Source organism: Epinephelus fuscoguttatus, linkage group LG13 (genome assembly GCF_011397635.1).
Source record: "Epinephelus fuscoguttatus linkage group LG13, E.fuscoguttatus.final_Chr_v1".
Classification (NCBI taxonomy): domain Eukaryota; kingdom Metazoa; phylum Chordata; class Actinopteri; order Perciformes; family Serranidae; genus Epinephelus; species Epinephelus fuscoguttatus.
Genome location: NC_064764.1, coordinates 14773224 through 15926656, shown reverse-complemented (window position 1 = coordinate 15926656; position 1153433 = coordinate 14773224). Strand labels below are relative to the sequence as shown.

At 40.6% G+C, this 1153433-nt stretch overlaps 42 protein-coding genes, 7 non-coding genes and 5 pseudogenes across 66 annotated transcripts; 40 read left to right on the top strand and 14 right to left on the bottom strand.

The window, feature by feature from the left end:
• The first annotated feature begins 21153 nt into the window (after nucleotides 1-21153).
• LOC125900283 (ephrin type-A receptor 6-like) lies at nucleotides 21154-252459 on the top strand. Of its 2 annotated transcripts, none has more exons than XM_049595194.1 (17): nucleotides 21154-21820; nucleotides 37420-37484; nucleotides 77192-77855; nucleotides 141270-141425; nucleotides 144564-144899; nucleotides 205656-205780; nucleotides 206837-206999; nucleotides 211250-211358; nucleotides 230462-230532; nucleotides 233736-233861; nucleotides 234450-234635; nucleotides 240233-240294; nucleotides 240884-241093; nucleotides 243434-243583; nucleotides 247565-247758; nucleotides 248107-248256; nucleotides 250151-252459. In XM_049595194.1, the coding sequence occupies exons 1-17, from the start codon at nucleotides 21742-21744 to the stop codon at nucleotides 250263-250265; spliced, it is 2961 nt and encodes a 986-aa protein (XP_049451151.1). In that variant the 5' UTR covers nucleotides 21154-21741; the 3' UTR covers nucleotides 250266-252459. The 2 variants fall into 2 exon arrangements, with proteins under 2 accessions (XP_049451151.1, XP_049451150.1); XM_049595193.1 differs by lacking the exon at nucleotides 21154-21820 and adding an exon at nucleotides 32019-32121 and having other exon boundaries at nucleotides 250153-252459.
• Nucleotides 252460-254150: 1691 nt separating this feature from the next.
• On the top strand, nucleotides 254151-257643 carry LOC125900288 (ADP-ribosylation factor-like protein 6). 2 transcript variants are annotated; one of them, XM_049595203.1, is made up of 8 exons: nucleotides 254151-254365; nucleotides 254568-254618; nucleotides 254753-254814; nucleotides 254913-254981; nucleotides 255069-255163; nucleotides 255735-255864; nucleotides 256504-256559; nucleotides 257138-257643. In XM_049595203.1, the coding sequence occupies exons 1-8, from the start codon at nucleotides 254243-254245 to the stop codon at nucleotides 257161-257163; spliced, it is 612 nt and encodes a 203-aa protein (XP_049451160.1). In that variant the 5' UTR covers nucleotides 254151-254242; the 3' UTR covers nucleotides 257164-257643. The 2 variants fall into 2 exon arrangements, with proteins under 2 accessions (XP_049451160.1, XP_049451162.1); XM_049595205.1 differs by lacking the exon at nucleotides 254568-254618.
• Nucleotides 257644-258028: 385 nt separating this feature from the next.
• LOC125900285 (F-box only protein 47-like) lies at nucleotides 258029-263990 on the bottom strand. The gene is made up of 11 exons (XM_049595197.1): nucleotides 263913-263990; nucleotides 263457-263653; nucleotides 262921-263082; nucleotides 262682-262758; nucleotides 262442-262516; nucleotides 262110-262218; nucleotides 261539-261712; nucleotides 260913-261062; nucleotides 260665-260807; nucleotides 259621-259780; nucleotides 258029-258282 (listed from the first exon to the last, which is right to left on the bottom strand). The coding sequence occupies exons 2-11, from the start codon at nucleotides 263638-263640 to the stop codon at nucleotides 258176-258178; spliced, it is 1341 nt and encodes a 446-aa protein (XP_049451154.1). The 5' UTR covers nucleotides 263641-263653; nucleotides 263913-263990; the 3' UTR covers nucleotides 258029-258175.
• A 1862-nt stretch (nucleotides 263991-265852) lies between these two features.
• Nucleotides 265853-273935, top strand: LOC125900287 (claudin-14-like). 4 transcript variants are annotated; one of them, XM_049595202.1, is made up of 5 exons: nucleotides 265853-266069; nucleotides 266289-266704; nucleotides 268828-269062; nucleotides 269480-269745; nucleotides 271287-273935. In XM_049595202.1, the coding sequence occupies exons 4-5, from the start codon at nucleotides 269512-269514 to the stop codon at nucleotides 271791-271793; spliced, it is 741 nt and encodes a 246-aa protein (XP_049451159.1). In that variant the 5' UTR covers nucleotides 265853-266069; nucleotides 266289-266704; nucleotides 268828-269062; nucleotides 269480-269511; the 3' UTR covers nucleotides 271794-273935. The 4 variants fall into 4 exon arrangements, with proteins under 4 accessions (XP_049451159.1, XP_049451157.1, XP_049451158.1 ...); XM_049595200.1 differs by having other exon boundaries at nucleotides 268738-269062; XM_049595201.1 differs by lacking the exons at nucleotides 265853-266069; nucleotides 266289-266704 and adding an exon at nucleotides 267820-268101.
• An 893-nt stretch (nucleotides 273936-274828) lies between these two features.
• LOC125900284 (high-affinity choline transporter 1) lies at nucleotides 274829-287560 on the top strand. The gene is made up of 9 exons (XM_049595196.1): nucleotides 274829-274950; nucleotides 276304-276561; nucleotides 277003-277116; nucleotides 277766-277921; nucleotides 278021-278169; nucleotides 278549-278692; nucleotides 278875-279028; nucleotides 282581-282798; nucleotides 284037-287560. Exons 2-9 carry the CDS (start codon nucleotides 276378-276380, stop codon nucleotides 284688-284690), a joined length of 1773 nt encoding a protein of 590 aa, XP_049451153.1. The 5' UTR covers nucleotides 274829-274950; nucleotides 276304-276377; the 3' UTR covers nucleotides 284691-287560.
• Nucleotides 287561-328013: 40453 nt separating this feature from the next.
• On the top strand, nucleotides 328014-357101 carry LOC125900282 (GRIP and coiled-coil domain-containing protein 2). Its single transcript, XM_049595192.1, has 24 exons — nucleotides 328014-328207; nucleotides 328980-329042; nucleotides 329145-329229; nucleotides 329320-329399; nucleotides 329498-329602; nucleotides 329732-330236; nucleotides 330963-332854; nucleotides 334747-334810; nucleotides 334946-335046; nucleotides 335390-335488; nucleotides 336719-336838; nucleotides 339192-339356; nucleotides 340157-340261; nucleotides 341297-341459; nucleotides 343695-343795; nucleotides 344060-344137; nucleotides 344556-344693; nucleotides 346229-346350; nucleotides 347747-347923; nucleotides 348075-348283; nucleotides 350320-350547; nucleotides 350855-350994; nucleotides 353720-353921; nucleotides 354082-357101. Exons 1-24 carry the CDS (start codon nucleotides 328202-328204, stop codon nucleotides 354153-354155), a joined length of 5022 nt encoding a protein of 1673 aa, XP_049451149.1. The 5' UTR covers nucleotides 328014-328201; the 3' UTR covers nucleotides 354156-357101.
• On the bottom strand, nucleotides 351208-352491 carry tmem223 (transmembrane protein 223). Its single transcript, XM_049595198.1, has one exon. The coding sequence runs from the start codon at nucleotides 352179-352181 to the stop codon at nucleotides 351363-351365; it is 819 nt and encodes a 272-aa protein (XP_049451155.1). The 5' UTR covers nucleotides 352182-352491; the 3' UTR covers nucleotides 351208-351362.
• A 2059-nt stretch (nucleotides 357102-359160) lies between the features above and the next one.
• On the top strand, nucleotides 359161-392205 carry lims2 (LIM and senescent cell antigen-like domains 2). Of its 4 annotated transcripts, none has more exons than XM_049594049.1 (10): nucleotides 359161-359338; nucleotides 379240-379399; nucleotides 381761-381827; nucleotides 381983-382103; nucleotides 383385-383534; nucleotides 384072-384222; nucleotides 385541-385633; nucleotides 387834-387882; nucleotides 388116-388191; nucleotides 390410-392205. In XM_049594049.1, the coding sequence occupies exons 1-10, from the start codon at nucleotides 359310-359312 to the stop codon at nucleotides 390522-390524; spliced, it is 1011 nt and encodes a 336-aa protein (XP_049450006.1). In that variant the 5' UTR covers nucleotides 359161-359309; the 3' UTR covers nucleotides 390525-392205. The 4 variants fall into 4 exon arrangements, with proteins under 4 accessions (XP_049450006.1, XP_049450005.1, XP_049450007.1 ...); XM_049594048.1 differs by lacking the exon at nucleotides 359161-359338 and adding an exon at nucleotides 366993-367195; XM_049594050.1 differs by lacking the exons at nucleotides 359161-359338; nucleotides 390410-392205 and adding exons at nucleotides 374545-375018; nucleotides 388704-389246.
• Nucleotides 392206-393936: 1731 nt separating this feature from the next.
• Nucleotides 393937-425963, top strand: ranbp2 (RAN binding protein 2). 2 transcript variants are annotated; one of them, XM_049593654.1, is made up of 30 exons: nucleotides 393937-394160; nucleotides 395746-395813; nucleotides 395916-396027; nucleotides 398878-399030; nucleotides 399198-399428; nucleotides 399946-400088; nucleotides 400378-400573; nucleotides 401134-401274; nucleotides 401570-401729; nucleotides 402104-402285; nucleotides 402617-402816; nucleotides 403695-403818; nucleotides 405446-405607; nucleotides 406049-406186; nucleotides 406994-407125; nucleotides 407927-408157; nucleotides 408276-408359; nucleotides 408830-408971; nucleotides 409105-409199; nucleotides 409305-413775; nucleotides 414205-414282; nucleotides 416926-417102; nucleotides 417384-417470; nucleotides 417705-417880; nucleotides 418884-419316; nucleotides 420650-420739; nucleotides 420870-421024; nucleotides 421139-421412; nucleotides 421686-422041; nucleotides 424805-425963. In XM_049593654.1, exons 1-30 carry the CDS (start codon nucleotides 394089-394091, stop codon nucleotides 425108-425110), a joined length of 9369 nt encoding a protein of 3122 aa, XP_049449611.1. In that variant the 5' UTR covers nucleotides 393937-394088; the 3' UTR covers nucleotides 425111-425963. The 2 variants fall into 2 exon arrangements, with proteins under 2 accessions (XP_049449611.1, XP_049449612.1); XM_049593655.1 differs by lacking the exon at nucleotides 414205-414282.
• Nucleotides 425964-426898: 935 nt separating this feature from the next.
• Nucleotides 426899-443870, top strand: tpt1 (tumor protein, translationally-controlled 1). 2 transcript variants are annotated; one of them, XM_049594117.1, is made up of 6 exons: nucleotides 426899-427057; nucleotides 427705-427778; nucleotides 430569-430753; nucleotides 430897-431002; nucleotides 431189-431305; nucleotides 443479-443870. In XM_049594117.1, the coding sequence occupies exons 1-6, from the start codon at nucleotides 427030-427032 to the stop codon at nucleotides 443479-443481; spliced, it is 513 nt and encodes a 170-aa protein (XP_049450074.1). In that variant the 5' UTR covers nucleotides 426899-427029; the 3' UTR covers nucleotides 443482-443870. The 2 variants fall into 2 exon arrangements, with proteins under 2 accessions (XP_049450074.1, XP_049450073.1); XM_049594116.1 differs by lacking the exon at nucleotides 443479-443870 and adding an exon at nucleotides 433616-434084 and having other exon boundaries at nucleotides 426900-427057.
• On the top strand, nucleotides 435660-1025421 carry LOC125899663 (translationally-controlled tumor protein homolog). 4 transcript variants are annotated; one of them, XM_049594120.1, is made up of 6 exons: nucleotides 435660-435791; nucleotides 440420-440493; nucleotides 442173-442357; nucleotides 442501-442606; nucleotides 442796-442912; nucleotides 1025412-1025421. In XM_049594120.1, the coding sequence occupies exons 1-6, from the start codon at nucleotides 435764-435766 to the stop codon at nucleotides 1025412-1025414; spliced, it is 513 nt and encodes a 170-aa protein (XP_049450077.1). In that variant the 5' UTR covers nucleotides 435660-435763; the 3' UTR covers nucleotides 1025415-1025421. The 4 variants fall into 4 exon arrangements, with proteins under 4 accessions (XP_049450077.1, XP_049450078.1, XP_049450079.1 ...); XM_049594121.1 differs by lacking the exon at nucleotides 1025412-1025421 and adding an exon at nucleotides 840281-840290; XM_049594122.1 differs by lacking the exon at nucleotides 1025412-1025421 and adding an exon at nucleotides 812326-812336.
• LOC125899661 (general transcription factor IIF subunit 2-like) lies at nucleotides 444513-519871 on the bottom strand. The gene is made up of 8 exons (XM_049594115.1): nucleotides 519704-519871; nucleotides 519438-519511; nucleotides 519240-519258; nucleotides 515966-516110; nucleotides 453062-453143; nucleotides 451330-451429; nucleotides 448881-449024; nucleotides 444513-446183 (listed from the first exon to the last, which is right to left on the bottom strand). The coding sequence occupies exons 1-8, from the start codon at nucleotides 519767-519769 to the stop codon at nucleotides 446052-446054; spliced, it is 762 nt and encodes a 253-aa protein (XP_049450072.1). The 5' UTR covers nucleotides 519770-519871; the 3' UTR covers nucleotides 444513-446051.
• Nucleotides 478607-480956, top strand: kctd4 (potassium channel tetramerization domain containing 4). The gene has a single exon (XM_049594114.1). The coding sequence runs from the start codon at nucleotides 478886-478888 to the stop codon at nucleotides 479660-479662; it is 777 nt and encodes a 258-aa protein (XP_049450071.1). The 5' UTR covers nucleotides 478607-478885; the 3' UTR covers nucleotides 479663-480956.
• Nucleotides 537308-575724, top strand: LOC125899644 (TSC22 domain family protein 1-like). Of its 2 annotated transcripts, none has more exons than XM_049594097.1 (3): nucleotides 537308-540853; nucleotides 571982-572033; nucleotides 573986-575724. In XM_049594097.1, exons 1-3 carry the CDS (start codon nucleotides 538152-538154, stop codon nucleotides 574253-574255), a joined length of 3024 nt encoding a protein of 1007 aa, XP_049450054.1. In that variant the 5' UTR covers nucleotides 537308-538151; the 3' UTR covers nucleotides 574256-575724. The 2 variants fall into 2 exon arrangements, with proteins under 2 accessions (XP_049450054.1, XP_049450055.1); XM_049594098.1 differs by lacking the exon at nucleotides 537308-540853 and adding an exon at nucleotides 571258-571639.
• Nucleotides 577639-584207, bottom strand: serp2 (stress-associated endoplasmic reticulum protein family member 2). The gene is made up of 3 exons (XM_049594123.1): nucleotides 584035-584207; nucleotides 580711-580783; nucleotides 577639-578160 (listed from the first exon to the last, which is right to left on the bottom strand). The coding sequence occupies exons 1-3, from the start codon at nucleotides 584116-584118 to the stop codon at nucleotides 578120-578122; spliced, it is 198 nt and encodes a 65-aa protein (XP_049450080.1). The 5' UTR covers nucleotides 584119-584207; the 3' UTR covers nucleotides 577639-578119.
• On the top strand, nucleotides 622072-622143 carry trnaa-cgc (transfer RNA alanine (anticodon CGC)). Its single transcript has one exon. It is a non-coding gene; the product is annotated as a tRNA-Ala (tRNA).
• On the top strand, nucleotides 622395-622466 carry trnat-ugu (transfer RNA threonine (anticodon UGU)). Its single transcript has one exon. It is a non-coding gene; the product is annotated as a tRNA-Thr (tRNA).
• On the top strand, nucleotides 623082-623153 carry trnaa-cgc (transfer RNA alanine (anticodon CGC)). Its single transcript has one exon. It is a non-coding gene; the product is annotated as a tRNA-Ala (tRNA).
• trnaa-cgc (transfer RNA alanine (anticodon CGC)) lies at nucleotides 623426-623497 on the top strand. Its single transcript has one exon. It is a non-coding gene; the product is annotated as a tRNA-Ala (tRNA).
• On the top strand, nucleotides 624049-624120 carry trnaa-cgc (transfer RNA alanine (anticodon CGC)). Its single transcript has one exon. It is a non-coding gene; the product is annotated as a tRNA-Ala (tRNA).
• On the top strand, nucleotides 624974-625045 carry trnaa-cgc (transfer RNA alanine (anticodon CGC)). Its single transcript has one exon. It is a non-coding gene; the product is annotated as a tRNA-Ala (tRNA).
• On the top strand, nucleotides 625515-625586 carry trnaa-cgc (transfer RNA alanine (anticodon CGC)). The gene has a single exon. It is a non-coding gene; the product is annotated as a tRNA-Ala (tRNA).
• On the bottom strand, nucleotides 627076-662164 carry LOC125899643 (alsin-like). 3 transcript variants are annotated; one of them, XM_049594093.1, is made up of 41 exons: nucleotides 661973-662164; nucleotides 658995-659147; nucleotides 657240-657400; nucleotides 656643-656867; nucleotides 656233-656423; nucleotides 655949-655981; nucleotides 655657-655851; nucleotides 655329-655456; nucleotides 654927-655141; nucleotides 654528-654615; nucleotides 654106-654281; nucleotides 651559-651727; nucleotides 650918-651014; nucleotides 650643-650720; nucleotides 649989-650216; nucleotides 648392-648563; nucleotides 647981-648176; nucleotides 647091-647156; nucleotides 646510-646669; nucleotides 645526-645657; nucleotides 644937-645065; nucleotides 644616-644639; nucleotides 642966-643036; nucleotides 641918-641984; nucleotides 641098-641276; nucleotides 640284-640349; nucleotides 639911-640009; nucleotides 639467-639631; nucleotides 637411-637522; nucleotides 636895-636972; nucleotides 636439-636575; nucleotides 635969-636124; nucleotides 635736-635850; nucleotides 633980-634137; nucleotides 633744-633842; nucleotides 632784-632966; nucleotides 632590-632635; nucleotides 632405-632466; nucleotides 631665-631814; nucleotides 631272-631368; nucleotides 627076-630498 (listed from the first exon to the last, which is right to left on the bottom strand). In XM_049594093.1, exons 2-41 carry the CDS (start codon nucleotides 659012-659014, stop codon nucleotides 630460-630462), a joined length of 4962 nt encoding a protein of 1653 aa, XP_049450050.1. In that variant the 5' UTR covers nucleotides 659015-659147; nucleotides 661973-662164; the 3' UTR covers nucleotides 627076-630459. The 3 variants fall into 3 exon arrangements, with proteins under 3 accessions (XP_049450050.1, XP_049450051.1, XP_049450053.1); XM_049594094.1 differs by having other exon boundaries at nucleotides 635969-636121; XM_049594096.1 differs by lacking the exon at nucleotides 644616-644639.
• On the top strand, nucleotides 684442-689158 carry LOC125899647 (frizzled-7-A-like). Its single transcript, XM_049594101.1, has one exon. The coding sequence runs from the start codon at nucleotides 684933-684935 to the stop codon at nucleotides 686634-686636; it is 1704 nt and encodes a 567-aa protein (XP_049450058.1). The 5' UTR covers nucleotides 684442-684932; the 3' UTR covers nucleotides 686637-689158.
• On the bottom strand, nucleotides 694022-694939 carry LOC125900251 (olfactory receptor 7G1-like). Its single transcript, XM_049595155.1, has one exon. The coding sequence runs from the start codon at nucleotides 694937-694939 to the stop codon at nucleotides 694022-694024; it is 918 nt and encodes a 305-aa protein (XP_049451112.1).
• Nucleotides 702660-703586, bottom strand: LOC125899655 (olfactory receptor 7G1-like). The gene has a single exon (XM_049594110.1). It carries the CDS (start codon nucleotides 703584-703586, stop codon nucleotides 702660-702662), a length of 927 nt encoding a protein of 308 aa, XP_049450067.1.
• On the bottom strand, nucleotides 709903-710829 carry LOC125899654 (olfactory receptor 7G1-like). Its single transcript, XM_049594109.1, has one exon. The coding sequence runs from the start codon at nucleotides 710827-710829 to the stop codon at nucleotides 709903-709905; it is 927 nt and encodes a 308-aa protein (XP_049450066.1).
• Nucleotides 714320-715243, bottom strand: LOC125899658 (putative gustatory receptor clone PTE01). The gene has a single exon (XM_049594113.1). It carries the CDS (start codon nucleotides 715241-715243, stop codon nucleotides 714320-714322), a length of 924 nt encoding a protein of 307 aa, XP_049450070.1.
• Nucleotides 720253-721179, bottom strand: LOC125899653 (olfactory receptor 7G1-like). Its single transcript, XM_049594108.1, has one exon. The coding sequence runs from the start codon at nucleotides 721177-721179 to the stop codon at nucleotides 720253-720255; it is 927 nt and encodes a 308-aa protein (XP_049450065.1).
• LOC125900250 (putative gustatory receptor clone PTE01) lies at nucleotides 730332-731273 on the top strand. Its single transcript, XM_049595154.1, has one exon. The coding sequence runs from the start codon at nucleotides 730332-730334 to the stop codon at nucleotides 731271-731273; it is 942 nt and encodes a 313-aa protein (XP_049451111.1).
• On the top strand, nucleotides 733719-734780 carry LOC125900249 (olfactory receptor 4E1-like). The gene has a single exon (XM_049595153.1). It carries the CDS (start codon nucleotides 733794-733796, stop codon nucleotides 734778-734780), a length of 987 nt encoding a protein of 328 aa, XP_049451110.1. The 5' UTR covers nucleotides 733719-733793.
• Nucleotides 741199-742143, top strand: LOC125900248 (olfactory receptor 4E1-like). Its single transcript, XM_049595152.1, has one exon. It carries the CDS (start codon nucleotides 741199-741201, stop codon nucleotides 742141-742143), a length of 945 nt encoding a protein of 314 aa, XP_049451109.1.
• Nucleotides 747843-748796, top strand: LOC125900247 (olfactory receptor 10A3-like). Its single transcript, XM_049595151.1, has one exon. It carries the CDS (start codon nucleotides 747843-747845, stop codon nucleotides 748794-748796), a length of 954 nt encoding a protein of 317 aa, XP_049451108.1.
• Nucleotides 754954-755874, top strand: LOC125900246 (olfactory receptor 51E1-like). The gene has a single exon (XM_049595150.1). The coding sequence runs from the start codon at nucleotides 754954-754956 to the stop codon at nucleotides 755872-755874; it is 921 nt and encodes a 306-aa protein (XP_049451107.1).
• LOC125900245 (olfactory receptor 51E1-like) lies at nucleotides 759958-760918 on the top strand (annotated as a pseudogene).
• LOC125900244 (olfactory receptor 52E4-like) lies at nucleotides 763689-764657 on the top strand (annotated as a pseudogene).
• On the top strand, nucleotides 778046-779017 carry LOC125900243 (olfactory receptor 51E1-like). Its single transcript, XM_049595148.1, has one exon. It carries the CDS (start codon nucleotides 778046-778048, stop codon nucleotides 779015-779017), a length of 972 nt encoding a protein of 323 aa, XP_049451105.1.
• On the top strand, nucleotides 792901-793870 carry LOC125900242 (olfactory receptor 51E1-like). The gene is given in 3 exon segments (XM_049595147.1): nucleotides 792901-793282; nucleotides 793285-793302; nucleotides 793305-793870. Coding segments are annotated over 3 exon segments (966 nt in total).
• LOC125900241 (olfactory receptor 51E1-like) lies at nucleotides 796760-797603 on the top strand (annotated as a pseudogene).
• LOC125900240 (olfactory receptor 10A3-like) lies at nucleotides 801230-802201 on the top strand. The gene has a single exon (XM_049595146.1). It carries the CDS (start codon nucleotides 801230-801232, stop codon nucleotides 802199-802201), a length of 972 nt encoding a protein of 323 aa, XP_049451103.1.
• LOC125900239 (olfactory receptor 10R2-like) lies at nucleotides 804590-805522 on the top strand. The gene has a single exon (XM_049595145.1). It carries the CDS (start codon nucleotides 804590-804592, stop codon nucleotides 805520-805522), a length of 933 nt encoding a protein of 310 aa, XP_049451102.1.
• Nucleotides 810985-811929, top strand: LOC125900237 (olfactory receptor 2K2-like). The gene has a single exon (XM_049595144.1). The coding sequence runs from the start codon at nucleotides 810985-810987 to the stop codon at nucleotides 811927-811929; it is 945 nt and encodes a 314-aa protein (XP_049451101.1).
• LOC125900236 (olfactory receptor 1P1-like) lies at nucleotides 821098-822029 on the top strand (annotated as a pseudogene).
• LOC125899657 (olfactory receptor 52D1-like) lies at nucleotides 826706-827629 on the top strand. Its single transcript, XM_049594112.1, has one exon. The coding sequence runs from the start codon at nucleotides 826706-826708 to the stop codon at nucleotides 827627-827629; it is 924 nt and encodes a 307-aa protein (XP_049450069.1).
• LOC125900235 (olfactory receptor 1P1-like) lies at nucleotides 837472-838410 on the top strand. Its single transcript, XM_049595142.1, has one exon. It carries the CDS (start codon nucleotides 837472-837474, stop codon nucleotides 838408-838410), a length of 939 nt encoding a protein of 312 aa, XP_049451099.1.
• LOC125900226 (olfactory receptor 1P1-like) lies at nucleotides 846196-847192 on the top strand (annotated as a pseudogene).
• Nucleotides 854762-855682, top strand: LOC125899718 (olfactory receptor 52E8-like). The gene has a single exon (XM_049594204.1). The coding sequence runs from the start codon at nucleotides 854762-854764 to the stop codon at nucleotides 855680-855682; it is 921 nt and encodes a 306-aa protein (XP_049450161.1).
• LOC125899656 (olfactory receptor 1D2-like) lies at nucleotides 867053-867976 on the top strand. Its single transcript, XM_049594111.1, has one exon. The coding sequence runs from the start codon at nucleotides 867053-867055 to the stop codon at nucleotides 867974-867976; it is 924 nt and encodes a 307-aa protein (XP_049450068.1).
• Nucleotides 873490-874429, top strand: LOC125899651 (olfactory receptor 1P1-like). Its single transcript, XM_049594105.1, has one exon. The coding sequence runs from the start codon at nucleotides 873490-873492 to the stop codon at nucleotides 874426-874428; it is 939 nt and encodes a 312-aa protein (XP_049450062.1). The 3' UTR covers nucleotide 874429.
• LOC125899645 (GTPase IMAP family member 8-like) lies at nucleotides 875100-886666 on the bottom strand. The gene is made up of 5 exons (XM_049594099.1): nucleotides 886559-886666; nucleotides 885334-886050; nucleotides 881323-882660; nucleotides 877590-877651; nucleotides 875100-877048 (listed from the first exon to the last, which is right to left on the bottom strand). The coding sequence occupies exons 1-5, from the start codon at nucleotides 886602-886604 to the stop codon at nucleotides 876830-876832; spliced, it is 2382 nt and encodes a 793-aa protein (XP_049450056.1). The 5' UTR covers nucleotides 886605-886666; the 3' UTR covers nucleotides 875100-876829.
• Nucleotides 890221-912604, bottom strand: agpat3 (1-acylglycerol-3-phosphate O-acyltransferase 3). 2 transcript variants are annotated; one of them, XM_049594103.1, is made up of 10 exons: nucleotides 912397-912604; nucleotides 899973-900030; nucleotides 899530-899760; nucleotides 898837-899006; nucleotides 898542-898703; nucleotides 896956-897109; nucleotides 896184-896286; nucleotides 893889-893964; nucleotides 893462-893660; nucleotides 890221-893318 (listed from the first exon to the last, which is right to left on the bottom strand). In XM_049594103.1, the coding sequence occupies exons 3-10, from the start codon at nucleotides 899705-899707 to the stop codon at nucleotides 893227-893229; spliced, it is 1134 nt and encodes a 377-aa protein (XP_049450060.1). In that variant the 5' UTR covers nucleotides 899708-899760; nucleotides 899973-900030; nucleotides 912397-912604; the 3' UTR covers nucleotides 890221-893226. The 2 variants fall into 2 exon arrangements, with proteins under 2 accessions (XP_049450060.1, XP_049450061.1); XM_049594104.1 differs by lacking the exon at nucleotides 912397-912604 and adding an exon at nucleotides 911535-911627.
• Nucleotides 914375-929077, bottom strand: LOC125899652 (pyridoxal kinase-like). Its single transcript, XM_049594106.1, has 11 exons — nucleotides 928819-929077; nucleotides 926727-926781; nucleotides 920795-920899; nucleotides 920282-920365; nucleotides 918594-918628; nucleotides 918321-918406; nucleotides 918061-918106; nucleotides 917850-917961; nucleotides 916238-916374; nucleotides 916049-916115; nucleotides 914375-915570 (listed from the first exon to the last, which is right to left on the bottom strand). Exons 1-11 carry the CDS (start codon nucleotides 928897-928899, stop codon nucleotides 915443-915445), a joined length of 936 nt encoding a protein of 311 aa, XP_049450063.1. The 5' UTR covers nucleotides 928900-929077; the 3' UTR covers nucleotides 914375-915442.
• On the top strand, nucleotides 934710-945017 carry chpfa (chondroitin polymerizing factor a). Its single transcript, XM_049594100.1, has 4 exons — nucleotides 934710-935224; nucleotides 937652-938216; nucleotides 940667-940849; nucleotides 940976-945017. Exons 1-4 carry the CDS (start codon nucleotides 934935-934937, stop codon nucleotides 942236-942238), a joined length of 2301 nt encoding a protein of 766 aa, XP_049450057.1. The 5' UTR covers nucleotides 934710-934934; the 3' UTR covers nucleotides 942239-945017.
• On the bottom strand, nucleotides 950029-1078119 carry asic4a (acid-sensing (proton-gated) ion channel family member 4a). Its single transcript, XM_049594102.1, has 10 exons — nucleotides 1077288-1078119; nucleotides 970319-970463; nucleotides 969808-969935; nucleotides 969521-969674; nucleotides 964614-964667; nucleotides 957288-957441; nucleotides 953942-954033; nucleotides 953684-953763; nucleotides 953013-953120; nucleotides 950029-950901 (listed from the first exon to the last, which is right to left on the bottom strand). Exons 1-10 carry the CDS (start codon nucleotides 1077861-1077863, stop codon nucleotides 950746-950748), a joined length of 1647 nt encoding a protein of 548 aa, XP_049450059.1. The 5' UTR covers nucleotides 1077864-1078119; the 3' UTR covers nucleotides 950029-950745.
• Nucleotides 1078120-1153433: the final 75314 nt, after the last annotated feature.

Genomic DNA, 1153433 nt, shown 5'->3' with positions numbered 1-1153433 from the left:
CAGGTCAACAGAATGGAAAGTTCTGGTTTGAAAGTGCCTGAAAGAGGATATACTACTATAAGCTTGTTGATACTATTATGCTGCGTTTGCAGGACCACATCATCACACACCTTCAGTCTATCTGTAAGGAAACTGTTTCCATCAAAGCTCCATCTCAGCAAATTCGTTGCAGGCTCTTAAAGAGGCCTGCAAAACCTGCAGATGGAGCATTTTGTTAAACCAGGTTGGGAAGTGTGAGGAGACATTCATATTCAGAATACCTTTCTTATCCTAACTATAAGCATATGCATATAACACTTGATAATAATGATGATTTGATTATTTAATTACTTCACTTTGGTATCAGAATTATTAATATGTTGGGGAACAATCAACCCCCGCCCCCCCACCACTCCCAGCCACACATCGCTGTCTGAAATAATCATTAGCAAATGTAATCATAATCATAAACAAACTTCATAAACAAACATTTTTATTACTACAGGTTCTAGTAGTAAAGTGTACTGCTGTTCTGCATGTCCAAGTGGTGTTGCCATACCCGATTAGAACACAGCTCGCAAGCACAGACTACCATTGATGTCCTTGTTATGTTATATTTGCCAGCCCATGTGAAGTCTGAGTAAAGTGTCAGTCGTTTATGTTGCACTGCATGTGTAATTTATGCAAATAGTTATATAGAATATTTGTAAAGTATACTGTGTTTCTGCATTGCTATACATTGCTATACATAGATTTTTTTAACGACATGTTGACTCAGTGGAAACAACCCATAAAATTAGAAAAAGAAATGTGTTTCAAATATATGCTTATGTGGTGAAATTAAATTTTAAATACCAAATACTGACTCATTCAATCATTATATTCACATTTCAATCACTTGACTGTTGGGTTATTAACCTGACTCATGCTGCTTGCTGTCTGACTTTGGGGAGGAAGAACAGAAAATGTGCAAAATCGCCACCATTTTTGCAGTATATTTTCAGTAAATCTCACTAAACACTTGCATATGAGACATACACTATATGCATATTTATATTTGACTGTCTAGTGGTTCTTTTAAGCAAAATGCGGGCCATCACAAATCTATGATTCCTCCTAGCTGCTCTCATCAAACCCATCCATGCAAATCTCCAATTAATCAATTTTGTCAGGAGAAAAGGTCAAGTTTGCATATTTGCTATTCTTAAGAAGCCATACTTACCATTTTATCTCAAGCTGTAGTGCTGAGGGAAGCCTGCTGCTCTGGAACAAATCAAACCCATCACTTGAGAAGTGCTTCTCTTTCTGATGACTGCAGGGATCAGACTGAGCAACTGTGTCTGATTGTTTGACAACACTGTCAGTCTGTGGTAGAGCGCTGCACAGACAATGGTGATTGTCCCTCCTCGTTCAGGACTCTGCATCTCCTCTTTTGCGCAGCTCCAAATTGATTGTAAAATGCACATTAACTTAACCAGTGCAAACTATGTGCACTGAACTGTGATAAAATACGAACATTTATAAGGTATTGATCCTTGGGAAATTCATGGCAAAAGCCACAACGTCCCTCATAAAGCCTGAACAGTGGCCCAGAATGTAGGATGGTAGTTTGAAAAGACTGCTGTGTGTTATCACTGGTCTAATTGAAGTGGTAACAGCTTCATCACTACAGCCGCAGGGTGTGAAAAAATGAAGAGTACAGACTGTGGTTATCTATTATGGTGCTAATTATAGGAATATGCCTTGGGCTTAGCAACTGTCCCTGGCACTACGCTATCTGTAATCTATTCCAAAACTTGAGAGTGCTTTGCAAGGTTAGAGATGGGGATGAAATAAACCTCACAGTGGATGGAGCTGATGCTGTATTATCTGATGGTATTATCTTCAAACAAAAACAACAAAATTAGCTTTGAAATTAAAGAAAAAGTTTGATTGGGACTATTATTTGGTTGTGCATGCATTTGTGTGCGCGTGTGTGTCTGTGTGTGTGTGCGCAGCTGTGTGAGGGTGATTATGGTGTGACAGCTGCTGACAGAGAGCCCGACTTGAGGCAAGTGAAGAGGTCTTAAATAAGGCAGTAGCTTTCTGAGTAGCTACACTCTTCTCTGTGCACTTTCCCCCTCTCTGAAAGGCTGCAATTACCATGTCAGCTGCTATAATGCTAACATGAAGAAAATAGCTCAAGCTAATTATTCACTCTCTTGTTCAGTCAGTAAGAAGGGGGAGTAGTGAGAAACATAGAAACTGGGAAATGGACAAAGGCATGGTAATGATGACAGATTAAATATGCAATGTTTATCCTCAGATGTTAACGTTCTGTCAGCTTTGTGAAAATACTATTATCCTTGCCCTCTGCAAAAGAGAGAAAGTTGCTAGATTGCAGACTTAAGATTCTAAAACTGAGGCACACCTCCACTTCCTAGGATACATCACCTTACCACTAGGAGAGCTCCATGAAGCTGGTTTGGTTTGAGTTGCCAAGTGTTGGCGACTTTGGCCGTAGAGATGTCTGCCTTCTCTTGAATTGAATGGATCTAGATGGGACTCTGCTTGGCCGTGCTCTAAGTGCCAAAAACTACATTTGAAAAACTCAACAGCAATGTCTCTTTCCAGAAATCATGACCCGGTCAAGATACTCCAAAGACCTTGTTCAGTTTTATGTAGGAACTAGCTTCTTTTTTACCAACCAACACTTGCCAACTGTATCACCGTGCAGAAGAAAGCGTGCATATACTCTGTTGTTTGGCTGTTGTTTGAGACAGTGCTAGAAGTAAGGCTAAGCTGTAACATTAGCTAGCTCAGTGCTGCTAGGTGAGCTAACGGTTCAGTAGGTTCCTTTTGGGCGGTGATGCATTTGGTGGGTGTATTCTGGTAGAAAGAAAACAGTTCCTACATGAAACTGCTTACAACAAAGTCTGTGGAGTATCGTACCATGCTTTCAGACTTTCTTTGGTCCGAATCCGGGACTAATTTTGTGACAAAGTTGCATAACTGAGTTGGTTTTGTGTTCTCACGGCAGCATTTATAACCAGACCAGATCAAATGTCTTGCATGAGAAAGCTGCTCTTGATTGGTCAGAAGTTCCATGCAGGAAAAATCCAGGAAGTAAACAAAATGTTGAAGAAGAGTACACTTGCAAGACACATGCAAAGTCTTTCTAAAGTCACAATGGAGGGACAACTACATGGGTTGATTTTAGCTCTGGTCATCGTGGACTATATTGCTGTCATTGTTCATTTTAGTCAAACCATACAGTTTGCTGTAAAACAATGTTTTGATGCATTGGATGTGCTGAATGTGCATATTAAGGCAGTACAGAAGGAGGTGCACATTAATAATCCTCCAGGACTGTAACATGCTCATGCTAGTTTAACCCAAAAAATGTGTAATGCAACTGCAGTTGGTTCGGATTCAGGTCGGAACCCGTTCTCACCACAACCGAACCGCACCAGAGTTCTTTTGTAACCAAGCTGAGATGATCTTTGTCCAGTTGTGCGATTGCTGTGTTCACACCTGCCCAAACAAATCGCACCTAGGGGGCAAAGAATTTGAGTTCGATTGATCCGAACCAAACAGGGCAGGTGTGAAAGCACCCTTAAGCAACTGGGTCATGATTTCTGGAAAGAGACATCGCTGTTGAGTTTTTCAAGTTTATTTTCTTTTTTGGCACTTTGAGCGCCACAAACAGAGTGCCATTTATTTCCATTATATTGAAAGGAAGGCAGACATCTCTACAGCTGATAGCACCAACACCCTGGAACTCGCACCAAAACAATCTGGAATAATAAATAGCACTACAGGTAAGAGATAAAATATGTATTTTTGATTTGGGGTGAGATTTCCCTTTGAAGACAAATGCAAGAAGATAATATATTAACCTGAGTCATACTGTGCAACTGTGACAGCACATTCTCCTAACTTTACTTGATCAAATAAAGTCTAAGGACCATGCCTCAACCACAGTTAAGATTTGCTTCAGTAATATTTGATTTAAAGGTTTTAATGCTTTCATGCTAAGTTCAATTGGCACAGGCAAGTCAAAGACATTCAGTCTGCCAAGAGGCTGTGTGTGGTGTATTTATTTCTTTAATTCTTGTGGTGATGATGGTGCATGAAGTTTACTGACCGACCTAACAGGGGAGCAATGTTCTCAAGCATGTTATCAAGTTTTTTTTGTTTTGTTTTGTTTTTTTCTGCAGAAAAAAATTGAAAAAGTCTACATTTTGAAGGATACTAGCTTGGTGATTTAAAAAAGCTAAACTGTTACTTTATATTTTCAGAGGGTTGATAAAAGAAATTCCATTTAATGTTTTCTATTTGTATTACTGCAAACTAGCCAGAAAGTGCCAATAGCTTCAAAGTGTTGTCATCAAAACTACTCTGTTGATACAACAATAATATTATTTTGTTGCACAGTGTGAACACTGTAGTGATAAAACACCTTTTTTAAGATCCCCTTTTGAAGATGTTTTTTCTTAAGACTGACTCAAGGTGTTTGAAGTGTAAATACTCAGTATGGGTTTCTCACTTTTTCCCAAAAGTTTTGTGGATGTTACCTTCGAACTTGTTCCTTTATAGTCTCCTGTATTTTGCATTTATACAGTAATATCCAGTTTACTTCCCGGCTCATCAAAAGGTAATCTGTTTTGGTCATGTTTTCTGTTATGAAGTGAACAGATTATTTTCAAGTTTAGATACTTTCCTTTGACGACATAACTTGCTAAAGATTTAATAAGCACAGGAGTAAAGTCCTCTTATCAAAATCACTCAAACTCAAAGGTCATTCAGAAATGCTGCCACTGCTCGCAATTAAGCGGCCCCCTGGTGAGAGGTGTATTAAAGTGGCTTAAAAGATTTTATGTGGTCTGATGTTTATCTTCCTTCTCAGTGAAGTTACTTACAAGTACTTTGTTTTCCTCACACATCATGCATTGGCCTAATGAGACAGCTCTTCAAGTCTGACTGCGTTTATCCATCCTCTGAAATAACCATATCCTCACGTAACCTGCACTATTTTTGATGCTTGCATACAATAAACTGTAAGATAAATGTTATCCATGATACATAAAGACAGTGAAGTCTTATAGATGAATAAAAAGGTCCTAAGCATGATGGTTTCTAAGCTATGTGTCAATGGAAATAAACATTGGCTGAAAACTTATTGAAAAATACACAAAAATGGTCGCAAAAATCTACTATAGTGATGAGCAAGTGTTTCAGATGCATGCTAAGGTATGTTACTGCCATTACACGTCATACTTTAGTGTACAGTGATTTCTCTCCCAGTGCCCCCACAGTATGATTATGTGACGACTAGATCTTTTCTATATCTAGCAGAGGCAGCCAGCAGCACAGACACATTGTTATTACATTATTTATCAGGCAGTAGCACTTAACTATTAGTAGGGCCTCTGACTTCACACACACACACACATGCGTGTTGGCACTAGCATGTACATGCTTGGCCACACTCACACCCACAGCCACGTGCACACACACACAAATCTCCACATGTCCATGACTGACAGAAGATTTTTTGCCTTGTCATTGTTTATCTCGCAGACAGCATTGATTTAACTGAGTCGGACAGGTCCCTCTAATCCCTCGGGTTATTGGAATTTTGCTTAAAAAAAAAAAAAGGCTTATGGGAATGGACAGGCATCTTAAAAAGGGAAAAGAAATTCTCCCAGAATCCATCAAATCACTGTGTAACAGTGCTGACGCAGAGGTATTGATGCCACCTCCTTGTCCATATGATTTTATCTAACACACAAAGACAAAATGATAAAGAATCACCAATATTCATTTGTACCTCACAGCAGTATGACCACATTATTGTACATCTACCATAGAATCAAATCACCTGCAGCGTGTCATTGCTAAATCAGGAGGTCACAGATTGCTTATATCAGGATAGGTGATCCAGTGATCAAGCATGCAAATAGATTATTCCACTAAAGCTCCCTTTGTTTCTTTTATAATTTGAGTTAAATTGATTCATGCCAGAATCAACAATTACAGTCATTGTTTAAATCCCTGGGCACAAACTCATTTTAGCTGCATTAAAGTCTCTGTAGTTGGATTTAGTTGATTCTAGGATATAATCAAAATTTGACACTGGAGCTGTTCGTAATAACCTGTATCAGCTGTAAGTAATAAAAAAAGATTTCACCTTGTTTAGCCAAAGACATACATTGGAGTTGCTGTAAATATTAATTCAAAACTTCTAATACTAAAGTTGGGGTTACAAGCAATACCAAATTAAACTGATGTCGTTGTTTGTCATTGTTTAAACCTGTTGCTAATCGATGCCCTATAAGAGTAGGTTACACACTACCCAATCTGCACTGGCACCCATGACTCTGTTATTTATTCAGTCCAACAGCCAGTGTAGAGTTATTCTAGTTGTAGTCGTTTAGCTAGGCTAACCACCATTGCACTGCTTTTTTTTTGGATCATGACACTGAGGCTGAGGGCATGAAGCCTGAGGCTAAGTTACCATAGTGATCACATGGAACTTAGCATGCTATCCTGCAAACAAGTCATTTCTGATCACTTCAGTATGAATATTTTCATCATCTCCCTTCTTTAATGAAATAACTTTTGTTATACGCGAACATAGATTTCAGTTATTCATACATTTAATCACATTCATTTATTGGTCATTAAATTTCAATCACCAGTATGTTTGTTAGCATTTGCTCCTTACCTGCTGGTTATGGGTCCAAACTGCCAAACAGGAAGTGGGAGCATCCAATGGGCTTTTCTGTAGGAGAGACTGTACCAAGTTGGTTGTAGAGTAGGGGAGATTCATTGTTTGAGGTTCTTTTTAAAGTACCCATAACATCTTGAATTGTTAATACGTTACGATAATAATTAGACATTGCTCTTATTTTACAAAGAAATGTTATTTGTATGTCTTTACTGATTGTGAACTGACATTGGGATGTCTGCTATAAGGGGCTTCCTGTATAAAACTCAGAAATAGAAGTGCCTCAGGGAGTTGAAAGTTGTTTCAGTTCAGGTGCAGACCTGCCAGAAGCAGCATGTGCGAGCTGCCCAAGAGCCACATGGGCATAAGCCAGGTTTTCTTGTTTACTGGTGAGTTTACTTATGTTCTTTTGACAAATTTACATACACTTTTAATTGATTTTAATTGATTTATTTATTTATTTATTTTCACAACTTTTCTGTTCATGACCTCACCAAAACCTGAACTGCTTTATCCAACTGCTGTGTGTCTGCCTTCACCACCTGGTCAGCTTATCTCCATTCAAGTTTTCTAGTAGGCTAAAAACATTGCTTTTTTGCTTGTTTGTTTTGAGGTTTTTTTGTTTTTCTGCAGATAATGTTTTGCTTGCATGTCACAAAGAAAAGATTTTTAGCCAATATGGGTAGCAACAACTTGTAGATAAGATTGTAAGTGTAAAAAAGCGGACAAACTACACCAAAGATCTATGGTAAGTCAATAATGTATTGTAGCTAGCTTGCATGTTTAATCTGTTGTCCATTATGCTCACTTTTCTGTGGCTGTGTTGTCAGTTGCCAGCGATTACCGTGTGGCTTGGTTACTCAGCAAGAAACAAAAATAATACCCCTGGCAAAAAAAGCTGGGGCAAGGTGAAGAGTAACGTGAGCTTAATAGTTGCTGCTGGTGTGCATTTATTATGTAACTGAGCTACTAGAGCCAACAGGGATGAACTTCTCTGACTCCATGTTGGCACAAATTTGTAAAGCAGCTGGTATTTTCTACTGTGTGCGTGTGCTGTTTGGCAGCCATTCTGCTGAATGTTGCTGCAGAACTACATTGCCTGACAGAAGAAGGATTATTTGTTATCAATAAATTATGTAATTTATTATTATCAATGTTTTTTTTATCATTATTAATATAATTTTATTATTATTCATTCATTTATTTTTCGTAACTGCTTATCCTGTCAGGGGTCACGGGAGGCTGGAGCCTATCCAAAATGACATCGGACGAGAGGCGGGGTACACCCTGGACAGGTCGCCAGACTATCACAGGGCTGACACACAGAGACAGACAACCATTCATGCTCACATTTACAATTTAGAGTGACCAAGTTACCTGCATGTCTTTGGACTGTGGGAGGAAGCCAGAGTACCTGCAGAAAACCCACACTGACACGGAGAGAACATGCAAACTCCACGCAGAAGGGTCCTTCACCCCACCAGGGACCAGGAAGTGGTGGTAGTAGTGGTATTAGTGTTAGTATTTAATGATTATGTAGTAACAGTTATTCAAAAGCAATACGCCACCTGAGGCGAGGGTTTACTCAAGTTCACGTCTTGCCCAACCACATCACTTAGCTGTTCTAAACTCATTGTAAACCATAGCCTTTAATGGCTTTTTATCTCTACCAGGCGTAAGTCTGGAGGAGATCATGCATTTGGTTGTATGTGCGCGCATGCATTAGCGAGAGTGTGCCTTGTATTTTGTGTGCACATTTATGGCTGTATGCTCAAGTAACTCTCATGTTTGCGATGATTAGTAATTGTTGAAAAACCTTTTATTGACTGTTTTATAGCATCATGGACTGCTGACTTCTTACCTCTCTTAACCAGCTACTAGGGGCTGCAAGCTTTGCCGACATTACCTGGGCTAAAATCAACAAGCCTCGTAATCTGTTTAGGACACATTTTGGCCTTTGTTTTAGGTCAACGTCTTATTTTGACCTGGAGCATCTGATGATTAATACATACCCGATATGTTATGATCCAATAAGTGCGTGATATAAGATGAATCTGTAGCCCATCTTCACTGCCATCTCAACTAAGGGAGCCACAAGGACTTGGCAGTCCAGCAAAGACACGGTTTTGTTCCATCTATTGCACGGCATAATGCCATGCTGGAAGCATTTTAAAAACAAGCAATTACCTTCCTGACTTTGTAGACTTACAGATTTTGTTGATCTAGTCATTTTTCCTTGACACTGGTGCTCCGACCACAAGTAAGTAAACAGGCTATATAGTTAAACGGCTTCTCTTTTTTTTTTTTGTTGTTGTTGTTGTTGTTGTCCATTTATTAGTGTTTGTTGTTATTTCCTACTTTAATGTGCTTTAGCCCACAGAGTTAATGGTGTTTTAAGTCCAGTTATGAATGATACAGATCAAAGATTCTAACTGTGTTTCGGTCATTAAAGATACATTCATCCCCAAAATTATATTTCATCTGTATATCACATAATGTGCCTGGAAGCAGTTAAACTTGATCTGCTTTGTGCGATGTGCTATGGCTCCATCAAAAATAGACGAGGCGTGAATTTATGTTAGCTTTTGGGATGCTTCTGAAATGTGTGTCTGCTGAAATTACAAGAATTGTCTGCAGTGGTTACAATCAGACTGGGCAGCTGCCGGTTGTATTTTGCATTCTACTGAGTGCACTTTTGCAGTTGTGTAATGGCCACCTTGCTATTTTAAACCATATAGATTTGTTGTTCTTACTTTATGCATGGATTTTTAACAAGTTATCAGTCTTTTCTCTTATTAAATTTAAAGGATAGCCTAAGTATCTTCAATAAGCTGCAAATGTATTTGCCAGTAAAGTAAACTTCAGGTCCACTGGTATTCGATAGTGCTTTTAGTACTAATTCAATTAACATACAATTTTTAAAAGCAGAGAAATGAGCATTTTTTTAGCTGAAATAGTTCTTTTAAAGCAGGAAAATAAAGACAACCAGCACTGTATCCAGTTACACAGAGGTCATGAGAACCACGCTCTAAAAAGGCATGTCTGACAGAGTGGTGCTCTCTCACCCCATTTAGCCCCTGTGATGGATGGATCATTTTATACACCATTAATCCATCCATTTGTCAATTACTAATGGAAATTTTGGGGTTGAGGGTGGGGTGCGGGGCAGGTTTCAGGAACTGTCAAGTCGCTGAATGCCACCTTGCATCAAGGCTGACTGTAATTACAGAAGCTGTCTGAGAACTAACGAAAATGTTCAAAACACAAAAAGGTGCAACGGGTGATAATGATGTTTATTGCGCTCCATGATTATTATCAACACCGTCACTTCCAGGGGGAATTCATTTTGTATTTTGTGAACATGATTGCCTGAGTACCATACATTGTTTCGTTGTATAATAAGCATTCACTGCAAGACAAGTGGCTCGCTGATGGCACTCTGCTGAGAAAATTATACTCTGTTTCTACCAGACAACATCACATTTAGAAACAATAGAGAACAGAGATGGATTTGTTCCCAGACACCTTTCAAAACTCTTTTAATGAAATAAAATGTGCAGGAATTATGGGAGATTATGCAAATAAGTGTGCAATGGTGTACTCGAGGGTTTGTTATGTTGTTCCATCCCTTTTATCGGAAGTAGAGGAGCACATTAGAAGAGTCTTTTTTTTTCTTGTATTACAGTGAACACCATTCAGTTGTCTGTTTTACCGCTGCAAACCACATTAAGAAATTTTGTTGTTTCTGATCAAATTCATTACCATTTTTTCTTCTTTTTGATTATGTAACATGCATGCATTCATGGTAATTTTACCCTGTAGAAAGTATTACAGTAAGGTGGAAATAAACTAGTAATAAATACAGTGATAATAAATAAGTCCAGGAAACAGAGAGGAGAAACAAAGCCTCTTGAATAGCTGAAGGGACATTATGGAGGTTCAAAAAAAAAAACAAAAAACAAGGTTTATGAGAAGCTATCTGCTGTCAGTCCCTGGAAATTACCCCAGCCTGTGAAGGCATCCCGTTTCCTTCCCTCATCTCTGAACGATGGGTGGATGTCTCTCTAACAGCTGGGGTTACCGACACAGTGGCTCGCAAGCCTGATGAGCTGCTCTCTCTATTTGCTCTGCTCATTCTCCTGAGCACCGTGGCCATCCAGATTAGAGCCTATGGCCCATTAGGCAGCCACGGAGGTGGGCAACCTTATAGGTGTAGCACAAGTGTGTATGAGAGTGTGCATGTCTGTGTGCATTCTGGAAGAGACTTGGTGCTCTTGTATCTCCAGTCCTAATGTCTTAACAAGAACAGAAACCTAAGGAAAACTACTTTAATCTGTACAGTTTAAAATACACAGGGAGTTATTTTATTAAGGTTTATATCAAGATTAGGTTGCATGGTTACTCTTCAACACACTAATATGAGAAGAATACAGGTTAGAAATATTATAGTTATGCCAGAGGTATTGAGCAAGTCACTTGTGAACTGATTACACAAATTCTCTCCATAATTTAAAATAGAGTTTCTCTAAGAGGTGCCCTTTTCTTTTTATCACCTTTATGTTCTAACCCTCCCTGTCTTCTCGTCCTATTATGCCACCTAAAAACAACCACTCATAAACTGAAATAAAAAAGATACTTTAAAGGTAATTAAAAGTTTAAAAACTTTTTTTATGTGTAATTCATGTAGATGTGTCCTCAAATTAAAATGTCCCACAAGTATATCAAAATGTAAATATACTGTTTGAGCTGTGTGTGCATAATAAATCAAGTATGCAAACCCAGTTTACTTCACATTCTGTGCACAATGCTACTTCAGACAATATTTCAAAATATCCCAATGGGGTGAGTTTACTGGAAAAAAAGGCTCTCATGTGCAGTCTATGTGAGATGCTGACAGTTTTTACAGACTTGCCTAAAGCTATAGATGGAATTAGCTTAGAAGTTTTCCAGCTTCATGCTGCAGTGAGGGCATTTTTTCTTTAATTCACAAATCTCAGACATATACACATTGTTGCACATTGATACAAGCCAAATCAGCATCACTCTCTCTCACACACACACACACAAAGTGGTGCAAAGGATACTAGGACTTCTGGAATTTCTGCCATGCAATCTCTACTGTTAAAGTGCCACAAAAAAGGATATACTTAATATTTTTCATAATAATATCAATGTATTAAATGATAATGTGAAAGCCTCATAGAGATGAACCTACAGAGAATTCCTCCCAAAATCTGAAGCTCCCCTACTGTTTAGGTTCACTCTCAGAAGGCAGCTCTTTTTAGTAAAAGGGGTCTAAAAACCTGCTCAGCACCAAACAGACAGACAGTTAGAGAGTAGATGGTGAAGCATTCAGCAGCTAAAGAGCCAGATATTTACTTCAGTAGTTGGTGGAGACCAAAACCAGCCCGGTCTCACTCCGAAGTCGTCGAAATCCAGCGCTTGGGCAGTGACCTGTGGTGTCAGAAACCAACAAAAAAAGGCGTCCTTTAACATCAGCATGATATTCAGCCAGTTGCCGTTATACAGTAGTAGTGGCATCATGGGGAAAATATGGCGGGACGAGGACGAAAGTTAAAGCAGGGAAAGTCTGAGAGGGGTTGGCGGGAGTGGTGGTGGATGGGTCCAACAAACACAGACTTTCACCCGAAAGAGCGGTGTTCCCATCCCATAAGTTGTTGAAGGAAAAAAAACATCAATTTGCAGTGTTGTTCCAATGTAGTGCATTTATTTTGAAAGAGACAGTATGTAAACGTTAAATTTCCTGTAAAACCAGAAATGTATCTTAAAAGAAAACAACTTGATATGGTGTCTCAGAACAACCAATGCACCCAGGGTACGTTGCACGTTGGAAAGTCCATGACCAAGCATGTCAGTATGTGACGAGGTCAGAGTGAGAATGTGTTGCCAAAACAGAGTCAAAGAGAGACTGACTATTGGACTTACATTCACCAGGTAGTCACAAACATAACTCTAAATGAATGATGACCATCTGTATATCGGTTACTCACCTTGTGCTATGTTGAATTCATGAAGAAAACTTCAAAGTCACCAGTCTGGCTTTTACGAGAGCATAGATAATTTTTACATTTTGTTCAGTTTTAAATAGTAAAGTTTTAGCAAGAATGCATGTGTGTGAGAACACCTAGGCTTATGACTGGATAATCAAGACCTGGATTATTCTGCACAAGTTGTGTGAGAGTTTGTAAAAGTTATTTTGATACAGTTTTGCTATCGTTAAGTAATATGTCAATGTCATGTTCACAACTTGTTTCTGCTGCCCCCAAGTGGCAAAAATTATCAGCTACCGGATGTGTAACAAAGATAAATTTTTGCCCATGGGATTTTTACACTTCATTTAATGGTAATGGAGCCATTGCCTGTCTTATTTGCCTAAATGCCATTGTGGCAATAAAGATTAAACCCTTGGTCCACCACTGAACATGGAAGAAGTCCTTGACAGACTCAGTGCACAGCAATGCATGCACCCATGCCTTTACATGTGTAGGATAATGCCCTCCACTGTGCTCCGGCCTCAGGGGACTGTGTTTACAGGGCAGACAGCCCCATACCATATCATGTAAATCAAAAGCTGAGCTTGAATTTGAAAAACAAATCAGAAGACAAGGCAGACTGTGAGTTGCTGCAGGCAATTTCGAAGAACTGTAATCATGGTTTGTTTCTGAGCAATTGTTTTTGCCACTGTCACCGTTTTGTGTTATGCTATTTCAAAATATTCAATGTCATCCTCGCCTCGGGCAACAGAGTGAAGCTTCACATAGATAACCGAATGTTCCCTCAGGGCCAATGCAATAATCAAGAATAGGAAAATGGGTTCACTGTTGCAGTGCAAATCTTTTGAGTCTCAAAAGTTTATGGAGGATGAGGCGCAATGTATCTTTCACTACAGGAACAAATAAGCTTAAATGCTAATAAATCATTGCTGAGTGGATGTCTTTAAATTGTATACACTTCACACATCTAATCAGCCAAGCAGACTCAATGTTGTATTGTGTATTTTCTTTAATGGGTGCATTAGAACAGTGGGTAATTAACACAGAGATTCAGAGGTCGATTTTTATTTTGCCAAACTGAGACAGCATTGTTTAACTGCTCTATAAGTCCTTAGACAGCACAGCTTCACAGTCAGTTTAATTACTTGTATCTTTACTTGGCCTGAACTAGAGAGTTGGACTAAATTGGGCTTTTGAGGCTGAATACCGACACTGTTATTCAGTGGAGTTACTCACTGTTTTTAATTTGACATTTTTTCTTTCAGACTAAAAATGTTTATGGATTCCCACAGAATTGTATTCTTGTAAGTAGCCCCTTAAACATCACTTTAAAAGCTGGAACTCCTGATTAAAACCCTTACTAATTACATTCCTACAGGTGTTTGAGCAGCTCCGATCAGTACAAAGCCAGTTTCAATGCATATTTCACAGAAAGACACTCCAGATGCTGTTGAGATGCATTCTTAGTTCACTGTAATTGCTGTTTTAATTATTGCTTTCTCCATTAGGGCTCTAGTGGACAACATTGAATTGCTGTATGGTTCTTCGTATTAGTAAACACTAGGCCTACTTTGAAACTAATGTTGAAATTAAATCTATAAGACTTAATGGTTCAGCGTGTGGACTTCAGGGCATCTATAGCCCGCTTTGTTTTTTTTATGTTTTCATTAGTTTATAATCACTTGAAAATACTAATCTTTGTGTTTTCATTTCCCTAGAGTGAGCCGTTTATATGTACAAATGGAGCAGGTCCTCCTCCACAGAGTTCGTCATGCTGATCCACGGTAGCCCACAACAGACAAATCAAACACTGGCTCTAGATAGGGTCGTTCACGTTTTCCTGTCAGCCACAGTAGTTCTCCTACATGCCTGGCACTCAGGAGATGTGTCAGTTCTGCAACCTCACCACTACATGTCACTAAATTCTACACATTAGACCTTTTAATATATTTAACTTTAAGAAACAGTTACTGATATTTATAGATAATTTTTATGAACATGCTCATGTCCTGCATGACCTAGACACTTCCTTAAAGATGTACTTTTTCCATTTACATCTACTATATGACAACCCCAGGCAACATGTCTGAATGCGTCGTGTCAAGTTGTGTTTAGGTGAAAAGAGGAATTGTTTCTTGAGAGATCAGGAAAGGTTGGAGTGATAAGCCGCTTTCTCAAAACACATGTTGTGGAAGTCAGTGCCTTTGGGACTACCGAGGCAAATATAGGCAGAGAAATTGATATTTCTGCTTCTTTTATAATGGTTTGTTCCCTGTCTGTTGGGGGGTAAGCACAAAAAGGCACTAAAACATGATCATTCACTGGCAATGTAGTTTGTATACATTATACCAAGAGTCGTAATATGCCTCTTAATGTGACATCATGTCATGTACATGTTTCCACTTATCAAGGAGTCAACAAGACTAAGACTCAACTGCCACACTAGCACCTTTGTGAGGCTGCACTGAGGAACAATGGTGCTTTGAGCCAACATCAGCATGCTAAAATGTTCACAATGACTATGGCCCTTTTGACACTTGGTAATAACATATGTCCTGGGTGACTGGATCACAAGTGGGCAGCTTTAAGTACAGCTGTGAATGTACTAAATGAGTCCTCGATGCATCTTGAGATCTTGTGGCTCAGTCCACAATTGGAGGTGGTAGTGATGTGCAGTTCAGGGTTTGTTAAAGCCCGCACCAACTCAGCCCTTTGTGAGAACCAATCCGCCCCGCCTGACCCATAAATATATGCATTAATCAATGAACTGAACCTGCCCGTAAACCTGCAAACTGGAGCTTAAAGTCTCTGACAAAGATATAATATGATAACAACCTATTTGCAGTTGGCAATATTGTATGTCATTTCCAGTAAATATCACAATATAAAATGTGTATTTCTATTTAAAAAGTGCAAACGTTGAAAGACAGCAAGTACTCATCCATCTTTTAAGTGGTTATGTCTTAAGTATGATCTCAAGCATACAGCTGATAACCTATGTGGTTTGTTTACATGAGGGCACAGCTGATAGGTACAGTGCTTTGTTTACATGACGTTCCAGAGGTGCATATTAAACAGATTCAGTGTGGACAGAGAGAAGCTTGCTTGCTGTTAAGACATGGTGTTGGGCTTACATATTTGCAGAGGGATTTATTTTTACTGGACATTATGACCGGAGAGATCAAAATATGTTGGACTTCAACAGATATTCCTGGTCAAAAGCCAAATAACAGAAAGCCTGAGCACAGCAACACTGATCATCAAGCTGCTTGCTGTGTGAGAGAGACAGACAGCGAGACGGAAAGAGGAGAGGAGAAGATAGGAGTTGGATTATTCCACATTTCTGCAAATTATTTATAACTTACTCAGATCGCTGCTTTGTCACTTTATGACCCACCTGCCCAAAACCTGCAATATTTTTTTAACAAGCTTACCTGAACTACCCAGTGACCCGCTGACCATGGGTCGACCCACGCATCTCAAGGAGGTGGTCTGGGCTGCATATGGCTACACTGTTTCAGCAGTGTGTACACTAATGTGTCCCGGGCCACACTGAGGGGCCGCCTACTCAGCTGGCATCATTGCTTATCTGACTCCCCACCAGATAAACAAACTTTCTGTTGATGCAGTTACACAGACACAGAGCAGTTAGCATGAGCTAATACAGTGACAGCAGCAGGTTTCATAAAAACGTCTCAACAAACTTGCATCAACCCTGACATGGCTCGACTCTGCCGGTAAACTCAGCAATAACCATTTACATAAGTCATTTAATCTGTTAGCCTGAACTAAACAGTTAGCAACTTCACTCTGTGCATGTGGCGGTCGAACTCTCACTAACCCCAGCACGGAGCTCGCACTCCTGCAGCAGTAGTCTTGTGCTGCTTGTCTCATGATAAACAGAGGGCAGTAAGGGCTGTAACGTTCATATAGCATGAGGAACCTCCGTTGGTTAAAAACAACTACAGTCTATGGTATTTTCACACGGGAATTATTTGCTTGTTTATTTGCATTTAAAGCAGGGAAGATTGATCCAATCACAATTGAAAACGAATTCTAATGCCAGGTGAACAGAAGAACATAAAGCTGTCCGCTTATGATGGGATCACCCAAGACACATGTTAATACCAAGTGTAAACAGGCTCTATGCTAACATGCTGATGTTGACAGCTGAAGCTAATGGGATTGTCATTAATTTTTGCAGGACTTTGGTCATACACCAAAGTATCGGACAAGTAAATATCTTGATCTAATGAAATGTTACCAAAGATATTACAATATAGTCTGTCTGGACCAATGTTATGGCAATCGGTGGGTATATTGTGCTGAAAACTAAGGATACTTCCTCTAGAGAACATTATTGGCAGTAAATGTCATGACCATCAAATCCATCGAATAGATGTTGAGATATATCAGTCTGGATTAAAGTGGTGAACCAACCATCCGACCTACAGACTAACTATCCCTGGCACCATGTTGCTAGAATGGCTAAAATTATATCACCAATCAACATGCCTCAATGACCCCAGAAAAAAGAATTTCTATTAATAGTCTACAAGGCATTTGGGGTGAAATTTTCCTTTGGGTCTAATTTTTTAACAGTTTGGATTCAATCCACGTGTGGGGCACTTCTGTGTGGGCTGGCACTTCATTGTGAACAGGACATTAGTGAAGCTATTAGCGTTATAAAGTCTCATTGTCTCTGTCAGTTGTGCTGATGTGGTCTCGTTCCAGCTCTTTGCTTGTGATGAGTACAGATGGACGGAGCTTGTTCTCTCTGGACACGGGGAATCATAGCTCACAGTTAGGCCCCCTATACACTACAGTCACACCTCATTGACCAACATTACAGCAAAGGAAACCAAATCATTGCAGGGGGGTGGCAGTAGAGAACCTCTTCTCAACAGTTTGCCCTCTTTGATCATCATTCTCAGTTATCACCCTCTACAGGGATGAGATTTAAGTCATCTGCAATATGTTCTAGTTTGCATTTTTAGGAGTAGTATGAGTAGTAATAGCAGAAGAAGTACAGTCGTAGTAGATCATGTATTCATACTGGAAATAATAATCATACTGGCCAAGGTAGCAGTAAAAGAAGATGTACACACTGTCTCATAAGCATGTAGAAATATAGTGAAACAATCAGACAAACATTTGCTGACATATAATAGATTGCTGTCAAGGTATAAAGGCATAAAGTAGTGGCAAGTGTGAAAGAATATTTAATTATTTGTCCCCATTAATGACAAATCTTCACTACACACACTGCTCCTACTAGTCTAAAATTTCTATAACCTCCTCTTTTGCTGAGCGGTACCGCAACATTTATCCATCTTTTTATAGCTGCAATACATCTGCCCGGTGACGTTAATAGCTTGATCCATTTCTGTAGAATGTGCGGCCTCCCTCCAGCTACAATAGACACAAACAGGCCGCTGTGGTCAATATATTCTACTCTACAACCCTCCGTCCTCCAATGTGTTTGCACGTTGCGCCGCACAAAGTCAGTAGTCAGTTGGCAGCTTCTCTGCATTGTTTGGTGATTGGCTGGGAGCTAAGTGGTGGTGACGGATTGTGATGTTGATGTATTTACCTCCTCTGTGCTGACAGGAAGCTGTTCCTATGTCCTGATTGACTGGGTCTCATCACAGCAGCCGGCGTTGCTTTGTTTAACCCGGTCAGGTTGGGGAGGGTTTGCTTACTCACTCGATGAGACATCCATGAAGATAAGAAGAAGACCTTCCCTAATCTTGGCTGACATTGGCCGCTTGGCAAGCAGAGCAGCTCGCTGTTGCACTGCAAATAGGTGGATATGTAGCTTCACTTCCTCTGAGACAAAGTTTATTGTATAGGCATGCTGAATATGAGATAGCTATTCCACATCAGCACAAACTATAACTTTTTTGGGGGAAATAACCATCATTGTTCTCAAAATGTTTTGGGGATATTTAGATGTCAATACCATTATATTTGATGGGTCTCAATGTAAACAGGAAATCCAGCATTAAAAAAATGTTTCTGTGAATGCAGGACTTCCAGCTGTGAGTCGGAGAGGAGCCCATATCTAAATAAATCATTGGGCTGCCAGCTGAAATAATGTTTTCTTTTCTTCCATTATTCACTGTCATTCAATGTCATTTGTCTCCATCATCACCACAGATTGTCTGCCCACTGTTCAGACTGACTTATTCAGACTAAGGTTCTTGGTGTACTTTCCCTTTAATTGCTGCAGGCAACAAAAGGGTTACAGGAGATCCACATCATGTACACTTGTGTGGCAAATGTAGGTCTTTCAAAGCATACATTTGTATTTGAAAAGACTCATTAAAGATTAAAGGGGTCAAATCAAACTGACAGCTCATCCCCAATTCAAAAACACATACTTTTCCTTTTACCTGCAGAGCTATTTATCAATCTAGACTGTTTTGGTGTGAGTTGCTAAGTGTTGGAGATATGGACCATAGTGATGTCTGCCTTGTCTTGATTATAAATAGGACTCAACTTCATTCATTCATTTGGAAAACTCAACAGCAGTGTCTCAAGACACTGATCTATTAGTCAGTCACCAACGTTTAAAGTTGTTTACTCTAAAGTATTTTAAAATTGCCATCAACTTTGACTGTAAATATGTAAAATAAACATGTCAATTTGATCATTTTCTTCTCGACCACTCATCGATTCTTCTTTGTATTATAGCCTATAAGGCATATAATCTTTGATAGCTGGCCCAGCAATACAAATGACTGGTGAAATACTTACTCGACAGGTGAAATGGCTCTGAACAAGAAAGGGAAAGGATGGCGGAGGAGGCAGCAGGAGCCAGCACAGATACAATTACAGGTTTACTATTGAATGTAATATTGTGTGGCTGTGAAGTAAGTTAGAGATACATACTGAAGAGGCAGAGAGAGTCTTGAAGGTCTTTAGTGACATCAGATTTTCTTTATACCATAAAAACTGCATTAGTAGGCTATATAATTAATGCTAAAAAATGTTTTTCCATCTCACAGTCTGAGGGTGAATTTCAGTCCCAGTCTACCCCTGCAACAAGGTCTGTGGATTGACAGGAAGGCAATTCAGGCACTTTAAAAAAGCCTTTATTGTAGTGGCTAAATCATTAAAAGAGCCAACATGTCTTCATCAGGGCTTTTAAAACATACAACACAGGTATGGCCACACCTGTATAATGGCAGGAACCAATCAGAGGCCATCACATGACTGATATAATGGCATGGCAGGTGGAACACATAGACAGTAATGAAAAAATAACAAGTAAATAAAATAGAGTGACATGAGATAAGATACCCAGAAAAAATAACCCTTCATTGAGACCAGGATTCTTTAAATCATCCAGTTGATGGATCCAAAAAACTTCCCTTTGATTCAGCTTCTGTATTCTGTCACCCACCCAACCAGAGGTTTAATGTGTTCAGCACCCACTATGCGTAATATGGAATCATTAGCATTATGAAATTCACTGAAATGTCTTGCCATGGGGTAGTCGCAAATTTTTTGTTCTAATGGCATATTTATTCTCAGCAAGGTGATCCCTCAGGCGTCTTTGCATGGCCTATAGAGGAAAAGCCTCCCACACATGGACAAGTCGGACGGTAAATAACAAAAGTGGTATTGCAACTGATAAAATCATTTTGTTTATAAGATCTGTTTGTGTTAACATCCATGAAATGTTTAGTTTGCATTACGGTGTCACAGTGAGGACAATGTTATAAGGTTTAGATAACCAAGTGCTTTATTTTTGTCTGCTGGAAGATGTGGATGCATAAGTCTGTCCCTAAGTGCGGGGGTCTGTGGATTATCTTGAGTAGTTGGGTTATATTTTTTTGCAAAGACACATTACTGTTGAGTTTTTCAATTTCTTTTTCTTTATTTTTTTTTCCTGCTTTGAGCACCACAAGCCAGATGCAATTTAGTTCTATTATGTTGAAGAGAAGGCAGCAATTTCTCCAACACTCTGTGGCTCACAGCAAATCAATCCAGATTTATCAGTAGCACTACAGGTAACAAGAAAAATGTGTATTTCTAATTTTAGGGTGAAGTGTCCCTTTAAATAATAAAACGAATGAATGTAGACTGTTGTTCGCATTGTTAACCTTTATTTATATTTATTTATTTTAAGTTTAATTGGTCATTAATTCCCAGCAAGCAGTATTAATCCACCAAACCATGTCCAAAAAATGTATTATAACCTTCCTCTTTTACAACCCTGGAAACATTTTACATTACAAACAGGTGCCAACAGATTAGATTTGTCTCTCAGATGGGGATCATCTGGTCAAAATTATATCACAAGTCTATTATACCGTTGTGAGGTCCTTGAGGAAAAATTTGGGAAGCCCTGCACTTGAACCAATGAGATAACATACGTACACACACACACACACACACACACACACACACGCCACTGCCTTGTCAGCTAACCCCCTCTAGTGCCGAGCTTCCTGCACAGATGCGCACAGTCTCCCACTGTAGCCGCCGCTTCAGCTGCTCCTCCGCTGCATCCCAATCATTCCTCTCCTCACCGTCCCCTTCTGGCTGCTGCAGCGGACCGGGCTGGAGACAGGGAGCTGGTAGTCCGCGGCGCATCGCCGTGCCAACAACAGGATTTCTAAAGTCTGTCACGACTCCGTGCGCCACAGAGACGCACTAGATTGATAAGGACAGTTGAGTGTATCTTTGACACAATGCAAAATCGGCGACTGAAGTCCGTGGGAAATCCGCAAAGTTGTTAGGAGCTAGGTGTTTCTCACCTGTCCGAACATTTTTGATTTCAGTTTAAAATTTTCAACCACTTTGTCCAAATCTCTCCGCTCCGCGCCACCGCCGCCGCCGCTGCCTCCAGGTAAGGGCATGGATCTCCTTTTGTTCCGTCACCCGGCAGATCTCTCCAGCCGGGACCGAATGTAAGGACCAGTGGATCGGTGCTTGTGGAGGATCCAGCCGCGCTTTTTCTCTGACCACGTTACCTCTCGGCTAGAAGTACCTCATATAAAGCCGGTGATAAATGTTGCAGCAGACATGAGTTTTGGAAACAGATTTTTCCTCGTTTCACTCTTTCTTGGAATTGTCCTCACTGGCTTCAGCCACTGCAACCAAGGTGAGTTTAATGATCCACTCCTGCCATACCTGAACTAGTTTAGATTACTGCTCATTTATTCACTGTTTTTTCATGTTTCCCCCCGTTTTAGTTTCCACTGTTTGAGATAGATACAGGGCTGTTAATCACTGTAAGAGCCAATAAAGTAACAGACTCCGCAAAAGTAATGAGTTAAACCAATAAACTGATGACCCCCGGCAGATTGAGCAGACCTGCACTGCTGACAATCATCCATCTAGTGCGCAAAATCTGGGAAGTTTGACATTGTTAGATATCACTTTTTTTTGCCTTTTTCCTTAGCAGTCCTATTTTTTATTTGTGAAATAAAATATACTACTCTTAACAATCTCAAATTAGTCATTTTGTTTGCACATAAACGCACTGTGACAGAATCCAGATTCAGCTTTAAAGTTTATTATTTCCCAGTGGAGTTCCTTGAATTGCCTCAGCTCACTTTTTATCCAAACACAGAATCAGAAAAGAAAATGAAATACAGTTTTTATGGAAATCAGCTGCTGAAGTGACAACCCCGAGGCTGCTTTAATTACACATTCTGCATTACACACTCACACACACAGACAGACACAGCAGACAGTAGACAGAGCAGCCACAGATTGAATCATTAGGTGGGTGACAGTGTGAGAATGTGTCTGTTTGAGAGTGTGAGTGCATGTATGTTTTGTGCCGTGGGTGTTGCAGAGCATTTTAGACGCATACAGTAAAAGGTTCTCAGCTGCCAAAGATGCATTTACCCGGTGAGAGCTTGTGCGTGCGCACGTGTAAATGTGTGTGCACTTTCTGTTGCTTTTGAATGCACATTGCCACACATGTCTGTATGTGGTGTGGGCACATTATGAGAAGTGTGTGTGTTATTGTACACACAGGGCATCGCTCCTGCAGGTGCACTTCTTTGCACAAGCTGGCAGTCCACCTGTCTTTGTATATGATGCTTGAGTGTGTGTGGTTATGGTCACGCGCTTTTGTGTGTTCCTCCATGGCTCCACATGCACACACACACATCTGCAGCATCAGTGAGGTTTAAAATAGTCTTATTGATTGTGCGGGACACAGCGGGATCTGCCCCCCAGGTTATATTTTATTGTTCTCTCAGTTCAATAAGAGCGATGCTACTCCCTGTTCTCCAAGACAGCTGCTACATAACAGCCTCACTCTGTGTTTTTCTCTGTCACAGATTGAATGATTGAACTGATGTCTGCTTTCTATTGTACTTTAGTCTCTCATATTGACTGGTCTGGGACCTCAGCGGCACAATTGCAAGTCGTTGTGTACCACAGAGCGGTGCAGCTCAGAATGGAAAAACTGATAATAAGTCAGATGACAAAGGAAAGTGTCTCATTAGATGCTGAGGCATAAATGTTTCTCGCCTTGCCACATCAAACTTGTCTCTCAGTATATTGCTTCTGACTTTGCCAAAATAATTTCAGGTTCCTTCTGTGCACGGTGGCATGTTTCAGACATTTCACTGTTGGGTTTGTATGGGTATTAGGGAGACTAAATTGCGCAGGTGCATGAATGCAAGTGTCAATTCCAACCTTTCCTCTCAATTCACGCTGCGATCCAGCCGCCTCATGACCACGTACAGAAAACACAATTTTTCCTGCTCAGCCACAGAATACACTGTCCTGTAAAGGCAGGCTTGGGACAAAATTCAACACCATTACACACAGGTGTGTTCGTGTAGTCTGATGTGCCTGAACACAGACAAACAGAACTCAGATGATTGGGGATTTCACAGACAAAATTGGGCGAGATGTCAGCTGTTAGGAGAACAATAAAAACCAATCACCTTTTTCTTCTCGCCTGTGTGCCTCCCTCACAGCAACACATCAGATAATCCCTCACATCAACCCAACTGGGATTGCAGACAGTTATTAACAAAGCTCTACTCACTCACTGCCAAGTTTGAACAAGCCTTTTTTTTCCCCATCAATAGATCTCTTCCCATAATCTTTACTTTTATTTATTTATTTTGTTCTCATTTTCCTTCCCTTGTGAAGTCGGCAGCGGCTATATTTGCTATAATGAACATTCACAAATCTCATTTACTAACCTGATTTCTCGAGCCCTTGTAGAATTTTCCCGAGCAGAAGATTGCTCATACCCAGTAAATCGGGAGATGATGTCTTTGTTCCAGACTTCTGACATTGTTCAGATTGTTTTGTTTTTTTTTCCTGACAGAGACATTCAGGCATGAAAACTCTCAAAAAGCAACCCATCCTTCGAAAAATGGATGAGTCTGATCAAAGCACCACATGTGAATGTTATTTTTGTTGGTCAAACGCATCTCACTCAGACATGGCTGGATCTTTGAAAGTTTGAAGCCAGTCAGCAGCACAAAGAAGAAACCTGTCGGTCGGGATGCTTACAGTTAGAGATTTCAAGACTCAAAAGGATCTAGCCATGAACTCATCATCAATGTAATGTAGCTTTTTGCATTGATTTATGCGGATGGCCGATTAAAGCTTTTGCTCTCACTGGCACCGCATGCAGAGCACAGAGATCACCATCTCTGCTGTAGATGAAGGAGATATTCACCAGCAGTGTGCTGTCAAAGAAAATCAATCAATCCAGAGCAGCCGTAAAATGTTAACACTGCACCTTTGACTCGCGAGCCACACTGTGTGTTTGCGTGTTGTGAACGTGTGTGGATGTGAATTATTATTACACAGCAGCAAAAATATGTATTCAAACATAATCCCATCCCTACAAGTCATATTTTGATGCTTGGTCAACCTTTTTGTATTGTACCTTGACACAGAGGAAGTCGTTAAATCTTGACGCAGAAGAGACTGTGGTTAGTCACATGATTTGACTCATGACTAAGACGGTGTCAGCGGCTAGGTCTGGGCAACAAAACTATTTGGTTGGGATGAGGAAAATATCATGACTGACGTCTGACAAAATAACTCAACGCTGACTTTCAGTTTCACACAGGACACAAACACTGGTCTTCTGGGTCAAAGTCCCGTACTTGTTGGACCCACTCACCCAAAACAGACTTTTGTGCTCTTAAATCTATGTAATTTGTTTTGAATGTCTAATAATGACATGGATGGGTTTACACTGGAGTTGGTTTAAAGCCCTGTGGGTCTTATATATTTGCTAAAGGGCACGTCCCCGGTTGGACTATTTTGATGCCCTAGGGGTGAGACCAGGCTGTATATTCACAATCAGTTTCAGTACGCATGCCAAGAGGTTTGTTCTCAAAATGCTTCTTCAAAAACAAATATTTCAATATTAATTTCAACACTGGGGGATTTTTCAAAATTGTATTCATATATGCACATGATTATGCTGTAAAATAAAGCTTTATCCTTAAGAAGGTTTCCTGACTTTCTACCTCATGTTAAGTGGAGCACGTGCTTCTACATGTAATAAAATGGCCTGTACATGAAGGCCCCCAACCTAGAGAGACAGAAATGACTCCAGGCTGGAGACCGTTAATTTTGTCAGGACTCGGCTTCCTCAGAGGCATCACTGTATTAAGATAATGATTCTTGAGTTGTGCTGTATGTGAGCTTTATGGTCACCTGGTGAGCAAGATCCACTTTATACTTTACACTTGAGGAAAATAACTCCTATCAAAGTCATTAATGGTCAAGCAAATGTGCCTCCGTGAATGCTGTTTAATTTTGAAATGTCACTTATATGAATTAGCTTCTGTATTAAATGGGACCCTGCTGGTAGTGTTTCATGTCATAGCCAATTAACTACAAATTGTACTTGGTTACTTACGTATGCAGTGTTGGTGACAATTAGGCAAATAGTTTCAGGCTGATATTCTACTGTCAAGGTGTGTATCCACATAGGTGTTTTGCCTAATTTAGACCTCTGCTAGAGGAGCGTATCTATGTTTCCTGGGTTCTATGTTCCCTGCTCAACCAAGCGGGAAACATAGAACCCTTTTTGTGTCAGCGGGGAACATAGAACCTTTTTTGCAGGGTTAAGTGGGGAACATAGAACATAGGAAACATAGCGATGACCCCTCCACTGAGCTGGGGATTGTGAAGATATCACCATTTTTGCTTTTGATTTTTTTCCTCCTTTCTCATCCTTACATAATTCTTAACAAAGCTCCACCCAAGTTAAACCTGAGCAGAGGTGTAATTGACCCTTAGGTAAGCCCCAACCCTTTGTAATCATCCATCAAGTTGTCAGGGTTAGCACGGAGCCCACCGGCACTAACTGCACTCCCCGAAAAAATATTACATAACTGTTGGAAAATATGAAAAAGTGATTTCAGAGAGAGGCAGACAAAAGTTTCTACAAAATGGGTTTGAAGGATATCTCCAGGATGTCAAACTGACTCAGCGGTGAAAACAGGTTATAAAGAAAAAGAAAAAGGCTAAAATCCACAGATCACAGTGTGAACCACCACTTCACTTGGTGATCGAGACAGAAGAGTAAAACAGGGTGAGCAAAAGCAGCATGTGTATACACTCAGTATACCTTCAGTGGCTAGTGTAGGAAAAGAATTGCTAACTTAGTAACAACATGTAACGTTTAAGGTATATCTCCTTCCAACCTCTCCGTGTCATTACACGTTATTTCACATCACATTGCTTGAAATCCATAATAACAACTTTCCCAAATAACAAGTAATAAGTAACCAGATGCAAAGGCAATAACATTTACAGTTTGGGAAAATACCACATGATAAAAATATAACTTTTATCATGTGGTATTACGTGGTAAAGGCCGGGAGTTGCTCGTTGTTGTGTATATACTGTACATGTAAAACAAAAAATGGCATTCTGCATAGGAAATCCTTATACAAACTTGAATTCATTGATGAACTGACTAAAGTAAGTGATTAAGTAAATGAGACGTGCAAAAAAAGGTGTATGTTTGTATCTACTGTAGCCAAAATAACTTCAAAATGGTTACACACCCCGTGAGAGTATATATAAAGAGTGATTTAAATCTTATCTCATGAAACACTGCTGTTGCACTCTATGGGCACTTCAAGCTACACTCCAATTAGTGATATCACTGCAGGTGTTTGCCTGTGAAAGCTGATTTAAAAAACCCGTTACTGATTGAGGTGTGGCCAGAGTCACAACATGCCTGTACTGCACATTGTGCGAACAGTATCTGACCCAGTGCTGAGCGGCTGATTGACATTATTGGCATGAATTCCCTTCACTAATCACTCATTTAAAAACACTTACAGCCTATATCAGATCTAATCAACCACATTCAAAGATTTGCTTTGCTGCCATTTATTATTTTCTTGATTGTTTGATCTTTGTGGAGTGTGGAGCGAGTGTGTTGAAAATCTTGTCATGCCTGTCAGGTTGCCTCTGCTATGGATAGTTTTCCATTTCACAGCATATCATCCCCTCTGTTGAGAGCACAGCACTTTGTTTACACCACTAAATGACAGTGTGCAATCCTCACTGAAATACTCACCAAAATCAATTTTCACAAGTCTGTTCATCAAATGCCATTGTTTGTCTTTTAACAAGCCTCTCTGTTTACCGGAATGGGTATGTAGGGAGCTTGCAAATTAAAAGGGTTTGTCTTTGTTTAGAAGTAAGGCGTGCTTTGCTTTTTGCACCACAATAGTCTGAGAAAAAAAAGCATTTCTACTGCAAAAAAATGTTTCATTAATCTTTCACCACAACAGAAACAAGTGTGTTGCTATAAGTGAATGCATATAATGTACCCAAGCCACAATGATGAATGTTTTAAGAGCCACACTTGGTTTTTAATTCATGCAACTTTTTATATATCAACATAACAGACAGGTCTTTCAGTCAGGGCAGTCCTATATATGGCCCAAAGACTATTTACATTGTAGATTCTCACTGAAGGCATCAAAACTATGAATGAACACATGTGGAGTTATGTACTTAACAAAAAAAGGTGAAATAACTGAAAACATGTTTTATATTCTAGTTTCTTCAAAATAGCCACCCTTTGCTCTGATTACTGCTTTGCACACTCTTGGCATTCTCTCCATGAGCTTCAAGAGGTAGTCACCTGAAATGGTTTCCACTTCACAGGTGTGCCTTATCAGGGTTAATTAGTGGAATTTCTTGCTTTATCAATGGGGTTGGGACCATCAGTTGTGTTGTGCAGAAGTCAGGTTAATACACAGCCGACAGCCCTATTGGACAACTGTTAAAATTCATATTATGGCAAGAACCAATCAGCTAACTAAAGAAAAACGAGTGGCCATCATTACTTTAAGAAATGAAGGTCAGTCAGTCCGGAAAATTGCAAAACTTTAAATGTGTCCCCAAGTGGAGTCGCAAAAACCATCAAGCGCTACAACGAAACTGGCACACATGAGGACCGACCCAGGAAAGGAAGACCAAGAGTCACCTCTGCTTCTGAGGATAAGTTCATCCGAGTCACCAGCCTCAGAAATGGCAAGTTAACAGCAGCTCAGATCAGAGACCAGATGAATGCCACACAGAGTTCTAGCAGCAGACCCATCTCTAGAACAACTGTTAAGAGGAGACTGCGCGAATCAGGCCTTCATGGTCAAATAGCTGCTAGGAAACCACTGCTAAGGAGAGGCAACAAGCAGAAGAGATTTGTTTGGGCCAAGAAACACAAGGAATGGACATTAGACCAGTGGAAATCTGTGCTTTGGTCTGATGAGTCCAAATTTGAGATCTTTGGTTCCAACCGCCGTGTCTTTGTGAGACGTAGAAAAGGTGAACGGATGGATTCCACATGCCTGGTTCCCACTGTGAAGCATGGAGGAGGAGGTGTGATGGTGTGGGGGTGTTTTGCTGGTGATACTGTTGGGGATTTATTCAAAATTGAAGGCACACTGAACCAGCATGGCTACCACAGCATCCTGCAGCGACATGCCATCCCATCCGGTTTGCGTTTAGTTGGACGATCATTTATTTTTCAACAGGACAATGACCCCAAACACACCTCCAGGCTGTGCAAGGGCTATTTGACCAAGAAGGAGAGTGATGGAGTGCTGCGGCAGATGACCTGGCCTCCACAGTCACCGGACCTGAACCCAATGGAGATGGTTTGGGGTGAGCTGGACCGCAGAGTGAAGGCAAAGGGGCCAACAAGTGCTAAACACCTCTGGGAACTCCTTCAAGACTGTTGGAAAACCATTTCAGGTGACTACCTCTTGAAGCTCATGGAGAGAATGCCAAGAGTGTGCAAAGCAGTAATCAGAGCAAAGGGTGGCTATTTTGAAGAAACTAGAATATAAAACATGTTTTCAGTTATTTCACCTTTTTTTGTTAAGTACATAACTCCACATGTGTTCATTCATAGTTTTGATGCCTTCAGTGAGAATCTACAATGTAAATAGTCATGAAAATAAAGAAAACGCATTGAATGAGAAGGTGTGTCCAAACTTTTGGCCTGTGCTGTATATCAACATAACAGACAGGTCTTTCAGTCAGGGCAGTCCTATATATGGCCCAAAGAATACTACTTGACTTACTACCACTAGAACGAAGTAAAGATGTGCACACCTGTAGACAGCCAGTATCACTGTTATCTGAATACTCAAACTACTCCCCACTCTAATTTACATGAAGTAACACTGGATGAGACTGCCTTTGGGTCTTTTGTTAGGGCTGTAGTTATTTTGAGGTGTTTGTGTGGCCTGCAAGGGCTGTAGGCCAGACAGGAGATGTCATCATTCTACTGGAGCTCCATATATTTATGAGTTGGCCAGCTCATGTTCTATTTATATCTAACCAGTGGAAGTCCCAAAGGACCCTCAGCTCCAGGCAGGGTCTGTGGGTGCCTCGCTGAAAGATAACTCTATGGAGGGATGGGAAGTGAGAGGGAGAGAGGATGGATGGTTATGTGCACGCAGGCAGTTTTAGCGTACACTGCTCAGCAGACATTTAACCAGAATACACACACACGGTCAAGTGAAAGTACACACACATGCAAATATGCACTGAAATGCACACATAATTACACACACTCAAACACATACATACACACCACTTTTGTAATATGGAAATGTTGTAACTTCATTTTTGGGTTGTAAAAAGCTTTTACTGTTTTTAAAGAATAGTTTTCAGTCACTGCCATCAGGTCACACCAGTAACTCCTGTGAGGTCAGCTGAAAACGGTATCAGCACACCAGAGGTCTTCCTTTACACCATTCCAGTACATGTTTTCTCTTTTTTACAAATCCAAACCTAAAAATTCAGTTTGTATATTACTTAATTGTTGTTGTGGTGACAATGTAACTGCAACCCATTCTCATTCCCAGGGTGTCAAATACTGATTCTTTGTTACACTGTGTTATGCACATTGACGTGTGACACCAAAGCACCCTTTGGCGTCTTTATGAGATGCACCGGGCTTTCAACTAACTGCAATGTAAATCCATCTGTAGCAATATTTGATGGTGAAAGCAACAGATGTAGTATAAATAGTGAGAAAGTCTGCATATGGCGGGAGTGAGGGCAGATGGATGGCTTAAATGAAACCAGACTTCAATCCACGAGAACACAGTTTGTGTCCAACGTGAAAACAAAAGTCAGCGGTGTTTTAATGTAAACGGTGGACTTTAGTGATTACTGCGTTGTGTTGATATGAAGAGGCCCAGATTGTGGATATCTTTGGAGGCGATCTCTGTTTGTTCCTTACAACTCTGACAGCAAGAGGTAAAAACAAAATCCTCCGTCAGTTACAACCATATTAACTCGAGGCCCTATACAGATGAAGTGACACAGGAATATGTTAGCATAAAAGGAGCTTATAAACATAGATCAGCAGTGCTAAATCACAGAAATTACTACGAGAGCAATGTTGCTTACCTCCTCCATGGAGTACAACAGCAAAAAAGGCAAGGTACCCCACTCTTTATAGGTGGGGTACACTCAAAGGTGAATGTAGGGGTACAGAAACTGAGTATCAAACGTTCCACGCATGTCAGGTGATAACAACTGAAACCATCCATCCATCCATCCATCCATCCATCTTCTAACCGCTTATCGTCTTGAGGGTCATGGCGGGGCTGGAGCCTATCCCAGCTGACATTGGGCGAGAGGCGCAGGGCTGTAACATAGAGACAGACAACCATTCACGCCTATGGACAATTTAGAGTCATCACTTAACCTAGTCCCCAATCTGCATGTCTTTGGATTGTGTGAGGAAGCCGGAGTACCCGGAAAGAACCCATGCTGACACGGGGAGAACATGCAAACTCCGCACAGAAGGGCTCCCACACCTGGGATCGAACTGGGAACCCTCTTGTTGTTAGCGAGTGCTAACCACCACACCACCATGCCACCCACAACTGAAACCAATTTATATTATATTAATATTACAAATGCACGTTTTACTTTGTTACACATATTACCGCCTGTGTGACTGACCCAAGTACATTAACATAATATTATACAAATTACGTACGGTCTTCGTGCACTGACACGTGACGTAATTACATCATGTTGCATAACAAACATACTAATTTCAAGCAAAAGCCCAGCAGTAATTTTGTTGCCTAAACCTAACTGCAACCGCTGGACAACATTAACCATGTTACAGCGTCTTTCAGCTGTGCGTCAGATAGATGCACTGAAGGGTGCCTTGTGATTTGCTATGAGACTTCAAGTGGCGTGGCAAAGCGTCAGTATTTGACAACCTGGTAGTGAGAACAGGTTGCAATTATGTGAAGAGACTAGGGGTGGGGGGGAAAAAAAATCGATTTTTATGTGCATCGAGATTCTTTTTTGAACGATGCGAGCATCAATGTGGAAAACTCATAATTGATTTTAATTTTATGTTTATATTCATTTTTGAAATTACCGTAACTCCTCGACCATTCACGCTATCGACGCAATTCCAACGGATTCTGAAAGCTGAGAAGCGGAGCTTTCCAGTGATATACGGCATTACGGTAGTGACGTCATTACCTGTGGCTGAGGGGAGGGAAGTGAGCACAGCGGGAGGAGAGTGACAGCTGACAAGGAGAGTGCAAGTTGGAGTGTTTTAGCGGTGTTTTGGTGAGTTTTAGTGGAGATAGGGTGGCGTTTTCTTTGTAAATAATATTTAGTGTTGTAAATAATAGTATTTGTGGGTTTTTTAGAGCTTTTGAGGTTTTTTTATACCGTGTTTTTGAGTGTTTTTTTTGCCGTGTTTTCGTCGTGTTTTCACCATAGTTCGTGTTTTTATAGTTCATAGATAGTTAAAGTCATTTATAGTTTTGAAAATACTGGAGGAGAAATGTCGAGGAGGTCGAGGAGGGACAGGAGAGTCCCGTTGAGATTTATGGATGAGGAGGATGGACCAGAGGAGACTGGTGGAGTGTTGTCATCTCATCCACAGTAAGTAATAGGCCTACAGTTTGTATGCTCTGGATATGTATTCCCAGCTTTATTACAATAATGTTTTTCAATATCTAGTGTAAATTTTCTTATTGGCTCGTTTTATAATCGAAATCTTTGCCCTCGGAATTGAATCGAATCGTGACATGCCCAGAGATTCCCACCCCTATAAGGGACAATGTTTCTTTGAGTTAATGAAACACTACATTTATGTATGGCGCTGGATTCACAGGGAGGCAGTGGGGTGGATGGCAGACATACAGTGTGCAGGACTGTGACACCAGAATCCTGGGTTCATGTCCAGATGTCTGTCAGTGGTTATATCTAGGCGACAAAAACATTTTGGTTAAGGTAGGTGCTTTCATTTAAATGTCACTAAAGAAGATAACGATAACAAAATAATTCTGTTGTCACTAGGAATGGATACCTTATTGCAAGATTACCTGTTTTTGAGGAAAACAAATGAAATATATTGTCAGTGAACATTTTGATATGTTCTAGATCAACATTTTTGCCATTTGCCAGGTCATTGTGCTAATAGAAAACACAATTCACTCAGCATGATGTTTTTTTAAATGTATTTTGCTGTTTCAAATTAGACTTCTATAAATGTAATTTCTAGGAGACAGGGCTTACATAAAGCACCTCTATAATGTCCCCCTTTTAAGGTGCATTGAACATGTTTTACAATGGCTGTTTCAAATGAACACCATATGAAACATTTCGATCAAGACTATTTATAAAGTTTGAAAAGGTTTTGACCCAACAGTGTATTTTTCACTGCTGGATACATTTCCTCACTGTCTCCTAATGTACATCAGCTCTTCTTATTTATGGCAAAGTGAAGTGTGAAAATGCTCACTGCAGTGAGTGACATGGCCAATTTTCGGTAATTAGGCCTTTCTCCAGGGACTGTGCTGCTTACCTGCCCACAGTAGTCTAATGGTGTCCATTAACACCATTGGCATTGCCAGTGAGTCCACCAGCCTGGCACTGGCACTGACATGGCACAGACCCGGCATTGGTGGGCAGAAAAAGACACTGGAACTGATCCAAAACCAGCCAACATGGAGGAAATATTAAACTGAGCCAGCAGAGCAGAGAGGATGAGATTGGAAGAGGAGTAGGGAAGGATCAGCATGAAGCCTTCCCTCGCTGTGTTGGACAGGATAGTCAATCAATAAAATCTTCTGTTACATTTTCATATTAATCAATGTCCATTTTCTCCAATTTGGCACAGATTGAAATCACACAATAGGATTCATTAAATGCTTTGTGCTGGGTTTTTTGTATCTTTAGTATGTAATACCATCTAATATACACGATTTAATTTACTTAAAATGTTCAGGCTATCTGGAATAAACAGAAAGGGAACTGGGCAGGTAGTATAAGCAGTGAGTTCATGGCCTGACAAAGAGGACCATCTAATAAAACTCAAATTTAAAAAAAAATTCTGGTTAAGGTGTATTCTAAAACTAAGACACATTTACAGCCACGAAGTATCATAATAACATTCATAAGAAACTGTCCTCAAAAATATTGGTATTGATCAAAATGCCGAGGGGTCAAGCTGTAGATACGACTAGTAAACTGTCAAATACTTTTTCAACCCGTCTCCCTCTTCTCTGTTACTCTTGCTGAACAGTATGTCTGTCTTTTTCCCTGTGTCCTCCATTTTACTCTGCAAATCTGATTTTACTATTCCCCAGCTGTCAGTCATGCACAGTATATGGATTTTTACAGATGACATTTCTATAATGCTGCCTTGAAATCTTAGGGAAAATACATATCTCTCTCCCTAAAAACCTCACTTATAGGCTAATCCTGGTTTCAGGAAGCACATATAGCCATTACGTTTTAGAATATATTCTCTGGCACACTAGGAGTTCCCACTCCATTAACATGACCTCAGCAGCTCATTGCTTCTACCTCTCCTTGCATATGTCAATGGATTTTTGGTTGGTGAGGCGAGGAGACCAGAGTGCGTAAAGATGTGTACTCAAGTAGTAAAATAGGGATTTAACATTGAAGTTACTACATTTACACATTAACTCAACACATTTACAGTTAATATATATATATATATGTTAATTGTGTGTGTGTGTGTGTGTGTGTGTGTGTCTTGTAGCGATGAACTTGCTGATAATTATCACCCAACTCTGCAGGTCACTTTCACTGATCTCATCAATCTGTTTCCAGCAAAAAGCTCAAATGAACTCATTTTACACTCCTGCTCAGCACCACATAGCAGACAGACACATTTTGCTACTAGCTGGTAAACAAGGTGCAGCGTTCATAAGCTAAATTTCCCTCAGGAGTTGGTGGAGACCAAAACAGAGCTACAAGGAAAGAAAATATTGGACTTACAGTTAGTGGGTGGCCAGAAACATGACCCCAAATCAATGCTTATGTTTGCTTTATATTGACTATACTAAGGGTTATTTGTTAATGATGCGTTAATAGCTTGTTGCGTTGCACCCAACAGCCAAAAAGTCAATTAATGCTGCTTTAAGGCATTCTTAAAACTGGACACTCTTTATGTTGTTAATAAGCAGCACCCTCCGGGACTGAAAAATGAAGCCAACATTCAATAGCCAAAAGCTGCAGTTCCTCAAATAGCCACATGAGGCTCTCTCCAACAGCAAGCCCATAGACAACTATGTCAAAATGGTCAACTGTGCGGGGGTTGAATTTTTCATATAACTCAACTGTTCAAGTTTTATTTAGGCTTAAAGTTATGCATAATTAAGGGTTGGGCTACTTTGAGTGGTAAGCTGTCTGCACAGTCTACGAGTCATATCTGCCCCTTGCTCCTCTGAATTTGGTCTTGCCAATATGGCGAAGGCTAATATGCCGAAGTACACAAACCACAAAACAATACTGAGTTTGTCAATAGAACTTTTTCTCTCTGAAATACATATGATACTTAAATAATGCTTTGACATGCTGAAATCGAATGTATTTTCCCAGCTACAGGGAAACTTGTTAGCCTTCCAGTCCTTGATGTATATTGTGGTGCCGATTGTGGGCATGGATTTCAGAGTGTGATGCTTTGTGCTATGTCTCTGTTTTTTTAAGCATCAAAAATGATTTCATTACAGTTTTACAATGGCTCCTGTAAGCATTAGAGATATAGCAGTTGGCATTTAGTCTAGAAGTGTTTCTTTGGCTCTCAGTTCATTTATGAACAGCATAGGTTATTACATTTTTTGACAACTTTAAAGAATATTTTATACGCCATTATGTTCGGAGACGTTCTATTTGCAACAGAGCACCTCACCCACACAGAGACACAAAGTAACTGAATAAAGAAGAATTTTCGTTTTCCTTCCTTTGTCATAGTTTTTGTATACATCAGCATCACAATAACGTTTATTGCGTTTATAGTAGGTTTTTACTTACATTTGTCTGCTGAAAGACTATTCCGTTGCCGAGAGCATCGTTTTGTATTTTTCACCTGTGTTGTATTTTGACTCTGCCAGCACGGGGATCTCATATCAGAGATGGTTTTATTAACTCTTGGGTGTCACGATACACCCGTTTGGCTTGATCCAAAACAGATGTTACATTGTGTCACTGCGGTGTGTCCTACGACAGCTCTCCGGGGGATGAGTGGAAGTAGAGGAGCATTTAGTTGTGTATGACAGACGCATACATGCACACACAATGAAAACCTCAGTGAGCAGATGCTTGGACAATCTCTGTCAACCACGCTCCATCAGAGGTGTACTGGCTCATAACTGGGGAACAGACAGATTCAAAAAATGTCCCTTCCTCCTTTTCCTTTGCTTGCCTTGATCTTCAGGGTACATTCACAGATATAAATATCACTTTTTGTTGCTTTGACATTGTAATTCGCAAATGATGATACCAAGACATTGAAACTACTATCTTCTTTGATGTACACTCAGTTGTAATAACTAGCTATCCCAGAGCAATGATGTTAATGGAGATTTACTCAGGAAATATTGTCACTGATAGAGATTTGTGTTGGCATAATGAGCCCCCCAAGGACCACTTACAGAGCTCTAAGTGGACATTCATGACTGACTGACACTTAAAACTCAGTCGTTATCCGAGTAGAAGAATACGCTATGATTTGTCAGAAATCAGTGTCAGTATAAAGCATGTGGGCTCCGCAGCTTAACATTTAAGATCTAAGTCAATGGCTGCTCAAGGACAAGTTTAAAGAGCAGATTTTGGGCGACTGATTTTTGATGACTCATAGCATGTGAGAGAAATGATAGGCTTTAAACAAGCCTCTTGAGTCTAGTGTTGTTGTTGTTGCCAGCTAACACACTCTCCCTGAATACCAATTGTTTTCTTATACCTACTTCATAATGCAGTGCAGCCACACATAATTAGGACATAAATGTATTTTCACACATACTCTGCATTTGGCACATTTGACAAGGTGACTGGATAGGCTCCATGTAATATTTATGGATTTTTGAAAATGCAACAGTATCCGTGTCTACTGTCTATTCCCTAATGTTGTCGCAAGTGTTGGTAAAAACATTTTTTTTAATTTAGTGGTGTTATGCTGGCATCACACTGAAGGTAAATTCAGGAAGCCATGTCTGCTTCTTTTCACTGTAAATCACTTGTCGCTGGGAGAGACACTCTCCTCCTGAATTATTAAATCTACTGTCCTTGAGAGCAAGACTAAATATTGTCAAGGATGGCAATATTTTCCAGGGTAAAATTGCTTTGTTTTTTAACACTACCTCGGAGGTAAGAGTCAAAAGATAATGATATTATTATGTTGTAGCAAGATTAATATGACTGTGTATTAATCTCTGGGAAATTGCAATACCAAAGCTCTCATTTACATTCATATAAACCACACCAGGATAGTGATTAATGTTTGCCACTATGAAATACATATTCTCATGGCATGAGAAGAATTGAAGAAAGGCATAGGATTTTTTCTGGATTATATCTCTTGAACAGGCTCGGTCATAGGCAGAAGAAGAGCATTTTGTTAGTGAGATTGAGGTAAAGCTGCGGATGGGAGAAAGGGATGGCAGGGGAGGGAATGGACTGTTGACAGCAATCTGACTGCAATCCATCAGTCTCCAAATTGTTTCGCAAGTGGCAAAAATGTTGCTCCTACTGTATACGCCGCCACGCTCATAAATATTCATCTGAGAAACTCATTTCTGCTAATATAAAAAAATGTCTAAATGAACAGGTTTATGACTGATATTTCAATTTCCAGTGTGAAAATAGGACTTTTTGTGTGTTGACAGATTGCTAATGGTTGTATTTTCCTCTTGCCTCTTTTTCCCATTTCAGTTGTGCTGCTGGATACAACGTCTGTGCTTGGAGAGCTTGGATGGAAGACGTATCCTATAAATGGGGTAAGGAGGGCAACCTTTCTCCCAATTATTGCCTTCGCTCTAACTGCCCAGCGTGCCTTGTTCAGAATGCATGACCATTTCTGCATCAATTAGATCAATTATATTGATTTGAACAAGTCAGAATGGATGGTGGCGGTCTGTTTCGTATTCACATCCTTGTTTTTGTTCAGACTCCTCTATTCCCATGGGAAATACTGTAACTTGGAGACAGATAATGAGTCAAGGTCCCTAAGGACGCTTTCCTGGTTCTGTTCAATCTTCGTCTACCAATTCCTGTTTCGTCTGTGTCCCTTTAGGGCCACAGAAATATTTTACTGACTCTTAAAATGTTAGCCAAAGGAGAGCATATAGAGTGACCAGTAATCAGTCCAGCCCATGCTCACAAAGCTAACTGCACACTGCAAAAACCTGCATGTCCTGTACTGTATTTTGTATTTTGGCCAGTCAAAAAAGGAGTATTTCCATTTTGTTCTGGCAGTTACGTAAGTGCCTCCAGCTCCTTAAAAGTAGCTTGTCCAGCTGAAAATCAAAAAAAACTTTTGAAATGGCAGCAAGTGCCAAACTGAAGGTATCATAATAATGAAATATAGATGTGCTGACAACAAACTGTGACATCCTCAGATCAAAACCTTCATGTTGCATCAAAACCTCTCCCTCTCTGTGCTGTCAGAGTACCCGCGGGACTGATTGAAAATGTCTTCTTGTTATATACAGTGAACAACAAAGGCAGAATTGGCTGACTTCCACCTCTTTGTTCATCTCCATTGTCTCGATTTTGTCTCCATACTTGTTAACTACGGCACAGCCCATTTCAAGATGGAGACAAATCACAGGATAGAGGCAGAGGCTATCCAACCATTTCCATGTCGCTGAGACTGCATTCAGTCCTTGTTTGGCCATGTTTGACTCCCCATTTTCCTAGGATATAAGGGTAACCAATCTGTGGTTTATTGTCAGGAAAGTGCCTGGGGCTTTGACCTTCTTTTATGTAGTGTCTTTCAAAATGTCAAGTGCAAAGTGTTTAACTTAATGAGGGTACTGCTTGTGGTTGCAATTTCAATATATGTCATACCTTATCAGTTAATAAAACAGGGCTGAGGTGTAGTCCAAAGCTGATCACTAACTTTATGGCAACATCACACTTCCTGTTATCACCTTAAGCATGACGAGTACTGTGCCAAAATTCTGTACATCCAAAATAGAAAAAGAATCAGTAAAAATCAGATTTTTTTAACATGGTCAATGCCTTTTTCACTGCAAAATTATTGGACATACTGCTAATATGTTATATTTTCTTTTTCATTGCAACATAAACGTACCAAGGGCTGGGGCTTCAAAGTACTACTTACTAGTTGTTTAGGGCAACACACGGAAAGTACACAGATGGCAATTTAGGTTCACTGAGAGCGAAACGTTCAAGTAGGGATTGATGTTGAAGTGTGACATTTTACTGTTCTAGATACATAATTACCCGAAAGGAAGCCATCTGTGATACCTCATGGTAAAGATGTAGACTCAAGTCACATGACTTGGACTTGAATCAGACTTGAGTCACAAATTTTATGACTTTAGACTCAAACTGACAAAATTAAAGAAGGCTTGCAACTCGACTTGGACTTTAACACCAATGACTCATGACTTCACATGGACTTAAGCCTTTTGACTTGAAAATACCGTCCCCCGAGCCCAAAAATGATAAAGTATGTTATTTAAATAGTGTGCCACAAATCAATTAATTTCCTGAATCAACTATAATTAATGCTAATCAGTCCCAGTCAATCCACCCAATCAAATTACAGGTAAGAGCCATAGAAAATGGATGATATGTTACTGAGCGCCAGTTTGAAAAAATGATTCTAGAGATAATTTCATTCATGCACAAAAACGACATGCGGGATAACAAAAGATGAATTGTAGTCTGCAAAACATGGGGATAAAAATTGCAGATGAGAGACACAACTACTTTTTTTGACAAATAACTACAAAATTTAAAAAGTTATCATGATTTTTGTAGATTTAATATATTACTCTTTTCTTAAAATAGCATTACACTTGGTGAAGAGCACATTATGACTCGAAACTTAAAGGACTTGGGACTTAACAAATAAATAAATAATGACGTTTTGATCTGGGGTTGTTAGGGATCAGAAAAACAGAAGCAGCTACTGATGCCTGTTGTGTTCTTGGGTAACTGCAAAGTGGACCGAAGGGTCTAGTAATTGCTCTTCCTCTTGTTGAAGTTGTGTTTAAGTGTTTTAGAGCCCTGGCAGTGACTACAGCTTCGTGCCTTTTTTTCCCTTTTGGAGCTATGCAGTGTTTCCTCCATCCTCCACTATCGTTACAACTCCACACTTACTCTCTGTGGGTTTTGACTTTAAATGATCCTCTGCTGGAAGATCCCTAAGGTCCCCCAAGCCCTTCTCTGTCTCTCTATCTCTCCCTGCAAGGCCCTTGGTGGCCCATATCAGGGTTATGGAGGTGATTACATCATGTAGGTCGTGGTGACAGCCGCCCACAGCGTTCAGGAAGAGGAGAGAGGGAGGCTGCTGCCTCCATGATTAAGCTGTCAGCCCTCACCCATCCTCACTCATCCACTATCCTCCGATTTACCATTAATATTTAAGGCATCGAGGTGAGAGGGCCTGAGGGAAGGTGTGAAGATCTGGGAAGGTAAAATAGTTTAAATCCCCCTCACTACCGGGGAGCCAGCAAGAGGAAGTCAATCCCCACCATATTAGACACAGCCTGGTATCAGGCCGATACAGCAGCACACCATGTAGCTGCCTATCACAGTCGCACACTGGTTCTAGTTCCGGATATAAACTGCTGTCAGTCAGTCCTGCCCAATGCACATCTTAAAATAATTTCATATGCAGTAACTGCTCCAACATGATTACCCGATGATGAGTTTGCCAGGAATATAGCTGGTCGTATGATATGAATTTGAAGGTGAAGTGGAAATTGGGGTGTATATTTATGGATGAGTTTTTATCAAAAGCCAGTAAACAACTCTTGTAAAGAGAGGAAGGTGAGTGGTTTTGTAGAAGAGGAAGGTTAACCACAAGTACATAGTGGTGGTCTGCCAGCATTACAACACAGGACACTGTGGCATTCTGCATAATCCTGACAACAACAGTTTTGAGGTGTCGTTGAGCAATACACAGAAACCTATAGCTTCTTTCTCAGTGTCAGATATTATGGAGAGGAGGATCAGCCAAATAACCAAAATGTGAAATCTATTTGAGTCAAGAGAATGGAAAGTGTTCAGTTGCAATATCAAGAGAAAAGTCATACACGTTCTACACTAGTGGTTTTCAGAGTCTGACACTATGCACCTCTGGTAAATGGTTACCTTTTTTTTTTTTTTTTTTTTTTTTTTTTTAACACAGGGCTCCGCTTTTCTCTGCGGTGCCTTTTGATTTTTTTTTTCTTTTACTTTCCTTCTTTTCACTTTTCTTTCTTGGAAGCCAAATTTCCCTAGTGCAGGGGCACAGTTAACCATTTTGTGCCTTGAAGGGGTGAGAAGGGCCTCAGAGAGCTTACACTATTTTTTGTACAAAGTCCAGTCTTTCAATCAATTTATACATTTAGTTTTCAGTCAGTCCCACTCTCCCCCCATCTACAACACCACTGGCTTTGAAGGATAAACAGGAATTCTAACAATGCAATGGAGTCAATAAGTTAGCTGTGCGCTATAACTTAAAAATATGGTGTGTCTCAAATCACATACTTCCGTTAGTGTACTTCTATGTGGTATATTGTGTGCACTATGTACTCATTGGCATAGTGCGCAAATTGGACAGGGTAGTGTTGTCTCAAACCAAACACGGCCGTTGTGCACTCACCAGAATCGACGACTGCAAATTAGCTAGTTAGTAAACTAGCATTAGCATTTGCTTTATCGTTTGCGGTACCAAATCATTACAGACTGCTAAATTAGCCCAATAAACATACTGCTGGCTTATACCTGACAACAGTATAGTGGTGCTTAGTGCAAAAACACGTGAATTTGTACAATGCAGCGACGTTCATGGTCGCAGTCCTCGGCTGCCATTTCCAGTTTGAAAAGTGGCCCCTCCCCTTCCGCTACGTAGCCAAGATGGCGACCATTGACTGCCAGAAGTGTCCATAGTTTGACACTCAACTTTCTGACTGTTTTGAGTGCACCATCCGGGTACTCATAGTGCCCTGCATTTTTTCATACTTACCAGTGTGAACGCACTTATGCACTCAAAATAATAAGTGTAAGTACAGAAGTATGCGATTTGAGACACAGCAATAGTTTTAGCCTATATTTGTTTACATGTTGGCAACTTAACACCATTAACAGTATGCGGAATTAGCTATTAACATTTTCTGTTTGCATTGTACCAATAAATGTGCAAACAGCTATCACTGAATTGATTAATTACTGAAACAAAAATTAATATGATGATTCTCAGGCAAGTTCTGTAGTTGTAAGGAATGCAGAGGATGCAGATTTATGGACATTTATTTGAGATGCACAACTTTTTGTTTTTGTATGAAATACCCAACTTACATTCCTACAACAGCCAAGTTTGAAGCACAATAAAATATTTATTGGGAGTGGGTTACTACATTAAAGTTAATTGTGAGTACAATTACAGAAATCTGCTGCCAACTAGGCCCCATGCTGCAATATTACATTTCCCTAAAAACTAACTAAAATGTAAAACCATTGAAAATCATTTCATTTCTGCATCAGAAAACTCAAAAAATGCTTGTTTTCTGTGCTAGGGCTGGCTTAACAGGGTTAAAACTTCCTACAGTATAAGCAAATTTGTGATTGTATTTGACACATGTAGAATATGCAACGTCTTTGCTTCTCTTTGCCTCTTCGTGCTCATCTTTGCATTTGAGAGAAACTGTTGATTTGATAAAAGGTTCAGTAATATTAAGCTGTTGGTGTGGGTAGTGTAATAGTTCATTACCAGTGTTGGATTGTGAATTCTTCGCTATGTGCACACTTATGTGTAATTATCACGGTTGCCTGGGAATAGTTTTCATTAAAGTGGAAATTACAGGGAAAGACTGAGACGCTTCAATCAATTAATTAATTGTGCTTGGTCCCCCCCATTACTGGAATGCATTCCCTGTAGGTCCACCTCCCAGGCATCTTCAGCACACTGGAAAGCTGCAAACAGATGTTTACACACTGTAAACACGATCATACGTCTTGGTCATGCCCAGCCTTCAGTGCAAGGTGCCTTTTGATTATTTTATACCTGCTCTGCTTGGAAGGTAAATAGACCTGTTTCAATAGGCCCACAAGGGAAAACCATGCCAGGAGGACTGTTGTTATGTTTGTTAATGACTTTACTGAATGTGGGAATATCCGCAGAGTTAGAAAACACATTCACCCTCAAAGGTTTTACTCATTAGATTTCTGCATATTGAACAGCAACTGATCTATACCATGTCTTTCAAGGACTTTGACTCTGCAAACTTTTTCCTCAAGCAGAAGTTAATAATTGTGTGTGCTTGAGAACGCCAACGGCAAGCTGATACTTCAGTGGAAAAGATGTTGAGAGGTTGTTTTCGTGAGGCAAAGATGTGTGTCTCTATTCTCAGCCTTTCTCTCCATGTTCTGAAATGCTGAATAGTGATGAAGAACAGGGCGTCGGAGGGGTGAATGAGAGAGAGACAGCAGAGAGGAGAAGGAAAAGAGGGTTGATTTGGCGTCTGCATGCAGCCACAATAAGCTCCACTCAGAATGGGCAGACACACTGCTGAAATATGCATGAGTCATTTCCCAGTGGTGGGTATGGGGGGGAGAAAGCGAAGCAAGACAGAGGAGCAGTTTATTTATTAAATTACATGAAACAGCTTTAAGGGATTAAGAATGCCTAATGTTGCCTTTTGTTTTCACTCATTGACATCATAATGCAAACTGAGCATAGGCAGGTTGGACGACAAAGAGCGATGGTTGTCCATCATAAAGGGAGGGAATAATCCTATTTTTATCTATTGTCAGAGATCCCAAGCAGCCAATAAGTCAGATCTACCGGGGGCGTATAAACACAGCGTTATGTAAGCGGGGAGCACAACGCTGGCACACTGGTTTACTGCTGCCAGAACACTGCTCAGTCAAATATTAGGCTGTGCAACCTCGGTACCTCACAAGTGCTCTGCTCAGAGCAAGACATTTGTTAGAGAGTGTGTGTGTGTGTGTGTGTGTGTGTGTGTGCATGCATATGTGTTTTTAAAGAGGTGACAGAGTGCAGATTATATTTCAGCTACCTGTAACATGGAAATGATAGAGGTTTTTGAATGAAACTGAGATTGAAAACAACCTTTCAAAGAAAATCTTTTGTAGAACAAGTCTGATGCAACAGTAGGGTTGGATGCCTTTAACATTTTAACTGATACCAGTGCTGGTTCCAGTACTTTGAATGTGATACTGGAACCCATGATCCCTTTATTCAATATTTTACTTTCTCTGTATTAACAAAAATTTAATTTTTGAAAAAGCTGCAGGGAGACATACCTCTGTCTCCATCTGTCCTTCAGCTTGTGTTTGTATTTGTGTGTGTGTGTGTGCATGTGTAATAGTGATGCTAGGCTATTACAAAAAGAATACAGCACAGAAAATAGGCTAGCACATCTGGCATTCTCACCCAGATGCGCTCAGAAGTACTGAAATTTGACAGGGATGAATTGGTGCTCAGTAGTACTGATGTTATTTGGTCGGTACCCTTAAAAGTATTGAGTGCGGTACCCTATGCAACAACACTTTTAGTCTTATATATTCCAAATAGGTCATTTTAAGTGCATTTAAATACATTTAGTTGCTAATGACGTACCCCTTTGCTAAAATTGCATGAAGTTTCAATATGTTCTTGTACCAATCTGGTTGCCATAAAGCCCCCAAATCCAGGACAGGCATCTACACAGAGATTTAAAACCTCTAATTAATTGCAATTGTGTCCATTAATACACAATAAGTAGTGATTTATTGCATAAAAAAAACCAAACAAAAAAAAAACATTCATTGTCTTTTCCTAATTAACAAAATGACTCAGCCTTGTTGTATAATAACTTAGCAATTATTAGAATCCTACTTGGAGCGGTTAGTGTTGTGTTACCAGTGCTGTTTGCCAATGTTCCTAATAGTGCAATTTTGGAGGAATCATTTAAAAAATTTTCATATATTCCTCTGTGACATCGCGCTCCACTGTTTTCCAAAAACTACATCATTTACTCCCTGTTGTTTAAATGGGACGCTGTAGCAGCAGAAACAAATGGACTTGGGATTGACAGGCTGGGGATGCAAAGTATCATATTCACACAGTTTTGGATGCCAAATCGTTTATGATTTTTCCTGCTGTAACTTTGACTTTTATCATGCAGCCTCCCACTGTGTTATTGTGTGATGATGCGCCATGATAATACCCAGCTTTCTTTATCATTCTCCCAGTACAACAAGAGTAAGCTCAGGCAGCCGCTAGTTGACATAAATTCCTCTGAACAAATCGGTCTGTCAGTTTTGGGGAAAGTTTTCAGAGGATTGCCGTCAGATTCAGGCTTTGAGTTTGGGGGCATTGGGGGGGTTTTGGCAGGAAGAGACAGGGCTGGAGAGAGAGAGAGAGAGAGAGAGAGAGAGAGAGAGAGAGAGAAGGAGACACAGAGGAAGATAGGAGGCCATGTCGGCAAGTGATTGGATATAACTCGAAAGTAAATGAGATGACTGACACACCAAACACACATTCAAGTGCTTACACACTCGTGAAGGCATTTGCACGCCCTCTCAAGCCTCTTTACTTTCCCCCAATGCTAATCCTTAATCTTTTTATTGCAATATTTAACCACAGTAATTGATTGCAACTACGCGACCTGAGGCTTATCTCAAAGCACTTCCTCCATCCCTAATACTATTAGCCTTGAGAGTGAGCTCCGAACAACAGAGAGGAGGAGAGAGAGGGAAATCTGTATGTCAGTGTCCTTCATAGCTCAGATAAACTTCTCTAAGGCGTGCTGCTGAGAGATGGCCAGCAGCGCTGCAAGAAAGAAAGAAAAAAGAGGGGGAATAATCCAGAATCACTCCACTTCTCCCCATGGAGGCTCTAATATAAAAAAGGTATGATGATTTAGCACACCAGTGTTCGTCTCGGGGACCTCTGCCATAACCGGGCTTAAGCAGTGCCGGGGGATTCCTTAATTGGCTTGTTTCTTGTCAGGGACACACCGAGGCCAATATCTAATGCGCTCCCACTCGGCATCTCGCTGACAGGAGACTGTCTTGGAACATACTCTGACAGCTTTTTGGGCTTACCCTCACCGTGTGAGGAATACAGTGAGGCTGACTTAGAGAAAGAGTACGAAAGCAGGGGGGGATCGAGGCAGTGGATGGATGCAAATGGAAAGAAGAGGAGAAAGTAGAGGGAGGGAAGAGTGAGGAGGTTATTAGCGCCTTGCTGAATGCAGGAGCTGAATACATGAATACGGGAAGTAGCAGAGAAAATAGAATATGTGGCCGCTGTAAGACAGGCAGAGTTTAGACAGGCAGACTTGTGTTTCTGTTGAAGAGTGAAAAGCTCTGGAAATCTTAATAGAACATTATGTTTCAGAAAGCAACAGGTCAATAGTTCAGTCTAAATAAAGAATTATTTAAAGATAAGATTTCTAGACAAACAGTACATCCATATTAACACGTCTACAGTGGTCCAGTACAGAATATTATAAATTAATACGATTTGAAAAATGCAGTTTGAGACAGATACTTTCTGAAGTAGGTCTGCAAACATTTTTACAAAGTGGAATGCCAAACTTTACAGCATTGCCCCCTAGCATTTCCAAGTGGTATTGCTGTAGGTGACATGTCGCAAAGACAACTGGATTGCTTTGCGTTTTCCTCAGACCCTAGCAACTGGGCCATCTTTCTTTTGCCTAGAGTTTCCATTGTTACTGTAGCTGTTCTACCATCTCACAACAGATAGCTACCATGATAAAGAAGACGCTATCCTTTTTCTCTTTTGTTTGTGTAATGGCTGATGCACTTCCTTTGTGCCATAAATGATGCCCAAATCATGTATAAATGAGGTTGGGAGATTATACCTGTGACAGACAGAACTGCAAAGTGAAAGGGGGCTTATATGGAGCCAATCTAAACTCCAATGGTGCCATTATTCTATAGCCTTTAAATTGTGCAATCAATATGCGGCGGAGGCACAGCGCACCTTCGCTTCGCCAACTGGGTGTGGCCAGGCGGATTTTGTAAGTTTGGCACACCGTGCGCCCTGGCGCAGCTACTCCTCTTTCCCACCTCCGTCCCTCCTACCGGCGCAAGTCGGACAGAGGGAGGAGAGAAGGCGTGGAGTGGGTTTTACACACATCACACCAATCAAATGAGCCCCTCTCCTCGCCCTTATATGCGCCGCGTGAAGGCGTAATGAGAGTTTACTCAATTCGCCATGACAGAAGAGAGCAGCAGCGTCAGACAGCCAAACGTCAGGAGGAAACTAATGTTTTGGTCCGGGAGGTCCAAGCTCGCAGTGTCCGAATATACGGAACTGCGAGCAGACCTCTACGGGCTGATGATGCAAAGGTAGCCTGGAGGGAGGTCACCACAACTGTAAATCAGTGTTAGGTTTCTCTCGTGCACATGCGCTCTCTCTTTCTCTCTCGCAGTCTCACTCTGTTTCTTTTCTTTTGACTTTTCTAAGATGACAGATGCTGAATATATACTCCCTATCTGATGCTGTGGCTGTTTGTGGTTGGCTCAGAGGGATGTGAACTCATTAGTTTGCAGCTGTGTTAATCAAATCAGGTTGGGTTTCCATTACGCGTGCCAAACGGTGCCAATCCCCTTTGATCTGACATCAGATGTGACGGGACAGTCGATATAGAGATACATTTATGTGCTGATTGCAGATAGTTGCATTGAATAGTGGTTTTTTTGGGGTATTTATTGCATTGTTAATGTGCCTGACATTCTGGAAACCTGCCTGTGAGGTTTTGGTGACGCGTGCACACTGTCCGCTGATCAGCCAAACTTCGGCTTACACCGGCTGCGCTCCAGCTGCGCTGACAGTAGACGTGGTTTCAGTTGGCGAGCTGTTAGCGCACCTTCGGCGAAGCCTTTTGGCACGAAACTGTCACTGCGCCAAGCTGGATCTGTCGACACCTCCCCCTGCTGCACCGCCACACCCATCTCAGCGCACCTCGGTTTGCCAAACTACCAAACTGAGCGTGCCTCGGGTTGTGCTGCTCGAAACTAGCTCTGCGCGGGGTTCGCCACCCTGCGCCACCCTGCGCTGGGAAACTAGAGCCCTGGGTGAGAGACAGGGTACACCCTGGACAGGGCTGACACATAGAGACAGACAACCATTCCCACTCACACCTATGGGTAATTTAGAGTCACAAATTAACTACAGTAACCTGCTTGTCTTTGGAGGAAGCTGGAGTACCTGGAAAAAACCCATGCTGAACATGTAAACTCCACACAGAAGGGCTTCCCCACCCTGGGTTCAATGCGCAATGCTTACTACTGCACCACCACACCATGCTCTGGTAAAAAAAAAACAAAAAAAAAAAACCAACACAATACAACCAGCATAAGTATTTCTCCGTTGAGGCTCATTGTTGTCCTGGAAACACAGAGTGGGATTCTTGTACTAAAAAGTCTGTAACTTTTGTCTTATGTTCACTTCAGCGGAACTTTAGAATACATAGTTTTGCACAAACAGCAAGGAAAAATGACCAAATCAAGTCATGCAAAACGCTCCATTTTTGATACTCCACAAATGCCAAAATGTGGCCTGAAACAGACTTGGTAAGGCTTGTGTTTTTTTTAGCTGAATGTTTTTTTTTCTTGTGAACTTGCAGCCCCTGTGGGCCGGTTAAGAGGAGTGAAGATTTAGCAGTCAATGACAGTATAAAACAATCAATAAACAGGTTTTTCAGCAATTGTGAATCAACACAACCACGAAAGGTTCTTGAGCATACAGGCATACATGCGCACACAGAATATTTGACAGATTGGTCCATTGGTGTTTGACATTAGCACACTTGCATCTAATTGACATTACTGCCCTAACTAACCCAAAGGCCAAAATGAGACTCGGCTAATGTTGTCAGGATGCTCTTTGCAAGCTGGTGTCAGCAAATGGTAGTTAGAGAGAGAGGCACCACTCTATAAAACTATTCTTTGATTGTGTTTTTTAAACTTTTCAGCAAGACCAAGAGTTGTGGTCTTATCTGGTGAAGTGATCAGCTGATCGTGGTACTGCATTTGCTTACTTGGAATTTCAAAGTTAAGCTTTTGTATGCATTGTATCATCATTTTAAGCTGATGCACTTTATAGATCTGAATCAGGGCCTGCAGTGTTCCGAGCAAGTAGCTTATGAAGATGAGATGTGATCAGAGGAGCACATATTTATTCTTTACTGTGAAGTATAAGTCCAGTGTTGAGGCTGTTAGCCCTGAGGAAAGATAAATCCCCAAGTGTCAAGTGTAATTTTAATGATGGAGTAGGGATAGAAATCCCTTCCTCTATCTTTTCTCTAATTGTCTTTGTCCATCTACCCTTTCTGCTCCTCCTGTTGTCCTCTCCTCTCTGTGTCTCCCAATTCCCTCTACCCTCCCATGATTTGACCACCCTTATCCCTTCCCCTCCTCCCCTCATCCTACCATTGCTGCATATTGACGTCAATGCACTGGAAGGGAACAAAACTAGGTGTGTGTTTGCTTTAAGATGAGCCGACAAATGCTGGCAGAAAACTCCTGCTCTAAATGCATAGCCAAACGGATACAGACAGTGAGAAGGATAGAGAGGGGGAGAGAGACAAAGACAGCAGGACAGGCAGAGGTTAAAGCCTGGAAACCATTCATTTTTTATAGGTAGTTAGACAAGCAGTTACACAGTTATACCGGTATTCAAGCAGTCAATCATGCGTTAGTACGAACAGGGAGATAATCAGAAGTTATATATTCAGACAGTAGGGCAGCCATTAAGACAGATAGTCATCGTCAGTCATATACATCCACACAATAGAAAATGGCTCTTCAGGGCTTTCTTTTTTATATCTTAGCAAAGTGTATACAGTGTTGTAAAGGAAAAGTTCACCCCAAAACCATATTTTTGCTGTAGTGCTGTTTATCAGTGTTTTGGAGTGAGCTGCCAAGTGTTGGAGATATCAGCCATAGATGCGTCTGCCCTCTCTCTTATAAAGGAACTGGAAGGCACTTGGCTTGTGGTGCTCAATGCATCAAAACAAAAAACAAAAAAACATTTAAAAGGCTCAACAATAATGTTTCTTTCCTCAAGATAATCCACAGACCTTGCTGTGAGCATCTTCATGTAGGTACTAGTTTCTTCCTGCTGATCAATGCGCAGTAAGAATCCTGCATCTACTACTGGACAAGAGACTAGTGTTCATGACAGCAAGAGATGTAAACATTACCGTTGTCCTCGACTAAGCTGTAACGTAAGCTAGCTCAGTAAAACTCTACAAACTCTCTTATCTCTGGTTGGGTGGTTTGTGGAAGACCACTACAGTGATATTGTTGGTGGGTGTAGTTTGGTAGAAAGAAAATTCACAACAAGGTCTGTGGATTATCTTGAGTAACCGGGTCATGATTTCTGCAAAAGAGACAATCAGTACGTTTACATGCAGCTTGAGAAAATCGAATTATTGGCTTAGTCCGACTGATACTGGACTTTAAAATGTGTGTAAACAGCTTAGTCCGACTGAAATTGGACTATCCGCAGCACACCTAGATAATTTGACTGAAAATCGAACTATTGCTGCATGTATCCACTTAGTCTGACTGGGGTCGGACTCGGTGTTCTGCACATGCACCACTTTTTCTTTTGCGGGCTTTCACCCGGAACAAGAAGGAGATGACGTAGCAGCAGTTCAGTAACTCCTGGAAAAACAAGCAAACACCATGGCGACTGAGAAGCACAAGACTCACTTCTGGATGGACGAGCAAACTACATTCGTGCTCCGCCATCTTCATTCGTCGTTAGCCTCCTCTTCGGGTCAACCGGAACTAGTTCAATACACACTATATTAAAAAGGACACAGCGGCGCCTATGGAGGCGGAGTCAGACGTACTTGGTCAGAAATTCGATTTTCTCTTCTGCATGTATACTCAAACAAGACAAGAAGTCTGACATGACTGATTAGCCGAGCTATGAGCTTAGCTTGACTCCTGCATGCATATAAACGTACTGATCATCTTTGAGTTGGTCTTTGAGCGTCACAAACCGAGTGTCATATAGTTATATTATATTCAGGAGAGGGCAGACATCTCCACAGCCCGCAGCTCACACCAAAACAATCTAGATTGATAACTATTATGTAAGTTTAATTTTGGGGTGAACTGCCTCTGCAAAGGTAATGCCAAAATATTGCTGTATGGAAACGTAAAAATGGGAACCCCTGAATAAACTTCTGACTTGTTAATAATGATCTCTTAGTGTTATCTAATTTTTACTTAACAGTGGTAGTGGATTTGATAAACTGTGTATCTTTATTAATAGTATTGTGGAGAGCAGGGAACCTGATTTGGTAAAACCTACTGTAGAGTAAAACTAAGAGGCTGTTTCTGGTGCTGTTACTGCAGTCAGTCAGCCAGGGTTGTGCTCTGCTCCTCTAGGAATTGACTAAGAACACTGTAATAATGGGACAGCGTGCTGACACACACACACACACACACACACACGCAGAGAAACATACAAACTGATTTTTGCACATTGATATTTCTCTTTTTTTTTCACTCTACGCATACAGGTGCACAGAGAGGTTTCTTTCTCCAACATCTCTAGTTCCTTTCTGTCTCTATCTCTCTATTTATGCACACACACACACACACACACACACACACACACACACACAGGCACACGTGCACACATACACTCACAGACACTCACAAAGACATGCTATTGCACACATTCTCATGCGCACATGCACTCCACAAGAACAGTGAGGTGGCCCAGTTGGAGGAAACCTGCCCAAGGTCACGGTGCTTTATCTCTACTAGGCTGTTTACTCCTGTCTGTTTCACTTGACTTGCATCAGAAAAATGTATTATGGTGACAGTGACGCATGTCTACTGTATTCCCAAACCTGAACCTCAACTCTGCACTTTACTGACAATGGATTTACTGCAGTGCCAGCAGGCTGATCATAGCCCCAAAAAAGACATTACACCTCGGTCACGCCAGACAAACGCTTGGCTAACCTAGGCAAGAAACATGGAAGTATTCGTGGAATCACTCGTAGTATCGGTCAGAATTGCTTTCAGAAAATATATATTGCTGGTGGGAGGTTCGACTAGGAATTTAAGCACATTTGTTAATGTTTATAGATGCTACATTGTGGCAACAATGCTGGTCACACATGATTCTGTGGTTAATTCTGTTGATGTAGATTTACAGCGTCCTGTTATTTCTACCTTGTATTAAAGCTTTTTATTAGTCTTTTATGTCAAAATATTTTAATACCTTTAAGCCCTGGCAAGCTCCATGTACATAATCCTGCTAAATAACACGCTGCCTTTATAATATCTCTGACATTTGAGATGTCTGAGCAGAGAAATCATTTCAGTGTGGTGTGGGAAGACTTAGTAATCATTAATATTCAAAGTGCCAGAAATCTGTACAGGAACTTGCCTTGCGTCCCTTGAAAATGTTCTGAATTTCGGTAGAAAGTATTAGGCTTTTGTGGTTTTATTGTGGGGAAAGCACTGACTGAAGGGATATTTTAGGGATAAGTGAATTGAAATGATGTATTATGTCTTAGGGTTACATTACCAAAGTGTATTGCCAGCTTTAATTTATAATATCAATCTTTGAAACCTGGTTGGTACATTCAGAGCTACAGAAAAAAAAGCTTTTACTTTGGTGAGTTGTGAACCACAAATAGGTCTAAGCAATCAGCCTCCTATTCATTGTCACTGGAGCAGCTACTGCTTGTTCATGTCCTAGATAACATTTTTTTGGTGCTTTTTTTGCCAGAGTGACAGAAAATTGTAGACAAATCTGAATTCAACTTTCTGAGACACTAACAGATTTAAATTCTGTATTAGAAAACGATCTTCCTTCAGGACGAGAGCGTGGCTCCTTCTATCAACAGTTGAACATCTTTCTTTGTCTCCCAGATTATGTGTGGTTGATTGAAACAGGATTTTTCTTTGGGGCTGTCTATATAGTCTTGTAATAGCTTTGTGCCTAGCAGAGCAATCGCAGTGCTCCATCAAGCTCTGACACATCCATTTGTCACACTCTCTGTGGTCTGATAGAAAACCAAGGGAAGATGCACACACACACACACACACACACACACACACACACACACACACTGAGATGTAACTCCCAGTCTACAGTACATATGGTTCATTGTATCTTGTGAAAATAGAACACAATGCATCTTCACCTGTTGTTTTGTTTGGGCGTGGACATGTCAGTGAGCTGCTGAAAGAGCCATTGAAGACAATCCAACCTGACACTATCAAATTGAAAAGATGTTCTAAACAAAGATTAATCAATGCAAAGTTGATGTTTTACATACTCCCTCTGATCAATAGGGTAAATAAAGTAACTGCAAGAAAGCACTGTTTATTAGGCCATTTGTAAATGGCCTAATTTCACTTTATCAAAGTTCTTTCTTTCGCATCAATCAACAGTTTACTTTTCCTTTAATTGCTCTTTCATTAATGTCACCTGTGTGTAGGAGAGTGTGAATCACAGTACTTAAGTATGAAATAAGTTCTCCCTAATTTTCTTGGTCACTGAAGCTTTTATAGATAGCAGAGTGGAGAGGTGACAGGAATTGTGGGGGAGAATGATGGGGAATGATAATCAGCAAAGGTCCCCAGCTGGACCAGAACCAAGGATCTGTGATTTGTGGTCGTCACCTAAACCCCAAGGCCACTAGGGCATCCCTTTGTCACTATTTTAACCTGGCAGCACAATGCATTGTGGGTTATTCCCTTGAGCAAAGTCTACACAATGGTGGACTAACTGAAAGGGTGCATAAATTGCTGGAGAAGTAAACCAGAGTGCCCCCGAGTGGGACTGCCCTGAGCCCTTGCAAACTTAGCAGGAGACACATCTGTCAGCTCGGTCAGTGGAACTGTTCGGGGCACAGTTTCATATCATAAGCTTTCAAAAAGCTGTCAAATGAAATGTGTATGCGAAAAAGATATATTCGATGAATTTAACTGAATATTTGTAGTTCATTTAACTAACCACTTACACACTATTCTACTGCTAACACTATACAATCAAGCCACTGACTACTAGTTGGGACCAAGCAGAAGCCTAAGGGCGCATTCACACCAGGATAGTCTGAGGGACTCGTTTCGATTGGGCGGAGAATGCTGAAAAATTTCACACCTTCATTTGGTTTTTAAAGCGGATCAAACAGCCTGGACAACATCACGCAATTACAACAGCAGCTGGTTTGGGGGCGTTATTGCCCAAAATGACCACTGACCAGGAAGAAAAAAAAGCATGAGGAAGAAGGAAACCTGGCTCATTGATTGGTCAAGACCGAAAACAGAAACCCATCCCCTTCAGCCGACTGGGTCACCACAAAAACACCAAACACCAAACCCTTTCTTTGGTTCACTTCCTCTCTTTGGTTCGCTGAATAGTCCATTTGCATTTCCCACTGTAAGTGAACTGCACCAGGGTTCATTTGTAAGTGAGCCTAGACCTCCAGTTTTCAAGTGGACCAGGGTTCACTAGTTTGGTCCGCACCAGAGTTCGAATGAGCATTCATACCACTCCAAACAAACCGAACGATCCGTGGACGTGGACCAGGGTTAGTTTAAAGCGGACCAAATAGCGCCAGTGTGAATGCGTCCTAAGTCTATGATACTTGTTTATACAGTGAACTGATTGTGTTTGCTGGACTAGAAAAGCCATTTTCTGAACCAGGAGGTTTACCCTACATTTACCACTAACCACTAATCACACACATAGACAGCAACATAAAGTATCAGTTTCCACTCTTGGAGATAATAACCTCATAATCTGTCCAAGTGTGTGACATCTCCCTCCCCCTGCACTCCTCGATCACTTAGCATCTCTCCCACCAGTCAGTCCCCACTTTCAGGACACATTGTTGCATCTCAGCAGGAGTTCATACAATAAAGATGACCACCATCCATCTCTGTTACACATGGATTACACCCTTTACAGCCACCGATGCTGCTGCATCAGTGCACTGCTGCAGCTGGTGAAGGTCACATATCCTGTCATGCCGAAAATTGAAACGGTTCCCTTACATATTCAAAAAGTCAAATGCTTTTCCAATGGGTTCATATAATTTGCATCAATATTCATAGTTTGTGTCTACTCCAGTCGCGTGAACAGAGGGAGACAGAGAGAAATGTGCCTGTTTGCGGGGTCTCAAATTGAAATAATATTAGAGCTTATTTCTCTTGGTAGCTGAGTGGAGTTTACATGTTTCTATGTTAAACTGCTGGTGGGGCAAATAGTCCATTTCGGCTCATTCAATGTGAGAACAAATCACCACTCGCCCCTCAAAAGCCCCTCAATCCCAATTCGAACCAGTGGACAGTATGGATGTATGGGACTTCTGCTGCATGTTGTAACAAAATGCTGGGGTGCAAGATTGATCACAGCACCGCAGGACAGAACCGCCTCCTTTCCCCCTCCTCTCTTCTCCCTTTCACCCTTGGTATCAATTTACTAAACCCTCAACGATGGAGAAGTCCCTGCATCTAATACCATTTGTCTTCAAGGCTTCTAAAACCCACTTATAAGCTACATATCTGGGGAGAAAGAGAAGCAAAGACAGATCACTGGCACAAATATTTTATTAGCCAGTGATCATGTATGCTGTGTGCTGCACTATACTGTGTTTATATTTCAGTGTATTACATCGCAGTTTTATAGCGGAAAACATTTATGCAAATAATTCCCAAGTTACCATTCCCTGCGTGTGGTTGTTTCTCATTTATATTCTCCTCCTTCTTCAATGAAAAAGAGTTAGAGCTGTGATAGAAGAGAGACAGGGTCACTTGGCTAAGATTCCTCCCCTGAAGCTCCACAGTTTATCCTCTTTGTCTCTTTTACAAGCAGAGACAGAACAATGGGAGATAGAAATATCTTGTTTTCCTCTAAGCTCTCAAGTCTAACTTCAGTCTAGATCTTAGATCCTACACGGGAAGGTGGGCGGGTGCATTTGGGGTCAGAAGATGGTTCCTGTCAGAGGGATTCGGTTTCACTGGAGATGAATGTTTTGTCTGGCAAGCTCTCTAAAATGCACTTAACATTTTATACAAATTCTGAGGATGCTGAAAGCAGTGCCTCACCGCACGCTTTCTCTGCCTATCCTCTTTGCTGCTCCCTCTGTCCTAATTGATCGAGCAGGCCAGACAATCCCGTTTTGTCTGCGCTCATTTCCAGTCAGGCTTGTTTAAGCGTTACAGACTGGAGTCAGATGGCTTTGGTAAGGGAAGACGTCTCCTACGGTTACGAGACAGACAGGCGGACACGGGTTGAGAGACAGCACCGAGCTAACTTAAAACCCAGAAGGCAAACCTAAAACAATGTTGTGCATCCTGGAAGTAGCAAAGAGCTCTCACTATTTTGATTTTTACTTTTGCATTAAAGAAAATGTCAGGTATCGCCGGCTGTTTGCAGCAATCACTGCGCTTTAGCTACATCCCACCAACCTAAGCCTACAGTAATCCTAAATCTCACCTTAACCTTCACTCTTTATCCTTAAGCGTCCCTTAAAAACTCTTTTCTGCCAAATATTTAATCTTTTTTCATTGTTGTGAGAGAATATTTGCCCCTCAAGCGTACATAAGTGCTGCAACATGCACGCCGCATCATCCACACGCACTGTTATATACAGCTCAGCATTCACCTCCCTCTTACCTCTTGTCCGCTCTGTCTTACTGTCTTGTGACTCCGTTGCTGTTCTCCACCCCCCTTCCCCATCCTCTTGATATCTCTCTCCCATTTCTTCACTTTCACTACCTCTCTCCTGCACCCAATCTCCCTGACAGCCTCTTCTTAACAGAGAGCAGCAGACTGTGAAAACAGGCAAGAGGCAATGTGTCGTGGGTGTGTTTGTGTGTTTCATCCTGTATGTCTTCAGAGGGAGGACAGTATAATTAACTAAATGAAACATTAGAATTGAAGTGATATTTATTATGTTACTCCTGATAACGCACTTATTTTATTAATTTGGTCTAATTATGGCTTGTCTTCATAATACTGCTGCCTTCAGGTGCACTCTAAGGTATTAATTACAGAGTTTTTAAGTAGGAAATCAAATGGCCACTGCAGGAAGCCGTAGGTTTGGCTTGGGATGTGATGTTTTCTTTAGATAATTAAATCAGTATGTTTAGATGCTGCAAGGACAAACTGAACATGAGAAAATTTATAAAGACTTCGCCAAGAGAGAATAATCATACATGCAATAAGCAACATAACCTTTACAGAGTCCATTGTGTTTGTCAAATGGATCATACTTTATTGACTCCTACATGTCTTCAACAATACCTGGTAGCAGCATAATATTGCTGTACCTCAATCAATACAATATTGTTTCAGCAATACAGGTGCCTCTTGTGTCAGACCGATAAAGCAGATTTGAATTTAAGTGAATTGAGACTGAGAGAAAGAGATAAGAGAATGGGATAGTGCTGACCTTTTCTGGAGTTTATAATGCCAGACTTGTCTTCATCATTGACTTCATTGTTTGGCTAAAGTTGTGACCAGTTAGGCTCCCGCTTTGGACTCATCAGTCTGGAGTGCAGATCAGAAAAAGAATAGTTTTCGATAGTGATTAGGCATACAGAACTAAGAGTCTCAGAGAAACCTCTCATTTATTAAAGGCCCATAAAATGAAGCACCATAACATTTGCGATAGCTCCCAAGAACCCCGTTTGAGAACAACCTTTTTTGTTTAGAGTGTAAGACAAGGATAACTCGACATTGAATTCATGTTCTGGATAGACTCTGTTTGTGTGTGTCTGTGCGGCATGCTTTCCTCTACCTGGGTGACCTGGTCTTATCTAAGCTGTCTACGGTTGCACCCTGCTACCTCACCCACTGGCAAAGTCTGTGTGTGTGTGTGCGTGTGTGTGTGTTCATTGTACCGCTGTGTGCATCCGTCACTGTGATCTCACATCAGTCAGAGGCTGCTGAGCCACACATTGACATTCCAGACTGCCTGCCTGCCTGCCTCTCTGGCAAAAATAGATATGTAAAACGACAAGCTCTTTTCCCCTCGTTTTTCCCACGCACAGTTTGCCTGAGCTGGTGGGGGAGAAAAAAAAGAAAGGTCTCTGGTCTGTGTCAGCTCAGATGAGAAAGAGTCAGCGTGTGTGGAGGGGAGTGACATATCACCGTTTAGGCAAATGAGATAGAGGAGAGGAGGTTGAAAGGAGACAAGGTTCATGCCCTCAGCCTGTGTTGATCCTGCAGGTAGATAGGGTTTTACTGGCATGCAGGTTTTGAAGCTGCTGATAAATGATTTTTTTTTGCCAACAACAAAGATAACTGTATGTTCATTGTGACTTGAGAGCTCACAGTTTTCATGTGCAAAAATCTAGGGAAATCTAGTGACTCTAAGAAAACAGCAACCTGTTCTCATTCCTAAGTTGTCAAATACCAATGCTTTGTTACGTCCCTTGGCGTCTGATACAGATGCACAAGGCACCCTTTAGCATCTGTATGAGACGCACAAGGCCTATCCACCCATTCGATATAAGATGGTCTGCGCAACAGACACAGTACAAAGAGAAACTTTGTGTAGGAAGGAGGTTGGAGTGGATGGATGGGACAAAATAAAAAACAATACGTTCACCCAGGACACTGCTGTTTGTGTCCCATGTGAAACCTGAAGTCAGTGTCATTTTAACGCAGCCTTGATCTTTTCCTAAAATAAGTATTGTTGTTGCCTGATATCAGACAGAATTCTCAACTTGTTACACTCATCAGTCAACTGGGTGGATAGGGTGTTTTCCAAGGTCTGGACCCAGGCAAGTTTTGTTTATATTTATATAAGTTTATTTTGAAAAGACTGGATGCATGTAACAAGTGGAAACTGACCTGTTCAAAACTGACGCTAGAGGGGTTGAGGGGTCATAGTTTAAAGCATAGCGCCAGTGACCAAGCAGCCATATTTGACGAGCTGGAGCTGCTGGTGATGCTAAAGGAGGTAAATAACTAAAATCTTTAGAATATATTGTGAAAAGACAATTTCAGCCTCTTTGGTCTAACGCTTAAGTATACAACAACTACTGATTGATTGTGTTGTGCATGTGATACTAGGAGTGGGCGATATGGCCCTAAAATAAAATCATGATATTCCAGGGTATTTTTGTGATAATGAAATTCTTGACAATATAACAAATTAGTAAAAAAAAAACCCCAGAAAATAGTATTGCAACAAAATAAGTGACATTGTTTATAAATATTAATTATATTGTTAATATTGTTTATAATATTGTAAATATTCAGTAAAAAATTAAAATGATCTCTTATCTCTTTAGTTTATGAACAACAACATTAACTCAGAGTGAGATTCAGACTCTGTATACAATATTAATAGCTCAACAAAATCTACCACAAATTACAAATTTAAACAGCTTCCAAATAAAAAAAATATATACCCGGGATCTATGTATGTAAATCACTAGTTGATTTTCTTCTCTTTTAGCAGAATCTTAAATTAATGTTTTATTTTTTTCCACCTGGACCTTTAAGCGCTGCCATTTCTCCTCTAATCATCATGCTGTAACCTGTGACAGGCTGTTATGTTACCATAACTATTGCACATTCACATACACTGAACAAAAATATAAATGCAACACTTTTGTTTTTGCTCCCATTTTTCATGAGCTGAACTCAAAGATCTAAAACATTTTCTATACACACAAAAGACCATTTCTCACAAATGTTGTTCACAAATCTGTCTAAATCTGTGTTAGTGAGCACTTCTCCTTTGCCAAGATAATCCATCCCACATCACAGGTGTGGCATATCAAGATGCTGATTAGACAGTATGGTTATTGCACAGGTGTGCCTTAGGTTGGCCACAATAAAAGGCCACTCTGAAATATGCAGTTTTGCTTTATTGAGGGGGTCTGGGGGGGTCAGAAAACTAGTCAGTATCTGGTGTGACCACCATTTGCCTCACGCAGTGCAACACATCTCCTTCGCATAGAGTTGATCAGGTTGTTGATTGTGGTCTGTGGAATGTTGGTCCACTCCTCTTCAATGGCTGTGCGAAGTTGCTGGATATTGGCAGGAACTGGAGCACGCTGTCATATACGCTGATCCAGAGCATTCCAAACATGCTCAGTGGGTGACATGTCCGGTGAGTATGCTGGCCATGCAAGAACTGGGATGTTTTCAGCTTCCAGGAATTGTGTACAGATCCTTGCAACATGGGACCGTGTATTATCATGCTGCAACATGAGGTGATGGTCGTGGATGAATGGCACAACAATGGGCCTCAGGATCTCGTCACGGTATTTCTGTACATTCAAAATGCCATCAATAAAATGCACCTGTGTTCGTTGTCCATAACATACGCCTGCCCATACCATAACCCCACCGCCACCATGGGCCACTCGATCAACAACATTGACATCAGCAAACCACTCACCTACACGACGGCACACACGCTGTCTGCCATCTGCCCTGAACAGTGAAAACTGGGATTCATCCGTGAAGAGAACACCTCTCCAACGTGTCAGACGACATCGAATGTGAGCATTTGCCCACTCAAGTCGGTTACGACGATGAACTGCAGGCAGGTCGAGACCCCCAGCCTAAGGCACACCTGTGCAATAATCATGCTGTCTAATCAGCATCGTGATATGCCACACCTGTGAGGTGGGATGGATTATCTCGGCAAAGGAGAAGTGCTCACTAACACAGATTTAGACAGATTTGTGAACAACATTTGAGGGAAATGGTCTTTCGTGTGTATAGAAAATGTTTTAGATCTTTGAGTTCAGCTCATGAAAAATGGGAGCAAAAACAAAAGTGTTGCGTTTATATTTTTGTTCAGTGTTCAATGTAGTTTTTGTTGAGTCACGAGCAGCACATATGTCTATGGTTTAATCACTTGACGACACTGACTCTTGTGTGCGAGAGAGGAGAGGGAGAGATGCTGTGCTGCTGCAAGCGGAGCCACTAAATGAGTTCCCCCTGCAGGGAGGGTAACTCACGGTAACTCACGAAAAGAGTCTGAGAAGTCTTGTGTTATTCATAAAACATCAAGGACACCCAGGCCTATTGACGCAACAGTTTATTCCACACTATTGAAGCTGCTCCTCGTTTTGGAACCACTTACTTTCAGCCATGCTTGTTGTTGCCGTGGGCGATATGTCAACACGTCAATTTTTCATATGATATCAAAATTGACATCGGTGTTATCGTGAACAAGATGATATGGCACACCCTGATGTGATATATTTTTTTCTCATTAACATTGCATTGGGAGGTCAGAGGTTAGAACAGCTGCCCCAGAGGTGATGGGACTCAGTGCCATCTATTCATCTGTTTTTAGCTCGTCATCGTCTTGTTTTTTTCATGTTAAAAAGGTTATTGTTGTAGTTTTCATCAGCAAAATGAACACTCATCAGGGGTGGATGTTTCTGATGCATTTTCAGAAGCAGGGCTGTCTTGTCTTAAATGACAGACCCTTTGGCTCTTTGACTCCTTGACTTCGAGATATATGGCTTGTTAAAACATAAATGTGCTTTTTTCATCAAATAAAAGGGTAAAGTTAAAGATTTGCATCCATTAATGCCAGCCTTGATTGATTTAATACAACAGTGAGAGGAGTGATCTGTGGCTCCCACACATGCACGATAGACTGAGACCCTCTCCTGAGGCCATCACTGTAACAACATGATACCGTGCTAAATGGAAGAAATGCATTAATGCAACAGCCAGTGCTAAATTAAATAAATTAAAGGTGGTGACAGAGCCAAACATGTTGAATGTCAAAGCATGCTGCTTTGGCAAAAATGTCTTATTCCCATGAAAGGTGACACCATTATTTTATCATTTCCCATTATAACCATGACATTTATCATCAGCCACTCCACTGTCTTTTTAAGGAAAACACTGTATCTGACTTTACAAGGCAAATTCATTTTGCATAGATGAGTTCTGTGATGTGGGGATCAATAAAATCTTGATGGATGGCCCTGATCATTGCACTGGGCTGGTGGAGCAGTTGTCACATAATACTGTAAGAGGCTCAGTCTCACTGGTCTTTCTTCTTTCCCCCATTGTCTCAAGCATTAGGCTTGAGGTTGAGTTCAGGTTCAGTTTTAATATATCTAGAAATGAGAAGCTGTTATCTCTTCATTCTTTCGTACCTTCAATTCCTTAACGTAATATCTTCCTGTTTATCTAAAAAAGAAAAAGTTTATACAAGCATACTCTGCAGACATCTCCCAATGTCACAGAAGGCAAAAAGTGTAATAACCTAAGCTGTTTACTTTAAGAAGTGGGCTGTTTTGTTTGCTTTTGTCTGTCATCTCTAAGATCTGAGCATTGTGATAGTGTGCTCTGTGTGCTGCAGCTTCTCCCTCTTTGCTTCAAGAAGTATTGCCTGTCCAAACAAGATGGTGAAAGTGGAGTTCAAATCAGGTTTCACAACAAAGTCAGGGTTAGCAGTTGTGTAGTCACTACATTGACTTATATTTGACACCTCAATCAATGAGCAGCCAAGCTGTGTTGCACACACCTTTGATAATGATAGAGGTATATGGCTTAATTATTATGGTGTCAATGTCTGACCAAAGAAATCATTCCAGTGTAGTGGGAGGAATTAACGTGACAGTCTGTTAAACCTGCAATCAAATATGCCTCAAGGGAACTGCAAATACTTAACAGAATTTTATTAGTCTTGCTCTCATTGGTTTTCATTAATTTCCTGAGGTTTTTTACACCACAATCAGAATACAGCTCGACAGGAAACACTTAATCCGTGTCATTTGGTTGTTGCATTGACTTTTTTAAAAACTGCAAACATACAAAGATACTGAACATCAGCTCCGAACATCAGGCCAGTATGAGCAGTCTTTAAAATGTCGTACGGGTCGAAACTCTATCTTCAGTGCCCAGGGCTCTCTTCGGAGGATGACTGAGGCCATGACCAACAGGGTGTCACTTTGTGAGAGCACCACGGGGATGACAGATGGGTGCGGGTGCTCTGGCTCCACCCTGCTGGCTACCCATCCACTGTGATGGATGCAGGAATGAGAGAAGCACAGGGTCTTTGGATTTCATTTGCTCACCGCTGTTCACTTGCTCCTATTGATTTAGGAGTGTGCTGGTGACGGGCAGTGGGATACTGTGTATATGTGTGTGTGTTTGTGTGTGAGTAATGTGGGGTGCATCTTACTTGTTTTTAATTTAGGAATCAGTCTCTAAGGAGCAGTGACAAACAACAAGATATCTAAGAAGACCTTTATCAAAATGCATCCAACTTGCAATTCAAGTGTACAATGATAAGCAGCATTCTCTGGTACACTGAATCATCTAATAAATGACTACAGAAACTAGTTTTCTTGATAAGGAGGGCAGTGCTCAAACCAGTGGGTTTGGATCATAGCTGCCATTTTTCCCATGTGTGTAGTACTTACTTGTGATACATCTGCTGAAAAATGACCTTGGGATTGTATATAGTGTAAAAATGTCCGTACCTCCCCGTGATACATGAAACACAATGCATGAATTACCGGTGCAAGATTCTTAACATTCAGTGCCATTTGAATTGCATCACTCCATTCTGAAGCACTTTATTGTCAGAAAAACTCCCAATCCAGTTCACAGCTTGATTTCGGCACAGAGATCAACAAAAGAAAATACTACAGTGCTGACCACAAAGGACAAAATTGGAAGAATTCACTGTCTAGTCTCTCAAAAGAACATCTGCTTTAGAATCAGAAATCTGTTGCATTCTGTCATCACAGCAGAAATCTACCTGTCAAGCATATCAGCAACTGTATTTGATTGCACTGAGTGTTACAAATGATGATAAACTGTATTTCATTTAAGTTGTTGAGATGTGAAGGCAGTTAGGTCAGAAACACATACATCAAAAAATCGACCATTTGTGGCAAATTGGTATTGGCAAATTGGCAGAAAAGGCTGTGCTCTCTAAGGCGGAGGTCTCAAAGAAAAGGTCATAGTGTCTGTGCTGTACACTCACATGAATATGAATGGACGTTACTAATCAGCTGATCGCCATGCAGCTATGAATCAACTGGTGATTGTGAAGCATGCATGAAACAGATGATGTCAGTCAGCTATTGCAAAGTGCAACTTCTGTCTGAAGACTGTGCTCCATTTGGCATACAGGTCTGGATCTGAATGATAATGATAGATTAATTTACTGAAATATCCAAGTCACAGTGCAGCCTGCTCCCCATGAGTTAGAGTGTTGTTTTTTTATCACTGAGAAAAATGTCTGCTAAATTGTCTGTTTTTTTAAGATGTAGCAGATGTCTGATTTCTTATAGCCAACTTCTTGTTTATCTTGTCTTTATATATTTGTATCCCACCAGCAAAATGTCATAATTGTATAATGCAATTATTGGTAAATCTGAATGTAGATATAGTAAAAGGAATAGAGCAAGTATATGTGTACATGTGCATATGTCTGACATAGGGCTGGGTTGTGTAGCTCACAAAGATTATTGCAATATATTTTAGGCTATATTGTGATACACAAAATGTATCTTGATATTTTGAAAACTCTTTTGAACTATTGTAGGTTACTAAAATGCAAAATTATTAAATGAACTACTGTAACAGTAGTAAAGTTGCCACTGTCAAAATAAGGTTAAATAAGTCTTGTTTATAAAGTTAAATAAAGTATTGCTATAATTACATAAATCAAGCAAAACCATTGGTGCCTTCATTTTGAAGCATGCAGCATGTCTTGGGCCAAATGTATTGATGTTTTTATTGTTAACTTGAAGCTTCGAGTCAACAGTTATATGTTAGCAGTTAGCACAAAGTTAAACTGTTACAACAGCACCTTTAAGTCTGAGGATTTATTCACTATACACTGGAAACAAACTAACAGCTCTCCAGTTCATATAGCATTTGCAAGTTGCACTGGTACTCCATGGTCACAAAATGGGACTGAATAGTCAGGGTCTGGAGCTCTGCAGGTACAAAAACACACACCTTTATCAGCTTACACTATCTTTAAATTCATTAAGGTAAGCTGTTACCATTGTTAAATGTGATGATTTAGGGTTAGGCTGCGTCGTGGATCAGCAGGTGAAGCCAAGTTTCGGATATTATTGAAACAAAGCAGTCACGAACGTAGCGATTTCCCTTGATGAGTAGTTCCAGCTCGTCCATTTTGTGGATCAAGGATCTCACGTTGGTTAGGAACATACTCAAAATAGGAGGCTTGTGGGGCCTTTCCTTAATCTCGTTAGTGTGCCGGAGCAGCATCTTTGCTTTTGTTTCCTTACACTTCGACGTCTTCGCCGCCTGCCAGCAATCCACAGACCTCCTGGTGGTCTTGCTGTCTCAGTTGGGGTGTTGTAAGAGCCTCAAGACTCGTCTATAAATGTCAGCTTCATGTAGAAGCCAATGTCCAGTAGTGCTGGGCAGTATACCGGTTTGTGCCGAAAACCGGTATTTATTTTCGTTCTGATATGAATTTTTCATATACCGCAATACCGGTGAATAGCCCAAACAACATCCAGAACGTGCGTGGCGGGAAAGTGTTTCAGTGGGGACCCATTTCACTGCTGCACACCACAGGCATGCTTGAGCAGGCGAGAGTGAGAGCATATAGAAACGTTTAGAGGCGAGAATGGCTGCCGGACAGAGTCCTGAAAGCAAAGCAACTGTACACGATGACCCAGAAGAATACCAAAAAGAGCAGTGTTTCCCCTATATGCAACTAACAGCGGCGCACCGCCGTTTACAATTCTCCTCTGCATTTTGCTTATTTATCCCTAAACAAACTAAACAGTGGCATTAGTGGCTATGTATGCATGATGACTATTTGACCAACAGGCTGTCATATGGAAAATAGTGTCCTCGTTCAATTATGCCATGGTGTAAATATAAGGGATTTTCTGACACGTTCAGTATTGTTATGCAGGTTCTGTCTAGTGTCAAATCCTGCCAATGTTCCCCATTGGCGCATCTCTAGTAATTGAATTGGAAGTCTTAAAGTACACAGTAAAAATCTATTTCCATAATTCTCCAATCAAAGTATTGATTGTCTTGTTGGCACTGTTAGACACAATGACTCGGCCGAGGTTGCCAGATATTGACGAAATCCCCCAAGTTAAGCCCTACTTGTCCCTAATGAGCACTCTATAGACCGACTTCTGCCACACGCCCATACACATACACTTTTGTGATAAAATACACACTCAAGGGCACAGATTTGGGTTAAATAATGGGGTAATGCAGATGGCCATTTAGATATGATATTTTTATATTAAAATATTAGTTATTCTATTTGTCATTTTCTCAGTCTTGCTGAAAGTATTTAATTTCAGAATGCACATGTTCCAATTAAACACTGAACATTGGTATTGTGAAATAAATTTGTTATTTAACACTTTATCATATACAATTTGATTGCCATATTTTGCTGACCGACGGACTGACTGACTGACTGACTGACTTTGGAGTTAATGAGGTGCTTAGAATGTAAAAATGTTCCCCATACTCTCTGAGACAAAATCTGATTAAATGGGGGGCGTGAGGGTGGGGTGGCCGACTTTATTCACTTCTATAACAGTCAAAATTTGCAGCCAGTGATCATTAATATTCATAAGTCATAAAAATGCCTGAAGAACACGTTTAATTTTGCATTCTCACCTTTCACCTTTCTCTGACAGTCTCTCAGTTTTAGTTGTTTTACTTTCTTTTCATTGTTTGTTCTTTTCTCATAAAGTCAAAGAGCTGACACCAAGTTCCCCAGTGAGCAAAGACTCTTCATCCATCTCCCTCATTCGCGTTACTATTGTCTGTGTGTGTGTGTGTGTGTGTGTGTGTGTGTGTGTGTGTGTGTGTGTGTGTGTGTGAGTGTGCAGGAGGTGGAGGTGGAGGTTTTTCATCCATCACAGAGGGAGGCTCTGGGATTAAATAAAAATCTCTCAATCCCAGAGACAGTGGCACACACACACACAAACGCACACACAGATCAGCAAGATGCATGTGTGTGTGTGTTCAAGAGACAAAGCGTATGGGGAAGACAGAGATAGAGAGGATGCCAGGTAGAAAGAATAAGACAAACAGAGGAGAGACATGGGAATAGAGAAGGGAAAAGGGGAGAAAGAGGGAGGAAATGTTTAGAGATAGATTAGATAGAGAGAAAGAAAAAAGCAAAGAATACAGAGGAAGGATAAAATGAAGAGGCAGAGGGAAGAGAGGAGGAGTTTCAGCAATCTTTGGGAAAATGCTTTAATGACCCTATTTGCTGGGTGTTTAAGAATGCACACTGACAGGTATCAAGAAATAATGAGTCTTATGCAAAAAACACCAGGCAATCTTTCTAAGAACAAAACCAAATACTTTACATAATCAAATCAGAGCCTTCAAATTAAGTGTTCACTTTCTGCCACTTGGGGACAACAGTGGATTAAGTGTATTATGTCTAAGTTGTTTGTAGATACAGAACTAGTGTTAACATACAGTAAATTGGAGTTAAATATTTATTTAGAGCTGCACTAGGCAGCATTACATGTTGGTGGTGCCGAATGGCACTAAGTGGTAATTTTTCCCAGACATACTGTAATGTGATATATATTTAATATTTAATCAGTCAGCTGATATGTGATGTTTAAAGGGATAGATCTGATTTCTTGAAGAATGGTTGTATGGTGCTTATCAGTCGCTGTATTACAGTAGATGTCTGTCAGCAGGCCTCCAGTTTGGAGAAGCAGCAGGAGTACTGACACAGAAGCTGAGCAATGCATTGCCAACTGAAAAATGCCCCACTTAAAAAATGAATAACAGTTAAAGTGTGTGATATAGTGACATTAATTTCACCCCTTTCTGAAAAGGAAACTGTTAACAGCTTCAGTTCCCCATCAACGCTCTTGTCAAGGCCACCAGATTCCATAAAAAAAAACAGCAATTTTGGCTCACTGAGCTGCTGGTCTACTGCTGCCTTGATCAGTGAGTTAGGTTGCTTTCACACCTGCCTTGTTTGGTTCAGTCAAATCAAACTCAAGTTTGTTTGCGAGAACGTGTTCCTACCTTGATCAGAACCAACTGCAGTTACATTACACGTATTTTGGGTTAAACCACTGTTTTGTCTAAATGGAGTCTGGCTTTGAAGAGAGCGATTTAAGAGCTTTAGTTTATCCACAGAAATTATTATCTGACGAAAAGGTAAAGCAGTTAAAGTATTTGAACAATAGCATGCACTTAAACTGACATTTTTTTAGGTGGGACTTTTTAAAGTTTCTATACTTTTTTAAGTTTCTATACTTTATTAATGTTATTATTTTATTATCATTATTAATTCATTAACACACAGGTCTGAAAGACACACATGCACGAACAGGACCTATACATGCACAAAGTGCAGAGATGTCAGAGTGAGGGGGCTGCCTTGGTCAGGAGCCCCGAGTGGTTGGGGGGTTCGGTGCCTTTCTCAAAAGCAGCTTGGCAGTGCCCAGGAGGTGAACTGGCACCTCTCCAGCCACCAGTCCACGCTCCATATTTGGTCCGGACGGGGACTTGAACAGGCGACCCTCCGGTTCCCAACCCAGGTCCCTATGGGCTGAGCTAATGCCTTAAGTGTCTAAAATACATTTTGTTGCTGCCCCTTTCACAGCAGTAAACTGCTTAGCTTCCATGTCAGGCTCCTGCCTGATTCTCCAAACTGGTGGCATGCCAGCTGACAGCTACTGTGCGTAATAGACTATTGACTAAGACTGCTCACTAAGTACGTCATACAACTCCACTTTAAAAGATCCAAACTGTCCCTTTAATGCCAAAAAGAACAAGAGCGATAAATGATTCAACATGGGTTAGTCCCACGCTCAGCAGTGATTCAGACAGCGTGTTAGCTCATCCTTACATTTAAATTTGAATTTGTCACTTTTTGTTGATGAGATGTCAAACATGACATTTAAAATATAGCTGGTTTTGTTGAAGTTCCTGTCTGGTGCAGCTATAATTGTGTCAGAGATGGCAAAAGGAACTGCATTTTAATGTTAATAATGTCTTTGAATAGAAATGCTCTTCTGGAGGAGGGGAAGAAAACACACAAAGACAAACAAAAAGACTGATAATGAGAATGATTTGAAGAAAGAAAGCCACTGTGGGTGTTCACACCAGTTGTTTTGTTTTTTCCTCTCCCTAGTCGTTATATTTTCTTTAATTGAGAGAGGAGGTCTCAAGAGACAGGGGGGAAAACACACCTGCTCCCAACTCCACTGTGTTCATGTTTGTGACCACAGCAGGAGCATATCTTGTTCAAAGTAAAGCAGGTGAGGCTACAGGACACTTTGTTCTGCCCTGTAATCCCCGTGATGACAAAGAAAAAGAGATAATAAATATTTATTCAGATCTAGTCTCCTGTGGCCCAAATGAACACCTGTGATATCACCGTATTCTTCTTTGCCACCAACAATATACAATGCACAGTGCCCTGTTTGTTTCCCATAGGACATTAGTAATTCCTTCCAAAAATTGCTGTGGGGCCTGCTAAATTCCAGCCAACAGCTGAAAAGGTGTGCTGTGTTTTATTTACTATTAAGTATGCACACAAAGAGCTCATATATTTCTGGAAAAAAATTAACATACTTTCCATATTTTGGACAGTTGTGTGTGGGACAATGGGTGTGTTTACACATGCATCAGGAAAAAGTAGCCAAACACATATGTGTCAAAACCTGCAGTTCCTTAAATGACCACTTGAGGCTGGCTCCAAAATCCCCATTGACTCCTATGTTAAATGCCCGACCATATGTGCACAGTCTGCTACTAAAAACAGTGTTGGCCTCTATAGCTAATTTCCCTGTTCATGACAATTGTACAGGAGGTGATTTTTTATGTCATACCTTAAAGTTATGCACAATTAAGGGCGTGGCCACTTTGTCTGACAGGCTGTCTGCGAGACGTCACCACAGTCTTTGGTTCAGAGCCGCTCCTTCCTCCTCCACAGCTTCAACCTCTGATCCAAATTTGGTCACTTATAGCACCAAAAAAAAAAACCCAAAATGGAGCTCCAGGCTTCAAAATGTGAGTCCACAAACCAGTGGGTGATGTTATGGTGGCTACATCCATTTTTCATGTACACTCTAAGGAATGAAGCAGGTGCGCATGTGTGTTTGTGCTCCGGTTGTGTGTATCAATGAATTTTGGAATTTTAGTTTATACTATGCAAGCATAGACACATGGTCTCATGGTATCAAAGTAACAGCTGCCAGTTGTATCTCCAACGGCCACTTACTCCCACTACACAGTTTGTTTGCACCAACAAAATGTGCAGCAACCATGCTAACTGCACAAAGTCGACTCTCCTAAATTACAAAATGACTCACTGCCTTCCTGCCTGTCTGCAGCATGTGGTGTACTTAGGACAGATATATAATCAATAAAAGAGTGTGTGTGTATGTGTGTGTGTTAGCTAGATCTGTAAAGATTTAAACATTTTCACACAGTGAGCACCCGTCTCCTGCCAGTCTGATAGTAAACCTTTTAAAGCTCCCCTCCTTAACCTGCCTCACTGGTTTCTGTCAGTAATATAATTATTAAGTAATTCTTTTATAGTAGGTCATAACACACTCTCATTCACACAGAGGGACATTTGACTTTTAAAGTGTGTTTAATTCTTTTTTTTTTTTTTTTTTTTTTTTTTTTTTTTGGACCCAACCAAGTGGTGGGAACGTTTAGGATCGCTAAATGTTTAATTTCGATCGAGGATGAGTGGAGCGGGTTATGACATTATAGTTAAAAGTGCTGCTCTCAATAGGACTCGGGGTTTCACAGTTTTAATAAAAGGAGCTCACCTCCGGGCGAGTGGCCAGTAAAATGACTGGCTCTCTTTCATGTGAGAGAGAGAGATGGGCTTTAAGGACCTTGGTCTCAGGCTGCAATCAATCAACCACATTTTCTGACCGTTTTTCAATTATGCATGTTAAGGCTGGATGGCAAGGTATTGAGGTGCCCAGGCAAGGCTTCACTTAAAGTTTTCTACTTTGAAAAAGAAGTTCACAGTCAGATTACAAATCAGCGCCACACACACAATAAAGTGGCAAAGGTCCTGTCAGGTTGGTGATTTCAAGAGGAGGTGCGACGCTGTTGCTGTCATGTCCCTTTTATTTTGAAGTCAATTAACAAGAAATACATTTCATCGTGTGCAAGAGAATTTAGAAAAACTGAATTCCCAGGTCTTGTAAATGCAAAGCTGCAGGGTGACTTATTTAAAAGTGCTGATGCCACGAAGCAGCTTGACATTATCAGCTAGCTGACAAAATGGGAAAGTCTTGGAGGCCTTTAGATCAGCTGTGAGTGGTGTTTAGTTGGGGATTCAAGCAGCAATGTGTTTCTATCACCACGGATTGTTTTCCCCCTTTGGGACAAATCACGCTGATATCTCTTCCTCTATCTCTCTGTCCCTGGCCACACTTTATCTACAATGGCATTTGTGGTCATTTCATTGCCTCTTAACTTTAGTAATTCTCTTGTACCTTCGGATAAAACACTCTCTAGCATTGACCTCCATCATCTCGTCTTTCTTTATCTGCCACATCTGTCACACATTACTTTGTCATTAAAAAAAGTAGTCTAATAGAAGGAATGTCTTCAGACTCATACCAAGATATTACATCTGAGGGAGTACAGAAAACAGCCTTGATGCATTATAAAAATGTCTTGAGTAGAGAGGCTGAAGGCTGTGTGTGACCTTGCTCTGTGTTGGTGTGTGCATGTGTGCAAAGTCTTGGTTCAGTTCTCACACCTAGCAACCTCAAATTCAGACAGTTACATACATGCACACTGGTTATAGGTGCCAGGTGTCATCTCTTCTCTGTCTTTGAGCTTGAAGCCATTGCCTACGCAATGTGTCTTGTGAAAAAAACCTTTATCCCCAATCTCTGTTTGTATGCATCCTCAAAAAAAAAAGACGTGCTTGTACTTATTGCCATACATTTTCATGGTGACCTTTTTCAATTTCCAAGTCGTGTCTCCAATGTGGAAATGTCAGATATTTTATTTATAAGACAAGGTATCCTCCTGTATAATCTCAATTTCTTCAGTAACTCTCCTAAACTGTAGAGCTAACCATTGTTAAAAGAAAGTCCAGGAGCCCAAGGGTGCTGATGCGTCTTTCCTCCTACAAACACCTCTGCAGGTCAACAGCTGACTAAGTGGTCAAATCAGATTGAAAAAGCCTGAAGGGTGGATTGAATCAGCACAGTCAAACACTTGCGCAAGCTCCATAGGCAGACCAAGCTGAGCAACTGTGAGGTAACAGCGACAGAAACCAGAAAGATCAGGGTTGGGTAAAAGTCTGAATAGATTTATTGTAGGAAAAGAAAATCGGTTAATTTTTTAAAAGGTGATGAAATTAAGTGTGTGGTTAAAGATAGAGTATGTAATTCTGGAGAAAAATGAGTCTCATTCCCAGGGTTATCAAATACCGTTGCTTTGGGTTAGACATCCAGTCTGACTCAGGGGTGTAACAAACTAGCAGCCTCTATGGGCCCCCCATCTAATCTCTCTTGATCCACATCTCTGTCAGTTTAGTTGCTTTCTTTCCCTTTCCCTTTCTTTCTTTTGTTTTTTGGAACTAAACCATTTTGCACCTTTAAGGGGCTGAGGGGGGCTTCAGAGAGCTTCCACTGTTATTAAAGTTAAGTCTTTCAAATGATTTATTTATCCAATTTTATTCCAGTAATGAAACTAATTACTACTAATTAAATTTAAAAATTGCTAACAAAACAAAACTTTTCAGGCTTTTGAACCTGAGCTTTTAGTCTGCACATATTTGCACCACTGGGAACTTTAGCACATTGCATCTCCTGCACAAAACTGTACACCTTATTCTTAAACAGCTATTTTGGACATATTTGTTACGTTATAGTACGTTTAAAAAAATACCTTTGTCATATTATTTTTATTCCTCTTAATATGTATTTTATGTATGTATGCAACAAAAAACCAAAGCAAATTCATTGTAAGTGGAAACAACTTGGCAATGAACCTTATCTGATTCTGATTTTAGGTGATATACATTAATAAAAATGTAATTATGAATATTATATTCCATTTCTGAGAGTAGATCCACCAAAAACCCTCCACACTGGTCCTTTGAGTCATAAAATAAACACTTTGACAAACAGTAGGTCAAGATGAAATATTAAGGTAGATATGTAAATTAGTAAAACAGGCCGTTAACTGACCCGAGAAATAAATTCTGATTGTGAATTGATTATGGTACCTTTCCTTGTTTGGTGAGCTGTGTTTCTCTCATCTTTTAGATAAGGATTTTTGGCTTACACACTGACCGTATTTGCACCCAAATTTACTGCAGTGCTGTGAAAGCCAAACAAAATTCATTGTGCATAGTCTCACATGTGATGGGCAATATCATATCTAATCAAAATCAATTTGTCTGACTGTAACGCTACAATTACACCTTGAGGGAAGAGCAGATTAAAGCCTGTCGTCTTTGGATGATTGAATTAGAACATGTTATTAAAAAGGATAATGAGTATGTGAAAGCAAACATTAGGCTTTGATTACTACTCTCATCAAGAGGTAATATTTAGCTAAGTGCAAAACAGCTTATTAAATGCACGAGCTTATCAGGCAAATAGTATTGGTAAATTAACCAGCAGCTCTATCGCAACTCTCTGGACTGTGTTTGCCTATAAAGGAGATGTTTTCCAGGCATTAATTAGAATGGGGATCTCTTCTCTCAGGCCGGAGAATGGGAACAGGGCCTGTGTGTGTGTGTGTGTGTGTGTGTGTGTGTGTGTGTGTGTGTGTGTATTTGCAATGTAGTCAGTTTACTTTTAAATACAAAATGATAGTTACGTGAATGTGTTGGTTGGTAATTAATAGGTTCATGCTTGGCCCTCTTCACCTAACCTCCTAGTTGCATCTCTTGCTGTGAAAGCGGTGTTGATTATAGTGTTTGGCTCATACTAGGAGACAGTATTGGGTGTGGGTGAAGTAATAGTAGTAGTAGTAATATTTTAAAGCAAGCAAAACGGTTTGCATATCAGTCTAAATAAAAAAGACACATACACAAAGGCAAACGCTGCAGGTTGTGGAGGGTCCAATGCTGCATTGTAAGCGAAGTGATTTGAGAGCCCTTTTTCCCAGGCAGGTAATTTGATTCTTGGAGGTCGATGTTGGTTGGTTTTCGGGTCGCCCATGTAGCCAGTCCCCACTCTAATAAAACCAGAGAGCCGTGCGGGACCAGGGGGCTAAAAACCCCCATTAACTTCTCTCCCATCAACATGGGGACAGGTAACCTCATGACCCTGCAAAGCTGCCATACGCCCTGATCATGTGACCTGGGAGTTGCAGAGCTGATGACAAGGCAGCTGGAGTCAGACATCATTCTGAGAGAAAAGCTAGAATTCCAGACGGAGTGAGAGTAAAAGACATTTTTAGTTCTTTCGTGTTTTTTTTAACCTGCCGGTGTGAGGATAATGTTTCGTCTGGTCATCATTTCGGTCGAGATTGTCATGATTTAATTCACATATTCATGCTGTTTTTAAAATTTCCACTTTTTGTAGTGCCAGCAGGGGCATGCTTAATCTGAAAACAGTGTGTACCATTTTGCTACAGTTTCCGGGTTGAATGCCATGTTTCCTCAAAACGGGGTGAAGTGCGTTGAAACACGGTGACACGGCTCTGAGGTGCATTTTCTCTCATTAGTAGATGTGCTAGAAATGTACCCAATCAGCAGTGACATGTACATAAACAAAATTCTGGTAGATCTTTACTCATTGCACATAGAATTTTTGTTTTTATCTCACAATTGCTTTGGGAATGTAAATGTATGTTTCCCATGCCTATTAAGCCCCTTTTAATTAAATTGAATTCAGCCCCACTGCATAAAAAGGCAGTATGCCTGTGAAACTCAACATGTTCAACACACCACAGTTTTTGTTTAAATAAATGGTCTTGTTCAAGATGAACTGCGCCTCGCCCGGGAAGTGGACGAGATCAGGCAGCTGCAGCAGGAGGTGGTGACAAAAAGCCGCAGTGAAGTCGGACAGTTTCCTGATGGTTTCCAGTAGTCTTCAGTCCGTATAGGAAGTCAAAGGACCACTCACATCCTGTCAGATCTAATGTCAGTTTATTACAAATGTTATCAGACTCGTATCAGTTTGTTCTCAGTCTCCAATTGTTTTATTATGACAGAGTAGCCTATTAAAATGCTTTCAAAGTGATCAGTAATTTATGTTCATGGTTCAACCTCCATTTTACATGAATTCTCATGTAAATCAGCATCAGATCAGTTCGCTGCTGCAGTGCAGACCTGTCCCCCCACAACTACATTATTAAGTTAATGTTTTGAGAGGAAGGAAATATAAAACAACAGCTTTTGTTAAAGCTCAGTCAGATATAGTCAGGGCTTTACATCTGTAAGAATGATATTTTAAGAATCCTCACATCCCACTGACCAAAAGTCTTTGTGTTGCTAAATCACAATCCAATGTTAATACTATGCCACAACCTATAGTTTATGATGAATGTATTTAGTCTCTGACTACTACTACTCTGACTACTCAACATCCCCATCAGTCACACAACATGTTTTCTGTTAACAGAATAAACCTTCATTCATTCATTCATTCATTCATCTTCTAACCGCTTCATCTTCTTGAGGGTCGCGGGGGGGCTGGAGCCTATCCCAGCTGACATCAGGCGAGAGGCAGGGTACACCCTGGACAGGTCGCCAGACTATCGCAGGGCTGACACATAGAGACAAACAACCATTCACGCTCACATTCACACCTACGGACAATTTAGAGTTATCAATTAACCTAGTCCCCAATCCGCATGTCTTTGGACTGTGGGAGGAAGCCGGAGTGCCCGGAGAGAACCCACGCTGACACGGGGAGAACATGCAAACTCCGCACAGAAGGGCTCCCACGCCCGGGATTAAACCGGCAACCCTCTTGCTGTGAGGCGAGAGTGCTAACCACCACGCCACCGTGCCGCCCCAGAATAAACCTTCAAATCAGACAAATAAAATCAAAGTCTCTCCCCTTCAACAAAAATTTTGAGTTTATATTAAACGTTATCTTATTGAGTCAACATTTAAACCAATCAGCTGTTTGGTCAGATGAGAGCCAGGTGTTTCCCATCAAGCCTCGGGTCTAAAAACTGTGGCTGTCTTGGTCCCCTGAGATTATCGTTGTCCACTTGTGTATGATATCAGAGCAAGTCAGGATAAAGTCGGACACAGATCTAACCAGCGTGCATTGTGCGGAGATTGCCAGTGATCGAATCTTCGCAGGCCTGGCTCATCTGGAATGAGCCTAATGTTTTGTTGGGGCTGAACGCAGCCAAGGTCTACGCTTGGGGCATGTTCAATCTGCAAAAACCCGTGCACTGTTTTGGAACAGTTTCCGAGTTGAATGACGCGTTTCCTCAAAACGGTATGAAATGATTTGCCATGGGCTTTTTCTCTAATTTGATGGGTGTGTCAGAGGTGTTAGCCAATTAGTAGGGATATGTATACAAACCAAACTCTTGTAGGAATTTACTTATTGTATGTGCAACTTATGTTTTTATTTCACACTTGCTTTGGTAATGTGAACATATGTTTCCAATGCCAATAAAGCCCTTTGAATTTAACCGATTTAAACCCCACTGTGATAGCAGGCAGTGTTTTTGTGTAATACAGCAGGGTTTTTAACACACCACTGTTTCTATTTAAGTAAATGTTTTGCTTCTTTTTGTCTGGGGCTCAACGCAGCCCTAAACTGAACTTCAACAATGAACTCCCCTTGAGGAAAATATCTTGCATTCTTTGGTTAAAATAAGTAGGCTATTGTTAGAGGAGCTTTGTCATCATGGTTACAGTTAAAAACACATGATCGGGGTTCAGAAGCAGTTATGGTCATATTTTTAAAAAGATAACGATTCATTGTTGGAAACTGGAAAGGAACGGTAAAGTCTGATGCTTCATTGACCCATCCATCCACCCTGATGTTGTCCCCACACTGACTTCTTCCTTTTGCTGCTGTCATAATTACTAAGGCCTCTAGGGCTTTGCCTCTTGAACAAAAGGCATGCCATTTTGGGGCACTTTCTGAAACAACTAATAATGTCATTCTTCTTGGGAAGACAGTCTTGACTCTTCATTCAGATTTCTTCTCATGCAACTTCTAGCCCACATTCAATTTTTACAAAAGGTGCAGAAACAGGCAGATTGCAGTTAAACTTGCTGATCATATTAATGCTCAAAATGCTCAAAAAAGGGATTTCAGTGACCCCATGGTGTATCCTTAAGTGACACAATCAGGACAAAATTTACATTTTAAGCCTAACTACCAAAAACAACAGGGTCTTCATTCTCTTCATCACCTTTTGAATTATTATTGAGCGCAGTTGCCTGCTGGGCCACTGGAGGGACTTAAGACTTTTGCTCTTATCATTTAATTACTATTGATTAATTAATTATTATTCTTTGCCTTTCCCTCCTTCTTCCCTCTTCTTTCTCCAACCTCTTTCTTATTTCCTGTTCAGTGGGACGCCATCACGGAGATGGACGAGCATAACCGGCCCATCCATACTTTCCAGGTTTGCAATGTGATGGAGCCCAACCAGAACAACTGGCTTCGCTCCAACTGGATCTCTCGACAGGCTGCCCAAAAGATCTACGTGGAACTTCGCTTCACCCTGCGTGACTGCAACTCCATCCCTTGGGTGTCTGGCACCTGCAAAGAAACCTTCAACCTTTTCTACCATGAGACCGATGAGGCTCACGGTGTCAAATTCAAGCCCCCACAGTACACCAAGATCGACACCATCGCTGCCGATGAGAGCTTCACTCAGATGGATCTTGGAGATCGCATCCTCAAGCTCAACACAGAGGTGCGTGAGGTGGGACCCATGACCAAGAAGGGCTTCTATCTGGCGTTTCAGGACATTGGTGCCTGCATTGCTTTGGTTTCTGTGAGGGTTTACTATAAGAAATGTCCATTCACGCTGAGGAACCTGGCCTCATTTCCGGACACAGTGCCTCGTGTGGACTCTTCCTCATTGGTGGAGGTGCGGGGGGCATGTATTGACCATGCTGAAGAAAGAGACACACCCAAACTGTTCTGTGGAGCTGATGGAGACTGGTTGGTCCCCTTGGGAAGATGTGTCTGCAGCGTTGCATATGAGGAGATTGATGGCACATGTACTGGTGAGTTTTTCAACCTTTTTGTCATTCATTTTGCTTTTCATTCATCACTGTATCATATATTGAAGAGGGAACTCCATGTCTCACAATAGGGAGAAACTGGCTCTGGTCTGGAGTGTTGACCTTGTCAGTGATACCCTCCAGCTAAAGAGTGTAGTTATGTCCGAATATCAACCTCTGACTTAAAGGTCTAGTGTGTAGGATTTAGCAGCATCTAGTGGTTTATTTGCAGAACTGAAACTTCCCACATGTGCCAAGGATGTAGGAGAACTACAATGGCCAATGTTCTACATAATGGCCCTATGTAGAACCAGTGTTTGGTCTGTTCATTCAGGACTTCTGTAGAAGACTCATCCAGCTCATCTTCATTCATCTTCTAACCGCTTCATGAGGGTCGCGGGGGGGCTGGAGGCTATCCCAGCTGACATCGGGCGAGAGGCAGGGTACACCCTGGACAGGTCGCCAGACTATCGCAGGGCCGACACATAGAGACAAACAACCACTCACGCTCACATTCACACCTACGAACAATTTAGAGTTACCAATTAACCTAGTCCCCAATCTGCATGTCTTTGGACTGTGGGAGGAAGCCGGAGTGCCCAGAGAGAACCCACGCTGACACTCCGCACAGAAGGGCTCCCACGCCCGGGATCGAACCGGCAACCCTCTTGCTGTGAGGCGAGAGTGCTAACCACCACACCACCGTGCCGCCCTCATCAACAGCTCATTCTACAATAACAAATAAACAACGACGATTGTTTTCAGGTGCTTACAAACTAATTAAAACATAGTTGTGAATATTATATACCATTACTGCCAATAGATGCCTCTTAATCCTACATACTGGACCTTTAAGTATGACTCTGTGGCTTTTGTCAGCATGGCTAGTTCCTGAAAAGCTTCAACAGAAAAGGTTTACTGTGCCATTGCCCTGAGTTAATAATTTCCTATAGCCTATTACCTACACAAAAGTGTACACAAGTGTTTCAGTAATCAGGATATTTGACCCCAACTCAAGGATGAGTGTTACGTTCTTTGAGTGTTTACCATCTGAAAACTGGAATGAATGGCATTTTTTGAGAATTTACAACCTGAAACTGAGGGTTACAGTATTTTCTAGCTCTATTTGCTGTCTGAAAACTGAGGTGAATTGCACTGTCAAGTAGGGAAACTGATATCTTCTGTCCAGACCATTAAACATAAATGCAGCACTATTCTTATTTTTTACCCAAATGCTTTTCTCCCTTGCACACTTTCAGTATATTCTCTCCTTATCTTATTCACAGTCTTCTCTCTGTCCCCATTTATTCATACAATCTCTTATCAACATGGTACGACATACAGTGTAATATAGTACCATGGCCAGGAAGTCAATTCCTTATTTGGTCTACTTAACATACATATTGATGTATCAGCCAGTCATACAGATAAGCAGTGTAGATAGATGAAGTGGTTGATATAATGTCTGCAGGGCTTCATTTCCATTTACTTCATGTGTTATAACAATGGACGCAACAACTACAAATGATATATTATACGTCAGATGCTTTCCATCTTTCTACAACCCTCTATACTCCTCATACTACCACTACTATATTTATACACTGCTGCTGTGCTGTCATACATCAACAGTTTACAAAAGCAAGTTTATCTTTCACCTTCCCTCCTCATTCTCTCCCGCTCCTCATCACCCCTCCTTCATTTTCCTCCGCTCCCTCTGTTATTGCCTGCTGCTAACTCTTTGGGGAATAAGATGAGATCTAATGTGAGGGGATTAGAGTGTGTAGGTTTGTTAGTGTGATGGCAGAGACTGCTCCTAATTCTGTCTCAGGCTGTATTAGAGTGTGTGCTGTATTGGAGTGTGTGTACACACAGATGCACGGGTCTACATATATTTTTTATTCCGTGACATTAATGTCCCTTTACTAGACACTTGTCCTGCATTGCCTTGGCCTTTTGGATACTGCAGGGATTCCAAAGAGAACATTTTTGCAAGGCCACGACACACTCAGCAGTAACTCATGGTTATAGTACATGAAAGATAAGTGGAGGGGCTTGCTATGATAACACAAATCCTAAACAGTGTTATCAAGAAAAGTGAATGCTTGAATGGTTGCTTTTGGGTTTTAAATTCTCCCAAGTGGTTAAAATGACAGACATATTCTTTTATGTGTTTGTGCTGATGAATGTTAGTCCACCTTTTGCTTTTTTACTGAGGACGTAAGCATCATGATTTTGTTTCTGTTTGTGTAATGTACAAGAAGGCATGCATTAGTGAATTGTCATAAAGTGAAACATAATGCTATGTCTTGTGTTGAAGCTGATGATCAAGGAATCAGAACTCTTCCAGTGGATTCATATAGTGTGCGTGTGTGTCTGTGTGTATTATTTTTATATTTACAGAGAAATGGAGTGTATGTGATCGTGCAAGCGTGCAAGAATGATGTTGTGTATATCAGTGGTCTACCACCCGCTGTCCCAGGGGCTACCTTGGTTTGACAGATTACCTCAGCTGGCTTGGTAGCAGTTTGATCCTCAACTCTCTGATATGAGCTTTGGGTTATCGCTGGCAGCACCACTCACTGGGAATGCTATAGTACCAAAAAAAAAAGAAACATACCTTCATGAAGGTCCAATGCAACTTCTTTTCAAGCCACTTAAAGGCCAGATGTCAGATCAACTGGTACATGTGTCTATAATGTAGAGTAGATAAATCTGCAATCTACAAGCTAGGGGTGTACCCAAATATTCGGATATTCAAATATTCGTTTCTATGGGTAGGTATTCGTTATGAAAATTTGGTATTCGATATTCGTTTTTCATTTACCCTTTTTTAATAACATATTTTTTTTGGTGCTAAATGTAGTCTTTTTGTTGTTGGTGAATGTAGGTTATCAATAAAAATCAAAACTTTTAAATTGCATTGTTAAAAATGTGAAAATATAGTATAGCCTACTGAGCTTGTGCGCATGGCACGCTTGAGCGCATCCATCTGAGGCTGTGGATCAGTGCCAAGTTTTACTACTTTATCACTGTTCTCTCTAACTCTAACTCTAATTTAATATGAATTATGGAACCATTTTTGTCAACGTTTGTTTCCCCCGTTTTGTGCAATAAATTATTGTTTAAAGTTTCAACAAGTTTCTTTTGGAGTGCGTGACAGAAGCGTGTTTTGAAAACGACCACGGACTGTCACCTGCTCAGCCAATAATGTCAAAATATCATTTACAGACCGATTTAAGAGACGATCACTGCTGCCCGACCCGCAGGTCCATTTGCGGGTCCCACAGGTTACGGGTCGACCCGCGCATCACTCCTCAGCTCAGTCTATAAAGCTGTACACAACAGCAAGGTTATAGACATTATATTCTATTCAGGCCGACAGAACGAGCAGCGCATCGGCTCTACAGTGCACAGCACTGCTGATTAACCATTTTATTGCAGCACAGAGTGTCTGCCAGCAACCAATTACTTGCAGAGGCTTCCTACAACTTGTTTCAGTGGTTCCGATTTAATCAGAAGACAAATTAAACAGGATGACTAGCCAATGTGAAAATCAAAAGAAAGCATAGAATAATGTACTGAAGGAGACTGTTGTGCCATCACATTTTTTTGTGGTTTGAGAGCAAAGGTCCGGTCGCCGCTGTGCAAAACTCTACAATACAATTAGGTCTGAAAAAAACCCATAGATGGTATTAATCTCCCATGCTGCCGGATTGAAGATGTGTGTGTAACATCCACGTTTAAGAACAGCGATTCCCAACTGGTGGGTCGTCGTCCAGAAGTGGGTTGTAGGCCCGTACTGAATGAAACGCAAGTGACTCGCGATCATGACTTTGATTTTAAGTACAGTAACTTTTCCACACAAAGCTTTTAGTTAAAAAGGCTGTTTTCTGCTGTAGTGTGAGTGCAAGTGACCAACCGACAGCTACTTGACAGAGATGGCAAACTAGCTCAACGACATGTCAAAACACGTATGACACTGGAAATATTAAACTGTGGGACCTTAAACTAATGACTAAGGAGAAATCTGGACCCCATGGCTGAACCATTTCGGAACCACTGTTTTAGAATATGCAGTTTCTTTACAGCAACATCCATATTTAAAGCATTGTATACTGTCATGACTATATGAGTCTGGATAGACATGGATGTAAACTGTAACTGCAACTTGACTGGTTTGTTGGGCCATACAACCATGAGGTGGTATGTCTAGTTGATTTTCCTGTAATTCCAGTGCTGATTCTATGGAAAATCACATTGACTCTGTTTAAATGTATTTAACAGTACCTCTTTTTAACTATTGCAGAAGTTATTTTATTACAACCTTTTTTTTTGGTGGCATCTCTCCAGTTCTTGGTTGTGTGCCAGAGTATTTGCACACAGCACAGCACCTGCCCTTATATATTGTTTAGGAGACATTACCTCTGCTAAAAACAAACAATCAGCCACGTGCCTCCAATTTATGATCAAGAGGGATTCATTATTCAGTACACCTGGGTTATAGCAGAATTGGATAGTTAAGAACTAAGATTCTAAGATTGGTCCATCTGGGGTTGATTTCTCTTATTTTTTCTCCATACATAAAATTAAGAAAGAATATAAGAGCATGTTGCAGCAGGAGGTGCATTACATTATATATGGTGCTACTTGATTGACACTGATTTTAACACCTGCAAGCGCTTTAAATTCAGTGCAAACACTTTAAAATAAAAAAAAAAGATGCTGGCACTTAAGAAAGAAAGGTGCCAGTTTGACACAAATCTTGTCTGTATCAGGCTGTAATTTGTCAGATTTAAATAAAGTCAGTGTACACTCACTTTGCTTTTACCAGAATGAACGAGTGCAGAATAGATGAAAGTATCAATGCAAATTGAATGACAGTGCAATTTCGTTCCCCTCCACAAAATGATGCATCCACCCAACACCACCACAAACTACAGCCCCGCTTAGTGCTCTTTTGAAAAATGATTTCAAGACTATTCAATGCTCTTCTCCCACCATCCAGAACCAGATGTCCTTGTACAGTTGATTACGATTCATCTTGTGACACGGGTCGGCGTGGTTTCCCAGCTGCACGCACAGCTGCATCGCAATCAACAGGCCAGGGGTTGAACTGCAGCTGTGATTAGAGCCGGACTGTACCAAAATGGTTACTTGATTTCATGTTTGTCCCTTTTATTATATATCCCTATTTTTATATGTAATTGTTGCGTGACAGAAAACGCTTAGTAATGATGAATAAACTCACTCTTGAGGACTTGGAGGGGAAAACAGAGTGAGCTTGCTTTTGGGACAGGTTGAAATGTGATGGTTTGATGTGATGCAACCTACCTTGTAGACCAAAGAGTTCATTTTGAAAAACACATTTTAAAAATGTAAGCATACAGTGTACTAGTATGATACAGAGTCTAACAATTAAAAGGCAAGAACTATTTTAAATGTGTCTGCTTCACCATCATAGTTTTGTTGAACAGCATTTGTGCTCTTTGCCATTTGTAATTATAAGCAACCACAACATGGTCACCAATCAGCATCCCTATAGACCCAACAGACTACAATAATTTGCCTTCCCTTCTCCCTCTTCCCTCCCTTCTATCCTTCACCCCTCGCTCTCTAAGAAGCAGATTTCACAGTTGGGTTAAGTTTAGCCCTTTGGGCAATGTGATGGCATTTTACTGCAATGTCAGCCCTGAAATGCAGCCCTTGCTCATTGTTCCAGGATTCAAACAGGCGTCGTTATTAAAAGCCTCCGCACAAGGTACCACTGGAGCGCCTTGGGCATTGAAGGAGAAAGACTGAGGTGGCTTGCTAAAGCTAATACTTCAATTCCCAGTTTACAAGCGACTGGTCCTTTAGATGCTGTGGCTGCTTGACTAGGCTTGAAAGAAATGACAGGTTTGAATGATCTGTGATATCAGTCAAATACCATCGTTGATAAGTCTTTTTAAAAGCACAGCACTGACCTTTGTTCTCCTCATCTGTGGTTGCTTATGTGTTATGATGTGGGATTTAATCGTTATGCAGCTCATGCACTCACTGTAAGTCACTCTGAATTAGAGCAGAGGTTAAAGCCAATACTGTAACTCTTAAATGCATGTTAAATAGAAGTGTTTTTGTTTCCAATGTGGAGGTGTTGAAAAGGAGAGAGGGTAAATGTTGAATAATCTTATGTAGTTAATGTATTTTTACTCTTTAATTACAACAGATTCCTGTGAATTCTGTTGTGGTATGAGCAGAAGTGTGGGCCAAAGTTCTCCTTAGCACATTACTGAGTTCAGGTCCCACAAATGGCGCTGCGGATCAGCTTAGTTTTTCAATTCTTTTCATGAGATAACCCCAACACTAACCCAGCTCCAAATATGTGACAAACAAACTTTCAAGTTCTGACTTGCAAACCTTTATTTATCCCAGAGAAAAGATGAGCCGTGTGAAGTCTGAATAAGGGGCTTCAGCTCCACTGGGGTAGGAATAAAGGACAAGCACTTCACCCAGCTAAAGCCAAATAATCTTTCTTCTCTAATTCAGACCCAGTGCTTTTGGTCACAATAGTACTCTAATCCCCTATTCATTTCCTGGATGAAGATTGGAGTGTCAGTGTGCTGCAGTAAGGCTGAAGTTAATCAAACCTATCAGCTAACAATAACCCCTATAACCCACGTTCTAACAGGCATGCTCCCCCATGTACAGATTTAGGCTGGCAATGTCGTCATATTAGCACCCATTTTCTTGTTTTATCTTCTTGAAGGACAATTTTATAAGTGCTAATCTACAATTATCAGTGTGGTTATGAGACCAAAACATTAAATGTCATGTTGTAATCACATGACTGAAATGAGACAGCAGGTGGCTTTGTGGTACATAAGGCAAAGCTTCGATGTGGAGTTTTTAACCACTATTAGCACTATGAATACTGTATGTCATGATGAGTGGGCCGCTATCTTGATCGCTCTTATGCAAGCGCATGAGGACATGTGCACACAAGCATGCAAGTGATGCAATACACAGGCCTGCCAGTAGTTCCTCTCTCTTCCACTGATCTAAAGGAGGCAGTGATGCATCAGTTCTGAAATGATCCATAATGCAGCTTTGGAGTGTGAAGATTAGATAGGAGGAGACTGAAATGTTTATGAAGAGAACACTTTTTAGAAAAATAAATAGATAAAAGAACTTTTGCGCAAAGTGTGTTAGAATTAATCCACAGACCAGTACACAGGCAGAGTATGTGTAAAAAGTAAGTGTGTGTGTATGTGTGTGTACACTAATGCACCCTCTTGAACAAAAAGTTTCAGAAATAATGTCATTTGAGACACCGTTTTCAATTATGATGATGCAACAACACAAAGTCATCATGCTGTTTCTTTGTATTCACTGTGGAGTGACTCTTACGTTATATGAACGAATGAAAAGGAGACTTGCAGAGTGGACTGAACACTCCAGAAAGCTTGTCTCAGTCTCTGAGTGATTTAATTCTGCTTTAGTATGTAACTGCATTGAATGAATGACTGGTGAGTCATGTTCAGGAAAGCAAACTCCCCCACAGTAATTCCTGGGCCACCATAAACTAATACCACGAGGTCAGGGACTTTTGAAGGGCCAGGAACTGTGACAGAGGAAAAAAAATGTAGACTCTGGTTCCTCCTTTCAAAATGCAGGTAAACTTCCTGAGCTTGTCTTTAGGGACACTGGAAAACTTTTTTCTGTGGAAACAGGCTATAAATGTACGGTATATTTCCTATTTCTGAGTGTGTGGCTGAACACTTTCTTGCAGTAGTTATTCCTGTGTCATTTCTCAGCTTGCTTTTGCTCGAGACAAATAAAAATGCTATTTTCTTTGTATTCTCTCTTTCTCTCTTAGTGACTGTTGCTTTCTTTCTCTTGTGCATATGTGGCCATGATAGAAAGCTACATGACCCCTTTGACGGTCACATGGCTCAATGGATAGTAGTGCTCAGGAACTCAAGTTTAACAGGAGCAATTCATTGTTTTGACTGAGATGGATGCACACCGATGGCCTCTCATTGGGGAGATCTAGTGAGGCCAGTGGATATTCGGGTAAAGACTTCGTCTTCAATGGGCCACTCCTTGTTTACAGTTTGATTAGCAACTTATGACAGCTCCAGACAACATCTAAGCTAATCTCAATAAACAAATATCTGCATATGAATGCAGATAATTTTGTAAAAAGCTAATACAAAACGAAATGTCTCAACCTGTCAGATGATAGCCGATGGACTCTAAGATTGCATTTAGATGTCTTTGGCTCTCCACATGCACCATTTTCCTGCACTCAATCAAACCCTGCTCAAGCATGAGTTGCCAATAGAAACCTGACTACGAACAGGAAGTAGAACGCTCCTGATAACAAAATCTTAAAGTTTTACCAACAGATTGCTTACATATGCAGATATCTGTTCATAGAGATGCGATGCATGTAAACACACAATACATTGGACCATTTAGACCCCAGCCCTGCCCTGTAGTTGCTGAATAAGTAAGAAGAATTATTACTATTACAAGTATAGCTCTCTTTGCTTCTGCTGCTGCTGTCTTTTTGGGAACACCTGCCATACTCCTGTTCAACAAGTGATGATGTCCGTACCTTCAGTGTTGGCATTCATTTCTTTCATTAAGCATAGGATGCATTAAACTTGGCTGTATATAAATCATAAGGTCATATGACCATCTCAGTCCGAATTGGTTCATATTAATCAGTTAATTAACACAAAATCCATCACATGGAGGCTATATTATCTGGAAGCCTTGTTCCTATGTGATGTATATTAGGATTTGGGATTAGGAATATTCTGTACTTTTGCAGTTTCTTTATTTTGGATTTCATTATTTGCATTACATATTTTGAGCTCTTTGTTGCTAATTGTGGTTAATGTAGCTTTATGGAGTAGAATATAGATTTATGAACAATGTTTCATATGTTGTACATTCCCTCCCTACAGAGAGGTAGCAGAGGCAGTGAGGAAAGAGCTGAGGGAGGCAGAGAAAGAGGTTCTTCTTTAGAAAACAGCCAGCAATTTATCTCCATTAAATACTTTTGTCCTCATACTTCTTGTTACAGTTAGAGGTGAGCATTGCTGTTTGGACTGTAATATGAATATTTTGTTTTATAAAGTCTGCAATGTGGCATAATCGCTTTGTTTTGACATGCGTGTCAGTGGCTATTGTGTGGTGCTGACTAAAATATCCTATTGTGATTTATATTTTCTTCCAGGTACATAGTTAATGGGGAGGTTAACATGTCTATGACATATGCATGATGTCATATTACAACATACTGTCATTTAATAAAGGTATATAGTATAGTTTATATCTCCGCCTCCTCCTTGGCAATCCTCCAGCAGTCTTGGCTACAGGCTTGTATGGCTATGTCTAAATATAGGCCTGCTCACAGACACACACACACACACACACAAACAGACCAAAACATCAATAAGAGCAATCCTTGGTGTTAATGCAAGAAGACGCCTCGCTCCACCTAAATGATTGGCACACACATTCATTCAGTCAGTATCTCTCTCTCGGTCCATCTTTCCCCATCTCTCCATCCCTCTCGTTGTAAGACAATCTAGCTGATGCTGTTACCACTCAGTGTTTTACAGCAGGTCTTGTGTGTTTGCCGGGCTCTGTGTAAGAGCTCTCTGCAGTGCCATGAATAATGTAATCACAGTGTGTTTGTGTGTGTTTATTTATATGTGCGCTCACTGGCGTGTTTGTAGCTGGGCGCTATTTGTTATACGCCGAACAAAAGTGGTTCTCCCCTGTGTTAGTGCGCAGCAAAGTAAGAGCAATCTATTTACATTTTAAACTAATGCTTTGCCACATACATTGAGAATTACTGTGCACCCCTCGTATTAAAGAATGATGAATACCCCCAAGGAATGAGAATAACACAACATGATGTGACATTTTGAAACTTGTGCTATTTTCAAGTCTGTTCAATTTTAAAAACAAAACACAAAGGGTTTCACAAGTTTGTTTTGTTCTGTTTTTTAGGACCCAAGACTGGGTTGCTCTGTTGTGTTCGGAAGTGGAAGTTGTCCATGTTCGCCATCATTTTCTGGCCTCTTACTTTGAAATCAAAGATCAATTATTACGTTAATTTGAGATCACAATTAATTGCTAAATGTTAAACGGTGCTGATAGTTTTGTAAGCCTTCAATGTTGAGCTAACAGTTTGGAAGGTCCAGCATGACACTGGATACACATCAGGTGTCTAAGGTGGGCCACCCGTAAGTAATTGGGCAGCAAACAGGAGCAGCTGTATTAGTCTTAATTGGCATGCTGGTATACACATCCTGAAGAAAGTTTCACTTATAAGACATTTTCAATTACAGCTTGAAGACAGTCAGACAACAATTACAGCACATATCCTTCAACCTGTCAGCCCACCAAATGAGATGTCACACACACACACACACACACACACACACACACACAAGAGGGAGGCTGCACTGAAGAAGATGCGCATAATGAATCACATGAAACACACACGCCGAGGCAAAGGCACAACAGCCTATACCACACATTAAACCACCTGGCATCTAAAACAACAAACACGAAGCACCCAAAAAGCCTCGAAATGCACTCGAGCATTCACAGCGGAGTGTTAATGCAAGAGACAACATTTTGCTCTCACAAAACATGCTCTAACAAACACACACAAGGAGACACACCAGGGGGCTCGGGCTGGCATCAGCAACAGAGCTGTTTACAGACGGGCCACACTGCAGGGAGACACTGTGACATTTCAGAAAAGGATGGTTTTAGTTTAACAAGCATGGCCCTTCAGGCTTAATTGGGAGTGTCTGGAGAGAGAGACAGAGACAGAGACAGAGAGAGAGAGAGAGAGGGTGTGCGTGTGTGTGTGTGTGTGTGTGTGTGTGTGTGTGTGTGTGTGTGTGTGTGTGTGCCGGTAGTGGATCAGAGATTGTCAGATAAATTTAACCCCACTTCATTCAGCATCAACAGACACACTGCCAGAGTTCTGAAGGACATGTCTCTTCCTAAGGGCAGAGCCGAGGTATATCAAAGGCAGGGTCTTGAGTTTCTCCTTATCTAGCATGAAGACAGCTCTCGGGGGTGAATGCACAAAAGGATTGCGCGGCTTTTGCGGCCAGTAAACAAATAAGACGAAAAGAAACTGTGTCATTTTCAAAGCACCCGCAAAGAGTGAAATGCACCCCTTGCTGCGCTGGCAAGCAAATAGCTTCTCATAGCTCCCGTGCTATTTGCACCTATTTAAATGAGGTAATATGCATGCATTTGGCGCAAAATTGGCTCCTTTCTATGCAAATCAGCCTCATTGCAAAACCAGCCTCATCACAAAGATCACAGCTAATAGTTGCACGCAGTTAGAGGGGAATTATTAGCGGTGATATGTGAAGTGCTTCTGCATCTCGTCAGTCAGGACCTGTAGCTCACAGTCTGAAAACCCCAGTTTTCTTTCTCTCTCTGTCATCGTTCTGTCTACTGTATCTTTGGTGCAAAGGCAACATTTATACTTTGCCACATGGATAGTTGCAATTAGGGCGTATTTGCACTGCAGTGTCACTAGCGCAATATCTCCTGTGAATCGGACCTTGAGAGGAAGGAAAGTGATTGCAAGTGATGAGCAATTCATTGTGCTATCAGCGGCCACAATCCAACTTTTGTGAGTTCTTCTTTTTTCTTCTCAATCACATTCTCAAACACCATATCTGTTCCTTCTCATTGAAGGAGAACATTTCTAAATTTCCCATCCTTTGAGTTTTTAAACTCAGTCTTATGGACTTTATACTTACATTAATGCAAATCATACAGTGCAGCTGAACTTGAAGGCACGACTTTTGTTTGTTGTCTGCACAGTCATTGTATTAGCATTTCCTTCTGCAGCGATCACAAATAATATAATTGAAAGCTCTTTGAACGCCAACGGTATGCTAATACATATTTCCCCTGAGTTGTCATTAAGCTCAGTGTACCACTGAAAGGCGTGGAGTTTCCCTGCCAAAGGCTTGATGTGGCTTGAATTGTGCCCAGTGTAAATAGCTGCTGTCAGCCCACTGCTCCTTTGTCTGTCAATACATGCTGTCAGCATGCACAGCGAATAATCACTGAAAATGTAAAACATTCATTAGCTATTATTCCAAATCAAAACATTTAGTATTGCATGTGAGTAATCATAAATTTGATTAATGTGACAGCACAGACGTGTGTGGTTGAAAGAACACATGATAATGTGAGTTGTAGCCATAGCTTTCTCATGACTGATACCCCAAAACTGGACGTGATCATTGTTTACCTGCAAATATTAATTAAAATGAAAGAAAAATAGGCTAATTGCTTCGACTTAATGTTTAAAAATGCAAATATCCATCTTAATTTTAAAGGACTAGTGTATAGGATTTAGGGGGATGTCTTGGATATGGAATTTAATATCAATAATTATATTTTCATGAGTGTATTATCATCTAAAGCTAAGAATTTATGTGTTTTCATTAGATTAGAATGAGCCCTTAATATCAATCTAGGGAGCCGGTCTTCGTCCACGGAGTGCACCATGTTCCACTGCCTTGTTTCTACAGTAGCCTAGGATGGACAAACCAAACACTGGCTCTAGAACGGGCGTTTCGGGTATTTACATTGAAACGGCAGCTAAAATTTAGTGACGTATATGCACATGAAGGTCTAAATCCTACACATTAATCCTTTAAGTTGTTCTGTTCTTTGCTCTTCATTTCTTTATTCAGATTCAATCAATGCCTTGTAGTGAGGTACATGGAGTAGATAGACAGAGCTAAGAAGACTGGGTCTGAATGTTTTCTGGCCCAAAAATGATCCCCAGAGATTACCTGTTGCAAATGCATATACAGAGTGGCCATAATCTCCCTGCACTATTTGTTTGTCAGGAGGCTGTATGTCTTGTCTTTAACTTAGAATAAGTCTTTTAACATAAGTCTGAACTGACTAGTGATTGCTTTTTTCTCGATGATGTGGTCTTCCTGCAGACCTTGACTGTATTCTGGCCATGTGGAACTCCTTTGTCCCACTGATAGGTGTTGACCATGCAGTAGAGATCAATGGCCTCTTGGCATAATGAAAAATGGGTGCCATCTGGAGCAGGCCAGGGAGGTCATCATGTGGGCTGCAGTGAGTGGAGGGCGGTGGGGTCTTGTTCATGAACTCAGTGGTCATCTTCCTACTCTATCTGCAGCCTGATTTCTCCACCTGCCACTGATTCACTCACTGACACTCCGCTGGTGTGGAAGGCAGACTCAATGAATTGCCATCACACACGGGGAAAACAGATGTAAGCCCAGTGTTGGTGACAAGATTTCAAACCAACAGCAAAGTGTGTTAGGTAGCAGAATATGTACAAAATAGAAGTAGTTGACTCTAACACTGGTGCTGTGACTACACCATCCATCATTGGCTCTTTCCTGAAATAGCAGCTGACCTGTATTCTACAGTTTGCCTTGACATATGTATCTTATCTTGCTGTTTATAGAGGCCAGTGTTAATTAGCCACTGTGACATCCTTCCTTTTAGTTAAGTGTTATTCTTGCCAACACGGCTAGCTTTTGAGCACAAAACGTGTGCTGGGTGACCGTCCTTAAATTCAAGATGCAATAAAACAATGCTGTGACTAACTTCTTAGGAATCTGACTGGATGTACTGTACTGTACACTCTGTTCTGTGTGATGCAATGACCTCCAATCTAGATCAAAGTCTAGGTAAAGAGGCTGAGCACCCCTGAGTCCATGCTTATCTGCCCTTGTGAGGACCCACTTTTGACAGTTCATTGTTCTTATGAGGACATGATGGCAGCTTTTCACATTAAGAGGAAGCAGAGTTAGAGATTAACCTAATGGCTGCAGATAATTAGAGTTACAGCATATTAGGGCTGGGGTTGGTTTAAGGTTAAGTATTTAGAAAAAAAATTCAAGTTTGACTTTAGCATTTAAGGTTATAATCAGTTTTGGGCTTGTAACTCAAAAAAAAGTAATTTATTACTCCTTGCCAACAATAATTCGTTACACTTCTCATTAATTATTTTTCTGTGAGACCCCACAAAATTGGTCCTCAAAATTTAGGTTTGCATGTGCGCCTCTGTGTGACTGTCAGCCTGATCTTTGGTTAGTGCAGCTAAGGCTATATAGCCCGCAAATGATTTCTTTCCTGTGGGTCTTCTGTTGCCTGTGACTGGTATTTTCCCAAGGCTCTGTCTGAAAGAAGGAGAGTCAGTCATGGAGATAGGCAACATTTTATCCACACATATCCAGCCACAAGCTTCGTTAGCTCTTTGTTGCTTGTAGCCTGCAGTCGTCCAAGATTAAAAATCCACTTTTGGTTGTTTAGCCAGTGTAGGTCTACAGCCATCCTCCACGGCCGAGGAGGGCTCAGCTGTATTTCCATGAGCCTCGCATTATTGTGCTGCCGTAGTCGGTGTTTCAGACTGCAGGTTGGAGGTTGTGTTTGTCACAGTGGTACCTTGAACAACAATGTTCTTGTAGTCTCTCCTCCTGACCAAATTAAAGTAATGGAAATAAGGCTTGGGCGGTATATGCTTTTTCATACCTTCATACCCTCCTAAAATTCCACAGGGGTATACAGTATGAGCGTGCAGCACTGTAGGCTAAATTTAATTATAGGGTTATTGAGATCAAAAAAATGTGGTTTCATTCAAGGGTTTGAGGGGTGGGACATTGGATTTTGAAATAAATATTTGGTAGTTACAAATATTGAAAAAACAACTGTGTGTGTTTGTCTAGAAGATCTACTTTGAGTGTTTGACATTTGACTTGATGTGATAATAACAGAGTTCTGAAAAACAGCCATAAACAAGCTTAGATTCTGTAAAAAAAAAAAAGATCAAAATGAATAAACACAATCAAACAATCAGCGGCAAGCTACGACGCAAAACATTGAAAACAGTCTAGGAACACAGTGTCTTGCCTGAATCAAATGTGTCGCACTGACAGAGCTGGAGAGGAGAAAAACATCATGATATGTGAGTGTGTGTGTTCATATGCATGGGCATGTTCTTTTATGTGTGTCTTACACAGCTATCTCTGTTTGCTCATTTACATTGTATATCAATTACATTCCTCCAAATTGGTTGTGCTTTACCTTCCTTTGTCTCTCTTTAAATCAGTCACTTGATGAGCATTAGAGGCTCTCATGTTGTCGCTCTTCAAACTGTAATTGAGAACAAATGTGGAGAGGGAGAGTGTTTAATTGGGGTTGTCAAGCAGGGGGGCGGGTTTGTTGGGCACCTAGAGATCTCCTCATCTCTTTGCATTTTAACAGTTTAAAGAATAAATTATGCAGATTGCAGTTTTTTGCGAGTCCTAGTTGCGATGTGAACTTGCGGTGACTTCTGCTTGGCTTTTTCCCCCCCTTCGCTCAGAGTTACTTCAAAGCCGGGAAGTGATCAAAGACAGTTGGAAAAAAATAAATTCCCCAACGTACCGCCACTCTGCATACATACATACAGCTCCTGCCTGTCTCGACACCGCATACTCTCTCACTCAGAAAACAAAAGCAAGCGACACCGTGTGATGTTTCTCTTTCCCTTTTTTTTTTGTCTCCTCGAGCACAGTCCTGTCAGACATTGCAACATTTCAATTGATTTCCCTTTTTTCTCATGTGTGTGTGTTCTATTTTAGTACGTAAGAGACCAAGAGTCTGAATTAGTCATTAAAGGGTATGTATAGCACGACATGGCCCAGATAAGACATCACAGGGCTGGATTGAAGAGCAGACTTGTCATAAATGAAAGTACATTTTAGGAGCTGGAGACAGCTCCTCTCCAGCAAAAAAAAGAGAGCGAAAAAAAAGAGAGCGAAAAAAACAGGGGTTATCGGGGGTTCAGCGTCAATGATGACTGTGTTTCGTCTCAGTGGCAGTTTGTTTATCCTGCAGACATAATGTAAAAGAGTTTATACTTGTGTGTCCAATAATTAAAATATATACATGTTTCATCTGCCATGTAAAAAATGAATGATTTATAAGCAGCCCTCATTAGCGAGAGGGGTGGAGACAGGGTTTTGAAAGTTGTTCTAATTAAGATATCACTATCACTATCCAGATTTTTCTCATGCATACTGATGCATGAGCCAGGGTTTCTTGACTCCTGACACATCAACACAATTACCCATCTAATGCACAAGCTAGCTCCACATCCGTACACACAGATTGGTGACCTTGGCCAATGTCAGCACCAACCTGTTCAAGAAAACATCATTTTTTATTTCCTCAAGGCAATGTTTTTGTCATTTTAGTGCAAAGATGTATCATTTTGGATTTGAAGTAACTTTTGATTAATACAAGTATATTTTACAGGGGTCCCACAGTCATGGAAAACCTAGAAAAGTTATTGAATTTGATCATCTGATTTTCCAGGCCTGGAAAAGTCCCCAAATCCTTAAAAGTTTTGGAAAAGGAATTTTGTTGCATTTAATGAAATTGCTATAGTAATCTGCCATGGATAGCCTTCAATGCAGTGTAACATACAGTGAATTTATTCACTGCACCTACTCATCGATACCACAATAAATATCAAAAAAACGGAACTACTACTTTATTAAAACTGTTTCAAACTTTAACTCTAACCCTAATCCTCTCCACACACGACTCCTACTACCTGACTTTTCGACAAGCCGAGGTGTTGTGGCTCCAGCAGCACTTGTAGAAGATTGATTCTAGCAAAGACGATGGAGAACAGGTGTTCTTCTTTGGCACTCATCCTCGGCACTGAGTGACACGCATATACTGCCCCCGTCAGTTCCGACAGAAATCAACACGGCCCGCTGAGGGCAAAGTTGTATCCGGTACTTATGGTACTGAAAAAAAACAGGTACCGACGTATTTTTTGGCATCGACTTGGTACCGAAGTATGGGTTCTCATTTCAACCCTAGTTTGAATAACACTGGGCAAGTGGGGCAAGAAAAATAATGTTGTGACAGTGTGATTTAACATGTAAGGTCATGAATCACAAAGTTTTCAAGTTTCCAAATTGTACCGCATTTTTAAGATGAAGCAATTGACATGGGCAGATCAGACCATTAAACTGTCATTTAACTGCTCTGAAAGTGGAGCACGGTATTTGAAGGTACAGAGCAGTCTTTTTAATTATTCTTTTTTTTTTTTTTTTTTTCAAAGAAATAAACCCAAGAGCCAACCAAACCGTCAGCTGTCATTTCCCTGCATTGGGAGCTCAACTGCTCCATGTCCACAGACTGCCTATAATAAAATAATTAACATTGTGATGATTGTGTTATATGTTATGAATAGTCACGGAAATCTTATTATGCATCCTTGAAAAGTCATTGAAAAGTTTAAAATCCTGTTCTTGAAAATGTGTGGAAACCCTGATTTTAAAATCATATTATTTCCTTATTGTTTGTCACATGCAGATATCAGTGTCACATTTTAACGAAACGTAGGACTGTGATTAATCTGCTAGGTTCTTGTTGAAAGATGGTACATTTGTTACAGCAAAGTCATTCTGTTTTCTTGTCCCTAAAAGCGATGGTCTTTTTTTGATGCTGGCACATACCAGAGCAAACGCAGAAGCAATGGCACTCTTGTTGGCCGCTTGTTGATTTCTTTGCACCTGCACCGCTTTTCTGGCTCCAAGCAAACCTACTTGCGCCAAGGTGGGAGGAGTGGCACTGATGAGGTTGTGTTCTCGCAGAACAGACGGTACAGGGCTATTTTGGTTGTCATTCTGGCACTGAATTGTACTTGTGTTTCCACCTGCTCCAACCACCCCTACTCAAAATTGCAAGTGTGAATTGTAGTTTTTTGTGCCTTGGTTTTATTACACAAACACATGTCTAAACAATCACAACACATCATTTATGTGTGTAATTTAAATCCTTTGACATGGTGTCGAAATGTAATGGAAACTGACCTGCTTTTCTTCAAAAATACTGGCAAACTATCTGGAGCTCGTATTAAAAGAATCGGGACATTTTAATTTCAAGCAAAAGTCGAGGCTCCCTTTCCTCTAGATAATCAAAAATTCTTTTTTGTCGTGTCAGTGCAGTTATTAAGGTGAGTCTCACTGTAACTGCAGTGATGACTTTAGATTTTGGCATTGAAAATAAACTCTGCACTGAAAAAGGAAACACTGGCATCAAAACACTGTAAAAAGTTATGCTGGCGTTGAATATTTCCTCTTTCAGATCAGGTTTTGTTTTCAGTGCCAGATGAAAATCTGATGAAATACTTTGCTGCATTTCATATGATGCCATTTGAAAAAAATATGTGTATGTATTTCAACTTTCAAAAAATGTCAGCGCAGTGACAGTACTTTCACCCCGTTGATACTCTCCCTCACCCCATGAGAGGCAGATGACCCCAGGGTATGAAAGGCTTTAACTAGCAGTAGGTGTCTCTCAATCTGCCGGACTGCAACAGCCAAGCTTGTTAGTCACACTGGTGGAATTGCACACACACACACAGGCACACAGTCTCTGTCACACACACACACATGCACAGTGTCCCGTGGATAGACTTAATCCAGCCATTGAGTGCGGCAAGCAGCGATAGCAGAACTGGGTCAGTTCTAGAGAAGACCGTGGTGTGAAACCGTTCCCCTCGGGGTGGATTGAGGTCTGAACTTTGGCTGACCCCCCTGACAAGTTCAGACGTACAATGAAACCTCAGAATTTGCCGCATGGAATCTGTTTGAATTAATGCTGACAACTTCATTGATCAGGCTAAAATACGGGCTTAAGCCATAGGAAGAATATTTTGGACATGGATAAAATAGAGTAGCTGTAATTGGGTTTTCTTCATGGTGAGATTAACTAGAGAGGAGCAAGTTTAAAGCTGAAGAGCTGGGAATGGTGGTGACTCACTGCTCTCGTGGTATTGCATATAGACATCTTATGAATTACGTGTCCTGGTAGAAATTTTAAGGGTGGATTTAAGACACCATATTTTAAGTCTGTTTTGTATATGCATCTGTTCTTGTTCCAGGTGAGTGTAGACTCTCTCTTGAGTTTCTTTTTCTTTTTCTAAGCAACAAGATGATTTGCAAAACTCGGTAAACAGGTTAAGGTATCCTTATAGAACGGCTCGTATCATGTCCTTCAGAAATGCAGACACAACATTTCCGTGATAGCCTACGGATTAGCTCCTCACAAAGAAAGAAGGTGAGGATGTACCTTGAAATAACTCCAAGTTCACTCAATGTTCACACCAAACATGCATCTCCAGGCGAAAGTCCCAGGGAAAGTCTGTGTTTTTGTGACTCATCCACCACCCTAATCTGCGTCCTCTCAGCACATCGGTCACGTTAACGCAGCCTTCCAAAAGACATGGAATATGTACGAATTTGGGTACATTACTCTTCGGAGGAAAACATGGAAAACAGTTTAGCAGGTAGCAAAGGTAAAGGTTAAAATGAAAAGGGCTTGTTTAGGTAATGCCAGTTAATTTTTTTGTGCATACCTAATCTTTTACCTGATATTACAGTGTGAAATGGCAAACTAACTAATGAATTCAGGTACAAATAATGGACATAAATGATGTTAGAGGTGAGAATCACTCCAGACTTAATGAACAGGCTTCTGTCTATGGTAATTTCTAAGATTTGTCCATATTTAAAATGTGTGAGGTTATATTTTCTTCCACAGTGTGAGAGCACAGAACATTGTTTGGTTGGATGAAAATGAAAATGTTACAAACATGGCTTAAAGGTCCAGTAGGATTCAGGTAGGTATGGAATATAATATAATAAGTGTGTTTTCTTTAGTGTATAATCACCTGAATATAGGATTTGGCATGTTTGTGTTACCTTAGAATGACACATATATGTCTAAATAGGGGGCAGGTCCTCATCCACAGTCATATATTGCAGCTTTGCCAGTGGCTTTTCACATCTACATATTACGTACTAGGTATCCTTCTGTGTCTGCTGTTGACATTCCAGGACATGCTACCAATGCTGGCATGTCAACAAAAGCACCTGCTTAGGTCGAGGCAACAAAAACACGTGGTTAAGTTTAGGTATCAGAGGCACATGGTTAGGTTTAGAAAAAAACATCTTTGCTTTGGCATTCGGGAATCAAACACTGGGCTTTCAGTTGAAAGTCCTGGGTTTGTTGGACCCATCCAACACCCCTCCCTCCTGCCCTATAAGGACTTTCCAGCTTACATTGTTACCAGACTAGTGGTGTATCATTACACCACAAAAGGCTACGTAAAGCAACATTAAATTCTGACCCAGCCCAGCCATAGAGGCCATTACGGCTATTGGCTGCAAGCACTTGATGCCAATAGCCACACATGGCTATCGGCCACACATATCCACACACACACAGCAATCATTGACAAAGTGGCGGTATTCAATGACTTTGGAATGAGAATGAGCTGGCCAATCAGGTTTTTTGCATTGGCCACAGTAGTTTGCAGCCCCTTAGCAACGAGCAAAACAGCTTCGGAAAAACACTGATTTTTAAAATGAGACTGCTTTATTCAGTGTTTTTACCAGTTGAAATCCCTGCGTCCCTTTGTTTTGGAGAGGAAGAGACCTCTGTGAATAATTCCGCTCCCAGTAAAAACCTCCTGGACATCGGCATCTAAAGTTATCAGAGAAAAACTGTGAGCACACATTAGCAGGTGCTGTGCTAGCAGTCCACCTGTGACGATGATTTGTAACATGAAACTGCTTTATTCAATGTTATTAATGGTTTTAATCACCTGGCCCATTTGTTTTGCCGAGGAAGAGACCTCTGGGGATAATTCAGCTTCTGGTACAAACCTGAAGGAATATACTCTGAAGGAATCCTACCCAAGAGTTCATGCTGGGCATACAGGAGATTTTTCCGCTGGTTGCAATCTGCAGTCTTCTCCACTAGATGCCACTAAATCCTACACAGTGCTCCTTTACAGTATTTGCATCTTCTTCAAACTCTTTCTAAAGCTGAATGGCCCTAAGGATTTTAGTTATTGCAGTTTAATCCACAAAGCCCAGAGGATACAGTCTGTGTGTTTGAAATAGTAATATATAAAGAAAAACTTCATTGCAGTTTAAAAGCTCCCCATGGCTGGAATACACCCTCACCAGAGCATGTGGAACACCTGGGGCCTGAATCAACCCTTCCTATTACCAGAACAGGGAGAAATGTCTGGAGCCGTCGACAATTCAAACAAACACACAACATCCTTCAATGAGGCCTGAATGTTGGCAGCCATGTAATATTTATACTGTGTCTGTCTGTTTGTCTGCCAGGTAGATAAATACTTGCAGTTCCGCCACTGCGGTAACAGCTAATCTCATTGGGGTTAAACAGCTCCATCTGTGGGACTATCGAGTCACCACATTTTATGTAACTAATCTGAATGTGTTAAGTCATTGAACAAAAATAGTTTAGGGATGGAGGAAAATGAAAAGGTGGATGTACAAAACAAGTGTGTAGTGCATGCTGTACATTATGTTTATTCATGTTTCTGTACTTAAACTTTGAGTTTTGACTTTTCTGGTTCCACTCGTGTACAATTTGAAGTTGCAATTTAAGTGGTAGTACTTGGCCACAAATCAGCTGAACGTTAGAATATTGCCTTTAGTGGAGCCATTTCAAACCATCATCACTCTTTGTAATGGTAACACTCTGCACCATTAGGCTTCAGCAACTAGTCAAACGGATGGTTCATCTGGAATTCGTATAACCCCCAAAAATGCAAAGTGGCTTTTTATACCACAGTAAAGGCCAACAGTTACAGAGACAAAAGAGCACTTTGCAATTTATATATTTATTATATACGTGTGTGTGTGTGTGTGTGTGTGTGTGTGTGTGTGTGTGTGTGTGTGTGTGTGCGCGTGTGTGTGCGTGTGTGTGTGTATGTGTGTCTGAATTTGAGGAGAAAGGAGAGCAGGTGTGAAGTGTGTGCATGAGTACTATTGTGCAAGTGTACACTTTTCCTCTTCGGGATCATTTGTGTATGGATAGTCTGCAACTGTCTTTCTGTATATAGAGTATATGTGTATTTAAATGTGTGACTGTGGGATTTTGTGCGACGCTGTTGTCTTTCTGAATCTCATCCACATGTGTTTGCCTGTGTATGCATTTCTTCCTCATATTCTCTGCTGTGTGTGTGCTTATGTAGTTTCTCGTCCTTATTATCTATCACCAGCTGCAGCTAGTAGGCAGCTCATCCCACTCAAGCTGATGTATGCTTATTGGGCAGCCAGAGGCAGAGACTGGAGACCTGATTTATAAACCAATACAGCTTGTTTTATGGGGGATTGATCTGCCTGTGTCTCCATCAGTGAAGCATTCTCCTTGTCTTTATTCAGAGTGACAGCAGGTAATAAAGGTATAGCGGTGAAAGAGAACGATGAAAGTGTTTACAATTATACTGCTTAGTACCATCACCTTTTCTGACATTCATATATTATGCTGCATTCCAGATATGTCAAAAAGTTGAAGACTTTTTGTACTAGGAAAACACTAAAGCAAAGCACATTGAGGCACACACAGAATCACTGCACTCTTATCGCTTAGTATTATTTATATCATTTATAACCTGGTTATAATATAAGGATCTAATAAAATCACACCAGAGGTGAAAATTTGTAACTCAAGACAGAACACTAATAAATGATAGCAATAGTATCGTAATACAGGTGATACATGATGTCTTGCAGCACAGTCTGTGATACATGATGTCTTTGATAGGCTTGGGTGATATCAGGGTATTAAACTCATACAGAGAGGCTGTGTTGAGGATATATTGTATGTGGTGCACATCACGCACCACCACATGTCAGTCTATGGTGGTGGAACAGGAAGCTGAGCTGGGAAACATGGCAACTGTGTGTGGCGGGGATAACATTGTAGGACTGAAACAAGCCATCCTGCAACAATAGAGAGAGATTGTGGGGGAAAACCAGAATATTTTCACATCTAAACTGTCCATATACAAATACCACCATATACGATATACCAGGTGGAATTTCAGGAAAGTATGAAGGTATGAAAAATAAATACCACCCAAGCCTTATCTGTGGCATATCCAAAAATTACTCCAAAAAAGAAAAGAAATAGATAATTTTCTGTGAACACTGCTTGACTTAATCATAATTTTGCAGAATGTTATAGACAGTTTAGAACAAACAACATGCTTTGTGCTGAAAAACAGTCTCACATCGGGGTTCATTTATCAGCCTGGAGCTTTGATCATAACATATGATCTTCCGTAGCAGATGGAGTTCTCCCAGTTGACATGGCATTGTCTATTCTAAAAACTTTTGAAGTTACTCTTGGGGCATTGGTTAAACTCCTAAAAACTCATCTCGGTTCATCAAAATTACATACTTTTTTTTCCATTAAAAAAAGCCCTTCCAGGGCTACATGGGCTTAGATGTAACTCTACACTTTTGCCTCATTTAGTATGTGTGGATTTATGAATAGACAAAATAGCTCTGCCCCTCGCCTGCGGGCCTGCAGCGCGAGCATATCTGCTCACTTTCAACTCTGAACTTTGCTCATCAAACACAAAAAATCTCTGCTTCTAAACAGTAATAGACAAAATAAGTTTGTGTTGCTAATGTTAGATACACCTTATTCCTGATTACTGACTCTGACAAGTTGAAGTGAAAGTGAAACTTAGCTTACAAAATACCAATACATAGCCTGGCTTCTCCTTGGATATGCCTTGTTTTGCCATAGCGTTATGGGATTGGTTCTTTGTTACGATCAAACCCAGGAAGTCTGAATCTGTGTTTTTGAGATTGTCATTGATACACTGCAGTTCCAAGGTGAAAATGTTCAGCCATGGTGTTAACCCGCTTATTTCGCTCATGATCTGTCTTGTAGCGTAAAATAACCCAAACACCAAATGAAGGTTAAAACATGAATGTCACTGGTGGAGGTCTTACATGTACAAAGTTCAGTCTTGATCTTGGAAACAAGATCAAGGTCAATGTAAAGCATGCATTGAGAATGACCCTCTAGGACACACACAGCAGCATAAACCCAAGGTACTAACCAAATATTAAACCTCTTCCCCAGTATTATAAGAGAAGGAGTCACAGTAACCACTGCCAGTGCCATACTGCAAGAGAATAATTTATGTTAATTATTTTCATGTTAAGCTGATTTTAGTGACTAAAAATGCAGTATGCTGTAAATCTGAAGTGTGAAGTGCCAAGCTCTCTCGCCTGTTAGCACAGCCAATACTATTGATTTAAAAGTTGCTAATAGATGCATCTTGAATGCATTAATACATCTGTTAAGCCATTTTATGTTTACCCTCTGGGCTGCATCACACTTAAGATGACTCACAACAGACTCTGTGTAAAGCATGGGGTTAACACATTGTTTTCTGATGGATGCAAATTTCTGTTTGTGAAAGTACCCAATTTAGTCTGTTTGGTGCTGTACATTAATTATGCGCTTGGCCCCAGACTCTTGTCTAAGCTTAGGATAAGTTTGTTAAAGGACCCCCCCCTTCTTCCTGAGTGTTAACAGCAGCAGAGCAGGATCATGGACAGTGATTAACATTATGTGGGTGTCAGGGCACCAGAAGACCCTAGGGTGTCAGACCCAAACCTCTGCACCCGACTACCGTCTGTTTGCTGTCTCACTCACACACATTGATACAACACACACACACAAGTGCACACAGAATCAATGAAGAGGCCACTTACCGGCCACCTGGTTCTCCCTCTCACCGTTTCTCTTTCTTTGTCTCCTTTCAATCAACCCGAGTTAAAAGAAATGGCGCTGTAAGTGAAAAATACCTGCAGCTGCTGTGGATTTCAAAGCTCCAGACAACAGAAGAAGCACGCACGCACACACACACACACACACACACACACACACTAACATAGTCTCGGTATCGAAGTCGCAGTGGTGCAGAAGTAACTGGGGTCCAGTTCATGCGTGGGGATATGAAAAGGATAATTTTGTTTCATGCTGTGTGTGTGTGTGTGTGTGTGTGTGTGTGTGTGTGTGTGTGTCCTTTCACTAATCCAGCTGATATTGATCTCTCTTCCAGGGAGTGACTTTGATGGGCAGTGGGGCCAAACAGTAATTCAGTAATTTAAAAATACATCAGATCTTCATTTGTTGACACTGGGGCATCATATTTTCTGCTATTTCCACATTTTTCTCATCTATGCTGACAATAACAAGAGCATTCAATTAAAACATCATCATTAATGTCTGACATTGATCCTCATATTTACACCACAACCTCATGTAATTGCTATTATAACACATATTCATTGTGGCATTTATCATTGAAAAAGCTTTAACAAAACAATTACATTCCCTTCCACAATGTTTCCAGTAACCATAGAATTTATATTCAATCAGTGGTGATTCTCTGACTCTGATCAGCATGAGACAAACTTTAAATTGAAGCTGAATGAAAGCAATAAGCCTCCTCTCAGAGACGACATGCTTGACAGCTGGTTGACATCCTGAAATATGCGTGGAAGTGAATGTTTTCCGTACTGTCTCATTTTGTAGTGCTTGAAATCATAAATCTTGCTTGGCTCATATGACCTCAGTCACTCTGCTGTTTATCCAGTCTCTTTTCCCACCTGCTTGTCCTCCTTTTACCTGGTTTGGTTGTCACATAGAGGAGTCCATTGTTTCAGTACAGTAGCATATATTCCCGCCCAGACCTTGCAGCAGATGGTATGATAATAACTTTACTTTCCTAAAGGTGTGATTAGTCATTTGAAACTAGACTAAACAGCAGTGCACTACAAAGTGAAGGCCTAATGCTTTTCTTAGATTTATAGACTTTTAAACATGCTTTTTGTTCTTCCAGTAAATAAACAATAGAGAACTCGGTCATGTTTCACTAGACAAATCATGCAGCGCCTAAAGCCTAATTGAATATTGTCTAATGCGCACCAGGTGGACGGGCGCGCAGGAGAATTAAGTCCTTGCAAATGAGGGTAGTGGACTCCTGCACATTGTCAGCACAAACTTTATCACTGTCGATGACTAAAACATATTTTTAATAAACCTACCGCTGAGGAGTTCATTACCTTCATTTGCGAGTCTACAAGTTAAAACTGTTTATCTCCCTTATGATACACTTGTTCAGACCTGGAAATGAGTTGGTAGAAAGGCAAAAGCTTCATGTGAAAACAGCTTTCATCAGCAAGGAGCAAGAAACAACTAAAAACTCTGTTAATGTTGGATGGGACTGCATGCACAATATTTTTGCGTAGAATTGTTCAGTATGTTGATGTAGTCAATGACAAAAGTGACGGTCTAATAACAGGAAGTAGGCTGATATAAACTGCCTTTTTTTTTTGAGGACGCATATTTACACACACACACACACACACACACACACACACACACACACACACACACACACAGACATATGTATATACAAAAATTAGGCTGCTGCAAAGAGCAGTAAGAATATTTTTGGCCAGTTACACATGTGCGTCTATAGATTAATTATGCCACTCTTCAGTTAACTGCATAGCTCGCCAACCAGGTCTAGTGGGAGCTAACTAAAGGTAGCAGCGTCGCTCATTTGACAGTTAGAGGTAGCAACACTTTCCCAACCCACAGTCCTGCTGTGGAAACATTGTGTCCACCCTCCGGTCAACCCCCAGGTCACCCCAGTTAAACAGGATTTATATTCTGTGTCGAATTAATGCCTTACGCCTATGCCTATGCCTATGCCTGACGTTAACCTCCCCAGAAATGTAACTACACGTCGCGATGACAGACCTCCAGTTTGTTTTTGTAAGCTAAAACCATTTCCCTCAGAGGAAAATAAACTTTTTTTTTTTTTTTACTTTTATTTCACAGATAAGAAACAATAAATTGTGAAGACAATAAACCCTCCACAAAATAGCATGGATAGAGGAAATCTCCGCTAGGCTTCGCTAGGTGCTAACAACGTTACCATACTACATTTGTTTGGAAAACGTGTTTAGTACAAGTGAGCCATGTGAGTTGTAATGGAGTCGAATTTTGAAACCTTACCTTTGTTAAATGTTGCTGTTGTCCATGTTTCATATGAATAGAAGAAAAGTCAGCTAGCCGCTAGGCTAATTTGCAATTTAAAATGCCATAGGCTTGTGCTAATAACATTAGCATGTTATATTTCTGGGGAAAATGTGTCCAGCAAAATAAATGTATTTTGTGAATTCTGCGAGTTATAGTGAAGTCAATTTGCATAATTGTGTTTAAAATCGTCACTGTTAAGCCATGTTTAATGTGTGTTTCAGGTGTGTTTTGAATCAACTAAACTTCACAGAAACCCCAACACCAACTAGTGTTTTGGAGGTGTAACTGCAGAGTGACACAGACACACCACTGCACAAGTATAAATTCTCACAAAGGCGTCAGCCACATGGGTAGGCTACGTCATAGGCTCTACGTAGGCTCTACAGACGCACAAGTTTAAATCCTGCTTTAGTAAGCAGCAGAATTTCTAGCTGCAAACCATAGCATTGTTAAGAAAGTGCTAGCTCTTGTACCATTGGACTGAATCGACTCAGGGCTGCTGCAAGTCTCCTAAAGGGGGCGGGGCAGTGGCCAAACCCATGTGACACAGAGACAGGAAATGTATATAAAATGGGCTGTCTCAGCAAAAACCCAGCAGAAAATGGAACAAGACATTTACATAACTAAACAGTAAAAGTTCACCACCTTTAACCAAGTAACCAATTAGTTAGGCTATGGGTTAATGGGTGTTGGGCTATTGAATGCAGAATCAAACAAAACTGGCATCCCTAACTTGAACAGAAGAGGAACATGTACAGAATCTGATTATCTATCTGTTTAAATCCTTCTGTACTGGTATACGTGTGTGTATTCATGCTTGTGTCTCTCTATAGGAACATAGCCAGGTACTGTGCTATATTGTCTGTCCTTTGTTCTGGGTGTTGGCACAGGCACAAAGAAAGGTGGAGGATTTGAATTAATGCTGCAGTAATGCTATTTCTGTATGCTCGGTCGTCATACCCTTACACGGAGACCTTTAGTTAGTGTTGAACAGTGTTGTTGCACTGTTCAAGGCTCATAGTTCAAACTCTGGGTTCCCCAACAATAAGAGAGTTCAGCAGTGTTTGTTACAGCTAAACACAGAGAGACACACACAGAGAGTTCTCCCTTGCAGTTTGGTCAGTGTTTTTATGCAGACTTTTTTCTTCACATCTGCGGTTTGCTCTGCAGGGAGGAGGAGAAGCTTTCTGTCACAGGCCTAAAGAGACAGGAGGGAAACATGGGTTTCTAGCCTCTCTGTGGGTTCCACTCAAGGAGCTTGCTCCAAAGTGCAGGAGGGGGGAACTTCAACCTCTTCTGGAAATCCAGCAGGCGAGAGAGATAAGAGAGAGAAAAGGGAAAAGAACAATAGCTGATTAACTTGAAGGGTTTTTTCACCTCTGTTTGAAATTGTTTGCAGCTGCTTGGGTGCTCAGAGGGTCACCTACTGGAAAACAGGTGTTTGTTAGAGTCACAGCTGCTCGCATGTTCTTTTTACAAAAGGAATCATAGTTTTCAGGACAACTAATTGTAGTGGCAGGTCCTGATACCTCAAATTATTTTTTTGCAAACGTGTTAACAATGGTTGTGTCCATCTGTGAGTCTGATTCTTCCTTATTGCTTCACAGTTACTGAGTAAAGACAAGAGAGCCTATAGGAAAAGCTATTCCAGCTTATGAGGCTAATTTTTAAAAAGAACTGTGCTGTGAGCAGATGCATGTATTAGTTAAACCCCAGTTACAGATACTACATACAACTTAAGATGCTACTGTATAGATCTGGCTTTGTATTTTTTTCCACATAATGTATCCATGTATCACAAAGTTTACAGCGCACTGTCACATTTTTCATCTCATACCTCCTTTTTTTTTTGTTTAGTATTGAATTGCCTACGTTTGAGCTCATCTCCAACAAAACGGTAGGAAGTGAGTATTGCAGCCTCAATCTGCCTTTCTCCCGCTTCTGAGCAATCACACAGATGTCTGGCCGTCCAGAACCTGCCATGTTGAAGGCTGAACGGCCCCCGCACACGCACACAAACACACACAGAGAAACACACTCAGTGTTCTGATTTGTCTGTCTGATAGTGCTGTCAGTGAGACTGGATGTCAGAGAGAAGGAATCTATTACAGGATCGATTTGGCCGTGCAATTAGGTGGCAATGGGAATTTCTCATTTCACTTTTCTCTCTGTAACAGTCGTCTCTCGGGAGCTTTGAAGGAGGGATAAAGTGATATACTGTGATGGCTGGCACAGGAATAGAAAAGAGGCAGGATTATGGGAAGAGAAGGAAAAGTGTGTGCGCAGTTGTGTTTCTTTGACAGATGTGGGAAGTGTTTATGCTATCTATAGAAGCGCGTACAGAAACTAGAGGTAATAGAAGCATATTCACTTGTCAGCGTGTGTGTGTGTGTGTGTGTGTGTGTGAGCATGATGCATATAATATATGATTTATTTACTTTGTAATTTGGCAGTTACTCACCCTCTTCTTCAGACTGCTCAACCTCCTTCTACTGCTCATCTCATATGCTTGTCTCTTTTTCACTGTTTAGAAACCGCTCACTAATTGGCCGTCCTAAAATTTTAACAAGAGCGTGAGCAGCATTTTTCTTACACTGTCTTTTCAGTTGGCATCACCGGAATAAATAAAAAAAAACTTTGCAATGGATCTCCAAGTTTGGAAACGGGCCAAACACTTCATCCGACTTACATCACAGGCATTTTTGTATGTGTGATGTGCAAATGTGTGTATGTGTTTGTACTGAAATGAAAGCCGCCTTACATCATCCGTTCCTAATGCACATCCATGTTGTTGGCAATCACTCAAGCTCAAAGCGCTGTACTTCCTCAGCAGTGCTGGAATATCAAGTTCTTACACAACTTAATACAACTTTCCTTTTGAAATGAGAACTCTGACTATCCCTATTACTGTACTGTGCTGTTTGTTGAGGCAAAAATAATTTCTCAACATATTTATTGTGGCTGCGCTGTTAGACGCATCAAGTCTGCCTTGTGAGCTCTTCCTAAGTCCCAGTTATGAATGTAGAAATGATAAAAATGTGGAAAATGATTCAAAATCTCTTAAATGTACATGGCATTTGCTTTATTTGTTGTAGCAGGTAATTTCACAGAGTCAGGTCAAAGCAAATGAAAGGTTTGATTACATTCAAAATTTCGTTTTCTCTGATTTTAGGTATATTGACAAGTTTAGGCCAAAGCAAGTGTAATTTTCAAGATAGAAAGATCAACTTGGGCTCAAATTGAAGCGCATCAACTTTGGAAGTTATTTTGTGTGCAAGTGAGGCAGTGATATTAAACACAAAGTGATGATGTATTTGTCAAACGGACAGTCATTTTTTTGTTTTGTTGGGGTTGTTGTGTCTGATATTTGGAAATTAAAGGCAGTAAGACCCTGAATCTTATTTTCCTAGTTTCCCCTTTTGTGTCTGAATAGCTCTTGCCAAATTTCATACTTGTTTGACTATTAAGGCCATCGTAGTGCCCTAATATCTGCATTTACATAATTTTGCCAGAAGTATACGCCCAAAAAAGGGGTTTGGGCCTTTGGGGGGGGTTGTATGATGCAAAACTATGCGTTAACCTGCTACTTGAACTTATCCTGACCTGCAAACTGCCAACTTTATGTGTTATAAAGATATAGTTGTCAGGACTGAGGACTGAGACAAGGACAGAAACAGAGTGCAATGGTGCTACTCTTATCGATACTCCTTATTGGTTTGGTACTTTATCAATACTCTTACGGTTCCTAGTCTTTACTCTGTAATTGTTTTTTTTTTTTTTTTTTAATTACGTTAGAATAGGATGAGAACCCCTTGACCTGCCTGCCTAAACCCATGATATTTATAAAATGTTTCCAATGAATTAAGACAAAACAGTGGTCAGCCCAATGAGTGTGAGACAGTATTGATCAGTGACGATGGCAGATCTTTACGATGTAGGCGTCAAACTTGGTTGCTCCTAAGGTACCACTTCTTAAAACACTGTATGAATGCCATTACCGCCACCGCAAACCCATGCCTCAGTGTTGATGTTGTTGGGGCTGGGCAGGGGCTTTGAAATTGCCATGTTAAACTCAGTGGTCTAAAACTGACAATGGCATCATCCATCAGCCCATACCTAAACCCTAAACACCTGAAGCTATGCAAAAAGAGGTAGAATTTAGTATTACAGAAGCCCTTGTAGTGTTTTGTGTTTCCATTTTTGCACAGTGTTTGTTGTAAAGCTACAGCCGGGTCTCTTAGAAACATGTAAAAAGACCATAAACTCATGCATTACATGAAAAGAATGCAAAGTCAATGAGGATCTTTTGTCATGGTGGAAGGATGAAGGGTGAGGAAGTTTGTGTAGGGAGGGTAGGAGGGGTTAAATGGGTCAAACAAACATGGAACTTTCAACCAGGAAGCCGCTGTTCGTGTCCTTTGTCCTTCGTCCCACTCACGTCTTGTTCATCATTACTTCAACAAAAGCCACAGTTTTTTCATGCACTTAACCAAGACTTTTCTCTATACTAAACCAAGTGTTTTTCTTTGCCCAAAACCTCGTCAAGTAGCAACACTTTCACAAGGTGAGCCACCTAGCATTCGTTTGCAATAGACTTTGCATTGGCATTGTTTTTGTGTTGCCATTGCATGATTTTAAGACATTTTGTGCCCACCGCCATGTAATGCGTTGTTAAGAGGTCATGTCCATTTCATGTATTCTGGGACTGTGTTGAAATCTAACATCTGATGTCACGTATGACATCAGATTTTTATGGAAATCACCTACGTTTTAGATTTTCTGAAGTGAATTTTTTTACACCTTTTGAAGGACAGGTGAACATTTAAGCAGCTAATCATCATAAAAACATGCCCACATATTGCACACCGCTAAAGACTCACATGACTCAATTGATGACAGTCCAAAGATTTACATCCCCATATACCAAGAAAATTGCCAAGCCATCAGCGATGTCAAGCTGAGTGGAAGATTTATCTGATTCCCCCTTGTCGCTGTGTAGTCCTACCTAATGGCAATGAGAGTTTTGTATCAGGACAGCCGCCTGGCAGGACGGAAGAGGAGAGATTTAATGAAGCCTTCTCTGCTGGCTAATTAAAATCTTCCTCTCCCCCGCTCTGTCATTAAGCAATGTTTTAACAGAAAGACTGGAGAGAATATAGCCTGGGAGTTTTCATTTTGCAACGCTCCTGCAGTACCAGGTGTGTGTGTGGGGGTGGTGGATATAAGGTAGAGGTACAGTCTGTACTGCGTATGACTGTGAATGTTTGTGTTTGTATGTTTCCATATATTCTGTGTTGTTCCGATTACATTGGACCTAAGGGGGTGATTCGGAAAACATACACACACGCATATACACACACACACACACACACACACACACACACACACACACACACACATATGCAGCCAAAGTGCTCCTTGAAAAACAGAAATAAAGTCTTACCCAATATTCATTCTTCTCCACACCCTCTATGTGCCTGTGGATAGGCTAATGGGCTGCGGCATCATCCTCTGACACGAGACATTTTTCTAATATGTTTGAACTGCTGGAGGACTCCACTGGGGTTTAATTGCAAGGGAAGTGCACAGATATGTACTTAATTAAATCCCTTTACCGAGCCATGTTGTCTTATATTTGCATTTTATTTAGAGGTGGAGCTACTCTGTTAACTATGTTGTGATTTACAGAAGGACTCCTCAGTTCTTTATTATAGAACGTTCAGGTTCTTTTTTTTTTATATCTCTGTTTTTTATTGTAGCAGAGACAGGGGCTAGCTCAAGGGAGCTTTTTGGCTCAGTGAACTTGTTGGAGAGCTGCACATTCAACAACTTTTAAATGATTTCAATATGCTTATTTTGATATACTGTATGTATGCTAGAGGGAGTACCTAGCCCCAGAGCCTTTGCAACTGTATTAAACTTTATTATGCAGGCTTTGAGCTGCGTGTTGGCAAATACACTAAACTCAAAGTGAATAGAAAGCAGTGCCCTGCAGTGTGAAGCTAAAACATCATTGTAATAAACTATTTGAAAATGGGAAAACCTCAAATTTGGCTCTTGAGTCATTTCATTTGTGCATTCACTTTCAGCACTTCAGTCTGCCTCTTTCAGGTCAACAACTGTATTGTTGTGGCTCAGTGCTGTACAAAATGTTCCCAGGCTAATGAATGCATATACAGCACCATGAAGCCGAAATGACCTGGGTTCCCCTCCTGACATATTATCACATCATCCCCCATGTTGCTCCTCCCATATAATTTCAGATTTATTTATTCTTGTCCACAAAACATAGAACAAGACAGCAGCATACAGTAAACAACCACAACGCATCTTACGCACAAACTAAGTCATTTAAAGAGATGTGGCACATTACTCAAAAAGACACCTAGTTTACATATTGTCCTCAGCCTATGTGTCTTAAGTAATAACATGTTAACAAGTTTATACATGAATGGATGGTGGTATTTTGTTAAGTAAGTCTTCATGTCCTCAACAATGTTTGTATTTTTACATAAAAAAAAAACTGTTCATCTTACAGGCACTTGTCATTATATAATTTAAAAACCTTGTATTTCTTTCTAGACCTTTCTATCCAATCCTATTATTTTATGTCAGCACTACATGTGGCCAAGTCTACTGTTTCAGTTACATAACATAACATTTCCTGGTTGTTTGGTTGGATGTTGGATTTTGTGTGTGTGTGTGTGTGTGTGTGTGTGTGTGTGTGTGTGTGTCTGTAACCTTGCTCGAAGACCCAAGAAAGGATGAAAGAAACTCAACTGAAAAGTTTTGCTTTGAAAATAAGCTAAATAAGAAAAAAAGCACTCTGAGCACCAAAACAGCGTGCCAACCATTATGCTAACGATTTCAGACTAAATTCCCCCTCTGTACCCTCGAAGCAGCTACTGGTTTCATTTCATTTCAGTAGAATTTGACAATCAACTTTAGATAATTCAACACAAGTAAACATCGACTCCTCTTTTATTTTGGTAGTGGAGGGTATACACAGCTATACAGGGTATACCTACCTGTTTTTGGCCCTTTACAGTATACTCACCAATCAGACAAAAAGCCTTTGGAATATATAGGAGAGTATACCCACTATTTCCTTGGTAACCTACTCATTTACCTAATTATACACCTACCTCATCAACTACCACTTCACCACTCCAAACAGATGCCCTCGGTAGGTTAATTGGTGACTCTAAGTTGCCAATAGGTGTGAATGTGAACATGAATGGTGGTCTGTCTCTATGTGTCAGCCCTGTGATAGTCTGGCAGTCTAACCAGGGTGGACCCTGCCTCTCATCCAATGTCAGCTGGGACAGGCTCCAGCCCCCCTGCAACCCTGAATTGGATATGCAGTTACAGACAATGGATATATGGATACAATTATTGTTAGATGTCAATGTGGTAGATGGCAAGGACAGAAAACTCCAACACATTTTCACACCGACCTTGTCACAAATCGACATATGGTCATGGACTTTCCACGTCCAGATACAACTTACTTATAATCTTACAGGATGTAAACACCACACTGTTTGTTGGACCCATCCAGCACCCCTCCGCCCACCCTACCTGGACTTTCACTGCCTTAACTCTTAATCTTGTCACTCTTAACGCCGCCGTTAAACTACAATGGCGATCATGCCGACATTAAAGGATGGCTTTTTTCTGCAGTAACTGATGACAGATAACACTGCTGAAGCGCCTTCAGAATGAGACTGGTTTTACAACTCCTTGTTTCACTAAAGTACATCTGAAAAGGCAAAAAAAATGTCTATTGCTTATCCTCATTGTTCCTCTCTCTTTGTAGCTGATGTCACGACAGTATGTAGTAGTAATAGTTTTGTAAATCAACTGCCATGTATTTTGAAGGTTATCCAAGTGGGAATGGTCATATCACCCGTAAAGTGTTGTATAGATGTCATAAACCAAGATTTATTGTAAATCAGCATTTTATACAGACTAAAGGCAATGGAATTACCAAAAGCTGCTTTAGTCCTGAGCTGTATTGCAGTGATGAAAACATTGACACCACTCTGACACAAATGTTACACACCATCTGTAGTCAAATATGACAGAAATCTTTGATCTAGAGAGAACACAGGAAAATCCACCCAAAATTGAATTCACAAGGCCTTCACATGACAGCAGTGTCTGTATGACAGAGTATGATAGAAATGGCCCCTCGTGGTGGATCCATTTAACCATTGGTAGCCACGTTGCTCGGACCGACGACGTCCAGCAGCGGCAGTGACAGCTTTAATTTGGTAGCTGGCGGTCAACATGATTAGTGAACGGCAGGAGGCTTTTACAAAGTGGACCAACTGCCTCAGCCACCCACAGTGTAGGAGGAGAGGAACACAGGACAAGCAATGAGAAGATTGTTAAGACAGATACACAAAGGCTGTGAAGATCATGTGTGGAGCTGCTCTGAACAGGTCTTCTTTGTATTATTTTAAGAAATATCACGAGGAAAGGTTCTCTGTTTTGTTTTAATGCACATAAACAGCACATACATATGCATGAACCTTACATGAACCTAACTCACATGATGTATGACATGCACATAATGCATGTAATGTTTTAACATATTACACGTTGAAAGATGTGTTCTCCATGTACACACGCCATTCACACCTTTTCAAATGCAGGCAGAAGCCCAGCCACTGCTTCATTTTCCAGTTGGCAGGGAGTTGATGTGTTCAGATATGATTTATTGATCATGTTGAGCACATTAGCTTACCCACTGTGTTCAGTTAAAAAGCAATAACACATTTTACACCCTCTGTTCCATGCGAATGCAATAACACTAAACTAATTACGCAAACTGGGGACAGCGGCGTGATTTGTAAAGACCTGACTCTAAGCCATCTTCGGCGAGAATATTGGAAGTAACACGCAGATATCTGATTAATTCATACACACCTTATCTCTCTCCATTCACTGATTTATATGGAAAGAGAGCCATAGCCTAAAGAAAGTGACTGTGTTTACAAAGCAACCCAGCTAATGGCTAACATCTCGGCTATAATTCACATTCTCACCGGTCAGTGAAACCCTCCTCCTTATCCTTTTATAATTCAAAATCCACTGTTCAGTATAATTATACTGGGGATGAAAATAATCAACAAAAATTGGCAATTTTTTAATGTCAGTGCATCAGAACCAAAGAGCAAGGGTTTTTATCATAGACTCAGCATTTCACATCAACTTAAAATTCATTTGAGGTGAAACATGAGCACAGATTTCTCTCACAACAGCAGGCAAAGCAAACCAAACTGCAGTGCACACATTAACTGGTGTGTTTTGTAACTAAACATCCCAGCTCACTTTTGTTCCACTGTAAATTTGCATTTATCCAAACTAGTTTCATTACATGAGGTTCCAAAAGAAGCAATCCTTGGCCTTTTTTAATCAAATCTCTGCATGCTGCAACTCAGACTTTTTTTTTTACAGAACACAAAATTTAATAAATATCCTTGTTACACACAACCTTGTATCTCTCAAAGCTGGGTTATTAACAGAGCAGAGCAGGCAACCAACAATTTAAACTACTAAAGTACAATATCAGCTAAGTCTTGCCTTATTACAAAATCTTTGTTGGCCCTGTCTTGCAGATGGACCATCTAATTATGACACCTTTATTATTTGTGTTTATATGGTGCTCACATGAATGGGTTTCCCCTAAATATGTTATGTTTCATCCACAAACTGGCACATAGAACAAACATTCTCACTCCCAACTCATCAAACATAGACGCTTGGTCAGTGGCCCTGCACATCAAACCATGATGCTCTAGGTAACCCCCCAGCATCCATTTTGGACACTAAGGGACAGCTTGTTAATTTGTGTTCATTACATGCAATGTGTCTTTTTGAATAAACTTTGCACAGGAAATGTACATAGCATACAGCCTCTTCCTTAGGTTTAGCAACCAAAAACACGTGATTATGTTTGGGGGAAAAACATCATGGTTTGCCTTAAAATAAGTGTGTTTCTTACTAGTCTCGCTCACCAGACCATTCTCAAGAAAAGAAAGGTCTGGCTGGGCCGTCTTTCACTTTGAGATTGGAGAAAAAAAACGCCCCGGCTGCTTGTATTTCTTTCAACCAATCACAATCGTTCTGGGCAGTGCCACAGCAATGGTGCGCTTGCAAAAATATTGCTGGGGGGAAACAAGTTTTGGTGTAACACGCCCACAAAAATATCGCCTACAGGACGCGAACCATGGCAGAAAAATGGCTACATCCCAGCAAGATCAAACACCGCAAAAGTTAGTAAAGGATGTGTTGAAAACGGTTAAAAACTGCTACACAACCAAAAGTGGTAGGGCGGGACTTCAGCGGGTGGCTCGTTCCGCCCAATGAGAGGCTGATCTATGCAGCGAACTTTCGCCCGCTCAGACTAGTTTCTTAGTAACACAGTGTAACATCAGGTGACATTTGTCGTATATGTCAAGTGACAGACATCGTTAGCGTAGTATGCTACACATGCTAGCATACCATGTTATTAGAATTACTCGATTGACTTTTAGTGTCACAGGGAACACAAATAGCAGTCTCTTGTGTGAAAGTACGGATTTTGTTTGACCATCCTACCCACTTCATGCAGACTTTTTTGCTCTTTCTACCATAGTAGCTGCTCGGAGCGTCAATAAGTGCTGCCACCTTGGGGTGTCAGTATCTCACACTGAGGGCCACTGACCAAGCGATGGTATATGACAAGTTGGGAGTGAGACTTGCCTGACAGAAAACCTTGAGCCTGGTAGTATTCCAGGAATATGTTGTCTGGCTCCCTGCTCAAAATATAATAAAGCTGTAAGTGTGCCATGTGCTCTGTGTGTGACGGTAACTTGAAGGCAACATGGACCCAATAGATTTTTTTTACACCTGGGTCTCTAAGCAGGTTAATCTAGTCATGGGCATACTGCACACCTCGGGATGTGCCCCAGCTTTTATCGCTTAAACATGACAAAAAGAGGTGGAAGTCTGCTGATAAGAAAACAAGAGGATATATTAAAGTTTATCTTGATCCTTGTCTCTTTAAAAAAATGTTATCATGCCTGATGTGACCTCAGTTTCAGAAACATATCAACAGGGGTGCAAGATCAATGATTTATAACTCAAGAAACATCGCAGAAATAAGAGGATTCTTACCAAGGCCATAACTGCAGGTTCCTGTAACCTGTAAAACAGACAGCTATAATGATCTTCCACAGAAGACTTCAAGGAGCCAAAGTTTTGACAAGGACTTAAAAAGAAAGCATTATTACCTCTGTCCTCAAAACATTACATTGGCTTCAAGTACGTACTGGAATTGGCCGTAAGATTCTTTAGTTTGTCTATAAAGCGCTGAATGGCCTTGTTCCACAATGTTAGACATGCTGAAAAGCCATGAGCCACCCACATCTCTCAGGTCATTTGGCAGTGGTCTTCTTGTTGTCCCAGTTGTTCATTTTGGTGAACTCTGCTGAAGCTGCTTTTAGTATTTACTTTCCCAGTCACTAAGGCAGCTTTCCTTAGGGCTTGAAATGTGTTCAGTCTCTCACATCTTATCTCTGTTGCCTCTTTCCAATCAATATTGCCTCTATGTCACTGAATATTCTGTGTGCTGGATGCAAATTAACCTTTTTGATATCTATCTTGTACACATTTTCATTAATAGTTCCTCATTGCATTTATTCTTATTTTATCTAGCGCACATTCACAAGTGTTTGAAATGTAAGGATAGAGTTTTGCCTAGCTTCACATAGGAAAGCAACATCTCACCCAGGTTAAGTTGTGACATTTTATCATGTTTCATAACCAAGTGATGAAATTCACTCATAAAAAACAGAGTTGCAGAATTTTCTCTGAATCCTCCCTGCATGCAAATATAATCCAACTGTTTATTTCCATCCTCACACAACCATAGACATGGATACACACACATTCGCGTCCACGCACATTTTGAATGCTCTGCATTTTTACCACTCTAGGTCTCATATTGGGCCAATCAGTATTAATTTTTCCTCATCACATGCTGTTATCACTCTATAATAAAAAAACATATTAAACTAAAATGAAAAGAATAGCGAAGGATTTGAGGAAATGTAGCATCCATCAGCTTTTTCCCCCCTCTCTCCCATCAGTGGTAATTGATATTTGAGGCCTCGTTTTGCGCCCTGGTCTCCTTTTTCTTGAAATGAGCTTTTGGAGCGCAGAGAAAACAGCTGAGGCGGTGGAAATGGAATTGGTTGTGTGTCGGTGCATGAGAGAGTGGGATTATCCCAGCGTAATGTCAGCCTTATTAAACACTATTACACTCTATAGATCAGAGAGGGATCTGAAAAGGATATACTGCCAGCTCATCTGTGTGTGGAAGTGTGTTTAAATTGGGATTATACGCCCATAAATTAGAGTTTTTATTAAGCGTCAGATATGATCCAGTGAATATGGTCCACCTCTGATACAATGCAGTATGTCTGAGGATGTATTGAGGATGTATCTGTTATAATTATTATTAATCATGAGTCCATTATTATTATTATCCACCATTTATTCATTCATTTTCCATAAGCTTATCCTGTAAGGGGTCACAGGGGTGCTGGAGCCTATCCCAGCTGACATTGGGCGAGAGTTGGGGTATGCCCTGGACAGTTCGCCAGACTATCACAGGGCTGTCATATAGAGACAGACAACCATTCACGCTCACATTCACACCTACGGCCAATTTAGAGTCATGAATTAATCTGACGTGCATGTCTTTGGATTGTGGGAGGCAACCGGGGTGTCTGGGGAAAACCCACGCTGAAACGCTTTAATGTCGCAAAGAAGGGCTCCCCCAGTATTCGTAGGGGCCCAAAGTCTCAGGTTGCCCCTGTGGACTTCACCTGCAAAATGTCACTAAAATGTAAACATAATGACCAGGAAGACACTTCAAAGAGCAAGAAACGACACAAGACCCCAAAGAGATGCAAAGGAACTGCAAGAGACACAAAGTAGCTACAAAAATGGGCAAAACAACTGCAAAGAAACACAAAACACCCACATGAAGACACAAAATTACTACAAAGAGATACAGAACGACCAAAAAAAAGACACCAGATTACCTTGAAGACACACAAGACAACCACAAAGAGACACAAAACCACAATAAAATGCATAATGACTACAAAGAGACGCAAAGCCACCACAAAGTCGAAGTGGTGGGGCCTTTTTCATATCTGCGCCCAGGAGCCTATTGTCTCATAATCTGCCAATGCCTGCAGGTACAACAAGGCATATGTCTATGGTATCTTGCTTACATGCAAAATGATCAACAAAATGTATGCAAGGGCCATTATACTGGGCTACATGACAGTTTCACATGATTTGTAATTTCATGTTTGGAAATATTTTCACTAGACGAAAACAAGCTTTGCTGTCAAAGATGTTTTGCCATCACCCTATGCCAGAACAAAGCAGCTGTAGTTTTAGAGCCAGAAACCAGATGCTGTTTCCTGATGTAGGGTTAAAACTGGCTATTTATCAAAAAAAATGAATGAATTAATAAATTAAAGCAATGAAAAATAAATTAGCAACTGTTGGAAAGCAGGTGATTTATAGCACCGTTGATATTAACAAGCACATTATTCATTTTGCACCAACATGCAGACTGAAGTCTTTCTTATTCTAAGCAAACTGTTATATTCAGATAATCACTCACAGTCTCAGGTGTTTCACCATGCATCATTTTGCTCAGGTGAAAACTGAGCTGCTGTTGGAGAACTAGTACAGAGGAGCACAACAGCCAAAGTGTGTTGTTACCTGCCAATCAGCTGAGCCTGAAGGCAAGTTCAACTCGCGATAAAAGAAGCTGCTGTTTGTTTCTGGGCTTTATTTTATGAATATTTTCTAGCACCAAGAAAGATGCACTAACAACAGACGAAGTCAAAGACAACCCCTGGCCTTGAGATAAAATACTTGAGCAAAAAATAGCTTCATAGTAATTAAATAATTAGTAATAATTACATGCATACACCCACACAGTTTTTAACAGCTCATTTTGAAGAAAGCAGCAAAGCTAATCCTTCCCTCCACAGGTCACTTTCTCTTTTCATCAGCTATACAACAAAATACACTTTATAGAATTATTAATTACCATCCTTTATGATAAATATGCAACAAAAAATGGAACACTTTCACCTCAGCAGCTAATTAGGCCATACAGTAGTGGACTGCCATGTCTCTGCCAGTCTGAGAGGACTTAGAAGAGTGTGAATGCCAAGACTGAGCCAAGCCTTTATATGTAACTGCCACAGCATGGCTACAGTTGGCAGGCAAGGACTCCTCTTGCTTGGACCCTTCCCTTATTCACTGCAGATGGGAGGTAGGTGAGGGGAAAGCAGGATAAATCCCCGATTTCTGCCCGGTGGGAAGGAAATGAAGACAAAAGCTGGAAGCATAACATAGACATTGTCAAACCCATAAACAGTATATCCTCCAAACTTATCACCACCTACATATTTTTCATCTTTGATAGATCCTCCACAGAGTACATATGTTCTTTATGTTGAGTGCAGGGAAATGGATGCTGTGCAAATGTTGGAAGATTTCCCGGCTCTGCCTCATTGTATCTCCCCTCATGCTTTGGTCCATTGATTGGCACATTGCTGTAGCGTTTCAATGGCGAGAAGATTCAATGTGTTCCACTCGTCAGATGTCACTTGATGAAACTGCTTTTGATGTAAAAGAACTGCGATGACGTAAAGAGAACTTTGGTAATATGAGCAAGTTTGGGAATGTGTGTGTTTGTGATTTCAGTCAGCGTGCAGGGAGTGTGTTGTCCTCAGATCATTAACAAGAGAAGCTTGTGCTCCAATTGTGCTCATTCTCCCCTAATTACTGGCAAATGCTTCCCGCTAGTCCCATGAAGGCGCACTCCATCATCCCAGATGACTGCACTTGGAGTGCTTTCTGTCCTTTGCTAAGCAAGTTAACTAAGTCACAAACTGCAGCTGGACCGGAAAGGCTTATAGTGTACAGTAGCACCCAACTATAAAGTAGAGCAAGTGCAATGTACTTCCACTGAAAGAGACTTCAAAGGGACACTTCACCCCCAAAAATATCTTTGTTTCACCTTACCTGTGGCGCTGAAGTACTGAGAAAATACATTTGAAGAACTCAACATCAATGTCTCTTTCTAGAAGTCATGACCTGGTTACTTGAGGCACTCCACAGACCTCATTGTGAGCAGCTTCATGTAGGAACTATTGTCTTCCTACAAACTACACCTGCCAACCATATCACAAAAGGAAGCATGCATCTGTCCATGGACGAGAGGCCTGTGCTTGTAACAGCTAGAGATGGAAACATTTAAAGCATTCCCCACAGCTGAGTTGTAACATTAGTAAGCTCAGTGGTGCTGGCTGAGCTTGCAATAGACGCACCCTTCATTCTGGCATTGATACTCTTGGCAGGTGATGTTCGGTAGAAATTAAATAGTTCCTTCATTAAACTGCTCACAACAAGGTCTTTGGATTATTTTGAATAACTGGGTCATGATTTCTGGAAAGAGACATTGCTGGTGTATTTTTGGAGCTTTGAGCACTACAAGCCGAATGACATCTAGTTCCATTAGGCCTCATTTATACCGCAAGCGATGCGTTCACGGAGTGCTCGCGAACGGTCGCTGTTTACTCGCGTTTTCATTTCAGCGAACATGTTAACAGGTTAGAGCATTCACACCACATCCGTTCTACGCGCTGCTGGAGTCGCGCTGCTTTTGCAAGCAAGCTCGAAAATAGAAGAGTCGCTGCTTTTTTGCGCGAGTCGCGAGCGAATGGTTGCTGTGTTCAACAAAAAATCGACATCTACGGTGGCCGAGAGAGGTCACAACACACGCAAACTCGTGTTTAGTTGTAATACAAAGCAGACAAAGGCTACTTACCTATTTGTAGTGCTAAATATTAAATCCAAGCGTTGGAATAATGACTGGCGCGTGAACCTGTTCAGCCTGGGCTTTGGGTCCAAACTCACTTCTTCATCTTTGGGGTTTATTGGAGATTTGCAAACATGGTGCACTACCGCCACGAATTGTTCAGGTGTGGTTTGTATTTTTACGGGACAGCAGTGGCCGCTGCCCAACACGTCTGTTCCGTTTTGGTGTAATGTATGTGTGCTGCTGCTATGCTTGTCAACGGCTTTGTGAACGTATTGCTTGCGGTGTAAATGAGGCCTTATATTCAAGAAAAGGCAGACACCTCTTCAACCGATATCTCCAGACCTCAATGGTAGTTGTAAAAATCAGGCATTTTGTTCTTAATGGAGCAAGGCAGCTGTGGTCAGCTTTAATTCAAGTTGGTTAAAATATGTTACAATAATTACAGGCTTTTACAAGTAAGTAAGTGTTTTTACTTTTTAGCAAAGGAAAAGAACCTTGTGGGAAATGTGTCAGTCCACCAAAACTTAATAGGCAGATTTCTGTGTAATTAACTGAGCCTCTTTAATCTCCACATGGGATGATTCCTGTGTCGATCTTCCTTTTTGCTATTTTAAACCCAAAGCCAAAATGTCAAAGTTGCCCACATTGCTTCCAATAATCTCCTGGGCAGACTGTCATAAATGTCTTACTGTTTACACTAAAACATTCCTCAACAGACTTAGATTCTTCTGTTTTTACCCTAAAAAGATGCCAGTACAAATCTATAATAAAAGTAAAAATTATCACCATCCAAGTCCAAGTCTTCTTACATGTCTGAATGCCAAGGAAGGAGATCATACTTCTTCCAGAGATAGCTGCTAGACTCAACAGTGTAATCACGCTGTCGTCTTTTCCCCCCTTCTGTTTTGCCCATCAGAGTTGCACTTGCTCTTGTCAATTTTTGCAAAGTTGTTCCCAGATACATACGCCTTCGCACTCACAATGTGACAGCAAAATTTTCTCACTTCTCACCAACCATGCTGCATGTGTTGACACCCCTACAGCTGCTTCTCAGAAATATAATTTGATGCTTTTCATGTGTTACAGCATCACATCACCAGTATTTATTTCACCTTTTTATATCCTGGACTCTGAAGGCGGTCTGTTTTTGAGTGTGTATCCGAAAAGAATACCTGAGAGACAACAGTGAAACAACTTTTTTTCATGATTTCATGATTTGTTCTGCCACCTCCTTCATTCGTTTCAACAACAATAATATCTCTCTTAGCACGACAGATGCTCAAGAGTGTACTTGTCTATACAAAGAAAAAACATTGAAAATTAGTAGTATGTGTTTACAAATCTTGATGCTTATTGTATACAGTATGTGTAATATATGTCTTTGCATCTGTAAGTATTTTTCTCTTATGCACACACTTGATTGGATTTTGGATTTGAGCCTGTTAGCGTAAATCTGTGAGAATGAGATTTAAAGGAAAAAGAAAACGAATCGAGTGTAAGACAAAGAAAAGAGAGAGAGCATCACCAAAGGCATTTAAATTGACTGATCCATTTTAATTTTACCCTAGCTCCATTATGCTGTTGTTGATGTTACTAAAGGGCTGCCATGTCATTATCTCCCTCCTTTGTTTGTGCTGTTTTTGAGAAGACATTGCCGTTGTTTATTTTCCACAAGAAGGCCTTTATGCTAATGCGACCTCTGCTAAAGACGATTTGCTGTCGATTTAACAGCGTGTTAAAATCACAATCAGCATCAATCATGCAGAAGGGAGGCAGCGAGCGAGGGGAAAAAAAAAAGTTTGGGGCTAAGTCATGCTAATCTTCATAACACCTTATAATAAATTCATTAGGCCTATATGCACACACACATTGACACGCATTCTCTCTTCTTCAAGAGGCATATAGCCTTGCAGGTTTCATAATTAAACTCACTAACAGTGAAAACAGGGGGATGAATATAAATGTAAGGCAAACTATTTTAGAGGCAATGAGTAAAGGGGTTGTATCATAGAGGAGCTGCTCTCTTGTAAATAAAAAAAAAGAAAATACAGGGCTTTATCCCAGAAACCTCTCATAGTGACATCACAAATCCTATTTACAGCCTGAATATCTGCTGTTTATGTCAAATATGTACATGGCACCTCTACAAAATATTATATCTGCTTTAAATAAACTGACATAAATGACAGTGACAAGAATAATACAGATATTTCTTGTAGATCAAGAGAAAGAAGTGACATAAACACAATTGAGACACAGTACAGGTAAATTAAAGGAAATAGGTTGTAAAAATGGGGAACTGTTGATACACAAGGAAAAAAATGACAATTAATATGAATGCATATATGCATGGATATATACTGTATATGTAATTAAACGACAAAGTAAATGTAATTGTCGTGAGTTACTTTTATGGTCCGTACACATGCTGCTTTTTTTGCATCCTCAAATGAATTATTTTTTAATGTTCATGTCCAGCAGGCGCGCTCAAACACCAGAGTGACGCCGCGGCAGCACACTTGTTTCCCGCCTATTTTTCAAGGCCCGAGGGCTGCACCTGAGATAAACAGAACTTTTGGAACGTAGTGGCATATGTCATGTGACGAGGAACAACCAATCATATCCGGTAGATATCTTTCCCTTCTTCTGTAACTATCAGTCTGTGGTAAATATGGAAAATAAGTTCATCGTTTTAGTTCAGGGCTGCCAGAGCTTTACATCCGTCCCATGGACAATATCTCAGGCCCAATACATACTTAAAAAACAATGCCTGGAAGAAGATCAGCTCTGCACTCAGGATTTTGGTAAGTAGGCCATGATACAGTGCTGGTTATGGTTACTTAGCAACCTCAGACATGACCTGCCTTTGCGGCCTTGAAAGTAGGCACAGAGTATTCGATTCAATTTTATTTATAAAGCCCAATATCACAAATCACAATTTTCCAGAGAGGGCTTTACAGCACATGACATCCCTCTGTCCTTGGACCCTCACAGCAGATAAGGAAAATCTCCCCCCAAAAAAACCTTCAACGGAGGGAAAAAATGGTAGGAGCGTCAGGAAGAGCAACTGAGAGGGATCCCTCTTCCAGGACGGAGACGGCACAAGAGTAGTGCACAGCGCCTGACCTTGTGTTTTTCAGGCAGTTAAAGAAGCGGCATGTGTACATCCCCTAATTGGGGAAAAAAAAAGAACTAAATTACAGTTACTGATCAAAATGTTAGTGATTATAAAAGAGGTTACATCTAAATATAATCTTAATGGTGAAAAAAATATACGTAGAATATGACATTCATTCTGTTGCTTTTTTATGTTTTGGCATGTGAGCATGAATTATTATGTCATAGCCTATTTCCAGACATTTTTTCAGCCTCATTGCCCAGTTTAAAACATTTTTTCAGACAAGTAATCAATTGTAATGAGTTGCATTACTCTGATGAAGTAACTGAAATATATTACTTTTAATATTCTAATAGGGTACAGGGTAACAGAATTCTTCTTCTGGGGATAATGAAAATTTACAGCAAAATTCACATAAATCTAGCCATTTGTTTTTCAGACCCATGGTCTGACCTTATCGTGGCACTAAATGAAAAAGTCAAGTGTCATCAAAATCCACAGAAATCTCCATGTTGGAAGCATCAATATACATATCAGTCTGTTGAGTTGTAACAGTTCAACATTTTTGGCGGCTGTGTTAAAGAGATGACATCACCATCCTTAAACTCCGCCACTTGCAGGGCAACAAGTGTCACATTCCACTAGTAGTTGATGGGGTCGGTGCCCGCCAGCCAACGATAAGCACTGTCACAGATTTACTGTTGTGATCATGCATTTGAGATACCCTAATACAAGTCAGTGCTGTCTTGGAGCCAGTCAAGACATTATCTCAGCTGTCAAGCTCAGACTATAAAAACACTGTTTTACTGTCCATCCCAAAGCCTCTACCAGCCACCGTTTTGTCTCCAAAGTAAGATTTAGAGAGGAACTCTGCTCTCTCTCAGAGTTATCGGATGTCTTTTGTGAAGTTTACTACTCTGTTAGTTCATTTGGCACAAGACTCTCACTATGGTGCCATAAACATTGCCATAAAGGGATCAGAGAGGCTGACCTCTGTAAAGTCCATAAAAAGATCTTTGTCTCTGATAATGTCACTGATATATAACGGCCTCTGGATGAGAATATCCAGCACTGTCCATGGTAAAAACTGGCTCTCACTCTCTTGCTGTGTTCGTGTTTTCATCTTCATCTCATTGTCTGGTTAATTAGCTGTGTCTGTGTTTGTTCCCCTCCTACCTTCATCTCCCTTACAAATATCAAAATCCAGTGTACCAATACATTTTACTAAGCTGGATGCCAACATTAAAACTTTAATGTTTTGTTGAATACAACCAATCATAAAAGAAAAAGCATTTTTTTCCCTTTTGATGCCAGGTGTCTCTGTTGTTGCTGTAATTAATCTTCCTGGAGTGTAGAAATGTACGAGGCCATTCATATCACACAACAGAAACAAATTCTGTTTGGTTTCAGTACACCAAATTGTCTAGTGTTAATATGTGCAGACTCTTGTGTAACAATGATTTGAGAGGACACATGCTGGTTGATGGGCTCTTTGTCCCGAAAATCACACAGACTGAAACTGGATTAGCTGACAGTACGGACAATACTGCAATTGTGTAGTTTTTTTTTTTTGAATACTTCTCTTTTCAAAATAAGGGTCAGTGTCCACATAGTTTTGTTTTTCTCAATTGTTACCCAATGAGAAGAGAAAAGCACTGCACCCAGCATCTCGTTTCAGAGCGCTTCAGCTCTGACCTTTTCTGCGCTGGTGTCATTACTGCTGCTTCTGTAGCCACTGTCTATCCCAAATTGTATGATATGGCTATCAGAAACTATCACAATAAAGATAGAAAGCCCATTTGTGGTAGCAAATGCTGGACAATTAATGCAGCTGGTGAGTATTGTGCTCTAAATCATCATATGCATTGTAAGCTGTTGTTAACCCTCTGTTGACGTAGAGTTACGTTAGCTACGTAGCTTTTGTCAATGTCAAACTCACACGTAGCACATCATTAAAAAAGGGCTGAGAGCGCTTTTTTATGAAGTCCTCATAAAATATATTTGTGAAATTTTACTAAACTTTAGATAGGGCTGTTCGCATATTTGCGTTATTTCCTCAGACACTGTAGTTCTTACATGCTTGGCACATGGGAAAGATTATAGGTGCTGGTCATATAATTAGAATATCATGAAAAAGTTGCTTTATTTCAGTAATTCCATTCAAAAAGTGAAACTTGTATAATGTATACATTCATTCCACACAGACTGATATATTTCAAGTGTTTATTTCTTTTAATTTTGATGATTATAACTGACAACTAATGAAAACCCCAAATTCAGTATCTCAGAAAATTAGAATATTGTGAAAAGGTGCAATATTGAAGACACCTGGTGCCACACTCTAATCAGCTAATTAACGCAAAACACCTGCAAAGGCCTTTAAATGGTCTCTCAGTCTAGTTCTGTAGGCTACACAATCATGGGGAAGACTGCTGACTTGACAGTTGTCCAAAAGACGACCATTGACACCTTGCACAAGGAGGGCAAGACACAAAAAGTCATTGCTAAAGAGGCTGGCTGTTCACAGAGCTCTGTGTCCAAGCACATTAATAGAGAGGCGAAGGGAAGGAAAAGATGTGGTAGAAAAAAGTGTATAAGCAATAGGGATAACCGCACCCTGGAGAGGATTGTGAAACAAAACCCATTCAAAAATGTGGGGGAGATTCACAAAGAATGGACTGCAGCTGGAGTCAGTGCTTCAAGAACCACCACGCACCGACATATGCAAGACATGGGTTTCAGCTGTCACATTCCTTGTGTCAAGCCACTCTTGAACAAGAGACAGCGTCAGAAGCGTCTTGCCTGGGCTAAAGACAAAAAGGACTGGACTGCTGCTGAGTGGTCCAAAGTTATGTTCTCTGAGGAAAGTAAATTTTGCATTTCCTTTGGAAATCAAGGTCCCAGAGTCTGGAGGAAGAGAGGAGAGGCACAGAATCCAAGTTGCTTGAGGTCCAGTGTAAAATTTCCACAGTCAGTGATGGTTTGGGGTGCCATGTCATCTGCTGGTGTTGGTCCACTGTGTTTTCTGAGCTCCAAGGTCAATGCAGCCGTCTACCAGGAAGTTTTAGAGCACTTCATGCTTCCTGCTGCTGACCAACTTTATGGAGATGCAGATTTCATTTTCCAACAGGACTTGGCACCTGCACACAGTGCCAAAGCTACCAGTACCTGGTTTAAGGACCATGGTATCCCTGTTCTTGATTGGCCATCAAACTCGCCTGACCTTAACCCCATAGAAAATCTATGGGGTATTGTGAAAAGGAAGATGCGACACGCCAGACCCAACAATGCAGAAGAGCTGAAGGCCACTATCAGAGCAGCCTGGGCTCTCATACCACCTGAGCAGTGCCACAGACTGATCGACTCCATGCCCCGCCGCATTGCTGCAGTAATTCAGGCAAAAGGAGCCCCAACTAAGTATTGAGTGCTGTACATGCTCATACTTTTCATGTTCATACTTTTCAGTTGGCCAACATTTCTAAAAATCCTTTTTTTGTATTGGTCTTCAGTAATATTCTAATTTTCTGAGATACTGAATTTGGGATTTTCATTAGTTGTCAGTTATAATCATCAAAATTAAAAGAAAAAAACATTTGAAATATATCAGTCTGTGTGTAATGAATGAATATAATATACAAGTTTCACTTTTTGAATGGAATTACTGAAATAAATCAACTTTTTGATGATATTCTAATTATATGACCAGCACCTGTAGTTAGTTGCAATGTTGCAACCTTTCTGCTAGCTGCCACTACATCCTATGTAGTAGCAGGCCCGCCGTCAGAGGTAGTCAAAGGGTCAAAGATGACCCCGGCCCAAGGCAGAGGAGGGGCCCATGAAAAAGTCTATGTTTGACTTTTAAATTGGATCAAGCACAACAATTTACTTACTCACTGAAATGAAAATTGCATGTATTTAGATGATAAATAAATGTATTTTTATCATTAAAACACATTTCAATGTGGCGTCTGAATCTCCCACCCCCAGCCGGTTTTGTGAAATGGTACGGTCCATCTGAAAGCAGCAGTCAGATGTGCATTTATGTGCAGAACATATAAGCACGGCTCGTGTAAATATGTGAGGCAAACTGCTGCCTGATTAGTTAAGTCAGAGTGCCTCACCAAATATCAGGGGCTCCTCAAAGAATAGTCAGGGTACAGAGAGAACAAGAAAATGAAAGGAGCAGAGAGGCAATGGTAGAATGTCTGACAAATAAAAATGTGAAGAAGAACCAGGTATGACAGGCAAAGCTAAAGGTGAGGAGTGAGGAAGACTAATGTTAGCAAATCAAATCTGCTGTAGTGGGTTCAGTTTTAAAACTACAGTTAAGATACAGATATTGTGAAATTAGAGGATCTAAGGCATCCATTGGTACCAATTGTGCTGTCTGTTGGAAAGGGGCCGATGTAACACTTTAAAGTTACTCTAAATTTTGCTGAGAGGGGAAAGAAGCATTGCCTTTTTTCAAAATTATTTCTGCATACTAGGGTCTTGCAACTACATAAATTAGGCATGACTGGAAAACCAAGAGTCGATAGCCATATACTCTTTACACTATTTCAGTTCTGCACACAGTTTGATCAATATTTGATTAAAGTAGTATTTTTTCAGTCATGATCTGATCTTTAAAACCTTGCAGTAATTTCTTCAGTCACTGTTTGATTTTACTTTTCTCTAATCATCATTGGATGGCATTTTTCAGCCAAAAAAAATACAAAATACATGTGGAAATATGATTAATTTGATTATAGATGCAGACGGTATAAACGTTTCATAGTGATATGTAGAGTGATTTGACCCACTACCCCACCCTGATGGGTGTAGAAGAGGGGCCCCCTCTGGAAAATGTTGTCCCCCTGCCCATATTTCCTAACAGCTGGCCTACATACTACACCTTAAAAATACTGTTTTATATGGAAACAAGGTGTAGGTGTGGCTTTATGAGGCAATAAGGAACAGGTGTGCATAGAGGAGCAGGGTCAGGTGATTCGTGGATGGATCAGAAATGCAAGGAATGCAGGAATGAAAGCAGAGTCTGGAGAGGGAAGAGATTTGGGGAAGGGAAATAGGGCATAAGTATTTAACAAAAACATTGTGCTGTTATAGCTGAAGTAGAAGTTACATTAAGCAGTGATTTTAATGATGCTGGAGAGCTCTAAGTGTAAGTGATTCAAATCTCAAACACCCCCCAGTCTGCATGTTGTCAATGGAAGAGATAATTAGCTCTGATTATCCTTGTTAATAGTATTGTTTTTTTTCTACTAACAAAAATGGCCTGCATTAAAAGAGCTTATTACCTCTATTACCTGTGATCACCAATTATGAATCTCCAGTCATTGTATCTTATCAAAGCCTGATTCAATGCAATAAACCTTCATGTTGCAAAATACCAGTCTAATTAAACTGGGGGGAGAAAAAAATCAATGCAATAGATGAAGTTCAAATAATTGTGGCAAGAGGGTACATAAAGGAACAAATTAACCAGAAATAGTGAATGATTTGCATTAATGGTATTAAATTTATTCAGAGACGGGAAGAAGATCTAAATTCACACAATAGTGTGGACGTGCTAAGTGGAAAGACACTCACTCCTCTGTTTTCAGCACTGCAGTTAAGCCTGCTGTGGTGTTGCTAGTAAACACTGGTGCTTTGCAAAACCACCGGACTTCATGATCTGTAAAAGCCATGATGGAGATTAAAAGCTGGAAGCGTGTGGGAGAGAGTGAACACAAGAAGGTAACAACCATTGGGTTAAAAGCCTGTTCAAGAGATGGCTAAAATAGCAGGTTGCAAACACTAGTGAGGTCATGCAAACATGCGTGTCTTCTGGAAGGCAAAGTGGAAGAGACGTAAGGTTGAATACATATTTATTTGTTCAAGATCATTTATAACTGAGGGGAAAATATGCACTTGACTTAAACACACGAGATGTGCCCAGCTCAGTCGCCAGAGTAAAATGTTGGCATTGTACATTGAAGTAAATTATGGATATGTTACATTTGTATGTTTCATATGTATCATATCAACATTAATACAGTGATGTAGTTCAGATTATGTGTTTTTGAGCTGAGTTCAGGAGGAGGAGGAGGGGATAGTGGATGTTGTGACACCACAGGAGATGGCTGCCAAACAGGCGACAACAGCAGACCACTGTTTGAGGCCAACAAAAGTGGGTCTTTTTAACAAGGGTTTGGGATGTTTCCAGCTGTGTTTAGAGCAACAGAACTGGGTAATTTAAGCCAAAACATGATAACCAAAACAACTGTTTTTTGTGCCTAAACATAGTCACATGTTTACCACAGCATTGACACAATATAAAATTGAAACATAAAGTTTCGACATGTGAAATATACAATGGTGACATATCCGTGATTTGCAGAAATGTACATTGCCAATATTCATTCTGCAGATTACGTTGATATGCCTTGTACGATACTGTACAAAGAAGGTATTCATACAAATTCAAACGTGCCATGCTTACATCACGTTGACAAAAATACTGATATCACACATGAAATATATTGTTAATATACTGAATATAAACTACACAAAAGATAAGAGAAAGATTTGAATCATACAAATAAGGCTGGCTGGAGTGCAACGAAAGTAGCTGAGGTTGTTGAAAGTAGCTGGGCAAACCTTTGATATGAGTTTTAACCTCCTGAGACCCTAACTTTACTTTCTCCTAGCTATTTGGGATTAGTAGGGCCTGATATGTATAAAAAAAGTCCCAATGTCCTCAAATGAGACAAAAATAAAGTCTCAGTACCGTAAATGAGACTACATCCCAGTGCCCTTAAAAGAGATGACAACATAGTCCCAATGTCCTCAAATGAGATGACAGTAAAGTCCCAGTGTCTTCAAATGAGGACTTCCTCATTTACAGCGTCTTAGCTTGTTACTGTTGCTAAATTTGGTCAAATTTGTTGGCTTATCAAACTGCAAAAACTTTATTTATCATAAATAAACAAGTTTCAACCATAAAAGGTGATCAGGTTTTGGACCTTGTCCACTTTTGTGTTAGGGTCAACTGCAGACTGACTTGGCAGAGATGGCTGCCATCATGTTTTTACATAGATTAGTGTAGTGTGGTCTTCCTACCACTAGCTCTCACAAAAAAGTGTCCATGATGAGGACAAGAGGTCTAAGTTAAGCAGAGTGAAGTATAAGGTCCAGTAAACCCAACATGTGATGTCCCCATATGAGGACACAGGGTCTCAGGAGGATAAAATGCGATGTTGATGGTAACAATATACTTCGATCTAAGAAGTAATGAAATGACGATAAAAGTTTTATGATAAATAATCATTTCCACACACCAGGCCTTTTACTGTCACCCTCTGTCACCATTTGAGCAAACGCCATTCTCAACACTTCAGCAGAGACGTGTTTGGAGAGGCCCACTAATCCTCAAGTGCAAATCAGAGATAGTGTTCACTGCCTTCAGCTAATGAAGACAGGGGAGGAAGGCTGATGAGTAAGTGAGATGGACTGACACAGAGAGGAGAGGAGGGCTTTTCATTTTGAGTGTTTGGGAGTGTTGTTCCTGATTACACGTGAATCTATTAGACAAGGTTTCAGAGTGCCTCTGCTACTGTTCCCGCCGAAGAAGACGCGTGACTTTTTATTATCTCTGGTGTTAGTTGGTGCTGCATTTCACAACTAGAAGGGCTGTAGTCGTACATGTATGTCAGATTAGTTTAAGTGGCTCACAGACATAAGAGAACTCTATACAGTTAATTTATTTCACTTGTGTTGGCAGGCTTTTGAAAGTGAACAGAAATACCATGTTGCATGAGCAAAGAAAATTATGTTGTAATTTTCCCCTGATGTATTATGATGAATATTATTATGTATGGAGAAAGAAAAGGGACTTGGCACTATTATTATGTAAGATATGAGTGGACAAGATGTGTACTGTGTCAGCACGGAGAAAAAGCAATAAGGCTTTTATTTGTATTGTTTTACAGTTTTTATAGAACTGACTGAGGAGGGTAATGTTTGTGGGGAATGAAACTGCAAATAGTCTTGCTTTTTTTTTTCTCATATGCAATAAGTTTCAGGCTGCATCTCCCCTTTAACGTCACCATCTCTGCAATGATCTCTCATCCTTTGCATCGCCTCCTCACCACGCTGCCTTTTTGATTTCAAGAGCTGAACTATTCTGCAACATTTGTTGATGTGGTTCTGCAAGTAAATGCTGCAGAATTGTGCTCCTCTTGGAATTGTTCTTCTTCGCTGACCACCGGGAGAGGAACCCACCATCATCGGCTTTGCACCGCAAAGAGTCAAAGAGTGTCATTAACACATGCACACAGGCCTACGCACATAACACACACATATGCAGATTTCAGTAAAGAAGAAGGTTATATTGCGTTGGACTGAATTTTTTTTCTTTAATTGTTATGAATTTATTATATGGCTGTAGTACAGAGATGACAGGAAGTTACGATGGAAATGATGTAGAATGACATACAATAAAGGTCCAAACCAGGGATGTTGTGGTTCATGGTTGTAGCTTAACCCTTAGACCTCCAGGGTGCCCCCATTAAAGAAGCCTTATGTGACAATCAGAACATTTATGTGTGTTCTAATCTGTAGCTTCTCTGTTTGTTGTTGTGTTAGATGGCCTGGCTTCACGAGCATGTTAGTGCATACGAGGCCCTGTGAGCATGTCTCACTAATTGCTAGTCGCCGCTACAGCAGTTACTGTTGCAGTCGGGACAGCATCACCAGCAGGACCCACCCTCTGTTTTCCAACATTTATTTGTTATCAAGTCTGGAATCTGGACCCCAGAATGGCACCTATTCAGTCCAATGAGAATTGCTCACTTGGTGCATATGCCATTATAGTCTCTAGCTTATGGGTTTACTTCTAGGGTTTGCAGCCCACTGAATATGTACAGCAGTGTTTCTCACGCTGGACTTATAGATTTTACATTGTGATGATGTCACAGATTTTTTTATTATTTTTTGGCTTGAGGGAGGTTTTACAAATAAAGAAGAAACCCTCCATGGATCTTACTTGCAGTTCAACGTGTCCTGTTGACCGCAGTGTTAATTTCATTCACGAAAAAACCATGACAAAAATGTTTCCATGATGAAAATGAGACGGCGAGCTAAAAATAGATTTTGTAATGAAAACTCAGACTAAATCTGTGTTTTATTTTTATTGACAAGATGAGATGTGACAAAAATGGTCGACTATCACACATTGAAAGTTGAGAATGGCCGTGTTTACAATTATCTTAAAATGCTGCATGAGCAACAGCAAGGTAAATTCTAGTTGGGGCGTCGGTAGCGTAGTGGATAGTGCCAGCGCCCCATGTATAGAGGTGATGCCTCGCTGCAGCGGTCGTGAGTTCGACTCCAACTTGCAACCCTTTGCTGCATGTCTTCTCCCCACTCTCTCTCTCTTCCCCATTTCACACACTATCCTGTCCATTAAAGGCAAAACGCCCCAAAAAATAATATTTGAAATTCCAGTAAATAGTCTGCACCAGGATGTTGGTGTGAGTTATGAACTGTAATTCAGCATTAAATAATCAGCCATGTGTGTCTGTTAATAGTGGAGCTGTTGAATGGATTTGTTTGTTAGTTGCAGCAATGGCTGTTAGCAATTAGCTCCACTTGTTTGCTGCTTAACGGCATTGGAGCAAGCAGACACCACCCGCTGAACTTAACAGCTGATCCCTGCAGGACTCCACTCAGACTTCCTACCTGCTCTTTGATAGGCAGTTTTCTGTGAGTATAGCTGTGCTGTAAGTAAACAGTCTGAACTCAGCAGTTTTCTCTGGCAGAGATCAAAGTCTAGTTTTAGTTTTAGTTTTTTTTAATTCATGTATGAGAAATTAGAATCAAGGTGAAAGGTTTTTACACAACCTTTCACCTTGATTCTAATTTCTGATACATGAATTTTCCTAACTGGATTAGTTTAAAGATTTAAAATGTTTTGAATTTTCACTGACTAAAACTAGAAAACTATGAAGAATAAAAATAACTATATGTGATTAAAACTAATAAGCATTTTCATCTCAAAACTAAGACTAAATCTAAAATATCTGTCAAAATTAACACTGGTCAACAGTTTTACAGATATCTCTTTTCTGTTGGTGGTCTATGGAGAAACTGCTCTTTGGGCCTCAGGGGATTTTTTCACTGCAATACCACAAGTGGCCACTGGGAAAAAATTGAAGTAAGGCTGAGTGGTGTGCCCGGGGGTCTGGCTAACCCCCAAGTTAACAATGTTAGCTCTGTCGGCATTGTTGTCGTATGCTGGATATGGAGTTAGCACCATTAGCTGCTAGCATCCGGCTCAGCCACCTCCATGTTGAGAACCATGTGCATACAATCCTGTCCTAGATTCTGAATCATAGATATGCTCTGAATGTCACATACAGGTCCTTTAAAATAGTTTTGATAGATGGTTTTTAATGCTTTAGTTGTTTAGAACAAAATGTGGTGAGTAGTTTAAAATAAGTATTCAACTGTTACGAGAGCAACTGTTTAAAAAAAACCATTTAATTTAAAGACCAGTGGTGGCACAATGAGAGGTGCATTTGTACAGTTTAGTAAGGGTTAATGCTGATGCTTGACTATATGAGAAGTTTTTTGTTTATTACAGCTAATTTAAATCTATCTTAAGTAAATGTTTATAACTTGTGGAATTTGGCTGTTAAATGTCTCAACCCTGTTGCCAAACAAAACATCACATCCATTGCCAACCTTTTGTTAATTTCTTTTTTTCTACAATAACTGTGCATAGGAACTACAGTGTCAGGCTTATGTCAGATAAATTATTTGATTGTGATTCGAGAGGTTTAAGGCAACTAAACCTCTTGGTTAGATTGTGGTTTCAGTTTAACATCCATGCACCAACACCTCCAGATCAGTTCCTTCTGTCTATCTAATAGAGCACACCACTCTCAGCACTGGCTTTAAACATTGGTATCTGACACAAATCACTGCATGCTCGAATGTCCACTGTGAGTGTAATTCCCGATCAAGATCAGATAAGAGAGGAGAAGATAAGAGGAGATGAGCTTTGTCTTGGACAATTGAGAGAACATAGGGGACACAGGCACACACATGTACAATCAAACTGAACCTGTTTCATATAGTCTTTACTGTTGTGTAAACCCCTCTTACAGTCTATCTCTGTTCTGTTCGAATACATGAAAAACAATAAAAACATAGGTGGAACAACCAAATTTTTTAACAGCTTTAAACAGAACATCCACTGCTTAGCTAACCAGTATGTGTATGTAACCAATCAGAGGAACAAACTGAGTTTAAATCCCAGCAGGTGGCCGTACAGTAATATAGACAGTAGTGAGACAGATAGACAGGTAGAGGAAGACAGACAGGTCCACCCTCCTTACCTGATCTGCTTGCCAGTTGCTCTGGTGTTCAGGTCCAGTGAGTATGAAGAGGCAGGCCTCTTCGTCCAATCTGCTGCCTCTGGATCTCAGAGCCCAACCCAGAGCTCTGAGATGTAGATGTTCTGGATGACTTCCAGATCTCATTAACCTTGGGCTGAGGGCCTACAGTTAGAGCAGAGCCCCAAAGGCCAGTGGGTCAGGATGCGGTTCTCACATTCCCTGCTCAGCTCTGGCCTACTTACTTTCGAGACGCGTACAGTGTAAATCCACACATCCTCACATGTTGCGACTGTCAAATGTTAGATTAATGGAATCCACACAATATATACTTTCAAGATTTCTATCTGTAGTTCCATCTTTGATAACACTTTCTATAAAGTGCATATATATATATATATATATATATATATATATATATATATATATATATATGTATAATTACTTGTATGAGGGATTGTACTGTGTGCACAAAACATTTTAAGAATTGATAGAAGCCTTCATAATATTAAATATATTCATAAGAAAAATATAATATACTGTTATAAATATAGGTAGGCACGCAGTCATAAAAAGTTTTGTTGTTTAGGTATAGTCATGCTTGATAAACTTTATAGTGTCATTGATAATACATCGACATTCCGACTCAAAAGCTGTGGTACAGTTTCCTCTGTGCCCATGAATGTTCACTTAAAATATCTGCCATGGGCGTTGGTGTCAGGATCAACAAACAGCATGATCAGACAGGCAAACATACAATACACTGTGTTCTCACAATAACATATTAATCAATCAATACAGCCTTCGTGCAGTAATACAGACAGCTTTGTCATCATTGTTACATGAGGCACCATGATGGTCATAACACTTAGACGTGTCATGTTCATTCAAGATGGAAGGGAGTGAGTACCCCACCAGATTTTTGGTATCTTGCTTTTTATTTTCATTTAATTTTTATTTTATAACTATTATTAATATTAAAATGTGCAGTTTATGATTATTTTATGTTATGAGTCAAACCTATTTTTCTATGAATGTCATTGGTTATACGTCAGAAGTCACGCACCTCTTTCTCTATGGCATTGGGCATAGGGTGAACGAGCATGGTGAAATCAGTGCTGAGGAGATGAAGGCCGTGTTCCTGACGTAGTTAGTATAGACTATCAATCCCCTTTTCAAATGTGTGAAAATACAATCAGTTATACACACTTAATTGTGTTTGAGAAGTGTAGTCATAGTTGGCTTGACAGGATTGTTGGCTAGTGATCATTGCTTGCGGAGTGAATTGAGAGATGAGATTTAGGGAGGAGACACCGACCGCTATGTCAGCACAGTTTCATCTATACTTCCTATGCATTGTGTTTGAAAATACAGCTATTGCCCTGTTAGCAGGTTCCTTTCATCTGTGGCTTTATTATCTGTGCTCTCTAAATTAATTTGCATTGTGGATATATGTGGACTTTTAATGTGAAACAGACAGGATTTAGCGTAGAATCAAGTGTAGCAGTGAATTAATAAGTGAGTATCCTTTTCAATAACAGTAACAACACAAATAATTGACATGAAAATATCTAAATAAAGATACAGAGATTCCTCCACCCCCTGACTTTTGGCTGGCATGATACCCCCAAGAACATGTTATAACCTTTACTTTCTGAATAAACTATGTTAATTGATTTTGCACTGGTTTGTAATTGTACTTATAATACTTAAGATAGGATGATGTCATTTTATAAAACACATATAACATTACATATCTTATAATTGATGCTTATATACACAGCTTTTCTTATAAGACATCTTACTATATTTTGAAGGTTCACAACAACTTTATTTATTGCCTTATGCATGTTCCATGTCGGTGCATTCAGTTAAGATATGGGCTGAAGGGTTATTCAGTTTGTCCATGTGTTGTTAAATGTCTGTGACCCTGATGAAACTGTTACAAAGGGGATTTGTTGTAGCAACTGCATGCACGAAACACACTCAGCCTTGCCCTGCTGCTTCCTTCCACTCTGCTATTTTATTTTGGCTCTCATACTCACCAGTCAGCAGACTTTCAGCAGCCAACGTGCAAACTCTATCCACTACTGTGTCTTTTCATTTGTATGGCTCAGACTTCTTCACAACAGGGGTTTGTTGTAATAATTCAAAATTACTCATACGGCCCGTATAATTGCCCAGAAGTCAGATTTTCCAGGCTTCATTCAAATTTGACGAGCCGTACAGTTCAATGTTCTGTTTGTCATTGCTTTTGCCATGTTCACTGGTGTGTGTGCGTGCATACCAGTATGTGTGTGCTAACCTCCTTGCCACCATGTGTGTGTCCATCCTCGGGTGATGCATGGTCAGCCATTGTACAGCAGCGCTGTGGCCTTGGAACAGAGCCTGGCCAGACAGATTGCAGCAGGACGTTGCGAGGTTCGAAAAGGAACATCCCCTCGGTTCAGCGAAGGTCGGGCAGAGGCATCATTAGGTTGACAGAATCTAAAACAGGGTCTAGTGGGGCTGGGGACTTGACTGACGGTTTTTGACTCAAGGACATGCCGGTATCAGAGGTTAATGACAGAGGCAGCCTTGGTACGCCATAGGGGATGCTACTTATCACACTGATGTGTGTGTGTGTGTGTGTTTGTGTGCTGCATGCATGTGCATATGTCAATTTTTTAAGGCAAATATTGATTTGAATATTTTGAAATCGAGGTCACCCATGATTGATATTCAGCATTTTTTGAACACTCTTTATGTTACGATACAAAAATGAACAGAAACTAGCAAGCAATCACTACACTAAAAAAGTCTGCGATGCCTCGTTTCGAGTGTGTGTGTGTGCGTGTATCTGTGTGTGTGTTAACCTCTTTGCCTCTGTCCTAATTGTCCCCATTTGATCAGAGCAGTCGTGGTTTCGAGCGCTTCCTTGTCCTCCCTACAGCTCCATTTATCACAGGCAGCAATGGAGACACACAAAGGCACTCGGTGCTTCAAGGTGAATCCCTTCAAATGGCTCAGCTTGTGTTACCTTGTTAAATCGATGTGCTTGGTGACAACCAGCAGCAATGGAAATCTCACCAGGCAGGAGACTTTTACACGTCTCTGTGACATAGAAGTGCTTTGGAGGTTGAGAAAATGCTATTAAAAGCTGTTGCACCCGGTCTCTAATGACTTTTGGAAACTATTCTAAGCTTTTTGTTCATTTTCTCTTAATTTTTTAATGAGCGAAGCTCCCTCTATGTGTTACGTTTTATTAATCAAACCCACACTGGAGCAGTCAATTACAGTTTACTTATGTGTTTAGAAGAGGGACTTTCAGTGGTTCCCTTCCTATGTCCTTGAGCCTAGGAAAGGAGACAACACACTTTCACGCCACGGCAGTACAAAACTCACAATGCATGCATTCTTGGCCAATTTCCTCTATTCACTCTGTGAATTTTAATGCACAAAAAAACCTGGGTTTGATAGTACTACATGTGTTTTGTGTGAATGTGTAACCAACAGAGAGCCTCTTCATTACACGCTTTCATACACAGGGCTTCTGGAATAAGTTCAGCAGCTAGTGCTGGATTAGAACAAAAAATACTCATTTTGGCAACATTTTTCATGCACCAAACCATTAAAACCCTTCTCTCTGTTAGAGAAAGAGCACAGGCAGTTATAACTTTACATATTCTCTCCAAAAGTTATAGAAAAAGTTATGCAAATGACTTTTATGTTCCTAGTGGCAAAACTGAAATAATGTTTCTTCTTTCGGTACTGTGTGTGTGTGTGTGTGTGTGTGTGTGTGTGTGTGTGTGTGTGTGTTTTAAGTATTTTAACAAGGTTGTACTTTAACTCTTGACTGATATCATTTGTCTGCTCGGTGCATTGACTGCATTTTATGATAATTTGAATAGATCTGTTTCCCTTGTGTTAGTAGGAAAAGCACAGGTGTTACTGCTGGCATTAACCACAGCTCCATTTATGACAGTGAGCCAGCATGAATAATACCACGACTCTGAAACTGAAGCAGCCAAATAGAATTCTATTCATTTATTTCATTATATACAACCAGTGTCCTTGTTTTAGATTTCCCAAATGTCTTTCTTGAAGACTAGAAGCTGCCTTCTCAAATCAGCTGGTTAAAACTGTTGAAAACAAACAATGTGAATGAATTTTTAAATGAAAAATGGTCAGAGATATTTACTTTACCATTACTTGCCAATAGGCCTGTTGTTTCCTTTGCAACAAAACTGCAGTTGTTTTACAATAAGGCCAAATGTATGTGTTTTTATTTGTCTGTAAGAAACAGTCACTTCTGGTTTAATGGCGCTGAGGATTTTTAGATTGTACTGTGAGTTTATATCACTGTATTTCAGCATCTTGTGCCATCTCTGCTATTACTGTAAATAGCCTGGAACAGAATGAGGTGCACTGTGTGAGCGCATGCTATAAATGAAGGTCCCTTTTTTCTTCCCCGTTGAAGTGTGTTTCTTGTTTACTGGAGATTATTGGATGCACAGTAGTTCCTCGACACACCCGAGGTGCACAGGTGTTTTCACTTTCACTGATTGGACCTCTCCTCAGGACTCAGTAGTCAGCAGTGGGTCCATGGTGCACCTGTAAGAGGAGTCTGAGCACCATTTGACAGTAATTATAGGCGGCAGATCCACAAGATCATACGCTAAATTTATTTCAGCATTTACGTCACCACTACCACATGGCCCAAACAAAGACAAACAGGTCAAGGGAGATTTATAAGACAGAGAAATGGTCAAGTGTCATCGAGGCTTATATAAAATCATATTGGCGACATTACTGTCCATTTTGACACTCATTTGTCAACGAGGAAAGCTGTATGGCTTTTGCCCTGTAGGCCGACGTTGTTTGTTTTGTCAGCTGACAATTATATGGTTGCTGCCGCTGGCTGACAGATTACACTTAAACAGTTTTCCCAGCTCTTGCCGTTACCTGTAAAGCATTGCACTGGCACACTGAAATTGAGTGGACCTTGAGTTACAGCTCTTGTCAGATCTTTTTTTTTTTTATCATACTTACACCTTTATGTGTATATCTTTATCATAACAGACACTATTATTAAGACAGATAAAACGCTCAAGAGTCAAAAAGGTTACAGCAAACTAAGCAGGTTTAAAAACACCCTCAGTGAGGTGTAACACATTATACATTTGTATGTTTTCTGTCAACAAACCTTTCTATCATCACGTTTAATCATTCAGCTTTAATTATTCATTAGATGCTGCACACCAGCAGTAAATGTAAATTAAAGCATTTAAGCTGTTATTATTAATATGTTCAGGGTTAACCTTGTTTTCACATTCAGGCAGGCAGAAGAAAAATCCATGTGGGATTCTAAATCGCACGTATTTTCACTTCCGATGAGAAAAGTTGATTAATTATAAAACTAAAAAAATAACAAAATAAAAATAATTTTCAGTGAAAGAAAGGCATGAATATGTGTCTTTGTGTGTCTGTTAAGCTTCTTTGTTTTCATCTAAAATTAAAATTATACGTTTTTAATACTTTGAGTAAAAGTTCCCAACACCAGAGCAGATGGTCTCATTATATTTTAGTAAATCTTGCTGCATCGATTTCCATATTTGAGAGGAGAAGCTTATTTTCATGAATCTGTTAAAAGTCTTTAATGCTCAGAAATATGAATTCCTGATAAACACCAGACAATGTTAGCATAACTGATCATGCTAAATTCATGACGCATATTTACACTGTAGACAATGCCTCTTGCTTCCTCTGCCAAGGAGGTTATGTATTTCGGTTTGGTTTATTTGGTTTATTGATGGTATAGGTGTGGCTGCATAAAAGAAATAATATGACATAATATTTTAGGAAATTATGTCATTGCTGGTTTCTTGTCAGCAAACAATTCATGTCAGGTTGGGTCCTCATGCGTTATGGAACATTATGAGGACATGTAATGTTTGCACCTGTGCACCCATAATGTGGCTTTGCTCTCATATCCTGTCATATTGTCTTCCTGTCACCCCCAGCTTGCCAACCAGGCTTCTATAAGGCATACGCTGGAAACGTCAAGTGTTCAAAGTGCCCTCCGCATAGTTTCAGCTATGGAGAAGGGGCTGCTATCTGCCGCTGTGAGGCGGGCTTCTTCAGGGCTGAGAGAGATCCTCCAAGTATGGCTTGTACACGTGAGTATACCTGCAAACAGGACTTGATAATTGCTTCCTACCTATTACTCATTAGACACATAACATCATTAGATGTTCAGGGCTTTAAGTCATCTCTTTTGATGCGATCAGTGTCACGGGAGAACTTTGAGCCACACTTCCTTCATTGTGAATTCACGTTAAAGATCTCTATACTTGTGCGTGCCTGACAGTCTGGATAAGTTATTGCTGTGTCTTTAGAGCTACTGGATTACTCCAGTGGTCTCTCAGAATTAGCTGTGGCCGTAAATCCAGTCTCGTCTGCAGGACTTATCTGGTGTGAAACTGTGCATTAGAGAGTCTCTGGATGAATTACATGGCTTTTGTTCAGCTGCCTCGTCTTCATTGATGATTCACCGACTGTCATTACGACTTCATATTTGCATTAAATTACAGTTTAACCGGACTAATTCTCCTTTAATTAAAAAGCCATTTAGCTGTCACCGAGATAGACGGGGGCCACGTCTGAGAGCTCTACAGGGTAGAAGAGTGTATTTGTCTTTTACGGCAAGACAAAAGCCAAGTCATTGTGGCGAAGCTGTGAGTTTACAGTTCCCTCTCAGATGCACTGTTTGCAGAGTAAATCTTCAGAAAGGCTTGGCTCTTCATCTCTAAATTTAGACTTGGATGATGCAACATCTTGCTTCTGCTCATAGAAATCTACCCTTTTATACCTGCAGGCATCCAGTGAAACAAAGGTCTGTTACTGTTGGGTAGCTTTTATATAGCTACTAAATCCAACAGTATTGTACAGTATATACAGTATATATCTGTTACTCTTTATCAAAAAGGTTTAGATATGCCAACCATAAAAACTGTTTCAGCAAAATGATGTTTGAAGATCTCTTTCTGACAGCATCTAAATCAACAATATATACATAGAATACAACATATAACACCAGTGCCAAGCCACAACTCTACTCTGAATATGGATGGATAATTTGTCCTCTTCTAAGCTTTGAAATTTGGATACAAATTTTAGGTAAAATATATAAAAATGGACACCAATTCCTCACAGACAAACAACATTGTTTTTAGTGCCTTGTTCAAAAGTTGTTGATGGTTGCTGAACTAAATCTTTCAGGCAAAAGCACATCCTAAATCTCCGAGGCCACTTTTGCTCCAAGTACGCACACTGCATGTGTGTTGGGCTTTGACAACCCACCAAACTAAGAGGAGTAGACTACCACATCTATTCTAACAAGCTGTGAGCTCTGTGTTTACTCACATAATGCATTTTAATCAGGAGCTTGTAGGCCAGAGCAAAAACTATTTGCTTGATGTCTAAGTTAAAAAAAAGAAAAGAAATGGAGATTAAAGACTGAGGAAGACAAAGGTAGATAGCAAGAAAGAGAGGATGTCACAGGAGGAGAGATAAAGGTGGAGAGAAAGTGTAAAAAATGGATGGAGTAGACAGTGAAGAGAGAAAGGAAGGAGGGTGCTGATACCAATCTCCCCCTAGAGGAGAATAGGAGCTGATTGATGGCAGTGGGGTTGCTCTGCAGGAGGGGAGGTGGGTGGATTCTCCTCGATGGAGAGAATAGAGGAGGTGAGATAATGGCCGATAGACGCAGAAAGAGATAAAGAGAGAGAGAATGGACATTCGCTGACAGAAGTGGAGGAGGGGTAGGAGGAGCTTTCCTGTCTGCTGAGATTTTTAGCAAAGGTAGGGAGGGAGAGGGATGGAGGGATGGCAAAGGAGAGGGAAACATCCCATTGTCTAGGCAGACAGTGAGCTTGGCAGGACGGGAGTGTTCAAATCCCTCAGGCCTTTTAACTCCACCCTGTTGACAGCTGGCTGCCTCCTATAGCACAATACTTAGCCTGACACACAAACACACACTTTCGGAGAGCACAAAAATACCTCGACAAAGTGATATGTGAGTGAGGTGAAATAACTTAGAATTTTTACTGCATGGGAGAGGAATTTATATGAAGAGTTATATGGTACAGCATTAATATGTGAGAATCAACAAATTTGGGTACCTGTGTGAGAGCCCTGGATTTTGTGGGAATTTATTAGATATATATAAGCACACTATGGTAATATTTTGTGCAGAGCACTTAGAATTCAGTATACAGTGTATGGCGTACCTCAGGGGTCAATGTTGGGTCCAGTGCTTTTCTTAGAATATGTGTTATTGTATTTCCCCTGCACAGTAACATTGGCAGCTTGTTTACTCTAAAGGCTGAAATACATGGGGGACGGACACAACGCATCATGTAAGCAGGGCAGAGCAGGCTTTTTTTAACCTGCTACACAGACTCTTTGTTGCCAGCTTCACTGTATGTGTACTGAGTTCTGGCAAGTGACAGTGCAGGATTTGGAGGTGTATACGTTATATTACTGGTCTTGAATTAATTAATTGGACCGTTTTGACAATAGGATGCATTGATTATGTGAAATGTTAAAACATCCACAAGGTTGCTTTACTGCATCGCGTTGCCTTTGGTACATTTTAATCATTTTTTAAAACTAATTTTTTTTACACAATTGTATATGGTCCTTGTTTCTGTTTTGTTTGTTTGGCTTCTTTTTCTTTTTTTACCCACCCTGCCCACCTCCTTTTAATAGTAAAAAAGCACTCATCATCGATAGTGAGATAATTTGAAAGTGTATAAATTAGAGTGTAGACTCCATGGATGTGAAGTATCGGTATTAAGACAGAAGATAGGACAGGATTCCCTGGAGTCTAGACGGTGCTGGGGGTGGAGTAAAGCCAGCTGGTGGTCAATGGACTTTTTGGACATCCTGTAGTTAATAGTGGTAATAGGAAGGAGCTGAAGGTGTGTTGTGCAATAAAAGGTCTTAAAGACAGAAAATAGAAGGCGAAGAAATAGTAGAAATTCAACCATAAAGGAATATAAGCAGATGGTGGAAGAAAAGATCAACTTTTCTTTCTACAAAACCCCATTTGGGTCAAAAATCAGCTGTTAGGATTTTAAAAGGCTCTATAGGTAGAGAAGACATTGTCACTGCCACTATGGCTTATAAGCCATAAAATGATCACCTGTTTAAATCCAGCACATTTAACTATGTATCTTAACATCAGCTAAAGTGTTCATTAAAGTACACTGTAACTGATGTGATTCATTAATATTTTTTTCTACTACTGGCAGGCCCTCCATCTCCTCCCCGCAACTTGATCTTTAACCTGAACGACACCTGTCTGATGCTGGAGTGGTCACCCCCCAGTGACACAGGAGGCCGCCGGGATCTCACCTACAACGTCCAATGCAAACGCTGTGGTCCCGAGCCCAACCAGTGCCAGTTCTGTGAGGAGGAGCTTCGTTTCTTACCGCGACCATTAGGCCTGACAAACGCCACCGTCACTGTCATGGACTTCTCAGCACACGCCAACTATACCTTTGAGATCGAGTCCCTAAATGGTGTGTCAGACATGAGCTCCTTCCCTCGCCAGGTTGCCGCCATCACCGTCAGCACTGATCAGGGTGGTGAGTATTTGAATTTTACTTGATGCTTCAGATTACCTGGCATTTGTTTCACTTTAAAAAAAATTCCGGTGACATCTACTGCACAGTACACCATATACATAGCATAAGGTCATCACAGTGTGTAAAAGATTTTATTTTAGTAATCAAGTATTTTCTTTGCAAGAATTTCATTGAGAGGTTAAGTCGAACTTATTATAGCTTATAACTTATATAGTTTTTCAAGCACTTTCACACCCCTTTTATGACCCTCTTATCACAGGCACTGCTGCCATATGTTAATGTATGTGATATATTGAAATGAAAGTTGAGATCACAGTTGAATATGCTATAATTTAAATTTCACAGGAGTAAATTATCACTTATTTCGATCTTTGCTGTGTGAGCTCTATATGCTATGTGAGATATCCGTACTTGAGTATTAATGTATGCCTTATCTGTAAATATATAGATAGGATATGTCCAACAAATTGGATATAATGTGCTTTGATGGCATTTATGCAGATAGACTTCAATAAATCTTTCCCTGATATGAGTTTATATGGTGAAGAGGTGAACACAAATGCATTGCTACCTCTCCATTATTCAGTCGCTTTTGGTAGCAGAAATACTAAAATACTAATTAGATTTAGGTGAAGTTAAACTATAAGCCAGGGAACACCTCATTGTTTATGGCAACAGCATGTCATGTTTTATTTCATGACTCATGAGCTCTGAAGGGAAACTATTTTGGATCTTTAGTAGGGATGTGTCAATGCATTAGCCGAACATCAGTATTGGCTGATATTCGCCTTGTGGGTTACCATCTGACTATCGGCAAATAAGATGACATTCAGCTTTGTCGGTGGCTGATGTCTTTCTGTTGTCTGGCATTAATTTTGCACGGGCTAAAAAGCAGGGCAGTGGCCTGTCATACCCGGAAGAATAGACAAGACGATTAACATGAGCAGAGATTGTCCCAGTGACGTAGTAAATTCACAAACTGTTTGACTGTTCGCAGTCAGTGGCTGCAACTAATAGCTAATGGAGGTTACACTGAGTTACATTTTGATATGTTTATGGTCAATATAGTAAAAATGAATTGAGGTCAATTATACTGTTGTCATCATGTGTTCAAATATAATCTTGTAAAAAGTTTTTGGTGAGAAACTTGAATAAATACAGTTTTTTGAAGGAAAAAATTGTTGAGGTTTTCACAACAATATAAATGAAATAATAGAGTGTGAATTGTGATATATTATATATGTTAAAAACTTTTTGAGGTGTTCTTTCTTTTTTTTTTTTTAAAGACAAAATGAAGAACAAAACAAACAACTAAAGATCCGTACTGGCCATCGGCTAAATTGTTATTTTCAACATCAGCACTGGCCCAGGATTTCACAACTGGTGCATCCCTAATCTTGACCTAATAGCTACAGACAATTGAACTAGAAAGAGATGATTGCATATTTTCAAGCCACCCTGTGGACTCTTCGGGCACCAGTAGTGTTGTGGAGCAGTGTTTTGCAATCGTTTTGCATGTCTCTGCCAATCAAGGAGGTGGTAATACACTAGGTAACACAGTTGACTGGCTTTAAGGGAAGGAAAAGGGAAGACTACTAACAAAAGAAATGTGGATACAAATGCACTTTCGTTAGACCTTACGGATACACACAATGCACTTTCGTGAGAAATACTGAATACAACTAAATACTTGCTTTACAAGTAAACTCCACAGGGCACCTTTTAATTCTTTAGGATTTTTTTTTTTTCAGTATTTCTCACACAAATTTCATCCTCCCCTTAACAAGTTTAATGTATAACAATTTTTGAACAAGCCCAAAAAAGGTTTTTCATTATTTATTTCTTTAAATGGCATGCTATTTTCCTGTAACTGCCATATTCATTAACTTTTGGTACACAATAACTCCTGAGTGCGTGATTAAATTGCAATCAAATTTGGAGGACAGATGCACTCACATCTACTTACAGCGACTTGATAAATTTAAATAACCATTTAAGTGCTTTATCAAATTTTAATTTTGCAAGCGTTGTTAATTGCAAAGTCTTTACTGTTGTAGCCTTTGGAGCAGATGGTAGAGAAAGTCAGGGTTAGAGTCAGAATGACATTACAGTTAATGTTCCTCTAGTATTTTTAGTTTTGCATCCTTAACTGCTGCTGTAAATGATGACAGGAGGCCAAGGAGAGGTTGTCTCTACCTGCCTACTTGCTCCAAATAAGGTTTTTATGCTGAAAGGCCCATATTTCCTCAGGGACAATGGTCTGTATGGGAACGCTTATGCTTTTAATTTGTGATTTGCAAACACTGTGTTTTCTGTTTTCTCCCTCCTCCCTCTCCTGTCCTCCCTTGACTATTCTCTCTTCCCCTTTTTCTATTGGTTGTTTGTCCTCTTTCCTCTCTCTCCTGTTTCCAAACATGTTTGCTTTTTCTTTCTTCTTTGTTCTCTCTTCCCTTCTTTCTCTACTTCCCTCCATCCTTGTGTAGCTGAGGGAGTCTGGGAGAAATACATTTTCTCATACAGCCAAAACACATTAAATGCATTATTCTATGTCACAGGGGACAGCTCCAGCCTATACAGGTAGCTCAATGTTACACGTAGCCTTTTTATTTCATTAGGATGCCCAGTTTAGCACATAGTCTTGGCAGGTCCCCGAGCTGTACACAAGACCCATTTCATCACTAATACACCCAGCTGCAGTTATTTAAAATGCTCGAGGGAAGAGGCAGATTCCTGGCCATCAGCCAGTGATAAGGAGCCTGATGATGTATTAAACCGCTGTCACGTTGACAGAAACGTTTGGTCACAGAGTCAATGGTCAGTGTCATTAACGTGCCATTTCATGGAGATTATTGATTATATAGCTGGCTGTATGTAGGCCATAATTGTATAGTGCACAGTCAAGCTCATGTACTGATGATCCTGGACTGTAGTCCAAATATGTGTGAATATTTCATACTGCAGTCTCTGCTTTTTATGTCAGGTGGCTGGTGGTGGTTTCAGATCCTTTACTTAAAAGGACAATTTACCCAGAAATCAAAAATACATGTTCTTCCTCTTACTTGTAGTGCTGTTTAGACAGTTTAGATTGTTTTGGTATGAGTTGCTGAGTAATGGAGATCTCAGCCATAGTAGTGTCTGCCCTCCCTCTAGTATAATAGAGCTAGATGGCACTCTGCTTGTAGTGCTCAAAGTGCCACAAAAACACATTTGAAAAATTCAACAGCAATGTCTCTTACCAGAACTCATGATCCTGTTACTGAGTGTAGGCAACTGGACTTGCTTGAGTTTCTTGAAGACCTTTCACCTCTCATCCAAGAGGCTTCTTCAGCTCTAACAAACTGGTGCGAAGTCGCAGGCTTTAAACTCTGTGTGGGTGTGAACACTTACAGAGCCGTTGAGGTCACATGTGAGCTCTGAGTTTCAGACGTAAAGGTCACATGTTAGTCGTTGACCCACCTGGCCATCTTGTGTGGCATTAGGGTTAGAAGCTTCTTGGATGAGAGGCGAAACGTCTTCAAGAAACGCAAGCAAGTCGAGTTGCCTACGATATAGCACTTACCATGATTACCATGACCTGGATGACTCAGAATCTTCACCGACAAGTTAGGGTTAGATGCGTCCAGGTGAGAATGGGTGTTAAGTCGTCTGGGGAGGGATCCCAAGACTGCATTGTAGGTGGGGGATTAGTGGTGTCATAGGCCACCTCCTCTGTTTAACGATGGTCGTTCCAGTTTGACGTAGATGATGGCTTCTTTCAATCCTCTTTCAAATCATCTGTCTTCTCTGGCCAAGATGTGTACATTGCTGTCCTCGAAAGAATGTATCTTTTCCTTTAGATGTAAATGGACAGCCAAGTCTTGACCTGAAGAGCTGAAGAGCTGGCTCTCCTGTGCTGTGCCATGCACTTGTGGAGTGGTTGTTTTGTTTCATCGATGTACAAATCTGTGCATTCCTGGCTCCATTGAACTGCACACTACACATTACCCTGCTTATGCCTGGGTGTTCTGTCCTTGGGGTGAACAAGCTTCTGCCTCATTGTGTTACTAGGTTTGAAAGGCGCAAGAATTTGTTGTTTGTTGATGATCCTCCTGAGTTTCTCAGATACTCCTGCGACATAAGGAACAGTGATGTCACCATGACCTAGATGACTGAGAATCTTCACAGACATCTTGCATCTACTCATGGACAAGAGGCTCGTCCTCGTGACAGCATGAGATGGAAACATAAAAGGCGTCCTTCTCAGCTGAGCTGCACCATTAGCTATGTCATTTGTGCTTGGTGAGCTCGCAGTAGAAAGTAAAAGAAAGAATACTATGGTTTTAAAGTACTCAATTACAAGTAAAAGTCCTGCATTTAAAATGTTATTCAACAAAAAGAACAAACGTATTACCAGCTAAATGTGGGCTACTTTAAGTATCAAAAGAAACAGTATTCACTGGGGGGTTAAGCTCAGTTATTTATTTGTTGAATCCTTCACGAATAGCCGTGGGGTCAATATGTTCCAATAATAGTTAGCAGGTTTTATCGAAGGTCTTTAGGGAACGTCTCAGGGAAAACCTAATCCTCTCAAGCCTAATTCACTGCAGTATCTCATGAATCCACCTATTATGAGTAGGTGGGGAGGGATGTATCCATTTAAGGAGAATAAGCCTCCCAGCCAGCAAAGTGGTGAATGCAATAACTTGTTGTGTGGATTGTATTAGGCATGGAAGGAATTTTAAATAGGGCAGTGAGAGGTCAGGGTCTACTGTTTTACCCAAGACCTCACTGAGTGTGTCAAGTATTGCATGCCAAAACTCTTGGCAGGCAACCAAAAATCTGTTGCATGAAATTGACTTTGTGTAAAATCTTGCATTGGAGTAAGTTGTGCCTTGCACATATAAAGGAGGTGTGTACAAGATTTAGTAGATTAGTAGATTAGACATTAGATGTCCCAGTTGCTCGGCTGACAAAGTAGTCCTGAGATCCTGGTCTCAGATGGCCCTGAGGGAGTCTAAACAAGTTTAATTCATCTTGAAAATGTAATCATATACCACTGAAGTGAGCCCCTTTTATTTGAAGGAATTGAATATGCAGTGAAAAAGTGCCTAATTTGGTAGAAGTTTGTGGGAGTGAGTATGTGGGAGGTTAAATTTTGGTGATAAATAAAGGAAAAACATCTTTAATATGAAGGTTATTAATGGTAAGCAGGCCACTGTTTAACCAGATCTGGAAAACTGGTTCTGAAGAGGCTGGTAAGAATAGGTGGTTCTGAAAGATTGGAACTAGACCTGAAGGAGCATGACGGCCAAACTGTCTTCTAAACTGATTCCAACTTTATAAAGTGTTGGCTACATTTGGGTTCTGAGCAGCTTATTGAATTGAGAGATGTAGCTGGGAACAAACCACCGACCAAAATGAGAAACATGAAGAGGACGTTTCCATCTGGCTCCACTAGGGCTGTTAGTACTGTGTCTTATTATTGTTCCAAAAAAGTAGTTTGTTGATAGTGCAGGCCCAATAGTCCCGGCGGAAGTTTGGCAAGGCAAGGCCGACTTTATTGGGGAGTTGGAGGACTGTTCTCTCAATGCATGCTTGTTCATGCCACCACAGGAATAAGTAAAGTAGTAGTGGAATATGTTGACACTCATACAAAAACTGAAACTCTGTGCCCTAGCTGTCTGGCACACACCATAAAGTCAAACATGTGATTTTCACATCTCAACTACTTCTAAAGGATTTGTTATTGAGGTGAATATTTTACCATGTATATAAGACCTGCTGTTTCTGTTGGGAATGGAGGAGGATGATTCATACACTCAAACAGCCCACACAGTGCCAATTACTACTGTCAATTATAATATTATAATATTGTGACTTTTTTCTCCCATAGATCTTATCATCTAATTATATACAGATTACACCAATACATTTTACAAACTGCAACAGCCATTTAAACTGTTGCTCTTTTTTTGTGTGAAATGGAATGCATCTAAGTAAGGAGCTTGTTGAAAATTAAATGATGCATCTCAAAAGGGTTTATCCCGCAAACAATACATCTGACACATTTAGATATATCATTGGTTGCTTTAGTGAAATAAATGTGCTGCAAAAAGTCATTCATCTAAACAAGTAATTTGGCCTCATTTGTGCAGTTTCCTTTGTTCCATGAATCCTTAAGTCATAAATTGAATCCGAAAAAGACTTATTTAGATTTAATGCCTGGAACATTCTTTTAGCTAGGGAGAGAATTCTGCCACCCTAGGCCCAGATCACAACAAGACACATGGCAATAAGGCTTGGCAGCCTCAGGCCCCCCCACCTCACCTCTCACCACCAACAGTTGCTCACACAAAACCATGCGATCGCTGATTAGTATTTGAATAATATGTGACCTTCTTTGCAGTCAAATACCATAAATATCAGCCTTACATCGAATTTGCCATTGTCCCACTGTTCCTACCACATCTACCTGCATCAAAACAGCAGTAAATCCCACCTCTCGCTTGGCTGCTTGAGCCATGTGTGAAACCATTGATGTTATGCCGTTATTCCAACAGCCCAAATTTCCGAAGCCCCATTAGTCCTAAAATTGTCCCATTGGACTGATAGCCTATTTCTCCAACAGCCCATTATCCCAAAAACAAACGCTTATTGCTCCAAAGTCCTGTCTCTCTGAAAAAACACACTCCCTGCAGTTCGAGCACATGGGAGAAGTTTTACTTGTAGGCTTCCTTTTTATCTTAACTCAAACCATGGATTTTTCCAGACCTTAACCAAGATATATCTTACCGGCAGAAAACCTTCTAGGACAGTGGTTCCCAACTGGTCCAGCCCTGGGGTCCACATTTCTGCTTAGTCATTGGTTCAAGGTCCACACAGTTTAATACATTTAATGTCATACTTGCATTTGGCCATGTTGTCTAGCTACTTTGCTGTTTTTAGTAGTAAGTAGCTGTCTATTAGTCACCCACCCTACAGCAGGAAAACAGCACTAAAATCTCTGTGCCAGAAATCCACCAAACTTAAAAATAAAGTGTGTGTATTTTTTTTTTTTAATAAAGCTGACACATTCATGAGTCACTTGCGGTCCATTCAGAAAGGACCCGCAGCCCACTTTTGGATCTCTAGGAAAAATATGCACTAGGAAAACTTCTCCCAACTGTGCAGTTCGACAACACAACCACCAGAAAAAATGTTTGCATTGTTAATTTCTGTAAATCTTGGATATGTTACATTTGTCAGCAGCACTGTGATGAATGTGTGGTTAGGTTTAGGCACAACAGACTCTTGGTCAGAGTTGGGAAAAGATCATGTGTGCCTTGAAACACCTACATTTGGTGGCATGAAAGTCACTGGAAAAGCACAGGCGAGTCAATTTCTCAGTGGCTTTTACGCAACAGATCCAGAGTATTTTTACTTACCTGTTGCAACTTTTCACAGTGGCATTTGAGTCATCAACCCCAGGTGCTTTTATTGACCCGTCACCGTGTTTCTCAACAGTAATTTAGCCTCCCATCTCAGGTGTTTCTCCCAACTGATATTGTGTCCATCATTTAAAGAAATATACAGTGCGAACATTTTTCTGGCAGTTGGGTTGTCTAACTGCACTGAGTGTGTATTGTTGGAGAAACAGGACTTCTGAGCAATGGCCATTTGTTAATGGGATAATGGGCTGTCGAAAAAATGGGCTTTTGGTCCAATGGAATAACAGGCCTTTATAATTTTTGGTCGTTGAAACAATGGAGCGGTGCCCATGCCTTGTGCCAATAAAGTTGTGAATATGTAAGTTTCATGCACGTCTGAAAACTGCTAGAAAAATATGATGCAGGGCGCAAGACGCGACCATGTGCCAGGTGTGCTTTACCATTAGTGGCGGCAGTAGCTCAGTCCATAGTGACTTGGGTTGGGAACCGGAGGGTCGTCGGTTCAAGTCCCCGTTCGGACCAAATACGGAGCATGGACTGGTAGCTGGAGAGGTGCAGTTCACCTCCTGGGTGGCCCAAGGTGCCCTTGAGCAAGGTACCAAAAAAACCCCAACCGACATCTGGTTGTCGGCGTCTGACGTCTGACATCTCTCCACTTTGTGCATGTATAGGTCCTGTTTGTGCATGTGTGTGTATTTCGGACCTGTGTGTTAATGACAAGTGAACTTTTAATAAAGTATATATAAATAAATATTGCTGGCGATGCATTTTGGTGTGAACAGGTCCATACTCTTTTGTGTCTGACCTCCTTTAATTTAGAGGAGCTGGCTTGTAGCTGCAAAGTTGCTGGTTAGAATTCAACTGCTTGTTGGGAAATGCAACAGAGCAGTAAATAAAAGTGGACAAACTCATGTGATGTATTTATCCATACAAACACACACGCTTGCTCAAATATAGAGGGAACTGACAGGGTTTTATGGTGCAGTAATACATACTCTTCCTGTCATTACACGACTGATACAGATCACTGTCCCAGTCTATCACCTCAACTGCTTACACTGTAAAACTGATTTCCTGGAGTTGTAGTACAGTGTTATTGTAGGTAGCGGTAATTACTGGTCGTGAAACCTAGTTTTACATCTGTGTAACCTGGAAATGTATAATGCTCTGCAATGAATTAAGTCTCTTTTTAAAAACATATATTCTGTCAGTTTTTACTAGCGTATGTTGCAATCCTGCAAACACTGATGAACAGCAGCTACAACATGACACAGGAGGAGGGTCAGGTCCATCAGGCACACGCATTGTTTTAATGAAGAATGCCTATCATACTGCCAGCGATACATTAAAAACATTTTAAGTGTGCACAAGGTCAACATACCCACCCCATCTTTGAGATAACCATGCAAGTCTGTCTTTTGAGAAAAGGACAATGTGCAGTTTTTCTGCAACTGCAGTGATATGCATACATACAAATACTTTTGCACATATGCTTTCCTAGACACATCCACCTAAACCTCTCTGTGATGAGCTTGTTTGGAAAGGTGCACAGAAAATTCTAACACCATTAGCATAGCGTCGCCATCAGCAGAAATGAGACAGCCATGTGAATTTCTCTGTGTTGCCAGGAATATCAAGAGTCTTCTGTAATAATGTACACTGGCCATAGATAAATTAGACTTAGTCATTAAAATGCAGATGGCCCTTTTGGTAAATGCTTTGTGTCAGTGGGGTTAGTATGTGATTTGTTGTGGTTATGATTGGCTGCTTTTCAAACACACATACACACACCAGCACCGTGCACATGGGTGAGTGGCGTAAAGAAGTTAAGGCCTGCGATAATTTCCTGTCAGGCATAACCTTTTCAATATTTTGTGATTCATACAGTGAAGCATATCTGATGTATGCACAAGCATCAATCTTTATAACACACGCACACATGCACCGAGACTCTGTGTGGAGAATTATAAAGCATAAGGATTAACAGCGGGGGAGTGTCTTGGCCTGGAGTAAATCCCCTCATATTTGGAGAAAGAGAGAAAGAGTCAGGGGAAATTATGTGTGCATTTGCAGTTCTTGAAGTCGGCACCAGGAACGTGGCACCTCCGTGATCTGGCAGACTTATGAGTTTACAGCTTTAGGACAGGGAGGTTCCCATCCGCCACAATGGTCTTTTATTACCAGCTAGTAGAAACTCTGAGAGCCATCAACAGAAAGTGGAAATGGGAGAAAACACAACCTCCTGTGAGCTGAGCTGCACCTTGACACTCTGGGGGCATCCAACACCCACACGCATCAAAAACAGTCTGGGTTTACTTATTAATCTGCATACTTACTAAATAAAACTGCATTCTCCAAAAAATCTGACAAAAAATGTAATGCCCAAGTGCTGCCTTGCTCAAAGGAACCCTGAGTTCCCCTGCAAAGTAGGTGACTGGGTCAGGAGGAAGAGCGAAGAGCCGCAGGCAGCTGGAGGACAAGTGACAGCTGGATGAGGATGTGGAAGGTTAAGTGAACAGAGGAGAAGTGAAATGAGGGAGTAAGCCTGAGAGGTAAATAGAGAGGAAGAGAGAAAGAGGGAGAGAGAGAGGCGTTATGAATGTGGAAAGCAGAAGAAGAGCGAGACAGAGACAGATGAAGTGACAGAGAGAAAAAGAGGGTGAAAGAAGATAGAAAATGAGAAGCAGAGTATGAGAGGGATGATTGAGTGAGGAGACGATCGAAAGAGCAAAGAAGGGGGTGGCAGAATGAAAAAGAGGGTAAATTAGCTGACAAGAAATGTGGGCAGAGGATAAAGAGAGTGCGGGGGAAGAGATGCAGACACAGAGACATCTGTGCACTTTTCTGTGTGAACTGTGAAAACTGCAACTTGAATTTTGTTTGCCTTATTGTGATTATTGATTAAGCTAAGCTTTTATTGTCACTACAATACACAACACTGCAAAACACTAAAGAAATCTCAACCACCCTCCTATACTCTTCCTTTGTAAGGTACTTAAGGCAAAGATTTCTAATTTGTGATCCAGCATTGATCATGGTTTGAATGTGACTGCCGGCAATACAGCAGTCTGCATTGATTAGGCATGAGGCCCAGCCACCAACTGCTGTCAATATGGATCTAAACAGCTGTTCATTGAACATGATTGATTCATAGTTGTTTTCCCTTAAATTTGGTTGAGTTGACAAGTTAACAACTCATCTTTATTTACTTATCACTAACCCCACTTCACTTAACAGACAAATATAGAATCCTTAGCCTTGCACTCCAGCAAAAGATGTAATCACCCCTTTTATGTGGAGCTCAAAAGCTCGGGAAGTTGTCGCAGCACTGGGTCATGCACCTCTGAATTTTTTTAACTAGGCACTCACTGCGCGTCCTGCACTTTTCAGTTCAAAAAGGTTTGCCAATACAGACATCTCTACGACTCTTCATTGAGAGACTACAGGGATGTCATGACCTTAAATTCTAAAAGAAAATCACTCACCACACTGAGGAAGGAAAGGGCTTTTTTACCACAGTGTGTGGAGGAACACGAGAGGTCGCTGTAAAAGCTAAAAAAAAAAACAGCCTTATGGCAACTCAAAGGGAAACAAAGAATAATTTCGACTAGGAGGTGAGCAGTTATAATTACAGTGCGCAAATGCAATGTCTGGCGGTATGTCACTACTGTTTACAACTGTTGCCAGGCAGCCTGTTTGTTTCTGGCACTGCTCTTCCGGTAATACTCGTTGACTTCTTGCTTATCCACAGAATATTTTGTTGGCATTTTGGAGAATATTACAATGAACAGCATGTTGAATGCCTCTCAGCCTGCTTGTAGCTTGTGCGCCATCAATGTAGACACCACAGTGTCTAGGGCGAATACCAACAAAGCTTGAGTTTCTGCATCTCACCTGTTCTATGTTTCACTTCATTTATTTTCCATAACCGCTTACCCTGTTGGGGGTCGTGGGGGGCTAGAGTCACCAATTAACCTGCATGTCTTTGGACTGTGGGAGGAAGCCGGAGTACCCTGAGAAAACCCATGCTGGCACAGGGAGAACATGCAAACTCCACACAGATGGGCTCCACCTCCCCGTGGTTCAAACCCTCCACATAAGGTTTGAACCGGGAACACTCTTGCTGTGAGGGGACAGTGCGAACCACTGCACCACCATGCCGCCCTAATGCTATGTTTATTTAGAGTTAAGGAATGATAAAGGAGTTGAAAGTCTTTTTGTAATTTAGTGAAACTTCAAAGAAGTTTCTAAAGTTTTAGACTCAAACTAAAAAACTGATTAACTTTTCATAATTTTGTTTTAGCTACATTGCGCGACTTTTACAAATAAATACATGTCTGTCACATTTAAATCAACCGAGTTTACACAGTGCTGTTTAAACCTATCTCCTCCTCTAACCCCTGCAGGCATAAATCATAAGCATGTGTCAACAGTGTTTGTGCATGTCTGTGTATAGGTTCATGTATATGTGTGGTTACATTCAGTTTATATGAAAAAAATATTGTGTATATGCGTAAAGAGCATATGGCCTAAAGGAGATTTCAGAGGTAATAGCTGGATTTCATAATGCAATCTTGGAAATAAGTGGTTGAGGGGGTGGACAGGTGGATGACTGCAGAAAGGCAAAGGAAGAGGAGGAGGACGAAGAGTAGAGGAGAGGAGGAGAAGGAGGAAATGGCCTAGAAACAGGAGAGTTGCTTTAATCACAGGAAGCAGCTGGGTAATTGTGAATGTCACTGAAAGCAATCAGAGACAGATCGGGTTCTCAGTTGCGGCGATGCATCAGGACATTCTTGCAGCAACTTGAGAGACGGTAATCAGACGGTTTTGTAGATGAAAGCCGGTGGGTAAAACTAACATCTCCAATCTGCATGATGATATGGAATAACGTGGAAAGAGCTGGCGAGGGGGGTGCAGCTCATTGACTTGGCTCTGACTGCAAGTGTCCAGATCATTTTCATTTGTTTCACTCACCTGAAGGCAGAAGTAGAAACAGTGCAAAGACATTATGCCACCATTCACAGAATCAAAGTTGATATGAGAGTGCATGTAAACACAGTAAACCATGCATAACTTCAGGGTTAATTGTGATGTTGTGTTACTGTGATGATCATAGCAAAACTAAATGAAAGCACGCAATCAAAGCTGTGTATAACTGGTGTAATGTCAGCCTCTCATATAGCACTGATTACCTTGGCGTCAACCATCAGTATCTTTATCATCTTTATCTGTTGTCTGCTTTCTCCAGTGATGGTATAAACCACTAGGATATGCCAACACTGTGCATAATCTGAGACTTCATCAAAATCTAAATTGATTTGAGAATGTGCTTACCTGGCATGCAAGCTTACTACACCATGCACACAGAGGGTTTGGAGTTAATGGTGTGCAGGATAGGGTGATGAAAGATTAATAAAAATGATGATTCGATGGTAAACCTGAAGATGTTGGTGCAGAATGCTCAAGGATGCCATAGCAAACCTTATCCACACTTTATGGATCATATTGTATTTGTCAGTATTCTCTGTAGTATTGTCAGGATACTGTATAGCAACATATTCCATTATAGATGACTGTGGGTGATCTAATACTGATGAGAAATATTTAATTTTCAATGAAAGGTTATCTCTGGTGAGCCAGAAACACAGATTTACTTGCCATCTGCTGCCTGTGGGTTGATGGACGGATAGACGGCAAAAGTGAATTTAAGTACTGCATACTTATACTTTATGCTTTACAGCAGAAATACATTGGACACTGACGCAGTGTGTCACGTCAGTCGCAGCAGGCATTGAGCAGAGTGTGTCCTTCATAATCAGCTGAAGCTGCTACAGTTGATAACTCTTCTCTATTTTTACGCACCTGGTCTATTTTTTTTTTCCCGAGCATGGCTCCGCAGCCCTCCAACAAGTAAAAACTACATAAAACTGAGTAAAAATCAAGTACAGTCTATTTTAAAATGATTAAAATGAATACTGTTTGCTGATTTCATACTGTGAATGTACCAGAGGCAATGTGACAAAGCAGTGCAAAACACACAAAAGTGTATGTTTTTCACATTTTACATTAAAATAATGAAATCAAATGAGTGCGTCTTGCTGTTAAATGATCTAGTTAATTAATTCAGTACCAGTCAATATGGCACCCAACCACACATCACAAAGAAAGTCTACGTAGCAGTTTAACAAAAAGCATACATAAAGTACCATGAAATACAACAAAATGATTACAAGGAATGGCTAAACATATAGAATTAAGGGACAAAATGAAATCAAGCAGTGATGAATGGGCCTTCGCACCACTGCGTAACTTGTCAGTTGACATCCTGCATGCACCCACAAGTTACGCAGAGGTGCGTAACTTGACATCCTGCCTGCACCCACAAGTTACGCACCTCTGTGTAACTTGTGGGTGCAGGCAGGATGTCAACTGACGTGGCTATCCTTTTCTATGAAAGTCAGACTGTGCAAGTAGTAGTGAGATGGTATATCCTTCATAGAGTGTGGGATTTGAATGACCCATTTCACATTTTGTACCCCTTTTTTGTCCACTATGGGGCACTTGAGAACACATCAAAAATAAGTAATTTTGCTGTTAATCAATTGTAGACCCCACCATGCAAATTTCAGGTAAATTAAAGGACAGTTGTCTTGCAAATCTTACTTCCTGTTGCCAGTAGGTGGCGCAATCACCATGACACCTAATGTGCATCTAGTTGGCTTCTGGCCTGGATAACATTCGAAGTTTGGGGCAGATTGGATCATATATGCTAAAGTTACAAACCACTTCTTGTTTGGAGGCGAAACATTGACATCTGACCCCTTGCCACGGTCACACAGTTCAACAACAATTCAAGCTTTAAGCAACTTTTGATATCCAAGGTCTTTAGATGGTACAGACAAAATTTGAAGTCAATGGGATCAAATCTGTAGGAGGAGTTCATTAATGTACAACCACTGGAAATGGCCAAAAGTGGCAGAATAAATTTAAAATGGCTGACTTCCTGTTGGATTTAGGGCATGGCTCTAAGAGGCTTTTTTGTACATCTTGGGAAGTTACATATGCCCTCAAATTTTCATACCTCTAGGTGAAACTTAAGGCGGGGGCTGCTTCGTTGAAATTTTGTATTGTGTATCATACATATTGAGTATCATCAACATTTTAGTACTTCTCTGAACAATTTTTAGGTGGATCTAATTAACCTGCCAGAAGGAGGACATTTTCTGTTGCCAGTAGGTGGCAGTTTTGAAAAGATATGACCATGTGGAATGAAGTTACAGCAACTTCTGTTGTCATGTCAAAACATCGAAATCTGTGGCGCTGCCATGGCAACTCCCTTTGACCAAAACTCCAAATTTTCACAATAAAGCATCACCAAGGTCTTATGGCTATTTTTGGCATAATTTCAGGTGTATCTGGTCAACCTTGTGGGCGATGTACATCAAAGTATAAAACATGTCATTTCCTGTTGCCAGTAGGGAGCCCTATGATTATAGCTAATTATTGGCATGTAGATGTGTTCAGGGCGGGACTGTAATCAAAAATGTGAAGTTTTGTGGCAGATTGGACAATGTATGCTGCAGTTACAAACCACTTCCTGTTTGGTCCCGAAACAACGAAGTTTGGCACCTTGCTACCATCATACGGTCTGACAAAAACTCAAGCTTTGAGTAACTTTTAAAGTCTGGTGTCCTACGATGGTACACACCGAATTTGAAGTCAATCAGATCTAATCTGTAGGAGGAGTTTGTTAAAGTATGACCTCTGGAAATGTCCAAAAATGCCCCAAAATTTGCACATTTAATTCAAAATGGCTGACTCTCTGTTGAGTTTAGGAAATAGCTCCAAGAGACTTTTTTGTACATCTTGAGATGTTACATGTGCCTACTGGGTTTGGTAAATGTAGGTCGAACTGGCTTCGAGGGCTGCTTTGTACAAATTTTGCAGGGGGGGCGCTATTGAGCCATTTTTTTTATTTTTTTTTTGTGCCTGGGCCTGAGACCGCTAACATATCAAATGTTTCACCACATGTGATGTGTTTGCAAAGTTTCATGAGTTTTTGAGTATGTTAAGCCCCTCAAAAATGCGAATCATTTGGCAGAAGAATAAAAATCGCGCCACAAGGTGCTCGGGCTCTAATAAAGACATCCTAAACCCACTGCAGTAATGAACTCTAAAGATGCCAGTCACACACCATTTTTAAAAGCTTCTTAAAATGTGTCAGGGACTCAGCTGACCTGATGAGAGGAGGTTTGTTCAGAAGTGTTGAAGCTTAAACAGTAAAAGTGTGATCTCCTTTTGCCCTGTGCTTGGACTGTGTGTACCCATACCTGAGGATCAGAAAGGAGACAAACCACAGAGGGCTTTAAAAGAAATCAAAACTTTATTTGTATGTGTATGAATTATAAAATGAATAGAAAGCCAATGCAGAACTGAATACATATTCTTATAAAGCCTAAGGCTTTTCGCCAACACAGTATTCTCTTTTTTTCTGATGAATATTTCTATTGCTAATACCAAACAACAACTGGTGCAAGTGATGGCGTTGAATGTTTAAAAATATTGACACTGACAGTGCTGTCTGCAATTCTGTGTCTTTATTTTACATGTCAGATTCCGTAAATCTGTTAGACAGATTTACTCCATAAAGACTGTGTCCAATGGCAATCTTTGAAATGATGTTTTAGCATCTGACAGTCCCTGCACTATACAAAACTTTTATCACTCGCCTTTTTGTCTTTTATGAGCACTTGCAGCACAAATGTGTTCCACATTACGGCTTCTATTTTTCTGGACCCACAATATCTCCCAAAATGATTAACTTCTGGGTTATATGAGTCACGCTTGTTTCCCTCTCCAGGCTTATTGCTGTTTGACTATAATGCCTGTAAAATGTGACTGAGCTGAATGATAAATCTTATCTATGTCTCTTTATCCCAATTTGCCTCACTATTTTTTTTTCTTTCGATTTTTGCTCACTGTTGCTCTGACACATTCAAACACATTCTCACAGTTTTTTTTAAGATGTGCTGACATATTGAGAAAGAGAGGCAATTACCAAGGCAACAGTCTATCAAATAAAATGGAAAACACTGAATCTGACAAGAATGTTTTTAAGTGTTCTCAGTTAAAGAGACAGGTCACAGATTTAACACTGGTATGTCTGCACATTTAATAAGTTTTAGGTAAATATTAAGCCAGTGTCAGGAAAGGGACTAAACTAAACTCCAGAAGCTCTGCAGCTCTCTGCAGTCGATCATGTTTTATGTATTGGTCATGAACAGTCAGGTCAATTTTATTTATATAGCCCAATATCATAAATCACAATGCGTACACCCTCTATCCTCATACCCTCGGGTTTGTTTACCTCAGACATAAAGCAATGTGTTTTTTGGATAATAATGCTCAGATTCAAAGATTTAAGTCCTAGCAGAGAATCTTTTAGAATAAATTAAAGTTGTTATTGGCTGTCAAACACCCACACATGTCAGACCTTAATAGCATTATGTGCTCAAACTTGTTCAAGTCAGATCCTGTATAGAAAAACCTCTGGCCCACCTTGATCTGCGATGGCCCTCTGCCATGCCCCGAGCCAGCACCAGCATAATTATGCAGCACTGGCTATAAATGAATAGTGTGTATTAAACTCCTGGCCTTCTCAGCCACCGTACCCCTCCCAGGCAGCCCTCTCCCGGCATCGCGCCACGCTCTAACTAACTATGACAAATTAGCCCCACACTTAATTACTAGCCTGGGAAAATCACAATGATGTTTATTAGGCGCGGCATCATAAAGCGGTGTGTCCGTGCCCCAAGACCAAAGCGCTGTGCCGGAGAAACACTAATAATAACAACAGCCATACAAATTGGCTGAGCGGAATGACCGGGGTCCCTGAGGCGCCGGCCGGGGTGGGGTAAGGGGGAAGGTGACTTTCTGTGGATGAATCAATACTGTTCTCCGCTGTGCTGTGCTGAGCTCCGGCTACCATTGTAGATCTGCCTGAGATGGCTGAAATCCACTGTGTGTGTGTGTGTGTGTGTGTGTGTGTGTGTGTGTCAGTGGGTTAGATTTAGCTGCGATCCTTACTCCATTATGGGTTAATAGGAAAAAGGATCCGCTGATGAAAAATGCTGAATATATCACATTATAGGAGAAGTTTTTTCCCCCTTGACATACTGTTATATGGGCATGTGTATCTTGGGGGTCTTCTGTCTGATAAAGATTAAGTGTGTGTGTGTGTGTGTGTGTGTGTGTGTGTGTGTGTGTGTGTGTGTGTGTGTGTGTGTTTGCACGCACGCGCATGAGAGAGAGACCACAGCTGGGCTGGTGGCACTGGCCTTGTGGAGAGAGCGGTCGTAAATAGAGCCTCCATGCTTGCCGGCTTATTAACAGTTGATTTATCTGCCTCTCTGTAAGGAATGCGCGCCCTTGGCACCCAAGCCCAGAGTTCGGCCCCAGGGGGCCCCAATTATCCAGTGCCATGTGTGCGTGTGAAGATGTGTCAAGGGAATATTTTGCGTGGCCGTGTCATGGATGTTGTGCATGCGCATATGTCTTATATTGCTGTATACATCAATGAAACTATTCAGCACCAGGGTCATCTTAATCATCACTCTCTCTCTCACACACACACACACACACACAAACACACACACTGCCACATACACACACACTTTTTATGCCAGCTGTGGAGGGAGATACTGGGCGGAACAATAGGATGGGAAAAATTTATTCGACAGCTTTCTGCCCCTACAGTGATTTATCAGAGTATTTATCCCACTGATGTGCCTTTATCTTTTTTTTTTCCTCCTCTCTTTCTGCCTCTCCCTCGTCTTTCTTCCCCTCCCATACTTTTACATTAAGGCAATGTGTATGTTTGAATTGTGTGTGTTCATCATTATAAGCACTGACACTACGTTATATTTTACTGTGTTGAGACAGCTGCGTGGCTTTGATTTACTGTATTAAGGCTGAAGTTTAAATGCCCCATCTCATTTTATTCATAATGTTTGGCTTTCCTCCCCCCCATGCATTTCAAGGATATGTTTCCTCTAATCCTATCAGTAAAATGTCATGATCAAATGTGTTGTTTAAATCTCCTCCTGTCTGGTCTTTTTGTCTTGGAAGCGCAATGTTTCACATATTTTGCACTTTCTTTGCATCTTTTTTTTTTTTTTTAATCCCCCTGTCATCATTATAATATCAGTTCAGTTGGATTAAGATTGGTGCAGTCAAGTATGAAGAAAATGAGTCCTGAATCCTGATAAAGCTTTACACATGGAAAATTAAGATTTCTAATATGATAGTTGAGGAAATAAAATTACTTTTATAATCATTCGGCTTTATTTTTATAAAAAACTATTATATTACAGTTTTGCAGTTGTTAATTTTTACCCTCATTACATGTTCAATAAATAGGGCTGCCCTCAACTAAGAACTTTCCTAGTCAACCAATAGTCGTCATTTAAGGTCATTAGTCGACTAGTCATCCACGTGTTTACGATATTAATGTAATCATTAAATGATATATTTTGGGCGGGGCAACACCTTTTTTTTTGAGTTGAAGGTGTGAGAAAGAATATTATCAGTAACATTGTTAACACTGTGCTACATTACAGAGAAATACAAAACCGTACTAATGAACTTTCATTAATATAGGCCTGTATTCTATCTACAAGTGCACGTCACACACTGAGCGAGCTGTTTGTTAAGTGGCTAATGGGCATGTAGCTACTTCCATGTTTCAGATGATACGTCATGTTTGTAGTCGACCAATGAAGATGAATTTACATATCACCATGGGTTCGTCCTTCACCTTCTCAAATGATCCCACACTCCCACACTGGATTTCCTGGCCGACATGTTATTAACTAGCCTGTGTAATAACCACAGGTACCAGCCCTGTAAATTAGGGGCCGCACACATGCCGCGTCTTTAACCGACTGGAAAACGTGAGGTCGGGCGCTGGGCGCTACTCTTGTGCCTTTTTTGTGCCAGTTTTCAAGAGCGCAGCAGCAGGTTGGGTCTGAGGTTGCTAGGCAATACTGAACAAGCATTGCATAGCCTATTTACCTGAAATCCTGAGTGCAGAACTGATCTTCTTCCAGGCACTGTTTATTGTAAGTGTGAGGGCCTATCGTCCATAGGACAGATGTAAAGCTCTGGGTAGGCCTGTGCGAAAATGATCAATTATTCCATATTTATCAGACTGAATATTTACAGAAGAAGGGAAAGATATCTGTCGGCTGGGATTGGTTTGTAACGTGACTCCTGTTTGACTGCTGTGGCCACTTCCTGTGTCTGTCCTTTCAAATTAAATTCCCACATGGTCTAGTCATATAGGTTTTGATTTATTTTGACAAGGCACACTCCTAATAGAGTTTAACATTTGTTCTTTCTTTCTGCGACTAAGCGACCAATAAAATTTTGCCAACTATTGACCTTTCTGGTCGACTAACTTTTGGTCAAATATTAGGGGGCAGCCCAAACACTAACTAAGGCCATGCTGACTTAAGACCCTCTGTAAATTACTCCAAGTTAGGCCTCTTTGTACAAAAGCTATATCGCAGTTTATATAATGTGATAGTCACTATGTGTCAGTATGATTTCTGTAGTTAATTTCATTTAAATTACCTATTACCTGTTTATAGATTATTTATTTTATTACAAATAATTGTGATTCTTCACAACGTTTGAAAGTAGGGTTAGGTGATATGAGAATCAGATATATTTTTTTTAACCAAATACCTCGATATCGATATTGAGATTGTAAAGTTGACTAGTGCTTTTACAAATCATTCATACATACAAAAAGATATTTGATAATTATCAGCAATGTGTATTATGACTAACTGGGTGAAGACTAGACTTGCAGAAGTAGTCGGTGTTACATGCTGTTCGGACATACACTGATTACATAACACCCCCAACTTTTTTTTTTTTTTTTTTTTTTAAGCCAGTCACACAATGGATGCCAGAATTTATTATGAACTGAAAGTTTCTGCTCTGTGCAGCAGGAGCAGAGACGCTGCACAGAATAGCAGGAGTCAGATTTCACTTCAAGTGATGAGTGTGAGGAGAACTGACCGACAAGACGATGCTAAAGGCTTTGGTGCACCTATTGGGCTTTGTTTCAGATTTAAACCCAATGCTAACAGGGAACCTGAAATGTAATGAGGGAAAAGAAGTTGGAAGTGTACAGCCTTACACCTGCAGCGTTTCATATAACAGCTCACCATGGCTGCTCCCTCTTGTTCCATTACTCCCTGCTGTATCTCAAACTGATCCTCTATCAACAAACACTGCAACTGACCATTGTTTTGTTTGATGAACTACAGCAGTACTGATAATATAATCTCACTAACAAACACATTGCATTTCCTGTGATTTATTCATAATAAAAGTCATCTCATGCTCTAATACAGCACGCTACAGATATTGTGCGTCAGTGTAATGTTATCATGAAGTTATTAACAGGTGGGAAAAGCATTCCTAGCAAAGGTAAATAATAGAGCAGTTAGATCAGTTTGGTAAGTTCAATACAGCCTTTAAAACCAGGAAAAGACAGCACTTACATTATGATATCAAAAATCGAGGAACAACCATCTAGTCTCATATCACGATATCAATATAATATCAACATATTGCACAGCTGTATTTGAAAGTTGATTCCCATGATCTACAATGTAAATTATTTTTGGTATTGTCATGAAATTGGAATTTTTAACCTTAATACAATACCTTGAAAAATATCGATATACAATATTTATGATACCACGGTGAAAAATGGACATTAAGGGCTTAATGTGAATTTTTTTATTAAATTATTTGTAATAAGGCTGTTACATTATGATCATGACTTTCTCAGTAAGTAGTCAATTTCAAGTCACTTTTATTTGTAAAGCCCAATATCACAAATCACAATTTGCCTCACAGGGCTTTACAGCATACGACATTCCTCTGTCCTTGGACACTCACAGCAGATAAGGAAAAACTCCCCAAAAAAACCCTAACAAGGACAAAAATGGTAGAAACCTCAAGAGGAGCAACTAAAGAGGGATCCGTCTTCCAGGACGGACAGACGTGAAATAGATGCTGTGTGTACAGAACAGATCAACATAATAAATTTACAGTAATCCATATGACAAAAGTAGTAAATAACAGCAGAATGACTTGGTTTTAAGGTTGCAGTTCAGTTGAAAATAATCAACAGCTTATGGGAATCCACTTCAGATTCAGCTGGATCACATTTTATTTTTCAGTTGCAACTTGTGTTGTGTTGCGCTGTATCCCCTCGCTGCCCCCAAACACTACAGCGTGTGTATACTCTCTGCTCCATACTGGGTCTGCAATACAGTGCTTACGATGATCAGTGAAGTGAAGTGCAAGATGAAAGACTCACATTACTCCATGAAAGTGTTACCTGGGGGGAAATGAGTGTATCAACACTTTGCAGCATGAAAGACCTCTGCAGTTTGTCACTACAGCAAAAGAAAAGTGTTGAACATGTTATTTTCACAAAGTTTCATAAGTTTTACCCAAAAGTGTGATCCTATGAATCCCATCTAACAGGCATGTGTGACAGCATGTGTAAAAACTAAGTTTAGGGTTTTAATGTGAAGGTGGTTTGGAGATGCAATGAAGGTGGATTAAAAATGTCGTATGCACCTGCCTGCAATAATGTGAATCCAATTGATTGTGCAGAATCTGAGATATTACACCTCTGTGCTCATCAGAGGCAGAATCAGTAATTATCACATTTAGATCTGCCCTGTCAACTCTGCAGCTGCATGCCTCCCACTCACCCCACTGCTGGTTCACCCTCATTATGACCACCCCATCTTTATTTAATAATTTATGTAAATTCATTGAAATTATTTTTGCTTCTTCAGCTTGATTCAGTTGTGCACTATTAGGAAGAGAAGTTTAGTTTGATTGTGTGCAAGTTTAATTGGAATATTAAGAATACCTCTTACATACCCCTCTCCTTTTCTGAGCAGCTCAAAACAGGGTGTTCATTTGTTTGTCTTGTTAGTTATGTAGTGATGATCCTTTGGGAAACGGAGGAGATGGAAATTTCATCTGTTCTAGTTTGCATCACTCTCTGTATTCTGAACCTGTCTGCTCCCGCTGGATGGTGGGAAGCTCTGCACTGATCACTGTCGAACACGCGGTAATTAAACTTTGCAGCATGCTGACTTGAAATGTTCACATCTATCGGCATCGGTATCTTCATCACTCTTTGCTCTCTCAATCAGTGCTCACTAGACTGTATGTCAGAACTAGCTTAGGGGAAATTGTTAAAAAATACCTGTTTTCTTATTTTTTTTAGCGAGTTTAATTACAGATGCTGGTACAGTAGGCCTACATATGATTTCCCATTTGGTGAAATGTCTGCTACTGATTGCCGTTGCTATACTGTAACACTGGCAGTTTACCATTGTAAATAAGTGAAGCAACTGTTTTTCTGGCCACCTGACAGACCTCCCCAACACCATTAAGCTTTGATATTAATAACAAATATGTTGCCCACTGAACAGCAGAGGTTACCTTTGATTTACAGTGTGGAATCGAGATCAGTCCTTCCATCACTGTGACTGTAACCGAACACCAGAAAGGCTGAATGCTTCACCTGCTCAACAGTGTTCAGTAACTACCCTCTAACTCCAGTGTTATGGTTGCTCTGTGGTCTTTTCCGGCCCTATCCACTCCCATCTAAGTAACCTCTGCACCTGAGGGTGACTGATCCCATCACACACACTCTTTCTATAGGCGACATAGGTGGTCGCCCAGGTGCCAGCCAGAGGAGCGGGTGGGGCGGCCTCAATCATAATAATAATAATCATTTAAAAACTCTCCAGCTAATTCAGAATGCAGCAGCACGTGTACTAACACGAACGAGATCATATTTCTCCTGTTTTAGCTTCTCTGCGCTGGCTTCCTGTAAAATCCAGAATTGAATTTAAAATCCTACTGTTAACTTATAAAACTCTAAATGGTCAAGCTCCGTCATATCTTAGAGAGCTCATAGTGCCATATTATCCCACCAGAACACTGTGCTCTGAGAATGCAGGGTTACTCATGGTGCCTAAAGTCTCCAAAAGTAGATCAGGAGCCAGAGCCTTCAGCTATCAGGCTCTTCTCCTGTGGAATCATCTTCCTGTTGTGGTCCGGGACTAGACCCTCTTTGATAAAGCTTATAGTTAGGGCTGGCTCAGGCTTGCCTTGTACCGGCCCCTAGTTAGGCTGACTTAGGCCTAGTTTGCCGGGGGACCTCCTATAATACACCGGGAACCTTCTCTCCTCTCTCTCTCTCTCTCTCTCTCTCTCTCTGTCCTGTTATTGCATCTTGCTAACTCGGCCGTACTGCATGTCACTAACTCAGCTTCTTCTCCGGAGCCTTTGTGCTCCACTGTCTCTCAGGTTAACTCGTATTGCAGCGGTGCCTGGACAGCGTGACGTGTGTGGTTGTGCTGCTGCTGTGGTCCTGCCAGATGCCTCCTGCTGTTGCTGTTATCATTAGTCATACTTCAACCGTCATTATACACATATGATTATTGTCACATATGTATACTATCAGATATTAATATATACTTTCAACATATTGTACCACAATAGGCAGAATTATAACTATAATATTACTTTCATTAATGTTGTCTCTCTCTGTCTCTTTTTCTGTCTCATTGTGTCATACGGATTACTGTTATTATTATGCTGATCTGTTCTGTACGACATCTATTGCCCGTCCTGGAAGAGGGATCCCTCCTCAGTTGCTCTTCCTGAGGTTTCTACCGATTTTTCCCCCCATTAAAGGGTTTTTTTGGGGGGGAGTTTTTCCTTATCCGCTGCAAGGGTCCAAAGGACAGAGGGCTGTCGTATGCTGTAAAGCCCTGTGAGGCAAATTGTGATTTGTGATATTAGGCTTTATAAATAAAATTGATTGACTGACTGATTGATTGACAATGTAAAAATGTTCCAAAGGTTTTATGCTAGTCTGTGTGTCCTGGAAATGCAGTTCACCTTTATATGTGTGAATCTGTGAGTGATGATCACAGTCAGAACATGCTTGAGCACTGATGGGTATGGTGGCGTGGAGTGTAAGTGGAGAGCATTAAAGTTATAGAAAATGAGAAGGAAGAGGCCATCTGGGGCACAGTACAGAAGAAAAAGAAAGACAACATACCGTATTCTTTTTCAGTTCAATTCATGGGGTGGCACAGTGATGCAGTGGTTAGCATTGTGGCCTCACAGCAAGAGGCTGCCTGGTTTGAATCCAGGGTGGAAGTCAGAGACCTGTGGTGGGGCAGCCCCTCTGTGCAGAGTTTACATGTCAGCGTGGGCTTTCTCTGGGTACTCCGGCTTCCTCCCACAGTCCAAAGACATGCAGGTTAATTGGTGACTCTGAATTGCCCATGGGTGTGAATATGAACATTAATGGTGGTCTACGTGATAGTCTGGTGATCTGTCCAGGGTGTACCCCGCCTCTCTCCCAATGTCAGCCCACGACCCCTAACAGGATAAAGGGTTATGGAAAATGGATGAATGATTATTTGTTTTGGTTTTTCATTAGGTCAATGAATTGTTGAAGCTTGCCTTTCGCGTCGAATCTCCTTGGTTCGGCACTGCCCACCAGCGAATCTCTCTGTCTTCATACTACTTATTTTCTCTTTACATGAATACAAAGCACATCAGATCAGGCTTCGGATCAATTACTGGACATAATGAAAATGTTTGCTGTTGTAGCTTTGTTCTGGTGTTTATCCTGACATGAGGGACACAGTGGATTTTCTCCCACTGTACTCAACCTTGTGTGTGTACAGTATGTGTTACACAAACGTCTCGTTTTTGAAGTGATGAATAAATGACTAATGATGCTAGGACAGAGAGCTGTGTTGTTAGATGAAAGGGAGATTACTAATGGACAGTTGAAGGTCTCATATTTATGTCTGTGTGTGAGTGGCTGGGTGTCAGTGGATGTACTCGAGGTTGCCAATATATACAACTGCAGTGCATCACACATGATTGTTTTGTGTAACATGGATATAGATCTGCTGACATGCAAGCTCAGTAACTGTTATAATTTCTTAAACCTGCTATAACACCTTTTTGCCAGAAAACAAAATCAGTAAATTGTAAGACTCACATGGTTCATTATTATCTGTTGGCTCATCACTGCAACAACAAAAAATCATTTTAACATGCAAGTAGTCCTGTGATCCACTGTGTATATAGAAATATTCATTATAACTGCTTTAACTTCAAAGCTAGCATGAACAAGAACTCCTTGAAGTCTTCATAGTTTCTTGTCTTTGATTTTCTATCTGTGACACGTGGAGCAGAACCGTCATCTGTGTGAAGTTTACTTGAAGGTCCTTTATACAAACTTGTCCTGCTTTCCACATAGTATACTGTAGTGGCAAAGGGTTTATCTATCTATCTATCTATCTATCTATCTATCTATCTATCTATCTATCTATCTATCTATCTATCTATCTATCTATCTATCATCCATCTAGATGGATGATAGATAGATGGGGGGGGGGGGGTAAAGTTAATTCACAGGGCTTTTGTGGTGAGTTCAAGTGAGGGGAGCCTTTGGTAAACATGTGATTTAACAATGTTGGTCAATATTGGTCATCATCACAAGTGTGTCTTTGTGATGGTGTCTAAAGTGATCACTGTGGAGAAGCCACAAAAGAGGAATCTATCTATTCATCTTATTCAATTGTAGACAGTTCTTTTCTTCATTGTCACATACACAACAATTACAGAGAAGCAGTGACTTTCAATATTCAAAATATATGTATATCACATGTTTACCAGAAGGCTCCCCTTGCTTGACCTAACCACAAAAGCCCTGTGAATTAACGCCAAGGTGTCAGAACACAAATATAACCACAACATTCCTGGTTCCATTTCAGCTCAGGACACTTTACATGTCATTCCTGTCTTCAGGATGTATATGTATTCATCTATTCACGTATATACAAACCATTCTCCTGACATGTATATACATATACAGTAGGATGCCTCTGTACATGTGTATCACGCAGCTCATTTGTCCGTTGATGTACTCGGTATTATTAGAATCCACGGACGTACATGTGAAAGCCAACCCACACACACTGCACTCGCCCGCCTCGCTCGTTATACTGTGGCAAATGTAAAAATGTAGATTTATATCTTATAGAATATTTAAAGCTGGAGGAGACAAGATCAAATCGAAAGAAATTCAAACCCAGTCACTGTATGGCATGTTTTCTAGTAATCTTATTTCAAACTGACATATTATCCAGCTCATCTTCAACCTTAAACTACTTTACTTTTTCCAAATAAACAGCAACAGATTTGCTTTAAGCACTGCACTATTTAGATATCTTACCATTAGTTGGTATGCTCACTTTAGATGTTGTAACTGGGATTTTTTATAATCCGTTTTATTTCTATGTGGCCGGTCTGAAGTGGGGAGGTAAATGGATCAGTCTGTTGAAGGACTGCTGTACAAAATAATGTGCAACATAAATTTAGCTTTACTTATTGATATTGCTGGACTCAGCAGCCATAGATTCACACTACAGTGGCAAATGACACTTAAACTGGGACCAACACTGACAAATGTGACTCACTTTCACTTACTGACTGCCAGCAAACCAAAGGAGAGCTCATGCTTTGGATTAAAAATCTACGCTGCTTTGAAGGTGTTCACCTTTAGTGTACCTCTGCCCTCTGACTGGACCTCTTTTCCTCCTCTTCTCTTGGTGTCTATCTAGTGTAAAACCACAGTATCTCTGTCTGCTCCCCAGTCTGTAATCATGACAGCAACCTTTGAAGTAGGACACAAACAGATGAAAGAGAATGGGAATAAAAGAAGACAGTTTTCAGAAAAGGTGTAGATAGCAGAGGCGAGAGATGACAAGATGACACTATATCATCTTTGTTCTGTGGGATAAAGGTTTATTTAGCATACAAATCTTGCTGTTAATAAGTCGTAAATTACATTTTGGTGAATTTTTTAGAAGATAATTTGGTACCATTCAACACTTTTATTTCTACATGACTCTTTTTCAGATATAATTTTCTCACTTGATGGGTGTGAAATTATCATGGAAACTTCCAACCGTGCCCATATCCCAAACCTGTCATCAGGCAGAGTGTTGATATTGGACCATCTGCAAAAACCCCAGATTAAGTCAAATTACAATGTTTTTTAACGTCATTGCCAACATTTAAAATTACTTTCTTCTACAACATGTGGGCACAGCAGCACTGTTAAGCTTGGGGGACTTTTTTAATGACTATACACCACTGCACATAATACACAAAATGTATTACCAAAGCTGTTTTTTGTTGTTGCATTCAAGTGCTCGGTCTCTGCAGGAAGACTGAAATGCTGGTATAATTTCAATCTCTTTATAGTCACTCTGTGCTGTGAAGCTCCTCTCATCTTTATTGAGCAGATGAGAAGGTCTCAGCGGTAAATATGTGTTTGGTTTTACACACTTTATAAAGCGGACGAACTTTCAAGCTCACCTATCACTTTGAGTGCTTTGGGGAAAAGGTGGGCGCTTGTGGGCTTGCGTGTGTGTGACAGTAAGTTCTTTCAGTGTGTGCATAATGCTGTTTGTTCTCCTCTGGCACTTTTAATAGATTCATTCTAAAGTCCTCAAGGAGAGTGAACACACACACACACACACACACACACACACACACACACTTAGTGAGCTCACACTTTCTTCAACTCTATTCAAGACGTGTTTTTAATCTCTACATAGAAGCTGTTCTGTCCATGAACCCGTCAATTTAAGACTGCACCAAGCTCCATAAGAGTAGATGTGTTTTTACAGAGAACCAAGAAGAGACAAAGACAGACAAGAAAGTCATGTACAAGTAAACTGTAAAAGTGGTGCTTGACCCTGTACCCATGGCTACCCATGTATCCAACACTCCATTTAAATCTTTCTTAATGCCCATCCAGGTCATACACAAATAGGTTTATTTTACAGATATTCATTCTTGTCTCTTTGCTTTTACATTGCTGTTAATATTTGGTATGTACTGTGCATCTAGTTGACTCTTTTTATGATCGAAAGACACGCCATGTCCAAGATCCCTTCTATAACCAGTGCTTCCATAATGTAGTGTACTAATATGCTGTAAATGATACTGTAGAAATGAAGGCAGCTGTCTGAGTTGAGCTCCAGAAAGCTCAGACCTGATTAATTATCACTTTGGTAGTGATAATTAATCAGGTCTGCATGTCATTTTCACAAAAAGCGGCATGGCATGAAACAGAATTTGTACTTGTCATAGCAACTTTAAGACTGAATAGCAAGAAAATTGTTGAGTTGTTCATTATGCGTGGCAGCAGCAGCTCCTGGTCTCATTGTCTAAGTTACAAAATTGCTTATTTAACCAATGGTGTTACCAAGTTTATATAAATTAACCTGGAAGCCAAACATAAGTATCCTGATAACTCGTCAACCTTTCACAAAAGCTTATGGAGGTAAACTCACAGTTTTGTCCGCGCCAGTTGAATAATGCTGTATTCGTAAAAAATTAGCATGATTGAGTGCACTTGTCAGGAGAGACCGCTGTATGTATTAGGAGAGTGGAGTGCTGTGTTTGCAATTGTGCAAATAGCACTGTACACAAAAACACACACACACACATGCAGACACAAACATGCATAACAAACGCACAATAGAATGAGGGCTGTGTGAAAAACCTTGCACCTGTAATGGAGTGATAATGCTGAGTAAGATAGACACACACTTTCACACGCACGCATATACACACACACAAAGACATAATGACTACAGCTCCATCAAACTGGCGTGGGCTGTAGAGGAGTGACCTAAATGGGTTGGGATTGCAGCATCATTGGTGATTACCATTGAAAGCTTTGTGATATATACCACCCATAAACAGTCTATAGGGGAACAAATTCACACTGGAGCACAGAGCAATGTGCAGCCCCGCAGTCTGAGACAAATACTGTTTATCCATCATTAAGAAACAAAACAATATCATCAACTCTTAAAGTAAAAGCAATTTAACAATTTGTCTTTGATAGCAAGAATTATTACAAAAAATACTCAGATTAGGTTGCCAAATTGTCACTTGCCTATGCATTGCATATTTCTGCCATACTGTATTCCTCCTGGTCAGACAGTTGCAATTGGCATAAAATGTCATGACTGTCCAGATTGTTTGTCTCAACAAATGAAAACGTTTTTGCGTCGTATGGTCCTCAAAAATATTGTGGCCTCTTTAGCGCTCAGTTTATTGTCTCACATAACTTGAAAGAGCTGATTGCTAGAACTCAGTACAATACAGTAAATGCAGAGAAATGCCTAATTGGAATTTAACCTAATATGATCCACAATTGTAAGCTAAAGATGTAAGGCACTAGGTTAATAACTTGAAATTTACAAAATTCTACACAAAGGAAAGTCATGAAGTCTCTGTTGTTGATTGAAACCTGTGCATCAGTCAGATTAATTAGTTTGTATTTGGACTCAAGCAGCAGCTTTCTAAATAAGGTATAGCTGCTGGCGAGAACTGAGAAAAGCCAGTTACAGTGTTGCAAGCTTCTACATGGAAAATATTTTTCTGGCTGTGGTGAAAACCTGACTGTTATTGTCCAAACATGTGATTAAAATTCATTTAGATCAAAATCCGATAACATTATTGATTTGGGCTTTTTGTTTTCAGCAACAGGAAATGAAGACTTTTCAGACATTTTTCGTTAGTGTAGTAGGATTTACTCAATGTGGGTTCACACTCATTTCGTGATACTGATATATAAATTTGAGTATCATCCACATATTATGATAGGTAATTTTTCTGTTATGTATGCAAGTTTGTAGTTATTGAATAAAAGGGAGGGCAGCACGGTGGTGCAGTGGTTAGCACTGTCGCCTCACAGCAAGAGGGTTCCCGGTTCAATCCCGGGTGTGGGAGCCCTTCTGTGTGGAGTTTGCATGTTCTCCGCGTGGGTTCTCTCTGGGCACTCCGGCTTCCTCCCACAGTCCAAAGACATGCAGATTGGGGACTAGGTTAATTGATAACTCTAAATTGTCCATAGGTGTGAATGTGAGTGTGAATGGTTGTTTGTCTCTATGTGTCAGCCCTGCGATAGTCTGGCGACCTGTCCAGGGTGTACCCTGCCTCTCGCCTGATGTCAGCTGGGATACGCTCCAGCCCCCCCGCGACCCTCAAGAGGATGAATGAATGAATGAAGGGGTTGAGCCTTGGGGAACTACATGTGATTTCAGTTCTTTATGAAGATTTCACTACTGTGACCCCACTTACGTGCACAGTGGTATTCCACTACGATTACAAATATGACAATACTTCGAAGTTGATACCCACTGAGCAAGCAACGTCTGTGGACATGATATCAACTAGACTTGGACGTCCACAGACGTTGCTTGCTCAGTGGGGGGTCGTGTTATCAGGATATTGTGCTGTGTTTGGATATTCCAAATTAGACCACAATTTGCGTCACTTGCTTGTTTAATGTCAGCTCTGTGCGTTGTACTCCAATCAGCTAGTCAACAGTTTGCAAGCTCACATTTCTGGTCAGAAAGAGAATTGCTCTTTAAAACATTTTAAAAGTCCTGGACATCAACAAGTTTTTGGATATATGCAGATATTGCAATGCCTAGATTTTCAAGAAAGTTCTTGAAGAAATAAAGGACGGAGGCTACATTTATGCAGTTGAACAAGTCAATTGCCGGTGGAAAACATAGCTGTATGTAAACAGTTATTGGTGGAATAATATTTTTCATTAGCCATTGAAACAGTTTAGCAGGAATATTGTCTTTTCCAGAATAATGTCGCAAACTAGACTATTTTGTGCATGTGAATGTAACCATTGTTCTACCACACCAGAAACAGTGCTACTACTATTATTTATACACAACTAAAGCATTATAGCCATTTTCCTGCAGATCTCTTACTGACCAAACATCCAGTCAAACAGGTGTTATTGAAGCAGTGCAGTGCCAAACTTTGACGTCATGCCAAAGTACACCACTGCCAATATCACATGTTATAGTATGACCTTGAGTGCATCATTGTAATTATGAGTACCAGGTACAAATTAATAGTCTGTTAACACAAATGATCGAAGACTTCCCCACTGGTACCTTCTGGGCTCTATAAATCAACTTGTGTAGGAAATATACTGTATCTTGGAAGCAGTCAGTTTAAGATGAATTCTTCTGACAAAAGTACTTCCAATATTGGGGCATCTGACCTTCAGTATAAAGGTTTTAATAACCATCCAATTACACGTTCAGCAGTAACATTGAGGGTAGCATTGTGAAATTGTAAGGTCAGCAGACAAATGTAATGGAGGCTGGTGCTGAAGGTCTTTAGAAACTAAAGTACAAGGAAGTTGGGAAATGATGAGGTTTAGAGAAAAGCACAGATTAACAGTTCAGTCAGAAAGTGTTAGAGTTGTAAGACAGCTTTTGTTGTTGATGGCTCCTTACTCCTGCTGGATTTGAACATCTGACTATGATGTTAAAGTGCTGAGTTTCCCACCTTTATTTGAAGATGTTCACATCCAAATCGCATGTGCAGTGTGAGAATTGTACTCTCTTTTATATAGTGTGAATCTGTACTATTAATAACACAACACAATGACTGTTAACTGTTATCTTCAGTCTGGTCTTCAGCACGTAATAATAATAATGACTCTATTAAGGACACAGAGAAAGAGAAAGTGAGAAAGTGTACCACACAAAGAACAGACAGTGGTCTATGTAATGTAAAACAACTGCTCTTTTGGATTTAGGTCATTTGATTGATTTGGTTAGTCAAGAACATCCCACTGTTGGCTGCTTGTGCTACATATGTTGGATTATTGTCAAAGAAAATGGCAGACTATGCTAATGCTCTGTCATACCTGAAAGACAAAGTAGGTTGATTTCCACTAACTTCCAAAACAATATATTTGACCATGCCCTAAATGCAATATTCTGGTGTCCTAACAGTTGCAGGTTTTTTTAAATTTTTTTTTTAAAAGATATTATTCTGGGCATTTTTAAGCCTTTAGTGGATAGGACAGATGAGCGTGAAGGGGGAGAGAGAGGGGGAGTGACATGCAGCAAAGGGCCACAGGCTGGAGTCGAACCCGGGCCGCTGCGGCAACAGCCTTGTACATGGGGCACCTGCTCTACCACTAAGCCACCGACGCCCCAACAGTTGCAGTTTTAAACACAACCTTAATGATATGAAATGGTTGTTGTTAGAGTTTAGTTACTGTTTTGTTATTAACAAAACCTCACATATGTCATGTGGTCAGACGTGACACACCTGATTTCACATGCGTCACTAGCATAGCATGACACACATACTAGCATACTACACTACACTGTTATTAAAAGACATCAATATTGACTTTAGGCCACAAACACATGTCCCCTGGATGAAAGTCCTATGTTTGTTTGATCCATTCACCACCCCTACTACCAGCCTTATTGAGGCTTCTTCCATTTTTATACATTACGTGGACTTTACTTATTATACGTCAACTCACTTCCTCCTCTGCTCCTGTATTAATGACAATGGCCACTAGAGGGCACCGCCTTACAATGGGTTGTAATAAGCTGCTTGTACATTTAACCTATATGGCCAGTTTTTTTGGTGAGAGCGGCCTGGACTATGTATATCATGGCCTACAAGTGGTCCCTTGTTCACCTTATACAATTGTAAACATCTAATACACTCTTAAAGCTTAAAGTCAGCACTTAAACCTCATCATGACTGTTTCAGTTCAGATCTAATGTGTTTGAAATCAGAGTCAGATAGATGTATCCATTATGATGCTTTTTTTTTTAAATTCAACATTAACTTTCTGGAAATAAAAAATCAAAATAGAAGGACAAGCAGAAGACAGCCCAGAGATTTTTCAGTGAATGAAAGATGTTTCATGATTGAAAAATCATGATTTAAAAAAAAAAAAAAAAAAAAAAGTAGAACAGGAACTTTGCCAAGCTTTGCTGACTGGTCTGTCTAAGTCCGTTTGGTTTGTGGAGAAACTTCTAAAAAGTTACCTTAGACTTGTGTTGGAGTTCACACTTTTTTTCTTTTGTGTGTTTATTTCCATTTACACACCTTATGCATTATTGATTGTCACACTATTATCGCATTAGAAACTGCTGATGGTGAGGTGTCCGAATACTGTTCTCGAAGTCTCACAGAGAAAGCACATCTATTAGTTCTTATACGTGTGTGTGGACATTAAATGCCCATCTATTAAGCTACTCACCAGTATGTGTGTGTGTGATAGTGTGTGTGTGTGTGTGTGTGTGTGTGTGTGTGTGTGTGTGTGTGCAACCGAGCCACAGATGGATGACACACATAACTCACACACACATGCTTCGCTGCCAGTAAATCCCCACAGACTACACACTCCTGTTACCAGAAGGTTTTCCTGTCAAAGTGTCCTTGAGTAAGACAGCGCCTGGTCACTCATCATAAGTCACACAAGAACCTCGGCAAGATTAATAAAACAGTATGTGAATATTCTCATAAAGAGCCGCACAGCACCACCATAGAAGCACATAGAGGGAAGCTGTGTCAGACTGCTGTCACGTAACTTTATTAACTTCCTCTGGGGTAGACAGCAATTTTCTTCATCAGTGTTTTCAACTCAGCCGTGCTTTTCTCCGTCAAGCACAACAGTCGCGTTAGAAAATGTTGAAACAGTATTTATTTATCACATCACACAGATTAACTGTTTTATCATTAATACTCAACCTTTTATGACAGCTAGTGCATCAAATTTCAGGATTATCTTATTTATGTATCGTAAGACAATTATGCATTAACATCATTGGAAACATTTATGAATCACTGTTCTCGGAACAGTCATGATTTGATACTGTTGGCAGTATAAATAATATGTGGTGAGGAAGCAATGACCAACATCATTGTTTGAGAAATACACCCCTGTACTGTATATTACACCCTGACTGAGTCTTGAATGAGATTTTCTTTAGTTCTCTTAGTTGGTTGGGATTCTTCTCAATATCTTCTGAAATCAGCCCCCAAAAAGTTTCACCTAAATGAGCTTAAAGGAAGCACAGTACAACTCTGAAGTGAGACGTGTCCAAGCCAGCTGTCTTGGGATATCTTAAGGGTTTTATCAACCAATAGCCAGGGGACAGAAGAATGTGTTGAAGGGGTTGATGGACAGAAAAAAAACATGACATTTGAGAAAAGACAGACTGAAGGAATAAAAGACAGAGTGAGAATGACAGTCCCCAGTGTGATTAGAGCCCAGGGAGAAATGAAGGAATGGAGACAGATGAGATGGGTGGGTTATAAAGAAGAAAGCTGTTCTTCTCGCTGTTTTTTATATCCATTTTTTCATGCCAATAATATGGCACTATCATCTGAAATACGTGCAAACCTATTACAAAAAATGTGTTTTTCCTTGACAGTTTTGCTCTGAATTCTATCATGTTTTTTATGATTACACGACAGAAAATACTTTGTACCATGGCCCCTCCTGTTATGTTTAGAAATAAGCTACATAGCTGATATTGAGAAGATAAAATTAGAGAAGGGCCAGCTTAGTAAACTCACGAACTAACACGTCACCCATTTGAGCTATGCCATTTAAGCACAGACTTAACTGATACATGGTTGAAGAGCAGCGGTTAACAGAACTAATAGTTGGCGTATTTGAGAATGTGCACATGCTTGTATGTAACACTTACGTGGCGACACAATGAGAATCGTGAAGCCTAAAGGGGGTACCATCTTAATCCAAAAGTAAAAATCTATTATTTAACAAAAGTACAGTGTCAGCCCAGGAAATTAGACTAACCCTTGCAGAGAGCTCGAATGAGTAAGCAGAACAAAGTGCCTCCTTCCCCGAACACGCAGGCACAGACCCAAACATTTTCTCTTTCTTGCATCCTATTATTGTTGTGGCTGTATGTTTGCCACTGCAACAAGCCAATTTCCCCAAGGGAATCATTAAAGTTTCATCTTAAGAGAGGAAGATTTTGGAGGAGGAGGGAACAGATACAACGGAAAGATGTCAGGGAGAGGGATACAGATAAAAACAGGAGGAGAGAAAGAGGGAGGGAGACAGTGATTTAGACTCAGTGGTGCGTAGCGGCTACCAGCCCATGTTGTCATTGACAGGAAGTGAAGGGTACATGCCTTCCCCAAACCAGCTTATCCTGCTGACCTCCTGGGGACAGTGTGTGTATGCATGTGTGTATGTATGTTATAGAGAGAGAGAGAGGAGGCCTTGGCTTCGCAGTCTCTCTCTCTTTCCCTCCAGGCCTGGAATGAATGATGCTCCCAGTGGCTTGGTTTCACCCCAGTGAACACACACACTGAGCTAATGGTGAAGCTGCGGGACCAGATGTGTGTGTGTGTCTGTGTGGCCTACTCAAAAGTGGGTGCAAACTAGATAAACTTTTTACATACATGTGTTCATGTATGCAGGAAGGAAATAAACAGTGGCACTTGACCAATGTTTCACTTTTTTGGGGCGACTGTCGATACAAATATATTTTTGGTACTAGTACACCAAGAATCACAAAGATAGAAGCTGGAGTAGTAAGAAGGATGTTTGTTTAAAGGAGCTCTATACAATATTCAGAGGGTATCTATGATTTAGAGATTGTCTGCACAGTGCTAACAGCACAAACAGTGCTGACAGAGCTAACAGTGTTAATGTGGGGGTAACCATAGGGTGGGTGCTATGCGTCAGCTACAATGCGTTCCCGATATCAGCGGTGACCAACATATGAGTGCAGTGCAAAGCAGCAGCAATGAGCTAGCCAGCTGGATACACATGCATGTGCCGCTGGAAAGGCTTACCACAACAAACCACAAAGAAGCTCGGATTATAAAATACAGAAAGGTGGCATGAATTCATTCTCTGCTCAGGACTCCATAACGCCAGTATATCTTTCTATAGAGAATAGTTGTTTGCAACTATATTAATACTCTGACAGTGTAAAGCTCCTTTAGTTCAAATCAAGATTGGGGCCGGTTGCGCAAAGCACCTGAAATTCGCTCCTTAAGTATCTCACGCAAGGATAAGTTTTTTCTTAGCTGGGGAAACTGCATAAGGGTGTTGCACAGAATCTCTAGTAAAGAAAAGACGTGGGGGAAACTGCAACATTTGGAGGGGAACTTAACCATGATGTTCAGCAGACGAGTGAGGCCGTTTAAAACTCGGTGAATGACGCAGCTCACCGTTAACTTGTGTACATGACATACTGTACCTAGCCAATAACTGATTGGAAAGATTCCCCTTCATAGATCATATTAGTCCTTTTCTCCTGCAACCTCACTGGCTTCCTGTTAAATATCACATCGATTGCTGCTTCTCACCTTTAAGGCCCTTCATAATCAAGCCCCTTCCTACCTGTCTGAACTCCTTCATATGTACACACCCTCCTGTACTCTTAGATCCTCTTCTACAATCCAGCTCACATCACCACCTGCCCCTGACCACCATGGGTTCTTGAGCCATCAGCCGCTCCACACCCCACCTCTGGAAATCTCTCCCCCTCGATATTCGCAATATTGACTCTGTTTCCAATTTCAAACCCTATCTGAAAACACACCTTTTCAAGTAGCATATTCGGTCTTAATTTAATTGGTGACACACATATTGAGACTTGCACTGACAATGATTTTATAATTATGATTCTTACTCCAAATCACAAATTCACCCTTTAAATTTAAAGTGCAAAATCAATTGCCCATCATCAAGGGTTTCATTCGGTTCTCCTCAGGATGCCTTCGTTTTTCTCATTGATCACCATAAACTCAGTCATGTTGCCATTAAGATGCCGTCAGAGGTACCTTATGTTTTTGTGCTTACTTTGGTTACTAAGTTCCTCTGTGCAACAGTTGAGAGCATAAGACCAAGATATGGAGAAATCCTAAGGAAAGACTGAAGGATGTTTTGTGCAGGAAACTTTTAACACTGTTTTGTTACCTGAATGAAGCCACCAAATCTGGATATTTTGTCCTAATGTCCAATTGTCTTTACTACAGACTACATTAGACTCAAAAATGTTTAAATAATTATAGTAATGATAATCAAATGGATCCAACCCATGCTTGAGTAAAAGCAGGTGGAACTTTTCTAAGCAGGTTAGACAACAATTGTAATTTGGATCACTTACACAAGAAAGTGTAATAAAAACCTATTGAGGCACATCAATTGTATCAGAAGTAACTGATCCTGACTGGGCCAGATTAGATATTTAATTAAAGGACAAAATTAGAATAATATATTAGTATAACCTGAGTGTGTGCACAGAGAAATTCTTCGTCTGTGCTGTTTTGGGAGCGCTACAGGACATTTGCAAACACTGGGTAGATGTTTTGTAAGATCAAAGTGATGGACAAATACCCAAACACACTGATGTATACAGTATACAGTAGGTCCTTCTTCTGTGAGTAACCTGGCTCTTTTATCAAAGTAAAAGACAAGGCCACAAACATATCACTCAAAAAGTTGGAAGAAAGCTAAAAGATTCAGGATGAAGGAGTTGGGTAGAAAACTCAGGCTGTGGCAGCAACACTGTATGACACGCAGCAAAAAATTCTCCCAGCGAAGAGGTTGAGGTGTTTCGAATGCAGGTCACAGGATACAGGATGGTAATTGGGTTTCTCACACCAAAGTGTTACCTCCTGGATATTATTGGCAGTAATAATGAATTCCTGTGAGCTGAAATTGAAGAGAGGTGGAGCAGCCTGAGGAGAGAATAAACACAAGCTGGCACTGGTAGAGAGCAGCAGAGTGAGTGACTGTATGTTCATAAAGACGTGTACAGTTAGTGGTGAAACTTGGGGACCACCTGCAGAAAAACCACAAAGCTGCAGTTTCACTTTGTCACAGCTGATTTCAAGGTAATGGTCATATTTTGACCCGACAATCATTGCAGTGACTAAATTGCTAAATTGTGCTGTGATTTAGGAACCCCTTGTACTTGTCGCTTCTGCTTCTTCGTCACACATGGAGGTGGATGGATGCTATCAGTCAGGGAGCAATAGGCAGTCTACTTAAAGCTGAGTATGTGCATATGTTTTAACCAGTGTGTGATTTTCAATGTAGCTTTTGCTCTCTCCACTTTACCAGAAGACTGTGGGGAATCGGCTTAGCAGCGGCACCTCTGAATTACTGACACCCTGCAGACTTTTTCCCTTCTTCAATCCACTCCCCATTGAGGAGCAAAGTTTTGAAGTATTTTGCAGTTTTGTCCTCACATGGATTCATTTCAATCCATCTACAGATGTTTAATTATCTTTTGGATGGTGCTGCTGACCTGGACATACCTGACATCTCTCCCTCTCTGTCATTTGCTGAGAAACTAAAGTTACATGTAAGACTTGGTGGTACATCTTAATCTAATTTTTAAGTCCTCCCACTCTTTTGATTTGAATTACTCCTGTAGAATGACTGTAAAAATAGATTCAGCCAATCTTCTCTCGCTTCTCCAGCCTGATTCCATTTGATTCTGCTTAACTCCACTCACATAACTTTTCACATCAGGGACCGGTACACTTGACCCCAAAGTCCAGTTTGTTTGATCAGTGTGAACACTGTTGACCATACCAAGGCACGGTACGCTGCCCCAAGTATGGGTCATGTATACTCCGGTACAGTTCGCATCAAATGTGAACAACAATTGTCCCAAAACACAGAAGTGGACCGCCATTTAACACAAACACAAGGATTTTTTACCCTGTTTTGAAACAGTCTCAATTTAATAATGATGCCTCTATATCAGATGGCAGCACAGCCAACCACAAACAGACCCAGATCCAGCTTCGCTGGTGCCTTCGACCTGTAATTGGAGCTCCGGTAGGAGGCAGAGAGCTCCGTACATGATAACAGCAGCTCCTGATGATGGTCCCCGGGGCAGCAGTGTCCATCTGCTGCGCCCTTTTCTAAACTGTAGATAACAAAAGTGTGTTCTCATGCACGGAACAGTATTACCAATCTGATAACGGAGCAGCAGGTAAGTGGTTAGGGAGGGTCAACAAATCAATTGTACCTAATTTGAAAATGCCATAATAAGACACCAGTAACCCCTTGTACCTTCCCAACCAGTCCTCTTTCCCAGGACATCAAATATGGCAGCTTGGTCAGTGGCCTTTAGTATCTGATATTATTCAGCTAACTCTATTGTAATCCCACCTGTTTCAATCATGTATTATAAAGAGCAAGAAAGTTCAAGTAAGGTGGGGGGATGGGTGGGTGGGTCAAACATACACAGGACTTTGAATGAGGAGACCTGTGTATGTGTCCCATGTGAAAACGAAAGTCAATGATGAGTTGTTTTTTAACTATTTAACGTAATTAACATAGCATAACATGCATGTCACATGAAGTCACATACGTCATGTGACATACTTGTTAACTTACCAACAGTGAGGTTAATTAACAAATGTTCTTATTTTAACCCCTTTTTTTCTAAGCCTGTGTAGTTTTGTTGCCCAAACCTACATTTCTTGTAGGGCCAGTAACCTAGCTGACGAGTTGGGAGTGAAAGCATGTTGACCTGCCTGACAGAATCTCTGCTGTGAATGCATCCATGCCTGTACAATTAATTTTGATAGACACTTTGGAAGACAGTACATTACTAGAAGAAGTCTTATTTGCCCTTATACAACTTCACAGATGTAGGACAAGGACACAATAAATAGGACATGCAGTAGGTTACGGGCTGATGCAACATGCTGAACAATGCAGAATGTAGGGACCCAAAGCAGGATGCAAAAATTAGGATTTAAAATGCAAGATGCAGAACACGGGATGTAAGATGCAACACACAGCGTTGTCACGGCTTTTCATCTTGTATTTACTGTCCCAGGCACAATATACCTACATGATTGTAGGGCACCTGTTGTGAGAATAGAGAAATAAAGTACCAAGCGCACAAGCACAGCTTTGGATACAGTTTTTACTTCAGCCTTGTGTGTGTGTGTGTGTGTGTGTGTGTTTATGTATGAGTTATTGTATTTTTCATGAACAGCACCAGTGTGTATTGACTAATTACATTTTCTCTTTTCATATGGTTATCCATGCTAGAAGGCAAAGCAAACCTCCACTGTTACCTGTATTTGGGGATTTAGCTGCGATATTGTGCCTTGAAGATTAGCTTTTCTTCCCAGGATGTTTAAATATGAGAGTTAAAGCTCAGCTTATTGTTCTGGGAGATTGTGCTAGAGTGTGTAGCTTTGCAGCATTCACTTGTATTTTACTTCATCCTGTCCTTTTGTGCCGTAGCGACGCGTTGCAGGGCTAGGATGCAGTCTTGCATCATTTCCTAAGATATACTGATGCACGTTATTATTGTACATGTACGCGCAGACATACAGTGAAGCTGAAAGCGTACAGACACACACACACACAAGGTGAACGGCATTTTATTTCAGATACAGAGCTTGAGCTTAGTGAATGCTTTTCTTTCCTCTTTGTTGTTCAATCATTGCCATCCCGCCACACATGCACACACATTCATAGAGAACTTTTGTACAGAGAATGAAAGCAATGATGTGAAGTCAAGAAGTGTGATATAGATGCAGAGAGAAAGGAAGAAAGTCTGCGTGTGTGTGTGTGTGTGTGTGTGTGTGTGTGTGTGTGTGTGTGTGTGTGTGTGTGTGTGTGTGTGTTATGACGTGCACGTGTGTGTGTACGTGGGTGCATGAGCGTGCGCATCAGTATGACAGCTTTCAGAGTAGCACTTCTTGGCCAGCTGATTCTCTCCCATCTGAGATCCTGAGTGAGGATTATAAAACCAATCAGCAGACGGTGATTGCTGCAGCCAGCCTGTGATTGGATCACAACCCAGCCTCCGCCGTCAGCTCTGCAAAGGGAAAGATTGAGAGAAGAGAAGAGCGAGACATGGGGAAAGAAAGAGAGGAGAAAAGAGATAAATAAAGAGAGTCGTCAGAGGGAGGCTAGCGGTGGGTGGAAGAGGAAAAAGAAAAGATGAGAAAGAGAGAGAACATAAGATCAAGATCTTTGGTGTTTCCCATCAGCCTTTGCTTTCCGAGTCATATTTACTACCACCAGTACACATAACAGATTTACTCTTTACTAAGTTACCATCATATGGACCACTTTCAGTCTCCTTGCTTGTAAAAAAAATGATGCATTATACCCAAATAGCACACGGTTCTGCTCTACATCCTACGTTAATTGTGCAGCATTTCCACAGCGTGCTGTATGTCCTTGTTATCCTTGCATGTTAAATGAAAAGACTCACCTAAAGGAAAATAAAGCGGCACAGAAAAGGCCAGAGTCTGACAGCTGTTTCAATTCACATTAGGGTTTAAGTGATGAAATACAGTCTTTTTATTAACATATTTTTCCTTATTTAAGGCTGATTCTGAGACGGGTGGTGTGTCTCTTGTGTGGTTGGGGCTCCTGCCTCACAGCAGCAAGGTCGTAAAGCTGCAGTTGGTAACTTTTATGTGAAATAACTTTGTGTCATACTTCCTTAATGGGTCAACGTATTTTAAAAGAAGTGCATGAGATCAATAGTCTGTGGGGAGAAAAAATTATGTCCCTCGTACTCTTCCTAAAAGACCAATCAGAGCCGAGGAGTCTAACGCAGCTGTCGATCATGTCAATCACTCTGTGAACTAAGATCAAACCGTCAAACTAGGCAGCGCTGATCAAAAATGCTCGAAATGTTTTCAGGAACACATTTTAGTGTACTGTTTAGCTGTAAAATCAGTTTTGATACAGTTTGATACAAGTGACTAAAATATCAAGCACCGCCCACCAGCCGGACCAACTTTATCATTTAACAGCTAAACAGTGTGCTAAAATGTTTCTGGAAACTTTTGAGGTGAGAAATAGGCAATAAACAACCCGGTCTCACTCCGAAGTCATTGAAATCCAGCACTTGGGCAGTGACTTGTGGCGTCAGACACAGTCTTTTAATGTCGGCATGATGGGTGGCCATTTGCCATTATAGTTAAATGGCGCCAGGCAGCGTCAGAGGGAAATGAAATGGAAGAACGAAAGTTGAGGCAGTACCCTGCTCTTTTTTCCTAAACCTAACCACATTTGTTTGTTGTTGAAGGAAAAAGAAAAGGTCAGTTAATGGTGTTATACCGATGTAGTGTGTTCATTCTGAAAGAGACTGTATGTAAAAGTTAAATTTCCTGTGAAAATGGAAGTGTATTTTGAAAGAAGATAATGCAGGCAACAGGTAGAACTTGACAGTGTCCCAGAACGTTAACAACTAATGCATCCAAGGTACCTTTTACGTCATATCTGGACATGGAAAGTCCATGACCAAATGTCAATATGTGACAAGGTCGGAGTGAGAATGTGTTGCAATAAATCACCCTTCCTGTGTAATGTTAGCATGTTATTTCTGCGTTTATGTGGCTCCTCTAACGGCACTCTGTTTTCCACAGTCCAAAAACAAATCAGTTTGGTCTGTCTATGTTTGTCTATGTTACAGTCCTGGAGACCTGTTCAAGTTATTTTACTGCCTCTCATCCAGCACATGCTGGGATATGCCTCAGTGCAGTGATAGTAAATTAGCAGAACTATAGTGGTGACCCCCCACGGTCTGCAAGGAAGGTAGAAAGGGCAAAAGCTACATTGAAGAATACATGAATAAGATAATATGGAATAGACCTCTTTCATCTACAGAAACAGTTTGACATTCTTCAACCATGATATTTTTATGCTCCTTTAAAGAAAAGAGCAATAACAACATAATTAAATTAACTGGCTCAACCTGTGTGGTGATACAGGTAACTGGAGGCAACGTAAAGGAAAAGAGGGAGCTGTTTGGAGTTTGTGTCATTCTACTAATCATTTTCTTATTTGTATTTGACCTCGCTGGTTCATGATCACATTACAAGCTTTCTGATGGCGAAGGATTTTATTGTAAAGCAGCAGGAAGTGTCGGTGTAGTCTCTGAGAACAACAGATACCTTCTTGTTCATTACACAATGAGACATGTCCTGGCACTTTTGTGGTTTTATTTTAGATTTTCCATCTTTGTGCCCCTGTTGCTGTGTCAGTAAATGTCAATCCTGCAACACTTTTCAAGATAAGTCCAAGGTTGTACTAGGTTGTGCTTTTCCTGTAGTGTGAAAAGCCACTGGCTCCATGCCCACGTCAGGAGCTTTGTTCACAGGTTTTTCTGGCACTGGTTGGGCCAATACTGGAGACTGAAGGCTTACTGTATTCTGATCATCACTACTTTAAACTTGACGCTGTAAATAGTGAGTTTTATCCAGTACTTAATACATTTAAATGAGCTCTTTCTTCAATAAAATGTTAATAAATTTTATAAATTCATAGAAGAAGTGGCCAGACAATTAGCGCAATTTATTATTCTGGCAACAAGTAAAAATAACCAAGGCTTTGCAGCCATGTACAAGAGGGCTCAGGCATGTTTATAATGGTATGCATTGTACATAACAGGATGTGTGTGTGCTCATGTAGACATAATGAATGTGTGCATCTGCGATAAGATGTTAGCAGGTGTTTGCTCACTGTGTTTGTTGGCAGGTTTGTTCAGCCGGCTTCCCATGGGGCTTGATGTGACCCGGGGCATCTGTTGCCCCCCTGCCCATTTTCTGCCCTTCAGCGCCCTCTTTTATCTTTGCCCATGACCTGCTGCAACCAGACACACACACACACACACACACACACACACACACACACTCACACACACTTACATAAGTTTAAACTAGTTCAGTTTGCAGAGAAAAACAACAGATGTGGAGTCAAACAATGAGAATAAAAGAGGTGATTGCCATAAATACTAAACGTCTGAACTTTGGCATGTCTGTGTCTTGCTTCTAGGGTGCAGGGAGATTGTAACATAATATTCAGGCTGTTATAGATTTGATAGAGTTTGATTTGGGTACACTTTCATGGAGGACAATGAGGAAGAGAGGCGATAAGGGCTACAAGTAGTGAAAATGAGGTGAGGAGGGGCATATTAGCACAGCTGGGCCTAGTAGGGAGCTCTGTGGTTATGTTGGCCTTGTATCTGTTTGTTTGTATTCAGGTTACAGCACACAAATACTCACCTGTTTAATATGGGTAGCATCAGATAGTGTAGGCCAGGGACAAAGTCATACAGTTAACTCAAACTTTAGGGACACACATAAAGGATTAGTTTGAATTACTTCAGAGATCAGTATGAAGTCCCAAGTAATTGATATGCTTTAGTGCAATGTAAAATTGCCCAATGGGCTTATCTTTTGTCAAGGCATTGCATGTCCCTGACAACAGCGACAAGAATAATTCAAAAAAGGGTAATTTGTTCAGGGACAGAGATGCCATTGCTAAAGGAGATTGTGGTATAGGATGAAAACCATTTATTGGGATTACCTGCCCACATTGGTCTATTGTGATCTTTTCCTAAAAAAGGTTTCCTCTTATGTTGAGGGGTGCATTCTCAGGCCCATGATGAATAATGCTAAATGTGGTAATATTTACCATGTTGGCCGTCTTCATGGGGACTGACCATTTTTCCAACAGCTCATAATTCCAAAGCCCCAGTAGCCCACAACATACAGTATCCCACTGGACAAAAGGCCCATTTGTCCAACAGCCAGAGATCCCAAAAACAAATGCACATTGACACCCTGCCAAACAGAAGCATATGGCTAATTATTATAAAGTATGACATCATCAGGTCTTCCTACTGTGAAGGCATGACCTGCTGTACCTCTGATTGCCTGGTACTCACTGCCTTGGTTGGTTGGGTTAAGGCCAATTAGAAGAGTGAGACTGGTTTGGGTCAGGGTAAGAACAGCAGGTTTAGCCAATCATAGGCAGAGTTTGGCAGGTGCCTTTCCAGTGACATCATTCTGTGAAATAATTAGCCATGTGCTTCTGTTTGAGAGAGTGTGTAGAGTATTTTAGGAGAAACAGCCCTTTTGAGCAGTGAGTGTTTTTCGGGGGTGGCTGTCGGACATTTTTTTAACTATTCGTGCTTCAGAATTATGAGCCGATGAAATGATGGCATGTCACCATCTTAGTTTAGCATGTTAGCCAGCTAACATTTGCTAATTAGGACTAAACAAGAAGTATAGTACAGGTAAAAGGAAATGTCATTAGTTTTGCAGGTATTTCGTCATAAACCTAAGTGCTTATTAAATACAAGAAATTCCTGATGAAGGCACTAGATGAAAACTCACCACCAACTTCATTCAGGGTTTGGACATGGTGCTTGAAGTGCTTGGATTTTGAGGAGAAAAAAACAAGTACTGGAATACTTTCAAAAATGGCCCCTTCAATAAACCACATAACGTTGTCTTTGTTCGCCAATTTATTACATTTAAATTGCTCAGAATCAGAAATCGCTCAGATTTTTCTTATTTTGAACTCTGAGGCGTCACCATCTGGACCGCAGCACGCTCTCCCTCCCCTTCCTTTCTCACCTTAATGAAATCCCGTCCAACATTGTAGTTTATTTTTGCTTTGCTCAACTTGTAACCAGTAGGCCTATGTTAGCTTCTCAAAACTTAACATGACTTAACAGCTGGCTTTTCATTGTGATTTGTCCTCCTCTCTTTAGTGTTGCAACAGTGTAATAGCTCTGCCGAAAAGTGAAATTAAAACTTAAGTTTTAGCTGGCATTGTTTCAGTGCGCCACTTACAGATATGTCTATCTTAAAGATGATTTTTGCCTTTCTTCATACTGTGTACTTCTTTTTGTAATGAGTTGACAGTTTTGTGTGATATCAGGCAAGTGCAGTGGGATCTCTCCTTCTCTTCTTGCACCATTTGCAGCCAGGCAGGAGGACACCGTTAGTGGAGTTCAGTTTTAGTGAGTTTCTCTGGTTACTTGATGCTCTTGCTTTGAAACTTTCTCCGCATTAGAACTTCTCAAAGCATGAAAAGGTGGTGTGTTGCAGTCGTATAAGCACCATAGCTCTCATGCCAACTGTTTTGTTGAGGATTTTATACAGTTCTGCTCAAAAAGAGTGTGGTAAGTAATCCTGCTCTGAAAAGAGAGACAGTGTTTGTTAAAAGAATATTTGCAAATTAATTAGTTTCTTTGAGTGAGGTCCTTGAAAATTAAAAAAGTGCTTGAAAAAGCACTTGAAGGTCCTGAATTTAATTTTATAATGTCTATGTTACCCAGGTTATTACAATCAATCATGGAAGGCATGTGAACGTCTGTGACCCAAGAACATGGCAATTTGTTCAGTAGTTTCAGATATTTCATTCCAGATGATATTATGATGCATTTGCAGAAAATAAACTCAGCGCTGCTCAGTTCAGAAATAATGATGTTGTTACACCTCTATTTAAAGTGCCATGGAGTTCCTACACGAATAGTCATGAGTAAATCATGTGTTACAGTCTCTTTCACCACAAATCTGCAACCCAGTTAAAAACTGCTTGATAAATCAGTCCGCATCTGGACGGTGGCTGGGTGCTGGATTTCGGAAAGACCTTCATGCCTTTTTGCTTTTGAGTTTTGAAGGCCGTCATTGAGCTGCCCACATGTACAGTGTTGTGTGCGGCCATATATCTTCAGCCAGCTCCTCTGAGCCCTCCAGACATACAGTAAGTCACCTATTCACCAGTCAGCGTTAAGAATAGCTATTCCCCAGCATCGCTATTCAGCAGTGTTCAGAGCAGGTGGGGAGTTTGAAGGAAAAGAGATTAGCTGTTTCTACTCCAGAAAATGATTTATGCCCAGACTTTTATCAGGAAGCCTCTTCCCCCCTGCAAAGATCATTTCCCCTGACTTCACCTCACAACGGGAACTATTTTAAGCATTGGCTCATTAATACAGAGTGATTGGATTCATTGTTCTGCAATCCTGATGGATGTTCTCTGAAGTTTTCCCTCTCTCAACTCCCACCTCAATCCCCTCTTCAATCTTCGGGTTGAATTTCCTCCCAAGAATGCAGCCCCATTGTCTTCTGAAAGTTAGATAAATCAGTTGCCAAAGCCTTTTGTCGCTTCAGTTCATTTAAATGAATTTGCATTAGCCTCACTCCATAAAGCCATTCATAATGACAGCAGTTCTGACTTCAATCTCTGTAGACCTTTATCCATTTTAACAACCATTGAAGACACACTCAGCTTAAGGTCTTACACTTTATACTCCATTTCCACAGTGTATTCCAATAAATTCAGACTGAGACATCAAATACATTGACAAGCTTTCTTTTATCAAGCTTACACTGCCTCTTTTTGGGAAACACATCAGGTATACAACTGTCTGTCAGTCATCACTCCTGAATTTGTTCATATGTTCTCCTCATTTCAGACACTTTTTATAAATTGAATTGGTAAGTACTTTAGAAGTGATATTAGCCCTTTAGTTCGCTGTCTTCACTCTGTAAATGTGCCTCCTTGAGCAATAATCTGTTAATATTGATCAGTCAGGCAGTTTTCTATCAGTAAGTATCAGTTTGTCCGACTTTTGCTAGCTGGTACATTAAAGTGCCAGCCAGTTGAAAATTGTTGTGTAGTCAACCAGTGTAAGGCACCGCACTAACAAAAGAAAAAAGATTAAGAAACATCTCTGCAAAATGGCATTTTCATTGTTCCTGGAAAAAAACATGAAACTGTGACCTTTTACACATTTGTAGAAGTTGCGTGTGATGGGCCCAGTCGGGACCTGCATTATTCTCCAACACGTTTACTGTCACCTTGTGCATTATGAGTGCTTTCAAAGTCCATGCTGTCTTCTGTATTCAAGCGATCCTCCACAACCCATCCACACAGCATTGTATCAATTGTGTGGGCTATTTTAACTCCGGGATGGTTGACTTTGACAGCGGGGTTGTGTACGGATTGCTCTGCTTGAAATGAGCTCTATAGGAAAGAGCGTATTGCCACTCTGCCTGCTGTGTGTTCTGCTGCAGTAAGTCTGCTCTGGGTGCTATAGGAGGGTCGACTGCTATTTATACTGTACCTCCACTGCAGTGGTACTCCACTCTTCTCCCTGTGCACTCCTATTCAGAGAGGAGAGGAGATTTTGAAGCCACTGAAAGTTTTTATTCTGTTCTGATGTACGGAGCTATATTTATGTGTCAAGGTATTTTCTTTTCAACACACACAACTCCGGCTGCTGTATGCATAGGTGTAGATTTCAGGGGTGACGCAGGGGACACGTCCCCCTCAATATTTAGAACATCTGTCAAAACCCACAAAAAAGTATGTGAATGTTTCTTTTTAGATAACATTAGTTTATTTGGCTGATCGTGATCAGAATTTCATATGACCTGACTTGTGTTTTGCTTGACCTGATACTGATTGCTGATTACTACACAGTTGTGCCTCAGGATGGCCACAATACAAGGCCACGTTAATGTGTGCAGTTTCAACACACAACACAATGCCACAGATGTCCCAAGTTTTTAGGGAGCATGCATTCGTTCACTGACTGCAGGAATGTCCACCAGAGCTGTCGCCCATTAACTGAATGTTTCCGCAAATTTGACAGTCAATCCAACCGGCTTCACAACCACAGACCTTGTGTAGCCATACAAGCCTCCACCTCCAGCGTCTTCACCTGCAAGATCTTCTGAGCTCAGCTATCCAAACTGCCGATGCACAACCAAAGAATTTCTGCACGAACCATCAGAAACCGTCTCTGGGAAGTTTATCAGCAGGCTCGGTGTCCTCACCGGAGTCTTAACCTGACAGCAGCTTGTCATAGTAACCAACTTGTGCGGTTGTGAGGCCTGTTGGATGTTCTTCTAAATTTATAAAAACAACATCAGAGACAGGTTATGGTAGTGACACAAACATTCAGTTCACAGGCAACAGCTCTGGTGGACATTCCTGCAGTCAGCATGCAAGTGGCATGCTCCCTCAAAACTTTTGACATCTGAAGTATCATGCTGTGTAATAAGCCTTACATTTTAGAATGACCTTTACCTTTGATCATTCCAAGGCACACCTGTGAAGTAATGATGCTGTTTGATAAGCATCTTGATATGCCGCACCTGTCAGGTGGATGAATTATCTTGGAGGAGAAGTGCTCACTAACACAAATGAAATGTATCTACTGAGTGCATGAAAAAAAAATTAGAAAGCTTCAACCTGTAAGAAATGGGAGAAAAAACTAAAGCGTTTCATTTTAAATTTTTGTTTAGTGTTGAAAAATAAAGTACACTTCTCTACTGAAACCCATAATCATAGTCATCAAAACCATTACCATCAAGAGTACCATTATTGTGAAATTTGAATTAAATGTCAAAAAGCAAATAGTAAGGTTAAGGGCTGTGATTTTTTTTTTCTTTTTATTAATAAAGTTTGAAAGAATTCAAACACAATATACATGATAATTAACTTAACAGAAATCTAAGTAGCCTTATTCTGTGTTGTAGAACTACTAGATATCCTTTATCCACAATTTTTCCACTGATGCTTCCAAACGCTTCCACACATTACTGTACCAATGTTTAGGTGTCTTTAGCTGACCAAGATGTCATATTGCAAATTTAATTTACGTAGAATGACAATGGAAGCACAAATGCATGTGTGCTTTATCCAACGACACTAATCTGATGAGAATGACACCTCTTCTTTTAGGTTTTTATCCTAACCCGCGAGACCATTAGGCGCATCGACATCTATGTCTGCCCATATCTTTGTCACTTTCCAATACTGAATGCTTGGTTTCAACCATAATGAAGCTTTTAAGTAGCAGCATGAGAAGTGGACAGGGTGTTAGGGACAGGGACCGGCAGGGAAATCAGCTGTCAGTGGCCAGATACTTCCGTTCTTCTCATTAATTACTTTTGGGGAAAGAGAGGTGGAGGCCAAATGAGTATTGATTGTGGTGGGCCAGTATAGGGCCGGTTTCAGTGGCCTTTCCCACACGTCATTGCTTCTCCACGTCCCCATTAAGTGGGAACAAGAGGGATCAGTGGCAAGCTGGGACCCTATTAAAGACAGGACCTTAGAGTGTCAGACAGGCTAGCTAGCACACAAACCTCCACCATGAGACAACACTTCTTTTCGCTTTGAATCTGTCCATCTGTCCGTCTTTTAACCCCTCCTCCACTGCTTTAGTGCAGACTGTCAATAGGACGACAAAGGTTTAAATGTAACAGGCTGTTTGCAAGTCAAAGGAGTCAGACTTTGTCGCACTAGGTGTCTTTGATTTGCTGCTCTTCTTTTTTGTTACTTTCCCTACTATTCTCGGTCTCCACTCTCCTGCCACAACTCAAATCCACAGAAAGACGATGGAAATAACTCTGAACTCACAGTAAGGTCTCTTTCCTTTTCTCTTTTTCACTCTGCCTCCCCGATCCATGCTTTTGTTGTGTGACTGATGATTTTAATTACCTGTTAACTCCCCGTACTCAGCAGATACACATGATAAATGGTCCGGGTGACTGTTGTAGCCACCATCTGGATGGGGCAAAGGAGTCTTAGGAGCTTTTCTCCACTGTCATACTAAAGACAGCCACCACAGCAGGGGGGGATTGCAGGTGTACCGAGGGAGAACAAGAAACTGTCCCAGTTTAGATCCGGTTGACAGCTATTTAGTGTCATAGGGGTCACATCCATTTTTCCTGTCTGAAACTGCAGGCAGCAACAATATGCCTCTAGAAAAAAATAAGAAGCCCATATCACCACAGTGGGGAGACAGATTGCTGTAGAGGATTGGCCAGCAAATTGCAGCACTTTATATGGAGATTGTAGAGAAGGAGGTGGAGGGAGGAATGCTACCATAGGTACACAGTGGAATGGATTCAGAAGCAGGCATTTTGTACCATGCACAGGTGCTATGCAATGACCAGTATCATATTTGAAGACTGAAGCTCCCAAAAGTTCTTGAAGCAAACTTGCTGCAGAAGTGCAAGCATAGCAGAAATGTGTTGGTGAAATGGATAGTAACCCTGGACGGAAAATGGGTTATGAAAGCTACTATTAACAAAGGCTGTGATCAAAGACTTACATTTCATTTCACAATAAACATAAAAACTTCTCAAGTGCAGTTCTTGAGGGGGATGCACTGAAGGTGCAGCCAAAAGTATTTTCTTCAATTCCCTGTGATGCAGACTCCATCACTCACACATAACATTCAGGGGTTTTACAGGAAGTAAAGTAATACTTGTGTTACACTGAATACAAGTTAAGAAAGTACCAACCTGTCAGAGAGGGCAAGAGCTATAGAGGACATACAGTAACTGCAATGTTTTGAAACTGTTTTGTGCCTAGAATTAGCACACTTTCAATGCATAGAATTACTGTACATTACTTAAAATTATATAGTTCAGTCAGACACTTTAGTCAAAGAAAACTTCATTTCCATTTGCAGTATTATATTTGTATTGTTCTGGGATCCCGCCACCTTTCCTCACACCTCCGCAGAAAGGCTCTTCTATGCACCTATGTGGAAAGCCTAACTGTACATTCAAACCAGAAGCTTCCAAAGAGGCAAAGTCTGTCGCGGACGCCCAAGAAGCACGACTGTCAAAAATATTTGTGGCAGCTTTGGTCGCTCTAGTTGCTCATCACGTGAATCATTGAACATTCGATCGTGCTTGTCAATTTAAAGGAGCCGCAAAACGGACTACTGGCTTGAAAGCGGCGTAGTTGCTGCTTGCTGTTGTCCAGTCAAAAAGCTCATAGTTGGCCTACAGAAAGTTATGTTTGGTCAATGAAAACAGAAAACGTATGTCATCCCATTCAAACCAAGCAAGGAAGACTTGCATGCTACAGTACGTTGCAACATTAGCCTGCAATTCTCTCCTCTATTACTAACATTGAACAGTTTAAAACTTACCAGACCAACCAACTACTTCCATGACGTGGTCCCAAGCCTCATTCTTTTCTTTTTTGGTCTCCGTAACCAAACAGCAACACATTATAAAGGACTGAGTGGGCGCGAACACAAGTAATAAACTTCTTGATATCCATTGTCGGAACAAGTGTGCTGTAGGAACCAGTTTCATGGCTTGTTCTCTGGGACCCGCTTCATCAAAGCATATCAACATTCTGACTGGTTGCTGCCAAACCGCGTCAGAGCTCATTACCATAAAGTTAACGAGTTTTAACTCCCCTCTGGACCTGCTCTGGTCACTTTGGTCGCCAGGCCCCAGCCCCTGGTAATTTCCACCCATGGCTACATCCAAAATAACTCCTTTTTTGTAAACCCACAATTCATTTCTTCATCTGTTTTTGTACAGATTTAACAAACAAGATACTACATATTATTTGTGAGTTTTGAGAGGTGCTTGGACAAAGTTAGAGTAGCTGTTTCCCCCTGTTTGCACTCTTTATGCAAAGCGATTACCTCCTGTCTCTAGCTCCACATTCAAAGGTCCAGTGTGTAGGATTTAGAAGGATATATTTGCAGAAATTTAATATAATGATCAGTCTTCATTAATGTATAATTACCTGAAACTAAGAATTGCTGTGTTTTTTATTACCTTAGAATAAGCTGTTTATCTGTGTGCGGAGTGGTTCCTCCTCCATGGAGTCTGCTATGTTGTTGCTACAGTAGCCCAGAACGGACAATCCAAACACTCGCTCTAGATAAGGTGATTCACGTTTTTGTGTTTTTCACGCCAGCCACCGTATTTCCCCTGCAGTCTTGGCACACTGAAGAAGTTTCAGTTGGTTGCAGTCTGCAACCTCACCACTAGATGCCACCAAATCCCACACACTACATCTTTAATACACAGACATGATATAGCTAACAATATTCTTCTCATTTGACTCTCAGCAAGAAAGCTGAAAATGTCAAACTACTCTTTAAACACATATCTTGGCAGCCCAACAAACAAGCACATATTGTAGGGATATCTGATTCTCAGGTGGCTATCACAGAGGTCAGCGCTAATGAGGCAACAATTCCAATTATACTGTGCTTGATTGAGATGAGCACATCAGTCACTTACTTATACTCTATAATTAGACTTAGACCCAACAGTTTGTTTGACAGTCAGGTCTCTGTGGTGTGCTCTGTGTGTTTATTCATAGAGTTCATGGCAGAGAGCAGATGACCCACAGTGCAATGGGAGTGACCCCCAGCATTAATGAAGGGTAACGATGATAGTCCCCATAGCAGACCCCGTGTCACTTCAGTTTTGTCTTGCGGTTTGTAAAAGCAGCACACACAAAACCACAGCTACACACACACAGACGCTCACACACACACATTACAGATTCTACAAATGTGACATTGCTCCAACTTGAGGTCCCTGTGGTAACATTGAGACAACTTCAATTCATCCATTCCTTTAGTTCCCTGAAGCTAACTGTGAAGTGCTTTTGAAGCACGCCAAGTACTCATCGATGGCAGGCTGCACTTGAAATTGAGTCAAATGGTATTGAATTGAACTAATTTGAATCTAATCAAATCAAATTCAGGGGAATTGAATATTTGTGCAGCATGCGTGCACGTGCTTGTGTTTTTGTCCCAGTAAATGTTTTCAATCTGTTCACCCATGACAATGCAAGCTGAAAGAGCAATTTGGGTCAGCCGCAAGACAAACACAACCAGACACCTAGAAAAGAGACAGACATATCAATATGACTGTTGTAAACAAGAGCACCTATATTGTGTATGTGTGTTTCTTTCTCACTCTATCTCTCTATCAGCAGTGAATCAGTGGAGTGTTAGGACATCGTTTAAGCTCTCGCACAGCATCAATACTGGCTCTATTGATTTTTTCAAACAGTTAATGGAAGCCTTTAGGGCAGGAAAGCTAATTAAAATCATATGCAGGTCAAGCTCATTTAAAGACTCCCCATTAGTTTATGTTTAGCTTAACCACGCTTGACTGGAAAATCCATCCATCGGGCATCGTAATTGACTGGTGTTTCTAATGGCTTTCCAATGCTCCTGAGTTCCTCTGGCAGATTTCATGCTGCAGCTCTAATAACCCACATACAGAATCATTAAAGACGGTTGCTGCGTGTCCTGTATCCTCAAAGTATCTTGCCAATGCCTGGAGACATTGATATGTTTCATACCCTTTGGAAATATGCAACCACAACACTCAGAGGCAGACACCGTAGTTCACGGTGTCTTGAATATTGACTTAGTGGAAATTGTTTTGATGTAAGAATTCAGATCAGAATTTTGATGGGATGATAATGTGATGCTTTAGTGTCATGAATTTTCAGTGATTGTTAAGCTAAATATTCAGCAGATGCTATTTGTACCCAGTAGTCAACTATGCTTTTGTCACCAGTGGTGGAATAGTCCAATGTGGCTATTTATGCTCTGGTGTATATAGCAGAGGCAAGCAGCCAGGTTTCCATAGGCAACAGTGCCCTTTACACCTAGGGAGTAAATAGCCAATCTAGATATCCCCCACCATGTCTTGCTACCTCCATAACTGTGCCATTATTTATACTATGTCACCGGACAATCTGGCTGTACATTTGTGAGTTTTGTTTGTTAAATTTACCACTTTCATTCCAGAGAATATCCAAGATTGGCCAGTACTAGCTCTAACATGATCTCTTTCCCCCAACACTAACCACCTCCAACCTCATCATGCCAATGTGATGAGTACTAGCCAATCACAGCATGCACTTGGATCCATAATAATGTGTTGTGTGCATGGGTGTAAATAGCTGAATAGCTGCAGTGTGACTGTTCTCACCCAGGTGCTAACAGACACTTTGTAAATTAATTCCACAATACAAATTATAGTATCCACTCCTGTAGATGAATTTCCACTGTGGCAGTGTATTTTCAGTCAGCTCAGGCTTAGGGTTTCTCCTGCTTAAAATCTGTTTATATGTCTAACACATTACATTTAGACAACACTGACTGATTCATCAATTCTGAAGAGACCAACACTAATTTATGACTATATTTAATGTACAGTGTATTCAACACTAATTCTAGTCCAAACCCCCATTACACACTCCTCTATTGTGTAGAATTACCCAGGAGGCATTTAGATCACATAAGATTACATCCACAATGTGAGCTCAGGAAGGAACATAGGAACATGTATATTCTCTTTTTTTTCTTTAGGTTTGGAAAATGGCTCAATTAGAGTAACTGTGGCTTTTGTATGATTGCTGCAGGAAGGAATTTCTGAGTGTCCTGTCATGATGAGTTCTATCTTGACGTGCAAGCACAGCTGCCACATTTCCACTGGCTATTATTTTATGCCAGCCAGACAGTGGTCCTGCTTCTCCGACAAACATATTGTTTTTACACGCGTCAGCTTGCGACTGTTTGTGTGTGTGTATGTGTGTGTGTGTGTGTGTACACGTCTTGTGTGCATTTGCTTCCTGCAAACTGTGTTCCCTTGTTTGCTTGCACAACGCGTGTGAGTGTGCACTGTGCAGCGCCTTTCGGTGGGAGGCTGATTTGAATCTGAGTCAGAGGGAGATTGTATTTAGGCTGTGTTTATTGTTCCCTATCAGGGGCCAATATGCTAACAGCAGATGCCAACCATCTTGCTGTGTCTTAGTTTGATGCCTCCACTGCATGACTCTAGCCGCAAACCACACCGCCCTGCCGCCACGGTTGTACCCAGCTGGCATAAGCAGTGCAGGAAACCTTGCGACATCGCAGCAGCTTCAACAGAGTGGTTCATTAGACAGAGTTAGATCAGATAAAATCCCCCTGAGATGAATTTTCTCTGTCACTGAGGAGAGACAGAGCAGAGGATATGAGCATGCTCTGAGTAAAATGGGCATATGAGAGGTTATATGTAATAATAACACCTAATAAGATGTCAGCAGCGTTGCCTTATTGTGCTGCTGGAAAAAAGAGTTTATTTTCTGCTCCAGATGGTCCATACCCAATACTGTAAGATAAAAACATGCACACATACGCACTCACATACAGTAAGCCCCACATGCACATGTATGCATGCAATACACACACACCTTGCTCTTTGAGCTGATTATGCTCATATTATTAGCCACTCACGCATGATATTATGTTGTTCTATTTTTGATAACATTTCAGACAACCTACCAAATTTTAAATGGCTGTTAAGGCGGTGGTTATTAAGGAGAAGCCAAGCATTAAAATGCGCTTAATGTAAAGTGCAGGATGCTGCAGAGAACACCTGAACACTCCAGCCCTGTTTCATCCATCACCACATTTTGATCCAGCTAAAACGACCTGAGCTGCTGGTTGCTTGATTAACTGCATGTTTTACTCATTTGTAATCACAGTCATTGTAATTTGGCCATGTGAATCATGTCCAACGTGTTTATGAAGTATTTCTGTAAGATTAGTTGTTTTATAGATATCCCTCTTTTGCTAACACATCCACATTTTAGACTTTAATACAATAAATCACAATACCTGCCTGCTGAGATTATTAAAATGTTATTCTTATCAAATTTAACTTTCCTCCAAGCACCATGGGAGGAAACTTAAATTTGTCTTTTGAATACCCATGTTGGCGTTCTCTTTGTAGCTCAACTTTTATCCACAGATTTTGAGCATTTCTGCTCTTCTTCTGCCTAACATCATTTTTAAGTCGTGCTTAAATCTCCACGTCTTCAGTTCCTTCCAAACCAAGTTCGAACTCTTCACCTTTTTGAGGTCCTGCTTCCTTATATTCTGAAAACTAATTTCCTCCCACTCAGAGTGAGGAGGGGGATTTGGAGGGGTGCAGGAAAAGGGAAGGAGCAGAGGACAGAGATTTAAAGCCATGTATGATGATATGAAGAGATAAAGCCAGCAACAGATGGAGAGCAAGTGGACAAAGAGAGGCAGGTGGTGAGGAAAAGAGAAGTAAGAGAGGGATGAAGGATACAGGGGTGTTCACTCCCTGTCAGATTAGTAGCAGTAGGTCTGTGGCTAACAAGCTCAGACTCCTACAGCCCACGGCTCTCATGTCCGACCCCTAACCCCAAGATTCTCCTGCACAGCCCACAAACCCTAAACCCCCATCCCTGATCCCCCATGCTTCCCCTAATACCTAGCCTCAGACAAAGTGAGAACCGCAAACAGCTTCCCCAGGCACACTGATGTAGAATAAATGGAAAAAAATAGTGTCAGGAGCATCATTTTACTTTGAATACACACGAGAAAAGCAGGCCTACATTTTATATCCACATAATGAGTCAGCCCTGTAACATTAGATGATATAATATACAATAATGACTCTCAGGGCAGTTACATCTGCTGACCTCTCTTGGGAGCTCAGTGCAATTATTTACCCAGCAGAAATTCATAGAGCAAAGCTAATGCAATTCAGTCCAAGGAAAGAAGATGTAGCTTCCTCAACTTCTTTTCAATTAAAACAGGATGATCTTATGGGAGAAGGGAATAGCTGTGTGGTTGTTTCCTTTCCCAGTGACTTGAAAGTACTGATGCCTATTTTGAAATACAGTAATTGAGTGTCTGCATTGATGTGTGATAATTATTGCTGACAAGGTTGGACAGGTGTTTATCTACAGCGTGTGTTTCATGTGTGTGACACTCTGTCAACTGTTGGATTTCTTGTTGTGCTATACAGCTTTATTGTATACTGGCTGTATCATAGAAAACTCCTCACTCTGTATTCAGTGCACATTCTTATCAAACTGACTGCTTGCTGAGGTCAACTGGTTCTCCCAAGATCAACAAGACTAAGAGTCTGCAGCCTTGCCGGCAGCTCTGTGAGGCTGTACTGACCATCAGCATGTGATATGCTTACAGTAGCAATGTTAGTGTGCTGATATTTAGCAGATAATGTTGAACATGGGAATCATGTGACTGTAGCTGAGCATGTTAGCATGCTATTACTTGTTAATAGCACGGTGGTGCAATGGTTAGTATTGTCGCCTTGCAGCAAGAAGTTTCCTGGTTCAAACCCAGAGTGGGTGGGGGAGCCCTTCTGTGCGGAGTTTGCATGTTCTCCCCGTGTCAGTGTGGGTTTTCTCTGGGTACTCCGGCTTCCTCCCACAGTCCAAAAACATGCAGGTTAATGGTGGCTCTAAATTGGCCGTAGGAGCGACTGTGAGTGTGAATGGTTGTCTGTCTCTATTTGCTACCCCTGTGATAGTCTGGTGACCTGTCCAGGGTGTACCCTGCCTCTCGCCCAATGTCAGCTGGGATAGGCTCCAGCTCCCCCGCGACCCCCAACAGGATAAGCAGTTACAGAAAATTAATGAAAATGAATGGCACAAACTGCTGCTGAGTTGACTGTGTGAAAGTTTGGTGTGTTTGTGCAATTATGTAAATAGTTTACAAATCAGGGAGGAATAAAAACTTTACTTTTGAAAAAGTAAATGACTGCAGTCTTCCTTATATATTGATAGATTAGGCTGTCTACTTTTTAACAATGATGAATAACGTTTTGATATTTATTCTCCAAGGTGATAGTGACTAAAATATAAAGACAGCACCAAAGCTCAGGACAATATGCAACAAATGGCCGAGACTAACTGAGCTTTTTTATGTCAAATATGGTATGCTACCACAAAGGTAGTGCGTGATGATGCCTTTACACTGCCTCAGAATAAAAGGATAGGTTCCCCTGGGTCACACAATGTACATTGTGTGTACATTTGATACTGACAAGAAGAATAAGCTTAGAATTGGCAAAGTAAATTAAAAAAAAATAAGTCCAGGCATTCCTTTGTCTGTGTTGACTGTAGAGGGTTGAAGGGGATGTCATTAGTTTTACATGTATTTACAAAACCAAGGTATTGAACATTAAAGGAACAACTTGGTGCATTAACTCACATTAACTCGATGCATTACAACTTCATTTTAATGTAATCCATTGGCAGTAAACAATGCCAGTGACCTGCAACATAAACACAAATAGTTTCCAGACCTCAATTAAAACTAAATCAACAGCATCCTCTTGTTGGTCTCTTAAGCTTTAATTGTTTGTGTTGTTCCTTATTTCTCCTTGTGTATCTTTAGAATTAGATGAACCGTGTTTTCCACAGCTTTGACCACCTTATACAATATGTCTCCAAAGAAATCTCGGGTCTTACTTCTCCATCGCTATAGTATTTTTTAAACTTAGCAAGCAGCTGCAGAGAAACAATCCGCTTCCTGTTTACACTAGCATGCCATGCCTGGTGTTCATCAATGGTCATGATATATGTGTACTCAGATATGTTAGTGTGGTCAGAGATTATATCTGAAATGATGCTAAAAACACGGAAATTGTTGTCATTTAATTGGCTGCTTTAATTGGAAAACATCTCTGTGATTGTGGCTGTAAACGTCTTGCTTGTCATTTTTCCTAATTTGCTATAAATATTAGCATTTTTTCATGACTGAAAACTCCATGTTAGAGGTGGGTGCATTGTGGCATGTTTCACATGGTATGTTTAAAACAGCTATATTTTAAAGATTGAGTGTAAACTGCATGAAATATGCTTTGGTGTCTGGTTCTCTAACTCTCTCCCATGGCTCTTTCCCACTCACACACACACAAAAACATGATTCATCACACCCACTCCACCACCCATCCAGACCACTGAGCACATGAGTCGTGTTTGTATTTGCAGAGCTCCAGATCGTGACTATTTAGTTGCATTTTGTAACCATGGAGCACAAGTGTGACTTGTAAATATTATTAATATATGAACTGGGGAGCTGTCAGTTTGTTTCCTACTCACAGTGAAAAAATCCTCACATTTAACAGGGCTGCTATAACAGTTTAAGTTTCCGCTAACTGCTAACAGCTGACTGTCGACAGGAAGCTTCAAGTTCACATCAAAAACATCAACACTTTATCCCCGAGATGAACTGGTGTTTCAAAAAAAAAAAAAAAAGCACCAGTCGTTGTGTTGCTTTTATTTGTTTACTTTATTACAACAGCACTGTATTTAAGTCTATTAGATAATAGTGACTGCTTTATTCAACGTAATTGTAACTGTAGTTTATTTGGTAGTTTAGTGTTTTGCTAGTCTACAATAGTCAGGGATATCATTTTGATGCCATATCGCCCAGCCGTACTTCATAGTCTGAACTGCAATTTAAGATGAAGTCCCCATTCAACTAAACATATCCTCATTTAACAAAATGTGAGGCTGATTGAATTTGAATAAATTTAACTAAACATTGTGAGTCACCTGCAGAGCTGTATCAGGCACACACTTCAAAAATCACACAGCACACCCAAACATAGTTTGTATCAAAAAGAGCTTTGGGTATTTTTCTAGTCATTACTAGTTCTTCTTTACGGTCTCTGTGGAAAAGTAGTTAGAAGGAGGGAAATCGTGCGCTCATGTAGAATCTGTTAGCTCATGAATTCAAATCTGATTTGCAGCTCAGTGCTGTTTGTTTGCACACAAATGAAGGCCGAGTCAAGTGTGCAAAAGAAGTTGAGCATTCCCACCTGTGTTGTATAAATAGATCACCATATTAATTTTATTCATCACCAAAGATGACACTGAAGCTAATGTCTGTGTGTTTTGTGTTGAAACCAGGTCCGTCTCTGGTTGGGACTCTGAAGAAGGACTGGGCCTCTCCAAACAGCATTGCTCTCTCCTGGCAGCAACCCGAACAAACAACACTGCCCATCCTCGACTACGAGATCAAATATTATGAGAAGGTACAGTTACTTTTGCTTATGGCAAGTACCTTGGTGTAGACCCATACTTTGGCTGATAAAATTATGGGCCCAGAGACTTCTTTTTTATTAGACAACTAATTCAGCCAGAATTTTGATATTCCAATAAAAATAAGGATCATGCAGGTGTTTTAAATTTGTTAAAGGCCCCTCCATTCATTGATATTTCTAGGTCTGTATCACTGAACAAGAACATCTGGCCTCAGATCAAAAAATCGTCATGGTGCTTAGTAATTTAACATCCTGGCACAGCAGAGCAGTCCACTCATTAAACTGTCACATAAAACACTGTTGACCTGGGATGATATCACACTAAAAATCCATGATGTTATCAAAATAAAGAGATGTGGGGCATGAAATATTAGGTTCTTATGCTCAGTATCAGTAGAGGCTGTTCATGCATCTAACAATCTCTACTGATTACAATTTCTGGAATAGTTAGGAATAAGAATACACTGTGAGCTGCTGGAGATGGGATCAACTTCAACAATAGCCTACCACATCAGCTCCTCTCATCTTATTAGTCAAAAGAATGGTACAAGCCATTCCTCGTCAGGGTAAAACTTAGTCTTTTTTCCTGCAGTTTAAGGTTCCCAAGGCACATATACACAGTCTATAGTACCCATTATATGATTATAAAGCAGTCCAAATATGCTTCCAAGGACAAATGATAACCCTTTTTAAGCTGAATAGACAATTCATTTATGCTGTCTCTGCATAATTATGTGCACAACATTATCTTAAAAGACTATGATATCCGTGCAGTCCAATTGTACTAAGTGGTAGTTTAATAAAATAAGACTTATGTATTAAAACTTGTCTGTGCCTGTGTTTTTGTTCACTGAAGTGATCAAGTTTGAAGTCAGTGCTTGTCACTAGTTGTGCAATCAGCAGCCACCTCAGTGAGAGACAGTAATTACACACATATTGTGGTTGTAAATTGAGGTAAACCTGGCCGTCAGTCATTAGATCATTTTTACTCAAAAGCTGTTTTTAATCGTTTAGATTATTTTGATCATCTTCCACCCCCTCCCGCAGGAACATGAGCAGCTGAGCTACTCGTCGACGCGCGCCAAGGCTCCCAGTGTGATCATCTCAGGTTTAAAACCAGCCACCTGGTACGTCTTCAGCGTACGCACCCGCACGCCAGCTGGATACAGTTCCTACACTCCTAAATATGAATACAAAACTACAGGAGACTGTAAGTACCTGAAACCATCCACAGCACTTGGAATGTATCTGTGTTTGTGTGTATTTTGTACTTCTTTTCACAGCTAAATGACAACGAATCCTTTAAAGCATGTTGCTGTGTCTCACCCCTGTCAGCAACTAGAATAAAATTAGAATTTGGTCCGGGGTTGAGGTCATGATTGGCATTAGGTTTATTTTAGGTTAAAAGAGCTTTTATTCTTGATGGCAGTTAAGGTGAAGTATGCAGAAATTATGTAAAGCGATGGCAGAAAACAAAACATCTCAGTCTGGGTGTCAGGTTGGTTATGATACAGGTTGAAAGGGTCAGCCATCTATTATTAGTGTACATTGTCTGAACAGACATGAGCAGTCTCAAAATCCATCAACAAACTTTCTGGCTTTTTCAAGGCCAGTTAAGACTTTTTTCTTTTGTGTGAAAATAACAATTTAGGCTGAGGAGCCAATGCAATCACCAGTATAAATGTTGGCTTTGTGTGTGTCAGCAAATCAAGGGTATGTTACATTTGTACGTTTTATATTGTAGATATGTTAAACTTAAAGGCAAATTTCGGTTTATTTCAACCCATCTCCTATCGTCCTAAATTTGTTTCAAGTGACTAGTGACATAGAAATAATAGTTAGCATGTTAGCCGTTAGCCTAGATGGTAAACAAACATGGCAGCACACCGGTAAGGTAAGACAACACGTTTACATATCGTTTTCTATATGTTCTCTGACATTTATCCTAACGATATGAGGCGGTCTTTGTGGAGAAAAAACTTGTTTAGTGGACTAACTTTGCACTTGAAGGTATGCCTGTTCACTTACGTTTTAACGGGTCTGATGCTAAGGCTGTATCTAGGCTAACGGCTAACATGCTAACTATTATTTCTATGTCACTAGTCACTTCAAACAAATTTAGGATGATAGGAGATGGGTTGAAATAAACTGAAATTTCCCTTTAACATTTCAACAACACTTTTGTTTTAACGTGTTATTATGTTAAGGCACAAAACCCACTTGGTAAAGGTAAGGAAAAGATCATGCGTTGGCTTAAAACACCCGGTTTTGCTGGCACAATCATGGCACAAACACAGAAACGTCTCGATAAAAACAACGCCATCCACCATCCCCTCTACCTCCAGATAACAAAGTCAACTCATATATATGTAATCTGAACCACATCACTTTAGAAACATTGATATGATATGTATGAAACCTACAAATGTAACATATCCGTGGTTTGCAGATGTGTACAATGCCAACAGTTTCCTCTGGTGACTAGGCAGGAGAAGCAGCAGCAGCACTGGGTGCAAGCAGCAGTTCAGGGTCAGATGAAGTTCAGGTACTGTAGCCTGGAGCAGCGCTCAGGGCGGCCTGCACCAAGAGCACAACAGCAAATAATAAGCCTGGATGTGAGCCCTCCATCAGGAGAATCCACAGTAAAATTCCAACTAGTAACTTCTTCATGAGATCCTGGAAACAAACATAGTCACACGGTCACAAACACTAAATCATTACACTGTCAAGTCTCTATCTGTGCAGCAGGTACACTTTGATTAAAGGAAAGTTTTTGGACTCTTAAATTTACCACAACATCATGTACATTACTAATGATCATTTTCCAACCCATACTATAGTCATTTTTGATTTCAGAAGGTTTGTTCTTACCCTACACTTTATTTTACAACAGTAGAGCTTTGTGGGGCCCAAAAAATCAGGCATAAATGAACTCGCATAGTTTCTGTCTAAGCCCAACTGGAACCCCAGGAGCAGTTTTGGGCCAATCCCATGTAAAAATTTGAATTTCCACTGGTTCTTTTTACAAGCAAAAGTCAACCAAAGTCTTTTTTAGTGCAGTAACCACATTTGAGACATGGGGTGGGTTTGTAAATTGCCACTGCAAGCACCAGACCATACCCTGGCACAAACTGGACCGATGGCCCAAAATTCTGAAGCGACATTAGTCCAAAAAATGTTCAGTTGGACTGGAATATCATTTCCCGAACACACCGTTATCCCAAAAACAAACACTCAAGTCCAATTTCTCTGAAAATACACACTCCCTGTAATTAGTTTCAGTTTTCCAGAGGCATCTAAGCCACCGATCCCGGGTGTTTTTACCGACCCTTCCCAGTGTTTCTCAGCACCATTTGAGTCACAGATCCTGGGGTCTTGTCTGAATCCTCGCAGTGTTTACCAGCAGCGTTTGAGCCACTGAAGCCCAGTGTTTTTCATTTTCTGACCCATTCCTGCTTTACCAGCACTGTTTGTGCCACCATACTCAGGTGTTTTAAGCCAAAGCATGATCTTTTCCTCACAATAACCAAGTGGTTTTTAAGCCTACATATAGCTACACATTGACCACAGCCTTGTTGACAAATGTAACACATCCGTGGTTTTTCAGAAACGTACAAAGCGAAAAAAATTTGTCTGGCAATTAGATTGTCTAACTGGCGGGAGTGTGTATGGTGAGTGTGTGGGAATTTGGAGCAATGGGCATTTGTTTTCGGGGTAATAGACTGTCTGTGAAATGGGCTTTCTGTCCAATGGGACATTTTTCAGACTAATAGAACTTCAGAATTCTGGGCTGTCAGAACAATGAGCAGCCCCGAGATTTTAGTAGTAAATGAAAATTAAAAGATTTTTACATTTTATTAAATTACAACTGATTTTTATTTTTTAAATTAAAGGCTAAAATTTCCCATGACATTTTATCTGGTGTCTGTTGACTGATGGCATTGCAGCCAGAACATTTGGCCTCACTACAGTATGAATTTCATAGATTGAATTCACAAACCCTCAAACCACTTAAAGGTCAGGATATCCGTTACAATGGCAATCGAAAAATTGAACACAATCAACAAGGGAGTCGAACAATACACCCTTGATGTTTGGCGCATTTTGAATCAATGTTTTTTTGTGTGTCTGAGCAGTAGCTTTATTGCAAGTCTACTCATAAAATACAAAGGTCCAGCTGCCCTTTTATGTTGGTTCAGGTATTGTTGAGGGGTGATTTGGCTTCACAGTGGCCCTCTCCCTTCCAGGGCTGCAAAGCTTTGCTTTATCTGCGGATCAGAAGGTGCTTGGCCAAGCCTTTGTATTGCCTGGCCTTTTATCTGAAAGAGAAAGCAGATTTGGCCCCTGTCGCTCTCTCCCCTCCCTGTCAGTCTGTCTGTCCACCTGTCAGTCACTGTCTCACGCGCTCCCTCCGTCTGTGTATCTGTCTGTCACTTGCACCTCGCTTTCTCCCTTGTTTGCCTTTACCTCTCTTCTGTCATCCGTTTTCCTCATCCCTCACCTTGCATTCTTCATCCTGTCCTTTGCCGCCCTTCCCTCTCTCTCCACACACACACACACACACACACACACACACACACACACCTCATTACAGCAGCATCAGTCCAACACATCTGCTTAGTTAGTGATGTGAAGAGTGTGTGAAGCTGACGTCTGGGAGAATTGTCTTGTGTGATCTGGCCACCGCCACTTTCACTCTCCCTCCCTCTGAGTGGTCTGTAATTACTTTTATCCAGCCAAACACACACACGCACACAAAGATCTTGACACCCTGCTCACACATACTTGCTGGTGACTTAACACTCACACACCCACATACTGTATAAACCCACATGAGGCTCACTCTTTGGGCTAGCGACCACGCACCCTGATCTCCAATTCATATTCATTAAGCGTGAAATATTATAGAAATAAGTTTGGTAATAGCAATCATCTTTCAATTATCTTGGATTCGTTAGCCTTGTGACAAGACACAGAAAAGGGAAAATCATGAATATCAAATGGGACCAATTTAACCAAATGATCATGGACTAAATCACAATTTCATGAATGAATAATATTAATTAAACAGCAGCAGGCATATGAATCATTCCAGTATGAAAGCTGACGGAGGGCTTTTTGCATTACAAAGAGCTGATCAAACATCTCTCCGTAATATCTGCCTATCACGAGAGCATACATGGTCTATGTATGGTGCACTGGTGGAGAGGGATATTGATGACACTGAATGAAATTCTGCTCTTTCTTCTCACTTTATCCTGCGTCCAGACTAATTTCCTTCTTTTCTCTCCTCACTGCTTTTATCATCCATACCTGCTCTTTACATTCAACTTCTCACACTTATCCTCACCACCCTGCTCCTCCTCCTCCTTTCTCTTGGCCTTCTCTTCCTCATCTTCTCTGCCCAACCCTACATCTTACCCTTTTTCCCACCCATCCTCCATTCTCTGTTACCTTTAGCTTCAGACATTGCTTCTGACCAGGGCCAGGTGTTGGTCATCGTCACAGCAGCGGTTGGTGGCTTTACCCTCCTCGTCATCCTCACCCTCTTCCTCCTGATCACTGGAAGGTAAGAGCACTTCACTACCCTAGATTTCCATTTATGCAAAAAGAGTGTCAATCAATGTGTTGCTACTTAAATGTGTCATTTTAGTTTTAACTAATGTACTGTCTTGCCCACATAATAAAGGGATAGTCGGGATTTTTTGAAGTGAGGTTGCATGAGGTACTAATCTATAATCAGTGTACTACCCACAGCAGATGGCGGTCGACAAGCCTCCGGTTTGGAGAGGCAGACAGGAGCACCACCACAAGAGCTACGCAATGTCCTGCTGTGGACAGTGGCATCAGCTTTTAGCCACCTAAAAAAAAGCCCACCTAAAAAAATAATATCATATACACTGCTTTACCTTGCTGTCAGAGAGCACTTTCCAAAAAACAATGATTTTACCTTGCTAAACACAGATGTTGCTGGTCTACTGCTGCCTTTATCTGTAAGGCCCCGATCACACAGAAAGTGTTTTAGCAGGTGAAGGCAGCTTTTTGTCATCCAGGCATTGGGTCTTTGGCCAGAACTAAACGGCTGGAGTTGAAAATACTTCAACTGAGAGCGGAAAAGCACCACACATCATCTCCGCTTTTTTCCCCATTGTCCAATCGGATGATTTGAGAGGCAGGCCTTCCGTGGTGGTCTGGACAACAAGTTTACAGTTGGTAAACAATGGAGGAGAAACTGGTGGTGCTCAGTCATTTGGCAGGCCCACTGAACTCCCTGTAGTTAGTTTTCATTTTCATTATACTAGGCTCAGTGATAGATAGCAGGTTGTCAGACTGCCCCCGAGTTATCCTTAAATATACCTGGAAACAGCTATCATCGAGGCAAAGCTCCTGGACCAACTGGTAGTACTCCCTGTGATCCACCCTCTCCTTTAAGGTCTCATGTATCCACACAGATCTCCATTTCCCTGCTCCCACTGCTGACAGCCTCTCACCCTCGACCAGAGCTACAGCAACTACCCTCCGCCTGTCCATTGTAGTAACTAGCTACTATTGTAAAATAAATGAAAATAATAGTAATAATCATAAACAGTAGATTGGTTACACAAGAAGATAAGGGTAAGGGGGTGATGGGTGGGTGCCTGGCAACAATAAAAAGGTGCAGCAGGCATTTTTTTTTTTTTTTACAAGTGGCATTCAATTTAAATTGCAAAAAGGCAGTGTGGTGCGCCTTGCGTTTTGCAACCTGCAAATTGCTCTCCGTGTAATTGGCGTCTTAGGTTGATTATGTTGTTGTGTGACTGGTGTTTTAAAGGGTTTGTTAGGATTCACCAAAGTCATACAATAACACAAACAAACTACTGATTGAGGCAGCGGCAGACCAGCAGCTCTGATGTTCAGCAAGGCAAAATGAATGTTTTGTCAGTGGAGTCTGGCTTTGAAGAAGTGTAATGGCTCCAGTTCCTAGATAGAAAGGGCTGTCTGACGGCAAGGTAGAGTGAAAATATTCTAAATATAGTGTGTACTTAAATTGATATTAATTATGACAGTCCTTCCTGCTTCTCCAAACTCAGGGGTGCTGACTGTCATGTACTATATGTACTATACTGACTATAAGAACCTCATACAACCACACTTAAAAAAAACTATCACTTTCAGTGGAAACAGATTTTTTTTTATAATCCCAAACTGTAGGCCTGGTCAGTGAGCCAACATGCACAAGATGTCTGTGGCAAAAACGGCCTATTTAGTTGGTGAAACAACCTCATATTCCTTCCTTTACCTGCGGTACTGTATAAGCTTCATATTCCTTGGCTGGTATTGGTGTTCAGTATGTCCTGTAGGGAATTGGTAAAACTCTACACTACAAAGGGCTTTATTACATTTTGCTTTAATAAATGTCTTTGGACTTTGTGTACTTCTAAACTGAAGTGATGACAAAGACATAATGACGAAGGTTGGCTGCACAGGCCTCTGAATTATATCTGCATGTGACCTTACACAAATGCTGAGAACATAAATGTGTTCATGAAGGTGTTATGTAAGATGTGTGACTATAGATAATTCCCATTCTCAACCCTGTAGCCAAACCAGAATCACTGCCTAAATTATAACATAATCTAATGGATTAGCTCAAGCAAGACACATGCATACACATGATCTACAATCTAAGGAGGTAAAAACACAGACGCACATATGGACAGGAATATTCACAGACGGAATTAAAGGCAAAGCAATACTGTCTTTCTGTGAGGTAATGTGTGAAGAGAAAAAAAAGACTCTATTTCAGACCTGTGGAGTTGAGAAGGTTTGGAGACTAAAAAGAATGGACCACTTCACCCTGAAGTAACTGAATAAAAAATACAAGGAGTTGCTTAGAAATGCAGAAAGAAATACTCAACAACAAAAATCCATGGACTGTTTGTTTTATTACTTTTTCTTTTTACGTTTCCATAAAGATTTGTAGGAGCCATATTTAAATTATAAGAATAATATATATTCTAAGTATAATGCTGCTATTTATGTATGTTACTCTTGTTAAGACAATAAAACAGATGTACTGATTCTTTCAAGAGCATTTCATAAAAAAAACAATACAAGAGCTCATATTAAATCAAACATTGAGTATTCAAATATGACAAAGCTAACTAAATACCATGAACTACTGTAGGCTTATACACTCACCAACCACTTTATTAGGTACACCTTGCTAGCACTGGGTTGGACTCCCTTTTGCATTCAGAACTGCCTTTATTCTTTGTGCCATAGATTCAACAAGGTGCGGGAATCATTCCTCAGAGATTTTGGTCCATATTGACATGATGACATCACACAGTTGCTGCATAATGTGAATCACCCGTTCCACCACATCCCAAAGGTGCTCAATCTGGTGACTGTGGAGGCCATTGGAGTACAGTGAACTTATTGTCATGCTCAAGAAACTAGTTTGAGATGATTTGAGCTTTGTGACATGGTGCATTATCCTGCTGGAAGTAGTCATCAGAAGATGGGTACACTGTGGTCATAAAGGGATGGACACAGTCAGCAACAATACTCAGGTAGGCTGTGGTGTTTAAATGATGCTCAGTTGGTACTAAGGGGCCCAAATTGTGCCAAGAAAATATCCTCCACACCATTACACCACCACCACCACCACCAGCCTGAACCGTTGATACAAGGCAGGATGAATCCATGCTTTCATGTTGTTTACACCAAATTCTGACCCTGCTATCTGAATGTCACAGCAGAAATCCAGACTCATCAGACCAGGCAACATTTTTTCCAATCTTTTATTGTCCAATATTGGTGAGCCTGTGTGAACTGTAGCCTCAGTTTCCTGTTCTAAGCTGACTAGAGAAACACCCGGATCTGCTTCAAGGTTCAGCGTCTTGATCGTTCAGATGGTCTTCTGTAGACCTTGGTTGTAACAAGTACTTATTTGAGTTACTGTTGCCTTTCTATCATCTTGAACCAGCCTGGTCATTCTCCTCTGACCTCTAGCATTAACACGGCATTTTTGCCCAGAGAACTGCTGCTCACTGGATATTTTCTCTTTCTCAGACCATCCTCTGTAAACCCTAGAGATGGTTGTGCATGAAAATCCCAGTAGATCAGCAGTTTCTGAAATACATGCACCAACAACCATGCAACATTCAAAGTCACTTAAATCACCTTTCTTCCCAATTCTCATGCTTTGTTTGAACTTTAGCAGGCCTTCTTGTCTTGCATGTCTACATGCCTAAATGCATTGAGTTGCTGCCACGTGATTGGCTGATTAGCTATTTGCGCTAACGAGCAGTTGAGCAGGTGTACCTGACCAGTGAGTGTATACTCAAACACCAAAATTGATCCATTAAACCACTTTTAGTGAACATATGTTTATTTACACATACAGTTACAGAGCAATATTATTTATTTGGTGCCATGTGTCTGGCCACCTGAAGAATGTAAGTCTAGTATTATCTAATTTTTAGATTTAGTTTGGTCTCTACCAACTCCTGAGGGAAATATCTGTCTCTTTAGCTGCTAAAGGCTCCACTACATACACCAGCTTATTGTGGGCTGCCATTATCCGTAGTGTACAGTGTGATTTTAGAGCTTTTTCTTGCTGAAAACAGCTGCCTGCTGCAAACGGAGACAAGTGAGAGTGTGTGAGAGTAATTTTGCATCTTAACAGAGACACTGAGAGGCAAACCTTGAGCCATTTTCATTACATGCACTCCACCCTGTTTAAAGTCCAGTTTGCCAGTTGTCTCGGGCACACTTAACGCTTGAGCAACAAACTGAGACCTTTACGCCTCTGAGGGAGGACTGCACAAAAATATATAATTATGGTTGATTGCACATTCTGCTGAATTTACCAGGATTCACATAAATTGCTAGGGTCAGATTTGCATTAAGGAAATTCAGCCTCTGAGGGCATGTGCAAATAGTGAGTGTAATTTAAAGGAGTTATGGTGGGAAAGAGGAGCTCAAATTAACCTTTATTATACAGACATCTAAATGTCAGCGAGAGTGATTATAGATTAAACTGAACTGATTATTCTATTGTAATGGATTTATCTGCCATTTGCTAGAAATTCTGGGACGCACACATCCTAAAATTGTCTCCGTCAAAAAACCATCAAAATCAGAATTCATTATTTATTGCTGATAACAGTATGGGATTTCGAGAAGTAGAAGTAAGCATCATCTCGTATGTTTCTTTACATGTCCTGCCACAGGTGCTCTCACTGCTTCTGACTCATCAGACCTCTGCTCAGGTTGAGGCAGGGTACAGCTATGCTTAGAGTTATATAAGGTCACCAGCTTCATGAACCAAAAGTAATTATGAATGTGAGAGTTTTCCTGCCCTTGCAGGTTGGAAATATCTAATGTAAATCAAACCCAGCCTGTTCACACGGTCACAGTCCTGTGAGGAGATTTAATCAAGCAAGATATTTAAAAAAAAAAACAAAAAAAAAACAGACTTGTTTCAATGAACAAAGCACCTTTAATTTTCACAGATAACATCATGTAACAGATTCAGACATCTACCTTACATGTTGACAGTTTCTGCTGAATTGGAAACTTGACACTGAGAACACAGTCGGAGACAACTCAGACATTTGCCATTAGCAGAACAGCGGTCTAAAAGCTTCTATGGAACTGAAGTTGTTTACATGCCATTGAGAGCATTGGGTGTTGGTATGTAGTTTGCTTCTATCTTACAAACAATTTAAGACTATGATATTATCAGCCTACAGTAGAGTACTTGATGCACGCTGGCACACTTGGTATTTACTGGCTGTTGTTTCCAAAAGGTGTTGTCACATTCAAGTTCTGAAACAGCAAAATTTTGCAGTGAATTCGTTTCACTTCAACTTAGATAGGCTGTGATACACAAATTTGCGCTGGTGACCATTGACAAACCATTATGACAGTGCTACCTTTGAAGAAGAGTCCATAATAGAGCAAACTGTCCTATCTTATTGGCTGTGTTGCCCCAAACAGTTTTATTGAACTCTCCTGTGTCAGAGTATAAACTGCTCCATAAAAGAGGAATAGCTTGCAGACAGTTATGAGACAGGGCTGAGTGGTACAAAAATGTCTTCCCTCCTTAACTGTCTGAACTTATTGTCCTGTTAGCAACTCAGCTAATGAGCTTATTAACTGACAGTGAGCTACTGTGATCATGAATTTGACTGGCTGTTCCCAACTGGCTAACATGTTAGCCGTTAGCTCTCCAGACATCACCACCTTGCCCTGTAAGTAGTCCCTATATACTACTGACCTTCTACCACAGTCCTTTTAATGAAGACGCATGGATGAACTTTACCGTGACACTTTCTGGTGTGACCGGGCCTTGTTTTTGTCTACCAAGTGCCAACTGTTGGGGCTAAAGAAATGAAGTTTTTTTCATTCTTAAAATGGCCACTTGGATTTGCTCCAAAAGCAAGTCAATCCCCTGTGTTAGACCCTTGTGTTAAAATGCCCAACTTCACAGCAGAGATGTGCGCGGTTTGTCAACCAGTCGATTTAACATTGCTACCTTCATATATCACGCATCCTCTGGGTGTGATGCAGTCTTCGAAGGCACCTTTTGGTTTCTTTATGAGACATAGTGGGATTTTAACTAACCTATCCGCAGCAATACTTGAAGCTGAGAGCAACAGATGTAGTATAAAGAGCAAGAAGCTCTGCAGAGGGTTGATGAAAAAGGTAGTAGATGAGTCAAACAAACACTGACTTTCACCCACGAGACTGCTGTTTGTGTCCAGTGTGAATGCAAAGGTCAGCATTGTTTTAATGTGGCGTCATGTAACCTACATAGAGACGTGACGTATGGATGACTCTTACAACATGTTATGTACTTATTTTAACCCAAAACATTTGGTTAGGTTTTTTTTTTTTTTTTAACCTAATCAATGCATTTTGTTGTGAAAACTTGACCACAACTGTTTGACAAAGCTTACCACGTGTTACAATATGTTTCACCAAGGAGAGAGCTGTGCGTCACATACAGACACAAGAGGATGCTTTGTGCATATGTATGAGATAACAGGGAGATGTGGGAGATGTGACAAAGCATAGGTATTTGACAACTTGGAAAGGAGAGCAGTGGCCACAGCTTCACCCTCCCATCCAAATATGGTCAATTCAAGGCTTCAAAGTGGGCATTGACAAACCAATGGATGATGTCATGATGGCTGCATCCTTTACTTTTATACAGTCTGTGGTCTCTACCCACTCCAGCTTGCCTCTTTCTTATTTTAGAGTAACTATACTTTCATGTATTAAGTATCAGTGGAGCTCCTAGTTTCAGCCAGAGTGAGGACATTACAAAAAAAGTGTGTTGTTTAAATGCACATGCTGATGTCTTCTGGCAGAACAAGAATCCTACAGTCCCAGAAGATGACTGCGGAAGGCATTTATTTAATGAACACAGCACAAACTTGCATTTTCATCAATTTGGGCGTCAGCCTTTCTGGAGCCAGGTTCATCGCACCCATTAGAGAAAGAGCATCTCAAAACACTGGCGTATCCGTTGCAGCATTGAGCTGTGCTGGTTGCCAGAGAATTTCCACGAGTGAGCAGTGAACTTCACAGATATGAGATCAGTTTTTATATCCGACAAGGTGCACTAGCTCACAGAGAAGTCCTTCAGTGTTGCCATGATGTGAATGTCAAAGGAATTTTAGGTCCTTAAAAAACAAAACTGAAAGCGGTAGATTTATAGCAGGGATTTACAGTGTTTTTCTTATTTCTATGATTGATCCCAGTGTGTGTGGGAGTGTCTGTGTTCCTACTTCATTTATTAAAAACTCACACATACACTAAGAGCCGAAGCAAGCCCTTTAGGCTTTTTGCGCTCTAGCAACAAGAAGGACCTTTTTTTTTTTACCTGAATCCAGTTAAAAGCAGTCGCAGGAGCAGTTGCCGCAGCAGTTGGAGTGTTTTTTGACTTTATCACGATCTGTTATATCTGCGTTCCCTCTGCCCTGTGTAGGAGGGACTTTCACTCTCTTTCAGTTTTAAAAAAAAAAGCTCCAAATGTACTTGAGCTGCCTGAGAAAGATGAGAGCTTTCAGTCACACAGCTCTCATAGATGTAAGGTTGTAGAACACAAGTGAGGATATAAGAGGACCCGCTGTACGGAGAGTTTTAACACCTGGTTGCCCTAAAAGCTTCCTAGATTTACATCTATGTTTGCATCTGCTCATGCTAAATTTGAAGAGTGACTGTTTCTACTGGAGCAAAGCTCTCACAACTGCACAGATGTAGCGTAACTGAAGAGTTTTACTGTATGTGCGCTCTTTACCCTTGAGTTGTCTGTCAGTCTCTGCAACTTTCTTTAACATTTTCTTTATATCTTCTTTCATCCCTCATTCTGTGCCCTCTGCAGCAGCAGATAGATGTGTCATGGTGAGGTGACTGAGGGATGTTAGGGTAAGAGAGGAGTGGTTTGAATTACACTGATGCTTTGATTAGGGCTCTTGGCAAGGTTGTTTTACTGAGGTGTGTGTGTATGCGTGGGCGTGTAAAGGGCTTGTGAATATGTACTGTAACAATGCTCAACAGCCCAGAGAGCAGTGGCAGAAGCCAAGGTCTTTGTGTGTGATAACTGTCTTTGTGTGCGTCTGTGTCTCTATGTGCGGCCTCTTTTCAACATGAAAGCCAGTGAGACAGAGGGATAGGCGGATAAAGGGGATCAGAGGATAGGACTGGAAAAGACTGATAAAGGCACATGCCACTATTTCTTTAATGAACAGCTTGACCCCATCAGCAGAGGTCAACAGTAGCTTTCCAAATCCCCTTCTTGTCCTCTCTGCCAGTGTTACCCACCATGTTATCTGCTCTGTCTATCAGTGTCCAGGATCCCACAGACTTCACTTAGCCGCAGCCCAATCTGGCAACCTGCGGCTCGTAGCCCTCTGACACCTGCTCTAATCTGGCAACCTGGATTATGTTAAGTCTTCAAAGAGGAGAAGGCTCACATGTGATCACATTAACCCACACACACTCATACAACCAAGCGCTTACACACACACTTTCTCCTCTAGTATGTTGTGGGCATTTTCACTCCTCATTTGTTCTATCGCACTCTGCATTATCGCATCATTTAGCCACTTTATTAGGCAATACAATACTCTCTACCATTGTTTGTTAGATGTTGTTTTTGTTAATTAGAACAGCTACTGAGGCAGCACCCACTCTCACATCACATTTGAGAAAGAGGAAATGTATTCTTAAGGAAAATCAGAAATCTCCTGCACAATTCATGTTGATGCTGACCAAACTCGGCAATGTGAATAAATCAAACATAAAGAGAAGACATGACAAACTCTGCACTTTAGATATTTCTCTCAGGAACTGGTGGAGGCCAAAACAGAGCTGTAACAAGAGTGAATATTACAAACATGACTCCACATGAATACTAATGTTGCTCTGTGTCTGCTATGTATGTAAGTAGACAATTGTTTGCAACAGGTTTTCCATAACGGCTTTATAAGGTGATAAAATGTGTATGTTACATCTACAGCAGAGGTGTCAAACTCATTTTAGTTCATTGGACACATACAGCCCAATTTGATCTCAAGTGGGCTGTGCCAGTAAAACACCTACATAATAACCTGTAAATAGTAATACTTTCAAATGTTTCCCTTTCTTTCAGTGTAAAGTTGTACATTCTGTAAGTGTTCATTTATTTACAAAACAGATGACGTTCACTTTTCCCTACAGTCCCACTCCTGTGTACTAATGCTGGCATCACCACACCAAACTAAAGTGGAGGCTATTGAGGATGCAGGTTGAGTTGTCTCCTGCCTCACCAACCATTTACAAATCTAACAGTTGTCAGAGCCATTTCTACTTGGCTCATTGCTACTTTCCTTTTATTTTTTGAGTCACTTTAATGCACTACCTGACCTGGCATCTTGAGAACCTTTAATTAAAGGCAGGTGTGCTGAAGTGAGTGTGAAACATGGAAGACGCCACAGGGTTACAGTCTTTAACTGCTGCCTATTTGGTAAATCTTAGTTTCTATTGTTTGATGAAGTTGTTTAATACTTCACTGATTTGTGCTTTGTTATTTTGTAAAGGCCTGTTTATTTGGGGAATGTTTGTTTGGGGATTTTTGTTTTAATTTTTCTTCATCAGTTCATAGCATCATCTTGCAACTCTTCATACATCCATCAAATCATTCAATTCTTAAACCAACCGAAGCTCCCTGTATCATCATCAAACAGTGAGTCAAATTAAACCAAAGACAGTGAGTTCATCATATCTCCCGTTATGGCATCAATGGGCGGCTACTTTGAACTTATTTGGAAGCCGCAATAACAGTGTTCCACCTATATTGTTTTAAGATAGAGGTCTGATGCACAATCTTTTATTCTGAAGCTTCTGATTCACAATATTTTGCACAATGTTCAGTATCTCTAAATATGACTACAATAAGCATTCATTGTGTTCAGAGAGCCGTATTCTGGTCAGGGTGGTAAAGCCTCAGAAGCAGCATTTTACATGAGGTAGACTACTCACTCTTTATCTTCTGACACCTGACACATTTTAGCCTTCACAAGCACATCAATATAAGGTATGCAAAGTCATCCAGTGGGCCTGATTGGACCCTTCGACGGGTTGGTTCTGGCCCACGGACCATATGTTTGACTTCCCTGGTCTACAGCATTTAGGAGAAAAGATCACAGGATGACTCACCTACATTAGTATGTAGTAAAACATTATTTAAGTTGCATGGTACACAAAAGATTGACACAAAACATGTAATTTAGTGGCTCAGTAACTAAAGGGTAAAAGTCCTCCGCACTTTTGAAGGTGTAGTAAATAGCTTTGGTCACCAGGGGTCAGGAAAACATTGAAACAAGTCATCAGCATACAGCATCACCAGCTTAAGTCATCGTGGCCACACAGCTGACATGGCCCAACGTCATCATTGATTTAACGTAGGTTTTCTGCCCCGCCAGCAAATGTAAGTCCAATATTCTTGTTCATTGTAGCTCTGTGTTGGTCTCCTCCAGCTTCCGAGGAAAACAAACTGTAAAACTGTACTTCCTGTAATGACTGCAATTACGGTCAAGTTGTGAAAAACGTATGGCAACATAACTTGAAATTTAAATGGTCATGGTCGGGGTCATTCCGAATATATATTATATATTATATTATCATATATTCTATATATATTATTATTATATATTATTAAACCAGTAATCGTGATCCAGCTCTGTAATAAACACCCACAAGTGAAACAATCTGGTTAGACTTGGAGAATTTTCTGTAAAACATCCAACACAGCTAAATTCTGAATGCCTCCACATTAACAGACAGACCACAGAGGAAAAACCCAGAGATATCAAAAGCATGTCCTGTCCCACCTTCTTAAGAGCACTGTAATAAATGCATCAACTGATTATCATCTGTTATGCACAGAAAATCTGTTTAATGTACCACAAAATACTGTGCATGTGCCACTTTTTAGTTGCCAAGGAGATTCTTTACATGTCAGATGAGTCCAAAAAATGTGTTATGATTAATTTTTTATATTGTTATATTGTTTATTTATATTGCTTATATTGTTTGTTTGTTTTCCAGTACAGAGAACAAATATTGCCAGCCTTCCAAAACTGTCAGCTTTCATCCACGCCAACTGCTGACAGCATTATTAAACAGAGGGAAAAAAACACACAAACATTTACACGCACAGCGTTTGAGCAAATAGAAATTAAGACACAACTTTGAGTGTTGTCATTTTCAAGTATTCTTGGGTGCTGTTGGACTTTATGAAACGGGCAGCAAATTCTATATTCAGTCTAATAAATGATGAAATATGAGAAAATTTATTAGGGGATCCACCGGAGAAGTGGGAGCGAGCGTCCCTCATGCTCACAGTCATTAATTAAGCCCTCTACTGCAAAATAGGTTTTAAAATTCATCAGTGATGCAGCCTGTGAGAGAACTCAGAGCACCTTTCCTCCTTCATATCATCATTTTCCATCTCACTGCTCTTCTCCAAGTGAGGACCTGCTACCAAATATTCCATGAGCATTGCTGGTCCATTTTGTCATTCGTGTATGAGGCCATAGCTAAACATTTAGGTAACGCTCAACCACATTTCAACGACAAAAAGCATTTACTTGCGCACCAGGTCAGATGTCTGACTTGAAGGCTCAGTTTCCTTAGTTTAAAAGGTATTATAAGGCTCCAGTCTTGCTGTTTTTTAGTGGTGGGGTGGCCTTTTTCAAATTGTGCCTGATTCTTCATAATGATGTTCACCATGGAAATGTCACTTCAGGAATTAAACGGTGACAATGACAGACAACAGGTCTAAATCATAATTTAGTTGCCACTTTAATGACTGTAATTTTTGTTGAAGCTCAGTGCTTTAAATTGTTTGAAAAGGAACAGTCTGCTAATGGACCCAAAATTATTTTTTGTAGAAGCAGAACCACAAAGGTGTGATTGCAGAGAAGGAAATTATTTGCCTGTTATGCTTACCATATACCCTAAGACTCTGAAAAGTTAAGCAAGTCATAAAATTTAGAAAATATGAGGGATCTTGCAGGTTCACTATTTGCAGAACTACAACCAGTTACTTTTGAGATAATTTTCTGATGAAAATCTTAAAATTGAGATTATTTCCATACTGCTCCTAGTGGAAAATATTACGCCAAACTCCCTTTAACAAATACGACATATTAACAGTTCCTTGTGTGTTCGCAACATAACACTGAAACAGAGGGTCAAAGGTGTCATCTGTCAACAGTATTTTTGTCAGTTTGGCATGAATATAATCTTTAAAGATAAACTGTATTTGTATACACACTCAACATTTTGGATTTTGGCACCTCAACTTGCTACCTGCCTACGTTGGTTAGCTGTGGTATTTTAGTGGGGAGAGACTGTGGGAATGAGAGGCAAACTGGTCCAAAAAATTTTCTGGCTAAAATAAGAGCTGGTTGGTGGATCAGATATATACTGAATTAAATACTGACCTTTGTTCAGACCACAAGTCCACAAGTTCCACGTCTTTTTCCAGATTACAAAAGAACTGAGACTTGCTCATGTTCTTGCATCTCCCCAGAGTTCCCTACATGTTTACTCTCTACCCAGTTTGCTGCTTCCTGTTTGGTGCTGGAGAGAGCACACCTCTTGATGGTCGACAATGTTTACAGCATTGAACTTCACTATTTACATGAGCCAAGACTAAAAACTTATATCATCATATAAACATGTTTGTTTTTGTTGGAACGTCAAGACAAGCAGCATTAAACTCAGTTCAGACTGAGTTTAATGACTTCTTAAAGGCGGATTTATACTTGCGCATCAGCTCTATGGAGAGCCTATGCTGTAGCCTACACATGTGGTCTATGCCGTTGTGAGCATTTATACTTGTGCAGTAGTGTGTCTGTGGCACTCTGCAGCTACACCTCCAAAACACTAGTCAGCAGTGAGGTTTCTGTGAAGTGCTGTAGAGTTGAGTTGACTTTCTGTAGAAAAAAAGGAATTAGATGTATTGACATGTCACAAGAGGAGATCTTTTTTTTTCTTCCAGGATTCCAGGATTTTAAGAAATGTATTAAATATACCGAAAAAAAATTTTAGAAGCAACACTTTTGTTTTTGCTTCCTGTTTTTAGAGGTTTACACTTAAGATGAAAGATTTTTTATGCACTCAATATGAATATTTATCTTGAGTTTTTGTCAAACATTTGTTAAAATTTGTGTTTTGAGCACCTCTCCTTTTCTAAGATAATCCATCTGACAAGTTTGGCGTATCAAGACTTTGATTTTACAGCGTTATTACTATACAGGTGTGCCTTGGGATGGTCACAATAAAAGGACACTGCAGTTTGATGGCACAACACAATGCCATAGATGTCTCAAGTTTTGAGGGAGCGTGCCAGTGGCATGGCAGAGTTGTTGCCATGAACTGAAAGTACATTTCATTACCATAGAACACCTCCAATGTTGTTCCCATGAATTTGGTAGTACATTCAACCGACCTCACATTGGCAGTCCACATGTAGCCACATCAGCTCAGGACCTCCACATCTAGTATCTTCACCTGCAAGATCAGCTGAGACCAGCCATCTGGACACCTGATGCAACACTTGGTTTGCACAACTAAAGAATATTTGCAAAAACTGTCAGAAACCATCTTGAGGAAGCTCACCTGCATGATCGCCGTCCTCAGCAGGGTCTTTACCTGACAGCTGTTTGTTGTCATAACTAACTTGAGTGGGCACCTGCTTACCTTCAATGGCAACTGCCACTTTAGAGAAGTGTTCTCTTCACTGATGAACCCCAGTTTTCTCTTTACCAGGCAAATGGCAGACCTTGTGTATCGCAAAATTGTGCTTCGTGGTGGCTGTGGTGCTATGGTATGGGTTGGCATTAGCACATTAACACTTGCGTTTGAATGTACAGATACAATTCCTGGAAGCTGAAAATATACCAGTTATTGTATGCATGGCCTGCATACTCACCACACGTCACCCATTAAGCATGTCTGGGATGCTCTGGATTGGCACATATGACAGCGTGTTCGAATTCCTGCCAACGTCCAGCAATTTCACACAGCAATTAAAGAGCAATGGGCCGACATCCCACAGGCATCAATCAACAACCTAATCAACTCTATGCGAAGGTCATGTGTCGCACTGCATGAGGCAAATCGTAGTCACACTACATCCTGCCTGATTGTTTGGGCTATCTGTGACCAAAAGATTCTCAAGCATCTTGATTTGATAAACCTGACTAATAGAAATTTAACAAATTTGAGGCCAAAATGTGAAAGAATAAGTGTTTTATGTGCATAAAGAAGTCTCAGATCTTTAACTTAAACTTGTGAAAAATGGGAGCAAAAGCAGAGTATGTGTACCTTCTTGTTTTTTTTTTCAGTTTGACTCTTTTCATTTATGCTATTTACCATATTTTGTATGCAACACTCAACAGTTGGTGTACTTTTGGACTATTTTTATCAGACAGTAATGTGTTTGAGTTGTGGGTCAAATTCCTGTCTGCACACTCTGCTTTTCCTTGAACACTGTTCTTGGTTCTGTGTGTGTGATTCTGACAGGGTACTTTGTGTTTTCTTCACTTTTTATTTCAGAGTAACATCCAAGCATCTATTTGGATAAATTCTTCTGTGGTCTTTTGCAGATGCTGTCATCTAATCTCTCAGCTTTTCAGACTTTCTTGGCAGCAGCTTTTTATCAGTCGTTGGCTGTCTCTCGGTGTCTCGGTGCCCAGATAAACTCTCACACAAAAACACGCTCAAACACACACACACACCACAGCACACACAGGAGGACGAGGGAGTTTTTGCATCAGTGGATGCAAGCGTTCCTCCCTTCTATAGATATAATTCTCTCTGAGTTTCTGTTCCTTTAAGTCCCTTTTACTTTATCATCTCAAGAATTTGAATCCTGGTGTTTATGTTCATATTTCTGCACACATCACAGAAACACAACACTTCCATCTGCATTACTTAATCTGAAAACCATCTCTTCCAAGGCCAGACTCTCACTCTCTGCCAACATCTTTCTTCAAGTGATGAGTTCCAGTGATCAGTCAACCTTGCAATATTGTGTAGTTTTATTGAATTTTTGGTGGTAAAAGCCAGTTTTGTCTCATTTTTCTGGTGTTTAATTCTGCTCAGTGCTGGATTTTTAAATGTTAAAGCTTTCATGAACTGCAGCATGTGGATCTGTGTTCCTGTGAAAATGTCATGGATTATAACTTTAATAGACTAATTAGCCTCTAAGATATTACTGAACCTCTTTTCTGTCTCCTTTTACTGTCTGGTTTATGTCGGAATGGTTTGTTCTGGTGTATTTTTCCACATATCACGTCCAAGCAGCCATACCCATATGATCTTTTTATTACAGTTTCATTCACCAGTTTGTGAAGCTGTTCATCTAAAGGTGCTACTAGTCCTTAAAACCATTCCATCTGTCTGTGGTGTGAAAGGGAACACAGGGACAAGCTGCTAAAATACTTCCTAAATTATTTTTTGTTTTTTTGTGCTAGCTGCAGCTAAAGCACAGACGCACATAAGCACACACAGCCTGGAGGAAAATGTTGGCATTGTATGTTTCTGCAAACTACTTATGCATTTCCTAAGCATCATATTGACATTTCTAAAGTGACAGTTCTGTTTACATGTATATGAACTGACTTGGTCATTGTGTAGCAGAGGGGATGGTGGATGGGGTGTTACCTAGGTGAGATGGCTGCCAGGCTTCAGACCACTGTTCAAGACCAACAAACAACCAAAGCAGATGTTTTTCGCGAGACATCTGCAGCATTTCCAGCTGTGATTATGCCACAAAAAGTGGTTATTTTAGGCCAAAACGTGATCTTTTCCCAATAAAAAAGTGTTTTTCATGTTCAAACATAACCGCACTTAAGCCATAGAACTGTTGAAACATAAAGTAACGTAAAGTTTCAACATGTCTGCCACATAATAATGTGCAAATGTTACATATCCATGGTTTGCAGAAACTTAAAACATTTATTCTGGTGATTGGGTTGGCACACACACACACACACACACACACACATATATCACAACCTGCCTGTCTTGTAGAAACCTTACACACAGAACTTTATGACCTGTATTATTGCAGTGTCAAGCTGTTAACACAAGATGCTGGAACTTGAGCCAGCAGTGTCACATAACTGTATAGTTGTTGTCTTAATGTGACCAGTATTTGACATTTTCTGAAAATTGTGTAATTCAGCATGACACACTGAGCAGATGGTGAAAAAAAAATCAAATGAATATCATGTTGTTTTTGCAGTATGAATTCAAAAAGCTGTTGTGTAGTGTAAAAGTCTGGGCCTTGTGTAGCTCAATGGACCGTATTCCCCTCCTAATACATCTGACAGTTAAACACATGGGTCTGCAGTGGTTATTAATGTAATCAGTAATGAACGTAGGCAAAAAATATTGTTTGTTCTCAAAAACCTGTCAGTGATTAAGGTACTGTTTGACTGGATTAAACCCTGTATTCTGCTGAGATTGAGGGGTTCCCCAAGAGGCTCCAATATTATTTAAAGCACGACTATACAACCTTTAGAAGAAGGAATCACACGTTCTTCCTCTTACAAATGAAAAACATCTGTGCTTAATTCAGTACACTCAGGAGATGACATGATGAGTCTCTTTCTGCAGAATATTGGTAATTAAATATTTTGAAATGTCACCAGTGAGATATTTTTCTCTACAATAAGATTCTTGGAATTCTGTAGGGATGCACTATTTTACTGGCTGAACACTTGTATCAGCCGACATTCGCCTTGTCGACTGCCATCAGCTATCAGCCTATTAGCAAATGAAATGACATTCACTGATGTGGCTGGTGTTTTTCTGTTGTGTCATAGCAGTTTTGTGGAGGCTAAACAGTACGGCTCAACAGCAGTGTAGTGGTAGTTGATGAGGTGGGTGTACCACAAGGTAGCTGGGTAGGTTACTGAGGAGGAAGTGGGTATATTCGCTTATATCTTCCAGTGGCTTGCAAGTTAGATCATAGGTAAGTGCAAACAAATGTTAAGTTAAGTTTGGATCTCCAGTCAGGCCCAGGCTGCATGTCAGATTAGATGCTACATGCTTGTGACTACATTGCACTCGACCATGAGACCGACTTCATGATGGAAGCAGAAAGGCGTCCCACAGCAGAGAGGGGGGAGCAATGATTCAAGGAGATTAAGATCTGTGACAGGTAACTGTGCAGTGACTGCTCCACTGATATGTGTCAGCCCTGGATAGTTGTAGGTTTTCTTTAAATCCTTTAAGTTGTGAAGAAGACCTTGTTTTTCTTCTCTATCAATCTATGTGCACTCCATTTTTAAGGTGCACATTAAGAGGAAATAAACTTCATAATCCTCAGAATTCTGACAGTTTTATTATAGCCAGCGTTGTCTTGTACTTTTACCTTAGACTTAATTGCATTTCATATAATAAAATTACTTTCGATACTTAAACATATCATAAAATATCAGATACTTCAAGACTTTTACTCAAGTAATATTCTAATAGGTGACTTTAAATTCTACCAAAGTTGTTTTCTGGTGAGATATCTGTACTTTTACCCAAGTACGGCTTTCTGGTACTTCATCCACGACCAGAAAACTCCATATCCTCTTAAGACCCTGTGGCCTCATACTGTATGAGGACATCACATTTTGGGTTTACTTGACCTTATACTTAATGTTTAATGTTAACATGGACCTGTTGTACTTGTTTGTGGATACTTTTTCATCCCATCAAGTGGCCCTGGCGGAGCACCGATAAGACGATCAAACTTGACTATCAAGAGGAAGCAAAAGTCATAACAAGGTTCTCATTGGTGAACATGCGGAAGGATAATTTGTACAATGCACTAATCTATGTAAAAACAAGATGGCAGCCATCTCTGCTAAGTCAGTCTGCAGCCGATCCCGACACAAAAGTGGACAAGGTCCAAAACCTGATCACATTTTATGGTTGAAACTTGTTTATTTATGATTGATGAAGTTTTTGCAATTTGATATGACAACAGAATTGACCAATTTTAGCAACAAGCTAAGACACTGCTAATTTGGAAGTACTTGTTTGAGGACATTGGGACTTAATTATCATTTTTTATAATTATCAGGTCCTACTGATCCCAAATAGCTAGGAGAAATAAAAAATGCATGGTCTCATGAGGATATATCTGCGCATACACCCCACTTTACCACTGGGCTCAAGGCTAACAGTGTTCCAGCATTTCAGAGACAACAAAAAACATGTTTGTGAAGAACAGAGATCTTTCTGGGACACCATTAGGGACAAAAGGATGCAGTAAACTCACTATCGATATGTCACAGGATGCACCCTATTGTTCCCCTGATAATGCCACACTGTAAACAACAAATCTGTGCTGAAATCAGCACGAGGAGAGCTAGGCTTAGTTAACATTAGCTGTTAGCAGCCGGTAGCCGGAACTAACCGCTCACAAAGATTGCAAGTTACATTATGATGTGTTCAATCTCTATTCAGTAAAAATTAGAATTGGGCAAAGGTAAATTATAAAAGTTTAATGATTTGTTCAAATGTATAATCTTGTAAAATTTTGTTTTGGGTGAGAAACTTAGATAACTACAGCTGTTTAAAGGACAAAAATTTATATTTTCACAGTAATGTAAAAAGATATTGGAGAGGGAATTATGATATGTAATAAAAAGGCTTTTGAAGCAGCTTTTTAAAGATGGTTTTCTTGTGAAAGGTTATATAAAGGTTGTTACATAAATTTGTATTGCTGTACTTGTACTCATTCAAAGTTAGTGTAGTGAAGGCCTGAATGACTTTAAAACAGTTCAGTTTTTCTTGTTTGTTTGTTTGTTTGTTTTTTTAAGGTGAGAATGTCTTTGTTTCCATGGAAAAAGAGGAAATACAGTAAATAACAACAACACAAAAATATTGGTATCAGCCCAGAATTTCAGAACTGGTGCATCCCTATTACAACTTCTGTAACAACAGTATGTAACAATGTTGTCGATGTTTTTCTCGACATTCATTTGAACCCAATTCCAGGCTTCTCAAGGGCCGCTCCCCATGTCTGGGTCCTGGATAGTTAGTTCCACAGTGAACTAACATTGCTGCATGTTTGTGGAAAATCCCTCTAACTCTGTCCATCAATGTGTTTTCCAGGTGTCAGTGGTACTTTAAGGCCAAGATGACTTCAGAGGAGAAGAGGAGGACCAATTATCAGAACGGACATGGTAAATCAGTCAGTCACCTCTCTCTTGTTTGTTGTTTTGGATGCTTTTCTTCCCCTCTCACTCTGATCCTAATTATTTTCACACATCTCAAATAGCAAAAAGACTGAGTCAAGAATAAATAATTTCCATATTTATGGTAATGATGGTGGAGGGAACGTCTGCAAGGTCTAAGTTTTAAATTTTAATGAAATGAAAAATCAGTTTGGCACATTACATTGTGTAAGTGTTAAGAATTACTTTTGCCAGAACGCCCAATCATTTCGTGAGAAAGTGCCAGGTTTTATTTTGTGCTGTCTTTGCCAGTAAGTAGAGAAGAGACAGATTCTGTGAGCCGCAGTTAGCAGCTAGCACACTAGCCACCTGCTTCATCTCTTTGTATTCAACAAGCACATTGTAACGCGGTATGGATCATTTCCCATGTGGTTCTGAGCCTATGCGTGTTTGAGTTTTGCACAGGAGAGACAGTCCCCACCGCAAAGCTTTTACAGAATACAAAAAATATTGACTCGCTATTGTTACAAATGCTCACAGGAAAAGGAGTAGAGAATGTGACATTTATGTGATAGTTTCAGGAATTAAGACGTCAGACAAGTCAACAGAGCAAATTTCTTTAAACCGTTCACCTTCATCTTTGTCTCCCCTCCTCTCCTTCCTCTCCAGCGCTCCTCCTCACTTCCCCTCAAGTTTCATTTGATGTTCTACATGCCCCCCCCCCCCCCTTTTTTTTTATTAATCTGGTTAAGTAGCTGCGTCCCTGAGCTGTCTGCCTCTGCACCCCTGCACCTTTCTGTCTCTTTTACCTGCCTTTTGTCTTTTAATACCCAACTTTTTATTCCTGACATGAAAAACACAAATTGAAATGTGAGCTGTAAAGTGAAAAAGGAAGAATGTTTGAAAGTGAAACAAGGGAGGATTGCTAGAGGAGAAAACAGAGAGGAGAGAGAAATGAGGACGGGAAGGGCAACCAGGTTGGAAAGGTAGAAGAGGCGAGGAGAGGACAAAGAGAAATAAGGCAGTTTTAGGAGGGACTGAGGGTAGAACAGATAAGGTAAGAGAAGAAATGACATTAAATTAGTTTTTGAGGGTGATTAACAAGCTGCTATATAATTCTCTGATATTAAAGATTAAAACACACACCTTATATGTGAGTGTGTGTGTTTACCCCTATCTCCTGAGTCCTGTCTCAGGTCTCAGCTCTGGATGTGGTGTTGAGCAGAAGCTTTGATAGAACAGATGTCCTCTGGGTTTTGCTGGTGTCGGTTCATTGTTGTTGTTGTTTTTTTTTTGCTTTGTGACACTGTATTGATCCCTGAAGGTGAAACACAGCTTTTGTCTAACCCCTCTCCACTGGGAGGTCAGGGTCAGAGGCAGAATGGCGGCAGCCTGTTACAGAGTCACTGACTTGCTCAAGGACACTTCAACAGGGTGGACTCTCGCTGAAAGCAGGGACCCGGTTAAAAGACTGGCTGAGTGTGCCACCCTGCTGCTTCTCAGCAAAAGACGGAGGAGGAACAAGCTATCAGTGGGGTGTTTCAGTGTGTGTGTGTGCATGTGTGGAAGTCTCAGAGTGAAGCAACACTTTTGCTTTCGTGCTTTGCACATATTAGATATCTGACTCATCTAATTTCCTCCCAGCTCATAATATAAAGTTACCATTTGACTAAAGAGTGACCAGACCATTGTTGTATTTATATATGTAATGTCCTGCAATTCTCTGCTGCTCTGCCAACTAATTTGGGGGTTATTTTGACAATAAATATACTAAAGATCAGTCTAACTCTCATTTGTTTTCCTATGTATGTGTTTGTTTTCTGCCTTTTTTTTTTTTTTTTTTTTTTTACATCTTAATTTGAGTCCTAAAAAATGTCATCTAAATTTAGCTGATTTTAACTCAGTAAACAAGGCCAGCTGGGCTGCCATGACATTTTGGTCATGACTGTCTTTTTTTTTTTTTTTTTTTTTAAGATATGTTTTTGGGCATTTTGCCTTTAATTGATAGGACAGCCAAGTATGAAAGGGGGAAAGAGAGAGGGGAGTGACATGCAGCAAAGGGCCACAGGCTGGACTCGAACCCAGGCCGCTGTGGCAACAGCCTTGTACATGGAGCTCCTGCTCTATCCACTAAGCCACCGACGCCCTGCCAAAGTCAGTTTAACATAGAATAATGACAATAGATGACATTGATATTTTGTCTCTTTTAAGTTTTGTTGTCAAATAACAACAATCTAACATCTTCAGAACATCTCATGCCAACGTCACCTTGATATAGGAAAATGATATTTTGTCAGAAATAATGGAGAACAAAACCCATCGTCTGCAAAACATCATAATGTTAACATCCACACGACATAAAATTTTAACATTGTTTGACATTTAGAATATTAATTAATTCATTTTCTGTAACCGCTTACCCTGTTGGGGTTGTGGGGGGGCTGGAGCCTATCCCAGCTGACATTGGTCGAGAGGCAGGGTACACCCTGGACAAGTTGCCAGACTATCGCAGGGCTGACACATTGAGACAGACAACCATTCACACTCACATTCACACCTACGGACAATTTAGAGTCACCAGTTCACCTAACCTGCCTGTCTTTGGACTGTGGGAGGAAGCCGGAGCACCCAGTGAAAACCCACGCTGACATGGGGAGAGCATGCAAACTCCGCACAGGGGTGAATCCCCACCCCAGGTTCAAGCGTCTTGCTGTAATGTGATAATGCTAACCACTGTATCACTGTGCTGCCATTCAAAATATTGTTAACTCAATGATTCCAACTAAAATTTTATGTCTGTTCGACATGCAAGTCTAATGTCTTTTGATGCTGTGTTGATGTCCGGTGCCAGCTGGGAGGGGACTAAGGGGTTCCAAGGCGTCCTCAGAAAATAAGTATCTTATTTTCAATATTTAATTCAAGATAGAACTGAGCCCAGTGTGAGTTGGAGTCATAAGAGTGACTAATTGCGATCATATCTCTCACATTGCTCCTCGGTTCTCTCCTCAACTGTGGTCGACAACTATATAACTCTGCTCTTAATCATATACAGTAAAACAACCAAAGTCTTTTCAGACGGTGGTCCCTGAAGCAAAATCTTATCAAAACGAGGTCTGTGATCTAATCTGTATCAATTTAGGGGTCCTTGAAATGAAAAATGTTCAGAACCACTGTTCTAGCTCATTGTCTCTTATTTTTTTGTGTCCTCACAGTCCCTTTCCCTGGGATAAAGACCTATGTGGACCCTGATACATATGAAGACCCCACACAAGCTGTTCACGAGTTCACCAAGGAGATCGACCCCTCCAGGATCCGCATTGAGAGGGTGATCGGCGCCGGTATACCCCCACACACACACACAGACACACACACACACACACACACACACACACACACAAAGGTCTGTGTTATGCACTCATTCACTTGTGTCTCACTGATTCGTGCCCTTTTGCCATGTGGGCGGAGGAGGATTATTGCAAGAATAACAATGGCTTTAAATGTGCCATAGGATTTGATCTATTTTCATTTCTCACATATAATTGCCGTGAACCCCCTTTCCTCCATTGTATACACTAAAGATGATGCCTTTTTCCATTTCCCAGTGTCTCAGTGTCATTTTCTCTACACAGACTGTTGGAATATTAAAGCTTAACAGGTTTAGAGAACAAAAGAAGGTACAAGAATGGATTCAAGGCTTTTTTTTAGAAGGCGAAAAAGAGAATCTTATGAAGTTGAACTGATCAGAGGAGAGACAGTAATGCTGGAGGTTAGATGGGAACTGCAACAGTGCCCCCAGGTGGCAGATGGTGCTGCCTGCTGATGGTGTGTGATGGTGATTGATTCCTCACTGTGTTTATTTGTGTGTGTGTGTGTGTGTGTGTGTGTGTGTGTGTGTTTGTGTGTGTGTGTGTGTGTGTGTGCTGTAGGTGAGTTTGGTGAGGTGTGCAGTGGCCGCCTGAGAACACCAGGGAAGAAGGAGATTGCCGTGGCGATAAAGACACTGAAAGGAGGCTATGTGGAGCGTCAGAGGCGGGACTTCCTGCGCGAGGCGTCAATCATGGGCCAGTTTGACCACCCAAACATCATCAGGCTGGAGGGCGTGGTCACCAAAAGTAAGTAGGATTACAGGAGAAGTCTAACAAAGTTTGGAGATGTGATCAGATTACAGATTACAAATCCTGTATGTCACTGATACCACTAATGACGCCAAGCTACACTAAAAATTATTTATAGATGGCTACGTGTATGCTGGTCAGAAAAATACAATTACAAAGTGATGATAAACATGAGAAACAACTGCCATCACCCCCTCACAGCCAAATCCAAGCATGAATTAGTTAGCTGAGTTCCAATAACTCGCAGAGACACAATGTGTCATATAAACATTTAGATCATCTTTCCATCAAAAAATACTTCCCGCAGTTTTGTTGTCTGGGGGCGACCCAGATGCTGTGCTGGCATTAAGCGCTTTGCTTTAAAAGCAAAATAAAATGTAACAAGAGCATTTGAAATTGCTATCTCTTTACCCATCACACTGTTTACCACAGTCTGGTGGATAAATTCATGTATTTGCTTGTTGAAATGGTAAATTGCAGTAAAAACACTTTTTAAGGATGCATTTTCCAGCATGGAATAAACAAGTCTGTGTGTTTTTTCTTGGTATTTACAAGATTAGTGGGCTGACGCTGTTGTGTTTATACACATAGTTTTATTTTTGCCTTGGGTATGGTATGCATTATCCTCTATGTGTGTGAGTGCGAGTGTGTGCATGGTTATATTGTGTGTATGCATGATCAAGTTGTAATACCTCATTTTTGTGCAGGAATATGCTTTATCTACAAAAGGTGTGTGTGTATGTGTGTGTGGACTTGTTAACGAGCTCTGTTTTACGGGGCTCACCCAGCGCAACATATGGTTGTTTTTACAGGGGTTGTATAAACTGAGACATCGCTGTGAATATAAATGTGTCCCCCGAAGACTTTCAACCCCCGTCCCCGAATGCAGATAGAGGACACTCCTCAGCTCTGACCCTGCTGACAAGGATTCAGCTGATAAGGGTCTTCAAAGGCCGATACTGCCATTATTGCATTAAAGCTGCTGATTGCTGATGTTTTGAGCCGATAGATTTAACTGTAGTTTTTATAGTGCGCCATCTCTGAAGCTATTGAATGAAAAATATCCTCCCACACAACACTGAGATGATCTCTCTGGTAAGACATCTGATGATAAAAGAACAAAAATATTTTTGAGTAGCTTTGACAGAGAAGGACGTTTCACCACATCAGAGGTTAACAGCACTGAATAGACATTCAGAGGTCTGTTATTTCTGAATAACGGCTTTTTGACTGGACTCCTCATTCGAAATATATATAGGGCCATTTGTGTTCTCACATCAGCCCCCATTATTCTCCTACACTCTTGGCACAATGGAGAAGTTCAGTTCTGCAACCTCACCACTAGAGGCCACTAAATCCTACCTACCCCCTCCTATTACCATCTTATATTTATTGTTGTCATTACGAACAAGAAAAGACCTAATGAGAACTCAACGCAAATAAGCAACTTAGTTAACAAACAGTTATGATAACAGACAAATGATAAAAGATTGCAATATATGCATAGTTGATTTCAAAATCAACCTCTATAAAATGCAAAATCTTCTTCTTCTGTGCTCATGGCTGGCTTTTGTCTTTTCATTTTCTCTTCCTCTAATTCTCTCCACATGCACTCCACTCCACTATTCCCTTTATGTTCAATTTTTTTGAATGTCAAACAAAAGAGGGGAGGGTGATCACTTTTGGGGCCCCCCAGGGTGTCATCATCCACCGCTGAGCCCCACTGTATCGGTATATAGGAAGAATCTTATTCATTACACTATTAATTGAATGATAACCAGTTAACAGATTCTTAGTTGTCTGCGTAAATAATAGAGAAAGTGATCAGACGGAACCATTTCCCATGACTGCCTATCCAATGGTGCGTGCACACACACACAATACACACCAAATCACACCATCAAAAGCCATTTGTGCTTGGCAGTGGGGCATTATATGCGTAGAGAGACATTACTTCTGAGTATCTCTCTTCTGTCTGCCCGCCTGTCTGTCTGCCTTTCACTCACTTTCTCCTTCTTTCACATCTGTTGTTGTTCTTCAGAGACTAATTATGGAGAGTATTGTGCTGTGACTGACTGCTATACCTGCTTCGAAATAACAGGTGACACATTTGACTCCGGTAAACAGGTGCGTTTGTTTTTGTTCAAGGCGCCGCACTGCATAAGTGTATATTGTTTCCAGGCCTTGCTAATTAGCTCAGGAAAGCCAAGCTTGATCAGATAATTCCCTGTCTTTCCCTGCTGGATTGGTGTCGGGGTGGAGTATCTGCAAATTTAAGAGTATTATGATATGATTAGAAAAAGAAACATCCTGTTCCTATTTGGTCTGAAGTAAATCCATTCATCCATCCATCCATATACCCACTGCGCCTTGTTTTCTCTGCTGACGCGGATGTGAGGCAGGGATCAACATTCCCTTGTTGACGATGCACTTGATTCGTTTTTGATTATTTTAAATGGTAAATGAATTCAAGCTGTTTAAGAATTAATATTAAACCAGTAAATATTCTTCAGTTTATCTGAAGGTTAAGGCCACCGTATAGTTGTTCAGTTTTCTTTACCTGCAAGAGATCAAACTCAGCATTTAAAAGTGTAGTATAAAACATTCAAAATGAAAAATGATTCAACATTTATGAAGGCGCACAACACAAAGCATGTGTACTTTCTCAAAGAGCTTTTTTTTTTCACCTGCGCCTCTTCGGCGCTGATTGTAAACCTCAATGGAAGGTGTAGTTCATGGCCATGACCATGGCTTGCACCATCTTTTGTATTATTATGTTGCATTTTGGACAGTCCCAGCTGCTTCCTATCAAAACTTTCCAAAAAGTGATTTTGAGAACCCAATACGCATTTGCCAAACCAACCACTCAATTCTTATTCCTAAAGACTCCCTCTTGTAAAAATAAAATATACCGTTTTATTGAAGCATAAATCTGACTTTGTGTGCTTTGTTTACTTATGCAGACTTATTGCTGCCTGCAGTCTCGCCTGCTGTCTCCTGTTTCTCTAATGAGATGTCCCTTAACCAAGTCCCAGCAGAACACCAACATCCTGTCCACTAAAACCGTTAAATGAAGGTTGCACATGAACCTTGCTTGTAACCTCTCTGTGTGTGTTAGTATGGCGATCCAATCGACGTGAGCATCATAGTCTGGGTGTGTCCCATTGTCCCAGGTGGGAAATAAGGCTGTCAAGAGCTCAGCATTATTTGTCAGTGTTACTTGCTGTCAGTTCTTACAAAAAAAACTCACAGGTTAAGCCAGTTAGTTGTGTTACTTCTCTATAATGACTTGTCATATTTGCCACCTTAAGAATTCTGATAAAATGCATTTCATAACATTTCTATACTATATCTGGCTGAACGCCTGGAGGGAATTTCCTTAAATTTGGCACCAAGCTCCACTTGGACTCAAGGGTGAACTGATTAGATTTGGTGGTCAAAGGTCACTTTGACCTCACAAAACACAACTCAACAATTCATATTCACACAAATGTCTTAACAGGATAAAATGATGAAGTGCTGACACTTTATATCCAAAAGGTCAAAGGTCAGCTTCACTGTGACATCATAATGTTCTGCAAAACCACACTTTTCTGGCCATTACTCAATGCCATAACTCAGGAACGGAGGGGGAGACATTTGGTCAGACACAGAACTGATGACACTAATCTTAAGTCTCCGTTTTGAAACTGTGGTGATTGTATAGATCTCTTCTGTGCTGCAGGGCTGAAGATGTATGTGTGGCATCCATGTTCTAGAATTTGTGGCTTCTTGTTGCAGCATGTGTTTGAAGCATTGTCCAATGTCATGGCTACATCTAAGGTCTGGACAGACATGGATGTAAAGTGTAACTTAACTGGTTTTCAGAAGCGTACAACTGCAAGGTGGTAATTATAGTTTTGTAGACAAACCTAAACTCTACATGTATATATATAATCCATCATCAATCTTGAATGCAGCTAGTCACATCAACCACATCATTAGTTTCAACCAGTTCTGGTTATTCTGGAAAAGAAAATGGGGAATACATCTGTATTTGAAGCTTACAAGAGACTTTTAGAGGTTGATAAATGGAACTAGTTCAAAAACAGTTTCTGGCCACACACTAACACCACTGACATTGTTGTTATTGCCTGTCCTGTCACAGCAATTATCAAAAAATGTTTTTGAGGCGGTGAAGCGGTGGTGACAGATGTCATTTGGACTTGTTGTGACATGTCACAAGCTGTGTAATATCTCACTGTGTCTGAAATCCGCATCAAATGCCTTTACTCTTTAAAGTGACACTGCTATCACGCATTGTGCTCATCTGAAAACACAGAACATCTTATAAAAGCCCTTCAGATGTATAAAAGGAACCTTTTTACAAATCTTTGTGTTTAGACTGTAAGTTAGAGTAATACGCTATTTTTCACCATATGACTTTTCACACTCCCATGTGAGGAAAAAAGCTGTCTTGAATCTGGAGTGTGATCTCATGGTGTTACTTCACTACAGTAACACTTTTTATTTGTCTTTCCAGCAGTTCAGAATGTTTTACAGCTCACCGGCACACAGGCCTGGACAACTGCCTCCCAGCTGTAAACCAGTCAATCTGTAACACCGCAGGGATCCTCTGCGGGGAAACAATAACATTTGGAAAGAGAGACTGTGCACACACCTGTTTCTAACTAATGTTTCATGTCATTCATGGACTGAATACTGAGCAGGTCCCATTCAGAAGACTGGAAAAGTTCTATGAACTCAGGTTCTTGACTCAATGCATCAATCAACCACCGATGGCCCATGTGTTTCCCCAAACCTCTCTTTGCTTTTTTCTGTCTCAAACTGGCAGACACACACACAAACACACAGAAACACACACACACAGTCATGTTTACATCACTTCAGAGGACATTAACATTGACTTAAATTCATTTCCTGAAGACTTACCCTAACCATAATCATAATTACTACTTGCCGGACAATATCTTTAACCCAAGTCCTCACACCAAAATTGAATGATTTAGATAATGGGGACTTGCATTTTGTCCCTACAAGAGTCCCCACAATGTGTTAACAGACTAAAGTCCCCACAACGTGAGTAATACACAAAGGTACACACATAAACACAGTGTGGTTTTGTCAGACCGTGTTTACCAGAGCCCAATGTGTCACCTAGATGACTCAGAACATTATCTTGTGCTTCTTCAGAGGATCATTTGGGACCAGTGTCCCTTGACTAATAGTTTGATGACCTTCATTCAATGATTCACCATGCTGACTAGTCTTTCCTCCATGTTGTCTTGATACATCTGCGTACACAAAAAAGTGTTGATGTCTACATAATGGATTATATCAATTTAAATATATTTAAGACTATCTTTCTTTAAAACTATTAAACTTTTTATTTACCTTTAAAAAATCACAAACAGCTACTCACAAGCGTATGAGCTTTTACGTCATTGCACAGTAAGTCAGTCTTTATTCAGCAAATGGAAGTGGCTCAGGTCTTTCAACTTGAACTGCGTGCTGTCTGAAGCAAAAGAAATCGATAAACAAAGAAATAATCTTTGGAGAAATGAGCAGTGTGTATTGTGTTTGTTTGTTTACAGGCAGGCCTGTGATGATTGTGGTTGAGTACATGGAAAATGGATCGCTGGACTCGTTTTTAAGGGTAAGTGTTGAGGTGACCAGAGAATTCAAGTATGAATATGTCTGTTTCATGCCTCGGGTGGTACTTTTGTGGGAAATAAAAACATGAAGTTATTATAGTTTAAGACAAAGAGAAACCCATAACATACATCTACTAAAGGCCTTTGTCTCTCACTACCTTTGCACATCATTATTTGTCATTTCAAGCCATGCATGCAGAGTAGCACCTTTGGTCATGGGTTAAGTATATTGTGGTTAGCTGGAGGCCAAGCAGAGTAAAATATTTTTAAGAATCTCAAGAAAAACAGGCAACTTTGTCTCTGTTTGGGTTCTCAAGAAGCTAAAATGGCAATGTTATCCTGGCAGTTTACTGACAGGATAATATTCCCATTTTAGCATTCTGAACAAACACTTTGTTTGCTCAAAATCACTAAAGTATTTCACTATATATTCTGTTGCTCACACCATTATGTTGTGTCAGTGTTATTCCTTTGTCCTGTCGTTTTTGCTCTCAATCTTTATCAACCCTCCTATTCTCTCCGGTTGTCTGTGCTGTCTCTGTTTTTCGCAATGGCTCCTCATTTTTCTCTGTATCCTGCTCTCCCTGTCAGCAACACGACGGTCACTTCACTGTCATCCAGTTGGTTGGCATGCTGCGTGGCATCGCCTCGGGCATGAAGTATCTGTCAGACATGGGCTACGTTCACCGAGACCTGGCAGCTCGAAACATCCTGGTCAACAGCAATCTGGTGTGTAAAGTGTCAGACTTCGGCCTGTCCCGAGTCCTGGAGGACGACCCAGAGGCCGCTTACACCACAACGGTACAAACCTGACACAAATCTCTCAATCCAAGCAGCTGCTAGTAATGTATTACAGGTTTAACAAAGCTGAGTTAATCCTATTATAGAAAACACATCCTTATAGTACAGGCTCCATACTGGGGTTAAATTGATTCATTCATTTTTTTGTAACATGAGAGTGACAATACTTCATTTTTTCAATATATTTTATTTGTAGAGTTTCAGATTTTGACACAAACAGCACAAATACAGGTACAAATCACCCTCCCCCACACTAAATACTTCATTTAAATGGGAAACCAACAGGATGGATATAGACTTTTAATTTTAGTTACATAGATGCTGCTTTGTTTTGTTTTGTATTTTTCACCCTGGAAATGATGCAGTTTTATGGAAAACCTGAAATATTGCAATAAAGGTATTGAAATGTCCAGATATTGAGATTTGGTATCAGCAATTTGGCACTGGCCACCAAAACCCTTACTGATTCAATTCCAATTTCTCTGCTCAGAGCTTATCTGAAAAACTTCAGATTGGGGAATCAGGGGCGGAAGGCAGGCATGTTGCTGGACCCAAAAACAATACTTCTCAATTATGTGTCCAGTGTTTGCATTCAGGGGCCTATGGTGAAAATACTATGCTAGTCCTTTTAGATAATTGCTGTCCTGCTTTTCTTTGCAACAATCTTTGTATGTTTTAGCTCTACATATATAAGTACTGGTAGTGACAACACTAAACATCTCTGGGAATGAACATTTATGCCTCTCATTGTTGGAAACTGTTTTTATGTGAGGCTTTTGTGTTCAATGACAGAACATTTATTTAATGCCGTCACTTAAAAAAAGGCATCTGGAGGAGTTTTCTAAAGCAGTGGTTGCAAACTGGTCCAGCCACAGGGTCGTCATACTTGCATTTGGCCACGTCATTGAGCTAGTTTGCTGTCTCTGTCAAGTAGCTGTCAGTTAGTCACTCACTCTACAGCAGAAAACGGCACTTCATAATAAAGGCTATGTGCTGGAAATTTACTGTATCTAAAATTAAACTGAGGTGTTGTTTTTTTTGTTTTTTTTTTACAAACTTTAACACACATTTGCAAGTCACTTGCGGTCCATTGGGCAACCCACCTTTGGACCACGACCCAGTGGTTTGGAACCTCTGTTCTAAAGCCAGAGATGGTTTCCCTAAAGTTAAAATCTGCTGTCTTCATTTTTTTGGTATTAAACTTTTGCATAGATTAAGACATATTCAGTGCTTGTTAAATCGCCTCAGCTTGTTCTAGCAAACTGACCATAGTAACTGTGTGTTACCATAAGCCACCATGCAGATCGGATATCTGAACTATACAGTGATTTTAAAAAACAAGTCTGTCAGCTTAATTATTATTTACAGCATCTCAGCAGTCATAACAAGGACACAAGTTTTTCTCAGTTCAGTCATGTTCACTGTCGGTTGGCTGACTTCTCCTGGTCTGTTCCTGGCCTTGTGAGAGAACCTCATTAGAAATAGAGTTTTAAGTCTTGAACTATGAAAGGCAGTGGAGTAGAGACCTAGCAAACAGCAACTCAATTTAGTGATGTACTGTGAGCTTACAAGACACTCCCTACCAGCTGTGCTGTGGATAATCCTCCTTGTGTCACTGCATAACAAAGAACAGTTACCTGCTGTTGTTGCATCTTATCATTTATATTCTCAAAAGCAAGTTCATCTCTCCCCCAAAATATAAGTCTTGTCGGTATGGGAAGGCATTTGGAAATTGGTAGACTTAATTTTTTATTCCGAGATTGTATTTAGGCACTGATGCTATCTATGTAAGCTTGAGACATCAGCAAACTGATGCATCGCTCATCTCCGACTTGATTAGGTTGTGGAAATGTTGATTTTTCTGCCTTCTCTCCTGAGGCCAGCGAGAGATGGAGTTGCCTTTGATAGCAAAAGCTAAACTTCAAAAAGTGATATGACGCCATTCTGTAAATCTGTCTGAGCCCACAGTGACCTCCATTTCCTGGTTTGTATTGAGGTTATTGTGAGAAGGAAAGGCTGTGTTTATGGTTCCAGGTTTATCTTTCTGCTCCACAACGCTGTGGCTGAAATCCACGGAGGGGAAGTGAAGGGTGAGGTAAGGTAGGGGTAGGTGGGGTAAGGTTTAGGTGAGGTGAGGTGAGGTGGATACTAGAGGTCATAAATACAGAAAAGGTGATAATAGGATTCGGTTAGTAGCACAAAAAATATTCTATGGCCACAACATTCTTGAGGCATGGGAACAATATCAATTAAGTTTCACATGTTGTAATCATCAGTTTTGGAGTGGTGCTATTGATTGTGCAGTAAATGAAAGTAATTAGTATTTGCTTGTGTGAACAGGGTGGTAAGATCCCCATCCGATGGACCGCTCCTGAGGCCATCTCATACAGGAAGTTCTCCTCAGCCAGTGACGCATGGAGTTATGGAATCGTAATGTGGGAAGTGATGTCATATGGGGAGCGGCCATACTGGGAGATGTCCAATCAGGATGTGAGTATTGAAGTCATCACGGTGGTTGTTTATGGAGCAATTGTGTTACTAGGAGAACAAGTGACCCGGTCAGGAAAATGTTCTTTATACTTACAGAACAATTAAGTAACAACCGCATGATTACCTCATTTTCTTCTTCTCACTCTCCCACCTCGATCAAAAAGCTCATGAGTCTCACTGACTTAATCCGAAAAGCTTCTGCCACTAAGTTCAATGAAGTGAATATTCAAGACACACATCGAAGGAACCTGACACAAAGTAGTGTTTAATGATTTCAGAAAAGAGGTGGTAAAACTGCTGCAGAGGAAGAGATGAGGAGGAGGTGTGGGCATCACTTTGGTGACTGATGTCTTAATTACTTAACTTAGCTTGATTTGTATGAAACATGAAGTATTTGATATCAAGGTGTGCAATGAGAATAAAGAACATCTACTCAAGTCTGCCGTATATGAGATATATTAAACAAATTTTAGTCAGTCAAATAAAAGAAGTAATAATAGCAGTCGTGTTTGTCCTGTAGGATGCTACAGTCCATAATCAGAATATTAGAGATGCTGAGGTCATTATAGGCCATGTTTACCTCCCCAGGGACTGCAGTTGGTCGCTACTACCTAATCTGGTTCAAAATATCTCTTTTCTTGTTTGAGACCAATGGTTTTGGTCCCTTGCAAATACATTTAATTAAAAAATATATATAATATTCTAGATTCCCCCAGAGAATCCTCATCAAGTTAAAGTTGTGTTCAGACAGAAGGCAAAGTGAATTATTGACTTGTGCTATTGGACCATTTTTGCAGTATTTATTCCCCCCGTAAAAAAAAGTCTCTGAGCACATTAATATTTGACATGTGGACTTTTTCTCGGATTCTCAGTCATCTTGGTCATGGTAATCATACGTACTATATCGTAGGCAACTGGACCTGCTTGAGTTTCTTGAAGAAATTTCGGCTCTCATTAAGAGGCTTCTTCAGTTCTAACAGAGTGGTGCAGAGTCGCAGGCTTTAAACTCTGTGTGGGTGTGAACCCTTACAGAGTCATTGAGGTCAGATGTGAGCTCTGAGTTTCAGAGTTGTTAAGGTTACATGTGAGTCGTTGACCCCCCGGCCATCTTGTGTCGTTAGGGTTAGATGGGTCCAGGAGAGAACGGATGTTAAGTCATCTGGGGAGGGATCCCAAGACTGCATCCATCTAAAATACCCATTTTCACCTGGACCCATCTAACCCTAACAATGCAAGATGGCCAGATGGCATGGAAACACTTTATGCATTTCCATCCACCTCCTTTCATTTTCTCAACTCGTGTCTCTGAGTCACTTTGCTCAGACCAGGGCAAATGCCCATTCCCTTCTTTCCACTGACTTTGCACTATGTCTAAAACTCACCTCACGTTCTGTCTGAACATACCAAGACATTTTTGACAAGCCACTCACCAAACTCTGTGTATTTAGTAGTATTTAAAAAACAAAAAAAAAACAATTGAATGTCACATTTCATTTCTAAATTCAGCTCTTAAATTCTATTCTTTTTTATCTCTTCATGGTATCATCTAAATAAATCATTTTAATGTCAATGTTTTGTCTTTTTAGAAATATAAAAAATTAGTTGGTTGACACAGCTGCATAAGCTAGTGAACATGGAAACACCCGGTGCGATTCCATTCATATCCTTTTATGCACATTTTAAATGTGCACATAAAAAAATGAATAGAAATGCCAAAAATTGAAAAAAAATCTTTAAATACTGCAACAACAAAAATACACTTAGGAGAGGCTGGAAAGTTGGGGTATCAATAAAAGGTGAATGTGACAAAGTACAATGGAAATAGATTCAGTGAATGAATGATGACATACAGTCTCTCTTTGTCGTCTCTGGGTGGCTTTTGACACACTTGTGCACACAGCGCTGTTACCAGAACTCTTCCAAGAGCACATAGCTGTGATATTAGTTGTTAAAAAGTTCCATTTTCCAGCATGCTCTCCATTATAATACATTCATAGTTTTCCTTTGTTTGAATTTTGGTTGGCGTTCTTTTAATTACGTTATCTTATTGCACCCTCTTCTGCAGTGGCACCTGACTGGAGAATTAGCGCCACCTACTGCTTATCTCAGTGAACTAACTCCAGATATTTGCATGGCAGCAGTGGAAGGAAGAGCATTCATTAATACAAAATTTAATTTCTGTCTGCCATTTCTCTGAAAATTTGGTTAGATTTGCCCTACATTTAGATGGAAACTCATCTGCTGCCTGTGTTTACCCAACATGACTATTCTTGCAAGTGATTTTCTCTGAGGCATCTCAGTGATCTTTCTTCAAGGATGGAAGAGACCTGTTTCCACAAATATTCCCCTCACAAGCCTGGTTCTCTAACCTCTAACAATACAGCACAGCTCAATATTGACTTCTCAATTCAAGTCCTGCTCCACTGAGTAAATTCTGAGTTTATTTTCCATTATATCTGTTAAAATTGCTGCCCTTTAACCTGCTCCCTGACTGTTCTGTTCTCTGTTCTCACATCAAAAGCCTACCTCTGAGAGAGAGAGGAGGGGAGGAACAGAAATGCTGGTGAGATTCACCAAAAGGATGAAAAAGATGAGTGAGAGGGAAGGGAAAAGAGCAGTGAAGGTCAGGGGTTCAGAGGACTCCGGTCCGATGGAGGGGGAGTTTAAAGCCGTGGATTCAGTGTGGCTGAGCAACCCGCTGATCCCTGGGCTGTGGTCAGGGATTGGAGGGGCCATGGAGGAAGCAGATCTCCCTCTCTCCGCTGAGTGTGAAAGCTCCACCGTAATCCCTTCAACCCCTTACACACAGACACGTACACATCTATACACAGACACCCACACACGCACATTCACTAAGGTCCCAGGGTTTGCAGAGGATTTGTGCTGTTTGGGAATTGCTTAGAAGTGCTTTCCAAGGCAAAAGGCCAGCCAAGCCGCAAAAGCAGCCAAACACTATTTCATCCTGGTCAGCCACTTACCACTGCTCCCTACAAAGATACATGAATCTCTCCTTTCCCATAGACTCACAGATATGATGGAGATCTGCTGTATGGATGCTGCAATATTACACGCTATCAGCTCAGATTAAAAAGGAATTTACGCTTGCATGCGGTACATGTTGGAATTGATTGATAGTACAGATAAGGTTTGGGCACATGAATAAGAGAGCAAGTTCAAACTTATTTGTACTACACAGGAAATCAGACAACCAAGAAAAGGTTATGGGAAATAATAGAAGCTTACCAAAAGCGTTAAATATGATGATGCTTGCTGTTTCGACCTGAAGGATCAAGCAGGTAATCCGTCTCTTTGCTGCAGGCTTATAATTGGACAGGCAGAGCTATTATTAATGCATCTAAAAGTGGCTTTAATTAATTCTTTTCACAATAACAATGTATCAAATGACAGTATGTCATGTTGTAGCTGCTAATGTGGCTGTAGATTCTTTGTCTTGTTACGCTACTCTTCAGTGTTAAATATACACATAACCAAAGTGAAACCGATGTGTAAAAGGGGACTAAAGATCGTATAAAGTGGGATCTCTTCAGCAGATATAGTATGTGAAATACAGGCATACGTTACACATTTCTGTTGTGTGAGACGCTATGTACACGTTCAGCATCTACAATACCCTGATGCATTGTGAAAAGCTTCATGGACTTGATTTGAACCTTTGCTTTATGTTGTTATTTGTAGAAAATCATTTGAGTAGGATCAATTTGTAGCACTGCATAGCCTTGTAAATGCAGCTCCAGAGCCTTGGACCTTTCATGCAAATTCACATAATGCCGAACAATGCCACAGGTATGTTACTCCTTGGGTTTATTGTGTTTGTGTGGTGTGCTGCAGCCTGCAAGATCGTAGAGAAGCAAATCCAAGTCTCTAGCTTCAACTTTCCAACTGAATACATCAAATTTCAGGCTAATTAAGTTCTATTACAGCAGTCGCTTCATTCTTCAACGCATCCAACTGTCTCTCCAGGTGATTCTGTCTATCGAAGAGGGCTACCGGCTGCCTGCACCCATGGGCTGCCCCGTGGCCCTGCACCAACTGATGCTGCACTGCTGGCAGAAGGAGAGGAGTCATCGGCCCAAATTCACCGATGTTGTTACCTTCTTGGATAAGCTGATCCGTAACCCCAGCAGCCTGCTGCCACTGGTAGAAGACATTCAGAGGTACGGTACTGAGGAGTTTCTAGTTTCATGAAATGATTTAAATGTAAATGCACTGTATGTGTTTTTTTGAGCAGAGGTGACAGGGGACCATGTTTTTTTTTTTTTCAAGCATCTCTGAACTCAGAACCAAGTTATTTGAGTTGCAATAAAAAGCAAGCTATGATAGGATATCACTCCTATATCAAATAAAGTTTATAAAATGCTCTTACTCCTACACCTAAGGGTAGGACATGGTGTGTGTCAGTGTGAGTTCTTTAAGTCAGAAGGGTAAGTTGTTCACCTTTGAGATGCTTTAGAAATACTGGCAGGATCTGACATTACCTGGTTTTGTTTTGTTTTCTGTATCAGTCTACCAGAGTCTCCAGGGGAGGAAATGGACTACCCAATGTTCATCTCCATCGGCGACTGGCTGGACTCCATTAAGATGAGTCAGTATAAGAGCAATTTCATGGCAGCTGGCTACAACACATTGGATTCTGTGGCGAGGATGAGTATTGAGTGAGTAGCAGAGCCAAAACATACCCATTACTAGATGGCATGAAACCAAATAGGACCTACCTTTTATAGCAGCAGTGATTTAAAGGGATACTTCATCAATTTTACTCACAAGGTTCAATGTACTTGTTATGAGAAATACTATTCAGACTGTGAATGTCTCCTGTAGCTTTGGGAGGTATCTTTCAGAAGTCTGAGAAAATAACCTTGATGATGTCATATATGATGTCTCACATGTTCTCCAATGCTATAGCATAAATAGCCCTGTTTCCACCAAACACTTTCGGTATGGTACCTTTGGAACCAGAAGTAATCCTGCAGACATGGTACTTAGACCCTAGGTCCGCATAGTGTTTCAACCGCAAACAGTACTCTCTCATGTGGGCGGGATTGTTGTCACTCACTGCTCCGTCCAGCACTCACTGTATTTCCTCCTTTATCAGTCTGCACCTTGTTTATCGTCCACAGAACAGGGTTGCACACCAACATTTTCAGAACAAAATAGAAAAGGCTGCATGGAGAGTCTCTCTCAATGGTATATTTAAAAATAGTGGGTGTGTGCATTTATGACTAATAAGGCAAGCTCAGGGGTTTAGTCTCACCGAAGCCCACAGGAACAACACGCCACGATGCTTTTTTTTTTTCTAACCTTAAAAGTCGCCGGTAGTTGGCCCAGTTAATTTTATTTTCTCAGACCACAGTCACTGTGAGAGGCAGTAAAACATCCTACCATTTTATAGTTACAGTTCACTAATGTCTGTAAAACTTTCTACAGTATAAACAGTGGTTACACATAAACCTCAAAACCAGCCACAACTCAGCCTTGAGGAACCATCTGCTATTGACCAATCAACGGGACTGCAGTGTTCACAGCTCCACCTTTTAGAACAATTTTGTGTGCTAGGTAACCCAACAGAGGGGTGACCAAAAATGGAAAAGTACGGAACAATTCCACTGGTACCATCCACAACTTTTCACAGTGGAAACGGCAAAAAGGCACACCAAACTGCTTGTTGGAAACGGGGCTTATGTGTAATGTTAAATTTCGAGAATACCAAAAAAAATCTCAACACTGGAGATAATTAGGCTACCACATCAACAATTGATAAAAACATGTGTTTGAGATTTTGCTTCCCTTTTTAAATGATTGATACAGCCCTGTGGTTGTACTTGTGTGTTTTGTTTGCATTGTGACCGATACGTTTCTCAAATAAATTTAGCATGCACATATTTTTACATACATGAAAGGTTTTGAAATGAATAATGTACTTTTAAGTAAGATATTTTCATGAATCCTGGGAGGATAATTATTAAAGTTTATAGCATATTTGTATTCAAAACATCACTGCCTTTTACCAGACAGTGTAAACATTGCCAACACGACCCAGGCCCAGTCCACTAGTACACAGGTATTTTTGATAACAGGGTTTTTCCCTCCTTCATCCTCACAAAAACACCTGTACACGCACAGTTACAAAATATCTCCAACAGGTGGCAATATAACCATAACCTTAAAGTCACGCAAAGAAGTTGGCCAATCAGAAGCCTGTAAAAACAGATTACTGGAAAGCTATGTACATGGAACAGAGACCTCCATAGCGTTTTCTGATGCATCCATTTCTCTATGTAGCAGAAGAGTAACTGTACATTTATGTGTAAACATGTAAAAAGTCCTGTTAGCAAGGTCAGAACCTGCACTATTTTAGCCACATCTACTTTTGCAAGAAATGTTGCCTCATTTGTGATGCCTCACAAAGGGGATAGAAGTGGGGCTAGATGTCAAAGGGCCTCTCTGAAAAAACCTTAGAAATAAGTGAAGTCAATGTAAAGTCCTCACGAGTAAGCTTTAAAGCGTTGTTTGTGTTTGTCTGTTTTTGTGTCTCACCTCTCGGCCTAGAGATGTGAGGCGTATAGGGGTGGAGCTGATCGGCCACCAGAGGCGGATCACCAGCAGCGTACAGACCCTCCGCCTTCAGCTACTGCACGAACAGGAAAAGGGTTTCCATGTATGAGGACACCCTTTAACACAACCTGGGACGGACAGATAGATGGACAAGACGGAAGTGAAGTCTAGACCGTTGGACAGACAGTCAATACAGCCTGTGCCTGAGTCTTAACCCCTCATACAGGAGGTCATTGGACAGACTACCACAGCAGACTGCCCCCTGGTCTCCCTCACATCCAGTAGTAACAGACTCTTTCCTACTATACACCCCTTACCCAGAATACCTGGCTCTGCCTGATAGACTTTAAAGACTGGCCCAGGCCCTCACTTAGGGGAATGTAATGCCTTGTTGCAGCAGCAGTACTTTGTGTGTGGAGCAACAATATCTAGAGATGTAGATTTGCAAACGTAATCTACTGAATCTTTTGACTCTTCTTTTCTCTTTTTCTTTTTCTGCTCCGAGTTATGTGCTCATGTAGCTGCTATCGGGTGTGCAATCGAAAAGTATTTGAAAAAAAGTATCCTCAATATTTTTTATTTTGGAGTTTGATAATTTATCATGAAGGTTTTATTTGCATCGCTTTAGTTTACCCTCTCTCCAGAGAATCTGGTACGCTAATACTTGAAGAAAGAAGTGAGAAGCAAGTTACGGAGATTTGTTGAATGTTTAAAAGTGTATAGACAATTAATCGATAATTATTATCATAACCTAATATCTATATATGTGCAGTCCTGTATGTGAAAGCCCTAGTAAATCTGGATCTTATTTAAGATGTTTTATTTATTTAAGATTTTTATCCAAATCAGCAATACGGTATTATGCAGTCACCTCAGTATCTCAGACGAGAGAGAGATGAAGAATTGCACCATGAGAGAACTCTTGTTGACACATAAACATGAGGCTCACACTACACCATCCACCTGTTTTTACTGTCACACGATAAGCTTGCAGAACTGGATCCGTTGCCTTCAGATGAACAACCATACAAGTCTATTCTGACAGTTTTTAACAACTGGTGTACTCACAGTTGTGCGGTAAGCCTGATTTATTTTGGATTGTGAATGTTATTCATTGCCTGAAAGTACACAATCTCCACTGTCTTAACATATGAATGTTCACAGAACTTAGATATAGATAGGAGATGATTGATATTGTCTGGAAACTTGGCATGGACTTATATGGTTCTTCAGAATCAGCTGATTTCATATACATTTTATTTTCTTTTTGCCTGCACACACACTAATACAGTGCACTTCTGGGGCAGAGTTGATCCAAGATGTCAGAGCAGAATAATCCACCATATAGGTGCACAGTAACTGGATGGATTTCACTCCAGTCTGTTCATACATTGTGGTCGTGTAAAAGTTGTGGCGTTTGTGGCAGTTTGGGAAACAAGTGTACATAGACGTAAGGTGAAACGAAACCGTTGGATCCGCAGTAGATGATGTCAAGTTGTCAGATTATGCCATTAAAATCGCCATTTTTCTTCATGTGCTAAGTCAGTTAGTGGTGAATAGGCAGCGCTGCAGAGTATAACTAGTTAGCTGAATTGTTGGCAGCAGAAGTAGCTAAAACCTGGTGGATGGGAACAGGTGAGAAAAGGCAGTAGTCAGTAGGATTGTGTGATCAGGACAGAGCTGTCCCACAGAGACAGGAAGTGACTCTAAGGACAGCTGAGAGAGAACAAACATAAACAGCAGCATCATAACTCATCATGTGTCATCCTAACATCAACAGTGACAAACACACACACGCACCCACACACTCGCACACACACACAGAATGCCTTACAGTCCGTTAACCATGCAAGACGGAAACACTTTAGAGTGGTTCATAAGTTTCAGTGCAGTCACAGGACCTAGCCATTAGTTTGAGTTGTATTCCATAATTCAGGAGAACACCCGCCCCTCTACAGCTGCAGTTTACCTTACAAACTGGGGCTTGATGATTAATGTCCAAGGCAAACCGGATCCAGAGATCTGTGCCTTTCGGTCAACATGTAGTTATGCATCCAGGCCTGCAGGAGTAGAACAAAGGTGCACGCACACATCCAAACACACACATACATATTTGCACACACACGCTCCCGGTCACCACCCCTCTACAGAAAAAGGAGAATATCAGATGCTGTTTGTTTAGCATGTTCTACTGCTGAGCAATGTTAGAACGTTCTTTTGTACAAAGTACAAGTATACTTATAATTCTTGTATTTTATTTTTCTATAATTTCCAAAGAGATGTTGTAGATCTTGCACACTGTAAGAGGCAGTTACAGCGAATATTTATTTGCAAATAAAGATGAACAGTTCTGGTGGTTGACTGCTCATTTAATTTGGTTTCCATTTTTAGGTCAAAATCCAAACAGCAGCAATTCAAAGGAAGAAATGTTATCTTTTATCTTTTAGGCTGTGAAATGTCATTGTTTTCAATGCTAAATTTAGGACACTGGTTCCCAACCTGGGGGGTCACAACCTCTATTAGGGGTCACCAAAGTTTCACAGGGGGTCCTGAGGCTTTCTTCGTAAGAAAACTTCTTAACACAAAATATACAGCAGGCCTATATCTCAGCATTTTATTCATTTTTCTGAGAGAAACTACATCAAATTGTTATTTTTCAAGTTTAAAGTATTATTTAAGACACAAAAAACTTCACAGGTGAAAACCTGAACACAAGCTATACTCACAAAGCCTTCACTTGCTGTTGAACAGCCTCGTCCTCCTTTATAAAAGTACACATTAAGATATTTTAGAAGTACACAGTCAATCAACAAGCAAAGTTAGAGCAATGGCCAAGGCTAGAGAGAAGAAAACACTGAATTTGTCCAAAAAAACAGACTATTTAGTGGTAAAAATTATATGCACAAACTCATACAAAAAGTTCCTTAAAATATCAATAAAACTCATGATGTAATATTTACAGGAGATAATCTGCTCAAAATTCATCCAAATCATTGGTTTTATACAAACTTCCTGTATTTATTAGGTTTGCTATTTGGGTTAACTGTACAGTTTATTAGTTGTTCTGTACTGTTATTGTTATGTATTGAATATAATTTGAAATATCTATAAATATGTCAGTCAGGGGCCGTCAGTTTACTCAATGATAGAAAAGGGGTTCTTTAAGGAAAAAGTTTGGGAGCCACTGATTTAGGGGAGACCTCACCATTAAAGAATCCTCAGTCAAATTTCAGAGTAAGTGCCATCTCTTTATTAAGCTTTTATTTTGTGTTGTTGTTTTATTGTTGTTGTGAAATATATCAGACTTTTACCACCTCCTCAACCTGACATGAAGTCGTACACATAACTGATAACCAAAAGATGGAGCTGTTGGACCGCTGACCAGCTTCAGACCTGCCATGTGAGAAGTCCAAATTAAACTCCTAAAATCATTATTAAAAAGAGTAATAGTAGACGTAGAATTTTCAGATTGGATACATCGTAATTTTCCCACTGAGAGTTTGCCACATCCCTTTTTTAAAATAGATATATGGTTGCACACACTATAATATGTTCGTATGTACTGTATGTATCTTTAAGTGAACATATTTTAAAATATGTATGACCCTGTAGTCCTATTTTGCTGCTACAAATGTGTATGTGTTATTTCTAATTAATTGTAGATTTACAGTGACACTATCACAGATTGTTTGAATTAAAGCACAGATCAGACAGACGGTGGCTCTAATTAAGCTAATGTAAGGTAAAGTAAGATAAGGTAAAGGTGTTACAACAGTAAATCAAATGCATCAGGATGGGGTGCCTGGAAAGCTCCACACTCCATGATCAGGTCACTGGGTGGTTCACAGAACTTAATTCGCCTTAATAGGATTACCTGTCACAAGCTGGGATGCCCAGGCGGCATCACAGCTTGTGACACTGTTCACAGGGAGTGCTGGGAGCACGCTATCCACGGCTATGTTTATCATCATTCTTTGCTTTCATGAGGAATTGTAAATGTAAATGTAGTATATTTAATTTCCAGTGGTCTGACTATCTATGGGGTGATGCGTTAGAATTTAAATGGTGTAGCATTACTTAAGTCTAATGGGGCTGCTGGATAAACTGTCGGGCTGGCTCGGCCTGAGGAAGAAAGAGGTCAACGTTTTGTGTTTGGGACTGGACAACAGCGGCAAAACTACCATCATCAACCAACTCAAACCGTCTAATGTAAGTACATAAAGCTGGGCCTTTAGTATTTTCTTAGAATAATCGAGGCCTTCGTTTACTGTATAGTCTGCCATTTGGGTACACACACTTGTTATGCATAAAAACAATCTCATACCATAATTATTTGGGATAAATCTTGTGACACGGCCTGTCAAAATCTCCTTTATTTCACTGCAATCATTCACTGATTGCTTGTTTTCAGCATTCGAATCATTTAGGCCCATTGTCAGAGGAGTGGAAACATGTTAGTCAGGTAAAGACCATATCATACTTTCCTTATATTATTCCCTTGTTGACATACTTTTGCCATTACTTGTCTGTTTCTGTGTGTTTGTGTTTGTGCGGCTGTCTCTGTGCGTGTTCGTGTGTGTGTGTGGGTGGATGCAGACACAGGCACAAGAAATAGTCCCAACAATTGGCTTCAACATTGAAAAGTTCAAGAGTTCAAGGTAGAAATTTATAGACATTCATAATGTGTATTTATTTGTTTTTAATGCACCAATAAGTATCATTCTAAGCTATTCTCTCTCTGTTTCTCTTCATGCAGCTTATCTTTTACAGTGTTTGATATGTCTGGGCAGAGCAGATATAGAAATCTATGGGAGCATTACTACAAGTATGTAACACACAACGTGCTCGTCAAATATTTGCTGCAGCGACAAGACTCTGTGGCAATTATAGCATCTTCTCTTCTCCTCCTCAGAGAGAGCCATGCCATCATATTTGTCATTGACAGCGGTGACAAACTGAGAATGGTTGTTGCCAAAGAGGAGCTGGATACCCTTCTCAATCACGAAGGTATAAAGACAGTACAGGAAGTGTTTTTCCAGTAGAGTGTAATTGCCATATACTGTATGAATCATGCTATCAGGCATGGTTCAGGGTTCATATTGTGTAATCTGTGACAGAAATTATGCCGTTTTAATAAACTTGTGCCTTTTAATATTACTATTAGCAGTGTCCTGAGATTCAGTTGTTAGTGTCCTCATTGTCTGGATTCGGCATGTCAAACAATGTGGCATATAGCTAAGTATTTTTGTGATTGAAGTCCAGTAAAATGCTACATAAGTTAATTTCAATGGCCAGCATACCTTCAAGAAAAAACTATGAAGATGACTTAAAGCTTTATTTATCCTGTGGGAAACTGGTGTGCAGTAGTTGCAGCACAAAGTGGGAAGGGTGCAAATAGAAAGAGCGCAAATATAGAAAACAAAATGTCTAAAGAAATCCTTGAAGTCATTGGGTGTCAACTTTGGTTGAATGAAAACAGCTACTTTTAGTCTTCCTAAAATCACATTTAAAACACATAAAGTTTATTTTATCTTCCTCTGGGCCTGTAATTCATTGGTCTCCTTGTCTTATTATCCAGATATCCGCAACAAAAAGATGCCAGTATTGTTTTTTGCTAACAAGACGGATCTACGGGATGCCATGTCTTCAGTCAAGGTCTCACAGATGTTGTGTTTGGAGAACATCAAAGACAAACCCTGGCACATCTGGTAAATTATTTGTCTTTTTTTTTCCAAACGGGCTGCACACTGTCATTCCAAACCAATATTTAGTTAATCAGTTATCCTTCAAGTGCTCGGGTCACACATACAGTCCTACAAGGAGGCTGTGACAATCACATGGCTGCAATATTGTAAAACATTCACCCTGATGATAGGACTGTAAGCGAAGGCCACCTCCAAAGACATTGTTGAGTACTACTGAATCATGGTACTGTTTGGCAGTCTAGAAGGAAGTGCACTTGGATTAAACTGGCAGAAGTGAGCCGAGCCTTGCTGCTTCCCCCTCCGCAACATTTTGTGCTTCCAATGTGACAGCTTAAAGTCTTTAACTGATACAACAAAGTGAAGAGGCATTGTTTACCCACCACCTACTTCCTTGGCCTCTTTCCAACAGCTTGTTTGTCTGTTTCTGTGGCTCAGGTTAAACATTGTTAGGAGGCATGGTTGTTCGAAAGCCCCGTTAGTTTATGTACATGTTTACCACCCTGTTTACTCATTAGACAGATGGAAGGCAGATGGATTAAGAGCAAGACAGCTTTGAACTTCAAGGATCCACGAAAAGTCATGAGAAAGTGAATGTGTGCCACGGGGAGATTAACTTCTCGACATCGCCTTGTTTTTTTTCAGTGCCAGCAATGCTATTAAGGGAGAGGGCCTACAGGAAGGGCTGGACTGGCTACAAGGTAATGTGTGTATTCAGTAATATTTCTAATAACCCTGTTATACTGGGCCAAAAGAATTTCAATGTTAATATTCAAGTGCTGTCTGTATTAAGACATGTATTTCTTTATATCCATAGAACAAATTGCACAGTAAGTATTATTATGTCAACATGTAAAGTGATTTAGGTGGTCAACTGTATCTCAGTATCTCTCTGGATGGGATTATAGTTATGCTAGGCCAAATTTGCATTAACAAAAACAAGAGGTATTTGTAACTGGAATTAACACTATAAAGAGAAAAATTATGCAATATTAAAATTTCCCCTACTGAAATAAATCCCATCCAAATGGGTCCTTCGTGTTTATTGTAGACCTCCCCTTGTCCCACTTGAATGTAACTCTTGTGATGTGTATATTTCCTGATCGAACCCACTCAAAATCTGTTGTATTTATGCAAAAATGCCAAGATCAGATGTGGTTTTGAATTCCGTAGAAGTCTTTGTTTGTATCCAAACCCTCCAAATCAGTTGTTTACTAAAAAAAAAAGCACCACATTTCATTAAAATAAAAATCTAATTTTCATCTTTTTCTCCTGTCAGATCATATCAAAACAATGAGCACATGAACGACTGAAATGCCTGTGACCATGGACGCGATGTGGGTGTGGTAACCGGATCTCATTTACCACCTGGAGTATTCATCACACTTGATGTTGTAGGCCTTAAACGTCAATGTTAAATGACCTAGTACTTCCTGTGCACGCTACGACTTTGACACAATGTCTTTGATAAAACAAACTCCTGCCATTAGTACAATTTATGAGCAACCACTCTGTAAAATGATTATTTAAAGCAGCTACTACCTATGTTATAATTCATTACTGACATCGATGAGAATACAGTCTGAATAACATACCGGAAATGTGCTTAATATTGTTTCAGTATACAGTCATATTTAAACATTTTTATGTGAAGCTGCTTTTTTATGCCAAGATGTATTTAACAAATTTCATCAACTGAACTTTTTTTTTTTTTTAGAAAATGCTGTCAGTGCTGGCTGTTGTATTGCCTGGACGATAATAAAAGCTTGTTATTTGCTGAGCGTGTACTTTGTTTCTGTTGTTGTTTTTTAAAAGGCAGCCAAAAAAAGCTGCCTCAAAAACCTAAAATAAAGATGAATAAAAATTCTAAATACCAATTTATTAAATTATTCAAAAACAATGTAATCATTGTATCACAACTATATTTACAGAGAGGTTCAATGTGAATAAATATTAAATAATGTTAATAAATATTGCTACTTTTAATGAATAAATATTAAATACAGATTACAAACATTACAAAGAACAAGATTTTACAACTCTGGAATAAATATAAAATCTGTATAAATAAGCACACTCTCTGGCCAAAATAATTAAACAGCTCTATTTCCAAACAAAAAAATGCAGTGTTGTTTATAGCATATAGTGAACTGTAAACCAAATTCTTCCTTAGAGTTCTCTGAACATTCATTATAACACTGCCCATGTTCAAGTCTTACTGTCATAAAGGTCCATCACTCACTCTTATTCACTTCTTTTGTGAATTACCGATGTTTGTCTCTTCCCCAACGCTTCCTCTGGTCACTTTTGATCTGCATCATCCCTGTATGAGGAACATGTGGAGGAATTTGGTGTGGAAGCGAGCGCTGGAGTCCAGGAGGATACACAGGGTTTGGAAAGTCTCCCTGTTCTCAAGAGGGTTCCCTGAGAGCAGATGATGTATGAATTAATGACTTTTTATATCACTTTTAATTTGAATCTGAGGAACAGTGGAGGTATTCTGTCTCAGCAGTGATTCCCAATCTCTAGGAGCTGCAAGATAAATCTAAGATACATCAAAACAAAGAACAAACATTTCTACCATGTAAAATTGTTTGTTTTTTTCCAGCATTTCTCGAATCTACTTCAGTTTAAAAGCTAATAAAATGAAACTATCTCACTCGCTGGTTGAAGTGTTCACTGCTAATAGACCCATGAAGCCTATAATGAGGGGGGCTTAAAGGGTCATGAGCCACAGAGGTTGACAACCAAAGGTATAGGGAATGAATGCATGTGAGCTGAGTGGCAAATTTCAGTCTCCACTCATGCAGTCTAAAATCACTCCACTTTTTTGTTTTTAACTGGCAATTCCCCAAAACTCATTTAGTATGCTTTATGGCAGAGCACAGGCTGCTTTTTCTTATATTCACATTAGCAGAGAGGTAAATAACATAAGAAATGCACCACTCCAGAATTGTCCATTAGCATGAGATAATCACAGACTGTAAAAATCATGGACGTAGCTACAGCGATGTCACCCATTGGTTTGTGAACTCACGTTTTAAAGCATTAAGTTCGGCATATTGGCCGTCACCATCTTGGTTTTTTGAAGTCAGAAATGAGGGATCTACCTGAGAAGCTGAGGACAATATCGGCATCAGCATCAGCATCAATCAAAGTGGCCCGCCCTTAGAGTCTTCTTAGCGACTAAAATTAAATTAGCAAGGTACCAGGCTGTAAACATGTTTACAATTCCATGTTGGTTTAATTTTCAGCCACGGAGGCTGCTGCTTTGTGCCGATATAATAGGCTCAAAAATTTGAGAGGGGATGTAATCAGAGGCGCACAAATGAAGGTTTGCTCTAGGTTAAGTTAAGACAAAAAGAGAAGCTGAAAATATCTACAATAAAATACATGTCAAAAACTCCCAGTGAAATCCGTCTGTGTGAGCTGTCACACACATTCACAGCCACCCATCAACACACAGACCTCTAAAACAAGCTGCTCCAAACTGAAGTTATGATCATCTTCCAAACTAGCACTCAACTATGTATATTTATTGATGATTGTACATTTCAGCATCTGTAAATTTTTGGCCACCATCTTCATGCTGCGGTTATTGTTTCTTTATACTTTTATAACTGCAACATCACATTAGTATAGTAATGTATAGTAATGCAAGGAACCATTTTCCATACAGTTATATTTATTTAAGATTATTTTTTGCTGTGGATTAAAAAATGAAATCAAATATACACATTTCAGGAAGCTGTCCCACCTCACCTGTCACAGAGGACTCAAAAAACTCCCGGGTGACCTCTGCAAACATGTTCTCCAGGTGGTGGATGAAGCTGAACCTTTCAGGAGCCGTGCTGAAGACCTTGCAGATCTGCTGCACCAACTTCACCGCCCAGGACATGTGATAGCCGTCCTTCTCACACACCTGAGGATGAAGTAAACTGAACCAATGTGCCTTTTCACAGCAAAAATGTTGTTATAGCTTTGACGGTGTGTTAGTTTCAAGGTCCTGGTATTGTGCACAAGTTTGAATCAAAACTGCTATGGCAATCTACGAGGGAGTAACAGAATGACTATCAACCTTAGCACTATCAACAGCACAAGTGTCTTTAGCCGACAGATGACAGTTAGGTAAATTGAGACTGTTGCAATACAAGAGCGACCTATGTCCCTGTCGCCTTCCTAGTGCATGCTGGGTCAGACTGCAGCCCCCTGACCCTGAACAGCAGTGAGGAGAAATGGCAAAATGAGTCACAATGACCAGGGCAAAACAATAGACGATGACTCATTTTACTGTCTGCCTCAAGCTGTTCCTGGATGCACACTTCATCATTTCATTTCATCATGTGATGAAATGGAAAATGTTGGCCAATTTCTGATTCTCAATTAAAAGCCAATAATGGCCCAATATACCGGTCTGAAGGACAGTAATTACACGCACATCATGTAGGTGCACGGCTATCAATTAACAGTGTCAACAAAGACAAAACTTTTTGATATGTTTTATAAACTAATGCTTGATATTATGAGGTGTGGCTTTTGTATTACTGTTTTTCTGGATGGTTAACTACACCTGCCATCAGCTTGTCAGCTTATTGGTGTGTATTATGTATAAATATAGATTTGGTTCCACTTTTCAAACATTATGACCTCACCAAGATACAAAAAGGATCAAAACACTGTCCTTATTAAACTTTTGTGGCAAGTGTGCAGGTCCAACATTTCAGATTAACCATAAATGACACTTAACATGAAGCTAATTTCTTTAATCGATCTTTAATCTGATTATAAAATAACAAGTATTCTCACCAGTATGATGAACACGATGAGTCTGCAGATCTCAGGGAGTTGTCCATTGATGGCCTTGCTGGCCAGAACACTGTAGCAGAGCTTGCTGCCACACAGCACCAACAGACGAGCCACACTCTCCACATGCCATGGCTGAGGAACAACTGGAGATGGTGATGATGAGGACAACCGAGTCAGTTACATGTCTTTATCCTAATTTGCGTCTATCTGTGACATGAAAACATTTGAGGACCACTGAGGAATGTTACCAAAGAGCTCTTCCAAGATTGTCAGCAGTGGATAGGTGGTCTGGCTTTTGACTTCTAGTTGTCCGAAAAGCATAAGGATGGCTCTGGCCAGGTCCCACAGAGCACTGCGAGGAAGCCCCCTCTCCACCAGATCCTGCAAGCCAAGAGTGCCTGCATGGAGGAGAGAACCTCACACATTACCTGTTTAATATAATACCACATCACAAAAGAAAAAAACAGACAAGCTGCATAGGAGACAAGCCAAGTTTTCCAACACCAGAGCAAGCTACCCAGGCCTACACTATAGGGGATTTAATTGGATCTCATAATAAAATTTAATTTCCCTTAACTATTGTTGTTCAAACCTTACATTGTACATTTGTAATTATATCTCAACACATTTCAGTATATTCATCGACCACAGCAGAGAGGTGGCAGTCTTTTTATCACTGGTGAGAAATCTGGAGCAGAAAGCAAATCACTTCAGGACAAAACTCACCACTAATCTATGATTTGCTGCAATTTTTTTCTATATTGCACAGTGCTCACAGTAGCCAAGGAGGATTACAGTCTGATCCTGTATCTCATAAAGTCAAACCTCACTCACTGATTGTTTTAATTAACTGTGAATATGAAACTAATCTTACCCTCAGGCAGCAGGGGTCCATACAGCATGAACAGTAACTGTGCCTGGCTGACCATGGGCCAAGGCTTCAGGAGCTGCATTAGCCAGAACTGGCAATCAGGCTGGTTCAGCCACGGGTCCAACAGAACTCTGCGGCAGTAAAGACGGAGCTGCAGCTTTTGGTAACACCTCACCCCTGAGAACAAATGCATGAAGACAGATGTATTTTTGTACGATTTTCATAAGGCTGAGAAGGAAAAGGCCAGAGTTAATAAAAAGTCCATTAGTCAGTGGATCCCATTTTATCCATCAATGCAATTTTTGTTATCATTTAGATTTAAAACAGTTCAGAGACCCATGCATGCTGCTACACCCAACGCCACGGCTCTGACCCAGGGAAACTGAGATGGATAACTAAAATGCAATGCAGACCTCACCAGTTTTCACCAGGATTGTTTAATCCTACTAAAAAAAGCTAACCGAATGATTTAAAATATGTAATAATTGCCACTGTAGTAGAAAGAATAATATCTTCAGTAATGGTCTGTTATATATTCAGCAACATTCTCACTTCCTGACACTGAGACACGCACCTGGTTTTCCAGTGATGACTGCATCTATTTTTGGCATCAGATTTGTGAGGTCACACAAGAAGTTGAACACTCTGTGGCACTCCAGCTCATCCCACCCTGCGATCAGTGCCTGTACAGTGTTCATCACAACACACCTCAACATTTACAAAAGCAGAAAAGAGTCATATCTCTCTGCTAAAATGCTTTCAGGCAATGGGATGGGACACTAGAAGGTTTTTCAACCATCTATATTCAGTGTTTTTACCCGGAGTTTATCCACCCTTAGCTGTAACTGGTTTTCGTGAAACATCCAAGTTTTTGTTTATTGCACAATATTCTGTATTTCTGCTCACCTGGAGGAAGACTCCGTAGCAGTCGAAGCCAATGCAGTCTGGTTCCAAACACTGCCCAAACAGGAAGCAGGGGATCTGAAACACATCCGTCTGACAACTTTATTTTGCCCCATCACTAGCATAGGTTATGATCGCTATATAAGGTGGCTGAATATTTAGTTTTGTCATTTTTTTCTTACGTGACCTTTAATATATCACATAATCTAACCTTGCTTGTCCTCTCATCTCTCCTTTTCTTACCTCTGACAACCTGCAAAAGATAAACTTCAACCTGTCCTTTGTTGGTAGCAACAGGGTGCATCTCTTGAACAACAATCCTGAGACACAAAAGCACATTATCAAATTAAAAAAACACCAAATTTTCCTATCCCTTACCCTGACAGAGTAGCTTATCCCTACTACTACTCAACAGGTTGTTAGTTATTTCTCAGTCAGGAGAAGTGTTACACAAAATAAGCTACATAAACATTGCTACTCACCCAAGTCTCTGTAGTGTCCAACAGTGCATCTCTGTTCAATGCAGGTGGAGTTGTGAAAGTTTTGAATGATCCTTTTATTCTTCCAGGCGAGAGTGGAGATGTGGTCCACAATGTATTTAGTAATGTCCTTGGACACCATGCTGAACACACTGAGCTCCATCACTGACAAACACACACATTTTCATCTCATACATGTGCGGTATTGAAATATCAATTCCCACTTACAATACTTTTCTATAAACTGATTTTAAAATACAAGGACCAAAAGGCATTGATTTATTTACTGGATTGTCTAAAAGTGTCCTAAAGTCGTGGTTAACTTGAAGAAATCGACATAATTTGGGTACACACATGCAAAAACTGTAAACCAAGTGCTGTACAAAATATCAGGATTTTAATTAAATCATTTTCTTCTTCTATCACCAACAAATTTAGCTCAGATACTACAGGACTTAGTCGGCAAAAAATATAAAAGTTTCAGTGTCACTCTGAAGGACATGTATTTCACAGGTTATGTTAAAACAAGTTGTACCTACCAGACAGTTTCTCCAGGATCATGTCGAACACCTCTGCCGGGAGCCTGTCGAAGAAGCTGCCGCGGATGTTAGCCTGGCTGCGGGTCATGATGGTCCTGGTTGGACGGGGCTGATGATGAGTCCTCTTGCGGGGTTTGTGTTTTAGTTTGTACTTTCTAACACCTCTGGAGGCTTTCCTTACCATAACGCCGAATTAACTATATTAAACAAGATAAGGAAAACTGACTTCAAAATAAAAGAAACTCTAAAGTTAGCTAATTATCATGGTGTCACAGGAGTAGCAGCTATGCTAATTAGTAAAACTAGGTAACCTAGCTAGCTAGACTACTGAATTCAACTCCTGACAATTTAACATAGTTTGGTTTCGTTAACTTTAAGGTTTATGTACAGTAGTTACACAGTGATATATATTATAATAGTAATAAAAAATAACATTAAAGCAGTTAATTATCTTACCAAAGCTATTAACTCAGTAATGTCGACAGGTAGCTAAGTTTGCTGTATGCTAGCTGTCACGGTTAAAGTAAATAAGACAACGGCGCGAAATAAGTAACTTTATTGACAGTAAAGGAAGTCTCTAAATGAGGAGGTGGCTTTGAGGACGCATATTCGGGTAAGCAGTCGTAAATGTTTTATTAACTTCAAATCAAATAAGGTAAAGTATCCAAAATGTCTTTCAAGTAACGTTAAAAGCAAGTATTACCAGTGAGGCTGAAGCAAAAGTAGCAAAAAGAAAAAATACTGTGTGAAGTGTCTGATAGCGGTAAGTAATATAATTTAATATAACAATAGTAATACTACATGCAGCAATATTTAATGAGCTCCATTAAAGAGACTGGTGGAAAAATATAGAAATTGCTAAATAATGTGTAACTGAAGCAGTCAGATAAATGTAGGAGATTGAAATTAAATGGTTTCCCCCAATATGCTGCATTATATTAATATTGGTACAGTAGCATATATCCCATCTTTTTCTTTTTCTTATTTTCTGTTCATAAGGTCACTAAATCATTTTGTGTAAACTGATATGGTCTTATCCAGGGCTACAACTAACGATTATTTTCATTATCATGAATCTTCTGATTATTTTCTGTATTATCTGATTCACTTTTTGGTTTATAAAATGGTTTTAAGACAATAGTGACAATGTCCATTCCAATTTCCCAAAGTAGTCCAAGGTGATGTCTTGTTTTGTCAATCCAAAATAAATAAAAAATATTCAGTGTAATATGACATAAACAGAAAAAAAGGCAAAATCTCAATATTTAAGAGGCTGAAAATAACAATTTCTGAAAAATTACATACTTAACGATTCATCAATTATCAAAATAGTTAGTGATTATTTTCTGTAGCTCAACGAATCATCTTGTATGGGTGGGAATCACCTGAAGCCTCACCATATGGTATTATCATGATACTTAAGTCAAGAAACAATATTACTGCGATTTTAAATGTTTTGTGATACGCTGAAATTGCATCATATTGGGATTTATGACCATTTTAACTGCAAATTTTGGGGGGAAAAATGGCAACATCTGTTTTATCTAATAGTTTTCAGTCTGTTCATCTCGCTTCAACATTTTTATGGCAACAAAATGTATCTAGTGCACTGAAAAAGCTATTGATTGTATTGTTCTAGTAGGCTACCAAAAGTTAAATTCATGTGTGCAATATTATTCATTTTTATAATGGAAAAAAACTGATACTTGGTGTCCATGTATTGATACAGTATTGCCATGCGAAATATTGTGACACTGTGCTCTATCAGTTTTTTTCAACCACCTCTAGTCAAGCAGCTATAGTCCAAATACATATTTTTCTCAAATATCAAATAGTAATCCAGCAGCAACAGATTGCTCTTTATTTGATTTACTGCCCAATCAGTTATTTTAAAGGCCCTATGCTACACCCACACAGGTGTTTTTAAATGTGATGGCTGACTAGTGATGACTGTCACTCATCTGTAAGGGCAGGTGAAGTCTAACTTTTTCTTTGCTATTAGTTCAGATAGTTTGGTGACCTCACATGACTCGAATAATCTCTCCACCCAACCTGAACCTGAGAAAAGATTGGCTAGGATGAGCAACAGGGCCTTTAAGATAGGCCAGTTTGACTATATTTTGATGATGCTGTGTATATCTACATATATACCATTGAAACAATATGTGCAGTACAAACAAAGGCAGCTTTTCAGACCTCTGAAGACACAAGAACACTAAAAATAATGAAGACCTGCGCTACACATACCATCATGGTTGGGTTACCCTCCAGCAGTGTGCACAACAGACCAGCTATGCTCAGCTGCTAATCACGGGATTATTCTGCTTAACTAAGACTATTAAGTGTTCTACATTCAAATGGCGTCTCCCACAGGCAGACCTTGGAGAGGATCATCCCCTCACCATAGAGCTCTTACAGAGAACTGAACACTGCACAAGGGACCCAGGGGAAGGGCCAGGAAAATGCCCTTGTATACCAACAGGATGTCACGGTAGGTTACACTTGGGGCACAGATGGAGAGAGAGAGAAGAGCTGCATAGGAAGAAGATGGACCTCAGAGGACCGCAAAGATAAAACTGCAGTTTTGAATGACTTCACCTGGCTCACAGAACAGTATGTACCACACACATTACCACAAACGGTACCACATTACAGTACATGCGTAGCTTTGGCTGTCAGCTTTGCAGTGTAGCTTTTACTGCTTAAATGCCTCCTGATTGAACTCTAATTGTAGTAAACATAAATATTTTTTCTACAAGTTGCTTATAAGAAAATATGCCAATCAGTTTTTTTCATTGTTTCATTTAATTTTGTCCATTGTTCATTTAACAGTTGTGGAAATGCAGAAAGCTGAATTATTGAGACAAAAACAGCACAACCAGTGAGGACAATATCTCCTCTGTCTGTCTCGGCTTGGCAACGCTGCTCTGCCTCCGGGTCCACGGGTTTATCTGTGTATAGCAACAAGCCATCACTGGAACAGTTTCTCATGTCGTCTCTGACACAATGCTCCTGATGCTGGCCAGGATAATGCTGCTGATGATGATGATAATATCTAACACTAGCCGGTCACATATCTGACAATCCTGCAGCACGGACACATATTCCTTGTGTGTTGAGGCAGCAGCAGCAGAGACAGAAGGAGCTGGTCAGTGTGGAATCGGTGCCAATGGCCCTATTTATCTGGAAGTGTACCGTCTGGACACCTGCTGTGACCATGGCTTTGTAGTCCTCGTGTGACCTTGTTGGTGAGTATCCAAGTACGGAGAGTTTTTACTAAATATTAAAATGTGAAGGCTTAAGTAGCATCCCATGTGCAGTATTTCATAGTGAAAATATTACAATTGGCAAGTGAAAAAATTTTATGAATATTACATTGGCTTCGCTCCTGGTGGGCTCATTTGTGGGCAAACCAACATGAGACAAGACACTTGTCACAGCCTTGCCTTTGTTTCTATTGCTTACTTGTTATGCCTTCAGCGTAGTCAATCATTAAGTGAACACAATGTGGCTTGTATCTGTGATATTTTAAGAGGCCCCAACAGTGGCAGGTTTAACACTGAACAATAAATCCCGCTTCATAAACAGCCTCTGTTCTCTGAGGAAGTTGAAACAATGGGGCTGTATGAGCACAGAGGGGTTTCTTTGCTTTCAGATTAAAGGGACAGTTCACCCTTAAAATCAAAAACTTTTTTTTTTCGTCTAACCTGTGGTGCTATATCAGTCTAGATTGTTTTGGTGTGAGTTGCCAAGTGTTGGAGATATTGGCAATAGCTTTCTCTTGAATTTAATGGAGCTATATTACACTCGGCTTGAAGTGCTAAAAGCGCCACAAAAGTACATTTGAAAACCGTAACAGCAATGTCTCTCTCCAAAAAACATGACCTGGTTACTCAAGATAATCCACAGACCTTTTTTGTGAGTAGTTTCATGGAGGACCTTAGTCTCGCCACCAGACAATCGGAGATCTCCGCCTTCTGATAGTCTGGGGACACTACTTTCTAAAGTGTGTTTGACACACCGGCGAAAACGGCCAGCAACAAAGCAACACCGCTCCCCCTTTTCTCGTCCGCAAGGAAACAAACACACAGAGAGCTTGAAATTGGATGCCGAGAGATTTAACTCCGTTTTATCAAATGTGTGCTCAGTCCACAAGATTGTGGAAATGAAGGACTTACAGTGACTTGAGCCATTTTGTACCGCTACACGTGTTTCTAGTCAGACTATGTTTACGAGCACAAGAGTTTAGCAAGCCACCGAAGGACCGCCCTGCGGATTTACTATTGGTTCTGCAACGTAGGGAGTTTTTTAAAACTCTGAAATTGTATCCACCCATCTAAACACAAAATCAGGGAGAAAGTCATCAGTCTTTAGTTAAGCAAAGCATCTAAAGACAGACTTGTGAGTCTAGGAGGACCTATTTTGTTTGTACTGAACTACATCTACATCGTGACGGCAGGGTGGAGCAGTGGTTAGCAGTTGCCTCACAGCAAGAGGGTTCCCGGTTCAATCCAGAGTTGGCCAATGTGTTTTTGGCGGTTTGAGCACCACAAACTGAGTGCCATCTAGTTCCATTATATTCAAGAGAAGGCTGATATCTCCAACACTCGACAAAAATAATCTAGACTGATAAATAGCACTACAGGTAAGAGAAAAAACAAATGTAGTTTTGATTCTGTGGTGAACTGTCCCTTTAAAGACACTGTTTTGCCCTTGCAGTTATTTTGAATTTTGCTTTTAAGCAGCTATTATTCAGCAGTTAATTAAAAAAATATTTTCATCATTGACAATTTGTTTTTCAGTGACTTAGGTTGTCATTTGAAAAATTGTCCGCTCATTATTCGGGATATTTTTTCACTGAGAGGACATTTTGTTCAAAACACCAAAAAGGAACAAAAGTAAATGCTTAACTACCTGTGAGTTTTTATTGTGGCCGAGAGCTTCCTGGGCAGTTGTGGAATTTTTACCGTCATGTGGGAGTTTGTAAATGTAGCACTGAGTGTCAGTTGATCTCAGGTCAGAGATTAAATTGGACATAATATAAGTCAGTCAGTTACTACAACATAAGTCACTACTGTCCCTTATTGTCACAGTTTAGGGCCCATCAGCTAGAAGTGCTCTGTCATCAAGCCCTTCAGTCCCTCTCTCTCTCAAATACCCTGCAGAGCTGTGAAAAATGTTCAAAGTTAGTGGTTTATAACAGTGCTCTCAGCCTGGGTGGTTTCTGTAAATGTTTAATTTCCTCTCCTTCTCTCTCTCTCTCTCTCTTTCGTTTCCCGAGGGGTGGCAGGGAGCTTAACAAATAGACTGCTGTGATTTGCCCTCCAGAGGAGAGCGTTAAACAGGTGAAGCTGAACACTGCTCTCATTAGTTACAGATGCAGTCACCTGCCACTCACCAGAGACTGATGCCAGAAAGTTTCCGCAGCTATTTCTGCCCGCACTCCGGAGACACTTGAGGAATGGCTCAGACTCTGTGACTGGATGTAAGCTCAGTGGAATTTACTGTACTGCTGGGGACCATGCAGATAACAGGAGGAATCCAGCCTCATCTTCAGCCTGGGGGACTGTAGTTTTGTTCTGAAAGTGTTTCTCTTTTTTTATTTGGTGAGATGTTTCTCTGTGTTGATTTTCTCTGGATCCAGTGTATATATACGAGCCTGCTTAGTGACATGTGCAGTTTAAGACATCCAAATGCTAGTAATCGTCTACCAGTGTCTCCTACTGTATCAGTATTTGATACCACGGGGGAAAATTGTCATTGACGGCATACAAGTTAAACATAACAAGGTTACAACATCACAATGACTTTTCTAGGTTTGCAGCAGAGAACAGCGGATTGACTGTAGTAAAACATTAACAATAAGAGAAAACAAGGAAGCGGTGTATCGATACTGCAGAAAATGAGTATTGAAATTGTTTTAAATATTCACAATTGATTGATTGCATCAGTAAAACAACAACTTTAATAACACTAACATGCTCATCAGCAGTGATTTTAAACTGTAACTTTGCACTCCGCAGTTCAACCATCTGTCAAGTCGAGTGAGCACATCATGGCCAACATGGCAGTTCAACTCCTTGGCTTCTTCTTGGGGCTGCTGGGGTTTGTGGGAACTGTAGTTGCAACTCTGCTCCCCCACTGGCGCAGCACAGCCTACGTGGGCTCCAACATCATCACAGCCACTTCCTACATGAAAGGCCTGTGGATGGAGTGCGTGTGGCACAGTACTGGCATTTACCAGTGCGAAGTGTACAGATCTCTACTGGCGCTGCCACGTGACCTGCAGGTACGACACAGTCACTGTTTAGTCAGTTTTTTCCAAAACACTTTCATCTTATCATGAGAAATACTGAAATGAATTGTCAGTTTGATAACTGAATAAAAACACCCAGCAGTCTCTTGTTTCAGCTCCTCAAATGTGAGGATTGGCGGTATTGTAAACTAAATATCTTTGGGAGAGAAAGAATTTGAAGACACACAGATGGAAAAAGTATTTCACTATTTGAAATATGGTCTTTGGTTTACCATGGTTCATTTACACATACTTCCCACATTGTTATGATATAGAGCTGGTTGACAGTTGGCAAAGTGTCACTTTATCAAGGAAAATATTCATCAAATTTAATCGATAATGAGAATAACGACTAAGTTAATTCTTAAATGCATCCCCCTGATGAATAGATGGACAGTCTGATATGATCAAATACTGCAGTTGCAATTTGCTAACCCTACAGCCTGGAATTTGTTCTAGATCTCTCAATCATCTCTTATGACACAATAAAAGTGTGTGGCAGTGTGTTTACCACTAGAGACTCTGCCCTCTGCCTGTAATTTCTTATTTTATCTTTATTTTGCTATGGCTGGGCATAACGGGCAGGTGAGGTTGGGACTTTATAAAAAAAAAAAGTAGCAGCCAGGTGCCAGACTGTAAGCAGCACACGTCAAAGAGGAAGCTAAGAAAAAAAGCCCCAAAAAAACTGAAACTAAACGCAAATGTAGTGAACGAGAGTGAATCTGGGGTTGGCTTTCACTGGTGATATTGTTTACAAACAATAACCGACAATTCCTGCATAGTATACATTTAAACCGGTGGTTCCCAATTGGTCCAGCCACAGGGTCCAGATTTGTCTTTAGTCAAGAATTCAAGGTCCACAGAGTTATTAGTTGCGTCATACTTGCATTTGTCAAGCACTCTGTCAAGCACTCTGTCAAGCACCTGTCCGATAGTCATTCACTCTGCAGCAGGAAACAGCACTTTAAAGTAAAAGCTCTGTACTGGAAATGCATTGTACTTCAAAATACAAACTTTATATGTTTGCAAGTCACTTGCAGTCTAGTCTCTATATACAGACTCTACATTCAGTGAATGTAGAGTCTGTAGGCAAACCCCGGAGATCTTGCCTCCGGAAGAAGAGCGGAAGAGCCTTGGTTTCCGGTGCTAGGCTGTTTGTAGTCCGCGTGATATTGATCAATCATGTTTGAGTTGAGTTGTTGCCAGGTTAAATGGTCCGTGCGGTGAACTAACGAGGCGAAACATAATTGGCTTCACTGCAAACTCTGAATCCATCGCAATGGTTCAGCATATTTACTTATAGATAAACGGAAGTCGGAAACGGAAATTCGCCTCCATAAACCGGAATGCCAAAAAATCAGGGGTTTGCCCCCAGAGGCTGTTTTGCCATCTGCCGGAAGTCAGACGCCGAATACAGTCGATGGGTTCCAAGAATGCTTGCTTTCCAATCAGAATAGGCCTGTGACCCACCTTTGAACCATGACCCACCAGTTGGGAACCAAAGCTTTAAAGTGCCTGTCTGTTCTCCACTTTAGGCTGCCCGGGCGCTCATGGTGCTCTCCTGCATCACCTCAGTCCTGGCATCTCTGGTGTCTGTAATGGGGATGAAGTGCACCCGCTTCGCTCGTGGCTCCTTAATCAAGTCTCCTTTGGTGCTAAGTGGAGGGATCTGTTTCCTCTGTGCCGGCCTGCTCTGCCTGGTCACCGTGTCCTGGACCACCAATGATGTTATCATGGATTTCTACGACCCCTTCCTGCCCAGCGGGTTCAAGTACGAGATCGGCCTAGCTGTGTACCTGGGTTACGCCTCTGCCTTCCTCAGTCTGACCGGAGGACTGGTGCTATGCTGGAGCAGCAGTGGCAGCAGGTCACAGAGGCCCCTCCATGTGCAGAGGAGTCGACCACTATCACCTCCCCCTGCCTTCAACCACATATATCCTCCTGCTCCACCCTACAAGCCCCACGAGGCCCTGAAGGACAATCACGCACCCTCACTTTGCTCCCTTTCCAGCAGCGGCTACAGGCTCAATAACTATGTCTAAGACTCGGGGAAATAATAATACAATAACTGAAAATCCATGGGGACTTTTATGAACAAAAAAGACTTCTCCAACTTATTTTAAACATCTTAACAAGTACTTTAGTTTTCCTTATACGTAATACAAGTTTTAAAAAAATGGAAAAGGAGAGACCAGCATGTTGCTTCGCCATGTTTGACCGCAAATCTGATTCTGAAAGGATGTCGCAGTTTAACAAGCTGCTCAAGCTGTCGTCTAACTTTAACATGACCAGGTCTGAGAGCCTAACAAAACTCTTGGTGTGTGTGAAAGAAGTGAGAAGTCAAACCTACTGACCTCCTGCTATGTACCTGAAGGACCAGAAGATGGCAATATTTTACTGCAGATAACCACAAAAGCCACATTATAAACATTCAGATTGCATTTTGTATGCTGTAACACACATGTAAATGGATAAGCTATTGCTCTGTCACTTGTGTTGTAGCCTACTTTCTAGTTAGGGCTGGACAATATATTGATATTATATCTATCATGATATGAGACTATATCTTCTTAGATTTTGGTTTTCGTAATATCACAAGTGTCGTCTTTTCCGGATTTTTAAGGCTGCATTACAGTAAAGTGATGTAATTTTCTGAACTTACAGACTATTAAAGCTAAATTATTTTTCTTACCCACTTAGTCATCATATCCACATTACTGATGATTATTCATCAAACAGATCATTGTGTAAATGCTGTGAATTCACCAAAAGTCAACCTTATCATTGCAATGATAGTCAACAAGCAGATACACCGCACACGAGAGGACTGAATTGCCTCTTCTTTTAATGTATTTTTCATTTGAAATGACATTTCCTACCTTTTTTTTTCTGACATTTGCTGGTGTTTCCTGCCATCACTGCATGAACTTGTAAGGACTGCATGGGACGTGTACTTTTGAATGAGTTCACCTGTCATTGCAATATCATTATCAAGGTATCTGTTCAAAAATATTGTGATATTTAAATTTTTCCATTTCACGTAGCCCTTATTCTCTTTGGGATTAACTTTTTTTCTGAAAACCAATTTAGATATGATGGTTCTTTTGAGGAAGCTGATGATATTTTATCCCGGTATTTAATATTTTCATGCCAAAGAAAATTAAAAAAAAAAAAAAAGACAATGTCAGTTTCTGATGATTTAAACATGGATGAGTATTTCATAAAAATATGTTCGTTGTTTTTTACGAGCCTTTTTCAAAGCAGATATTTTGACATGTCAAAGTAAGAAAAATACAGCTGTAATTAATAACATGAATTTAACCTGGGTTTCTGGGATACTTAAATGGAACAGAGCCACCCTTAACAGTTTCAGTTTCTCCTGTGCTTATCCAGGTATGGCAAGTCCAAGCGTCCTCTGTGACAGAGACCTACAGTAGGTAAACTAGTGACACCTTTTGGCCTGAAGTCCATTGTTGATTAATTACAGTTTAACAATTGGGAAATCCTGCTGCAGTTATGAGCACCAGACTTTAGTGGATCTCTGTCCAACTTTGATGTTCATGTATAGTAACATTTAAAATATGTTTTGTGAAGCTCAAGAAAGCCACTGGATGGCGACAAAGGTCTTTTGAGAAGGCAGCCTGAAGCCTTCAGTTGGAACTTTTCATTCATTAGGACTACATCGTTTGGTGGATATGATATAGGATAGTCTAGATAGAAACACTGGTTATTAATGACTCTAACATGGAGCCAGAGTCCTCAAGTCACATATGTAAACACATAAATTACTCTCATTAATGGATGCTGAATATGAAGTTGTGAGGAAGTGACTCCTCTGAGGCACTCCAGGCTGCCTGCTTAGAACAACCTGTAACACTGTGGACGTTTTTCTGAGGCTTATTTGTTGGAAAACCTTCCAATTAGAGGTGACCTCTGTCTGGCAGCCTGTCAGCCACACAGACACTCAATTAGGGGACATGTCACAATTCAAGCAAGTCACATATTGTTTTCAGCAGTCAGACTAGTCAGCATCAACAACTTTACATCAAGGAGCTCATTTATATTGCTGGTGAGGGGCAAACAATGGGATCTGTTTAGAATGGAAACCAGTAAAGAACAGGTATTGCTGTAAGTGCTGTAAGAAAAGTGAGTAAAAGTCAGTCTTTTTTAAAAAAAAAAAAAAATGCTACAGAAATCAAAGTGATTATTAAAGCTGAAGGCATGATGAGACTGCAAATGCTTCACAACAATAAGGTCACAAACTAAACTCTTCATTGAGAACCTATTATAGCCTAAATGTTGGAAGAGACAACAATGTGATTTAAAGGGGAAAAAGTACAGTGTTTCTGCCTTGAGCACTGAGTGTTCACATTTCAGCACCATGGACAGAGGTCAAAATGATCCAAGGAAACCATGTTACATCCTCGACTGTTTTAATCATCTTTATATAATAAAAAGATCTCTTACTCTTGATGCATCCAAGACTGGATTTGGTAACATGACTTCAAGTGTACAAAAGGGACCAAAATAATGTCCCATGAGTCGCCATTGCTTCCTTGTGACTCATATCTACTTATACAAACTAGATTTGGACGTTGTGTGGAGTGATGTAAGAAAGCTTCCGGCTTGCATGCGTAAAGTGGGTGATAAAATGAAAAAGTAACCCTATGCGAGGCTCCCACCCGCAGCATTACCCACCATACAACCAGCGTTTGCAGAATAAACGCGATGCTTTAATCGCGGGGCAAGATCGTAAATCAGGCCTGAGATGTAACCTGGCGGAGTAAAGGTTCCATCCATTGCCAATATGATATTATGATATTGGAAAGCTCTCCCGAAGCGGTGGTGCGTCATGCCACTCTCTATTAGGTGCTATTTTCGTCCTGCCCTGGAAGACATTCATCCAGCATCTACTCACCCTGACAGCACCCAATAAACCCACCACTCCCATTCATCTCCACCCACCTCCACCCTCTCTCCCCGTCCCTCGCTCGTTCCCTCTCCCTCTCTCTCTCTCCCTTTTCCGACGAGCACTGGTGACTTAAAAAACAACATAGGAGAATTGGGTCTGGTCGTCCAAGAGGATTACTTTGTGGTACCTGAGCAGTTTTCCAACAAAACCGTCTTTGTCACTTTGTAAATCTTCTTTTGGAGGCCCTGCTCCTGTCATATATTTAGACCTCCTTCTCCAAAGGAAAGGTAAGATACCACTTCTTAATATTCTCTTCTTTTACTAATATGTTTTGGCACTGAAACTGCTTTGGACCACAGTGACAGATGTTGATTTAAAGAGAGATCAATAATGCAATGCCGGCCTCCTGGAACCATGGTGTCAGCGCAACGGGGAGCTGAAACCCACAGGTTTGATTCTAGTAATGCAGCACATCGGAGACAAAACCCTTCTGCATCTGTTTTAGGTCTCCTCTGGTTCATGGTTCGCAGTTTTTTGACGGCGCGTCACGTTTGGGAAGCATTGATGGACTTTTACGCACGAAACAAAACCATGTCGATCCATTTTTATTATTATTATTTTTCAAAATCATACTGTGCGACAGAGCAGGCTGTGCACTTTTTATGTTGAAACTGAACAGACACTGTGTGAGTGAACTGGCACAATAACTGGAGTGAGCCATGTCTGTAAGTAAAGCAGTAAGGCGTGCGTAAAGTAGCTTCAACAATTTAAAAAGCTAAACAAGTGCAGCACTATTAATTCCATTATTTCTGGTTTGGGTTTTACTGATTGTTTTAATGTGATGACACGATGAAGCAGTGCCGGTTGTTCCTCTTCCTGTGCTTTGTGCGTCTGTTGGACACGGTAAGGTATGGCCACTCTTCATAGCTTTTATGTAACAAGTTAAATTTGGCAGATATGATCTTTTATGGTCACAGTATTAGACGAAGATCAAAGTGGGAAAGGCACGAAAGTAGTAATTTGACATCACTGAGTGATTCGAAATTAGACTCGAAAAATACAGGTGTTTTTCAGCCTAAAATGTGGGTTATAAACTCTCCTGATGTTGTCATCTTTAATTGTAATATGTAGTAAAATTGAAATGATATTTTCCTCTTGTAGTGACTCCACCTTTGAGGCTTGAACAAGAAAAAACACCCGCTTAAGCTCGGCAAGAATTTGAATTGATTTGTGTTTATATTACTTGGGTTAGTACTGAAGTTAATCGGTGCGCATGAAATTCAAATTTGAATTACATTGTGTTCTCCATCTGGAAAGGGTGTTAGTTTGTAATATCCATGGTATGGTTACTCAACACCAAGTGAGTCTGAATTAAATCTTGTCGTTTTTGATAAGTTGGTAGCCTCAAATACAGTATTTGGATAGGAGTGTTTTAAAGTTGACCATGAGGTTAATAGCTAATTTTCATGTGGGTTTAGTCATCTCCGCGTAATGCTCATGGAAGCTCTGTAATTACAGTCCGTCTGCTCATAACCTGATTTACAAAATGGTGTGGCACAAGGTGAGGCTTCTGTAAAAATACTTCATTCAGATCAAAGACAGACGTAGAATATGTTTCTTTCTTGTCTTCTTCTTCAAAGTTCTCTCCATGAGATTCCAGTCCTCCGCGCGCAATAGCACTTGATCTCGGCGGGAGGAAGCGGACGAAAGGAAGATGGCCATCCACGCCGAGGGTCTCGTGGCTATCGTGATCTTCTACCTTCTGATTCTGTTTGTGGGGATCTGGGCCGCCTGGAAGAACAAAAACTCCGGCGTCAGCGAAAGCGGAGACCGGAGCGAGAGCATCATGGTCGGGGGAAGGGACATCGGATTGTTCGTTGGTGGATTCACAATGACCGGTGAGTTGGTTAATTATAGGAATCTCTGAAGTCTGAAGGGCAGGTGTTTAACCTGACCCGTGTGCGCATGCTGTCACACTTTGGTATCATATGAGGTCAGAAAAAGACAAAGAATTCCACCACCTGCGTCTTTTACGCACATACAGCTCAGTATTGCATCCACTCGATTTCTGAACCCTTAAAGATGCAACAACTGATGAATGAAAATTTTTAAATATGTGCCGTAAATCCAAACTCAGGTCCTCATTTGTACAGTTCTGTTTCCCCAACACTAACTGGATTCAGTTGGATCTTTGTTAAATTAAAATCACATCTGCAAGCTAAGGTCTAGTGAACCCCTCTCCATCCACAACAGACAATCATGACATGCACCAATCTTTTTTTTTAGTTTTTGGTTGGTTTTTTTTTTTACAAACCTTTTTTTCTTCTCCTTGGTTTCAGCCACTTGGGTGGGTGGGGGCTACATCAATGGGACAGCAGAGTATGTCTACCTGCCAGACTTCGGCCTGGCCTGGGCACAAGCACCCTTTGGGTACGCTCTCAGCCTGGTAGTAGGTAAGAACCAGTGTCTTTGTATATGCTCTTTCCTTAATTATACTGTGAGAAGCAAGTGTATATTAAGTATAGTGTGAGGAGCCATGTGCAGTAGGAATGCAGGAGTTGCTGCAAATGACAGCATTGAGAAAATTTCTAAAGAACCATACCACTAATTTTGCATTTTTTAAATCATTAACATGAGTGTGTAAGAAAAGTGAGTGAATGATCATCCTGCAGCATCGTGTCTGCTTTTATTTTTGACACTCTGCATCACTGTAGTGTTGCAACACAGTGTGGACTTTCCAAAACTTGAAAAGAACTTTGACATAAATTGATATTTATTGCACTGGATTAGTCACTGGAATCAATTTCAAGTATTTAATGTTTTGAATACTATTGTATGGTATTTTGGCAGTTATGTAATTTAATATGATGTAGTAGTATGGTCCTCCAAGAAATATATATCATACATATAAAAAATAATGTTATTTCTTCACGCAGAGATAAACAGGAAATGCTATAGGGTTACTATTATGTGAATTATGCACCAGATACAAATTTTGTGTCATGATATTATACAATTTCATTGATTCAAGGATTGTAAAATACATTTTATTGGTGTTTTACGCAATTTGTCTGCCTTACCTGAATGTCTGACATCATCCAGGTGGCCTTTTCTTTGCCAAGCCCATGCGCTCTCGTGGATACGTCACAATGCTGGATCCCTTCCAGCAGCTGTATGGAAAAAGGATGGGCGGCCTGCTCTTTATCCCCGCGCTCATGGGGGAAATCTTCTGGTCTGCAGCCATTTTATCTGCCCTGGGTTGGTGATTATTGGACAGGAAGACTTAACTAATACCACCTCCATGTTAAGAATACCATTGAGCATCTTAACTTATGAACTGAATGTATTGTCCTGCAGGTGCCACTCTGAGTGTGATCGTGGACATAAACATCAACATGTCAGTGGTGATCTCAGCCCTGATCGCTATCTTCTACACACTTGTTGGAGGACTCTACTCTGTTGCTTACACAGATGTGGTCCAGCTCTTCTGTATCTTTGTTGGCTTGGTGAGTTTCACGCTGAAACCAGTACCTACCTACCTACCTGCCAGTATTTTATACTGACCTTCAAAACCTTATTTTTAATTATTTTCTTGCCAAAAATGTCTAAACACTGTAAGTGGAATGTGATCAAAATGCTGATTAAAGTGCATAAAGTGTGTAAAAATAGCACATTCTTCATATCAGAGACATTGGCAAGAACGTACAGATTTACATGTAAAGACACCAGTCTACAGTGTGCCTAGTTTAAAAATGCTGTCAAACTTAACTGAACAATGTAGATCCACAGTCACAGTCGACAACTTTGACTGTGGAAACATATTAAAATCGCAGAACATCTGCGTGACTGTAATAATGTTTGCACTTTGATACCCTCCTCTGTCAGTGGATCAGCGTGCCTTTCGCTCTGTCCAATCCTGCCGTTGCGGACATCAGTGTTACAGCCAAGGAAGTTGTCTACCAGTCACCCTGGCTGGGGAAGATTGTACCTGAGGACAAATGGCTCTGGGCAGACAACTTCTGTTTGCTGGTAAGCCTTTCTTGAATCAATTCATCAAGAGACATTTTACTACTATAAGGTGAATGTTGCAGAACAGAGTTGTCACATTTGTTATACTAAGACTGAGTGTCAGGGCTGTGCCAGTGCTGATCTAGCTGACTGTTAATGCATTGGTTTGGTGTCTGTATTTACTATGGTGTTTCTGTTTCTAGATCTTGGGGGGGATTCCATGGCAGGTCTATTTTCAACGGGTTCTTTCTGCCTCTTCAGCTACCTACGCCCAGGTCCTTTCCTTCCTTGCCGCCTTCGGCTGCTTGGTCATGGCCGTCCCCTCTGTCCTCATAGGAGCGATAGGGGCCTCCACTGGTAAATACACACACAAACAGACGCACACACACACACATACTGCAGCACATACCCCAGCACCCAATTCCTGTTGGTAACTTTTTGTGGATGCTTTAAAAATGAAGTAAAATTCAGTTTGCAGTTTGGTTTGTAAAATGTGAGAAACAGGAGCTCTTATTACATGTATTATTCTAATAGCTAGTAGACATCATACACTTCAAACAGCAATAAATAAAAGTGGTGTGGCTGTGAAGTAAAATAAGTTACAACAGCCAACTTGTTTCTTTTTCTTTTTTGCATTAGATGTAATTCTATTTATTAGATTTCTTTGTATAAATACTTGTAATAATACTTGTAATTTTGCTTTGTTTTGTTTGTTGACTTTGGTTGTTATAGCTTCATTGTGTAAAATGCTATTTAAGTAAGTCAAGAGTATTGTCCTCGGTATTGATCAAATAGTTATGGCTGCATGTTATATAGAAGCCTCCAAATGACACAGAACTGATCAAACTACACTGACACCCAATATTTCTATTCTACACACACACCGTTACATCTGTATTGCAGCTGTTAAATCACAGACGATCACGAACATCATCACTGATCCATGAATGATGTGCGCACACACAGACACACGCACTGATTAAGCCGTTAATGAAAGATCACAGGACAATCGAAACATCCAGGAATCTTGATCCTTTATTCAAACAGGAAATTGTGATCAAAGGAAACACGATGTCTTCCCGGGCTGTTTGCACCCCAGCAGCTTTATTTTCAGTTGTGTAAATGCAGATGCGTACAGTATCTGGAGGGTAAACAACATCAGATGGAGCTTGTCACGACGGGCAGAGGAGAGAGTCATCAGACCGTGCCGGTTTAGTGAATATTACATCTGAAGAGAGCTAATTAATCTTGTCCGTCTGAAGCTGTTTCATGTATAACCAGTGCTAATCAAATATCCAGAGGAGGGCGAGAAAGACACAGATTGTATACCTCAGGAGGATGAAGAGAGAGATGAAAAAGTAGCAGAAAGATAGAAGGATGAGACCTAAACTTTTGTTTGGATCACATTTTTAATTTCTCCTAGCTACCTGGGACTAGCAAGACCTGATAAGTTTAAAAAACTAAATATTGTCAACGATAATAAAATCCCTATATCCTCAAACATGGTGATAATGAAGTCTGAATGTCCTTCATCGACCAGATGATAAATTCATTATGCCTTCAAACAAGTACTTTCTAATTAAGAGTATCTTAGCGTGTTACCGTTGCTAAAATTGGTAATGGTATTGTAGGGCATATCAAACTACAGATGTTATAAATCATAAATACACAAGTTTCAACCATCATATTTGATCAGGTTTTGTACCTTGTTCATGTTGTGTTGGTGTCGGCTGCAGACTGACTTGGCAGAAATGGCTGCCATTGTGTTCTTACATGGATTGGTGTATTGTGGTCTTACTGCCACTAGATGGCACAAAAAAGTGTCCACGAACGAGGACAACAGGCCTAAGTTAAGTAGAATGAAGTATAAGGTCCAGTAAACCCAAAATGTAATGTCTTCGTATGAGGGCCCAGGGTCTCAGGAGGATATGACGGGCAGGAGGGAAGCACTCTTTCACTGTAGAATATGACCTGCTAGTTTCAGTTTTGTATAATGAGAGACATTTATCATTCCCAGACAGTGAATCCTAATGACTTTTTCTGTAGCACCACCATAAGGTGCACAAGTGTTTGACTAACATAAATCTAGTGGTGGGATTGGTGCAAAATTTGGTATACGCAGTCATGTTTCCATCAGGATGAATAGTAATAATTCCTAGTCATTCTTGACTCCTCCTCATCTAGTGCTATCATCAGGTCAAAATTTCATTGTGTCCAATACTTGAATTTCTGAACAAATACTTACAAAAGGAGCCATGACCATTCACCACAGCTGTACGTGCGTATTGGCAACTGCTAGTGTGCCAACATGCTAAACTATGATGGTAAACATTAAGCTGTACCTGCTTAACATCAGTGTGGTGGCACTGTCACTGTAAGCATGCAACCCAATCACCAGAATAAACATTAGCATTATACATTCATGCAAACCACAGATATATCATATTTGTATGTTTCATATGTGGCCGATATGTTGAAACTTAACATTTCACGCTTTTGTTGTGACAGGGTTAAAGTTTGGTTAGGCTGAGGTAGGGTTGTACAATTTGCATAAAGAATCAAATTGAATTTACTTTGACAGATATAGCAATTACGATATGACTTGTGATTTTAGTGGGAATGGTAATTTTTGCATTTTATTTTCAATGAAGGAAATATTTAACTGATGATGAAAAAAAATTGCTAGGATCTGTACCACCAAACTTGCATTGCTCTACTGCCACAGTGCTTCTTTTGAGATTTATTTACCTCAAAAAATGTTTCCAAAAATTGCATACTGTGATTTTGATGATAGTTTTAAGAATTTATGAAGTCTTAGGTTTAGACAAAAAAAAAACAAAACACTTGTTTAGGAAAACATCATGTTTCGGGTAAAAAATATTCGGTTTGGTCGCTACAAACATGGCTGGAAATGTTGCCACCTCTTGTTAAAAAAATACCTGCTTTTGTTGGTCTCAAGCAGTCTGCTGCTGTTTCCTGCTTGGTAGCCATTAGGTGTTATGCCATCCACCATCCCCTCCTCCTCCTGATGAGAAACTCAGCTCATCTCCATGTAATCCCCATTGCCTCATATGTATGAAATACAAATGTAACATATCCATGGTTTGCAGAAATGTACAATGCCAATGTTTTATTCTGACAGCTGGGCTGGAGCGTGTTAGCATGCTGACATTAGCATTTAGCTGAAATCAGCATATTCAGTGTTCCCCCCTGTAAAACAATATGCAAACCTCTGTATTTAATTAGTTCAAAATGTCTCATTAGAATCAGTGGCTTCACACACTCATTAATCACTAGTAATAAAATTATTATTAATCATATTTACAATTAAGATGCAATTAAACTAATGTATTCTTCAATACTGACTCATGCTTCATATTAGACGCAATGATCCAATAGGCACACCAGTGTATTCATTTTAGTTAATATTACATCAGTGTCATATTTTCAGCAAGTATCCACTCTGGTATTTCTCTCATTACTGTTGCTTTTTCCTGTATTTTGACTAAAATCACAGCATGACATTGATAATCCCTGCTATATTTCAGCACAGACACATGCAAATCCTTTCTGTTTCAAATGGAAAAGGTGTATCCACAGGAGGTATTATAATAATGCTTCATAGTCAAGCCTTTCGTCTGAAAAGCCAAGGGATCACTAATAATATCTGATTTTATAACATCCACTTAAAAATTTCACAAGTAGGTCAGGTGCATAATTTTATTAATCCCAACATCAGAACTTGCACCAAGTTTCTTTATTTGGAACGTAGATAATCCTAATATGCAGAGAATGTTACTGATCATTTCCTAAGAGGTAAAAACAGACATCTTAATATTTCTTTCTATTTACGTTTGGATTGTTTACAGACAATGTATTTTTGACTAAGTTTCCCATTCCTCATTCCAGACTGGAATCAGACTACCTACGGGTATCTCCCTCCGAAGGATAAGGATCAATCAGACATGATCCTTCCCATTGTGCTTCAGTACCTCTGCCCGCCCTACGTGTCCTTCTTTGGTCTGGGGGCGGTGTCGGCTGCGGTCATGTCATCGGCAGACTCATCCATTCTCTCAGCCAGCTCCATGTTTGCCAGGAACATTTATCAGCTCGCCTTTCGGCAGTCGGTAAGAATGCCAATAATAATACTGACACACATTGGCACAGTTTGAGCCAGTGGTTACAAGCATTTCTCAAATAAATGATAGAGAGATTTTAGTTTCGTCCCAGCGGTCTACAAATGTGTCAGATGGGTGTACTTCCTAGGCACACAAAACCAGACCCCAGACCTTCAGAAAACATTCAAACGCATAAACTCAGACTCAAAAGAACTGAAAAATTACAGCAGATTATGTGTAAATCTCCTAGTAAAATATGAAAGAAAATATGTAGTTTGATGTTAGCCATGCTGGTGGCATGACTCTAGGGATGTCAGTTAGTCTGAAATGTCTCTGAATCTGTTGGATGGATTGCTATGACCTTTTGTACTGTAGACACTGACAGTCCCCAGAAAAACAAAATCCCTCATGACACTGATGATCCCCTGACTTTTCTAGTGCCATCAGCAGGTTTTGGTTTTGAATAAACTGTCTCACCAGCTATCGTATGGATTGCTACAGTTTGATACTGACATCAGTGTCAAAATTCAGGTCAAAATTCAAATTAATTAATTAGTTACCAAATACTCTAAGCTGTACCCTGTGTTTAAAGGAGCTCTATATGACATTCAGAATATTTATATTGCAGCAAATAACTTTTTGCTACGTAAAGATATCGTGGAGTAATGGCGTCCTGAGTAGAGAATGAAGACATGCTACCTCTGTGTTTGTTGTAATCCAAGCTTCTCTGCTCATTGTTGTGGTAGCTACTCCATCAGTGCCTCCATGTTTGTGCATTTGAGTACTTGTGTGTATCCCAATGGCTAGCTAATGGCCACCATTCTGCACTGCGCATATACCGCGGTTATCGACTTATAATGCCATGCCAGAGGTGGGGTAGTGGTGTTGTGGAAGTAACCTCCCTACGTTAACACTATTAGCTTTGTCAACACTGCTGCCATTGTCAGCACTGTACCTGCTGTTAGCACCACCAGCTCAGCCACATCCATGTTTAGAGCCGTGTGCAGGATATGTGAATCATAGATATGCTCTGAATGTCGAATAGAGCTCCGATAATGCAGGTTGGTATTTTCATTGTGAACATGTTATCGAACATTGAATACAGGCACTCATAGGGCTGTTACTTTATTTGTAGTCTTGTTTTACTTTGACCTCTCTTGACATACCTTCACCTTTCATTCTCAGCCTTGTCTTATCCACATTTTGTTTTCCTCTTCACTTTATTATCTCTTTCTTCTCTTCTCCAGGCCTCAGACAATGAGATTGTTTGGGTGATGCGCTTCACCATCTTTATATTCGGAGCCCTTGCCACTGCTATGGCATTGTTAACAGGATCCGTGTATGGCCTGTGGTACCTGAGCTCCGACTTGGTCTACGTCATCATCTTTCCCCAACTTCTCAGTGTGTTATTCGTCAAAGGCACTAATACCTATGGCTCTGTGGCTGCCTATGTATTTGGTCTTTTGCTGCGCATTGGTGGAGGGGAGCCCTACCTCAAACTCCCACCCTTCATCTACTACCCCGGATGGGTGACCCAGGAGAGGATCCACCACCTCACTGGGGATGTGGAGTACTTCATCCAGCAGAGGTTCCCATTCAAGACAGTGTCCATGCTGGCATCCTTCTTGGCAAATGTAGCGTTTTCTTACACAGCAAAGTACCTATTCGAAAGCGGTACGTTGTCACATAAGTACGACTTCCTGGATGCTGTGGTGTCCAAGCACAGCAAGGAGATCATGGACAAAGCCACACTGGTGAGTAACCATGATAACATCATTCTTTCAGAGATGGCGCCTGTCAAGCAGGCCCTGGGTGCATCTCTTGCTGGAACATTCATCAACACGGAGGTCCTCAGTGATGATGGCGGGTCCAGTCCAGAGGCTTTTCACGATGAAAACTAGGCATCAAAGGCACAAAGAAAACTAGAACCAAGGAATCTATAGAAGAAGAAGGAATAATCTAAGAGGCATTGACATTCTTCAGGATACTTGCTACTGCCACACTGGAAGCCAAATCTGCAGAAATCTGCTGTGGCTTCCGAGTGACTCCACAAGTTTGTTCCAGTTGATGACACGGTGCGTCCTTCTTTTTTTAAGGTCCCTTGCCTAGAACCAGGAAATTGACTGTCAATCAGCTGTGTCAAGCATACCATACTCATTCATTTTTTTAAATCATGACTCTGTGAATCTACAACCACTACAACCACTTTAATTTAAGTGCTTGTGACTGTGATCGGAGGGACTTTAAGGGCATAACTAGGAGTGAATGCAGTGGACATCAACATCTGCAAGGGTTTTCTGTGGGTAATGAAAATAGTGCAATATCTAACCAAGGAAATGTGTCCACGTCTACATAGCAGTGTGTGTGAGTGTGTGTGTGTGTGTGTGTTGATGTATACATGCTCATGTACTACTGACAACAAAGCAGTGAATGCTACTGAACCTTTTCAGACTTCAAGTTTTAAGTTTGCGTAGAGTAAATTTACTAATAGAGCAATAATATTTGTAGGATCTTTGTTGTATACATAGATATATTGTGCTAAATTTGCAAGTTAGCCATTGTTTTTAACTTGAAGAACATTAGACATTTCTTTCATTTTTGTTTTAGCTTAATTTATGTTTCATTTTCACCTTTCTCTTAACCCTCCTGTCATACTCACTTATTTCAGACGTGGTAAATGTCGAACAGAACCACATGCTACTATGATATTACCAAACCCTTGACAGAAGGTTGTTACTGGATGATTCTGCAGATTACATTCAGTTTAGTCATTAACATTTTTAACAGTCACTATCAACATGATTAAATTTAGTAGTTCCTACAGTATCCCCATTTTGCAACTCCAAGATCCACTCGATGAATCTAAGTGCAATATTTACTCATTTTTTATCTCTGTTTTGGTCTCTACCACTCCAATCAACAGGTAAATATCTGGCTTTTTAGTTGCTAAAAAAATCCACTCTGTTCACTAGCTAGTCTCTTACTATGGCAGGTAGCATACGTTGAGTTAATCAGTGTCTTTTTCAGTAAAAATCTGCATGTGGCAGCTGTAAATAAGGTTATTGAGAGAAGTGACAATGAACCAAGAAAGTAAAGTTGTGGGCCAGAAAACCAAAACAGACCAAGCTGAAAGACTCTATGACACTCTGGGGACTGAGAGTTGGGTGATAATTATCTGTCATTTGACAGTCATTATTAATCAATTAATACATATTTTAAGGAAATGTTTAGATCAGCATTTAAGAAAGCAAATGGTCATAGTTAAACATAAAAAACAATGGGACAACAATGTGACTCTCTGGTTTTAGAGTCAAACACATTAAAAACTTCCACTTCTGGCAGTGAACGTTTGCACTGGACATAAAACATGTACTGCAGAATCATCATGTACGAATGTAATTCCATAAGAGCCTCAGTTTTCATTACACACCACTACAAAGATTCCAATATTCAATATAAACTTTGATTCTTAAATGGTTTTTTTTCCTGTGTATCTTGCAAGCAGCCATTGGCTTCCATTCATTTCCATACCTTATGGAAACCAATTTGCAGTTTTTGTCTTTGTCAAACTTATGAGTGCGTTATACATTTTGGAATTAATGTGCATTTACAACTGCATTCCCACATAACGATGACACTGACAACAATTAAAGCACATATGATGTTCATTTTTCAAGTCAATTTTCACATATAAATGAATGGAATTCAATGGCAGCCTGAAAAGTGTGACAGTTCAGAAATCTGAAACAATTCAGTAAGCTTTATAAATGATTGGCATTCATGAACAATACCTTTGAAGACTGATATGGTCTTTTAAAATGATCACACAGAAGCTATTTTGAAATGTGTGTGTGAGTATGATGGTTTGTGTGGTCATCCTAAACCTGTATTGACTGGCCAGCCACAGCAGGTTAGCGGAGACAGGAAATGATTGTTCCTCTCGGATGGTGTCAGTGGCACCGGTCATTATCGATCCAATCCCCAGTCGATTAGCCCTTAGGACATTTGATTAATGCTGCAAAGCGGTTTGACACTGTGGTTTATAAGGGTTTGTTTAACAGTGTGTCATATACAGTGATGAAAGCTGAAATGTTATTGATTGAGCACCCTCACATGACTTCCCTAACATCAGTCCTCATAGTCCCCCCAGGGCTGGTTGTTTTAAACTACCCAGCACACTGCTGCTCTGTATGATGAGAATCAAGCAAAGGAGTTGTCACTTCATGCAGTGATTTCTGGCATTGTTATGTGTTGCTATTGTCCAGTTGACTTCTGTGTGTTTATCTCCTCTCAGAGTTGTTGTGGATTGTTTGTTTCTTTTTGAATCTATCGAATCGCCTTAATTCAGAGGTCAGCTGTGGAAAATGACTGTGTTTGGAACGCTGGCAAAAAGTGACCACTTTTATAGAATATTGCCGTTAGAGGACAAAGCTGGTAATACTCTGCATTTAATTTATTGTCAACAACTAAGACCAGAACCAATGACGTTTTGATGATGTCAGGGATTTTCTGACTTCCCAACCTCATCTTTAGCACTCAGCTGCAAACCCATTCATTTCAACTGAAGATGTACATCTTAAAAAAGGGGTCGCATATACATAGTGTCCATTTTTTTCCTGAATCTACTGGTTTTCCCCCAAGAAACTAATATAACTGAGTAAATGTTCCTCTGTTGGCCTAATGTGCAATTCAGAGTACTGAAGACAACATTTATTGGCATTGTTGGGGATTCTGTTTGCAATTAGAGCAGCCCAGATTATTATGGCATGGGTTTAAAGGTTGCAAATTTGTACTCCAGCACAGTGTAACACAAAAAGGTTTCAAAATTACTAAGATTGTTTGCAACAGATTCCTACCCTACCTATTTTATGTAACCTTAAAAATGAAAAACATCAAATAATGTTGCCTCTTTGTAGGTGACAGGAGTGAAAATTAGTCATCCTCAGCATTTGTTGTGTTATAGTTTCAGAATGATGAAGACATTAGAGAATGGTTAGATACAAAATAGGATGTAGCTCCCAAAGCAACTATCACGTTTTCCCAAAGTGATGTGCAGATTTTTAGGGATTTTATTACCTCGAATGGCTTGGAAAAAAGTGTATATAAAGCTGCCCTAAGCAGGAAAAACAAATGTCCCCAGTGGAGCATGCCCCTGGACCCCCCTAGGTTTGGCTTCGCCCCGTCTATGGCACGGCAGAACAAGCTACATCAGGTCTTGGCTGCTCAGACAGTACTTGTTAGTGGGATCAATTCATTGTTGATTTTGGTCTTTTCAAGGGATTTGGTGACAGTAAGCAAAATGTAGTATAACACCAGCCTTATCCTTTAAGTCAAGAAGATGGCCTTATAGTTAGTCTTTGGAGTGAAGGGGACTTGATCCCCATATGCAGCCATATCTGCTGAGATACAGTAGGTCACATTAATTCCAGACCTGATCCTATCTCATCTGTAAAACATAAATAACAGTTGTTGGATTTATGATTTGCTACCAAGATGACATCAGCTTCACAATGAAAGGGGTGACTGCTGGTCTGATGTTATGCAAAGTGTCAGGCAATCTCATTGGACTCAAATGTGAATGTAAACTTTCCTCCTCATCAGATAAGCCTCATAATGAGTGTGTCGTAGCTTAGGTTCATTCACAAACCTGGACGCACACAGAAACGAATCTACGTCAGCCGTTGAGCCGACACATTTGTGGCTATATGTCGTAAATTGCAATGATGCTGTATTTTTGTGTGATAAATGTATATACCAAAAAAAGTAAAGAAACAAATTAGTCTACTTTTAAATGCAGCATTAAAAATGATGTTTGTTGATGGTGAAATTACAGCTATTTATTTATTCATGCAGTGTCTATAAGAGTATAGTTGTGAATATATGTGAGGTCAGTTGAATAAATTATATTATTTAGCACAGTCACGATTTGGTTTTCTCTCTCCATACGCACATACTTGCATTATAGAATTTTAAATTTTTACAGATATATGTTTACATGTATCGCATGTGCGTTTTGTACATGTCAGCTTTAAAGTATTGTTTTATTTTCAACCCTGAGATGTGTAAATGTGCGTGTGTGTGTGTGTGTGTGTGTGTGTGTGTGTGTGTGTGTGTGTGTGTGTGTGTGTGTGTGTAAGTGTGGACTGACTGGTGGAGGGTTTAATCTAGAGGTTGCCGCCTGCTTGGACGCATCAATCAAAACGCCCACCTCAGAATCTTATAACTGCCAAAACTGTCAGTGCTGTCAATCTCTCTCTTTCTCTCTCTCTCTCTCTCACACACACACACACACACACACACACACACACACACACACTTCTCAGATACGAGCATGACTACACCAGTCTGACCCCTGGCTGAACGAGGAAACCTTCATATTGTGTTTTTCTTCAAAGACAAATAACAAAAGGAATCATTGTTATTTATGATTGAAAAAATTGAACAATATTTTATTTTCTGAAGTTACTTTTTTACTGCACCTTAAGTATCAGTGTATCATGAGGTTAAACTAGAGCCAGATTCAGTACTGGTGAAGTGATATCTCAAGTTATTAGAAGTTTATATGTTTTAGGGAATAATCACTCATAATTAAAAAATGTTTTGTAGTTACAGTACTGAGAAAAGGACAGGCCTGTACTGCCAACATCAAACACCAAGACACCAGGAATGACAAAAAGAAATAAAATGCAACTGGTCAAATTCAGAACAAAATGTTGGTCCTATGCCAACTCCATCGCCACATGATGATATTAAACATTTCTGTAAACCACAGACACATTATATTTTGCACATTATGTTGTGGATACATAACATTTCAGAAAACGCTGTGGTTAACATGTGGTTAGGTTTAGGCATGAAAACCACTTGGTTATGGTTAGGAAAAGATTGTGTCTTGGCTTAAAATACTCTGTTTTGGGGAGGCAATACCATGAGGAAAAGTAGCGGTAAGGCGATTAGGAACAACTGCTGGAAAAAATGCAATGGGTTACTACAACACCCACGTTTGGTGCACGCTTGGGATGTTTATGTGACATGTATAAGACTTAGGTGGAATTTATACTAATGAGTTGAAACGACATAGCCTGACCTGCACCTCCCCAGGTGTAACTACACATTACTGTGACGCAGACCTGTCTATTTTTGTAAGATGAAACCATTTCCTCAGTGGAAACATAGCTTATGTTCACTTTAGTTTCACAGATAAGAAACTATAAATTATAAAGACAATAAAGCCCCCACAAAATAGCATTTTAAGTCTTGTGTGTGATTCATCCTGGCTTCAGATGAGCAGAGGAAATCTCCACTATTTGCTAGGCTAATTCATACAATATAAAATGCCATAGACTTGTGCTAAAAATATTAGCATGTTGTATTTGTGGGGAAAATGTGTTCAGATAAAGACAAGTGCTTTGTCTGTGAATGCTGCAAGTTATAGTGAAGCCAATTTGTGCACTTCTGTTTGAAATAGTCTCTATTAAGCCATGTTTAATGTGCGTTTAATGTGTGTTTTGAATCAACTAAACTTTACAGCACTTTACAGAAACCCTAACACTGCCAAGTGTTTTGGAGGTGTAACTGCAGAGTGACACGGACACACCACCACAAGTATAAATGCTCACAACGGCGTAGACCACATGTGTAGGCTACGACGTAGGCTGTGCATAGAGCTGACACACATGTATAAATCCCGTTTCAAGCAGGATTTACCTGTAATGTATTTGTGGTTCGCAGACACATACAATGCCAGCACTTTCCTTTGGCAACTGGTGCACCAATGCCAGTCAAATCCTGTAATTACTGACCATATCTGTGAGACAAAACCCTTTAATTTGTTGGATGAAATCCATAATGAAAATGCAATAATAGTAATGACAATAATAAACCACTTGGGTGAATGATTTATTCAGCAGAATTTACTGAGCACAGGATCTGTGATGGCAAACCCGAGTTCATCTGCCTGGTCTACTTTAATGCAGTTTGAGGGTAATACATGAAATGAAATCACGGTACCTTTTATCTGAATACATTCAGTTCTTCTCCTTCCCTTCGCTCTCCGCCTTTTAATGAGGATTTCTATATTTGACAAGTCTCCAAGTGATTCTATATACACGCTTATTGTAAAGAGTCATATTATAATCTATGAAAAAGCTCCACGCCGGGTTTTTTTTTTTTTTTTAAACTTGATTCGTAATTTTTCACTAATGATATGGTTCAGTGAGTCATTATGGTTCCATTTAGAGCCACTCGACATGAAATTGAGACAGACATGTTTCAGTCTCTAAAGCTGATATGAGGGATTTCAAGATAAGAGAGCGGATTCATATGAAGATGTTACGCCTCTCACTTTCACTGCTTCATCTTGTGGGAATCATGTATGCACCCTCCATGCTTCAAGGCCAATACCTAACAGCAAGCTATTATTCTGTCTGTAGGAGGAGATGGAGGAATGTGAGCAGGTTTAATAGTTATTAGTGTAAGTGTCAATGAAACCTGCCACAGTGTCACATGATTCGCCTGCAGGTGACAGACATGAGATTGGTCTGATATCGTGGAAATTATAACGCTGCCTGGAGGGATACAGATGAGCTCTGTGGGCCTTTTCACAGAGGACTCAATGACCTCTCACAGTCGCAAAATCACAGGTGTAAATAACAAAATGAAAATTGGCTGAACTCCATTTAGCTGCTTCAGTTTCAGGATCCTGGTATTGTGCAAGAGTGCTCATTATCATGGTTTACAGGGACACGTGAATAAAACACAGCCTTTATTCATGATATTACCTGTACCTGCAACAAAAAGCCAAAATGTGTGCTGTGATAAAATAACATATTTTTATTCTAGTCTGAATTTAAAAAAGGAGAGAGAGAGCTAGAGCTTTTTAGAGAGGTTTGGACTAAAAGTATTGTTTTTCCATTAAAATCTTAATTTTGTTGGATCCCAAATTAATGTTTTGTTTATCTGTAAGACGTAATGATCGGTTACTGCTCCTAATGAGGCTTGTGAGCCAACAACGCTGGTATCATGCGCTATCCCTGTGTCGTCGGTGATCAAACTTCCTAGTAGCTGCCAATTTGTATGGAAAAAAATGTCTGAGTTTGGCCCCAATCATACAGAAAGCATTTTAGCAGCTGGAGGCAGCTTTTGTAATTGTTTTTAATGAGAATGAAGCTTTTTGCTTGCTGATTTTTGATTTTTTGTATTTTGATTTTTGCTACACTCCTCGCATTTCTGCGCTCCAGGCGCCTGCTGCTTTTGCCAGACTGCTCTAAAGTTGAAAAAACTTCAACTCAGAGTGGAAAGCACCCCACGTCATCTCTGCTTTTTTCCCATTGTTCAATCAGATGATTTGAGAGGCAGGCCTTCTGTGGTAGTCACAACAACAAGTTCATAGTTGGAAAACCAGAGTTATACAGCCCAGTATAGACAGCAGGTTGTCAAACTCCCCCAGAGTCATCCTAAAATATGCCTGAAAATGGCCATCATCAAGGCGAAGCTCCTGGACCAACTGGTGGTACTCCCCATGATTGACCCTATTTTTTTAGGGTCTCATGTACCCACACAGCTCTCCGTTTCCCTGTGCCCACTTTGCTGACATCCTCTCACCCTCAACCAGAGCTACAGCAAGTACCCTCTGCCTGTCCATTTTAGGACCTAGATACTAATTACTGTTAAATAAACACAATAAATAAATAAACAGAAGATTGATTACATGGGTAGTTTGGGGTAAGGAGGTGATGGATGGTTGCCTGGCAACAATAAAAAGTGCTTTTAATTGTGGCAAAAAGTCCCTGTGGTGCGCCTGCCATTTTGAAACTGGGGCCAAACTTCCTGTCTTTACCATTTCACGTTAGGGCTCATTTATGCTCAGTGTTAGAGACAGAGAGGGACGGAGCCTTCTGTCCATACTGCATTCATTTTGTTGTATGTGTGTACGTTTTCTTAAAGCTTACGGAAACAGAGGAAACAGAGCACTTCCTCTGGAGATCGTGGAAGCAGTATGGCATAGTTCAAGTGAGATATGACCATAGGAGGTGACATAGAAATTTAAATAATGGTGGAATGGAACGAATCAGAAATGTATAATAATAAATAGTAATACATTAGTGAAAATAGTAAAAAAAAAAAAAACATCTCGGGATGTATATTGTGGCCAAAGACTACTATTGATTATGTTACATAAATCTTGTTACACACAAATGCACATATTAACCTCAATCTAAAGCTAATGTATGGCTACATGTTACAAAATAAATGCATTACTTTACCTGAAAAGAATTATCTCACGACACGACTGAGTCTGTCTGCCCACCTGTGCAATGAACTGGCAAACACCTGTGCTGCTCAGTGCAACAGCAGTGTGTTGACATGAATGCAATGGAAGGGTGGATGGAGGGGGTGCAACATGTAGTAACAAATGTTATCAATAGCCCTTTTAATATAAAAAGCTATCAAACATTCATGCAGTTCGACCATTTTTTTGCAGAGGTTTTGCAGAAAATTAAGAAAAAAATTGCTTGGCCACATCTTAAATTATTGGAGGAATAATACATGAAGCTTGTCCTGTCGTAATGAAGCACTCTTTTGTTCTCCGTCATAGTAATAATGCTTTATAATTGGTCAATACTGGCACATCCATCTCAGGTAAAAACAGGTGTAAAGCAGCAGACACTTAACATGAGCTTGGCAAGATTAATTGAATAATTATAAAATTTATTTATTTTGCTATTAATGCTTTTTGATAAATGTAAGATCATAAAAAAATTGACACAAGAGAGATTAAACACTGTGCTGTACAAAGCAGTGTGTGTAGTGCAGGGATGTTATTTTTGCATGATAGTGTAAATTGTCAGGTTCAAATAAACAAATCACAGGAGCGTTATGTGGTTGATGTATCATCAGCCCCCATGTAATTCATCGAAAAAACACACAACCTCTGATGAGCTATATTTGCCATGTGTTTATCACCACAATCCTCTGACTGAACTCCCAGCCGGTCATTTTGTGTTTGAAATGTTTTCCACTCTCTATGAATCGTCACATGTACGTATCTCTATCAACCCTAGAGCCTAGCCACAGGCCTCACGACTCAAGCTTTGTCCTCGCTGACGCTTCCTCTGGATTTAAAACAACAGCAAATTCCCTGAACGCCATCAGTAGCATGTAGTTCACGCATGTACACAGAGACAGGCACACACATACATTCAGCCCTGCAGCACAGCTCATGACTTATTCTCTTTAAAATGACAAAAAGTAAAAGAAGGCAGACGGAAGTGCTGATGAGAAGCCAACTCATTACACTCTTTGACATCCCTTATATCTTTTATTTATCGATTACATATTATTCTACATTTTAATTACCTATGCCTAATAATAGATATCTTGTGCCTCCAGACAGTTTTACTGAAAGCTTTATACTGACATACATGCATGTGTACACACTGAAGATGAAGAGGACATTATGTGTGGGGACGGATGATCCACAGATCAAGATGCAGCTTGCAGTTGGTGAGCTGGTGGGGAAGGTGGCCGGAAGTGTTAATCTACAGAAGCAGCTACTTGGGTTAATAAATTGGATCCAATGTGGGAAAGAGAGGAATTCATTTTTTAAGATATCCATACGTCTTTATGGGATGGTGTGAGCCAAGACAAGGTATCCTCATACATTTTAAACTGATGAGATAATAGGATGAGGAGGTAAAAATCTATGAATGGCTCAGGGCCAAAAGGCGTATCTGAGATGTAGTGAATGAAGGAGCAGAAGAGAAAGAAATGAAGTTGCCTTAGTTAATAAAATGCATTGTGGAAAATCATCTTCAGTACCTGTACACTGTTGTAGCATCAGTTAAACATGTGTCTGTTGCTAAATTGTATTTAGATGTGTTGGCTATGCAGTTCAGACTGAGGTGAATTCATCTGAGATGGGCAGGACAGTGAGTCATAAATGCAGCACAAAAGAAACAATAACTGGCAAACTGAGCAAAGAAAATTTAGTAACATGAAAAAAGAACAAAGGCCAGCTAAAGACGAGAGGGATGATGTAATTTATAGCAATAAATCTTGGCTCATTTACAGCTTTTTCAATACAGGCAGCGGGTAATGGCCAGCCTGGAAAACAGTCATCGTCATTACTCGCATTAGACTAAGTGCTCCACTTCTCAGGACAGACGGAGGAAAAAAAGGAAGGAGGGAGAAATGGATGGGAAGGCCAGACATTTACTGTCGCACCCTTAGCTCATATGAAGCAAGGGCTGAACTGAGAGTCTCCACCCACCTGGTGGCTATGTCCTTGCTTCTGTCCTTTATCATTTAAGAGCTGATCTAATGGACAACTCAAGTTTCCTCAAGAGTAAAGTGTCAATCTGTAAGCCTGTGACAGGTTATTATTATTTATATTGTTCATATTTATCCAGTTTTTACCTGAGTACTAATTATTGAAAGATGTTGCACAGCACTTCCCTTAGATCACTTAGCAGTTCAACAATTTGTTAATTACCTTAATGTGCTTTTCCCATTAATCTTCTGCTACAAATGGACAGTCTGTTGGCCAAGCTGTGTCCAGTCCACCCAGGTTAAACAGCTCAGTCTTCTGTTTTCACAGGAAGCAGAGGTCCTTAAGGTATACTGTATATCAGTTACTCACCCAGTGTTACACTGAACGCCTCCACAACTGCAATAGCCATGGCCGGTGGCATTATGTATTTAGACTGTCCATACGTGCTTCCCATCCTAGAGAACACAATATCTCAAGACTACCTCAAGAGAATTTCCTCAAATTTGGCACAAATGTCCACTTTGATTCAACAATGAACTGAACAGTTTTTGGTGGTCACAAGTCAAAGGTCACAGTCACTATGATCTTGTCCGTCTCATTCTCGTGTCTCAGTATCTCAAGAATGCCTTGAGGGAATTTCTTCAAATATGGCACAAACATTCACTTGAACACAAGGATGAACTGATTACATTTTAGTGGTAAAAGGTCAGAAGTCAAGGTTGCTGTGACCTTGCATCCATCTCATTCTTGTGAATGCAATATCTCAAGAACAGCTTGAGAGAATTTCTTCAGATTTGGCACAAACATTCACTTAGACTCAACGATGAATAGATTACGGACAAGTCTATGTGACCTCATCTCTCTCATTTTTGTGAACATGATATCTCAAGAACACTTTAAAGCTATAGTGCGTAACTTCTACATGTCCGTAAATGTCCGTTTCACTCAAGCCACTACTAGAGGAGATGACACAATGCTGATTAAGGCGATCGGCTCCTCTAACATCTCGTGGTATTTTTCAATATATATCATTTTTAGTTTGCGTGTCAACCAGCGACATTCCCGCGCTGGCGCACGGGAAATGCTTCCTCACAACAAGAAGGGAGGGGGAGGAAGAGCGGAGAGTGTCACAGCAAGAGGTAGAGCGCAGGTAGAAAGTGAAAGCAACATGGCGGAGAAGCAGCCGAGACACGGTTCAGAAGTGAATCCTACCACAAAGAAAAAGCCTGGACGTTCGGCTTAAGGTCTATTAGCAAAGAAGGAAAGTGACCGACGGAGAAGGCAAACAAGGATTTGTAATGGCGTCGCTTTTCCTCGGTGGAGAGCCCTGAAGGAAGAAATTGGGCTGAGGGCAGACACGGATGTTGCCTTGCTGCTGTTGGATAAGTAAGTGACTTGGTTTATAATTATATTATGAGTAGTATGTGTTGATGTTACATGTACTGGACCTAGTACTTTATTATTTTCTTGGAAATGGTGCTATGAACGTAACGTAATGTTAGCAGCCTGGTGTTCACCACGTTGTGTAGCATTGTGTACACGGTGTGAGGCGAGTGTTACTCTGTGTGCATGGAAGTGCCGGCTTATTTGTTGTAATAACAATTACATTATCCGCTGGGGGGCGACAGAAGTTACGCACTATAGCTTTATGGGAATTTCTATAAATTGGACACCAACTTCCATTTGGACTGAAGAATAAACTGGTTAGAATTTTGTGATCGACGGTCAAAGGTCAGTGTCAGTGTTACCTCACAAAATATGTTTTTGCCCATAATACAAGAATTCATATGGCGAAACCTCACACATCTAACAGGATAAAATAATGAAGTGATGACATTTTATATCTAAAAGCTTAAAGGTCAGCTTCACTGTGACATCGTAACGTTCTACAAAAACACTTTTCTGGCCATTTTTCAACACCATAACTCAGGAACAGCAGGGGAGACATTGGGTCAGATACTGAATTAGTGACACTAATCTTGGGTGTCCATCTTGAAACTGCGCTGATTGTATAGACCCTCTGTGCTGCCAGGTTCAAGGGTGTGTGTGAAGCATCCATGTTTTAGAATTTGTAGCCTCTTTGCAGCAACATCTATATATGAAGCGCTGTCAACTGTTATGGCTTCATATGAGTCTAGACAGACATGGATGACGGCAACTTGACTGCTTGGAAGAGGAATACGATCACAATGCTGTAACTCTAATTATCAGTGGAGTCTGGTTTTTAAGAGATAGATAAGTTTCTCTTTGAGTTCAGTTCTCTATTGAAAAGGGTTAGGGTCTGTTTGGGGAAGTCTGAGCATACAATTGAATAAATAATATTTGGATTAAACTGCAAAGTTGTGTCAGAGTATGTACACTGAGGTTTCTTCACATGATTTCTTCAACATAACACAGGGTAAGTAATTGATATACAAATGGTCATTTGGTGGGTGCAGTATTTCCTTTAAACTGATTCACACATGCTCCCGGATCCTAATTTTCTCACTCAGAGAACCGTCTTACACAAGTAACCTTCTGATATATTTTGTTGCTGATAACCTTTCCTTGAAGTTAACTGGTCTGGTCAAACAATTTTAAGCTGGAGAGATAGTCTGTTTCCTCTGAGAACCATTGTTACGTATGTAACCATCTATTGTTATTGCATTAAGACAGCTCCACCCAGATAGCACTGCCATTATTCTGTCCTCCCTATGTTACGCCATCAGTGTTTGCTTCTTGTTGTCCATTTTTATTTTCCATGGTAAACACACATGCAGTCATACTCCGGAATCGCAAAATGGTACAGGCACTCACTCACACACTCACACACACACACACACACACACACACACACACACAGAAAAAAAAAAACACCCTGTCCCCAGGGTACATTTTATTAATGCTGGCAATACTGTAGACAGGAACATAAAGTACTGGAGGATTTATTACAGCTGGGGCTATGGTGGGAATATTATAGCACTGTAACAAACTGAAACTGGGAAAACAGACATGTATCACTTAGTAAGCACATTGTTCTGTAAGTAAAAGTCAAACGCTGCAGTTCACCTGTTCAATGTGACCATGCTATATGTCATTTTTATTAATAATTTGTCATTTTGAAATGTTCATGTTTCATGAGCTACTGATTCTATTCTTTTATATAGGCCTACTGATACTAATTTGAGAATTTTTTAAATGATACTTGTTTGCTTTGTTGCTGTAAGTTAGATGGGAAGCGGCCTGTGGTCAGTTAGCTTAGCATAGATTGGAAGCACAGGGAAATAGCTGCCTGTCTCTGTCCAATGTCAACGAAATCCCGCCTACCAGGACCTCTAAAGCTCACTGATTAACATTGTTAATTTAATAAGTTTAATTTTTTAAGAATTAAAGTGTGGGGGCGGCACGGTGGTGTGGTGGTTAGCACTCTCGCCTCACAGCAAGAGGGTTGCCGGTGGGAGCCCTTCTGTGCGGAGTTCGCATGTTCTCCTCGTGTCAGCGTGGGTTCTCTCCGGGCACTCCGGCTTCCTCCCACAGTCCAAAGACATGCAGATTGGGGACTAGGTTAATTGGTAACTCTAAATTGTCCGTAGGTGTGAATGTGAGCGTGAATGGTCGTTTGTCTCTATGTGTCAGCCCTGCGATAGTCTGGCGACCTGTCCAGGGTGTACCCTGCCTCTCGCCCGATGTAGCTGGGATAGGCTCCAGCTCCCCCGTGACCCTCAAGAGGATGAAGCGGTTAGAAGATGAATGAATGAATGAATGAATGAAAGAATTAAAGTGTGAAAACAATAAATTGCAAGAGGTTATGTGCAAGGCTATTTCTTTGGACAGAGCCAAGCTAGCTGTATGCTCCTGTCTCCAGTCTTTATGCTAAGCTAAGCTTCAATATCACAAATAAGCACATTCATGGAGGCTCCAAGTTCATTCATTTAGATTATATAGATTATTAAATAACCCTGCATGAGACAGCTGGATCTGTGTTGGGATACTATGCTACGGACAGTCTTTGAATAAAGACTTGTTTATGCCAGATCTCCTGATATCACATTGTGCCACTTCAGTGATTACTGTTGTGCTGGGAGAGAAAAGTTTGAGTTTTTCTTTATTCCTTTGTGCTTCAAATGAGCTCCGATCTATGTCATTAGCAGTCTGCTTTCAGTCTCAAGTGGGTTTCATATTAGACAGTTGGCCACAACAATGCACACACACACACACACACACACACACACACACACACGCACACACACACACATAAACAAACAAAGAGAGAGGGAGCTCTTCCTGACAGTTAAACACTTTCCCTTGTGGTCCAACCTGCCAGTTTTAAAAAGGTAACAAACAATTTCTCATTTTTTTCCCTTGACATTTCTTGCAACACTTTCTGATTTGTAAAATTTGAAAGCACTGTTTTAAAGTCAGTCATGTCAGTACATTATAAACATCTTTATTAGACTCTGCGTCATTGTCCTGACTGATAATGTCTTATATATGTCTATTAAAAGCAGATGTTCTTTCTGGGGGTGTAATGAAATTATGCCTGCGGTGTGTGATCTGGACGAACTCTGGATAATACCTGTGGACAGGTACAGTGTCAGCTTGGATAATGAGCCATGGAAAACATCACGACTGTAACTGAGTTAATTCCAGTCATACTAACGTACCACATCATTTAATAAATTCTCTCTCCATGCCACTTCACTGAAGGTACTGCGCTTTTTGCACTAGGTCATGTGGAATGGAAAAGCAGCTGATATTTTGTTTGTCCATCACAGAACAGTTTGTCAATCAAACATCTTTGCTGAGCAGACAAGTTAATCACATTTTTCAGAATCCTCTCACTCATCAGACCAAAGGCCCAAGTCCCTGCCTCGGAGTAGGCACACAGAACGGCCCCGAAAGACTCCTGGCTGGGGCTTGGAGGTTACTTGGTGCTGATTGGATATACTCGAAGAGGGATGTGATGTCAACAGAAAGCAACAAAATAGCCGGCATTTTTAAAACTCAGCAGACGAGGGTTAGCTCGTTCATATAGCTTCCGCCACCATGTAAAAAAAAAAACCTCACTAAATGACCTGTGAAAAAAATATTTTTTCCAGCGGCTATCTTAGTTAGAACGTGATTGAGCTAGCAAATCAGTTTTGTGTTGCTATGTGTGGTATTTATTCAGTTTTGGGAAATCACGATGTCTAGAAAGCATCAGTGGCTGCAGCTGACAGGGACAGCTAACAGCAGCAGCAAAGCTAACATCAGGACGTCATCTGTTAAAAGCCTCCCGTTGTCGGATACGACATGAAACTACTCCAGTTAGCTCAATCATGTTGTAACTAAGACATCCGCTGGAAAAAATATTTTTTTTCACAGGCCATTTAGTGAGTTATTACAGACACCGCTAAGGGCTAACAGCTAATGGCTTCCCTACGTCGCCCCGGTAAATGGTCACGCAACGATTACGTCACATCCAGAGCCTGTAACTTTACAGGAACCTTCCTCGTACTCCGCTCTCTCAGTGGAGACATGGCGGTTGAGAGGGCCGAGCGAGAGGACGTTCCTGCAGTAGTTCCTGCCCCCCAAATAGTACCAGGAACTTCTTCAGTGGAAACAGGCCTAAGGAGGGATGTGACGACAACAGAAAGCAACAAAATAGCTGGCATTTTTGAAACTCAGTAGACGAGAGTTAGCTCGTTCATATAGCTTCCGCCACCATGCAGAAAAAACTCACTAAATGGCCCGTAAAAAAAAAAAAAATTTCCAGCGGAAATCTTAGTTACAACATGATTGAGCTAGCAAAGCAGTTTTGTGTTGATATGTGTGGTATTTATTCAGTTTTGGGAAATCACAATGTCTAGAAAGCATCAGCTGACAGGGACAGCTAACAGCAGCAGCAAAGCTAACATCAGGACGTGATCTGTTAAAAGCCTCCCATTGTCGGCTACAACATGAAACTACTCCAGTTAGCTCGGGCCATTTAGTGAGTTATTACAGACACCGCTAAGGGCTAACAGCTAACGGCATCCCTACATCGCCCCGGTCAAAATGGTCGCACAACGATTACGTCACATCCAGAGCCCGTAACTTTGCAGGAACCTTCCTCCGACTCCGCTCTCAGTGGAGACACGGCGGTTGAGAGGGCCGAACGAGAGGACGTTCCTGTAGTAGTTCCTGCCCCCCAAATAGTACCAGGAACTTCTTCAGTGGAAACAGGCCTCAAATTTGCAAACATCTCTATGATGCTGACTCATATGTTTTATTAATTCAGTTACTCAGCTCATCATGGAGGACATCCTCCATCAGTCCAGCTAAGCAATCAAACAAGGTTTGTTTTGTTTTTTTGTTCTTTGTTTAAACAAACCATAGGTGTTTTCATATTTGAAGCCAAATCAGTTGTTCTCTCTCTCTCTAATCTGTTTACTGTTTGTTTTTTTCCCCTGATTGCAACCAGTAAAAGGTTCTCCAGCAGCTTCTTTGTTCCAGTAAGACCGAGTTTTGACACACAGTATTTTTCATGATTTGATGTGACTGACAGTGTTTCCGAGCACATTTGACTGATACACTGCGCCCATTGATTTCCTATCACTGTAACAGTGTGAGGAAAGACCACCTTATACAACAACACAGCTCATGTGTGTTGCTGCAGTGTGCGTGTGTGTGTGTCACTTGTACATTTCACAGCTAAAGAACCTGAACCTGCTTAACCATAAGTTCTTTTCTTTAGCTGTTACGTGTGTTTGTGCTGCCACTTTATCCTCTGCCATATTATTAATGATTTTAGTATAATGCTATGCACTTAAAGTTAAATGTCATTTTTAGTTATTCAGCCATATTCAGTTCACATATGGAAAATTACCACCAGCCATTCACATTATGGAGTATAATTCAGCTGCACCTCTTTGACATGACAGATTCTGCAGGCTCTGTTATTACTGCTGCACTCTCAGATTGCTGTGGTTGCTGCCTACGTATTGAACTGTGGTAAGTAATGAAAATGGTGTGTGTCCACCATTGGTTCTCCTATTGATCCCATCAGTGGTAAGTAGCTCTGCTCCAATTAGGCTGTAATAGGCCCGAGGGAGGGGAGGAGAGGAGAGGAGAGAGGAGAGGAGATCGTGAATGTAAAAAAAAACTGTATGAAATGTGAAGCCAAGGATTTCCTGGAAAAAAAGAACATTTTGCAATTTCTCCCTGAATAAAGCTCAACGAACGTCACATTTTATGCGCAACATGTTTGATATTTTACAATAAATCAGTGTAATGAGCCTGGTGTTGCGGGATAGAAATAAATTGCTCGATTGTGACAGTCAATCGTTAAATCTTGAAGTCTAAGGTGAAAACAAATGTCCCCCTGGTACAAGTTAGAGTATTTATCTTTTTATTAAACATAAAGTCAGTCACGGTGAAGAATCAGTGATAATCATCTCCAGTTTCCCCTCTTTTTCGCCAATTTATATCTCCATCCCCAGCTGCCTTAAGCCTGCTGTTCCTCTGTGTTGAAGAGCTGACAGGAGCTGACTCTCGTCACAGCAATGCTAACGTAATCAGCTGAACCCACACAACCTTCAATGCACAAATTATATTATGCTACAGTTTGAGGAGGGGAGGGATCCTTCAGAGTGATTTAGTTAATGCCTGGACTCAGGATGAATGTGGAGAGGGGGAAGAAGGTGCAGCCTTGAAGTGACATTAGAGACACACAGTATAGTAAAAACACAGCTATGCATCTATGTGTGTGTGTGTGTGTGTGTGTGTGTGTGTGTGTGTGTGTGTGTGTGTCTTTCTGCTTCACTGCTGCTGCACATCTGGCCTCCTCCAGCAGCAGGAACGAAGCACAAAATACAAACCATCCGAGCCTGAGATAAAAAGATGAAAGCTGGCAGGTGATGTGATGCTCATATATTAATATGGAAGAAATCAAAGTTTTGTTTCAAACTGAAGTTGTCAATTCCCATTCAATAACACACTCACTTGGCACAGGCGAAACGATTCTTTATTCAAGCTCCGCTTTGATGATGAATGGCCAAATAAATGATTTATCCCATTTGAAATTATAATTTGAGAGGTTTACGTAAAAATGCCCGGCTGTGCCAGAAGTAAGTCTCTCAATCTACTCCACCACCCCTACACTCATTATTTAATTTCCCCTGTGCTCAGAAGGACATTTTAAATTCACCGGATGCACAAATAAATCTTGACTAAAAAATTATCTCACAACATAAAATTGCATGAATTCATTAGCATGTCTTTTGTTACATAAACCCCATATATAAATTTTACATTTTATATATTTATATTATACTCTGATATTTCATCAGCAATAAGCAGCTATTAACTAAGTTTCTATATTAACAATTGATCACATGACCAGTTACAATGAAAGGGGCCATTCATGGTAATAGACCCACAGAAAATTATCACCAGACTCTGCCCTACTTTACAGCATCTTTCAGCTCTGGTTTAGCAGTCCACAGCTTCACTGCTTTGGTTCTGCCACCCCTCTTATAGCATCGTTTCCAGATACTAAAGGCAGCTTATGCAAAAAAACAAGTTCTAAAAGTTAGTGACTAGCTGATGAACTTTGTGGATGAACTTTGGCAGCTAAATAGCTCTCAGGAGTTGGTGGATATCAAAAACAGTGCTAAAAGGAGAGTGAATATTGGATTTAAATTCTCCAAGTGGCCAGGAATATGACTCCAAATGTATGATAAAGTTGCTCCATAACTGCTGGATGTGTATATAGCCAACTGTTTGCTAACAAGTTCATCATATCAACTTAAAAGGTGATATGTCAGTGTTCAGGCTGTTCTCATGCATTGTTTGTACATATCACAATTTGTATGTAATCCACGTAATAGAGAATGCTGCAATCACATGTCCAATACGCTGATGGGAGTAAAGATGGAAGTAGCATAAAAACCAGACGTCTGGGTAAGGAGGCAGACTGGGATGCTGGATGGTCAAACAAACACAGGACTTTCCTCGAGAAGAATGGTGTTCAAAACCATGTGAAACCATGAACTATTTTAGGGGACGCCGTCACCATGTTTCTTTTCCTAAACTTAATCTACGTAACTTTACTTGCCTAAGTCTAACCTACATAACTTCATTAAACTTTACATTTTATATCATATAAACCAGTGTATGAGAATATGCTGCAATGCTATTATCACAACTTGTTTCTGATGCCCCCTTGTGGGCAAAAAAAAGTGTATTGCAGATTTGCCATAATGTGTTGTGAGCAGTATTTTAAAGTTGAGGAATACACCTACATAGTTAGATATGAGGACTCATACCACTGTCATGTATGTATGCTATACAGCATATGGGGCTAAGAACATCAAGCAATTAGCCTACCTTAGCATAAAGACTTGGAGGTACTATTATCTCAAGGCTACAAACTAATGAACATGTTATATCTTGTTTGTTTAAAATGTAGCAAAAGCATAAACATAAAAACAATAAGTTATGGGTTTGTGTAGAGTTACGTGCTGCAACTTTTTTTCGGCAAGGCTCAGTGACTCCCTGGAGTCTTGTCGTCACTACGGGGTTACCAGGCAACCAGGGGGGATTCTACTTTCACCCGGCTTTATGCTAAGCTAAGCTAATTGCCTCCTAGATTTAGCTGTGCTTACCACAGACACATAAGTAAGTGGTTCCTAGAATTAGCAATAAAGTTTAGATAAAACAGAGTAGAATATTTTCAACTAAGACAGGATTGTCAACTTTGGTATCGGTCAAACTGCAGCTGTATTTTTTATCCTCCCAGGGCACCTGTTGCAGCAGGCAGGATGCGTTTCTGATTAGAAGTGATACCAGCTGCTGGCTAACAGGCTAACGGGGCAGAAACATTTATCTGGCTAACAAAGCCCTGGCAGGGCCCCTCTCCTCCACTCTGCTCTCCGTAATGCTTTACGACACTGTCATTTAAAGATGACATATGATAGGAGCGTGGTTTAGCTTGCCAGTATCCCCTGTTGTCACACACACACACACACACACACACACACACACACACACACACACAGCTGCTGAGGAGGCAACCCAGAGAGGCAGAAGGAGGCAGAGATGGATGAGCAGCTGCTGTGTGTGTGTGTGTGTGTGTGTGTGTGTGTGTGTGTGTGTGTGTGTGTGTGTGTGTGTGTGTGTATTGGCCAGTCTAGAGTTGGTTATTTATTTGATTATTTCTTCCGGTTTTACATCTCTCATGAATCAGGAGGAATGGTTCCTTGTGACTCTCGATATTGGCCGTCTTCCCTGATATAACTCTGTGTGTGTGTGTGTGTGTGTGTGTGTGTGTGTGTGTGTGAATCAGACATGCAGAGTAGCAATGGAAAGTAAAAATAGATAAAACACAGCAGTCATTATGTACAGTCAATTGCACTGACGCACAAGCCATGCTACAGAAAGTTGGCTATGCTGTTAATAAAATAGATACAGCATACATACATACCCATGCAGAGGTCTGGCAGTGGGCAAAGACATAAAGCAAGTTAGCAGCAATTTATCCAAAAATAACAATATGTTGTGGTTATGGTGAGCAACGTACTGTGTTGTTTATGTTCACATGTCTGATTGTCATAACAGAAACAGGTCTTGAGCTTTTGTTTGAAGGTGTGATAGATTTTACTGTTTCTTATCTCAGATGGGAGATTGTTCCATAGTTTAGAAGCTCTGCTTTAGCTTATATATATTTTGGCAAGACGAGATCCCGTTTAGTTCATAGTCTCTGTGGGTGAAAGCAAAACATGAAAACTCACACAGACAGAAAGAGAATAATTTTCCCAAAATGTTGAACTACTTAAAGCCCCTACAGGGAACTTTCATTTTGAGTTGATTTTGGCAACCCTGTGGACAAAAGTGGTAGTGTTTTGCCGGAATGAAGCCTACATTTCCCATGAGCTCTAGCACATACTGTCGTAAAGATGCTTACCTGGCTCGCGCACGTGTTTGTTTTGGGGATGAATGAAACAACAAGACGGGAAAACTTTGCCCCCGCTCCTATCGGGGATCCCAGCTCACCTCTGCCGCGTCCCAGCTCCACCTCTCCGGCATAAGCACCACCGCCGCCGGGGTAAACGCAGCGGTCGGCTGGTAAGGCTGAAGGCCTGTTTGGCGAGCACTTCCACGGCTTCTTGGACTGAGTTTGGAGCGGTGCCTCGCCTCTTTATTTCTCGGCACTCACTGGACCCCGTTGACGCCTGGCTGGTACCTATTGTCGGTCCGGATGAGGTGTTCCAGCCCCGCGGCCCTTGCTCTCCTCGTCCCCGCTGGTGTGGGGTGAATCTGCGCAACCTGCGGCCTCTGTGTGTGGCTCCCCGGACAGCTAACGCCGTGGACCCGCTGGCTCCTGCCAGGATTGGGCTGGTAAATGCTAGATCGCCAGCGAACAAAACGTTTATCCAGAAGGATTTCCTGACTTCCCGAGGATTGGATTTTCTCTGTGCGACTGAGACATGGCTGACTGTTGGTGAGTCCAGTGCTTCGGACGTCGGGTCGAGGAGGAGGAATAGCAACTATTTATAAGAGTCACTATAAATGTAAGCAGCTAGGTAAGATGACGTGTGCCGTCTGAGTGCCGTAAATCGTTTCGCCCTGGAAGCAACCTGGGGCGGACCCAGAGACAGTTTCCTAAAGGTATGGATATACACCATATAGAAATAGCTTATCTTCACACCGATGGTCTCATTTGCTGTTGTAGGTCACGCTCAGACATCAGCAGAAACAAGAGACTTTTGCATATCCAGTTAAAAGTTCCTTGTAGCAGTTTTAAGTTTTACAGCAGCTTATTTAAATTTGTATGGATTATCACATTTGATTTAGCTGAGAGTGGGTAGATGATGTTGGTGCTCTCTAAACTCAGCTCAAGATGTGACATTTGTTTCATGTTTTGTACATAGACTGTATTTACAAATACATCTACAGTGTATTTGGGATTTTATGTGTTTAATCAGAAGGACTTTCTTTGTGCTCATCCATTCACAATTCTCTCCATCCCACCCCCACTGCTTCCTCTTATCAGCTGACCATGGGTATTCACTCTTCTAGTTATCCAATGAAACTGTGCCACGATCTCCATCAGCCAATCACGATGCTACTGCAAAATTTTAAATCTGCTCTCTCTTCTGCTGCTGTCAGCCGTCAATTTATTTCGAGCTGTAGTACCCTACTCCACCCTGTTCACCTCCAGTCATCATATCCAGAGTCCAGGACAAACTCAAGCAAAGGCTCATTCCTCTACTCATCCAGATCATCAGCACTTCTCCATCTTCCTCACATCTCATCTTCACCACCTTTACCACCACCACCGTCTAGACCTTTTGGGGGTTCCCTATTGGACGATGGATTCATCATGCTCCCTAAATCATACCATCTCTAATCGCCAAAGATTTTCCACATTTTTCATTTTTGAGTCACTCCTGATTGAAATAGTAAAGCATGTTGTATAATCTCATAAAAAAAAGCTACATTATGTCATCAAAATATCATGAAAAAACCTTATAGTATAGTATAGTATAGTATGTTGTCAAAATATCATACAAGTCATAGTATAGTATGTCAGAAAGTCATAAAAATTGTCATAGTATGTCGCCAAAATATCATTAAAAATGTCATAATATAGTATGTCATAGATATATCATAACAAATGTCATAGTATAGTATGTCATCAAAATATCATAAATAAAAGTCAAAGTATACTATGTCATCAAAATATCAAAAAAAAAAACTGTCATAGTGTAGTATGTCGTTCAAAATACCATAAAAAAAAGTCATAGTATAGTATGTCACCAAAATATCATAAAAAAAAGTCATAGTATAGTATGTCGTTCAAAATACCATAAAAACATCATAGTATAGTACTAGTGCAGTGGCTGTAGTAAGCATATATTTTGGTAAGGAGGCATCAGTTGAAAGATGAAAGGCTACATGTGTCTGTGATTGATATGGATACAGATGGAGGTGTATATGTTTAATCAGTTGTTGTTTATGAAGTTGTTTTAATGTCTTGTGTTTGGCTTTTAGCAATGACACTGTAGGGAGCTGAACCTCATTTCACTAATGTGAAAGTACCACTACCAGTATCTTTTTGCTTTGTCAATGGGAAAAGTGTAAACACAAATGGAACATCAGTCAACTGAGTGAAGAGATATTGTGTGGAAAGATGAAATTAAGAAAAAAGTGAAAAAGTATGTGTGTCTTATAGAGGACAATTCAGGCCTATGTTCTAAACTTATAAGAGCCGTGAAGTGCAATGTACTTTCCACAACCAACACGAAGCTATCGTTAAAGCAGGTGAAGTTAGCAGACAGTTAGGTTCGGATGACTGACGCTAAAAGCTTTAATGCAGGTTTCGATGCCTGACGGTATAATGCTATGCGATTGAGGGCAAGGCTCAGTCAGGTTCCGTAATGCGTTGGCCTGTGGTTAATGCGAGTTACCTGGCAATGTTGCGTACAGTGTTGGGTAAGGGTTACTTTAAAAGTAATCAAAGTATGTTACTGCGTTACTTTTTAAAAAAGTAACCAGTTACTTTACTGCGTTACTCCCTGAGTAAGGTAACTCAATTACTTTAAAAGTACTTCCAACGTTACTCCCTGAGAAAAGTAACTCAAGCACTTTTAAAGTACTTTTGAGTATTCTACATTTCCTATTGGGCAATGGACCACAGGGCGCTAAGCCTACATTATATTGTCTCCAAAATTAAAGTTATGGACCACTTGCCCTTCACTGAGATCCAGTTCTCCCATCACAGCCGTCACTTTGACCAGTAGAAACACACAACGATCTGCTGCCGTAGACAACTGTATGACAACAACACCCCAGCGTTTTAATATTTCCTCTAGGGATGTTACCACACAGAGTAAAAGGGGAAATGATGGTGTGAAACAGCAGAGGCACTTTGTCAACCCGCTGAGTTAACGTTACTGTCATTAGCATCAAGCTAGCAAACAATGGTACATCCTCACAGTCGGACATAAAGTAATAACATTAACAAATAGCGGCAGGGCTTTTACTCACCACCAGGCCAGCAGGCTCCCAGCTTCATCTGAAACAGACTACATTACAGACAGTCTGTTATTTATTAATCCCTCTGTGTGTTTATATATTTACTTTTTATCCGCTCCGTTGTCTTTATAAAGTTAACACATCGCACCGTCATTTCAAACTCAACACTTGTTTCAAATTAAAAGCCCCTTATAACCTCAGCTGAGAGAATCCCTCCATTTTCTAAATAGGCTTTTATTCTGAAACATTTGTCAGAACTTCCTGTGGAAGATACAGTAGCTTGATAGTTTACATATGGCGCTTCAAATGTAGCTCCTGCCATCTGCTGAATCTTTTAGGTGACTACAACAACATGTCGGCTGGCACATGAACAGACACAGTGACTCAAATGATAGTGAAAGTAATAAAAATAGGACAAGAATAACCCGATGACATCACACACGCCGTGAAAGACGACCGGGGATAACTGGTGAGTACCAGCGTGTAGAGTGTACCAGGCATCATGCAAGTCCTGAGTCTGAAATATGTCTGTCAGCGAGTCCTACTCCACCTATTTAGACTCCACCAAAACATCTTTGGATATTATGTCATCCAAATATCAAGGTACTCTTCTCACGAAAGGTCCGTTTCATCGAGGTCTTTGAATCGCTCTTAGTCTGGTCCCTCCCCCGGGACCACTTTGCCTTGGGAGACCCTACCAGGGCCTATTAGCCCAAAACAACACAGCTCCCAGGTTCACAGGGACACTCAAACTCCTCCACCACGTTAAGGTGGCGATTTTCGGAGGAGATGTATGTGTGTGTGTGCGCCTGTGTGTCTTGTGTATGTGTTTTCATCAAACCAGCAACATCATGACCCGAGCACAACAGCATACAGTGTGCTGGGCCTGGGTGATTCCCACGGTCCCTCAAGTCATCACTAATTGAACAGACACATTACTTATTAACTAATTGATTAATAATTGATTAATTAACAAGAGAAAGTGAGTCTAGTGGCACAACAAAACCTAATTACAATACACAGCGGAGGCAGAGCACACTGTTTCCATAGATAGATAGATAGATAGATAGATAGATAGATAGGATGATTACCCTGACTTGAAGAGCTTCGACTTAAAAGCATGTGTCTAGAGAAGGCTTTCTGTTAAAAGAGCCAAAGCAAAGGTTTATTTTCTCAGACTGAAGAACAGTCTTTTTTTAAATTATCTGTCTCATATCAGACTCCACTGCTGTTTACTCAGTCTTGTCTCTATCTCAGACAAAGAGGACTTCGGATTAAATTTCAGGATCAGTTAAGAACACAACTGCGGGCACTAAATTGCCTGTGCAAAAAAGGATTTTTTGCATAAAGACTGATAAGATGATTTCAGCTCCTAGTGTTAGTTTGTATTTGTTTGCTTATAGAAAACAAAGGAAAAGTGTCACACATAAAATTCACCTTAACTATGCCTTTTAATTATTTTATCGCCACATTGCTCATGGTACACTAATACAGACACACACACACAGTATATATGGCAGTAAAGGAGTTGAATAAAAAGGATTCTTTATTTGTTTTCTGTGTTTTCTGTGGGTGCTTTTATTGTAATGTGGATCTTTCAGATTCATTTGAGTGCCTCTAATTTTCATGGTGCACATTTTAACATAAGTGTGTCATGCAGTGTGGGACTCACACTGGTCTTGTCTTTGGTGATGTTGACCACAACACTGTCTCGGACTGTGGAGAGGGTACTCCAGAATAACATCTAAAGCCCTGTTTCCACCGAGCAGTACGGTACGGTTCAGTTCAGTATGCTTTTTTTCCATTTCCACTATAAAAAGTTGTAGATGGTATCAATGGAACCCTTCCATACCGTACCCCCCCCCCCCCCCCAGAAGCTCAATTCACACTTTTACGGCTCTGTTTAGTGTCCTCTCAAGAACAATGGCCAGTGAAGCTCATGGGTACTGACTTATTTGGCACAAACCAATGGAAAGATTAAGGAGAAACAGCTAAAACCAGTGGCCATTAATTAACTAGAGAAATTTCAGGAGAAACTTTGAAATTAGATCTTGTTAATGGATGGCAAATCAAAATATGTCACAGTAAATATAACCCAACACCATGTAGCCATTAGGCTGTCATTAGTCAGTTCATAACTGCCCTCAGAACAAAACACCTTCTGAAAAATCTTTTGACTTTGCATCTGAATGTGCATATTAAATGGTTCGGCGAGGCTTATATTTTATTGAGACATTTTTCCATTAGTTACAAAAGGACTATTGATTCAGTTCTGGCTCAGTCTCAGAAAGCACAATCAGCAAGGGAATATTTATGTGTTCTTAAAGTGATGTGTCCACCATAATGTAATTGCTCTAAATATATGCCGGGAAGAGAGTTCCTTGTTCATGTGGAGAAAAAAAAATGTCAGTGTGCAACTCCAGCTGCACTAATTAGACTAAGTTCATTAACACAGAATTATGTTGCAGATGTTAAATGTGGGTTTATTAACTTGATATTGTTCTGTAGTCAGTGTAATTGACAGAAACACAATGTGAACCGAGCAAGATAAAGAGAAGGAGAAAGCTTGGACACAGTTGTACATTTCACAAACAACAGTATTTGTACTTTCAGTACTTCTGCTGTAGTTCCGATTCATGTCTCCCTCTCCCGTGTACAGGAAGCAGCAGAGGATAATCTGATTACCTGTTCCGAATGGGGAAAGATAATTAAATCTTACATGAGCTAACCCATTTACCAATTTATTGCCCCTGTCACGGACTGGGATACCCTCTCCATGTGCAGAGGAATGGCTCTTAAATTAAGATCAATAAAATGGAAATCACATTGTTTAAGATTCTTATTCTTTCTTTACTTTAACTGTAGATGTTGTGATTGTGTTTACATGCATGCTTATATTAGTTTTATACTGGGATGTCAGTGTGGGTAAACCACATCTGAATTCATCTTATCTATCTGAATGACTGATTTTAGAACATTTTATTCATTATGTTCCATTATATACAGACCATCTGTAGAGGAGGTCTGCGCTTTCTGCTACAAAACACTGCAGCTAGTCTCAGTCCGTGTGTTTCTGTGTGTTGAATTTCTTAAGTAAAGTGCATCATCTGTGTCACGACAGAGGTGGGTTTTGGTTTGGGGGCAGTGAGAGTGGAGAACTAAATGGATAAAGCCCTCAAGACTGTGATGAAGCTACGAAAACAACACACACACACACACACACACACACACACACACACACACACTGAGACGCCAAGTTTCTGAGTGACAGAGGCACAACACACCAGTAATTTCAAAGGGACTGTCTGCTCTAGATACAAAAGCTGACCCAGAATGGACGCTGACGCAGTAGCACACAATTTGCATGACCAGCGCTGACAGAGAAGGACACAGTAAAGCTGGCTGCATAGTAGTCTTTATATTGTGTAGGAAGTAGCTAACAGAGGTCTATATATCCTTGTTAATCTTCTAGTTTATTTTACTTACTCACATGGTGCTCTCTTTTATGTAACTGCAGTTAAGTAGTAAAGGCTGAGGCATGTTTAAAAAACATCAAACAAGACAAAAACTGCAGGAGCAGTTGTGGGGCTCAACATGGACACCATGGATGTGTAAAGAGATCTGGATACAGGGTTAGGGGCAGGGTGCCGTCCATTCCTATGAGAGCTACTCAGTGGTGCACGCAGCTAAAATGGTTGAACTGCCTGTGTAAATTTGGCACTACTTCCACACTGCGTGACCCAGAGCAGGCCAAGATGGCTACTTACAGTTTAGGTCTCCGCTAACTTGAATGGTGACAAAATGAATAAATCATGCTGTTCTTCTAGAAATATTATCAGACCAAATGGATTAAATCCCAATAGTGAAACAACTCATTTTACGGGGGGTTGCGACACTGATTTACAGACATCTGGTTTGCCACGTAAATCAATATGAAAAGTCTTTTTTGGCTGCCGGGCAACACATGACGATATACGTACACTGTTTGGCCACTACAAAAATTGGCTTCAATTCCTGGCAAACTTCTTGGAGGCCAGATAGACACAACATCTGTTATTATCTCTCAATAATTTATCCCCTTAAGAGCACTAAATTACATAAGCAGTGCTGGGAAAGTTGCTGGAAAAACATTATTGATTACTCACTGCAAAATTACCAAAATGACTAAAGAGTAAATCTGATTAATGATAATACTCATTACTGTAATTTTGCTGCTACTCACCCCAACTCTGTCAAACGTGCCTTTAAACAACTCTAAAGCCTTGAGGATTTATGTTGTGACCATCAACAGCTAACATTAGCTTAGCCCTCCTGTGGCTGACTTATGTTACGCCAGGTAAGTAACATACTCAACTGAAGGTTTACCAAGTGCATATAGGTAAAACTACCACCGTCTAGTTGTCAGCTAAGAAGATGTACCGTAAATAAGACATTTGTCTTACCAGAATGTGCATTTCTACACATTTGCTGATGGCAAAGTGCCTCCAAACATCTCTACAGAAGATTTAAAGGTGAAAACAAACAAACAAACAAAATATAATACGCTTAGTTTTTTAGCATGTGTGTGTGTTTGCGTTTGTTTTTTTATGTATGTATTTACTGCATTTTAATTTAATGAAAATCATATGTCAGGTGACAGTTATTTAGTCCTTTGTTTGTAATAGCAACATGAATTGTTTCCCACTGTGACATTCATTTTCTATGACACACTAAAATCAAATCACAACAAAGGAACGTGAAGAGGTGTATTGCATTACAAAAGTTCATATAGTAACTGAAAGGATTTGGATTTAACCTCTTAGAGACCTAAATATAGCTACTGGTTAAGAGATTTGCCGTCTCAGTGTTTGACATTTTGCACAAAAAGGAAATAAAAGTTTTAAAAATTGCCCGCTCAAAGAGGGAGGTGTGATGCACAAACACAATCTGTGATAAATGTCACTATTAGCATGCAACCTTGATCAGGTGGGGTTTGCAGCTTCTCCACCCTTTCAGAATATTCTCCCTGCATTGATTCGTTTGACAATGAGCAACTATAGAAGGAAACAACAGAGAAAAGAGAGAGAGGGCATTGATTGACCTGATCTTAAAATACGAGGGAAGCCATACTTTCCATCAATCTGATGGAAAATTCCAGTCATGGCATTTTGACACCTATAAACACATCTGAACATGAACCCTTCCCAGTCCTCACTTTGGCCCGTCAACTCAGTCCATGTGATAGAAATAATAATGAATGAATGCAGCATGGAAATAATAATAAAAAAAAGTTTCTAGTCCCATTTCTAGTCTTTTTAATGTCACAGATGATGGGAATGACATCAGCAGCAGAGATGCAGTCACACTGTAGAGTAACTATTTCTGTAAAATTAAATGGGTTCCTCAAGAGAGGCGGAGAGGCTATTTGTCTCCTAGTCCAAACAAGCTGAATCTAAGTAGGAGATCAATACTGATATCTTTAGGCGTCTAACTGCTCCACTAATATATTATTGATGTCTGGGTCTCGCTGGATTGAATTTGGGCTGCACACAGTAGTTCATCTTGATCAGTGAACCCAGAGGGGAGATGCACCGACAGAAGAATACAAGAATTCCCCTGCAAATGTGTATATGACGTCCATAAAGCACCAAAAGACAGAAAGGTTTTTAAGGAACTTTCAGGGTGACTAATGAGGGAGGTTACAGCGTGTGATTGGAAAAGGCCATCGCAACCTTTGCTTTAATTTGTCCAGTGTTTGATTTGAGACATAGAGGGTGTTGAGTCCAACAGGAATGCTTATCCAGGGCCTTAGGGTGAGTTGGGCTACTTATCACTTACCAGTCACTCCACCATGGACCTCACTAACCTGGTTACTTAGCAGATGCCAGGGTTTCAGACCTCCTTCGTAGGACTGCACATAAAAGATTTTCTTAATGGTTCACTGGCTATTAGCTACTACTGTGTAATCATCAAAAACGTATCATCAGGGAGGTTTTGAACAACAGTTAAATGACAAACTTTGACATATAAAAAACTGACTTGTTCATTAAAAAACACTCATGGTTACATTTTCCTGACAAGTCACGCCTCGTGTTCATGTGCATAATGACTGTCCTTTAGCAGAGGCAATGTAGTTTGATGTTTACATACTGCCATAAGGTCAGGATGGTTGGGATGGTCGAGTGAGGAACTGCCCATTGGTCCGACATCCCATTGTTCCGACCATATTAATCCCATTGTTCCGAAGTCCTGTTGTTCCGAAATCATCATGATGCCCTGTGGTTAAGGTCTGGTTAGGTTTAGGCACAAAAACTACTTGGTTAGGGTCAGGAAAAGATCATGGTGTGGGTTAAAATGAAAAAGAAAGTGACAAACACATAAGGCGTGAGCCTGCTTCGCCTCAAGCCTTTCCCAGCTGACCCAGAGCCGGTCGCAGCGCACCATCAAGGCAGAAATACGCCCGCCGGGAGCCGTTCAGCACCGCGGACCGTCGGACTAATGAGGTGTTGGACCAATGGGCTGTCGGACCAATGACATGGACCCGGTCAAGTGTTCTAAGACTCCAGCTTGTAACACTGGTTTCTTATGACAATGGCTGTCATCTTTCTCAAACCTTAACCAAATATTCTAAGGATGCTTTCAGGCCTAGAGTTTCCTTGCTTTGGTCCAAATCGGGGACTAATTTTGTTACAAAGTTGCATAATTGAGTTGGTTCGTGTTCTCATGGCAGCATTTACAAGCAGACCAGATCAAATGTCTTGCGTGAGAAAGCTGCTCTTGATTGATCAGAGTTTCTATGCGAGAAAAATCCAGGAAGTAAACAAAACCTTGAAGAAGAGTACACTTGCAAGATAAATGTGACACTTTCTAATGTCACGATGGAGGGACAACTACGCAGGTTGATTTTAGCGCTGGTCATCGTGGACTATATTGTTGTCATTGTTTCTTTTAGGCAAACCATACAGTTTGAAAATGAGGCGCAGCTCCAACTAGAAAGCAATGTTTTGATGCATTGGATGTGCTGAATGTGCATATTAAGGCAGTACAGGAGGAGGTGCACATTAGTAATCCTCTGGGACTGTAACATGCTCATGTTTAACCCAAACAGTTGCAGTTGGTTCGGATTGAAGTCAGAACACGTTCTCACCACAAACAAACTGCACCAGAGTTCTTTTCAAACCGGACCAAGATCACCTCTTCAAGAAGGTCTTGGTCCAGTTGGTTTTGTGATTCACTTAACAGTATTTGCTTTGTATTCACAACAATAAATCATGTTGGTTTATTGAATTCATTGATTTTGTGCACCAAGACACTGAAAACATAAAGAGCTGTCTAAAGCCTCTATAAGCAGTACATACATTTATTAGAAAATATATTTTCTGTTAAGGCTACACAGACGTTCCAGACTGAGTGCTGTCTGATGCTGCACCTCTGTGGTTAAGGTCTGGTTAAGGAAAGAAAAGGACTTGTTTAAAGAGGAACACCACCTAAATTAAGAATTCCAATATATTATTCCCATGGCCCACAAAAGTTGAATCAGTAATTTGTGAACATGAGCTACTCTCTCTCACAACCAGAAAAAAGAGAAGGAAGTCAAACTTGTGATGTCATAGGGTGTGAGGTCTGGAGCTGCTCCATAGACAATGACTGTGAGAATGTTTGTTTTGTTTTAATAGTCAAATGAGCTTTATTCTATTGTAGTGTTGTCACTCCTGAAACAAAAAATATACCCATATACTCAGAACTTTCCCCTGGGTGCTCTCAGTGTCATCTAGGACATCTTTCCCAATTCATCGTCTATGGAGCAGCTCTAGACTTTGTTCTTGATGACATCACAAATATGAGTTCTTTCTAATTTTGAGAGAGTTGTTGATGTTTGCGAATATTTTTGGACTGTCTTAGACCATAGGAGTAATATATGTTAAATTTGGAAATGGGCTTAATTCCCTTCAAGGGAAAGATTATGTTCTGAGTTAATGATAGGACAATATTGCCATCACGGTTAAGAAAGGACAGGAACATAGTCTCCATTTTTGTTGGTAGAAAACACAGGCTCAATTTGGGCTAAAGCTGACTAAACAGAAGATGTACATAATTTTTTCTCTCCAGAAAATGCCAAATTCACTTATAAACCCATACTGTGGCTGTGGCTCAGAGGTAGAGCGAGTCGTCCATCAATCGGAAGGTCAGCAGTTTGATCCCTGGCTCCTCCAGTCTGCATGTCGAAGTATTCCTCCCGATAATGCTTCCATCGGTGTGTGAGTGTGTTAAAAGATGGTTCTTGTATGGTAGCCTCAGCCCCCAGTGTGTGAATGGGTGAATGTGACTCATAGTGTAAAGAGTGCTTTGAGTGGCCGGATGACTAGAAAGGCTCTATACAAGTGCAGACCCATTTTACCATACTTTATATTTATGCCTAATTAAAACAGGCGCCATGCTGCTGTTTAAGATGGAACTTTTCTTGCTCAATTAGAGGGTTTTCTTCATGTTTTCAGCCAAAGAGGCATCAGACGCAGTCCTCCAGTCAGCCTATGTGGACCTCCTCAGTAAGACCACATCATAATATGCACCCGAATATGCCAGCACACCTTATTGTAGACTATAGGTTGAAGCAGTGTTTTGAGGATGGGTCATTTTTAGAATCTACCTTAGTCCATACGGCGAGCGTTTCCTGCAAAAGGCTTATCAAAACTGATGGATTACCAATTGGAATTCATTAACTTCCCTCCTTTCCCCGTCTCTTTCTGCAGCACTCTGAAGGTGCTGTAATTCCACTAATGGAGTGCTTACCATTCAGGGCCAGTTTTCCTGACAGTGACTGATGCTGCTTAATTGCTAAAAAAATAGAGAGTGGTTCCCTTCTGCTGCTAAATACAGCATAACTACAGAGAGGTGCAGAAGCACTAATCATGATAACCAAGATGTGTTACACATCCTGGTGGGGGTCACGAGGGAGCAATATGAAATGGTAAGTCTGCACACTAGTGCTGAGCCAGCACTTTCTCTTTCTTATGATCAAAATGAAAAGTCATTATTTCTGCAGAGCTATGCGCAAAAAAATAGAGAAAGGACAGTCACACCATCTGAATGTGTGCAGTAAAATAACTGAATACTAATTGCAAATTCTGCAAACTGGTATTCGTAAATGTTTTGAAATTGTATTCTCTTTCATTACTCCCACTGAAAAAACAAATCACATTGCTGTAACACATTGCTGAGTTACTGCCCAACGATGGACACTTACTGGATGTCTTGCACAGATATCCAGCAGGTCTTTCAAGACGGTTTTCTAAATGGCCACATGTCTCTGTGCTCTGTCAGACACAGCAGCACTGTATGGTGGTTTCCCTTGAGGCAGGATACAGAACAACATCAAAAAATTCTCACAGCACCAGGGATTTTGTCTCCACCTCGGTGATTGGATGGTAAGCAGTTATTTTTAATTTTGGGTCAAGCATGCCTGCCTCTGTACATTTTGAATACAGCCATTTCGCTACATCATCTCGATTATTTAATTAGTAAAATGATGCTACAGTTTAGAGACCACTGCTGAGTAGCATTTTTCTGATCTAAGGGTAACTGTACAGTTTATTGCGAATGCTGAGCTTGTCTGGACAGGTTTTATGAACGTGCATGCAGTGCTCTGTGTGTGTGTGTGTGTGTGTGTGTGTGTGTGTGTGTGTGTGTGTGTGTATGTTTGTGTGTGTGTGTGTGTGTGTGTGTGTGTGTGTGCCGAGGACCAGGGCAGAGCTGAGCGCTGGCCAGCACTTCCATTAGCTCTGATTGAAATTAAGACTCTGCAGATGAAATACATTCAGTTGAGGTTAAGAGTCTTCTGCTACACACACAGCTACAGACCGATGGTTTCAGGCCGCAGCTCCACCAGACTGATGATGGATGACGAGGAGCAGAAGAGAGAGGAAAAGATGGAGAGAAAAAAAGCATGAGACAGAGACAGGGCGAGGGAGGAGGCAGTATTTCAGTCACACTTAGCAAACGGCTGTCATTGGCGAATCTAGATGCCTCATCACTCTCTGCTGTGTTGTTTCTCCACTGCTGCTAATGAAATCAACACTGGCTTGCAGCATGCACACACGTGTGTGTGTGTGTGTGTGTGTGTGTGTGTGTGTGTGTGTGTGTGTGTGTGTGTGTGTGTGTGTGTGTGTGTACGTGCATGTTTTGTCTCTGCATGTATGTGTCAGGTTGTTTTATTAAGAGGGCTGCCTCACTAGGCTGAGTGAATGTGTACATTAGCTTTCATGGCTACTGCACAACGGAGTAATGTACAACACAGTGACAATGAAAAATAACATGCTTGCTGATGGTCTTAAAAAAAAGCATTTGCAAATCTGTAACAGCTGGCCTAGTGGAGTGCAAACCTCTATTAGTGCTCAGAAATAGTGTCCCATCAAAAGCTACTAGCCTGGTTTCAGGCCTCTAACAAACTGCCGTCATCACTCACGGCTATGACCCCTAGTTTGAGAAAAAACTGACAAGTCAAAGCTTTGTAGCTGGAATTAAGAAGGAGCTCATCATCCTCCTACATAGCTACCTATCTTATAAGCGATTAACAGAGGCCACAAAAATGGCTTAAAGGCCGACACAACACCACAAGCTGTTGTAAGTCAACTTACAGAGTTGAAAGTACGGGAGCGTGCCTATGTTCCCACAGCCCTATGTTCCCACAGCTCTATGTTCCCACAGCTCTATGTTCCCAAATTTCCTTTTTCCTAAATTTGTATCAGATTTTATCCCCCTTTCTCCCAATTTGGTAGCCAATTACACCCAACCTATTATCCAGTAGCAATGGACTACAGATGGAATGTAGCTTTTAGCTAAATCTGGTGTGTCCATCTCTTTGTTTATTGCAAATATTTAATGTAAGTGCACATTGTCCTTTTAAATAAACAAACTAAGATAAGTAGCACAGAGGCCTCGCATTGACTAGCTTCCGGTCAGATCAGTCGAATGAAGCGCAGCAACTGAACGCAAACCATAGTTTGCAGTGCATCAGTAGGCCTACCTAGGGGATAGGGCTTAAATTGAAGGAACACAAGACCTAATTTTGAAAATGTCCTAGAAATGTGGGAACATAGGGTTTAATTTTAAGAAAAATCTTAGAAATGTGGGAACATAGGGCCTAATTTTCAGTGAAAAAAATTTCTTAGAAATGTGGGAACATAGGGTTGTGGGACCATTGGGCTGTGGGAACATAGGGCTGACCCCAAAAGGGGACAGTAGAGTTAAGTACAAGTTAAAACAGGCAACTACTTGCAATGCGCCATTTTGCAGCATTCAAAAAACATGCCAGATTACACCATTGCAACTAGATGAGATGGTGTATTATCTCTATGTAACAGCTCTCTGTACTGTTGTTCTGATTTCCAGCTTTTTGGGTTATTTTCAGATTTAATATAATTTGTAGCTTCTATTGTCATTTTGACTTGACCAGCTGACTTCACTACAAGCCGACTGGCTGTAGAAACAGCTGGTGATTTGACCAGCAAGCTGCAGGTGACACCACCAGCTAGCTTGAGCCGAGCTCAGACCGGTCAGTTCACACCACTGCAGCTTTTCTCTGCAATGTTCTAAAATGGTTTTGTCTCATCATGAATCATTGGTCTGAACTAGGCTTTAGTCAAATCAGCATATCAGTCGTGATGCAATATGTTAGGTTAGTTGCTCCTAGCAAGCCTTATCACTGCTTCCATGATACTTGCAAGATGGATACATCACTGGCTATGAGGTTCATCACTTTCCATTCAAAATTCTAACTATCATTCAAACAGGAGAAAACTTACAGGCTATGTATATCTGATCTTTAATGAATTCAAAATTCACAGTATGTGTGAAAATAATCTCAAATCAAAGGTCCTATTCAAGCTGCAACCTCCAGGGCTGTAAAATGAAGCCAACGCAAAAGTGCCAAAAACTGCAGTTCCTTGAATGACCACTTGAGGCTGACTCCAAAGCCTGTCAAACCCCATGGACACCAATGTTTGCCAATTTGTCTCTTCAGCCTCTTAGTCAGATCAATCAATCAATCAATCAATCAATCAATTTTATTTATAAAGCCCAATATCACAAATCACAATTTGCCTCACAGGGCTTTACAGCATACGACATCCCTCTGTCCTTAAGACCCTCACAGCGGATAAGGAAAAACTCCCCAAAAAAACCCCTTTAACAGGGAAAAAAAAACAGTAGAAACCTCAGGAAGAGCAACTGAGGAGGGATCCCACTTCCAGGACGGACAGACGTGTAATAGATGTCGTACAGAACAGATCAGCATAATAAATTAACAGTAATCCACATGACACAGAGAGAGAGAGAGAGAGAGAGAGAGAGATGCAGGTAATGACAGTAGCTTACAACAACATTATTGAAAGTAATAATATTATAGTTATAGTTCTGGTTACTGCGGTACAATATGTTGAAAGTATGTATTAATACCTGGCAGTATACATGTGTGACAATAATCATATGTGTATAATAACAGAAGAAGTATGACTAATGACTAATGATGGCAGCAGCAGCAGGAGGCATCTGGCAGGACCACAGCAGCAGCACAACCACACACGTCACGCTGTCCAGGCACCGCTGTGATATGAGTTAATCTGAGAGACAGTGGAGCACAAAGGCTCCGGAGAAGAAGCCGAGTTAGTGACATCCAGAATGGCCGGGTTAGCTAGATGCAGTATTAGGATATGAGAGAGAGAGAGAGAGAGAGAGAGAGAGAGAGAGATCCACCCCTCGCTTCTCTACAGCTCCAGCCTCTTGCCCAAATATGGTCAGTTCTGGCTCCAAAGAACCTTGATGGTGATTACATAAATGCCAAAGTCGAGGCTTCAAAACAGGAGTCTACGAACATATGGTTGAGGTTACAGTAGCTACGTCCATTTATTTTACAGTCTGTCAGCCCTACTGGCTACCGACTGGGATATCAACTTGCATGAACACAACAAAAATTAGCAAGCAAGTGAAACAAAATGTGATTTAGTGTGATCATTAGGCCACAAAGTTGTAAACTACAACAGTTTGTGCCTATTTATTGTTTGCCTTTGGTTTCCCAACAGAGTAAGATGTGAATGCAATGCTATCCGATGTCAAACTTAGAAGTCCAGTATGTTAGATATTTAGAGCAGCATAATTGCCAACACTGAAAAAAGCCATTAAACAGCAGAAAATTCCAGATACAGTTAATCAGCAGAGTCTTTGGGCCAGGGGTTATTAGCCTGACAAGTTTTGTGTTATCTTGGAAAAAGGTGACAACACAACCTTCTTTCAGCTCCGCTGCTGGAGGAAACAAATCAGTGAATCTACAACATCTGTACAGGATGTGCAGAATGTGCTGTAAGCACATAGAGGAGGAGGGCAAAGAGAGAACTGAGTGAGGAGGAGGAAGAGGAGGAAGACTGTTGTAATCAAGGCTGAGCGCTAGTGTAAGTGCAGACGGATGCAGGTTGTGCCCGTGGTCCTTGATGAAGTGCTGTTCTCCTGCTGAGCCACCAAACTATTTATACACAACACACTGACAGCCTATGGGCATGGAAGAGAAAACTGCTACACTTACTGCTCTTTCTTCTTCATCACTCCATCCCTCATCTCTGTTCCTTTGCTCAAAGTGGTAGATGAAACTTAAGAGAATTTATATACTGTACACAAAACTAAGACCCAGCATAGTTTGCCATCAGAATTTTGACTGATAAACAATAAAGGACTGCCTGACTTCTGACACTCGTCTATTTTCTCTGACATTTGTGGTGGACCAGGCAGCTACTGCCCCAAAAACTCAAGAGTCCAAACATCGCTGCGATCAAAGGTGCAGTTTGGATTCATCACATCAGAGGCCAGGCTGACAGGATGCGACTCTGACATCATCAATAATAGACGAGCACCAGGATGGGGCCTCCACTGCTTCTGTCACACTTGAGCATGTATACACACCAACACAAAATAAGGTATACTGTTTATCCCTCTGGACAAATGTTCACCTCTGTAGTCAAACCTGTACAAGAAGCATGTCACCTTCAAAACTAACCCGGTTGCTAGAATAGACATTGGCATTGTATGTTTCTGCAAACCAGGTATGTGTAACATTTGTAGCTTATGTAGCAGAGGTTTAAACATAGGTTTAAACTATAACAAGATTACCGCATCCCTTGCAAAACCACAGTGTGACATTTTCACACTTTAAACTAAACACTAGCCGCCAATCAAAACACATTTAAAATGCAAGAAATATAATAACAAATAATATAAAAATCCACAATAAAACCACAACTATTCAAACATAGTGGCCTCTCAAGACAAACAAGCACATGTCTCTGTCACCACATTCTTCATGAGGCCCTTAAATTCATCAATTAATATAGGTGTTCCTAGTTTTATATCTTTTTGAATATTGTCTTATGTCCATGCTGCAGAATAGGAAAATACAGTTTTCCCCAGTTCTGTTAAAACCTGGTGGACATTAAAAAGCAACCACTTGGAGGAGCGTAGCTGGTAACTACCAGAGCTGACACACAGAAGGGCCGGAAGTTTGCCCAATGTTGCTTTATAGATAAGAATATACCAGTGCTGTTGTCTGCGAATGGTCAGTGACGTCCAACCCACCAAATCATAAAGAATGCAGTGATGAGTCAGTGACTTTGCACTTGTAATAAAACGTAGAGATGCATGGTACACTGAATCAAGGCTACGTAAAATGGTGGAGGTTGTTAATCAATCACAGACAGAAAAGTCCTGGGCGACTGGGCTGAAGTTCACAATAGCATGCTAACACTCTAAACTAAGATGGTAAGCAAGTTAACATTATACCTGCTAAACAGCCGCATGTTAGCATTCATGAGCATGTTAGCACGCTGGCTTTAACACTTACTGTAGCTCAGAGCACCACTATGTGTAAGTACAGCCTCACAGAGCTGCTCCCACACTCTTTGTTTTGTTTATCTGCGCCTAAAAAATATTAATTACAATACAACTCACAGTGCAATTACAGCAGAGTATCTTCCAGGTTAGATTAATGTGCGATTCTTACCAATAACGTCACTCAGATTAGATGGGAGTTAGCATTTGCACCCAGTGTTATCAAAGTAGGGCCCCTTGTCTTAACTTCCTATGGCCAAAATCTTCCTTTCTAAAGAGAACCTTAGCAGCAGTGATGCATCAAGTGTTGCCCTTAAAACACTTAGGGAACAACTACATGTTTGCAAAATTATAAAATAAAACCTGAGTCTTTTATGAATTCTCAAAAAAGCACAAAATGATAATTCATCTCTCATCTGCAGCATCTATGTTTGCGTAATGATATAAACCCTCTGACAGACTACCTTCTCTTGAGATTGTGACAAGAGACTTTATTAACTATTAACCTATTATGTAAAGAGCCAACTCTATCAACAGCAGCTCAGAACATAATGAAACATTCAGTCATCTTTCACGAGTATAAGCTTTGGTTATTTGTTAGAAACCCCACTCTCTCGGGCTCGGTTGTGAAAAGAACAATATGAGAGGTTCAATTTCCTCATTAATACATTAAAATGTCAAAGCTATATGTTAAAATGTCAAACCTATTAATGGTACTGCCAGTCTGCAGAGCTAAAATGTCAGGAAGAAAACAAATGCATGCAGTGAACAAAATAAGAGGTGGAGCGGTACAAATGCTGAGTAAAGGTAGCAATCTTTCCTGAAAGATTCGTTCAAACAAATGTAAATAGCAATGTTGTGATGAAGGCGTAATCTACGACTCCGTCTTCCTTGGGCCCCACTGAGAGGCTTCAATCACGCTGTAGGGAGTCAGTGACATAACCACTCCACCCTGCAACCCCCAAAGTCACCTTTCACTGATTGGTTGGAGGTCGAGTGCAGTGGAGTGGAGGAGTGAATCGAGAGAGAATAGGGGGAATGGAGTCTGGAGAGGACAACTACTTCACTATACAATTGTAACTACACTGATTAATCTCAAGGGACGGCTCAGCCTCAGACATGGCTGACGCATGGGTTTCTGCAGATTTCAACAAGTTCAACCATTAAAGACCTTTTAAGGCCCTTTAAAAACCATTTCAAGGCCACTTCAAGCATTTCAAGGCCTATTACACTTATTCATACTGGCCTCTAACTCATTATTTCAACAGGCTTCGTGAAATCCACTGTTTGACAGTACACACACAGTCAAGCTTTTAATGAATAGTTTGACATATTTGTTAAATGTGCTTATTTGCTTTGTTGCTGGGATTCAAATAAGAAGACTGATGTCACACACATGTCCATATGTTAAATATGAAGCTATAGGTAGCAGCTAGTGCACTTAACTCAGCATAAAGACTGGAAACTGATAGCCTGTCTAGTGTAAAGAATTTTTTCTGGGCCAGCCATAGTAACTATGACAACATCACTGCATCCCTTGCAAAACCACAGCGTGACTTTTCACACTTTCATTTTTGGACAAATTAAACAAATAAAATACAGGTAAGTGGATTTGGATACCTTCTGACAGAGCCGTCAGCTTTTTCCCTCTATCTCCAATCTTTATGCAAAGCTAAGGCTTCATTTTTACTTTACAGACAGTGGTATCGATCCTCTCATGTCTCCTGGTGAGAAAGTTTAAAAGAATATTTACCATAATGTCCAATTCCTTTAGGATTTTTGGGACAGTATTCTAACTACTAGTCACAACTTGAGAAATGCAAGTGGCAACAAGGTAGTGCCAAAAACCGCAGTTCTGTAAATGTACAAAACCTGATTAATACAGTAGGAGGAGCCCTCAAGAGACAAGGAAAGATAGGCAGTAAAGAGGAGGATGTTTCTCATTCTTCATGTTAGTTTGAAATGTAATGATTTTTGAGAGAAAACTAGCAGGAGAAGGTGCGAAAGAGATAGAAATAAACAGAGAGAAAGCAAAAGAGAGAAGCATGACAGTGTTTGTTGCTCCTCCTGATAGACCCAGCGAGGCTATTCATTACTCCCTGAACGCCAGCCAGTGTCAGTTATATTACTGCGAAGCCGTCCCTGACTGACGGCCACGAGTGGGGGGAGAAAAATGGCTGCAAAATATTGCTCGATACCCTGGGAGAAAACAAGGGAGGGGCAGTGATGGATGGGTGTGTTTGACCCAGGCGGGGTGGAAGGCAGAGATGGGTCTCTTCCAGATGAGACAGGGAGTCGGCAGAGCCCCTGCCCCTCTGCCCAGAGCACCCCAGCCTTGTCAGGATGAAAGGCATCTCGCTAAGCTGCCTCCGTCAGTGCTTCTATCACTCGTGTCAAAACAGACTCTTTCCATATTCAAAAGATAAAACTGGACCTCACGTGATGGGAATACAGAAACACAGCTGAGCCATCCACTGAGTTTGTGACAGGCCTGATGTCAGCATGAGGGCAGATGCCCCCCCACCTCCCTATAACAGTCCAAAAAACAACATCATGGTGGCGTCAGACAGCTCTGAGATGATTTTATGCCCCATGTGGACTTGCATACACAGTAGAAAACAACAGCAACCAGAGCAGTTAGTCTTAGGTTCTCAGCTACATGATGTTCAGCCATTTGTCCAACGTCACTGAGGAATCCATATCTTATTGGCAAACATAGCTATATTAGCCTCCTTATGGTGGCAACACAAGGATATGTAATCATGGTGTAGTTGTTTATAGCCTAACATTAGCTTTTTACTAAAGGTGATTGCATTTAAGCTTCAGAAATCATACAAGTCATGTTCATTTGTGAACAAAATGTGTAAGTATCAAAAATATTTGCCACAGAGATCATTTCTTGCAATAATCCAAAATCCAATGGAAAAATCCTATTGGGTTTTTGACAAGGGATCCTGGGAGATGTTAACTTCCACATTGGCCCCAAGGAAACTATATTCATATTATATTTTAGTTTCCTTGGTCGGCCTATAAAAAAATGTAATCGCACTATTTGCATTTTTTTTTAATAGAATTTCTTTATCATTTTATTTTGTGGTACAACAGATGCTGCAAAAATAATGAATAAAATAATCATGGCCTGTGGATTTTAAATGGCCCACAGCTTGTCTTCCAAAGCACTATACATGGCACACGACACAATATTAGTTAATCAACAAGATCAGTCTGCATTTTTTCTGCTCATCTCTTAATGCAGGACTATCACACAGTGGAACTAATGAGTTTTTTAAAAAAACAAAAAACAAAACAGATAGTACACAAGCAAACTAATAGTTTGGCTGTGTTTCTCTCATTTGTATGTGATTTTTGTCTTTTTTTTTGTAACCCATGTGATGCGAGAAACAGCTGGCCTTCAGGTATTTTCACACTACTTTATCTTGCCCCTAACAGTGTGGACAGCTCTGATGTAGGTAAAAACATATTGCTACCTCTGCTTCCTGTGATGTGCACTCAGTTCAAGTCACACATGATAATGTACTTTCATAGTAATTCCAAATGTCAGAGTGCAATTAAATGTTGCTCATCTGTGTTATACTAAATGTTATCAACAAGAGCATATTTAATATATGGTCAAAGATTATGTTACCTGAGGCTATATGGGCCACAGTATTTATTCATCCCCCACTCCTCTATGCTGTAATCTCCTTTGGGTGCTCAGACATAGCGGCCCTTTAAAGCAGCTCTCTCAAAACAGGTTATAGCTCTTAACTTGACCTTTTCATCACTCACATGCTGGTGGCCCCCAGACACCAGGTCAGGCACTGTGTGGTTAATGTCATGTTTGCCTCCAGGTATAACTGCAGGTGGCAGGTGGTGTAAATGTGCATGTATGCAACAGTGGTTTAAGACTAATAAAGCTTGATAGCTGGAACCACCAGGTGGTCAGTTAAATTTTATGATTGATGTTTTTTTACTTCTACAAAAATATGACATATTTGTATCTACAGGTGGATAACACAGTAAACTGGCTGTCTGTGTGTGTGCACAATTCATGAGGATACAGGGATACAATGGTCGCTTATAGGATCCTGTTGACTGTGTGACGTGTATTTCACTGACGTCACGTGGTTGACGTTTGCGGAAGCAAGCCGTTGCTTTAGCCTGATAACCCAAAACCAAAACAGAGGGGATGTTTTCGTACTAAATCCCCAAGAAATCAGAAATTATTTTAAATATCGCTTTGTCACTCTACGGTCGACTCACCGGTTATCACCCAGCACCTGTCAGACGGCTGAGAAGAAGCTAACTGCGACTGAGATGGAGGTAAATGTTTAGTGTCGAGATGTTAGCTTAGCCAGTCTGGTACAACTTGTACTGCTTGTTACATCTTAAAGTTAGCTAATATTATAATGCTCTTTCGTTCGTAATAGCGCTGCTGGGGACTTTGAAACAGGGCTGTAAGCATTAACAGGTTAAGCTACCCATTATGAGGTGTTTACTCTCTCTGCGAACTTCATCCCAAACCTTGTTGTTTAAACGCGCTGAATATCGACATTTGGCAATGTAAGAAAATCACAGTGCTCTGAAGCACTATATGCCTCTGTCACGATATATTATATGTATTAACCATGTCGCCTAGCCGTATTTCACAAAAGCTCTCATATTTGGTGACACTGCTCGCATCCGCCATCCAGACTACATGTGTAAATGTTGACACAAGGAAACGCGAACCTCTTTTTAAGCCGACATTTAAACTCTGTTAGCTCTGAGAGCTTACTTTGTATAAGTTATACACATAGTATATATACACACCGAATTGAACAGTGGCTTCCAACTAAACATACAAGCTTTAAAAACCTTTCTCTGTCAACAGTTATTTTTTGCCGACAAGCAGTGCAACATTTAATTTAGGGTTTTTCAAATGGAATACTGTGCTGACTATGAGACTGCTTTTTGTTGGGCATGTCTGCAGTCCGGCAGTCAAAAAATGAAAAACATATAGAGTATAGCATATCTGCAAACGTTTTAGATATCCTTGTTGCAGTCTGCTCCTAGTTAGGTTTGTAATTTTTTCTTTTTTCTCTCACTGAAACAGGAACCTGGTGGTACTGGAGCGGAGTCTGCGGCTCCATCGCCTGCAGGTGCAGTCAAGTCAAAGGTACTGTATCTGCAAGCGTATTATTGCTCATAGAGGCTATCAACATCTGTAGTATGTGTCTAAATTTGTATGAACATGATTTTCTTTATATATTTTTCTCAGCTGGACACACTGCCCAAAGATGACCTTATCAAGTTTGCAAAGAAACAAATGGCTGCCATGCAGAAAATGAAAGGCAAATGTGCAGGTAGCTATAATTGCCATAAAAGCTTTTGTTTGTCTCTTTGGTTATGTAGACTAATAGTGTACAAGTGTGTAACATTATCTCCATTTTCAGATTTGGAAAAAGAAGTTGAATCCCTCAAACAGCAATCCAAAAACAATAACAACAGTTCGGATGACTCTGCTCTGATTCAGGTGTGTTTGTAGGGAAGCATTTCATCATGTGTCTCTGTTAACAAGCTGTATTTCATTTTCATGCTGCATCATGCAAATCATTTGGGTGTGTGTCACAGGAGCTGACTGAGAGGATGGATGCCTTACTACTGGAGAAGGCAGAAACTCAGCAAAGTCTTTCACTATCTCGTAAAGATCTAGAGAAGACAAAGCAGCAAGCCAAGGTGAAATACAACACAAATATTGTATGATGTGTAACACAGGTTAATTATTTACTTTTATTGAATATTTCTGTGTATTTCTGTAAATTATGAAGTCCTTTTATTGATGCATGTCTGCTTGTTATTTTGCAGGGTGACCTAGCAGTGCTGCAGGGAGAGCTTGACCGTGTAAAAGAAGATCACCAAAAGAAGATCAAGACCCTTGAAAGCAGCATTGAGGAATCCAACAACAAACACCGAGAAGAAGTGGCTTATTTCCAGAAATTACTGAAAGAGCGAGAAGAAAGCGACAGGGAAAGGGAGAGTGAAAGAGAGAGGGAGCGCCTGGCTGAACATGCTAGTGCAAAAGGGATGGCTGAAGAAGTCCGCTCTTGCTTAGAGGCTCAGCTGGAAACCCTTCGAGCTGAACTGGAAGCGTTGCGGGAGCAAAAATCCAAGGAGTTCGCTGAGCTGCAGGAGAGCTACCAAAGGGATTTGACGGAGGCCCAACAGGAGGTGGAGAACCTGAAGGAGGAGCTGAATCAGAAGAGTCTGCAGCATGAGGAGGAGATGAGGGCTCTGGAGGAGGACTGTGAAATGGAGAGAGAGCGTCTCCTGTTGCTCCACGAGGAGCTGACCGAGCAGCTGGCTCTCAAAGGTATAACAGAAGTCAGAATAGGACCTAGATCTGTCACAGTGAAGGTTACTCACTGTTTCCTGGAAGTAATTTCATTTATCCAAGAATAAACACAGTTAAAATAGACAGAAAAAGAAACCATTGACCTCATCACCTACTTTCTTATTTATATCAAAGGAAAATGCTCTAATCAACAAAATCTGCAACTCTGCAAAATCATGCATGGTATAACGCTGCAAAATTGTGTCGCCACTGCATCTGATGAAATTGTCTCTATTGGCTCCATTAGTCAAGATAGCGTTGAAGATAACATATACAGGGACTAATTAATTTCATAATGTATCTAACGTTAGTTAATCATAGCATATCAGGTATAGAATTAATCTGCAGATGCTGACAAAACTTTTCTATAACTGTCAGTTTTTGAACAACGATGAAGGCCAAAATGTGTCCTGCATCAGACTGTAAGACCTGGTGTTTTTAGCCAGGATGATTTCCAGCCCCAAGCAACAGGTTGTTAGGAATGACAGGAGGAAATTAACAGGAAGTCAGCAGTCAGTGATGGTATGAAACAGTCAGACAGACAGATAAACATTCGCACAGAAACACACATGACCAAACGCATGATTCCCACTAGAGTGTGTATACACATATATATATTATGTGTGTGTGCTTGTATTTTTATCATTGATTAAATGGAAATTGAAATTACTTTTCCCACTAACATCCCCACCATTATTTTTTCAGACAGCTTCCTGCAGGATGTGCAGGAGGAAGATGAGGAACCTGCCCGTGGTTCAGGGATTGCCAAAATGCTGGAGCTGTCAGCCCGAAGTCAGGGTGACTCCAGCCTTGGTGATGGAGAGGAGACAGAGACAGGAAGACTGAGAGCAGCCCTGGAAGAACTCCAAGCCCAGAGCACCATGTTACAGGATGAGCTCACCCTGCTCAGTAATGTGAAGGGTGAGCTTGAGGCAGAGCTGGAGAAGGTCAGGGAGGAGTTTCAGATGGAGAAAGAAGAGCTGGAGTTTAAAATCAACGAGTTGCAGATGAATCGGGAAAGTGCTCCCAATGACCTAGCTGTAACGCTGAACCAGCAAGAAGGAGAGTTTCAGCAACAGAGCGAAGCACACAAAGATGGAGGTGAATCCAAAGAGTCAGCAGTCAATCCTGGGGACCAAAACAGTCTAAATCCTGAGGAGCTGAGGGCCCAGTGTGAGGCCTTGACCAGAGAGAGAGACTCTGCTGTGTTCGAGTGTCAGCACATCAGAGACATCCTGCAAGGTCTGGAGACAGAACTGGGTGAAAAGACGAAAAATTTTGTTCTTCAGTACAACGCCATGAAGGAGCAGGGGGCCAGTACTTTGCGGGAACTCCAAGACAAGCTGGAACAACTAACCCAGGAGAAGGATGAACAGGTGCTGAGGGTGAGAGAGGTCACAGAGGAGAAAGACACTCTGATGAAGGACCTGCAAGACCTGAAGCTAAAGCTTGAAGTTACTGCAGGCGAAGACCAGAAACTTCAATCATCTGTAGAGGAACAAACAACTTTAGCCTATGAATTAAAGCAATCTGTGGAGGAACTGACCAAGCAGAACGAGGAGATCCTCTCCCAACTGCAAATGAAGGAAAACGTGACTCAAGACCTGAAAGAGATGGTCAACAAGCTGACTGAAGAGCGAGACCAAATACAGTCCCAGCTTCAGCATACAGAAGAGGAAATGCAAAAGCTGAGCAATGAGAGAGAGAAAGAAATGGAGAGGCTGCTTGAGGAGAAAGAGAAAGAGGCACTTTTGCGTAAAGACGAGAACATGAAGGAGTTGAACAGCTTGAAAAAAGAGAAGGAGGATGAAGTGCAACATCTGAAAGCGGAGAGGGAAAAGCTGGAGGAGAGCCTTAGGGAGGAGGTGGAGAGAAGGCAGGATACAGTTTCTGCTTTAGAGCTGACTATCAAAGATCTCACCATAGAAAAGTCTGACCTCCAACAGAAATTGGAAGAGGCATTTACTGGGCTTTCTAAAACCCAGGAAGGAAGGGAGCTTTTGGGCTCCAAGATGGCAGCCATGGAGGCTCAGCTACAGCAGGAGACCTCTGAAAAGAATCAGCTAGAGATGAAGTTGAGTTCACTGACAGAGGAGGCAGAGCAGGCTCGTGCCACAATCACAGCTCTGGAGGGAAATCAGTCTGAAGCGCTTAGAAACTCCACGAAAGAAGTTGAGGAGCTCCAAGCACGCGTTGATGAGCTGGAAAAGGAAAAAGGGCTGTTGAAGAGTAGTCTTGAGGAGGCTCAAGGAGTAATGGGATTAGAGGAGGTGGAAAAGGAGCTCCAGGCTCGTATCTCAGACCTGGAACAGGAGAGGAGCATGTTGAGAAACAACCTGGAGGAGGTGGTGAAGGATACAGAAGGGTTGCAGAAAGACCTGGAGGACATGAAGTCAGTCAATGAGAAGCTTAACGAGGAGAACCAGAGACTGCAGGCTCACATTTCTCTGATGACTCAAGAGAAAGAGGAGAAGGTGGAAGGGGAAATGAAGACAGAGATGGAGAATATGGAGAAAGAGAGAAGAGAGCTAAAAGACCAGCTGACCGAGAAGGATTCACTCATATCTCAGTTGAGGAGCGAGATTGCTGCAGTCCAGGTGCGTGGAGCTCCTGTTGTGTCAGGTTCTTCTTAGAGGAATGTCAGTCCACGAGAAACAGGAATTTAAGATGCTGTTCATAATCCTGTTTATAATCACTGATCTTATTCTGCCAAATATTAAAAATAACTATTTGTTATTGACCATATTTTGCTTTAGCTGTCGAATCAGACATGATCAGGCAGCCATATTAATTACTGTCTATAATGTTGCCTTTTCTCATAGCCCTAGTACAGATTGCTAAAATCAAAAATTTTCCAAACTTACTTTGGTAATTTTTTAACCTAGACCCTATTTTTCCAAGTTTTGTGTCTAAGTGACTAATGGGAGCAACAGTTTTTGAAATTGTTCCAGTACTGAATGAAAGGGCTGTAGCCAGCAACAGGAAACAGGCTACGATGTAACCACTCAGGGCATGTATGCACTGTCAATTTACATCCTCTAAAGGTGCTTGTTTTTGCTGCTGACAGGCTCAGATTATTATTATTTTAAAGGGTCTGACAACATTATGAAAAGGATCCCTACTTTTTGTACAGTAAGACAGTAAGACTCTTTTTGTTTCACCAACCCCGAAATCTCCATCGCCAAACCCACGAGACTCCGTTTAAATAAACAGTAATTCAGCATGTATAGAGCCAGCATAGTTTCACATCTAACTGGGTGGATTTATTTATTAATTTAAAAGGATCCCCATTAGCTGATGCCAGTGGCACTAGCTAGTATTCCTTGGGTCTGAAATCCAGTATGTTAGATTCATCATCCACACATGTTGTACATCTCCAGCTGTGTTAAATTAAGTGGTGAATCAAGGGTTTATTTCAACCAAACCAGAGTTGATGATTGTTGGGACAGTGGAAAGATGACCTCAGATGACTTCTGTGAAATTTATTTTGTTTTTGTGTTTTACGATGATAAAATAACTGTTCATTTAAATGGAGTCTGGCAAGTTTGACGATAGTGGTTTTGGGGCTGTTCCTGGTAAAACAAAAAGGATCTTACTCTTCAACATAAAGATCTGTCTCTGTAGGGATCCTTTTCCAGACACAGAATAACAATCTGAGCCTATCAGTGGCAAAACAAGCGCTTGTAGTAGACGTAAATGAACGGTGCACAATTGCCCATCAACATTATGTTGGAGCAGCTGGCTGCACTGGTTTTGCGCAATACTGGACCAATTTGAAAAACTGTCCATTAGTCACTTAGACACTAAAACATGGAAAAAACATAGGGTCCAGGTTGAAAAATATTGAAACTACCCTTTACACCATATAGCAAGTCAAATACCTTGATGAAGGTGAAGCTTTGCTTGTTTTTCTTTATTTTTTGACAATCAACTTCTTGGCAGGTATTTGGTGGGTTTTTTTTTTGTTTTGTTTTTTTTTTAGCTCATATACTGAACAGCATTCTCAATTAATTAAGAGAATAATCTGTAGATCAACTAGTAGATCCCGTAAAACTTACAGTAAAAACAGTTTAAAGCCCAGTCCCAATTTAACATCCAGTCCTTTTTACTAGCCCGGTGTGGCTACACATTTTGGCCAGGCCTTTATCTATTAGAAGCCTGGTCTGGTTGCCAAGCAGTTCATAATTATAGAAGTTCTTTCGATGTTTAAAACTGGATTGTTTACTACACAACGTCGATGTTAGTTAGCTGCTTAGATCAAATATTAATGTTTAAACTTCTGTCAGTATGGAGATGCCACACATCTTTAGCTTGGTTCAGTTTATTTTACTGAACCACCAGAGAAGAGTGTAATTCATTTAGATTTACCACCCTGCCAAAAAAGCAAGTGGTGACGCCCTTCCTCTGAAGCTGTCAAACTAAAAACGTGTCTGATGTTTTTTTTAGCTTATTCTTATGTTTTCTGCTCTTAACTCCTCTTCTCTGTCAGGAGTCTGCTGTCCAGTCTGCATCCTCGGAAGAAAATACAGCCAGTGAGATCACAACAAAAATAGGTATGGAGATGACACTTGTTGTTATTTCACGAAATATATGGCCCTTCAAAAAACAATTTAATTAGTTTTCTCCGTGGAGCGGATGATAAATTATAGATTATAAATTCTGAGTGTCGTAACTGCTGCTGCCCTCAGCTCTCCTGGAGAAAGAACACAAAGAAAAGGATGAGAAGATGAACAAAATCAAGGCAGTGGCCATCAAAGCAAAGAAGGAGCTGGAAACCAGTAAGAAAGAGGTAAAGGGAAGCATGACATTTCTTAGATGTAGATGCAAGTTTGCTGTGCTTTTATTTAACAACGTGAACAGGACATTTGAACGTGATGTAAATACACAGGAGTTTATATGTTATTGTTCTTCCTGCTGATTTTTTAACCAGAGGAACACATCCTAAATATCTGTTGGAAAGGTCAATAGAAATTCCATTATCAAAACAACAACATTATAGTAAAAGTATAATTAAAGTATTGTTTTAAGGTCGGGACACTTAATAAATATTGATATAGATTGTAAATAAATTTTTCCCCTCTGTGCTTAGATTACATAATGCGTCTGAATCGGCAATTTATTTTTTTCTCCAGGTTGCATCCCTGAAAGAAGAAGTAGATACACTGAAAGCAGAGAAAGAGAGAGTGAACAGCTCCATGAAAGATATCATCCACGGTGCTGAAGGCTACAAGGTAGGCAACTATGTGGGACAAAGCAACTTCCAGAATATCCTGCTTAACTAAACTAAAAGTTACTTCCTCAAAGGCACTGATGCAAATAGCTGCTGCCAGGTGAAAACATCAAATCTGCAAAAACAGTAAACTACTCAGGAACACTGAAAAACAGCCTTTGTTTTCACAGAGTTGTGATCATAAATATATGTAATCATGAAACTTTTGTGTCAAACAGTCACTGAACTATTGTAGCGTAAGATGTGTATCAGCTCACCAAATATAGAATTGTTATTCAACATAATGTGGTGTAGAGATGCATATTTTACTGTACGTAATTAATTCAGTTGAAGTGCCAAATGACGAACTGAAAAATGTATTGATAACCTTTATATTAGATTCCATAATAGAGCACAAATAAATAAAACGATAAGTAAACAATATTTCTTAGTGTTTGATATGTCAGAATAAAGACAACACTAGACATTTATTAGAGAGTTTAGAATTAAAAGATTAGATAAATGAGTTGATGATGATGATTAATATGGGGTTAAATGTGCCAAAAATATTATTAAAAATAAGCGTAGGCACTAATTAATTTTTTAAAATGTGACATAAATTAATATTTTTTATTTACTTTTTAATTTTTTATTTTTATCTTTGTACTAATTCCCCTATTTATTTATTTATTTATTTATTTTATGTGTTTATTTTTCCATTCATTTTTCCATTTATTTTAGTCAATTTTTATCATTTTTTTTAATGTATTTTAAGCTTATTTTTAAATGTACTCATTTAAAGTAATTTGATTATTATTTTTTGTACAGCTTCTATCCTCCATTAATTTTCACTCCATCTGATAGACCATTTAAATGATTAGATATTCTTTAAAGGACAAACCCAACATCAGCTGACCCAAAATGAAATTGACCATTTAGATTGTTAAATATTTGATTAATGTAATTCTTTGGTAATGTGTTGCTAATTTGCAAGTGGCAGCATGCTGGCTTTGAAACAGACCTTTTTGCCTGATGTGACTCCCAGAGGTCTCCATAAGCAGCCCCCAGACTGCACTGTGCTTTACGACTGTGTCTCCATTAGAGAAGAAACCACTCTGTTGTGTCTAATGAGAGTCACGTCCCATACTCAACTGTAAATGCAGCTGATATCTGAGATGCATAGTGTTTACCTTCACCAAACTGTTCAAGCGGCTCCCGTAATAAATGACTCTGTGTTTGTGTGTTTGTGTAGCACCTGCAGATAGATTACGACAGGCAGACAGAGCAACTGGATAAAGAGAGAGAGAAGGCGGAGGAGGCAGAGAGACAGATTGCTGAGCTGACCAAACGACTCAGCAGTGCTGTCACACAGGTAACACAGATACACACTCAATCACACACACCCACACATTACCACTAACAAACACACAAACTGCTCTCACCCTCCAGTAAATCTAAGCAGTGCCACTTTGTCCTGCAATACATCTCTCCAATACTTCTCGCGTAACTCAGTTTCCATCTGATTTACAGTGAGTCGTTTTAGCCAGCGACACTATACCCAGCTATGCTTGACGGCCCGGTGCCCACAAATAGCCTATCAGATGTGACTGGGTGAGCTAGGGAGAAATTTTGTTTATATATACTTCTCTCCCCAAGCTCATAACTGTCTCTTTCCAATGAGAGAACAACAGGCAGGTAAATGGAGCGGAGTATAGCTTCCATCTGCTGCAAGCTAGTGCAACACCATTTTCTGAGACAGAGGTTTATTCTTGTGTGCACTCATGGGTCTCAAGAGGGGCCAAGCCGACTGAAAGCTCATCAGGGATCTTAAGAGTACGTCTGGACATCTCTGTTTACCAATCATAGTTTCAGTGTTTGGCTGACAGATGACGGGAGGTAGCTGCTGCCGCCTGGCTCAGTGTTCCTTGCAGAGAAAGCCCTCAGAGCCTGCCGCTGTCAGATTTGCATGAATGACTTTCAAATGTGTCTCGTGTGTTCATGCAGGTGTGGCGCATTTGCCTACATGTGCATCTTCAGGTGGAAACCTTGAATCAGAAACAAGTTAAACCATATTCTCGTTGTGTGAAACATTCATTTCATTGGGATTTAAAAGATCATGAAATATATTCTTAACTCATTAAAAACCCATAAAACCATTTTTCAACCAGGACACTACTTTACCATGTTTTTGTATCTAAGTGACTAATGGGAACAGCAGTTTTTAAAATTGGTCCAGTTTTGAGGAAACAGGCTGGAATCTAGTGACTGTTGGTATTTGCACCATCAGTTTATGTCCAATAAAGGTTCCTTTTTTTGTCACTGACAGGCTCAGAATATTTTAAGTGTCTGACAACATTATGGAAAGGATCCCAACAGCAATAGACCTTGTTGTTAAAGAGTTAGATCCTCTTTGTTTAACCCTTTGAAACCTGAGGAAATTGGCTTGATTTTTTCTCAAAAACATAGGAAGAAAGCAAGGAGCAACAGAGGAGGAAATTTGGAATTAGTAAAGAGAAAATTAATTAATTAATTAAAAAATGAGAAAACTGTTTCTAAAAAAAGAAAGGAAAAAGACAAAGTTAAAAAAAACAAACAAACAGGGAAGTGACGTGGAAAAAGTGCATAAAAATTATAATAATTCTGTACCACAATTCAAAATATGTAGTAATAATAATTATGAATATATTTTTCCCTAGCTTTTTTTCTTTTTCCCCCAATTTTTCATGTAAATAATCTTTTAAATCTATTTTTTATTTTTTATTTTTGTAATTTTTGCGACATCTTTTACTGAGTTGCTCATTGCCTTTTTCCCCATGTTTTTGGAAGAATCCCACCTATTTGCTCAAAGGTTTAAATAGTTGAGAACGGCGTCTGAAGGCGACACACGCAAAGTGAAAAGGGAACCAGAAAGAGCCCTGAAATTGCTGTTGAAAAGTAATTTTAGCATATATAAAATCAGCTAATTTTCACATCTAGCTAGGTGAATTAAGGCTTTACAACCAAACCAGAGTTGGGGATCTTTGGAATAGTGGAAAGATGAACCAAGATGGCTCTTGTGAAATTTGTTTTGTTTCTGTTGGCTTTGAATGAAGTGTGTTTCACAATTATAAACTTACTGCTTATTTAATGGAATCTGCCGAGTTTGGGACTGTTTCTAGTAAAACATAAAGGGTCTTACTCTTTAAGAAAAAGGTCTATTCCCTATAGAGATCCTTTCCATGTTCTCAGTCACTTATAATAATAACCTGAGCCTGTCAGTGACAAAAAACAAGCAGGTTTAGTGGACGAAGTGTGATGGTGCACAATTGCCGGTTAGCCTTACATCGCAACTGGCTGCAGCGGTCTCACTCAATACTCGTCCATTTTCAAATATCGTTGATCCTATCGGTCACTTAGATACAAAAATAAGAAAAACAGAGTGAAAAATGCCAAAGTTAGCCTTTAATACAATAAAATAACCAAAAGTGACTGATTTTGTGGAATAAATTACAGTTAAATACAACTAGCATTGTAGCTCATCATAAACCAGCTTGCCTCAGAGGTGCAGGGCTGATGTAGTTTACTTAAAGATTTATAATTGAACACACCAAACAGTGAAACTGTGTATTTCACACCTTGTTTCATTTCACAGTTTTTCATTAAATCATATTTTCTGCCTGATAAGTTGCTTAACTTAAGTGTGTCACCTAATGGGGATAATAATATAATATAATATGCTTTTACAGAATGAGACTCTGAGCAGTGAGAAGGAGGACCTGCTGGCTAGTTTGGAGACCCAGAGGAACACAGTGAGGCAGCTGGAAGCCCAAAACCAGGAGCTGCAAAGACAGTCAGCCAGTCTGGACAGAGACATGATGGCCGAGAGAGCTATGAAAGAACAGAAGATCAAGGTAGAAAGGAAGAGAGATGTATAATCCATATTACTGTTATGTACTAATCAGAGGTCATGTCAGCCTGTGCTCCCAAATTTGTAGTTTAGCCATAGACTGTGTAAAGGAAATGGATGTAGCATCCAGGTCTGAAAAGTAAAGCCAATGTGGAAGTACCTTAGACCGTCATTATTTCTAATGGCCAGCAGGGGGCGACTCTGCTGGTTGCAAAATGAATTCTGATTGTATAGAAGTCAATGAGAATATGACTCTACTTCTCACTTGATTTATTATATTTTCCTAACGAGTTTATAGTCTTAATGGTTAATTTCAAGTCTTCTTCAATACAGCATGATGTTCATTTTCTAAATTATGGTCCCTTCTAGATTAAAAGAGACGATAAAGCACGGTATGCTTTAGAGCATGACCACCTTGTGATTTTCAAGTCGCTATCACAGTGGTGCCCTTGGGTTCTCAGTCAGATCCACCCCTCGCTCATCCATAGCTCTACCCTCCTCACCACATACAGTCATTTTTGGCTCCAAAAAACACAAGATGGCGACGGCCAAAATCCAGACTTAAGGTTTCAAAATGGTACTCCACAAATCAGTGGGTTACGTCACGGCAGTTACATCCACTTTTTTTATAGTCTGTGATCTTAGGTGATCTTATAGCACCACATGCAGTGTGTGAAACTTTAGACCTACCTGTATGTAAAGTATCTAGTCAAACTGCTTTTAAGTGTTGATATAATAAGATGAAATATACAGTATAAAAATCCCTTTGTGTGTATATGCATGTGTGCCTGCTTGCTTCTCTAGGACTTGTCAACTGCCATGAAGGAGGTAGAAGAGCTGACAGCCCAGCTCCGCAAGCAGCAGCAACAGTCTCAGCAGACTGCCCAGGAGCTGGAGCAGCTACGCAAGGTACACACACACACACACACACCACACACCACACACTCAGCTTCTCAGACACTAGTGTCTCTGAGGGCCTGTCCAGTCAAGCGACTGGACTGATGATGGCCGGCCTGCAGCTACAGCAGCACCTCTCAGAGAGAAAGAGAGCAATTCTAGCCCACAGCACAGGAGCTGCTGTTTCTTTTCCATTAGTGGAGACCTACATAGTGAAACAGTGTACATGGAAGCTGCCAGGAGCTCTGACCTCACGTCATGTGTTCACATTGTTAGTACAGCCCAACAAACACTTTGGGGTTTTTTTAGGCTGATACCAACAGTGATTTTTGAGAGTACAGAAGAAACAATTACACTGGGCACAATTCTTTTGTTTTGGCCAAGATCCTAGAAAGTTTATTATAACAGAGTAGTGATAAAGAAATGTTTAGGTTAAGCTGTATTATTTAAGATATTATTAAGAGTTCATACATGATAAGGTAAATCTTTTTATTAGGAAATATCCATAAAAATATCACATTGCCTTTACCATTTAAGTTTACCATTTAGCAAAAGATGTCACTGTGTGTGTGTGTGTGTGTGTGTGTGTGTGTGTGTGTGTGTGTGTGTGAGTGAACAGAATTGTAATTATATAATGTTTCAAGAGATCAGGTCCTAAATTTCTGGGAGAACTACCACCTCAAGCCTTCCTCCTTTTAAGCCTTTCTAGGTTCTCAACAGTCACAGATAAACAGATTAAATAATCTTTTGAAAAACATGTCACCTTTTTTTTATATCCACGTCTCTTATTTAAGAAATAGGATAGCTGCTAATTTTAAACTTGTTTGACTCTGTAAATTATTTCTTTAGTGTTAAAAATTCCAACAGCATATTATACGCAGCATTAAACAAGTAAATGTTGGATAAAACCAGATGTTGAAAATGAGAATGAAAAAAAAAGAAAATTCTACTTTTTTTTTGTTCTGTAAAAAATGTGTGTGACTGTTGAGGAGATGAGGGTTTGAGCTTTGTTCCCTGTAATGACAAGTGTTTTGGTTCTGCCTCTAGGAGGCGCAGCAGAGCTCTCTGCTGGACATGGAGATGGCTGACTACGAACGCCTGGTCAAAGAACTCAACGCCAAACTCACAGAGAAGGATGAGTGTGTCGAGGAGTTAAAGGCCCAGATAAGCACACTGACCCAGAAGGAGGACACACTCAAACAGGAAATCGGTATGTACAGTACAGGCCAAAAGTTTGGACACACCTTCTCATTCAATGCGTTTTCTTTATTTTCATGACTATTTACATTGTAGATTCTCACTGAAGGCATCAAAACTATGAATAAACACATGTGGAGTTATGTACTTAACAAAAAAAGGTGAAATAACTGAAAACATGTTTTATATTCTAGTTTCTTCAAAATAGCCACCCTTTGCTCTGATTACTGCTTTGCACACTCTTGGCATTCTCTCCATGAGCTTCAAGAGGTAGTCACCTGAAATGGTTTCCACTTCACAGGTGTGCCTTATCAGGGTTAATTAGTGGAATTTCTTGCTTTATCAATGGGGTTGGGACCATCAGTTGTGTTGTGCAGAAGTCAGGTTAATACACAGCCGACAGCCCTATTGGACAACTGTTAAAATTCATATTATGGCAAGAACCAATCAGCTAACTAAAGAAAAACGAGTGGCCATCATTACTTTAAGAAATGAAGGTCAGTCAGTCTGGAAAATTGCAAAAACTTTAAATGTGTCCCCAAGTGGAGTCGCAAAAACCATCAAGTGCTACAACGAAACTGGCACACATGAGGACCGACCCAGGAAAGGAAGACCAAGAGTCACCTCTGCTTCTGAGGATAAGTTCATCCGAGTCACCAGCCTCAGAAATCGCAAGTTAACAGCAGCTCAGATCAGAGACCAGATGAATGCCACACAGAGTTCTAGCAGCAGACCCATCTCTAGAACAGCTGTTAAGAGGAGACTGCGCGAATCAGGCCTTCATGGTCAAATAGCTGCTAGGAAACCACTGCTAAGGAGAGGCAACAAGCAGAAGAGATTTGTTTGGGCCAAGAAACACAAGGAATGGACATTAGACCAGTGGAAATCCGTGCTTTGGTCTGATGAGTCCAAATTTGAGATCTTTGGTTCCAACCGCCGTGTCTTTGTGAGACGCAGAAAAGGTGAACGGATGGATTCCACATGCCTGGTTCCCACTGTGAAGCATGGAGGAGGAGGCGTGATGGTGTGGGGGTGTTTTGCTGGTGACACTGTTGGGGATTTATTCAAAATTGAAGGCACACTGAACCAGCATGGCTACCACAGCATCCTGCAGCGACGTGCCATCCCATCCGGTTTGCGTTTAGTTGGACGATCATTTATTTTTCAACAGGACAATGACCCCAAACACACCTCCAGGCTGTGTAAGGGCTGTTTGACCAAGAAGGAGAGTGATGGAGTGCTGCGGCAGATGACCTGAACCTGTCACCGGACCTGAACCCAAACGAGATGGTTTGGGGTGAGCTGGACCGCAGAGTGAAGGCAAAGGGGCCAACAAGTGCTAAACACCTCTGGGAACTCCTTCAAGACTGTTGGAAAACCATTTCAGGTGACTACCTCTTGAAGCTCATGGAGAGAATGCCAAGAGTGTGCAAAGCAGTAATCAGAGCAAAGGGTGGCTATTTTGAAGAAACTAGAATATAAAACATGTTTTCAGTTATTTCACCTTTTTTTGTTAAGTACATAACTCCACATGTGTTCATTCATAGTTTTGATGCCTTCAGTGAGAATCTACAATGTAAATAGTCATGAAAATAAAGAAAACGCATTGAATGAGAAGGTGTGTCCAAACTTTTGGCCTGTACTGTATGAGACATTAGCGTCTGTGCTCAGTCTTTGACATATTGATTAATACTTCTCAAAGATTAGTCTAGCTAAAGGATGGATGTATATTTATTTAGAAATAGCATTATAATAAGAGGATACCAGCTGTGCTCCCACTGTTTTTGGTTCACAGCACAATTCCACAGACTTTGAAGATTGATCAAACCTATTATCTGTGTCTTCAAACAAACTGTATCAGAGCCATCATATCAGAGATGGCTGACTTTTTAATACAAAAAGACAATGTATTCCAGGTCCTTCATTTTGACAGAGTAATATATAGTGCAGGTCTGTTAGTGCACAGGTTTACAAACTGTCTCCATTCATTGATTTTGGGGGCTGTATTATTCCTGCAGAGCCTTAATGATTAACTGTCTACCATGTAACTGCAGGGCCCTCTGTTGTGTGTCATTTTTTGTCTCTCTGAATGTTTGCTGTTGCTCACTGTCAAGCTGTGTAATGAAGGCAAATATTGGAGAAGTGACAGGATAGTATGTATCATATGTATTTCACCAAAACCATTTTTGTTTGTGTGTGTACGTGCGTGCGTGCACATGTACCTGTGCATGTGTATTTGTGTCTCCAGAGGCTTTGAAGTCCCAGCTGGACCAGGGGGAGGAGAAGACCTCCAAGATGAAACAGCTGCTGGTGAAGACCAAGAAGGACGTGGCCGATGCCAAGATGCAGGTCTGCTTCTGTGTGTGTGTGTGTGTGTGTGTGTGTGTGTGTGTGTTTGCAAGTGTATTCTGCAGGATTTTCTCTTGCTGTGTGTAACATTGCTGTCTGATGAATGTAAATAGTGTTATGCAACCATGTGTGGGCATGATTGTGGGAGAGGCCTTGAAGATGTTGGGAGTAGTTAATCATTTGTGTGCGTTGCATAAATTTTCACTATGTTTGTGCGTGTGTGTGTGTGTGTGTGTGTGTGTGTGCGTGTGTGCATACGTGCAGGAAAGCTCCCTATTGATGCTGCAGGCCTCTCTGAAAGGAGAGCTGGAGGCTAGCCAACAGCAGCTAGAGAGCAGCAAGGTAACACAGCCAGCACTGTTTAAAAAATATATATATGTTGTCAGAAATTAACATTTTGGTAAAGTGCTAATGTTTTTTCGGGGTCAAAAATCTGTTAAAAGTAAATTTTTACTTGCCTCGACACAAATTGTTTTATCTATTAGTGGTTATTAAAAAAAACAAAAAAAAACACAGACTAATCAGTACTGCATAAATGCAACAGAGATGAAAAGGAAGCAAAATGGCTCCCTCCTAAGCTTCTTCTATCATCAGCTCTGGAAAAAACAATGTATTTAATTCTTTTTTACCTTGCCCGATTTGGCAAGTGTGCTAGATTTACTAGCCCGACGTGGCATTTTACTTTCCTTTTACTTGCAATTGTTAATGTTGAGCCCTGCACAAGTTATATAATAAAACATGCATGTGTTTTCGCTTTAAGATTGAGGTGTGCGAGCTGACAGCCGAGCGCCACCGCCTGCAGGAGCAGTTGAGGTCAGCGTTGGAACAGCAACAGAGAACCAGCAGCTCCCTGCAGCAACGCATCAACAGCCTGCAGCAGGAGAGGGACACTACTAAGGTATACACACGCCTGTATACACAAACACACACCTGTAGAGTACATACAATCACTTATCACTGAACAGCTTGACCAGAGTGGGGCAAAAGAAAAGAGCATTGCTCAAGAACACATCAGCAGCAGCTGTGTTTGAGATGCTGCAACTAGAGGAGACATTTATTCTGAAAGAGTGGTGTTGTACAGCGCTGTGGCTCGTGACTATCTTTATTATTAATGTCTGAATTAATTCTTGATTAATCATTTAATCTTTACGATGTCAGAAGTTTTGCCCAAGGGGACAGCTTTTAATTGCTTGCTCACTTTGACCAACAGTTTTTGAGAGGCTGAAACCAGCAACACTTTTGCATGATGAATGATTTAAAGAGTCAATTATCAAGATTTGTTTTGTCAGTTGATTTTCTATCAAGTGACTGATCGATTAATCGGCTGCTTGTTTTCATACCAGTGTGATGTGACTGTAATTTGTCTGATGTTACCTCAACATGTACTATCAGTCAAACTGCAAATGGCTAATCAGCCAAGAAGCAATGAGCAAACAGCTTGTATTGTTTGTTTTATTTTTGCCAGCATCCATTTTTACTGCTAATAACTGAGAACGATACATTTTCCCATCATCTTTGAGAGGTGTTAATTCAACTTTATGGTCATTTTAGAGGCCGTAGTTTGTTTATTTATTTAATATTTTGTCCACCCCATTTATATCAATGTGAACCTATATAGGCATTGTGTAATTTGCTGTCTGTTCCCCATTCCTCAGTTTCTCTTGCCCTTTTATTTTACTCTGTGTACTCCTCACTCAGCTCTTACTTCATCTTGCCTTCTGAGTGTTTTGTCTCCTTACTGTCGTCTCTGCTTCCATTGTTGATAGCAACTCTACATTTTTGTGTCAGATATTTATACGGAGTTTATAGGGTTTGGTGCATGTGGATCAGTATGTAGCAAATATAGTGGAAAAAATGACAAATATCAATAGCCTGAGCCTTCAGTCTAATTAGAGACAGCAGTTTTAACAATATATGCATTTGTACTAAGGTGAAACACAAGCATTATAGATAGACAGTGTTTTCATGTTCACTTCTATTTATGTGAGGCAGTTAGCTAATGGTGTTTGTCCAGAGAGAGGTAAATTGTATGAGCATGGTGAACAGACTGAAAGAGGGCAATTAGAGAAACAGGAGAGATGAGGCATGATTCAGTGGCGTGAGGATTATATGACACTCATTGAAACATGAGTGGTGAAAAAGTAAAATGGCCTCAGCTCTTTTATCAGTTGGACACAGTTCAATGAAGTCTCTATAGTTGTTTTCTTAACCAGTAAAATAAATAAAAAGTAAATAAAATAAGGTGGTTACGACCATGACCATCAAAGTGAGGTACACTAACATTCTTCTTTACTTGTCTAACAGAAATGACGACAACTACAAATCTTATCATCTTTCGCAGTCTGTGAGAGCAGAGACAATTACACAGTCTACAGTAAATTTATATTGTGTTCTTCACCGTATATCTCTGCTTAATCTTTGTGCTGATTCCAGGCTGAGCTCACAGCAACAGCCAGCGAGTTTGAGAGTTACAAGGTGCGAGTCCACAACGTGCTCAAACAGCAGAAGAATAAAACCACTGCCCAGACTGAAGGAGACTCTGGCAAGTTAGAGAGGTAAGGACAACGCCTGTACGACAAATACGCATGACACAGACGGATGCAGGGAGACAACCACAAAGTGTAATGGTGAACTGCATCCTGAGACTGAATAAACATTAACACAAGCAGACAGATACACAGCCAGGAAAGTACCTAAATGCAGGTTGGCTTAGTAGCTACATGATAAGAAATACTTTTGAACTATACAGGAAATGTTTTTAACCAAAACAAAGAAATTACTCTACAACTAAAGCACATTGTTTAACATAAACTAAAACCAGTTGCAGTATTCATCCTGGGATCAGGTCTGATACCACTGCTTGGTCTTTCACTAAGATACAGACAAATACAGGACATAACACACGAGAAAGAATTTGTCACCAGAATAAAATATGTTACATAGAGAGTTGTTGTTATGTTACATTTGGACATTTCAAACAAATCAACATTTCTAAAGTGACGTAGTTCATATTACATGTATATGGGCTGAGTTTCACATCAAGAGGAGTTGGAAGGGGTGATGTGAGATCTCGGCAAGATGGCTGCCGGGAGGTCGAGAGCAGCAGATGACTTTTTAAGACTGAGAAACAACAGGGAAACATGTTCGAACATTTTCAGTAGTGTTTGTTGCGACAAAGCTGGGTATTTTAAGCCAAAACATGATGTATTCCCAACATTAACCAAGTGTTTTTGTTCTTAAAACTAACCACATGTTAACCTCAGTGTTGTCACGAGGTCTAGGGAACCAAATAACCCAGTACCAAGTTGCTTGGAAGCTTCTCCAGCCAAACAATGTGTGCATTTGATCCTTTTAATGCTGGGATCTAGACAATAAAAAGACTATTTGTCTGGTTTTGCTCACAGCCAATCACCACAGGTGTTCTTCAATTTAATGTGACGTGTGATTGCTGTTGAACACCTGCAGCAACAACCCATACAGTCTTGGGTGTGGAAAAGTTGAGTGCAGTGTATTTGGCAGGCAGTTCAGTGTGGCATGATGGCACTTAAGTGCTCAAAAGTATGGCTATACTACATGCCTGTGGTGTCGGTTGGCATTTTACACAAATGATGGATACTGAATGAAGTATTAAAAAAGGTATCAAATGTACGCTATTGGTATCGGTATCACTTTAAAGTAGTGGTATTGTAGTTCTTTTAAACAATGCCCAGCCCTAGTTGTCACAACATAAAACCAAAAGTTTCAACATATCTGCTACCTATGAAACCTACAAATGTTACATATCTGTGGTTTGCAGAAACACACAATGCCAACATTTTCTTCTAGTGACTGGGTTGTGTGCAAAGGCTGCTACTCAATGGACCATATTAAAATAAAGACCAATTCGTAATATGTGTCAGTCAATGCTGTGAGAGTGATGTGAATATAATGATTGTGTGTTGTGTCTGGCAGGGAGCACTTGTCCTCTCAGGTAGAACAGCTGAGGTCCAAGCTGGCAGAGAGCCAGCAGAGCCTCCAGAGCAGCACGGCAGAGCTGCAGCAGCTCCAGACTGAACACGACACTCTGCTGGAGAGACACAACAAAATCCTCCAGGAAACCATCAGCAAGGAGGCCGAGCTCCGTGAGAGGTGAGCCGGCTTGACTCCAAAGATTTGTTTTTTGTTCTCACTCTCCCTGTATGCCCCCTAGAGTACTTTCCTGCCGTATGCCATTCTTACCGATTCTGTACTAAATGAGCAGTCTATTTTAAATTCCCTCTCACTTTGTCTCCACCTCCAGGCTGCTGTCAGTGCAGTCAGAGAACGTGGCTCTGAAGTCAGATCTGTCCCAGGCTCATAATGATCTGTCCTCCCAGACCGAGGCTCAGCGCCAGACCTACAGGGAGCAGCTGAGGAAGCTGCAGGACGACCACCGGGCCACTGTGGAGACCCTGCAGGGCCAGCTGACTCGCGTCGAGGAGCAACTCTTCAGCCTGCAGAACCAGAACAGTAAGCATGGAGGGAAATAAAATTTTGATCTGTTTAAATGAACCCAACACTGATCCTGTACATAAAGTAGCAGTGGAAACTGTGAGGTAACAAATGTATCTATGATATTAAAAAGCAGCTGAGTGATTCAGAAAGTGGCTGCTGCTCGAACAGACAGCGGGAAGCTCAAGGGGTGCATGAATGGTATCCTATAAAGAGATCCATCAAAGCATCAAGTGCTAAGAGTGCTGAAGTTCTCCGTCTTGTTTACTCTGCTTCTCTGAGAGAGGAATGATGGGAGAGGGAACAGAGGAAGGGGCATTCTGGTGTGTTTATCAGTAGAGCAGCACTGCAGGCTCATTCATCACCTCCCACACAGCTGCCCTCTGGAGTCAAACAGCAAATACACACGTAGTAATGCCTCGGAAAGGAAAGTGTGTGTTTGTGTGTGTGTGTGTGTGTGTGTGTGTGTTTCTTCTCTGTCACTACAGCCTGGCCAGGTGTTGGCGAGGCTCCTCAGCTCCGTTCCCGCCTCTCAGCGTGGCAAACAGCTCACTGTGGCATCTGGAGAGACTCATCATTAGCGGCTCGCACATGGACGCCAGAATTAGCCCGATATACAGGGCCGATGTTAGCCTTTACTGGAAGTCAGATTTCAGCCTTTTTACGACAGTATTTTGATTTATTAGCTTTAAAAATGCAGAAGGGCTCAAAATCAGTGTGTTTTACTGGCCCTAGTGGGCAGGTGGGTCATAAAGCTGCTGGCCCCTGGACAGTTTTACTGGCCTCGTATATTTTTTTATGAATCAACTGTAACAAACAGTAAAATTGATCTATGTTCGTTATCGTGTTCTGTCCCATTTACTCTTCAATCTAAACAATCAGACAGTACATAAACACAAATACTAATTCTAGAGAGATACTTTGACAAGTTAGAAACCAGTCGAGACAGCAGCTTCTCTCTGCTCTTTCTTGTTGTAGTTTTGCAGGGACTTTGCTCAGTATTCATTTGTGATCAAGAGAATTCATTCTCCTATGAATTGGTGTCCTTTTCCCCCCTCATAGCTTATTTTTTTTTTACCACTACAGCTTCATTTATCTTGAGTCTGTCCTCCTGCGAGTTGAACTTGTAACAGATTTGATTGATTAGAGCTGTGCACATCCTAAAGCGCTCTTTAACAAGGAGTGTTGTGTCAAGAGTAAAGAGAAGAAGTAGCAGTATTACGCAGACGCAGCATTATATGGTAAAGATGTTTGTTTTTTTTGCAGTGAGCTTTTAAGTTTACTGTTCTGGCTAGGCGCTCTTCTGGCAGCGAGCCATCAGGAAACCATCAGCTTAACTGTGAGATTTTCTGAACCCTGATCAGAGTACAAAACCTGGTCAAACTCTAATGCATTTACACACAAGAAAGGACCTTGGTGTCTTGCTCTCCTCACTTAGCTGCAGAGGGAAAGAGGAGGCAGAGTAGCAGACTGGAGGTGGGAAGCTGGGGGGATTGGTTTAGTCTGGTCTTTTGGTTCAGTCTCAGGTCCATTAATCATAATCTTCTCTTTTTGTCCACCCACTCTCTGAAGCACTGCACCCTTCCCTCTCGCCCTTCTCCGCACACTTGTTGTCATTGTTCATGCCAGCTGAACTGGTTAATGCCAGAGTGTCTGGTGCCCCCTCATGTCACAATGAAGTAGGACGCTGTGAAATTGTGTGAATTCTGTGCAGTGTGTTAAGGGATTGGTCATACTGCTGCAGCATAGTCTTGAGGTTCTCTGGAAAAATGGACATCCAAAAAATGTCAACAATACTCTCTACTCAAGACATATATATAGTATTTTATAGCCCTTAGTTATTGAGCTCTTGCCTCTATCAAATTAGGTGACATCAGGCTGCAAAATAATGTTTTTTTTTCTTTAACTTAAGGAAAAAATGTTATTTTTGGCAATGAATTATCTGTGGTATTTTCTGTTGTTTTACCTCACTCTGCTTTTTCATACGCTTGTATTATCTGCTTAACCATGAATAACAAAAATATGTTCTTGTACCAACTTTTACCGTCTTACAGGTTCAGTGGCGGTCCAGTCTGTCCGTAAGCCCCTGTCGTCAGACCCCCATCGCAGAAGCACAGATCAGAACCAGGCAGGGCTGAATCTAATGGCCCTCAGCGACCTGCAGTCTATGGCCAGGGAGGAGGGCGAGGGCATGGAGACCACTGAGACGGAGAGCCCTTCTCCAGGTCTTGCGTCTCTGCCCTCACTGGAGCAGCTTCTGACGTCCCCGGACCCCAAACAAGGTGTGCTTGAAAATGGAGGTGCACCGTGTTGCAGTTATTAGGTTTACAAAAGCAGCATGTACGGTACTTCACCGATCTCAAAAGTTACATATTCAGTCTCTTCTCCCAAAAAGCAACCTACCACATTTCTAAAAGTTTTCATTTCTTTTTGACTGTGACTCAAACATGATCATTCATGATATGTAACAAGTAAAAAACATGATTACTCTAAGTTCACACCACGGCAATTCGTCCACTGTGCCCCTGACTCTCTCTCTCAAAAAAAAAAAAAGATTTTTAACTTGTGTGTGCCTGGTTTGGTCTCTAGAGCCATTCGTGTGGACGGTGGAGCCCACCAAAGAGGAGCTGAGTCAAAAGCTGAGCACAGCCACCCGCAGTATGGAGCACATGAACAGCCTCCTGCATGAAACCGAGGCCACCAACGCTGTTCTCATGGAGCAGATCACTGTATGTATATGCACACACCCAGAAAACAATATATTAATGAGTTTAATTTCACTCTTCACAGCCTATTCATTCAAACTGTTTCTTGTCAGTTGTATAAACAACATAAATTTCAGACATTCATAGTTAATTCTAAGTGATTTTAAGTATGAAATGCTTTTAAATGTGTCTCATAAATATAACACCCTTCTCTAAATTAACCTCACTTAGTCCATATTTGATCTCATAGATTTTATTTCATTGAAGAGAGGCAATCAAAGAGAAACAGGCATATTTGTTTGGCAGCCGTGTAAAATCACATCTGTGGACCAGTTCTTTGGTGTTTATTGTCCAACACAGTTTTTATTACACAAAAGTGTAATAAACACAACTTAAACTGGCCGATAAGCCCCAACAGTGATATCAAAGAGCCTGGCGTTGTTCACAGTCCCCTCTTTGTCCAGCAGAAAGTAGAACTTATGTCCTTTGACCTTGAGAGGGATGAATGAGGGTGACTCATGTCTGTGAGCATGACAGGCTACCTGGGACAGTGGGACTGTTATGCTCCGGCCTCGGTCTGGACCCAAAGGTGACTGAGTGGAAATTGTCACCATCCTCCCACCTCGATGTAAAACCACCTGGCTGACAGAGCGCCGGCAAAACAGGACCCCGAGTCCGACAATCCCCGCACCGATGGCCAGACACCCCAGCGTGAAGCTGTACCTCCAGGTGTTTGAGCCCAGGTTCATCTCAAAACTCCACATCCCAGCCAGCCCGGTGGTGGTGGTGGACGTCTTGGCTCTCCCCTTCTCTGTGGCGCTCCCTGTGTCTCTGAGTCCGGTGTAAGCGAAGTGGCCCATGTATGTCCAGAAGAGCACCTGTCCGCCGCAGAAGACCGTGAGGAGCCGGAAGAAGCGGGTCCTGTCGTGCTGGAAGAGGGTGACGTCTCTGGAGGGCTGAGCGGAGGTGCAGAGGCTGCGGCGGGCAGCCAGCTGCCTGTGAGCCGCTCCGAGGCGGCCTGTGTGGAGGAATATCTTGCTGCACAGACCTGCTATACATGTGACCCGGTTAACTATGTTGGAAGTGCTCGGTGATGCCTGTGTGGACATCGACGTAACGTTACACTGAAAGACTCTTTGCTGAATGTTAAAGAGTCGAAACTGTCTGGAGTAACACCCCACCGTCCCGCAGAGCAGCCGCTCCAGACCCATTTTTAACGGCGACAAATAGCTTTAATACTCCAACACCTATTTCAACATTGAACTAAAACAGTTAACGTCGTGTAAACGTTATAACAACCCGCGTTTCACAGCGTATTTCCCGACACACTAGCGAGCTGTAGCTTAGAGGGCGCCGCCATCTTTGTTATGTGTGACGTAAGGTGTCAGGTTACGGGAAGTACCGCTGACCAAAATTAAAATCAGCTCATAGTACTGCATCTGTAAAACCACTAACTCTATTTGTGAATTGTCTTTATGTTTTTATGACTAACACTAATGAAATAAGAAATAATTATGATACTGTTGTTGGAAAATACATTTGACATATTTTCAGTTGTGTTTATTTAACCAGGTATTAATATGTCTGAAGATAGGTTTGAAAAGAAACCATTTCTTTCTTTTTTTTTAATGTTAGTTTTTATTTTATTTTCAACAACTTATACAGTCATATTCATAAATTTGCCCATAGTTTAAAAACATTTTTCCTCTGCATCCACATAGCCCATGGGAAATTTCATAATTATGGAATGAAATTGAAACAAAGGTAATAAATAACAATAATAATAACAATAATAATGATAATAAAATGCATTAGTTTGAAGAACAGAAGTGCAAATCAGGGGGGGAAACTATGGATGGAGGAGAAGGGTCAGGAAAGGGAGTTGTGTGTAAATCTGTGTAGTGGTATAAGTAAGTGTATGCATAAGGAGACAGGATGAGCTGGGAAGACAACACCACATTTCCAGTTAGAATGTGTTGGAGAAACTAGTTCACTTTACTGTATTAACATAGCCATGGCAGGGCTCCACCTCTTAATGAATATATATTTTTGGAGTCTCAAAGAGTATGTTATTGATTGATGATGATGAAATGATGGTCAGTTTATGAGTTCTCCTTGTCATGGCATTCTTTGCGTCTACCATGCCAGATATCTGTTGCTTACCTATTGACCAAATAATGTATGCACTGTAAATTATTTGGTTTCAAAAGTTTGAAAGTTTGAAGTTTGAAGTTTGATTTTTTTCTTTTTACCTTCAATAGTGGCTTTTTTATCAAAGATAACAACAGTAACATTATACAGCAAATGTTTTATTGACATTTAAAACAGTTTTGGTCCCAAGAGAATAATAATTCATGAATAACACTTCCATTTAGTCTTTGTCCCCACAGTGTTGCATCACGGGAAAATGCTATTGTACCTGGATTTTGAATTTGTTTTCCTCTCCAGAAAGATGTACATGAGCCGCGATCTTTATTACAACACAGTGGTGCAGTTGGGCTCTTCGTATTTGGGGAAACAGTTTTTCTTTGGGCTCTCTGCAGTCTACTCAGTGGTTAGATAGAATAGGTTTAAACTGTGATTCATTATATGTTCAGCAATTGTTCCCTGATCTACTTCCAATATTGCAAACCATAGATTAACTGTCTATTTCTATTGTGAACTTGGAAGCTAACAATGTTAAATGCAGGGAATTTGCCAAAGATTTGGGTTTCATTATTTAAAGTTGCCGATGTGTTCTACCTGCTAGTTGTTGAAGAGTGAGGTCCGTCGTCTCGAGCGAAACCACGAGAGGGAGAAGAGCGTAGCCAACCTGGAGTACCTGAAGAACGTCCTGCTTCAGTTCATCTTCCTGCAGTCTGGCAGCGAGAGGCAGGCGCTTCTGCCCGTCATTCACACAATGCTGCAGCTCAGTCCAGAGGAGAAAAGCAAACTGGCTGCCATCGCACAAGGTATGTGCTGGGTGGACAGGTTTTGTCAACAGACCCAGATTCCCCAGAGATGACTGTTAATCATGACTTTACACACACACCTCTTGTGCTATTCCCACAATAATACATACTGTTGTCTCCATGGTTTCTAACCAAGTGTTCTTCAATTTCCTTTGTGCAGGTGGGGAAGAGGGGTCCGGGTCTCGCGGCTCAGGCTGGACATCCTATCTCCACAGCTGGTCTGGGATCAGATAGACATGTGATGATCAACCGACCTGACAAAAACAATAGAAGCACAGTGCTGTGATGTTACTGGACCTTTTCTGTGAAAACCTGTACTAAGCTGTGATGCTGTACATTTGAAATAGTGGCATAACTGGGGCATTTACTAAATTCGGGGCACACAATAGAAGGGACCAAGGGACGTATCAGAAAAGAATGAGGAAGTGTGAGGTAGAGATTAAACCAAAACATTTGACATGAACACTGATTTGATTCTGCAGTGCAATAGTTCCATTAATCTCTTACCAATGAACGTCAACTGTGACACATTTCTGTCTTCCTTAGTCTTACTATTGACACATGTATTTATAACAATATTTACTGGACCTGAAGGTTACACTGTCTTGAAGTGGAGCCCATAAAGCATTATAAGGCACCATTAGCACTATGAAAAAACATTGTATAATGTACTTGATGTGCACAAATTGTGGGAGGAACATTTAATCAAGGGGATTACTGCTTAGTGAATGGCATGATATAACTTGAATATGATTTTCAGATGATGGATTACTTTGCAAGATTTTACTTGCACTTTTAATGGGCTTGTTCTGTGTAGTGCAGCACACTTAAAGGACTATACCGGAGTTTTAGCGCCTTTGGTACAAATCAAACAGACTTTACATTGCTTTCAACAGTTTTTAAGGGTTTGATGAGATGTTAAAGATTTTTGAGTGTGTCTACCTTAGAGGAACCCTTTTTCCCATTCATTGCAGTATGAAAATCGACACAAAACTTGCTCTGTACATGAGTAAACATTTATTTTTGAGCAGTTGTTGCCTGGAATGTAGTAAAAGACACTGAGAAAACTTAAATGCAACATGCTTTGGAAAACAATCAGCAATAGTGATAAGTATGTGTGATTTAGTTTACAGAGTGCTGCAAGGCCAACACAGATGTTAGCGTGGCCCTTTCTTCTCCTCAACAAAAAGCCTATGGGATTTTTCCATATGCAAAGCTAACATTAGGCTATAAACAAACTACAAAATAATTGCATGACTTCAACATCATCACCACAACAGCTGTAAAACCATATTTGGCATGATGATGCTCTGTAGTCTTATTTAGCCACTTGTTAGCTTAACTCTTTTTTTCAGACAGTCTTAAAAATTCACACATGGGGTATTTACCGACGTGTTTTATGTCATAGAGCAAATCGTGGAAGTCTCCTAAGCTGCACACCCTTCACTGACTTCGAGACGAGGGTACTGAGAATTCTAACGCTCATGTGCAGCACTCTGTGGGTTAAAACATGCTACAACCCCTTGTGGTCTGTTTAATCCCTGCTGTATGCCTCACAAAGGAGTGCGTGTCTACATCTTCAGGCTCACCTGACCAACACGAGTGACTGAACATTATCAGTAACAGCATATTTGTGCTTTTATTCTGACTGGTTTTGCAGTTGTTCACTGATGCCTCACATTCTGTAATCAAGAGACATTATCATTTTCATTCATTGAGTTTGGTTCATCATATCTTGTAGTGATGGTTGGTTTGTGATTTTTGTTCTGGTTACTGTGTAATTTGTTGTTGTGGTTGTTATTTAATGCCAAATTATCATTTCACTGCTTTCTGCATCTGTTCTGGGTATACTTTTATGGTCAGTCGAGCTGCTGTTTGATCACTGTACACAAAAGATGTGTTGCAACTTCATCCACGCAGCTGTCTTGTTGAAGGACGGTTCCCATGACAGCAAGCACATCCTCCATGCTAAAGTGTCCTTGAGCAAGACTCCTTGTAAGACCCGTGGGTGCTTTTTTACACTGTCTGACCACGACCTCTGACCTCCGTGTGGAGGTGGTAGAAAGAGAGAAGTTAATTCTGCACACATCCACCCACTTTTACATCATACCAATACATGCTGGCTCAAGTCCTGCTAACGATAACGATAACTGGCCTGTTCGTTGTCTCATTCCAGTGGCAGCTTTTTTGTTTCTGTAATTCCTTCAGCGTAAGTGAATGTATTTTTATCCAAGGCTTTTATATTTATGATGATTAATATCAGCAGGAGCTATAAGAGATTACTTCAGCTATAAAATGTGATCTGTATAAGAATGAATGAGCATTTACAGTATGTTAACTAGTTCACTGTGTAACAGCTTATATCAGACGCAGTTCTTGTTTTTTTTTCTGGTTATTTCACACTGAAAAATGAAAATAAAGTTAACATGGACAGGAATGTGTCCAAAAACTTTAATTGTAATGCATTTTGGTGCGACACTTTGCATCTGCATGTCATTATATGCAACAGCAGCCAGATTTTTTTGTTTTTTAACAAATCTCAGTCACAACTTTACTAATGTTGCTAAATCACTTGAAGCATACAGTTTTTAAGGATATTTATCATGATAAAGTAAATCAAGATGAACACACAACCATTTCATCCTGTTTTCAGACTTGTAAATCCTAAAATTTATTGTTAAACACTTCTGTCCGAGAGAGTTTCTCAATTTCAGTGTCAGTCTGTGAGCAGTATGAATCAGTGCATCCATAGTCTCTTTGTAGTCATGCATTTATTCTCTCGCTATGAAAGTCCTCATCCCTCCTGAAGAAGGGAGGGGGGGTGTAGGGTCTTTCCTTTTAAGGAAATATATGTGGCTTCTAGTGTCATGACGCAATCAGGGGAGGAAAGAATAAATAATAGCTACTGTGTGCCACTGAGGGAAAGGTAAACATGCTATTATCTGTTCAGCCTCCTTTGGGAGCAGCACTGTCATTAATACCCCGCTGTTTTTTGTTTTTTTTTAGATTTTCCTTTGTAATTAATCCTATAATCTGTTCACGTCTTGTCATATTTTGCAGAGCCCTGCAGATTAGAGGGCCAATTCTTTATTTTATACTCTATCTAAAGTGAAGTTTGTTTGTATGGGACAGGGTTTTTCACGGCTCTCTCTCTCCATCTTGAACTTCTGTGCAGTTTCCGGTGGCCAGAAAATAAAAAAGTTAAGACTTCCATACGTCCTGAACTGATGCTTCGTGTGTGAATTATAAAAGATTATATCATATGCTGGAGCAGCAGCCTGCATTAATCTGATAGCAGATACACGTCTCGTAATCTGTAGATAGGAGCACACCGTGCAGTGGGTTAGCAGGGCGGGTGTTGCCCGTTTTCTGGCAGCATGAGTGAAAATGTATTTCTCCAGCGGTGGAAGCTGCAGCCTGGAGGAGAAGATGCTGCAGATACACTGAGACACAGGCAACGAGCGCGGCGGCCTTCAAAATAAAAGCACACGTTTTTAGAACGGATGTGAGTGAGTTTGTCTCTCTGGGTTATGGGACTGGTTACCTGTCCACAATTTAGCTGTAAATAATTGCTAGATGATATTATGTGACCCAAAAGATAACAGTAGTGACACTAAAAGTGTGATGTTAAGCAGGGCAACCATTTCATTTATCTTTGTTTGTGTTTTTCAGTTTACAGTTTTGACATCTTTTTATTGTGCACTACAAAATCAAATAATAAAATACTGAAAAAAGAAAGAAGGAAGGAAAAAGAATGAAAGCGAAAATGAATTTACTTGAAAAATGCCATCAGTTTCAGACAAACAGCTGCTGTTGCCACCAAAAGCATAAAATCCATCACTTCCAGTGTGCAGAAGATCTGTTAGACATTAGAGCATCAAGTAAACATCCAGGTTTGGAGACAGGCCCTTTTCATTTCAGTTGTTTAATAGGAAAAACAAAGATAGCTTTCATCTATTAAAATGTCCCCACATAAGTGTGAAAAGCGGAGCAGCATGTACATTATGAAACTGAACAATTTAAATGGAATTCTACCATTATTAATATTATTATTTACACATGAGCTTTTCCAACTGTGTGACAAGCTAGTTTAGAATCACTTGTGTGTTATCATAGTTCAAGTGAGCAAAATTGACTTCTGTATGTATTCATACATTGCATAGGCCCTATTAGCAGATATAAAACCAAAACAAGAATTTTTAGCCTATAGGCCAATGACATTACCAAAACAATAAACAGATCAAGCACACTGTGCTAGTAAGAGGCACAGCTTTTTACTGCCACTTTTATTATAAAAATATATTTTCTAATTTCTTTAGAATATTACCTTTATCCTTATATTCTAATACTTATTTATATTTTTGTCTAATATTATATATATTTATAAACACAGATCCATGGAAGTAGTTTTGTAAAATCATTATCTATGATGTATCATACAGATTAAAAACATTTTTTAATGAAAGTGTAGATGTTTTTGTGATTTCTATTTGGTTATTATTTTAATTCAAGTTGGCTTTTATTTTCTTTGAAATGAAATTTATTGATGGAATTAGGGAGTGTTCATTACTTATGAGGGGGGAATAAAAGGGGAGGGCATGTCAAATAATTTTTTAAGCACTGAGGAGGGACTTATGTTCTTTTATTCTGGCTAAGGGAAGTGGCAGACAAATTAAAATGGTTGGGGTTTGTATTTATTTTCATGACAAATTTAAGGAAAATCTTTTTGTGGAAGGTATAAATCATAAAAATTACACAATTTATCGTAGCCAGAAATTGTAAAAACAGAATTTTTCAGTGGATTTTCAAATTTCCAGTGGTCCTTGGACATATTGTGTGCGACAAATGCTTCTGTCAGAAGAAAAACATGACCAAATCTGACCTTAAAATAGTGATATTTTATCAAAAACAATCCATTCTACATCTCATTTAAAATTTGACCAAAAATAAACTAACCACTAACTAACCAGCATGCAGGACACGAGTGAAAAACTAAGGCTTTTTTCAACTCAAGAATTTTGTCTTCAACTTTTAAACATCAAAGGATACGTTTAAAAAAGTCTAACAACTAATTACTGATAGGGGTGGGGGTCAGGCATTTTCTGCCAGTCACTCAGGGAGACTAAAGGAAAAAAAGATTCGGGGGGGGGAGTAAGTAAAGAACAGTCCAATAATATAATGCTTTACGTTGAAAGTCACAACCGGAAGTGATCTGTTCCGTTGAGTGTAGATTGACGGTTGGAGCACAGAGGCGAGGCCCGTCTTCGCCATTCTGCTCTGTGTGTGCAAACCGACACTCGCCAACGTTACATCCCAGACTGAACAACATCTGGACGGTCTGCGACTGAAGTCAGAAAACACCAGTGTGGTCCGGGAGAGAGCGGAGAGATGCTCGGCATCAGTGAAATGACAAACGGGTGAGTGAGAAGTTACAAACTGTTTCTGTAACAGAGACATTTGTCGGAGAAGTTGGGAAGTTGACACTTTCTCCCTGGATGATAAAAAAAAAACGCAGCCCCGGTTTGTTCCATTCTCTCATGGGGTCGGAGAACTGTAATTTAGTCAGGACAGAGTTTAATGTCGCCTTTTATGTACAAATAAACTGTCTTATGTGTATCATACAGACGGTGTTTGTTACAGAAAGTTAAAGATATGTACACAGTATGCGAAGCTAACGTAGTTTAACGTTAGTTACTTTAATGTAAAGCTGCAATCTCAACTTGGTCACTCTATTGCTCTGTGGCGCCCTCTACCGTGTTGTTGATGGAAGCGTTTAACCACTGTCATTACATAGGTCAACCAATACTAGAAACAGATTTAATAATGGAGTTTGGTATGATAAGCCACCGTCAGATAGGTTTAAAGTTACTTTTTTGCTAGATTTTATAAGATGTTTTGGGGCCTATGAAGCACTCCTGCTTCTTATAGCATAGTCTGAAAATAATGTAAGTTCAATCGTTATTGTTGCTAGCAATGCAACAGGCTTAATATGGAGCACTGTTGTAGCACTGATATCAGGTATATTACAGGAGTTAGCAACAAAAAACACTGATTTATAATAGCTGCTCGATTTCATTTTTAAACAACAGGAATATTAGTGCAGTTTTGTTTAGTTTCTTTCTTTCTGAAGCATGTAAACTACTACAGTCTTAGCCAAGATACTCAGATGTCTTCATAACAAAAAAATCCTTTCAGTTATGAACATTTTCTCATTGCATTTTATGAATTATGATATCTCCAAAATGTAGCAATAGTCAAGATAATTATCTGCAAGAAGGATATCCAAGAATCAACAGAGACTCTGTTGTGTAAGTCCTATCATACCCTTTGTCTTTTGGATTTAACAAGTCAATAGACGTGCAGGGAATCTGAAACCTCTCCCTCAGTCTGTAGCTAGTTGGTTCTTGTTATTTCTTTTCTTCTTTCTTAATACTTACTGTGTGTGTGTGTGTGTGTGTGTGTGTGTGTGTTTCTGTTAGTATGTGAGTTGCCTTTAAGATCATAAGACTTGCCCCTGCTTTAGCTTGATGATCAGAGTGAATTCCCTCTTCTCTCTGCTTCATTCATTTGTCTCGCGGAGCAGTTCAAAGATGTGATGAGATGATGTCATTCAAACACAAATAATGGTCCATACGAATGTAGAAAACAAAGTGTGACATCCTGCTCTGATAAGTTTATGAATTCAGATAACTTAGTAAACCCCCAGAAATAGAGTAAATGCAGCATTTGTGTGATAATGCAGTACATATTGATGTGCAAACTGTCTAATGTAATGACACTCATAGGTAAGCTAAGGTAATGTTTTTTTTTCAGTTAACAGTTTTGCTATTAAATGCATCATCATCACTACTCATATGGGATTATAATGATAGTTAATCTGCATTAGATCCAGGTAGTGATGTCACAATACCAAAATCTTTGTTTCGGTACCAGTACCAATATGAATTTCGATACTTTTTGATACTCTTCGGTACTTTTCCTAAGGAAAAGTCCTTCTGGATACAAACCTTTAGAACAATAAATAGTAGGGGTGTAACGGTACCAAAAAAATCATGGTTCGATAAGTACCTCGGTACGGACGTCACGGTTTGGTAACTCAAATGTTCCACGAAGTTTGTGTTGTCTCGTGTTGTCTCCCTTTGCGAGGCAGACTTTCTCTTGCCTTTTTTCACATGCGCCAGCTGTGAATGTTGATACAGGTGTTGTCATACACACCACTTGTGCAATCTGTGCTCCAATAGGAACAAGAAAGGGGTTTGTGTGCATAAATGAGTAAAATAAATAAATAAAATAACTAAATTAATGAATTGAATCAGTTTCAAAGTACCGGTATTTTCCAAATGCAGTATAGTACCGTTTGGAATACTCTAATACCGCGGTACTATTTTAGTACCGGTATACCGTGCAACACTAGATCCAGGATCAGCTTTTATCCCTCTAATTATTGCTCTCTTTAACAACTGACAACGTCTGACAACTTCCTTCGATGTGAATCATTGCTTTAGCAGGTTTTCTGGAATAACTTCCATAGTCACATCTGTCATAAAACAGATAGTCACAATAACACAAACTCAAGTTCAAGAGAAGCCTTCAGTGTATAGTATATCAGAGGTTTGACCACATTAATTGCACGGTTTCAATAACAAAAAGTCTGAATAGCTTTATGGGTAACATAAGACAGAAGTGATAGACTCCAAGGAATAGCAACAAGAGAGAAATTTTAAAGAAGGAAAGAGGATGTCCCCCCATTTTCTACATATCAACCTCCTCCCTGCAGAGGAATGTCCACAAAAACTAACTGGACAGTAGTTAGTGCTCTCCAAACCACTTCCTGACCATCCATTCCCCGGGGACTGCTTTGCAGGGCCGTGTTTTTTCCACCAGTGTGAATGCTACTGTGTGCACTGCCGAGTTAATTACGGCGCGGGATGAATCTGGCTTTTATAAAGCACTCTGGACACTAAGAGCTGTAAGAGGACAAGTCTTTTAAAGGCCTGAGGATCGCCGCATTCCCAACGTATTACATTTTCATCTGATTCCACGCTGTGTTGATACAACTGGAGCTTAGAAGAATGTCCCAGTCTCTAGTGTGGACTTGTCCTTGTTTGGAAGAGCGGTGTGTGGTGTAGGATTTGGACTATGTGTGTGTATTGACTTGATGCTGTAGTGTGAAGGAGTTTGAGATGTTTTTGCAGCTCTCACTGTAGCTTATTTATTGACACTGAATTATTGACTTTTATACTGTACTTTTCTAGTATTTTTTGACCTATTGGGGTTTCATTAGAGGATTTGGATTTTTCATGATCATAATTCTCTGGAAGCACATCAGAGGCCTACCACTGTCTTCATATTAGCAGCCTATGTATGAAGTATGAAGTGATAGACAACTGCCTGACCATTGCAGAAGGAAGTATGGAACAATAACTTTGCAATGGTTGCACTAGTTCCTCCATGGTACACAGTGTGTGTGTGTGTGTGTGTGTGTGTGTGTGTGTGTGTGTGTGTGTGTGTGTGTAAAAAGACTTTCTATTTTTATCCCCATTTCAGAACATCTGTATATTTTTTTTTACATATATATATTATTTTGTTGTCAAGTTAACAACACAAACAGTTGCAAAACAGTCAGAGGAGGCACGTATTTTAAGGCACACCCATGATTATGATGCATCATCCACACACCCAGTGGGATGTGCCAGTGGCAGCCAGTGTGGTCACTTGGTTTGGCCTTTGCCCTCCTCTAAGCTGGAGAGATACACTTAACATAGCAGGTCTATGAGGGCTACTTGATTATCCATTCTGTGTGGAGGCTCCTTGCAGCTCCTCACACCTTTTTAGTCATTCCTGCTCTTCTCTCCACCAACTTTTATCTTCCTGAATCTCACTCCTCTTCTTCCTCCTCCTCCTCCTCCTCCTTCTCACACCCCACCTTCACCCTGACAGACAGCCTGGGAGGCCTAAACCACACACACAGGGCTAGAAGTTTGTGTGCTGGTTTTAACATCCACCCATCTCCCACAAATGCATACTGGCACATAGGCACAAATGGACGCAAACATTCACACCCTCCCACACACACACACACACACACACACACACACACACACACACACACACACACACCACAGCTAACAGGAAGTGATGTGGCCATACAGGCTGAGATAACGGCAGTAGTAGTGTTTGCAGTGACAGCAAAGGGACTTAAGCAGCAACGGAAAATATCCTCACTGCCGTTTGGCCCCAAACATTGGTAAGATGACTTTTTACTCTAAGAGCTATTTGTAGCAGCAGTTAGGCTCTATAACTTGCTTCACGATATATGTGCAACTCATGGTGTACATTGTCAGTAGAACTGTGTGCATTGTCTAACACCTCTGTGTACCACTGAGTAATATTGTTATTATTTTGTTTGAGAGAGATGTTTTATTACATTTGCACTGTGGTATTTGGACTACTGTGTACTGTATGCGCTTGTTTGTGTACTTCCTCATATATGTGTGTGATTGATGCCAAGATTCCTGTTAATTTAGATTAATGATAAATAACTCCCATGGGTAACAGTAGATTCAAACAATAGATGAAATGGTTAATTTAACTTAACACAGCCGCATGTTAAAAAATAATAATGTTCACTCTATTGTGTCAGTTTTAAAAATGCTGACTATGTTGCTGATTATATGAGCCTAACAAACAGCAATTCCACTCACTGTCAACTGTTCGTTTGCAATATATTTTAATCATTAGTGTCTAAGGTTTGCAGTAATGAGGTTAATGATTAGAGCTGGTGAGATCGCTGTTGTACCAGTGTTGTCCACACAGTGGCAGTGCAGTCATGTGGCAGAGAGGTTGGCTCTTAAGTGTCTTGGGCTTGCAGGAAATGTCTGCTCTGTTCTAAGGAACTGTGTGTGTGCGTGTGTGTGTGCGTGTGCAAGATGAGTCAGTGTGAGTGTTCGTAACAAGACAGCTATGTCAGCATATTTATACCAGCACAGAACTTTAATCCAAAACACAATGTAACCTTTGAAATGCCAATTATTATAGATTAATCTACCAATTATCTTCTTGATTCATTGATTAATTGTTTCATCAGTAAAATGCCCAAAAAATAGTGAAACATGCCGTGTGTCATTTCCCAGAGCCCAAATGGTAGGCTATGTTTTATCCATTCAACAGTCTAAAAATCCAAAGGTGTTGAGTTTATTATCATGTATAACAAAAAAATCAATCAAATTATCACCTTTAAGAAGTATAAAGCCAGCAAATGTTTGTCATTTCTGCTTAAAAAAATGACATAAAGGTTCATTTGATTATCAAAATAGTTGCCACTCAATTGTCCGTCAATCTACTTATCAGTTAATCAGCTAATCGTTGCAGCTCTACTAACCATACCAATTTTGAATTCAGTTTTATGACAGCTACCAGTTTTTGAGTATTGAGGGAAATGCATGTCCCAAATGGATCGAACTGTGAGTGAGTTGATCTCAGACATAAAGTCTAATGTAGGGCTGGGTGTTGTGGAGAAAATCAAATATTACAATATGTTTGACCAGATATCTCGATATTAATATTTCAATGGCACCCTAGGGCTGACTCTTGGTACATTAACAAAATATTTACACAATGAGATTTTAATGAATAATCATCAGTCTTTTTTTTTAAATTTATTTAATTTTGTTTTCTATACTTTATTAATTCCCTTGAGGGGAAATTCAATTTTTTCACACCGTTGTCATTAACACACACGTCCGAAGTACATAAACATGCATAAACAGGACCTATACATGCACAAAGTGGAGAGATGTTAGAGTGAGGCGGCTACCTTGGACAGGTGTCCCAAGCGGTTGGGGGGGTTCGGTGCCGTGCTCAAGGGCAACTCGGCAGAGCCCAGGAGGTGAACATTTCACCACCATTCCATGCTCCATATTTGGTCCGGACGGGGACTTGAACTGGCGACCCTCCAGTTCTCAACCCAAGTCCCCATGGACTGAGCTACTGTGGATATAACAAATAAGCAGGTAATAGCACAGCTAGAACAGTCTGGTAAGTTCAGAATATTACATCACTTAACTTAAATGCAGTCCTGAAAAACAGAAAAAGACAATACTTTTGATATTACAAATTCAAAATCTAAGACGATGTCTAGTTTCATGTCATCATGATATCAGTATAATATTGATATATTACCCATCTGTAGCCTAAAGCGTTGATTCACCGTGAATGTTCTGACATACTCAGACACGTCAGCCTGCCCTACCGTGACCCAGGTGCAGCTGCTCCAGGATGTGATACTGATTTTGAAGTTCAACATTCACATTCTACGCTTTGACTGTGTGTGTGTGTGTGTGTGTGTGTGTGTGTGTGTGAGAAACCCATGTGGAATGCTGAACAGGTCAAGGCAAGCTGCCGAAGGTGAATCTGCACATTGTGTGACTGTTCCTAGGGCATGTTCTTGTCTGTACACATTTAGGAAAGACATGGTTTCTGTCAGCCGGTAGTCCACCTACAGCCATTTAACACCATCAAACTTTCACTGCTTTGTAATTTCTATAGTGACAGGTGCAGGTATCGACTGAATTTTATACACAGAACAAACACAGTTAACTTAAAGGAGCAGTTTACATTGCTAATCAGACTGCATACTCTGTTTTTATAGAGCTACAATCAGTGCTCGGTTTACATCTGTTTCTTCTTTGGCTGTTTGTTGACTCTGCTTGTTTGGTTTCACATCCTCTGACCAATCCTGTCCCTGCTTTTGATGACGTCAGAGCTCCTTGCTTGTAATTAAACATGTCGAGGAGGCAACTTTCTGCTCAGTCTGTTTGGGAGGATCTCTTGTTCCCACATAACATAGTGATGAATTATTCATAGATTGACATTTTCCCCCTTTTTCAATAGTGTGTTGTTTCTGGTGGGAGGTGATCTCACAGTTTACAATAGAGGAGCTCAAGTCAAATTGAAGAGCAGTGCATGCTTGAAATTTGAAAATACTTGGGTGGCATTTTTTAATACAGTGGAGTTTTACTCGGTCTGTATGTTCCCAGCTTTCTAAACAAGTTGTTCCTCAGACTGAAATGCTCACTGCAGCTTTTTTTTTTACCTTACCATTGCTCCTTACTGTGTTCAAAACACTGTTATTATAAGACTGCTTGCGGGGCATCGGTGGTTTAGTGGTAGAGCAGGCGCCCCATGTACAAGGCTGTTGCAGCAGCGGCCTGGGTTCGACTCCAGCCTGTGGCCCTTTGCTGCATGTCACTTCCTCTCTCTCCCCCCCTTTCACACTTGTCTGTCCTATCAATTAAAGGCTAAAAATGCCCAAAAAATATCTTAAAAAAAGACTGCTTGCTGGCTGAATTTATCAGCCACATATTGTGTGAAATCTTGTCGATGTATGTGTAAAAAGAAAGCTGCAGTTCATAGCCTACATTTTTTATAGACCTAGATGAAATTTTATGGTTATTTAAATACAGTGAGTTTATTGTTCACCTGTAAAATATCCTGCCTTAGTACAAGTCTTTGTCACAGCTCTCATGATGAAACATGAGGTATCCTTACTAAAAGTGTTATATAAGGTGTAAGTGGTGACTGATTTCTTCTTTTTATCTCTGAAGTGAAGATATTAGATTTAGCTTCAAACATTTAGTATGATTCAGGCTCTGATGCTGACCTCAAATGACACTGTTAGGACAATAAGTTCATCTCTGTTCCCCATGGTCAGTTAGTCAGTACTACAGTTTACCATTGTATTTATGTGTGTGGGAAGTAGCCTGTTTTCTCTCCCTTGTCCGCCTGGCTTGCTTTTTAAAGAGAGGAATGAGCCAGAAAGAAGTAGGAGGTAAATAGAGACAGTGGGGGTAAAGGCCTTCTGCGACTCTTCCTCCTTCTCTCCGAGGCATTCTCCCTCTACCTGCAGCAGGAGGGGGAGGAGGAGCAAGAAGTATTTGATAGGTGTGCAGGCTATTGAAACCACACCTCTGCGTATGTCCTTCCTAAAGGGTGTGAGCCCTGGAGGTGTGTTTGACACAGAGAGAGAGAGAGAGAACGAGTGGCACTATACTTCATCTTTTTATTTGGATCGAGCACTGACACACACTTCCTTTGGAGTGTTGCTGTGGACTGAGCGTTCACAGCAGACAAGGGGTAGGCAGGAAGGAAGGGAGGGAGAGAGGCGAAGGGGAGATGAACTCTCTGAGACTGAAAGAGTTGTCAAACTCAGACTTGTACAGACGAAGACAGGAGAGACCAGACAGCTATGGAAGCCAGGCAGGGGACAGCTTCAGGTGAGTCTACCTCTAAGAAACTTTTAACCCTCTGTGAAATGATTGACGACACTGCATTTGAGAAATGTTGATTCAGCTCAGTGATGGGTGTTTTTTGTGCTGGTGTTTAACTCACATTATGTTATGTTGTGTTGCCGATATTCTGACCACCACCTGTTAGTAAGTCCTTCAAAATTTGTACCAAACAATGTACACTTTAACTAGAACTGAACTAGAAATAGTCTTAAATGGCTCCAGATAGAAAACTATGGTGGTACAAGGAACCACAAGGACAACGAAATTAACAAAAACCATACCGTGCTTGTAAAACTTTTTTTATTATACCTGTCACAATTTCCAGTATCCCCATTTGCTGTCTGAGAAGCTATGATTATTTTTTATTGGATCCTTTTTAAAATGCCGTGTGTAAATGCTTCTCATTACCTTTACAATCAGCTGATGACCCAACAGTAACCAATCCCAAAGTTTCTCTTCTGCTCATTGCAAGGTAACTTTCCTGTGTCACACTTCTGCGTTTGGCGGCTAATATATGATTTACTCCCCGTTTCCAATGTCCTTATTTTCCCCGAAAAGTTTTCTTCTTATCGTAATAGGTTTTTCTATTAGGTTTTGTGAACTATTAAAGTGGGCTTAACCTTTTGCTCTTAATATTTTTAATGTGGTGTTCTGTGGTTAGTTGGGTTGGTTTTGTTATTAGCTGGAGCTGATTGACACCAATGAATCAGAGAGGGTTTGTTTGTGTTGCTACAGAAACACTATCATTACAAAGAACTTCTGAGAAAAAGTCCTTTTCCGTGTGTCTTGTATTGACAAAGACAGATAAGGTGAGATGTGGTGGAGTGTTTGATCAGTAAATACTGCGGCTGATGGCTGAATTCCTCCAAGTTGTGTGACCAGCAATAATAGACAACATACAACATGTGCAGTCTTTTGCAATATTGATTTCACAATACAGTAACATCTGCTGATGTTTTTAATGTCTTTTAGAACACTTATCTGTCTCCTCCATTCTCTCCCTTTGTCAGTCACTTTCTGTGTGTGTGTGTGTGTGTGTGTGTGTGTGTGTGTGTGTGTGTGTGTGTGTGTGATCCTGAAGTGATTAGTGGAATGTAGTAATGTCAGGAATGTGGGAAGAGGGAGCTCTCGCTGTAAAGGTGTCCCCAGTCAAATCACAAATGCTTCATTTCTTGCCATATAGCCTCCCTCCTTCTGATGCAATGCAAAAATAATCTGGTGTCAGATGGCTTCTTTCACATTGTTTGCACACTGCAAAGTCTTTCCTAAGCACAATATTTTCACTAAGTATCATTTGATAAAAGTTAAACTTGTGGAGAGGTGATAATATCCAACTCTGCAGGGTCTCTGCATTGAGCAAGCGAAGCACAAGACTCAGAAATGTACAGCTTGTCCACACCAAACCATCATTTCAAATGTCTTTCCACAGTAGGTTGCAGCAGTGAATGGCACAACTGTGTGAAACCACAGTAGAAACAGAAACAAAGCATGAGAAAGGAGGACAAAACAGTAACACAGTTAAAAAATTTTTTTAGGAGAAGCACAATCAGGGAAGCCCTGTTAGCAGTGATGAGAAAGAGAATACACATATTTTAGCTTTCATAAAAATGTGCTTGTAGCAAAGCAAAATCCCATCCTGCTGTGGAACTTTTTCCGATTTAAACACGATGACATTCACATGAATGTTCTTTGCAGTTTGAATCCAAAGATTGATGGTAATATCCCGGATGCCAAGTTGGCACCTGTTCATTCCAGTGAACTTGATCGTCTGGCGCACACGCCGAAAAATTTTTCTAGCTTCCAGGTTTATTTACATGGCATGCGGCCCACTGAATATGCACAGTAGTGTTTCTCCCATGACTATGAACTTGGCTCATAGACTTTACATTGTGATGATGTCACAAATTTTTAAAACACTTTTATCGGGTTGAGGAAAGTTTTACAAATACAAAACCTCCATTGATCAAAAAATCACAATAGAAAGTGTCATAATTGACCCTGTTTGCATTCAGAGGTGTCCTGTCAACAGTTTTACAGATGTCTGTTTTATAATGGTGATCAATGGGGAAGATGCTTTTTGGGATGCAGGGGGCTCTTTCACTGTAATACCACAAGTGGCCACTGGGAAAAATGGGACACGAGGCTAAGTGGTGTTCCTGGGGGCCTGTCTGAACCATAGCATGGTAACATCACAAATCAAACCACCTGTAAAGTCTGTACAAAATGCAATAGTGACAACGTTATTAAAGCCATTGAAACTAGCAGGAAATTTATGCCAGGAGCCATATACAGGCCAATGCCATACCTAATTTTGTATTTTAAAAAGTGCTTAGGTCCCTAAAAATATTATTCACAATTGTGCAGCCTTAACATGGTAAGAAGGTTTAATTACTGCTGCCGTAGACTGTGCATAACAATGGACGACACAGCTCCACTTCCTCCCACTGTTTAAAAATGAAGTGTACTTAGACCTTTTAGTTTGGCCCGTGTCCAACCTGCTAGCATTAGAGGACGGGGTTTATGACCTATACTACAGCCAATCAACAGGGGGTGATGGATATGTTTTAGCTTCACTTTTGGAAAGCTGTCATGCCGTCCATCTTCATATACAGTCTATGGTGCTTACTGTGAAAACAGTTGTGGTATGAAATGAATACAGAACTAAGTCCACAAAGGTATTATTAAGTGGCACCATTAGAAACTAGATATAAAATGTTACATCATCCTTTGGGCTGTATGTGTTCCAGCCTGTCCTGTAGTTAAGTGGAACTGACCCTTGATAGTGTAAGTCAAAGTGGGCGTCGGGAACAAAAAGTGCAAAACAAAGGAAATGTTAGTCATGAAATATGTTTGCCCAGTCATTGAATCAGTGTGTGATACTGAGGGTTAAGTGTGTGTGTGTGTGTGTGTGCGCGCGCGCGCACGCGCGCGTGTGCGTGTGCAAACTTGTTATGCTTGCCAAAGGAAAAATGGTTTTGCCCAAGCAGCCCTCGTGTCTCTGTTGCCATGGTTGCTGTTGACACAGTGGGTGAGGGGGAGTGAGGGTGTGTGAGCAGGGTGTGTTTGATTTGTTTCTTTGGCCTGAATCTCCTTGTCTCGTACCGGCTGAGAGCCACAGTTGTTGCTTGGGTCCAGAAATTTAGAGGACAGGAGTAGTCTGCAGACACAGATTCATTCAGCCAACCTTTACACAAATACCAAAACAAAAATGTTCTGTAATACAAATGTCTTTTAGCTGGAGGGTTGTGTGCTTTAATTAAAAGTTATGACAAAACATTTATCAAAATTATATTTTATTCATATTTGTCAGAATTTTGGCCACAATATCAACACTGGGACCCTTTTAAATTGGCTCAGTTAAGAGCAATGTGAAGTTATCTGCAGATATTCCCCCACTCTCTTCAGATATATTTCTGGTTTCTCTTTCTGACTTGTGTATGTATTACAGCCTAATCCTTCCTTATTAAAAAGACACAGTCAAAATTTGTATAAAGAAAAGTAGTTAAGATTAAGTGGGAAACCAAGAATTCAACAAGCTAATTGGACAAATCCAAATTAAACACCAACCAAGCACCAAATGCATGCAAATACTTCCAGGTTCATGGAGTAAATGGAGGTTCATCCACAGTACAGGACTACTGTTACTGTGCCCCAGTGCCTTTTTGTTTTGTTGCAGATGGAAAATGTAAGACAAATGCTTGTCAGTGTGGTTTTGAGTTAAATGTTTCTGTCTGTGGGAGCCAAGCCCACATAGCTGTTGAGAATCACTGCACTAGATTATTTACACAAATCCGTCTCTGTTTGCAAATGAATGGCTTTACCTCCATGATAGCTACAGAGGTTAGTCCATTGGAACAGTAGCTTGTATTTCCTACTACATTTTCCAAGTGACCTGACCTGTGACCTCAACAGTGACCTTTAGTGACCCAATAAGGAAGCCTGAAAATCCTATCCTGCAGCGGGAATAAACCAGAGACACTTTGTCAACTGCTGACAGGTGCAGTGGCCATTTTTAAGTTCAGGTTGACATTCATATCAGTGCTCACATTCTCTCTCTCCCTCTCACTCCCTGTCTCTCTTTCTATGTCTATGTCTCAGTGGAAACTCAAAAACACTTAACAACAGTGTAATATTACAAATGCATAGACATACATACATTTTAAAGAAAAAAACCCTCATTAAATGAAGTAGTAAATAAAAAGGCAGAGTGTGATCTGTAAGGAGATGAACCATATGTTTTTGTGTTGGTTGTCTCTTAGGCTGTGACATGCAGTGACATAACCTCCTGCATCTATGGCGCTGACACTATTTTCTACAAGTAGATTTTGCATTTAATCTGGTCAGAGGGTGTATCAAAATCTTGCAGCAGACAATGTTGCTCTGTCTCTACCTGTCTCTGAGGACAGAGCTGATGCAGCCTATCTTCTCTAGGTAGCCAGGTCTGTTTGTGTCTGCCAGTCTCTATGTCCAGGCTGTGATCACTGAGTCTGTACATAGTCAGTATCTTTCTCAGTTTCTCATCTCTCACAGCGGTCAGATAGTTTGCCTTCGAGTACTATCTGTTTAGGGCGAAATAGCATTGAAGTTTGGTTTGGGTTTTAGATGTCCAATAGTTGATGTAGTTTTCTTTTTCTTAAGCTATAATTTGGTTTGGCTGGACTGTGTGAGGGTTGTCCTGAGGCCTTGGGCTGTTAGAGGTGAGCCTCAGGACCAGCTGGCTGAGAGGACTCCTCTCTATGTTCTCCTCTTTCTGTCTCTCTTTCTCTGTCTCTCTCTCGGTAAGGCATTAATACCTTTGTTCTTTTAGCTAAAATATCTGTTCATTCATTTATCTGGCTCCAGCATGATTTGACTGAACACTGTCGTGTATCAGTGATGACCAAGAATCAGCTAGGGTGAAGTCACCTGTCTAAATGCTAATGATACCAAGTGAGTCTCACAAAAATCAAGTCCTCTCTGACAAGCAAGCTTGAGCTATTTTGTTATTTTAGTCATACAAATGTGTTTTTGTTTTTATTCTTGTACTATTTAAAGTGATATAATCCACTTTCTTTGTACTGTGGTTGGTGGTTGGCACTGTGGTCAACGAGGGCTGAGTACGTGAGTATGTCCAGCACTAGCATAACAATACTGCCGAGTGGAAACTACAAACTGTCACGAAAGAATTTACTGTTTAAGCAGATGCAAGAGCATGTTTTGTCTTCTTGTCTGTTTCATTACAAGGAGCTTTCCATGTTATGCAACTTTGATTTATTGCCCTGTCTATTTGTTTGTGTGTGTGTGTGTATCCCAGAGCGAGAGAGAAAGGAAAGATTCTGATTTACTTTTTTGTTCTATCCCTGTGGAAAATTGTTGTCTAATCCCTTGTCAGCTGTGGTAATTGGACATTGGTCAGAAAGAACAGTGTGTTGCAGTGCTATTTTTACCTTCAGTCTAATTATTTTGATTATTTTGCTCTAAAATGAATTTTATGCTACTAATGTTCAGTGCTGAAGTTTGATTTAACTCAAATCAGATGTTAATAATTTTATGTTACCCTGTACATCAGAGAGCTGATAAGCTCCCTAGCTCACATTTTTAGGTGGAACACCCTGCGGCATGGCAATGTCTCTAATCTGGAGGAAAGATTACGTGTGCTTCCTGTTCAGCACCCACCCTCTGTCCATTGTACCAGAGTCAATCAACACTGGTTCCCAGTGGATGAGATTCCCAGCAGAGCCCCAGCTCAGGACAGGAGACATTTCTGCAGTCATTGTTCTGTTTTGGAAAGGCTCTTGTAGCTATAGATGGTGCCTGGTGTGAAGTTTGGCTCATTATGTCATTCATTTCAGAGCCCCGACAAAAATGCTTATATGATGCACGTAGAAAAGATGATGCATTTAAGAAACAAATCAAATCACTCCCAGTTTTAAAATGCTGGATTTAAACTTTCAAATGTGAATTGATGGCTTTGGATGATTTGAGGTCTGGCAGCCTCTTTCAGAGGAGGTAGAGTTGGCCCCAACTATGTATACAAACTCTCTCTCACACACACAGACACTAAACAGCAGCTGCCAGCACCTAGTTTGGAGTTGAGGCTTCACTAACTGTCTATTTGTAGAATTATGGAGTCATGTAGAAGACTGTTATACTGAAGGACTCAGAGACATGTTTCAGCTGGAAACACACACACACACACACACACACACAGATCTAGAACGTTGTGTTTTGGCTCTTTATAGACTTATGTGTTTATTGTGCATCCCTTAGTTTCGCAGGATTTACACAGCAGTTGCTTCCTAGTGGAGCGTTGAACATGTTTGTCTCGCTGGAGTGTATTTCCAGATCTGGCTTGATGTTGTTTTGATGGTTAGGGAAGCGGTCATTAATTTGAGATGCCAGTTGAGTGTAACCACATAAAGAGCTATCATTTACCCAGAGGAGACACGGATTTGTGGGTTTAAAGGAATGTCTATCGTCCAAAATGGGGTTTCTGAGGACCATTAACATATTTTATAATTGTAGCTGTAGATAGCCTCAGATATATGCTTTGAGCCGTTCTGTTGGCTCACTTGGTGTAGACGCATGTTTGCATTTATCCTGTTTTAATCCTGTCAGGAAAAAATAAGCAGTTCATAAACAATGACATCACGTGGTTTACCAGTGGTGAGGTAAGATATATTTGGAATTGGTGAACGTGAAAGTGCACTAAGACTGAACCAACCAAGGGAAGCATGCATGCAGTTGAAATTAGTAGTGTTAAAAATCTGCATTAAATCAGTTTAGATGGCCCAAACAGCGTAGCACCTGTCTGTTAAACTATGAATATGTAATTCACCAGATTACATTGCATCACATGAGGAGGTTGATTAGGCAATATCTGGGCCAATTTCAGCCCCTGTATGTTGATTTCCTTCCTCAGTGTGTTTATACATCAGCTGAAATAAACAGTGATGCGTTATCTGTTCTGTTTCTGTCATATTGGTATCATACCACTTAAGCTTCTCCGTTTTCTCGTGCGACATTCCCACTTTGCACAATACTTGAGTTAGAGCCACGTTGTTATTTCTCCCAGAAAGCTGAGAGTTCCAGCTGTTTAACACACACACACACACACACACACACAGACTGAAAGCACGGGTAGATATTAGTCATAGACTGTAGATATCAGGGATGCAAAACCTTAAAAAAACACAGCTCAGGCATGGGTGTGTGATGGCACAGTGACCTCTGTCTGGACTGGCGTCAGGGTGGGCTCTTTAGTGTCAGTAACCTGCCCAAGAATAGACAGTGAGTGTGACAGGAGGGGGGTGAGTGTGTGAGAGAGAAAAAAAGAGCAAGAGTTGATGTGGGAATGAGGGAAAGAGGGAGTGTGTGTGTGTGTGTGTGTGTGAGGGAGAGAGGGAGAGTACTCCCAGTGCAGCCTGATCACTGTTTCGGTCTCCTTCTTGCGATGTGGATTACAGCTCCCACTGCTTACTGGATTGCCATTCCCATTACTGGAAACTTGCCTTGAACAAGCACAGAGGATTTTTTTATTAGAATTCAGCTTTTTGACAGCAGTAATTTTAATTTAGGTGTTAGGTGGACTTCAGCACTTATTTCAGACTGTTGTACATGAGCATGGAGATAAACGGTCGTGTCCTGCCACCATCAATACCTGAGGATGGAGAGGCCCCGGACCATGTTCTTCATGGGGAGATGAACGGTTACCACCAGAGGCTGCAGGGCGGTGACGGGGGAGAGGCTGAGGTGCCGGTGTCCAAGTCCCAGAGACGAAAGAGCGATGTCAAAGTCTACAAGGAGTTTTGTGATTTTTATGCTCGCTTGTGAGTACATAGTTGGGAGGACAAGGGTTAAAGCACTGTAGGTAGCTGTTGACCAAAATAAAGGTTTGCTCAGATGATGACACTTACCTTTAAAGGAAATTAAAGCTGCTTTTCCACCAAAAAGTACTGAGTTATTATGGATTTAATGTGGTAGGTGTGAGGCTGTTTCGTTCTCAGGGACACACCTCCACTCTCAATTGTCATTGTAGTAGCTGTAGTATCTGTGAGCAAGTATCACGGAGCAGTGACTGGGACAGTTGTGGTTGTGACTGTGTGGTGGTACCATCACAGATTAAGAATTGTACACATTGGTAAGTGACATGCCAGTTAAAGTGATAGCAGTCAAAATGGCATGAGGTAATGGATGTGCTTGTTAAGAAATTTGGTGTGCTCATACACTGACATGGTGTTAGTGCGTACGCTCTGAGCTTACTGCAGTGTTACAGAATGTGAAGAAGTCAAATGTAGCTAGCGTTACTGGCAAGTTTGACTCACTTAAGCTGCCCTAGGTGCCATGTTTGCGCAGGAATAGCTCTAAGCGCTGCCGGACGGGAGCACACAGGAAGGGCTATTTTTGTGCCAAGTTGTTATGCAAAGTAGAATATGCCAACTGGCATCCCAAGTATGTGTGCATGAGGGGCAGGAAGGCTAAATATATGTACTATATTTCTGACTGATCTGGCGTATACGTAGGCTGAAGGAAAACACGGGCACAGGGTCACCCACAGGTTTGTGACGGGACATTTTGGAGCCTGGAGTTGTCTTTCACAGTGTTAAAGACTGACAAATCAAATTTTGGTTGGTGTTAGGTCTCAGCAGATGAGATGATATGGAGACATCAGTCCCTATGTGTGGTACTTGAACATTTCTCCCTGTGTCCACACAAACTGGATTTTGTATTTTACTTCTGAGTTAAAGAAAACAAAAATGTATTGTGCTATTGGAGTCTGAAATTGGTCAAAACAGTATGCAGTAACCACTTAAGACTTTATAGTGAAAAGACACCGACAGAGCTTTGAATATTCAGGCAGCTGTCAGCAATATCTAGGTCCCCGTCGTTTTCCATAACATTGTCATAGGAGTTTAAAATAATGATGGATTATTTTACAGCACATATAGTGTTCACAGATGTGTACAGAACGCTGACAACAGAGGAGAAAGTAGAGGAGCTGCAATAGAAAGCAAAGTGAAGACACGTGGGGACCAGAGGAGGGAGGGTGGAGGGAACAGAAGGTATTCATAACACAAGTGATAGTCTGCATCCTTTCCCTTTGCTGACAACCAGAACCAGCCTCCATTTATAGTCACAGGTCAGCACGGTGGGGTTAACAGGGTAGAGGGAGAATCATATGGATTTTCTATCCTTTGAACCTACTTTTGTCTGTCTGGTTACAATACCTGATTTTTGCCAGAGACTTTTGCTGCAAACTGATATTCAATTTTAATATTATACTTGTTAAAACCTGTGTGGTAGACATCACCCAAACCTTGAAAAGTCAAAAGTAGAGATCCAGGAGTAAATTTGTATCTGAAAGAAATTCAGTCAGCTAATCCTTAAAGTACCGTGAAGTTAGGAAACTGTTGGGGAACCTGGATGATGCAGGGGGACAAAGCCCTTGGCCAGTGCAGTCCGATCCAGGGTCAGTGCTCGGCAGATTTTGGCTCGACAAATGTGGAACACAATTGGCTGTGGAAAGGAATCTAGTGAGGGATGGTATCTGTCTTGTAACACTTATGATTCCCTCAGTCTAACTGGTCTGTCTACACTGGTTTACTTTAAATCTGCTCTTTTAATGGGTGCCACAGCAATAAGGACTGTGAACCTGGCCTTTGCAAGAAAACCTAGTTTATTTTATACTTATAGGCTTGTCTCTCACTCACGCAGGGTGCTACAGGCAGATAGGAGGGTGGAAATGCCTAAGGGATGTGTCACTTCCTCCCTAAAATCCTTTGGATAGGGCAGGGCTGTCTGTGTGTGTGATATCAGGCCAGACAGGGTATATCTAGAACAATATGTATTTGATAAATTTCTGAGGAGTGGAGTCAGATGGAAGCCGTGCTTATCCCTACATCTTCTTTCAATGTAGTCAGTGCTTTAAACAGGGTATGCCGGTAAACCTTTTTGTAGTGCCAATACTGTGAGACATTGGATAGAACTGAGACGTGCATTGTTAAAATAATGAGCATTTTAGAGTAAGAGTAAACCCCCCCCCCCCAAAAAAAGAAGTGATGAGCAGTGTGTCTGGGATTTTTTGGAATTCTTGGTTATTCCCAAATTGATGTAACTAAGTTAATATGAACAGATGGTATCACTCCATAAAAATCCTACACTGTCTTTTGTGTGTGTGTGTGTGTGTGTGTGTGTGTGTGTGTGTGTGTGTGTGTGTGAGTGTGTGTGTATGTGTGTGTTGCCTGGATACACTTTGGTATTCTGACCTTTAAAACAAAGCAGAGTAGCCAGGATGGTCCCACCATTCTCTCTTCCGTTTTCCTTCTCTCTTTCAACACCTATGTGTGCAACATGTCCTCATTTACTTCCAGTTTGATTCAGGGATTAAGCAGTGCTGTTTTGTGTGCATCAGCATTGGTACTTTTGCTGTTGATTAACTAGTATGTTTCAGTTTTTTAAAGATTTTTTTTTTTTTTTTGGCATTTTGCCTTTATTAGATAGGGATGTACATGGGTTGCGTGATCTGCCAGGCTCTACTGGGCGTCCTCAGTATGTTGCAGTTTCAAACATTGGCTGCTTATGCTTGGTCCAGAACATTTTCATTGTATTGTTTTTTATCCTTACTATGAAAGGATCAACATGGATTTAGGTTCAGCCTAAGCATAAATCTGTAATAGAAGTAGGGTTGGACGATTTAATATACCATGAGATGATAGAGACGTATCCAGAATGGTCCAAATGTAAGATTACCTCAGGCTAGTCAGATACATACTGGTCCAATCAGCCAGCTGTGAGCAGCATTAATTGATAGCACGACTTCCTTTCTATCAAATCCCCAAACCTTGTCATCAACTATAAAAACTAGGTGTTGTAAATTTAAACCGACACAGCATTTAGCAGCTGCATGGCACATTTTTCTGTATGTATTTATTCTGTTTCCAGGATAGTGTAGGTTTCCAGATTAGAAATAACCATGTTTTCCAGTTATACAATCAGAAGTGAACACCAGTTCACCAGCGAGTTGTACAGGGTTGAAGGGTTCTTGTTGTGTAAGTGAAAGACATAAATGAGAGTAATTGTTACAAGTCAAGTGTCAGATGGGTTTTTTTTAGTTACTTCCCTCCAGTATAAGTGAAGTTAAAGGGCTTTTTTCAACGTCTATGTGACTAACTAACATGTAATGATGAGCAGATAAGAAAAGAAGAAAACTAAATAAATAAGAAAACTAAGCATAAATGAAAACCTTTTTATGAAGCCTTCTGGCATGTTTTTTAGGTGTGACCACATTTGAGTTGCAGGTTCTGGCACCAGTGCCTCCAGTATAAAAAAATAATTAGCCTGGGGCCCTGCCCCGTTGATCTATTACTCATGTTTCGCAGAGAGGCAGTAAAACAATTCTGATTGTTTAATGAAAGGGCAGGATTGGCTTCATATGTCATAATAACTCTACGTCTCACCAGGTTTTTCCTTAAAACTGTAATCTGAGGTTGTCAGATTAGTGTTTGTTACATGGTACTGATCCATGCTGTGCATACATCACTTACAGATACACTCCTGACACAGTGCAGATTAATGAGCAATAATTCCAGCTTGTCTCTCAAAAGGCAACATGTATGGTTCCCACCTCAGTGATCCCCACACCCTGATAAGCAGAGCCAAAATAAACCTAGAACCAGTATATTGTGTGTGTGTGTGCGTGCGTGCGTGTGTGTTTGTATGGGCTGATAAGCTCTTACATCACATTTTCCTCACTCTCCTCTCCACCTTCTGTGTGTTGAGTACATCTTCCAGCTGTTTTTATGACAGAAGAAACATGCAATAGATGTTAAAATATTACTGTAACTGTGTCCTGACGTGACCTTGGTTAATGCATTGAAGTTGACCTGAGGTTTTACGAGTTGAATCAATGTTTCCATAAACTTGGGTACAGTAAATGTCATTATCTGCTCTGTGTTGTATTGGTTGCAGTAAGACTTTGTTTGGTTAATATTGCATTCCCTGCTTCTCCTTCATCGTTGACTCTGATGTTGATTTATTTTTTCCCTCCCCAGCAACATGGCCAATGCTCTGGCCAATGCCATGTGTGAGCGCTGCAAGAGTGGTTTTGCCCCGGCTGAGAAGATAGTGAACAGCAACGGAGAACTTTACCATGAGCAGTGCTTCGTGTGCGCCCAGTGTTTCCAACAGTTCCCAGAGGGACTCTTCTATGAGGTAACACTCATCAATGTCTTTTCAGTGTGATGTTCATTATCTAATAAAAGCTGCAATAACTGACAGGTTTAAATACACCTGGAGGGCAATGGGTTACAATAAACATGAGTATCGCCAATTGTTTGGACTTTTTTAAGCCTTTGTGGATCAATTTAAAATGGATTGAAATTGGTCGAGATATGCCTCAAACACTTGCTGCATGCTCTGCAGTTCAATATACAGTTAACATTGAAGCATGTGAGTATAGGTCAATGGGTTCAGATGATGTTTGGAATTTATTGTCTGAACTCAGAAGTCACCCTGAAAAGATATATCTTACCCTGGTTACACTTGTCTACGACTGAGTGCAACCTTTAAGAAACAGTTCACCTCAAAACCAAAAATATATATTTTTCCTCTCACATGTTTTTAAGTCTAGATTGTTTTTTGTGTGAGTTGCTGACTGTTGGAGATATTGCTGTAGAGATGTCTGCCTTCTATTAAATATAATTGAACTAGATGGCACTCAGCTTTGATTTGACATTTGAAAAAACTCAACAGCAGTGTCTCTTTACAGAAGTCATGACCCAGTTACTCAAGATAATCCACAGACCTTGTTGTGAGCAGTTTCATGTCAGAACTATTTTATCTCTGCTGAACTACACCCACCAACCGTATCGCTGTTCAGAGTCAAGCGTGCATCCACACAAAATAGTTCCTAGATGAAACTACTCAAAACTTGGTTGGTGCATTTTCTCGAGTAACTGGGTCATGATTTTGGGAAGAGACATTGCTGTTGAGTTTTTCAAATGTATTTTTTGGCACTGTAAGCACCACAAGCCGAGTGCCATCTAGTTCCATCATCTAGTTGTCTTGTATTCAAGAGAAGGCAGATATCTCTACAGCCAGTATCTCCAACACTCTGCACCTCACACCAAAACAATCTGGATTGATAAATAAAACTAAAGGTTAGAGGAAAAACTTGTATTGTTGATTTTGGGTGAACTGTCCCTTTACTGCAGCATTCAATCATTAGAAGCTCGTTCCAGTAAGCTGTTTCTCTGCCAGCCTTGATGCAAGGCCAGATGTTTCTCCGGCAGGCCCCAAAGATCCTTGTGCTGCCCTGTGCTGTCAGTTTATCAAAGAGAAGGTGTCTCTAATGTTCCAGTCAATATGAACATCAAAGCCTACAGCACTGCATTAACCTCTGCTCCCTGTAAATAATTCTTCCTGTTGCCATAAATAAACAGCAGTCAGGTGAATATTACCCCTCCCTCTGTGCTGAGCAGTAGTAGCCCGCTGATTTATGAGGAGAAGTTTTAAGTATGATCATACTGGTTTTGGCTTAGTAGAATGGAAGTGGAAGTAGAAAAAATAAAATAAACTCCACAACAAATAACTATTTACAACCATTTTCACTGTGAAGAAATTCTACAAAGATGGTTTTTGGTATTCTCAACACATGTATTACATTAAGCAGTGCTTTTATACATCAAATGTAAAGCTATGTTGCACTTTCTGTTTGTAATACCACAGTGTTTATTCATCACAGTGTATAGCCATGCTTGCACAGAGTAATAGATTTGGAGACTTGCAGACTTGACTTAGGACATTTGAATTAGATTTCTGAACCCACATCTGCATTTTGTGTTGCACATTTATAATAAATAAATTAAAATAATAAATTAAATGATAAGATATAGCTCAACCACATCTTGCCAAATAATGCCATGGATGTCATCCATTTCTCAAGTTTTTACTCTTTTGACAGATTTGGTTTGCTACACCAAAATGCCGTTTATGCTAAGTAATCAAGAAGCAGCTCTCTAAGACCCAATCAAAAACAATCACAACTTCTCAAATTTGCCTAAACACAGCCTACGGGGCTCATTAAAATCTGCCCTGATAGTTCTACGTTTCTTACTGCCTTATCTTAATTTTTCTTCCTCCTCTAGTACATGAGCTGTGTGGAATATGTTTAACTGTATTAAAACCTGTCCCTGAACTGTTTTCTGTACTTATGTGACTCATCAAATATAACAGCCTTAGCTTAAAGGGCCTATTCTTTCATTCACAATATAATGGAACTGCAATATAGATGTTTCAATGTATATGACGTAAGGCGCTTCTGTATTGAAATTTCTTTTTAATGAGAAAACATCATACATTAAGTCCTGTTTTTAGCTGTGTAACCAAGACATATAGGTGCTGTCATTTTCCATCAACATTTCATGCTGTATTATTAGTAAGTGTTGTGTTTTATATAATATAGGGAAAGATGTTTTTATGATTATATAGTATGTTGTTATTGTTATTCTTTTATTTTCATTTACAGCTGTGTGCTTTAATTGATTGCATGAAATTGTCGTATTCTGTTGACAGTTTGAGGGCAGAAAGTACTGTGAGCATGACTTCCAGATGCTGTTTGCTCCCTGCTGCCACCAGTGTGGTAAGTACAGGAACTGCAGTAACAGAGAGTAAATACCATCCATTCTTTTTGTTTACCAGTTCAGGGTCATATGGAGCTTGAGCTTGAAGTGGATGTCCTTTAAACAATAAATATCCATGACCAAATTCCCTTGTAATCTTCTGTTCTTTTTTAAGGCGAGTTCATCATTGGCCGTGTGATCAAGGCCATGAACAACAGTTGGCATCCAGACTGTTTCTGCTGTGATATCTGCCAGGCTGTGCTCGCTGACGTTGGATTTGTGAAGAACGCTGGAAGGTCAGTTCCTCTACAACCAGTGGTTCACAAGGGTTGACCTGCGCCTTAAAAAACGGTCCTTTGTTAGTCTTCTTCTCTGATGGTGGTGAGGGAGAAAGTATAGCAGCTGTCAGTTTTGAACTAAGGAAAGTCCAATATGGGCTGAAATATCTGCACTTTTCTACATTTTTTTTTAACTAACCATAGCCTCAAGACATCATTAGAAGCATTAAAAAAGAAAGGACTCTAGTCTGAATTTCTTTGTTCTCTGTGTGCAAGTCCTCTATTGGTATACTCCTTAACCAGTTGACATTGTTCCACTGGTGATCAAATCAAATCAGTTAATGTCTAATCCAAAGCAGAATGCAGTTTTATCTTGTACTGATGTCTCTAAAACTTCTATAAGCCCATGTCAAGCATTTTCACAACCTTCTCTTCCTTGACCTCCTTTTCATTATCCTGCGTCTCTGTTTTGTCAAGAGAAACTAAATCATGTTTAAGTTTTAAAAGGACGAGAGGACGGGTTCACATTTTTTCTTGTGGCTGTAATTCTTCCTCTCGTTCCTTATGCGAAACCCACTAAGTTCAGCTGAAGCCAATATGAGGCTACAGCAGTTTGTGCTAGACAAATCAAGTGGCCATCCTCCCATGTTACAATGTTTTTAGTACCCAAAGTCTCTCGATACCACAAAGAGGGAACTTTGCACTAAAAGACAAAGTATGGAGGATCCAAATGGAGGAATGATTACAATGGCCAGTAACCCAATAACTCGATTTTCATACGGGCATTTATCATCCCATTAATCAGCTTATCTGGGTGATGCAGTCAAATGTATGTTAGCATGTCTGATGTTTTTCCATTCACATACCTTACAATGATGGAGCGAAGCTGACACACCATCTTCATTTTATACGCAGCTCTTTTTCTGTTGCTGTCTTAGCTGACTGGGAACCCACAGATGGGTCTTCCAACTCCGGTGTATCATTTGTGCTCACCATAGTGTGATTAACATGTACTGAAACTACATACAGCTAAAAGTTTCAGGACAGAATTCTCTCTTGTGAACTCTGATTCCACATTACGCACATCAGCCTACGTATCGCCTGTCTGCATACGGCTGTGTGCACCAAACCATGACCCAGTAGCAGTAGAACTAGAACTAGCACTAGAACACAAGGTCATTACACACTGGAGAATCTGATCTATCTGAGAAGATCAGTAAACTATCCAATAAATAAACCTTCCATCTCTCCTTTATCGTGTCATTTTCTTCTCTCATCTGTTCCCCTGTCTCCCATCAGGCACCTGTGTCGTCCATGTCACAACAGAGAGAAAGCTCGAGGCCTCGGCAAGTACATCTGTCAGAAGTGTCACGCCATTATTGAGGAGCAGCCTCTCCTGTTCAAGAATGACCCGTACCACCCTGATCACTTCAACTGCAACAACTGCGGGTAAATATACACACACCCAAACACACAAACCTGTCCAGCTGTGTCAGTCTCATAAATCACTCAGTGTATAAAAGCAGTGGGAGGACCTCATCATGCTGCCGTATATGGTGTGAGCAAGCTGCATCAGGTTGTGAAAACATCTAAGACTTACAGATAGAGGTCTTCTAATAAGGATCACGCTTCATTTGTTATGCCGTTATGATGCTGCCAGGTTTATGCACTTTTTCATGCAAGGATCCAGTTTGTTGAATATACTGAGATGAGACAGATAAACCATGAATATCACGACTAAAGACTGCTCTCTAGTGGACAAACTTTGTAATTGCAGTTGTATTTATATAATACAAAGTGTTGTACCGGTGCTGAGGCCTGACTGAAAGTGTCTAGCATTATGAAAACAACCTTGTGTGTGTGTGTGTGTGTGTGTGTGTGTGTGTGTGTGTTATATGTGTGTATGAGACCGTGTTAACATGCTATTTTGTGTCACCTGATTGAAAGCAGAACTGATATAGTGTTGTTACCTTTTTTTCTCTGCAGTAAGGAGTTGACGGCTGATGCCAGGGAGCTGAAGGGGGAGCTCTACTGTCTGCCCTGCCATGACAAGATGGGCGTTCCTATCTGTGGGGCCTGTAGGAGACCCATTGAGGGCCGTGTGGTTAATGCCATGGGCAAGCAGTGGCACGTGGAGGTATGATGTTAAACTTTTCAAAACAACCTCAGTTACCTGACGCTCAGGAGACACTGGATATACCCTCTCATTTAGGAATGTGAAATTGTGAATATATTTGTTTGGTGCAAATTTACATTTTTCATTCTAGTGACTTCTCTGTAACGTGTGCTCTATGTGTAACTCATTCTTTTCCCAGCTTTATCTCCACAGTTCTGCTCAGTTTGCTCCATCTCCAAGCCGTATACTTCATGCCTCCATTAACTGTCTCTGTTAAATTCTGTCTGGCATCATTCCACCACGTATCTGCATATTTTCTTCTGTCTATTCACATTTTATGGCCATTTTCCTGTCTTCCACATGTAGCATCATGTGTGCTCTGTGTGTGAGCGCTCATTTCAGGGCCACCCGTTCTATGAGCGAGGTGGTCGCGCCTATTGTGAGAGACACTTTGACATGGTGAGGGGATTAAGGATTGGTCTGATGTGTCCAGAGCATGATCTACAAGCCAGATTGAAATTAACTTTTGTCTTAATGCCAGATCACATTTTCAACCCAGTTACCTCCTAATTCAACATTTATATTGCATTATATTTTAAAATATCATATGGAACATATCTACACATAGGCTGCATGAGATAAAAAGAAAGCCAAACTTTGATTTTCTTTTTTTTTATATTGCTTAACTTATTTTATTCACTGAAAAAAATTTGAGTAATGTCACGATCCAAGAGGTAAAACTAATGTATTCACATAGCAGTAAAGATTTAATGGGTTGATTAGATTCTCTGCAGAGTGTTACAGTCAGATGATAGCTAATGTTCTGTCAGAGGTGTTTTATACACTATAAGAATAAAATTATGTCGGAAATTTGTATTTTATTTTAGGTATAGATCTAAAATTTAAAAAATAAAAGGCTAGCAATGCCATCCATCAAAATCAGCTTTTTTTGGCTTTTAAAAATCCATATTAACGTAAGCCTACTCTGTAATACTCATCTAAGTTGTCCTCCTACACAGACACGTGAGGGATCATCATTCAGTTGCGTAAAGGCGTATTCCCCCTTAGTTTCTGTCACATCCTACCATTAATTCCTCACATATCTGTTTGGAGGATTAATACACCCTCTAGAGCTCACTGTCCTGTCCACCTTCTCTACTCTCTGTATCTTGCTTTGGACGCAGTAACAGGACATCTGGACTGAACTGATCTGGTTGTGGTCTGACCTGATAATGACTAAGCCAGACTGTGCTGCTTCCTGTAACATGGTCTGAATGTGATAATGTACTGACTGACAGCTGTGCTAACCATGTGTGCTTGGTGTGGGGTTTGTTTGCAGCATTTTGTGTGTGCTAAGTGTGAGAAACCCTTCCTGGGACACCGTCACTACGAACGCAAGGGCCTGGCCTACTGTGAAACACACTATAACCAGGTAACACTCAAATGTATGGGGAATATTTATGTTGAACACACAGATAGAAATTAAAACAGACTGTGCTATGTTTTGGCAGTAGTGAAAACATCTCCATTTATTTTTAAGTCCTTAAAACAAGCTCAGTAGGAAGTGATGATTGGTTGGTTGATGGGGGTGGTGGTCATGTTTTAAAGTCCGACACATCTAAAATTAGGAAGCTGCAGCAATGCGTTTGCATTCCAACTTCTAATCAGAGATGTCATTTTTTCAGTCAGTAATATCGCACATGAATCCAACATTTTGTTCAATTTCAGTTAAAAACAACATAAATAATCTTATCTTTTTGGGTGAGCCACATACACAAATTGTACTGTTATATGTGAGGATTTCTGGGTGAGACATTTAATTTGTTCCCAATGTAGTTTTTCTTGTTTCTGAACATTTTTAGAACATTTCTAGACACACACAAGCATACACTAAGTATCAACAACATGACATGACATGATTCCAGAAAATCTTTAAACTAGTTACAGTTGGCACCACTCACTGGACTTAAAGGGGACCTATTATGCTCTTCCTTATTGTCTATCATATATATAATGTTACAGTGTCGGATGTTCATATGAAAATGAGGCCACAGTTTCAGATAATGAGGTAAATGTATGTAGAAATAATCACTGTGAGCAAATACCTCAGGTTTCCTACAGTTCTTATTACTCTGTTTCCAATGCTTTTTCTAATTTGGGTAGGCCTACAAGCTAACGTTAGCTTGTGATGAACTTTGTTATTACTGCAAATGTTTACATCACAAACACTTGGTGTGTCTCAGATCACATACTTCCCTTAGTGTACTTCTATATAGTATACTATGTGCACTATGTACTCACTGGGGTAGTGCACAAATTTGACAGGGTAGTGTTGTCTCAAACCAAACACTGCCGTTGTGCACTCACCGGAAATGACAACCGCAAATTAGCTAGTTAGCAAACTAGCATTAGCATTCGCATTATCGTTCGCGGCACCACATCATTACAGACTGCTAAATTAACCCAATAAACATACTGCTGGCTTATATCCGACAAAAGTATAGTGGAACACATGTATTTGTACAATTCAGCGATGTTCACGGTCACACAGTCCTCGGCCTCTATTTTCAGTTTGTAAAGTGGTCCCTCCCCTTCCGCTACGTAGCCAAGATGGCGACCATTGAGGGCGAGAAGTGTCCATAGTTCCACACTCAACTTCTTGACCGTTTTGAATGCACCATCCGGGTACTCATAGTGCCCTGCATTTTCCCATACTTCTCAGTGTGAATGCACTTACAGAAGTATGCAAATTGAGACACAGCAACTGCTACATGTAGCTACATGCTAACGTCAAGGAAACATATAATCTTGGATTCCGTCATTGCTAATTTCACCCTGATTCCAGGACATATTCCTGCTGGAACTTGATTGATTTTTCATGGTAGACAGTGCTGCTATATTTCCTGACAGTCATTCAGCCACCTTCAATGATGTGCAGAGATACCGAGAGCACAGATGTGGAAGATAGGCTGAACAAATAGAGCAGAGTGATGCACTAAAATGGAGTGAATCACACAGAGGGTGGTGAACACAGGTGTTCCAGCACAGACAGTACGAGGAAAATAATGAGGGTTTTTTAAGGTTATTTTATATTAGCATTTCTGCTTTATTTTCATAGAGAGAGAGAGAGAGAGGCAGGGGAGATAGAGGGGATGATATGCAGCAAAGAGCCTGGGCCTGACTCAGACCCAGACTCAGCCTTAATGATATGCATCCTGTCTGGTGAGCTACCGGAACATTAAAGGATGCAAACATGTTCTAGTAGAAGCCCAAAATACAAGTATGAGCCTGAAAATGAGCATAATAGGTCCTCTTTGACATTTTTAAGACATTGCTTCAAACAATTATCAATCTGAAGTATGATGGATCAGAAAGATCCCATTAAGTCAACATAACTACTCCACCTAGTGTAAGTGTTTTTTTTTTTCCAACACAATACTTGTGCTTCCAGTTTTACAAAGTTTATAAAATGCCTCTGTAGCCTGTGCTTGTTTGCATGTTTTTCGAACACAGCATGTTATATGAGCCATGAGGAAGTCTGTCAGTGCTACACTGTGTTGCAGAATTTTATTACTCATAAGATGTGTCACCGTGTTGCTCACTGTCTGTTCCTCTCCCTTCATCACACTCAGCTGTTTGGAGATGTTTGCTACCACTGCAATCGTGTCATTGAAGGAGATGGTGAGAAAACTTTTATGGTGGAGTGATAATATGTCTCTCATTGTGCTGTTCATTGCCTTTTATTTCTACTTCTCTTTATATGTCACTGTCTGTATTTTCATTGTGTGTGGATTTCTTGCCTTTTAGAAATGAGTTTTTACATTTCAGACTAACCCAGACCCTTTTAGCTCCAGTCATATGATGGTGATGTTAAGCAGTGTCTCATGTGACAGTGTTTCTTCTGTTTTTGTCAGTGGTGTCTGCCCTGAACAAGGCCTGGTGTGTCAACTGTTTTGCCTGCTCTACCTGCAACACCAAGCTCACCCTCAAGTAAGTAATACAGCAGTCTGAGAGACAGTAATACCATCACTGTGGAGTGAGATTGTACTTGTAACCAAGTTTTAGTACTCATTTGGTATTTGTTTTATTTTCTAAAAACTGCCAGAAATTGGCCGAGCTCAGTCTGTGCTTGTCATTTTTCTCTTTCACTACTACCCTGCATCTGGGACTGTTTGCTGCTATTAACTGTCTGTTTTTCAATCATGTTCACTCCTGAATTTTTCACCTCTCTCTAATAACACAGTTTCTCTGTGGACACGTTTCTCCACCTCTCCTTCATTTCATCATCCCTCTTCTTTGTCCCCATATGTATTTCTCCTGTTCCACATTTCCTTCCCTTGCCCTCTGCAACTTTCTTTTCTCCTCCATGAACTTTGTCTTTTTTCCTTTTCACCCTTCTTCTTCACTCTGTTCTTGCCTCCTCAATGTCTTTCTCCCCCTTCCTCTTCTCTCCCCCCTCTTTCACACCCATCTCCATCTCTCCCTTCTCCCTGCTCCGTCAGGGAAAAGTTTGTGGAGGTGGATCTGAAGCCAGTTTGTAAGCACTGCTACGAACGCCTGCCGGACGACATGAAACGCCGGCTGGCCAAGCGTGAACGCGACTCAAAAGACAAGAAGAAGAAATTACTGATACCCATGTGTCTGTGATCCTCTTTTTCTCCTTTCTCCTCACTTCCACTGCTCTTCCTTTGGTCAGTTTCCATCTTTCTTTCTGTTTCCTTTTCTTTTGCTTTTTCATTGTCATCAAGTTTCAAACATACTCAAAGCCACTTTTATTCCTCACACCTCTGTTATAGTTAATTCCTCTGGCTTTCAAGCCAAATTATGAAAGCAGACTTTAGTAGGTGAATATGCGCAGACTGAAAGTATTTGAGTGACCTAACACAGGAAATGTGTCGGTACATAACCAGTTTTCAGCCAGAAACACTAGTCAGGATTAAGGCTGGTAACCTCCGCTATGCAAACAGGCAAATCAGATCAGTCACATGGTGAAGGGAATGCGTTGTTTCCTGGGTCTCCCGGTCCGTCTGGGCGTAAAGGGTAAAGCCTTAATCGCTTCCGGCAGCTTTCTGGCCCCAGCTGTGGAAGTGCTGAGGTCCCTCTGGGTGTAACACGTGCCTTGGTCCTGCCAGTGATTATCTGCTTTGGGAGCAAATGTCGCCCAGGACAGCTGGGGGGGGGGGCTTGCCAGTGTTAGTGAAATTAAGGCATTTAATACAGAAATAAGCATTAATGGAGCAAATTTTTCCTCTGCCAAGGCTTCACAATTCCCAAAATGTGTTATTTCATTAACAAAAACATTTAGAAATGTGTAATCTACATATAGATCTACACTAGTAAATATATAGAAAGTATTGGGATACATGATTGTCGTCATTCTATGAGGTGTATTAGCTCATGAAAAGTTAAAAATAAAAGTTCAAAAATCCCTGTGCTGTCAAGATTAGAAATCCTTACAAAATTTATTAGATGTGCACATGCATCCAGGTCTGCACAAACACTGATATTTAAATTTGAAATACTGAAATTTGCCAACAAGTTTGAGGTTTGACATCCTTGTAGCACAGTAATTAAAATGCATAGCATAAAAGAACAATAGTCATGATTTGATTCTGGCAGGAGACCTGTTGCATGTCATCCATCCCTTTTCCTCTTGCTTCTCATGTATCTTGTCTGTCTACCATCTGCACTCAATAATAGCTAAAAGGCCAAAAAAGGGAATTATCTAAAAAATTCTCAGGAATTTTACAATGAACAAAAGCATGTGTAATTAGGAAAGATTTTGCCCTACAATATGTGTTTTTTTACACATAGTGTAGGGCAAAGTCTTTCAAGGACAAGGAGTTCAATATGACGATGTTACAGACGTCAGACGTCACAACAAAAGTTCTGTTCCGATCAGTCGGGATGAATATAATAAAAATAAATATAATAAAAGTAAAAAGAATCACTTTTGACCACAGTTTGTTTACTTTCTTTTCCCCCATTGTACATCAGCATTTCAGGTTATGTGCTGCTACAGAAGTGTTTTGTAAGGATATGAAATGTATACCTGTCAGCGCTCTAAGGGTGAATCTACAACCCAGCAATTTCCTTAAGCATTTTTCATGCTCGCAGACATAGCATTGACATAGATACGTGCATGCTTGCAGTGACGAATATCGAAGATCCAAACTCTAACTGTGACTGTAACTGTTTTCCTCACCAGGAACAAGTTTGTGGAGTTTGACATGAAGCCAGTGTGCAAGAAGTGCTACGAGAAGTTCCCCCTGGAGCTGAAGAAGAGACTGAAGAAGCTGTCTGAGACTGTGGCTCGGAAGTGAACGCACAGCAGAGTAGCTGGAGGGGTGGAGAAATAGATGAAATGTGGCAATGCTAGTCGCACTTCCAGAGTTGACAATCATATAAGACAGGATTTGTGTTTTTTATATAATTATTTTCAAACTTAGGTCGGTTATTTCAGCGAACACGCCTCTTTATGTCCTTTTAGTTACAGAGGATCATTTCACGAGCCTGAAACTGACAGATGGGCCAACACACAGATTGTTGGTCAGTCAGTAGGTTTATCATCAACCTGTAAAGTGCCTTTGGCTCAAATACTGCGCTCTATATGTCTCACATGCTTGCCTTATTTCACTCTATGTATTAAACCTAAACACAGATGATGATGACGATCCTGTAATTTAAAATGACATATGAGCTTTAAGCAAACACAGGAACGTGTGAATATTAAAAATGCGTATTGACAGACTGTTCGGCTACTTGCCAACTTGTCTCACGACGCCAAGCCACGTGTCCTCTGTTTGACTCATGTTACTGATACTTGAGTATAATAATGGAGTAAACCCAAAGAGAGCAAAATACAGTTTTATTGAATGTGTATATAGTATCTCCAATATGTCATGTTTTTCACCAATATGTATTACTTTATATGTTATTAATGTGTATTTTCTTTAATATTATACAATATAAGTTTGTGTTTAGCTCTATAAAGTTAGAACTTCTTTTTGCATCGACAGTTACAGTAGCCTCCTTAATGCTACACTGATGGACTCAACCATCAACTGCAGTATGTTGGATTGCCTTCTTATGTGCTATGCAAACAATCTCTATGTAAACTGGTATTTACAATACAATACCAGTTTATTAGGGTCACTTGTACAATCTCATACCATCCAATACAACAGCCCTGAAATAAATTCCAAGTTTATATTGTTCAGTTTTTGTGTTATCTACTCGTTTAAATACATGAGGGCGGCAGGATAACTCAGTCCAATTCAACACCATAACCACAGCTTTAGAAATTACTACAGAGATTAGGCAACACCTCTGACATGCTGTAAACAAACACTGAGCATAATAAGCTTCACAGTAACAGGATTTATTGCATGGCAACTGGTGACCGTGTGTGTCTTGCAGCATGATGGCTTGTGGTGTGTGCAGAGACCGGATGTGGGAGTAATGTTGGATGTTAGAGAACATGTGTTACTGCTGTTTGTAATCCAGAGAAAGTGATCCTCTTAGAGAGGTGTACCGACTTCCTCAGGGCTCAGACCCTCTTAGGAAAGAAAGCCAAGTGTTGCGAATAGGAAAGAATAGTTTCACTTGCGCAGTATTTTATCACATATCTTTCACATAGTAGTTTAGTAGAAAAACACATTCCACTATTTACGGAAATACAAACCTGTGTTTCTAGGAATTTCACTACCTGTGCCACAACATTTCCAACTTGTCATGTAGAAGAAGAACTATTCACTGAACTTTCTGAACTCTCCTAAAAATAGTCCAGTGGAAAGTTTTCTGATATGTTACTACCTGGGTGACTGAGATGACTCCACACAGACAGACACTGCTCCTATACTGTATTTTATCTTTGCAATGCTTGTCAAGAGGCAATATTTATTATGTAAACACACCAAAGTGCATGTTCTAGACATTACTATTTTTCATTATATCCAAAGTAATTCTGTCAGTTCACCTGAATAAACATGTATTTCAATGCTACCAGTGTCCATGTAGTGATGTTATTGATGTGCAATTTCTCACCTCTCTCAGAGTGTAACATGCCAGATTTTGGATTCACACGTCATGGAGGCTCTCGTGATTAAATACACATAATCACATTTATAGCGAGTATTTTTTGTTATGTTATATATTTTTAGCAGCTTTGATTAGATTATTCTACACCGAAGGTAACATTTGGCTTACTTGAGTTAAAGTATCATTCCATGGACTGGGCCTTAACAGTCATTAAATAGTCTTAAATTTTTATTTGTTTGCCACAAACAATTTAATTTAAGTAATCCATCTTTTAATTTATTTTTGTCAAAATGAGCCAGTGATGGTACAAACCTAATATTGTCTTTTTACTTTATATTTGTACTTAACGGTTGGCTAAACTTAGTTTAACCTAACTTAATTTGCCAAAAATATTACTACATAAAACCTACCTCTATACAGGACCACATATGTACTTCTTACTTTTTTTTTTGCCTTTATACTTACCTGCAATGCTTGTATAAGACAGTCAAGATTTAAAAAAAAACAACAACCTTAAATTTGGTAAAAGATTATCTAAAAAAAGTCTTAAAAGAATTTAAGTGTCGTGATACCTGTAGATACCCTGTTCATAAAACAGAGGTGAGGACTTCAGAACCATGACTTGGACTTGAGTCAGACTCAAGTCACAACTTTGATGATTTTAGACTTGACAAAATCAAAAAAGACTTGCACTTTGACTTGGACTTAAAAACTGAAGACTTGTGACTTTACTTGGACTTGAGCCTTTTGACTTGAAAATATTTGACACCTTTCCCCAAGCCCAAAGATGAAAAGTTTGTTGTTTAAAGTGTGACATGAATAAAAATATATTTTCCTTTATTTCCTCAATTTACTAATGTTAACATTAATATTTTCATTTCATTTGGACATAAAATATAGAAAAACATACTTATTACTTTAAATAAATAATAGACAGAAAAAATCTCAAATACATGAGGAAAAAAATATAGACATTTTTCCAATATAGAATAAGTTTACAACAAGACAGCACCAACACACAAAATTCATTCCGTGCTATACAGTGCTATATGCTATGAAAGTTCAATGTCAGCAGGTCTTTTTTATGATTAAGTTAAGTCACACTTGTTATGACAAATGAATACAGATTTTTTAAAAGCATTCATGATATTTGTAATTTAAGTTGTTACTCTGTTGTTAAAATGGCATTACATTTGGTGAAAAGTGCATAATCACTTATTTAGGACTTGAAACGTTAGGACCTTTGACTGAACTTGACTCAAGACTTGAATGTTAAGACTTGAGACTTACTTGTGACTTGCAGAACAATCACTTGTCCCACCTCTGTCATCAAATAACTGTTTTAAACATTGCAGCTATTACTGGATTTGAATCTTTTCTTTTTGTTAGGCCTATTTATTACTTTATTTTAATAAATAAACATGTATTCTCGCAAAATATTACCAAATACGGTTTTCTTGGTGTTTTATTGGTGTTATGTAAAATAATATATTGTTGTATTGTTGGAGACGATTTGAAATACACTATGACACCTATTGCATAGAGTGTGTGGTCCAGACAGATGGTTCACCCCAGCCAGCCCACCTCCGCTTCAAAATAATGTGCGTCAGCGTGCGTCAAACGGACTTCTTGCTTCTCATTGGTTGAGGAGCGGGATTCAAGCGTGCGCACGTCCCACGTGACCCTCTGCCATTTGACGGTAATGAGACTGCGCAACATCATCATGGGGAGTTAACGTTACGGAGTGACAGTCGAGCTGATACTAATGTCCGTTTTTATATTTTGTGAATTCTCGGTATCCTATGCGCCATAGTGAGTCGTGTTGAAAGTATTTGTTTTTGGGAGTCATGCGGCGGAGTAAGGCTGAAGTGGACCGTTACGTTTCCTCAGTACAGAGTTCATCTCCCTCACTCAAAGAGGTAAGTTGAGCCCCGGCGGCTAGTTAATGTTAGCATGTTGCTGCCATCATGTCAGACCAGCATGTGTCAGCCAGCCGGTATGAGGAAACAACCACGGTCAAATAAGCACTTGTTGTAGTGTTAATTAAACTCAAGTTTAATTAGTTAGCTTGTGTTATGTGTTCAGTGTAGCCTCTGTTAACTATCCCAGGCTAGCGGCGTCAGCTAGCCGGCATGATGACGCCCGTTCGTGTCCACCCCTTCGTACTCAGAAAATGCGCGGCATGGAGCTACCACAGCAACGCTAGCCAAACGGCCGTGCTAGTTAGCCACCACTCACTCAGCTACTTTGACTACTTGTACAGCTAGTATTAGCTTTATATCTCTAACAACATGGCTTCAATACACTGTAACCGGAATACACGCCGTTCACTCGTATAAAGCAGCTACACTCAAACCTTATTCAGGAAACTTCTATCATGTAGCTTAATTAGCAACTAGATAATCTGTACAGTGTTACCACCACAGGTACTATGCTGGTGCGACGCTAACTTAACGCTAAGTTGCGCTGAGCACTTTGTGAAACCTTTACCCCACTGAAAGGAAGTAGGGCACCAATAACCTTGTAGATATGTAGTTAAGGTTATTTAACATTGTGGGCATGGAGGCAATAAATCACACTAAATTACAAGAATGACTAAGCTAAGTCCATCAATCACAGTATTTCCACTGTGGTCCTTGGTGTAAAGATGGCAAAGATGCATTAGTTCAGGTAGCAGGGCGATATCATACTACCTTCACACTAAATATTTATATTGTCATCAATGAACTCACATCAGTTAAACACCAAGAAACTAAATGATGTATAATTAAATGATTGTCAAAATGTCAACTCAAAGTTTATAACCCAAGTTTATATGACAAAGGGCTGTACAAACAAGAATTTCAAGTTTCAGTTTTATATGTTAAGTTAGATATCATAAATCACAATTTGCCTTAGAGGGCTTTACAACATATGACAATCCTCTGACTTGGACCCTCATAGTGAAAAAGACCTCCACAAAAAACTCTTAAAAACCCCTGCTTAAATAGGAAAAAAAAGAGCAACTAAGGAGGGATCCTCTTCCAGGACAGACTGATATGCAGTAGATGTTGTTGCATGTATAAACATCTGCTTTTAAGGTTCTTGCTTATGACTTGAATGTGCAAAGCTAAGTTATTCCAGTTCCTAGCACTGCACAATCTAAAGGAACAAGCATTCATTTATTAAATCCCATCAAACAACACCAGCTCTTGTCTGGTAGACCAGGAAGGTCAGCAATAAATCGAAGTGGAGTGAATAAGTAAAAAAAAAAAAAAAAAAAAAAAAAATGGAGATAATCCTAAAACTATGTTGCCTTATATGATGTTCGCTTTTACCACATGAGGATTGAAGGGTCATTTGCATCTGCGGTAATACCTCCCAATAAGACATCTTGTGAATTAACTTTTAACTCTAAATGGGGTTATCCTTGTGCCTGCTAGCTAACATGACAGGCAAGATAAATATGATTTGAATATTCAAAACATTGTTGGTTCACTGATCTTCAATGTTTTCTTTCCACAGAAGCCAGTCAAAGGATTTTTATTTGCAAAACTGTACTTTGAAGCAAAGGAATATGAACTTGCAAAGAGGTAAGCACACAAGCTTCACCGTTGTTGCACACATGTGTTACTGCTTCTCAAGAGGTCTCCATTACACTGACGGTAATCTTGCCTTTTCCATGCTCTCCCTAGACATGTATCGGAGTATCTCAAAGTCCAGGAGAGGGATCCAAAAGCACACAAATTCCTTGGACAGCTCTTCGAGAGAGAGGGCGACATCAACAAGGCAGTAGGATGTTACAAGGTAACATGGGGATAAATGTGCAAAACAAAGCTTTTCTTTCTGGAAGAGTGCATGGTGTGGTGTGCTTCTTGAAATCACAGCTCTCTTCCAGGTATATTAAATAGAGGATTTGAGGATTTGATCGTGCATTTGATATTATTTATTGCAGGGTTGGTGATTCAAATTCTTGCTCATCCTGTCCACATGTGGACGTGTCATTGAACTTAAAATTGCTCCAGATGGCCATGTCAGTCTGTCATTGTGTGAATGGGAGTTGTTCAAGTTAAAAAGTGCTATGTATGTAAGTACAGTCCATTAATGGTGGTCAGGTCAGGAAAGGGATACCCAAGGCCAAGACTTAATTATGGTTTCCCCACACTTAAATTGTCTACATTTATTACCACTGACATACAGTGCAATCTATAATTATTTTTACACATAATTGTTGTTCTGTTTCACAACACATTGAATTTAGGATGAAAGAAAGAGCCACCACTAAGTTTTAGAATAAGAAATAAATAGAAACACTGTCATGAAATGTTAAATTAATTCGCAAAGTTTCAACAATTCAGATGGGATTAATTAAAAAAGGTGTCTAAGTGACTGACTAATCTAAGTGAGCGCATTTAACAAGCCACATGTTTAACGATGCTTCTCATTAACTGCGATCATTCTGGAGAGGATTTTGTCAAATGCAAAATTATACCAGGTGGTTCCTAATAGTCAGCTCATTCCCCATCCTATTAGCTACACATTTAATGACTTAACGTCGAGGCAGACAGCCCCACAGCCTGGATAGAAATCTGTAGCTTTCATTATAGCTCATCAGGCTGCCGGCATCTGACTCTCCTAACGTCTTCATTTTGATTGTTTCAGTTTGACTGGTTGTCTCCAGCAGGTTAGCTAAAACGTTTCAGTCCTGACATTACATCCATAGAAAGTACACAGAGCTGAAGAAATTCAGTGCTATATGAAGAGATCTATTTGAAAATACAAGGTGTCTGTTTGGAATCAGGCGTAGTTATGGGTAGACTAAACAAACCAGTATTTTGGGCTGGTATTTATACCTGCATAGGAAGGAGAAATGCACACATTGCTTTGAGTGTCTTTGAATTTACGTAAAGGCAAATTACATGAATATTGTAAAATGCAAATTTAAAACAATATACACATTGTGTATGCTTTCTGTTCCTGCTGACCATTTTCCACAGCAGTACCACAAGGGTTAACGTTTTTTTTCTTTGATGTCAGTTATGTGAAATGTAAAAGTTGCATACACAAATTTGTTTTGAGATCTAGTAAAAAATTCATTCAGCAGTTAATGCCCATTGTTTGTTTTGTTTTCTAAATGGAGATGCACTGAGCTCACTCTGACCTTCAAGAATTGGTGGTCAGCTGTTGAAAATGCACTGATAAGCTTTAATGAGGTGTCAGTTTTTATTCTGTTGACAAAAAATAGAGAGATAACATTTGGCAGAGCATATGATGCACATGATAGGATTCCTTAAGTACATTTATTTCAACTACTGATTAAATAACATTGGAATTTAGTCAGTTATGTTTAGCTCAAATCACAGATTTTAGTTATATAGAAGGCTTTATAGTCTGCACTAGGGTTGCAGTGATATACCAGGTTTCAAGGTTTACCATGATATAAAAGTTGACAGTTCTCATACTGTGTACATTTGCTTAACTACGATATTGTTTAAAAAAAAAAAATGCAGCTGGATGTTGAATCTCCCTTTTTTGTAGTTATTTCCTAAGGGTAGACTTTTTACACATACTTCTATTAACAAAATGGTTTCAGTTATAGTAATAAAACGTTTGTTCAACCAGCAATAATCTTTCCGCTTTCATTCCTTTAAGGGTCATTCTGATCGATCATAATATAAATTCTGTAAAACTGTGAAACTGCGCTATTTTCTGAGACGGTTATGCCGTGAAAACCTCATACCCTTGCAACCCCAGTCTGCACAATGTAAGCAACCTGCTTGCCTTAAGGCCCACACACAACAAGCCAACTTAAGAGAACTTGTGGCAATGATAGCTGCCTGTTGCGTCACCTCATGTCACCTGTGTCCCAGCCAAAAAGTTGCACATGAACATGCTGCAAAGACTACAGCTGATGGCACAAACAGCACACATCTTCTGTGCCTGTGTGAGAGGAAATACTCTCTACATCAGTGGACGGGAGTAGTCTGTATTTCTCCAGAAGACCGTCATGACGCTAGTTAGCCAGTTAGCACATTAACAACACAATCCAATGCTGAAAGAACAAAGCATATTTACCGTACGTGAGTGAACAATAACACAAATCACCTCTAAACATTTCTGCTAAAAGGCTCAATGGCTAATGACAAAGACTCTTACGTTATATAACAAGTTTGTTTTAGTCTCACTCTCTCTTGACTTCAGCTGTTTGTTTACTTTCCTCACTTCTGGTTTTCTTTTGCGCTGAGCTCAACTGACAATTTGAGAGATTTCATTTATCGACTGGCTCTGCCGTCACGTATGCCAATTCAGTGTGCTGAATCAGCTGAAAAAAAGCCAATGGGCTGAAGAGGGGCAACGGTGCACGACACACCGCACTGACAAGGGCGACAGACACTCACAGACGGCCCAACATTGAGCGACAGCCAACTGTTGGCTTGGTGTGTCAGGGCCTTTAAACTCTTGACTCATCCTGTTTATTCAGTAACCTCATTTGGCTTCTCTGTGGACTGATAAAGGGGGACATCCTACTGGCCTTTCTTTCCTTCTTATTTCGTGTTTTGGGCGTTGTTTTTTGAGTATTGCCCTTTGTATAGATAACATGTCAGCAGGGTTTTTCAAAAACTGACAGTATTTCTGCACCTGTGTGTGTTTACATAGCGGTCAGTGGACTTGAACCCAGCCCAGAGGGACCTGGTGCTGAAGGTGGCTGAGTTACTGGTCAGTAAGCAGGAATGTGACAGCAGAGCAGAGTTTTGGGTGGAGAAGGCTGCCAAGCTGCTGCCAGGAAGTCCTGCAGTCTTCAACCTGAAGGTGAGGCTCCTTTCCTTCTAACTTTCATGATAGTGTTTTTTTTTTTGTTTTGTTTTTAAAATAAATCAGTCATGTAAGATCAATACTTCACGGAAGATGGTGCATATTAATTTAAGTTGAAAAGGATGCCACACTGACTGTCTTTGGTTTATCTGTGCTTTATGCAGGAGCGTTTGTTGAGTCGCCAGGGTCAGCCGGGTTGGAACCGGTTGTTTGACCTCCTTCAGGCCGAGTTGGCAGCGAGGCCAGCAGACGCCCACGTGAACGTGAAGCTGGTTCAGCTGTTTTGTCAGGACGGACGGCTGGATGAAGCTGTAAAGCATTGCCTGGCTGCCGAGAAAAGGGGCTTGCTGAGCCACAGCCTGGACTGGTACACAGTGGTGGTGCGCACACTGCAGGTCAGCATGGAGGGGTGATGGAATACTGTGTTAATGTTGTCATTATACCAGGATTTTAAACTTAAATGTAATACTAGTATAACAAAAAATTATGCTCAGTGCTGACACAAAGAGAAAAAGTTTGAGGCACACAATGTAGGATAATTTTTTTCTTTTTTTTTTCTTTTTTTTTTTTAATTAACAACATGCACACAGTTCTGACACACAAAAAGTCTGTGAACATGTTGCCTCCAGTCATGCGGTAGATTCATTGCTGGAGAGAATGCTGTAACAGCCACAGGTGTGAGGACCAGTCGATTTTCTTCCCTGTCCACTTGTGAAGCTTTCAGATGAAAATCTGTTTGTGGATCTTTTTTTTGTTTGTTTGTTTGTTTGTTTGTTGAACAAGTATTGATACTTTTGACAGTCTTATACAGCATACTTGACAGGTGTGCACATTTTAAGCTTCTGTAGGATTTGTTAAATCTAACCTGTATAACTTCAGAATAATACAAAGAGCGGTTGACCTTTGTTGCAGGAGTATCTAGCTCAGCCCAGTGTCTCCAGTAATGAGAAGATGTGTCGGCGTCTCCAGAGAGAGCTGCTGTTGGCCCACTGCAGCCTGCTGAGAATCACACTGTCTGAGAGCAGCATGCAACCCTGCTGTGATGCACTCACAGGGTAGGTCATGTCGAGGTTGAACGGTGTCTACACATATACTGTAGACGAGCTGTATCCATGAAATCAAATCTAACCCCAAAGTTGACTTTATTCTCATTTCTGAATTTGGGAGTAAAGCAAATCAGGAAGACTTTATACTGAGACGGATAATTTTATGAAACATAATATAGTGGTTTAGATTATTAGATGTGTTTTACCACCTTCCATTTGTTTCTATTTATTCCACTGAGCATCTAAACAACTACAGGAAACAGCTGTTCATGCGATTATGTTTGTGTGTGTATTGCAGTTTTGACCAAGCTATGCAGACACTGAGCAGCATTGCTGGCCGCCACACAGACGATCTTTGTGAGGTGTTTGTGGAGATGAGAGGTCACCTCTACCTGCATGCTGCTACACTGCTGTTGAAGCTGGCTCAGGAACGCCAGCAAAGCTGGAGAGCCATCATTGACCTGGCTGCACTGTGCTACCTGCTGGCATACCAGGTACTGACACACCTACCTGCTGATTACCTGTCAGGAATGAGGATCGCTCATTACCAGAGCATTTAACAAATGCTCAAACATGTAAATCTTTTGTTTCATGCTGATCCTCTTTAAGATGGTGAAGCAGTAAAGTGTTAATATTGTGATTATTTTGTCTGTTGTTTTTCTTTTTATTCACTTAATTTGATTTGATATAAATATAACCATATATTTTAAAAATATGCTAATATGGTAGATTTCCTAACTTTGTTTATTTTAAAGAGAAGAAACAGGTTGAACAAGTCTTCTTAAACAGCAGGTGTCTCAAAAGTGGGAAGTGTCATATGATCAGGCTCTCTTTTACGTAACAAATTACTTCTTACTCGACTTGTCAAGTCCTTTACCCTTCACTCTTTGCATTGCTATCAACGCACTCATGACTGAGCCATGCTGTGGTCTGAAGATAGATGATAAACTTAAAGTTATGCACTCTTTTCTTAGAGTTTCCTTTAACGGGCTTAATGTTGGAGCCAAGACCAGAAACTTTTGAATACAGTTTATTTTGTTTGTTCTTCCACCAGGTCCCCAGACCAAAGCCTAAAGTGACCAAAAGAGACCAGGCAGCCCCGCAGCTTCTGGAGCTGCTGGCCAACGACCGACAGAGTCAGGCCGGTCACATGTTGCTAAACCTGAGCACAGATTCATCCACCTTGATCAGAGAGGTCTGTCCGTGTGTTCTGACTCAGTTTAGATGAAGCCCTTTTAAGCTGGAATAAAGAGCACTTTACATCACTGAAGGGTGATGTAATGAATTAAGTGGATTAATTTAAGTTTGCATGTGGTGAATATATCTTCCCTAGGTGCATACCACTCTGTCTCAACAATGACACATGCACTACTGCTTTGTCTTTTTACTTAAACACTAACATTAATAATTTCTGCATCACAAGACAGAGCACCAATAAACTGAATTTGTATGTTTAGAAACAGGCATAATTTTATGTTTTCTCTGTGCAGGTGGTGGAGGCGTTTGGAAACCCTCGTGGACAGGACTCTCTGTTTGAGCTCCTGTTTGGACCACAGGCCTCCACTGGATCTTCCTTCATTGCAAATGATGACATTCGTTCCATTAACACCATGGCTCCAGAGCTCTCTCAACTCACCAAATGGGACGCTGGTACATTTATTTTTTGAAATTGAAAAGTAATGCACAACAAGGAAGGGTTGTACTGAGGTGCTGATAGCTAGCAGTAGACTTGAAAGTAGGACACAAGTGTCACACACTCTGGCTCCATACTCATTCCTCTTTTATTCAGATGACATTTCAGCCCTCAGGCCTTCTTCAAGATCAACAATCATGAATATCAGTGATCTATTGCCTTTGAACAATAGACAAAAAGTACAGCACAGTATTGTGTACTCTGGAGAGCTAATAATATAAGTCAATAACACAGTAGTCTTTCCCACCAAAATATTTTTCTGCATACAAACAAACAGTTTTGACATTTTAAGTACTCCCACACAGTGATAACTTTGATGCCTCCCCTTTAGGCTCCATCCTGCTGCATGCTGGTGACTTGCAACATCTAAGCTGGTTGGGGCTGCAGTGGACCCTTCTGGCCCAAAGGCCGGCCCTGCGGGACTGGCTACAGCAGCTCTTTCCTAGACTTACTCTGGAAACCTCCAAACTGGACACCAACGCACCAGAGTCCATCTGCCTGCTCGACCTGGAGGTAGGTGGAACCACGTGGGTTGGTTTGGTGGGATCACATAACACCAGATGAGGCTTTGCAGGAGAAGTTTACAGATTTTCACTCATCTCAGATATTCAGCACATCAAGAGTGTTTCAAAATTCGAAATAACAGGAAAATGTATTTTTACCATTAAAATACAGAAGAATGTGTACAGAGTATAATTTGTAATAGATTTGTTAGCCAGAACTTGTCCGTCTCCATTTTTAGCGAGAAGCTTTGTGAATTATTTGACACTCGTGTGCGTGTGTGTTGAACATTTCTACCCAAAATATAAAACTCTCTGTCTCTCGTCTGTTTTACTCCATCCAGGTGTTTTTATATGGTGTGGTGTTCTGTAGCCATTGTCAGCTCCAGGAGACAGCGAAGATCAGCAGCGGCATGAACCAGCAGCAACAACAGCAGCTTTTCGAGCCTCGCTGCCTTCCCCTTCCCCTGCTTCGCCTCTTGACCACTGACAGACAGAGGGAGTGGTGGGACGCCATCTACAGCCTCATTCACAAACAAGCAGCGTGAGTAAAAACTAGGGTTAAAACAAAACATGTAGCATATTGACCAAAATATAAGCTGTGTCAGCCAGTTAGCTTTTTCAATGTGTGACATATTGGATAAGAGTGGTTATCTGTCAGCCTGGCTGTTTGCAGGATGCAACACATACATATAGATACACTTGAATTAATACAAGGTAGGCTGAAGAGTGGGTTAGATTCTGCTCTTCTCTGCTTTTCCTAATTTGAACCTGTTCCTAGATATTCAGACACACAAGACAACATTAGAGTGGATAACAAAGAATAATTTTGTATTCTTGCTGTAAATGAAGAGTTTGAGTGTCTCACATTGTCAGTCCTACAAAGAATAAAATAGTGAGGATGCCAGTAAGTTGTAATTTGTGGAAGATTTGGTTTAAAGTTAATGTAGTTAAGCACTAAATATTAACTTCATTTAAAAATGTTGGCATGGCTATCCACGGTCAGGTCTCTCATAGACCATTGTCAGAGTTATGGATGGAAAAACATTCACTCTATTTTCCCCAAAAGACTCTCCTGTCAATATGCCAGTAAATGTCAACAGTTTTAAATCTCAGGAAAGCAATAGAAAGCAAGAGTGAACTCTTCTACAATTGACTTGTTGAAAGCAGGATTAAACTAACATTAAACCTCTCTTGTGGCATCATTAGTGCTAAAAGACAGGTGTGGGCACAAACATGACATTTTCACAAGAGCAGTCGGGTGCCTGTCTATCTCTTCATTACTCTTTGTCCTCACTTCATCCCAAGAAATGGCATAAACAGGCCAACACAAAGTACTTGAACAGTTTATTGTACATATTTTATGGGCCCTAGTATTCAGTGTTTTTGCTTAATGTCTCTTTGTTGTGTGTCTCCTTGTAGTCCTGGCATGTCAGGCAAACTGCGGATGATTGTGCAGCACGGACTGAGCACTCTGAGGGCTGGAGAGAAACATGGGCTCCAACCAGCACTGGCCATCCACTGGGCACAGTGTCTCAGTCAGACGGTACACACACACACACACACACACACACACACAGGCGCACACATACGCAGGCACATAGACACACTGTTTCCACAAGCTCAGCAAGCAGCCAGCTAGACAAAAGATGGAGATTTTGCAGGAGATTTCCAATTGTTATATAGCTGATTTAAAGGTTTTCTGTTATCTGGTTTTACTGGTTTTGATTTGAGCTTTTTCTATTTCTATTTATACCTGTGACTTCAATTGAAAGGGCCACAATGTATGAGTTAACTGAGTAGTTGTCACCTATTAAATTAACCGCCAACTAATTTAATAATTAAAGGTGATGAGTAATTTTTTAATTAAAAAAAAAAAAAAAGTCCAAATTCTCTTATTCCATCTTCTTTAAAAGTGAATATTTTCTGGTGTCTTTACTCCGCAAATCGATTAATAGAAAAAAATTATCAGCTTAATTGAAAATGAAAATAATTGAACTATACAGTTCCTCCTCATTTCACAACAAAAACCTATATAAGGTAGCAGCTTGCTGGAGGGAGATCACTAGGGAGCTTAAAGTTTCTGGTAACTGAACATTGCTGAAAACAACCTACTTGCTGCTGGCTATAAAATTTAATTACCAGTAAATATCACAGTATAAAACGTGGTTTTTGTTTCATACAAAAATAAGTAGATAGGAAGTACTCACCCATCCTTAGTGATTATGCTTCCAGTCTGATCCCAGACACATAGCTGATAGGTACGTGGTTTGTTTACTTGATGTAACAAAGGTGCATATATAACAGATTTTTTTAAAAGCGTTATTATTTACGTGAGTCTATTGACCAGACTTATTTTATTTGGACTAAGCATGTAACCCACTTTTCAGAAAATCACTAAACAGATAGTATTTGACTTGAATTCCTCCCATTTGTCCGGGACATCGAAGTCTTCCAAGACACATGGACCAGCACCAGATTTTTTCTACAGGGAACACTTGATGCCAAAGTCAGATCACTCAAAACAGTTAACTGAAATTAACTTAAATTGTAATTGTTAACTATCCATCAAGTTACAGTACACACGCTCTTGCTTTGCATTTATACATTGTCAAAGCTACAGCATAATGCCTTGACCATCTTAAATTATTGGGTAATGTGCAACAGCATGAAAGCATGACATGTAGAACTGTCACAGCATAAAGGCTAAGTGTTACACAGTGTTGAGATATACAGCTATATGAGCTACATGATTATCAGTATGATCACCTTCCTTTCTTTTAAACATTAGTAAGAAGGTCAGCTAGAGATGAGTCCACACTAGTTGTGGGTGGCACATGCACACACATAGACATGCAGCACAGCCAGAAAAATAGCACTTGGATAAGTCAGCACCTTGCCAGATAACTGCACCGACACACATGCCTTTCCACCTGCTCCTTTCTGTCACTTAGCCTACAACTGTTAAATGTGATCAAGATGTCCAAACAGCCATGTGTGCTGGTTCTCTGACTATGTCCATTTGTTTCATGGTAGAATTTGAAACAACTGAACTACACATGTCAAAATTGCATGAAGTGTTTTTCTTACCTCGTTTTACCTTCATTAAGTCAATGTGGCAGGCAAACCTTCTCTCCTTGATGTTTAGCAACCTTTTATGTTTAATAATCCAGGGTGATGGCGTGAACTCGTACTACGACCAGAAGGAGTACATCGGCCGCAGTGTCCACTACTGGAAAGTTGCAGTTCCAATGTTGGAACGGATCAAAAACAGACGCAGCATACCAGAACCACTTGACCCCCTCTTCATACACTTTCCCTCCAAAGATATTCAGGTTAATACTGTCTTCTTGTTTTACTTTTATTACAAATTAAATTTTGGACACTCTCAAATCCTTAGGCAACCAAAGATCCTGAGACTTTCGGTTCTGTCTACAGATAACATTTTTTTCTTAACTTCCCTCCTGGAAAGTAATTTTTGTTAGCCTTTTATGTTTTTATGAATATGAATGATGTGCTTGATCTTACAGTGTTTACACATTGTGTAGGCAATGGTTTTTGACATTTTTCAATCAGTAAATGTTAATGTAGATAGCTCTTTGGTAGAGTATGGTAGATCTTAGGGTTTGAGGTTTGATTCCCACTTGGGCCACCACAACAAATATATGCACCTATGATACTAGCAGGTGTTAAGACTGAGGACTTTGCTGGATGCCAGTTCAAAAATGTACCAGGTTGGCTCACTGTTTGTATCTCATGTCCATCTTTCTTTTCAGATTTCTTCTGTAAAAGGCTATGAAGAGGAAGCCAAGATAGCATATGCGACACTCCTTGACATTGAAGGCAAAACAGAGGAGGCCATCGCTACCTTGGAAACAATCAATAACATGTCATCCATCTGGCATTTGGCACAGGTAAGGCATACACTTCTACACAACATACCTGGGATAAGTTGCTCTTAAATATCTCGAACAGTGGTCCTCAATGTTTTGGTTTTGATAGATGTGCACTGAAGATGATTTTTCTTCCCACATTCCAGCCTCTTAAAGCGGGAATAGTGCATTGCCATGATTAACAGATTTCTTCTTAAGATCATCTAACAAACACTGTGGGAGTTTTGGCATAATAAACAAACATTTGCCATAGGTCCTGTGATTTTTTTTTTTTATCATTTAAGTAATGAAAGACTTAGTTAGTGTAAATTCAACAGTATTCATTGTTGGTACCACAAAAGCCACTCAGCCGCCTCCGCTCTGCCTGTCAGTATGGAACAACATTTAAAGGAGCTGCATATCCGTGATTAAGAGTCTGGGGCGGTATTGCCTGCACACAGCTCTCAACATGGAGGTGGCTGAGTTGGCTAGCAGCTATCAATGCTCACTCCATAAGTAGCACCATGGACAGCAATAGTCCTGACAGAGCTTATCCTGTTAAACTGAAGGGGACCAGAAGGTAAGTGCTATGGTTCAGCGACGATGCCATCCCATTATCAGCAGTAGCTGTCATATGAACATTGTGGCAAATAGTTGTTTTCCACTATATTAATGCTCTGAATGTTGTAACTGCTCGTTTAAGCGACAAATTCCTAAAAATTGACCTGGATCTGCCAGCCACTATATGATATGTGATTGGTTTTTCCCTAATATAGATGTTAGTGATTCTGACATCTTTACATGCATTTGCTATTTGTTTTTCTATGCTGTACTATGTTTCCTTCACAGATCTACCAGCGGCTATCAGAGGAGGCAAGCAACGGGGTTGAGGAGACCCAAGACAGGTGCATCACCTTTCTTAGAAAGTTTAGGACCTACCTGTCAAAGATCTACAATGCGAATGCAGATGATATTGATAGGGTAAGTCCCATTTGCTTGTACTTGTTAATGTGAACAACTCTATAGCTGTGTACAGGGTTTCTCCAGATCCTTATAAAGTCTTAAAGGCATTTTATTGATTTATCTCTAAATAAGGTTTCACTTGGTATTAAAATGTCTTAAATCAATTTTTCAAAAGTCTTAAAAATGCAAAGCCATGGTAAGTATGATTTTATGAATAGTTTTTCTGATTTTGTAGTGTAAAATCTAAAAATAATTGGTTACGTTAATTGTTTTTAAAATAATTTACCACGTGCCTCTCGTATTGATGTAGCACACATCAGGATAGTGGAACCAACAACACTCGTATTTTGTTTTCGGCCGAGATGCTCAGATCAGAGGATGCACTGTCTGCCCGCTAGTTGTCATTGTTCCCTGGACAGCATGGAGAACCCAAAGTCAATGAAAATCATCTATTTAACCAAGATTTCATGGCATGGGTGAAACAAATACAAGGCAATGCACTGTGCAAAAAGTTTTCCAAACTCGGCACGATGTGAGTTAAGGCAGTGGAATCCCATATACAGAGTAAAAAAAACACAAAATCGGCAAGAAAACTTGCCATCAAGTGACAGGTACATCGCAGTTCTGTTCCACCCTCGTCCCTGCTACGAGACAGAAAGTCATGTTTTACATTGCAATTACATTTGTGCATAATTGATCAGTAATTGATTTCAGTTTATGTTTTTGTTTTAATTGGTTTCAAATATCATTACAAATGGCATTTAAAAAGCTCTAAGCTTTAGGGACCCTGTTTGTAACAATCTGTTACATGTGTCCCAGCTTCCTGTCTCCATGGAGGAAGTCGTGGATCTCCTGAATGACGTGAACCAGCAGCTGGGCGAGAGTGGGGAGGCCATGGATGAAGAGGAGGAAAAGGAGGAGGAGATTCGAAGAGGACCAGCCCACTCCAGCCCTGCTCATCCCACAGAAACCTCTGCCTCCATATCCCACATAAAGTTTTCCACTCCCTCTCCTAACAAAAGCATCGTCTCTCCTTCAAAACGACACCTGGTAGGTTCAGGTCTTTTTATGTAATCAGTATATTAAGTGTTTGCTTTTGTTTTTTTCACAGAGATATTGATTCACAACACAAACGGTACTTTTTCTGATTTCTTTCTGTGTCGTTTAGATTTCTCCCAAGACACCACCACATTGGGTGGAGGACCAGAAAAGTCTCCTCCAGATGCTGTGTCAGCAAGTTGAAGCCCTCAAGGTCAGGATAAGAAGTTAAACCTTTTTTTTTCTTTTTTTTTTTTTAAATTTTTATTATTCCATACAAATTGACACTGTTTCCACACTCAAAGCAGCATTGTATAACTATGTTCATGTACTGAAAAAGATATGAGTGTTGCCATGAATTTATCATAGCAAAAAGGAAAATTTGTTGGAAGCATTTGGGTTGACAGCAGAAAATTAAATTGGAGCAGATGAGATTAACTCGCATGTGATAAAATGTATTTAGGAAACAGGAAATTGAATAAAGGTTTCTAATAATAGCCTGTTTCAAGTTAAGACCTGGTTCTACCTGCAGATGAGGTATATTTAAAATATCTATTTGAAAACAATAAAACTATTTGACAGTTTACAATAATTAAACTATGAATGACTCAGCGTATGTTTATATTCTACTTTTATTGTGAATTTCTGTAAAGATGTCAAATTGAGTCACTCTTTGTTTTGCAGAATGAGGTTCATGATCTGAGACACAACTCTTCAGGGAATGCAGGCTCCCCTCATCACAGGATGTACGGGGAGAGCTATGGGGCCGAGGGCCTACAGGAGACCTTTACTCCAGTGCAGTCCTACCATGGGGCCCCACTAACAGGTCAGCATGCTACATAGAACCAAAGCTTTCTTAATTGTTCCATATTTTTGTCTTGAAGTATTGAACAGCAATAATATGTAAAATCAACAAAATTTTTATATATTTCTTTCTTCTTCTTTTTTTCTTCTCCAAGTTGCCACTACAGCCCCCTCTGTGTACTACAACCAGTCTCCAGCTTATAACTCTCAGTATCTCCTGCGCACAGCAGCAAATGTAACCCCCACTAAGGTAATTATGGCTGTTGAACAGTAGTTTACAGTAATAACCCTGTCAACAGTATATGGAATGACATGATTTCTTTTTTTTTCTTTTTTTCTTTGTCTCTTTACATAGGGTCCAATGTATAGTATGAACCGTATGCCACCTCAGCAGCACATGTATGCCTACCAGCAGCCCACTCATACTCCTCCATTGCAGACAGCCCCAGCCTGCATTTACCCTCCTCAAGAGCAGGTCTTCGGTGCCCCTCTTCGATTTGAATCACAAGCCACGAGCCTTCTTTCCCCCTATAGTGAAGAATATTACGGGCAGAGTGTAACCCAACAAACCACCAACCCTCCCCTGCCTGAACCTGGCTACTTCACCAAGCCATCTGTAGTCCCTGTTCAGCCACCAAAGAGTATTGAGGGGAAGCCTATGGACTTTGGGAAGCTCTCCTTCAGCCAGCAGGCACCTGCTGAAGTCCCCAAAGTGCCTAGTTTTGGAGCAGGGGCAGTTGCCCAGTCAACGCCTTCAGCTGCTTTTAAATTCAACTCCAACTTTAAATCAAACGATGGAGATTTCACTTTTTCAGCTTCCCAGGCCAAACATAGTGAAAGTCTTCTTGGTCTTCTTACATCAGACATTCCCACTAAAACAGATACCATCCCAGAGAAGCCTGCGGCCCAGGAGCAGCCCCCTGGCCAAACAGGCATCTTCACCTTTGGCAATAAAAATGTTACTGGCTTCTCCTTTGCTGATTCTGCACACAACACAGGCACTGGAAGTCTTTTTGGAAATGTGGAGCAGCCATTTAAATTTGGGGATGTGACCAAGCCAGTGTTTGGGGTTGGAACGTCTGCAGCAGAAGAGGAAAGAGCAGCAGAGAGCGACAATGACAGCACTCATGTTGAGGAGGATGAAGATGGTCCTCACTTTGAACCCATTGTACCCCTTCCTGATAAAGTAGATGTGAGAACAGGTGAGGAGGAGGAGGAGGAAATGTTTTGCAACAGGGCAAAGCTGTATCGATTTGACACAGACACAAAAGAGTGGAAGGAGCGAGGCATTGGCAATATTAAAATCTTAAAACACAGCAGTAAAGGAAAGGTCCGCCTCTTAATGAGAAGGGAACAGGTTCTTAAGATCTGTGCAAACCACTATATTAATGCTGATATGCTACTGAAACCGAATGCTGGCTCTGACAAATCCTGGGTCTGGAATGCCATTGATTATGCAGATGAAGAGCCCAAGCCTGAACAGCTGGCCATCCGCTTCAAAACAGTAGACGAGGCAGCCCTTTTCAAAGCTAAGTTTGAGGAAGCCCAGAAAATTGTGCTCAAATCAAATGAGAAGCCTGATCAACAGGAGAAGAAAGAGGAAAGCATAAAAGATTCTGAATCACTCGCAGCCCAGTTTGCGCTTAAAGATGGAGAATGGGACTGCACTGTGTGCTGTGTAAGAAATAAACCCACAAATATGCAATGTGCTGCTTGTCAAACTGCCAATCCCAATTCCTCATCCAAGCCAGACATTCAGGCTGTTGGAGAAACCAAAACCAGTCCCTTTACTTTCAAATTCGGGATTGATTCATCAAAACCCAGCAGTTCTGGCTCTACTTTCACTGGATTTGGTGCTTTTGGATCATCTATACCCTCCTCATTTACATTTGGCACAAGCACCTCAAAATCTGCTGACACAGCCACCAGTGCATTTGGTTCTGGCTTTGGGGCTCAGTTTGGCAAGAAACCTGGGCAGTGGGACTGTGATGTATGCCAAGTAAGAAATGAGGCCTCTGCAGACAGTTGTGTTTGTTGTAAAGCTCTTAAAGCCTCACCTAAAACAACTGCAACAGCTCAACCGGCACCAGCTGCAGATGTAACAGATGCACCCTCTGTATCTGCTGTTGGCTCTGGGTTTGGTGCCCAGTTTAGCAAGAAACCCGGGCAGTGGGATTGTGGTGTATGTGAAGTAAGAAATGAAGCCTCTACTGACAAATGTGTTTCCTGTGGAGCCCCCAACCCTGCTGCTAAATCAACAAAGGAGGCTCCGGTAGCTTCAAATCCACCAGCAGTGTCTGGATTTGGGGCTGAGTTTGCAAAGAAGGATGGGCAGTGGGACTGCAATACCTGCCTGGTCAGAAATGATGCATCAGCTGCTGAATGTGTGTCCTGCAGTTCCCCAAATCCCAATCCCTCTTTAGAAGCCATGTTTACCAAGAAAGATGGGGAATGGGATTGTGACACTTGTCTGGTGAGAAACAGTGCCTCTGCCAATAAGTGTGTGGCCTGTCAGACACCAAATCCCAATGCTAAAAGCACAAGCAGCACTGCTCCCTCAGCCTCCTCATTCAGCTTTACATTTGGAAGCAAGAGTTCATCAAGCCAGCCTGCTGGAACTGGATTTACAATGCCTTTTGAAACTGGCAGCACTTTTACATTTGGTCAAAATAAAGACAAAAGCTCTGCTGCTTCTTTTAAGTTTGAAGCTCTTCAGTCTGGGTCTAGTTCTACAAGTTCTTCAGGCTTCTCTTTCTCAATGCCCATTCCAGCTGGTGGTTTCAAGTTTGGCATTCAGGACTCTGCAAAAGAAACTTCCTCAACTGATAATGAAATGCCTCCATCAGGGTCAGCCTCCAGTTTCCTGAAAAGCATAGCTGACAAACACAAGGAGAAAGAAAATGTGTCTACACTCTCAATGGGCCAAACAGAGCAAGAGCAAAATCCATTAATTGCTGGAAAAAGTGAATTTAGTTTTGCAGACTTGGCAAAGTCCACTGGAGGAGACTTCCAGTTTGGCCAGCAGGACCCCAATTTCAAAGGTTTCTCTGGGGCTGGTGAGCAGGTGTTCTCAACCCCCACCAAGACAGATGCCTCAAATGAGCTAGAAGATGACGACATGTATAAAACAGAGGAAAATGATGATATTCAGTTTGAACCAGTGGTTCAGATGCCTGATAAGGTGGACCTGGTGACAGGGGAGGAGGATGAACAGGTTCTATATTCTCAGCGTGTCAAGCTGTTCAGATTTGACTTGGACAGCAGTCAGTGGAAAGAACGTGGTGTAGGAATCCTTAAATTCCTGAAAAACAGCTCTAATGGCAGACTAAGGGTACTGATGAGAAGAGAGCAGGTTCTGAAGGTGTGTGCCAACCACTGGATCACCACCACCATGAATCTAAAGCCCTTGGCAGGTTCCGACAAAGCATGGATTTGGATGGCCAACGACTTCTCGGATGGAGACGCTAAACTTGAACAGTTGGCTGCTAAGTTTAAAACCCCAGAGCTTGCTGAGGAGTTTAAGGAAAAGTTTGAGGAGTGTCAGAGACTTCTCTTGGACATCCCCCTACAAACACCCCACAAACTTGTTGACTCAGGCAGAACGGCACGCCTCATTCAGAAAGCAGAGGAAATGAAGTCTGGTTTGAAAGACCTGAAATCCTTTTTGACAGACGAGAAAACAAAGATCAAAGATGACGACAGCCAAGTAGACATTACAACATCTAGCAATGTTTCAAACCTTGTAATCAAGCCTCACGGTGAAACCACTGGCCCCACCTTGGAATGGGATAACTATGATCTAAGAGAAGAGGCTTTAGATGATACTGCTAACTCATCAGTCTATGCCTCTCCAATGGCCAGCAGCCCCCTCAGAAAGAACCTTTTCCGCTTTGGAGAATCCACTGGTGGATTCAGCTTCAGCTTCCAACCTGGCATCAGCCCCTCCAAGTCTCCTGCCAAGCTTAACCAGAGCAGAGCCTCAGTAGGTACTGATGACGAGCAGGATGTAACCCAGGATGAGGAGAGGGATGGCCAGTACTTTGAACCTGTGGTCCCCTTGCCCGATCTGGTGGAGGTTTCTACAGGAGAGGAAAACGAACAGGTGGTCTTCAGTCACAGGGCCAAACTGTATCGCTACGATAAGGAACTTGGTCAGTGGAAGGAGAGGGGTATCGGAGACCTCAAAATCTTGCAGAATTATGAGACCAAACGAGTGAGGCTGATAATGAGGAGAGACCAAGTACTTAAGATCTGTGCCAACCACAGGATAACACCGACCATGAAGCTAGAACCTATGAAGGGTGCGGAGAAGGCCTGGGTCTGGAGTGCCTTGGACTTCTCTGAAGCACTAGAGGGTAAAATGGAGCAGTTGGCTGTGAGATTCAAGCTGCAGGACACTGCAAACACATTTAAACAGGTATTTGATGAGGCCAAGATTGCCCAAGATAAAGAGGAACTCATGACACCAGTGACATCCAGGGTTACCACACCTCAAGACAGTGGACCCAAGGCATCTGCTCAGCCTGCTACACCTGTGTGCGGGAAGGCAGCCATTGCTGTTCTGGAAGAGACCACGAAGGAACGTACAGAGCTTCCCCCGGACAGTAAGCCATGTGCAGCTCGGTCCCCAAGTCCAGTTAACCCCTCAAAGACAGTGGTGTCACCCCCTAAGTTTGTCTTTGGCAGTCAAAGTCTGCAAAAGTTTTTTGGCTCTCCTAAATTTAATTCTGAGACTGAGGAATCTGGATCCAGTTTGAAAGCCAAAGATTCTGGACGTCCTGCCAAGGATTCACCTGCAGCACCTGCATTCAAAATCCCAGAAAAAGGTAAAAAAAAAAAAAAAATCTTAATATATGTGCAGTATTTGTTTGATTTTCTGATTTGTTTTTGAATGAGTATCATGACTGTTTTTGTTCATTTGAGTTTTAGTCTATTGTCTTGTTTCATTTGCATCTCATTGCTCCATCATCATCATATACTGGTTGACCCAGCCAAGACCCTTCTCAAAATTTTATATACTTTATATAAATTGTTTTATTATGTTAAGATAATCTGAACCTTTAGTAAAACTGTGTACAGTAAATTATCGACAGGAAGTTTTAGTCAACACGCTAAACATGTTGCATACCCTTAGAGCTTGAGCACAGTTCATACACACGTCACATTTTCATTTTAACACTTTTGGCTGTGTTTTATGATTATGATACCAGCCTCACTATTAGTTTCTCTTCGTCCAACAACCCATCATCCTTTAGGGCTGGATTTTAGGCTTTTCAAAGATAACCCAATGGCTTTTTGGACCAGCACATCAACCACCCAATTTGAACCCCCAGGTACTCTAATCACTGCAGTGTGTGTTAACACCTCTCAGCTGTCACCTGGCTGGCCCCTATCACTAGGGCTGAACGATTAATCAAATTCAAATCGATATTGCGATGTAAGAGAACGCAATTTTCAAATCGCGAAAGCTGCCGGGGCTCCATGTGCATACACGCTGCCCTACGCTCCACATGATGTGAAGGAAATAGATGAAGAAAACCTATTGTAAAATGCCACACGCAAGCTTTGATGCTTGCAGTACTACCATGTGACAATAGCCAAGGCCATGTTTTAGTGCAATTCACGTGGTGTTTGAGGAACAGCCCAGTGCATAGTGCGTATGTAGTGTGGGCGTAGCGAGTGCGTAGTAAGTGACAGAGAGAGTAATGGTAAATGAATACACTAAGAGCAGTGTTGGTGATCAGAGCAGAGAGAAAGTTAGCTATAAAGTTGTCAAGCAGAAGTAAATCTACAGTGCAGGCTTCAGTTTGAACATGAATAAATGCTGCTGCTCATGAAGACCAAGTAAAGTTCTCGTGTCTGGCTTTCCAGCCCCTGGGGAAAGTGAGAGGGAGTTGGTCCCCAAGTGAGCAACAATGTCCCAACCATAGTCTTGAAGCTGTAGCAGGAACAGTTGACAACATGTTGACAATAAGGCTTTGAGTTATCTAAATATTTTAGAGTGTTAGAGCCATAGTCAGTGTGCACTTCAATTTCTGTGATTGGTTACAATAGCTTAACTTACAGGACATCAGTAGGATTAAGATTTATTTTTCAATAACAATATTACAGATAAGGAAGAAGATAGAGCTAGATAAGGAACTTTTAAAAAAAGAAAAAAAAAACGCACTAAATTGTTATCGCAATATCGGTTTCAAATAATCACAGTTAGATTATTTTCCTTTATCGTTCAGCCCTATTTGTCACGAGACAGAAATAACCTGGATGCACGGAGTGGGAAAAAAAACATTGACGCTAATGTGTTGCATGTCCAATGTGTGGAGGTGCAGTTTTTTTATTGTTCAAAAAATACTCAAGTTTGTCACAACATTTAAGTGTCTCACACTGGAGGGATTTTATCTGCTAGTTTGTCAGGGTCCTGCTGTAAAAAGTCTGTAATTCATAAAAATGAGTTTAAAACTGACTCAGGTAATATAGATTTAAATTTAGTCACAGAGATCCTCAAGGGCTTTTATCATGGCTGAGCAGTAATTCAGTATTATCATTCATCTTCTCATATAATATGTCATGATGACATTCTCATTCTGATATTGTGGTTCACAGTTCTCATGTCTAAATGAAAAAACTTTTTTTTAACTTAGCAAAGCCTGGTAGAATGAACTCTTAGATACAGTGTTTCTCATACATTGATTTATTTGTAGTGGCCTGTCACGATATCAGCATTGACTCCTACGTATTAATTTTCTGTTATTTTTACTATATAAAATGGGTAAAATGGTATTTTATTGTAGAGCTGCACGGTGCAGTGCATTGATTCGCTCAGTCCCTCTTTCTCTCTGCACAGATGAAAAAAAAAAATTTGGCTAGCTAGTGCACCCAGCAGTCTGTCCGCCTCACTCTCTGCCTAGGAGACTACTTCACCGGGAGAAGAGTGGGTCACGACTCCAGAAATGGATCTTAAGTTAACACCTGTAACAAGTCAAATTCAGCCAGCACAAACCCCAGCACCTTGTGGTCTAACTTGTGCAACAGAAAGTTTGCTGATCCAGCAGGGAGTCGGGGCGGCCTGATATCAGAGCCCTGGCACTGGCATTTGTCCTAGCTGAATTAGAGTTGCTACAGCCACTACCTGAAGGTCCATGTATTCCCCCCACCCCCCCAACCCACTCAGCTACCACCACAAATAGAATCCAGTTCTGTAAGAAACAATAAAATAGTCGTTTGGTTCTTGTAAATCTAAAAATGATGTTGATTTTGTCTGTACAGTATTTCTCCTACCTGCCAGAGAGCAAATGTCCAGTTATGTTTGGTCAGACTTTGTCTCATCTGAGTCTTGAAGCTACATTAGAACAATCAGAAGGTCTCATACTAGGCTTTAGGTGGACTACTAGGTTTTGCTTCTATATGTACATGAAAAATGTCACATTGCATTTAGCATTTCATGAATAAATGCACAGAATCAAATAAGAGTTTTGTATAGCAACAGGAGACACATTAAAAGTTATGCCTTTTGAAAGGCGAGCTGAGAAGATTCCTCGCAGAGCGTTCCCTCACATAGGAATGCACTGTGCAAACGTCACACGTGCCATTTTTAGTGCGGGAAGTGTAGCAACAGCATGAAATGCAATTCCCCATCTGGTCTGCCAGTGATGTGCACCTCAGCAAAGGCTAATTAGAGTTAAAGCTCAGGTATTGGTTGTATTTAATGCAACAGTAGTGTGTGTGCTACAGCAAGGCTGTCAAATGTGAAATGAAAAACGGACATATGCATACAGAAATGTTCCCTTAATACAACTTGTCTCACACATTTGAAAATCAGTCGCATGCTATTCATTTTTGCAGTGCATGACTTTTTTCTGTGTGGAACTAACACCTGTGGATGTAAAGGGAATAAAGCAGCTTAATTCCTCTGTTCTTCTGAGCCTCCGCAGGCTGACTGTTCATTGTTCTACTTCTGTTGTATCTGTCTGTCTCAGGGACACCTCAGGCAGAAGGAGGCGCTGCAGGGTCAGGTGAGGACTCGGATGTGGAGGTTTTGTATGTCAGGGAACCCACTGCTGAGCAGGCAGCTTTAGCCAGGAAACTCCTGCTGCCTCTCACCTTCTTCTGCTACAAGAATGAACCCGGCTACACCAGTGACGACGAAACTGACGGTAAGGCTAAAAAAGGACTATAAAAGTGTGTGCTGTTTCCTCTTATGCCTTTTGCATTAGGAGTTTGTTGCTGATGTCTCTCACCATGACAACAAAATGTGTTAATATCTGTAAAGTTGGCCATCATGAGGCTGAAAATCTGAATACTTTAATCAGAGAAGTAGACAAAACAAACAGAAAACTGTCTCAGATTCTTGCCCGCTGGCATTGCCCAAGGAATGACTGCAAATTAAAAAAGTAATTTAAGTGAAATTTGTGTTGAATTTGTTTTGAACTTTCAGATGAGGACTTTGAGTCAGCAGTAAAAGCCCTGAATGGAAAGCTCTATCCTGATCCTCCTGAGAAAAAGGCTGCAGCATGTGGTGATGGTATGTATGTCATATCCTGTCATACTATTTTCCACACTCTCTCTTCTGTCATTTGTCAGTTACCATGTCAGTTTCATTAGTTTCACAGACAGTTTAGTGGCTGTGATAGATACATGATCTTTTCTAAGTGTGCAATATACTATTCACTGTATGGCTTAGTATGTGGACTTAAAGTAATGCTCACCTCGCCTGCCAGTCATTCTCTAGCCCTAAACTTGTATGTACTGCATTCAGAGTCAGACTGCCAGGTGGTGTGGGAGAAAAAGCCGACGCCGGAAGAAGAGGAGAAGGCCAAAAGTCTCCAGCTTCCACCCACCTTTTTCTGTGGCCTGAGCACCACAGACAGCGACCCAGACCAGGACAAGCCTGAAGACTTTGAGACAGAAGTCCGCAAGGCACAGCAAGACCTGGTAACGGACACAACATTTATAAAAGCTGCTGAATTTATACAGATAATAATCCAAATCAAATAATCATGTCAGCAGACAGTATCCAACTGTCGAAGCAGTGAGTGTATTTGAGTTAAGCCTAGTTCACATTACACGATTTTCACCCTGATTTTGCGTCGCAGAGACTATCATAATCTTTTCAGTGTTCATACCTGGTGACGTGTGTTTCTGTCAGTGGGAGTCTCGCCAACTGCGTTACGACCTGTGTGTGCACACCACAAGATTTCTCCACCAAGCCCTCACTGACAGAGCCACAGATGATGCAGTGACGTCACCAAACTTGGAGACGACACATCGTAAAGGCATGAATATTCTTTATTATCTAGGGTCCAAACACTACGTGCTCCCTGTGATCCTGTGGACACCACCGTTGTTGTTGCTTGCTGGCTGGCTTGTCAGTGTTGCCAGATCTTGGGAGAGAAACAAGCAACCAGGGCTGTGGAAACAAGCCCAAAAGAAGTGACTATCATGCGTTTATATAACTTATTAGACGGATATATATAGAGAAAGGTGACGCTTAGAGAGCAAGCCCAAATAAGCAGCTCCACTTTAGAAACAAGCCCAAAGTTGCGGCCAAGTGGCAACCCTGTGGCTTGTCCTCCTCACATTTCTTCTGTCCTCCTGCGTGCTGACGTGGGACGTATCCCGCCTCTCATTGGCTGATGCTTTTTGTCGGTCGTGTCAGACTTCTCCAGTTTTCTAGCATGCCAGATATCCAGTCCCAGTCACAGACAAGGGCGTGACTTGCTTGTTGGCTTGTTCACACATGAGGACTCGTCGTGGCAGACTATCTGCCGACTCACTTCCGACCTAAGGTGGTTCTCAAGATCCTCTGCGACGTCAAAATCGTGGTGAAAATCGTGTAATGTGAACTAGGCTTTAGTTTAACTAGTTGCAGATGTGTTTTGTTAATGTAGCATTAAGACAGCATCAATATTGTAGTGTAATTGCTAAATTGTTGCAGGGTGCCCAGCTTAACGAAGCTGAAAAGGCCTCCAGCAGCCCTGCTGTGGCCGCAGAAGAACCAGCATCAGGCTCTTCATCCAGCAGCACCGAAGTTACAGGCAGTCCAGATACCGCAGCCAGCACAACAGACGCTCCAAGCAGCACAGACACCGCAGCCAGCACAGACGCTCCAAGCAGTATAGATACTGCTGCCAGCACAGCCGCTGTAGACATCACAGATACTGTAGCCAGCACAGACGCTGTAGGCATCACAGATACTGCAGCCAGCACATCTATAGCAGAGGAGCAGACTTCAGACCAGCCAACAGAGACTGAGAGTGAAGCTCCTAGCAGCAGCTCTCCCATTGACCTGTCAACTAAGAAGAGCCCAGAGCCAGAGTCCAACACGGGGACTGCCGCTGCAACCTCTACTTCTACAACAGCCAGTCAAGGTAAACACCACTTGCTGTTCATTACAGATGAACAGATGTAAGACCGTTGACCTTTGACAGTCTACCTGCTGTGCGTGGGTCAGCACTAGTGTGTTAAATTTGAGAAGCAGCCTTTTTAGTCCAAACTTTCCTGCCAGATTTACAAACAAATCTCAGTTACTGAGATTATTTCCTCATGATTGCATACATGTAGTCACTGATTTACTGGTGTCTCTATCTATTCCACTTGCTTACCAGAGTAGGTTGGTCTGAATACTACTCAGCAGCCTCAGTTATAATATGAAAACATAGCACATCCTGCCCACCCAAGTTTGGGAAGGAGATGCATACATAAGGAATACTTCACTTCCCAAATAACCATTTGTATATCAGTTACTCAACCCATGTTACACTGAACCAAAGAGGAAAACTGTGGTTTCTTGCATCCCTCTGGTGAATGAAGAATCCAAACATGTGCATTTAAGCTACAACATTACTATTTAAAACTGAACTCAAAGTGACACTTATCTGTGCTCTCCTCAAAGCCAGACTACATTGACAAAAACAGTAATTTTACCTCACTGAACATGGGAGATGCTGCTCTACAGTTGCCTCAATCCAAAAGTTTGTCTTATTGTGTGACTCTAATGAATCAAAGCGAACCCTTTAAAACACAGAAGTCACACAATAATAAACAACTTACTGAGGCAGCGTTAGACCAGCAGGTCACCTTTTCTGTGAGAGAAAAGTACTGTTTTTGTCAGTGGAGTCGAGCTTTGAGGAAAGCATCAATGAATTTCACTATAATTTTAGTTTTAAATACTACTTATGTTTCAGTGAAAATGTATGTGTTTGGAAGCGCTGAGCATCCGACTGGATAAATGAGACTTTGATTATAAGTTCAGTTCATTAATAATGTTGACGGTTTTTGGATTCTTTGTTCACCGTGAAGGCATGCGAGAAAGTTTTTTTTTCCCCAAAGTCAGTGTCGTAAGGGGAGAATAACTTCTTCCACCTAAATAAATATTCCTTTAAATAGATTTAGCTGATTATACTCATACTCATATCCTTTTACTTCAGTAAGATTTTGAATGCTTTTAATGGATTATTGCATTAAAAGAATTTTTGTAATGTTGTATTTTTACTGAAGAAAAAAATATGAATATATTTAGCACCACAAAGTATCAGCTTCAGCTTAGATTTATTGCAGAACTGTTGCCTCATTACTTCATGCAGTGCTGGTATTGTTGTGTCCAACACACTATCTGCTGGAATCCTGCACACAATATGAAAGGAATAATAAAAACTGCATTCAGTTCAGTATTTCATGATGTCTTTCTCACTCCCACCACAGACTCCTCCAGCTTTGGCTTCGACTCGCTTGGAGGCTTCTCTTTTGCTGATCTGGCCCGAAACACAGAGTCATTTGCATTTGGAACTCAAGGTCAGCTTCAACATTGGCATTTGTTAAGATGGTCTTTCTTTGTGACAGCTGACTGTTGTTGCATGTTGTTAGCGACACATCACCACAAAATTATATTTCACCACATATTTATTGGTTCTCTTTGAAAAAGACTCCAACTTCTCGTGGGCGAACGCTGGAGCGACAGTATTTGGCACCGCAGCGACCTCAGCACCAAAAAACAATGCTGATGAGGATGGCAGTGATGAAGAGGATGCTACTAATAATGTGGACATTCACTTTGAGCCAATAGTGTCACTACCAGAGGTACCTTAAAATGCTGAAGTCTAATATTTTGATCTTTTGTTAGATATTTAATTGAAGTTTAGTGAATGAGGTACAGGAACACAGCTCATCCTTGTGTAATTGTGTGTCTCTCAGGTGGAGACAAAGTCTGGAGAGGAGGATGAGGAAATCCTGTTTAAGGAGCGCGCCAAGCTGTACCGATGGGACCGGGATCTCAGCCAGTGGAAGGAGCGTGGCATTGGTGACCTCAAGATCCTCTTCCACCCAACCAAACATTTCTACCGAATCCTGATGAGAAGAGAGCAGGTGCTGAGAGTTTGTGCCAACCACACAATCACACAGGCAATGGAGCTCAAACCCATGAATGCCTCAGCGAATGCACTGCTCTGGACTGCCACAGACTACTCAGGTACACATGTAGTGTGTCTGTTTTCCTTCTGTCTGTTAATAGCATGCTGTAGTGACCTAACACTTTTATAACTGTGAATTGATTACCTGCACTTTAATTAACGTGATTTCTTTCTTTTCTTTTGTATGATGATGACAATAATTGGGTTTTGTATAGTTGTGGATTCTGAAGGCAGACTTTAGCTAAATATTACTTTGTGCTAACATGTGTATTGAAGTTTTTTTTTTTTTTTGGCTGTCCTCTTGCTTATCGTCTTTTCCTCTGTCCTCCCAGACGGCGACGGTGTAGTGGAGCAGCTGGCAGCCAAGTTCAAAACCCCTGAAATAGCTGAATCCTTCAAGAAGACCTTCACTGAGTGTCAGAGCCGCACAGGCCAAACTGAAGGAGACGCCTCGAGTGTCTCCTCGCCCCAGATGTCCAGAGTTCAAGAACACTCCAGAGACACTAACCCCCGGGTGTTCCTCAAAGTGGCAGGTGACGGCCAACCACTGGGCACCATCACCATCGAGCTTTTTTCCCATATTGTCCCCAAGACAGCAGAGAACTTCAGGGCTCTCTGCACCGGCGAGAAAGGCTTCGGGCTTCGGGACTCCATCTTCCACAGAGTCATACCGGACTTTATGTGTCAGGTGAGGAGATAATCAAGATCAGATGACCGATGTTTCACACATTCTGGCCAATGTTTGAAATATGACATGTCATGCACTGTAATGCGATCATGGTCATCTGTCATGTGAAATTTGGGATTTCCACACAAAAGACACCAACACAGTGGCAGTATTTTAGCTAGTGTGATGAGAAAAAGTCATTACAACAAACTGTCTTGAAATAATAAGTTAGTATTTCAATATAATAAGAAGCTTTCCCAAAATAATGACACAGTATCGTTCCTCATTTTTTTAAGAAACTATGCCCTTTTTTAGATGAGTAACTCATAATTTCAAGGAGGTTTATGATTATGACTTTCAGTAGGGCCACACAATTGTGGCCAAATTGATAATCATGGTTATTTATCACAATTATTCATCAATTTTTAGGGTCACATTTTTGCTATTGCACTTTCACATTTAAACGAACCACTTCCATGTTGTGCTGCATTCCTGCCAATGTACAAATCGTTGCATCAAAATAAGGTTCTTTTCACCTGAATTCAGTGGATCTCCTAGAAACAAAATATAAATGTAATTGTACCCCAAAAATAAGCGAACTAAAAATAAATATGCCAATATGGAATGCAACCAAATAAAAACAGTGTTCATTGGACACATCTTTGGCCAAGTTGAATGTGATTACAATGGTTATTTCAATCTGTCTTTGAGAGCTGGATGGACACGTACGTAAAAAAAAAAAAAAAAAAAAAAAATATATATATATATATATATGTATGTATATATATATATATATAACGGTCATGGCACTGATATACTGCACTTTTTTTTTAGTATATAAATTATTGATTTTTCAAATACAAATTAAACTTTTGTTAGCATACTAGAATAATATAATCACCTGCCTTTTCAGTACACTAGATACATTTTGCATCAGTAACAACAACTGAAGTGAGATGAACAGACTGAAAACAAGGGCGTACTCTGCACCACCTGATTTGGTCTGAATATTGTCGCCGTCTCGCTGTGCCTCTGCGGGGCTGAGCCGTCAGTGTGTGCAGCGCAGCAGAGACAGACAGCAGAGTTATATAACCTTGTTATGTTACTGTAAGTGCCGTAAAAAGCCAAGAAGAGTAATTTATCAATGAGATCCGTGCAAAAGATGGACAGACTCCAAATGATGAAAAATATTGCCGTAAAAAGTGTCATTTGCGTCACAACAATATAAACAATAGAGCAAAATATTAAACAATAGACATTTTTGTCTCGTCACACGATTATATATATCGTCATATCGCACAGCCCTATCTCAGAGCCTTTCATCGCAAAGCCTCTCCTTCCGGGGCTGCTGCATTGTGTCCTCAGCTGCCTGTACCAAAGAGCACAGTGAAAGTGAAGAGTGCTCACTCCGCAGTAAAATCTGGGGACCAAAAAGAAAAGACTGCTCAACTTTTAGCAATCTCAGTTGACCGAGGGGTCTCTGATTGATAATTCAAATCTTCTTCACCTTTCACGGGGCAGCCCCATTAATATTCGATTAAGTTTGCAACCCAAACTTACAGGACTTTTTTCCCCCCATCACACTGGCAGAAATGGGCTTCCATACGAAAGCGTGTCCTAATCATAATTCAGTAAGAAAATCTGCTGGGGTCGCCTCTACTACATGGTGCTTGTTAGCAAAGATAGGCAAATTGGTTATCACACAGGACAACAGAGGAAGCGGTGCCACTCTTCTCTGTTTGAGGGGAGGTTTAGTTGAGCACACAAGCTTTCAGCACTTTTTCAGAAAATTAACTTGAACAAATTCCTAACACGCAGTTTGTTCAAATTAAATGAAACTTATTACACGGCTCTATTAAACGCTGTATTCTGATTGGTCAGTAGCGGCATTCTGCGGTCTGATATTACTGTGTAACGACCGCTGCTAGTAGCAACGGTCATTACACACAGTTGCTATGTAGCCCAGCGTTGCTAGGGATGCTGCCCTGCAACACTGCAGTTGTCAAACAACTTCCGAGGGAAAAAACAAACAGAAGTGGCTGATTTTAACGGATGCCGCTGAAGAAAAAGAATACCTACGGACTTTCTCTGCCAAAAACAAAAGAAGACGGATTTGAATACACACTCGGCAGTCATGCTTAATGACATTTTACGCGAGTTTTATGCCTCGGTTCAGTCCACTAAGCCTGGGTGAGTACAAAACTTTCACCAAAAGTTGTCGAATCCGGTCGGTTTTAATGCACTTTGCAGAGGCAGACAACATTATTTATTTAACTGATAATTAGCCGTGTAATAAGCGGGATAATGTATAATGAGCCGGTGAATACTGTGAAAATAACTCCCTTCAGGGGAATGAAACCCCTCCGCTGCGCGTCAGGGTTCTATTCCCCTGTCAGGAGTTATTTTCCCAGTATTCACCGGCTCATTATACATTATCCCTTACATAATCATCATATCCTTCCCAAACATCTATTTTAGACTTAATATTGTTCCATTCATGCATCTCCACTGCTGCACTTGAGTGACAAGCTAATGTTCCTGGAAGGCAGTTACATTTTACAATCAAACAGCATTGCTTTGATACATATTTTTTCCATCTATGGTGTTGAATCCAAAGTTCCTCCTCACATCATTTCTCAGATGGTTTGGTTTCATGATGATTTGCTCAGTATGGCTCACTAGTTTCTTCATTTTGTATTTATATATCTCAAATAGGAAAGAATGTATTTTTTAGTAGCACATCTCCATGTAGCATTACTAACAAGTTCCCCATTGGTCTTTTAGGGCGGTGACATCACCAACAGTGATGGCACAGGAGGGAAATCCATCTTCGGCAGCAAGTTTGAGGACGAGAACTTTGATGTTCGGCACACAGGCCCGGGCATATTGTCGATGGCCAATCGTGGGCGCGACACCAACAACTCACAATTCTTTATCACCCTGAAGAAAGCCGAACACCTGGACTTCAAACACGTGGCTTTCGGCTGGGTTCGGGATGGCATGGATGTTGTGCAACAGATGGGTGCGCTCGGCACAAAGGCAGGTACGCCCACGAAGAAGCTGGTCATTACGGACTGTGGACAGCTGTAGCTTTTTAAAAGTCAGATCAAGATTCGCAGCTATTATAGCTTCAGGCTATTATGTTAATGGTCAAAAAAGACTTTGGATAATGATGTGTTCCCTGTGCATACCCTCCTGCTAAAACTGAATCCATAGTCATTAGGCATATGAGAATTAAACACTGATCACAGGGCTACTGGTCAACACACTTCATAGAAACTTGGCTCCAGTAGCGTGGAATTAGAAATTATTTTGCTATCCTATAACATAATCACAGATGGGAAACTGTTGTATCTGGGAGGAGCAAATATAGTAAACTTTTGCTCTGTTGCACTCGCATCTTTATTATCATCTGTCAGTAAATTCTGATCATTTGTTTATTTTGTGTGTATAATTGTACATGGACAACTTTTTTAATGTCTTTTTGTTCTATTGTCTTGCATGTGCTCAATTTGAATGTGCTGGTTCTTCTTTATAAGCTCCACTCGGGTATTTTTTCCCTTTTTGACTAAGTCTTAACTATAATTTAAAGGTGAGGTTGTTTTTTTGAAAGCACCTATTGGTTTGTAACTGTTTCCCTGGCCTTCTTTCCAAACGCTGCCTCTGTGTATCTCCTCCTGTAGGGCTTCCCCAGTGATTTTTCTTTTGTGTAAATGGATTTCATAATGTGCAGATAATTGGACTTCACACTTGCCCACACAAACATGAGTCATCTCACTATGGTACCCCGTGGACGGAGGGTGGCGAGATGATGACACTGCATCTGGTTTGGATTTTACAAAGGTGTTTTGTTATAGTTTGAGATAATCACAAGGTTGAAATGGTGCTTGTTGTACCAAAATAATATGCTAATAAAGGAGAAATAAAGTTGCTTTACAAGGAATGGATCGCAGAGTGCGAGATTTTCTTTTGATGTCTTATGTTTGTCCTTGCCTTGTACATCAGATTGTTAAAATACATCAACACAGGTTGCATCCTGTAGCCCACACATCTTCCCAATACTACACTCTCCTCTTCAACTACCACTACACCACTGCCTGTCCTGTCCTAACAGATACTAGACCCGTAAAATATAGATACATTTTTTAATAATAAACTTTATTTATAAAACACAGATAAAAAGTACATAGTAAGTACAATGAAAAAAAGGACTTTTTCATTAACGTTACAGAACACTGCTAGGGGGTACACAGTATAAAGAGAGCTACAAAAATATATTAGTGCAAGCAGTCACAGTTGTAATTGCTTTTAGCTTTTGAGAGCACTGGATTGAATGAATGTATTGTTTGATCTCTTTATCAAAAGCAACAAAGTAAGGTTTTCTATTTGTGAACTTACATCGATGAATATGAAATTTGGCCATTGTAATAATTAATCATGTATGTGTGTTTTTTTTCTGTGCATTATCATTTTTTAAGAGACCAAACACTACATTCTTCCAAAGCAAAACAAAGTCAGCATCAGTATTATCACAAACAAAATCACATAAGCTCTGCCAGAATCTTTTAACAACAGGGCAATACCAAAATAAATGAACAACAGTTTCGGGATATTCATCACAGAAACTACAACTCACATCAATTTCCTTTTTAAATCTTTTTTTGATATAGTTTTTGGCTGGATAGAATTTGTGAATGAGTTAAAAGAGATTTCCTAAACTTTATTTGTAAACAAGTATCGATTAGGTAAAAGCCAGGCCTTCTTCCATGTAATATCACCCACAAATGTAAAATACAGATACACACAGCAGGTGCTGCAGTTTGGTAGGTGTAGCGCCTCTTCCGGCCACCATATCAAAATGGCAGCACAGCTCAGAGGCGAACCCACGATGACGTCATCAGGATGTAAATGCAGTGCCTCGCGGCCTGAACGGTCTTTTTCCTCTTCAGTGTTGTCAGGGCGGTAGGCCTTCGCTCTGTCTCTGAAACATCCAACACCGAACCAGCAAAATGATCATCTACAGGTGCATCATCTCCAGTAAGTAACCGGGTTTTGTGTAGTTTCTCATGTTTATTGGCTGGCGTTACAGGCGCGACGTTTTTTTGGCTGTGTCATGTTATTTCAGACAGTTGGCCATGCTAGCTAGGTTAGCTAGCCAAAACGTGTTAGCCGAAAGCTAGCGCTAGTCAGCGAGTCGGCCCTGTGTTAGCCACCCAGTTGGCTAACCGGTGATGCTGAGGCCGGTTAGCTTCTAGCATTGGCTGGGGTTTAACTACCGGTAAGTTAGCTAAAAGTTGAAAACTATTACTACCGTGTGCCTAATCTTAACGGGGAGCTCTTAACAGGACTGTACAATACGGGACGCTGGTTCTGGTTTAGGATATAAATGTAGTGTTAGTCATGATAAAGTAACGGGGTGTACGTGGCCTTTCGGTCTCATGTAGCTGCAGATTTATTTAGGGGAAGATGTCTGGCAGATTTTTCTAGAATTAGCATAGCACCGCCAGCCAGTAACTAATCATTACTAAACTAAGTTATAGAGAAAGATGGAAACATTAGTCACAAAGGAAAGTTAGCTCGCTGTCCAGTGAATGTAACACTTGGTGTTTTAAGGCACAACCAGAGGATAGTCAGACTATTTGCCTTGTCTCCATAAATAACTGTGGCCATGTATCTTCCCGCAGATGATGAGATGTTCTCGGACATCTACAAAATCAAAGTGTCCGACAATGGCATCTTCTTCGAAGTCGAAGGAAAGGTGAGTCAGTGGGACACACGTAGATTGGATCTGTGTCTGTGTGGTTAGACTTGGGATATTTTCTTTCTACATGGTAGGCCTAATGGAGGCCACAGTGAAAACACCTGACACCAATTTACCCCGTTTAACAATCTTGATGAAGGTGACAATGCAGTTGGACATTTTATAGTGATAGTTAAAGATTTAAGACATATTTACAAAAATGTTAAAGGGATAGTGCACCCATAAATGAAGATTCAGCCATTATCTACTCACCCATATGCTGAGGGAGGCTCAGGCAAAGTTTTAGAGTCCTCACAACACTTAATGGAGATCCAAGGGAGAAGTGGGCAGCAGCACAACTGCACACCTAATGGTTGACAGCAACCCAGATTAAAATATCCAAGAACACAGAAACCATAGAATATCTCCATACTGCTAGTCCATAGTGATCCAAGTGTCCTGAAGCCCAGACATAAAAAGTTGTTTGGAAAAACGTCATCTGAACTCTGTTTTTAGCTTCATTGTAGCCTGTAGCTCTGACTGCCTCCATGTACACTGTGCTGACGTGTGTGCGCTTGCGCGAGACATGGGCACCGCCTTCATGTGTGTTCACGTGCTTTCGCTGGTCTCGCACGCACATGTGAGCACGATCCACAGAGAGGACCGTGTTCTTGGACGTTTAAATCTGGGTCGCCGTCAGGTGTGCAGTTGTGCTGCTACCCACTTCTCCCTCGGATCTCCGTAAGTGTTGGGAGGACTCTAAAAGTTCTCCAGAGCCTCCCTTGGCATATGGGTGAATAGATGATGGCTGAATTTTCATTTTTGGGTGCACTGTCCCTTTAAGATGGAAGCAAAGGTCACCCAATTGTTGTTAACATGGCGTAAGAAATGGGCAGTAACAGAATCTCAGCACTTTTTTAGTTTTTAAGCTAGGTTTACACAATACAGGAAACGGTATCTTCCCAACTTCCTGTTCAGTAACTCTGGTAATACAGCTAAAAAGAGCACTAAATATATTTCTGTTATTTTCAGTTCAATCGTGCAGTTCAGTTTACCTAAACAATGTGACTAAAATATCATTGATTCATATTTACCCGCATGGGAAATGAGAGGAGAAGAAGAAAGCGATAACTGCTGGCAGTCAAAGTCTTAATGTGACCACTCCTCCATCATTAATATTCCTTTAGTCTATAAGGTTCAACCAATCAAACAAGCCAAAACGTGTTTCATGAAAATTAATTTAAGTTGTGAACATTGTTTTTAGAGAATAAAGAGAGGTGTTGTCAGCTTATCTATTTTACTGTTTTACTGGGCTTTCAAAGCAACATTGGATTGGATTCAGATCCAGACTTTTCAAAATTACCAAATCCAGATAATCACTTCTCTAAATGGTGCCACATATCACAATGTAGACTACTGGCTTTGTAAAGAGCATGTAGAATAGGCAGCACTGGGTCACTTAAGTGTTTTTAATTTGAGGACACAGAAACAGCACTGGATATGTAGTTGTTAGAAACTACTGATGAAAGCCCTTGCATTTGTAGTATGAGATACTGTGTCTGATATAAATAAATCCACCAGCATGGCGTCAAGACTTTTTCTGCCAACAGACATACTGCAATTACTGCTTATTGCCAGGGAGGCCACCAAAGGGAACAAAAAAGAGCCTGCTTATTGTAACTTTAAATTATTATTGATTAATATTGACAGCTGTGTGGGGGATTTTTATGGGGAGAAAATACTATATCTTTTATTTTACCTTACTGAAAGGCTTAATGGATAGCCACATGTAGTCTTTATCTACTTTATTTTTGTTATGTTAAACATAATACATATATACAAAATAAAAATAAGTTGGATAGCTTAAAAGTTTTATTACATTTTGTACCTAAAATCCACCCTGAAACCAACCTTCTGCTGGGATCGGGATAATGCTAGTATTTCTTTATTGGGGGGGATCAAAGGTATTACTTTTTTTTTTTTTTTTAACACATACTGATGTTTGATCCAGATCTAAAACAACTTCAAGTTCAAGATTTGATCTATTAGTCAAAATCCAATCAGATTACTTCTGAGCAACTGGACCCAAGAGCTGTAAAATGACCATAACACTGACGCTGTCTCCTGAGCCAGCTGCAAGTTGAGTTCAGCGATTGAAGCAAATAAAAGCCCAGGCTATTAATTTAAGTTTATGGTATACTACCAGCCACTCTGGTCACACATTTATCAAGTTAGGTACTCTTAATTGGCAATTTATATCGCTTTAATGGTACTGGTATTGGAAATTTTTTAAATAATACCCAGCCCTAATTTACACATACAACCAACATTGTTATGACACAGTACCCCTTTAAGGACAAGCTCTTTGTAGCATCCTGGCCTATAGTCGCCCAGTAATCAATGGATGAGATAATAAAATCATAAGTATAACTTTTTATATTCACTGGAAACAAAGTCTAGAGAAGGTGATGGACCAAGCCTACTAGTAAGGCTGCATATGTCACTTGTTTAATTGTGCTTGACTAGCTGTGCATTTAACTGGCAGCTCTATCCATTGTTACACAGATGTTTTTAAATAGTTAAAAGTCTGAAGCTCAGCTGAGGGAAGAATATCTATGATGAGTCATGTGATCAGTGTTCCTTTTGTGGCTGTGTATTGTCTTTACATGACATCACCACAGTCAGGATGACATGCATACAGATTTAATGTCAACATTATCTCAAATGTAGTTCAACCATTAGCAAGTTTTTGCTTAATTTCATTTGTGATTTACCATAAACTCATGTTCCCCGGCTTGATGTCTCTAGACCACCACCAGGACAGAGGATTTTGATGAGAGACTAATTGGGGCCAACGCCTCTGCAGAGGAAGTAGCAGAGGGCACTGAATCATCCTCCATTTCTGGCGTAGACATCGTTCTCAACCACAATCTGCATGAGACGGGCTTCGACAAGAAGGGTTTCACCGCTTACATTAAAGACTACATGAAGGCGTGAGTATCAGTGCTGGAGGTTCAATGCACCAGCGACAACGAGAGGAAGTTGGACTGGTGCATCCTCAACTGTAACTGTGGGGTGTGTGAGATCCAACACAGACTGATTCTTTACAATTTGTCTTTTCTGTTTGCATGTCCAGCATTAAGGCGAGGCTGGAAGAGACTGATCCGGACAGAGTGAAGCCTTTCATGGCTGGCGCCCAAGATGAAGTCAAGAAGATCTTGGCAAACTTCAAAAACTACCAGGTATCCTGATTATTATGTGAAAAAGGGCTGTGCACAAACCCATACTGTAAACCACATCCATCATCATCATCTTAACTGTGCCCCATAGATTGTGGTCAGTCATCTTGAGACTAGCATCTCTTTGAAAACTGAACTTGCGCTATTTCACCGATAGTTTTCTCACATGCCATCTTTGTCTCTCTGCAGTTTTTCACAGGAGAATCCATGAACCCAGATGGCATGGTGGGACTGCTAGACTACCGCGAGGATGGCATCACGCCATTCATGCTTTTCTTCAAAGATGGTCTGGTGGAAGAGAAATGCGTAAGTAGGCTACTCAGCTGAGTCTCCAAAAACCAGCAAGCGTCCTTAAGAAACTATTTTTAGCTGAACTGCAGAATGCGAGGCCAGTCATAAACATTCACTCACTCACTCAACATTTTTGAGTGAGTGATGAAGTTACACCCTTAGTCAAAGTGAGTGATGACATGACTGTCAATGTTTCGCAGTTAGCCATTGCTCTTTAGGAATGAATAGGCGCTGACAGAGCTGTGGGCACCAACAGTTCTGCATTATGTCTTAGGAGGGTCTTTTGCTTTATGACTGCCATTATCATTCTCTATTTCGTCCTCATGGGGCTTATACAGGCATTCTGTTTGATTGCCATTCATTCATTAGAGTAGTCACTAGTGGCTGTGCAGCCTCCACCGGTGGATGAAACTGCACATCATGGTAATGGAGACATCCTGTTTTATTTTTGTAAACTGAAAACTGTTTTCCCTTAGTGTACACAGTAGTTTAGTTTCTGCGTTCATGTGTTTGCCAGGGTCTGCTTTGGTCCCATGTGACAAATGTCATCATCCACCCATGTCCACAAGGGTCCACACAGACCCTATGCAGATGTCCACTTGCAGCCCATTTTTTGTGAGGCTGTGGACAGTACGCAAAGAAAGTACGACAATGCACCTTCTCCAGTCTCTTGTACCACACTCGCGTTCTGTCCAAAACAGTGCCAGACCCAGCAGTGTCTTCTTAGTTTCACTTGAGCCCGATGTCAGCAGTAGGAGGATGGTAAGCTCACCTCCCAGCCCTCTCATTCAGCGCTGGTGGCAGCAATGACACCTCCAAAACACTGACTGGCAGTGGCGGTTTTATGCCACTGTGTTAAGCTTGTGAAGGGGTGTAGAGTTTGATTCAAAACACATAAAACATGATTTAATAGCAACAATATCAAACACAAGTACAAAGTTCAGCTTCATGATAACTCAAAAGGTTCACAGAGAAAACAGTTATCTTTTACTAGATGAGTTTTCCCCATATATATATATGACCTGCTAACATCAGCATAAGCCTATGAAATTTCCTGTTGCACATGCTAGCCTCGTGACAAGAGGACTTTTCCTTTTCTCAAATAAAGCAGGGATAAATTACACTGAAGACTTAAAATGCTGTTTTTTGGATTTATTGTCTTCACAATTTGTTTTCTATCTGTGAAATAAAAGAGCCTGCGGCCATGCAAAGTGGGGTTACATCTTGGGGAGGTGCGTGTCAGGCATGACGTTGATTCAAAGCAGAAGTATTAATCCCACTGAAGTCATATTGTTGGCTGTGAAAAAGCCAAATTGAAACGTATTTAGTGCACAAAGATAGTTTAGCTTCACATTTCACGGTGGGATCACAGTGTACTGTAAAGTGATTATCAACTTTTGTTGGATGACTTCTGTTTAAAGTGCTACTCCCAAGGACAGAATCTGTTACATGTACATGTATCTGATGCATGCATGTAAACACTTGGAGTATTAATTTTGAAATGCATAGGAATAGGCTTGTGCCGGTTTGAAAATTTTCCAACCGGATTGATTTAAAGCCAAATATCTAACCGAACCATTATATCGAATTATATACCTAATTTTACCACTGGGGGGTCGTATTTGAGCTATTTTTCCCAATTAAAAACCATTATAGGTGTAATGCGCTTCCAATCCACTAGGTGGCAGCAATGCTGTATTAACTGTCAATACACACAAGGCTACACAAGGACACCAAGAAGTTACTAGGGCAACAAACCGAATGATGTGCTTTTATTTATCAAAACAAAACAACCATTCAACTTAATGTTTCTTCTTCAGAATTATGAATACTTATAAATAAAATAAGACTTGTCTTGGGTCTTCTAGTGCAACTTGAAAGACCATTTTACAAAGAGCAAAAAAATAAAAAAATGTCATCTGTCTATCTGCGCTGCTGACTCCCTCGCACTTTTCCCGCCCCCACTGAAATTTGATCTCTCGCAGCAGAAGACAGCTGAGCGGAGCTGCAGAGTCCCTCTGCAGCCTCTGAGACAAACTAAACAAAACACTTGTAGGCTCCTCCGCTTCATTTATAAACAAACATAAACCTTATTAAGTTGTCATAATGCATGTTACAATGCAAGATAAATTGAATATAGTCCCTTGACACGCCGCTTTTTTTTCCCTCCGGTTTATCTGGTTGACGTGAATTAAACCGGGTGGAGCTCGGACTGAACCGGTTAAACCGGAAATCGGCACAAGCCTACACAGCGAATTGAATACTCTTAATTGTGAAAAGCTGCTTGATAGCCTAAATAATAACATGTCCTCCTCTTTCTTGCAGTAACTACCTGGAACCACATCTGCTTTTCAATTGACTGCTGCTTTTCAAATGGTCCCATGAGCGAAGGAATGAAATGAAAGATCATCATTTTGAATTATGACTGAACAGAAACATTTCTTGTACAACTTTGTCATATTCACATTTAGGCCCATTGCACTATGGCCAAGGCTGGGTAAATCAAACGTGATTAGTCACTGAATATAGTTTTTAACTTTTTCTTTTTGGCTTTTGCGGTGTTTGATTTTTTTACCCAGGATTGGCCCGGTTTTTTGATGGCTGAAAGTATTGGCAGGACAGTGAGCGAAGCTTTGAGTGAATACAAAATGGTTTTTCTTCTGCCTGCGTATTATTTTAATGATCTATACAGGTAAACTTCAACAGACCTCTTGTTTATGGTTGCATTAAATCTGACTCCATCTAAAGTGAAAATACTTCTGGTTCAATTTCAAAATAAAATCTAGTACCACCACTTTGTTATGTAGTGTTTTTGTGATATGTTGAGTAACCCTTTACACTTGAGATTTTCTAGGGCTACATTCAGACAGATGCATGATATGCTTTTATTTACTACTCACCTACAGAAATATCTTAAGTCGTACAAAGTTTTCATCTCTTCTCCTAGAACTGAGTTCACTTACAGGTCCACTGTGTAGGATTTAGTGATATATATGGGCAGAAATTAATAGAGTATTATGTTTTCTTTAGTGTATAATCACCTGAAAGAAATAACTATTTGTTTTGTACCTTAGAATCAGCCATTTATATCCACACAGAGAGCAGGCCCTTGTCTGCCACCATGTTTCTACAGTAGCCCAGAACAGACAAACCAAACACGGGGTCTAGCTAGCACCATCCACATTATCCTGTCAGCCAGAGCCCCTCTGCAGTGAGCCAAACAGCATTGGAAAATCACTGCTTTTTAATGTGAAACTGCCTTTTATACTGGTTTAAGTCACTGGGTCCATTAGTTTTAAAGGAGAGACCTTTGTGGATAATTCAGTTCCTGAACAATAAACACTGAAGGAATCCTAACCAGCAGTCAACGCTCGGCACACAGGAGAAATTTCAGCTGGTGGAAATTTGCAGTCCTCATCACTAGATGACACTTAATCCGACACAATCCTTTGTATCACTGTTGATGAAACAAATGTAATAAGCTTTAAAAAAAAAAAAAAAAAAAAAAGTCACTTTCTACCCTAAAACCTCTGAATATGTTCTTATAAGCGTCACTTGTTTTTCACAACAAGGGTGACGACATTCAAATCACGTTCAATTCGTCGTCCCACTGACGTCTAAAAGAAGCTTGTGAACTGTAAGTCATCTAAAGTGAAAATGTAGGTATTCGCAGGTACGTGGGGTAAGTTAGGGACCGTTTGTTCTTACGGAGGGGTGCAAAAAGGGCCAGCACTGTAAGCACTGTGGAGGGTCTTATGTTTTTATTGTGTCTTAGGGGAGGGGCATACAAACATCAGTGGTTGTATTTTGTATTTATTTGACCACAGATTTTTAAAGAAAACATGCCTTCCAAACCCGAAGGCATGTTTTCTTTAAAAATCACCAAAATTACACCATTTATCACAGCCAGAAACTATAACATTGAGTACTGTAGGATTTTCAAATTTCCAAGTCGTAAAACACATAATGTGCAACAAACGCTTTGGTTAAAAAAATAATCTGATTTTAAAATAGTGATACTTAATCCTAATCCCTAGCCAGCGTTCACATTTAACTGTAGTAGCATTTATCTACTACCTCTGAGAGAGGGCGCCCTTGAGCCAATAACCCAGGTATAACCATATTACTACATAACATAAGTGCATGACTATCACATTATAATAGCAAGTGGAATTACATACAATACAAGCTATGTTACACGGGCCGCACTAGCCGTCAAACCTGCATGACCAAACAGACATCCTTTTTTGTATCAAAACTCAAAAGCTGCAATGCATTTACATGTATCAACTCAAAGGAACCCATAACCATGAGAAGAGTCGTTCCGCCCATCACAAAGTGGGTGGGGCAGAATAAGGTGGGAGTTGACCTGAGTTTTCTTAGTTAGAGTTAGAAAAAACTCTCACAGAAAACTTCCTGGATTTCTCCACACACGGTCTGAAACACCGGCACAGCACATAACATCCCAGCAAAATGATCATCTACAAGTGCATCCTCTCCGGTAAGTAATCCTGTTTTTCTTCACAGAGAGAAAGAGAGATTGAAATTATCAGGGCTAGATCTAAGAAGAGATATGAGCATGAGGACACAGGTAAGACAAGAAGGCACATGGTGTGAGACAAGGAGCTATGGAGGACGAGTCAGTCAGGGAGCATGTGGAAGTTTGCTTTGGGAAGGATCAGGTGACGTTTTTGGCTTTTGTGGCTATACATTAGGAGATCTGATATAATTGATTTATTATTATTATTACTGATATATTTCTGGGCATTTTGGGAGTTTCTGGAGAAGGTATGCAGCATCAGATGAGAAAACGCTTTTAGGCTCTCAAACAAAACAATTTAGAGTTGGAAATGTAAGTGGGAAGATGTTTTTTTTATTGTATGCAAGTTAAGATTTTAGTTTTAATTCAATAGTTGGCAATTCATAGTGTACACGTCATTCAAAGAGTGACGTGATGCGGTTCACTCTGAAAACCACGCCCACTGTCTCCATGCCGGTGTCATCCCTGGCTGGAGGCATCATACTTTCGGTTGTCCGTCTGTCCGTCCATCCCATTCTTGTAAATGCCATATATCTAGAATGCACTGAGAGAATTTCCTCACATTTGGCACAAACGTCCACCTCGACTCAACAATGAACTGATTAGAATTTGATGGTTAAAAGTCACAGTGAGCTCGCAAAACATGTTTTTGGCCATAACTCAAGAATTCATTCACTAATCATGACAATATTTCACACAAATGTCTAATACAATAAAATGGTTAAATGATGACATTTTATATCCCAAAGGTCAACCTCCCTGTGACATGATTACATTCTAAAAAAAAAAAAAACTTCTGGACAATTCTGGCCATTATTTATTGTCATAACTAAGGAACAGAGGGGGAGACAGGGAGACATTTGGTCAAATACTGGAATGGTGACACTTAGCTTGGGTGCCCATCTTAAGACTGTGGTGACTGTATAAATCTGTGCTCTTGGGTTGATGATGTGTGTTTAAAAACATTTCAATCAGGAGAGACTTGTTTATTTACAGTAAAAAGAATATTTATTAACATGTGAACATTAGAATAAAAATGTGAAAAGTCTTTGGTGATTAGACCCTGCAGAGATGGTAAGAAGGGGGATGAATCCATAGTCGGACAGGGTCTAGACGCTGGTGGTGGTAGAGGTGGTGAAGATGAGAGGGGGAGAAGGTGGAGAAATGCTGATGATCTGGATGAGTAGAGGAATGAGCCTTTGTTAAGCTTGTCCTGGACTCTGGATACAATGGCTGGGGGTGAACGGGGTGGAGGAGGGCGCGACAGTTCTACCTAAAAAGAAAGAAAGAAAGTCTTCCTGATTGAACTTACGCTGACCTTCATGTAGCTTCTTGGCACCAACATCTGTATTTGAAGCAGTGTCAACTGTCATGGCTACATATTAGTCTGGACAGACATGGTTATTAACTGTAACTGCAATTTAACTGGTTCACAGAGGCATAAAACCAAGAGGCGGTAATTGTATTTTTTTTTCTTAAGATGGCAAAGGCATGACCTGACCAGCTCTGTCTTCCTCTGCCTCTGATTGACTCACGCTGACATTCTTACCTAAACTTAATCAGTGTTACTCCTCATGTCTAAACCCAACCAATCCAGCCAACAAAGGCAACAAGTAGTTGCGAATTAGAGGCAGAGTAGGGCGGGTCATGCCTTTGCCCTCCTTAGGGGAAAAAAAAGTGAAAAACAATCAGCTGCATGGTTGTATCTATCTTATTCCTAGCCCCCATGATACTTTGCATAAATTATGGGTGCAACTTTTAGCTCTAAACCGCAATCGTTTTTTCCCAGTGGTAACGGTACGCTAATCCCATGGATGTATCAAGAGAACTGGATGTAACGTTGAAGGGCTGTGACAGCTGCTCAGTGGCGCATGAAGCAAAAATGGTTTGACTGCCACATATAAAAAAATTATTTGGATTATCCAGGGATGATCGACACTACTTTCACACTGTGCAAGCACACTAGAGATTTACAGGAATAAAATTAATCAGGCAACTCTTTTAGACTTTTGAAATGTTATCAGACTGAGTGAATCAAATCCTGATAGTGACATGAGTCATTTAGTGAGGGTTGTGGCACTAAAAGAAAAGCATCCTCTGATTTACAAATCTCTCTTACACCATGTAGGTCAATGGAAAAAGGAGTCTTTTAGGGCCACAGGGCATCATGTGAGGGTGTAATTTCACCGTTTGGCTGCTACTAAAATTGACTTCAAAGCTGGCTGCACTCCCTGGGGGCGGGGCTAATCCTCTGTCCCAGAGCAATTTGGAACACACCACCTGTTACACCTTAAACAGCATAACATGATCATACGTCTGCCATGTCTAACAGCCATGTCAAAACAATTGGGTTTTTCTTTTTAACCAAGCACATTAGTGATTTGCTTGCCTTGCTATGTTAACAAATTGTTCAATGTAACACAGCCTGAGATAGCCTTTGGTAAAAATTTAGGCTATGTGTAAACAAACTAATTACGGGTGGTTGACAGTTGCCGCTGTCATCGGAAACGGACGTCGCGTCACATGATGCTTCAGAAGAGACGGTGCCTCATCTGTCTAAAAGCATATTTCCTCGTTTCCTCTCTCCATCCATCCCTAGTGGGCGGGACTAAGATGCAAGGAAAAGACAAAGAGAGGGAAACGTAGATGTAATTTAAGACAGTTGGGATGCATCCACGCTCTGCTTCTTATTTAGTGTTTATTATTGGATGGAAAACCTGCGTATATTGCCACCAAGTAGAGTGGAGTCGCTACACCCTTATCAGTGGGTTCTTTCAGTCTCGCTATGTTCCACTCGGGAGCAGCTGCGGGGTCAAGTGTGATACCTTATGGTCAAATTCAGTACACTGGTCCAGGGGCCTGTATCACGAAGCAGGATTAATGTCTTAGTGAGGTAACTTCAGGGTTAACCCTGGGTTTTCGGTCTCACGAAGCCGGTTCAGTTCTTATCGGGGTAGATCACCATGGTAACTTACTCTGAACGGCTATCCTGCTCCGGAGCAGGGTAAGTTCAGGGTTGAATCTGATCCTATAAAAAGCACCACCCACTGGCCAATCAGCTGTTGGGGGAAAAAATGACTCCGCTGACAGAAATGCAGCCCAGTCATGACGGGAAATTTAATTCATTTGATTGATTTTGATTTGAAAGTTTATTTTGAACATTAAAAAAGAAAAGAAAGCAACAACAACAGACAATGAAAAGATTGTTCAAAAAGGAGTGGAAAGAAGCGGAACTTTCATCCCACCCCTTCATAAGAAAGAAACTGATCATTTGCGGACACTTAATAGCACCATTAATTAGTGCCAACATTTTGTTTTGTTGGAGGGAAATGATCCCTGTTAAAGAGAACTGACAGCTTTGCTGCTGGAAATGTGGAAAGTAGCCTATCATGTCTACACTTCATGGCGTTTGAGGGATTTTCCTTGTTTTTTTAAAGAGGGAGACTAGGTATATTTTTGCGCAGCTGTTAATTTCTAACACAGCTCAATATCAGGATGATTTTATTCAGACTATCAATTTGGTGTTGATATGATTTCATTGTGGCGTCAGCTTTAAGCTTTACTGTAGCATATATAACGTTATGACAAAGAAGACCAATTTATCAGACGCAATGATGTTAGACGATAATTGTAATACACGCAATTCATCTGCGCAGCATTGATTTCATGGGATTCAAGGGTGTGATCAGTGTCAGATGTACAGGTACAGGTACTGTAGCTACTTGAACCAGTGATGAGTAATTTAACCTACACATAATTTTATTTGCTATCTTGTTTTGTCTTGATTTTTCCCTCTCTCCTCCTCTATTTCTTCTTTCCTGACGCGTTTTTTTCTTCTCTATTATGTGATTTCATTGATGTTTTGACAGGGGAATTTCTTTGATAAGCTTTTAGTGGCTTCTAATCTCTCTGGCACTTTTCTTTGTTTATACTGTCTGTTTTTAACATTATGTGCAAATAAACTAATCTAAACTAATACTAAACATTATTCATCCCGTTATGCGTTGCCACGCATGTTTCCTCCTCCTGCAGCTGCCACGGTGTTGGCCTTTTCTCTAATGTTGCTTTTCTCCTCCTCATATTTTAGTAGAATTAATCTCTGATCCTCACATGAGAAATACTTTTTCCCCTCACATACGGCGCTCTGTGAGGACGCTCAGTGACGCTCAGTGACGCTGAGCTTCTCTCATGATTGTGATTGGTCCGCTGCGTGCGCGTGCACGGCTCTTGATAAAGCAACCCTGGGTTGAGTTACCGAGTTGATATCCAGCGTTGTGATACCGATTATCCTGACTGCCATTGTTAGGGTTAGTCAACCCAGGATAGGTCTGGGTAACCCAGGAAAGGTTGATCTCGCTTCGTGATACAGGCCCCAGCTTGGTGTCTCATTTAATATCAAAACAGTTTGAACATTTTTACAGTGGCCCAACCCCACTCATTACTAAACCAAGTTCCAGATCAAGATGTTAACGTTAATAAATCACTACTGAGGAATTTAAGCTTGCAATCCAGTGTATGCGTCTTGTAGTTTATGGAGCCTGGAGATTTGCTTTGTGTTTATTAAGTGCGACAATGTTTCCTTCCCGCAGATGATGAGATGTTCTCGGACATCTACAAAATCAAAGTGTCCGACAATGGCATCTTCTACGAAGTCGAAGGAAAGGTGAGTCAGTGGGACACACGTAGATTGGATGTGTGTATGTGTGGTCAGACTCGGGAGGATTTTTTCCCCTGATACTGGCTACGGTTACATGATGGCTTCTCATTCGGAATGAAATAAATCTGAATGAAGTTTAAAGTGTTTCCAGGTAGTTTACATGGGAAATATTAATTCCGAATGAGGGTTTACATGGGAGATCCGTTCAATCGCCTTTATTCAGGTCTGCGCAAGGTTTGGGGCAGGGAAGGTTTCTGATTGGATAGGGGGCGGGGCGGATGTTACGTGTTTACGTTTACCGGAAGAAAACACTGTGGTCCTCGCTCCGGATAACAAGATGCTTGACGACGCCGTTATTACTGCCTTTTTCGGGTGTGTTTTGCTTATATTCTTGAAGCAGCAGTACGACAACAACCTTGTTCTGCTAATGCTTCATCTGTTGAGCAGGAGAAGGGAGGCAGAAGACCGTGCTGTGGCGAATGGAAACCGGTGACTGCAACGGGTCCGACTGCGCTAGCTCAGCCCGTTGCTATGCAGCCCGTTGCTATGTGCGCTATATACGTCATCGCACCAGAAAGGCAAGGAAACGAGCATGCGCAGAAAGACCGGAATGAACTTAAAGAGGAATGAGTGTATACATGCACACAAAATTCTTTCATTCGGAATGACAAACGGAATAAACCACCCCCTTTAATCGGATTTAATTTTCAATCGGAATGACCATTTTTCAATCGGAATGACTGTTTACATGACCACTTTTAATCGGAATGGCCGTTCATTCCGATTAAAAGTGGAATTAAACTGTGCATGTAAACGTACTGACTGTCGGCCGAATACAAGGCCACGATAAACTCACCCTGTTCAACAGGCTTGATAAAGGTGACAGAGCAATTGCACATTTTAATGTAATACATTACACACATTTGAGACATATTTATAGCTTCAGATTTTGTATCCATGATGAGTCATGTGATCAGTGTTCGTTTTGTGGCTGACTGTACCTGTAGTGATGTGAGGGGCATGGTCTTTACATGACGTCACCACAGTCAGGATGTTATACGTAGGGTGTGTGTCAAACACACACAAAGGAATTCATGGTGGTAATCGAACAAGCTCACAGCTTGAAGTCACAACCAGACTTCGACCACAAAACCACACTGTGAAGTACTGAACATTATCACGAGTTATTAAATTATTTGTGTTTATAGTTCTTTACAAAACACCCAGTTCTGGTTAAAGGTACTCTGCCTTTACTCGGGCTGAGACTATGGATAAAGGACAGCACAGAAATATTGCTCCACAATCATAACAAGACTACATGTTTTTGCAGTTCACATAGATTGAATAATTGATTCAGATGCACTGAAATGCTGTATAAATATTTACCTTTTTTCCCTCCTGTGTGAAGAAACAAGAAAACAAAGGTGACATTGGATTTTCTTTCAATGTGAATCCATGTATTACAGCATTTTTACAAGCTCCAAAGTTTTTACATTACAGATTTAATGTTAAAATTATTTCAAATTTATTTTAACCACTGGTAAGTTTTTGCTTAACAGATGAAGTGAAGCTCAAACCGACATGGTTGAGCCCACTGTCACATTGTCACTGTGATTTACCATCCACTCATGTTCTCCTTCCTCAACATGTCTGTCCTCTCTGCCCCTCCGGCTTGATGTCTCTAGACCACCACCAGGACAGAGGATTTTGACGAGAGACTAATTGGGGCCAACCCCTCTGCAGAGCAACTGTCAGAGGGCACTGAATCATCCTCTGCTTCTGGCGTAGACATCGTCCTCAACCACAATCTGGGGAAGACGAGCTTCAACAAGGATTCCTACAAAATTTACATTAAAGACTACATGAAGGCGTGAGTATCAGTGCTGGAGGTTCAATGCACCAACGACAACGAGAGGAAGTTGGACTGGTGCATCCTCAACTGTAACTGTGGGGTGTGTGAGATCCAACACAGACTGATTCTTTACAATTTGTTTTTTCTGTTTGCATGTCCAGCATTAAGGCAAGGCTGGAGAAGACTGATCCGGACAGAGTGAACCCTTTCATGGCTGGCGCCAAAGAAGAAGTTCTGAAGATCTTGGCAAACTTCAAAAACTACGAGGTATCCTGATTATTATGTGAAAAAGAGCTGTGCACAAACCCATACTGTAAACCACATCCATCATCATCATCATCTTAACTGTGCCCCATAGATTGTGGTCAGTCATCTTGAGACTAGCATCTCTTTGAAAACTGAACTTGCGCTATTTCACCGATAGTTTTCTCACATGCCATCTTTGTCTGTCTGCAGTTTTTCACAGGAGTATCCATGAACCCAGATGGCATGGTGGGACTGCTAGACTACCGTGAGGACGGCATCACGCCATTCATGCTTTTCTTCAAAGATGGTCTGGTGGAAGAGAAATGCGTAAGTACTCAGCTGAGTCTCCAAAAACAAAACAAAAGAAGTGTCATGAAGTTACTAGTTTTTTTTAACGTGATGCAGCTGTAGAAAATCATAGGCTTTTTGTCACAGAAAACATTTTGACATGTCACAGGTTTAAATAAAATGACTCACGGCTGAATTCCATTTAGCTGTAACAGTTTCAGGGTCCCGGTATTGTTCATGCTGGCATGAATGTCATTTGAGATTTTCCTTCTAAATCATATCCTCTGATGTGAAAAAGACAACTGAAATGTATTTTGTGCACAAATATATTTTTGATCTTCACCGTTTGGCTCTTTGTGATATAACACAAAAAAAGCACTTTGAGTACTTTGTATGTTTTCGGGTATTTTAAAAGACCAACACAGTGTGGAGTCTTTATATTTAATAAAAAATGAAAATGTGTCGTTACACTGATTATTCCGTTTTTTGTGGCAGCCTCTACCAGAACTGACTTGATTTGAGGTGCACAGGAAGTTGAATACTCTAAATTGAGAAAAGATGCTTGATAGCCAAAGTATATTAACGTGTATTCCTCTTTCTTGCAGTAACTACCTGGTACCACATCTGCTTTAATCTGCTATTTTACATCATGCTTCAACAGAAACATTCTTGACCAAGGCTGGGCGACTCAAACGTGATTGGTCACTCAATATAGTTTTTTTTTTACAACTTTTTCTTTTTTGGATTTTGCAGTGTGATTTTTTTTTTTTTTTTTTTTTACCCAGGATTGGCCCGTTTTTTGGGACTGAAAATAAAAGGCTGGACAATGAGTGAAGCTCTGACTGTATGTGACAGTTTTTCTTCTCTCTGCATATAATTTTAATGATCTATACAGGTAAACTTCAACAGACCTCTTGTTTATGGTTGCATTGTATCCGATTCCATCTAATGTGAAAATACTTCTGGTTCAATTTCAAAATAAAATCTAGTATCACCACTTCTGCTGTATTTTTGCGATATGTTGAGTAACCCTTTACAGGCAGCTCTTAGGTTTTAAGATATAGTTTGGATATTTTTATTTTATCTCCCGGGCCTACCGCTGCCTCGATCGGTTTGTGTTACTGTGTTATTTTGGTGAGGTACATTTACTGGTTTTGTCGAAGGAGTCTGGTGGGTTTGAAGAGAGCTATGTAACGGCTTAAGCTCCCCGTTAGAAAGGGAGGTCTGATGGAAATGTAATGCAGTTAAGTGATTTTTCCAGGTGGCTAATTTTCTGCTGTCCCTGTCCACAGCAGTGCATTGCTTAGTTTCTGTTGCAGTACAACTGCCTACCTCTTTAAACTGGGGGCGTTCTGATCACCATCTACTGTCGGTAACACACTGACTATGGATAAACCCCAAAAACAACTATCCCTTTAAATTATACATATTACCAAAGAGCACAGTGAGATAACTTTTACGAGGGGACAGTAATTTCATTTAAAATATTTGCATTTAAAATATATACACACACACACATATATATACTCTGTGTATATGCATGAACCAATAAGAATCAGATATGGTGCAATATGCCTCAGTCAGCTTTATTTTCCTTATGTCACCTCAGCAAAAGTTGTATGAATTCATTACACATTACTCATAAATGTATAGACAGTATTAGATATACAGCAGTACTTGTGTCAAAGCAATGACAAGTGATCCACAGTTTAATCCATTGACTGAGGAGTTTTTAAAAATAACCGTATAGAGAAAGATGTGTAGCTAATTATACCAAATCTTTTCAGTTGTTTAATCCCATGATTGAAAGTTCTTCAACAAGGAAGCATGAAGAGGTCGTGTAGGACGTGTATTTCTGTGTCTAACTGTTAATTCATGGTTAAATCAAAATGTTGATCTTCCGATCTCACCCTCAGGAGTTTGGCATTTTGGCCTTGCCACATAAGTGGTTAGGGTGTGGTCACACATTTAACATGCTTTAACCTTAAAAGACAGAGCAGCAGCAGATTTCTGCCCTGTGAGATTTATTGTAAGTATAGTTTAAGGCTGTCCGCAGTTGCTATAGTAACACTGCTAGAAAGGTGAGATGGGTTTCCAGTTAGTTTGCTCCTTAATCTTCATTTTCTCTGATTCACTGCAGCTGTTGAAATTCACCTTGCTGTGTAGAACATGTTCATAATTTTCTTCTTTGATTCCAAACTGGGATGCACACAGAGGAAAATCTGGAGTGAAACTGAAGTTGAACGGAGCCTCTTCACAGCAGATGTTCTGACTTGTCACACACAAAAGGTGTGACTACTAACATATTTAAATACAGTAGTGTGTTGCAATAACTGCTGGAACAGTCTAACCAGTTCTTCCTATGACACGCCTTGTGTAAAAAAGGTCTATCTGACTGGAACATCCACAGTTTGGGGAGGGGTAAGTGCTCTGTTGGGAGCATGGCTATCAAGGTCTGCAAGACCTATTCATTAAGTTAAACATGTTAAGTTCCAAATAGATTTTTGACAGGAAACAAAAGGTTAACTGCTAATGCTCATCATCAAAGAGAAACATCAAAAACTAAAATATGATGAAAGCTATCTTGCTTAAGTTGAATGTCAGTGTGGCAGGAGAGCCTTGTGCGTCTAAATGAACGACATGACAGAAAAGTTTGGTCTAAATCAAACAAGCTTAAAACATGCAGGCAAAGAAATGGCTGCATGTGGTACGGTGTAGAATCGTAAAACAGTATGTGTGATTTGTAGTAAATGGGCCAGTGTGCAGATTTCAGTGATAGTCACATCACGGTTTCCCATACAAATTAAGTCATGTCATGTCAGTCAACTCAACATGTCAAACTGAGATACTGAGATTATTTTTTATTCTTATTTTTTTTATTCTTATTTTCAGGTGACTGTACACTAAAGAAAATATACTGATTATATTATATTTCATTTCTGCCGATGTATCCCCCTGAATCCTACACACTAGACCTTTACAGTGCTGTACTAGCTGCTGCATAGCAGACGATTCCACCCAATAATAATGTTAACATAAAAATTATGAACTCAAAAAGATAACATAATGCCTACATATCCCATAAACAAGATTTCCTTTTTGACATCTATATTTAGGATGTCACTGAAAGACCTGACAGTTGTATCTCTGTTCTTCCCTGTGAGATGAGACGCTGGAACTAGGCCGTCTGCATCTCCTCTTCCTCAGCAGACTGGTAATGTCGGTACTCTGGCTTCAGCTCCCAGGTGCTTTTGTGAACCCCCTTGCTGTTGTACGTCCCGATTTCTCTCATGATTTCTTTCAGGTAGGTCTGGGGAAAAGGTTGAAATCAACAGACTGTGACCTTTATCTCATATTTGACATGAGGTTGTATTGATTTAGACAGATGTGTTGCACATGCGTGTATAACTTGTATCCAACATGACAGAAATAACAATATATCTGTCCTTGGCTAAAGAAAAGTCAAGAGTTCTTACATTTATTGCTCTATAATGGTCCAATGTGATGCTAAATACCAAACACAGCCTGTGTCTTTGGTGTACAAGCTGAGGAATAGTTTGACAGTTTTGCTATCTGGCAGAGAGAAAGATGAGAGGATTGATACCACTCACCTGTCTCTGAAATATGAGGCTAGAGCAAAGATATATGCTGACATAAAATCCCTCAATAAAATGACAAATCAACTTTTTACAGAGTTCGGCTTGCACTTTCCACTGGTTCCCAGTGTTTATTCAAAGCTACAAATTTAGCCAAAATTTCATGCTATTGCCTTAAAGGAACTGTTGTCATAGTGGGAAAGCGGTAACACCCACATTTGTGCAGTAAATACGTAGTGTTATTTACAGCCAGCAGCCAGTTAGCCAACTTAAACATGCAGAATGGAAAATGGGGAAACGCCCAGCTTAGCCCAGTTCCAGTAGTTGAAAGTACATTTACTCCAGTTCTGTACAATTTTTAAATCATTTTACTTTGAGTATTTCCATTTTATGATACACTTCTACCTCACTACATTCCAGAGATACATATAGTACAATCCTAAATCCCCAAAAGTTGGGACACTGTGTAAAATGTAGATAACAAGAGAATGCGTGTTTATTCAATTCAATACAGTACAAAGACAAGATATTTAATGTTCATACTGATAAACTTAGTTCATTTTTATTTGTTTTTGGTAAATACACAACTTGCGTGCCTGAAACAGGTTCCGAAACGTTGGAACAGGAGCATGTTTACCTCTGTGTTACATCACCCAAACAACACTCAATAAGCGTTTGGGAACTGAGGACACTAATTGTTGGAAGTTTTTAAGTTGAAATGCTTTCCCTTCCTTGCTTGATATATGACTAACGTTGCTCAACAGTCAGAGGCCTCCACTGCCATATTTTCAATGGGAAACAGGTCTGGACTGCAGGCAGGCTGCAGACTGTACCTGCACTCTTCTACTATGAAGCCACACATGCAGAATGTGTCTCACTGTGTTGCTGGAATAAGCAGCGACATCCCTGAAAAAGATGTCGTCTGAATGGCAGCATATGTTGCTCCAAAACATGTCTGTACAAAGTTTATCAGTCTGTACATTAAATATCCCGTCTTTGTACTGTATTCAATTGAATATAGGTCAAATCAGATTTGCAAATCACAATCTGTTTTTATTGACACTTTACTCATTCTCCAAACTTTTTTTGGAATTAGAGTTGTACATTACGCTACACTTTAATTAAGAATAACACAGTAAATAAGCAACAGATAAATTATGATATATCGTTGTCTATAAAGTGGTTAAATACCTCCACTTTTATTAGCGGTAACATTAAAGTGATGTCTACATATTAATACAGCAATAATAATTATATGATAATATTATTCTGGAATGGGCCATTTGGCATAATGAATGATTTTGCTTTTGGTACCTTAAATATTTTGATGCTACAACTGCTGTACTTTTACTTGAGTAAATGTTTGAATGAGGCACTTGTCTTGCTACTTTCATAGAAGTAAAAGTTCTGAATATTTCTTCCATCACTGCTCTGTAAAGGTAACAAAATTCACCTACCAGCACCTCTAAAGCTCACTCACTAACTCATTACATTTGGTGGTTTAATCCATTCAAACACTACAGCGTAATAAATGGGTTAAATGCTACATTATGTATGGGCTAAGGCGATCGTTTTCTGCCTGTTTCCAGCCTTTGTGCAAGACTAAACCATAAGGTGTTGGCTGTAGCTTTATATATAGTCTGAATGGAAGTACGAGACTCAATAACATGCCTACTTTTACAATAAAAGGTGGTTTCCCTGTAACTCTGCTTGTCTCTCATTTAAACCTGCTTAGACCTCTCATTTCTGTACTGACAGTACTGTTCAGTTTGATGACCAGATATAAAGCCAACACAAACCTAATGTATAATACCGAGCAGTAGCTGTGAAACACCATTCAGTGGTGCTGTGTGAGAAACCATACTCTCCAACGACCACTGGGTGTCTCTGTTGAACTTGTAGAGACGCGCCCACGGCACCTGATGAATACCAGTGATGTGATTCAAGACTTTTCATAATGGGCATTTCGGTTACTTTAGTTCAGTTAATTTGAGTGTTAGCCAAGTGCTTTAGGAGAGAAATGATGGTGTGGAGTGTATTGCGGCGTTTGACTCCTACTCAGCCGATGGTTATGCAATCAGATGCAATCAGAGGGAGAGGAGGACCTCAAGGTCTCATCAGCACCTACACGTTGCTGTTCTCTGCGAGCTGGAACGGATCCACTGCACTGTATCGATTCATCCCATGTTCGTGTGTGTGTGTGTGTGTGCGTGCGCGCATGCTGGCCCAAATTTCAGCCACAAAAGATAGTGTGAACAGGCATGAACGTCATGCCGTGGGCGATTTGTTCAAATTTAACAAAGCAAGGTGGATAGTGGGCAGGTGTATTGTCTTTTTTGGGGGGTGTTTTTTCAAGCTATATTGTTACGTGTGTTTGTGTGCATGTGTGTGTCCATGTTTGTGCTGCTCACCACAGGTTGTTTGGTGATGTCCACCAGGTCCTTAATGTTGTAATACTGGTGCTTCTCAAAGGCAGAGAAGAGCATGTCCAACACGACCTGTCGCTCAGCCCTCACCATCTTCCCCTCCGACTTCTTCTTCTTCTCATGCTCCACCTGAGGATCAGACTGAATGTTATGACTACTGATACTGACAGTAATAATAGTGACACTTGTAATATTTCTAATGTTAAAGGGAAACGTTGGACCTTATTGTCATACGTTTTTGTGTCTAACTAATGGGAGGAACAATTTTTAAAACTGGTCCAGTGCTGAGTGAAAGGGCTGCAGCCAGCAGCCACGAAACAGGCTGCAATGTCACCACTCGGGGCATATTCACAGTATCAGTGTACGTCCGCTAAAAGTGCTTGTTTTTGCCACTGAAAGGCTTAGACTGTTATTACACTGCAAGTGTCTGACAACATTATGGAAAGGACCCTACAGAGAAGTAAAGGTTTTTTTAAACTTTCGCCTTTTGTGGTCTGTTTGTTCTTGTATCATACCAAGTCTTTTTTTTCTTTGTAGGGTCCTGTCCATAATGTTATCAGACACTAGTATCTGAGTCTGTCATTGGCAAAAACACATTCAGTGGACATACACTGACACTGTGATCTTGCCCCAAAGATTTCACCTGTTTTGCAGCTGCTAGCTGCAGTGGTCTCGCTTAACACTGGAACAAAATCTGTTGTTCCACTAATCACCTAGAGGCTTATATACTGAAAAATAAGATTAAGGATGAAAAATACCAACGTTTCCCTTTAATCTGACCATTCGGGTTTGATGCTGATGTCACACTTTGATGTAGTCTGAAAAAAAGGTCCATGAAAGCCTAAATATACATGTCAATACACTGCATGTCTATGTCCCAGTTTGTTTTTGCTTTTTTTAAAAATCATAATCTGCATTTTTAGTTCATATTTATTTGCACTTCATTAAAGCTGCGTGTTACATTAAACTTAACTGATATATTCTTCTTTTAACCTGGTTATCATATTTTATTTGTACTTGTAGTAAATTGTGCCGAGCATATTTGACATTAAAGGGTAACTCCAGTAATTTAGTTATGCATTTTCATTAAAGTTCCAGTGTGTAGGATTTAGAGGCATCTACTGGCAGAAATGGTAAATAATACTCATAACTATGTTTTCATTACTTTAGAATCACTTGAAAATGATAATTGTGTTTTTGTTACCTTAAAATGAGCTGTTTATATTCTACATACATAGCAGCTCCTTTTCCATGGTGTCTGCCATGTTGTTTCTACAGTAGCCCAGAGCAGACAAATCAAACAGGGGCTCTTGATAGGGCCCTTTTCATGTTTTCAGGCTTTCGCATCAGCCATTTAGCACATGGGAGAAGTTTCAGTTCTGCAACCTCACTGTTAGATGCCACTTAATCCCACACACTGGTCCTTTAAATTGGTGCACTTACAAAAGACAGAAAAAAAGAAAATTTGAAGCAGTAAAGGGAAATGGTGACTTTTAGTCCCAACTATAGGTCAAGCCCTACAAAGACTGGATCCTACATTTACCATAATTCATTAGCATCTTTTGTTAGACCCTCCTTGCCTGACAAGTCTTTCAAACTGTATGCCAATAGTTTCATCAGGGTTATACTCTCAGACTTTAGAAAGCTCCTCCAGAGCCACAAGACATATTAATAGGCCTGCAACTAACGACTGTTTTTTTTAATCATTATTTGGTCTGTAAAAAGTAAGAAAGCAATGAAAAATGTCCATCACAGTTTCCCAACTAAAAATGATGTCTTTAAATGTGTTCTTTTGTCCGACCAGTAGTCCGAAACTTAAAGATATTTGGTTTACATAGATATTTAAGAAAAAGTGCAATTATTCACATTTGTAGGGAATTTTGTTTTTAGAAAAAAATGTCCCAAAAGATTGATTGTAAAAGTAGTTGCCAACTGATGTTTTTATCAGTTAGCTAATTGTTTAATCAGCTGACTGCTTCAGCTTTAAAATAATACATACATATGTTTTCACAGGTTGAAGACTTACTCTGTGATACATACACTGAACTTAATGTGTAAAATTGGTGGACTGCCCCTTTCAAAAAGCTGGCAATTGAAAAAATGTGATCACATGATATTAAAAATATGGTGAAAAATTACAGTTCCCTCAACATTTTACATTCAGTAGCTGATTCAGATGGTCATGTGATATACAATACACAGTTTAGGAGACCTGTAAATTACTTTTTATTTGCGATATATGCAGGTCAGCCCCGCAACAACTGGCTTTTACTCTCTACTTTAAATTATTTAATAACTACATCACTTATAAACATGGTATGACCCATTTGTTAAAGTCAAACTGGTCACACGCACGCACGCACGCACGCACGCACGCACACACGCACGCACGCACACACACACACACACAATTCTTGCCGTGATTAGTTCTCACATTGAAGTCATGGTTGGCCACAGGCTTGAAGACGGTAGTGACGGCTCTCTCCAGCTGCTGTGACAAACGCTGAGGCTTGGTAGACTCTCTTATCTGCAGCCTGACACGCACACAAAGAGAGAGAAAGTTTGCTTTGTGTTTCCTGTGATATAACTTGATCTCTGCTGACAGTTGTGCCTGTTGGCACGGAGACAACTGTCAGCACCTTGAGGTAAAACTATCCAAATAAGCAGTGGCAGCTGCTCTGCTTTCTATTTATTTATTTATTGTTCATCTTGACTCAGCCGGCCATTAAACAAATGCTTATGCTGATGCATAAGACACTATTTCTATCTACTTATTTTCTTCATATCTCTCATTTCTTTGTAGATGAGTCATATTTCATACTCCATATGCTGATATATTTAAAACTCGTAACATATCAGCTGCATACAAAAGAAATATATCAGGTATAAAAACAATCAGTGAGCATTCAGATGTTTTTGATTTTCCTCTCCAATATGAATATTTATGTGGCAAATGCTAAATATAATCATTTTATCTACACTAAGAACGTGTGGTCAAGTCTGTTATAAAACTGTTCTCGAATTGTGTCCACACACACGCTGCCATGACAACATAATGTCCTGGATATCCCGTAGCTTGCCATGATGAAGGGACATTTGTCAGCTGCCACCCAAAATGGGAGATTACAGAGCTGGAGTGAAAAGTGAAAAGACTTTCCTCGTCGAGTCAGAGATGAAATACAACTGGACAGTTCAGAATGTACTCTACAGTACACTGCAGTACCATCCTGACACTTCTAAGAAGAATACCGGCCAGCTATCTGTCTTCTGACGGCAGATGACGGTAAAGTGTTAGTGGGGGTCAGGAGGGGCACGTCTTTGCACGTCAGTCATGTAAGTGCTTTCCTGTTATGTGTCTCGCTGATTCTATGTCTGACACATAAGCGGTCTCACACACTTAAGCAAACTGTGTTGTGGGCTTGCCTTGAGTTGTATTGTAGCAGTGCATCTGCCACGGTGATGCAGTTGCTATAGCAATACCATGCACTAACTAGCTGGAATAACAGATTCCAATGAAGAGGAGACAGAGACCATTTAAAAAGGCAGAGTGGACTCGAGTGTTTAGTGTACACAAATTAACAGTTGCAGCAATGCCCTGGTCAAAGCGTCAAACTTCTCTACTCCTGTTAGAATTAATTCACAACACTTGAACAGATTTTGTGCAGGGGTGAAAAAAAGAGAGAACAAATGCTGCCCTGACATTTCTGTGGTTATTTTTCCACTAATAATATGAATAATCCTTAAATAGTTGGCCCGATCCTTTACTGTAACGTCGATGGAATGAATATATACACTGGAATATTACACACTGTGTATCATTGAGTTTTTTGAGGGGTGTAGGTAGGAGGGAAAATTACACTTGCTAGTATATTTTTTTTACATATTTTGCACACATGTTACGTTATCATCCAGTGTTGTGCTTCTTTACAATACTGGACAATCTGAGTGACTGACATAAGCCTGAGTGATGGAATATTCGTTTTAAACTATCCGTAACATCCATTTGCTGTATTTCCATTTACAGATGATTCCTCTCTTTACTGCATCCCATTATTCTAACTCACTGCAATCACGAGGCACAAACACATTCAAATTCACCACCTTTGTTTTGACGTAATTCAGTCTTTTCAAAATTTTGTGGCTGAACAATTTCAAAGTTCACTCACTTCTTCAGCTTCATGTAGTTGTCATTGACGACCGGGCTGCATTCAGCTCTGTGCACCACCATCCCCTCCAGACTGATTTCATCTACAACAAAGACAGTGACTCAGCTGCTCAATCATGATTCAGACACATGCACAGAGACACACCGAGTTTGTTGGAAAAAAGAGTCAAACTTTTTTTTAGTAAAACTTCACATTTTGTTCGTGTAAAACCTATTTAAATAGCTTATATATACTTTAAACATTGAGCAAAACACCCATCAAACAACAGTGAAAATACATGCTACAAAATTCAGCTATCTATAATCACCAGTTTCTAACTGTGATAGTGACACCAGATTTTTGTAGAAGCTGAGATAAATCCAAACTGGCACTCAGCAATACAGAGAGTACCTGAAAAGGAAACCAAATATGGTAATTAAACACAATTACTTTGGACATACCTTTATATTGTCCATGCGTCGCATTTTTAAACCTCACACGACCAACTCTGTAACCATACAACCATCATGAGTTTTGGGTTGATGGCACAGGAATCTATCCCACCTTTACCATCCATCCAATATGACATGAACGCGGCTTTAAAGGACAACACACATTCACTAAAGTCCAGAGAAAGATATAAAAAAAAAACAGCTATAGAATCGAAGATCGGCATGACTGTAGTGCTGGATGTTGAGCCAAACTTGGCCACGGAGGAGACTAAGAACCAAGCGCTCACTCTAATGGAGCCTGACAGAGATGGGACAAAGTGCCAGAGGGACAGCCCTCTCTGCAGCACTTCATGGCCGTTTACAAAAATGTCATGAAGAGCCACTGAGGAGGAACCAGAGTGTCATTCAACATGAGGTAATACTCACAGCAGCAAAGGCTCTATGTACAAAGAGGGAGGGTTTAAACAAGCAGGTAAACTGTGGGGTTGTCACATTATCACAACCAACAAACATCCGCTCCTCCAGGTGTTGTCTCATATTGTGTACCATTTCTGAGCAGAAAATATCAACCCTCTAAATCATAAAATGAAAAAGAAATATAGAAAACATCCTATATCAACCTACATCTACAAATTCATAGATAAGGAAAATAACCACTAGTCGCAGCCCCAATTCTTTCTGTTCTTCTTAGCAACAGTTGCAGAGCGAATTCATCAGGAACATCACTACATACAATGCAGTCTTGTAATAAATCCTACATTAATAAAGTTTATCATAGTCAGTTTTGTTGAGAATGGATTCATATTAAAAACATTTTCCTATGTCATTTATTTTACTTTCTATAGTGCAATGCAAGTCGCAGCACCACAGCAATCAACACCTCTGTCACCAGTGTCAGATTTGCAGCCAAAGCCTGAATGCGAGCTCATCTGTGCTGTGCTCAGACATGAAGAATGCAGTTTTCCAATGCTTTCCCCATCAAATCTGACACAGCACAATCTGCAAGAAGGAAACTGCCTCAATCCAGGTTCAAAAATACTGAAGTAGCTGTAATTTTTGTCAGTAATGCTCCTACAAAGAGCTGAGCATGCACCACATGTCATCAAGTCTGGTTTTCTATTTTTAACAATTGTGCAAAATTGGATAATTAGGAGACCGAGTTCTGGTCTCCCCCATGGGGAGGCTGTATTCAGCCATTATGGCCCTCACTTATGGAACAGCCTGCCAGAGAGCATCAGGGCTGCAGAGACTGCTGATGTTTTTAAAAGGAGGCTCAAGACTCACCTTTTTAATTTGGCTTTTAACTGATTTCTTTTACTTTTTATTCTTCTATTATGTTATTTTAATCTCTAATGCTTTTAAATTATTTATTTTTAAATCGTTATGCATTTTATTATAATTAAATCTCTACATCTTAATTTTTTTTACATTTATTTATCAATTATTATTATTTTTAATCTTTAATTTTTTCTAAATCCTTAAATTTTCAGGCATTTTATCATTATTTTATCTCATACTTGTTTTATCTGATCATATTGCCTTATTACCTGTGGCCATAGGTCGTGACACCTCTCAGTGTGGATGAGCTCCACATAAGTGTTTCTTTCCTCTCCTGGTTCCTCAGTGCCATGTGGCCATGTTACTACATTGACTGTGTGTGTGTGTGTGTGTGTGTGTGTGTGTGTGTGTGTGTGTTTATATGTGGGGGAGGGAGGGGCAGGTTTTCAATATGTATGTAGTATTTTGTTGTATGTTTTTATTTTGTGAAGCACTTTGTGCTGCATTTTGTGTGCTATAAAGTTTGATTGCATTTGGTCTAGTCAGTCAGTGGAAAGTAAGTGTCATAGAACAGCATTGAGGTACTTCAGTATTTCCATTTCATGCTATTTTACACTTCTGTTCCACTACATTTTATTTAACAGCTTAAACAGAATTAGTGTCACCCCTTCTGTTCCGGAGTCATGACACTGAATAATGACCGTGTTTTTGGCAGAACATTGTGATGTCACAGTGAAGTTGACCTATGACATTTTGGATATGAAATGACATCACTTCATCACCTTATTTAATTAGATATTTGTGCAAAATTTTGTCATACTTTGCACAGAAATTTGTTGTGGCCAAAAATGTGTTTTGTGAGGTCACAGTTACCTTTGCCCACCAAATTATAATCAGTTTATCGTTGAGTCCAAGTGGACGTTTGTGCCAAGTGTAATGATACTCCCTTCAGGTGTTTCTAAAATATCATGTTCACAACAATGGGACGGACATAAGGTCACAGTTACCTCGACCTGTGACCACCAAAATCCAATCAGTTGATTTGAGTCAAAGTGGACGTTTGTGCCAAATTTGAGGAAATTCCCTTCCGTTCTTCAGATATCTTGTTCAAGACAATGGGACAGATATACAAACTGGGGGATGGACAACCCCAAAACATGCCGCTGGCCCCAGCTGACCCTGGCACAGAGACATAACAATGCATGAAATGCTTATAAAATACATCATGTTCTGGATTTAACCAGAGGTTGTGAACTATTTAATCTTCTAACCTTGCACAAAAAGTGTCTGGTTGTGACTCTTTGTGTTATTAGCAGTTCTACCAAAGAGACAGAGAAAGTTCTTTTCTACCCCATCAGGACCCCTCAAGTTGAGAACCACTGGACTAATCTTGCGACTAAACAAGTAGTTAAAACTACAACAGTGAAATGCTGCTTACACACCTAATAATGTCATATATAATAATATCAATAATATACAGAATACAACAATCAGAAGAATAAAAATTTGACACTTTAGGTGCATTTAGCTGATAATACTTATGTGCTTTAACTTAAGTAGGACCTAAAATGCCAGGCTTTTATTTTAAACAGTATTTTTACACTGTGGTATTGATAGTTCTACTAAAGTGAATGATATAAGTACTTCCTCCACCACTACCTGTCATAATCCATTCACAACTCCTCTCAATGTTGACATTTTAGCTATTTCTGGTTTACCTTGAACATGTTCTTTTCATTTGTTGCATCAATTTTTCAAGCTGTTCTTTCATAAGCTGCTTTATCCAATTATACATCTGTCCAACCCACAACCTTTTTCTGAAACTATTTGATGCCTCTTCTGCACCTCTCCAATCAGTACTGAGAGCCACTGTCATTGTGTGTTTTTTTTTTTTCCTTCTTCTTTGCAAATTTTGAATCGACTGTCCAGGAAATGATGAGTCCAGTTGGTGAGCGTTGGCGTTATATTGGCAGCAGCTCGGTCTACTGTGCATTGTTGTATGATTTGGCATTGTTTTTATGTGGACACATAAAAGGTCTGAGAAGCCGCTACATTTCACACCCACCAGTCAACAATACCAGCAGAGAGAGAGAGAGAGACACCAAAAGGGCAAACAGAGAGAGGAAGTCTACAGGGAGCGCTAGAGGTCAACAAACAGGCGGTGAGGCATTGATAATGAACAGACTGACAGGTCCAGATGACCTGTGGAGGAGGGAGAGAGGCTGTCAAACTTATTTTAACGTTTTCTCACAATTTCCATAACAGTTAAGGAACCTCAGGTGTGAAATCCTGTCCGGTAAATCCTCTGGGGATTTGTGCCAATTCCCTCCCTTGTCTTCACACATCCCTCACTCACGTCTTTTCCTTTCATTTTCGTCTCTCCCACTTAAAATGCGGGGGCAAAATGCAAAGGAAAGATACATGAAAAAGACGTCTTTCCCTCACAGGCATCATCTGAAGCAGCATCAGTTTGTGATGACGTCGGCACAGCGGGATCACCCGTCACTCGGCCTCAACTACTCTGTGGCGTCTTTTGTTCAGTAGTTTGCGTTTTACACAGATAATGTGATTATAACAAGAGTATGTAGTAATACTGTTCATGCTGTTCTTGTTCTACTGATGTCCTCCTACATGACAAACCACACGTTTGCCAAATCGCAATTAAATTTAAGGGTACTTCACTGCTCTGTGTGCACACGAGCCATTTCACTGGCAGCAAAGAATTTTGTAGTCATTCATTATTCATGTCTCCATTTGCTGAAGTTGTGTTTGTAAAGTCACTACTTTATCATTTTTAATTGAATTCCAGAAATGTGGAAGAAATAATTTAGTTATATTTAGTTATGTTTGATAAAATATGAAGTTGTTAATTTATTCCATTTATATAAGTGACACAATAGTTTTATGGTTGTTGTGTTAATGTGGTCCCAAGTAAACATCCTCTACTCTAACATGGTCAATAAGAAAACAAAATCTTGGTTTAGGAATACTAAAACACCTGATTTGGTTTTGTTCTTTGGCAGTCCATGTTGGTATGAAACTGTAGTTGTGGTGCAGTGATTTTACAGCAATCCAATCAACTCATAGACTTCATGTAAAGATCTGTGTTGACCTCTCTGCAGGATGCAGTGTGTTTTCCTGCTCAAGCCTCCTCTGGGAAACCTCCCTTCTCCTCTCAGCAGAATTAAGAGCACTGGAATGCCCGTATCAATGGCAGATCTGACTGATTACTGGATCACACGAAGAAAAAGGAAACGAAAGTATCAGAATCGATGACCTCATCATCTTGCTGTGTTTGAGTGTGTTAAATTAATGAATGGGAAAGTATTGGACAGCTTATTTGTTGAAAGGTTATCGATGTTGACCCAATTCTTGTTGTATTTTGGATGTTTATTTTGATATAACACTATCCATGATACACTGTGGTGTACTTACAAATTTTTGTATTCAACACTGTATAGGGGTGTGTCTTATCTCTAATACCTCAATAATTTTTAATATGATATGAAAAATTAATATTGTGTGTCTCAATATTTTGACTTGTTGACACTGACGTCGTACTGTTACCCATGGCAACAATAAGTATGGCTAAAAACATAACTATTCTCTACTCCGCGGTGGTTCCAAAAAGAGGGGCAGCTTCAGTAGTGTGGAATACACTGTGGCGTCATTATGCCTGGGCGTCCTGAATGTTTTATGAACAGCCCCAGACTTCTCAGACTCTTCCAGCGACTTACCGCTCAGAGGGAACTCATTCAGCAGCTCCTCTGGCAGCAGCACAGCATTTCACCCTCTCCTCTCTCGCTGTGCATTTACGAGAGTTGGTGTCGTCAAGTGATTTTGTCACAAACCTTTCGCAATGTAAACCCACGTGACGCTCGCGACTCGACAAAATACTACATATGTGAATGTGCAATAGTTATGGGTATCATAACAGCTGGTCACAGGTTACAGCGTGATGATTAGAGGAGAAGCATAAAGGTCCAGGTGGAAAAGATCAACATATATAGATCCCAGGGTACATTTTTTGTATTTGGGAGTGTTTAAATGTGTAATTTGTGGTAGATTTTATTTTGTTGAACTATTAATATTGTAAACAGGATCTGAATTTTACTCTGAGTTACTGTTTACAAACTAAAGAAATGAGAGATAATTTGTTTAGTTTTTACTGAATATTTAGTAAACTGTTAGGCTGACATGTAAACTGTATCACATTTTTTGCAATTCTATGTTCTTAAATTAATATATATATATATATATATATATATATATATATATATATATATATATATATATATATATATATATATATATATATATATATATATATATATATATATATATATATATATATATATATATATATATATATATATATATATATATATATATATATATATATATATATATATATATATATATATATATATATATATATATATATATATTTACTAATTTGTCATATCATCAAGAATATTTTTATTGCAAATACACCCTTATATATAGTGATATTATTTTAAGGCAATATCGCCCACCTCTACTCACAACTTAAAAGATAAGGACATGTGTCCATATAGACTGAATCACAGTGTTTGTTTACAATAACTTCGGGGTAAAAACTCCCCGCATCATGTACATAAAATCAAATGGTGCTGGGTAAATGGTAACCACCTTTAAAAAAAAAACAAAAAACAAAAAAACCAATAATATCTGTGTAAGTCTACACTAACAGCTTTACCTTACTGACAGACGGCTCCTTCCAAAACAGGGAGCTGAAGCCATTATCTCAAAGCCGCAAGACTCCACTGACAAAATTGGTGATTTTACTCAGCAGAACATAGGAGATTCTGGTCTACCGCTGCCTCTATCAGTTAGTGTGTGGGGTAAAGTGGAGAAGATATTTCAAATATAGTGAATGCTTAAACTCTTCTCATTGGGGACAGTTGAAAAAGGACGCTGGCTCCCAGAAAACAAAAAGAAACAAAACAAATCCCATGAAAAAACAAAACCTACAATGTGTTAGTCCTTCTCTCAAACCTTTCAACTTCATAACTCTTACTAGTGAAAGTCACAAATGACAAATATGTAGATCATTTTTGTTAAAAAGACTCCATAATTTGCAAAAACAGCTGGGCACTGTTGTTTTTAGCTAGCATTACTCATATAGAAGTAAAAAAGTACATTTGCCAGGGACTAGTTTTTAACTGTGGATTAATACAGATTTGGTGCACTTAATGTACATCAGGATGTTGTATGTGGTACTGGCAGAAAAATTCACCTAGCCCATGTTGACTATAATAAAGCAAAATATCAACAAGTGCAAGCGTGTGGCTCATTTCTGAAGTTTTTAAATAGTTCCTGCAGAATGGTGGGATGGTGGGATGGTGGGTGGCTGGCTGGCTGGCTGGCTGGCTGGCTGACTGGCTGACTGGCTGACTGACGCTTTGGCTACAGAAGCAACACTTGTCAATAGGGTTGATTCGTTGTGGTTTTGCGTATTTCTTAATAATATTTGTTGGCAACAACATTAGAGAATATCACCAGCCTTCTCTTTAATGAAAAAGGCCCTGATGTATTTAGTGTTAACCTCGCCTGAACAAATGCAGGTGCCGCAGTCACCATAGTAACCATCACATGCCACCTGACATCACGTGTCACGCACCATCCATCAAGAGTCTGTCTTTAATCTTGAGGTGACGAATGCTTTGCAGTACGTGTCACAGATCTCACTAATGTTCATCTTTGCCTTTTCCACAAATGGATGCAATTATGTGCAATTATTGGCTAGTGAGTGCCAGAGCACTTGCCAGCAACACGTCTAAAAACACACCCACACACAAGAAACATGTGTGCACACTAACATCCAACACTGACATCCCTGCTACGCAGTAGTCACAGTCAAACACCCTGTTGGATTTCATCAAGGCCATAAAGAAATGAGAACCATTTCCCTGCAACTTAAGTCTTCCTGTTTCCTCTCTTCAGGATCCATAAAGACAAAGAAATGTCTTTGTACACACGGAGAGACACACATTTTGTAGATGGAGATAGAAAGGACGGACATTTAATGCGGACTGACCACAGCATGTATAGCTCAAGGCTTCTATGAGTGGGAGGATCACTTGAGATAAATAGTAGACTTCTGCACATTGGCTTCGCTATAAAACTCTTAAGTGTTAGATCAATGCTTTGGTCCGCACCTTCAGCAGACAGTCAGTATCCTAATTCTCCTACGCACCCATCACGCGGAGCTGCATGAGATTTTATTACTCTCTATTTGATAAAGAACAGCTGAGGCTGAGATTTGAGATCACTTTCCAAAAATTACAACTTTTCCAATGCAGCCACATGGTGGATTTCAGTTCTGTTGGGCAGCTGCTCCTGTTTCATTTAAAAATATCTGAGATACCACAGACACAATGGGCCACGTGCAAAAACTACTTATGCAAACACATTTGCTTCTGAGTAGCACAGACAAGAGAATTTATCACATTTACCCAATTTCTCTCATGTACCTTCGTAGGTACAAACAAATTTACGAGTGATCCAAACAATTTGTATAAGTTATATAGAGTAAGTCTTGATTTAAAACTCACTAACTTTAAAGAATAGTTTGACATTTTGGGTAAGGTGATAATTTGCTTTCTTGCAGAAAGTTGAGATGATTTATACCACTTTCATATTTGTCCTTTAAATATAAAGTCACACATCACATCTTGGTGGACAAATTATTCAAGTTGAAAATCTTAACTGATATACACTGTAGAATTAGTTGAGAAGAAAGTGAAGCAACAGCCGTCAATGGCAACCAAAATCATCAACCCACTGAGGGCTGGATTCAAAATCACAATGGAAATCAAAGGAAAAAATTTAAATCACAAGCTGATCCAACTTCTGTGAATTTTATCACAATGTTACTCAATAGTTTGTATGGTCCCAACATGCTAGTATGCACTCTTGACAATGTCTGGACATGCTCCTGATGAGCTGGCAGATAGCATATGCACTAGCGTAAGGTCTGACCATCGCACAGAGACAAGTGTTAAGGCTCTGACACAGCAAGCCGACGGTTGGCCGTCGACCAAAGTCGGGCCATCGGTGAGTGTCTGTCGGCCTAGTTTTTGCGGTGTGTCCCGCACCGTCTGCAGCTTTTCAGCTGATTGAGCATGTTGAATCGAAGCTTGTCAGTGAGAGAGATCACTCTGATTGGCTGTTCAGGTTTTATTTCCTCGCTCCTGTAGCGAGTGAATCTGCCTGTAGTGAAACCGGGGCTAACCGGTGCTTCCTCCTCAGGCTCCACTTCACTCAGCTGCCCACAGACCCGCTGCTTCTTCCCACTTTAACCTGAATAACAAACCGGAGCTAGCTGGGAGCGACTAGCGGAGCGTTAGCCGCAGCATGACCGGAGGGAAGCACAGCCAGTTAGCCTCCGCTAGCTTCCCAGCTAGCCCCGGCTCTCCGTTTGGATCCAACCGGAACACCGAGCCCTGGTTTGTTATTCAGGTTAAAGTGGGAAGAAGCAGCGGGTTTGTCAGGCAGCTGAGTGAAGTGGAGCCTGTGGAGGAAACACCAGGACCGTCTGGATGTAATAGTCCGTGGAGGTGCTGCGGTGCTCGGCTGCACAGATAGGAAACCCCTCAGCTGTCACGATGTACCACTCTCTCACTCCGCTCTCTCTCACGCAGGCACAGAACGTACGTGCCACTTGGCCATCGGATGTAGTCTGTGTAGCGTGTTCAAATGCAACTAACACAGGGCGACGTGAGGCGACGTAGACGACGCAACAGTTGGCTTTCATTGCCGCCAATTCTTTGATGTCGGTTTGGTGTGTCCGCACCTTTAGGGTTGGGGTTAGGGCAAATCTGACAATCACTCAGAGGATTTCATCCCGGTACCTAACAGCAGTCAGGGTACCATTGGCTACGACATGGAGGTCTGTGCAACCCTCCAAGGTTATGCCTCCCCAGCCATCACTGACCCACTGCCAAACCGGTCATGCTGGATGACTTTACAAGCAGCATAATGTTCACCACGGCGTCTACAGACTCTTTCACGCCTTTCACATGTGCTCAGTGTGAACCTGCTGTCATCTGTGAAGAGAACAGGGCGCTAATGGCTGACCTGCCAATTCTGGTATTTTCTGGCGAATGCCAATCGCACTGCTCATTGCTGGGCTGTGAGCACAGGTCCCACTAGGGGATGTCGGGCCCTCATGTGCCTCTCATAGAGTCTGTTTCTGACAGTTTGGTCAGAAACATGCACACCAGTAGCCTGCTGGAGGTCAATTTCTAGGGCTCTGGCAGTGCTCTTCCTGCTCTCCTCCAAAAAAGGAGCAGATACCGGTCCTGCTGCTGGTTTGATGCCCTTCTACGGCCCTGTCCAGCTCTCCTTATGTAACTGTGGGTCTCCTGGTACCTCCTCCATGCTCTTGAGATTGTGCTGGGAGACAAAGCAAATCTTCTTGCGACCACATGTATGGATGTGCCATCCTGGAGGAGCTGGACTCCCTGTGCAGTCTGATTGGGCTGCAGGTACTGCCTCATGCTACCAGTCATGACAAGGACACTAGCAGAACACAAAACTAGTGGAGAATCAGTCAGGAAGGATAAGGAGAGAGCAACCATCTGTGGCCACCACATGCATAACCATTCCTTTTTGGGGGTTGTCTTGCTTTTGCCTCTCCATTGCACCTGTTGTCATTTACATTTGGACCAAAGCAGGTGAAACTGATTCACAATCACTTGTGCTTCCCAAATGGACAGATTGATATCCCTGACGTTTAACTGACTTGGTGTTATACTCTGACTGGGTGTAGAGACATCTTGGTTTGCAGCTGAGACTTTCTGAGACGATGTTATATGCATCATGGCTTTTCAATTTACTGAGAGGTTGGACAACAACTTTTTAGACTTAACTCACATGGGTATTTAGGCATGGTATCTTACGTATAGCTTATTCTGCATTATCGCAAAATTCTCACTCTCAGCTGCCCAGGAGTCTAAATGCAGGTGTCTGTCCGGGGTGATGTCCTCCATTAACAACAGACAATGTAACACCCACTACAATGATGTTCTACCACCTGTAATGAGAGAATGCCATCTGAAAGAGAAGAGAAATGGATTACATGTCCATTTCCATGGCTTTATTCCCGTCATGGTGCAGCTCTGTAATGACACATTAATGCCAGCTGAGGTGATGTTTTCTCATTGTCTCAGTTCCCAGTTAAATTTCTTATGTAAAAGTGGAAATTTTGACCTGACTGTGTTGAGTGGCAGCTGCTAGTTACGATGTTCTCCACTGAACAATTTTTCGCAGTTTGATGTCCTTTAGATGTGAACAGAACAGTGGCAGAGACAGGGAACTATATGCACTTTGCTGTCAGTTTTAGCTGTAACCATTCTTCTCCAACATTGTTCTGTAACACACACACACACACACACACACACACACACACACACACACACACACACACACACTTGCTCTCTGCCTGCCAATCATGTCATATTCTTAATTACAGAGGCCTGACTTTAACACAAATAATGTCAAAACAACAGCAAGCCAGTGCAGACACATTACTATCTACTGAATCTAGATGTCACTGAGCCTTAAGGAAGAACTCCAGTATTTTCAACCTGAACCCTATTTTTCAATTTTTTGAAAGTGACTCGTGAGAACAACAATTTTTGAAATTGGTCCAGTATTGAGAGACAGTGCTGCAGCCAGCAGCGATGAAACAGGCTGCAATGTAACCACTCTGGGCAGGTATGCCCCTTCAATTTAGGTCCATTAAAAGTGCTTGTTTTTGCCACTGACAGGCTCATGTTGTTACTGTTAATGTGTGACAACATTATGAAAAAGACCCTACAAAGAAATGAAATGTCATTCTGAACCTTTAGCTTATTCTGTTCTGTCTCGCTTAGGGAGAAGTCTGAATTTTAGCTAAATTTGCAGCCATGACACTGAAAATCTTTTAAATAAAGGTAAGATATGCTTTGTGTGCTCCAACACAAACTATTACTGGCAATCCTCTCTCCAACTCTCAAACGTTTCACCGTTTTCTTCCTGCAACAAGACACCTCTCATGAGACTTTTCTTTTAGCGAGACTAAGAAACAAAATAGAACAGAAAGGTACTTCTCTGAGGGGTCCTTTTTGTAATGTTATAAGACACTCACAATGCCATTATGAGCCTGTCAATGGCAAAAACCATAGACTGTATAAAATACTGGACGTAACTACCATGATGTCACCCACTGGTTTGTGATCTTCTATTTTGAAGCCTCGAGTTCGGCATTTCTGCCATCACGGTTTTTTTTTTGAGCCAGAGGTGCCACATTGGGATGAGGCTAGAGCTGTGGAGAAACGAGGGACTGACCTGACTCAGAAGCCAAGGATACTATCCACGGACAGCCTGTCACTCAAAACAGCCACACCCTTAATTATGCATAACATAAAGCCTTAATAAAACATCAAGGAGTGATTTATATACATGTACAGTTGTCATGAATGGGGAAATTAGCTATAGAGACAAAACCTTTTTTTTGTACCAGGCCTTGAACATGTTTATTTCTGCTGTAAAGTTTGGCAATTTAACATTGGAACTGACTTGCTCTTGGAGCCAGCCTCAAGTGGCCATTCAGAGAACTGCAGTCTTTTAGCACTTCCAGCTTGGGCCAATTTTTTTTTTTTTGCCCCGGAGGATGCTACTTGGCAAAAACAAGAACTTCTAATGAACGCACATAGATGGGGCACACCTGCCCCAAGTGGTTACACTGTAGCCTGTTTCACCACTGCGGCCTGTAGCACTCACTCTCAATACTGGACCAGTTTCAAAAATTGTTGTCCACACATGTCACTTAGACACACACACAAAAAAAAAGAGAAAATAGGGTTCTGGTTTCCTGTAAATATGACACAGGGTTTGTTACACTGTCTGTATTTCTAGCAGTGAGAGTAGATCTACATAAAAGTTCAGGAGTTCAACAAAAACATTTAGCATTTGCCGGAAGAGCAGCCAAAGACATTAGGTGTTGGATGGACCTATCCATCAGCTCATGTCACCATGATTGGGTACTGTAGCTAATAGGGTAAATGTGCTGTAAGTTGCAAATAATTCTATCAATAAATAAACCAATTAGGCTTTATTGTGTATGTCACATCCCCATTGTGATTTAGAGAGTGTATCAGAAACTGAGCGACTTTATGCAGTCTGATTTTCAGCAGACACATTTTGTGTCATTTTTTTTGTGTTTCAATAATGGGCTGACACAAAATGCTTTGTTTTCAGTGTTGTTCAGAGTTATTTTGCTTCTCTCTTTCACGCCTCAACTGGAAATTTACATAAACACTATATTACTCCTACAAAGACCCCCATTTGTTTTCTTTTGGATAACAATGGTAACAGACATTATGCTTTTGTGTCATATATGTCTATTGCCTTCTTTTTAGTAAACCTTTGTAGAATAACATAAAGTCAGTAACAAGACTCTATGTCAACTTTCAATAAATAAGGACATTCAAATACATTCACAAGTGAATTTTACGCTTCAGAGATGTTGTTCGGCAAAAACAGACCAAGCACGTAAAGACAGCATATTGAGAAAAAACCTCTGTGTGTGCAGTGGGTATTGGCACATTTGCTGGACGTGCAGCAGATCATTTCCTGCATCACAACGGAGCCGAAACATGACCACATTGCATCCAGTGGACATTGGGAGTTACTCTGTTAGGACGTCAAGTCATTACTTATAAAGTAGACTTGTATCCCTAAAAGAAATCCTCAGTATGTCTCAAAGTTCACCCTCAGTGATTTCATGGTGATACTGGCATATTTTCTCTGTAAAACAACATTATTTACTTCAGTGCACTTCAGTCACCTCAGTGTTGGCACCAAAAACAAACGAGCAGTAAGGGAGCTTATTAAAGTTTGAAATATCAGTGCATGAGATCAGGATAAGGCTACAGGATTGAATCCAAAATATGATAATACCATTTTAATCCTGAATAAAAAAACTATTTATAGACAGTCTGATAAAGCAGAGCATAAAATTGTCAAGTAGATGGAAAAGGCAAGACCTGTAGCAACTGTATTTAAGACGTAAATACGTTTACAGGCATTGCATTTAGCTAATTCTTTAAGAGTAGAGAAGTGAAAAATGGTCGAGTGAAGACAGTAGGAGGAGGAGAGAGACAGATGCAAAGGTGAAGAGGTCACTCATCCACCCCCTCACACTCATCTCTTACCTCCATCTGCTCTAAGGCCCTTTCCTCAAAGCTATGACCTTCCTAATGTTAAACACAACAAACAGCTCACCGCCCACCAGCCCTCCAACCACCATCACCGTCTCTCGATAAACTATCTCTATCTATGTTTCACTGTATATAAGCCACAAACACACAGAGTCGACATATAATACTAGAGCTAGAGCAATAGCTACAAAGGTGTCGGTCAAAGATCTTTGTCAGCATGCAACATGGATGCTGTGCTTCAGTATTGTAAAACCATTGCCTTCCTTTTTTCCTTTTCAAGGTTGAGTAACCTTAAGCTCCATTCAGTGTCTACAGAAAGAATTCCTTTCTCACAAACACAAGATGTGATGCATTGCATAAGCTGCTTCTGCTACTGTGCCTCAGGCTATCTCTGTGACCCCAGCTCTCTCCGCTCTCAGATCACTCTCCAATAACACTTTTTTGGATGATTTCATTGCTTCCCTTAAACAACAATCTCTTGCCTCTGATCTTGCCTCAGATCTGATTGAAGTCTGGTGACCTTCTAGTTACCTTTTAGTTATGATGCCAATTGAGATTTTCTAGCTTTGAGGTGGTTTTAGCAGGATTAGTGTGTAAATACTATAAAAAGACTTGAGGTCAGGTGTATGAATGATGCATATGCACAAAAACCAGAGACAGGAGTCTACGATAACAATACATACTTTGAATAAACTGTGAGAACACTGTTACATTAGCGACTGAGCAAACAACGAGCTTGGTATTGATTAGCTTTAAAATAGTTAGTGCGGAAAGCTCCATATTCCCCCTCCAATAACTTTACTGAATGAAATGCTGTACAATGGTAATCATATGCCACGATGGCGTTAACAGAAAAATGAAGAGAAAATAGAGATAATCTCCAGGAGCTTTTGTGACTTACTGGTGCTAGTCCCACCTGCTAGTGACTTTGCAGTTAGCTCACTCGCTAAGTGCTACAATATTCCACCAATTAGCTGTGTGAGTACAGTCCAGTGATAGTAGGCTATATAAAGATGGACAGCAGATGCCCAAAAGTGAAACCAGAACATCTTTATCGCTCCCATTTGGCTGGCTGCAGTATCAGCCATAAACCCTGCCCCCTAATATCAGCAGCTGTGAAAAAACAAAGTACATGTCAAATGAAGTTGGTCTCTTTCAATTTAGGTAGTTGTTTCCACACTGATGTATGTTCAAGTATTCGTCTTCCTGATAAGTTTGTTTTTGATTAGTTATTTGATGTCATAACAAAAAAAAAAAGGGTGTGTCGACATGATTGACAGCTGTGTGTGTCCATCTCACAGTCAATGGAGCTGCTCCTAGTTGGGTTGGACAGGTGTATGGGCACGTCGTTCACTAATCAGAGGATCAATGGTTTGACTCTTTGCTCCTCCATTCCACATGTTTAAGTATCCTTGGACAAGATACTGACCCCCAGATTGCTCCCAGTGTTCCATGAGTGCATGGTTACTAAGTAGCAGGTGGCTCTATAATGGTAGCCTCAGCCACCAGTGTGTAATCGTGTGTGTGAATGGGTGAATGTGACATGTAGTGAAAAAGCGCTTTGAGTGGTCAGGAAACTAGAAAACTATTTACCTTACTTTGTTACCACAGCTCTTGTGCAGACTCTGGCTCCAAGAGCGAAAGATGGTAGCACCTGTATCTGGGACATTTTGTCTCCATTTTTTAACAGTGGGAGGAAATGGAAACAAGTTGTCCGTCTTTAAATACAGTCCATGGTACAGTCACAACGTCACCAAGCTTCTAAAAGCAAATATTTTGCAAAAAGGAGCAGATTTTTTTCCCTTAATCACTTTCAGGTCTCAACACTACCAATTCAATGATGTGAGGGGAGTCCTGCATTTTGCCGGGGACAATCCCAGACAAACACAGAATGAATCTCACCTTTAAATGTTTTTTGGCTGCTCCCTAGAGAGCCATTACATGTAAATGGCTGCAGGCAATCCCTCCAACAAAAAGGACGACTGGGCTGCACTTGTCAAAGGAATAAACTGTATGGAGAAGATGACCTTCATTCAAAGACTACCACATGAACAACACTGGAAAAACAGACCACAAATATGTGCCTATAAGACCTAACCCATTACATATGCCATTGAAGGACCCTGCTCTTGTAAAAGTATTGTGTTGTCAAGGTCAACCCATTCATCTCACTTAAAAATATCTAAAAACAATATATGTACAGCTGCAAAGACACAGGCACAACTTGACTGGTCCTGTTTGACAGATTTTTCATTGTATTTATTTACACTTGAGGTATAAATTTATTTCATTTTTATGATCTTGGCATATTACCCTTTAATGTAAAGCCACTCTAAAGTCTCTTTCAATCTGAGCAATGTAAACTACATCATTACCTTTCTCATATCACCGCTGATAATTTATAGGTTCATGTGATGAGTTAATAATACAGCTGCTATAGAAGGCATAATGGATCTTGCATAACGACAGCGGCCTTGGTCAACCTCGCCAATGCAACACAACTGGTGAAACTGCTAATTCTCTGCCATTTCTTTTACTGACAGGTCTAAAGACTGGGTGGACCTACATCTATGTGTGGCTAACTGTAAGAGTGGAAATCAGGCTGGTGCATGTGCATTCAGTTTGATAGTTATTGAAATGTATAAAACAGAAATGTAGCCATGGCTTTAGAAATCTGATTGAAAGACATTCATTTGTCTTAGTCGAACTATCTAGTAAATGGACTTGGCATAGTGTGGTCCTAATGTGTTGGTCCCTCCACAAATGTGAGATCTAGCAATCGCATTTCAAGCGTGTGACTGCACCTTACTCTATCAGGTAAACAATGTTAACAGAAAGGGTCAAACAGAGTCCTTAGACACACTCTCACACATATAGTAGTCTTGTCTACACATGATGACAACAAGGAAGCAATAAAAGGAGGAGGGGGGTTGAAGTCACTGATTGGATCTCCAAATATAATTTTCCATTAGAGCTCATCACTACTAAGCCCAGAGGCTGCTTCATTAAGGAAATTTAATGATTCCATTCATTAACTTTGGAGTGATTTTCCGATGTCTGTAACTGTATTCAGCCCACTCATTTTGATTTTAACATGGAGTAGCAGCATCCATATGCATCAAACAGGCTTCAAACTGCTACTAACACAGAGGAAACTGGTGGGCAATTTAATTACTGGTGGATTAGGCTCCTGTAAGTCTATTTCTCTTCTTTTATCCTGGAAATCTCCCACACCGCCTCTACACTCTGTGGCTCTGTGACACTATGTTCTTCCTTCACTTGGAAAAAAAAAAATTAGCTCACCCTGAAAGGATCAACAGTGATTGAGCAGTTGTACAACAGCTTTATTGTCAGCTGGGTTATTCTTACTATTACTTAATTTTATGGAGGGCTGGGGGAGGGGGGTTGATGGCTCCTATTGGGATCCTTTGGTGTTGAGCACCTTTCTACTATTGATCATTGTACCCTCTTTGCATTGGACATGCATTAAGTGGCTGTTTGCAAGTTTTTTAAAATGCTGCATTGTGGGATTTAACAGGGTGAACAGGGAGAAACTTTTAAAAATGATATTATGTGTGATGTGGCTGGACTACAACTCAGTGTGTTACATAATACTTATAACAAGCCTGTAAGTATCTCAAAGACTTCCTTTGTACCTTCAAAGTGATTTTTTTTTGTCAAGTCATAATTTGTTGCTGATTTTTTTCTTTTTTTATGATGTTTGAGTAATTTTATTGATAATGATGTAGGTAATCATTATGTTGATTTGTTGGTAGTATGATGTCATCTGGACCACCTTTGCTATCTGAACACGCCACTATGAAAATATGTCTTTCAATGTATCATGTTAAGCCCAGTTCACATTACATGATTTTCACCCTGATTTTGTGTCGCGGAGACTATCGTGTTCTTTGGAGTGTTCATACCTGGCAACGTGTGTTTCTGTCAGTGGGAGTCTCGCCAACTGCGTTAGATGTGTGCATACCACAAGATTTCTCCACTGAGCCCTCGCCGACAGAGCCTCAGATAACGCGGTGACATCACCAAACTTGGAGACACATCGTAAAGGCATGGATATTCTTCCCAGTGTTGAATCAGATCTGCCTCCAGGGCCTGGGTCCAAACACAATGTGCTCCCCGTGATCCTGTGGATGCCGCCATTGTTGTTGTTGCTTGCCGGCTTGTCAGTGTTGCCAGATCTTGGGAGATAAACAAGTAACCATGGCTATGGAAACAAGCCCAAAAGAAGCAACTGCTGTCCGACATACTATCATGTGTTTAAATAACTTATTAGACAGTTACAGAGAAAGGTGACGTTTAGAGAGCAAGACAAAATAAGCAACTCCACTTTAGAAACAAGCCCAAAGTCGCGGCTAATAAGCGGACCTTGCAAGTGGCAACCCTGTGGCTTGTCCTCCTCACATGTCTTCCGTCCTCCTGCGTGCTGACGTGGGACGTATCCCGCCTCTCATTGGCTGATACTTTTTGTCGGTCGTGTCAGACTTCTCCAGTTTTCTAGCATGCCAGATGTCCAGTCCCAGTCACAGCTGAGGGGGCGACTTGCCCGTAGGCTTGTTCACACATGAGGACTCGTCGTGGCAGACTATCTGCCGACTCACCTCCGACCCAAGGTGGTTCTCAAGATCCTCAGCGATGTCAAAATCGGTGAAAATCGTGTAATGTGAACTAGGCTTTAATGGTTGTGACGTGATGTGCTTCTTTTCATCACGTCAAGTTCCAAACCAAAGCAGCTCTGTAAGGCTGTACTCACAGCAGTGCTTTACTAAATGCTAACATCTGTGCTAACATGCTCACAATGAAAATGCTAGTATGTTGAGGTAAAATGTTTCACCGTTTTACTTTGGCATGCTAGCATTTGATAACTGGCTTTAAACACAAGGTGACGCTAAAGCTAACAGGAGTGTCAGTTTTTCAGGTATTTCATTAGAAATTAAAAACTACTGAACAAATAAGAAAACATGAAATGTAATGGTGGCGCTATAGAAAAAGTCAGGGGGTCACCTATATCAGCAGGCTTCATTCTCTGGCTACTATAGACATCTTAACCAAATGTCCTTGCAATTCATTCAATAGATTTTGAGTTATTCCAGCCTGAAACAAAGTGGTGGACCAACCAAGACACAGACAACAGACAAACACACAGTTTAACCTGCCCTCCAAATGTGGGGTATCAGTGTTACTACAGCCACATGCTGCTCTAATGTGGAGGAAATGTATAGCTTGACCAGCTTGCTGAGCCTGGTTATGGTTGCTAAGCTATGATTGGACAATGGGTGTTCAAGGAAGGGTTTGTCAATTACAGCACCCTGTCAATGTATTTTACCTCCGACGACATGTCCGACCTAGGTGTCATACCTCCATGACTTTGATTTTTCTTTGTGCTGTTATTTCATTTTGAACTTTACCACTATTACAGTCGTTTTCTTTCCTATAAGACTGTAGATCACTGCAGTTTTCAAGTGTAAATATGCAAGTGATGTAAAAGTTTTGTACGGAACCTCACAACTACTGATATTTTGTGACAACATTCAAAATTAATATCAATTGTTGGGTTAACATTTAAAAAAAAACCCAATATGTATTCTTTAAAACTACAGTGCTGACATCTGAACAGTTTAATCTATCAGATTAACTTTACCCCTGATAGACTTCCATTATAAATTAAGCAACAAATTAACTGCTCTGAGCTCATACAAGACCCTATTTTAAGTGGTTGCCATGCCAGCTTCACAGCAGTCAGTGACTATGTTACACCACAAGCTCTTGGAGCAGCACTATGAATAATTCACCACCTTTAAATGGAAGGAGAGTCCTTGCTAGCAGCATTTTGGGAAATTTAATTCGAACGCCCTGAGATGTCAGTTTGATAAAGAGACACAACAGCTGTGACAAACAGATTCTCACTGACTTTGAAGATAGCGATCGTCCTCGTTGAGCCAGTTTTAATGAACAGGAGGCAGAAAGCAGGTCAAACCTCCCACAATCCTCTCTGCTGCATCTTGGCCTCGTTTGCAATTCCAATTGAGTGTTGTTGATGATGATACCACTAATGACTTATGATTAGAAAATCGCAGCAGAGACGGAGAGAGCTGTCACTCTGGGATCTTCTCCCAGATAAACACTCACACAGAAAGCAGTATTTCAGTATCCCGCTGGGTTTGAATTGACTGTTTTAGTTAAAATGAATCTTCAGTCAATTCTTCTGCAATAAACTTCCAATTACAGCACTAGCTCTAATGTGCAACTAGTTGATAACCTGCTGCACGAATGTTACACACCTGTTGCTCACTGTTTCTTCGGAGAAAAAAGCAGTCTACAATGCAGATATGGGTGACTTGAGTCATGTGACTTGACTTGAGCCAGATTTGCAAATGTGAGGACTTTGAGGCCTTGCTTGACTAAAACTGATAAAAGACTTGACTTTGACTTTGTATTCATGATTTGAGACTTGACTTAGACTTCAGACATGTGACTCAAAAAGACTTGACTTTTTAAAATTAAATATTTGCACTTTTCTAGATATTGAGAAGTTGAGAAGTTTGGTGATTTCTAGTGCAATACGTGCAAACCTGGCAACCTACCAGGGAGCAGCAGACCAGCAGAGGGGGACGCATACGGCAGCTATTATGGAGGGGGCTTGTCCAAAAATAATACAACAAAAGATAATGTTGTCAATGAAGGCAGTAAGAAGAGAAAAGCGACATGAAACATCTGCAGCTCGAAAGTCCATGAAATGACGACCCCAACATCCAACTTCATCTGACACTACAAAATCCTCAAAAAAAGGGTACATGAATGTGTCTTTTGAGTTAACCTATTAACTTATTGGCTAATAACCAGACCATCATTGTTTCATATGACCTGACTTGTGACTTGCTTGACCTAAGCAATGACTTGACTTGTCTTGCTTGACTTACAGCAGGGACTCAACTTGACTTCCTTGATTCTCACCACAGTAACTTGGGACTTGCTTGAGACTTGAAGGTTAAGACGTGAGGCTTGCTTGTGACTTGCCCATGTGTGACTTACTCCCATCTTTGCTACGGAGTGTCACTGATTTATTTCTATTAAGTTTGTTTGGGAAAAGAGCTGGGATTATTTGCATAGTTGTGATATCTCTTACAGCATCTACTACTAGCTCATCTAGCACCGCTGAGCTAGCTAATATTACAGTTCAGCTGATAAGGATGCCAATAACATCTATAACTTGCGCTGTCACAAGCATGAGCCTCTCCTCCATGAGTAGATGTACACTTCCTTCAGCACGGTGATACAGTTAGTGGATATAATTCAGTAGAAAGAAAACAGTTCCTACATGAAACTGCTCGCATATGTCCATGCATTAATTACTACAGTTTACATCCACGTCTGTGAAAACATGGAAGCTTCACACACAGAAGATCTATACAATCAGCAGTTTCAAGGTGGGCACCCAAGATTAGTGTCACCAATTCTGTAACTGACCAAATGTCTCCCCTTCTGTTCCTGAGATATGATGTTAAATAATGGCCAGAAAAGTGGTTTATGTAGAACAATATGAAGATGCAATGAAGCTGACCTTTGACCTTTGGGATATAAAATGTCATCACTTCATTTTATCCTAGTAGACATTTGTGTAAAGTTTTGTCATAATTTGCGTAAGAATTCTTGAATTATGGCCAAAAAGGTTTTGGCTTATGAGGTCACACTGACCTTGACCTTTGACCTCTAAATCAATTTAGTCTTCAGCCCAAATTAATGTTTGTGCCAAATTTGAGTGAAAAAAAAAAAAATCCAAAACAGTTATTAACTTAAAAATTATGGCGAAAACGTAGTTTCTTGCAACCCTAGAATTAAGATAAAAATATTCACAAATGAAAAAACACTTCTGGCTGATGTGAATTTAACACTAAAAATTAAAATCCTCGGCGTGTACTGCAGCGCAAGCAGACAGATGCGCGACTCAGAGCAGCATGTGTCACTGACACCAGACTCAGAGCGCAGCGGACAGGTGGAAAATGTCACCATCAGCATATTATTTTACATCAATAAAATCTACTTTATCATTATTGAGTCACATTGTTGAAAGAATTTAGTCGTCTGTGTTCAAGCAGGATAATAGGTCTCCATTACACATCAGGCTTTCTATTTCCTTGTCGGAGATGTTTTCTTTTTTAATTACATGATAGCTATTCTCCCTTAACTCACCAGTAAAGAATACCTTTGTCCATTTCAAATAACCCATGTCAATAATAATATCCCAGTTCTGATTTACTGTGAAACTTTTTTAGGCAATTCATGCAACAATCAGACCAGATGACTTCTTTACTCTGCTTAACGGGGTTAGTGTTGCGTTCAAGGTCACCCCAAAAAACGGGAGGAAAAAAAAGGCAGAATATTCGATTTTTTTATTTTTATTTTTTCACAAAAATCCATTGAACAAAGCTTCGAAGCTTTGAATTTTTTGGGTCAGCCCTAGCATAAACCTACTGATGTTTGGTAGATGCACCAAGCTCTTATGTCTGTAAGGTCCGCATCCACTCCAAGGCCATCCAGCTCCTTTGCAAAGCCACTCTCACAATTTGTAGAGCTAGGCGATAAATCGATTTTATCGATTAATTCAAATTTGTAGTTTAGGTCGATTTGTTTTAATGAAAATCCGAGCTTCTCTTGAACATCCGCCACCAACGCTCCCTACTGGGCTCCCGTAGTTCAGAGTGGGATCACCTCTCCCTCCCACGTGCTTGATACACAAACATCATGGCATCTTGCAAGAGATATGGTGCCCATATTTACCGTGGAAAAGCTGGGGTTTATTCACATGCTGAAAGTTTTGGAGCCCATTTACGTGCTACCAGACCACAAATATTTGTCTGAAAATTGATTTTAGGTAGAGGGGGAAAATCGATTTAAATCGTGAATCGGATTTGTTGAGATTTTTTTTTTTTTTTTTAGGCTATATCGCCCAGCCCTGGTAGAAACTAATTTCAGTGATCCACTGAGGTACTGAATACGGGTCACTTTTTTCTGGACACAGAGTTTTATACAAATCTGTTTGAATTTGTACTTATTTATAACTTTTTTGCTATCATTGCTACTTAAAAAGGTCTGACAGCCTAATTTCCTCTCTGGCATTACAATTTTATCTAATTAGAGCTTAAACAATTAGTTTAAATAATTTTATAAGCAAAAATGCAAAAAAATTCACTGGTGCAGGTACCTTCAATGTGAATATTTTGTGGTTAATATGTCTTTTTGGGTAATAAAGTTAATATATATTTGGGGTTGGGTCTAATGGTCTGACAAAAAAAAGACATTTTGAAGACACCACCCCTGACCACGGATGGACATTTTTCACAATTTATTGATGTTTTAGAGACAAAATGATTTACAGCTACTGCTACTATTTTCTGCAATGTTCAGCACATCCAAGTCATCATCAGTGAAATATTTGAGTACGCTATATTTTGCCACTGAGTAGTCTGAGAGATTAAAAAAAAAAAAAAACAACTTGTGGGCAACAGCACTCACAAAAGACAAAAAACTCAAAATGTGTAATTTACTAGGGCCTAAGCCTTCATCAGTGTATCAAACAGAGACAAAGACACTGAAAGCCTGTTATATACATAGGTAAAGTTCTAGCACCAATCACAATGCAAGGTATAATGAGAGGCAATAGAAACCATCTGTGTTGCAGCTGCAGCCAATGACAGGCTGACACAGAGCAATTGTCAAGACTGTTGCACCTGAGTCAATCCATTAATAGAAACATGCAAATACCCTGAAAACATAAGAACATACAAGTTATACAGACTCAGACTAGTTGAATTGGAAAGGGGGGAATTAAAGTGACTGAAAAGAGGCTGCAAAAAGCTTTTAAGTCACTGGGCATAACTCAACTAGGGACTAAGAGAACCCCAGCTAAATAGTCAGAACCTAATACTTCAGCTAGTCTGAGAGATAAACATCCCTGCAAAGCAAGCCCACTGTCTCTGCTGCCCTGCAGGGACAAATATTGCCACAATCCAGGTATTTTGTCATTGCCAGACTCTTGCGCAAGTGCTGATAAATTATGCAAATGGACTGGCATTGCCTTCCTGGTGTAAAAAAACATCTGAAGTAGGTTACAAACCATCTGGACTGAAATATTTTCTACAACAGAATTGTTGTTGGGGACAGAATCCAGTATAAACATAATGCGTAAATGAGTGCAGGGTGTCTGCCCGACTGCTTGTACGCACATAAGAGCATCTGTTTTGTACTGTTTTTCTACTTCTCCAGTTAATAGATGACTCACAAGGTCGAAGGTCGAGAGACACTGATAGACACACAGGGGTCTCTAGGTAGACTATGTATTCACAACACATCAATTTTCAGGTGCACACTCTCTAATGACCAAACACCCTCTCTTCAGGTATCCCCTGGAAGTTAATACACATCCCTAACACAAATCTAGGAGACTATGCCACATTAAGTACTATAAGCCATTACCGCCAATCCAGAATGATACTTTCCAATCAGCACAGTGGCCAGTATGCTAAAGCATTAGCATAGAACAGATCCAATCGTCTACACTGTACACACAGATTTTTATTATGTTATTTATTCTGACTCACACACTGTGACTGCTCAGAAACCAAACACTCTATAGTAGCATGCCTTACCTTTGCAGGCTGTGTATTTCCTCATGTTTGCTATGAAATGTGATTTTTACAAATCCGCAGTTGCACTGGGAGAGACACTGCTATGTAAAACACACACACAGACACACACACAGGCACACACAGACATGCAGTAGTGGTATGAGGCATTTGAACCAAATTACCAGTCGCGTGCAGCTCCCCTGAGGGGGGCCTACAGGCCAAACCATTAGCTAATTCAAAGCCTGTCCTTCATAACCAGACCATTGTCGACTGTAACTGGTCCATTTCCTCTACTGGACAATCAATGCACAAGTAACATTCGCTAAGACAGAGGACTGCTTGTTACTCTGCCAAAAAAAAAAAAAAAAAAAAAAGAAAGAAAGAAAACAGGATATCTACTGTTTATATAAAAGCATTCCCTGTTGTTTTCATTTACATAAGTAAGGCTAGCAGCCTACTTCTGCCTGTCATAACCAGAGATGAGACAGAAAAAGCATGGCTGTCAAGCCCCGAATTAAACTGGACTCCTTTTCAAACAGATTCCAGTTCACATGTAGCACTGTGTGGTAAACAGATGGATGTGGCTGAAAAAGGAGATTCATATTCAGACTCTCACAAACTGAGACAGTTTCACACCACAAAAATTATGGAAGCAACCCCCCCTCCATCTGGTGAAGGGTGTGTGCGTGTGTGAGCGTGAGCGTGAGCACGCGCGCGAGAGAGATCAGCTCCAATCCTTTTTATCTAAGATAATTAGGGAAAGGGAGCAAGCAAGAAAGAAAGAGCTGGAGTCCGTACTCTTCTGTTGTTTGCTCTCATATTCCCTCTCTCTCCTCCCTGAATGTGACGCTGTCTGCCCACCCACTCCTAGAGAGAGAGAGAGAGAGAGAGAGAGAGAGAGAGAGAGAGAGAGAGAGAGAGAGAGAGAGAGAGAGAGGAGGGACACCAGGCAGCAGAGAGAGCCAGTCTGTTTTCAGCTCCCAGTTCACTGTAGCTCCTGCCAGACAGCACTCATCCATCCACCATCACACACTCGCAGACACATTCACTCTCACTATACAACAGCTGACAACACCTTTTCATTTTCATTTTCTCAGCAGCACAGACTCACACAGCCAGATCCAAAAGAGACGAAAAAAAAAACAAAAAACCCCGACTCGATTTGTGCTGCAGACACACCAGCTCTGAGGAGGCTGGGTCGAGGCTGGAGAGGGTGACTGGAGAATGGAATGGAACCTCAGAAGGATGGAAAGTGAACTGAGGCACATCAACCCGGACCTGCTGCAGCCCAGCAAGAGCTTCAAGAAGCCCTCTTCAGGCACCATCACCATCAACGTAGGGGGGTTTCTGTACACCGCCCATCGGACCACCCTTGCCAAACACCAGGGTTCCTTTCTGGAAGAGCTGGCCAACGGTAAGAAGCCGGTTCAGCACACTGATTCCATGGGCAACCCATTCATCGATAGAGATGGTCCAGTTTTTCGCCATGTGCTCAACTACCTCCGAACTGGAGAGCTCCAGCTGCCCGACGACTTCCGGGAGGCAGGGCTCCTGCGACGGGAGGCTGATTTTTACCGTCTGAGTGAACTGGTGGAAAGCGTGGTCGAATGGGAAAGTCAGAGGGCGGCCCAGCGGGAGGCCGCCTTTTTGGAGATGACAGACAGCCATGAGAGGTCGCAGGGCCTCAAGGTGTACTGCAGTGACTCCACCTTCATCGAAAAGGTCAAAGCGCGGCTGGTGCAGATCTCCAAGAGCCGCCTGGATGGCTTTCCGGAAGAATTTGTGGTGTCGTCCAATGTGATCCAGTTCCGACACTTCATCAAGTCAGAGCCGGGATCACGGCTCGTTCTGAAGGAGGACAGCACATTTTTGTGCACACTTGACTGTCTGAAACTAGAGACAGTGATGCTAGCGCTGAGATCAGGCTACAAGCTGGTCACCAGCCTCGATAGCAGCAAAGGCTCTGTGGTGGCGGCTGAGGCCCTGCACTTTGTTAAGTAAGATAAGAGGGAAAAGAGGGAAGAGAGAAGAAGAGGGGGAGGCAGGGAGAGAGAAGAGTAGTGCCTGATTCCAAATCCACCCCGCTAATGTAAGGTATTGGCTTGAAGATCTTGTAACATGTGGTGAGCTGTAATGTGTTATTGGGTGAGAGAAGCAGAACAGGTGGGTTAGACTGTCTCACAGGACTGTGTTTGTATCTTTTCTGCACAAAGCTGTCTTACAGACACAAGATTTGATACATTTGGGGTAACAGTGGGTAATTCATTAACCTTTACACTGTCTTGTAAGCTAGTATTTATAGAATTCAGAATGATCCAGATCAACTTAGCGTTTATCATACCTAAACTGCATTTGATTGGACATCACACAAAAAGTACGACCCTAAACTATGAAATACAAGCCATCAGTGAATCTTTCCATAGAGAGGACAAAGGGACCAAACAGAGTCTGAACATCGACAGCTTTATCAGCGGATTTGTCTCTGCACAAGGACTGCCTCTGCCGCTTTGTCAACAGCTGCAAAAGCCTTCAAAACCAGCCGTGATGTGCACTGTTGTGCCATTCAGCTTCGACTACAGTCTGTGCCTGTGTGTATGTGTGTGTTTTGCTATACACTGTGTGTGCTGTGTTTAGTTGGTTTAATAGCTTGTGTTTAGTTTATTAGCCTCTCTGGAGCCTGGGGGGAAACCCACCGCGCATTGAGGTTGTATTTGGATTGACTAACAAACTTCACATCCAAAAATCAAACTGAAGCAACACAAACTGTTTTCTCTGTGAACAAATTGAGTTTAAGTGCAAAGAACCGTGATTATTGTAAGGGCTTTGACTCTAGCATGATGCATGTGCACTAAATGAACTGTGTGTTTGTTAGTGCTGTGAGCCTCCGTGAAGTCAGTGCCACAATGCCTATTACTTTTCAATGTGAGTATTTTACAAATAAAAGTGACACTGAAACTACTGGGAAGTGTTTTGAGGTGTATCTGCAAAAGTCTGTGTACAGTCTAATGCCTGAGTAACTGCTTGGTGTAAGAAGCCTATGAAATTCTGTTATTATAATGCTAAATGTTGAAAGTTACTTTACATCATTATATAACATCAGACAGCTTGTGCATAGGGATGATGGCTATTTTGCTTGCATTCATTAGCATAAAAGGTATACTGATGACCATTAAATGCTGAGCCACATGAACTTAGTTCGTACATGGTGTAACTCTTTACCACTGAGGCAGGCAGGAGCATTATCTATCTAAAGTTTCCAGAATCTTCTGATGGAAAAAAAATAAAATAAGTGGGAGTGACAAACTGAGACGTCTCACACTTTCAGCTTTAGCAAAACAACATTTTCTTGCATACAACTACTCTTTTTACACTTCTCTGCATGTGTTAAACTCTGCTTCTCATGTCTGGAACAATCTACAAGGTGTGCAAAAACATTCAAGGATCACTGGGATAAAAATAACACTATGTGCAGCATATTCTTGGTCATTTCACACATTAGTTGTCAAAACAGTAGAGAATGTAATGTTCCTGAGTTTCTGCTCACTGTATTAAGACATCAGATCAAGTCCCACTTTAGACAGTTTCAAAGTGGCTTCAATGGATTAATGCCTGGAAGACACCTACAGAAATAACAGCCCTTTAGTGTAATAGTCTATATCGCTGGTTGCCAACCTGGGGGTCACAACCTGCACCAGGGGTTGTCAAATCTTCATGGGCACGGCAAGGTGTTCTTGATTTTAGGGGGTGTAAAAAAAAAAAAAAAAAAAAAAAAAAAAAAGAAAAAAGAAAAACAATGAAATAAAAACAGTAGGCCTATATCTCATTTTTTTTTTACTTTGTGAAGAAAAATAAATTAAATTTTATTTCTAAAGTGTAGATTATTATTTAAGATATGAACTTCAAAAAAATGTCACAGGATAATGGCATGGTGAAGACCTGAACACAAGCTGTATTCACTCTCTGCTAAATGTCCTGCATTACAGAAGTATGCGGCTAAAACAACCAAAGATTTAAAAGAACAATGGCCAGGCATCAGGCAGAAGAAAACACTGAAGCCTATTATGTATACTGAAAAAACATTATACAGACAGATAATTGTGTAGAAAGTTCCTAAAGTATCATAAAAAAAACCATCTCTGATGTAATATTCACAGGAAAAATTCTCACTCGTTTCACATAAACTTCCTGCAGTTACTGCCTTCACTATTTGGGTTATTTGTACAGGTCATCAGTTGTTCTATACTGTAATCTCTATGTATTGAATACAATATGAAATATCCATAAAATATGTCACTTAGTATGAGGTTGTCAGTTTAGTCAATGATGGGGAACGGGTCTCTTAAAAGGTTGGGAACCACAAATATGCTCCATCAACTTTATCATTTTCACCAAATCATTTAATCATTCAAATCATAATTTCACCAAAAGTAATTTTTAACATGTTTACATTAGGTGTCCCTCAGAGGTAGTATGGGAAGTAGACAGCGATATTTTTGGTGGCTTTTATACAGTATATTACTATAACTTTTTATTGAGGATATTGAGACTTACAATCGGTATAAAGGGTGAAATAAATAATCTACCTTAAAGATTCAGATTTATGTGGAATTCAGTTCTGCCTGTTCACACTAGACCAGGGGTCTGCAACCTTTGCCATTAAAAGAGCCATTTTTGACCAAAAATAACTTGAAAAAATCTGTGTGGAGCCGCAAAACATGTTTGAGCCTTATAATCAAGGTAAATAGCCTATTAAGTCTAAATTAGCGTATACCTCTGGTCTAAATAAGCATTTGTTAATATGTTTTACCACAAGGTGGACACTGTGCAGGGCACTATAAATAATTATCTGGTACTTAAATTTTGCAGAGCTGGCAGTGAGAGCAAACAAATCTGTCCACGCACTACTACATTCTCTATTTTATTCAATTTACTTTTTTGGATTTGGCATCCATAGCTAACCAGCCACTGCTATCGAGGTTCAGCAACATTTGGATTCATAGAATGAATTTCCATAGACTTCTTTTCTCAAAGGCTCAAGGAGCCACTGGACAAGGGCTAAAGAGCCACATCTGGCTCCGGAGCCACAGGTTGCCTACCCCTGCACTAGACAGACATGACCAGATGATGTATAAACTGAGGAACGACCAAACTACATTGTAACAAAAGTGAAAATGTCTCTCCATTTTGCTCTGTCCAATGACTATCGTTGCTGCTAAATCTGTTGCAGTAATTATTTCTACCAATGACTATAATTTGGAGAAACAAAAAAAAACAACACATAAATGTTTTAGATACTATGAAGAATTTTCTTTAAAAAACAATGTGTACACTCATATAGAAGTCATTCCTCTAAATCATCACTTACTACAAGTGTTTGGTGGTGTGTTTTTCTGGAAAAATTCTCCCTTCTGCCTGTATGTCCTTATTTAATTCTCATTTTCTGTGCTCGTGATGTTTATGGGCATGTACCCAGCTGTGCGCAGGTGGTTTTGGGGCTTGATAAAAACGGTAACAACCAGGTGCCAGAGAATAAGCAGCAGGCATCTGAAAGACACAGCCCCTGAAAAAACCCACGCAGGTATAGCAAGGCGAAATACCAAATAAGAGTGAATCTGGGGCTGGCTTTCACTTTCACTGCTCAATGTGTTACAAACAGTTACCGCCATAGTATACTTTTAAAGACCCCCTTCATATCAGCTGAATATGTTTTTAACAACCCCCAGCACCTGAAGTTCTTACTTGGCTGCAGTGGGCGATCAGAGGTGCAGCAGACTTAAAGTTAATCAGAGGAGGCTGTTGGAACAATATTTTTCATTCTGGTGTTACGTTTATCTTCAAAGTCATGCCGATACTTCTCTATTAGACTTCTACTAATCTACTTATGATAAAACAACAGTCAAAAAGAGCCATTAATGATTTAAGCAAAAAAAAAAAAACAACCCAGTGTCATCATACATTAATGTCAATCACACATTGTATGTTACCAATTTAATCTGAACATGTTCAGCTCTGCTCGCACACGACCTGCTGTAATGGCTGACAGTAAGCTGTATTGGCTCGCTGCCACCACAGTGCAGCAACTCCACCTGCAGAAGCCTTTGGGGAGTCCCTCCAAACCCTCCCCAGTTCCAGTAAGGATATTTGGTATTTTAAAGTAGGCCAGTCTGTGAGATAAATCCTGCCCTTTTCCCTCAAGGAGAACCTCTTTTTATCTCTCTGCATTGCACTCTGATGTGTGTCATTGTCAACTTTAGTATGACTATACTATTTCTCTAAGTCATGTGCAGTGAACATATTTACTGTTCCAACTTCAGTAATATAGTTGTCAAAAGTGAAAACTTAAGTTATTCCCCTCTAATTATACATTGACTTACTGGAACAATATGATTATTTCCCTCTCCTGATTTGTTTGTCTCATAATGAGACTCCCTCTATATGGTGATACAGGAATGCCCTGAGCTTATGACAACCATCATGAACTAGTTCACATGTACGAAATGGGAACAAAGTTGACTTTCTCTGGGTGGAGGTATTTTCCCACCACTTAACATTGTTTGGATTTTATCAAGTAAAAAGGAAGTATTGTGGACTAGATATGACAAACTAATTTTTAAAACTTTAATTAGTATCAATAGTAACAGACATAAATACGTGACATTATTCTAACAAATATCTCATGAAAAGCACAAATATCTCTCTCAATTAAATTAATAGGCACACAATGACGTACAGTAAATAAAGGGATACTCCAACAATTTTTCAATGCACCTCCACAGAGGTGGGGGACATGACAGGGACAAATAAAAAGGAAGGATTGAAATCGATGCAGCAGAGACTGAGATATCCTAAATTTAACTCTAAACACATGACTCAAGTTCTGAAAATAATGGATCCTACATTTCCCATAATGCAACTGCATCTTTTGATTGACTTCCCCTGCCTGGTAAATGCAAACACCTTTCAAAAACCAGTGAAACACACATTTTCAGTTATATTTTCTTTAGTTTCCAAAACGGTTAGCTCAGATTCACCAAAGTCACACAGCAACACAAACTAACTGATTGACCAGAAGCTCCTGTGTTCAGAGATGTTAAATTAATGTTTTCTCATTGGAGTCTGGTAGCTTTGACAAGAGCACAGATTGGAAACTGAAGACGTTAATGGCACACCCACTGGGAAGGGCTGTTTGCGGCAAAATAAAGCTGTAAACATATTCTCCATATAGCGTACACTTGAGACTAACTGAATTGTTTTTAGTGGCTAAACTATGTTTTGCTGCCGTCCACTGCAGTATATTGCTTAACATCCATGTTAGTACTCCTGCCTGCTTCTCCAAACTGGGGATGTCCCAACTGCCATCTAATGCATGTAACACACTGAATATAGATAAGTACCTCACACAACCCTGTTTCAAAAGAGCTGCACTATTTCCCAAATACAGCTAGCCTTTTCAGCCCATATACATAGCTTGCTAAGTATATGAATTTGACTTCTGAGTCATAAAAACCACAGGGATGACAAAGATAAGGTTACACCCTACATCGCAATCTTTTATAAAAAACATTGGCAAGGAAGTGTACTCTCGTGCCGTAAAGCATTAAGCACTTCTGGGGGATCCTACCCATAGTGCAAGAACAGGCACTCAGGCCGCAGAGTGGAACTGATAAAGCAGTAAGGCCAAACTGCCGCCCAACTTTGAGTGGTTGCTGACGAGCAATGTGGCATTTAAAACGTTTTTTTTTAAAGTGGACTCACTCCACATAAAACGCTACATTACATCACTTCCAGCAAACTTTACAGGGAACAATGAGGGCAAAAAAGCATCACTGATCTGTTTTAACTGAATGATCTCTGGTCTAGCTCAGCTAAAAGCACAAGAACACTGAATCCTTCAGCATGTTCAAGTGTCGTTCACTAATGGGTTTGTTTTAGCCTACTGACAACGCTATCTTTACTCCACCTGCTCAACGGACTTTTCATTTTAGATGACAGACACTTGACTGTCCTGTTGTTACAGACGTGAACTAACCACAGACGCTCGCCACGTTAATTAACTTACTGCAGTGCTCTGCTACAGAATGAATGCAGGAGAAACATTGGAATGAATGGTTTGTATAAGTTTGGCCTGGCAGGGGCTACAACTGGCCTGCACAGTTTTAAGGAAAACACTATTGAGGCACCATTCTACCTATTACAAGTCGATGTACCATCTAAATGATGTTGAAAATGTTAATTAAAGGTTAACTATAGAGTGCTAGCTTTGCAGTTATATGCCTCAGTGAACCTCATCTTTGTCTGGGAAAACACAGATGCTTCACACACATCTTCCCCCTGGAAGATCTATACAATCAGCACAGTTTCAAGATGGGCATCCATTGAGTATCTGACCAAATGCCTCCCCTTCTGTTCCTGAGGTATGGCGTTGGTTAATGGTCAGATAATTGTTTTGCAGAACATTTTGATGTCACACTGAAGTTGGCCTTTGATTTTTTGGATATATGTCATCACTTTATTATATTCTATTAGACATTTGTCTGAAATTTTGTCATGATTACCTATGAATTCTTGAGTTAAAGCCCTGAACCTGTTTTCCAAGCTCACAGTGACCTTGACCACTGACCACCAACAAAAACAAAAACAATTAATCAGTTCATTCTATAGTCCAAGTGAACATTGGTGCCAAATTTAAGGAAATTTACTTAAGGTTCTTGAGATATCGCGATCACAAGAATGAAACAGATGAGGTCACAGTGACCTTGACCTTTGACCACCAATATCTAAGCAGTTAACTATTGAGTCCATGTGGACGTCTGTACCAAATTTTAAGAAATTCTGTACTTAGAGACGGACAAATGAACAATCTGAAAACATAATGCCTCTGGCTGCAGCTGTCGCCGGTATGGAGGCATAAGGTTGCATAATGTTGTCTGAATGTCAAAGAGTGAATCTGACCAACATTTAAGTTAAGCTTTTTAAGCCCTTGGGAGCAGTGCAAGCTGAGTAATATATCTGACCTTCTGCAAGTCAATAGGCTGATTATACTGGGTCACAAAAAAGGCCAATACTCATGTTTAATGACTGCATTTAAGGACAAAAAGGCTGCTTTGGCAGTGGCTGATGTTGCCGGTGCCAAAACAAATGCAAAACAAGTCTTGCTTGGTTTATGTCCAAACAATGTGAAGCAGGGATAACTCAAGATCCATTTATGGAAACTTGTGGGAATAGAAATGTTAATTTAATAATTCCAAACACTGAAAAGCATTCGTCTCCTTCAGAGCTTATTCTTGCTAGAGTGAAAAAAGCCTTTGTAAGTGAAAGTGAAATGGCCTCTTACTGCCTGCTGAAACTATGCAGAGTTGCCTTCAGCAGCTCTTAGTTACTGAGCATAGTGACAATGAGGCACCTTCGAATCAGCATCTCTATACCCCCCATCCCCCCATCCCCCGGTGCCTGAAACCATCTGCTCCTGCAGGCAATGTCGTCAAAACTGTCGGACCAGCCGCCACCACCCCCACCATGACTCATACACCCACATCAACCTCTGACATGAGGCGTACCTCTTCCTCAGCCCACTCCTCACAAACACCAACAACAAACATACAACACACATGTAACACTGTGTGCGTCAAATAACACATTCAAGAGAAGATAAACCCAGTGAACCTCTGCTGTTCAGATGTCACACCTCGCCACCCATACTTTACTGTCAGCAACATCAAACCTTTTTAATTGCAGATCAGCTTCGTGCATTTTTTATGACGGTGACTGCTTTACTTATTAGTTGCGGGGTCAAAGTGATCCACACCTGATCAAAGAGCAGTTTGGTGATGATGAGGGAGGCAGGAGGTGCAGGCAGCAGAAAGAGGAGGGAGGTGATAACAGCAGTGAGAAAAGCTCAAACCATACTACTATCAACAGTCTCATCTCAGTCTTTTCACCTGTTGCCAGGCAAACTCACCTCCTACATCATACGTTCATAAGCTGCCCTCTTTCGGTCTCTAACACACGCGTGCACAAACACATACACACACACCCCTCCTTATTGCGATGCCTTAGTCATGTGGTGCAGCTCGGCCAGAAAATGACTAACATACCTCCGATTTTTATCTTTCAACTCCAGAAAGAGAGGCAATGGCAGAGAAGGAGGAGTGAGGAGAGAGAAAGTGATGAAGAGGAGGAGGGGAGGTCAGACCCCTTTCACTTCCACTCTCAGCTCAGACAAAAGGGACAGTAGCAACCATTATTCAGTCACAAAAAAAAGAGATGAGGCAGGGGTGGGCACAATGACACAGTGCGTATAGAGAATCGTTCATGCAATAACATGTTTAGATATTTTTAGATTGAAGCTGATGCTTTAAATCTGAGCTTTTTCACACATGAAAAGTGTTTACCCCAAGAGCTGTACTTTCTCCTCAGGATACAAAAGCCTCTGAAACAGAATATACACTTAAAAGAAACCATTTGGCCTCAGATTCAACCTTAAAGACTTGTTTTTCTGCCAAAACCATTCTGCTCGTGGAGTGAGATGAATCCATTTGTTCCCAGTGCAGTTACTCTTGTTTCAGGAATTTTATACCAACAAATAAGCTCCTATCCATGTCCTGAAATTGAATTGAAAAAGCCCACTCACTGCTCCTGTACCCCTTTAAAATTACACTTGAACATATTTGTAAAACTACTTAAACCTGATTAAAATGCATTAAAATAAATTCACTTTTTTGACAGAATATATTCAACTACCAGTGTAATGTTGATAGATTCTACAATTCAAATGTTAACTCATAATCTGCTGAATATTTCTTTCAAATGATCCATAATTTGGTTCATAAAATGCTGGAGAAAAATGTCACAATTTCTCAGAGCCCAAGGTGATTCACACTCCTCAAAAACCCTGAAATATCCAGAAAAGACAGATATACAGCAAATCATCACCAGCGAGAAGCTGAAACTAGGTAAGCGGTAAAGAGGTCACATCAGAAAAAAAAAGACGTGAGGAGGATCTTAGCTGAGGCAGATCGAGGAAGTCAGAACCAAGCTGTCCCCCACCTTCCTGCTGTATGTGCGTCAGTGGCAATTAACGCTCTATGACACAACACGTCATTAGAGGCTGCAACAGACAGGTGTGTGTGTCCATGTGACAGTGTGTTATGTTACCAATAATGTATCGTGTCTGTCTTGTAGGGTGTAAATGACTGACACAACACTTATTTATAGGACCCCATGAAATCTGTGTTTTGTTTTTTTTTGTTCCAGATTCTGATTTCTGATTTATTTTTTAATTTTGCCAAATTTTGTGTTTTACAGTTTAAGCACATTTTGTCATCAGAAACAGTTTCTAATCATGTGGTGGATGAATAAAATTTCATCAATTAGATGACAGATAAATTTAAATTCATATTGGCAAAACACTGCACTATTTTCGATAATTTAATGATTTCTTACATTTCCTAATTTATAAGGGACGCAGGTGCTGTATTTTGTACTTCCTGTGAATATGAGCCACATAATCTTATTTCCATATATGTACTTACACTGTAATAACACCTTATTTTGAAAAGCCAACTTAGTCACGTGATTATCCTGGGCTGTTTAAATGTATTCACAGGGGCACTTAAACTTTAACAGGAGCTACCGGTTTGACCACACATGAGTGACAGCTGGCATGATGCAGAAACATCAGACACTGCCTCAGAACAACCAGAGAAACACATGAGGATAGGATTTGACCTAGCTTTGCTGACCGAGATATAGACTGCAGTCAAGCTAGCTGTCTTTCGCATCTCCATGATCAAACCTGCCAACACTGAAGATGGACAACTGCTGGTGTGTGGGGGGGACTGAGCCCTGTCTTTGGTGAAGCACACAGAGAGCAGAGGACAGAAGCAGCGTGCCTGTAAATGACACCAAAACATTGTAGCATAGTTTTTTCCCCTGATCATTCAGGTTAAGTACTGTAAAATAAAATTCAAAACCACTTAATCAGTGTTTCCCATACATTCATTTATCTGTGGCGGTGCGCCACGAATAAATTATCTCCGCCATATATAGATTTTTATGCTTTTGGCGCTACCTGTTCAACCTCGCTCATAAACACATTATAATGGGACTCAGTGTCTGTGAATGTAGCTTGTCATTACAATTCCGGTGCAATAGGTGGCGGTATGCATCGTAAAGACGCACTTAACGCAGCTGGTCCACCACAAGAAGAAGAAGCAGACGTAGTAGCAGAACGGATCCCAAGACCTCTCGGTACAAATATGTGGGCAAACAAGTCCAAAAGTGGTCCAAACAACTCTAACTCATCATGTTATATTAGCTGTTTTATTAGCCTGTGTCTGTATTAACATAGGTGGAAGCTCAACAAGTGCAGAGACATTAACTCACGCTGTTAGTAATGTTAACTGCAGCGCGAGTCCTGTAGCAGCTCGCCACCCTGTTAATCAATTACAGCGGCTCCACTGGCAACGTGAGTGGCATGACAACCCCCGTCTGTCGCGCGACAACTCTCTATTTTACGCGGCTCTTCTATTTTTGTCGCGCTATGCTCCCCTACGCGACCCTCCAGCAGATAAAAACTATATGAAATAGTGTGCTAAACGAGCACAATGTGTTTTTAAATGAATAAACCATTATCAGAGATGATATGTGATGATTTTTTCCAAGCATTTACCCATGTTTATCCGTGACATTGTGTAAATGTCCGTGGCGGACATTTGAAAGCGAGTAGATGACAAACAGAACAGTAAACTTGTATATAACTCAAATATATGTAATAACTTCGGTGGAAAATGCTTTAATATTTCATGCAGCCTACATGCAGCCCCTCGGCTCGGCAAACAGTAAACAACCCCGCTGGCGTCTCTACATGTCGCTTCCGTACGCAGTCAGTGGAGCCCAAATGAATGGGACGCTACGCTGACGTGACGTAGGTTTGCAGCCGGTGGAGCCCGGCCGTGTGGTTCTGCTCATTAGTAATTAACTCTGACGTTGGATGTTCACTTCTTCACACAGATGAGTATTGAAAAATATTTTTAACTCAAAAAGTTCTTAACGGATTTTGATGAAATTTTCAGGAAAGGTTGATACATAGGTTGGGACAAGGAACAGATGATAAAATTTTGGTGGTGATCGGCTGAAGCGAAGTGGATAAAATAATAAAATGGTAGGAAATCCAAGCTGCTTGGTGGTGGTCTGCACTCTTCGAGTGCTCTTCTAGTTATAAAATGCATCCACATTTTGGCAAATTTCACAATATCTACAGTTGTTTCCATATTTATTATCAAACAGGGCATTTTTCATTGCACAATGTACAACAAAATTTGGTGTCCAGCTCCTGAAACGGTCTGTTAAAGGTCTTATGTGTGGGATTTAGTGCCATCTGGTGGTGAGGCTTCATAACTGAAACTTGTCCAGTGTTAACAGGTGTGTAAACCCTGTTTCCACCAAGCAGTACAGTAAGGTACAGTTCAGTTTGGTATGTTTTTTTCTCCTTTCCACTGTGAAAAGTTGTGGATGGTACCAATGGAACTCTTCTGTACTATGTTTTGGTCACTCCTCTGTTGGGGTACCTAGTACACAGATCTGGTACTAAAAGGTGGAGCTGTGAACACTGCAGTCCGTTGATTGGTCAATAGCCGCATATATTGCCTATATTTTAATCCTCACTCTGAGACGGACTAACTGCACAAACCCACTACTTCTAAATATCCCACGGAGAGAGACTCTCACTGCAGCCTGTTTTATTTCGTTCTGGCCCTGTGTGCAGCCCCGTTCTGTGGACAATAAACTAGGTGCAAACTTCCATCTGTGTCCCCAGTAATGAGGAAATACAGTGAGTGCTGGACGGAGCAGTGAGTGACAACAACCCCGCCCACATTTAAGAGTACTGTTTGTGGTGGAAACGCTAGAAGGACGTAGGGTCAAGGTTCCATGTCTGAAAGGTTACTTTTGGCTTGGTGGAAATGGGGCTTAAGAGACTTGCTGTGGCCAAGGCAAAAACACAAATGGCTCTATCTGGAGCCAGTGCTTGATATGTCACTTTGTTCTGGACTACTGTAGAACAACATGGAAGAGGACTCACTGTGTATGTAGAGATAAATGGCTCATTCTAAGATAATGAAGAAACAATGATTCTTATTTTTAGATGATTTAAAAACTAAAAAAAAAAAAAAACCCTAGTTATGATTATTATATACAATTTCTATCAACAGATGCCCCTCAATCCTACACACTGGACCTTTAATATTCCACACATTGGCACACACTCACGTGTACTTGCCATACAGACAAAATAATAAAAATGTGTTGTATCAGATTAGTTTATATTGTGCTCACATGGTTCCTGTTTCTACTGTAAAAAAAAAAAATACTTATTTTTTAATAGTTTTAGACTAATGCAAAAAAATAAAGTATATGTACAAAATGACAGCGGGTCCATATTTCAAAATCTCTTCACCCCGTTCATCCTTCCTCATCATCACCACATGGAGCCACGTGAGCAAATCTACTTCTGTTGACTGACAGGAGGTCATGCGGCACTTTAATGCTTCTGAAATGTCACAAGTGCTCACAAAGAAACACCTGGTTACAAGTATTACTGGTATTATTTGAAACTGCATGTTATGAATAATGACCAACACGCAGACACAGGATGAAAAAGAGGCGTCTTGTGTGGCAGCATTTCCGAGGGAAAGCCATGTCACACACGTTTAATGTACTTAATGGACTGTTAAAGTTCACACAGTCGGGTACAAGCACAGCAGGCCGCAGTTTTAACTGCTTTTGATTGTGTGACTGATCAGGTAACATCCCCGCACTCGCATGCAGTCGCACATACATGTTACCATGGTTACCAAATGATTCACATAAATGTATACTTTGCTTGTACACATCTATTTTAAGATTGTTTCCTGGACAGTTCACAATCAACAGATGGACTTAATAGTTTAGCTTTTGAATCATGCTAAATTTGCATATCTCCTATTTACAAATTCTGTGATCCATTTGCTGTCACACCACACACAAAACACACCAGAGTCTGCTTGGGGGTGGATGGAGATCCTCCTGTTTGAGCGGTCAGACCAGTTTCTTGGTCAGTTTTAACATCAGTCCAAACTATCCTGATGTGGCAAATCTTTGTTTTAACTGAAAACAACAAAGCAAAGTTTAAGTATGACAACACCTATAGATGTGATCAGATGACAGGAGGCCCCTAAAAAAGGACCTCATGTGTTGTCAGTGGTGAATGTTATTATTTCAAGTTTCAGAAATAACAAGATATCTTGCTGCCAGGAATTACATGAGGCTGGAGTCTAGTATTTAAATTTTTGTTGGAGCTATGTGCTATTTTTACAGTATATATGTTGGCGTACTGGTTATTTTCTGTGCCTCTGAGCCAACAATGAAGCTGCCATGTGTAGGTCTGCTGTGTGCACTGTACATAATGGACCACAGGGTACATTCACACTGTAAAGACAGGGTTTTTCCTGTCTTAAAATGAGGCGGAGGTGGTACCACATGTGCATGTGTGCTTTCAACTGGCTCAAGCAAACACCTTCTACATGTTTTGGCTGTTTTTCATTTTATAACTAATCAAAAAAACCTAGACTATAACCTTGAAATAAATTCCACTTCAAGTATGGATGTTGCTGCAAAGAAACTTCATTTTCTTAAACATGGATGTTTTATTTATTTATTCTATTATTCTGTTATTCTCAAAAACAGTGACCTTGAACTTTGACCAACAAAATCTAATCAGTCCAAGTGGATGTTTGTCCCAAATTTGAAGGAATTTCCTCAATGCACTCTTGAGATATCCCGCTCACAGGAATGAGACAGATGGACGGATAGATGGACAGATGGATGGGTGGATGGACAAACAATCTGAAAACATAATGCGTCCAGCCATGGCCGTCATTGGCGCGGAGGCATAAAGACTGTGTTTAAAGTAATCTCCCCTTACGCAAGTTTACAAGACACGTATAAGACAGCCTGTCCTTTCAATCTAAATTCTTTTTTTTATTTTACTTCCAATTCTAAAGTAGTTTGCTTTTATCAGTGTATGTGGCAGTCATGTTCAACTGTACTGTAATGAACTAATATATTTAACAAATGTCTGTTTGAACTTTTGTGCTGATAAAGTGGAGAGGAAACTGATTTTAAACGTTGTAGTCTCAGTACAAGACAGCTTTCAGACATACATATGGAGCTGCACAGAGCAGCGTTCACAGTCCCACTGCCATTTGCAATTGCTTTTATTTACTCCAACTGACAATATAAAATGATCATCGAACAGCAGGGAAAACAAGTTTTGTTTTCTTTAGTGATTTCTTTGTCATGTTGGCAAAGGCAGGGCGAGATGGAATTTGACGGAGGCGGTCGCCTTGTGATTCTCTATGCAAGAAAAACCCTGAAAGAGGTATAAGAGGGAGAGTGGGAAGGCACTTACCCCACAGCCCTCCAACAGACTGATCCTGCCAGGCACATGCCTAGTAGTCAGTAGATATATAAAGATTTGTGGCTGTAAGAGAGACAACAGTTAATAAGCACAAGTATTTATCCGCACACTCTGCACCACACATCTGTTTCTTGAGAGAATATTATTTCGGTTTTGGATATAAATTTAAATCTTTGAGAAAATGCTCCATTTCCCTTCTGAATCATGTCTCCCACATGTCTGTCAAATCTGAATTATGATGACTAGAAGCTGCTGCAAGTTTCACACCTAAACTCAGCACAGAGCTGAACGTACAGTATGCATTAATCATACAGCCTTACTGGATTTTTTTCCCCCCTTCAAGGGCTCACTGCTACATTTGGGAGTGCTGGGGCACGACTATCTGAGCACGATATATTCAGCTCAGGCCTCATTTGGACAATGCAGAGCAGCAACTCTCCACTGACAGCCAGACTAATGGTGGGTGAGCAGCTTTTTTAAGGCCGAGTGAAGCAAGTTTTGTTACTGTTGAGTAAAAGCCTCCCACACAACTCAAAAGATTTTCTTGCTCAGACATCTCACACAAAAGCAACACAACCATATGGACTGTGTGACCTGTGTGGAGGAACCGCCATCATATCAGATGTGGACAACACAGACTGGCTAATATTACATTTTTAGTACAAGCCACTATCCAGCCTGCCCATGCATTGGTCTAACAATAATGGGATTCTTTGTATTCATGTGTCGGTGTGCACTTATGCAATCTACCGTATTTTTTTGTGTTAGGAGTAATGACATTACCATTAACATAATGGGCTCTGTAGACAAAGCAGTAAGGGTCATGACAGAGAAACCTCAGCACTTTTCCTCTGTAACGTCAAAGAAAACATGACTTTAAGAGGTTACTTCCCTCACATCTTCTCCCAATGGGCTTTACAATAACCTATTTGGTCTTTCAACAATCTGCTGACAGAGGTTTACATCCTATCTACTGGTGACAGAGCATCACGTGTGGCCCTCTGTCATTATTCTGGGTGTCACGTGTCTCTTGTGTGGGAGCACAGCAGGGGTTGGGCAAACCTTTATTTTCAAGAAGCAAAACAGAAATGAGAGCGCAGATGACATTTCTCTGGTGAAACAATAGCTGGCTCACTCTCCTATTTTCACCTTGGGCAACAACAAACATGCATCTCTGAGAAGAATAGCAGGCCCTGAGTCACAGTGATTCAGCCCCCTGCTTCAATGTGACTACAGGGGAAAAACAAATGTGAGATCTGCATTTTTTCAAGGAACCGGTGGTCGTACCAAATTTTCATCCACAAATTTAGACTTTTGTTTTCTTGTAAAATGCAGCAGATTTTTCATGTATTGAGAGATGGGTTTATACCCAGTGTAAAGCAGCAACAGTCCGTCTACCTGCTCAATTTCTCTAGGCACTGGAAAATTGAAAGCCCTTATTTCCTGTATTTCAGAGATCCAAAGCAACTGGTAACACTTCTCTGCATGTGGTGAAAACACCTATTATCAAGTTGCCTTCAAACAGGATACTTTACACTGAAATGCCCCAGTGTCGTTTTACAGTGCCAGGTAGTGAAATACTGTTTTTAATGGGTAGTAGAGGTGTAATTCTTAAGCTACCAGAATTTAATAATGTTGATTCCTTCAGCTCCTTGCCTAGCTCTTTCTCTCTGTTTATTATGAGACTACTTCTACAGGAGTGTTAGCTCTGTGCCTGTCACACACACAGTGATAGAGCTAACTGTTAGTATCACACAGCTAACATTACCACAGGGTTATTAATGTGTTAAACGACAGAGCCGAGCCGTTTCGGTGTCAGTGTGAGTTTATTGGGACTGTTTAATGGCTCTGTGTCAGACGTTGGCCGCTGCTGCTGTGTTAGCGTGTGCTAACTGGGCAAAGAGAGCTGGAGGATATCGACTCACAAAGATGATGCTACAGTGCTGCGTCAAATGGCAGCAACAGCTAATTGTCAGCAATCCGCTGTCACCTCCACCTACTGCCTACCATAAATAGAATCTAATTCTGTGAGGAAAACTGAATGCTCTTAATAAAAGGCTCTGAATCCAAGACAGCATCGCAAGTATTTTTACTATTTTCACTAGTTGCTGTGTAAATAGGCATCTCAGGCCACAACAAACCCAAAATGAACCAGTGAAATTCTGGAGGGACTGATAAATGATCAAAGAGTTTAGACTAAATGCTAAAAAAAAAAACACCTGTCAGCATAGTGCAATACAGAGTCCAGACTGACACTACATTTAAAACCACACCTCTCCAGAACTATTTTAATTATGATCTCCATGGAGGTAGGTTTTATTGCAGGACTTGCTTTATTAGACCACATTAGCTAGATGTAATTAACAAACCACCAACTGAGTGTATGAAGATGAGGCTGTACTGGCACTATTTCTTTTAAAAGGCAATACATATGTATGTGTATTTTTTTTTTTTTTTGACACAGTTCATTTATGTTCTTGACAATAACCTACAGTGGATAAAAATGTGCTGTGTGTGTAACAAGCAAAATGTATGCGTGTAGTGAACTTGCCAATGCAGGCACATCTTACTGTCTGAATAATACGCCCTTTAAATAGAAAGAAAATACTGCGCCATTGGGCCCTATCTTAGACCAGGTGCAAAGCGGCACACAGTGCAGCGCAACTGTCATTGATTGTTTCAGACCAACTGAGTTTTCATTTTCATTTTCACAGCCAGTACCCAAGTTTTTGGGCCCATCTGTGCATCCATGGGTGTATAGGTCTTACAATGAGATGTGGTCAGATGCATTGTTGGGACACTGCTATATTGAAGCTGCAGAAAGGGACTGCACCACTGACTTAAAGGGGGCATTATTCTGCACCTATACTGAACAAAAATATAAACGCAACACTTTTGTTTTTGCTCCCATTTTTCATGAGCTGAACTCAAAGATCTAAAACATTTTCTATACACACAAAAGACCATTTCCTCATAAATATTGTTCACAAATCTGTCTAAATCTGTGTTAGTGAGCACTTCTCCTTTGCCGAGACAATCCATCCCACCTCACAGGTGTGGCATATCAAGATGCTGATTAGACAGCATGATTATTGCACAGGTGTGCCTTAGGCTGGCCACAATAAAAGGCCACTCTGAAATATGCAGTTTTGCTTTATTGGGGGGGTCTGGGGGGGTCAGAAAACCAGTCAGTATCTGGTGTGACCACCATTTGCCTCACACAGTGCAACACATTTCCTTCGCATAGAGTTGATCAGGTTGTTGATTGTGGTCTGTGGAATGTTGGTCCACTCCTCTTCAATGGCTGTGCGAAGTTGCTGGATATTGGCAGGAATTGGAGCACGCTGTCATATACGCTGATCCAGAGCATCCAAAACATGCTAATTGGGTGACATGTCCGGTGAGTATGCTGGCCATGCAAGAACTGGGATGTTTTCAGCTTCCAGGAATTGTGTACAGATCCTTGCAACACGTGGCCGTGCATTATCATGCTGCAACATGAGGTGATGGTCGTGGATGAATGGCACAACAATGGGCCTCAGGATCTCGTCACAGTATCTCTGTGCATTCAAAATGCCATCAATAAAATGCACCTGTGTTCGTTGTCCATAACATACGCCTGCCCATACCATATCCCCATCGCTACCATGGGCCACTCGATCAACAACGTTGACGTCAGCAAACCGCTCATCCACACGACAGCACACACGCTGTCTGCCATCTGCCCTGAACAGTGAAAACTGGGATTCATCCGTGAAGAGAACACCTCTCCAACGTGCCAGACGACATCGAATGTGAGCATTTGCCCACTCAAGTCGGTTACAACGACGAACTACAGTCAGGTCGAGACCCCAATGAGGACAACGAGCATGCAGATGAGCTTCCCTGAGACGGTTTCTAACAGTTTGTGCAGAAATTCTTTGTTTATGCAGACCGATTGTTGCAGCAGCTGTCCGGGTGGCTGGTCTCACACGATCTTGGAGGTGAACATGCTGGATGTGGAGGTCCTGGGCTGGTGTGGTTACACGTGGTCTGCGGTTGTGAGGCCGGTTGGATGTACTGCCAAATTGTCTCAAACACCTTTGGAGACGGCTTATGGTAGAGAAATGAACATTAATTTCACGGGCAACAGCTCTGGTGGACATTCCTGCAGTCAGCATGCCAATTGCACGCTCCCTCAAAACTTGGGACATCTGTGGCATTGTGCTGCGTGATAAAACTGAACATTTGGCCTTTTATTGTGGCCAGCCTAAGGCACACCTGTGCAATAATCATGCTGTCTAATCAGCATCTTGATATGCCACACCTGTGAGGTGGGATGGATTGTCTCGGCAAAGGAGAAGTGCTCACTAACACAGATTTAGACAGATTTGTGAACAATATTTGTGAGGAAATGGTCTTTTGTGTCTATAGAAATGTTTAGCTCATGAAAAATGGGAGCAAAAACAAAAGTGTTGCGTTTATATTTTTGTTCAGTGTACATAGGCGGGATCAAAATGCGCATTTACCCTGCTTGTTACACACAGGGACGTGCAGTTGGTTGACAGGTGGATGAATATAGTCATTACATTCTCTACAATATGAATGTAGCAGAGAGCAGAGCAGAGCTGCTATCTGACTCCCCGTTAAGAGAGACGCTGCGCTCATTTACGCACCGGGAGCAGCGTAACTTCATTTCAGAAGCTAAACATTTAGTTCTGTTTCCTCCGTCAAATTTGTAACTACAGTTTTTAGTTTTGTTCTTATTTTAAGACCTAAACGCCCATAGACACACACAGATGGGTGCAAGTACATACTGACACAACATGGCCGCTGTGTCGATCTAAAACTACCAATGGCAACTGTATGCCACTTTACACCAGGTGTATGATATAGACCATTGTATTTTTAGAGTCTCAATCTGTTGCTGCCAGTATTAATGTGTGGAACTGTATAAATATGAGAAGACGGGTCGTTGGAAAAGAGCACGGAGCTCAACTGACTTTGCATGGATAAATAAACGCTGCAAAACAAATGTCACGGTAGCTAGGAATTCATTTCAAGCAATAACTATGATACTTCATGTGTTGCTGTAAGAAAGCAGAGCAACAGGAGAGAGCTGACAGCTTCAAACAGCTCTGACAGTGAGTATGCCCAAAAGGCTTGAGCTCTCAGACAGCAGGAACTTTAAAGCCTCCCACTGGATTACCATTGGTTGAACACAGCCTCAACTCTAAACAAAACATCAAGACTGCTCCATGACGTCAGCTGTGGAAACAGCCCAACCATACAGCCAGTAGTGCACAACTTCCGGTACAGCGAGAGGAGCTGCTGAAAGCAGATGAATGCAAACTCTTCATACAGCGGGCCTGCTGAATCCTTGTGAATGAAGTCAAATATAGTCCTGAAAGCACATGTTGTTAGTGTCGTCTAACTACAAAGTCATGCTTTTCAAGAGGTATCCAGTGAAGAGATATTCCTCTTTAAACCCTCAGCAATTCATGAGCCACACTTTTGGAATGAACCTACAAAGCTAAGCCAGCCACACTCCTTCAATAAAACACCTACGACAGTCTGCACAGGATCCAACAGCCTGCTCAGTTCCAATGGTTTTGTGCATGATGCTACTTCACAATAGGGATTTCAAACAGCAACACAGCAGGACAACAGCAGTTTATCCCTTTCAAACAAGCTACACAATCATCACTGAATTTCTTTGTCTTGCATTTAGCCTTTTTAGATCCAACTCACATCTCTGCTTTTGTCAGTGATTAAAAAGGTGTTCTCATGTATGGCTGTTTCCTGGTTGGAATAACAGCTGAGTATTCGTCAGGTGAATTTAGAAGTTGTTGAGTTTATCAAGCTATGTGACACATTTTAAATAGAGTTTTACAGTGAGAAGCCACTGTTTCTGGGTTGGTTCATCAAAATAAATGGTCAGTGGCGCCAATTCTCCATTAAACCATTGTAGAAGAAAAGGGCACACAGTTAATAGAGCACCATCAGACCTCAAACATTGTTAAACCATGAGGAAAATGTGATAGAAATATGACATTTACAGCACATTTACAGAGTATTCAGCTCTTTCAATTTTGTGTTTTAGTTGCAGCCTTATGCTAAATTTTCTTAAATTATTTTTCCCCTTATCAACCCAAACTCAATATCCCTTTTTTGGGCAAAATCATTTAAAAGAATAACCTGTCACTGACAAAACTATTCAGAACCTTTACTATGAAACTTTTAGTATAGCTCAGGTGCCTTCCATTTCTCTTGATCAACTTTGAGATGGCTGCTACATTTGTAATGTTTAATCAAAGAATCAGACAGGGCTCCAGACTGCAACCATTTGGTAGCATGTTTGTTACGTGCGTCTAAACACATGCAACAAGGACAAGTTCCACTTGGAAACTTTAAACCAATAGGCCTTCACCAGTATCAACATGTGCTGAGCATAGCAAAACAAGCTAATTGGCATGTGAGTCAGTCACACTATGGCAAGTGCAAATGAAACAGGAGCTGGAGGAACCGCCTGCAGGATTTCAGTCAGCTACATCAGCAAAGGAGAGAGAGTTGTGTAGAAGACATGGACAGAGTGTTACCGTTACTCCACCAATGTGGGGAAGGGAAGAGAAACACCCAGGGATCACTTGGATGTGCCACTCACCAGGATGAGGAAAAACCAAACCGGAGCCGAACTCCTTATCCCTGCTGCTTTCTAACACCCTTTAGACTGAAAGGAAATTACTGCATCCATTGGCATTTACACTGGCATGAAGCCAAGGTGGAATTAACTGTAACACTCCTCCCAAACCACAAGTTTCATTTTTATCACTCTGTTTATTTAGTATTTCTAATGTAACAGCATAAAAAATATTTTTTCAGTTTCATAGGCTATTGGTACCTGTTGTCTTTTGTGACAGTGTTTGTTTAGTGTTCATACAGAGTTACAAATGTTTAAAATGTCCCTTTTTTATGTTCCTTATTTATTTTTATAAGTAACCAGAAGGCAAAATGCTCCCAGTCCCCAGCAAAAGGATTTTGTCTGTCTTTGACACTTGCACTATGTGTGTTCAAAATGAGAAAATGAATAGAACTCGCACCAACTGGGGTATGAACCAAACTGTGACTTCTGTTTACGCTTACAGCCTAGTTAATAATTAACCAATGTCTATGGGAACTGCAAAAAAGGTAACATGTAAAAGGGTAAAACAAATTATTGCAGCGCCAAAAGGCACATTTAAGTTTTTTGAGTGCACTTTATTTATGCTGTAATTGTGCACTTAAAATGTGCTGGTGCACCCAAATAAAAAAGTTATGTGCACTAGTGCAACCAATGTAAAAGGTTAGTCTGGAGCCCTGTCAGATATTTTCTAATTGTGTATGATGAGAAGAGCTGTCTCACTTGGATGAATAAACTGTTTTGGGGGTTTTTTATAGGCGAAGAACTGACCATTCATTGTGTTCATAAGTTAGTTAGAGTCCATGAGGAAAGTCATTTTTGGCATAAAAACTATTTATGTAAGTAACTCACTATAAGATAATTGCTACAAAAATAGTTAGTAGTGTAAGTTGGGAAAACAAGTGACGCTGCTGTTATTAGATTGATCCCAAGTAAAATGATTGTCATGGCAATGTATCTGTTCTAGGCATGGAAGCTGTCTTACAGAAAAGTCATGCTTAAACATTTATAATTGCATAGAAAGTTTCAGTGATCTACAATCTGAACAGTAAACATCAGGTTTGATGTCAGGCCTACAGAATAAAGCATCTATCTAAAGTCACTCATTGACTCTTAAAAACACTGTTACAGTTCAACTCTGTTATAAGGAAATATTCACTGAAAAAGCAGAAATAAATCTTTATACATAGCTTGCTTGATAGACCAAAATGCAAGGCAGCAACAAAGAAATGTGAGGGGAGAAAAATCTCGACCCAGTGTTTAACAAGTATTTGGCATACTTCAAACCAATGTCAAATTTACAACACTGAGTTACTCCTGGAGTCTATGGTTTACAAAATGACAATATGACTGACACTCTGTTCTCTAGTTAATCTTAAAGGACTTAAGAACTGCATAGTTTCAGTGAGCTCCACAGAAGCAGCTGAAGGAAAGGCATACTGTAACAGAGCAGTACATTACATCTGGCTTTCTGTTCTCCCTGCACGCTTCTGTGGCAACTAAGCCTGTTGCTTAGCAACCTCTTAATCAATACCTGGTCCTTGCCGGAACAAAGCAGAACAACGAGGGGAGGAAATAATGGAGGAACATTTAGCTAGCAGCCTTACAGTACAAAAGCCATGTCAGACACCATTCGTGTACGTATCAATCATTGGCGGTCACCATTAGCAACCTCTCACTATTGTTGGCTCATTGAATACTTGTATAACAGAGGTGGAGGAATGGATTATACAGTCTGATATGTTTGGATTATAGGGATTAGAAAATGCGTGGCTGGTTGGATTACCTTTTTCCTAACAAACGGACCCAGACAGAGCTGGCCTAGCCCATTTTAAAGGTTAAGTAGGAATAAATGTGTGCCCCTTGTTTGGTCACACAACATTGTAAGTCACTTATTGTGAAATGTAAGACATTGTCATGCAGTTATGTACAATAATGTGATACTAAACACAATGTCACTAGAAATCTGGTGTACTGAAAAGTAATAAAACAAACCATTAAAACAACCTGAGAAACCTGTTTCAGTTTTTTTAACTTGCTAACATGCTATGTCTGCATTCATCTGAAAGTGCTGCACACAGTGATGGGAACTTGGTAGTTTGTTTTAGAGGTGTTCTTGTCATGAACTGAAGTGGACAAGAGGTATTTTGACCTGTAGAAAGTCAAAGGACCAACAGAGTGGAACCAACTTTGATGTGGACTCTGAACCACTAAGTCATCTCACAACCTAGATTTTAAAGGATTTCAACTACAAAGATGTGTTGTGTATTACAGTGAAGTCAAACCTATGACAGAGGCGATCTTATATACAACTTAAGTCTTCTAGAGACAAGCAAAGTCCTATAACCAATATCTTCTACGGACAACCAATGTTTTCATCATTTTACACAACTGAAGTCTATTACTACTGGATAGATGAAACAACCCAAGAAACTTGGCAAGATCAGTTAACAGGCCTTGGGGCCATCCAGCACCTCCCCCAACCCTCCACCATCTGCAAAATAATCATGGTTGTACCAACAAGCAGTTGACTGTAACAAAAAGGCTGAATTTCTGCCACATGGAGGAATCTGGATGAGCAATTTCAATGCTGAATACAAAAATAAGACACCATCTCAAAGTTTGAGTCAGAAAACTCCCTGCTCAAGATTAACTCTCCATCTCCAGGAGCAGAAGATGGAGGCCACCCAGTGCCTCAGCAAGCAGGAGTATGACAAGATGGTTGTAAGTATGAGGCAGAGAAACAAACAATCTCAAACAAAAACAACCGGGTGTTCAACACGGAAGGCGAGTGCGAGCTGCAGATTGAATACCAGGAGAAGGTGAACCAGACTGAGCAACAGATCCACCAGAAGGACAATGAAAACCTGGAGCTCAACAGGAAGAAATCTCTCAGATGCTCACAGAGATGACAAACCAGCTGCTGAACAAAGGAGCTGCACTGCTACTGAGCGAGGAAGCCTGGCAAGGAAAATACAGCGCTCTAGAAGAGAAGCTCACACAAGACCTGGCCGAGAAACACCAGACCTGGGAGATGCAGAAGAAGATGAACCAGATGGAGGAGGAAATCCACCAGAGGGACACTGAAATCCTCGATCTCATCTCAGCAAAGAGAAGGAGAGTCTCATACAGAAGCTTGCAGAGACCACAAACCAGCCGAGCAGCAAAGATAATGAACTCCTCCAGAGTGAGAGAGCCTAGCAGGCAAAATACAACGCTCTGGAGGACAAGTTTACAAAAGACCTGGCTGAGAAAAAACAGAGCTGGGAGACGAGAGAAAAACAGATGGAGATGAAAGTAAAACTGATTGGGGAGGAGAAAAGGGAACTGGAGAAGTTCACAAAAGACATGACTGAGAAACACCAGAGCGGGGAGAAGAAAGTAAAACTGATGCAAAAAAAATCAACTGGAGTACAAGTAGAGCTGGGGGATATAATGACTATGTACAATATATCAGTGTATTTTCAATCAAGATATAGATTTAAACAACACCGTTTATATTGATAAAAGGGTCAAGTCGCGTCACATACTCTCCACACAACTCTGCCCCACTCACTCACTCACAAGTTCTCCAGCAACACTCAAAGACACAGAGCTGCTCCTCTGTTTAACCTGTCTGTTAATTAGTCTACAGTGCAACATCGGTATACATGTTGCATGTGTTACGCAAAATCAGTCTGTGAGATGAGTCACTGTTCTTCTTGGTAATTGTAGTCCAATGTGTGACACTGAGACAGCGCCTGGATGCAGGCGACAGATGTGTTTAAAAAATATGCAGCGACAACACAGACATTTCATATAAGACGTATATAACACGGACAAGGCGTCTCGCGCTCCCCCTGCCTCTCTCTTTGCTATGCAAATGCATAAGATGCCTAAAAGAGAGAATATCCAAGTCATTTTCCAGCGCTAGATTCATTTGAAAGGCCGTGGAGGACTTTTTTTTTTTTAACTCCCTCCACAAAGATTTAGGCCTACTTGACACATTTATACTCATGTTATAGTTTTGTGGCCTGTGCTGCAAACCTTCAAACCTCTGTAGCTCAGTGCTGTGTGCAAAAAGTTAACACACAGCCCTGCTATTCATTACTGATTTTTCATTTACATGTTGTGTAGCTGTATATTTTCAAACAGGGAAAAATATCCCTCTTTGCATTTTATTTTGATCACAGTATGTTTTTATAAAAGTGCTAATGACATCTCAAATGTGGCTTTGACTTGCAAATGAACATGTATCCAATTTTGTGATAGATAGATAGATAGATAGATAGATAGATAGATAGATAGATAGATAGATAGATAGATAGATAGATAGATAGATAGATAGATAGATAGATAGATAGATATGTACGAATTGCCCAGGCCTAAGTACAAGTTAAAGAAAGTCCTGGCCGAGACTGAACAGAGCTGGGAGACAGAAGTAAGACCGTTGAAAGACCAGGAGCAGCAACAAGAGCAGCTCTGGCTATAAATAAATAAGAAGAACACCCCTTATTGTTTTTGCAAGAAGACGACAGAGGATAGACAGAGTTGAAAAAGAAAAGCAAAATGCATGAGAGGGAGATGAAGAAGAAAGAGGAGGAGGAGAAGGCTGAGATGAAAAGAAAGCAAAAAAAGAGAAGGTAGAGAAGAAAAAGAGGAGACGGAGGAGACCAAGAAGGGTTCTTTTGGGCTGAACGCACAGGAAGAAGTGTGACAGTGACAGCTTAAGGTAAGTTAGAGTTCAGACTTCTTGTTATCTTTTTTATTGCTACTTATTAAAATTTAAGACCAATTTTACAATATTCAAAATTAAAAGGAAAAAAATTATCAATGTATCAATTACTTAGGGTAAGGGACAATTTTGCCCTGATTTTTATTGTAATATAAAACATGACGTTTTGTCTCGTGGCACTGACGAGGGTAAAACTGGGAGATAGCTGCTGTCCTCAATCAACCTCACCCCTTTCATCTCCCTAACTACTCCCTCTATCTACCCTTACTTCCTCATCATCTTCCTCTCCACCCTCTCATCCTGTTAAATTAAGGGTAGCACAGTGGCTTAGTGATTAGCGCTGCGGTCTCACAAAGACACCTCCACCTGTCCGGCTGTGCGGAGTTTTTATATTCTCCCTGTATCTGTATGGGTTGTTCCCTAGTGTTTAAGTTTCCTCTAAAAATCCCCCCCAAAAAAGCACATTAGGCTAATCAGACACACAAAATTATCCACAAACAATCAGTCACATTAAAAATCAATCATATGTCTGCGTGGGTTTTCCCCTGGTGCTTAAGTTTCCTCCCACAAAGATGTGCACTGTCGGCTAATTGGAGACTCTCAATTATCCACAAACATCAATCACATAAAAATAATTAAATAAAAAAAACAAATTATTAAGATCTGGGCCTGAATCCATCAACAACACTACTTAATACTCTTGTACATTATTTTTCAGCTATAAAAGGTTGCTTGGGGGTTTAATTAATCTTTAAATATTGAGTGTTACAAGGAGAAGAGTGTAGGTTATATTGTAAAAAGGAGAAATTGTATGGATATGCTTTGTATTATATTTGGTGATTTTGACACAATGCGATTACATAAATGGTATATTTAATGAGGAAAAGGTAAATATTTGAATGCTAAAAGCTGATAATATATGTGACTAGATTTCTCACTTTTTTTCCCGAAAGACCTGCTCTGTCCGAGGTGTCGAGAATCAGTAAAATCTGAGTAGGTGTGAGGCAAAAAGTGTGAGAGTGAGAGTGCAAGTGCAAATCAAACTCGTGCAATTACAGTACCATGAGGCTGGAGAGCTGTTCGTGCATTTGTGCATGTGCGTGCGCGCGTATGTGTGCGCGCGTGTGTATGTGTGTGTGTGTGTGTGTCTTTGTTTAAGAGAGAGTGAGACTGTGGGAAACTGAGTGGGAGACCGGTGACATACAGTACACCTTCCTGTGGGCGAGTGGGGGTGGAGCCGAGCGTCGGTCAGGTAAATAGAGACTACACACCACCACATCTCAGAGGACATTATCCTACTTCTTGTTTGCAGTGCACTTTCACAGTCAAGCCAGCCATCTGGAGCACTGACACCTTTAAGAAAAAAAAAAAAGCTTCTTCTTCTTTTTTTTTTTTTTTTTTTTTTTAATAAAACGCCCTCTTGAACGCCATGTTTTCACATTCACAAACACAGGAATATAATACTGATGGTCCTCTCTGACATCTGCACTAAAACCCAAAGCTTTAGTAGTTCTACCAGTGTTGCTGAAAAAGAGACACATCCAAGAGAGAAAAAATCCATTATCACGTGTGGTAGGTATTAATGCACATGCGTGTGTGGGTGTGGGTGTATCTGAAGTGCATGAGGGTGGTGATTTAACTGTGTGGCTGTAGGATGCACCCTGATGAAGAGAAAGGTTTGTTTCAATTTTCATTACAGTCCTGAGGTTCAGTTCACTGACAATGACAGAGATGCAGCTGATGGGAAACCAACTGTTGTCATGGCGCTAACATGCTTTTATCTGGGCCGTGGTTATACACTCAGATGCCAGTTTATTAGGTACAGTGAGCTAAAACTAATGCACTCTTATACACAGAACATAAACCGACAGGGCTGGCGACACTGGGGAAAAACCGGGTCAGACACTGCAGAGACTTCGCTCTGCTCTGCCTGGGTTATTTCCAACTTTAGTATCAGCTGGTTTCACAACGGAGAGGCGGGTGACGGCTAGCTTGACCGCAAGCTGGATCAAATCCTCCTGCGCTTCTTAGGGGTCGTCTAGAGGCAGCGTCTGATGTTTCTGCATCACACTAGCCATCACTTGAATCTCCGTGGTCAAACCCCTTGCTACTAGAGCTAGTGTGCATCCGTATGCCCATATTCTTACCTATAAATGCATTTTAATAGCCCAGCATGCACATACGACTATCTCTGTTTTTCAAAGTAAGGTGATAACAGTGTTAACACATACAGGTAATATGGAATTACAGGAAGTAGAAAGCATGTCACCTGCATCACTTAAGAATTAAGAAACTAACTTGAAAGGGAGATTACTTTATTCTTTGATACTGGGTTGCTGGAAAAAACAATCCAGTCCATGAATGTTACTGATGGATCCCTGCTGTCATGTGGAAGAGGCCCTATGAGATGGCCAAGTCATCCCAAAAAAAAACAAAGCAATTTCACTCTAACAGTTAAAATTAAGAGTAGAGCGATATAAAGCTCAGATATGAAGCACTCCATTTTACAAAAGGATGAAATGTTCGACTTATAATTGCATTGGAGCCCTTTCTTTGATTAAAAAAAAAAAAAAAGTAGTGCAATGTTGTGTTGCATCAAATTCATTCATATTCATTACATTTTAATCTATTTTTATGAAACTGTTTAAATTTTATTTATCCACCACAATTTTTGATGACAAAATGTGCTTAGACCATAATACATAGAATCCAGAAAAATTAAAACGCAAAAAACACAGACTTTGGGAATTTAAAAAAAAAAAAAAAAAAAACAGATTTCACAAGGCCCTAAATAAAATCTAACTTAATGAAGGCTATAAAGTTCAGTTTTTGTTGAAACTGTGCAATAGAGGTGTTGATTCAACTTTATGGTCATTTCAGGGGCTGCAGTTTGTGGTGCTGCCGAACTTTACTGCGTTACTCACAAGTGTTTCCATCATATTGGCTGCACCATTGACATCAATGAGGCCTGGCATTTAGCCCTTACTGACAACAAGCAACTGAGATAGGCAGGAAACATGAGGCGAGACAGAGGCAAGACATGCAACAAGGATCCCCTGCTTGGAATCAAACCAGTAAACATGACAATTTGGATGAACTAGTGTGTGTACGATGCTGAGGAACAATTTAACATTTGGAGTATCCTGATCCAATTAACAAACAGAAGTCTGCTATAAAAGGTTTTCTCTGCAGATTAAGATGCTTGCTACAAAACACCGTCATGATACTGGGGGGATTTTACAGTTAAGTTTATAGTAGAGTAGATAAAGTATGAATTTTAATGAAATTCCAAACTAGAGAATCTGGTTTCTACCAAATCCCACTCTCTGTTCATCTGATCTCACCCATTGTCTGTCATTAGTAAATCCACTGCCCTTCACTGTAATTCAATTTTCTTTCCTACACAGTTATACAAGGTTTAATAAAAAAAAAAAACTTTTAAAAAGGGTTGCATAATATATTCTCTGACTCAAAATGCTGGAGGATACATTTGTCTATTGTGGACACTCACGGTTTTACAGGAACTGGGAACAGATTAGTTTCTGTGGGCTGAAAAAAAAAAAAAGATACAGAAGGTGAATTTTTATTATTTTTCTTTCTTTCTATGCTTTCATTTACACTACATCCACAGTATAATTAATTCAGAGGTAGTGTGAGTTTAGAGCAGGGGTACTCAATTGAAATTCAAAGAGGTCCTGTTGCTGAATTTTCTCCCAGCAAAGGTCCTAATCACATCTCTGTACTGCATCCTGTAGCCTTCCCTTGTGTCTATCAAATGAAATCAATAATGTGCATTTCCATTTAGAAAATTGTCATTTTTCAAAGTTGGGTACTTTCAACAAGCAGACACATTGAGCCTGTAAGGCACCGAGGAATTTTCTGAATAAAATAAATAAAATTTGGGGGGAAAAAATCAGAGCTTTGAGAAGCCCCAGAAATGAGCCTGTGACTGCACTGTCAGTAGTCTCAATCTTTGCTTGAATGGAGCTACTGCCATCATTAATGAGTCTGAAACAGTACATGGTTTTAATAATGCTCATAGTGGAGAAGCTGACTGAAGTTGATCCAAACATGGCCAAGCTGTGTAGTGCTACTGTCGTTAGAGCAGGAAAAACAGTCACAGTCTGGAGCCAGATAACAGGTCATTCAGTTGCTTCATGCTGTCCTCTCTCATATCTCTTAAGCTGTTGTTCACTCTAGCGAACCATTTACAACAATTTAATTAGCTTGAGAGAAGCTATAGTTCTATTAACTGGACTGAAGATATTTATCCTCATGGAGAGGTCACAGAACCGTCCTTTGGTTCAGGTCTGGACTGTGGTCTGCCATTTGGTGATGCCCGAGTAGAGCAGGACTGGACTCACCTTTAGTAAATATGTGTCAGTGCTGACATTTACCCAAACTAAGTGCTCCACTGTATTTCTTCTTCTACTTATGATGTTTCCCTTGCTACACGCTCTGCTGCCAGCAGAAATAATCTAATTCATGTGCTCCAAGGTTTGCCTGTAACTTGTTTTACTCTCTGCTCAGCTGCTTAATGAGAAAATTATTTTTATGTTTTCCTGTTTCTCTTGGCTGGTACTCGTAATTTAAATCAATGTGAAACAGCAGTTCATTTATGACAAGTTCCCTTTGCTCCTGGTACAGACATACACTTCGAAAGCTTGACAGTGATTTCATTTTATGCCTCTTTTCCATTTTCTAGGTAGAAATAGGATAAGGTTCACTACAGAACTGCAAACCTTTTCACACAGTGGGCTGGCTTTGTGATCCTCTGCAACACTTGGCAACACGCAACCTGGACACAACCCGATTTCATCTCAGATAAAAACTGGAAACAAAATGATTAATCTTACTAGAATTGCTGCCTCACAGCTGTTTGCCTCCACCAACCAGCCAAGTTGTAGTTAACATTCATGTCTGTCCAGACTCATCTGAGTACAGATTTTAAAGGAATTTATTAAAAAGATGTTAAGTGTAATGTTTGGCAAAATTGAGTCATCACTATACTGACATGTATGATTCCAATTAATCATTTCTGGTAAGAAACAAGTTGTCTTCACTTAAGCTGTTCTCTCAAATGAACTCCAAACATTGCCCGGACAATCAGGTCCAGACATTGTTCAGAGTTTCTCTTTCACACATGCAGCACACAATAGGAGACTGTCTGTGTCAGAAGCGTTCTCAGCTACTTGAAATACTCTGCTTGGTTTACGTGAGTGGTGGAGGCTAGGTAGAACCTGCAGGAGGCAGGACATGACACTGATTACACCGCAGTCCTGTAGCTCATGAATAATTTGGTCATAAATAGCAAAGTTGCTGTTCCTGTTGTCTGACGACTTCTGGGACAGCCCTTACCACTAGAAATTCCCGAATCTTGTTATCTCTCCAATTATACATTTTTGTTGCTGGCTTTGTGTAAATGACCTTCTTCTTCAAAGCCGGATATTTGTTTTCTTCCGGTTTCTCACAAGCCTCAGGATGAAAACATCATCTGCACGCCCACATGCTCGCTGTGAGTTCTCTCGACAGTTACCTGCTTTATTCACACTTTGTACTAGGGGAGCTGGCAGGTAAAGTCAGTTTAGTGTCCAATGCAACTGATTTGGACATTTGCATTCTAACATACAGAGCCTCTGGGAATTGTCTAGATAATATCAAGTTTGTGATGCATGTGTGAAAGAGGCCTTAGAGACTATTTTTAGAGGAGTACAGAGGACTGATAGAGAGCTTCATCACATGATGCAACAACCACATGAGGCTTAATATCAGCAAAACAAATGAGCTTGTGTTGGACTACCAGAGGCACAGGACAGAACACAAAGTTGTAGACAAATCTTCAAATATGGAAGCTACAAATTCTAAAACACAGATGCTTCACACACATGCTCAACCAGGCAGTACAGATGATCCATACAATCATCAGTTTCCAGTCAGGCACCCAAGATTAGTGTCATTTATTCAGTATCTGACCAAATGTCTCCCCTTGTGTTCCTGAGTTATGATGTTGAGTAATGGCCAGAAAAGTGTTTTTGCAGAACACTAGAATGTCACATTGAAGTTGGCCTTTTGGATATAAAACATCACCACTTCATCAGTTTATCCAATTAGACATTTGTGTGAAATTCTGTCATAATTAGCTTATGAATTCTTGAGTTATTGCCCATTAATTCCAATCAGTTCATCCTTGAGTCCAAGTGGATGTTTGTGCCAAATTAAAGGAATTACCACCAGGCCTTCCTGAGATGTTGCTTTTAAAAGAATGGGTGACCAGACAGACAGACAACCCGAAACATAACGCCTAAGGCCACGGCTGTTGTTGACGCCAAGGTGTAAAAAATGGACTGTAATGCACTGAAGATCTGGGGCAGTATTCACAACCATTGTAAGAATATTCTCATAAAAGTTCCTAACTTAGCCTTAAAAAAAATTGCAAGGAGTCTTAGCTTAGGAATGATTTAGGAAAGATTTCACAGCAACTCTGAGCAAGGAAGGGACAGAAACTTTTATCTTAGTGAGCACGTGTGGTTAAACCCTTGCTAAGTATGACAAATTCTTTAACAGATGTGATTGGTTGTCAGAAACACACCCTTTTGTGAGGCTGCAAGGTGTGGACACCCAGTGAAAATAAAATGAACTGATGACTGTAAAAGTGTTGTCATTTTTAGCGTGATCACTCTGGTGATGGAGGGTTTAGACAGACTCAAGTCATCACTTCTGCACTGTTGTAATTTTTCCAGTTTTTCAAATTTCTTAGGGTTGTGATAAGTTTATTTCTGGAACTGTAGCGTTATTGCGTTGGGTGGGAAATGTGTGCATACCCCTAATGAGATTGACCACAAATATTATCCCTACACGATCTAATATGTAGCATTTAATTTAGTCACCGACATCCAGTGTTTGGGGAAAATTTCTCCAATCTTTTTGTCTTTCCACCATTTTCTCCTCTTCTAAAGAAACTCTTAAGCCTCTTAAAAGTCCAGTTTTCACCTTGGGACTTCTCTTAAGGCCTTTACAAGGACCTAGTATTAACTTTAAGGGGAAATTCTTAGACGATTTCTTAGAATTTCGTCACTAGGAGCAACTCTTAGCATTAGGAAGCTTTGTGAATACGGCCCCTGAGCTTAAGTCAGTCACAGATACACTTGGCCACCTAGAGAGATGATGACTCTCCTGTACTGGCCTCTCTTCCCTGGTTACCAGTGAAATACAGAATTGATTTTAAGATTCTTTCATTTGTTTTTAAAGCACTGCATGGACTGGCACCAGGTTACATCTCTGAACTGCTCGTCCCCTATCCCACCTCCTGACCCCTCAGATCTGGTGACCAACCACTGCTCTCCAACCCATGCACCCGGTTAAAAAACAAAAGTGAACAAGCATTTTGAGTGGCTGGCCTTAACTTGTGGAATAGTTCGCCACTAACAATTAGATCTTCCCCCTCCATTCATATTTCCAAAGTAATATTATGCAAGATTGTCAGTTACTGTTTGTAAACTTGCTGGCCAGCCAAAATGAAAGTAAACGCCAACCCCAGATTCACTTTTGCTTGGCGTCTTGCCACACTATATTTGCGCTTTTTCTGCATTATGTCTTTTGGATGTCTGCTGCTTATGGTCTGGCACACGGTCGCTACCTTTATATAAAGCCTCTGCCTCACCTGAGCGCTGTAGGAGAACACGCCCTAAAACGTGCTTTAATGTCCTGAACACAGAAAATAAGAAAAAAATACAGACAGAGGGAAGAGTCTCCACAGAAAAATGCACCACCACACAGTGAGTCTACAAATAGTCTTTTGGGAAAACCTTGCATAACTTTGCATCAACATGATGACATGCCCGACCATGACGACACACTAGTTTTATTCGCTTGCATTTTATTTTGTTGTTTGTCCAACGCTATCTTGTGTTAGAATTTTATCAAGATATTATATACTTTAATTAGTTTACTTATATTCTCTAATTTATGACTGTTTTCATTGGATCATTCCGGTTCCTTTTTATTCAGTCTCTTTGAAAACCACTTTAGTCAAAGCTTGTTTTTGCTCCATCAATAAACTTGACTTAAACAATGAATCCAGTTAACATAACTGCAGGCATGGAAATCGATTTTAACGTATGACCTCACTGGGTAAAGGCATCTGAATCTAAATCTATGGGCATTTCAATTTGACTCCAGTGCCCCCTTCCCACAGCAGACAAATCGATACTCTAAGAAAACACTTGGGAAGAGAACAGCTCATTATCCTGAGAAACAGAAATCCACTGTCACGGCCATCCACATGCACCATATTGACAAATAAGACAAGAGCAACCAAGACTGTGTCACTTTGTAGCGCACAAATAAAATCATAGCATGTCTCGTGAACTGTAAATGTACTGGATTTGTCTACTCAACATCTATTGTTATGCACTAATGTCTATTGTGTTGTTCATACACTTTTACCATTACAAACTACACTTCATTTGCTTTAGTAAAAGTTGAGACTATTTTATTACAAATAAACTTTCCTGTTGTTTCTAACTTGTCATGTTTTTTTCTGCTCTATAATTAAAGCCCTGTCACACTTATAGCCTTTTATCACTCCAAATGAAGCAGTGCATAGTTCTCTAGAGCAGTTTGGTTTCACACTCTCCATTTTTGGACGGAGTTTTGGTAACTTGCCATTCAGTCAATATTTATGCATCAAACTACTTTGGCAATGACTGGGGAATGCTCAAACACGCCTTTTGTGTTTATGCCAAACACCCAAGTACTTGCACCCTTAGAAGTGCTTGAAAAACACCATTAGGAGCAGTCACTTCATTGTTATTGAGCACCGGCACCCAGGGAGGTAGAGAATTGCTTTTGACATTTTACTGATTTAAACAGCCTGCACCCTGCTGTTTATTTACCATCGACTAAATATAAGTTTTCACTGAATTAAAGGAACTTTTTTATCTCTTACTATTTATTTAATTCCCTTTTTGAAATGGCAATTAAAACAGATTCTTAATTTTCTGTAATTACCCTTGTGATTGCCTTAAAAGAATAATTAAATCTACATTATTATTATTTACTTTTATCGGTCTGACGCATGAGAGTGATCAGTTAAGCAAGACATTAAAAGTAACACCCTAATCTACTATAATTCATCAGGTCACACGCTCACAGACACCCAACCACACAGTTGCCGCTATTTTTAAGCTTTGGATCTGATGCAAATCCCTGCAAATCCCTCTGGCTCATGTTTATGTATGACACATAATGCCTGGCAGCAAACGTCCTCCATAAATCAGAAGCCACTCTGAGTATTCTCATGAATTTTACAGTGCAATCAATGTTGAATCTATCAACAGCAGCTTTCTTTCAAAGCAAGAGAGCCTAAGAAACTGGAACAACTAAGGACAGTTAAATCGGTTATGTCATGTGCCACTAGCATGAGTTAAGTAGGGCTGCACCCCAGTCGGAAATGTGTCCGCTGGATCAGATTTGGCTGTACAGTACAAACATTCTATTTGTTTCCCTTTTTATATGGTGTTTGAACAGAAATCAGCTAGATGTTAAAGGTGATGGTGATGTAGCAATGCGTAAACCACAGATTTCGAAATGTGCAACATTTTTTACCATCACCAGATATCAAACAAACGCCAGAGACGATATTATATTAAGTTACTGTGAGCTGCAAATTCATCACTTCTAAGCAGAAGGCAGATAATGTTATCTCAGAGCCTGACCAGACAAAGCCTCTCTTTCTCTGTGCCAGAAAGAAGCATGAAGGCAAGAACAAAAGTTCACTGCACACTGACTGACCCACACACACAAAAAAACATGGAGATTATCAGTCGACTGAGGGATCTCTGACTGATGATTCGACTCTTCGACTTTCAGGGGGCTGCTCTAGAGTAAAATCCCTGTGAGCATTGTTTCTCTATTAGCAGACAATGGGACAGCTTCAGGAGATCTTTTACTATATCTGGTTTCTGCTTGATTTAACAACTCAATCAGATGAATATAAATAAGACTCCTCTATCTTCCAAGGCACAGCTAATTCTTATATTTAACATATTACAAAGAAAGCTACCCAAACTCTAACCTCTATCTTGAGTCAAATATACTCAAGCTTTTTATATTTTATCCCTTGTTACTTGGAGATGGTGTTCTCACTCTTAATCAACAGCTTTTTATTACAAGCAGGCACTCTTCCCCTCAAATCCAATTTCTTACATGTGTGTAAAGCCTTATTTTGCTGAACTGTTTAACACCACTCTGCAAGTACCTGCGATAAGCCTCTTAGATCGTATCGTGTCTAGGATATTGACTTTTTGTTTAGCTCACAAACCACACTGCCCTGTAGACCGCCAGAGGAATCACATACACCGTTAAATCTATTTCAGTTTGAACCCTCAAGCCCCCTTCAAACACGTTTCAGATGACATTATCCAGCACAAAAGAAACACAGAGACGAGAGCCGGAACAGCCGAGTTGGAGACTGACCTGCATCGCTCTGGCTGAAGACAGCCATGGTCTGTCCACCCACTGTGTGCATAGTGAAGGGGTGATCCTTTGGGACCTGCAGTGATGCATCCTTCTCCCCCACAGTGCCCAGGGCCGTCAGCTCCTCGTTCAGGCTGAAACGTACCTGAGAATACACGGCTGAGTCAAGGCCCTGCTGACGAGTCGTATTAGCAACTCTTTGATTCATCAGATAAGGTCAAATATGATATATGAAACTGTATTGATCGACATGAAGAAGGTGGGTCAATGCAGCAGCAAATGGGAATGATATACAAGAAGGAAAAGGGAAACAATGTCACATAAGCTGTGAATCACTCAGCTGCCTGTACAGCAGGAATGTCAAACTCGTTTTGATTCATGGGCTACACACAGCCCAGTTTAATCTCAGATGGGCCAGACCAATAATACCATCGCACAATAACCTATAAGTACCACCCGCTCCAATATTTTCCCTTTGTTGTGTAAAGAAGTGCAAGTACATTCTGTAGACGTTCATCCTTTTACAAAACGGACGAACAGTCTGAGGTGTCTTAAGAAAAATAAGTGCAATTTCAACAGTCAGTCTACTTCTCACTGTCATTACCTGTGCATTTATCCATACTACATAACCATATTTCCTGATACAGATACTCTTGAACTGAAGCTGCTGATTGACAACATTTTGCTCAATGTTCAGTATCTTTAAACATGGTCACAGTAAGTATTCATTGTTATATCAAAGAACTGTATTCTGGTCAGGATGGAAAAGCCTCTGACACAGAATTTTAGTAGGTAGTAGGTAATGCTTTGTCTAACTTGCTCCTGAAACCTGGCACCTTTAGGGTGCCTTCAGACCTAGAGCTGCCTTGCTTTGGTCTGAAACAGGGACTAATTTTGTTACAAAGTTGCATAATTGCCTAGAGTTGGTTCATGTTCTCACGGCAGCATTTAGAGGCAGTCTTGCAGAAGAAAGCTGCTCTTGATTGGTCAGAATTTCCATGTGGGAAAAATCCAGGAAGTGCACAAAACGTTGAAGAGTAGACCTGCAAGATAAATGCAAACCTTTCTAATGTCACAATGTGGACAACTACGCAAGAAGATTTTAGCAGGTTGGACTAGAAAACAATGTTTTGATGCATTGGATGTGCATATTGAAAGGGAAATTTCAATTTATTTCAACCTGTCTCCTATCGTCCTAAATTTATTTCAAGTGACTAGTGACATAAAAATAATAGTTAGCATGTTAGCCATTAGCCTAGATACAGCCGGGGCGCATAGTAGTGTCAGATCTGTTAAAACGTATGAGAACGGGCAATCTTCAAGTGCAAAGTTAGTCCACTAAACAAGCTTTTTATCCACAAAGACCTCCTCATATCGTTAGGATAAATGTCAGAGAACATATAGAAAATGACATGTAAACGTGTTGTCTTACCTTACCAGTGTGCTGCCATGTTTGTTTACATTTAGCTCTGCTTTCCAAAGCTCGGCCGAAATATGGCAAGCTCTAGATAAAGCCCAGCTGGATACTACTCCAGGTGGCGGTGTCTCGTCCTCAGTCACATCCAGACCTTGAAAATAAGGCTGCAACCGGTCCCATTCCTTGCAACAGAGGCATTCCTCTTCTGTGGGCACTGGGGCGCAGCATTCACAGGTACACCACCAATCTCCAGAGCTACGCAGCCTTGCAGCAGCCATTCCTCTCTCTCTCTCTCTCTCTCTCTCTCTCTCTCTCTCTCTCTCTCTCTCTCTCTCTCTCTCCTCCGTTCTTCAATTTCACGGGGCTCGTCGTCAGTGTATTCTGGCTCAAATAAACTGTTAACCATTTAGCTCTGCTTTCCAAAGCGCAGCCGAAATATCGCGAGAACAAGCAGCGATCTCATACCGTGCCTGAAATCTCGCGAGGACAAGCAGCAACAGCTGGAAGGCAGAACCGGACAGTAGCCTGAAAAGTTCATTCATTCATTTATTTATTTTTTTTTTAAGATATCTTTTTTGGGCATTTTGCCTTTAATGGACAGGACAGGTAAGCGTGAAGGGGGGAGAGAGAGAAGGGGGGATGACATGCAGCAAAGGGCCACAGGCTGGATTCAAACCTGGGCCGCTGCGGCAACAGCCTTGTATATGGGGCGCCTGCTCTACCACTAAGCCACCGACGCCCCATATTCATTTATTTTATGAAAGATTTATAGAATAATGGCTGACTTTTTGCCAGACTTCGACTTTGTGGAGGAGGAATTTGATTTTGCAGAGTTTGATGGCCACCCTTATTTATTTGAGCCAGAATACACTGACGAAGAGCTTAGTGAAACTAAAGAACGGAGGAGGAGAGAGAGAGGCGTAACAGGTAGAGGATGAGAGAGGAGGAATGGCTGCTGCAAGGCTGCGTAACTCTGGAGATTGGTGGTGTACCTGTGAATGCTGTGCCCCAGTGCCCACAGAAGAGGAATGCCTCTGTTGCAAGGAATGGGACCGGTTGCAGCCTTATTTTCAAGGTCTGGATGTGACCGAGGACCAGACGCCTCCACCTGGAGTAGTATCCAGCTGGGCTTTATCTAGAGCTCGCCATATTTCGGCCGAGCTTTGGAAAGCAGAGCTAAATGTAAACAAACATGGCAGCACACCGGTAAGGTAAGACAACACGTTTACATGTTGTTTTCTATATGTTCTCTAACATTTATCCTAACGATATGAGGCGGTCTTTGTGGATAAAAAGCTTGTTTAGTGGACTAACTTTGCACTTGAAGTATGCCCGTTCACTTATGTTTTAACAGATCTGACACTACTATGTGCCCCGGCTGTATCTAGGCTAACAGCTAACATGCTATTATTTTTATGTCACTGGTCACTTGAAATAAATTTAGGACGATAGGAGACAGGTTGAAATAAACCGAAATTTCCCTGGCAGTACAGGAGAGGTGCACATTAATAATCCCCTGGGACTGTAACATGCTCATGTTTAACCCAAACAACGTGTTATACGACTGCAGTAGGTTCTGATTGCACCTGCACCAGAGTTCATTTGTAACCGGACCGAGACCACCTCTTCAAGAAGGTCTCTGTCCAGTTGTGTATGTGTTCACACTTGCCCAAACAAACTGCACTTAGGGGGCAAACGAATTTGAGTTTGACTGAACCAAACCAAACAGGGCAGGTGTGAAAGCACCCTTTGTCTAATGATCTAGTGGGCTGAATTGGACCCTATTGCAGCCAGTTCTTGTCCACGGGCCTAATGCTTGACACCCCTGCTGTGCTGTATCATATGATGCTGTCTCACCTCTGTTTTGCCTTGCTTCCTGTCAGGTGGATGACAAGACAGAAAAAAGTGTGCATCACTGATACTAATAATAACAACAACAATAATAACAATAATAATAATAATAATAATAATAATAATGATGATGATGATGATGAGAACAGGATTTTAGCATTACAAAATACATGTATGTAACAAATAATCATTTCCACAACATACTTTCCAATGGTAATCCTTCCAACTTCTCCTTTTTCTTGGGCCTTCTCCCACTGCTGAGACAAATACTTGGGAACCTGATGAGAAAATTTAAGAGGTCACATTAAAATGGCTGATAGAGATTTACACCCACAACACTCTCACATAAAGTATATTGTTCAGCGGCGGCCATTTAATTAATCAAACTGACGTTAGCAAAATGAGCTAACAACCGTTAACGTTACTGACCGTTGGTTATTGGGCGGATGAGAAGGTGCACGTGAACAAACCTTTACCAGCCACACGCCTTTACTTTGTTGGACTCCGGTCAGATTCACCTCCGTCTTGTCCGACATACTTAAGTTTTGTCAGGGTTTCAAAACACTGTAAAAATAAGGTGGACAAGAACTAGTAAGTTACGCGTAAACGCCTCAATATAGCCAGGTGTGCCCAATTAAGTGGAATTACTACAAAATAAAACTTCCTGTTAGGCGACATCTTTCACAATAAAAGTCCGAACCACAACGACACTGATAAAGATACCAATCTAATAGCAGCGACCTTTTATAATGTGAAATGGTCAGAATTTGATTTATACCTTATGTTATCCCTCTCTTCATTTCCTTTTTCCTCTGGTTGAGTATTGTTAAAATGGGATACTTTCTGAAAATCTGCATTCTGAAACAATTTCCTGAATAATTTCAATGCTTTAGCTGTCAGTTATACAAATACAGTTATACAAACATTAACCCCCTGATTATGATATACAGAAGAAAAAATAAAGAATAATCAAATAGGGAATCGATGACTCCATCCATAATTCCAGTGTCACATTTTGACAATAACAGGGCATCCATTTTTAACACTAGGCTATTGGCAAAATTGGACACCAATAAAATTGCTATTTTTTTTTAAAATAAAGTAGTATAGAATATTCATGATATTCATAATCATTCATAGTGATTTGCCTTTTTTTTTAACTTGTTCACTTGATACGTTTTTTTCACCTTTAAAATGTATGTCTGTGCATTTGTAATAATACACTGTTGTTATTATTTTGGAATTTTCACTGTCTTAAATTGCAATTGTGCTTTAGCCACACACAAGAAATGTCATGCCAATAAAGCTTATTGAATTGAAATTGAATTGATGGAAGTGACATTGCACATAATGCCACGCCCACCTATTTAACATCATATCCATATGAGCTGTTTTAGTTTTCTTTAGGTGCCTTTTCAGCAATACATAAGCATTGGTTTGGGGTTATTTTGTGTATTTCTTGTAAAGTTATTCAGTGCTAAGTTTAACTACCGCAATTTGCCAGGTGTCCCAATTCAAAAATACTCACCCACTCACCATACTTCAAACATTCTTCTTCCTCCACACTATTAGCTTCAGCAAAATGATGTAGGTCTACATGTTTTGCTTTGGTTTGTTTTATTTCATGTATATGGATGGAAATTTACCCAGACTCTTTTATGTAGCTTGTATATGCTTTCCCAGTGTTTATATAAATCATGAAATTACAAATGCTCAAGGACCACCAAGATATGGTGAATTCTTGCAACATCTGATCTTGCTCACGTGGAATAATTTGCAACTCAGAAAAGCTTAATTAATTTACATGAAGTGATTGACCTGTAACTTCATTTATCATTTAACTGTAGGACGAAACGATCAGGGGGAAAAAGGTGCATAATGACAGGTCAAAGACAAATAGCTCAGGTGTGTGTGGTTTTAAGAGCTGCAGGCAATCTATCAAAATTACATGATATCCCACCAGTGAGACAATCACACATGTGTATGGAGATGTAATCAGCTGCATCAGTTGTGATGTAATGTAATCAGGTTGAACATTTTAAACAGGGACGCTCAAGTTGCTTTTCTTGAGGGGCCACTTTTGTAAGATGGCAGGAGGCAAACAAAACATTAATGGTATTGGTATATCAGTGTGTTCAGTAAATGAATTTCGTGTCCTCAACTTTTCAGCATGTGCTGTCCTCCGTCATCTTTGCCAAGAGGTGAATTCAGCCCTGCACAGGTCAGGTACACACAGGGGTGTTTCTAAAGTGGCACTTGTTTTTGGATAAACAAGCTCTATTTTGAGCTTGAGTTTTTAATGCACTCTGGCACCTTATTTCATTTGAAGTACAAAAAAAAATCACAGTATGAGTTAATTTATTTCACTGTGAAATAGTATGATGTCAGCAGGCAGCCCCGCACTGTACAGTGGGCCAGATTTGGCAGTGACTTTGAGAATATGCAGCACTAAGCACAATATCAACTGACATAATGGAAATAATAATACTACGGTGTTGTTGCTCCACCTGGAGCAGCTGCTGGCCTCTAACAAAACATCTTAATCATAATTAGGATTAAAAAGGGCTACGTACCGAGGTCATACTGCCACAGGAGCTCAACACAACTTCTCACCCCTGAGGTCCAGACCTCTGAATCACCACCCACATCTCAGAATTATTCAGCAAAGTCAAACTCAATTGTGATTCACTTTGATCATCGGGCCACTAAAGTCCAGGGTCAAGCACAGCGATGAATGCATAACAGGTCCATGCTGTAGGTGGCTCTCTAGATGGACTGTAGCCCACAAGTTCATTTAGTCATTGACATTTAACACACCAAACTAAGTGCTTAAAAGAGGAAACCAATCACATCTCTCTCTGTCAGGGCCTGCAAATAAATGACTTTTTCTGACTGTTGAGCTTTTATATTGAAATCCCCTGCATTTTTTTATATACTAATTAAAAGATAAAATACAATACTGGAATTACAGATAGAAATGTCTTTACGTCTTTAAAAAAATTAAATGACTAAGAGGGCAGAGCACATACAAAAGAGGATCTTTAAATAGGGTGCTTACACACTTGTCAAAATGATTTACCACACAATGGATCTGGACTGAGGAAACATACGACAATATCCAAATCATAAAGCATAAACAGTTACTGGCAATGATAAAATGTTGGTGAAAAAACATTTAATACTCTTTTTTTTGGTGCACAACAATACTAAAATGAAACGTTTAGATGTATTAGAATAGAATAGCCTTTATTGTCATTGTGTGTACAACAAAATTAAGGTGGCACTCCAGTCAGTGCAACAAGAAACAGCAATAGCAAAAACAAAAATAGCAATAAAATATATATCAATAAAAATATAATAGAAAAAATATGTACAAGAGAAAAATAACCTGTTTTCTCAAATTTGTTCTCTATAAAAAAATATATCAGTCTATTTGCATCTATACACCACTGCCCATTGTCATTTATCATTATCTAAAAAGTATATTTGAATGCATATGTATGTTAATGAAAAGCCTTTAAACCATTGTCTCCTGGTGTGGTTTATTACGGAGAATGGTAGCATCACCATGTGGATCAACAGACAACTTGCAATCTTTTACAGTGATACTGTCCAGGTGGTCCTGCAGTCTCCCCACCAATATGATAAAGATTATCTTTCTGATACTATGATGTGTGAATCTCATTTTGAGTAATACATTTTTCCTCTTTTATTTCAAATAAACATGTCTCATAACCTCTATCTCCATTTCTGCTACTTCATTGTTTGCTCCATTATGGTGTAAAACAGCAGGAGTTACAGAGCAGGAGAGTTTTTGCACACTTGCCCTTATTTTGTTGTATAATTTTTAATATGTGATACTTCTTGTTAATAGACTAGGTTTCCCAAATACTATTTGAAAAGCCCTGCTGTTGTGGATCATATGAAGAGGTGAGTCAGCTCAGCACTAATTACGCTGCTTAATAAATTATGCATTAGGACCAGAGTGAATCAAGATTAGCTTTCAAGGTCATTAACATGAATCACTGCAGAGTGACTTGTGTGTAATTAGTATACTTGAAAATGGCAGCATAAATTACAAAGAAGGAAAATTAATATTATGTCTAATATACAAAGACAACACAATTCTGTGCGTTTTACCCAGTATTAAATTACAGTTTATATGTTTTTTGTAAAATGGAGCACTAGAGATTAATTGAATCAAAGTGGGGACTGTTTTTCTTCATTACTGCAATCTTACTAAAACATGACATTTATTTTAAAGTGGTGAAATTTAATATTGCTGGCTGGTTTTTAAGAAAAAGTGAACAATAGAGTGTCCCTGTATGCTGTGGTTTTGTCTAAATCAAGATAAACTCTGGAGAGATGTCGAACATTTTCTCTTTTCTGAAGTTCGTGTCAGAGTGAAGAGTTAGACAGAAGTTAGACAGGGAGGGAGAAACACAGATGATCTTAAACACAGCATCTTCATTTAGAGGTGGACAGCATCTGAACTAACTACATACCTCAGCATCTCTCTATACCACTGCAGCTGATTTGTGTATACTGCCACCTTGTGGACAAAGACTAGAACTGGACATTGTTCCCTGTTTGAATGAATGAATGAATGAATGAATAAATGAATGAATCAGTAAAGGAATGAAAGAATGAAATAGCAGCAAGAAGAATTCTGTATACTCCATAGCTTCAACAGTTTTTCTCATTGATATAATATGCTTCTTATATTGGGTTAAATATATGAAAAAGTATAGGTGAGCTGCAGTCTTCACACAGACACCATGCCATCTCTAGCATGGGTGGATAACGAGACAGTGGGCCCCTGGGCACAGATATGCAAAGTGCCCCACCACGTCTCCTGCGTAGGCGCAAGTCATTTAGACTTTGTGGTGGTTTTGCATCTCTTTGTAGTCATTATGGAGGTCTTTTTGGTGTTGTTTTCTGTCTCTTTGTGGTCATTTTGTGTCTCCTTGTGAAAGGTTTGTATGTCTTCTGGTTTATTTTTGTGTCTGTTTTGGTCATTCTGTGTCTCTATGGACTCGTTTGTGTCTTATTGAGGTAATATTGAATCTTTCTGTGGTTGTTTTATGCCTGTATGTGAATGTTTTTCCCATTTTGTAGTTATTTTGTGTCTCATTGCAGTTTCTTTGCATTTCTTTGAGGTCATTTTGGGGCACCAGCGTCGAAGAGGGCACTAAAACAGCCCAATGTGATCATCATTAATCATAATCATACATTTTCACAGGCCCTTTCACACACAACACTGTTTGAACTGTGCTGTTGCTGGTCCAGTGAACACAGCGCAGTGGCAGTGCAAGCTCACTTTTCTATTATAGTTATTAATACTGTGAGTTGCCTCTGCTGAGAGAAGTTTTTCAAAACTTAACCTCATTAATGCCTACATTCAGCAATCGGGCAGGAACATTTAAAATGGTCCTGCTGTCATCAGTATCAATGCAGAACTCATATAATGCAGCCTTACAGCCAGGAAATGCAGACGTGTGCGTCTCTGTAGACCCTCCAGCAACTGCTGTTCAATAATTCCTCTGTATTAAAACATATATGCAGAGTTTATAAAGTTTTTTAAAGATTATTTTGATTTTTTTGCCCTTAAATGATAGTGTGAAAAGGAGAGACAGAGGGGACAACACACAGCAAAGGGCCACAGGTTGGAATCACACCCATGGCCGCTGCACCAAGGACACCGACCCTGTACATGGGGCACCTGCGCCACCCACTGTGCCACTGGGCGCCCAAGAGCTTGTTAAGTTTTGTGACTTTTTCTCAGTTATGTGTCAGTTATGTCTGTTTGCCAGTGTAGGTCGGGGGGGGGCAGTGACACTTTGGGCCCCTGGTCCTGTGCCCAGTGGGCCAGTTTAGTACTTTATGATTTCAAGTGCTAGGGTTGTTTCAAAGATGCGTAAAGCAGAGGATTCCGATAGGATGGATGCACTTTTTGTCATTTCAAATCCGTCTGCCAATGATGTCGCCAAGTTTTTTCTGTCCTCCTCGGCCTTCTTTTTTAAAGTCATGGTGATAAACACTGTATAGCTAAATATTTGTGACACACTGGTGTTAAGGATGGCAGTGTCAACTTTTCAATTATTGACAGGAAAGCTGTAGATTGACAGGAAAGGTGGGGGGTGACATGTAGCAAAGGGCCGCGGATCTGAATCACACCCAGGTCGCTGCAAAGGACTCAGGCTTTATGGGGTGCACACTCTACCAGGTGGGCTAGGGGTCACTCCTCAGCTGTTTTCTGAATTGGTGTATTTTATCCCGCTCTTCGGTCCACAGCAACATGACTAAGCCTGACTGGACTGCTACTGTGCATTCATGGTCTCCTGAAGATGAATCCTAGTTCTGTTTGGGACATAATGACCTTTGCTCTATAGGCCTGCCATCAGGGTAAAATTGTTCATTTGTACATAAGAGATGGACGACTTGCTGTTCAGTTTACTGTGCATGCTTCTAAGAATTGATCTTGGTGCATTTAAATCAGTCAGGCGCTGACACTGACCACTCCTCTGGCACCACTCCTTGGCCAAAGTGTCAGTGTAACACACAGTATATCTCAGGGGTTGATAAGAAGGTTGCCCTAAAACACATTCATGCTCCCAAGGGGGTAAACCCTTTTCATTTTTTACCCCACATGTAATTTTCTCTGCAGAATCAGTGCTCAGCTGGTTTAGTTTTTAATTGGTATGAAGCCTGCACTCTCAGCAGAGCACACAATTAGTTGAAAGAAGACCCTTACCCAGACTTCCATGTGACAATGCTTTGTCTGTAATGTTCTCAGTGGATATGGTAATTGAGATGCATATTTTAATAACAATAGGCCGCAGGGAGTTGTAGCAGTATGGCACTGGTCTATTGATTTGGATCAATGTAACTTCCTCTGCCCCAAATGGATCTCTCAGCAGTGTGACCTATAACAAACCAGCCATATCTGTGCAACACAAAGATTTCACTCAGAGAAAACTCAGAGTCTCCTCTGTGAGCTGAGCAGCCGTCAGCACATTCACATAAAGCTTAAAACACAGAAAGCAAGACATCAAGACGCAGCCTCCAAAGTGTCCCAGCTGCTGGCCGCAGTTTATCTGAATCATTGGAACGTGTTGAAAGTGTGTGTGCTTTGGTAGGACAATGAGGCCTAACTTCCTCTTATTACCCAAGTCTGAAACTTCAGAAACCCTCAATCAGTCCTCTGCTGGTTGAAAGATTCAGAAACCTCTTTTCATCAGCGATAAAATGAGCTTGGCACCGACTGGCTGAGGGTTTTGGCTTTCCTCTCAAGGTCATCCTCGCTTTGAGGTAGGCATTTTTCTGCCCACAGTCTGGGTACATTTCAGGGGCCAGACTGGAGAGATCAATCAGCCACAAGATGAAATGCCAGCACGCTGATTTATCTTGAACTGTGTCCACTGACAAGCCCCAACTTTCAGACACTCAAAAACATTCTCACATTAATAGCATCATATTATTTTGATATCCTGATCAAGCACTTGTCTTACTGAAATGATAATTTCTCTAAAGCCTGACATGATTTGGCATTAATGTAATATAAACATGATTCCCATTGTTGTAATTTCTTCAGTAAGTGCTCACAGTGCACTGAGAGGCTGTTGCCATGGCAGCTCTTAGTTGGCAGTCTTTAAAATAGGACACCAAAAGAAAAGGACATTTTCCAGTAAACATAGAGGTACATTTTGTAAAAGGCTTCAAGAGCTGGTGTGTAAGGTTCACTGCTTGACTACACTTAGTTTTATGTACCAGGAGGAGATTTAAAACTCATTTGTTTTCCCAGCCTCTTCCAGTATAGAGCGTATATAGAGAGTATATATTTCATGATTGTTATCACAATATCTCATTTCACATTCACAAATCTCTTCTTTTGTCCCAACACACAAATGTGACCCCTACTGAATATTTCATTTTACATATTTTGATTTTACCAGTGTTTGCAGTTGAATTCAGATCCTTTATTTTAGTAGGAGTACTAATGCCACACTGTTAGTCTGTTACAAGTGAAAATCCTGTGTTGAGAATATAACTTAAGTAAAAGTTAGAGCACTGGAAAACTGTATATAAAGAATTAAAAGTAAAAGTCCTCAATGCAGAAAATTCAAATCAATTGACTCACTCAGTATTATTAAAACTTTTTGCAGGGAACAGCAGCAAATCTTCACATTTGTGTGGAACCATAAGATGTTTTACATAAAAAATGACTGGTTGCCAATTCATTTTATGTCAGTTGATTATTAGACTAATTGTTTGTGCAAAATCTGAATTTGTAAATTAACTACCAACACAGTTATCAAGTAAATGTAATGTAGTAAAAAGTTCCATATTTCCCTCTGAGGTGTGGTAAAGAGGCAAGAGTAGAAAGAGGCACAAGAATACTCAAGTAAGGTACATGCACTTATTAAGTACGATACTTGAGTAAGTGTACTTACATGCTCTCCACACTTAATTCAAGAGTTGACCCTGGGCCCTCTGTACACATTGTTAACCTGGGGTTAATCTAAGACAAGGGTAATATGATTCACACTACCAGCTGCAAGTAAGACTGACACATCTTGATTAAACTTATGTGGTGTAAGAATGTAGGCATAACTTTTTTCCTCAATGTACATTGTATTTTATAGCCTCACACCTACATACAATTATTTTCCCTAAACTTAAGTCCACTCTCAGGGGATAACCCTGCACACTTGGGGCTAACCCTGCACCGGAGCAGGACCAGTGAGCCTTGGGCTAAAGCCCACTTGGAATGTGTCAGGAGTCAGGACTGTGCCAGTCTGAATGCTTTCTTAGCCCCAGGCTAACAGCCCCCTTAGCCTTGGGCTGTTAGTTACATTCCACTACTGGTTTCTACATTAGCTGTTGATTACACTGAGTATGTGACACTGTGTTTACTGAGCACTGTGAATTTAATCAGAAGAGCCTAAATTCTGAAACTTCATCCTTAAGATATTCTGGGCTGATGTGAGTAATGTTCCTGCAGCCATGCTGAGATGACGAGTGCTTTGTGATGTGATACATTATCCTGCAGGAAGTCTACATCAAAAAAAACAGTGTATATGCAGCAGTTCAGATATGAGTGGACATGCTGAGAACTCAGTGATTACTGTTTTAGTAAACACCTCTGCACTTAAGTGTCTTTGAAATAAATGTGAACAGTTTTTGTGAGGTAACCTGGCAGATTTCATGCCAAGCCATGCATTTCTACGACCTGCACGATGTACTCTATACTGTTATGTCCTACTGTGCATTTCTCATCTGTTATCAGTAGCATACACTGTATCTTTATATTTAGAGACAGCAGCAGCTGTCAACAAGTGTAGTTAACATTATGTTATATAATATCAGTTTGTACTGTTGATGAGATTGCATTCTTTAGCTGTGTATGAAACTCTGAGGGAGGATGCATCTTCCCACTCTTTCAGATTTAAGTACACAGATTGACCTGATGGGGGTGCTATAATTACAGGTTTTTTTTTTTTTCCTAACATGATTCATTTACTGCGGAGGATCTCCTCTTTTGGTGTTTCAAAACCTATTCTGTGTACTGTGTATCTGTCCTATATTGAGAGTCTCCTTACTTTTTCTTTCATTTGTTGGTTCAGCAGTCTGACAGTGAAAGACAGGAACAACCTAAACAACACTGTAAAAGTCTGCTCCAAAATTGTTGGCACAAAATTGTCAGACTTGAACTCTCTCTGGGAAGAACGTGTCCTCCAAAAGGCAAGAAACATAATAAATCAAGATCATGTCTTGGGTGTAGAATTCACCCTAATGCCATCAGGACGACGTTATCTGCAGCCTCCGAGGAAGACTAACATGTTCAAAATCTTTCATTCCTTCTGCTGTCAAGCTGCTGAATGCAGGGTCACTGTGATTGCAGTATCTGCTATGTACAATAGGCCTATTTGGCTCTATTTTTATTTATTTATTTATCTCTGATTCTTAGAACTCATTGATGAAATATATTGAGGCACTTCTTTTTAAGCAGTAGTTGTTAGGGTTCCTTCATGTCATGCTCCCTCTGACACCTACTCTAAATCATGTTGTGTGAATGTTTTATGTGTTGTCAGTGGACTGTAGGAACTGAATTGCCCTTCGGGGATAAATAAAGTTTTTCTGTATCTGTATCTGTCTGATTCGTAAAAGGAAATACAATAATTTATATTATTGGGGCATTTAGTACCAGAAACCTACCTGATTGCTGGTTTTATTGCATTTTTGAGACCTAAAAATGAGGTCACGCTGATTTTTAGGAAAAACCATAACATAATTTACACATGCTTCTGAACACTTATTACAGACATATCTCACAGTCTCCCGGTCTCCACTCTTTAAAGAAATTTCACCAAACATTGTTTCTGTGGTCTTCAGTGTGAGTCTGTGCCATCTTAGATTCTCTCCTTCATTATTAAATACAGTATTTCCACCAGCAGCTCTCAAGTTCCCCTTTCACTCATCAGACGGCCATGAAGATCTAAGGTTACTGCTTTGATTAATTCATTGTGCTGACTGTATGCTTGCCTGTCGCTGCAATAATGAATTAATAAGCAACCATTTTCATACTGACATGGCCTTTTAACTTTAAAGCCACAACACAAATTTCTGTCACACATAATAATCTTGAAGACAATCTATCTAACATTTATACTTACAATCACACCAGTGAAGCTGCCGAGTAAAGCCTCATCAATCCATATTAGCATATATGAGGGAAACACTAAGACAGTAAAAGGCACACCCTGTCAGTTTTCTGTTTGTAGACATGCTCCCCTCAGTATTTAGAGCATGTGAATTCATCATCTTGAGTAAAAACATGAAAGAAGCAGAAGATTTTACTTTAATAAAAGTATGCATTTACAACATAATTTGATTCATAAAATGCATAAACTTTTACCAGAAAGCAAGAAATTAAGTGTTTGATGCTCTGGATTTTCTGACGCCCTAACCCTCTGTTTCATATATGTCCCCACAAATGTTCAAATGAATTCTACGCCCTCAGTTTTACATAAGTAAAGAACATGTCTGCAGGCATTTACCCTCATTCAGCTACAAGAACAAAACAAACACTGAAAGGTTATGTGTAGATCTATACATATCTTACTGTGTGGGTGTCCATGTGACATTTACCTGGCTAAACAGTAAACAGATGGTCTGACTTTACTTGTGACAAAAATCCTCTGTCGTTTGATATTTCTTTTGCTTTTACAAAATGTGCGAGAAAAATAAAAAGCTTCAACTGCCTCAGTAAATCACAGCTGAAATAAGCCGTATGGTGTATGCAGGTGGCAGCAATACACAGAAATAGGCCTGTGACTGGGTGTTTGAATCATCAAGTATGAACTTGGGAAGTGGATGCATTATGCTTTTGTTCTGAGCAACCCACATGATTTAGGTATGACTGTGTGAAGCAAATGAAAGGCTGGGTTTTCTAACTGCAACGCCTATTTTGTTCAGTGCTGTTACATCTAATGGCTTTTATATTTCTCCATACTTCTTCTGTCTTTGTTAAGGTGACGTACAGCAGTGCCGATTGGGTTTAGACTACAGAATGTGTGGGAAGAAAAACTCATGAATGAATGCAGTGGGCCTGGGTATTTAGACATCTCGTAACACACACACACTGTGATTTTCTGCTGGGAGGGCTGTCCAATGAAAATAAAGCCAGCATCTATTCTGGCCTCCATTCAGAGCAGGGAGGCTGAGTGGACACAAGCCCCAGACAGAGACACAGACACCCTGCCCCGCATCACTGGGCATGGCCCTGTGCGCTCCACGGCCAAAGCCTCTGTTGTTTCAAGAATTTTAGGTTGGTTTCACCACCGTCATCATCACCCCTCTGCTCTGACAGACCTGTCTTTATATGCTCAAAACTTAACAACTACTTGTGCTTCAGAAGGCAGTGACTGACTATAAGCAATACACACAGCTAGCCTAAACAAGGCTACCCTCATAGACACATTCTGCCTAAACTCACCACATACAATAGCAACTTGCAGTAAAAGTGGCTTCACCATACTGTAAATGACAGCTGGCGTTATAGATATATGTATATCAGCATTTTTAATGGCGTTTGTCATTTTTTGTCATTTGACAATATTTTACAGCTGTCTTAAGTTTACACTGTTTCACATTTCACATTTCATTTCACATTAAAATGATACTTTTTTGACATTTAGCCTACTTTTTGCTACCTTTCAATAAATGTACTGTTCCACAAAGCTGTTGCTTGTCTCGTCCTCTTTAATGATAGATGTTTAATGGATTATACATTTTCAGAAATAAAACTGAGCTAGAAATTTTAGTACTAGACCACGAATAGAGAGACTTTGTCATTTACAGCATATGTCTGCACTTTACAGTAGTTTGTGTGAATATGAAGAAAACTTTTAAGTACAGTGTACTGTAACACACACAGTTAAAAAAACAGTAACTGTAAAAATACAGTATACTACTGGCAATTGGCTACAGTATTGCACTGTAAACCTCATGTTCCACAGTAGAATACTGTAATAAATGTAAAGGTAATATACCATTGAAATAAATTACAGTAGTGACACTGTTAAATAACGGTAGGATGCTGGCAACTACAGCTGTCAGTAGTTTACTATAATTAAGTAAAATAATAATTAATGAAAGTAATTAAGTAAAGTATAAGTACCTAAAAGTTTCAGTCCACAACTGCTTTGCACTGTATTTCCCAGATTTGAATTTAAATTTTGAATTTTAGCATCACACAAGGAGTGATTAAAAACAAGTATATGAAAATAAACATGGAAGTGATTGTGCAGAAGACTTAAGAAACCTGAAGGGGCTTATGGTGCAAACCTCCCCTCTAGAAATTCAGATCTATTCTATTACAAATAATATTTCTCTCCTGAACATGAGAATATAACAGACAAAACAAGAAAATATAATAATCATTCAATCAATTCATTTCATGTAAGATTCAAATGGGAGTAATGATGGACAGGTTTTAATAAAGTAAGGACTGTTGTTCCAGAGTAATGCTCTGTATTTCAAAGTATCTTGCTTGAGTGTTATGTGGTGATAGGGAAGATACATATCCTCTGCTTGTCTTGTTGGATATGAATGGACATCAGAGTTCATCAGGAGGAAGTTGTGAAATACATCTGGTAAGCTGTGTTTTTGAAACATACATTTATACATAAAATATTTGTTTGATAAATGTTAATATTAAAAAAGGACACCAATTTCAATAGAGGAACCCATGATTCCCAACGATTTGCTGCTGTTGCCAATTGGACAAATTGTTTTGGGCTGAAAGTATTTTTTTCAGTGAAGAAAGATATGCAAAGGCCCGAACAATGTGACAGTATGGTATGTATGGGTACATTAAACTATAGTAGAGTGTTAGTAGACAGAACTGATTTACTTAACTTCATGGTTTTTTCATTCAGTTCTCCATAGACACTAGTTATTAATCAAACAGTCCAACTGCAGAAGCATTCATTCAACAGATGTTTTCATCCAAAGCAACAATAATTTGATAATCAATCTGGGCACATTTTCTTGAATTAAATCACAAACACCCAATGTCAGGCACATCAAACAGCTTTATATGTTTCAATCAGCCAGATAGAGAGCATAAAAAAGTTTTTTTCTTTGTATGACTACAACATGGATCATTACTTTCACTCAGAACACAACAGAGTGTTTACAAAATGAAAGCAGAGTCCAGAGTATAAATTGTTCATTATTGTTGGGGCGGCGGCACAATGGTGCTGTGTGTTTTTTTGTTGTGGAGTGCCAGTGTGATTTAAAGCTGCTGACAGCACCAGACGCTTACACTGCACTAGGCTCCTGCTGTCTCTCGTCCTCTATCATTTGTATCGATGGATATAGCCTGTCTGCTTGCCTGACAGTCAATCTGTTTCTCTGCTCTCCCTTCTTGCTTCTCTGCCTCCCTCACAGGCCACTGCTCTGTCCTGCCTCTCTATTACTTAACCTCAATTTCTCCTCTCCTTTTTCTAGCATCCTCCTCTGCTTCTCTTCTGTTCAAGGCTTTTACAGACATTCAAAGGATTAAAAGAAGATTTTCCAAATGGCTAAATCTAGCAAACTGAAATAAACAGCAGAGGTGTGGACTGGAACCACATGACTTGGACTCAAGTCAGACTCAAGTGACAAATTTGATTGATCTAACTTTAGATTTGACTTGACAAAATCAAACAAAACCTTGCAACTCAACACCAGTGACTCTGGATTTCACTTGGACTTGAGCCTTTTGACCTGAAAATACTTAAAGGTCAGAGATTAAAAGTATGTTATTTAAAAACTGTGTCACAAATAAATTCATTTCCTGAATCAACTACCATTAACCCTATTCATTCCCAGCATGTCGACACATAATTAGAACCACTTTGTTTGAACCAATCTGACAGCATCCAATCAAGTTGCAGGAGAGAACCATGAAGAACTAATGTTACGTTATGGAACGCCAGTTTTAAAAAATGATAAAAAAATATAATTTCATTTGTGAAATTGTAGCAATCAACAAAAAATGAATTGCAATGTCCAAAACATGTGGGTCAAAAAAAACAGACAGAGGCAACAACTTCCAACTTCATCTGACATTTGAAGTTGCACAAAGAACAGTACGTCAAGGATGATATTAACATAGTTAAGGAGCTAATGCTCAGCTAATTTTAGCTTAACAACCAAGTAACTTTTAACTTTTGGTTTTGTAAATTTAATATACTATTACTCTGTTCATAAAATGGCATTGCTCTTGGCAAAGAGCGCATGACGACTCGAAATATTTGGTTTTGGGACTTGACTTAGGACTTTCCTGTCTTGACCTGGGACTTAATTTGGAACATGAGTGCACAGACTTGAGATTTACTTGTGACTTTAAAAACTATGACTGGTCCAATCTCTGCTAAATACCTCATTATGTTACAGTAACTACTAAAAGAAAGATCTGTCAACAAAATTAGATGCATCACATGAGAGACTGTGACTTTATGAATTTATGTGATAAATAAAGTCATTTGCATTAAAGGTCCAGTGTGAAGGATTCAGTGACATCTAGTGGTGAGGTTGCAGGGGTAAAACTTCTCCCGTGTCCCAAGCGTGTAAGAGAAATACTGTGGCAGATGAGAAAATGCAAAACCCAAATGGCCCTGTTGAGAACCAGTGTTTGATTTGTCTATTCTGGACTACTGTAGAAACAACATGGCGGACTCCGTGAGAGAGTATCCACTTCGTATGTGGATTTAACAGCTCATGCTGAGGGAAGGAAAACACAACATTTCTTATTTCCAGGTGATTATAATCGAATGGAAATATAGTTCTGAATACATATTTGGTCAAATATCAAATGAATACAGATAAAAAAAAAAGTGTAAAGTGTGCTGGGGCAGAATTATTAATGTGACTCCTAAATATATACTGCATTAAAGACTATGGAGCCCAGAATTAGGGAGTGTCTTATCTCTGATGAACCAGTAGAGTGATGCCTTCTGCTACTGAGAGACAGTTCAGCTTAGTTTAGTTCTGCTTAATTTACTGTTTGAATGTGGTTTACATACATAACAAATCTGATATCCTCTTACTTTTATATAAGTGTACACTTAAAGCATGTATCTTATACAGTGTTAATATAATGGAGGATTTTATTTTGGATCATTAAGAGAGAGAGAAAGGAAGAGAAAATATTAACTGAAGATTGTTCAAAGTAGAAAAGTATCTCTGTATCCAGACGTGAACAGAATAAACCAGAACACAGAAAATGGAGATGCTTGACCAGTTAAACAGCAGAGTTCATTGACCTGCAGTGGCAACATTACAGATGAACAAATGTGTATGTTTTCCCTAACTCCCTAACACACACACACACACACACACACACTAGAGAGAGAGAGAGAGAGAGAGAGAGAGAGAGAGGCCCCTAACAGTACCTGTGTGTAGAATAATCCTTCAGTGTAGTTAACACCTGTGTCTGTCTGCAGAGAGATCTAGCAACTCTCTGTCCACCTTTGTTTCAGAAACATTGTTGTGATGTTGATGTTTTGCTCAATCCACAGCAAATGCTCAGGAGGTTAGCATCTCATTGATAGTAGATTTAACAACACCATATTTAGAGGGAAACACCACCTAAATTTAGAATTTCAGTGGTATTTCCAAGGCTTGGGAAGGTTTAATCAATATTTGTGAACATGAGCTACTCTCTCTCAAAGCCAGGAACAAAAGTCTCAGAGTCTCACTCTTGTGATGTCATAAGGTCTAAGTCTGGAGCTGCTCCATAGACAAACAATGGGAGGCTAATTCTGCAGACCCAAATAATGTTTGTTTTCCTTTTTAAAACCCAAAAGGGGTTTTATTCTATTTTAGTGTCCCCAGTTCTGAAATTTGAGTTTTATCACTCTAGTTTTTGGATTTGAGAAAGAGTTGTTCATTTTGCTAACATGTTTGGGCTGTCTTAGACCATAGGAATAACATGTATGATTTTTTTAATGGATGCAGGTCCTTTTTAACAAGAGGGTCAGATGTTTTCTTTTGTAATATTTTAATATGAAATTTGCTTGCTTTCGGATAAATGTTGTAGAGTAAAAAAGACTGTATTTCTATCTGGAGTGCTGTGTATTGAACCCAACGCTCAAATAATGGCCCACGTACCTTCTTCTTGAGTACAGTGGGCTACTTGAATAAATATACTGCTACAGTATAAAGTATTTTCAGTCTCTTGAATTAAATAATTTCCTATTGCAGGGGTGTCAAGGTTTTGAGGACATCGAGGCCTTAGCCTGGACCTCTGTCGGTGGTTCTTAGGGTGTCTGGATATTTCCTAGATTAATAATAAAACTGGGATGTTGAAAATATTGGTAATTGTTAGTAATTAGTATTGGTTAAAAACAGAATACTTTGCAACTGCTTTCATTGAAATTGAGAGAATTTTGGGGTGCTTATACTGGATTATTTCCATTTTATGCTACTTCATACTTCTGCTCCACCACATCTCAGAGGGAAATATTGTACCTTTTACTCCACTACATTTATTTGTCTGCTTTAGTTACTTTGAAAACTTTGACTGATATTACAAACTATAATCATCTAATAAATGACGATGTATACTTACAGATTAAACTACCCAGCAGTATTATAAATCTCCACCTTTAACAGCGGCAACACTGAAGTCACACAAAACTACTGCTCACTCAAGTACTGCTTGAATGACACAGAGGACGCAAAGGCTGCATTTTTGATCAACAATATGATATTATTTTCAAAGGATATAATGAATGAATGAAATTCAATTCAGTTCAATAGAACTTGATTTATCCTGAAGAAAATTCTTGTGCCAGAGAATGCTTAAAATTACAGTAACACAAATCATAGTAACAACAATTTACATTCACAAACTTGTAACAATGGTCACACACTGGCCCTAGTTTTTTTTTAATTATAGAGTATTAAACATCAGTCAAAATACTAAAAAATATACCAGATATAACGTGTTTAAGGAGTTAAAAAAGTAAAAAACAGTGCCTAATAGAGTAACAATAGTATTGCATATAACATTGAGACATAATACTGCATATGACACTGACAAGTGATCATAATATTAGAAAAGTGATATTGCACAAGATAATAAAAAGTAGCGTGTAAAAGTGATAGTGCAGCTAATATAGGTCAATATTATTGTCAGTGTCCTTTGTTTCAGCCCTCCTCCCTACAGAAGAGGCAGGGGTTATACAGTTTGATGGCCACAGGTAGAAAAGATCTCAAGTGGAGTGCTCCTGGGTGGCCTCTGTCTATGGCTGAATGCGCTCTGGTGACTCATGAGTGAAATGACACATTACTAGATCCGGGGCTTTTTTGTTGTTTTTCTTAGGCCTATTTTTAATTATTTATTTTTTGAATATCTATAAAGCCTTTTGAGATCTGGGGTTATTCATAAAACATTTGGGGGCTGAAGCCTCGGACACCCAGGCCCAACAACGCCACTGTCCTATTGTGATGTAGCTTACCCAAACTGGTTTACGAGGGAGCGCCCTCTCCTCGGCACTTTCCGGCTCTTTCCGTCGATGTTGATGTTGGGCTCGGCACCGCCTCTCCCAGACTGCTTTATGTCTGGCAGCAGAGACCATGCGCGGTCGCCATATTACGGAGCACCCCTCCCCTTCAGTCCCGTCACAGCACAGAGCCACAGCAGCGGTGCAGGAGGCTACATCCTGAACAACGCTACCGCTGGGGAGGACCAGTGATACAGCAAAACCAAGACCAAAACGAGGAGTCAGTGGAATGGATTAAACCCTTGTACACCGCTCTTAAGTGATCGTAGTCGGTTTTACATCGCTGTGCACCGGATAAAAGGTTGCTTGTTTACATTTTCTTTTCTTTGAACAAATTCAGCAGCTAAAACGACTCGCTATAGTCTGTGTTTAGCTAGCCGGTGATGGAGACTGGCAGCTAGCTAGCTGACGTTACTCTTCTGTCAGGCTAGCATCTAATATAAGGCTAACTTACTTAGCAGCTATTCTGCGTTTAATACCAGCGGCTGTTACAACATAGTTTCTCGGCAGAAAGCCCACAAAATGTTAGCTTGTGTTTAGCAAAGGCACAAACGGACAACACTGGTAGTTAGCCGGCGAATTAACATTGGCATCAGCTGACGTTAGCTCGCTAGCTACTCAGCAAGCAGCCACTAGCTTCTTTTGCCTCGCTAACTGTCACCGGAGAACACTGGATCGTGTATGAGAGGCTGTAAATATTGGCACAACTTTGTCTGATAATCCAGAACAGCCGGTTCAGATATTTATTTTTTTTGATCGTGTTGTCTGTTGATCGTAGTTTAGTCAAAACGGCGCCGTTAACGAACTGCAAGCTTATCACATACTGTCAGAGACCAACTACCCCCCGGATTCTCTCGAAATGCATCATCCGGACCCTGCAGGAGACTCTGGCAGTGTTAGAAAGATGGCGCACCCGGCTGTCTTTCATAGAAGGGGTAGCAACACGGGCAGCGGGAGCGGCTCCGCGCTGTCAGCACCGGCAAACCCGGTGGTCAATAACAGCCACGTCCCCGCCGATGATTATCAGCCCTCCCTGTTGATTCAGTGCCAACCTCCTGCTGGTTCATCCTCCCCGGGTCCCCATCACATCCCACCCCACAGCCTGAATCTGCAGCCCCAGCCCACACAGTCGACTGGAGCTCAGATAAAGAAGAAGAGTGGCTTCCAGATCACAAGTGTGACTCCAGCACAAATATCTGTGAGTACCAACAACAGTATTGCAGAAGACACAGAGAGCTATGATGACCTGGATGAGTCCCACACAGAGGATCTCTCTTCTTCAGAAATCCTGGATGTGTCCCTCTCCCGGGCTAATGACATAGTGGGAGCAGAGAGGAGCTCCTCGGAGGAGACGCTGAATAATTTCCATGATGCAGAGACCCCTGGAGCTGTCTCCCCCAACCAGCCTTCACACCCCCATGCCCTGAACCAGGCTCAGCAGCATGGTGGGACCATGGTGAATGGGACTGTGCACCATCAACATCCAAATCATCCTAACCATGCCCAGGTCTACTCTCTGTCCTCTGGGCCTGGGAGCACCCCATCTGCCCTCACTTCTGGAGCTTTACCTTGTGTCACCCAGAAAATGCCTTCTAACATGGGGGTCCTTCAAGAGAATGTTTCCCAGGCTGCCCCTCCAAGTATTGTTGCTCAGCCCGTGGGGGTTGTGGCCCCGGGATCTGTCCCTGGAATGCACAGCTCTGCTACGGGCACTACAGTTAGCATAGTTAATCCCCAGACCAGCACTGTTAGTAATGTGAATATGTTGAGCTCTGCCAACGTGCCTGTGAGAGGGGGGATCAGCACGAGTGTTAGCAGTAGCAGTGGTGGCTTTCCTCTCAATGTGATAAGCGGCGGTGGGGGGAGTGGAGGTGGTGGTGTTGCAGCTGGGGGTAACCTTATAACCACCACTAATGTCAGCATGATCCAGCAACCCCAAAACATCAACTCCAATATCGCTATGACTACTACAACTACTGCTGCTGCTGTCAGTGCCTCTGGAGGGATTGGACTCTCTGGTGGGATCCAGGGAAGAGTTGGGTCTGCTGTGCCCCCGCCTGTGAGTGCCCCTGTCACAGCTGTGGCCACAGCCTCTGTCCCATCTGCTCCTGCCCCAACTCCAGCCCCTGCAGTGGCTACCACCAGTTCCCGCTTCAGGGTGGTGAAGCTGGACTCTAGCTCTGAACCCTTTAAGAAGGGCAGATGGACATGCACTGAATTCTATGACAAGGAGACCCCGGCTTCTGCTCCCAGCTCTGCTGCATCTGATACTGGGTCTCTCAGCATGCGTCAGTTTGTCTCTGAGAGCTTTGCTGGGGCCTCAGAGAGGGAAAGCACAAGTGGTAGTTCTGTGAGTAGCACTATGAGTACATTGAGCCATTATACTGAGAGTGTGTGCAGTGGAGAGGCTGGGGGACCCCCAGTCCCCCAGCATGCCCAGGATTACGCCTCCCCTCCTCAGGGCTTTCAAGGAATCCTCCCCAGTGGCTTAAGCATGGGAGTGTCCCAACCTCACATGCACCCCCAGGATATTACCCATTCACATTTGAAGACTACTGTGGCCCCCACGGCTCCCACTAGCATTCATCAGCCTGCTCCCATGCCAGGTCATCAGACTGCCACTGGACTCCCTACGCAGGCTGTACCCCAGCAGCAGCTCACTTACGCCCAGGCAGTTGCTAATCAATCCTCAGGCTCCACACAGGGCTTAGTGGGTGTTCAGCAGCAGCAGGTCGGCTATGCCACCATGCCACAGCAACAATCTGCTACCCCCCAAGCTGCCCAAGCGCAGGTGAGGCCACCCGAGTACACCCACCCACACCAAGGTATCCCCCAGGCTGCAGCTTCTCAATCTCTGCCCAACCAAGCTGGATCAGCTCCCTCGGGGTCAGCTAATGGAGCATGTCAGATGATGGGAGGCCCGCAGCAGTCACAGGCACTCCTTCACTCACAGGCCCAGCAGCCCTCCTCCCTTCAGTCCGCCACCTCCAGTATGCCCCCTCATGCTGGAGCACCAGGTCTTGGCCAGCAGCCTCAGAGCCACCCAGGCCATCTGGACTGCCAGCAGCAGAAGCCACAGTCACTCCCAACACAAATCCAAAACCCCGGCCTGGGCACCCAGCTGCCCACAACAGTCCACCAGAGCCAAGTGTCTGCACCAAGTGTGCCTCCTCCAAACCCTCCGAGCGCTCCCCAGACCCAGCCCCAAGCCCACAACGCTGGGAACAGTGGTAGGATGCCCCAGCAGGGTGTTCCACAGAGCCAACTGTCTTGTGTCAGCATGTCCCAGGACCACAGCAGCGCCCTGGCCCTGGCTCATGCTGCCCAGGCCAGTGCCCTCTACGCTAGTCTGCCCACCTTCACCACCACTCAGCTGCAGGATGCCCAGCGGCTGCTCTTCCAGCACCAGTCGGCTTTGTTGGGGCTGCCCAAGCTGTCTGGAGGAGAGGCTGGATCTGGATCCAGCACTGGCCAGGGTCAAGAAACCGAGGTCAACGCCGCTGCCGCCAGTGCCTTAACTGCATCAGCTGGTCTCAAGGCTGTGGATGGAGAGGAGGATGGGTAAGAGATTCAATTTCCTCACTTTTGTCACTTCTTTGTTTATTTGATTGGTTGTAATCAGATTTTACTAGTGTTAAATCATGTGTATCTGTTACATGTGTGTTTGTAGACCAACTCAGCATTCAGAGTCTGTTTAAAGCTGGATGATTTCACTGGTTGCTGTGGCAGCTGTGAGGAAAGAAAAGTGTTATTGTTTTCCCAGCTAGCCAGCAGGCAGTTGCCAGGCTGCCACAGTCTGTCTGTCTGTCCTCTGTCTGTGGGACACAGTGCAGGGCTCAGCTGGATGTGACGTCTCTTGTCTTCATCAAGTGGCTGCAGTGATTCGACATTTTACCTAGCCTGACTCCTTGCTTAAACCCCGACTGTCTGTCTGCCTTACAGGGCACAATTTCTGCTGGGTGCACAGTTCACCGTACACACTCTCTCAGCACATTTGTTGTTGAAAAGCAGGAAACAAGGCGGAGGTTGTATGATTATTTAATCAGAGACCGAAGAGAGAGGGAGGCTGCAAATATAATAGAAATAAATAGTTTCATTCTACAGATGAGACAAAACATTACGGGCAATATTTAATTTTGTTTTACAAGCTATTTTCAAAGCTAACTTTAAATGAACTCATGAAGAAGAGATGGTGGTTTCCTTGTTGACGTGAGAAGTATAGCGCAGTAGTACTTTTCCTTCACTAAGAGCTTATTGATTTCATTAAGAGCTCACTCTCACTCCTCTCACTATCTCTCTTTTTCCTCCATCTCTCTCTGTCACTCAGCTGAAAAGTCTTGTGGAATGTCCCCGTAATAAGTTTTAAGAACTGATTTTGAGGTTCCAGGGGAATTTTAATCACCCGGCAGCAGCAACAGCAGGAAATTGCCCACATTTCAGTCACTCTTACAATCTTAAGCCCATTTCCCCAACATCTTTAAATGTTATTACCTTGGCTTTAAAATGCTGTGCATACCCGAGTTAAAATTATAAAGATGAGTTTATTACTGGACTGGTTTACATTACTGGGTCTGTAGAGGTTAACGTGGATGTAATCATGCTAGTTTTGTTTCAGTCTGTCTTTATGGGCCAGCTAGATGGAAACTGAAGGATGGCTACTGTTATCACATGACGTCTAACTCCGAGGAATGTGAAATCTATGGGGATCAGGTGGATTATTGTCTTTGATGATAAGTAGCATTTGGGTGAAACCAAAGCCCTTGTTTCAAACGAGAAGATTGTCTTGGTGAATTAGGCTCACGGCTGGTTTCTCGGTAGTTTACCTGCTGTCACGAGAATGCAAATAGGTAACAGAAGTCTGTTTGCGTAGTAAGGGGTGGCTGCAACTGGAACTGGTTGTTTCTCTTCCATTCTTAACCAGTGACACCCATTGAAACAAAACAGTGCAAACTCAGAGATTACAGCACAGCCTCATCAGCTGATGCAAACATGCTTGCCCATGCAGCCTTAGGGCTCATTGATACTCCCTTTACATACAAAAATAGATAGGTCCATTTCAAAGATTGTGAACGCCACTGCCCTCATACTTCCACGTGTCCTTTATGTTGGCATAAAGCCAATAGATGGCACTCGTCAAAAGTTTCACACAACAACAAACATCATGACAGTGTATGAGTATTGTTTTCAGTCGTTGTTAACAGCATTTATTTAAGATGAGCATTTATTTGGAAGTTAATTGCAATTTAAAAATGTCTGATGTATGAATATTAGAAAACAATGGTTAGTTAGTTAGAAAAAGAGACACTAATTTGGAGGTCAACTTTGCATTGGTTTTTGGGGTAAGTGTTTGGGACCAAAAGGGGGAATAACAGTGGAAGCTGGTAATATTTGAGTTTTATTTAAGTTGTGATAGATGTGTTGATTTTACTCTGTGGAGGTTTCTGAGGCTGTTTTGAGGGTGTCTGCATCTTGCAAATGTGGCAGCAATGTTCACCTGTGGTCAGGAGAAACTAAACCATGTGCATACTGCACAGTGGTTAGTTCAGGTAACCTGGGGCATTGAAGCATTCCCTTTGAAAACACAAGGCCAGGCTGCTTCTGTCTGCTTAGAAAAGCTTGATATCTCTGTCATGTACCTTTTTTAACTTAATGATATTAAATTGGGGCTGGGCAACAACTTCTGTTTGCATTTTTTTTTTCAATTTGCATTCATTTGGACAACAGGGTTTTGTCAAATGTCAGAGGCTATGTGTTTATTTCATCATAGTATGATTGCACTAAAAGTCCACTATTGTTGAATTTTTTGCCTTGAATCTGATAGTTGTAATTTAGGAACAACAGGTATTGATTACTTTCACTTTGCTGCTAAAAAATGATGGCCATTTTGTGCAAAGAGGCAGTAAAGTTTGAGTGATCGCACCTTTTTAAAGTCACTTTAATGGAAGCATTTCTCAGACTCTGGACCTTCTTCCTTTGTGTACTAATTGCAGAGGAGCCAGCCCCTCTAATAAAAGCTGATTTGTTCTCCATCTGGTAGGAATGTATTTACAAGGGTGTTCTGGGTGGGGGTCTGTGTGCCATATCGCTGGTTGTACGCGTCCTACTGGTTCGCTGTGTGGCTCCTGTCAACATATTTTAAGGTTTAATGTGTGGGATGACCCTGCCCTTGTAAATCACCTCCTAAGGCACGGCTGTAAAACGCCAGGGTCTCTTTAGAGTATCAGTGAGAGAGAGAGAGAGAGAGAGAGAGAGAGAGAGAGAGAGAGAGAGAGAGAGAGAGAGAGATTGAATGAGGAAGTATGTCAGTTGTGAATTTGCTCAATCCGCACTGACAAGTCATTAATGGAATCTGCTCAAGATGAGTGGGTGGTCTTTGTGTGTGTGTGTGTGTGTGTGTGTGTGGAGGCTACTGTGTATTGACTGCTGGGGTTTATAGGCTCGTTAATGGTAAAACAGTGATTAAAAAATGCTGCCAAATGTTAAATAGCATGAGCAAAATGTAACTCATATGAGAGCAGGTATCAAACGTGATCATACACAGGTTTCCACATGCATGACACTCTCTGTGTGAGGTTTTGGTTTTGTGCTGTTAGGCTGTGTGTGTATACTTCAGTTTAGTTCTTGTTTCTTCAGACGGAAGATGGTGTTTTGACGAAAGGCAATGTAAAGGTCAGCAAACTTGGCTAGCTGAATTATAACATACAGTTTAAGTCAAGATATTTTGCTATAAGTTTAAGCACTTTGTTTCTCAATTTTGATGTTTTATATCAGCATGTGGTGTGATCTTGGTATAGCTGTGTTTTCAAAGGGTCATTGAAAATGACCCTTTGTTAAAAAACTCAAGGGGTTACAGTTGTGGTAACATCTTCCTTCAGCTACCATGTAGACTTGCATGTATTTGACTGGCCAACGCAGTGCCAGTGACGGTGCCTTGTGGCAAAAGTTGAGCCAGGTACAACTTTTTTTTGTCAAACTAGCCTGCATCTTTTTGCTGAAGCCCCTGCTGTGCCAATGCAATGGAAATGAATGAGGATGCTGCAACCCAGCGCTATTGTTGCTCTGAACACAGCCTAAGTGTGTGTCTGAATGTGAATGTGTAAAGGCTCAGGGGAATGTGGCTCTGGCTGGCAGCACGATGGCTATCTCTGCTGCTGGCTGTTTTGAATGTAATCTTCCCCCTGGCAGTGCAGGGAGCCAGTGTGTGCTGGGCCTGTTGCTCATTGTGCAGAGATCAACGAGATCCCCAAAATTCACAACACACAGAGGAAGTGACCCAACCTGACCCAACCCAACTTTGTCAGGTCTGAAGCTCGGTGAGACAGCTGAGGACACAGCAGACTGGACCAGATGGAACCAGACTGAGCTGAGTTGTGCATCAGTGTCCCAGCTCTGATAAATCCTGCTATTGTGTTGCTCCATTCTTCCCTTCATTAGCGCCCGCTCTGTAGATGGTTTTGTCCAAGCATTGGCGTAAGGAAGTTTATACCAAACACTGACAAACCTGATAACCAGATGTTCCAGTCCCTCTTTGTACAGTGGGTCTTGGATAAAGGAAATGTTGTACTCATTGGCCACATCTTGGTTTGTTTGTCTTTTCAGGCCAGATTTTCTTTAATGACTCCACAGCTGTATGCATTTAGAGCAGCACTGCCCTGTGCTGAACCCTACTTAGATTTTCCTGTTCAGTATCTTAAGGTATTGTGGTGTATCATAGATTGTTTTCTTGTCATATATTGTGACTTGCACCACCATCTATGGTTTAATACTGTTGTAATCATAACAGGTGATATTGTGTACCTGTTGTACCAAACCTGTTGTATTAAAAGATCGCTCTAAAAAGTTTTGTATGGAGTATTGTCCTACATAGAGTCAACTCGATCTTGAAGTCGGTTATAATAGATTCCAATGTTGACCAGGGCTCCAGACTTTTTACATTTGTTGCACTGGGGTGCCTAATTTTTCATTTAGGTGCATCAGCACATAATTTAGGTGCAGATACATTTTAGGCATTAGCTTTCTTTGTCAGGCCCCATACATATTGGCCTTTTTTCAATGTTACCAGCTGTCTAATCACATTGCAGAAGGGGCGGGACAAACACCACAAAGACCAACCGTCACATAGGACATCTTCAAGTGCTAAACAACAGCAACTGCCGTTTTCAGTTGAGATAAAGATATGCTTTGGTGGACACACAGCCTTATTAAATTAACAACAGCGATTTGCAAAACGACCAACCAATTTACCAACCAACCAGAGTATGATACCCTTGGTTGTGATGCACAAATACTGATATACAGACATCTCTTTATCCATGCTGGTCTATGGGAAAAAGTCTTTTTGGCCCAATGGTGTCATGTATTTGACCCGGAAGCTGTATTTCCTTCCACTGTTAAACCACTTTGAAAAAAATGGCTTGTTGACTAGTTACCATGCTTGGAAAATGCTTTGAATTAAACATAAAAGTTTTGTATACCTTTGCTGAAAAGTAACATTTCATATATCTTGAATATGCTGATTTAGCTCACTTGGTCAATTTTCTCATGTAAATCTGTGATTAAATTTGCAATTTTCATTTTCTTATAACAAAACGGAAGGTGTCAGTGATGCACTCAATGTACTGATTATCAACTACTTCCCTTGATGATCTATAATAACTGGTCAGTCAAAAAAAGGCGTTTATGGAAGACTGCTAGATCTAAATCAGAGCCACACCTTTGTAAAGCCATTTCATCAAGCATTACAAAAATTGAGATGTATTTTTAGCCACACTAAAGGAATCATTTTGCAAAAGAGAACTGGAAATAAGCCATGGACTCAGTATGGACACAGGTACCAAGAAAGGCCAGGCGTGGTGCTGAGAAACACTCGCGCTCAGTCACAAAGTTGTTTTTCCGTAGCAAATGCAGCAATATTGTGGCAGTGTTTGGCTGTTGCTTTTTAAATAGTGCTCTTGCTTGTCCACAGTTGGGCTACAAATGTTTTGCTAAAAGTAAACAGCGTTTGTTATTTGTTATGCTGCTGACACCTCCCCCATTCCCACCACATAGACCAAGCCAGAGAGCACCAGAACACAGCAGAGCAGCAACATGCTGTGTATGAGCGAGAGAGAGGGAGGGAGGTCTCACTACACACTACTGAATATTTACTGGCTTTCTAAGCCAAGCAGTGAAAGCATGAATGGCAGAATGAAAACAACCTTGGAGATTCTGAGCAGTTCACTGTATTTTGATGAAACAGAGGTTAATGTGTACATACCACTCACATTTATGTCTGTATAAATCACGCCATGTTTTTGTCTGTTGCTAATTTGTATGCTTTGTACAGATGCATCATTGATTTCATTTGTCTCTGCTCCTGTCTTACAGATGGTTTATTTTTCCATCAATAAACAGGATTGTTTCACTTAAGTGTGGTGGGAAAACTAATGGCTCGTAATGGATGATAATGGATTGTGTTTTTAGCCTGCCTTTCATCTATGGGAAAATTGCCCTTCCACCCCAGAGTGAATACACACTCACAGTCTCACTCACACACTCTTTCATGATAGTCTAACCTTGCTGTTGTGTGACAGTCTCACCCCGATGTTGTCATTTTGGTTCCTTTTGTACCTGAACAATACAGGATGCAGTTATATTTCTGACTCAGCAATAACTCATTTGCCTGTACATTGTCTCTCCATTGAAGGTGTCTGTAGTGCAACAAAATCAATAGACTGAGTCTCTTTGGTCATCGCAATATAATCACACCCCAAATGGGTTACCCTGTTGGGTTTATGAGAGGTTCAGTATTGGCCTCTCTGTTTCCACTGTGAATAAGACAGTTTGTAGCACTGCAAAGAAAAATGTTGACCAAAATACATTTTTTTTTTTGTGATAGAATTTCTTTTTCAATAAACAACAGAACACAATACAGCGTCAGTATTAAGAGGATAGCATACAAATCTAAATTAGTGTCAAAAATATTGTGGTTTCACAGTATCACTGTGTTACAGAATTATTATTATTATTATTATTATTATTATCATTATCATTATCATCAGACAGAGGGATCATTAAAGGAATAATTTTTTTTTTTTTTTTTTTTTTTGAAGCGACCAAACACCACACGTTCTCATAATATAAGATGAAGTGACCAATGACTGATAATGTCGAAGGACACCTCCTTAACCTTATTCATGGTTAGTTATTTTTGAGGAAGCATCCAGACCTTCCAATATATATAATTTACAAACGGATTCCAACATGCCATTATGTATGGAATAGAGACAACATCTCTTTGAAATAGGGCGTGTATGGCTGGTTATTATTTTGGGGATGTAGTGAGAAACAAATTTTTCCTCATATGGTAGGTGAAGGCCTAACCATATTCCTAAAAAAAAGCATTAAGGTGCCTCTTTGAATGGCATTAACAACTCTAGCAAATTCCTTAGTGGCTACTAGGAAATTACATGTAGAGTTTTTGTGATACGTTGTTGTGCTGATCCACTTCCTCATTAGTTCAAATCCCAGATAGATCGTTTGGTTTGGTGCTCAATGGTAACATTTTACAGCATTTTTCATTTTCAAGTTTTGGCCTTATGCTAAAAGCAATAAGCCAGTACTGCATTTGAGATCTATAAAAAAGTGTTTTTTTGTTTTTAATCACAGTGGATCGACACAGAGTGCAGTACTTTGTACAGACATTTTAAGCGTTCTGTGTATACATTACTTTCCTGATGTCCACCAACTTATTTCTTTGACAACAAAAGTAATTGTACTGATGAGAACAGAGCCATTTTCTTTTGTGGCTGGAAAGATAGTGATGCAGTACTTTTGAAATTGGTGCTGTATGACCAGAAAAAATATTCGCTTTTGCTCAAGAGGTAGAAAACCTAAAACTACCAGGGTCAATAAACGTTTCTGCTGGTGGGTGACATAATGCAAGCTTGGCCATTTGGACACAGGACACAATATGGTGGCTGGCTGGTAAACTATCGTGTATTACAGTTAAACAGTTAGCTAAAATACTTTGCTGAAGACGTTTTAGGCCAGAAATAGGCAACACAGTTACAGAATCTTGGTTCGCATTTGATCAGTGCTTAGTTTTATGTCAGTGTTTTCAGCCTCCGTTTTTACATACAGGAAACAGTATGGCGCTTACTTGCTGTTCACAAATTCTCATAATACAGCCAAACCGTGCACTAAAAAATGTTTCTGAAGATATTTAGGAGAGAAATAGGCAATACAGTAGCCTAATTTTACAGTATAGTCTGAATGGTCTGAGAGACAGGGGTGGGTGTCTCTTTCGATCCACTTCTAAACTCTTTGTGTCCATGGTGGCGGGCATACAAAAATGAGGAAGTACAATCTGTAGGGGTTTTTCAGCGATTGTTGCTTTTCCGGTAATGACGTTTTACTGCCTTCTGATTGGCTACAATGGCCTTACAGTTAGTAGTTATATCGGCACCTACTGCTCTGGCATGTGTATTACATTGCTTGATAGTGGAATTTGCGGTGTCATGTGGACGGAGGTATTTTTAAACAATATTTTTATTGAAAGCAAGGTGTATGTAGACAGTTATACAAAAAGATATTTTTTGATTTTTCACAGAACACATAAAAATATACCCCCCCCCTCCACCCACCCACCCTACAACATCCAGTGCATCCCAATCTAAGGAAATAAAATAAGTAACTAAATGAATAAATAAAAGTTATGATATTATTAGGTTAAGATATCATTCAACAGGTATGAATAGTTAAACAAAGAGAAAAAGAAAGATAAAGTGGAGGTAGCTAGTTCGATAATAAAGCTTGAGAATAAATGAGGAGGCTGTGTTTGCTGTGCGACATCATGCAACATCCCTCAGAATCTAGTAATCAAGAATTTATGAGTTGTCAGGGAGGGTTGGAAGTTTGTTAATAAAAGACATTACTGGGTTCCAGGTGGAATAGAAGCGGTCTCTCAACCCTCTAAGTGTGTATTTGATCTTTTCTAGGCTTAAATGAAGCATAAAGTCATTCATCCATAAGGAGGTGCTGGGTGGTTTAGGGGATTTCCAGTGTAACAAAATCCTTCTGTGTGCAAGTAGAGTTGTAAATGCTATAATGTCCTTATGTTTATTGATAATCTGCTGGTCAGCTGGCACTATGCCGAAGATGGCAGAGTAGGCGTTAGGTTGCAAATTTATGGACAGTGCCTGTGAGAGAATTCTGAAGATTGCTGACCAGTAATCTGAGAGGGAAGAACATGACCAGAACGTGTGTTAATGTTGCAGAGGCGATATGACATCTGCTATAATTCTCATCCGCCTCAGGATAAATTCTGGCCAGCCTAGACTTGGAGAGATGGGTTCGGTGCAAGACTTTAAACTGAATTACACCTAGCCTAGCACATGAAGTAGTTCCATTAACTCTCTTCAGAGCTTCAGTCCAGGATTCCTCAGGTATTGCATCCCCAAGCTCCTCCTCCCATTTCCCTTTAATTTTATTGAGAGAGGTGTCTCCGAGAGATGATATGATAGATTACCGAAATGAAGCCTTTTCGATTGGAGGGAATTTGGAGGATATCATCCATAGCAGTAGGGTGAGGTACATTGGGGAAGTTTGGATCTAGATTTTGCATAAAATGTCGGACCTGGAAATATCGAGAACGACTTGAGATGGAGAGGTTGAATTTTTGAGAGAGATGACCAAAGGTGGAGAAGACACCTTCGCTGTAGAGATCTTAAAATTTGGAGAGGCCAAGTCTTTTCCACAGGGTGAACGTGTTATCTAATCTAGACGGGACAAAAAGGTGATCAGGTCACAGATAGGGGCCAGAAGAGAGAAATCTGTTTAACTGAAGTGGTTTCGAAATTGTGACCAAATTCGTAAAGTATTAATGACAACAGGGTTAGAGGTATAGCATGGAGTAGACAGAGGGAGTCTTGAAGTAACCAAGGCGGGAAGCGATGTCAGAATGCATGACTCATTTTCAATTTCACACCACGACAGCTTTGGAGCATGAAACCAGTATATGATTTTCTGAATATTAGCTGCCCAGTGATAGTGAAGCAAATTTGGCAAACCCAAACCGCCCTGGGATCGATGTCGCTGCAGAAGCCTTTTTTGTAGTCTAGGGGCTTTCCCCCCCCAAATGAATGATGATATAGTTTTATCAATGGACTGAAAGAAGGATTTTGGGAGAAATATAGGGAGACATTGAAAAAGATAGAGGAATCGGGGTAACACATTCATTTTAATACAGTTGATCTTTCCAGCCAGTGAGAGATTAATGGACCTCCAATTCTGTAAATCGTTTTTTAGTTTATCAATGAGGGGTGTGAAATTTTCTTTGTATAGTTTAGAGAAAGTCCGTGTAATATTGATTCCTAAATATCTAAAGCCAGATTTAGATAGATGAAGTATAAAGTTTTGAGTAGAATGCTTTGAAGGTATTGTTGATTTCGAGGGGGTCTGTAGTAAACTCCCCGTTTTCTTTTTGTATTTGTGTAATCTGTTGACCGGAAGATTTACATTTTAATTGATGCGCTAGCAGTCTACCAGATTTTTTGCCACGTTCATTTACAAAGCCTCGTGATTTCAGTAATATAAGTTCTGTCTTTTCGGATGATAATAGTTCATATTTGGATTGAAGATCCAGCTTATTTTTATAAAGTTCTGGAGTGGGAGAGGCGGAGTATTGCCGATCTATGTCAAATATTGAACTGAGAAGTTGTTCTTGTTCTTGCTTCCTAGCTTTATTAACCCTAGATGTGTAAGAGATAATATCCCCCCTTATTACCACTTTAAGAGTCTGCCAGAGCAAGAAAGGGGAGATATTGTCCTTCTTGTTAGTTTCTAGGAAATTATCAATGGCCGTTGAAACCATTTGGCAGAATCCTTCGTCTGTCAGTAGCGAAGTGTCAAATCTCCATGGGGCCCGGTCAGAGAGGTTAAGTGGGAAGGAAAGATCTAATATTACTGGGGCATGGTTGGATTCAATTAAGGTGGAATATTCTATATTTTTAACAAAGGGGAGTAATACACTGTCTATAAAAAAAATAATCAATTCTGCTATACGAATGGTAGACGTGAAAAAAAGGAGAATACTTTACTATGAGGGAAGCGGAAGCGCCATGAGTCAAAACATCCAGTTTGGTTCATGAACGACGACAATATTTTAGCCATTTTGGAGGGGGTTTTGGACTTTGGGTTGGAACGGTCCAAGGAGGGGTTGATTGTACAGTTTAGGTCTCCTCCAAAAATTAGGCAGCGTGAGTTTAAGTCAGGTATAGATGAGATTACTTTTTCTATGAATTTCTCATCGTCCCAGTTGGGTGCACATATATTAACCAATATGACAGGTTTGTGGTGACGGAGGTATTTTTATTACACCGCTCGTAGGGACGCAGATTTTTTAAAAACTGGAGGCCAAACAAGTTCCATTTTAAAAATACCCATGCTCGCGTGGACTAAGCCTTAATAGAGCTACTGTGTTGTTATAACACTGTGATTAAAAGTCCCCTCAGGTCAGTTTTACTTCCTGTTTAAACAGAGAATGGGGGTGTGATTCATAGCTAGATATACCCTTAACCCACTACCATAGCAACCAGATTGCAGCTACAGTACTTCAGAAAACAGCAATATGGGACTAATTTTGTTGAATTCACGGTTTATCAGAGCACAAATGAAACAATAGTAAGCACAACACACCGACTCTCTCTGTATTTGACTCTCTCTTCTTTACCATCTTCTCCTGCTGTAGCAGTCGGTTGTCGTAGTGATGAGGCGTCATTTGGCTTCTGCCTCACTAAGGAGCTGCACCACCGCACGCAAGCCACAGACCATTGAAGGAAGGGTAGATATGTTGCAGAGGTCCACTGTTTGAAAAGTTATAGGATGTTTTGGAGGTGCATCGGATGCTCTTGCCTCAGCCCAGCACTGACACCACCCCGGCCAGCACTTTTTGACTGAAAGTTGTGCACCTTAGTGTCTGGACTTGTTTGAGGCCATTGTTGGTGGATGATGCAGCTTTTTAAACTGCATTTCATATTGTGATCTTTGGTAACATGTTTGCCCTTTCTGCAGTGCGTTGTGGCCGGGCGAACGAGTGGTACTAGTCGGTGTGTTGAGCTAGTCTGGTCTTACATCATCTTACTGTTTTAGTAACACCCTTTTATTTTTTTGATTTTGAGCATAAAATTATTTTTTGTCAAAAAATATTTGGCGAATAGTATGGCTATAAAGTCAAGTCAGGGTTCTCATCATTTATAAGAGAAGCCGGCGGTGGATTGATCCTTCTGTGGCTGTCGAGACCTCCATGTTAATCTCTATGTGGCATAATATTTATGTAATGTATGACACTATTAAGTGGCGCTGATGGAGGTTTCATGTTCAGCCAGTCATTTTTATTTTTAGGCTTTAGTGGGCTGCCCCTGTCATCCCCCTAAACATGCAGGCAATGTGCTGAATCATGGCCGGCATTCCTGTGGCCAGAACACTGTCCAGTCAGCTCCAGGAATCACACACACTCTATCTCTCTCTAACACACACACACACACACCAACACACACACACACACACACACTCGCAAATAGAGAGAATGCAGTGCATGACTTTGCTATCAGCGTAAGCATTCCTGCTTTTTTCTCCTCCATGTCTTTTATACCATTTGTTCTCTTCCTCTGTCACTTTGTTTCATTAGATTTTTATTTTGAGATTTTTTTTTTTTTTTTTCCAGCCTTACAAGATTTAAGCTGCCAAGGTTATCCCAAGATATATCAGAGAATTCACTGCTGAAAAGATAATGACATCCTAAATTAATTCAGGCTATGCACAAAACTATACCAGCTAACCATATTTGTCAAATAGCAATACATGCACTGTCACCAGCTCCTGTGAGAGATCAAACACAGCTATCTCTATAATGAGGCGAGTGTCCTATGCGTCATAGCGACAATTTGTCTACACGTCCATGAATATGAGTTAAATATTAATTCCTGGATTTAATGCTTGATTATTTTCATGCCATGTTTTAACTGCAGGAGAAAGGGTGAGGAATCAGCTAGGACTGCAACAAACTATCATTTTCATTATCCATTAATTTCATAATTATTTACATGATTGCTTGTTTTACGAAGTGTGACTACATAGTAAAAGATATCCAAGGTATTCAGAATTACTTAACCTCTGAGACCTGCCTGGCTGCTGGTGATCCTGGATGACATTCCTGTCTTAAAGAGGCTTCAGCAGGCTGAATTTTGAAGCTAGAGTGATGAAACTGGTATCATTTGAAACTAAAACATCAGCTATGTCATGCTAGTTTTATCAGGAAAGGCTAAATAACACTTTAAAGTTAGACAAAATTTTGCCGAGGATAAAAGGACATGCACATTTCCCTTGCCCTCTCACTTCAATATATCTAAATTGAAATGAGTTCTTTGGGTACCCACAAGTTTCCCCCTTATAGACCTGCCTACTTTATGTGAGCCCCATGCAGTGAAGTGCAAAACCATGCTGCCATTTGCATGCAGTAAAAATGTGTCATTTTGCTTATTGTATTTGAATATTTCTGCATACTGGAGTCTCTAAATAGTCTTGGAATTGCATAAATTGGGTGTGACTGGAAAGTTGAGACTCTTGAGGATTCAGTGAGACCAGTTTTATTCATGTGTGATGATGTGACACCCCATAGTAGCCATTTCATTGTAGTGAGACCATTTTTTGGAAACAGACATCACTGTATAAAAAAACCCTCACAACCATAAACTAGAGACCTCGTTAGCCATTCGTCCTCAGTATCTCAAGGATGAATGGCTTTCATAGTTACACTGACAATATGGGAATTTCTCAGCAGTTTCCAGATCAGAACTGCTTGCCATCCAGTCACAGAAAAATTGAATTCTTACAGAAATCTCCAAATGTTGAAAGTTTTTGAAACCATATCACAGCATGGATTTTTCTATGGTGTCTTAATGTCGTATTTTGACCATTTTTATAATTCTAGAGTGGTAAAAAAATGCTTACATTTAGCACCAAACCTGTGTAACAAATAGTATAAACCCAAAAATTGTTGCAACAACTTAGGAGACATAATTGAGCGTGGAAACTGTCATCATATACTTGCATTATAATGTTCTAAGCCCCTATACAGTCTACACTGTATAGGGGCTACACCCCCCAAAAAAAGACAAAAATGGGTCTGTATGAGTCTCACAGGGTTAAAATCCAAAGACATATTTATTACTGATAATCAAAATAGTTGTTGATTGACTAATTGATTAATTGCTGACTCATGTTTCAGCTCTAGAGTCAACAAGCTACATGTCAAAGGCAGAAAAAATCTCGACAAGACACTTACTTATCCTGGTACAAAGAAAAAAGTTCAGAAGAACAGTGTTGTAATACTAAAATTCAACTTACAGCAATTGTTTTCGAAAGCCTTTTGAATAGAAAGAACATGCCTCCAGTCATTTAAAGGAACAATTTGACATTTTTGGACATTAATCTTGAAAAGAGGACATTTTAATGAAGCTGGAGATAGGTGAGGGTTAGCTTAGCTCAGCAAAAGGACTGGAAGCGGAGACAATCAGCCAGCCAGGCTCTGTCCACAAACACTCCTCACAATATCCTGCTGAAATATTAGAAGCAGTCTGATGATCATCATGCTGTGTCACAGGGGTAACTGTTGATCTATGTGGTCCGCTCAGGTTATTGGAGTCTGATAGTTTCAGCCTTTCTGCTCGGCTGTGATGACGTGAGAGCTCTATCCGCTGAGTGTCTTTTCCCATAGGGGTTGATATTCATTCACTCTCGCTTTGTGTGAGCTAATCCCCTTCTCTATGCTGTGTGGCTGAATGAGGAAAGGCTGCTGGAGGGAGGGGGTGAATTTTTTTTTTTTTTAAAATCTTTTTCCCTCAATTGTCTAGCCAGCTGCTTCTCTTAATAGCATGAATAAAGCACAGAGACACTTGTGCTCTTCATCGTGTGTGTGGGGAACTGTGATGTCTGTGTACTATCCTCTTTGTTTCCCATTTATTAAATGTATTCAGGTTGCCCATACAAATACACTTCCTGCTTTTGAATTTAATATTGTTTTAAGCAGGCTGTGTGTTCAGTTCTGTTTGCAGTCCAGCTCACCCTGAGTCTTTTTGGAGTGAACAAAAAACAGACAAAACATGTCATTAATTAATTTGCTGTTAGCATTACATGCCTCATACATTTCCTTTGGTCTCTGTTGGCACAGTCGCTGTGGCATTTATGCCAACAAAAGTCTGCCTGCAATCCAATTTGAGCTCTAAATAGTGCTGCACTCCCCCCTGCTGGTTGGCAAGCATTGATCTGCCTATATACACCAGGCTCATCATGTATGTATGTGGGTCATGTGAAGGCTGTTTTTAGGCTTAAAAGCACCAACTCGTCCCAGTGCTGACTGGTCAAGTGGCTGTGGGAGCGTGCTGAAGCACCACTGCCGAGAATGCTTCCTTTTAGGCATGGTAGCCTTGATGCTGGAAGTTGAAAGTGAAGCAGCAGTACATGCATATATTACTTTTTTTACCTGCTTGCATCTTGAATGACTGCCAACTAACTTTTAACCATACAGGACATTTTCCCAGTCCTATTATAATGAATTCTTATGTGTTCTTTCATGTTGGTTTTTTAAAAATTATTTTTACTGAGCTTATAAAGATCCTTTTTTAGATTTTGAGGCTTGCATATTGACAGTAGTTCATTGCCGTAATCATTAAATCGTCTCTACTTTCTGAAAATCCCATTTTCAGTGAGCGGTGCTGCGGTTGAAAGTGAATTTTGAAAAGCTTCATGCATTCATGTGCTTCAACATCTGAGACTTGAGAGTCAGTCATGTGAGAGGTATTGAGGTCACAAAGCAGCTGTAAGAGTCGCTAAACTCACATAAATGACGATGTGAATTGTTGCGAAACCACTGGGGTAAGGAGTTAACAGTGTATGCACAGGAAGCATTAGAAAACAACCGCAATGTTTTACAGAACAAAGCTTGTGTCTTAATCTTAAACCTTCGATATCGATGTGAAGGCATGGCCTACATGGGTAGAATGAAAACATACATGTAGCAACTGCATTTACACATAAAGTTAAGAGCAGTTTGGCTATAAAGTGCAAGTGTGTGCAAGCTTTTTTATCATGTTAATGGGAGTTGGTATGGTAAGAATATATTTTTCTTGAACAGAGGGCTTTATACTGGGGGTCTGATGGTTGGTAGTAAGAATAAGTTCTGTGTGATGATGCGTGTTATACCTCTAAAGACCAGGGACTGAGTAACTTTGAGTCTATTATATGCAGACAGGACGGAGGTCTGGATTGAAAGCTGTTAAGTATATTCATTAAGTCATAATTGGAAGCAGTGCAGTTAATGAGAGGCCACTGTAGAGTTGAAGGAGCCTTGGATTAAAAACATGTTACATTGCCTTCTAGTGGCTGATAGGAAACACTACACGACAGATGAACTAAAATGTGTGAAAGGCTTTGCTCAACTTAGAGCTTTATTTTTGGCTTTGTTCATTTTCCAAGTAATTAATCATTATTATAAGATGCACTTCATGAGTTTTCTACGATTGCAAATGAAGCCAAATTACTGTGATTATAGTTCTGTGAGGTCCAAATCAAATGACGAGCACTTATATTTTTCTTATGTAGTTTTAGGAGAATGCTGGTATGACAGAGTTAAATTGGAAAAAACGTTTTGTGCTATGACAGTGAATGACATTAGCAATGCACATCATGATCATCTCATTGTGAATTCCATTAACTTATAAAGTAACTTTGCTTCAGTGAGACAGAGCAAAACTTATCAAACTCATATTTAAATTCTACTAGACAGAGATAAAAGCTTGCCGACTTAACGAGGCTTTGTGTTCAAAGGAAAGCAATGAGTGACTCAGCTGGCTTGTTGAGGCTGATTTTTTTGTGATATGTCAGACATTTTTGTGATCAGAAAGGCACAACAAAGGAGAACACATGGGGTATGGAGTTGAGGATGGCACTTAAAGCACAGTTGGTAACTTCTGTATAACAATACTTTTTTTTCATATTTGCTGAAACTGCTTGTGAACTCAGCTCAAATTAGTCAGCACTGATCAAATATGAATCAAGTTTCTTTTACTGCATTGTCTATGTCTTGCCTCAAATGTTTCCAGGAACATAATAGTAGTGTACTGTTGTGCTGTAAAATGAGAAAGATTGTGATAAAGTTAAAGTATCAAGCACCGCCCACCAGTCGGACCAGTGTTCTTATTTTACAGCTAAACAGTTCACTAAAATATCTTCTAGGTGCACATTTGATCAGCACTGCCTAGTTTGACAGTTGATAGGAACATGATTGTTTTGATAGACTGTCTCATGTACTTCTTTCTGAATATAGTGACAGTTTTTTATAAAAGGTACCAACTGTAGCTTTAAAAAGAATCAACCCCACAACCGCAAGTCTTTCAGGTATTTTGTGGAAGTTTAATCAGTAGTAAGCAGGCTTGGAAACTTTGGCTGGTGAATTCCAAAATCTATCAGCAAGTGTTTTTTGGCTGGTGAGTGAAGCAAATCTAGCAGCTACTTACATATTTTACCAGAATTTGGCAAGTGGCTGGTGCTTATTTCCAACCCCAGTAGGAAGGCATGCATTGGCCCTAATGTGTGCCACCAGGTGGCAGTGTATACCAGCCTAGATCTATGAAGTCTCAAAGCATCTTTCAACAGCCAATGAGCATTTATAGCCTGAAGATAGAGCAGCACTGTGAATATATAGATTATCAAAGAAGTCAGATGAAGCCATGTGACTGTTTGTCCTCTGAATTTTTAATATAAATACAGTGTAATAATGGAACATGTTGCCTCAGAGTGTTCTGTGGTCTGTGATTGAGTCAGTAGTTTTGTGTATTTGCACAAGAACCCCCCAAAATCCCAAATGATTTGATTGTAAATTTGTTTTGTTTTTTTGCTGTTAAATCCCAACCAAACTTTCCATTTTAATGTTCAGTGTAAATTTATGAATTCATTAAACCAGTGACCAGGAGAGCTTAGGGATGTTTGTTTCCATCATATGTTTTTTTTTTTTTTTCCCTTGCAGTGAAATGTGTTTGTCTGTACTCTCTGACTCCTGGTACATTATTATTAATCTGTTCTTTTTTCTTTTTTCTTTTTTCCATGTCTCCATGTGCCCTTCCATTTGGCTGTAACAGGTAAGACTTTTTCTTAATCTTCTTTTTTTTAGCCCACTGTGATCCAAGTTTCACTTCAACAAGTGCAGGAGGACTGAGGTTATAAGAGGGCAGCATAAAGTTGTCTGTCTGTTGCAGATTATCAGCTGAACAGGCCTCATTGTGCTTGAAGTTTGTCCACAGTGTTTGGTTCACTAACATCAGACAATAGAGAATCCTAATTAATTGCTAATTAGTAGTATTAGAAGTAAAGGAAGTGCATGAGTTTACATCCTATTTAAGGGAGGTCCACTGGTCAATCCACTGTGACAATCAGCTGTTCCTTTGACTTGATGCATGTGACAGAAAGCCCCATTAACAAAATTTGCGGGAAGTGGTTTTTTTTGTTTGTTTGTTTGTTTGTTTGGTTGGTTGGTTGGTTGGTTTTTTTTGAGGACTTTCAAATTGAAGTCTGATTTCTCACCAGAAGATGGTGGTGTGGGTTGTGATTACTCTGCATTCTGTTAGAAAATGTGTTGATAGCCAAGTTGTATCAGACTTTGGCAACTCTTGCCACATGTTGGCAGACCTTTTCCTCCATTCAGCTGCTTGGTAAATCTGCAATTTGAAGTCAGCTCAGAAAGCGGGGCCCAGTGTAATGCTTATCATGATATTACTGACATAAATTTTATCGCCTGTTGAGATTGTTTCATCACCCAGCCTTAATATAATCCTGAATATAAGAGCAGACATGCCCAGAGAAGCATCCCCTCAGTGAAAGTGGCATGATGATGGTGTGACAGTCTGTATTAGCCTGCCTGACTGTAAAGCCAGGAAGGAAACAGTTTGTTTGTTTGTAGCTAAGCTGCGCTTTTGATAGCTCTGCTGTCGTCAGAGATTTAGGCCCTGACTGAGTCATCGTTGGCTAATCCACTCACTGCTCTGTCCCCCTCTCTTCTTCTCATTTGTAATCTTGCTGTAGTGTGCACACGCACAAATGAGAAGGCAGGGAAATGGGTCAGAGCTTGTAGCCTAATTGTTTCAGTTATTGATTTAATGAACTCTGCCTGACCTGTTTCAGTAGCGGATCGCCTGCAGCCTGCAATATCCAGAGATATTTAATAAAGTAGGTTTTGCTTTGAGGCATCATTGGGATTCAGAGATTCTGTAAAGGCTGGAATAAATAATATGAATGGTAGCATCAGTTTCCTGGCTGGTGCCACACCCTGGGCCTTCAGGCTGTCTGTTCCAAGGGACCCAGCCCAAATTAGAATAGAGCACAGCAACTGCAATGTCAGTAGGTTGGATAGAGAGAAGTGGGGGTGGGGGAAACAGCACTGTACAACACTGCAAATCAAACTGATTGTCAGAAATGAACTGAGATGAGGGTTTCCATGGGTTGTGAAATTTCCAAAACATGTATTTCTTTAGAGATAGCGGAAGAGAAAAAAAATCTTTTGGGATGTTGGTGAAGAATACAGGGAACTTTGCTACTGAGCCACCTGCACCTGAATGTCTTTACCAGTATGTTATGCATATCAGTAGCTTCATCTTTTGTTTACAGCAGCTGAGCTGTTGAGGAAACGTTACTGTCCAACTTCAAGATTAGCAAACCAGTAAATGAGGCCAGTGAAGGACATGAATAGTTGTTATGTTGACATCAGTGTCACTAGGGACACTTTGAGGGTTATTTTTACGAGCTTTGCATTAGGGATGTTATTAAATTAACACTGTTAAATTAGATATTGACATCATTTGCACTGAAATGTCATGTCTTCCTACTTGATGTTGCTTTATAAAAACACAAAACAAAAAAAGGGGGGGGAATTAGTGGTTAGGAACCCCCCTGCTTTGCATGAAAAGTGAGTTTGGTGACACTTTGGGGGTTAGAGGAGGTACACATGCTGAAAATAATTTGATCTAAAATAGACAGGGGAGACCAGAGGTCAATCTCATCAGCTCACACATAGAAACACAGGCGTCCTGCTGACGCTATTAATCTCGTCAGGTTAGGGTTAGGGTTATTCGTTACTAGTGCATCCATCCACAGCTTGTACTGATTCAGCTGTTAGTCGTGCTGGTTGTGTTGGGAGGGAAGTTTATTTAGATTCACACTGGGGCATGAGAGAGAGATGACTCACTAAGTCTTTGGTTCAGTGGAGTGTTAAGAGAAACACATCCTCCCACCAGCCAACACAAACACACTTATATCACTGTTATCACCAAGGTGGAGGCTGTGTAGCAGGTGTGTGTGTGTTGTTAGCTTTATGACCCAGACATTATGTGTAATCTTTCCTCCATCAGTTTCAAAAAGATAAGACATGTTTGAAAAGAAAGGTTGGAAGAGGAGATAAATGATCTCTTATCCTTGTGAGGACAGATTTAAGTTTAAGGACTTTTTCTAAGATGCAGTTTTATTATTTCCCACAACTTCAAACTGAATGCCGAAAGAAACCCCAGTTGACTTGTTTTTTCGAAAGAGCCAGAGGCACGACAGGCTTATTTTGTCCTGCTTGTAATGTTGGTATCACGAGTTTCCTTAGTGCTTTACGTGACTTTCAGAATTTATTACTGATGCCATCGAATACATGAGCATAGCTGTGAGGTGTTATTGTGTAACAGTAGTCTCTAGAGAACATACAGTTTGAGTTCATTTATGTTGAATTTCAACTAAGTTATATAACAAAGTAGATGTCATCAGAGCCTGTAAAATGAGGACGTTGTAATCGTGCATATACACTGGAGGTACAGTTAAAGTGCAGTCAGATGTAACTTGATGTAACTAGACGATGAAAGCTATGAATAATCGCATTTTGCAGTATTGCACATAATATTACAACCAGACGGGTCTGAATTAAACTGGTTTTAAATGCATGTACATCCAATTGTCGATTCTGTGTTGACATTTCTATAAGACGATATGCATCACGACATTTACCCTCCAACCACACAATGTGCCTTCTCGCCTCGTCTTTATCGCTGCGGCTGGCATTACTTCTATTCTCTGTTGTCTGGACTCAGAGCGCGCTGTGTTCTTTGGCCGCTAATCCTTTTAATGCCAGGTTTCACTCCACATTACTCAAACCTGCTGCTCACACACACTTACGTAACTTGGAACTTCTGTGTGTGAGAAAGAGAGAAGCGGAGTTGGAACCCACTCTGGGCTGCCACAATGCAAAAAAATGCGATCATTTTGACAGATATTGCAGTTGCAATATGAGTCACAATTTTAATGGGAATGGTCATTGTTGCATTTCATTTTCACAAAAAAAAAAAAAAACATGTAGAAAAATGTGCCAACGACGCGTCGCAATTTCCTCCCACTGTACAAAAATGAAGCCAAAGTATCCCAGGTATGGCCGCTGCCATCTTGTGGACATCATTTGGAGCCAGAGTTTGCACAATAGCAACCTCAGCGGTAGGGAGTTCCCGCCCATACAACGGTCCAACTAATCACAAGCAGTGATAGCGTGCACACGAGTGGCCCTAATCCCCTTTTTATAGCATCAGCTAACTAGTTACAACAAAACTTATCAAAAAAATCGAACACTTGCACTAACATCAGCGTGATCAGCACTATTGTTAAATGACAGAAACCATCTTTGGGAAAAATTAGACGTGTTCTTTGATTTTTTTAGTTTGAGCCATGTTCCATCCACTAACAGGGGGCGGGGTTTATGGTTTCGATTAGCTGTGCAACCCTACTCTGAAACAAGTTACTTTTCCTGCTTGTGGGTCCTGAAGTGCCACAGGAAATGATGCCGATGTTATTTGCTGAGTAACTTCTCACAGATAGCATATGGACGCAGGAGTAGAAGGTCTACCTGCTGTAATTGTGATATCACTGTTTATTTCTTTAGTCTTGAATTATTTCTAAGGCTGATCGAAGACCACACCTGTGTTGTACATGTCAGCGCATTTTGACATTTCTGCATTTTACTGCAGAAAAGGTGACATTTCCTGAAGTTAATGCATGAATCTGATCCGATGATTAGCTAAATGTAGTGGAAAGATACATCATGATATCAGGATTGAGAGTCAGATAAATTGTCTATCCGTCTAAATACGGTGCAAAAAGAACCATATTAGGAGCATTTATTTGTCTTTGCCTGTGTTCTCCTCCCTCCCCGCATCCATGACTCTTTGAGACAGTACGAATGCTGAGGCGGTGGATCTAGGCCATTCTAGCTCTTGTGTCTCTGGCCGACTCTCTCTCCCTCCTTCTCTCGCTCCGCCTCTCCCCCAGTGTGTGTGCGTGAGCTTGGTAGAGAGCGAGCACTAAGGACTTGCTGCTGTCAGCCCAAATGCTCCAATAGCACCTCTCTCTCTTACGTATGGAGGCCAAAATGGCCACTCATCATTCCTCCCTTGCCTCTCTGACTGACTCACTCAGTAGCTCTCTGTCATTCTCCATATTCAGGGTGTGACTATGGAAAACCACTGCCAGGGAGTGCAGTTCCTCTTCCTGTGAGTAAGACACGGTTTGCCAAAAAACAAGAATTAAACCAGAAACAAAAGTGACCTACATATAGGACTTCTCTCATCATAATCAAAGGGATGTGTTTGCATAGCTGTTATAATGAAGTGTGTTAATTTCAGTCATGCAGTTTAAGAGCTTTGGAGACCAGAGCAAGTGTACATCACCATGGAAATAAACCGTAGTCATGCTTTGGCTGATGCATATAACTGTCTATTATCTGGCTAGATTGCCTGTCTTATGTGTGACTCTGAATCATTTGTTGATGTTTGCAATGATAGATAAATATTGTTTTGCAAAGTAGGCTGCTGTTTAGCAAGTAACATGCAGTAAAGCGGCCTGCTTATGGCTGCCTTGTGTACTCAGTGTTTCTTTGTGTGCTATGTACTGATGTTCTTATGTCGACGACCTTGATTTTGTAGCTTCACAAAGCCAGACTACATTTTACGAGTCTAGTTTTTAGCACAGGATTGAAGTCTGAAAAGCTTTCACTGAGAATTATTGGAGCCTGGTCAGGTAGGTAATGGACCAGTGAGTGAACTGTGGATAGTGTTTAGGTGATGACTGCCACAATTATCAAAGCTAGTCAAGAACTAGCATGATGCTACAACTGTCACACTATTTGGCTGTTAGAACAGTTAACGCTGATGTCTGAGTGAAGGACAGAATTGGTGATGTTCTTGTGTGTCAAGCACATGGGCCAGATGTTTAGATAGGTTTTCTTCTTTTATTTGGAGCTTCTATACAAAAAAAGACCCCAACTGCCTTACATGCAACAACACCTGAGTTAAAAACAAAAGACACATCATTAGAACTATTTTTTTTTCCAAAATGGAACCTTTAAGGTTCTTGAGAATGACAATTTCAAGTGTTAAAGTTCACTCTCCTCCTCCTTGTTTGGCCAAATCACTTTTCCTTGGGAGGCAGCTGGATTCACGAGATCATGTGAGAATCCAGCTTTGATTTGATACATAGCCTGCCCCACTTAGCTCCCACAGTAGAAATGGTGTTGCCATATCTCTACCAGTGGACACATTTCGACTGTTGCATGGTATATACTGTCATCTCGCCCAGTCCTAGTCATCGGTGCATTCAGATACAAGTGGGTGTGTTGTTTGGCAGTAAGTATTCTGATGTTGGCTGTAGCTATCGATCTATCTCATGAAATCATAAGATATGATTTCCATGACATGTAGCAGTTGTCAGACCCTTCAATATTTAGTAGTCAGTATTTAGGATAAGACAGGGTCATCATTCAGTATCCTTGTGGCTTAAGGACAGAAGCTCCTCCCAATCTCTCCAGGCAGAAAAGGCAGTTTTTCGGGTGGTTGGGATCTTTAATGATTCTCCGGGCCCCATTTTTGTAGCATCTGGTGTGAACATCGTTAATGCAGGGTAGAGTAGGGCCTGTACTGTGTTTAGCAGAATGAACCACTCTTTGCAGGGCCTAGTGGTCCTGCCGGGTGCTGTTTTCGTACCAGGCTGTGATGTTCTCTGTCAGAACGTTGTCGACGGTGCAAGAGTAGAAATTCCTCAGTATTTGAGGGGATACCCGTAATTTTCTCAGATGTCTCAGGTATAATACTTACATAATTACATAAGTCTGTATTAATCACATGATCATTTTCCTGACAAATGATGCAGTGCGAGACTTTACATTTGCCATCAGACAATCTAATGTCATGACATCAGCTGCTTGTGAAGGGCTGTATTTCACATCACATGGCATGGCAGCATCCAACCTCATCCAAGAGGTGGTTATGTCCACTGAAATCCATTAAAAGTATGTAGCATCCATGTTAGCATGCTACATAAGGAATATTGAGTTTTTTTTAGTTGATGATTGACAATATTACTTTTCGTAGTAGAAATTGCAAAAGTTACCTGGTTGGCTACCTAAATTGAGTTGCTGTAAGCAGGCTGCTGTATGTCACCCAGAAGTCATGTGATTCTGACTCAGCCCAGCACATGGAGTCTGTTAGGACAAGTGAAATCCCCTGCATTATGCTCATGCTCTACCTGTTGTTTCTTGGCCGGCTGTCCCTAAGCCGGCGGAGGCCCTGCGAGTGCATGTTGTGTTTTCTGTCTGCCGAGGCACTAAGCCATCTTAAGGGGGCCTTTCAATGAGAAATGACAAGATAAGACCCTGAGGCACAGGGTCGCTTGTCTATCACGCAGGGGGCTGGCATAGAAAACTACAGGGTGTACAGAAAGAAATCATGATTCAGTTTGAACCTGCAAACTAAACAAGTTAAAGTGTCAGCCAGGGCTGCTTTTGCAGATTTGACTACGTGAACAAAAACCCTTGTGTTGTTTGTCACCCTGACTTCAGGGACAATCTGTGCTGTCAAGTCCCTCATACATCAGGTCCAAACCATGGCAAGGGACGTATAGATATTTATATTGCATGTTCTGTACATCGACATTCCTGTGGTCTCAGTTATGTGCTTATAAAACTGCATTATTCTGTAGAAGAGAGACATAATTGTATGTTTGCTGAAGGGATGTCAAAGAGTTGAGGCCCAGTGTTGTGTTGTACATCCATGTCTCAGGCTACAGAGGGCAGAGGGCTTATGGCATAGGAGCAGAGAAATCACTGGGCCACATGCTAATCTCTGTTGATGGTTTATGTAACTCCCAGTATCACATGATCACACGTCACTACCCGCCCAGCTACTGTCTGTACTCAGTAATTCACTCACTAGTCAGCCATTCAAACACACATGGATGACATAGAGGAATAATGAGGAGCACACATATACACAGTCATCACAACCTGGCACGCTGCCTTTGATACCCTATGCAGCTGCACTCACGAATGCACCTATAGGGCGCGACCTAGATCTGTTCACTTAAATTTAAGAAGGAGCGAGGGGTGTCAGAAAAAAAGAAACCCTAAACAAAGAAGCGCGGGAGGCACTGCTCTGTCACTGTGGAGTGTACATGATCCTGCTGACGGACGGCTCCATGAGAGTGTGGGGAGTACGAGGCCATGACGAGATGGCAATGAAGCTTTTGTTCTGGGAGCTGGAGCAGCATCTCAAAAGGTAAAAACTAAAGACAGGGAATCCCTGGGGAGTCGGTACAGTGTGGCGCTGCTTGGGCCAATCACTACAGTAGCTGCACACAAAGGGCTGCGTGGGTATATTGTCTTTTCCATTTAGTGATGCGTGGCATCAGGGTTAACACTAAGGGATACTTAAAGCAGATACTATGAATGTGTCTGCTGTGTACTCGTATAGTAAAAATATTGTAGGATGCTATAATGTATAGTAAACTATAGAAAAGTGTTAAAACATAGGTGACATACATCTGTGGTATAAATTAGTGTCATTTATTGCTATCTATGGGGACTGTGAGTAATCCAACCCACAGCTTGTTTCTTTTTTTTCTCACTGAATTGCTTACCATATATTCCTGTTTTGTAGCAACTCTGTTGCCGTCATGTTACTCCATCTTTCCATCACTTCACATGAAGTCACCCTCTGTTTTGCAACAGTATAGCAACACATAAATACCACGGTAGTACTGCGTAATGATAAGCCTTGCTTCATTTTTTTGTGATTCTTCTTAACAGGTACAGTGTTGCAACAGTCACACAGTTTTGTAAAAGGAAGCGCATTGAAGCTGGACATTTACATGAGGTGCTACAGAATTACTAGTTTGATAGGTGCACATGTACAGTGTTATGTGACTGAGCCCTGCAGTTAGTCCTATCTTGGTGAAATGTATGTTTTTGTAGTATGTTGTGTTGATCCAGAGCCATGGTTGTTTTAAGGCCACAGTTTGTGGTAGTTTTGTGTTAGACTGCATTATATTGAGAGGTGCCCCTAATGACATTCTGTGTTACAGATCCTCCTTTTTGTTGTTTCTGTTGTGTGTCCTCATATGTATTTAAGATGCCCAACACTAGTAAGTGACCTTGAGCATTTCTCTTGAGTTGCCTTAGTAGGTCACTAGGCAATTGTTGTTTTGTAGCAAAACAGAAAGGACTTAAATCAAGTACATGAACCATTAAAGCAGTATTTCTGTGACTAGGGCAGCAACTAACCATCATCATTCAATTCAAATGATTCTAATCATTTTCATTGCTGACTATTGTGTCAGTTATTTTCTCGATTAATCGATTTGTTGTTTGGTCTAAAATGTCAGGAATTGGTGCAAAATGTTGACCAGTGTGTGTCAAAGCCGAAGATGACTTCAGATGTCATGCTTTGTCCACAACTACAAGACATTCAGTTGACTGTCACAGAGAATTGAAGAAACAAGAAAATATTGACATTTAAAGAGCTGGAATCAGAGATTGTTGACCTTTTTTTTAAAAAAAAAAAATATTTAAACAGATTCATTGACTATCACAGTAGTTGGTGATTAGGATTAATTGTAGCAGCTCTATTTGTGATGTTAGCATCGTAGCCAACATAGCAAGAGCATTTTAATAGGTGAACTTCACTGGTGAAATGTAGACATGGTGATATTGAGCAGAACTGAAATAATGTTAAATGGTTATAAAGAAAAAAAAATAAACACTGCATCTGGGTCTTAAAATATGAACCTTCATTTACCAACCCGTACTAAGTGGAATAACCTGTAGCTTAGATCCAGTTGTTTTTTCTATTGTCGTCTCGTGGTTTAACTTTGACGTTAAAATCATCTTGACCTATCAGAGTGAATTTTCTTGGAACACTGTCTTATTTTTCTCTTAACTAGTTACCAGTTGAACCAAGTATAGCTCCTATCAATCCTTGGTGTGCTTGTGTGTGTTTCAGAGCGTGATCACGTTAGACTTGGGTTTTATTCCACCAGAGCTGCAGCTGTACTGGCTATTTGGGTCTGGATAATTAGCTAAACCCTTCCTCCAGTCAAAGACGAGACCGGAAGAGATTAGAGCCTCTTATTAAGCTGTTTGGCTTCATGTTAAGTGCTGAGGTGTTTGACTGGGATCAGAGGTGAGCAGCAGCTGACATCATTACCTGTACTCTGAGGATATTTTTGAGCCTATCTTCTCGGTACTTGGCCCTAATACACCAGGACTGTTCTGTGATACCCAAATTAGCCTAAGCCCCCATTTAAATGTGGCTGCTGACGGTACTCAACCTGTGCTCTGTGTTTTCACGATTTGAGTATGTCTCTTCATCTACCTCCTCTCCCATTCTGCTCTCTCACTACTACATAACACACACAGTTGGAAGTTCAGGCCCTTGATACAACAGCTACACATCAGTCATACTGACTGAGTACCTCAGGGGCTTGATTTGCTTTTTCAACATGGACCATACCTGTACCTTCTCTTCCATTTTTCCTTCATGTGGGCTCAATGCCACACCAGGCCTTTTTTATTTTATTAGCATAAGGCATAGTTTGGATTTTTCACGGTGGGGTTGTATGAGGTACTCATTCAGAGTCAGTGAATTACCTACACAAGTTGGCAGTCAGGACACTCCCAATTTGGAGATGCAGGCAGGCATACTGCCCTAGAAGCCAGGCAAAGTACTGCTGTGGACGAGGGCAGCAGCAAAGTGTATTTTAGCCAATCAAAAAAAATAATCAATATCAGTTTAAGTGTACGCTTTATTTAAAATATTTTCACCACTTTACCTTTCCATTAGACAGCCCTTTCTGACAGGAAACAAAAGATGTTATATCGCTCTCTTCAAAGCCACCAGACTCCTTTTACCTTGAAGAACACAGGAGCTGTTTGTCTACTGCTGGCTCGATCTGTTAGCTTGTTTGTTTTACCGAATTAACATTTTAAAGCATCAAAGTCACACAATAAGAGAGACAAACTAACAGAGAGAGGCAGTGATAGAACAGCAAGTCTGTCAGGTAAATTTACTGGGGTTATTAAAGGAGTCTGGTGGCTTTAAAGAGAGCATAGATTATTATAACAGCTACAGCTAACGGCAAAGTAAAGCAGTAAAAATATTCTACAAATAGTGTACATTTAAACTGATGTTGATTTTTTTTTTTTTTTTTTAGGTGGCTAAAATACATTTTGGTGCTGCCCCCGTCCGGAGCAGTACATTGCTAATCCTTTGTGGCAGTACCCCTGCTTGCTTCTCTGAATTCGGGGCATGTTACTCCATTTAGTGTAGGTAATGCACTATGGCTAAGTACTAACTTCATACAACTCCATTTAAAAAGAGCTGAACTGTCACTAACATTTGGCTTCCTGTCAACATTTCAAAGATTTCTTACATCTCTAAATTGGTTAGAAGCAAGACGGTCAAGAGTCCGTACACATGATTTTGCAGGTTTTTGGGTGTACATGGAATGTGTGAGAATGGCCTTTTAGACTATGTAAGGAGGTGTATGTGTGTGGGAGGGGGTCTTGTTTAGAAGTGGGAATTTTCCGTGTGGAGGAGGAGTTCTAGGTGCATCTGTCAACCAAGATACTCCCTTCTGTAAAGATATTTGAGGTGTGTGTGTGATCATGTTTGTTTCAGATTGACCTCATTGATCTCCCATCTCCTCCATAGTCTTTGACGTTTGACAGATGTGTAATCTCCCAGTAAGACAGGTCATGTAGTAATTTACAAACAATGCAGTCTCTGTGGACCCACAGGGGAGTGTAAAATTGCACAAGACATGATTTAATCAAGTCGGTGAGAGTCCAGGCATGTCTCCAAGACAAATGGTTTGAGAATGTAACTGTTACACTGTATTTTGGAAGTGGAATGTTGGCACTACTGATGGTTTTGTAGTCTCTTAAAGATGTCTTTGTATATCAATTAAAATCACATATAGCTACAGGTGTATGATAGACGTCATGCCAACCTGTATTCAAGGTAGCAAATGACATTTGATTGACAAAATCTCATCATTTGTTTCTTATTTTGAGTTAAACCAGTTGGGCTTGTTATTCTCATCTTATTCTACATTTATTCTTCATCTTATTTCCACCATCAGGACTGTATTCATCCAAAATGCACTCAAGGTTTTTAAATGTCAATAGTTTTTGCCCTTTGTGTTCTGTAAGATTTGAGAATTTGAAATGTAATGTAAATGTTAGAGGCCTGTTTTACCAGGCTTTCTTACTGATGTTGTTCAGTCCCACTGCTGTGAAGTGCTGCACAGGGCCACATGGGGGCAACATACATATGGACATGAAAGCACGTCATGGATATCCAGAGCATTTTGGTTGAACAGCTGCCTATCGTTTATTTCCATCTGATTGCTATTGTCCTCTGGACATAGGTGTCTCCCGACAGTCATGGATGTTGGTATAATGTTTTAGTACCTTGATTCTGTTAGGGCAACCATGGATAGTGTGCCTCTACACATGCATTACATGTATACTACTTGTTCCTATTTGGAGATAGATCTGTGTCAGTAATATTTGTATGAACAGATTGACAATCTCTGTGTGTAAATGTGTAATCTGTAAATTGAAAACACCTTCCAGAAATACCAACAAAAAAAAAGTAAACTCAAAAAAATGCTTTGCAAATAAATAAATTCCACAAAAAACACAAAACAACATTTAATTCATTTACAAATAAGTGAAAACATTTGTAAATATCCCCCTAACATTTACAGCTTTCAAACAGATATTTGTGAATTCAGCTTTTATTTGTGAAACCCAGTTTTATGCTTGTGGATTTGCATTTTAAGCACTGAATCTTTTTGTTAATTTGTGGAATTTGTTTGTGTATTTGCAGATCTGTTTTATATTTGCAACATATTTTTGCGAGTTTAGAAATCTTGTTTGCATTTGTGAAAGCTGTTTTAGATTTACAGAATACACATTTACACACAGATTGTCGATCTGTTGACACAAATAACATTGAGACAAATCTATTTCCATATTCCCAAAACACAGAAATTAATTGAAAGGGCCATAGCATAAAAATACACATTTTAGCATCCTTAAATTGAGGCAAATAAAATGAGCATAAAAGTACATTGATAAACTTGTATTTGTGACCAAAACCTAGTTAAAATGTTATATTTTTCTGACATTCTGGAGAATAACAACTGCCCCACATTTTTATGAGTCAAATTATCAGCAAAGGGATTCCCTGAAACTAGGCTGACTAACACTCAGTCTTGTTGTGGAGATAAAAACAAGATCACATCTGTGAGGTTCAGATGGGGTAAATTCCTAGCAGCACTAAAGGCTCGCACATTCACATTCACTTTGAAACAGGAGCTGATTGATGTGTATTGTCGCTGTAACTCAACAGCCTAAACTGTAGCCCTTCCCTCGCCTGTTTTTCAGCACCACAGCTCTTTCTTCTCCCCTTCCCATCCGGTTTTCCCCGGTTTCATCCACCTCCTCTCCGTTCTTGGAATATTTTATGTAAAAACGTGTCAGCTGAGCGGCAGGTGGGGGCGTTCCTGAATATATTATGCAAATGAGGCCCCTCTCAGCCAATCAGGGGGCGGCCTCGCGCTGTGTCGCTGGATAAATTATGCGGGCTGGTCCTCGGCTGCAGATTTTTGTGTAGAGCCGAGATGAGCTGACCTTGGATTGTATTCGTACCGCTGCGGTCGGTGCACGAGCTCTAACGGGTAGACTATAGGATAGTGTGGATGTGTCTCGCGGAGCTGGTCGCGAGGAGGTCGAGTCGGGACACGGGGCTGTTTGTTAGCGGACTGTAAAAACATGACCAGCATGAATACGCCGTGCTACACCGTGGCCATGGATCTAGGCGTCTGCCAGCTGAGAAATTTCTCTATATCGTTCCTGTCGTCGTTACTGAGCGCGGAGAGCTCGCACGTCAAGCTCGACAATAGGTAAATACTGTGTGATAGAGACAGTCCTTTACACAGCCTGCTACTGCTGCTGCTATTCAGGGCTCCCTTCACCACTAATGTCCCCACTGTGTGATGGAAGATGCTACAGTATCACTACACCCAGAGGCCACACTGCTATAAACGCTGAGGACAGGGCAGGAGGGATTGTTCACACCAGGCACCACGTTGATTTTATAGAAATTTCCAGAGGCTTCCAGTAACCACTCTCATTAATACAAAGGCAGAGAGGCTGCTTCTCCGTATAGGCTCTCCATCTTTTGTGTTACAGCACATAAAGGTTTAAAATGTTACCATATTAATTCATCCTTTCTTCTTTTGCAGTTCGTCAGGAGCCAGCGTTGTGGCCATAGACAACAAGATTGAACAAGCAATGGTGAGCTTTCTATGTGTTTCTTTCTTTAACGGTACACTGTCGAAAATGTCAACGATTATAATGACTGTTAATACATGTAACAAAACGGTATGGATATATTTTTCTTAATGATAGGACTTCAAACTATCCAGGGACTATTGTGAAGCCACTAACGTCAGTACTGCTGATAGCGTTTAACGTAATAAATGTGGAACAATAGTGAGTATTCCTGCAAATCTCTGGCAACAAAAACTTTTAAGAAGCTTATTGTGGATTAAAATTAATATATACTTGATGCTGTACATTGGCGTTCCCTTCAGAAATAACTGTGTACGTTATTACGGTGCCAAAATACTGTTAATGCTAAAACAAAACGTAGAATTTAAACCAACCTCTGTACCCAGCTTAAGACATTAAACTAATTTTTAAATCTCTATATTGTTACTATAATAAATGTGTCGTCTTACTTTTGGTTATAATTCAGTCTCTCTGACAGGAAACGAAATGCACTTTTATTTTCTGTTTCGCTCTTCTCTGTTGTTGTCCCCGCTGTCAGCCTTGTTGCTAGGCAAACTGGAAGGCTCTCACGCCTCGTTATAAATATCTCGCCCTCTGATTGGCTAAGCAGTTAAATGTGGGCAGGGTTATTGACGTGGCATCCTGGGAATATACTCGCTCACGTTTTTCTCTTTATCAACTATTTATCATGTTATTATTGCCAGATTATTTTTGATATGGATTCAGTTTTAAAGGTCTGTTTTCACTTATGTCAGTATCCACGTTAAGTTTATATTACTGTCAGGGAACAGTTATTTTATGCGTAATATTTATGGTTCTTTGTTGCAGCATCATTTCATATAATGATGTCTACATAGTGCATTCCAGTAGTGAACATATGGGTAGCGCTAATCATTCATATGAAATATAAAATTGTCTGTATTGTTATAAATGGCTAATTCCCAGCTGTATGACATGATGAGTAGTTGCAATACAATTGTTTTCATTACATTAAATCCAACTTTGTGAGGGAAAAAAAGGAATGAGCTGTTTCATATTGTGCTAGGTTACACAAGGGCCAACACTTTTATATCACTACAAATTTTCACTTTGTAAAATCTTTTATATCCACACTGAATAAGCCCAAAATATTTTTTAGTCAAACTTTAGAAAATGGTTCTTTTATGTTTCTTAATTTATATATAAGATTTTACCCATTTACAAAACATTGAACAACATTTTATTAGTTGTCATCTAAGTTAGTTAGCTGATATTCAGTTGTTATTTGAGTTTAACTTTTTATTATGCCAGAAGTTATTTGCAAGCAGGCAGAATCGTTAGCTTGTGACACTCGTTTCCATCCTCAGTCAAAAATAATGTCCACTCTATCTGATTCCTAACCAACCAGTCGCTAGAAACCAACATATCTGACTGAATCTTATGTTATTTTAAATCCACACCAATGAATAGCCATGCCAACCTACCTGTTTTGTCAGTGTTTTAAGAGTGGAGTGGTGCGAAGTCAAACAAACTACAATGTCGGGGGAAATTGAGAAGACATGTCTATTTAGAAAAGCCTCAATAGCAGCATCTATCTTGCCTGCAGTGCTCCCCATCATTGTTATCACTCCTCATTGGTTGTGGCACACTGCTTGATAATGCTTGACAACAGCATTACTCCTGCCCGTAGTGCTGACTGGCTAATTGTTAGTCTCCCTGTGGTGCCCATTGGTTGTTTTTTATTTCAACTGAGAAACTGCTGTTTCATGTCTCGATGCCAGACTAATCAGTCAACTCTGTGGAGTGGGCGGATTCAAAGATTCAAAAGTCTGAATCCAAGCGAAGAAGTTAGATTACATATTACAAAGTAAATCTGAGAAGTAAAGATTGGGCCCTAGGTTAGACAAGGTTAGTTTTCTTTTGTGGGAATTTGTTGATATGTCCGAGTCATAAACCCATATCTCTGTCTGCCCCAGGACCTGGTGAAGAGTCACCTGATGTACGCCGTGCGTGAGGAGGTGGAGGTCCTAAAGGAGCAGATCAAGGAGCTGATCGACCGTAACTCCCAGTTGGAGCAGGAAAACACCCTGTTGAAGACGCTGGCCAGCCCAGAGCAGATGGCCCAGTTCCAGGCCCAGGTTCAGACCGGCTCCCCGCCTGCCCCTCCAACAGCTGCCACACCGGGACCCCCGAGCGCCGCTGCCCTCGCCCAACCCACCTCGCACAGCTCTGGCCCCTCGGCGTAGCCTGGTCTGCACTGACAGACAGACAGACAGACAGACTGACTTTTCGGTTCTGCTGCGGCAGCAGAGCTAAACCTTGCCTTCTACAGCAGGAGGTTACGCTGTTAAGACAAGAATTTGCACATATTTATCTCTCAGAAGGATGCAGCTAGCGGGACGAGCGGTGCGCTGCTTTACAGCACGGTGGTGGAGGGTGACAATCTTGACATGCTGTAAAGGGGGGGATTGGTTTCAGCGGAGGATTGAATCATCGAACATTTGCCAAATAACCCTTGGACATATCAACTAGAATGTCTTACCAAGAAGAAACAAAACAGCTTATCAGTGGCGACAATATACTTAGCTATTGATTAAAAACAAAAAAAATCACTGTGCCTGTGTCTGGATTTTAAGTGATGTCGATTTTACTGATGATGACGGTGGGAGAGCAGGAGGTGGAGGATTGTATTGGTTGTTACCTTTTCTTGCTGAATGATGTAAATAAAACCGGTTCTCTCTCAAGGGTAGATCCTAACGTTACAGGCTGAGAGATTTGAGAGAGAGGAAAAAGCCTTCTCAGAGTGACAAATGAAGAATGTGAGCAATTATTATGACAGAGTCCCCATCTGGAATGGGGGAGTTGGGGGTGGGCTGGGGAGGGGGCGGGTGGGTATTCTTGAACAACACTTGGCAGCATTGATGACGTTACTTCAACTGTGGGTTGGTGGGATGAACAAAACGTGGTTTCTTATGGAGATGATGATATCTATTTCAGTATTTCACTTTCAAGCTCCTCATTTTGCCCTCGAAAAAGCTCATCATTGCTGTTCTCTCAACCCTGCAGTGGCATGTAATTTAAACCTTATTTGACAGGGTTGAGACATTGGGCTAAGCTGCATTTTCTTTTTTTTTCCTAAAAAGTTTGATGGGCAGAAGATGATGATGTATATTTCTGTATAGTGTAAGTACCATGTAAAATAGTGAGGAGAAAGGAGAAAAACAACAGAGGCTATCTTGGCCACACAGATTGAAGCAGGTGAGCGGGGAACGTGCTGGTCTTGCCCAGTCTGTGCCGTCTATTTTTAATGCTGTATTTTCAAGACTGTGGAGGAACGGGAGTTTAGGTTATTTAACTGACAACACACAGACAACAACGGTGTCCATATCCCTTACTGCTACATTAACTCTTACTGTAAAATCATTTTCACTTGGTTCCTTTTCTTTCTGGAGTATTGCACCTTTATCATTTTTTTTTATTTGACAGTGAAGTACTTTTGGATGAACAATATCTTAAAACTCAACATTTAAAAAAAGACACAAAAACAAACTCTAGAGATGTTTTCTCTTTCTTTTTCATTCTGTGTATCAGTTGTATGCTCATGTTCTGTGCATGTTTCTGCAAAGACCGGTTGAGATATTGTAACATACATACCACAATTGCACTTGACAGCTGCACTTCACAACTTTTAATAAACATGCTTAAGGAAGAATAACCACTGGATCACCTTCTCTTTCTTATTCCGTCTCACGGCTGCTGGGCTCGGTCAGTCTGTCGGAGGTGACCATGTAAAGGTTCACTACGCCTTTGGGTGCTAAAGGGCAGTTTGTCTCCTGTCACATGTGGAGTCATGCTGCTTCTTACAGCCATGGTATGCAGCTTCAGGGTGTTATTAAATGGAGCTTTATGACTGTACATTATGTTGTAGAACCCTGTTGTTGGCTGAGAGGCAAAGTCATAGCCTGGTGGTGTCTGGATTGAAGCTGCTCCTAGATGACCTTCATAGATTAATTTAAGGTTCAACCAAAAACAATTGGTAAGGTTAAGATTCCTACAAAGTTTCTCTGCAATTTAGCACCACTTAAATTCAGACAATATATATTTTGTTTGCAAAAAAGGGCAAGGATACAATTCAACATACAAAGAGTAACATGTCTAATAATAAATAATTGATGAACACCTACTTACTTGTGTTTAAAGTAAGTCCTCCAGAGACCAACAACTGCTTTTAAACTAAATGCAACAAGCTAAACTAGCTAAAATAAGTTTCAGAGCTTGGTCTCTAAAGGGCTTTAATAAGTAATAAGTAATTACACACTCCTTAAGGCAACTTTAATTAAAGTTATTAGGAAATATTCGACAGTCTCCCCTTACTGCAACACTTGAGTGGATCTATTTTTGTAGTATCATTCTGGAAGAGAGATTTAATGGCTGTGATAAGAAGGAAACATCCATTTTAAAACCAGATGTCCCACGGAACCTTAAAGTCTTAGAAGGCATTGAAATAATTAAAAATAAGGACTTAATTGGCATTAAAATGTATTAAATCAACCTTTCAAAAGTCTTACAAATGCTAAGATGGGGAAGTAGGTTTTTTTTTAAATTTGACATTACATTGCAAAATCTCAGAATGATTGGTAACCCTAAGTAACTGATGTAAGTTTATTTATTTTTTCTTCAGTTGTGGTAATTGTAAGATTGGCTTTAAATTTAATTCCAAGTGGCATTAAAAAGGTCTTAACACACCGCCAATATTGTGGTGACAGACGCTCACAAATGGCCTAACATTAACAAACGGTCGACCATTGGCTTTGTGTCAGCGCCTAAATGCTATTAAGTCTGGAGCTGCCCCATACACAGTGAATGGTTACAGATGTTCTAGGTCAGTGGTTCCAAACTAGTGAGTCGTGGTCCATTCTTAAAGGACCACAAGTCACTTGCAAACGCGTCCAGTTTATTTAAAAAAACACTTTGTTTTGAAGTAATGTGAATTTCGGACGTGGAGCTTTTATTTTAAAGTGCTGTATCCTGCTGTAGATTGAGTGATTAGCAGTCAGCTACTTGACAGAGACAGCAAACTAGCTCGAGGACAGGGCCAACCACAACTGTGACACTGATTGCATTAAGCTGTGTGGACCTTTAACTATGACTAAGGAGAAATCTGGACCTGTGGCTGGACCAGTTGAGAACCACTGTTCTAGATGACACTGAGAGCACACAGGGAAATGTTCTGAGTATTTTATGTCTATGGAGCAGCTCCAGACTTTATACCCTGTGACACCACAAGTTTGAGACTTCCTTCTCTGGTTTCTGGCTTTGAGAGAGAGTAGCTCATGTTCACAAATATTGATTGAACTTTCCCAGGCCATGGAGATAACATAATGGGATTCTTAGGTGGTGTTCCCTTCTAAGAGCTGTACAAGACATCCTGATGCTTCAAAATTAATAACACAGTTATTAATGTCATCCAGGATGTAAAGACCCTATAAAGTGTCCTGACAGTACAGTGAGTGTGTGTGTGTGTCTGTGTGTGTGTGTGTGTGTGTCTGTGTGTGTGTGTGTGTGTGAGTGTGTGTGCGCGCACTGATAAACACAGGGAGTCTACAAAAACAGAAGTAAAACTGGGCGCTCCCTAAATGTTTGACATTTATTTGAAAAAAGATTCTTCTCACATAACACAGACACTTAAACAGACAGATATGGCACATCATCAGCAGGAATCACTGGCTACACACACTCTCACGTCAACAGTCACAACTTCACACATACACTCACACACGCACAGGTGCCAAGTGAGTAATGAGACACACAAGTTCTCCAGCCGGCGTGGTTTTAGACTGTCCATAGAAAAGCTGTCAGTACCACAGACTGCAACACTGTAAACGCTGATCGAGGGCGGGGGGGCGTGTCCCCAGGAGGGGCTGGTGGAGGCAGTGGTCGGGGAAGCTTATCTCTCTCTCTCTCTCTCTCTCTCTCTGAGGTCTGCCAGATCCAAAGCTTTGGCGTCAGTCTCTTGGCCTCTGGAAGGGGGTCAGGGGTGTGCAGGTGCAGGCTAGCCAGGCTCAGTGAGGGCATGAGGGGTGTGTGGGAGTCCGGATGCTCCTTCTGCATCACATCCCCATACGGATGCTCTGGATGATCTGAAATATGGCTGAGAGAGCACAGCCAAAACAGAGCTGTCAGGACCCGGCACGTTCTCATCGAGCATACAGTAAATGATGTGAGGCTATGAATGGACACATTATGGTACCTAACAGTGTCACTATAAGTGAGGGACATGGGTCTTTTTCAAAAACTTTTGACATGTCACAATAGGAAAAGCATGTGTAAATAATGAAATCAATTTAGCTGGGGCCTCAGGCCTCATTACAGAAACTTCCTATCACTGAAACCCTATCAGTTTAAGATGATGGTGAATATTTTGGGTATTACAGAAACATGCTAATCAATGACAAATTCTCCCATATTGTAGGATAGGAATTTAGCTATTACAAAACTGTCCTAACTTAGGGATTTCCCAGGTTAGGAAAATAGGTTGGGTTGGCACAGACCCCATACTGCCAAAAATGGCAGCAGCACTGTTGTAAAGTCTGTATAGCACTGATGATAAAGACAGAAAAGAACATGAACACCAAAATATAAAGATTGAAAGGCTGCTCAAAGCATATGATGGTGCTTTGAATTTCATAGACCATTTACTAATGGGTATATATTGATTGCCAGATGATGATTTGAGTTTGACTGACATGCTACCTCAGGCTCTCAAGACACCGGCAAGGAGGCATGGGGCTCTGACGGTGGCCGTACACATCACAAATGCACCTCGTCTTTTTTCTAATGCTGTGGTCACACTACGATTGACACAGCAACAGGCAACAAGACATTTTCAGTAGATGACGGTAAACTGTAGCTACACTTGTCGCTGCCGACAGGTGTGACACGTTACAAATCAAAGTTGAGTTGGCCCCAACTTTTTTCAGCGCTCCAATGATGCAGCTATTTCTAGCTGTGGCACTGCAGTATTAAGCCAAGTTAGCTGATGCTATGCTAGCTTTATGTGCATTGCGGTGCACATGAGGATGCAACAGGACTGCAAAATGTGAGGTTAAAATGGGGCCCAGACATTGATCAAAAGCAGAGATATTTTCATGACCAAATACAAACTAAAGATGATGTTCAGTTGAGGTACTTTTTTTTAGCAGACACACACAAGCCCAATCCTGACATAACTATGTTAATCAACGCCTGAGCAACACTCTGCTGTGTTCTCACTACGAGCAACACAGCAACAGCTTGATCAGCTACATTATCACTGAGTCACCGCTGAAATGTTGCTTAACCACTTGTAACGTAGTTGCGTTGTGACAAGCTTGTGTGTGTCTGCTACTGGCCACAAAGCACCTTGACTGAACGCAGTGGCTTAAGGTAGTTACAACGGGGCCCAGTTCATGCTATTATGACGGCCCTAGTGTATCCAATCGTGCACATGTTGTCTCGTCACATGATCAGAGACTTGACATTAGATAATATCAACATATTACCCAACAATCATCATTGCATATATTTGTATATAACAAAAAATACCAAAAAACAATCATTTTAATAGTTGATTCATAGTTATTGGATAAGCATATAATTTTTTTTATAGATGTTACTGTTTACTTAATAAAAAATAATAAATAAAATAATGGAGATGGGTTTGCCTTTTTCAAGTGCATATATATAGCAAATGGCACTGTTTTTAATTTAATGACAGTTCTTTGAACACAGGCATATTTTCAAGGTGGCAGTCACTCATAAGGGCCCATTCTCCACCCAACACATTGTTGGAGCCAACAATGGGCCTCCCACCTCACGGGCCCCAGTGCAAGTGCACTGTCTGCACTGTCTATATTTATGTCCCTGACTTCACATCATCTTTAGTTTGTATTGGGCATTGGGACATCAGATTTTGCTGTCCCACTGCATCCCTGTGTGCACCACAATACACATAAAGCTAGCAGAGCATCAGCAAACTAAGCTAAATAACACAGCACCACAGCTAGAAACAAAAGGCTGGCCAGCTCAACTTTCGTTTGTGGTGCATCAAACCCGTCAGCGGCGACAAGTGTCCGGTGTCAGTTTGTAGCCTCATGCCACTGTCTCCATTGAAAATGAATCATGGCCTGTTTCGTTGTCGCTCGTAGTGTGAACACAGCATTAGGGTAACTTTCAGACTGAGGATGCAGATCTGTCCTTAAAATCACAGCCTTGCATCTCATGCGACATCACAGAGGTCACCCAGCTATCTGTACTCTGGTGCCGTGATATTTATGTTTCCCACCAAACAAAATGCCTGTCTTTTTGTTTATGATAGCAAGCGAACTAGCCAGAGACAAGTGAGCGCAGTTAATATTATGGCTTGTTCATGGACACAACCATGAGTTTAGGAATTGCTTCTGTAATAGAGGATACGATTTTTCCTATCTTTGAAACTAAAGACAGGACAAGCAGTGAGGATACTGTTCCTGTTATGAGGCCCCTGTTATTATTCATAATGAACCACTGTCACACTGTCATGTCTTACTGTGATCCACTAGCTTACAATCACGTTAATCTACTGTAATCAACCACCATATTAGCTACATGAGCTTACAATCAACATAGGGCAATAACTCTGCATAAACACATGCTTTATTCTGCAGGTACAAAAGGTGCATACCTGATCCACACACTACAAATACAAAGAGGGCGAGCAGCCAGGGACCCACAGGGTACTTCTCCTCCTGTGGTCGCTATTGGAAAGACACACACACACACACACACACACACACACACACACACACACACATATCTTACATTAGCATTACTGCTACAACAGAAATGTGACAAATGCTGCAGTAAAACCACTTGAATGCGGATAGATTTACAGAGAGGTTTCCCATTCCAACCACTCTCTCAGGTTGTTGTTGTTGCTGCTGCTTTCTGCTCAGTCACTCTTTCTCCTCAAGCCCAAAGCCACCACACATTATCTTGTTTGTGGTGATGCTCACCACAATGTCCACAATAACAACACTGTGACTGCGCTGAACAAACCCAAGGGTCTGATTATACACTGAAAGGTGCTGAGCTCATTTTTTTCCAAATCGTGGCTCATGTTGAAAAGATGAGTGCAACAGCACGAAACGTCAGTCTGGGCAGATTAAGGGAGAACCCGCCAGCTTCCACCAGATGACATCATCTGTTTGGACGGGCTACATGTTTGTCTGCCCTTGGTCAGGGAAGTTGTTACAGTCAGTGATGATACAGTCAGTGAGGAGCCGGAACAGCGTAGATGTCTGACCTTTAAGCTACTGTTCAAACAATATATAATGACAGAGGAAGGGGAGGATAATAATGTCAGATTGGGATTGTTGGGTTGTTAGCAAAGATTTTAAAGGGATGAGCAGGACTATAAAATTCCCCCTGAGTCAATCCTCATCAATAAACACTACTAAGTGAGTTGCTTTAAGTATGTGGTAATTATGGTATACCTCAACAAACTGAATACATAACTATTTAAATAATGGGTGGATAGGACAGTGTTTGGAAGAAAAAATCAGCTACAGTATGGAAACACATGCCCTTTTCTGGGATGATGACATTACAGCAGAGAGGAGGAAAAGTCTTTTCCTCTCACGTATTAAGAATTGCAAGATTTTACTCAAGATGTCGACATTAAAAGTTCATATGTTAATATCAGATTCAGGAGGAAGATAGCTCATGTTCCACAGAGGGATTAATGGAAAATATTCGCTGCCCTGGAGCTGCTGGTTGTATCCCATGATCCTCCTCAGCCTTCCTCTGCTGTCCTTAGAAACTACCACAGCAGCTACTAAATGGACCTTTGGTGAGTTTGCTGAGACATAATCTTCATGATTTTTATTTGTGATTATTCATTTGTGACTATTTATGTAAACTGTGTTTTTTTTTAATTATTTTTTGATTACCAAATTTCTTCTATTACATGTAAAAAAAAATGGTTGAATTATTTTCGTAATTTGCCTGAGGTCACGCTGTTTTGTGAAACCAACAGACCAGTCTAAAATCAAGAAGGTACTTAATTTGATTGTGATTGTATTTTTTTTTTTTTTTTTTTTTTTTTACAGAAGAAAACTATCACACTAGGGTTGCAACTAACAATTATTTTCATTGTCGATTAATCTGTAGATTATTTTCTTGATAAATCAATTAGTTGTCTGGTCTGTAAAATGTCAGAAAATAGTAAAAAAACAAAAATGTCAATCAGTGTTTCCCAAAGCCCACAAGGACGTCCTCAAATGTCTTGTTTTTCCATAACTCAGAGACATTCAGTTTACTGTCATAGAGGAGTAAAGAAACCAGATAATATTCACATTTAAAAAGTTAAAATCAAAGAAGTTTGACTTTTTTTCATTACCAGGGTTCCCCACACATTTTTACCAATACATTTTCAAAAATGTTTCCAGAATATTTAACCCCATTTCCATGACTTAATGTAAGTAGTTAAATGTGTCAGCCTATATAATAATACAGCCATACATGATTACACACACATTGCCCAGGCATCTGCAGACAAGCAAACTGCTAATGTTTGCTAATTTTACTCACTAATTAGACATTCCCACTGCCACCTTGCTGCATATGCCCCCTTCCACTAGACCAAACCAGCACAATAGGGTACTTCACAAAACATCAAAGCCAAGGATAGAAAACTTAACATCCTGTAGATACTGTCAATTTAAATGCAATTTGACCTGTGTTTGGATTATAATTTTGACAAGCTTGTATGCATTTAGACAGCACGGTGGAGCAGTGGTTAGCACTGTCGCCTCACAGCAAGAGGGTTCGTAGTTTGAACCTGGGGTGGGGGAGCCCTTCTTTGCAGAGTTTGCATGTTCTGCCCGTGTCAGCGTGGGTTTTCACTGGGTACTCCAGCTTCCTCCCACAGTCCAAAGACATGCAGGTTAATTGGTGACTCTAAATTGTCCATAGGTGTGAATGTGAGTGTGAATGGTTGTTTGTCTCTATGTGTCAGCCCTGTGATAGTCTGGTGACCTGTCCAGGGTGTACCCTGCCTCTCACCCAGTGTCAGCTGGGATAGGCTCCCCCCCCGGAGCCTATCCCAGCTGACATTGGCCGAGAGGCAGGGTACACCCTGTACAGGTCGCCATACTATCGCAATGCTGACACATAGAAACAGACAACCATTCACGCTCACATTCACACCTATGGACAATTAACCTGCATGTCTTTGGACTGTGGGAGGAAGCCGGAGTACCCGGAGAAAACCCACGCTGACACAGGGAGAACATGCAAACTCAAGAGAGACGGGCTCCCCCTCCTTAAGGTTTGAACCACGAACCTTCTTGCTGTGAGGCAACTGCTAACCACTGCACCACCATGCCACCTTAACTTTTCCAGGAATTTCAAGACCGTGGGTACTCTGACTTACTCACTATCAAATTAGTTGATGACTAATCGAATATTCGCTGCAGCTCTGTATCACATATACATTTGAGAGTGAATTTTTGGTACTTCTGCTTTATAAATTGATTGGAACAATTTATTCATTATTGGTATTTGACTGATTAATGGCTTCACTTGGGTACTTTTTAAAAGTCCTCCCCATTCACACTAGGCATTTATTCAATACACCAAGCAGCACTAGGTTCAGTTATTTTCCAGCCTATTTATAACCTGTTCATCTTTTATTCTCACTATTGTATTTTAAACTAAGTATAAGGTGAAGTAGCACTGCGGAGGGCGGTGACGAGTGAATCCAGAGAATAAATAACATGTTAATGAAACAGCTCAGCCTGCAGGGTCATAATGTACACTGAATCTATCACTGAGGACCACACGGTGCTTTAAAGGTGCTGCTGTGTGACATATAGCAGGGCACCATCTCCATCTCCATCACCACCATCATCATCATCATCATCATGCTGCTGTATCCATACCGGAGTGAACGTCACCTATCTGGGCTAATGTCATGCTGGCATCTCGCTGTCAGTGAACGGCTCACCAGCGTCTTGGCTACGTTTCCTCTCTGCGTGATGTTCTTGCTGTGTTTCTCGTTGGCCATGCGGATCCTCTGTTTAGCCACCATCTTCCGGAACAATTATATAACACCGGGGGTAAATTAGTCTGTAGCTTTATTTTCTGAAGCTGCAGGCTGTCGACAGCACCGCTGCATCAAGCTAGGAGACCTCTGACACAATAACACCGGAAACCCGACGATGTTTCTTTCAAAATAAGAGCATGTGGTAAAAATGGGACAGTGTTTGCGTTTCAAGAAGCGGTACGGAGAGAATTTTGTATTTTACACACTGCTAACAAGTGGCTTTATATTCCTTGTCGTATTTCATCGTGTTTTTCAAATATTTAAAACAACTTAAACGCGAACTGTTTGTCTAAACTTTTATTCTGAAAGGTGTCACAGGAAACCGTATGCTTCACTTTGGTATTCTTGACGCGGCTCCTCTGCACCTGGCGGAGATGAGCGCGTGGCCAGGGGCGCGCTCCACTAATCGATAGTGGATTTTAATTGATTATCAGAAGAACATAAAGTATGATAAGTCTTAAAAAAAGTATTTTAAAAATACCTGAGGTCAAAAAATGAATATTTTACAGCAGTACAAGATATCACGGAGAACATTAAGATCTGTTTAAATAAATAAATAACATTCAAAACCTGTTTATTTGATATATTTATTTATTTATCTACCATTCTATTATTCAATCATTTAATTAAGGCAGATAAAATAGTTTATGGTCTTTTTTTTTCGTTGACTGGCCTCTCCTCTCCTCTCCTCTCCTCATAACAATAACAGTACAGAGCAAATGATAAACTGTACAAATAACCCAAATAATGAAGGCAATAACTGCAGGAAGTTTGTGTATAACAATGGATTTGGATGAATTTTGAGCAGATTAAAGTAGATGACTTTTCCTGATATTTTGAGTAACTTTTAATAAAATTCTCTGTCTATATTGTGTATTTTCAAATAATACTTACTAAAGTACTTTTTTTTTTACAAAATAAGTTTAAGTGTTTTCTCCTTCATGTTTTATTAGGTTACTGGTTGTTTTAGCTGCATACTCTTCTCAAGCAGTTTTTTACAGTTTATATCTTGTATAATAATCCAAACTTCCTCCTTTTTTTTAAAGTTGATTTACATTCCTTAAAATCAAGAAGGCCTCGTGGCCCCCTGTGACCCATAGTGGGGGTCAGGACCCCCAGGTTGGGAAACATTGCCATAGCCACTGAATGGGAACCTGATTTTGGGGCTCCACAGAATGCTTGTTTTCTTTTCTATACCCAAATGAGCTTTATCCTATTTCAGTGTTCTCAGTTCTGAAACAGAAAATGTACCCATATACTCCGAGCATTCCCCTGGGTGCCTTCAGTGTCATCTACAAAATCCTTCCAGATTGCTCCAGACTTTATATCTTGTGATGTCACAAATTTCCATTTTAGCATTGTGGTATTTGGGTTTGGGAGAGAGTTGATAATGTTTACTTATATTTTGGACTATCTTAAATCATAGGAAAAAAATTTTTGAAAATGGGCATAGTTCTCGTTGAAAGCTGTGGCTGCCTTGTGTGTTTTTATTTATTGTGTTACATCAAATTTCTGTTATACAGGCTGACAAAGGGGTGACAACAAACAAACAAACAATGAAAACAAAAGAAAAACAAAGACAGTTAAGTGGTAGTAGTAGTGACAGCAGCAGCACTAGAAGTAGATATAATAAGGCTACTACAGACACAAGCTCTTAAAATATACAGTCCGTTGCCAGGTTATTAAGTCCACAAACCCGTGGCTAAAACTAGAGTCAAGTTTCTGCAAAGTCCAACATCCATATAGGTAAAAGTGTTCAGCACTGTTAACTACAGCCTGCATAATGACCATAAAGTTTAATCAACACCTCTCTAAACCAGTTTCAACAAACCCTGAGCATTATCAAATTCATGAAGGTCAGATTTATTGCAGACCTGTTCTTTTAGACTCCATTGGTTTGAGGTGGATGCACCTAATAAACTTGCCAACAACAGGGTGAGAAATTGGTCTTGGCAAGAAGATTGTTTTTCTTTGGTAACTGCAGTCCTGATTCGAGTTAATGAATTATTCCAACCCATATTATAAGTAATTATACGCACAGTTGGGGCACTTTTCAGTCCCAGACACCCAAGCCTCTAAAGCACTTTAAATAATTTCCATCGTTTCTGTGAATACATGGGTGCCATTACTGCCTGCTGGCAACATCTTTTTTAAGGTCAGTGTGATAAGCTGTCAGCTTTTTCTCATATGGGTTGCAAACAGTAGCCTAATCTGTCTATTTATTGTAACAAGTGCAAACAAAAAGGACTCATATAAATTTTGGCCCCAGGCAAACGTGGTGAATGACAACTCAGCTTTACTCAGTATGTGCACATATTTCTGAATCAGTTACAGCTGACTTGCATCATTCACTCCATCTGACAAGACGAGCTAGCTGGCTGCTCCGAGAGAAAGGAGGCCAGAGAGACAGAGAGGGAGCAGGGGTTGCCTAGCAACTGCATCAAAGGGTTTGCTTGGGGAGGGACACACCAATGGAGAGAAGTGGAGACAGTCCAACTAAATAGCAGACTCATGATTAAGTGTGGACTGACAACTGTGTTGCACTGCTGTTGAAGGAGGGATTCCCTTGGTTGTCTCGAATAGTTACTGTATGAATATTTATTGATGACTTACATGAAAATGACATGTGCATCTTCTTTACCAGACATCATATACCTGTCCTGGCACATGCTCAGATAGGCTTAAGCTTCACTGAACCCTGAAGAGGATGAGTGATACAAGTGAAAAGAGATTTGATGGAAAGGATCCTTAAAATCCTTTTTCCTTTTTAAAAATTTTAAAAAATCCTTTTAAAAATAAAGCAGGTATGGGGTGTCGGTGGCTTAGTGGTAGAGCAGGCGCCCCATGTATAAGGCTGTTGCCACAGCTGCCCGGGTTCGAATCCAGCCTGTGGCCCTTTGCTACATGTCACCCCCCCCCCCTCTCTCTCTCTCCCCCCTTCACGCTTACCTGTCCTGTCCAATAAAGGCAAAATGGCTAACCGTTAGCCGTTAGCGGTGTCTAATAACTCCGGTCACGGTACGTGAAAAAAATATTTTTTCCAGCGGATGTCTTAGTTACAACATGATTGAGCTAACTGGAGTAGTTTCATGTCGTATCAGACAACGGGAGGCTTTTAACAGATGACGTCCTGATGTTAGCTTTGTTGCTGCTGTTAGCTGTCCCTGTCAGCTGCAGCCACTGATGCTTTCTAGACATCGTGATTTCCCAAAACTGAATAAATACCACACATAGCAACACAAAACTGCTTTGCTAGCTCAATCATGTTGTAACAGCTGGATGGTTGATGCGTACATGCTGATTCGGGTGCTATCAGAGCTGATCCGTGCATCACTATGGCTTAATGATCAACTCAATCAATAAAAACAACCCGTCCTGTGTTAGGAGTGTATGTCGCTGACAGAAAGAAAGAAAGAAAGAAAGAAAGAAAAGAAAAAAGATAGAAAGCAGCGTACACCTCACATATTTATTTCTCACAGTTGTGCACACGTTTGGCTGGCATGCAGAAGCACCATCTGTGTGTCGAGGGTGCGAGCCGCAGCTTCAGCTGCTCAGGTAGAGAGGCTTAGCCCGGTGTGTTTTTTTGCTGATTCAGTTCTGCAGGTTCTCTGCTGGTACGCTGGAGACGGGGATCAAGCAGTTTGTCTCACTTGGGATAGATTGTGCTTTTTTGGTTCATAGTTTTTGATTGATGTGCGATTTATTTGCATTTAGGGGGAATTATTTTTACCAACAATTACCGGATAATGGAAGCGAGGGCACAGTTATCTATATAAAATACACAGACTAACTGATTGACTAATGTAAACATAAAATTGAAAAAAAATTTGCTTGCACCTTTAGCTCCGGTAAGGAAAAGGGGCTGACCGGAAGTCACGCACAAAAACACAGAAGTTGATCACCATTTACTTACGTGTTTGAAAATAAGGTGAATAAAGAACAGTTCATTTTTGGAAAATGTGTGTGCAACTGTCTTTCCTGAGGAGTGAGATGAAAGGATCGCTATCACATGTCTAACTTACCTTTTAGCTTAGCTTTGCATAAAGTTCTAATTAACATGTTGTATGTTGTTTCCTTGACAAACACAGAAGAAGAAATCAATAAACAACTACATATGATTTTTAGCCAGAGTTATGTTGTAACTAATTCTTGACAGCAGTGTATCCTTCCACCCAGAACTTCCTTTAATGAGTGCAGGTTTTGTTTTGGCTCTAGAAGCAGTCCAACATGAACTCCCCCTGAGACCATAAATAGCTTTCATTTCTCTCTTCACGTGCGAGAGAGACAGAAGAAGAGCTGTGAGGACGTAAACACAAGTTCTGGCTGCAGATCAAATGTCTCTGTGTGTTCAAATTCACCATCAATGCATGACCTGGTTTTTCAAGCTTCTCTCTTTCCCATCCCCGGGGTCTCCATTGTCTGTGTGTGTGTGTGTGTGTGTGTGTGTGTTGACTGGAGGTGTACTATGGGGAGGAAGTGTATTGGTTAACCAAGACTGAAATGGACATGAATAAAAGAGAGAGTGGCCAGAGGGACTAGGACAGTAGGGAAAATAATGCTTGTTGCTTGTTTGTTTGTTTGTTTTTTACAGTATTCAGCTGGGATAAAATGTTCAAATCCCATGCTAGTCTTTACTGAAAGGTATCTATTGTTCTGCCTCTGTGTCTTCTTAAAGCGTAGCCATTTCTGCAATTAAGTATTAATGAAAAATCTTTCGCAGATCTGCTTCAAAACTACACCTGCAAGATATGTACCTGATCATTAACATTTTTAATTCAGAGACGAATGTGTTAATTTAAAGGTATAGTTCAGATTTTTTTAGGTGGGGTTGTAAGGGGTACTTCTCTATAGACATTATCTAGTATTAGTAGATGTAATTTGTTCTCTATGGCTACGACCTTGCTTTTGTGTTCAGTTCAATGTTCAATTTGTTCAATAAAAGACTGTTTGAAAGAATTTAATTTCATTTTTTTATTCAGTAAGCAATCTGTTGTATTTTAGCAGTAGAAAGCAGCAGAGAAGCAGAGCTGTGTACTTTTAATGTATGTCTGTTTGCTGCAAGTAAAATCATTATCGCATTATCCAACGGTGTTATCGCATATTGCTTATTGTCCTTAAGTCAATATCTGAACACAAACACAATGCAGGAAAAGACACAGGAGATGATGTGAAGTGAGTTTCTCCTGTGGTGCAAATCATCACCCCAAAGCATCTCCATTGTAACAGCACCCCAGCTGCAGTAGCCTTGTTTTGGATCTATTTTCAGTGTGTAACGTTGGGAACACTTGACCTAAATTCTGTCTTGTTTACCTCAACCCTGCTCCCCTAATTACAGTCTAAACGTGCCCTGTAGAGCAGAAACATGTAGTTGAACCACCTCACGAGAGGAGGGCAAACAGTAGTTAACGCTAGCAAAATAAACCAGCACGTGAGAGATGAATTCAGGTAAAGAGAGACGAGGGTGGAGTGGTGGAGGAGGGAAGGAAGTGTTTGATGTCTGCGTGTGAGGGTGTGACACAAACAAAAAAAGGCCTGTATGAGAACATCTGGGGCGGGTTGCCGGGTAGGAACTCATTACGACCCAAACAAGCCCCCCTCTTTTCTTTTGATCGCCAGGCTCATTTGCTCGCCCACTCCCAGTGGCCTTGATGCTGCCGGGCCAGACAGAGCTTCATCTGTGAGTTCATATACAGTAACACACACATGCACACATGCACACACTCCAACACACCAGCAGCTCTGTTACGTTCTGTTCATTTCATGTCAGCAAGCTGTGATGTTCAGTATCATTGCTGTCAGCGTCAGTGGAGCTGCTGGCTGTGTAAATCCCTCAGTGCTGCTGGTGTCATGAATGGGACACAACACAACACTTTTCCTGCCACACAAGCACAGGCTGTGTCCAGCAGTGGGAAACTAAAACTGCTTCCAGCTGTATGATTTTTTAAAAACACAGCCAAATACATGAAGTCCTAAAGAAGTCAACCTGCCTGTAAAAATATTTGTAGGCCATCTGCAACCAGAATTCTCCAGTGAGCTCCGAAATACACAAAGCACGCCGTGGAAATCCCAGAGTACAAAGACAGTCAGTGTGCATCATTTTATCATCTTCTAAATGGGTCAAACCCTCATGCTGAAAATCATCCTGGTCGTTTTTCACAACTGAAAGAACAAACAAAAACACTTTAGCCTCTGAGTAAAACCACAGTGATGATGGTGGCAGTGTTTTTGGATTTTACAATTGTCTTTACATTGCAGTGTCTCAACTTCCTGTTAATTAATAATCCATTTAAGCATGCTATAAAGTTTAATGTAGCACAGTAGCCTACTAAAATAGCAGGTGTTAGATTAATGATTTGTGATCACTGTTAACTCTGTGGGTCCCAATTTGTTTAGTAAGTAAATCTGTTTTATATTAGTCAGTGTTGGAAAAGCCTTATCTTATTTCTTTACCGTTTGTGTGATGTTGCTGCCCTGTTTGTGACCTCAGCACTTTACGACTGTAGGGAGGAAAATCCAAATGTTAGGGTTTCCTTTCACCTGTTATCCAGAAGACTGCTGTATCTTCAAAGGTATACTCGTGATCTAACAGATGTGCTGCCTGCCCAGAATCATAAAATGATTCCTTTGTGCGAAGCCAAAGTGTAACTCTAATATTTCCATATGCTCCTTGACCACTACTTTAGGACTCCAGCTATTGTTTTTTCAAGATGATCTTTTGGGGTTTCTTTTGCCTTAGCTGTAGAGAGACAGGAAAGGTGGGATGCAGGTTGGACTCGAATCCAGACTGCTGCAAAGGACTCAGCCTGTACGGGTTGTACACCGTACCAGATGAGCAAGGGGTCGTCCCAAACTGTTAATTATTTTCAGATTATTAATTAGTTATGTGGTCTACGATCTCTGACCCCACTGGACATCATCTGATGATGACATAGCCTCTTGTGGCAGTGGTCAATATTTCAGGACATCTGGGGTAGCCAGTGGATATCTAGGCCAAGACTTCCTTCCTTCTTTTATGCACCAGCCATTTTGAATAATATCTACAAACACATATATAGTAGATAGAATACAGGTATAGCTACAGATGGCATAGGAATGCAGATAATTAAAAAAAAGCTAACATAAAGCTAAATCATCGTCAGGTGATAGAATTTATTTCGGCCAGTTTGTTCCACCTCTCAACACAGACTGTTTACCTGCCACTCATACACGATTGGCCAATACAACTCAGACAACAAAAAAACCCCAAAATGTGTTTGATTCTAAGATGTTGTCCCTGTGCCTACATACATATGCAGATATCTGAGATGATCTGGTCTATTACAATGCAAGAAAATGGTGAAAAATTCAATCAGTGTTTCCCAGATGACGTCCTCAAATGTCCTTTTTTCAGACTCACAAGAGGATCCATAGCAAAAGGGACATGCAAGACACACAAAATAAAAAAAACACACAATTTATCATTTAATATTTAAAAAAAAACCAAGAACAAAAACAAGGCCATTCATATTTAGGCTATCTTAACAGTGTTTTCTGAGCCTGGATGAATACCAAAGCAGCTCGTCCTGAGGGTGATTAATGCCTCTATTAGATGTTCTCCGACTAATTCAAGCGACACATAAAATTGTACATCAGATGTCTTAGAAGGGCCTCACATGCAGCAACGCCAGAAGACACAAACAGCCGAGTGGCACTGTGCCATCTGGGAACCATAAGCAGCAGCCTCACTGGATCATACTTATTTTTATCCACAAACCAAAGACAATCACTTTGTTACAAAGAAGTAAAGAAACCAGAAAAGTTTCACATTTAAGAGGCTGGAATTAGAGAATTTTGACTTTTGTTTGCTTAAAAAAATCACTCAACCCGATTAATAATCAGCAATAATTAGCTCTACACTGCTATAACCTGTGCAGCAAACTTATTGTATGTTCAAGCAAAGACGAAGAGAGGAGCAGAACATCACAGTCTGTTATCATTACACAGAACTAGGGCCCATCTGATCATTACACTCAGCATAACCAGTAAAAAGTTACCATCTTAAAGATCCCATCTGTCATTTCTGTCTATGCAGAGGATGACACTGACTGGCCGTCGTCTGAATTCTGATGAAAGGCTTTTGTTGGATTCATACATCAGTGCAACCCTGAAAAACAGTGAAGCGAGGACAGATCGTGAAGGTCACTTTGACTGAAGGAAGCCGGTGTTCTTTTGGTAGACTGGGTCACTTATTACCTGGTTAATGAATGGCTGCATTTTGTAGACACACAGAAAAGAACACCTTAAATCAATATAGTGTTTCTCTAAAAGAAGGACCACACGATGTGTCACAGGAAGGCATGAAATCAGAGCAGTGAATCATACAGTATGAGGAGGAGGTGAGAATAGAAAAGAACACCAGTTTAAAATAAATATGTCAGAGTAAAGGTTCCCTCCACGGGAAGGATAAACATAAACACACACACTTCTTCTGACAGCAGGTGATATACCTTTTACCTGACTGTTATTCTTTACAGTTTTCCAAAACCGAAGTGCCTCTCTCAGATGATGGAGGATGCCAGCAGCTCCACCATGGAGACATTTCAACAACACAAAGAAAACCAGGAGGAGAGAGAATATATTCAGACACCACATGTACCTAAACTGGTTCAATTATCCCCAGAGACCAGGAGAGTGAGGTGTAGCAGTGCTATGCACTCCACCCCCACCCTCTCCAGCTATGTGACCCACTTTGAATGCCAAACTCAAGGACTGCCTTGAGATGTGTATGTGTGTGTTTCCTCCACCGTAGCAGCTCTCATAAATGTATAAAAATAACCTAAAGTATGCCACGACAAACACACACACCTGGTAAACACAAAAGTAAGCAAAGAAAATATAATAAAAATAACTTTAAATATTAAAAATATATCAATAGAAATACAAATAACATTAAATTACACAAAAAACAACAGGGAAAATTTATTAGAATTAAAATAAATCAATTAAATTCGATACTTTTTTCTTTTTTTAATACATATATCACAATTATTTGTTTATTTTCTTTGACTTGCTGAATAAATTATAAACTTTCTTGATCAATGCAGGTTGCGTCTAAATATCACATCATCAAAAGTGGCTTTTTTAAAGGTCTGCTGTGCAAGATTGTCAGGTAATGTTTGTAAACACAATCACCAGTGAAAATCAAAGTAAAAGCCAAGTCCTGATTCACTCTTATTTGGTGTTTCACCTCGCTATATGTATGTTCTTTCAGCGCTGTGTCTCTTGGATGTGTCCTCCTCACAGTCTGGCACCTGATCACTACCTTTTTATAAAGCCCCAACCTCACCTGAGCGCAGTAGGGGAACACGCCCTTAAACGTCCCGAACAGAGACAATAAGAGGAGATAACAAAATCCAGGCAGAGGTCAGAGTCTCTGCAGAAATAAACACTGTCTCACACTTTAAGTGGCTCATAAAAGACCCTCTTTTACGCTTTGTGCAGCATTTAGGGAGGCTAAACCTCCACCCTGATGGAAGCATCTGAAACTGTCAAGTCTGAGACAAATGACCCTTCACTAAGTCCAACCTCCAGATGCAGACTGGCCAATCATTGTATAGCATCTGTCCGGCACAGACCAGGGTCCGACAACAACACAGCTGTAAGAGATTTACGTTTCTTCCCTGTTCCAAAACCAAAACCAAACCCTGAAAAGTGTAGGGTTATCTAGCTCGCTACTGAAGATATAGCCTACTGAATGTATACACATGCTGCTTTTGCTTTTTAATGATTATAACAGTGACAAAAAAGACCGACCCTGCTGTACAGGAACCAGTGAAGGGAAGCAGGGAAACTTAGCTGATATTCAACCAGCTGTGTGTCATCACAGTGTGAGCAGATGATCATTGTTTGACTTGCCCCAGAGATCCCTGCCGGTCCGGCGGCGGAGATCTGGGTGCTGGCAGAGGCACGGGGGCAAAGCCAAACACCGTTCATCTGCACACACTGCGATGCCACACAGCTGGTTCAATATCAGCAAAGTTTCCCTTTATATTCATTGTCTTCTGTGATGATCAGCAGTGATGTGGTGGTTCACTTTTACACTGTGATCTGTAGCCTATAGTTCGGCTTTAGCTTCTAACTGTCTTTGTCTTTTTAACCTGTTGTTGCTGCTGAGTCAGTTTGACATCCTGGATATATCCCTCAAACACAGACTGTAGACCCCTCTGTCTGCTTCTCTCTGGAATCACTCTTTCATTTTTCCAAAAATACGATAATATTTCTTCAGGGAGTGCAGTTAGTTACAGTGTGGGCTCCATGCTCACTCCGACAGCTTGACAGACTAGAACATTTTCAAGATTTACCTATCTACATCAAAACTCCTCAGCAACCTTAAAAAGAATAGGCTTTAGTTTGCCTTTTATACAGATGCAGTCAGTGTTCACATCCAAATTCAACTTGTCATCTAAGACAGTGCCCAGATACTTGTACTGCTGCACTGCTGCCACCGGCTCTGCCTTGATCACACAAGGAGCAGGAAGGCAGGGCCTCCTCTGAAAATTAAAGAACATCTCACTGGTTTTGAGGCATATTCATCTGGAGGAAAGACTGGTCACACCAATTCACAAATTCATCCAGTACCGGGCCATGATCATGCTCTGATACATGAAGAAGGCTTACAATAACAGAGTCAAGACAAATCTTGATGTGTGATTACTCTGACATCCATTTGTGTACAAACAAAATAAAAGAGGAGAAAGAACATGACCTGAGGGGATCCAGTAGAAGAAAAACGGGTACTGGAGAGTGTCCTGGTAACCCAGACCCTCTGAGACCTGTTTATTTAAAGTCAACATGCCAACACACAATGCTAAAGTCCAAAAAAAAAAAAAAGATAAAAGTCTGTATAGAATATCTTAAAGTAACAGTTTGAGAAATAGACTTGTTTTCCTGCTCAGAGTCAGATCAATGTGAGCTGATATCACGTCTGTGCCTCCAGGACACCTTTTATTTACTGAGTGTATAATGGAAGCCATCTGTTGAGGTGTTTGAGACCAAGGTGACCTTGTTTTATACCTCAATGTGTCCCTCATGGGTGGTTACAGCGCTGAACAAACATATCTGCAGATAAAAATGGTTAAAAAATACATGGTGGGAGACAACTGGTAGTTAGGCACTAATGTGAAACAAAGATGGCGTTGCTCTTTCTTTAGCTCGTTATGTTCGTTATGTTCGTTTCTTGCTCCTTTTAAGTCCTTGAATTGATGATGATGATGTCGTCAGAGTCTGTTCCCCCTTTTAAAAGAATGCCAGAAGTGAGAATCTGACACATCAGCGTTGTTCAGTGCTGCAAACCAAGTGGAGCCAAACCGGAAACTAGACTCCTGCAGTTAAAACGCAGGCACGGTTCCTAAGTAAATAGTTTCCTGGATTCCTGGTAGGGTCATCTGAAACCAGATCAATACACAAACACACACCCACATGCGTTTAAACACCACATGTTTATGGACATGCATATTGACCTACTTGCTTGTGCCAGATTGCAGAGTCACTTGTGCCCCCACCCATTGTGTCTTTAATGGCCCCTGCATGAACTCTGCTTTTCAAACGCAGCTTAATGCTGACATCTGCTCTCATTGTGACCTCACACATAATCCAGCCAATGACGGACACTGTGATGACTCAGTTCCAGTATTGCTTTCTCTCACTCATCCAACTTTCAGCAACAGCAACTCATCAGGTGAGGGTGCAGAAATATGTGTGTGTGTTGTATCTGAGTTGTTTAGATAACTCAAAATTCAAACTCCACGATCAGTATGAACTTCCTCGCATCTTTCTTTTTTTAATCAGTCACTTCACTCAAAGTCCTCCGACTTGTTTTTTCCCCCAAGGCTTTCAATCATATGTGATGGTCTTCATCAGCGGTGGAGTTTGCTAAATTCATGGAGACAGCAGCGGCTACATTTCCCCCACCCATATATGAACACCTTATCACATGACCTGAATTCCATTCTTAAATCTTGTGATGACAATAGAGCACACACATCTGCTGATGAAGACTGTGACATTTGGTTGAAAGCTCTGAAATAAAGCTCATAAGTGGGGACGTCGGTGGCTTAGTGGTAGAGCAGGCGCCCCATGTACAAGGCTGTTGCCGCAGCGGCCCGCGCTCAAATCCAGCCTGTCGCCCTTTGCTGCATGTTATCTCACGCCCCCCCCCACCCTGTTGATTTGAAGTGAAGTGTAGATCTGTTACTGTAGCAACTCCACCTCGTCGTCCATCCAGCGAAAGTTAACTGTGCATGCTTTCGCCATCGTGTTTTCTTCGTTTTGGTTTGTAATCACCGCGTTGTAGAGGAAGGCACTTCAGCGCAGGTGCATGGCGTCATGCCGTGGTGTTGCTCTGCAAATTTACACTGCCACCGATTGGCCTGGCGTGCATACTACAGCGTTTCCAGTAGATTTTGCAGCTCCGTATGAAGGGGGATCGTTTCAATAACGTCGTCATATAAACGCAGAAGTTTTTTAAAACGCAAAGGACAGACTTTTCCGCTTTTAGAGAACCCGTTGTCGTCTAAACAGGGCTAAAATCTAGGGGCTGATTTCATACGCTAATGTGACGTTTTACCAAAAAACTCTGGCAGTATTTTTTAGCTAGTTTATGATGGTCTTTTCCCAACTGAAAGCTGCACCTAAATATTCTCTCCAAGCAGCAGGAGCTCTGTGATGAGGTAATAGTGCTCCTCTGTGACTATCAGACACTATCAGAATAAACCAGTATCAAAGGAAAACATACACGTTTGCACCATTTATGATGTGTTGTTTTGTATTTTATTGTATGCAGTGAATTTACAATGGTTTCAAATCTTGCTGACCTGACGAATTTTTCATCAGGATGTGATCAACAGCAAGTGACTCATATTACAAAGCATCCAAGAACCAAGAAAGTGACCTACATTCACACAGGTGTAAACAGGCCACACCCAAGTAGAGATGCATCTCAGATAGTGACAGGGTCAAGTGAAGGGACACAGGGTGGAGGTCAAGGTTTTTAACACTAACAATGCATATCCTAGAAACAAGAACGCATCACAACAATCATATCATTCATAAGGATTTAAATACATGAATTATCAGAATGGTTTAAAAGTAAAGCTTATCAGTCTGAAATATCTCTCTTAGGGAGCATCCATCTCCTGCAGGGGCCAGGAGCTGGGTTCAGCTCTGTGTTGATGGTGTGTTGGCTCACCTCTCTTTGTCCTGACGATTAGTGCTCCGAACACTTCTTTGTTTGGGTCTTCTGGCAGTTATGTAACTCCAGCTCGCTTCATTTTATGCTGCTGTGTTGAGACACAAAACCAGTGGTTTAGCAGCCGTCCGCTGCTGTTTTACTGACCAACCACTTGTTACACAAAGCAGCCGCAGACAAAAGACGCACAATGACGCTAAGCCTGAAAACCCGAGAGAACACAAGAACAAGGGGCAAAGGGCAGAAACACACACACACACACACTCTTGCAGTATGTTTGTACAGGCAAAGATGTACGCACACATCTCACATGCACATGCACTCGACACGTGGGGTAAATACAGCAAAAATGCAGAGTAAAATGAGTCATGTAGCGTGTGTGCCCAAACCAGTGTCAATCCTAACTTGTCAAATACCGACGCTTGGTCAGCAGCTGTTGGTGTCAGATACCGTCACTCCGAGGCACTCATTAGTGGAGGTATGAGATGCACCCGCTGGCAGCATTTTTTGGCGCTCCGAGCAACTGCTATCAGCACACGTTGTTTTAGTGAATGAATGAATGGAAAGATGTCCTACCTGCATTTTTTCCTCCTGTTTTCTACATATTCAACAGATTTCTCTCCCCATTCCTCTCATTCTTCTACCGCAGAGTCACACCATGCACAGAATTCACAGACTCTAAAGTTTTACTACATGCCATTTAGGTTAAATAGTGTAATCTAGAATTACTTTAACAACCAAACCTGTTCATCAGAGTCGTATTTTGTCCAAGCGTTCATCCCCTACAGGGACACACAGTTTCTAAGACGTGAGGGTCATTCACATGTTCACCTTCATAAAGGTGGACCGAGTGATATGCTTCGTAATGCTGGAATACAGTCTGATGTTCATATATGTGAACTGATGGGTTTCATCACTGCAAGATGTAGTAGTGACTCCTTTATTACAAAATGCAGATTGTCTAGACAGGTGAAAATCTGTTTTGACATATCACTGGAGACAGCGAAATTCATGCCTCTGTGGGGGCGTTTCCAATGGCACTGACATTTGAGAGCTAGTGTTGCTAGGAGACACACACAGTCAATCTCTGCATGTGATATGTTGCCTTCAGGTGGAACTCGTGAGCTTGTGGTTATGACATGGGAAGTCCTGTTCACATCATGCTCGGCGTTCAAGTGGTTAAGCTGTGAGAACACTGCTGCTAAGCAACAGCGACTGTTGGCGACTTGAACAAATGCCAGGAAGTGCGCTGGGCTTTGAAGCCAATTTTTGTATTGGCCAAACAGAGGAATTACAACTTCTGAGTCCATCATGTGAGAAAGAGGCGTCTGTAAATCAGTGGTTACATTTTGCTGAGTGTCATTATCCCCGCAAAATGACTTGTTTCACTATCAGCATTGGATGCCTTTGGTCATGTAACATTTGAAAAGTCTAGAGGAGCCGCACGATTAAATCATTTTGTTGTTGAGTGTTGGAGATATCGGCCATAGAAATGTCTTTCTTCTCAAGAATGTTATGGATTTAGATTGTTCTTGGCTTGTGGTGCTCAAAGCGCCAAAAAAATACATTTAAAAAAATCAACAGCAGCGTCTCTTTCCAGAAATAATGACCCGATTACTTGAAAAAATCAGCAAGAAGCAGTGTGAAGAAGGAAATGTGCATCTACTAATCAAGCCCCCAGAGTTTCCAGCCATTTTACATCAAGGCAAAAAGTGGAATTTCACCATCCAGGTCCGTCATGTGATCTCACTGGGCCAAAAAATACTTTTCCCCATAGATTTACATTGTGAAAGAGACGTCTGTAAATCAAAAGATACTTTTTTTAGAGTCACAATCCCTATGAAATGACTTGTTTAGCAATAGAATTTGGTCCATTCAGTCTGATAACATTTGGAAAGTCTATAAGTGCTGCATAATTAAATCATTTCATCCATTCATGCTCTTTGGACCACACAGTGCAGAGGTACAGCCAATCAAGTGGGTCATTTTATATGCAGCAGTTGAACGTTGGCATTATGAGCAACTTTCATAAACAGGTCCCACCTGCAATGCTGTATCCAGTTCTCTTTATCCACCCATGGTCCAGAAGTTACTAAGGCTAACAATTTTTCAAGCTAGCGAGCGGGTCACTTATTGTATGAAATGCTAAGGCAAATGCCAAAGGAAAAACATGAGGCTGTTGGGAACATCAATATTTCCCTCAGACATATAATAGAATTATGAAGACACAAACTTTACGACTAAAATTAAAGAATATTAACTTATCATCCGCTACAAAAATGAACATCTATGGCCTTAGCCATTTCTGAAAATGTTAGCAAACATGTCAACTCGTGAACTCAGAGCTTTCAAGAAAATTCCACTTCCTAGGTCATGTAAACCAAAAGAAGGGGGAGTGCACACGGACTCTTCCACACAGAAGAAAACACAACCCCATTTGAAGGCAACAATAAACATTTTAAACATTTTTGTTCTTTCTTTTGTGTCAACAAACTCACACAGTGTTAATATGTGTTAATAACTATATCAGCAGTTAGTGGTTAAGCCATCCTCTGCTGACTTTAGCACTGTTTTCATGCCATTATGTGTCATTAATGCTATTTTAATCTCCTGTTGAATGTCATTATCAAGCTCCCACAAACTCAATGTTGTGTTCGTCTTACATGATAGAAATTAGAAGGGTTATTAATAGGAAAGCATCAGATCAGTAACTAGTGTTAGTGGTCTCTTTGATGGTGGTGACCACAAGTGAATGTTCAACCTCACAACAGGGCGTAACACTAACCTCAGCACTCTGTGCATTAACTTCTCATTTAATCTAGCAAGGAGTGATGTATGGAGTTACAGTTATGTAGGGAGTGCTCCAATAAATCACACATAGCAGTTAGCAATGGCTAAAAATGTAGACTCACTAGCTGGCTAACTGTTGGGCTCCTGGAAATGAAGTGATTTTAGTGCCTGCTCTCAGATTTCTTACCAGATAGCCAGTAGCCCACTGACAGAAACAAAAACTGATATCCCCTGGATGACACTATGTAGGGAGCCTATCACTGCAGAATATTAAATAGAGTTTTTGAATACAATTTGACCAGATACAAAACACACAAAACAAACACTAAGGACACGCTAATTTAGAAGAAGAATTTGAATTATGTCAGGTAACTGGCCTTGGTTTCCCAAATTCTATCTCCTCCAGATTTTCAGTTTTGACTTTATTTGATCACCTTGATGGAGCCAGAGGTGAAGCTTAATTTTCTCTGGAGAGTCTGGAGGACTGAAACAATCAGCTGAAAGCAGCTAAAAGCCGTGTAGAGCTGCAAACCGGGGTGTTGACTCTTAAGGGGATTGTCAGTACTAGGAGTCATTAAATTAAGAGAAATTTCACTTAATGCATCTTTAAAACTAGTTAAGGGATATTGTAAGAGTCGATATAAGGAATTAAAGATGTCTTCAAAGTTCTTAAGTGGCACATAACCTTCAAAGGAAAGATGACTGTAACAGAGATGGATGGGTATTGGTGCATAATAGGTATGATGAGATCTACTTATCCACTGTGAAGCTTGCTACCTGAATGGAAATTTTTACTGCAAGCAGGTTAAACATTTTAATTGGAGCTCACTTGATGTATGAACATCACAACCTGGTTTCTCCCTCATGTTAACCTTCTCCCTGATGAGAACCTTCTGTGGAAAGTTAAAGTCTGATTCTGCATTTTAATGTTGAATAAAAAACCCTTTTATTACTTGATCTGCCTGCATCATTTGAATATTCCTCCTCAAGGAATTCAACCATGAATATGTAAATGCTCTGTAAATACACACACACACACACACACACACACACACACACACAGTGATAAAACCATGAGTCAGGCCACATACATGTGTGGAGCGCTTCAACAAGAGTCAAACTGAATCATCATCAAGGACTGAAGAGCACCGATTTATGCTTATTTTTGTCACGGGAAATGGAGTTTAGTATCTGTGTGTGTGTTTTGGATAAATATGCTGGAAAATGGCCTCTTCCTGGCGACACAGGCGTGCCACAGGACAGTCCAAAACAGTTTAGCGCTGACTCTCTCTTTCAGTCAGCCAAGGTCAACACACACACACACACACACACACACACACACACGCTTGCACACAAAAAGAAAAATGCTCATAACAGGTTTTTATGGCACCTCGGTCTCGTGGATGCACAGCTCCAAACACAATCACGTTGCTGCTTTTCTGGTTTGTGTGTGTTTGCAGTTGTGTGAATGACTCTCTGTGCATCCAAGGTGCAGCTCACAGGTGATGCCAGCACACAGGAGAGAAACTGGGTCAGCATTTGGCAAGCCAAGAACACACACACACACACACACACACACACACACACACACACACACACACTGAGTGTCCAATACGGAAGTTAAGTGGCCAGCATTAAAAGGCTGTGATTGCGATCTAGCATTAAAGGATCAGTTCAACCACATTATGAAAAATATTTTCTCACCACCAGTCACCTCTAGTGGTGATTTGCCATGCTGATAGTTTTGGTTTTAGGTGCAGAGGTCTTGTGCAAATGTTGTGGAGGTTAATTTCATCTATGCTTCTTGGACCTGTGAAAAATTACATTTGATTTTTATTTATTATTTAAAGGCACCTTGGATTTCCAGAAGAATCGGGCCACACACAAGAACATTTTCATATTTTTAAACTTTTTAAATGTGTGAGATGTTATCATCATATCGATAAGAAAAAAGAAGAAAATTCTCTCTCTAAATTGGCAGCCATTATGATGACAATCTGGTAATCATATTGTTAATTTTGCATTAAAGTCTGTTTTAGTTTTTCCAGATTTATCATTTTTTAGTTTCTGTATCATATTTAAATTTTAAAAAATAATTCAGGTGAAAGGCATTCTGAATCTTAAGTCAAAGTAGAGTATTTTTTTCCATTGTGGAATATCTGTACATGATTCATACTTCATACTTATGAGTGTCAGGACCACTTGTGAATTCTGTTCATACCTAAGAGAAAATTCTAAACATGGGAGAATCTGTGAATGCAACAAGTCTGTACATGTCGCCTCAGAGCTAAATTGTTAAAGTGTTTTTTCTACTTGTTCAGTACATGACTTACGTGAATAACCTGTTTATGAACAGGTTTATGAAGTATGCTTTTTGTGTTCCAGCTGGTAAACACCATATCTCAAATATAATCATAACCAGGATAAGCCATGTTGAACATAAATGATGTGTTGCTGTAGTTTTTCATGTTTTCACACTGACTTTGAGCGACACAAAAGTGATCTTATTCATGTTTGTTGTGTTGAGTTAGCTGCAGAAACCTTAAAACCTTTGGACGTAATATTAAAACTGTCTGTTTGGGTTCTACAGGTAATGTCATGTTGTAATTTGTGTAAATTGACCCTTTAATAATCTCATGGCAACTGACAACATCCAAGTAAACATTTTATTTTTATTTTCCTGAAAACCCACAGTGAATTTCATGGAAATCCTTCCAGCAGCTGCTGAGATGAATCCTCTAGACCTGATTAATGTTCACCTTTGAGCTTCATTCAAGAGTTCATGGTAGAGGCTCAAGACAAGCCTCGCTTTCCAGAAACACTAAACAGATACTTCACTATCTGCATTGTTTGCTGTAGCTCATTATTCTCCTGCCATCAATTAACAAAGTCTTTGTTCTGTGACCACAGCCACAACAACACACACGCTCTGTGGGAAGATAATCGACGCCCAGTTTCGAGGGAGATACAACAGAGAGTGAGTGGGAGGTTGTGACTCTATTTCTTTTATTTTCACAGATGATGATGTGTGTGTGCGTTGTTTGCTTGTTTTGTAAGTTGAACAGTTGGTAAGAAACCACAGAGGATAGTGTTTGTCCCGATGACATCATTGTCCTCCTGTTTGGGTGCATGAGGACGGCCAAACTCACTTCCATTTACTCTCACCCTGATGTGACAAATGTCAGAGGGACTCCCAGGAACAGGAATAAGAAGTATATATCAACCTATATCATTCTATATGTGCATGATTTATGAGTGTTACCTTCATAAAGATGTGTTAGATGTTATGTTAAGTATGTAAAATAAAGTGACACAAATTCAGGTGATGTTCTTGCCTGAGTAAGATTTGCGATTAGCCTGAGTTGTCTGACTCCGTCATCAGCAGCACATTGATAGCAGTGGCACCTCTGAGGTAATGTTTATCTTGGTCATTTGTGTCTGTGTGTGGTGGCAATGAAACATTTCTCATCTGTATGTGAAAGAGCGATGCGGTGTGTGGGTGTTAGTTCAAGGAACTCCTCTTATGGTATCTTTTTCTTTTGTGAGGATGTTTAAGGAAACAGTTTCTCATCATCCCTCAACATGACAGAAAGAATCGTGAGTAATGAATTTATCAGCGTTGGCCTGATGCGTTACGCCTCCCTGGAAGTGCTCATCTAACACTTTTCGAGGAAGTGAAATGAGTCACACTGCAGAAATTCACTGGCTGGATGCAGCACTGTGCCTATAAACAGATGAGAGGAAGAAAAAAAATGTCGAGCAAAGGGCTTTTCTGTCACACAGACATTGCGAATTTTACCTATAAAAACATGACCTGACTCTCAAATAGAGTAAAGTGTATGTACAGCAATAGCATAACATCCAGGTGTTCGACCACCATCATCAACACACACAAGTTCAAACATCAGGGCTTCTTGTCATTTGCTATTTCTGTCACCAGCCAATCTATGCGCTTTTTGTTGTTGCAGTCATTTCAAATGTTCTTGCTCCTGCCAGGTTTTCCACAGTGTAATTGGATGGTTAGTAGGACATGCCCTGCAGTGAAATTTAACCAATGGTTTTGTTTCCCTAATCACGTGTTGAGGGAGAAATAACCCCCCATAGCTTTGCTTGCTCTCTTCCGCTGTTCACATATATGGTGCATGTTGAAGACGCTGTAGCTGATTTTTGTTGCCTTTTTGTGCCTAAATTTACCTTGTATTTCAGTCCAATGTTCTGGTGTGACTGTGGTCCCATGGTGTGTATGTGCGCGCACGTCCCCGGTCCACACACACCGAAAGCACATACCAAGATTGCTGTTGAATGCAGAGATTCCTGGCTGTTTCACTGGTTGTGTACAGGCATCTGAGGAAATCAGTTTGGTTTATTATTTAATTACTGCCTGAATATGACTGTGAGCATATTTGTGTATGTTTATACAGTTGCATGCAAAACTTTGGGCACCCCTGGTTAAAATTTTGTTTACTATAAATAGTTAAGCAAGTAAAAGATGACCTGATTTCAAAAAGGCAAAATGTTAATGATGACACATTTCTTTCTAAAGAGTTAAGTTTTAATGCAATCTTTTACAGTTCAGTCAGGAACACTTTAGTCAAAGAAGACTTTATTTCCATTTGCAGGATTATATTTGGTGGTATGGCTCTGTTCTGGGGCCTCTCTGCCTTTCCTAGGCCTACGCAGAAAGCATCTTCCACATGCCTGTGTGGAATGGCTAAGGCAGAGAGAGAGAGTACACATCTCTGCCCTTCCACGTGCAAATGAGGAAAGCCTGAGACAGAGAGAGCAAACCTCCCTGCCCGTCCATGCACCTACATGGAAAGCCTAAGGCAGGGAAAGCAGCAGCAGTTCCCCCTGGGAACAGAACAGAGCAGCATCAATGACAAACAGAAATGACATTGATAAGTCAGACACACTTTCTAAAGAGTTAAGTTTTAATGCAATCTTTTACAGTTCAGTCAGAAGCAGCAACAGTAGGCAGGCCAGAGCAGTTTAAATAGGGCGCCCTGAATGAGAGTCACCAATTGGTTGCATAGAAAGGAATCATGTGATCTATCAGCTGACTCCCTTCCATCAATCAGCTGCTCCATCAGTTGACTGGACTGTTTGAGATCAGCTGATGTAGCTGGGATGTGAGCTGAGCTTGACATCGCGTCTCGCAAACAAATGCTATGTTCAATTTTCATAATAACAAAAAAGAAAAAGGTTCACAAGTTCACATCTTACATGGTAATACTCAGTAGCACCCCCTCTGGCAAATATCACAGCTTCTAAACACTTTTTGGAACCAGCTAACGCTGGAATTCCACTGGATGCATGTCTGTTGCGGAACGGCAGCGCTGGTTATCTGCTGCGTGCTCCGCCGTCTGTCAACACCCAACGGCTGTGTTTGCTGTGCGGAGCGGTGCAGCTCCGCAGGGCAGCGGGAGTCACGAGGACCCAGGAGATCTCGCGAATTCACGCATAATCACGCAATATAACAAGATGTAGTTTCTATTAACAGAACCACACAATCAGAGGAGTAGTAGGAAGACATCTCGGTGCACCTCCATGATTAACATCTCCTCGTCCATGGTGTCAACGGGGTGAAATGACATCTGAAAACCTCTGACCAGTTGACTTCAGGCCTGCTTCTGCCCATTATGTAGTTTTCAAGGTTCAGTGCAGGGAAATATGATCCACCATGAACACGTTGTCGTGTATTTTAATTTGAAAATTAACCGGATGTTTTATTTTGTTTCTGTGCATGACTTTCTGCCCTGCACGATCTGCTCTGTGCTGAATTGCTGCGTTGTGCTCCGGGGTCCGGCAAAAATAGAAGTCCTGTGTATCTGTTGCAGAGGGCTCCGGACCGCCGCAGCTGTGACAGAGCCGGAATGCAGCACAGCCCCAGCCGGTGGAAGCACACACATTGACTAGCACTGAAATGTATCAGCTCTGCTGCCGTTCCAGAGCGCAGACACAACCAACACGCATCTGGTAGAATTTGGGGGTCACTCAGTTCTTGTTTTGCTCATTCTTCCTGCAAAAGGCTTCTAATTGAGTCTTGGGCCATCTTGCATGCGCTGGTCTTTTGAGGTGTATCCAAAGATTTTAAATGATGTTTAGGTCGGGGGACTGTGAGGGCCAGGGCAAAACCTTCAGCTTGCTCCTTTTGAGGTTGTCCATTGTGGATATCGAGATGTGTTAAGGATCACTCTCCTTTTGTAGAAGCCATCCCCTCGTCATCTTCAGCTTTTTTGCAGATGGTATAATGTTTACTTCTAGAATTTGCTGGAATTTAATTGAATCCATTCTTCCCTCCACCTGTGAAATGTTCCCTGCGACACTGGCTGCTACACAAGTCCAAAGCATGATCGATCCACCCCTGTGTTTAACAGTTGGACATGCGTTATTTTCATGAATCCTGCTTGTTTGATATCTCCAACATTCAGTAACTCATACTAAAACAATCTAGATTTAAAGGGACAGTTCACCCTAAAGTGAAAAATATTTTTTTCCTCTTACCTGTAGTGCTATTTATCAAAGGCCCTCCTGGGCAGCACTAGAGATGTGGGTCAGGTCAATATGTACAGGAAGTGATGAAATGTCTAATGGTGCATTCAGATGGAACGAGAATGTCAGAACGACATTGCACGAGTGCATACAAACTCACGGTTTATTGTAACAACACAACATGTTGTCACCGTAAACATCAGTTTTAACCTTGTTGTTGTTACGTTCTTTAATAAAACCCAGCTGTTGGTTCCTGCACAGACTTGAAACTTCACATACATATATACAGTAGTGTAAAAGGTAATCACAGTTTGGAAAGCTGTCTTTATTTTGCCTTGTTAATAACCAGCTGTGAGCAGAGATTGTTTTGGAAACTCTTCCCTCAGGTGTGTTCAGGGAATGGTGAATATCAGCTGTTGAATAGTAAAGAGAGTTTGATTCATCCATTGCTTCGTCTGACACACAATGATAAAGTAACATGGAACAAAATATGAACGTCCCTAACATCTTCAGTTTGTCGAAGGCCCTTTAACTTAGACTTGCGCATACAAAGTCACATTTTACTCAGCCAGTGAAGAGCAGTCGCACATAGCAACAGCTTTATGGCACAGTTACCTTCAGTTAGGTCAGTGCTGGGCTCCATACCCCCCCCAAAAAAGTCGTTTATTAGTTACTACTTGTTACACTTTTGAAAAGTAAAATTACTTCTTTACTTATTACTCCATGCCAAAGAAATTTAACACACTACTCATTACGTTACTTTTAAGTTAGATCCCACAAAATTGGTAATTGCGTCCTTTCTTCTTAAAATATAGACTTTGCATGACTGTCATGGTAATCTCCGGTTAGTGCAGTTAAGCTACATAGCTTCAGATTTTTTACCTGGGGGTCTTCTGTTGCCTGTGGCCAGTATTTTCCCAAGGATCTGAGTCAGTCGTGGAGATAGGCAACATTTCATCCACCACATACCCAGCCACAACCTGTTCTCATCACAACTCAAAATGCCACCGCTTTGTCAGTGGAACTACATGCCAAAATATGACACACTAGGTACCCTTCTGTGTCAGTTTTGGAAAGTGTCTCCGTTTTTTAGGTTTACTTCCTTAGGTTTAGGCAACGAAAGTCTGTGGGTAGGTTTAGAAATAACAGTTTTTACTAACGTGGTGTCACGTGATGTGACCTACGTCATGTGACAAACCTCACTGCTGTAGCATGCTACGTTCTTATTTAAAAAACTCCACTGACATTTGGTTACACACATTCACTGACAATGCAGCGGTATTTGATGAGTTTGGTTGCTGTGTATGCTTTGTAGCATACTGCCTTGAAAGGTGCCTTTGTGAGTCGATATCTGATGAGCAGATCACTGACGAAGTGTCAATATATGACAAGTTGGGAGTGACAATGGGCTGCCAGCCACAAGCTTCATTAGTTATTTGTTGCTTGTAGCCTGCAGCTGTCCATGATTTAAATCCAATTTTGGTTGTTTATCCAGTGTAGGGCTACATCCATCCTCTGCGGCGAAGGAGGGCTCAGCTTTGATGGGGTGTATATCCATAAGCTTCACATCGTTGTGCTCTTTTATTTGGTGTTTCAGGTGGTGGAAAAAGTCTTAGTACCACTACCTGGAACAACAATGTTTTTGATATCTATCCTCCAGACAAAATTTACGTAATGGGAATATTTCCAGCAGGTGAAGGAGCAGTGTGATGATTATGAAAATGAATATGACTTGGATTTCAAATCAGTAGGGGGGTGACAATAAAAGTAAGGTTGTAATGAATTATTTGTTTTGGGGCTAACTGTAATATCATTACTGAAATTTGTTTAGCACTTAGTTAAACTACTTGTTACTGGGGAAAGTTAAATTGTTCCTGCCAAACACTGGTGAAAGTGCACAGGTGCTGGCTCCTATCATGGTAAATGTAGGCCGAAATATTTGTGATACAATAATGTTGCCACCAAACTTTCCTCACTTTAATTTCATTGTTTATTGTTGATGTACCCTGTGTAAAAAATGTCTTTTACTTATAATATTTCTTTGATCATAAAGATAAAAACCTGCTTCAGTAAGCCATTCTTAAGATGCTGCAAACACAGGAAGGTCAAAAGAATTTAAACTACTTGCTGCCTGTAGAGTCAGAAATTATTCCAAGAATTTGAATGCTATGTATGCTTTTAAAAACCTTAGAGCAAAGCAACATCCTTCCTACTGCACTAACAATCACCAACCTAGAGACATACAGAGCTCTGCATGGGCCATCTCAGGCGAAGTCTTTCGTGTGATGTTTAGGTGCTTTGGTTTCACTTGGGCAGACAAAGAGCTATTGTGGCTGCAGACCGTCGTGTAGATGACACTGCTCACGAACTTGGCTCTCATCCAGTAGCTCAAATGGCTGTGGTGTGTGTGTTTGCGTGTGCGTCTTGTGGGAGTGATATATGACACCTGCAGTCATCACTGAAAGTAGAGGTAATGAGCACATGGCGTGGGAACAGCTAATTAATGCACACCGACCAGCTGACCAAAGTCCCTCTTTGTCTCTCATTCCTTTCTTTTAGTTACTGGAGTCTGACATGTGAGGAGAATACAACTGGAGCTGACACTGACGTCGTTAAAAATAGAGCAATTAATAATCAACAATGGAATTATACCTCAATCTTTTATTGAGCTGAACGGTATATTAACCACATTAAAACCATAGACCTCCAAATATTGTGCCAAATAAACTTTTGATTGTATTTGTTTTTTATTCTGTTCGTCTCTGTGTCTCTCTCCCATTTGCTCTCTCCCTCAGCCTAGCAATGTGTAAGTTACTCAAATAAAGTCAATAACATTAAATGAAATTGCTGTCCCTAATCTAAACTTAATTTGCGTTCACTGGCAACATTTTGTTCCTTTGCAGGGAGTAACATTATGTACTCGTACTGCAGTGAAGTCACAGTGGGGATAGTCTGGTGTACAAGTGCATGACTTGTGTTCCATCTCATGCATCACATTAGTGTCTAATACCTACCCAAAAATATGATCTTGTGTCTCCCTTAGACACGTGTTTGAGTTGCGTAAACATACCAATAAAAATGTTTGACATGCCTTAGCTACCAGGAGCAAATACGTTTAATCTAAACATTTAGTTTTAGTAGTATTACATGTTCTCAGAAAAACATTGAGGCACTGCAGACCAGTGTTGTATTACAGTGATGGACTCACTATTGTTTGACAGGGTATTCAAATGTTTCTTTTTGTAGTGCTAATGCCACCTTCTAATGTTATATAGGACTGCCAAGTTAGCTTACATAGATTACTGATACACTAAATATTACATACTTACTTTTAGTCATGCAAGTGGCATGGTATTAAACTATTTCAACAACTATGTGATGGACTGCCACGAAATATTGTACTGACAGAACTGTTTCCCAGATGATGAACCCATAGACTGTAAAAGTAATGGACGTAGCTACCATGAGGTCACCCATTGGTGTATGGACTCCCACTTTGAAGTCTCACATCTGGCATTTCGGCTGTTGCCATATTGGTTTTTTTTTGGAGCCAGAAGTGGCCATATTTTGGTGAGAGGCTAGAGTTGTGGAGGAGCAAGGGGCAGATCTGACTGAGAAGCTGAGATTCTTTCGACAGACAGCCCACTCTTAAATATTTGTAAGTTTAAACCTTGATATAATGTAAATGAATGAGTTCACCCTCCCCACAGTTGAAGGAGGATATTAGATATAGAGACCAAAACTGTTTTTTGTACCAGGCTGTAAACATGTTTATTTCTGCTGTAGAGTTGAGCATTTTAACATGGTGGGATTGATTGACTTCAGGAGTCAGCTTTGAGTGTCAAGTGTCAGTGTCAAAAAACTGCAGTTTTTGGCACTTCCAAGTTGGCTTTATTTTTCAGCCCCAGGGGTTACTGTTTGGAAGAACCCTACTAAATATGGTGATCCTCTGACTTTTCCTTTAGTTACACTATGAGGCAATTTGAACAACTACTGGGTGGAAAATTTACCAAAACTGTCTTAGCTAGTCTTGTTAGTCATTTAATTAGTTAGTCCACTGTTGAAACAATCACGGCCTCTGGTTTGGTTGTAATAAACCCTTAATTCACTGAATTGGATGTGAACATAAGCTGTGTTTCATGCAGTCTCTGTACGCTATTTCTGCTGTTGCGGGCATGACACCACCAGCTATTTACAGTCGGTCATGTGGCGTTATCCCCACCACTTGCAGTTAGCTCAGCCAGAGCTGCCTGTTGCACCAGACTGGCCTCTGGTGGTGCAGGATGTGCACGACATGCTAAACATCTTCAGTATGGCCTCTCCAGCATAACAGTTTCTGTATTTGTGACGATATTAAAAAATTATGCCATCGGGATTTCTAAACACACATCTGGTGATGTGGTAACATAAGGGCGAAAAGTAAAGTGGTGAAAGTCCAACTAAGGCGGGTAGGAGGGGTGGTGGATGGGTCCAACAAATACCAACCTTCACCTGAGAGAGCAGTGTTTGCGTTCTGTAAGATTTTAAAGCCAAACCCTGTCCTTTTCTCCTAAACCTAACCATGTGCTTTTGTTGCCTAAACCTACCATGTGCGTTTGTTGTTGAAGGGGGAAAAAAAGTCAATTCACAGTGTTGTACCGACGTAGTACATTTATTTTGAAAGAGACTGTATGAAAACATTAAATTTCCTTTGAAAACAGAAGTGTATTTTGAAAGAAGAACAGGCAATGCATGTCCCAGAACATCAACAACCAATGCACCCAGGGTACCTTACAAGTCCTATCTGGATGTGGAAAGTCCATGACCAAACGTCGATATGTGACGAGGCCGGAGAGAGAATGAATTGGTTTAGAAAATTTTTCTTCTTTTGTTTCAGGTTGACAACATTAACAACATTAGATTTACAGTAAAATCAAAAGTTTTTCCCTAGACATCAAAGTCCCCATATCATGTATGTATAATGATGCAGTGATTTGTCCATGTTGAGAATAAGTGATGCGGACAAGTTTTTTTTTCATTTTGACCATCTGTATGCATGTGTTGATGTGATGTGTGTGATATGTTTGAAACTGTGTCTGTTTTCATGTGGACCCACAGTCTGCAAAAAAACAGAACAAAACTGTCCATCACAAAATCACATCCAGCAGAGTAACAGTATAGGACTGGACCAAACTGTTCAAACAAACACACACAGATACTCTGTTTAGAGTCTGTGTGCAGAAACATTCCTCTTAACCTTTGACAAGCAACAACCCACATTCCTTCAGACCACTTCCAAATATACCAATGCATATGATATACAGGATGTGTGCACACGGAAACACAAGATGCGTGAGCGATTCATGGTGACATTTACACAAGGCTTGGGTTGAAAGAGGAAAAAATACATGTACCAAACATCCCGACAGGATTCAGGTGTGAAGTTTGACTTATACTTAAAATCTTGGTGGAGGCTGAAAGGGTGAAATGTCGTAGTTCAAACTTTGCTTGGAGGATCAAAGACTTGTTTCCGCCCTGATGGAAAATGTTGTCTGTAGTGTCCGCAGGCATCACTGTGACTAAAACAAACTGAATGTGTTTGTGTATATTTCAGCGCGGATTTTCCATCTCTTACACTGGAATTGTGTGAGGAGGGGATTTCTTCATGGCCAGTATGGACCGAAGGAACAACTGCAGCCACCAATAACATTTTCATATGGGCATATGGGTATTATTTTAAGAACCTATCCTTTAACACCCACAGGCAGGCCAAAGGCAAAAAGTCTGCTGTCATAACCTCCTCCTGACTATGTACAGTACACTGCCTCCCTGATCGCTCTCCAAGAACTCTGTGTCAAGACTGCACTGTATGCAAAATAAACAATTAATCGTACAAATGGGGATGAGGGCACACTTTGAAACAGTCTCTCTTCAGAGAAAGTCATTATGTTGTGAATATACAAAAGTGATGAAGTAGTTGTGTGGAAAAAAAGAGCTTGAGAGAGAAGGGCAAAACCTGACCCCTTTTTTAAGATGTCTGCTCACCTGGTCAGTTGCTGTGTGAAGTGGGTTGATAGCAAAATACCGTGTGCAAAAGCCAATCCATAACACAGTCAATATTCATAAGCATTTTTTCTAATTAATGCACTCAATGACTTTGCACTTAAGCTAATCGATACACTCCCTGTATCTGGTGAGATCAACAGAGGGCTAAAAAAAACCCCACATAAATACACACACGAACAAACTGATGTTGGAGCCACACTCTCTCCAAACAGAGGTGAGACATTTCTCATTTCTTTTTTCATCCAGTGACTTGTTTTACTTTCTTTCACTTTGTATTTCTTCACACAGAGGACAGACTGACTAAATCTAACCCAGAAATGATGAGTATGAAGTCTGCTGATTACATGGCAATATTCCTTAATTGACCTATGGCTACCTCCCGCCCTCAAACGTGATGAACCAATCACAGTGCATATAGCCATTCCCATACACTTGCACATCCTCTGCCTGGACGTTCATTGAAATGCATTACAGAAAGTCAGTTTTGTTCAGTTTTATGAGATTTGAAGTTTAAAAATGGTCAAACGGTGTGCATGGGGTACATGCAACTCTGACACAAGGTATGCTGAGAGGCTGGGCGATGAGGTGTATTTTTTACACTTTAAACCACATCTCAATTGAGAAAAGTGTCTCCTTTGGATAAAGTTGTGTGGTAACGTTAGACCACAACATCAACTCAACGTGAATAAGATTAACAAGGATTAACAAACATCTGTTCTAAGGTAAGTCAACACTGTGTTTGAGGCAACATATTGTCACTTTGCTGGAAAGAAATATAAAGTTATCTTTAACATCTCTAGCTAACGTTAGCTAAAGTTAGCCTAACGTTAGCTCCTAGCTGCGTTGTTCATCATGTCACCTTGTTTGCTGGGAGTTCATTAGCCTGTTTTGTTCTAGTTTTGTACTTTGGTGATCGTACATCATTGTTAGCTGTTGTCCAAAGGGCTCTAGGTAAGCTAACGTTAATTCTGGAGCTTAGCTTCATTAACTTATCTGTAATCGCAGAGATAACAAAGGTTGGCAAACATTATGCTGAATGATTCAGTGTAAATACTGCAGCACCAAACTAACGGAGAGACACTCTTGGTAAAGATGGTGAAAAGGTCCTTATCCTTTTCTCAAATTCTGAGCCAAAAACCTTAACTTCAGTGGCACTTTAACTTGTTGTCTTTGATGGTGATGACAACGAGATGTGGTTTATCACACTTACACTGTGACCTGTAAATTTTGGCTTGTAATTTAAGTTTTTCATCGACCTTCTCAACAATAAAATGATGAATATATCCCTGCAATGCGTAGTTTAGGCCCTTTTGGTTACTTCTCAATGACATCTGATCGTTATGTCCCCAAAAATCATCAACTGCCTCCTGCGAAATGCCGTGTACTGTGACACCTGCCATAGCGCCAGTCACTGAATGTTGATAGTTTGTCCAAGTGAGTGGAGAAAGGCGTGGCTTAGCCATAGGTCAATTATTTAAAACTCTCCCCTGTAACATTGAGATAAGCCAACGAGGAGCACAGTGTTTATGACCTATAAATTAAATATGAATCCAGTTTAAATGTGATCACTATATGAAGTATTCATATTGGGTCGGTGCCACCCTCTAAAATTCATTGCAATTTTTGCACATGGAAGGGCAGAGAGGTTTGCTCTTTCTACCTCAGGCTTTCCACAGAGGCACTTGGAAAAGGCTTTCTGTGTAGGCCCCAGAACAGAGCCATACCGCCAAATATAATCCTACAAATGGAAATAAAGTTTTCTTTGACTTAAGTGTTCCTGACTGAACTATGCATTTTCATTTTTCGGATAAACTGTACCTTTAAGCCTTAGAAAATAAAACATGTATTCCTGTCTATGATGGATGGTGTTAAGAGCACATATTTGAATGTAACTGACCTGACTGGCAGCTTCAGTTTAAAATATGCTGGTGTTAGAAACACATACAGATTTACCTGGAGGTGCATTTTCTCACATGTGAGTTCAGTGAGTTCCTGTTAATTTATGTCCCTGGCATGTCATTAATGTCCACTTATTTCAGTGAGATGGAAAGTGCTGAAAGTGTTTATTGGTGAATGAATGTTGATGGCAGAGTTATGTACTGCAGGCCGGATGGCTTGGCCAAGCCCGTGTTCCAGGCATGCCAGCATTTAGTCACAGCAGGTAAGTGGGTCAGTAATCATGAATCCCCCGTGTCCTCCTTCAACCCTGAGGAGAAAGACACAGGGCCGGAGAAAGAGGAGAGGACAAATTAGCCTTTTGTTGTGTATAAAGTGACTCCCCCGCACCAACAGCAGCTCGGTGCTGCTGAGGGCCCTTTATTTCTTGTTTGTGTGCGTGCTTCCACTCTAACAGCTTTCTGTCCCTTGTAATGTCAAACCGTTCTGTCCTTCAAACAAACATAAACATTTTCCAGCACATTAAGCTCCACTGCCATCTGCAGCTGCTGATGTGTGAAGATATGAGATTATATTGGACTTCTTCTTTTAAAACAGGAGGTCGTGGTGTGTTCAGATTTTGAGTCTGAACCTTGACTACAGTAACACCTGTTTTTTAATCTCTCCATTACATAAATACTCACTGTCACAGATATATTCTGCTCCTGCTGGCAGGAAGATTTTCAGCAGAAGTACGAGGGTTAACGTGATTAGACTTGATATCTCTCTCTTTCCTCTTTCTCCACCTGCTTTGTATTCTCTTGTGTGCTCTCCCTGTCTGTCTCTCTTCCGCCTTACTTTCTCTCATCCTCTCCGCAGACAAACACAGCTGAGGTATGGGCAAACCACCAAAATGTGTGTGTGTGTGTTTTAGAAGCTGTGCCAATCTGAACCTGCTGAACTGCAGCTTTGACAGACCCTCAGCTCTCCCTCTCTGCAGATGAGTTGGACGTCAGCACTTACTGTGTGATACAGCCAGAAACACAAACAAGTCCATTTGTTATATTGGCACACATTATTATATTTACATAAACTTGATATGGCAGATGAACTCTGCAGGTTTGAATTTACTGATTAAACCTGGCAACACCCACATGTCTTAGTGAGACGGACTAAAACCATGAACATGACAAGATACTGCATCACCAAATTATTCAACATAATTTCAGAGATTTCAACATCCTTTTTTACGTCACTGATGTCATCCAGCTCATCTGAAAAATCAGTATAGAGTAGAGAGAAGGATCTTGTGTAACGTCACATCAAGTCTGCTTCGATCCAGATAAGAGGATTTAATGGTATAAAGATGCTCTCTCACACCCTAAGAGTGAGGCCATTTTTAAGTTTAATTATGAAATTGTAAAATCAATACTGAAACAGGGTCAAATGATATTTGGTATAGCAACTGTGCTGTGCACCAAAAAGTACTGTAGTTTCCTTTCCCCTCTTTCAGCTTCATCCGATGTTATAATGTTGTAAGTGATGATAACATTGGAGAGATATTTTTGATATAATGTAGGCATAAATGCTTCTAGCTGCCACTCTGTCAGCTCCACTAAATTTGTGCTAAATCTACACTCGTGTCTATTTTGCAAATCTTGGTGGTGCTTTTTGTGGTTGGCTTTGGACGGTGGTGGCGTTTGGCTGCAACATCAGGATGAACTCACCAGTCTGTGAAGTTTCCTTATGCCGACTTCTACCCAGCTCGCTGCTTGCTAGCCAGGTCTAGCTTTCAAATTTAAAGTAAACATGATTGAGAAGAATAGGCATCAACTGAGTTACCATCCTGCTAGCCACTGTACAGACGTTGGAAATAAACTAGACGACCTCTGTGCAGGAACTGTGATATCCTTGGATTCACTGAAACTTGCCTGAATCCTGGACAGCAGCATTCAACCAGATGATTCTTTTTCTACATGCCGATCCGACAGAGCAGAGGACTGTGTTGAAAGAAGGAGAAGAGGCATGTGCTTTACGGTGAATAAGGATTGGTGTGATGCTGGGAATGTGAGGTGCTGTGCTGTTCCTGCTGTGGATCAACTTCCAGGTGCAAGAGGTTCATCTCACTACACAGCATGGAGAAATCTTGAAGGATGATGAGATAAATGATGTCATAATGTGGTAGAATCAGTTCTGCCTGTTTGACTGGCCAAGTCACCAGAAGAAAATGTTGACATTGTATGTTTCTGCAAACCACGAATACTTTACATTTGCACGTTTCATAGATATCATATCAACACTTCTAATATGATGTAGTATATGAGCTGACTTTGTCATCAGGGGGCGGAGGAGATGGTGGATGGTGTGTAAGCTAGGTGAGATACCTGCAGGCCATTGATTGAGACAACAATTGCTGTTTTTCTAGCAGCTTTTAAGGCTCAAAACAAGGATGTTTAGTTGCAACCTGTTGGTAGAATAGTGCCACAAAAAGTGACTGTTCTTTACAGACACATTGCTGCTTTTCCTGCAGGATTCCCAAAGCAGGTGTTTTAAGCCAAAACATGATCTTTTCTTAACTATAACCAAGTGTTTTTTGTGTCTAAACTTAATCACACGTTAACACACGTGAAATTCAGGCTTTAGCTCCTAAAGGTCACCTTGCCTGTTTCCACATCTACTAAAAACAGTTTCCACTGTCTCTTTTGCCTCTGTCTTTTCAAAACACAAACCAGCAGGTTTGATATTTTTTAAACACTCTGCAGTTCCTGTTCCCCTGAGTAACCGCAGGCTCTTGCAAACATTATATTAATCTATAGTATGTTTGAGGTAAGTTTACATAAACTGCTTTGTCATGGATTTTGAACTTGAGCTTTTACTACAGTTTGTGAAATTTAAAAAAAAAAGTTCTCTTTAAGTTATAACAATCCCACATGTTGTTTCATTCAAGTGCTATATTAACATCCCTCTGCTCTTGCAGAAATTACCTCTCAGCGTGTTTCAACTGGATAGTAAACACTTAAAAATAAAGCAATATACAAAAATAAAAATGTTGTAGGAGCACAGATGAAAGCTGTTATGTGTCTGTTCTCTGTCTTGTGAAAGGCCACCAACTAACAGTCGAGAGATGGGAACAACTTCTTCCGCTCCTCGCTGAGACTCAGCAGATTCACCCAAATTAAATCCTACCCTTAGTATAATCAATACTTGGAAGTTTCTCTGTGCGGAGTGCAATGACTTGTGATTTCACAGAATAATACAGCATCAGCATCTAACTCAATGTTCCTTCACTGATGACTTTAATCAAATCTAACCACCAGCAAAGAAACCTCCTGACCTAAAATTAAAATGTGCAGTTTTAGATTCACTTAATATGCTGCTCAGACACCCAGCTGACGCAAATATGCTTAAGAAGTCTTTGGTATCATAAGAGATCCAACCTTGAAATGAAGGGACACACACACACACACACACACACACACCCACACTGTCTTTCCCACGCAAATGATGTCATTAAGTGAGTAACTGCAGTATGAATTAATAATGAAAAAGCTCTTGTTACAGCACAGGTGCTGATCCAGGATCAGACTCCACAGGCAAGCGTGACATGTAGGTTACACAGGGTTCAGTGGCACTGACAGCATCTGTTGGAACAGAGTGGAACAGATATGAATCAACACTGGTTAGAGCTGCAGTCAAACACAGTGATCTATGACAGGAACACTGCAGACGGTCCATGAGAGTTATGCAAAGACAAAAACCTGAAACGATTTCATGATGTATAATAATGTGCATTCTGTGACACTGACATGGTAAGCGTTATTGATTTATTATTCATTATCTGTAACTGCGTATTGTCTTGAGGGCCGTGGTAGGCTGGAGCCTATCCCAGCTGACACTGGGTGAGAGGCAGGGTACACCCTGGACAGGTCGGCAGACTATCACAGGACTGACACATAGAGACAGACAACCATTCACACTCACATTCACACCTACGGACAATTTAGGGTCACCAGTGAACCTAAATTATAGCATTACTGTAAAAAAAAACAAAAAAAACAACAACCTGCGTGTCAAGAGTAAGACTACAACTACTTTCTCCAAGCCGAGCTGATAAGTTCAAATATTCCAGTACATCAGCATCTCAGTCAGTCATGATACTACTCAGTAAAGAAAGACATTATTTTACTGGCCTGTATTTGTGTTACTCAAACTTTCAACAACAGGGTCAGTGGTGGAGCAGCTTTACTGAAAAACTTAACTTGTATCAATTAGTATTTCTTAAATTAACTTTGAATCAAATGAGTTTGTGTTCAGTGAACAGGACTTGCACATAGTGACTATAGAGCATTCTTTAGGCCATTGGCCCTTTAGCTCAGGGGTGAACAACCTGCAGCTCCAGAGCCGCATGTGGCTTTGTGGCCCCTCTCCAGTGGCTCCCTGAGACTTGAAAAAAAAACACATGGAAATGAATAACGTTATTTTTTAAGGTTTTAATTTTCATTTATCACTGTGGTGGGCGAAAGTGATTCTTAAACTCTAAAATGTAAAAGCCTGGTGCCTTTTCATCTAAACTTTGTCAAACCTCAATCTCAATGGCCAGCCTTGAGTCTCCCTCGCTAAGCGAGCTATGAATCATAAATCCAAAATGGAGGAAAAAAATGAGAATTTGATAGTGTGAGGACAGATTCATTTGCTTTCACCACCAACACTGCAAAGTTAAAGTACCAAACACTCATCATCAAATATCATTTCAACATATTAATGAATGTTCATTTAGACCTGTTGGCTAATTTAGACTTAATAGCCTTCATTATAAGGCTCAAATATTTGATAATTTTGTGGCTCCAGGCATTTTATTTATTTATTTATTTATTTACTGGCCAAAAATGGTTATTTTATAAAAAGTTGAAGTTAAAGTTGCAGACCCCTGCAGGGACCTCCTACTACATATATTGCATAAAGTTGAGTTGAATTTTAAACTGGGCCTATAATAATGTATAAGGCAGTCAAAATGCCATGTATAAAGACACAATAAATGGTGCACACAATACTAAGCTATTAATTATTATTTTTGGCAGAATCATATATTTTATACATCATATCTGTGTCTGAAGTGGACAGTATTTCAAAGTCTCTTGCTTGAAAAGTTAAGAAACGACCCATTGTAGCTCACAGGGATGTCCATACACTTGACATGGTATTAAGCCAACTGGCCAATATATTTGAATAGTATGTAATTGTAATTGTTCGCTATCATTTGCCTCACTGTTATGTACAGGTGCCACACAGTAATTCAGTGTTAGCTGGTGAACATGAGTGCACATGGATTCATGGGTAACAGTTAATCTGTCATTATTGTTGTGTATTGTAATTTTTTTTCTTTGCCAATAATATGTTGGATACATAATAATGTGTTCTTTCAGACACATTAAAACTTAAATGATCAAGCAGTAACTTTGAGGACCCCATGTTGTAGACCCAGGCTAGAAAAATATATCATGTTTTGATGTCACTGCTCTGCCAAATGTGTATCTCTCTGGATACTGTGCCACTGTACACCATCACTGTGTTCCACGTTAATAAAGGCAAATGGCTCCCTCTTGTGGACATTTTGCGATTATCTGACCTGCAGCGTTTTGCTGAGTTGAGATGTGGTTGTGTCACTAAAATATCTGAGTTTAAGGATTTCAGGGTCAACTTTCACCCCTAACTTTCTGTACTACTATGTTTACTGTAACAATAAAGTCAAATCATCAAACGTTTAGTCTGAGACCTTCTTGTTAAAGGAGTTGAGGATGTGTGTCTTCAGGTTGCTGGTTTTGGATCATGTGCACACTAACATCCACATAAGAGGGTGCAATATGTATGAAAGACACAACATCAGCTGCTTAATAATATGCCAACAAAGCCTTGATTTCTCACAGTTTTTGGGTATGTTGGAAAGCTAATTTAGGCAGATATTTCAGTTTTAGAGTCAACTAGAAATAATAAAAAGTGATGATGCAGTTGAGAGCACAACAGTACAGTGGGTACAAGTATAATAAGAGTTATTCTCTATGTGTTAAACCACTTGTGACCACTGAATGTCTGTCCAACGCACCTGTGACTATAGGTGTTGTTAGGGATCGTCCTAAAAGTGCAATACGACCCATTTCAATATTCAGTGACTTTTTTGTTTTCCAACATAGAAATTGACACCACAGCTTTCCTTGGTTGTGTTGTGTTCAGAAAATGACCTGTAGGCTCCAGCTGCAGAATGATCGTCATATTTATTCATAGTGGCATGCATATGACTAAATGTCAATTTTTTAATTTTTCATCCAAAACACACACACACACACACACACACACACAACTTACAGCATGTCACACAATGTTTCACGCCACAGTGTTCAAAAACCATTTGCCCCTCCAGGGTCAAACACCTGATGGCTGCAATGTCCTTCCTCCCTTTATTCACTAAGCCAAAAATACCAATTTAACGCCACCCAGTGTTCACACATGCTAAATACAATGAATGCCTGGTAAGAGAAATGACATATTTTGCTCTTACAAATGTAATTAATAATTTATTTATTTATTTTACAAACTCACAGATTCAGTCAATAAACTGGTTCAGTGAACTCCAGGGTACTCCACAGTCTCAAACCAGCTGAATGAATGATCATTGTCAGCATGGAGCTGAATCTGAGTCATGTTTCAGCACATTCTGAAATCCATACTGCCAAGAATTCAGGCTGTTAAGTCCTATTATACAACAGTTAGTTCCGGCCCTGCAATCTGATTGGTCGAGAGACAGTAAAACCGTGACGATATTGGAGTACAATATCACGGTTATTTCACTGTGTATGTATCACTCCGCCGCACAGCTGATTGTAATCAACAATCAAATCAACACTGACGGTTAGTGTCAGTTAGGTCAGCAGTTGCGTTGTAGGCTAATTAATTCATCCACTGTCAAACAGCCAAAAATATGGATTTATTTCCTAAAATAAGTTTTGAATTGAACTATGAATGTCATCAGAGGAAGATGAGGGAGAGAAGAAGCTGATTCCATCTGAGCACACATCCAGATTTGTCAGTGTTTCATCAGCGGAGCTCAATGACTTGGAGAAAAGCAACATACTGTCAGATCAGAAGGCAGAGTCGGCTGTGCCTGTGAAGCCACAGTCCACCATGCAGTCACCACAGACTTATTTCACCAGCTGCACAATTAATGGAAACGTGCAGATAAATGTGTATAAAGAGTAAGTGCCTGGCACACCATGTTTGCGTTACATAGCAACGGTGACAGCGGAGTCCTGAGGGAACTATTTTTGTTGGCAGAAGACAAATAAAATGCTTAAATTATCTATTTTGTCCTCATTTTTCAACAGTTCTTAATCAGCCTTGCTTATTTAACTGTTGAACTGTTGTATAAAAGCAATATCACACTCGAACTCGTGATGTTGTACTGTGATATCGTCACGGCTGTGATTCGGTCGTAGGCAAGAGGCTGCAGGCCAAGGTAGGGGGATGTAGCTCAGTGGTAGAGCGTGTGCTTCGCATGTACAAGGTCCTGGGATCAATCCCCAGCATCTCCATTATGTCTGGTAACTTCCTTTACTAATAAACACCAAGGGGACTTCTTTGTACAGTGGCAAATAAGAGCTCCTAGGAGAATCTTGATTATTGATTGAGTAATGTCAGGTAAGAATAAATAAAAAATCATCAAACAAACAAATGATTCAGTCAATAAACTGGTTCAGTGGCCTCAACAGTCTCAAACCAGCTCAATTACATTATCATTGTCAGAATGGAGCAGAATCCTTAAGTGCCAAACACATTTGGCAGTGGGGCTGTAGCTCAGTGGTAGAGTGTGTGCTTTGTATGTACAAGGTCCTGGGATCAATCCCCAGCATCTCCTTTCTAAACTGCTATTATATACAACAGCTACTATCAGCACCAAAATTTTCAATTTAGCTGACAGTTCAGACTGTTTTCCTACAGATAATCAGATGTTCGTCTGTCTGAGCTCATATCTTTGGGTAACTAATTACTAATTGAAGGGTTTGTAGCTCAGTGGTAGAGCGTGTGCTTTACATGTACAAGTTCCTGGGATCAATCTCCAGCATCTCTATCAGGTCTGTTGACTTCCTTTATCAATCTATGCCGCTAAAACACTTAAAAGTCCCGTGTGTAGGATCTACTGGCATCTAGCAGTGAGTTTGCAGAACTGAAACTTCTCTTGTGTATAAGCCATGCAGGTGAGCTACTGTGGCCGACATGCAAGCATGAATGGTAATATCTAGAGGTGTTTAATTTGTCTGTTCTGGGCCTCAGTAGTAGAAGAACATGGTGTACTCCGTGCAAGAGGACCTGCTCTGTATGTAGATATGTTACCGGCTCATTCTAAGGTAATGAAAAGTTATGAATATTATATACCATTTCTATCAATAGATGCTCCTCAACCCTACACACTGGACCTTAAAAAAGTAAAGTGATTAATATAATTAATCAGGTGGTATTAACTGTTACATATGGGGATGTAGCTCAGTGGTAGAGCGTGTGCTTCGCATGTACAAGGTCCTGGGATCAATCCCCAGCATCTCCATTGTAATTTGATAATATACACAACTGCTTTCATGACTGCCACCTTTCAGCACCCAGCCTGAATGGATGAAACATGTGCACTGTTGCTTTTCTGTATAATTCAGTAGAGAGAGTGTTGGTGCCTTTCTCCTTCCTTTGCAAAACTCTCTTTTGGCTTGACTTTTACTATCAACACAAGAGTTTTCAATTCAGTTGACAGTTCAGATTATTTTCCAGAAGTTAACCATATGCTCGTCTGTTGGAGCTCATATCCTTGGATATACTATCAACAAAGGGGATGTAGCTCAGTGGTAGAGCGTGTGCTTCGCATGTACAAGGTCCTGGGATCAATCCCCAGCATCTCCAATGTAATTACTACTACACCTAAAGAGCAGTCGTTTGTGCAGTGGCAATAACAGCTCTTAAAAGAATGTTGTTTATAAAGTGAGCAATTTTAATAAACTGGTTGAGTGAAGTCCAGGGTCCTCCACAGTCTCAAACCAGCTGAATAACGTTATTATCGTCAACACGGAGCAGAATCACAGCTTATTGTCCCCAGCACCTTGTTAAATCCATGCCACAGACAATGCAGGCTGTTCAGGAGGTAAAGGGGGTCCTAATGAATGGACTATTAGAATAATACATTTAGAAGTGGGGATTTCCACTGTAATTTGATCATATGCATAACTGCTTTCATGTCTGCCACCTTTCAGCACCCAGTCTGAGCTGATGAGGAACTGTTGCTCTTCAGTAAAATGCAGTAGAGAAACAATATTTGTGCCTTGCTAAACTCTCTTCATCTTGTCTTTTACTATCAACACAAACATTTTCAATTTAGTTGACATTTCCGATTATTTTCCAGCAATCAAAAAATCAGATGTTCGTCTGAGCACATCTTTGGATAAGCCACATACAAAGGGGATGTAGCTCAGTGGAAGAGCGTGTGCTTCGCATGTACAAGGTCCTGGGATCAATCCCCAGCATCTCCATCAGGTCTGTTGACTTCTTTATCAGTCTATGCAGCTGACACAGATTAATCCCAGTTACAACTGTGTTTACAAGGAGGAAGGGCTCTACTAGTGATTTAGTAGTAACTGAACAACTAAAACGGATGGTTACAGAAGGTAATCGTGGTTCTGTGAATGAAGGTCAGCATGCCACCGTATGGGTCACTCTCTCCGAGGGTGAGCTTTTTCAGGAGACAATTAGCAAGTTAACACCTCCGCTATCACCTGCCCAGTCTCTTTTCTCCGACTGAGGCCAAACCTTACCTTCTGTTACCATCCGTTCTATTGCATATCAGGTCAACACGCCACCGTATGGGTCAAATGAATAGCAAATAAGGTCAGGCAGGAGGTGTAGTGAGGCTAAAAACACTCAGGACAACAGTTAACTGATCAGAACACATTTTTTTATTGAAGAAAAATAAAGCCTCGGGACACTACAGCCAAGACCGATGAAGGTCACCTACTGCAAAAGAAAACACCATCTACCTTTTCTGTTCCCATTTTTATGGACAGAAAAAGGCCCAGAAAGCAGGGACCACACACCTCACTGTCTTGCTTGCAGGACAGCAGAGGATATTGACGAGCCAACATTTAGCCTGTAGAACCTTGCAAAGGTCCCAGAAGAGGCCCAACCGGCTACCGCACAAACATCCTCCAAGGGAGCCTCCTTGAAGAGCGGCCAAGAGGTGCCCCAGCTGCCTGCAGGGTAGCCGTAATGGCAGGAATCAAGCCACAGGGCGGCTCCCGTCCAAGGGCCAGACATGCAGCCTATAAATCCCCGGTTTCTTGTGCAAGAGCTGTCCTTGAGCCTGGGATTTTCAATTACTCACATAGTGGGGATGTAGTTCAGTGGTAGAGCGTGTGCTTCGCATGTACAAGGTCCTAGGATCAATCCCCAGCATCTCCGTCATGTGACAAGTCATGACTTCCTTTATCAATCTCTGCAGCTGACACAGATTAATCCCAGTCACAACTGTGTTTACAAGGAGGAAGGGCTCTTACTAGTGATTTATTAATTGAACAACTAAAACACTTAAAAGTCCCATGTATAGGATTTACCAACATCTAGCAGTGAGGTTGCAGAGCTAAAACTTCTCCTGTGTACCAGGCATGCACAAGAGCTATAGTGGCCGACATGAAAACATGACAAACTAGAGGTGTTTAATTTGTCTGTTCTGGGCTACTGTAGAAGAACATGGTGTTCTCCATGCAAGAGGACCTACTCTGTATGTAGATATACTAACAGGTTTTTTAAGGTAATGAAAACACAGTTATGAATATTATATACCATGTCTGCCAACAGATGCTCACTGCTCACATGCACACTGGGCCTTAAAAAAAGAATAAATTAACAGGCAGCCTCAAAACCATACATGGGGGATGTAGCTCAGTGGAAGAGCGTGTGCTTCGCATGTACAAGGTCCTGGGATCAATCCCCAGCATCTCCATCATGACTGACTGACTCCTTTAACACTACTACAAAGGGCCTGATACACAGCAGTCAGACACTTATTAACACTGTATAGAGACAGTCAGGGCAGATTCAGTCTGCTATTAAAGCAAATTAATATGTCACCCTATCAATGAGCACGTTTACATGCACACTAATAAACCGATCATTATCTGATTTCTGGAGTTACCTGATTATTCAAGTGGTCATGTAAACAGCATAATCCGATGTGCTTTATCAGACAAAAGCCATTATCTGATTATGAGAAATCAGATAAACACATCTAGCTTTTCCCCCAATAGTCAGATTATTCGGTGCATGTATACCCTTTAATCTGGTTTCTTTCAGGTTTTGCTATTTTATACTCCCACTCCACTACATTTTAGAGGGAAATATTGTACTTTCTACTCCACTACGTTAATGTGACAGCTTTTGTTTCCTTTCAGATAAAAATTTTACATAAAATAATATATTTTTATATTCTCAGTGTTTAAATTGTCACTTTTATTTTATTTTACTTATATGTTATGCACTTTGTGTGACAAGTTTATATACAATACACTTGTATATTGCATTCTGCAGTACTTTTACTCCGAATCTACCCAAAGTATGTAAAGTTGGCTCCACATTGATAAACTACACATTAGAATGCTCTCACATGTATTTGTTAATGATAAAAACAAACAGTACTGTAAGAGTATAAGCTGTCAGCATGATGAGTGCTTTATTTTGAAAATATATGACTTGCGTACTTTTCCAGCTTTTTCAAGGATATGAGTACCTACTGTAACAGGAAGTTTGAGTTTCATGTCATGTACTTGAGGAGAAATCCAACTGAAGGACTGAATCATGTAAACCAGGTTTTTCTGATTATCAGATTATTGAAGTGCATTTTTTTTATTCTCTTTAGTTTTTTCACTATGGTGTTTTTTTTCTGTCAGTTTCGTAAAGAGATTGATGTCCGTGTAAGTTATGTATATCAATTACTGATGGTCTATATTATATTTGTATTTATATTTAGTAACCTTTATATTTGTAAATTAATTAATGGATTGTGCATACTGGACTTCACTCTCAATAAAATGTTTGAAAAAAAAAAAAAATTAAATGCATGTAAACGCCTCAAATCGGATTATTACCATTACCTGATTATTCCCAGTTATCTGATTATTGTGCGCATGTAACCGTGCTCAGTGAATCTGTTAAATTAAGAAACAATAGTGATAAAGTAAAAACAATTCATCAGCAGCCATTTTTCCAGAATTAAACCAAATTTATTGCCCTTTTCTGAGTAAACACACATTTTCCATTTCACTGCATTTTCCCATCAAAACTAATCAAACATTCTTAGATCTATTCCCCGAATCATCTCTGTCTATAAATGTATGAAGTTACAAAAATATACACTTAGTTAGAAAAATAATAAAACTCAAGTCATAAATTCAGTCAGGTTATAACCTCATGGTGAGAAAACTCCAAGAAATGCAGGTTTTTTTTTTTACAGAAGACCACAACATGTTTTTTACATGTCTGAACCCATGAAGAAGAAATGTTCTCTTTAATCACTTATAAATCATGACTACATTTTCTGAGTCATTAGTTTAGTTTTTTCAGCACAATAACACCATAATGGAATCCTATATGTGATACTGCAGGTGGTTTTGTTGATACTGAGCTGAGACATGTAAAACATCTGTACTGTCCTCTAACCTGGTATTAACGGAGGCAGAGAGGTCAACTGTCCCAAACATCCCTCATTGTTACATCTACACACTACACACACTGCAGTGGTTTAATAGCATAAAGACATAAACCTATCCCAACATATACATGTCTACATTCTGCAACAGCTTGAGTAACAATAAATACAGTACAAACACATTTCAGTAACGCTGAAAGAGAGAGAATAATCAGCTGCTTTGCTGTCATTTTGGCAAGTTTTTTTTTTTGTTGGTGCTGTTGAACTCTACAGCTCAGTCTGAGCTTCCTGCAGTTTTGTTTCATTCCTGAAAACATAACAACAAGCTAACATCATTTACAGTCAGTAACATGACAACAGGTCGCCTTAAACACCTCATATTTGTTCCTATGAATTTTAGATGGAATCTTAAAGTTTGACCCCATGAGTGAGGCTGTAGGAAATTTTCTGGCGTAGGATTTATACTTGGAATATATATCTCTAATAAATAATCTATATTGCTTCTATTAATAAATTAATTAAGTTATATTCTGTTAGAAGTGATCTGAAGCTCCCTCCCTGTGCTCAAACACACATGGTGGCTGCTGGGGTTGTGGAAATTCTGGGAGCTAAAACAGACGTCATGCCAGATAGTGACCATCAACTTTTTCTTTTGCAGATTAAGGAAATGACCTGGATCTGAAAATACAGTCATTTATAACATACAGATGGATTCAAAGGATCAAAACAGACTGATAGAAAAAACATTTAAGTACCTTGATGTTTTTTTGTAACATTAAAACAGACAGTGATAGGCTGACATGGAATACTTATGTCGTATTTTTTCATTTAAAGGGACAGTTCACCCCCAAACAAAATATATATATATTTCCCTCTTATCTGTAGTTCTATTTATCAATCCATATTGTTTTGGAGTGAGCTGCTGAGTGTTCGAGATATCAGCCGTAGAGATGTCTGCCTTCTCTCCAATATAATGGAACTAGATGGCATTCAGCTTGTGGTGCTCAAAGTGCCAAAAAATACATTTAAAACCCAACAGCAATGTCTCTTTCCAGAAATCAAGACCTGCTTACTCAAGATAATCCACAGCCTTTGCTGTGAGCAGTTTCATGTAGGAACTATTTTCTTTCTACCAAACTACACTCGCCAACTGTACGGAGGTAAGGGGAAAAACATTTACATTTGATTTTGGGGTGAACTGTCCCTTTAAGTAAGTGCAGTAGTTCATAAGAAAATAGTGACAATGTTTAAAATGTCTTATCTTGCAATGTGAATTAATCTTTAAAAATATATCAGATGGACACAAAGTAGTCATCACTTTTTCAGGGTCAACCTTCCACCAAATATAACTCCAATCTGTGACAAGTTTTAAACAAACCTTGCTCAGAGACTAACATGACTGATGGATGTCAGAATAAATCCTGGAATATTTCTTCTTTAAGGTATCTTGAACTCAACAGCTGTCATTTTAATCTATCTTCAAACACTCTTCTGGCTGTTTGTTGATCTAAATTTAAAAACTGTCAGTGCACCATTAAAAGCATTCCTCCTCAGACTTGTTCATACATGCTCACTCTCACACACACTCACACATACACACTCCACAGAACAACAGACTGAATACAGTATCCATACAGGCGTGAATATATTCTCGATGCATAGCTAATCAGCGTTCCCTCATTAATTATCTTAAGTAAAAAATATTTTCCCTCGGTAGTGACATGTTTCTGTCCTACTGCTCAGCTTCCTGTCTAACAGTTATGAGACCTGAGACAAACTGCTCCACGGTTAGTTTCAGTGTGCAGGAGCATGCACAGGTTGCTTTTGTACTACGGGAGAGTACAAGTGTTAAAACAATAAATAAAAATAATGTATTAACAGTCTCACACAGTCTGTTTAGTGTGATGTTTTGAACTGACTCTTTTGCATTCAAAAGATATAAAAGGGTCTAAATTAGTTTTAGGGATGCTACTGAAATGGTGCATATCTGATCCATATGCAAACAAAGTAAAGCGATTTGCATCTAATTTATGTTCGCAGGAGAACATGGTTACATGAAAAACTGAGCTTTCTGACCTGGTGATTTTGGTTTGGCTTCTGAGGAGGAAATATCAAACCACGGCTAAGTGGCTTCAGCTGTTTGCTCTGTTTTCACACAGACAGTAAAACTCAACAACTTTGTGTATTTTAAGTTGTATCTTGTTAGAAAAGCAAAACCTTTCATCCAGGCTGCTCTTCAGCTGCGTACTGGTGAACCGAGGCAGTGTGACCCTGCTGTATTAACTCCACCTGTGTCTCTTGCTGTTGCCCTGGGACCAGTCAAAAGTAATAAAAAACGGCACTCACAATACTCTGTCAATTCTACGAGTGCAGTTTTACAAAGCCAACACCAGATCATAAGCACATCAGCAGGTACCTGCACCGTAGTCTTCATTAAGTTTTGATATTTTCAACTCTATATCCACTGTGGGTGAAGCTTTACTGGTGAATTAAACATGTGTAAAGACAGATATCACACCTGTAAGGTTTTCTTTGAGGTCATTAAAACAGTATTGAGATCACTGTTCATTTTAAAATCTGATCATCATCAGACTTCATGTGGTTCATCAGTTCCCTTTGCCTTGAGTAATGAGCAGTTTGATACCTCACAGCGACATTACTGTATATACTAATGAATAACCCTTTAAGGGGAAAACTGTAAATCAAAAAACACTGTAAAGTAATAAAAACTGCACTGCTGTTGTGACACCTCTACCACTGTGACTTTCAATAAATACTTCTGATGAATACTACTGAATTATTGATGTATTACTGTACAACTGAAAATCTACTTCTTACCAGATGTTACGAAGATGATAATGCAGTTCTCTAACATGTCCAGAAGAGGGCGGTGTGATACTTTCCTGTGTAAACTGCCCTCCATAGAAAAGACAGAACTCTGGCGTGCTGTGACAAACTCAAAGGATCAACAGTAAACAGGTGTCAGACATCATTTGACAGCAGGTGAAGGAGTAACGCTCTCCCCTCCCTCCATGTGTCAGTGCAGCTTCCCAGTGGACGCTGGTGGTTTGACTGGTTTTGTTCTGGCAGCTCGTGTGTGTGAAGCACTGTGTCTGTCCTGGCAGTGCTTTCATTGCTGTTTGTTGACTGTATGGCGTCTTGATGTCCGCTCCTACATGGATGACTCCTGCTGGATCTGGATGTAGCAGGCCTGCAGCAGAGTCATTAAACTGAAGATTAAATGATGAAGGACAAACGACTGATGATAATGACTATATCATATAAACAAACAAATGCAAAGAAGCTCTATAAGGCTGCACCATCCACTTCGTTTACTTACTGAATTAAAAAAAATTGTAATCATATTAAAGTGTTGGTCCTATGAGCACTTAGCAAAGGCAAGTTACAATCAGCATGTTGCTTTAGCACCAACTACAGGCAGAATACCATCAAAATTGAAAAGACTGTCTTCTAAATTTGTTTCCAACTGTGGACTACCTTCAAGAGATAGAGAATGATTATCAGCTGGTTAAAGCGTTTATTTGCAGCTCAGTCGATGTAACATATTGTCCGCTGTGCAGAGGATTGTGGGCCAGAACAGCCAGAAAAGCATGCTGGCCTGCATACTGCAAAATCGGACCAGATGTAGTGAAACATCCTGGTATTTTTGGCCTACTGCATTTGACATACTATATATTGGAACATAGAAAATCTTTTTCTGGCATACTAAATAGTATGATAGTATGAAATGCACAGAATATCTTGACATTAACATCAGTTAGCTACGCTATGTTAGCAGATGGTTGAAGTGCGCTTAAAGTGGACACACAAAAAGACTGGAGCACTCTGAAAAAAGTGGGCATGGTGCTTTTACACATTTCCTTAATGGGAGCAATTGGAAAAAAGAAACTGGTGCTTAGAAAAAAGCTTTGTAGACACTCAGTATCATCTGTGTATGTGAGTGTGTGTACTGAGGCTCCTCACCTTCAGTGTGGTAAACATCAGTCCCATCTCTCCGTGCTGAATGTTGGGATCCATTAAATCTTCTATCAGACTGACCTCAGCTCCCAGGTTTCTGATCCTGCAGAGCAGAACGACACAAACACAACATGTTATATCAGCAGCCTGCAACGTCTGCTCATCACTCCATGTTTGAAACATAACACACTGTCATAATACTAAAGCCTCTTGTTTAAAGTGTGTCCGTAACACTGAACACACTGATCAACAATCTAGTTAGCTACAACTTGGCTACTGTATTACTGTATTAACTGTATACAGTGTTTTAATTGAATGACAGTAAACAATAAATAAAGTGTGTGTGTGTGTGTGTGTGTGTGTGTGTGTGTGTGTGTGTGTGTATATATGGTAACACACCTTGCCCTGAGCACCACATAGAGAAAAAGAGGGAGCAGGTCATCCATGCACCACAGGAAGTTGCCATCCAGCATAGGTTTGACTTCCTGGGTCAATTCCTCAAACGTTTTCTGGATGACGAGGAGTTTGTCTGATGGAGTGAAGGTGGTGCTGCATGTGTAGGAAGACGTACATTATTATTTATACACAAGAGAATGCACTTCACATTTTGGCACATCAGATGAGGGGATATGTGTAACTAGTTTTGTTTTCAGTGCTGCTGGTAAAACTTTAAGAATGAGACTTAAATCGTTATCTGCAAGTCTGTGGAAACACAATATTCCTGCAAAAAAGATGGCATATATTGCATGCAAGTTTTACCACACATTTCCAAATGAAGTTTTGATTGATACAGAAAAAAACCACTCCAGGCTATATATCACAAGATCCACTAATTATGCAAACCGTTTCAAACACTGTAACTGAACTGTGCCATGTCTAACCATCAACTAAAACTTTTACTTTTGGAGTTTGTTGGGAGCGGTTCATGGCCTGGGAGCAAGCAGACCCTGACAGGCTTCGGCCAGGGCAAAGAATATCTAAACACCACCAACAAATTCTGCTGTATTAAAATAGGCATTAAGTGACATGTTGGACATGAACACAAGCTCCATGTGTCTGAATGATTTCCTGCTTGTATTAGGTCATGTCACATTTAATGACATCACTACTTAAGTTATGTCAGGTCACGTGGCAGCTACCTGATTTGTTGGAGTGTCTCTACAGCAGAAACAAAGCAGGCGTCTTTACTGCTGGATACAATCTGTCATAAGAGCAAAGATAACCTGTTACAGACGACAACACCACAGATGCAACAACACACTTTAACCCTGTGTAGGAATCAAAGCTGCAACATGAGGAGAAAATAGTACATTTATTAACTGACCTGCTTTTTCTCCCCCAGAATTGACATCCACAGCGGCCAGAACTTCCTACAAGATAAACAAAAAGTAAGCACACAGCTCTCAGCTGGTATTTTAACTATGCAGGGCTACATTGTTAATGTTAATGTCATTTCGAGACAGCTTTTGTGGGTGTAGAAATAAATGTGTGTGTCTATGTGTGAATGTACACACTTACTCCTGCACTCCCAGAAAGCTAAGCAGTGACTGGTCGGGGTGTTTGTTGAGTCGGAGGATGCGCTCCCAGTACTGGGCCTCCTCCTGCTCCTCCTGCAGGCAGTACAGCGTAAAGAGAGGAGGGTAGAGTCTAGGGAGCAGCTGAGGGAGGAGCAGAGAGGAGCAGCTCACCACCAGAACGCCACTGGAGGACATGGTGGAGAAAGAGGAGGAGGAGAAAAAGGGAGATAAAGGTTTTAAGTAATACAACCTGTTTATTTTGGTAACACTGAGACAAGGTGACACATTTTAATAGGGATCCTTCTGACTGAGTATAACCATTGTATCTGCTCAGATATCATCACTGCCTCTAGGTCTATTTTCATATGTGTGTGTGTTCGTGTATGTCTGTGTGTATTCTTAGGGCTCATTTATGCTCCCTTTACGTACGAAAATGTATACGTCTGTTTCAAACGATGTTACCGTTACTGCCCACATACTTCCATGCGCTCTTTACATTGGCTTGGATGTTAACCAATATACCCACCAGGAGGCAGCCCAGAGTCAAAAGTTTATGACAACAACAAACTCAAAAACAAACATGGCGACTGTGGAGGAGATATTGATAATGTACCTCTTGCATAAAAGACAAAAACAGAGGCAGTGTTGTAGGATGCGGTGGTCGGTGAGGCCGTTAAATACATCCCGACTGGAGGACGGAGAATTCTTTTCTCTAGTACTGCCGATGAAAGAAATTGAATTGTTATTTCTTCTTCGTGTCTCACTACAGCTACGTATCGGGTAGTGACAGCAACACTGCCCCCCCGGTTCCCGGTGGTACTGCTCCGTTTGGCTCCGTATCCGTAAGCTTTATAGAAACGTGCAGAAATACAGACGAAATGAACGCGGAGCACGGACAGAAGGCTCCGTCCGTATCCGGATCCGTATTTAACGTTGAGCATAAATGAGCCTTTACACTCACCATTGCTCTGCTTTGTCAGAGTTGCGTCTGCTTTTTGATGGAGAGGCAGGAGGGTCTGGGATGATGCCGCCATCTTCTGGTAACCCTGGGAACAGAAACCTACAGGCAACAATAAGTGCTTTTAAGTAAAGTGTCTGAAATAATTTTTAAATAGACCGTGTGAAGTACATTAGATGCATGCGTACAGACGGCTGTGGGCTGAACAGTTAAGACTCAAACAGAGAGCTTAAATTCACCTGACGATGCTGTAGAAATGTGTGAGGTAGGCCAGAACTTCCTGGACAGCCTGCCTGAGCAGCCTGCGGTTGGATCCCACACCAACGTAAGTCATCCTGTAGACTGTCACCAAAGTCTCCACCAGCCAGCCCAGAGGGTGGTGAGGGGTCTCACATGCCTGATACATAATCATGGTCATACAAACAGAGACATGCACACTTAAGTATGACAGCAACAAAACAACAGACAGAAGAACAAATGGTGTTTTCCTTTGTCTGAGACTAAGTACTGCAGTACTGTACCGACCCTTCTTAAAGGGTAACCTCGGTATTTTTCAACCTGGACTTTTTTCCCCCCATGTTTTTGGGACAATGGTCAATACTGGACCAATTTCAAAACTGTTGTCACAAAAAAAAAAAAAGAATATTTCGCACATGTATTCCCAAACAGGTACGTAGGAGAGGGACGAGCAGAAAAAGAAACCCCACCACACTGTTTAAAGGCCAAAACACACCAGCAGCAAATGCCGCATGTCAAAAATTATGCATTGGTGCTCCTGGATGTGCCACCCAGCAGCACTTTGTGCCACTGTCCTATTTCCAGCCTAGCTGACCCTGGAATTAAATACATTTTTCCCCCACTCACTCTCTGCTAATACCAGCTCTCGTAGTAGATCTTCTCCTCTGCTCCTGTGGCAGCTCGACTCCTCTCCTCACCATGGATGCATAAAAAGAACTGTTGCTATTGCTGTCTCAGGTGTCAAAGACTGGATGACAAGCGACTTGTTGAGGTCCAGAAATATTCTGAGCTAAACGACCCACAATCCCGTCATTATAAAGATGGTGGCCAAGTAGATATTGCCTGGCGAGTCATAGCTCCTCGAGATCGGCTCTTCAGGTGAAAAATCAACTTTTATCTGGGGTTCTCCACACATGATTTTAAGCTAACACAGAGGTGGAAGAGGTACAGATCTTCAGTAAAAGCAGTAATAACTTTGTGTGGTCATCTGTTAACAAGCTGCAGTGCTATGCATCCAGTGTGTGCTAGAAGCAACACTTGACGCGTCACATGATGTGGCATGCTGCGGTGGTGTCGGTGTGTTTTAAGCTTAACTTGCAAAAATAATGATTTTAATGGGATATTTCGGTAACTAGACCTTCATCAGGCGAAAAAAAAACAACAAAAAACCTTGATGAAGGCCAAATTACTGTAACGTCGCATTAAAAACTGTTGTGCCTATTAGTTACTGAGCCACAAAAAACATGGGAATATATGTTCCAGGTTTGAAAATACTTAAGTCTTCTTTTGAGGTACTTTGAACATACTTCTGCAAAAAGTACATTTCCTTATGTCTACTCCTTACAAAGGTTCCCTCTTCACTTATTCTCATCAGATGAAGCAAAATAGAATATCTACTTGACAGTTTATTAGTTTAGTACACCCAGCTAAAATAAATGCAGTCCAATATAACAGTCCTGCAATAAATCAAACCCTCATGAAGGTTACCATGTTCAGTTTTGCTCAATATGTTTCAAGGTGTTGATTTGACTAGTTTGTGATGCTGCTGAATTGTTTTATGATATATTAAGAGGTATTTCTAATATTTTGTCTACCAAGTTACAACAATAAGGGAGGATAAAACAGTAGAAGTACCTCTTGTTTGAGTAAATTTCCTTCAGGGTTGTTGTATCAGGCTGTATTTCATGCTTTCTACCTTACAAATCAATGCACAGATTATTATGGAGACAGAATTTTTATGTACAAAGCCACATGTACCTTGATGAGGTATCTTCGTATGTTGTCATAGTTTGCAGTGGTCACTGGTTCTCCATGCTGAGGAATTAACTCCAAACCCTCCAATACTTTACTCTGAGACCTGCTAAGATCTGGGCTGCAAAACACACACACACACAAACATATACTCACCAAATCTGATATACAGCTGTATATTTAAGAATGGTATGACACCATTTACATTTCCTTCTGCGTGTGTGTGTTGCTTTATCTACCTGTGCCGTCGTGCAGTTGCTATAGTGACAGCGATGTTGTCCCAGGCTGCAGTCCTCTCTCCTCTCCCAGCAGCATCACAGCCCAGTCGACTCCAGCATTCATCAAACACACAGAGCCACCTCTGACCTGCTGGCACCACGTACTGACCCATCCTGCTGCACACGCACACATTAAAACCTTTTTAAAATGCCAAACACAACACGAGCACTAGATGATACAAACCCTGTCTTAGGCTTGAATATCTTGTTTCCAGAAACACCCACCAGCCTGACAATAATTTTCACAATAGATAAACACAACACACATTAAAATTTGCACACAAAGAAAAGGCACAGAGATGACTACACATAAACAGCTCACAGACCACAGGACTAGCAGCGCAACACAAGTGCTTCACATTACATTTGTATAAAAAACATCAGCTCAGGATACATGTTGTTTTTTAAGAAAAGTACAAAGTAATACTCACAGCAGGCTGTTTCTCTCTTTGTTCTCTGGCTCATCTACAGCTGGTTTGATGTACGTTCCAACCACCTTCAGCCCTGCAGTCCACTCTCCACTGAACAAGCCCTCCAGACAGTCACCGTTAGCCAGGGACAAAACACCCTGAGCAAGAAGGGAAGAGGAGAAATGATTGTGTTGGAAGTTATGTTCAACGTTTTGCAGTTGTAGAAGTCAAGTTTTTTTGGTTACTGAATAGGAACTCTTGCTAATGGCGTAAACCATTTTGCTTTGATAACTGTGAGATTTTAAGTTGGGATTAAGCACAAAAAGACACGTAACTTATTTCCCAATTACTCGTGTCCTAAATGAGGAAACCAAATTACATTACAAAGTTGTAAAAATCATTAGACATGGACAAGATACTGTTATGGACATACATAGCATCAACACACAGATAAAAGGTGACAGAGATGTTTTCTACCTTCCCGTTGACAGTCCAGTCATCAGAAAACTCCCCATGTAAAGCTGTGTCATCATCTGACACCAACAGACCTGGACCCTAATAGAAAAAAAATAAACAAAAAAACAATTACATGTACAAATTATTTTCTGCACATGGATTTAATGTATCTTTGCCCAAAGTCATCTGGTACCTACAGCTGATATGGAAATAAGCAAAGCTCAGTGGCGCCACCTCCTGTCTTTAAGTGGCACTACACATCAGAGCATCCCCATACAAATTGCAATTATCCACCTACTTTTATTTCTTTATATATATTGAATAGGTTTGTGTCTTAAAATAGAATTAAAGATAAAAAAATATGACAAGATAAAAAACAGCAAACCTATCTAGATTAAAAAAATAGATCTAGATCTATTTTCTGGACCAATATCTACAGGTGATCCAGGTTTAAAGCTCCTCAGACAAATGTTATTAATTGTTGTGTGCATTTGTATCTCTTTACATCCAGAAGTCCGTACTTTACGATGAACTTACACACATCTTGTTGTCTCTGAAGGAGCCTTCAAAGTACACACCGCACTGGGTAACAACCACAGCATTGCCATGCCGCTGCTCGTCCAACCACAGTCCCATGTACTTCTCACCTCTGGGAAGAGCACATGACAGCAGTGAGTGGTCACAGTTATTGAGTTGTTGTTATTCAGTCATTGCACATTCAGTAGAGACAGGAAACTGTGCGTTTGCAGAGAGGACTTTACACTTACAGTACAGGCCAAAAGTTTGGACACACCTTCTCATTCAATGTGTTTTCTTTATTTTCATGACTATTTACATTGTAGATTCTCACTGAAGGCATCAAAACTATGAATGAACACATGTGGAGTTACGTACTTAACAAAAAAAGGTGAAATAACTGAAAACATGTTTTATATTCTAGTTTCTTCAGAATAGCCACCCTTTGCTCTGATTACTGCTTTGCACACTCTTGGCATTCTCTCCATGAGCTTCAAGAGGTAGTCACCTGAAATGGTTTTCCAACAGTCTTGAAGGAGTTCCCAGAGGTGTTTAGCACTTGTTGGCCCCTTTGCCTTCACTCTGCGGTCCAGCTCACCCCAAACCATCTCGATTGGGTTCAGGTCCGGTGACTGTGGAGGCCAGGTCATCTGCCGCAGCACTCCATCACTCTCCTTCTTGGTCAAATAGCCCTTACACAGCCTGGAGGTGTGTTTGGGGTCATTGTCCTGTTGAAAAATAAATGATCGCCCAACTAAACGCAAACCGGATGGGATGGCATGTCGCTGCAGGATGCTGTGGTAGCCATGCTGGTTCAGTGTGCCTTCAATTTTGAATAAATCCCCAACAGTGTCACCAGCAAAACACCCCCACACCATCACACCTCCTCCTCCATGCTTCACAGTGGGAACCAGGCATGTGGAATCCATCCGTTCACCTTTTCTGCGTCTCACAAAGACACGGCGATTGGAACCAAAGATCTCAAATTTGGACTCATCAGACCAAAGCACAGATTTCCACTGGTCTAATGTCCATTCCTTGTGTTTCTTGGCCCAAACAAATCTCTTCTGCTTGTTGCCTCTCCTTAGCAGTGGTTTCCTAGCAGCTATTTGACCATGAAGGCCTGATTCGCGCAGTCTCCTCTTAACAGTTGTTCTAGAGATGGGTCTGCTGCTAGAACTCTGTGTGGCATTCATCTGGTCTCTGATCTGAGCTGCTGTTAACTTGCCATTTCTGAGGCTGGTGACTCGGATGAACTTATCCTCAGAAGCAGAGGTGACTCTTGGTCTTCCTTTTCTGGGTCGGTCCTCATGTGTGCCAGTTTCGTTGTAGCGCTTGATGGTTTTTGCGACTCCACTTGGGGACACATTTAAAGTTTTTGCAATTTTCCGGACTGACTGACCTTCATTTCTTAAAGTAATGATGGCCACTCGTTTTTCTTTAGTTAGCTGATTGGTTCTTGCCATAATATGAATTTTAACAGTTGTCCAATAGGGCTGTCGGCTGTGTATTAACCTGACTTCTGCACAACACAACTGATGGTCCCAACCCCATTGATAAAGCAAGAAATTCCACTAATTAACCCTGATAAGGCACACCTGTGAAGTGGAAACCATTTCAGGTGACTACCTCTTGAAGCTCATGGAGAGAATGCCAAGAGTGTGCAAAGCAGTAATCAGAGCAAAGGGTGGCTATTTTGAAGAAACTAGAATATAAAACATGTTTTCAGTTATTTCACCTTTTTTGTTAAGTACATAACTCCACATGTGTTCATTCATAGTTTTGATGCCTTCAGTGAGAATCTACAATGTAAATAGTCATGAAAATAAAGAAAACGCATTGAATGAGAAGGTGTGTCCAAACTTTTGGCCTGTACTGTACATTTAATCATAAGAGCAAATTGTGCTAATTATTCATTGGCTGTCAAATACATTTTTCAGGTTATATTAGGAAATGTACATGTTCTCCTAAAATTGAAAATAGTCTTTTTTTTCCTAAAGAGCTGTTTTTCTCAAGGTTGAGCAACATTCCCTAGAGTAACAGGAGTTTCTGTTTGAGTCAAAACCATTAATCAGACCTGGTGATGTCATCGCAGACTCCATATCCTGTCTTCCTGCCATGGACCCAGTGGCCAATGAAAACACTGGAGGACTTCTTAGCCAGCTTACCAGAGCTGAGCATGCCATAACCGTGCCGCTGCCCATCACAGAAACAGCCCTCGTACACCTCGCCATTGGCATACCTAAGCAGAAGACGACATGTATACACACGCAGATAGTGGACGACTGGATGTTAATGTGAGAGGAGGAAACCACTAAGGCTGACAGGCTTGTGGGTGTGGGAGTCAGAATGATGACCAAAGACTTAATATTGCCTTAACACACCTGCTTGGGGTCAAATTCTGTTTCTTAACACCAGACATGACCCCTGTGACTCAGTTATTCACAATTCGTACACAGGCCTTTTGTCCTAAGCTTCTCTCTACGTTTCTACAAAGACAGTAAAAAAACAGTGTACTGACTTGTACTTGCCGAAACCATGGACCTTGCCATCTCTCCAGTGTCCTTGATAGCTGTCTGCCTTGTCCAGAGCTTTGTTAGGCATTATACACTCTCCATAGCTGAGAAAAAGAAAGAACAATTGTTCAGAAATGTTGAAACAGCAGTTAATCACACAGATATGAGCAACAACAACCATCGTCTGGTTTCACTATTTCAGGCATTCTAGATGTTTGAACGTAACAGGATTAAAAATTAAAGCTGGTCACCTCCACTATTTTCTGTTGCTGCAAGTATTTTTATATTATATTCTCTGATCACAGGTCTCTGTGTCATATTGGAAATGAACAACATTAACCAGCTCTTTAGTACTTCAACAGTTTAATGTGTACTTACCCATCCTCCTGTCCATTCTTGAAGTTTCCGCTGTAGGTCCGTCCATCCGGCCACTTCATGGTGCCTCTGTAAAGGCAAATACATTTAACTGTCTATGCACAAAGCAAGTTTTACACTCTGTGGCCATTTAATTAGCTACTTCAAGGCAGAATAAACTGGATTCTTTATTTTAACAAAGCCTGTATTCAGCAATGCCGGGACATTGTTCACAGTCCAAATTTGACTTCATTTACTCCCTGCACATTCTGTGACTGATCATTCATTCACTGTCACACTGTTCTCTTTGCCCCTGAAACCATCTTATGGTACCCCACCTGTGGTTTTGCACTACTGTTATCCTACTAGGTATGAGCTGGGAGCATTTCTAATATCAGAATCAGAGTCAGAAATGGTTTATTGTAAGTAGGTTTGCACACACAAGCAATCTGACTTGGTGATTTTGGTGCACCACGATCCACACAGTGCGAAAGTATAAAAATACATATCAAATAAAAATCAGAAAATTTACAATACAATGTGAAAAATTACACAAATATGTAAGACAATGTGTTATTAAAATGCCTGTTTTTAAAGTGTATTCTTCCTCATGGTGCATTCAAGGACACTCCAATGTCTAGTATGTTCTATTGGGCTGACAAAAACAATGAACACACTTGAAAATACATGTCATGAACACACCCATATGCAAACATTATTCAGTACACACTGTAGCTGCAGAGATGGAGATGAGATAGGCACACTTACATACTGACACACACACACACACACACACACACACACACACACACACAGAGAAACAAACATGCTCTCTAACCTGCCATGAACTCGTCCTGCTAGCCAGCCCCCGGTGTACTTGGCGTCTTTAAACCGACCCTCTCCAGTGAACGAGTAGGAGGCTGTGCGAGACATTGCTGTCACCCCCGGCGACGACCCCTGACTTGCACCACCCAGCACCTGATCCACCGCCTGGTTAAGAGACCGTAGCCACTTGTTCTGAAGAGAGACAGAACACAAAAGGGAAGTTTTTCAGAAAGAATGGCCGCATGAAAAACAGGCAGAAAACAGCAGGGAAATCTGAATTACAGATGGTAACATCTTAAATAATAATCATTATGCGTAGACAGAAATTTCAGTGCCTCCTGACTAAAGTCACAAAAATTTGCTGGTCATATTTGCATTTCCAATGGTGCCAGTTTCATAGAAGTAATTCAATCAGATTTTTAAGAAATGAAAATCAGATGCAGATAATTGGTGTGTCTCTATCACTGAAGCTTGAATATCTCTGAGATAAAAAACTAAAAGTATTATCCGCGTATTAGCAAAGTTGTTTTGTTGTCAGCTGTTGAATATGATGCTTGTAGCAGATGACCAAATAAAATACAAAAAGCTATTAGTAATACAAAACCCAAGTCCCATCACTATTATCACAAAATTTCTTAATACTTATTAATATTGAAAAAACAATGACAATATTATTCTACATCAAGCAGCTAGCTACAATATTTTGTTCATAATATTGATTTTTTTTCCTAAATTTGGAGCATCATTTGCAAAACACAGTTTGCAATAAAACTTTATGAATGACACACCAAGCTGTGATAAGTGGGTATTAAGTGTATAAACTATAAATGTACCTTCTCTTGTGGTGTCGAGGCCACTACAGTGAAACTCTCCTCTGGACATGTGATTTTGATGGCATAGCTGAAGACACACAACACAAGGGCAGTAATAAATGTCACCTGTATAAAACTTCTTGAAAAATGCCACAAAATGTTTTACAAGGTGAGATAATGCAAGGGGAAAAAAATCAAAGTACAAAGAGAACTGGATATATTAAATTGGGGTTGATAACACAGTAAGCTAAATAGTGCGAGATGTTGTCATTTAGAACAAAAATGTACGATACCTGTTTTTACTAGTTTTGGGGAATTTAAAAAAATCTGACAAAATAGATGGATATAACAAGTCAGAATCTAATTTGAAGCATGTTGATATCTGGGCTTAGACTCAACCTGCGTCAGGTACAATCAAGATCCAGCCGCTGTAAGCCAGATAAAAATCGTTTTTCAATCTATGACACAGGCATCAGCCTTAACTACTGTATATGATGTAGTTCCAGGGACAGATCCAGATATCAGTGAGGCAGCAAGCCACCACAGACCACTGAAGTCCCTTATATTGCAGTTCATCTACTAACCACTAGACGCTAAATCCCACAAACTGAGTTATTAAAAAGTCAGTGAAGAGGACTAATTTCACTTCTTCCGATATGTGTCTCTGAGGAAATGGTTACCTGGATGTGGTTTACAGAGAGGTATGTTTCATGCCAAGTTTATTTTAGTTGACAGCCATCATGTTTGCCTGTTACTTGACCAGCTTCTGCTCCATTCAAACCAATGACCTGATAGGGATTTTCTGGGTGGTAAATTCAAAATCCAAGATTTTAAAAAAATCCCTTCAGACCTGGCTGACATCACACTGTGTCCAAACCATGGTGGGGCTTTAGTGTAACACTACCATACATGTGGACGTGAGTAAGATGTCCTGTGTTCATTACTCATCATCATAAACACTGATGTCTCACTGATTTTACTGTAACATCCACTACTTTTTATCAGTATTAGTCATGTTATGTTGACAGTCATTGTCTGGATTAACAGAAAAAACACAAAAAAGACTCACAGTCCACTGCTGTCATCAGTGACTGGTTTCACCCACAGACAGCTCAGAGGGTAGACGTGATGAGTGGAGAACTGCAGAGAGAGACAGAGCAGTGGTTAAGCTTTTTTATCATCATCTTTCTGCAGGTGGGAAACACTGATAGCTTTCACATTATCTGAGACTACCAAATCAGTGTTTTGGAAATTACCAAATCCAGATTGTGTGTGTGAGTGAGAGAGAAATGACCAATAGATTTTCCTCTTCGTGTGTCTCACAGTTGTGATGCATTTTCTAGTGAATACGGGAAGTTACACAAAACATCACAAATGTTATTTCACTTTTACTTTTATGTGTTCAGTGACATCTCAATCAATATTCCTCACATGTTGATTGAGAATGTCACTGAACACCACATCATGACTCTATTACAAAAATCACATATTTGTCAATAGTTTCCTCCATGGACTTATTTCATTAATGTTTCCACATAACTTCTGTTTTGTTAAGTTAATTTAACTAAACCAGAACACACTAAACCAAACGTATACTTCCCAAAACATACATTGGGTTTGTTGATTAACTAATCTCAAGTAAGTTTCAATCCGGAATCTAAAAATGTACAGTGTGCTTAGGGAATGATTAGCATCAGTGGCTAGTATATGTGATTCATTGATAACGCGCTGAATGTGACAAACACTGATCCTTTCAGTTTAATTTTGTCCGGTTTAACTCAAAAAAGTGGTGTTCAACTATCAAATTTACGAGGCAAGCTGCTTATAAATATGCAATGCAGGATTAACACAACGTCAAAGGTCTACTACACAACACAGGACATGAACCCAACACCACAGGGAGAGAAACAGGACAGGTTTCACCATCATCTGCTGTCTATTAACACACCGGCCCACACCAAACACAAAGGAAGGCAAACTATTAGTCAGGGATCAGTAGCAAACTGGTTTATACACACAGCACAAGTCAACAGTAAATATATTGTCCTCCAAGTTGTCATGTGGACTCATCAGTGAGGTTGTTGTCTCTTGCATCACATGCTGTTGAAAGCTAGAATGCAGTGGTGAGTTGCATCCTTTCACACCAGAAGGAGCTACTGCAACTATGACCTAATCTATTTTCACCACTAACTGATGAACGTTACTGTTGCAAACACCTCTAAACCAAAATCCACACACTCACACTGCAGCCTGTTTGGTAGCGGCTGAAGCTAAGAACCAGTAATCAGGGCAGTATGTACAAAATAAATGTTAACACAGGATATCTGCAATGCTACGGTATGCAATATTACAAAGCCAGATGTTTATTCAGTTAGTCTACCCTCAGTGAGGTGGACAAAGTATTAACTAATAAAACAAAACTTACTTTCAATAAATTATTCCAGAAAACATAAAATTAACATTTTAACTATTCATGAAAGTATGATTTATTTGGGGCAGATGTGCCTACTAAACTGGCACCTCAAAAATGTGTTGGGTTTTGTATGAACAGTTTCTTTAACATCACATATAGTCCTGTGTTAGCATTCATTTATTTGCTTACTAATCCCATGTGAACCTGTCAGAGTGTAAGCACTGAACAGAGGCCAGCCAACCCATGCTGCTGCAGCACAAAGCTCAGTGTGGTTAAACTGGGTAAACTGGTGTCAGATATACTTACAAGGTTTTGAGAGGGAATGGCACCCTGAGTGAATGAAAGATACAGTGTACAAATATAAACATTATCTGCAAAACATGGCAGATGTCCAGAAACACCAGAAAACCAATCCAGTGTCTCATCTGAACAAGACTAACACAGACCCTGTGGATTGTGAGGTTAATTTAAAAATATTTCTTAACAGATGGGTCCATTGTGCTCGCTCCGCCCTGCTGTGGACACTGTTAGCAATGAGATTTACTGGTGTCCATCGCATCAAGTAGAAGAAAAAATACCATCATTTAGCCTTTTTGTACAGGTTTTCTGTGGTGCATGTGTGTGTACCTGCGTGTGCACCAGTGTGTCATTGAACAGTATGAACCAGTGGTTGGAGAACCGCCCGGCGTTTTGCAGAGTCAGAGTTCTGTTGCTGCTTTCACACACCACACGACGCTGCGGGAGACGCAGGACCTCCTGATGAACAAACACACGTATGTTTGCTGATTAAAATCAAGCAAAACAACTGTGCGTTACACTTCAGAGTAGATTTAGTAGAGGGGCATTCTGTACTTATGAATTAGAGACTTGTTGAGACTTTCTGTACCACTCACAAAACTAGTCAAAGAAAATCTACATCATTACATTTGTAGCTTTAATCTGCATATCAATGCAGTCACCTGAAATCCTTCACTTTTTGGTGACCTTCAACTAAAGTTCCATGAAGGTTATCATTTGGTTTCCATCTGAGCACCTCACTATTTAACATATCTACTTAGTGAATTGGTTTGAGACCTCAGAGATCATTTTAAGGGTATATTCTCTTCGTCTTTTGTTTATCGTAGTTTGGCAATGTTTGGCAACTCTAAATGTCTTCTCGCCACAGTTCAATCAGAAAGAATGATAGCAGATTTAAATAACACAAAGTTGTGCTCACAGTAGTTTTTCCAGAGTGGGTCTTCCAGAAGAGGAAGGTCGTCTCAGCCTCCTTCTTCTTCCTCAGCAGCGACATGGACAGGGAGTCATACTGACTACAACCCTGTTGCAGGCACTGATATTCTGTAGTTAACTGCAGGAGAAAACAAAGTGAAAGAAGTTTAAATTTATTCACTTTTTTAATGTGAGGACAAAAAGGAGAGTCCATCTGGCCAGCTCTTACAAAAGTGTACATCTGTTAACAGATCAGAGTTCAGCCTGACCACTGCAACAAATCTGCCATTTCAATTCTGCCCACAAAATGAGGAAGATAGAAAGGGATATTTCCACTCCGCTGTAATAAATATGATGAGGACTAACTTCATTAAAATAACATCAAAGTACACAAGAAAGTGTAAACCTCGGCCAAGACAGCAACCTTCTCAAAATGTGCTTTTTGTAATAGCAGAAAATATAGTATACAGTACGTCACATTGCTCCTAAAATATCCACTCTCAAGAGCTTAAAGGAAGAATGAGTATGTTGAAGAGACTGAAAAACAATTAATCTATTAAATAATCTATTAACTGCTCAATTCAGAAGTTAAGGCTGATTCTCTTCAGATGTTAACAAGGAAATACATGACTGTTAAGCTTTTATTTGTCATTTTAAAAAAAGTATTTTGTTTAAGGCTAAATACCTCTAATGCTAATGTGATAATTGTTATAGTATTTATGTTATATTATCTGACCCACAGGAACTTTGTTTAATTGTAACAATACACTTAAAACTTGTTTTGTTTAATCATTCTTATTATATCTCTTTTAAGTCTTTATCTAAAAACAGGTGTTGCAAAATGGGGAGCATCTTACATTTGAGCCAATACAAAGACTGTAATACATTACAGTATGTCCAAAGTTACTCAATCATGGGAAACAAAGACATTTACAGAAAGTGAAAGAAAGGAGAAAAAGGAGGAAGATCAAAAGAGCATTTCTCTCCGCACCACGTCGTAACAGGCTGCCAGTTTGAGCAGGACTCGACTGTACTGGTGGAGCTGCTGCAGAGGCCAGTACAACAAGGACACCAGGTCAACATCACCACTGGCAGACTGGTCTGACACACACAGCTGAGCCAGCGTGGTCTGCTTAGAGCCTAAACACTCGCTGGACAGAAACACACAGAGAGACACAAAGAGATATAGGACGCTTTTAGGACTCATTATCTTCAGCATTTTCATCTAAATGTGTGTTTGTTTTCAGCTGATGGGAGCTAATCCATTTTCTTGTATGAAAACTTGCTTTCTGACTGCACAGTATCGCTTCCTGTTTTAAACTTATGATATGTTTTGGGGGAAAACTACAGAAGAGCTGGTTATTTAGCATGAGCATGATCATCTGAATGTGTGGTGAATGTCTTTTGTGCTTACATTAAGATTGTCTTTTGACCAGAGGTGCACAGTTTCTGGAGGCCTCCGTAGTGGCACTTGCACAGGCCTAGTAATTAATGTGCATTTTTTGGGTGAGGCCAGGTGAAGTGTGCTGTAATATGCAAGTGAAATGTGTGTAGAAAAATAAAGGAGCTCACAGTGAGAGTTTATGGAGTGATTGGAATCCACCCATCACCTGGAAGTTACCTACTGAAGAACAATACCTGGAGAGAGACAGACACAGAGAGAGAGAGAGACGGAGAGATGTTCATTTGGTTTTTAGACTCAATTCAACTACTGAATACAATATAAAAACTTCAAAAACTACTAAGTCCTTGGAGAAAACAACTTGTGCCCTCCATTTTATTATCAGCAGCATTCTTACTTTATTTTTCCAACGACAAGTCCACTCCTTGCACTATCTACTGTAAACAGAAACTGTATGCTTTGATTTTATTTGCTCTGAAAAAACAGAGCCGCCTTCCTGGTTTTAGTCTTAAACCCATGTAAATGATTTTCCAGATTCTTTCAAACAAGCCCAAAGAGTAGAATACTGAAACTGAGGAAACAACGTTGTTTGGCTACAGTCTGGAAAAGAATAATTAAAAAGTTCTGCTTTAAGTTTGAGACAAATAATATAAGCTGTTAATCATAATAATAATAAATTATATTTTTAAAGCAATTTTCAGACCCAAAGCACCAGATAAAAACTGCAAAACTGCTAACTGTTTAAACAAATGTAAAATAATTAGAGCTACAGCATTTGCCTATAGAGTGACTGCCTGGTTATATGAGAGTTTAATACAGTCTTTGTAATGAACTGGCACAAAGAGAAATTAAGTGCAATGACATAAATGACAGTAAGATTAAAGCACACAGAAAAAGTTACACTAAGAATAAAATGCATACTAAAAGAAAAAAGATTCAACAAAGAGCAGGCAGACTGGAATAAAAATGTATATTTGCAATAATAAACATTTTGAGGATGTTTGAATTAATAATTGCAGAGTGGGCTTTCTGTGTGCTGTGACGAAAAGGTGAACCTTACTCTTTATAAATGTCCAGAAAGTGCTCAGTGTGCGTCAGCAGGGAAAGGGAAGTGACATCACAGGCCTGCACATCATGCAGGAGGTAGCTAAGTGACGTGGAGTGTCGACCGATCAGGATGCTCAGACGAACAAAACTCTCACAGAGTGAGAAGAAGAGGTGAGTGCATGGCTCACCTAATGACGGGCACACACTCTCTGTGAAGGAGAACACATTGACACACACATTTTAAGTTAATGCATTTACTATTACTGCATTTATTAGATGCTAAAATCATGCATGTCAAAGACTCATTTACCTATATATAAAAAAAAACATTCAAATTCCAATATTTAAAACCCACGACATTCAGGAGGTCAGAGGTGGAAATGTAGAGTCAACAAAGAAGGAACCAGTTGAGAGACGCTCTCACCTCTGTTGCGTAGCGGTGTGAGGAGAAGCTTCTTGACGCTGCTCAACCAGCAGTAGAACTGTCTCTCTCTGGAGGCCAGCTCATGGATAGCCGAGATAAAACCCATCATATTCTGGTCTGCCAACACCACACAGGTCTGACCACCGCTGCACACAGTACTGATGTAACCCATCTACGCACACACACACACACACGCACACACACAGAAATAAATGTCAGACATATAATAACAGCACGATAATGTTTCTGCGAAGTTTTCTGTCACTCCAGTATTTTGAGGATCCTCTCTGTTGTTTTTAATGTTTTGAAATGTTTCTCAGTTTTCTCTTGACGTTCTCCCTTTGTTAAATGTGTGTCCACAGTATTTTAAAATGGCACCTGTGAAGAATTACTGTCCCTGTGTGATGTACATATCTGTTGTCAGACAAAGATTCCTGCCAATACCAAACATGATCTTTTTTGTCATATTTTTTAACCTTAATCATTCTGAAATATGAGAAATATCTACAAATAAATACGCTCCAATGTTGCAGTTGGAAAAGTGCTCTGCTCATCATCTTCCTTAAGGCCTTTACACACTGAGGGTGATTTTTTGTGTGATTAATTTGCATGTCATTATATATTTTTGAGCTGTGAATTTTGTTTTGAGTACTTTCACACAGAACGTGAATATTATATTGCCAAAAAAAGACAATTTTTTTTAGAACAAGGTAAATTTTTTTAGCTTTTGCACCATGAATAAAGGCATCAACTAATCATGTTGTGTAAAGCAGATGTCATATCTCAATGTCATGACAGTGGCAGACCTGTTGATCTTTTGTGTTTCTCAGCACCATGTATCATATGGCAAATAGTCTCGCTCACCAGACCTTTCTCAAAAAAAGAAAGGTCTGGCTGGGCCGACTCTCACTTTAAGATTGGAGAAAAAAACGCCCCAGCTGCTTGTATTTCTTTAAACCAATCACAATCGTTCTTGGCGGTGCCACAGCAATGGTGCGCTTGCAAAAATATTGCCGGGGGGAAACAGATTTTGGTGTAACATGCCCACAAAAATATCGCCTACAGGACGCAAACCATGGCAGAAAAATGGCTACATCCCCGCAAGATCAAACACCGCAAAAGTTAGTCAAGGACGTGTTGAAAACTGCAACCGGAGGTGGTAGGGCGGGATTTCAGCGGGTGGCTCGTTCCGCCCAATGAGAGGCTGATCTTTGCAGCGAACTTCCACCCACTCAGACTATATGGCAAAGGACATAAATATTATAAAGACAGCGAACTCAAAGACAACGTGTGGAGTAGCATCACCAAACAACAGCATGAAGGTTCTGTAGTCCAAACCAAGACCGTAAACATTATTATTCCTCTTAACCTTGACAAAAGCAGCACTTATAAGCCCTAGACATATAAATTGTGTAAAAGTTTACCAGAAGGCACTAAAATCCAATCAAAGCGAAACTGTAGAACAAGTGTTGCAACTATAGCAAAGTCACATCACTGCCGTTATTGAAAAATTTTGATGTGCCCCTGTGTGTAAAGGCCTTTACTATCAGTCCTGTTGAAAGAAAACCACAGGCACTTGTGTTTTGTACACACAAACCTCTATACATGAGGGCAGCAGGGTGGGTCTGACTGTATAACTCTCTGCTCTGCTGGGTGACCTCTGGCTTGACCTTTGACTCTGTTTTGACCTCTCAGTCTGCGCTGATGTTGGCTCTTGCTGCTGGCCGCAGTACAACAGGACTGGCTGGACACATTCTCCATCAGCTAGGAGAAGGGAGTGGCTCTGACCGGCGGACACGTCCCAAACCCGAAGACCATCAGAGAGCTACAGTGGCCAGCCAGGGACAAAACACAGACTCCTATTAGGAGATTTACTGGTTTGTTGTATATCTGTTAGTGTGACTACAACATGATTGATCTACTGTATATTCCTATGTGCATTAATATTCATATGACCTCAAGTATGTTTTTATAATATGATCTTCACCCACCTAGTGATTACACTGATATGCTCATTTATACTTTCCAGTCATACATTTCCGTGTAATATGCTGACAGGATATGGCATACATTTATTGATCTATTGACTAACTGGCTGTGTGAATTAAGTTATACCAGTGAATAAGCAAATAAGAAATAAGCATTTCAAGAAATAAATAATATATGAGTGAACATGTAAAATACAGTCTGAAAGTGGTTGAGCACTGAATGAATGAAAGAACAGACATGCCTGACTGACAGGCTGCCGTACCTTTGCCTGTTGAGGTACAGTGACAGGACTGTTGACATGACCGAGCTGTCCACACATGTTGCTGCCCCATGAGAACACCTATAAAAAACCGGGATAAGTTAGCTGGTGCAAATGTGTGTGTGCTCTTGAGACTTGATTTAAAGCTCAAGGTTACACTTAGGTCAGGGTAAAGCATGTAGTTGTGATGGTTAAGGAATAGTGTCAGGGGCTTGGGAGCATATTATGTCAGTGAGAGTTCTCATACAATCTCCTGTGTGTGTGTGTGTTTCTGTTACCTGGCAGTGAGCGGTGAGAGCCAGTGAATGGTGTGATCCTGCGGCAACTTTGATCACCTCCTCGCCTGTCAAAGACTTGATACACAGAGGCTGGAGTCTGGACACATACACACACACAAACACACACACACTGTGACAGCTTATCTACACTGGTGGCGTTTCGGCCGCGTTTTTAAGTTGTCCATCTGAGAGGCACAGGCCATGTAACACTTGGGTTTCACTCCTACTATATAAACATAAATGCGACCTAAAGTGTATTTTTATGCTTTGGGTCAACGCATGTAACTAACTAACTCTGTCCTAACCCCCTCCTGTCAAACAAGCACTGACATATGAACACACTTCATACAGTATCTGTTCATTTACAAGAATTTCAATCATCCCGATTGTGATGTGACCCCCATACCCTTATATAGCTGCAATACTATGAGAATCACTATCCTGTTTTCTTTGCAAAAACCTTTTGGGCCTTTAAAGCCCTTAACCCAAAGTGCTGACATGACTGTAACATCATGGAGTTTTCAGATTGGGCATTAAAGACTGAACCTCCAAACTGGTTGCAGGACAAACTGTGATAACGACAGCATACATCATATTATTTTCTCATATTTTTTTCTGTGTGTGTGTTTATGTGTCCACACCTGGCGAGCTGATCTCCATGACCCAGTTGCCCCTCAGACCCGCGGCCCCAGCTCCACACTTCTGTCTCCAGAGATGGCAGCCCGTCTCCAGCCTCCTCCGGTGCTGCAACCTGGGTCCGACCAGCAGAGGGTGGCCTGCAGGCACAAGGCCGCCGTCGCCGTGGAGACCCTGGAAGAAAAACACATGATCTAATGTAAAGTCCTGGTAACAGTGTTGTTCGAACCAACTGAACCATCACCTGCTAGTAACATTTGAGCATCTGTCAAGACTGTGAATTCACTTCATCTGTCATACCTAACAACAGCCACTACAAACAGAGGAAGCAGATGATGATGATACTGCAATAAAGGACATATAAGATATATACGAACAGAAAAAAATCTATGCGCTAAGTGTCACATATAACAAGTACAACATAAGTCTGTGGCCGGTCGGTGTTGCCTTCTCCTCTACAAACAAACTGCACCGGAGTTTACATGACAATTTTCTCACCAGCCTAAATAAACTGTACTACACAGGCAAACACACATGGTATAAACCGCAACCAACAGTTTTGGTATAAACATGCCCTAGTGACTTGCCCTAGTGACTTAGTAACCTTTCCTGGAACAAACTTGTAACACCTTGAATCCTCAAAATAGGCAGCAGTGAGCTGTGTGAATCTGCTGAGCTGAGGTAAGCAGGCACAGAGCAGGATATCAATGTAGTGACAACAGCAGAGGAAAGCAGGTCGAACTAAAAGAAACACACAGTAACTTAAGTCAAAATGAAGAATATCAACATGAGATAAGTTGCGTGGAAGATAGTGTAGATGTTATAAACCCCTCTGTTCAGCCACACTAGAGCTATGCTTGGGCCCCCAAAATCAGGCAGCCCCTACCTGAACCTGCATACTGTCTTTCCAAGCCCAACTACAGCCCGAACCATGGCAGCAGTTTTTATGACAATCCAAAGTCAACTGAAAACATTTTAGAATGGTAACATGATGTTTTTGACAGGACCCCTGATACGCACCTTCTCCTAACGAATGTTCAGCGCACTTGGGAGATGTTCCCCTAGAGCACTTTCTGCCAGAAAGGGATTTATTGGTTAACAATAGAAAAAATAAATTTTGGTTTCTGTTAAAATAAATTGATTTAGAAATAGAAAATGAGAGTGAAAGGGCTTTCTGGCAGAAAACCCTCTACACAAACTTGCGTTCAGCCATATTTCCTATTAAGGCTGTCTCAAACTTAACAACATAAATATTGTAGGTGGGTCTCTTTGTATTTCCCATTGAAATGTTTTTCAGTGTATGTGAACCAATGCAATTCCAAAAAAAACAAACAAACAGTCAGTATTACACAGAGATTGTGTAACATTTCTCTTTTCTGATGAGAAAAAAGGATTCAGGAAGACAAAAAAACACTGGAAAATTGGACTGAATGTTGAGAAAGTACAGCCCCGCCCGGCCCAAACCCCGCAGGTCGTGTTGGGCCCAATCGGGTTTGGGCAGAGATTCAAAGCTCTAAGCCACACAGGTAATAAATTATTTACTGCTATTCCATATCTATATAGGTGAAAAATACATGAAGACTTGGTGATTACTAAAACTGAAAAAAAGTCTATGTGCTGCATGGTTTTAAGGTCTGTTTTGACTTTCACTCTGATGCTCCTGAAACTTTTGGCAAACCAGAAAACGAGAAGTTGGTCTACTGCGTCTGCTGATCAGTTTCCTTGACTGTTCAAACATGCCTGTGTTTTGTGGCACTGTGGATATATAAAGTGTACAGAGACTCTGAATGGTTAATTGAGCTATGAGAGGGGTCTTTACATCTCAATAATTGTCTCATTGTGTTTAGACAATATAAGTTATATTGTGGCTAAGGAACTTTCAGAATTTTAATCTTAGTTATTTTCATTTTCTGCTGAAAACTAGTTAATGATTATGATATCTCAAGAAAGCAAATAAGGTTATCCCAAGATATCAGCGATAACTCTATCATGTGATCATTCAGTGTGTGAAAGTGAAGGGCAAACACAGGCTGAAGTATTGTGTGCCTCTGTTGATGATAACATTTCTATTCTTCCTTGTTAGCCAGGCTGCACCTTCACAAAGGCACACATTTCAGTGATTCTGCAGATGTTGTTTACCTCACTGGTACCAGATCCTGTGTGAGAAGGGCATTTGTGCGGCCGATGGTGGCACACTTGGAGTCAATAAAACCAATCTCATACCTGTACACTTGATATAAAGCTCAAGCCTGCGGACAGTTAGCTTAGCTCCGCACAAAAACTAAAAACAGGGGGAAAGCTAGCCCTACTGTTTCCAAATTCAAAAATACTCCGACCAGCAACTCTTAAGCTAGCTAACTACAGTATGTTAATTAGCTTATGGCTAAATACTTCTTGGGGGGACAGCTTCTTCCAGCCTTCATGCTACGCTAAGCTAATAGCCTCCTGGTTCCATATATAGGGCTTTGGGTATCAATCTTCTCATCTAACTCTTGGCAAGACAGTAAATATTTCCCGAACATGCTGTAAAGTTCACACCCTTCCATTCCTACCACGGCTGGGTGTTCCAGGCAGGGAGCGTCTCCTGCTTGTGGCTGCTTTCCCCTTCTGGTTTATATTTGTGAGACTGGAGCTCTTCTGCCCCTGCAGTGTCTGCTTCTCCGCCTCCACACAAAGCCGAACTTCATCCAAGCACACAGGGGAGGAGGAGTACGCCACAGTCCCTCCACTGTTATCGGAGGAAAGAAGGTCAGTGGTCAGGCAGCTAATACACTGTAGATGAATCATCTTGGTATGTGGTCACTGCAGTGTAATTGAGTTTTCATGGTGTGTCTGCATTAGTAGAAAATCCCCTTTAATATTCTAAATCTGTGTGACAACTGGAGACTATTGAAAGAATGATCAATTGCACTATACTTTACATTCTAGATCACACAAAGTGCCTCATCATCAACTACTGTTCACTTGGTCTTACTTGTTGGTTTGACTCTTAATTGGCGATTCTTCTTTGTAACTGGAAGTCAACAGATCCATGGAAGGAGTTGAGGAAACACAGCTGTCATCTGGAGAGAACAATGGCAGGAGGGAAGGAATTAAAACGTTTCGGGAGAAAGAAAATAGATCAAATACTAAAGAACAAAGTAACAAACAATGAAATGAACAAAACAACAACTGAATGAAACACAATGGAACAAACAAAGCAATGAACAACAACATTATCGAGGTGTTAACAGCTATGAACAAACAAAGAAACTAATGAAAAAGCATAAACAAGTTTAGGAACAAAAAAGGGATAAAACATGTGAATGAAGTTACACACAAAAGAACAACAAACTTCAAAACAGAGGCAGAAGAAAAGAGGTGAATTACCAACCTGATGTGTAACTGCTCAGTGAGTCGGTATCTCCTGGCCCGGTGGTGTGGCGCATCTCCAGTGAGTGACTAGAGAGTTTACGTAGGAGGCTCTGAAGCTGCGTTTCATCAGGGAAAGCAGGGTTCTTATTGGCTCTCCAGCCTGACAATGGGTAAGACTTGGGGCTGCCATCTGTCTCAGTGAGAGGGTGAGTGTGCCCAGTTGGAGGATTCATCCTGAAGTTTTGCAATGGAGGGAATGGAAAAAGAGAGAAGGCAAAGAAAAACTGAAATAGAAATCAACTGAAAGGGCAGGTCCATCTTTTTCAAATGGAAATGCTTGATCAGCGGTTAGCAAAACGCAGTGACGTAAAAAAGAAAAATGGACCCAAGCTTTCAAAGCATAAGTTACATAATACTGTACTGTTTAGTGTTAGATTTGCCATCCTCAGAAAATGGGCATGAAGCGGCTACAGAGCCAGGACTGCCACCAGCTGACCTTCCCCCAGGGTGAAACCTTCGTCTGTGGCCTCTTCTTCTGGGAGAGGTTTGCTGAGAATGCAAACCACAGAGGTGCATCAACCAGTGCTGAAAAAGCTGAGCCTCTTAAATGAGCACAGACACTTGATCTAAAACACTTTTTACAGCCTTTAGATTCTGTAATTGTATAGCTCTTTGGTTGCAACAGGGTATTAGGGCTGCCCAAACACATATCTCTTTCCTCTAATTTCTACTTCTTGGTGTATAGTTACCTCGCTAGTCATGACTTCAGTCAGTTCCACCCCCAGCGGACAGTACTGGCCACCATCAACCGTAGACGGCTCCTCCCTCTCTGTCACCGAATAGTGAGGTGACTGACCACGCTCCCTCTTCTCAGAAGGATTCTGGGTATTCTGTGGAGGCAGCGTGCGAACTACGGCAAGGCTGTGGTAGGCACCACAAGCCACCTGTGGGGAAATAAATAGAGATGGTATTTCTGGATAAAGCACATTGTATTTTTTGTCATTTAGATGTGGCAATGGTGATAACAGGAAGAGAAACTACCTGAATTACATGTCTTCCCGCCAAGTGCTCCACCTGTGCCAGAGATAGAAATAATAATACAGTTTAGTCAAGCGCTTACACACATGCAAAAACACCATCAATTCACCATCAGTCAGCATACTTTTAGACTTATTTTCTCTCTCACCAGCTGAAAGACAAAAGATTCAATATTCAACAATAGTATCAATATCCACAGCAGGATTGTGTCGATGGTTTTCATTTTGACTTGCTGACATGTGACTGAGTTTTGAATGCTTAAATTCATTGAGCTTTACGCAAATTACCTTCTGTGGTCTCCACACAGGAAAAGTGCTAGTGACCAGGCCAAGCTGGCAACCGCTGCCCCACGCCCACAGCTCATTCTGGGCCGACAGAGCCAGGCTGTGCTCCCGTCCAAGAGCCAGATCCACAACCCGTACAACTGCTGGAGGAATGACCTCACTGTCCACCACAGTGACTGGGCAAGGCTCTGGAACTGACACAGGATGTTTTACATAACTTATCTTCCCTCAACATTTATCCATTGATAAAAAAAAATGCATCAATATGTGAAAGGAAAAATTAAAGAAAGACATATGGGAGGGGCACTGATGTAAGGAACATGAAAGGAGGGCAAGCAGTGGGTTGGATGAAGAAACAACTTGGGAAATATGGGAAGAAAAGAAGGAAGGAAGGAGATAAAGTGTTGACCAACCTGTGATGTTTGTGACGGTACCCCTCTCAGTCAGCCCACACTGTCCTGCAGTGTTCTCCCCCCACATGTAGACACTGCCCTGCTCAGTCAGTGCTCCACAGTGGAAACCACCCGCAGCAACACGCACCACCGTCCTCCCCTGCAGAGACACCTCCAGCACTGGAGCAGACACCGGAATGCTCTGATCCCTCCACAACAGCTCTCCGAAGGAATACACCTGTCCACCTGGAGGACAACAACTCCTCAGTGGAAATAGGTCATCTTAATTTTAATATCTCTAATTCACATAGGTGCTGCATCTTAAGGTAGAAACATATACTTGTTTAAAAATGTATGGGAGGAATATAGTGGGTGAAGATGTAGTAATGTAACCATGACAACCACAGCCTAGCTCACTGCAGCAACTTTTTTTTTTTACAATCCCCAGCTACAGATCCACACAGAAGACAAGTCTCTCTTTTCAATACTGGTGGGGCGATATGGACCAATAAAATCACACTAATCATTACAACATCTTATACTCACTAGGTTGAGAATGAGAATTTTAATTCACAATATGATTATGTATTGTGTGTTAAACCAAACACACACACTCACCCTGTGTCAGCAGAAGTCCATGGTGTTCTCCTAGGGCGGCCTGCAGGACAGGTCTGGACAACAGCACTCTCTCTGGACATTGCTGTGCAGTGGGGCCTGCTGACTGCCAGATGTGGAGCAGTCCTCGCTCTGGAGGTGTGGGGGCCCGCTCATCTGCAGGGCTGCCACAATGCATGCAAATAAATCACTAATGTTGGCCTGAAATGAGCCTTAAAGATAGACATAACCTGACCTCAGCTAAAACACATCTTGTCCAAACCCAAACCAGCTGAACACCAGCCAGGTCCTGAAACCACTGCAGATTTCTAATTTTGGAATTAGCTGTAAGACACACACACAAAAAAAAAGGCTCACTGAATTCCAGCTCAATCATCCACCGACCATGACTTGTTTGTTGAGCATCTGCAGACCCTGACGTGCTTTGAGGGTGGAGAGCAACATCTGTAAATAACTCACTCACACTGAACTGGCCATAAGTATATCGCAAAACTGCAATGCAGAGGTGCAAACACTGGCCAGACACTCTTTTGATGTGGTTCTCATTGCTGCATGTCTCAGCAACAGCCCCTCAGAATACGTAAGGTGAAGCCAGTTAGTAATAAATCCAGACGATCTGTTTCACTTGAGGTTTTCATTAAAACTTCTGTACAGTAAAGTCGGACAAATAGTAATACAGACATTTTTTTAACACATAACAACTAGTAATTAAATTGAACTAATCAGTCACTTGTAACCCACTTCAAACTGAAATAAAAGTATAAAAGTTGCTATATACACTGAGGGTGTAACTACATGTATATTTGTATTGAGCTGTTCGGTACAAGGCTTTAAGTTCAATGTGCATTACAAGCCAAACGATGCATTTAACTATGCTGTTACATTTGGAGAATAAAACACAACTTTAATTGTGTTTAATATAATGTTCTCACTCAGTGTCACATGCTGTCAGACCCTCCCACCCCGAAACCAGTGAGACTCATCAGTGGGAATACTTCAAACATGTCAACTTATTTTTACAGATATCACCTCAGTGTGTCAATCAGTAGAATTAGATGAAAACAAGGAGCAACACAAGCTACAACCTAACGTTACCCCCACAGCTGTGAGGCAGCCATTCCTAACTGATTTAAACAGGGAAAAAGAAATCACCACGATGATGACAACATAACATTTAAAGCCGCAGCTATGTAACAATATTCCTTCATGAGCAAACTGTAATCCCAAATTATGATTTTCAAAAACAAGGACATTTCTCTGGTATTTCACATGTGGAATATCTTATTTTGTTTGTTTGTGTTTGTAACTACAAAACTAAATTTCACATTTTATAAGGATCTGTTTTTGTTTTATATGCTGCTGCTAAGAAGACACCTCAGAAGATGGGTCACTCAGGTAGGCATATAGCTCCATCATTGCTCAAGTCAAAACACGATGTCAGATTTTATAAATTAAAAATGATAAAAATTAAAGTAACTTTTCTGGCATAGATACATTTTTGCTTTATTGAACCGTGAATTTTGTGTACCCTTACATCCCTAATATAAACAATGTAAAGTTTAACTGACAGATTAGGAGATCATCAGTCAATCTTAACTCACATCTCATCTGCATCACATTTAACAGAAACACCATTTCAATGGCATGTTGCTCGGCACTTAACATGCTTCCAGTTGAGATAACTGGAGAGATATAATCAGGACAGGGACAGCTCAAGAATGTGTGTGTGTGTGTGTGTGTGTGTGTGTGTGTGTTTACCTTTCCTCTCTGCTCTCCATCACTTTAGACTCTCCATTCCACAGGACAGTGAAGGCATCTTTATTAACATTTCTTCTGGTGTTCTGTTCATGCTCAACAATAAATCATTTTTTAGGTTCATCTGGCTCCACGTGCTTGTTCTCTGTAAAACACCTGTTTATCCCCCCCCCCAAAAAAGGACAAAAGTAATATTCTTCATCATAGTTGCAGTTATTGATGCTTATAGAAACTTTCATTTCATTTTAATGTGCTATGAAAATCAACACCAAACTCTAACTCTAATAATCTTGCTAAGCATAAACATATATATATATATATATATATATATACAGTACAGGCCAAAAGTTTGGACACACCTTCTCATTCAATGCGTTTTCTTTATTTTCATGACTATTTACATTGTAGATTCTCACTGAAGGCATCAAAACTATGAATGAACACATGTGGAGTTATGTACTTAACAAAAAAGGTGAAATAACTGAAAACATGTTTTATATTCTAGTTTCTTCAAAATAGCCACCCTTTGCTCTGATTGCTGCTTTGCACACTCTTGGCATTCTCTCCATGAGCTTCAAGAGGTAGTCACCTGAAATGGTTTCCAACAGTCTTGAAGGAGTTCCCAGAGGTGTTTAGCACTTGTTGGCCCCTTTGCCTTCACTCTGCGGTCCAGCTCACCCCAAACCATCTCGACTGGGTTCAGGTCTGGTGACTGTGGAGGCCAGGTCATCTGCCGCAGCACTCCATCACTCTCCTTCTTGGTCAAATAGCCCTTACACAGCCTGGAGGTGTGTTTGGGGTCATTGTCCTGTTGAAAAATAAATGATCGTCCAACTAAACGCAAACCGGATGGGACAGCATGTCGCTGCAGGATGCTGTGGTAGCCATGCTGGTTCAGTGTGCCTTCAATTTTGAATAAATCCCCAACAGTGTCACCAGCAAAACACCCCCACACCATCACACCTCCTCCTCCATGCTTCACAGTGGGAACCAGGCATGTGGAATCCATCCATCCACCTTTTCTGCGTCTCACAAAGACACGGCGGTTGGAACCAAAGATGTCAAATTTGGACTCATCAGACCAAAGCACAGATTTCCACTGGTCTAATGTCCATTCCTTGTGTTTCTTGGCCCAAACAATTCTCTTCTGCTTGTTGCCTCTCCTTAGCAGTGGTTTCCTAGCAGCTATTTGACCATGAAGGCCTGATTCGCGCAGTCTCCTCTTAACAGTTGTTCTAGAGATGGGTCTGCTGCTAGAACTCTGTGTGGCATTCATCTGGTCTCTGATCTGAGCTGCTGTTAACTTGGGATTTCTGAGGCTGGTGACTCGGATGAACTTATCCTCAGAAGCAGAGGTGACTCTTGGTCTTCCTTTCCTGGGTCGGTCCTCATGTGTGCCAGTTTCGTTGTAGCGCTTGATGGTTTTTGCGACTCCACTTGGGGACACATTTAAAGTTTTTGCAATTTTCCGGACTGACTGACCTTCATTTCTTAAAGTAATGATGGCCACTCGTTTTTCTTTAGTTAGCTGATTGGTTCTTGTCATAATATGAATTTTAACAGTTGTCCAATAGGGCTGTCGGCTGTGTATTAACCTGACTTCTGCACAACACAACTGATGGGCCCAACCCCATTGATAAAGCAAGAAATTCCACTAATTAACCCTGATAAGGCACACCTGTGAAGTGGAAACCATTTCAGGTGACTACCTCTTGAAGCTCATCGAGAGAATGCCAAGAGTGTGCAAAGCAGTAATCAGAGCAAAGAGTGGCTATTTTGAAGAAACTAGAATATAAAACATGTTTTCAGTTATTTCACCTTTTTTTTGTTAAGTACATAACTCCACATGTGTTCATTCATAGTTTTGATGCCTTCAGTGAGAATCTACAATGCAAATAGTCATGAAAATAAAGAAAACGCATTGAATGAGAAGGTGTGTCCAAACTTTTGGCCTGTACTGTATATATATACCACCTCACATTCCTGTTATATTCTGTGTATGCTACTACTGATTTATGTCACTTACGTCATATTTTATGTTGTATTTTGTCCTTTATCATAACTTGCACTATTTTGTATCTTTATAACTTATAACTAACTTAACTTTATAACTATATTTAGTTTTTCTTTATGTTTCTACTTGTGTTGGATTATTATTATTATTATCATTATTATTATACCTACTTAAATTGCATTAAACCTAAAAACTAATCCATCATAGTGAAGTCACTTTATTACTAATACATTATTACATGTAAATTGCAATTACATTTGCTAAAATGATGTCATCATGTTGTTTGACCAAACTTTTATTATAATACTATTATTATTGTGACTGTTTTTATTGTTGCTGTTTCTATCATTTTATTTTATTTTATTTTATCTTAGCTATTTTATGGTCTTCATCTGTTTGTTCAGAAACCTTGAGGCAAATTATTCTGTCAAACTACCAATTGCAAGCTCAAGAATGAATTTTTAGGGTAACGTTATTAATTTTAATTATGAGCTCGCTAGGAGTGGTTTCTTTTGATCTTTAGTGGATGCTTATGATCTATGATGGCATGCTGACAGGTCTCAACACCTCCATTACCAGTAAAACTATTTGCGAGTGGTGTCAGTGTAGCTCCACGCTCCATACGTGCTTTACATTAACTACATCTCTTTAAACACACATTAAACCAACACAGAGCTCCTGACGTTAGTCGTTATGCCGATAAAGCCATTTACGTACACACAGATTAGCTAACGTTGATAAACAGCAGACATGTTCTGTCACCGAGTAAAGATACAGCTGTAACTTTCTGTCAAGTAACGTTACACGTTTGCCAGCTTTTTAACATACAACGTTAGCGAAGTTTACTTTGCTCTGAAACACTGCATGAAGGCCGTGTATTATCAGTGAAGCTAAGAGAAGGTAAAGCTAATAAACTAAAGTTGGTTAGCTTAATGCTACCGCTGCTAAAGAAGCTAACTAAACTTACCAACTGCCGCTCTGAGGTCGGGATATCGCCGCGGACGTTTATGTTGCGGCAACTCTGAATGAGTCCGGATAACTGTGTGAAGCTGTCACATCAGAAACACTGAGCTATGGCATTTTTTAATGTCTCAATCAGTGCAGCACAGTGAAAGCAGAAGTTGTCTCTGACACTTCTGTGTTGTTGATGGGAGGCACCTCTCCGATGGCAGCCGGGCAGGGACAAATGCTGCGGCTGTGCCACACCTGTTGTTGCTCGGTATGTCACAGAGGCGACAGTGAAATAAAGATGTTCCACTCTGTCACTATTTTAAATAGTTTGTAGACATTGAGCTCTATAAATTATAGCAGCCAGTCACTAAACATGTTATTGCATTATTATTATAAATGTGCTTTACATGAAACAATCATTTTGATTGGTCTGTGACAAATAAGGTGGGCACACCTAATACTAAAAAACAGGCTACTGCTCTGAGAACATGCAAAGAAAGACTTTTCTCTGTTTAGAAATAAGAGTTGCAGCTCAAACAATGAAGGTTTAGTGAGAAAAGCGGTAGTGAGATGCTGGGTGGGTGAGTGAGTAGGCCTACTTCGTGATTGAAGCTAAAATGTGACATTTTTCTTAAGTGGAACCAGCATGTTTCCATGCTACCAGGAACCATAAAATCATTATTTATGCTATTGTGTGTCCACCTGTAATATTACAGCCATTTTTAGTAGATATTTTTGTCACTATTATATTAAAGATGGAACAGGGAGTTTGTGTCAGCCACAACAGTCCAGAATTAGCCAGAATTGTTACACACACATCCACAATATGGCACCAGGCAAACAAGCTGCAAAGAACAGGGAAAGCATGGAATGCATTTCACCATTTAAAGAATAAACAAATATGACTGTCCTAATTTACCTTACCAGCTGTCCCATTTTACCTGACCATGTCTTCGGAGTGAGGAAGGGGTTCTTGATGTGTTTGAAGGTCCCAAATTTCTAAATTATTTTACTCTGCAAGATATTTTCTTTATAGAAATATAGCAGTGATACATAACAAGTTATAAAAGTACTACTCAAGGGAGTAGTCTCTTTTAGGTGGATTTCTTAGTAATTTACCAAAAAGTGTCCCAAATTACTACTGACTTGTTTTAATGTGATACTAAAAGGCATAACACTTTTTACTGTTAAAAATAAACAAACAAAAAAACAGAGCAACATTAACTGCAACGCTCAAAATTGATTCTCCAAAATTCCAGCAAAATCATCTTATTATTAATACATTATTACATGTAAATTGCAAATGTGTTTGTTAAAATGATGTTATAATATTGTTTGACAACTTTTGTTATTCTCATTATTATTATTGTTGTTATTATCTTTATTTTATTTCATTTCATTTTATTTTATATTATTTTATTCTATTTATTTTACTTTGTTTTATTTTATTTTATTTTATTTTAGCTTCTTTTGTAGTTTTCATTATTTTGTCAAACTACTAATTGCAAGCTAAAGAGTGAACTTTTGGTGTATTAATTTTAGTCATGAACTCACAAGTTTGTAAAGGTTCCACTTGGAGGGTGGAACTATTATACATTAGGGTGTCTGCAGGTCCTTAAAACATTTTAAAATGTCTTAAACTTTATAAATATTAGGCCGAAAAAGTAACTTAATAGTCCTGAATTTGAATTTGTGAGGTATTAATAAGTCTGATTTCATTTATCTATCTCTTATTTTTTTGTCACACTGTCTTTACACTTTTTACTTGGACTTATCTGTTGGCAAACTCACTCCAGTAACCATGCTTGAATCTGCCGTCTGGTTGCTCCTCTGAACACGGGCCACTCTGCAGCTGCCTCTGAACAGTGTACAGCAGTCATCCAAGATAACTGTAAATGTCGGTTTGTTTATTGGCTAACTACCATGATGACTGTTATCATAACAAGAATGTATGCGAATATGTGTGTGAATGTATAGCGAGGGTCTCCCATGGGTTCCACTGGGGTGTTGGAACAGCAGAGGTCTCCCTCCCTTGAGCTGTAAAAGCAGCATCTGCTACACCTGCCCTTTTCGGACTCAGATTGCTGCCCACATGTTGAGCACCAGGACCTACAAGAAGAGCAACCACACCACTGACACAGACACATTTACAATTACCAGGTTTGAAATGTAGGCTCTAACCCTGCGATCCCCAATAGATAGGGTACAACATGAGGTCGAATTTTTGCACAACATGTTAAAATACCGAGCATGATTTCTGTGATCATGCTCAGTTGTTTTAAAAAGACTTTCAGGGAGGATACCATATTATAAACCCTGTGCAGAGTGTGCAGCTCCTGACAGAGAAGGACTACATCAACTTTTCCATGCATGTGGTGTCTGGAGGCTCAGTGAGTCAGCCCCTGGAGAAATACCTAAAGGTAACAGTAACATCTGCTCATTTGCTCCTCAACATTTCAGTGTGATTTCACTGCTCCTGACTCACACACCACCAATGCTCAAAAAGGGTTATGGGTATGTTTTATATCTGAGAATGCCTTTGATATATTACCAATTATTAAAATATTCAAACTTTGGCATGCTTTCTTCTGTTCTCCGTTGCAGGAGGCTCAGTTGGAGTGTCAGAGGTCATCACAGCAGTGGTCCTTCTTGACTCTGACGTGCTGAGTCATATCAGAAATGTCCTAATGTCTCACCACAGTCCTCAGTCATATGTCCTGACCTTGTGGTTCCAAACTGCGACACACCTACTCCCTTAGAAATCTATAAGTTTTCAGTGAGGGAGTTTTGGACTCTCTAAGATGAACTGTTTTTAAAGCAGTCTGTAAGATGTGTCATCATATCTACAATTGTACTCCTCCTCTCACTTCCAGGCAATATATATGATTAACAATGATAGATATGCACAGTATATGTGTGTGTGTGTGTGTGTGTGTGTGTGTGTGTGTGTGTGTGTCTCTCTCTCTCTCTCTCTCTCTCTCTCTATATATATATATATTTTTATATATATATATATATATATATATTTTTATATATATATATATATATATATATCTTCCACTGCTAAATCCTTTTTTCCCTTTCCTTTCCCTTTCTTTCACCCATGTTCGTGATTAGCTCTTGTTTGCCGTTTTAGTGTTTTCTATATAAAAGTGTCCAGCAGGTTTTGGCTCTGACTTTTACTGCCTGCAGTAAAACAACGAGAGAAAAAAAATGAAAAAAGGAACAAGGGCAGAGAATCCAGAGAAAGAGGGTCGAGTATATTTGCCTTCTTGGAGCTGAACATGAGACATTAAAGGATCACAGCTGCTGGCAGTAGCTTCTGGGGTCTTAAATGTAGCATGTGCTGCTCTTTCCTTCTCATATTCAGTTTTCACCGCGCAAACATCTCAGCGTTGGGAGGTTCGGCTCTATCGTTTCGAGAGACACGCTGTTGATGTCATTGTTGTTCATGTTCTAGTTTCAAAACAGCAACATTAAGTTCATCGGTCGCATCATAACTTTAACGCACCACATCAGCTGATATTTTTAAATTAACTTGTGTTTTCAGCTGTTTTGTTGTTGTTTCTATGCAACAATAACGTAACTTTGGCAATAATCTGCATTTTTCTCAAACAAGTTTGAGTCTCTGAACAGTTATGTTCAAACTGTACAGAAAAGGGAGAAACTACAGCTGACTGGGAGACGGGGAAAACACCCAGCATGCCTTGAAAAGCGGTTGGACGTAATGTAACATATATAGAATCTGTAAATGGAAAAACACTGGTGTACTCCTTCAGATAAAGATGGCGCCTGCATGATCATGCAACAAGCTACTCAATACAAGTTAAACTTGGAACATTTATGTCATGTCTATTGCAATTTACAATTTATGGATAGCTGTAAAGGCCCAGTGTGTAGGAGTCAGGGGGACATATTGCAACCTGCAACCTCACCAGTTGATGAGGTGGGTGTAGGTAGGTAGGTAGAGGAGGAAGTGGGTATGTTGCAAACAGCCAAAGAATAGAGGTGGGTGTACCTGTGTATACCTTACCACTGCTTAGATGCCACTAAATCCTACACACTAAACCTTTAACCTGCTATATCAGAACAATTTTTTGTCTTATTTTTTTCTGTACCCCATTTTACCCCCTCCTACACACACATACACACGCACAAAGACACAGAGTAACCTCATGTCGTGACCTGAGCAGCCAGTATTCCCCTGTCCAAACGCTCATAAACTTCTACTGCTGCTGGAAACAACACAACCTGGGTTTTGTGTGTGTGTGTGTGTGTGTGTGTGTGTGTGTGTGTGTGTGTGTGTGTGTGTGTGGGTAAAACCATTCAGGGTTGCAGCCAGGCCACAGCAACACAGCAAGTCTGAGAGAGCAGTTTGATTGACCACAATGGCGTGAGGAGTAGAGGAGTAGGTAACACACACATAAACAAACAAACAAACAAACACACAAACACACACAAACGCACGTTCACACACAAAGCATCATATAAGTTTGTCTTGCAGTTGTTGAGAAAATTGATATTTCTCTGTTTCTGCAAATCCTTGGTTACAGGATGACATTTTTTCTTTAAAGGCATATTACTTCATGAAAAGAGAAAAAAAAGAGAACAGTTTTTTTTTCTCTTGCGGTTGTGTTTTCAATTTCTGGCAATTATGACTTAATACATTGTTCTGATAAAGATTATGAACTTGTGAGATCTTGTGATTTAAGAAGACTCATAAGTATTAGATATGATCTTTGGATTCCTGAGAGTTCTTATAAAGTAATTACCTACAGACACAAGATGAGCCGTAACTGCAATTACTGACTCTTACTTTAGGTCAGTCAGATATCAGCAGTGCACTAGTGTGTCCTCAAAAGGTGAATCTTTGAGAAGTATGCGTAGGACTTAATGTTCTTGGTATTAATACACACCCACAGTCAGCTTTATCAGTGTTTTATTCACATGTAGTTTGATGCCAAAAGAAGAAAAATTCAACTTTGTCTCAGACACAACATGGGAGGGGTTTCGTTTTAACTATCTGGCACTGGAAGTACTGTTTGTGTGTGTGTGTGCGTGCATGTGTGTGTGTATGTGTATGCAGCGTATTTAAAGAACATTGGAAACACATGTCTGGAGCCTGATAAAACTGTTTTAGGCACAGGGTAACTTGGCATGATCTTTACATACACACACACACACACACACACACACACACACACACACACACACACATACACAAACTCAAGCACACAACCATACTCCCTTGGACAGAGGAAGTTTGACCTTCTGGTAGAAAACATTTACATATGCATTAAACATCTGCACCAGGAACAATTAAAGTTAATTTAAAATTGTTCCCATAATCCCCCTCAGTATCCTCTTTTAGCATAAACTGTACACTGCATGTCCTGCATAGGCAATCTCTGCAACAGTACAGTATATGATACATGTTTTCACAGATGAACAAAGGCAGATACAGCATATGTACAATGACGTGAGTGTGCATAAGAAAACCAAATCAATAAAGTTAGGCAGCATGTGGCAATAACTCTAAAAAAAGTAAACTTCAAATGCAGAAACACATTATATTGCACCAACTTCAAAGAGTTTTATACATGGATTTGGGTGTATTTGGGTTTCACATTACTTTCATTAAAAAAATACAAGCACTTGCATATGACAGGCCAAGGGCGGGGATTAAGATAAATGGTGCAGTGCCGAGTTTTGGAAGTTGGAACAAGAAAAAAAACAAGAGATAAGATGGAATAGCGCTGTTTGTCTGCACAGAGGAAGTGAAGAGGGAGGCAGGGAGATAGCACTGGGACTAAAACTTTTACCATTCATTTTAAAGGTGAGGCGTGTGAGACTTAAGGGGATTTAGTGGTATCGAGATGTGAGGATTGAAGATTGCAACCAGCTGAAATTTCTCCCGGCCAGGATTCCTTCAGCTTTCATTGTTCAGGAGGTTTTTACTGGGAGCCAAACTATCCACAGAGGTCTCTTCCTCTCCCAAAAAACAGACTCTGTGATTTAAACTGGTAAAACACTGAATAAAGCAGTTTCATGTTACAGATCTGTGTATCTCTGAAGCTACTTGGCGTGTCGGAGATGGGCGGCTCGCCGACCACTTGCTAATGTGTGCTCACCTTTTTTCTCTGGTATCTTAAGATCCAGAGGTAGGGGGTTTTTACCTGGAACTGGTCTTTTCTCCTTCAAAACAAACACAACAGATGATTTGAACAGGTGAAAACACTGAATAAGGCAGTTTCACATTCTTCCCATTTGGAAGAATTTTAATGCAAAATGACGTTTGGAGCCACACAGTCCTTCCTCGAAGTCTGAGGAAGAACCGGGTGGCTTGAAACATCAAGACTTCTGTAGTCTGAGGATGAGTCATGTGGCTTGAAACATCACTCTGCATTAAAATCCTTCTAAACGGGAGCTAGCTACTTGGTGTGCAGACTTATTAATTTTTTCTTACTTTGCCAGACGTTTCTTTGGTCCAGCACCCACTCCATTGGATGTTGGGATGTGCATGTCTTTTGTACTTTTTCTTCCAAGGCGGCCAGTGCGAAACTTGAAAACTCAAAAACTCAAAATGAGGACCCACTCCCTATGTAGGTATAAACAGCTAAGGTAAGGAAAACACAGTGATTCTTTTTTCCTGGTGATTATACACTGAAGAAAATATACTTATTATATTATGTTCCATTTCTGCCCATAAATCCCTCTAAATCCTTTACACTGCACCTTTAAATTGAATGTATGACAATGTAGGATATAGACCACAACGTGGTGATAAAAAATGCAAAGACGTTTTAAAAGCCTGTTTAAAAAGCAAACTAAAGCTCACACTGACCAAATGTTGTTCTTTCATAGTTTTTCCATGCCCTGTAGTTTTCGTAGCCTAATCTGTTATTCTTTTTGGAAATGCTCCACTATGAGACCTTTTGTTTTTACAGCACAAGCTTAGAGACTGGCTAATCGCAAACCCACATATTATGATCTCTACTGGCATTCAAAATGAGCGATTGCAGAGAGTTTGAGGAGGCAGAAATCTGCTCTCTTCGTATACAACTCCTTGTGAACGCATGTTATTGATACATCATTGATTTGGCATTGTTGGCCTCGTTCACACTACAATGTTAGACTGGTGTTTTGAAACATCTGAAGTGCGTATTCAAAAAGCTAAGTTGTTCAGGTGTGAAAAACACTGGCTTAGTGTGGACATGACAGAAGAAGAGAGTCGTAAAAAGAGAGAGCAGTGACCATCTGGCCCAGGTCAAACTCCCACAGAGGGTGATCAGCAGTGTGTGTGTGTGTGTGTGTGTGTGTGTGTGTGTGTGAGTCCCCTGCAGTGAAAGGTGATGACCACAGCTGTGTGTTTGACCTCAAAACTGCAGGAGGCCTCCCCCCTCCTCATCCTCATCCCCTTTTTCCCTTTTCCTCCCTCTGCTCCTTTTCTTAATCTTCCTCTTCCTCCTCTTGTCTGCTTTCTTTGTTCCAATCTCTTGATCAATTCTCAATTAAAACCACATTTTCAGAATAATAAAGTTCACTAAATACTAGTTATGCAAGCAAAAAGAGCTCTCTGTAAAGCTTTGTGGGGCAGCCATTGTTGCTTCACGTCCTCCATTACTTTGCATCAATTAGCACATCACCTCCAAGACTGCTGTGTGTGTGTGTGTGTGTGTGTGTGTGTGTGTGTGTGTGTGTGTGTGTGTGTGTGTGTGCGTGCGCTGTGGGGGAGGGGAAGTAAAGGACTATTGTGTGTAGTCAAGAGATTTACTGTGTTGCTTAACTCAGTCTGTTAAACCCAGTCTATCTGAAGGGTCATATACAGCATCATTGTTGCTATGGTTACCTACAGTCTGACATTGTTAGAAGTTTCTATGACAGTCCCTTCGGTAGTTTGCCTTCTGTGCGCCCCAGAATGGATTATCTTACGAATTTTCAAAAACTACTCAAATAGTTTTGTGTTTTTGTCTGTCTTAACAGATGCAACATAATCAACAGCCATGACAGACTTTCACATGAGCAACCATACATGAGCACCAACTACAAATTCCCATTTGTTTGTTGTTTGCAGAAAACAGGCAAAGTACTTTCCAAGTATCCAAGTATCATTTTTACAACCAGTATAAGAAGGTGAATTGAACACTGAACTAACTAAAAACCACATTTCGGGCTCTAGTTTCCCGACGCAGAGCAAGGTGGCGCAGGGTGGCGAACCCCGCGCAGAGCTAGTTTCGAGCAGCGCAACCCAAGGCGCACTCAGTTTGGTAGTTTGGCAGACTGAAGTGCGCTGAGATGGGTGTGGCGGTGCAGCAGGGGGAGGTGTCGACAGATCCAGCTTGGCGCAGTGCCAGTTTCGTGCCAAAAGGCTTCGCCGAAGATGTGCTAAAAGCGCGCCAGCTGAAACCAGGTCTACTGTCAGCGCAGGCGGAGCGCAGCTGGTGTAAGCCGAAGTTTGGCTGACCGGCGGACAGTGCGCACACGTCACCAAAATCTCACAGGCAGGTTTCCAGGATATCAGGCACATTAACAATGCAATAAATACCCAAAAAACACTATTCAATGCAACTATCTGCAATCAGCACATAAATGTATCTCTATATCGACTGTCCCGTCACATGTGATGTCAGATCAAAGGGGATTGGCACCGTTTGGTACGCGTAATGGAAACGGAACCTAATTTGATTAACACAGCTGCAAACTAATGAGTTCACATCCCTCTGAGCCAACCACAAACAGCCACAGCATCAGATAGGGAGTATATATTCAGCATCTGTCATCTTAGAAAAGTCAAAAGAAAAGAAACAGAGTGAGACTGCGAGAGAGAAAGAGAGAGCGCATGTGCACGAAAGAAACGCAACATTGATTTACAGTTGTGGTGACCTCCTCCCAGGCTACCTTTGCATCATCAGCCCGTAGAGGTCTGCTCGCAGTTCCCTATAATCGGACACTGCGAGCTTGGACCAAAACATTAGTTTCCTCCTGGGAGAAGTTTGGCCGTCTGACGCTGCTGCTCTCTTCTGCCATGGCGAATTGAATAAACTGTCATTACGCCTTCACGCGGCGCATTTAAGGGCGAGGAGAGGGGCTCATTTGATTGGTGTGATGTGTGTAAAACCCACTCCACGCCTTCTCTCCTCCCTCTTTCCGACTTGCGCAGGTAGGAGGGACGGAGGTGGGAAAGAGGAGTAGCTGCGCCAGGCGCACGGTGTGCTAAACTTGCAAAATCCACCTGGCCACACCCAGTTGGCGAAGCACAGGTGCGCTGCACCCCCGCCTCGCTCAGTCTGTGCAACTAGAGCCCTTCATGTTTACAGCTGTGACACAACTCTGTTAGATGGCTAACAAGAGAGGGGGATCTAATGTAGCAATATTAGCATGCAAGCAAGCTCTCAGGCCACATTCACATTAAAACATTTTCATTTTAAAACAGCATTTTGAAACAAAACTATCTCTCTACACACAGGCTTTTTAGCATTGTTTCAAAAATAAACTTTATCCGTATTAACATGCCCGAAAACCCATATTACATGACCATTCATGTACTCTGGGCACATCGTGCCAGTGTAAACAAGAAGCAGATAGTCTCGGCAGTTGGTTATTTATTTACAGAAAACACTGTGGAGATGGGGAAAAGTAAGGCCAGAGATTTCTTTGCGAGAAAACCAGCTGAAACAGGCTAGAATAGACTAATTTCCCATTGGCAGTAGACTAAAGCCGTGTACAGGACTCTGCAGCAGAGGAGCATACCTTGTTGTGTGTTTTTTTTTTTTTTTTTTTTTTTTTTTTACTGATGTGTCATGTTCAACGTTACGGACAGGCTGGAAAACAGGTTAGTAAGCAGTGGAAACAAGCATGTTATGGTGGCTACTTTAGTGTCTACTACTCTTTTTCAAACTTGACGATGTTTGAGTGCTTCTTGGGCAGAGATGGACGGATTTTGTGGTGGTGCATCATTAGATCTCGCTGGTAAAGGAGCTGAAATTAGAGCATTCACCTGGGTGTCATATTTCCATGACTGCCAGTTGGAGTGGGAGCCGTTAAATACCAGTGACTGCTGCAAAGTCACTTTACCCAGATGTGAATGATGCTTAGCTTGTAGCTTTTCCCATTATGTAGAAAAGCGGGATGTTAGTGGGTGTCAGCTTTTTTTTTTTTTGCAGTGGAAAAAAGGGCTAGAATAATGTGAGTATAAGGCAGTCAAGGCAGCAGAAAACAGATTGGGAGTCATTGCAATGGAAATATGACAACATATTGCTGATATCAGAGTGGTACTGGGAGCATTATCTATCGCTGGAGGAAGCCATGGCAATAGGAAAGAAGTTACTTGCATGGTATGGTATGTAACATTAGGCCTAGCTTTAATATTTTGGCTTGACACATTACGACTGAAAATACCCAGTCAGGAAGCAAACATGCGGTCTGCGTCATTGTTTTTAAAACTCTCCTTTTTCACTTGTCCAGACCAAAATGCACCCCTGCAGTTTTCAAAGCAAAAGTGTTCTCAAAGATCTACATTTTGACGTTCCAAAACGCCAGAGTATTGTGAACGCTAGGCATGTTAGTGTGGATATAGCCTCAGTGGAAGTAGGAGGGTCTTATTTCAATAGATCATAACTTGAGATGTAAGTCTTGTGCTTCCCTCGAGAGTTTAGCTCTCTAGTTTACATTCCACAGCAAGCAGAAAAAGCTCACGTCATGGATGACCTGAATGATATTATCAGTGCTTTGGAGAATGGAGCAGCTTTCAGTTTCAACAGCGCCAACATGACAAAGGTTCTGCCAAAATATTCCCAGCATGTTAACATACCTATTAGAGGTTTATGCACGTTGGATCACTGCTATACAAACTTCCCCCACCCTGCCTTTGGGAAAGCAGATCATATCTCTTTTCTGTCCCTTCAAGCACCCAAGACAAGACTCAAACAGGACAAGCCAGTTCTACATTACTGTCCAGTGTGGAGTGACCACACAGCTGTAACTCTCTGGAGCTGTTTGAGTTTACAGACTGACAGACACATCTGATAGCATCATAAATATGTAACAGTGTCTCTGTCATAAGCTAATTTACAAAGTGCATTAATGACAATGTCTCTCTTCAGCCAAAAACCATACATCAATGGTACAGTCCACACAGACCTGGGACCTGACACCTCCTTCTGCAGCTGGGCCCTTGATCTCCTGATGAATTAGGCCTCAGGTGGTGAGAATTCACAGCCCCACCTCCTCTTCATTGACCCTAAACACTGGTGTCCACCAGGGCTGCATCCTTGGCCCTCTGCTGTATGACCTGTTTATTATGTCACAATGCACTGCTCATGCATTACTGGCAAATCTTCAAGTGACACAATCATCTGAGGCCTCATCACTAGTGGTGGTGAATTAGCATACAGGCAGGAAGTCAAACCCTGCAGCCGAAAAGTCCTTTTTGCTCAGGAAGGTTCCTAACTGAGCGAAATGACCCAGAAGTATCTACCATGGTATGAGCTGTTCGGATTCCCTTAATATTAAGGTAAGGTGCTTCAGTGCTTCCTTGATTAGCTCCTTTAGCATAGGACACACTGGACCATCATTTACAAAAGGAAAGGAAATAATAAACGACTATTTTGTTATATTACACATCCACCGTCTGTATGAGCCATAACAACTTCAAAGCACGTCAACATGAAAGGTGTTTTCTGAGATGTGTGGTGGTCCTATATATAGACTAATGATCCAGTTTTTACCCTGTATGTATAGATGCTCATTTTATATTTTATCATTTAGTATTACTATTTGCTGTTTTCTTTAATGGAGCCGCTCAGCGAAAATAGCCTTTCATATGATTGTACTTTTGTAACTGGAGTGACTATAAACATCTCTACGAAATCATTATAAGCATATTAGCCATAACACAAAGTGGGGACGTTTTATGACAGGTGATGTTTTTGATTCAGTATGTTTGAAAGGTAAGAATGATTATATGTAGGGCTAAACACGTTCCTTTACATCTTTCCTTGACCTCATGACGTTTTCCAGCCAGGTCAAGGAAAAGTGGTTAGGAATGGAGAATTTTTAGGACTATGTCTTAGTTAACTGCTGTTATGACAACAGCCTGTACCTCAGCATCAACAAAACTATAGAGATGATAGTGGACTACAGGAAGCTGCAGGAGACAACCACATCCCTACTGAGATGGTCAGCACTTTCAAGTTCTTTGGTGTTCACATTTCTGGTTGACCTCAACTGGACTGTTCACAAAGAAATGGTGGTTCAAACTTCCCACTTAACTCTTTTTTAGGCGACAGAAGACGTTTCGCATGGACCTGACTATCCTCACAAACTTTTACAGAGCACTCTGCCTGGTTGCATCTCTGATTTGGCAGCTTTCTGCTCATAACCTCAAGGCCCTCCAGAGATTGGTAAGAACAGTGAAGCAGACCACTGGCGAGGAGCTCCATGCCATTCAGGACACTTGCCACACACGATGTCTGTGCAGAGGCATAAATGATGATCTTGGTCTCTTGCCACCCAGCGCACAAACTGTTTACCCTGCTGCCATCTGGCAGACAGTATCAGTATCAGAGCACGGACCTACGTGCAGGAAGACCCTCAGGTCTAAAGGATCCATAACATGAAGACCTGCACTGGCTCACTAAATACTCAACTGACATTGAGTGCTTTTACGCTGCTGTTACTCATTCACCATGTGTCATTTTGTCAACAACCATGTGAATTACAGTTAGTATAGCATGTAATGATGTGAACAATTGTTTTCTGTGTATTATTTTGAATATTACTATTACATCACTATACTTAGTCTTCTTCTATGCTTCAATATATTTAGTCATTTTAAGTTTTTATTTTAAGGGACTCCCTAAAGACACAGGGTTTCACCTGGATGGGTGGGGATTTTGCAGGGCACAGCAATGCATGCTTCAGAGAGATGGTTCACACTTTATCTGAAAACCTGCGTGCACCTTTGTAAGAATGCATAACAAAAAATCTGAATTATTTCAGTTTGAGTAAAATAAGAGTGGCAAAATATGGACAGGTTTTATTTCTGCAGCTTGTAAATTTAAGCAAACAAGACTAAATAATACACGCTACAAGGCATGCATAAAAAGGCCTGTTATTCATGTTTTCCCACATCTTGTATATTTGGTTTCATCTACATGGAAACCGATAATGTACCTTGTAAACCTGTGTGGGGATGAGCATCTTGACGCAATATGCTATCAGAATACAGACCCCCAGTCTGAATATTTTTTTGTTGCTGGACTGAAATTGAGTCCACCTAAATGTCTAATTATTTTGGCACTATTTACTTGTATGTATTTACAGTGTAACGTTGTGATGATCAATGTAAGAATTTATCAGCAGTCAGGTAAAAGTCATTTGAAAATCTGCAGGGAAGTCAAACATTAGCCACAGCTGAGCCATGCCAGCAGTACAAGAAGCAAAAATCTAAGTGTATCTTTCTAAACTGATGATCACAAAAACAATAAAAATTCATCTCTGTTTGCAGTAACGGTTAGGTTTGTGGCCTCCTGTAGGTTTAACCTTGGGGTTAAGGCAAAGATTAGGTTAATAAACGACTTTATGGGTTACGATTTTGCTAGCTTATCAAACAAGTGACAGGACGACAATATGTGAGCAGACAAGACCGTGTATCAGGCACTCAGCAGTCTGCGCAATGCAGGACGTAAGCCAACGCCCCCGGTGAAACCCTGGGTTTTTAGGGAGTCCCCATTGTGGCATGACCATGTAATTGTGAGCATGTTAGCACGCTGGCATTTAGCTGAACTCACAGCCTAACACCACTGCTAGCATGAATGTAGACTGTCTATATACTCTGATATAATCCTTCCCTACTGTAGCACTAGGTCAATAGTTATGATTCATACGTCAGTATTTCTACATATGTTGGCAGACAAGACATTGCAGAACCCAAATATGTTTGAGGTTGATGAAAAAGTAATAAATTCCAACAGACGTTCATAATAAAAGTAATCTAAAGCTGTAAATTGAACCCCCTAGTCCATAGTTTCAATTTAAGTGCATCATTCTGGAGTACAGCGCCCAAACAATAAGCAACACTGTCACAGTCTTAATACTTTTTTGTTGTGCTGTATGTGTGTGTCATTTGTTTGCAGCAATAGTGAGGTGATCAGTCAGTGTCAGAATGATGAGCAGTCCACTGATCTGTGCCAGCAGCATAAATACAGCAAGACAATGCTAACTTTGACTCAATTGATATGATTGTATTTCATTATAATATCCAACATTTCATGTGTAATTTACTGCACCGACTTTTCTGGCCACACAGTCTCGTATAGCGTTTTTGTCCAACTAGTTGAGATGTCAGCCAGTGAGCTTCCTGCTGCCTGCCACTGGACCGAACACACACTCTGTTGGTCCAAATAAATCGTTCTTTCATCACTGTGTGTGTGTGTGTGTGTGTGTGTGTGTGTGTGTGTGTGTGTGTGTGCGTGTACGAGTAGTCCAGTACTGTAGGCTCTCTGTGTTGCACTGACAGACACAAACCAGCTGCCTGCATTCCTCTCCCTCTCTCCCTCTGCTGACTTCTTAAGGTCGATCTCCCCTCCCCCCATTCAGACGAGTGTCTCACACATACTTCTATAATGCTATATATATATACCAACCCATAACTCTGAGACACACACACACACACACACACACGTAAACCAGACAGGAGATAGCTTAATGAAGAAACATATGATAAACAGAATAGAGAGCGGCCATATTTATTATCTGTAACTTATCCTGATGTGTTGCCTTCTACCCAGTCTGAAATAACTGATGTAACAAAATCCTCCTCAGCCAATCAGACGCCTTTTGCCACTCTGTTTCAGCATATTAGCTTCAGTCGTCTGGTCTATTTCTGATTTCCTCCATTGTTGTTGCCATGACTACCTGCCCTGTGGGTGCTCGTCTCACCTTGATAGTAATCCTCTTACCATTGACCTTGAGTTTTTGGTTGGGGAGTGACTGTACATATATTTTTGGATTAAGCCTGCCAGAACTTTTAGCTGTGAACACAACGCCGACATTTCATAGCCTTTTAAGTTGATACGGCAAACTTGTAGGCAAGCAGTTGCATATTTACACATCCAGCATATATGGACTAACATTAGCACTGATTTGGAGTTGGAATTCTTTCACTCTCCTTTTAGCACTGCTTTTGTCTCTGTCTTTTCATTAGGGAAATATGTCGATTGGTTGTGTTCACAAGCTCAAATACTGATGCTTTGGGTTGGCGTTTTGGTCCAATTACCCAGCATGGTCTCACTCCCAACTCGTCAAACACAGTGTTTTGTCAGTGTTGTCAGCGTCAGGCTACAATGCAAACTTTTAGAGGCAGTGGGTAACAACCAAACTTGTCAAATAGCGCTGCTTTGTCAGTAGATATTGACATAAGATTCAGACGCACAGAGTCACCTTTCGTGGCGATATTATAAGCACTGGCCGGCAGCAGTTTGTAATGCCACCAGCAACTATATAAACAGCAAGAAAGTCTGTATATGGAGGATGGAGGGAGAAGGGGTGGATCAAACAAACTCTGGATTATCACCTGGGAGCCTGTTGTTCATTTCCTGTGTGAACCGTAAGCCAAAACATGATGTTTTTTCTAACCTAACTACGTGCTTTTGTTGCCTCAACTTAACAAATAAACCCAAAGTATTTTACTTAAGTTGTAATTTTATTCTGAAAAAGACTGCATGCATGTAACAAGCAGAAACTGGAAATTTCCTGTGAAAATGGGAAGTGCATTTTGAAAAGATACAATGCATGTAACAAACACAAATTGACATGCCGTCCTGGAATATCCAAAACAGACGCAAGAGGGTACCTAGCACATTTAGATTTATTTAGATTGTGTCCTTTTTTTTATCTAGATGTGTAGTTCCACTAACAAAGTGGCAATATTTCAAAAGTTGGAATTAAATGTGTTGGACTCCCAACCCAAAACGTCGGTATTTGACATATAGCACTTTTAACTGAAAATAGTTGCCTGCTGCGGGTAAAAACAACATTATAGCCCCTTTCACACTGGACAAAAAACCCAGTAACACCAACTGACATCTGGCTTTAGGGGGAACGTTTAAAATTGGCATTCATTCCGAGAACAAATGACTCTGCAGTAGTCATGAGTGTTTATCGGCTCCGTCACCCCTTTTCTGGCACCATGCAGTGACACAGTGCCACGAATTCCAGCTGTCTTCGTCCAAGCAGTGATCAATCATCATTCCAAGTTAGTCTGTGGTGAGTTTGAAAGAGAGACTGAATGAGTAACAGATATAAAAAAGAAGTAAACACCATAACATTTTCTCTGGCCTCCATGCTGCTTTCTGTTGCTTACTTACCCATTTTCCTGCACGTTCATGGCATCAAATGTAACACACCACAAAAACAACAGAAGGGCATAGCTGTCTCCTGGGAATGGGAAAGGATCCTACTGCTTGTTTTTAACAGGTCTTTCTGTGTTTAAAAAACCTGCATGTCTGTGCTAATTTCAATGGAAATATGGCATAAGTTCATCAGCTGTGAACTGTGTCTGTCTGCTGGTTGGTGCCGAACAAGGAGCTCAGAGTGTCCATCAGAGCTGTTTAACCTAAAATAGTTGCCTGCTGCAGCTGGACACAACACTGTGAGAATGGTGGGAGTAAACCAAAATAGAACAACAAAGTCGTGGGCCGCACAGATAAACAATGAGCTGAAAGTCGCTGTGCAGCTCCATCACACTGAGAGGAGCTGCAGAGTCAATGAAAAACCTTTGTGGGTTTGTCACTGCAGGCCACACCTTTCACATACAAGTAGTCGTGCAACATCATTGCTGTTTTAATCACACTTGGAGACTTAAAGCATAAAAGGTCAAAGTAACCATTCAAAATTTCCAACCTCATAATCTTGAATTTGGTGGCACAGTGTGCAGCAGAAAACAGCGAATAATTGTAGAGTAACTGTATAAAGCACAATGGTTTTATAGTAACATAGAATACACTAGGCCCAAAACATGTTTGTTGACTTTTCAGTGAAGTATCTGCACAGGTTGTTCTCATGCATTGTTCATACGTTGCATTTTTGTAGGATATCATACTAACCATCAATCTGCACCACCTGGCAGACTTTTCATATAAATCAATGGACAGATAATAACGACATTTGATTACTGTCTCATGCAAATATGGCCATGCTGCTTGAGTTTATCAAACATTATTGTCGTATAATACTACATAATGTTCTTTCTACATTTTCAAATGCAACTACAAAAGGTCCAAAAATTAAGATTACAAATTCCTAACTTACATAGAAACCAATTCATTATCACACACACACACACACCCACACCCACACCCACACACACACACACACACACACACACACGTAACATGGTGCATCGAAAATTGTTTTAGCTCACTCCTCAAAAACACTTAATGCTGGTTAGACCAACTTGGTCAGCCAACATGTACTGTAAGCCCTTCTCAAATTTGAGAACCTCCTCAGACCAAACAAAAAGGCTTGTGTTTTTCCACCTCAACTCCACATCTAAATAGTTGTTCAGTATTGAGTTTCACACACGGTAGCTCACATACTTTGCATGGCGGTCACGCTTTTGGCTATGCTTGAACTGAGCAAGCACAGTTCAAACCATGAAAATCTTTTTTGTTTTGTTTATTTCACCCTGGTCTACTGTAAATCTCGTTGTTGTTTGTGTTACATGTTTTTTTTTTTTTCTCCCCAGCAGATGTCCAGCTGCAGCAGACCGCAGTCCAAACAGTGACTGACTGTCTGGAAACCTGCTGGACTGCCCCCTCTGCTTGACCACCGCAGACACTATCCACATAAACACACACAAACAAACGGCTACAGTTAAACACCATGAAGTGCGTCCATTTGACCCGGTGTGGCTACTAACTGCTGTGTTTTACACCACAGGGAGAAACGACAAGTGTGTGAGTGCGTGTAAGAGGCAGCGAGAGAGAGATCAAAGTAGATTCAAGCTCATTCAAAACACCATCATCTTGCCTCCATTATTAACTTTAAATTTGACTAAGGGTTTGTGTTTACACGCTGCTGTTGCTATTATTACTACCTGCACGACAGTCTCGTATTATCATCAATTATCCTTTATATTAGTGGTCACTAATTAGTGGTCTGTAGTCTTCAAACAAAATCCTGATACCTGTGATTGAAATGAATTATACTTCTGCAGCTAATATGAATAACATCAAAGTAAATCCCCATGTTCATGCAATTATGCACACATTATCCTTGTTAATTTTATGATGATGATATTAACCATATCACACATTTCAATAGAACGCATATGTCTAGTTTACCTCTAGTTTTAATGTTTGTCCTTACTGCAGTATTTATCACAATAACCTTAATTTATTCCATTTCAGGTCATCAAGGAGGTTGAATCATAAGTATTAAGATTTGTCATGACTATACCTACACATGAACACGTTAAAGAACAACAGAGGAAAGGCCTGGTTAGGTGCTGGAATCATATTTAGCATGTACAAAAGTGTGCAATTATATGCTTTGAATCATGTCCCATATATACAACATGGAAAATGTAGCAAAGTGTTAAAACCTAATTCTGAAGCAACATTATGAATGACACCAAGTTGGGCCGTTTGTTCATCAGAACCCTGGCAGCCCAACAGAAACTATCCATCCACCCATCCATCTATTAACCCCTGCATTCATTCATCTGTACTGTCTTACATCTCTGCTTTTGTTGGCTGAGACATTCCATTATTGTCAGAATGAGTGTTGGCATTGTACGTTTCTGCAAGCCATGACATATGTTTAAGTACAAAAAAATGAGGTTTTGGTGAGGAAAATATCATGTTATCATGTATCATGTCCCACCACACCATGTTATCATGGTGTGGTGGGACAATCACAGAATACAGTCGATGACTCACTAAAAAATAACCCATTTTGACGTTTGTCGGTCTTAAACTGTGGTCTGCAGCCTGATTCCTGACTAAGTGTCATGCCGTCCACCATTCCTTCTACATCCCGATGACCAAGTGAGCTCATATACACGTAATCAGAACTACATCACTAAAGAAACATTGATATGATGTGGATGAAATGCACAAATGTAACATATCCACGGTTTGCAGAAACATTCAATGTCAACATTTCCTTCTGGCAACTGGGATGGTCATTTAGATGATGGTTTGTCTACTCTCCTCCTGGGAAATCAGTGTGCTGACAACATTCTTAATCAATAGCTTTAATAGCTGGAGTCTATAATTACTACATCAACTCTATATATAGAGGCTTAGCCCGACCAGTGAAGCCAATCCTCTAATCAAGGGCAGTTGCCAGCAAATTTGACACATTCCTCAGATTGATAATGAAGCTATCTCAGGCTGCCAGCTATAATCTTGTGTTTGTCACTCAGCTCATATACTGTATGTATGTAATCACGATGCCCTTTCTGAGCATACTTTAATGCAGAGGTCACAGATTTCGCCCCCATATGGTCGTGCGTGTCTAAAAAAACATCCCCCAAAAGCTGACGGCCTGGAAAGTTAACAAATTGATCACATCCAGACACCACACTGAATAGGTTACCATTGGATCAACCTCTTTCGCTATTTGCTCATCAATACAGTCTGCTTTTCAGTAATCAGTGTATTGCTGGTGGGGATGAGATTGAGGTCAGTGTGGACATTAGAAACACAGATTGGGTAGATAGAAAGACACAGCTGCCAATAAAGTTTTAGACTGATTCCTTTTACAAAACCATTTAGGGGAAAGGCCTGTGTCAGTCTACATTTTTAAACTGGCCACTCAAGGTTGATATATATAGTGGTTTTATTTATACCAGTTCCATGTAGCATTAAAACATTTCCCTTTAAAATTTTTACGTAAAAAACATTTTTTTATAAGATAAAAGAAAGAGAAATGAAAAAGCGAATTAAAGAAAGTGAAAGGTGGATAACTGAGAAGTTTGAAATAGTTTTAAAGAAAGTTTAAGTAGCTGTCATTGTTTTTTTTAAATACTAACAATGTATTAAATGACAATGAGAAAACAATGTAAAGAGTGTCACCAGCAGTGATGAACCTACAGAGTTATCATCTCAATCTGCAGCTTCCCTTGGCTTTACAAAGCTTCAGAGCAAGTTCCAGCTCTTTGTTTAGCTGCCCGACCGCAACGTTATGTGTTCAACGTACTTGTGAAAAGAAGCTTTATGGGTAAGTGTAGTTTCTGAGTGAAACAAAGTAGTCCCTGTCCCAGAGGACCGTCTTAGAAAGTCCAACCTGCCTTTCCACTCTTTTTAGAAGTATTATAGTCAAACATGTCTCAGGCAGCACAAAGCTTTATTTAGGACTAGGAATAACATTTAGCCTGAATCAGCTTCTAGATGGATATCTCTCTGCGTTGTGTCAGAACTCCAGATTAGCCTGCTGGCCTGTTTCAATTTTACTTGCCTTCTTTTTTATAGGGCAGTTTACAGCGGGAAACTCCACACTGACTTTCCTTTTGGTTCAGCTTTTCTTCCTGCTCTCTCTCCTTCTCTTTCTCCCCCTGCCCTCTTCGACCTTCTCTCTTCTTCCTGTCCCTTCCCCCACCCAAACCTTCCCCCACCCTCTTTTATCCCACTCAGGGTAGAAACACACCAAATGCAGGGAGGCCAACCTCCTACACCTCCCACACTTGGTCGCCTGTGCCTGTGGGCAGATTGATCACGCTGTCAATTCAATTTACTGCTGCCTGGACTGTTGTGCCTGTTAATTCCCACAATGATACAGATCAGTTCAGGAGCTGCATCTGATTGTTTGCAATGAAACCATTCAATTGGTAAACAGCAACAGGTACTTGTGGTGCTTGCTGTGGTGGAGCGGTTAGGACGCTGGAATCTATTTAGTTTTTTTTTTTTTTTTTCATGGTTTGCTCACTGCGCTGCAATGTGTTTACATGTCCTGCACACAGTGAGTGGCTGTGTGTGTAGAGATTCTGTGAGGAGATGCAGAGAGCTCAACCTCACAGCTGCACATTCGGGTGAAAGCTTAAAACCGAATCAGACGTAAACACAACTTTCTGTTGTTAACAGAGAACCCCTCATCCACTCCAGGGTGAGATTGCTTATGTAGAAGAGGAGGTACAATAAAATAAGAAAGAAGAATTCGAGATATGGAAAAATGTGCTTAAACCTGCTGCTTTGTTAAAACATGCACATTTTTTCTACAGGCATTGACTTTGCTGTGTTTGCCTAATAATATGCCTGATAATCAGATTTATGTGCTATTGCATTTATCAACATTAGCTATTTAAATTGCTAAAAAACTATTCAGATCCACTGTTTATGTGCTTAATTTATAATTTCCAAAGTTTCATAGGCTTTGTGCTGTCATCATCTCAACAAAAGAAACACAGCAAATTTCTGTGTTTATTCTACATAAACAGATTTGTTACTTGAAAACATATAAACAGTACAGCAGCAGTACAGTTTGCTTGTTTTTCAATATGAATGAATATTTTATGTTTGTGTCTGGACGTTTACGTGACCCATCCCTCGTGGGACTATTCATACACATTAACCAATAACAAACTAAACATTGCAGCATGTTAACCCACCATCCAAATGCACAATACGTAAATATAATTCAGACATAAACACAAACATTATCAGGCAAAAAGATACAAAGCTCCCACAACAAACACTTCGAGAGATATCCCACACCAATAATAACCACAGAAAATTAAATACAAAACAAAAACACAGCTCATGAGTGCAAGACACAGAAAGACAAAATCTAGATTTACATGAATCAGTGCCAAACACGCTTTGATACAGTTCCAATAGTCTGCAGTCCAAACAAAACAGAGTTAGAGGGATCCGTCTTAAATTCCTTTTCTCCTTCTATTCCACGCCCTAAAAAGATAATCAAAGAATGCAAAAACATTATCAAAAAGGTATTAAAGTGAAGCTCCAATCTCCATAACTATCGAATCTTAACAATAATTGTTGTAAATCATGATGTAAAAAGCAATATGGAATAAAATGAATTTCAGTAAATGCATGAGCATGAACTATTCAGTTAAATTAAGGAAGAGAAATAAACAAGAAAAAAATAATCACAAGATGATTTTGACAGTTGACAAATGTGTGAAGGTGATGTTATACTGCTGTTTGTGGAATATATATGTTTTTTCTTTGTTATAAAAATTGTAAGAAAAGTAGGCAAATACATTTTATGCATCATCAATACCTCTATGAAAACGCATCTTCAGGCAAATTATTTTGAAAACCTAACCAGAAAATAATTATTTCTGTAAAACCTCTGGTGTAATGTAATTACTGTAACACATTTTCCTTCTATAGGGAGCAGGGACCAATCAAGAACGAGTCCTATAGGAAAACAAACGCTGGGATTGGCTGAGACGCGGCCTCGGTTTCAAGGCGCCCCGCGTTCTGTCGGAGGGTCTTGTGAATGGAGGGGGCGCCTTGAAACCGGTGGAATCTGCACGGAGTGAGGAGAGCGAGCCTCTGGACTTCCAACCGCTCAGCATGTGAACCGACGCTCTGTGTGAAGTCAAGTCGATAAACGATGGAAATATAGGACTTTTTAAGTTTTAAACGTTTCTTATTTTGCACCAAACTAACAACGCTCAAGTGTTAGACGTCCTGGAGTAACTTGGGTTTGCATTGCTTTAAGAAAATGGGACTTTAAGTGTTATTTTCACCGGGTCGGGAGTGAGAGTGGGCTGCTTGGAGTCACTTACAAAGACCATCAAGAAGTCATGACACGACGAACGTTTCATTTGGATTTATCTTCATAAAACACGAGGAAAAGACGACTGGGACAATTTCGACTCGAAATACTCGGACTACAAGATAAGTGCTGCGACAATTAATGTAGCTTTTCTTTGCTTTTTAACCGTTTTCAAGTCGCCCTACTTGGATCAAAGTTTTTCCTTCCCTCCCCCCTCCTCCTCAACTATGGCGGCGGCCAGGTCCACCACTGGCTCCGTGTTGCTGCGGATCATGTGGCTTGTGTGCGGGCTCTCTTTCTCATTTACTTCTGCTCAACATTACAACAGTGAGAGTGGAATATCTGTACCAGAACACGGGTTCTGCCAGCCCATCTCCATCCCGCTCTGCACAGACATCGCCTACAACCAGACCATTATGCCGAACCTCCTGGGCCACACGAACCAGGAGGACGCCGGACTGGAGGTGCACCAGTTCTACCCCCTGGTTAAGGTCCAGTGCTCTGCGGAACTTAAGTTCTTCCTCTGCTCCATGTATGCACCAGTCTGCACAGTGCTGGAGCAGGCCATCCCCCCATGTCGGTCCCTGTGTGAGCGTGCACGACAGGGATGTGAAGCCCTCATGAATAAATTCGGCTTCCAGTGGCCGGAGCGGCTCCGCTGCGAGGCTTTCCCCGTCCACGGAGCAGGCGAGATCTGCGTGGGCCAGAACACATCCGAACCCAGCAGCCCGGCCTCCTCGTCTTCCCCCAATGCACCCAATTATGTGACCCCTCCCCCAAATGTTGCCCGACCCAACCAACGCCCGCCGCAGCACAACCAGTACCACCAGTTCTCCTGCCCTCTGCAGCTGGAGGTGCCAACCTACCTGGGCTACCGCTTCATGGGGGTCAATGACTGCGGAGCCCCATGTGAGCCCACTAAACCCACCGGCATCATGTATTTCCGAGAGGATGAGGTGAAATTCGGCCGGCTGTGGGTTGGGATCTGGTCCATCCTGTGCTGTGTGAGCACCTTATTCACAGTGCTCACCTATCTAGTGGACATGAGGCGGTTCAGGTACCCCGAGAGGCCCATCATCTTCTTATCTGGGTGTTACTTCATGGTGGCTGTAGCTTATGCTGCTGGATTTTTCCTGGAGGACAAAGTTGTTTGTGCTCAGTTAAAGGAGGAAGGCTACAGGACAGTGGTTCAGGGGACTAAAAAGGAGGGGTGCACCATCCTCTTCATGGTGTTGTACTTTTTTGGTATGGCCAGCTCCATCTGGTGGGTGATTTTGTCCCTGACGTGGTTCCTCTCCGCCGGGATGAAATGGGGCCATGAGGCAATCGAAGCCAACTCCCAGTACTTCCACCTGGCCGCATGGGCTGTCCCGGCTATCAAAACCATCACCATCCTCGCCATGGGCCAGGTGGATGGCGACGTCCTGACCGGGGTGTGTTTCGTGGGCATCTTCAACGTGGACGCCCTCCGCGGCTTCGTCCTGGCTCCGCTGTTTGTCTACCTGTTCATCGGCACGTCCTTCCTCCTGGCCGGCTTTGTGTCCCTCTTTCGGATCCGCACCATCATGAAGCACGACGGCACCAAGACGGAGAAGCTGGAGAAGCTGATGGTGCGGATCGGTGTGTTCAGTGTGCTCTACACGGTACCGGCCACCATAGTGATCGCCTGTTACTTCTACGAGCAGGCCTTCAGGGAGCACTGGCAGCTGACCTGGCACATGCAGACCTGTAAGCGCTTCGCAGTGCCCTGCCCGGTCCACAACTTCGCCCCCATGACCCCCGACTTCACCGTGTTTATGATCAAGTACCTGATGACCATGATAGTCGGGATCACCTCGGGTTTCTGGGTCTGGTCCGGGAAGACTCTTCAATCATGGCGGCGGTTCTACAAGCGCCTTAGCAACGGTAACCATGGAGAGACAACGGTGTAAAGTTTCAAGGAAGAGAAGTTACAAAGCCACGGAGTTTTGGATATTACAACCATGTACATGAGGTCAAATAGCTTTCATTTTTAATACTATTTTTGGACATATTTTTTGATGTGTTTTCTGGTTGTGACAGCAGTTCAGGCTTTTGGATACACAACCAAACTGATCTATATTCAATAGAAGTCGGATGAATTTTTGATATATTTCAGTTTTTTTGTCATCATCAGACAGCTCACACTACTGGCCTTTTGCATCTTTGGATTATTAACTGGTGAAAGTTGCCATACTGGTCCCTGGACTGCTATGCCAGATTGCTGAGGTTACCTTTTAATATAAAAACTTCCTACATATTATTGTTTATATCCCTAATATCTCAAATTGAATGTACTTCCCGTCTACCCTGATGAGAGCTTGTCAGTGGAAAACACCATAACAGAAAAGACTGCTGGGTCAAGCAGTGTGGCCTTCTGTCCACGCTGCAGTAAAGGGGTCAGAGGTTTGATTCCTTCAGCTGCCACACCCTCTGACTGTGAATTCATACATTAGAGATGCCTGCATTATACATGTAAATTTTAAGTTACTCTGCTTTTAGCTAAAGACTGAATTGCTTTCTTATGTGTGTTAGATATTGCAGAGTACAATCTCGCCTGTTTTCATCAAAAAGAAAGTCCATAAACATGTGACTCCATGCCATTATGTGCCAAGTGGCTGCCCAGAAATCAAAACTTTAATTTTTAAACTTTATTTTTCACTTTTACTGTTGAGTATTTGCTCCTGTAATTGAATGTTCACTCCGAAGGTGATTGAAGTTATGTATTGGTTTGCACAGCTAGCGTAAAGGTTAATAGTGTTAAAAATGACTGAGTCACCACAGGATGACCTGGATCTAACAGTTAAGGAGACCACACACACACATACACATGTGCCTCCACTCTCTGCAATGAAGACACAACAGCTCATTGTTTGTCTCCGTGTGTGGTCTCTCAACTGTAGGACCCCCCCCCCCATCAAAAAGACTTCTAAGCTTTTAAGACACCCAAAGCACCATTTCAAGGATCCAGATTTAATCCATACCGGGTGGAAATGGTTGCTCAGGATTTTTGATGTTATTTTATCCTGGATAATGATGACTGTACACATTCACGCATGTACTCTTCACAGTGTAACTGAACCTGCCTTAAATGTTACGTGGTTTCACTAGAGGACGAACATTTTTGACTTTTTAATCATTCATTATTTTAGTCTCTGGGATACCTTGTGGGACCCTTCAAAACACAGTAAAAACTGCATTTATTTTCTCTGTGTGTAGAAACAGGACTTATGTTTAATGTTCTAAATTATGGCAATATCAGGAAGGTCAAAAGTCAACCTTGGATTATTTTTTTTTGGGTAGAGAGCAATGGAGAAACACTGCAGTGTTTAGCAAAGGTGGAGTGTTGTATCTGGGACCAAATCACTGGAGACATTACAGCAATTTATTTTTTAACTGTCAACTAAATGTGCCTATCATTAAAATATAACAATACAGGGAGCATTCAGTATTGAGGCCGTTCATTTATTTTCAGAAACTGAAGTCGTTTTTGAAATTTTAGTGACAACTTAACACTCAAATTCAAGTGAGAAAACACTAAAATCAGAGCAAAAATGGCCAACTTAAACATTAGTGAATGCATTATTGGTAACAATAGCATCAACGTAAAATGGCAACCAGTGATTTAGTCCCACTAGTAATCCTGTGCTGCATCCAGAACGCTGTCTTGAACTAAAGCAACAAACCACATACAATCAGTAGGAGATCTTGCGGGGAAATCTGAGCAGGAAAGCGTGTTGTTATCCCGACTGAGTCAGCTGCAAGGCAGCATATGTTCGACAGAAGATTTTGTTTCCTGTCATAGAGCACATTTTCTCTCCATACATCACATGTAAATGAAAATGGTAACACTCTGCAGAAATGCAGGTAAACTCACATTATGGCCTTATAGACCTGGTATTCTACTTTTTTTTAAAATCTCTTAAGATGTGTCCTGGATCCACACATACTAATTGTAGAAAATACACGCTAAGAGCACCAATTTTCATAGTATACTGTTAAAGCAGTTTATTTACGAGAAGTGTCACATTTCCTGTGTAAATGTACCACATACCTCAAACCCTTGTTGAAATGAGTACGTAGGATTGAATTAGGAAACAGGTCAACACTCCACAAAACATCTTGTGTCCATGTTTAAACCTAACAAGGCAAAAGTATTCTGTGTAATTGCCTTCAGGCAGCTGAGATCTGCCAGCGTCAATGACACCAGACTGATTTGTTTGTCTTGTACGAAGGTTTCAGAAGGATTATGAGTGTGGGGTTTTTTTTTTTGTTACTGGGGCATAAGCAACCTACCAAGTACACACATACTCTGTTTTGTAAAGGCATTATGTATTTATGGGGATACTCATTTTGTCTTTTTTACTTGTTGTTTTTCTAATGAGATAAGCCTGTTGTATGTGTACAGTTTGAATAAAATCCTTAAGATTTGTAATGCATTGATCCCTGTCGTTTGTGTTTAGAGGTGAACTCATGTGCATGTTAAGCGACACCATTAATCCTTGACCTAAGAAACTGCAATTGACAAAACAGTCTCAATCTCAGAGTAAGTAGACCTTGACTTCAGATTGTTTTGTCAACACATGCATGGTATTTATTGTTAAATCACACACCACCTGAACTGAGTTTGGCCCTTATTGCTTTCACTTCCCACCTAAACTCTTTGGCACGCCAGTGAAAATACTCATCATTCACAGACAAGACACATGACTTTGTAGACATTACCAGCGACACACAGGCAACATTGTGATGCTGCTTAGCTGGACATTTGGCTAATAAGTGAGCACAAGTCCTACAACCCAAAACGTTATTTATAAGAACTTGATGTGCCACATTACTTGCACTGTTTTTCAGAATTTTTGTGTTGACTGCAGCAACATGGGCAGCTTAAATGAAACAAGAACAAGTTATTCTGTATAAATGTGAATACAGTTAATATAGGCAAACTAAACATAGTGTTCAGTCTGTGTTGCTTGTTCTTGTTCACCAAAATCACTCAATGTTCCAACAGCAACATAACTGAGAATAGTTCTTGATAATAGTGGGGCTGATTACCTGTCGAAAATCTGTTACTTGATGAAAATTCAGCATACAAACATGTTGTAAATGAATAAATATACCAGCATTAAACAACAGGGTTGGAAAGTCTCCTGCCACTTTCCTGAACGCGTTATATTAGTTTGTGATACTGCAGCATCCTCTACAGTCAGACAGAACTGCACAAATAAAGTCTTGGGATTGAAAAAGAGGATTAATGGCTATTGATGTTGACTAGAAGGAAAGGAGCAGGACTGAGACCAGAGCTGATGCTGCTGTCTGGGATTTTAGTGAAGCAGCAGGAGACCACTGATGTATAAATCTAATAATAATAACTTTATCCACTGGTTGCACATGGCTAATAGTAGTTAACATTGATTACTTATGCTAATGCTCTGCTCTTCTTCATTCATTCATCTTCTAACAGCTTCATCCTCTTGAGGGTGCTCTGCTCTTCTGTGGACCTTATATGGATGATCCAGTTTTGTAATGCAATAGCACCACCTGGTGATATAAATAAGTACTGCAGTGATTGCCTTCTGTACCCATAGTTTATAACCCAACCCAGCTGATTAACTCTGAATTAACTCAAGAATTGTAACCATTGAAATAAAACCGAAAAGATTACTGCACCAATTTAGTATTGCAGACTCAACCACAGACAGTTTAAAAAAGCATCAAAATTGATGCCGCAAAACCAGAGATATTGGCTTTTTTTCTATGGTGGGCACCTCCTTGTCAAAACCCAACAGAGACATTACCCACAATGCCACTTGACCACTGACAGTTAGCCTTTTCATACATCCATGGGAACACATTCTCACTCCGACTCGTCACACATTGATATTTGGTCACGGACTTTCCACGTCATGAAAACGTATCCTGGGTGCGTTGGTTGTTGACGTTCTGGGACACCATGTCAAGTTCTGCCTATTACATGCATTTTGTTCTTTCAAAATACACTTCAGTTTTCCCAGGAAATTTCATGTTTACATACAGATTTTTTCAAAATAAACCACGGCAAATTGATGTTTTTTTTTTTCCTTCAACAACACACACACATTTGGGTTTAAGCAACAAAAGCCCGTGGTAAGGTTTAGGGAAAAGAACAGGGTTTTGCTTTAGAATCTTAGGGGATGTGAACATTGCTCTCTTGTTTGGACTCACCCACCACCCCACAACATTTGGACTTTTGCCGTTTTAACTTTCATTCTTGTCCCACCAGTTTCCTCCTGATGCCGCCAGGTGATGTTAAACTATAATGGCAACTGGCAACATATCATGCTGACGTTAAAGGACGCCTTTTTTCATTTGTTTCTGACACCGCAAGTCACTGCCCAAGCGCTGGATTTCAAAGACTAAATGGAACTGCTGAGCTTATGTTTAAGTTGTGTCCATGTTCAGTGGTGAAATGGGAGCACTCAGGAAATTTCCACTTGCGAGGTCATGAATACTACACTGGGGGTGACTCATGGATGTATCACACAGTGTTGGAGGCAGGACTTTGTTCAAAGTTGCTCAGTTGCACATGGGGCTGGTATATTGTTGATCACATTGACTCTCAATAACAAATGTACTATTTGGTATCTACAGTGACAATACGGGATAAACTTAAAGGTCCTGTGTGTACATTTTTATATGTAGGCAAATCATTTTTTATTGCTAATGGGTAAACAGATTGTAACCTAACTTAAAAAACTGAGACCTCTCCCAACTTTTGTGGTTGCCTTTAATAACAGCCTGTGGACTGACTTCTATATAAAGAACTTGACCTGAATTTTCTGATTCACAACTGAGAAATGGAGTCCACCAATGTCCACAAATGACCGGCACCTACCACAACACAGAGTCCACGTGCTGTTTTACCGTTATATTTTGCAGTGGCAGACCGGAAACTGATCTTTACTCACTGCAGAAGTTTGCACTGGCTGAATTTGAGTTGTTACAGCCACTTGCCGAGGGTCTGTCTGAAGCTGCTGTCTGCATTCCTCTGGAATAAGTAATCTCTGAGTTGCGGGGATTAAAGTGAAAGGACAGCGAGGTACGCTAGATAATTTTTGTCTCATTTGTGGTCTGATAAACAGTAAATTCATCAAATTCAGTGTCCCCCGATACTGAAAAAAATCCCAGAGGAAACACTGACGTGAAAAATGTTGCAATTTTGTGGTATTAGCTGGCTAATGTTGGCTAACATTGGCTCACTTTCTAATGTGGATGAATTGCTAGCTAGCAAATTAAAAAAACAACAACACTATATTGAGTGAATAAAATAAATTACTTTATCAGCTACAAAGAAACCAATGCCAGATCCATGCGGCGTAGCTAAGTCACAGCTAGCTTGGTGGCCAGTGATTGTAATCTAACCCTAAGAATAACCATCTAGCTGTAAAGCTATACTGCATGGATCTGCTATTGGTTGCTTTGTGACGTCAGCTGATAAAGTAATTTGCACATGGCAAGCTAGTTAGTATCATGGAGCCAGTAGTCCAAATGAAATATAGAAACATACAGATAATAACATTATTTATATGATTGTTTTTTCCAGTATTCCATCAATATGATGCCGGTCAGTCATGACTAGTCTTGTTAGTCACTGATGTGGCTGATGGAGGTGCTTGCTTGCAGCTATGGAGGATGCTGACTGCAGTTAATTTAATGCCCGTGGAGAGGACTGTCAGTGAAAACAAGCCTTTTCTGAGAGTTATATGCAGAACTGTTAAGTAAATGCATATGCAGTTTTGATCACTGCATCACTTCATTTGTAGTTCTTGAGCAAATCTGGTAGAAGTGCGTCAATGCAATGGTGAAAAACTGCAATGATGATATGACCTCTGGTGGCCACAACTAGAAATGCATAGCCTACAATAGTCTGTTGACCTGCTTTTAGCAAGCCTAATTTGACTTTATAGTACTCAGTTTGTGACATGTATATTGTCAAATGCATTCCCCTTTTAAATCAGAACAGATTTTCTTCAAGTTTCAGGAACCCCGTCATGCCTCTACAGCTACATGGGGTTGTAGCTGTTGGGGGTGTTACAGTATTTCAATTTTAAGCAGATGACACAAAGTGCAAGTGTAGTGGCCTATGATACTATCCTATAAAAAGTATTAGCATTTTGTTACTATGTTAATGGATTGTATTTTGTCACCCTAATGTGTTTAGATTTGCAAATATGACAGATTTCCTTTGCAAGACAAGAGTGGTGCGGCTGAAACTCCAGAGAAGGCCTTTCATTGTGTTTCCACCTCAAGACTGGATCAAGGGTTATAATCATAGAAATAGAGTGGCAGTAGAATTGACTATTTCTATTTCTACAATTATAGTTTATGACCTAACCTTCAAATCTTTATCAAAGCATGCAAATTACACATGGATTTCAGAGTGAGTTGCAATGACATGTTCCCATCATCTTTCAGGAAAGCTGAAATTTAGCCACCAACATTTTGGCCTATGTTGATAAGTGTTTCAGTGCAGTTCTGTGCTGCTGCCAGCTACAAATACTTTGTTCTGTGCTATTTTTTTTATCACTACAGGTAAACAAATCTACTTATTCAAAAGCTCTGTGGTTGTAGGCCTCTTTCTGTGGGCATTAAATGTGACCAAGCATCACAATAGACATACTATGGCACTAAAGTAGTAGCATGTAGTAGTTTAAAAGCAGCTTTAGAAGTTTCTGAGCATTGGTAAAGCAATATTTACTGCTGTCTGGCACAGTGTTATTTTTGACACTGGCACTTGGGGTCACCAAAGTCTGATTTTCAAATCCTTGTGCTATGAGTCACATTTTGTCAGAAGAGGTAAAGTATTAAGTTAAGAAGAGGTTTACTCTGAGAAATTGATGTTAATTGATGCTAAAACCATTGCTGCACCAAAATTCATAGTAAATTTGCATATTTTTTATTCACTTCACTTTCCTAAAATGACTTAAATTTACTGTAATAATATTGTAATTTATACACATTGTTCTGTGTTTGGCTGATGCATTATTTTTTAGTTTTACTCAAAGTTAGCCATTGGAGGAGATAAGGATGAATCAGAAGATCAACATCATTAATCCAGTTCTCTGCAACTAAACAACATCCACATATCACAAAAACTGCTTTGCATCTATTTGTAAGTTTTGCCCAGATGTGTGCAACTTTCTACATCATTTTTGTGCATAGATTTTAAACCAAGATCTTGAGAACATCTTTTCCAAAAAGCAGAGATACCCCTCCCTGCTCTCAACAGACTCTTCTAACATGAAGACAATGTTTTCTATCAAACAAAAAATCTTTTACATGACTGCCTTATTTTCGGTAGATAAAATCCGTACATAAAGGGCGTGATCATTGGTTGAAAAATGAGGAGATATACAGATAAAATAATGCGCACTTTATCCGGTAGTAGGGTCACATCAAACCTGGAATCCACAAAGTGAAACATGGTGCCGACAAACATATTTGACAATGAAATAATCTGAGGTGTGCAGGTGGTGACGGCTTTTTGCTTGTTTTCTGCAGATGTAGTCAGACAAACATTCAAAATCTTAATGTACGAGACTGAAATTAAACTAAATGGGATAACCACAGTCACAAAGGCAAAAAGCAGGTCAGATATGTTGTTAAGTATTGAAACTGAACAGGCAAGTTTAATTATTAAGTGGTAGTCACAAAACACTTTGTTAATGACATTTCCACAAAATGTCAAACGGATGACGAATGAAAATGAAAATATAAAGTTAATAAATGAATACATCCATATAAGAAGAATGATCATACCTACTCTCCCTGTGTTCATAATGACATTGTAACGTAAAGGATAGCAGATAGAGACGTATCTGTCGTAGGCCATGGCTGCTAAACTGCAAAACTCAACAGAAGCAGATGTATAGATATAACCCATCTGCAGAAAACACCATGGTAGGGTCACTTCATGGGTATCTGAAAACATCTGTGAGAGCAGAAGAGGATAAATTGCTGTACTGCCACTCATCTCATTCACAAATAAATTACATAATAGCATATACATTGGCTCATGCAACCTCCTGTCCATATATATGACCACAATTAGAACTGTGTTGGCCACACATATGGAGATGTACCATAATAACATTATGCTGAAATACAGGTATTTTACCTCTCCAATGTTACCATAGGCAGCCAGCACAAAAGACATAACTTCAGTTGAGTTCTCCATTTCTTTCTTGTGCAGTATGGGTGCCACACTGGGAAACATATAGGCTAGCAGCAAACTGGCTCAGTGATAGTGTTACCTATTATCCTTTTGAATAATGCCTCAGCCCAATATTCTGCCTTCATTTACATTTTCTATTAACTGGGCTAGAAGGCAGGCAAACACATTGGGACAGTTTTCTTTGCTGATAAATTCAAGAGCATAAAACAAGGAATCATAAAGTAACCTCATCCATCTGACTTTTAGTCTCAGAATTTTTAGAAGTCTGTCTGAAGTTAATTTGTCAGCAACTGAACAAATCTCAACAACACTTATCTTTATGTACCAGTGTGCAACAGAACCACAGTGTGATTCACCACACTGGTCAAAATAACAAAGGTAAATGCATTATGGTCACAGAGGAATTTAACATCACTTATCTGGATAATGGACTATGATGCAGGCAACTGTTCAAGTATCCTGTGACAAAATGTAAGAATGAATATCACCACTCACAAAACAACATTAAGCATACAGTATATGAACATCGATTCAAATTCACATTTTGCACACCTGTTCCATGATCACTGGTATCTCACACATATGAAAGCCTCCAGCTGGCTGCTGTAACCCTCCCAAGTGAACAACACAAAAGCCTCCTCTGAACTTTATACACTCTCTTGTGCAAAGAGATGGGTTGGGCTGCGCTAGAGGGCCAAGCAGCTAATACAAGAGGAAAAACTTTTTTCCAATACAAAAACTTTACATTGCTTACACTAAAAGTTAACCTTTAATGAACTTTTCTTTCTTTGTTTTTGAGTTACCTAAGTATGCAGAGGTGCATTAGTTTTGTAGCTGCTACTGTAAGAATAGACTTATATTATCAACCAGTATCACACAAATATGCCTTAAAAGAGTACTTCACCTCAGAGGCAGTCCTGGCTAGTTTTACGCCCTGGGCGAACCATCCCTTGGCGCTCTGCTTGGGTTGTCCCTTGTCACTGACCTTCATAGACAGGAGGATCAAGGCACAGCCAGGGGGAAAAGAGTATCCAGTTTGGGGTCCTCAGAATTGCATCTCTCCTTTTTTGCAGATGATGTGGCTTTTGTGGCTTCACCGGACTATGACCTGTCATAGCACAGAAACGGCGCTTTTTAAGAATTTTAAATGACCTTCTTTTGACAGTTGACTCTGGTAACTCTGCAGTCCTGGTCCTTCTGGATCTGACGGCTGCCTTTGATACGGTGGATCACAACATTCTCCTGTCTCGCTTAAAAACCTGTGTGGGCATTAAGGGTACTGCTCTTAAATGGTTTCAGTCCTACCTCTCAGATAGGAGCTTCTCTGTCCAGCTGGGCCAGTATTCTTCAGCCACTTCCCCCCTGAACTGTGGGGTGCCTCAGGGTTCTATTTTGGGCCTCCTCCTCTTTTCAATATATATGTTGCCATTGGGATCCATATTTAGAAAGCACAACGTCTCATTTCATTGCTTTGCAGATGACGTACAAATCTATCTGCCTTTAAAAACAAATGAGCAAGCCTCTGTTCAGGTCTTATTAGACTGCCTCAATGATATCCGTTCTTGGATGGAAGTGAACTTTCTCTCCATGAACAAAAATAAAACTGAGATTATTTTATTTGGCCAACAAAATCTGTTAGATGGGTATGACAGCGCCATTGGCACCCTTAAGTCTCACTGCCACCCTTTTGCAAGGAACCTTGGTGTTATTTTGGATAGTGACTTTAGGTTTGATAAGCAGATAAGCTCTATTGTCAAAACGAGCTTCTTCCAGCTAAGACTATTAGCAAAAGTAAAGGCATATCTCCCCCGAGATTATTTTGAGAAAGTTATTCACACCTTTGTTACATCACGCCTAGACTACTGTAACTCGTTGTTTGTTGGTCTTGACCAGTCAGCGCTGCGCCGTTTACAGGTAGTCCAAAATGCAGCTGCCCGCCTGCTGACTGGAAAGAAACGGCGTGATCACATTAGTCCTGTCCTTGCATCTTTGCACTGGCTGCCTGTTAATTTTAGAATCCAGAACAAGGTTTTATTAATTGTTTTAAGTGTTTAAATGGTCTGGCACCGTCTTATTTATCAGAGCTTGTACAGCCTCACAGTACTTCTAGAGCACTTAGGTCATCAAACCAGCTGCTCCTGGCAGTACCTCGGTCCAGACTCTCTACTCGTGGGGACAGAGCCTTCTCAGTGGCGGCCCCGAAGCTGTGGAACAGCCTACCATTCCAGGTTAGAGCTGCACAGTCTGTTGAGCACTTTAAAACATTACTGAAAACCCATCTTTTCTCCTTGGCGTTCAGTCCCTGCTAGGCAAGAATCCTTGGCTTTTACTCTTCTTACTCTTTTATTTCCCTTTTTTAATCTAATTTTTAGTTTTTTAAATGGAGCCCTTACTATTTCCTTTGTTTTTATTTATTATGATATTTGTGTATGATTATTTTATATTTCAATAACTGTACAGCACTTTGGTCAACTGAGGTTGTTTTAAATGTGCTTTATAAATAAAGTTTGACTTGACTTGACTGTAGCATGCACTGGAGCGGTTTGCATCCGAGTGTTAAGCAATCAGGATGAAAGTCAGTACCTCCAAGTCTGAGGCTATGGTTCTCTGCCAAAAAATGGTGGATTGCTTCCTCTGGGTTGGGAGTGAGTTACTGCCTCAAGCAAAGGAGTTCAAGTATCTCTGGCTCTTGTTCGGAAATGAAAGTGAAATGGAGGCAGATTGGTGTAGAATCAGCAGTAACATGGGCGCTGTACCTGACCATTGTGGTGAAGAAGGAGGTGAGCCGGAAGGCAAAGCTCTCGATTTACCAGTCTATCCATGTTCCAACCCTCATCTTTGGTCATGAGTTTTGGGTACTGACCAAAAGAATGAATTTGTGGATACAAGCGACCACAATGAGTTTCCTCCACAGGTGGTTGGGCTAAGCCTTATAGATAGGGTGAGGAGCTCCAACATCTGGAGGGAGCTTGGTGCAGAGCCGCTGATCTTTCGCATCAAAAGGAGCCACTCGATGTGGTTCAGGAATCTGATCAGGATCCCTCCTGGATGCATGTCCAATCATTAATAGACCTATGGGGTAGATCTAGAACACGTTGGGGGGGATTATCTCTTCTTGCCTGGATCATCTCATCTGGCCTGGGAATGCCTTAGTTTCCTTCGGGAAGAGCCTGCTGCCCCCACTACCTGGACCCAGATAAGCAGATATAAATTGATGGGTGGATGGAGGGATTATTTTTTGCATGTCACCATTATCAGCTTCAGCCTAGGGCATTTGCTTGTATTGCACATCATGTAACGCTTTGTCATCAACGTGTTCACCTGCATGGGTGGGTGGAAAATATAAAAAAACAGTCACAGCAGTACCTCAAAGTCATTCCTGAATGCCTAGCTTGCACTTCACTTAACCAAATTAACCTACTTAGGTGTAGAAGCAGGTGTGGTGGTGAGTGACGCTACAATGGTCATGTGCACTGCACTATCAAACACCGTGTGACACTTCGTCCAAGACTTGTAAAACAGAATATTTCTCTTAATACTCTGGTCCAGTCATAAGCACACATTCACCCACTGAATTTTGCATAAATGTAGCTGGCCAATCAGGACGTGCTTATCTGAAGACATGCGAAGCCCACGGTATATGTTGGGGCCAAATGACGGCATCAGTTATCCTTTTTCTCTTTGGCGACACCCAATGATCAGCTTTCTCCACATATGGAGTAGCTGCTTCATCTCATCAGTGCCTTGGTGCAGACCATGCACAGCGTGGTGTTCAGCAGCCATCTGTGACGCCTGCTGGGCACTGCCTAAGGTAAGATGCCAGCAGTAGAGGGATCAGTTCAGCTGCTTTGACGTGATGCTTTGCTGCCATGACTGTGAGCAGAAATTTGAGAATGATGATGCTGAGACCCCCAGTCCAACCGCCAGCACTCTGTGATACTTTAAGGGACCTTAGCACCGGCTCTGTCCTTTCCATGTTGCCTAGCAGTGATGCATTCAGCGACATCCCCACCATCTTAGCCCTTCTGTTGTTGGCCTCCTATTGGTCAGCCCACATTATGGGTCTTCTTTTATCTCAAAGACTTCATCATCATCATGGCCAAATCCAAGGAGCTGGTTATGTTCCATACAGCCCAGTTGATTTTACACCGAACCAAGTTGTGGTTCAAAATCAACTGGAAGTGGATCAGGCTCCTAAAACACCAGCAGGTGGAGTATCTGGGGGTTGTGCTCGAGGCACACAGGCTGTGGGCCACTCTGTGGGAACACATATGGACAGCCCTGCAGCAAGCAGTTTGCAAACTACGGCTTGATGCGATGGTGAAGGTGTTGACCGTCATGTAGGTGCTTGGGTTCATGCACCTGATGGTACTGCTGGGGCTACTGCACATGCAGAGCCTACAGAGGTGGTTTGCCCGCCTTTGCTTTGATGCCAAGAAGCACAAGCGACCACCTACCACCCCCCCCCCCCCCCCCCCTCAGTATGGGACAACCTGAGATACAGGGGTGCCCACAACACCTGTTGCTGTGACAAGTGACCTCCTAAGTCCCAGTGTTCATGGATGCATCCATGACAGGGTGTGGAAGGAAATGCCTGGGGAGAGTGGTAGGTGGTGTGTGGCCTTTGATAGAGGCCTGACAGATCAGCCCTCTCAAGCTACAGGCAGTGTTTTTGGTCATCCAACACTTCAGGCCCCTGACAGAGGGGAAGCGCATGTTGGTGAGGACCAACAACCACACCACGGTGGCATACATCAACAGGCAGGGTGGAGTTCAGTTTGTTGCCCTGCTGAGGATGGTGGAGAGCCTGTGGTTGTGGGTCTCCTGTTGTCTCTGAAGGCTCTTCACGTTCCGGGATGAAAGGTATGCCACGCTGTGGGGCGAAGTCATATCAGGCCACTCTGTCTCATCCCTCCTCTTTTGGAGATAGTGACTCAGGAGCAGTTGTCAGTCATTCTGGTAGCCCTGGGTTGCCACTTGGCACCATAGCATGCAGAACCGACTCAAATTGTGGTGGCCCAGCCCCAGACCATCCCTTAGCTCTGGGGGGCCCAGTCTTAGGGAGTAGGTAAAATAGGTGAGTTGCCCACTCTGGGTCATCCTCTCCAGGTTTAAGTCCTGAAAGGGACAGGTTGAAGAGGGCTGGATCATCTGTGCAGGTGGTGCTGACCATCCTTTTTGCAGTGTTTGATGGACAGAGGGCTGTCACATGCCATTATAAAAGAGTATGCAGCAGCCATCTCTTCCTGCCATGAGGGTTTTGGTAACAGCCCACCCTCTTTTGAAACGGTTTTGGGAAGGGGTGAGGAGACAATGCTTGGTGAAGGATCCCTTCAAGCCCCTGGAGTGCTCCTCTCTAAAGGCCTACTCTGTTGGCTCACCCCAGTTGCTTGCTGCTTTGTGGTGACTGCATTGGGCCTTGTCACACACCAGATCTCCCCTTTGTTCTTTCAGGATGAGAGTTATACAGTTAGATGCTTTTGTCTTTTACCCAATAATGGGGACAAGGAGGCAAAACTGCATCTGTTTTGTCCAGTTCATGCGTTGGACTCATCAGACACACTGAACAGCTGTTTGTGTGCTTTGGTGATGGTGTGGACCTATCCAAGAAATGCCTCGCAAGATGTCTTTGTGAGTGCATATCCCAGCCTACAGGCAGGCGGATAGGGACTCTCCTACAGTGGTCCGTGCACTCTCCACACATGATGTGGCAATGTTGCTGGCTTTGTTCCACAGGATGAATGTCGAGGACGTATGTACAGCAGCATCATGGTCTGGTCCCTGCCTGTTCAGATGGCTCTGTTGGACATGTTGGGCTCCTTTTTGGGGTCTGTGTTCACTGGAATGACTGATTTAAAGGTCTGGATGTATGTCATCTGTGTTGCACCCAACTCTCCCCTGGGCGTGATACACCTACATATTTCTGTGATCCTCGACCCAGGAAATGTGGTGTGCAGGGTGTCCTCTTGCTTGTTTTGACCCCTGCAAGTATAGACATTAGCCCCTTTTCCACCAACATTTCCAGGAACTTTTATTACCAGGAATTTATTTACCTGGGTAAAAGAATTCCTGGTAATCTGTGTAGTTTGCATTTCCACCATACCTCAAAGTTCTGGAAAATGTATTCAAATTAGCATGATGACGTAGATGATTCAGCGTGTGCCCTGTATTTGGCTCCGCCAGCTTGGCTGGTTACGTGCTGGTAGAAAGAGTTGGGGCTGTTTGTCTCAGCCAGCAGCTCAGTTTAAAAGTATTTTAAGATAAGTGTCAAACTAGGTTAGTCTACATACAGACAGCTGACTTTAGAGCTTATTAGTAACAATTCGCTATCAGCCGAACTAGCGTGCTGTCTTTGTGTAAGACATAACCTTAGTGACGGTGGATGAGAGACTGTTGATGGAGCATATTAAATATCACTGTCTACATGTTTACATGTTCATGCTTGCTGAACACATGTATTGATAAAGTATTGGCTTCTTACTCGCTAAGGTTTAATGTCACTTACAGTAACGAGTGTAGCTGCCATCAACTTGAGTCATTTTTGAGTTATCTTAACTTTGTTTCCACCGCGGCCAATCGGCTGTTTACTGGTTACTGTGTTGGGGCGGTGTATGTGTGTGTGTGTGTGTGGAGTTCAGCGCCGGCACAAAAGAACAGATACCGTTAGCACTTATCAATACTACAGTCTTTGATCATTTAGCCTCAGGGCTAATTTAGTACCGGGTTTCGGTACCCATCCTTAATCAAAACACAAATGAAGTGGAGCTTGTAGAAATGACATAAAGTTTGCAGTGGCTGCCTGTGCCAGAAAGGACAGAATGCTCAAGTGTGAGTCCACTAATCAGCGTTCTTCAGCACACAGCCCTGCCCCTCAAGAATTCTGGGTAATCTGAAAAGTCCTACCACCCTACTAGGTACTTTTTTCAGGGAAAGTTTGGGGTTGAAACGCGCAGAGGTTTTTCAAAATCCTGGGTAAATGAGAAAAGTTCCTGTGGTGGAAACAGGGCTAATGTCTCCACCCAGTTAGGTTGCATACCAGTGTGGCTGCATCAATGTTATGCCACAACAGGGCATTCATTCATTGGGCTCCACCCACAGAACCCATAGATACCAGTAGAGGGCAGGGCCTGTGTGAGATAGAACGAGGGTACTGATATTGTAACCCTAGTGCTATTAGCACAGGCAGAGCCCTCTACCCATGAGCCCTGTCACTCCGACAGGGAGTTGATGTAGCTGATGCTGTCATAAGGCTCCTATGTAAGTATACTCTGCACATATTCAGGTATGCATGTAGTGATTGGCCAGCTATAAATAATAATTAATAATCAAGTCCAGTAGAGGGCTCCCTCTGTGCGAATGGAATTAGGGTTACAATATGGTAACCTTTGTTACATGGAGAGGCAGTTGTGGTGCAGGTGTGGCGCAAGTGTGGCGCAGGTGTGGCATATTAGTGTAGGGTTGAGTGAAGCTGATGCCGGCATGTACAAAGCACTGTCACCACACCTGAAGCGGCACATATCACTCCCACCTAAACCCTTGATGAACTCTTCTAGAAAGGATGTATTTGTCCAAAAAAAGAGACAAGTTAATGTTATATTTAATATATGCCAATACACACCATAGATTTTAAGTCTCATTGTGGAGACAAACATGTTGTTTTCCATTAAGCAGAGATACCCCCCTTTGCTCTCAACAGTCTTCCAACATGAAGACAAATTTTATTTCATTTTCTATTAAACAGCAATCTTTTACATGATTGTCTTATTTTCAGTAGGTAAAACCCATACATAAAAGGCGTGATCATTGGCTGGCAAATGAGGAGATATACAGATAAGATAATGCGCACTTTATCTGGTACCAGGGCCACATCAAACCTGGAATCCACAAAGTTAAACATGCCGCCGATAAACAAGTTTGACACTGAGACAATTTGAGGCGTGCAGGTGGTGATGGCCTTTTGCGTATTTTCTTTTGAGGTATTCAGACAAACATTCAAAATTTTAATGTACGAGACTGAAATGAGACTAAATGGAATAACAATAGTCACAAAGGCAAAAAGCAGGTCAGATATGTTGTTAAGTATTGAAACTGAACAGGCAAGTTTAATTATTAAGTGGTAGTCACAAAAAACTTTGTCAATGACATTTCCACAAAATGTCAAACGGATGACAACTGAAAATAAGAATATAAAGTTACCAAATGAATACATCCATACAAGAAGAATGATCATACCTACTCTCCCTGTGTTCATAATGACATTGTAACGTAAAGGATAGCAGATAGAGACGTATCTGTCGTAGGCCATGGCTGCTAAACTGCAAAACTCAACAGAAGCAGATGTATAGACACAACCCATCTGCAGAAAACACCATGGTAGGGTCACTTCATGGGTATCTGAAAACATCTGTGAGAGCAGAAGAGGATACATTGATGTGCTGCCACCTATTTCATTCACAAATAAATTACATAATAGTATATACATTGGCTCATGCAACCTCCTGTCCATATATATGACCACAATTAGAACTGTGTTGGCCACACATATGGAGATGTACCATAATAACATTATGCTGAAATACAGGTATTTTACCTCTCCAATGTTACCATAGGCAGCCAGCACAAAAGACATAACTTCAGTTGAGTTCTCCATTTCTTTCTTGTGTAGTATGGGTGCCACACTGGGAAACATATAGGCTAGCAGCAAACTGGCTCAGTGATAGTGTTACCTATTATCCTTTTGAATAATGCCTTAGCCCAATATTCCGCCTTCATTTACATTTTCTATTAACTGGGCTAGAAGGCAGGCAAACACATTGGGACAGTTTTCTTGGCTGATAAATTCAAGAGTATAAAACAAGGAATCATAAAGTAACCTCATCCATCTGACTTTTAGTCTCAGAATTTTTAGAAGTCTGTCTGAAATTAATTTGTCAGCAACTGAACAAATCTCAACAACACTTATCTTTATGTACCAGTGTGCAACAGAACCACAGTGTGATTCACCACACTGGTCAAAATAACAAAGATAAATGTATTATGGTCACAGAGGAATTTAACATCACTTATTTGGATAATGGACTGTGATGCAGACAACTGTTCAAGTATCCTGTGACAAAATGTAAGAATGAATATCACCACTCACAAAACAACATTAAGCATACAGTATATGAACATCGATTCAAATTCACATTTTGCACAACTGTTCCATGATCACTGGTATCTCACACATATGAAAGCCTCCAGCTGGCTGCTGTAACCCTCCCAAGTGAACAACACAAAAGCCTCCTCTGAACTTTATACACTCTCTTGTGCAAAGAGATGGGTTGGGCTGTGCTAGAGGGCCAAGCTGCTAATACAAGAGGAAAAACTTTTCTTTCCAATACAAAAACTTTACATTGCTAACACTAAAAGTTAACCTTTAATGAACTTTTCTTTCTTTGTTTTTGAGTTACCTAAGTATGCAGAGGTGCATTAGTTTTGTAGCTGCTACTGTAAGAATAGACTTATATTATCAACCAGTATCACACAAATATGCCTTAAAAGAATACTTCTCCTCAGAGGCAGTCCTGGCTAGTTTTACGCCCTGGGCGAACCATCCCTCGGCGCTCTGCTTGGGTTGTCCCTTGTCACCGACCTTCATAGACAGGAGGATCAAGGCGCAGCCAGGGGGAAAAGAGTATCCAGTTTGGGGACCTCAGAATTGCATCTCTCCTTTTTTGCAGATGATGTGGCTTTTGTGGCTTCACCGGACTATGACCTGTAGCATGCACTGGAGCGGTTTGCATCTGAGTATGAAGCAATCAGGATGAAAGTCAGTACCTCCAAGTCTGAGGCTATGGTTCTCTGCCGAAAAATGGTGGATTGCTTCCTCTGGGTTGGGAGTGAGTTACTGCCTCAAACAAAGGAGTTCAAGTATCTCTGGCTCTTGTTCGGAAATGAAGGTGAAATGGAGGCAGACTGGTGTAGAATCAGCAGTAATGTGGGTGCTGTACCTGACCATTGTGGTGAAGAAGGAGGTGAGCCGGAAGGCAAAGCTCTCGATTTACCAGTCTATCCATGTTCCAACCCTCATCTTTGGTCATGAGCTTTGGGTACTGACCAAAAGAATGAATTTGTAGATACAAGCGATCACGATGAGTTTCCTCCACAGGTGGTTGGGCTAAGCCTTATAGATAGGGTGAGGAGCTCCAACATCTGGAGGGAGCTTGGTGCAGAGCCGCTGATCTTTCGCATCAAAAGGAGCCACTTGATGTCGTTCAGGAATCTGATCAGGATCCCTCCTGGATGCATGTCCAATCATTAATAGACCTATGGGGTAGATCTAGAACACGCTGGGGGGGGATTATCTCTTCTTGCCTGGATCATCTCATCTGGCCTGGGAATGCCTTAGTTTCCTACGGGAAGAGCCTGCTGCCCCCACTACCTGGACCCAGATAAGTAGATATAAATTGATGAGTGGATGGATGGAAGGTTCATAGACAAAACAATTATTTTTTGCTTGTCACCAATATCAGCTTCAGCCTAGGGCATTAGCTTATATTGCACATCACGTAATGAGTTGTCATCAACTTGTTCACCTGCATGGGGGGTGGAAAATAAAGCAGTCACAGCAGTACCTCAAAAGCATACCTGAATGCCTAGCTTGCACTTCACTTAACCAAATTAACCTACTTAGGTGTAGGAGCAGGTGTGGTGTTGAGTGAAGCTACAATGGTCATGTGCGCTGCACTATCAAACAACGTGTGACGCTTCGTCCAAGACTTTTAAAACAGAATATTTCTCTTAATACTCTGGTCCAGTCATAAGCACACATTCACCCACTGAATTTTGCATAAATGTAGCTGGCCAATCAGGACGTGCTTATCTGAAGACATGCGAAGCCCACGGTATATGTTGGGGCCAAATGACGGCATCAGTTATCCTTTTTCTCTTTAGCGATTACCCAATGATCAGCTTTCTCCACATATGGAGTAGCTGCTTCATCTCATCAGTGCCTTGGTGCAGACCATGCACAGCGTGGTGTTCAGCAGCCATCTGTGACGCCTGCTGGGCACTGCCTAAGGTAAGATGCCAGCAGTGGAGGGATCAGTTCAGCTGCTTTGACGTGATGCTTTGCTGCCATGACTGTGAGCAGAAATTTGAGAATGATGACGCTGAGACCCCCAGTCCAACCGCCAGCACTCTGTGATACTTTAAGGGACCTTAGCACCGGCTCTGTCCTTTCCATGTTGCCTAGCAGTGATGCATTCAGCGACATCCCCACCATCTTAGCCCTTCTGTTGTTGGCCTCCCATTGGTCAGCCCACATTATGGGTCTTCTTTTATCTCAAAGACTTCATCATCATGGCCAAATCTAAGGAGCTGGCTATGTTTCATACAGCCCAGTTGATTTTACACCGAACCAAGTTGTGGTTCAAAATCAACTGGAAGTGGATCAGGCTCCTAAAACACCAGCAGGTGGAGTATCTGGGGGTTGTGCTCGAGGCACACAGGCTGTGGGCCACTCTGTGGGAACACAGATGGACAGCCCTGCAGCAAGCAGTTTGCAAACTACGGCTTAATGCGATGGTGAAGGTGTTGACCGTCATGTAGGTGCTTGGGTTCATGCACCTGATGGTACTGCTGGGGCTACTGCACATGCAGAGCCTACAGAGGTGGTTTGCCGCCTTTGCTTTGATGCCAAGAAGCACAAGCGACCACCTACCACCCCCCCCCCCCCCCCCCCTCAGTATGGGACAACCTGAGAGCTCGGGGTGCCCACATCACCTGTTGCTGTGACAAGTGACCTCCTAAGTCCCAGTGTTTATGGATGCATCCATGACAGGGTGTGGAAGGAAATGCCTGGGGAGAGTGGTAGGTGGTGTGTGGCCTTTGATAGAGGCCTGACAGATCAACCCTCTCAAGCTACAGGCAGTGTTTTTGGTCATCCAACACTTCAGGCCCCTGACAGAGGGGAAGCGCATGTTGGTGAGGACCAACAACCACACCACGGTGGCGTACATCAACAGGCAGGGTGGAGTTCAGTTTGTTGCCCTGCTGAGGATGGTGGAGAGCCTGTGGTTGTGGGTCTCCTGTTGTCTCTGAAGGCTCTTCACGTTCCGGGACGAAAGGTATGCCACGTTGTGGGGCGAAGTCATATCAGGCCACTCTGTCTCATCCCTCCTCTTTTGGAGATAGTGACTCAGGAGCAGTTGTCAGTCATTCTGGTAGCCCTGGGTTGCCACTTGGCACCATAGCTTGCAGAACCGACTCAAATTGTGGTGGCCCAGCCCCAGACCATCCCTTAGCTCTGGGGGGCCCAGTCTTAGGGAGTAGGTAAAATAGGTGAGTTGCCCACTCTGGGTCATCCTCTCCAGGTTTAAGTCCTGAAAGGGACAGGTTGAAGAGGGCTGGATCATCTGTGCAGGTGGTGCTGACCATCCTTTTGCAGTGTTTGATGGACAGAGGGCTGTCACATGCCATTATAAAAGAGTATGCAGCAGCCATCTCTTCCTGCCATGAGGGTTTTGGTAACAGCCCACCCTCTTTTGAAACGGTTTTGGGAAGGGGTGAGGAGACAATGCTTGGTGAAGGATCCCTTCAAGCCCCTGGAGTGCTCCTCTCTAAAGGCCTACTCTGTTGGCTCACCCCAGTTGCTTGCTGCTTTGTGGTGACTGCATTGGGCCTTGTCACACACCAGATCTCCCCTTTGTTCTTTCAGGATGAGAGTTATACAGTTAGATGCTTTTGTCTTTTACCCAATAATGGGGACAAGGAGGCAAAACTGCATCTGTTTTGTCCAGTTCATGCGTTGGACCCATCAGACACACTGAACAGCTGTTTGTGTGCTTTGGTGATGGTGTGGACCTATCCAAGAAATGCCTCGCAAGATGTCTTTGTGAGTGCATATCCCAGCCTACAGGCAGGCGGATAGGGACTCTCCTACAGTGGTCCGTGCACTCTCCACACATGATGTGGCAATGTTGCTGGCTTTGTTCCACAGGATGAATGTCGAGGACGTATGTACGGCAGCATCATGGTCTGGTCCCTGCCTGTTCAGATGGCTCTGTTGGACATGTTGGGCTCCTTTTTGGGGTCTGCGTTCACTGGAATGACTGATTTAAAGGTCTGGATGTATGTCATCTGTGTTGCACCCAACTCTCCCCTGGGCGTGATACACCTACATATTTCTGTGATCCTTGACCCAGGAAATGTGGTGTGCAGGGTGTCCTCTTGCTTGTTTTGACCCCTGCAAGTATAGACATTAGCCCCTTTTCCACCAACATTTCCAGGAACTTTTATTACCAGGAATTTATTTACCTGGGTAAAAGAATTCCTAGTAATCTGTGTAGTTTGCATTTCCACCACACTTCAAAGTTCTGGAAAATGTATTCAAATTAGCATGATGACGTAGATGATTCAGCGTGTGCCCTGTATTTGGCTCCGCCAGCTTGGCTGGTTACGTGCTGGTAGAAAGAGTTGGGGCTGTTTGTCTCAGCCAGCAGCTCAGTTTAAAAGTATTTTAAGATAAGTGTCAAACTAGGTTAGTCTACATACAGACAGCTGACTTTAGAGCTTATTAGTAACAATTCGCTATCAGCCGAACTAGCGTGCTGTTTTTGTGTAAGACATAACCTTAGTGACGGTGGATGAGAGACTGTTGATGGAGCATATTGAATATCACTGTCTACATGTTTACATGTTCATGCTTGCTGAACACATGTATTGATAAAGTATTGGCTTCTTACTCGCTAAGGTTTAATGTCACTTACAGTAACGAGTGTAGCTGCCGTCAACTCGAGTCATTTTTGAGTTATCTTAACTTTGTTTCCACCGCAGCCACTCGGCTGTTTACTGGTTACTGTGTTGGGGCGGTGTATGTGTGTGTGTGTGTGTGGAGTTCAGCGCCGGCACAAAAGAACAGATACCGTTAGCACTTATCAATACTACAGTCTTTGATCATTTAGCCTCAGGGCTAATTTAGTACCGGGTTTCGGTACCCATCCTTAATCAAAACACAAATGAAGTGGAGCTTGTAGAAATGACATGAAGTTTGCAGTGGCTGCCTGTGCCAGAAAGGACAGAATGCTCAAGTGTGAGTCCACTAATCAGCGTTCTTCAGCACACAGCCCTGCCCTCAAGAATTCTGGGTAATCTGAAAAGTCCTACCACCCTACTAGGTACTTTTTCAGGGAAAGTTTGGGGTTGAAACGCAGCAGAGGTTTTTCAAAATCCTGGGTAAATGAGAAAAGTTCCTGTGGTGGAAACAGGGCTAATGTCTCCACCCAGTTAGGTTGCATACCAGTGTGGCTGCATCAATGTTATGCCACAACAGGGCATTCATTCATTGGGCTCCACCCACAGAACCCATAGATACCAGTAGAGGGCAGGGCCTGTGTGAGATAGAACGAGGGTACTGATATTGTAACCCTAGTGCTATTAGCACAGGCAGAGCCCTCTACCCAGGAGCCCTGTCACTCCGACAGGGAGTTGATGTAGCTGATGCTGTCATAAGGCTCCTATGTAAGTATACTCTGCACATATTCAGGTATGCATGTAGTGATTGGCCAGCTATAAATAATAATTAATAATCAAGTCCAGTAGAGGGCTCCCTCTGTGCGAATGGAATTAGGGTTACAATATGGTAACCTTTGTTACATGGAGAGGCAGTTGTGGTGCAGGTGTGGCGCAAGTGTGGCAGGTGTGGCATATTAGTGTAGGGTTGAGTGAAGCTGATGCCGGCATGTACAAAGCACTGTCACCACACCTGAAGCGGCACATATCACTCCCACCTAAACCCTTGATGAACTCTTCTAGAAAGGATGTACTTGTCCAAAAAAAGAGACAAGTTAATGTTATATTTAATATTTGCCAATACACACCATAGATTTTAAGTCTCATTGTGGAGACAAACATGTTGTTTTCCATTAAGCAGAGATACCCCCCTTTGCTCTCAACAGTCTTCCAACATGAAGACAAATTTTATTTCATTTTCTATTAAACAGAAATCTTTTACATGATTGTCTTATTTTCAGTAGGTAAAACCCATACATAAAAGGCGTGATCATTGGCTGGCAAATGAGGAGATATACAGATAAGATAATGCGCACTTTATCTGGTACCAGGGCCACATCAAGCCTGGAATCCACTAAGTGAAACATGCAGCCGATAAACAAGTTTGACACTGAGACAATCTGAGGTGTGCAGGTGGTGATGGCCTTTTGCGTATTTTCTTTTGAGGTATTCACACAAACATTCAAAATCTTAATGTATGAGATTGAAATGAGACTAAATGGAATAACAACAGTCACAAAGGCAAAAAGCAGGTCAGATATGTTGTTAAGTATTGAAACTGAACAGGCAAGTTTAATTATTAAGTGGTGGTCACAAAACACTTTGTCAATGACATTTCCACAAAATGTCAAACGGATGACGACTGAAAATGAGAATATAAAGTTAATAAATGAATACATCCATACAAGAAGAATGATCATACCTACTCTCCCTGTGTTCATAATGACATTGTAACGTAAAGGATAGCAGATAGAGACGTATCTGTCGTAGGCCATGGCTGCTAAACTGCAAAACTCAATAGAAGCAGATGTAGAGATACAACCCATCTGCAGAAAACACCATGGTAGGGTCACTTCATGGGTATCTGAAAACATCTGTGAGAGCAGAAGAGGATACATTGATGTGCTGCCACCTATTTCATTCACAAATAAATTACATAATAGTATATACATTGGCTCATGCAACCTCCTGTCCATATATATGACCACAATTAGAATTGTGTTGGCCACACATATGGAGATGTACCATAATAACATTATGCTGAAATACAGGTATTTTACCTCTCCAATGTTACCATAGGCAGCCAGCACAAAAGACATAACTTCAGTTGAGTTCTCCATTTCTTTCTTGTGCAGTATGGGTGCCACACTGGGAAACATATAGGCTAGCAGCAAACTGGCTCAGTGATAGTGTTACCTATTATACTTTTGAATAATGCCTTAGCCCAATATTCCGCCTTCATTTACATTTTCTATTAACTGGGCTAGAAGGCAGGCAAACACATTGGGACAGTTTTCTTTGCTGATAAATTCAAGAGTATAAAACAAGGAATCATAAAGTAACCTCATCCATCTGACTTTTAGTCTCAGAATTTTTAGAAGTTTGTCTGAAATTAATTTGTCAGCAACTGAACAAATCTCAACAACACTTATCTTTATGTACCAGTGTGCAACAGAACCACAGTGTGATTCACCACACTGGTCAAAATAACAAAGATAAATGCATTATGGTCACAGAGGAATTTAACATCACTTATTTGGATAATGGAATGTGATGCAGACAACTGTTCAAGTATCCTGTGACAAAATGCAAGAATGAATATCACCACTCACAAAACAACATTAAGCATACAGTATATGAACATCGATACAAATTCACATTTTGCACATCTGTTCCTCGATCACTGGTGTCTCACACATATGAAAGCCTCCAGCTGGCTGCTGTAACCCTCCCAAGTGAACAACACAAAAGCATCCTCTGAACTTTATACACTCTCTTGTGCAAAGAGATGGGTTGGGCTGCACTGGAGGGCCAAGCAGCTAATACAAGAGCAAAAACTTTTCTTTCCAATACAAATACTTTACATTGCTTACACTAAAAGTTAACCTTTATTGAACTTTTCTTTGTTTGTTTTCCAGTTACCTAAGTATGCAGAGGTGCATTGGTTTTGTAGCTGCAACTGTAAGAATAGAATTATATTATCAACCAGTATCACAGAAATATTAAAAGACTTGTCATGTGTTTCCTTGAAATCGTGAAGAAAACTATATTGTTAATGTCTTGAAGTAAACTGGGGTCTACTGGGCGGGGTTTGCCTATCCAATCTACATCTGTTTTGTGCACTTGGAGAAAGCTTACAACCAAGTACCTTGGGGAGTCCTATGGGAGGGTACTGAAGGAACATGGGGTACCAGGGTCATTGCTACGAGCCCTCTGGTATTTAGTGGGTGTTAGCCTCTGCCTGGGTTGTCTTTTGTCACCGATTCTATGTGTGACCTTCATGGACAGAAGGATCAAGGCACAGCCAGGGGGAAAAGAGTATCCAGTTGGGTGACCTCAGAATTGCATCTCTCCTTTTTTGCAGGTGATGTGGCTTTTGTGGCTTCACCAGACCATGACCTGTAGCATGCACTGGAGCAGTTTGCATCCGAGTGTTAAGCAATCAGGATGAAAGTCAGTACCTCCAAGTCTGAGGCTATGGTTCTCTGCCGACAAATGGTGGATTGCTTCCTCTGGGTTGGGAGTGAGTTACTGCCTCAAGCAAAGGAGTTCAAGTATCTCTGGCTCTTGTTCGGAAATGAAAGTGAAATGGAGGCAGATTGGTGTAGAATCAGCAGTAACATGGGCGCTGTACCTGACCATTGTGGTGAAGAAGGAGCTGAGCCGGAAGGCAAAGCTCTCGATTTACCAGTCTATCCATGTTCCAACCCTCACCTTTGGTCATGAGCTTTGGGTACTGACCAAAAGAATGAATTTGCGGATACATGTGACCAAAATGAGTTTCCTCCACAGGTGGTTGGGCTAAGCCTTATAGATAGGGTGAAGAGCTCCAACATCTGGAGGGCGCTCAGTGTAGAGCCACTGATCTTTCGCATCAAAAGGAGCCACTCGATGTCATTCAGGCATCTGATCAGGATCCCTCCTGGATGCATGTCCAATCATTAATAGACCTATGGGGTAGATCCAGAACACGCTGGGGGGGGGGGGATTATCTCGTCTTGCCTGGATCATCTCATCTGGCCTGAGAATGCCTTAGTTTCCTTCGGGAAGAGCCTGCTGCCCCCACTACCTGGACCCAGATAAGCAGATATAAATTGATGGGTGGATGGATGGAAGGTTCATAGACAAAACAATTATTTTTTGCTTGTCACCAATATCAGCTTCAGCCTAGGGCATTAGCTTGTATTGCAAATCACATAATGAGTTGTCATCAACTTGTTCACCTGCATGGGGGGTGGAAAATACCAAAATCAGTCACAGCAGTACCTCAAAAGCATACCTGAATGCCTAGCTTGCACTTCACTTAATCAAATTAACCTACTTAGGTGTAGGAGCAGGTGTGGTGTTGAGTGAAGCTACAATGGTCATGTGCGCTGCACTATCAAACAACATGTGACGCTTCGTCCAAGACTTTTAAAACAGAATATTTCTCTTAATACTCTGGTCCAGTCATAAGCACACATTCGCCCACTGAATTTTGCATAAATGTAGCTGGCCAATCAGGACGTGCTTATCTGAAGATATGTGAAGCCCACAATATGTGTTGGAGCCAAATGACGGCATCAGTTATCCTTTTTCTCTTTAGTGATTATCCAGTGATCAGCTTTCTCCACATATGGAGACGCTGCTTCATCTCATCAGTGCCTTAGTGCAGACCATGCAGAGAGCAGTGTTCAGCAGCCATCTGTGACGCCTGTTGGGCACTGCCTAAGGTAAGATGCCAGCAGTGGAGGGATCAGTTCAGCTGCTTTGACGTGATGCTTTGCTGCCATGACTGTGAGCAGAAATTTGAGAATGATGACGCTGAGACCCCCAATCCAACCGCCAGCACTCTGTGATACTTTAAGGGATCATTGACCCAGAAAAAGTGGTGTGCAGGTTGTCCCCTTGCTTGTCTTTTGACCCCTGCAAGTATAGGCAGTGGCTCCACCCAGTCAGGTTGCATATCAGTGTAGCTGCATCAATGTTATGCCACAACAGGGCATTCATTTATTGGGCTCCACCCACAGAACCCACAGGTACCAGTAGAGGGCATTGCCTGTGTGAGATGGAACGAGGATATTGGTATTGTAACCTTAGTACAGGCAGGAGTCCTGTCGCTCCCACAGGGAGTGGATGTAGCCGATGCTGTCATAAGGCTCCTCTGTAAGTATACTGTGGGCTCTGCACATATTCAGGTATGCATGTAATTTGGCTGGCTATAATTATATAAATTTCAGTGGGCAAATACATGCTTATGATTGAAGGAGAGTATTAATAATAGAGTCTAGTAGAGGACTCCCTCTGTGCGAATGGAATTAGGGTTACAATATGGTTACCTTTGTTTACATGGAAAGGCAGGTGTGGCGCAGATGTGGCATATTAGTGTAGGGTACAAAGTACTATGTCACAACACCTGAAGCGGCACATATCACTCCCACCTAAACCCTTGATGAACTCTTCTAGAAAGGATGTATTTGTCCATAAAAGAGACAAGTTAATGTTATATTTAATATATGTCAATGCACACCATAGATTTTAAGTCTCATTGTGGAGACAAACATGTTGTTTTCCATTAAGCAGAGATACCCCTCTTTGCTCTCAACAGTCTTCCAACATGAAGACAAATATTTATTTTCTATTAAACAGAAATCTTTTACATGATTGTCTTATTTTCAGTAGGTAAAACTGCATAAAAGGCGTGATCATTGGTTGGCAAATGAGGAGATATACAGATAAGATAATGCGCACTTTATCTGGTACCAGGGCCACATCAAGCCTGGAATCCACTAAGTGAAACATGCAGCCGATAAACAAGTTTGACACTGAGACAATCTGAGGCGTGCAGGTGGTGATGGCCTTTTGCGTATTTTCTTTTGAGGTATTCAGACAAACAGTCAAAATCTTAATGTATGAGACTGAAATGAGACTAAATGGAATAACAATAGTCACAAAGGCAAAAAGCAGGTCAGATATGTTGTTAAGTATTGAAACTGAACAGGCAAGTTTAATTATTAAGTGGTAGTCACAAAACACTTTGTCAATGACATTTCCACAAAATGTCAAACGGATGACGACTGAAAATGAGAATATAAAGTTACCAAATGAATACATCCATATAAGAAGAATGATCATACCTACTCTCCCTGTGTTCATAATGACATTGTAATGTAAAGGATAGCAGATAGAGACGTATCTATCATAGGCCATGGCTGCTAAACTGCAAAACTCAATAGAAGTAGATGTATAGATATAACCCATCTGCAGAAAACACCATGGTAGGGTCACTTCATGGGTATCTGAAAACATCTGTGAGAGCAGAAGAGGATACATCGATGTGCTGGCACCTATTTCATTCACAAATAAATTACATAATAGTATATACATTGGCTCATGCAACCTCCCGTCCATATATATGACCACAATTAGAATTGTGTTGGCCACACATATGGAGATGTACCATAATAACATTATGCTGAAATACAGGTATTTTACCTCTCCAATGTTACCATAGGCAGCCAGCACAAAAGACATAACTTCAGTTGAGTTCTCCATTTCTTTCTTGTGCAGTATGGGTGCCACACTGGGAAACATATAGGCTAGCAGCAAACTGGCTCAGTGATAGTGTTACCTATTATCCTTTTGAATAATGCCTTAGCCCAATATTCTGCCTTCATTTACATTTTCTATTAACTGGGCTAGAAGGCAGGCAAACACATTGGGACAGTTTTCTTTGCTGATAAATTCAAGAGTATAAAACAAGGAATCATAAAGTAACCTCATCCATCTGACTTTTAGTCTCAGAATTTTTAGAAGTTTGTCTGAAATTAATTTGTCAGCAACTGAACAAATCTCAACAACACTTATCTTTATGTACCAGTGTGCAACAGAACCACAGTGTGTTTCACCACACTGTTCAAAATAACAAAGATAAATGCATTATGGTCACAGAGGAATTTAACATCACTTATCTGGTTAATGGACTATGATGCAGGCAACTGTTCAAGTATCCTGTGACAAAATGTAAGAATGAATATCACCACTCACAAAACAACATTAAGCATACAGTATATGAACATCGATACAAATTCACACTTTGCACATCTGTTCCACGATCACTGGTGTCTCACACATATGAAAGCCTCCGGCTGGCTGCTGTAACCCTCCCAAGTGAACAACACAAAAGCCTCCTCTGAACTTTATATACTCTCTTGTGCAAAAAAATGGGTTGGGCTGCACTAGAGGGCCAAGCAGCTAATACAAGAGGAAAAACTTTTCTTTCAAAAACAAAAACACAACATTGCTTACACTAAAAGTTAACCTTTAATGAACTTTTCTTTGTTTTCCAGTTACCTAAGTATGCAGAGGTGCATTAGTTTTGTAGCTGCTACTGTAAGAATACAATTTTATAATCACCCAGTGTCACACAAATATGCCTGGAAAGAATACTTCACCTGCAAAAAGACCATTTGTATTACAATTACTGACCATGTGTTTCCTTGAAATTGTGTACCTTGTATACCTCCTCATTTAATGGAGAATCCAAAAAAGACAAATATTCTTAATGTCTTGAAGTAAACTGGGGTCAAATGGGCGGGGTTTGCCTATCCAATCTACATCTGTTTTGTGGACTTGGAGAAGGCTTACAACCAAGTACCTTGGGGAGTCCTATGGGGGCTACTGTGGGAACATAGGATACCAGGGTCATTGCCATGAGCTATCTGGTATTTAGTGGGTATCAGCCTCTGCTTGGGTTGTCCCTTGTCACAGATTCTGTTTGTGACCTTCATGGACAGGTTGATCAAGGTGCAGCCAGGGGGAAAAGAGTATCCAGTTTGGGGACCTCAGAATTGCATCTCTCCTTTTTTGCAGATGATGTGGCTGTTATGGCTTCACCAGACCATGACCTGTAGCATGCACTGGAGCGGTTTGCATCTGAGTGTGAAGCAATCAGGATGAAAGAAAGTACCTCCAAGTCTGAGGCTATGGTTCTCTGCCGACAAATGGTGGATTGCTTCCTCTTGGTTGGGAGTGAGTTACTACCTCAGGCAAAGGAGTTCAAGTATCTCTGGCTCTTGTTCGGAAATGAAGGTGAAATGGAGCGTGAGATCGACAGGCAGATTGGTGTAGAATCAGCAGTAATGTGGGCGCTGTACTGGACCATTGTGATGAAAAAGGAGAAGGAGCTGGCAAAGCTCTTGATTTACCAGTCTATCCATGTTCCAAGCTGAGCTGGCAAAGCTCTTGATTTACCAGTCTATCCATGTTCCAACCTTCACCTTTGGTCATGAGCTTTGGGTACTGACCAAAAGAATGAATTTGCGGATACAAGCGACCGCAATGAGTTTCCTCCACAGGTGGCTGGGCTAAGCCTTATAGATAGGGTGAGGAGCTCCAACATTTGGAGGGAGCTCAGTGTAGAGCCGCTGATCTTTTACATCAAAAAGGGTCACTTGAGGTAGTTCAGGAATCTGATCAGGATCCCTCCTGGATGCACGGCCAACCATTAATACACCTATGGGGAAGATCCAGAACATGTTGGGGAGATTATCTCATCTCGCCTGGATCATCTCATTTGGCCTGGGAATGCCTTAGTTTCCTTCAGGGGGAGCTGGAAAACGGTGCTGGGGAGAGGGACATCTTGAATATCTTGCCTAGCCTGCTGGCCCCACTACCTGGACCCAGATAAGCAGATATAAATTGATGGGTGGATGGAGGCAGAATACTAAAGGGCCAGTGTGTAAAATGGGTTCAAAACAGTGACATCAGTGGCCAAATTCTAGATTGCAGGGCTCACTCGCTCACCCCTCCCATCGGGTAAATGACGGCGGCCTCGCTAGGACAAAAAGCCTTGCACACAAGTTTTTCAGGAGTAGGTCTATCTAGCGACGAGGTGAATGTTTATTTAGAAATCTAAACCATGTTACGATATTGTAATGAATCCCTCACGAGCAGGAGACCAGAGTAGTGTTTGGGAAAAAGGCCAGTTTATTTGAGCCCTCCAAAAACTCTGGTAACACTCCAGGGGGTAAAAGACTCCGTCCCAAACTCTGACTCTTCTAGCGTAACACACACACTCCATACACACATACTGCTACTCATACTGAGTGGGCACCCTCCTCTCTGCTCCACCACTCTCCCGCCCGCCCACTGACTGACAGCGTAGCCGGTAAACAGAGCTCAGCTGTTTATTTAGCCTAGCAATATCTCCGGACTGTAGTAGCTGCAATGGACGACTTTGAACGTGATTTTGAAGAGTTTCTTGTAGCGGACACAGACCCAGAGCCATACCTGTTTGAACCGGAGCATACAGATGAGGAACTCCATGTGTTTGATGCTGAGCGAGAAGAGAGGCTGAATGCACAGAATGGGATTCGGTGCTACTGCTACCATTGTTGAGAGATATATCATCAGGAGGAAAAGTCGCAGAGAGTGCATCACAAGGAGTGAAGTTAAGCTCTTCTTTTCCTCTCAGATGATGGTTTGGAGTTCATTCCTGTTGTGTGGTAAGTGTGGTCCATTCCCAAACGTTTACTGAGTGTCGTTAACTAAAAACTTTTCACGACTCTCATTGACACACTACTAACACTTTTGCAATGTGTTCCTCCTCCTTCTTCCTTCCTTCTAAGTTAATTGGTTCATTTGCAAAAAAAAAAAGTTTCTCAGTTTGAACATTAAACATCTTGTCTTTGCAGTGTATTCAATTGAATATAAGTTGAAAAGGATTTGCAAATCATTGTATTCTCTCTAAAGCAAGGCACTTGATATATATATATATAGATATATATATATATATATATAAAGCATAATTATAAGGCTACGAAAACCAAACGAATTTTATTTTATAGCGATTATACACTTGTATAAACATATTAATGGGTAGAATATTCAGATTCAGATTCAAATTGACAATAAACCATGCCAAATATTACACACTGGCCCTTTAATACTCTGGTCCAATCATGAGCACACATTCGCCCACTGCATTTTGCATAGCTGGCCAATCAGGGCGCGCCTATCTGAAGACATGCGAAGCCCATAGTATATGTTGGAGCCAAATTACTGCATCAGTTATCCTTTTTCTCTTTAGCGATTACCCAATGATCAGCTTTCTCCACATATGGAGTAGCTGATTCATCTCATCAGTGCCTTGGTGCAGACCATGCACAGCGTGGTGCCCAGCAGCCATCTGTGACGCCTGCTGGGCACTGCCTAAGGTAAGATGCCAGCAGTGGAGGGATCAGTTCAGCTGCTATGACGTGATGCTTTGCTGCCATGACTGTGAGCAGAAATTTGAGAATGATGACGCTGAGACCCCCAATCCAACCGCCAGCACTCTGTGATACTTTAAGGGACCTCAGCACCGGCTATGTCCTTTCCATGTTGCCTAGCAGTGATGCATTCAGCGACATCCCCACCATCTTAGCCCTTCTGTTGTTGGCCTCCCATTGGCCAGCCCACATTATGGGTCTTCTTTTATCTCCAACCGCCAGCACTCTGTGATACTTTAAGGGATCATTGACCCAGAAAAAGTAGTGTGCAGGGTGTCCCCTTGGGGAACTGCTCATTGGTCCGACAGCCCATTGGTCCGACATCCCATTGTTCCGACCATATTAAACCCATTGTTCCGAAGTCCGTTCCGAAATCATCATGATGACCTGTGGTTAAGGTCTGGTTAGGTTTAGGCACAAAAACCACTTGGTTAGGGTCAGGAAAAGCTCATGGTGTGGGTTAAAATGAAAAAGAAAGTGGCAAACACATAAGCTGTGAGCCTGCTTTGCCTCAAGCCTTTCCCAGCTGACCCAGAGCCAGTCGCGGTGCACCATCAAGGTAGAAATACGCCCACCGGGAGCCGTTCAGCACCGCGGACCGTCGGACTAATGGGATGTCGGACCAATGGGCTGTCGGACCAATGACATGGACCCATCCCCTTGCTTGTCTTTTGACCCCTGCAAGAACCCACCCACAGAACCTATAGGTACCAGTAGAGGGCATTGCCTGTGTGAGAACGAGGGTACTGATATTGTAACCTTAGCACAGGCAGGAGTCCTGTCGCTCCCACAGGGAGCGGCTGTAGCCGATGCTGTCATAAGGCTCCTCTGTAAGTATACTGTGGGTCTGCACATATTCAGGTATGCATGTAATTTGGCTGGCTATAATTATATAAATTTCATTGGGCAAATACATGCTTATGATTGGAGGAGAGTATTAATAATAGAGTCTAGTAGAGGACTCCCTCTGTGCGAATGGAATTAGGGTTACAATATGGTTACCTTTGTTACATGGAAAGGCAGGTGTGGTGCAGATGTGGCATATTAGTGTAGGGTACAAAGTACTATGTCACAACACCTGAAGCGGCACATATCACTCCCACCTAAACCCTTGATGAACTCTTCTAGAAAGGATGTATTTGTCCATAAAAGAGACAAGTTAATGTTATATTTAATATATGCCAATACACACCATAGATTTTAAGTCTCATTATGGAGACAAACATGTTGTTTTCCATTAAGCAGAGATACCCCTCTTTGCTCTCAACAGTCTTCCAACATGAAGACAAATATTTATTTTCTATTAAACAGAAATCTTTTACATGATTGTCTTATTTTCAGTAGGTAAAATCCGTACATAAAAGGCGTGATCATTGGTTGGCAAATGAGGAGATATACAGATAAGATAATGCGCACTTTATCTGGTACCAGGGCCACATCAAGCCTGGAATCCACATAGTGAAACATGCAGCCGATAAACAAGTTTGACACTGAGACAATCTGAGGTGTGCAGGTGGTGATGGCCTTTTGCGTATTTTCTTTTGAGGTATTCAGACAAACAGTCAAAATTTTAATGTATGAGACTGAAATGAGACTAAATGGAATAACAATAGTCACAAAGGCAAAAAGCAGGTCAGATATGTTGTTAAGTATTGAAACTGAACAGGCAAGTTTAATTATTAAGTGGTGGTCACAAAACACTTTGTCAATGACATTTCCACAAAATGTCAAACGGATGACGACTGAAAATGAGAATATAAAGTTAATAAATGAATACATCCATACAAGAAGAATGATCATACCTACTCTCCCTGTGTTCATAATGACATTGTAACGTAAAGGATAGCAGATAGAGACGTATCTATCATAGGCCATGGCTGCTAAACTGCAAAACTCAACAGAAGCAGATGTGTAGATACAACCCATCTGCAGAAAACACCATGGTAGGGTCACTTCATGGGTATCTGAAAACATCTGTGAGAGCAGAAGAGGATACATCGATGTGCTGCCACCTATTTCATTCACAAATAAATTACATAATAGCATATACATTGGCTCATGCAACCTCCTGTCCATATATATGACCACAATTAGAACTGTGTTGGCCACACATATGGAGATGTACCATAATAACATTATGCTGAAATACAGGTATTTTACCTCTCCAATGTTACCATAGGCAGCCAGCACAAAAGACATAACTTCAGTTGAGTTCTCCATTTCTTTCTTGTGCATTATGGGTGCCACACTGGGAAACATATAGGCTAGCAGCAAACTGGCTCAGTGATAGTGTTACCTATTATCCTTTTGAATAATGCCTCAGCCCAATATTCTGCCTTCATTTACATTTTCTATTAATTTTGGAATAAGGCAGACAAACACATTGGGACAGTTTTCTTGGCTGATAAATTCAAGAGCATAAAACAAGGAATCATAAAGTAACCTCATCCATCTGACTTTTAGTCTCAGAATTTTTATAAGTTTGTCTGAAATTAATTTGTCAGCAACTGAACAAATCTCAACAACACTTATCTTTATGTACCAGTGTGCAACAGAACCACAGTGTGATTCACCACACTGGTCAAAATAACAAAGATAAATGCATTATGGTCACAGAGGAATTTAACATCACTTATTTGGATAATGGACTATGATGCAGGCAACTGTTCAAGTATCCTGTGACAAAATGTAAGAATGCATATCACCACTCACAAAACATTAAGCATACAGTATATGAACATCGATTCAAATTCACATTTTACACATATTTTCCACAATCACTGGTATCTCACACATATGAAAGCCTCCAGGCTGTTAAAACTGGTGAACCAGGAGAGAATGGACTCAAACGCACGACTCAAGAGGCAGTTCTGGTAAGTAAAAAGTCTTTACTGGACAAAATAGGTTGAGGTACACACAGGGAGATCAGTAGAGGCAAAAGTATCCAAAAAGGGACAAGGCAGAGGCAGAGTCAAAAAACAGGCTAAGTCCAAAAACCCAACAAAGAGGCACAGGGTATCAAAAAGCTGGAACGTCGACACACAAAGAGCTAAGACAAACTGGCACAGAGAGAAAACAAGGCACACACTAAATACTGTGGTGAGGGGAAGGATAACAAGGCACAGGTGAGACTAATCAGGGTGGTACAGACAATCAGACACAGGTGATGTCATCAAAAGGGAGGGAAAACACACAGGAGCAGGAAGTGAAGTGATCTGAAATAAGAAGAGATGTGTGTTTCAAAGTATAACAGGAAACAATATAACTGAATAAAAACAACCTAAGAATCCTGAGCTGTGACACAGGCTGATGTAACCCTCCCAAGTGAACAACACAAAAGCCTCCTCTGAACTTTATACACTCTCTTGTGCAAAGAGATGGGTTGGGCTGCGCTAGAGGGCCAAGCTGCTACAAACAGCTGCTGCTGAAACAAAAACATTACATTGTTTACACTAAAAGTTTACCTTTGGTGCATCATTTTTGCATGCACAATTGTAAGAATAGCATAGTATATCACAACTGAGTGTAGTAAATCCTATTTATATGGCCCAATCAGGAGAAGAGAACCTTTGAAACCACTGACAGCAGCCCTTATGCTTTATTGTCTCATTTTCAACTCTAAGAAGCTCAATCACCAATCTTTGTTCCTCCCACTGCTCATTTCCTCATTTCTCTGTGACCGGAAAAGCCGGAAGCTAAACAAAGAAGAATCAACTAGAGACGACGATAACCATTCAGGAAAAGAACACAGGCTCCTACCGCTCTGGCGGTGAATTGCACCGCGACGAAATGGAGTGACGGAGAAGTTCGCGGGTTCACGACGGCGTCACGGCAACGACGTAGGTACATCGTAGGTACGCCGCAGGACCATAAATCAGGCTTAACACGTCTCACCACAATGGTCCAACCAGCAGGCGCAGAGATGTTGGATGCTGAATTACGCATCTGGCAATCAGTTAAAGGCTCAGTGTGTAGGATATTTTAGCAGAAATGGAATATTGTATGATAAGTATGTTTTCTTCATTGTAGAATCACCTGAAAATAAGAATTGTTGTGTTTTCCTTACCCTTGAATGAAGCATTTATATCTACAAAGGGAGCGGGTCCTCCACCCTGTTGTAGTGCCATGTTTCTACAGCAGCCCAGAACAGACAAACCAAACACTGGCTCTGGCCATTCACACTTTTGTGTCAGTCACTATGGTTACCAGCAGAGCCCCTCTGCAATGACAGCATTGGAAAACCACTGATTTTTAATGTTAAACTGCTTTTTATCTCAGTGTCTTTACTGGTTTAAATCATGGGGTCCATTTGTTTTGGTGTGGAAGAGACCTCTGTGGATCATTCAGCTCCAGGTGGAAATTTCTTGAACATCTGGATCTCAACATAGCAGAGAAAAAAGGTCAGCACACATAAGCAGGTGCTGGGCTAGCAGCCTGTATCTGATATGCTGAACAGCATTGGAGAAACACTGATTTGTAAAAATGAAACTGCTTAATACAGTGTTTTTACAGGTTTTGATCACTGAGTCTGGTTGTTTTGGAGATGAAGAGACCTTTGTGGATAATCCAGCTCCTGGTAAAAAACCTTGAGAACAATGACCACTGAAGGAATCCTAACTTGGAGAAGTTTCAGCTGGTTGCAATTTGCAATCCTCATCACTAGATGCCACTAAGTCTCCCAAATCATACACACTGTTCCTATTCAGTATCAGAAAAACTTAAAGATTTACCATCTAATATTTGAGATAGTCCATTTGTTTCTTTATCTACACATATAAAATAATATGAATACTTTACCAGTGGTATTGATAATCAGGTTTTTATTTATAGAGCACATAATCCATTAAATAATATCAAAGGTTGACATATGGCTAAACATGAAGAAGAAAAAGATTATCTTCATTGTTTAATTAGAGCAGGTAATTGAACCTCTGGAGCTCTAGTTAGTTCTGACAGCTGATTGGAGTGTGACGATAAACTTACAAGATAAAAGCAGTTACACTGTTTACTGAACAAGTAGTGAATTATTCCAACTGTTGGGTTTCATTTTTTTATTACTACTTTTCGCACATAGCCAGCTGAGGTTATCGTAATCAAGGCAGGACAGAGATAACTATCTGGTAAACAATGATCAATGCAACCATTTTAAATGCATTTTCCTTATCGGGATTAAATGACATGACAACAAAGCACAGAGCCACTCTTTTCTCTTTCTTGCCATATTGTGTTACATTATGATTTTGCTTGTAAATGGTTCTCTTATTGTTCTTATCATATTGGACGAAAAACTTCATGAAAACATGTACATTTTTCTGGGTAATTTGTGCATTAATAGTCTTTATGGTAGTAAAAGATGGAGCCAAACCTGAAAACTTTTACACAGAAAACAGCAAACATGAGCTGATAGTAACTGTCGGTGAAAGAAAGGAAAAACGAAAATGTAGCGGACAAGGAAGAAAGTGGAGGAGAAAGTTGTAGGAAACAAAAAAAAAAGGAAAATTCGAACAAAAAAGGAAATGGAAGCAGAGAGAGGTCATAAAGAAAAGAATGTCTCAAATAGAGAAACAAAAGACAAACAGAGAAACAACACATACAAATAAATAATCTATATACCAGCTGAATAGGAATGGTTTTCCCTGTGTTTTTAGTGGCCTGCATTGAGCTCTGAACTCAAGCCCATCCAATACTTTTTTGATGAATTGGAGCAGTGACTGTGAGTCAGGTCTTACTGCCCAACTTTTTGTGCTTTGTACCTTGCTTTGTACATTTGGGTCACAGAATGTATGGTACGTGCTGTAAATCATTGCCCTGGAACCAGGGCCAATCTGTTGCATTAATGGGACAAAACTGTACACCCTGTACATGATGTATTGCATACTGATACATTGTAAAGAAAAAGGTGAATCCTATGGTTTCAGCAGTTATGTTGGCCTATGTGTGTGGCTAAACTGGTACATCAATGATAAGCTTGTTTACACCAGCTTTTAACATGTCTTGGGTGATCAGATCACAAGTGGACAGCTTTAAGCACAGGTGTGAATGTACCTAATGCGTCCTCAATGTGTCTTAAGCCCAGTTTAGACCAAATATTCACGACGAAATGGCATATCATCTCTATGTAACAACTCTGTACTTCCGTCCTGATTTCCATCTTTTCAGAATTCTTTTGTGGCTGAATATAATGTGTAGCTTCTTTAAATATAAATGAGGATAGTGATAGTGAGATACTGGCTGCAGTTGCATTTGTAGTAGTAATGAAATAGCAAAACACATAAACAAAACGAGCATTAGATGGACTGTATTCATAAAAAATACACCACGATAATATAAATAACCATGGAAACAGAGGGCTTGGCGGGGACAGAGCACCTGCCGCAGCAAGCAATGGTCATTTTGACTTGATCAGCAGACTTCACTACAAGTTGATTGGCTGTAGAAACAAGTGAAGTGCTTTACATTCTAAAACCAGCCGTTGGCAATTTGGCCAGCTGAGTTGCAGGTGACACCATCAGACCGGCCAGTTCACACCGCTGCAACTTTTCTCTACAACATTGTAAAATGGTTTCATCTCATTGGGACTCTTTGGTCTGAACTGGGCTTTAAGCAGCAATGCAGCAAGTGACAGTTTGAGTCTGATAGTCAAGATTGTTAGCTGAGCTGGGGGTCCTTTACTGTGGCCCAGGACACATGAGCACACACACCTCTGAAAGAATGTGGCCATATACACCCCAGACCATCCCCAGATGTGTTGAGCCAATCATCCAAGCTGCATGTAAAAACCACATGTAAAAAGGACACTAGTGTTTGCTAAAAGATCCTGAAGTCCGAATTATTAATCATACACCAGGATGAGAGTGATTTTTTCATGGCAAATCCATACAGTTAGTGGACTTTTGACAGAAATATTAAATAATGAATATTCAAAATTTAAAGCTCCAGGGCCAGAGATGTCCTGACTTTTAGTCCTTAAGATGGAGCAAACTCCAAAACACTGGATTCTGCACTTCCCATAATGCAATGTGATAGCATCTTTTGTTAGACTGTCCCTGTCTGGTGAACATTGTTCAGACTCAGCTCCCCCAGTTTGTAATACAGGCTTTATCCAAGCCCAGATACCCTGATGACATCATCAGGGTTATTTTTTTTTTTTTCAGATTTTTGGAAAGCTTTCTGCAGAGCCACTGAAGAGATCATACAGCTATTTTACAGGATGAGTCATGCACTTTATGACCAGTAAACTGCCGCTTTCGTTAGAGTACATGAGAAAAAAGTACAATAATGGTATTGTAAAGAATGAGGATCACTGTGCAGCTTCTTTGGATTTAATTAAAAACACATTTTAGATATAGTCTGAAAAAACTGACTGAGACAGTTTTATTTTCCAGATACTACAGATAATACCAAAGATATTGTGTATAGAAGTTACACTTTTTGGCATCAGACCCAATAAAGATGCACTGTCTTTTTCTCTAGTACTTTAATTAAAGTGTTTATGTGACAAACACTTTCATTAAAGTTTAACTTGGCTAAACACTGGCCTGAGACACTGAGGACATCAGCCAACACATTCCCTGTTGGATAACTTGATGTGTTCAGTCCATTCACATGAGATTACCGTGTTATTAATCTACTGATGTAACTCCCCTTTGTTGTGTTGCAATGTCACAGGGACACAGAAATACAGAGTAAACATGGTGATTAAGCCTCAGGGTCATTAGTCCACCACATCTCTGTATCCCCAGGACATCAATCTGCTGCAAATGTCATGCTCTGGGACCAGCAGTCTCCATGTAGAACAAATGTGTAAGTGTGTACAAACACCCTACACAGTGAGAGAAGGCTGGTAGTGTAAGATACAGGATGACAAAGGCCCTGAAAAACAATGCATATATTTCCTCTATCAACTTTGATGATGAAACAAAAAAAAGGACCCCCCCACCCCACCCCCCTCAAAAACATGCCTCCACAGTGAACATAGACTTAAAAAAGGCAAACATTCTTCACGCATGAAGTGATTGGGACCATGTTTAACAACAGCAAAACTGTACCAAAACATCCATTTACAAACTCTTACACAGCTTCTGCAGTATAATCCAAGTCTCATTGATCCAGTCATGTTTAGTACTTCCCAATATATTGTTGCTAAAACATACAACCTCTCAGCTGTGCACAGGACAGTTTGTACTGGTACTGCCATACATATGTCCTCGACACTCACCCCGCTAAACAAGGTTGCCGACACTACCACACCATGTGTAGAGTTTCTTGGTTTCTTGGATAGGACCTTACCGGCCACAGTCTAACGGTGTGACTCTAGACCTGAATGAATTTATTATGTTCTTGGGGAAAAAAAAGAGGGATTGGGTTTGAGAGAAGCTTCACTGTGGTCATCATGACGCAGGCACACCGATATGGCAATTAGTTCACCTGCTCTTTGAGCTTAAGTCAGTGCAAGCAGCAAAGCTGTCTTGACTGACAGCACCTTCAGAGAGGAGCACTTGAAGGAATCCTTTACCATGATCTTGAGCACAAATGGCAGGTCCCATTGTGGGGAGGGGGCATACATCACCAGGCAATGACCCCCTGCAAGAAATGCTTCATGAGAGGGCAGGCAATTTGAGTCATTTCTGTGCACCACAGCGCCAAGCAACCCGGGGCTACCAGCATGACCAACAACTGCTTCAAAAGTAGGCTATTAGTATTAGTATTATTTTATTCATTTATTTATTTATTTATTTTTTTTTACAAAAAACCCCCACAAAAAATAAGATGCTTACTGCAATATGAACGTGACACTCGGATGAAAACACCCGTTCTGACCTCACTGAAGTGCCAGGTATGATCAACTTCTGCCTCGCTATCTGAGCAATGTTTGGATACTTCAGTGCGTAGTTTTCCACCACAAGAGTGGATCCTGGTCGGCTCGTAGTGGTGTCTCATTCTGGTAATGTTTCATCTCTTCTTCAAAAAGGGTAGGCAGGGAGGCAGCAGGTGCAACACTCTCCCTGTGTGTCTCCCCGAACAGGTCACACATCGCGGACAGTGCAGTGGGTGGTGTTGGCGCAGCGGGCTCCTCCGTTGGCGCCTCTCCCTCCCTCTGCGTCCCGAATGGGATTCGCCATGATATACAACATTATTGATAGTATTAATTAATTATTAATGATATTCAAATGATCAAATTTAGGTTCGAACTTAAAATATATATATTTGATTATATTTCTAACTTCGATTTTTTTTTTTTTTTTTGACAGCCTTACCACACATATTTACAGCTGGTCTATTTGGACGGGATTAGTATTACCTGAGGTAATTGTTCGGGACCCTTTTACAGAAGGTAGAAGTCGCGGTAATCTTCACTGACATCGTGCGGTAATGATTACTGACATGGCACATTCGGACGGGACTAAAATCTCTGGTAATTATTATTTTACCCCACGTCCCTATATAAAACTAATCCCGTCCGAACAGGGCTTTACTCTCTTCAACAAGGGAGGGATGAGACAGGGGGGTGTAAAGGTGTAAAGCAGCTTTCTTGGCCATGGCGCATACGTAAATGTGTCCACCCCCTGGTGCAATCATCTTGTGGCGCTAAGGAGAACCATAGCAGGAGCCTATAGCCTGATTTATGGTCCTACGTTAAATCAACGACGTCGCTACGTCGTAGGGTACGTGGCTACGCAGAAGGCTCCTCGTAGCCCCCGGCGTAGCCTGATGTGCACCTCCCCAAAAATGTAACTACACGTCGAGGCGATGCAGACCCAGCGCAGACCGAGAGGGCTGTGATTGGTTTGCTTGGTAGCAACGCATTTCCAGTTCCGTATTTCCAGATTGCGGCATCCCCACCATCTTTAAACATCTTCTGTTGTGATGTAGATGTTGCAGTATTAAGGCCCATTTGTCCATGCCCCACGTTTATTTCTCTGTGACTGGAAAAGCCGGAAGCTAAACAAAGAAGAAGAGGCTGTGTTCCTTTCCATTCAGGAAAGGAACACAGGTTCCTACCGCTCTGGCGGTGAATTGCACCGCGACGAAATGGAGTGACGGAGAAGTTCACGGGTTCACGACGGCATCACGGCAACGACGTAGGTACATCGTAGGTACGCCGCAGGACCATAAATCAGGCTTAACACGTCTCACCACAATGGTCCAACCAGCAGGCGCAGAGATGTTGGATGCTGAATTACGCATCTGGCAATCAGTTAAAGGCTCAGTGTCTAGGATATTTTAGCAGAAATGGAATATTGTATGATAAGTATGTTTTCTTCATTGTAGAATCACCTGAAAATAAAAACTGTTGTGTTTTCCTTACCCTTGAATGAAGCATTTATATCTACAAAGGGAGCGGGTCCTCCACCCTGTTGTAGTGCCATATTTCTACAGCAGCCCAGAACAGACAAACCAAACACTGGCTCTGGCCATTCACACTTTTGTGTCAGCCACTATGGTTACCAGCAGAGCCCCTCTGCAATGACAGCATTGGAAAACCACTGATTTTTAATGTTAAACTGCTTTTTTTCTCAGTGTCTTTACTGGTTTAAATCATGGGGTCCATTTGTTTTGGTGTGGAAGAGACCTCTGTGGATCATTCAGCTCCAGGTGGAAATCCCCTGAACATCTGGATCTCAACATAGCAGAGAAAAAAGGTCAGCACACATAAGCAGGTGCTGGGCTAGCAGCCTGTATCTGATATGCTGAACAGCATTGGAGAAACACTGATTTGTAAAAATGAAACTGCTTAATACAGTGTTTTTACAGGTTTTGATCACTGAGTCTGGTTGTTTTGGAGATGAAGAGACCTTTGTGGATAATCCAGCTCCTGGTAAAAAACCTTGAGAACAATGACCACTGAAGGAATCCTAACTTGGAGAAGTTTCAGCTGGTTGCAATTTGCAATCCTCATCACTAGATGCCACTAAGTCTCCCCAAATCATACACACTGTTCCTATTCAGTATCAGAAAAAAACTTAAAGATTTACCATCTAATATTTGAGATAGTCCATTTGTTTCTTTATCTACACATATAAAATAATATGAATACTTTACCAGTGGTATTGATAATCAGGTTTTTATTTATAGAGCACATAATCCATTAAATAATATCAAAGGTTGACATATGGCTAAACATGAAGAAGAAAAAGATTATCTTCATTGTTTAATTAGAGCAGGTAATTGAACCTCTGGAGCTCTAGTTAGTTCTGACAGCTGATTGGAGTGTGACGATAAACTTACAAGATAAAAGCAGTTACACTGTTTACTGAACAAGTAGTGAATTATTCCAACTGTTGGGTTTCATTTTTTTATTACTACTTTTCGCACATAGCCAGCTGAGGTTACGTAATCAAGGCAGGACAGAGATAACTATCTGGTAAACAATGATCAATGCAACCATTTTAAATGCATTTTCCTTATTGGGATTAAATGACATGACAACAAAGCACAGAGCCACTCTTTTCTCTCTTGCCGTATTGTGTTACGTTGTGATTTTGCTTGTAAATGGTTCTCTTATTGTTCTTATCATATTGGACGAAAAACTTCATGAACCCATGTACATTTTTCTGGGTAATTTGTGCATTAATAGTCTTTATGGGACAGCGGCCTTTTACCCCAAATTCCTTTCTGATCTATTGTCTAACACTCATGTCATATCTTATACAGGCTGTCTGTTGCAGGTGTTTGTTATATACTCCTATGCAGCAACTGATTTTTCTGTTCTGACCCTAATGGCCTATGACAGGTATGTGGCCATATGTCGACCACTGGAGTATCACTCTGTTATGACTAAACATAGGGCTGTGTTGTTGGTGTTCTTCTCCAGACTTGTACCTTTGCTCTGTCAGACTGTTGTAATGACAATGACCTCCACAGTGGAATTATGTGGCTCCCACATAGAAAAACTTTATTGTGACAACTGGTCAATCCTTAAACTTTCCTGCAGTTCAATAACAACAAATAATATTGTTGGATTTATCATGATATTTTTCTATTTTGGGCATGACCTTTTCATTGTGTGCTCATATGTGCAGTTGGTAAAATCTGTTTTAAAGTCAAGAGAGTGCAGAAGAAAGTTCATGCAGACATGTGTGCCACATTTATTATGTTTGCTTACCATCAGTGTTGCTCTGCTTTTTGACCTCATGTATGCTAGATATGGTTCAAGCTCTGTATCACAGAGTGTAAAGGACTTCATGGGCATACAATTTCTCATGATTCCTCCTGTTCTCAACCCTATTATTTATGGACTTCAACTGACTCAAGTTCGCAACAGTTTATTAAGTTTGTGTAAAGTCAGCAAACAGGTTAGAGGACTGGGCTGATACATTGTGAAGTTGTGTTTTTGGGTTGGCCATTCTCTCTCCTGAACAGAAATATTTGATCATCAGGTTCCCATAATATAATATGGAGTAGTAATGTGGCCTGCCCCTTCTTTCAAAGTTCAGAAATGTATCAAACCATACTATCAAACCTCTTTCTATTTCTGCCTCCAGAATGTGGGTGATGCATAGGAAAAACTAGATTAGATATCAGATATGAGCTCTGAGGCGCACTTCCTGAGATCATAGGTCTTAAAACATGTCATGATCTTGTTTGTAACTTATTCATTAGAAAAACAACAACATTGTAGGTGACAAGGGATATGCAGGCTGATGCAGATTTTGCATGTATAGTTGTAAGAACTGAAGAGGTTAAGAACTCCTAATTCAAAGAATTAAGGATGCTATGTAATATAATCAGTATGCAATGATTTGCAAATCCTTTTTGCCTTTTTGCCTGCAATATACGTATGTCAAAAAAGGATTTGCAGATCATTGATCATTCTGGTTCTATTGGTGTTTTACACAGGGTCCCAACTTTTTTGGAATTGGGGTTTCAGTGTCTGTTGTCAACTATGTTTCAGTTTTTGTTGACTCTGTCTCACATAGGTGTTAATTAAAATTTAAGATCATTCAGGAGGCTGGACTTTCTGCTGCTGCAAATTTGTATTATTAAAAAGTGTTTCTACCATTTGTTCATTACCATTGACTGGTGTACTAATAAAACTGTTTTTATAATTTTGCTGTATTTAAGCAGTTATATTTAACAGAAAATACCAGTGCACAAAAAGTGTAAGGTTGTGTGCTTTGTTTTAATAGTGTTCATTTTAACGTCACCTTTTACCACATTTACAGCAATATTTGTTAACTTAGAAATATACTAATTAGTTAAATCTAATTATTAAATATGGCACCTAAATGTTAAATCTAAATCTAAATCTAAATATTAAATCTAAATATTAAATCTAAATCTAAATCTAAATGTTAAATCTAAATGCTAAATATAAATCTAAATATAAATGTTAAATCTAAATATTAAATCTAAATGCTAAATCTAAATCTAAATGTTAAATGTTAAATCTAAATGTTCTGGGTGAAACTAAATATTTAGCTAATATGCAAATACACACTGCCGGTCGCTGGAAGTACCAAAATAAAAGCTTGAGATGGTCAGACTGTATTTATAGCATCAAATAACGAATTAAAACCAACTTATTGGGGGAAATGGACACTTGAACATACATTAGCATGATAATAACTACCTAAAATAACAAGAAACATGTTTGGAGAAATTTTATTTGATGTGTACTTTGAGTTGTTAGTGTCCCTTCGGAGGGAATCACCTTGTTGTTTACAAATACTTCCAGGTAGAAAACCAGTGGAGTTTAGCTACATATATATATGAATATCTCACATTTTTCATGTCACTATATCACCGTTTAGACTAATCTGATGTTTATAAAGTCTATAAACACAATGATTGAACAAATATTACTATCACATTCTGAAATTAATAACATGGTTATCATAGATTAGCTGGGCTAACCGTTAGCTGTTAGCCCCGATAGCGGTGTCTGTAATGACTCATTAACTCTAAATATTTTTTTCCAGCGGATGTCTTAGTTACAACATGATGTCTAGTGCAAGGTTGTGCTGGCACAGGGGTGCCTCAGGTGGCACGAGTACAGAGTGGGGGCAAACAACTTCTCAAGTCATCATCCATTACTCAAACCAGACAGTGGCCAGAGGCAGGAAAGACAACATCTCGGGTTACTCCTGGACAGGCATGGGGAATACTTGTTGACCTGAGCTAGCAGCCTGTTTTCCCACTTGAAATCACAGCAGATGCTGTGATGGGGTCCACAGATGCCAAGAGGGGCGTCATCATTGAACTCAGTATGTACTACTACTCAGTTCTCCTTGGCAGGAATTTAGCCTGTCATAGACGGTGATAGACAGATGGTTCATCTAATCACCTGCCAATTATTTATTTTAAAAGTTCTGCATTTTCCAAACAGTTTCCAATGGTTAAATGGCTCTGTGTTAAAAAACCATCTGGGGCCTCAGGTTAAAAATTTACAGCGCCTAAGTTAAAGTACTCACTCTATTACTATATATTAGTATAAAATGGACCAGTTGATATTAAAGCTGATGCTCAACAATGTATTTGTTATTTTGCATTATAAATTCTCATGGACTGTGCTTTTAGATAACATTGTTTCCATCTGTATACTCTTTTGTCTCCATCAGTATATTTCAGTTGAGAAAATCATCAACAATATAACACTGTACATTGATTATTTCTTTTGTTTCCTTCTTTTTTTAACCTCTTGGCTGCCATCCAATGACACGCCAGCTGTAGAGAGGGAGCTCCCTTTAACAACCAACCATAAATTTCCAGCGCTAACACTGTACAACAGTCAGACATTTGGACATGTAGTGCTCAATGTATACGGAACATATTCCTGACATAACTGTTTTATCCTTTGTACAGCATTGCATCCTGTTTTCTAAATATGGTTTATGACTTTCACAGTTTTGATCTTGGAGCATTACTGCAAAATGAGTAATACATCCAATTTAGTTACATTTTCTCTGTCTGGCTTCAGTGCCACTGTCAGCTACAAAGTTACATTTTTCTCTCTCACTTTACTGTGTTATTGTCTAATCCTGGTGGTAAATGTGTCTCTCATTTTAACCATAATTTTGGATCAAAATTTACATAAACCCATGTATGTTTTTTTGTGTTCTTTGTGCTTCAATGGACTCTATGGAGCTGCTGGCTTTTATCCTAAATTTGTTTTTGATCTGCTGTCTGACGTTCAAGTAATATCATATACAGCATGCCTTTTGCAAGTCTTTGTTATATACTCCAATTCACAAATCGACTACTCTATTCTAGTTCTCATGGCCTATGACAGATATGTGGCCATATGTCGACCTCTGGAGTATCACTCTGTGATGTCTGTGCAAAGGATTGCTGTGTTAATTGGGTTGTCCTGGCTTGTACCTCTCTGCTCTGAAGTTATGATTGTAACTTTGACATCCACACTGAAATTATGTGGCTCCCACATAGATAAACTCTATTGTGAGAACTGGTCAATTGTTAAACTTGCCTGTGGCTCAACAAGAGCAAATGACATAGTTGGATTGATTGTTATTGTTTTCTATTGTGCTCATGTCCTCTTGATTGTATGTTCATATGTGCAGTTGGTGCAGTCATCTTTAAAATCCAAAGAGGGGAGGAAAAAGTTCACACAGACATGTGTGCCACATCTGTTATGTCTGTTTAATGTCACAGCTGCTTTGCTTTTTGATATTATGTACTCGAGGTATGGATCAGCAGCTATACCTCAGAATTTAAGGAACTTCATGGCCATACAATTTCTCATAATTCCACCGATTATAAACCCTATTATTTATGGACTGATCCTGACTAAAATTCGAAACAGAATGATATATTTGTGTATGATGGCAGGTCAAAGATTTAAATTGAGATTCAAGGTTTAGATTGTGTAAACATTCCAAAAATCACTATGTGGCTCAACCCATGGTTGTTAGTGTAATTCTCCTGTTGTACCTCAATAAGGTTTTTGTAATGTTAATGACCTCCAAGATATGACTGAATCATCTCACATGGAAAAATGAATCCATTATTTTGGATGTGATTGTTTAATTTTGTGCTTGTATGTGTAACTGCTTATATATTGCTGAAGGATGATGTTGTTGGACCTATAATTATAATTTTTCAAATATTCACATTTGGGCAGTGCCTTGTCATTGTGTGTTCATATGTGCAGTTGATAAACTCTGCTTTAATGTCAAGAGAGCCGTGACAGACTTCAGTTTGCAAAGGCATTTAAGTTGTTGATGGACAACAAACAGGATAAAGGATTACTGTGAGATAAAGAAGTGTTGTGCTTTCAGATAGGCACATTGTGTCATCAACAGAAATAAAATATGAAATCAAATCAGGGTTTTGATGGTGAGAGATAGTGGAGCATTTGATATTATATGACCCTCCTCTGTTTCAGTCTTAAATGTTTGATGCTTACATAAAGCTGAAGATAAGAAAGCATAGAAAAAAATATACCAAATGATCACATTATTATTGGTGCTTAACTCTCATGCAATCACAGGCCTTAGCTCCGTAAACATTTCAAGGATATTTGACAAATTTCTCACCAGAAACAAGGACCCTGTTGAGTGTTGGTCCTGTGTAGCACATTACAGTTATTAACGCTGCCTATTATACAATAATTTGAAAAAGAATAGTAGCATACTGTAATGTGGTAATTATGTCAATGGGCCCTAGGTTTTGGCTTTGACATCTATGCTTTTCTTGACATGAGCAAGCTACACTACTAGTAGTTAAACACATTGAATGTATTTCTCATCAAGAAACATCTATTGTTAATAAATATAATAAAAACGTGAGGGCATAATACACACTTCTAGTCAGGTGCTGGCTTGCAGGCAGATATAAACAAAAGGGAAAGCAACACACTCATAACTTTGATGAAGAATGAAGTATTAAATTGCACAAATGCAGTCATTGTTTTCTGCAGCCATTCCTGAACCTCTTTTTCATCATGAAAAATACAATATAGCAATCTGATGTTTGGTCATGCTGCCCTGCTTCTAGACACATTATATGATTTTGAAAATTGCTCTGCCACCTGAAAGCCTCTGGAAATACATCTGACTTTGATAACATGTACATAAGACAGCTTTAGTGATGTTGGAAAAGGTTTATTTTTCACTTCTGACAGAGCAAGGCTCACTGACTTTAGTCTTTTTAACATATTGATATGACCCCAGGCTATGGAAGGCCTGCATTGTCCCACTAGCCAGAGAAAGGACATCCCAGCACTCTCAGTAATTATAGGCCTGTCGCACTAACTGCACATGTCATGAAAACCTCTGAGAGACTGGTTTTGCAGCACCTGGGGACCCTGGCGACTAATTTTCTAGAATACCTGGCTCGCTGGAACGAGAAAACAGACAAAAGTTGGAGGAGCTTGCTGAAGGTGAGAGGAGAACTAGGGTCTATAGAGCATGTTGGAGACCCAGAGGGAGTGCAGGAGTCCACACACCCCTGGATTTGAAGCCTCCAGAATGCTCTGCAGGCCTTGGCTCTTCTCTCAACCACTATGACTACCTAGGTGGCATGCACACTTCTTTTCTCTCACTTTATACTGATATTGTGGTGGTAAATGTGTCTCTTATTTTAACCATAATATTGGATCAAAACCCATGTACTGGTTTGTGTAATCTGTGCATCAGTGGACTTTATGGGACTGCAGCCCTTTACCGTAAATTTGTTTCAATCCCTTGTCAGATATTTGTGTTACATCAAATGCAGGATGCCTTTTGCAAATGTGTTCATTCAATGGTTGACCATTCTGTTTTAGCTCTTATGACCTATGACAGATGTGTCGACCCCTGGAGTGGGCCTAACACTTAGTTATGTCTGTGCAAAGGACTGCTGTGTAAGTTGGTTTGTCGTGGTTTGTGCTTTGGTGCGCAGAGGCCTTGACAATATTTTAGCCCCGTTTACACCTTTTTTTTGATTGTATTAAAAAGAGAAGAAGACAAAGAAGAAGTAGTTTAAAGAATGGAAGTAGCTTTGAACATTTTAAAGCGGAATGGGCATATCAAATTATATAAATCCTTTCCGACCTTTTGAGTTTACATAAACTGTTAACTTAAGTTAACAGCTATAGTGACTTGAAGTCAGCCAGTGCACACCCGGCACCGGGGGTAACAGTGGGCTCGTTTCTGAGTCTAACCAATGTAACAGCAGCAACAGAAAGTTTGCTGATCCCACGGAGAGCTGGGGTGTACGCTTGGTGCTGGGGTTTGTGCTGGCTGAATTCTAGTTGCTACAGTCGCTACCTTAAAGTCCATGACCCATGGCAACAAGTGTGTCCCAGCCATATGCATCACTTGTTAGTTCCCCCTCAGGAAACAGTTTCCGTTTTGTGTTATGAGCTTCTTGCAGTGCCTTTTCTAAATGCTGCACATCATCAAATTGATGTTTTTGTGTGTCAGCATAATGGTGAATTTTTTTTCTTAATGCTGCACGTGTTGTCAAGTTGGTCAACTTTTAGTCATGTGGTGGGTTCAGAATGGAAGATGGTGCTCAGTCCTGACAATTGGAAGTGTTCTTACTCTCTGACAGGTGTAAAACTCATCACTATGTGAAGAGTTAATAGTGACTGAGAGCTGATGGCAGTGGAAAGGAGAGAAAAGTTGTCCTTAAAATGGGAGAGAAACAGGAATCCCCGGAAACTAGCATTAAATACGTGAAATGACCACAACCTCTTAACACCGAATTCCGTGGTGGCAGCGTGTAATGGGTTGAAATTACGTGCTGGTACCACGGAAACAATGCCAATGTAAAGTCAATTAGGATCCTTTTTCGTGGTGGACGCACGGATTCCCTGATTCAACAACGTTCTGTATACACACAAAAACACAAAAGTATTCTTGATATTAAAACGGCAAATATATTCCTCTGTTATAATTTCCCACCAATAATAATAACAATAATAATAATAATAATAATAATAATAATAACATGATAGTTCGGCTGTACTAGATATTTGATATATTCAAATATTCAGTCCCAAAACGCTGTTTCTAGAGAACTTGCTAAAATATCTGAAATTAACCATCATCCTTACTTTTTCTTGACATATTTCATCTAGGTGCAGTTTCATTAATAGTTCGGCTTTACTAGATATTAGATATATTCAGTACATCTATCTTTTTACGACCCTATTTTACAACTCTATTTTACAAGCCGCAATAAACCTACCGTCCCAAAAACGCTGTTTCTAGCATATTAGCTTAAATATCGAAAATTAGCCGACATCTTTACTTTTTCTTAATATAGTTAATAATCTAGGTGTAGTGTGTTTACTAGTTCGGCTTTACTAGATATTAGATATATCTTTTTACAACACTATTTAGAACCCTACTTTGCAAATCAGAAGAACTACAACTATGTTGCTGATATGTATCAAGCTGCATGGCGCGGTCCCAGGGAATTGTAGTTTTTAAAAAAGATAAGTGTTGTTCCTAGATTTGAAAGTTGTAAATACTGAATTGAGAGAACACTGTGGACTTAAAGGGGATGGTAAACACATTTGTGTAATCAGATTTTAAATATCTAATTTCTAAATGGGTGAAAATTAATTTTATCCATATTTCACCCATATCTGACAGTACCCTCAGTTGTTGACTACACTCACATGATAGCTGAGGTCAAGAGCTCTCTATAACAGTTGGTCCCATGTCTGTACCCCCTTTTGTTGCTGAGTTATAAGCCCTCAAACATGCACTGAGGTCAAGGTTCAAAGGTCAATGGCTGAAAGCAGGAGCCATGTAGAATCTTCATACTGACATATGTTACTCTCCAGGTTGAGACCTTTCCAATGATGTATTTGGTTTAGCTCTACGGCAAAGTTTAGATTTTTTCATTTTTTGGACACAAGCCATGCCAGGTGTAGTTTCAGAGAGCACTTTGAAGGCCCAGTGTATAAAATGAGTTTTGTTTGTTTCTTTGCTTGTTTTTTTCTTTTTTACTGTAGACAGTTACTAAAATGAGTCATGCTCAGAGAATACAATACTACTGGTACTACTGGTTCCGTGGCGCTGGTGCTGGCTTGGGGTCCGCTCTCCCCTGGTAGAGTGGAGGGTGGCTGAGTTGCGGGGGGGGCGGACGGCTCCATGTGATGGTGTTTCCTCTCTGGTCCTTTCGTGCTCAGCCTTATATTTTTCTTCTTATTTATTTATTTATTAGTGGCGTTTGGATTTGGTTATGGCAGATGGACGGCAATCTGAAATGAATTGAAGCCCACAGACGGCGGACAATAGCTACAAAACAGTCGTGGAATGCGCCCCATCCACCCACAGAACAATGCTCTTAAAGCTCTACGCTAACAAAAGCTGGCAAAATACATTTATTTTATTTTATGGCCTTGACATTAACCTGTCATATTGTTGAGTTATCAAGGACACTTATGTGTTTTTGTGTTTATACAGAAATGTTAAAGATATCATTGAGGAAAACGAGGTTGACGTGACGTTTTTGAATCAGGGAATTTTCGGCACGTAATTTTAACTCATTACGTGCTGCCACCATGGAATGCGGTGTTAAGAGGTCGGGGTCATTGCACATATTTCTGTGAGATCAGGTTGAATAGGAGAACTGCTGCATGCTCCAACACCTGGCTTGATCTGGTGCAGCCAGCCAAGGCACCAAAAGCCTTGGCTTGCATAGTTGTTGAGGGCAGACAATGGCGTACAACAAATGGCACATAACTTGTGAGCAGATGTTGACATTCTCTGGGCCACCTAGCACTCTAGTTTCCCGGCACAGCGCAGGGTGGCGCAGGGTGGCGAACCCCGCGCAGAGCTAGTTTCGAGCAGCGCAACCCAAGGCGCGCTCAGTTTGGTAGTTTGGCAGACTGAAGTGCGCTGAGATGGGTGTGGCGGTGCAGCAGGGGGAGGTGTCGACAGATCCAGCTTGGCGCAGTGACAGTTTTGTGCCAAAAGGCTTCGCTGAAGGTGCGCTAAAAGCTCGCCAGCTGAAACCAGGTCTACTGTCAGCGCAGGCGGAGCGCAGCCGGTGTAAGCCGAAGTTTGGCTGACCGGTGGACAGTGCGCACACGTCACCAAAACCTCACAGGCAGGTTTCCAGAATGTCAGGCACATTAACAATGCAATAAATACCCACAAAACCACTATTCAATGCAACTATCTGCAATCAGCACATAAATGTATCTTTATGTCGACTGTCCCGTCACATCTGATGTCAGATCAAAGGGGATTGGCACCGTTTGGCACACGTAATGGAAACCCAACCCGATTTGATTAACACAGCTGCAAACTAATGAGTTCACATCCCTCTCAGCCAACCACAAACAGCCACAGCATCAGATAGGGAGTATATATTCAGCATCTGTCATCTTAGAAAAGTCAAAAGAAAAGAAACAGAGTGAGACTGCAAGAGAGAAAGAGAGAGCACGCGCACACGAGAGAAACGCAACATTGATTTACAATTGTGGTGACCTCCTCCCAGGCTACCTTTGCATCATCAGCCCATGGAGGTCTGCTCGCAGTTCCGTATATTCGGACACTGCGAGCTTGGACCTCCCGGACCAAAACATCACTTTCCTCCTGGTAGAAGTTTGGCCGTCTGACGCTGCTGCTCTCTTCTGCCATGGCGAATTTAGTAAACTCTCATTATGCCTTTGTGCGGCGCATTTAAAGGTGAGGAGAGGGGCTCATTTGATTGGTGTGATGTGTGTAAAACCCACTCCACGCCTTCTCTCCTCCCTCTTTCCGACTTGCGCCAGTAGGAGGGACGGAGGTGGGAAAGAGGAGTAGCTGCGCCAGGGCGCACGGTGTGCCAAACTTGCAAAATCCGCCTGGCCACACCCAGTTGGCGAAGCGCAGGTGCGCTGTGCCCCTGCCTCACCCGGTCTGCGAAACTAGAGCCCCTAATGTGGTCATGAGTGTTTTTATAATCAGTTTAGCCTAAAACATTTCACCATTAACAATTCTAATGAAAGGGTTAAATATCTTTAAGTTATGAATGACAGTTGAATTAGTAACCTCTTTTTTTTCTCCACCAATATATTTCAATCAAGAAAACCTTCAATAATGTAACACTGTACAATGATTTGCTGCCAGCTGATGATACATCTGCTGTAGGGAGGGAGCTCCCTCTAACATCTACCATAAATGCCACTGTACAACAGTGAGACGTCTGGACATGTAATGTCCAACATGCACAGCATATATTCCTAACTAACAATGAGTGTTTAAACTTTTTTTTTTTTTTACAGCATTACAACCTGTCTATTGAATACTGTTTATAACTTTGACTGCTCTGATTTTTGAGGATTACTGCAAAATGAATATGTCTGGTGTAGTTCTATTTACACTTTCTGGCTATAGTGTGATAGTCAACTATAGAATCTTACTTTTCTCTTTCAGTTTACTGTGTTATTGTCTAATCCTGGTGGTAAATGTGTCTCTCATTTTAACCATAATCTTGGATCACAACTTACATGAACCCATGTATGTTTTTTTGTGTAATCTGTGCTTCAATGGACTCTATGGAACTGCTGGCTTTTATCCCAAATTTGTCTTTGATCTGCTGTCTGATGTTCAAGTAATATCATATACAGCATGCCTTTTGCAAGTCTTTGTTATATACTCCTATGCAACAGGTGATTTCTCTATTTTAGCTCTTATGGCCTATGACAGATATGTGGCCATATGTCGACCCCTGGAGTATCACTCTGTGATGTCTGTGCGAAGGATTGCTGCGTTAATAGCTTTTACCTGGGTTGTACCTCTAATGTGTCAGTGTATGGTTGTAACTTTGACATCCACACTGAAATTATGTGGCTCCCGCATAGATAAACTCTACTGTGAGAACTGGTCAATTGTTAAACTTGCCTGTGGCTCAACCAGAACAAATAGCATAGTTGGACTGATTGTTATTGCTTTCTATTGTGCTCATGTCCTCTTGATTGCATGCTCATATGTGCAGTTGGTACAGTCATCCTTAAAATCCAAAGAGGGAAGGAGAAAGTTCACACAGACATGTGTGCCACATCTATTATGTCTGTTTAATGTCACAGCTGCTTTGCTCTTTGATACAATGTACTCGAGGTATGGATCAGCAGCTATACCTCAGAATTTAAGGAACTTCATGGCCTTACATTTTCTTGTGATGCCCCCTATTCTCAACCCGATTATCTATGGACTGATCCTGGCTAAAATTCGAAACAGAATGGCAACTCTGTGTATGATGGCAGGTCAAAGATTAAGGTTGAGACTGAAGGCCTGATTTGTAGAATTAGCATGATGTCCTGTCTGTAACACCATAGTGGTCTGTGTACAGAGTGAGTCAGCAGTTTCTATCATCCATCCTGTATATATTATCATCAAACACCCAGATTTTAAACATGAAATGCATGAAGCAATACATGAAGCTTACAGTATGCGAGCACCTGAAATGAGTGTAATACTTGGGACTATTCCAAACAGGGATATCACTATTTTTCTTTCCTAGGAGCAGAGCGCAATGGAAAACTGTTTTATAAACTTTGTGTTAATCTCTGGCCCCAGAACAGTTTTCAACTGGTGTTATGTTGTCCCCTGACCAGACTGAACACTTTCTCTTAAGCTGAAAGTATTCATAGGGCTATAAATCAGACTCCGCTGTATAAATAGTTTATGCAGTGTTTGAATACTCTAACTCAGGCAAGTATAAATCCAAACCCTTTGTGTACAGCACCTTACTCAATCTGCTTTCACTGTGTATTGGTTATGAAAAATGATGATAATAAAGGTAAAATAAGAGAGTCAATATGTGTGACCTTTTTTTAATATATACATACCACTGTCAAGAATCAAACAGGGTCATGGGAGATTTTTAAGACTAATTAACTAATGGCAGTTTAAAATATTTGTAATAAGCAAACTGCATAGGGTTGAGATGTGTTACCGATGAATCCCATTTTAATTCTGACACCTGATATTGATTTAGTTTTAGTCCTCTGCTAAAATACTGGACACAATTAACATTTGTTTTTACTAATTGTTACTTATGCAATGTGTGGAAACAGCCTTTCACTGTCTCCTCTGTCCTTGTGCTGACAGCAGTCAAAGGTCCATTAAAATTACCCTTGCCACTTTTCTCTGTCTGTTTCTACACATCAAATACTAGGAGCAACAAGCTTTTATCATCTCTATGTTATTTTGGTAACCTTTACTATAGACATTAGGGCACATGTAGACTAGTGGATTTTATTCTTTAATTATACTGCCCAGTATTTGCTTACGGCTTTGCTTTATAAAATTTAAGTATGATTGTTTAGTCATGTTTTCTTCTACCTTACAGTATAATGCAATCCAATACAGCACTATGACCTGCTGTGGCCTGCTATACAACTGAGCCAATACCTCTCTAACACAGGGTCAACACATAGCACACCGCAGGGTATTGTTCAGGATTTCCTGTTATTGTGTCTGCGCGCTGTATGAGACTGTCTTACAAGAGAAGAGGTAAAGTGAGGAGAAAAATTCAACTGTAACTACAGTGTCATATTTGTCACATTAGATTAGATGAGTTCTCAGGAGAAACTTAAGAAAAGACCGTTCTCCTTGGCCCTGACCTCTGCCTGTTAGTTGTCATTTAGACTTTTAGTTTAAAAAGTCATAACATGGCCGTAAAGTTCAAAGTAATTGTGTCCTGATAGACAAGATTGTTTTGATTTGTGTGTGCATGTGGGTGTGTGTATCTTACACCTCACAGGGATGTGTGGACAGGAAATGACAATCACAGTGATGAAATTCAAGTGATGTAATTACCAATCTGCGGATTGACTTGCATATTGTTACCATAGCTGATGAAAGGCTGCTGTAATGGGTATAATTACTGTGACCTCCCTGGTGAGATTCAGTGGAAAACATCAGACCACAGGGAACAGGGATGGCTACAGCCAGCTAATTATCATCCAATGGTCAGTTTATGCTGGTCTCATGGGATGGTGTGCTGAGGAAATGCTTTGATGCTTTGTACGATTAGAGGAAGGTTCATTGAAATGATTCAGAATGTCATGTTTTAGAGTCTGAAAATATAGTTATTCTCATTCAAAACTGACTTCACCTGTTGACAGCAAAAGCTGTGAAATAGCTTCCCTTCAATCATGAGTACCTCAGAGGGGAAACTGTAGCTGTTATTTTAGGGCGCTCCATAGAGTATATGCAGTAATTATGATAGAACTGGTCAACAGGTCATTAACTCCACTCTCCCTTGAGAGCAATTAATAAAACAACAACACTCTGGAGAGCCAGTCCGGTAGGTAATTAACACAAACATGCTCAGTAGCCAGTGTCTCTTCAGTTTTACTTTACCACTGAAAACAAAAATAAATACATTAAACCAAATTTATGTTCTATTTGACTTCTATACAGTTTGGTTTATTGAACTCAATATTTCTATTGGTCTTATCAGTCCTCATTGGTCTGACAGATAAATAGTGCAAAACCCATCAACAATTATTTGCAACAGCATTATATGTATAATGTAAGGCAAATCGATAGAAAAATAACAATAATTATCTCCACACAATTTTCCTCGATAGAGATATGATAAATGTTAAATAAATCCTCCATATAATTAAACCACCCTTATGCAGCGGCCACTAATCATAGATTTATAATGCATACAGTAACGTTATAACATTAGAACAACATTCAACATGCTCATAAGATAGACAGATGATAGCACAGTGGAGCGGCACGGTGGTGTGGTGGTTAGCACTGTCGCCTCACAGCAAGAGGGTTGCCGGTTTGATCCCGGGCGTGGGAGCCCTTCTGTGCGGAGTTTGCATGTTCTCCCCGTGTCAGCGTGGGTTCTCTCCGGGCACTCCGGCTTCCTCCCACAGTCCAAAGACATGCAGACCAATGCAGATTGGGGATTAGGTTAATTGATAACTCTAAATTGTCCGTAGGTGTGAATGTGAGCATGAATGGTTGTCTGTCTCTATGGGTCAGCCCTGCGATAGTCTGGCGACCTGTCCAGGGTGTACCCTGCCTCTCATCTGATGTCAGCTGCCCCCGCGACCCTCAAGAGGATGAAGCGATTGGAAGATGAATGAATGAATGAATGAATGAATGAACAATAGCGCAGTGCTACCCTACTATTGAATTTACCACATAACACTAGCTACAGCAGCTTTATGGGTCGACTCACTTAATGCTAATGGTGAGTTAGCAAGTTAATGTGACTGACTAACCGGCTCTTTCATCAGAATGATTTGACACAACATGACTTACTCTAACCTGAATATAACCTAAACACATTTTCTCGTCTGTAAACACGATTTCTGCCTCAGTCATGTCAAAAAAATCTAATTGGCAATAGCTGACCTCATGTTACTTAATGATGCCATCAAAGTCCGTCTTTTGTTATTGGACTCATTTGAGATTAGCCAGGCCTGCCCAGAATTGATCACCAGCGATCACTGCATGATGCGTGGCGGTTAGTTTTGTGTTCGACTTCATCTCCAACATCCCAACTCTCACGTCATACAAAAATGGACAGCAATATTCTCACAAGACTGAGACAGCTGCAGTTTTAGAGGCAGGTGCTGTAGTTGCCACTGGCCCCTGCTGCTGCCTGATCTTATCCACCTTCCAGGTAAGACGTAGGTCATCTCGAATGAGCCTACTGTTTTGGTTGAGACAAAATTACATGCAGTGGGTGTGCAGAATTACTGCCCCACGGTTGTATGCTTGCGTGCACCAATCAAGTTTCTTTTAGCAGACCCTACAGCATAGCCAACGCGTGTGGTCTACACCATTGTGAGCATTTATACTTGTGCGGTGGTGTGTCTGTGTCACTCTGCAGTTACACCTCAAAAACACTAGTCGGCAGCACGGTTTGTGAAGTGCCATAAAATTTAGTTGATTCAAAACACACCCATAACACACTTAAAACATGGCTTATTAGAGACAATTTCAAGCACAAGTAAATAAATTGGCTTCACTATAACTCGCAGCATTCACAGACAAACACTTGTCTTTATCTGGACACATTTTCCCTACAAATACAACATGCTAATGTTTTTAGCACAAATCTGTGGCATTGTACATTGTACAAATTAACCTAGCAGCTGGCAGACTTTTTTCTCTACTCATATGAAGCCAGGGACAACAGCAACATTTAACAAAAGTAACGTTACAAAATTTTTCTCCATTACAACTCACAAGGTTCACTGACAAAACAACTGTCTTATACTAAACACGTTTTCCAAAGAAATGTAATATGCTAACCTTATTAGCACAAGCCTATGGCATTTTACATTGTATAAATTAGCCTAGGGATGAGCGGAGATTTCCTCTACTCATATGAAGCCAGGATAAATCCTGAGGTATAAATCCCCGATGGATAAATCGCATACAAGACTTAAAATGCCATTTTTGTTGAGGCTATATTGTCTTCACAATTTATTGTTTCTTATCTGTTAAATAAAAGTAAACAAAGCTTCCTCTTCACTGAGGCAAATGGTTTCAGTTCAGGAGATCTGCGTCACTGCAATTTGTAGTTACATACCATTTCAGTTTCTGACCAAATATCCCCCCATCCCTTTGTGTTCCTTAGTTAAAGGAAAGTGTTTTCGCAGAACATTATGATGTCACATTGAAGCTGACCTTTGACCTTTTGGATATAAAATGTCATCACTTTATATTTTGTCCTATTGGACATTTGTGTGAAATGTTGTCATAATTAGCATATGAATTATTGAGTTACTGCCAAAAACATGTTTTGTGAGGTCACACATACCTTGACCTTTGACTGTTCCACCAAATTCTAATCAGTTTATTCTTCACTTTAAGTGGACGTTTGTGTCAAAATTTAGGAAGTTCCCTTAAGGTGTTCTTGAGATACTGTATTTACAAGAATGAGACAGATGCAAGGTCACACTGACCTCAACCTTTAACCACTGAAATCCATTCAGTTCATGGTTGAGAACAAATGGCCATTGGTGCCATATTTAAAGAAATTCCATCAAGGTATTCTTGAGATATCACGTTCATGAAAATTAGAAGGATGCAAGGTCACTTTGACCTTGGCCTTTGACCACTAAAATCTAATCAGTTCATCGCTGAGTCTAGGTGAGACCAAATTTGTAGAAATTCTCTCAAGGTGTTCTTGAGATATCATGTTCACAAGAATGAGACAGACAAGGTCACAGTAACCTTGGCCTTCGACCTATGACCACCAAAATCTAAATAATTCATCTTTGAATCCAAGGGGGCATTTGTGCCAAATTTGAGGAAATTCCTTCAAGGTGTTTGTAAGATATTGTGTTCATGAGAATGGCACAAATGGACAGCCCACTGGCTAATGCTGGCATGGAGGCATAAATATCATCAGCATCGATCATCAGGGAACCATGAATGCACTTTTTAACTTTTTGCCAATACATCTTGTGGATGTAGAGATATTACACAGGGTAAGTGAAAACCTTCGCCTGCTGTTGGCACTGCAGGAAAATCAAGAGATTACCAAAGTCAGGAGGATTCATCTTCTGGGGGCCATAAATGTCTTCACAAAATTCCATGGCAATCTGTCGCATAGCCGTTGAGATATTAAAGTGTTGGACAGGCTGACCAAAAGACCATCACCAGCCATCACCACAGCCATGCCACTAGCAAGCCCAAAAACAAAAGTTCTATCATAAAGTCGAACATGCACTGTGGGGAACTTTCTAAATTCTCCAGAGGTGAAATGATGTGGTGACATCTACCAGGCTAGACAAGATAAAAGATGCTGAACACCTCAGTTGTATTTGATCTGTGCACAGATCTCATCAAAACCATTGCAAAATATAGATTTCTAAATAGGGTTATAGGCATTTTTTTCCTTTTCAAGATGTTCAATTCCTGTACAGTTTAGTTAGACAGCTGATTTTTCATAAGAGAGATAGAAGGATTGTACAAGAACAGACATAAATAGCCTTTTTGATTCAGAGAATGGAAAACAGCACTGTCTCTTTTTACTTTAACCTAACCATGTTCATGAACATTGGGCATTACCGTTATCCAGCCTTTGTCTTTTGCCTCCTGCTCTACAGCTTTATTGTGTCTGCTAATCTTACCATGATAATTATAATATTACGGGAGAAAACACTACATGAGCCCATGTACATTTTCATTGCATTTTTATCTGTCAATGCTCTGTATGGCTCCACTGGTTTCTTCCCCAGATTCCTCATGGACCTTCTGACTGATACTCATTTGATCTCTCGTCCTGCTTGTTTTACACAGATCTTTATTATTTACACATATGCTTCTTACGAACTGACCATTCTGTGCATTATGGCATATGATAGATATGTTGCTGTTTGTCATCCTTTACATTATCACAGAAAGATGAACTCTAAAACTGTCTACACTTTGACATTTTTTGCTTGGGTCTGTCCAGCCTGTAACCTTACAATAAGCCTTAACATGATTGTCAAGCTTCCTCTATGTGGTAACAATATACAGAGGGTATACTGTGCCAGCTGGAATATTGTAAAATTATCATGTGTTACCAATGCTGTTAACAGTATTGTTGCTTTGTTGGGGGCCATAGCCATAGCCTTTGTCCCCTTTAGTTGTATCTTGTACACATATCTGAGAATTGTGATTGCTTGTTGGAAGTCATCAGAGGTCAGAGGAAAAGTATTACAGAGCTGTCTTCCACACGTTATTTCATTTGTGATATATTCCATCACATCATTTAGTGATACTGCCTTGAGCCGACAAAATCTTGAAGAGATAAATCCATTTGCGGCTATAATTTTGTCACTAGAATTTGTTATTATTCCTCCAGTTCTGAATCCTCTTGTGTATGGCCTTAAATTACCAGAAATTAGAAAACAAATATTTAAGACATTATGTTTAAAACCCCACACTAAAAGAACCTCTGTAGAACATTGCTAGAGTCAACACTGATCATATAAATCATGTGTTTTAAACAATATACAGAACCCATGAATAATATCTAAGCAAAAACACAAAGTATTTGGTGTCATATCAACTATCCTGCAATACAAAATCAAAACTGAGCTAATTTAAAATGTCTCCTTTCATTTAGTTTGATTGGAATATTGTGATAACAGACTGTGAAGTGAAATGTGTGGTGAGCATCCAACTATTGCTTATGACATGATTAGACAAATGTGCATGCTTTGGTATTACTTTGGATTGATGTAAATTGTGATTTTTAAGACTACTAATGTTTTTCCCATATTAAATTAAATTACTTCAAACATAAATATTGTATCTCAATAATATGACTCCATCTCGTAAACTGATTCTTTAAGGGGACCCACTGAACATTTTTCTCTTGAACAAACGTTTAAAAAACAACTGTGGTCACCGCTGAAAAGACACAGAAATGGTTCAAAAGTGAATGTTCTTTCACCAACTACTTGCAGATGTTGATTGAATGTTCACATTTAGACCATATTTATATATAAGATTTGCAATAGAGATATCATCCTCTTCAGTGTGCAAATAATAGTATATCATTATTTTGGAGCCTTACTAGGAAATCACATCCAAATTTCTCATCTGAAAGAAAAAACGGTAACACTATTACTTGAGGGTATCTACATAAGAGTGACATGACATTGCCATAACTATGACATGACACGGTCATGAACCTGTCATAAACATTATGTACATGTCATAAATGTTTATAACTGCTGTCATTAAGTGTCATTCGGTTTTTGTAATGACAAGTTGACATTGTTTGGGTTGTCTTGATTATGACAACTTGACATTAATCAAAGTGACATTACCAGAAGTTGTCTTTGTCATGACAAGTTGACATTAAATTTGTTAGGGATGTCCTTATTATGACAACTTGACATTAACCAGGATGACATTACCAGAAGATGTCTTTATGTTAATGTCAAGTTGTCATTATAAGGACATCTCAAACAAATTTAATGTCAACATGTCATGACAAAGACAACTTCTGGTAATGTCACTTTGATTAATGTCAAGTTGGCATACAAATTACATCCTTAGTCACACTCACACATTTTCAGCTAAGATAAAGAAGACCATGTGACACATGCTACAATAAATCTATATTTGTCAATCAACAATTTAAATATAACATGAAAAATGCTCTTTAAATACAATTACAGTGAAATAGAAAAATACATAACTGATGCAGGGTCCCTTTGGTTTGTCCCTCTAGTTGGGGGAAGAAGTGTGATATGGTGGAAATCTGTAAATAAAACAAGGATTGAAAAGAAATATATTTTCATTTTGCAAAGGGTGAATGTCCATCAAGGGTTCGATATATATCTTTGAGCGTAACTGTAATTTCAGTATGTAATATGTGACCAAGGATAAAACATATTATATTACACAGTATTATTCTCTATATTGTCTGTATGTTGCTGTATAACAAATGTTTTAGCCCTCATCTTTCCACATCACTTGCTGTAATGTTATTGTTTGCCCATCACAACACGCTACACGTTAGGGTGATGCAGCCAATGAGGATACTCTCGATGGTGCACATGTAGAGGTTGCCTGGTATCCTGGAGGCTATGTTGAGACTCCTCAGCGTACCAAGGAAGAAGAGCCATTGTCTTGTTGTCTTTGTAATGATGTTGGTGCAGTGGATTCGGGTATCATTTGGCTGATGTGAATCCAGAGGAACTTGAAGGTTCTGAGTTTCACCCCTGTAGTCCCATTGATGTTGATGGGGGCATGTTCTACTCCATCATTTCCCGTAGTCCACAATCAGCTCCATTGTTTTGCTGACGTTGAGATGGAGGCTGTTGTCAAGGCACCAAGAAGTCAAAGGTCTGACCTCTTCTCTGTAGGACGTCTCATTGACATGACAGTCATTTCATCAGTGAACTTAACAATGGTGTTGGAGCTGTGAGTGGCCGCACAGTTATAAATGAACAAGGAGTGCAGGAGAGAGCTAGGCTGAGGGATTTCAGTGTTGAGAATCAGGGTAAAGGATGCAGCGGTTCCTGAGGTCTGCCCATCAGGAAGTTCAGGATCAAGTCCCAGGTCTCAAAAGTTTGATGATGATCTTGGAGGACACAACGATACCGAATGCTGAACTACAGTCAATGAACAGCATCCTCACAAATATGTTCTTATGGTCCAGGTGGGATAGGGCAGAGTGGGGGGCCAGGGCAATGGCACCGTTCATTGATCTGTTTGACCTGTAGGAGACTGGGGTAAGATGAGCCACTTTTCATATTCAGGATCACTACATCAAGGCTATTATAGCTTTGTTGCTAACTAATATATGTGCATATATTTCAGGATGTTTGCATCCCTACAAACAAACAGAATGAGTGTAAACATAACTGTTTTGATAATATAGCATGTCCAAAAAAAGTGTCTGGGGTAAGTTGAGCATAGGAGTGGGGTAAGTTGAGGCATCTCCCTCCTTCCCTCCCTCCTACCCCCCTTCCCCCCACCTCACCTTCTCTCCTCCCCCTTTCTCTCTCCCTCCCTCCCTGGGTTAAGATATTCCAGTTATACATGTCTGTAATGAATTAAATAAGACGCTTCTTCAAATCCATGTGTATTTTTATTTATAATACACAATTCAACAGGTACAAAACTTTTTTTAAATTATTATTGCATATAACAACAAGAGAATGCCTTAAAGTGCGCTTAGCAAGAGAACCTTAACAGCTGTGTTTTTGGAAAGAAAACATTGAACTAAATCCGTAGACGTGAATCCTAGTTTGGTGTCCTTGCTAACAGGAGGGCCAATTGTGGAAATTAAGGTATTATAATAATTTGAACTTGTTTATTAACACATTCTGACTCGAAACTCTCATTCTCTCATCATCCTTCCTCTATATGTCCTCCTTCATCCTCTCTAAACTCCTCCCTCCATCTTACTCTCGTTCCATACACCCCCTCCCTCCTTCCATCCATATCCCACCTGCCCCTTTACTCAATATCCCACCTGTCCAGGTTGCAGGTGAATACAAACTGCTGGGACTCTGAGGTTTGGGGAGTTTTGCGATTACATTGCTTCTTGGGAAGAATCCCTCATCTTTCTCCTTGAAAGTAAAGCTTGGTTTACCATATCCAGCTTTGCCTCTTCTCAGAAACTTACGGCTCAACTTACCCCTGTTCAAATTGCTCAACTTATCCCATAGCTACCATATTGACTTTATTAGCCCCCACAGCTAAAATGGTGCACTTTCATGCTAGCTGTACTACCTCATTTTGTAGTTAATAGATACCACAATTGATGTATAAAAGAAATTAAAAATGATCTATTTTGGTCTAAACACAATCCCCATGAAACTTATGATAGACTAAATTCACTTTCATGAGTGAAAAATGCTTTTTTGGACATGAATCTCTAACCACTTAACTCATGTGGTTCTTACCTTCACAGACTCCATGAAATGATGTCTTCCTCCTAAATATTTGGTCACATGCTCAATTTTATTTACAGTTTCCTAGCAACAAGGGGTGGCTCAACTTACCCTTTGGATCAACTTACCCCAGTCTCCCCTATGCAGTTTGTAGTGGGTCTAGTGAGTAAGGAAGCAAGGAGGTGATGTTGATTTCGACTAACCACTCAAAGCACTTCATGATGGGCGATAGTTTACGCAGAAGCTTTGGTCTTTTTGAGAACAGGGACAATAGTGGTCTTTGAAACATTTGGGGGCTACAGGCTGAAGCAGTGAACATCTTGACCTGGGATGCAATCAGGTCCAGGGACTCTTACTTCCTTTAAAAGGTCTGCACGCATCTGCCCTGGGTTGCTAATGGGCAGATGTCTGGGCCGTTTGTGCCTCTTCAGCATGTCAAGGAATGCATAGAAGGTCTTCAGTTCATTTGCGGCTGTGAGGTCACGGTCCTATCAATCTGTACAACTTGTCCGGGGCTTAGGTGATGTTGGCATGTGGTAGGATGTACACAGTTGTGGGAAAGATTGATGTAAACTCCCTCTGGAGATAATAAAGGTGGCAACTGATCAAAGGGTGCTCAAGATTTGGAGAACAGCCTGTTGAGCTGATCTCCACATCTAAGCATAACTGGTTGTTGAACATGAAGCAGACATTTCCCCCCTTGTTCCTCTATGATTCTATTAGCCAGTCCTCGCAGTGAATGTAGTGCCCCCCTGGGACAATGGTTCATCGTGAAAGGGTTGAGCCAAATCTCTGTGAAAACCATAATGTCAGCCTCATGGTGCTGGCGGAAAAATAGGGAGATCACCAAAGTTCTTAGGATTCCTTGTTTGGGAACCATGAATGTCTGTAGGCCTATATGTTTTTTGTTTTTTTTAATACATCATGTAGATATTTTGCAGGGTAAATGGGCTTACCAAAGTCTGGAGTTCTCACCAGACTGTTCTAACATCTTCTGGATTCTGGCTGTGTCCCCAACCAGTGGAAGGAATCTACTATAATCCCAATCCCCAAAGAAGACACCTGCTAAGGACCTGAAGGACTACAGACCAGTAGCTTTGACATCTGTTTTATGTAAATGCATGGAGAGAGTAGTGTGTGACCAGCTATCGACATGCTGTCAGACAAACTGGATCCACTTCAGTTTGCCTATAAACCAAAATGCAGTGTAGAGGATGCAAGTCTCATACTTATGGACGATGTTGCTAAAAATGTGGACTCTGCACATCTACACACTAGGATTTTATTCATGGATTTCTCCTCTGCTTTTAATACTGTAAACACTAACAACTTGCTGCACCGCCTCTCTGACCTTCAGGTTCACCCAACACTGATTTTATGTATTAAGAGTTTTTTATTGGGCAGACCACAGCAGGTGCTTTTAAATGGTTTTAAATACAGTAACCTGGTTTTAAACACGGGACTTCCCCAAGGCTGTGTTTTCTCCCCCATTCTCTTCTCTGTTTACACTACCAGCATCACCTGTAGCAGTGAAGGAATGACACTTTTTAAATACGTGGATGACATGGCCCTGGTGGCACACCTGCCTGGCACTGATGCTCTGCCCCTTTACTAGCAGGTGGTCACAACCTGGTACAAACATTTGTTGAGCACTCACTGGAGCTCAACATCACAAAGACCAAGGAGTTGTGCTGTGGGGGCAGAGACAAAACAGCATCGCCCCTTTTCCAACCACTCAGCATCCAGGGTCAGCTGGTGGAGCAGGTTCAGTCTTTTAAATACCTGGGAACAGAAATAGACACCTGCCTGTCTTTTGCACAGCACACTGGCTCAGTATACAAAAAAGCACAACAGCGCTTCTACCTGCTGAGGAAACTCAGGACTTTTTATGACAGCAAGGACATTTTAACATTGGTTTACCATTCACTCATCGAATCCATTCTCACCTTCAATATTTCATCCTGGTACAACCTGCTCACCGTCAAACACAAAACAAAACTCTCCCGCATAATAAAGCATTCCAGCAAAATAATCGCCTCATCTCAAACTCCACTGTCTGAACTGTACAGCCGCTCAGTGATCAGGAAAGCCACCCTGATCACAGAGGACCCCGCTCACCCCCTCCACCAGTCCTTCCACTTACTGCCATCAGGAAAACGGTATAAAGTCCCACTGGCCCGGAAAAACACGACAAAATCTTTCATCCCCACTGCAGTAACTATTCTAAACAATATTAAATAGACACATGCACAGTCATATACCGTTTTTCAGTCCCCTTGTGTGTTTTGAATGTGATGTGTGTTTTAAATGTGAATTTGAGCCTTGTCAAAGGAGAATTTCTGACACCTTTGGGACAGACAATAAAGCTTATCCTATCTTATCTTATCCTCTGGGGGGCATGTGTGTACAAAATGTCATGACAATTCATTGAATAGTTGTTGAGATATTTCAGTCTGGACCAAAGTGGCATATATATGACCATCTAACAGACCAACATTGCCATCACTGGAGCCATGCCACTCGTGTGGCCAAAAATAGGAGCTCTATCAGAAAGTTTGAGATGCTTTGATGAGAACTTTCCAGATTCTCCAGAGGTGAACAAAGGTGGTGACATCTTCCAGGCTAGACAAGATAAATGGTGTACATCTCCCAGAACACCCAGTGTTGGTTAAAGGGTTTAATTTTTATGCATGCTGTCCTTTTTGATTCAGAGAATGGAAAACAGCACTGTCTCTTTTTACTTTAACCTAACCATGTTCATGAACATTGGACATTACAGTTATCTAGCCTTTGTCTTTTGCCTCCTGCTCTACAGCTTTATTGTGTCTGCTAATCTTACCATGATAATTATAATATTACGGGAGAAAACACTACATGAGCCCATGTACATTTTCATTGCATTTTTATCTGTCAATGCTCTGTATGGTTCCACTGGTTTCTTCCCCAGATTCCTCATGGACCTACTGTCTGATACTCATTTGATCTCTCGTCCTGCTTGTTTTACTCAGATTTATGTTGTTCACACATATGTTTTTTACGAACTGACCATTCTGAGCATTATGGCATATGATAGATATGTTGCTGTTTGTCATCCTTTACATTATCACAGAAAGATGAACTCTAAAACTGTCTACACTTTGACATTTTTTGCTTGGGTCTGTCCGGCCTGTTATCTCACAGTAAGCATTATTTTGATTGTCAGGCTTCCTCTGTGTGGTAACAATATACAGAGGGTATACTGTGCCAGCTGGAATATTGTAAAATTATCATGTGTTTCCAATGCTGTTAACAATATTGTCGCTTTGTTGGGGGCCATAGCCATAGCCTTCCTTCCCTTTAGTTGTATCTTGTACACTTATCTGAAAATTGTGGTTGCTTGTTGGAAGTCATCAGAGGTCAGAGGAAAAGTATTACAGAGCTGTCTTCCACATGTCATTTCATTTGTGATATATTCCATCACATCATTTAGCGATACTGCCCTGAACCGACAAAATCTTGACGAGATAAATCCATTTTTGGCTGCAATTCTATCAGTAGAATTTATTATTATTCCTCCAGTTCTGAATCCTCTTGTGTATGGCCTTAAATTACCAGAACTTAGAAAACACATCTTCAAGATATTTCTATATGCCTAAAACCCCAGTCTAAGAAAAACTGCTGTACATTATGAGTCTACACTGATCATGTGAATGTTGCGTGTTGGGAATAAATCGCCTACAGAATTCATGAATTATGTCAAAGTAAAAAGAAAAAAATATCTGGTGTCATATTCAACTTTTTTACGCTATGTCCAGGACTGGACAAATTCAAAATGTTTCCTTATTTTTTGACTACAGTGTTGTAATACAGTATTAATACTTCATGACATTAAGTGAAATGTGTGGTGTGGTGCAATCGTATCTTATAACATAAATGGGGATTACAGCAGAGATGGAGGTGGGATTAGAATACAATTGTTTATCATCTATTGTAAATTAAATTGTGTGTCATAATCAAATATTGTATCTCACTAATAAGACTCCATCTTGTAGATGTATTCCTTAATATTATTCCCCATAGCATCACCAGAATCAGCTCACATCATGCTGCGTTTATATCCCCCACATTAACTATGTTTACTTGGTGATATTCCATTCCATTCCATAACTTTTATCCAAAGCCACTCACAATATGTACATTTACTATGTGAACCCAACCCAATAATTGAATATAAGAAGTATCCAATATGGTGAACGTTTGTACCACAGCATGGGTCTGTGGCATCCTCAGAGTTACTGCAGAGGGGCCACTAAATTATTGTTTGATTTGTTTGATTTTTTTTTTTTAAGTTTGTTATTTTCTTTTTTCAACAAAATAAAATAAAACTAGTCCATACCCATTGAGTGCACAGTTGCCCATGTACAGTTTGACATGGTGTGTCTTTGGGATACAGGTCATAGGAAATTGCAGATTAAATAGTCAACTGAATCCATTAATTTGAGCAATGTATTCAGACAGAGTGTTTGTGGATTGGATAGTTCGATTGCTTTATTGAAAGTACAGTAGTACCATTGCCAATAGTGGGATAGTTAGTGGGCTAAAACTGTACATTAGTAGTTGAAAGGTAGATAGTTAAAGTGTTTACATGTTGTATTGACTTAAAAGTGGGGCGCACTGGTAGTTCACATGGGAAAGGTGCGGCTAGCCCTTGTTGCAGCGGTGTGGGTTGGAATCCGGCCTTCGTTCTTTGCTGCATGTCTTCCTTGCTCTCTCTCTCCCATCCTTCCTGTCATGCTTCACTGTCCTGTCAAATATAGGGAAAAAATGATCCCCCTCCCCACCCCCCACCCAAAAAAAAAAAAACATCTTAAACTTTAAAGCATTGTATGTAATGTAAATTAACCACCGCCAATTCCATGAAGTACATAACAGAAATTGATATGGCGGTTAGGCCTAGATAAGAAATTAGCTCTCTAGCGCCCCCATTTTGTTTGATCAGGTCAATAATGGAGAGGTCCCCTCAGATGATGTGTGGTCATATGCCTACAGAGTTGCGTGGTGATCGGTGAAACCCTTGAGATGTTACACACCTTTATGTGATGAGCCACGCCCTCCGCAATATTTATTGCCTTTAGAAGCTCAGTTTTAGTAAGTTTTCCAACTTTTGCCAAGAGGGAACTTTAGATATTGGTCCCTAGATTATGTTCACTGAGTTTCATGCAGATGGGTCAAACTTCCTAGGAAGAGATCGATTTTAAGTGTTTTTCAAAAAATTCAAAATGGCAGAAAAATCCATATCACCAGAAGTTATGGGTTCTTGAGGCAAATTTGTTCCTCATGAGGAGAGGCATCTCTGTGCAAAGTTTCATGTCTCTACGACATACGGGGCACGAGATATGCCCATTCAAAGTTGCAATTTCAATCAGTTGCTATAGCGCCCCCCTTTGGCCGATTGATGTAATGTTGCTTCAGTTGTATCCTCCCATGACCCTCTACCACTGTGCCAAATTTCACATGGATTGACCAAGTCAGTGAGGAGAAAAACGTGGAACAGACACACACACAGACACACAGACACACACACACACACACACACACACACACACACACACACACACACACTCACAGACAGAGTTTTCGTCATTATATAGTAAGATAAGACATATTAAGATAATAAGATAAGATATGTCTGAAAGTAGACATTGACATAAACATATAATTAGCATTGTGGAGATAAGAGAAATTAGAGCCTTTACTGCTGCTCTAGGCAGTAGGGAGTTGAGGAATAGGGCCATTGCTAAGAGGTAAAGGAAAAATGGAGGAGCTGGGGTTTTGTTGAGAGATGCCATTATGGGTCATTTGCAGCTCAACCAATGGTAGCTGAAACTGTGTCCGTGGGTAGGGTTTCACACATAGGTGTGAAAACCTGAGGATTTCTGGGTAAGTGAGTTCATGTACTGTAAGGCTAAGGTTACAGTTATAGGACATGTTTACATTTCCCAATGTAAGTCCAGTTTTAGTCACAAATGAACAACTTCATCTGTGGGAAACTGAGAAAGTCCTGGTGGTGGCAAGTAGGTCGGTACAGGTTGGAGGCTAATCCTGAGGCCAACCACATGAGGAGCCAGTTGGGGTGCAGGCTGGACAGGCCAACAGGCTGCCTGAAGGCTAGCAGGCCACAGGTTAGTTGACTGGGGTGCATGCTGGAGGCTTGCTGATGGTGGCCTTTCTTTCCACATTGTAATTACGGCGCCTTTGTCTTTGATGGGTGCTCCTCATAGGTTTGGGTTTGTCCTTGATGGGTCCATGACCAGATGTTGAAGAGTAGCAGAGGGCTAGTGTAGTGAATCACAATGTCTGTGGATTTGTGTCCCAGCTGGTGCTGCTGAGTTTGGAGAGGATGTTGTTTCTTGGAAAAACTTTGAATCCTGTCCTCTCAGTATGCATTTTGAATGAGAGACATTGGTCTAGAGTGATGCTTTAGGAAGTTCGGTGTTCACAATGTTCCAGGTTTGCTCCAGACTGCGTTAGTAGCAATTTACATGTGGCTCCCCGGTTGTGCAGGTGAAAGACGCATACCTGGGTTTTTATGGCCAAGAACAAAAGTTTTATCAGAAAGATAAAAGAGGTGAAGAGGTCATCACCGCACAAAAAAAAAAAAAAAAACAAAGAAAAAAAACCCAAAAAGCTGATTCATCATGGCGGCGGATCTGGTTCCCAAGCCAAATGTTAAAAGAATACTCCGACGATTTGGGAGTTATGCCCTTTCGCTATCATTTTCATATTGAGACAACATGATGGATATCGTTTTTGTGTCTGTAGGTCCAGTGACTGAGTCTCAGCAGTTAGCACTGGGGTCAGTACATCCGGCCCTGTGATCCGCAGAGGGATACACTGGTGAGCAGGCACAAACGTAGCTTGTAAACAAAACTCAGCTGTTTATTTAGCCTAGCGATATCTCTGGATTGTAGTAGCTGCAATGGACGACTTTGAATGTGATTTTGAGGAGTTTCTTGTAGTGGACACAGACCCAGAGCCATACCTGTTTGAGCCAGAGCATACAGATGAGGAACTCCCAGGTGTTGGATGCTGAGCGGGCGAGAAGAGAGGCTGAATCCTCCGGAGCGGCGGAGCAGCAACGGGCCGAGGGGAGACGGAGGTCAGGGGAGGACTGGTGGTGTAGCTGCGGGGCTAGCTAACATATTCGTACGGAGGTGGAATCATTTTGCGGCACAGAATGGGATTCGGTGTTACCATCGTTGGGGAGATATATCAACAGGAGGAAAACTGCCACGGAGAGTGCATCACAAGGAGTGAAAACTTGTTTTCATTGCTTGTTGTTGCTTTTACCGAGTGACCTAGCGTACCTGTCCCAGAGCCAGCTGCAGCTGTTGCTCACCGGTGTATCCCTCAGCGCAGGATGTAAACACACTGTAGTTCATGTATCAAACCTCTTCTAAAACGACTAAAACGGACTCTTGTTTTTTGAATTAACGTGACGTATCACCACCATACCACGGTGATACGTCACTCTGTCACCGCTGTGAGAAAAAATACCTACCGTCACAGCCCTATCAGAAAGTTTAACATGCATAGTAGGAAACTTTCCAAATTCTCCAGAGGTGAAATAATTTTGTGACGTCTACTAGGCTAGACACCATAAAAGATGTTGTACATCTCCCAGAACACCCAGTGTTGGTAAATAGGTTTAAATGTATCAATGTCTTTTGATTCAGAGAATGGAAAACAGCACTGTCTCTTTTTACTTTAACCTAACCATGTTCATGAACATTGGACATTACCATTATCCAGCCTTTGTCTTTTGCCTCCTGCTCTACAGCTTTATTGTGTCTGCTAATCTTACCATGATAATTATAATATTACGGGAGAAAACACTACATGAGCCCTTGTACATTTTCATTGCATTTTTATCTGTCAATGCTCTGTATGGTTCCACTGGTTTCTTCCCCAGATTCCTCATGGACCTTCTGTCTGATACTCATTTCATCTCTCGTCCTGCTTGTTTTATTCAGATTTATGTTATTTACACATATGTTTTTTACGAACTGACCATTCTGAGCATTATGGCATATGATAGATATGTTGCTGTTTGTCATCCTTTACATTATCACAGAAAGATGAACTCGAAAACTGTCTACATTTTGACATTTTTTGCTTGGGTCTGTCCAACCTGTTACCTTACAGTGTGCATTATTATGGTTGTCAGGCTTCCTCTATGTGGTAACAATATACAGAAGGTATACTGTGCCAGCTGGAATATTGTAAAATTATCATGTGTTACCAATGCTCTTTACCTTATTGTTATTTCTTTGGCGACCACAATTCTAGCCTCTTTTTTTTGTGGTTTAATCTTGTATACTCATCTGAGAATTGTGATTGCTTGTTGGAAGTCATCAGAGGTCAGAGGAAAAGTATTACAGAGCTGTATTCCACATGTTATTTCATTTCTGATCTATCTCTTCACATCATTAAGTGATGCTGCTCTGAGTCGACAAAATCTTAAAAGATTAATCCATTTGTGGTTATAATTGTGTCACTAGAATTTGTTATTATTCCTCCAGTTGTAAATCCTCTTGTTTATGGCCTTAAATTACAGAACTTAGAAAACACATCTTCAAGATATTATGCTTAAAACCTCAAACAAAAAGATTTCCTGTACATTACCAGAGTCTACTCTGATCATGTGAATGCTGTGTGTAGTAGGGAATAAATCATACACAAAATATATGAATCATGTCAAAGCAAAATGATAAAGTTTCTGCTGTCCTTATCAACTATCTTGTACGACAACCAGGACTAGACAAATTGAGATTGTCTCCTTTAAAGTAGTTTAACTACAGTATTGTGATAATAGACTAATGGCACAAAGTGAAATGTCTGCTGAAAATGCAACCATTGCTTATAACATGAATTTTGAAATGTGCATTCTTGGGTTTCATTTGAGGTTGATGTGACTTGTAACTAACTTAGAATAATCATGTATATAAATTAAAATGTATGTCATTATTAATAACAATCTAGTGAATTCATTTTTTAAATTCATCCCCACAACACCAGATAATCTATTACGGGCAATCAGGCCACATAATGCTTCATTTACATTCCCCACATCAACTGTATTGACTTTCTTTTCTTTTCTTTTTGAGATACTACAACCCCAATTTCAAAAAAGGTGGGACATTGTGTAAAATGTAAATTAAATCAATTAAAATGCAATTACTTGTAAGTCCTTTTTCCCACTTATATTCAAATGAATCCAGTCCAAAGAAAAGATATTTAATGTTCAAAATGATCAATTTTATTGTTTTTTGTAAAATGTACTTAATTCTAAATTTGATTCCTGCAACACGTTCCAAAAAAAGTTGGGACATTCCACAGGTAAACAGGTTAATTGCTGACAAATGATAGTATCATCAATAGGTGTGAAAGGGGCATCTTAGAAAGGCTCAGGTGTTCACAAGCAAGGATGGTATGGGCACTTTTTGAAAAACTGTGGGGGCAAACAGTCCAACAGTTTGACAACAACTATTCTCAATGCACAATTGCAAACAATTTAGGGATTTCACCATCAACAATCTGTAATATCATCAAAAGATTTGGAGAACCCAGACAATTATCTGCATTTAAGGGACAAGGCTCAAAAACAACACTGAATGGCTGTGACCTTTGACCCCTCAGAGGGCACTGTATTAAAACTGACTTGATGTGTAAAGGATAGTCCAACATGGACTCAGGAACACTTTGGAAAATCATTGTCAGTAAACACACTTCATATACAAATGCAAGTTAAAACTCTACCATTCAAAGTAAAAAACATATATTAACAACATCCAGAAACGCTGCAGACTTCTCTGAGCCCGAGTTCATCCCATCTGAGATGGACTGACACAAAGGAGAAAAGTGTGCTGTGGTCTGATGAGTCCAAATTTCAAATTATTTTCGGACATGATGGACATTGTGACGTTGTGATGGATGTTGAGAAAGGTGGCTGGCCACTGATGGTCTGACTGTAGATGTGCTTGACAGATGGACCAATTGATGAAACCAGATGAGGAGATTGCCAACAAGACAGTGGAGACTACTGACTGATGACCTAGCCGCACACCAGTGGAGATGCCCAACTGATGACCTGGCTGGGAGTTGACTGAAATGTCAACTGAAGGTCTGGTAGATCTGGCAGCACATCAGCTGAGATGGAGTATTGGAGATGTAAAAGATCTGGCAGGGCATTCGTTGTCTTAGTGGCACTGGGCAGCTGAACCACAGAGGTACTCGACAGCTGAGGAAGCCAACTGTATCAGACGCCATTGGGACTGTGCTTTGCTCTGAGGGCTCCACAGGGTTATCCCCTGAAAATGGTAAGGTGAGCTACTAGATATCAGGGTAGCTCCTCAACTAGTTCAGTGGCAACTTGAAGAGTTCAGGGAAGGCATTTCCATGGCAGGCAGGTGGTGGACTAGCTGGCACAGGACAGGCAGGCCAGAGGCAAATGATTCCAAGACTAACTGGCTGAGAAGCAGGCCAGATCTGGAGGCTGGCAAGCCAGAGACTAGCTTACTTTAGTGCAGGTCAGAGGTAAGCTGACAGAGGCCTTTTGTTTCACGCAGTAACTCCTACCATGCATTTGGCTTCGGTAGGTCTTATGGTCTAAATGAAGCTCTCTCTGGAAGTGAATACAGAACGCGTCGCAGGGCTGATGCGGGCATTCTTTTGTGCTTGCTGCACTGCGTCTGGTTTCAAACGGGGCTATGCCTGATAGCATGTCCAGACTGTCTGTCATGATGGTCTGAAGCACCCTGTTATTATGTAGCAAGTATACTGAAAGTATTTCCCATACTGGACATCCACACTCAACAGTTAAGTAGGAGAGGGCTAGTGAAGTGGATCACAAGGTTTGTGAGTGGCACCTCAATTGGTGCCCGTGAGATGGAGATAATGTTGTTTGTGCAAGTATTTAAGCTTTTTTCTTCTCAATATGCGTTTTATTGAAAGTGATGCTTTAGGAAGTTCGATGTTCACAATGTTCCAGGTTTGCTCCAGACGACGTTAGTAGCAATTTACATATGGCTTTCCAGTTGTGCAGGTGGAAGACGCATACCTGGGTTTTTTGTGGCCAAGAACAAAAGTTCTATCAGAAAGTTTAATATGCATAGTAGGAAACTTTCCAAATTCTCCAGAGGTGAAATAATGTGGTGACGTCTACCAGACTAGACAAGGTAAAAGATGTTGAACACCTTCGAGAACACACAGTAGTGGTTTATCTGTGCACAGATCTCATTATATGCAAAATATTGCCAAATGGGTTTATGGGTATATCTTTTTTCAAAACGCTCAATGGAGCTAATGGTACAGTTTCATAAGACTGTTGATTTTTCAAAAACAGGTTGTACTTGAGCCGACATTAATACTTACTTTTTTCTTGAAAATGAGATACCCTCTAATTTAAAGAATGGAAAACAGCACTGTCTCTTTTTACTTTAACCTAACCATGTTCATGAACATTGGACATTACCATTATCCAGCCTTTGCCTTTTGCCTCCTGCTCTACAGCTTTATTGTGTCTGCTAATCTTACCATGATAATTATAATATTACGGGAGAAAACACTACATGAGCCCATGTACATTTTCATTGCATTTTTATCTGTCAATGCTCTGTATGGTTCCACTGGTTTCTTCCCCAGATTCCTCATGGACCTACTGACTGATACTCATTTCATCTCTCGTCCTGCTTGTTTTATTCAGATTTATGTTATTTACACATACGTTTTTTACGAACTGACCATTCTGAGCATCATGGCATATGATAGATATGTTGCTGTTTGTCATCCTTTACATTATCACAGAAAGATGAACTCGAAAACTGTCTACATTTTGACATTTTTGCTTGGGTCTGTCCAACCTGTTACCTTACAGTGTGCATTATTATGGTTGTCAGGCTTCCTCTATGTGGTAACAATATACAGAAGGTATACTGTGCCAGCTGGAATATTGTAAAATTATCATGTGTTACCAATGCTCTTTACCATATTGTTACTTCTTTGGGGGCCACAATTCTAGCCTCTTTTTTGTGGTTTAATCTTGTATACTCATCTGAGAATTGTGATTGCTTGTTGGAAGTCATCAGAGGTCAGAGGAAAAGTATTACAGAGCTGTATTCCACATGTTATTTCATTTCTGATCTATCTCTTCACATCATTAAGTGATGCTGCTCTGAGTCGACAAAATCTTAAAAAGATTAATCCATTTGTGGTTATAATTGTGTCACTCGAATTTGTTATTATTCCTCCAGTTGTAAATCCTCTTGTTTATGGCCTTAAATTACCAGAACTTAGAAAACACATCTTCAAGATATTATGCTTAAAACCTCAAACAAAAAAGATTTCCTGTACATTACCAGAGTCTACTCTGATCATGTGAATGCTGTGTGTAGTAGGGAATAAATCATACACAAAATATATGAATCATGTCAAAGCAAAATGATAAAGTTTCTGCTGTCCTTATCAACTATCTTGTGACAACCAGGACTAGACAAATTGAGATTGTCTCCTTTAAAGTAGTTTAACTACAGTATTGTGAAAAGAGACTAATGGCACAAAGTGAAATGTCTGCTGAAAATGCAATCATTGCTTATAACATGAATTTTGAAATGTGCATTCTTTTCATTTGAGGTTGATGTGACTTGTAACTAACTTAGAATAATCATGTATATAAATTAAAATGTATGTCATTATTTAATATTCTATATTATTAATAACAATCTAGTGAATTCATTTTTTAAATTCATCCCCACAACACCAGATAATCTATTACGGGCAATCAGGCCACATAATGCTTCATTTACATTCCCCACATCAACTGTATTGACTTTCTTTTCTTTTCTTTTCTTTTCTTTTTGAGATACTACAACCCCAATTTCAAAAAAGGTGGGACATTGTGTAAAATGTAAATTAAATCAATTAAAATGCAATTACTTGTAAGTCCTTTTCCCCACTTATATTCAAATGAATCCAGTCCAAAGAAAAGATATTTAATGTTCAAAATGATCAATTTTATTGTTTTTGTAAAATGTACTTAATTCTAAATTTGATTCCTGCAACACGTTCCAAAAAAGTTGGGACATTCCACAGGTAAACAGGTTAATTGCTGACAAATGATAGTATCATCAATAGGTGTGAAAGGGGCATCTTAGAAAGGCTCAGGTGTTCACAAGCAAGGATGGTATGGGCACTTTTGAAAAACTGTGGGGCAAACAGTCCAACAGTTTGACAACAACTATTCTCAATGCACAATTGCAAACAATTTAGGGATTTCACCATCAACAATCTGTAATATCATCACAAGATTTGGAGAACCCAGACAATTATCTGCATTTAAGGGACAAGGCTCAAAAACAACACTGAATGGCTGTGACCTTTGACCCCTCAGAGGGCACTGTATTAAAAACTGACTTGACTGCATCAAGGATAGTACAACATGGCCTCAGGAACACTTTGGAAAATCATTGTCAGTAAACACACTTCATATACAAATGCAAGTTAAAACTCTACCATTCAAAGTAAAAAACATATATTAACAACATCCAGAAACGCTGCAGACTTCTCTGAGCCTGAGTTCATCCCATCTGAGATGGACTGACACAAAGGAGAAAAGTGTGCTGTGGTCTGATGAGTCCAAATTTCAAATTATTTTCGGACATGATGGACATTGTGACGTTGTGATGGATGTTGAGAAAGGTGGCTGGCAACTGACGGTCTGACTGGAGTTGACTGAAATGTCAGCTGAAGGTCTGGTAGATCTGGCAGCACATCAGCTGAGATGGAGTATTGGAGATGTAAAAGATCTGGCAGGGCATTCGTTGTCTTAGTGGCACTGGGCAACTGAACCACAGAGGTACTCGACAGCTGAGGAAGCCAATTGTATCAGACGTCATTGGGACTGTGCTTTGCTCTGAGGGCTCCACAGGGTTATCCCTGAAAATGGCAAGGTGAGCTACTAGATATCAGGGTAGCTCCTCAACTAGTTCAGTGGCAACTTGAAGAGTTCAGGGAAGGCATTTTCATGGCAGGCAGGTGGTGGACTATGTTGGGAATAGAATGATTTTATGTGTTTTACTATCAGTTGTGTTTCACTATATAAGTTTTAGATGTGTGAACAATGAGAATACTGAGATGATTTCAGCTGATCTGAATGTGTTTGCTTTGCAGAAGTGGAGAAGTACAGGAGAGGAAGAGACATGAAGTCTGAGGAGCACATACCACAATGCTTAGATAATTAGTTTCATATATGGTAAAAAGAATAGAAAGTGATGTACAGATAGTAAGGTACAGCACGTGTAGGGAGTTGTGTTGTTCTCTTGTCTTTCAAAACAGGAACCACGCCCCCACTGTCAGCGGGAAGGAGTCAGATTAACACGAGGCAGGGGCGTGGTGTGGTGAAGGAGGAAGTGGAACTGCCAATGAGAAGAGGACAACGCCTTGCGTGCACAATGACACTCTGTTACGCTCAAATATACTGGGTCAGGGAAAGGACAGGAGGTCAGACTTCGTGAACTGACACACCTTTGTTGTTCGTCAGGGACGTGAAGTTGAGACCCAGAGCTCTGTAATTTTATTCCTTTACTGCTTAATAAACTACATTAACTGAGACCGAATATCTTCTCCTATTGCTTCAATAAAGAACACGCAGGACTGAGCTCACACATAGCATATTGGAAAGTAGGATGAGCCCCAGTCCATCAACTAGCTGGCACAGGACAGGCAGGCCAGAGGCAAATGATTCCAAGACTGACTGGCTGAGAAGCAGGCCAGATCTGGAGGCTGGCAAGCCAGAGACTAGCTTACTTTAGTGCAGGTCAGAGGTAAGCTGACAGAGGCCTTTTGTTTCACGCAGTAACTCTTACCGTGCATTTGGCTTCGGTAGGTCTTATGGTCTAAATGAAGCTCTCTCTGGAAGTGAATACAGAACGTCGCAGGGCTGATGCGGGCATTCTTTTGTGCTTGCTGCACTGCGTCTGGTTTCAAACGGGGCTATGCCTGATAGCATGTCCACTGTCTGTCATGATGGTCTGAAGCACCCTGTTATTATGTGGCAGGTATACTGAAAGTATTTCCCATACTGGACATCCACACTCAACAGTTAAGTAGGAGAGGGCTAGTGAAGTGGATCACAAGGTTTGTGAGTGGCACCTCAATTGGTGCCCGTGAGATGGAGATAATGTTGTTTGTGCAAGTATTTAAGCTTTTTTCTTCTCAATATGCGTTTTATTGAGACATACTGTATCAGTCTAGAGCAGGGGTATTCAACTAAAATTCAAAGAGGTCCAGTTAGAGAAAATTTCCTAGAGCAAAGGTCCGGAACATCATAAGTTCTAACTTGATTTATTGTGATATATATACTGAAGTAGCCTAGTAGTTGTATCAACATCTGCATGTAATCAACATCTGACTGTCAAATCAAGTAAAAAAAAAATGATTCAAAAACTTTTCAACAGTATTAATTGACACTTAACATTGAACTATACAGATATGCATTTAAAAATAAAATGGAGAAAATAAATGAAATAGTTTTTGAAAAATTGTGCATCTTAACATAAAGTGCTGAATTTTAGAATAAATAAAATAAAGTGTAGCAACAGCTTGAATTTTCCTTTTTCTTTGTTAACTTTTTCACATCTTGACTTAACAGTCTCAACCAATTTTATAATAAGAAAATAACTATTGAACAGTTTTACAGCTTCTCTTTAGATAGATAGATAGATAGATAGATAGATAGATAGATAGATAGATATACTTTATTTAATCCCCAGGGGGAAATTTAAAATGTCCTCAGCAGCAATGACAAAAAAGACACAAATCACAAGAACACAGCACACATTATGACACAAGAAAAATCCTAAAAGCACATAAGATCACAAGGTGTGAATAAAAGGTATAAAAAGGTGTATAAAAACAGTACAATAGATACAAAAACACCCCCCGAAGAATGGTTCAAAGTTTGATCGGAGGGAGGAGTTGTACAGTTGTATTGCTGTGGGTATGAATGATTTTTTTGTAGCGCTCTTTTGAACAGCGGGGGAGTCTGTATCTGATGCTGAATGTGCTCTTGAGTGTGTCCAGTGTTTTATGGAGAGGATGGGTGGTGTTGTATATGATCCTATTGAATTTGGCCTGGATTCTGTCCTCCACCACCTCCTCAAAAGTGCTCAGCTTCAGGCCAACAACGGACTGGGCCTTCTTAACCAGCTTGTTGAGCCTGTTGGCATCCTTTTTCTTAACACCCGTCCCCCAGCACACCACGGCAAAGAAAAGAGTGCTAGCTACAACAGTCTGGTAAAACATTTGCAGCATCTTGTTGCATACATTAAAGGACCTGAGCCTTCTCAAAAAATACAGCCGACTCAGGCCCTTCTTGTACACTGCCTCTGTGTGTGTGGACCATTCAAGTTTATTGTCCAGTGGGACACCCAGGTACTTGTACTGCTCCACAATCTCCACGTCACTCCCACTGCTTTTCTTTCCCTCTTTTCCCACTCTGCCCACGTTTTGTTGTTCAGTGAGAGAAGAGTGCTCGAGCTTGTCCTGCCAGGATTTTAAATCTGGACTGGAATGGTTCTACGGCCATTCTCATACATATGTGCAGGTGCTCATTGGTGAGCCTGGAACGATATTTAGTTTTTATTATGTTCATTGTGGATAAAGCTGCCTCGCACCTGTATGTGGAGCCAAACATGACAAGATGTACAGGGCTACTTTCCTGAGACCTGAGAAAGCTTCCTCTATTTCTCTCCCCGTCTCTCGCTCACTTCCTCTACCTCTGTGTTTCTCCCTTTCTCCCGCTCACTCGCCTCTCCGTCTTCTCTCCTTGTATCACTTTCTTTCTTTTTCTATATTCTATCCTTCTATATTTCTGTCTTTCTATTTTTCTTATCGCCTTTCCACTTGTCACTCATTTCTCACCTCTCTCATCTGACTGTACGGAATTGCAATGTTAATTGCCTGGAAATCAGAGATTTGACTGGCTTGGTGGCATCATGTGGGATGGCTTAAGGGTTTAGAGCATTGTTGATTGGAGTGCAGTCTGCAGGCCAATGGCAGCCCTCAGAAACATTTTTTGGAGCCCTGGAACATGATTTTATTTTAATCATCCCCAATCTACTTCAGTACTTTCACTTTCAATCACCTACATTGAACACATTATTCGACTACTTTGTAGTCGAATAATGTTTATTTGTTATAGTGTACCGTGCTCCTGGCCCGTATTCTGAATTTGTATCTGAATTCTCAGAGTTTTTATCCAGTTTAGTTCTTAAATCAGATAAAGTTATTATTGTAGGCGATTTTAACATTCATGTCGACGTTGATAATGACTCCCTGGCTACCGCGTTTATCTCATTATTAGACTCCATTGGCTTCAGTCAGGGTGTACATGAACCCACTCACTGTTTTAACCATACCCTCGATCTAGTTCTGACGTATGGAATTGAAATTGATAATCTAAAAGTCTTTCCACAGAATCCCTCGCTATCGGATCATTATCTGATTACTTTTGATTTCTTTTTACTCGATTACACGCCACTCAGCAACAGTTACTATACTAGATGTTTATCAGATAGTGCTGTCGCAAAATTTAAGGAAAAGATTACTCCGTCATTAAATTCAATACCAAGTCCCTCAGTAACAGAGGTTTCCTGTACTGACTTTGATCATTTTGTCGATAGCGCTGTAGGCTCGCTGCAAACAACACTTGACTCTGTAGCTCCTCTTAAAAAGAAGTTAAAAAAGCAAAGAAAGTTCGCTCCTTGGTATAACTCTCAAACCCGTAAGTTAAAACAAATATTATAAAATTTGAAAGGAATTGGCGATTAACCAAACTGGAAGAATCTCGTTTAATCTGGACAGACAGTCTCAAAACTTATAAGAGGGCCTCCGCAATGCCAGAGCAAACTATTACTCAGCATTAATAGAAGACAATAAGAACAACCCCAGGTTTCTTTTCAGCACTGTAGCCAGGCTGACTGAGAGTCAGAGCTCTATTGAGCCTTGTATTCCTTTAGCCCTTAGCAGTAATGATTTTATGAGCTTTTTTTAATGACAAAATTCTAACTATTAGAGGCAAAATTCATGACTTCCTGTCCTCAGATAGTACCTATCTAACCTCAAACACAGCTGTAAAACCTAATATATATTTAGATTGCTTCTCCCCAATTTCTCTTCAAGAATTGACCGCATTGATTTCTTCATCTAAATCATCAATGTGTCTCTTAGACCCCATCCCAACTAGGCTACTTAAGGAGGTCTTTCCTTTAGTTAACACTCATATATTAGATATGATCAATATATCCTTATTAACAGGCTATGTACCACAGTCTTTTAAGGTAGCTGTAATTAAACCTCTACTAAAAAGCCCACCCTGGATCCAGAGGTGTTAGCCAACTATAGACCAATATCTAATCTTCCCTTTATGTCAAAGATCCTTGAGAAAGTAGTCGAGACCAGCTGTGTGATTTTCTCCATGATAATAATCTATTTGAGGAATTTCAGTCAGGATTTAGAGTGCATCATAGCACTGAGACAGCACTAGTTAAAATTACAAATGACCTTCTGATTGCTTCAGATAAAGGACTTGTCTCTGTACTTGTTTTATTAGATCTTAGTGCGGCGTTTGACACAATTGACCATCAAATTCTACTGCAGAGACTGGATCACTTAATTGGCCTAAAAGGTTCTGCACTGAGCTGGTTTAAATCTTATTTATCTGATCGTTTTCAGTTTGTTCATGTTCATAATGAATCGTCCTTACGTACCAAAGTTTGTTTTGGAGTTCCGCAAGGTTCTGTGCTCGGACCAATCCTATTTACTCTATATATGCTTCCTTTAGGTAACATCATTAGAAATCACTCTATAAATTTCCATTGTTATGCGGATGATACACAGTTGTATTTATCGATGAAGCCAGAAGAAAGTAATCAATTAACTAAACTCCATAACTGCCTTAAAGACATAAAAACCTGGATGAGCACCAATTTCCTGATGTTAAATTCAGACAAAACTGAAGTTATTGTTCTTGGCCCCAAACAACTCGGAGACTCTGTATCTGATGACATAGTTTCTCTAGATGGCATTGCTCTGGCCTCTAGCACTACCGTAAGAAACCTCGGAGTAATATTTGATCAAGATTTGTCTTTTAATTCTCATTTAAAACAAACCTCACAAACTGCATTTTTTCATCTGTGTAATATTGTGAAAATTAGGCCTATCCTGACCCGAAAAGATGCAGAAAAATTGGTCCACGCTTTTGTTACCTCAAGGCTGGATTACTGTAACTCTCTATTATCAGGTAGCTCTAGTAAGTCCTTAAAACCTCTCCAGCTAATTCAGAATGCAGCAGCACGTGTACTAACAGGAACTAAGAAACGCGATCATATTTCTCCTGTTTTAGCTTCTCTGCACTGGCTCCCTGTAAAATCCAGAATTGAATTTAAAATCCTACTGTTAACTTATAAAGCTCTAAATGGTCAAGCTCCGTCATATCTTAGAGAGCTCATAGTGCCTTATTATCCCACCAGAACTCTGCGCTCTGAGAACGCAGGGTTACTCGTGGTCCCTAAAGTCTCCAAAAGTAGATCAGGAGCCAGAGCCTTCAGCTATCAGGCTCCTCTCCTGTGGAATCATCTTCCTGCTACGGTCCGGGAGGCAGACACCGTCTCCACATTTAAGACTAGACTTAAGACTTTCCTCTTTGATAAAGCTTATAGTTAGGGCTGGCTCAGGCTTGCCCTGTACCAGCCCCTAGTTAGGCTGACTTAGGCCTAGTCTGCCGGAGGACCCCCCTATAATACACCGGGCACCTTCTCTCCTTCTCTCTCTCTCTCTCTCTCTCGTATTCTATTACTGCATCTTGCTAACTCAGCCATTCTGGATGTCACTAACTCGGCTTCTTCTCCGGAGCCTTTGTGCTCCACTGTCTCTCAGATTAACTCATATCGCAGCGGTGCCTGGACAGCGTGATGTGTGTGGTTGTGCTGCTGCCGTGGTCCTGCCAGATGCCTCCTGCTGCTGCTGCCACCATTAGTCATTAGTCATACTTCTACTGTTATTATACACATATGACTATTGTCACACTTGTATACTGCCAGATATTAATACATACTTTCAACATATTGTACCGCAGTAGCCAGAACTATAACTATAATATTATTACTTTCAATAATGTTGTTGTAAGCTACTGTCATTACCTGCATCTCTCTCTCTCTCTCTCTCTCTCTCTCTCTCTCTTTCTCTGTCTCATTGTATCATGTGGATTACTGTTGAAGATATAAGCCGTGTCTCCCCTCTCTCATCATGGGCAATGTGAGGTCACTGGCAAATAAGATGGACGAGCTGACAGCGGTCGCCAAAAGTCAGAAGGAGTACCGGGAATGTAGTCTGATGTGCTTCACTGAGACATGGCTTCACCAGGACATTCCCGACAACAACGTCTCCATCAGCGGCTTTCAGACTGTTCGGGCCGACCGGGACTGCACCGAGAGCGGTAAGCGAAAAGGAGGGGGGCTTGCTGTTCTAGTAAATAACCGCTGGTGCAGTCCTGACCATATTTCCATTAAGGAACAAATCTGTTGCCCGGACATTGAACTGTTTGCTGTTGGACTCAGGCCGTATTATTTGCCCAGGAGTTTTCACATGCCATTATTGTGACTGTTTACATCCCCCCCTCTGCCAACCCGACGTCGGCATGTGACGTCATTCACTCCGCCATAGCCCGCCTGCAGACTAAACACCCGAGTGCCTTCATAGCTATCTCGGGTGACTTCAACCACGTCACCATGGCAACAACATTACCCACATTCACACAGTATGTGAGCTGCCCTACCAGAGAGGAGAGGACACTGGACTTGCTGTATGCAAACGCCAAAGATGCATACAGCTGCTCCCCCCTCTGGGTAGGTCAGACCACAACCTGGTGCACCTCAACCCCTGCTATGTACCACTAGTCAAGAGCCAGCCTGCGACCATGAGGACAGTGAGGAGATGGTCGGAGGAGGCTTATGAGTCACTGCAGGGCTGTTTTGGTGTGACAGACTGGCAGGCACTCTGTGAGCCACATGGGAGGACATCGACGGGCTCACAGAATGCATCACGGACTACATCAGCTTCTGTGTGGACTCCACTGTCCCAGTTAGGACTGTCCATTGTTACCCAAATAACAAACCGTGGGTAACAAAGGACATCAAAGCCATCCTAAATGCAAAGAAGAGGGCCTTCAGAGCTGGTGACAGGAGGAGGTGAGAACAATACAGGGGAGCTGAAGATGAAGATAAGGAAGCTAAGGAGAGGTACAGGAGGAAGCTGGAGAGGAAACTCCAGCAGAACAACATGAGAGAGGTCTGGAGTGGAATGAGGACCATCACTGGCTTCAGGACCAACAACAGAGGAGTTGAAGGCAGCGTGGACAGGGCCAATGAACTGAATCTGTTTTTTAACAGATTTGACACTGCTGGACCTGCCCATCCCCCCCCCCCCACTCTTCTGCTGTCTGTCTTGGTCAACCATCTCCCACTCCACCCTCTTCCCCCCCTCCTCCCTCTCACACCACAACACCCTCCTGCTTGACGCCCCCTCCTCCTCCTCCTCACACCTCCTCCCCCTGTGGTCACACTGACTGCTCTCTCCATCATGAGGACTACACCCCCTCCCCACGTGTCGTCACCTCCACAGTGTGCTTCACTGCTGACCATGTGAGAAGACAGCTGATGAGACTCCACTCAAATAAGGCTGCAGGCCCTGATGGTGTCAGCCCCAGGGTGCTCAAAGCCTGTGCCCCCCAGCTATGTGGAGTACTTCAGCATGTCTTCAACATGAGCCTGAGTCTCCAGAGGGTCCCCTTGCTGTGGAAGACATCCTGCCTCGTTCCTGTGCCAAAGACGTCGCGTCCCAGTGGCTCCAGGGACTACAGACCCGTGGCATTGACCTCCACATCATGAAGACCCTGGAGAGACTCATCTTGGAGCAGCTCCGGCCATGGTCAAGCCACTTTTGGACCCCCTCCAGTTCGCCTATCAGCCCCGACTTGGAGTTGAGGACGCCATCATCTACCTGCTCAACCGTGTCTACACCCATTTGGACAAGCCGGCGAGCACTGTGAGGGTCATGTTTTTTGACTTCTCTAGTGCGTTCAACACCATACGTCCAGCTCTACTGGGTGACAAGCTGACAGCAATGCTGGTGGATGCCCCCCTGGTGTCCTGGATTGTAGACTACTTGACTGGCAGACCACAGTATGTGCGCTTGCAACACTGTGTGTCAGACAGAGTGGTCAGCAATACTGGGGCCCGAGGGGACTGTCCTCTCTTCCTTCCTCTTCACCCTCTACACCACGGACTTCAGCTATTGCACTGAGACCTGCCATCTTCAGAAGTTTTCTGATGACTCTGCTATAGTTGGATGTATCACCAAGGGTGATGAGGATGAGTACAGGGCTGTTGTGGATAACTTTGTCACATGGTGTGAGCAGAACCATCTGCAGCTCAACGTGGCAAAGACAAAGGAACTGGCGGTGGATCTGAGGAGGACCAAGACACCGGTGACCCCTGTTTCCATCCAGGGGGTCAGTGTGGACATTGTGGAGAGCTATAAGTACCTGGGGGTACACATTGACAATAAACTGGACTGGGTTAAGAACACTAACGCTCTCTACAGGAAGGACCAGAGCCGTCTCTATTTTCTGAGGCGACTGAGGTCCTTCAACATCTGCCGGACTATGCTCAGGATTTTCTATGAGTCTGTGGTGGCCAGTGCTATCCTCTATGCTGTTGTGTGCTGGGGCAGCAGGCTGAGGGTGGCGGACGCCAACAGACTCAACAAACTGATCCGCAAGGCAAGTGACGTGGGAACGGAGTGTGACTCTCTGATGGTGGTGTCAGAGAGGAGGATGCTGTCTAAGCTACGAACTATCTTGGACAATGTCTCACACCCACTCCACCATGTGCTGGTCAGGCACAGGAGTACTTTCAGTGGGAGACTCATACCATCAAGATGTACCACTGAGCGTCACAGGAAATCATTCCTGCCTGTGGCCATCAAACTGTACAACTCCTCCCTCTGAGTGGCCCTGTGACTATTTCACACACTGCAATAATTTAATCTAACTTGTGCAATAACCCCATTCACCCTGACTGTATATATTTTGTTTGTGTAAATAATCTTGTTCAGTTTACAATATATATATATGTATATATATATATATTTATTTAAGTTTATGTTTGTTAATAATTCCTGTTTATTTAACTCTATATTTGTGAATACTAATGTTTAAATTTCTTATATTTTCACGTATCTTTCCTCTCTTGCAAGGAGCAACTATAACATAAACAATTTCCCCTCAGGGATCAATAAAGTATTTCTGATTCTGATTCTGATTCTGATTAATTTGTTATGCTGATCTGTTCTGTACGACATCTATTGCACGTCTGTCTGTCCTGGAAGAGGGATCCCTCCTCAGTTGCTCTTCCTGAGGTTTCTACCGTTTTTTTTTCCCCGTTAAAGGGTTTTTTTGGGGGAGTTTTTCCTTATCCGCTGCGAGGGTCTTAAGGACAGAGGGATGTCGTATGCTGTAAAGCCCTGTGAGGCAAATTGTGATTTGTGATATTGGGCTTTATAAATAAAATTGAATTGAATTGAATTGAAAGTAGTGTCTGTCCTGTTTATTGCTTGGGCACTGTTATTTACGTGACAACACCTGAACATAACACACACAGACACACGTTGGCTGTTTGTTTCTACCTCTCCCCTCCCTGGAAGTCTCGGACCTCCAGCCGCCCGCCTCCACCTCGATTAAACACTGAAAATAAAATAAAAGAGGGAGCCAGGTTTTTCCTATTTTATCTTATTTTGTTTTATTTCTCCCTCTCCTCTTGCTAGAAGCGTTGGACCTCCCGCCTCCCGCTCCGGTCTCAAACACGGAGGTCTCCCTCTCCGCTGAGCACGCCCGGCCTGTTAAATAGCCTGTAACCACTGTGTGACACAAACTCAGTGCTTTGGTCATGAAATAATGTCGGGCTCGGTTCGGGTTCGGACAGAAATATGCGGCCCGTGCCACACTCTAACACACACAGACACAAACACACGGAAAATTGGACATTATCATCAGTTTATGAAAAACCCCCCGGACGCCCCAGACGGGACGTGAAAAGTGGACATGTCCGGGCAAAAGAGGACGTTTGGTCAGCCTACTACAAAGTCAAACTTTGGACAAGTATCAAACAAGTATCTGTCAGATTAGGAATGATAACTTGTAGAAAGCCTCTGGTTGCATGGCAACTAGTGGGAATTATGAAAGCTATAGATAGGGATGTTGATGGACATCTCAGCAGTTTAATGTGGAAGTGAGATGTGCATATTTTTCCTGAGTGGCCCTCAATCATATGCTGGCTCCCTAAATTGTAACGCAGTCATCAAAACTTTAATAAACCTTTTGTCTAGAGTGATGCTTTAGGAAGTTCGATGTTCACAATGTTCCAGGTTTGCTCCAAACTGTGTTAGTAGCAATTTACATGTGGCTCCCCGGTTGTGCAGGTGGAAGACGCATACCTGTTTTTTTATGGCCAAGAACAAAAGTTTTATCAGAAAGTAGGGCTGTGACAATAACCGCATCACCGCAATACCGCGGTCACGTGATGCCTACTGCGGTGAAGAGGTCATCACCGCACAACAAAAAAAAAAAAAAGAAAAAAAAGAAAAAGAGAAAGAAAACAAAAAGCTGATTCATCATGGCGGCGGATCTGGTTCCCAAGCCAAATGTTAAAAGAATACTCAGACGATTTGGGAGTTATGCCCTTTCGCTATCATTTTCATATTGAGACAACATGATGGATATCGTTTTTGTGTCTGTAGGTCCAGTGGCTGGGTCTCAGCAGTTAGCATTGGGGTCAGTACGTCCGGCCCTGTGATCCACGGAGGGATACACCGGTGAGCAGGCACAAACGTAGCTTGTAAACAAAACTCAGCTGTTTATTTAGCCTAGCGATATCTCCGGATTGTAGTAGCTGCAATGGACGACTTTGAATGTGATTTTGAGGAGTTTCTTGTAGCGGACACAGACCCAGAGCCATACCTGTTTGAGCCGGAGCATACAGATGAGGAACTCCCAGGTGTTGGATGCTGAGCGGGCGAGAAGAGAGGCTGAATCCTCCGGAGCGGCGGAGCAGCAACGGGCCGAGGGGAGACGGAGGTCAGGGGAGGACTGGTGGTGTAGCTGCGGGGCTAGCTAACATATTCCTACGGAGGTGGAATCATTTTGCGGCACAGAATGGGATTCGGTGTTACCATCGTTGGGGAGATATATCAACAGGAGGAAAACTGCCACAGAGAGTGCATCACAAGGAATGAAAACTTGTTTTCATTGCTTGTTGTTGCTTTTACCGAGTGACCTAACGTACCTGTCCCAGAGCCAGCTGCAGCTGTTGCTCACCGGTGTATCCCTCAGCGCAGGATGTAAACACACTGTAGTTCATGTATCAAACCTCTTCTAAAACGACTAAAACTGACTCTTGTTTTTTGAATTAACGTGATGTATCACCACCATACCACGGTGATACGTCACTCTGTCACCGCTGTGAGAAAAAATACCTACCATCACAGCCCTATCAGAAAGTTTAACATGCATAGTAGGAAACTTTCCAAATTCTCCAGAGGTGAAATAATTTTGTGACGTCTACTAGGCTAGACACCATAAAAGATGTTGTACATCTCCCAGAACACCCAGTGTTGGTAAATAGGTTTAAATGTATCAATGTCTTTTTGATTCAGAGAATGGAAAACAGCACTGTCTCTTTTTACTTTAACCTAACCATGTTCATGAACATTGGACATTACCATTATCCAGCCTTTGTCTTTTGCCTCCTGCTCTACAGCTTTATTGTGTCTGCTAATCTTACCATGATAATTATAATATTACGGGAGAAAACCCTACATGAGCCCTTGTACATTTTCATTGCATTTTTATCTGTCAATGCTCTGTATGGCTCCACTGGTTTCTTCCCCAGATTCCTCATGGACCTTCTGTCTGATACTCATTTCATCTCTCGTCCTGCTTGTTTTATTCAGATTTATGTTATTTACACATATGTTTTTTACGAACTGACCATTCTGAGCATTATGGCATATGATAGATATGTTGCTGTTTGTCATCCTTTACATTATCACAGAAAGATGAACTCGAAAACTGTCTACATTTTGACATTTTTTGCTTGGGTCTGTCCAACCTGTTACCTTACAGTGTGCATTATTATGGTTGTCAGGCTTCCTCTATGTGGTAACAATATACAGAAGGTATACTGTGCCAGCTGGAATATTGTAAAGTTATCATGTGTTACCAATGCTCTTTACCTTATTGTTATTTCTTTGGCGACCACAATTCTAGCCTCTTTTTTTTGTGGTTTAATCTTGTATACCCATCTGAGAATTGTGATTGCTTGTTGGAAGTCATCAGAGGTCAGAGGAAAAGTATTACAGAGCTGTATTCCACATGTTATTTCATTTCTGATCTATCTCTTCACATCATTAAGTGATGCTGCTCTGAGTCGACAAAATCTTAAAAAGATTAATCCATTTGTGGTTATAATTGTGTCACTAGAATTTGTTATTATTCCTCCAGTTGTAAATCCTCTTGTTTATGGCCTTAAATTACCAGAACTTAGAAAACACATCTTCAAGATATTATGCTTAAAACCTCAAACAAAAAAGATTTCCTGTACATTACCAGAGTCTACTCTGATCATGTGAATGCTGTGTGTAGTAGGGAATAAATCATACACAAAATATATAAATCATGTCAAAGCAAAATGATAAAGTTTCTGCTGTCCTTATCAACTATCTTGTACGACAACCAGGACTAGACAAATTGAGATTGTCTCCTTTAAAGTAGTTTAACTACAGTATTGTGATAATAGACTAATGGCACAAAGTGAAATGTCTGCTGAAAATGCAATCATTGCATATAACATGAATTTTGAAATCTGCATTCTTGGGTTTCATTTGAGGTTGATGTGACTTGTAACTAACTTAGAATAATCATGTATATAAATTAAAATGTATGTCATTATTTAATATTCTATATTATTAATAACAATCTAGTGAATTTATTTTTTAAATTCATCCCCACAACACCAGATAATCTATTACGGGCAATCAGGCCACATAATGCTTCATTTACATTCCCACATCAACTGTATTGACTTTCTTTTCTTTTCTTTTCGAGATACTACAACCCCAATTTCAAAAAAGGTGGGACATTGTGTAAAATGTAAATTAAATCAATTAAAATGCAATTACTTGTAAGTCCTTTTTCCCACTTATATTCAAATGAATCCAGTCCAAAGAAAAGATATTTAATGTTCAAACTGATCAATTTTATTGTTTTTCGTAAAATGTACTTAATTCTAAATTTGATTCCTGCAACACATTCCAAAAAAAGTTGGGACATTCCACAGGTAAACAGGTTAATTGCTGACAAATGATAGTATCATCAATAGGTATGGAAGGGGCATCTTAGAAAGGCTCAGGTGTTCACAAGCAAGGATGGTATGGGCACTTTTTGAAAAACTGTGGGGGCAAACAGTCCAACAGTTTGACAACAACTATTCTCAATGCACAATTGCAAACAATTTAGGGATTTCACCATCAACAATCTGTAATATCATCACAAGATTTGGAGAACCCAGACAATTATCTGCATTTAAGGGACAAGGCTCAAAAACAACACTGAATGGCTGTGACCTTTGACCCCTCAGAGGGCACTGTATTAAAAACTGACTTGACTGTATCAAGGATAGTACAACATGGCCTCAGGAACACTTTGGAAAATCATTGTCAGTAAACACACTTCATATACAAATGCAAGTTAAAACTCTACCATTCAAAGTAAAAAACATATATTAACAACATCCAGAAACGCTGCAGACTTCTCTGAGCCCGAGTTCATCCCATCTGAGATGGACTGACACAAAGGAGAAAAGTGTGCTGTGGTCTGATGAGTCCAAATTTCAAATTATTTTCGGACATGATGGACATTGTGACGTTGTGATGGATGTTGAGAAAGGTGGCTGGCAACTGACGGTCTGACTGTAGATGTACTTGACTGATGGACAAGTACATTGACGGTCTGACTGTAGATGTACTTGACAGATGGACCAATTGATGAAACCAGATGAGGAGATTGCCAACAAGACAGTGGAGACTACTGACTGATGACCTAGCCGCACACCAGTGGAGATGCCCAACTGATGACCTGGCTGGGAGTTGACTGAAATGTCAACTGAAGGTCTGGTAGATCTGGCAGCACATCAGCTGAGATGGAGTATTGGAGATGTAAAAGATCTGGCAGGGCATTTGTTGTCTTAGTGGCACTGGGCAGCTGAACCACAGAGGTACTCGACAGCTGAGGAAGCCAACTGTATCAGACACCATTGGGACCATGCTTTGCTCTGAGGGCTCCACAGGGTTATCCCCTGAAAATGGCAAGGTGAGCTACTAGATATCAGGGTAGCTCCTCAACTAGTTCAGTGGCAACTTGAAGAGTTCAGGGAAGGCATTTCCATGGCAGGCAGGTGGTGGACTAGCTGGCACAAGACAGGCGGGCCAGAGGCAAATGACTCCAAGACTAACTGGCTGAGAAGCAGGCCAGATCTGGAGGCTGGCAAGCCAGAGACTAGCTTACTTTAGTGCAGATCAGAGGTAAGCTGACAGAGGCCTTTTGTTTCACGCAGTAACTCCTACCATGCATTTGGCTTCGGTAGGTCTTATGGTCTAAATGAAGCTCTCTCTGGAAGCGAATACAGAACGTCGCAGGGCTGATGCGGGCATTCTTTTGTGCTTGCTGCACTGCGTCTGATTTCAAACAGGGCTATGCCCGATAGCATGTCCACTGTCTGTCATGATGGTCTGAAGCACCCTGTTATTATGTGGCAAGTATACTGAAAGTATTTCCCATACTGGACATCCACACTCAACAGTTAAGTAGGAGAGGGCTAGTGAAGTGGATCACAAAGTTTGTGAGTGCCACCTCAATTGGTGCCCTTGAGATGGAGATAATGTTTTTTCTTCTTTTTTCTTCTCAATATGCGTTTTATTGAGACATACTGTATCAGTCTAGAGCAGGGGTATTCAACTAAAATTCAAAGAGGTCCAGTTAGAGAAAATTTCCTAGAGCAAAGGTCCGGAACATCATAAGTTCTAACTTGATTTATTGTGATATATATACTGAAGTAGCCTAGTAGTTGTATCAACATCTGCATGTAATCAACATCTGACTGTCAAATCAAGTAAAAAAAAAAAGTATGATTCAAAAACTTTTCAACAGTATTAATTGACACTTAACATTGAACTATACAGATATGCATTTAAAAATAAAATGGAGAAAATAAATGAAATAGTTTTTGAAAAATTGTGCATCTTAACATAAAGTGCTGAATTTTAGAATAAATAAAATAAAGTGTAGCAACAGCTTGAATTTTCCTTTTTCTTTGTTAACTTTTTCACATCTTGACTTAACAGTCTCAACCAATTTTATAATAAGAAAATAACTATTGAACAGTTTTACAGCTTCTCTTTAGATAGATAGATAGATAGATAGATAGATAGATAGATAGATAGATAGATAGATAGATAGATAGATATACTTAATTTAATCCACAGGGGGAAATTTAAAATGTCCTCAGCAGCAGGGGCAATAATGACAAAAAAGACACAAATCACAAGAACACAGCACACATCATGACACAAGAAAAATCCTAAAAGCACATAAGATCACAAGGTGTGAATAAAAGGTATAAAAAGGTGTAACAGTACAATAGATACAAAAAAAAAAAAACCCCGAAGAATGGTTCAAAGTGCATATGAGTTTGATCGGAGGGAGGAGTTGTACAGTTGTACTGCTGTGGGTATGAATGATTTTTTTATAGCGCTCTTTTGAACAGCGGGGGAGTCCGTATCTGATGCTGAATGTGCTCTTGAGTGTGTCCAGTGTTTTATGGAGAGGATGGGTGGTGTTGTATATGATCCTATTGAATTTGGCCTGGATTCTGTCCTCCACCACCTCCTCAAAAGTGCTCAGCTTCAGGCCAACAACGGACTGGGCCTTCTTAACCAGCTTGTTGAGCCTGTTGGCATCCTTTTTCTTAACACCCGTCCCCCAGCACACCACGGCAAAGAAAAGAGTGCTAGCTACAACAGTCTGGTAAAACATTTGCAGCATCTTGTTGCATACATTAAAGGACCTGAGCCTTCTCAAAAAATACAGCCGACTCAGGCCCTTCTTGTACACTGCCTCTGTGTGTGTGGACCATTCAAGTTTATTGTCCAGTGGGACACCCAGGTACTTGTACTGCTCCACAATCTCCACGTCACTCCCACTGCTTTTCTTTCCCTCTTTTCCCACTCTGCCCACGTTTTGTTGTTCAGTGAGAGAAGAGTGCTCGAGCTTGTCCTGCCAGGATTTTAAATCTGGACTGGAATGGTTCTACGGCCATTCTCATACATATGTGCAGGTGCTCATTGGTGAGCCTGGAACGATATTTAGTTTTTAATGTGTTTATTGTGGATAAAGCTTCCTCTATTTCTCTCCCCGTCTCTCGCTCACTTCCTCTACCTCTGTGTTTCTCCCTTTCTCCCGCTCACTCGCCTCTCCATCTTCTCTCCTTGTATCACTTTCTTTCTTTTTCTATATTCTATCCTTCTATATTTCTGTCTTTCTATTTTTCTTATCACCTTTCCACTTGTCACTCATCTCTCACCTCTCTCATCTGACTGTACGGAATTGCAATGTTAATTGCCTGGAAATCAGAGATTTGACTGGCTTGGTGGCATCATGTGGGATGGCTTAAGGGTTTAGAGCATTGTTGATTGGAGTGCAGTCTGCAGGCCAATGGCAGCCCCCAGAAACATTTTTTGGAGCCCTGGAACATGATTTTATTTTAATCATCCCCAATCTACTTCAGTACTTTCACTTTCAATCACCTACATTTAACACATTATTCGACTACAAAGTCAAACTTTGGACAAGTATCAAACAAGTATCTGTCAGATTAGGAATGATAACTTGTAGAAAGCCTCTGGTTGCATGGCAACTAGTGGGAATTATGAAAGCTATAGATAGGGATGTTGATGGACATCTCAGCAGTTTAATGTGGAAGTGAGATGTGCACATTTTTCCTGAGTGGCCCTCAATCATATGCTGGCTCCCTAAATTGTAACACAGTCATCAAAACTTTAATAAACCTTTTGTCTAGAGTAATGCTTTAGTAAGTCTGATGTCCACAATGTTCCAGGTTTGCTCCAGATGACGTTAGTAGCAATTTACATGTGGCTTTCCAGTTGTGCAGGTGGAAGACGCATACCTGTTTTTTTAATGACCAAGAACAAAAGTTCTATCAGAAAGTTTAATATGCAAAGTAGGAAACTTTCCAAATTCTCCAGAGGTGAAATAATGTGGTGACGTCTACCAGGCTAGACAAGATAAGAGATGTTGAACACCTTCAAGAACACACAGTAGTGGTTTATCTGTGCAGAGATCTCATTATACGCAAAATATTGCCAAATGGGTTTATGGGTATATCTTTTTTCAAAACGCTCAATGGAGCTGATGGTACAGTTTAGTAAGACTGTTGACTTTTCAAAAGCAGGTTGTACTTGAGCAGACATTAATACTTACTTTTTTCTTGAAAATGAGATACCCTCTAATTTAAAGGAATAACTCTAAAGGAATGAACTTAGATCCAGTGTTTCATTAAGTCCATGAGGTTCCATACTGTTGAGAGTGAAAATCCAAAAGGACTCTCTCTGTAATAGTTTTTTAGTAATATCTCCCCCTCTTGGAGAGGGAGAGATTTTTTTAAGGCCCACAAATTTGAGGGATGCCGCTGAACCGTGAGCCCTCTCTTTGTAATGCGTTGCTATGGCATAGTCCATGTTACCATTCCTGATCGCTGCCTTGTGTTCTGCAATACGTAGCTTAAGATTGCGTTTAGTTTGTCCGACATAAATTTTTACACAGGGGCAAATCAGTTTGTAGATCACATGGGTAGACATGCAGTTGATAAACTCAATGATTTCATAACTTTGTCCTGTTTGAGGGTGTTTGAAAGTCTTTGTGTCATATGTGTTTGAACAGTGTGTACACCTGCCACAGCGATAATTGCCTTTTAGCTGTAGCCAGTTGGTCTTAGGGCTGGGGGACATGAAACTGGATGAGACCAGGTGATCCTTCAGATTCCTCCCTCTCCTGAAGCAGAATCTGGGTGGAGAAGAGGCAAGTGCTTTAAGATTCGGGTCACAGTTGAGTATTTTCCAGTGTTTCATAATGATCCTTTTGATTTCTTGTGATTTCTTGTTAAATTCAGAGATAAATATAGTTCTGTTATCACAGGTTTTGTTGACTGTAGTTGGGTTAAGAAGAACATTACGGTTTTGTTCCTTGGCTTTGTTGTAGGCTTTTATTATTGTACTTTTTTGATATCCTCTCTCTGTGAAACATCTATGCATGTCTTGTGCTTTTAATACAAAGTCTTCCTCACTATTATAGTTCCTTTTCAGGCGCAGGAATTGACCATAGGGGATGTTTTCTATCATTCTCTTTGGATGGTGGCTCCTTGCATGCAGGATAGTGTTTCTGTCTGTGGGCTTGCGAAAGATGGTTGTGACAACTTTACTTGTGTCTTTAACTGTGATGAGCAGGTCAAGGAAGTGAATCTGTGTCTTGTTGTGTTCCATGGTGAACTTCAAAGATGGGTGTGTGCTGTTGATGTAGTCCTTAAAAGCAAAAAGATCCTCCTCATTTCCTATGAAGCATAAAAGAATGTCATCAATATAACATTTCCAAAAGAGGACATACTTCAGGAGTGAGTTAGCTTCCTTGTTGTTGATATAGTGGTGTTCCCAATAGCCCATGAAAAGGTTTGCATAATTAGGTGCAAAAGTAGCTCCCATCGCTGTACCTTGGATTTGCTTGTAGAATTTATTATCAAACATGAAATAGTTGGATTTCAGAACAAACTCAGAAAAAACCTGTAACAGCTCTGAAGGGACATCACAGGGTCATTGTTCCAGGTAATATGCCAGAGCATTTAACCCTTCCTTGTGTGGTATGTTGCTGTACAGGCTTTCCACGTCAAAAGTGACCATGTATGCTTCTTTAGGAATGTTAACATCTTCAAGTAAGCAAATCACATCCCTGGTGTCAGTCAGATGTGATGGCAGGGTTTTTACAATGTCTTTGATAAAATGATCCACAAATTGACTCTGGCTCAGGCTGGTGGTAACAATATCAGGCTCTGATATGGAATTATTGCTGGATATAATAGGTCTGCCAGGGAGCTGATTGAGCCGTTTATGGACTTTGGGTAACAAATAAAACACAGGTGTAGATGGATGTTCAACTTTGAAAAATCGTATTGCTTTTGGGATATCCAGTTGTTCTTAAGTGCTTTATCCAGAATCTCGTCTCTTTTTTTCTTAAAATGTTCCTTAGCATCTGCTGATAGTGGCTGATAAAATATCTCATTGTTTAGCTGCTTTATTGCTTCAGCCTCATAGTCACATGTGTTTTGGACAACAATAGAGCCACCCTTATCAGCTCTCTTAATAATAATTTTTGAGTTGGAACGCAGTTCAATAAGGGCTTGTCATTCAATAAAGCTGATGTTCTGAGTTTTACTGACATTAGTCTTTTTTACCACTTTTGCCAAATCATTTTCTACCAATTTACTGTATGTGGCAAGTGTAGAGTTAGGCATCCCCCCTGGATAGAAAGTAGATTTCTTTTTAAACTTACTGAGGGGGTCTGGAGCAGCTGCGGTGGTGTTGGCAGAAGTGGCAGGTAGCTTCTGGAAAAAGTTCTGGAGGTGTAGCTGTCTGAAAAATTTGTAACAGTCAACTTTAAGTTTGAATGCATTCAGCTTATTTGTAGGGACAAATGTGAGGCCCTTTTTCAAGACTGAATCCTGAGCTCTAGAGAGGGTATGATCAGAGAGGTTGATTACCACATTTAGCGGGGGTGAGGCTCCGTCCGTGGTCGCCCTTGGCTCCTCATTTGTATTGGGGACCGGGTGTTTTGCCTTGCTCTGCCCACGCCTCGTCTTCTTCCTCGTTTGGCTTTTTCTGGGTACTGATCTAAAAAATCCTTACTTTTCGAGTAAGAGGAAGACGCGCTTGACTGTGCGTCACTGGAGTAAGCGTCAGTGTCCGTGAGGGGGGCTCGTCCATCTCGCATCTGGGATTGGTTGTAATTTCTTGTTCTCCGCCCTCTTCTCTCTCTGGTCCAATCGTATACGGTTCCCGTTCTGTAATCATTTGCATCCCTCTCAAGCTTTTTCATCTTGTATGTTTTTAGATCTTTTTCAAACTTTATAAGATCCTCTTTCATCATGCTTTCCATCGTCTCCAGGTCAGTGTGGGACATTTTGGAGGTAAGCGTGTCTTTTAGTTTATGCACTTCCTTTTGTGCGACAGTGCTTTCCTTCTTGGCTTGATCAATGACGAGTAAAGTCAAATCCATAGAGCATTTGTTAAGTACTTGCTCCCACTTCTGGACAAAATCTGGATCTTTGTTACCAAACATTGGTGTTTTATTAATCCTTAGTCCGCGTGGGATTTGCTTTGCTTTCCAGTATTGTGACAGCGCGATTGCATGCCATTTAAGTTGAAGCTCTTTTTTAGATAGATAGTCCAGTTTGGATTTAAGGTCTTCCAACGTCACATCCAATATCATCCTTGTTTACATGTTGTATTGACTTAAAAGTGGGGCGCACTGGTAGTTCACATGGGAGAGGTGCGGCTAGCCCTTGTTGCAGCGGTGTGGGTTGGAATCCGTTTTTTGCTGCATGTCTTCCTTGCTCTCTCTCTCCCATCCTTCCTGTCATGCTTCACTGTCCTGTCAAATACAGGGAAAAAATGATCCCCCTCCCCACCCCCCACCCCAAAAAAAAAACATCTTAAACTTTAAAGCATTGTATGTAATGTAAATTAACCACCACCAATTCCATGAAGTACATAACAGAAATCGATATGGCGGTTAGGCCTAGATAAGAAATTAGCTCTCTGGCGCCCCCATTTTGTTTGATCAGGTCAATAATGGAGAGGTCCCCTCAGATGATGTGTGGTCATAAGCCTACAAAGTTGCATGGTGATCGGTGAAACCCTTGAGATGTTACACACCTTTATGTGATGAGCCACGCCCTCCGCAATATTTATTGCCTTATAGAAGCTCAGTTTTAGTAAGTTTTGCAACTTTTGCCAAGAGGGAACTTTAGATATTGGTCCCTTGATTATGTTCACCGAGTTTCATGCAGATTGGTCAAACTTCCTAGGAAGAGATCGATTTTAAGTGTTTTTCAAAAAATTCAAAATGGCAGAAAAATCCATATCACCAGAAGTTATGGGTTCTTGAGGCAAATTTGTTCCTCATGAGGAGAGGCATCTCTGTGCAAAGTTCCATGTCTCTACGACATACGGGGCATGAGATATGCCCATTCAAAGTTGCAATTTCAATCAGTTGCTATAGCGCCCCCCTTTGGCCAATTGATGTAATGTTGCTTCAGTTGTATCCTCCCATGACCCTCTACCACTGTGCCAAATTTCACATGGATTGACCAAGTCAGTGAGGAGAAAAACGTGGAACAGACACACACACACACACACACACACACACACACTCACAGACAGAGTTTTCGTCATTATATAGTAAGATAAGACATATTAAGATAATAAGATAAGATATGTCTGAAAGTAGACATTGACATAAACATATAATTAGCATTGTGGAGATAAGAGAAATTAGAGCCTTTACTGCTGCTCCAGGCAGTAGGGAGTTGAGGAATAGGGCCATTGCTAAGAGGTAAAAGAAAAATGGAGGAGCTGGGGTTTTGTTGAGAGATGCCATTATGGGTCATTTGCAGCTCAACCAATGGTAGCTGAAACTGTGTCCGTGGGTAGGGTTTCACACATAGGTGTGAAAACCTGAGGATTTCTGGGTAAGTGAGTTCATGTACTGTAAGGCTAAGGTTACAGTTATAGGACATGTTTACATTTCCCAATGTAAGTCCAGTTTTAGTCACAAATGAACAATTTCATCTGTGGGAAACTGAGAAAGTCCTGGTGAGAAAGTTGGGGTGCAGGCTGGACAGGCCAACAGGCTGCCTGAAGGCTAGCAGGCCACAGGTTAGTTGACTGGGGTGCATGCTGGAGGCTTGCTGATGGTGGCCTTTCTTTCCACATTGTAATTACGGCGCCTTTGTCTTTGATGGGTGCTCCTCATAGGTTTGGGTTTGTCCTTGACGGGTCCATGACCAGATGTTGGGAGGTCTCGTACTCGTACTCGTCGTCCTCCGCTTATCCGGGTCCGGGTCACGGGGGCAGCAGCCTCAGCAAGGAAGCCCAGACAGTCCTCTCCCCAGCCACTTCCATCAGCTCTTCCGCGGGAACCCCGAGGCGTTCCCAGGCCAGCCGGGTGATGTAGTCCCTCCAGCGTGTCCTGGGGCGGCCCCGAGGTCTCCTCCCGGTCGGCCAAGGGAGGCGTCCGGAAGGCATCCTTACCAGATGCCCGAACCACCTCAACTGGCTCCTCTCGATGTGGAGGAGCAGCGGCTTTACTCCGAGTCCCTCCCGAATGTCTGAGCTCCTCACCCTATCCCTAAGGCTGAGCCCAGCCACCCTGCGGAGGAAACTCATTTCGGCCGCTTGTATTCGCGATCTCATTCTTTCGGTCACTACCCAGAGCTCGTGACCATAGGTGAGGGTTGGAACGAAGATCGACCGGTAAATCGAGAGCTTCGCTTTCTGGCTAAGCTCCCTTTTCACCACAACGGACCGGTTAAGCGCCCACATCACTGCTGACGCTGCCCCAATCCGCCTGTCAATCTCCCGCTCCATCCTACCCTCACTCGTGAACAAGATCCCGAGATACTTAAACTCCTCCACCTGAGGAAGGACCTCCCCCCTGACCTGGAGTGGGCAATCCACCCTTTTCCGGCTGAGGACCATGGCCTCGGACTTGGAGGTGCTGATTCTCATCCCAGCCGCTTCACACTCGGCTGCGAACCGCCCCAGTGAGAGCTGGAGGTCACTGTTCGATGGAGATAGGAGGACCACGTCATCCGCAAAAAGCAGGGACGAGATTCTCCCATCACCGAACCTGACACCCTCCACCACTCGGCTGCGCCTAGAAATTCTGTCCATAAAAGTTATGAACAGAACCGGTGACAAAGGGCAGCCCTGCTGGAGTCCAACCCTCACCGGGAACAGGTCCGACTTACTGCCAGCCACGCGAACCAGACTCATGCTCCTTCGGTACAGGGACTGGATGGCCCTTAGCAAGGGGCCACCCACCCCATACTCCCGGAGCACTCCCCACAGGATGCCCCTGGGGACATGGTCGTAAGCCTTCTCCAAATCCACAAAACACATGTGGACTGGTTGGGCGAACTCCCATGCCCCCTCCAGCACCCTGGCGAGGTAAAGAGCTGGTCCACGGTTCCGCGTCCGGGACGAAACCACATTGCTCCTCCTTGATCCGAGGTTCAACTATCGACCGGACCCTCTTCTCCAGCACCCTGGAGTAGACCTTACCGGGTAGGCTGAGGAGTGTGATCCCCCTGTAGTTGGAACACACCCTCTGGTCCCCTTTCTTGAAAATGGGGACCACCACCCCGGTCTGCCACTCCAGAGGCACTGCCCCCGATGTCCACGCAATGCTGCAGAGGCGTGTCAGCCAAGACAGCCCTATAACATCCAGAGCCTTGAGGTATACCGGGCTCCGCTGCCTCGGAGTTGTTTCACCACCTCGGCGACTTCTGCCCCAGAAATTGGACGACCCGCCCCCGAGACCCCCGTCTCTGTTTCCTCACTGGAATACGTGTTGGTGGGATTGAGGAGCTCCTCAAAGTATTCCTTCCACCGCCTGACAATGTCCCCAGTTAACGTCAGCAGCTCCCCGCCCCCACTGTAAACAGTGTGAGCAAGTTGCCGCCTTCCCCCCCTGAGGCGCCGGATGGTTTGCCAGAACCTCTTTGGAGCCGATCGATAGTCTTCCTCCATGGCCTCACCGAACTCCTCCCACGCCCGAGTTTTTGCCTCCACGACTGCCGCCGCCGCGCTTAGCCGCGGTACCCGTCAGCTGCTTCCGGAGACCCACAGACCAACCATGCCCTGTAGGCCTCCTTCTTCAGCCTGACGGCTCCCTCACCTCTGGTGTCCACCAGCGGTTCGGGATTACCGCGCGATTGGCACCAGCGGCCTTGCGGCCACAGCTCGCAACCGCCGCCTCAACAATGGCAGAGCGGAACAAGGCCCATTCGACTCAATGTCCCCTCCGCCCTCGGGACGCGGTCGAAGCTCTCCCGGAGGTGGGAGTTGAAGATCATCTGGACAGGTTCTTCCGCCAGGCGTTCCCAGCAGACCCTCACTGTTCGTTTGGGCCTGCCAGGTCTGCGCGGCGTCTGATCAACTCACGGTGGGTGGTGATCAGTTGACAGCTCTGCTCCGCTCTTCACCTGAGTGTCCAGAACATATGGCCGCAGGTCAAATGATACGACTACAAAGTCGATCATTGACCTGTGACCTAGGCTGTCCTGGTGCCACGTGCACCGATGGACATCCTTATGTTTGAACATGGTGTTAGTTATGGCCAAACTGCGACCCGCACAGAAGTCCAATAACTGAACACCACTCGGGTTCAGATTGGGCAGGCCTTTCCTCCCTCCATCACGCCCCTCCAGGTCCCGCTGTCATTGCCCACGTGAGCGTTGAAGTCCCCCAGCAGAACAATGGAGTCCCCGGTTGGGGCACTGTCCAGCACCCGTCCCAGGGACTCCAAAAAGGGTGGGTACTCTGAACTGTTGTTCGGCGCATAAGCACAGACAACAGTCAGGACCCGTTCCCCGACCCGAAGGCGCAGGGAAGCAACCCTTTCGTCTACTGGGGTAAACCCCAACGTACAGGCAGAGAGTCTGGGGTCTGATGCTGTCATTTTTTTCTGCTTGCTGCGCTGCATCTGATCTCAAAACTTGCTATGCCTGATAGCATGTACAGGCTGCTGTTCAGTGTTGGTCTGAGCACCATCTTATTTAACAGCCAGTTACGCTGATTGTAGGGTTGAGTTTCTTCACATGGACTGATCTTTCCTATACTGGACATCCACATTTGACTGTTGAGTAGCAGAGGGCTAGTGTAGTGAATCACAATGTCTGTGGATTTGTGTCCCAGCTGGTGCTGCTGAGTTTGGAGAGGATGTTGTTTCTTGAAAAAACTTTGAATCCTGTCCTCTCAGTATGCATTTTGAATGAGAGACATTGGTCTAGAGTGATGCTTTAGGAAGTTCGATGTTCACAATGTTCCAGGTTTGCTCCAGACTGCGTTAGTAGCAATTTACATGTGGCTCCCCGGTTGTGCAGGTGGAAGACGCATACCTGGGTTTTTATGGCCAAGAACAAAAGTTTTATCAGAAAGTAGGGCTGTGACAATAAACGCATCACCGCAATACCGCGGTCACGTGATGCCTACCGTGGTGAAGAGGTCATCACCGCACAAAAAAAACAAACAAAACAAAACAAAGAAAAAGAAAACAAAAAGCTAATTCATTATGGCGGCGGATCTGGTTCCCAAGCCAAATGTTAAAAGAATACTCAGACGATTTGGGAGTTATGCCCTTTCGCTATCATTTTCATATTGAGACAACATGATGGATATCGTTTATGTGTCTGTAGGTCCAGTGGCTGGGTCTCAGCAGTTAGCATTGGGGTCAGTACGTCCAGCCCTGTGATCCGCGGAGGGATACACCGGTGAGCAGGCACAAACGTAGCTTGTAAACAAAACTCAGCTGTTTATTTAGCCTAGCGATATCTCCGGATTGTAGTAGCTGCAATGGACGACTTTGAATGTGATTTTGAGGAGTTTCTTGTAGCGGACACAGACCCAGAGCCATACCTGTTTGAGCCGGAGCATACAGATGAGGAACTCCCAGGTATTGGATGCTGAGCGGGCGAGAAGAGGCTGAATCCTCCGGAGCGGCGGAGCAGCAACGGGCCGAGGGGAGACGGAGGTCAGGGGAGGACTGGTGGTGTAGCTGCGGGGCTAGCTAACATATTCCTACGGAGGTGGAATCATTTTGCGGCACAGAATGGGATTCGGTGCTACCATCGTTGGGGAGATATATCAACAGGAGGAAAACTGCCACAGAGAGTGCATCACAAGGAATGAAAACTTATTTTCATTGCTTGTTGTTGCTTTTACTGAGTGACCTAGCGTACCTGTCCCAGAGCCAGCTGCAGCTGTTGCTCACCGGTGTATCCCTCAACGCAGGATGTAAACACACTGTAGTTCATGTATCAAACCTCTTCTAAAACGACTAAAACTGACTCTTGTTTTTTGAATTAACGTGACGTATCACCACCATACCACGGTGATACGTCACTCTGTCACCGCTGTGAGAAAAAATACCTACCATCACAGCCCTATCAGAAAGTTTAACATGCATAGTAGGAAACTTTCCAAATTCTCCAGAGGTGAAATAATTTTGTACGTCTACTAGGCTAGACACCATAAAAGATGTTGTACATCTCCCAGAACACCCAGTGTTGGTAAATAGGTTTAAATGTATCAATGTCTTTTTGATTCAGAGAATGGAAAACAGCACTGTCTCTTTTTACTTTAACCTAACCATGTTCATGAACATTGGACATTACCATTATCCAGCCTTTGTCTTTTGCCTCCTGCTCTACAGCTTTATTGTGTCTGCTAATCTTACCATGATAATTATAATATTACGGGAGAAAACACTACATGAGCCCATGTACATTTTCACTGCATTTTTATCTGTCAATGCTCTGTATGGCTCCACTGGTTTCTTCCCCAGATTCCTCATGGACCTTCTGTCTGATACTCATTTCATCTCTCGTCCTGCTTGTTTTACTCAGATTTATGTTATTTACACATATGTTTTTACTGAACTGACCATTCTGAGCATTATGGCATATGATAGATATGTTGCTGTTTGTCATCCTTTACTTATCACAGAAAGATGAACTCAAAACTGTCTACATTTTGACATTTTTTGCTTGGGTCTGTCCAACCTGTTACCTTACAGTGTGCATTATTATGGTTGTCAGGCTTCCTCTATGTGGTAACAATATACAGAAGGTATACTGTGCCAGCTGGAATATTGTAAAATTATCATGTGTTACCAATGCTCTTTACCTTATTGTTATTTCTTTGGCGACCACAATTCTAGCCTCTTTTTTTTGTGGTTTAATCTTGTATACTCATCTGAGAATTGTGATTGCTTGTTGGAAGTCATCAGAGGTCAGAGGAAAAGTATTACAGAGCTGTATTCCACATGTTATTTCATTTCTGATCTATCTCTTCACATCATTAAGTGATGCTGCTCTGAGTCGACAAAATCTTCAAAAGATTAATCCATTTGTGGTTATAATTGTGTCACTCGAATTTGTTATTATTCCTCCAGTTGTAAATCCTCTTGTTTATGGCCTTAAATTACCAGAACTTAGAAAACACATCTTCAAGATATTATGCTTAAAACCTCAAACAAAAAAGATTTCCTGTACATTACCAGAGTCTACTCTGATCATGTGAATGCTGTGTGTAGTAGGGAATAAATCATACACAAAATATATAAATCATGTCAAAGCAAAATGATAAAGTTTCTGCTGTCCTTATCAACTATCTTGTACGACAACCAGGACTAGACAAATTGAGATTGTCTCCTTTAAAGTAGTTTAACTACAGTATTGTGATAATAGACTAATGGCACAAAGTGAAATGTCTGCTGAAAATGCAATCATTGCTTATAACATGAATTTTGAAATGTGCATTCTTGGGTTTCATTTGAGGTTGATGTGACTTGTAACTAACTTAGAATAATCATGTATATAAATTAAAATGTATGTCATTATTATTAATAACAATCTAGTGAATTTATTTTTTAAATTCATCCCCAAAACACCAGATAATCTATTACGGGCAATCAGGCCACATAATGCTTCATTTACATTCCCCACATCAACTGTATTGACTTTCTTTTCTTTTCTTTTTGAGATACTACAACCCCAATTTCAAAAAAGGTGGGACATTGTGTAAAATGTAAATTAAATCAATTAAAATGCAATTACTTGTAAGTCCTTTTTCCCACTTATATTCAAATGAATCCAGTCCAAAGAAAAGATATTTAATGTTCAAAATGATCAATTTTATTGTTTTTTGTAAAATGTACTTAATTCTAAATTTGATTCCTGCAACACGTTCCAAAAAAAGTTGGGACATTCCACAGGTAAACAGGTTAATTGCTGACAAATGATAGTATCATCAATAGGTGTGAAAGGGGCATCTTAGAAAGGCTCAGGTGTTCACAAGCAAGGATGGTATGGGCACTTTTTGAAAAACTGTGGGGCAAACAGTCCAACAGTTTGACAACAACTATTCTCAATGCACAATTGCAAACAATTTAGGGATTTCACCATCAACAATCTGTAATATCATCAAAAGATTTGGAGAACCCAGACAATTATCTGCATTTAAGGGACAAGGCTCAAAAACAACACTGAATGGCTGTGACCTTTGACCCCTCAGAGGGCACTGTATTAAAAACTGACTTGACTGTATCAAGGATAGTACAACATGGCCTCAGGAACACTTTGGAAAATCATTGTCAGTAAACACACTTCATATACAAATGCAAGTTAAAACTCTACCATTCAAAGTAAAAAACATATATTAACAACATCCAGAAACGCTGCAGACTTCTCTGAGCCTGAGTTCATCCCATCTGAGATGGACTGACACAAAGGAGAAAAGTGTGCTGTGGTCTGATGAGTCCAAATTTCAAATTATTTTCGGACATGATGGACATTGTGACGTTGTGATGGATGTTGAGAAAGGTGGCTGGCCACTGATGGTCTGACTGTAGATGTGCTTGACAGATGGACCAATTGATGAAACCAGATGAGGAGATTGCCAACAAGACAGTGGAGACTACTGACTGATGACCTAGCCGCACACCAGTGGAGATGCCCAACTGATGACCTGGCTGGGAGTTGACTGAAATGTCAACTGAAGGTCTGGTAGATCTGGCAGCACATCAGCTGAGATGGAGTATTGGAGATGTAAAAGATCTGGCAGGGCATTCGTTGTCTTAGTGGCACTGGGCAGCTGAACCACAGAGGTACTCGACAGCTGAGGAAGCCAACTGTATCAGACGCCATTGGGACTGTGCTTTGCTCTGAGGGCTCCACAGGGTTATCCCCTGAAAATGGTAAGGTGAGCTACTAGATATCAGGGTAGCTCCTCAACTAGTTCAGTGGCAACTTGAAGAGTTCAGGGAAGGCATTTCCATGGCAGGCAGGTGGTGGACTAGCTGGCACAGGACAGGCAGGCCAGAGGCAAATGATTCCAAGACTAACTGGCTGAGAAGCAGGCCAGATCTGGAGGCTGGCAAGCCAGAGACTAGCTTACTTTAGTGCAGGTCAGAGGTAAGCTGACAGAGGCCTTTTGTTTCACGCAGTAACTCCTACCATGCATTTGGCTTCGGTAGGTCTTATGGTCTAAATGAAGCTCTCTCTGGAAGCGAATACAGAACGTCGCAGGGCTGATGCGGGCATTCTTTTGTGCTTGCTGCACTGCGTCTGGTTTCAAACGGGGCTATGCCTGATAGCATGTCCAGACTGTCTGTCATGATGGTCTGAAGCACCCTGTTATTATGTAGCAAGTATACTGAAAGTATTTCCCATACTGGACATCCACACTCAACAGTTAAGTAGGAGAGGGCTAGTGAAGTGGATCACAAGGTTTGTGAGTGGCACCTCAATTGGTGCCCGTGAGATGGAGATAATGTTGTTTGTGCAAGTATTTAAGCTTTTTTCTTCTCAATATGCGTTTTATTGAAAGTGATGCTTTAGGAAGTTCGATGTTCACAATGTTCCAGGTTTGCTCCAGACGACGTTAGTAGCAATTTACATATGGCTTTCCAGTTGTGCAGGTGGAAGACGCATACCTGGGTTTTTTGTGGCCAAGAACAAAAGTTCTATCAGAAAGTTTAATATGCATAGTAGGAAACTTTCCAAATTCTCCAGAGGTGAAATAATGTGGTGACGTCTACCAGACTAGACAAGGTAAAAGATGTTGAACACCTTCGAGAACACACAGTAGTGGTTTATCTGTGCACAGATCTCATTATATGCAAAATATTGCCAAATGGGTTTATGGGTATATCTTTTTTCAAAACGCTCAATGGAGCTAATGGTACAGTTTCATAAGACTGTTGATTTTTCAAAAACAGGTTGTACTTGAGCCGACATTAATACTTACTTTTTTCTTGAAAATGAGATACCCTCTAATTTAAAGAATGGAAAACAGCACTGTCTCTTTTACTTTAACCTAACCATGTTCATGAACATTGGACATTACCATTATCCAGCCTTTGCCTTTTGCCTCCTGCTCTACAGCTTTATTGTGTCTGCTAATCTTACCATGATAATTATAATATTACGGGAGAAAACACTACATGAGCCCATGTACATTTTCATTGCATTTTTATCTGTCAATGCTCTGTATGGTTCCACTGGTTTCTTCCCCAGATTCCTCATGGACCTACTGACTGATACTCATTTCATCTCGTCCTGCTTGTTTTATTCAGATTTATGTTATTTACACATACGTTTTTTACGAACTGACCATTCTGAGCATCATGGCATATGATAGATATGTTGCTGTTTGTCATCCTTTACATTATCACAGAAAGATGAACTCGAAAACTGTCTACATTTTGACATTTTTTGCTTGGGTCTGTCCAACCTGTTACCTTACAGTGTGCATTATTATGGTTGTCAGGCTTCCTCTATGTGGTAACAATATACAGAAGGTATACTGTGCCAGCTGGAATATTGTAAAATTATCATGTGTTACCAATGCTCTTTACCATATTGTTACTTCTTTGGGGGCCACAATTCTAGCCTCTTTTTTTTGTGGTTTAATCTTGTATACTCATCTGAGAATTGTGATTGCTTGTTGGAAGTCATCAGAGGTCAGAGGAAAAGTATTACAGAGCTGTATTCCACATGTTATTTCATTTCTGATCTATCTCTTCACATCATTAAGTGATGCTGCTCTGAGTCGACAAAATCTTAAAAAGATTAATCCATTTGTGGTTATAATTGTGTCACTCGAATTTGTTATTATTCCTCCAGTTGTAAATCCTCTTGTTTATGGCCTTAAATTACCAGAACTTAGAAAACACATCTTCAAGATATTATGCTTAAAACCTCAAACAAAAAAGATTTCCTGTACATTACCAGAGTCTACTCTGATCATGTGAATGCTGTGTGTAGTAGGGAATAAATCATACACAAAATATATGAATCATGTCAAAGCAAAATGATAAAGTTTCTGCTGTCCTTATCAACTATCGTGTACGACAACCAGGACTAGACAAATTGAGATTGTCTCCTTTAAAGTAGTTTAACTACAGTATTGTGAAAAGAGACTAATGGCACAAAGTGAAATGTCTGCTGAAAATGCAATCATTGCTTATAACATGAATTTTGAAATGTGCATTCTTGGGTTTCATTTGAGGTTGATGTGACTTGTAACTAACTTAGAATAATCATGTATATAAATTAAAATGTATGTCATTATTTAATATTCTATATTATTAATAACAATCTAGTGAATTCATTTTTTAAATTCATCCCCACAACACCAGATAATCTATTACGGGCAATCAGGCCACATAATGCTTCATTTACATTCCCACATCAACTGTATTGACTTTCTTTTCTTTTCTTTTCTTTTCTTTTGAGATACTACAACCCCAATTTCAAAAAGGTGGGACATTGTGTAAAATGTAAATTAAATCAATTAAAATGCAATTACTTGTAAGTCCTTTTCCACTTATATTCAAATGAATCCAGTCCAAAGAAAAGATATTTAATGTTCAAAATGATCAATTTTATTGTTTTTGTAAAATGTACTTAATTCTAAATTTGATTCCTGCAACACGTTCCAAAAAAAGTTGGGACATTCCACAGGTAAACAGGTTAATTGCTGACAAATGATAGTATCATCAATAGGTGTGAAAGGGGCATCTTAGAAAGGCTCAGGTGTTCACAAGCAAGGATGGTCACTTTCTGAAAAACTGTGGGGGCAAACAGTCCAACAGTTTGAGAACAACTATTCTCAAAGCACAGGCGCAAAGAATTTAGTGATTTCACCATCAACAATCTATAATATCATCAAAAGATTTAGAGAATCCAAAGAATTCTCTGAATGTAAGAGACAAGACTGAAAACCAACACTGACTGGCTGTGACCTTTGACCCCTCAGAGGGCACTGTATTAAAACTGACTTGATGTGTAAAGGATAGTCCAACATGGACTCAGGAACACTTTGGAAAATCATTGTCAGTCAACACACTTCATATACAAATGCAAGTTAAAACTCTACCATTCAAAGTAAAAAACATATATTAACAACATCCAGAAACGCTGCAGACTTCTCTGAGCCTGAGTTCATCCCATCTGAGATGGACTGACACAAAGGAGAAAAGTGTGCTGTGGTCTGATGAGTCCAAATTTCAAATTATTTTCGGACATGATGGACATTGTGACGTTGTGATGGATGTTGAGAAAGGTGGCTGGCAACTGACGGTCTGACTGTAGATGTACTTGACAGATGGACCACTTGATGAAACCAGATGAGGAGATTGCCAACAAGACAGTGGAGACTACTGACTGATGACCTAGCCGCACACCAGTGGAGATGCCCAGCTGATGACCTGGCTGGGAGTTGACCGAAATGTCAACTGAAGGTCTGGTAGATCTGGCAGCACATCAACTGAGATGGAGTATTGGAGATGTAAAAGATCTGGCAGGGCATTTGTTGTCTTAGTGGCACTGGGCAGCTGAACCACAGAGGTACTCGACAGCTGAGGAAGCCAACTGTATCAGACGTCATTGGGACCATGCTTTGCTCTGAGGGCTCCACAGGGTTATCCCCTGAAAATGGCAAGGTGAGCTACTAGATATCAGGGTAGCTCCTCAACTAGTTCAGTGGCAACTTGAAGAGTTCGGGGAAGGCATTTCCATGGTTTCAAGTTTCAAGCTAAACTCCGCTGGTTTTCTACCTGGAAGTATTTGTAAACAACAAGGTGATTCCCTGGGAAGGGACACTAACAACTCAAAGTACACGTCAAATAAAATTTCTCCAAACATGTTTCTTGTTATTTTAGGTAGTTATTATCACGCTAATGTATGTTCAAGTGTTCATTTCCCCTGATAAGTTGGTTTTAATTCATTATTTGATTCTATAAACAGTCTGACCATCTCGAGCTTTTATTTTGGTACTTCCGGTGACCGGCAGTGTGAATTTGCATATTAGCTAAATATTTAGTTTCACCCAGAACATTTAGATTTAACATTTAACATTTAGATTTATATTTAGCATTTAGCATTTAGATTTAGATTTAGATTTAACATTTAACATTTAGGTGCCACATTTAATATTTAGATTTAACTATTTAATATATTTCTAAGTTAACAAATATTGCTGTAAATGTGGTAAAAGGTGACGTTAAAAAATTCACAATACTTTTTTAAACATTGTTTGAAGCTAAATGTGACAAAATGTTGATGTTATTTTCAGCGTGAGACACTTTACAAACGGCACCCCATAGGTGCTCATTGGTGAGCCTGGAACGATATTTAGTTTTTATTATGTTCATTGTGGATAAAGCTGCCGCGCACCTGTATGTGGAGCTAAACATGGCAAGATGTACAGGGCTACTTTCCTGAGACCTGAGAAAGCTTCCTCTATTTCTCTACCCATCTCTCGCTCACTTCCTCTACCTCTGTGTTTCTCCCTTTCTCCCGCTCATTCGCCTCTCCATCTTCTCTCCTTGTATCACTTTCTTTCTTTTTCTATATTCTATCCTTCTATATTTCTATCTTTCTATTTTTCTTATCACCTTTCCACTTGTCACTCATTTCTCACCTCTCTCATCTGACTGTACGGAATTGCAATGTTAATTGCCTGGAAATCAGAGATTTGACTGGCTTGGTGGCATCATGTGGGATGGCTTAAGGGTTCAGAGCATTGTTGATTGGAGTGCAGTCTGCAGGCCAATGGCAGCCCTCAGAAACATTTTTTGGAGCCCTGGAACATGATTTTATTTTAATCATCCCCAATCTACTTCAGTACTTTCACTTTCAATCACCTACATTTAACACATTATTCGACTACAAAGTCAAACTTTGGACAAGTATCAAACAAGTATCTGTCAGATTAGGAATGATAACTTGTAGAAAGCCTCTGGTTGCATGGCAACTAGTGGGAATTATGAAAGCTATAGATAGGGATGTTGATGGACATCTCAGCAGTTTAATGTGGAAGTGAGATGTGCACATTTTTCCTGAGTGGCCCTCAATCATATGCTGGCTCCCTAAATTGTAACACAGTCATCCAAACTTTAATAAACCTTTTGTCTAGAGTGATGCTTTAGTAAGTCTGATGTCCACAATGTTCCAAGTTTGCTCCAGACGACGTTAGTAGCAATTTACATGTGGCTTTCCAGTTGTGCAGGTGGAAGACGCATACCTGTTTTTTTAATGACCAAGAACAAAAGTTCTATCAGAAAGTTTAATATGCATAGTAGGAAACTTTCCAAATTCTCCAGAGGTGAAATAATGTGGTGACGTCTACCAGACTAGACAAGGTAAAAGATGTTGAACACCTTCGAGAACACACAGTAGTGGTTTATCTGTGCACAGATCTCATTATATGCAAAATATTGCCAAATGGGTTTATGGGTATATCTTTTTTCAAAACGCTCAATGGAGCTAATGGTACAGTTTCATAAGACTGTTGATTTTTCAAAAACAGGTTGTACTTGAGCAGACATTAATACTTACTTTTTTCTTGAAAATGAGATACCCTCTAATTTAAAGAATGGAAAACAGCACTGTCTCTTTTTACTTTAACCTAACCATGTTCATGAACATTGGACATTACCATTATCCAGCCTTTGTCTTTTGCCTCCTGCTCTACAGCTTTATTGTGTCTGCTAATCTTACCATGATAATTATAATATTACGGGAGAAAACACTACATGAGCCCATGTACATTTTCATTGCATTTTTATCTGTCAATGCTCTGTATGGTTCCACTGGTTTCTTCCCCAGATTCCTCATGGACCTACTGACTGATACTCATTTGATCTCTCGTCCTGCTTGTTTTATTCAGATTTATGTTATTTACACATATGTTTTTTACGAACTGACCATTCTGAGCCTTATGGCATATGATAGATATGTTGCTGTTTGTCATCCTTTACATTATCACAGAAAGATGAACTCGAAAACTGTCTACACTTTGACATTTTTTGCTTGGGTCTGTCCAACCTGTTACCTTACAGTGTGCATTATTATGGTTGTCAGGCTTCCTCTATGTGGTAACAATATACAGAGGGTATACTGTGCCAGCTGGAATATTGTAAAATTATCATGTGTTACCAATGCTGTTCTCAATATTGTTGCTTTGTTGGGGGCCATAATTATAGCATGTCTTCCGCTTGGTTTTATCTTATATACTTATCTGAGAATTGTGATTGCTTGTTGGAAGTCATCAGAGGTCAGAGGAAAAGTATTACAGAGCTGTCTTCCACATGTTATTTCATTTCTGATCTATCTCTTCGCATCATTCAGTGATGCTGCTCTGAGTCGACAAAATTTAGAAGAGATTAATCCATTTGTGGCTATAATTTTGTCACTAGAATTTGTTATTATTCCTCCAGTTGTAAATCCTCTTGTTTATGGCCTTAAATTACCAGAAATTAGAAAACACATCTTCAAAATATTATGCTTAAGACCTCAGTCAAAAAAGATTTCCTGCACATTCCCAGAGTCTACTCTGATCATGTGAATGCTGTGTGTAGTAGGGAATAAATCATACACAAAATATATGAATCATGTCAAAGCAAAATGATAAAGTTTCTGCTGTCCTTATCAACTATCTTGTACGACAACCACGACTAGACAAATTGAAAATGTCTGTAGTTTAACTACAGTATTGTGATAATAGACTAATGGCTCAAAGTGAAATGTGTGCTGAAAATGCAATCACTGCTTATAACATGAATTGTTAAATGTGCATCCTTTAGTTCTATTTAAGGTTGACTGCTATAGTACCATACAATGGCACTATAGCAGTATAGCACCAAAGAAGTAAAAGAACATCATCCGCAGCAAATTGCAATTTAAGATTTATACATGTATATGAAATATAAAATATACATAAACTTATACACATATGTCCATACAAACACATATATACTCTTTCATACATACATCCATACATACACGTCTATGTGCATACATACACATAAAGGCTTCACATATGCACAACATGCACACATACTGATAAACACACAAACCAGTATACACACATATGTATATGTATACATAAGCACAAATACACACCTCCAAAGTCATACAATCTTATATAAATGCCAGTCCGTACAGGTGGGTCTTTAACAACTTTTTAAACTGAGGAATTGAGTCAGCTGATCTGATGTTAAGGGGTGAGTTCATTCCATATCCTTGGTGCTAAAACAGTAAAAGCACGATCGCGCTTTGTTTTAAGTCTGGATCGCGGGACTTTTGGTTTTCTGATCTGAGGGATCTTGCACCAGTATAAGGAGTTAAAAGCTCTGAAATGTAAGGCGGAGCCAGACCGTGTAGGGATTTAAAAGTAATTAATAGAACCTTAAAATGAATTCTGTACTGAATGGGGAGCCAGTGTAATTCAGCCAGGACCATCGTGATATGTTCCCTATGTTACGTGATTGCGGGTAGCCGTGCTGCTGCATTCTGTACCAACTCACGCATCACGTGATCTAGATAGCTAGCGGATAGTGAGTTAGCTTTCTAGCGTTTGTTTCTAACAGAGGGGGGTCATCAACACTACGTGAATAAAGTGTCATGGCCCGCACACAAAAACATTCACAAAACAGTCCAGAACATGTCCCGTTTGTACCGAAATACAACAAAGAAATTAGGAACTGGCTCGTTCACTCTAAAGAGCCAGTTCACTCGTTCACTTCAAAGAGCCGGTTCAAAGACTCGGCTCGTTCGCAAACGTCACATCACTAGTTTATATAGGCTTAATAGTTGCACTTGAGCACACAGCTGGTTGCCATAATGTATGCACCTTGTGCTCTGCATCGGATGAAAAAACTAATATGTTGTCTGTATTTAAGGTTAAAGATTGTCTGTGTGTCAAAGATCGCAGTCACAGACAAGAGACACAAAGTTGCCAACCATTTTCATACCACTGTATGCTGTGAATGTAGATGTGCAGTGTAATGTTTGCTTTTTGTTGCACCCACATTGTCACCAAATGGTAGGCCTAAACATGTGAAATAAATAAATAAATAGTATAACAAAAGAAGTGGGTGAAAATTCTGTTTTCCGAGTCTGCGCAGCTATTCAAACAGCTCTTACTAACTGCCTTCAATGCAGATCCAACATGCTAACTGACAAGAGCTGTATACAGGCAAAGTGCTGGATACTGTTATAACAGGCAGAAGGTTTACCATGTTTAACATTTTATTTTAGCAGGTTAGCACAATTTGTTAATTCACATGAAACACAGAGCACCGCACAGGCTGATGGAAAGGTCATTTGCTTTGCAAATATTTGGTCATAAGAAAAAAAAAAATACCGGACAGATCGGAAATTAGAGAAGATTCGATTAGAAGTCAGGGCCCAGGGATCCACAAAGTTATTACAATTCATATTTTGAGACAGTGTATGACAGATACTGGTGACAGTGCTGAACACTGAAGGTGGATCTGCAAGTATGGACAATATATTTTATCCCAAAAGGTGTCCTTTCAGTCTTTTTGGATTTATAGGTAGGAAATTATCTCACGAGACACTACATTAATATTTTTAATGATTATGTTACCATCACAATTCTCCAGTGTAGGACAAAGTGAGGTCAGACATCATAAAAGACAGTGAACTCCTCCCATTACCCGCACCAGTGGTGTGTCTATAGGTCTAACTGGTGAACAAAATGTAGAACACACCTGAGGAGTGTTGATTACGAGTTCAGTAAGTATGGTGAAACTAGATATAACCAATATTATATGACATTATGTGACAGCGCCTGTGATGAAGCATTTTATCTGCTCTCACAACTGCTTAATTTTATTTGTTTACACAGATGCTGCAAAGTGGAGGAATGAGAGTTTTCCAACAAGGACAAAAATACTCATTTATTAGTCACTGATTTATTGTAAGTGGAATGGAAAACAGTACAGTTTCCTTTTACTTTAACCTTACCATGTTTGTGAACATTGGACACTATCGTTATCCAGTCTTTGTTGTTTGCCTCCTGCTCTACAGCTTTGTTGTGTCTGCTAATCTTGTCATAATAGTGGTGATATCTCGAGAGAAAACACTACATGAGCCCATGTATGTTTTCATTGCATGTTTATCTGTCAACTCTCTGTATGGCTCCACTGGTTTCTTCCCCAGATTCCTCATGGACCTTCTGTCTGACACTCACACGATCTCACATTTTGCTTGTTTCATTCAGATTTATGTTATTTACACATATGCTTCCTATGAACTGACCATTCTTGGCATTATGGCATATGATAGATATGTTGCTGTTTGTCATCCTTTACATTATCACAGAAAGATGACGTCTAAAACAGTTTTTAAGTTGGCAGCATTGGCTTGTATTTTTCCAGCCTTTGGTATTGCAGGATGCATTTGTTTGTCTGCCAGGCTTCCCCTATGTGGTAATGAGGTACAGAAAGTGTTTTGTGCCAACTGGAATATTGTAAAATTATCATGTGTTACCACTGTTGTCAACAACGTCGTCGGTATGCTTTTGACTATAACTACAGTCTTCCTTCCCCTTTTTTATGTCCTGTACACCTACTCACGAATTGTGTTTGTTTGCTGGAAAAGCTCAGCAGAGTTCAAAGGCAAAGTATTACAGAGCTGTCTGCCACATGTTGTTTCGTTTGTGATCTATTCTATCACAGCATTTTGTGATATTACCTTGAGCCGGTATAATCTTGAAGAGATAAATCCATTTGTGGCTGTTATTCTGTCGCTGGAGTTTGTTATCATCCCTCCAGTTCTGAATCCTCTCGTGTATGGCCTTAAATTACCAGAAATTAGAAGACAGATTCAAAGGATGATGTCATGGAGTAAAATCTCTTAAAACAATCTGTTAACACAGTACATTGTATGATTAGGATTATATAAACAAAGACTTGAGGGAACATAGTAGTCTACAGAAGCTACTGATAGTGCATTAAGGCATCTGACAATTAATTCTGACAATAAAGCTACAAGAGAATAAAGATCAGATTACAGACATACAAGATGTCATATAAAATAAGTATAAGAATATTATGGCCACATGTCTAATGTTCCCAGGATGCTTAATGGAATGGATTCTCACAATGCAGACAACATGAATGACTGTATGTTGCCTCACCATACACAGGATTAAAATACAATATGATAAACTGAACATGCTATTTCATATTTTTTGTCAAATAAAAAATGTCACAAATCCTCAGCCAAAGTTAACATTTTTGGTAGGAGCCGGGCAACTGAAAAAACATGATGGAAAGATATTGGTTATGCTTAAATGTACATAAATAAATTAAGTTCGGAAATACAGAAAATAACAATACACTTAATAACTTTGAACTTTTTTGAATACAAATTACATTTTTTCTAGGGCTACGTTCATGATCAATTCACATACAAAGAACACATACTGGCATTTTATTCGGAGCAGCCTAGTTTTCTCTTCACAAAGTTTCAGGAGCTCAGGCTGAGTAAGTGTTGAATATAATAGTTGTGTCTAATTATGAAAACAACACAAGACATTGGACTCATTAGATGGTATTCATTTGTATGGTAAGCTCTTTCTGTAATTTACTGACAGACTGTACATACAGAGATCCATATATTGGATTAAGAATTATTTATTTAATGTGCTCTGTTGGAAATGAAATGCATTTAGGTTTTCGTTATCAAACACAGACTATATACTATTAATACCAACTCAAATATGAAGCCTTTAAAATATACAAATCCTGGAGGTACAAACAGACTGGAGGTTTCCATTTCAAACACTGCAAATTGATATGATTGCAAAAGCCTTTCCATTTGCGATACAGGAGAGCCAACTATGAGCAGATGCCCCTGAAATGCATTTATTGAAATTAGTCTGTTGAGGCTGAAGGTTTGAAAATGCCATATAAATCACATTTTCTGCCCTTACACCAGCAGACATCAGAACAAGTATACCAGCTAACTAGTAATTTTAATATACAGTAAAAAGACATCTACAGCAGTAAACTCAAATTTTCTTAAAGTAAATGTGAGTGTTATTGCTTGACTGTCACACAACAAACCCTGATGTCAGTCTGCAATGAACACATAAGTTTAAACTCACAAACATCAACAATATTTTTGGTAATTATAAATGAAATAGTTGCAATAAGTTCAGCCGAAGCTGCTGTGAGGTTCCTGGAAATAAATGGGGGGCGGCGGCAAACCTGACACCACGTACACAGAGGAGTGAGTCACACATGTGCAAGTCACAAGCAAGTCTCAAGTTACTGTGGTGAAAATCAAGCAAGGGAAGTTGAATCCCTTCCATATGCCTAGCAAGACATGTCAAGTCATTGCTCAGGTCAAGCAAGTCGCATAACTTCTAAATATGTAGAAAATGCAAATATTTAATGGTAGAATAAAAGTCAAGTCCTTTCAAGTCATCTGTCTCAAGTCTAAGTCAAGTCTCAAGTGATGAATACCAAGTCTAAGGCAAGTCCAAGCTTTTATAGTGTTTCTCAAACAGGTCTCAAACAGGTCTTTAGAGGTGCAGACACACCAAACCGACATCCAAGAACTAGCGGCGATGAAAGCCAACTGTTGCGTCGTGTACGTTGCCTCACGTCATCCTGTGGCAGTTGCATTTGAACACACTACACGGACTACATCCGACGGCCAAGTAGCACGTACATTCTGCACCTGCGTGAGAGAGAGCTAAGTGGTACATCCTGTCAGCCGAGGGGTTTCCTATCTGTGCAGCCGAGCATCGCAGCACCTCCACGGGTCCCAATGTTTCCTCCGCAGGCTCCACTTCACTCAGCTGTCCGATAAACCCACTGCTTCTCCCACTTTAACCTGAATAACAAACCAGGGCTCGGTGCTCCGGTTGGATCCAAATGGAGAGCCGGGGCTAACTGGCTGTGCTTCCCTCCGGTCATGCTGCGGCTAACGCTCTGCTAGTCGCTCCTAGCTAGCCCCCGCTCTTCATTTGGATTCAAACAGAGAGCCGGGGCTGCTCAGAGGTTAGCGGAGGCTAACTGGCTGTGCTTCCCTCCGCTAGCCGCTCCCAGCTAGCTCCGGAAGAAGCAGCGGATCTGTCGGGCAGCTGAGTGAAGTGGAGCCTGAGGAGGAAGCACCTGTTAGCCCTGGTTTCACTACAGGCAGATTCACTCGCTACAGGGGCGAGGAAATAAAACCTGAACAGCCAGTCAGAGTGATCTCTCTCACCGACAAGCTCCACTGCCGATTCAACAAGCTCAATAGGCCAAAAAGTGCCGGTGGTGAGGGACACACCGCGAAGACTAGGCCGACAGATGGTCACTGTTGCACACCTGTAAACACAGAAACACAAGCACATCAGCACGACCACATCGCGACATGCAGGCTGGCTGGGGGGGTCCACTGATTAATTAGCGCTAGCTTGCACGTCACTTAAACTCCCGTTCCTGACAAACTGACATTAAACAAAATATGCGCTTGTGCTTTAACACTTAGCTAACTCACTGATAACATTTGGCACACTCACACAACTCATATTTCAGTAGGTAACGCTTTTGACGTTGTGATTCGCCATTTACTCCTGTTAGGTGAAGCACGTTTTCATCAGACTTTTACTCAACTTGCAAAATGCTGAACAGCAACACACATTTGCATTACAGTCTCTTATTATTACACACTCTGTATGCTCACGTGTCACAACATCATATTCAACATATTTCCATACTTTCAGCTCACCTGTAAACACAGAAACACAAGCACATCAGCACAACCACATCGCGACATGCAGGCTGGCTGGGGGGTCCACTGATTAATTAGCGTTAGCTTGCACCTCACTTAAAGGACCCTTAGGCTGCCTCAAAGTGCCTGTGAAGAGCTTTACTCATTTTATACACATTCTAACCCACTGCAAATATTAGCTGATCTTATGCACAAAAATAAGATTACAAATAAATACAAATAATGACAGCCAAATAATGAGAAAATAGTACACACGTAATACAAACTAAGAATGGGGGGTGTCCGCTTATATTGTCCACATTACTATGAGTCCCACATCACTGATGGTCCAACTTTGGTCGACAGCCGACCGTCGGCTTGGTGTGTCATGGTGTAAGACTCGAGTCTGACTCAAGTCCTCCACCTGTGATGTACATTGGGTCTAAATCCTGGATTCTGGAGCAACTTTGTCAAACATGGACAATGTTACTGGAGCTTGAAGGAGAACCCTGTCCAAATTTAGAATTCCAATATGTTATTTCCATGACCTGGCAAAGTCCAATCAATACTTGGGCTATTGTCTCTTAAAGCCAGAAACCAGAGAAGTAAGTCTCAAACTTGTGATGTCTCAGGGTAGAAAGTCTGGAGCTGCTCCATGGACAATGATCAGGAGCCTGATTTTGACCCACAGAATGTTTGTTGTCTTTTTCATACCCAAATAAACATTACTGTAGTGTTCTCAGTTCTGATACAGAGCATGTTCACTCACAACATTCCCCTGGGTACTCTCAGTGTCATCCACAATATATTTCACTATTCATTGTCTGTGAGGCAGACTTATATACCTCTGACATCACAAATTTGAGTTTTCGCATTTTAGCTTTTGTATTTGGGAGGGAGTTGTCCATCTTTATGAATACTTTTGGAGTGTCTCAGACCAGCTATGTTTAACTTACAGTTCTTGTGCCAAACTGACCATGTCCAATTCACAAAATCCTAGAAATTCCCTTGCTTACACCTAAACTGTGGGGAGCAGCTGCGACTGGCAGCGGGGCAAAGTGGCTCCTGGACAGAGCAAGTTGTCTTAGACCATAGGAATAACATACATGAATTTTGAAAATGGGCATACCCCTTTAATTAAACAGCAGCATTTCAAGTTCCACCAACCCAAAATAAAAGTGTTTACCTCTGTATGTCTACCAAGTGGAGAGGCACATATGCAAAAGTGGGACAATGTTGAATATCGTAGAAAAAGAAAGACCAAGATAACTTTTATGTGAAACAAGACATTTAATGTATTTTGAAAAGGCTGCCAATGTTGCAAGCTATAGAGCATTTTACACCCCAAAAAAGAGAGAGATGAATAAACTCATAATTATAAAATTTCCTATAAATTATCAACGCCTTGTTAATGAAATGGATTAAGTGAACAAAGTTGCATTAATTTTGGCGAAACTTACGTACTTTCGAATAATGCTTGTGTGCAAGAAAAGCTCATCTGAATTCAAGAGCCAAGTGTTGCATACCTGCTTACCACACACTGTTTCATTTGACTGTTTCACTGGGCCCCCGTCCCCCAGTACCAGACCTGCCAACTTCAACAATCATTCAATTTTCAAAATAAAACCAAATATGAAAAAACAAAATAATGACTTGTGACATATATATATATATATATATATATATATATATATATATATATATATATATATATATATATATATGTATACATATAAATATATAGATATAGATATAGATATATATATGGCGCACATGTGTTAATCAACAGTCCCTTTATGAGGAGAGCAAGGGAAGATGCGAAGCAGTTTGAGCGTGAGGAGAAAAGCCGAAGCTCGAGCAGCAAATCTGTGCGAGCAACATGGCATCTGAGTACGAGCACAGAGTTTGAGCAGAAACAGATTAGATCTAACTGCAAGCAGAGGCTATTTGAGTTTGAGGGACAGTACTATAAAATCTGAACGTGAATTCAATAAATAATGCTCTCAAACTGATTTACCACTCTCTTGAATAAAGAACCTCGAGCCTCCTTTATTTATTTACTTTTTGCCTTTATTCACTGATGTAACGTTTTTGTCCCAATATTTTGTGTGATATCAATAATAATAACAATAATAATTAAAAAATATGAAAAAACAAGTCATTACTTTATTTTTTCATATTTGGACTTATTTTGAAAAACGAATGAACAAATGATACACGGATTCCCTTTGACTAGCAGACATGCAGAAGCAGTTCATGCATGAATCTGGATTATCACGAGCAGCCACTGCATGCTGAAAACCTGAAAAAAATATTTTCTGACTTGTTTTTCAGTTGTTTTGTTTTGATTGTTTTCCAGTTTGGATGAAATTATTAAATGATTAGATCATGTACCCGACTGCCTCATATTTGACTGGAGGTTTGAAGTCCCTTGTTGGCAACGTCATTGAGAGTTACTGCCAAGGGATTATATAAACAACTAGAGACACACAATCTAACTGAATGGGTGAACACAGAACTAACTGCACCTATTTTCTATTTCTAAGTAAGTTATGCTAATGTCTTACCTGTGCAGTATTAAAATGACATCTGCAAAACAATGAACCGTAATGTTTGATGATGGATAATGTTTCAATAATTACTATGTTTACTCTGTCAGGATTAAATGGGACATCAAACTACAGAATCACTCTCTTTGCTCTCACTCTGTTGTGCTACTGTGTGATTTTGCTGGTAAATTTAACTATTATTTTAACAATTATTGTGGACAGAAAACTTCATGAGCCTATGTATATATTCTTGTGTAATCTGTGTATTAATGGACTTTATGGAACAGCAGGCTTTTACCCCAAATTCCTCATGGATCTTCTGTCTACCACTCATGTCATCTCTTATGCTGGATGCCTTCTGCAGGGTTTTGTGTTGCACTCTTCCGCTAGTGCTGACTTCTCTTTTCTAGCTGTGATGGCCTATGACAGATATGTGGCTATATGTCGTCCTCTGGTGTACCACTCTGTGATGAATAAGCAGAGAGTGTGTGTGTTTGTGTTTTTTGCTTGGCTTGTTCCGTGTTACCTGTTGTTCATGAGCACAATAACAACATCACTGCCGAGGTTATGTGGCTCACACATACCGAAGATTTACTGTGTTAATTTCTTAGTTTCTAAACTAGCTTGTTCTGCCTCCATAGCAAGCATTATTATTCCAGCTTTTAATTATACTTTTTATTTTGGCCATTGTATGTTTGTTGCCTGGTCTTATATATATCTGATCAAAACATGCACAACATCCAGAGAGAACAGGAGTAAATTTATGCAGACATGTGTGCCACATTTATTCGCTTTAACAGTTGTTGTTGCATCTTTGCTTTTTGATTTGTTGTACATGCGATTTGGCTCAGAGGAGTTATCACAAAGTGTCCGTAATTTTATGGCTATGGAATTTCTCATTGTTCCTCCAATTATCAATCCTTTGATATATGGTTTCAAATTGACACAAATTAGAAACCGAATTCAAAGTTTTATGTGCAGGAAAAGTTCAGTTATTAGACTGAAGTCATGAGTCGGTCTGCACAAAAGAAAATTCTAATCGTACATGCTTGTGATTTGGGAGAAATATCTAATACGTCTAGCAATATTGATAATCATTAGATAATGTGACATGTACAGTAAAAAAAAAAAAAAAAAAAGAGAAAGCAGTTTATTGGGAACAATCTGTCTCTCAGGCATACAAATTAGGTTAACCAACCATCTGTGGCTTTCAATAAATCTGTACCTGATCACAAAAACTATGCTTTGTTTCACAGAGCAGTGCTCTCAAGCAATAACACAGCACACAGTGACCGTTTAGAAAAGAATGTCTGTTGTTTTGGGGGCCATTTGTTAGTTATCACACCACAGTCACAGCTAGTTATCTGGGGTAGCTGTTGTACAGACAGCATTCAAATACACTCTAAAGTAACTACCTGTGTGTGAACATGCTGTCTGTGCAGTGCTTCCACACAGAGCACAGGTCATCTTTGTATGGTTTATGATCAGGCCAGAAAAAGCATGGTGGCTCAGTCCTAATAAAACAAACTGTAGACCTGAGGCTATTGAAGGCTTGCTCTATGAGTTGAGCATCATATTTTTTTTAGTTTCAAAGTTAAATGAAACAACATATAGGAAATATTTAGTAATAGGCTATAGTCACAAAGCTCTCATATGTTACTCAGCCTGGTTTTCAGGGTCAAATTTAATGTGTTATGTGCTATATATTTTTTTTCAATTTTATTTAATTTTTACATTAATATTGTGAGATTGTAAATTGTAAATGTAAAGATCAATGGTTCTGTCATTAAAAATGTGCAACCATAATGAAAGCTGGTAAAAGTAGCAGTTTTTGATTTTTAATAACGCATAATGTTTCAGTAATTACTATGTTTGATGTGTGCTTGTGTGATTTTGCTGGTAAATAATCATTATTGTTCCAGTTTTTACATATTGTGACAGTCATTGGGGACAAAAAGCTTCATCAAGCATATGTATATCTTCCACTGTATTCTGTGCATCAATGGACTTTATGAGACAGCAGGCTTTCACCCTAAATTTTGTGCACTCATCAGCTTGTGCTGACTTCTCCCTTCTAGCCATAATGGCCTAGAACAGATATGTGGCTATACGTCATCCTCTGGTGTACCGTTCAGTGCTGATGAAACAGACTTATGTTTTATTCTTTGCTTGGCTTATACCCATGTTTTGGGGGGGTTCATAGGTACAGTTACAAAATAAACATCGAGATTATGCGGCTCACACACACCAAAAATCTACTGTGTTAAAGCCTCAGTGTGTAAAAATGGTGACTAACAGTGACATCAGCGGTCAAATTCTATATTTTTGTGCCAGTAAATATATTCAAGTTATTGTCAAACCGTATGTTTGCTATAAAGTAGGTTAACAGCAGTGCCATCTACATCTCTCTGGTTAGCAGTAGGTTCGTTGCCTCATCTCACCAGCATTATGCCAAAGTGTGGGCGAGCAGAGAGATTTTTCTATCTCTTTATACACAACACTGTCGCCCCCTGCTGTCATTTGATATTAATGAAGCTTACCCATTCAAATCGCACTGAACTTTGATGACGCTGATGTGAAAGATTATAGGTCACAAGTTTTTTTTTAAAGATATTTTTTGGGCATTTTTTTAGCCTTTAATGGATAGGACAGACAACTGTGAAAAGGGGAGTGACATGCAGCAGAGGGCTACAGGCTGGAGTCGAACCCGGGCCACTGCGGCAACAGCCTTGTACATAGGGCGCCTGCTCTACCAGGCTGTTGCCACTGCGGCAACAGCCTTGTACATAGGGCGCCTGCTCTACCCCTAAGCCACCGACGCCCCAATAGGTCATGAATTTAATAGTAGTAGTATAGTACTACATCCATGAGTACTCTTGCCTTATTATTATTATTAGTATTATATATTATGCCTTATTGGCATTGCTTTTATCGTTTTTCCTAACCAAATCTGTCACTTATTTTTTTTAATACTTTATTTTATTGTCATCATGGCATTTCATACATTTAACACGTTACATAGCCTATGTAATGATGACAAAACATTTTTTTGACATACATACATAAATAACGTGTGTAGGTGTGTCACCCAACAATACATCATACAATAAATTATACAGTAAATTCACACTTACTTGCCTCAAAACATGGAAGAACAAACTAAATTAACTGCACAGTAAGCTGTCAGTAAAGCATATTAACCATATGCGTTGTGATTCATGCATTGTGTTTTATCTTGCTATATTTGTATTTATTTCCTGTGATGAAAGGAGAGCGTTCACAGAGCTGGAAAAAGGTAAGCTTGCATGCTGAGGAGCCATAATGCCGGACAAACACAACTGCCAGGGAGAAGACCTTCAACATTTTAATGACTTCAAAATTGTCAGTGAGTCACATCTAGGGTGGGTGAATTCTGTCTGCCGATGGCAAGCGGAGTCATGAAGCCATAAATGAGCGTCCAGTAATGTAAAGCTGGTGAGGTGAGCAACAGCTGAGACGGTCTTCAGACGCCAACAGTATCCATGACAACATACTGTCACCTAGGCCTTTGTTCCGAAGTAAACGCACAGATGTACCCTTAGTTGCTAAAAATATAAAGGAGCAATGTAGTTTGCCTGTTTGTTTGTAATTAGGCCATTCTGATATAAAATCACATCAGATTTATTACTTGCCGCAGAAGTCACTCCATCTTCCCTCCGATTTTTCTGTTTTATTGTCATACTGTACCCTGTAATACTAGAATAAGTACCCTGTAGTTAAAAATACCTACTATATAAGTTCTCTTTAAATTCCCCCCAAACGTCCATATTATTGATCAGTAGGTCGCACATACCCTGTTATAATAGAATAGGTACCCTGTATTTAAAAAAAAACTATAAAATAAATTCTCTGTAAATTCACTAATTGTTAGCCTCTTATTTGATAACTTAACATCTTGTTCCCCTGTACCCATATATATGTAGCCTAGTGGTACGTACTACACTGGTACACCATTAGAACAACAGATTACACCATAACTACTCGATAGTTACAGTGTAAATTGCGGGCTGTAATCTAAAGCGTTACCCCTTTTCTTTTAACAACACTTAATAAGCACTTAGGAATTTAGGATCCTCACTGTCAAAGTTCTGGCAGTGAAATTCTTTCTCATTCTTGTTTGATGTACAACTTCACTTTACTAATGATCCGGGTTCTGCGTTGTCATATTTTGCACACCACAGCACACTTTTTTACTTTCGTATCAGTCCATCTCAGATGAACTCAGGCCCAGAGAAGTGGGCAGTGTTCCTGGCTATTGTTGATATGTGGATTTCACTTTGCATAGTAGAGTCTTAACTTGCATTTGTAGATGCAGCGACGAACTGTGTTTACTGACAATGGTTTTCGAAAGTGTCCCTGAGCCCATGTATAAATATACTTTATACAGTCATTATGGTTTTTAATACAGTGCAGCCTGAGGGGTCAAAGGTCACAGGTGTTCATTGTTGGTTTTCAGCTTTGCCCCTTACATGCAGAGATCTCTCCAGATTCCTTTAATCTTTTGATGATATTATGGATTGTAGATGGTGAAATACTTGAATTATTTGCAATTGTGCTTTGAAAAACTTTGTCCACTGCATGTGAACAACTGAGCGCTTTGAGGACAACCCTCTCATCTGTTAAAGTGTGAAATATTCTACACTGGTGTTTTTTGAGCATTCCACAACTTTCCAAGTCATTTGTTGCCTCCTGTCCCAACTTCTTTGGAATATGTTGCAGACATTAAATTTAAAATAAATGTATATTTACAAAAAAAAGTTTATTAGTTTGCAAAATAAATATCCTGTCTTTGTACTGGATTCAACTAGGTCAGAAGGGATTAGCAAATCATTGCATCCTGTTTTTATTTACGTTTTATAGTGTCCAAACTTTTTTGGAACTGGGGTTGTAGATGGAATATACTGTGGACCCTGCCTAACTTGGGTCCTTGGTTGGATCTTAGAGACAAGGAACTGAGTGGACTGGGAGCCAAACTCTAATAGATGATTACAACATGAGATAGACTGGGGGAGTCATCTTTTCGCCTGCTTTACTATGAATAGAGCCTCCAAGAGAAACTTCATGACGAACGGTGTGTAAGGGTGTTTCTGATGTTGTCAGACCAGCAGCCAAGGATTTTAATTATATGGTCCGGGATTCCCTGCTTGGAAGTGGTGGAAGTGGCCCTGATGTGAAAGGGAAAACCTGAGTGTAGCTCGGGGGATATTCCTGTTTTGGTACAAATTTTTCGTTCAAATTTTTTTTTGCAAAAGTGTTGGGTGAAACCAGAAGTGGGTGCAAATTTGGTCTGTCTCTGAGACAAACAGAGAGTCTGAAGGAGAAAATTTTCTGGCTAGACTTGAATTTAAGTAGTCATGGATGGGTTCTAGTCGTAAGAGGTATATGGGTTGTGGTAGACCTGACTGGTTGGTTTTTGCTGCTTTTGAGGTGGTAGATGAGGGTGTTGGATGAATGAAAGGATATCTGATAATCCATTTCAAGATGGATGGAAGTTTAGGGTAGAAGCAGTGAACTCTGAACAGCGCAGAAATTCAAAAAATGCCAGTAGGAACATGGATTCCAAGACTTTATCTGTTGATGGAGACAAATAACCTGAACGGAGGGTTCGGATGGATCGGGTGAGAATGTCTGAAGTGAGGGGCAAACATTTAGGCATGGGATGTGGTTCAGCCTTGCGGAGGCCTTTGATTAATATGCTGATGTGGGTCAGGGCTGGACACAGTGCCGCAGAGGACTGTTTTTTGAAGAAGTACATACTGCTGATATAGACTTGTATAGTGGAAGATTTAATTTTGAGAATGGTATGGGCAAATGTGATGAAGTTTGAGAGGGTCAGGACATCAAGTGAAGGCAATGTAAAGTGCAACACACACCGCCGCCATATGCGGCGCGTCAAAACGCCCGCCTCCATTATATTCTATGAACCAACCCACACTGGCGCCGGCTGACGCGTCACTCTGCTTCAGCCCACTGCTCTATTTCCAGCGCGGCTGGCACTCATGGTGGCGCTGCGAGAAAAGCCTTTTATGTACGTCCCGGCCGCCGTAGTATCAACTCCGGTTGTTTCAAATTTTTAATAAGATGACTTTGATAAGAAACTCACCCGTGAAATCCAAGTTGTTGCTGCCTCAAAGTTTTTCCTCTTCTTCTTCTGTTACTAGCAGTTGGCAACCGTTGGCAACTAGTGTAGGTACAGCCACCTAGCGGGCTGGGGTGGAAAATACACGCCGACGGTGCCGCTGCGCGCCGCTGCCAGTGTGTGTTGGGGGGCGGCACTTGACGGCCACAGCGCCATGGCTAAAAATGATGGGACCGGAGTCAGAACGGGGTCAGATGCTAGAGCCAATTGCCTGAATTTCTGGAAGGAGAAATGAGAAAGTGAATCAGTGATTAGGTTTTTATGACCTGGTATGTGGGAAGCTCAGTTAATGAAATGATGCTAGGCTGAAATGACGGTAAGACTCATGAACTGCATAATGTCTGAACAATGTTAATGTCCTTTGTTAATAATGTTTACAATGGCGCTGTTGTGGGAGTAGATGGCAATGGTCTTTTAAGACCATTTGTGCCCCCAAAGAATTGCTGTTATGAGGACTGGATATGTTTTGTAGATGGTGGAGGAAGGAGTAAGGGATGAAAATTCAGACAGCCATTTGGCGGAGAACCACCTGCTGCCATAGTAGCCGCCGAATCCGACGGATAGGGCTACATCTGTGAAGAGCTGGATGTCTTCTGGCCTGGAGATGTAGACATCGTAAACGAAAGACATGCCATTCCAAGAGGAGAGGAACTGGTACCATAGTTTTAGTTCTATTTTGCATGCTTCACCAAGCGAAACTTGGTGGTGGAGAGATGGAATGGATGCAGCGATGGAAAGGAGGTGAGACAAGAAGGATCAACCTTTGAGGGATCATACGGATGGCGTAGTTGAGGTGGCTGAGCAGCGAAAGAAGTCAGTGCTTGGTGCATATGTGGGCCAGAAGGAAATTGGAAATGAGCAGTGAAATCCGTTGGATTTTCTTGGTAGGCAGTGATGCTTGGAATGAGACAGAGTCAAAGGTGAGGTCAAGGAATTCCAAGGAGGTGCTGGGACCTTCTGTTTTGTCTGGGGAGAGAGGGACTCCAAGTTCATGGGATGCGGAAGTGTTGAGGGCGTGTGCCGAGGGTGATGGTGAGGAAGTCATCCAGGAGATGGATGACATACAGAAGTTTATGGTTGTGCATTGACATCCAGCAGAGTACTTCAGATAAGGAATCAAATATTTTCAGGCTGCTATTGCATCCAAAAATCAAACCTACTGTGGAGTAGTATGCACCCCTCCAGAGGACGCCAAAAAGATGCCAGCAGTCGGGTTGGATAAGGAGGACTTTAAAGGCACTGGTAATGTTGGCCTTGGACAACCAGGGTCTTGGCCTGTGAGGTGTATGAGGGAGATGGCATGGTTGATTTATGTATACTGCATGGAAAAGTCTGGGCTGGGTATAAGGCTATTTATGCTGGGGACGGTGGAGCTGTGGGGAGATCTATGCTGAGTTTCTCAGAGTCAAAGGTGATGCCAAGGAATTCCAAGGAGGTGCTGGGACCTTATGTTTGGTATGGGGAGAGAGGGACTCCAAGTTCGTGGGATGCAGAAGTCAGAGTGTTGAGGCCGTGTGCCAGGGGTGATGAAGGTAGCGTGACAGTGAGGAAGTCATCCAGGAGATGGATGACGTACGGGAGTTTATAGTTGTGTATTAACATCCTGCAGAGTGCTTCAGATAAGGAAACAAATATTTTCGGGCTGCTCTTAAATCCAAAGGTCAAATGTACTGTGAAGTAGTATGCTATCCGGAATATTTCCTGGTAACTATGCCTGTTGGATTGATTCTGAATGTGGGGAAAGGTGAGCTAGAAAATGGTTTGATCAAGAATGCTTCTTCAACCTCTTTGGCTAATGGTTTATCCACTGTGTCAGAATCAGAGATAGCTGACAAATTGTGGCATGTGTAGGATGAATCTGGCATTACCTGCAAAACTGGGTGGAAGCTGTGTGTGAAACCTTGGGTGAGAAAGCTTATGAACTGGTGGTCTGGGTGTTCTTTTAAGGCAGTAGCAAGAGCATTGATGTGATAGGCTGTGCAAGGTTCGATGAGGAACAAGTTGCTCTGGCATGGGCTTCACAGAAGGAGTGGAGGTGTGGAGGAATCGACAGCTTGAATCATTGCATTGAAGAACGCTGAAGTTATTACAGACCATCCTTCCATTGTGATGCAGGACTGGTCTTCCTCTTTTCTTTTATCCACGCCTTTGGGGATGGGGCCGGGGGTGGTTGGCAGGATGTTGACAGGTTTAGGGGTGATGGGTGGTGGGGGCTGCGGAGGGTAGGCTCCTAGGAATGGCAGGAGCAAGAGCTTTCTTTATTTGGGGCTGAGGTGCAGCGTAGAGAGGCTGTGAGGGTGCATGCTGAGGCTAGATGGGATGGCACGCCACACAGGCTGCAGCACAAGGAGGGACGAGAGGCAAAAGCACAATAATACAGTTCAGGATGTAGTGTTCCCAGAATGTGCTTTAGTTAAATTGTTGGAGGTGACCATCAGCTAGGGATGCAAAAACAATGTGGTAAGTGTAGAATCCACTGCCACCAAACCACAAACTCAGATCAAGAGTCAGAGACAAGTAGTCATCCAGCTTTGACCCTGAAGGACGAGCTTCCTCGGCATTGGTGGACTGCATCGTGACATCATCGGCATGGCTGTGGGCGCAACGCTGGGAGCCTAGAAGTGGTCTTGGAGATGGGAGAGGGAGAGTGGCATTTTGCTGGGTGTATATGAGCAGCTTGGATAGTTTGGCTTTCTCGTCGGGGTGGTGGAAAGTGATATTTTGCTCGATGAGGGTGTGCTTTAAGCAAGCGACTGTTCATTTAGATATGTTTGAGTCCAGGTTGGAGTGGTGGCGTGGTGAATACTACTCATAGTGGTTTCTCCTGTCATATGAGCGCCTGGACCACAAGCATGTAAGCGAGAGGCGTCTGAAGGGGACGACGTCCCTAGGACGCCAAGTACCTGATGGTGAGCTGCTGGAAGGCGAGGTACCAACGACATTGGAGTTGTGGTAGGATGAATGCTGAAGCGTCAGGGAATGTGAATGTCCGCGCACAACCAGGGTTGCTGGTAGTACTGAATGTGTGCAGATGGAGAGAACTCAAGGACTTCAGGAAGATCTTCGTCAGACACATCGCTAGCGGAGGGATTGAGAGTGAGTTCCTGGTGCAGCTTTCTTGGCCATGGCACCTGTGCAAACGTGTCTACCCCTGGGGGAAATCTTCTTGTGGTGCCAGGCAATAACCATAGCAGGCCATGAATGTTGCATCAGCCGGTGACAGATCCATTTCCGTCTTCCCGAACCGAGTTCAGATCTCCCTTACCACCTGTGGGTAAAGCCTCCACTCATCTGGTAAGGGGACAGCCCTTCAACATGAGGTCGGCACCCCTGTTTTCCAGTCCCGGAATGTGAAGAGCCTTTACAGTCAAATGGCCTCTGCAGCCCACAACCACAGGCTCTCCACAATCCACAAAAGGACGGCAGACCAAACTCCACCTTGCCTGTTGATGTAAACCACGGTGGTAGGATTTTTGGACTTCACTAACACGTGTTTCCCCTGTGTAAGGGGCCAAAAGTGTTGGAGGATGTGTCAGACCTCAGTCAGAGGCCACATACCATCTTCTGCTCTACGCCAGACAGCAGTGTATAAATGCATGCTCCTGACTCAAGGAGTATTACACTTAGAGTCTAGTACAGGGCGAAGCCTGTGTGGGGGACAGAACTGATCACTCCTGATCAGGTTGCCTGGAAGAGGGTATCTGAAGTTGAAAGATCCGAAACACCCATAGATCCCAAGTATTATCACTGAAGATGTGTACGAATGCATCATTAGGTGTACGTAACTAACTGCCTCTTAGACATCGTTCTTTATAATACATATATACATATATATATATAGAGAGAGAGAGAGAGAGAGGGAGAGAGAGAGAGAGAGAGAGATAGAGATAGAGATATAGAGATATATATAGATATGTATTTATAATAATCTGCACATATTACTAGATATTACTAATATTACTAGATCTAAATAACTGAAATTGTGCCAGCTGACATAGTTTAATGGATAATGCCTCTGTAGTAACATTTTTTAGGCTTTCAGGATTAAATTACACAGTACAACACAGAATAATTCTCTTTGTTCTCACTTTACTGTGTTACTCAGTTATTTGGATAGTAGATATTGTTGTGATTATGACCATCACTGTGGACCGAAAACTTCACGAGCCTATGTATATTTTCCTGTACAATCTGTGTATCAGTGGACTTTATGGGACAGTAGGCTTTTACCCAGAATTCCTCATGGATCTTCTTTCTACCACTCATGTCATCTCTTATGCTGGATGTCTCCTGCAGAGTTGCACTCATCTAGTGGAAGTGACTTATCAATTCTAGCTGTTATGGCCTATGACAGATATGTGGCTATATGTCATCCACTAATGTACCACTCTGTGATGACTACACAAAGAATATCTCTGTTATTTGCCTTCTCTTGGCTTTTACCTCTTTTATGCATGTTCACTAACACAATGACAATTTTCCAGTCAAAGTTATGCAGCTCACACATACCTAAACTTTACTGTTCAAACTCACTAATTGATAAACTAGCTTGCTCTGCCTCCATAGCAAATACAAGCATTGCACATGTCAACATTGCTATTTATGTTGTCCATTTTTTCTTTCTTTTGTGGTCTTATATGTGCCTGGTTAGAACATGTCTAACATCCCAACAGGGCAGGAAGAAGTTTATGCAAACATGCATTCCACATTTAGTCTCTTTAATCAGTTTTGCCTTTGCTGTGCTTTTTGATTTAATGTACACTCGATTTGGTTCGAGAATGTCATCACAGGGCCTTCAGAACTTCATGGCAATAAATGTTTTTTTAATTCCTCCAGTTTTGAATCCTCTGGTATATGGATTAACACTGACCAAAATTCACAGTAGAGTTCTTGGTTTTATCCAAGAAAGGAAAGAAATTGTTGAGACAAAGTAATCAAGGCGAGAGTTCCTCCTCTCAACTCATCCAAGCCAGAACAGGTGTTTCCAAATCTTTTTTTCTGTCACAATTTGAAGTTATTTCAGAATGTTCACGTGGGATAAAAATAACCACAGTGTTTCATTTCATATCATTATTCCCTTCAAACTCCTGTTCATGTCTGATTTGACTGTGTCTCTGAGCCATGTTATATACTTACATGTCATAATGGCTAGTACTCCATAATCAGGATGTATTTTTCTTTTGTGTCCAGATTTTTTTCAAATTCATATTTCAAAGTCTGTGCAACTTGATTGCAAGTACAACCTTAAGTATTTGTTTTATCCTTTGCTAGTTTCATTGAAAAGGTTTTTCTTTAAACAAACACTGCCTCTTTTCTTTTTCTAACTCAACTAGGGTGCCAATGAAATTAAATGTTACATTATGGTGTGGTGAGTGTGGTGAGTTACATTATTTGTACATGTGCATGCCTGTACATTTTCTCAAACATACTATGTTTTTTCCATTTGATTTACCCCCCATCAGTCATACAGTAGTATCCAATCTGATACAAATCAACCAGCTCATTTTTAAGTTGCATCATTTTTATGTTGAAGAATGCTTCTCTAAATGTTCCACAATATCAAGAAAGCATATTTAAAGGAATGCAAATGTCTGTTTTATTTGAAATAAAAACAATTTATTACAATTTCGTCATTATCGATTTATTTGACACATGAAATTATATAAAATACACTTCCAGTGAAATTGGAGAGTAGTTCCTTTGCAACTTCCCCCCAAACTCCACTATCATCTCCTCAGTCTTCCTAAAAGGAGGAGGTTGTTGTACTGACACCAGCGGGTAAGGTCCTCTGCCTCTGTCATGTATGTGATTGGGCCGCCACAGCTGTGTTGTACGCATACTTGATAATAGTTTTGGAGTCAAAAGTGGCTACACAGTCATGTGTGTACACATGCTTGCTTTATCTCTGTTAGCAAGGGTTCCAAAATTTTGTCATCATTTTAGTCAACAATACATTTGTAAAGCCACAAGGTTTGGACTGAATGCAGGTATCATTTGATTAGAAATGTTTCGGCTATTTTGGTGGATACCTTTTTCCTTCATCCACCATTTTACAACTGCAAAAATAGTGACCTAATAGGCTACAGGGCCTATGATGTAAGCACAAGTTTAAATAACTTGGTTTTAACTGGCCAGTGAACTTAGTCCTGGAACACACATGTAGCAAGCTCTCATGAATGACAGGCACACAGAGAGGGCCACAGGGCTAGTAAAAATTTGAATCTTTTAAACCAGCTCACTGATGTGGATTTGTCCTGGTATGCCAGGTAGCCAGTACACACCACTGGTGTCTGACAACATTTTCCCCTGCTGGAGCTTGACTCTTTGGACCAGTAAGCTGCCCAGCAGAGTCCCAGCTGCAGCCCCAACAGCTGACCGGGTACTCAACCCTGTTGCCACCCTGAAGGAGCCAGCAAGGGCCCCAACTGCAGCTCCCAGTGCGGCGCCTCCAGCCCTCAGCCACAACAGAGTCCAGTCAGCCTTAAGTTGCCCCACTTGATTTGCAGTCTCGTTCTATGGACCCAGTAAGAATCACTGTGTTAGGTAATGTGACAGGCTGGTATCCAGACACTCAGTAGTGTAGTATAAAGTGCTGCTCGCTTATACTGTTGCTTGGAGGTCAGTGATACGGAGGTAGAGTGATATGTCAAGCTCAAGTCCTGTGAACAGAGTGTACGTTCCATGGTGAATATGAATGTTTAATAAAGTACTGAGGCATGATGTTAAAGTTCAGTGCCTGACTGTTGGTTTTACACGATAAGCACCCTGGTCATGTGAGACTACAACAGTACCTGTTAATAACTTTTTATATAATCCATTTTTTTACATTTGCTCTCACCACTCCTGTTTGGCTTACACCTATGCAGAACAGCAGTGGTGACAGTGCATCCCCTTGGTATATGCCACATTTGATGTTGATAGGGCATTTGGCTTTGAGTTGGCCTCTAGGGTCGTCTTCCACATTCCTATGGAGTTCTTTATGAAGGCTGTTAGTGTCCTGTTGATCTTGTATAAATCCAGACATTCCAGTATCCATGTGTGTGGCATTGAGCTGTAGGCATTCTGGTAGTCAGTCCAGACGGTGCACAGGTTGGTCTTCCTGCTCTTGCTGGTCCTTGGCTCCTCTAGTGTTACTGCCAATGCCTTTCTGTGTCTCGCTCATGTATTGGACCATATGCCTAGTTATCTTAGTTGCTATGATGCCTGACAGGAGCTTCCATGTTGTGGGGAGACAGGTTATCAGTCTGTAGTAGGATGGGATGGTTCCCTCCTGGAAGTCTGACATTATCAGGACTGTCCTGCCCTGTGTCAACCATTCTGGGGGGGTCCCATCCTTTAGCAGCTGGGCCATCTGTGCTGCTACGTGTTCATGGAGTGCAGTTAGCTTCCTCAGCCAGTATGTATGGATCATATCAGGGTCAAGTGCTGTCCAGATCTTCATCTTTGACACTCTTTCCTGGATGTCTGCCATTGAGATGTTTACTGGTTCTTGTTCAGGGAGGTTGCTGTAGCCAGCTCTTTGGTCCATCAGCCATTGGGCATCAGTGTTGTGTGATGCTTCTCTTTCCCATATGCCCCTCCAGTATGTTTCCATCTCAGCTCTTGGTGGGTCTGACCTGCTCTTATTTCCCTGCCACTGAGAGAACGCCTTGGCTGGTTCAGTGGAGGACATCCTGTTTATTCTCCTGGCATCTACTTCTTTGGTGTATCTCTTCAGCCGGGTGGCCAGGGTTGTTCGTCTTTGTTAGGCAGTTTCAAGTGCCTCAGGAATTGAGAACTTGTTTTATTTTCTTGGTACCCCTTTATTCACCATGTTCCCTCTGTGTAGCTCTGCTAGTTGGCTAACTTCTCTCTGTGTTGCCTTTATCTTGGCCTCCAACCATCTCTTCCATGGAGGGTCCTGGTTTTTATGTTCCATGTCCATCTTGTATCCAAGCATCTCCAGGATCACTGTTGCTGTACTGTGAATCAGCTTGTTGGTCTCGGTGATGGTACTTGTAGGGATGGTATTTAGGGCAGCATTCACATTCTTTTAGCAGATCATCTGAAGGTACTTGGCAACTCAGTTACGGGATTCGTCGGAGGCTCCAGGTTTCCAGTTTGCTCATGATCTTCCATCTCAGATGAGCTGCTCCTACATTGAGGCTGTTTGTATCTTCTGGGGCTTGGTACCCAGTCTCAGAATGTGGGGGTGATGATGACATCCCCCGCTGACCTGTCGTCACAGCTCCCCCTTGACGTCGCATTGTTGAAGTATATCATTGATCTCTAGTTGTGAAAGTAGTTGGCGATTGTGGATGTTGTGGAACACTGTGTTACCAGATGTTTCTTTGTTAGTTTTGATTGTGAGTTTCAGAGTATCCATAGGTCCCACATCCCCACTTATCAGCAAATATTAACACAGAAAGAAACCATCAACCTCACCAGTGGCCCTGTAACAAGCCCTGCATCTATAGTCTTCACCAGTTCATTTGAAAATGCCCAAAACACAAGAGGTAACAACCGGAAGTAATTTTACATGGTTAACTTGGATCCAAACTAACCATTTAAAACACCAAAGTTACACAGTGACCTGGCAGCAGTAAAATAATTGTTTTTGCCAATGGAGTCTGGTGGCTTTGAAAAGAATTATATAACCACTAAATCTGTTTAGCCCTTTGAAACGTGGAGTGACATCACTTTTCTTGCAATGCTCAGACACCTTTTGAAAGTATTTAAACCTTTGAACCCTGGGCACATTGGTGAGATTTCTTTCAAAAACATGGGAAAAATGGCAATACGCAACTTGGTAAGAAATGTCCAGCAAATTGCAAATAAATTATAGATTTAGGAAACTAACTAATTAAAAATAACTAGGGAAAAAACATAGGGGAAAATTCTATCTACAATTATCATTATTATTATTACATACATAAAATTGTGGTATAAAATTATCACAATTTTATGCACTTTTTCCATATCATTTCCTTGTTTGGTTGGTTGTTTTTAATTTTCTTTTTTATGTATTTATTTAACTAATTTTCTTGTTTTTAATTTTCTCCTTCTGTTGCTGATTGCCTTCTTCGCATGTTTCGAAGGGTTAATTGGTATGGATGGTGCTGTAAGTAGAGTCAGTCTTGGAGTGAGTCAGCAAAAATCTGGTGTCAGCAATCCTAAGTAATGAAAAGGTAATTAACACCCAATCCACTCAATCATTGGAATTGTTGTAAAAAAGTAAAATCATTTGTTTAACCCTTTGAAAAGGTGATGATGCCAGCACCTTGATGACAACACTCATTCAATATTCTTAAGCTTTACTCCATAAATTATAATTGTCATTTCATATATTCAAACCGTCAACTCAAACAACCTGTATTTTAGTGACATCAAACTGAATTCCCAGTTTGTGTTTAGTCATCAAAGAAAGATGATTTAAACGGAAGAACCAACCCTGGTACAGTCAGAGACTCTCAGCATAGGCTGAGTGCATTACAGGGCTGCTGCATGAGCAGCTCAAGCAGATGTATGTCAAAGCTGTTTCTCTGAAGTCACACTGTATGATCTGCACATGGGGAGGTTTGTCAGGATACTAGATCTAAATGAATGAAATTGTGACAGCTGATAGACTTCAATGGATAATGTTTCTGTACTAACCTTTTTTGTGCTTTCAGGATTAAATTACACAGTGCAACACCGAATAATTATCTTTGCTCTGACTTTACTGTGTTACTCAGTCATTTGGATAGTAAATGCTGCTCTCATCATAACCATCATTGTGGACAGAAAACTTCATGAGCCTATGCATGTATTCTTGTGTAACCTGTGTATTAATGGACTTTATGGAACAGCAGGCTTTTACCCCAAATTCCTCATGGATCTTCTGTCTACCACTCATGTCATCTCCTATGCTGGATGCCTTCTGCAGGGTTTTGTGTTGCACTCTTCTGCTTGTGCTGATCTTTCTTTTCTAGCTGTGATGGCCTATGACAGATATGTGGCTATATGTCGTCCTCTGGTGTACCACTCTGTGATGACTAAACAGAAAGTTTGTGTGTTTGTATTTTTTGCTTGGCTTGTACCCATTTATTTGGTGTTCATGGGTTCAGTTACAACATCAAGATCAAGGTTATGTGGCTCACACATACCAAGAATCTACTGTATAAATTGGCTGATTGGTAGACTAGCTTGTTCTGCCTCCATAGCAAATGTTGCAATCCCAGCTTTTAATTATACTTTTTATTCTGGCCATTTTGTCTTTATTATTTGGTCATATGTATATCTGATCAGAACATGTCTAACATCCAGAGAAAACATGACAAAGTTTATACAAACATGTCTGCCACATTTATTCTGTTTACTCATTTTTATTGTTTGTTTGCTTTTTGATTTGTTGTATATGCGATTTGGCTCAAAAGATTTACCACAAAGTGCCCAGAACTTTATGGCAATTGTATTTCTGCTCATTCCTCCACTGTTCAATCCCCTCATATATGGTTTCAAATTGACACAAATAAGAAATAGAATTATGGAGTTTCTGTGTGGTAAACATCTCTAGACTAGGAAACCATCATCTACTGTGTGATTTTCATATTGATGCCAAGCATAATCTTTAATATGTGCATGTTTTTCAGTATCAATTAAAGTAGGTTCAGATGTAATAGTGATATTATAAATATCAAATCTGTCAAGTGATGGCTGTGTGAATTAGTTAGGGAATACAATCTGAGCAAAGCAGTCAACTTCCAAAAGACACCTTTATGTAACTGAATACGTGTAAATGTTCCTTTAATTTGAATTTGTATAAATCTGTTTAAAATGGCCACTTTAGTAAATACAAGTGGGTGTGCTGTTCTCCAACATCTCATTACTTCATTTTTGGCTGATGAAGTTTACATTTTACACTAAAAACATACTTTCACTGTCATTTCACTAACAAAGACCATGGCAATAGAGTTATAGATTGCAATTAGTTTATTAGGTGTAATGTATAATGGGGATGTGGGTTGAGGGAAGTAGGGAAGCAGATCGCAGGATATGGGATGAAATGATGAGGTTTTATGGATTTGGGATTAGGGATGTGGGATGAAGAGCTGATGGTCATGGGATGAAGGGTCAGGAAGGAAAGGAAGGTGGGGGGAATGATGGGAGAAATTAGGGTTGCAGACAAGTGGAATCTGATGACAGTCTGGTGTTGGCTGAAGGGAGGAGGGCGTAACTGAACCAGGGAAGTTAAGATAGAGTGGGGGAGTCATCTCTATGCCTGCTCTACTATGAATAGAGCCTCCAAGAGAAACCTCATGATGAATGGTGCATATGTGCATTTCTGATGTTGTTAAGATCATCGCGGATGCAGGTGAGGTACGCCCGAGAAAACCAGCAGCCAAGGACTTTAATTATATGGTCCGGGATTCCTTGCCTGGAAATAGTGGAGGTGGCCGTGATGCCAAAGGAAAGTCCTGAGTATAGCTCGGGGAGTATTCCAGATCTGGTACGAATTTGGTGAAAGTGGTAGGTGAAACCAGAAGCAAGTGCGAACTTGGCCTGTCTCTGAGACAAACAGAGGATCTTAAGGAGAAGCTTTGCTGGCTAGTCTGGGTTCATGGGTTCATATAGTTCTGCGTTGAATCGACGCCGCTATGACGAGGCTACGGCCGTAACCTACGCTGAAATGAGGGAAGAAATGAGGGTTAGACTTAAGCCTAGTTCACATTACATGATTTTGGAAAGATGGACATCCACTTCTCTTGATTTCATGCTGGAAAGCTGAGTTGGTACAGAGCTACTGACGCCTATGTTGTAGAACACACAAATCTGATATTATCACTTGCAAATAACAGTGTGGACAGTCAGTCTTCAAGTCAGTCCCAAGATCTGGCAACACTGACAAGCCAGCAAGCAGCAACAACAATGGCGGCTTCCACAGGATCATGGGGAGCGCGCTGTGTTTGGACCCAGTTGGACCCAAAATCCTGTAATGTGAACAAGGCTTTAGCATCAACTGCATAATGTCTGGACAATGTTAATGTCCTTTGTTAATGATGTTTACAATGGCGCTGTTGTGGGATTGTTTAGATTCTCGGAAGAAGTGTAACGTCAGTTGCGACGTATAATGCGAAAGCCGAAGAAGCTAACGTTAGCAGGCTAGCAAAGAGGCTAGTAGGCCCAGAGTGAACTTGGCGCGTGTTAGCAACAATGGCAAGCACAACGGCAGGATTCATCGCAGCACAGCTTTTGTTTGACGGATCCGAAGATAAGTATGAACTGTGGGAAACGAGATTCCTAGGCCACTTGCACATTCGTAAGCCAAAAAGGACAATTTTGAATGAGCCCATCGGCGCCAACGCAGATCAGCTTGCCCAAGATGGCGCGAAGAATGCGGATTGTTATGCAGAGTTAACAAGACTGTTAGATGATAAGAGCCTATTGCTGATCAGACACTATGCAGCTGATGACAGCAGGAAAGCCCTGAAAATACTGAGAGAACATTATTCTGGTAAAAGCAAGCCTAGAATAAAACTTGTACACGTCGTTGACCAAGCTAAGCATGGCAGAGAATGAGAGTGTAACTGACTACGTGATAAGGGCGGAGAACGTCATTACTGCGCTGAGAGATGTGGGTGAGAACATGAGTGATGGACTGACCATAGCTATGATATTAAATGGGCTACCAGACTCCTTCAAGCCGCTAGCCATGCATGTAACACAGAACGAAGATTACGTTCACAGACTTCAAGAGAAGGCTACGGATTTATGAAGAGGCGGAGAAGATGAAAACAGCAGAATCTGCAGATAACGTGATGAAGACTTGTGTGAGGCCAGGTCGAGGCCCCGCCAAGATGCACACCAGCAACAGAAAAGGTGAAGATGCTGACCTGACGTACTACAGGTGTGGAACAAAAGGACACAAGTCAAGAGCATGCTCCAGAAAAGTGTGGTGCAGTTACTGCAAAAGCAACACACACCAAGAGTCCATATGCAGGAAAAAGGGGACTCAAGATGGAGCGAGAAGAGTCACAGAGGAACAGACAAGCGACCAAGACCAGTTCTTCAAGGCCAACCACATAAAGAAGGAGACCACCAGACGACGTGAAGATGAAAGGCATCATGGTGGACGGGGGAGCGACATCCCACATTGTGAACGACATCGGGAAGTTCAAGAGCTCTGATGACTCGTTCAAGCCTGAGTCCCATTCAGTGGAGCTGGCCGACGGAACTAAGTGCAGTGGAATAGCACAACGGAGAGGAACGGCAGTGATCTACCTACAAGACAATGCCGGGCGACAGCACACAGCACAGCGACGAGAGACACTGTACATGCCTTCGTACCCACACAACCCATCTTTTCGGTGGCAAGAGCAACAAACGGAGGAGCAATGATCACCTTTAAGAAAGAGGACAGTCGCATGGTTACCAAGGACAGTAATAGGTTTGATATCCATGAGAGTGAAAATTTGTTTTACTTGCCAACTGCTGAAAATGTTGATCAATGTAAACAATGTGTGTGTCATGATGTGCAAACCTGGCATGAGATTTTGGGTCACTGTAACTATGAAGATGTACAGAAGTTACAAGGTGTAGTGAAAGGCATGGAGACAAAGGGAAGAGCATTAAAGCCAGCGTTTTGTGAAGTGTGCATACAGGGCAAATTCACCCAGACGAGGAATAGGGAGCCAGACAGTAAGGCTAAGAAACCCTTAGAATTAGTACACACTGACTTAGCAGGTCCCATGCAGACACCGAGCATAGAAGGGCACAGATATGCACAGTCTTTCACAGATGACTACTCAGGTATCATATTGGTGTATTTTCTAAGGTCCAAGAGTGATACAGTACAGGCTACATAATGGTTCTTGGCAGACATTGCACCTTATGGAGAAGGTGAAAGTAGTAGAAGTGTCCGTTCAGACAACGGCACTGAGTTTACAAATCGAGACTTCCAGGCACTGTTGAGGAAGAATAGGATTAGACACGAGACATCTGCACCGTATTCGCCCCACCAAAATGGCACTGCAGAGAGAGGGTGGCGAACACTGTATGATATGGGCAGGTGTTTTCTGATAGAGAGTAAGCTACCAAACAAGCTGTCGAACTACGCTATCCAGACTGCGGCTTACGTGAGAAACAGGTGCTACAGCAGACGCACAAAGAAAACGCTATGTGAGCTGTTAAATGGCAGGGAACCAAATGTATCCAAACTACAGAAATTTGGATCAGTATGTTTTGCTTACAAGCAAGAAAAAGGCAAGCTAGACTCTAGGTGTGAACAGGGTGTTTTCGTAGGCTATGACAAAAACAACCCAGCTTACCTGGTGCACTATCCAGACACAGAGAAGGTTCCGAAGCACAGGTTGGTGAAATTCACAACCGAGACAGCCAAAGAAGAAACGCAAATGCCTGAGCCACACATAGAATGTAGTGATAGAGAGGTACATCCCAGGGTCATCAAGGAAGGAAGGAAATGTTGATGATAAATGTGTGGATGTACCAAGTCAGGGTATTCAAAGTGATGTTTCTGGGGCTTTACCTGAACAGACTGAACGTACACAGCCGGGTAAAGCCACCAAGACTGTAATCAGAAGGAACCCACCGAGAGCCAGGAGACTACCAAGTCACCTGCAGGAGTTTGAGACCGAGGACACGGTTGACAAACTGCAAACATGTGTGGACTCCTGTTACAGAGCCGTATGCGACATTCCTCAAACCTACCAGGATGCCATAGCGTCAACCAAGTCAAAGCAGTGGAGAAATGCAATGGACGAGGAAATGAGATCACTGGAGGAAACAAGACCTTCAACCTCACCCAGTTGCCACCAAGTAAACAGGCAGTGGGGGGTAGGTGGGTCTATGCTCTCAAGAGTGACATCGACGGGTTAGACAAATACAAAGCAAGGTTTGTAGCAAAGGGCTACAGTCAAAAACCAGGGACTGACTACGAGGAGACATTCTCACCCACAGCTGATATGACAAGTGAGAGAGTGATTATGCAAAAGGCAGCACAGGAGAATTTTATCTTACACCAGATGGACGTTAAGACAGCCTATTTGTATGCACCGATTGACTGTGAAATATATATGGAGCAGCCACAAGGTTATGAGAAAGAGTCTGAAACTGGTGAAAAGATGGTGTGTAAGTTACAGAAGTCTCTATATGGTCTAAAGCAGTCAGGCAGAAATTGGAATGTGATGTTACACACATATTTGAGAGAAAATGGTTTTAAACAGAATCCCGCAGACCACTGTGTGTACACAAGAGAAAAACATGACGGAAATATTATCTTGATAATATGGGTTGATGATTTGATTATAGCAGCTAGTAATGAGGATGTATTAAGAGTGTTAAGAGGATGCTTGCAGAGAGGTTCAAGATGAAGGACCTGGGGAGGTTGAACCATTTCTTTAACCAAACAGAGGGTCAGGTTAAGATGTCACAGAAGAGATATATGAACTAGATACTAGAGAGGTTTGAAATGCAGGATTGCAGGCCCAGAGAGACCCCATGTGAGCCACAGCTCGAGTATGAATGAATGAATAGTTTATTTCGGTTACAATATACAATACTTAAATTGTGTGCAATCAACTGACAAAACATTTACATACATGTTTGCATTACACATTTTCTCACAACAAAATTTAACAAACTCTGTAACCGAAAAAGGAATAGGCTGAAGCCGAGGCTTATTTTTTGTCTATCCTGCACAATCCATAAGACCCAGAATATCAGTAATACAAAGAAAAAAAACACAACAAAATTTACTCTAAATTCTTCTTCTTAATCATTTCACAATTCAATCATTTTCCATTGTAATCCTTAATTATTTTACCTTTCAGTGTTTTGGTTTTTTTTTACCTTTCAAGTACTCAGAGGATGCTGAGAAAATGAAAGAGCCAAAGAAGTACAGGGAGGCAGTGGAAAGTTTAATTTACTTGTCCACATGCACTCAACCAGATCTAAGTTTTGTGGTCAGTAAACTTTCTCAGCACTTTACTGAACCAACAGAAGAACACTGGAGCACAGTTAAACATGTGTTCAGATACCTCAAAGGTACGACAGAGCAGGAGTTATGCTTCAAAAGAAGCAACACAGAGAGACTAGGTCTCAGAGTGTACTGTGATGATGACTGGGCATCAGACGTAACAGACAGGCATAGTACAACAGGATATTGTATCAGTTTGAGTGAGGGAAGCTCTCTCATCTCATGGAAAACCAGAAAACAACCAACGGTAGCGTTATCTACATGCGAGGCTGAGTACATGTCCTTAGCATACAGGAATGTATCTACTTAGAACAGCTACTTGGAGGCATAGACAAATACCAGTATGCACAGACAAAAGTGTACGAAGACAACCAGGGTACTATAGCACTAGCCAGAAACCCAGTAAGCAGGCAAAGGTGCAAACACATAGATATATTATAGATATAAGTACCACTTCATCAGGGAGACTGTAAATAATGGAAGGATAATCTTGGAATATTGTCCTACTGAGCAAATGATTGCTGATGTCTTGACAAAACCAGCCACCAAGCTAAAGTTAAAGAAGTTTGCTCAGGATATGTTTGGTACTTAGAAGTGAAAGTGTATTTGTTTGTATTTGCCTAAGAGGGAAACCTTGTTATTGTTTTGTTTTCAGGTAACCCAGTAAGCTAAGTGCGAGTGGGGGTGTTAAGTATTGATATGTGATTGCGCCCTTACTCAGTGTACTATGGAACTAATATTGTCCTGTTGACAATGTGTTACATGTTATACGGTAATGTGATGATGTCACCACGCTCGAGCAGAGAGCACGTCGGTCATGTTGTCAGTTGTATTGACAGACTGCAGAGCAGTCGTGTATTCGGTGTTGTAAATGAATGCACAATAAATTACGCCTAGTGAAGGCTAAAGAGAGAATCATCCTCATTCTATTTATACTGCACCACGCAGAGGACGAGTCGAGAAGTCACCGCTCCACCTAAGTTTTACACACCTGCTGCCATAGTAGCCACCAAAGCTGACAGATGGGGCTGCGTCTATGAAGAGCTGGATGTCTTCTGGCCTGGAGATGTAGACATCATGAAAGAAAGACATGCCATTCCAAGAGGAGAGGAACTGGTACCATAGTTTTAGTTCTATTTTGCATGCTTCACCAAGCGAAACTTGGTGGTGGAGAGATGGAATGGATGCAGCGATGGAAAGGAGGTGAGACAAGAAGGATCAACCTTTGAGGGATCATACGGATGGCGGAGTTGAGGTGGCTGAGCAGCGAAAGAAGCTGGTGCTTGGTGCATATGTGGGCCAGAAGGAAATTGGAAATGAGCAGTGAAATCCATTGGATTTTCTTGGTAGGCAGTGATGCTTGGAATGAGACAGAGTCAAAGGTGAGGTCAAGGAATTCCAAGGAGGTGCTGGGACCTTCTGTTTTGTCTGGGGAGAGAGGGACTCCAAGTTCATGGGATGCAGAAGTGTTGAGGGCGTGTGCCGAGGGTGATGGTGAGGAAGTCATCCAGGAGATGGATGACATACAGAAGTTTATGGTTGTGCATTGACATCCAGCAGAGTGCTTCAGATAAGGAATCAAATATTTTCAGGCTGCTTTTGCATCCAAAAATCATGTGTATGAGGGAGATGGCATTGTTGATTTATGTATACTGCATGGAAAAGTCCGGGCTGGATATAAGGCTATTGATGCTGGGGACAGTGGAGCTGTGGGGAGATCTATGCTGAGTCTCTTTTTTCCTGAATGTTTCCTGGTAGCTATGCTTATTGGATTGATTCTGAATGTGGGGAAAGGTGGGGTAGAAAATGGTTTGATCATGAATGCTTCTTCAACCTCTTTGTCTAATGGTTTATCCACTGTGTCAGGATCAGAGATAGCTGATAACAAATTGTGGCATGTGTAGGATGATTCTGGCATTACCTGCAAACCTGGGTGGAAGCTGTGTGTGAAACCTTGGGTGAGAAAGCTTATGAACTGGTGGTCTGGGTGTTCTTTTAAGACAGTAGCAAGAGCATTGATGTGATAGGCTGTACAAGGTTGGATGATGGGGACAAGGCTGTGCAAAGTTCGATGAGGAACAAGTTGCTCTGGCATGGGCTTCACAGAAGGAGTGGAGGTGTGGAGGAATTAAGAGCTTGAATCATTGCATTCAAGATCGCTGAAGTTATTACAGACCATCCTTCCATTCTGGTGCAGGACTGGTCTTCCTCTTTTCTTTTATCCACGCCTTTGGGGATGGGGCCGGGGGTGGTTGGCAGGATGTTGACAGGTTTAGGGGTGATGGGTGGTGGGGGGCTGCGGAGGGTAGGCTCCTAGGAATGGCAGAGCTTTCTTTATTTGGGGCTGAGGTGCAGGGTAGAGAGGCTGTGAGGGTGTATGCTGAGGCCAGATGGGATGGCACGCCACACAGGTTGCAGCACAAGGAGGGACGAGAGGCGAAAGCACAATAATACAGTTCAGGATGTAGTGTTCCCAGAATGTGCTTTAGTTAAATTGTTGGAGGTGACCATCAGCTAGGGATGCAAAAACAATGTGGTAAGAAGTGTAGAATCCACTGCCACCAAACCACAAACACAGATCAAGAGTCAGAGACAAATAGTCATCCAGCTCTGACCCTGAAGACCAAGCTTCCTCGGCATTGGTGGACTGTGTTGTGACATCATCAGCGTGGCTGTGGGCGCAATGCTGGGAGCCTAGAAGTGGTCTTGGAGATGGGAGAGGGAGAGTGGCATTTTGCTGGGTGTATATGAGCAGCTTGAATAGTTTGGCTTTCTCGTCAGGGTGGTGGAAAGTGATATTTTGCTCGATGAGGGTGTGCTTTAAGCAAGCGACTGTTCATTTAGATATGTTTGAGTCCAGGTTGGAGTGGTGGCGTGGTGAATACTACTCATGGTGGTATCTCCTGTCATATGAGTGCCTGGACCACAAGCATGTAAGCGAGAGGCGTCTGAAGGGGACGATGTCCCTAGGACGCCAAGTACCTGATGATGAGCTGCTGGAAGGCGAGGTACCAACGACATTGGAGTTGTGGTAGGATGAATGCTGAAGCGTCAGGGAATGTGAATGTCCGTGCACAACCGGGGTTGCTGGTAGTACTGAATGTGTGCAGATGGAGAGAACTCAGGGACTTCAGGAGGATCTTCGTCAGACAGATCGCGAGCGGAGGGATTGAGAATGAGTTCCTGGTGCAGCTTTCTTGGCCATGGCACCTGTGCAAACGTGTCTACCCCTGGGGGAAATCTTCTTGTGGTGCCAGGCAGAACCATAGCAAGCAGTAAATGTTGCGTCAGCCGGTGACAGATCCACGTCCGTCTTCCTGAACCGAATCCAGATTTCCCTTACCACCTGTGGGTAAAGCCTCCACTCATCTGGTAAGGGGACAGCCCTTCAACATGAGGTCGGCACCCCTGTTTTCCAGTCCCGGAATGTGAAGAGCCTTTACAGTCAAATGGCCTCTGCAGCCCACAACCACAGGCTCTCCACAATCCACAAAAGGATGGCAGACTGAACTCCACCTTGCCTGTTGATGTAAACCACGGTGGTGGGATTTTTGGACTTTTTGGACTAACACGTGTTTCCCCTGTGTAAGGGGCCAAAAGTGTTGGAGGATGTGTCAGACCTCAGTCAGAGGCCACATACCATCTTCTGCTCTACGCCAGACAGCAGTGTATAAATGCATGCTCATGACTCAAGGAGTATTACACTTAGAGTCTAGTACAGGGCGAAGCCTGTGTGGGGACAGAACTGATCACTCCTTGAAAGATCCGAAACACCCATTGATCCCAAGTGCTATCACTGAAGATGTGTCCGAATGCATCATTAGGTGTACGTAACTAACATTTCATATGTTTTTCAATGTCAGACTTTTTTTGAGCAATGTTGCTGTGCTCCCAGATCTAAGCAATTAACTTGGCAAGTGTAATTTCAACATTACCCAAAGGAATGATGGCCAAAACTACAAAAGTGAAGTTCCAATAAGTTGGTATTTACATTTGTCTTTACAATCAAATGCATAAAAGTTACCCTACATAAAACTTTTTCCCAATGGCAAACTCTCATTAAAAGTTTCAAATCTCACATTGATATGCAAGTTTGCAGTTTTTTTCCCTCCCACTACATATTAACTACAAGAAACTGTATTTTAGTTATTTCTCTCCAACCACCACTGCTTGAATTCCCAGTTTGGATTGTATCATCAGAGAGAGGCAATTTAAAGAGAGTAACCAACAGTGGTGCAGTCAGAGACACTCAGCACAGGATGTTTACTGCACCAGCAACTCAGGAACAGTACGTAAGAGATGCCTCTTAGACGTTGTTCTTTATAATACATATATATATATATATATAATAATCTGCACATATTACTAGATATTACTAATATTACTAGATCTAAATAACTGAAATTGTGCCAGCTGACAGTTTAATGGATAATGCCTCTGTAGTAACATTTTTTAGGCTTTCAGGATTAAATTACAGAATGCAACACAGAATAATTCTCTTTGTTCTCACTTTACTGTGTTACTCAGTTATTTGGATAGTAGATATTGTTGTGATTATGACCATCACTGTGGACCGAAAACTTCACGAGCCTATGTATATTTTCCTGTGCAATCTGTGTATCAGTGGACTTTATGGGACAGCAGGCTTTTACCCCAAATTCCTCATGGATCTTCTTTCTACCACTCATGTCATCTCTTATGCTGGATGTCTCCTGCAGAGTTTTGTGTTGCACTCATCTAGTGGAAGTGACTTATCAATTCTAGCTGTTATGGCCTATGACAGATATGTGGCTATATGTCATCCACTAATGTACCACTCTGTGATGACTACACAAAGAATATCTCTGTTAGTTGCCTTCTCTTGGCTTTTACCTCTTTTATGCATGTTCACTAACACAATGACAATTTTCCAGTCAAAGTTATGCAGCTCACACATACCTAAACTTTACTGTTCAAACTCACTAATTGATAAACTAGCTTGCTCTGCCTCCATAGCAAATACAAGCATTGCACATGTCAACATTGCTATTTATGTTGTCCATTTTTTCTTTCTTTTGTGGTCTTATATGTGCCTGGTTAGAACATGTCTAACATCCCAACAGGGCAGGAAGAAGTTTATGCAAACATGCATTCCACATTTAGTCTCTTTAATCAGTTTTGCCTTTGCTGTGCTTTTTGATTTAATGTACACTCGATTTGGTTCGAGAATGTCATCACAGGGCCTTCAGAACTTCATGGCAATAAATGTTTTTTTAATTCCTCCAGTTTTGAATCCTCTGGTATATGGATTAACACTGACCAAAATTCACAGTAGAGTTCTTGGTTTTATCCAAGAAAGGAAAGAAATTGTTGAGACAAAGTAATCAAGGTGAGAGTTCCTCCTCTCAACTCATCCAAGCCAGAACAGGTGTTTCCAAATCTTTTTTTCTATCACAATTTGAAGTTATTTCAGAATGTTCACATGGGATAAAAATAACCACAGTGTTTCATTTCATATCATTATTCCCTTCAAACTCCTGTTCATGTCTGATTTGACTGTGTCTCTGAGCCATGTTATATACTTACACATACATGTCATAATGGCTAGTACTCCATAATCAGGATGTATTTTTCTTTTGTGTCCAGATTTTTTTCAAATTCATATTTCAAAGTCTGTGCAACTTGATTGCAAGTACAACCTTAAGTATTTGTTTTATCCTTTGCTAATTTCATTGAAAAGGTTTTTCTTTAAACAAACACTGCCTCTTTTCTTTTTCTAACTCAACTAGGGTGCCAATGAAATTAAATGTTACATTATGGTGTGGTGAGTGTGGTGAGTTACATTATTTGTACATGTGCATGCCTGTACATTTTCTCAAACATACTATGTTTTTTCCATTTGATTTACCCCCCATCAGTCATACAGGAGTATCCAATCTGATACAAATCAACCAGCTCATTTTTAAGTTGCATCATTTTTATGTTGAAGAATGCTTCTCTAAATGTTCCACAATATCAAGAAAGCATATTTAAAGGAATGCAAATGTCTGTTTTATTTGAAATAAAAACAATTTATTACAATTTCGTCATTATCAATTTATTTGACACATGAAATTTAATAAAATACAATTCCAGTGAAATTGGAGAGTAGTTCCTTTGCAACTTCCTCCCAAACTCCACTATCATCTCCTCAGTCTTCCTAAAAGGAGGAGGTTGTTGTACTGACACCAGCGGGTAAGGTCCTCTGCCTCTGTCATGTATGTGATTGGGCCGCCACGGCTGTGTTGTACGCGTAACTGATGATAGTTTTGGAGTCAAAAGTGGCTACACAGTCATGTGTGTACACATGCCTGATTTATCTCTGTTAGCAAGGGTTCCAAAGTTTTGTCATCTTTTTATTCAACAATACATTTGTAAAGCCACAAGGTTTGGACTGAATGCAGGTATCATTTGATTGGAGATGTTTTGGCTATTTTGGTGGATACCTTTTTCCTTCATCCACCATTTTACAAATGCAAAAATAGTGACCTAATAGGCTACAGGGCCTATGATGTAAACACAAGTTTAAATAACTTGGTTTTAACTGGCCAGTGAACTTAGTCCTGGAACACACACGTAGCAAGCTCTCATGAATGACAGGCACACAGAGAGGGCCACAGGGCTCGTAAAAATTTGAATCTTTTAAACCAGCTCACTGATGTGGATTTGTCCTGGTATGCCAGGTAGCCAGTGCACACCACTGGTGTCTGACTATATGTTCCCCTGCTGGAGCTTGACTCTTTGGACCAGTAAGCTGCCCAGCAGAGCCTCAGCTACAGCCCCAACAGCTGACCAGGTACTCAACCCTGTTGCCACGCTGAAGGAGCCAGCAAGGGCCCCAACTGCAGCTCCCAGTGCGGCACCTCCAGCCCTCAGCCACGACAGAGTCCAGTCAGCCTTAAGTTGCCCCACTTGATTTGCAGTCTCGTTCTATGGACCCAATAAGAATCACTGTGTTAGGTAATGTGACAGGCTGGTATCCAAACACTCAGTAGTGTAGTATAAAGTTCTGCTCACTTATACTGTTCCTTGGAAGTCAGTGATACGGAGGTAGAGTGATATGTCAAGCTCAAGTCCTGTGAACAGAGTGTACGGTCCATCTCTGCTCTCCATAAACAATAGCTCACTGGTTTCTGGTCGTGTCCCGTCCCATTTCAAGCAAGTGGTTGTTCAGCCGCTTCTCAAAAAGCCCAATCTGGACCCCGATGTTCTTAGTAACTACCGGCCCATTTCCAAGCTGCCCTTTGTATCTAAGATTCTAGAAAAAGCAGTTGCAAACCAGTTAGTGACAGCGTTGAACAGTTACAATATCTTAAATTAAATATTAATTTAAATAAATTTCAGTCCGGTTATCGTCAGTTACATTCCACAGAAACTGCTCTTCTCAGGGTCTCCAATGACATCATGATGGCCTCCGATGCCGGTAAATCCACTATCCTGGTTCTGCTTGATCTCGGTGCAGCCTTTGACACTGTTGATCACCACATCCTTTTAGCCAGGCCAAGGGACAGGGTAGGATTCTCAGGGACCACTCTTCATTGGTTTAAATCCTATTTGTCTGATCGATCCTTTTCTGTGGCTGTTGGCCCTCATAAATCAGAGTTTGCCCCCCTTTCTTGCAGGGTGCCCCAAGGTTCAGTGCTTGGGCCTATCCCCTTTATGCTATACATGCTCCCTCTCAGAGATGTCATCAGCAATTTTGAAAGTATCTCATACCATATGTATGCAGATGACCTCCAGTTATATTTTTCTTTTAACCCTGATAGGACCAATGGAATTGACTCACTGTACGATTGTATGAATGTAATTAATGACTGCATGTCTTTTAACTCCCTTCAGTTGAACGCAGCTAAAACTGAGATTTTAATTATTGCACCTGATGTCTCAGCATCTAAAGTGGCCAGCTGTTTAGGGTCCCTCAGTGCAAATGTGCGCCCCAAGTTGAGAAACCTTGAGGTCACATTTGATCAGGCCATGCTCTCGATGATGATCAAAACTGTCACTCGCTCCTGCTTTTTCCACCTCAAAAACATTTCCAAACTCAGATCCATGTTAACTTATTCCGAGCTAGAAATGATCATCCATGCTTTTATTTCCTCACGTCTGGATTACTGTAATTCTCTTTTCACCTGTCTAAATAAAACTTCATTAGACCGCCTCCAGCTGGTTCAGAACGCTGCTGCCAGGCTTCTGTCCAGATCTCATAACTTCACTCACATCACTCCAGTCCTGGCATCCCTGCACTGGCTCCCTGTTAATTTCAGGATCCAGCACAAGATTCTAACCATCACTTACAGAGCCCTCCATGGTCAAGCACCTGCATACTTGACGGATCTGGTGTCCTTTCACTGTCCTGTCAGGTCACTGCGGTCCGCTGAAGGCCACCTACTTACTGTCCCTCACACAAGATTAAAGACGAAAGGTGATAGAGCCTTCAAGGCTGTTGCACTGAAATGGTGGAATGCACTACCTCATGAGCTGAGAGCGGCCTCTTCCGTGGACATTTTTAAAAAGCAGTTAAAAACACTTCTGTTTAGGCTTGCGTTCCATTAATTGTCCATTGTATCATCTCTGTATTTTGCTGCACTTTACTTTTTATTTGTTTTTGTGTATTTTGCATTGTTTCTGTTATTGTATTTTTTGTATTTTATCTTGTGAAGCACTTTGTGAGTCCTCTCTGTAAGAAGGGCTATATAAATAACTTTACTTACTTACTTAAGTTCCGTGGTGAATATGAATGTTTAATAAAGTACTGAGGCATGATGTTAAAGTTCAGCGCCTGACTGTTGGTTTTACACGACAAGCACCCTGGTCATGTGAGACTACAACAGTACCTGTTAATAACTTTTTATGTAATCCATTTTTTTCCATTTGCACTCACCACTCCTGTTTGGCTTACACCTATGCAGAACAGCAGTGGTGACAGTGCATCCCCTTGGTATATGCCACATTTGATGTTGACTTGGGCATTTGGCTTTGAGTTGGCCTCTAGGATCGTCTTCCACATTCCCATGGAGTTCTTTATGAAGGCTGTTAGTGTCCTGTTGATCTTGTATAAATCCAGACATTCCAGTATCCATGTGTGTGGCATTGAGCTGTAGGCATTCTGGTAGTCAGTCCAGACGGTGCACAGGTTGGTCTTCCTGCTCTTGCTGGTCCTTGGCTCCTCTAGTGTTACTGCCAATGCCTTTCTGTGTCTCGCTCATGTATTGGACCATATGCCTAGTTATCTTAGTTGCTATGATGCCTGACAGGAGCTTCCATGTTGTGGGGAGACAGGTTATCAGTCTGTAGTAGGATGGGATGGTTCCCTCCTGGAAGTCTGACATTATCAGGACTGTCCTGCCCTGTGTCAACCATTCTGGGGGGGTCCCATCCCTTAGCAGCTGGGTCATCTGTGCTGCTACGTGTTCATGGAGTGCAGTTAGCTTCCTCAGCCAGTATGTATGGATCATATCAGGGTCAAGTGCTGTCCAGATCTTCATCTTTGACACTCTTTCCTGGATGTCTGCCATTGAGATGTTTACTGGTTCTTGTTCAGGGAGGTTGCTGTAGCCAGCTCTTTGGTCCACCAGCCATTGGGCATCAGTGTTGTGTGATGCTTCTCTTTCCCATATGCCCTTCCAGTATGTTTCCATCTCAGCTCTTGGTGGGTCTGACCTGCTGTTATTTCCCTGCCACTGAGAGAACGCCTTGGCTGGTTCAGTGGAGGACATCCTGTTTATTCTCCTGGTATCTACTTCTTTGGTGTATCTCTTCAGCCGGGTGGCCAGGGTTGTTCGTCTTTGTTAGGCAGTTTCAAGTACCTCAGGAATTGAGAACTTGTTTTATTTTCTTGGTACCCCTTTATTCACCATGTTCCCTCTGTGTAGCTCTGCTAGTTGGCTAACTTCTCTCTGTGTTGCCTTTATCTTGGCCTCCAACCATCTCTTCCATGGAGGGTCCTGGTTTTATGTTCCATGTCCATCTTGTATCCAAGCATCTCCAGGATCACTGTTGCTGTACTGTGAATCAGCTTGTTGGTCTCGGTGATGGTACTTGTAGGGATGGTATTTAGGGCAGCATTCACATTCTTTTAGCAGATCATCTGAAGGTACTTGGCAACTCGGAAGTTACAGGATTCGTCGGAGGCTCCGGGTTTCCAGTTTGCTCATGATCTTCCTTCTCAGATGAGCTGCTCCTACATTGAGGCTGTTTGTATCTACTGGGGCTTGGTACCCAGTCTCAGAATGTGGGGGTGATGATGACATCCCCCTGCTGACCTGTTGTCACAGCTCCCCCTTGACGTCGCATTGTTGAAGTATATCATTGATCTCTAGTTGTGAAAGTAGTTGGCGATTGTGGATGTTGTGGAACACTGTGCTACCAGATGTTTCTTTGTTAGTTTTGATTGTGAGTTTCAGAGTATCCACAGGTCCCACATCCCCACTTATCAGCAAATATTAACACAGAAAGAAACCATCAACCTCACCAGTGGCCCTGTAACAAGCCCTGCATCTATAGTCTTCACCAGCTCATTTGAAAATGCCCAAAACACAAGAGGTAACAACCGGAAGTAATTTTACATGGTTAACTTGGATCCAAACTAACCATTTAAAACACCAAAGTTACACAATGACCTGGCAACAGTAAAATAATTGTTTTTGCCAATGGAGTCTGGTGGCTTTGAAGAGAATTATATAATCACTAAATCTGTTTAGCCCTTTGAAACGTGGAGTGACATCACTTTTCTTGCAATGCTCAGACACCTTTTGAAAGTATTTAAACCTTTGAACCCTGGGCACATTGGTGAGATTTCTTTCAAAAACATGGGAAAAATGGCAATACGCAACTTGGTAAGAAATGTCCAGCAAATTGCAAATAAATTATAGATTTAGGAAACTAACTAATTAAAAATAACTAGGGAAAAAACATAGGGGAAAATTCTATCTACAATTATCATTATTATTATTACATACAGTACAGGCCAAAAGTTTGGACACACCTTCTCATTCAATGCGTTTTCTTTATTTTCATGACTATTTACATTGTAGATTCTCACTGAAGGCATCAAAACTATGAATGAACACATGTGGAGTTATGTACTTAACAAAAAAAGGTGAAATAACTGAAAACATGTTTTATATTCTAGTTTCTTCAAAATAGCCACCCTTTGCTCTGATTACTGCTTTGCACACTCTTGGCATTCTCTCCATGAGCTTCAAGAGGTAGTCACCTGAAATGGTTTTCCAACAGTCTTGAAGGAGTTCCCAGAGGTGTTTAGCACTTGTTGGCCCCTTTGCCTTCACTCTGCGGTCCAGCTCACCCCAAACCATCTCGACTGGGTTCAGGTCCGGTGACTGTGGAGGCCAGGTCATCTGCCGCAGCACTCCACCACTCTCCTTCTTGGTCAAATAGCCCTTACACAGCCTGGAGGTGTGTTTGGGGTCATTGTCCTGTTGAAAAATAAATGATCGTCCAACTAAATGCAAACTGGATAGGATGGCATGTCACTGCAGGATGCTGTGGTAGCCATGCTGGTTCAGTGTGCCTTCAATTTTGAATAAATCCCCAACAGTGTCACCAGCAAAACACCCCCACACCATCACACCTCCTCCTCCATGCTTCACAGTGGGAACCAGGCATGTGGAATCCATCTGTTCACCTTTTCTGTGTCTCACAAAGACACGGCGGTTGGAACCAAAGATCTCAGATTTGGACTCATCAGACCAAAGCACAGATTTCCACTGGTCTAATGTCCATTCCTTGTGCTTGGCCCAAACAAACCTCTTCTGCTTGTTGCCTCTCCTTAGCAGTGGTTTCCTAGCAGCTATTTGACCATGAAGGCCTGATTCGCACAGTCTCCTCTTAACAGTTGTTCTAGAGATGGGTCTGCTGCTAGAACTCTGTGTGGCATTCATCTGGTCTCTGATCTGAGCTGCTGTTAACTTGCGATTTCTGAGGCTGGTGACTCGGATGAACTTATCCTCAGAAGCAGAGGTGACTCTTGGTCTTCCTTTCCTGGGTCGGTCCTCATGTGTGCCAGTTTCGTTGTAGCGCTTGATGGTTTTTGCGACTCCATTTGGGGACACATTTAAAGTTTTTGCAATTTTCCGGACTGACTGACCTTCATTTCTTAAAGTAATGATGGCCACTCGTTTTTCTTTAGTTAGCTGATTGGTTCTTGCCATAATATGAATTTTAACAGTTGTCCAATAGGGCTGTCGGCTGTGTATTAACCTGACTTCTGCCCAACACAACTGATGGTCCCAACCCGGTGGGTGGAATCTGATGGCAGTCTGGTGTCAGCTGAAGAGAGGAGGGCGCAACGGTACCAGGAAAGTTGAGATAGACTGGGGGAGTCATCTTTTTGCCTGCTTTACTATGAATAGAGCCTCCAAGAGAAACTTCATGGCATATGGTGTGTATGGGCGTTTCTGATGTTGTTAGACCAGCAGCCAAGAATTTTAATTATATGCCTGCCTGGAAGTGGTGGAGGTGGCCACAATGTAAAAGGAAAGTCCTGATTATAGCTCAGGGATATTCCTGATCTGGTACGAATTTGGCGAAAGTGTTGGGTGAAACCACAAGTGGGTGTGAACTGTCTCTGAGACAAACAGAGGGTCTAAAGGAGAAGCTTTGCTGGCTAGTCTTGAGTTTAAGTAGTCATGGATGGGTTCATAAGGATTCAAGGATGGGTCTAGTCGAAAGAGATAAATGGGTTGTGGGAGACCTGACTGGTTGGTTTTTGCAGCTTTTGAGGTGGTAGATGAGGGTGCTGGATGAATGAAAGGATATCTGATAAGGTGGCATTTCAAGATGGATGGAAGCTTAGGGTAGAAGCAGTGAACTCTGAACAACACAGAAAACCAAAAAATGCCAGTAGGAACATGGATTCCAAGACTTTATCTGTTGATGGAGACAAATAACCTGAACGGAGGGTTCGGATGGATCGGGCAAGAATGTCTGAAGTGCGGGGCAAACATTTAGGCATGGGATGTGGTTCAGCCTTGCAGAGGCCTGTGATTAATATGCTGATGTGGGTCACGGCTGGACACGGTGCCCTGGAGGACTGTTTTACAAAAGAAGTTAATACCGCTGATATAGATTGTATAGTGGAACATTTAATTTTGAGAATGGTATGGGCGAATATGATGAAGTTTGAGAGGGTCAGGACATCAAGTGAAGGCAATGTAAGACCAAAGAAGGTGTAGAATGTTTTGAAGCAATTCTGTGATTTAGACATCAATCATATCACATCGTAAAAGAAAGAGATGCCATTCCAAGAGGAGAGGAACTGGTACCATAGTTATACTTCAATTTTCTTTGCTTCACTAAGCCGACCAAAAACTACTGTGTTACTCAGTTATTTGGATAGTAGATATTGTTGTGATTATGACCATCACTGTGGACCGAAAACTTCACGAGCCTATGTATATTTTCCTGTGCAATCTGTGTATCAATGGACTTTATGGGACAGCAGGCTTTTACCCCAAATTCCTCATGGATCTTCTTTCTACCACTCGTGTCATCTCTTATGCTGGATGTCTCCTGCAGAGTTTTGTGATATACTCTTCAATTGGAAGTGACTTATCAATTCTAGCTGTTATGGCCTATGACAGATATGTGGCTATATGTCATCCACTAATGTACCACTCTGTGATGACTACACAAAGAATATCTCTCTTAGTTGCCTTCTCTTGGCTTTTACCTCTTTTATGCATGTTCACTAACACAATGACAATTTTCCAGTCAAAGTTATGCAGCTCGCACATACCTAAACTTTACTGTTCAAACTCAGTAATTGATAAACTAGCTTGCTCTGCCTCCATAGCAAATACAAGCATTGCACATGTCAACATTGCTATTTATGTTGTCCATTTTTTCTTTCTTTTGAGGACTTATATGTGCCTGGTTAGAACATGTCTAACATCCCAACAGGGCAGGAAGAAGTTTATGCAAACATGCATTCCACATTAAGTCTCTTTATTCAGTTTTGCCTTTGCTGTGCTTCATGGCACAGCAATAAATGTTTTTTTAATTCTTCCAGTTTTGAATCCTCTGGTATATGGATTAACACTGACCAAAATTCGCAGTAGAGTTCTTGGTTTTATTCAAGAAAGGAAAGAAAATGTCGAGACAAAGTAATCAAGGTTAGAGTTCCTCCTCTCAACTCATCCAAGCCAGAACAGGTGTTTCCAAATCTTTTTTTCTGTCACAATTTGAAGTTATTTCAGAATGTTCACATGGGATAAAAATAACTACAGTGTTTATTTCATATCATTATTCCCTTCAAACTCCTGTTCATGTCTGATTTGACTGTCTCTCTGAGCCATGTTATATACTTATACATACATGTCATAATGGCTAGTACTCCATAATCAAGATGTATTTTTCTTTTGTGTTTTCAAATTCATATTTCAAAGTCTGTGCAACTTGATTGCAAGTACAACCTTAAGTATTTGTTTTATCCTTTGCTAGTTTCATTGAAAACATTTTTCTTAAAACAAACACTGCCTCTTTTCTTTTTCTAACTTAACTAGAGTGCCAATGAAATTAAATGTTACATTATGGTGTGATGGGTATGATAAGTTACATTATTTGTACATCTGGTTTTTCCATTTGATTTACCCCCCATCAGTCATACAGTAGTATCCAATCTGATACAAATCAACCAGCTCATTTTTAAGTTGCATCATTTTTATGTTGAAGAATGCTTCTCTAAATGTTCCACAATATCAAGAAAGCATATTTAAAAGAATGCAATGTCTGTTTTATTTGAAATAAAAACAATTTTTTACAATTTCGTCATTATCAATTTATTTAACACATGAAATTTAATAAAATACAATTCCAGTGAAATTGGAGAGTAGTTCCTTTGCAACTTCCTCCCAAACTCCACTATCATCTCCTCAGTCTTCCTAAAAGGAGGAGGTTGTTGTACTGACACCAGCGGGTAAGGTCCTCTGCCTCTGTCATGTATGTGATTGGGCCGCCACAGCTGTGTTGTAATGATACTTGATAATAGTTTTGGAGTCAAAAGTGGCTACACAGTCATGTGTGTACACATGCTTGCTTTATCTCTGTTAGCAAGGGTTCCAAAGTTTTGTCATCATTTTAGTCAACAATACATTTGTAAAGCCACAAGGTTTGGATGATTGGATTGAATGCAGGTATCATTTGATTAGAGATGTTTCGGCTATTTTGGTGGATACCTTTTTCCTTCATCCACCATTTTACAACTGCAAAAATAGTGACCTAATAGGCTACAGGGCCTATGATGTAAACACAAGTTTAAATAACTTGGTTTTAATTGGCCAGTGAACTTAGTCCTGGAACACACACGTAGCAAGCTCTCATGAATGACAGGCACACAGAGAGGGCCACAGGGCTAGTAAACATTTGAATCTTTTAAACCAGCTCACTGATGTGGATTTGTCCTGGTATGGCAGGTAGCCAGTGCACACCACTGGTGTCTGACAACATTTTCCCCTGCTGGAGCTTGACTCTTTGGACCAGTAAGCTGCCCAGCAGAGCCCCAGCTGCAGCCCCAACAGCTGACCAGGTACTCAATCCTGTTGCCACGCTGGAGGAGCCAGCAAGGGCCCCAACTGCAGCTCCCAGTGCGGCACCTCCAGCCCTCAGCCTCGACAGAGTCCAGTCAGCCTTAAGTTGCCCCACTTCATTTGCAGTCTCGTTCTATGGACCCAGTAAGAATCACTGTGTTAGGTAATGTGACAGGCTGGTATCCAGACACTCAGTAGTGTAGTATAAAGTGCTGCTCGCTTATACTGTTGCTTGGAAGTCAGTGATACGGAGGTAGAGTGATATGTCAAGCTCAAGTCCTGTGAACAGAGTGTACGTTCCGTGGTGAATATGAATGTTTAATAAAGTACTGAGGCACGATGTTAAAGTTCGGCGCCTGACTGTCGGTTTTACACGACAAGCACCCTGGTCATGTGAGACTACAACAGTACCTGTTAATAACTTTTTATATAATCCATTTTTTTTTTACATTTGCACTCACCACTCCTGTTTGGCTTACATCTATGCAGAACAGCAGTGGTGACAGTGCATCCCCTTGGTATATGCCACATTTGATGTTGACTTGGGCATTTGGCTTTGAGTTGGCCTCTAGGGTCGTCTTCCACATTCCCATGGAGTTCTTTATGAAGGCTGTTAGTGTCCTGTTGATCTTGTATAAATCCAGACATTCCAGTATCCATGTGTGTGGCATTGAGCTGTAGGCATTCTGGTAGTCAGTCCAGACGGTGCACAGGTTGGTCTTCCTGCTCTTGCTGGTCCTTGGCTCCTCTAGTGTTACTGCCAATGCCTTTCTGTGTCTCGCTCATGTATTGGACCATATGCCTAGTTATCTTAGTTGCTATGATGCCTGACAGGAGCTTCCATGTTGTGGGGAGACAGGTTATCAGTCTGTAGTAGGATGAGATGGTTCCCTCCTGGAAGTCTGACATTATCAGGACTGTCCTGCCCTGTGTCAACCATTCTGGGGGGGTCCCATCCTTTAGCAGCTGGGCCATCTGTGCTGCTACGTGTTCATGGAGTGCAGTTAGCTTCCTCAGCCAGTATGTATGGATCATATCAGGGTCAAGTGCTGTCCAGATCTTCATCTTTGACACTCTTTCCTGGATGTCTGCCATTGAGATGTTTACTGGTTCTTGTTCAGGGAGGTTGCTGTAGCCAGCTCTTTGGTCCATCAGCCATTGGGCATCAGTGTTGTGTGATGCTTCTCTTTCCCATATGCCCTTCCAGTATGTTTCCATCTCAGCTCTTGGTGGGTCTGACCTGCTGTTATTTCCCTGCCACTGAGAGAACGCCTTGGCTGGTTCAGTGGAGGACATCCTGTTTATTCTCCTGGCATCTACTTCTTTGGTGTATCTCTTTAGCCGGGTGGCCAGGGTTGTTCATCTTTGTTAGGCAGTTTCAAGTGCCTCAGGAATTGAGAACTTGTTTTATTTTCTTGGTACCCCTTTATTCACCATGTTTCCTCTGTGTAGCTCTGCTAGTTGGCTAACTTCTCTCTGTGTTGCCTTTATCTTGGCCTCCAACCGTCTCTTCCATGGAGGGTACTGGTTTTTATGTTCCATGTCCATCTTGTATCCAAGCATCTCCAGGATCACTGTTGCTGTACTGTGAATCAGCTTGTTGGTCTCGTGATGGTACTTGTAGGGATGGTATTTAGGGCAGCATTCACATTCTTTTAGCAGATCATCTGAAGGTACTTGGCAACGACGGGATTCGTCGGAGGCTCCAGGTTTCCAGTTTGCTCATGATCTTCCTTCTCAGATGAGCTGCTCCTACATTGAGGCTGTTTGTATTTACTGGGGCTTGGTACCCAGTCTCGGAATGTGGGGGTGATGATGACATCCCCCCGCTGACCTGTAATCACGGCTCCCCCTTGACGTCGCATTGTTGAAGTATATCATTGATCTCTAGTTGTGATAGTAGTTAGCGATTGTGGATGTTGTGGAACACTGTGCTACCAGATCATGGCTCGACAGTGCGCGCGTTTCACTCGGATTTGCGACTAAAAATAGGTGTGTGCGAACTGTAAAAAATATTTAGGAGCACACGTGCGCACAAAAAAATCAGCCAAAGCAGCCTATATTTTTGTCAATAAAAAAATATGATAATCTAACCGCAAGTGTTGGAGGAACTCCCGCCACCTTCCCTCTTCCCCATGTGACACAGTTACGGGCGGTTTTCCAAGCCACTGTTGTGCCGCTTTGTCAAGCGATGGGACAGCCAGCGCAAAGTGGTTTTACAGCTGATCATGTGTAGAGGCCTTTAGGGACCGTTTGCCACAGTACCGCTGCTGGGCAGGGTGGAAATAAAGCCCTTTTCACACAGAGCACACAAAGCGCAGACCTCCGCCGATGAACCCATTCATTGTGTATGTGCTACTGCGGCGCAAGAGCACACCGCTCTGCCGCTGAGCTGAACGGCACGCGCCACCAGCCTGCGCTTGAATTGAAATTTTTTTAATTTCACCGTAATGCGCTGTGACGACACCTTGGCGCTGCGCGTCCAATAGCAGAGAAGAGCCTGAAATAGACCCGAAAGCGGTCACCATGGAGCTGTAGCTCCTGAACGAGCCTGTACTCCCCAAAATTCTGTCCTCTGTGCCCTACCCCGCGGTGGGCGCTGCGAAAGCTCTGTGTGAAAGAGGCTTAAGTCCTGCAGAGTTTCAGAGGACCTGGAGAATGTTTTAGGATAGTAATAACATTATATAAGATAATCATATTGCAAAGATAACATATATAAGATAAAGACATTAAAGACAAAATTAAATTGCAATACTTTTTCAAAACTTGATGATTTTACCTTTCTGTACATTTTGTATACAAATTCATTAAATAATTTTGCTTGTAAATGTCTATTGTTGTTTTGATTGTGAGTTTCAGAGTATCCATAGGTCCCACATTCCCACTTATCAGCAAATATTATCACACAAAGAAACCATCAACCTCACCAGTGGCCCTGTAACAAGCCCTGCATCTATAGTCTTCACCAGTTCATTTGAAAATGCCCAAAACACAAGAGGTAACAACCGGAAGTTATTTTACATGGTTAACTTGGATCCAAACTAACCATTTCAAACACCAAAGTTACACAATGACCTGGCAGCAGTAAAATAATTATTTTTTCCAATGGAGTCTGGTGGCTTTGAAGAGAATGATATAACCACTAAATCTGTTTAGCCCTTTGAAACGTGGAGTGACATCACTTTTCTTGCAATGCTCAGACGCCTTTTGCAAGTTTTTTAACCTTTGAACCCTGAGCCAGAGTCCTGCACGGGTCCAGTTTTCAAGATCCGCCCCGACGCGACGCCGGACGTACAAACCCGCACCCGAACCGCAAACCTGCGCATCAGGCCAATTAGTACCGCAACCCGGTCCGACCCGTTGAAACATGACCCGCAGCCCGACCCGTAACCCGGATTTAAAGTAATCATTTTGGGTCATATTGGCTGAATATTGAACAGCATATCGCCACAGTTAACGTGCCAGTAAGTAAACAACGACCTGAATGAAACAGCTCTCACAATAAAAACCTGACTTCAGCTTCATCATCAACCCTCCGTGTTCTTCTCCCATACGAATGTAAAAGCACTCGTTTGTTACGTTTAATGCTTTTAAACTTTTAATCTATGTAAAGGAACTTCACATGTGTAATAATAGACTTACTTTCTGTCCAGAGCGACGTTCAGCAGTTACAAGCCGTCACGTTTTTAGAATCCATCGAGGAGAGAAGTAATCCATCAGGGAAACACTTCAGAAACATTATAAAGTGATAGTTGTACGTTTTATCCATTTATTTCTCAAATACCTAAATAATTATTTACTGTTTTGGAAGCGGCGCTTGCTAGACGGTGGCAGCCATGTTGATTCTGTCGTCCAATCACAAATTGTGTTATCCACCTTATTTTTCACAGAAACACGGAGGCAAAACAGAACACAGCCAGCTTCCATTTTTTTGTGCGACACTTCCGGTCCAGCACTCTTACCACTGTGTAAATGGGAATCGCCTTGTTGTTTACCTTGCTGAGTTTAGCTATATATATATGTATATATCACATTTTTCACGTCACTATATCACCGTTTAGACTAATCTGATGTTTGTAAAATCTATAAACACAATGACTGAACAAACATTAGTATTTTCTATGTGTGTAATTAATAACATGGTTATCGTAGATTAGCTGGGCTAACCATTAGCTGTGTCTGTAATAACTCACTAAACTCACAAAGTGGCCCGTGAAAAAAATATTTTCTCCAGCGGATGTCTTAGTTACAACATAATTGAGCTAACTGGAGTAGTTTCATGTCGTATCCAACAACGGGAGGCTTTTAACGGATGACGATCCTGTTAGCTTTGCTGCAAGTGTTAACGTTAGCTGTCCCTGTCAGCTGCAGCCACTGATGCTTTCTAGACATCGTGATTTCCCAAAACTGAATAAATACCACACATAGCAACACAAAACTGCTTTGCTAGCTCAATCATGTTGTAACGGCTGGATGGTTGATGCGTACATGCTGATTCAGGTGCTATCAGAGCCGATCCGTGCATCACTATGGCTTAATGATCAACTCAGTCAATTAAAACAACCCGTCCTGTGTTACGATTGTATGTCGCTGACAGAAAGAAAGAAAGAAAAGGGAAAAAAAGATAGAAAGCAGCGTACACCTCACATATTTATTTCTCACAGTTGCGCACACGTTTGGCTGGCATGCAGAAGCACCGTCTGTGTGTCGAGGGTGCGAGCCACAGCTTCAGCTGCTCAGGTAGAGAGGCTGTGTAGCCCGGTGTGTTTTTTCGCTGATTCGGTTCTGCAGGTTCTCTGCTGGTACACTGGAGACGGGTATCAAGCAATTTGTCTCACTTGGGATAGATTGCGCTTTTTTGGTTCATAGTTTATGATTGACGTGCGATTTATTCGCGTTTAGAGGGAATAAATTTCCGTTATAACGGTAACGTGGGCACAGTTATCTATACAAAATACACAGACTAACTAACTAACGGACTGACTAACATAAACAACTGAAAATAAAAATTTGCTTGCACCGTTGGCTCCGGTAAAGGAAAGCATGAGGGAAAGCGGCTGACCAGAAGTCACGCACAAAAAAACGGAAGTTGATCACTATTTACTTCCGTGTTTGAAAATAAGGTGGATTAGATGGTGAAACGCGTGTAAACAGCTGAACCAATGACCGTTATAGCGGAGGCGATCCTCAGAGAGTAAATAATGACCAAGATAGTTTTGTGTAGTTTACCGAACTAATGACTGATGTGTTTATCTAAAACCCGCGATCCGACCCGCATGTTATTTTTTCCACCCACATCCGAACCCAGGAAATTTTTTTTTTAAAAAAACACACCCGCAAATCAGCTGTTTTTGCGGGTACCCGAGCAGCGCAGGACTCTGCCCTGAGCACATTGGAAAATAGGGTAAAAAGTTAAGGAAAAATTTTATTTATAAATATTATTATTACATATGTAAAATTGTGGTATAAAATCATCACAATTTTATGCACTTTTTCCATATCATTTCCTTGTTTGGTTGGTTGTTTTTAATTTTCTTTTTTATGTATTTATTTAACTAATTTTCTTGTTTTTAATTTTCTCCTTCTGTTGCTGATTGCCTTCTTCGCATGTTTCGAAGGGTTAATTGGTATGGATGGTGCTGTAAGTAGAGTCAGTCTTGGAGTGAGTCAGCAAAAATCTGGTGTCAGCAATCCTAAGTAATGAAAAGATAATTAACACCCAATCCACTCAATCATTGGAATTGTTGTAAAAAAGTAAAATCATTTGTTTAACCCTTTGAAAAGGTGATGATGCCAGCACCTTGATGACAACACTCATTCAATATTCTTAAGTTTTATTCCATAAATTATGACTGTCATTTCATATATTCAAACCGTCAACTCAAACAACCTGTATTTTAGTGACATCAAACTGAATTCCCAGTTTGTGTTTAGTCATCAAAGAAAGATGATTTAAACGGAAGAACCAACCCAGGTACAGTCAGAGACTCTCAGCACAGGCTGAGTGCATTACAGGGCTGCTGCATGAGCAGCTCAAGCAGATGTATGTCAAAGCTGTTTCTCTGAAGTCACACTATATGATCTGCACATGGGGAGGTTTGTCAGGATACTAGATCTAAATGAATGAAATTGTGACAGCTGATAGACTTTAATGGATAATGTGTCTGTACTAACCTTTTTTATGCTTTCAGGATTAAATTACACAGTGCAGCACAGAATTATTATCTTTGTTCTCACTTTACTGTGTTACTCAGTCATTTGGATAGTAAATGCTGCTCTCATCATAACCATCATTGTGGACAGAAAACTTCATGAGCCTATGCATATATTCTTGTGTAACCTGTGTATTAATGGACTTTATGGAACAGCAGGCTTTTACCCCAAATTCCTCATGGATCTTCTGTCTACCACTCATGTCATCTCTTATGCTGGATGCCTTCTGCAGGGTTTTGTGTTGCACTCTTCCGCTAGTGCTGATCTTTCTTTTCTAGCTGTGATGGCCTATGACAGATATGTGGCTATATGTCGTCCTCTGGTGTACCACTCTGTGATGACTAAACAGAGAGTTTGTGTGTTTGTACTTTTTGCTTGGCTTATACCCATTTATTTGGTGTTCATGGGTTCAGTAACAACGTCAAGATCAAGGTTATGTGGCTCACACATACCAAAAATCTACTGTATAAATTGGCTGATTGGTAGACTAGCTTGTTCTGCCTCCATAGCAAATGTTGCAATCCCAGCTTTTAATTATACTTTTTTTTCTGGTTATTTTGTCTTTATTATTTGGTCATATGTATATCTGATCAGAACATGTCTAATATCCAGAGAAAACATGACAAAGTTTATACAAACATGTCTGCCACATTTATTCTGTTTACTCATTTTTATTGTGTGTTTTCTTTTTGATTTGTTGTATGTGCGATTTGGCTCACAAGATTTACCACAAAGTGCCCAGAACTTTATGGCAATTGTATTTCTCCTCATTCCTCCACTGTTCAATCCCCTCATATATGGTTTTAAATTGACACAAATAAGAAATAGAATTATGTTTCTGTGTGGTAAACATTTCTAGACTAGGAAACCATCATCTACTGTGTGATTTTCATATTGACGTGAATCATAATCTTTAATATGTGCATGTTTTTTAGTATCAATTAAAGTCGGTTCAGATGTAATATTAGTGATATTATAAATACCAAATCTGTCAAGTGATGGCTGTGTGAATTAGTTAGGGAATACAATCTGAGCAAAGCAGTCAACTTCCAAAAGACACCTTTATGTAACTGAATACGTGTAAATGTTCCTTTAATTTGAATTTGTATAAATCTGTTTAAAATGGCCACTTTAGTAAATACAAGTGGGTGTGCTGTTCTCCAACATCTCATTACTTCATTTTTGGCCAATGAAGTTTACATTTTACACTAAAAACCTACTTTCACTTTCATCTCACTAACAAAGACCATGGCAATGGAGTTATAGATTGCAATTAGTTTATTGGGTATAATGGATGACTGGGATGAGGGTCAAGGGATTTGTGATGAGGGTTGAGGGATGTGGGGTGAAGAGAAGAGGGTCAAGGGATTTAGGATGAGGGTTGAAGGGTGAAGGATGAAGGGCTGAGGGTCATGGGATGTAGGGACAGGAAGGAATAGAAGGTGGGGGGAATGATGAGAGAAATTAGGGTTGCAGACAGATGGAGGGTAGAATCTGATGGCGGTCTGGTGTTGGCTGAAGGGAGGAGGACGGAACGGAACCAGGGAAGTTGGGATAGAGTTGGGGAGTTTTGGGGGAGGGATGTGAGAAAGGAGTCAACGGGGAGGAAACGGATAAGGTGTGCTTAAATACCTTTAGTGTGGAAATGGATGAGATTAAGGTGTGGTCTTTGTTCCCAAACCTTTTTCTAAAACTTCCTTTCACAAACAAAGACCACGGCAATGAAGTTATAGATTGCAATTAGTTTATTATGCATAATGGATGATGGGGATGAGGTCTGAGGGCTGTAGGGAGGAGGGTTGTTTGAGAGGTAATTAATCAGGGCTAATTCGTTTAGGGTTTGACAGTAAGCAGGGTGGTGTGTTGGTAAAAACACACGAATGAAGGTGAGGAGCCGTGATATATTTCCTGAACTGTACTGTGTCCCAGTAGAATTTATTGAAGATCTTGAACATTCAGTATTGTGATCAGTCTAGAATAACAAATTAATTACCATTAGGCACTGACAGTTAACAGCAACAAGTTACAATCTACTGTAAGGTGTAAATAAAATATCTGTATACATATACAGTATGTATAACAATTAACCAAGACTCATTCAAACCTACATGCAGCATTAAGCATTAAAATAATTATTTGACAAGCAATACCTTAAGTTACATAGGCTACAGGTGAGAAATTTACGCTGCAGAAAAATAGAGATCTATTAACAAGGTTGCAAGGAACAATGGCGACACCATGAGGGAACTAGAATGGCGTCACACACAGCGGACATTTCTACTCACGGGAGCCGCTATTAACCCTTCATCTTCATAACAACATAACAGTCCTACCTTCTCTTAAACATATGACATCTTACAGTGACAAACTTAATATTTCCTGCTGTTAATCACAGTCTATGCATTGCGGCACTAATGGAATGTCTCTCAGTACGCTGCACGCTTACAACTCATGCTTACGCTTACAAAATATGAACATAACAACGAAGCAACAGGCACTTACGTTCCATCATGGACTCAGTACTCGGAGTGTTATCAGAATCAGAATCAGAAATACTTTATTGATCCCCGAGGGGAAATTACTTATTTTACAGGCGCTCCTTGCAAGAGAGGAAAGATACGTGAAAATATAAGAAATTTAAACAATAGTATAAACAAATATATAGTTAAATAAACAGGAATTATTAACAAACATAAACGTAAATATATATGTATATATATATATATATATATATATATATATTGTAAACTGAACAAGATTATTTACACAACCAGAATATATACAGTCAGGGTGAATGGGGTTATTGCACAAGTTAAATTAAATTAAATTATTGCAGTGTGTGAAAAAGTCTCAGGGCCACTCAGAGGGAGGAGTTGTAAGTGGATTACACAGGAGGGAGGTTAATCATCACACGTAAGTGACTCCAAACCGCGATGCAAGGCAGGCTGAAACTAGTGTGCTTGCTCACTTAACATACAACGAAAGACGTTACATATGTCAGCAACTATGCGTAGCAGATGTGAGTAATAATATGTTAATCAATTCTAAGAGTCCGAGCCTTTTCTGCGCGAGATCAGGGTGCTGGATGAATGAAAGGATATCTGATAAGGTGGCATTTCAAGATGGATGGAAGCTTAGGGTAGAAGCAGTGAACTCTGAACAACACAGAAAGCCAAAAAATGCCAGTAGGAACATGGATTCCAAGACTTTATCTGTTGATGGAGACAAATAACCTGAACGGAGGGTTCGGATGGATCGGGAAAGAATGTCTGAAGTGCGGGGCAAACATTTAGGCATGGGATGTGGTTCAGCCTTGCAGAGGCCTGTGATTAATATGCTGATGTGGGTCACGGCTGGACACGGTGCCCTGGAGGACTGTTTTACAAAAGAAGTTAATACCGCTGATATAGATTGTATAGTGGAACATTTAATTTTGAGAATGGTATGGGCGAATATGATGAAGTTTGAGAGGGTCGGGACATCAAGTGAAGGCAATGTAAGACCAAAGAAGGTGTAGAATGTTTTGAAGCAATTCTGTGATTTAGACATCAATCATATCACATCGTAAAAGAAAGAGATGCCATTCCAAGAGGAGAGGAACTGGTACCATAGTTTTACTTCAATTTTCTTTGCTTCACTAAGCTGACCAAAAACTTCACGAGCCTATGTATATTTTCCTGTGCAATCTGTGTATCAATGGACTTTATGGGACAGCAGGCTTTTACCCCAAATTCCTCATGGATCTTCTTTCTACCACTTATGTCATCTCTTATGCTGGATGTCTCCTGCAGAGTTTTGTGTTGCACTCATCTAGTGGAAGTGACTTATCAATTCTAGCTGTCTACGGACAATTTAGAGTTATCAATTAACCTAGTCCCCAATCTGCATGTCTTTGGACTGTGGGAGGAAGCCGGAGTGCCCGGAGAGAACCCACGCTGACACGGGGAGAACATGCAAACTCCGCACAGAAGGGCTCCCACGCCCGGGATCGAACTGGCAACCCTCTTGCTGTGAGGCGAGAGTGCTAACCACCACACAACCGTGCCGCCCCCTTTTTTTCTATCACAATTTCAAGTTATTTCAGAATGTTCACATGGGATAAAAATAACCACAGTGTTTCATTTCATATCATTATTCCCTTCAAACTCCTGTTCATGTCTGATTCGACTGTGTTTCTGAGCCATGTTATATACTTACACATACGTGTCATAATGGCTAGTACTCCATAATCAAGATTTATTTTTGTTTTGTGTCCAGATTTTTTTCAAATTCATATTTCAACGTCTGTGCAACTTGATTGCAAGTACAACCTTAAAGTGATAGTTTAGGTTTTTGGACATGAAGTTGTGTGAAACGCTGACCATCTGTAGCTCTGATGTGACGGTGTTACTACTGTCAACGAGCCTCCTGCTCTGAGAAATCGCCCGTAGCTTACCGGAGAAAAAGTAGTTCTCAAGATGTATGGGGGACACGTAACCAAAAGGTTTTAAGCTACAAAAAAGTATTCATGTGTTTTGTTAGACTATTTCAATAATTTTAAAACATCCCCGCATTACGTCAGACCTTGCTATCAACTGGGACTATTTTCTGGCCAGTATCACTCCGCCGTGTAGGCCCGCAAGACAGCATGGCAACAGAAATCAATTAGACAGTTCATCACCATGCCTTGCAGGTGCGCAGGATAGCAAAGGCTAACGAAAACTTCATCGGCTGTTTCCAACAGAGAACCAGTAGGCTATTATTAGTGAGGAAAAAGATGTACTAGCCCGATATATACCTACTACTACAGCGCGAACACCGGCTCAGGCTCATGACACACCCTCATCAGCTACTGCAGGTAAATAGAGGAATACCAAAATGGTGTGAACTTGTGATTTCCCCAGCTGTGGGAATAAAAACATCGCCAGCTCCCAATTCCATCGGTTTCCTGTTACAGATGTAACCCGTAGGCAACTTTGGCTTGTGTCAATTGGGATGAACCTCGCTACCAAGCCGGCGAGGGTGAAGCAACTGCGTGTATGTCAAGCTCACTTCAGCTGCCCACAGATTCCGACGGACAGAGAAAACGCAGATTCCGCACTGCTGTGCCCAAAGGGAGATATATTACCTAATACCAGTCTATATAATGATGTCTGTAACTGATTGTCTGTAAAACAAAATATTTGATTGAACTAATAGCCTGTTGTGTTGTGGAGAGTACATTATACGCGGCCTCATTTTACCGTCGGCATTTAGTTTATTATATTAGGCTAACTGCTGAATCCATGACATGAGTAATCAATCACATAGAAATGTGAATTCATATGTGATCATGGCCAGTCTCTGCTTTGTTCTGGTGGTGGGTTAGCCAAACAGGCACACAGAGAGGGCCACAGGGCTAGTAAACATTTGAATCTTTTAAACCAGCTCACTGATGTGGATTTGTCCTGGTATGGCAGGTAGCCAGTACACACCACTGGTGTCTGACTATATGTTCCCCTGCTGGAGCTTGTCTCTTTGGACCAGTAAGCTGCCCAGCAGAGCCCCAGCTGCAGCCCCAACAGCTGACCAGGTACTCAACCCTGTTGCCACCCTGGAGGAGCCAGCAAGGGCCCCAAATGCAGCTCCCAGTGTGGCACCTCCAGCCCTCAGCCACAACAGAGTCCAGTCAGCCTTAAGTTGCCCCACTTGATTTGCAGTCTCGTTCTATGGACCCAGTAAGAATCACTGTGTTAGGTAATGTGACAGGCTGGTATCCAGACACTCAGTAGTGTAGTATAAAGTGCTGCTCACTTATACTGTTGCGTGGAAGTCAGTGATACGGAGGTAGAGTGATATGTCAAGCTCAAGTCCTGTGAACAGAGTGTACGTTCCGTGGTGAATATGAATGTTTAATAAAGTACTGAGGCACGATGTTAAAGTTCGGCACCTGACTGTCGGTTTTACACGACAAGCACCCTGGTCATGTGAGACTACAACAGTACCTGTTAATAACTTTTTATGTAATCCATTTTTTTCCATTTGCACTCACCACTCCTGTTTGGCTTACACCTATGCAGAACAGCAGTGGTGACAGTGCATCCCCTTGGTATATGCCACATTTGATGTTGATAGGGCATTTGGCTTTGAGTTGGCCCCTAGGGTTGTCTTCCACATTCCCATGGAGTTCTTTATGAAGGCCGTTAGTGTCCTGCTGATCTTGTATCCACCTTATTTTTCACGGAAACACAGAGGCAAAACAGAACGCAGCCAGCTTTCCTTTTTTTGTGCGACACTTCCAGTCAAGTACTCTTGACCACTGTGTAAATGGGAATCGCCTTGTATATATATATATATATATATATATATATATATATATATATATGGGCGGCACGGTGGTGTGGTGGTTAGCACTCTTGCCTCACAGCAAGAGGCATGTTCTCCGGCTTCCTCCCACAGTCCAAAGACATGCAGATTGGGGACTAGGTTAATTGGTAACTCTAAATTGTCCATAGGTGTGAATGTGAGCGTGAATGGTTGTTTGTCTCTATGTGTCAGCCCTGCGATAGTCTGGCGACCTGTCCAGGGTGTACCCTGCCTCTCGCCCGATGTAGCTGGGATAGGCTCCAGCCCCCCCGCGACCCTCAAGAGGATGAAGCGGTTAGAAGATGAATGAATATATATATATATATATATATGTATATATATGTATATATATATATATATATATATATACATATATATAAAGTCTGTAAACACAATGATTGAACAAATGTGTGTGTAATTAATAATATGGTTATCGTAGATTAGCTGGGCTAACCGTTAGCTGTTAGCCGTTAGCCGTTAGCGGTGTCTGTAATAACTCAATAAACGGTCCGTGAAAAAAATATTTTTTCCAGCAGATGTCTTAGTTAAAACATGATTGAGCTAACTGGAGTAGTTTCATGTCGTATCCGACGACGGGAGGCTTTTAACCAACAGGTGACGTCCTGGTGTTAGCTTTGCTGCTAGTTTTAGCTGTCCCTGTCAGCTGCAGCCACTGATGCTTTCTAGACATCGTGATTTCCCAAAACTGAATAAATAAAACACATGGCAACACAAAACTGCTTTGCTAGCTCAATCATGTTGTAACGGCTGGATGGTTGATGCGTACATGCTGATTCAGGTGCTATCAGAGCCGATCCGCGCATCACTATGGCTTAATGATCAACTCAGTCATTTAAAACAGCCCGTCCTGTGTTAGGAGTGTATGTTGCTGACAGAAAGAAAGAAAGAAATAAACAAAGAAAGAAAAGAAAAAAAGACAGAAAAGCAGCGTACACCTCACATATTTATTTCTCACAGTTGTGCATACGTTTGGCTGGCATGCAGAAGCACCGTCTGTGTGTCGAGGGTGCGAGCCGCAGCTTCAGCTGCTCAGGTAGAGAGGCTTAGCCCGGTGTGTTTTTTTGCTGATTCGGTTCTGCAGGTTCTCTGCTGGTACGCTGGAGACGGGGATCAAGCAGTTTGTCTTCCTCGGGATAGATTGTGCTTTTTTGGTTCATAGTTTTTGATTGACGTGCGATTTATTTGCGTTTAGAGGGAATTATTTTTACCAACAATTACTGGATAACGGAAACGTGGGCACAGTTATCTATATAAAATACACAGACAAACTAACAAACTAACTGATTGACTAACATAAACAATTGAAAATTGAAAAAAATTTGAGGGAAAGCGGCTGACCGGAAGTCACGCACAAAAACACGGAAGTTGATCATTATATACTTCCGTGTTTGAAAATAAGGTGGATAGATCCAGACATTCCAGTATCCATGTGTGTGGCATTGAGTTGTCGGCATTCTGGTAGTCACTCCAGACGGTGCACAGTTTGGTCTTCCTGCTCTTGCAGTCTCGGGCAATTGCTCTGTCGACCAGTAGCTGGTGCTTGGCTCCTCTGGTGTTACTGCCAATGCCTTTCTATGTCTCGCTCATGTATTGGACCATATGCCTAGTTATCTCAGCCGCTATGATGCCTGACAGGAGCTTCCATGTTGTGGGGAGACAGGTTATCCAGGGTTCCTACAGCTTAAGGCAAGTTAAATTTAAGACTTTTTAAGACTTTTTTAATGCCACTTGAAATGAAATTTAAGACCAACGACACAATCAACACAAATGAAATAAATGAATAAATCTCCAACTTCCTTATTTGATTTGTATGATTGGTGTTTTGTCACAGTGTTCAGACACTACAGTACCTTTGCTTCTAGCGTAGGTGTGCACCCGAACACTAGGTTCATTCGAGATGAGCCAGGCCTGCGCAGATTCGATCACCGGCAATCGGCACACAATGCATGCCGGTTAGTTGTGTGTCCGACTTCATCCCGACTTGCTCCGACATATTACAAAAGTGGATGGCAATAAAACCGCGAGAGCGAGGCAGCTGCAATTTTTAGAGCCAGGTGCTGCAGTTGCTCTCCACTGACTGCACCGCCTGGATCTCACCTGATCTAACAACTGATTGGTTCAGATGTTGACTCAACAATACGACGTTTTAGATAAACTTTTCATTTTTGTTGAATTTTAGAGATTAAGATTGTATTTGTCTGATTTGAAGGTTTATTCTGTGAACAGAAAACATGTTGTGTGACTGATGGTGAAGTTTAGTTGTCAGAGACTAAATGCATTCATTATAAACTATACAGAGTCTACTGTATATTAACACTGGACTGTTTTGTTTATTGAAGTATTTAGCAACACAGAGACTTGTGGACAGTGGGATGTGAGGATTCTTAAACTAACATCTGTACAGATGTGAAGCCCTGACTGTATCTGACTGAGCCTTAATGAAAGCTGTTGTATAAATATGAACCTTATAGTCAAACACAGTTTATTCAGCCTGTGTAGTTGAGGGGACAGGTCAAACTGATATGATGCTGATTTACAGGAGAACTCATGTCAAATGGAGGATAAACCATGAACATAAACTACAGATCACCTGTAAAGCATTTTAATAAATTAATCTGTCATAATTAAAACAACTGGAGACTGAAAACAAACTGATATATGGGTCTGATCACTTTATTAATGGATTGACATCATTCCAGACAGGATGTAAGTGTGTCTGTGACTTCCTGTACGGACTGAAGGCTGCTGGAAATTTCCGCAGCCGCGGTGAAGTCGGACAGTTTCCTGTCCGACTTCACCGCCCCCCGCTGTGGCCGCCTGCTCTCGTCTACTTTCCAGGTGAGGCGCAGTTCATCTTGAAAGAGCCTATCGTCCGGAGATTTGGTGCTGCTGTCCCGGTTGTTGATATCGGAGATGGGGGTGGAGGCACAGTAGAGACGAGAGTAGAACAGAACTGGGAAATACCTGGCGTTTGTTGACAGCTTGATTTTGAGGCTTTGTGTTTCATGCTGTGCATATGGGACTCCACTGCCTTGATTACCATCGTGCCGAGTTTGAAACATTTCTTGCACAAAATACACCATGCCTCATATAAATTGCCTGGTACCGGTTTCAGCCATCCAGAAAAATCTTTGTTGGACAGCCAATTTTCATTAAATTTACACTTTCCCATGTGGTCCGACTGCTATATGAACGACGTGCATCTGCTCTGAGAGTCAGGGCCACAAACACATCACTGTTTTGTTGGTTCCACTCTCGTGATTGTGTGACGTTACTGCTATTCGGCAAATTATTTTAAAAAAATAAAAAATAAATGTTACCTATTATTTTTAGTATAATAGTTTAGACTAATTATAATCATAAAATCCTACTTACCACGTGTTAACATTTTTAAGACTTTTGAAAGATTGATTTAAGACATTTTAATGCCAATTAAGGCCTTATTTTTAGATTAATGAATTCAATGCCGAATTCAATAGTTGGATGGGATGGTTCCCTCCTGGGGGTCTGACCTTATCAGGACTGTCCTGCCCTGTGTCAACCATTCTGGGGGGGTCCCCATCCCTTAGCAGCTGGGCCATCTGTGCTGCTACGTGTTCATGGAGTGCAGTTAGCTTCTTCAGCCAGTATGTATGGATCATATCAGGGTCAAGTGCTGTCCAGCTCTTCATCTTTGACACTCTTTCCTGGATGTCTGGCATTGAGATGTTTAATGGTTCTTGTTCAGGGAGGTTGCTGTAGCCAGCTCTTTGGTCCACCAGCCATTGGGCATCAGTGTTGTGTGATGCTTCTCTTTCCCATATGCCCTTCCAGTATGTTTCCATCTCAGCTCTTGGTGGGTCTGACCTGCTGTTATTTCCCTGCCACTGAGAGAACGCCTTGGCTGGTTCAGTGGAGGACATCCTGTTTATTCTCCTGGCATCTACTTCTTTGGTGTATCTCTTTAGCCGGGTGGCCAGGGTTGTTCATCTTTGTTAGGCAGTTTCAAGTGCCTCAGGAATTGAGAACTTGTTTTATTTTCTTGGTACCCCTTTATTCACCATGTTCCCTCTGTGTAGCTCTGCTAGTTGGCTAACTTCTCTCCGTCTTGCCTTTATCTTGTCCTCCAACCGTCTCTTCCATGGAGGGTCCTGGTTTTTATGTTCCATGTCCATCTTGTATCCAAGCATCTCCAGGATCACTGTTGCTGTACTGTGAATCAGCTTGTTGGTCTCGGTGATAGTACTTGTAGGGATGGTATTTAGGGCAGCATTCACATTCTTTTAGCAGATCATCTGAAGGTACTTGGCAACTCAGTTACGAGATTCGTCGGAGGCTTCAGGTTTCCAGTTTGCTCATGATCTTCCTTCTCAGATGAGCTGCTCCTACATTGAGGCTGTTTGTATCTACTGGGGCTTGGTACCCAGTCTCAGAATGTGGGGGTGATGATGACATCCCCCCACTGACCTGTCGTCATGGCTCCCCCCTTGACGTCGCATTGTTGAAGTATATCATTGATCTCTAGTTGTGATAGTAGTTGGCGATTGTGGATGTTGTGGAACACTGTGCTACCAGATGTTTCTTTGTTAGTTTTGATTGTGAGTTTCAGAGTATCCATAGGTCCCACATCCCCACTTATCAGCAAACATTAACACAGAAAAAAAACCCATCAACCTCACCAGTGGCCCTGTAACAAGCCCCACATCTATAGTCTTCACCAGTTCATTTGAAAATGCCCAAAACACAAGACATAACAACCAGAAGTAATTTTACATGGTTAACTTGGATCCAGACCATATAGGCATTTCTAGACCATTTTTGGGGGTGCCGAAGCACCCCTAAATTGAATCCCAGCACCCCTAAAATTTGAGAGATTTTTTTTAAAAATTTTTTTACTGTATGCCCTTTTTAACAAGCTAGAAAAGTGTCAAAACCATACAGTACTTGGTTGCAACGTAATATTTTAACAACAAAAATTCTGTAATATAGTGCTGGCGCCCCATGTAAAGAGGCAATGCCTCACTGCAGCAGTCGCAGGCTCAACTCCAGCTTGCAACCCTTTGCTGCATGTCAACCCCTACTCTCTCTCTCACCCCATTTCACTCTGTCCTGTTCATTAAAGGCAAAAAAGCCCCAAAAATAATCTTAAAAAAAAACAAAAAACTTTGAACCTTGAAATTCTATTTATAAATATTATTATTACATATGTAAAATTGTGGTATAAAATTATCACAATTTTATGCACTTTTTCCATATCATTTCCTTGTTTGGTTGGTTGTTTTTAATTTTCTTTTTTATGTATTTATTAACTAATTTTCTTGTTTTTAATTTTCTCCTTCTGTTGCTGATTGCCTTCTTCGCATGTTTCGAAGGGTTAATTGGTATGGATGGTGCTGTAAGTAGAGTCAGTCTTGGAGTGAGTCAGCAAAAATCTGGTGTCAGCAATCCTAAGTAATGAAAAGGTAATTAACACCCAATCCACTCAATCATTGGAATTGTTGTAAAAAAGTAAAATCATTTGTTTAACCCTTTGAAAAGGTGATGATGCCAGCACCTTGATGACAACACTCATTCAATATTCTTAAGTTTTATTCCATAAATTATGACTGTCATTTCATATATTCAAACCGTCAACTCAAACAACCTGTATTTTAGTGACATCAAACTGAATTCCCAGTTTGTGTTTAGTCATCAAAGAAAGATGATTTAAACGGAAGAACCAACCCTGGTACAGTCAGAGACTCTCAGCACAGGCTGAGTGCATTACAGGGCTGCTGCATGAGCAGCTCAAGCAGATGTATGTCAAAGCTGTTTCTCTGAAGTCACACTATATGATCTGCACATGGGGAGGTTTGTCAGGATACTAGATCTAAATGAATGAAATTGTGACAGCTGATAGACTTTAATGGATAATGTGTCTGTACTAACCTTTTTTATGCTTTCAGGATTAAATTACACAGTGCAGCACCGAATAATTATCTTCGCTCTGACTTTACTGTGTTACTCAGTCATTTGGATAGTAAATGTTGCTCTCATCATAACCATCACTGTGGACAGAAAACTTCATGAGCCTATGCATATATTCTTGTGTAACCTGTGTATTAATGGACTTTATGGAACAGCAGGCTTTTACCCCAAATTCCTCATGGATCTTCTGTCTACCACTCATGTCATCTCTTATGCTGGATGCCTTCTGCAGGGTTTTGTGTTGCGCTCTTCCGCCAATGCTGAGTTTTCTTTTCTAGCTGTGATGGCCTATGACAGATATGTGGCTATATGTCGTCCTCTGGTGTACCACTCTGTGATGTCTAAACAGAGAGTTTGTGTGTTTGTATTTTTTGCTTGGCTTATACCCATTTATTTGGTGTTCATGGGTTCAGTTACATTATCAAAATCAAGGTTATGTGGCTCACACATACCAAAAATCTACTGTATAAATTGGCTGATTGGTAGACTAGCTTGTTCTGCCTCCATAGCAAATGTTGCAATCCCAGCCTTTAATTTTACTTTTTATTCTGGCCATTTTGTCTTTATTATTTGGTCATATGTATATCTGATCAGAACATGTCTAACATCCAGAGAAAACATGACAAAGTTTATACAAACATGTCTGCCACATTTATTCTGTTTACTCTCTTTTTCTATGTGTTTGCTTTTTGATTTGTTGTATATGCGATTTGGCTCAAAATATTTACCACAAAGTGCCCAGAATTTTATGGAGATTGTCTTTCTGCTCATTCCTCCACTGTTCAATCCCCTCATATATGGTTTCAAATTGACACAAATAAGAAATAAAATTATGGAGTTTCTGTGTGGTAAACATCTCTAGACTAGGAAACCATATGTACTGTGTGATTTTCATATTGATGCCAAGCATAATCTTTAATATGTGCATGTTTTTCAGTATCAATTAAAGTAGGTTCAGATGTAATATTAGTGATATTATAAACATCAAATCTGTCAAGTGATGGCTGTGTGAATTAGTTAGGGAATACAATCTGAGCAAAGCAGTCAACTTCCAAAAGACACCTTTATGTAACTGAATACGTGTAAATGTTCCTTTAATTTGAATTTGTATAAATCTGTTTAAAATGGCTACTTTAGTAAATACAAGTGGGTGTGCTGTTCTCCAACATCTCATTACTTCATTTTTGGCCAATGAAGTTTACATTTTACACTAAAGCCTACTTTCACTGTAATTTCACTACAAAGACCACAGCAATAGAGTTATAGATTGCAATTAGTTTATTAGGTATAATGGATGATTGGGATGAGGCCTGAGGTAAGTAGGGAAGCAGATCAAGGGATGTGGGATGAAGGGATGAGGGTCAAGGGATTTGTGATGAGGGTTGTGGAATGGAGGAATGAGGGGATGTCGGGACAGGGAAGGAAGAAAGGTAGGAGGAATGATGGGAGAAATTAGGGTTGCAGACAGGTGAATGGTGGAATCTGATGGCGGTCTGGTGTCAGCTGAAGGCAGGAGGGCGCAACGGAACCAGGTAAGTTGGGATAGAGTTGGGGAGTCACCTCTTCGCCTGCTCTTCTATGGATAGAGCCAGCAAAAAGAAAAACAAAAAAAGGGTGTTTTTGGGGGAGGGATGTGAGAAAGGAGTCAAAGAGGAGGAAAAAAGATAAGGTGTGCTTACAAACTTTTTTAGCGTGGAAATGGATGAGATTATGGTGTGGTCTTTGTTCCCGAACTTATTTCTAAAACTTCCTTTCACTAACAAAGACCACGCCAATAGAGCTATAGATTGCTATTAGTTTATTAGTAATATTTGTAATGTATGATGGGGATGTGGGTTGAGGGAAGTAGGGAAGCAGATCGCAGGATATGGGATGAAATGATGAGGGTTATGGGATGTAGGGTCAGGAAGGAAAGGAAGGCGGGAGGAATGATTGGAGAAATTAGGGTTGCAGACAGGTGAATGGTGGAACCTGATGACGGTCTGGTGTTGGCTGAAGGGAGGAGGGTGCAACTGAACCAGGTAAGTTGAGATAGAGTGGAGGAGTCATCTCTTTGCCTGCGCTACTATGAATAGAGCATGATGAATGGTGCATATGTGCGTTTCTGATGTTGTTAAGATCTTTGCGGATGCAGGTGAGGTACGCCCGAGAAGACCAGCAGCCAAGGATTTTAATTATATGGTCCGGGATTCCTTGCCTGGAAATGGTGGAGGTGGCCGTGATACCAAAGGAAAGTCCTGAGTATAGCTTGGGGAGTGTTCCAGATCTGGTACGAATTTGGCAAAAGTGGTAGGTGAAACCAGAAGCAAGTGCGAACTTGGCCTGTCTCTGAGACAAACAGAAGGTCTTAAGGAGAGGCTTTGCTGGCTAGTCTTGAGTTCAAGTAGTCATGAATGGGTTCATGCATTCATATAGTTCTGCGTTGACACCGTAGCTACGGCCAGGGCTGCCCCTGACCAAAATGGGGCCCTAAGCGAAATTTTATTTGGAGGCCCCCATCCCAAATGTATCATAGATACAAAATGACCGTACAAGAACTTGCCATTTCACTTGACAACCTTTATTGGCAATAACAAATGTACTGTAGATACAGTAGTTTGGCTGTATGAGTCAAATAAAATAAATAAATAAATATTAAATAAAAATAACTTCAAACTGAAATAAATAAATAAACAAATCTGAGTCACAAATAGCCATCAATTACTCATCAAAAGAATGTAACTTCCACCACCTCAATCCCCCACCCTTGATTAAACACTGAAAATAAAATAAAAGAGGGAGACAGGTTTTTCCTATTTAATCTTATTTTGTTATATTTCTCCCTCTCCCCTCTCTGGAGGCGTCTGATCTCCCTCAGCCCTCCGCCTCTCCCACCTTAATTAAACACTGAAAACAGAAATAAAATACAGAGACATTCTTTTCTATTTTCATCTTGTTTAGCTATATACCTCCCTCTGCCCCTCTCTGGGAGAATCTGACCTCACGGCCCCGCACATACCCCCGAGGCTCGGGTCTCCCCCTCCGTGAAGCCCGCCCTCCCTCCCAACCCCGCACATACTCCTGAGGCTCTTTTGGACGACATGTCGACAACTCTTCACCTGCTGCAGCTCTGCAAGTGCCTGCCAGCGCACCCCTCTGATTGTTCAGATGTGGAGTGCTGTCAATCATTGCAGCGACGCATGGGCGGTCAGGTCCCTTCTCTCCTTTCTCGAGCTGATTTTACGCACACCTCATGGTAGCATGTGCACATCCATTGCGCATATGCGCAAATGCGTCCCCTCGCACAAAATGTGGCCCTCATGGAAGATGAGGCCCTACGCACAGCGCGTGTTCTGCGTTTAGGGAGGGGCGGCCCTGGCTATGGCGTAGGCTCCACGTCGACGTAGAGCCTACACCGTAACCTACGCCATAGCGTGACTTTGCCATAGCCTGTGGAGTAGTATTCACCCCTCCAGAGGATGCCAGAAGGCACTGGTAATGTTGGCCTTGGACAACCAGGGTCCTTGGCCTGCATGGCGTATGAGGGAGATGGCATGGTTGATTTATGTATACTGCATGGAAAAGTCCGGGCTGGGTATAAGGCTATTGATGCTGGGGACAATGGAGCTGTGGGGAGATCTATGCTGAGTCTCTTTTTTCCTGAATATTTCCTGGTAGCTATGCCTATTGGACTGATTCTGAATGTGGGGAAAGGTGGGGTAGAAAATGGTTTGATCATGATTGCTTCTTCAACCTCTTTGTCTAATGGTTTATCCACTGTGTCAGAATCAGAGATAGCTGATAACAAATTGTGGCATGTGTAGGATGATTCTGGCATTACCTGCAAACCTGGGTGGAAGCTGTGTGTGAAACCTTGGGTGAGAAAGCTTATGAACTGGTGGTCTGGGTGTTCTTTTAAGACAGTAGCAAGAGCATTGATGTGATAGGCTGTACAAGGTTGGATGATGGGGACAAGGCTGTGCAAAGTTCGATGAGGAACAAGTTGCTCTGGCATGGGCTTCACAGAAGGAGTGGAGGTGTGGAGGAATTAAGAGCTTGAATCATTGCATTCAAGATCGCTGAAGTTATTACAGACCATCCTTCCATTCTGGTGCAGGACTGGTCTTCCTCTTTTCTTTTATCCACGCCTTTGGGGATGGGGCCGGGGGTGGTTGGCAGGATGTTGACAGGTTTAGGGGTGATGGGTGGTGGGGGGCTGCGGAGGGTAGGCTCCTAGGAATGGCAGAGCTTTCTTTATTTGGGGCTGAGGTGCAGGGTAGAGAGGCTGTGAGGGTGTATGCTGAGGCCAGATGGGATGGCACGCCACACAGGTTGCAGCACAAGGAGGGACGAGAGGCGAAAGCACAATAATACAGTTCAGGATGTAGTGTTCCCAGAATGTGCTTTAGTTAAATTGTTGGAGGTGACCATCAGCTAGGGATGCAAAAACAATGTGGTAAGAAGTGTAGAATCCACTGCCACCAAACCACAAACACAGATCAAGAGTCAGAGACAAATAGTCATCCAGCTCTGACCCTGAAGGCCAAGCTTCCTCGGCATTGGTGGACTGTGTTGTGACATCATCAGCGTGGCTGTGGGCGCAATGCTGGGAGCCTAGAAGTGGTCTTGGAGATGGGAGAGGGAGAGTGGCATTTTGCTGGGTGTATATGAGCAGCTTGGATAGTTTGGCTTTCTCGTCAGGGTGGTGGAAAGTGATATTTTGCTCGATGAGGGTGTGCTTTAAGCAAGCGACTGTTCATTTAGATATGTTTGAGTCCAGGTTGGAGTGGTGGCGTGGTGAATACTACTCATGGTGGTATCTCCTGTCATATGAGTGCCTGGACCACAAGCATGTAAGCGAGAGGCGTCTGAAGGGGACGACGTCCCTAGGACGCCAAGTACCGGATGGTGAGCTGCTGGAAGGCGAGGGACCAACAACATTGAAGTTGTGGTAGGATGAATGCTGAGGGTGTCAGGGAATGTGAATGTCCGTGCACAACCAGGGTTGCTGGCAGCACTGAATGTGTGCAGATGGAGAGAACTCAGGGACTTCAGGAGACTGTGGATCTTCGTCAAACAGATTGCTAGTGGAGGGATTGAGAGTGAGTTGTAGGTGCAGCTTTCTTGGCCATGGCAGCTGTGCAAACGTGTCCAACCCCAGCAGAAATCTTCTTGTGGTGCCAGGCAATAACCATAGCAGGCCATGAATGTTGCATCAGCCGGTGACAGATCCATTTCCGTCTTCCCGAACCGAGTTCAGATCTCCCTTACCACCTGTGGGTAAAGCCTCCACTCATCTGGTAAGGGGACAGCCCTTCAACATGAGGTCGGCACCCCTGTTTTCCAGTCCCGGAATGTGAAGAGCCTTTACAGTCAAATGGCCTCTGCAGCCCACAACCACAGGCTCTCCACAATCCACAAAAGGACGGCAGACCAAACTCCACCTTGCCTGTTGATGTAAACCGCGGTGGTAGGATTTTTGGACTTCACTAACACGTGTTTCCCCTGTGTAAGGGGCCTAAAGTGTTGGAGGATGTGTCAGACCTCAGTCAGAGGCCACATACCATCTTCTGCTCTACGCCAGACAGCAGTGTATAAATGCATGCTCCTGACTCAAGGAGTATTACACTTAGAGTCTAGTACAGGGCGAAGCCTGTGTGGGGGACAGAACTGATCACTCCTGGTCAGGTTGCCTGGAAGAGGGTATCTGAAGTTGAAAGATCTGAAACACCCATTGATCCCAAGTGCTATCACTGAAGATGTGTCCGAATGCATCATTAGGTGTACGTAACTAACATTTCATATCTTTTTCACTGTCAGACTTTTTTTGAGCAATGTTGCTGTGCTCCCAGATCTAAGCAATTAACTTGGCAAGTATAATTTCAACATTACCCAAAGGAATGATGGCCAAAACTACAAAAGTGAAGTTCCAATAAGTTGGTATTTACATTCGTCTTTACAATCAAATGCATAAAAGTTACCCTACATAAAACTTTTTCCCAATGGCAAACTCTCATTAAAAGTTTCAAATCTCACATTGATATGCAAGTTTGCAGTTTTTTTCCCTCCCACTACATATTAACTACAAGAAACTGTATTTTAGTTATTTTTCTCCAACCACCACTGCTTGAATTCCCAGTTTGGATTGTATCATCAGAGAGAGGCAATTTAAAGAGAGTAACCAACAGTGGTGCAGTCAGAGACACTCAGCACAGGATGTTTACTGCACCAGCAACTCAGGAACAGTACGTAAGAGATGCCTCTTAGACGTTGTTCTTTATAATACATATATATATGTGTATATATATATATATATATATATAATCTGCACATATTACTAGATATTACTAATATTACTAGATCTAAATAACTGAAATTGTGCCAGCTGACAGTTTAATGGATAATGCCTCTGTAGTAACATTTTTTAGGCTTTCAGGATTAAATTACAGAATGCAACATAGAATAATTCTCTTTGTTCTCACTTTACTGTGTTACTCAGTTATTTGGATAGTAAATGTTGTTGTGATTATAACCATCAGTGTGGACCAAAAACTTCACGAGCCTATGTATATTTTCCTGTGCAATCTGTGTATCAATGGACTTTATGGGACAGCAGGCTTTTACCCCAAATTCCTCATGGATCTTCTTTCTACCACTCATGTCATCTCTTATGCTGGATGTCTCCTACAGAGTTTTGTGATATACTCTTCAATTGGAAGTGACTTATCAATTCTAGCTGTTATGGCCTATGACAGATATGTGGCTATATGTCATCCACTAATGTACCACTCTGTGATGACTACACAAAGAATATCTCTCTTAGTTGCCTTCTCTTGGCTTTTACCTCTTTTATGCATGTTCACTAACACAATGACAATTTTCCAGTCAAAGTTATGCAGCTCACACATACCTAAACTTTACTGTTCAAACATACTCATTGATAAACTAGCTTGCGCTGCCTCCATAGCAAATACAAGCATTGCATATGTCAACATTACTATTTATCTTGTCCATTTTTTCTTTCTTTTGTGGTCTTATATATGCCTGGTTAGAACATGTCTAACATCCCAACAGGGCAGGAAGAAGTTTATGCAAACATGCATTCCACATTTAGTCTCTTTATTCAGTTTTGCCTTTGCTGTGCTTTTTGATTTAATGTACACTCGATTTGGTTCGAAAATGTCATCACAGGGCCTTCGGAATTTCATGGCAATAAAAATGTTTTTAATTCCTCCAGTTTTGAATCCTCTGGTATATGGATTAACACTGACCAAAATTCGCAGTAGAGTTCTTGGTTTTATTCAAGAAAGGAAAGAAAATGTTGAGACAAAGTAATCAAGGTTAGAGTTCCTCCTCTCAACTCATCCAAGCCAGAACAGGTGTTTCCAAATCTTTTTTTCTGTCACAATTTCAAGTTATTTCAGAATGTTCACATAGGATAAAAATAACCACAGTGTTTCATTTCATATCATTATTCCCTTCAAACTCCTGTTCATGTCTGATTTGACTGTGTCTCTGAACCATGTTATATACTTATACATATATGTCATAATGGCTAGTACTCCATAATCAGGATTTTTTTTTTTTTTTTTTTTTCAAATTCATATTTCAAAGTCTGTGCAACTTGATTGCAGGTATAATCTTAAGTATATGTTTTATCCTTTGCTAGTATTTTGTTTTGAAACATTTTTCTTTAAACAAACACTGCCTCTTTTCTTTTTCTGACTCAACTAGAGTGCCAATGGAATTAAATGTTACATTATGGTGTGGTGGGTATGATAAGTTACATTATTTGTACATGTGCATGCCTGTACATTTTCTCAAACATACTATGTTTTTCCATTTGATTTACCCCCCATCAGTCATATAGTAGTATCCAATCTGATACAAATCAACCAGCTCATTTTTAAGTTGCATCATTTTTATGTTGAAGAATGCTTCTCTAAATGTTCCACAATATCAAGAAAGCATATTTAAAAGAATGCAAATGTCTATTTTATTTGAAATAAAACCATTTATTACAATTTCGTCATTATCAATTTCTTTGACACATGAAATTGTATAAAATACAATTCCAGTGAAATTGGAGAGTAGTTCCTTTGCAGCTTCCTCCCCACTATCATCGGGGTCATCCCTATGTTTCCAGGGTTCTATGTTTGCCGGGTTCTATGTTCCCCACTTAACCCTGCAAAAAAGCTTCTATGTTTCCCACTTGGTTGAGCGGGCAACACAGAACCCAGGAAACATAGAACCTTTTTGTGTAAGTGGGGAACATAGAACCTTTTTTGCAGGGTTAAGTGGGAAACATAGAACCCTGGAAACACAGATACGCTCCCCTATCATCTCTTTAGTCTTCCTAAAAGGAGGAGGTTGTTGTACTGACACCAGCGGGTAAGGTCCTCTGCCTCTGTCATGTATGCCTTTTCATTGTTATATGTGATCGGGCCCGCTGCAGCTGTGTCGTCAGCAAACATGATGATAGTTTTGGAGTCAAAAGTGGCTACGCAGGCATGTGTGTACACATGCCTGCCTTATCTCTGTTAGCAAGGGTTCATCTTTTTAGTTGACAAAACATTTGTAAAGCCACAAGGTCCCTTGGTCCCTCTTGTTTTGCCAATATTAGTATTATTATTATTCTTCTTTCCATGAAATCATACTGTCCATGCATCTAAATAAACAAAACTTTGCACATAGATCCCTTCCTATGCCAAGGTACCTCTACTTAAATTTTATGGGCTGATAGTCCTGATGGTGGCGCTATTGCAACCGTCTAAAGTTAGAAACTTGAAAAGTCATGACAAATCAATAATGTTTTACAGTTTTGCAATATTCACCAAATTGTAGCCCCATTTCAGCAGTAATGCTTAGATGCTTTGAACTGCTGGATTTATGAAGGTTTTTCTCAAAAACTGTAAATCTAATTAAACCTGTCTCCTCCCACATTTTCAACTGTCATCAATCTTGCCACACAGTATCCTCCGACTGCCAGATTTTTAAAATATAAAAAATTTGACCCACAGTGCATCATAATGTTTCAGTGTAAACAGCCACAGCAAATAAATCTCCAGTGTTCAGGGAAAAAAGACAAATATTTTGCCATGGTAGAACTAGTGTGGTAAATTTTCAGAATCGTATTTCAAACACAGAATTTTTAACAATATTTTGAATTCTTTCTTTACGTACACTATTGCAGTCAGTGGAAATGAGAGCAATCAGTTTGTCACTTGTGGAGCAATCAATCTTCGTAAAAGTACATTTAAAAATTTCTGTGTTATCTAGTGATGTGTTAGCTCATGCTAACTGGGCAGATGCTAAACTACTTACTGGAAGGAGAGCATCTCTGGAGATGGCAGCAACAGAAAGTTGCTGATCCAAAAGGGAGTCGCAATGGTCTGGGATCAGACCCCGGTGCAAGAGAATTGAATGCAGGTATCATTTGATTGGAGATGTTTCGGCTATTTTGGTGGATACCTTTTTCCTTCATCCACCATTTTACAACTGCAAAAATAGTGACCTAATAGGCTACAGGGCCTATGATGTAAACACAAGTTTAAATGACTTGGTTTTAACTGGCCAGTGAACTTAGTCCTGGAACACACACGTAGCAAGCTCTCATGAATGACAGGCACACAGAGAGGGCCACAGGGCTAGTAAACATTTGAATCTTTTAAACTAGCTCACTGATGTGGATTTGTCCTGGTATGGCAGGTAGCCAGTACACACCACTGGTGTCTGACTATATGTTCCCCTGCTGGAGCTTGACTCTTTGGACCAGTAAGCTGCCCAGCAGAGCCCCAGCTGCAGCCCCAACAGCTGACCGGGTACTGAACCCTGTTGCCACCCTGGAGGAGCCAGCAAGGGCCCCAAATACAGCTCCCAGTGCAGCGCCTCCAGCCCTCAGCCACGACGGAGTGCAGTCAGCCTTAAGTTGCCCCTCTTGGTTTGCAGTCTCATTCTATGGACCCAAGTAAGAATCACTGTGTTAGGTAATGTGACAGGCTGGTATCCAGACACTCAGTAGTATCAGTGCACAGTATCCTACAGCTGATTAAAATATGTGCTTATGTCTGACTGTATTTGGTCAACTGATTATCTCAAATGTGCAAAAAGTATGTGAACCTCGGACAGGCAGACCCTGATTATAAAACAATTGCCAAGCAGGCCCCTTGCTCATGACAAAATTCCTCAAAAACTAATGAATGAGTCCCAGTGACGTGCTGTGGATATTTAAGGCACGGACAGTTTCTGTGGCACTGCAGTTGGGATTAAATTTCCAATCGTGCATAAAGTAATATAAAGCTGTTTATCATGAGCCACATCTGCTGAATACATTCACATTCGCCAAAGGATAAATCTGAGCTTGCTTTGTGACATGGTCATGAATAAATTTCACAGAGGTCACTTGTTTTGGGCTCCTCTCCTTATCAACCTAGATTAATCTGCATGGGCTTATTAACTGTTTTGCAATAATGTTGAAAACAGATATTTTCACTCACCTTCTCATGTGACATGATGTCGTTGTCCAACACCGCCACCTTTTTCTGTTCTGTCTCTGTAACTTAAAGAGGTTAGAGACGTTTACTCAGGCCTAGTCCACACAGGCATAGGTATTTGTGAAAATGTTTTTTTTTTTTTTTTTAATCTCTTTCATTTTAGAATAAAAAAAAAGAAAGAAAAATCGTGTCCACACAATGTAATGTAATAAAAAATCCCAGTCTAAATGAAAAGCAAAACAAAACTGAAGCATTGTCAGCTTACTAAACCAACAGGAGAGATATAGCCATAACTCTTAAGCCACGTAAGATAAGAAGAACTTGGTCAATCAGTCAATCAAATTGTTTATTTAAACCAGTGTGAATATTTTTTTACTTCACGGGATCCCCCTACAGACAAAAAATGGTATTGTCTGTTACAACTGTCGCAAAAATCTTTCTGCATGTGCATTTGTTGACAAGCCAACAATACTGGTGAACTTCCTGAAGCTGGCCGTGTAATGCGCGATCATCATGTCTTCAGAACAGGTAAAGTAGCCTTATAGCATTTTGTACATACATGATTAGGCCGATTGCTTTATTTATTTATTCATTTTCTAAACTCAAAATGAGTTGCTCTCTGCATGTCAGGGCTGACCTCCTCCTCCTCCTCACAGCGCGCGCACACACAAACACACAAACTCAACAGAGTGAAGTCAGACAACAGCAAATGAAGGGAATATAATGTCAAGATTACTCTAGTTGACAACAACTACGCTTGTTACTGTGAGTAAGTGCGATAAAACCTCTGCCAGCCAAGTCAGTATTTTATCAATACATGTGATCAGCATGTAGAAAGACATATTTCAATCTGCTCTGTCCGCAGTCTCTCATTCACCGCTATTATCATTTATGATTGCGGTTTACACAAGCACATCACGCTTGCAGTGCTAACAGCAAACTGTTAAAGACAAACTAAAATGAAAGCTGTCTGTATGTAGGCTAACACTTTATCTTAAAATGTACCTGAGGCAGCCGACCTGCAGACTGTGAGTCTTATGAGTCCTGCAGTAACAGCGCCAGGTCACCATCGGTCGAGCATCCCTCCTCCTCTTTCAGCTCTCGCCAGCATGTGAAAGCCGGGCCAATATTAATCCTTCATCGAGCTCTTGTTTTATCGCTCTCCCGTTTTCTTTTCTTTGTCTCCTCGGACACCACCCTCACCTTCTTCCTTTTCTTTGTCACTTCAGCCATGACAACCACGTCTAACTTAATTCACCTTGGTTCGGCTACGCTACTCTAAAGAGAGGAGGGGGATATGACATATGCTGTAAAGCAGCCAAATTTTGTAGTACTTTTTGTGTCTGGGTTCCTACCTGAACTCCGAAACTGCATAGTGCCAGTGCAAGTGAAACAGATGCTCTCAAGCAATGACGGAGGTGTCATCCAACCTATTGTGAGTTATTGTTCCATCAAAAAGATCATGGATATATATTTTGAGGGCTCAAAAACTCCATTGTGTTGCTTTAAAACAATATTTATGAAAAACCCTTTTGATTCTTTTGATTGCTGGATCTTTATGGACTAAAGGAATATGAATAACTTAGCATGTAATCAAGGAATGGACACATACTCTGGCTTTATGACCGCGTCAGAGGAGGTGAGTCTCCATTTGTTTGTTATCGTCGTGCTGCTAAATCTGAGTGAATTAACAGTCTTCTCTGGTGCTCGTGGTTTTAAAAAACTGAGAATCCAACTGAGCGAATGATGTGTAGCATCTCCATAGTGACAAAACTTTAAACATTCATATTTGTATGTGCGACCTAAACAACTAAGCCTAAGTGACCAGCCAACAACCTGTTTTTATACATACAAAGAACTTCTAGAAACATGAACAACTAGGCAACCAGACCAGGTGTCTAAATGACACAGGTATTAATTTGTCAAAATGTGTAGCCACACCAGGCTAGTCAAAGGGACTGGGCGTTAAATTGGGACTAGGCTTTTAATTTAAGTTTTACAATATGTGTAAAAGTTAGCAAGGTTAAAGCCAGCACTATTTTGGTCACAGCTGCCATTGCAGGAAATGTCACCTCATTTGTGACACCACACAAAGGAGATAACAGTGTGCGCTCTGACATTACAAGCCAAAAACTCTGTTTTCCCTGTCTACACGTCAACACTAAAAAAAAGAGTAGGTCTCATTCATGAAACGTGAGCAAAAGGAATTTGTGTGTAAACTGTTCACAGAAGGAAATTTAGAGTATTTCGGCATTCATCTATACTGTATGTGTGTAGCTCCGATCTTTTCATAGGTACCAACGATGTCTTCGCCTGCTTCTGACTGCTCGTAGTGCTTGTGTAAACAAGATATTGCACATTAATTTTGCTTATCATTATTAGAAATTACAGTTTTATTTTGCATTGTGCTCTGTTATGTTAACAATACACAGATGGCGTTGAAACATGTAATTTACACACAACAAGAGATTAGAAATGCAACACATTTAGTTAAATTTGTTGGCATTTAGCAGATTTAAGCTTCAGATTGGGGTTCTTAAAAATGAGAATGATTTATTTCAATGGACTTGATACAAAATTGGAAACCCCTGTTCTCTGAATAGATAAAATAACAAACCAACACGCTCCTCCTCTGCCCTCTTTACGCACTGCAGCCCCAAACTGCATGTCATTTTTGCTTAATATAATTATCAGCGATGCAACGTGGGGGATGCAAACATAATTTCAAATTGAGTCTTGGTTTAATAAGACTTGTGGATGTGGGAAAGCAATTTGGCGTCTGTCTCCGCTCACACTGGGCAGCGGGTGAGAGTTGGAGGGAGACTATCTTACTTGGTGGTGGTTTACTGCCTATATTAGACTGCCTGTATTAAGATGTTTTAATTGTAATTTAATTTTACAGCAGTGACAAAAAAAATGCAACGCTTAGGGCAAACTGACAGAGAGGTCTCTCCAATGATGCAAGCAATGTGCTCCTCTGCAGCAGAGAGCTGTGACTGGGGAGAGCCTCCTGTAGTTGTTGTGTTTTTTTGTGTGTACTTGTGTGTTTTTTGCATCTAGTTTCATACCCAACCATTTCGCTTAACTTTTTGGATGGTTCTTACAGATGACGCGGAGTTAACAGCACCCGCTACCTCCTTCCAGGCCTGTGATTTACCTGTCCCTGTCACACCACTACTAAGAGAAGAAACTAAAATGCTTTTTTCAACCCCACTTCACCTAAAATAACTTCAGTCTTTCAGTTTTTCTTTTTCTCTATCTCTTTCTTTGACAATTACTATCCATAGTAATTATCACCTCCATACATGGTAGTCACTGGCTACTTATGGGCGGGCATGTATGCTAACCACTAACAAGGGGGAGTGCACGGTCAATTAACGATTGATTGGCATTCATAAATATACACATATGCCTACGATCAAATCTGAATGTTCCGCAGCCTTCATGAATCCAGTGTAAGTTTTTAGTACCAAGGTTTTTTATGTGCAGGCCTACTCACAGATTTATTAACATTTCATGAATGAGACCCAGTGTCTGAAATCTCAACCCCAGAGTTTTACAAGAGATCAGTTTTCAGTGACCTAAAACTGTTTGTGTGTGGATGAAGGGCCAAAATGCATTGCAAAAAGCTATGTTTTCAAATATACCATGTACGTGTAGACAAGGCCTCACATAACTACACCAGACTCAGGATCATCTCACTCAGGTTCTGTGCTGCTAATAACATTATACTCACTGGGTCTGACAGTGTCTCCATGGTGGCTCAATGGCACCGTGAATGCCCATTTTCGTTGGCCAAGATCCTCCAATAACATGAGGTCCATCATTGTTTTCCTGTGACCTTTGTTAGAGTGCACAGTGTTCATCTCATTTTTGGTGTCTTTTTTCTGATAGTGCCTCTGCATCCCTTCACTTGTGGCTTCCAGCACCTTCTTTATATCCTCTTTTTCTCTCTTCAGCTGTTCTATTGTTTCTTTAAAATCTTTTGCTTCTCTTTTGTGATTGATCATCATTTGATTCAGCTCTTTATCTTTCTCCTCACAATTTTTCTTGAAGGCTGCCATCTCTTGCTCCCATTCCTTCACTCTCTCCTCCAGCTGTTCCTTTTCCAGCTCGCTGCTCTGCTTTGTAGCTTTAATCACATCATCTTTCACAGCACATCTTTCACGCAAGCTTGTTATTATTCTGTCTTTGCCCATAATGACTTGTTTGAGCTGGTTGTTCTCCCTCTCAGCCTCTGCTAATCTTCTGCCAATCTCTTCTTCATAGTCTTTATTTTTCCTCTCTGCTGCTGCCTTCAGAGCTTCAATCTGCTCATCTTTCCCTTTAGCTGTTTTAATCATGTCCTGTACTACCCTCTCCTTCTGCTCGACTGTTTGCCTCAGCAGATCATTGTCCTTCCTTGCCCTCTTTAGCTGTCTTGCTTTGTTTTTGGAGATCAGATCCAGATGCCTGTTGCTTTCTTGGAGTGTCATAAAACCACGCAACAAGTGTCCAGTATCATTTCCCACCATTGTTTCCTCAATCTTTGCCAGCAGTTCCCTAACCTGAAGGTCTCCAACCTTGTCTGAGTTATCAAAAACATGATATCTATTCCCACATTTGTCCACCAACCACTGAAGGGCAGGCCATCTCTCAATGTGCTTCTCAATGGGGGTGACTCCCAGCTTGTCTCCCCAAGTAAACAACACGATGGCTCGAGCCCACGCCCAAACTCCAACAAGGATTAAGTGTTCCTCCATTTTCAAGCGATCTGTTTCAGTGAAAGTCTCATCGCTGCGTACGACCACCAGGACAGCATGGGGAACAAGGGAGCACAGAGATGCACTGTGGGTAATCTGTTGTTGTACCTCCTGTGGAGTGTCATCTGAGCAGTATCTGCCATGCCAGCCAGGAGCCTCAACCACAGTGACTCGCTTGTTATGAACATCACCCTGTCTCTCAGTGCACTGTGATGTTGGATATCCAGCAGGAAATACTTCCTCCCCAAGAATGGTGTTTCCAGCTGAGCTCTTCCCAACCTGCTTCGGTCCCACGATAAGAATTCGAAGCATTGAGATCGGAGGAGACTCTCCTGGATTTTAAATAAAAGTCAGGGTTTAGGAAACATTATTAAATTGGAAGAATCTCATGTTTGGATGTACTTGACAATAAAAATGACAGTGACATGGAGATCTGTTAGGACAGGTGAGGGGTAACTGAACTCTTTTAAAAAGGAAAGCTTTATTTTAAGAAATTTTAGTTATTTTAGTCCTTTCATGCTGCAGCCATGCGTACCCTCCACTTCCCCATCACCGCCTAGTCTTCTCTGATGCAGCCTCATTTTGCCTCATCAGTCATCAACTAAAGTCATCAGCAGAGTTGGGTACGGGTTACTTTAAAAGTAATCAAATTACTTTACTGTGTTACTTTTTGGAAAAGTAACCAGTTACTTTACTGTGTTACTCCTTGAGAAAAGTAACTCAAGTACTTTTAAAGTACTTTTGAGTATTCTACATTTCCTATTGGGCAATGGACCACAGGGCGCTAAGCCTACATTATTTTGTCTCCAAAATTAAAGTTATGGACCACTTGCCCTTCACTGAGATCCAATTCTCCCATCACAGCCGTCACTTTGACCAGTACAAACACAGCACGATCTGCTGCCGTAGACAACTGTATGACAACAACACCCCAGCGTTTTTAATATTTCCTCTAGGGATGTTACCACACAGAGTAAAAGGGGGAAATGACGGTGTGAAACAGCAGAGGCACTTTGTCAATCCACTGAGTTAACGTTACCGTCATTAGCATCAAGCTAGCAAACAATGGTACATCCTCATGGTCGGACATAAAGTAATAACATTAACAAATAGCGGCGGGGCTTTTACTCACCACAACTGCAGAGGCTCCCAGCTTCATTTGAAACAAACTACATTATAGATGGTCCGTTATTTATTAATCCCTCTGTGTGTTTATATATTTACTTTTTATCCGCTCCTGTTGTCTTTGTAAAGTTAACATATCGCACCATCATTTCAAACTCACTCAACACTTCCTGAATTTTTTTCAGATTAAAACCCCGTTATAACCTCGGCTGAGAGCTTTTACTGTGAAACATTTGTAGGAACTTGGTTGTGGAAGATACAGTAGCTTGAATGTTTACGTACAGTACTTCAAATATAGCTCCTGCCATCTGCTGACGCTTTTAGGTGACTACAACAACATTTCGGCTGGCACATGAACAGACACAGTGACTCAAATAATAGTAAAAGTAATAAAAATAGGACAAGTAAAACCCGACGACATCACACGTCATGAAAGATGACCGGGAATAATTGGTGAGTACCATCGTGTAGCGTGTCATGTCTGTCGGCCAAGTCATGGCACGATTTTAGGACTCCACAATGGTGTAATGTGACATGGTGACTTTCAGAACGGGCAGAAAAGTTGTGTGGTGTGTACCAGGCATAATGCAAGTCCTGAGTCTGACCTGTCTGTCAACGAGTCCTCCTCCATCTATTGAGTCGTGGGGATTTTACTGACGATCCTGCAGAATGTTTTAGACTCCACTGTAGACAATGGCAGTATTTCTTCTACCACGTAGCGAGCCACAAGCTCCATGTCTTCTTTCAGACTGATAGGCTTAACGTTATCTCCGTTATTAGAACCAAACGACAGCCGTTGCTGTTTCGGAGCTGAAGGACCAGCGTTCTAAAAGTAACAGAAGTAACTGATGGCTTGTTTGAAAATGTACTTAAGTATTTGATTACTCAAACAGCAAACTAATGCGCTAGGTTACTTGTTACTGCAAAAAGTAATCAAAGTACGCGAATGTTACTTTTTAACATGTTATACCCAACTCTGGTCATCAGCCACCACCAGTGTCTAGACTCCATGGGGGGATTTATCTTCCTGCTGCTCAGATGTCCCAGGATCACAAATAATCTCCCTCTGGTGTCTTAATGCCGAAGAATATTGTTAAATCTATCAGCACAAATCATCTCTTAATCTGTACACATATATTCCACATTAAACCTCATCTTTATTTCATTCTTCTGTCTCTCTGATCTGCTAATTGTAGCCAATTTACTGGAGTGATGCAGTGATAGGTCGCCAAAAACACCGTCTGTTTCTGCTCAAGCGCCACTCGAAAATCGTTCCAAATTGGTCGGCACCAACTTTGAAAAAGAGACTAAATAAGTAAGAGATACACACACACACACACACACACACACACACATATATATATATATATATATATATAGATATAGATATAGATAGATATATAGATATATATAAAAAGTAACCACCATAATGTATTCACTGGCCACGATGCTGCTTTCTACTGTTTACTAACCTGTTTTCCAGCCCGTAATTTTGGTTGAAAAAGTTCATTTAAGTTGATATGGCATACTGTCGGCTATTTCCACATCCAGCAGATACAAGATAACATGAGCAATTATTTAAAACTGTAAATATTCACTCTGCTTTTAGTTCAGATTTACTGAGGGAAATATCTAGCTCTTTAGCTGCTACATTTTTTGCAGCTACTTTTTAAAATGAAAACACGTGCCTATTGTGGCCAAACAATTGTAGTAAATTTGCAGGCCGAAAAAAACCAAAAGAATGAGCTGAAAGGAGTTAAAAAGCTCTGTAAGAGTAACTGCAGAATTATGTGGTAATTCTTTGTAAGTTTCTCCATTCACATTACACATTTGATCCAGTGCCAGTGTTTTTATAAAAATATTAGTTGATAGAAGCTTACCTATGAGAGATCTGAGTGTGCTCCTGGCCATCTGCACATTCATTCGCCTCAGAGTCGCCCTCTCCTCTACCTCTTTCCTTTCCCTCCCAGTTATTCTAGAGACTTCCTCATTTGTAGTCACATAACCAGCTCCTCCTGCTTTTATGTTTCCTGCAACCACTGCATCAATCTTCTCCAAAAGTTCTGCAACCTGAGTATCATCATCGTCTCCCCAAATGCTTGTGTCTAAAAGGTGGTATCTATGTCCACATTTCTCCAAAACTGCTTTGAGAAAGCTGTGTCTTGCAGCGTAGTCCTCTACAGATGATCCTCTCAGCCTCTCACATCTGGTGAATATTGCTATCGTGTTTCTCCACACTGTGTCATTCAGCAGCTCAAGAGGTCCCTCAACTGTCCACTCTCTGCCTCTGTGAGGGCTGATGGGTATGATCATGAGGAAGGCGTGAGGTCCTGGCGGGCACATGGCCATGCAGGTTGCCATGTTGTCGCTCACCAGGCCGGGGTCTCGGACAGAGTAATGGATGCACCTTTCAGGGCTGTTGACAACAATAACTCTACGGCCGTTGTCAAGAACACCCTGTCTCCTGACGCACATCTTCACGTCTCTGCTGGTATCAAACAGCTGTCGGCTGAGGAGGGTGTTCCCTGTCAAGCTCTTCTCCAGCCAGTCGTGCCCCAGAAGGACGACCCTCAGCTCCTGAAGACCGCGCTTATGCCCTGGCAGCAGACAAGATTATTCAGCAGCAGTGCAAACATATCATCATATCATAAATCCACATTCAATAAATAAAGATGTACTCAAATATTTTGAAATTCAGGATTTTGGAAACATTTTTTAGTGAATTTGAAGGAAATGAAAAGTTCCTTCTGGACCTTGGAAACAGCCGTTGATGAGGATAATTGAGGATTATGATTGAAAGCTTCCAGCTCGATCCTGTCATGAGCTGTTTTGTTGTTTAAAAAAAAAAAAAAATCAAAAATAAACTTCTCAATTGCAACTTGTGAAACAAGTCTTAAAAGTACACAGAAAAACTGGAAATTTGACTATGACACCTGCTGAGGAGGATCATTTGATGCATTAAAAGCTCACAAAGATCATGCTGGGAGATTGTTTACTCAGGTCTGTGTTTTTGTTGGCTCTACTTAGACAACCATAAACCTAAAGTCATATAACTGTGATATAACAGTCAGAAAGACACAAAAGCAAATATAATTAACAGCATACCTTTCTGTGCCTGTGCTCTGCAGCCCACTAAAACCTTGTCTTCCATCTTTTATTCTTTCAAATACTCTTTCAAACACCACGCTGTCGGTCCTCAGTGTCAGCCAGCACTTTAATGTTTGACTCAGCTTTCTGTCTGATAAGTGGTCAAAGTCCAGCCAACCCAGCAAGTCATAAAACTCTCTTTATAAATACACAGAATCTCTCTAAGGAGAGATATCAGATGTAATTATAGCTGCTGTGCAGCAATGGTCGGGGCCGGGCAATTTTAGGCAAAATTAGGCAATTCTGAGCAACACACACACTAAAACAAAGCATATCACAACATAGAAGTTACATATCATATATCATATAATTATGGCATGCCATTCAAATTGTGGATGAGTGGCTGAAGTGATCAGACTCATAATATACAAAGGAAAGAAAAAACTCATGAACAAGAAAGTAAGAATAACATTAACTGCTAGCAATTATGAACAAACTGGCCTGATCTAGCTTAAAGCTAAACATTATCCATGGTGACAAAGATGAAAATATTTTTTAAAATGTAAAAGTAGCTATTGGATAGACTCTGCATATTGACTGATAGCTAAGCCAAATAAACAGGGAAAAGAGACAAGGATAACAGGGAAAAGTGCTGATAAAGAGTATTTGTCTCTTCATGAAACTGCCTGGATCATAATTATTTTAACCTTGGTAGTCTCTAATCCACATAGCATGATGCCTGAACATAGGACTTTAACATTAGAATGTCCGTTCTGCCTTAGCTGAGGCTTGAACTTCTTAGACTGAGGTCTGTCCTCTAGCTCACTGAGCTAATTGGCAAGTGACAGTTCAGGTGTGGCTTCACAAATTGACTAAGCCAAGCATCAGGGTGCCAGACAGTAGCCACCCATGCCATGGAAAAGCAAATTTAAAAGTGAAAGTTCCAAAGCTGTAGCACATATGGTTGATTTGTTATGAATTTTCAAAGTTTTGAAATTTAGAGGCTTGCTGTAGCGCCACCATCAGAACTATTGTTTTGTGTTTCCAGCTGAGGACATCTGGCATGGGACTGGACCTTAATGAAAAGTTTGGGTAGATTTCTCATATGGAAATGTTGCACGAGCAACAATGTTGAACTCACAATCTTCAACACCAAGAACCATCTTCCATCTCACTGAGCTAATTGGCAAACAGAAATGTCACATGTAGCTTCACAAATTGACTAAGCCAGTCACCTGTGTGCAAGACAGCAGCTGTTAGTGTGTAAAGGCAGATTTCAAACGGCTGTCAAAAATTCAGTTATTAAGACAAAAATCCGAAAATACACAAATTGCATCTAGACAGCATGGAGATGTTGGTAATTTGTTTTTAACAATGATTTATTGGCTCCATAAGTGAAAAACTGATGTTTAAAAATGCCATTGTTGCACTGACTCCAATTGTTCATATTAGAGTGAAATTCAAAATGCTGTAAAAAATTCAGTTTTTGAGACAGAATTCTGATATTTTCCAAACATCATCTACCATGACTCCAAAATTTTGTCATTTTTGATTTGATTAATGAACATTGAAAATGTATTTAGCAAGAATTTGCAAGTATATGTTTCCAATACTGTTTACAGTCAAACATTTTGATGCACTGTAGGCTCAATTTTTGATAAATCAAAAATCTGTGTGGATCTTTTGTGTAGGACAGTCTGAAGATGCTCTGTAGCAAGTTTGGTGTCAATTGAGCAAATATTGTGGGAGGAGATAGGTTTAAGAAGTTTTACAGTTTTTGAAAAAAAACAGAGTGATGGACTTCATAATTTGCAATAGGTTTAAATGTACAAAAATTTCTTCAGTATTGAGGTTATATTTTAGTGAAAGTTGCAAATCTGTAGCACATATGGTTGATTTGTTGTAAATTTTCAAAATTTTGAACTTTAGAGGCTTGCTGTAGCGCCACCATCAGGACTATTGGCCTGTTTTTGCAGCTGAGGCAATCTGGCATGGGACTGGACCTTTGTGCAAAGTTTGGTGATTCTTCGCACACGGGAAGTATGATTTCCTCGGAAGAAGAAGAAGAAGAACATGCAGGATGACAATAGGGTCCTGGCAGCTTAGGCTGCCCGGCCCCTAATTATCACAAACAGCTCAGTTGGAAAAAAGGTGATGTAATGGATTTATGTGCACCAATCAGAGCAGGGTAACATATGACCAGCTCAAACATTTCAGTTCCATCTGATGAAGATTAGCTGAGTTTTTCTACATCTAACTTTCTATACGGTCATTCATTCATTCTATAACTGCTTATCCTGTTGGGGGTCGCAGTGGTGCTGGAGCCTATCCCAGCTGACATTGGGTGAGAGACGGGGTACACCCTGGGCAGGTCACCAGACTACCACAGGGCTGATGTATAGAGACAGACAACCATTCACACTCACATTCACACCTACGGGCAATTTAGAGTCACCAATTAACCTGCAGGTCTTTGGACTGTGGGAGGAAGCTGGAGTACCCAGTGAAAACCCACGTTGACACGGGGAGAGCGTGTGGGCTCCCCCACCCGGGGTTTTGGGCCCACACCCCTCTTGCTGTAACCACTGCACCACCGTGCTGTCCTTTTCATACATGAAGATGTTTATATCCAATTCAAAATTAGCTGACTGTTGCTTATTTTTTCATTAATATTTAATATCCTTTTAGAAAAACAAAGTATTTGTGTTCACAAAAGCAAGAGTCACACTTTTTCAGCTTCCTCAGAAAGCCTTTTTATTCAGGTTCAAATCCAGAGTTAATGCCACAGCTGTTGCATTGCCAGTCTGTAAAAGAGTCCCTGAGTCAGAATTAACTCGATTCAGCGACTGTGCAGAAGTGCACATCATGCAAAAAGTAATTGACTACAGTAAGAAACCATGATTAATTACAAAGTTGGAAAAATGCCTTGTAAGCATCATCTGTGACTACAGCCTTCTGTCTGTGGCTTTAATGAGAAGAGAGGCATCGCTGAAGGTATTCACAGCTCCGAACCTGAAAAGGCGAGCTCGTGTCAGGTATAACCTTTGCAGATCATTTCGTAACCTGCACCCTGGAGTCCAGCTCAGTTTAAATCCTCTTCTGCTGTAGCATTTCCGTCAGTGTTACATTTGGTTGTAGCCTGAACGCATGGCCCATCATTCAAAAGAACTATTGCAAAATAACAGAAGAGCATCTCTGCCATTTCTAAAAGTGAACATCATACTCATCATTTACATTATGTACATATTTATACAGTCTCTCAACATCATGTCACACATCTTGTGACAGTATATCCAAAATGTCCTCAGGGTGTTCGATGGACAGTTGGGTAACGTGTCATTCAGAAGGTCTACTGCAAAAGAACCGCTACGTACATCTCTACAATTTCTAGAAGTGAATGTGACATTCATCATTTACCTTATGTACATATTTTCAGTTTACACAGTCTCGACATACTGTCACATCTGTGTGGCTTAATACTGTATCTTAAAGTAAAAGTGTGGATGTGTGATGATGAACGGACGATGGCTGTGTCGATGGATGAGAGAAGATGGAGGGCGGAAATGTTTCAATGGTGAATTCAGCAGCCCTCGCCCCTGGAATCACGCACATCTTTTTACCTGAGCTGCTGTGCAAATAGAAAGAGTCACACAAATCCAAATAAGTCAAAGGAGTAAGAGTTGCTTTGTGATTAAATCCTTTAATATTCTCAAGTGTTTTAATCGAAGAAACCATAAAAATAGCCTTAGAAAACAAAACAAAAGCTGACTCAAGAGGTGCCACTAACTCAATTATCTTTGATTTTTAAAAAACTTAATTACGTGGTGTCAGTTTGTAAAGTTATTTGATTCCATTGGAGACGTCAGAAAAAAAACAACAACCACAAGTTACAGTAGTATTTCTTTACTGAATAAAAAAACATCCAGTGTAAAAAGTTCTTCCAAATACCTATCTGAACTTCTCAGCATCCTTTCTGCTTTGGGCTATGATTTTTACTTAATGACAGGATGAGTTGGACTGCATTCGTATCTGATCAGCTCTCTTGAGGAAAAAGATAGCAGGCCAAGATACTGAAGCTTTAACCAAATATTTAAAGGTAAAGCCATTCAAAGTATCTTCTTGTAACAATGAGAATTAATTACAAACAGAGCTCTTTGTGCATAAGAGCAAACTTTATCCATTCTCATTTCGTTTTAATTCTTAATGTTAAAACTTTAGAACAAAGCCGCCTGGCAACTAATCCCAGCAGCTTGCTTTACGACACTGGAGAACATGTTTGAATCAACCTTCACTACCACAGGGGCTCAGTTAGCTTCTACACTTTCACACAAAAATTAAGCAGCACTGTCTATTAAGGCTTGCATGAAATCTGTCTGGGTGGAGAGAACTTTACAGAGAGAGGAAGTACACAACATGCTGCTGCCGAGGAGTGATAAATTAAAACCAACAAATGATTAACACTACATGTGGCACGGGAGTGGTGGGGGGAGGGGAGGAGAGAGCAGGACACGAAAAATCCCCTCCATGTCTTGCTACCGTTGTTTGCATTTTGGACCAGAACATGTGGCTTGTGACACTGGAAGAGATTCACTCACGTACTGCAGCAGCTAACGTTTCATTTGTTGCAGTTAAAAACAACCAGCTGTGGGATGACTGATTCTAAAATGGTGAAATGTAGGGAGCCGTGCACCGACATTGGCTAGGATTTCCAGAGAAACGAAGCTGCCAGGACACTGTGTAAGCAGCTTCCTTAAACTAACGACTATGTACAGGTACGAGGACGCCTTTAACAAACCAACAACTTTCAAGCTTTCCACTTTAAAGATTCAAAATGTTGTTTTAATTACTCATTTGCTTTGGTAATCAAACCAAATGAATGCATACTGCTCCCTCATGCACTTTAATGGAAGGAAGAGGATGAATATTCAAACATAACGCAGAGGTAAGAGGTGGGTGCTGTTTTAAAGGGGTGGCGAATAAGCAATCCCTTGCCTGAGCAAGCTTGATTTAAGGCAAAGGTTAAAACATCACTACTACAGTCTATATCTGGACACAGAAATTATATGCTAACAGCTGTGAGGCTACGTGGAGACAGTTGGTGACCTTTATCGAGAATCTGGTCCCACTGAAACTCAACAGCAGAAGCAGAACAGAGCAGTGTGCACGGCGTTTAGACTGTCAACACTGGCATCAGAGGAGGAGGGGGGGGGGGGGGGGGGGAATGGTTGGGCGAACAGCTTCAGGGTTTGGACTAAGATTGCTGGTTGAATTAACATCACATTTAGCGGGTAAGAGAGCGATTGTGTTTTAAAAATGAACAGTAATATGTATGCAAATTCCTATTTGTGTAAAGCACGTGAAAACAGGAATAAAAACTGGAAAAAATAATTTAAAATGTGTCGGGATGAATCCGTGAGTCTTGGTGCTGTGGGCTACAAATGAGACCTGTAACAGATGGTAGGTGTCCTTGATGAGGACGGTTTTCACATTCAGAGCCCTTGCTGTAGTTTAGCAGACACCAGCCTTTTCTGAGCCAAGATGTTAAGGGGTCAGTTCGCCAAGATCATGAGATTTGGGGGGGAAAAAAAACAACAACAACAACAACAAAAGATTTTCCCACTTAACCCTTGCGTTATCGAGCCCTGGAGATGGTGTGGGATTTGTATTTTGAGGTGTCTGCCCTGAGACTACTGCTGCTAACCCGATACAATGAAGGTGAACTGAATGTCACTGGTGGTGCTCAAATGATTTAATATTACATTTGAAAAGCTCAAGAGCAACGTTTCTTTCTGCCTAATACTTGGATAATCCAATGATACTGCTCCTATTTTTCACATTCGACATATACAGCAGGTGAAAATTGTCCAAAGGGACAGAACACATTTCACATGTAGTTTTGCTATGATTTGAGCACCATGAACCACACCACAATTCACCTACATTGTGTTGGAGCGGCAGCAGAAGTGTCAGTGCAGGCTATCTCAAACCCTGGGCACATAAAACCCCACACTATCCACCTGGCCACATACCCACAAGTTAAAATGGTAAATGCTTTGTGATTTAGGTGAACCAACCCTTTAAGATTAAGGAAACTAGGCTGGGCCTCAAGGCACCGGTTCCTATTACAAGTCCCACTTAGTGAAAACAAGGGAGAGAGATGTCCTGCATGTTACAGATTGCTGTTGCAGAAACGCACTGCCCCTGGATGGCTAAGATTTAAAAGATCAGGTACGGATCGGCTTGTGTTCTGATTGGCTGATGACTCTGGCAGGAAGTGGAGGTAGGTAGCGCAGAGCAGGAAATGGGCTGACTGGCTGTCCATGTGACCTCAGACAGGTTAGGAGCTTAACCTTGGGTTTTACCGGGATTTAATGGGACTTGGAGATGGACAGTGGGTCGCTAGCTGGATTAAGAAAGATGCAGGGGAATACAGTACTGCATCTCCCCCTCCTTATGTTCTGTGTTACACCAGAGAGCTTGAACCTCAGACCTTCCATGTTCTCTCTCTCTCTCACTCTAGTGCCATTAGTAGTTCTAACTCTGGTCTCTATTATGTTTTCACAGCTGGGTCTCCTCCCCGACCTGCCAACTGACTCAACAGTAGGAGGAGAATGGAGTTGGGTAGTGGTGAGACACCGCAGGGCGACCGTACAGAAACGGCCGTACACGGAGGGGGGTGACACACTTTAGTTTTGTTTCTTGGCCTCCTGGTTGCCGTAACTGGAGCCTGTTTTCTTCACCTCGGTGACCCCTATGAGGCGGCGGATAGCTATGGAGGCTGGGGAGAGACCAAAGGAGAATATTAAGAGTGGAGTGAACAAACGTCTCATTTCATTTTTGTTCCCAGGTAAAGTTAAACCACAAAAGGAAGACACAGACTCATTTTTCATTCTTAGGGCCATTGCTGCAGTGTTCACCTACCTATGATGAGGAAGATGATAAAGCCAATGATGAGGAGGGGGGAGCCACTGACAGCCACTCCACAAGCAAAGTTGATTAGGGGCGAAAGCAGCAGGGTGGCCCAAAACAGGAAGTTCAGCAGCGTCCATGGCCTGCGACGAGGGACTACTGTGGGTCCGGGGAACTTGCCTTCCTTCTTATAGAGTTCCTGTAATGCATCCTGAGCAGGACAGGAAGAAGAATCGGTTTGCACTGAATGAACCGATCATGTATGCCATTGCCTCATTTGACCTGAGACAGTAACCTCCCTCATACTTGCATCAGACATACTGTACAGACTGTGAGAAATGATAAAGTAATGCATCAAATCAGAAAATAATTATTCAATATTTTGTACATTTTACATTTTGATAACGATTATGCCTTTAGTCAGCTTTCCTCAGTTTACCTTCTCCTGGTAGAGCTTGTGCAGCCAGATGGCACACTCCTTCTCGTCATCTGGTATATCCTCCACAGGGAAACGCCTGGTTGGGAGAGAATAAAAAAGAAGTTTTAAACTGGGAACGGACTCTAAGATTCTTGAAACTTCAAAGATTAGACACTAACTATTTCAGCTAACATTCATGGATTGTTTTGCCTCCACAGTCTGAAATGAGCACATAATGAACAACTGAGGAAATACTGTACTAAAGGACGACACACTGTATGACACAGAGAACAAAATTTAAGAAAATGCTGCAAAACAGAAATGTACGTCCATCAAACACTGTGTGACTTGCTGATACACGCAGCAGTTTGGGCAAAGAAATAAAAAAAACAAAGGAAAACTTTTGATGAAAGGTGACTACAGAGAAGCGCGTGATTGAAACTACGCAGAGAGAGAGAGAGAGAGCTGAAGGTGTGTGACCTTTACAAGAATGATGTGGATTTCAAGTGCACTGAAAACTGATGAATTAGATCCGCACACCAAACATTATTCCGCTGGCCTGCCAATAGGGCTGCAACAGTGTGAGATTTTAACGGCATGACAACCGTCTCAGAAAATATCACAGTATCATAGTTTTACAGAATATAAATTATGATCAGTCAGAATGACCCTGAAAGGAATAAAACCAGAGAGGTTACTGTTGGTTGGACAAACTTAAAATTTATTACTAAAATTGAGACTTGAAACCATTTTCTTAATGGATGTATGTGTAAAAAATCTCCCCTTAGAAAATAACTACAATATCATAGATAAGCAAATGTACACAGTATGATAACTGTCAACTTTTATATCTTGGTATACCCTGAAACCGGTATATCACTGCACCCCTACTTGCCAAGGTTTTATTTTTCTCCCTTTTATGATTTCTCCTGCTCACACATATTATATCCATGGTCATGATTCTAGTTGTGAAGATAATGGATGAAAATGAAAAGCAGCGACTGGATTATTAGAGTCTTTAAACACCACGCATTGTATGGAAGTCTCTAGATTAGCTCAGGTGTAATGCGTGCATGATATATTCAGTACTGTATGAAAAAAAGTAGAAATATTGAAATGATGACCAACTGGCCTAAAGAACCATCGGTAAGTTATACATAAAGCATTCACACATAGTTTACAGGCGCCGCAACCCATTTAAAAATATCTATTTTAAACAAAGACAGTTTGTTTAAGTACTTGACCTTCCTTTAACGTATGAGGACATTCAGCTAACAGTACATTAAAGAGTAGGACTCTAAAATCATCATGTAATGGACAACAGAGCTGCAACAATCAATTGATTAGTTTTCAACTATGAAATGAACTGTCAACTAATTTAAAAATCAAGTAACTGGTTTGACTTTTTTTTTTTTTAAGAAATAAATAAAGACAAATTTTCTGATTCCAGCTTCTTAAACGTGAATATTTTCTGGCTTCGTTTATGTAGAGTGTCTACAGTAAACTAAATGTTTTTGGGTTGTGGAGAAGACAAGGCATTTGAGGACGTCATCTAGGACTCTGACATTTTATAGACCTAACAACTAGTCATTTAATGAAGAAAATAAATGACAGATTAAGTGACAATTAACATAATCATTAGTTGCAGCCCTAAAGGACAAGAAGATGTTACATACATTTCACGATCAATCCAGTCCTCCCAGAGTACAACAGAAAATATTTTATGATGATACAGAAAATTATTTGCAGGTTGTTATGACAGTGTCTCACCACGAGATGGCTCCCTCACCTCAAACTCTATTCAACTCTGCACCACAGCTCATCTGTTACAGTGCTGAGTGATCTCCTTAAACTCACTGGTATGTTTAACTGACTTCACTCTACTCACTCACATTACCACAAAACTAAAACAGGGTATCCTCTAGTATTCTCCTTTTTATTAGATTTGAGTAAAATAAATCAACACTATATTTCTCTAATTCAGTTTTGCTGTTCAGACAAAAGACATGCTTTTCCGAGCCATCCCAATCTGCTGCTGTCTCACGGCCAGCTCTCTCCTCAGTAGGAGTGTACTAGCCATTAGAGTTATTGTTCTGAACCCATAAACGTGCTGGGAAACTAGCCAACATTTGGAGCACTCTCACCGTCTCTTTCATTGTTATGGGGCAAAAAAATGCAGTTGGGAGGAGGCCAAAAGGTTTAGAATACATTCATCATTTTCCACTTGAAGAAACTCAGTAAAGCTGGCAGTGTACTGCATCATTATAACAATAACCGATGATTCGAAAGCAAATGGAGGCTATCAGTGGCACTCACCTTACGCTCATGTCAGCTCTGTATTTCTTGCCATTGACAATGCCCAGGAGAGTGGGAGTTTGGTTGTCCTTGAAGTTGAGAGTCACATCGTACACAGCAGTTACTATAAAAGAGAAAAAACTCAGATTAAGATTAAAGAGCCATTTTAACACTGCACCTACCCCCAGACCAAGGGAACTATTAGCTTTGGGCTAAAAAGGTTTCACACTGGCACAATCCTGGCACATTACAAAGTGGGTTAACCCCGACTATAGCCTAGGACTTGCTGGCCCTTCTCCTGAGCAGGGTAAGCCTCGAGTCTGCGGGGTTATCCCCTGAAAATCGTCTAAAGACGCTGCTAAAAGTTGGCAGTGCGAAACAGAGCTAATTAGCATCACAGAACTTCATTACATCATCAGTAAGTGTGTGCTTTAGGTTTATGTTGTAACCATGGTAACTACTACTAACTGAAACAGGGGATAACTAGCAAGCTAGCCAACTTAAAGCCTCTAGAGATGACAAAAGACACTGCTGGAAAAGGTAATGTTGCTAATGGCAACATTTTAACTTTGCTGCTTGCTGTTTAGGAGTGATCATGCATCATTTTAAATTGTAAACACTAGTTACGTGTTCCAATGGACATTTAACCCAGGGCTAGTAGAGGGTAGTGTGACTCATATAGCCCTGGGCTTAGGTTAACACTGGGTTAACAATGTGTGTGTGAAAAGGGGCTAAGTTTGTCCAGACTTTTTCTTGGAGCTGGTGCAGTGTGAAAAGTGTGACTAGACTTTACCTGTGCCCTTAAGACACTGCAGTGTGGTGGTGAATCCTTTGGTTCGGGGTAGTAGGTGGTATTTGAGCTTGGGCAGGCCTTTACTCTCTGCAACCTGCATACTGATTTGGTGCTTCGTCTCTGTAAAGCGGGTGCCCTCGCAGTACAGCAGAAACTGAGGAGGGAGACGAGCTGTGTTAATACACACACCTATGAAAAAGAATCACACAGTCTTGAAGTGACCTCCTTTCTCTTGTCCCATCCACTACCCTACTTCTGCTTGGTTGAATTACAGATCAAGTTCAATGTAACACAATGTTAAAATAAAGTCACTGTCTTGTCTCAAAAGGAACGTGGATGCTAACTCTACCAAACAGTGGTTAGTTTGTTTATCTGAACATATAGAAACTATGTCATCAGCAGTGACCTAACGCTTGACTTAAGGGGTAATTAGATCAACTGCTGATCTGTCTAATCTCAGCTGGTGAACTCGTTGAGTCAAGGTGAAAATCTGCTTTACACCTTCGGCAAAAAGGTGCACAACAAACAGCAGCACCTGCTGCCGCCAGGTAAGATACCATGAATGTAAGGCACTTGCTTGCTTGTTTCAACAGAAAAGAGCTGTTTTGCCTTCCAAAGCAGGGTGAATCCACCTCAGGCTGTTCACGCACAGTGGAAAGTCCGGTTCATGAGGTTTCACAGAAAAAGAAAACACTGACCCTCCTGCTGAGCGATTTTAAATACAGCTGGTGCACCCAGAGAACTGGTGTGTATATGTCTACTGAGTTCAATTTATGTAGAAAAACTGGGTCAAAGGCAGCATCTGGATTTCCTCATGTTTAGAGAGGGCAGAGAGTTCAACATGAAACCTAAAGAACTGACAAACAAGTCCAACTGATCACAGCTTGGATTTCATTTTTGAAGTTTTGGCCATTGTTTCTATTGGCAGGGATAATATTGCATTCACCGTTAACAGCTGAGATCTGGCAACACAAGCTCTCACACCATCATGACGGTTTTTAACAAACTCCCAGGTTAGTCAAACTTGTCTGGAGGGTAAAAAAAAAACCCAAAGGCAAACAGTTCAGTATGAGTTTATGGTTGACCTTTGGCCTACTGTACTTGCCATAGTGGTGCTAACAGACAGTTTTCATGTACAATATGGGATTATTACCCCCCAAAAAATTGGTCTGATTGTGCAAATGTAGGACTTCTTTTTAGAAATCTCAGTAAAAAGGATGCATAAGCTAGTAAAAATGAGACTCAAGTTGTAATTAACGGAAATAAATAAGTAAGCTGCTTTGCCCACATTATGTATTTCTAATCAAAATTGAAACAATCAAACAAACACTTCATTGAAATGATGTGCTCATGTAACTATATGTCCGTTAATTTTACTAGCAAGTCTATTTTGACAGGATGTTTCACACCCTTGATTGTCCAACTGGGCTACAGTTGAATGATTGCAAAATAAACTGTGCAAAGGGATGTGTAGCAGCATGACAAAACTTCTCAGCAAACTGATAAACTTCACACACAGCTTACTACCACACGTACACACTCATACCAGCAGACAGACTAACACAGCAGGTCTGATATGTACCTACCCACATATATTCAGGATAGTCTTTGAGCCTGTTCAGTCCTTTGAAGACAGTCTTTCGATCCTCCTCCCACTTTCTTTTACAAAAGACTATTTCTAGGAAGTACCAGGTCCACCCGATCAGAGGGACCTTCAGTAGCTCGTGTTTGGCTAGCACTTTTGAACTCTAGAGGGGGAAGACAGGTTTATGAAATGAAGCTTGGATAACTTGCAGTCAGGTTTGAAGTCCAACTATGAACTGAACCACTATGAAGTACTAACTAATAACTAATTCAATTCATCTTTGCAACATTACTGACCCCTAGGACGCCGAATCTTTCACACATGGTCCAGCCACACAAGAAGTCGATCTCATAGTTGTGGTTGAGGATGGTGATGACATGCTCTGTACCAAACTTGTCCACCGTAGCTTGGTCGGTGTATAGGGTGCATTCTGTGCCCGACCACCACTCCAGCAGCATTACCAGCTCTGCACAGAGACGACAACACATCATGGGCGCTCGAAATGTACCGACAACGATTCATCTTTCATAGTATTGACTTAACTACTTAAAGTACCAACTCAGGACATTTTTCTCTAAATACATGCTTGGTTTGTTCCTCAGTTTTGCTGATTAATATGACAGTGATTAATGACACAAATTAGTTGTCTGCAGGTTAGTAGCTGAATGGAGCTATTTTGGTGTAAATGTATTGTCTGTCTGAGCCTCAGCTGCTCTCATTAACCAACACAGGGCACCTACCTGCCAACACAGTGGACAGATAAAGTTAGCGGGTGCCTGGACATATTGTGGAAGATGTAGCAGCTATAGACTCAGATTTATCACCGAGCTAAACTGAACTGAATAACCAAAATACACTCCCAGCCAGGTCAAGTGTGATGACACAGTACCTGGTGCCTTTTCTTGTTTACTTTTTCTGAACTATGAAATTGGTGCATGCATTACATAAAAATATAATGTATAGCAACAACATAGATATCATGTACTCACGACTCCAGAGGGAGTAAGAGAGCCGGCAGTTGATTCTGCGATAGAGCTGCTTGTTGATCGGCCAGAGGATGCAGGTGCAGAGCTGAATGAAGTTTATGATGAGGCCACTCACCACGAACACAAAGCCCATCAGCAGCTGCAGGATGAACAGGCTCTTCAGGTAGGCCAGCAGAGCCATGGCTGAGGAGCCTGGAGAGCGGAGTAGGCTCCTCTCTATACACTATGACCAACCTGAGAGAGGGTGCAAACAGAGGAGGCGGTGCCACAGCAATGAAAACAACTTTACTGAGAGATGTGGGCAAAAAAGAGCATGAGGGAGGGGAGGGTGGCAAACAATTAGAGATTGATGGGAATAGTGTGGTCAAAAGGATGTGGCCTGTTTAAGGCTGTTGTTCTGCGGGCAAAGATGATTTTAGAAATTCAAAAACAGCAGTGTTTCTTACCACGGTGGGATCCTTTTACAAGCCGCGTTTACACGGTCCTTCAGCCAATACTACTGACCTGATGGAGACAGAACAACACAGGTTGAGCCAGCAGTGGCAGAAGAGACATAAAAGGCTACAGTACAGTGTCATTACAGTAGAATTCAATAAAGGCCTTGTTTGATTGTGTTAGCTAATGGCAAGAGAACATATAACTAGAAACTAGAAATAGCCCCTATCCTTTTTTGTGTGGGCGGCAAGTTAACATGACCAGGAAGACAGATGCTGGGTCAAACTGTACCACACGCCTTGGTAAATAAATAATGTGCCATCACAGCTGTGATTATTACACACTGGTTCAACAAAGAGCATGGTGATTTTTTTTGTGGCTATCCTCCCCGTGACCTGAGCCTGAACTTTCACAAAGGCTATGAGATGGAAGACACTTTACACAGAACCACAACACCACATGAATACAGGCAGTTTCATTTCAATAGACTATACATCTTTTAAAAGGCAGAGTGCAATAATGTGGGACGACCACCGCTCCACACAGCTCAATCTTGGCAAAAGGTGCTGGAAATATCAATGAGTCCAAGCTGATAGAAAAGATTGCTGCACCCTTGAATCTATGCAGTGTTTCACTTTAAAGACTGCATAGATTTAAGTGTATAGAAATCTTCTCTCTCAGCTAAAATGCAGAGCCCACAAAGGCTCAGCTAGATCATCTTCAGGGTTTTTATTCTATGTTCCATTGTGTTAATAATAGAGCGCAACTCGTGCTCCAACCCAAGTCCAAGAAAGCAGTAGCTGAGCACAACCTGAACTCGACAGGCATTCTGTTTTTCTTATGTCTGAACCTGACACAGTTAGTGTAATGCAAACACTCCAGTGCTCCAGTGCTGCTACAGAAACACACAGGCGATCCTCTTTACACTGCCATGTTCATATCCTTGTGTCACTCTGACAACAAACCAAAAGGTGATCAAGTGCGGAGGAATAAATTAACTGGGAAGCAAATCATGACGCATCATGTCAAGTAGGCCGAACCCAGACTCAACCCAGACATCATTTGCAAATATTTGTCTGAACCCTTGCTGGCCTGTTAGGTCCTATTGTGCCCAGGTTGGATATACACACACTATTAACACAGCTGCCGTAATACACAGGTTGGGTACCATGGGCAATCAAGTCATTTTTTAAGTGATTGATTATCAGTTATGTGAAGCCTGATCCATTTCTGATGGCTCCAGCTTCAAAAATGTAAGAACTTTCTATTTCTGTTTTATATTATCGTAAATTGAGCATATTTCAGACTGTTGATCAGACATAAGAATAAACTGATGACACAAATGATCATTAGTTGCAGGCATAGCACATCATACTCCACTGATGATGCTGCCCACCATGACAGACCTGTTGCCACTTCAGAGTTTAGGGCTCAGTCTGTTGCTTGTGCGAGTTTCATTTGGGTGCTCCAAGTTCCTCCAACAGGTCAACAAAACACTTACCTCAGGAAACATTTCAGTGCCCCTAGGTAAGGATGTGACTTTGTTTGTCTGACAATTAACACTGCAGCAGACTGGGGACATATCCAGGATGTTTCAGTGTTTGTACAAAGCATGCTGGAAAGGTTCCATCCCTCCACAATGCTGAATAAAAATAAGCAGGTTTAGAGAATAAAGGGTAGGGAAAAGATGGCTCTTTATTATGCAGGAACCTGCTGCATGTTTATACAGCTTGCATGCTGTCCAGGTAAGGTCAGGTGCTCATTATATGTTAGAGAACATCTCACAGTACACGATGTACTGGCCAGAGACTTGTTTAATCAGTCCTCATACCAATGTTCACAAAAATCTCAAGAATTTTTATTCAAAAGTTACTATCAATGAGCTCCCACCGGCATGATAACAGGCTGTCCGGCCTTGAATGGTCCGTTCCCACATCTGCACCAAAGCCCATTAAAGTGTAGGTCAAGCCAGTTTAAAGCTGTTCTTAGAAACATTTCTAATCTGACTGAGTTGTCCTGCTGCAGGTCTGTGCGTCGATCTGCGGGCACTCAATCCACTTCAGCACTGTCAACTGCCTTGTTTTACACTTAATTTCTCTTTTTAATGACATCTTTGTTTACATGAAAACAGTGTCTTCTCCATACGCACAAGATGTATAAAACAAAGCTCCGATCTGAAAATGGGCACTTGATTTGATTCACTACAACATGCCCTTTCAAAGCAAAGCATCAATACTGCAGTTAGAAAAAGTTAAACTCACTGCCAAAGGTAGCGTTGTGTTTTATTATACGATTAACTCTGCAGTGCTAGCAACATGAACATATGTACAGTCACCTGCATTCACTGATACAACTGTGTCAGCAAACCCAGCAAAAAAGAGGCTCTCTGGTGTTTGCTTTTCAGAACAACAGCCTGCATGCTAGACAACAAGGGACAGACAGAAACACTGTGTGCCTGCGCGTCACACTGACATAACGGTCTCCAACCACAGACACGGTCTTGTTCACACAGCATGTGTAATGACTACTTTATTTGTTGCTTCAGTTATTATCTTACATGTTTTTTTCACAAGTGCAACTAGATAAAACAAACAGAAATGGATAGCAGAGAGAAGATCCCTAAAATAATCAAAAGCATTTTTAAAATCATTTTTAAAAATCCTCTAAATAAAGATGACCAGAAATCCAAGACGTTTCAAGCAATCCAAATAGATTTACTGCCAGCTTTTAGCTCAAGTCTCCATCATATTTGTTGATCTCAGGAAAGAGAGAAAGAGGGGAAAGAGCAACCCCAAATGAAGCCGCATATTTGACACGAGGCCAGTTCATTGTGGGCCACTAATGAAGGCAACTCGTCTTATCTGGTGCAATCAATCCCTCTAAAAAACTGTAACACAACACACAGAATATCAAAGTGGCCTGGGTGTGAAGGAAATGAAATCTTGCATGCTCATCCACAGAACTTCAGCTGAGTCTCTTGGGCAAATGCTAATGCTTCTACGTAACTGATTCTAAATCTTTATGGTTAGGACACAACAAAGTGTTGAAAAACTGTCACGTGTGCATGTACGTCATCATCGCCTGATGGGTTTGATTATCAGCCCACACACCAACGGTTGTCTCTGCATTGTGTTACAGATGTGAGCTCTGTTCCAACTGGGAGAGAGTGACTTGGAGGGGTAAAGTTACACTATTGCACATTTCGCTCGTGGCTCCTGTAACATATTTTGAGAGGCTGGCAAGCTACAACACTGAAGAACCAGGGAGATAGTGTGTAGTAAATACAAAGTCCAACAACTTGTGCATGTGATTCTATTTTAGTCAGCTCGATGATAAGAGGAGAAGTAAATGTGCTATGAACAATAAAAATGAAAGCCTAGAATGGGCAGTGGGGGAAGTGTTTCTCAAGTTCCTCAAAAGTTACCCGACCTGTTCGCCTGTTTTTAACACTGCTCCTCAAAAAACTGACTACAGTACAATCTACTGTATAGGCTTACTACACTGCAAAAAGACAGACCTTTGTCCAATGATGTGAGAATAATTTGAGAGTAATTTGAGAGTTAGAAGGGAAATCTTCAGAAACCTCCCCTCCTACAACTTCAAACAGTCAAACTTACAACACTGTATTTCTAAAGTGGTTAACAAATATTCTGGTAAAAATTACTGGTAAATTTTAAAGTTATTAAATTACATTGTTGTCCCACAGATGACACTGTAGGCTACTGTTTAGCTCCCATTTTCAGTTGAGTTTAATTCATTTTGAGTGACAGCAAGAGCAACCTGTGGCAGTTTGATCAAGTTACTTATGCCACTTATCACAATTCATCTATATTATGTTTAAGATAAGATAAGATATACTTCATTATCTCTAAGTGGAAAGTTTGTTTGGGCAAGCATAGCTGCAATCAACTTAAAACAACACGAGACAGTACAGTATAAAATATTGTACACTTCTAGTGTAATAACAGATAAATACATACCGGTAGGGCTTTTTAAAAATGAAGATAGAAATCACAAAAACCGTAAAACCACCATATACAATGTGGAAAACTGAGTCCAACAGTGTCTCCTTGCTTATGAACCACCTAAGTAAGGATTAACCTGTTTTCTTGAGTAGTGCTGTAGATGTGGGGAAGAAAGAAATGTTGGGACTGTGTGACGTCTACCTGAAGGTATAGTTGGTATTCACAATACAGACTGTGTGACAGGTCCTTAACAATTCTGTGAGCATGTCATTTTTATTGCCATTTTCACTAGGTTGTCAATTCTTGATTGTAACTGGACTGCCGCACCATGATGTCATACCATATCTTATGATGCTTTCCAGCACAGTGTTGTAGAATATTAAAATGATCTCAGTTCCAACAGTCTGAGTCTGCAGAGAATGTGAAATTTAGTCGTTTGCCCAATTACTTATAGGAGCACACCTGCTCAAGTTCACTGTCACCAATGATTACAGGGTCATGGACTTTCACCTCACTAGGGTCAAATATAATTCAATATTATGTTGTATGCATTTATTAAATGTAGGAATTCAATCTCGGAATATTCACCAATTTGAAAGAACAAATAATTGGCTCAAGCTCAGTAACGTAGTGCTTTGGGTGGTATTTTTAGGACTGAACTTATTCATTTATTTTTTTGCTTTGCTATCAGCCGCTGGTTTAAATTCCTGTCAGTAACGTATGAAAATAAACTTGTGGAAACTTGAAACTTGTTAGAGAAAACATTCAACTTTCAGTCTGTGTTGTTTGGTTACAAGCAGCCAATAGAGGAGCTGCCCAGCCAACCTTTGCTGTGGAAACAGGCAGTAACTCTAAGTGAGAGATCAGACAGACAGATTTCCAAACATACCATGAACTTTGCTCTCATTTTTTCCTCCACATTCTCCTCTTTCTGCCTCTGTACATTCATGGAGTCCTGCAACAACCACAAATTTTCCCTCAAGTTGAAATGGAGGCCTTGAGTCACAGAGTCTAGGGGAAAGAGTATCTTATCATCAGCTTTGTGTGCATTCATGCTTCCTCCAAAAACAACTTCACTTTGCAAAATGCAACGAATCAGCAGCACTCAACATATCTGCTTTGAAATAAATCGCCAATCAAGGTCTCAAGAGAATGTTATTCTAACCAAGTTAATTTTTTTTCCTTTATCTTCATGACTGCATTCTTATAATTATCGTTCATTGTTCAATTTTATTATATGAGGATAAATAGCTGCTGGAAAACAAAAAAAAATATATAGATTTCAGGACTGCCCCCTAAAAATCAACGATTCGAGTCATCAGTAGAGACCCAAAGTTGACACGCATTTTATTGGTCGAAACACTGCTTTAGCTGCTTCACTGAACACAGAGCAATTCAGGAGCAGCAACATGGCAGGCTGCAAACAAACCAAGTCTCATCTCAAAATGACCAAGCCACAAAAATGTGTTGGGAGAAGAGAAGGGTAAAATACACCGGAAGCAGTACGGAAGTGGACAGTGCAAAGCAGGGCAGCATGACTCGCGTTTGCTGGTCACACAAACACTCCTAGCTCTGGTGCTGACTGTCAGTGAAGTTGTGTAAATTACTTTTGCACCACATACCGGTAAAACTTCCTCTACTGTCGTCCAGCATGACTGAGTGTTCGGCTGACAGCGCCGTCAGCCGCAGCCAACGGTTAGGATTTTGTAATTTAAGTATGAGCAGAACGCCAATTTTACTTTATGACTACCTATAAAATACAAAAAATGAACCAAAAAACCACAAGCACATGACAAATCAATATAATGAAGACCCCTGGACGTTTAAGTGTAGACACTTAGTTGACACTGAAAATCCTGATTCAGGGACAGCCCTAACCCATTCTTTTAAGACAGTCTACTGTTGTACGAGAAATCTACGAAACTGATGAACCTGACAGCTTCTGCAAACTTTAATGCTTAGATGAACAAACAAAAAATCGCTAGTATTTCAGTTAAATTTTGTTAAAAGTACTGAGAGTGTATTGTACTGTTCACCCTGTATCTTGAATCAGTCTGATTCCTGAGCTGAATGTATTTGAGGCTAGGGGCGTATACTGTGTACACCATCAATGTTAACATTTGATTTCCCTTTAACCCTTCAAGTATCTTAACTATACTATGGATACTAGGCGTTTAGGCTGACATTAAGTTATCATATGTAATAAGTATCCCTTAAATTTGGTTATCAAACGGTTAAACCAAGTACTTTGTGGAACAGTAGAATAAAAAATTGTAAGTGCTCCCTAGTGAACAAACTATTTATGGTTGACACAATTTCTAAATGATCTTCTGTACACAGATTTCTTTTTATGTTTTGCTGGACGTATACCCTGATACTGAGTTCACTGCAATAAGAAAATATTGGCTGATAATGGCAGCTTGCTCTTCCAAGACTGTGCAATAGGTCATATAAAGCATTACAAAAAGCTATTTTCTGGATTATAACCTTTTTTTCTTTTTCTTTTTTTTTTTTTACACAATATATTGACTACCACCATGTGATTAAACAAACATATAAATGCCAATGTAAATGTTGCACTACATCTGAGGTCAACAGATAAACAACTGTGTGTTGCTCAGCCAAAGTGTAATTGATTAGATCAGTGCTCCATTTTGGCTATACAGGTTAGGAGTGTAGTTAGGAGTAGAGAGTGAAACTCCATTTTGAAAAAAAAAAGTTCACCCTCTCAGAATACCACCACTACTGTGCATAAAACAACACAATAACCTTGTCATATCATCGCGCTAATCAAACAAATCAACCTTCTCCCTGCAGTGAAGTGGTTTAACAAAACTCCAGGTGCCTCTTTTTAAGACTATTGTCATGAATTGTGGTTTCAATAACCTCATATAACAAAGACTGAATAAAAGGCGTTCAGAGAAACAAACATTGGGTTGGACCATGAAAGCAACCAGTGCAGGTCCACTTCCCTGTGGGTGCAGGCCCACCTGCAACCACACGAAGATTAGAGACGCTGACTGGGTTAAAGCTGCTTAAGGCTGGACAGCTGCTTTTGCTCTACATCACCTGAATACAGCCTCTATGCCAACAAATAAACACTGCTTTCTACGAGTCTCTGATGATAAAGGAGTTCTGAAATGTACATGCAGAGACACCAGCTACATACAGGCAAACTTCAGTGACATCCTGGAAGGCACCTTTGTCAAGTCATTTTAATACTAAAAACTTCATTTGGCTTGCAAAGTCTGCACTTTACTTACCACTGAGAACAGCTGAGCCCCGAAGTGCTTTACTCTATTCTACCTTATTTTCAAGATCTAATAAATATGGTAGGGCCCATCCTTTCCCAGGCAAACCACCTCTCTCGCTTTTAACTTACCAGTATACGTAGTAGGCCATTGCCATCAGCACCAATGCCCCACAGATCCCAGTGAAGATCATCACAGCACTCTGGTTCAGCATTTTGGCTCCTGGTATCTCACCAAATCAAAGCCAAAAAAATATATATATACACAAAGAAAAGTCCTGCTGAGAGCAGTGGATAGTCACAGGCTGTCCTGCCTCATCGCCATGATAATCTCACAGAAGGAAAGAGGGAGATTATGTTGATGACAGCAAGAACACAGCCAGATCCCAGATCCTGTTGGAAGAGCTGACTAATCAGCACAAGCGTTTACTGAGGAGCAGAGAATTTCATATCACCAGCAAAAAGTATCAATAAGAATAGATCTTCATTAGGAGCAAGTGCAAAAAGGAGCACGATAAACTCCCACAGGCCACCGTAGATTCTTACTAGAGTCTGCTAACGAATGCTAGAAAGACTGAAAGATGGCTCACTGCTGGAAGGAGGGAAGCACACATGTACTGTAAGCAGTGTTTTACATGCATTCCCATTCGCTAATCCAATGGATCAGATTAAGGCTGATTAGCAGGCTATGGGCACCCTGGATATGTCACATTTCATTACCATTAACAAAGAAGAAAGCTGGGCTCTCCCCAGCCAGGGTGGAGTTAGCAGAAGGGCATCTGTTACGCTGAAGGAACCAATCATAATGTACAATTTCTTGCTTCACCTTGCCACTGGCTACCTGTTAGTAACACCTAGCATTAAGCAGGAATGACAACCTCAAAGAGAGGAGCAACAGTTTCTTTAAACAACCTCCTCATGTGTGTTGCCAAGCTGTGCTTTGTTTCTCTACGGTCAAGCGTAATTAGAGATGAATTAACCCAAAGCCTGGAAATCAGTGATGTTTATCCCACATCCTTGCTCTCTCTGTCTTCTTGACAGTATCTTGGGTACCTAAAAATATATACAACAGATCTGTAATGCTCAGCCACAGAGAGAAGGCAAACAGGGCTTGTGGGGAAGCCAACAAAAGCCTTTGGGTTCCCACACAGAGCTAATGTCAAATGTGGTTCAGACAAGCTGGCAGAGATGATTCAGAAATAAACTCCAGCGTTTACTGAAGCAAATAGGTCAAAGGTTACAGAACAGTCCGGAGGCCTTGCCACTGGCCATTAAAGCCAAATATAAATAGAGATAAAAATACATTGTGATAGCTTGACAATGAAGGTCATTCATGTTTCAAAGTATGAAGCGCTCCAAAAACTGCAGATAGCACCACTGCTGAACTCTAACAATAGCATCTACAGTTATACAGTTGGTTGTTAAGCCAAGTGTGACATTTTAGAGCCACACCGCTTGCTACCACTACGGCTAAAAGTCACTCTCTTGCTGTTCTCTTGGCAGGTAAAACAACACTGAAAGTGCGTCCAGTTCTTTTGATTATGAACACATGCACACATGGGCCAGAGAGCAAAAAACTAACATGGTGGATGATGATATACCAATCGCAATATCACCCACACTTGGCTAGGTTTCAAGTTTTGCCAGTATTTCACAGTTTAAGATAAACCAAAATGTACAACTTTGGGCTGGGCTATATGGAGAAAAACAGACAAATATTTTTGACTAAATACCTTGACACTGATATTGCGATGGTATTGAAATTTTGGTAATCTTCAGCAATGTTGATATTAGGGGAGTAACGACACCAGTCTAGATCTACGTATATATCCATTGAATTATATGCAATTCCGATATCATCAGTGCAAAGAGAAAACATCAATACATATCATTTTTAAACAGTGCTAGCACCCTAGTGCCGGGCAGATAATGGTAGGCAGCCAAGAAGAAGACAATGAGGACATTTACTGTTACCATCTCATATCGATCACAGGCCCCTTGACTTTAATCTACTCAAAATATTGTGGCAGACTTTGTGCTGTCAGCAAATATCATATTGTCATCAAGAGAATCAATATAATACTGTGTTGAGATAAAACTTGTATTTTACTCCCTGAGTGAATATAATGACCAAGTGGGTAAAGGCAAATAATAAAACAGCTACAACAGTCTGGTAAGTTGAGAAAATTATATTACTTTACTGTAATGCAGCCTTTAAAACCAGGAAAAAGACACTTACAGTATTATGATATACAAAATCTAAGATGATATCTAGTGTCATATCATTATATCGATGTATTGCCCAGCCCTAGTATAGCATTATCATAATGACTTTTGACTACTTAATCATTCAAGATCATTCAGAGCAAACTACATTCATGAACATGCTCAGTGACGTCAAAGCTACTCTCCAGATAGAAAAAAAAATCCAGCTGCAGTGTTGTTTCAAATTAATTTCAAAACAATGGGATCTGATATTGAGGAAACCTTGAAAACTACTCAAACATTCCATGAAAAGCCTCAACAGAAGGGTATCTCAGAGAGGACAGACAGTATTTAACAAATAAGGTAAAGAGCTGGCTAACGCAGCATGGCCTTGCATCACTTAACTCGGTTAAAACCCTTTCAAAGGTCCCTCCAGGCACTGGATGTAGCCTTCGTAAGAAGTGATGACTGATAAGACTCAAGGATACATAAGGTAGCTCTTGCTGTAGTCAGCAAAATAATGGGACTAATGGAAGAGGGGGGAGGGGGAGTTAATGGGTAAAACTGACTGCCTGAGTATGAACACAATAAGTTGAGTATGATGGTTCAAAGTAACTTTGCTGTTAACCAGACAGTCACAAAAACGATTACGAGGTCAATAAAACTATACATTCCTGGGGTGGGATTACCATCCAACATGGCACTGCTCAGATAAAGGCTTATGTGCATGGGTATGCCTCAGAGTCCTATAGGGCAACACTTGATTAGCTGATAAAGAGTTCAGTAGGTCACTATGTGCAAACAGTCATGTCACTGGACTTTGAACAAACAGTTTATTCAACAAGTGTATTTTTATGATATGTATGACTCAGGTATACAACCTGAGAACTTTTGCGGTAGATGCTTCAATTTGGCCACCATTGTAACACACGCATGTCTTATTATAGAATACATGATGTCTGTTTGCACTTAGGTTTATGTTGCCAATGCTGTTGTGAGACACTGTAATTAGGGCTAAAACTAACGATTATTTTCATTGTCAACTAATCTATCGATTTCTTTGATTAGTCGACTGATCATTTTATCGAAAAATGTGTTAAAATGTTGAAAAATGTCGGTCTGTCTCTCCTAAACCCAAAAATTATGTAATTTAATGTCTTGTTTCATACTCACGCCAAAGGGTTTCAGTTCACCATCATGGGAGAGTGTGTAAAGCTGCCAATAATTGAACGTAAGAAGCTGCAATAAGAGTATTCTGGGGTATTTTTATAGTATTTTTCTATGACTCAAACCGATTAGTTGACTACTAAAATAGTCACCGATTATTTTAATAGTCGATTAGTCGTCGATTAGTCGACTAATTGTTGCAGCCTTAATTGTAATAAGTAAGACGCTTAAACCCCCCAACAAAGGCTTTTAAAATGCTGTGGCCTCTAAAAGGATTATTAAAAGAAAATAACTGACTTTGATTATTCTTAAGGAGAAACTGAGCAAGTAACAAAGAAATGGTTATGAACATTTAGAGAGTAAATAGTTGACGATCTCTTGTTGGACAGAAAGATTCAGTTTCCTGATTTATTGTACATTATAGCCATAATTAGTGTTTGCTACACGCTTTACCCGATTAATGAGAGATTACAAGACCCTGTGGTCAGCAGGATGAAATCGTGATTATCCCAATACTGAAAAGATTAGACAGTCAAGTGGTAATTCTCTCTACAGAAAATTACCAGATTGCAATTTAGATAAGTGGCTATTTGTTATAGTCATTTATCAGATTACTTGAAATGATAGACACTTAACATATAATTTATAACAATAATCATGAATCAGTAGTATAGCCCAGCACAGCACATCTCCCTGTCAAGGTTTACTGCATGCAGGCACACCTAACAAGAATATCAGTGTGAAGCCATTGAGTCAATATACATATATTCCCATTAAATATTCATTACTGTCTATCTGTCTGTCAAGTCAAACACTATGTCAATGGACTACCCTCATAAGGCTGTAGTATAACTTAACTACGTGGACAACACAGCTGCCTCTTGCACAAAGCATCAACACTCAGAGCATTATTGTGATCACACCAGTAAACATGAAAAACACAGATAGCAACAACTGCAAGGAACGATCAGGGTAACAACACTTGCCTGTCACGCTCGCACTTCTCGCCTCGTTGGGTAAAATTAAAAGGCAGCCTAAAGTTGGCCCTGGCTAATAGAGCCGCAGACTTCAATGAACTCCAGTAACCTTACGTCTGGTGTGTGGTACGACATCGTTACGCAGGTCAACTCGGAGCCAGCTGCCTCACATGACGTTACAGCGGGGGTACAGGCGGCTCGCAGTGTAGCGGCGTTTTAAATGAACCCAGTGACATTTTGCCATCCAACTCTGGCATGCTACACTGTGTTGCTACTTCAGTATGCAACGTTACCCTGCTTAGCTCTGCAGCTCCATGTTCTCCCGAATAAAACTGGACTGCTGTGTGCATTAGTGCGGCATGGCTAGCTTCATGCTAAATAACGAACCAGCCAGTATGTCCACTGAGCTTATCATCTCACACACATGTCTTGACTGCGGCCGCAAGTTAAGCTAGGTGTGCGGTGGGCTCAAAGTTGCAAACACATCATTCCACATCTTAACGTGACAAATTAAAACTACCCCTCCTGCCCTGCTGTTGTTATCAGCACAGCAAATACGTTACCGTTAGCTGACAGGAACCTGAACCTGACGAACTCAGCCAAGCAGCACAAGGACAGAGTGGGCTGCTAATGGTACTGAGTAGCATGCTAGGTTAACGAAACCGGTGATGCTAGGCTAGTAATTATATTTAGGGAATTAGATGGAGTCGGCTACTTGTATAGTTTAATTACCAATGAATGCCAAATCCTCCACATGTACTGTCTGCAAACAGTCAACGGACATGTACCGCTTTCCGTTAAGCTATGCTAGTTAAGTGTTAGCAAGCTAGCATTAACGTTAGCTGTCAGTGTAACGGTACTCTGTGCTTACCCGAATATTATTCGCTTAGGAGTCGGTGGATATTGTTAGACTTTTCGCTGCTTCCTCGTCTTCAGGGGCGTAAAATAACTCGGTTAAAGGATCCTGCTTAATTCTTCCGTTTCCCTAAACGCAATAAAAAATGACTTGAGGTAATGCGATTTGCAAGACCGCTATTGTTTGTCTGTTAAAGCCCCACATTTCCTCAAAGCCCATCTGAAGGTGGTATGCCCTACATCCGGTCCGGCCCCTCATTCATTCTCAGGAATAATTAAAAAACACCATTTAAAAAAAACAAACAAACAAAAAAAAACAGCCTGCTGAGGCGTATATTAAAAGTTTAAATAACGTACAGCTAAAAGTAGTATATTTACTAAAATTGGCTATTCATTGTGTCGTACAGTAGTAGTCCCCTGTGACTAGTTAGACTACACCAGTTCATACAGCAGGGTATTGCTTCAACTATTGAGAATATATGTCATATTTAAATTAGATTTTGTAAGTATATCTTTGTCTCAGAGAGAGAAACTGAATCTGAAGTACCCAGTACATGCACATAAATTGCAGGTTATCCACAGGTAACATTACATCACCTGTATTATGACAGCCTAAATTGGGTATATAATGACAGTCACAACCTGTGGCAGAGTTTATTCTGAAAATGAAATTAAAACACATTTAGCACATTTAATAGCACTTTTATTTAATACTCAGTGCCTGGAATCCATTTTCCTGACCTTGCAGTGGTAATGTGCACAAAGCATTACTTTTTTAATAGACAATTTTCTCCCAATTGTCAACCCTGCACAGCTAGTGACATATCATTTAAGTTATTCCCTGAATAGGTGTGCACGTTTGATCAACTTTAGAGCTCTTTAGCCCCCTGCTGGTGCTTTTGCATAGCTGCAGCACAAATGTGAAGTGAGACAAGCTGAGGGATCAGAAACTTGTCCACATAATCCCCAAGGCCTTTTGTTTGACAAATCTGCCATGTCTGCTGATAACATATGCCACTTTATCTTGCTGGACTATAATGTCTCAAACATGATCCAGTCATTAAAACAAGGTAATCCCTTCTCTTTCACAAAAGAACCTGGAGATTCTCTCTCAGGTTGCCTTGTTGATAGTGCCAAATGGAGGAAGTGTGCTTCCAACTTTGCTTACTGTATCCAGGTTGCAGTTGGGCTGACATATTGGCGTGCCTTGTTATTTGGGTCAATGCTGGCTATTCATACTGTGGATTAGTGTTCGCAAAACAGAGCGGTTACCTGGCCCTAATCACACAATATAGTAAGCACTTGGAAGCTGGCTTGTTTGCCTTTCTTCTTTTTCTTTCCTTGTTTTTATTTCCGTACCCTTTCAGATTAAAAGCACCTAGTCTGGTTTCTCCTTTTGTCCTCTTTGCAATACATGAAGAACAAATGCAATCATATATGTTTTTAAGTACCTTTTTAATAAGCCATTTATGACTTTCTGAGGTAAAATTTAAAAGTAAGTTAAGTTTAACGTGTAAAATGTTAAGTACCCAAGTGAATTATGTGTCACTCTACATCTCAGTAATTTAAATCTTTACAAAATAGTGTGTTTAGTTTATTTCTGATGCCAGAAAATCATTTTTATTCCCTCACATTATTCCTCCTGTTCAACCTTGACTATGCTCTTGACCCAGAGTTAGTAGACCTATCCCTAAAAATAAATACGACATGCTTGGGTGACTCATCTTGACACCTAGCAATAAAAGACAGTTTCAGTAAAATATTATTCATTTATTACGTCTATTCTTATATTGCTCAACGTCAGAGCAGCAGCTCAAGGTTTGGCACTTGACTTTCTAACATTACGTGTGAGGATCAACTATTACATTGGTACACAAAAAAACATTCACAACCAATGTTTTCTTCTTAACCCCGTTAAGGCTAATTTACACTATGGTCTCTCATACCGACTCTTTTGTTGAGATATGACAACAGTCGAAAAAAATGAAAAACAATGATCATTAGTAAATATATTAAAGATTATCTGTGCAAATACCTCAATTTGAGATGCTTAAGACATGGACCTAACATGTTATTACATCTGCTAGTTCAAGACATCAATGCAGAATTAAAAAAAAGAGGTGAAAAACTTTTTTTTTCCTTCCCAGAAAATTGATTAAAAGAACAATTTTAAGACATCAGCTATTCAAATGATTATCATTAAGTTACAATTAAAAATGAAACACATTGGGGTAATGAAACCGTATCAACTACATATTAATTGCATAAGATGTTTGACAGTTTGTGGGAGTCACGATACACTTCATGCCAGCGCTTATAATGCATCCAATCTGGATCTATTGGTGATGACACTAATCTTAAAGTGCATGATAAAACACCCAAGTACATTATAAGCACACTGCATGCACTCATACCTTTTTATTATGATCATTTCAGAAAACTCACAATGCAATAAAATGCTCTGTGAATCTGACATCATTGTTAAAAAAAAGTATTTTTTTGCACTAGAAGCTGTTAACCACTTTGTTTTTGAATTTTGTGTTAGGCCTAAATCATTATCTTTTCATTACTCATATAATAAATTGTATATTGATGTGCTTATAATGCCTTGAGAGCAACACACTTTAAGTAAATGTGATTAGTCCTCAAATAGGATCATAGCCAAAACAAGTAGAGGCATGGTCATGCATGCATTTATCAGCTTAATTTAAGATGAGAAATCATTTCAACCGTGTTAAGAAGGATTCAAGTACACTTACACTACCTTTAACCCTAAACATTGTTGGCTAATGTCCTTTTTTTCTTTTGAATGTCAGATGATGTCTACACAGGCCATAGTACAGACACATATGGCAGTGATTCCAGTGTTTCTGAGCAGAATGTACGAACAACAAATCCTGCTGAACCCATGAAAACATAGTAGCACTCCTTCAGAGATTCTGTAAGGCAGAGACACGTGACAGTCTTTGATGCGAAAATCCTACATGTGTCTGGCGGACCGCCCAGATTTGAAGCCGATTTGTACCAGCGCGATGTGAATGTTCACAATAACGTTACGATCTTCAGTGGGAAGGCTTTTGTAGAACCTTCGCTTCCACTACAATGGCAGGTTTCTCGATGTCAGCTTTGCTCTGAACCATCCTCAGCTCCAGTTGTGCAGGACTGGGCCTTTTCCCTGGGCCGGCCATCTCTGAAAGAGAGAAGAGAAGTGTAAAGAAAGAAAGAAAGAGCTTGTTGGCCTTAAGCTTTCTGATCAACCTAGCAGTAAACAAGTCTTTCTTTTCTTTCTCTCTTGTAAATACCAAGACTGTTAATCCTCTTGTTGCATTTTACATGCAGTTACATGAGCAACAGTTAAGACATTTCTTCTGTGCCTCATTCTTCATGTAATTACCTTTTACTCAATACCTAACAATGGCAAAACCAAATCTGTGAGACAGCAAACTAGAATAATGTAATCAACTAAGACATGTGTCTCAACAATGCCACCAACGCTAGTGGCCTCTACGTAACGCACACTGCTGGCTGATTACTATTGATTGTGTGTAAATATAGTACTAACAGCAGAAGGGAGCAAACAGTGCTCCTTTATGTCCAGTAAATGACTTCAAGATAAAGCAGAGAGACCACATGACAAACAGAAGTCAATAAACATACACAATCCCTACCGTTGGCATAAGTGATGGTCCTCTTAATGACATGGTGCATGACTGAAACAGTCTTTTCACAGGCAGTCTGTGAAAAACAGAGGGAAGACAAGGTTACAAGCAAATCAGGGTTGATTTATTACAGTGTGGCAACATAATCAGACCAGATCCTATCAGTTTTTTGATTAAAATGTCAAGTGTGCTACTAACCTTCAGGTCTTTGGGGTGATGGTGAGTCCAGGCTAGCAACATGGCAGCAAACAGGTCTCCTGTCCCCACAAACACAGCGTCCACTTTGGGGATGTCCATGCAGATTTTCTGACTGGTGTTGCTCCCATCTGGTTTCACTACAGTGAGGACACACAAGATAATTATATCAAAACTATCTTGAAGCAAAAGTAAAATTCCATGCAAAAGTAAAAACTCCATAATGTCTTATAAACAGCATTTTAGATTAGTTTATGAGGATCCTCATTAGCTCCAGCAACGCTGCAGTAATTCTCTCTGGGGTCTACAAAACAGACTTAACATAATGACAATGCGGCCATTACAACTTAAATCACAACACATAACAGTTGTTATGATCATAATTTATCATAACATTAAAGTATACACAAGCCATACATAACAACATAACGCATACATTATATTAACACATAACACTACAGAAGAAACAGGACATGACTAAGACACACACTCATAGAAGACAAGCTCCTGACAATTCTATCATCAGCTTAAAGGAACAGCCCATCAGTTTCCCTAAAATTGTGCAAAACATAGTACACACAGTTTCCCTCTTGCAGTCAGAGATACTGGAGTGAAACAGACTATTTTGATTATTGTACTGACACATTGAAAATCATAAATACTGTCAATTTCTATCCAGTATTCAATACAATCAGCAAAATACATTCACAAATAATAGTAACAATAGTCCGTCCCTTTACCGTTTTTCTGGTCCACAACTCAGACAGACCCTCCAGTCATGACCCAAATGACTTTATCAAATTTACTACTGCATTTTGTTCAAAACTTAGTCTACATCTTTCAACTTCTCTAGTCAAAAGATTGTCAAAAGATCAGTATATGTCTGCTGTTCTGATTGTGTTTGTCCTTATGTTTTGGTAATGTCTGGTAGAGTAGTGAAATCTAACTACACAGAATGACTATTTCTTATACAAAATACACAGAGTCATTGTAACAGAGATGTTTCTTAAAAATACATCATCCGTTGTAACTAAATTTGTCCTGTATTCACAGCAGAGCGCTATATATGCTCTGGTTTGTATCATTTGTAATTTTTTTCCTCTTTTCCATTGAAGCATTAGACCAAGCTTATTGGCAAGAATCATGATTGGACAATATTAAAGCCTGAGTCACCTGTCTAATTGAATTTTGTGTCAAAAATTTTCCACATCTTTTAATGACAGAAATACCATTTTCTGTTTTAGCAACTATCTTATACATATATTTTGTCCATGATAATTTATTATGTAAGACAATACTCAGAGCTTAGTGTCTTGCATTTGGATCATAGACACATCAATTATGCGGAGACATAAACTGGTTTTCTACTAAGTGTGTGGTTTGAACCAAATACGATGCTATTTGTCTCATTCAGGACCATTTTCCATCCCACCACTGATCACAATTTTAATTTTAAATCTGTATTTTACTCAATGATGGTGATTGTCGACTCATCCGCATACACTGGAATATGGGACTTATGTAAAACCAGTGAAAATGATGTACAGTAAAAAATAAAAAATAAAAAACAGGAAAGTAGATGTTCTGTCTGAAGAAAGTTGGTCTGCAACTTTACCTATTTTTTGGCTCCCAAGGGCCACCAGGAACTGGTCCCCATGTTTCGAGGGCAGGTCTGTACTAGTAAGGACCACAGTCTCTGGACCCATTTTATGAAGCAAGTCCATCACCTGGAGAGTAGAAGACAGCCAATGTCCTCAAGCTTTGTACTTTTTGGTGTCAGAAACTAAACTAGAAACAGCACAGTGAGAAATGTGTTTGGCACTCACCTCAACAGCATCCTGCTCTGTGGTGATTTTCCTCCCAGTTAATATCCTGTGGGAAAAAGAACAGTAGTCACAGATGTACCATTTTAAGTATTTACCTGCATTTGTATAATGATCAGTGGCTCAGACAATATTTCTCCCGAGCAGCTTAAATTAGTGTCAACCCCTAATTCATTTTTACAGCTAGCTTTTATGGATGTTTTTCAAACTATGCACTGTAGTGTACTATAAACTGTGTTTATGATGATTGGAAGTGCACTCACTCTGCTTCAAACTGGTTGGGGGTGAGGATGTCTGCTATAGGCACTACTTTGTCCCTGTAAACTGGCAGCAGGTACTCTGGAACATACTGAAACACAGCGCAAAAACAAGGATTTCATTCATTTTAACCCGGTTTTCCATGCAGTTTTTAACCCCCTTACATGTGACATCACTTTGTGAATGGTGTGCAGGAAAAGTACAAAAAGATACAGTAAACACTTAACAGCTGTATAGTTTAGACGACAAAAAATGGGAATTCACTAAAAGATGCTTACCATAGCACCGTGGTCTCCCATCACTGGATCACAAACTGTGAAAAGAAGAATCAAAATTAACCCTTGGACTTATTGTTTAAAGCAAAAGTTAAACCTTGTCAGGGCTATAAAAATGATTAGTTTCTGATTATTTTATCAACTTGTAGCTTGTCAGAAATTAGTGAAAATGCCCATCATCATTTCCTAAAACCCAAGATGATGTCATCAATTTATTATTTTGGTCTAGCCAACAGTTTAAAACCTAAGGATATGCAGTTTAACATCACTTAATACAAAGAAAAGCAGCAAATTGTCACAACTGAGAAACTGGAAGCAGGGTGTCTTTAGCACTCTTGCGTGAAACAATCGATCAGTTATCATCACTTTTCTGTCCTTCAACTAATAATTCATCCAACCAGTATTTCTTTATTTCAATTTTAACAGGGCTGGGAGATATGGAGAAAACTAAATATCAAAATATTTTTGACAAAATAACATGATATCAATATTGCAACGATATTGTAGGGTTGACTATTAGTGTTTTCACAGAATATTTACACAATGAGATTTTTGATAAATACAAAAACAGTAACGTGGAAATAATGACTCGAAAAATAATAGACAGCTAGAACAATCTGCTCAGTTCAGAAAATCACATCACTTTACTGTAATGAAGCCTTTAAAACCAGGAGAAGACAACACAGACACTATTACAATATCCAAAATCTTGGGCAATATCCAGTGTAATGTACTAATATTGTCATAATCCTGAAATTTCTAACTTTGATATAATGCCTTGAATATCATTTTTGATACCACGGGGAAAAACTGACAATGAGGGCATACTTTTTTTTCTCTCTTTTTTTTTTTTAAAGATAAACATAACAAGGCTAAAACAAGACAACAGCTTTTCTTGGTAAGCAGCAGAAAACAGCAGAATGACTCTAGTAAACATTATCAGCACAATGCTAATACCAGTATCGATACATATGTACCAATGACTTAAGTGCACTGAAACAGTAAATAGGCCAATATCGGCTAACTGATATATCAGTGCGACTCTACTTAAAGTGGTTTTAAATATTCGGAATCGATATGTATTGAATAGGGTTGCAAATTGCGAGTATTTTCCTTAATCAGTTACTGGTAACAATAATGTTTGCTTATACCAAACAATACCAATTGCGTTTTTTTTCACAATCAAAGCTCACAGCAACATGTTGCATATTCTTTGATAGTACTGTATATCCTGTCAAACATTTATAGCTGTAGAGGCGTCGACGTGTGAAACACATTGAATATAATTGAATTATGCTTCAATTTCCCCGCCTCATTTTCAGTGTCGTCGCTGCACTCTTTTTTCAGACCCCAAGATGGCTGCTTTGTCATAAAATCGTTATATTGCGTCCTTTGTTTACTTATGCTACTCACTGAAACATTCTTTCAAAACACACCAATCAACTAATAGATAGAATGTGACAGGAGACTATACATTGTTTAGTTTTCAGAATCAGATCACAGAATCAGCTTTCACATGTTGAATCAAATTCTTAATGACTGATTAAGTGACTGTCGATTATCGTTTTTGCCCCTAGTGTTGACAAATCGATATTCTTGACAACACTAGTCTACTATGACAATATTGATAAATACACATATATTGCTGAGCCCTATTTGAAATGTAAACACTGTTAACAGTGCATGCTTACCATATACTAGGCTGGGATTGGTCTTTTTCAGCTCCTGAATAATGTCAACCACCATCTCCAGGAAGGAGGCGTCTCTGCTGTATCCTTGGGGATGAAAGGAAAATTACCTAATGTGAGCCTGCTTTGCTTTGCTGCTCCCTCTCCAAGTAATCAAACCACTAACCAAAGTGTGTCAGTCCAAATATGGCAGCTCATACCAACTAATGGCCAAATTAATAGAGTGAGTCAGTCAGGAAAAAATGCAGGTAAACTGTGCTCGTGTTTGCAAATCAATAACTCAGAGCTGAAAAACCTGCCCCTTCACTCAAAATGCAGCACCACATTGTGGCTGCATTGGATTTCTGTCCTGCTGAGGCTGCTGCTGCTGCTGAAGGGAAATTTAGTATCTCTGCTAATACAGAGCAAAACAAAGCTGTCATAAATTGTGTCTGTTCAAGATCCATGCTGCCATGTTTGGGCTTCCTCACCTCCATATTTCTTTAGTAATTTTAGGGATGCAGGGCTCAGACTCACCTGTGAGGATGTAGTCATAGTGGTTCACCTTATTGAGCTTAATGCCCTCATAAAGCACATTTAGCTCCTCTGCTGTCAGTACTTGGCCTTTCCAGTGGGCGTAGCCTAGGATTAAAGAGGGACAACGGAGGTTACAAACAACATGACATTTAAGAGATATTGACTTTGAATTTGTAAAACAAAACTCAAGACGTTTCATGAGTTTTTGGGGACCTGTGGGGGACCATGACACACACTAGACGTTACTTTAACTTAGAAAAACACTGTGTGTGAATCAATCTAAAATATAGACACCCAAATGTTTTTCTCCTCCTTGCTCCGTCTTCCCATCCCCCCACTCCCTCTGCGGAGGTCCCTCTCCTCTGTGTCGAGGGCCAAACCGGGGCCTCCACACTGACTGAATGGGATGCCTGTATCCTGGCTGCCAGCTTCCCCCTTTCTTTGTCCCTCTTTCACCACTGACCTGGAATAAACCCGCAAAAGCTGTTCTGACTGCAAATGATGGGACACAGAATGGATGCACACACAAACACACTTTGGTTTATCCTTCACACTGTTCACAGGGAGCCCAAACCTGACCCCCAACCAGCGAGAGCAACTCCTGCAGTGAGGACTTCACAAGGTAGAGGCATGTGCTGTGGTTGGAGGTAAACGTTTGTATTAATGCCTCCAATATGAATACTGGTACTAAACTGGTGTGAACTACAAGTAGGATTACATTCTTCACAGCTGGGTAATTTACTCCATATGCTCAACACTGACCAGTTTCCTCTCACAGAGCAGCAGATGCTCATATTGATTTAGGTTGTCCAAATGTCTCCGGTCCCCGTGGCGAAAACACATTCTTCACATACTTTGGCACATAACCCCCAGAATATAATCCAATCCTCTCTGCAAGTGTTTGAACCCACAAGTTTCGATTAAGACAATAAATTTAATGTTGATTTCATTAGTGGATACATATTCTTATTGCCCACTGCACAAAACAACCACGCTGCCCATGTACATGTGGGATTATAATAGTGCTGTTAATTTATATATAAGAGAGGCAGCCAACAAAACAGAGATTAAGTTTTTTGGATCAAAGGGATTTTGCAACATTATAGTGTAACATCAGCATTTTCCAACCTGGACCCCATTTTCCCATGTTTTTGTGTTTAAAATACTAATGGGAACAACAGCTTTTTAATTGGTCCCGTGTTGAGCAAGAGGGCTGGCTGCAATGGAACTACTAGGGGTATTTGTTCACCGTCAGTTTATGTCAAAGCAAAGTGCTAGTTGCACCACTGACAGACTCAGATTATCATAGTGGGAGTCTGAAAATAATATGCAAAGGAACCAAACTATTTTTGTTATAAATAAAGATCCATTATGTTTAACCAGAAACAGCTGTGAAATGGCCATCACCAGACCCCATTTAGATAAACATAATTTTAGTGTGTAAAGAGCCTGCATATTTTCACATCTTTTCAACCAAACCAAAGATGGGGATTGTTCAAGTAGTGAAAAGACAAGGTTTTTTGTTTGTTTGTTTGTTTCTGTGGACTTTGCATGAAGTGTGTATTTTACAATGGCGAAATTATTGTATATCTTAGTGGAGTCTGGTGGGTTTGGTCATAGTGATTTCAGGGATGTTTCTGGTTAAACAAAAAAAAGATCTTCCTCCTCAACAAAAAGGTTAATTACTGCAGGGATCCTTTTCATAATGTTGTCAAACACTTAGAATAATAATCTTTTGCGTTACCCATTTATGTATTCCTTTTGTCAGACTGTTGTAGTTAGGGGTGTGCCATATCATTTTGTTCACGATAATACCGGTATAATTTTTAATATGATATGAAAAATTCCTATCAGGATACTGGCGATATTTCGATTTGTTGACATATTCAAGTCATACTGTTACCCACTGCAACAACAAGCCTGGCTGAAAGTGAAATTATTACTGACTCTGCAGTGGTTTCACAAAGAGGAGCAGCTTCAGTAGTGTGGAATAAACTGTGGCATCGTTAAGCCTGGGTGTCCTGAATGTTTTATGAACAGCCCCACACTTCTCAGACTCTTTTAGCTAGTTACCGCTCAGAGGGAACTCATTCAGCGGCTCCTCTGGCAGCAGCACAGAATCTCTCCCACTTCTCTCTCGCCATGTGCACACAGGAGTCTGTATCGTCATGTGATTTTGTCATAAAACTTTGGTAATGTAAACTTAAGTGATGCTTGCTTCTCAACGAAAACTACATATGTGTGAATGTGCGACAGTTTTGGTATCAAACTAAACTGTCACAGGTGTTACAGGTTACAGCGTGATGATTAGAGGAGATATGGCTAAGAAATAGCCTGTAGATGTATATGTATAGATCCCAGGGTATATTTTTTTTGTATTTGGGAGCTGTTTAAATGTGTAATTTGTGGTAGATTTTATTTTATTGAACTATAAATATTGTATACAGAATCTGAATCTCAATCTGAGTTACTGTTGTTTACAAACTAAAGAAATGAGATAAATTCCGTTTAGTTTTTACTGAATATATGAAGGCAAATTGTTAGGTTGACTTATTAAACTATATCACATATTTTGTTGCAATTCTATATTCTTAAATTAATAACAGAATATATATTTTTTACTAATTTGCCATATTGTGTGCGTATGATTCATAGGTACAACTCATTCTAAAATTGGTTCAGTATTGAGGGAGGCGGATATAGCCGGCAGCCGCTAAACGAGCTAAAACGGTAACGGGGGCAAATGCGTCCCGTATAAGTTAAAAGTGCTTTTTTTCACCACTGACCGGTTCAGATCGCCAGTGCAATCTCTGTAAATAGCATACTACTACTAACTAACTACTATACAGGACGCATTTGCCCCCGTTACTGTTTTAGCCCGTTTAGCAGCTCCCAGCTGCATCCGCCTCCCTCAATACTGGACCAATTTTAGAACGAGTTGTACCCATGAATCATACGCACACATACACATGGGGAAATAAGGCCCAGGTTAAAAAATACCTAAGTTGTCCTTTAAGGCCATGTCGCCCATCCCTTTTTGCAGAATATGCTTCATGTGTGTTTTTTCTGTGATTATTTGTTGATGTAATGACTTAATAAACTCAATTTAAGGAAGAAACAAACATCACATTTACATTAATTAAACCCTGGTATGCAGAATTTGTAAGGGACTGTTGCATCTTTTGGCTGACTTTGCATCAACCCTCCTTTAATAGTTAAATACAATGCAGTATTCCTACTATGTAACACACTCCCATGGATATACTCAATGTAAAGTTTACTCAGAAGGAAGATAAACTGATCAGACAGAAATGGTTCTTGGAAAACATTAACTTTAAAACATAGTAACTGACTCCCCTCCTCTAAACCCTACAGATGGTCAAAAAGATTGTATTTCACTAAGTCAGTCTGTGGATATTCTCATTTATCCAGGTCAATTCTATTTTGGCAACAATTAAATCGTAGGCAACTGGACTTTGATTTTGTCTAGAAGACGTTTCGCCTCTTATCCAAGCGGCTTCATCAGTTCTCAACGCATCGGTCTGACTAGTCCTCACTAGTCTGACAAACAGTGGAGTAAGACTCAGGTTTTTAACCTCTGTGGAGGTGTACACCCACCACCCTCATAAGACAATACTTCGTTAGTGGAGTTTCACTGGACCATTGTTTGGGTCAGGTGAGTCACACTAGTGAACGACAGTCGTTAGGAGTGAGTGGGGCCACTGGTGAGCCACAGTCATTAGGCATAATGTGTGGTTACCAGTGAACGACTGTTGTTGTGTTTCTTTGAGCCACTTGAGGTTAGTTTCGAGCAGTCTTTGTTGTTCAATCTCTTAGGTACAGCAGCAAGGGCCGCATTGTAAATGGGGGATAGGTGGTGTCTCAGGCCACCTCCCCTATTTAGAGACGGCTTCTCTATTTTAACGTAGATGGATTCTTTTAACCCTCTTTCGAACCATCTGTCCTCTCTGTCCAAGATTTTCACATTGCTGTCCTCAAAGGAGTGAGCCTTCTCCTTTAGATGTAAATAAACAGCAGAAACTGGACCTGAGGAGTTTGCCCTTCTGTGTTGAGCCATGCGCTTGTTTAATAGTTGTTTGGTTTCACCAATGTATGAGTCCTTGCATTCTTCACTGCATTGGACAGCATATACCAAGTTGCTTTTTTGAGTGTGTGGTACCCTGTCTTTGGGGTGTACCAGTTTTTGCCTGAGTGTGTTACTTGGTTTGAAACACACAGGAATTTGATGTTGGTTGAAAATTCTCCTGAGTTTCTCAGACACCCCGGACACATAGGGTATGACAATGTTCCTGCGCTTGTGTCCTTCCTCAGCCCTCTCTGAGTTATTGTTCTTGTTGGATCGTTTTGTTCTGTTAAATGTCCAACTAGAGTAGCCACAAGTTTCCAACGCTCTCCTCAAATGTTTGTGCTCCCGTACCTTTGCCTGAGTGGTGGTTGGTACATTATCAGCCCTGTGCTGTAAGGTTCTGATAACACACAGTTTGTGCTCCAGAGGGTGGTGTGAGTCGAAAAGAAGATATTGGTCTGTGTGTGTGTGTTTCCTATATACCCCAATGTGGAGGCTCCTGTTCTCATCCAAGTGTACATCACAGTCTAAGAAAGGTAGGTGGTTATCATTAACATCTTCTCTAGTGAACTTGATGTTCTTGTCCACTGAGTTGATGTGCTCAGTAAAAGCCTCTAGTTCTTGGGATTTGATCTTCACCCATGTGTCATCCACATATCTGAACCAGTGGCTTGGTGATGTACCCTTGTAAGAGTTCAGTGCCTTTTGCTCTACCCTTTCCATATACAGGTTTGCCACAATGGGGGATACTGGTGACCCCATAGCACAGCCATGCTTCTGTCTGTAAAAAGTACCGTTAAACTGGAAGTATGTGGTGTTAAGGCACAATTCCAGTAACTGGCAAATTTGTTCTGTATTGAGATTTGTTCTGTCCGTAACGTTCTGTCCTGTGTAAGATGATGCCTCACCGTTTCCACTGCTTCCCCGGTTGGGATGCAAGTGAATAGGGATGTTACATCATATGATACCATGGTTTCATCCGGTTCTAGCCTTAGACCCTGGATTTTGCCTGCAAATTCGTGCGAGTTTTGTATGTGGTGTGTTACCCACCAGAGGAGCTAAAATGTTAGCTACATGCTTTGCAATATTGTATGTCACTGAATTTATGCTACTGACAATGGGTCTGAGTGGGACCCCTTCTTTATGGATCTTGGGGAGTCCATATAGACATGGGATGGTGTCTTGTGGGTAGAGTCTGAGGTACTGAGGCCGGTCAAACGTTCCATCTATTTGTAATGCCTGTAGACATTGTATCACTAAGTCAGCTAAAGTGTGCATACAGAGTTCAACCAAGGTTTCTGTGCTCGCAGGGCAAAGTACAAGAACTTCAGACAGTGATAAACTCTGTACATTACACCTCTGAACACACACCCTGGATACCTAATTAAAGGAACACAGTGGAGTCAAACAAGTAGTATACTGTCTCCAGTGTTTCTCACTCAAAGATATTGTATTTGTCCTTAACAAACACGCAGTGAATTTATTTCGAAAGCCATTTTATCAATGGTTTGTGACCTGCATTGTCTTTATGAATTTATTTTTTGTGTGTCTTTGTGTGTGCTGGTAGAGCACAGGTTGCAACCAGAATGACCGCTAGTGGTCAAAGTTTACACAAAGAGACTCTCAGATACTATATGACACTACATGGATCACAACTTAATAGTTTTTGACTTAAGCATTTCCAATCCATGCACTACACCAGTAATGACAAAAACTCAGATTTGAATAAAAAGATGAAAGGGTCAAGTTGTTGGAGAGTGGGAAATGATTGATTATACTTCATGAGACTGAATAAAAACGACTCAGTTCTCTCACACAGGGCAGTTTTAAGAGCACTCAACCAACCTGTGTGATTGGAGAACTGCACAGAGTTGATAGAGTCCACTTCAAAGCCCAGCACCTGAGAAAAGAGAAATTAAGCAGCTGTTAAAACAGAGAACAATGACGTTTGTACAAGGAGCTGCTGGATTTCACTGTGCTGTGGGAACGGCACAGTGAATTACTGTGTGAGAGTTGTTCAATGAGAACTGTTTGCTTTCTTAAACCCCAGATTCACTGAAGTGTCCCACTGTCTTTTGTGATCATTGGACTGACTGAAGTCAGTTCTGGCCTACTTCAGTGCACAAATAAATCACATTACATTTTAACACAGTTATGTAATACTTTAGTTCCTGAATGCTTTGTCTGAAAATGATCCTGCAAAGCTTTAGCAGGAAACTTGGTCGAGATAAGGAACATAAAATGGATCATCTATCCACTTTTCTGCACAGTCATACAACTGTTGCAAATGTAGAAATATATTTCTATAGATATTCCTAAAGATATTTCACTGGTAAATATATCCATAGTTCCAGATCAGTTCCTTCACGCAAAGAAACACTGACATATTTTGAATTACGCAAACATGATATTCAACAGATTTACTTACTCAAGCTTGTAAGTCTCAGAACTGTGACTGATATGAAAATGAAAAGCAAAATGTCTATAGGTATCAGACACTGTAATGCTTTTTAAGACCTTTTCAAGATCATTTTGAACTGAATTTAAGACTGATTTCTTGAAAAATCGCCTTTTTCTTATTCATGTATTGCAGGTTAGTATTAAGGCAAGTGGGATGTATGTGGTACTGTGCAGAGTTAGGTTATATGCAGTTGGAATATGGTTATTGGACAAACTAACTCTTGCTTTGTCTCAGAAATGTGGTTGATAAGAACATGAAACGCAGGGTGTCTACATGTATCTTACACTTAAATTTAATGCTTCTTGAGACCTTTTCATGACAATTTTTAATCGAATTTAGGACTAATTTTTTATGTTGTCTTTTTCTTATTCATGAATTGCAGTAAGAGTTATGGTAAGTAGGATGTACATGGTCCCTTGCAGAGGAAGGTTTTATGCATGTTTATATACAGTTTATGGTTGTATGTAGTAAGAATATGGTTATGGGTGTGCTCTAGGTTAATCTACATTCTGCCAACAGTTAAGTGTTAGTATAAAGTAAAAGTGTGACATTCAGTGGTGGGTTTAAAGATTTGTAACATCAGAAATGAGGACTTTCACGCAGAAGAGCTTCATTATTTATGACAAAAGAAATTAAAAGATAGATTAATGAAATGAAATTACACATTTATAGTAATCACGACCTCACACATTCAATTTTAAGACTATTTAATGATGTATAAGACCTATTATTTGCAAAATTTAGGACATTTTAAGACTTTTTAAAGGACCTGCAGACACCCTGGAAAAGAAAGCAATAGCTGTCTAGAGTGGAAATCAGATTTAAAAAATCTTTAAGTCTTCAATGTGTTTGAAAGTTATAATGTAAAGTATTTTTTGAAAGCTGAGTCTACAGCACACAGAAACTTTAGTATGGTGCTTTAATATTGCCTTCTGCATGAGGAAAAACTACTACTTTGATTTAAAACATTTTATAAATTCACACAGACTTCTTGACCATTATATTCAATAATCAACTCAAAAACAGACTTATCCAAAGCTCCAACTGACTGCCTACTACCTGTAGCTACACGGTGTGTTGTGTAACGAAGGGGGATAACTGGCACTAACACTAATTTATTTACAAAATGTCAGATTGAAAAGTATAAGGTCAGTTTTTTAGCTGAGTTTGGGGATATGTTAGTATTTACCTTATCTTATTTTATTATACAGCCATTGCCTAGGTCTTTAGCTGGGTGGGTAAAGTCTCAAAACTGGAAAACGGCCTCTTATATTTCAGCAGGACAGCGAAGGATCCTCATGTAACGTCAATGCAAGAGTCCTTTCACAACTCAGGAAGTCAAGCTCTTTGTAGAAAACACACCTCCATATACACCTCCATATATTTTTCTTTCCCTGTTTCATTCTCTATTCTCTGTCTTCTTGGCTTAGCTGAGACATCTTAAGGAGCCACCTGAGTGTAAGCTCCAGGTCTTACCTGCAACGGGAATGTTGCCGACTTGTTCCCAACGTATCCCCTGACAACATGACTCTGAATGGACAACACACGACACTCCATTATCGCAATTATTCCGACTGCGTTTAAAAACACCGCGCAGAGACAACAGACAAGACAAGCCCTAGAGCTGCATTAAAAATGTGTGCAGCCTCTGATACGCCGATACTCAACATGTGAGGAATAACTCCGGCATTGAAGGGCAGGAGCGGTGCCACCGCTAGTGACATTTGGTTTCTCTTCAGGCAGCTATAAGGACACCTAAACTGGTGCGTTCAGAGGTTCAGGAGGAATGTGGGAGACAACAGCCTCCTACCAGAAAAAACGGTCACATCAGCTTTCAGTTAGTTTAAGGACTGGTTCATGATGTTTGTCTTAGAACAATATTTAGGGTCCGTACAACAGGACTTACTTGCTGTTTTCTTTCCTTATGTTTATACTGGATCTATAATGGGGGACAAATCCACAGTAGGTAAAAGCAGGTATTTCTTGGTATTTCTCCACTTGTCAAATTGTATTTATTATGTCAGAGACAGATGATGAAAGGATGTGAGAGATGTCAAATGTTGGAATATCAATGCAACCCGTGATAACCAATCAATCTTCAGTGATAAGCACATTTTTTTTATGTCAGACCAAAAGTTTTGGGACACAGGACATACAAAAAACGTGTTCTAAAGTTTTCACCACAGAGGGTAAAGGGGTCAACCTCGACTTTAAAACTTTTCATAAGAAACACAGCTGTTGGATAAATCTTATAAATGATCTTAAAATAAATTTCTCTAACTTTTTGGGCAACAGGTCACTTGATGGATTTAAAATATGCTTTTTCCATAGTAGATAAGGTCATTGACCCTGGAGACAGTGTATGTAAACCTCTGTAATAATCATGAAACACTCTGGATTGCAAGATGGTACTAAGAAACTTGTTATCACATAAGTTACACTAGGAAGACTAGATTTTGTCCTCCATCACTTACATTGAAATGCAGTCTACCAGGGATGAGGTTTTTCTGTAGGCCAACATGGAAGTTAGCTTTGCCGTGGTTCCATTGTCAAAAAGCCTATGTGATATTTCAGCAAATATACATTCATGATACTTGCACATTCTATTCAGCAAGATAATCTTCACAATTGAACATTTCCATAATCGTTGAAGTCTGAATGCAATTGCCAGAAGTGAAAAAGCTAATGTAAGTCTGTAAACGAACAACACTATGGTCGCATGACGTAATGTCACCAACCAACAAAGCAAGACTGTAAAGCAGTGTTTGGTGTGATGATGTTGTGTTGTCTCATTTGGCCACTTGTTAGCAACCGCCATTTTTAAGACACATAGAAGCTTCAAATTCAAAGTGAGGTATTTACTGATATATTTTATGTCACAGAACAAAACGTGAAAATTCCTAAAGCTTGTGTTAACCACAGACCTTATTTGAGGCTCATTAAACCACAAACCTATTCAAAAACCCACTGACTTTAAGATTAGGGAACTAGAGGCTCGTTTTACAGGTAATTTGTTGCTTACAACAAGGTCTGTGGATTATCTTGAGTAACAAGCCAAGTGCCATCTAGTTCCACCACATTCAAGAGAAAGCAGACATCTCTACTGCCAATATCTTCAGCACTCAGCAACTCACACCAAAACAATCTTGACTGATAAATAGCACTACAGGTAAGAGATAAAATATGTACTTTTGATTTAAAGGTGAACTGTGCCTTTAAATTGTGTTATGTATCCAACTACTCCCTTAATTAATATATATTCAGTGGTGTAGTGGAGGGTATACACATGCCATTGGGATACAAAGGAGGGTGCACCCACCTCTTCAACTACCACTACACCACTGACAGTTTTCAGAATACAGCACGTACATTTTCAAACCACAGAGTCCAAAAAGAATAAAAACTAATTCAAATAATTTCCACAGTCAGATTTTTAGACATTTATGTCTATAACAAAAATGATAAATCACCAACAAAATACAATCAATTTATGTTATAAAGTGCTAAGAGAGCATGTACTTCTGCCAAGGCTGCACTCTGCTTTAAATTAGTTATTTTAAGAATAGAAAAGTTTGAGGAAAAATTTAATCTGCATCAGGATCTGCAATTAAAAAACACATATCAATAAAAATTAAGGTGATCAAATGTTGGTGGCCATGGAAATATTACACACACACACGATTATGACCTCTAAATTATGAGCATTTAAATTCATTATATAGCATCATCAGTGGGTGAAGTGCCATCAGATTTAGAAGTAGACCTGTTCATGAGTAAACAATGTGTTCATAAGTGTTTTGGAAATGTATGTAAAATCCACACTTGAAAGAATCTGGCCATCATTTTGAATATTTTACACTGACCAAGAGAAAAGACGCTATAAAATACTACTACTAATAATACCTCACAAGCTGATTTGAGGTTAATGTACACTACTGTAAGTCATCACCTATTCTTTAACCTCTGACCTTTTATCATAGTTCATGAGTTTTAATGACTCTTAAGATACAAACTCAGATTAATTGAGGTTAGTATTTTTGTTACCACCAGAGGGCAGAAGAGAGCTGAGATTTGACTTGCACCTGATTAAATGAAAAGGCTGAAAAAGCGCAACAGAGGATTGAAAGCACAATATTTCAAGAGTGAATTTTCTCATTATCTTTTTATTTTTCTTCCATATCACAAAAGGGGAGATATGAAGCAAAGAAAAAAAACACGAGGACCTTTAGCTGCCGATGAAGAATTTTGTTATTCAGCTGTTCAAGCTGTGTAGAGGAGAGTTGAGGGAGGTCTCAGTGACATGGAAGATCAGGGGCAGCTAGTTACAAATAAGGACTGAAAAAGATGCAGTTGAAGGATCGGCTGAGCAGATCACAAAGCACACTGGCCCTGACATCTGGGTGAGGAGCACAGAGGCCACATAGAGAACAGTGAGAGCCAGGTGGATGAGCTGAAAGCTGAGCTAATCATCACTAAAATATAAACCGCTGCAGAGAAAGACATCTGCTGCAGACTGATTACTTCTTTGTGGATCATTAACAATGATGGTCTTGAGAAACTTCGCTGAAGTGTGCACTTTTGTACTCATTTTAAACTCTGGGTGAATCCTTTAAGAAAGTAATGTGGTATGGATCAAGTGGGTAAATTCGGTTAATAAACAATAGCTTTCATTGGGTTGGGTAACGAACTGCTTTACAGGCCCATGTTGTTTTTAATCATTCACAAGGCACACAGAAATCAACTTTCTTGTCTTGTCCAGCCCTGAGCACAGTGCTGATATCTCTGCAGGCTAGACCTGACTGCCAGAGTATCACACAGTATCCTAAATAACATATATGAAATCATACAAATCATACAAAACACATTTGTACAGACAGACTGGAAAAGTATCACATGATAAGGTACAATATAACCAGTTTATATCATAATCACTAATCAATAATGAAAGGTAGATTTAGAAAGGGTGCATCACAATGAAAGTGATAACAGCAGTGATAACCAAGGATGGAGTCCATTATAATAATCCTTGTCAGTGTCTGGTGTCCAGCACTGACAGAGTACTATGGCCAGAGGGAGGAAACATCTGTGCGTTCAGTGGTGCACCTTGTTGCTATCAGTCTGCTAATGACAGTGTTCATCCAGAGAGGCATGACAGTGCGTGTCAGTCCCACGATGGCGGAGAAAGTTTTCACATCCTTTACTTAAGTAGCAACACCACACCCCAAAAATTACAAGTAGAGGTAAATGTAAATGTTACTTAAGTTAAAAACCATGTATCATCAGCAAAATGTGATGAAAGTGTCAAAGACAAAAGTACTCAGTGCTGATTATTGGCCTCTCTGAGTATTAAACTTTCATGTATTATGTAAATTATGATCACTGATGCATTAATGTGTAGCCGATGTGGAGCTCATAAGTAACTACAGCTGCCAAATAATTGTTGTAGTAGTCGTAACAAAGTATTGAGTGGCATGAAATGGAAATCCTCAAGTACAAACACCAAATAATTGAAGGTGAAAGTAGCTATGTCACCTGTGACAGACAGTAACTAAGTACATTTACTCAAGTACTCTACTTAAGCGCAGATTGAGGTACTTAGACCTGACCTGAGTCATTCAGTTTTCTGCCACCTCGTACGTCTCCTCCTCTACATTTATTTGATAACTTTAATTTCTTTACAGACTGAGATTAGTATTATAAAATATATATTATGACAAATACATTATGATTTATTATTCTTCCAAACCATAAACAGCATCAAAACATACTCAAAACAAAATCAAATCAGCGAGGCTATGATTTACAATAAATAAAAAATAGATGTTTAAGACAACATATTGTTTGGTATTCACACAGTAGGCCCTTATGGACACAGAGCCAGCACAATAAATAAATAATACAAATCCTTCCCTCATGGTCAAAATACCAGAAGTTCGACAGACTTTTTGTATTCATGCATCTGTTGATATTTGTACAGAAGAAAAATACTTGTTTGATGAATCGCTAAACCAAATTAATGAAGATTTCTGATTTTTCCATTCACATGAGTGAATGTGATATTTAGCCATTATTATGATGATGTTAGCCATATCAGATATTTCCTTGGAGAAGTTATCTTTGTAGATTAGAAATTTTCTATTTGAATACATAGCCAGTCATTTATATTGTGCCAAAATTGTAATGTGACTGAACAGAAAGAAAAAAAAATTCAATAGTTTCAGGTTCTTCAAAACAAAAGCAACAATGGTTTCTGCTGCTAGATAACATCTATTAATGATTCTAAAATGTATTTCTTTGGTCTTTGGCGAAACTGGGACTGTTCATTATTTATAAGGGGGAGGGTTGTGCAAAAAGGAAGAGGCATGGCAAATCATTTTTAGGTACTGGGGAGGGACTTATATTTTTAGTTTATATATAGATTTTAGTTTGGCTTAGGAGAGGGGCATACAAATGTAAATGGTTGTCAGATTTTTTAAAGGAAATGTGGGTGGGTTTGGAAGGTATGGTATGGCAGAATTGCCAAAGTTATATAATTTATCATAGCCAGAAACTGTAAAAACAGAAATTATCATTAGATTATTTAGATTTCCAACAGTGCTTGGACACATGCAACAAATGCTTCCCTAAGAAAACAAAACAAAACAAAACAAAAACATGACCAAATCTCATGTTGTTGCCCATTTTTCATCAAAATTACTTCATTGTACATCTCATTTAAGTCCCCTTCAACATACTTTTATTGGAGAGCCTTTCCTGATTTTACTTGAGTTTTAAGTTCATTTAAAGTGTTTTTTATTTCCTCAGTTTTTATACCCCAAAGTGTTTTTTATCAGTTCTTTTAGAAGCTGTTGTTTTCACGTCTTGTCTGTTTTAGTCATTGACACACTTATTTTGTAACTGTTTTGAAAAGCGCTTTATAAATAAATATTATTATAATATTATCATTAACCAGCATGCACGACAAGAGTGAGAACCAAGTCTTTTCTTTTGTAAGTTTTAAAAATCTAATTAATGATTTATAGTGGAGAGAGGATCATGCATTTTATTCCAGTCACTCAGGGAGGCTCAAGGATAAAAAAAAGAAAAAAAAGAAAAGGCCACAGCCAACCACCCTCCTCCTCTGACAAGTAACGGACAGTCCCCTACTGCTTATTCTGATTATTGTGTGTCTTGTGTAACCATAAAGCATTAACATTTGACACATTTCCGGATAGCGTCGTAGTTAAATCTGGCAGCATGCAGGTATGGAGGTCATCACCTGGTGTAAACACACAGAGGTTTTATGTCTCTGCCCTCAGCCAGTGCTGAGTATCCCTCCGCCCTGTGCAGCCTGAACGCATCCCCACAGCCTGGAAGTAGACCCGCCTCTGACGCTAACGTCTGGCCGGGGAGGAGCCAGGTAGCTGCACACTGACACGTAAGAATCCTGCGTAAAATTTAAGGAAGAAGTTACATCTATTCCTTAAGTTGAATGTCGATACGGCTGCTTCGAGTCTGACTCGATGTCTAGTTGACCTGTCCCGGACCAGAGGCCTGTTCGGACGCTGTTGAAGCGACGCGGGGCTGTCAGTCAGAGGAGCCCGACGCACAAGATGAGATTTTCAGCGTTTATTTCTGTCCTGCGGTCGGTCGGCCCGGTGGTAATCGGTATTTCTTTAGGGTTCACGTTGAGCTTGTTGAGTGTGAACTGGACGGAGGAAGCGTGTTACCTAGACGGTAAGGAGGGTGAGGAGGTGACTGTGGGTCAGGATGAGCAGCTCAAAGGAGCCCGGAAGCCCAACTCTATCTCCACCATCAACGATGTGGAGTCCGAGGAGGATTTTGAACCAAGAATAGTCCCATATAAACAAGTCCAGCAGAGTGCCCCAAAGAAAGTTTTCAGGTAAGCTTCGTATGGCCATCTACTTTGACTGGTAAACACAGACTGTAACCAGGCCTACAATATATGGCTTTTACTTGTTTTGAATACAGGCCACATCATTACAGGCTACTGTACAACAGGCCGGAGCTCACCCTCTGTAAAAGATCATAATCAATCATTGTGGTCACTTGTTGTAAGTGTACCTTACAGGTGTCACTGGGTGCCGTGTGGGTGTGAGATTTAACACTAACACCATGAATAAGTGTAACTCCACTCCCTGATGTCACTGGTCTTGATCAAACTGACACAGAGAGTCTGATGAAATATGAAGTCTGCAGCCTCATTTCTTCTGCTGGTTTCTTCCTGCTAACATCCCCAGCCACAGAGCTAAGATTAACTACATTTTGTGCCATGTCTCCATGCTGAATGACTCCTGCCTTACTTTTTCTTTGTAAACAGGCAGACATTTCCAAGATTACCTGGATAGAGACCTTGTTTGAGTGTTGGTCCTCACACCCAAAGTGGTTACACTGCATTGCAGTTCTGAGAAAGAGACTTTTCCCTGTGGAAAAGTTCTGCTGAGGTTAGATTGTGAAGCATTTCAGTGCCCAGGTTTTATAGGCAACTAGTGCCATGCAGTGGTTTGTGATATAAAAGGTAGAGGTAAGGTAATTGCCAACTAATTTTATTATTGATTAATTGGTTTAGGTGATTTTTTTTTAAAGAAGAAAAAGTCAAAATGTTCTGATTCCAGTGAATATTTTCTGTTTTCTTTGCTCCTCTATGACCGTAAACTAAATATCTTATGGTGGACAAAACGAGACATTTCAGGATGTCTTCTTGGGCTTTGGGAAACACTGATCAACATTTCTCACCATTTTCTGACATTTTATAGTTCAAATAACTCATCGATTTAATAGAGAAAATAATAGACAGATTAACAGTCCTAATTAAAAGGTAGGGTTGTTTGTAACTAATTTTCACCATTGATTAATTCTGGTTGTTTTCTGGGTGAACTGCTCAATCATTTCTATTGAATTCCAAAACATCATGAAGAAATGCTCATCATAACTATCTAGGGCAGTGGTTCCCAACTGGTGGGTCCTGGTCAAAAAGTGGGTCACAGGTCCATTCTGAATGGACAGCTACTTAACAGGTACAGTAAACTAGTTCCACGACATGGCCAAATGCAAGTATGACACTGACTAAGTTAAACTGTGTGGACCTTCAACGAATGACTAAGGAGAAGTCTGGAGTCTGTCCTAGAGCTCAGTGTGATGTGTCCTAAAATCCTGTTTTGTCCCAAATATGTATAATTTACTCTATGTATGTATAGCGAAGCAAATGCTTAAATTCAGGATGCAGGAACCAGCAAATGTTTGGCACTTTTGCTTAGCAGAATAATTGCTGATTTCTCTCTGCTAACTGACTAATTCACAAAATGTTGCAGCTCAGATAAGAGGCATATTAGAGCCATGTACAATATCATCGAGAGCTAAAAGTGAGGTTGGGTCATTGTTGCAATAATGAATCACAATTCAAATCTTTGCATGCTTTCTTTCTAGTGAGCTTATGGTTTTTCTTGTTAGCCTGTTTTTCTTGATATTTAGCAACACTCAGATTTTTTTTTCCCAACAAGTCGATTCGTTTTTTATTCATTAAATTGAAATCGTTTGTTAAGCAAACATGTCAAATGTTGCTTGGTTCAGTGTCCTAGGTGAGAAGATTTAAACATTTCCCTTTAAGTCACTGTAAATGTAATATTTTGGGATTGTGGACTGTTGCAAGGATAAAACAAGCAATCTGAAGATATCACTAAGGGCTTTGGAGAGTTGTGATGGTCATTTTTCACTAAATGACAACTTGATAAACTTAAAAAAATTTCTACTAGTTAACGGAAATAATGGTTAACTGCAGCCCTGTTCACATGTATTCCCTTACTCCCCTAACTGGCACATCCATAAAGATAAACCAGTCCACTTCAGAGTTACATTGGGCCTTGCGTGGAGGTCAGGATTTAAAGTTCGGAGTGGGCAGTCCTGCCTCATGTTCTCTCTTTCTGCTGTAGCTTCTTCCAGACAAAAGACACAATACATGGATTTGTGACGCCCACAGTCCACACAAAGAAAAAAAAAACACTTCAACTTCCGAGAGGCGTTTTTAGAAGGTTCCTTTATTTGGTGTTAGATGTGCCACGACACGCCTTGTATACATTTGGATTTGAGGAAAATTACTTTCAGATCATCCAGTTAAAGTTGGACCCCTACAGAGACCCAAGTGCCTTTCTTCTCCTCATCTTATTGGGCAACACCCACTGAGAAGAGCATTTTTCTCTTTACAAACTAATGTTTTCAGTAGAGAATGTTATCACCATCATCAATTTGTCCACTGTATTTTTAAATCAGATTTTATTAGCTTTATTCAGTAGCTGTTTGATGTCTCTTTCAGGGCTAAGTACATCAGCACAGAGTTGGGGATGCGAGAGCGTCTTTTCGTCGGGGTCTTGACATCCAAAAACACCATAAACACTCTGGGTGTAGCTGTCAATCGCACCATCAGCCATCACCTGGACACCGTGATCTTCTTCACCGGCACGCGCAACCGCAAAGTCCCTCATGGCATGTTTGTCGTCTCTCATGGAGACGAGAGGCAGATATGGAACATGTTTCAGAACATCAAATACATCTTAGACCATTACATCAATGAGTACGACTGGTTTTACTTTGTCCAAGACGACGCCTACACCGAAGCTGACAGAATCAAAGTCCTGGTGGAACACCTGAGTATGGATCGAGAGCTTTACATAGGCAGTCCGGAGGAGTTCATTGGTGGAGAAATGGAAGGGAAGTACTGCTACGGAGGGTTCGGGTACATCCTGTCACGTACCTTGCTCCTCAGACTCCAGCCCTTCCTGGAAAACTGTAGGAACGATATCCTGAGCGCCAGGCCTGATGAGTGGCTCGGAAGATGCATCATTGACTACACAAACACAAACTGCGTCAGTGAATATGAGGTAGGTTATGTGTGTTTCTTACAGGGGCACACGATCACACTCTACCTATTACACACCTCTTTTCTCAATGATGCATCAATTTTTAATCTGTAAAACTGTGTCTTGGCCTCTTAATGTTTGATGTTTAAAGGGAACAGACTGGGGCGGTTCATAGTAAAAATGAATGATGAGCCACAGAGGGAAACAAAATGCCCAGACTGTCACTCAGAACAGTTGTGAGACAGGTTACAGCAGGGGTTCTGCTTCCAGAAAGAAAAACAAAACTGTCACGGCAGAAAGCATGCTTTGCCTCTGGGACAGCACTTAGAACTGACAGACAGCTATATAAAAGTGTAATTACCACGCGCTAGCACAGAGGTGGTGTTTATATTACCGAATAGATTGCTAATACCCTTTAGCCCTTCTTTTTTTCTTTTCCATAGCTCCAGCAGCAACGTGGAATAGGTAAACAGGCAAGCAGAACACAGCTGAGTTCAGCCTTGCTTAGGTTCAATGGTGCAAAAATCCCCTGTGGGTCAACATGCTCTGCTCCTGTAATGTCATTAGCATTTAAGGTCAAACAAGCTCTGCGGAGACCTGATCTGTCCCAGTGCCCTCTCAGCTCTCAGGTGATTGTTCGTTGCGTTCAGCACAGTTCACTTAATCCATGCTAACATTTGTGCCCTTTGTTCACATATACATTGTCACAAGGTTATCAGTGTAAATGAGGGCTGGGCAATAAATCAATGCCTGTATCAGTATCGTGATATGTGACATTATCATCTTTTTTGGATATTGTAGTATGGTGTGTGTATATATATAGTGTTGTCTTTTCTTGATATGAAAGCTGCATTACAGTTAAGTGATGTAATTTTCTGAACTTATCAGACTGTTCTAGCTTTTCTACTATTTGTCTTTACCCACTTAGTCATCATATCCACATTACTGTTGATTGTCAAAAATATAATTCAGTCGGGAACGCTATGTGGCCCACTGAATATGTGGAGTAGTGTCACTGGCCTCGCACAAGAGTTCCCACTCAGCTCATAGACTCTCCATTGCGATGAGGTCAAGGATTTTCTCAGCTTGAGGAAAGTTTTACAAATATAAAACCTCCTTGGATCAAAAATCCAAAATACAAAGAGTCATAATGACCTTCCTTGCAGTTCAAGGTGACCTGTCCAGTTTTACAGATATGTCTTCTATAATGGTGACCTGTGGGGAAAATGCTCTTTGGTCACTGGGAAAAATTGGCTGCAAGGCTGAGCAGCGGTCCTGGGGACCAGGTAACTATTTATACAGTTGTCTACTTGCACAATGTAATGTGCCGTATATCCGTTTTATAGACTTTAAGTCTGTTTTTTTATCCTTTCTACCATAAGGTTAGCATGTCAGCTAGCCTAGCCTAAAATGAAGAAAAGCACCATCAAGTTTATGAGGGTGGTCAGCACTACGGAGCTTTATTGCTTGCTTTTGCAAGACAATGTACAGTGAAGTGAAGTTTGTAAAACATATATATGCACACTACATTGTGCAAGTAGACAATATACAGACCAGTATTTTGTAGTGGGAGTGATTTAGCTGTCTTTTGCTTCCATTTTCTCCTACTTGGCCATGACACAAAGCAGGAAACCATCTTGTTATACAGTTGAGAGTGAGTTGCATGGCTAACTAAAGTGCCCTGAGCCAGAAGAGCTCCAGCAGAGCCCCCTCAATGAGGGAGGGGAGCAGGGGGAAAGTTAAAAGGCCTGGTGTGAGTGAAGAAAACAGCTTGAGCTCAGAGCCAGACATCAATTTTTTCTGTTAAGAGAGAACATTGATGACAATTAGGCATGGATAATGCTTTACTAAGTGTACCACTACAGGCTGTTGGCAAACATTTACAACAGAGAGGCCTCGCTGCTCAGTTAAGCAGTGTCTCCGTTCTTTGTTCTTTTAATAGCTTGATCAGATTGGATTCACTTTTTTTTTAATCACTCAAGCTCCTTAGGTGACTACTCTGTTTTCAGCTTAAGTGACTATGTCTTTAAGTGGGATTCTGGTGCCAGTGTCAGTCATTTGTGTTATTAGGTTTCAACCTTTAGATTCGTAGCTGTTGCTTCTTGATGCTCCAGTTATTGTACTTTATTATACATATAATGTAGCTAAAGATAGAGCATCTTGTAAACCTCGTGCTCCCAGACAAATTTAATTCTTTAAATGATCAAAACTCCAACAATAGACAGTTGTTGTATAACAATAGCATCCAGTTCTTACAAATTGAATCTCTGTCTTCCCCTCACTATGCAATTATGGTTGAAGCCAGCCTGTTTGCTGTGGAGAGGAGCCCAAGATGCTGACTAGATAGCATGTGATGTTTGTTTGAATGGAAGTAGCACAGCATAACAACTAAGCTTGGAAAAACATTAAGCATGTTTCTGTCATTCCTGATTTAAAATGCCTCATGAAAAGACGTCTCTGTTTCTTCTCAGGGGCTTCACTACCACCATTATGAGTTGGGAAAAAACTCTGATCCAAGTAAAGAACAAAGTGAACAGTTCAAGAATGCTCTGACTGTCCATCCAGTGTCTGACCCTGAGCAGATGTACAGGCTGCACAGATACTTCACTGAGATTGAACTCCAGAAGACTTACGATGAGATTGCTAAGCTGCAGGTAAGCTGCTTTTCAAGTGTCACACATCACCCATGGTTCAGTCAAAAATAAAAACCTGGCTTCTTTTTTCTTACCTCTGGAGACTCAGCAACTGTCCAGATCTGAACACTTCTTGTGTTTCCACAGGCTGAAATAAAGAACGTCAGCGTTGTCGCTTTTGAGGGGAACCGAAGCGCCCAGTGGCCTGTGGGGATCAATCCACCTTTTGAACCGAAATCTCGGTTTGAAGTTCTGAAGTGGGAATACTTTACAGAGGAGGAGATTTATTCATGTATCGATGGCTCTCCAAAGTGTGAGCTGCAGGGTATTGACCGCATGGATGTGGCTGATGTCATTGACATAGCCATGATAGAGCTGAACAAGAAGTACAAGCCTGTCCTACACCTGAAGAAGCAGCAGCTGATTAACGGGTACAGGCGCTTCGACCCTGTCAGAGGCATGGAGTACACCTTGGACCTTCAGCTGGAGGTGGTTAACCAAAAAGGTCACAGCCGTTCCATCACCAAGCGAGTTCATCTGGTGCGACCTTTGAGTCGGATTGAGATCATCCCCATGCCCTATGTCACTGAAGCTACAAGGGTTCACATCATAATACCGCTTACTCTGCAGGACCGGAGCTATGTTGACCATTTCCTGGAAGTCTTTGCCTCAAATGCTTTTGAGACCAGTGAAAATGCTATCCTAACATTCTTGTTTATTTATGACCCAGTAGAGGCACAGCAGGTTAACCAGAATGATATATTTGCCAGCGTGAAGACTCAGATAAACACATATGAACGCAAATACCCTACAGTAAAAATCCCCTGGATAAGTGTCAAGACAGAAACACCATCCCAGATCAAATTCATGGACATCATCTCAAAGAAACACCCAGTTGACTCACTGTTCTTCTTGGCTAACGTCCACACAAATGTTAACTCGGAATTTCTGAACCGCTGCCGCATGAATTCCATAAACAACTGGCAGGTGTTCTTCCCCATCCATTTCCAGGACTTCAACCCTGATGTGGCCTACCACAACCAGCAGCAACCAGCCACAGTCGATCTGATCAGGGACGCAGGCCATTTTGACCGCAGGTCATTTGAAGAAGCGTGTTTTTACAACTCGGACTACATGGCCACACGCACGCGGATGGTGGCAGATGTCCAAGAGAATGAGGAGATTCTAGAGACTCTGGACATCTTTGACATGTTCTTAAAGTATTCAGATCTGCATGTATTCAGGGCAGTGGAGCCAGCATTGCACCAGCAGTACAGCTACCAAGCATGCAACCCGCGGCTAAGTGAAGACATCTATCATAGATGTGTTCAGAGCAACTTGGAAGGTCTCGGTTCTCGCGCCCAGCTTGCCATGCTGCTTTTTGAGCAAGAACAAGGAAACAGCACTTGAGAGCACCTGTGTACTTCGGCTCCCGCATGTATGGATGTTAAAAGTTGTGCGTCTGTTGAAATAGCTGCTCGATGCAAGCTAAAATCTGGGACAACCCATATCTTGGGGCTGAGGTTACGTATGTGACCTTGCCTTACATTCTCCATCCTTCAGTGTGCATCAAGGACTATTTGGCTTGTCAGAGATTTTAGCTAGTTTGGAAAAATGAATGCAGTACATTCCTTATCAAACCTTCCCTTAAATGTTTACAGTACTTGTCCATACAGATGAGTTGCTAGAACCAAATGTTTTTGCTACCTTGACGATTTCTAAAGAAAGTTTTTGACCACTAGGTGGCAGAAATTCACAGCAACAGAGCATTGACGTAGTGCTGGCATATCCAGTTGCAATGTTAAAGGTGGTTGCTACAGATCTAACTGGCACAGGGCTATATAGGTAACCTGTTGGAGTTGTCTTTTTCTCAATGTGTCCAGTGTATTTCCAACATTCAGTGGGATTTTATACTGTTTGGTCGATAAATTCCTGGAAGACAAATCTTCATTTGACCATTTTGAGTTGTGGAGGTATCACGCGTGAGATCAATCTGTGATAATGTGCTGGGTGCAGCTGCTTATAGTTTTGTTAAAGAGGACTGAATCAGTTTAACCATAGCGATGAGTTAAAAGTAGCGAAAAAGCTGCGGTGCTTTGTTGCTTTTCAGCGGGATCAGAAGTACTAGCAGCGACGGATTCACATTTTTAGAATGTCATAATGTTAATATCAAAGATATTGTTAAGTGGAGCTGATATATAGCTCTATTAGGTATATATTAGTATAATGCACCACAGGTTGTGTGCTTGTTCATTGTAACATTGAGCTTTTGATATTTACTGATTTGAGTATTTACAAAAGCGCGTCTTCGTATATGTGCCTTCACACTGACTTTTCATATGTTGACTGTTTTGAACTTAAGTTACACCGTTTTGCAATTCACTCCTTCAGGTGACTCACAGCTGACGTTTTTCTTTAGAACACAAACAACAGTTCTGAATGGGTGGGGGACATTATCTGTCACTGTGGATGAGGCCTGTTACATAGCTGGGAGAACTGAAAGGGTAGTCGGTTCACCTTAAATCTTTTAATGGTGACTTGGAAATATAATGATCACAACCGTCCACAGGTTGTATACGTGCCTCAAAGCAGGGAAGGATTTGGCAAAAAGTATATTCTGGTCTTCAGAGGTCATAGATAAAGACAAGTGTAGGCCAGCAGCGTGTATTTGAGTTTAAGTTTTCTCCATGAAACCTTTTGATGTTGCAAGAAAATTTTACATGCAGGAGGCAAAGGAGAATCATGAATAATAAGGGGAGAAATCACCTTGGTAAATGTCTCAAGTGATTGCAGGTGAGTCCTCATTGAAGTGGTACTTTAAAACAGGATTTAATTAGTTTAGAAATGATTGAAATCAAGAATGTATGAAACTTTTTTCCCCCATGTCATCAAGTTCAGCAGTTTTTATACTATATAATAAGATGTTTAAATGTTCCAAAGTATTTTGGACTGTATTGTTTAAGATTTTGTAAGTTATTGAATGATGTCGTTGTCCTCCATTTCCTGAGCTCAGTTTTAGAAATGGGCGCTTCCTCCCAGTCACAGTGCAGTCCAATGGGAGGCCTTTTCTGCATTATTGAGTGATTGTGGAGGTAGCGGTACTGGACACCAGAGAGTTATAAGTGTATTATAATGTGCAATATTACAGATAACACAACTTGCTAGGTGTCTGATGGAGGGACTTTAACTTTTAAAGACATTTGCTGCAAGTTCAGCAGTGTGTGTTTATCACAGTACGGTTTATGACATCACACAAAGACTCATGCTTTCTGTTCATTAAGTAAATACACTGTAATTTCTTTTGACAAGACCTTAATGTATATTGCTGACACTAGACACTTTTCATCATCAAATTTACTTTGAAATATATCAAATTAACCAAGGCAAGTCCTTTTATTTAACTCTAATTGGGTTCAAAGTGTTTTGTTGGAAACACTACATCCAGTGTTTGCTGTATTATCTGCCATGTGAAAGACCACAGAGGTCATTTTATAACGCATCTCTTTCTTGACGAGAGCAGAAGAGTACGACGCTAATAATGTGCGGAAATGGAAACTGAATCTTCAAAAAAACCACTGTGAAAGATGGAGGGCTTAGATTACAACATGATGTGTGAAGATCTGCGTCATTGCTGCCTTCCATAGACACGAGAAGCTTAAAATTAAGCGTGTGTGGCAGATTAATCACCCCGTGTTGTTAACACAGCCGCCGTCGCTGAGAGAAGTCTCTAAGTATTTTGTCCATAACTTATTTATCTTTAATTTCTCTATGAATTATGCAGATTCTGAATACTTCCGCACTAGCAGAGACTTTCATGACATTCTCTGTACATGTATAAATATTTTATAGACTATTTTTACGCCTTTTTGTAGCTTTATGTACACAGCAATTGATACTTTATTATTTTTGGTGACACATTAAACATATACTGTATTTTACTTTGTATTTTGTGCTTTGAAAATCATGTAAATTGACCATGAAGACAGTTTAATTTGTTTGTTCCACCTTCAATCAAGTAATATGTTTTAAAAAACAGTCTCATTTTTTCGATGTTTGGACCTATTGGTTTACATTATTTTATGCATATGGGTACTAGTATAACCAAAGCGATACATTTTAATTAATGCTCATCACATTTAATTGTGTGCTGTAATTCCCAATGAACTGTGAATTAATGTAATTTTTAAATAAAGAATATCTGAATGTAAATATTCCCTCTTTCTGTCATTATTATTTTTTAGGATAAAAAAGTCATTTTTGTATTGCAGCTATAAAATCCAGTTTGTCCTTTAGGTGTCAGCAGAAGAGCATGTTTACTGTCTGCAGCACAGGTCCTGGCTGTCAGTTGCTGAGGTGAGCAGCGATACTGAACAACATTTAGAGAATATATATCTAACACATACTGGTCGTCTCATTCTTGTTCCCAGTGTGTGCTCAGTGGGACTGCAGTTAACATTCCTGCCCATGTCAGACCCGAGGTATTCCTGATGTCTGGGTTGGGTAAAAACAGGGAAAACGTTGCAACCTTAATTACAGCTTTAGTTATTTCAAGGGTCTATATGCACTACCCCGAGGCATGCTGTAAAACCACATAACTACAGAGCAGCTGGGAGTTAATTGTAAGTCATTATTTTGTACTTTGCTTTACGTTCAATCCCAGGACTTTCTCCTCCCACACAGGGACACAGTTGTTTCAAGTCCCCTTGAAACTGGTGCAAAGAGTTTTCAGTTTTCAGGACAATTCAGGTTCACCTGGAGGGTGTTTTAAGGAGCAGAATTACACAAATTACTAGACATTAAGAGGAATGGTCAAGAAATCACTTATCCTAACTAGATAATTGCATTTCTTCAAAGACTGTCTGAGTGGTCCCATATTGTGTCTTTAAAACCTACCTTTGAGATGCCTGAAGTCTTTTTGAAACCTTGAAAGTAATTTAATAAGAACGTCTTCATCAGTGGTGGAAAGGATTTAAAATGGGAGGCATAATTGCAATACATTTTCACTGTGTTGTGAAGGAAAAAAAGGACAATGTGAAGTGGGCTCTGGATTTAGGAGGCACTGGTTTTACCAATCTAAACTTTAATAGTTATCGTATTTACCATATTTAACATTTATAAAATGTGTTCTAACAGAGGAAATAATCACAAGATCACACATCTGTACAAAATGTAAGCGCTCCTTGTTACTGCAGTGATGGTCCATTTCCTTGTCTGTCAGATATGCAATGGAATTTCTTCTTAGGAATTCCTGACAGCTGCTTGTGTCACCCTGCAATCGTATTTTTTTTCCCCCCGTTTCTCAGATGACCTCTTAGACTTCAGCTAAAAATAAGTGGCTGAAAAAGAAGGACATAACATTAGATATTCTAAATTTAACATCAGTGGCTGGTCAGATTAAATTGATTTTTACGGATAATGTCATAAGCACATAGAGCACATGTGAGTGAATGTCACAGAGCTATAAAAAGGTAGGCCCAAAGAGAAGTGCAAGAAGGGAGCTCGGAGTAGAGGCTCGAGGAATCCCAGGAATGTGAGCTACATGTTATCAAGCAGGGAAGATGTCCCATCTGCTACAGTACAGACCTGCCGCCCACCACCCAGTCCTGTGGCACCTCACACAGACGGCATGCCATTGTGAAGTCAACACTTTGTACTCATCTTATCTGGGTTTTTAAATGCTTTTGTAATCAGGTTGTGTTTTACAGCGTACAGCACCTCGAGGATAGAAAACCTTTTCTACATCGACTCCAGGCTCCAGCATTCAAACACAACTCGACAGTGATAATGCAGCCCAGTATTCATCTCAACACACCAGCCCCTGTGCGACTTGTCTGAGGATAGCTACAATTATTGATGACAGAGGAGAAGATTGTTATGCATAGCCTGTACAGGATGCCATCAGAGACTGTGATTGGGAACCTTTTGAAAATGTCAAAGTGACACATGATTATGAATATTAAACAGCCATGTATAGCCCATGATTACTTGACAGGAGGAGGGGATTTGACAGATGGAGGAATCTCATTGTGAGCTAAAGCGATGAATGGCGATATTGTGGCAACAGAATGCGTAGACCAAATTAACAGAAAAATTATGGCATCATTTGTAAACATGATATCCTGTAATGTGAGGCATTTCATAAATTTCCCAGACAAACGTAATGAATTACACACAGTGGGGTGTCAAAGGCCTGTCAGAACTTTAAGCAGTACGCTTTATGCTTTAAGCAATACAGCATGTGATGCCACACTTTTGAAGCCCAAACTGCTGCATGATAGCAAATAAGCTGCTGGCATGCTATGAGGGAAACATGATCGACATCTCCACCAACATCAAAACAATTCCCACGTGATTTAGCACATGTGGTCCCGTGTTACAACTGGATGTGAATTACTTTCTTCTACCCGAGCATTGTCAAATATGTTAATGGCTGATGGGGCAACATCAGAAATTATGACGCCCTATAAAGCAAAGCGTCTAATGTTCTGTGGGTGAGAGTTAATTAAAAAAAGACCGCGTCTCAGGCATTGCATCATTTCTGAAAGCACAGTCCTGAAAGCTTCTCTCAATGAAGGCGAAAGCAAAGCTAAACAAATATTTGCAAAAGATGATGCAAGTGTGCCTGCACTGTGAGTAACATTAGATTGAAGCAAAGGGCAAAAGGGTAAGAAAGGAAGAAATTATATTGCGAGGTCAAATAAACTCTCTCTATCAACACAAAGAACAAGGCCAAGTCCTGCCAAATTGTCTAGTCTTAAAAATTCAGTCTCAGCCTGTAGTTATTTAGAGAGAGTCTAAATCCTATTTCCACTGCAGGAACTTAAGGGTACTTTTACACCTGCCCTGTTTGGTTTGGTTCAATTGAAGTTCGTTTGCCCCCTAAGTGTGGTTCATTTGGGCAAGTGTGAACACACTGCACTTAGGTGCGCGCCAAAACAAACAGGCCGAGACCTTCTTGACAAGGTGGTCTTGGTCCGGTTATAAATGAACTCTGATGTGGTTTGTTTGTGGTAAGAACATGTTCCAACCTTGATACGAACCAACTGCAGTCCAATCGCATTACACATTGTTTGGGTTAAACATGAGCATGTTACAGTCCCAGAGGATTACTAATGTGCACCTCCTCCTGTACTGCCTTAATATGCACATTCAGCACATCCAGTGCATCAAAACATTGTTTTCTAGTTGGAGCCGCTCTTCGTTTTCAAACTGTATGGTTTGACTAAAATGAACAATGACAGCAATATAGTCCACGATGAGCAGCGCTAAAATCAACCTGCGTAGTTGTCCCTCCATCGTGACATTAGAAAGTGTTGCACTTATCTTGCAAGTGTACTCTTCTTCAAGGTTTTGTTTACTTCCTGGATTTTTCCTGCATGGAACTACTGACCAATAAAGAGCAGCTTTCTCACTTAAGACATTTGATCTGGTCTGCTTGTAAATGCTGCCATGAGAACACGAACCACCTCTAGGCAACAAAATTAGTCCTTGATTCGGACCAAAGCTAGCGAACACTAGGTTTGAAAGCACCCTAATATTACTTAACATGCATGGGTTCTTCTTTTGTTTCCACCACTTGCTTCATAGATGAGTTCCTGGAGCAAGAGGTGATACTTAATGTAAATTTCAAGTACTTTCTGGGTTTACTGATGCTGCAGGTAATGGTGATCAAGCAAATGTTTTGTCTCATTACAACAAAAATGACAACAGTCATCACCATTTTACAACTGCCTCTATACTGAACAGAACAGTTGCTAAGCAAAAAAAAAAAACAATGTCTGGATGAGGGAACCCTGAAAAACAAGAAAAAGACAAGAGGATTTCTCAGCATCTGGCAATGACACATGGCCCAACAGTGCAGGGAGTAAAGTAAAAAGATCAAACAACTGAAAAACTACAAAGTGGTTCACAGAGCTGGACTTCATTTTTGACCACCAGCAGCAGCAGTGCCCTGGAGCTAGCATAAATGTGCAGGAAAATCAATATGTGCGCTACTTCTTCCATTGTCTGTCGCACTTAACTCTCCTACCATGAAAATTTCTTGGTAAAGTTATATGACACAGTATAAGAGGTGCTGCTGTTGCCGTTAAATCCAAAAATCTCAATTTTTCAGGAATAACTCAAGGAAGAACCTTTCACTGAAGCCAATAATCTTCTTAAAGGAGAAGATTATTGGAGGGGAGAGGTAACAGTTTAAGTTCCTGCAGTGCAAAAGGGCAAGTGAGCAAGCTGACTTTACATAATGAAGAATATAATCATGAATGAATCAACATAAGGGTCTCTATTTATAGTTCATGTTCCCACTTTGCTAACTTGTGCTCTTTAAAGCTGTTGTGTCTTTGTCCCGCCCACTGAGGATTAAGTTAACCAGTAAGAATATTTCAGCCTCCAGAGCAATTTTTAAATTAAACTCTGAGCTGCCCTAACTCCCTCTATATTTTAGAAAAACCTTACTCCTGCAATAAAAACTCCCTGCTTTCTTGCTAACTATTCCGATTTCAAACATCCCTTTTTTTCCCCATGGATCAGCCCGGCCAAGTCGCATCAGCCCACTGTGCTCAGTCATGTGTGCAAAATGTTAAAGTGCACATGCAAACAAACACACACACACACCTCAGACACACACACACACACACACACACACACACATAGACACACTGATGCCGGGTCTCCACTGTAAATAGCTGCTACACTTTTACAGTGGTGCTGCCCCACAAGCTGAGGGAGATGACTCTGCAAAAAACATGAAATTCTGTTTCTTATTGCTTATGTCAGCTCAAAGTTATGATGCTAACCAAAGTGAAGAGTGGATGGTGGGCAGAAATGAAATGAATAAGGAGGATAATTTAAGTACAACCATGTCATAACTGAAAACATCATCCACCCCTCATCCAGGATGTGTGTGTGGTCTTGGAAAAAGCAGGACATATAAAAAGGAAACGATGGAGATATAATAGTCACGATCCATACAGTCCATTTTTGTCACCTGGACAAATGTATTGATGTTTGGCAGTCTAACATATCTGCAGATTGTAAGTGTACAGTAATTGCTACAATCGTGACCGCTATTGTCATATAAAAGTCTTTTTCTAAAATGTATAAATAACTCAAATTAATATTACATAAGTTATTATTAACCGAATATAAACAACAACCATTGAAACAGAGCTTTAGAACTTTCTCATTTTAAAGTTGGACTTTATGTACAGGTACAATGCTACTCTCTAACACCTTAACCACAAACCAGACAAAGTGTATCATGTGGAAAGATGCTGCTAGATCTTCTAAGCCAAGGTCATACAGTTCAGCCTATGTAATTCCCTCATGTTATGGATGGTTGTAACACGAGTAAGATCTGCTCACTGTAAGTATTCTCATCTTGTATACAATATAGAACATATAGATAATAGTATCTCTTTAAATAATTACATAATTTAGAATGTGTAATGGCTTGATATGGTACAGTGTGTCTTCCATGAAGTAGGAGGAGAGAAATGGAGGGGTACAGACAGAAAAAAAGTCAAGGATGCTAGCTGAATAAATAAATCACTGGAGTATAAACTGGATCAAGGTGACATGCAGTCCTCCTCTTGTTCCGTCGTAGTGATCATGTACCAAAAATTGGTCCTGAAAAAACAAAGTGCCTGACTTCTCAGGTGAAGCTTGACAAAGTTGAGAGGGGTCCCATCCGGAGAGGAAAAAAGAAATCATAATAAATAAAAGCGGTGTCCAATTTGTGCCTACATACTGTACGTACAAGTGCTTTGTTAGCAGCACAAGTTTGGTGTTCGACTTTGGCTGTAGCTTTTCACTGGTGACAGCAAAGGAGCGACGGAAATGCCAAGAGTCTGTTACTGATCTGAACACAGACGGCTTTTATCTTTTGGTGTCACCAGGACTGGAAACGATGGTTGGCTCTAGCAAGCGAAGTCCTCAAACACCCCGTGGTGCCCGGCGTGATGGTGGTGGGGGTGGGGGTGTGGGTGTGGGTGTGGGTGGGGATGGTGGTGGTTGGGGAGGATCGTATTGGCGTACGCCCCCTCTGGGTGACTCCGTGTCATGTCATTGGGCTCCTGTTGAAGGCACAACAAACGTCAAAAGTCAAATACGACATCATGCTTCAGAGATCATGTGTGACAATCTGTAGATGATAATGTATGTGCCAAAGTCATTTAAAAATATCTTCATAGTATTTTTCCATTGTAATTAAAATCAAAAGTTCGACATTTTGGGAAATACACTTATTCACATACCAAACCAGAGTAAAACCCTGATCACACAGAAAGCATTTCAACAGCTGGCGGCGCCTTTTTGTGATTGTTTTTAATGAGAATAAAGCAATTTTCTTGTGGTTTTTGCATTGTGACGCACCTCACATTTCTACGCTCAAGGTGCTGGTGTTAAGTGATAAAATATCATTGTAGTACTTTTTCATTGTAATTAAAATTTAAAAAATTAAAAGTTTAACATTTTGGGGAAAAACGCTTATTCACATACCGAACCAGAGTACGGCCCTGATCACACAGAAAGCGTTTCAGCAGCTGGAGGCGCCTTTTTGTAATTGTTATTAATGAGAATGGAGCGATTTGCTTGTGGTTTTTGCGTTGTGATGCACCTTGTGTTTCTGCTCTCTAGGTGCTAGTGGTATTGCCAGAGTGCTCAGAACTCCTCAGGTTGAAAAAACTTTAACTCAGACAGTAAATTGATTCCAGTGCATGATCAATTCTCTTTTCATGATACTTCAGGTACAACAAAAGCCTGAATAAAAGTTTTAATATTGGAGGTAGATGTTGATGCACATTGAGGAGCTGCTTGAAAAAATGTGGCTAATGATATAGCTAGTTACTGTCTCTTCTTTAGCACATGACATCGTCTAGCAACATCTAGCAACTTTACTGTTGGCTTTAGCAATTTCCCACATACAGTGGTTGGCAACACTGCCTCTAAAGATATATCATTTATATGTGAAATGAAGATTTGTGGTTTTAGAGGAGTTTGTAATTATTTGTGACAGCAAGAATTTATCTAGTGCTACAGTGCAGCGTCTCTATAGCACAGATATGGTCAGTGAGAGGAGTTTGTTACTGCTCTCTGTACAGGCACGATCCCTAACAACCGCACTGTGATGACTGCACCTGGCTGTTGTTGGCTCATGGTTACAGTACGTAACTTCCCCTTAAACCACAAACTGTATACGTTACATTGCTGTTTATGCATACATTGAAAACAAATGCTAATTACATCCTTACTCCTGCTTTGTACTTAATGAGATTCTGATGTTCTCATCTAACTCTTGAAAAAAAAAAACAACTAATAATTGCATTTTCCAAAAATATCATTGCTTTACATAAAAGATTTTGGCAAGATAAACCCAATGAAGTGATCCTGTATACTGTGTGTCCAAATGCAGCATAAGTGTAGGAGGCTGAAATGACAACTGTCATTTTCTCGGCTCTCAGCGTAGCTAATTGTTAATTCAGTGAGATGGTCAAGTTAAATTCTTGGATCTCTGCATGTGTAAGACGGTGTGTATAACACTTACACTTGGCCAAGGATGCTTTTTTTGACCATGGTTTCCAAGAGAAAGATTTCAGCTAGTTAGGTAGCTGAGTGTTACTTATTAAGTTCTGTATATATATTTTAAGTTAATAAAGAGCTGAATTCCTTTAAATGAATTTTCTGTGAATTGTTAATGACTTCTCCAATAGACATGGAGCGCCCACATTCTAAAACTAATTTGGAGTGGAAAGTAAAATGTGATGTAAGCCAGTCAGAGCAGCCAAACCTAATAAATGCTGCATATACTGAATGGTAACAGAATAAACTGTCTTTTCAGTTTCTCTGGCTGACTTGTTTAGAAGTTTAAACCCTGCTATAGTTTTAGTATGTTGTGTAACTGAGTCACAGTTATGGTTCAGTGAGACAAGAAGTCTATTGTTCAGATATAAGCACAATAAAGTTGTGCAATAACAAATCCAGGCTCCAGGGGAGGATGTGCTTTGCACAGTGGTTAAGACTAATTAGGAGCAATACATTCTTCATTATTTTAGAAGTGGAAAAAATATTAATTTGCCTCTCCCTGAATTATTCCCTTGTAGTTTCCTAATGCAGTTACAGTGCCGCAGGGAAAGTTGTACACTAGGCGTGAACACAGTTATTTGTTACAGTACAGTATGTGCTGTACCTTTGCTTTCATTTCCTCTAGACCCACTGTTGCAACAGTGCTGGTCTGCTGCTTGTTCTTCTTCTCTTTCTGCGGCCTCAGCAGACGTTGTAGCCGGTGCTTGATCACCTGGTTTCACCCATAGCACAGCAGCAGGGAGGGTGAAAGAGCACAGATGAGCGAGGGAGACAAGAGATGCAGTGGAGTGAAGAGTTCATTCACTGTGATGTCTGCATTACAGGCCCTCCCTCTGATTTCGCTATATTCATACATGTTTTGCAGTCAGCAGGTAGCCCGCTGGAGAGCTTAAAGGGAATACAGCTGAGACAGGAGTTCATTTCATGCATGTCTTCAGCACAGACCCGAGCGGATATTAGTTTCTCCAGCCTGGAAATCAAATAAAACTCCTCACATGTAGAGTAAGCGATAACATTTACACTGCCAGTCCTCAGATGTTCTGATGATTATGTGTGGGAAGAACACACAAAGTAAATAATTTTGTCATTATTTGGGGAAAGTAAACTAATCCATGAGGGCACATCCATGTGTTTTCTTAATAGTCACATTAGTCGGCTGCAGCAGATTTCTTGCTGAGGACAATAGCTGTTAATTATTGCTAATTATATCACAGCTAGGTCTGACCTCATGTTGTGACTGACTGATGTGTGTTTGGGCCTGGACAGCCACCATACCTCATAGATGTAATCCAGTATTTCTAAGACTGTCAGGATGCTGGCTCCGATGAATAAGCCCATCTGTCCGCCAATGTCACCTGAAAAGCAGGAGCACTTAAGGAGAAGCACAATGGACATGATACCAAAGCAGTTTCTGTTTGCCACTAATGGTAATGAAAAGTAAGTGCAGCTTCTATAACATCGCCTTTCACTCTGCACCTGCCAGGTCTATTTAAATATTCAGAAAAGGGAGAAACAAATTGACAGAACTCTTACCTAATAAACCTGCAACATCGTAGGCTTTCTTTTGCTCAATCGTCTCAAAGTTCAGAGCTTCAAAGAAGATATCCAAGACCAGGAAGTTGTCTCTGGAAGAACAAGTGTCAAACACAGTGAAATGCATTTGTGCTGTTTTCACAACTCTCTACAAATCTAACATCATTTAAGAAAAAACACCATTTCAAGTTGTCTTTATGCTCACTGTAAATTGTTATGATGGGATTGTCAGGCCTACAGCGCTTTACACAGATCCAACCAGCGATTGTGAGATAATGAGGTGTTTCAGGATTTAACTGAGATGAGCAGAACGAGCACTGACAGCATGCTCAGTCACCGCCACGTCTCTGATCTCTCTGGATTTAGAAAGTCTGGTAATATTAAGTGTTGTGAGGCATCATGAGCTCTTTGGTTTAGGCATGTTTACCTTCTACTACATCCCTGCCTATTAGGCACTGAGAGGAATTACAGTGTAAGCACGTTGTAAGTGCATTAAGTTCATTATAATCTGAATATTAGTAAATGTTCCATAATGCACGTAGTAAAACAGGATTAAAAGTTGAAGCCCTGCTTGTGGTCGTTAGAAGTTACAATGTTCATTACGCCTCACAGTATTAATGAGCTGCATGGAACAAACAATATACTGTTATACATACAGGTTAGGGTTGCAAATTGTAGGCACTTTTATGTATCGATCACTGGTAATATTTACAATCAATTAATCATGATTAAAAAAAACATAAAATTGTACTTATACCAAACAATACCTAATATGTTTTTTGCTCAATCAAAGCTCACAACAACATATTGCATACTAGTTATATAGTACTAGTCCATACCATACCCATTGAGTACACAGTTGCCCACGTACAGTGTCACATGGTGTGTGTTTGGGATACAGGTCATAGGAAATTGCAGATTAAATAGTCAACTGAACCCATTAAGAAGAGCAATGTATTCAGACAGAGTTTTTGTGAATTTGATAGTTCGATTGCTTTATTGAAATTACAGTAGTACCATTGCCAATAGTGGGATAGTTAGTGGGCTAAAACTGTACATTAGTAGTTGAGGTACCATGTTGAAAGGCTGATAGTTAAAGTGTTTATATGCTGTATTGACTTAAAAGTGCGGCGCACTGGTAGAATGACTGACTGACAGAATGACACACTGACAGTTTCCGTGATTATGTACAGCATACCATACCATGACTTAGTCATACCAAAAATTAGGAAATAAAAACCCCAAAACATTCGGCCACAGGGGGAGCCACAGCGATCGGTCGCATTTTAGCCATTTTTAAGCATTTTTCTGTTGTTATAGCGCCACCCAGTTGCCAATTAGAGTTAAATTTCTCCAGTCACCTTGAGGTGTCCTGTTCTACATTGATGGGGTCAATAATGGAGGGGTCCCCTCAGATGATGTGTGGTCATATGCCTACAAAGTTGCGTGGTGATTGGTGAAACCCTTGAGATGTTATACACCTTTATGTGATGAGCCACGCCCTCCGCAATATTCATTGCCTTATAGAAGCTCAGTGTTAGTAAGTTTTCCAACTTTTGCCAAGAGGGAACTTTAGATATTGGTCCCTAGATTATGTTCACTGAGTTTCATGCAGATCGGTCAAACTTCCTAGGAAGAGATCAATTTTAAGTGTTTTTCAAAAAATTCAAAATGGCGGAAAATCTATATAACCGGAAGTTATGGGTCCTTGAGGCAAATTTGTTGCGCATGAGGAGAGGCATCTCTGTGCAAAGTTTCATGTCTCTACGACATACGGGGCATGAGATATGCCCATTCAAAGTTTGCAATTTCAATCGGTTGCTATAGCGCCCCCCTTTGGCCGATTGATGTAATATTGCTTCAATTGTATCCTCCCATGACCCTCTACCACTGTGCCAAATTTCACATGGATTGACCAAGTCAGTGAGGAGAAAAACATGGAACAGACACACACACACAGACACCCACAGACAGAGTTTTCGTCATTATATAGTAAGATAACAGTTATCTTGCACCCTTTGTTTGCTAATGCTAGTCATTGAAATGTGCTTTTGAAATACACAGTTCTACTGATAGCTAGAATGTAAAAGGAGTCTGCACATTGTTTATTTTTTAGAATCAGATCTTTATTTGCTTGCTTAAATTTGAATTGTTTGATCAAATTCTTCATCGATCGTCGATTAATCATTACCATCCCAAGTGTAGATCTCCACTAGGTGTGTCTGTGGGTGGGGAAGGGGGAGTGCAGAACAGGCTGTGTGTCCAGCATGTACACATGACAGTAGTGGAACATAATAAAAAGATGATGGCAAAGATAATAGAAGCAGGAATTGATTCATGTAAGGTGCCTAACTTTAGTGGATAACAAATATTGGGTATGGAACTAATCTGCCAGTGGTCTACTCCAAAATGAGACCAAACTACTCTATAAATGTGTCTATAAATGTGCCCAACCAATTCCTGCAAATGGCTTTTACATTGTGATTTTGTTGTTCACTGCCCAAGCTATATTGCAGTTACTTATACAAGGAAAAAAACAGGGATAATGAAGCTATTATAAACATATTAATATTATTTTAAAACTACAATTTTGAATTTCACACTGAGCTTTAGTAGTGGGTTTTTTCCCCCTGGGGGTTGCACCATAAAAAAGTCCATGGGGTCTTTAAAGTAAGACTAATTCATCCCAAATTTTCATGGCAATCTTTTTATTATTGTATATTTAATGTCACTACAATGTGATCATCTGATGTTTTTATGTATGTGCAGAAATTTTACCCTAGGTGCTGCTGGAGGAAAAGAAAGGAAGTCACCTAACACCTTATTATTATTCTGTGGTGACCATGAAAATCAAACACAAACATCTCTTCATCACGTGGAGCCAGACAGGTCGTATGTGTCATCAAAACCATGAAATAATTCAGCAGACTCTATCCATCTAATGGGGTATCTATTAAAAATTATGGTAATCTGACTTGTTGTCGTAATGATATGTTTTTTGTGTTTGACAGACCAGGATAAACTAAAAGAAGAGTACAGCTCAAAATCTTATGACACAGTATAATAGATATATATTCAATATCCAGATTAAACATGTAATGCATGAACTTGGTGCCTCACAATCAACTTGTTATTACCAGACCTTCTAATTCAGACCTTCAACATCTACTATTCGCCTAAAGACAAAATGTAAACTGACGCTTGTATGAAAACACAACTGATGTCTGTTTTCATTTATGGTTGTGTGTTATTTATCACACACTGAAGGTCATAGTTTATGGCCCTTTTTATTGAGCACCACATCACTGCCCATATGTGAGTTTAGTCTCGAAGGTTCCCACCGTACCTGATGTAGTCCTCTGACTTGTCGTATTTCCTGGAGAGATAGCGAGCAGAGCCCTTGCTGGGGATTTTGACCATGGAGAGCTCTTTACCGTAGCGGGTGAGATTACAGGGTGTCTCGCATGGACAGGTATCCCCACTGTTCTTCTGTAGCTGTGCTGCAACATAATGGAAACAGTGGTTTAACAGCTACAGACTGGTTCAGGCAAACACTCCAGCAGGGAAACATACAAGATACTGTACAGAATCTAGAATCTAAAGGCAAAAACAAGCTGCAACAAAGGAAATGTGTGAAGGGAGGAAAGCAGGGGTTGTTTTTTTTTCCCTTGAGTGCAGCAGAACAGGCTGTAAACACAAGATTTACAAATTAACACCTCATAAAGTTGAATGGCTACATTAGTAGTATTACCATCAATTAGGAGCTGTGTTGGCAAAAGTAAGTTCAATATTCACGTTTCTTTTAGCTCTGTTTTGGTCCCCAACACCTCTTGTGACAAATGTCTAAATGCTCCACTATGTTCACCAGCTAATCATTAACTAACAACAACAGCTGCTTGCTTGGCGGCAACGAGGCTGACAAAATCGTTGCGAATGAACCTAAACAGTAAGACCAAAACAATTCCCTAACAATTAGCTAAAAGACACTAAAATACTCCGTAGTGTTGAGGGAAATGGCAGAGGTGATGATATCTGTGGGTTTGTTGCTGTGAGTTACCCCTTTCACATTTCACATAATAATTTGATCTATTGTTAAAATAAAAATACCGATTGGTGCAGCTTTAAAGACGTCTACTGTCATATTTTCTTGTATAACCACAGAAATAATGGGCCTATGTTTCTGATTGGTTGGCAGGCATCCATCCATTAAAACTGTAAAACATATCAGGACACTTAAATTACAGTTCAAGTCCACTTGTAAATCTATGCACATTGTACATTAGACAACAGGTAACCATAGCAACAGCACTTACAACAACACAAATACCTTGCAGTATAAACCAGCTGAAAGGCTAAAATGTGTATTTTTAGTGAGAAGGAGCAGTCGGCTCTCAGCATCATTAAATTATATTACTTCCATGCCCAGAAAATTACTAGTAGTTAGCATTTCTCCCTGATGTATGGGTAATTTTGAGGATGAACAAATTCATTGCAGCCTTTGAATGAAGAATTAACAGTTTGATAAATCATTTAATGGATAAAATGTGCAACAAAATGTCAGTTCACACCATTTTTTATAGACTTTTTTTTTTTAGCAGTGGTCTCTACCATATTAGAAACAGATCACATGATATTACAAGAGTGATTTCGCTCTGGATGTATACACAAAATGTGTTAGGCTAACCGTGTTATTTAATAGACAACAACTGTGGCAGCAGTAATTCAGTTACACTATTTGTTCTGAGAATAAATGATGGAGTACAGTCAGTGACACTAAAGGCTCTGCCAAACATACAGGTAGACTTACACCCAATTAACTTGCAGGGATGAATTGTTCACGTATTAAAAAATACATTTTCAAAAGCTCACCTTTTAAACAACACTATGTATGAGATACGCAGCTTACAGTGGGTGACAGTAAAAAGAGCGACAAAGTCAGCATAGGGAGGAGGTTGGAGCGGACGGATGGGTCAAACAAATGCTGGGTCCCAATAGAGTGCTGCAGGAATCAGTCCTAAAACCCAGACATGAGTTAGCATTTTAGCTCCTGGTGTCTCTTGTCTTGAGTCAGTGGGTTTTAATGGGTTTTTGGCTGTCTGAAATAAGGTTAAGAGACTTTGATGTTTTGTTCTACAACACAAAACACATCAGTAAATACCCCACCCCCGCAGTACCTCAAACGATAATTTTCAAGCCTTTATATAGTTCATTTATGGCCTAACATTATTTTTTTACTTCAAGATTTTTCATTATATATATCATTAATAACAGTATACTTTATTAGGTTCACCTGTTGAACTGCTCGTTTACACAAATAGCTAATCAGCCAGTCTCCCCCCTTCACGCTCATCTGTCCTATCAATTAAAGGCTTAAAAATGCCCAAAAAATATCTTGGGAAAAAAAAAAAAGAATGGGGAAGGAAGGTAATTTAAGTGACTTTGAACGTGGTCCATGTGGCTGGTCTAAGCATTTCAGAAACTGCTGATCTACTGGGATTTTCACACACAACCATCTTGAGAGTTTAGAGAGGATGGTCCGACAAAGAGAAAATATCCAGTGAGCAGCAGTTCTCTGGGTGAAAATGCTAGAAGATTGGAGGTCTGATGAGTCTCGATTTCTGCTGCGACATTCAGATGGTAGGGTCAGAATTTGGCATAAACAACATGAAAGCATGGATCCATCCTGGCTTGTATAAGTGGTTCAGGCTGCTGCTGGTGGTGTAATGGTGTGGGGGACATTTTCTTAATGTATTTTCTAAAGACCTGTGCATTTTTTTTTAGATTTTATTGGTGAGAGAACTCCTGAGGCTTCTGTAGAAAAACCAGATCCCATCTCAGGTGACTGCTGAAGACATGATCAACTTCCTTCTGCAGGAAATCAAAAATACTCTGACAGAACAGTGAGTTACTGAGACACATACAAACGCTCTACCATTACATCTCCAACTCTCCTCATGCAGCACTAATATTACTCTGACAGTGTTAAGAGTAAAAGGAAAAATAAAACTTCTTATTTCTGTCTGAAGCCTCTGGGAGTTTGAACTGGAGGATTTTGATGAGGAGGATGTCAAACCTTCGCTGATGCTTGTAAGACAAGAGTCCTGGGAATACTTACACTAGATTATTACATTCTGCTAATTTTAACCTCTAAAGCTGCATGTCAATGTCAAAACTGCACTTTATGCCTAATTCCTTGTTTCAGGTGTGGGCAGTAAATGTCAGCAACAAAATGAGGGATGTTGAGTTTAAAACCCAGATGCTCCTCAAATCCCCAGAGGCCTTACCTCCGAACTTTCAGTAGGCTATATTTGACACATATTTATTACCGGTTACACTGCAGTCATTTTAATATCTCTTTGATATTCCAAAGTGCTTTAAAAATTATTTTAATTACTGTAACCTACAGACATCCTAAAGTTCTCACCATGGCCAAACACTACATCAGGATCCTGTGACAGAAACAGATAGAGGCTCCCAGCCCCACACTTCTCAGTCCAAAAAAGGTGGTGTTTCAAGTTTGTTCCCAGAGTCCTGCAGGGCATCTGGGTGCTTCATCCTTGTCCCCTCTTAAACATGTCCTCCCAGAGACTTAGCAAAATGGGGTTACAAAGGCTGTTTTGGACCAAGTCCTTAACACTCTTGCCACTGTGGAACATCAGGCCACCTTCTCCCGCTCAGTCAGGGACAACATGGTCCAGTCTGGCATGACAAAGATCCGACAGATGCAGCCACATGAGGTCTTGGTGAACAGGATCAAGAGTTTTACGCCAGTGCTGCTGAGTGAGATTGTTGATTGTTGCAGTGGTAGGGTTAGTGGGGTGTTTCAGCCCGAGATCCCTAAAGTGTTTATCTGACAAGCACTACTGAACCTGCTGCTAACACTCCACTCCAGGGTCATTTAGACCTGGCTGTAAGTGATGAGCCGCCAACTGCCAATCAAGAGATAAATTCTACTGTAGTGACAACTCCACCAGCCTCTCCGACACCCCTGCTGACCCTCCATCTATTACTGATGTTGAGGCCAGGGAGGATGTAGACGACAAACCCTGCCTGGAGAATGACCATGAATCTACCAAAGTGGCTCCTGCTTCTCTGAAATCCCCTGCTGAACCTCCATCTTTTACTGATGTTGAGGCAGAGGAGGACATAATCAACAGAGCCTGCCTTGAGAATGACCCAGAAGCCACCACAGTGGTTCTAGGCTCTCCAACCCTTCATTTGTTGATGACATTGATTCCAGGGGGGAAGAAAATGATGAACCCTGCATGGAGAATTATCCAAATCCCACCAGGGAACCAGCCTCTGTAGTGCCTCCTGCTCCCCCGGCTCCACTGACCCATCTTGATGAACCTGTCATAGTTTTTGCAGTGCAGGATGGCTTGACCACCAGCTTGGCTGAAACAAAGCAGCTTATCCAGTCAAGTGACAAGTTCTCCACCAGCTCCTCCGACATCTCCTACTGAACTTCACGTTACTGGTGTCCAGGACAGGGAGGACACCAAGCCTGGAGGAGGGCCCAAAAACTACCAGAGAAGCGGCCTCTGCTCCTCCAGCTTCATCACCTCCTCTTGAACCTGTGGTCATCGTTACAGTGCACCCAGAGGTCAGAGAGAAGAGAGCGCAGGGCTTCTTCAGCAGGCTCTTTCATTCAGTGTGCTGCTGTTTTGTAGCCAGTGACTCAGGGTAATTCTATTAAAATATTAAATGCATTTGAAACAAACATAATAAATAATTCATATTTTAAAGTGAGTGGATTATGGTAATTTGCAAAATTGTTTAAATGCTTTAGTCTTTAAAATATGAATGCAGATATTATTTGGAATATTTGTTCAATTTACAGTTTAATGCTCAAGTGTAAATGAAACATTTTATATTATAATCTCAGGTTTTTATTATTGTTCCTCTTCTTGAACACCATCTGCTTACTGCAAATCCACAAGTAAGGATACAGGATATCATTTCGACTGCAAAACTATGATTCAATCTTCTCCCATAATACTACCCGTAATAAGTTAGCAATATTATATTACCCCAAAACAGACTGTGTCTTAAAGAGAAGTGTGTCAAGAGGACTTATTCAGAGCCTGTACTTTGGAAAATGCAGTAATATCACAAAGCAAAAATACACAATATTCAAACTTTCCTTAAAGTGTTATCACCAAAATACAATCATCCAAACTATAATGGAAAAATCCCACTGGGCTTTTCTGTCGAGGTAACCAGGGTGATGTTTCTGGGTTAGCCCACAAAATAAACGCCATCCTATTTGTGTTCCTCCATACTTTACTTGGTACTTTGAGGGCATAAGTGTGTTAACACTGACATGTATGGCAAATTAAGTGCACTATTAATACCCGGATGGTGTACTCATAATGGTCAAAAAATTGAGTGCGAAACGCTGGATACATTTTTTATTAGGCTCATTTGAGATGAGCCAGACCTGACTGGCACACACTGCACGTCGGTTTGATTTGTGTCCGACTTCATCCTGACGTTGCACTTGCAAGACCCAAGGCATGATGGGAAATGCCTGGCTCTCATCTGACCAAACAGCTGATTGGTTTAAATGTTGACTCAATAAGATGCGTTTAATATAAATCAAATTTTTTGTTGAATGGGAGAGAGTTTGATTTTATTTGTCTGATTAGAAGGTTTATTCTGTTAACAGAAAACATGTTGTGTGACTGATGGGGATGTTGAGTAGTCAGAGACTAAATACATTCATCATAAACTATAGGCTGTGGCATATTAACATTGGACTGTTTTAATCATTGAAGTATTTAGCAACACAAAGACTTGTGGTCAGTGGGAAGAGATTCTGAATACAACATCTGTGCAGATGTGAAACTCTGACTCTATCTGACTGATCTTTGATGAAAGCTATTGTCTTGAGTTGTTTTCCTCTGAAAACATTAACCTAATAGACAATTTATTTAGCCTCTGTAGTTGTGGGGACAGGTCTGCACTGCAGCAGCGAACTGATCTGATGCTGATTTACATGAGAATTCATGTAAAATGGAGGTTGAACCATGAACATAAATTACTGATCACCTTGAAAGCATTTTAATAGGCTACTCTGTCATAATGAAAACAATTGGAGACTGAGAATAAACTGATACATGAGTCTGATAACATTTGTAATAAATCAGCATTAGATCTGACAGGATGTGAGTGGTCCTTTGACTTCCTGTATGGACTGAAGGCTGATGGAAACTGTCGGGAAACTGTCCAACAACACCACAGCTTTTTATCACTGCCTCCTGCTGCAGCTGCCTGATCTCATCCACTTTAAGGCACAGTTCATCTCGAGAACAAGCCTATTCTCAACAGTCGCCATCTTGGCCGGGTTGCGGAAGGGAAGCGACCACCAAACTTGTGAAAATGGCGGCTGAGGAAACTGCAGTGGTTGTGGTTGCTCCGGAGAGCATGCAAATAAGCTGGGAGGTATTTTGGCAGGCAATGATCACAGTCAAATGTTGGCGGTAATGCTCCATCTGGTTGCAATTTGTCTTTAAAGAGACGAACAAGAAGTGGCCAAATGCTGTGATTGTCATCTCTGGTGAGTGCACAACTGTGGCGTTCGATTTGAAACAACACTACCATATAGAAATGAGAGTAGTGTACACAGTGCAGTACATGGAAGTGTACTCATGGAAGCATCCGAACTGGGACACAGCAAAACACAAGCTGCTGTTTGTGTCCTTTATTAAACCAACAGTAAACACTGAGTTGTTTGAACATACATTCGTTACATACTTTACGTCATGTTGTCACGTTATGTTATGCAAGCTCAGTTACGTACTAACATAAATATTTTAACCCAAACCATGATTGTTTTCCTAAACCCACTAATTTGTGTGGTCGTATGGGTTGGGCGAGAGTAAATAGCTCTTCTCAATCTCTCATCAAATTCTTAATGCATTCAGTTCAGACAAAAACAGCGAGGAACACTGAAAGCAGTAATTATAAATTGATGATTTATTTATTTCATAAATCTAACAATAAGGTTATGTGTATGCAGGAGCACGATGGCATATATTCTTTGTCTGATATGCGAACAAAACAACCTTAGAATATAAATATATAAATGATATTCTAATTTATTACCTTTCATGGAGGCTGAATGTATTCACACTATTTGATTCAGGAATATGACCCAGATGAATATGGCCCACTCTCGTGAGATATATCTAAGATTTCATTCAACCATATTTTAAAAAGGGCTTGAATTCAGCAAAGAGAGAGATAATTAAATTTCTGGCTTATTTGGCTGAGAAATGATAATTGTACTTATATGTCTGCCATGACCATGAACAATTTCTTTTTTTCTACAACCGTGATGCCTTTGAGACCAAGCCACCTTTGTTCAGTCTCGATGTCTGCTGGAGGAGAGTGAGGTCGGAGTTGCAGCGAAGGGTGGGGAGGTGCAGATATGCAGGAATGGAGAGTTGGTTTAATATTAACAGTTCAACAATGGAGGCAGCACAGCCATCAAGCTCTAAAGTGACTAAATCACAATGAGGAAAAGTAATTTCAAAATATCAAGTCTACCTCCAGGTATTTGTATTACAGAGAAAAAAAAATCCTTATCATATTTACAGAGTGTGTTTCCATTTCCCTTTGGGGGAATCTATTGTAATGAGAAAAGAAATGAAGGAAGATTGTCTCTTACCGAGTGCTTTGTCAACACAGTTGATTTTACTGGGAGGGCAGATATCTGCAGTTCCTGGAGAGGAGAACAGAAAATGAGTCTGATCAATCAGAAACAAAATGATCAGTGACCCGTGTCTGCTGCAATGAGCAACCGTGGCTGTGAACAACACTCCACAGCATATTAGTCATTTTCAAATGAGGGCAGGCACACAAAGGACAACTTCCATCCATAGAGCATGGTCCGTCTTGGACGTCTGTCCTTGATTGCACTGAGAAATGGAACATGCTGTCTTCACCCATAACGCATATTTAGAAAGTCTTTAAAAACCAATCAATGAGTCACTTCCTCGCAGACGAACAAATCGCCTGGGCCATTAATGACAGGTATTCATCAGCAGCACAATTAATTGGCAGGAGTGTGTGTGTGTGTGTGTGTGTGTGTGAAATGTTCATGGGGTTAATGTTTTGTGGAAGTCTCCTTCCCAATCACTCAGAAATGTTAATTAATACACAGTGAAATAATGTCTGATGATATGAAGAGAGTCCATTCACACATTCAGTTGCTTCTGAACCAAGTTATTCTGTCATAGACATAACCTGCAATGATCTGACACAATATAAACTATTATTAAACATCACTGATTGAAGAAAAAAAATAACTTTAAATCATCCTATGTATTTTATTTTTAGGAATTTTGAGCGTGGAGACAAAAGCTGTGCCGTGTCTCTGTATGCTGTCCACACTCTACGAACAAGAACAACTTAAAAGCCTTTTTCTGGTGGTCATCCAAATATAGAAATAGGACGACATACTAAAATATTAATCTTGAACCAAAGAATCCAGGAAAACACAGTTTTGCTTCTACGCCTCTCAGTTCAGGAGTCATGAGCAAAAAATATAAAATGCTTTACAAAACAGCAACCTCAGAAACTGATCACCAGTTTGGCCAAATTTTAGAAATCCATGAAGTTGTTTTTGTGGTATCCTGCCAACAAACAAAGATGCATAAATATGCCACAAAATACGTAATGAAGGCAACAAATAGAACAATATGAAAACAACATAAACAACAATGTAATTCAGTGTCTCAAAAGGACAAGAAACATAAATACACAAACCACAGAAAGACAATTCAACGAGTACAAAAGACAAAAGACTGAAAAACTAGAAGCAGCAGACTGGAAACAAATGGATTATGTAAACGCACGCTGATGACAATTTTCTGTCACGTTAAACAGACTGTAAACAGTTGCTGGATTATGTAAGCGAGTATGAGAAAGAAATGGATTACAAACATCAGTGCCATTCTCTTAAAGGCAAATTATTAAAGTGAATAAAAATTTGAGCAACACAAATCTGGAGCAGCAAACTGTAAATTGCAGCTGTGGCTTCAGAGGACTGCAGGAGGAAGAAAAAAAAGTGGATACTGTAAATTGTGTAAGGCGCAGCACTCCTGCGTTTCATTGATACAGCACCGTGTTGTCACATTGAGGCTGTAAAAAGATTTTCAATTCACAGGCTGGCCTCATGCTCCCTTGGCGAGCTTTTGAACCAATCGCACCTTGGAAGCTTATGAAGGAATTTCAGCAAACTTAATATGCAACAATAAATTTGACTCTCTATTGATAAGTGCAGTGAACCAATGTGAGGCTCCCGCTACCTGATAGAGGCCCTCTTTTAATGCCGGACTGGGCAAATGGCCTGGAAAAGCTTCCACATTTATTACATCTGATATAATAAATATCATATCTGATGTAATACATCATCATGGAAGCAAAGTGGTTCTGCTGCTCTCTGAAGACCTCTGCTCTGTGAACAGCCCTCACTATCTATTAATTTAAAAATTTCCCACTCAATAGCTCTTTTTCTTAGTTGAGACTGATTAGTGAGACGGAGGGCTTTTATAGGTTTGAACCTGAAGCCTTGGGTGGGCATACGATGGGTCTGAGACTTGGCAAAACAGGGGTAACTAAAGTCAAAGCAGTGAGATGTTCCCATGTAGATAGCGGGATATTGGAGTCAAAAGCCACCTCAGCCAGTTTCCCCCTAAATGTGAGCTCATGGCTTATTGCAACACAATCACGATCCTGCAGCGAGGCAGGTACTGTCACCCCGCAGCACACACAAACTGATTAGAAACGTGTCCGCTTCGCAGCCTGTCGAGATCAAATGATTAGCTGCGATTTCTCTCCACAGATCAGACCACCGCCACTTTGGTGCGGCCATTACAGCCTGCGAATGGAAGTTTGAGATGTGTGACTGACATGTAAATTTGAACCTGAGAACGGCAGCGTTTATATTCATCAGCCTGGCATCAGTTCAGTTACAGCAGTGTGGGGTTAAATCAGTATCAAAACTTGTTCCTGCCTCAAATGTCTCATACTGTGTTGTTTATTCACATCAATAAATTTCCTCATATTGTCAAGAGTGCTAAACAAGGCTGCGAATGTCAGCTGCACTGTGTGGATGTGGGAGCCAAAGTGATTCCTGCATATATTGTGACTTTCTAAATGCGACAACTTCAAACATGCCCACTTACAGTATCAGACACATCAGCCAACAAACAGTTCGCATCCAGTGACTCAGCTCTTTGACTTCATGCACCCTGGCTATGGTGACGCACACACTGACGATGTCTCAGCGTCTTAGTTTGTGTTTGCTGGACTCACGTGTCAGAGAAGAGAAACTGCTTAAGTGGTGGAGCAACAGTGACGGGTATCTAGCTGACACACCTTTGTGACGTGTCTTTTATGTGCTGTCTGATTATCAATCTGCTCTGCTTATGTCATCACCTTTTCAACTGTCGATTTATCTTGATATATTTGTTTGTCACCACTTTATAAATTTATGTACTGTGCAGCATTTCAGGTTCATTCTTGTGTTTTAGGTTTCTACTCTACTCTACTTTCTGTGCTGGAACAACTATATTCACCTTCAGTATGAGACACTCCATTTTAGCACCTGTCTCTTTAAGCCCCTCCCCCCAAAATAAGCCCTGTTTTGAGTCTGGTGCAGGGGACAGCCCGTAGGTCCTGTTCTGAACACCTAAGGGACCTACTGACAACATATGGATGGAGGAGATCACTGATGTATTCAGGCGCCTGACCGTGAATCCTGAACATGATGGGAAGCCAGTGTAAGGAAACTAAAATGGGAGTGATTTGGGTCGACCTGTTTGACCTGGTTAACAGCCGAGCAGCAGCGTCCTGTATTATGTGAAGATGATTCATAGATTTGTTTAGACAGGTAAAAAGAGAGTTACAGTAGTCCAGTCTGGAAGACACAAAAGCATGGATTATCATCTCTAGTTCAGGTCAAGACACAACAGACCTGAGCTTTGCAGTATTATATTCACTTGCAATATAGTAAGTACAGGTCAGTGATTTAAAACGATGATCATGAATGAGTGTAATGGATTACGACAACGCTTTCTACCTAACGCCTAAATATTCACAACTGAACATGTTCCAGCAGGAATATGATCCGAAATTGAGGCAAACTCAACAGCTTTCTCCGATGTTAGCATGTAGCTGCATGTAGCAGTGTGGGCTATGTAATGTTAGGACTTGCAGTAGCGTGCCTGGAGCACATGACCATATAAGAAATATCAACACAAGCTGACATCATCTTGAAGCCAAAAAAAACATGACAACAGATTATTCAGTACAGTCAGAAGTCTGAGGTTTTTGCTCACAGGGATTACTTCATAGGGATCACAGGGATTAGTTCATATGTTTACCTTATTATTTAAATCTTTGTCCATGTATAACATGAACATCTCACATTGTAATTTTAAGGCATTTTGTGTTTCAGTCTTAATACAAATGAGACTGAAGTAAACCTGCCCATCCATGCAATCTGATATCTTGTGTACTAAACCTTAATAGATTCTGAGTTATTTTTATTTATTTTTTTTTTTTTTACAGATATCAAAGACTATAATAACTGATATCAGTATGCAAGGCCCAATTGATTTTTTTATCTTAAATTTGGGGGGGGGAAATGATTAAAAAAATAAGAAAACACTGTGTGAATTAGAAAACCATCCTGATTTGCTCTGTGCCACATCTTTGTAATCAGAAGAGATTTTACAGTGATTGTGTGCTGGAGGCAATCTCTCAGTGTGTAAGTCAATGCCAAATTAATCCTATATAACGGCAGGAATCCTAAGAGCTACTTGTTTCCACCAACCAGTGGAAACTAAACACGAGAGCAACCGGGACTGATAAAAATAATCAATCAAAATAATTAATGAGGGCCGCAGGAGCACAACAGAACAGTTGCCAAACAGCTGAGATGTATGAACAAATGGATCCAAAAGTCATCGAGACTTTCATGTAGTCTGAAGAGTCACTGTCCAAAAAGCTGCCAGCGCTGCTGAAGAGCATTCCACTCCAGATATCAAGCATCGAGGTCAGGCATGTGGCAGCCCAAATTATGTCTGTGCTGGGAAATATTCAAGTGGGCCAAAAAATGATGACTTGTTTTGCACAATTGGTCATCAAATATGATGCAAATACTGGGCTGTGTTCAATCACACTAGACAAAACAATTTTAAAAATACCTGACAATACTAACTCTGTTGAAGTATTTTATACTTTCGATTTTCCCAGTGCGAGCTGTGTACATATCTATACATATATATATATATATATAGATAGATATGCTATGTCATGACCTTGAAGTCACCACAAAACATTAAAATGATTCATGTTGGTGTGCTTCTCAGTTCCAACCACACGTAGATTTTGTTCTTAGTTTATATTTAATTCTTTTTCCTTCTCTGTTTCTAAGGTAACAATAACTTGACAGTGGAGAGCATGAATAACTAATACGTGTGCAATTGTAATTCATGCACACAAACGATTTTTTCCCCATGGCACCTGCTGGGCTCTGTGTAACTGTGAGTTAGGGGGTGATCTTACCGGGCATGTGCACCATCCTGCAGCCGCACACTCTCAGGACTTCGTTGGTCTCACAGAGCAGACGGCAGGCACTGATGCTGTATGTGTCGTATCCTGGGAACTTCTCTTTGCTGGTGGAACGGCAGTTCCCCCAGGGCTGGGGCAGGTAGGTCAGCTAAGCACACAGAGATTTATTAGACCCCAGTCTGAACCACCAGGGGCGAATGGTTGCAGGGAGAGGAGTAATCTGGTGGTGGTGGGGGGTGGGAGGGAAGCAGGGATGGTGAGCTGTGATGAAGAAGACCTACCCTCTGCTCCTGACATGAAACAAAGGTCTGGAAGCCCGGAGAGACGCCGAAGCCCAGCTGGTGGATGTAGGGAGGCTCGTCCTGACTGTGGATCTGAACTCGGATGCCGGCCTCCAGGGATGTCTCATCTTCAGGATGAAACAGAGCAGGAGTGCGGAGCATTGCAAAGGGAGAGTACAAGGGAATTTCAGATGGCTGCCTCATCTGACAGCTTGGACTCAGTTTGACGCTAACGACAAACCATATTTCAGTCATGTTTGAAAAAAGCCCCAGTAGGGATTAATAGTATGTGACACCCACAATGCAAACACTAATCTGAGGTGGTGTATTGTGTTCAGGAATTTCCCCTTACAAATCACATTTTCCAGGTTGCAGGAATACAATCAAGAAATGCATTATTTACAGTACGTGACCCAGAGAAATGGATGCAGGTTATTTTAAAGCCCAGCAGAGGTATCTCACGCTGTAGCATATGATGGGATTACACTGGACAAATAGTTTTGAGGCTTACTTGTCTCTCTCCAGATGGGCAGATACTCATCCTGCTGGATATCCAACATGATCTCCAGCCCGTTTCCCATTCCACCCTGCTTGCTTTTCCTGGATGTCGTCTTGTTGCCATTAAAAGTGTAGCATTTCCCATATCTGGTGTACACCTGGAAGAGAATAGATTCCTATCATGAACATCACCATAAACATGACAAAGTCCACACGCCGGCTGAGACAAGATCATACTTGTGGTGCATTACAATGAAGGCAGAGATATGGAAAAAATAAATAAATAAATAAACTGAGCGTCTGCTCGGGCAAGTTACTGAATATTACCCACAAACCTCTGGATGCAGTCTGCTGTCTCGGTCCCTTGTGGACTTGATAAGCTGTATCTGAATGAATTCCCATCACCCACCACACAAAGCCTGCACAAAGCTGCTCAATAGTACTACCGTCCCACTGAAATATCAAATGGCATAAGAGATTCTTTAATCTTCCTTCAAAAGAAAACAAAAGACAATAAGAGAGAGAGGCGGCTTAAAATGAGCCGTCACGTCACCACCTATCAGAGGAGCTGTCTCTGTGGGGGACACATCATCTCTTTGTTTATGCTCCTCATATAAACTGCTGCACTGCAGAAAATGTCCATTTTACAAGTCATTCATCGGGGATCTCTTGTGAGTTTTAAAGGGACAATCTGTGATGTACATGGAAACAAAAAGATAATGTAACATTTAAAATCCAAAATGCAGGATGGGAACCTGCCATCACTCCCAACTTTACTGACACATATTTTAATAAACAGATTTAAAGCACTTAATGTGCGCTCACATGTTTTCCTCTGATGCAGACGTTTCACGAATTATCCACAGAGGTCTTTACCTCCCCAAACAAACTGACCTGGTGATTTAAGCTGGTAAAAACACTGAATAAAGCAGTTTCACATGAAAAAATTTGTGTTTTTCTATCGTGGAGGGGCTGATAAGTATGGTGGCCAACATTAAACGCGAATGGCCCTATCTGGAGCCAGTGTTTAGTTTGTCTATTCTGGGCTTCTGTAGAAATATGGCAATGAAACATGGCAATCTCCATGAACAAGGACCCACTCCTTACATATATAAACGGCTCAGTCTAAGATAACAAAAACATGCCAATTCCTATATTCAGGTGATATATACAAAAGAAAATACACTTGTGATAGTATGTTCCATTTTTGCCAATAAATCCCCCTGAATCCAACATATTGAGTCTTTAAACTCGGCAACTACAGTAAATCTTAGTTAATAATACTTTTTAAAATCCCGATAGGACCGTTTGCTAAACCCCTCCCCCAAGGAGTGATGATCCAATCATAACTTGGCAACCATAACCGGGCAAAACAAGTGCAGCTGAAAGAGAAAAAAAAGTCACAAAATGTGCCTAAATTTTGGCTGACTCACAGATTTCTCCTCTAAATTCCAAACATTTATAACACATTGTCATACATCTTTCCACTGAGCAATAAAAAGTCATCTTTACAAGATGTTTGCAATATAGACTCCACCCTATAATCTCATCTGAAAACACACCTTTTCAAGATCAGGTATTCACCACTATCTGCGTTCTGAACGTCATACTTGCCTATGTACTATGCCTGTTACTAGATGATCGACCAATGCTCAAAACAGACGCAGGATATGCCTAGTTATTTTATTAACTATCATATTGCATATGACTGCTTTGTTTGACTTTATTATGTCTGTATACATTGCTGTTGGTTTTTAAATGTGTTGCATAAGGTCCTTTGAATGGCGCCTATCAATAAAATGCATTATTGTAACTATTATTATTATTATTATTATATTCATTTTGTCCAAATATCAAACTAAAGAGGGCAGTGATGACAGTATTAAAGTCATAGAAATCCCATAGCAACAGAGGTCAGCTGAGAAGTCGCTGGAGAAATGACAGCGAAATAACAATCGAGCTGAAAAGACGACAGACGTATCATTAAAGAGACACTGCGATGGTCCCGGCATTCTCCACAACATCGACATCTGTGTTCTGACTTTGATATCAGCTTGATGCACCTAATGAGTGCTGTGATGTCTAAATAAGGGATGCTGGAGGAACAACAGACACTCTCATTTACAGACCACAGGGTGTATTCACATCAGAGATGGTTGAACAACAAATCAAAGCCACGGTTGTGGGGTTCAGTCCAGTAATTCCCTGGAAGAGTGGCAATTTAGCAATATCCACAACAGTGATTAGAGCAAGAAATGAGTACCATTTACAAAAGCTTGGTGTTTAGAAGGACGGCTGTATTTTACGCAATAATAGGCCTTGAGGCTTTTGATCTGGGGGTGTGTGCATGCATGTTTGTATTGAGTGTGCTTTTGAATGCGTTACAAATGGTAACCTTCAAAGTGAGTCTTAGTTGAGGATTCAGAGAAATGGCTGACACAATTACAGATCTCAGTTCGGGCTCTGATGTGGTACAAAGGGGTCTCCATGGCAAAAATGGGTTCTGTTAGTTCCCATAGTCACTCTGCATGTCTCTGTAAATTGCAGCATCTTTGTAGCCGCTGTGATTAGAAAATGGGAGGTGGCAAAGGTGGGGACGGGGGCCTGAAAGAAGAGTTCAAGTGTGACTTTTGACTGACATGTGCTATTAGGTTGAAATGGTTTAATCTCTATTTGGCTGGTGCGGAGCAGTTGAGGAGGTAAGCTGCACTTATCATTGATCCTCCCCCCCGTTCATTGACACACTTAAGCCTCGGCAGGCAGACTTTATCTGATGGAGCAGGCAACAGAAGCAAAGGAGGATTTCACTTTAGAAATGCTCAAACACCCCGACCAAGTGCCTGGGTTCCGCTCTAAAACTTTAGGCTCTGGAGGACGCCGGTGCGTTCACAAATGATGTCCCCAGAGAGTACGGCGAAGTTTTCCCATCATCTCACCCAGGAAATGGTTGTTGGCAGAGCTTCTACTGGTTTATTTCTCTGCCTCTGAACCCCCCACTCTTCTCTGCCGGCATCTGCAACGTGATTGATGGAGCATTTTTCTCTTGTTACATCTTGCACCAAATTTAGCAAAGGTAACAGGGCTGACTTGGGCAATTCCCAAGTGGGGACTTGGCACTCCTGTTGACAAGCTGAAACAAAGCACCAGCATGGCAGTTACAAAGCAAATGAAAAGAGGTTTTGTACTCCTCTGAGTGACTCAAGTTGTTTACAAGAGCTAATTATTGCGACACTTAATGTTGCATTGTTCACTTTGTACTCATTCTGAGGTCGAAAACAGTGTCACTCAATCTGACAGACTTTTAGATGGTAATGGAAAATAGATCTAAACATTTGTTTCAGGTCTGTATTTTTCTGTGAGTTGAGTTTGAACATAGACTCTCTCACAAACCTGAAACTCTCTAACTTATCCTGCCAAATATTTACTTGGTATTATATGTTCTGGCTCTATGTTGTTCTCTTATGTATGTACATTACTTGCATATCATTATTCTGTTTGTCCATAGTGTAATTCTGCCAGTTAAGGCTGGATTACACTACTGGGCAAATCATCTGGCCTGGGGCTCCATAACCTCGGGCTCCCCAAGGCCCCATGTTCATGTGTATAGCAATTAGGTTGAATAATTGATGATTTGTTTGGTAATACTGTCTGCACCACTAAAAAACAATATAAACTGAAAATGAGATGGGCCTCAGCACTATATATTAATATTAATAATGCACCACATGAGTACTTGTATATGAAAGGCAGCCCAGTTGCCAGAACAAAATGTTGGCATTGTGTATGTCTCTGCAAACCACAGACCGCATATTACATTTGTATGTTTATTGCTTATCATAAACACTTCAGTGACACAGTTTAGATTACATGTATATGAGCTGAGTTTCACATCAGGAGGAGGGGATGACGGACGGTGTGACACTGAGGCGAGATGGCTGCTGAGTAGCAGACCTGTTCAAGACCAGCTGTGTTTTATTAACATGTCATGACATTTTCAGAGGTGCCTGTAGAGACAACAATTGGGTATTTTAAGCCATGTGTTTGCCTAACCCTATGCGGGGGTTTTTGTACCTAACCACATGTTAACCATAGCATTGTCATTGCTAACATAAAAATGAAAAATGTAATGTTTTAACATATTTGCTATATATGAAACATACATGTAACATGTAAGTGTTTTGCAGACCCATACAGAGCAAACATTTATTCTGGTAATTGGGTTGTAATAGGACACTTAGTGGCAAGACACTGAATCAAAAGGAAAGGAATCAATGGAATTCAGCCATTGCTAATTTTATTATTTACACTATACAGGCCTATTGCTTTGGTTTTACAGGCTGCAACTGCACTGTTTTGGCTGAGTGTCAGCACTCCTACAGCCTTGTTTTTCGGCTGCAGCAGATAGCTTTCTTTAGCTAAGAAAAAAAAAACTCAAAAAAATAAAAAACCCAGCGCATATGGCAATGTTAGCATCCAGCTGGTGAACATAGTGGAATATTAGGCAGTCATTTTTCTGTCAGGTGTTGGTAGAGACCAAGACCAAGCAGGCACACACAAACAAACAAGCTAAATGACTGCTGACAAAGGCAAATGCCCCAAATATATCTTTAAGAAAAAAAAAAAAAGCTCTGACGGAGTCCAGCAACTACACGGCTGTGCTCCAATGACATTTCAGATTTTTTTTCATTTTCAGGCCGGTTTTGTGGTTAAATGTTGCACCTGTGGCACCTGGAGATGGTGGAAGGAGATATGCATTTCTTTCCCATTCCAAAATCAAAATCAAACCCTGAAAAGTGTAGGGTTAGCTACGCATAGCCACCGAATGCATACATTACTTTTGCTTTTTATTCATTACAACACAGAATAAAGACCTACCCTGCTTGAGAAATGCAGCCATTTTTACACTGCCCGTTCAAGCTGGGAATATCATGTCACCTTGCCTTGCTGTATATAAGGTACGATTAGAGAATGGGTCGGGCAGAGTGGTCTCGCCATTAATCCGCGTCAGAAAGTATTAACAGCGCCGAAACAGTATAAAGTCTGCGGTGTGGCATCACCGTGATTGTGATTCCACAAAGCCACGATGCCATGTATAATCACACATTGGAGCAGAATGATGCTGCCATGCAGGAAGCATAAAGAAGGGGCTTCGTAGCAGCCCTACAGCACAATCTCTGTATAAAAGGGGTTGGGGAAGGTTTGCCAAAACCCAACCAGCTGTGTGTAATCGCAGTGTGTGCAGACGGCAGGAGGTCGGGGTGAGTGACATGGGGTGAAGCCAAACACCATTCGTCTGCACACACAGTGATGACACATCGCCTGTTGAAAATCTGTTTCTGTTTTTATATTGTTTACATCATACATTCCTTCTCTTGTGTCTTGATTGCCAGTGATGTGGTGGTTCACTTTTACACTGTCATTTGTAGCCTATAGTTCGGCTTCAGCTTATACCTGTCTTTGCCTTTTAGCCTGTTTTTGCTGCTGAGTGAGTTTGACATCCTGAATATATCCTTCACACACATTTAGTAGAGTCTTCTATCTGCTTCTTTGTGAAATTGCTTTTTCCTTTTTCCAAAAATGTGATAATATTTTATAATATAGTAAAGTCCATTACAGTGTGGGCTCAATATTGGACCATCACAAAAGGGTAACAACTTCATAAGGGTGCGAATATGTCTGTGTTGTTTATAGCTTGTTTCTGCTGCCCCCAAGTGGCAAACAACAGTTAACCCTGGTTTAAGGTCCTGCATTTTTACCTTGTCTTGATGCCAAGTGTTTACAGAGGGATCCTGTGTCAAACTGTATTTGTAACACATTTATATTTAAATTAATTTGGGTTTAATCAAATAACCACACACTAACTCAGAGAGCAAACCTCCAGAAGGACAGTATTTCAGTATAGGACTGGTGGTTGGTTGGGTCTCTGTGCACTGTACATGATGAGCACTTAACAGAATACATACATAATGCAAAGACAGTGCAAAGAACCTTTTCACCTTTTCTTTAATCCAGCACTGCCACTTCTATAGGTGACATCTATTGGATGTCTGATGGATCCATGCTCTGTTTCTCTTTTTTTTTGTGTGTGAATTTACATCCTTATTCAAATGTGGGGTCTGTTTACACTGTGAAGCTTTCTGAGACAAATCTGTGATTCTGGGCAAAATGAATAAAGTTGGCTTGACTTGACAAGACTAGACTAGACAGTGAGGAATCAATGCATTAATGTGGAGCCCTCAGCTATGGCGGCTACATACTTTGGAAAAATGCCTAACTTCATGTCATTTGCATATACTGTATCTCACCAATTATAGCGTAACTGTCTTAAATGTCAATTCATTATGTGTCTTTTGCCAGTGTTTTTTCTCCCAAAGTGCCTTGTTTCATTCTCCGTCTCTCCATGCTAAATGCATTAAGAGACCAACCCCTTACCATGTAATTCATAACCCCTTGTGGGGAAACCCTTTAACACCCTCTTTATGACCATGATCTGACAGTCCCATGGCACTTTTCCTTTTAAATAACCTGCAGGAATCACTTCAGTGCTTCTCCAGAGGACATCCATTTCCAGGCAGGCTGCGTGTCATCGGGTGGCTCTCCGAGTATGAGGAAGGAGGATTTGAATTCATTTACGCAGGGTGGTAGAATATGCCAGAGCACTGATTGGCAGTTGAAAACCATTAAGGTTGGCTCATGCAGGTTTAAGGTTGAGACAGAGCGTTCCTTGATTTAATGGCTTCATTACAATCTCTCAGCAGAAAAACTGGGATCACAATGTGACATGAACTGAATATTTACATGGTATTTCATAATGTTTTTGCAGGACCAACAGTGTGTGCAACAGGACTGCCACTGCAAGATCTCTGACCCACTTAGTCTATCATCCGCTCCTTATGTATTCATCTATTATCAGCTTCTTAAAACTAGGAAAGAAATTGATAATGATAAAGATACTTTAGTTTGCTTCAATATTTGTCTTAATTCTAGTGAAGTTATTATTGAAGGGGAACTGCACTGTGAGCAAATGGAATTCTCTCATACAATTGGCAGACGTGTTGTTATAATACATAATGTGAGACAAAATGGCTAGTTATGACCCATACACAGGGAGGGAAATTGGACAAAATGTAATTTCTACGCAAGCCATTTGCATGAGGGAACTGCTGAACAAAAAATGTTTTACTTCCCTGCCATAAAGACAAGTCATTTAAAAGTCTGACTACATTCACACTGCGACTTAAAGTGTCCCAATTCACTTTTTTATGGACTATATGGACAGGTGATACCTGCAGTTTGTATTTTAATCTTCAAACGTCCCTGTTAAACAAGCAGCCAAATAAATAAATCAACATTGCCTTGACAATGCATAAATCTTACATAATGCACCTGAGACAGTGTCATCGTTTTTGCCCAACCTGCACTGGAGGACAAAAGGACATACTGTAACAACAGGAAGCCGAGCTGCCTCAAAAAGTACTCAGGGAGACATCTCAGTTTGGTCAAAACTGTTGTTGTCAACAGGCGTTAGAGGGACGCACAAAAAAGATGTTATGTCTTAACCTTAGGGGTCCTTCTCACCAGAGAAAAAGAGAAAATACAGGGAATAAGTCTTCAAAAGAAAAGAACAAATTTACTGTGAACATTTTGCTGCATTTCTTCCTTTTGCCCTTGCACTTCATACTCCCATTTATGTCTCAGATAAAAACCTTTACTCTGTGTTTCCCTTTAAAACTCTCAATGCAGACAAAGATTCTTCACCAGCACCCAAAAAGAACAACAAAAGGTGATAAGGCAACATGACACTGCATGTGATCTTCAGTTGAACAACAAAAGAGGTAGAGGAAAAAGATGGTCTCGGCATCATTGTTGGTATTTATATGTATAAATTCTGTTCTGCTGTTAACTTCACTTGACAAAAATAAGAATGGTTAAGGGAAGGAAAGGAGAAAAGAGAATATAGCAATATTACTTTCCCCAGTAACTGGTAGTGTAACAAATTACTAATAAGATTTCGGTAATAATACACGGTTACTCCCCAAACAAATATCTCATTACAACCTTACTTGTGTTGTCAACCCCCTACTGATTTGAAATCCAACAATCTATCACGGCAAGCTGTCTTGGAAGATGGAAACGGTTACATTGATTACACTGATTTTATCGAGAGGAAAGATAACAAGTACATTGTTGTCAAATGTAAACTGTGTGCAGGTAGTGGTACTAAGACTCTTTCCATTGCGAAAAACATGAGCTCAAACCTCCTGAAATACCTACCATGACCAACAGTGCAACAATGTGACCCTCCAGGAAGTACACCACACCAAAGGTGAGCCCTCCTCGGCCGTGGAGGATGGCTGTAGCCCAGCACTGGCCAAACAACTTAAGCTGGATTTTAATTGTGTACAGCTGCAGGCTTCAACAGACAGAGAACTAATGAAGCTTGTGGCTGGATATGTAGGGGATAAAATGCTGCCTATCTCCACAACTGAGTCTCCATCTCCAAACAGATTCTTGTGAAAATATGGGTCACAGGCAACAGACGACCTCCAGGTAAAATATCATTTGTAAGCTATCTAGCCTTAGCTGCTCTTAGTGGAGATTGCCCTGACATTCACACAGAGGCACACATGCCAGGTCTGAATTTTGTGAAGTGTACCTACAGAGTGTTGGAATAATGGACATAGCTACTGTAGCATCCATTGGTTTGTGGTTTCCCGCTTTGGAACTTTGAGTGAAGCATTTTGGCCATCGCCATTTTGGGGGATTTGTTGTTTGTTTTATTTGGTGCTGGAAGTGACTATATTAGGCCTGTCGTCAAAGAGGCCAACCTTTAATTATGCGTAACTTTAAGCTTTAATAATAATACGTAAACTGGTTAGTTACATAAAAAAATGCACCCCCTGTACAATGATGAAAGTAGCTATATAGAAAAACATGTTAGATACCGTTTGCTGCTAACGGCCAAGCTAACACTAAACCTAATATATCAACCAACACTGGACACACTTAGCTTGACAAAACTACCATTCAACTCTGAGAGAGCAAAGAAAATAACACAGTCCATCACCTACTTCATGTGCAAAGATCTGTGCCCTACAGTGTTGTTGAAAACGAAGGCTTTGTTACATGCTAAAAACAGTGGAACCAAGGTATGTGACTCCGTCCCAATGTTTTTTAACCGACCCAAGTTCTACAGAGAAGTGAAGCATAAAGTTGAGGAACCTTTGAATACAGCAGGAAGGGTGGCATTAACTCGTGACACCTGGACTTCAAGGTCAGGGGATTCATATGTGACTATAACGGCATATTATCTCACAGAATACTGGTGACTGCTGTCTCACTTTCTTCAAACTAACAGGTTTTTTAATATTAGGCTGTAAACATGTTTATTTCTGTTGTAAAGTTGGGGATTTTAACATGAGGGTCTCTGGGGATTGACTGGCTTTTGGAGCCACCCTCTAGTGGCTGTTCAAAGAACTGCAGTTTTTGGCCCTTCAGTGTTGGCTTCATTTTTCAGCCCTATCTGCCTGGGTGTAATAAAGTAATATAATGAGTAGTGTAACAAATGACTGTTGGCAGGGTGTAATAAGTTAAGTAATATTATTACTGTTGATTTGAATAACAAGTGCTAAGTAGGCTAAATTAGATCTTTTGAGTAACGAGCCCAACGCTGCTTGCGAGGTGGACTAAACATGGGGTCATCCCTATGTTCCCAGGGTTCTATGTTTCCCGGGTTCTATGTTCCCCACTTAACCCTGCAAAAAAGCTTCTATGTTCCCCGCTTACACAAAAAGGGTTCTATGTTTCCAGCTTGGTTGAGCGGGAAACATAGAACCCAGGAAACATAGAACCTTTTTTATGTAAGCGGGGAACATAGAACCTTTGTTGCAGGATTAAGTGGGGAACATAGAACCCGGGAAACATAGAACCCTGGGAACATAGATATGCTCCCCTAAACATAAGCAACACCTTTCAATATAATACAGTCGACAACAACACTATCTGCAGCCTTATAAATGCCCATAGAGCTAAATAAAAGCTTGACACAGTGACAGCAGCAACTGATTTATGAGCTCTGTTAAGATAGGGTGCATTACACTGCTACTGCATTAGATTTGACACAAACTGCTAACTCAGTGTATCATTTAATTCATCCAAAACTCAACACAAAAATGTCTTTAACAACCTGCCACTGGACCCGTCATGGAACGAAACATCCCTCTACTGTGACTAAACCTTCAGTAGTCCTTCAGTAGAAATCACCACCAAGGCTAACAGCAAGGCTGCAGAGATTCTGAGATTTTTTTTTTCCTCAAGATTAGAAAAGAAAAATGATAGTGATGTGTTAACTCAGCGCACATGTCTGAAATACTGACAAGAAGTGATAAGAACTCGTTGCTAAATCTTTCTTCTCCTCGTGCACCACAGTTAAGCTGCATAATTCATAAATAATCCTCAATCAAATGTCAAGCAGATTACTTTTATCCTGGGTCAGCGCTTTGAGATCTCTACATACATACAGTGGGGAGTAAATACAAATCGAGCTAACATCATAACGTCCCTAAGCCCCCCCCCTCCTCTGATATATTCAGAGAATAACAGTTTGGCCAAACAGAGCAGAGGCTCAGACATGAAGCCTAAACAGTGCGGAGTGGAATGTGAGCCACACAAGTTTTGCACCATTAACCTCCGTCTCAATGTCGGCACTGTGAACGCAGCTTTGGATTGCCATTCAACACATTACAGTGATTGTGTATCAATTCCGACCTTCATTACACAACCGAGTGGCGAGATCTCAATGGTAGTTTAATACAGTCATTCAAGTGAGGTAAATACTGTGTAATCAGCGGGCTGTCACCGTGGTTGTCTAACTCTGCTGTTGGGCGGAATAACATGTTTAATAAATGTGATAATTTCCACAAATTGTCATAAGAATTGTAAATGAATGCTGGTTATAATTAGTGTTCCCAGCAGACCCTTTGATTAATAGGAAGCAAAGCACCTTTTTTTGACTGAATTTTAGCGCTGACCCACTGTGTTCATGACTGAGGTGGGTTTACACTACATAGTGGTGAACTGACTTGATCATTTTAAGCAAGGTGTCTATACATTCTGCTCTCCCGTTTGACTAAATACCATACATTAAAATGATGAACTCTGATATAAACCTGCAGGGCTTGTTCCAGTCATTAGTGTAGGAGTTCTGACTCATCTCTTCTCTGCCTTTGCTGCCCTCTTTCTGGCTTCCTCCGACAGAGCATCAAAAATAAGTGGAGCACCGAAGTCAGAACAGTGCACTCAGCAAACCTCTCTCTCTTCAAATGTTAGTATTCCCATTTTTTGCCCCTCCTGTCCTTTCCCAACCCCCCCCCACCCCCCCACCCCCCCCCATGCTGCTATTCCCCACATATCCGAGCATACTCAGCTAATGGAGCAGTGAGAGATGCTCTTGAAAAAGAGGTTGAAAATGGACAGGCTCTCCAGCACAATACAGCAACTCACAAATAGAATAGTCCACTACATACAGCACTCTCAGAGATGTGAAAGCTTCCTTTGAGTACAGTCTGCACTAACATCATGGCCATGGGCCCATAAAGGTGCCGTTTATAAATGTGATTAGAAACTACTGTCATAATGGGGATAATTCATCTGGATCACCACAGTGAGACAGGTCCCTAATCAGTCTTTATGTGTAATTGAGATGAATCATTTCCTGCAGCGAGAGCTTGTGCCTGGGTCGAACCAAAATGGTAATAATTCTTGACCTTAAGAGTCCAACAGAACAGTGCCTATTAATTACGCTCCATATGGAACAATAGGTGCCATTATCCATTTACCTACGTTAAAATGAGCCAACCTGGATGGTGATTTTCATGTCTCTTTAATCCCCTAGATAACAGCTCCAAAACTGCCCTGACAACATATAAATGTATAATCCCTGGCTTGTTCAAGGGTTCTTGTCAAAGTCTGGTTCATCTGAGTCATTCAGGATCCTCCCCGCCAAACCCTTACACTGCCTCTGGTTAGGCTATGGTTATTTTTTGGCCTATGGTGGTTTAGGAACAATTTCAGGCTATTTATTCCACTCCAGAGCTCGAGGTCATGGCTCAGAGGAGCGGAGTACAGTACAGTCATGCTGAATGTATGAGCTAATGGGGCTCTCAAGATAGCAAAGGAGCATATTGCTCTCTATACATGAGCCAAGTATGCTTCACTTTTCCACTTCACCTCATTTTGCCCACAGTCCTCTGATCAGTCATTCTGTACGGTCGACACTGCCGAGGAGAAGTCTGCCCAGGGCACTGCGCCGGCAAACAGTCCCGCCTTAGGCATTTGTCTAACTGTCGACTTTGTTTTTCTGCAGTCATTTAGATATTCAGGTTTAATTAAGGTACCTCTGTCATTAACACAGGATTTCATTTCCTAAGCTCTCAATCTCGCACCACTCTCTGCTTCTCTCAGACTCTGGCACCCACTCCAAAACACAAACACTCCCACCCAACTGCCACTGAAGAAATGCCGTCACAGTTCCCTGGCCAAACTTTTATTTAGTATTCATCATAACCAAGACACCTGCTTGGTTGTTTTTCTTTTCCAGGGAACTCTGGGGAAATGATATCTGTTGGATTGGAGCCACATGTTAGGGTTGATGAAACTGCCGAAGAGGAAAAGCAGGATCTACTATCTCTTGACATGAATCATCAATATAAAATATGGTGTCCCTTCAGGGATATGAGGGAGATACAGATGCAAATAAATATCAGCTGCTACCTCTTGTCATTTTCTGACAAGTTATTCATAACTGAGCACATGTATCAACATATACAAGCGTTTGTGATTGCAAGTATTTTATAAAATGCGCCTGCTGCATTAGATGATCATAAATAAATGTTTTTATTTCCTCTCCTGTACCCCAGTGTAACATGTCTAATGTCCTGGGACTCCTAATGACATGCAACACTTGCTTTATTCACAAGATGGTGCAATAAGTGCACTTACTTACCCACTTACTGACTCACTTACCCAAACCTTCCCCCTTTTGGTGAGCGCAACAGTGAAACAATATTTGCCTCTCAACCGTGTAACATTTATGAGCATGGGGATTCGTGTTTTTCATGCTACATAAATCATCCAAGTAAACAAGTCTGATTAGTGTTTTTGCTCAGGCGAAAGAGCTTGTTTTGAGTCAAAAGCAGATCTCACAGTCCATTAGACTAAGCTGGATCTAAAACCAGAGCCCAAGGAAGTTTGGCAGACGCAGAGGTTTAAACTGCACACCTAAACACGCCCAGTTTAATTTGGCCTCTAATCACAGTCCTCTCAAATGGCTGAGTTAAAGAAGGGGATAATGCAGCGATGGAAAAAAGGGGCCAGCAGATCGAACAGGAATTGAAATCCTCATTCCACTGATCCTGCCCTTGACAGACTCTGCTCAAAGTCACAGTGAGGGAAAAAAATTTTACAGGACAAAATGACCATATTTCTGCTCAGTGTATCTGCAGGGGAGTGACAGAGTTGATGATTAATTTCATTAATTACAATTCAGGTGGTGACATTTCTGGCATTATAAAGTCAGTGTCTTGTGTTTATTCTATTCTGGAACAAAAACGCCACGAGCTCATTCAACCACCCACCCACACATACACGCGCATGCACAGACACACACACACATACGCATCCTTGCAGCACCACCGTACAAATGAGCAACTGGTTTCACATTTCAGTCATGAAAGCTGCACACCCTCGCAAACAAAGCACCTTTATTACACTACAGTATCATTATTCCAGTATTTAGCACCCTGACATATCACTTCCTCACCAGACCTTCTGTTGGATCTCTCTAGTTCACACGTAGCCTGCCTTTCTCTCTGTGCCTGAGGCTCATCTATCACTGTTGTTGCAACTCCTACTGTTCACCAATGGAGGTCGATAAAGATTATAGATGATTTGATGCTCCTTTAATACCAGGTTATTAAGAGTGAGAGCAGAGGACCACTGTAATCCCTGTCTGCACATCAAAGACAGGCCAGATATCTGGCCTGCTATTAACCGAGTGGCTGGATGCCACCTGCCCAGATGTTTGGCATGTGGACTCAGGTTCTGCCAAATGGGAATCATGAGACCACAGGACGCCTTCCAGGAAGCATCTGAGGCTCCCAAACTTCAAGGACAAGCTTGCGGTCAAAATATTTTAAAGAAATGTTACATATTTCCTATAATAATCTATCAATCCCTTTTATGTTTGCCATATACGTATGTATGCTGTTTAATGTCCACTAAGAGGTTTCATAAAGCATTCTTCAAAAGAGCCATTTCACACCTTACTAACAAGGTTACTGCATTTGATCCAGACACCTTTAGAAGTTGATGACACAGCTGCCTCACTTTTAAATTTTAATTTTCTATGAACATAACAGGCACTTTTGATATCCTGCATCAGAGGCCACGAAGCTCAGTGTGGATTAGAAAGAGTTGATGTTGGGCTCTGCATATCCCACAGTCGTGACAATCCCAGGCCTGTTGCCTGGGCTCTGACTGTCAGTTAAAGAACTTGCTTGTGATAGGGCCTCAAAATATTGGAAGGCTTCCTGTGGTTACAGCCCTGACTGTCAATGTGCATTTGATCTCCTTGGAGTTTACTCACACTGAAGCCTTTTGTTGATATTTACAGCCAGAGCCTCAGAGTGGGTCTGTGCCACTGTACACTCAGCCGGGCTGTGGTGGAGGTCGACATGATCGTTACCATTATGTTAACCATTATTGAAACACATTACTCATTGTCACAATAAGAATGGAGACAAATACCTGCATACATGCTACATACAGGGACCACAGGGCCATTTTGTTGCATGATGCTCATGTAATCCCAGTGTCAAACTGTAGTCCAAAAACACACTGAAGTTAAATGCATGTAAATGTCTGCCATGTTTAAAAGAAACAATGATGACTATCAGTTGGTCGGTCAGTGACCAGATCCTGATCCTTTGACCTTCCCCCTGGTGTCTCTGTGGTGTTGACATTTTTTCTTCTCGTAAACTGTCTTGTCTACTACTGGATGGATTGCAATGAAATTTGGTACCGATGTCCATGGTGCCCAGAGTATTTAACTCTAATGATTTTAGTGATTCCTAACACTTTGATTCATGACCAAATACTGTCAAAATTAGTGACAATCCCAGCAGCTTCATTTTTGCTTAATAGCAAATATTAGTACGCTTACACGCTTACAAGATGGCACCAGTTGTACACATTGATGGAAACACTAATGACAACTACAGAACAGTACAGAAATGACAAGCCAGGGGCCTCATTACAGGAACATATCCCAATTGCTTGGTGTTACAGATAGGAAAAATCTTATTTTCCTATTATGGAAGCAGTTCCTAAACTCATGGTTGTGTCCTATCTCGTCTCAAACGTCCTATTTCACCTTAACATAGCAATAACTCTAAATTCAATTCTTCAGTTGACACTCTTCCTGTCATGCCTGTATCTTTGATTAGAATAAACTGGGAGGCCACTTGAGATGGACAAGCCATAATATCAATGGGAATCAATCAATCTGTCAATATCAAAAGACAGAAGCTCCATTTGAGCTATTAGGAGTTGGAGGAACTAATCGTGTCAGTGAAGGAGAGAAAACCTCACACTTTCCGGACATTTTCCTCTCAGTATTTGAATTAATTATTTATTTAAATCAAGCCATTCATTTGAATTGTTAATTGAAATTTGAAGTGTCATCGTATGATTGGAGAAGCATTTTTAATCATCATACTTTGGTGTTTGTGTTGTGCCCCATCTTCTTTATTTATTTATTTTTTTAATTTGCATTTTAATATATTATATCACATGATTTTGCTGGAATTACAAATACCATAAAGAAAGAAGGAGCAGGAAAATAATATTATAAAGAAAAATACAATTACATACATATTCAAAAAGTCAAGAACTAAGTAAGCAAAGAAATAGATTCATGGTTACATTAGCAAAGTTTGTAGGATATAATTTACCAGGTTACATTAATAATTTACTGGTTAGTGATACATTTAAGTCAGTGGTTATAGCCGACTAACATAGGACACGACAACAGGTGCCATGAATACCCACATATACACACAGACAGTCACCAACAAAAGTCAGTGCGTGCATACACATGCATACGCCGATATTCACATACCTTCTAATGTGTTTAATAATTATGACTAGGAACAAGTGTTAATCTTTCATCTTGATTCTTCTTCTATTTTCCCAAGTAGAAGGACTAATGGGTTTTTATTTAGAGAAATACCAAAGAAATAGATTCAGGTAGAACTTCCCAGAATCCACTTAGAATGTTACAGGACCAAAATATATGACTGTGGTTTGCCATCTGCTCACAGCATTCTCTACAACATCTTGAAGTTAAATTTTCTTTGTACTGCCCCCCATCGTCATTATCATTGGCATACAGACCTAACAACAGTGCTGCTGCCATTTTTGGTAGATATTTTGAATGTCGGACAGGGTCTATGTCAAATGTATGTAAAATAAGATCGGAATTTTTTCTACATGCAGTTAGCAAACATGTCTTACTATATAATGACGAAAACTCTGTCTGTGTGTGTGTCTGTTCCACGTTTTTCTCCTGACTGACTTGGTCAATCCATGTGAAATTTGGCACAGTGGTAGAGGGTCATGGGAGGATGCGAATGAACCAATATTACATCAATTGGCCAAAGGGGGGCGCTATAGCAACCGACTGAAATTGCAAACTTTGAATGGGCATATCTCATGCCCTGTATGTCGTAGAGACATGAAACTTTGCACAGAGATGCCTCTCCTCATGAGGAACAAATTTGCCTCAAGAACCCATAACTTCCAGTTATATACATCTTCCGCCATTTTGAATTTTTTGAAAAATACTTCTAATCGATCTCTTCCTAGGAAGTTTGACCCATCTACATGAAACTCAGTGAACATAATCTAGGGACCAATATCTAAAGTTCCCTCTTGGCAAAAGTTGGAAAACTTACTAAAACTGAGCTTCTATAAGGCAATGAATATTGCGGAGGGCATGGCTCATCACATAAAGGTGTATAACAGCTCAAGGGTTTCACCGATCACCACGCAACTTACTAGAGAGCTAATTTCTTATCTAGGCCTAACCGCCACATATTTTACTAAACTTGGTAGATATGTAGAACAGGACGCCTCAAGGTGACTGGGGAAATTTAACTCTAATTGGCAACTAGGTGGCGCTATAACAACAGAAAAATGCTTAAAAATGGCTAAAATGCGACCGATCGCTGTGGCTCATCCTGTGGCCGAATGTTGTTGTTTTTTCTAATTTTTGGTATGACTAAGTCATGGTATGGTATGCTGTACATAATCACAGAAACTGTCAGTGTGTCATTCTGTCAGTCAGTCATTCTGTCTGTCCCATGTTTTTCTACTCACTGATGTGGTCAATCTATGTGAAACTGCACATAGGCATTGAGGATTGGCATAGGTAGAAGGTGACAAAGCTATCAGTGGGTATGGACTAGTTTTTTTAAATACTGAAAATCCTAATGTCATCCTAAACTGAGATAAGATAGGGTATAAGACTTGGGAAGTTTCTGTAATGAGGCCCCTGTGGTACCATAACTATTCTAGATACTATGTCTTATATTAAGAAAAAATAAAGACTGTATTTCTTAAATCTTCCTACATCATTCTGACATCTTTGCCCATCCAACACTTGATATAATATTATAAAATCTCCCAAGTGACTCAACGTCATGTTGTTTACACCATCCTCACACAAATAAACTATGTAATACTGCTGTGCATCTCTCTTTGCGTTTTGATAAACCCTTATTTATCTTGAAACCAACCTCTGGCCAATTATCACATTCACTTGAAACCAACCTGTGGTTAGAGTGGTGGAGTTTGCTCCTATTATTATTTTTACTTAATTAACATATCACTGAATGCATGCAGCGAGTATGTATTTTTTAATGAAGCGAGAACATGAAAATCCGATGGAAAAAAGTTTAAGCCAACACATCTTCAAACACTTAATTAGGAAAGTTTGACGTTAAAACGGAATGTTACATGCGTTATACTCTCCATCTGAACCTAGACACCCACTATGTGTTATGACCCATGGATTATAATGGTGTATATAAAGTGAAATTGTTAAAGGCTGAACAAACAGTAACTATAGCCTATAGCCACAGTGTGCTCTCACTGTGAATCTTCATTTACATTTTTAACATTTGCAGAAATTTGCAAAGACTGAAAACTGCAAGCTAACAGTTATACAATTGATTGTTTGCACCTATAAGACAGCAGAGAGTCTGTCTACCTAAACAGATAAAGAATTTTATTTGTCATCAATGCATATGGAGGTATTTATACAGTATCTCTACCTATGAGACAAGACATTAATACATTTATTTTCCTTATTGTGTCACAGGTGACTATGGCTTCAACATTTATAATATGAAAATATCAAGCGCATGCATTTTTTAACACGCATTTGCTCCATGTGGATGAATCGGTGTCAAATCAATTTCAAAGGTGGCACCCTTGACTTTGACCTTGTCCTGAGCTGCTCAGATTGTGACTGAGTTCCATTAACACAACTCGGAGCAATTTCGTTGCATTTAAACAGACACAAAGCCAGCCTGGATGCTCCCAGTGATGAGCACTTTTGCAGGCAGAAATGAGATGATATAATGCAAGCATTTTACATATCTAGAAATGTGTGCACGTCAGATAATCATCAGGCTATTTGAATTTCAATGCTTTAAATGATTTTAGGGTTACGAGTGAAGACATACAATTAATTCATCGTTTACATTTTGATATTAAATCATAAAGTATGCAGGATTCTTTCTCTTGCTGCAAGGTCATTTGCACCCTTCGACCACACACACACACACACACACACACACACACACACACACACACACACACACAGAATATACTCCATTACCTGAAGGTGGAGAGCAGCTGCAGTGTCTCTCTCCTTGTACTCTGCCTCTAGAGCACGTGTTGTATAAGTCAGACTCCAGTCAGGCACCAAAAACGCATGACATATTATAACAAACAACAAAGCTGTAAACCAAGAAGAAGAATTGTGACTTCTGCAACTCTTCGCGAGATCTATAATTCACTTTGACAGATGTCAGAAATGGAGCATGTTTATTTTGGCCGCGCCATGACAACAAGCTGCAAAATATACCTCTGAAAACATCACAGCCCTTTACATCCTGCAGCCTGTGAGTTCTGTGCCACGTGTGATTTATCATTAGCGGGCGGTGACACCATTGAGATGACTAAATTATGATAACAAAGCGCCATGCATCAGAGACTCTTCACGGTGATGAAAGAGGGAAGGCCCACCCGACTCCACACCAGGCTCTCTGTGCGTGTCTCTACCCTTCACAGACTCTATAGACATTTTAAACACGAGCAGCTGACTGCAAGTGAATGACAGTAAGTGCAGCACAGAAGAGCAAGCTTACCGTTTGCACTTAGACACCCCTCAGCACATTGGTTGTCATCATAGCTTGAACAGTAAGTCAAGACTTCTTCTCTAAACTGACTGTGGCAACATTTCACTGTGAAAAGCAGTCAAAGTGGATTTTTTTTTTCCCTGAAAGAAACAGAAAAAGAAAGCAGTGTTCCAGTGAAATGAAATGAGTATGGCCTTTGACTCGCTGGCTTAGTCTGATAAAATTCTGTTCACTGTCTTTCAGCTCCACCAAACAGTGGCAAACAGAATGTCTCTAACTGATCGGCACGACAGTCAATACATCAGCGTGTGCATTGGGATGAAGAAATCAATGTCAGTGCATTCCCATGCCTCCTCCATCTCTGCCAGCAAGCCCTCATACAGGGATGGAAAGCCATCAACTAAACCTACCCAAAGGGGGATAGCGCACACCCGATATTGATGTTTGAAGGGTTGCCTTGGTGCCAAGAAAGGCCCTTGTAAAAACCATGGTAAAGGATTATCCAAGCAAGCATGTCCTCCTTCAGCGCAGCCGAGAACACTAGTTTCCACCCTTGGTACCATTTTGAAGGGTCATTTTTAAACACGGCGAGGGATGAAACAAACAACAAGAGAAGCTAGGAGGGAGCCATCCATCACTCCTACTTGGCTCTACCCTGCTGTTTGTTGAGCTGGAGATAAAGCTGGCCTTATCTTCAATTAAGCTTGATCAAACATTGTTAAGGCCCAATCTGTAATGCTAAACAAAACAAACAAAGAGGCTCGCCTGGGACACACACAGCACATTCTTTATTGTCAAACTGACTGATAGAAAATTGCAAGTTTATTATGCTGCAATGACAGGTATAATAGTGATGCAACAGTCTGCAGCACTGTGTCAATAATACTGATAAAAGGTGCACTTAAGGATATTATGACTGGGAAACTACAGTCGGATCCATATCATTAGTATTAGCCATGATGTTACTGCTGTAACAAGTCAAGTTCCACATGTGGATCAATACAGATTAACTGTGCCACATGTTTCCTTATTCATCAGAAACTAAATATATAAACCCAAATTATGTAAACCAATACACTAAGGTAAGCTGAAGTTTCTACATTCCCTCTCACAGCAGCTGCGATCATGTCTACATTTTTAATATTACAGAAGGTGAGATTTTAAAGTGATAAAAACAAAACAAAAAAAGGTTTTCAGTCTGTATTGACAAAATAGAGAGCAGAATATGTGCTGCACTTCTGTGTCAGCTGAGAGTTTTTTCTTGGAGCTTGTTGCATGCAGCTTAACAGATAAGATTGATGTGCCACTGCTCTGAGAAACAGACAATGTAATTAAAGTCATGCAACCATGGGCTTCACCATAACTGAGGTACATGTGGCCACATCCTTCTTCTAAAGTTATTCTGTTGAGTGCCCTGACACAGATTCTAAATTGTTTTGTTTCTACAAGGAGACACTTATTGTTTCAACACGACAGCCTGTCATATCTGGGAATACATATCTGTTTTATCTCAACATTTTTGGGTAAATAAAATACTGAAGTATATGTACACACGTTTTTAATGCTGACATTTGGTCAGTCAGCTAATTCTAATTAAAAGCATCAGGTAGTTTTAGATATCAAAATTCATGTTATATTTTTACAGTACGTCACAGAATCAGTAAAATCAGCAGTCAGCCCAGGATAGTGCGATGTCATGTTAGCAATAATTAATGAAAATTCAACCAACCCCCATGCATTTTGCATGACCTTGCAATTTTGTCCAATCAGTGTAACTTTTCCGCAAATTTGACTAAACAGTTCGCTGTTATTTTGCCAATCGTAGCAGCCCCCACATAGCATCACAAGGGATGATATCAATTCAATGATAATAAATCCAGTATCAATGATACAAAGTGAAAACATCAGTCCATTTCGTCATCTTTAAAGGGGATTTATGGTTGTGCGGAGACCCTATGCATGTAGCCTATGCCGTTGTGAGCATTTTTACTTGTGTGGTGGTGTGTCTGTGTCACTCTGCAGTTACACTTCCAAAACGCTAGTCGGCGGCGGAGGTTTCTGTGAAGTGCTGTTAAGTTTAGTTGATTCAAAACACACCCAAAATACACATTACAAATGGCTTGATAGAGACAATTTGAAAAACAAGTACACCAATTGGCTTCACTACAACTTGCAGCATTCACAGACAACATTTTCCCCACAAATACAACATGCTAACGTTATTAGCACAAGCCTATGGCATTTTACATTGTGTAAATTAGCCTAGCAACCAGCGATCTTTTCCACTTCTCATATAAAACCAGGGACAACAGCAACATTTAACAAAGGTAACCACACACAGTTTGGCTCCATAAAAACTCACAGGGTTCACTGACAAAACAACTGTCCTGTACTAAACACGTTTTTTAAACAAATACAACATGCTAACGTTATTAGCATAAGGCTATGGCATTTTACAATGTATTGACTAGCCTAGCAGCTGGCTATCTTTCCCTCTTATATGAAACCTGGATAAATCCCTGAAGGACAGATCACACACAAGACTTAAAATGCTATTTTAGTGGAGGCTTTACTGAACTAAAAGTAAATATAAGCTTTGTTTCCACTGAGGGGAATGGTTTCAGTATACAGCGACAGACAGGAGGTCTGCGTCACTGCGACATGTAGTTACAATTCTGGGGAGGTACATGTTAGGCTACAGTGCAGGTTACGACGTAGGCTCCAAATGGACGTGGAGCCTATGTCGTAACCTACTTGTCGATTCAACGCAGAACTATAAATTACATGTCAGGATATGCTTTTATTTTGAAAGTCTGTGTCACCGTCAAAAGCAGCAGGCAGATACTGGCAAGTAGCCAAGAGAAACATGATGAGGATTACGGTTTTACTCGGGAAAAACTCAGCAGAGTGGAAATATTTTGGATTTCGGAGAAGACACAGGTGAACAGACAAAGCCCATGCCCTACATACACAATGCTGTTACAACATAGAACACGACCTGCCTGGACAGGCATCTCAGTCCAATAACTTCTCATTACAGTAACATTAGCTGCTCACTTTTAACAATGTTTGGCTGAAAAACCATGCATGCAGGCTGAAATTCAACTATGCTGTCAGGAGATGCAGTGACTTAAAGCAATGGTGAGTAAGCAAAATAATAATGTTACATGTAATTTGTTAAGCTGTGAGAAGAGTAAAAAAGGTGCTAGGCTAATTTAGCAGTGTAAACATGCTTTAGCTAATGATGGGTCACTAGCAAAAACAAATGTCTGTCTGTCTATGAACCTTGACAAGTATTACTGAGTTGAATTTAATACTTTTGTTGATCAATTTTGTTGCTAATCCATGTTTTATGGCTGTTGGGAGAAGTTTTAATATTGTCTCATATCGATAGCAGGCCCTGGAATCGCATCAAATCGAAATTGGAGACATTGTAATATCGGCAAATATTGTATCATTGTCCAAACAAACAATATAATATTGTATTTTGATGAAAAGCGTCACTAAACTCACTTCCTTGCTTCTGGCTGAAATGCTTGAAATGCTTCAGCATGAAAGCAGGGTTAAACTGTTTTGTCCTGTGTAAAATGTTGTGGTTGAACACATACAAAAGTTGACTGACAAACACTAGTCTATGGCAACACATCCACAGGATAATTGAAATGCGTCGACAACAGACAAGACAAATCATCATGACAGGGGCCTTTGCATCCCAAATAAGCCTGCAAAATCTAGAGGGACTGAGCATTAGTGTAAACTTGTTACAGTGGGGGAACAAGGTAATAGAGGTCTAATGCAATAGGTTTTTATGTCATGTAACATTCTGTGAAGGCAAAGAAAAGGAGTCTAAAATGTTGTTGTTGGCTTTAAAATGGGGCCAGTTATGTTCACAATTAACCGTGGTTGCTCTGCTCTATTCATATAAAAATGTGTCAGAATTTAAGGTGGGAGAAGAGTATGCCGCAGTGTCAGGCTCCACCGAGTTTAAGTCTGCAAGGCAATTTCCAAAATTTGGAGCAACTGCACTCAGAAGAGGCGAATAAAGTATGCAAACATCTGACTTTTAAGAAGATGAAAAGGTGAAAGAGGAAGGCAGAAAAAGACATTCTTAAATGGAAGATTCAAGACTATTTTGACCCCAGAAAAAAACCCTCACATAATGCACATGTTCTTCACTCAAACCTGGAATCCATTGATGACTACGTCACAGACACAGAAGAAGCCAAAGATAGTGAATTAGGACAGCCGTGTGATTCTATGTAACAATAATATGTGGTTTAACTAACGCTAACGATCGGATGAGAAAAGCAGATCTGACATTAGAAAAAGAGATTGGTATCTGCTGTGCAAGTGAGACTGTTACAAACCAAGTCAGAGTACTGGCAGTAGAAGTGGAAGTCAATAGAATAATAACAGTCACGCAAAAAGACAACAAAATAAAAGCAAACACAATAAATCCTGAACAAAAATAGAGTTGCAGCAGATGCGGCTTCTAACATATAATCAAAAAAAAAAGTCTTGCAATTGGCCAGATATGTAAATCATGCCCAGAAAAATCACTTTACAAAGATGTTTGGCTCACAGGGTTAGCATCAGCATGAAAGTGCATGCAACCGAGCAGAGTGAGAGTGGAAATGACATGTTTATTGGGACAGTTAAAGAGGAGCATGACAAATACACCAGGATGATGGAACCGTGGACACTGAGTCTGAGGAAGGAAAATGGCCTGAAAGCCTGAGAATGAATAAGAAAAGTGTGACTTTTAGACTGGACACATTCGCAGGCTGCAATGTCAGTTCAAACATTCAATGCACTGGATGTTAAGAGGCAGCCTCAGGGCAAGTACAAGCAAACTTGTTGCCTTCTCTAGTCATAAGACAGCACCACTGGGCAAGAGAGCACTGTCATGTGAGTACAAGGGGCGACCACAGTGAAAAAAGTAAGGGATGTAAAAAAAGGACAAAGTCAAAGACTGTGATGAACTTTTCAATGGTCAGCACCATATACAGATTGACTGCAATTTTCTATCCAAATGAAACACAAATTTTAACCAAATTTCCAGAAAATTAGCAAAATAAAATGCAATTTTATGAACTTTAACATCGACTACTGTTAAGTGAACACAGGGAGTTGGTTTGTGGCAAAACATTCTCACTTCGTCCTCGTCACATATTGACGTTTAGTTTCCATGTCCATATACGACGTGCAAGGTACCCTGGGTGTGTTGGTTGTTGACGTCCTGGGACGCCGTGTCAAGTTATGCCTGTTACATGATTGTCTTCTATAAAAATATACTTCTGTTTTCACAGGAAATTTAACCTTTACCTACAGTCAAAATAAGCGCACTATGCTAGTACTGGTACTAGTATGTTAGTCCTTCAACAGCGAAAACATGTGGTTAGGTGTAGGAAAAAAGAACAGGATTTGGCTTTAGAATCTTACGGGACGCGAACACCGCTCTCTCAGGGGAAAGTCAGTGTTTGTTGGACCCATCCACCACCACTCCTGCCCACCACACTCAGACTTTCACCGCTTTAACTTTCATCCTTGTCCTACCACGTTTTCCCCCTGATGCTGTTAAACTATAATGGCAACTGGCTGTGTATCATGCCAACGTCAAAGGACGCCTATTTTCATTGGTTTCTGATGTTGCAAGTCACTGCCCAAGCACCGGATTGCGATGACTTTGGAGTGAGATTGGGCTCTTCATGGAAAAAAATAGGTGGCACTAATTCTCCAGTTAGGTGCATGCCAGAAAAGATGTAATTAAAAGAGCACTAGCCAAACTCAAATGATGGTAAACAGTGGGTGTATAATAACGGGGAGCACACTGGACAATAAAAATAGAGTTTTGAACAACAACTATTACAGCTATGTGCTTTAAGAAGAGTTCTGGTAATAACTCTGTTTGCATACACAAGCATGTGAAAAGCCATCGAGAGACAACGTTGATGAAGAAAGTCCTGTACTGTCCTGTATTGTCAGTCTTCAATTAATGAATAATACAATATATTCGATGAGCTTCAGTTGTTCTTACTTGAATATGTAAGTTTAATTAAACACAAATCAGATCTGATAAGCTCTTGGTACAGCGCATACATGGATAGAGACAAACCAAAAACCTAAGTAGTAACAGAACAATGATTCAGCCTTATACACTGTATTTTACCCATTGTACAGAAGCACACATTATCACACTATCACGGATGATTCAAAACAGTCTTCGTGTAACCCTCAGTCCAGTCTGCTCACCATCTACAAGGTTTTCTTTTTATACTAACCTTCAGACATCCTGAAACCTCTTTATATTCCTTCTTACAAACAGTGAAGGACTCAGAGGCCTTTCAAAAGACCAAACTATTACCACTGAAGAGTCATACGCCTTCATACATACAAGAAGTATTATTACTGTACATATAATGGCGTTCACATAAGGGGTGAAAGAAAATACTGACACGTGGGTATCACAATAATATGTTTTGTGGTACTGTACTGATTATGAAAAACTCTCCTGGTTTTTAGTTAGAATGCAAAGATTTGTTTTTGTTTGAACCCCCTGGCTGCTCTTTTCCGAGCCATTTGACTCTTAACACTCCGATGTAACACTATGTACTAGTGTAAACACAAAAAACACAGGCCTATGAAACAGGCATTAAGTTATAAAAGGTTCACTGCTAACATTGACATTTTCCTAAAATCTGATTTCAAAAAATTGCAATATGGCCTTATAACCCCTGTATCGTGATGTGTGTTGTGTTGCCAGATTCTTGCCAATACACAGCCCTAATTCACACACTGTAATATATTTTAGATATATTATTTAATGTATTCACATACTTAATGATTTTTCCATGACAGACATACAGATCCTGTTGTGGCCTATACAATGACAGTACTAGTTATGACAGTATTATTTATTCACTGAATCTGTTTCCATTGCACAAAGTCGTATTTAGCTTTTCTCAACACCAACTTTGCCACCTTCCTGAAGCATAAATAATATATTTTTAGATTATTTCAGATTTTTGTCCATCCCACTAAGGATATTTCCATGCAGAAATTGAAAATGCGTAAAGAACAGGTAAATGGAAAGTGCCTACTGTTACACACTATCCATTGCTCAGTGTTGAGGAAGTAATTCCCTGTTTGCAAAATGCAAAGTACTTTTCTGTGCTGGATGCTTATCAGGGCTTTTGGCAGATAAAACTTGATGATAAAAGCTAAAAGCTGTGTACCTTGAATAACCCTAAAGGAAGATGCAGATTCCTGGGCTTGCCCTGTGGGATTTCATTGGCATCTCATGTGTTTCACTGGGCCATTGCACAGATGAGTGAAGGTCTGGAAGGTGCTGTTAACATCACTGATAACTTGCTTGTTTGGAGAGAGCATGACCACAGGCTGAGAAAGTTGTTGGTGAGCACAAGGGAGTATAACCTGAAACTAATCAAAAACAAGTGCTAAATCAGGACAAGAGAAATTGGACACGCACTCAGTGTGAAACTGGATAAGGGAAAAATGTGAGCAGTGATCCAGCTACCACCAACACAGGACAAACAGGAGATGCTCAGGTTTATGAGAATAATCCAGTATCTTGTAAGGTTCATACTGACACTGGCAAAGGGAGGAAGCACAAAAGAGCAGTTTTGAATAACTTGTGTCAAGGCCACACTGCCTGGTTGAACCTGTTGTATCTTTTGTTCAGTGCCCATGTTGAGGTTAGAGCAGTCACACTGCCCACGTGAGCGGCCCTGCTCAGCTGCAGCACATCTAGAGAATCATCATCTGTTTTTTCTGTGTAACTCATGCGGTTTTCAGCAAAAGTAGAAAGTGAAAATGGTTTTATAATAATAATATTGACATTATACTGCCTTTTAATACAGTTTTAATGCCTTCACCTGTCACAGACATAACTGAACCTTTCATGTGTCTGTTTCACAATAAAAAAAAAACCCTGACAATGTTTCGGTTTATAGAATTCCTACATTTGTTATTCCAAGGCTTTTTATTGTGAAATATTTGCATGACTGTGTTGTTGCCGTGGTTTGCATGACTACATAAATTTGTGGAGTACATGCTTTAATTGTGAATATACAGTAGTTATAGCAGCAGGAAGCTGTGCAGTACAGCAGAAACGCTGTCTGTATGAACACTGTGCACGTGTGAGCTGCAGCAGTTAAGCGAGGTAGCCATCACGTGGTGCTCACCGACCACTGTGGCCCAGGCATTACAACGCTGGTCACCAATGCTCTAACACTGAACTTTTATAATGTTAACAAAGTGATCACACTGTCAGTAGATGCTGGCTCAGAGGATATCAGAGCAGTCAAACTGCAGGATGGACAGTCTGTAGCATATGGGTCAAGAGCACTCATTTTCTTTCAGTGCAGGTACGCTCAGACAGAAAGAGAGTTACTCACCATTATATAGTTCATGTGAGAGAAATTCCATTAGTATAGTTATGGAAAAGACATTTATGCTGAGAGTGACCACAAGCTGCTTGAGAGCATCTTTAAAAAGCAGCTACACAGAGGCCCTGTGAGGCTGCAAAGGATCCTGCTTAGGCTGCAGAGATACAGCTTTAGAGTCACCTATTGGACAGGCAATGGACTTCATATTGCAAATGCTTTAAGTTGAGCATTCATCAAGAAGCAGAAAGAAGATCTGCTGGGCCATGAATCTGAGATGAACTGGATTACACCTCAGAGGAAAAACTGTATAATTTCAGGAGACCCTGAAAGGCAGCAACTGAAAGACGTAACACTGAATGGATGACTGAAGGAAAAAATGCAATACCAAAGAGAATTCAGGCATAATAGACACTTGATGAAATCACCCACACGTCTGGCTTGATGTTCAAAGCAGCAAAACTCTTTGTTCCATTTTAGTAGACACAAAATACATGAGTCACACTTAGGAATTGTTAAGTGTACAGAAAGAGCCAGAGATATACTTTATTGGCCAAACAAGACTTTACATATGATGGAGTTGGTATGTCAGTGTGCCTTTTGTTGTTTACGTGGATCCTAGATGGCGCTACAGATGTCAGCAGTTTTTCTGTTTTTGTTTATTTGTTCCATTTCCTGGTTTCCCTCTCTGATTACATTCACCTGGGAGGAACTTACTAACATGTCATGCTTTTTACCACCCTTCACCCAACCAGAGTTTTATGGAGTTCTACGCTGGTGGAGCAGCAGCTCTCTATGGAATAAGAAGAAGACACAGACAGGGGTAATGAGCTGAAGCACAGGTAAACTGCGACAGTGGGTATTTCGGACTGCACTCCCTTCAACACATCTTGCGAGTGTCCGTTCTCTGGCCAACAAGATGGACGAACAGCTATATCTCAACAGAGCAGACATGGACTTTTGCAGATGCGCACTATGCTTCACTGAAAACTGGCTTGGTGAACACATACAGCACACAACACTTCACTCCATCTGCCAGGCTTCCAAGTGGACTGCATCACAGAGCAATCGTGGAAGACAAGAGGAGGTGGAATCTGCTTCTGCCAAAACAAAGGTTGGTATACATATGTCACAGTGTAGAAGAAATCATGCAGTCCTCATGAGTCTCTTATTACTGACTATAAACCATTTTATTCAGCGTGGGAGTTTTTTGTTTTTTTTTATCCTGGTCGGTGTTTACATCCCGCCTCAGGCCTGTGTTAGTGAGTCATTACAACAACTGGCTGACCAGATTAGTAACATTGAGAAAAAACATCTAGACTCTTGGCAAATTGTTCTTGGGGATTTTAGCAGAGCAAATCTCAGCCATGAACTGCTAAAATACAGACATCATATCAAATGTTCCACCGGGGACAACAACAGCACACTGGACCATTGCTATACAACATTGCAGGATGCCTATCACTCTGTTCCCCGTGGAGGTCTGGGACTCTCTGACCATTGTCTGGTTCATCTTCTCCTGATTTACAGGCAGAAACTAAATCTGCTAAGCTTGTGGTTGAGACTGTGAGGAGATGGACCACAGAGGCAAAGCTGGAGTTACAGGCCTGCTTTATACTATGGACATGGATAAACTTGCCAACACTGTGACATCTTACATCAGTTTTTGGGAGGACATGTGTGTGTAGACTAAAACCTTCTTCACATTCAACAACAATAAAAACTCGGTTTACCGCAAACCTCAGACAGCTTCGTCAGGCCAAGGAGGAGGCCTACAGAGGCAGGGACAAGCTCCTGTACAACCAGGCCAGAAACACAATGACAAAAGGAGTCCAGAAACCCTGTTTTCACCTAGAATTAACATAAGCCTTGGGTAATCAGATCACTCTAAATACAAATTTGAATGAACTAATTGCGCTCTCAGTGTGTCTTGAGATCCGATCGGTAAGACCACATTCAAAGGTGGTCTATGCCGCAAATGGCCATGTTCTTTTAGCAGTGTGTAAGCTAATGTGTCCTGGGCCACACTGAATGATCAACATAATACCTGACGTCCTTGCTTATACAGCTCTCCTCTGGATACGAAAAATTTCTGTTGCTGGTAAGGTAAGACGCAGCATTTAAGGATGGTCCCCAGAGCTGCTCTCCTCCCAGGGGTAAAATGTCTGCCCGGTTAGCATGAGCTAATAGTCCCAACAAACTCACACAGACACAAAACATCTCAACTCTGTTATTAAACCTAATTACCTAATAACCTTTAGGTAGCGTTAGCTGTGTCATGCTAACAGTTAGCGCTGTCACTGTATTTGTGCGGGTGGACTCTTACCAACTGTCCCCAGCATGGAGCTCACACTCCTTCAGCAGTAGTCTCCCAGTGGCTGAAAGTAATAGTAAAGGCTGTAAGTGTATATGTAAGTGTATGATGTACATGTTTATTTATCTATAGAGCCGGGAAGTAAGATCCTATCACAAGTGGTCAATCGAGATGCTTATGGAGATGCGCTGTAATGCCAGGTGTGAACAGATGGACTTAAAGCTGTTCATCTGTGATCCCATCACCCAAGACCTGTGCTAATACCAGTTGAAAACAGGGTCAGAGGAGCAAAGCTGAAAAACATATATTAGCCAACAACCCTGCATCAGTGTATGGAGGAGCCTGCAATACATCACAAACTACAGGAGGTAATCTACTTACACTGTGAAGACCTATGAATTAGCTGATGACATGAATGTTTTTTCCTGTAGATTTGACAAATCCATCTTCACAACCCTCACCTACTCTGCCTCAGACATCACTCAAGCAACTGCACCCACTGCTGCCACCCCCTTACCGTCCCCACCAAACACCCCACCTGCACTCAGGATCTGTGAAGAGGACATGTGTCAGCTCTTTCACAGTCAGAAGAAAAAAAAGGCACCTGGCCCAGACAGTGTGTCTCCCTCCTGCCTGAAAATCTGTGCTGACCAGCTGGCCCCCATCTTCACACAGCTCTTCAACAGATCACTGGAGATGTGTGAAGTCTCCTCCTGCTTCAAACGCTCCACAATCATCTGAGTCCCCTAGAAACCCTCCATCACCGGATTAAATGACTACAGGTCCATCACCTTGATGTCTGTGGTCACAAAATTTTCAAGAGGCTGGTGTTGGCCCACCTGGAGGACATCACAAGCCCTCTGTTGGACCCCCTGCAGTTTGCCTAGTGGGCAAACAAGTCAGTGGGAAATGCAGTCAAAATGGGACCCCACTGCATCCTACAACATCTCAACTCCCTACCATACGCAAGGATCCTGTTTGTGGACTTCAGCTTCCTGTTCAACACCAACCTTCCAGAAGCCCTCCACTCCTCAATTAACCCTACTCACTGTGTTCAGCTTTGTTGTCCTTGCCTTTGGTTCTGTGTCTTGCTTATGTACACTGAAAGCAACACAGGACCAGATTCATATTCCTTGTGTGTGCACACATACTTGGCCAAGAAAACTGAATCTGAGAGCATCTTCAAAAGGCTGCTTCACCAATGTCCTATGAGGCTGCAAAAATAAAGCGTTAAAGTCACCTGTTGGCAAGGCAAGGAACTTCATATTGGAGATGCTTTAAATCAAGCATTCATCAAAGAATGGATTGGAGGTGAACTATATAACACCTCAGAGGAAAAACTGCACAAGTTCAGAAGAGCCCGAAATGCAACAGCTGGAAGACATAACACTGAATGGATGGCTGAATAAATGAAATGCAGCACCAAAGAGATTTCAGCCATAATGGAGACTTGATGAAATCACCCACATGTCTGGCTTGATGTTCAAAGCAGTGAAGCTCATTGTCCCACATCAGCTGAGAAAAGAAATGCAGTAATGCAACAATATCCATGAGTCACACTTAGGAATTGTTACGAGTTAAGAAAGTGCTTAAAACATACTTCACTGGCCAAACATGACTTTGCATATTGAGGAGATGATAGGTTTGCATGCCTTTTGTGGTTTACAAGAACAGGAACAGCAAGAGTCACACCCAGTACCACAAAGACCGTGGGAGAAGTAGAGACAGATCTCTTCCACTACAAAGGATCTGAGTTTCTGCTATGTGGAGACTACTTTTCAAAGCCCCAGGGATCATAAGTTGAGGGATACCACCAGTTACAGTGTCATTATTCCACTGAAATCGATGCTTGCAATGCATGTTACTCCTGATGTCCGATCTCGGATAATTGTCCTCAGTAGGCCAGCACTGATTTCAAAGATTCTGCAGAAAGCCGGCCACACTCACAGAGACCTGTAGGTAATGGCCACCACTACGTTTCTCTGTTGAACTATCACAACACACCAGTGGAATGTAGGATTATCACCAGTACAGTAAGTTAAGGGACGTCGAAAGGAAAACTGCCAACCTCAACCTCCAGAGGGAACATCCCAGGTACGCAGGCAGTTGAAAGTAAAGCAGGAGAAACAAAACTTCAACTACGACAGGCAAACAAGACAACTATCTGATCTGCAAGCTGGAGAAAATGTCAGGATGCAAAGAGGAGAGATATGGAAGTCAGCCGTGGTCCTGCACAAATATGAGCAGCCAAGATCTTTTGCGGTCCACATACCGAATGTCACAGTGTACAGGAGAAGCAGAAGGGATAGGTCAAAAGCAGGTGAGAAAACCTTTCCATCCACAAATGAACAGGACAAAGAAATAAACACTGACTTGAGGAGGAGGGATTTCCACAAAGGTGACAACAAACAAACAGCACACTCACATTCATCTGCACATACAGCCATCACACAACAAAAAGGACACACCTAATGAACAATTGAAAACAAACTCATATTAAACTAGGTCTGGCAGACACAAAAGAATACGACCTGGAAAATTATATGCTTCCATGTTAAGATTTCAGAGCAGTGGCGTGAGGTAGTTACAACATGCTCCAGTGCACGCTATTATGATAGGCCCTAGTGCGTGCTAGTTACTAGTTATGGAGCACACACACACCGCAGGCGATTGTTTATAAAAATGCCAAAGCGTCTAATTTAGGGAGCTTTGCTTCTCTTGTCTTTTCTTACTGCTGCTTTTATGACTGAAAGACATGACTGCTCTCTTGGCTTGTAGATGTGTTCATTCATTCATTCATTTCCATAACCGCTTCTCCTCTTGAGCGTCGCGGGGGGGCTCCAGCCCCCTGCTATCTTTCCGCCTATCCCAGCTGACATTGGGCGAGAGGCAGGGTACACCCTGGACAGGTTTCCAGACTATCACAGGGCTAACACATGGAGACAGACAACCATTCACCCCTACGGCCAATTTAGAGTCACCAATTAAAGAGGCAACAGATAGCATATTTTCCTAAATATATCATTATGAAAATAATGTGGGTTGCACAGGGTAGTATACACAGTGAAATCAGACTATCAGGCACTGGAGCAGGGTCCTTATGAGAAGTTGGGCATGAGATAGTTGAGTCACGAGCGCAATGGCAGACGGACAAAGTTTGGAGACAAGTGAAAAATGGCCCAGCAAAAGAAAACAAGCTCCTCTGTCTGAGGAGGCGAGGATGCACAAAAAGGAGAGTGATAAAAGAAGAGGAAAAACAAGAGTAAACCTCAGTCAGGCGTTCAAGACCAAAGAGGCTTCAACACCGGTGTCCAGCTAGCTTTCCTTCTAATGGATCAGTAAGTAACACGGCTAAATGTTAGCTAGCCGAGAGAGGACTGTACTGTACTGGCTACTAGTTAATTCCTAGCTGGCCAGCATCGCAAATCGCCGCAACCAGGGACCGGATAGTGAGTGTTGGTCGGCTGACAACCTTGTTGCCATTCTACAGCAGCCCTCGGCCAGTGATACCACCCCTTCCGTTCTCTTCTCACAGAGGCAGTTATCAACGGACATCGCCCAGCTAAGTTACGCCCAGCTAAGTGAACACTGGACTTTGTTTCCCATTCAATTTGTGCTCCAACTGGCCACATCATTTCCATACGGTGCACTCATTTTACCATATCTGAGCTACTGCGTAGAAATATGGGGTAATAACTACAAATTCAACCTACAGCCGTTATGCACATTACAAAAAAGAGCAATTAAAATCATCAATAAAACTGGATATCTTGAGCATACAAATTCATTATTCATAAAGACACACACTCTGAAATTCACCGATAGAGTTAAACATAAGACTGCACAAATCATATACAAAGCAAGACACAACCTACTTTCTGGTGAAATTCAAAAGATATTTAGGGAAAGGCAGGGTGGGTATAATTTGAGAGGGGAATTTAATTTTAAGAGAATTAAAGTCAGAACAACTCTGAAAAGTATGTGCATAACAGTCTGTGGGGTGAAATTGTGGAATGGTCTGGAGAAGGAGCTCAAAAACAGCACAAACATAAAACTGTTTAAAAAAATGATACGAAAACATGTTTCTAAAAAACTATGAGGATGAGGAAAAGTAGGGTGGAGAGTGGAATATTATTTTGATTGGGATCGGTGATTATAAAACTGAGAGTCTGTTGACTTTGTTGTTTTGTGTTTGTTTTTTTCTTTTTTCTTTTTTTGTTGTTTGTTTGTTTTGTATTTGGTTTTTTGTTATCGTTTTTGGAATTATGAAACTAAGAGTGAGGCTGTTGACTTTGTTCATTTGTATTTGGGGTTGTTTGGCTTTGTTTTTGTTTTGTTTGAATATGGAATTATAAAACTAAAAGGGAGTCTGTTGACTTTGTTTGTATTTGGGGTTTTTTCGTTTTGTTTTTAAAATGTAATGATGGAGCGGTGAATAAGGGGTGGGAACTGAAAAGCTTGGCTTCCTCCTGCTCCTTTTCGAGCATACGTTGTTTATTGATTTGAACATTGGTTTTGTTTTTTGAGAAACTATAACAGGTATGATTTATTTTATATGTCTTTTCTTTTACTTTCTTTTTTTAAAATATGTTCGAAATAAAGAATCAATCAATCAATCAATCAATATGGTACCGCTACCGTTTATTCTAGAATTGGGACTGTTTACATGTGCATATTGGTATAATTCCACTGTGTCTACTGTTGTTTGTAGTGATACTGTACTTTGGTATAATTTAATGTGAGTTGTTTGTACTGGTACTGTGCATTCTGGTATAATTATTTGCATTACTATTTGTTTTTTCTTCAGATAAATCTGATAATTGTTGCTCGGTCTCTTCACTCATTTATTTAGTAGAGTGTCCACACACAATCTCATTCTACATATACACAGAGGTATACTGGTGGCTTTACAGCCTACATTTTATTTAATTTAGCGAGTCTAATAGAGTCATATTATTGATTATCTCTGATTATCCCAGGGTCAATTTGGTCATTGCGACAGTGCGATGCCACACCACTGACACTAGGTGGCGCCAAGCTAAAAAAACCAAGTCCTATCTATTGCCTCTTTAACCCATCCCGTCGGGGAAAAACATGCAAACTCTGCACAGAAGGGCTCCCTCCTGGGTTCAAACCAGCAACCCTCTTGCTGTAAGGTGACAGTGCTACTGCCCCTAAATGTGTTTTGCTTGCACCTAAACTAGGTGCTCGTCATATGATCGAATAAAGCCTTGACACTGGACAATGCCAACATACATATCACCCAGCAATCACCATTGCATAAACATTCTAAATGGGTTCCTTTGTATTTCCTGTTTGAATGTATGTTAATGCAGAAGCTGACAGGAAATAAACGGGGACCAAAGTTGTTGCCCTAGCAACAGAATAGCAATGAAACGGTCCGTAACAAAAAACATACCAAAGAAAATAAGAAATTGTTCATTTAATCTAACAGATTCTTCTAGTTTATTTTTATTTTCTGCAAGCATATACTTTTGTTACAGATTGCTATTGATTGTGTTACAAAGAAATGACCACGACTGAGATGGATTTGCCTTTTATAGCAAATGGCACTGTTTTTAATTTAAAGTAGGTTCTTCTTTGAACACAGGCGTATTACGGCGTTGGCAAACTGACGTACTCACAGGGCTCGTTCTCCACCCAACACGTTTTTGGAGGTCCTGCTTTCTCTAACTGTACTGTCTGCACTGTCTATATTTACACCCCTGTGTCAGCGTTCAGAAGGTTTTCAGGGTCCCCTAAATGATGGTTATATTAAGGTAAGCAGTTTGCTGTATTTATGATCCTACAATGTAAAATGCTTGAGTGTTAGAAAGCCTGCTGTAAGACATGTTTACAGTCTAACAAAGTCCATAAACCCTCATGTGTGAAAAGACAGTAAAACTTCTTAAAGTGACGTAATTCAGAAGCAAAGACAAGGAGTCTAAAATGTTGCTGTTGGCTGTAAAATGAGGCCAGTAAAGTTCTGTTCACAGTGAACCGCATTTGTCCCACTCCATTTATGTAACAGGAAATTACTGATTGGGATCACTAGTTGTAATTGTGATGTAAAACAAAGCCCTGATTAAATCCTTGTGTTGTAAACACTGCCAGCAAATGTTGTTCTTCATCCAGAGGAAATGACAAATAACATGACTCACATAAAAAGCTGACAACATTGCTATCTTTCCTGACACTGCCACGATAGATATTGTATAAATAAATAATTAAAAAAATCTTGGCATTAACTATTAATCCTGCAGTATTAAATGTATTTATTTATTGGCCACTTGGGGGCAGTACAACAACCTGTAAATGCAACACTGACATATCACCTGTTAAAGGGGAACTACGCCCATTTTTTAAAATTCATACATGTTATTTCTGTGGTCTAAGATAGTCTACAAGCTATTAGTTAACATGAACAACTGTCTCCCAAATCCAGAACTAGGGTGCTAAAACTCAAATTTGTGATGTCATAGGGTATTAAGTCTGGAGCTGCTCCATAGACAATAACTGGGAAAGATGTTATAGATGAGACACTGAGAGCAGCCAGGGAAATGTTCTGACTTTATGGATATTTTCTGTTTCACAGCAGTTTTTATACTTAGAATTTATATTTAACAAGCAACCATGACTTGAAACTGTGACATGACATACAGCTTCTGGGCCCAGCCAAAAAATTTAATCTGGATTAGAATGATCCAGGTTTTTAAAACCCCATGTTTTCAATCCAGGATCAGATAATCCATCTCACTTTAGTGCCATTTTGTTCAAAGCAACACTAGACTAGAGACTAGATATCACATTGTAGGCTACTAGCTATGCAAAGAAAAACAGGTAGAATAGCCAGCAGGGGGGCACTTTAATTGTTTTCATTTGAAGAGACATAAAACAGTATAGGTGGTGACATTTTTAGAGACTACTTTTGACTACCACTATAATTAATATGAAGTGATAAATGAAAGATACTTTAAGTAATAATTTAAATGTTTTCATTTAAATAAAAAAAATGTTGAGTCACTTCTGTTGCTGAATGAGGTATCACAATGGTAACCCACTGATGAAAGCATTTGCAGGATTATTAACTGGATGTCTGTGACTGTGGATATCTCACCCACCAAAACATACGTACATGCTGTAGTAACCCTTTCATCTCGCCAGCTGCAGGGCTCATAAAAAAAATCAGCAGTTTGGCTTCAAGTGTCTGTCTGCCAACAAACACATTGCAATTACAGCTTATTGCCATGGGTGCCGACAAAGAAAACTAAATGGAGATCTTCAAGAATGTAACTTGTTACTAATTTTTGTTAGATAATGACAGCTATTTGGGGGATTATTTTATGGGGACAGAGACTTGTTTATTTTTACTGTGCTGTTCTAAAAGACTTAATTGGTGGCCTAATGTCTATTTTATCTATGCTAGACAACTCAATTGCAAAAACATTAATAAATGTATATATATCAGACCAATTTATCTGACCAAGTTTTGTTACATTTTGTTCCCGAAATCCACCATAAATCCAACCGTCTGCTGGGATCAGACCAACCCTGATTTTTCTAATCAAAGGTATCTCAATCTTGCTAAACAGTTTTGAACGACACATACTGAAGGTTTGAGCCAGATCAAAACCAAGGCTATATTATGTGACAAAAATCCAATTTCAGAATCCTCTTTTTCTTTTGAAAAACCCATTTTTTAAGATCTGATCCAATCCGATAGTCAAAATCAAATGACCTCCAATCAACTGGGCCCTGGTGATGTATGTATGCTGACTATGTAGATCTGTGGCTGCGTTTTTATTCTGGGCAGACTGTCTTCTATCCTATGTCTGTCATTTTGTCATCAACTTGCCTTTTAAAAAGGTCTTTATTGTTGCCTGATTAATTTCTTCCTCATCCGATATGCCATCAAGAGCTTCAGCTTTCAATTTCACATCAAATTCAGTAATCTGGGCAACATTGCCAAGTTGAGTTTCCACCACGAGCGGGACAAAAACCTAAAGCCAAAACACTCATGCATTCAAAACAGGAAGTATATTATTAGTCATGCCCTACAACAGTCCTGCTTCAGATACACACACAAAGAATACACACACAGAAAAACAACATCTTTTATTGTTTGTATATTGCCTGCCAACCATGTCTGCAATTTAGCTCAAGTCAAGGCTGCAAACGACATTAGCTGCAGGTTTAGTATCTGGAATTAAAATAGATTCACTGCAGCCTGCTGTAGTAGGATAGTAAATTATGGGCACTTTTACTCTTGTGAAACTGCAGATAGTTGGTGAGTGAGCATTTGTAGATTGGTCCAGAGGAAATAATGTCAGACACATACTGGTGCAGATCCTTTTGTACAGCAAGAAAAACCGTGTTTAAACAGACTTGCACTGTACACCCTCTTAAAAGGTTAATCTGACAAATGAGGTGATGACATTAAAATCTGATAATTAAGGAGAAAACAGCCCATTTCCCACAGTGAAAGGCCCCTCATGACATTTCAAGGAAGAAGAAATAACAGAAAAGAGAACTTTGTCAGATCTTCCCGAGCTCTCTGCACTGCAACACATTTTTATCACCTTATGATTTTAGTTTATTGTAACACATAAATCATCTCTGTATCATACTTGAGAACATCCACGTTTGTTTTACCCATGAGCTGTGACCTCAATACACCAAACAGTCTTTACAGAGGGCCAAAGCATGGGTATAAACAGATAAATATGAGACGTTGACCCTACTGAAATCCCCAGTTTAATTAATGCCAGGTCCCCTCTCTGTAATTTGAAGTCTCCTTTATTAGAAATTTTAAAAGTGCTCTCCCCAGGGACGCTCTGAGTCACAGGGAAATTGTGGCACAATATGTTTTTAATTTCCCAGGAGGTCCTTGCACAGCAACTATTTAACGATGGAGCAGCTTTGCTGAATGAAACTAAAAGGTATGCTTTTTTTTTTCTTTTGTCATTATGACGGGCCCTAACGTGAAATATTCTTCCTATTTGCATGGTCCGCTCTTGCGCTTAGTCAAAGCTTAGTACTACTTACTCTTATTTGCCTTCCACTGGGACACACACTGTAGTGCTGCTATAACAAACTGCAATACAACTTTACCCAAATGGAAATCACATTAAACAATTAAAGACAATGAATTATGAGATAAAAACACTGAAAAGCTGCAACTTTATTCTCAACTATTTTCCTTTTGATTATGCCATAATTAAGTTTCCTGATTCATTCAAAACACTGAAAGAAATAGATTTTAATTAAGTCTTTTTGACATGGGCCTACTGAGACAGAGAACATTAAATCACACACAACTACACAACACAAAACTACAAAAATGTCAGGCATCATACAATAATGTCCAACATTCATTTCCATTGTAGTCCTTGGGGTAAACAAACGAGTCCCAGAGTGGGTTGCATAAATCCATTATTCAGTTCGGGTGAAGTCTGGCTCAAGACAAATTGTGAGTATAAGGCCCATCATTGGTCACCTATCTTAAAATCCCCATTGATACGTTAGACTAATCTCAGACAGCCAGACCAATATCCGCACTTTGTTTTAGCGCTGCCAGTAAAACAATAACTTCCGGGCTAGCAACCTACACACTAAAACTTCCTTTAATGTTTTATCTCTTTTCTTTTGTGAGAATACAGCCATTTTATTGGCAGGGGTCGCCTCTACACCAAAAGAAGTTCCCATCCAACATATATTGCAAGTGCATCATGGATACACCCTGGGCCTTGTACTGTCCAAGATGATTGTGATTGAGGAGGAGGTGGAGGAGGCAGAGGAAGAGGTTCAGTGCCTTTCTTAAGGGTACCTCAGCAGTACCTTAGAAGTGAGCTTCCAGCCTACACTCCATACTTGGTGTGTATCAGGACTTGATCCCGCAATCCTCTGGTTTTCAAGCCAAGTCCCTATGGATGAAGCCACTGCCATGAACAACCCAGAGCATTGTTTTTTCCCTTAGTGTAGAATTAGTATAGGTTCAGCCAGCCTGACACAGTACGAGTGTGTGTGAAATGTAATTAAAAGTACTCCCAGCTGACATCATTATTAAAAAGCATTTTGATCAGGTCAGGTCACATGTGTTGATCGCAGTATTCCGTATTACTTCTTTTACTCAGCAATCTAAACTCCACATATATATTAACAAGCAAACGTTCTGTCCGGTCTCACTCCTAGGTCATCAAAACCCACCGCTTACTCAGTAGCCCTTGGTGTCAGACGCACAAAGCACTCTTTTGTGTCTGTATGAGATGCAACAAGCTTTCAGCCAACTCCAATGTAAATTCATCCACATCATTATTAGATGGTCAGAGCAACAGAGGGAGAGGGTGTGACTTAGGGTCCATACATCAACTTAGGCTTAATAGATAGGTCTGTTTTTGTCCGCGTGAAACTTAAAGTCAACATTGAGTTATTTTATTAAGTGAAACGTTAATCATGTGAGTCTTTAGTCACTCGTTAGTCAGTCATTAGTCACTTCAGTTGTTACTCCAATTAGTCCGCTGACTTGACTAATGTCAACCACAATCTTTTCCTAATCATAACCAAGCAGCTTTGCCGTCCAATCCTTACAGTTGACCCCCTGCATCAAGCTACAACAGAAAAGGCTGCACCCAGTGACACTGTAGTTACACCAGAGGTTCAGTGAGCTAAGCAACAGTTACACATGCCAGTCAGAGGGTGCAAATATTTATCAAAATATGATCAGTCTATAAGATGTAGTCTCCACAAACGAAAAGCTGGTAAAAAAAAAAAAAAATGGTTCGGGGTTATGAGTGACATGGTGTTGATGTTATGTGACAATAAATATCTTAATCACTGTCATCATCATAATCCATGAAATCAAAGTCAAACCTAAAAAGGTACATGATAAAAAATACATACAATACAACTTGGCACTTGGATGATAAGCTCATACTTCAAATTTTTACATGACAAATATAATTTTATTTTCTTTCTATTTTTTTGGTACTGGTTATATATTATTATTTTCATGTGCAACAATGACTTGTTATGAATATTTTAGACATACTTGTAGTTGTACTGTCCTTCACGTATAAGCATTTAAGCTGCTGAAACTTTGTGTTGGTTTGGGTTCAAACCCAACACAGCTCTGATCAGGTTGTTCTGAGTGATCAACAAATTTATTTTTCCAGTTCTTCAAACCATCAGTAAAAAACATGAGCAGTCAAAGCAGCTCAAAACCAGAGAAATGGAATTCAAGTCTTTCTCTTCCTTTGAGGTTTTAAAGGTTGAATGTTTGGTCAAATCTATTAAAGTGGGATAAAAAAAAGTTGCTCCAAGAGATTCAAGGTCAGACTGATGCTTTCCACTCAATTTGGTACTCGTGAAGATGTCATTTCCTGTGGCAGCATGGTTATTTTGGGGCAGTATTTTCTGACCTTCTTTGTCACATTGACTTCCACTGCCCTATCAGTATGGCTCAACTATCCTTTTATCAACACCGAAACAGAAATACAGTATGTTAGTTTGACCAAATAATCTCCTTGCCCTTAATGAGGACTGTTTGTCTTAAAAATCTTTAATGGTAGTTTGATCACAGCTGTGATCAGACATTATCTTTTCCACTGCTATGTTTTGATTTGGGTCAAAGCTGCGCAAGTCACTTCACACAAGAGGTTTGATCCAAAGGATAAGGGTTCATTAAGGCCACATTTCCCCATGTCTGGACAGTGCGACAGCGTCTCTCGCCTGTATCTTTAATCTTTAGTCCACAGTCTGAGCACACATCCATCATCATGTTCCTGCAGCCTAGGAAGCTTGCTGCTGCTGCTCCCAGCCTTACTGAAAGGGTTCCTCGCCCCGTCCAGTTAAACAGATGTCCTGTCAATATCACTCAAACATGAGCTCAACTCACTGTGGAGCTCGGAGAGACACGTTTTCACCATTTTCACTACAGGAGCTCTGTCTGTCTGAGAAACAGCTCGCTTTTCCATCCTCACATCTCCCCTCCCGCAGTCTGACCTTGCTTTTGAAAACATTAACCTTGTGGGATTTCTGTTTCTTTACCTCGCAGTGATAAGTTCAGATCATTCAGTTTGGATGGTTCAGGTGCTCATTTAGTGTGAGGTTAAAAAAGTTTTTTCAATGCTTTTGACACAAGACAGCCACCTGACGAAGCAGCTGAGGAGCAGCGCTGATCCATGGTCTTGACAAAGACTTTGAATCAGTCTGTGATTCACAGGACGATATGTGTCATTTCACTGCATTACTGCTCACAACAGAACCTAGTGATGGACGTGAATGATGCAGCGAGTCCTTTCTACATCTTCTGAAAATGCCCCCGCGCACTCTTCTCATCAACACTGCCACTCAGTCGCTATTTCAACTGCATGATTTCCAATTTAAGCACTGTCAGTCTCATAAAACATGTCCAACACCTTTTTTTTTCTTTTGCAATCCATACTGTTTTTACCACTTGGAGTGGCAGCAGTGTGTCAATCATAATTTTGTATATTCATTTACTTCAGCTTTTGGGCTTATTAGCAAGGTGTGTTTACAGTTATCACTACAGTGGTAGTGTTACTAATCACACAAGCCAGTGACAAACTACCTGAAGTAGTTTTGTACACCTTACCACCCTGATGTCACCCATGGATTACCATTTGAAAACTAAAGCATGCATTCTGGCCGTTGCCATCATGTTTTTTTTGGAGTCAGAAGTGACCATATTTGGACAAGAGGGTGGAGCTGGGGAGAAGTGAGCGGTGGATCTGACTGAGAATCTGAGGACACTGCCTTGGTAGCAACTTGTCGATCACAAGCCAATCTCGAAACTCATCGGTTTTTGGTCTGACGACAATAAAGCCTCTGGGAAATTTTTCGGGATGATCTGCTGTAGCCATATTTATTTTGGCTTACCTCTATAAAGAGATCCAGCCAATGTGCTCCGCCTCTCCTCATGGATTGTTGATCATCATTTAGACATGATTGGTCAATACCACTCGGACTACAAACAAACTACAGTCGTGAAGAAGAACACTTCCGATACTGAAATCGCTTACAGATTCTACACAACATGCATCTGTTTCAAGAGATTAATCACAAAGTAGTCACGCCCTAAAGCATAACCCGCTTTATGGTCTACATCATTTACAAAGTGAACATCATACTGTATTGAAGTAAAGACGTGTAACTAGAGATTGAGACCAGATACTCATTAGTTAATTGTTTGCTGAGGTGATAAATCAAGTGAGAAGTGCAATCATTTTCTGATAGACTTACATACAATCTGACTTCTTCTCGCAGCTAGTGGAGTTGACCCTTGCTAGTTATTAAAAAGAATACAGCATTAAGGCACTTGCGCATTGGCTTTACTTTTCTGACCTGGAGATAAGCCCTCGGCTATATATTAGTGCTGGGGGATGCGTTTTATAATGAACAAGCTCAAAAACTATTTTTCAGGACCTTGTTATGTGTGTGATTTTAATTTCCATTTATTTCCATTAGTGTGTGCTGTGATGGTGCCTATTAAAAAATCAGTACATTTGCTTGGATAAGGTTGGAAATTATTTAGCTTTGCTGGACACTGACCGTGCAATGGTGGGCTATTTTTACTCCAGTTCAGCATGTGTGCTGGTGTGACATACGGGACAGTGTCAACACATTGCTAAGTCAACACTCTGTCAAACCTTGTGGTTTCTGCTCTCCCAGTGGGAGACTTAAAGCAGACAAAGCACTGAGGACTGCTCCAGGTAAAGCTCTGGTCACTGCAACACCATTTGAAGTTACATAAAATGTTGTAATCTGGAGCTTTATAAAGTTTCTCCCTGTAAAAGAGGTGAAGTCCTGAGCCTTCACTAGTAGATAAGGAGTTTTTTGTTTTGGCTTTGATGTTGGAGCTCTAATGAGAACATATTACTACATACCTGTTGGGAAGAGACACACTCAGCAAATCAGTAAGCTGCTAAGCAGCTGTTTGAAGTGCCCTTGCCTGTTCCTGTTGCTTAACATTTTAATGTGGAGAGATACTGTCTTCTAATGTGCTTGTAATATACTGCGTGTTCCTCAAGATGACACAAATCAATAGATATACTAATCCTGGTGTATCCAGTGGGGCATTCTCTTATCCTGCTGGATTTTCACACACTAACTTAAAAATCCGTTGAGTGGTCTTTAGGGCAAGTTTCTTATTCCTGTCAGAAGCAAGAGGGATTATGTACGATACTTAAAGCTTCACCCACTTAGAGTTGAACTTTTTCTCCACATGAGGCAAAAAGAGAAACTAAAAAAAGACCCGTTTTTTTTTTTTTTTTTTTTACATTTGCTGACATCGTGGGACATGATAAACAAACCTTAAAAACAGGGGCTGTGCAAAGATTGCCCCATCAAACTGGCAGATAAAATGCCTTCTGTTTTCTGTGGCTGTTGACATTTTCTAAACTCAGTGGTGAAGATGGAAGAAATTCTTTGAATGTGAAACTGAATCCACAACAGTACAATTGTGCCAAAGGAAAAAAAAGGCAAGTGGGGTGCATCAGTGTAGGGTGGAGGGAGGAGGGCGGTTGGGGTTTTATTTCAACAGATACATAATACATTTATTGTATAAACAGGTTAAAACAACCTCTGCAGCTCCGACAGTGGTGTTAAAGTCATATTTCAGCCGTTCATTAGTGAGCTGTCTCTGCACATCTGGGCAGCAGCATGCTGCAGGCAAGTGGTGAACTCAAATAGGTTAAGCAGGCTGTGTCTATTGCCTGGTTAATCACTGTGTGAAAAGTATAATGTGCCAACCAATGTGTGGGTGACTTCTTAAAGTTCAAATTGCAACTTCCCTTTGAGTTTGACATGTTACTATTTGCATCATCGAGAGCAATCAGTGTTAATTTTCTTGTTCAGATAGCAGATATGTGATTTATAAAAACACTAGCCGTGCCGGTAGTCTTGGTCAAGCTCTGTTTTTAGGCAGACTGGAGATTATACTTATAACAGAATATATTTGACTTTAATCCACTCCTGTGTTTGCTTCAGTGATCCTCTTACCAGAACTGATTCCACATTAAGGGTGTTTAGAGTTGACATATTCCTGCCTGCTCCCCTCCTTCCATCAATCTACAACTCCAACGCTGCTGTTTGTAGCTATTTTGAGAGTATCCAAAGAGGATAAAACGAGGCACCTGACTGATGGTAAATTATTCCCCCCAATCCTTGAACTGTGCGTCAAAGCTCAGATTTATGACTCAACTCACATCTAAGACGGCTTGATATCCGACATTGTCACAGAGTAAAGAGTTGGCGTGTAATTGAATTGAAAAGCACAAAGCCAGTGGTAGATCGCACTGGAAATTCCCAAAGCCTGAGGATTTGAAACCAAGTCACGACCCTAGTAGCCATAAGTGCCATCCAAGTCAAATCCCAGTCGCTTGCATGTGTCTCTCTCTGTCACATGGAATCCAAATTCCCCCATCAATCGTGGCGGTGGGCGACACGATCCCTGACAACTTTTCACATCAGTCTGGGGATTAGAGGCATAAGGTTTACGCTGGCCTTGCCAGAATCCAGGATAACATTTTTTGATTCAGCAATTTAAACTAATTTCAAGGCTGGCTCTGCAGCAATTTTCTGGATCAATGGAATGTCATAGCTCACTTGGTCACTAGCCCTCTTATCGCAGGTACCTAACACAGGGGGATGCTATGCTAATTGCCTGGTTTGGAGAGCAGGGGATCTTCATTTCCTCCATCTTAGGCTGACGTCTGACAGCCAGAACCAAACATTTGATATGACTGATTATAGTTGTTACCTGACAGACAAAAGCCTTTGCACGCACAGACAAAATGTTGACATGATATGATGTGTTGTTTACCTCGAAATATATTTTCAGTGAAGAGCCAGGCGCTATTACCAGACACTGCAGGAAATTCCAACTCTCTGACGTGGCAAAAACTAAAAATGCAGAAGTATGAAAATAAATCTAGAGTAGGACTAACAAAAATGTGGTGTTTCAAATGTAGTTTAAATACAATTTTAACATAAGCCTTGAGCACAGATAGTTGAAATGCATTGACTTCAGAGTGCATGCTGACTGAGGCAACGCGCCACACAATGTATGTAAATATATACCATTCCATTTAAGAGGGCTCTTAAACACATACATTTTTTGATTGCTATCCAGTATCCATGAAACAAGAGAACTGGACATGTATTGCTGTCAGTGCGGCTGGAGCTCTGAACAGCGGAGCACAAAATAAATAAATATCTGCAAATCATTTCCGTGGTGTGGCTTCAGGGTGGCACAGCTGAGGACATTATCTGTTGGACTATTTATTGGTGCTTCTGGCTTCCCTTATTCCTTTGAACATGAATAAATCAAATGTTGCAACTGAATCTTCAAGTCATTAAATCTGGCAAGCTCAAAGAAAAGAAGCAGAAAAACTGTTGAAATTACCAAAATTGCTGTAATCGGTGACATATTCAGCAGGGTTCCCTTCTCTCCTTATTTCTGCAGACATGCTATTTCAAGACTGGTCTGGGACGAGACCAGAAAGCATTTTGGGGAAAACGTTTCTGTTTGTTTTCCTGGCAGGGTCTGTTCCATTTTCTTATGTTTCAATCGCCAAGGACAGAGCAAAGCCACATAGGGTTAAAAAGCAATTTCCTACATCATGACAACTGTACAAATGTATGGTGGCAAATGTTGGAGGAGAAAAGGGGGAGGTGGGGGTAGATAAGGGGGTGAAAGACACCGTGGTGGCAGTGGTAGAGTAGAGAGGTTAATCCTGCTGTTTAATCTGTGGAGGTATGGGGGGGCCTTATCTCTGCCGCCTGCTGCCGTTGCGCTCTCCTTCAGCATCCAGCATCCCTGACTGTCTGACATCACTCAGTGCTGGGTGGTGGTGGTGGTGGTGGTGGTGGGGGTTGGCTGGGGTGAAGGGGGAGAGGAAAGACAAGCTAACTGCAGCTACATTAAGTTCCAATACTATCCCCGGGACATACAGTACCCTGGCCCGCACACCCCCCCAACCCTCCCACATCCCCCGTCGTGCGGCTTTGTGGCGACCACAGAGAGTCAGATGCCACTGATTCTGTGCAGCATCCTGTGGGACTGAACACTGACAACCTCCATTTCCACATTTGTTTTGGTGAAACTGCGATGAGGAAAGAAACCAGCAAAGAAACGCTGTAACTCATTGGCCTGCTATCTGACAAGACTGTTGGCAAACCGAATAGCTGTCAACTACCCTCAGGCAGCAAAGAAACAAGAAAAATCCCACATGTGCATAAATTCAAGCTAGCATGCCTATTTGGAAAAACTGAAGCATGGATATTCATATTCGAAGCCACATCTCACTGCAACTTAGCTCATGGCTCTGATTAGTAGATGACAGTATAATATGCACAAGGGCAGCTAGTACTGAAGGCCTGCAGCAAGCTCAACTCGACTGTTATTAACAGCACAAAACAACTGACCCGCCTCCAGGAAGAGGGAAAAAACTCAAAATCTTATGATGATGACTTCCACTTGACCTTACAACCAGCATTTAGGTTTCAGCCTTGGATGCAACAAGCTTTTCTGGAGGGCTTTATGGAAAAAAAAAACAGGAGCCTCGACGACTGCAGATGAAGAGAGGTATTACTGTATTCACTGATTTGGAGCAGCAGTAATTATAAAAATCAGCATAGAGTGGAAGACAACGTTAAGTGACTTCCTCATTCATTTGATTTCCCCCATACTGGCTGTTCACCTTAAAATAACTATCGCATAAATTCAAGGAGGAAAGGTATCATTCTGTTGTTTGTTTTTCTATTAACTATTTCACATTCATTGATTATTTCTACTCGTCTTTTTACTGCTATACATTTACCACTCTATTATCTTTCACATTGTCATCTCTCAAATCCTTATTGCTCAGTGAATCATTCCCAAGGCTGCAGGACTAATGCAAGCCTGATATGATTTATTTTAATCGTGATGAAGGTTTAAAAGGCTCAGTATAATGCAGCAAGTTAGATACAGATGATCTAAGTGTTTACATCACGGTAAAGGGACAGTTCCCCCCAAAATCAAAATAACATATTCTTCCTCTTTCTTGTAGTGCTTTTTTTTTTGTTTTGTTTTTTTTTTTGCTGTGAGCTGCTGAGTGCTGGATATATCGGCCATACAGATGTCTGCCCTCTCTCAAATATAATGGAACTAGATGGCACTCAGCTCGTGGTGCTCAAAGTGCCAAAAATACATTGGAAAAAATTGAAAAAAATGGCTCTGTTACTCAAGATAATCCACAGACCTTGTTGTGAGCAGTTTCATGTAAAAAACTATTTTGTTCCTCCTGAACCACACCTGCCAACTGTATCACTGTGCAGAAGGAAGCTTGCATCTACTGCTAGCTCACCTGGCACTGCTGACCTAGCTAGTGTTACACCTCAGTGAACAAGTCACAAGCACAGGCCTCTTGTCCATGAGTAGATGCACGATTCCTTCTGCGTTTCACTTCCTGAAGATTATTGTGAGCAGCCAGGGCATGATTTCTGGAAAGAGACATTGGTGTTGAGCTTCTCCAGTGATCTGTTTTTGGTGCTTTGAGCCCCACATGCTGAGTGCCATCTATTTTTGCTGTATTTGAGAAAAGGCAGACATCTCTACGGCCCATATCTCCAACACTCGGCAACTCACCCCAAAACAATCAAGACTGATAAACAGCACTACAGGGATTTGATTTTGAGGTAAACTGTTCCTTTAACGTGGATTTTTTTTTTTTAATGACAACACTGTTAGAAGCCATGGGAGTACTATCACTCACAGCTCAGAGGATAGATCTGCAGTTTGATGGACAGTTTCACACAGGCTAATTCTGCATATCAATTAATAACAAGAGGAAGAGTTATAAGTGCTGGCAGGAACAACGTCCTGTTTTGGACCTAATTAAAATGACCTGGCATCCACGCTTTTCCAACAGTATATTCATGCAGAAAATGGGCAACCCTTAGCTATGATACCCAAAGAAATAAACAGACCAACAAAACAAATCCACATCCCAGGCCTCAGGCTACAAAAACAATTACCAGAAAATCCATTTATACATATACAGCTTCCTATTCTTTTAATGACTCTATTAATGATAACATTCCATTGACTGGGCAAGGTCCCAACTCTATTGTCCGTTTTTTTTTATGGAGCAAAATGAGAGAAAACGTTGTTTTGAGATAAACTGCCTGTTGTCTTTACAGAGCAAATCTGCAATAAAAACAGCAGTTATGTATCAGAATGTGTGAGACATTGGACAGCCCAGTCGATACTGTATTTGTTTACACCCGACAACTTCACCCAAATGCCAGAATCAGGAGAACAGAAATCCTAATCTGTGCTTGTATCCAACTACAATTTCTGGAGGTGATTCTCTGACAATGTTGCTTAGGCAGATTTAACAGGCTCACAGTCTCTGAGCCTTTTCATAAAAATGAGATTTGCAGATAGGAAAATATGTCCTCGGTCCTGGATAATCCCCCTAAGAATTGTTGGTGTCCACAAATAGCCATTTTCAACCAAACAGTTCCAAGAACTATAAGCCCCAAGAACAAATTTGAGGACCACATGTTCCGCTAATGCATCAGTTTTTGTGTTTGCACTGCATCTGAAAAAACTGTAGGCAAATGAGACAGCTCTCAGATTAAAAAGCATCTGGGTGCTTTCAAATGTCACCTTAGCATGTGTCGAGACATTAACACAGAGTCATCAAGATGTTCTCTGGACAGGAAATGTGCAAAGGTGGAGAGGGAGATTAAAAAACACCAGAAAGCCCGGACAGCTGTCTCCAAGGGGACTGTTCTTATCGGAAAAATTACACCATCAGTCATTTGTTCAAAGACTTTAAAGCCAAGGCAGAAGAAGTGTGAAGTATTTATACTGCTGCGAAACAGAAGGCAGGAGGTCAAGGTGGCTGGGTGTTGAAAGCATGTGACGCTGATGCCAGAGATCGCAGTGTCTGATGTCTGTTTCTTTTGGAAACAAATATGATCTTTCCCTAACCTTTACAAAGACTACAATGTTTTTCTGATGTTCAGTATTAACTAAACCTTAAAAGACTGACCACCCCCAAATGATCATTTGTATATCAGTTACTCAGCCCATGTTACCTTGATTCCATGAGGAAAACTTACAGCTAAAACAGTCTCATTTATCCAGTCATATGCTCAGAACTTGCCAAACGTTTGCATCTCCCTAAAACATTACTATTTAAAACACTTACACGTAAACAGTCCCAGGCACAAAGAAGGAGAGCACCTGGGCAAGCATGTGGGTTTCAACTCTGTCTGTTCATTGCCCAGGAGCTTTGCTGTCGTCCACCCACACCTGTCACACCCTGGCAAATGAAGGAGCTGGGAGGCGGGATTTGGATGAGATGCACAGCAGAGTTCAAATGCATGTGGTTACCCAGGTGCATTCCTCTCCAATGCATGAGACTGTTTATATGGAAGTAGTAAGGTTTTAGTAAAAATGTTACTGAAGCATTGAGCATACGACTGGATAAATGAGACTCGTATTATGAGTATTTGTGAGTAACTGATATACAAATGATCATTTTGGGGGTAAAGTGCTCCTGTAACAATAAAGGTAGCAGGGGTAACACTTTACTTGAAGGTATCTACATAAGGGTGACATGAAACTGTCATAACTATGACATGACACTGTCATGAACATTATGTACATGTCATAAACGTTTATGACTGCTGTCATTAAGTGTCATTCAGTTTTCGTAATGACAAGTTGACATTGTTTGGGTTGTCTTGATTATGACAAGTTGACATTTACCAGGATGACATTACCAGAAGTTGTCTTTGTCATGACAAGTTGACATTGTTTGGGTTGTCTTGATTATGACAAGTTGACATTAATCAAAGTGACATTACCAGAAGTTGTCTTTGTCACTTTGTCATTAAAACTGAATGACACTTAATGACAGCAGTCAAAACATTTATGACAAGTTCATGACAGTGTCATGTCATAGTTAGGTGTCATGTCACTCCTATGTAGATATCTTCAAGTAAAGTGTTACCGTAGCAGATAACAAAATGCTCATGAGCAGTGTACGTGGAAATATATGAGAATTCATTGCAAATAACAGCCATTAATACATTAATGACAGAAAAAAAATCCCATCCCAATAGTGACAGTAAGAAACAGTGGTATGGTCTGAATGCATGTTGTAGCACTGATGACGTATGTCTTTGAATGTCTGCAAATCAGTGCGAGAAAAGTTTTTTGTTATGATTGTGCAATCTCTTTTCAAGCTTAAAGACATTTGTTTTTTTCTTATAAATGTTGACTGTCAAAGATAAAATGTGAATATTGTGTGTCTGAGTTTTTCACTTATGTGTGAAATGTTAAACATGCAACATATTTGTACTTTCCTGAGAGCACTTAGAGCATAATGACCAGACAAATTGTCAAAATGTGGAACCATGTTTTTAGTTTTTTAATTGAGGCAATACTGTATTTCTTCCTTTGTGGTAAGCCCCAGCTAGCAGCGTTAATGCACAGTTGATGGCTAATGACAGGTGTATTTAGTGATCATGGGATTTTAATGGCCACTTATCCCTGGCTGTCAAAAGCAGAGTCTACAGAAAGCTGCTGGGAGCCGCTACAGCAGCCGTCTGTCAGCCAAATGGGCAGCTTTTTGCTCTCAGCCTCTCCGTTTCCCTAAAGTTTCTGTTGGACTTTGTTCTCTTCATGCTGTTGAACAACAGACTCATTTAACTCTACGGAACATCTGTGTCTTTGTTCAAGAAGGCCCTCTGTCATTTTTATATCAAAGCAGTTTCTGCAAACCTGTTGGTTCTTATTTCTTGAACCCTCGTTGACGAGGCGATAGATGTGGACATATTTTTTAACACACAGTGAAACATAATACAGATTAGTTAATCACAAAGCTAATGAAATCCATTAATCCCTCTTTTTGCTCTTATCAAGAGTTTATCAGATTCAAACCCTGCAACCTGCAGATAACAGCAGTTTTTAATAATTAAGAGTGACTGCCAAAATAATCAGCCATCAGCGTATTAACATTTCAATAACAACAGGTCTACCAGAGGAAAGCATTGCAATTAAATCTGTTAGTCCTACGTTCATTCTGAATATTTGCAATTGGGAATTCATATAAAACCTGATACATGTGCGCCTTTTGGAGATATACCTTTGAAAAATAAATAGGTGGATATTCTCACTGTAAGAGAGCCTGGGGTGTGTTGGTTCAATGTCATGCATCTGCAGAGAAAGAGCAAACATGTCTTTACACGGTACAGTGTGTATGTGGCTCATTGGCTTTACATTGGACAAACATAAAAGAAGCAAGTAATAAAATGATTTTATTTCTGTGCTTTGACATGGCAGGAATGCTATTTGTTGTAAAATAATGAGAAGGTGAGATGAGGAGGCTGGCAGTTCACCTTTGAACTGTGTATCTTGGAGAAAAGAGGTAAGAATGCATTTTCTCTCTCGCTTTCCTTCGGCAAAGAACATTTCTCACCGTGATTCTCGTGGGGAACCTTCTAAAACACATCCAACACCCACATAACTTCGATTTAAGATCTGCACCTCAGCTAGTAATATCACAGACTAACATTTCACAGTATCCTGCCCTGATGCTTTGTCTTTTGTAACTGCTGGTGTGATTACCCCTGGGGCATCGATCCTCTGTGTACCATCAGGTCTTTTTACGTAATGATGGTAGGTATACGGTGAGCTACAGGTCACTCAGCCCATGTTTAGCTCACATATACGCCAATCATCATACAAGATCAGCGAGCGACATCCATCACTTCAGTCTGCATGCATTTATACTTTGGATCAATTTATCCCTTTTCTCTTGGTAACTTCACACATCTAATCAAGCCACATTTGAAATGCCAGTGCTTTCATTGATTTCCATTAGTGCAGTTCACATCCCTTGGGTAAGGCCACAGGCACATTGGTCAGGATATTTGAACACTCAGATTGTTTAACACACTTCAGTGCCTTTGGAGATCACTGTGACCACACAGTCTTATGGTGCACTTCAGTGTTACTTTCTTCAGCCAAGCAGCGCTATATTTTATGTAGATCTGATTAAAAAAACCAACAATCCATGATATGCTTTTTTTCCCCTCAGTGACCTTCATTCCCACTTTTCCACCTACCTGACTACCTAAGGAGCAGCTCTACAGCGGTGCCTCAGGTCCATTTGGAAAACAAGAGATGATTGGCTCATTCCCTGTAGGATAGTAGAGAGAACCAGAAAGCCGGGCCTCATCTGAAAGCGCGCAGCACTAAGAGCCATTCAGTGGTCCAGGGGACATATTTGAATGTCATGTTGGATCACGTCACACATACTGGGAATAAGGTCAGCATCGAAAAGCGTGGAAGACCTCAGTGGCTACAAGGACGAAGCCGAGTCAAGATGGAAGAGGGGGTGGCGGTGGTGGGGGATTATTAGACAGTCGCAGCTGCTTAGGAGAGAGTTGCACTTAAAAAGGGAATTTCTGTTCTCTTGGTGAATTGAGCCACAAAAACAAAAAAGGCCCAGTATATAGTAATTACCCCACCCAATCTTGCCAATGCAAAAGTTGTCAGACCTCCAGTCAAAGTCAAACGCCTCATCCCTCACAGATAATGTAAAATGCTTTCCCTAACAATAATCTCCTCAGCAACAGGCAAAGAGAGCCGCATTATCAATTCTGCACTTGGTTTTGAATTGGATCAATATAATCACTGGATAAATTGGTGTTTAATTTAGGACCCAAGATAAACCTCTACAGGTTATTATTTCATAATAACCTAGCTGGATAAAGCAAAAGTATCGAGTAATATGTTAAAAATGAAATAAAAATGGTAAATAGCATGGTTTTTCACAAATTGGTGCAAATTTCCTCATGATGAGCAACAAATTAATATTTGATGTGAAAATAATGACTTATAATGTAATTACAATTTTCACTGGTTCTGTTATTAGATTTTTGGTTTATCTTGTAAACACATTATCAGATAAAAAAAAGCACAACTTAATTGTTAATACCTGAATGCTAAACCCAATCGCCAGAAAAAATATTGGCATCCTACTTTTCTGCAAACCACAGATATGTTACAGTTGCACTTGAAGCAGACTACAATAAAACACTTCAGCACTGTGGTTAACTTGTGGCTAGGTGAAGGCACAAGTCCTTGATTATGGTCAGAAGAGGATCATGCTTTAGCTTAAAATACCCCATTTAGGGAGCATAGGCCAGGCAGGAAAAGCAGCAATGTCTAAAAAAAACAACGGCTTTTCATGGCACTATCCCCACAGACAGGTTGCTCAAAACACCCATATTTGGAGCCTAAAAAGCCAACACATTCTCACTCTGACCTGGCACCAAGTTGCTGCTTGGTCATGGACTTCCCATGTCCACATATACATGGCAAAGTATTCCTTGGTATTCCTGCATCTGTTGTTGACATTCATGTCAACTGCAGCCTGTTACACGCATTGTGTCTTTTCAAAATACACTTCCGTTTTCACAGGAAATTTACAGTTTAAATACAGTCTCTTTCAAAATAAATGTACTGTCAGTACAACACTGCAAATTGATGTTTTTTTTTCCTTCAACAACAGACATAAGTGGTTAGATTTAGGCAACAAAAGCACGCGGTTAGGTTTAGAAAAAAATTACACGGTTTGGCTTTACATTCATACAGGACACAAACACCAGCCTTCCAGGTGTAAGTCAGTGATCATAAGACCCATCCACCACCTCTCCCACCTGCCCTACCTGGACTTTTTTCCCCCTTAATGTACGTTGTTGTCCAGCTACATTTCCCCCTGACATCCTCATGCGCCATTACACACTGACAGTACCCAGCCCCCTATCATGCTGACGTAAAAGCACGGCTCTTTTCATCGGTGTCTGACGCAGGAGTAACTACCCGAGCGCCGGTGTTTGATGACTTTAGAAAAAGACTGGGCTGGAAACACAGCAATGACTCACTAAAACACAACTGGTTTTGTTGATGGTCTCAAACAGTGGTCAGCAGTGGTCGATAGCTTGGCTGGAATACTATTTGATACTGCAGTGTTTCCCATACATTCATTTATCTGTGGCGGTGCGCCACGAATAAATTATCTCCGCCACATATAGATTTTTATGCTTTTGGCGCTACCTGTTCGACCTCGCTCATAAACACATTATAATGGGACTCAGTGTCTGTGAATGTAGCTTGTCATTACAATTCCGGTGAAATAGGTGGCGGTATGCATCGTAAAGACACAATTAATGCACCTGGTCTGCCAGAAGAAGAAGCAGACGTAGTAGCAGAACGGATCCAAAGACCTCTCAGTACAAATATGTGGGCAAACAAGTCCAAAAGTGGTCCAAACAACTCTAACTCATCATGTTATATTAGCTGTTTTATTAGCCTGTATTAACATAGGTGGAAGCTCAACAAGTGCAGAGACGTTAACTCACGCTGTTAGTAATGTTAACTGCAGCGCGAGTCCCGTAGCAGCTCGCCACCCTGTTAATCCATTGCAGTGGCTGCACCACCAACGTGAGCGGCACGACAACCACTGCCTGTCACGCGACAACTCTCTATTTTATGCGGCTCTTCTATTTTTATCGCGCTACGCTCACCTACGCGACCCTCCAGCAGATAAAAACTACATGAAATAGTGTGCTAAACGAGCACAGTGTGTTTTTAAATGAATAAACCATTATCAGAGGTGATACATAATGATTTTTTTTCATGCATTTACCCATGTTTATCCGTGACATTGTGTAAATGTCTGTGGCGGACATTTGAAAGCGAGTAGATGACAAACAGTACAGTAAACTTGTAGATAACTCAAATATATGTAATAACTTAGGTGGAAAATGCTTTAACATTTCATGCAGCCTACATGCAGCCTCTCAGCTCAGCAAACGGTAAACAACCCCGCTGGCGTCTCTACGTGTCGCTTCCGTACGCAGTCAGTGGAGCCCAAATGAATACGCCGCGACGCTACGCTGACGTGACGCTTACGCTTGCAGCCAGTGGAGCCCAGCCATAAGGTTCTGCTCGTTAGTAATTAACTCTGACGTTGGATGTTCACTCTTTCACACAGATGAGATCATTACATGGCTATTACATATTTAATAGCTGAGTATAAATTCCAAGGAAATCTGGGATATACTAGGGTGTTAAACGCTGAATCAAAAAGCACTCAGTGATATACATTGAATACAAGGCAATCAAGACTCTTGTTGCCGCTTTATCCATCCTGCCATCAGCAGGAAAACTAAAATCATCCATGCAATTGTTCAGCAGAAAATCCTAGCAGGGTGCTTCTTTGTCACCTGGTTTGTTCTTCTGACCGCTGCTGTGATGATCATGCCTCTAAGCTGCCAAGATCAAGCACAGAGCTGTACGTGCCTCACCTAGCAAGAGCATCACTGGGAATGCTTTTGTCAGCAACATGTGAGCGCCTCCGCTAAATGTCAGCTAACAAGGCTAAAGGAAAAAGAAGTGCAAGCTCATTAAGACGTGCTATGATCTCCCTGGCCTCCAGCTGTATCACCAGGTAGTTGTAAAGAGAATTTAGCCCCGGAGAAAGTCAATGAAGTGATGATGAAAATGAGCCCCCCTGATGCAGCTGATTGATTTTTTCAGTGAAAAATGGCAGGTGCGTAGGGAGTACTTGTCGGCACTGAACAAATCGCAGAAGGTATGGGGAATCGTTTTCACTAGGTGTTCTCACGCTACCCGAATTTATCTTGGCGAGTGAGGGGAGACTGGTCCTATGCCATGAGTTGCAAAGCTGAAAGAGTGTTTTGACCTTGACTAAAAAATCTGGAGTCACAGATTAGAAAACTCACCCTGGCTTTATTCCTCTGAGAGATCATCCATAGTTACCATTAAAAAAAAATGTCAGACAGCCCAGAGCCCAGCTACAGAGCCCAGCAAATATTTAGACACTGAATCGATATTGATACTACAACCTGAGTAAGGGTTAACTGAAGCCTGAGTAAATACAGCACCAAAACAGCACTGCGATGATGTCTGCAGTCATCCATAACAGCCTCCTGCATGATTCTGTGATCTCAGGACCAACATATTAGCATCTTCCAGCAATATGCAGCTGAATCAGGTGCTTCTCAGATCAAGGACAGTGAGCTTCAGAGGGGAAAAAAAATACTGGAGCACATTCATTGATTTGCAGCCTTCACTACTGCAAAAAGACTGGAGTTTTAACTCTGTGTTTTCATTACCATCAAAATGCACAAAGACATCAAGAAAATTCGCATTTTAAAGGAGCTGTGTACAACATTCTATGATTCAGAATTTGAGCAACATGCAGATGGCTGAGCTGGTGGCTAGCAGCTAATGCTAACAGTGCTAACAACTGCAACGGTGCCGACATAGTTAACAGTGTTAACCTGTGAACCGCGGGGAGGGCGCTACGCTTCCACAATGCCTCTGTTCCATTGTATGAGCGCAGTGCAGAGCGGTGTCAGTTAGCTAGCCAGTGGGATACTCACACAGTAACTCACATGCATTAACGCATACGAGCATTCCGACCATCTACCACAACAATAAACAGAAAGATTGCAACACACCCAGAGGGAGCGTGATGTCATAATCTGCCCAGGACGCCATGACTACACTATATCTTTACATGGAAAATAGCTGTTTTCTGCTATGTTAATGTTCTAAATGTTGTATACAGGATCTTGAAACATTTTCTGGCTGTTTGAGCTTTAATTTAGTGTTGGCTCTGCTAGCAGCAGGGTCTAAAGAGCAACAAATACTGGACATGTCTTGTATTGTTGCTGGATTTCACATCTGCACAACAGAATCTAGACACATTATACGAAAAGTTATAAAATTGTTAAAGAGGTATTTCAACTATTTAGTATTGTACTGTAATTGAGTTGGTGGACTAAAAACTAATGACCAAAGTCAAAGTAGCAGAGTCAGAGATATAGAGTGCTCCAGGACATTTTTCTGTAGGACAACGCGGAAGTTAGCGTCGTCCTGGTTCCCTCGTTAAAAAGCCTATGGGATTTTTCCACTGGATTCTGTATTATTGCTGAAAATAAACTCTGTGGCAAACAAACGTTCATGATACTAACACCTTTTGCTCAGCAAGATAATCTTTTTCAAATGAACACCTCTTTATTTCTTTTGAAGCGTAAATGCAATTGCCAGAAGTAAAAAGCTAACGTCAGGCTATACACAAACTACACCACAGTTGCTTGACTTAACATCGCCACCATAACTATGCTGTACAGTGCATGGTGTTTTGACATTCTGTAGTCTCATTTAGCCGCTTGTTAGCATCAGTCTTCCTTAAGAGACATATACTACAAGCCTTAACGTATACGAGTGGGGTATTTACTAACATGTTTTATGTTGTAAAATAGTCTCTTTAGGTTTGGCTAACCACAGACGTTTCAAGTTTCTAACCAAAAACCTATTGTAAAAACCCACTGACACTGATGAGGGAGCTAGGAGTGGCAAAATATTGGCTCATTTTCAGGCTTTAGGGACACACTCCTGGAGTAGTCTATATTTCAGTCAGAGAGTGCTGGACATTACATTCCCCATAATGCAACTCAATAGTGTAAATAGAAAAGCCTAAAATGACAATCCAACATGTACACCTTCTTCACGCCATCATCGGTCTGCTGTGCAGAGTTTGAATTTCTATGTGGCACTTTTTTATAGTCATACAAGTATCCATGGTACTTTCCTTGTGAGCAGCGGGGTTCAACACTGTGACACAATACATATTATCCCCATATCAACTGTTATATTTCTGGAATGCTGATGCCAGGAAAATTGGTGCACTCCAATGTGATGATGAGCACCTACCCTCCATGACTCTTTAAGATTATGGCAGGTGTGTGGGTTCACCATCACCCTGCCTATTTTTGAACTAGTAGGAGCATTCTGACCAAAAATAAATTGGTTTGAACTTGAAAAATTGGTCCCCAGCTTGAACCAAAAATGAGCGGTTTTTCCTCAATCTGAATAATGAATCCTGATGACATCAGTAGGTGGGAAATATTCTACAGGTTGGAAAGAGAGGATGGAGAAGGCAATAATTCAAGTCAATGAGAGGGGGAAAAAAGTGCAGTTGTCCATGCTTTTTTTGGGATAAAAACAAATGTCAGAACTGAACATAAGCTGGCAGGTAATCAATGCAATCCAACATGTTGCTACTACAATTACAAAAGTAATTGGGCCATTATTGAAAGTGACAATCTGTTGAGTCAAGTTTTTCCTCAACCACCGGTCATCTCTTTTAGACATGCCCCCACTCTCAGGGATAAGCTCATGCATTCATATCTTACAGCAGATAAAAAAAGTACCTGGTTGACCAAGCCGGTGGGCACTTTTAAATGTATGCGGTGCCCTCACTGTGATAATGTCCTGCAAACTAAAAGTTTTGTTGATGTAAATACAAACAGGACTTATAAACAAAGTAATTTCATTAACTGTAACACTACTTTTGTTATGTACCGCCTGTCCTGTCTATGTGAGGAAGGTTTTTTCTACATAGGCCGCACCAAAAGACGCCTGAGAGCGCATCGTCTAGCTGAGCATAAATATGCCATTAGAATTAAAAATTATGACTACCCCATTGCCAGGCATTTTAGTGAATATCACAATGCCAATGACTCCTTACTGCGCATTGAGGGCATTGAGCACATTAAACCTATGGATAGGGGTGGTGACAGAATACAGAGACTTAACAAAAGGGAAGCTTTTTGGATTCATCAATTGGATGCGTTAAAATATCCTGGTCTTAATGAAGATATAGACTTTACATGTTTCCTTTAATGTTTCTGTTATGTTTAATATGTTTATCATATCTTTAACATATGTTGAATACTGGTTCATGGGTATTTTATTAAGTTTGACTGATGTTTGGTTTGGTTATGTTTTGTGTGTTTTTCTTGTTTTCTCATTCTCTGTGATTTATTATCATGGTTCATTGGCTTCACTTGTCATGTCATTAACTGTGTCATGTGATAGTTTCTTATTGGCTGCTGCTACTACTGTATATAGATGAAACCACACCTTGGTGCATCGGTTTCTCCAGCCCTGATGAAGACCAACAGTGGTCGAAACATGTTGGCTTTTTAATGAGTTGTCCATTAAAGGCTTTTTAATCTAATCTTTCCTTCCTCATTCTCATTTTTGTTCGGAGTGCCTGGATTCCTTTCTGTTTGCAGTGTTTTGGAGTTCCCTCATTTTTTCCCAAGAGCACCTGATACATTTTTTGATCTACACTCTACAACACAGAGCAACCAGTTATCTGTTTTTCTAACATGTTGCTACTACTGTTTACTTCTATTGTGCATTGTGCAACGCTCTTTGTTAATGAATCTTTGATAACACTGGTTGTGCTCAAAATTGGTGGAAATGCAGTCGGGTTTTGGTAGGAAGCACGACAGCTACAAGAATCCTGGATGAAAGCAGTTCAAGACCCAGAGCTCAATTGGCAGAAAAAGGGTTGTAGAAAACAAGAGGTGCCAAGATCATCTCCAAAAGTACAACGAATGTTATACAATATTCGTGGTCCAAAAAATGTGCAACAATGACTCCAAACAACGATCATGTAGTGGGTACTAACTGTGCATTTTTATCTTCACAAAATCATCAGCACATCCATTCCATCTAAACCTGTTTGAACTTACCGACATCCTACATTTTCTTAAGTGCTTGCTGCAAGCTTTCAGTCAGTTTCATGGCTGTAAATAGGGAGGGAAAAGATTAAATGTAAAAACAGAGAGAGAGAGCATCTCTAATGGCAGCATCTTAAAGTATCTTTCCAGCTGTTTTTTTTTTTCACTAGAGTGGAAGAGGAGAAGGAGGTGGGCGGTGAGAGGAGGGGGGGCGAACAGATGAACTGATGGCCTTTTGCTGTGTTTTACAGGACTACAGCCTGGCCAGGATTGTTCTCTGCTTCCCAGAAGACACCAGTCAGCTGCTGGAGGCTAATGTTAATTAGAGCCTGTCAGCAGAGCAGCCTTTAAAAAAGGGTCACAGAAAAGGTCAGTGTGCTATATTGTAATTATTTTACATGTTTAAACCACAGCCTGTTTTTCTCTCAGAAATCTGACACCAGCATGATCTCTTTTCCGGAGTGGAATTTGTCTGTCTACATAATAGAAAAGGGAGCATCACCCGCATTTACTGTTGACAAAAGTATGTGATTTATTATCTAAAACTGAGTCTGAAAAGCAATTTAACTGTTGTTGACTGACCGTTGACGCATACAGCCTTTGTGATGGATGATTTTTTTTTTAAAAAAAAGTTAAATATTATCTGTGTACTGATAGTGATGAAACTGAAAGGAACTGATGGAAATTACGAGACTGTCCCTCACAAGAAAAATGACAGCATTTGTCATCATTTGTTTAAAAACCCATCTAGACCTTTGCTACCAGACCTCTGGCTGCTGTGTGATCTTTGTCTATTCAGAGCTTCAGCAGAAACTCTGTGTGTGTGATTATATGTAAATATGTATATACAACAGTTAGTTCTCATGGCATCGTGGTGGTTAGCATTGTCGCCCCACAGCAAGAGGGTTCCTGGTTGGAACCCAGGGAGGAGGGTTCAAACCCTGGGGTGGGGGAGCACTTCTGTGCGGAGTTTGCATGTTCTCCCCATGTCAGCATGGGTTTTCTCTGGGTACTCCAGCTTCCTCCCACAGTCCAAAGACATGCAGGTTTATTGTTGACTCTAAATTGGCCATGGGTGTAAATGGGTAAATTGTTGTCTCAGTCCCGTGATAGTATGGCGACCGATCCAGGGTGCCCGCTGTCAGCTGGGATAGGCTCCAGCCTCCCGCAACCCCTAACAGGATAAGCGGTAATGGAAAATGAATGAATGAATAGTTCTTACCTAATAATTTGACTAGACAAGAGGCATTCCATGTGTGCTGATAACTACGCATGAATAACTCTGCTTAAAGGTTTTTCTAAACCATTAAGTACATTACCTGTTATTTAGCCTTTTCATTAATGGAAATTTCATGGTTCTGCGTACCAAAAACGACTTGGTTAGGGCCTGTGTCCACCAAAGCAATTTTTCCTGAGGCTAGCCTATTTTTTTAAATTCTTTGCAAAGAGAGCAACACGTATTTACGCTACCTTACAAACGCCAGCAGTGTGACTAGGTGTTGAGTGAATTTTTTTCTGAACGCTGCCCGTTGGGCATTTTTTTAATGTGCCTATAACTGAAAAATGTTAAACTTTGGGTTAAAACACTGCGCTCGTCACTGTCACTTCTTACCCAGCTGTTCAGTCACAGTGGAGGAGGGACAAATGCCACAAGGACCTGCTGTAACATCTTACCTGTGCAAATGCTGAATAACAACAACAATGGAGGAGAAAAAAAGCCCTCCCTCCACCCAGAGCAAGAATTTTACCTTGCACTGATATTTTTACCTCTGTGGATATTACTGAAGAGCGCCTGGCTTTTTCAGCCTGGAAAAAACACCAAAGTGGACACAGGGCTTAAAGATTCGACAGATGCCATTGTGATTTTATAAAAGAAACCAACACTGGTTGTTACACTTTTTACTGCTGTAATTCTCATTATCCTTGGGAATTATTTATACAAGACAAATCTGTCCTACCTCATGATTTACCTCCAACACCAACATTCAGTCCTGATTCAGTCCAATCCGTCTGATAACGATTGTTCACACAGAAAACTTACACACTGAGTCTGATGTGTTTTATTCTTCAATTTTGGACAAAACATTCATACTTGGTGTGCAAAGGCTTTTATAATGGTGGAAGATCTGAAAACAATCACATGAATATTTTTTACAGTCTTTGTAGGCAACTGCCGCTGACAAAAACATTTTGTTGTTTAGTTTGGAGAACTTATTGTGTTGTATTTGTGATTTACGTAACTAGAGATCTTTTGTCAACTTATTTACATCACGATAACCACATTAATTGATGAACTGTCTTTATTATTGATTTGTTCTTATAGCGTTACATTTCAAATTTAACATACATAGTCGGTAAGACAAACCTCAGTTGTGTAACATCATCGGAGACGTGCAGAGATAAGAAAGGAATTCAGCCTTGTTTCATAGATGCTTCTGTTGTGGGCTGAGCCGATGGCAACATCATTCGGAAGCTGTTAACCCACAATACATCAGGTGACACCTGTCTGTCCTGTGCTGACCTTCCCATTCTGTCCTCGACCCGCTCCTGTCTATCCTCCCTTGCAGTGTCAGACAGAAATCTCCCAGGGCCAAACTGTGCCATGTCCATTCACTGCTTCCACCCCGTCAACCAGCAAACATCTTCAGATTGGATTGCCTGACCCAACCCCCACCCCCGCGGCTAAATAGATTGCCCCCCTCCTTCCCCTCCACAGACAGGTAGAGACAGGTAGAAATGTGTGTCTATCTCTGCTGGACATTCATCACACCTGCTTCTTCTCTTGTATCCACTAAACAATGGAGCAGAGATAATACAGCATTAGAGTCCTCACCTTCATCATGCTGACATTTGTTACGCCTCGGCAGAGCCGCTGTTTGATCCAGCACATGTTTCAACATCACATCTTTAATCTGTGTAAACAAGTCAAAGGCCAGCGTGGCTTAGGAGGCAGAGGATGGAGAAACATTATTTAGACTGAAGCACGTAGCACGCCGGCTGAACCCTAACGGAGATTAGAGTGTATAGTCGTGTCACAGGGAGTCAAGACAGTCACGTCCTGTGTGTGTGTGTGTGTGTGTGTGTGCTCGCACATGAATGTGGCTCTAGCAGGTGTTTTCTCTGAGACATTTGAGTGGAGAGCTCTTGTTCAGATTCCTGTGTGCAATCCCAACCCCTGGCTGTATATCACACAGCAAAGTGTGATGTCTGAAACTGACATTTGTCTATTTGTCAAAACATATGTCATATCATATTTATACACAGAAATCCATAATGGAAATCCCTGTTCACATTAACTCAGCAAAGAGAGGGTATAAAGCACTTGGTTGGGAGAAGAATATGGATAGTGCATTTTTCAATGCACTGCTGTCCTCCATCTCTCTAATGTCTGTTGCCAGCAACAGAGAGCATTTGTCTATGGTGACTAATGACTGGGACGTTGATAACAGACATCATAACAACCTGTGATGCATGTGGACTATTATAGTGTATTATTACATTTGTTCTTTAGCCAATTTAATTTGTTATACCAAGCATCTGAAACTCCTTTTTGCAGGCTGATGTAATGCTAATTGTCATTCTCAAAAATCAAGGTCAATGCTGAGATTAACCACAGAGCCAATTGCCCACAATGAGCTATTTCACTGCAGATTAGTTTAAAAATGTACTTAATTTGTCCTATTTGTTAATGCGGCTGCATCGTCTCAGCTGACATTTTTCTTGTTTAAACAGACACAGAGGTTGTGAGAGCACTATGTTCTTACCAGCGAGTGAAACACAGTGCAGATGAGGTAAAAAATAAAATACATAAAATCACACGCACCCTCAAAATGAAAGCCCACAGCTCAGATCAGTCTAAGCCCTGCTGAGGCTTGACAGTGCATACAAGTTGGCATATCTACCCAAAAGCACTCCACAATTTTTCACTGACCAGAGATAGAGTGTGCATCTCTCATTGAGCGGCGTGGTTAGATGAGAGCATCAGTCAGAACAGGGTTTCTATTTGAGGTTGTCAGTTTGTACAAAGTAAATAACAGGCTCGCACTGCCAGTTCCACCATTTAATGTAATGCAGTTTCAATGCAAGGTAGAGCCTTCCGCATATTGAACGTGAGAACGTTTAGAATAAATACAAAATTGATGCATATGTTCAGAGATTCTCAGAGAAATGAAATTAATCTTATGAAAATGCCTTATTTGAGGAATTCATAAGGTCAACCATTTTGTTCTTGACAGAAATATCTAAATAAATATTGGATGAATAGCCATACAATTTTAATTTCATGTTGCTGCTGAATCAAGTTTCAGCTGAAGGGATACTATCATAACAATGTGGGAAGTGTGTGTAAATGCACTGTGATAAACCTCCATCCATCTTACCAGCGCCCAGATGTCCCTGCTCATGTCTCTGCCAAAATCACTGGATTTTCACTGGCTCATGGGCTGTTTCTCCAACTGCAGATTGCACCTCCTCATATTTGTATACCTGCTACGAAGTGCATAAAGAATACAGAGCAGATTGAGAGTAAGTCTCGCCCCCCTCTCCCTCTCAAACTCAAAACAAATTGATCAAATGATAAAACTGAACAATGCTGATAAAAATAAACAAAGAATCTGTTACAGTATTGGCTATTTCCTGGCTAAAATGTCTTAAGAAATATATTTTAGTGCACTGTAATGCAAGAGTTTGTAAACAGGAAGTGGGTGCCATACTTTTTTGTGTACTGTCAAAACAGAGGAGAGAAAAAAATAACAAATTTTAGCTTTCTTTAACTGTAATTTCGAGATTGTTTGTTACCAGCCGGCCTTCATATTATTCCCTCTGTCAGAACAGCCACACCGACATTGCCTCACCCACCATTGGGAGCATTTATTGGTCCAATGCATTCTGGTAGTTGTAGGTTTTCTACTTCTTGAGCAAACTGGAATGACACCGCCTTTTCTTTTCTGTTTTCTCTAGTCATGTAGCATCGACGTCAAAAGTATTTGCATTTTTCTACTTCATAAAGAGCCCAGTGTTAATGCATTGAAATACTTCTTAAAGAAGCAGTAGTTTATATGGGTGTTATCTGAATGTTTTCTGTGTATGATTTTCTCAGTAGCTGCACTGAATCCCTTTTACAGAATTTCTAATCTTACCAGGTTGCATTTATCTGTTCATTAAACCTTCATTTTCTTTTAGCTGGCATGTGATTTAAAAACGGTCAATGGGAAATTATGTCAAAATATTTTTTTTTCCTCATATAATTGAAGGCTATGAATTCTAAATTATGAAAACCAGATTCTAAATGAGCATGTTATATGTTTCTCAGCTAAACACAAAGGTATAGGCCAGTTTTAATTTAACAACCTGATGAAATTATTCCTAATATGCACTGTGTATTGTTACTTCTTGTATGAAAAGACCTGCCAGTCAATTTGGAAATAGTAACAAGGTTTCAAAGTGGTTATAATTTTGGTTGTGGTGGTTTCCTTTTGATTACATTTGGATCAAAGATTACACCTTTAATGCAATTTGATGCAAAGTAACACAAAGGTAATAAAATGGGATCGCCACAAAGGGTTTATTAATCATTATATCCACATTGATTTACATTAATTCTATAGAGCAAAAAGAGGAAAACTGTCTGGAGACTTTATCACTTGATACAAAGGCTTTATACAATACTGCCCTGAGAACTTGAACATCAAGCCAGAGCACGACAGTTTTATGCTTTGTTAGTAAAGGTCAGGCCGGCACATTGATGATGTGCTTATTATCTGTCTCAGCGGCAATCTGTTTAAAATTACCTCATTATGTTGATGACCAAATCAAGTGCACCCCTGGGCCCCATGCACTCCTCCTTAGATACTGCTTATGCCAAGTCACGGGCTACCAGTGCCATCATGTTAGATGTGATGAGAGCTGTAGGGCATCTAATACTACATGTATGCCAGCTAAGCCATGACATGATATTAATTACATGAAAGCCCTCCTTGTCAGGCTGTTTGATCTCCTTATTCGGTTCACAAACAGGTGAGGCTTCGGGCTCCTTCACCCATTCAGAGCGTGATAAGTGTGCAATGAACTAACGAAAATGGACGGTTTGCAAACATTTATTCAGTCATGAAATTTAAAATTGAAATTTTCTCATTGCCATAAAAAAATCAATACCCTATATTTTAGCCTGCCATAAACCATATAATTATTGGGGGTTTTTTGCATGCAAAGCAAGTTAAACAAAGAGAGTATAGGCATTACATAAGATATATTTTCTCTGTGCAGGCAGGATGTTCATATGGTGGAAACAAACTCGAAGGATAATTATATGTCGATGGAAATTCGACTTCAAGCAGCACCTTATATCATCCACGTTCTGGCACGACTTTGGATTTCACAGTCTAAAGGACGAACCAAACCGTGATGACTGAACTGCTTGCGAATTCATGGCAAAGTTTTTGTTTCAAAAGTATAAAACAGAAGTCAAGACGGACTTCAGTTAGAATTTACTTGTGGGTTGTCAATTCAGTGAAAATATACTTAATCAGAGACATAAAAGTCAGAAAATGTCATTTGTGATTCATCATTTTCTGCAGTATTATTTGGAAATATGCACTGTAGTCTGGATCTGCTCTACATTAATTAGCACTTAGAGTAATAAAAACATGTCCATTATCATCATTGTTATGTCTTGCAATAATTCATCCAACGTGCAAGGCACATCTCCCCACCACAGAGAGTTAAATGCTGAGGAATATGAGGCAACCAGTGGCTTCACCTGACAACAGACTTTGGAAACATGCCTTTAAGGTCTGCTCTGATTTTTTAGAATAATATATTATATAAAGAGCATTTCACTTCCCCACTCACCTTCCAGTAACACTTTGAGTTGTTGATGTGCAAAGATTGTAGTGTAGCCTGAAGAAAAACTCACGTCAAAATCACATCAAAAGCTTTCAAGCTGTATTGAATTAGTATTCGCAACATTTTTTCACCTACAGTAGCTCCATTGGTTATTCACTATTCATTTTACTCAATTTCCTCTGTGCTTTGTTTGTGCTGAACTGCACCCGAGTGAATGCTTTCATGCAGAACATGTAAGTGGCCACCCAAGTTCTTATTGATTAGGCTATAGCACACTGAAAGATCAGACACTCACGATCTTTTGACAGAAATCAAAAGCAGTCAAACCTTGACACTTATCCCACTGGGATCTGTACTATTAAACAGCTCTGTGTGATGGGCCACTTGTATAGCTGAAAACATTTGACAAATACCAACAAAAGAGTCAAATGAAAGAATCGTTTGGCAGTGAGCCTGAACATACAGCTGATATTTCAACAGAGTAAAGGTTAAAACTGCCCCCAAATCCACAAACATGAACACAACAGGACATCCGCAAGGTGGGCAAAACTGAGTCTACAAGCTATAATCACACAGCAGCCACATTAAATGCAGGTTTTTAAAAAGGCTCTGTTGAGAACCACCCAGATAATTCTGACCATCATTAACCTCTGGCTGACCCTAATTCAGCGTCACAATCCCCCGGATTCTGAGGATTAATGCTACATTTAAATAATTAGGGTCAGCAATGGACAAACACCACATATATAAAACCTGAGCTGACATGACCGCTATTGAATTTAATAAGACTGTGCAGCCACAATGAGCTGTCATCCTATATGGAAGTGGTGGATAAAAATGTGGCAGGAAATAACATGTTGATTAGTCTGTTTTATGCAGCAAGCTGTTCTGTTTTATTACAGCCCACATGGACTGAATGTCATTCACAGACAAGTACATGTTAATAGGAGCATAGCCTCTAATTCAGAAACTGGTATGCACCATAACAATTCAACAAGTATGGGTTCTTATTTATAAAACAATCTTTGAGAAGTAAAGCCTAAGCAAGTATTATTACCTGTCATTACAATGTGCAGGGGTCGAATGGATGTTTGTTGATCTATTGACCGTGAACAGACCTCTAAAAACACTAAGTGCTCAGCCCTAAATGGAAGACAGAAAAATTAGTGACGGGCTGGTAAACATAGTGAAGGTATAAGCAGCCAGGTATTAGATTCAGATTAACCCCAGTAGTTGAGGAAAACAGGGCAAAAAGGAGAGTGACTATTAGACATTAGCATCGCGAATGATTGCTAGTGTCACTTGCTGGATGTGTCAATGTGTTCACAAAGTTACAATATGTCACGACTACCTTTACATGTGTAAAATATTCCATTGTTTGCCCTTATTCAGAAAGACAATATTTGTACCCAGCTGTGTACATGCCCAATAAATATAAATATCCCACCAATATTCTCGTTTAAATGCAGCCGTGCATACTCCGAGTAACATCCCCTAACATGTTGTTTATCACGTCAAAATATGGAAAAGTGGAACGGCTAAAGCTGCTCGTGGCATTTTGCTTCTGTGTCAAAATAGGACTTTCGGTGGACTTGTTCTTTCAGCTACCTTCTTGAAAATGTCAGCATTGCAATACTTGCACATATTTAAAAACCTGTTGATATCAAAGTATTTCATAATGTTTAAAAGTAGGTGTGTTTCTCCTTCTGACTAAAAATGTGGGCTTTTTTTTGGACATGTATCCCTACTCTACAGCCTTGTCTATTTTTGAACTGTTGGCTGGTTGGTTTGTGTCAACCCAGTCTCACTTCAAATTCGTCGAAATTTTGGCACTTGGGCAGTGACTTGCAGTGTGAGACACTGGCGAAAAAAGCCATCCTTTAACGTCTGCATGATGCACAGCTGGTCGTTGTTATTGTTGAATGACGCTTGGTGGCATCGTGGGAAAAGACAGCGGGTTAAGAACAAAAGTTAAGGTGGCAAAAGTCAGAGAAATGCTGGCGGAAGGGGTGGACAGGCCCAACAAACACCAACACTCACCCGGAGTTGGGTCCCGTAAGATTATAAAGCCGACCCTGTTCTTTTGTCCTAAACCCAAACAGGTGCGTTTGTTGTTGAAGGGGGGAAAAAAACGTCAATTTGCGGTGTTGTACCAACATAGTGCAGGCGATATGTCAATATGTAACGAAGTCGGAGTGAGAATGTGTTGTTTGTGTACAATATATCCATGACATCAGCAGAGCTGACCATAAACAAGCAAGAGGCCGTGTGTCTGAATATGCTGTATATATGTCCAAAGAATGCTCCTAAAACCTGGCTAATACCAGCATGTCCCATGTCTTGATCAGATAATGCTTCAGAGAAGGGCAGTCAGAAGAATAGTGGAATGTCAGTGTGCATGTAAACATAGTCAATATTGCTTTTAAAGCTGCTTCTGTTGCACCTCTGCGGCCAAAAATGAAAATAAAATGGAATAAAATAAAAGTGCTGGTAGGTCTAAAGGTAGCGTGAGCAATATCAATACGGAGCAATGTTTTTGTTTGTATCTTGCACACGCACACGCGGACCCCTGTGCGCAGTCCCGCAGATGGTTTCCTGCTATTTCGCTGATTGACAGCTCGTGGTGGTAACATGCCAAGAAATATAGCAATGCACCAATTTAGGCATAGAAGAAGATGACTACTAGTAAGCAGACATGGAGATAAACAATGTACTGTAGATTTCAAAAGAAAGAAAGTAATACATTTCACATATTTATTATCATTATGGTCCGACTTCCTGGAATTTCCCACCACAAGAACCGATGTCTGTCTTCTTTAAGAGCAGACAAAACACACATCTATTTTGCAAGCTTTAAGTTGGGTTTAAATTGTGTGGCTAATGCCCTTTTTCAAAAATACCTTCTAATTTTCTTTGTTTCATTGTAATATCTTCTTATCTTACATTTTTATATATTTGTAATATCTTCTTATCTTACATGTTCTCATCTTGAATGTTTTTGTCACATATGATCTTTGTCAGTTATTTTTGCCTTTTATGTGAAGCACACTGAGTTTACAGTACGCCTGTCATATAAAACTCACTCACTCATTCATTCATTCATTCATTGTCCATAACCACTTATCCTGTCCAAGGACATGGGTGACACTGGATGTACTCCGCCTCCCGCCCAGGACAGTTCTGCCATATGAAATGTGCTATTTAAATAAATTTGACTTCACTCTGGTGTGTTTAATCCCTCGAGGACACACACTGTGTTTGGGTGAGAAAAACTGAAAGTAAACATAACTTTGTCTACAAAGAAAAATCAAAGCACCTTTGATAAAGGATCCATTTAATGTCATAATGTACATATTAAAAATTAAATGTAAACATCTGACTGTCATATTTACTGTGCGTCACTTGCTGTAGCAGATACTGTAAGACTGAAGGCATACAGTATCTGCGAGTACTGAATATAAAATAACCCCCTGCATAACGCGAGGCGTTACTGCCACCCTCATCAATCCACTAGCATTCATCGCACTGAATCTCATTTAACACCTGCTGTTGGTATTTTGGATCAGTGTGATGTACAGCATTAAATGCCATTTAAATGTAATATGCTCTGCCGCTAATCTGCATTACACAATGTGAGGTGTGTGCTTTGAGACTAAGCCGCATCTTTCAGCTCAGACTTGGTGTAAAGTTACTGTAAGTTACCTTTTGAAAAACTCGGTGCACCTCCGAGAAGGCAGAGCAGCATTCTTTATCGTTGTGTGAAGGGTGAGAATTACTGTAGCACAAGTAAGATGACACTTCAAACAGCTAATTGATCCATGCATTGGGAAATATAATCTGAAAATCTGACAAATACTTTAGGCTGCTTTAGAAGTGCTAATTAGGAGTATTGATCCCATATAATAATGTTTAAAAACAGAGCCTGTCTCTCACCGGGTAATCTACTGTGAGACTGAGGGTGCCAGCTCACCACTTTTGTGAAGGGCATTTCTCCCTGAAAGCTTTGATGGTATAACGTCTGCTTTGTTTGGTGTGTGTGTGTGTGTGTGTGTGTGTGTGTGTGTGTGTGTAAAGGAGATGGGTGTGCAGTTGGTAAACATTCCTCCTCTCCTCTTTTTCTTCTTTCTTTCTGTCCCTCTTTCTTTGGTCACAGCTTTCGTCTTTGCTACTATTTGAGGTTAAAATCAGCGTTGCCTTCGGCTCTAATGGCAGAGTGAGTGACAGGTCAGTGACAGGAAACAAATGTGAGCCTTCATCGCACTGGGCATCCACATAAACATTCGGCAACCCCAGGGCCACGCTCTGAATTGCTAATTCGTTTGTGATGAGGACGACAGGGAACGTATTTTGAGGGGGGAAACCATGGGTGTCACAAAGTCTATCCCAGCTTCCATTAACAAAGTCATCAATTCAGTGTGTTTTTCACTTCCCCCACCGCTCCCAGACAGAATGGACAGTTTTCTGTTTTCAACAACATTGATCAGCCTCTGAGCTGCCGGGACTTGGGATATTAGAGGGAAAATGATCAGCTAGGCCTGGAGAAATGGCTCACCGCTGGGAGGCTTTGATTGACTTTCCTTGGGGGGGGACACTGCCTTAGATCTACTTCTAGGTCTGTGTTGATATACTAGTTCACAATGCAGCCGAAAGGACAGCAGGCCTGTGTGTGTCTGTATCTGTGTGTGTGTGTGTGTTTGTATAATATAGAGAAGAGTAGTAACAAAAGGCCAACACAGGAGAAGGTGGGATGTCTGACCCACTCTGTGTGGGATGTAAACTACTTGTATGTTTTTCTATTTTGGCTTGAGTGGAAATATGCTTTGTGTCTCATTTTGAGGACGGAGCTCCGCCGTGAAAAATAAAAACGTTGCAGTAAAACAGTTTAAGTGCAGCAATAGTAGTGTTTACAGGAGAAGAGATGACTGACACTATATGAACCAAGGTTATGATTCCATGTATGCAGTGTTGTAAATCAAGTCTGACAAATATATTTACCGAACAAGAGGCCACAATATTTATTTACAAACGAACAAAGGCACCTTAAATCTCCTTCAACTGTAAGGATACTAATACTATAATGCAGGGGGTGTGTGGAGGGAGAGACATGGGCAGCGATACTGCATGAGGTGAAAGGAGCAGGTGCATGCTGGTGCTCTGAAAACAACGGGAAGTCAGTTATTGTAGTTTGATTTGGCCCACTGAACACGGTCAGCAGTTGCAGCTGCCGCAGTGGTTGTGACAGCTCATGGAGGCAATTAACTACCTTAATTACTTTAAAACCGTTAGCACCCCAGATTGCCGCTATTAGTGTCAAAAAGTTGTACACCTTCGTGAAGTCATTGCACAGTTAAATCTCCATACACATAGATGATATACATATTTTTAGACTTTCAGAGGATATCATTATGGCGCTGTGAATCATGTATAAAATGTTCCTAAATCCGCTTAAACATCAGAAAAAAGACACTTCTTATGACTTCAGAAGCCGCCTGAGAATCATCACATAAAAAAATCCATGGATGCATTGCAAACAGGAACTGGCAATAGCAAAACTGGCACACTTTTGTGTTTAGTCCGTTCAGAGGCCCACAGTGTCTGACTATATCATGTGAATTCTCAATCAAAAGGAGTTATTAATCAAAAACCAAAAGATGTACCACTGAGGGCACTGAACAATTTGGGGCCAAAAAGGTGTACTTGCACCAGCGGCACCCCTAGAAATTCGTCATAGTGGCAGCCAGATGGCACCACTGAAAATCTCTGGGTGGCACAACATACAGGCTAGTTGAAAATTAGGTCAATGTGGAAGTTAAAGGCGCTGTCTGTAAGAATGTGGCCAAAACAGTTACTGCACTCAAATTCAAAATACTGCCGTGAGTCGTGTCCGCCCCCCCTCCCCTACAGATTCGAGGTTGCTGGACAGCTGCACGCTGGAGACTGATTTGTTTGCCCACGGGCGGCTGCCGTGGCAGGGCCGCGTCGCCGCGTCCTTGATCTTCGGTTTTCCAGTGGACCGTTCGAGCAAGTCTGGCTTCTCTGCTGCTTAGTCTCTGTGACATATTAAGAGGATTTTACGACTATTTGCTTTAGATTTCTTACATATAGCTCCTTTAAGGAATCGCATACTGATATACTTTGGTTTCTTATTTCAAAGTTAAAATTACTAATTATCTGATGTGCATAGACTAATACCAGTACATTAACATTTTGAGTTTCACAAATACCATTTTTTAATGTTTTATTTATCTATGCAGGCGATTTACTGTTCTTCAAATTGGCTGCTTGTTCTTTTCCTTTAAAAGACAAATATATGGCTTCAATTTGAAGAAGTACATCAATTGTAAGGAACAAAACATTTGCTGGCAATAAGCCTTCTTATGTTAAGGGAAGACTTGTGGGCACCCATAGAAGCCATTTTCATTCAGACATCTTGATATGAGAGTTGGAGGGATCCCTTTGAAAATGGTCATGCCAGTTGTTCTGTCAAAAGCAACTGTACTGGGGGGTCATTCCCCCACGCCCCGGGGCCGCAACTGAAGTGCACTTAAGAAAAAAAAAAAAAAAAAAAAAAAGGAATACTTTTTTTTTAGTAAATGTCAAATTATTATTCATTATTTTGTTTGTGGTTTTGGCTCGCCTGAATTTGGTCAAATGTCACATGCGCCCCTCTGGTTTTGGTCTTTGGCATGTGAAATCAGGGGCTCTTAAAGTGCTCTGCTAAATTAACACAAGGCGATTGATGGCATCACTTGATATAATAATTTGCTACTGTTTCACAAAAACAGCTTCCCACTTTTGCTCTTTTCCACAAAAAAAAAAAAAAAGTCTGACTCAAAGGCCAGGGAGGTATTGACCCATGCACAACAGGAGTGTGTGTGTAGCCAAAAGATCACAGGTCATTTTAAGATGACTGTCTTACAACAGGCAACAGGTATTTTATCATGCATTTCAAAACGTCCACTTGTATTACTAAATCACTTTCCTCAAAATGATCTGATAAATTTTAACCTATAGACAGATTATTTTGCAAAGACCCTCTTCAGCAGAAAAGCCGATTACCTCATGGTCACCATATGGTCACCATATCTTAATGCCTGGCAGTTGAACCTCTGGTGGAGTGCTACAGTAATTCAAGAAAGTTCGAAATGTGCCATTACCTCCTCAATGTACCGTTCAGGAGAAGGTGGTACATCTGTTTCTATAGGACCTACCACACAGCAGCAAGCAATGTAGAAAAATAGACTCTGCAAACAGTACAGACCTAAACAGTTGACAAGTGAACTCTGGAAAGTCTATTGCAAAAACACCACATCACAATGAGCTCTTAGCACTGGAGAATGAACCGGTGATATTCATTATAATTGACTCAATCTGTGGTCCTTACATTTACAGAAGAGAAAAAAACAATTGTAAGATTGGCGAGGCAAAGAAATGAACCTTGCTCAAATGGTGTATTTATTGCCCGATCTATCAAGGCCACCACGCAGGCATCCGTGTTAGTTTATGTTCCTGTCTAGCTCCACACGGCCTTGAATGACACTGCTGAATGTGGAGGGACTGGAGATGTAGTCAGGCAGGCAATATCTTTGAGTTCTGGTGCTCTGTGGTTGAACCTAATGGACCTAATGGTGTAGGCAACTATAACTCAATGGATGGGAAACATTCAGTGACTGTACAAGATACCTGTCAGTGTTCCTATATTGGCTGCTGTTAAATGTCAGTACAAGTCATACCTACAGATTGCAATGAAAGATTCAAAGTAAACAGACTCAAACCAGATGTTAGAGAGAGTCTCACTATGCAGTTACTTCAAACTTTCAAATGTTATAATGGTTGTGGGTTGTCAGTTTAAAAGTCTGAAACAAAATATATGCAGCGGCTCATTTTCCTAATATTTGGTCAAAAGTAAACGGTTTAATGACATCAACAATGTGAGTGATTCCACACATTTTTCTTGATCCAAGGCACCATCATGTCTGCAAATCAGCCTATTTCCATTCTACACCAGCTCCCTCATTCTAGACTAATGGCAAACGATCCCTTGTGGTGCAGCATCTTTTTCCATCTCACTGCCAATTGTACAGGACATCTTTCACATTCTGTCTCTTCTTTGACATTGTCCCCTTCGAGTTGCAAAAGCAAGCGAGGAATACACAACATGTGGGTGGATCTTCGTACTAGTATCTGACTGGAATGCTTATTAAAAACACAGTGTACATGTCAGATATATTTATTTAATTTCTATGGCACATAATTCCGTACTTTGAACATTTGTGCACACATTGAGAGCATCATACATTGTTGAGACGTAGACATGAAATACTGAGGGACAAAACAGTGAAAACATAGCCCTAAATTACTGTGAACTCATCTCAAGGGAGAATTATGGGGCTGTGGTTAGCCTCTGTATCATTAGAGGAAATTCAGGTATCTGAAAATGAAGATGTATTCAACAGATTCCAAAGGGCATTTTAAGTATCCTCATGCAACTGCTGGCATGCTGCAGGAAACCAAACAGAATGCAAAAATAATCAAACATCCACTCCCTCTCGCTCTAATCTCCATGACTTTCTGCACTATGGCTGATAAAGTCCATTAGAGTGAAGTTAATATATCGAGACTTGACACATTTGGCCTCTGAAGTTAAGGCAGCGCGTTTCCCCCCCACACATCATCAGCGAGTTGACGGCAAGAATAATGTGCAGCACATATGGGAGCAGTCCAGTACACGACACAGTAAACAGGCTCAGTGCATGACTCTGAACAAGAGATGTCTGTGAGGGGTATAGTCTAGCCAGAGTTTCATGTGAATGACTGAAATGTGCTATTTACGCAGATACACTGCAATGACAGGGTGTGTACACAAACATTTTGCTCTGTAATACAGGGAGCGGAAGATTTACATTAATTTACCATGAGGACTCAACTGAGAGGAGCCTAGATCCTGTAGAATTCAAAAGAAGCTTCCTCCCAGTAGACTGCACCTTACATCAAGCAGAGCCCTGGTTAACATTCAAATCATGAGCCTCTTGGCTAGTTTTAAAAAAGAAATGTCAGGTCATTATAGATCGCAATTTTTGCCGGGGTAAAACGAATACATGAAACCTTTATTACCCACAAGGCAGAGCAGCAACAGAGGAAAGACACCTTCAGAATAATTCCTTTCTTCTCCTGGTTTACTGGTCAGATCAGACACTCTACCACCCCCCCACTCCCCAGGCTTCTTTTACAAGTTCCTGGGCCAGTCATGTCAGGGTCACTGCCTAATCACATTAGGGCTTGATCAAAGTTGCAAGAGCAAGAGGGAGAGCAGGAGAACCTCATTTCTCACAGTGTGGGGATTAAACTTCCAGCAACATCTCAGGATCATCGGCACCGAGCCACGTCCCACAGGCCTCACAAAAGGCTTCAGCTGAGTGGTGGGCGGTGGACAGGCTGCTGAACCTGTTGTAATCTGGAAGACAGAATACAGAGGGCAAATCCAGGCTCCATGTGCTGGGCCAAGATAGATGATCGGCCGGATAAAATATAAAATAAAATACAGGAAGTAAATCACTGCTGTGGATGTCTCTGAGGTGGGTGATCAAATGATCTTAACTTTCCAGCATGGGGAGACTGTTGGAGTAGTAGTTCCCAGGCACACTTATCAATATTTCACAGGAGGCGTTACCAGCTTTAAGATCGTCTGAATCACATCTTACATTGCCTGGAGTAACCCAAATCCTCACATTTACAGTCATAAATACATTTCCACATATGCATTTTCTCAAGAGAGAATTTGACTATAAAATGCGGCCGGTTAAAAAATCTTTCAACATACATTCAATGTGCAATTCCAACCTAATCGCCAGAAAAAAAAATGTGCCTGATGTATCTTTTTGCAAACCATGGATACGTTACATTTGTACACTATTTAGAAGGGGATACACCAAAACTTTATATTCCTCACCAATGCTGTGGTGAAGGTGTGGTTGGTTTATGGACAAAACCCACTTGGTTACAGTTAAGCAGGATTTATACTTGTGCATCGAATTGATGCTGTAGCCTGATATGCACCCCTCCAGATATGTAACTAGATAACGCAGCAACAGAGACCTTTTATATTTTTGTAAGCTGAAACCATTTCCCTCAGTGGAAACAAGCTTTTATTTATTTATATTTATTTATTCATTCATTCATTCATTCATTCATTCGTCTTCCAACCGCTTCATCCTCTTGAGGGTCGCGGGGGGGCTGGAGCCTATCCCTGCTGACATCGGGCGAGAGGCAGGGTACACCCTGGACAGGTTGCCAGACTATCGCAGGGCTGACACATAGAGACAAACAACCATTCACGCTCACATTCACACCTACAGACAATTTAGAGTTACCAATTAACCTAGTCCCCAATCTGCATGTCTTTGGACTGTGGGAGGAAGCCGGAGTGCCCGGAGAGAACCCACGCTGACACGGGGAGAACATGCAAACTCCACACAGAAGAGCTCCCACGCCCGGGATCGAATCGGCAACCCTCTTGCTGTGAGGCGACAGTGCTAACCACCACACCACCATGCCGCCCTTATATTTATTTATTTATTTATTTTTACTATTTCAGATTAGAAACAATAAATTGTGAAGACAATAAAGCCCCCACAAAGTAGCACTTTAAGGCTTGTGTGTGATTTATCCTGGCTTCATTTAAGTGGAGGAAATCTCTGCTAGTCACTAGGCTAATTTATACAATGTCAAATGCCTTAGGCTTGTGCTAATAACGTTAGCATGTTGTATTTGTTTAAAAAACGTGTTCAGTATAAGACAGATGTTTTTTCAGTGAACTTTGGGAGTTGTATATTGTAACGTTACCTTTGTTAAATATTACTGTTGTTCCTTAGCCTGAGTGTCAGACTGAAGCTCCCAGAACCTTCAGTCTGACATCGCCTCCACTGAAGGCGATTTACAAGGGGAAGGGAATTTGATTTTTCCCTAACCAATCAGTAGAGATCAACGACTCACCCAGAATCCGACGTCATTAGTATCCATGCCTCGGGGGTGCCGAAAACAAGCAAGCATTGCCCGTTTAAAATGTCTCCGTCGTCGTGCACGCCCAGCTGCGTCGCCATTAAATCCAGTTTAGCGGCTTCCTTAATTTGGTCCTCCATTAACGCGAGTAGTGGCGAAATACCTCGATAGCATCGTTAATGTGATCTGTAGGATCTGTAGCGGTCGCCATTGTTGCTATCCTCACCAGTTACCCACCGGCGTACAGCTTGACATCAGCGTGGCGCTGATTGGCTAATCGCTAGACCCTCGGCGTTCATTGGTCCGTCCAGCATTTGGACGAGATAAACCGCAAATTCATTAAAGTATGCCAGACCAGAGATGCAAGCCTACTCAGTTGAGTGGGCGGGGTCTATGGTCTGGAACCAGGCTAGTTGTTCCTGGCTTCATATGAGTAGAGGAAATGTCTGGTAGCCACTAGGCTAATTTATGCAATGTAAAATGCCATGGGCTTGTGCTAAAAATATTAGCATGTTGTATTTGTGGGGAAAATGTTTCCAACAAAAGGTAATGCTTTGTCTGTGAATCCTGTGAGTTGTGGTGAAGCCGATTTGTGTACTTGTAATTGAAAATGTCGCTATAAAGCCATGTTTAATGTGTGTTTTGAATTAAGTAAACTTTACAGCACTTCACAGAAACCCCAACGCCAACTAGTGTTTTGGAGGTGTAACTGCAGAGTGACACAGATACATCACCACACAGGTATGAATGCTCACTGCGCAGGCCACGTGTGTAGGCTAAGGCCAGAGATATTGGATGAAGCGAGATACCCAACTCAGCTCACTTCCTGATTCAGTGACGTCAGCGCCACGCCCGCGTAGGAGACTTGCGGCAGATCTGAATGTATTGTCGTCAATGAGGAAAATGAATGTGATCACAATTTATGGTCAATTCTTTCGCCCTGTAGTCACTAAAGTAAATATTGGGTTCATTTTCCACAAGCCACACATCTTACCAACATTCTGACACTAAAGCTGCATTTTTCATCCGCACAGATCAAGAGAAAGTTAACTTTGTTTGAGCCCTGTCCGTCTCAGAAAACAAGTTCTCGCGAGATCTCGTGATCTTGATAAACAGGCGGTAAAATCACAGTTAGCTTACAAACAGTTATTTACCGCTAGTAATAAATAAAAAATGCCCAAGCTTTGTGCAACAATGGGCTGCAATAATAGGAAGAATGTATTTTCATTCCACCTGCTTCTCGATCCGCATACACAGACATCCACAGAGCCTCTGTTCAACAAGGTGGTGGGGAGGGGGGGGTTGAGGGAGAACAGACTCTGATTGGAGGGAGAGCTAACCACGCCCACTTAGGAGACAGGAAGAGTAACTGTTTTCTTAACATTGGATAAGCCTACAGTTGGGTATCTCCCTTCATCTAATATCTCTGCATAGAGCTGACGCACAAGTATAAATCCACCTTTAGACACAGCATTCACCATCCCTTCTACCTCCCCCAAGTCAGCGTATACATTACGTCACTTACATTGATATGAAAGGTTATGAAACATGCAAATGTAACATATTTGTGGCTTGGCCCTCAAACTGTAATTGGTCTATATATTACTGTCTGCTAATAAAAATAGTAACATTTGAACATTTGAGTAACATTTGTAACATCTGAATGCACATTGTGTCCCTGCTGGCCTTCATGCATGGTCTGTCTGTTGCATCAAAGCAAGACAATGGCTCTGAGTAGCTTTCCATTATTCAGTCTCCGAAAAAACATTTAAACTTCTGTTTTTACGCTGCTTGGTAGTTCTGAGCAACTGCAGCTTTTTGGTTTCACTGCTCTGTTTGATCATTTTTTTCTGTGCCTGTGAATCTGAAACAGAAATTACATGACTGGCCTTGGGAGAGAATGACAGCGCCTCCCACTACTTTTCCATCATATGATCATGCCCTTTTTCTTTCCTTTCAAATTATGACAATAATATGTTCCCCTGAGAACATCATCCTTACTAATGCTAATAGTATAAACAAGCAAAGAAGTCCATCATCATTTCCACATCCCTGATGATAAAAAAAAAATACAGCTGATAAAGAGGCAAAGTTAAAATTAGGAGGCTGGCAAGTTCCTGATTTTCAACTGAGATGGCAATTACATCCACTTTTGCACATTGATGGACCTGCTCCTTGAGTGTTTCTACCACAAACAAAACAATGAGTGCTGGGCCTTCCTCGTGTTTTTCTGCACAAAGAATTTTATGGATAAGACAACCTCCGTGCTGTTTTTGTTACAGCTGCACCATGTTGACAGTAATAAAACCTGTCTGTTGAGCATTGCTTTAGATGCACCACTGTCAACTGTAGAAACTACTGTGTAATCTTTCCAGGGTGGTGTTATTGTAGGTGACAAGACAGTGTAGCAAGATGACATACTAGTTAATCAAGGCTGATAATTTAAGCAATATCACATGAGAGGGAGTACCGTTTTCTGAATATCAGCATGGCTGTGACTGGCTGATGTCACATGAGCACACCTGGAGGTTTGCAGTTAAGTATCCAGACTTCTTTCCTTCCCTTCATCCTCTTCTGGCGACCACTCGTTATTTAACTCAAATGTCATTTGTGGAAATATGTTCACCTTTGAGATGCAGTTTGTTATGACGACTGTAAATGTAAGCTATTTAACAGTTCATCTAATCAACGGTTTAGAACAGCTCTAAAGCTGAGTTATACATGCACAGTTAAAAGTCTAAGTGCTGTTGTACTTTATTTGCACTCATGGAATGCCTCTAGTCCAATAAATAACTTGGTTAGAACTACCTTTTGTGTAATAAATGCATAATTCACATTACTAATAAGAGGTAAGCATCTGTGTCAGGTCTGACAGTAGACAGGAAAGCTGCTGTAAGAGTAAAGGACCAATGACGGGAGGGTGTATCGAATCGAATAGCTTCTCTGTTAACTGACTTTTTCCTCAATGCGTCATTGGTTTTTGGTGATTGAAAACATGGAGGTAACTTGGACTGTCCACAGCATCTTTTGTTCACACAGTCTAGAGTGCAAATTTAGTGTCATTTCTTAATTAACTATTTGTTGAAACAATACACAGCATGGAAACATTCAGTGGCAAAGGTGGAAGCACAGTACCACATTATACCACTGCAAAGTCCTATGAAGGGTGTGATTGGTTTTACTACCTTATCAAATACCTAAACCATAGGGGCATCAGATCACAAATGCACAAGCTGGTTATGGCAACAAGTCAGTGTCCCATGAGTGAGTGTTTTCTGATTTGGTACTCCTTTTCTCTGCACAATATTGACTACGTTTACATGCACAAATATTAAGATTTTGGCCTTATTCTGAAAAGACAATATCCCCACTTAGCTGTTTACATGTGGCGCTGGAGAACACACTAACCGTGTAAAGTTTCATGTGAACCAAAAGACGTGTCTGAAAAGACGTACTTCCTGTTGCCAGAAGGTGGCACAATCACCATGACACCTAATGTGCATGTAGTTGGCTTTGGGCCTGGACCCTTTTAAAACATGTGAAGTTTGGTGCTGCTTGAAGAAAGTACACAGAAGTTACAATAACTTTCTGTTTGGTGGCTACTATACATGGGAATTTGACACGGTCACATGGTTCGACAAACACTCAAACTTTAAGCAACTGTTGATGTCCAATGTCTTTAGATAGTATAGACATTTGAAGTCTATCAGATTAAATCTGTAGATGGAGTTCATTGACGTACAACCCCTGGAAATGGCCAGAAATGCACAAAAATTGCACATAAAATTCAAAATGGCTGACTTCTTGTGGGATTTAGGGCATGGCCCCAAGATACTTTTTTTTGTATGTCTTGGGATGTTACATGTGCCTACTAAGTTGCGTACATGTAGGTCAAACCAGCTTCAGAGGGCTGCTTCGTAGAAATCTTCTAGGGGGCGCTACTGAGCTTTTTTTTTTTTTGCAAACCAAGCATGAGAACCCTAAAATATCAAATCTTTCACATGACGTGATGTGTGCAAAGTTTCATGAGTTTCTGAGTATGTTAAGCACCTCAAAATGCAATCCATTTGGAGGAAGATTAGAAATTCCTTGGATTTCAAAAGGGTCCTCACACTGCATGGTGCTCGAGCCTTAATAATAATTGTGCAATATAATGTAGAGTGCATGTAAACATTGTCATTGTTTGTCAGTGGCTGCCAAAACTGTTATGACTCTTTTATGACCTGCCACTGCTATTGCAATGGTTTGGTTAGGTTTAACCAGAAACTATTTGGTTGAGGAAAATTGGTTAAAATGACATGTTGAGTTAGACATGGGAAACCAACAGCTGTCTCCCATGTCAGAGTCACAAGCTATGTCTTCGCAAACAAACAACCTTAACCTTCTTGTCTTGGAGGTTTCATGGTGCTATAACACCATTATGTTTGGAGGGACAACAATTCACAGAACTGCAAAAAATATACAGTCATGTCTCATCTTGGACAGTATTATTAAGGTATTAATGTACAAGATCTCGTTTCTGTGCTCCGTTTGTACAGTAAGTGTCCAACATTACCTCTGATGCTTGATGTGCAGTTGCTGTCCCCTTTAATGCCTTTGACCAACAATTTCTTTGTGAGCTCTATTGTGACACCCTAGAAGATGAATAAAGCTGTAGAGCACAGTGAAGTGCAGCACAACCTTCTATCAGTCACCAAAACAAACCTTGTTTTGATTTTCCCCTGCAGGTCCGCGTGGTGGTGATGATGCAGGACGACAAGCCACCAAACTGTCCAATGAACGCCTGTCAGTCCATGTGACTTCATGTTTACCTCACTTGGTGTCTAATAAGTCACTGTGACCCCAAAATGAACAAGAATCCAAGGACAACAATGTATCATTTTTATTTTTTGTTCCAGACTAAAGGAACCAAACAGGTGTGACAATGCAAGTCACAGCGGGTGCCTCCTGTTCTGTAGGCAGAGTGGGTGATGAGGTGTTTACGCTGACTTAGAACCTGGTGAATGTTGAAATCTATTTTACAGCTAAAAACAACTAAAGTAAATCAATGTTTAGCATGTCACAGGTTTAAATCTATACCTTTGCCCGCAAGGAAAAACTGTGCCTTTTATTTCTGTCTTCACTCCACCAACAGGGTAAAATGAAATGTCAAAAATAGTGTGTGTGTGTGTGTGTGTACATATATACATATACATACATATATATATATATATATATATATATATATATATATATATATTTATATATATATATATATACACACACACACACACACACACACACATATATACACATACATGCATATACACATCTAACCCAACTTGTGGTTTAATTAACACACAATGGTGCACATACTGCAGTCCATTGTACAGTTGTTTTTCTTTTTTCCTGCTCATTTTTTTTGCTCATGTCTATGCCCTTTTGTATCAGCTTCAAAAACCTTTCATGCACTGTTCACTATGTGCCTGATAAAGAAAAAAAACCCTTTCTAACCTATCAGCAGGGAAAGACGCTCAATATTTCTTGCAGTGAAATCAACTTGTGAAACTTTTCAGCAAATCCAACCATCTGAAAGCCAACTGTTCAACCATTAAGTCTTACTGTCTCAATGGTTAATGCAATCAGTTTAATATCTGTCTTAAAGGGACAGTTCACCCCTAAATCCAAAATACATACTGTATTTTCCTCTTTCCTGTAGTGATATTTATCAGTTCATATTATTTTGGTGTGAGTTGCTGAGTGTTGGAGATCGGCCATAGAGATGTCGGCCTTCTCTCTAATATAATGAAACTAGATGGTACTCTGCTTCTTCCATGTAGGGCTGTAGTCTCTTGGTCGACTAGTCGATTATTTGGTTGCTATGCTCTCGTTCGACCAAATTCTCATTGGTCGAATAATCGCCGTGTTACCTTCCTAAGGAGAAAAGTGCTACATCAACAGCTTTCCAGGATTAATCCATTATTTCCTGTGGCGGGGGGACAGGGTAAGTTACCTGTGAAAATGTTGTTGACAGAAAGTTGAACTCGCCCACCCTCACCCTCACGCTCAGTGTCGCAGTGACGCAGACCTCCTGTCTGTTTCTGTAAGCTGAAACCATTTCCATCAGGCGGAACGTAGCTTGTATTTACTTGTATTTCACAGATAAGAAACAATAAATTGTGAACAGTAAAGCCTCCACTAAAATAGCATTTTTAGTTGTGTGTGTGATTTATCCTTTAGGGATTTATACTTAGGGATTTATCCTGGCTTCATATGAGCAGAGGAAATCTCCACTCGTCGCTAGGCTAATGTATACCATGTAAAATGCCATAGGCTGGCGCTAATAACATTAGCATGTTGTATTTGCTTGGAAAAGGTGTTTAGTATAAGACAATTGTTTTGTTGGTGAATGTTGTGAGTTGTAATGGAGCCAAACTATGTGCCGTTACCTTTGTTACATGTTGTTGTTGTTGTCCCTGGTTTTATGTGAGAAGAGGAAAAGATCGCAAGACACTAGGCTAATTTATACAATGTAAAATGCCATAGACTTGTGCTAATAACGTTAGCATGTTGTATTGATGGGGCAATGTGTCCAGATCAACCTGATCTCACAGAAATACGTGAAATGACCACGACCTCTTAACACCGCATTCTGTGGTGGCAGCATGTAATGGGTTGAAATTACGTGCTGCCACCACAAAAACAATGCCAATGTAAAGTCAATTAGGGTCCTCTCCCGTGGTGGACACACGGATTCCCTGACTCAATCACGTCACATCAACCTCGTTTTCCTCAATGATATCTTTAACATTCCTGTATACACACAAAACCGCAGAAGTGTTCTTGATATTAAAACGGCAAATATATTCCTCTGTTATAATTTCCCACCAATAATAATAATAATGATAATAACGTGATAGTTCGGGTGTTCTAGATATTTGTTATAGCCTATTCAAATACTCAATCCCAAAAACACCGTTTCTAGAGAACTTGCTAAAATATCTGAAATGAACCATCATGCCTACTTTTTCTTAACATATTTCATATAACATATTGCCTTTAACATATTTTATCTAGGTGCAGTGTCATTACTAGTTCAGCTTTACTAGACATTTGATATATTCAGTAGATGTATCTTTTTATGACCCTGTTTTACAACAAGCCGCAAAAAACCTACCGTCCCAAAAACGGCGTTTTTAGAGTACTATCTAAAATAACTACGATTAGCCAACATCCTTGCTTTTTTTCTTAACATAGTTCATCTAGATGCAGTGTAATAACTACTTCGGCTTTACAAGATATTAGATTTATTCAGTAGATCTATCTTTTTACAACCCTATTTTACAAGCCACAAACGAACCTACTGTCCCAAAAACGCCGTTTCTAGTGTATTAGCTAAAATATCAAAAATTAGCCGACATCTTTACTTTTTCTTACCATAGTTCATCTAGGTGGAGTGTAATAACTAGTTCGGCTTTACTTGATATTAGATATATTCAGTAGATATATCTTTTTACAACCCTATTTAGAGCCCTACTTTGCAAATCAGAAGAACTACAACTATGTTGCTGATATGTATCAAACTGCATGACGCGGTCCCAGGGACTTGTAGTTTTTTAAAAATCAAAGTGTTTTTCCCAGATTTGGAAGTTGTAAATACTGAATTGAGAGTACACTGTGGACTTTAAGGGGATGGTAAACACACTTGTGAAATCAGATTTTAAATATCTAATTTCTAAATGGGTGAAAATTAATTTTATCCATATTTTATCCATATCTGACAGCACCCTCAGTTGTTGACTACACTCACATGATAGCTGAGGTCAAGAGCTCTCTATAACAGTTGGTCCCATGTCTGTACCCCTTTGTTGCTGAGTTATAAGCCCTCAAACATGCACTGATGTTGCTGAGTTATAAGCCCTCAAACATGCACTGAGGTCAAGGTTCAAAGGTCAATGGCTGAAAGCAGGAGCCATGTAGAATCTTAATACTGACATATGTTACTCTCCAGGTTGAGACCTTTCCAATGATGTATTTGGTTTAGCTCTACGGCAAAGTTTAGATTTTTTCATTTTTTGGACACAAGCCATGCCAGGTGTAGTTTCAGAGAGCACTTTGAAGGCCCAGTGTATAAAATGAGTTTTGTTTGTTTCTTTGCTTGTTTTTTTCTTTTTTACTGTAGATAGTTACTAAAATGAGTGATCCTCAGAGAATACAATACTACTAAAAAGTAAAACCAATAATAACAATAATGAAATAAGCAAAAATAATATTAAAATCATATTGAAATTTTAAAATCTATTTACAGAGTGGAATAGTAGCCTAATAGATAACTTAGATAATATTTATTATTGTTTAGACACTATATTATTGCTTAGATACTATTTAGCCTATTATTGTATTTACTTTTAGCATGTTCTACTTTTGAGTAATTTCCGAGAAGTTATGATAAAAAAAAAAAAAAAACAGACTATAGGAGACAACCTCTTCAATGTCTCACGTCAATTAATTAACACTATTTGTCGGCTTTTTATAATGCCTTTTTTTTTTTTGCTGCTGTCTCCAGTTGAGAGTGGTGATTTGCTAAATACATTCTACAATAATAATTAGATTAACATTTGGTCTATGATATTGTTGGCTATATTACGCATTTTAATAAAAAAACGGAAGAATAAAAGAAATAAACACCGAAATAATTACTTTTTTTTATTGATACTCCTCTCTGACACACACACACACACACACACACACACACACATTGAACAGGCGATTGAATGAATGAATGAATGAATGAACATTGGAAGTGGTTCAGCCGCAGTCCCGCCGGCTGGCGTGGTCACATTGAGATTACATTTGTTTTTTATTACTAACAAAATGTTTTATATTGACTGTATGAATGGTTTCATTTTCAAATAAATATTTGGAAACGAAAATATGCTTTGGTGTACTTTTACAGAGTTTTGCAATATGTATATAGCCTACCTGTATCAAAATGTAAAATTTTACTGCAGTGGTTTGTGTGACAGCTGCCATGGTCGGAGGTATAACCAGCGGGGCAGCCGCTGGTTCTGTGGTGCTGGCTTGGGGTCCGTTCTCCCCTGGTGGAGTGGCGGGTGGCCGGGTTGCCAGGGGCAGACGGCTCCATGTGATGGTGTTTCCTCTCGGGTTCTTCCGTGCTCAGCCTTATTTTTATCTTCTTATTTATTTATTTATTAGTGGCGTTTGGATTCAGTTATGGCAGACGGATGGCAATCTGAAATGGAATGAAGCCCACAGACGGCGGACAGCAGCTACAAAACAGTAGTGGAACGCGCCCCATCCACCCACAGCACAATGCTCTTAAAGCTCTACGCTATCAAAAGCTGGCAAAATACATTTATTTTATTTTATGGCCTTGACATTAACCTGTCATACTGTTGAGTTATCAAGGACACTTCCTCGTTTTTGTGTGTGTACAGGAATGTTAAAGATATCATTGAGGAAAACGAGGTTGACGTGACGTGATTGAATCAGGGAATCCGTGTGTCCACCACGGGAGAGGATCCTAATTGACTTTACATTGGCATTGTTTTCATGGTGGCAGCACGTAATTTCAACCCATTACGTGCTGCCACCACGGAATGCGGTGTTAACAGGTCGTGGTCATTTCACGTATTTCTGTGAGATCAGGTTGCTCCAGATAAAGACATGTGTTTGTCTGTCAGTTCTGCGATTTAGAGTGAAGCCAATTTGCGTACTTATGTTTGACAATGTCTCTATTAAGCCATATTTAATGTGTGTTTTGAATCAACCATAGAAATAAAATTTGATTTGAACTAAACTTTACGGCACTTAACACAGTCGTCCATGGCCGACTAGTGTTTTGGAGGTGTAATTGCAGAGTGACACAGACACATCACCGCAAAAGTAAAAATAACGTGCAGATTTTTTTTCCCCCACAACTAATCGATTAGTTGAAGATTATGTGCGACTTTAGTCAACCAAGATTTTCTTTGGTTGACTACAGCCCTACTTCCATGTCACAAACAATTGATCATTTTACCTGAACAGTTAGCCTATATGTCTGTCACCCAAACCAAGTTATTTTTGTGCCTAAACCTAACTAGACCTTAACCACATGCATCATCACACCATAAAACAGGACAAGATGAATCTGAAGTGGCTAGTGCAACACATTCTCACTTTGACCTCGTTACATTTTGACGTTTAGTCCTTTCCACGTCAACGTATGACTTGCAAGGTACCCTGGGTGCATTGGTTGTTGACATTCTGGGACACCATGTCAACTCCAGCTTGTTAGATGCATTCCATTTTCACATGAAATGTGAAGTTTTCATACAGTCTCTTTGAAATTAAACGCACTATATCAATACAACAACCCAAAATTTCGTTTTTGTACTTCAACAAATGCTGGCGGCCCCCTTTTAGCCAACACACGCATGTGGTTGGGTTTAGGCAACAAAAGCATGTGGTTGGATTTAGGAAAAAAGAACCAGGCTTGAATTTACAATCATACAGGAAGCGGTGTTGGTGGTTGTTGGACCCATCCACCACCCCCACCCACCCCACTTGGACTTTCACCCCTTTAACTTTTGATGTTGTCCGGCTGCTTTTCCTCCTGATGCAACCGGCCGGCAACAAACAATAACGGCGACTAGTGAGAGTTGTGCAAATCTAGGGTTATCATCTTTTTTTTCTTTTAATCTTTATTTCACAATTTTACCCATTAGGATCAAAAATCTCTTTTACAAGAGAGACCTGGCCAAGGTAGCAGCTGTGTAAAATCCCATATTAAAACACAACATTCAACATGCTAACAAAAATTCACAATAAAACAAAAGAACAGCTACTTAACAAGATGGCCTTCCATGAAAAATAATCACATGCCTCCATCATCACATTCTTTATGATGCCCTCAAAATCATCAATGGATATTGAAGTTTCTAATTTTAGATCTTTTTGCAGATTATTCTATGCCCAAGGTGCATGGTAAGAAAATACAATACAATAAAAAGGGGTACAATAAAAAGCAACCATTTGGAGAAGCATTTAGTCACAACCACTATTTTCTTTGTACAGAACTACACCTGCCTACTGTATTAACCTGAAGACGGAAGCGAGTATCTACTGCTACCTAGCAAAACTGAGCTAGCTAATGTTACAAGACAGCTGAGGAGGACACCATTAATGTTTGCACCTGGCGCTGTCACGAGCCTCATGAATAGATGCACGCTTCCTTCTATGCATTGAGGTGGTGGCAGGTGTAGTTCAGTAGAAGTTAAATAGCTCCTGCATTAAACTGCTCACAACAATGTCTGAGGATTATCTTGAGTAACCAGGTCATGATTTATGGAAACAGACATTTCTGTTGCTTTTAAATGTATTTTTGTTATTTTGAGCACCACAAACTGAGTGCCATCTCGAGAAGGCAGACATCTCTACCGCCAATATCTCCAATACTTAACAACTCACACCAAAACAATCTAGATTAATAAATAGCAGTACAGGTAGGAGGAACAATATGTATTTTTTAATTTTGGGGTGAATTGTCCCTTTAACGCTTTTTCACTTTGTGCATGATTACACTGTATTTATCAAGTCTGAAACATTAAAAGAGTGGCAAAATAAGTAAGTACGCAAGTGAGTATTAAAACTAATCTACACGCAGGACGAGACTCTATTCAGAAAAGCCTCTGAACGTGACATTTCTATATATATATTTTTTTAATATTTTGGCTGATAAGAAGCGGTATTCTTGGCAGGTAATTTTTTAGTTTACAGCCCTTGGCAGTGAGCTAAAAAGTTAATTTCAGACACTGCCTACATGTCACGATGACAGAGCAAGGCAGTTAAACTTCTGTAAAATTCACAGTATGATTTCTTGCTCTGCTCATAGTGACAAGAAGATTTTTATGATAGTGTTGCACACTAACAAGGAACAGTCCTCAGAGTCGGAAAGAGATTATGGTGCTATCAACAGCCAGAAGTAAACACACCACTGCCATTTCAATCAACATCCAGACTTCAGCCTCCATTTCCAGCATATGTATGCTGGGGATGTCATTTCACCTTAGATATGGAAATATGTGTTTAACAATCCATGTGGGAATAAAAACTCTTTAGTTCAACTTGGTGCACGGCACACCTGGGATTGCCATTTAAAATACCAACATTAACCTTCTTTTTAAACTTTGTTCCACACAAGTCTGTAACATTAACCCAGCCATCCGATGCTGCAAAGAGCTGTTTGTACGGCTAAATTGAGGTGGTGGTGTGGGATAGCCCGGGCTGTCCAGGCAATCCAAGCGTTTCATATTTCATTCATATCTGTCAGTTATAGTACATCTCCCGGAGACATCTAGGAAATCAGAGTGGATAGAAAGGGGTTTTTTTGCTTCGTATTCTGGAGCCATGCAGGAAGAACAAACTGACATCCAAGTTTTATCTTAATAAATGGATGCTCCAAAAGAGACCACATGTTTACTGCAGGCTGACAATCTGAATATCTAAAATCTTGAGAATCTCTGTGAATTACGGTTTGAATTTCTCTCCTCAGGCAGATTATTACCACTGTCTTTTGGGCTCTTGTCTTTTGTAGTTTACTGCTCTGCTGAATGTGTTTACTTATCCGTGGGGAGCACAATCAAGGGGAAATTGCATGTTCATGGCGCAGATAACACAGACTGGCCACCAGCAGGAGACACTTTGGCTGAGGCCAATTTATCTCAGAAGCAAACTGTCACCAAGTTTTTCAGTGTAAGTATTCTCTAGATTAGACTGTCGTCCTGAGTGAATGGATTTCTGCAATAATCTTACACTTTTACAAATATCACATGGGCGAATTTTGCCTCTGCAAGCTTGTCTGTACATCCAACCAACACCTCTGCCACAGTATTTTGTAATGATGCAGTTGGCGTAACTGAGCAGGCGATCATGCCTTACAAGCTCACAGTACCCACAAAAAAAGAGATCCTTTCCAATAAAAAGAAGGCTGCACTCTCTACATTTATAAAATGAACTCTCCAGGGAAGGCAAAAATCTAAATCTCTTCCACATACAGGGACAGGACCTCAAACAGTCCCCCTTTTGCTCAGCTTCTAGCTCTTTTGTCCACAAACCAGCAGCGCAAGTACTATCTAATGAGATGCTAATCCTGGCATCTTACGCTGGTGTTTGGAGGGGTGAGGGTTTTATTTATTCAGTGGCATCTACTCTGTATACAGGCGATGTCTGTTGAGATCAGGCCATAGTCCTGCATAACCTGCATTAGAAAGAGCCACGGTTAAAGGTGACCTCTTCCGAGTATCATCATAAGCTCTGTGAGGATCAGGTCTGATTCATTTTACACATCATAACTGACTTGTAAGAGCAGTTAGTTCAATTATTCAGAGTCGTACAAAAAGAGAAACATCTTTGTTGTGGTCTTATTCAAATTCACGTTGACATCTTGGCCCTATGGTGATGCTGGGAAAAGTTCATTCTGGTAGTAATTTTCTGGAATATGTTAGTTGAATTGATATCAACCCTCTTTTCAAAGCTCTCACCATTAGATTTCTTTCAGATACTTGCCTAAGCAGAGAGATGTCATGCTAAAGGGGTGAGCAGCTGACTTTCTTGCAAGCTGAGTCATTCAGCAAGGAAATGAAGCAAATAATGGCTTGATTTGGAACACTTGAGCAGCATACGGCAGGTGGAAACAAGGGGGGAGGCTCTAATTCTGCTCTCGAGCCAGCTGGTCCTAAAGCAGGGCTGCAGCCAATCTCACTGACCGCTCTGTTTCCCACTGAGCTGTTTCAGCCGAAGGAGCTGTGCCAAGAGGTGTGGCGCCTCTCTTCAAATCACCTTTCTCCAGGCTTTACAAGGCTCTCTCCGGTTATAATCGTAACATAATCATGCCTACTACATCTATTGATCTGTTCACAGTACACTTCCACTGGAGCAGCCAAATGGTATCCTCAGGCGAAGCTCTTGCCAAGAGAGATATGATGACACCAATTAGATTACGCTGATATTCAAATACACAAAGGATTTATGTGGTGTGGGCAAGAGTCTCAGACTTGCTTGGCTCACTGTGAAGCTTGGAAATGTATCCAGTTGTCAAACTGTCCCAGAAGTCCCTCAATGTCATGCTAATTAATTATTTATCATTACCTAAACGCACTAATTAATTGTCAGTTTAAGGGCATGCTTTTATGGAAGACATATTCAGTCTGTCTCTGGGGAGCACTTTCATCATGGTATACATACCAATTATTTATTAATATCCTGCTAATTCTTTTTAGAGTAGACACAGTGAAGGTCAGAGAGGCAGAAAAAAAGCACAGTGATTTGTGAGTGAAGCCCACTGACATTTATCCCTTCCCGTGGACTTTCAAGATCTGTTTAGAAAGATGCCGTTACCCCCTTTCCTTATTCTCAAAGTGAATGTCAAGGACAGGCGTAAACAGCGATGCCATACCTCATTACTGGTCATATTTATTCTAAGGAGATGCCCTTATCACAGTGTTTATAATTAAATGGATGAGACCGCAAGTTTGAAAAGATCTGTCATTTTCTCACATCAAGTTCCTGGGGGGGTTGTTTAATGGATGAGCTATTTGTCTTTTCCAGCCATGGTGCATGTTATATGCTTTTCATCTCGTTGTAAGATCAGACAATCCCATTTTGAGTGGGTCTAATTATAGCAGCCTCCCATGAGTTGGCGTTAAACTACAGAAGCACGCAGACATCTGGTATTCAAATAATTGGCACACACAGAGAGGGTCCACGGCATTTTACAGATGTTCCTGTGCAGTGTTTAAAATGTGTCAGGACACCCATTAGCTGCTTCTGAGATGACACCCAAAGTGCAAGAAACTGTAACTAGGAACTCAAACCTCCCGACTTCAAATACTCTGTCTGTTGTTAAGGGCAACTCAAATGCCACATCTTCAAGATCTTGAAACGTTGCTAAAATATCAACAACAACAACAACAACAAAGAGATTAAAGTTTAATCGGAGTTCACTCATTATTTAATATTTTAAAGGCCAAACTTTTTGTGCCACAGCACATTTATCTTTCCAATGTTTTGATTTAGCACTGCGTTAAGGTTCAGTGTGTGGGATATAGAATATATTATAAAATAATAAACATGTTTCTTTAGTGTATTGTCACCTGAAAATAAAAGTCACTGTGTTTTTGTTACTTAAGAATGAACTATTTATCTAATATCTGTATCTAAAAATGGAAATGTTCCTTGTCTGGGGTGATCGCTTTGTTACGCTGTCATGTTTCTATAGTAACCCAGAATGGACAAACCAAACACTGGCTCTAGATAAAGCCATTAACATTTTTGTGCTTTCATATTTTTGCGTCAGCCACCATAGTTAGCAGCCCCTCCACAACGAGCTTAATAGCCTCAGAAAAACACTGATTTTTTTGAGCGGGAAGAAATAGACCTCTGCAGCTCCCTGTAAATACCTCCTTAATGTTTGGATCAGAAATAAGGTGGGCACATCTTATGTTATCATATAAGGTGAGTACACATTAGCAGGTGCTGTGCTAGCAGCTCGTCTGGGACTAGCCAAACAGCATTAGAGGAACACTGATTTGTAATGTGAAACTGCTTTATTCAGTGCATTTACCAGTTTACCAGTCTGGTTGTTTTGGAAAGGAAGAGACCTCTGCGGATAATTCGGCTCCTGAACAATGAATGCTAAAGGAATCCTAAATGGAGTTTCACACTTAGCACAAGAGAGAAGTTTCAGCCAGCTGCAATGTGCAATTCTTACTGCTAGATGCCGCTAAATCCCACACACTGCTCCTTTAAACCTGCACAACACTGACTGTTAGCTTTGCAACATTAACATTTCTCAGCATATACACACATATGGCTGCTACTGTGTAAGTGAATAGTTTAGAATTTACCTATTACGTGCACTACTGTAGTTTTACAGCATAGTACAATCAGCAAATTATGCTACACTGACAGATCAAAAAGTAGCATGGTATAAAATATTACTTGGAAATGAAACACACTGATCAACAGCACAGCTCCCGGAGACAGTCAAAAGGTTAGCTCTGGTCTGCTATGTCCGTGGTGCTCTGCCCCTGTGTCTCATAAATATAAGCATTTTATATGGTCTAAGTGAAATCTAGGACAGTAGGCTATTAATGGCCAAGGGACTCCTCTCCTGGGGCAACAGTGTTAATCGGAGCAATAGGTCTCCTTCCTGCTGGATCAATGTCAGCACAAATTTCAGATTGCTTTCCTGATGTGCGCCAAGTTATCTGTGATTCAACTTTAATAGGTTATTGAACGGAGCCAGCATTTAGGGAGCAGGGCCGTATTTCACGTTATTGACAATCAAATGCACACAACTTTCTCATTAGCATGCATTAGGAAAACACGGAATTAATCTTGACAACACCATCGGGGAACATGACTGGAGTTACACGCTTGTTTAAACAAACAAGCCTGACGGTGGCTCGGCATCACGTGAGGAGGGATGTAGGTAAATACAGCCTGACAGACGTTACACCGGACAAAAAGCTACTGTGCTAACTGAGGGAGAAGCATAAATAAAGAGAAAAAGGGATGACTGGAGACAACAGTGTTTTTTTTCTGACAATAAATTAAACATTGCATTATGCATGTATAATGATAAAGCAATCCACAATATCATCTTTAATGTTGCAAGACCTCAGTGCATCATGGCTTCACTCACTGTCATTTTGGATAAAATCATGGTTTTCAGCATGAATGCCACTTTAAAGATTTGTAGTGCATGAATCTGGTATCTCTGTTATGCAGGGCAAAACATGTCTAGATATTTCACATTTATTTGACCAACAAATTGGTTATCAGAGCTAAAGAATAGCATGTAATGGATAGTCATCCATTTTCATTTTCTTTACAATTTCACTGAAGCACACACACACACACACACACACACACTTGCACTAACAGCTATGCAAATACTGCGTCCAAATGATATTAGGACTTGTGATGGGTGTGATTCTGATGCTCTAAGCAAGCTCATTATATTGTAATGCATTTGCTCTGACAATTCCTAATCAAAACACAGTGCTTGGATGACAAAATGAGTGGTGGCAATTCAAGCTGGCTGTGTTAAATCAGATGACATTTCGCTGCACCTGAAGGTCAAGTGTTTTGTCAACATGGACAGAGCCTGACGACGAAGCTGCCAACATCATGTGAAAGATTGCCAGTCCACATATCACCCAAACAAGACGCAGACATAACGCGTCTGAGAGGAAGGGAGGTTTGCTGATGTTGGTAAACATTAAGATTTACATTGGTACAATGAAGGTTTGGATGTGGAGTGATACAACATCTATGTGTCTATATGCTGTTTTCTGGCCTGTGTCAGTTTGCAAAGCGTGAAACAATTAAGAAAGAACAAATTCATTATTCTGAACAACTGGAAAGTGCAGAGAAAAGGGAAAAAGGGGACAAAATAGGACGCAACAACAATCAATTAATCGTTTTTAATATCAGAACTGTATTACAGCAATTTTCACCTTGCGATTTTGAGTGCAACATATAATTAAGTGTCTAAAGAAGCTGTAGCGAGTGTAAATTTAAGTCAATAACAGACGTGAAAAATGTGATAACAGTGCAGCCATTTTTTGTTTTTGTTTTTAAGTTTGCAAAACAACAAATACTGATTAATACACTCTCTATTTGACAGGGTCTTTAGTATTAACCCTTAGGAAAAGACAGCTTTAAAAAAAAAAGGATATATAATGTTGATATAAAGTGAGTGGGCTGTGTTTTTTTGCTGTTTAAAAAAGATTCAATATGAGTCAAAGCATGGTATTAATCCCCCAGGAGGAAACAGAGATACCAAGATATAGAAAATACTGACAACTTCATTGTTTATGGTGGGTCTCATGTCAATTTTAGATGAGTAGGTGGCAGGCAGCTCGAGTTTTCAAGTATATCAGACAGCTGTTGAACAAACTGAGTTGTCAGATCTATTCAAATATATCGCCCTTTTTTCTTTTCAAATGAGTTTATCTCCATTTTTTTCTTTTCTCTTTCTTCACACACTATCCCCCGTTACTTGTCCGTGTCATTTTATGTTTTGTGATTCAGTATCATCTTTTCTGTACGTAGTATGTCCATCTAGTCTGCATGTGTAAAAAGGGAAAAGGTATCACCCTCAAGATCAGGACGTCCAGGATTTAGGTTGGTGATGCATTTTTTTCAGTCTGTGAAGCAAACTTAGCTTAAGCTTAAATACAGATCTGTTGTTTCATTCAAAGAAAATGACCAGTATTTTAATTGCAATCAGAAATACCAAGATAAGATTTTTTTTAAAAATCTCAAATCTTTCACCCAAATAAGCACCAGAGCACAATGAACAACCAAATGCCTCATTTTTTTTTTCAACATTCTGTTGGTTATGACTAAAGCAGCTCTGAATTATGCCAGGCTCCATCTGCAACCTAAATTCAAATTTGCCACAAGTGTTTAATCTGCCATTGATTCCTCTTGGCTGAACAAAACAGTATAAAGACATAACCAGGGTCGCTCCACAGCAAATGGCCTCAGTGATGGCCAGTAAGAACTGCTGACATTAGGAGGGCAATAACTTGAATTATTCAGCATTTTCTATTATGGAGTATATTGTTCCATAAGCTTGGTGTACATTATTAAGTAATATAGAATGTCAGGGATTTTCATTAAGTGTGAACATTACAGCGGCAAAAAAAAAAAAAAAAAAAGCATTTGGTGCATTCGCTGCTGACCCAACCTCAAAGCCATTTGACAAATCATTGCATGCATCTCCCAAGAGGAAGCTTCAAGGTATGCCAAATGTCATCATACAGGAAGCCCTGTTCAGCTGGTTTACACCACACAGTCATATAGATTCAGACAACATATCACACCTGTCATGACACCTTAGTGTTTATGTACAACTGTTCAAACCTTGTTTGCATAACTGTAGCCAACAGTAATGTAGCCAGAGAGGAAAAGAGACAGGAAAGAGATGTTAAAAAGCATGTTGGTAATGTGCAGTGTGTGTGGTAACAAACTTGAAAAAGCAGCAAGGGGTGCAGGCAAGTGTGTGACATTAGACATAATTCAGAATAAGGGCCAAGTGTCCAGCCAAGCGGACAGACAAGGCCTTCATGTTCAGACTATGCCAGGGGTAAATATTCACTATGACATTTGTGCTGTATGCTGTTTCCATCGGCTGAATTGTAGCCGACTGACATTTTCATCCAAGTCACACTGGCCGTGATTTCTACATTTCAAATCTATTTAAAATATCACATACGCAGGGGGTGCGCACACTGAGTTGGAACACCAATAGACTGTAAGGTGTTCTTGCTACGAAGAGGTGATATAACACCTCTCTGACACAGTCTCACCCTCTGAGTTCAGTTTTCTGAGCTTTTCACCATATCCATCTTAGTTAGTTTTTCTGCCTTATTTTAATAGACTTTTAATTAAACAAAAAATAGGAAAAGGAAATTTTGAAAGGGACTCAAATCATGGGGCGGATACACATTTCACTTTTTTTTTTTTACTTTCGTCAACATTACGAAATAGATCATTTGGCCTTGGTGGAATAAATGCCATTGGTTCCTGTTACTTTCCTGTCAGCTACCAAGGAAACTATAAAAGAAGGAAAGGTCATGAAGTCATAGGATTCAAATTGCATTGTTGCCGGACTTTGGTGCCACTTGTTTTTCTTGTTGTTGCTCTCCAAAAAGATCATGGCTTTGTCCAGCAGCTGCATATAGCTCAACTCAAGCCCATTTGCTCCAAGCTACATCATGATGCATTACCAAATGGGGCAGGTCCAACCTGTGACAGACTGCAATTATAACCAGACCAAGAACAAAAAACCAAGGAGGTCTTGCTGTTTGTAAAAAATGCAGACAACCAAGGAAAAAAAGCTGAGGCGCTCTGTCTTCAAGTAAAAATATATAAAGTAACTTTTATTTGAGCAAAGGCAACAAGACAGACCTACATGTATCGACATATAACCAGATAAATTTATTGATGGCTCTGATTATTTTTCTAGATGGACTCAAGAGTTAGGTAAATATCCGCCAAACTAGGATTTAACCATGAGCTACAATGCCTTAAAATTTGCCTCAGTCATTTACATTCAGACTAATGTCATCTAACATTAGCCTATATTATTAGCTAGCACACACACAGCCTCTTGATGAACGATTAAGCTAGCGAGGCTTTAATATTTGCTATAATCCGCGAACAGAGTGGCTTCCTGTCTGTTTCCCTTACAGCTTCACAAGGACTGTTTCTTACTAACATTAATGGTGTTATCTCCAAATTAATGTAGGGCATCTGCTAGCTAATGTTAGCCTAACAACTTGCAAATGCTAACTTAGTTCAGGTAGCATTTGTAACAACTACTGATAAGTGATAAAAGTTCAGATTTATATCACATTAACACATCACAGAGCTGGCTACCATTAGCCCCCCAGAATATTATTAAATATAATTAGTTTGAAGGTTGGTTAGTTATTGATAATCAAATACAGGGCTTACGATACTACCTGCTAACATCAGGTAGGTTAGCTGTCTTGGATTAAACAGGGGCTTGAGTTGAGTTATATGTAGCTGCTGGACGGAGCCATGATCTGTTTCGTGACCAACGACATGGAAAATGAATGTGGACATTTAAGATACTTGAGAGAGATTCTCATGGAGCATTTTTTTATTTGGTGGAAGGATTTTTCAGTCAAAGTTGAAACAACAAAGATATAAATGGTCACAGTGTGATTTGCCGTGCCCGCCCCATTAACTTCAATATAAGTGGCAACAAAGTCTGGCATCAATGCAAAATTCGAATGCTGTCACTGATGTCATGACCTTGCCTTATTTTAAAGTTTCCTTGTCAGAACAGCAAATACAATGAGACCCATTAAGATTATTTATGTTGTCAAGTTTAAAAAGGTCTACAGTGACAAAACACAGCCACTTGTAGAAATACTATGACTCCAAATCACAGTCCACACTCAGGCACCAGTTATCCTCTGAGGTATCCTACACATGTAGTTGCACAACTTAATACAGAAAGAAGTCACAACCATTTGACACATTTCTAATAGTTCTGATAATATATGCAGACATACAGTGGTTGCGCTTGCAGATTTGCATATCATAGAGGACTGGACTTGTGTTCTCCGACTGCCCATTTAGTTTAACATGAATTTGAAATCAAGTAAGTGAAAACAAAATGGCTACTCTGCATTATCAACTTTGGTTCAAGCTCGACTCCGTATATCTTTTAAAGGTTTCACAAAACAGGTTTTAACAGTAATGTTTCTTCTACTTGGCGACGGGCAAATGGCCAAGAAATCGACTTGCTCAAAGTCAACTTTTACTTACCCCTAAACAAATTGTTTTACTTATCAGGGGTTATCAATTTTTTGGGGGAAACTTGCAGCAAACTGTGCAAGAAATAGTTGGAATTTCACCCACCTCCTCTGACACCACCCAACTAAACTCCTGTCTCCAGGATGGCTGCAACACTTGCTTGCAGCTTTACCTGCCACTATGATCTTGCAAGTGCATGATTGCTACTGTGCATGGGGTAGGAGGCGAGATGGCTAACTCCTAAGCTAGCTTTATCTTCAGCTCCAGAAAAAATGATGCATTTAATTCTTTTTTTTGGCACTTGCCTGATCAGGTATGTAAGTGGCATTTTACTTGCCCTGAGCAATCAGGTAATTCTAACTGGTGAGCCTTGCATATTCTGGCAAATATCCCTGATTTAACAGCTGCTCCTCTATCTTACCGACTGTACTTCGGGAGTCTATTGAAGCATGACGTTACATTATTGGCCAACTGCTTTTCTCTTGTTCAAGCTAGCTCTGGTATTGTTAGCTGTTAGGCATTTCTCCCCTCTAAATGTTGTAACACATCTTTATTGCAACAGTTGAGTTATGTTATGAGATTTTTCTGGTTTTCCCTGCTAGTTCAAAGTCACAAACGGCTGCCAGGAGACATTAAGCACTTAAGTTTGATACTTTCTGGTATGAACTCCAAATGATCCCACACACTGCACTCTCGTTTGAAACCTCTACTTTGGTGGCTCAAGTCCATGCTCTCAAACGTTCACTCCTTCAGCAAGGAATGTGATACATATTGGAAATTGCTTCTGTGCAGTTGGACATGGCATTTAAATACAGAAAATGAAAAACTTCAGTTTTGTATCAGTTTATTTTACATCTGCAACATTATAGGCTTCATCATAATTTTGAAAATTCTATACTGCTATTTGTGTTTTCTAAATTTCAGTTTAGTTTTCATTAACGGAAATAACATTACTGCTTTGAACCAAATTACACTGTAAGGTGTCTCTATTTTTTTGTCCACCTCCTGCATGTGCTATCTCTCCCAAAGTAATTAAACCATACGAGTGGGGGGAATGAGGAAGCACGAACCCATTATGTGGCGGTGGCCTAAAAGCAAGCTTGGTTAATTTTTCAGAGGAATTTCTACTAATGTATTCAGAGACTGGGAAACATGACAAAATAAAAAGCTCACATTGGCAGCTTAGAAGAAAGTGTGCGGGTAAAGTGTGCTCGGCCAAAGGCCTTCATAATCATAGTTATCATGTATGGTGAATGCTACTCATCATCAGTGTAAATTGTTTTTTTAAAAAAGCCTTATTATGACGGATGTGCAGAAGTACTGGAATGCTTCATTAATCAAAATAGACTTTCAGTCTACCATTGTTTTTTAAAAGAAAACTGTATACTCTCTGCTAAAATCATTTATTAAGCTTTATTCAAACAAATGTCAGCCTTTTCCTAAATACACTGATAATGTTAATGAGCTCTTCTAAAAATGATCCCAGGGAATAATACCAGCATTGTGGGCAGTGCCGTGAGTCAGGTTGAGATGTATTTGTTTGATAGGATCACTGAAGCAAATGAAACCTTTCAAACTGGTAATACAGAGACCCAGCCTGAAAATGCCACAACAATTTATTAGCAGTGTTAATGTGCAGAACATGCGCAAAATGGAAATCAAGAACAGAGAAAGAGCATTACATGTCATTACCCCGACGACACTGCAACATGTAGACACACGCGCTTCATTTGCAAGACCTAATTCAAATTCAGTAATCTTTGAGTTTGTTAAATTTCGGAGTAATCTAACCAGGCCCAAGGGTGTAATATCAATCAAAATTCCCTCTTGCTCTTTATTAGGTGGATCCTAATTCAGGCAGTGCTGTTTAGGTGGAACTTCAGCATCAATCAGCTACATATGAAAAACTTCTATTTTGACTTCATGGATCTGACTTTAAATTTGATTTCACTTTATCAAAATGCTCATTCCTCCCCATCCCCACGCAGTCCAAGCTGTGAGTCATCTCGTGTTGCTCGATAATTTCAGCGCCCTTTAGGGAAGAGGTAGACAGTGTATATTGATTGATTTGGGCTGGATATACGCTAAAACAAACAGATATCTTGTTCTAAAGATCAAATTCTTCACCAACTCTGGCGGCATTAACAAATGCAGCTGAGACTGGGCCCCAAAACACAGGCACAAGATAATTAGTCACACCAAGCTTGGAGTAGGAAGGGCAGGGAAGCAATCTGACTGAAGGATGTATTGATCCTGCAGAGAGGGAGGGGCCCCCGGTCAGGAGTCATGATCAATCTTGCGAGCCAACTCTCTCAATCTGTGATGAAACCTGTGTGTGTTTGTATGGGGAAGCATTCTATCTACACTATACACACTCTAAATACACATGTTGGTGTGTGTGTGTGTGTGTGTGTGTGTGTGTGTGTGTGTGTGTGCAGCCACATTAACACTACCAACAGCTTGGTGTATGACTTGTCAGAAAGAGACAAATGCCTGTGTGAGTAAAAGACTCCCAGGGGTTAGAGGAGGGGGGTTTAGCGGTACCACAACATCGGAAGCCTTTATCGTTGAGTTAAAAGCCATCCCTGAGCCGGAGATTCTCCCCATCAAACCGAGCGCTCCAAACCGTGGCACAGTGAGAGGTTTTAAAACTGGCTCAGGGAGTGATAGAAGGGGTAAATCTTCCCAAATATAAACTGTTTGCATATTGGTGTTATCCAGTGGCTGGTCACAGGTGGGTTTCATCTGATTAGACAGTGGTGATGCATATCAGGGGGTGCAGCCGACCAATTGCACTGTAATTCATCTTCCTCTGATAGGAGGAGAAGGAGGAGCTGGGAAAGGAGTGCAGTGGGACTGAAGTAGGTTGCAAAAGCAGCAGTCCTCCCTTTAGCTTCAAAAGATATGGGATCAATGTTCAGTTATTTCTTTTCGTATTTGGCAGGAAGGGTAAAATAAAGAAAAAACATGGCGTGTGTATTTGTTTGTTTCTGGGTTGTGGGGAGGGGGGTGTAATAATGTTCAGTGCCGGCCTCCAGGGTCGGGTGTGTGGATCAGATATCAGACAGCATGCTAAGCTGCAGGGACACCCACAGCAGTGGAACTGTAGACGGCTAATTGACAGGCTGTTGGAGACGAAGCCGGTCCAGATAGCCAGTCACTTTCACGCTCCCACACTCCCCGCTCTCCACCAGGGGGAAGGTGGGTGGCACGGCGAGACGTGCGCGTGAGTGTGTGGGTGGGTGGGTATGCTGTTAAGGGGTGCGTGCAGACCCACTAGGGAGGTGGATGTCACTCTCACAGTCATCTGCACATGTAGACAGCACATTTTCACACATACACACAAACATATATATACAACACTGAGAATGGAAGCCTGTGTGCAGGAGTTTTCACACGACTCGCGGACAAAGTCAGGGGTTGTATTTCTTGAGGTTACAGGGACGATCACACTTTCTGTCTTTCCACAGATGCTGGAAAACCACACGCCTAGTAAGAGAGACTGACAAAGTGGTGCGACCTTGCACCTGAAAGTTAGAAATGAAATCTGTGCATGGCAACACAGCCAGAAAATGTATAACTTGTTTTGCAATAGAAGTAAAGCCAGATCGCTCTACCGGACACGTTGTTGGTTTGGTGACTCATCTCTGTACAATTGCACCTTGAAGACTTTCTCTGCATTGCTCGTACAAATCCTATAGGTAAAATTCACACACGCCACACTCAAATACAAATATTATGAATATGCTTTTCCTTTTAAGGCTGTATGCATATTTTTTCTTTGACAACAATGATTTTTTCTTATGAACCACACAGGAGCAGCATACTTATTGAGATCAACTCACAATAATATCCCTGATTGATTTACATTGATGTGGTTTAAGATTTCATCCCAGTATGAAGGATAGGACAAGCGGAGGGGGGGTGAATATCATCTATGGCTTACATTATTAAACTTTCAATTATCTATAAAACACACAATAGAGGCTTCAGTCAGTGTAATGACAGATTGCAGGTGGAGAGCTCTTCAGTGTTGTCCCCGTTAACCCAGGTTTTTATAGCTCACCTCGCATGCCACCCTATAGCTGTTTAGTTATCTCCATGAATATATGCAGAAGGGATCTGTCCTTGCTGAGAGCAAAATCTGATAATGCAGCAGCAAACACAGCAGAGAGTCAGAGCAAACCAATTCAGAGCTCTGTTTAAAAAAAAAAAAAAAAAAAAAAAGCCAAAGGGCTCGCTGCTCATCTCTGCGACAGCACAACACAATAGATGAACAATTATTCAGAGTTAGACTGGAAGAAAAATAATCTATTTATTCATGGCTTGTTGAATCAGCTTTATCTTCTGTGATTAATCCAAGTCAATAATGTAATCTTTAATTATAAAGAATGGCCTTATTACCTACGTCAAATAATCACGCCGGTCCACGATGCTGGGAAGGGGAAAACAAATTTCTCAGCTACGTGATTATGCGTTTTCCTGCCATAAATTAGAGCAGCAACACAATTTTGTTCTGGCCCAGAGACGTGTCGTTATTTAAATCTTTTGAACACTGAATGCACAGAAGCAAATTAATGATTTTCTGTAATAAACTGATAACTTAAAATGGAGGGGGAAAACATCATTTCCACACTGGATTTTTTGGTGATTCAAGTATTTTAAAGCACACAGTTCAGACAGTGTGTTTCGCCTAAATTTACCGTTCAAATGAAATGATGAACTCAATTATGAGCAATTACTTGGATTTCATTGTGGAATAAAACAAAACGGTATGCCGAGGTCTATTGCACAAAACAAGGTCTGTTTACAGAGGAGGCTAAAATGTCACAAAATATTTCAATTATATTTCATCATGCAAAATTCCCAAGAGCCCAACATCTATGTAGCTATTATCAAAATGAAACATCTGGAGCACACATAGTGATCAATCGAAAGAAAACACATTACAAGCAGCCGATCCTACAGGAGGGCCCCATGAGAGGACGAATAATGACCAAGTCGCGCAGGAGATGTGGGTTTGTACATGCTTGTGTGCAATTAATAGCACACGCACCACCTGTAATAATGGCCTTCCTGCTGTAACAAATGATGTGCAATTTGTAGTTACAAAATACACACTCACACAAACACAAACAGAGGAGTGAACATGTGTGACCGAGTTTGCACTCTACTACTTTTACATTCTGCTCTCCTGCCTGGTCCCACAGCTCCCAGTCCATCCTCCCTATGCACTCCCAGTTTTGTTCCCCACCAGGACTCGGAGTAAGTGATTTGTCATGCGTGGAGGCAGCAAGTAGCCTGTAACAAATCTAACTGACAGCCCCCGAAAATGCAGATCACATAGCCGACAGAGAGGAAACAGCAGCTTCGGGAACTTTCAACAGGATCTTAATCTGTGATGAAGTCACCCAGTGTCCAAAGAGAGCTACAGGACGCTTCATACACTGACACGGGACAGACATTTCCTGGATGTCAGAATTGTCTGCTAATTAATGTACTCAGGGAGGACTGAGTGTCAAAGTGTCGGAGGACATTGCCGTCAAACGTTCTAGAAGCACATTATAAACTTTTAGTCATGTTGTTGCTTCAGACTGAATTGCGTCAAACTTTTTGGCTCCCCTGAGGAGCATGACATTTTCTTTTGCCTGATGAAACAACTGAGAAAATCTCTTGGAGGGGGATCCATTCTCATGTCACAGGTAATTTTATGTTTTCAAGTGAGGGGTCGCCTTAAAGACAACAAAGAAAAATAAAAAAAAAATCCTCAATACGCTGCTGGAGAAACCCAGTGAGAAGCAGTGAAATGTCATTATTTCTTTAGTGTAATTTGGAACATTAGAGGTAATGTGGAGCCATCTCCGTGATAAGACAGAATCTTTAGGTCTCAGGAAGGTGAGCATATCAATGTTCAACATACCCTATTAAGACTTGACACCCACACTTTATCATCACTAAAGCAATTGCATATTCCTATTCCTGCAGGAGAGATGGGGAAATCCATCTCCGGCAAGGACAGTGCCTTTAATAAATAGTGCACAGAACACAGGCACAAACTCTCCCTCTTTCACCTGACCCCCTCTCTCTTTCTCTCCCTCTCTCTCACACACACTTTCCCTCTCTCATGGAAATTGTTTCATTCCTTTTAGTCAATCTGGCTAATGCAAAAATCATGTATGTCTGTCTTTAAATATTTAATCTTAACAGCAGCAAGATTGAAATACAACGTTGAAGAAGCATTACTCCTTCCCTCCTGAAAGGTACAAGAGCTCACAGAGAGAAAGCCAGAGAGAGAGGGAGAGAGGCAGCTGCTCTGCAATGTCAGAAAGAGAGAGGGGGAGCGACAGGGAGAGATGGAAAAGAGAGGAAGAAGAGACTCGGCTATTTTCGATGACAATTTTGTTGCCATGCACTCTCAGCTACTGGAGTTGGAAGCAGCATTAAAGCACAGTTTGCCTTAGAAAAGTATACAACCACATACGACAGCTCTCCATTTCTCTCTTTCGGGAGCAGCCTTTGTTCTTTGACATAATAGATTCGAGTACAGGCTGAAACACACGGCTGGAGAGAAGCACTGTTGCTGCTTAGAACTTAGTGAGACGAGATACAGCTCAATGACTGAGCCAAAGTCATGAATCTTGCATGCAGAAATGTATCGTGGGAACCACATGGCCCCTGGAGATGAGTACACGCACAAAGAGAATTTCAATTCCTCTTGCCTTAAAGTATTCATTTTGCTTTCATGCATATCGGAAGTTTTGTATGAACAAGACAAGTCTTGTAAAGCTGTGTTTGTAGGATTCCTAAAATGTGAAAATGTTGCTTTTACTGGACTTGTTTTACACAGAAAGTTTTGATGAAACCAATAAATCACGATGGTGTAATGCAATATGATAGGAGCTTGGCAAAGACAGAACTTTGAGAAACTTTTTCACTCACCACAGAGAAGTCCTCGACTGAACAGTTCTGTCCACTGAAATTGCAGCTCATGAGCATCTCTTCTAATTGATGTCCTGTCCTGTTGAAGATGTCCTGCATGTCAGGGGCAGGATACATTAAATCAGTGGGTTTGTGCCCATCCTTGTTTTTGGGGGGCAGACCTGTCAAGTTAGCCAGGTGGTAGATGTCGGCATCGGTGAGCGCGGAGAAGCGAAAGCGGTTGATGTTGCAGATGGTCACAGCGGGGAAAACCATCTCTGGGGTCGCCTCCTCATTCAGAGCCGTGACATGAGGGTGCTCCAGGTAAGAGATGGCACACTTAGCTGCTTGGTATAGAAACAGCGCCAGTGAAGTCAAAAAGGCAAGAGCCCAGAGAGTCTGCCGGATGCCCAGGCGACCAGAGACAAAGATGTGGTTAATCCCATGAAGAGAGCAGGAGTTAGCAAACCCAGCCAAGTCCTTAGCCGGAGGTGTGCAGCTCTCCTCGATCAGGCTCTCCTTGTCCCCATCCTGTTTGCTTTTCTGCTTCTCATCCTCCTCTGCAAATTTGATTTTGCAAACAAATTCGATAGGCATGGGGGCAGCCAGGTCTGCGTTTTGGTTTTGTTTTTGATGGCAGCTATCAGCCCTGGATCACTTCCCTCCTACTTCCTTGGCTTTTGTCCTCTGAGCAGGAAACAACTCCAGAAAGAAGAGAAAAAGACAGGAGAGAGTTTGTTGCTGCTGCTGCCGCTGCTGCCTCTGCTGTGACTGATAGTGCTGCTGCTGCTTCTGCCGCCACGGCTCCTAGTGACTCGAGCGCTGCTGCTGCTGTGCCGCTACTGCTCTGAACGCTTGTCTCACTACTTGATCAGCTCACACAGTCTCGCTTATCAGCAGTAATACAGCTGTCAAATAAAAAAAAACACCCTTGTACACTGCCTCAGACCCACAGCTGAAAATGCAGCATTTTCAGTCGGACTAAAATAGGCACAGGGTACTTAATAATTCATGAGAAGGTAACATTGTGATTATTTCCTCCTCACTGGCGCGAGCTGCAACTTCCCGCGGTCATCCCAGCACTTCCCGCAGACAGCCCCCTCCTGCCTAATCCACTTGTTTGGACGGGCGCCTCCACTTCTTGACCTGAATAAAGTTGGTGTCAAAGGTTGTTCTGCCAAACATCCGGTGTTTGATGCGCATCGCAGGGGGTCAGCGCTTTTTAATGCCACTCCTAAAGAGTTCTCTAGAGAAGCCCTAATTGAAACAATAATGAGGAGTGCGAGAAGTGGAATTGAGCACAAGCGACTCCTGGCAATCAATCTTGTCTTTGCAACAAAAAAGTAAAAGACTATTGATCGAGCGAACGTGTCTGTCAGAGATTAAGAGAGGCAGTACAACGGTGTTTTCTTATCAGGAACTAATGGAAGCATCACAAGACTCCTGCACGAATTTGAATTAGTGAATGCCTCCTGATCTGGACCCCGATGCTGCTAAAGATGTTGAAATAAAGTATTGATCTGCCTCCGTCCCCATCCTTTACAGTGTGTGTCTTAGTGCTGTTAATGGCCCTTTTCCAAGTTGCCAAACAAAATTATGCAAATGCGAGGCAGAAAAGTGAGAGCCCTAATGCATGTTATTCCCCTTTAAATGGAATTAGTCATGCGGGTCACATTCGCATCACAAGGGGCTGGGACCTCTAGAGAAAAGGCATATTTAAAAGTGAATTCAACCGCTACAAACACACGTGCCAAGTCAAATCCGAGAGATCATCAGAAATGCGAGATTACTCGAAACTGCAGAATGAATAATGGTACAACAGAGACCTGCTTTTTCTTACCCCCCAACCATTTTCTTGATGATGCTGACCTGTAAAACATCATCATTTATGCTTGAAAATTTCTGGCATAATTAAACACTAAATGTTAAGAATAATCAGATTAGAATTCTATAATTAATATCTCTGGCTCGATAAAAATCAGCATCTCCTTTAGGGACAAAACAATGTAACAACAAAAATCCCCAAACTGCCTTTTTTCCTTTATATTTTTTGTCATTGCCTCAGACATTTGCTTTTTATACTTTTTTTCATAGTAGGATTGTCTTTTGATGGTGTGTTCCTCTGCTAGATAAACAGATATCTAGGATATTTCCTTTACTTGACAGAAGTGAAGCATCCATGGTTTAGCTATGCCTCTGGCAGGCACTGAGGTCTGCTAACCACAGAGTGTTTTATGTAGTCACTCCCAGAGGATGCTGGGCTTATTTACAGTCTCACAGAGGAAATGAAAGCTCACAGTCCACGCCATGACTAAATACCAAATGTGAATAAAAAACACGCAGGCACATCTGGCACATGAAAACCATTCAAGGAGTGCATGGCATTACGTTTGTTTGTCAGAGCCAATAACACTCCAAACCCCAGGCCTGTTTTCTGTTTGATGCCCTAAAAATGAGATACAATGGATTAAATGTCGCTGACCTTCAAGTCATTTTTTACACTGTCAATAATGTCTCATTCTGCAGGACTATTTACATTGCAAATGTATTAGCGAGGGCTATTGTTGGGCTTCAAGGTCACTTCTTACACAGCCATAAGTAGCTAGTTTGAATTAAAACTTTATGCAGATTATGAATGACATGACCCAAGTGCTTTTCTCCTCTTTAAATACAAGGCTCCTCTGCGAATGGAAATGTTGCAAAATATGCTTGAGAAGGCTAAAAATTGGTTGGTTTATTGAAAAGTTAAAGTAGGAGAAAGAACTGGAAGATGTGAACAGATGATGTCCTCCCTAAAAGAGCAGGCAGACAGTTTTATCATCATCTCTTCCAAAAGCTCCATCTATTGGACGCCTCTGTGGATAACTGTTGCTTTCATGCAAACTGCAGGGGGGCAATTTAGGACACATTTAAATTGACTGAATATTATTAATTAATTGTTTCTGCTATTTGTATATGAAATATGTATTTCAATTACTTTTATGCATTTTGAAATTGTTAAAAAAAATCAAATGTAATTTGAAACAAGATACTAAAGAGAGGAGTAATTTTGTATTTTCGTGATGCTCAAAATACTTTCTCAAGGATTCATAAAACATAAAACAAGACTCGGTCAAAAACTAGTATATGGCTGGACTGTGTTTAAATTGCAAGAGGGCTTTTATTTTGAAATGAGCGCTTTTAATCTGTTAAAGGAAATGGCAGATTTCACTAAGTCACGGCCTTGCGGACCTACGGACTTTAGCTCAGCTACATCCCTGGACCAGCTGTAGTTGTCCAGGCAACAACTCCTAATAAATACAAGTTAAAGCTAAGAACAGTATACTAGACACAGTCACGCAGCAGCAGAAACCTGCTTTCACTGTACCCACTGCTCCTTTCTCCTCCAGTTTACACAACTCTTCCCTCTGCAGTGTCGGTCGTTAAGTCCCCATACAAAATAGAGGAGGCTGCACACCCACTGGTCACAATGCAAGTTCCGCCAGTGACGATACTTTGTAAAACTTCCGGCCAATCTAATAAACTGGTTGACCACTAATATTTTCACATATAAAATTCAACATTTTTAATCCTGACTATAAGAAATGTTATTTTTGAGTAAAAACACAGAGTGCAAACTCATCTGGGATTAAAAAGCCCCCCCCCCCCCCCTTTTTAACTATCAGCTTCAGCTAGAAATGTCAATTTCCTGTCAATTTCAGCATGACATTATAGGGAAAAACACAACCTAGAATTAAGGTAATCCTATTACTACAAAAGCAATGTAAGGGAGACATCAGTTCAGGGCAATAAAGCAAAAAACAGCCAAGAGAGTGCAGAGCTGGGTCCAAAACTACATTAAAGTATATTGTAGCTTGTAAAAATTAACAGGGTATTGCTCTTTAAGGCTATTGCAACTGCTGTTTGGTCAACAATAAAGTTTTTAGTAACTGCTTCAAAAGCCTCTCTATCATATAAAATATATCATTATTCCCTCTCTAATATCTTTTTTATAATGATGTAAAAACATCAACAAATTTCTCCTTCATACATTTTACAAGATTACATTTGAACACATGGTGAGAATGTTATAATTTACCTTCGCCCAATACTCATTTTTTTTTACTAAAGAGAGCTTGAACCCATCACAATATAGCTAAATGCAACCCCCATCAGGAATAACCACTGGCTGCCTACAGCTAACGTGGACTAGCTCTCCTCCTGGCGATGTCAATGCAGATTTGTTGTCCACAATATAGCATTATCAGAGAGACCTGCTAATTGCCCTTCAAACTATTATGAATGGATATCTGCCAATAACAATCAGTGGCCAGTCGATCGGCGCACCCATATCTGGGTGTGTTATATCTATAATCCTTGCTCATTCCAGACTCTGGCTGCTAAAATTAGAGATAGCATATGGGGAGATTTTATAGCAGCAGCGCAAGGGGGAACACAAGTTAGCATTTGCTTAATCAAAACAACTCGGCCTAATCAAGCTAATTAACAGTCACAAGCTTGACACAGTCATACAAGCCAAGTAAGGCTATCACAACGCTACTGTGAGAGACTCTTAATTCAGCTCCCTGTGACTCTTACCTTGCAGACCACCCCCCCTTCGAAAACTTATCTGATCTACACAAATGTCACAAATGACATATTTTGTATTCAAATTTTTCCAAAAGTGACAAGATGCGCCCCTGAAAAACACGACACGGCAGAGCTCAACAAAAGGCGATAGAAAGGCAAAGCCTAAAATTTAAAGATATTTGACAGTGAAGAGATACAAACTCTGTCCTGACAGTTGTATCCACAAGGTAAACCTCCTGGTACAGGGGCTTTTGGGGGTCCAGGAACTATAGCAAAGGAACTAAAATTAGACCCTGGTTCCTCCAATCAGAACACAGTAAAGGTTCCTAAGTTATTGGAAAAGTTCCATTGTAAATAGGCTATTATGCTGGTCTCTCGCCAGTAAGTCTCTGTTTTAAACCAGGCTATATAGGAGAGCATACAGTACTGTACATGCTGAAATATTAATCAAAATCAATACAGCATTTTACCCCCCCACCCCCATTGGTAAGCAAAAGTCATTTATAATAGTCAAGGCAAAACTTTCTGAAGAAAAGTTTGTGCTTGCTTCAGTTAAAACACATTTCATTGCCTTTCATGGAACCTAAAATCCCCAGTTAGCCAGAACTGTGAGGCCAGTCTCTTAGTGATCAGTGACGGTCATATAACCTTTTCTAACAAACATATATTAAACCGAACAGATGTTTGAACCCTGAAGTTTTTACTTACAGGAACAGCCCAGCCACCAGACAAAATGTTGGCATTATGCTTTCCTGCATACCATGAATATGTTATCATATCATATAGTGACGTAATGTATGAGTTGACTTTGTCATCAGGGGGTTGAGGAGATGGTGGGTGGCACGTCACCTTGGCGAGACAGCTGCCAAGCCGGTTTGGCTTTAGCAAGTCATTGCTTTATTGCCAGCGGCTTTAAAGGTTCCAAACTTGAGTGTTCTGTTGTGATCTGTGAGTGGATATAGTACCAAGAAAAGCTAATAATATGCAAGTGTAACTTATCCATGGTTTGCAGAAACGTATGATGCCAACATTTTGTCTGGCGACTGGACTGGCAGGAACCTTTGTCTTCAGGAGGCAGCTAGCAGCTGAACTACAGCATCAACCAGGAGACCTGCTTTACAAAAGAATCCTCTAGACTCATTAGCCAAGCACCAAACACCACAGTATGTGAGCTGGATAATCTTGTGTGAATAGGAAGTTGTGTGAAACATGGAAAATTACAAAATAATTACTGTAGTATTTGAAAAATGTGAGAGGCAACATGATGGTGTTTTAAATGTAAATTACATTAAGGTAGAAACTTTAAGTTAAAAAGGAAAAGAAAGATTTAGCCTTCAGTTTCTATGGCAGTGAATGACAGTTTGACAGTGCTTTTCACATCTATCAATTAAGAGTCAAAACTGTGTTTCCTGTGACATTAGAAGAGAGGAAGGCTTGTGGTAACACAATGTGTGTTTGTTACTGAGGAGGTTCTGAGAACAGTTTCCATATTTTTTGGGACTGAAAAAACAAAGCCCCTCACTCTGCAAGCAATCACATTGATAATCAGTCTAAAGCCTCGCTAGAGGCCCCTGGAGGTTAGCGTGTTCATCAAGGCAATGTTAATAGTTTTGAATTAGTTGGACATGAAGCAAAAAATCTTAACTCAAAGTTTGCATACTAGCTTTAAAGGAACAGTTCACCCTAAAAAAATCAAAGATATATACTTTTCCTCTTACCTGTTGTGCTATTTATCAATATAACTTATTTTGTTGTGAGTTGCCCATCATTGGAAATTTAGCCATAGAGATGTCTGCCTTTTCTCAAATATAATAAAACTAGACGGCACTCTGCTTGTGGCGCTCAAAGAAAAAAAAAATCATCAGCAATGTCTCTTTCCAGAAATCATGACCTGCTTACTCATGATAATCTACAGACCTTGTTGTGAGTAGGTTGATGTAGGAGCAATTTGCACCCCCAACTACATCTGCCAACCAAATTAACAAGCTAGCTTATCAGCTAGCTCAGCTAGCATCAATGAGCTAGCCGACATTACAGCTCAGCCGAGGAAGACACCATTTATGTTTACATCTGCTTGCTTCCTTCTGCGCCGTGATAGGGCTGGGGGATGTTTCTGTAGAAAGAAAATAGTTCCTGTATAAAACTGATGACAACAAGGTCTGTGGATAATTTTACATTGCTGCTGAGTTTTTCAAATGTATGTTTTTGGCACTTCGAGCACCACGAACAGAGTGTCAACCAGTTCCATTATATTCAAGAGAAGGCAGACATCTCTCTAACACTCCACAACTCATACCAAAACAATAGACTGATAAATAGCACTACAGGTAAGCAAAAAACTAAGTATTTTATGTTTTGGGTGAATTGTACCTTTAAACTGCATCTCAACATGCCCCATCTGCCGAGGAGGACTGTAACATACAGTTAAAGACTCTGGAAAAAGCTAGTAAATGGACCCAAGATATTTTTGTCAATCCAGAATAAACTTGACAGAATGCAATTAATTCGATGTTTGTACCAACACGCTTTGTTAACACATATGGATTGAATGTTTATAAAGATTAAATGTATCCGAACTTAAACAACTATGGTGAGTTTAGTATTTGATGGGTATTAGGCGGGTAGAAAAATCACAAATGATGAAAAAGTGCAGGCCTACAGTGAAAAATCTTGACAGTGTTCCTCAGATGAAAATTTCTTTAATCATCTTTACAAATGTGTGTGCTGCTGGAGGCAGTTTTGTACACTTAGTGGATCGTCAATTAAACACAGTAATTTAGTCATAGATAAAACACTGTCATTAATATTAAAGAGATATCGGGAATGCAGCTTTCACTGGACAAATTATTTAGTGATGAAGTGCTGGTTGCGTGTTTGCTCTGACATGTATTATGTCACTGCATGCTAGAAAATATCTGGACAGGGTGGAATTTAAGCTATGACCGAGATTTACTTTCAGCTTTGTGAAATTCTTGCAAATGTCCTTCAGAAAGCTGCTGGCAGGGATATTTTAAATCACCAATTGGCTGAACACTGCAGTTCCTACTCTGAATGTGAATGAGAAATAAAATTAAAACTGTCAGCAGTCAATTATTAGTCAATTAATGTATTTTACTGACTGGTTTATATTAATTTTTACTAATGCTCTGAATCCAAACAGGGACATGCATATCACACACTTACAGTGATGTAAAGTTGCATTATTAACATACATTGGAGTTGTGAATTTGTATACTGGGGCTGTCTTTCAATCTCTTTTTAATGAATCTGAATGAAAAAAAAAAAAAAAATGCTAGCTACGCACTGCAATTCAGTCCCAAAGGTGCAGCCACGAGATAGGTCTCTACACTGATACATTTGACATACACATCCATATATTTGGTACGCAACACAGTACAACTCTGAGACTTGCATTTGTGTAATTTCTATTTGACAGGTATTAATGTGTTGATAACAAATAATGAAGACTCAATGCACAACAGAGGCTGCTGCTACCTCAGCAGTAACACAGGCAGGTATCTGTGGTCAACAGAGAACCTGGCTCTGTAGAACCGGCAGGGGAAAATGTCAGATTTGCATAAAAGCCACAAAATATTGTATTTCTTGTTTTTCTCGATGTTTCATATTTGAAGGTGTGGAATTGTGGAGGCTGCAGACAACACGCTGATATTTGCTCTTTTTTTCCTTGAGCTAACATCAGAGATCTCGGCTCAGTGAGAGGAAACTTTAGATTGAGCTGTTGCAATCTAATGAGGAAATGTACTGAAGGGTGCTTGAGTGAATTAAGTCACTGATGTCTGTGTTCACAAAGCCTTTTATTGTAGTGCTTTTTTGCATGTTTCTCCTGATAACTAGAGCCCTATTTCTGCACGTTATGAGATTAAAATGTCATTTTGGCATTAGAAACCCATGTTATAACAGTGCCATGTTTCATATGCACCTAATTAGTGCAGTAGTCAGGGACCTATCGTGTTTATTTTCAGGTTCATACCTGTATTTTGGGTTACTACAAAAATATTTTTATGTACATTAATGCTCAAAAAACACTTTATTTTCCTCATACTGTCTGTGCTGTAACATCTGCATTCACCCTCTGTCTAAGCCACTCTATTTTAGCAGCTGTTGGTCAACATTTTTGCATCTTCTGCACCTCAGTTTCTCTGCACCTCCGTTACGAACAGGCGATGACTGCAACTGAGAATAGTGATACTTTCTATCGTGACAAATCACCAATGAAAGCTTCCATACAAAAATCTTGACAACAGGACACATTCCAGCAGAAATATGATCTGAAATCAGGAAGATATTTACACATTGGCAACCAAGATTACGTTTCCCTGACGTTAGCATGTAGCTACATATAGCAGTGTAAGCCGTGTGATGTAAAGAGCCTGGAGCAGATGACCGTATAAACAAAATCCGTAATGAGCTGAAATCATCTTGTAGCTAAAGTAGAAAAAACAGCTGTAAACAGAGCATTCAGAACAGTTTGAAGCCTGAGTTTTTGTCTTAAATTGATTACTTTTAAACATGTTTACCTCATTGTTTGAAACTCTGGCCATGTTTAATATGAACATTCACAATTATGTTGTGATAGAAATATTTGTAGTTTCTGCACCTCAGTCTTTGAGCTAAAAGCAAAGTAAATTTTTATCTTGTTCACAAGAAATTTATGCACACCAAGAAGTGCATAAATAAGCCACAGCAAAGAGCCCTGCACATGCAAAAAGCCATCTTTATTACCATGTAAGCTGTAAATTTAATTCACAGGAGATGGCATCCATGCCCCCTAAAGCCCATTTATGATATCAAACCTCTCTGATCTGCACATATGACACGCTAGTGCCCCGCCAACACCCTCCCACTGCTGTCACCAGTCTGTTTGAAGGTCATATCCTAACCAAATCACTAAAAGATCCGACTTTCAGTGATGACAGCCATTCTCAACGCAAAACTGACAGTTACATTTCAAAGGATCGTGTTCTGACAGGTTGACAGGTCACGTCGCAGTCACTTTGAGCAAGTCCAAGTATATATCTATAACTACTAAATTGGCCCTGTTATATGTAACCATTTGCTTTTTGTTCACACTTGTTCTGGTTTATCATCACAAACTGGTCCCCAAATTTTCACATACAGCTGCCAAAATGATCATCCTCTGATCTCTCACTCTGCTAATTTGTTTAAACTCACCTCCTGAACCCAAACACAGGAAGCATGCACAATCATAACAGACACTGACTACGCGCTCTACTGCTGCTTCACTGTCTCTCCTTTCAGCTGAAAGTACAAGACAATCAGGTGGGCTGGCTGCCCTGTATATAACTTAAATCACTTATCAACCTATATTGAGGTTCCTCATTTCCGCTGTAATGTGCACCAGTAGTGTGTGTTTAGTGTTAGTGTGTATAATGTGTGCTCTGTGTACTGTTGCTACTTATCTATTTATTTATACACTGCAATAATTGGATGTAGTTTGTGTGCAACTGAGTGCAAATTTAATATACGTGCCCTCTATTATAAATGAATATTAAATGTTTGAAATACAATTAACATTTAATTTATATGGCACGACCATGACGGCCACAAAGTGGTTTCATTTTGCGATCAGCGCTGCTTGGCTGCTTTCCCCTCGCTGCAGATGGTTAGTGAACGCCATGGCTTGCTATTCTGGTCATGGTGATATCACAGTACACTGTATACTTTGTACACAACCTAATTGCACATAAGTAACAGTGTACTGTTTTTCAAGAGACAAAACAATTAACAGCACTCTTTGAAATGATGTGGAAGTTTAACACATGAACATAAATTAATTTATGAAACACAACCATCCTTTTGGCAGCAACAGGTTTAGTGGTACACTGATATCATAAAAGAAACTGTGGCGAAGAGCAATGCATGACACTCACTGTACTCAGTGTCAATATTTACAGTGAGTTACAAGCCCTAAAGCATTCGTGGACCACATAGAGCCCATTTTGTTCTCAGGTGGGCCGGATCCATAAAACCATTCCATAATAACCTGTAAGAAACAGCACCTCCCTTTTTTCCCCTTTCTGTTAGTATAAAGAAGTACAAGTGCATTCTGAGAACATTCAACCATTTACAAAACATATGATGAACAGCCTGAGATGGCCCAGGAAATTTCAAAAAAATGCCATGCCATAAGATGCCAAGTGCATTTTTCCATACATTTTCACTCCTGTGTATTGACAGTTTATTGGAACATACTGGATATTTGCATTAATTCTAGCTTGGCTCATTACTAGCTGGCAATTAGCTTTTAGCGGTCCAAACCACCCTGCAAAAGGAAGGATGGCGAGGCAATGGGGTGCTGTTCACCAACAATGGCTTTGTTGCAGTCTTCACCACAAAACAATACACATGGACTTCTCATGAGGTCTAACAGTAGCCCCAGGCTTATCTAGACACTTAATTCTACTGCTATCATCACTATTTGCTGCACGCGTCTTCAACATGACACATCCGAGACCTGCTTTCCTCCACATAAGTGCTAAATCCTAGGCAACTGGACTTGCTTGTGTTTATTGAAGATGTTTTGCCTCCTCTCCAAGAAGCTTCTTCAGTTCTAAATAACTGGTACAGAGTTGCAGGTTTTAAACCCTGTGTGGGTGGAGACCCTTGCAGAGTCGTTGGGGTCACGTGTGAGCTTTTAGTCACAATGTGAGTCGTTGACCCACCTGACCATCATGTGTGTCGTTAAGGTCAGATGGGACCAGATGTGAATGGGTGTGAGGTTCTCAGGGGAGGGATCCCAAGACTGCATTGTAGGTGTGTGAACTAGAGAAGCTTCTTGGATGAGAGGTGAAACGTCTTCAAGAAACGCAAGCACGTCCAGTTGCCTACGATTTAGCATTTATGATAACCATGACCTGCATGACTGAGAATCTTCACCGACATGCTTTTCTCCACACACACCGAAGCACATGTCACACACTCACAGGTTACCTACAAGGCCACCGCCCTTAAAGGGGAAAAAGGGTGAGCCGGTAACAGTAACAGTAGTAAAGCTGGCATCACCACCACAAACTAAACAGAAAGCTATTGAGGAAGCAGGTTAAGTGCTGCTGATTGACAACATTTTCACTCAGTGGTCAATATCTTTAGATATGACCACAATAAGCATATATTGTTTCATCAGAGAATCATATTCTGGTCAGGGTTGAAAAGTCGCTGTAGCGGCATTTTACATGAAGTAGGCTACTACTTGCTCCTGAAACCTGGCAACCTTCACGAGTGCAACAATATTAGGTGTGTGAAGTCATCCAGTGGGTCGGATTGGACCCTTTGGAGGGCGGCTCAATAAAGCACAACAGGCCACCAGCTAGTTGGTTTTAAAAGTTGAGCCAAATAAATAAGTAGAACAAAAATAATATCCAGTTCCTACCATGATAGAAAACTTTGTTGATATTGAATGAAAAAGGCCTGGTGAGACGACATGTCTGTACACACAGTGAGACAGAAAGATCAAAGTGCTCATGCGAGCACACACAGTCTAAATGTCTGGTCATTTGTGATTTTGGATTAGGCTGACTCTACTGTGAAACTACAGAGGGGAAATTGGAGGCATTCACTCACCACTTCATTGCAAATTCAGAACACTTGAGTTTTACAGTAGCTTTCATCACTATGAAAATGCTGAAATGACTGGTGTAGCTTGCTAGGTATCATATCAGCTTGCATTAATGCTGAGATTGGACATGGTGTGGTTCAGTAGCTTAGTTCAGCCTTTGCGAGCACAAATTCTGCTAGCATGTTATAATAGTAGATGAAAGTCAGAGGTTCCACTGCCCAATGAGTGCTCTCATTATTAAGGTTGTACTATCTTCTGAGGGACCATATGGGTACTCATTTTTCTGTATATGTAAGAACACACTGCCCAAAGGGAAGAGGAAAATATGGGAAGCTTGTGCAGTGGACTGAGGAATTGCCATGCTTTGCACATGAGCGCAAAGAGCAGGGTTCAGTGATTTTTTTATAGCCCCGAGGATCACTTCTCTCAAGTCCTCACACAGCACGCTGCTTCATGTGGCAATGCAACATATTACTCATACATATTCCCAATGTTTATATGCAAAACAGAGAAAATAGTTAAACAATTAACATGACCATTGTGCCACTTGCTGGAGGCAAGAGATTTGTGCATACCGGTATGCCATAACCTCTCAGAACATGAAGAGGGATGAATTCGGCATTAACTTCATTTATCCCTGTCACCTGATAAATGTTGAGTTCCACAGAATGACTTGCAACTAAACTCCCACAAGAACAAAAGATATGGCAATACATATAAAGTTATTGATCCAAACTCAGAATTAAAAAAAGTTGGCTGCTGACAAAGGGCACCCAATAATCGACTTGCAAAATAGCAGGGATCTGCCTTTATAGCTGAAGGTCACAGCAGCAAAGCAGGTAACTGAGGCGAGCCTTTGCTTCCTCCTTCTAAAGTGCATTTTTTAGTTCTCTAAACTGACCCCCGCATGAAAAAATAAAAGAAATTCCCTCTCGCCCATAAGCAAGTGGAACAAAAGCTAAATGTCACCAGTTGAATCTTTTCTGACCAAAAAACCATTCATGCGAAACATCTACAGTATATGTAGTTTATTATAAATAATAAATGAGCTTACTTTCTGACAGCCTCTTAATAAAAAACCCACTCGCTTCTCTTTTCAGAGTTCATGGTGTCATTCTAACAGACTGTTAGAAGCCTACGGAGCGATACCACACAGAGAACTACAACTTTTTATTTGGTCTTGCAGTAAGAAAGAAGGCTGTGATGAACATTAGTTGGTTTCCATCCAAATGTTGGACAAATGTTGACCTTTTTTAAAAAAAAAATGCATAAGAAAATGCAAATGGATATATTTTCTATCCCCAACTGTCATGTGAACATTGGGAGTTAGTTCGTCATGATAAGGAGTGACCTGCAGTTGGGTCAACGCAACAAGATACACTACATTTGTTGCTCCAAGCGTCAACTATTGCCGTGGATTGGAATTAGTTGAAAGCCCCTTGTGTCAAACAGAGACGCCACCAAAGAGGGCTTGCAGTGGCCTCTGCAATTATGCTTCGTGAATCCATTTCTGTTGCACATAAACGCTTTAACCTTTATCAATACACCAACTTTTCCATCTCCCCCCAGGTGTAAAAACTTCTTAGCACAAGGGGGTGGTGCACAAATCAAAATTGTGTGTAAAAAGAGGGTGGATGGTAACACAACTACAACCCTTTTAGAGTTTTGTTTTCTTTTATTCTAAAGATAGTGCATGACATTAACACAACACTTCAGTGTTTTTGGTACATTAACATATATGTTAGAGTGAGATGAGAAGATTGATATTAACCTGATATCAAATGGTTATTAGTCGAGCTAAGACTGGAGGCAGGGGGAAACAGCTAGCCCTGCTCTGTCCTCACTCAAAAAATCTAAGTAGCATCTCTAAAGCTTATAATTAGCATGTTATATCTTCTGTGTTAAATCCGTCCACTAACAGAAATGTAAAAATATAAATTTGTGGGTTTTGTCCTTGTTTACAGGGAGTTATGTTCTATCACTGTTTTGTGGCAATGAACAGCTGGAAGAAGTCACTGAGTGTTCAGGTCTGGCACTACTGAGCCTTTTCAAAGCTCACTGACCTCATCTTGCAATCAGTACCATAGTTGCCAACACTTGTTCTTACATTTCTGTTTGCATACAGATTTATGAAATGAGATATAAAGTGTTGATTACAGTTTGAGAGTTGTTGGAAGGCATACTTTTGAACATTTTAGTAGCTAGACCAGCTGTTTCCACTGCTTACAATCGTAGCGCTAAGCTATGACGCATGATGCATCCTCTCTGTACTCCCTCTGTGCTTAATGCACAAGAATTTGAGCGCCATAATTTCAAACTAATAAGTGCATGCCAAAATGCTTAAGTTTTCTTTCAGTGAAACTGAAAGAAATGAGCTGAACGTAATCTGAGATTGGACAGATTTAAATGTCCAGTACATGTGCGCACCACTCCCGCTTTGTTCACATTTTGTGTCCATTTCAAGAATGGTAATTTCTCCCCTGGACAGTGGTGACCATCTTAAGAGAATAACACTGTGTGACAGGACACAGTGGGAAGCTGAGGTGCACAGATCTTTGCTGCCTTTGCATTTGCATTGCAGAACTGTCCACTAATTATTGTTAAGGGTGCTTTGTAGAGGAGCATGATTACAGCGAGCAAACTGATGAGGCTACACTGCTATCATCATCTACCTGTTAACATTTGATATCTTGATGCTGAGTCGGGGACCTCATTACTGGACAGATGCTGACTTGTTATTCTGCTCACAGCCTGTCAGCGCAGGACAGATGGGACGGGGGGACGGGATAGGAAGCCTGGGAGGTACCGCTGACCCTCTTCCCCTCCCCATCAGCTGTACCAACAACATGCCACACGCATCACGGGCCCGACCCATCCTCTACTCTGACAGAAGCTCACCTGCCCTCAAGCCCCCCAGAACAACAAGGCGTGCTCCCCTGCCAGCTGTGTCTAACAGCCTGCACCACTGGACCGCTGAAGCCTAAACAAATTCTCCGCTAGCCTCTGGGAGACTTCCCCGTTCATTACGGCTGTAACCTTTTATAAACAATGACATAAATGAGTATTGTTTGGAGGAAAAAAGAACTAAAACTATCAAGAGAAAGTGAAGAAGTAATAGTTTCAAAGTTATGTCAAAGATGTCTATGTATTGTGCCCCAAAAAAAAAAAAAAAGGATAAGGAAGTCAATTCTAATTTTAGTTTTTGTTGTTTTAGGAGACCTGCAGTCTCCAAGGTCGGAAATCCAGGATTCTTTGGCTAGCCACTTTAGGCTGGTACAGAGCAAAGCTAAAATACCTAGGCTACATTAGTTTGCAGACTTACCATTCATCGCTTGTTCAAGTCCATGATCTTATATTGTCATCTCAATCCAGCAGGGGTCATAGCCATGTCCAGAGCCAGAAAATCCGAAGTCTGAAACCAAAAATATCTTGTTTTTAGGCAAAGATTGTCAAACAAATTGCACACACAAAACATTGACAGTATACCAAATGGTGTCAATACATTGTTTTAAATGACGGCCAGCCATTAGGAAATATGGAAATATGGGCAGGGAGAGAATATACATATTACTATGCAAATTTTTTAATTAATTGATTTTTTTTTTTTTCCCCAAATAAATGCCCTCCAATGAATGATTAGAGAAAATCAAACAGTTACTGAAGAAATTACTGCAAGGTATTAAATTATCAAATCATGACTGAAAAAATCTTGCTTTAATCAAATATTGGTCAGACTTTGTGCAGAACTGAAACAGTGTAAATAGTATATGGCTGTCAACTCTAGTTTTCCAACTATACCCAATTTATGTAATTGGAAGACTGTTCAGGGACCCCAGTATGCAGAATTAATTTTGGAAAGTGGCAATGCTCCTTTTTCCCTCGCCAAAATTTAGCATAGATTTGGAGCGTTATTTGGCACCTCTTCCTACAAGATAGCACAGCATGGTTGGCACCAATGGGTGCTTAAGGTCCTCAAGTTTAATATGATACCGTGTGTCTTTACTGTAGCTTTAAAAGTGAGCCCACGTCAGCGGGTTTTATTTGCTAACATTAGTCTGCCTCACTTCTCACCTTTAGCTTCGCCTGTCAGACCTGCTGTTTCTTCACATTTTTTAGCCAGACACTAGTCCTCTGCCTCTCTGCTCCTTTCATTTTCTTGTTCTCTCTGTACCCTGACTTTTCTTTGAGGAGTCCCTGGTTTTTGGAGAGGCGCCCTAACTTAGCTAAACAGGCAGCAGTCCACCTCACGTTTACATTAGCAGCACTTGTGAGTTCTGCTCATCATCGCGCACCTGACCCACATCAGCTGGACCATACCATTTCACAATACATGCGGGGTGGGATGTGTTATCAGATGGATGTTAAAATGTGTTGTAAGGATGAAAATACATTTATTTATCATCTAAATACACATGCACTGTATTGTCAGTGATATAAGTCAGTAAGTAAATTGTTGTACTTGATTCAATTTAAAGGTCAATCATAGACCTAATCATGGGCCTCCCCTTGGCCTTGGGCCAGGGTCATTTGTACCCTGTTTTCTTGCTACTAGCTAAAATTGTTTCCCATTAAGATGATAAGATAGCAGTGTCATTATAACTGGCTGTTAGAGTAGGGCTGCAAGAATAGTCGACTAATCGATGACTAGTTGACTATTAAAATAATCGGTGACTATTTTAGTAGTCGACTAATTGGTTTGAGGCATTTTTCAGAGAAGTACTACAAAAGTACCCCAAAATACTCCTATTGCAGCTTCTTACGTTCAAATATTGGCAGCTTTACACACTCTCCCATGATGGTGAACAAAAACCCTTTGGCGTGAGTATGAAACAAGACATTTGATGACATAATTTTGTGGTTTGGGAGAGACAGACCGAATTTTTTCAACATTTTAACCCATTTTTTCAACAAAATGATTAGTCAACTAATCAAAGATATGATCGACAGATTAGTCAACAATTAAAACAATCATTAGTCGCAGCCCTATGTCAGAGTGTTAGCATTCTGGTTGAATTTTCCACATTTTTGCCCCGCTATTAAGCCTCGTTTCCACCATGCAGTCCGTCTCAATTCAGTTTGGTACACATTAGTTTTCCATTGTGGATGGTACCAATAGAACCATACCCCCATCATTCCTCTGTTGAAGTACCTAGCATACTGATATGGTATTAAAAGGTGGAGCTAGAAACCCTGATGTCCATTGATTTGTTATAGAAAATCGTCACTTTTGCTCAGAGGTGAGTTGAGGCCAGTTCTGAAGGGTTTGTAGCCACTCCTCAGACCATGGCAAGTTTTACATACAATAGTAAATTAAAAGTAAAATAAAGTAAAGTGAAGGGATGTTTTGCTCCCTCTTGCAGCAACTGTACACTGGGGGAAAAAATATAATTTACGGGCAGCTACTGCCAACATGGAACATTTACTTGTAATGTGACTCAATGCATGACCTGACAACGCGAGTTAATCGACACACCTTAAATGTTAACATGGCAACTCTGACCATTCCATTTGTCCTTACTGTTTCTCTAGGGTGACATATGCAAGCTTTAGTGATGATTGGATCTTTAAGTGTTAAAAAATGTATGTGAATTTTAACCAGCACTTATTCTAATCCTCACTTGGAGAAAAAGTGTGTTGGAGGGTCATTCTAATGCACTCCCACTGCACTAAACCCCTGGGGTCTCATTTATAAACATTGTGTGTGCACAAAACGAGGCCTGAGAGAGGCATAGGCCACTTCATAGGTAGAAGTTGTGATGTGTAAAAACAGCCTTGATGGGAGAAATTTTGACCCATACTTACAAACATTTTGGAGATGGGAAATTGGTGATGCAGATGGTGAAATAACAGTCTGATTGTAGAAATTCTCAAAAAAAAAAATAAAAAAAAAATTGCTGCATATCATTGCACCACATAAATTCACCGTCATCCGAGACTTAAAGTATGTGCAGGTATCACTGAACTATGGGTCTATGTGACATTAGTATAGAGTATTTTTTGCTGTTTAGTTGGATGATGATAATACTACTCTGTATATGTCACATAAAGCACTTTAAATTAACACCAGACTGTTTCTGCTGAAGGGTGGAAAAATAGCCTAGTTAATGACTAATGAGGTCTATCTGGGGCGGCATGGTGGTGTGGTGGTTAGCACTCTTGCCTCATAGCAAGAGGGTTCCTGGTTCGATCCCGGGCGTGGGAGCCCTTCTGTGCGGAGTTTGCATGTTCTCCCCATGTCAGCGTGGGTTCTCTCCAGGCACTCCGGCTTCCTCCCACAGTCCAAAGAGGGGGAAGGGTACTAGGTTAATTGGTAACTCTAAATTATCCATAGGTGTGAATGTGAGCGTGAATGGTTGTTTGTCTCTATGTGTCAGCCCTGCGATAGTCTGGCGACCTGTCCACGGTGTACCCTGCCTCTCACCCGATGTCAGCTGGGATAGGCTCCAGCCCCCCTGCGACCCTCAAGAGGATGAAGCAGTTAGAAGAAGATGAGGTCTATCTGGCAAAAAATGTTTCATTTAAAATAACAGGAACTGATTATCAGTGTGTGGATTATTTTACTGATAAAATATTATCTGTTTTATCCTAGTTCTCATCACACAGGTGTCTGGTGTTATTTTGAGCTGCAGTGATGGAATCAGAGTGTAAAATAACAACACTATCACTGCGGACTAAAATAAACTTTGCATAATTTCAAAAAGTGCTAAAATCGTGTTAAGTGTGTAAACAATCTCTCCGTTTGTTAGAAGCTCTGTTTTAAAACCAGTAGAAATAGAGCCTTGGAAATATTAAATGATTCTACTGACCTCTAACAGCATATAGGCTCCTCTTTTTTACCTGTCACTCCGGACTTTGGTTCATGGATATTTTTTCTTCAGTGATCTGACTGGTCAGATTTCAGGATGTTGACAGGTTGTGATCCGATACCCCAAAGTTAACCTGCTCCGAAGGTGTTAGCTGTCCAGCTTCGTAGTACTGAAAACCCAGAGTTAACCCCAAAGTTACCTCGCTAACTCCAAATCCTGCTTTATAGTACAGGCCACTGCTCTTGCCTCACAAGGTCTCGATGCACAAACCCACTATTTTTTAATATCTCATTGGGAGAGACTCTCACTCCAGCCTGTTCTTTTTTGTTCTGAAAATGTTGGCGTGCCAACTGGACGACAAGCGAGGGCGCAGACATTCATCTGTATCACAGATCATGGGAGACTCACAAGATATAGATTAGAAAAAGATTGGTCAAAATTGAAGTAACTGATGCAGAGATATCATGACTTTTAGGCTCTACCATGGGGCAAACTCCAAAAAACACTGAAGCCTACATTTCCCATAATGCACCCAATAGCCTTTTAATAGAGTCCCCTTGCCTGGTAAGCACCCACATCTTTTAAGTTCCACACATCCTGTTTGTAACACAGGCTTTCTCTGTAGTAGTCGTCTAAATACCCCAGCTGTGATATCCCTGATGACATCATCATCTTTTTTTTTTTTTTTTTTTAACTTTAGAAAGCTCCAAAGAAGACAACTGTTTACACAGGCTGAGCAGTGCCTCAAATGACAAGTAAACTGAACTTCATGTGTAAAAACTGGAGTGGTTGTTTGAATTGAGAAGGTTCAATAAAGGAGGCTACCTTGTTATATTCCTTAACTCGTTCTACCTTTGCTATAACTGCAGTGTCAATGTAATTCTAATGTGTGTATATAAAGAGTGTATGCTGTGGTGTGCAGTGTTCCAGGGGGGTGATTTAGAGGCGGGAATAAAAGGTGCATCCTGGTGCACTGATGAAGGTCACAGGCTAAAACGTTTACACTTGTGTCAGCTGCTCATTAAATTGACTGAAGAGCCTTTGGCATCATATGGTCGTCTTTTTTTTTTCTGTTTTTTTAGTACAAACCGGAAACTATTTACTGTCAGCTGTGCAGAACAGCCTGCTTCACTGCCCCGCTGAAGCCTGAACAAATTCTCTGCTTGCCACTGGGAGACAGTTTGACTGTGATTTTGTGTACATTAGGTTTGTGAGATTTTGTAAACAAATGGCGTAAGTACTCTAAGTACAGCATGTGCATGTAGTGAGTATTTCTAATGCATCACAAATTAGTTTTTCCAACTGAATACTAATACATTATTTTGAAGCAAGACTGTCTTGTTTTTGGTTAAGTCTTGTTTTTGAGAAATGGAAAACTGCTTATTTGATTGCTTCAAAATTTTCCCCCCGCAGAATGCAAATCATGCGGCTGTTGAGCAAAGCGAGAGACAGAAATGAAAAACAGTCTTACATCGACAACATAATGAATATAAAAAGCAGCAGTTTTCAAACTGTGTTGGGATTTGTTTAAATAGTCAGTCTCACGACTAAGTGGAGACTGTCACTGCCTCTTGCTTCTGGAGAAACTGAAGCTGCAGTCTTTAAAGAAGGTCTAATACTTGGGTGGATGATGAAAATACACAGGGCCTAGACGGCCAGGTCCCATAGGGTAGTCCTGACGCAGGATATTAGAACCTGAATAAATCATGTAATGTTGCTGTATCATCCCTGCCCTGATCAATCTCGCCCGATCAATACATCAGTCTTCAGGCATGATATCTGAGGGACAGTAGCACTGGCAACTGGTCATTAGCATCAGGTGAATGATTGGCTGACAAATACGCTCAGTGGGGGCTGGGGGGGCAATTATAGAGGGGGCATCGAGGGGTGAAAAACATAAATATTGCAAAACGGTCCCCCAATAATAGAATTCCTGCAATGGCAAAATAGAGACAGATCAATTTTACAGTATTTGGTAAGCTTTCGCATCAGCCATCTGCTCTGTGCAAACTCTGGAGATGGGTACTGCTTATTATTTCTTTCGAAAAAATTCCCTTCCCTGGGTCAGTTGTTCATAACAAAATCTGGCTATTCATAGCATGATGTTCAGTTATCCGACAACACCTCATATTGTTCAGTCAGTTTGTGAATGCACGTCGATTCTTATTTTGTTCTGTGGTGCAAAGATAAAGAAAGCAATAATCCTTTGTATTAAAAGTATTGCCATGGCTCCCACAGTTCATCAAAGCACTCTGTGAAATCACAACACACTGTGTTACTAGTTGCTGATTAATTCTGTAACACTTTCTCTCAGCACGAACAAAGAGTCTCACTCTACAATCTCACAGGGACTTATTTCCTCATTTTCCTCATTAGGAAACATTTTAACTTAACTCTGTCTTATTTTGTTTTCATGGTGCACATGCTGTATGTTGTACTCACTTCACAGGCAGTATCACTTTAAGGTGATGACACACTGGGTGTTTGTTTTTCTCCAAATTTTCTTTGACAAATTTTTGTTAATTATTTGGTTATTACAACCTAATTGCCACATTAACAAATCCCTACTTGTTGGTATGTTGGTACATCAGTCATCACTTCTAAAATTTAGCTGTGTACTAAATGGAATTTTTCATTTGACTCATAATGGCTTATTTCAAAATTGAGGCATGTTTTTTTTTTTTTTGTTTTTTTTTTACTAATAGGTCTTTTTACAAAAGACATTTTGTCAAAGTAGGAGAAGCACAGGTGTAAATAATAAAGTGAATGATGGATGAATTCCATTTGGCTGCTTTAGTTTCAGGGCCCTGGCATTGTTCATGCTGGATCACTGTCACACTGTCATGGCTTAGTGGGACTCTTGAGTAGAACAGAGCCATTGTTAATGTTATTAGTAACACCTGAGCTTTTCATAGACGAGTCAAAGGCTCAACAGTGGGGTAGGGTAGGTACTGTGGGGGAGGTAAATTAAGACAACCATTGTGTTATATTAGTTGAATGTTCTTTTAATATATTACGGTCTTCTCTTCATAACAAGCACAACAAAAAATAAAATAAAAATTGCCAGTATGCCAACGTCTCAGTAGCTAAATAGCCAGCTAGCTATCATTGCATTGTTACTGCTGATTTGTTCATGACATTTGTGCATTTTGACATATTTCCATGTCACATTACTCCCTTTGGTGGTGTATGTCGTGTAAAATTTAAGTCCAGCAGCAAAGTTGGTGCACTTGTTACCGCTTCTCTAATGTCAGAGCAGACCAGCAATGTAGGAGCACAGGTTGCCAAGATTACCTTCCAGGGCACCACTAGTGGCCTGGTGATGAAGCTGTGTCCTTTTTCGTTTAATGACTTGTTGGATCGATTGATGGATGAAACTTGAAGCTGTGAACTGTCTCAGATCAGATAGTTGGCAAATGTCATTGTGAAATTATTGTTGTTGTCATAGACGTTCCTACTTATGTATGCCATCAACTACTACTGATGAGGGAGGCTTGAAGGGTTGTCCCATTTCATAGGGGAAGATTTCAATAACTACCCCTTGTAACTCTGTTCAGTGGGAAAGAGGGGCACACAAAAATGAAGGGTAGGGGCAAAGATACAAAACTGGATTTAGCCAGAATGTCTGTTGTGAAGAAGGCCTATGACTTCTGTATTACAACTTAAGAGAAAGTAACTGGTCTACTAGTATTGCGTATCCAGGCCTTTCTCAACAGCGCTGTGTCATTGCTAAGGAATGATCTGAAATTACCGCTCATCTTTCCGCTATAGGGGAAAAAATGCTCTGGCTTGTTTGGATTTCTTTAATCCAATCAGTCATCTTGGGTGGTGCTAGCCTGGGATGCAGCGACAGTGCCCATCGCAAAATAATGTTGGGGGTGAACTTGTTTTGAGGAAACACTTGCTCATAGGGAGGCGAGCACTTTGATTAAAATGGCTCGACAAAAGAAAACACCACAGAAAATGTTAATGGTCGATGTCAATGTGTGGTTCAACTTTAAGTGATGAAAAAGAAAACTAAAAAGATAATCTGTGCCCTCAAGTTTAACCTGACTATACTTTAAACCTGACTATACTTTAGCTCTGAAAAAGCTCATTGGACCTGTTAAAGCTTAAGATAACTTGCAGGCTGTGTGTGGCTCTAGCAGGACATTATTACGTCGATATCACAGAACCTTGTGGGAAGCAAAAAGGATCGGTATATTGGTGAAGTCAGTCTCAATGCTGCCCGATGCTGAGAGTCCAGTGAGACATGATCTGGGCTCCTCTGAGGTGCATTCACAAGTTGTTTTATTTGTTGGGGATTTTTACAACAATTCACCTAAACACCAAAGCAAGCATGCCTTATTACACAATCCAGATCTTCGTCAAAATTTGCCATTTTCAGCATGTACGTTGTTGGCTGGCTTATAGCCACAGTCTACATCCAGTGAGTCTGACTATACATCTACAGTCAACCATAGTAGAATTTTTTTTGTGGAGTCTTCGTCTGCAGCTTTTGAATGCAGGCAACTTCAGACATGGGTGGACACTGGCTGGGCACTGCCAAACTAGTGTGGATAATGCTCTATAGGGATGGATGAGCAAGCCTGACACTTAGAACTACTGAACCCACACAACAGATAAACAACTCTGGTATAAATATTTCCATAATCCATATAAATGTTGGTTTACCAGCCTGAAAAGTGAAAGCAACTCCTACATACAAGTTTGAAATTCAATACAGAGCAATGATGAAACACTGGAGGAAACCTTGAATTACACAGACTGTTCATCAGTGCAAGGAAAAAGCAATGAATAGCAAACAGCATGTGTGATTGTTAAATGCTGTACTGTAAACTGAGTCTGTCTTTACAATGGTTTGGGACCCAACTTGTGATATATTATTGTTTATCCTGATCAGAGTTGGGTTAAAATATTAGAAATATTACTTCAGTATTGCTTAAAGCTCCCCTGTGACAGTAATGCTATGTAAACATCTACACAACCATGGCAGACCACTGACCGACATTACATTTATCGAGCCTCAGCATCAAAGAGTTTGCCTCAAAGCTCTCACACTTGGCTTATTTTTTTGAAATACCCAGACTTTTTTGATATGAAAATGTGTCTGTGTGACTCAGTAAAGAAGTGAATAAAGACTACAAATGCAAGGGTGGGCTACTTGCCAAGGGTGAAAGTTTGATTTCCGATAAAGGCATTCACAAATAATATAGTAAGGAGAATGAGTGCGCAAAAATACCCTGCCTTGATGCGTCAGTATAACAACTCTCCTGAAACTTCATCATCACAGAGGGACAAATGCACATCCACAGTATCCACTGATCTTTTCTATTCATCATCATCTTGTGGCTCAGACAGTGAAGTTGTGAGGTCCATTGTAATAGAGTAAAATCTGTTTTTTTTCTCCAGGAAAACTGGATTAAAAGAACACACGACTGTGGATGCTTCAGAAATTCAGATGTGTTTCCTTAACCTGCTGCCCCTACAAATGTAAAGTTATAAATGTTAAGATCCTTATGAATCCTTAAGAAGCCCCATTGTTGTTACTTTAGCAATAGTCAGCCACATTACAATCACTTCTCTTGTTGTAGTTTTTATTGGTTTTTATTTCATGGAGTGGCGGAGTCCGCCATTCCTGTGCTAGATTGAGATTGCTTTCACAAACAAGAATGGAGAGAATGTAAACGAGCATATAGTTTACTGTTCACTGTCAGTGGTATTAAGTTCCTGCAAACTCAAACCGAAATTTTTATAGTTGAAGTCTCTGTTCAGTACATATGAACTCAATGCAGAGATGAGAGTTAACCTAAAGTTGCTCCAAGGATGGGCGAGTTGGACCAAGGACACACTTCTGCTCAAGTCGAAAATGTTTCAACTTAAGCAAAAAATTTGCACTAATCCTGAGGCTGCGTGACTCCAGTGTCTGATTATACAGAGAAAAGGATAGCACTCCGGAAGAAAGGCCAGCAAGAAGTGGAGTCCTTGGTAAGCTTTGTTATCGGTCAGGCTGAGCTACCACACAGTCTAAACATCGCACCACTCCTGGCTTTTAGACACATTGGTCATTTTAAGCTGTTTCATCAAATGACCAATGCTGTTTCATCTGGAGGCAGTAGCACAGTTTCAAAATGCTTTTATTGTGATTTTCTACCATTCATATGTATAAGTTGGAATTATTTTTTATTAAAACAATAAAAATATAAACAGTTCATCAATTCTTAATGGTGCATAGTCATATTTATTAACTGCTGATCTGATCTGATGTAATAACTGAGTTAAGTGCCACTGGAGGAATGTGACTGCAGGATTTTGTTTGGTTGTTTGGCTGGTTTGAGGTTTGTGCACTTTGCTTTGTTGACATTTGTTCAGACAGAATTTTGCCACACAGCTGGACTGTAAACACTCATTCTAGCATGAACACTAAATTAAATAAACAGCTGCAGGCTCATACGCTGAGCCATATATTCAGTTCAGTGTTTGACATCTGGAGTTATATTGCCATTAATCAAGATATTTAAATACAGCAAGCTAAAGCTGACCGAAATACTACTAAAATGTAGTGAAATTAAATAAAAAAAATTTTTTAGCTTTCTTCACTATGCTCAAATCAAAGAAGAGTACAATACATCTTGCTTATAGTGCCAAATATCCCAAGACAGGTACTGAGCATGGCAGCTGATTTCACTGAATAGCTCCTCCTCTTTAGTTTAATGTGTTAATCAGTCAAATCACTATCAGGTAATGTTATTAGAATAGAAAACTTTATTCTCAGTACACCATAGCACACTGTTGGCTACCCCTGCTGCAGTAGATAATGTGTGGACACAGTGTTCAAAGGAAGAAATTCAGCAAATTTCACATATTAGGGAGGATATATATTTCATAATTTGGTAGATTATTTCTATAAGCTTTCCCTGATATAACTCTTTTTCTACTTTGCATTAGCACTACAAAAGAGACATAATTCTCACTGGGTAAGTGGGTATAAAAGCCAAAATTGGAAAGGACCATCTCTTTGACTAACAGGTCAAAAATGACACACAAAAAATTGATTTTTCTCACCTAAACAAGATTGGCTTTAAATCAAGGGAAAGGGGATATTTTTAATCTAGGAAGTATTTTGCCTATGAATTAATGGAGGGTCTTTTGACAGACTGCAGCGCTAATACAATCAGCACAATGCATAATGGCATGTGACCTTTTACAGTGCTTTTGGCTTCACCTCCAGATTGGAACATTTAGCTGTCGCTGTGGCCAATTATTTCTCAGGTACCTCCTGTTGTGCAGGATAATAACACTTAATTAGCCAGAGAATGCAGGGCGGGCTCTCTCTTTTTCCCCCTCATCTCCCATTCCCTCTATTGCTCGGCCTTTCCCTGTTGGAATGCAGCTCTCCGACAGGGTCTGCAGTGAGAGTCAATCATGTCCACTCTGCTGCCTCAACACTCACCTGCGCAGTGAGGGGTCGTGGGCCTATGCAGTCTGGCCTGGCCATAATCAGGATATTCACAGGTATCATGCTTTCAAGGGATGTGGAGGTCAGATCAGCAGCAGGGGAGGGAGGATGAGGGCCCATCTGCCCCTCTAGCCCCAAAGCTACTCTCATCTTCATCATCACCACCATCATTCAGCAGGGTAAAAACGTTGGAGGAAAGATTAGCCAGCAGCCACTGAAATGCTGTATGTACTCTGTTCCTACAGTATGAACTGGGTCGACTAGGTCACATTCAAGAACCGGGACGAACTAAGGACCAATTAAACAGACTAAGAGTCTAAAGCAATGCTATCAGCTCTGTGAGGCTGTGCTACAATGCTGACATGAAGATATAAAACAGATTTAATGTTTACGCTGTTCACCATCTTAGTTTCGTATGTTAGCATGCTAAGATTGATCAATTAGTAGTAAACACAAAGTAAAGCTGATGTGAATGCCCTTAGTTTTGCAGGCAGTTGTTCATAAACTAAATGATTGGACAAATTAAAAATCTGACCTGATGATGGTGCTGACGAAAAATGAAGGATCACCAAAGAGACTACAGTTCATCCTGAGGGGGATATGAATGTCTGAACCCAATTTCATGGCAATACATCCTATAGCTGCTGGAGACCATAAATGTCAACCTCATGGTAAGACCAGAGTAAAAGTCATAGGCTCACCAAAGTCATTATGATTCATTACTAGAAACCATGGATGTCTGCAGAGAGGTTAATGGTTATCTATCAGATAGTTGCTGATATTTTAGTCTGGATCAGTGGTGGACCGACCAACATTGCCCCATCTAAAATTAATGAATGCAGCCACCGTGACGTCACCCATTGGTTGGTGGACTCCTGTTTTTAAAGTTTCGAGTCTGGCTTTTTGGCCATCACCATCTCAGATTTTTGGAGCCTGAACTAACCATATTTGGACAAGTGGAGCTTGGGGTGGATCTCACTCATATACCTCATAGACAGCCTGTCACTCAAAGAGGCCATGCCCCTTTAATCCTTTATAAAACTTAAATAGGAGAGTTATTTACAAATTCAACCCCCGTACAGTTGTCATGAACGGGGAAATAAGCTATAGTGACCAAAACTGTTCTGTTCAGGGGTGTAAACATGTTTATTTCTGCTGTAAAGTTGGGAATTTTAACACTGAGGGTCTATGGGAACTGACTTGCTTTTGGAGCCACCCTCAAGCGGCCATTTGCAGAACTACAGTTTTCGGCACTTTGGCAATGGTGTAATTTTCAGCCCCGGAGGTTGCTGTTCGAACTAGACCCTTGCTGCTAGCATGGCTAAAATGCTACTATGTTTCAGGATGAGAGGAAAACAAAGTAAAGCCATGGTGGGAGGAGGCAAACAGCAACTGAAAATAACATAGTAGTCATGGTGGTGGTAATCATGGTGGATTATATCTCAAGCACCTAAAATGGTTTTTAATTTGACTTAAAAATAAACCACTTCACAAACTGCAGCATATAACAAAAACTGATGGTTTCAGTGTAATTAATAACATGTTTCTACTTTCTTACACTGATGATACTTGTGGATTTCCTGCTTCTGTTTGTGTGGATACACTTCATGAAATTGTGGCTCATGACACCAGGTGGCAATATAGGTAGCAACAGGAAACTGACAGATATTCTCAGTTGGAAGTTTGTAATCATGGTTTCACCTGACTTGAATACAGCAGACGGCAACAGTAGCTGTTATGAATTTTGTCTCATCAGAATTTAGCAGACACAGTTACCTCGAGTTCACTCTCTGGTCAGCTAACATCACCTTCACTGGTTGGGTAATGACCTCTTCCACAGCAACATCCTCACCCAATCAAACACACATTCTTCCTTGACCCACGACATTGATAAAATAGCACTCCTTCCTGCATAAGATGAGAATCTCAGGTTTTTTGATCAACAAAATCAATCACTAATGCACTGACGTCCTCATGCCCTCTGGTTCACACTTTTTTTTTTTTTTACTGTCTCTTACATCTCACACCCTGGCTCCAAACAACTGGTCTGACAGGACGAAATGTGACCACATTTTCACCTTAATGAAACTGATTATACATGCAGGAAAGTAGACTGTGCTACAGATTTTTCTCACAATAATTGTGGCCTCAAAAAAACGGGATCTAAAACAACCAAACCGGGGAGACACTTGAACATGAGCCCATTACACCATTGATAATATGAACACTGCTATGTCCACACAACAAAGGCCACTTGACTAACGTTGACCAAATGCAATATTTTTACCATCACATTCAGTGGTGTCTCTGCTGCATGTGATAAAATAAAAATAAAAATGTAGTGGTATTTTTCTGATGGGAGCCAGTTATCCAATGTTCAAAGTTATGTATTAAATTATAATATATTATAAATTAAGAGACTAAATTTTTGGGTTACATAACGGGTTTTGCATTCATACTGCATTGCCACAGTCACCTACTGAACATTTCCCATGAAATAATTTGATCTTTTCCAGGTTTTTTATTGGCTGTGCAGTAAGTCATTTCCTCAACAAGTACCCAAACTATTTAAGAAACATATTAGGTTATTTACAGCCTGATAGCAAGATTGTGAATGTCATGCAATTGCTACAGGGATGGACACATTTTAATGTCAACTAATCTGTTATTGCATAAAGTTGCATAGGTAATTGTATTCGACTGTATTATCCACACTTATATGAATGAGCATGAAGATTTCAACCTGCCCTCAAAGAAAAAACATCCATGTAGGTTGACTGTGCAAGCAGCTCATTACAACCCATACTTATGTTTATTTAAATACAGCATCCTCTAGTGGCCATAGTAACTATTACGGAAGCAGAGAACAAAGGTGAGGTGATGAAGTATAAAAAGCGACAATGTCTGTGTAATGTTGTAGAACGAGCACAGAAGTCCCTACAGGGTGGGCATGAGGGCTGATGGATGGGGTCAAACAAGCACAGAACTTTTACCCAGGAGAACAGTGTTGGTGGCCTGAAGTCAGCACTTACTTATTGTAATAACAATGAAGCGTTGTATTCTAGTATGTGTAGCATACTACGCTAATGATGAATGTGAGGTGACGTGTGTGTTGCCTGTCATGTGACTAAGGCCAGGTTAACTTAGTAACAAAAGTACTTGCTTAAAGCCAAACCATAATGTTTTCTCTAATGTTGATGTAATGTTTAAAACTCTGACCATTTGGACAGTGATATATGTCGTTCTGGGAACTGTCATATATATTATTTGGAAGCAGAGCTGGGTATAAGGCGTTACAAAGTACTTTTTGCAGTAACAAGTAACCTAGTGCGTTAGTTTGCTGTTTGAGTAATCAAATACTTAAGTACATTTTCAAACAAGACATCAGTTACTTCTGTTACTTTTAGAACGCTGGTCCTTCAGCTCCGAAACAGCAACGGCTGTCGTTTGATTCTAATAACGGAGATAACGTTAAGCCTATCAGTCTGAAAGAAGCCATGGAGCTTGTGGCTCGCTACGTGGTCGGAGAAATGCTGCCGTTGTCAACAGTGGAGTCTAAATAGGTGGAGTAGGACTCGCTGACAGACATATTTCAGACTCAGGACTTGCATGATGCCTGGTACACGCTACACGCTGGTACTCACCAATTATCCCCGGTCGTCTTTCACGGCGTGTGTGTTGTCATCGGGTTATTCTTGTCCTGTTTTTATTACTTTGACTATTATTTAAGTCACTGCCAGAACTGTGTCTGTTCATGTGCCAGCCGACATGTTGTTGTAGTCACCTAAAAGCGTCAGCAGATGGCAGGAGCTACATTTGAAGCGCCATAAGGAAACTATCAAGCTACTGTATCTTCCACAGGAAGTCCTGACAAATGTTTCACAATAAAAGCCTATTTAGAAAATGGAGGGATTCTCTCATCTGAGGTTATAAGGGGCTTTTAATTTGAAACAAGTGTTGAGTTTGAAATGACGGTGCGATGTGTTAACTTTACAAAGACAACGGGAGCGGATAAAAAGTAAATATATAAACACACAGAGGTATTAATAAATAACGGACCGTCTATAATGTAGTTTGTTTCAAATGAAGCTGGGAGCCTCTGCAGTTGTGGTGAGTAAAAGCCCCGCCGCTATTTGTTAATGTTATTACTTTATGTCCGACCGTGAGGATGTACCATTGTTTGCTAGCTTGATGCTAATGACAGTAACGTTAACTCAGCGGGTTGACAAAGTGCCTCTGCTGTTTCACACCGTCATTTCTCCCTTTTACTCTGTGTGGTAACATCCCTAGAGGAAATATTAAAAACGCTGGGGACAGGCGAGCGGCTGAGGAAGGGGGCGGAGTGAAGATTGTCCCTCGCTGCGGGGAGAGGAGAGAGGGCTTTTCATTGTGCCGATGGTGGCTTGGAAAACCCCCCCTAACTGTGTGACACAGGAAGAAGGGAAGGCGGCTGGAGCTCAGCCGGTCCCCTTCTCCACACTTTGACTTATTTTATCCTACTTGGTTCTATTTCTCCCTCCCTGGGAGCCTGGGCTCACCGCGCAGCAGCCCACCGCATCCATCCACCCCTCCCTCCCTCGCGGCCCTGCACATATACCCCCGAGGCTCTGCTCTCTCTCACGACGCAGCGGCCCTCCACATCCTTCCCTCGCCGCCGCGCACATATACTCCCGAGCCTCGGCACCTCTCCTTGACCAACTAACCTCAGTACTGTAAAGACACTACTAACTGTAAACCTACACTAAAATACACTATGCTAACAATACAATTCGACAAATTACTAGCTATTCTCTCTGCTCTACTACTCTCTCTGCTCTGATCCAACCTACTCGCTATCAGTTTGATAACTGCGGACAGAATGGTTTTATAGTAAGGGGAGGAGTAAAGGGAGGAGGGCAGGCTTTAGCGTGGATGGTTAGTGACGTCACTCGCCTCGAAAAAGAGTTATTCGTTATGTAAACTCAAATGTAGTAACCAGGTTTCAAGCTGTAGAGGGCACTCCATAGCACATTTTGAAAATAAAATGTAGATTTTCAACAATTTGCACTAAACTGTCAAGATTTTGAGCAGGATCAGTCAGTAACACTACTATACTACCAGAAACAATGATTATCAGCTGAAAAAAATGGTTTTAGGGTTTAGTTACTCTTTAAAAGTGCTTGACTGACTTTTCTCAGGGAGTAACGTTAGAAGTACTTTTAAAGTAACTGAGTTACTTTACTCAGGGAGTAACGCAGTAAAGTAACTGGTTACTTTTTTAGAAAGTAACGCAGAAACGTACTTTGATTACTTTTAAAGTAACCCTTACCCAACACTGTTTGGAAGTGAGTGGAAATCAAACTATTCTATTGTTTGAAAATGTTGGAAGATTTGTTAAGATGTACATACTATTGAGGTTTGCAGTCACTTATCTGTATGGTATGGGCACATAATCATAAAATATAAATTATATATATATATGAAATTAAATTATGATGAAATTGGTTATAATGCTCTCTGTTTTAATAGTACTTCAAATCATGTTTAGATTTGTTGTTAACAATGTATTTTCACCTTTGCTACAAGGAACACTGAGCTTTGCTGCTGTATCTTTGATTGATGGCCTCTTACATAGCTTCCTGTTTTAGGAGAAAATTAAGTGTTAATTAAAATGTCGATTCATGTGAGAAAAACTAAGTGAAAGTAAGGAGAAAAAGTAAGAAACTGAAAAGTGACTGGTACATGCCCCCGCCCTCGCAGCCCCAGCCCCGGTGGAAATTACACATGGTTTCCTCACAAATGTTTCTCATGCTACATCGCTGATAACTGTGCCCTCCTAATTTCAGGGTTAATTTAACTGGCCCCTCTACAAGAACAACTGGTCCCAGTCTGACACCTTTGGTTTAAATAGGCCAAAAGCACGTCTGGTTATATTGTGTGAATGCGATTATAAGTCTCTTGTGTGGAGTATAGCTTTATAGCATTCAGATTTGATTTTGGAAATGGCACAAATATAATTAAAGGTGCGGCCTGTAGGATTTAGTGGCATCTGGTGGTGAGGTTGCAGTTTGCAAACCATACCCCTCCCCTCAACCCACCCTTTCTAAGTGGGCAGTCGAACCTACAGTGGCCTTCGGGTAATATAAGAACCTGGAAGGGCCTCTGTACAGCTAGTGTTTGATTTGTCCATTCTGAGCAATTGTAGAAACATGGCAGAGCAACATGACAGCTTCTGTGGAAGAGGACCAACTCCCTATGAAGATATGAAGGGTTCATTTTAAGCTGACAAAAACACAACGATTTTTAGTTTCAGGTGATTACACACCAACAAAAACATAACTATAAATATTATGTTCGATTTCTGTCAATAGATCCACCTAAATCATACAAAGGGGTACTTAAACTATCCTGTTTACTTCTTTTGTCTCATTATAAAACACAATCAGGTACATTAGCTCTCTCTGCATGTGTGTGGTGTGTTGTTTGTCCTGAGTGTGGACAAAACGGAAGACCAAACAAATTCTATTGCCTCTCCAGGGTGAAAAACTCTTGACTTACAGTACTGTAATGATTTGTAAAACAACTTTACCAGACAATTCAACTTAAAATGTTACTGAATCATTGTCAGTCTTTCAGTTCAGTCTGTAGCGAATACCATCATCTGCACACAAGAAGCAGTCTAAATATGTCCCATAATGGTCTAATGTAAAGCCTTTTAAAGATATGTGAGAAAACTGCAGACTGGAATCAGATGTATTATATTTTAAAGGTCAAACACACCCACACATACTGTAATTCTTGGCTCCACTTCTCTCTGTATTTGATGATTTTCACCAGTACAGAGAAATTCAACATTCATCGCATCTTTTCAGCCAAGTCCTGGCTAAAAATAGGGCAGAGATACCATAAATTGCTAAATGGGACACACCATTTCCCTTTTGATGTGGCCACAGTGAAAGTCAAAGCCTTAGCAAACTGGCTGATGTCTGTGGTCCTGGTCAATCATTGTAAAAATGGCAGACAGCAGGGCTGAGATCAGAACAATAGAGCAGACAGTCAGTAAATGACTTCAGTCAGTCATCAATTACCCAGAAGACCATGTGGGAAGTACAAAAGCTACCTAATTACATTTAATCTCGACTTCAGATGTAAAACAGGAGGTTAACATAATATCACTTAACCATCTTCATGGTTCAGTGATGCCAAATGACTAGGCTAATGAAAGCCAGTCTGCCTCACTAACACCCTCTGACTGGTCATTTTTTGTGAGACAAGGCACTCTTGAAAATCCAATTTTCTGTGTGCTTGGTTTCTTTTTTATGTCTATTCACTTGTCATGTCTTACGTCAAAGAGATTATTATTTTTTGTGCCGTTTTCCTGCCTCTCTCTAAATCTATCATTTACAGCAGGTACAATGCGTGGATAGGGCAAATCCTTTCTGCATGAGCTCCCCCTCTGTGGCAAGGACTTGAAAAGGGGATGGAAACTGTTGAGCAGAAGGAATGAGTTCTGGGGTTTTGAATATGTCATTGGCGTTATAATCTCAGGAGGTAAGACTACAGTACAACTGAAAACACTGACATTAAGAATTTAAGTCATTCGGGGATCACGCAGGAAAACCCTCCGCACGCTGCTCCTTTAAAAAGAAAATAAACAAAGCTTTAAAACCCACATCGGGAATATATACATAGGCATAAAGCTACCTCCTGCACAGGGTTCACGTGTCTCACTGGTCGCCACATCACAGTCATACATCATGAGGAGTTATTATGGTTGTAGCTTGTAATGGGTCTGTACAGGTAATGGGAGAATGGGTCGAATGTGACAGACAAATGGCCAATTTTCTCGCCAACCTCAGAAGGCTTCTAATTACTCCCCCATATGCTTTGTGCTCTCATAAGACACATTGCAGGACTCTGGAGCTCTCATTTTAGGCAGCACATTTCTAGTAAAAAGGACTATATGAAGGAAGATCTATCAGAAAAATGGCACATGAAAAATGAACACCAGCGCAGGCTTTGTGACAAGGGATAAATTGATGTTGAAAACCCTGTTTCAGATGTTGCAGTGAGCCCCGTCATATTCAGACAATTACCCCAACCATGTTTACAGAGACCTTCCCGATGCGTCGAGCCAAACTCTACAGCAACCCAAAGGCGTTCAACATTGAACTGTACAACAAAGCATATACCACCTACTGTAAACATGTTTATAAATAAATGACTTGCCCTGAGGCTGACATTGACAGCAGTCAGTGTGCAGATCCTAATGAATCTTAATTAGGTTTTTAGGGCATAACATAAAGCTGGGTTTGACCCTTTCAAACACATCACTGTGTAATTAAGAAGAGCACTGCCATTATCATTAACAGCAATAACACAATGTTACAACCCCCTTATCTGATCACTATCAGGAACTACAACAGGGATATGGCTGCTTTAGTCTGTTACTGTAACATCTGTTGTATACATAGAGGCTTCATTGTTATTACAAATGCTGATTCAGTGTAGTGCTAATTAAAGGAACAGTTCCATATTTTGGGAAATATTCATACTTCCAGAGAGTTAGATGAGAAGATCGACACATCTCTTCATTCGGAATATATACTATGCCAGTTATTCAGTTAGCTTAGCATAGCATAAAGACAGGGGGGATATGGCTATGCACTAAACTCTAAGTGTAAAAATTGCACATTTTGGTTTTACGAGGAGTTTTATGTGGGACTATTTCTTGGCCAGGTGCTGTGACTTCCATTAAATAGTCTGGCACATAATCCCTATTACACCATAACTTGTTGTTTTAATGCTTTAGTTTATTATTAGTGAGCTTTAGTGGTGGGTTTTCTTGCTCATAGTCAGGCTAGCTGTTTCCCTTTCTGTCCAGTCTTTATGCTAAGCTAATGCTAAGTTCACACTACACTTCAGCCCTGATTTTCCATTCACTCACAGTTTTTAGAGCTCCCCGACAGAAGCCCCAGATCAAAGGCAAATCGGTGTTGGCTCGGTGCTTGTAAACTGACGTCTCAAGCACTATGTGTGAACTGGTCAGAGATGAGAAGCTCGTCAACATATTGCAAATGCTCCTTAGTTATCTAGCATGCTAAATATCGGGATCTGTTGGGGACTTTGACAGCAGGCTACAGCCACTGAGAGTGCAGGACACCTGTTGAGGACCGGTGTTGGGCCCGTCACTCAAAAAATTTATTATATCACTCATTACTTGTTAACTACTTCAAAAGTAATAATAATACTCTACTTATTACTTCCTGCCAACAGTAATTCATTACACTACTAGTTGTATTACTTTTCCGTTACACCCCATGAAACTGGTACTTGCATATCTCCCCAAATTTAGTTGTGTGCCTCTGTGTGAATGTCAGGGTAATCGCCGGTAAGTGTAGCTAAGGCTAGATCACTTGCAAATATTTTACTGATTTATCTATGTATTCATTTTTTTTCTTTTTTACCTGGAGGTCTTCAGTTCAAGGTTCTGCCTGAAAGGCGGAGAGTCACTTATGGAGCAACATTTCAACCGCAAAATATCCAGCCACAAGCTTCATTACTTCTTTGTAGCTGCAGCTGTCCACAAGTAAAATACAGTTTTGGTTGTTCAGCCACTGTAGGGCTACAGACGATGTCTGCGGCCGAGGAGGGCTCAACTTTGGTGGGTTGTATTTCCTGGAGCTTCAAGTTGTTGTGCTGTCGGTCGTAGTAAGTGTTTCAGACTGGAGGTGTAAGGACGTGTACTTTGCAGTGGAAAGAGCTTTAGTCAGACTTCCTGCAGACACAGTGTTGTTGTCATCTCTCCTTCTGAAACAATCCAAGTAATAGGAATATTTTCAGCCGCTAAGGTAAGCATTTCCATCTTCCTAATTAGCTTGCTGCTTTGTGGCGTGCCTGCACAATGCAATACTTACCAAATTGAGTCCGCTGATGTGATGTTGTATTTCGAGTCTCTAGTGATAACAAAAGTAAGCCTACTGCCCTGACTTCTTTGTCACTTTTTGACTCTAATATTTTCTAGTAACCTCGCCCTGACCCTGTGTTGGGTTGACCCGCGCACCACATTACATACTCATCAGGGATTCCTCCAGGTGAAAGATCTTGTAGTGTGTGACCCCCTGTCGCCGATCAGTCATGTAGTGTGAACACCAAAAAGACTCCAAGACTGCATGTCGTGTGGTGTGAACAGTACAACAATCTGACGTGTAGTGTGAATTTAGCTTAAGCTAACCGGCTGCTGGCTGTAGCTCTATGTTTACTGAACAGAGAAGACAGTGGCATTTCTAAAAATGTTGAACTACATCTCTAAGATCGTGGAAGCTTTCCTGGTTTCACATTAAACATGTTGTAGCTCTTAATCATCGGTGTTAACTCGTCAAAATGGCTCCTAAAATTCACCTTGTCATGATACTCTTTCCTTAAGCCATCCACCTTTGTCTGTTATTCCTCTGATATCTTCAATATTGCTGACCTTTTGTGTAAAATCCCTCTTTCTTCTAACTCAGATTGGACTAAAAAGAACAAGATAAAGACAGAGAAGGCTCCCTGTAGACACCTTGTTTCAATACTCTGCACCAGCTGCAGGCTAGTTTAAGCCTCCGGGGTTAATCTGCTATTTAGTAGCAAACAAGAACACATTAAGTAGATTTCCACTCAACACAGCCCTCTGCAAGAAATGTTCTACTGGACACTGATTGTGTTCAAGGGCTCACACTTACGCTGAACAAAAAAGCTGTCTTCGGGCCAAGACTATGCTGATTTTCATTCAAAGAATTATGCCATCACTGGCATGAGGGTGAAAGCTACTGCCCTTTGAGCTGTAGTGCCAAAGTGCCCTATTTTTAAAATCTCTCTGCAGCTAGCATATGCCTGGGCCCTAATGGGAATCCTTGATGCTTAATTTTTACCCTAATGCCACAGCAGAAGGGAACTTGAGAAGGCCAGATGACCCTAACCATGTGCTTTATTTTCACCCCCTGCCCATCGGAGAGTCTGTGCACGCCACAGATATGTGTGACCGAACATAATTTAATAGTGTTTATTGCTTGAGTATCTTGTGAAACATCCGCTGCTGTAGTAAAGCAAGGTCGAATGAATTGTGAACACTGTGTACGTCAAACAGAGTTTAAGTATAGACTGCAACAAAAGGTAGTTTGCACACAAGAGAATACAGCATATGTTGCACAAATATTTTGTCTGTAAATAAGAGTAACCTGTGATGTCAAATAATTCCACCAGTACACTTTTGTGGCCTTGTCAACAGTTATATACTGAACAACATGTTTGCTTAATCTTACCCTCATCATTGGTTGTGCCACATTATTGACGGAAAATTAAAGATTAATGTGTTCTGTGGCCATACCTTCAGCATAAACCTCTCCCCTAATTCAATGTCCATTGCTTACAGGCTATTGTGCATGTGAGCAGAATACTAATGGTGCTCCAAGGACCTGATGGCTTTGAAGTGTGCTGAGGAGCTCAGAAAAGCGCAAAAGGCTTCAGACACTTTTTTTTCATCAAATTTTAAAAACTGTTGAAAAGAAATAAACACTATCTTTTAATAATGTACATAAATTCAGACACTGACGTACACTTCCATTTTACAAACAGGCAAGTGTTAAAAAAAAAACAAAAAAAAAAACCCTTTTTTGGGGCGTCGGTAGCGTAGTGGATGGTGCCAGCGCCCCATGTACAGAAGTGATGCCTCGCTGCAGCGGTCGCAGGTTCGACTCCGGCTTGCAACCCTTTGCTGCATGTCAACCCCCACTCTCTCTCTCACCCCATTTCAATCTGTCCTGTCCATTAAAGGCAAAAAGCCCCCCAAAAAAAAAATCTTTAAAAAAAAAAACCTTTTTTGACTTATCTTCAAAAGTGCAATTTTCTGTCCACATTTGGCTTCTTTTTGAAACACCCTAACTAAAGCCAGTTTGTGAAATCAAGGCCACAACATAAAGCTTAAAAACATAAAAAAAAAAAAGCATTTAAAGTTACCCTGTAAATGTGACTTCAAACTTTACATTTCATAGTTTCTGATGTGTACCATCATCCATTTAAACTCACTCAACTTGGCTTGTATTGACCTTTGACATTTCTTAAACACATTTTTTTTAAGTCTTATTATTGTATTATATATCACCTATCTCTTTCTGCAATTTCTGGATTTATTATATCAAACAGTTCATACTATTTGATAAGTTACTATTCATATTTATTTTGCACTATATGATATATCTTTCTACTCTTGTAAGGAGCACCTGTGACACCAACAATTTCCCCCCGGGGATCAATGAAGTACTTCGTATTCTGATTCTGATTCTGATACTGTAACTGGTTAAAGGCGGAAAATGACCATGTTTAAAAGAACATAATAAACACGCATGTTGTGTTTTGCTTTACAAAATCTTAGAGTGTATTATTATGATTAACAGAGTGATCACAGCCACTTATCTGTGGGAAATACAACAAATTTCTGAGACATCATTGGCCTATTTTGAAGAGAAAAGTGGTACAAAAGTATTATAACTAATTTTCCAGCTCGTTGCTGGCGCATTACTAGGTAAGTAATTTCAAGTAGTTTGATTATGTATGCATGATTGAGTATGCTTTCACAAAAGGCAAAACCAACTCGTGTTTAATTCCTGACTGATAAAAGGGTGAGATTAACTGATTTAAGTACCATTAAGTCAGCCACTCCACATTCTCAGCTCCTGCTATAGGATCATATCTAATGCAAGTGATGAGTGAGATTGCTCACTGTCACACAGAAGCATAGGATCAAGAGCTAGCGGCCCTCGATGACACGAGAACTGGGGGCTATAATGGCAGAAGGCTGCTTCGGGTATGATATTGCATTATTTGCAGTGTCACCACGTTCAGTATTGGCTATGGCGTGTTATATTAAAAGGGGAGAGGTGAAAAACAGATGCTGCAGGATGTTTGATATGTTCAAAAGAAAATATAGAAACTATTTACAAGCCAGGGAAAAACAACTGATCCTATATTTGCTCTGTTTCTGAATCATGTTACTTCTGCTGCTATCTGTCACCTAAGAGCTCCCCAGTACAACCTAAACACACAGATGATTCACTGGTGTATTTGGGGTAGCGTCCCTTGCTCTTAGGATCATTTAAAGAAATCATTGGGGAGGAGCGAGCATTAATCAGTTTGACTTTTCCAGAAGTTATGTTTATATAAATATGTTTAGAGAGAAATGTAGGTGCCCGTTGGTTTATGCATTTAATAGACACAATTTTTTGAACAAAGGATGAGCAAAGTTATTGTACCGCTTGTAAATGATGGGCATACAAAGCGCAGGACTTTTACACCTTACACCAGAATTAGCATCTGAGTGTTTGGCTAGGTTTTAAACAATAAAAGCACTTTGGTTAAGGGTAGCAAAGGGTTATGGTTTTGGTTAAATATTAATAGAGGAAACAGATTAATGTCTTGTGCTTCAAATGTTGCACAGTCAGGCTCTCTGCCCTCACAACTGCCGCCCACCTCACTTTGTTCAATAAAGTGCATTTGCATTACATGTGGAGAGTATTTTACATTTGTCATTGGATTTTGTACAGCTAGAACATGCATGCTGCCGAGCTGAAGTCTTTTTTTTTTTTTGCTCAGGAAGGTTCCTAACTAAGTGAAATGACCCGGAAGTATCTAAGTGGCAGCCATTATAAGAGCTGATTGAATTGCTAAGTACGAAGGAAGGTGCTTAAGTCCTTCCTTTTTTATCTCCTTTAGTATAGGGTACATTGGACCATCCGTTACCACATGAAAAGCAAAACTGCAGTCCCACAATTCCTTGCAGCATCAACATTTAAAGCAGCACACCATGCGTAAATTTAACAGTTATTTTATACAATCATGCTAACTGGGATTCATGAAAATAAATGTGAGGGTGAGCATGAGCAGCCTTATATTCCTTTTGTTAAAATATTCAGTTCTAACCTTTAATGAAGTATTAATGAAGTCATATTTTTCACCAGGTTGTCTATATTCATAAAGCTTACATAAAACAATGTGGTAAGAACCCACAGGGTGAAGTATCTAAGATACTACTACTAATAATGATGATAATAATCTTTAATTATAGATCATTTTCAGCATCCACATTACAAAGTGCTTCACACAGGCAGATAAATAACACAGAGAAGTCATAAGATTACAAGGTTTTTAAAAGAAAACAGATTTTTATAAAAGAAAATTGGTGTATAAAAACCAGTACAATGAAGATGCACTTTAACAGTTCATCTTTGGAACATTTTATTTTCACCACGACAGATTTGCGACAATAAAATACCCCATATTTACACATAATTCACATAATTATGGAGCCTAGTGTAGGTACAATCACATTCTCTCAGCACTGTGGTTGTCTTTTCTTATGTCTTAATGAATTCTCTTTTACATCTTTCCGTGACCTCGAGATTTTCCACCGAGGGCAAGGAAAACTGGTTGGGAAAGGACTTTTTTCGTTAGGTGTAACTAAACATGTAAAGTCAATGTTCCGGTATGGATCAACTAATGTATTGTAGAAATAACAACTGTTGTGAGCTCAGCCACTGCTCTGGGTAAAATGTCAAGCTACACTGGTCTTGGGCTAAAAATAGAAAAAAAAAAAAAAAAAAATCATTTCATGGCAGTATTATTTAGACGATACCACAAGATGTAGTTCGATCACACAAAAATGGTCAAGCTGAGAAAAACATATTTTTCTGAGAAAGCTGTAAAGAAAACAATGAAACAAGTGTTTTGTTGAGAAACAATGTCTTTGATTTACTGTATACAATATCAGAACTATATTTATAACACACTTGGAACTGCTCACTTGAACCTTGGACAGTCGCCTACGCTTTCAACGTGTTTGCTTTGCAATCAGAATCCACTTTATGCTACAAAATGGTTGAAAACAAAAAGCACTTGTTCACAGCCTTGTAATTCTTTCTTTTCCACATTAAAGCTCAAAGTGAGTAGAAGAACAGAGGAATGACACATAAATCCCCCCTGCATTCTCATTAGCACACAAAAGGCATCTAATAAAAGGCTGACCTTCACACCATGTTTTTGAGGGAACCTGCAGTTTTAAAGTCAAAGTCTTTATGCCAGATAAGCAGTAGTGCATTTTAATCCTCTCTCTGCTGAGTGGGGCATCTGGTTAAATAACTGCCTTTTCACCTCTTCTCTTTGTAGTAGGGATTTCTGTTATGGCTGCGCTTCCTTCCGCAGATCCCCAAGACCTCAGATCCACCCATTGTATAGGCACATTGTGTCAAGCTTAAGCTCCCGCTCCAAATAGCCTTCACAGGCTAAGGCAGCATATTCCTGTCCATGGCATGAACCAATCCTTATTTCCGGTGACTTCAGATTATTAAACTTTTTTTTTTTTTCAATATTTCTGTTCCAGTCCTGTGTTTACAAAAGCTGCTGTTGGTCAGTTATGGTTGAATCTCAAAACCAATTAACTTTTTTTCCTCTCTTCACTGAGCTGATGCTCCTTCCAACATTATCTTTTCCACTGCTTGGTGCTTCCAATCCAATGTTTCCAAGGCAACAAGCAAGATGCTGCGGGTTTGCCATTTCAGGCCATTTCAACTCTAGCATTTCAGCCAGGTTAATTACTTATTAAAGATTTAAAAAGTGCACGCTGACATGGTCAAGACATGTAGTGAGAAGTGGGTGGATTCCTGTAATGAACCTCATTATTCTTACCTTGCACTCCACACACAGATACAAAGCAAGTGAGTGTGCACCCTATAAATATGCATGCGCTGAACAGTTGACTGTACTACCTGGTAGGCAGTATGTCCAATCAAAGCTGTCTCCCTGCCATATCTGAGAGATCACAGGAGGTGTCAGTGTATGACAGTTTCTGTGTTGCTGACTTTGGTGATGCTGTGGTGATCTCCCTCAGGCAAGGGATCTTAAGATAGCTCATTCACAGCCGACATATGACGCTTAGAGATGATGCAAACTGGTTTAACTAAGTGGCAAAATCCCTCCTCTACTCCTCTTCTACTCTACTCTAATAATTCAAAAGCTTCAACTTCCTTTTGAAAGTCCTTGTCAAATGCGAATATCCAGGAACTAGATACACAAAGTGTGATGCTGTCGGTACCCATCAAGTGTAACGGAGAGAGAGAGCCAAAGCATTAGCGTGAACAGCATCTTAAATTAAGGATCAGGTTGGTATGACCTTTCTGCCAGTTGGTGTTACAGTACAAGGAGTTACAGCCATGTTGGATGACGAGGGTGCACGGCCTCAGTCCCTGGTGACTGGCACACTAATCTTCCTCTCTGCAAAGACTTTGACACGAGGCAACCCCCGGATGGATTTGCACACAGATGTCTTTCCTGGTCTGACAATCCAAGCGCTCAAAATACATGATAGGAGAAATACCAGCTTTTTTAAACATTTCATAATACTTATCTGTGAGGTAATTATTAGTACAAACTATGCAATTCTAATACTGCCAACTGTTTTAGTCAGTAGGAAGCAGGATACAAACCAAGCCATGGCTGCATCCTTGTTTTATAATCCTTTGCCATACAACAGTAAACAGACTGTTGCATTTAAATTTTCATTTAAATAAATGCCATGTCACAGTTCATACATGAACAAAACATAACTTGAACATTATTCATTTTACCTTATCTTATGTTCCATTATTATTTCCATTATGCACAGTTTATGTAAATGCACATGTCTGGCTTTGTATTCATGCTTGTATCATGCATAAGGCAGCAGACATTAAGTGATCACAAAGATGGTTTTGGTGGTGATGTACAGTACAGCTGTATTTTTTTTTTAATGTAACGAAGAGTTGGAGGAAACAAGGCACCTATCATTAATTAAAGCACTGAGAGCCAGAGCCAGAGCAGAGGTCATGCTGTAACACCAGCCCTGGTGGAACGTACTCACAAACTGACTACCTGCAAATCTCATGTTTTTTTTGTTGTTGTTGTTGTTGTTTTAAAAGTAATCCATTTCAACAACATCACAAATTTGGATTGTAAATTTTTAGATGAATTCTGTACTCCGTTTACAATGAGGTATTTTTATGTGGAGCTGTCCTTTCAGAAAGTCTGACATTGAGACAGACAACAGAGACAGAGTGGGATGATGTGATTCAAAGTGAACAGGTAATACATTCTCACTCCCAGCTCATCACATATCACAGCTTGGTCAGCGGACTTCAATGTCTACATATGACATGCTAGGCATCCTGGGAATGTCTGTTGTTGACGTTCTGGGAGGCAGTGTCAATTTACGCCTGTTACATGCATTGTGTCTTTCCAAAATTCACTTTCTTTTTTACAGGAAATGTTATTTTTTTAAATAAAGGGACAATGTTGGCATGATGTCTTTATTGCTGTGTCTCAAATGTGTCAGATGGTGCATTCAAAACGGTCAAGAAGTTGAGTGTGGAACTATGGACACTTCCTGCCCTCAATGGTCGTCACTGCATTGTACAAATACTTGTGTTTTTTGCACTGAGCACCGCTATACTGTTGTCGGATATAAGCCAGCAGTATGTTTATTGGGTTAATTTAGCAGTCTGTAAGGACTTGGTACCGCAAACGATAACGCGAATGCTAATGCTAGTTTGCTAACTAGCTAATTTGCTGTCGTCATCTCTGGTGAGTGCACAACGGCCGTGTTTGGTTTGAGACAACACTACCCTGTCAAAATTTGCGCACTACACCAATGAGTGGTGGTAGTGCACATAGTATACTAAATTTAAGTGTACTAATGGAAGTATGTGATATGAGACACACCATATGTTTATTTAATTGTGCAACAAACCCATGTGGTAAGTTTTGGAAAAATAACATAATGGTTTAGCCCTACATTTATACGGGAAGCAAACGCCAGCCTCCTGGGTGAAAGTCTAGTGTTGTTGGACCCATCAACCACCCCTTCCACCTACCCTTTCAGGCACCTTAAATTATGTTGTTGTCCGGTGGGGTTTCAAACTGACACCAACTGGCAGCGTCACATACTGCCGCAAAACAATGCCTGTTTTCCGTCGGTGTCTGACATGGAAATCAACGACCAAGCGGCGGTATTTGTCACCTCTGGAATATGAACAGACTGGAACATGCATCATTATGGTTACATGGTGCTGCATGCACCTTGCACAACCATCTCTCATATTATTTTACATTGTAACTAATATCAAGATCTTTAAAATGACCAGTGTTGCCTTTTGATTTTTAAACTGATGATCAAATCTTATAATTAGTTAGTTAGTGTGAGATTTTATCAGCCAGACATTTTTATTTTGTTGTATCAGATATTCAAATAACCAGATTTCATTGTACAGCTATGGTAATGTTATGAATAAAAAAAAAACAGAAGATTGTAATAAATAAAATATGTAATATAATATAATGTCACTGAATGTTGTTAGCTCACCATGTTACTGAATGATGGTTACTTTTACTCTGTGGTTAAATTACATCCATACATTTAATTATACTGTCGATTTTATAAAAAATGAGCAATATCTTCTGAGAAACTAGACAAGACCATATCACATTCACATCCATGCATGTGGCTCACCTTTACCCTATTAATGCACTCTACTGAGTGCAATAAACACTTAACTGTTTTTTTTTTCATAAAACAGTCTAATATCTTTCATCAGCATTACACACAACACAACGCAGAAACAATCCTTCTTCACTTCATGGTACATATGTGAATGCAATATAACTGTGTGGATCTTAACAACCATTTTCAGAATAAATGGGAACACTTTCAGAGGAGCTCACAGCACATCATTTAGAATGAGTGTAATGAGAAAGTGTGAGGAATGGCAATTAACATTTAAAAGCGGAGCCTTCCTCATTGGTAATGGCTGTGGTGCCGTGGCTCTGTATGACTTGGCACAGTGCAAATATTTAACAAGGTCCTCACTGAAACGGATGAATGTAAAGAAGGTGATAGAATCTGAGAGAGGAAATTCTGCCTCAGCATTTTACTTGTTTAGATCTCGGCAGATATAAGAAGCAAAAAGAAAAAAAAATTGAACATTATGTGGAGACATACTAAAATGTTGATAAAGATATACGGTACAGCAGAGCAGATATTAAATTATTTCTGTCAACTTTCAGTAAAGTAACAGAATAATTAATGGTTGGATGAGTGAAGAAATAACACATTGGAAAAATTGGGAGCTTCATACAGACACTCAGCATTGCATTACTGTTAAGATGCAGACTTTTAACAAAAGCCCTGAGGTGTAATGTGCCAGAAAAATGAAATAAAACAAAGAACTGAAAACACTTCAGATAAAAAAACAGATCCATTAAAAAAGGTTTAATGATCCATCAGTGTAAAGAGCACAAGAATCAGCTACAAAAGTGCAATATAAAAGATTATTTTTATTGAGAGCTGGTGTGGGACTGTGCTGTGTTCAGGGTGGTAACATTAGACAGAATTTTGAATGTTTCTCTCATAACAGCAGCAATAAGGATAGAGGTGTAGTGTTCACAGTAACTGTCTTCTCCTTGTGTTGAAAATTAAGCGCAGCATTGGAATCTACAAAGCTATGCATTTTGCTAAATCAGGGCGTGACAAATTAGGAAGTGGATAAGATATATGGACTGACATAATCTTGCTGATCCACACCACGGTGCAATGCGCATCCAATATTTGCTCTGCAGCTCCCTCTCGGTTTGAATTTGCAGAAACATCACTGTGATACTCAGGCCTTGCATTTTGGCAGTTCTGGATGAGTATGAAAAAAGTGCAGTCAAAGCAGGATGCACTACTTTATGAATCTGGACCGCTTGCATCCATCTCATTTGACAGAAGCTTTTCCAGTAGAGCTCATTCCCACGTCCGCTGCGGGTTCTTTGATGTCAACGGTGAGGATTAGTTTAGCAAAACGCAAAGTTCTTGGAGGAGAGTGAGAGCATCCCGGGCCTGCTGTCCTTCCCTGCCCATTGTGAAGGACATTTCCCTCCTCCTGACTGCCCAATCAATCAGCCTCCTGCAGGGAGAGGGAGCTTCCTTGTCCTTGTCACAACAAGTGATTGCCTTGGCTGCAGTACCAGCAGAACGTCAAGCTCTCAGCGGCTCATAATCGTCCTTACCTGACAAAAACTGTCTCAGCAGATGCAGGTATGGAGTTGAATGAAAAAGATATTATCACCAGATATTTGGCTACATTGTATGAATTCATTTGTGTTTCAAGTCTGGTGGGGTTTTTCATGTTTGAGAATATCAGCACATTTTATGAAAAACCACGGCTTGCAAATCAACTAAGAGAAACTCAGTGAGATGGATTATCTATCACAGTGAGCTCCGTGTTCGGTTTTATTGTCCCTTTAACTTTGATTAACCTTACATGCAGTTTTGCTACTTACATAATCATCACTGACGGTCTGCATTCAACCCTGTCTTTTCAAGCTTGGATGTTTTACTTACAGACAGTATATTTATCTGTCTAATGGCACCAAGTCCAGAGATTTTTCTAACAGTTTTCAAGTCATTAAAGAGCCTGCAGTTTGAAAGCTTGAAAGTCTGAAAGGGACCACTAAATACAGACGTTGACGATTATGTGAAAATGCTTTTCACAGTCCATCTTGCTGGCGCCAGATTTGATGGTATGTTAAGAGGTTCAAAGAGAAAAATTGTTCAAGGAGTAGGAGCTGGAGTATTTACAGATAGTTTCTGTATATCAATATACAACTGGATGGCAAAGCCCTACCTGCTGGCAACAGGAAAAAGTTTGGTTTTAGAGGCACTGAGTGACTTCAAAATGAATATAACTCTGAATTAATACATGACTTAAAATAAAAGGTTATTTATCATTGTTTTACTGATTGATGTCAGTTGCTGGAAGGAATAGTTTTAAGATGGTGTTTCCAATTGTGCTTGGCTCAAGAGGCTGCTGTGTGGGGATCGCCCCACGTTAACAATGCCAAGTGCCCCAAGTGTGGGAAAACAATACGCATGCCCCAAGCTTTTGGCGGTGAAAGCAGATTGCAGATGGTTGTTGCCCTAGTGCAAATTGATTGACTGCTTGCCAAGTACTGTTGACATATTTGCGTGTAGTTAAAAGTAGTTAGTATTTCTTTTAAAGAAGATAGTAACCACTGTCATCGTTAACCATGTAATTTATCTTCTAAATCATTAATCTGTCAGTCTGCCTTTTGAAGAAACGTGAGAATAAACACTCGACACCCACCAGCAGTGGCATATTGTATAACCCAAATCTCTGGAAACAGAAAAAAAAAGAAAGAAAAATCAGATTTAAGTCATTCTCCAGAAAGAAAAGGCTAACTGCTAGCTGATGCTCTTTTTGCTTCCTGTGTGTTATTCAGTGGGTATGGTTTTTGGTCAAGAAGAGGCTTTCAGGATCTCAAGCATCTTTCTGAGAAGATTAGAGAGCAAACACAGCTGATAGTGCATACAAAATGGGAACTGAGCTGCATAACAGCATATTATGGCAGAACTGTGTGTGAAATGTAAAATGATGCTTTATGTTTAATGGTAAAATTCTACAATTTTCTGGTTTTGCGTTGGTTAAAAGTAGCTGTTGTGCTGAATGATCACTCCAAAACCTTTGAGCAATTTTCATGAATGTAAATGTAGATATAACAATACGCATTACTCACTCTTGGGAAATGGGACCAAACTGTAGAAGCCCCAAGCACAGCTGTGCCTCTCTCCTGCGTGCCAGCCAGTGCAAGATAATCCACGTGAATCAAGATAAAAAAAAAAAAAGAAAAGAAAAAAAAAAAGTTCCAGCGCACACCAGGATACTCAGATTGCTCCGTTATTTCAATATCAGCTTAGAAGTGAACTACGCATTTCATACTTGTTGCTTCTTCTGTTTTTAAATGTAAGCTGATAATAAAATAAGGGACAATCTGAGTATCCTGCTGTTCGCTGGAACTTCTATTTCTCTTGCTTTTTGGGTTTATGATTTCTACTCTTCAATTAGGCTGGGAAAATATATTTTGAAAGATCAAAGTCTTGACTATTAAACCTTGTAATGAGCCAACCTCCCAGTGATTTAATTTGGCCTTGAATAGCATACATAATGGATGTCAGGGGTACGATCTGATGGAGTTGATGTTTTATGGAGGTGACAAAAAGTTAGACATTTATTAGTGTCACAGAAGTCGTAGTGTGTAGCCATTTTATTTTTCAAAGTTGCAAAGAGAAAGCTTTTCGAAATACCCATTTTTAAACTACGATTCTTATTCAGTGTGGATTTAAAAGGGCTATGGAGTTGAGGAGCCAAGGGTGTTTTCTGGCACAGGGCAAGTTTAGAAGTTTAAAAAAAAAAAAGAAAAAAAAATGAAAGCAGATCAAAATATTTATTAAATTTCTATTTTGTTCTACTTAAACTGTCAATCATTTCAATCCATTGAAAATAATGTCTCACCCTAGAAACAAAAACAGTCTGTTGATAAGTTATAATTTTAAGAGTTTTTATTTTATTTTTTGGTGGGACATGACTTGTCCCAATTCTCAACAATGAGTGACATATAAAACTAATGTAAATCAAAATGACATTACTGTACATTATCATTCAAGAATAAATACTTTTCAGATCCTGTGTCCTCTGCTGTATGGACAGCCCAGGGTTTTTATTACCTACCTTTCATATGCATGGTTTTGAATGAGACATCTTTTATCTGGAGGTGCTGACTTTGACTGTAACCTATCTTAATGGAAAATGTCATGAATTTTCATTCACATCAGTCCAAACTTTTAAGTCCATAATATTGCAGATTTATAAATCCCTTTTATTCCAAAAAATACAATATGAATTATGAATACCAATACCTATTCACAAATTTAAAGTGTTGAAGACATCCAGCCAGCATCTTCCCCTTAAGTGTGGGAATGTTGGCTGAATGTGTAAAACTGTGCTGGCTGACAAACCTGCTCCATGCCATAGATCCTTTAGACAATGTGTTAAATTTGGCTCATGAGCTGCATATCATCTAATCCATCCGTTGTTCTGTGTGCTGTAACAATGTGTTACATTGTTAGAGAGTGGAGAGTCAAGCGATGTCCTATATGCAGCCCTAAATCACAAAAAAAACTCTTAAAAAAACTTAACATTATATATAGTAAGTAAAATAAGTATTTATTACATAGATTTATTGAACTGTGAAGCTGCAAGATTGAAATTTCTGCAAATTTTGTCCGAGAACTTCTCAGTTTAAATGACCTCTGGCTGTAATGTGTTGGTGAATAGCCCTTTGGGAAATGAGACACAGGGTGTACAGGCTGCCATGAAGGTAGCCTAACGCGAGACAGGGAAACAAAGGAACAGTTACAAAGTGAGAGTGGGAGCTTTTAGTGCTATTTCTGTCCTTTTTGAATCCAGGTGAGTGATGTGAAGTTGTTGCTTGTCTGCTCTACTCAGCCTCAGGCACCATTTCCTCCTCCTTCTTTTTTTTTTTTTTTTTTTTTTTTTTTTTTACACTGAATTGTCAAATGAGGCCTCTTGTCAGAAACAAAAGCTTTTGCTTGAGAAATTGCATCAAATAATTTCCAAAAATAATTGCTTAAGTGCAAGAGCACATTGATGTCTTGCAGAGTATAACACTAGATTATAGGGAGAAACATTATCCTATTAAATTTTTTATTTATCCTGTTCCACTCTCGCCCCGGTAAATCTGTGAAAAGTATTCTGTTGTGAGAGGGCAGTAATCTGAAGGTTTGTGCAGGCTTCCAATTATTAGCATTTCTTCTTCAGCTAATGTTCCTCTATACAGTACTTGCTACATAGGGGGGAGCTAAAAGAGTACCCTAAAGGTTTCTTGGAATCACCAAGAGATTTTGTTTTCATTTCAGACCAAAAGGCATCAGAGTTGTGTTGTGCTCACTGAGAAGAGAATTATGGTCACATAAGTGCAGTATGTTCGTGGTGGTAATAATGAAAAGCAAAGCTGAAATGAGTTTTGTGGGGAGAAATGTTTTCCTGTTTTTGCTTGGCAGTGCATGTTATACAGAAACATGACTGCGAACCAGATAACCTTTACTGCATATCAGACGGGAAATCCTCTTTCATCAGGGGAGAGGCAATGGAAGGCGCATGTCCCCACAGATGCCTCCATATCCCTGTGATGATGGGTGGACAGAAAGATCAGGGATAAAACAAGCCAGCCAGAGAAGTAATATTTCCTCCGAGGCTGTAATATAATGGCCTGGATCTTAGCTGTGATAGATTTTGCTTTGACACTGTGTAAAGAAAATTTCCACACTATCCAGTTTCCATCTGTAAGCGCAAACAATGCCGAGATGGGTCGACGGCTAGTTTATTTGTTTCACGTTTGTTCTCCGCTCCCTGTGGGTAATAGTTTGCACAGAAGTGTCATTGAATAAAACAGACAAACATTTAAGCTGAGCGCTGCCCTGACTGTAAAACAGTCTCTGAAACCAGCTGTATCGATTTCTTGTCCTGGGCACACAAACACAGTAGCAGGGTAGAGTACCATCTTTATCTTGACTTTCCATCGCGACTGTGACTGATAGGAGAGGCCCTTTGCTAACAGGTCTGTCCTCTACATACATGGACAGTTCAGAGCGGCTATACATTGTCTCCTGCACACACCCTGCCAGCCCCGTGAGCCAACAGTTACAGTCTTTGACAAATGGACTGATGCTATCTCGCTCAACAATACATTGACTTCAACAAAAAGCAATTCACGGGGACATTTCAGTATTTATAAATGTCAACTTAAGTAAAAGCTAAGGTCTCCCGCTGCAAAGGTTTTGTAATTAAAGGTCAGCATTTGTGATAAAGCTGTTGTTTTTTTTCAAACTATTCCATTTTTCCGTGTTCTTTTCTCACACTGAGGGAAAGGACTAAAAACAATCTGAGATTAGAGGTAAAGGTCTGCATTCCAGCAAGAGTTGAGAAAGAACGAGTGGGGGTGCAACAGATGCTAATTTTAAGATTAGCTGTATATTCTCGGGGTTTGATACATAACACAGTCCAAAGAGCAGAGGAAATGAATACTAATGGAAGACGTAGCTTGGAATAAGAATGCAGCAATCTCAGTGCATTTTAAAAATGATTTAAACCAAAGTCTCAAGCCCCACACCTGAGGTCATTATTTCTCCACAGTTTTCCAACTTACATTCACACAGTGAAAACCTGCAGGTGAACTATTTGATCAGTTTGTGATGGTGACCTTCTGAGTGGATTAATGCTGAATACTGTATGTGTGTCTGTCCACTGCCCATCAAGCCTCTCCCCCGACGACCCAGGAGCTGTCAGCCAGTCAGAAGAGAGCACCGGTGGGACGGACAACTCAATTTGAGTGGACCATGTGCAGAATTGTAGCCATACATAAATAAATAAATAAAAGAAAACATCAGTGAAGGCCTGGAGAACATCAAATGACACACCTGTTTCCACCTCAGTAACATGGTGACAGATAAAGAGGAGGGGTGGCCTCCTTCTGCAGAGCAGGACCTTCTCAACTGGGCACATCATGGCAGACAAGGTGATATCTTATGTTCAAGAAGAAACAAATTCACACTTCTATTTGGCTGCAGCAGCTGCAACAATCATGTGGACATGCAGGAAGTAAACATTAATCCTGAATTAAAGCTAACTCTCTGGCTGCGGTCGAATAGTTTGTCTTGCTTAGGATGATTTCCAACAAAGTGAAATGACCCGGAAGTATCTAAGTGGCAGCCATGATAAGAGCTGGTCGAACTCTCTTAGTACCAAGGAAAGGTGCTTCAGTGCTTCCTTTCTTATCTCCTTTAGCATAGGGTGCACTGGACCATCCTTTACCAAAGGAAGGGAGATAATGTTGTCCAACAGCTCCTTGCAGCAGCAACATTTAAAGCGACACACCGTTAGACTGGGAACATATTTTGACGTGCCGTTGCAAATCCAGCAAACAGAATGATGTGCCTGAACCCCAAACGGTGTGGCTTGCTCTGGATGATGGGTGGTACTTAGTTATGACTTTACTGTTTTCAACATGGTGGCCAGGTCACAAAATCTCATTTAACAGCTATACAGTTCACTCAAATATGTTTCTGAGAACAGGAAGGCAGGAAATATGGAATGCATGAACAGAATCTTGATTCATCTATTTACTTCGCAAACGTCCGTGGATCCAGTGTATCTCCACCAAACACATCAATGCAGCAGATGTAGCCTTTGTTTACACTGTGCCATGGGTGAGTCTCTATACTTGATAATAATTCAACTCTCGAAGGCATTTAAATAAAATTAGTCTTAAGTACACTAATTAGGATGTTAACTGATCACACATGCATTAGTTTGGAGTTACTGAATTATGTTTGAAACATTTACATTCAACACATGGGCCCCATGAATATTGTGTTGACGCTTACTGTTTACAGATGTCAGTAAAATTAGATGATGCCAAGTGTCCTTTGTTTTATTCACTTACAACCAACAAAGACAGCAAAACCTTTTCGAGACTAAGTCTGATTGTTTGTTTATGTGTCACATTTGATATCTGAGACACTGCTGAATTTACAAAACTTGAGAACATCACTCTGTGTTTTGGCATTTTAAAAATTACACTGATTGGAATATTAGACCGAGGGAGGAGGAGGAGGAGGAGGGGTGATGGTTTGTTTGCTTCACGTCGAGACTGCATTTCAAACACAGCTATTCACTTTCTGATGAGGCTTAAGGAACTAATGCATCTCACCACTTGTTGTGTCACATCTAACAGTGTTCCCAGATAAAGGGCAATGCTACAGCTACAGTTAGTGTTTTTTTTTTGTTTTGACTAAGCAGTGTCATCAGGGGGTGTTGGGTGGGCATGTGATTAAAGAGGGATGGGGGCGGGCTGGGGAGGGCAACACAAACAGTTCCTCAAAAGCTAGCCTTGAATTTATGGCCCGTGCACAACAATGCTGGGTTTGTTATTAATTCGAGCCAAAAGACTCTGATTAATCATAATATTCATGAGGCTCCAGCGACAGAGTGGGAGTGACCTTGACTTCTCCCTCAATGTGCTTATGCGAGCCCCGAAGTCAAGAAATATCAAAGGGGACACAGTCCTGGAGATCTGGGGCAGAGACATCACCCACATCCGTCACACACCTCTGGGCCAAACCATCTCTTGGAGAGGCTGAACGATACTCTGAGCAAAATATCAGACTTTTAGTCAGCTTCCTAACTTAAGGTATTGGCCAAATCCTGGGAGGCTGTAGCAGTGTGTGTGTGAGTGTGGGCGCGCATGTGTGTGTCAGTACAAAGAAAGTAAGATGGATCGAAGTATGGCCGAGCAATAAAATAATCTAAAAACTAAATCATGATAACATTTCCTTTGATTAAGGAGGTTATAATTAATCAAAAGTTTCTAATTAATGTGGTTCTTGTTTTTTTTAATTCAGCTGCAATGGATGCAGTTTGTTCGGTGCAGACAATCAGCCTGTAGTTTGCTTGTACGTTGTCACAGTTGCATATAAATATAAACTGACTGGTAAAAAAAAAAATATGCAAGAGCAGCACAGATGTGAGGAGAACAAAAGCAAAGCAAACCTCCAAACATGAGGAAACTGTTGATAAAGAATAAGTCACTTACATGTAAAGTGGATATACTTTGGTTGCAATGAAACTGAAGCGGCTCAGACAAATACATTCTTTATGCCACGGAGCAATGCAAGAAAAATGACCCATCTCCTTTGCTACCTGTGTTGATAGGCAACAAACCAGCACACTGGGCCCAATTTATGTCTGTGCTTTGCCCTTTCATTCACCTAGTGCTCACCGTCTGCATGAAATTAGCGTCTGATTAAGTAAGGCAGCAGGTAATTATGTAATCAGTGACTGGGTCTGTCTAGTTTGTGCATTCTGGGAGTAAAGGACCACTCAAAAGATGCTATTCAGTTGTTGGAGAAAAACAATCTCAGAAAAGAAAATGATGACGAGTCAGTCTGAAAGCAACGTGCTGATTGTGAAAGTAGTCATTTAGTTTATGATTCATAACACATGTAAACTCATTTATTTATCTTGAGGTGATACAAAGCCATGTTAATTAAATAAAATGTTCATTTACATTTAAATAGATTTTGTTCTTTTTCTTAATTATGATATAATAAATCATATCAATTATTTTGGTTGCTTTAACCCACAGCAATTAATCAAGATATTGGATAATGTTGGTAAAGCTGTTATGTCAAATACATTTTTTATGATGTGATAAATATTTACACTCTGCTGACAGCTGATATCTACAGTAGCATCAAATATGCCAGCGTATGTCACATGCAGCATGATGGCATTACACAAACCCCCATTTTGGTCAGCAGCACGGGTCATAACAACATCAATTAATGAGTGCATCAGTGACTTTGATGTATTAGAGCTAATACAACATCAATAACTGATATCTGGTTTATCAATACACCTGAAATGTGAAAAATGAAGAACAAGTAAAACACAAATTGGCTTTGAGTCGCTTGAGGCAACACAATGCGAGCAGCTGTGGCCAAGCCTCATATGTTTTGTGTTGCACTAACTATTTATGTCCCAGTTTGGAGTCTCAGAGTGTCACGTTAAAATCTTATTAATAGGGATTGTTACTCATTTGAGCCATCTCATCTATTCAGCCCTGTCTCCCGTTTCTGTCAATTTATAGCACTCCAAGGGAGGCACCTGATGACCAGATAGACCAGCTCAGCCTTTCTTGAGGTTCACGTTCTGCAGCGCCAGCACGACTGTCAGGGACATTTAACACAGAATTTGCATTATTTATGAGGCTACCTTTGAAATGCTTTCCTTAATTATGTTCCAAATTTCCATTTAGAACTCGTGCAGTCTACTGAAAACATCCTGAAAACACACGCCTAACGCAGCAATCGGAGGAACAGAGCTCGGTGTCTAAACAAATTGAGTTGTGACACAGTTGCTGATTGATCATGTTTACCTCACCCATCTCGCAACTCGCATTACGGATAAACGAGTTTTAACCAATTTACAACACTTAAAGCAGTATGGTTTCCTTGGTTACTTTTTTGCCCAATCACAAGGCTCGGTGCCTGTCCTCACCCCCCACCACTCAGCCTATAAATGGCAGATTAAGTTAGGGGACTTGGATAGATCCATTCTAAATAGCCTTGGGTTACACTAAAACAAGCAAAATAAGGCAGGAACTAAATTACCTTTGTTTGTGCCTGTGAATGATATCACTCAAAGTCACTTTCATAAGGTGCATGGGGGGGAGGAGGGGGGGATCCTCCTGCCTGTCTATGGGAGAGCTCACTGAGGCGAAATACAGTTTATTTTCATATATTTATCAAAACATCATGTGCTCATTTGGGTCATGGATCAACCAACAAATCAGTAAAATCTTTACATATCATTTTGCTTTTCTTTGGAGATGTACTGCTCTCAGTTACCAATAAATCCACAGCATTTTAAAATCTACAGCATGTAATATACTGTAGAATCCGTCACAGTCCTATCTTTCCAAGCATAGCCTTTTGTATGGACCTACATTTTGAATCTTTACACAAAGATTTGAGCAAAACAAATATTCCTTGAGTCTCATCAAAAATCCACTTCTGAGGAACAATAATCTATTATTGTCTTTATGTTTTGGCTGCCAGCGTAGCCATTTAAAGGTGGCATTCAGCATTTAAGTGACTGTGACAATGCTGTGTCCCTGCCAAGTGAGTGATACAAGCCGAGGCGGCAGCTCGCTATTGTACTGGTAAATGATTTCATATTAGAATATGGCAAGTTAAAAGGCAACATTTTAGGGATAAAACTGTTTTTTTTCTCTGCTGTAGACACCCAATTCAGAGCCTGGGATTTGGTAAAGCAGAGGGAGAAAAAAACAGCCATAGGAAGTAGAGAGAAAGAGAGAAGCGTTTTCCTCAGTGAGAATATTTGGCTGTATTTCCCAGATGCATGACTAAATAATATCTCCTTTCCAAATAACAGAGAAGTAATCAGGTGCTCCTTCAGCATCTGGCAGGATGATGAATTTCCTCATCGGATCCTTCACTGAGGTGTTAATGTATTTAACAAATTGCATTCTATTCAGAAACTGATACATTGTGGGGAAAGGGTGGCAGCTGCAGTTGTGTTTTTTTTTCTCTTCGCACTACTTTTAATGCACCCCTGTCAAAAGAAAGAAAAATATGCCACGGGAATTTTTGTGTAGACATTTTGAAATTCATAGAATAATTCCCACATTAATGCCCCTACATTATGTGCAGGTTTGAAAATGCATTCTGTCTACTACAGCCAAAGAAGGCAATATATGCCAACCCTGAAATTTATACCATCTGAATACCTGCGAAAAAACTAAAATCATAGCCATATAAAACAATACTAAAGGGGGCTCTAAACAGTCTGGCATTGAGCTTGAAAATTCTTAACAAAAGTCCAGTGTCAGGGAGGGTGTAATGAAAGACACTACTGAGCCACATCATGGAAACTGTGTTTGGAGCTTCTCCAGTAGGCACTAAAAAGTCAGGATATCCTGGCCTCACCTGCATTGATTTTAACCATACTTTTTGCTTTATTCATCTCTTCTGAGTCCCCAAACTTTATGGAGGCACACTACTATATCACCTGGTTATCCTTTAAACAGCATCCAAGCCTTGTGGGAAGTGTTGCTCCCTATCACTAAGGGGAAGTAAAAAAAAAATAAAAAAAAATCAGTGTTAAGGTAGGAACTCTCAGTACTCTCACATGTAATGTGTGAGTACGAGGAGTAAATCAAACGTTCTGTCCTCTTCTTATAAATACACTGTTGCTATTTGGTAAGGGTCTTGAAATGTGCACACGTACAATATACATATACATACAGTGCACGTTTATCTGTGTGGTGTAACTCTTATTACTGATCCATATGTGACATACATTGTAACAGTAGGAAAAACACCTTAACAGATGGCTTGATGCATCCAATCTGTATGCATGCTCTTGGCTTTGCCATTAAGCCACCTAATTTCTCTAAAGCACCATCACAGTAACTGACTGCAACCCCTCTCCCAAGATGCCTTTGCACATTTTGCACATATTCACAATTGACAGGATCTTAACAGTGCAGCTTACGAAAGGGGAGGAGAGTCAAGTGAATCAACTCTAAGAGAGTGGGTGGTGTGACTCTGCTTTGAGGGGACAGAGCCAGAGACGCAGTGAGAATGTGGGGAGGACACGAGGTGGAGATGAAACCTCCAAGAAAACGGACACGGAGAGAAGGGGAGAGGGAGAGATTTGGAAGATCTAAAATAATAGTGACATTGTCTCTCGACAGCACTCATTATTTCTCTATTCAGTGAGCTCAGTGCTGAGGGGACATGGCTGAAATACAACTTCAGAATACATCTGACAGCGGGAGCAGAGATGAGGCGGTGGATTTACAGTGCCATACAGTATCAGCGTAATATTCAACTCCTGTCATCACAAATCACAGCGTGCTGTGCACTGGATAAATCCTGCAACTTGTTTGCAGAGGAGAGATATTTTCTGTTTGTTTAAAGAGAGAGGTAGGTAAGAAAGATAAAGGCCACTTGATTTAAAAGCCCAGATCAAATCTTGTGCTGCAAACACCAAACCAGAGTATAAGATCAAGTGCCGAATGATTTGTGGGCCATCAGAGCGAAGACACCGCTTCAACAGCTATTTGACCTGAGATTTATCCACATGAACTACTGGTGCATTTATGCTACACAGTAAATAAAATAGTGGGCAGAAAAAACCCAGGAGCAGTCAGCATGGCATCCTTACTGAACAGGCTGTTGCTTTCTGTCTCATTTGAGTTGTGTATGAGCATATAGAGTCATAAGGGTTGCACCTACGGCTAAATGTCATTATCACTTAGTGTGTTGATTACTGAAAGAGTGATTAATTGTTTGGTTTACAAATCAGACTAAAGTAAGAGTCCAGGTTTGATGTTTTCCAAAGATATTCAGTTTATAATTTATAGACTATTTCAGACTTGACAATCATTCTACTTGGGTCCCCCTGTATTTCCCATTAGAATGTTTTGCAGTGTTTGTGAATGACAGTAAGTAAACATGGCCTTAAGCTGTTGGCTAGCAATCCAATTCCAGTGAAATGGGCTATAGACTGAATTACTGTGACGTCGTGCTTCCGGGTAGACAACTGACAACTGAATAGTGGAGATATGCGAATTCTGTTGTCATATTAAGCCCTTACTGTAACATTCAAAGATACATGCCATTACCATGAAACTTTAATTAAAAACCTAGTCCCAATTAAATGCCCAGTCCCTTTTACTAGCCTGATGTGGCTACACATTTTGACAAATGAAGGCCTGTCTCAATTAGACGCCTGGTCTGGCTGCCAAGCTGTTAACTTCTTTATAAAACTGTGTTGTTGGCTACCTCAAATTATGTGTCCATTCCTCAATTGCCCTGTAAGTTACTCTAATTCCTTTAGTCTGTAAGGGTCCTCAAATCGAAAGTATTAAAAGGTTTTTTGTAAAAATTAATCCAAGTTGTGAATATTGTTTTAACAGGATAAACTGGTGTTGTGTCTGTATGCCAGGTGCTGTAATCCTCGAGTGTCGGTCACGTGCTGACTGTCACAAAACGTGAATGGGTCTGGACACTGAGTGTACGGTTCCTTCATTCCTGAGGGGCAGTATCAACGGCTGTCACTCAAAGTGCCCCTTCACGCAACTGGAAAGATGGAAAACCAATCAGAGTAAACGAAACGTGTGATGCAGGCTAGCACAACGCCACTGTAAACAGACCAGCAAGCTGCCGCGGAGATGAGCTGTGATGATGTCTGGGAAAGAGTGTTGCCGTCTTTGCAGATTTCCTCCTAACTGTGGACTCTGAGTTGCATGGCTGTGACTCCCAGCTTGGTCGCTTCCCTGACCTGCTCCTCCATGAGACCAACCAGCGGAGAAACATCAATAGCCACTGGGTTTTCACTGAGTCCCATGTTTTTCCCAATCAACGGAGCCAGTTTGTAAATTAAACTTGTACCAAACCCCGTAGGAAGGACGGCAAACACATCCTTTTTTTCAATAAAAGCTTTCAGTGCAGCCGTTTGCTCAAAAAACGAACTAACTGAGGCAGCGTTTGCTCAGTGCTGCTTTAATTTTCTGTATGTGACACCGGGGTTTTCTACCCAGAAGTTTTTGTGGACATTGTTTTTTCGGTCTTGAATAAGAAAAGCAGCAAATCTCACAGGAGAAGCTGAAACCAGAGAACAGTTGGAGATTTTGATTGATTACTCAATTATCAAACTTGTTCCAGATTACTTTGCAATATAATCAACTAATCTAGTGATGGACTAATTGTTTCAGCTCTAATTTTTTCCCCTACACTGCAGAGGGCCTAAATAAGAAGGGTTCTTCCAAACTCACTCAGAAAAATGCAAATAATGTGCTCATAAATATGTGTTAGTTTTTTAATTTGGTGAGCATTATCTGTAGTGGGACGCCTATGAGCTATAGTTCACTGAGAGTCACTGTTGTCCTGCTTTTTGCTCCTTTGTTGTGTCTGTCTGTTATAAGGACCTTTGATTGCATTAATATGCCACTGCCTTGTGACACAATGAATGACACAGTTTGGGCAGTAAACAGAGCTGAGCCACACTGTGACACCATCCTGTTTTGTTGAATGAATCCTGTTGACAACAAAGCCTACAAAGTTGCTGAGGGGAAAAAAATCAAACAGAGATAAGATCGAGGAGAGCTGTATTCTTTGAAGACATGAATAAGTAAGTAAAACAAATCTGTCCGCATGAAATGAGTGGCCCATATTAATCAACTAAATGACTGCGTATGAGTTGCCCTTTAAAATCCCAGCTGTCCCTAGGGAAGTGCTGGCTGTTAATATTTAATACATACACGTGTAGTGTCACAAATCAATCTGTCCTACAAATTAGTTCAAATTAATTCAATTGGTGGTCAAAAAGCCATCTGATTAACATGAAGTGCTGACATCAGTACTGTGGAGATTTATAGTGCGGTTGATGTTGTGACGGAGGCTTCTGTTGTGTAACATGCTGCCGTTTTCATTTTTCTGTCCAACCTGCACACAGCGGCAAACCGTTTCTGGCGTTTTTGTGCCACCTCAAATGATAGTGGAAAGTCATCCTGTGGTTTGTTAAGGTTAACGTGGCACCGGCTCTATTAGTGCTAAAGGCTCGTTTTGTTCCGGCTCTGCTTTGGTAAGCATCCGACCGGGCCGGGTGTTAAACAGATATTTCTAGCTGGCGTCAAGGTGGCAGCGCATCATAAATATGTATGTACCTGAGGCGCTCATGGAAAGCAATAAGACATCATCATCACAGAGATCACCCTGCTGTCACTCCCCTCTGCAGGGCCCATTAATAAACACTGACAATCAGAGCCCTTGACCTGCCCCTGCCACCCCGGAGGGGTGAGAGAGCGTTGCATTCCTATTTCCCCAATGGCCCTTACATTCCTTTCAGGGGTTTAACTTACAGCTTCTTTACATTCTGATGAAAAGGCTGGCCAACATTTCCTCTGATCTCCATAATCAGTTTGTCACAGGAATATATTTTGATAATCATCATTACTTAAAATCTGTAATGGCGGCTAAGTAGAACCAAACTGAAGGATTACCAACAAACACTTGTTAAGGTATTTTTTGTGACAAACATTTCGACTTGACATGTCACAGGTGTAACATAATGAATGTTAAAACGTCCACAGAGAAAGGTCTATTGGGGACTGATAGACCAGATTAGATTGTAGAGCACAGTAGGTGCTCAACTGTGGGTGAGTCATCAGACACTAAATAGGCTGGCCACAGTTGTGGGTGTAGTGCAAGAAATGATTAAGTAATACGCCACCGAGGGCGTTATTTCCACTTTTCAAAATCATATCTTTGTCCCCAGATACACTTTAAGTTTGATTAATTTGCCATAAAAGAGACTAAAGTGTGTCCTCTCACTGTCTAACCACCACCAAAATCCAGATGGGAGACTCTCTGAGTTGATCAAAATGTTAAAATGCTCATCTGAGAGGCCTTCAGTTATTACGTACGCTCACAGCATTTATGCTTTTCAGGCAGTGTTCTTATTTTGCCCTGGATTTAGCCTCTCAGGCAAAACACAAGCTGTCCAACCTTCTGGGGGAGTGTTACAAGACACCTAACGTTATGCCTGACTCATTACCTGACACTCCTAACGCTGGTAACTGTAACCTTTAACTAAGCTTCGTTATTTCCCTGCGGTGTGCAGTTGGACTTGAACGTATGCCTCACTTACCTAATGTGTGTAGATCTCTGAGCTGTCTAGGGGGTAAATGGGTTACTCACCCTTCATCAGACCCGACCGCTACTGCAGGCGGCCACCCCAACCCGACGCTTCGGGCGTCCCCTCCAGTCGACAGCCAGGCTGGTTCAGCACAAGCAGCGTTGTTGTGATTTTAGTTCATAGGGGAGTTGAACGCGACCCCAGATCAGGTGAAGTGTGTAGTGGCGTTCCCGGATCGGTGGATTTTGTCTCCGGATTTCTGAATGTCTGTCGGAATCTTCTGCAGAAATGTGGCGTGGCAGTCTGTTGGCATTTCCAGCAGTCAGCCTTGATTCCAATCAACTGCCGCCTTTTCAGGTGTGTGTGCTCCTAGGAAGAGGAGTTACCCAGTACCCCAAGTGGAACATCAGCCTCTCCCTGCTTCCTAACTCCACCCCTAACCGTACACCTAGGCCTCCTAATTATGTGCCATAACAGGGAGCTTGTGAGCAAGTTTGCAGACTTTACTCAGGGCTTAAAAAAATCTGCTTAGTCATCCATTATCTCCAATGCATTTCTGTGTAAAATTTAATTCAGCCGTTTTAAGTTACAGATAATTCCCCTAAAAAATGTAAAAGCTGATCATAGCAAAGTAAAGATAGAAATGAAACATTGTTTATTTAGTTTAAATGCTTATTGTTGACATTGGAAATGGTAGTTTGATTTTTTTGTATGACATTAATAATATTTAGCAAACAGTATCAAGTCTTTATTGAGGAAATTACATTATCAAAAAAAGGCAACAGTTGGAGGCATTTTTTCATTTATTGTCTTCATAATTACATCTGTGAGGTGAATGTGAATACTTTTTACGCCATCACCCACAGAAAGTTAACGGAGCAGTGATCAGCAATAATGTTAACAAACACACACTGCAGCATTAAACAACTTAAACCTATTCCGTGGTGAAGAAAATAACTCTATGCTCAGTCTGTTTACCTCAAAACCCTGCGCCTGGCCAAACTCAGCGTCTTGGCTTTCCCTGGAGCTGAGGTGCAGTGGAGAAGCTGCTCTCCACTGCTGGAGACATTAGAACAACATTGCGGAGCACTCTACCTCCCCATCATTTTGTTATGCTCATACGGGCAGTAGACTGTAAGGTCCATCTCAAATAATTCATTAATAAATGCAGTTTGATTTTTGATTTAAAAAGCTGCAGATCATGTTTTTTTCAACAGTTTGTCTGTGCAAACACTGGGCAGTAAGCCGGCATCAATATCCCACAGTGGGTTAGCATGAGCAACTGCAGATGGATGCAATGCTACTGGCAGCCCCTGGTATATGGAAGCATTTTGGCAGTTAGCATTTGGATCTGTACAAGATCATATGCAAGTAACTTCATATGTTTATTTACTTATGGATAATTACAAATATGCTGTATTTTAAAAGCAGAATGTACTTAAGCAGAAGCAAAAGTAAATCATGTATTCAAATCAAAAACTGTGATACATAGAGGTGCATCAGTAATCATTTGACAGTTGAATCACAGCCCTCTGAATCTTAGTCAAATCATATTGTAAGGTGCTCGGAGATTCCCACCCCTAATAAATATGCCATTACATAATGCAACTGAATGTAAATGGTGTTTACTAGACACATATCTTTGGTCACTTGAATTCCTTATTTCAGTCTGTCTTTGAGAGCTGGGTGGATACATATCCACCTCTGTATTTTCATTTTACAGTGGTCACAGTACCATGACGCACTATACAGCTTCTCTGTTATGGATGTCTGAGTTGGTGCTCTACAAAGATGGGGATTCAGTGCAACAGCATTAGCAATGTTATTTTTTTTGTTTTATTTTTTTCTTTATGCATTCATGCAGAATATACTCAGTTTTTTTTAGTGGTTTAGTTGTGTTGCTTCAGTTTCATACACTCTTTGGATATGATTTGTCCTAAATCTGAAATACTTCCAATTAGTGGATTATGATGGTTGATAAATGGATGGTTTTTGTTTTGCCCATCTGCAAGTGTTTCACAGCCTGCCTCTGCAAAGTGTATGCAAAATTTCAGCCCTTCAAAAGTGGAGGCTGGCGGTTTGTTTAGGAGGCGCTTGATCTGATATGCAGCAGAGGTGTCTATGAGCAAAGCACGCACTTCAAAAGTGAGAATCGCAGTAGATCATGTTCATTTAATTGTGGGAAGCCAAAATCATAATTATGATTAATATTTGACTAATTGTGCAGCCCTACTTCATTGTGTGCCAACCACTTCTGAAATCAACCCTACGTCTTTGACAAAGCAAATGTGTAATCTTGTGTATTGATTAAAAACAGACAAAGAAAACCAAGACAAAGCCCTTTGATGCTTTACAGTCCCATTCTAAAATGATGCATTTTTCCTTACATTTTGTTCAAACCTGGTTTATACCTGGTATTAACATGTGATTTGTACTCTATCTGGATATCTTGTAAGGTGTAAGGTATGTAAGGTGTAAATGCATGTAGTAAGCACTGCAGTCATAATGTCATCAGATTGGCAAGATCACAACTGGAGTTGGATGTCCCACATCAGATCTCAGGCAGATATAAATGTTATCTAGTTTGACCACATTCTTGGGTACAACAACAGGGGCGCCATACATCAGTACTGCAACAAATAAAAATAATAAAAAGTACTAGCATTCTGAATATACACTTCTTTTTTATTCAAAATTATTTTTCTGTTATGTAAAAGGTTAAAGTCTATGCATTTTTTTTAATTTAAATCTGCTTTATATATCATAAGAGATCTCTGACAAAGATGAACAAAATGTCTGAATTCCAGAGCAAAATTCCACTCTGCATTTTCATTCACTCAAGGACAGCAAGTGTCTATCCATGTTTAAGCAAAAAGACTTTATGGCGAGACAGGGAGGATTTTGCCTCCAGGTAGCAGAGGCATTGGTGAATGAACAGGAGACCTGTCACACCGGAGCTGTTCTCCTCTGCCTGTCTGAGAGGATTAACCTTTGTTTATCCCTACCTCCACTCAGAGGGCTTCCTTCCACAGCCAGCCCAGTGCCTCAGAGCGCTAGGAGCTCCATCATCCCCTCCTCAGGCCTCCATCCACCCCACATCCTCTCCATGAGATGTTTTGTACATGTGATTTATTACTACTTTTACAAGTTTTATTATTATTAAAGGTTTATTAAGACTCAGCTGTAAATATTGTAAACACTAACTGATGACATATGCTTTTATTTTTACCATGTTCAACAAAATCATTTAATTTCTTTGTAGAACTTCACAACAGATATTGATGGACTACTGAACAGATCTACCAGGAACAGGCCTCGGGGCCTGAGTGTTCATGGAGCTACAGGGCTGGAGCCTCTGTTTGAAGTGGTTGATCACATTTTCTTGTTGTAAAGTAAATCAAAGAACTGCAAAAGGGTGCAAAACATCGACAAAGAAGTCCAAATTCTTCACAAACCCCCCTTTGAGACATACAAAGCAACCACAAACAGACAGAAAAAATGAATACAAATAGACAAAATGACAAAATAAAAGACGAGAAGAAGAATAAGAGATGTGAAACGACCACAGAGATTCACAATTACCACAAAGATGTACAGAATTACTGCAAAAGGAAAACGAAATAATCAAAAGAGATTCTAAAAAGAAATGCAAAACAAAGACATGCAAAGCCACCGCAGAGATTTCAAATGACCACAAAGTGATTCAGAATAAACATTAGGATATGCTAAACAACTACAAAGAGAAGCAAAATGACCACAAGGGGAGGCAAAATAACTACAGAGGGATCAAAATGACCACAAAGAGATGCAAAAGGCCAGAGAGATGCGAAATGACTACAAAGAGATCCAAAATTATTACAAACAGATGCAAAATGACCACAAAGAGATCACAATGACAGTAAATAGATGCAAAGCCACCACAGAGATTCAAAATGACCAAAAGGTGATTCAGAATAACCGTAAAGATATGCTAAACAACTACAAAGAGAAGCAGAATGACCACAAGGGGATGCAAAATAACTACAGAGGGATCAAAATGACCACAAAGAGATGCAAAATTATTACAAAGAGATCAAAATAACTATAAATAGATTCAAAGCAACCACAGAGATTCAAAATGACCACAAGGTGATCAGAATGGCTGCAAAGAAATGCAAAACCACTACAAAGAGATGCAAACTGACCACTAGGAGATGCAAAATTAGTACTGAGGGATCAAAATGAAAATAAAGAGATGCAAAATGACCACACAGGGATCAAAATTACCATAAGGATGTGTAAACAACAATAGAGATTAAACATGACTTCAAAGATACACACAATTATTACAAATAGATGAAAAACAACTACAAAGAGATGCAAAATCACTACACTGAGATACACATTAACCGCAAAAGCATTAAAATGACTAAAAAGAGATGCAAAATGATCACATAGATCCAAAATGACTACAACAAGGCGTCCAAACCCTAGGGATGGAGACAGATGGCAGGATAACAAGAGGACGCATTTTGGTCATTTTGCTAACAAAAATGTAAATGGCATCCCTGCTGGTCCCCTCTTCAAATCAAAATATGCTTTTACAAACCTTCACAAAACTTGTGAATGATAGTCAAAGTCTCATTTATTCAGTCGGAAGATCAGTACGTCCCACACACATGCATTTTCGCTCAAACCTTACTACTGTAAACACTTCCATAAAAACAGTCTCATACAAGGACGAGTAGCAAGCAATCACATGTGTTTGAACCCTGCTCAATGAAAAGCACAAGCAGCGTTCAAATAGATCGGCGTACTCAGGTGTGCTACTCATCCATGCCTAAGACTGTTTATGTGGAAGTAATTAAAATACAAAGGTTTTTGTGAAGATGCATGTGTTTGGAAAGTGCTGAGCATATGACTGGGTAAATGAGATTTGGATTATACTACATGGGATGTGTGAGAGTTTGTAAATTGAGGTTTTGACATAGTTTTGCTGATGTTAAACATGGCCCCCATTTACTTTAATTCATCAGGAATATTCTCCCTTTTTGGAATCTTAGTCCACCGTGGAGGCATGCAAGAAAAACACTGTTTTCTTGACAAATTAAAGGTAACATGGAGTGAGTAATTAAAATAGGAATTATCATTTTGTGGGTGAACTATTCCTTTAATATGTGTTTCAATAACGCTATGCCATGATGGCTAAAAAAACAATAGTAAATCCTTCTTGGAGGACAGCACATGCAGTAGAGTCTGAGGCAGTAAAACAGTAAATCATTACTGTAATCACACCACTGCATATTAGCTCATTTTATTTCAATGTGTGCTGCAACCGTGGTGAAGACCTACTGAAATGATGAAAACATGCGAAATAAATAAACACTCTAGTTTGGTGTGAAGGCATGTAGTGAGTATTAATTCATTAAAAAGATCTCTTGCATTACAGATATACAAACCTATAATTTCATACTTTGCACTATGAATGTATGCCAATTAAACCATAACAGGTTACCATATTTGAGGGCCACTCTAATAGCCTACATACTTGGGTTTAGACTTAAAGTCTTAAAAGCTGTGTGGAAAAAATACGGACCAAATGAAAATGCACTTTGAAGTTATAGGTCTGAGGAATTCTTTTTAATAAATTAACTGGCAATATACATGAGGAGACAATTCCACTGAGGTAGCACATGTCTTTTAGCTTCACTCCACTCTCTCTCCTATTAAGCTCTGATTTATGACTTCATAACCATAATTGCTGAAGGGCAGCTGCTCCATTGCATGATTCAACTGAGTTTCTAGGGTGTCAACTGCATCACCTGCTGTTCTGCTTGGAACTAGACATCACAGGTAGCAGACTTCTGATAAATAACACCATGAGCATCCTGGCTGAAGTCGAGAAAAACCCGCAGCAAGAAATGACTTGAACTGAAGGAAAAAATCACCAGAGTGTCTTCCCTCATTTCATGTAATTCATCAAATATAAACCTGGGCCCCCTGCATAAACCATGTGATTTAGAGAAGTAATTAATGAGATTACTGGATGCGTCCTAATAGGAAGAGCCGGATACAGGAGATGGCTGCCTGTTGTGTGCTGTCATTTTAATACAGATGTACATTTAGGAATATCTAATAAGACCTTTGTGAGGAAGTTTGCATTACCTAGCAATATGCTGGCAACTCAACAGCCCTCCTGCCTTAAAATGCTTTCCTTGTTTTGCATTTCAAATGCAATCATGGATAATTCTGCCGCAATTTATTTGACTGACAGCATGACGGTGGTGTAATGACTGCGAAAAAGCAGTTCATCGTGTCGTCACTTCATGTTCCAAAGATACAATCCAGAAATCCAGAATTTGGAAGTCTATATTTGGTTGTATGTTTTCTTTCTGCACTGTTTAATAAGAAATATTTGCTCGGAGGTTGCTTGAACTGCCAATCCAACTGAAAATCACAAGCCTAAAATCTACGGCTCTTCAATTTGATGCCCTCGGAGCATTATTTTAGTTCACACGTCTGACAAACCAAAGGATTTTGATGATGTGAACGTGTTTTGAAGTCTATTTGCTCCAGAGTATTACGAAACAAACTTAATTAAATTTTAACAAGAAAAATAAAAAACAACAGGCATTACAACACTAAAAATCAATGTATTACATGCCACAGATACTGCCTTCTAAATTACCATCCCAAAGTATTTGGAGATTGGTGAGTGACACTTTACAGAGAGTCACTGCTGTACCTCTTTTAGTTCCTCAGACATGTTGTTATGAAAGCTTCAGTCATTGCTCATTGCTGACCTTCATGTGAGAGCTGGATACACAATGCGCTTTATGGTTTTTTACAGTTGTTTACGCACTAAAATGAAAATTTAATAAACACCTCTTTACACTCAAGAAGCAAAACATCTGTCCACAGTTGCACAACAATAAGCACAGACTCAGCTTCACACTTTTTGCAAAACATTACACACAGTGATTTGCAAAACTCTACATGCATTATCACACCTTAGACACAGATAAGGATTGTGAGGTTACTTCCTTCTCATTACAAAGCCCCTGCTTGCCAACGACCACGCTAATGAACGAATTGGATAATCACATCCACCTGGTGTGGAAGCACACAGGTGCTTACTGTAAACCAAGTGGACCACATGCAGTACATTGTCGTTTGGGACAATGTATCTTTCCATCGATCTGCTCTGGTCCACAATTGGTTCCATGAGCACCCTGAATTATACCCTCCACCATACTCCCCATTCCTAAACCCAATAGAGGAATTTTTATTTGTCTACACTTTACAGTAGTAAGAAAAACTACTATTTTGTTCTGATTTTCATTGTTGATCTGTTACTGTAACTGAGTATGGTAAGAAATAAATATTTTCAGTCTGCAGCAGTCTGCAATCAGTGTTGCGTTTGTTTGTTGTATTTGTGTACTTTCTCTGTATACCTCAAAGTAATCATGAAGAATGTTGTGGGTTTGACAATATCTTTTTGTCATCTAAATTATCCCTTACATAAAAATGTCTGGCAAAAAAGTCTAGCACTAGACCAGCTATTTCCTAAAATAGGGGTTTTTACAAATGTATTTTGTATTGATCACTGTAGTGTGTAACTGACTGCAATAGTGTCTGATCATTTGAAGACTGTGTTAATGAGATGAAAACAAAACAGCATTTTTATAAATATGTGTATATGTTTTGACTGAAGTGTGTCATTTTGCAAACAATCTAGGAGTTATGCAAATTGAGTGTGGTGTTTGGATAATTGTGTTAATATTTTGAAAAAAGGAGCCCTGTTTTCAAAATTGCATGTAAACAATTGAGAAAAACTGTAAATCTCTGCCGTCCATGGGATTTTCCATTCAACTGTGTGAGCATTAAAGCACAGTAACATGTATGGGAAAAGAAAAACATACTTATTTCCTCAGAGAAAACTACAGATAGGAATCTTGTAATACAATTTCTCAATATGTTGCAAACCCACAACAAATGAAACATGTATTTAAGATAATAATAAAATAAAAAAAAGCTGAAGAGCTAGGTTAGCCGCAATGCATTGGACATGTTAAATACATATTGTCATTTAAAAAGGCCTTGTAAATTTTTTTGCAAACTCTCTCTCTCTCTCTCTCTCTCTCTCTCTCTCTCTCTCTATATATATATATATATATCTTACTATATAATGACAAAAACTCTGTGTGTGTGTGTGTGTGTGTCTGTTCCACGTTTTTCTTCTCACTGACTCGGTCAATCCATGTGAAATTTGGCACAGTGGTAGAGGGTCATGGGAGGATGCCAATGAAGCAATATTACATCAATTGGCCAAAGGGGGGCGCTATAGCAACTGATTGAAATTGCAAACTCATCTCATGCCCCGTATGTCGTAGAGACATGAAACTTTGCACAGAGATGCCTCTCCTCATGAGGAACAAATTTGCCTCAAGAACCCATAACTTCCGGTTATATAGGTTTTCTGCCATTTTGAATTTTTTGAAAAACACTTAAAATTGATCTCTTCCTAGGAAGTTTGACCCATCTGCATGAAATTCAGTGAACATAATCTAGGGACCAATATCTAAAGTTCCCTCTTGGCAAAAGTTGGAAAACTTACTAAAACTGAGTTTCTATAAGGCAATGAATATTGCGGAGGGCATGGCTCATCACATAAAGGTGTATAACATCTCAAGGGTTTCACCCATCACCACGCAACTTTGTAGGCATATGACCACACATAATCTGAGGGGACCCCTCCATTATTGACCCCATCAAACAAAATGGGGGCGCTAGAGAGCTAATTTCTTATCTAGGCCTAACCACCATATCGATTTTTACTAAACTTGGTAGATATGTAGAACAGGATGCCTCAAGGTGACTGGAGAAATTTAACTCTAGTTGGCAACTGGGTGGCGCTATAACAACAGAAAAATGCTTAAAAATGACTAAAATGCGACCAATCGCTGTGGCTCCCCCTGTGGCTGATTGTTGGTTGTTGTTTTTTTCTAATTTTTGGTATGACTAAGTCATGGTATGGTATGCTGTACATAATCACGGAAACTGTCAGTGTGTCACTCTGTCAGTCAGTCATTCTGTCTGTCCCACGTTTTTCTACTCACTGACATGGTCAATCTATGTGAAACTGCACATAGGCATTGAGGATTGGCATAGGTAGAAGGTGGCAAAGCTACCAATGGGTATGGACTAGTATATATATTTTTTAAATTGCACTTAGTGTCTTACACATACATTATTTCAACTCATATCTACAAAAAGCAGTCAAGATGTTTTTCTTTGAAATAAATACACATCACATGTGATTGCCAGTTTGGGTGAGATATCAGTGATGGAACCAAACAGCAAAGGTTTTAGAAATCAGATGGTCAAAGTTTCAGTCTATTTATTCTGCTGTGAAAAGCAATATCCATTTCTTCTTCAGTGCCACAATCACACAGACCATCTCTTGTCATACTGATCCTGAATCAAACCTCTGACTATCTAATACACATTTAGCAGATGCGTTCAGATATGGGCTTGCATCTGTTCCTCATGATGCCAGTGATGCCCCTCTGAAACACAGCAATGTATAGAAAGTTCAAAATAACAGGAAATGCACATGTGACTTAATGCGATTAGTAATTTTTGCAATTAGCAGTAATTTTGCCCTGAAACAGCTTAAATGCAAAATGCACATAAACTGGAAAATGTGTTTCCAAATTAATTCAGGGAAAATCAGTCCATATATAAAGTGCTGAAAGTATTAAAATAACTGGAGTCAGCTCCACTCACACTTCCTCCAGCATGCAGTTATGCAAGACAACATAAATAACGACTTTAAGTTTGCTGACAGAGACGAAAGCTCATAAGCTAAATGGGGTAACAAAGACATGAGAATATCTTACACACCATTTTTGGCCATGTTACGACAAATATTGTTGTTCGCTGACAGAATGATAACGGCACAATATAGCTGTGCATTTTGGAGAAATAAAAATCATGTAGCCTCTTTCAGACGTATGGGCTTCTATGAGCTCTGAGTAGAATGAAAACAGGATCTGAAGTGTAAACACATAAACAGAAGAGATCAAATGTATTTGTTCGGCGGAGACGTGGTGATACCCTGTTGATATCACAATACGTCGCACTTTCAGATTTTCTCTTACACTAAATAAGATTTCGATTTCTGAAGTCCAAATTTCATTGGGTAATGACGGTAACATAATGACAGCAGTGATTCTAACTGGGTCACAGATGACAAAGAGCTCCATGTGATTTTGCTGTCCAAACAGGGAAAAAATAAATAAAAATGAGCCTCCGAGCTCTAAAGAGTGTCTGCAATGTAATACATCTCATCTATTGATTCCTGGACATCAGAGCCTTGTGTTTAAACAATAATTGATTTGTTTCCTCACTGTGTTTCTGAAGTCATTGATTTGAACACATCAGCAGCTGCTATTGTATGGTGCTAATCGGTTTGGGGGTGTGGAGTGTTCAAAATGTCATTATGAGTGAAAAAATGGAGAAAGACAAGCTGTGTGATACTGAGGAGATCCACAATATGAATAATGTCACTTTACAAATAGTTTATTCCTGAAATGATGGTGCCAAAACATTTACTTACATTTTCTTTTTTGGCAGACAGTAGAAAGCAGAGGAGGAACATTTTTACAGTGGACCACAGAAGTCATGGATGTTATTGATGTTCCTATTTTGTTCACAATATGGAATAATTGTCACAGACAAAATAACTGTGTTGTGACCTTGATATCGAAAACTTTGTTTTGTTGTGGTAGATAGAAACTAAAATTCAATGATCACTGTAGACCGATATCTAAACTTGAGACTGGGTTGGAAATGGTGGCCGATAACAGTTCGTAGTTTTCTTTGCTGTCAGAACAACTTAATTCTTTTTAATGGCAGAAAATAAAGAAAATCAAGTTTTTACCTCATTAACATTTTACCTTATTGTTTACCACAGAACTGGAGTGTGCCAATGACAGAATCAAAAACATGGATTCTGACTTCCAGAGTTTGTTGCATAACAAACCTCAGGAACCAATCCCATCAGTTTGCTGGGTGAGGCTTTCCATACCGTTAGTATAATGCTACAGTGAAATGAGTGGTATCAGAGGAGAGGCCAGGTGTAGCTAGGTCTCAGTATTTTGCACACTAAGTTTCACTTTCACTATAAGTTGTCAGAGCTACTGATCAGGAACAAAGTTTTTCTAAGATCAACAAAACATCTGTTTGGTGAAATGATCAAGCTGAAGGCTCATGTTATTTATTACAGTTACATTTCTAATGCTGTAGAGAGCCATGAGCAGAGTCCAAGGTGAGCAGATGGGGGCTGAGGGAGGGATGGAGATGGAGACTGGGACTCATTTGCATATTCATTGGTTGACACATCCTTAATGAGGGAAAAGTGCAGACTTATGTCAAAGCCATTTTAAGTTATAAGGGATTTTTTTTTCCTCAAAAAAAAAAAAAAAAAAAAAATCTAAATATGTACTTTTGTTGAAAAGAGATGAGCTTTAAGGGGCTTAATCAATGACAGGAGAGGAACTTTAAAGCAGCAATAGAAACTTCTCAAACCATATGCACAGTATGTTGTCATAATTCAAAATGAGACAAAATACACTGCTTTGTCACGGTCCTCACAACAAGCTATTAATCTTGCCACATGCACACAACTTACTGGTACCTACTTTGGTCAAAGTCGCTCTGCTCCTGTTTACTTACTGGCATGGCATTCACTCCACGTAAAAAGGTTTGTATGCTTCCTACTTCCGTGCCCAACATTGTCTCATTATCATAAGATTATCATCTTATTATTCTTGGAGCAACAGGGGAGTCGTGAGCACTAGCAGGCCTGCTAACTAGGTACGTCTTTAGAGAGTCGAGGAATAATTTGAGAAATGGCCAATCAGGTAATTTATTCAATTTGTTTAACACTATCCTTGCAACAAATTACTCCGTGCAGTACTGACTTCATCTGTATAAACATTACACTGGATGTGATTACATGTTTATCATTTGCTATTTAAGAACATTATAATGTATGTCGGAAGCTAGCCTGAGTAAACAGAAGGTCCCAGCCTCGCACACACCCATTCAACTCAGGAAGTTTCACATATCTGAAAGCAAATGTGCCAGTTAATTTGAAGCTTGCTTTTTTTTGATGATCAATTCTTGAATTTAAAGAGTGCCTGGAAATAAACTCAACATTAGAAGTCTCCCTCTGTCACAATTTACTGCACACTGGGGTAGCTTTTCTTCTTGCTTTTGCCAGTACTTTGTTCTTTCGTCTAAATTGGAGCATTTTCCACAGAGATCTGCCCTTCGTGGAGTTGAGCTCTGAAAACATCCGCTGATTATCAAACAGCTTTGCAGTGCGAAAAATGAACCGGCTTCTCCCAGGTTAACCTCCTGAAACCCTGCAGTCTCAAATGTGAGCCCATCACTCAGTGCTTAATTGCCTAGAGAATGTTTCACCCATTTAGAGCGCGAGCATTGAGCGGATGCAGAAATGTTTTGAGATTTATTTCAAAAAAGAAGCCGATTACAAAACAGACAGCCGCAAAATAAATATTTAGGGAGAAGGTGAATTTACACATTTTGAGGGAAGGATCAAGGGAAAGAGATGAAAACAGTGAAGTGATGGGAGCTGACAGGGACTGAAAGTCTTGACTCAGAGATTGTGCCCTCAAAAGAAGGAATCAAGTGGGCTGTGCAGGCTGCTATGCGTACTTAGTGCACCCTAATTGGTGTTCTTTTAATATGCTGGTGCGTTTTAAAATACACACTGACTAGTCAAAAATTGTGAGAACTCCAACTTTTTAACAACAATTAAATCAGAATCAGCTCCAGAATTTAATAGCATGGTGGGTTATTAAAAAAAAAAAAAAAAAAAGAATAAAGGTGGGGAAAAATCTGTTTTTAATGAGGAGTGCAATGATTTGACGAACTTTACAATCAGAGCTTCACTGATTGATATGCAAAACTGAGCCACGTAGGTCACGTATTGTACAACTAGGTGGCAGCGAGCAGTTAGACATTCCAGTTTAAAAGAGGAGCCAGGCTTATCCCTTTGGTCAGGAATCACAGCATTTTATTATAGTCAGATGGGGCTTCTCCACAGTCTCCATTCCTCTCATTTGTGCTTGATGCAACTCAGAAATATTGTGGAAAAAAAATGCATTTACAATTACTTGACAGGCAATAATGAGCACAAAGCAATTAACATTTCATTTATAGCAAGAGCATTTGTCCAATCTGGTTTCATAACAAGAGCTCTAACGTCAGAAGGAAAGTTGATCATATTCAAAATCAATGTTAGTTGTTGTGCTGTATTTGTTTAATGGCCGACAGGATTGATGATTAGCGATTACTTCTGTGAACGCGTTTACACTCTCTTCCATCACTGCAGCTCAGGATAACATGAGGAAACTTTGTGAATATTAAATCTTTCTAGGCCCAGTTCAATTAAATAAATATATTAAAAGTATGCCCACTGGTTTTTATCAGAGAAAAATGTTTTTCATTTTGGAAGTCAATACACTAAAGAGCACAAATGTTATGCAAGCCAGGTAACTCAAAGTGAGCTAAACTGACCTTTGATACAGACCGCAGGTGTGTTGTTTGGAGGGTTTGGAGACAGATGGTTTGAGAGGGGGTTGGTAAAGTTAGAGAGAAAATGAAGTGTATAGTGGCTTGGTTTTCCTTCTACCATAGGCCTCTATATTTATTTTCACTGTGTGTACTGTTTGCGACTGTGACAAAAGCCAAATAAACAGATAAAAAACACTTCAGAGTATTTCATCATATTATACTGCAACAGACAGCCACTCTGAACAGACATAACTGCTCTGCATGATGCTAATAAAATGTGACTGTCCCTGAGCTGTATTTTCTGAAATCATACACTGCTATTCTGAATTTGAGAGCACAGTATATGTTTTTCTTTGGGCTGCTCCCAATGGCATGTTTCCATCGCCTTGGCTGTGATTGCTGCATTCCCCAGCAGCTGGGGATTGTAATGTGCTTATTTTGTGAAGACCAGATGCACAAGAATTCTGGAGACCGTATGAACAGTCAACAACAACCTACTGTTAGCAAAGGACGTCAGAGCTGGAGTGGTCCACAAAGGACATACATTTTGTGTTGACAAAATGCTTTAAAGGAACTGCAAAAAGCAGTTTTTTAACTTGAATTTGAGTAAGCTGTCGGGTCAACATTTCAACAGAGAGCACAAGCAGGACAAATATTTTCTGCACAACAAATTTCTGGTAGAAATTGCTCAAACAAATAAGAGTCTAATCCAGCTTTTTATCTATCAACAAATTTTCCCTCTGTTGTCTTCTAAGTGCTGCCTATTTTACAGCCTATTTTAGTGCTGTTCACATGGTCATATTTAGGGGCTGTACTAATGCATCCTGATGCAAGGATATTACACTAAAATACTTGAGTGCTGATAGTGGGAAAAGTATGTATTTGGCCTTCCTTCTGAAACACTTCTTCCAAATACAGATCTCAATTATTTTAACACAATTACACCACATGTTTTTAAACTTGGGAGCA

Coding starts and splice junctions, on each gene's coding strand:
- LOC125899661 (XM_049594115.1), bottom strand. CDS start 519,769: ATGTCGGACAAGACGGAGGTGAATCTGACCGGAGTCCAACAAAGTAAA. Junction 519,512..519,703: donor AAGGCGTGTGGCTGGTAAAG/GTTTGTTCACGT, acceptor TTTTCTCATCAG/GTTCCCAAGTATTTGTCTCA. Junction 453,144..515,965: donor CTTCAGCCAGAGCGATGCAG/GTCAGTCTCCAA, acceptor TCTTTGTTGTAG/ATGAAATCAGTCTGGAGGGG.
- LOC125900235 (XM_049595142.1), top strand. CDS start 837,472: ATGGATAATGCCTCTGTAGTAACATTTTTTAGGCTTTCAGGATTAAAT.
- LOC125900247 (XM_049595151.1), top strand. CDS start 747,843: ATGGAAAACAGCACTGTCTCTTTTTACTTTAACCTAACCATGTTCATG.
- LOC125899653 (XM_049594108.1), bottom strand. CDS start 721,179: ATGGAGAACTCAACTGAAGTTATGTCTTTTGTGCTGGCTGCCTATGGT.
- LOC125900249 (XM_049595153.1), top strand. CDS start 733,794: ATGACTTTCACAGTTTTGATCTTGGAGCATTACTGCAAAATGAGTAAT.
- serp2 (XM_049594123.1), bottom strand. CDS start 584,118: ATGGTGGCTAAACAGAGGATCCGCATGGCCAACGAGAAACACAGCAAG. Junction 580,784..584,034: donor GAAACGTAGCCAAGACGCTG/GTGAGCCGTTCA, acceptor TCTTTCCAATAG/CGACCACAGGAGGAGAAGTA. Junction 578,161..580,710: donor ATTTGTAGTGTGTGGATCAG/GTATGCACCTTT, acceptor GTGCTCTCTCAG/CCATATTTCAGATCATCCAG.
- LOC125899655 (XM_049594110.1), bottom strand. CDS start 703,586: ATGGAGAACTCAACTGAAGTTATGTCTTTTGTGCTGGCTGCCTATGGT.
- LOC125900251 (XM_049595155.1), bottom strand. CDS start 694,939: ATGGAGAACTCAACTGAAGTTATGTCTTTTGTGCTGGCTGCCTATGGT.
- LOC125899643 (XM_049594093.1), bottom strand. CDS start 659,014: ATGGAGAGCAGAGAGGAAAG. Junction 656,424..656,642: donor TACCGTCACAAACATCACAG/GTTGGTCAACAC, acceptor ATCCTGTGTCAG/TTCCAGAGCCTTGCCCAGTC. Junction 630,499..631,271: donor TGATGTTTACCACACTGAAG/GTGAGGAGCCTC, acceptor ACTCTGCTGCAG/GCCTGCTACATCCAGATCCA.
- LOC125900237 (XM_049595144.1), top strand. CDS start 810,985: ATGATGGATAATGTTTCAATAATTACTATGTTTACTCTGTCAGGATTA.
- LOC125899652 (XM_049594106.1), bottom strand. CDS start 928,899: ATGGAGTGTCGTGTGTTGTCCATTCAGAGTCATGTTGTCAGGGGATAC. Junction 916,375..917,849: donor CCTTGGGAGCCAAAAAATAG/GTAAAGTTGCAG, acceptor TCCTCACTGTAG/TGAAACCAGATGGGAGCAAC. Junction 915,571..916,048: donor GACCATCACTTATGCCAACG/GTAGGGATTGTG, acceptor TCTCTCTTTCAG/AGATGGCCGGCCCAGGGAAA.
- LOC125900283 (XM_049595193.1), top strand. CDS start 32,070: ATGAGGAGGATGGACCAGAGGAGACTGGTGGAGTGTTGTCATCTCATC. Junction 77,856..141,269: donor GATTGATGGCACATGTACTG/GTGAGTTTTTCA, acceptor TGTCACCCCCAG/CTTGCCAACCAGGCTTCTAT. Junction 243,584..247,564: donor GGGAGATGTCCAATCAGGAT/GTGAGTATTGAA, acceptor CTGTCTCTCCAG/GTGATTCTGTCTATCGAAGA.
- LOC125900246 (XM_049595150.1), top strand. CDS start 754,954: ATGGAAAACAGCACTGTCTCTTTTTACTTTAACCTAACCATGTTCATG.
- LOC125899656 (XM_049594111.1), top strand. CDS start 867,053: ATGGATAATGTGTCTGTACTAACCTTTTTTATGCTTTCAGGATTAAAT.
- LOC125899663 (XM_049594120.1), top strand. CDS start 435,764: ATGATCATCTACAAGTGCATCCTCTCCG. Junction 435,792..440,419: donor CTACAAGTGCATCCTCTCCG/GTAAGTAATCCT, acceptor TCCTTCCCGCAG/ATGATGAGATGTTCTCGGAC. Junction 442,607..442,795: donor CAAACTTCAAAAACTACGAG/GTATCCTGATTA, acceptor GTCTGTCTGCAG/TTTTTCACAGGAGTATCCAT.
- asic4a (XM_049594102.1), bottom strand. CDS start 1,077,863: ATGCCTATCGAATTTGTTTGCAAAATCAAATTTGCAGAGGAGGATGAG. Junction 969,936..970,318: donor GCCCATCTGGAGAGAGACAA/GTAAGCCTCAAA, acceptor TTCATCCTGAAG/ATGAGACATCCCTGGAGGCC. Junction 953,764..953,941: donor CGATGTTGCAGGTTTATTAG/GTAAGAGTTCTG, acceptor CCTGCTTTTCAG/GTGACATTGGCGGACAGATG.
- tmem223 (XM_049595198.1), bottom strand. CDS start 352,181: ATGGGTCTGGAGCGGCTGCTCTGCGGGACGGTGGGGTGTTACTCCAGA.
- LOC125900288 (XM_049595203.1), top strand. CDS start 254,243: ATGGGGCTGCTGGATAAACTGTCGGGCTGGCTCGGCCTGAGGAAGAAA. Junction 254,366..254,567: donor ACCAACTCAAACCGTCTAAT/GTAAGTACATAA, acceptor GCTTGTTTTCAG/CATTCGAATCATTTAGGCCC. Junction 254,982..255,068: donor CTATGGGAGCATTACTACAA/GTATGTAACACA, acceptor TCTCCTCCTCAG/AGAGAGCCATGCCATCATAT.
- agpat3 (XM_049594103.1), bottom strand. CDS start 899,707: ATGGCTCTGCTGGCCTACCTGAAGAGCCTGTTCATCCTGCAGCTGCTG. Junction 898,704..898,836: donor AAAGATTCGGCGTCCTAGGG/GTCAGTAATGTT, acceptor TTCCCCCTCTAG/AGTTCAAAAGTGCTAGCCAA. Junction 896,287..896,955: donor GCAGTGTCTTAAGGGCACAG/GTAAAGTCTAGT, acceptor TCTCTTTTATAG/TAACTGCTGTGTACGATGTG.
- LOC125899718 (XM_049594204.1), top strand. CDS start 854,762: ATGGATAATGTGTCTGTACTAACCTTTTTTATGCTTTCAGGATTAAAT.
- LOC125900282 (XM_049595192.1), top strand. Junction 334,811..334,945: donor TGAGATCACAACAAAAATAG/GTATGGAGATGA, acceptor TGCTGCCCTCAG/CTCTCCTGGAGAAAGAACAC. Junction 353,922..354,081: donor ACTGGCTGCCATCGCACAAG/GTATGTGCTGGG, acceptor TCCTTTGTGCAG/GTGGGGAAGAGGGGTCCGGG.
- tpt1 (XM_049594117.1), top strand. CDS start 427,030: ATGATCATCTACAGGTGCATCATCTCCA. Junction 427,058..427,704: donor CTACAGGTGCATCATCTCCA/GTAAGTAACCGG, acceptor ATCTTCCCGCAG/ATGATGAGATGTTCTCGGAC. Junction 431,003..431,188: donor CAAACTTCAAAAACTACCAG/GTATCCTGATTA, acceptor GTCTCTCTGCAG/TTTTTCACAGGAGAATCCAT.
- LOC125900248 (XM_049595152.1), top strand. CDS start 741,199: ATGAATATGTCTGGTGTAGTTCTATTTACACTTTCTGGCTATAGTGTG.
- LOC125899647 (XM_049594101.1), top strand. CDS start 684,933: ATGGCGGCGGCCAGGTCCACCACTGGCTCCGTGTTGCTGCGGATCATG.
- LOC125899645 (XM_049594099.1), bottom strand. CDS start 886,604: ATGGAAGACAAGGTTTTAGTGGGCTGCAGAGCACAGGCACAGAAAG. Junction 886,051..886,558: donor CAGAGCACAGGCACAGAAAG/GTATGCTGTTAA, acceptor GTCTGCTGCCAG/GGCATAAGCGCGGTCTTCAG. Junction 877,049..877,589: donor ACATCATGTCACATGAGAAG/GTGAGTGAAAAT, acceptor TTGGGTCCATAG/AATGAGACTGCAAACCAAGA.
- LOC125900287 (XM_049595202.1), top strand. CDS start 269,512: ATGGCCAACATGGCAGTTCAACTCCTTGGCTTCTTCTTGGGGCTGCTG. Junction 269,746..271,286: donor CGCTGCCACGTGACCTGCAG/GTACGACACAGT, acceptor TCTCCACTTTAG/GCTGCCCGGGCGCTCATGGT.
- LOC125899657 (XM_049594112.1), top strand. CDS start 826,706: ATGGATAATGTTTCTGTACTAACCTTTTTTGTGCTTTCAGGATTAAAT.
- LOC125899654 (XM_049594109.1), bottom strand. CDS start 710,829: ATGGAGAACTCAACTGAAGTTATGTCTTTTGTGCTGGCTGCCTATGGT.
- LOC125899644 (XM_049594097.1), top strand. CDS start 538,152: ATGCATCATCCGGACCCTGCAGGAGACTCTGGCAGTGTTAGAAAGATG. Junction 540,854..571,981: donor GTGGATGGAGAGGAGGATGG/GTAAGAGATTCA, acceptor CTTCTTTTGCAG/TTCGTCAGGAGCCAGCGTTG. Junction 572,034..573,985: donor ACAAGATTGAACAAGCAATG/GTGAGCTTTCTA, acceptor TGTCTGCCCCAG/GACCTGGTGAAGAGTCACCT.
- LOC125900250 (XM_049595154.1), top strand. CDS start 730,332: ATGATCAATGCAACCATTTTAAATGCATTTTCCTTATTGGGATTAAAT.
- LOC125899651 (XM_049594105.1), top strand. CDS start 873,490: ATGGATAATGCCTCTGTAGTAACATTTTTTAGGCTTTCAGGATTAAAT.
- LOC125900285 (XM_049595197.1), bottom strand. CDS start 263,640: ATGGTAAGGAAAGCCTCCAGAGGTGTTAGAAAGTACAAACTAAAACAC. Junction 262,517..262,681: donor TCTTTTGCAGGTTGTCAGAG/GTAAGAAAAGGA, acceptor GATGTGTTTCAG/ATCCCCTGCTTCCTGTTTGG. Junction 258,283..259,620: donor TTTTGAGTCCTCTGTGACAG/GTGAGGTGGGAC, acceptor ATCTGCTCTCAG/GGAACCCTCTTGAGAACAGG.
- LOC125900243 (XM_049595148.1), top strand. CDS start 778,046: ATGGAAAACAGCACTGTCTCTTTTTACTTTAACCTAACCATGTTCATG.
- kctd4 (XM_049594114.1), top strand. CDS start 478,886: ATGGAATGGAACCTCAGAAGGATGGAAAGTGAACTGAGGCACATCAAC.
- LOC125900284 (XM_049595196.1), top strand. CDS start 276,378: ATGGCCATCCACGCCGAGGGTCTCGTGGCTATCGTGATCTTCTACCTT. Junction 277,117..277,765: donor CGCTCTCAGCCTGGTAGTAG/GTAAGAACCAGT, acceptor GACATCATCCAG/GTGGCCTTTTCTTTGCCAAG. Junction 282,799..284,036: donor AGCTCGCCTTTCGGCAGTCG/GTAAGAATGCCA, acceptor TCTCTTCTCCAG/GCCTCAGACAATGAGATTGT.
- LOC125900240 (XM_049595146.1), top strand. CDS start 801,230: ATGGAAAACAGCACTGTCTCTTTTTACTTTAACCTAACCATGTTCATG.
- lims2 (XM_049594050.1), top strand. CDS start 374,807: ATGAGCATGGAGATAAACGGTCGTGTCCTGCCACCATCAATACCTGAG. Junction 381,828..381,982: donor TCCCTGCTGCCACCAGTGTG/GTAAGTACAGGA, acceptor TTCTTTTTTAAG/GCGAGTTCATCATTGGCCGT. Junction 385,634..387,833: donor GTGAAACACACTATAACCAG/GTAACACTCAAA, acceptor CATCACACTCAG/CTGTTTGGAGATGTTTGCTA.
- LOC125899658 (XM_049594113.1), bottom strand. CDS start 715,243: ATGGAGAACTCAACTGAAGTTATGTCTTTTGTGCTGGCTGCCTATGGT.
- chpfa (XM_049594100.1), top strand. CDS start 934,935: ATGAGATTTTCAGCGTTTATTTCTGTCCTGCGGTCGGTCGGCCCGGTG. Junction 935,225..937,651: donor GCCCCAAAGAAAGTTTTCAG/GTAAGCTTCGTA, acceptor TGTCTCTTTCAG/GGCTAAGTACATCAGCACAG. Junction 940,850..940,975: donor ATGAGATTGCTAAGCTGCAG/GTAAGCTGCTTT, acceptor GTGTTTCCACAG/GCTGAAATAAAGAACGTCAG.
- LOC125900239 (XM_049595145.1), top strand. CDS start 804,590: ATGGAAAACAGTACAGTTTCCTTTTACTTTAACCTTACCATGTTTGTG.
- ranbp2 (XM_049593654.1), top strand. CDS start 394,089: ATGCGGCGGAGTAAGGCTGAAGTGGACCGTTACGTTTCCTCAGTACAG. Junction 403,819..405,445: donor CACAGTGTCTCAGTCAGACG/GTACACACACAC, acceptor TTAATAATCCAG/GGTGATGGCGTGAACTCGTA. Junction 417,881..418,883: donor GCAAGGCACAGCAAGACCTG/GTAACGGACACA, acceptor AAATTGTTGCAG/GGTGCCCAGCTTAACGAAGC.